Source organism: Lissotriton vulgaris, chromosome 6 (assembly GCF_964263255.1).
Source record: "Lissotriton vulgaris chromosome 6, aLisVul1.2, whole genome shotgun sequence".
NCBI lineage: Eukaryota > Metazoa > Chordata > Amphibia > Caudata > Salamandridae > Lissotriton > Lissotriton vulgaris.
This window is the reverse complement of record NC_141694.1, coordinates 416044948-417198380: the sequence shown is the minus strand read 5'-3', so window position 1 is coordinate 417198380 and position 1153433 is coordinate 416044948. Positions and strand designations below refer to the sequence as shown.

The following is a 1153433-nucleotide window of genomic DNA, read 5'->3' as shown; positions in this document are numbered from 1 at the left end:
TAACAAGTACCGTACCTCCCCTTGATCTTGTTTCTTCTACTGTTGCTTCCTATCATTCCTTTCACCCATTCCCTGAACATGAGCAAGCTCGACGCTCAGAATTCATAAATAACACTTTTGTACAACTCTTGCATCAACACCAACTAGTAGTTAACACGACAGACTGTTGGGTATGTGGATTGATACCACATACTATGGATAAAGGCATTCCCTATCTGGTCTTGCCTTTTAGCTATAATGGATCATTTCAGGCCTTCCAGACTATATTTGTCTATGCCCTTGAGACCTATCCTCCGCGTCCACCACGTTCCGCTAAATATAACTCCGCTAATAAAGCTTTAGTCAAGGGAATCATTGACATGATTAAAGACGTCAATAGCACCCCATCTTATCCTAGGGATGAATTACGAGTATATCTGAGTTGGAATTCTACAGAGTATCGCATTAGTTTGGGTGAAAGCAAGCGTAAGAGCTCCACTCCAGTTTGGGTCGTGCCTCACCGAGGTCAAGTCTGTTTGCAAGGTAATGGGAGAAATCCAAGAGCTCAGCTAGGGAAGAGTGAGTGCGTTGAGACTTACGTATATCCGTCGAACTCTTCCCCTGCCTTTCTTACTGCTAGGGGTACCTACTTCATCTGTCAGGACAGGGCATATACATGGTTGCCTGCTGACTTTTCAGGTTCATGTTATATTGCTCGACTATTGCCTCCAACGTACACTGCTTCTCCAGATTATCACAAGACCAGAGTAGCAAGAGGTGTTTTCAGCAAAGAAGATACCGCTGGTCAGGAAGCCGGAGACTTCTTCAAAGGTTTCCTTCCGTTCTGGGGGCCTATGGCCAATAGTAGAAATCTACGTCAGCTAACACGGGTAGTTGAATCTACTATTACAGAAACTGCTGGTGCCCTTAGTAACTTAACAGCTGAGCTCCAGGCGGATCGTCTCATGACGTTGCAGAATCGTATGGTTCTTGACGTAATACTTGCAGATCGAGGTGGGGTATGCAGAATGATCCAATCGAGCTGCTGTGTTTTCATACCCAATAATGCTCCGACTGTATACGAAGCGATCTCTAAGCTACACAAGATTTCCGACTCTATTCATGTAGACAAGGGAAACTGGTCCTTAATGGAGTGGCTTTGGACTCTACTATCAGCGTGGGGATGGAAGGTTCTGATGGTCATTGGTATTATCTTAGTATTCCTGTTCTCGTGCTGCCTTATTATCCAATGTGGTCCCGCTTTGTGTAGTCTCTGTACTGCTGCAACCTGTTTTAGAAAACCACCTGTGTTTGGAGACAAGGTACGAGAAAGGATGATGATGCAACAGCATATCACCGACCTAATGAACATCGAGATAGACTCTGACATAGAGTAAGTAATTGCCTATGTAAGGGCAAAAGGAGGGTCTGAGGTTCCGTGACGATTTGAACCCGTGTTTTCGACATCGTCGTAAACCCATAATTTTGGTATCAGTGAACCGCAAATGATCCATTTAGCATGTCCTGGTGTTTTCGCTATGCTACGAGCAAGAGCACTCCTGTTATAATCATATTTCTGACTCACCCATGGCATCCATCTTAGAGTATGGCAGCCATTTTGTATTCTTGCCCTCACATAGTCAATGGACACACAATAACCTCTGATTAATCCATTTTCGTTTAAGGACACGTAAGCCTTAGCCGGCGATTCACCTTGCTAGTGACACGTGCACCTTAGGCCAGAAACGCTGTGGCCGCATGACTCGGCAAAAGCTGCCTCCCCAGCCTGAGGCCAGTCCAGCTATACTGGTTCTCGTGTTCGTTGGCCTGATCATGATTAGGCGGCCGAAGCTGGTAGCCTTGCCCATTTACGACCCACAAACATCTCTTATCCTGCTTTTCTATCTCCTGCACCTGGCTCTGCTCCTTTCCTTCTGGGCCTTTATTAGGGGGAGGTAACGAAATTTACGATGAGGCGGTCCGGCTCTTGAATGAAAAGTTGACATGAGATTATGATGGAACAGTGGGAACCCCTCGTTCGTAATGTTTTGACATCAGATATTGTTGACGATTCTTGTGTAACACCAAATATTTATTGTTTAGGACATGAAGGTTTAGAAATGTACTAGCATGTGAAGAATGTCGCCCCAAGCTAAAAATTTAGTATTTAAGGAGCAACCCTTTTTGTACAAATCGAACAGGCTCCTAGATTCTGCCCGTGTGTAGTTTCTGTGACTTCTGTGTCCCTGCAGTAATAAACCTTTGGTCTTTGACGCCACCATCGAGAAGCCCGTGTTTCTGTTTATTTGTGCACCGAGACAGGTAGAACTCCGGGGTCTTCGGGTGTTGTCCCTGACACCTCTGGACGGAACCAAAAAGTCCAGAACTCCAGTACTCCAGTGCTCCCGTGGGTAACAACTATCCAAGTGTCCTAGTTTAACTGGGTTTTCCCGTAGTCCATCCGGAAGTGTCCGAAATCAACTATTTTGTAACTTTTACTTTCCCATTGAAAGTCCATGGTAACTCGTGTGTGTGTTTAGACACTGCACACGCATCCTGTGGGACTCCTACTTCCTAACCTTTGGTTGTCCAGTGTACCCCCACCGATTCTCTAGGCCCTAAGCCTATTCACCTTTTCTGAAGTAGTTCTTATACCACTTACTTAGTATATGGTTCGAGAGGCCCCTAGGGCAGAATTGTATTTGTGCAACTTATAGTATGCTTATTGAGTAACTTGTGCTGTATCTCGAACTTTGACCTCATAAAGAGTGCAGAGGGGTTGTATTAGTAATAAATACATATATATTTGATATATACCTTGTGTGGTGTCCTTTCATTTGGTATTCAAGGGGTTATTATTGGTAAAACAATTGGCTTCACATGCTCGCTGAAGTGTTAGCCTAAGACTGCTTTGTCCATTCTACCACTAGGATAGCTGGTCTATAAGGTTGACTTTACAACCATCACCATAAGGGTTGTTTGGACTGATACAGGGTGCCCACTAGAATAGTAGACATCACATATCAGGCCAACTTCTCACAGATGTCGCCACTGTAGTTGTCGCATTGCGCGGAAGCTTCACGCATCGTGGGAGAAGAGTGCCGCAGTTGGAGCTGTTGCCGTTGCATCGCTGAATAAGGGTGCCGCCGCTGCAGTCCACGTATCGAACCGAGAACTTCTCCCAGGTGCCGCATCTGGAAGATCTTTACGTCTTTATTTCTTTGTACTTGAACTTTGCCGCATTTTCCTCGCTGCGACATTGCTTGTCGTAGAAGCGCAACGCAACCTAAAGTACATTGATGCAAAGTGTTGCATCTTAAGAACTGAACTAAACTAAGCCAAATCTACCATCTTAAAGTAACAGTATTGTGTTTTTTTGTCGTTTATGGTCTTGTGGTAACTCTATATAAAGTATTCTTATTTTTCATATCAAAACCTTGTGTGGTGTCTATCTGTAGTGTTGTCACTGGGTTACTGTATGTGGTCACAAATGCTTTACACACTGCGCCTGAGATAAGCCTGTTTGCTCGTGCCAAGCTACCAAGGGGGTGAGCAGGGGTTATTTTAGGAGTGTCATCCCCTTATCCTGACTAGAGGCAAGGTTCCCTATTTGTCACAAGTACCTACCTGTGCCAACTAGAGACCCTCAAATCTAACATCATCTTATCATTTAACCATCTCTCCCATCACACCTGGGGGGCATGGATCTCCTACCTCAGAGGAGCGCATTGCTCTGAAGCTCAACACCCATCGAACCCCCAGATCCCAAGCAAAGTGTGGTGAACCCTAGATACATTCATAGAACAAAATGGCAACACAGTCGTCTTTCAGTGATAGATAGATTAGGGCACCGTCTTGCACTCCCATATGCAAAACACATCTTTCCTGCTGGCTTTCCATCCCCCTGCCCAGTTATAAAGTTCAGAGGTGATGCACCCATATGATATACATTTTATATAGAACCCACTTACCTATACATATTTGAGACATACCCACCTCCTTGTTTAACCTGATGGTAGCACCCAAGGTTTGGTCAAATTAGGTTTTAAATCAATCACCCCGAACTTACATCTTAGATCCTCAAAATCCTGTGACGCTCATCAGGTCGATAGACCTTTGCCACCACATTTGAATGGAACTAAAACAAAGTAATTTTTCTCATAATTTGTTAGGTTTCAAATTTTCAGTCAACAACGAGAGAACAACGAGGGGTTGAAGAAGTGTCCAAAACCTTTATTTCCCTTTAAGGATTTAGTATAGCTGTTGTTGTTTTTATTCAGGTTAGTCCAAATTACAGGAATAAATGAGAAAAGGTTTGATTAATGACTACATAAATAAACAGAGTGTTCCACAGAGGAATTTGTCACTAATTAATCTAAAAGAGCCTATCTTGCCTTATAGAGAACCCATGAAGACTCTCTTCTAGAAAAGAGCATGATTTTCGGAGCATAGATAGAGTCTGGAACTTCCCTTAAAGGTTAATTCTGGAAACTCACCCAGTCCCCCACAGCTCCAGTAGCAACTGTTAAAATAAATCAAAGACAGCAGAATGATTGCAGCCATAGCATTGGTCAAAATGAGTCTGGGTAAGGGAAGGCGAAGTTACTGTCAGCAGTAGATTTCAGTAACAAGGAGCAAGATAAATCAGCAGAGTGAATGAAAGTCTCTCTCTGCCTCTCTAGATAGGAAGGCTTGATTATCATTTGAAATGCGCAAATAATGTAACGAAAATTAGTAGGTGTAAGTCGTCTTCAGCCAAAGAAAACCACTCATGCGATAGTGTCATCGACATCAGTTGCTTCTCCTCTCGATTCTCATGGTAAACCTTTATGCCAGTACATAGATTAACTAATGTTGTAATGTTAGATACATAGGAGAAAGTTCTATTGAGAACCTTCATTCCTAAGCTGTTAGCTCCTTTCAATGTCCTGTTGTGAAGAAAAAGGGCTAGTCAAAATGTAATAAAGCATATACATCAACAATGTCCTGGTTAATCATATACATGATATATCCAATTTGTTTATTATTCTAGCTGTCTATTCATTATAAATCCACAGCAAATTCATTGTTAAAGCAGTGTGAGCTAATGTGGTGTGATGAAGCAAAAAAACAATTTTAAAGTCTGCACCTTTTGGCCCTATGTATGAATACATTTTCCCATAGACACAAAATGGGTAAACCCCTTTGATACATATGGCCATTGTGTAGTATGATGCTGGTGCTAGGCAAAATATTTTAAAGAAACATTATTTAGCTGTGAGCAAGAGTCGAAAGAAAATGCTTTTAGCCTAGTTACAGGGGCACATTGAAAATGATAGCCTACTGCATTTTTAGGTTCTTGTTAATTTTCCTACGCATTTTCCAATGTGATTTTTTAATGAAGTTCTTAGCAGAGTTTTAAATGCATTCTAAAGTGAAATTCTAATATGTTTATGCAAGTCTTATTTGATTTTAAAATGTATCTCTACCACCCATATGATATACTTTATATAGAACCCACATACCAAATACATATTAGAGACATACCCACCATCTGGTTTATCCCAATGCCTATGTCCCTTATTTACATCATACTACACGGGATTCCAACTAGCTGACTCACTTCCAGTCTCAAATATGTTGCTTTCTTTATGTCATATGCAATTTTCTCTTGTTTCTCCGGCAGATATACATATCACAGTCTTTCCTTACTAAATGTATATTTGTATGTTTTACTAGAAAACAGGTAAAATGTTTGAAGAAAAAAAAGGAATTCCACTATTTTTTTGTTTCCTGACATTCAACCGACTTTGCCCCAGCCGATTAGCCTTTCAGAGCCACCAGCATCTCTACAGGTCAGTCCATGCCTGCATATATGCCAACATTTTAGAACAGTCAAGTGGGAGATTAAAAAAAAATAGTTGGGAGAATGTATTTTCTTCATTGACTTATATTGAAGAAGAGACAATCAGTCTGAATCGTGTCCATTGGCTTGTATGGTGACAGACAATCAGTATTTCATTCTTGGCAGTTTAGTAACATAGCGCAAACAAAAACAGAGTTCTAAACTCTGATTTCTGTATGCACATTGTAAAACTATCAATCTTGTCCTGTCATGCCCTTTTATCTCCCCTTCCAAGAATTATGGGTAAAGAGTACTGACTCAGGATATATATTTCTGGGCTCAATTTTTCTTGCATTAAGCAGATCATGAGTCAGCAATCCCATTCAGGTTTCTTCATGCAAGAATCGTGAGGCGGGAGACTAGTTTTGAAATCGGTAGTCTGCCTGAATCTGGAGGTTTGGCATATATGTATATGATTCATCAGGCGTTATTGTTACCACTTTATGAATTTCTATACAGCGCAAACTGGAGCTGAAAGTATTGGTGCACTTTACACGAGCATCAGTTACATTACACTATGTCAAATAAATGTGCATAGGCACAGGAGTAAGTGATTTATCTAGAATTGTTGAGCGATGCTGAGACTCAAATCTGATGCCCCAATTCCAAAGCAGGCAGCTCTGGCAATAATGCCACATTCTGGGCCGAGGGAGAGTGGTAGGCAGGTTAAGCTACCAGAAAGCTTTGCTCGTATTGGCTTGATGTTTCATTGGGACCTCAAACTAAGCCAAGCTTCAGGCTTGAGCCTGGCTCTAGTTTTCACTGGCTCACCCAACTCTAGAGTATAATCATTTGGGCGAGCTGCCAAGATGGAGACTAGTTTGTGCTATTAAACACATTAGGGCTTGTAATTAAAGAAAACTTAAGCTTGTCATTATGAACGCTTTCTTGTGAAATTTTCTTGTAAATTAAGAAAGTGTGCAGACCTGGTGGACCTGAGCAAGAATCCTGCATATCAAGATGAAAAGCAACTGGGAAAATTATACTGCACCTCCTTGGCTCCTCGGAGTCCTAGCCACTCATAGCATAAGGCGTCCGCTGCTCCCTGGAAATGCGAGAGCAGCAGCATTGCTTAGAGTACACCAAATGCACAGTGCTAGCAACAATAATAAACTAAAAAGAATGAGGGAATTATGTAAGTAGAAATTAAATCTCTTTGACACAGTCCGCGTTCTTTTGAAGTTGAATTAGATTTGCGCTGCAAGGAAAACACACATTGGATTTTAGCAAAGCTGCAGAGCTGTGAGGGGCCCACTGGGGGTTTCTGTTAGTGGAAGATAGGCCTCTTTAACATATTGTCAGTTGGTTGGTTTATGTGGAGGATCATCATAATGGCATTCCTGAACTACTTTGCGTTAACTTGCTTTATGTGTTGCCATGTGTTGTGTTGGGTTGACGTGCTATATGCAGAGCTTTAAGTGGGCCAGGTCTCACCGTGCTGAGCACCAGCGGTTTTTAAAGGGGGCCTTGAAACGGGTCTCTATCGGGCTCTGTTTTATGCCCTGGCACAGGCGGCCCGTTTTTTTCCGGACCGCAGTGACAGCAGGCACATCGGTGTGCGCGTGCTCACACCTCACTAGTGAAGAAGTTAAAGCATTAGGTTATGCGAGGTGAGCGTTGTTGGGGAAGGGAAATCCTTTAAAGAGAGTAATTTTCTCTCTGGATTTTCATTATCATTTTGAAACGCAGGAGCAGCAATATTGTCATGGTGTCACCAGGGCTTTAACACCTTCGCTGCGGCGGCTATTCCGCCGCAGCGCTAAGGGGGCGGAGGGGCCGCGTGGCGCGCACATGCTGGTGTTGGAACCGCTCCGTCACCAGCCGCGGTTGAGCTGTGCTCATGATGGAGCGGTTCCGTCATGGCCCCGCCCGCTCTATGGAACGCCCAGCGCAGGCGCGGAATCCGCGCCACGCAGGCGCGTCGGGCGAGCCTTGACGGAACCGCTCAGTCATCAGCACAGCGCCACCGTGGCTGATGACGGAGCGGTTCCGTCATCAGCACGGAAAGTGTTAAGTGGAAGCTTTTTCAATATTATATACAAGCCATAGTTGCTGCTTATTCATCTTATGCAACTAATAACCATTGGCAAAGCCAACAGTCCTGACTTGTTGTAGGTATGATGTTACTTGTATCGTATATCTGGATGCAATGGCAGAAACAGCAAAATACAAGTTGGACGGCACACTATGCTAAGCACAGATTTTTAGCTTATGTGTTTTAAGCCACACCCTATATAGCTCTGGCTATATGTGTTGCTAAATCAGGCATGACGGCCCAGATAAGAGGTTTGCTGCTGGTCATTATGGCTTTGTTGGCCCACTACATGGTCAAAACCAGCTGCATTATTCCCAAACTTTGTATATGATGTAACTGGTTTTGAAGATTTAGTGTTCCGGCAAGGGGAGCAAATGGTGTTCCATCATTGTGGGGTGAGGCTCTGGTCCCTGGGTAAGACGGCCAGTGGCTTGTAGGATGCTGTTTAAGGCTTGTCTTGTTGTCTCATCATTATGTCCAGTCAGACAAACCACACATAAATAGACCATGTATTTTCTTAGTATTTGTAAAGGTAATTAAATAAAGACATCAGTGAGGTACTAAGCTTATCAGACAGTATTTAATCTGTTTAAATGTTTCAAGACAACATGTAGACCATTGATTTATAACCTTCTTGCCTTCTCAAATGTGCTTTACAAAGCACCATTTGCTATTGTTTTTCAAGATTTTCTTAGAGTAGAACCCCACAAATCCCTCCTTTGTTGGTTGGGCTTGTTCACTTTGCTCGTGACATTACGTTCATCCACAACTTTTATGCCCCACCACTTTCAAATGTCACCAGTCACCACTGATACTTTCACCACCTGATGTTGCGTGCCTTGTCCCCCCCTCCTCCCCTCCACTTTGTTGTTGCTTGCTCCCTCCACAAGATCACACTGTGCCATCCAGTGCACATTCTGGGATTAGTGCACCCAGCTTATACTTTTACTTTAGACTGCAAGGGCAAACCACATGCTGCTGTAGACCCGGGAGCACCTCACCGCCTCCGGTGCACCTGTGCTTTGTTTGGGCTTTCGTGGCAGAGGGCAGAGGCTGCTGGTGATGTCGCCTTGAATTAGGCCTCCGATGCAGTTAACTGTTCCGGCACTGTACGTGCTTTAGTGGTGGGGGAGCAGCAATAACTGTTGACTAGTGGCAGAATGATTTCCAAAGGTAGTGAGCAATGGGCACCCGCAGGGTTACACTCAGAAACAGAGTTCTTATCATCCAGACTACTGGGGCTTCAGAGTAATAGCCCAGGAGAAAGAGGAGAAGAGGGAGATCCATGGCTAACGTCAAAGACATGACCCATAGGAGTTGTGCTATCTAGGGTCTAATTGTTTCACCTACAAATGGACAGAAAGAGCTCTTTCCTAGAGGGATGACCTGAGAAAGGTGGCACATATCGAGGCTGTTTCTTTAATTAAAGGGCCAGCACTACCATCAATGTTGCAGGTGCAGGGGCAGTGGGACCAATGGTGTGAGTGGGCCACTGTACCCCAAACATGACTATCTTACTAGCAGACAGTGGAGTGGAGGCCCATGTATCTTGCTAGTATTAGGGCCCAGGTCACCCTTGTTGCACAGAGAACTGGGCTCCAGCACATGTGAAGGAGTGGGGTGCAAGATATGGGGCTTTGTTACATTATTTTATTACACAAAGGGGCAGACATCCTACTTAGAGCTTCAGTCATAGGAGATATAGCTCTGTGGAGTGGGCGAAGGATGAATCCTGTTTCGTAGGTGTCGTGTTCCCCAACCCCAGGAACACACAGGAAACCGTAGGGTCATTTAAGTCTTCTTTATTGGTTGCTCCGAACTTACATGCAGCGTGCTGTGTCGCCGACCAATCACCCCAAGGTCCTGCTCCTTACTGTCCCCTGGTCCCCTCCCCTGACCGGATGTGGTGTCCGGTGTCCCCTGTCCCCCACCCTGTGCCCCAGGGTCCTAGTGCCATTCCCATGGCACAACATCTCCCCCTTTGTTGTGAACAAAACATTTCTTTCAGTTTGATCTGTAGCTCGTGAAGGTGGGAGAGATAGATATAGAGCTAGAGAGAGAGAGAGAGAGAGAGAGAGAGAGAGAGGGAGGGAGAGAGAGAGAGAGAGAGAGAGAGAGAGAGAGAGAAAGAGAGAGAGAGAGAGAGAGAGAGAGAGAGAGATAGAGATATTGATATAGAGGGAGAGATCTCTATCCCTCGGACATGTACGTGTCCACCTCTTCTGTCTCTTTATATCTCCTCAGTCACTCTTTTCGTCTTCTTGCACTCTCTTCTTGGTCGTTGTTCTCTGACGTTAGTTGGTGATTCTGTTTGTGGTGTGTCCTCCTTCTGTTCTTCCTTTGGTGTCTCTTCTTCTTTTGTCTTCAGTTCCTTGAAATGGGAGCTGTTCCGCGTGATGTGATATCTGATGCCGTGACCATTGGCACCTTGACTTCTGTCACTTTCAAAGGATCCTTTGAGAAGGCGCAGTCTGATTTTTTTACTCGTCTCTGTTTCACTAGCACGGTGTCTCCTTCTTTTATGGTTGTGTTTGTCGCTTGTCTTCTCTGGTCAGCATATCATTTTCGATTTCTGTTCCTTGTCTCTTGCCGCAATGTCTTTTTGTTCTGTTTGCTCCACCCCTTTTATTTGTGGCAGTCTTGTTCTGCTTGAGCGCCCTAGTACTAGTTCTGCAGGGCATTTCCCCGTGGAGCTGTGGGGGGTGTTGCGATAGTCTCTTAGTACCTGACATAGGGCCTGCCCAGTTGATATTTGTGTCAGTTTTGCCCTCTGTATCGCCTTCTTGATGGTTCCCATGAACCGTTCTGCCATGCCATTCGCCTGTGGCCACAGCGGCGTTATTCTTCTATGGTTTACTCCCAGGTATGCCATGAACCTCTTGAATTCCTCGCCTGAGAATGGCAGGCCATTGTCTGTTTTTAGTGTCTGGGGTGAGCCCCATGCTGCGAATACATCATCTAGCACAGGCAGTGTCGCGTTGGCTGACGTTGAGGCCACTGGTCTCACTATTGGGAACCTTGAGTATTCATCTATGATCACCAGCAGGTAATTTCCTGCTTCCAAATGTCCATAGAAGTCTGCGGCTAGCTCTATCCACACTGCCTTCGGTAGTGGGCACATTTGCAGCGGTTCTGGTTTTGATGACGGTCCTGTTATTTGACAAATGTGACAGCGCATCACCATTTCTTCCACCATGTTGTCCAGTCCCGGAAACCACACTTTTTCCCGCAACATTTGTTTTGTTGCTACAATTCCTCTGTGTGATTCAAGCGCCAGCTCCACTGTCCGTTTTCTCAGTGTCCGGGGCTTTACTATCCGAGTGCCTCTCATTATTATTCCATTCCCGTACTCTGATAGTTCTTCACTTATCCTTTTGAAAGCTAGCAGTTCTTCTTTTTCTACTCCTTTTTCCACATGACTGTTGCTGTTCACGTGCCTCCATCTTTGCTGTTTGGTGATCTTCATTGATTCCTGCATGGTGTGATCTCGTTTTGTCTCGTACTCCAGTTCTTCCAATGTTATTGTTGTTGGTGTACTGAGCTTCAATGCAAAGTTGAGGTATTCTTCTGCCATCGTTGTTGCTTGCGATGCTTGTGGCAGAGGGTGCCGCGACACATAGTCAGCCAGGTTGTGCTCTTTTCCTAGCTTGTGAATAATCTTGAAGTTATAGTCCATGAGCCTGATTCCCCATCTCTCAATTCTGGGCGGTATCTTCGCGTTTGCATTTCCATAAATTGTTGTGAGTGCCTGGTGGTCTGTTATGATTGTAAATGGTTTCCCGTAGATGAACATATGGTAGTGTTCGCAGGCCCACACCACTGCCAAACTCTCTTTTTCTGGTTGAGAGTATCCTTTTTCGACTTCCGACAAGCTCTTGCTTCTGTATACCACTATGTGTCTTGGGGAGTCCCTCCCTTGTTGATGCTGCGCCAGTATTGCTCCTAGTCCCACTGGACTTGCGTCTACTGTCAATTCGGTGCATAGTCTTGGGTCGAAATAGGCCAGATGATCCACTGCTGTTACGGCCTGTCTTATTTCTTTAAATGCTTTGCTGCATTCGTCGGTCCACAAGAAAATTTGTCCTTGCTTTGTTAGCTCTCTTAGCGGTGCGCTTACAGTGGCAAAGTCTTTGATATACCTTGCGCAGTAGCTTGCTAGACCACGAAATGAACGCACTTCTGCTACATCCGTTGGTTTCTTTGCTTTTTCCAATGTTTCCACTTTGCTATGATCCGGCCGCATTCCTTTTCTGGAGAAGATGTGGCCGAAGAAAACCAGTTCATTTCTCCCTAGCTCGCATTTATCTTCATTCAGTGTCAAACCGGATTGCTCAAGGTGTGAGCACACTTCTCTTAGAGCTTTGTCATGCTCTTCATCTGACTTGCCAAATACTAGAATGTCATCACTATAATTTGAGCTGTTCTTTATTGGCCTTATTATTTGTCTTATTGTTTCTTGAAATATCTCTGCAGCCGATGAGATCCCAAAGCTCAGACGTTTGTATCTAAACAGACCTAGGTGGGTGGAGAATGTTGTGATATACCGAGATTGAGGATCCAGTTCTAGGTGGTGGTATCCTTAACACAAGTCCAATTTGGAAAAACGCCTTGTGCCTGTAAGACATCTGATCATGTCATCCAAGTGTGGTCCAGGATGTTGTTCACGTTCAATGGCCTTGTTCGGTATCCTCATGTCCACACACATTCTTATTTTGGATGTGTCTTTCTTTGGGACAGCCACAATGGGCGACACCCAGGGCGTCGGTCCTTCTGCTGGCTCTATTATGTCCTGTTTTAGTAGTGCTTCAAGCTCTTCTTCTACTTGTGGCTGCAGATGTATTGGCACTCTTCTGTGATGTTGTGCGACTGGCCTCACTGTCTCGTCAATGTGTAGCATAATTTGTCGGTCTTTCAGTTTTCCTAGTCCTTGTAGTAGCTTGGGGTATTCTCTCAGAATGTTTTTCTTTTCTGACATGTTGTATGTCATTGCCATGAGACCCATTACTTGAGCCGTGACATTGCTCAGCAGGCATGGCGCCGGGATGTCTCCTTTCAGTACGTGTATCTCTTCGGTTGTCCTTTGATCTTTGTACGTTAGTTCTTCCTTGAATTTTCCCATGTTTGTCACTGGTCTTTTGGCCCCCCACGTGAATACTCTGACCCGAGATGGTCTGAGAATCGGCTTTATTTTCATTTGTTCATATTCAGATACGCATATAATGTTGCATGTTGCACCGCTGTCCAGGACAAATTCTGCTTCATGTGGCTCCACCTTTATGTTCACCGACTCTGTTTTCTTTATTTTCTTTTTGTCTATCTGGCATATTCTTTCCTCATCTTCTTCTTCTGTTTCTGAATCTGCGGTAATATCTGTCATGAGATATAATTGTTCCGTTTTTTCCTCTTCTTCTTCTTCCGACTCTATTGATGAGCTTCTTGCCCCTGTCTCGACATGCCTGATGTTATGTTATGTTATGTTATATGTTGTTTTATATAGTGCACGGCTACTCAAAAAGAGTGTCCCAGCGCTTTTATTGAGAACCTGTAGCAGAGTGAACACAACACAGTAATATAAAAATAGATCAAGGAAACAGAAAAACAGGGTAGGTAGGCTAAAGGGCAAAAGACACTGATGTGTCTGTTTGTTGGCATTTGTGCTCTTCCTGGCCTTCCTCGGTCGTTTCTGAGCTGCCTCCCTTGGCACACACTGGCATAGTGATCTCTTCCATTGTACTTTCTGCAGGTCTGGCCAAAGGCCGGGCATGGGCCTCTGTGTGGGAACTCAAGTCCGCACCTGTAACATGTTCCTTCCGGCTGTTTCTTCGCCGTCTGTTCACTCTTTTCTTTTCTCCAGCCTCCTGAGCGGTTGTTGTTCGTCATTTGTTGGATCTGTTCTGTACCTCTTGCTTTCTCTCGTTCCATTTCTTTTGCATGTTCTGTCGCTCTGGCTTCAGCCCTTCCTAGCTCCAGGATGCTTTCCAATGAGATCGGTTCTTTTAGGATCCTTGTGCGGAATTCAATGTCACGACAGCCTTCTATTATGCGCAATCTTATTGCCTGTTCGTTGTCGAACTTGTCAAATTCACAATGAGTTACCAGTTTCCGCAACCTTGTTGCAAAGTCATCCAGAGACTCTTCTGCTTGTTGGAATGCGATCATAAAGCTGTATCGTTCGAAATCAACATTTCTCTGGGGATCAAATTTGTCCGTTAAGCATTTTTTTAGTTTGTCATAGGTGGCAATCTCTTCTTTTGGCAGTGTCACCAGTAGGTCCTCCACTTCATCCCCTACTAGGTTCAGAAATAAACCTTTCATCTTTGCTGTTGTTACATCAGTTGCTTCCACATAGTTTTCAAATCGTCTGACCCACTTTTCCCATCTGATTCCTGTTTGTGGTTCAGATAGGCTGAATGGTAGTGGCCTCCTGTATTGCGCACTTGGTTTCGAGTCTGCCATTTCTTTGTTCCTCCTTCTTTTATGTCCTTTTGTTCCTTACTTCTTGTCCTTCTTTTTTGTTCTTATTCTCTTTGTTTTTCTTTTCTTTTCTTCTATCTCATTTGTTTGCCTATTAATGTCTTTTATTTCCTTGTTTATTCCTTTGTTTCCTCTTTATTTCTTTTTTTTCTTCTCCTTGTCTTTGCCTGTGCTTTTTTTGTGTCTTTTCCCTTGTTAATAGGCACTTTCCTTTGTTTTTCGATCTTTTCCTGACCTCAAAATGGCCGCTGAGCTGTTCTCCATTCCTATTGGTCGATTTGCCTGACTCCAAGATGGCCGCCGATAGTCTCGCAGGACTTTGCAGCCAATTCTGGTGTTGCCTGACTTTAAAATGGCCTTCCGGGCTTTCCTGCTCGCTGATTGGCCCACGCGCCTGACTCCAATATGGCCACCGAGACTCTCGCGAGAGCTTGCGCCAATTCTTTTCAACTTCGCGCTCTGTTACACGGCACTTACTGGCACAATCAGTCTTCACTCGCAGTGGTCGGGGTGGGCTCCCGCGTCGCTGCGCTTCTTTGTTGGGCACCTGCTGCAGTCTTCTCTTCTGGGCACGATGCGATCCAGGGTGGGCTCCTGGTGTAAAATCGCTGTTTTCGTCGATGGGCACGCATATGGATGCCGTCGCCTTCGTCGCCAGATGTCGTGTTCCCCAACCCCAGAAACACACAGGAAACAGTAGGGTCGTTTAAGTCTTCTTTATTGGTTGCTCTGACCTTACATGCAGCGTGCTGTGTCCCCAACCTCTCACCCCAAGGTCCTTCTCCTTACTATCCCCTGGTCCCCTCCCCTGACCGAATGTGGTGTCCGGTGTCCCCTGTCCCCCACCCTGTACCCCAGGGTCCTAGTGCCATTCCCACGGCACGACAGTAGGGTTGTAGGTATCACTGGTGCTGCAGGTGCAGTAGCACTGAGGCCCAGTGGTGTGACGGGCCAACTAACCCCCAGTTATCGATGTTGTACTGTACTTCCTTGTGTGCATTAGGTCCCAGTGCTCCATTGCTGTACCAATGTTGCTTTTAGCCTCATACCAATGGCCCCAGGGAGATGAATATTGAAGCAGAGGTGACAGCTTAACCCGGGCCTCAGACTGATGACGGAAGTGGTATGGCACAAGATGGGGCCTTTGTTTTTAACAAAGAGCAAGGCAGTAGCAATCATTAGTGAAGAAGGGAAAGTTGAGGGGGCAACTGCATCAGAACCATGACTGTCTAACTTTCCAAAAGAGGCATGGGGCCTTGCTAGCCATAGAGCCAAGGAAACCATTGCTTCAAAGCGGTAGCAACATGTGGGAGCTCATTTTTTTCTGAAAGGGACAGATAGTCCATTTTGGGCCAGTGGTGATGGCCAGGCTTGGTGAGAAAGGCAGAGAGGCAGCCTGCTACTCAAGGCTGCAGCTATCATTAGTGCAGCAGGTGACGTCTCCATAGTTGGCGTACTAGCTTTCACATTGGTTTTCCCCCCTTGTTCTCTTTGCATTGGCTTCTTTTCCGACAGACGGACGCAAAATGATTCGGAATCCCGCAGTGGGAGCTTGTTCGACCCTGGGTGAGGCATGCGTGTGCTGGGTGTTCTTCGCGTCCACAGTACCCACATTGACCCTTCAGGGTTTGGGGGTGGATAGCCTTGTGGCCTGCTCCCTCCGTCTCGCATCCTTACAGCGTCAACCTTCTCCGACTTGATGGCCGTGTGTTTCTCTGGCGGCCGAGTCAGTGCTAGGTCAATCTCATCAGCTCTGGCTGCTGAGAGGTTGTGTATCCTGGCCAGGACCAGTATGTCGTTGAGGGGTTAGTTTGGTTGCTCAGTATCAGCCCACGCAGTGTCTGGCTGCAGACGCCCTGGATTATTTTGGTGCAAATTTCTTCTGTGGCCTGGTCGTCCATGGCATGTAGAACGCATCGATCGATTCCCCTTCCCTCTGCCGGGCTTGCCGCAGCTTGAACCTCACGAAGTCAGGGTTCAGCTGTGGGTCAAAATGTGTGTTGAGCGCCACTACAGCAGCGTTGTAGTCTGTGGGCACACCTGTGTGCGGAAGGTGTTTGAACATGAGGTATAACTCCTCTCCTACGTAATGGAGCAATAATGACCATTTCACAGCTCCATCTGTCTCCTTTGTCGCTATGAAATAGTTTTCTACCCGCCCTATCCACGTCTTCCACCATGGAGAGGCAGTGGTGGGGTCGGCCGCCTCGCTGAATGGGGTAGGACCCCTGTTGGAGCGTGCTGTGTGATTACGTGGGCAGTTTACTGATCTGCATTGGGATCGGGTACCCATTTCCTACACCTGGGGTTTACTCTTGCCTGGCAGTGGTGGCCTGCTCGAAACTTTGGGGTTTGGCTGGTGGTGCAGGTGCACTCCACTGTCCCTGGCTGGCCACACGTTAGGGGTAAGAGTTCATGTGGGGGTCCTCTCAAGCGCTTCCGCTGCGGGTCACCCCCAGTTGTGGTGTCACTTATTTTTCTTAGCTATAAGATTAACAGGCAGTGGGGTACAGATTGCGCAATTTGAAGCACTTGAGAAACTTAGTAGTTCACTACATTCATTAATGAGATTGCTCACAAGGGCATAGAACAATGACCACCCAGCATTGCTAAATGGATGTAGACAAAACCACATCCATATGACATACAAAAAAGAAACTCAATGTTCTGAGCAAAACTCATATATTAATGCAAAAAATTAAGTCCACACAGTTTTCTTCTCCAGTGTTTTTTTCTTGACGTTTAATTGTATCAAATCTTTTCAGGTAAGTGCTTCAATTTATATTCTTTTTTTTCTTCCTGACATCGACCTAAAACAAGATGGTGAACTTAGTGAAAGCATTGTCAGATGTAATATACATTTTTCCTCTTTTTCCCCATTGATTCCTATGGTGCATTATTGCACACAAAAGTGAAATATTTTCTGAACCTTGAAAAATTGTAACGCAGAAAGTACTTACCTTAGAACTGTGTTCTTGGTCTTATAAAACACATAAAAATCTACTTTATTTTTACAAATTGGTCTCACATTTATTCTTGACTGTGTGTCTCATTTATTGCCTCTGTGAGTACAACAAATGCTTAGCACCACTCTCTGATAAGCCTAACTGATCGCCCCAACTACCACAAAAAGAGCATTAGAATTATTTGCTTTTACCTCTGTTTACTATTTGGGGATTCTCTGGTCTCTCTGCACAGTGTACGTATTTTTAGTACTCTATATAGAGAGCCAGCATTCTACATTTGGTGGTAGTGGTGGGATAGAAGACTTTGCATTTGCTGGAACTACTTTGTCAATATTTGACCACATCAGTAAATCCCAAAATTGTCTTTAGCAAGTCAAATTTTCGATTGATCTATTTTTTCACATTTCTAAAATTAACTTCTGAGGTCTTGGTTAAGTCCATGAAACAAACTGTTATTTAAACATCTGTAAATCAGTAAGAACAAAGTAGTTAGTGTGTAGTTGTTATTTTTTAACTTCACAAAAAGGTCTCAACTTTAGTAAAATAAGGCTTGAAACTAGTAACCAGGGTCTGGAGCTCGACCTGACTTCTTACAAGGAGCTGAGCCATGCTAGATGCAGGGCACTCTGTAAAGGCTATGATATCAGAACAGGCAAAAGTCCCAAAAGGAAATGTCTTCAAAAACTGACAGCTCAGTTTGATAAAGATCACCCAGAGATGATAGCATGGTCTGAGAGAGGACCCAGACTCATAGATCACTTCTGGGAATCAAGAGGAACCTTTGCCAAGGAGAAGAGCTGGAAAAACTGAGGAGGAATACTGCCCCGGTGCTGTTTGCTGGCTGGGCTTGGCCTGCAGTGGCTACTTTCTGCCAAGGAAAGGGAAAAGGACTTTTCTGTTTGCTGTGTCCCCTGCTTGAGGAAGATCTCCAAGGGCTGGAAGAAGAGCTTGCCTCCTGTTCTGAAGTCTCATGGACACAATGACTTCACCCCCAGCTCCCCTGAACTTCCTTGATGGGAGTTCTGACTAGCCAAGAGGTACCTGTAGCTGTTCTGGCCCCTGGAGGTTGTTCTGGCTGTGGGAGCTGGAAAATCAATGCAGCGATGACAAGAGCAACGCATCCGTCCCTTTTTCCGATGCATCGCCGAAGAAACTGATGCTGCGTCTTGAGAAATCTCCACACGCCGCATCGAGTGTGCTGGTCTCCAAAGTACAAGATCACCGCACCGATTCCGACACAAGCCCTGCGGTGCGGCTCCAAGAACCCACGCATCATCCTAGATCATCGCATTGCATTGAGGCGCCAGTCCTTTCGCATCGTTGGGGAATGCAGTAAGAAACCAACGCATCACCTACCCACGCAGTAAGAAACCGATGCATCACCTCCTCTTCGGTAAGGTACCAACGCATCACCTCCCCTGCGCAGCAGTAAGGAACCAACACATCACCTCCCTGGAGCAAGAAACCAAATGCATCCATTACCCTGAGTGTAAGGAGCCGACGCATCACCTTTCCTGCGGCCCTTTTTGATTGTGTGCAATTTATTTGAACTGAACTATTTATGCCTTTTAAGAATCATATTTTTAGTACTGTTTTGTGGCTTTTTGTCGTTTTTGGGCTTGTTTGGTTTAGATAAAGATTACTTATTTTTCTAAACTGGTGTGGTGTCCATTTGTAGTGTTTTCAATGTATTCCTGTATTTGTTCATAAATACTTTACACACAGCCTCTGAGATAAGCCTGCTTGCTCATGCCAAGCTACCAAGGGGGTGAGCAGGAGTTATTTTAGAAGTATATCCTCCTTACCCTGACCACTTTGACAAATGTATCTACCTCTGCCAACTAGAGACCCCCATTTCTAACAGAGACCATAACAGTAAAAACAAAAGGAATGCCTCTAGCACATCTGAAATAAATACATTTGTGAGTCTCCAGATGGTATCACAGGTGATCCCTGCTCAAGGTGCTCACTGAGGCAACCCTAGTCTCAGAGGGAGGAGTGGATGTAGCTACCCTGGTTGTCTGGCCCAATAATATGGAGAGACACAGACAAGAGCTAAATATCAATGGGGTTAGAGTGGAAGCCCTGAGGGACACTGGTGCCAGTATCGCCATGGTGGCTAAGACACTGGTGTTCCCAGATCAAGATCTCTTAGTTTAACCTATACAGTCCTCAATGCTGACAATCAGGCTAAGGCACATCCAATGACCTTGGTTACCTTAGATTGGGGAGGGGTTAGTGGCCTCAAAAGGGTAGTTGTGTCTTCTGCTATCCTTGTACAGTGTCTGCCTGGTGAAAAAGGGTAAACAGTCAAAATATCGACTACAAAATATCGAATGGACATAATATCGAGTTTTAAATATAGAATGGACAAAATATCGACTGGACAGAATATAGACATCAAAAATATCGTTTTTAAGGTAAGTAATGTAATATCGAATGTTAAAAATATAGACAGTTAAAATATCGAAGTATATAATATAGGTTATTAAAATTATCGAATTTTTAATAATATCGAATAATTTATAGTGTTTTTTATGTTATTATATGTGTGAAAAGTGTGTATTTATGTTATAATTTATTGTAATTAATGAAATTTGTTTTTTTAATTTTTGCGTAATTTAATTCTGTAGCGGGCTGTGGGTTTATAGGGGAATAGGGTGGGAAGTAATTTAATACTAATTAATTAAATATGTAAATGTATTTATTGGTATTCATTTATAATTAATTGTTAATTAATTTATATTTGGTAATTAATTAAATTTTATTTGGCAATTAATTTTAATTAATTGATTAATTGTTACTTATGTTAATTTTACTAATTTATTTTCTGTAGCGGGTTGTGGGTGTATAGGGGAATAGGGTGGGAAGTAATTTAATTATAATTATTAAATATGTAAATTTATTTATTGGTATTCATTTTTAATTAATTGTTAATTAATTTATATTTGGAAATTAATTACATGTTAATTGGCAATTAATTTTAATTAATTGATTCATTGCTAATTATGTTAATTTTAATAATTAAATTTCTGTAGCGGGTTGTGGGTTTATAGGGGAATCGGGTGGGAAGTAATTTATTTATAATTAATAAAATAAATCAATTTATTTAATTGTATTTAATTTGAATTATTTGTTAATTAATTTTTAAATGTTAAAATATTAATTGTTAATTTGTAATTAATTTGTATTAATAGGTAAATAATTGTAATAAATAATTTTAATTTGTAATTTTAATTGATTAATTATTATATTATATTAAATTGGTAATTACTTTTAATTAATTTTTTATAGATATTAATTTATATTTATTGAAATAATATATGAAGTATTTAATTTCCCTACTATTGCACTCTCTGGAGTGGGAATAGTAATTTTACCACTATGCTATCCAACGCTTTCCCTACTGTTGCACTCTTTGGAGTGGCAATAGTAATTTTTACCCCTACGCTATCCAACGCTTTCCCTACTGTTGCACTCAATGGAGTGGGAATAGTAATTTTAACCCCTACGCTATCCAACGCTTTCCCTACTCTTGCACTATTTGGAGTGGGAATAGTAATTTTTAACCCTACGCTATCCAACGCTTTCCCTACTGTTGCACTCACTGGAGTGGGAATAGTAATTTTAACCCCTACGCTATCCAACGCTTTCCCTACTGTTGCACTCACTGGAGTGGGAATAGTAATTTTTAACCCTACGCTATCCAACGCTTTCCCTACTGTTGCACTCTTTGGAGTGGGAATAGTAATTTTAACCCCTACGCTATCCAACGCTTTCCCTACTGTTGCACTATTTAGAGTGGGAATAGTAATTTTAACCCCTACGCTATCCAACGCTTTCCCTACTGTTGCACTCACTGGAGTGGGAATAGTAATTTCTATCCCCTACGCTATCCAACGCTTTCCCTACTGTTGCAATCTTTGGAGTGGGAATAGTAATTTTTACCCCTACTCTATCCAACGCTTTCCCTACTGTTGCACTCATTGGAGTGGGAATAGTAATTTTTACCCCTACGCTATCCAACGCTTTCCTTACTGTTGCACCCACTGGAGTGGGAATAGTGATTTAAACCCCTACGCTATCCAACGCTTTCCCTACTGTTGCACTCTCTGGAGTCGGAATAGTATTTTTTACACTTCTGCTACTGTACGGTAATAATATTGGATATTATTGATATTATGTTACTATATATATATATGTTTTACCAAATATGATTGTAAAATGTTTTTTTTATAACTTTCATTAATTATTTAATTATTATAAGTTACTTTAAGTATTTTTAAGTATATTTTAGTAATTAATTTTAAATAATATTTTAATTTAACACTGTTTTTTTAATAAAGACGATATTTTTATAAACTATATTTTTGTAAACAATATTTTGTACTCAATATTTTTGTACTTACCTGTTTGTAGATACAAACTCGATATTCTGTCTCTCGATATTTTGGCATCGATATTTTTGCTAGTCGATATTCTGTCCCTCGATATTATGTCAGTGATCCGTGAAAAAGATGCGCTGGAGCCTGAAATGATGGACCAATCTTCCAAGAGAAAAGGCAGGAAGACTGGGGAGCCAGCTACAAAACAGACACCAGACCAACTCCCTTCTCCTTGGGAGAAGACTTGCCAGCCCCAGAGGAAACTGAGGCTAAGGAGCTTGTGCCTTATATAACAGACCTCTAGAAAAGATCTGTCCCACTTTTGAAAGCCTAAGGCAGCAAGCTGCTGATCAGGAAAATGGAAGTGTTAGTGATTCTCAAAGGACCTATTGGGAGGATGATTCAAAAAGGGGGGGTGGTGATGAACAGTGTATCTGAATTAAGCAGACCACTCTTACCCGGTCCAAAGATCAGGGCTTGATCCATCACCGTTATTTAGCTCACTGCACCATCCCAGCTCAGAACCTGGCTATATGCAAATTAGTCTGTCCCTGGCCCAGTGCATCATGGGAACAGGGCAGACCAAACTACCAAGCCAATTCTTCACTGGAAAGGAGACAAGCTTCCGGGGACCGGTTTCTGGCATTTCAACCGTCGTCGGCCCGGCTTGCTTGAATCCTGATGGTGCAGTGAGCAAGGGACTCATGTCTGAGTATACCCTGCCACACCTATAGTGGCCAAAAACGATTAAAAAAAGGGGGGTGGTGATGAACAGAGTGTCTGAATGAAGCAGACCACTCTTACCCAGTCCAAAGATCAGGGCTTGATCCATCACCGTTATTTAGCTCACTGCACCATCCCAGCTCAGAAACTGGCTATATGCAAATTAGTCTGTCCCTGGCCCAGTGCATCATGGGAACAGGGCAGACCAAACTACCAAGCCAATTCTTCACCGGAAAGGAGACAAGCTTCCGGGGACCGGTTTCTGGCATCAAGCCCTGATCTTTGGACTGGGTAAGAGTGGTCTGCTTAATTCAGACACTCTGTTTATCACCACCCCCTTTTCTGAATCATTTTGTCCACCATAAGCGTGGAAGGGTATACTCAGATGTGAGTCCCTTGTTCATTGCACCATCAGGATTCAAGCAAGCCGGGCCGACGACGGCTGAAATGCCAGATGCCACTAGAAGAGAGGTAGTGCCTCAGCAGTTTAGAGAGTTTCTCCTAATATTGGCCCATGACATTCCCCTAGCTGGGCATCCAAAACCTGGAGTCGGTTAGTCAATACACAAAATAGGACCTTCTGGTCTGAATGAAAAGGAAAGGTATAGGTCATCCAGAATAGGCCTGATCAGTCCTTGAAGGGAAACCTTTCTTTGGACGAAATCCCTCATCCACCATAGGTGGCATGCTTCATCATTGGGATTCTCCTCGTGACAGGAAAACCTAGTCCCGCCACGAGCTACAACCCCCTCTCTGAGAAGGAAGAGCTCAGGGATGTTTTGTTTCCTAGTTGAGGGATATTCTAAATCCAACAATGATGAGTTATAAACTAGGTTGGGAGAAGTACGCAGCGCAAAAAGAATAATGAGTGAAAGGAGTGAATTAAAACTAGCTACCAGGTAGATGACTACCTTTATTAATGTCCCCAGGGGCCAGGTTTAAAAACACAAAGCACTAGCAGGATTAGCGTATACCTGTAAGTTAGTGAAGAACTAATAGGTCGACATGTGCCAGCCAAATGACCCTCACTAGAGGTGTCGCTGCTTTCATCAGGACCTGTGCGTGCTGCTGCTTGCTATCGAAGTACTTTCCACAATTGTGGATAACAGTGTTTAAAGTGAAAAAATAAAGGATAGAATAAGATACAAAGCCAGCGATTTGTAATCTTTGTTGGCGATTCACTGGTGTTATGTTGAAATCCACTCCGAGCGCGCCATAGCCCTCGGATCCATAACGAAAGAAGGACGCTTTTCGGCATAGCGGGGAATGGCAGGATCTAGAACTACAACCCCCATGATCCTCCAGTTCTCCAAGTGACGCGCTTCCAGTTCGCCTAGAAAAAGAGGACAGACCAAGGTACTGCGTCGGAAATTCTTTGTTCATGGAAGCCACGAAAGGAGGACGCTGCGTTTCTGCTACGGACCTCTAAGAAAATGCCCAAAAAGTTCAAGTGGATAGTGAGCTGTCAATGGCTTTTGACACCTTGAAAGAAGCAATATGCTCAGCACCCATTCTAAAAGTTCCAGATTACTCCAATCGGTTCATAGTGCAGACGGATGCCTCTGAACATGGGATAGGAGCGGTCCTATCCCAGATTAATGATGATGGTCATGACTAACCTATTGCTTTCCTAAGCAGGTGGCTTTTCCACAGAGAGCAGCATTGGAGTGTCATAGAGAGGGAAGACTTTGCTGTGGTTTGGTCCCTGACGAAGCTGGGTCCATACCTGATTGGTTCTCACTTTCTTGTCCAAATTGACCACAGACCTCTCAGAATGTTCATGCAAATGAAAGAACACCAGAAATTGTTTAGGTGGTCCATATCCCTACAGCGAATGGATTTTACAATGGAACACAGTCCTGGGACTGACCATGCCAATGCAGATGGCCTTTCCAGGTTCTTCCACTTAGAAGATGAAGACATCCTAGGGAAAGGTTAGTCTCAACCTCTTTCATTTGAGGGTAGGGGAGTGCGCAGGAAAGTGCTTCTTTTGCATGGCTAGCCCCCACTTTTTGCATGATGTGAACTGTAAGTGCACTGGGTCCCTGCTAACCAGGTCCCCAGTGCCATATCTCTTTCCCAAAACGCTGTACCAAAATTGGCGCAACTTCAGCTAACCTGTAAGTCCCAAGTAATGGTATCCATAGTACCTAGGGTATGGATACTGAAGAGGGTCCTCTGGGGCTGCAGCATTGTTTGTGCCAGCCCATGGCCCCCTCACCAAGGCTATGCACTGTACCATTACAAGCTGGGTGTCTTGGTGCAGGAACATCTGAAGAGTTAACATGGAACACAGCACTGTTTGCCATGCCACCTATAAACTGCATAAGATATAGGTAAGTCACCCCTACTGCAGGTCCTGAGGCAGGCTGCACTATATCCTAAATGAGCAGATATGCCCCTACAAAGTCCAGTCCATTCTGTCTTGTCGTAAGTGAACAGGGTGTACATAAGGAGTACATGAACTGGATACTTATCCACACAAGTTTCCTAACTCCATGACGGATTCACTGATTTCTAAGATGTTTGGTACCAATCCAAACATCTTGTCTTAATCAATCCACATGGATGCCAGTGTTGGATTTATTAGTAAATTCACAATGGAGACTGTGGTATCTTTAGGAGACTGGGCCGGATCTAAAGTCGAGGAGGCTTAATTTGTTTCTCAATGGTGTCTTTTATTCAAAGTATTGTGATTTGAATATAATTAAATGTCAATCAAAATCGCCTTCACTATTGATTTCCGTCTTTTCCTTTTCTCTTTGTAGGTCTTCGGTGTGGCTGAGTTCCCCAGATTCTCGGAGGAAAAAGAAACGAGCGCTAAGTAACAATTCCAGAGATAATACTGAGAAGTCTCAGTCACCAACATCTCTGGTGGAGGAAAAGAAGGAGTGTCCCGGTTAAGACAACCTAAGATTTATAGTGTCACTGATTTGAAATGTACTATTAAAGATTATATGTGACCTTTCTTTATGTTTCCTTATTTCCTCCCTTCCATACATGAGAAATAAATAGTATCAGGAAAAAGAATTTAAAATGATATCTGTCAAAATTTCCTTAGGGAAACCCACCCTATCGAAGACGTCTATCATGGCTTTGACTACATTTATAGTATTGGGATTGTGCAGAGCATTTGCTTCAGGAAAACGAGTGGCATAGTCAACAAGTACTAACACATAACGATATCCACTCTTAGAAGATAATAGAGGGATTATTATGTCCATCCCCACTCGGGAAATGGGTGCGTCTACTATGGGAAATGGCATCAGGGCACTCTGGGCAGTTTATATCTACTAGGCTTTTGGCAGGTAGGACATTCTTTGCAGTATTTTTGTATTTGTTGAAAACACCTGTGTGAGAAAGTGCCCTCTTTATGCATTGTTGCCCCCACATTTTGCTGAATTGCTGATGTCCTTTGAAAGAGTGTGCCCTGGCCTCCTGTTAATCAGGGACCCAGGGCCTACGTTCTTTCACTAAAACTGCATTGAAGCCTAAACCCAATTGGCATCTCTGTCCACAGGCCAGACTCTGGTAAATGGTGCCACAGGTACCCAGGGCACAGTGACCAGAGAAGGCCTCTAAGGGCTGCAGCACTTATTGTGCCACCCTTAGAGCTGTACCTAGACACACACACACTGCCTTTGCAGGCTGCATGTCTTGGTGCAGAACAAAGTAAAGAGTCAACATGGCACACATCCCTGTGTGTAGCCACAAAATCCAGACCAAATCTGGGATGAGGGAACCAGAGGCACGGGGTGCTGGGAGTCGGCAGCCTCCAACATAAACTGTGTACCACAATGAAGCCGCTCCCAGTGGGGTGTCACTAGTGCTAGTGCAGTTTAGTCTGTGAGTGCAGGCATCTCACAAAAAGTGAAGGACTGGTCTCACACACCGCCTGGTGTCATGCTTCATCCCAGACCAGTCCTCGCCCTCTAAAAACTTGGTTTGATAGAGGGCGGGCATACACCTGATGACAGGGATGCACTTCTAAACTAAGTGGGGGCCCATGGGAAACGTAGTGAGTTGAAGGTCATTAAAGATGTCAACTTAAATGTAATAGTGCTGGCATCAATATGGTAGTTAAAACAAAGTGATCAGTGTAATGGGGATATTATTGTCCCCCGACCGATATCAATGGGGTCGACAAGCTCTGCCCAAAGGCCCAGTTGGGTCCGCGGCATTCATCAGGACCATGATAAACAAAAACATCGGGCTCCACTCTTATCAAACTATGGTGAGAGGATTTCCACTCAGTGGGGTGATGTGGATCACACTCTACCGTGAAATTTCTCAAGTCTGAAAGGTAAAGACAAAAATGGAACAACAAACTGTCAACTAGCATTGGACATTCGCAACATGACAAATTCAGCCACATACACCAAGAATCCATTGTGAGTGGCTATAAGTGCAGCAGCTTTGTAGAAAATTGACAGCGATCAGTGTCAGCATTTAGCTGAAGCCATCTTGTTTTCGCCAGCCATTTTTTCTGCCATGTGCTCACCATGTTCTTTTTCCTTGTTCTCTGTCATTTACCCTTGTGCTCTGCTTTGAGGATTAGCTATACTTAGACTCTGCCACTCTTCACATGCGCAGAGGAATCTGTAACTTTTCATACACATGCTTTAGTCTGTAACTGTCAGGTTAATTTCACCGGAGTCAGCAACTGCTAGCTCCTCCCTTACTGTTGACTGTGCATTTCTGTATGACCATTTATGTATGTAACTCTCCTATGTGTGCTTGTACCACCTTCTTTTGAGCTCCTGTGTGGGTATAAAAGACCCATGGTTCTTCTACTCCTTGTGCTACTTCAAACACTGCGGAAGGGTGTTGTGTGAATGTAGTTCCACCTCATGAGGTTTAATAAAACTCTTGTTTTACATTTCAGTTCCTGTGTCAAGTTCTATTTACTTGTCTGAGGACTTGCGTGCAGAGAAGGGTGAACCCCTAGCACTGGTAGGCCTGGCTGAGGCCCACCTCTACAGATTGGCGCCCAACCAAAGTGGGGCTCATCGGCAACTCGGATGCCCGAAGGAGTGGTCGAAGCGAAGGATTGGAATCTCGCTGCGGACAATCACTGCCCGGGGAGACCCGCATCTTGGCACCCACAGCATTTTTCCTCTCTTTCTGATCTGACCCTCCAGGTAGTGCCCGTCCTTGACTGAGATCTCTTCTGGTGTTTGCTGTGCAGAGACCATTTGGTAGAGTCATAACTTGGCATTTGGAATCTGGAGACCTATGTATGGTAATGTCATTTGATGCGACAATATGTATAAGGAATATGTAGTTGCCAACCTCTGAAATGTATGTAGATATATAAATTGCAATTTATATAGGCAGGTAATGTGGAGATTTTTTTCTCAGTTATGAAGTATATGTAACGGCACACTTTGCGTTAAGTGCCACTGCTGTATAATATTGTATATTTTACAATATTCTTGGGCATGCCTGTTTTAAGCACACTTCGTAGAATGTGTTGCTTCTGTAGCGGTACACCAATGTAAGTATTGAGGGGACACAGTTTGCTCTCCCTGAGGGGATGCCTAATAGGGAAATGTATATTAAACATGGTATTTCTTCTATAATGTACAGCACGTTATGGAATAAATATACTTGCAAGGATCCTGAGTTGTGCTGGCCTATGCATGGGTCATTTGATCTTAAGAAGATTCAGTATATGGAACAATGTATGTTTAAGCGTAAGAGTCTACAAGACATGTTTAACTGTGCACAAATGTGGGAGAAAGAAGCACGTGAACGAATAAGAAGAAAGGAAGCTTTACTAGATAAGGAACAAAGCAAAAGTATCCATGCGAAAGCACAGGAATTGAAAGAGAAGGAAATGAAGGAGATAAAAAAGAGAGGATAGGGAGCATCATTTACAGGTAAATGGCCAATACCCTATCCGGCGCCCCCTCTATCCTCTTCTTAATAAACCACAGGATGATCCAATTTATCTAGACCGCTCTCCGCCTCCAAATACCTTTCCCTCTGCTCCTACTCTTGATTCTGATGATGATGATTCTCCTTCAGATCAGGATCAGTTGCGAGAGACTCGCTCCATGCTGACCACTGAACGTGCGGCTGACCTTAGATCTGCTGCCGTAGAGCGGTTTGTAATGATATTTCTGCTTCTTATCTTTTACCTGATATACAGCAATGGCAGGACAGGGAGCAGTTATATTTTGCAGAACTGTTTGCCACAGAAGTAATTGAACAGTTTAGGAAACATTCCACGGAGTTAGAGCCTGATGATGTAGCAAGGGATTATAAGCAATTGCGTGACGGTCTTTTTCTCCTCCCTCAATTGGCTGACTTAATTAGACGTGTGGTTAAACTGTGAGCTGATGTATTCCATTTGAAAGAGGAGAAAAAAGCGGCTGCGGCAGATGCACAAACATCTCAGACCACCATGACGCAGGCTAATGCTTCAGAGACAGATAAGAATGTTGTAGTTCATGAGAAACCTATGCGGGAAGCCGCACCTTTATATGTTCCTCCTAAGGTTACGGGCACAGATGATGATAAAAGTTCTGTGGATGCGAAGGGTTATTTCATTTATAATTGGGTTTATACTCCATGGAGTCAAGCAGATGTCATGGCTCTTAAAGCTGCTTTGCCTGACCCATGCAATAATCTGGCTGCTTTTTATGAGGAAGTTGAAGGAGCTATTAGTTCTTGTACCATGACCTTATCTGATATCGACATGTTTTTTGGGCTTATTTTACCCCCTGATGTGTGGAGAACTATTCGTAGAGTTGATGACTATACGACCTTTGGGGCTGTTTGAAAGGAGCTGGAAAGGATTGATGCAGAAATGGCACCAGCACAGAAGCCGCAAAAGGAAATTCTAGACCTTCGAAAAACTATACTAGTTAAATTGAAAACTATTATTCCTCCCAAAAAGATAGATTGGACGGTGTTAGCATCCTGTAAGCAAAAAGTAGATGAATCAGTTTCAGATTTCTTTACACGTTTTGAGGAAGCATTCCACGACTTTAGTGGCCAGTCATTGACAGATGACACAGGCAGGCATCTGTTTGTCGATAAATTTGTCACAAACATGTTGCCAGAAATAACTAGTCGCCTAAAGGCCAGCGAGAGTTCATGGACTACGTCTTCCCCAGTCTCTCTTTTGGCTATGGCTCAGTATTATGAACAACAGGAATAAGAAGCTAAGGGAAATGAGGATAAGAAGAATAAGCAGTTGAAAACAAAGGTTATGATTGCTCAGGTCCCTCTTATGTAAATTATAGTCGAGGCGGACGTGCAATGTATCGTTCTGGTGTACCCTCTTTTTCCCGAGCTTCTTTGTCTATTGATCAGTGCGCTTAGTGCAGGGAGATCGGACATTGGGCTTATGAATGTCCTTGTTCGCGCCCTCTGCAGTACCAGCATGGTCGGGGACAAATGAGAGGTCACCCTGAGACCCCAGGGCATAGGAGAGGTATGAATGATCGTGCTAGATTTGAGACTGTGGAGCATCCTCCACATTTTTTGAAAATGTTTGATGGGTGTAATCAATATCAAATATCTGACTATTTGACTTCGGATTTGATGGACTCTGCTTATGCATAGGAATGCCTAGGATGGGGTAAGGAATCAGTTGAAGTTCCAGTCGATCAGAAGGGTCCTTATGTCCAAGCACCTGTTTTGGGTTCTACTGATCGGTTTCTGGTTGATACAGGAACTACTTGTAGCTCCTTGTCTAAACAATTTTTTCCAAGGGCTCCCCTGTCTGGCTTAACCATTACATAGATAGGTTTTGATGGGACACCTTCCCTTAGCCCACTGTCACAACCATTTGCATTTAATGTTGATAAATTCACTGCTCCGTGTCCATTTCTGCTTTCCCCTAACACACCGGACAATATTGTGGGTCTTGATATGCTCAAGTATTTCAGGACTACAATACGTTGTTCCCCAGAAGGTGTACATGTTATTTTGAATGATAACTATCAATTGGTTGAGAAGTCCTGTCTTCTTAGGGAAGATATTGCATTGGCTTTTCTCCCTAGTACTTTGTGGGCCACTTCAGGCACTGATGTAGGGCAAATGGTTATTCCACCAGTGCATTTTAGTGTCAAGGAGGGAGCTTCATTGTCACGATGGCCTCAATACAAAATTTCTCGAGAAGGTGAAGAGGCACTTGTACGTATTATTCATGATGTGATTGAAGCGGGGGTTGTGGAAGAAGTCCCTTATAATGTTTGCAATAGCCCTATTCTGCCTATTTTGAAGAAAGCCACTGATACTGAAATCTACAGGTTTATCATTGATTTATGAGAGGTTAACAAGATTGTAGTACCACAATACCCGGTAGTTTCTGACATCACCACACTTCTTACTTTGGTTCCTCCGACGTCTACTACCTTGACCGTAATTGATTTGAAGAATGTCTTCTTTTAAATTCCTATTCATCCTGACAGAAGGTATTTGTTCGGCTTCACTTTGAATAACCAATCGTATAGATTCTGTAGAGTTCCTCAGGAGTATACAGAGAGTCCTAGTATTTACAGCCAAGCATTGAAAAGACAGCTTGATTCTTTCCCTTTACCCACGGGGGTGTCTCTCATACAATTTGTCGATGACATTTTGTTGGCAGCTGAAACACCTTAACAGTGTGAAGAATGCACACTGTCTTTGCTTTCATTCCTTGCATCTCACCCTCACAAAGTTTCACGGAAGAAATTGCAGTATTGTAGACCGAAGGTGACTTGTTTGGGTCACCTTCTGTCTAAGGAGGGACGTGCACTTACACCAGAACGCATTCAACCTATTTTAGACACACCAGTTCCCCGTACTCAGAAAGATGTCCGTGCATTCATTGGTCTTACCTCTTTTTGTAGGCAATGGATTTTAGGCTTTTCACACATTGTTAAACCCTTGTTGGCTCTTCTGACTAAAGACACTCTAATGCCCCTTCCATGGATGACTGAATGCCAGATTGCTTTCCATCAATTGTGTCAAGCTCTGTGTTCTACACCAGTATTAGGCACTCCAGATTACACTAAGACTTTTACACTCTATGTACACAAGAGAAATGGGTGTGCATTGTCAGTTTTAGTACAGACACACAGTGACAAGCAATGTCCTTGTGCACTTGTTTTAGCTGTTCTTGATCCAGTTGCCCATGCATTGCCTGGGTGCTTCCGCTCTGTTGCAGCGGCAGCTGTGTCTATACGTCAGAGTGAAGGGATACACAGATTATTGGTGTTAGTACCCCGTGCAGTTGATGCCCTTCTGAACCAAACCAAAACGTAGCACTTAACTAGTGCTCATTTGACAGGATATGAATTGACACTTTTGGCTCCCCATATCACCTTGGAAAGATAATCAACCCTGAATCCAGCTAATTTTTTGCCATACCCAGCGACTCAATCTCAGTCACAGGAGTCTCATGACTGTATATTCCTTATTGAGGAACAGACAAAGGGCATGGGAATTTGCAAGACACGCCCCTCTCAAATGATGATGCGGAATAGTGGGTTGATGGGTCTTGTTTGAAGTTACCAGATGGCACGACATCAGCTGCATATGCGATTACAACACTTCAGATGGTAGTTGAGACAGCTCGTACCCTACAGAAGTCAGCTCAGGCAGCTGAGTTGATAGCCTTGACTCGAGCGTGTGAACTCAGTACTAACTTGTCTGTGAACATTTATACAGATAGCCGCTAAGCTTTTGGAGTGGCTCATGATTTTGGGTTACTCTAGAAGGAAATAGGCTGTCTTACATCCCATGGGATGCAAATAATGCATGGAGAATTGGTGCATGATCTTTTGACTGCCTTGACATACCCAAAGAGAATAGCAATTGTTAAATGTAGTGCACAAAAGAAAGTGACTGATAAAATAGGACAATGCAATGCCTTTGCGGATCACACAGCTCGTGAGACTGCAATGCAGCGAAGTACTACATCTATTTATATGGTGAAGTCACAGGTCGAAGATGGCATGATGTTAGGCAGGAAGTGTTAGACATGTAGAGATTGGCTTCCGCTGAACAACTAGAGCAATGGTCTAAGGAAGGAACATTGGATGATGAGGGATGTTGGAGGAATAAAGAGATGACCAGGTAGAAACTGCCCACAGCCTATTTACAACCTATGATTCACATGGCACATGGGCTGGCACATGTTGGAGCTTCCTCAATAACGAAATTCCTTACACAAGTTTGGGAGAATCCATAGATTACCGGTACAGCTAAAAAGACGGTACAGTCCTGCTTGATTTGTCTCCAGTATAATCCTGGTAAAGGGACACAAACTCCTACAGGAGGGTTTGCTATACCAGCTGCACCTTTTGAAGTCTTGCAAATGGATTGTATTCAGCTTGAATGCTGCAATAATCTAAAATATGTCTTAGTAGTGGTATGTGCCTTCAGTAAGTGGATAGAGGCGTACCCTACGAAAGATAATACAGTTCTGACCACAGCAAAGGTGCTTTTAAAAGAATTCTTCCCCAGATTTGGTGTTTGCAAACTTTTATGGAGTGATAACAGACCCCATTTTGTTGGGTAAGTTGTTCAATATGTCCTGAAAGGATTAGGGATCAAGCAGAAGTTTCGTGCAGTCTTTCATCCACAATCAGCAGGGTTAGTGGAGAGATATAATGCTACTTTAAAATTGAAGCTAGCAAAAATACAGGTTTCTACATCCTTGAAAAGAGCCAGATTCACTACCTTTGGCTTTGTTGTCCATCAGATCAGTGCCACACTCGCGATCTGGTCTTACACAATATCAGGTGGTATTTGAAAGACCTATGAATATTTGGGGAATTTCTAAGCCACGCCCCATACATGATGTACCATGTGTATTGATGAGTGACTATCTATCACAGTTGACTGACAGTTTGATTTCTATCCATCAACAGGTTCGAGAAGCTCTTCCTGACAGGTCCACAGGTGAGGCCCATGGACTCCAGCCTGGTGATTATGTGATGATCAAAGTATTTCAGAGGCCGAGCAGCTTGGAGCCCAGGTGGCGAGGACTGTAGCAGGTGCTCCTCGCGACGAGAACTGCGGTTCGAGTGACAAACAGAAGGAACTGGGTGCACTCTACCCACTGCAAATATCTATCCTGGTGGAAACTGCTGCCCTGATCGACCATCGAGAGATTTTGGAAACGGAGAAAGGCCAAGTTGTATCACCTGGGGAACCTGCAGAAGTCTTACCGGACCACACGATCTCTGGTGTATCCCGATACCAACTGAGACCCCGGAAAGAACCTGCATTGTTGAAAAAGACTGGTTGAGCTACCATCCTGGGTTTGTGAAAGGGAGCTGATGTGGCAAGGGGGGAGGTCAGTCCTAATTAGTGACATCCGTCTTGACCCTCAGTGAAGAAACCAACAGCTGCCCTTGACTTTAGAGCTCCAGCGAATATTTCAGCGACGAAGCTATCATGTCTGTGGGGAAATCAACTGTTGCAAAGATTTGTAACGGCAAGACTATATGCATTGCAGGATTTGTTGTCCCTGAGGTTGGTATGGCAGTGATAACCTGGGTTATAGAGGAAGTGGCTCCTGCTCAGCGATTGCTGATTGCCACTACCCCAGTACCAATTGAACACCATTACTTTACTCTTCCATACCATGAGCAAAAGCATAGACAATCTTATTTAAACAACACGTTTATTCAGATGCTACACCATACCCACAAAACTACAAACACTACTGACTGTTGGGTGTGTGGGATGATACCTGCTCACCAGAAGAAGGGAGGAACACCTTTCATTCCCCTTCCCTTCTCCCATAATGGTTCTTGTCAAGCCTGGTTTGCACTTCTAATTGCTTTTCAAAGAGCTATCATTACTAGTATGATTATAGGGAGAATAAACTACCATCTCAATAAAGTGTGTTATCCAGATGAAGATGGCAATCCGCAGGCTGAAGGAACTAAATGGGAGTGGGAGGCGTACCGACCCAGAAATGCTTCTACACCTTATGTTTTTCCAAATATGCGAACTACCAAGGGTAATGGACCATTTGTAATATCTGTTACTAGAGCCCGAGCAGACTTGTGTATAAGCAGTATGGGAAGAATCCCAGTAGGAAGAAGTGAATGTACTCTGGTTTTGACCATTGAAGATGTCAATATTAGTAGTTTCATGTCTTCACATAATACCTACTTTGTCTGTGGTAACAAGGGATACTACCATCTACCTGTTGGATGGTCCAGAATCTGCTATGTGTATTTTTTGTTACCACCTGTGTTTTTGGCACCAGCATCATATCACAAGGACTACCGATTGTTTAATGATATCACTAAGAACAGATACAAGAGGACAATAAGTAATGATGAGGGGGACCAGACTGATACTGCACTACAGCAATATGTTGATTTCAATCTGGGACTATTCTTCTTTGTTGGTGCTGCCTTAAACAGTAGAAAGATCAGACGTTTGACTCATGTAGTGGAAGCTGTGACTAACCAGACAGCTATGGCACTTGGGAACATTACAGAGGAACTGCAAATTGCAATGATTGTGGCGCTCCAAAACCGTATGGTCCCAGATGTAGTCTTAGCTGACCGAGGTGGTGCATGCCATATCATTGGGAGTAGCTGCTGCGTCTATATACCTGACAATGCCCCTTCAGTTTTTGATGCAATCTCTAAATTACATAAGTTTGCTGCTGAAATCCACCCCTATACTGGAACATGGTCTTTTGCCAGCTGGCTTTGGAGGTTAATTGTAACTTAGGGTTGGAAAGTAGTTACTATCTTATGTATATTATTCTCTGTTCTACTGACATGTTGCTTATGTATACAATGTGGTCTAATGCTTTGCTCTGCTTGTATTACTACCTGTACTCCTGCTAAATGAAATGTTGCACAAATGAATGCCCAGAAAATATTAGATAACGAAATTAATAATTTAATGCAAATTGATATACAAGATGTATTCAAGGACTATCCTAGATTATAAATGTCTTCAGCTAATGCTAAAAGGGCATCTAGAAAATTGACAGCAATCAGTGTTAGCATTTAGCTGAAGCCATCTTGTTTTCGGCAGCCATTTTGTCTGCCATGTGCTCACCATGTGCTTTTTCCTTGTTCTCTGTCGTTTACCCTTGTGCTCTGCTTAGAGGAATAGCTAAGCTTAGACTCTGCCACTCTTCACATGCGCAGAGGAATCTGTAACTGTTCATACACATGCTTAAATTAAGTCTGTAACTATTGATTTCACCATAGTTCCAGATAATTATTTGGCCATTCATTTTAACAGGGCGGGGGCCAAGAGAGGAGGAGGAGTAGCCCTCTTATATCAGTCATGCCTCCATGCTGATAGGTTCCTCTCTGAAACCCTTGGAGGAGCAGAGGTTATGGGGGTTAAGCTCAGGAGGGGAGCGGTCTGTGTGGTGTTCTTGGTGGTTTATCGGCCACCTTGGGCGTCGTCAGACTTCCCCACTCTCTTTGTGAAATTGGTCCAGGACCTGTGCACAGGATATGATAAACTGGTGATCGTTGGGGACTTCAACTATCACTGGGAAAAATCCCCCAAAGAAGGACAAGCATTACAGATCGAGGAGGCGGTCTCCTCACTAGGTCTTACTCAACAGGTCAAGGAACCAACACATGACAAAGGTCATGTACTCGACTTAGTCTGGACCACTATGCCAGTCCAGGGCAGCACGGAAATTCTACCCTGTGCTTGGTCCGACCATTTTTTAATAAAGGGTAGACTTATACTGAAGGGCCCCCCGTCCAAACCTGGGGAGGGCTGGAAAACGGCCCGTAAATGGAGAAATCTGGATGGGGAGAAATTGGTCCACCTCTTAGAACACCGCCCTCCAGCAAAAGAGCAGGATGCCAACGTTGATGCTCTATGTGGACACCTCCAGCACAAACTGGGGAGTGCCATTGATGTGGTAGCACCTCTTCGCAGGATGAAGAAGGTGGCGAGAGGAGCTGGGGCACCTTGGTACAATGATTCCCTAAGGGAGATGAAACGTGGGGTGAGGAAGAAAGAACGGGCATGGCGTAAAAAATATGACGCCATCTCCAAACAAAAATACGTCTCATCCTTAGCCCATTATAAACTAGCCATACAATCTAGGAAGGCCACGTTCTTCGAGGAAAGAATAGCTGCTGCAAAAAACCCGCAAAAAGAAATCTTTCGGGTTCTGGCGTAGCTCAGGGTGAACAAAGAGCAAAGTCCTGAGTTCACTCAGGAGGACTGTCAGAGGTTTCAGGATTTCTTCGTAAAGAAGATATCCGATATCTTGGACGAAATTGAGGAAACTGCACCCCTCGATTGCCCTCGCCTACCGGACCTTATCGCCCCGTTAAATATCCCATCATTAGTTGAGTTCTCCCCTATTTCCAAACAAGAATTACTCAAAATCATAGGCTGAGTTAAATCGGGTTCCTTGGTAGACCCTTGCCCTCCTGACATATTTAAGGTGGCAATGCCAGGAATAGAGGAAGAGGTTCTGCATTTATTGAACACTTCTCTTCGCACAGGACAGATCCCTCTAGCTTTCAAAGAGGCTCGCCTGATCCCCTTACTGAAGAAACCTGGTGCAGACACAAAATGTCTGAAAAACTTCCGGCCCATCTCTCAGTTGCCTTTTTTGGCTAAAGTGATTGAGCAGCATGTGTTAGCTCTATTCTCGGGTCATCTAGAGAGTAACAACCTGCTGGAGACCAATCAGGCAGGGTTCCGTGCTAATCATAGCACGGAACTAGTCATGCTATCTATTCTAGATGAGCTAAGAACTCGGGCTGATGTAAAAACACTGAGCGCCCTGATACTACTGGACCTCTCCGCGGCGTTTGATACCGTGTGTCACAAACAGCTTCTGTCGCGGTTGAGATCCTTTGGCGTCATGGGCACAGCACATGCATGGCTTACATCATTCTTGCAGGGTAGGACACAACGAGTGCAGCTGGGCGATCTACTCTCCACCCCCGCGCCGATCACCTGTGGGGTCCCACAGGGCTCTGCCTTGTCACCCCTACTCTTCAACATCTACCTGCAGCCACTAATTGCTCTCCTGAACAGGATGGATTGCCTAGTGTATAACTACGCCGATGACACCCAGATAATCATCCGGCTGGATGATGGTCCGGGAGCATCCACTAGGCTACAGGACATACTGAAAACCACAGTCAATTGGATGTCCGAGAACTCTCTGAAGGTCAATCCGGATAAGACGGAAGTGTTGCCCATTTCCATCTCGGGTAACCCTTGGAGCGAGAAATTTTGGCCTAGGGAGCTGGGTGCACCACCAAAACCGGCAGTCGCAGTCAAAAGCTTAGGCCTATATGTGGATAACAAATTATCCATGGAAAAACAAGTTTCCACCGTAGTGGGCACCTGTATAGGCCTCCTAAAACAACTAAGGAAGATCTCTGCACTGCTTTCACTCCCTACTTTGAGACACGTGGTCTCAGCCACAATTTTGGCTAGGCTGGACTACGGGAACTCCCTATACCTAGGCTTGCCTCAGCGGTTGCTGGACAAGCTTCAGGGAGTTATGAATGATGCAGCTAGGCTCATATTTAAAAAACCCAGGACTGCTCATGCTTCTCCCCTGATGCAGGAGCTGCACTGGCTCCCAATTCGTCAGCGAATTGTTTTCAAAGGACTGTGTATCGCTCACAAGGCTCTGCACGGCAAAGCACCTAAATACCTGAAATCCCGAATATCCCCCTACACACCGGGTAGGACTTTGCGTTCGTCGGACGCCACTCTTCTGTCCCAATCCCGCTTCAAATTGACCACGGTGGGGGGCCGTGCGTTCTCCAACATGCTCCCAGCTTTATGGAACAAATTGGATTCAGATCTTGGGAAGGAAAGTAACTTACTTCTCTTCAGAAAAAAACTAAAAACTGTGTTGTTTAAACAAGCATGGAGTAGCTCTTAGGTGCACAGCTGGTCTCAAGTGAATGTAACATCTCATCACGCAACATCTTTCACGTAAATCTGGACAGACAGCGCTTAGAGACCCCTGTGGTTATAACGCGCCATACAAATTAAATAAATAAATAAATAAATAAAATAGTCAGCAACTGCTAGCTCCTCCCTTACTGTTGACTGTGCATTTCTGTATGACCATTTATGTATGTAACTCACCTATGTGTGCTTGTACTGCCTTCTTTTGAGCTCCTGTGTGGATATAAAAGACCCATGGTTCTTCCACTCCTTGTGCTGCTTCATATACTGTGGAAGGGTGTTGTGTGAATGTAGTTCCACCTCATGAGGTTTAATAAAACTCTTGTTTTACATTTCAGTTTCGGTGCCAACTTCTATTTACTTGGCAGAGGACTTGCGTGCAGACAAGGGCGAACCCTTAGCATTGGTAGGCCTGGCTGAGGCCCACCTCTACAGTTTGTGACAGGCAACTGTGCACCAGTTAGAAGAAATTCTCTCCAAAATGCTTACCCTATAAGGAGGACACTTTTGCCCCATAGGAGGGTGAGGGCAGGAGACCCCGTAGGTCAGAATGCTAAAGAGGTAATAAGGAGAAAACACAAGAACACAAGATGTTTAATTCAAGTGAGGTACTGCCAAAAACACATGAGGTTCTGTAGTGCATCAAAAGTATGATACCTGTAAATGCAAGTCATTCAACCCAGCGTTCATACTCTTACTGTAACTGGACGTGGTCTCTGTGCCTAGATCTGTGCTCCTGCGCTCCGCAATGTGAATTGAGTGAGCCGGTGTCTGATTTTATATAGTGTCAGCGTCAGGTGTAAATTGTTATTCACCCCTAACTATGAAGCTGGAGTGTGGGATCTAGTGTCCCAACATCACGCTATGATGGAGGTCCGGAGGCTTGCCTGACCTTCCTAATATGTGTCCCAGATGTGTCAGACAGATGGTATTCAGTACGTGTTGGTAGGCAGGTAGTGAGTGCACTGGGTTGGGCCGGCATCCCCTACGTAGTTTGGAAGGCTTTTACACGCTACACATGCTCGCTAAGATTGTTGTATTGCACGTGTGTAAATTGTGAATACTATCCCGCGCATGCGTGGTGTAAGGCCAAGCACCTGTGTCTACAGGGCTCTGGTTTCTGAAATACACGAGTCCCCTTCGTAGTTTGGAAGGCGTTAACGCGCTGCACATGTGCGCTAAGATTTTTATATTGCGCGTGTGTGAAAAAATTAACGCTATGCCACGCATGCGTGGTGTAAGGCCAAGCACCTGGATCTACAGGGCTCCGGTTTCTGAAATACACAGAGGGATGTGCCATCGTAATGTCATGCGACCTGCCACACAGTTGACAATTTACTAAAAGTGGCTCACGCGTAACAAACAAGGTGGTGGGGTGAAATACACAGAGGGGACATATTAGATATAGATGTTCATAATGCACTATTAAGGACAGGAGCCTGGTGGATATGTTACCAGAGATGACCCGTAGCCCAGCATAGTATACACATAGTATATGTAATCAGGCTGATTCCTTGTGGTGTGGCATTCAGAATCATGTCAGGTGAGAGAGACAGACATACTGGATAATATACAGATCCCACAGTCCTTGAGTAGGAATTTCGAGCCATTACTAAATGGTTACAGTCACTCAAGCTAGTGTCTAGTGTAACAAATGACCCAGGTGAAGCATCCAATAACTATGTGCGCTGGTTGAATAATGCACTAGATTATGTGGCACCTGTCAAAAAACTGCAGCCTAACCGTAATAAACCCTCTGCTCCTTGGTTCTCCGAACTACTAAGGCTCGAGAGACAACGATGTCGTAACCTAGAGAGACGTTGGCGTAGGAATTACGACAATAACGATAGAGAGAGATATAAGACAGCCCTGCATAACTATAAAAAACGTATTACTAAGGAAAATGTAATTTCTATACCACACAAATAGAATCAGCTCAAAATTCGAGCAAACAGTTATTCCAGGTGGTAAAAAAGCTATCCAACCCTACGGTTCCCGACTCCATAGAACCATCTCAAGCCTTCTGCAATGAAATTGCAGATTTTTTTAAAGGAAAGGTCACAGACATTTTTAATAATTTCACTAAAAAAACTTCTGATGCCATAGCTGGCCCAGTTGCTCCTCATATACCCACCAGGCCAACCCTGGAAACATTCTCCTCACTCCCTCAGGCGTCTATAGAGGAAATTATGAACACGGTCAAATCAGGATCTCCTACGGACCCTTGCCCCCCAAGCATTCTTAAATTAGTATCTGATCAGATAGCCCCGGTGCTTACCCATATTTGCAATACGATGTTCCAGACAGGTGATTACCCTAAAGTCTGGAAGAAAGTCATCGTGAAGCCCCTTCTAAAAAAATCAACACTAAATCCAGCAGAGTTAAAAAGCTATCGACCCATCGCCTCACTTCCATATCCTTCTAAGGTATTTGAGAAGGCAATTAATCTACAACTTTCAAGCTTTATTGATAACAATAACCTACTAAATGATACCCAATTTGGGTTTAGAAAGGGTCACGGCACCGAGACCGCCTTGATAAAAGCAGCCGAAGAAGTTAGAATAATTCTGGACCAAGGCGGTACAGCAATCTTAATACTCTTAGATCCATCGGCTGCCTTCGACACGGTCGATCACAACATCTTGATCGACCGTGTCGATGCCATAGGCATCCAAGGCAAAGCTAAGACTCTTCTGGCATCTTTTTTATCAGACAGAGAACAGTCTGTGAAAATGGGTAGCTATTATTCGCCTGACTTCACCTTGCCTTGTGGAGTTCCTCAGGGCTCCTCGCTAAGTCCGACGCTTTTTAATATCTATGTATCGGACTTAGCGAGGGTGATCAAGTCATTCGGCATTGGAATAACATCATACGCCGATGACACTCAATTAGTCCTGGCTATTCACAGAAACGGAGCTGCAGTGGCCGCTAACTTCCAGGATGGAATGAGAGCGATCTGCACCTGGATGGACCAGAACTGCTTAAAATTAAACTCCGACAAGACGGAGGTCATGCTTTTTGGTGACTTGACCCCGTCTTGGTCACCAGTCTGGTGGCCATCAGAGCTGGGAGATTCGCCTCTCCCGGTGTCAAAAGTCAGGAATCTCTGAGTTTTATTCGATAATAAGCTTACCTTTCACAGCCATGCTAACGCAGTGGTTTCAGCGTCCTTTTATACCTTGAGAATGGTAAAGAAACTTCTCCCTTTCCTACCTCCAAACTCAGGTAAAACCCTAATGTCTACGCTAGTCCTTTCAAAGATTGATTATTGTAACGGACTATTGCTGAATGCACAGGAACAAGTCATGAATAAACTACAGCTAATGCAAAACGCTGCTGCAAGAATTCTAACCGGTACACCCAAATTTTCACCCATATCTCCCATCATTCGCCAACTTCATTGGCTGCCCGTCAGAAGCCGCACAAAGTTTAAGGCTTTGTGCATCATTTATAAAACATTGAACAATACTGGACCGGACTTCTTAAAAAAATCCATTACTCTCTACAAACTCACTCGATCCTTACGCTCTGCGGCAATTCAGCTACTTGCTATCCCACGCACTAAGAAAGCAACATGGGGCGACAAACGCTTCATAGTTGCTGCCTCCAAATTGTGGAACAAGCTCCCCCCCAATATTAAATCAAGCTCTTCCTTATTTATATTTCGGAAACACATTAAAACGTGGCTTTTCAACCAGTAAGTCTTGTAGGAGCCCTCTGCAATCTCAACGAACTCTAGCGCCGAGACACCGGAAGGTATTTGTGAGCTCTAGAAATTTTATAAATAAATAAATAACATGTAATATTTTTACACAAAAACAATTGGTCTGAAGTTCAGTCTTTGAGTGTGTGAATTCATTTGCTGACTTAGTGTGTACAACAAATGCTTAACACTGTCCTCTGATACTGCCTTACTGCTCGACCACACTATCACAAATAGAGAGTAAGGTTCTATCTATCTTTACCTCTGCCTACCTTTGGGGTCCCACTGGACTCTGTGCACACTATACCTCACTTTGGTATAGTATATACAGAACCAGCTTCCTACAACCTGGCCAATAGAAGTTATCTAAAATAGGACACTCGTTTTTTTCCCTCCCATAATGTCCTCCCAGAAACTGACTAGGGGCCAAGAACAGAACCTTATCCCTAAATGGGGTGGGGATCAATAATTGGGCAGGATCCTTAGGGCCACCTTTTCTATACAACAACCCGTGGTGCACATACAACTGGGAACCTACTTTTGTCTGGTCTTCCTGATCGGCTGCTACACAAGAGGCCTCATTGATTGAAGGATGTTCCTTTTGAGCTGCCCTGAAACTTTAGTCATTATCCCAGACAAAATCCTCAGTCTGGTGTGGAAAAGACCTTTAACGAGATTTGTCCTTTTTTGTTCCCATTGAGGTTTTCTACTTTTTCTCTGTTTGTCAGTTGGCCATTCCTGGTTGTCTACTTGAGAGAAAGGAGTGGTATTCCACCAATCATCCCCCTCCTTCCAGGTTTCTTGCACCAAAGAAATAGGTTCAGGCAGTTTGGGTATGAGACCCACTTTGAGGGGAACAACGAGTAAATCTTTGCCTTGCAGGAGTACATCTGCTACGGAGTACGTTTTACCATCCCCATGTACACACGGAATGTTCACTGTTTCGTGAATGTGAAAAGCAGGATGGGATAAGACTTGTGGCTGCATCACACTTTGCAGCAATCCGGTGTCTACCTTGGCAGTAACTGGTACATCATTAACAGATACCTCCACATTATTATTATATAAGACTCAGTCATTCCTATTTCCATGGTTTCCTCCTTTTGAGAGCAGAATAGTGCTATAAGTCCAAACCCTCCACGTTTGAAATATTGTGGTCCAGGCATAGGAGTCCTTACTGCAGGTCCAGACAATAAAGTCACAAGTTCTGATTTTTTCTTCAGAGGGGGACGGGGATGAAAAATAGGTACTGAACTTGGTCTTCTACAGTACGACTCATCCCTCCCCTTTTGCAGTTCCTGAGCTCGACTATAGGAGCTAGCTATTTTATTAGCTCGTTCTAAAGTCAGAAGTCTTACCATTTCTGCATGGTAGGATGAAGAGAGGTCAGGAATTACTCCTGGTATATCTTTTCCATTATGTCCTCCTTAGTTGTTGTAAGGGGTTTCAACCAATGTTCAGTTACATCTTTCACCCTGAAATATAATGCCCTGTGATTTTCTTGGGCATCTTCTATAAGATGATGAAATGTTATTAAATACGTTTCATCGTCAAACCCTAAACGCTCATGAATGTCCTTTTTATCTCAATATAGGGAGTAGTACCTGGAGGATTCAAAGCCTGATAGGCAGATTGTAACTCCCCAATTAACAAAGGACCTAGATATTGGCTCCATCGGTCAGGACGCAGCCTGTGCCATTCTCTTGAAATTGTTAAAGAAAAAATCTGGGTCCACTCACATTTTTTTGCAGAACCACTGAGGGCAACACAGTGTGCCCCCTCTTTTGTCCCATGGTGTCAGACAATCTTCCGAGGGCTGTCTCCTGCGTCGTAGATTATGTTGTCAGGGCCCTGTGTCTTGTTTCACAAACTTCCGCTGCTGAATTGAGAAATCTTTCCATTGCCCGCTCCAGGTTCTCATGGCTCTCAGCCATCTTGTTCAACACTGCCTCCATACTTCCAGATGCAACTTCTGACACCCCTTGTGGTACTTTTAAAATGGATTGAATGTAAGTTGAGGAGGCTTAATTTGTTTCTCAATGTTGTCCTTTATACAAAGTATTGCAATTTTAATATATGCGAAATGTCAATGAAAATCCCTTCCACTATTGATTTCCGTCTTTTCCTTTTCGCCTTCTCGGTTTTCAGGTGTGGCTGGGTTACTCTGATTCTCAGTGGAAAAAGAAATGAGCAGTAACTAATGATTCCATTACGAACACCTGTGGTGGTAATGTAGGAAAAGGAGTGTCCCGGTGAAGACAACCTAAGATTTATAGTGTGACTGATTTGACATTCACTTTAAAAGATTATATGTGCTTCTTTTTTATGTTTCCTTATTTCCTCCCTTGCATTCATGAGAAATAAATAGTATCACGAAAAAGAATAAAAAATTATATGTATCCCTTATCTTGGGACTATTCAGGAAAGTTTAATCAGGGCGGTTTTCTATGCAATATCCCTTTTTATGTATTTGTCTTCATCCCTTCTGGTAAGAAACACAATAGGGATTTCAATCTCCTTTTTTATTTTATTGTACTGCCCACAGCCTTATGGGACTTGTAGACCTTATCTTGTATGTATGCTTATTTATATTCATGCATTTCCATTTGGATTCAGGCTTTTGACAAGAAAAGCATGCACTCTCCATCAACACCGCCTGTTCCTCATATCCTCCCCACACCCTCCCCCCTCTGCCCTTGCCTCGATATATCACATGCTCTGCCACAACTCTCCAGATTTGTGGCACCTAATTAGCATCCTCCAGGACTATCTACCACTTCTCCGGGCCCAATTTGACGTCCTCCTCCTGACCGGGTTTATTGAGATTCTCTCGGTCAGTGGTTTCTGCAGCGGGTTCTCTTCCAGTGGGGCACTCCTTCCACTCGGCAGAATAATTCCAGGCAATCCTTCCTTCCTCAGGTTTCTTTCTGTTCTCCCCGGGTCTTGCACATGTGTTTTCTTTTCTCTTCTTCTGGGGTTCGCACTTCTGTTTTCTTTCTGCAGTCGCCTTCCCATTGGTTAGATCTGCAGGCTTATTTAAAGAGACAGTCCCTCTTTACAGAGTTGTGAGTCTGTTTACCCTTCCTTTCTTTCTTTTCCGAGGTCCTGCAGCATCCAGGGAATCCAGATAGGAGACGAGAAGTTGGAAGACAGCTAGGGGAGGATCCCCAGGTTTGTAAATCCTCACAGAGACCCTTTCAGAGGGTCCCCTGAAATCTAATACACTAGTGGGGTTTCTGGATGGTTTTCATCAGCCTGCCACCACCAGACATGTTTCTTACTTCATGTGGTGAGAGCCAGCACTCTTAGAGGACAGAAACAGTACCTGCTCTAGGCAGAGGCGGTTCATACTACCTCCAGGAGAGGGTGGCCTTCCCGGGTGGGAAGCTTCAAAGGCAATGCCACCTTGGAAATCCAACTCAGAAACCTCTATATATTGGGGGAGGCCAAGCCCCCTTTCCTGCTCCACTTTTGGTGGGAGGAAAGGCGGGATAATTAGTTCGTTGAGACGATGCAAGCCCCTCTCCTGAAATTACACCATCTGGAGATGGTGAGAAAACATCCAATCAGGGCTAGGGTACTGTCTCCTACCACAGGTAGTGGTTACTAGAGGGTGTAGATCCCTAAAAGGTAAGCAGCCCATTGCCTACCACCTGTCTCCTCTTGTAATGCCCCTTAATTCAGTATTTAGGTGGCTCTCCAAAACCTGAACCTCAGATTCATCAGACCAAAGAAGAACAGGACAGAAGAAGACCTGCTACACGAGAACAGAAGCCCTGATGCAGAAAGAAAAGGTGCCAAACCCTGCCAGCTGCAAAAAGACTTGACAATTGCTGCTGCAGTGTCGTCCTGAACTCTGAAATGATTCCAAGTACCCGGGAGCACGTCCAGTTTTAGAGAAATCACCAGGAAGCTCCCTTGGAGTGAAGGTATCACTCACCTGCACACCACAGGCACTTATCCCTTGAAGTGAGGTTTATCTTCATGCTGCACCTCGATGACCTTGATCATCAAAGCAGGCAAAGGTAAAACAGCTCTGGGGGATCAGATCTGCCTTTGCCCCAAGTTTGGAGGCACCAGGACCTACCAGAGCCACGGTGTACAAATTCCCGGGGTACTGGACCCCCAATAGTAAACACCAAGAAGAGGCCACTCCAAACTCCCAAATCACCAGAAGCAAGCACCCATCGAGGTACATTGGGACACCTAAGGCCAACTTCCTAAGTTGCTCATCTGTTCCGAGATCGCCTTTCCAAGTTGCCTGGTCCTGACCGTGAGGACCCTAAAGACACACAATGCCCGGCTGACCTGTTCACTCTGCACCCGGCCCCAGCACTGACTAACCGGCTCTGCTTCTGTGGTCCAAAGGCCCTTGCGACTGCCTCCCTCCAAGGAAACCAACTGGACTTGCCTGGAAGTCCAAATGTGCAGTGCATTTTCAAGTCCCCCTTCGTCTTTGCGCACCAGTTTCCAAAATTATCAGCACTCTGCTCCTGCTGGAACTTTGGACCTGGTACCAACTTCGACCTAAAACGAGAGGGTGAACTTTGTGAAAGCATTGCCTGATTGTATATGCATTTTACCTCTTTTTTTCAAAAGGTGACATCTTTTCGGAATTTTGAAAAATCCTTACTCCGAAAGTACTTACCTTAGAACTGTGTTCTTGGTCTTAAAAAATACATAAAAACGGCTTTATTTTTACAAATTGGTCTCAGATTTATTCTTGAGTGTGTGTCTCATTTATTGCCTCTTTGAGTACAACAAATGCTTAGCACTACCCTCTGATAAGCCTAACTGTTCACCCTAACTACCACAAAAAGAGCATTAAAATGATCTATTTTACCTCTGTGTACCATTTGGGGATTCTCTGGACTCTCTGCACAATGTACTTACTTTTAGCACACTGTGTAACGAACCAGCTTCCTACAATTGTGTTTTACTGTCTTCCTCCTACTTGTATTATATCTTCTGTATGCAGCCTACTGTTTTATATCTCCTGTAATCGCTGGATAGCAACCCTTGTAAAGTGCTCTAATGCCCTCAGGCCAAGTATGCGCTATATAAAACTAAAAAAATAAAACTAATTGTCACCCAATGAATAATACGTGATTTGTTTTTAAAATGAAACACGTTTATATTTGCTATAAAAATCCATCTTATGAAATGCAGGCATTTTAGACTGGCTCAAGAAGTGTATTGGTAAAGGTGGAGGTTGGTTAAGGAGAGAATTTCATGAATCCTTAGCAGCGATAAGGTTTGACACTGGACATTCGTCTGCCCAAACAATATTCAGTCAAATATAATGCTCTGTATGTGACACACCCCTTGCAGGTCTCTCTCAAGCAATGTAATGTAATGAAATATGTTAACGCATGAAAAAATAATGTCCTTTCAGAATAAAACAATTATATGACATTTATAAGCACAACTTCACCTTCCAGAAACCCACCACACACCACTGCACCCAACAGATCCCCCACCGCTGCTGGAGCAAAATCACCGAAGACCAACTACATGCAAACGTTGCTCTCAGTTCACCCACCGAACCCTCCAACAGCGACGTCGCTGCCCACAACCTCAGACGCTGGATCGAGGACTGCGCCAACACCCTCGCCCCGCTGAAGAAACGCCCCCACAGAGACACCAGCAAGAGGGCAAGCTGGTTCACCCTAGAACTCCTAGATTCCAAGCAAGCCTGCCGGAATCTAGAGAAGAAATGGCACAGTGAACAAACTCCAAACAGCCACGCAGCACACTAGGACGCCATCCACAACCACCACCACCTCATCAGGGCTGCCAAGAAGACCTCCTTCAAAGACCGCCTTGACAACAATGCACACGACAGCAAGGAGCTCTTCAACATCATGAAGGAACTCTCCAACCCCAGCTCCAACACCAACGACACCCCGCCGTCGCAAGCCCTGTGCGACTCCCTCGCCACCTTCTTCCACCGCAATATAGCAGACATCCACGACAACTTCAACACCCAGAGAGCCCCAACAGACAGCAACACAACAGACCCTCCACACACCATCGACCACATCCCCTTGCTAGCCTGGACCAGCGTGAGCATCGATGACACCATCAAGACCATGAGCACAATCCACTCCGGCTCACTGTCAGACCCATTCCCGCACCACGTCTTCAACAAAGCAAGCAGCTCCATCGCACCCCACCTACGCAACGTCATCAATCTCTCACTTGAGACCGCAACCTTCCCAGAGAGCTGGAAACACTCCGAGATCAACGCCCTACTCCAAAAACCCAAGGCAGACCCAAGAGACCTCAAGAACTTCCGACCCATCTCTCTGCTCCCCTTCCCGGCCAAGGTCATCAAGAACATCGTTAACAGACAGCTAACCCGATACCTCGAAGAGAACGGAATCCTGGACCCTTCCCAGTCAGGGTTCTGCAGCAACCACAGCACTGAGACCGCCCTCATCGCCACCACCAACAACATCAGGACCTTGCTAGACAACGGGGAGACTGCAGCACTCATTCTCCTAGACCTCTCCGCCGCCTTCGACACCGTCTGCCACTGCACACTACGCGCACGTCTCCACGCCGCAGGGATCCGAGACAAGGCTCTGGAATGGACCACCTCCCTCGGCAAAACCCAGAGCGTCCGACTCCCCCGTTCCGAAGCCTCCGAGATCATCTGGGGCATACCTCAAGGATCCTCCCTCAGCCCGACACTGTTCAATATTTACATGGCCCTGCTCGCACATGTCGCCCGACAGCACGAGCTCAACATAATCTCCTACGCCGACGACACTCAACAGATCCTCTCCCTCACCAAGGACCCCATCACCGCCAAAGCCAACCTCCATGAAGAGATGAAGGCAGTTGCCGACTGGATGAAGATCAGCCATCTGAAGCTGAACTCAGACAAGACAGAGGTCTTCATCCTCGGCATCAACCCGTCAGCCTGGGACGACTCCTGGTGGCCAACAGCACTGGGGGCAGCCCCGACCCCCACCAACCACACACGCAACCTGGTAATCATCCTTGACTCATACGATCTCAATGACCAAGCAAGTCAACGCTGTCTCCTCCTCCTGCTTCAACACCCTCCGCATGCTCCGCAAGATCTACAGATGGAGCCCGACAGATACAAGAAAGACAGTCACCCAGGCCCTCGTCAGCAGCAGACTCGACTACGGAAACGCCCTCTACGCGGGAGCCCCGACCAAGCTGATCAATTGATTACAAAGCATCAAAAACACCTCGGCATGACTCTTCCTCGATGTACCACGACACGGCCACATCACCCCCCACCTGAGAAACCTACACTGGCTCCCCATCAACAAGAGGATATCCGTCAAGCTCCTCATCCACACATGCAAGGCACTCCAGAAGACTGGCCCAGACTACCTCAACAGATAGCTCTCCTTCTACATCCCCAACCGCCAGCTACACTCCGCCCACCTCTCACTCGCCACCGTCCCGCGCATCCGAAGAACAACCACCGGCGGGAGATCCTTCTCCCACCTCGCCGCCAAGACATGGAACACCCTTCCACTGAGCCTACGACAGACCCAAGACCTGCTGACCTTCAGGAGGATACTAAAGACCTGGCTGTTCGATCAGTAGCGGCCCCTACATCCCCCCCAGCGCCTTGAGACCCTCGTGGGTATGTAGTGCGCTTAACAAATGATTGATTTATTGATTGAACCCCAGCTAGCAGCTTTAATTGATTAAAGATTAAAATGCTAAATAGCTCAAAGTGGTTGCTCTGTTTTATGACAATGCTCACCCTAACCAAAAAGAGCATAAATAGCCACACCGAATGCCGTAGCATGGGCAGGGCCACAGGTGTGGTTGCCCTCGGTGCAAAAATCTTAGGTGCGCCAAATTTTAAAAGAAAAAAAAAATTGTACAGCTAATTTTTTTTCTTCTAAGATTTTGAACCAGGAAGTGTGTAATAGAGCAGGTGACACACCAGAGAATTCCAAGATGGCTGCTATGGTGTGCCCCGCAGACGACTTCAGCAGCATACCAATTGGTCACAAAGGCATAAGCCCAGGGCGCCACTGCAGGAGAAAGGGGAAGCCTGTGAGACAGTAAGCGACAGAGCGACAGGACGGAGAGCTGCAGGAGAGAAGGACTACCAGCTTGATGACATCCAGAGCGAGATGGTGTCTTTACCTGCAAAAACCAGAACAGAGGAGCAGCACAGCAATGACCATGTTACGGCCAATCTTCCCTGCGGTCCAGGCACACAGGAGGATGCGGAGGACCCCAACACCACGGCCCAGGAGGGCAAGTCTCAGCAAGGGCAGGGGGCATCTTGGGGTGGTGGGCAGAGCTACACTCACAGTTCAGGCATATGTGAAGCCCTGTACCAAGACTCTTGACTAAAGTGCCTCCATATTGATGTTCATAGGGGGCGGGATGGTTATGGACACTCCCACAAATATCACAAAGTGCTAAAGGTTCCTGGTTAGGGGACGCAATACGTGCCTTGTCCTGGATCCTGGCAACCCACACTACACCGCTGGCCCTACTCCCATACACTCAATATATACAGCCTGGTCTCCACACTATAATTTGGCTTCACGCTGAAGACGTTTCAGGAAGGCCTTAGGCGCCCACTCTCTGCACGCTGAAATGTGATGGGGCCGCGTTCCTTTCTAGCAATTTACTCTGGAACCCTTGGTCAATAATTCTTCCTTGCCTGCTGGGAAGTGTAAAGGGGAGAAATAACTCATTATGACAAACTCAACCACTTTAAAGAGCATGCCTTTCTCGACTCACAGACTCCAAATTCCAAGTTAGTGGGTTTATTACAAAGCCAAAAATAACTGGACATACAGACACCTCAAGACAAGTGTGTAGAAGTACATCGGAACTGATACAAATCCGAATCTGCTGTTAAGACGAAAACACTGGATCATAAAAAGAATGACAAATTCCATAACCAGAGCACAAGCAATAATTGCCCCCAAATCGAGATCTGTCTTCATTTGGGGAGAATACATTAAAAGCATTAGTCTATCCCTACACTACTACTACTGTGGCATCCCTACTTAGCATTCACCAAGCAAGATCAGGAAAAGGTGTCAGCGCATGAAGACTTCCTAAGAAGTGCAATCATGTTGTATAGGTCAAGTAGCCACAGCTACAGAGCTCATTCGAAGATGCTCCTTCCCTTTTCTTTGATCTCCTCACCTCCTCTCCTCACTCAACCCTCGGGGCACTGTTCCTAATTCAAAACACAAAACACAAAACCCTCCCACAGCTTGCATCTGAATCACCTCAGCCTGCAGGGCAATTCTCATAGGTGGTTTTCCATTTAATTTCGATACTCCCAGCTCCTGGATCGATGACCTTGATTCCCAGGCCACCTTCAGTGAGAAAGTACACTGACTCCCAATTATCAGCATTTTTGTATAAAAGTATCTTCTCCTCTTTGAGCCTAACTCCCAAATCAAAAGACTTTGGGGCATATTACCAACAACTAGCGATAATTATCGCTATGTTGGCTTAGCGGCAATATTTTTATCACCGAGCTGCAGCGATTTTTATCGCTTAGGAACCTTGCTATTATCAAGGTTTATCTCCTAAGCGATAAAAATCGGCCGAAATGCATGAATATCGCTGAAAAGTCAGCGATATTCATGCATTACCGAGCTAATGCTCTTAGCCATGTTATCCACCTACCATTGGATAACATGGCTAAGAACTGCTCAGGGGCAGGTGTTAGCTTTTGGAGATAATCGCGCTTAGCGCGAATATCTCCAAAAGTTGGTAATAGGAGATAGCGATGTTAGCGACTGTTTCCAGTCGCTAACATCTTGGCACACCCACTTTGCATGTCATTAGTGATAAATTTCACTGACATGCAAAGCGGGGCCCAAGATGGTCGCTATCTCCTACTAGCTGTCGCTAACTGGTGTTAGCGACAGCTAGGTAATAGGGAGATAATTTTATCTCCGCTTTCTTGGCTTTTAAAGCCAAAAAAGCGGAGATAAACCCCCTTGATAATATGCCCCTTTATTCTAACTAACAAATGTGACTTTCTCCATCTGCAACAGAAACATGAGAACAAAACAAATCCAACATACACATGAAATTATTTCTTCTAACCCACTACGAGAGCCATCAGGGAGAATACATTTTAAGCCTACAGAAATTGGCTGACAAAAGAGTGAAACACTTAGGCCCTACGGATATACACATAAATGAACAGTTTTGCTTAAGCATTTCATGTTACTTATACATTTCGAAAGCACAAATCATTGTGAGCAACCTATGATTTATTCCCATTTAACTTGAGTTCCCACATCCTTGTGCAACTTTAATCTGGTGCACATTTAACTTTGCATTACATTACAAATGAGCAACTTTGTTAATCAACTGCAGAAAAACGCCAAAGGTTACATTATTCTTAACAACTGCCACGTTATTTCTGTACATGGGACAGAATAGTTCTAACACTTCACTTTTACATGTTATTACAAAGTACATCCTAATGACCAAATGTTAACACAACAAAGGAATAATGTAGATGCAGACTACTCGTGAATATGATGCACCCCAGCAAATGAAAGAGCACCATCGCACTCCATCAAATTCTCAGGAATGTGATGGTGACAAATTATCTGCCGAAAATTGAGCTGTTGACTGAGGTGGGCTGCTGACAGTGCTCTGTTTGTTTCACACCAAGATCCGATCCTGTCTGAGAAATAAGAAACAGTGTTCTGAAGAAGCACCAGCGGCCTCAGAGCTCCTACCCTGTGAAGGCTCAGGGCATGTGAGTTTCGTTTGTAGGTCAGCACTGAAACACATTCTAAAAGTGCTTCAGTGCCTTGTTAGTGTATATAGATGCTGTTACAATACAATACCACCACTTACCAAAGAGACACAGGCATGTGTACATGCAAAGCTACAGGAAGTTTGCTCATGGCGTGAAAGTCTCAAGGCCCATTGTACACATTTTAATTATGTGCTCCAAAGAAAAGAAAAATATATACTAATGTAATGAAATGTAATTAGTAGCAGTTAAGTGTTAAGCTTGATCATTAGTTGGGAGGTATGCAAATTCATACAGATGGTTGGAGGGATTAGTAGATGAACTAGAGGAGATTAGGTATTGCTAGGGTTGCAGGGCATGACTTGGAAAGGAGGGCAGGTTATGATGTATGAGGTAGGGTATGGGCAATTTACACAAACGCAATAATAGAGATTAATGCAAACTTGCACATGCTGCGGTGAATGATTTAAATTACGGCGCCATGAGTTCTAGGTGTGCCCTTTGCAGTATTTTTTTACTTCAACAAAGAAACATAGTACATATCACTGCTTTTGATTTTTCTATTACACTAGGCTACTATGGCACGGCTGGTCACTGCGCATTCCTGCAAGTAGGAGAGTCCCACGTTACCCAGGTACTCAGTTCCTTCATAGAGAGCACCAACTATCTTGCTCCCTGTCAGGCGGGCTTTCGTCCCCGCCACTCCACTGAGACGGTGGTTATCTCAGTCATGGACCAACTTAGGGAAGGACTCGACACCAACACCCCCCAGGCCCTGGTCCTCCACGATCTATCCGCCGCCTTTGACACGGTTGACCATTCCATTCTCTTGTCTCGTGTCAGGGCGGCGGGTATAGGGGGACAGGCCCTTGCCTGGATAGGATCCTTCCTGGAGGAGCGCACACAGGCAGTCCATCTGGCTGAGTTTTCCGCCTCCCCTAGCAGGGTGACATGTGGGGTCCCTCAGGGCTCCTCTCTCTCCCCCCTTTTATTTAATCTTTACATTTTTTCCCTCATTTTTGCACTTCAACAGATGGAGGTCACAGTCTACAATTATGCTGATGACCTCCAGCTTATTTTTAATTTTTCCCCCTCCTCACCTGGCGCCTCCAGCCTCCAGTCGGTACTACTGTTTATCCGGGCTTGGATGAACGCAAACCATCTTAAGCTCAACCCGGATAAGACAGATCTGATCTGGACTGGAGACCGCAGTAATCCTTGGTCACCTACCTTCTGGCCCAACTCCCTTGGACCTTCCCCATCCCCTTCCAATGCCGTTGAGACCCTTGGCATTACACTCAATCACCATCTGACACTTCACACCCATATAAGTTCTGTTGTCTCCTCCTGCTTTTTTTCTTTACGTATTATTAGGAAAGTATCCCGGTTTTTCTCCCTTTCTGCATTTAAACTGGTTGTCATGGCCATGATCTTATCTAAGATCGATTACGGGAACATCATTTACAACGGCGCTCCCGCCTACGCACTCCAACATCTCCAGTTGGTGCAAAACCAGGCAGCCCGACTGGTGTATGGCCTTCCTAAATTCCATCACTCCTCCCCACTCCTGATGGCTCTTCATTGGCTTCCAATTAAACAGAGAGCCCTCTTCAAACTCGGTTGCCTTACCTTACAAGCTCGAGTATGTTCGTTCCCCTGCGTTTATCAATTCCACCATCACTAATTACTCTCCCGCCAGAGATCTACGATCTTCTTCAAAGTCCCTGTTAGTTATCCCCCGGTTCAGAAAAAAACGATCTGGTGGCCAGCAATTCTCAGTATTGGCACCCACCTTTTGGAACTCCCTTCCCCTCCCTCTCAGATCCTCTCCTTCATATATGGAGTTTCGCAAAGCTCTAAAGACCTTCCTGTTTGAGCAAGCCTTCAATCCTTAGCCTTTCTTCCCTCAGTTCGAAACTCTATAGCGCCAAGAAACTGCTCAGTGTATGCGCGCTTAACAAATAACTCAAAAATTCAAATTCAATTCCTGACAATGAACTTTGTATTGGAACAGTAACTAAAAGCTAATATAGGTTTCATTTTTTATATGTCTTATTTTTCTCAGTAAAACTGCGAAAACTGCAAACATCGCAAGTTCCCAAAGCACTGACTCTGAAGCAGGTTCCAACCATACACCACATGTGCCATAGGAATGTGTGCAATTGTTTCCCATCTCCGTTCCTATGAACACATATAGAAACAAACATAACACAACAGACGTATTTTTAGTGCACGCTTCATCCAAGGAGTCTCCTAGCTTTGAGGACGTAATAAATGTTTAATGTCTCCCTAATGATACTCATTTTATTGTTCTCAGAAAAATTAAGGACTGACTGGACACCCAGGATTCACACTTGTAACAATACGTCAAACATAGATGTCTGCAGAGAATATTTTATGCACGCACATGTGCATACGAAGATCCATTTCAACAAAGAAACAAAAATGAGAAAGTAGCTCAGGCTAGATAAATATATACTAGTTCAAGAGACTTGTTTCTTGTCTCTGGAGACCTGCAATGGCACTCACTCTGTTGGAGCAGAGATTTCCTCCCTTTGGGCGAGCGATCCTTGAGTGAAACCTATGCTCCCTGGACCCCTTCCCTCCACCTCACACAGGACCGCAACTAGACCTGAAGTTTGGAGGAGCTAAGACTTCCAGCCAGGACCGGCTTGAGCGCTGGTGGCAGCCGTTCCGACAATCTTTTTTTGTGCTCTCCTTCCCCATATCCTCCTTCTCCATGAATTCCCTCACAACCACTTCCCTACAGTGTGCCTTATCTCTCCACAGCCTCTCGCTAACGTACATTTCTTTTTTTTATAGGGCTACTCATAGTTCACTCACTCTCAGTTCTGTGATCCAGATGGTACACCTTCTTTGAAGCAGGCACATTAACCCTCTGTGCTACTTAACGACGAGCACAAACTGCAACAAGACACAATTCTGAACTCTCACTAGCAAGAACATTAATCACCAGAGTTATCTTGGTATTTTTATAGTTGCCTGAAAAATACTTGATGCACAAGGACGTTTATGTGCTTTTAAACCAAAGATTATTTTTAAACACAACACCTCACACCAAAGTCTATGCCAGGTTCGGTTGCACCAGTTGCACTGCCCTAAAGCCAGTCATGCTCCCAGAAATGGGACAGGACAAGCATTTCTAGAACTTTGGGGATCAAATTTGCTAATACTCCGCAGACCCTTATGAGCATTCATGAAATATTCTGGCACTTTCATGGTGCACCCAGGAAAGCCTGGTCTTTCCTAGGAGTATATCTCGTTTTTTTCAAATGTCTTAAGTCAGAAATTACTTCCACTATACCAAGGTCATCATTTTTCCATGGGTGAGCCCCTTATGCCAAGGAGTACATTCAATATAACAGTGCCAGAAATGTGCCACAGATACTTCAGCCACAGCCGTGGGTACCTCTAAAAATTCCCTCCAGTATACAGGGATCAGCATTTTTCCATATCAGTTGCAACGTTTTGCTATGGATCCACCCAATATGCTAAACATCACGTGAATTATGTCAGGGCCTTCATCCAGGTGTGGTGGCATGTGTTCTTTGTCTCTGCTGCTGGGTATGACTAGGCTAATGGCTTTTTCAGTTAGACAGTTCAAGTCCCCACAGCCAATGATGGTGTCTTAATAGAAGCGTGCCAGGGCCTGCAGTATTAGTGCCCTTGTCCATAAAGCAAGAATAACCACCTGTATGCCGGACCAGCAGCACATTTGCATACATAGCACACATACACTGACACACACACATTCTCACAATGTATCTATTTCGCACATTTGTACTCTGTCACACACGGACACACTGCCACTCACACTTCCATTAGTCAACCTGCTTTTATTGTGTTACAAAAGCTTGCCCTGCTGCTTCTGCTATACCTGCCTTGCCTTTAAGTGAAGCTTAATAAAAAAATATTCTCTATACGCTATGCTATTCTAAAATAATAATATATTGCCTTGTCAATGTTTGATAGTTGTATGGTGTGAATGAGAAGTACACTTACTTTAAATAGCTATACGAGGAATTTATTTGGTTTCACATGTGGATCAAGCAGTTAAAGTGTTGGAAATTAACTAATCCATGTTCTAACTTGCAAAATATTACAGCATCCAACTTATCTTATGAAATGCTTTTCGGCAACCATGGATTTTACCCAGTGACAGTTTGCATTTTTGGCTTTTTGAGACCAAACTTACAATGTGAAAAAAAATTACAAATCCCGGAATGACGCATTGTGGTGAAAGGAAAGTCACGAATGGCTGAAGGTGTTACATAATCCTCAATCTATCACCATAACCCAAAGCCTCAGCCCTAGTCTCCCTCCTTGCACCATCCAACATTCTTAGTCTGCTCTTCCCTCTTGCAGTAGCCCAGTTGTTGCAGATTAATTAAATAGACATCTTCCATGGGAAGGGCAGGTATTCTGTGGGCGCCTTTGTAGAAATATGTGTATATTCATGAGAGTTGTGTAATTTTTATTTGTGAGTAAGAAATGTGCTCATGTAAGTGCTGGGTGATAGTGAGTAGTGTGAGTGTTCAGTTCAGTTCTTTATTTGTTTCGATGGTTAAAAACCATCATAAAAATACATATTAATACATGACCACATAAAAACATACTGAACATCAAAATTTTAAAAATCGACGAGTTAAAAAGAATTTTGTAGTTGATATATACAGACTGTAGGCATAACATGGAGCAGCAAATTTCATTTCGTTTCATCCCCTTTCATCCACCATCAGCCCCTAGTATTTCTTAGTTTAATCACAATTTTTAGAAAACTCATAATAGCACACAAAGTACGCATTTCAGTTGCTCTTTGCAAAAATAGTAAAGCAGATTTGGCATGGATAATATTTGAGTCCTTTAAAATGTCCACCAGAAATCTTCGACGCGGGATTTTATAAGAAGGACACAGTAATACAAAATGAAGGGTGTCCTGCGGAGACCTATTGTTGCAGCCGCAGGCACCCTTCTGCTCAATTGTTTGCGTGAAATCAGCCGGATATGCTAAAATATTATGCAACAAATTGAGCCTAAAACGAGTCATTAAAAACCTCTCATGTTGGCTATACATTAAAAAGAGATACGGTTCCATGCCCACTTCATTACAAACTAGCGAGTGAGCAACTACCGAAGATTTAATAGAATCAAGTTCCATCCTCCTACAATCATATTTTTCCAGTAGTTGCTTTTGTACATAAGGTCTGCTGTAGATATCCACATTTGAGGGGTCCAAAAATAACCTTTGCTGGTCAATAGCCCCTAATGTTTCTTTAATATATTTCAGCCAGGGGATTTGGAGCCATCTATCTTTCCGTAAGCAATCCAGAATAATCTGTCTAGATAATTCTGCATTGGGGTTTGACCAAATTTTAAGCCAGGTCAGTATTGGTCTCAGTCTAATCCAGTCAGATATGTATGGGGTACCCAGCTCTTTGTGTGTTATTGCTGCTGGGATGCTCAGGGGAAGCTTTAACAGTTTTTTAAAAAAATTGTCTTTCTCTCCTTGTATCTGTTGTGCATCCCTAAAACCCCACACCTCCGCTCCATAGATAGCCTTCGATATAGTGACCGACCTATACAATGTCATCACCTGCTCAGGGGACCAACGACCCAGTCGTCGGGCAAAGTTTAATATGGCCCCATTTGCTGAGACTAGTTTCCTAGACCTCTCCTCAATCAATGGGGCAAACTTAATCTTATTGTCAAATAGGAGACCCAAGTACGGGAAAGTGGTCACAGTGTCCAGGACATGTTCCCCTAATTTGAACACAAATTTCTTATGTGGTTTCTTCCCTGCTACCATAATAAAAGAGTTTGTCAAATTGACGGAGAGGTCCAAATTCTTCATGAAATCAGCAAAACCTCTAATTAGGAGCTGGAGACCGACTGCTGTTCGCGCGAGGAGGACCGCGTCATCTGCGTACAAAAGTACCGGTAAATGACGCGGACCTACCTTTGGGTAGTCAGACCCCAGTGCTATTAGGGCACTCTCCAGACCGTTTATGTAGAGGGAAAACAGGAACGGCGCCAGGATACACCCCTGCCTCACCCCGCCAGAGCACGGGAAGGGATCGGTACTCACCCCCCGCGCTATAGCGGACCTTGGCAGTGGTGTTCCAGTCCAGCTCCCTAAGAACGTTAATAAGATCTGGGTCAATTCCCAATTTATACATAAGTGTCCAAAGTTTGGCTCTATTGACGTTTATCAAAAGCCGCTGCTAAGTCCATGAATCCCATGTACATGGTCCCATCACTCGCCTTAGTATATTTAGCCGTAAGGAGGTATAGATTGAGGCATTGGTCACTAGTTGACCTGCCTGTTCGAAACCCCTCTTTGATTTTGGGAAGTTTTTGGTGCCTCGTGGATCTGGGCAAATGTGTGTTGGGTGTGACTAACACAGTTGTTAGTCGGCAATCTGTTTTTATTTGCATTGTCATTGGTAACCGCCTCATTTGGTTGATTTGAATCAGTGGAGGGTTTCGTGAGTGTGTGTTCTATTGCCTTACTTTGTTTAGACAGCTCACACATAATTTTGTCCACCTTACTTATAATTGGTTTTAGCTGTGCCGCGATAAAAGGATTCTAGTTGTTTTTTAAGGTCTCCTAAGACTACCTCAACCCATCCTGGTGGAGTTGTTTCTGTTTGGGTATTATTTTCTACTAGTATAAACTCTTGCCTGCTTTTTGAGCGACTGCCTCTTACAGGTGCTTTCCTTTGCCTCTGTGGCCCCTTGGTCCTCCCCTGTCGCTTCGTTTTTCTCTAATGGATCATTTCGCTGCACCCAGAGATTTCTGGCCCCGGGGATTGTGCACAAGGGACATCCTCAGTATCATTATTTGATTGGGTCACGTTTCCTATCATATTTGGGCTATCTGCAATTGGTGGGTCTCTAGAGGGTGTTAGAATAATTGCATTAAGGTTAGGTGAGGAGGATAGACTCCATTCCATATGTTCTATTTCCCCCGAGACCGTTTTTAGCATTAGATCAATTGCAGTAGTTTTATTTCCTTTTGTTAGGACGGACTCCTTCGTTACCGCTCGCGTTTGCTTAGGGGTCTCTTTATTGTGAGTTTTACTCACAACAGAACGTGTGTTGGGATGATTAGACATTTTTCCTTTTAGGTCTCCAACCTATTCACTCTTATACCCACAGAGACAAGATTAGATATACTGCACTAATTGGTAATCCCACACTTAACAGTAGTGTGAGTGATTGCAGCATGAGTAGTGCAAGTGTAGGGTGAAAACAACTCTGCTGATATGAGTGTCATTTGAGCTGTATGAATGAAATGTGAGAGGTGGGCCCATGTGAGCTTCGGGTGAGAGGAATGCGTGCAGAGTGAGAGGAGGTGTGCAGGGTGGTGTGAGCAATGTAAATGCAGGCTGAGTGGTTTGCCAGTGTGTATTGCGCCGTGAGTGGTGAGAGTGAAGGATAATCTGTGAGAGTGACTGGTGAGTGAAGGGTGAGAGAAGTTAGTGCAGAGTGAGTGGTGTGTCCCTATGACTTCCGGCAGACTATTGTCCCTCTGTGCAGGCAGGATGAACAGAGTGCCTTTATGACTGCAGGCTGAGAGGTTTGTCTGTGTAAGTGGGGGGTAAGAGGAGAAAGTGCAAGGTGTGTAGTGTAACTCTAAGGTGAGTGCTGTGTTTGTTTGCATAGTGTGAAAGCTGTGCCCATGTGAGTGAAGGGTGAGACGTGTGAGTGACAGGAGTGCCTATGTGAGTGCAGAGTGAGCTATGTGACATTGTGAGAGTAGGGTGAGAGGGCTGACTGGAGGATGAGTGATGTGACATGAGTTTGTGTGCAGGTGAAACTGCATAGAGGGAGGAATGAATGCATGATGAGTTAGGTGCTTGTTTGAGTGAGATTGCAGAGTGAGTAGTGAGAGTGACAGGAGTGAAATGTCACATGAGTGTAGGGTGAGTAGTGGGCTCGTGTAAGTGCAGGGTGAAAAGCGTGAGTGGTGTGAGTGCAGTGTGATCACGGTGAGCAGTCAGCTCATGTGACTGCAGGGTAAGTGGCAAGAGAACGGCATGAGTTCATGGCAAGGGGCCTAGGTACAGTGTGGTCCCTGTGAGTGCAGGGTGAGTGGAATGCTCATGTGAGGGCAGGGTAAGAGTAGGATGAACTGTGTTATTGTAGGGTAACATCATGAGAGCAGTGTGATCACTGTGAGTGTAGGGTGAGCGGTGAAAGTGACAAATGAATGTAGTGTCATGTGTGTACAGGGTGAGCGGTGTGCTCATGCGAGTACAGTGCAGTAGTAGGGTGAATGTGTGAGTGCATGGTGAGCAGAGCAAATGCAGTGTGGTCGCTGTGAGTGCAGGGGGAACATGAAGGTGAATGGTGAGTGGTGAGAATGAGGAGGGAGTTGTCTGAATGTAGGATGTATTCCTAGACACCTGGAGTAACTCAGCATTGGGCTTCAGATATGTTAAACTATTGCTATTATAGCATCAATCAGGGATGGAGGCTAGAGGAAATAAATAATGTGCTGATCCTACTAAAAACTTTCAGTCTCCAGATTAGGGCTACCAACTGATCAGATTTATACTGGCACCGCCAGTATTCTGAATGTCCCAGCCAGTAATAAAATAAGCTAAATCACCTAAAGACAGTCTTTTTAGCACTTATTTTTTTGTGCATACTTCAAATATCAAATATAAATTGCACTTTTAGATGTGTTCTAGGTAGGCCTGGGCAGAGTTTGCTGAGAGTGAAATGACCCAAAAACTCTGTTACGCTACTTGGCATTCCATAAGTGGCAGAGTGCATTACGTCGCACCGTTCATATTTAGCACTGGGTGTTTTGCTCCACGCTGTAAAATCAGTGCGAATGGCACCACATGCAGCACAAGAGGACGCTGCTTCTTTCTGCCGCTCGGGAAGATGTTCTACTCAAGTGGCAGCTTCCTCAACGTGAACGCTAGGCTTCTCAACACGTGTGATAGTGACCAACCGCGACCGCCTGCGTTGAGAAATCTCGCTGGGAAGTTGTCTGGAGTAAGATTGTCCTTGCTTGCCAACTTAACATGGATGCGTGCGAGCGAGGAACATTCTTGAGGGGAATTTTTCAGAACTCTGTGTGCTACGCAGAGCTCGGAGTGGGGAAAACTCCGCAAACTCCACGACAGAGCTTAATTTCACGCCTAGGCCTAGTTTTAAGGCTGCATTAATGATCCATGACTAATAATTAAAGGAAACAAAGACAGAAAAGGCATGTTACAAATGAATGCATTCCATTTAACCTACAGTCCTCTTTAGTGTAAAGGTGAGGCCTTTGCAGACTCTTTAAACAACAACAACAAATGGCAGGTACTTTTCTCTTGGAAAGGTGGCATCCCTACTCGTGAGATGCCTTTTCACAAAATGCGTTCTCCCATTGTGGCAGTAAAAATAAAATACAAATGTAAGGAATAGGCAGAGTGTGGACACAGTAGGTCCTGGCACCAGTGAAGAAACAGAGCAAACACAAGGAGATGACGGCGGAGCACTGAAACTTTTCAGGCACTCACCCCCAGTCATAGATCTGGGTAGAATCCCAGTATGCTTGTTTCCGGTCCAGTGAAGACCTGGCTAGGCAATTTGGGCTGGACTGTTCCCATGAGGAAAAGGCTCAATACTGATTTGCATATAGCTGGGTCTAAACTGTGGTGGCGAAGTGAGTTAAAGAACAATGATTGATTTAACCCAGATCAGTGACGGGGGTTGATTGTCTGCAAAGTTTCAGCGGTCCGTCCATCATCTCCTTGTGCTTGCACCAGTGAAAAATCACAAAATCTGGTTAAATGTTAAATGTAAATATGTAAATAGTCTTTTAAAGACCTGTGAAAACTCAGGTGTGGCAGAGATAAGACTCCAGACACTGCCCAGCCAAGCCCACAGCAGTTCTAGCTACAGTAGCCCGAGCTGAGGAACAGAGCGGAGGGGGCTAAGGTCTGTTTCGCCCTATTGGTGATGTGCACCTGGCCCAACATGTGTTACCTACCTCTTGTTGTGCTTCCTGCAGATGTCCTGCAAAATACACAAGGTGATGGACGGAATGTTGCACAATGGCAAAACATGCACCTCCAGTCACAGATCTGGGTTTAATCCATCGTTATTTTGCTCACCAAGACACCCCAGTTCAGACATGGCCATATGCAAATCAGTCTTGACCCTGTGCCTCATGGGAACAGTCCAGCCTGAACTGCCAAGCCATGTCTTCCCTGGACCGGAATCAAGCATCCTAGGACCGGTTTCTGGCTATCAGCCGTCTTCAGCCAGGATAGCTTGACTCCAGTGGCTTAGTGAGTATGGGGCCCACGTCTGGGCATACCCTTTCCACATCGGGTGAACGGCAAAACACACAAGGTGATGGACGGAATATTGCACAATGGCAAAACATTCACCCCAGTCACAGATCTGGGTTTAATCCATCGTTATTTTGCTCACCAAGCCACCCCAGTTTAGACATGGCCATATGCAAATCAGTCTTGACCCTGTGCCTTATGGGAACAGTCCAGCCCGAACTGCCAAGCCATGTCTTCCCTGGACCGGAATCAAGCATCCTAGGACCGGTTTCTGGCTATCAGCCATCTTCAGCCAGGAGAGCTTGACTCAAGTGGCTTAGTGAGTACGGGACCCACGTCTAGGCATACCCTTCCCACATAGGGTGAACAGCAAAACACACAAGATGATGGACGGAATGTTGCACAATGACAAAACATTCACCCCCAGTCACAGATCTGGGTTTAATCCATCGTTCTTTTGCTCACCAAGCCACCCCAGGTTCAGACATGGCCATATGCAAATCAATCTTGACCCTGTGCCTCATGGGAACAGTCCAGCCCGAACTGCCAAGCCATGGCTTCCCTGGACCGGAATCAAGCATCCTAGGACCAATTTCTGGCTATCAGCCATCTTCAGCCAGGATAGCTTGACTCCAGTGACTTAGTGAGTACGGGACCCACGTTTGGGCATACCCTTCCCACATAGGGTGAAGAACAAAACACACAAGGTGATGGACGGAATGTTGCACAATGGTAAAACATTCACCTCCAGTCACAGATCTGGGTTTAATCCATCGTTATTTTGCTCACCAAGCCACCCCAGTTCAGACAAGGCACAGGGTCAGGCTGATTTGCATAATGCCATGTCTGAACTGGGGTGGCTTGGTGAGCAAAATAACGATGGATTGAACCCTGTGAATGTTTTGCCATTATGCAACATTTTGTCCATCATCTTGTGTGTTTTTCTGCAGATGTCCTGGCACTGCCTATAATCCACACAGCTCAGGATGACCAGAGCAAAGGTAAATATTCAGAACTGCATTGAGGCAGAGCATTGCTTAATTTGAGCTGTTGGTTCCCGGTGTTTGACACCGGTACTTAATTGTAAACACCGGCGCTTGTGACATTCTCGCACACAGTGGCGCTGTCTGTCTAATTTAGAGATGATTGTTTCAACAGTTAATTATTAACCCAATATAGATTAAAACCAACTATTAACTGCCATCCAAGCCATTCTTATAGCTTTGAGGGCCTGAAATAGTCTGAATTGTCACACTTGTGGGAGTGTCATGTTAGTAGTTGTGTTGTTGCTATCATTAGCTGCATGGTGAAGGGAATGTGTGGTGCAAGCTGCAGTGGCCTAAAACAAGAGCTCTGGCACTTATTTATTTAGAAATTAAGCACTGGGGCGAGGTCAAGGTTCGGAAGGCAGAACAATAGAGGCCTTCAGTCTGTGAAGGCCTGTGTTGTGTAGGTTAAGAAAACACCGTACAAAGTACACCCCCACCATTGCCCTGCTTATTCCCTACAAAGGGGGCCTATGCCATAATAACCCGTCTGCTATCTAGCAAGAATGCCCAGGCAAAATGTAGCTAATTAAAACGCCTCTAAAGACACATGAAGTTTAACCCCTTCCATGCTGATGACAGAACGGTTCCGTCATCAGCATCGGTTGAGCTGTACTGATGACGGAACCGTTCCGTCATGACTCCGCCCACGCAAGGCGGAGTCAGCACAGGCGGGGAATACGCCCCGCACGCAAGGGGTTAACAAATGCATATTTTGAAAAGTGAACCTGACGTATTCCCATTCTGAATTGCAGTATGCTTTTATTGATGTACAAAACAGAAAAGCCTTACAGCATTTCACTGGGGTGAAGTCACGCACTCTCGGCGCGTGTCCAGTCAGGCCAGCCTGCGAACTACCTCTCATTTAAACATCAACATTGAAAACACATTGTAAAAGTGCGTTCCAAAGTGGTGTAGGGAATCAAATGTGAAGGGACAAAGTTAAACAAAGAAAGAAATGGATGTCTTGCAAAAAAAAAAATGATGGCAAAACCTGTTGCCACCATTGTCTGTAATATGCTAATAGTTGTAGAAAGATAAAGGCATGTTACACTTTAACTGTATTGTATGAACACCCGTGTGGTTGTGCGCAGTGTTTATTGAACTTCTATACAGATAGCGCCGAGCCCGTGCAACTGTGCTCCGGGGTTCGCGACGTTTCTCTCTTGCTGCATGCGCATCCTCTAAGATGGCCGCCGGCACGTCGCGTCGTGACGCGACGTGCAACCACTATAACGCCAACTCTACATATCTTCCTTTTTTACCGAACAATGAAACAAGTAACTCACAGTCCGCCGTTCATATCAAAGTCTCGAAACCTGGCTGGTCTCGTCACTGTTCTTCCCCTGCGGGTCAGTCTCGCCGGGGTAGTCAGGGCTTCTCGCTCCAAAGTCTCTGCCCTGCTTCCCTTGTTGTTCATAGCAGCTTGATTCTCTATCAATCCATTTCCGTTCATCTCTCTCTCTGCTCCCGGCTACCTTCACTGTCTTTCTCTTTACTGACTTCTTCACACCCTAAGTCCATCTCTCCATCGAATTGTGCATCTCTTGTCTCAGTCTCCTCCCCACTTTCTAGGTCCTGTCTCCCTTGGTTCCACTGCAGTACCTTGTTGCATCTCGCCATGCGGTCCTGGGACCATATGTTGCCGTCACACAATAGGGCTGCTCTGTCATACACCTTCTTCACTTGCAGGGCTTTACTATACTTGCTATCCCCTATTTCCTTTGCATCGTCGCCAACTTGACTCGCACCCATTCACCTTCCTCCAATCCCGTATCCTTCACGTTCCTCCGTCTGTTGTAGTGATTTGCATAGACATCTTGTGCCTTCTCCAAGTTTGCTTGCACCACCGCAGGAGACCATTTGCTCATTATGGTTTTCTTCTTCCACACTCTGTTGTCCTTTGTGAAGGGGTCGCGTGCTCTCAAGATTTGGAAGGGACTGTATCCGGTTCCTGTGGGGGTAATCCTGTACGCCCATATCATTTGCCATATTTCCTTCTCCCAGTCCTTGTTGTTGGATATCGCAGCCTGCACGGATCCCATCACCACACGGTTGAACCGTTCTACTAGTCCATTTCCTGCCGGGTGATAGATCGATGTGTGCTTGGAGAGGATACCATTCCTTTCCATGAAGTTGGTCCATTTATCTGAGCTGAACTGGGGGCCATTGTCGCGCAAGATGGATTTAGGAATGCCCTCTCTCACGAACGTGTTGCTTAAAGTATTGTCTCTGTGTCCATCACCTCTTTCACTTTCATCTCCAGCCATTTCGAGTATCTTTCCACAAGGACACATATGTACTTCTGAACGCCTTGTCCATCCAAAATGGGACCCAGTATGTCGATGGACAACTCCTCCCATGGGTTCTGTGGGGGGTCGAACCTTCCTAGCGCTGGGCGTAATGGCTTGAGTGTCTTATCTGCCCCCTGGCACTACTGGGAAATCTCTGACATGCCTTTCCGCTCTTAGGTCCATACCTGGCCACCAATAGCCTTGCTTGGTCCTTAGCTTCATCTTGACTATTCCCAAATGTCCTTCATGGAGTAACGCCAGTAGTTTTGGAACTATGTCAGCTGGGGGAATTACCTTGTCCCCCCTGTACATGAACACTCCTTGGTCATCCACCGATAGTTCCTCCCGGACTTCGTAGTACATTTTCAGATTCTCGCTGATGCGTTTTTTCTCTGGCCATCCTTGTACTATGCACAGTTTTACTTCCTACAGGGTTGGGTCCCCCTCGTATGCTTCTTTTCACTCCTGGTTGCTGATAACTCTCTCTTGGTCATCTGTCAGTGCCACCATCTCATCCCCTCCTGTCTGGTCCTCTTCTCCGGGTTCCATGGCCACAGCCCTGCTCAGATAGTCTACTACTTTGTTCCGGCTGCCGGGGATGTACTCCACATCATATCTAAATTCCAGTAGCTTTAATGTCATTTTCGAGATCCTGGGGGTGGCACTTGCATGCCCACTGGATGTTAGGACCTTCACTAAGGGCTTGTGATCTGTTTTTAATGTGAACCGTGTGCCCCACAAGAATTGTCTGAATCTTGTCATTGCCCACACTACGACTAACATCTCCTTCACGATGACGCTGTATTTCTTTTCTGTGTCGCTCAAGGAGCGAGATGCAAAACTCAGCGTGTCCATTGCTCCTTGTCCCCGATCTTGCATCAACACTGCACCCAAGCCTTTGTCACTGGCGTCCGTCGTGAGCACCGTCTTTCCCTGAGGATCATATCCTTGCAAGGGTATTGCTCCTACCACATTCTTCTTTATGCACTCAATTTCCCTTTGTGCATCCTCCGTCCAGCTGAACACTGAGCTCTTCCTTGTTAACTTCCTCATGTGGTGTGTCTTTGTTGCAAAATGTTGCACAAATTTACTATAGTATTCGGCCATTCCTAAGAAGGACCGTACGTCTTCTTTGCTGGCCGGTGGTGGTGCTTCGCAGATCGCCTTTACATTGTCTGCCTTTGGGGGTGATTCCTTGCACTCCGATTTCGTGCCCTAAGCAGGTCACTGAGTCCATGCCCAGGCGGCATTTCTCCCATTACGCCGTGAGGCCTTTCTCTTCCAGCACCTTCAGCACCTTGGTCAGTTTGGCGTCGTGGTCTAGTTTGTCTCGCCCCATCACCAGGATATCATCCTGGAAATACTGGATGCCGTCCACCTTCTAAAACAGCTGGTGCATCAATTTCTGGAATACCGCAGCCGCCGATGCTAGTTCGAACGGCATGCGTCGAAATTGGTAGCACCAAAAGAGGGTAATGAATGATTTCAACCCCCTGCTCTCCGGGTGCAGTGCGATTTGATGATACGCTGAGGTCAGGTCAATGGTAGAGTACCCCTTGACACCTCTCGTCTTGGCCAACATCTCTTCTATTCTTGGTAAGGGAAACTTCTCTACCACGATATTCTTATTCAGCTCGCGTAGGTCTACGCATAGCCTGACCTTTCCATTGGGTTTCATGACTACCACTAGTGGCGCCAGCCACTCTGCGCACGTGATCAGTTCAATTATTCCTCTTTTTTCTAGTCCTTGTAGTTCTTCTTGTACAGCTTCTCTCACTGCCAGGGGTACGTTCCTCACCTTGTGAGACACCGGTATAGCGCCTTCCTTGAGGACAATTCTGTGTGCAAACTTCTTGAGTTTGCCCACCGTTCCTCCAAACACCTTAGGGTACTCATCCTTTCACTTATCCAGGTTTGGCCACACCTCCGGCTCGGTGAGGAGGATCTGCTCCCTGACTCCAGGGTCCAGTTTGATGTCTAGGTCGCCCTGGTCTAGCCATCCAAGTACCGATGGCCCCTTTTCAGAAATGTACAACTTGCAGTCCTCCAAATTCAAATCTCAACGGCCGGAATCCCAACATGGGTATGCGGTCTCCGTTGTACGTGACCGGCCGTATGTCCAGTCTCTCCAACCCTGGACCCAGATGTGGCTTAAATGTTTCTATCCATACCGTTCTCTGGACTATGGTGTAGGGCGAACCAGCGTCAGCCACCATGCTTATCGGTACTCCTCCAATCGTCATGTCCAATACTGGTTTGGTTGACCTTTTGCCGTCTATGCTCAACACTAGGTCATATATACAGAGTACGGTGTCTCCTTCCTCCTGGTCATCCTCCTCCCCAATCTCCTGTCCTTGGTCGATGTACTTGACCATGCTTCTGGAGGATTTCCTGCGGCACACTTTCTCATAGTGCCGTACGATTCCACAGTACATTCATTTGGTGCGAAACGCCGGGCACTTCCTGTCGTGGGCCTCATGCGCCCAACTTCCGCATCTGTAGCAAGATTTCTTACTGTTTCCCACCTGTTTTCCTGGTGGTCCCGGGTTCCCTTGCCACCTATTCGGTCCTTTCGGTATGGTCCCCTTGCTTCTACCGTCCTTGCGGGGCTCCTCTTCCCCTATCCTGTTCACCATCGGACTTGTCACTGCCTCTTTTTTCGCTGCTTCCGCACATCTCTGCGCCAATTCCGCTCTCTTGACCACTACCATTACTTCTTGCAATGTGGCGTCGCCACTGGCCCCCAGCTTGTCCTGCACTGCGGTGCTCGTGGTGTGCATCACGATCTGATCTTTGATAAATTCATCCTGGAACGTGTCATGTATACACGTTGATGCCAACTTTCTTAACTCCGTCACATACTCTTCCACTGACTCCCCTTGTTGTCGCTTTCGCTGCTGAAAGTTATACCTATCAATCGAAACGCACACCGTTGGTTTGTAATGTTCATTCAACTCCTCAATTGCATGGGCATACACGTCATCATCAGTATTCGCTCGTTGTTTGGGTATCAGATTCTTGAACACCCTGAGTCCTTTCGGGCCCAAATTGTGTAACAATATTCGCCTCTTTTGTATACTCAAGAATTTCTCTTCGTTCTCATCCTCTAACACCTCTATGAAGTTGTCGATATAGTCTCTCCAGTCTTCCCATCGCATGAGTGGTTCCCCTGGCTTGGGTAAGAATTGCACCGAGGCCGTCGCTGATGCCGCTTGCGCACTCATCCTTTCGCGCTTTACCGTGGGTGAGGTGCTGCTGGGGCTTCTGGGGCTGCCTGGCGCGCTATCTTCCTCTAGTTCCTCTATGGGATCTCTATGTCTGCTCCTTCGCTCTTCCTAGAGGTCGCCAGTGCTCCTGCCCTTGGTTTGCTGGTGTTGGCTGGTGGTAGAGTGTGTTGCTTCCCCTGATGATTGGATTAACTGCCCTTATGTGCCTGTGGGCTCTGCCGCGCTCTCTGGTGTCCACTTGCCAGTTTGTGTAGTTGAGTACAGATGGGCCACTCCTGTGGTGCTTATGGCTCGTGGAGTCTGGTTGAGGCTTGTCTGCTGTGTAGTTCTGCAACTTTCTGTTTTTTTTTTCCGTGCAGGTCCTCATCCCGACCTCGTCGCCATTGTAAAGTTGCAATACCTCCAATAAAGACAGGACACTGTTGCGTGGTTGTGCGCCGTGTTTATTGAACTTCTTCTATACAGAGAGCGCCGAGCCCGTGCAACTGTGCTCCGGGGTTCGCGCCGTTTCTCTCTTGCTGCGCGCGCATCCTCTAAGATGGCCGCCGGCACGTTGCGTCGTGACGCGACGTGCAACCACTATAACGCCAACTCTACACCCCGCTCCTAATAAGCCGCCATTCTACAGTGGGGTCAGCTTTCCTTTGTGTACTGAAGCCATGCAAATGAACTCACATCCTTTCAAAACTCACAGGCAGTAGACTGCCATATTCTAAACCACCATCCAAACGTATTGTACTTCCTAGAGAGGCACCATCCATTGTTTATGGTGCCAATAGCTGCTTCCACAACCTCATAAAGAGATGTGGTCTAATGTCCGAGATGCGGACCTTGGAGTTGAGGAAGCCAGGTTTGAGTCTTGCTGTAGTTTTTTTTATTTCTTTATTTGTGTGGTCAATAAAAACAATTAAAAATCCATTAAATTGGGGGGCGTGGCTTCGAGGGCGACGATGGCGGACGTGGCTCCTTAGAGCTCCCGCCGGCCCGCTACTTATCCTGTAGATTTATCCTTCCCCGAACCTGCAATTCTTCCTACAGTGACGGCGGAGACTGCTGGGGACGGAGGGCACCCTCTGGCGCTGTATCCGGGGCCCCCGATCGCCGGCAGGAGAAGCTATTGGTGGCGGCGCCCGCCGGGCCTGCTCGCCGCGTGGTGAGCCGGGGCCTCAATTTTTGCCTGACCCTGCCTGCTAGCTCCGAGCGCCGGGCGGCCTGCTTGCTGGTGGGCCCCCCGTGTCCTGGACGGCTGGTTCCTGGCTGCCGGAGGAGGGGCGGCGGAGTCTCCTGCCGCTTGTAGGACCGGGAGCATTGCTGGAGGTCGTGAGGAGGCGGCGCTGCGGAAGGATTCCGCGGACCCCGGGACGGTCGGGTCCCCCGGGGCTGCCGGTGGACGGCGCAGAGGCGGAGCTGGCGCTGGACTGCCGGAGTGCACAGGGGAGCGCCTCATCCGTTTTGCCGGCCTGCTGTGGCCCTGTGGTGTGGCCCCCGGGGGAGCCGGTCCAGTGAATTGCTTGTGCCCCATATTCCCGCCGACCCGGTGGAGCGGACTGCGGATTGTCGGCGCCTTTCTCGCCCCCCCGACTCTGGGGCCAGAATTGGTGGCTGGTGCAGCCCGAGGGAGCGGCGTTGCCTGGTTGCCGTGGCCTCGGGCCCGGTGGTGCCTGCCTTCCCGTGGCAGTGAAGTGCTCTATGAACTGAGGTGAGCGGTGGTGGCTGGTGCGAACCTGCGGGGGCCCCGTAACGGTGGGGGGCAGAGCCGACCGCTATATCTGCTACTGGGGGCCCTGACTGCCATCTGGAGCCGTCGATCGCTGGTGTCTGGCGCGGTGGTGGTGAGCGGGTGTGGCGCAGTGCCCTGCAGGACTTCCAGGCCCCAGTCTCACCCTGAGTAGTGGCTGATCTCGGAGGACAGTGTGAGGAAGGCCTACCACAGAAGCGAGTCGGCCTGCCGCAACTGTCTGGGCCATGACCAGAGGCGGGGGTGGCACGGGCGCCACCAAGCAGGGGACCATTGATAAGTTCACCGGTCCCGGTGGAGGCTCGGGGGCTGCCGGGGGTGGCCGGGCGCCGGACCGGACAACGCGGCTTTGATGGCGGCCATCACGCAGTCGAGAGACATGTTGGATGCCAAAATTGGCGCGGTGGGTGCCGATGTAATGCTGCTGCGCCAAGATCTCCGCAACGCTGTCGCCCGCATCACGGAGACCGAGACCAGGGTCGCGGAGGTGGAGGGAGACGTCGGCACTCTGAAAAAGAAAATGGCGGAGATGGAGAAGATCCAGAAGGGACTGGCTCTTCGTGTGGAAGATGCAGAAGGGCGAGCGCGAAGAAATAACCTGCGCTTTGTAGGCTTTCTGGAGGATTGCGAGAAGGGACCCATGGATGCCTTCCTGACAAGGTGGTTGGAGAGCTGGCTTCCCCCGGACACCTTGTCACGCTGCTTCGTGGTGGAACGAGCGCATAGAGCCTTAACACAGAAACCACCGGTGGGGGAACGGCCTCGGCCAATCATCGCAAAAATCCTGAACTTCCACGATAGAGACACCATACTCCGGGAAGCGAGGGTCAAAGAGACTTTGCTGTTCGACAATCATAGAATCATGATCTTCCCGGACTACACCAAGCAGGTCCAGCAGCAGCGCCATTCCTTCCTGGCGGCAAAGGCCAAATTGCGCGGCTTAAAAAATCCAATATTCACTGCTTTATCCGGCCCGTCTGCGGGTTGTCTTCAACTCCAAAACCCACTTCTTCGACTCCCCGGAAGACGTATTCCACTGGACAGATGAGATGGTCAGGATACGACCGAACGCCCAACCGGGACTGAGCTCTGGACCTTCCCGTGGTTCATCGCAGGAGAGGAGCGACCCCGCCGGCAAGGGTAAACGACATCGGAAGTCTCGTTCACGACGGCGGTCCCTGTCCCGGGAGGGCCATTTGGGTGAAACACAGCCTGACACTGATCAATCTGGCAAAGAAAACTGAACACCGTATGGATCCAGCCTTTGTCGATTAACCCTGGTCCGTGGATGGACTCTATGGAGGGCTTAGCTCTGGTGATGGAGCGGACGACGACTGGTGCAGTATGACTTGGTCCTTGGTGGGGTTTTGGGGCCCTCGCCGGGCTGGCGCCTGTTTACTGCGCCCTCCCTGTGCACCGGATACTTGGTACAATGGGGTTCGGGGTACTGTTTGTGGGCCGCCTAGTCCTCCCAGGGTTGGGGAGTGGTCCTAGGGGTGAGCCCTGTTAGTTGGGGGGAGAAGTTGGGATCCATTGGTATGGTGGGTTTTAGGCGCTCTGTTTTGGGCCTGAAGCTCCACATGCCGCGACAGGTACTTCAATGTTTTCTGAGGTATAGGGGTGGGGGGTGGGTTCTGGGAGTTGGGCTGTTGGGGGGTCGGGGCTGGTGGATGGGGACAAGGGGGGTTGTGGGTGTTCTGAAGGGGGTGCACGTGACATCTGATATTTTGGCTTGTGTGGTGTGGGAGTCCTGGGTCGGGCCCTGGTGGTAGCAGAGATTTGTTCATCGAGACTATGATTAACACCTCGGGCAGGAACCTGCTAGTGACTCTGTGCGAATTTTGAGCTGGAATGTCCGGGGGCTGTTGGACAAGATCAAGCGGGGGGCCGTGTTGCGCTGGGGTAAAAGGGACTCGGCTGATGTAATGCTCCTCCAGGAAACGCATATGTTGGGTACTAAGGCACTGAGCTTGCAGCGATTTGGCTTCCACCAGGTATTCCATGCAGGGTTTTCCAGGGGCTCGAGGGGGGTGGCCATTCTTGTCCACAGACGGCTGTCATATACCCACGAGCGTCACTGGCTCGATCCCCAGGGTCAGTATGTGTTTGTGAAGGGGAGGATTGGAGCGGAGCCAGTGGCGTTTGGCAGTGTGTATGCCCCCCCTCCGCTGCAGTGGTCCTTGGCGGAGAAACTGTTTGACCTATGGGCCGAGATCCCCCACTCCCTAGCAGTGATTGGTGGTGACTGGAATGATGTAGTGGATGTGAGTCTGGACAGGCAGAGGTTGCAGGGGGTCGAGGCTGCGGCCTCTCCTACGCGGCTAAAGGCAATGATGGATGGGTTGGGATGGGCGGATGCCTGGAGACACTTGCATGCCAGGGCGCGTGAATATACCTATGTGTCAGCAGTGCACGGCTCCTTCTCACGCTTGGATTGTGTATTTGTGCCAGGGGCTTTCCTTGACAGGGTGAAATGGGCTGCAATTCGGCCTCGGGGGCTGTCTGATCACTCCCCAGTAGCGGTGCAGATTGACTTGCGCAAGACACGCCAACCATTTCGGTGGCGGATGTCCTCATGGCATCTACAGCAAGCGGCCTACACCCAGCATATGCGCAGTGCGATTGCCCACTATTGGCAGGAGAACCTGGCGGGAGGGGTTGACGCGGTGACGGTGTGGGAAGCCATGAAACCCACTATGAGAAGTATTGACATTGCTTGGTGCGCTGCTGCCCGTCGTACTCGACAGGAGATCATTGTTACAGCTGCAGAGCGGGTGGAGGTGCTGGAGAGACGATGCCGGGGAGAGGGTGATGACATGGCGCTGCGACTGCTTCTCCAGGCGCAACAATCCTACGCCTAGGTGTTGCTCGACGAGGCTCGTCAAGTGTGGCTGGCTACGCGGAGCAGGGTATACCAATGGGGGGATAAGTCCTGCACCATGCTTCATAGGCTCTGTCAGCAAACGCTACAACCGATCACCCTACCTGGCCTCACTGACAGGGAGGGGACCACGATAACAGACCCAGCGAATCTTGCGGCGAGCTTTGCGCGCTACTATGCCGAGCAGTACGCTTCTCGGGAATGCCTCCCACCTGAAGCGATTGATGGGTTCCTCACGGATATTCCCCCTCGTGCAGTCTCGGACGAGGTGAGGGAGGCCCTAGACCTCCCCTTGACGGCGGAGGAGCTGGGTGATGCACTGGGCCAGCTCAATGTGGGCAAGGCGGAGGGCCCGAGTGGGTTCCCCTGTGAATTTTACAAGAAATTCCACTTGCAGCTTGGGCCGCACTATAGGCGGGCATTGGAATTGGCGCGGGAACGAGGTAGCCTGCCGCCGGACTGGCGTCAAGCCGAAATTGTGGTATTCCAGAAGCCAGGTAGGCCTCCCGACCGGCATGAGTCTTAACGCCCTATATCCCTAATCAATTTCGAGGCCAAACTCCTGGCCAAGGCACTGGCGAACCGCCTGCTCCCACATATTGCAGATCTGGTCCACCCGGATCAAGCAGGCTTTATGCCGCACCGGGCGACGAGGCATAACATTCGGCGTGCACAGGCGGCGGTAGATGCGGTGGGGGCGACCGGGGATCGGGCAGCGTTGTTGCTCGCGGATATTGACAGAGCGTTTGACTCGGTCAGCTGGACCTACCTCTTTGCCCTCCTGCCACTTCTCAACTTGGGACCGGTGTTCATCTCCTATGTGAGACTGCTGTACACAGACATCACCGCCTCGGTGTGTATCTCTGGAGCGATCTCTGAGAAGTTCCCAATTGCTAGGGGTACCCGCCAGGGATGCCCCCTCTCTCCCTACCTCTTCGCGCTGGCCATGGAGCCATTGGCCGCACGGGTGCGTCTCGATGCACAGTATCGAGGCTTTGTGTGGGGGGCGGAACTCTCAGACCGCATCGCATTGTATGCGGATGATGTCCTTTTATTTATGACCGACCTTCACCGCTCTGGCCCTCGCATGCTGGACATAATGCGAATGTTTGGCGAGGTCTCGGGACTCTTCCTCAACCCGCGTAAATTGACCCTGTGGGTGCTGGGTGACGAGCCGGAGACATACCCCTGGGCCTCGGCTCTACAGGTGGCGGTCGGTGGTCTAAAATACCTAGGTGTCTTCCTGTCGGACTCTGCTGCTGTGGCATGGGAACGCAACGTGCTGCCGGTAATGGACAAAGTCCAATCGGACATCAAGACCTGGTCACGCATGCCCCTTAATATCTATGGCAGATCTGCCATCTTTAAGATGGTTGCCCTGCCACGGCTCCTCTATCAACTACAGAACCACCCGTACAGGATCGACCCGCAGTGGTTCCGTCGTGTGAATTCAGTACTTGGCCGATTTCTGTGGGCTGGGGGTGCCTCCAGGGTAGCACTGCGGACTTGCTTTCTTTCCACGTACTGTGGCGGGCTGGCTACCTCCGACCTTCTGTCCTACTACCAGGCCTCGCATCTACTGGTGCTTAATGAGTGGTGGTATGGCGACCACAGCGACCCGGCATATGCGTTGGAACACTTTTTGATGGGAGATGCCACGCTGCACACGCTGCTGTACTCGGCCAGGCGGTGGAGGGCGCTGCCGCAGGTCACCCAGGTGGTCTTCATGATATGGAGACAGGCACTGCGCCGTATGGGATGGTGGGGCAGGCTGACAGCCGAAACTCCGCTGTGGAATAACGGACAACTTCCAGCACTGGCCTCCCTATCGGGCTTTGGAGGCTGGGAAGCCATCGGGATTTCCTCACTCGGCCATGTCCTCACGGAGACTACGCTCAAATCCTTTCAGGACCTCAGCTCCGAATTTAATATGCCCAAGACCCAATTTTTCAAATATCTACAATTTCGTCATGCACTCGCGCCGAGCCTGGTGGGGATGGACCAGCTTCCCGAATTCAGCCCAGTGGAGGCCAAGCTTTTCATGGGGGACCTGGGAGATAAGAAAGTTTCCAAAATATATCGAACGCTGGTTACTCACTGCTCTTCTTCTCTCCTGTCACTGAAGACCTCCTGGGAGACGGATGTTGGCCCGTTAGATGAGGATGACTGGAGGGAGGCCCTTGAGTCCCCCCGCGGGGCTGCCATAGCTATACGCCTCAGGTTTATACAGTTTAAATACATACATAGGGCATACTACACTAGGGAGCGATTGTGGAGAGTGGGCCTCATTGCCGCTCCGGAATGTTTGCGCTGTGGAACTGAAAGAGGAACGCTGCTGCATACGGTATGGTCCTGTGTGGGTCTGACCCGGTTTTGGAATGGGGTGTGGAATTGTTTGTCGGAGGTGCTGGGGTGGGACCTCCCTCGTACGCCCAGACTGGGCCTCCTCCATGTCCTGGAGAATGTGGGAGGCAACATCTACAAACGCCACCTCCTGTTCCTGGGGTTGGTTGTAGCTAAACGGGATCTGGCGAGAGCCTGGAAGAGCGACCGTGCCCCCCCACTTAGCGCCTGGAAGGCGGGATTAGATTTTCTTATGGGGCTCGAATTACCTGTGTTTGAGGCCAGGGGGTGCCCCCGGAAACACTATAAGATCTGGAAGCGGTGGGCGGACTACAGGGGGCTGACTTTGGAACCCCCAGTCGATATATGATGATGTGCCTCCTCTGGATGGGGACCTTGGGACCTAGGACGTTATCTGACACCTGCCTTGCCTTACCCGCGTATTTGGTGAACTGTGAACACGTGCACGGGGGTAGGGTGGGATAAGGGGTGGGTAGCAGGGGAAGGGAGCTGGGGTGTGTTTCTTGGGGGTTGGTGGGACGTGGGATGGGGAGGGGGGTTCTTCTAAGTTTAGGCCTTCTAGTCATTCTACGATGTATATACTGTGGACAGTATCCTCCTGCTTGTGGAGAACTGTGCTTATGCTTTGCCTAAACTTTCAATAAAAGCGGTTTTGAAAAAAAAATCCATTAAATTCATGCAATAAAAATCCTATGGTACTATTTCTATTGCATCTATGAGTAAAAACGTGAAATGAATGTGACTTAGGGCCTGATTAAGAGTTTGGCAGTCCATAGTCCTGAGGCTGCAATATGCCAAGCATATTACGAGTTTCCTCCCCGCCTCTCTTTTTACAGCAGTGAGCCCGTCCTGAAAAATGAAGCACAGAGGAAACAAAGGGGGCCCTATAAGGCCCCTTTGTGCCTCTGGACCTGGGGATACATGCAGGGGGGCACAATGTGTGCCCCCTTATTGCATGCACCCCCTGTTCCCGCTTGATATGGACTTAGGACTTAGCAGTCCATGCTGTGCAGGAACTGCCTTTGATGTTCCCATTCTGGTGCCTTTTTGAAAGGCATCACCGTGGAAATGCCAAAGGACCTTTAGCCAGACTACAAAAATATTGTTAATATGGTGGGTTGCCGGCGGTGAGCTTTGGTGGTGCGTGGCAGCAGCGTGGCAGCCTGCTCCTGCACCGCCAAAGTCATACTCAGGCCCTTAGTGTTCTGCCACTTCCACAAGATTAAATGAGTACACATAATAAAAATGCACAAAAACATTTACAATTCATAGATCTAAAATAAAACTGGTCTCAATCCACTTAAAACATGTATATCAAAACGCAGGCTTAATAAAAATGTTGATTCCCCGTTAGTGCATGGAGTGTGTAAAGGGCTATCTAAATTTCTACAAGTTACTGCATCTCTTACACTTTCAACTCATAGGTCTAAATTAAAACTGATCTTAACCTGTTTACAACATGCATGTCGAGACACAAGACTCTTAAAAAATGTTGATTCTCTGAAAGTGCATAGAGTATGCACAGTACTATCAAAATGACATCACACACCACAGCCACATTTCACTATTGCTTTCTTTCGAGTCATAGTTGAACATAAAACTCAGCCATAGGCCCGTCTTATTGTGAACAAATTAATCACAATACAATTGTTCTGAATAATAAATACATTACAGGGCCTCGGGTGCTGAAGATGCAAACCTAATTGCTATGATTTTCTATTGAAAGTCAGACAAGCAAAATCTCACACTTTCAACGTTGTACCAGCAACCTTATACCATTGATTTTCTCATCTTACACGTGAGGATTTAAAAATGTGCTCTAGTTCATCACTATGAGCGAAGGAGCAGATTTACAAGGCACTTGAGACGCATTTGCGCCGCCAATGCGTCACTTCTGTGACGCTGTGGCGGCGTAAAGCAAGCGCCATGCTGCGACGGATTTACAACGGGATGCATCTAGGGAGATGCGTCATACCGTAAACCCCAACGCCACATTATACCTGCGTCAGATATAATGTGGGCATACCGTCGTAGTGTGGGCGGTCCGTCGCAGGAAAGCCTCGGAAAAGTGCCTTAGTGAAATCTACAAGATTTCACTCAGTCACTTTTCCTATGCCGCTGAGTCAAATCCTTGCACCTGCCTGAAGCAGGCCTAAGGTGTGACGAAGCATGTTAGAGATAGGCCGGGTTGGAACAGTGCTAGAGTTGCGTTCGCGCCCGCAACACAACTCCAGCACTGTGCCAACCTTACGCCGGCAGATACGAAACTCTGTTGTGCATCGATTTAGATTCCGTATGAATTTCCCGATTCATGCCCTTATACAGGTACATTTCACATTGCCCTTATATAGGCATAGAAATCCAGTCCTTATTTAGGCATTGTCCATGCTAACCAAATACAGGCATGGCTACTTACATCCGTTCATCTATGTCACAACGAGTTCCTGGAAAACCAGACTCTTAAGCCTGTAAGACTTCCCCTTGCTTTGATATTGATTTCTCCAAGAACTCATTTACTATGCATGAACATCTATTTCTTAGGGGTTCATTCATGACGTTCATATGCTCGACTTTTACATCAATACTGGCATTCCTAAACACCTCCAAGGTATAAATATACCTTCACTTGCTATGGCAAGGCATGGTGCAGTTCGGCTACCTACTTGCACGACGCAGCTTGCCACAGCCAGTCCCGAAGGAAGTCATCTCCCCAACTGATGCACTGACCAGAGGCTGTCATCCTCCCTGCCTAGAATCCAGCTCCAGTGTTTCTGACTCCCCTTGTGGGGTGTTAGAGAATCGAGTCCCGGGAAAGAGATACCAACCTCTCTCATTCTAAGGTATGGAGCTGATTAGAACCTATAGAAACCTTTGGCAATTCTTGGCAAAACTAAACTAAACTAGACTATAGCTAAAACAGCACCTACTTCTTCCCTCGTACTAGTCTTAGGTGTAGGATTATTTTAGAAGCACCAGTTGAGTATTTTAGCCTGTGTTATTTATGTATGTCATGGCAACAGACCATGCTATTACAGTATTATTTTATATTACTGTTTACGCTGTACGCATTATGAATGAATGAATGAATGTTGGATTTATAGAGCGCGTGGTTACCCTGGGGCGTCCCAGCCCTGTACCACTGGGGAACCCGTCCTGGCTTTCCCTGTGAGATGGTCCCTTTACTGGGCATCCCCAAGGTGCAGCCAGGCATCCCCGGCAGTTATGGGGCCGGAGTGGAGATTAAGCAAGCTATTGCCCAGAGTTGCAGCGTCGGACCCCATGGTTAGAGTGGCACCGGGGCGAAATTTATCGGGCCCGCTGACACTGGTCCTGCACCCGACCATGTCGGGAATTGAACCCTGGTTCCAGGCCGACCTCTACCTCCGGGTCTGCCGCCTCTAACCGTTGAGCCACACTTCTCCACTTTTCATTTTGTCTTACGATTGTAGCAGTTCATATCTCTTGCATGAGAAAGAAGACTGTTCAATAAACCCTTTTTATTGAAACGCCCGTCTCTCTATTTCTGTGCAACTCTGTAGAAACGAAGCATACACGATTGACTGAGTGAAACAGTTATATATTGTTTCCACGACTCTGAAGATATTGTTTCGACTCTAAGGGAAACTAAGTTGTCATGTTTATGCAGTTGTCAGAAACGAATCCCTTCGAGAAAGTTTCTAGTGACCTCTGAGTTAGCAGGCACTCACAAGTAATTAAGTTTAATGTTCTCGATAGAGACATACTGACCTCAGTCCTATGTGAAATCTATAGTGTATATTATTCCAATGCGCAGAGCCTATCAGGGATATAGGAACCACACTACAACGCATCTGTCTATCCGTGCGCCACAGCGTGCCGCATTGTAAATGTGGTGCATCCGTGGTGGCGCAAATGTAGTTTTGCGTGTCGAAAGTTTTCTGGTTCATCCCTGCTGATATTCAGAGATGCGCCAGACCCTGTAAATCTACCCCGGAATTTGTAAGCAATCATCTCTAGGTTTTGGCTCAATCTGGCAACCAGTGAGTAAAAGGTCAACAAAGATAGGTCTAAAGTGCCTTGTTAGCATATTATTCACAGGAGGCTGTGGTGCTAAATAACTTCTGGAATGCCCGCATGAATTTCACCAATCTCCCTGCCAAAACTGGATGCTCTGCTTTTAGACAAGCGATTACATCGGGTCTACAAGTGTATATGCCCAGTAACTGGATTTGAGTTTTCAAAGGTGCCCGCCTTTCTTTCAACATAATTGGACAAATGCAGATCGCATGCACAATTATTCTACTGTGGGATTGGCAGAGCCTACATTGTGTGTTGTTGTGTTTCCTTATCCTCACGGGTATGCAGTCCAAGGGTGGCAGCTCTCCTAACCTCTATAGAATGAGTTTTTGTTTGATATGTTTTGACATGCAAATATTTGTGATTGGTTGTTGTCCCAGTTTTGACATAGCTGCTTATGGCCAACAAGGCATGCATACGGGAAGCCAATTTGTGTTTGTCTACTAGCCATGATGTCTGATGTGCCACTTTAGAAATTATCCTTTTAAAACTTGCAAAAGTATAGTGGGCGCAGCTACCTGTAGGTTCTGTAATGAATGATCCAGATAGACCCACGCTGCAGTTTGGCCATCAGGTTGAGTTATTTCTAATCATAGTTAGTTTTCCAATTAGTCAGTCCTTGCTTAAAGTTTGTCTTCAAGAAGGAGCCTTGTTTTTCCAGGGTTTGTTTAAAAAAGCCGAACTCTAGCTGAATGTGTGCGGGAGAGGTGAGCTTAGGGAGGTCAAACCCCCTTCTACAGGTACTGACTAAACGTTTATCTGACCGGTTGGAACCGCTTAAAACATGACCTCTGATCCATAGGGTAGAGTGGGCAGCAGTTTAGCGCAAATCACTTTTATTAGGGATCGATAGAGGGACTGGAGAGATTTTTCGAAAAGCTTTAAGAATGCATGTAGTATGGTGGCTGCTTTTGACTTTAAGGCCTCCTATGGAAGAGGAAAGTTCCATGATTAGCCATAATCACACCTAAGTATTTATAATCCACAAAGATATTAATGTGAACGCTGGGTCTGGTAGCTTAGGGGGCTAATGTGCCCACTGTAGGGCCATGTGTTCGTCAGGGTCACAGGTACAAATCTAATTCAGAGGCAATTTTTTTTAAGCGCAAACTTATCACCTTTTAGGGTATCCAGGGTTGGGGAATGTGGGGGAGATTAAGTGAGCTATTGCCCAGAGTCACATAATGCTCAGCTGAACTGCCACCGGCGCCCGAATCGAACCATTATGGCAACCCCGTTGTGCGTCTATAGATTTAAACAACTCGTCCGAAACTCATTAAAGCACCAGTGTGGTCCTGGACATTAAAAGGGCGTCACCTGCGTAGAGGAGGCAGCAGATTGGCCTAGGCTTAACATCTTGTGATTCTCTGAAAATTACTTAAATTCAGGGTGGTGGGGCATAAGAACTAAAATATTATTATGACCTTGTGTAATATAGTCTGGTGCATAAGTAAAACGGTCTAATACCCTCCACCAAGTTCACGCAATGTAAACAATCTACATTATTATGCTCTGGGCGAACACCTTTGTATCTCAGCATATCAGTTTGTGTGAGACAGTAAAGGAACAAAATACCGTAATTCAAGTTGAAGAAAGCTATTATCTTATTATCTTAAGTGGCTAGAGCCTTTGCCATATTATATATGTTGGGAGGAGGGTGTGAATGACACACCAACATGCCAATGGATGAACAGGTGTAGCTGAAAGCACACATACCTATCTGTGTATTTATGTTTTTTAATGATTTTTCCCCCCCCAAAAAACAATAGGCATTGGCTAACGCCAGACTTAGAAAGAGAGCCTGGCATGAAACATACATGATGCAGACAGGCGTGCAACACCCATTGGCCTCAAAGCCCCCCCCCCCAGTGTGTGGCAGCCCGGGATGAGACACTTCCCGGGCCCGCTCACAGCCGCACCCGAGCACTTCACAGCAGGGTTGTATTGGGATCACAATTCGGCCCGGGCACCCCTTAAAAAAGTGGCCCACATTCCCGAATTTCACTCATTTATAAACCAGCATTTGGCTAGTCTCATTGTGCCACCTACACTTCACTTACTCTCCCCCCCCCCCCCCCCGCTCCACACCCCCCCATCAGGGCGATGGATCTGCAGGGGAGGGGAGAGGTGAAGTAAAGCACAGATCTGCTTATGCTCCAGGGGAGCTGAGGTGATAATGGCCCAAAAGGCGCTTAACCTGCTCCCAACAGGCACCTCAGTTTAACAGCACAGCAGGGACACGAGACACTGCTTCGGAGTGTATGCCCTGGCCTCACGGGGCCGAGCTAAAGTCTGCAGGTTCCAGAGTACTGACAGAGCGATGTTGCTGCAAGCTACCTCCTCTGAGCCTGCCTGCCCATGATGCTGGCTCCACAACATTAAGGTGGCCGGGTGGGGAAGAAACAGCAAGGCTCTGTGGGCCGGTTGATAGAACTAACAAAAACCGGCCCAAAGGTGACCGTTAGGCACCGGCCCTTCGGCCAATGCCCGACTGCCCGCATTACCAATCCGATGCTGCTTCACAGGTCTTTCTTTAAAAGACCGTGTGCATGTTAATGGGGCAGACCTTGTGCATGTTAATGGGGCTTTGTTGTTGTTTCACCCCTTCTAAAGCCCCTGCAGCTCGACTCTGACGATTGCCTAAAGATTCAGCCCCCCCGAAATTTTTTCTTAGCCCCCCCCCCCTCGAAATTTGACTCTAGTTGCGCCTCTGCATGCAGGTGAGCACAGAGTACTATGCGATGTATTATGATTATTTGTGGGAGGATATACTCGACTTCGCCTCTGATTCGTTTTTGCACTAATACCCCTGATTCATTTCCAAATCCAGTTACACTAAATACCAATAATTTTCGTCGTGTCTTTTAAAAAGAAATTGCCCCTTGCAGAGAGTGTGTTGCAGAACGCGGGCCCAGGGGCCGACATTGATCCCCGCCTGACAGGTGTACGACGCGTATTTTACAGAGAAGCACCGCCCCCAGCCGCCTTCCATCATTGCCTGTGGCTCGCGCCCGGCCTGGCGAATCCCGCCTTTCGTGCATCGCTGACAAGATTCCAGAGATAAATTAATACCCTGGTTCCGGGTCCTCCTCGCCCCATCCCTTTGTCACCACAGGGACTCCGACTCAAACGCCCCAGGTCGATCTTTCATGCAGGACCCCTCCTCACACTGTCTTCAAGCCTCTTCATTCGATAACACGCCTGCGTCTGAAATGAGCAACTTGGAAAACATTGATTTTTCTGTTTTTTCCATCCCAACTCTCATTAGAGAGTGGATAAGGAAATGAATCTACTGACCTCCACCTTTCCCTCTCTACCTCAATCAATTCCGCTCTGACAAGAATGACATCTGAATGACCTTTGGACCAAGGAGAGTAACATATTTTTTTAAACTACTATTTGGGGATCAGCACTATAGTGCATTAGTATTCCTTTGTTTAAACCATTTAGATCTATGATATTACGTGTATATCGTTATAATGCTAGCATTTGTATTTATTCCAGAAAAATTCACAGTGTAAGTCGTCATGTTGGTAGTTCCTTCACGTACATACTGAGATGGAAAGTGTCACTTTCCAAGTCTAGAAAAGCGTAGAGTCATGGACTCCTCTGTGAGTTACATTCTAGCAGGCCTGGGGTGCGATTGGGGGAGGTAAAGCTTATAGGGGCCATTTGGAACTAGGGCCACAACCGACACACTTTGTGTGGGTTCATCAATAATACTTACCATGAGTGAAGTGAAAATCGTGCTGGCTGTGGTTTTCGGACATGCACTTTCCTTTTAAACTGGTGTTAAGTGCATGTGTTGCAAGGAAGAGATGGGGTAATAATACATACAAACAGGTGCAAGAAAGTTTGTGCACACAAGCCCCCTTTTCTGCTGCCTAGTTTCTAATCAGGAAAAACACACCTTCGAGTTCCAGCAGAAGTGCCATTTGTGCAGGGCATGTGCGAGTCTGTCAAACCCAAAAAGGTCTAAATAACCACTGTACCTCAACTTGCATTGCCTCTGAACAGAGCATATTCGCAGACAGAAGTGACCCAACCCCCTAAGGCGCCTTCTGCCCGTAGTTTTGTTCTGCAAAACACAAAACCCATCACAATCAATTACATTGTGGTCTCATTGATGCAGGATCAATAGCCAAGAATGCATTACATATTCAGTATTTAATAATCAATATGAATCTAGATTGCCTAATTGTTACAGAAACGTCTGAATGAGTGTCCCAACCCAGACATTGTGCAAGCCCTCCCACAAGGATACACCATGGCCAGACAAGATAGACATGGGCAAAGGGGGGGGGGGGTCTAGTAATAATTTACAAAGAATGCTTAAAAAGCAGAGAGCTTCTCTTTTTGGTTCCAACTAGACAGCTGCACAGCGTTTGCAGGAGTGTTGATTTATAGACCCCCAGGTTCTATCCTTAAATTGCTAGATACTCTAGGGGAAAGTATAAGCTCTCTAGTGGTTAGATTTTCCAATTTTACAATCCTAGGGGATTTTAATATACACCTAGAAGCAAGAGACACCCCTAATACCAAACATTTTTATGGGAATTCTTGATATACTGGGCCTAAAACAATTGATAGAGGACCCTACACATTGTGCAGGACGCACCTTAGATGGTATCTGCACAAACACGACCTGCATAACCACGGATTCCCCTATGACAACTACTTGGTCAGACCACAAGTTTATACCGTTCAAAATTGATTATATTATGGCTCAAAAAGCGAAACACCCTATACAACCCGTTCCACAGTGAGACGCAAGTGGAATAGCATTCTTAACAACCCAGAGTTACTGACCACGGCAGTAGCGTGTAAACCTACCCTCACAGGTAACCCCTCGATTGACAATGTCCGATTCAATGAGTGATAACCTCCCTAGCTAATATTTTAGCTCCAATTGCCCATCCTAGAAATGGCACCATTAACAAAGAATCGAAAAAAAAAATTCTTTGGAGAAGGGTTTTTGAGGGGCAGGGAATGTAGGCGCACAGCTGTGTGACGGAACTTGTTAATATAAAAAATTATTAGGAAGGTGCTCCTGGGAAAGGGGATACGCCCTGTAACCCCTCAGAAATGTGTGGGAAAAGGTTCTCATACTAACATAATGTACATCCAAGTCCAGGCACACATCAAAGTAAATAAACAGTATGTATAGTCTCTACACCACTGGTGCATATTAAATTCAACAATCCATGGAAAATTAAGAGAATGTTGCTTTGTATTTTAGTCAGAATTCAATTCGACCAAAACAAAACCAGCCGTCACATGTTTCGGCTGTAAATCTGGACATTCAACAGAATCAGTGGCTGTTGTACACAACGGAAACCCTAAATGTTCGCCCTAGATCAGAGCAAGTACTCAGTACTGAATCTGTTGGATTTATCGGCAGCTTTTGACACGGTCTCTCATAATATTCTGAGAGATAGGCTCGCAAAAGTGGCATTACCAATCAGGCGCTCGCCTGGTTCTCATCTTTTTTAGAGAACAGGCATAATATAGTTACTCTTGGTAGTCACAAATCCACAGAAAGACAGCTGTCATCAGGGGTACCTCAGGGCTCATCCTTAAGGCCGACCTTATTCCCCCTTTATATGACACCACTGCTCATTTTGATGTATATTTTTGACGTCGAAGCCACTTCCTAGGCAGACGATACACAGTTAATTCTTACTTTAGATAAGTGGCGGAAGAGAAATTTCATCACTGTCCAATGGTAGTCATGGATTGGATGAAACTTAATCATCTGAAATGTAACAGCCAAAAAACAGAAATCATGCTGTTTGGAAAATCTAATGTCTTCATGCCCAATCAGTGGTGGCCTTTAAACATGGTTCTACCCACAAATACTGTGGATACAGTGAGGAACTTAGGGATCAAGTTTGATCCCACGCTATCATTCCACAAACAAGTGCTTGCAGTGGCAGGTATGTGCCTCTACACCATAAAGATCTTCAGAAAATCCAATTGGGTGGTAAAATACCGAATCCAGGTGTGCATGCACATGTGTGCATGCACACCTATGCCATGTGACAGACAGACATGCCCTTAGGGCATGTCTGTGTGTCACATGGCACACATGCCTGAATTTGGGGTGCTAGATGGTGTCAAAGTGACACCCCCCGCACCCTTGCAACATTCGGTATTTAATGCCCATTGATTCCTATGGGCTTCAATGCCTATAGGAATCAATGGGCATTACCGAATCGGTATTTACCGATTCGGTAAATACCGATTCTTACAGAATCGGTAATTCAATTATCGATTCTACCTACATCTCCCCCCTTCTATTTTACCGATTCATAAATACCGAATCTGTAAAATTCGGTATTTATGATTTGGTAAAACAGAATTACCTACGTCTGGCCCTTAATGCCTTCGCTATCAAGACTAAATATCCACTGCCAAAAATCTTTGTATTAATGGACCAAATTAAATCAGAAAAATATTTCCATTATAAATTTAAGAGGATCTATAATCTTGCACAGATTCAACAAGGTGACGTGTGGGAGATGGCTTTCAACACCAGATATGATCATTTTGAATAGCTTGTAAAGGTGCTTGGATTGTGTAATACCATCCAAATGTTCCGAAGTATGTAAATGGCATTTTTGGAGATATATTGGATTCTTACAACATCATCTATTTCAACTACACTCTGGGGTTTTCGGAAAACCTTGATGAACATCACAGGCATGCCAGTGAAGTCCTAAGAAGGTTGCAAGAACATTCTTCTCCAAGTTAGAAAAATAAAATTGTGAAGTCTTAGATGTAGTCTTTTTGAGCTTTCAGATCTCTAATAAAGGAATACACAAAGGTCCAGAGAAAGTGAAAGCACTCAAAGATCAACCCATGTGGAAAATCACGAAATTGATGTACATAAGCGGCGTTCATTTGTCTTTTCCCATTCCCTTCCCTGTACGTTAACCGCACCACTCCGCCAGTAAAGGCCCGTGCCCACATGTACCTGATAGCCATTTTAGGCACCATGGCCTTTTGCCCGCTCATTGGAATCCCTGGCTTCCCTCCTGCGCGACCCTGCTCTGAAAAGTAACCCTCCTGCTTGACCCATGCACCCCCCCCATTTTCCTCTTGAAGAAGCATCCTTCGCCTCAGCTGACATAACCCCCCCAGCTGTATCTGACTGCCCCCGTTCTCTCATGTACGGGTCATAAGACCTCTCTCTCTGTGCGACTCTGTCCCTGTGCGCACCCTGGCTCCCCCCTCCTCCCTCACATGGGCAAGTCATAAACCTTCTTCTTCTGCAAGACTCTGTCCTTGGGAGTCACGCTCGCGCCTGACCAAACACCTCCTTTCCTTTTATGAATACCCCTCTGTTGGTAAACTCTCCCTCTGCGCCTGATCATCCATGCGGCATGAATACCTCTCCTTTGATGACCCCTTCCACCGAGTCCGATTGTCCACACAGGTCCGAGGCCATCGCCTAAGCCGGGAGATACTGTTTACTGCCCCTTATTGTATGGAGTCACTCCTCTTCAAAGGACCCACTATTGATCCTGGCCTCCCCACCCCCTGGGGTACGATCAGGCGCACACATCCAAAGAATGTCTCAGAGAACTTGTTAGAGCACCTCCCGAAAGACACTGTGTCTCGTGTCCGAAATGACAGGCTCTCCTCATGAGTAATAAATCCTGTTCTTGTGATTCCTGCCTCCAGCGCCTGTCTCTTTATTTGGTAACTATCCAGAATGGGAACTAAGAGGCGACTTGCGCCAGCAGCCCGGGCATCGATAGAATATGGGCTCACTTTCCACAATTGGCGTCCCAACGCGGGGTCCATCAGTGACATAAGGTTCAGTAAGAGAGATCCAGACGATGAGGTGAACATCTAAATGATTGGAGTATACCTGCCTTGAGAGGGCCCTCGTCCGGCTGCCGATTGAAAGAACTTCACCGATTCTGAACGGACCTCTCTCGAGCGACCTATTGTCCTGACTGGAATCCCACAGGAATGCTGCATAGAGTAAGAGAACGATCGGGCGCTGGGGGAGGAAGACGAAGAACTGTCCGCATGGTCCGGTCCGGGTAAGATTAAGTAGGGCGTTTTTACGCCTGATTGGTAGGATGGTTTTATCCATCTGATTGTTTGATTGATTGTATTGGAATCGGTATTTGAATACTGATATTGTTTGTTTATTGGTTCATTTAGCTTTGGTGGCTACTTGAAATATTGGTTCTCTTCTTGAGAACGAGACATTCTCTGTTTGCAAACAACGGCGAATAGGAACGTTCGTCTCTCTTTGCAGATAGAGAAGGGCAGGTAATGCAGACTTTTGTCCCCGTTGTAATCCGTCATGCCTACCTTTCTCCCCACTGATTGTTTGATATCGATTAATAATCGATTGTTGCTCTTTGAGATCTTCCCTGTCCACAAACAGAGACGAATAGGAATATTCTGTCTCCCTTTGCAGATAGCGAAGGGCAGGTAATGCAGACGTTTGTCCCCGTTGTAATCCGTCATGCCTGTTTTTCTCCCCACTGATTGATTGATTGACTGGACATTGTTGTCCAAGGAATTGTTCGTTTGAGGTATTTTCTGTTTGCAAATAACGTGGAATAGAAATATTCTGTCTATTCTTTGCAAGTAGTAAAGGGTAGGTAATGCAGACTTTTGTCCCCGTTGTAATCCGTCATGCCTACCCACTCCCCGCTGATTGACTATTTATTGGGGGTAGCTCACCTGGTCCGCCCAGGAGGCTGCCCTACTGGAGGGACATATGCTCCCCACTCATTGACCATTTATTAGAGGTAGGCCATCTGGTCCGTCCAGGAGGCTACCCTAGTAATTGGAGGTACATCATTTGGTCCGCCCAGGATGATACCCTAATGAAGGGACATGTGTTCCCCACTGACTGATAATCTAGTTCCACCCGGACCATTTATTGGAGGTAACTCATCTGGTCCGTCCAGGAGTACCCCTAATGAAAAGGACATATAAAAATATGAAGTGATCACCGTACCCTGTTAACAGAAACTTTAGTTTGAAACACGCTAAGGAAAAGAAGGAAAAATAAAAGAAATCGGGCTAAGTCAGTAACCCCCTGATGAGCTTTTGACTTCACTAAAAATAAGAAACATTAGGAATAGTTCGTAAATAAGACATATAAAATGGCAAAAACTTGACAGCAAGACAGCCACGAGGTAGCTAGGCTCCGTTGCCGATTCCTGCCCCAAACATGTCTGCCTCATTTCCCGCCACGCCCAAATAACGGTAACATGAAATAGATACAAATCGATAAAACACCTACCCCCATTCAGGAAACTCCCGAAGTGCAACAGGTCCGCGGCTACGCCCATCCGGAAGGCGAGGCCTCAGCGCGTGCAGAGCAGGGCCTGGCTGGCCGCCATCTGAAGGGGAGGCTGTAGGGCGGACGGCCCGAAAATCGTAATGGTCTCTCCTTTTTCCCCTCTTCTGCTGCCCTGCGGGCCACGGGAGGGGGATGTCTTGCCTCAGCCCCCGACCCCCCCCCCCCCTTCTCTCGCCTGATCCGGCCCTCATCGAAGACCGGAGCCAAGGCGAGGGCGGCGGCGCTTCTTTCAGCTATAATGGCTGCAACTACACCTCTTTTCAATTATGTCTTGGACAGCTCTGGAAAGTTGCAGGTGGTCCCGCCAGCGGCAACGCCTCAGTTGCAGGTAGTCCCGCCATATGACGAGGGGGGATGTCTTGCTGCCTCCGACCCCCCCCCCCCCGTCTTCATCGCCTGGCACGGCCCTACCAAAGCGCTGGAGCCGAAGAACGGCGCGGGGTCGCTGGAAGGGGGAGGCGGCGCGAACGAGCCTCCCCCACCTCCCTCCAGGTGGAGGCTTCCAGCGACACCCCAACGCTCCTGCTTGAAGAGGGTCCATATCAAAAAGCGGTTTCTTTACCGGAACGGGCACACGCCCTGTGCTCCTCAACCTTGAAGATTCTAAAAGAGCCAGGGGGGCCGACCTCTCCACGAGGCGCCCCCCCGCCCCCGTCCTCCGATGGAGCCACGAGACGTCGGCGCACTCCTGCTGGCGCCAGCCTCAGTGTGGAAATGACTAGAATCCTGCAAAGATACAGATTTGTTCAGTTCCGGTGGAACACCAGAATGACCCGGTAGGAAAGATTGTTACCGCCCTCCCCACTTTTTGACTGATGGTTCATATTGCTAGTCCGTTACCCCATTGCAAAAAACTTTTTGAACTGCCAAAAGAGGTTCTGGTCCAACCATGAGTCAGTGGATGCATTCTGACTCTACTGGGACCTGCCTGACCTCGTCCAAAATGGCGCCGATGCAAAATGAGACGACTTCATTCTCCGTAGCCGGCCCACTGGGTTGTAGGCCCGTATTTGTGCGCCAACATTCCTAATTAAAGGTATTATGAAGAGGAAAGCATAATTGTAGTGGTTGCATTAATGAGTTTCGAAATATGTTACTACTGTCTCCAATATGAGCAAAAAAATAAACCTGATTAAAGCTGAAGGTTAAAAGGGCCTGATACATAGCGGCTACATTATGTGTCACAGACAGCCGGAAAAGTGTTTTAGACGCCCTTAAGCGATACCACAGAAATGCCACCTGACCACCACCTTTGTACATGACCTAAAAGGCCACGATCAGGTGATTCATGTAGACACGCAGACCATCGATGGTTACCTATCTAACACTACTGGTCCCTCTGGGCTTAAAACGTCGAGATGGTAGAGAATGGACCCCGTGGAGATAGGTCGAATATGTGGTAGGTAAATATCTTTTCTTCAGGTTTTGCGCGTTGATGTGTTTTGAATGCTGCCCCCACCCCCCTTCTTTCTCCTCCCTTCTGCAGGTCACGTCGGAACATCGGTTGAAGTATGGAAGAGCGATGATCGAACAACCGACGAAAGGAGAAAAAGGGGATCTGAGCATAATACTTATGTTAACGAGTTTTTAAAGACGTAGACTTAGACATGACTGTTCCTCCTCAGAACGTAGCGACTGGGAGGATGGACTGACATAGAAACTTGATGGGTTAGTACTGTATGACGGAATTTGACTCGAACCAGCACACCAGATAGTGTAACTAGACGTTTAACTAGATAGGGAAAGGACAAGGAAAAGTTCCGGGGAAAGGGTTACCTAGGCACCACCCGACTGGGAAAGTAGGAACGTTGTTGATGTTCAAAATGTACCACCTCCTTCTCACACTCTAACAGATATAACTAAGCTGTCTGACCGTTCTCCCGATCAATACCCTCCGTTGCCTCCGCCTGAAGAACTTTCCACCAAAAGAAAAAAAAACAAAAAAAACTCTAAAGTGGTTTAAGATCCAACCGTGGGCAATAGCCCGACCAGGTTAATTTCTGACCGGCTGACCGAGGTGTAAGTATTGGCAATTGAGAACGCTCGAAACAAAAAAAAAAAAAAATAGCAAGCGAGAAGAAAAAGGAGGGAAAGGTAAAAAGAGCTCAGCCCGTAGGTAAATAGGATATTAAAAATGTGCAGCATGCAGAAAAAGGTCTTTATGGCCAATAACTGTTCTATGTTTTGTCGTGAATCTTTCTTTTTATGTAAAACACGTACTGTCTTCCCTTGTCTGAGTTTGTGTGTGTGTAGTGTGGGGATTTATGTCCTCCCTCTGTTTGTGTTTCCGTGTTACCTGACCCCTACCGTTCTGTGTTGTGAATGCACTAAATGACCTATTACCGTACACGTCTCTCTCTCTCTCTCTCTCCCTCTCTATCTCCCTGTCTCTCTCTTTCTCTCTCTCTCTCTCTCTCTACATGTCATACGTGTACCGAATGGCTCGTTTAGGTTGCGGACGACTCTTGCTCTCTACGAGAGTCCCCCTGTTCCATCTTCCTTTGTATGGTAAAAGTGTGCCCCGCAGGCACCAGTCTGATTGGATACTTATCGAACACGAAGGTGTTCAGCGAAATTGACAAAAGCTAAAAAGATTGTAACTTGTCATATTACTACCTCTCCTTTCTGCAAAATGAATGAACTCGAATTGGCTAAGAAAGAAAGGACAGGTAAGACGACTAAGGTCCCCTAATCTGGCCTTTTATAGGGGAACTATATGTCAATGGCACCCTATTTTTTTCAGTTCGTTAGAGACAAGCGCCAATGTCCAGATTGACCCCAATGCCCAGATTGCCCCACCCCTTTGCACTCAAGCGCGAATGCCCGAAGCGTCCCCGCCCCACTTGATTGACCCCAGCTGCTGACCCTGACGTATAAACTGATGACCATGATTAACTGCCGCCCCTCGAGAAAAACCTGTTCAACCCTGTCTTTCGATAATTGCACCCCCGCTCTGTTTTAAAGAGTTAGCCAGCTCTAAAGGGAAATGTAAGACTGTTAAGGCTCGGGTTAGAAGGACGAGTCTCCCCTGAATGTTGCCAATTTCGGAGTTTTTGATGAAATACGCAAGTGACAGGAGTCTGACCTCTGTTCATATGTGTCATGAATGAACGCCGATTAAACTTGGTGCGAAAACAGTAGAAATACCCACATACTTACTTCATGGTAATAGACTTCTGACTATGACCAATGAGCATAACCCCAGGTACTAGGATTGCGAGTGGAATTCAAATGTAAAAATGTCTTCTCCTGCCAGTTCTCTAAAACTTGTTTTTACCCATTCAAAGATACACAATCATCGGAGGAGAAGGGTTGGACGTGGCGCACAGCCTGGCTGCAGATCATGAGACACATGCGACCTCGACCAAAGGTGGAGCCGCAGCACAACAGAAATACGGGACGAGGCAGCACTCTCCAATGCGGTAAACGAAAGGATGAAAGGCTGTCCTGAAGCTCTCTGTCCGCCTACCCACGTGTGCCTGAAGCCTCCGTCCCCCTTTTCAAGCCCGATTGATGGGCCTGCTTGCTCGTTATCCTTTGCTCCCTTGGTCCCTTTGGTGTGTCCCAGGAAATCTGACCCCACTCCGCTCTCTCTCTCTCCCATCGACTATTGAACCACACCCTCTTTTCCACGTGACTTTTTGCCGAAGGGAAGAACAGCATTTAGGTGGAAATGGGGTTATGCCACGGAAATATAGGTGCCGAGCATAAGGCGCCACTAAAAGGATTGGTTAGGGAACAGGACTGTGGTCTAACAGCAGAGGACTGACCACACCCTGCAACGCGTAAGGTTAAATCCGAGCTGGACCTATAGCTCCACCGCCGGTGCTCAACAGCGCCAACGAAAGGACACGGACTAGAGCCTACCTGTGATGGCTCACTGCTAAAAAGACACTGTGACGAAGAGATCTTATTGGACTGAATTCCTCCCTCAACTACTTAGTCAAAATGTTCATTGGTCACATTTTTTGAGAAAGTCAGAAGCATTTATGCTATGTAGTACGTTTGCAAATGCAATTTCCTATGTGCTGCATTCTGCCAATCGCATCGACTGTTCATGGTTATATGCAATATGTTAGTATTGACAAATGCTATTTTTTCAACCACACATGCTTATATGTACACCCATCAATTAGGAAATGAACTTTGTTACGTAAAAAGCGGCGACTGTGGAAAATCACGAAATTGATGTACATAAGCGGCGTTCATTTGTCTTTTCCCATTCCCTTCCCTGTACGTTAACCGCACCACTCCGCCAGTAAAGGCCCGTGCCCACATGTATCTGATAGCCATTTTAGGCACCATGGCCTTTTGCCCGCTCATTGGAATCCCCGGCTTCCCTCCTGCGCGACCCTGCTCTGAAAAGTAACCCTCCTGCTTGACCCATGCACCCCCCCCCCATTTTCCTCTTGAAGAAGCATCCTTCGCCTCAGCTGACATAACCCCCCCCAGCTGTATCTGACTGCCCCCGTTCTCTCATGTACGGGTCATAAGACCTCTCTCTCTGTGCGACTCTGTCCCTGTGCGCACCCTGGCTCCCCCCTCCTCCCTCACATGGGCAAGTCATAAACCTTCTTCTTCTGCAAGACTCTGTCCTTGGGAGTCACGCTCGCGCCTGACCAAACACCTCCCTTCCTTTTATGAATACCCCTCTGTTGGTAAACTCTCCCTCTGCGCCTGATCATCCACGCGGCATGAATACCTCTCCTTTGATGACCCCTCCCACCGAGTCCGATTGTCCACACAGGTCCGAGGCCATCGCCTAAGCCGGGAGATACTGTTTACTGCCCCTTATTGTATGGAGTCACTCCTCTTCAAAGGACCCACTATTGATCCTGGCCTCCCCACCCCCTGGGGTATGATCAGGCGCACACATCCAAAGAATCAGCGGAACACTCAGCTGCGTGATAGCCCCCTCCTCTTATCAGCAGGTTGAGGACCTCTATTGTGGATGCATGTGGGGGTGAGATTGACACGAGGATTACGGGGATGTCTTTTCCTTGTTTCACAATGTCGTTATTGTAATAAGGAATGTTTTGTAAGGTATAAAAGGCGATGTCTCAGAGAACTTGTTAGAGCACCTCCCGAAAGACACTGTGTCTCATGTCCGAAATGACAGGCTCTCCTCATGAGTAATAAATCCTGTTCTTGTGATTCCTGCTTCCAGCGCCCGTCTCTTTATTTGCTAACTATCCAGAATGGGAACTAAGAGGCGACTTGCGCCAGCAGCCCGGGCATCGATAGAATATGGGCTCACTTTCCACACCCAACTAAACAGTGTAAGAGATTCAAAAAATGTTGGGGTTCTCAAATTTCTATACACATTTTGCTGGACTTAATCCGCCCTGCAGGGTTAGCCCCAAACATTTTGCCTTCATCTTCCTGTTTTTGAACCTGTTTGTGTTGACTTTTAGGACTTTCTGCACTGTTTCATTGCTAACCAGTGCTAAGTGCTTGTGCTCTCCCCCTTAATGGTAAAATAGGCTTCCACCCAATCAACACATTTAATTTACTTGGCAGTATATATATATATTACCTACTGGCAGTCACCAGTAGGTATATATAGTTAGGACCTAGTTACCATAGGAAATTCCGAACATTCTATCGGGAATAACTTTGGTGCCGATTGAGGGATCTGCCTGTAATTTTCCTTATATTTGCTCCGCTCCTTCCCTGAAAGTTTCGGGGGGATTCGTCAAGCGGGGGCCGAGAAAAAAGGGGGGTCCCAAAACGTGTTTTCCCCATGTTAATTTCCATAGGGACATTCTGACTAGGCTACAGCTCGAACGGCTGAACGGAATTATACCAGATTTGGTAAAATGGTAGGGACTGGTATGCAGCAGTGCCTTTTGTATGTTTGGTGTAAATCCCTCCAGTACTTCTTGAGAAAATTGAATTTGAAATTTTTCAAATGGCATTTTCCATGGGACTTTTAGACACGGCTACAGCCCGAACGGCTGAACGGAATTACACCAAACTTGGCAAAATGGTAGGGACAGGTATGCAGTAGTGCCTTTTCTATATTTGGTGAAAATCCCTCCAGTAGTTGTTGAGAAAATGAATTTGAGCAAATTATATATCTATATGCGCTCAACATTCTATTGGGAATAACTTTGGCGCCGATTGAGGAATCTGTGTGTCATTTTCCAGAATTTTGGCCAGCTCTGCTCCGCTCCTTCCCTGAAAGTTTAAGGGGGGATTCGTCAAGCGGGGGCCGAAAGGGGGGTCCCAAAACGTGTTTTCCCCATGTTAATTTCCATAGGGACCTTTAGACACGGCTACAGCCCGAACGGCTGAATGGAATTACACCAAACTTGGCAAAATGGCAGGGCCTGGTATGCAGATGTGCCTTTGCTATGTTTGGTGAAAATCCCTCCAGTAGTTCTTGAGAAAATTGAATTTGAAATTTTTCAAATGGCATTTTCTATGGGACCTTCAGACACGGCTACAGCCCGAACGGCTGAACGGAATTACACCAAACTTGGCAAAATGGTAGGGACAGGTATGCAGTAGTGCCTTTTCTATATTTGGTGAAAATGCCTCCAGTAGTTGTTGAGAAAATTTAATTTGATCAAATTATATATCTATATGCACTCACCGTACGCGCACCGTACGCGTACGGTACGCGTATCGTACGCGTACGTGGCCGTACCCTTACGTGCGCAAGCAAGTTTCTGATTGGCTGGCAGTCGACTGTCAACATTCCAAGCTGTCCAAACCAGGAAGTTTTGGCCACCATCTTATTTTTCAGGAGAACTGAGGCACAAGAGAGCCCAAAACAAGAGTGGAAAACACAGAAATGGTGCAGTGTAGAGACCCCCAACCCTGTAGCCCTTCTCAGGGGGGTCCAAAAAGGACCCCCAAGGGCAAAAAAAAAAAAACGCATACCGTGCACATACTCCGCACTTGGTGGTCCTTCTGGGACCCCCTGAGAAGGGCTAGGGGGTCAGGGGGTCTCAACCCCGCCCCCTTTTCACGTTTTCCACTCTTGTTTTGTGCTCTCTTGTGCCTCACTTCTCCTGAGAAACAAGATGGGTGCTCAGGAGGTCCCAGAAGGATAATACCATATATAAATGTTATCCGCTAATAGAATTAGCATTTACAAAACCTTTGAAATTTATTGAAAAAAAATATAGGTTTCACGCCTGATATAGTTAGGAATTAGCATTTATAAAACCTTGCAAATTCACTGAAAAAAAACATAGGTTTCAAGCCTTATATAGTTAGGAATTAGCATTTGAAAACCTTGCAAATTCTCTTAAAAAACCATAGGCTTCAGGACTTATATAGTTAGGAATTATCATTTAAAAAACCTTGCAAATTCACTTAAAAAACCATAGGTTTCAGGCCTTATATAGTTAGGAATTAGCATTTTAAAAACCTTGCAAATTCACTTAAAAAAACATAGGTTTCAGGCCTTATATAGTTAGGAATTAGCATTTAAAAAACCATTGAAATTGCTCCTATATAGTTAGTTGTACTAACTATATTTCGCGCACCCGCAATCCACTGCTGATGATGTCACATGTTACATCATTCATGACATGGTCAGTGACATCACTGATGACATCACTGATGACATCTCCAATGACATCACTGATGACATCACTGATGACATCTCATTTGACATCACTGATCACATCACTGATGATATAATTCATGTGATAATACGATGCACCTCCTCACACTCCAATATAACCTTTGATACACCCAGTGTTAAATACAGACTACCATTCTTGAAACCATTGACACACCAATACCAGTTACTACATACGCACTCACTGATTCGTAGGTCTACACACACATTCACTCATTCACCCATAGAATCACTCATATATACAGTCACTCATCAATACAACACTATCATATGCACTCATACACCTATACAGACACTCACACACTGCCACTCATCCATGGAGTTACTCACACACCTAGTCAGTCATGCAAAGAATTAATCACACTTCCATTTCCTCAACTATACAGTTATACACACAACGCCTTAATTATTCAAACATATACTAACACATACTTACTCTCTTATACAATCACTGATACAAGTACACAATGAGCCATATAGCCGCTCGCACATTCACTGGCTCTGCACTGGGTCATTTATATATGCCAACTCTCACATGCACTGTGTTTTACATATGTACTTACTTGCACATGTAGCACTGAGATATCCATTCACTCACCATCACACCCATGCACACAGTCAACCGCCCATATAGCTGTTTCCACATGCACTCTTGAACTCATACACCTAGTGAATCAACTGCTCACTCAACTATGCACAGAGTCACACACCTCCCAGCCACCCACACACACACTCAGTCTCCCATTCAAATACTTGGGCAACCAATCAATAACCATATAGCCACTCATATAGCTACTGATCAACACATGCAGCAGCTTACACACAACAGACATACTGATGAACACATTCAGACAGTTTAGTCACTAACCCATGCATTTAGTAAGACACATTTAATCACTCACTCATACAGTCAGTCACGCACCTACTAAATCCTTCATCCAGACACTTATACATCCACTCATTCTTCAATATGTAAAACATATTTAAACTTTACAGAAACACACAGTCACTGGATGATGTCATCAGTGATGTCATCAGTGATGTCAAATGAGATGCCATCAGTGATGTCATCGGTGATGTCATTTGAGATGTCATCAGTGATGTCATCAGTGCCCGTTTCAAAGTTAAAACAATGTCCTGGGGGTCTGCTGATGTTTAAGCTGATATTGTGGCCATGCCCAGTCAGGTGGTTACTTGCCCCTCCTCCACCTACGGGGTTGCAGGACATCTCGCGCTCCACCCCCCGGCTGCTGCATCTTGGGAGTTGGAGTCCTCCATGAGTGCCTATACAGTGATAGGGTCTCTCAGGCAACAGGTGAAGCCCCAAACCAGGTTGGATGGTGGGCCCCACTCCTTGCAAGTTCCTTTGAGGGGTGTAAGTCAGTTCCAGTCTCCCTTTTCAGGCAAAACCTTTGCCTCCTCTCTCCCCTTGTGCCGGTAAACTCCGTTTGGAAATGTAGAGCGTCGGGGAGGGTATTGTGGTGTAGACAATACTTCAACCAAGGGTTGCAGGTGTCCCACGATACTGCCAGAACGAGAGGGTGTCTCGCTAAAGCCAGCACCTGCAAGCTGGCAAAACATGACAGCTAGTCTTTCTCCAGGTAAGGACAAAAGAACGAGACATCTCCGGGATAAACTGCAGCCTACTTTTATTAGTTCCAGTGCTCTGTGTACAGCAACCTTGAAACGCAAGGCAGACTCGTTTCGCATGAATAGCTTCCTCAGTGCCCGTTTCAAAGTTAAAACAATGTCCTGGGGGTCTGCTGATGTTTAAGCTGATATTGTGGCCATGCCCAGTCAGGTGGTTACTTGCCCCTCCTCCACCTACGGGGTTGCAGGAGATCTCGCGCTCCACCCCCCGGCTGCTGCATCCTGGGAGTTGGAGTCCTCCATGAGTGCCTATACAGTGATAGGGTCTCTCAGGCAACAGGTAAAGCCCCAAACCAGGTTGGATGGTGGGCCCCACTCCTTGCAAGTTCCTTTGAGGGGTGTAAGTCAGTTCCAGTCTCCCTTTTCAGGCAAAACCTTTGCCTCCTCTCTCCCCTTGTGCCGGTAACCTCCGTTTGGAAATGTAGAGCGTTGGGGGGGGGGGGGTATCGTGGTGTAGACAATACTTCAACCAAGGGTTGCAGGTGTCCCACGATACTGCCAGAACGAGATGGTGTCTCGCTAAAGCCAGCACCTGCAAGCTGGCAAAACATGACAGCTAGTCTTTCTCCAGGTAAGGACAAAAGAACGAGACATCTCCGGGATAAACTGCAGCCTACTTTTATTAGTTCCAGCGCTCTGTGTACAGCAACCTTGAAACGCAAGGCAGACTCGTTTCGCATGAATAGCTTCCTCAGTGCCCGTTTCAAAGTTAAAACAATGTCCTGGGGGTCTGCTGATGTTTAAGCTGATATTGTGGCCATGCCCAGTCAGGTGGTTACTTGCCCCTCCTCCACCTACGGGGTTGCAGGAGATCTCGCGCTCCACCCCGCGGCTGCTGCATCTTGGGAGTTGGAGTGCTCCATGAGTGCCTATACAGTGATAGGGTCTCTCAGGCAACAGGTGAAGCCCCAAACCAGGTTGGATGGTGGGCCCCACTCCTTCGCAGGTCCTTTGAGGGGTGTAAGTCAGTTCCAGTCTCCCTTTTCAGGCAAAAGCTTTGCCTCCTCTCTCCCCTTGTGCCGGTAACCTCCGTTTGGAAATGTAGAGCGTCGGGGGGTATCGTGGTTTTGGCCCCCAAATGCATCGGACATTCTTTTAAACTAAGAGGGAGCCTTCAATCACCGTCAGGGTGCCACAACAAAACCGGAGGGCCAAGGTGCTGTGGTGAGCCCTCATCAAAGCGCTTGCGCACTTTGCTTTTCCAGATTACACACGGCCTGCCATGGTCGGGGTGAGGAGCTCCGTTTCAAAAGCGGAACAAGCATACAGCACAGCAATTGAATCCTGAGGCGATGTCAAACCTCATCGTTTGCCAGCACAGCACCTTCAAGATAAAAAAGCGATGTTTGAAGCCTACCTTCGCTTTCCTACTCAAGGATATTAAAGACATTAACATAAGAGGGGAGACGCCAACCTACTCAAGGTTTTGATGAACTACTCAACATGTAAAGACTACAGTTACCAGAAGTCTTGGTGTCGGAACCCCATCCACTGAGGGCTGGCGATGCCCTATTTCTAATTAAAACGAATTTGAAAAGTGCAAGCTCAGTTTGGCGTTCTTTCCTCATTGTCCATGAAGAAGGGGCAGGTGTTGGCCCCGAAACGCGTCGGACATTCTTTTAAACTAAGAGGGAGCCTTCAATCACCGTCAGGGTGTCACAACAAAACCGGAGGGTCAAGGTGCTGTGGTGAGCCCTCATCAAAGCGCTTGCGCACTTTGCTTTTCCAGATTACACACGGCCTGCCATGGTCGGGGTGAGGAGCTCCGTTTCAAAAGCGGAACAAGCATCCAGCAATTGAATCCTGAGGCAATGTCAAACCTCATCGTTTGCCAGCACAGCACCTTCAAGATAAAAAAGCGATGTTTGAAGCCTACCTTCGCTTTCCTACTCAAGGATATTAAAGACATTAACATAAGAGGGGAGACGCCAACCTACTCAAGGTTTTGACGTACTACTCAACATGTAAAGACTACAGTTACCAGAAGTCTTGGTGTCGGAACCCCACCCACTGAGGGCTGGCGACGCCCTATTTCAAATAAAAACGAATTTGAAAAGTGCAAGCTGAGTTTGGCGTTCTTTCCTCATTGTCCATGAAGAAGTGGCGGGTTTTGGCCCCGAAACACGTCGGACATTCTTTTAAACTAAGAGGGAGCCTTCAATCACCGTCAGGGTGCCACAACAAAACCGGAGGGTCAAGGTGCTGTGGTGAGCCCTCATCAAAGCTCTTGCGCACTTTGCTTTTCCAGATTACACACGGCCTGCCATGGTCGGGGTGAGGAGCTCCGTTTCAAAAGCGGAACAAGCATCCAGCAATTGAATCCTGAGGCGATGTCAAACCTCACCGTTTGCCAGCACAGCACCTTCAAGATAAAAAAGCGATGTTTGAAGCCCACCTTCGCTTTCCTACTCAAGGATATTAAAGACATTACCATAAGAGGGGAGACGCCAACCTACTCAAGGTTTTGACGAACTACTCAACATGTTAGGACTACAGTTACCAGAAGTCTTGGTGTCGGAACCCCACCCAGTGAGGGCTGGCGACGCCCTATTTCAAATTAAAACGAATTTGAAAAGTGCAAGCTGAGTTTGGCGTTCTTTCCTCATTGTCCATGAAGAAGGTGCCGGTTTTGGCCCCGAAACGCATCGGACATTTTTTTAAACTAAGAGGGAGCCTTCAATCACCGTCAGGGTGCCACAACAAAACCGGAGGGTCAAGGTGCTGTGGTGAGCCCTCATCAATGCGCTTGCGCACTTTGCTTTTCCAGATTACACACGGCCTGCCATGGTCGGGGTGAGGAGCTCCGTTTCAAAAGCGGAACAAGCATCCAGCAATTGAATCCTGAGGCGATGTCAAACCTCATCGTTTGCCAGCACAGCACCTTCAAGATAAAAAAGCGATGTTTGAAGCCTACCTTTGCTTTCCTACTCAAGGATATTAAAGACATTAACATAAGAGGGGAGACGCCAACCTACTCAAGGTTTTGACGAACTACTCAGCATGTAAAGACTACAGTTACCAGAAGTCTTGGTGTCGGAACCCCACCCACTGAGGGCTGGCGACGCCCTATTTCAAATAAAAACGAATTTGAAAAGTGCAAGCTGAGTTTGGCGTTCTTTCCTCATTGTCCATGAAGAAGGGGCGGGTTTTGGCCCCGAATTGCGTCGGACCTTCTTTTAAACTAAGAGGGAGCCTTCAATCACCGTCAGGGTGCCACAACAAAACCGGAGGGTCAAGGTGCTGTGGTGAGCCCTCATCAAAGCGCTTGCGCACTTTGCTTTTCCAGATTACACACGGCCTGCCATGGTCGGGATGAGGAGCTCCGTTTGAAAAGCGGAACAAGCATCCAGCAATTGAATCCTGAGGCGATGTCAAATCTCATCGTTTGCCAGCACAGCACCTTCAAGATAAAAAAGCGATGTTTGAAGCCTACCTTCGCTTTCCTACTCAAGGATATTAAAGACATTAACATAAGAGGGGAGACGCCAACCTACTCAAGGTTTTGACGAACTACTCAACATGTAAAGACTACAATTACCAGAAGTATTTGTGTCGGAACCCCACCCACTGAGGGCTGGCGACGCCCTATTTCAAATAAAAACGAATTTGAAAAGTGCAAGCTGAGTTTGGCGTTCTTTCCTCATTGTCCATGAAGAAGGGGCGGGTTTTGGCCCCGAAACGCGTCGGACATTCTTTTAAACTAAGAGGGAGCCTTCAATCACTGTCAGGGTGCCACAACAAAACCGGAGGGTCAAGGTGCTGTGGTGAGCCCTCATCAAAGCGCTTGCGCACTTTGATTTTCCAGATTACACACGGCCTGCCATGGTCGGGGTGAGGAGCTCCGTTTCAAAAGCGGAACAAGCATCCAGCAATTGAATCCTGAGGCGATGTCAAACCTCATCGTTTGCCAGCACAGCACCTTCAAGATAAAAACGCGATGTTTGAAGCCTACCTTCGCTTTCCTACTCAAGGATATTAAAGACATTAACATAAGAGGGAAGACGCCAACCTACTCAAGGTTTTGCCGAACTACTCAACATGTAAAGACTACAGTTACCAGAAGTCTTGGTGTCGGAACCCCACCCACTGAGGGCTGGCGACACCCTATTTCAAATAATAACGAATTTGAAAAGTGCAAGCTGAGTTTGGCGTTCATTCCTCATTGTCCATGAAGAAGGGGCGGGTTTTGGCCCCGAAACGCGTTGGACATTCTTTTAAACTAAGAGGGAGCCTTCAATCACCGTCAGGGTGCCACAACAAAACGGGAGGGTCAAGGTGCTGTGGTGAGCCCTCATGAAAGCGCTTGGGCACTTTGCTTTTCCAGATTACACACGGCCTGCCATGGTCGGGGTGAGGAGCTCCGTTTCAAAAGTGGAACAAGCATCCAGCAATTGAATCCTGAGGCGATGTCAAACCTCATCGTTTGCCAGCACAGCACCGTCAAGTTAAAAAAAGCGATGTTTGAAGCCTACCTTCGCTTTCCTACTCAAGGATATTAAAGACATTAACATAAGAGGGGAGACGCCAACCTACTCAAGGTTTTGACGAACTACTCAACATGTAAAGACTACAGTTACCAGAAGTCTTGGTTTCGGAACCCCACCCACTGAGGGCTGGCGACGCCCTATTTCAAATAAAAACGAATTTGAAAAGTGCAAGCTGAGTTTGGCGTTCTTTCCTCATTGCCCATGAAGAAGGGGCGGGTTTTGGCCCCGAAATGCATCGGACATTCTTTTAAACTAAGAGGGAGCCTGCAATCACCGTCAGGGTGCCACAACAAAACCGGAGGGTCAAGGTGCTGTGGTGAGCCCTCATCAAAGCGTTTGCGCCCTTTGCTTTTCCAGATTACACACGGCCTGCCATGGTCGGGGTGAGGCGCTCCGTTTCAAAAGCGGAACAAGCATCCAGCAATTGAATCCTGAGGCGATGTCAAACCTCATTGTTTGCCAGCACAGCACCTTCAAGATAAAAAAGCGATGTTTGAAGCCTACCTTCGCTTTCCTACTCAAGGATATTAAAGACATTAACATAAGAGGGGAGACGCCAACCTACTCAAGGTTTTGACGAACTACTCAACATGTAAAGTCTACAGTTACCAGAAGTCTTGGTGTCGGAACCCCACCCACTGAGGGCTGGCGACGCCCTCGAATTTTAAAAGTGCAAGCTGAGTTTGGCGTTCTTTCCTCATTGTCCATGAAGAAGGGGCGGGTTTTGGCCCCGAAACGCGTCGGACATTCTTTTAAACTAAGAGGGAGCCTTCAATCACCGTCAGGGTGTCACAACAAAACCGGAGGGTCAAGGTGCTGTGGTGAGCCCTCATCAAAGCGCTTGCGCACTTCGCTTTTCCAGATTACACACGGCCTGCCATGGTGGGGGTGAGGAGCTCCGTTTGAAAAGCGGAACAAGCATCCAGCAATTGAATCCTGAGGCGATGTCAAACCTCATCGTTTGCCAGCACAGCACCTTCAAGATAAAAAAGCGATGTTTGAAGCCTACCTTCGCTTTCCTACTCAAGGATATTAAAGACATTAACATAAGAGGGGAGATGCCAACCTACTCAAGGTTTTGACAAACTACTCAACATGTAAAGACTACAGTTACCAGAAGTCTTGGCGTCGGAACCCCACCCACTGAGGGCTGGCGACGCCCTATTTCAAGTAAAAACGAATTTGAAAAGTGCAAGCTGAGTTTGGCGTTCTTTCCTCATTGTCCATGAAGAAGGGGCGGGTTTTGGCCCCGAAACGCGTCGGACATTCTTTTAAACTAAGAGGGAGCCTGCAATCACCGTCAGGGTGCCACAACAAAACCGGAGGGTCAAGGTGCTGTGGTGAGCCCTCATCAAAGCGCTTGCGCACTTTGCTTTTCCAGATTACACACGGCCTGCCATGGTCGGGGTGAGGAGCTCCGTTTCAAAAGCGGAACAAGCATCCAGCAATTGAATCCTGAGGCAATGTCAAACCTCATCGTTTGCCAGCACAGCACCTTCAAGATAAAAAAGCGATGTTTGAAGCCTACCTTCGCTTTCCTACTCAAGGATATTAAAGACATTAACATAAGAGGGGAGACGCCAACCTACTCAAGGTTTTGACGAACTACTCAACATGTAAAGTCTACAGTTACCAGAAGTCTTGGTGTCGGAACCCCACCCACTGAGGGCTGGCGACGCCCTCGAATTTTAAAAGTGCAAGCTGAGTTTGGCGTTCTTTCCTCATTGTCCATGAAGAAGGGGCGGGTTTTGGCCCCGAAACGCGTCGGACATTCTTTTAAACTAAGAGGGAGCCTTCAATCACCGTCAGGGTGTCACAACAAAACCGGAGGGTCAAGGTGCTGTGGTGAGCCCTCATCAAAGCGCTTGCGCACTTCGCTTTTCCAGATTACACACGGCCTGCCATGGTGGGGGTGAGGAGCTCCGTTTGAAAAGCGGAACAAGCATCCAGCAATTGAATCCTGAGGCGATGTCAAACCTCATCGTTTGCCAGCACAGCACCTTCAAGATAAAAAAGCGATGTTTGAAGCCTACCTTCGCTTTCCTACTCAAGGATATTAAAGACATTAACATAAGAGGGGAGATGCCAACCTACTCAAGGTTTTGACAAACTACTCAACATGTAAAGACTACAGTTACCAGAAGTCTTGGCGTCGGAACCCCACCCACTGAGGGCTGGCGACGCCCTATTTCAAGTAAAAACGAATTTGAAAAGTGCAAGCTGAGTTTGGCGTTCTTTCCTCATTGTCCATGAAGAAGGGGCGGGTTTTGGCCCCGAAACGCGTCGGACATTCTTTTAAACTAAGAGGGAGCCTGCAATCACCGTCAGGGTGCCACAACAAAACCGGAGGGTCAAGGTGCTGTGGTGAGCCCTCATCAAAGCGCTTGCACACTTTGCTTTTCTATATATATATATATATATATATATATATATATATATATAATATATATATATATATATATATATATATATATATATATATATATATATATATTGAGCTCTCAGACCCAACCCTTCAGTACACATCTGGACTTGTGGAAAACTCAGAAGACGGACTGGTGTGCTGCTCGGCTGCAAGAAGGACTGCTGCTCTGCTGCCCTGCTGAATGAGTGAGAGGACTAGACCTGCACCTTGAACACAGATTCACCAGAATGACTCCCAGGGCTAGTTGGCTGGCTTCCTGATTAGAGCCTCAGGGACAGAAAAGACTTCAACCACCCTGAACCCTGCTTCCGGACTTTGCTTTCTGCGAGACTTGTCACCCAAGTGATTCCTTCACAGTCCTGAACCCTTTGATGTGGTCCTGAAGGTGCTCTGCCAGCCCAGCTGTGGTCTTTTGGGGCAGACCCAACGCAGAGCGACGCATCTCCGTACTGCTCTGCATCGAAACCGCCACTGTATGATGCATCACTGACACAGACCTCACAGTATCTCAGAACTGCTGCTCTGTTACGCATCCTCGACGCAGGACCTTGCATCCCAACCTGCAGCTCATCAGAACCGCCGATGTGCGATGCATCCTTAACGGAGGTTCTTGTAAAGCTCCGAAATCCATGATTTAAGATACTTTGTTCAGTGAGCCTAACTTGGTCCCTGTATCCGGCCTGAGCTCCATCGTGGTCCGCCTAAACTTTTGACTTTATCCCAGTCCGGCGCGACCAGATACCCACAGTTTGTACTTTTAGGCACTTTTTTCTTTACTTACATCTTTACAATTACATATCTTTGAGTCTACTAATTGAATTTATGTTATTTTGGAGCCAAATACTTTATTATATTTTACTCTATTTTTCTTGTCTTGTGCTCTCACTATATTACTGTTTTTGTGCTGCATAAATTCTTTACCCATTGCCTCTAACTTAAACCTGACTGCATTTGTGTCAAGTTACCAGAGGATTAAGCACAGGTTAATTTTGGGTTTGCTTGTGTTTGACCCTGACATGAATTTTGGTTGCTACATGAGTAGGGGTTTACCCCCTCAACCTGTAACCCAATTTTCTACACATTTCATACAAGATTTTCCTGAAATTGTGTGGCTTATTTCCAGACAGACACAGAAAGGGGTTGTATGTCTGTTGGGTACATCCCAACATTCTACATGAACAAGACACAACCTTCCAGCTGTTAAAGGATGGGTTCACAGCCCCTATTTTAAGGAAACAGTATTGTTCACTTCCTTTTATTATAGAAACAGATGTTTCTTTCTTCACAGCCAGGCCATTTTGTCTCAAAAGATCCCAAGACAGAGGTTCTTAATCCGGTTGCTTTTTTTTCAAGAACTCTAAAATCAGCAGAAGTTAATTAAAGTATCTGCAAGAGACAGCTGTTGGCAATAAAATAAGCAATGTGTGGGAAAGCTAATGCTTTGTCCTGCCAAGGTGAAGAGGTTCAACCAGTTTAAAATCCACCTTCTATTTTGACACTACAAAAAGAATCACCCGAGTCTTATCAGCAGTTTTTGTGGAAACTATTGCAAGGGTTTCATGGTGCCAGTGAAGGAGTGGTTTACAGGATAACTTCAGCATAGAAGAGACAATAAAATCTATTATGGCATTATAAGAAAGTATTCATTCTTGTAAAGAATCTTAGACAACAGATTCTGAAATAGAGACACGATCCCACTGTAGCAAGTCATTGCGAAATGCAAAAAAACAAGAGATTTGATCACATGTCAATTTTGTTGGCCTTAGAAGAGAAGAGATATTGAGCACTTTGTACAACAGTGTGCAATGTGTGCCCAAATTAAAGTTCCAAGAAAGTTAATTCAAGGACTATCACAATCATTACCCACACCTCATCAACCTTGGTTCCACGTTTTGATGACCTTTACCACTGATTTACCTCTATGAGAAAGCAAAACAGTGCTTTTGGTGGTCATAAATTACCTTACAAAGAGTGCTCACTTCATCTACCTTTCCACAAATGACACAACCCTTTCCCTTATGATCACTTTCTTGAAAAATGTAGTAGGGTTAAATGGATACATTATTGTAATCTATCCTGGAAACAATCAAACTTGAACAATGTTTATTTGTACCGAAAGAGGAAAAAAGCAAAGTATTTTCTTAAGACACCTGGGAAGAAGGAAGCAGTAGGCTGCGATCTTAGAAATTGGAAAGACCATAGAGAGAGAGCTTTAAATCCACCTAAATACTTACATTTTTTACCACCTTGCAGAGAAAGGGCAATAGTCCAAGACTGATAGGCCACCATTGAGGGCCCAAGAGCTGGGGTTGAATACCAAACACCTGCACCTCAGTCTTATCACTATTCAGGTTAGGAAAATTAAGTTTCATCCGTTCTACCACTTCTCTAAGGCAAATGAAGAAGATGGACACCCCTTCCTTATCCAGAGCAATGAGCGTTACAATTATCTAGGTGTCATCAGCATACATAACATATAGTGGGTCCCATTTTTTTTGCCAAAATCTGAAGGGCTTGGCAACAGCAGTTGGGGATCATGCGCTATTTGTCCACTAGTTATCAACCACAAACTGCTGGCCAAACTAACTAAACTAAATCAGACTTTGAAACAATACTTGAGGGGCCAGGTGTATAACCATTTTTGGCATGCACAAACGTGTTTGCAAACCTGTTTGCGCATGAAAAAACAGCATGGGATTATGTACAAACCCTATTATGCGAGTCGCAATTTTTTGCGACTCGCTATTAGGAAGGGGCGTTCCCTTCCTAATAGCGAGCGCAACCCTATGTAAGAATGTTTTGGGTCTTGAATTGCGGGCGCAAAACACTTGCAAATAAGCAACCCTCTTCAAGAGGGTGGTAATGGGGTCGCAAAAGGGAAGGGGTCCCCAGGGGAGCCCTTCCCCTTTGCAAACGCAGCGGAAAATATTTTTTAAGGGCAGGCATTGGTCCCAGGGACTTAAAAAATATTTTGAGACTCAAAATATTCGACCCAAACTGCGGCACACACATGGTTATCCGGGACCTGGGATTCCACTGCGCTTCCTCATTTAACTATCTGCCAGAACTTTGTCTGGTTCCTCGACCTACTAGCCACTAGTAGATCCTGCCAGTGCTGATTATCCCAATCCTTTTTGGCCTTTTTTTTGGATTTTCCTGTATGCAATCCTTACCATCCTAATGTCCTTGGTATTCCGTGATTTGATGGCTATCACCAGGGAGCCATAAGCAGATCGGCATGATTTATTATACCATTGATTACCTAGTTTGTGAGGTGGTACTTTATTGGGTTTGGCACATTTAGAAAAGTGGCATTTCAGTACCCCAAAAAGCTGCTCATGGAGAGCACTTGTTTTTGCAATCTGGTCTTCTTGATCAGCCAGAGCCTTTAAGGCACACAAAGTGGTCGAAACTTCATGGGAGTTCGTGTCTAAAATTAGGGGATCATCGACTACCCTATCCCACCAGACCCTACGCCTATCGTTGGTAAGAAAGGCTTCTGCTGTAACTATCTCGGTGGCTCAGACCCTCTAAAGACCACCCGCTATTCTCAGACTAAGTAAGAGCGGGTTATGATCGCTCTCGGAGCGGGCAAATATAACCATGTCCTCGAGCAGGGATCAATACTCGACCTTGATTAAAATATAATCAATTCGGCTTGAGTTGATACCATTATCAAAGGTTACCCGATCAATTTTGTCAGACCTGGATCGACCATTGACAGCTCTCAGACCCCGCTCGAGGCAAAAGCCCAGCCACTGTATGGCAGCTTCTGTCCACTTCTTTATCGGGTTTAGGTCAAGGCACGGGATATTCCACTGTGCATCTTCCTCTGCTAAAATATCTTCCCCCACAAGATGTAGGGTTTCAAATGTACAATTGAAGCCCCCTGCCACAATCACAGGACCGCCCATCCCTACAGAGTTGAGAATGAGGTCCAGCTCTTTAGTAATTGCCGAGCTCCGCCCCCCAGGCTGACCTCTAGCATATATATTAATAATGATGATCTCCATATCATCATTCGGACGCGACAGCCTTATAACCAGAATGTCAGGGTTTGGCACCATTACTTCAGTGGGCATATAGCTAAGCAACTGCTTCACCCAAATAGTCAGGCCACCTGACGATCTACCTCTTTTACCTCTAATAGCAGGTTTAAAAAAGTTTAGATACCCCAGGCGATGGATGGGATCAGGGGCCCAACTTTCTTGGAAAATAAGAATATCATGGTCCTTCACAAAATCTATCCACTCTGCTATTGAAGTTTTGCTTCTCAGGCCTGCGATATTCCACAAGACGATTTCTAACAAATTGTCCCGAATGGCGTGCTGGTTCTGACCAGACTCCGATGGATTTAACCCTATTAATCTCCTTCAAGCACTAGGGGCCCCTCTTGCTGGGGAGCCTGAGCATACCTCACCAGACCATGTTCGACTTCTTCGCCCCCCTAATCTTCCTCGCTTTGATCCCTCCATGATGTGCTGAAGGCATCCTAGGTAACGGACAGGGCCCTGAACCACTACCAGCAATATCAACATCCACCGCTGCATGACCCACAATGCCATCCACATCCCTACTCAGTTGGCATACTGCGTCTTCCCCACCAAGAGACTGGGTCACCATAAAACCACTGAAGTTGTTCTCAAGTTAATCCACCCCCTCTAGGCCAATAGGTGGGTCAAATCGATTAGTCAGGGGCAAAGGATACTCAACCCTGTCAGACGTTTTTATGCCGAAAGATCTAATATTGCGAATAAAGGAGGTGGGGTTGATTGGCCCATAGTAAACATAAGCATAAAAGTAATTTAGGCCCAGGGTTTGAACATCTCTCATTCTGCTAAGCCTAGGATCATAACATATGTACTCTATCACCCTTGGGTCTCTAAAGTTGACGATTACTCAGTCACCCTCTATATCCTTCTCTCTACGACCAGCCAACTCACCCTTCTAACATTTAATATTTCAGCGTTAGAGGAAGGTGGGAGTGGTCTATTCCGGTTGAGCCAGTGCGTCACTTTGTTTTTCAACTCCCTATGTGATTCGATTTTATCTGCACTAATCACCGGAACTCCCGCCAGAATAACCGTGTACGGTATTGACTCTGGAGGGAGATTAATACAAGGCAGCCGCTGCATAGAACCCTCGCTACGCTGTGAAGTTGCCCCACTAGGCAGTCTCTCCGCTACCCGCACAGAGGGTGCAGGCTTGCTACATGTCACCTTGCCAACACCCTTACCCTTTTCCCCGGTAGGACCAGGTAAATCTATGTCTACGGGGCGCATCTCAGCACGAGGTTGGGGGTTTTGATTGGTGGCCCTATCTTTGTGGACTTGTAGGACAGCCTCACTACTACTTATAGGCCCTTGGGGACGAGGTGGGGGGGGGCTTTAGTGCTAGGACCCTCCATGTCTTTCGCTATCCTTTCCAGTGTGCTAGAGTTAGCTAGTACTAAGTTTTCGAGTTCCTCTGATTTTGAATTAATCATTTTAATTCTCTCCAAAAGAGGTAGTGTCAGTGATTTAAATAATTTTTCCATTTTATCAAATAGCCCATCATTTACACTACTTAGAGTAGGCAGTTGATTTAAATGGGGACTAGGGGACTGGGCAAGATGTTGTGATGCAGGATTTAACATAGTCGTTTTAAGTATTTTTGCCGCGCCTCCCTTTTGAGAACCACCCCTTCTTTTCATTTTGCCTACTGAGGGAATTACCATTGGTTGTTTACCGGCTGGTGTCGCCTGATTTTGGATTTTAGTTAAGGCGCTATTAGTCACAGGAGAATGTGAAACCTTACTATGCGACCCACTAGACACAGAGCAACTTGTGGATATGTTAGTTGAGGAGTCAGCCACAGAGGTGTCAAGCCCAACCAACGATAGGCTGGATATCAGACTCAGGGTGACTAAAGGGTCAGTTGGTCCTAGTTGTTCTGGGGTGGTAGCAGACCCGATGGTGCCTAGAGATGAACGCTTCCCCGTTAAAAGATCCAAGGACAAGCGTTTCTCCGTTAGGGCTATTTCTTTTTCCAACACCGCTGCAACCCTTGTAATGAATTGATCTATAGTACCGGTAACCGGCCCCCCAGGGGTGGAGAGTGTAACCTTTCGGCCCCTCCCAGTGCGAGATGCCATTAGAGATGGTGGGTGGGGGACTCAGGCACTGGGAATAACAATCAGCATGGACAGAGTATTATAGATTTAGGTTGTGGGGATCTGAAGCGGAACCACAATAGGTATAATATAAAGAGGAGTGGCCCAGCCCGGCCTCGTTCATTCTCGGACGGCCTCAGACGGGCCCGCCCTTGTTCCGGGCTTTTCCCGGGCATGTCCCGCGCTTGTCCCGCGATGCGCGCGAGAGGCTTAATTATATAGATCAGGTGGAGGGGTAATCAGGGGAAGAGGCACCAGCTGGAAATGAACAGAGAATGCTGGTCCTCGCAGTCCCTTGAGCCCGTGTCCGCGCTGGAGTAGTTCAAAAGTACAGTCACACACCTCCAACAGTGCAAACAAAGGTGTCCCAGCACGAGCCAAGGGTCAAATGGCAGGAAACAAGCAGCGAACTTCTCCCGCTGAGCAGGGGCCGTGAGGAGTTTTGTACTTGCAGGCAGGCGGCGGGCAATCAGGGGAAGAGGCATTTGGGAGGGCAGGGCGGATATACAGACGTGGAGGCTGGATATATTGTCGAACAAAGGTGCTTTTATTTTCAGTAAACACAGTTTCCTGTTTAATAGGGCTAGTACGAGTCTCTTTTCCACTCTCAATATGGCTGGTCGCAGTGGCTCCGGTGGTCCTCCTTCTTCAGGTGGTAGATGGATGGGGTGGTCTTTGTAATCATCCGTGGTGTCACTTTCCCGGAGGCTCGCCCAAGAGAAAAGGAGAAAGGAAACCGTACGACTAAACAGCATACCCTTTTCATTCAGACACCTTCTAAGTTCCTCTACTCCCCACCCTCTTTTTAACAATACATTTCCCCGTGATAGAGCACTTACATGGCTCCGCCGTAACTCTCCTGAGTCACGGCCGCTCTCCAGCGTCCTCCGTTGGAATCCACCACTCCTCCGTCCAGTGGTCGTCCGGTTCCTCCGTCTCCTGGTCGCGCTGGATGTTTTCTCCTCTCTCTCTGGGTTCTTCGTCCTGCTCCTCGGTCTCGGCGTCCTGCTCCACACTTCGCGTTTCTGGACCCGCCTTCCCGCCGGTCAAAGACGCCTCTTCCGGTCCTGGCTTTCCCTTTATTGGCGGCCCTTGAGTGTTTCCGGGGTCAGCTTCGTCTCCTTGCAATCCAGAGTCGCGCTGCAAGGAGAGAGGAAAGGTACGCGTTGACCGCCAGGCACGTGTTTTTCCCGTTTCCGCCTGTGTCCGTCCCATCCGTGCAAAGGATCATGGTAGCTGTAGTCCCGGTCTCCCAGGTCTCCCGTGGCTCCCCTTCTCACATCCCCTTTCCCTTGCTGTCTTACTACTAGGGAGAGTTCCTTGGGGATATCTTGACAAAAAGTCCACGTTCCCTTGGTCTGCTCCCTTGCGATGCTGTGTTCGGAATCTGTAAGGCTGTAGGGCCAGAAACTATCTTAACACCCTGTCGTTGTTTCCTTTGTTTCGGGCCAACCATTCTAAAGGAGCGTGATCTGTGTACAAGGTGAATTCCTTTCCTTCTAGATAGTACCTGAGGGTTTCTATCGCCCATTTAATGGCCAGAGCTTCTTTTTCGATCACAGCATAATTCTGCTCCCTTGGGAATAGCTTTCGGCTAATATATAGAATGGGTTTTTCCTCTCCCTGGCTTGTTACTTGGGACAATACCGCTCCTATTCCCTGGTCTGAAGCGTCTGTTTGTAGGATAAAGGGGAGGGAGTAATCAGGGCTAGCTAAAACCGTATCCGATGTAAGGGATCCTTTCAAGGATTCAAAGGCTTGTGTGATCTCGGGGTGGGATATTTTAACTGAGTCTCTGTATTTGAAGCTTTCTGTAGCAAATTAGTGAGGAGGGCTGCTGTTTGAGAAACATTTGGAATAAACCGTCAGTAGTAACCGAGTAATCCTAAGAATGCTCTGAGGTCTTTCTTTGTCTTAGGTAAAGGGGCTTGAGAGATGGCTGTTAACTTTGAGTCCTGGGGTCTTATTACACCTTCTCCTAACAGATAACCCAAATTTTTGACAGTTTGGGCAGCTAAGTGACTTTTGGTTGGGTTGATCTTTAGTCCGTACCGCCCTAGGGTCTGGATAACCTATGTTAAATGGTCCATGTGTTGGTCCCAGTCGTCGCTATAGATGATTATGTCATCTATGTATGCGCCCGCATACTGCTCATGGGGCCGCAGTATACAGTTCATGGCCGTCTGAAATGTGGCCGGAGCTCCATGCAATCCAAAGGGAAGTACCTTGAACTGATATAACCCATCGGGAGTGGAAAATGCAGTTTTTTCTTTATCTTGTGGACGTAGAGGAATCTGCCAATAACCTTTGCACAAATCCAGGGTGCTGATGTATTTGGCTCTCCTGATTTTCTCTACCATTTCGTCCATCCTGGGTAAAGGGTAGGTGTCAAACTCCGATATCTTGTTCACTTCCCTGAAATAGATGCAAAACCTCACTGAGCCATACGGCTTCGGTACGAGAACTATTGGGGAATTCCACTCACTGATGGACGGTTCTATTATATCCATCTGTAGCATCTTTTGTACCTCCTCACGTATAGTCAGGCGGCGTGCTTCTGGTATTCGATAAGGCCTTAGTCGCACTCTTTTCCCTACCGGGGTCTTTATGGCATGTTCCACAAAGGTGGTCCTTCCGGGGGTCAGAGAAAACCCTTACTATGAGGTAGCAGTACATTTATTAGCCTGTTTATAAGAGGATCTGATAGAGCAGGATCTAAGCATTGTTCAAACAACAGTTCATCTGGTTCTATCTGTGCTACCAAGGTTGGAAGAGGGCCTTCCCATTTTTTAAGCACATTGATATGATAAATCTGTGAGGTACCTCGATTAGGATCTAATTCAATACGGTATGTAACCGGGGTCACTTTCTCTCTAACTATGTAGGGTCCCTGCTACTGTCCCAAGAGTTTGTGGTCAGAGGATGCCATCATAAGTAATACAGGATCACCCACATCAAAGGACCTCTCTTTGGCTTTTTTGTCATATTGGGCTTTTTGAGCTACTTGGGCTTCCTCTAAGTTGATGCGGACGATTGACCTAATTTGACTTAAATGAGTCTTTAGGTTAGAGACATAGTCCACTAAGGGTTGGGCGTTATTCTGTTCAGTCTCCCATTTCTCCTGAGCCATGTCCAATAAGGTTCTAGGCTGGTGGCCATACAATAACTCAAAGGGGGAATATCCTGTACTTTTCTGTACCTTGCACCGTATTGCGAACAGGGCCAAGGGTAACATATCCTCCCACTTTCTAGTTTCAAGATTGAGGAGTTTTTTCAAAGTAGTCTTAAGGGTGGCATTATATCTTTCTACCAACCCATCGGTTTGTGGGTGGTATGCCGCTGTCCTAATCTGTCGAATCCCCAACTGTGTACATATCTGTTTCATGACTTTTGATATGAAGGGGGTCCCTTGATCTGTTAAGATTTCTTTTGGGAATCCTTCTCGAGAGAACACGGTTACCATGGCTTTGGCAATATTGGTGGTGTCTGGCCTACGCAATGCTATTGCTTCAGGGAACCTTGTGGCATAGCCAACAATGACCAATACGTATCTACATCCACTCCTGGAGGGCAGTAAGGGTCCAATAATGCCCATGCCCACCCCAGAAAAGGGTTCTTCTATGACGGGTAAGGGGTACAAAGGGGCCCAGGGTGATTTGTACCGACTATGTCTTTGACATATAGGGCATTCTCTACAATAGGTTTTCACTTGTTGGAAGATACCTGGCCAATAGAAGTTCTCTGTAATCTGTTTCTCGGTCTTGTCCACCCCAAAGTGTCCCCCTAACAAATGACTATGGGCCAGAAACAACACCTTTTCTCTAAAGGACACAGGGATTAACAATTGGGATTTCTGGTTAGGCCCTCCTTTTCTGTATAACAAGCCATTCTTCTTAAAAAAATATGGACATACGTGAAGTGGGTCTTCTTGTTCGAGGGCGTTTTCCATGCTTCCTGTAATGGTGGATCTTCTCGTTGAGAAGCCCGAAAGTTTCGGTCAGTTTCCCATGGGTTATCGTCTGTTATCACGGGTAACACAGTAGGAGGTTTTTCTTTCTCGGCTCTTCGTTGTCTTCTGCTATTCCGTGTTTTGGAATTGGGCCACTCGGGTTTCTCATCACTGGAGAAGGGGGCTTCGGCCCACCAATTCTCTTCCTGATTTGGGTCGGTCTTCAACATTTGGGGAAGGTGGGGGTAATCGTTCCCAAGAATCACTTTCTCCGGTAGATTGGGAATAAGCCCCACTTTCAAGGAAGTACCGGGATCGCCTTCATGTTGTATGTGGAATTGTGTAGTCGGATATTGCTTAACATCACCATGTACACATCGAATGGCTACTGTTCCATCTATGGGTCCTATCCAGGGTTCTAGATCTTGAGGGCATACCACGCTTTGACGACACCCCGTGTCTGCTAGAGCCATGGTTTGTTGTCCATTCACCCTTACCGAGCAATGATAGGGTGGGAGGGGTTTTTCAGAAGAGGAACAGTAGTAATGACGAGCAACTCCGATTTCCATTGGTTCGTCTTTTTGTGGACAAAATCTAGCAATATGTCCCATTCCTCCACAATGAAAACATGGCTTCCATGAGGGTTCATCTTTTCCTTTTTGGATTTCCTGAGCCCGTTTATATGCACTGGCGATTTCTACAGCAGTTTCCAGAGTGAGGTGGGCCTGTTGTCGTACCCATCTTTGTATGGGTGGGTGCAAAGAAGCTAAATATTGTTCCAAATACATTTTTGCCATTATATCATCCTTATTGGTGGTGGCTGGTTTCAACCACCGGTCCGTCATGTCCTTTACCCTGAAAAATAAAGCCCTAGGATTTTTTTGGGGTCCTTCCTTTATCTGGTGTAGCTTGGTCCGGTATGATTCATCATCCACTCCCAATCTCTCCATGATACACCTTTTAATATCAGCGTAGGGGACAGTTCCTTGCACAGTCGCTGCTTGATAAGCGGCTTGTAGATCGCCGGATAGTAAGGGTCCCAGATATTGGCCCCATTTGTGTGCAGGCCAGGCAGCAGCAGTGGCTATTCCTTCGAAGTTAGTAAAAAAGAAATCTGGGTCCTCCCCGATAACGTATTTCTGTAGTACCATGGATGTTAGTGATGTGGGACCTCTCTGATTTCCCAATACCTCCGCAATCTTGGCCATGGCGGCTCCATGGGTTTGGCTTTGTCCCGTGATTGCTTTTTGAACTTTCTCTCTATCTTCTTCCACCACATTTAGAAACCTCTCCATCACCTTACTTAAGTGTTCCTGATTCTCCGCCATCCTTGCCAGAGCGGCCTCCATGTCTGCGCTAGATCCCACTTCTGACACCACTTGTGGGAGGGCAGGGCGGATATACAGACGTGGAGGCTGGATATATTGTCGAACAAAGGTGCTTTTATTTTCAGTAAACACAGTTTGCTGTTTAATAGGGCTAGTACGAGTCTCTTTTCCACTCTCAATATGGCTGGTCGCAGTGGCTCCGGTGGTTCCTCCTTCTTCAGGTGGTAGATGGATGGGGTGGTCTTCTTCGTAATCGTCCGTGGTGTCACTTTCCCGGAGGCTCGCCCAAGAGAAAAGGAGAAAGGAAGCCTAACAGGTCAGGAATTAGCATACCACCATATGAGGTAACAATAGGATGGTCAGGAATTAGCATACCACCATATGAGGTATCGAAGTGATGAGTAATAGAGTGCACAATATTTAACATTCAGGTGTTCACTTTCCTTCTAAGCATCAGCGTTTTACCGTACGACTAAACAGCATACCCTTTTCATGCAGACACCTTCTAAGTTCCTCTACTCCCCACCCTCCTTTTAACAATACATTTCCCCGTGATAGAGCACTTACATAGCTCCGCCGTAACTCTCCAGCGTCCTCCTTTGGAATCCACCACTCCTCCGTCCAGTGGTCGTCCGGTTCCTCCGTCTCCTGGTCGCGCTGGATGTTTTCTCCTCTCTATCTCGGTTCTTCGTCCCGCTCCTCGATCTCGGCGTCCTACTCCACACTTCGCGTTTCTGGACCCGCCTTCCCGCCGGTCAAAGACGCCTCTTCCGGTCCTGGCTTTCCCTTTATTGGCAGCTCTTGAGTGTTTCCGGGGTCAGCTTCGTCTCCTTGCAATCCCGAGTCGCGTTGCAAGGAAAGAGGAAAGGTACGCGTTGACCGCCAGGTACGTGTTTTTCCCGTTTCCGCCTGTGTCCGTCCCCTCGGCGCAAAGGATCCTGGCAGCTGTAGTCCCGGTCTCCCCGGTGTCCCATGACTCCCCTTTTCACAAGGCACCAGCTGGAAACGAACAGAGAATGCTGGTCCTCGCAGTCCCTTAAGACCGTGTCTGCGCTGGAGTAGTCCAAAAGTACAGTCACACACCTCCAACAGTGCAAACAAAGGTGTCCCAGCACGAGCCAAGGGTCAAACGGCAGGAAACAAGCAGCGAATGGCTCCCGCGGAGCGGGGGCCGTGAGGAGTTTTGTACTTGCAGGCAGGCGGCGGGCAATCAGGGGAAGAGGCACCAGCTGGAAACGAACAGAGAATGCTGGTCCTCGCAGTCCCTTGAGCCCGTGACCGCACTGGAGTAGTCCAAAAGTACAGTCACACACCTCCAACAGTACAAACAAAGGTGTCCCAGCACGAGCCAAGGGTCAAATGGCAGGAAACAAGCAGCGAACGGCACCCATACCTCTTTAGGTTACTCACCTTTATTCTGTTCCTCTGGTTTCCACCTTTGGTTTTCGACCCCTGTATTTTCACCATTTATGATCCTTTCTATTCAGACACTCGTACCAGACATCCAAAAAGTCCAAAAGTCAACACTAAATCACTTGAGACTTGCAAAAGCAAGATGCAGGTATTTCCCAGAGTGGGTGTCTCACACGCAATATTGTGTCATGCTTCATAATAGGCCTCCTCTCCGCACCCTGGTAAGATGGTACTACCAGGGCAGACTCTCCCTTTGCAAATACTTAACAGTAGAAGGGTGTTCTTACATAAAACTTACAGGACAGGGTCGGGATCCAGTTGAATTAAAAATACCTTCAGGTTCCTCGGTTGTCACCTTTATTGTTGAGGACCTGAGGTATGCTAAAATCCATTCAGGTGATGGAAACCAAAGAGCATGATGACTCTAGTTCATCATAAAACGAGCAAACATGTTTCTGCCCACATAGAAAGTCTCATCGGTCTGGGCCATTCGTCAGGGCTGTCGGATCCCTATCAGAACAGGAACAGGTGTCCACCGCTTTTCTACATACTAACATGAGGAAGTACACCTAAAACTCAAATCCAGTGGGTCCTACCTCGGATATTAATATACACATATCGTCGTTCACCCTAAGCTTTAGGGGATACCAGGGACTTGGTCAAATGAGGGGTGGTGTCCTTCATAGTTACACATTCATCAGAAGGCACACCACTCTGCCACCTACAGCGCTTGAGGACATCACCCATCCTTTGACCAAGTGCTAGACATGAGTACCAGATTACAGTACACAAGTTAGATTTTTTTTTAGCATTGGGGAGAATACGTTTTTTGCCCAAAATCACAGGAAGTTCAGTAGAAACTTTATTCGGTCTTTTACAACCATAAAAGTATACAAAATAGGCAACATACCAATCATTAAAATAAGTAGATAAGAATAATAAAGAATAATAAAATAATCTATACACATTCTTAGAGCCAATAATCCTCAAGACATTTTAAAATTATTAAAAGAAATTCTAAAAGGCACAATTCATTTTTTATCTCATAAAAAAAATATTATATTGTACTCCGTGTTACTTTTACCCTTTCGTAGCTCGTTCTCCACATAAGCTTTACACATAGTTAGCTCAAAACTCATTACATTTAAGGAACTCTTTAACTTTTTTTATATATTTCCCCATGGCACAAGCTATGTCTAAATTAATCATTTCCACTAAAAGGTTCACTGCCTGCGTCCTATTTTTAATATCATGCTTTCAAAAAATCGGACATAAAAACTCTATTCGAATTTCTAAAACCATGATGGCAATCTAATAATATACATATGATATCACATGTTGTTCCTAACGTGCAGGTGCATTTTCCTTTGCTGTTTATCATAGATCTTTTTACTCCTTTATTCGCATAGCATAGGTTTACCCCAATTCTTAACCTTAACACTTCTCGCCTTAAAGGGCAACTAGGTAGCCTGTCAATATAGGGATAGTGTAGTTCCTGTTGCCACGCTGGGGCCATATGGTGAACTGAGCTTTTACTCATGAGGTAATCTTGATCCTGAGCTTGATAGAGTTCTTATCCCAGGATCCTAAGTTCCCTCTTTTCGATCTTAAGTTGGAAGGACTGAGGGCACAGCTTAAGCTTTATCATACGCCACGCCTTATTGATGGTGGCTCTGATCCCATTTGCAATCTCGTTCCTGCACCATTATGATATTCTATGATTATCACCCAATCCCAAGCACTGCCAGAAGCGTAATAGAGCCATGCAAGCTGTTATACCTCATGAAGTGATTCCAAATTCTAGTCTTACTGCTTGTACCATTGACAATTTAGGGAGAGAGAATAGATTTTTCAGAATTTTTCCCTCTGCGTCCCACCCTTTTTTGCCACTTAAAAATAGAGTCCCTCATAAAAGCTGCCCCCTGCTCAGGTGTCGGATAACAATGAGGCTGGAAGCCAAATTCACAGATGGATAGCCAAGGCTGTAAATAAAGTGGCCCCATTGAAAGAAATGAAACCTAGAAGAGCGCTGGCACCTTCTCCATGGTACGGTCCAGAACTGAAAAAGCTGAAAGTTTTATGCAGGAAAGTTGAACGTACCTGGAGAACGGAATATAGGATGAAACATAAGATATCCTATAATACTGCGCAATACCAATATAAAGAAGCCATTATGCTAGCAAAAACCACCTACTACTCAGCAAAAGTAGCGGAGGCTAGTAACTCTACCAAGCAACTTTTTAACTATCTAATCATGTCAGAACACACGTTTTAGTCCTGATTCCGCATTTTGCAATAAAATGGCCAATTTCTTTCAAAATAAGATCAATATGATTCATGATGAATTACGAAATAACAGGCAGGGAGACGTTGACGGTCAACCTGACACCATGGATGACACGCCACTGCACTGTCAGCTGAACATCTTTCGCTCACTTACTCCTACTGAAGTAAATAAATCTATATGTTCTACTAAGTCGTGGTCACCAAGGGATCCCTGTCCTCCGAGTAAACATGTAAATGCCATTCTAAATCAGGTGATCACTTCAGGGAGTTATCCTGTGGTCTGGAAAAAGGCCTGTATCAGACCCATTTTGAAAAAGCCAGCACTTGACCCATTAGAGGTTAAGAACTATCGCCCCATCTTGTGCCTAACAATTGCAGCCAAAATCCTTGGGAGGGCAATTAATCAGGAGTTGACATCTTACCTAGTCAGCAATAACCTGCTGGATTGCAGTCAGCATGGCTTCCGGTGAGGGCATATGACCGAGATGGCATTAGCTATGGCAACAGAGGAGATTTGGAGACAGGTGGATGGGGGGAGAGCGATCCACATCCTCCTTGACCTATCAGCAGCATTCGACACCGTGAATCACACGGTGTTGGTGCAAAGGCTGAAGGGAGTGGGGATTGGGGAGGCGGCTCTGTCCCTCCTCTCCTCTTTCCCAGAAGATAGGGATCAAACTCTACATTGGGAAAGTCTGCAGTCAGAAACCTTCCATCTGCCATGTGGCGTCCCACAGGGCTCAGCACTGTCACCGACGCTCTTTAATATCTATATGACCCCTCTTGCCAATCTCATTAAAAAGCATGGATTCTCGTTTGTGTCGTATGCCGACGATACCCAAATCATCATATCAGTATCAAAACAGTCGGAGCAGGTAGCCGCTAGATTCCATGCGTGTCTGAGTCACATCAAGAGCTGGATGAGTAACAGCTACCTCAAGATCAACACGGAAAGACAGAGGTCATGGAGTTTGGTGGCGGTCCGTCCCTGTGGGATCACACAGGGTGGCCGGTAGAGGTGGGTATGTGCACAACACCATCCATGAAAGTTAAGAACCCGGGGATCATCTTCGACGATCAACTGGGGTTTACTGTGCAGATTAACCATGTAACCTCCACTTGCTTCTATATTTTGAAGCTAATGCAGAGGGTGTTCCCTTTTATTTCTCTGTAGCTACACAAAATTGTGGTGGTGGCCTAAGACCTATCCCTTTTACATTATTGCAATGCTCTTTTCGTGGGCAGTGATTAGGCAAAGACCAAACTGCAGTCCATACAAAATACGGCTGCACGAATACTCCTCAATATTCCAAAAGGTCACCCCACTTCTGAGGCTATTAAATCATTACATTGGCTTCCCAAACAGCAACGTATGGAATTTAAGGTCTTATGCCTCGTGTATAAGACTTTATATGGTGGAGGGGAGACCAATCTGCAAAGAATCTTTCAGTGGTATATTCCCACCAGAAGTCTCAGATCGTCTAATTCCGGCCTCATTTGTACCACTAAAGATCACAGAGCTAGATGTAGAGGGGGGGTGATAAGCCTGTCACTGTGTGCAACCAGGTTGTGGAACCAATTGCCCATGATCCTCAGACTTCAACCAAGTTTGACAGTTTTTAGGAAGCAAATAAAAACATGGCTATTTCCGGGGTTCTAACTGTTCAGTTTTTTAATACACTTAGATCACTTCTCTCACTTTAGCGCCAAGATGCCTTGGCATTCGAGCGCTCTATAAACTGAAATCCTATCCTATCCTCTGCGCCATACAAGAAACACTGGGACTCAAACTTGTTTCTCCAGGAATAAAGTCAGCAGCTCTGGTCTTTAGGCCACATTTCCTGCCTAACATTTAGTGTAGTGGAAAACGTTTGGTAGTCTACAGACTATTTTGTTCTTCCTGGTATACATCCAAAGTTTGTTCCTTAATGTATAAATCCATTTCCTATTATTATTGTTATTAGACCAGCAGTTGTCAAGCCAGAGTACCTTATATAAGTTGCACCATTAGTATTCGTTTAACTATTATATACGGATTCCGCACTCCTGATTATTGGTACGCACAATTTGGATACTCTCTTTTATATTCCCTCACAATGGATTTGGTGCCTTGGTGTTCCACGAGTTTGATTATTCACTTTGGACAACTGTTAGACCTGGCATCCTTGGTGTGGTTTCCCCCTGACCTTTTTTGTCTTCAGACCCCCTGTTCTTTGTTTTAGCTGGCTTTAGGAATCTGGGCTCTTTACCACTGCTAATTAGTGCTAAAGTGCTTGTGCTCTATACTTAAAACATGCTAACATTGACTTATCTCCAATAGGCATATTTAATTTATTTATAAATTCCCAGTAAAGTGCAGTACATGTGCCCATGGCCTGTACATTAAAGGATACTAGTAGGCCTGTAGTACTGATTGTGGCACCCACTTAAGTAGCCTTATAAACGTTTCTAAATCTGCCACTGTAGAGCTTCTGTGTGCAGTTTTAAACTGCAACCTCAACTGATACGTTAACTCACTTGCCAGGCTCAAACCTTCCTTTTATTACACATAGGTCACCCGTAAGGTAGGCCCTGGACAGCCCATTGGCAGGGTGCAGTGTATATAAAAAGTAGGACATGTACTTTTAAGTGGGATTGCCTTATTACATTTATGAGTCTCATTTTTGATTCGTAAGGGATGGGACGCCGAGATTCGTTGTCCCTGGAATCACAATTTAAAAACATAACTTGGAAGTTGGATTTTGAAATTCCATTTCTAAAAAATGCCACCTTTAAAAAGTTGTTCCTGTGGTATGTACCCGATCAAGCGGACTGACATGGCCTTTTCTGAATCTACACGCGGAGCGCTGTCCCGCTTTTCTAATCTTCTACCTAGAGAAACTCCCAGTGCATTGTCACTGTTTATCCACAAAGGGATGCTACAATGCTACAGCTGTGGCATAAAATTAATTAAGCCACTCTGACCTACCTACATACCCCATTGGATTGACAGCCTGTCCTCACATTGAGTACCAGGACGGATCCTCATGTGAGTAACCCCTTTTCCTCTATTCTTCACATGTGGCACATCATTTTCACAAGGCAGCGCAATCATAAATTCAGATGTCCCTTCATCACTAGTCCTGAAGAGACCCCACATTTTTTTGAGGGTCGAAACGCTGTTGACAAACAGAAGAAGCGAACCATTTTTCCAGCACATTACATTGTATTTAGCTGCTGTTCACATGGAATTATTTTGATAATGGGCGACTTGTACAAACTGTGGAAACCTTGTATATAATATTCACATTGTCACTTCGGTTTAGGTTCCCTTTTGTCACTTGGGACACTATGCACAAATGTAGTTTTGATGTATAATGTTTACTCATAACTTTATTGTTTAAAAAATCCATAAAATATACTACACTGGAATCGATGTGTCAGTAGTTCCTTCGCGCTCTGCCATTATCTAACCCTCTATATATTACGATTGTGCTTATGTATCATAACCTCATAGTATATCATTCCACAGGAACCACTGTTTTTCCTATATAACTATTACCCTGGTTCCTTTGTGAGTAGAGTTCCCCTGTTTCTCTTGAACCTTTAAAAAGTTGGCAACTTCTGACAGTAACCCTTTGGTGCCTTCTACTTGTCTCTGAATGCATGTCTGGGGTGGGTGACAGCTGGCTTTGTGCAGTCTGTCTAGATAGCCACACACAAAGGGAGCTTAGGTGTAACTGATGGGCATTCCACACCCTGATTGGCTATCCTGGGCAAGAGGGAAGGGAGAAACTGACACTTACACCTGAAAGGGCTGTTTCATGTCCCCACACAAAGGGCTGCATACCCCGCTGTAGTGAGTCTGGTTCCAGGACAGTAAAGACAGGGACTTGTGTATTTCAAAGGCATCTCTTTGAAGTCTCCCCCACTTCAAATGCCCAACTAGGTATAACTACTGGACTAAGCATGGGCGGAAAATCCGTTACGCTCGCGGATTTTGCGGATTTTCGGTAAAATTCGCAATCCGCGAACGCTCGCGAATTTACCGAAAATCCGCAAATTCGCACGCACCGGATTTTTTTTTCTTGGTGATACAATTTTGCGGCGTGCGGTGTAAGTTCGCAATTGCGAACATGTAGGTGCCGCGGGCAGCAACAATCTGCACTCTTGAAATTACAAAAATTGCAATTCTGCACAAGAAATCTACTAGCAAGCAGCATAGACCTTCTGAAAATGATGATTTTTATCAGAATAACTCCTCAGGTTGACATTTGCCTGCACTTTTTTGGATTTGAGGCCTTTTGATTTTCTTTGGATAACTTTTGGATTAGAAATCAACTTTCTCATATAAGCTTGATTGGGGCATTACAGTTGCTGTAATGCTGTTCTGCAGAAAAACGAGTTTTGCAAAAGTGAAAGCAGGTTCAAAAGTTCAAACTCATCATTAGTAACCGTTCCCTGTAGTGCTTCCTGACAAGGGCCCCTCCAGAGTTCAGTTGCTAGTTGCAACAATTGTATGACCCTGCTCTGACCCTCACAGCAGGCTCATAGAATAGCTACAAGTAGGCCACAAAGGTCCTGGAAAAAAAATTGCACTGCAACAGAAAGCAAATTACAGATAAGGAAGCAGATGCCAGACTGGAATTGTAAAACAGTGACACATTAATAAATCAACCCCAAATTAATTCATGTCAGTTGAAGCAGGCAGGTGTGCTTGCTTTTTCCCCCCATAATCTACAGTGATGATGAACCAGAGGGTGGCATTGATGTACCAGAGGGTGGCATGGGTGAAACAGAGGGCGGCAGGGGTGAAACAGAGGGTACTGGGAAGCTGTGCTGATGAACCAGACGTAGAAACAACATAATCGTGACCGTTGCGAGCCGACATGTAAGTTCGCAATTGCGAACGGGTACAAAACCCTCGCGAACTGTCAGAAATCCGTGCGAACTGGCAGAAATCCTTGCGAACACAAAAATAAAAATCAGCTAATTCGCGAGAATTTGTGCATTTTGCGGATTGCGAGTTCGCAAATTCGCAAAATTCGTGAACGCCAGATTCGCAAAATTCGCCCATGCTTATACTGGACCTCTGACACCACCAACTGAGAAATCGTCTGGAACTAAGGACATTCTACCAGGATAAATAATAATAATAATAATAATAATAGAACATTTATAAAGCACATGGCTGCACAACTGTGTATCCCCGCGCTGACTGCCAACAGAACTCACAGAGGATAGAGAAGGAGCGGTCAGAGATCAGACCGAATTATTGGGGAAAAAGGTGGGTTTTTAGTTTGGCTCTGAAAAGAGTCTCTGAGGGTTCCATTCTTAAATGAACAGGTAGTGCATTCCAATGTTTTACTCCAAGGTAGCGAAAAGAGCGGCCGCCTATTTTCGCTCTGTGGACACGGGGGAGTTTGAATTGTGACATTCCAGAGGATCTAAGGTCTCTGGTTGGGCGGTGGATAGTCAGAAGATCTCTGAGATAGGTGGGACCTTTGTTATGGGCAATCTTGTGGGCGTAGCAGAGGCTCTTGAATTTGATTCTCTCCCTAACAGGGAGCCAGTGCAATTTGGACAAGGCCGCCTTGGAAGATGTTCTTCTGGGAAGGCCCAGTACCATGCGAGCGGCCGCATTTTGTAAGCATTGAAGCTGGTGAAGATGTTTTTGGTTCAGTCCTAATAGAAGAACATTACCATAGTCCAAATGAGGTGTTATAAGTGCATGTACGATGGTTTTTCTATCTTCAGTAGGGATGAGATCGATGATTTTCTAAGAATTCTTAGCGTTCCGATGCATTTGCCTATTATTTTGTTGACTTGGGATTTTCCTGACAGATCAGAGTCGATCATAATCCCTAGATTTTTGACCTTTTCAACAGGGCGAGGAAAATCGCCCAGTGTTGTGGGCCACCACGCCTGGGACCATAATGAGGTTTTATTCCCTACCACCAACACCTCTGTTTTATCTCCATTTAGCCGGAGGCAGTTGTTATCCATCCACATGGCGACAGCAGCCATGCAATCCGAGAAGTTGGAGGCATATTTCTCGGTATCTGGAGTGAGCTTAAACATGAGCTGGGTGTCATCGGCGTAGCTGACAATGCCCACCCCAAAGTTCTCTACGACCTGAGCCAGGGGCTCCATATAGATATTGAACAACGTGGGGCTCAATCTAGAGCCCTGTGGAACCCCATAGCTCACGTCTCGAGAAGATGATTTAAAGGGTGGGCAATGTATCTGGAAAGATCTTTTGGTAAGAAAAGATTTAATCCACGCCAAAGCATGGTCTTTCACTCCGATGTCTGAAAGTCGGGACAGCAGTGTGGCATGAAGCACAGTATCAAAAGCTGCGCTTAAGTCTAGCATGACCAACGCTGCTGTCTCACCCTCGTCCACCATCTTGCGGATGCATTCCGTGGAATACAAAACAGCTGATTCCGTGGAATAGTTAGTTCTAAAGCCAGATTGAGTAGGGTGGAGTACGTTTTCTGATTCTAAAAAAGCCATAAGTTGTTTGTTGACTACTTTCTCAATTATCTTGGCACATTGAGGCAAGAGGGAGATCGGCCTAAGATTTTGAAATTGGGTAACCGGGATGTTGGTTTTTTTTTGAGAGGGATGACTTGAGCAGTTTTCCAAGCCTCCGGAACATAGCATTCTTTAAAAGAGAGGGTTATCATCTGACTTATTTGATCCATAAGAGTATGGTCAATGATGTCTTTGCTTTTTTCTAGAGGGCACACATCATTAGGGGAACCAGAATGGATACTATTAATTATGCTGGTCAGGGTTTCTTTGTCAGGTGTGTTAAATTGGGTGAGGATGGTTTTTTGAATGGGGGGCGTTTCTTTTCCAGATGTAGAGGGAATGGGAAAAGTAGCGTGAATTTTCTCAACTTTTTTGACAAAGAAATCCGCTATTTGTTCGCATAAGTCGTTTGAATATGTGTCCTGGGTATCCAAACTAGAGGTATCTGTAAGTTCCTTATAGATCCGGAATAGTTCTTTCGTTGGATTGGTGGCTTCTTTGATTCTGCTCTGATAGAAGAGACTTTTTTTCCTCTCTTATTAATCTCTGGTATGATTTTAGTTCCAGTTTATAGGTTTCCTTAAGTTCAGCAGAATAGTTTTTTCTCCATTTTCTTTCGATCGCTTTGCAGCGGGCTTTAGCTATTTTTAATTTTTCTGAGAACCAAGGTTCAGATTTTGTTCTCCTGACTGGGGGCTTGGAAGTCCATGGGGCGATTTTGTCTAATGCCTTACTCAACCATAGTTCATAATTGTTCCAGGTGTCTTGTAGGGACTGTCCTGTGGGCGGGGGGTGTATTTTTAATTCGCTGATCAAGCGTTCAGGTGTGTAATTTTTCCAGTTACGACGCTTAGTGTACAGGGGTTTGTTCACACTATTCTTAGTCTTATTAGTAGGTAGGTTGAAAGTAATTATGTGGTGGTCAGACCAGATTATTGGGACCGGGGATGCATTTCGATACCTTCCCAGGTGGCAAAAACAGGGTCAAGAAGGTGACCATGTTGATGTGTGGGAAAGGTAGAGAGCAGTGTTATTCCCAGTGCGTTAAGAGCTGTCTTAAGTAATTGGGCTTCTTTAGCATTAATGTCTTTGAAATGAAGATTCAGGTCGCCTAAAATCATAAAGTTGTTATATTTTATGGCTAGTTGCGTGGCTGTTTCTATGAGCTGGTTACAGAAAGGGGTAGCATTGCCAGGGGGGCGGTAGATGAGAAGACCAGTGATGGTCATTGACGGATTCACTTTTATAGAGAATGTTCCGCTTTCACTATTAATGATGACTTTATTAGTGAGGGTGCATTCCAATTCCTTTTTGAAAATCAGTGCAAGTCCTCCACCCCGCTGTTTGGGTCTGTCGATTCTCAGTAGGCTGTAATTCAAAGGAACTGTCTCTAGTATATCGGGGGATGAGGATTCCTCTAGCCAAGTTTCAGTAAGGAACAGAACATCGAAGTCTTGTTTCTGCAGTAGGTCACGTAGTTCCAATTTATGTTTTACCATGGATCTACAGTTTAATAACATCAATTTTAGGTTAGGCACATGGGAATTGCAGTTGTGGACAGTAGGAAAAAGATGATTTCATATAGTACATTGTGGCGGTAGCGCATTAGGGTCCGCGGAGTGCCAACATGATTTAATAGGGGTCTTACCAATTTCTAGTAGGGTTGCGCGAGCATATTGGATTCTCTGTTGAGAGTACGCCCTGTTAGTTACCAGAGCTATGTCATTAGGTCCAGGATGTCCTGCCCCGCGCCCCGGTCGATCGCGGATGGGAGCAGACGGGCAGGACTCTGGCTGGACTCCGGCGCGCGATCGGCGCGCCCGCAATGCGCGTCCGCTGCGCGGAGCCATGAACGTATGGTTTTAAGCGCTCGGTAACGCGACGTGCAGCGCGAGCCCTCAGAAAGATGGCCGCTGCCTGACTCTCCAACTATCTTAGTCCCGCCTGATACCGGTCATAGAATCGACCGCATACCCCAGGGCAGGCAAGTATACTGTTTTTAGGTAGAATTAAGAAGCAATAGCTTTATCCGAGTTCGGCGCTAGTGTGTCAATCAACAAAACACTATTAATTCAGTGCAGGGGGGAGGGAGAGGACACACAGGAAAATCGTGGCATAAAACGGAGCACAATTTTTAAAACAACCTCCCGGCTCAAGCCTCAGGAGTATAGTAAAAGCAATCTGAAGTCTCCACGAACCTTTGCTGGTTTTAAGCGCTCGGTAGCGCGACGTGCAGCGCGAGCCCTCAGAAAGATGGCCGCTGCCTGACTCTCCAACTATCTTAGTCCCGCCTGATACCGGTCATAGAATCGACCGCGTACCCCAGGGCAGGCAAGTATACTGTTTTTAGGTAGAACTAAGAAGCAATAGTTTTATCCGAGTTCGGCGCTAGTGTGTCAATCAACAAAACACTATTAATTCAGTGCAGGGGGGAGGGAGAGGACACACGGGAAAATCGTGACATAAAACGGAGCACAATTTTTAAAACAACCTCCCGGCTCAAGCCTCAGGAGTATAGTAAAAGCAATCTATAGTAAAAAAGGGCTGATTGTGCTGCTGGAGGGACTGCCACTCTGCTGAACTGCTTTGTTGTGCTGGCTTTCCTCCTGTTCTGAAGTCTCATGGATATCAAAGACATTCACCTCAACCTACAAACAACACCTGGACTTTGCTCGCGGTAAGTCTTGCTCTTCCAAGTGGTGCCAACCCAGTCCTGGGCCCTTGGAAGTGAATGGAAAGTGCTGCACCTGCCAGACGCTATGCACTGCCAAGCACTGTTGTGCTGATTGGAACTGATGCATTGCCACCGTTATGGGAATCAGATCGGCGCATAACACTTGGAACTGCCTCATCACCTCTGGAACCACCGTCACTGCATTGAGAAGATCGACGCATCACCTCTACGGCGTGGACAAACTCAGCGCATTTTATTCAGAACCGCCGCATCTCAGAAGCGGTGCATTGCTCACGGAATTGACACATTACAGCAGTTGAATGGAGAAATTTGAAGCATCACCCCAACTGTGTGGGGATTACCAGCTCATTGCTCCACTGCATTCCGCATCTCATTGTGGGGGACCATGAGCAAGGTACTTTTGCTCAGCGAGTCCTGCATGAGTCCTGTATCCGGTCCACGCTCCATCGCGGTTGCCTGAACTCTTGACTTTCTTTCGGTCCAGAGTACTCAATTAACTCTTTAAGTGCTTGCTGCTTCTAAGTGTTATTTTTGCATTTATTCTTTAAAAATTCACATCTCGACTTCTACTGATTTGATTTTTGTCATTATAGTCTTGTTTTATTTATAAAATTATTCTCTATTTTTCTAAACTGGTGCAGAGTCTTTTGTGGCGTTTTTAATGTGTTACTTTTTGATGTGTTGCACAAATACTCTGCACCTTGACTCTTAAGTTAAATACTTACTGCTCTATGCCAAGCAACCAGAGGGTAAGCAAAGGTTAATTTAAAGTGTGTTTCTGACTTACCCTGACTAGGATTGTGGTGCCTGCTTGGACAGGATGCATACCTCTGCCAACCAGAAACACAATTTCTAACAACAACCATCTGTTCTTCACGTATTGGGTACATGGGAATTTTTAGCAAATTGTACCTGAAAAACCCAAATGAAACATGGACAGATTCTGGACTAAAAGGATATGTAATGAACTAACAACTTGCAATTTGTTGATTTTCATAATCTCTTGCATCCAATACAGGCCGATTTTAAATCAGGATGCAGTACTGAGACTGTGGTGGCAGCGTTGGATGAACTCCACCGGTACGCCAATCAAGACACCCTACCGGAATGACAATATTCAACTTTTTTGTGGACCATCAGATATTTATTGGTGTTCTAGATTTATCCTGGCAAGTCTCTCTTCCACCTGGACAGTTAGAGTAGGTGTTTCATGACTGAATTGTGTGAGCAGTTTCTTAAGGGTTTCTGGCAGCTTCACATGGGAGGCTTTCGCTTTTTTTGTCTTTTGCAAGCATCTCAAATGCTTCTTTGGCTGTGATGCCGTTGTGTTCAGGTTGATTGAACGGGATGGTGAACCAGGGAGGCAGCATCTGGTCATACAGGATAATCTGGGGTGATTTGGTGGTGGAAAATGGAGTAAGTGGGCAAGTATCATAGCGCTCCCCAAACATGGCCGTTGCAATAGGGCATGGCACAACATGATGGGTGTTGGAATGGTAAAATTCCCTGCATCGTAATGGACATGCAACCCTGCCCTGAGTTCCCCAGCTACATGATCATTTTTGGTCATGGGCAGACACAAATCATGAGTTTGTTTCATGACCATGGCCTTTCTCACATATTATGGGCTTGTTAGGTCGGGATAGATGCACAAATCACTACCCTAGTAGTAGTAAAGGGCTACTGCCCTTGTCAAGTGTTAAGTAATACAAGTGCGGTGGTAGCAGTATACCGTTTTTGTAATAATGATTAGTAGAGTGAACAGGCCTTTCTACCTGTGTCACTGGAGTGGGGCCTACCGACCCACTCATGTAAAGTTACAATGCTGTGTACTAAAGTCGCCCTTGGCCTACATCATGTTAGTATGTAGCACTGTGCAGCACACATGTTTGTCTGCTGTAATGTATGTGTATAACTGTGTATGGCACAGTACATGAAGACCTGTAAGCCCCATGTTGAAAACCCAAGGCCTTGGAAAGGCATATGGAAGTAGAGGAACGATCCTAGACAGGTTTGTGGACTGCATGCATTTCTGAGAGCTGGATGAGACACACACTGATGATAGGGGTAGACATGCTCACTTCTGTCCTTCAAAGGGGCTCTTTAAGGCTGAAAAGGTGACTGGTCAGTGGGGCCTGTGCACATTGTCAGAGAAATGATGGGGCTGATAAGGAAAGAACTGCAGAGACAGGCAATCATAAAGCGCAGGCCTGGGGCCTTTGTAACCTTTTGTTGGGCATATATCAGTGAGGTTGACATCCAGGTGTGATCCTACAGTCACTCTCATGGCCTGTGTTATTGGGCTATTAAGAGTAGAGTTGCTCTTCCTGTATCAAATAGGAGAGGGCACTTCAAAAGAGGCAACAACCACAGCATGGAGTTTAAAGACTGAGACACTAAATCACTGGAATTAGAAAAATGGATTATAAAAAGTGGGGCTTGAGTCTTCCAAAAATTCAAACTATAGCTGTACATCAGTGTGGAGAAACTCAGCACAACATCTATATGTTGAGACCCGGATGGGGACTAAGGTCTGTTGGTCTTCCTGCTGGGTCAGGGGACACCCCTCAGGAAAATGGTGACGTGCTCTGCAGCCTGCAGCACCAGCATTCGCCTTCTTGCAGTGGTTAGCCTGTTGAGCGGACTCCTTTAGCAAAGTGTGAGATTAATGGTCCAGTTAGTACTGCCACACTAATCGGGCCATCAGTCTGCATGCCACCCAAGTCAGATACCCTGTGTGCCAGCTGGGGCCACTGTGAATGTTAAGACTAGTTTCCCAGGTGCATTGCTATGACCACAGAGAAGAGAGAGGGCCATCGCCCTTGAGTAGAATGTGGAAGAGAACTGTAGAAAGTTGTGACCTGTGGAACAAGAGCATCTACTTTGCCATTGGAAACACTAAGCCGCCCAAAAACTGCATTCGGAATCAGATGGGCTAATTACACAACCAGAGGAGTTCTGTGGACGTCCAGCCACCTTGCCTGCAGCGATGAGACCATCACTCATCACCCAGCAGCTGCTTACATCGATCATGTTGTGAGTTGTTGGATAACATTAGGCCGCCTACGTGCTCCCAAGCTTTCCTTATTGCCCCACTACCAGGAGAAGATAAGACTGATCGCAAGCCACAGACCCATTGGGGAACTGGCTCTGACTATAGTGCTACAGCACTGAGACATGCTGATTTTAAAGCTATTGTGGATCTTCTAAGACACTTACTTGCTGGGCCGAACATGAATTTTGGCTCATGTAACTGGGTAATAATCATAGTAAGTGGATAAGAAATTGGGACTCAGGCTCTTGCATGGACAATAATAGAGTGCCAGCCCTAAGACCATTGTGCATATTAATTGTTGTGTGCCATATTTCACATTGTGTTAATTTATAAATACTATCTTTTTCATACAAGCAAGTATCCGGCTCGACAATAATTTATTGGGGGTTCTGAGCGTATTTTGAGTCATATGTCCATGTAAACCTTGCACCTTTTTCGCAAAGAATTAGGCCCCTGATCCTACAAGACTCATACAGAAATGAAGGTGACATAGCAGTGTGGGTTGATGTCTCACGGATGGAGCTTACCCAGGCTGGGGCAACTTAGCTAGGCAGGTGGGTATTGTTTGGGGCAGCAAGGAGGATCAAGTATGGAGTGCACTGGAATGGGTGGAGGATGTAGCAAGGTTTGAGAGGTTGAGGATAATAAGGGAAGAAGGAAGACCTAGATTAGAGGTGGAGGCACTTCAGGAGTGGTGCAACGGTGGATTGTGGTTAGCTCAGCTGATGAGATCTGGAGTATTCTTATGTGCATGTGACAGTTTGGTGTAGGCAGCACTATAAAATTGATTGTCTTAGGGGGAGCAGGATCAAGGGTAGTTCTGGCATGGCAAGGCCAGATGCACTTAACATCCCAGGGTGAAGGGCGCAAAGCTGCTTTCTGAGCAGGCTTCTAAAAAGGTGGTACGAAGTGCAAAATAATGTGGAGTTGGTCAATAGAGCCAAGGGCTTGTCCTAAATGGTCAAATGCAAAAATCAACAAGTTTATAAATGGAATGCTTGAATTAAACCCAGCCACTGGCAATTGCTCAGGACAGCTTTCCAATCCATTGTTTTTTGGCCACTATGCCACCTAAGGGGGTCATTAGGATGGCGGACGGACCTGCCACCCCCGAGGTAGAGGGACCGTCCGCATGGGCAGCGGCGGTCCCTCCATGCAAATTAGGATGTGACCGCCACCCTGGCGGTCACATCCCGTATCTTTAACCTTGCGGCGGGTGCTGCTTGAAGCAGCACCCGTTGCAAGGTTAAAAATGCATGCATTGCATTTACATGCACAAAGCGGCAGGCACTGCTCGGTGCCTGCCGCTTTGTTCATGTAAATGCAGGGGGGTACCATAGGTACCCCCCATGTGCACTCCCCACCCCCTGACACCCTGGGGGCCCGCAACGGGCCCCCAAACTGAAAAGACAACTGCTTTTGACTTGTGAACGCCGCAACACGCTGATTAACTCAGTGCACGCGGAGCACGGCTAACCCCTACGGCCGGCGAGAGCGCTGAGGCAACCAGCAAGCTCCTTCCCACAGCCCAGAATCGACTCATTCTAGGGCTCCCAAAGTCGCCCTGAGATCCCCTCCAATTGTTGGCTTCAAGGATTCTACTCAACCAGGATCCTCCCAGCAATCCTTCATTCAGACAACCAGTCCAGATGATGATCCGAACTAATCCGGATCGAAACGCCGTCGACCTAACAGCCTGATCAATAGGCGCACCTCTTCCTTGTGGCTCTACATTCAAATTAAATCAATTGTGCCCACTGTGATATTACAATGTCACATGGGCCGTTAAGCCACCCACTGTAAATAGTTTGCACTTTATGCACAGTGCGCCACCAACGCTGTTCACCTTCCACCTGCGTCGCCACCTGCACTTTTTGTACTCGTTTTTTGCACCAAGTTCCATGTGGTTGTCATCATTACAATCTATGCAGTGCTGTCTTTAACTGTATATGTCCGACCTTGGAACTAATGTAACCATATAAAGATGAATAACTATCTTTTGACTAAAAAACGAGTAATCTCCTTCTTGTCCACCCAAGTAATGCTATGTGCATGCTATTTATAATTGTCTATCGACTCCCACCTTTCAGGACACTGTGTTCTAGCTGCATCTTACCTACCTAGTCCTGACTTGGTCTATGGGTTATACTCCTGTTAATCTTACATGAATTAAACCCAGCCACTGGCAATTGCTCAGGACAGCTTTCCAATCCATTATTTTTTGGCCACTATACCACCTAAGGGGGTCAATAGGATGGCGGACGGACCTGCGTCCGTCCGCCACCCCCGAGGTAGAGGGACCGTCTGCATGGGCAGCGGCGGTCCCTCCCTGCAAATTAGGATGTGACCGCCACCCTGGCGGTCACATCCCGTATCTTTAACCTTACGGCGGGTGCTACTTGAAGCAGCACCCGCCGCAAGGTTAAAAATGCATGTATTGCATTTACATGCACAAAGCGGAAGACATTGCGCGGAGCCTGCCGCTTTGTTCATGTAAATGCAGGGGGGTACCATAGGTATCCCCCCCACACCCTGACACCCTGGGGGCCCGCAACGGGCCCCCAAACTGAAAAGACCACATGCTTTTTCACAGTGAAAGGCGACCGCGGCGGAAGAGCGGCGGACGGTTTTCCCGTCCGCCGATAACCCCCCAACCATCCTAATCTGGGGGGGGGTCTTTGGAGGCACTGCTGCTGTGATTCCGCATCCTCCGGGCCAGTGGTGGCTTCCGCCGGCCCGGAGGATGCGGAATCACTGCAATCCTAATCGGCCCCTAAGTTTGGATCCAACTATATGGAAATTAGTCTTGACCCTGCTCCTTATGGGAACAGTCCAGCCCAAACTACAAAGCTGGGACCTCCCTGAACTAGAACAAAAGCAACCTAGTACCGGTTTCAACCTATTTAGGGCTCTTCAATCAGTATCACCTTGTTGTTGTTGCAGTTGACACCCTAAGTTCGAAGGCTATGCCCAGACCTGGGTCCCGTGCTCTCTGTGCCACTGGAATCAAGATACACCTGGCAGGGTCAAGGCTAATTTGCATATGGCTCGATCCCAACTGAGGTGGCATGGTGAGCAAAAGAACGATGGGTTGGAGTGCAACCTAGAGCTATTGCCAGTGGTTAGACTTATTGCAAGCAGCCTCCCATCACCTTTTGTGTGTTTTATGAGCCTAAGTGGTGGGGGGAAGGCAGACAGGTCCCAGACGTACTCCCTCTCAGTAATCACTGAAGGCAGATCATGGGGGTGCTGTGAAGGGGGCTAGGCACAATTGTGGTATGAGTCGCTATAAAATAGTTATTATTTTTTTATGATTAGATAATTTTCTGCTATTTACACTTGAAATGTGCCTTTAATCATTAGTATGGCACCATATCGCTGTATTGAACTGGACACCGTTATCTTCAGGTTCCGCAATTCTTATAGAGTTACATAAGTCTCTGATTAGTAGAGAATTGTTGTACAGCTGATTTGGAGAAGAGCTGCAGGCTCCTCGTTCCTGAGCAAGCATTAAATAACCCGCTCAGGCCAATCCTGGATTTGCTCTAATGCTAAGTATAGCATGAGAGCAGCATCTGGACTTGGTGGGGAGCCTGTGCAGTGAAGCCCATCCAGTGAAGCTCATCCACCTATGGGACAAGAGGAGTAACAAGGCATTGGGAGCATAGTGGCAGGTAAGTCTTTTTATTTTATTTTATTTTTAAAACCCAAGCCCTCTTCCTCCTACCCTACCACTTTACTATAGCAGCAGCTGCTACTGAACATCATAGCCTGAATGATCAAGACTCGCCTTTCAGGAGGATACGCCCGAAACTGCACTGTTCTCAAAACAGCTCAGATGAAAGGGAGCATCTGAGAAGGGGTCATGTGACACTTCAGCATGTTTATAGTGAACCATCAAGTCAAGTTTAAAATTCCCATTGGGCGTCTGGGTAAGAACTCAAGCATACCCCACACCTTTAATTAAATCTCACTCCAATCTTCACATTCACCCCTGGTAACATCACGGTTCAATACCACATATATGTTTTTATAAAAATAATTATTCTCTTTTATTTCTTTATCCATGTATCAAATCTCATCTGGGAACCAGTAATGAAATTATAAATTCAAAACCCAATAATACAGTACCATAGTCATTGTGTACTCTTTTCTTGCAAGAGGGAGGAACTACATTCTACAGTGCAAAATATCTAATTACACAAACATATAGACATAGACAAAGGAAATACAACAGACAGTCACATATGTCTTTACTGTCCCCAATCTTTCTAGATCATTGTTCGGATCACAGAGTATCAGAAACCACAAATATCTACTGTGTTTTTCAATGTCTTCCAGATTCGGTGTTAACTATGCATCTACACGTTTCTGTGGGTACCGCGTGTTCAAGGCTACCTTCTTCATGATAAAAAGATTTCTCCCATAGTCTAATTAAAAACAGATTTGCCTATATAATGAAATATAAGAACAAAATAAAAACCTCATGTATTTCTATCTTCAAAAATACATTGGTTTTCTAAAAAACACATTTCTCTCCTCTCCTCCACATTTAGTTTTAATATTATATCTAATTTTAGCCTTATAGCTTGACTACAATAAAGATACATGGCTCTGCAACTGATCCCGGGATTTTCCTATTGAGCGGGATCAAGACTGTTGCGGTATTGCACGTCAACAGGCAAGAAGCTTGTGGGATGGCTCACACAAGGTCGTGGGTTACATGGCGTGACAATCGACGTAGATTTTGTTTGTGCTCAAGAAACCAGAGACGGATGAGAAGCGGGTCCATCGCCGACATTTGCCCAAGACAGGTGCCGCAGGGCTTGAAACCAGCCTTCCTCATTGACATCTCTGCCAACCAGCAGTCAAGTCTCAAACAACTTCGACAAAAAGTTTTTCAAAAAAGACAGTCAAAAAATGGCTTTGGGGTAGCTCTCCCTGGATCTGTCCATACTGGCATGGAAAGAAAAGAACTGACATCAGAGCACCGACTTGGCACCTATAAAGGCACCGAATGACACTACGTGGAGTCCAACGACGCCACCTATGGCGCACAGGGGTACTGCTCACGAAGAAAATTCTGGATCCAGCCTGACACCTGGGGATAATTCCAAGTTACGGAATCTGCAGCTAGAAGTCTTTTGCAGGTCTTTAAGCTTATGTTTAACACTCATTTCCTGTAACCCTTCTGGTCCCCTGAATTCCATTCAGACATCCTCAGCTCTCCTATGTTGAAACCGCTTCACTCCCGAGTCCCCCAGGGTCACATGTGCTTATGGGAATTCCTGGGTACCCTTCTACACCCTGGGTCCCACCTACTCTTACTTCCTCTGTACCCCTCTACTTCTGCTCACAAGCCAGGCCATGTGTGCCTCCATCACATGGGCCGCACCTGCTTCTATCCTGGAACCTGTACCCTCCATCAAGGTCTTGTAAGATAGGATTCTTGGGTCCCCAGGATCTTACCTGCTTCTTGCTCAGATCATGTAACCACTACACCTCCTGCTTCCTAGATCGCATCTGCTCCTAGATCAGGATGTGTTCCAGCAAGGAACACAAAAGCAGAGAAGCACAACTGAAAGAGGCAGGCTAAAGAGGCAAAAGTATACCAGTGGTCGCACAGGAATGTAGAGAACCAAAAGGACTAGAATCCAGAGAGCGATATTTTTGTCACCAAGCAATGAGAAAATTAAGCAAGACAACAAAAATGAAGATGAGGACAAAGATTAGGATGCAACAAGTCTTGGAAGATGTTCTTGAGTATTTTTGTAATGTAATGTAATGTATAGGCATTTATATAGCGCACTACTTACCCGTAGGGTCCCAAGGCGCTTCGACCGCTGCGAAACCCTTCCTGGTTTCCCTGAGAGATGGTCCCTTAATGGGTATCTCCAGGGTGAGACCAGGCATCCCCGGCGGTCTGGTGGGGCCGTTAGTGAAGATGAGGCAAGCTAATGCCCAGAGTTGCCGAGTGTGATCGCTGATCAGAGTGGGCACCGAGGCGAGAGAATTATCGAGTCCGCTGACCCTGGTCCAGAAACCTGCCGCGCCGGGAATCGAACCCTGGTCCCGGGCCGTCCTCTGCTCTCGGGTCTGCTGCCTCTAACCAGTGAGCCACACTACTTCACCACCAGTGAGCCACACTACTTCACAATTTTTCTATTGTTTGTGTCCGCACTGGAGCAGCCTGACGGCCAAAACAAAGTAACTTATCATATGGATAATAGAGCAGAAATGTGTTAATAGGAAGCCAGTAAAATATGAGTAAGTGCTGAAGACAATACACGTTTGAGTTTTGGTAAACAATCATATTGCTGGTGCATAGGTTTACTTGTGGTGAAAGAGCTTTGACAGGCTGGCAACAGAGATGATTAGGCACAACATTAGAAGGGCACAAATGCGTGGACTAAAGTTCTTTAAAGACTTATGCATGCTGGCTGTGGTGAAGACACCAAAACACCATTAAAGGTAGTTGTAGCTAGATTTTGATGGCATCAAGAAACAGGAGTATAGGCAGAGGTAAGGAGCTGTCAGTACAAGAACGAGATGTGGCAAATTTGATTGCACCTCAGCTTTAGCACTAGTTTCCAAGGGATAATGGGTTACCTGGAATAGTGTTTTGGGTACGTGGTTATGAGGGTGTGACCCACTGGTAAAAAGATGGGGTTTAGAACATTGAAAGATAGGGCCAGTGGATGGGTGTTTAAGATGTGCTGAGAATTATGTTAACAAGGGAAGTGCTAATAGGTATGGGGGACCTTGCAGGGTCGTGGGACATCATGTTGGGAAGATGTTTATTTAGGCTTTATGATGTGGAATGTTTCAGATCTTATAGAGAGGTTGGTGGGAAAGTTGGTGGGTGATGCCAAATACTATTCATTTAAGTAAAGGAAACAACTTGTGATAAGAACTGAAAAAAGGGTAATATGTGTTTGTAGGGTGTAGTTAGACTACAAAGATCAGTCAAGGGAGGTGTTGCAGTAGATTTTACAAGCACTGTGCTTCGACTTTGCTAGGGGTGCAGATGTTTTAGAATCAAAGGAAAGGCTTTGAGCAGGATGGACCTTTTAGTGGAGTTTAAGGTTGGAATGTGCTGCGGAAGTTCCTTTCAGTAGATATGTCAAAGTGTCGGATGATTATATATTTTCGGTAACGGGATGATAAATATTGTTGAGCTCAGATATTAACTTTTTTTCTCCATCTCTACCCTGCACTTGTTTTTTCCATCATGTACCCACTGCTGTTAAATATTTACAAGCTCAATTGGCTGCGCTGATTCAGTCACACGGCTTTGACATTTTTATGTAAATTGAGGATACCCATAAACTAAAGATCTCAAAAGATCTTAATCGCATTTTAAACATCATCTAAAGTTGAACGACAGACAAAAAGTCTTGTCTTCCTAGACCTAGTCTCTTCTGGAATATTCGGTTCTGGCTGGATATACTGGCCCCCAAGCTAACTCCAGTTCCCTGTGTGAAAAAACTAGAGGTGAACCCTTTTCTTAAGTGGGTAGGTTTATATCGGTGGTCAGCTCTAGCTTCTTTCAGCTTCGAACCTTGAAGAGACTGTTACATTTGTTCTCCTTGTCGCACAATGTGCTGAACTTAATGTATTCCCATTGGCATCGCTGACTGCCCTTTGGAGCAAAGCGAAAGGAGACCGGTGTCGTAAGTGGACACTTTTGGGGCAGATTTACAATAACTCGCGCATCCCTGCATATTAGCAGGGATGCGCAGGTTATTGTGCGTGACTCAAAAAAAACCTTGCTCCACCATGGATGCGCGGCATTTACAATAGGGCGCACCATGGCGCAAGGATAGACAGATGTGTGACGCATCTGTTGGCATAAGGGTGACGCAGTGCTGGAGTTGTGTTGCAAGCACGACGCAACTCCAGCACTGCTCAGGGGTGCCCTATATCTAATATGCTGCGTCACTCCTTGAAGCAGGCGTAAGGATTTTACGCAGCGGGGACGTAAAAGTGACTCTGTGAAATCTTGTAGATTTCACTGCCACTTTTACGGGGTTTCCTTGCGACGAAATGCCCACCCTGCATACATTATACCTGATGCAGGTATAATGTAGCGCAGGGATTTACAATGTGATGCATCTAACTAGATGTGTCACGTTGTAAATATGTTGCATAGTGGCGCATTGTTTACGCAACCGCGGCGTAAAAGTGTTGCAAAGGACTTGTAAATCTGCCCCTAAGTTTCCCATCAGAGTCCCCACAGTGGATCGTGAGTCTAGATTAAGTCAAGAAGTCATCCCGCGCTAACCGGCACCACTGCAGAGGCCAAATGTGTGTGCTGCTACTGCGGCTGTCCACCATCCAGTGAATCCTGTCACTACTGAAGTAGGAGTTGATCCTGACCTAGAGGTGCAACTGCCCAAAAAAGCACAACTCCTTGTGAAATTGGGCATGGAGGCAGCATATGTATCACAAGCAGGAGCTGGATCTAATCCTGCACCACACCAAGTATTCAACAAATGGTTCCCACTGTGATGGCAGTTGCAGTAGTTTATTGACTCGACCCCTTGTGTATTTAACTGTTTTCCTAACCCTGGAGGCTCTATGTGCCTGGACAGGTGCCCACTGAGCAGTCTTTGCTGCTCCCTCACCGCAGCTCCAGCCCTGAGAACTACCCCCACAGTTCTATATCCGCAGAGGCGCTGCAGAAGGCATCAAGGAGCACTTTCCAAACACAATAGCGTGAGTAGGTAAAGGGGCCTCACAAGGGAGACTGAAGCAGATACTCACATTCCATTCCACTGTGGGAACAGTAACTATTGCCAAATGACTGCTGCAAATTTATTTATTTATTTATGCGATTTTTAAAGCGCCGAGACACCCATGGGTGTCTCGGCGCTGATGCTGTGATTAAGACTACAGACACGGCAACCCTTTCTTTAGTTGCTTCCTGAAAGTGAAGGGGTTACTGAGGATGATAAGATTACTGAGAAAATAACCATGGGGCATATTATCAAGCCTGTGCGCTAAAATTATCGCCGCTTTATCGGCCGAAAACGGCCGATAAAGCGGCGATAATGGGCTTGATAATATGCTCTGTGGAATTCCAATCGAAGCCCATGTTAGATGTCTTCACATCTAACATGGGCTTCGATTAGAATTCCATAGAGCATATTATCAAGCCCATTATCGCCGCTTTATCGGCCGTTTTCGGCCGATAAAGCGGCGATAAATTTAGCGCACAGGCTTGATAATATGCCCCCATGTTTTTAATTGCTTCCTGAAAATAATGAGGATGGGACTGGTCTTTATTTTTAGGGGGGGGGGAGTTCCACAGTCTTGCAGCGGCGTTCGTGAAGCATCTATCTCCCCAGTTAACACTTCTTGTTCTGGATATGTTGAGCAAATGGGCAGTATTAGAGCGGAGCGTCCTGGGGGCAATATGAGGTTTAAATGATTTCTTAATTAGCAACAAACTCTTGAACTGAACTACAAACTGCTCCGAGCGGAGACCTACTGAACCGCACTTGTGCCTTTGATTAGAGTGGAGGAGCAGTAGAAATTATAACAACTTCTAGAACAGGAAGAGCGTGCAATAGCAGGTGGGTTGTTTTCATAGACTACATAGTTGCATTTACTCTCTTGCACATGAGTCACATCGAATGGTGTTGTATTACTTTTTGCTGTGGTAAGAACTTATTTTCATTTACAAACACAAGCACTGAGCTTGACAATGCAATTACATGATTATTGTGTCTGTTGCTTCACTGTTGAGTTCTGAGCTCTTGCCTCCAACACTACCTCCCTGAGAATCCATGTCCCGCTCACCCTTACTACACTGAGTCAAGAGCTGAATAGGCTGTACATGGCCTAGTTTGCAGAACCATCATAGTAATGACCCCCGGTCATCAGTGACAAACGACTTCAACCACCATGGGTGGGGCCCAAGAGCCCCTGTGCCCCCTGTGGCCTCCGAAGAGGGTCTGACAAACAGGCCGTAGACTTACCAGGCTCTGCTATCCATCTGGTGTCTGAGGCCAGCCCACTTGTCAGGGAAGTCATTGGAGCAGTAGTGATTTTTTGTTTTTGTTTTAGTTAATAAAAACCATCACAATACAATTAGATACATGTTTAAAAAAATCAATTTTCATTAAAACATTGGTAAATATTGGTGCAACACACAATAATATCATGGATTTGTTAAAACAGAATATTATAAAAATACATTCAATTCATAATTGCTGGGACTTTTCACCAGATTATTCCTATGGGGTATGTATCTGTAGGAAGAGACAGAAATTCGACAGTTCTAGATATCGTCATCCTGCTATTATTTTATCCTCATTTCAATGACATATAGTCTTGCGACTGAAAAGGGACCTTATGGTGTTGAATACTGCTTATAAACCTGTTTTACTGCTCTATCATGGAGCAGTAGAGGATGTAATGGAAGGTGGCGGCAGGGCTGAAAGCACAGGACCTTTAAAATAATTACATGATATGGTGAGTATATTGAGGCCTAATCAGTACATTTTAAGTATCTGATGAGTATTCTGTCTCATCATACACAAACAAGATACATTAATGGCAGTGATAGGGTACACAATAAAATATATACAAATCTATAGTGTGTGATCTTAGCAGCAAAGCATACCTGGCCGGGTGTTAGGGACGCATTGAAACCTGGGGTCTAGTTGAAGTCCTGCCACATGAGGGGTTACTGCTGTTGCTGCAGCTGTCACAAGCAACGCACTAGACATGGGACTGTATAAAGTAATAGAATGATTCAAGGTATGTATGATCAGTTTACACTCTAAGGGGATGGTGGTAACATTCTCTGTGAGTGACGGGTGGGATGTGTGCCTCTCTGTGAAGGAGAGATGGGTGCTATTGAAGGTTGGTGTATCATAAGTAGGGAGGTACAATCCACTTTAAAAATTAACGTATTCTGTTCCTACGTGGCTGATGTTAGGATTTCTTTTAACAGGCAGGCCATAATGCAGGCCAGGGAGGAGAGAATACGGTCATCAAGTGGGGAGTGACATAGACGCAGGCTCTAGGTCCACCTTCAAGAAGATCCTGTGTCACCTGTATCCTAGAAAACACCCTTTCTCTGAACTTGTCTGACCCTGTTATTTCTTTTTCAGGACCCCCACAGTGTATACCTCCACCCCCAAATCACAGAGACTGTGACTTCATGTCACACAGCTGCCTTCTCTGCTCCACTGAATGTGTATGGAGACAGACCGTTTAGCTTCCTTAAATGATCTAAATAAAAGTTAACTACATGATCTGTCTCCTTCTCGAAGAAGTTCATCCTCTTCTTGAGTTGGGGGCGGCATCCTGGAGGCTGGAGAAGGTGTCTGGCATCCACACGATTCCACAGTACAGGGATAAACAGAGTAAAGGATGTAGGCTGTATTTATGTGCAAGCAGGGTTAATGTTTTCGCTTGTCAGGTGTGAGTGCTTTCGGTCAGGTAAATGCTGTTTCCCTAGTCTCTTCCATTTGGAGTGACACATAGCAGAGGGTGAGATTTCGCCCTCCGCTGCTTAAAACTCTGCCTGCAGAAGCACCCTAAAATATGTCAGTAAAGTTAAGACTGGTAACTTTAATAGTATAAATTCAGTTCTACGAGTTGACATCCTCTTATGTAAGGAGGGACAGACACATCTACTGGTCGGCAGAAAGCTTCTTGATTTGGTGAACGTGGGGATTTCAGCCCAGAAGAAAGGATGAAATCCACATGTGCGGACATCCTTGGACATACATTTTTCGAGAGTGGGAAATAACTGTTAGCAGAGAAAAGCAATATAATGTTGCATTGCCTCAATATTTGCCACGTAAATAAGAAAGGATGAGTGTGAGTGTGTGGTCAAACTTAACACACAAGCAAATAGATCTTATGAAGTTCTGCAAGCAATGAGACAGGTTCTGTGTGGAGATTCTCACGTTTCAAGATATTTCTTCGACAGTTGCCCTATGTCATGTCCTGACTCAAGGAAGACAGACACGATTCTTCATATTTCAAAGAGCTTTATTATGTACATCCTTCCCTGTCCCTGTCCCTAATCTATATGCCCCTTTCCTGCCTACACTCCTCCTCTTCCCTTGGTGCCCGGCTAGCTCCACCCACCCAGCTACTAGACTGCTGACTACATTACATCTCCCCCTTTCTTAACAAATGAACAAAACAATGAACTGGCTCAGATTTATTCAATGAGTCTTTTTGGTAGTTGAATATCTCTGCGGGTCGCAGAGACATGGTTTCAGTCTCAGTCACAGAGTCTCCCGGGGACTCTCTTGTCTGACCTCCGCTCTCTTGGTCAGACCGATCATGACCTTCACTGACCGACACTCTGGTCATCTTGGTGAGAGCTTCTCCCATGTCCGGAGTGCACTTCTTAAAGTGTGATATGTTCCTGGTGATTCGTCGACGATCAGACTCCGCCGTTATCATGGTGCCTTTCTGCTGGGTGACCAGTAAAGGTTCAGCTCTAAAATGACAATCAGTCTTTCTTTGTTGGTCCTGTTTGACAATGACATGATCTCCTTCATGTAGAGACAGTGATCTGGCTCTCCTTGAGTCCGCGTACGATTTCATTTTGTCCTTGTTGCGACTGTCCATTGGCATCACCTCTTGATGACTGCGGAGGGGCGACACTGCTCGCAGGGCTCCTTCCCAGGTCGGTATGCGAGTCCTTATGGGGCGCCCTAGCATCAGTGTTGCAGGGCATTTCCCAGTGGTCGCATGAAGGGTTGTCCTGTACGCCCTGAGGACCTCATTCAAGGCCGCTTGCAGGTCCCTTTTCTCAAGGTTGGCTTGTTGAAAAGTCTTTTTGAGTGTGGCCATGAACCGTTCAATGGTGCCATTTGCCTGTGGCCATAGAGGTGTAACTCTCCTGTGTTTGAAGTTCAAATGCTTTGCAAAGGCACTAAACTCATGTCCATTGAAAGGAGGTCCGTTATCTGTTTTCAGCTCTTTGGGAACACCCCATGCCGCAAATACTTCATCCAACACATTGAGAGTGCTGGAAGCACTTGTTGATGACACAAATTGAGCAATGGGGAATCGTGAGTATTCGTCAATTATGGCCAGGACATATTTGCCTGATTGCAGAGGTCCATAAAAATCCATGGCGAGTTCTTGCCACACCCCACTAGGCAGTGTGGTCATTTGCAATGGAGCAGGAGGATCTCCACGGTTGACCAGTTGGCATTGAGGGCAGTTTTCTAGAGTTGACTCTACCATCCGATCAAGGAGGGGAAACCACACTCGCTCTTGGAGAGCTCGTTTTGTTGACACTACTCCTCTGTGTCCTTCATGAGCGAGATTGACAACGCCCTGTCGTAGTTGTCTGGGAATAACAATCCGCTGGCCTCGCAGTACCAACCCGTCTGTGGTAGCAGACAGTTCGTCACAGACGTGTCGGAAAGCTTGCATTTCCTGCTTGGCCGCCGGATCACTAGCGTCTTGTTCGCTTTCATGCCTCCACCGGTTTGTCTGGAGCCGACGTAGCACTTTCTGTAAGATGACATCTTGTGCAGTGGCTTCCCGAATGGCTTCCATGGGAATAGCAGGTGGCTGTGCTTGATCAACCACGAAGTGGATATACTCCTCTGCAATGGAGGGCTTTGACTCAGATGACGCTTGCGGGTGCCGTGACATGTAGTCCGCTGGGTTCTCTGATTTCCCGGGCTTATGTATGATTGTGAATTTGTATTCTTGCAATCTCAGGCTCCATCGTTCAATCCTCGGTGGCGTCTTGGATCTCGGATTGCCATATATTGTGACCAGCGCCTGATGATCAGTGATCATGGTAAAGTGCTTGCCGTAAATAAAGACATGAAAATGTTCACACGCCCATACCACTGCCAGACTCTCCTTCTCGGGTTGAGAATATGCTTTTTCAGGGTCTGAAAGACTGCGACTGGCATAGGCAACAATACGCCTCTGATCAGAGTCCTTTTCGTATTGCGCCAGAATCGCAACTAACCCCACTGGGCTGGCATCCACTGTTATCTCTGTTTTTCGGTGGGGACTAAAGTATGAGAGATTGTCGGCAGACTCCACCGCTTGCTTGATGTCTCTGAAAGCCTGCTCACACTGGGGGGACCAAGTAAATGGTTGACCTTGCTTTGTGAGAGTCCGAAGTGGATGGCTTATTGTTGCATAGTCCTTTATATAGCGGGCACAATAGCTGGCCATGCCCAGGAATTACCTCAATTCGCTCACATCTTGAGGGCTCTTGGTTTCAGTCAGAGCAGCTATCTCATCCGGGTCAGGTTTCATCCCGGCACCAGAGAATATGTGCCCGAAAAATTTCAAAGTGGATTGGTGGAACTCACACTTGTCTTTGTTAAGTGTCAAATTGGCTTCCAGCAGGGCATGGCATACCCGGTCTAGAGCCTTGTCATGCTCTTGAATGTTGGATCCATACACGAGGATGTTGTCACTGTAATTTAAAGTGTTGGGGATGTGATGAATGATTTGTCGAATTGCCTCCTGAAAGATTTCTGCGGCCGAGGAAACACCAAAACTCAACCGTTTGTACCTGAATAGTCCTAGGTGGGTTGCAAAGGTTGTGATGTAGCGAGATTTGGCATGCAGCTCCAGCTGGTGGTAGCCCTTGTTTAAGTCCAGCTTCGAGAACACCCTCGCTCCATTTAGTGCAGAGATCATGTCGCTGAGATGTGGCCCAGGGTGACGCTCCCTCTCTATAGCTGTGTTGGGGAGTCGCATGTCGACACACAACCTCACTTTGCCAAGGGCACCTTTCTTTGGAACGATGACTACCGGCGACACCCATGGAGTTGGACCATCAATCCTTTCAAGGATGTCTGCCGATAAAAGTTCCTGAAGTTCATCCTCTACAGCCTGCTTGAGGTGAAATGGTACGCGTCGAGGATGTTGTGCCACTGGTCTGATTTGTTCATTTATGTGAAGACGGACTTGACACTCTTTCATTTTCCCTAATCCGTGGAACAGTTTGGGAAACTTATTGATAATGTCCGGATCATCACTGACCCTATAAAGAATCTCGACGAGCCGGAGACACTCTGCAGTTGGCAAACTGAGGAGACAGTCTGCCTCTGGGCCTTCAATGGCGTGTATGACCGCTGGGATGGTTACGGTTTTATGACTGAGTGTTGTTGGAAACTTCCCCAAGCAGGGAAGTGGCTTCTTTGCCATCCATGTGAATACCCGTACGTGTGCAGGAGTCAATGGTGGCTGAGGCTTCATCCTCTCATATTCAGTGACTGGAATGTAATTTAATGAAGCTCCACTGTCTAATACAAATTTGGTTTCATGGCTCCCCACACTGATGTCTCGGCGTGGATATTTCTTGAGCTGGTCAGGATCTGCGATCATGTTCGCATATTCCACAGTGTATTCAGACTCTCTGGACGTTGATCTAGAGTCTCGGGATGACGATCCCCGCTCCCATTGAGATCTTCGTGACTCCCGACTGGAAACTGTGTTCTGTCTCGGACTGCTCTTATGTGGTGCTTTCTGGCATCGGGGCGAGATGGCCTCGTTGTTCCACTCCGTCTCTCTTTCTGATATTCCCCACACATCACTCAAAGTGATTCGTCCGCCCACATCTTCTGCATCGCTGACCCATGGCAGGGCATGCATCGACGTGTGGATAGTCATATCCGCATCTATAGCACCTCTTTGTTCTTTCTGGCTTCCTTTCCTTTCGACCAGGGTCACGTCTCCTATGCTTAGTGTGACGTTGACGGGATGACGGCCGAGGTCTCCATTGTTTCTCCCTTGAGTTTCGACGGCTGCTGCTGCTGGCCTGTACTCGACACACCTGTTCCCGACTTACATGCCGTCCGGTTTCAATGCTTTTAGCGTGCTCCTCCGCCTGGTCATAGACGCGGGTCATTTCTTCAATGTCATCCAATTCATGATGTTTTCTCAGCAGCCGCCTCCGGAGTGCTTCAGAGTGGCACCCATCGATGATCTGTGACTTGATGGCAGCGTCTGTTGAAAAGGTGTCGAACTCGCAGTGCCTCGACAGTCGCCGCAGTCGAGTGATGAATGTGCTCATTGCTTCTTCTTTTCCTTGCCGTGCCTGATGAAACGCATGTCTTTCATAATCAACATTCCTTTTGTGGAGGAATTTCTTGTTCAGGGCTTCACGCACCTTGTCATAGGTTCCTACTTCTGCAGGAGGAAGGTCTTTGATTATCTTAGTAATGTCTCGGCCCGCTAGATTGCGGAGAGCGATCAATTTTTCCTCATCTGCTGTCACCTTCGACCCCTTAATGTAATCCTCATAGTCCTCAAACCACTCCTGCCATCTGGGGCCCATGCTCCCTCCAGTGGTCAAAGTCAGGGGCTCTGGGGGCCGCAGATGCGACACCCCCGTGATGATTGGTTTGACCTCATTTCGTTGTGGGGAAGTGTTCGGGGTCACCATTGTGATGGCACGTTCCTCCCTCTCTTTTCTTTTGCCTTGGGTTCACTTTCTGTTTCCTCGTTACAGGTGCTCGGGTAGATTTAATTATTCCGCTTGTTTGGCTTGTGCTTGTTTATAATTTTTGATTCACATTGGCTTATGCTTGTTTCTCATATCACATTTGCTTTTACTCGTGGTTGTTTATTACTTGTCACTTGCATTAACCTGTGCTTGTTTGTTTTCACCAGTTCATGTGTACCAATGCTTGTTTATCAATGGGACACCTGACTTCAAAATGGCCGCCCCCAAATTGCACAGGGATGTCCTTTCAGCCTGCCTGACTCCAAGATGGCAGCTCCCTTGCAATTCTCATTCACCACGAGGTTTGGGTTGCATTCGATTTTCAGATTCGCAGTGCTCACACGGCACTCACCGGCAGCTTTCCTGGCAGACAGCAGGTCTCCTTCGGTCTCTCGCGTGCCTCTTGTCCTCTTACACCCTCAGGTAGGCTCGGGGTCAGTTCCCGATCATTCGTATGCCGTTCCCCACGCATCGGGGGTTAGCTCCGACTTTCGGCAGTCTCAGCACAGGGTTTTGGACTTCTCACGTCTTTCCTCACCGCTCCAGACGGTCTTGGCTTTTAGGGCTCTTCAGGAAGTCTGGGGTGGGCTCCCAGCTTCTTCGTTGGCTTCGCACGGCTCCCAAGCTCGCACTCACTTTTGGGCGCGAAATGGCGCTGGGTTTAAAATGTTATTCAGCGCTCGACCGCGCTCCACGCGATCACTGAATCGCGGAGCTGGAACACTGGCTGCTGGCCTCTTCTTTTGGGCGGCAGTTTCTTCAGGGCACATCGGTCGCTACCGCGACTGTTCCTCGAACGATGCCCTCGGGACAGGACGCTGTTTCCAGGGTCATAGCTAGTAGGCTGCTGATCCCACCTTCGTAGCCAGTTGTCGTGTCCTGACTCAAGGAAGACAGACACGATTCTTCATATTTCAAAGAGCTTTATTATGTACATCCTTCCCTGTCCCTGTCCCTAATCTATCTGCCCCTTTCCTGACTACACTCCTCCTCTTCCCTTGGTGCCCGGCTAGCTCCACCCACCCAGCTACTAGACTGCTGACTACATTACACCCTACTTAGGTTAAAGGTTTCTCTAAGGCAGGATCCCTACCCTTTTTAAGGAAAATGGAAAGAGTGAACAAAATCCTTGGGCCCCTAGACCACTTCCTCTTTGGAACAGCTTTCTGCCTCAAACACATGTCCTATACATTAGTAAAAAAAAGTGACGCTCTGGCGCCACAAAGGACTCGTAAATATGACCCCTAGGTTATGGTTTCTGAAGTGCAGGCTTTGCCTTTGGAGCAAATCTATATGGTTGAACATTCATCAATTACTTACAGGTAATTGCATTACTCTGAGTCCTACTCCTTCGCTTTTGTTCATTACATATACGAGAAATCCTCGCCTCGTATGGGTAATGAAGGGAAGCGAGGGAGGGACGAGGAGGTAATAATGCTTCCTTTAAATGTTGAATCTGTATTGCCAAGCAACCCTATCTTGCAGAGCTCTCCCTACCAACCGAGTCAGCACAGGCAGACCTTTAAGGACTGCAGATTGGGCTTTCTTCTACGGCTCGTGGCTCAGTACCCCCTAAACTGGCACCCAAATTGATTCTGGGCCTTTTATGTGTAGCTACAATGTGCATTCTAACCCTCTTCCATATAGGGAGGACTGGGATTTTAATCTTAGAGTCTGTATTCTTATTGGCTCATTTAGAGCAGGAAATAGTGCTAAACATTGATGCATGAATATCCTGTGCCTATTTTGGTTACTGTTTTATTTTATATGCCACTACTAATTGCAGTATTTGCTTTCAGTTTTAAAACGAAGCACAACGTGCTTACAATCATTTCATGATGTGTGCAAAATAGATGTAGAATCTTTTTGTATATATTATTCTGGTTATAAAGCTAAATTTGAATTCAAAAACTGAGCAAAATGCATTCTGTGCATAGGTTCAGCACCTGTCTCTAGATAAGCACCTTGGATCAAGCCTGGGGATGTACGTGCGCCTCCTGAGCACAGCCACAGTACAGGGGTCAGCCAAGCCATTCTCTAGGACATACTGTCCATGTAGATCGGTGCCTACTGCACATCGCCTCTGGTGAACAATCCCATCCTCTCTAAGACAACATCTGCCAAGGGAATGATCATGATCACTCTTTTGTGCTTCCCCAGATATGGAACAATTTCCACTCTAGGTACTGTCTAAGTTTCAATAATGTTCAAGTTCTTGCGCAGACTCCATGTATTGTGTCCTTCTGGATGAATCTCCTGGTAATCTTGCCAGGACCTCGACCAGAGCTGAAAGGCCTAGCTCTAGTTCCTTCCTTTGGATCTTCCTACACCACCAGAGAATAAGAGACATTCTTTCCTATTCTCGATGGGCCTGTCGCCATCTGGAAATCTAAGCTATTTAATGCAAAGCTTGGGGGAGGCCTCCAAATTTTAGCTGCGAGTGTGGCTGCGACCATGTAAATCACTAAACCCCTTAATCTTAGAAAAATAATTTTAAATATTTTTTCGATAAGAATCTTTATTGGCTTTTAAGTTGCATTCGTAGTACGGCAAGGGAAATATTGTGGTATATGCTGTCATCACAGCATATTTTTAACATTTTTGCCACCTGCACATGTTGGACTGGAACTTGAGCCTATATCACTTTTATGATCAAGGCCGTATGTTTGGTCAGGGGCTTGCATTCATGCTCGTTCTTCTGCAGGGAGAGTGAGCAGGAGTCTTGTTCACTCGCCCATGTCGAGCCCTTAGTGTATCTTTTGGAATTTACGTGAACATCCTCTCCCATCAAACACCCTACCTGTCCACATACATTGATCTTTGCCTTCTGAACACCCCTCCCACCTAAGCCATTGTGTAGTTGCCCACTTCACAACCAGCATGCATAGCACCCCCCCTGTCCACACTATCCAAGCCCCAGAGCCTCCTGGCTGTCTCGAAGGACACCTGGAGGGCAGGTAGGGGGAAGGGAGATGGAGTCCAGTTCTTCCACCAACTGGAGCCCTACTACTGCTTTGCTTAGCACCATCTGGGTATTGGTTGGTTGTGTAGGTGCAATAGCTTTACCCACTGTGGAACATACGTTAGCCCCTGACCCAGCTACAGAAGGAGGAACAGGTATTATTGTTGGTTGGAGCACCACAGACTGGGCAGAATTCACAATATTTGGGGCAGTCCCTAGATGTACCGATTCAATAGAATTGGAGGTTCTATTTACAGATGCACTACCTGACTTAGATGGTAATAGGGGATTTGTTTGTGGCTTTTTTCCCTTATCTTGTGTTATGAGGTTGGTATTGCCCTGGTGCTTGGCACTTACGTCCATCCTAGCGTTTGTTTTTATCAGTGATTTTGTGGAAAAGAAGTTGTCTAGCGTTGCCTGCTCAAAATGATCTAGGCGGTCTGAAAGCTTAGCAATTCTATCCTCTATTGGGGAAAGAATTGTTCTGAGCAGCTTTTCCAACTCAGGGATTAGGTTTGAAAGCAATGGAAGCTTATCCTCAGTTGGGGGGCCTGGCTCAGGAACAATATCCCTAGCAGGTACAGGGCTATCCAATAAAACAACATTCCCATTCGGTACGCTTTCTATGCTACAACTTGCTTCAATGTCACCCTCTCTAGTACACATAGATTTATGTAGTTTCCTATGCTTTTGTAGGGGTTTCACAACAAATTTACATTTTCTCGGTGCAGTAGGTCTTTTCCGCTTAGAACCGTGCTTGGGTTGAACCAAGACAGCCTGGGCACCTGAACCAAGAAGCAGCGTAGTATTGATATCACTCCTACCGGATGAGACCAGTTCAGTAGCATTGTCTTTATCCACGACATTTGTGGGTACCTCGAATTGCTTGTTTACAGCTGGGAGATTGACCGAGGATAATGGTGTTACCAAGGTGGGATATATTTGGGTGGAGTGCTTGTCCCGAATGTTTTTAAGTAGTTCAATCGAAAGTCTGCGCTCAGCGCGCTTCTCAGCCAGTGATATCTCTTTGTCTATGGATAAAGCAGAGCGATTGAAAAAAAATGTATCCAGTGGTCCAATTGCCAATGGGCCAGTCTCAACCGGTGGAATTGGCGGACTGACACTACTTGTGGAGGCAGACATTGCACTAATATACACCAACAGAAGTACAATAATTGGGTATCACTTACTAAGGAGTATGCCGTTAGACAAATATCAGGGGAATGGCCCAGCCCGGCCTCCTTCGGCCCCTGACGGCCACAGACGGTCCCGCCCTTGTCCCGGGCTTCTCCCGGTCGCTCCCGCGCAGCGGTGGGGCAAGCGTTCTTTTAAGAGAAGTGTAATTGGTGAAGGGGCGGGGCTTGCAGGGAGAGCGGCCCAGGTGTTTGCTGGCGGGCTATCAGGGACTCCTGGGATACCGAGTCCCTGACTACACTGCTCGCAGCCCTGCAAGACTTACCAACGCCCTTAACTCCTGCACAGTCTCCCCTCGATGTTCCTCTGGGCCAAACAGCGATGCGGGACCCGCGGAGCGGGTCCGGCGAGAAGTTGACGGAATCCACAAGGAAAGAGCTGCCACACCACAACGGACAGCAGGTAAAACGATTGAAGGGTCCCAAGGAGGCGGTGAAAGCAAGGGCTTTTAGCTTCGTGAGTGAGGGGGCGGGGCTTGCAGGGAGAGCGGCCCAGGTGTTTGCTGGCGGGCTATCAGGGACTCCTGGGATACCGAGTCCCTGACTACACTGCTCGCAGCCCTGCAAGACTTACCAACGCCCTTAACTCCTGCACAGTCTCCCCTCGATGTTCCTCTGGGCCAAACAGCGATGCGGGACCCGCGGAGCGGGTCCGGCGAGAAGTTGACGGAATCCACAAGGAAAGAGCTGCCACACCACAACGGACAGCAGGTAAAACGATTGAAGGGTCATTATCATTTACCATTTAAAATAATTTTTTCCCTAAATCTATCATTTCAATTTTTTTATTATAAATTTCTAATTTCTAATTTCAAATAAAAAAAAATCCAAATTTAAATTATTATTAAAATTTTGATCCAACATTTTTAAATTACTACGCACCCATAGCCCCTAAAAACCCAACATCCTGCTCCTAAAATATATGCAAATTTAAGCAATTTAATAAATTGTATACAACATTCTTAAATTACTACCCACCCTTATCCCCTATAAACCCAACATCCCGCTCCTAAAATTAATATAGAAATTATCAAAAATTTTTTTTACATTTATTCTTTCTATGCAAACATTAGAAATGTTAAAATATAACATAAAATAAGTATTAAACAACTAAATAAAATTCACATCACAAACATAAAATCGATATTATCTACATCAATATTTTTTATATCTATATTTACAACATCAATATTTAACACTCTCAATATTTTTACCCAACTAACAAATCAATATTTTTTACATAGATATTAATTACATCGATATTTAAAACAAACGATATTCTAAACCTCGCTACTTATGTATGTCGACATTTCTCCGTCGATATTCTTGCTCTGCACCGCTACAACCTCCGCCATCACCTTGGTGAACGCCCGAAGGGCACTGGTACTGCAAAAGGGGAGCACAGTAAACTGAAAATGATATTGGCCTACCCTGAACTGCAGTAATGTATGTGCGCAGGCAGGACGGGGATGTGGAAATATGTGTCTTGCAAGTCCAATGCTACCATCATATCTCTGGGACCTGGGGCAGACAGGACCTGAGCTAATGGGAGCATCCTGAACTTCTCTTTCATCAGGAAAAGACTGAGGAGGCACAGGTCTAGAGTAGGGAAGAGGCCTACTTCCATTATTGCACCACAAAGTAGCAGGAATAGCAACCATGACCTACTTCTGATGCCGGCACCTTTTTAATGGCCTCTTTGACCAAAATGGCTAACACTTACTGGCAGAGTAAAGTAAGATGGTTTCCGTCAGCTAGTCATTCATTCATTCATAAAACTTTTATTCGGTTACATCATAGCGAAACCATAAAAAGTACAAAAATAAAATATTACAATACATATGGAAAATCACGATGTCTAATACATTTAAAAACTATTATCATTAAAACCATTATTAAAAACAATTCATTGGGATACTAGGCTGGAAATCGAGTAAATGGAAGCTCAAGATTTACAGCAAATTTTTAAACATGATTTTAAAAAACAAGCTACCCATTTAGCAATGTATTGGGAGTCCAGAAACTGCAGGGCCAAATATGCGGTCAGCTAGTCATAAGTGGATGGCATGGGTGGAGGGGGGGTTCCAAGAAGGTAATGGAGTAGCCATTCAAAACGATTTGTAGAACCCACTTGTCTGATGTTATGAACAGCGAGTGGGGCAGGTGGATCCTGCCCCCCCAGTGGGTGCCCATACTGATATTAGGGCAATCTGAAGGGGTTTGGGGGTTGTGGCTTCCGGGGTGGACTAGCCCCTCCTCTCGCTGGTGTTCCCATGTGGTTTGCCTGAACCGTGTCCACAGCCACAATAATAGGTTGGGAAGCCTGTAAAAACACTGGTGGCTCGGCAGGAAAGAACGTGTTTGGTAGCCCCTATCATAGCCATGGAAGGGGCAAAAGGCAGTCTGGTGTTGGGGGGGGGGGCTTAGGGAGGCCCAAAGACATGGCTGTACCTTTGCAGTCTTTAAAGCACTCCAGCACTGAGTCTGCCTTTTCGTCAAAAGGCGAGAGACTTCAAAGGGCATGTCCATGACGAAAGATTGGACTTCCCCTGAAAAGCCAGTGGTTCTCAACCAAGCATGGTGTTGAAGGGCCACTGACAATGCAATCACTGTGTCCAGCAAGTTGGTCGCGTCCAGCCCACATTTGATGGTGAACTTTGCTGCATTCCGCCCATCTGATGTGACTTGGGAGAGTATGGTTCGGGCATCTTCTAAGACAATAGGCAGCACTTGCACAACTTTCTTCCACTCATTGTGTGTGTGTATCAGCCCAAAAGGCATGCAGTGTTCACTAATTGCAGTGCTAGGTTGACAGCAGAAAACATCCTCTTTCCGAAGAAATCTAGCTTCTTGAATTCCCTATCCAGTGGAGTGGTAGGGAATATGACTGGGTTGATCATGGAAGTGGAGGCTTGGACCAACAAGCTCTCTGAGGTGGAGTGCTGGGTGAGGAAACTGGAGTCCCCGGGAGAGGGTCGATGGTAGGGCGCAATCTTCCTATGCACAGGAGAACTTGTGCAAGGCTTGGACTAGCCCTAAAGCAAGGCATCATTGAGGGTTTTGATTAAATGGGAGAAGAAGTTCGGAAGGGATAACTCCTGACTTAAGTAACTCTGTCAAGATGTTCGTCTTGACAGCCACTAAGGGCAGTTGGCCTCTGCATCATTTTTGCACAGGATGCTCCCTTCTCTGTAGCCACGTTAGGAGAAGAGACCAAGCCAGTGTACGGTGTGGTTTCTAACCCTCTGGTATTCTCCAATTCCTCATACCAGTTGTCCTTTGGTTCTTCTACAGGGTGATGGAATGAATAAGGGTCCTCAAATCCCTTCCATTTGTCTCCCTTTCCAGACCTGTCAAAGGTGAAAGGCACTGGCTCCAACTCAAATGGGATGGTACTAGCCAGCACTGGAGTTGACTTCGAAGTAGGTAGGGATGACAGGGATGCGAGTTCTAGTCAGCCGATCATCAAGAGCTTGCTGCTTTGGTCGCCAGATGAAAGTACAGACGCTTCTTGCACTTATGGTTTTGAAATGTCAAGAAGCTTATGGATACTTATGTGATATGATGAACACCTTAGCATGACCACAATGACGGACTGGAGCTTATAAGCTCTGAAGAAGTTCTGAGCGAACAAAACGTGTTGGCTTTGGCTACAATCAAGCTGATTTTTATAAGAAGATTGAGACAGTAAAGAATGGATTACAAACTGCATCTCTGACCATCTCTTAATTTCTTCAAATATTATTGAACGGTGGACATTGATCAATATTCTATGGTCATTGATGTACTGACATTACTACTACATATATTGGGGACTGATTACTTCCACATTTATCGAGTGAGTTCTGAGTAGTATATCAATATATTTTCTATTTCTTGCCAATTAATCTAGCCTCCTCACCGGGTAGTATTTCATTTGGCTTAGAGTCAGGGTTTGAGTCCCAGATAGGGGGTTATATGGTGGCTGATCTCCCATACTTGTGCATCTACTTCATTTTCTTGTGTTTACTCATTTTATTATGATAATAGGGAATAGTGATAGGTACAGGTTTTCTGTGCAGCCTCTGCCACTAATTGAGAAATATTTGGTAAACAGAATGTATGACTGAACTAGTCTTTGAATGTTTCACTTTGCTGTTAAAGCAATTGGAAGCTGAAGCCGCTGCACAGCAGCTTACCACTGGTTAACAATGCAAGACATTCAGGCTTACAGGGTAAACCATAACAAAAGCAGAGCAATGAACTCCTTAAAGTATAATTCTCTGAACTTTAAAGAATATTCAAGGTTTACTGTGAATAAGGTGTCTGTTGGGGAGACGTGGGATAGGCCAGGGTACAGCAATTCATAAAACATAATGCCAAAAGAATAGAAGGTCCAACCAATTACAAAAAAAACTGAATTTGACAGGTATCCTGAAATAAGTCTATCAAATAAACATTGTTTTAAAAAGTTTTTAAAAAAGAAACTTAGGGGCCCATTAGGATAGCAGGCGGATCCCCCCCCCTCCCCCCCCCCCGGTGCGTCGGTAGTCACAGTTGGCCCGGCGGGGGCGATCCGCCCGCCATTCACACTTCAAAGACCCCCCGCCATACCAGGATGGCTGGGGGGTCCGCGGCGGACAGAAAGACCGTTCGCCGCTTTTTCGCCGGTCGACTCGTGGACCAGCAGAAAACATGGTTAATATGGTGGCGGTGTCTGCAAGACACTGCCATCCATATTAGGTTCACTGCGGAGATCAGCCTTTCCATGGAAAGGCATGCGGTCTTTGCCTTTGGGGGCCTGTAGCGGGCCCCCAGGGTGTTGGGGGGTGCACATGGGGGGTACCCCCCTGCATTGGCATGGACAAAGTAGCAGGCACCGCGCGGTGCCTGTCACCTTGCGCATGCCAATGCAGGACGTGCATTCCCAGTATTGTGGCGGTAGGTGCTGTGAGCACCGCCCGCCACACTGCTGGGAATAGGGGATTTCACTGCCATGGTGGCAGTGTCATCCTAATTGCAGGTGCGGGACCGCCGCACCCCTTGCGGATGGTCCAGCATTCCGTAACGGTGGCGGGTGGACTTTGTCCGCCTGCCATCGCAATGGAGCCCTAAGTTTGACTCTTGGCAAAAGATGTCAGGTCGATGTGTAAGTGCACACTGCTGGCCAGAATTTGGGCATCTGCCACAGTGAAGAAGGTTACCTTTGAACATTTTAATGAACCAGTGCCTCTACAGCTGTGCCTTTCTTTAAGAAAAATCTGTTTATTAAGTCATTTATCAAAAGAAGCTAGCAATACAATGCAATAAACAAACTGAAATATTAAATTACAACCCATTGGTGTTTGTGCACAGTAAGCAGAGATTGGCAGGCATATGTCAGGACATATAGGCTTTCGTAAGTGCTTAACCCTCTCATTCCATCCAGGGTCTTCTCATACTATCCAGCCCCTAAAGCCATCTAAAATGCCCTATGTTTTCGTCTCTAACCTGGGAGGTAATTCCCAGTTACTAAAGTCCTTCCACGGGCCACATATTTTCTCAAATTTATCTCAGTCTCTTAAATTGAGAATGCGATACGAGTGGTCTGGTCGACCTCCAGGCTTAGGCGACACCCCTGTTTACTGGTGTGCCCGCTCCACAGTGAAGTGAAACAAGAGCCCCTCTGGTAGAAACGTGGTACACATAAAATGCTGTAAAAATTGTTCTGGCAGGCTCTCCGCTTTTCCTGGGAGGCCCACCAGGTGTATATTGTTGTACCAGGATCTGCCCTCTGCGTCCTTGGCCTGGCGTGTAAGTGTTGCATTTTCTCTGTGAGGCATTGAACTGCGAACTGCAGGGATTTGCTGTACACAGCATGTTCCCCAGTGTAACGTCTGCTGTGTGCATTTGTTCGGCAATCTTGGCTATATCTTCCAAATATGCATAGTGTTCACTGCACATAGTGTTGATTTTGGTTACCAGTGCTGATCTGGTCTCTCTGATCACTAGTAGTAGTTCACCAAGTGCAGGGTGTCTTTCCATTCTGTCTTCCCCTCTGGTTTCCACCTGTTGGAGAGGTCTGTTGCCACATTTGCACATATTTCCACTTCTGATGGTGCATTTACCCATTATATTCACCCGGTGTTTTGAGGCTCTGTCTCAGACCGTTATCACTGCTGGGACAAGCAGGAAATACTGTTGCCACAAGTGGGCCGCTTCACCAGGGGAGGTCTCAAACATCTCTGATTGTTGCTTTGTGTGCCGATCTTTAGGTATTGGACTGAAGCTGCCCAGGGTGTCCAGGGACTCAGGCACCATCCTGTGTGTCTGTAAATTGCACTTGCGTGACTTGGGTCAGGCGCTCCTGCAGGTTCTAATGCGCCACAATTGTCACTTACTTCTTGGAACTCAACTGCTGCTCCCACCTCTCTCTAACAGCGGCTATGACAGTCTGACTTGCGTGGTGGAGCCTGGGAGTCCAGCTATCATAGAGTCACGGGGGGGCCCTGCTTCCAGCAGCCACTCACTTGGCACAGACTCTCTGCATAGGGCTGCCCAGGGAATCTAGCCTTGCGGTGTCAGCCCACTACAATTTTCACTTCTGCAGCCCACTTCGCCATGTCAGGCAGGATTATCATGAATTGGAGGCCTACCCCCAAGAAGCCAGATCCCAGCAGCCCCTTCACCTTCACCTTTCACCTTTCAGGGCTGTGGCTCAATCTTGAAGGGGATCCAGACTTATGTCAGTTGAAGCGGTCTGCTGCAGGAGCCCGGGCCTTGCTTCAACCATTCATGGAGTCCTGGCCACTCCCCCAGCTGTGACGTTCTTAAAGCTGACTTTTACTAAGCCCCATGGGGTCACATATGTGATGTACAGGCACTTGATCAAGCAGGTTTGGTGCAGCAAAACACTCAAACTTGTAGACATAGGACAATGCATTATATCTCTCCCTATTCAAGATAATAGTGGTCCCCTCAGACATAATGCTTGCCACTTATTTTCCTGTCCAGGCAAACCAAGGCAGCCCAGACAAGAAAAATACATAAATGTCTTCACATACTAGGAGGCAACTGAATGTGCAGGACATCAATTAAGGGGCTTCTGAAGATATGCTCCAGCTTTTTTTGCCTTGGAAATTACGTACGAACCAATAAGCCCACCATATCAATGACAAGCAAACTTTCCTTCAAAGTTTTCCTCTCATAAGTGACTCAACAATGAAGGTGGGAACAGCTTCGGGCAAGGAGTGGGGGGTAATAGAGCAAGGTGTATGTTGAGTAGCGAGCCGCAGCTGGAGAGGTGGCGGTTGTAGCAGAAGACGCAGCAAGTCTGCCAAACATTATATAACCCATTCCTAAGTATCAAGACTTCTAATTACTGTGCTTAGGGTGCTATTGTTTGTCTCCAATGCTTGAACCTTGAATGTAAAGGTCACATGAACCCAATCCATATTGATCACCTCCAAATTATAGTTAAACAAGTGAAGAATACCCTTACTACTTACGAGCAGCTGTAACACCATGCTTTGCAAACGCATCTCAACTGCTCCAAATCAGCTACAGTTTGCCTGATTACCCTAGTCCAGACTGCAGAACAATCACCCAGGTGCCCAACTTGCACAATTATATAACACATGTGTATGGAATCAATTTGTTCTCCACCTTCTCTTTTCCTTACAGCAAAGTACATTTATATTAAGACAGCGACCTCCAGTATGATACTGGTCCTTCATAAACATGAACTGTGATTGCTACTCATATAGAAATAATTAATCACCAATTCTTCCTTGTGCATACGAATATGTTTTTCTTGGTTTTATCCTAATTAATTTTGATGAGGTAATACTTGGTTCCCTCAGAAGTCGTAAACTTTCAGCATGCCTCAGACAGCAACCATCATTACTAGGTATCCTTGCATTCTAGTTCACAGGATTATTGCTACACATGTACAGATCTAGTCTTGAGACAGACTCTACCTAAAACCTATCTGTGACAGCTTGTGATCTCAGAAGTTACCGCCAACTCATTTTATTAGAACTGTGGCCTCGATTACTAAGAGTTCTGCAGATGATCGCGTGGCACTGCAAAATTCTGCCCCTGCCCCATTGGCTTTCATAATAGTAAGTAAATTGACAGAATGCTTTTTTCTGCTCTGTTTCAAGCAAAGCACCAAACCATAGTAAAGAAACACATTTCTTACTAATATTTTATGCTATCACAAGTACTTTTATGATCTAGTGATGATCCACTGTCTTAAAAGGTCTGGCACAAAGACAGCATTAATTGTCTTGTTAGCCTCATGTTTTCCCCAAAAATATCTTATAGAAAATACATACATACTTGGCTACCAATTAACACTCTTTCACCACTTGTCTGCTGACATGTCAATCAAGTTACACTCCCTCCCACTCCAGCAAAATGTATAGCTCAACACACCAACCCACTTCAACCATTGGATGCTTTCACTTTGAGTGACTACATTTAACTCTTGCACACATACACCTAAAAATGATTTCCCCAAATATCAAAATTGTTAAGACATTTTCACTTCTCAGTGACTGATAGTCTCTAAGTATAAAATGATTACATGGACTATTTTCATAACTCTAGAGACATTTATTGAAAATTACAATGTTAGTTCCTCACTATAAACCAGCTCAAATAGTTAGTGCTGTAAAAAAAGCAGCACAACTGGAAAACAAATTTGCAAACGTTTGTATGCAAATGTATATACTTAAGCCGCATACCGTCCGTTTGGTGCAGGAAAGTCTTCACGAGCTGCAGTAACGCCATTCTCCTGTAGAGGGAGCTTTCGGCCACATAGTGACGGCTAGCAGAACTGCGGGTTGATGTAAGGATTTCCATGTTTTTTCACAGCTTTTGACTTTTAGAGGGACACCTAGTAACGATTTGTGTAACTACAGCTCAAATAAAGAATTGTAATGATTTTGCGTTTGACTTGTGAGGGACATCTAGTGGCAACTGGTGGAATTGAGTCATCAACAAATTCTAGCAATGCTTTTACACTTAACGTATGTGGGACACCTAGCAATGTCTAGTAGAACTGCAGCTTTAAGATTTTCAATGCTTTTGAATTGTGAGGGACACCTAGTGACCACTTGTGGAACTGTACCTTCATTTAAGTATTTCAGTGCTTTTACATCTGACTCCATATGGGCACCTAGTAATGACTATGGAACTGCAGCTTCATGTAAGAAATTCAATACTTTAGCAATTGACTTGTGGGGGGAGCTGAGTAATGACTTGTGGAACTACACTTTTCTTGCAAGAATATAAATCATTTTACATTTGACTTGTGGGGAAAACCAGGGCCATATGTATCAAAATGTTGTTTTGCGATTCTCAAATGGCGATTTTCAGCGAATGGCTATTTGAGAATCGCAAAATGCAATGTATGTGGGATTTGCTAATAATTTTGAGAATCCCACATATTCCTTGTTTGCGAATTGCAAATTGAGATTTGCTAATAAGGAATACCTTCCCATTCATTCACCCCTGACCCTCCTGGTAGGTCGCTCCCCCTCCACGCAGCTCCAACTGTGCCCATTGCTGCCACTGCTCTGCCGCTGGTAGTGTCCTCCGCCCCTTCGCTTCTGTGCCACTGTCTCCCCTCGTTTTGCCCCGTTCTCCTCTGGCACTCAGTTTTCTTCCCCCCCTGTGCCCCATTTTGCCTTCGGTCCCATTGTCTCCCTGCCACTGTGCCCCCTGCGGACCCGCCCCCTGCCCACTCGCTGCTCCCGCCTCCCAGCTGCTCCTCCCTCCCACCTCCCCATAGATGCCGGACGCTGCGAGGCCGCGCCGCTGGCGCGCCGAAGGCCCGCGTAAGGTAAGCCCTTCTACTCCCGACCGTGCCTGGACCATGCCCAGCGCCAGAACCCCTGGACCCCACGAACGCCACGACACCAGACTGCACTACGACGCCAGCGCCCTCCACGTACTCAACGCCGGCCAAAACCACACCTGCTTCCAGGCCGCCCCGAAACAGACCCACAGACCCGTCTCCTGCCGCACCTGCAACTTCACCTGCGACAGAACCACCAAACCTCCAAGGACTGGACCCAACCACCTGCGCTTAAGCATGAGCGGATTTTGCGGATTGGCAATCCGCGAATTTTGCGGATTTGCGGATTCGCAATCCGCAAAATCCGCGAATTCCCGCGAATTTGCGGATTTTTTTTTTTTTGTGTTCGCCCGTGTTTCTGCCAGTTCGCGAGGGTTTTTACAATTTCGCAATTTGCGAACTTACCTGTCGGGTCGCAAGTTTTGCGAACTTGTTGTTTCTACGTGTCCAGCCTGTTTGGGACACTCTTCTTCATCACTGCCACTCTCTGTCACCACTGCCACTCTCTGACTACTCATGCCACCCTCTGGCCCACCCATGCCACCCTCTGTTTCATCACCACACCCTCTGGTTGTCCAGTGTACATTATTTTCGGCAAAGCAAAGCACACCTTCCCTGCCTCAAGTGACCTGAATTAATTTGGGGCTGATTAATGTGTCACAGAATATTTTTTTAGCTGGCACCTGCTTCCTTAGTGCGCCCTGATTAGTGATCTTTTGCACTTGCTAAGTGCTTTCATTGTTGCAAAATTAGTTACAACACCTGCCCTGCCCCAACTGACAATAATGAATTAGGGGCTGATTAATGGATTTTAACTTCCAGCCTGGCTCCTGCTTGTCTCCCTTAGCTGTAATTCAGGACCTTTGTGGCATATGTGTAACTATTCTGAGGTTCAGAGCAGGGTCACATAATAGTTTCAACTGGCAACTGAACTCTGGAGGGGCCCCTCAGGAAGCACTACAGGAAATGGCTACTAATGATGTGCCTGAACTTTTGAACCTGGTAAGTAGTTACTTTCAGTTTTGCTAAGATCGTATTTCTGCAATTTTGCACTTATTCGCGGGGCGCGAACTCACGCGAACAGTGCGAGCAGCGCAAGCAAAATCCGCTGCTTGCGGATTTGCGGATTTTGCGGGAAATTCGCAAATCTCGCGGATTGCGGATTTCCCGAAAATCCGCAAAATCCGCGAGCGTAACGGATTTTCCGCCCATGCTTACCTGCGCTACATACTCCTCAACACCCGCTCTGCATGCAAACACGCCGTCGAGCTCTGGGATCTGCTCGACACCTCCGCCCCAGACGTCGCCTTCCTGACCGAGACCTGGTGGCACGACTACTCGGCGCCCAACATCGCCATAGCCATCCCGGATGGCTACAAGATCACCCGCAGGGATCGCGCCAACAGAATCGGAGGAGGAATAGCCATCATCCGCAAGTCCACCCTCAAGGCTGCCACCCACGCAGATGACACCCTCAACACCGCCAAATACCTGCACTTCTGGATCCACACCGACCCCATCACCACCCTCAGAGGAACACTCATCTACAGACCCCCAGGACCCCGGGCTCAGTTCAGTGACTCCATCACCGACCTCGCCAGCACCCACGCACTCGCCTCCACGGACTATATCCTCCTCGGGGACCTGAACAATAACAATGCCAACTCCGCCACCCTGATTGACAACCTTGCCAACCTTGACCTCAGACAACTAGTAACCACACCCACCCACGCCGCCGGCCACACGCTGGACCCCGTCTTCTCCACAGGCACCCACGTCGCCTTTAACCACACCACCGAACTCCACTGGACTGACCACCGCTGCATCCATTTCACCTTCAAGAAACCAACCACGCACCACTGCACCCAACAGCTGCCTCGCCGCTGCTGGAGCAAAGTCACCGAAGACCAGCTGACCACCACCCTCGCCCAGAACCCACCCACCGACCCCACCAACCCAGACACCGCAGCCCGCAACCTCAGACAGTGGATTGACAACTGCGCCAACACCCTTGCCCCGCTCAAGAAACCCGCCCACAGCAATGCCAGCAAAAGAGCCATCTGGTTCCCCGACGAGCTCCAGACCTCCAAACAAGCATGTCGGAAACTGGAGAAAATATGGCTCCACAAACGCACACTGGACAACGACGCAGCCCACAAGCACGCCACCCACAGACATCACCACCTCATCAAATTAGCCAATAGATCCTCTTTCAAAGATCGCTTGGATAACAACTCACACAACAGCAAAGAGCTCTTCAGCATCGTAAAGTAACTCTCCAACCCCAGCGCCAACGCCAACGACATCCCGCCCTCATGAACTGTGCGACTCACTAGCCAGCTTCTTCCACCGCAAGATCACTGACATCCACGAAAGCTTCAACACCATGACTGCCCCTACTACGCCAGACTCCACCTCCCCTGTGAACGCCACCAGCGCCATCCGCCTGACCTCCTGGTCCAACGTCAACGGCGACGAGACACGCAAGGTCATGAATTCCATCAACTCAGGAGCTCCGTCAGACCCGTGCTCACACCACGTATTCAACAAAGCAGACGCAGCCATTGCACCCCAACTACGTAAGGTCATCAACATCTCCTTCGAAACAGCGACATTCCCGGAAAGGTGGAAGCACGCCAAAATCAACGCCCTCCTCAAGAAGCCCAAGGCGGACTCCAAGGACCTCAAGAACTTCCGGCCCATCTCCCTGCTCCCGTTCCCGGTAAAGGTCATCGAGAAAATCGTCAACAGTCAATTGGCCCGCCACCTGGAAGATAACAACATCCTGGACCCGTCCCAGTCCGGATTCAGACGAAACCACAGCACCGAGACAGCCCTCATCGCCGCCACAGACGACATCAGGCGCCAACTAGACAACGGCGAAACATCAGCCCTCATCCTCCTGGACCTGTCGGCCACCTTCGACACGGTCTGCCATCGCACTCTAAAGACACGCCTTCTAGAAGCCGGAATCCAAGAGAAGGCCCTTGACTGGACCACGTCCTTCCTTCCCGCAGAACCCAGAGCGTCCGCCTCCCACCCTTCCGATCCAAAGCCACCAACATCATCTTCCGCGTCCCCCAGGGCTCATCCCTCAGCCCGACACAGTTCAAGGTCTACATGGCCCCCATTGCACAAGTGGCCCGCTAGCACGACCTCAACATCATCTATGCCGACACCCAGCTCATTCTCTCCCTCACCAAGGACCCACACACCGCCAAAACCAACCTCCACGAGGGAATAAAGGCTGTCGCAGACTGGATGAGGAGCAGCCGTCTGAAGCTGAACTCGGACAAGATGGAGGTACTCATCCTCGGACCCACCCCCTCAGCCTGGGACGACTCCTGGTGGCCGACCACACTGAGATCAGCACCAACACCCACCGACCATGCACGCAACCTAGGATTCATCCTCGACTCCTCCCTCTTCATGTCTAAGCAGGTAAACGCCCTCTCCTCCTCCTGCTACAACACACTCCGCATGCTCCGCAGGATCTACAAGTGGATCCGGACCGAAACAAGAAGAACGGTGACACAGGCCCTCGTCAGCAGCAGACTGGACTACGGCAACCCACACTACGCAGGAATCCCAGCCAAACACCTACGATGACAACGCATCCAAAACGCCTCCGCCCGACTTATCGTCAACGTTCCCCGCCACAGCCACATCACCCCCACCTGAGAGACCTACACTGGCTCCCCATCGACAAGAGGATCACCTTCAATGTCCTCACCCATGCACACAAAGCACTCCACAACGCCGGACTAGCCTACCTGAACAGCAGATTCAGCTTCTACACCCCCACCCGCCAGCTCCGCTCCGCCAACCTGGCCCTCGCCGCTGTCCCCCGCATCCAACAAACGACCTCCGGTGGCAGATCCTTCTCCTACCTCGCCGCCAAGACCATGTAAGACCCTGGAAGACCCTACCCACATACGGCAGACCCAAGACCTACTCGCCTTCAGAAGACTCCTCAAGACCTGGCTCTTCGAGCAGTAGCAGCATCCCCCTCCACTCAGCGCCTTGAGACCCTCACGGTCAAGGAGCGCGCTCTACAAGTACTCTGATTGATTAATTCATATGGGCTAGTAGGCCCATAGGAATGAATAAGAAGGTATTCTCAATTTGCGACTAGCAATTAGAGAATTGCAAATTGAGAATGCAAATTCAAGGGTGGCAGGTTGTCAAAAGGACACCCTGTTGCACCCCTTAAATGTTCATGTGTGCACATGTGGCACACATACATGCCCTAAGGGCATATATGTGCACCATTTGGCACTTTGAAAAATGCACAATAGTGCATTTTTTATTGAAATCGCAATTTACCACCAACTTGAAGTTGGTGGTAATTTGCGATTCCTTAATTCCAAACCGCACTTTCTTTTGTGCTTCTTACATTGCATTTAAGAAATAACAATTTGCGATTCCTTAAATGCAATCGGAAAATAAGGACTCGTAAAACTGCAGACTGCTAATTTGCGATCGCAATCTGGCTTCATACATATGGCCCTAAGTAACTACTTGCAGAACTGCACCTTCTTAAAAGAATGTCAAAGCTTTCTTAGAATAGCAAAAGTGAATATATAGATTTTTATGTTGAAGCCCTACACCTTCAACTTTGTGAAGGACACCTTAAGCAAAAAGTTAATTATTGCAGCATTCAGACAAATTTGTTAAGCAGATGCTTCTGAGAGAAGTACAGCTATGAAAGTTCTGAAGAACTGCAGTCTTGTTAAAGACTTCAGACAGTTTTTTTCTGACTCAGAATTGACATCTAGAATTTGAGATAACTGTAGCTATGTGAAAGGCCAAACAATTGGTTTTGCCAGTGCTTGTTTAAGATTGGTCTTTGTTTTCAATGTCACACAGAACCATAGGCAATTAACAAACCATAATACCATGTATTTAATGCAATCCACATATTTCTACAAAGCGACCTTGATGATGACTAATATATTCATTTTATCAAAAGGTTACAACATATTTGGCAGCCTGAATGCTCAGCCTGGTATCATTACCCTGTATCTAGAACTGTTATCAACTGAAACAGCATAAAAGCAACACCCATCAATCACAAGTTCTAACTCCCTTCCTCATCCAGCTAAATGCTACTCATCTATTGCAAAAATTGTATTGAACCAATTGGATACGGCCCTTTTCGTATGCATGAACCTATCCAGTCAGATCTGCTACTGCATTTTGATATTCTCACCTTATTAGACCTGTGATCTATGATCCCAAGTATCAGGAAGGTACAGTATTAAAGGTGGTTTGTCATCTGTTTTGGGGTTCACAATCCTCAACGTTGGTTCCCAGTCAAGCACCAAGCTTGGCCAAGGCACACCACTGGCAAGCGGGAACTAACACCCATCTTACATTTGGCAAATCTATACAAGTCTGCTTTCCGTCTGCTGCTGATTTTCAGTTCATGGCTATTTGCCGTTTTGCAAGGATTAGTGCTTAGTCTATGAATTTGCTGTTTGATCTGCCTGATGAAGAAGCCTCAATAAGCATACTTTAGGCATTTCCAAATCGCACCTACCCAACCAATAGGCAATATCTTCAATGACCTCAGCCCACCAGTGTTTAAGTACCTCACAGGACCACATCAGGGGCCCAAAGGCCGCTCCTTCAAGGTTGCACCAGGGATAGACAAGGAAGAGTCAGACGTCATATGAACATAACTGAATTGTAGAAGCCTGAGGCGAGCATTTGTAGGAAACCGTTGCATGTGTTGTACGATACAGGCGCATTCTGAGTCTGTAAGTTCCTTCCCCAGATTATCCTTCCCCTTTGCCTACAGGGAAGCAAAACACTTGGCCCTAGTAGTCCTAATGACACTGCACAGCGCAGTAATAAGATGTCACCTTTTCCCTCGGAAGTAGAGAGTTAGGGAGTCAACTACTGGTTCCGACCTTTCCTTACTCCATCTTAGCATAATTGCCTTGGTTAGTGCTGTAGAAAAAAAAATTGCCGTAGCAGTAGGTCATAAGCGAGTGTTACTTCCTTAAAGACCATAAGTCATATAACACACCAAGCACAAGTATATCTGCCTGGACCAACGGGATCTATCCGCGATCTGAGCAACGGGGGAGAATCTCTGGTGCATCCATGACGGAATCTAGGGGATATAAGCGGTCCAGCCGGCCCTCCATAGCAGTTAGTGAGTCTAACTGTATTTTGCTACCTCTAATAAGATCGAGGTGGCCCAGAACTTGCACTAGGTAATGAAAATATATTTCCAGATGTCAACATGGGCTAACTCTCAGGAGTTTAGAGGACAAGCTAAATGCTGGTGCCAAGGGCTGCAGAAGATAGAAGTGTGGAATCCATACTCTCCAGACCTTCCCCTGGACGTGCTGGGTGCCCTCCCACATGGTGGGAACTGGGGGGACCTAGAGACGTGGATGGAAATGGGGGCGACAAAAATGGGTGACCTCTACAGGGACTCTGAGATGCTTCCATTCGAGGCATTGCAGGCGGAGTTTGGACTTTTCCTTGTTTCGGATCCCCTCCGAAACAAGGAAAACAGTCACCCACGCTCTAGTCACGAGCCGACTGGACTACGGAAACACCCTCTACGCAGGTACCACCGCTAAACTCCAGAAGAAACTACAACGAATCCAAAACGCCTCAGCCAGGCTCATATTAGACATCCCACGCAACGAACACATCTCTGGTCACCTTAAAGACCTCCACTGGCTACCCGTCAATAAGAGGATTACTTTCCGACTGCTTACCCACGCACACAAATCACTCTACGACATCGGACCAGATTGCCTCAACTCTCGACTGTCCTTCTACACCCCCTCCCGCCAACTTCGCTCTTCCAGCCAAGCCTTCGCCACTGTACCTCGCATCAACAAGACCACCATGGGAGGCAGATCCTTCTCATACCTGGCTGCCAAAACATGGAACTCACTCCCCGCTTACCTTCGCCTCACCCAGAATCACCTAGCGTTCAGAAAGCAGCTTAAAACGTGGATATTTGACAAATAATCCACCTCCCCTTCCTAAGCGCCTTGAAACCCTCTGGGTATGTAGTGCGCTATATAAATGTTATGACTTGACTGCCGCAGGGACACTTTTTATTACATAGGGCACTAACGACAGCCATTCGTACGCACTGGCGGACAGGATCCGTAGAACCCCCACCACAGCAAACTTGCTACTATAATGCCCTATCAGCTGGTACTATCAAAGCGGTGTCCTACCTATACACAGAGCTGCACGCAGATGGACTACGACCACTGGAGAAACTCTGTCTGCAGTGGGACAGAGTCCAGACCAAGGACTGGGATAACATACTAACTGGGACACCGAAAGTATCCAGTAATGCACTCTTTAAACTGATAAACTATTATGTCCTGTACAGAGCATACTTGACCCCCGAAAGAATAAGTAGATATTTTCAGGTGGAAGACATGGCCTGCCCGTGATGCAGCACACCCCAGGATTGCATACTACATACGTTCTGGGACTGCCTCCAGTTGCAGGAATTCGGGAAACAAGTAGTGCAAACAGTGGATGAGGTTATGGATAAATAACTGACATGCACCCGGCTCGCAGCCTCCTGGGCTGGTTTCCCCACTTGACTGAAACTAAGGTCACTAGCAGATTTCAAGATTTAACATACATCTTGGCAAAACAGGAAATAATAAAGAAATGGAAGGTGAAGGGGGTCCAAGGATAACCACCTGGAATAAGAAACTCTTGAAGGGGGTGGGATGTGAAGGCCGGGTACTGATGTGGGAAGCTAAAAGATTGCTAAGACACAGAGATTGCTAGAGCCTGGGAGACCCTAGTGCATGACCTAGAATACCCAGAACCAGAGCCTCCAGATGACGAAAGCGAAGCAGAGTAAAAGAACTCTCCTGACAAACAGGTTAACAACAAATAGCATACGCATAATTGCCAACCACCACGATAGTAATGAATGTTTCACTAAATTGGCATCACCCTACCCTGCGAACACAACTAGAAAACTAAAAATACACATAACCCACCACTTTACGAGAGGTCTACTAACAGGATGTCTCTGGGGAAGGGTGGGAAGGGTTTAATTATTGTTATCAATATATTGTCGCTTGGACATTCTGATTGACCACTTTTGTAGAAAGTGAAAAGAAAATGGGAAAACTAATGTCAAATGAAACACATTTACTTATGGTTATGTATTAAGCTGCTGCAGTGGAAATAATCAATAAAATCTGTTTACAAAAAAAGAACAAGGGCTAACTCCTAACTCCTAACTGGAGCTGTTCCAGCAGGTAATAAAACTCAAAGTCAGGGACACCTAACCCACCATCATCCAGGGGAAGGTACAAAGTATCCAGTATCCAGTGTATCAAACGTCAATCTGTTCTGTGTGTCTGCACTGCATACAGTCGATAATATGTTGCAAAAGAATTGCTGGTATCTATCGGAGATTGCACTGCGATCCCCCCATCATCAGGCGAGTGGCTGAAATAGCCGTGTGCCGCGAAGCGGCCTAAAACAAGGGTGCCAGCAGGCATCAGGTTTTATCACCCTTTTTTATGACTGTGTGCCAAGTATTCCTGGTAATCATACAAACTCATACAAACTAAGTCACTGATGCAGCTCCGGAAAGCTGCTGTTAGACCAGTTTTGATTGAAACTTGGGCTTGGTTAGTGCCTCAAGCGTTATTAGCACTATTTTATTCTCAAAGGGGTATATTCACAAGAACATGTGATAATTACCGCAAGAGTAGCATAACACAACTTTCAACATCGCAGCCTATCGCGGGAAAACAACTCTGTGACAACGTGGAATTCATAACACGGTGGTAGCATGCAGTAGTTTGCTGAAACCGCGGCCAAGGCCCGCGACACAACCACTGCGATGGAGATAAAAAGACAAACCCCCACACGAAAAATCCTGTGATGGGCAAAAGCGTGATAACAAAACAGTGACAACAAGCGCGAGGGCAGTAATACTCCTTGCAATGCGGGGAAAAGCACAAGACCAGCATACGGAAAATGCCACAGAACAACATTCATCAACAGTGGGGTACCACAGATGCACCCTGGCCAACCGCAGAGGACAACATGTACACCACAACATCCAAGCACCGTGGAAGAACAGAACCGACAGGCACACCGCATGAAAGAGAACAGTGGCAGACAAATCAGAGCCGCAGGAGCGACACACCCACCATGCAGCATACGCACATAAGCAGGAGTGCACCTCTCCATTGACAACATCCTGGTACAAACAGCACCCCCACCACATTTTAACACAGGACACAACTGGTTCAGCAAATGTGCACAACCTGGCAAATCACATCAGAAATCGCAGGGAAATGTAGCATGACAATGTACAAGTACAACCTGTAACCTGCAAATATGTTTTATTCACACATGCAGTGCCTTTGAACATCTTCTACTGTCTCATGATTGCCATGGAAGGTCACAATGTGACGTTCTCATTAGAAGTAAGTATCAATGATGGTTTTCCTACGGGCCATTACTGCCGCTGCTGCAGTAGGATGTGGGCCACCTGCCCCATCACCACCATCATTGGCCGGTACCTCTGAAACTGGGATCCATGGGACCCTGGTACAAACACAAATGTTGTGCAACACACAACATGCAACAATCAACTTGCACACGATGTCCGGGCTGTACAGGAGCTTCCCACCTGTGCCGTCTAGGCACCTGAAATGTGACTTCCCCACGCCAAACGTGCATTCAACGATGCACATGGTGCGTATGTGGGCCACATTGTACTGCCTCTGGGCGGGTGTGGCAGGGTCTCGGAGGGGTGTCATCATCCAAGGGTAGAGAGCATATCCTTGATCACCTGTGACAGTGCAGGGAGAAAAGAGTCAATACTTGGTTCGGCAGGATGTGATGGCAGGTTCACCAATCCAGTGACGCCTGTGCTGGCTGTGTGTGGGGTGAGTGTACTCCAGCCCGCATGGAGTAGCTGATGCTGGCAGCTACACTAACAGTCATCAGGCACTCAGGAATGCAATATCAGAACTACAAGGGGGGATGACATAAGTCGCACAGGGCTATTGGCCCCGGATGCACAGCGGGTGACACAGGCCCACCGCCATGGGATGCTGACCTGCGGGAGACTGGGGTAGGGTCATGTGGACAGAGCAGTGCCTCAAATGTCTCATGGCTGCATTCCGCATCTCCTCATGTTCAGCTGGTGTGTGGCTGTGGTGCCATGAAATGTCTGTATTGGGTGCAGGGGTAGCCCTGGATGACCATGGAGTGGTGTGGCCTTGTCTGGTAGGTGGTCGTGTAGTTTGACATGTGGAATGTGGTTTGGTCACGTATGCATCCCCACAGTTGTGCATTGTGCTTTGGGGGCTTTGGGATGTGTGGTGTGTTGATTTGGTACTTACCAATGAGCAGTCCCGTTCCATATGTGCCATCCTGGAAGCGCTGGTTGATGACGGACTGTCGGAAGATGAAGGAATCATGCACACTGCCTGGGTAGTTGGTGACGACATTGGTGAAGAGTCCCCAGTGGTCCACTATTGCCTGCACATTGATCTAATGTGTGTGCTTTCTGTTGCGCTAGTGGTGTGCAGTATCTGGAGGGGGCACAAGTGGGACATGTGTGCAGTCGATTGCCCCTAACACAGCCGGGAATCCTGCTATGGTGTAGAAGCCTTGCTTGGTCTCCAGCTGTTCCTGCACAGTGTTGGGGAAGTGGAGGTACTGGTGTATGAAGCGGAGGATGGCCTCCAGGTAGGTGTGATGAACTTTGAGAGGGCTGGCTTTGAGACCCCTCCTACTCTGGCAGTTGTTGGTTCGAAGGTACTAGCTGGCCATCAGGTGCAGTACTGCCAGCAGCTTTGTCTGCAGAGGGATGTTGGTTCTCCGCTGTGTTGGCACCATCAACCTGTGGGCGGTGTGGGTCATGATGTGGATGATGGGTGTCCTTTTGAGCCTGTAGTGGGCAATGACTTTCTCAGGCGTTAGGTCTGTGAGAGTTGTGCGTTTTCAGTAGGTCCGCTGTCTTACTCTGCGCTGCCTCTGTGGTGGTCTGGGGGGTGAGGCAGGTCTGGGTTCTGGGTGTGGTGGCTGTCCTGGGGGTTGTGGCGGTGGATGTTGTGGCCCTTTTGGGGCTCCGAGCTGCATGATGAGTGGCTCCATGATGTCATTTGTTCTTCGCATATGGCTGTGTGCGGGGCTCTGTTGCCTACTGCAGGTAGTCATCCGTCTTTACACCTGCTTGAGGCAGGTGTTAAAATCCTGCGGCTACCGAGGCTTATCTCCTATTTTTGGTTCGCTTGGCGGATCTGTCAGGTCATTGTGAAAGTGGTGGTGTTGTTTTTTTGTGTCTTTCGGCACAGGAACGCCTACTCTGCATCTCATTAGGAATAGTTGGTGGTGTCTGCCGTGGTGTTAGATTTTGTGCCTGTTATCGCGGGAATTCTCTCTGACGATGTCTGCTGTTTGCACCAGCTTGTGAATGGATGTTAGTTCTATCTCAACTTTTGATGCGTTAAGGTGGAGATAAATCAGAGGTGAGTCCTTCTCAATATACCCCAAAGTCCTTTAGTTGATTATGCAATGTACTCCGCACACCCCAGCCTTCCTTTATGGCATATCCCTATCATGTACACCTTGTAGGTATCCAATATCGTCAGAGGATTGTCTATGGAAATGGTTTTCAATGTGAAGAATTGGGCGATTTTGCCCTTGACACTGTGCCTTCAATCAATGTTGTTCAACTTTCATGTTGGTAGCCTCATAGAAGTAAACACCCTCGTGCCCCCATTGTAAAGTTATTAAAAGTGGGTGTAGTCAGATGCCTTGGCTAAGTACACAATACTAAGGGTTCTGCCCGTTAGTGAAGGCATTACAAAGAGCATGTCAATGAGCGTGTCGAGGGCATGTACTGAGGAGTAATAAGTATATTCCCATTTTAGTGATCTGAGTACTCTTTCAGTCCACGAAATACCCGTCCTTTGCCCATGCAACCAGTCCCTCAGTCATTCTCCTGTCTGTCGCCCCCTTAAAGGCGGATATTATCAATCCAGGTCAACACTCATTATGGAATTATAAAGGCTCTCCAAGGATAAATGTATGTGTAGGGTATCGAGCAAGAAGGTGGTAATAGGTTCTAGAGGGAGTGTCCGATATGTATTAGCAGAATAGAAAGTTATGTGTACCGCCCTGCCATCCAAACTGCCATAAACAGACATATTGTCCAAAAGGGTGCGGCAATACGAGCTCATATGTCGCACTGTGGATTAAGGAATGTATCCTAACCATCAACTTCTTCATTATTCCTTATAATTGTAGTGCTCATTTTTTCGCAGTAAACTAATCTGTAATCCAATATTTTATCAAAAGTTCATCCATATTTACAACATCACTGAGGTAGCAGCGAAATCCCAGCTTGATTCATTTAAAATTTTCACATATCTCCTGCATGCCTTCCAGGCCTTCGACAGCGTCACGTTGAAAAGAATCATTGGAAACTCGTTTAGCTCAAAAGATGTTTATTTTCTTTACACCCAATGCATTTCAGGCCGCAGGGGCCCTTCGTCATGGGTCACTAGAATGGATAATAAAAGGACTTCTCAGTGTTTTGTGCAATACAACTCTCTACAGTACAAAGAAATTATATCCCTGGTATAGCATGAGCCCACATCTTTAAAAACCACTGCAATTTAATCCTAACGCAAATCTCCACCCTCCCATGTTATTTCCCCAAACCTAGAGTAAATAGTGCACGATAAATGCATTATGTGAAAACAACTTAGTCAACATATTAAACCACAAACCTTGCTCACATTCCCTTTAAATACATGACCCTGCGTGATTTAAAACCCCAAGTACATTTACCCACTGCACTGATAAACAGACATATTGCCATTCCTTGCCAGTCCTGAACCTTTTGCCTGATATAGTACCCCCGGTCATGTCCGTATCAGGGCACCCCACAATATGCACAGAAGGCAGTGTCATGTATTTGTCCATTCCATTTCCGATGCAGTCGTGTGCCCTTACACTGTGTAAGATGCATCTCCTGTAGCATTGCCATGAACCTCGCTCTGTGTTAAGAAAGTGCATATCTGGCGTCTCTTGGTTGGACACGTAGGCCACAAACCTTCTACGTGAATAGTGTGCAGTCAACAGAATCCTTTGATGTTATCCTTTGGTGGCCCAGGCCACTCTGCATTACCCCAATGCTCCTCGAGTTGGAATGAAACCCAGAAAATAGCTGCATTACGTTTGACATACTGCCTGTTGAAAGTATTGTATACCATGTGACTCCTTGTGCCATGTATCAGACTGAACCTGGCCCAGTGGTTGGATGAGCGAAAACAACACCAACCCAAACCCACCTGAACTCCTTCCCAGGGCTGAGTGTAGGACTACCATGTGCCCATCATGTTCAACACATGTCTAGACATGCTGTACAATATATGCCAGATTAGATCGCATTGCCAAAGCATGAAACATAGGTAAAACCATTGCAGCAAATTGCCAAGTGTGGGAAGGGGGCGGGGAGGGTAAATGTGCAACCAACTTAGTCCCCACCATATAAGGCCACTCCAAATCTTAAGTTCAAACAACAGCCAAATTATTCTGGACAGCTAAAGGGAAATAATAATTTAGCAAACTAGTTGCCCTATTGGGAGCAGCCGGTCAGACAAACCATCGTAGGACGTTGAAGATCATTGGTCATCCGCCATTCTGGGTGTTCAGAAATAGAATAATTAGACTAATTGTCTGAGGACACAGGCTCATCAGTGTCCTTTTTTCCTTCAGTGTCTTGGCGTTCTAGATCTTCTTACGGCTGCTATTATTGCCAAAGCCTCTTCTTGAGCATCTGCAGCTAGATAGAGTGTTGGCCTCCCTCTGAAGATCTTCTGTTCTCCCGATTCCATTACAGGAAGTGCAGCGGACACAGGCCATATCTGCCTCATGCTTTGAAGTGGCCCCTCTCATCTCTGTCCAGTCCCATGTCTCTTCAGGATCTGTGGAAAACAGTGTTTGTTCATCTCTCATGCATTTTAGTCTCACTGGGAACAATAGAATGTGTTGTATCTCCAACTTTAGTAATTTTGCCTTGACAGCTTGGAAAGAGTTAAGTTGCTGCTGAATCACTGCTGTAGAGTCATACAACATCAATATCTTGGAACTGTCCAAAGATATTGGGCCCAACTCCCTGGTTCTCCATAAGATGGTGTCCCCGTCATGGAAATGAAGCATTTTGGCTGTAAGAGTTTTGGGTGGCTCTAATGGTTTAGGGGAGTCTGCTCAGAATTCTGTGAGCCCTCTCTATTGTGAAGAACCTGGTGAGTTCCTCCAAGTCCAGGATCATTCTGGCCATTCCTACAAGAAGGCCTCTGGGTCTCTGCTCTCTTTGCCCTCTGGGAAGCCCACAAGTTGCAGATTATTGCAATGACACCTGCCGCTCTCAGTCTTCTACTCTGAAATTGTGAAACTGCACTCTTTCCAACATGTCTGCTGTCAAGGACTTTAACTCACCAACTTTAGGGGTGCATTCTGCAGCACAGTTCTCAGACCATTTATTTTTTCAGCCAGCTTCCCTTGGTCTGCCCTCAGCAGAGAGTGTTCTAGTGCGACAGAGTCTATTTTAGTTTCTAGAATTGGTGTTGTGTCCATTAAGGCCTTTAAACTGGTATACAGCATCGCAGTACTAACCAGTGGGGGAGTCACTGCTTGCGTCAAGGCCAGGTCACCTTCATGTTGTCCCAGTGGAGGGCCAAGTGATGATGCGCATGCACCAACTTTTCCTAGTTTTGTCCTCTCCATTATAAGGATCCTAATGGAAGCACAAGATGGTGGCAGCAATGTGGGACGAGGTTTGTGCCAGGCAGTTGTAGGGAGCAAAGTCTCTAGTGTCACACTATCTGCAATTAATGTGAACCAAACTGTAAAACTATGCCTTCTCCCTGATAAGACACTGCTACCTGTGAGCAGCAGTATTGTGGCATTTAAAGCGAGTTTGTGTGGGCCGCTGCCATGTAGGGAGAGGGCAATCACTGCAGTTCCCGGTGGCAGCCAACCTTTCCCGCGCCACAGCAAGAAAAAACTCTCTCCTATCCCGTCATAGACCAACAAAAGGTCACTGCACTGCATAAGGGGTCGCAGAGTGTATGGGGTTTAGTCTTCAGGCCTCCCAGCTAGGATAATGCAGACGGTTGGTGGGACATTACGAGCACCCCTCCTTTCAGGCAGGGGGTGTTGTAGCACCCAATCTTCTTATGGTGCACTCCACTATGTTCCCACTGTAGTCTTTTTTTGTCTCGCCCTCTTTTTAGTTTTGGCTGGCAGGGGGAAAGTAAGTGGAGGATGCACCACCTTAGGTCAAACCCCTCAGCAGCGCAGCACAGTTCTTCCTGGGCCAAGTGGCATTTGCAAGGTTCAGCCTCCCTATACAGTTCTTAGTAACAATGTTCGCTTGAAGCCAGGCCTCGCGCTGTGCCTATAGGTCTGTGGACCTTCATCTCCAGATGTTTCCATACCCGCTTCAGTACCCCTTCTGAGCGTAGTTCCTCATTACAGGTGCCCGCACAGGTGGAACACTATGGCAGGTGCCATCTTGAGTTCAGGGCCCTTTGTCCTTATTAGCTGCCGTGTCTCAACAGCGCGGAAAGCAGCCACCATGCTCTCAAAGTCCAGAGATTGGCAGCCCTTGGTTTCAAGGATGTCAGAATCCGCTTGTGTTCAGGATAGGGTCAGCTCCGCAGGAACAAGTTGAAGGCAAATCCTACGCTAACAGCTGTAGGCCAGCCATGAGCCACAAACGTGCATGCTTATATCCTTCTCGTTTGTTTAAAGTTAAGGTTCTGGACAGAGTGTTTTGTTATTCGCTTCTATGACTGTCCCTAGTGATAAAATGATCCCTCTACTTCAGTTTTTTAAGTGTTATAGACTCTCTTCTGTGTTGAGAAAGTGAACTACATAGTGTGGTTTGCATTTTATGGTGGCAGCTATTTAGTGAAATCGTATCGATGAAAAGATTTCCCTAGTTGTGTATCTGGCCGTTGCAAAATATTCTTGCGATTCCCAGAAAGAGGAATTATGAACATGGAAAGCAAAATACCTTTTTTTTTCATTCAGTCCAAGGTGAATTAGCCTTCTTGAGAGGTTTCCCATAAACGAGTATAGAATGCAGTGGCCTGACTTGATGAACATAAAAATACTGATGCCATAACCTCTACACTTTCCTTCATCTACAGGGTGCCTGTGAAATAACGTTGTTTTTTCTCTCTGCCTTGTTCACAAGGTTTTTGTTCAACGTCACCATCCTATATAAGCTCAACGCGGGTTTCTCGTACATTTGGTGTCGTGGTCCCTACATTCAAACATGCGGCCACTTGGTCAAGAACTTTTTCAGTAGCCAATGCTAAGCAATGGGATGGGGTGCCAGTGAAAATAATAGGCATTACCAAGCTCACAAATTTCAGGAACGCATTGAAAACACATGTCCTGTTCATGAGCAGGCTTGGCTCACTGGTATCCCGTCTCTTTACTGACATTAAAGTTTAGCACCAAGATACATTTTGGTGATTGATCGAAATATCCAAATAAATTCGTGAAATACTTCGTCCGAAACAAAATTGATAAATTACAGACTTGGACATCATTTTCAGATTAAACGCATGAGGATAATATGAACAATATGATTCACTTTTCGCATATCAGACTCGAAAAATCTCTTTGTTGTTTTACAGGACAGTCGATGGCTCGATAGCATGTCTGCTAACTCCTCCCACCTCTTTCAGCCAGGAAGCGTAAGTAATACTTTGCGTGATAGCAGGAAAGGACATGTACCCACGCTAATAATATGCCGAGCCGGAAGTCACCGAGCCTACAAGGGACGGACTAGATGCAAGCCGAGAGGCAGTGAATCTCGGTCTGAGTCAGCCAGCTGTCACTTGAGACTTTATCTGCAGGTTCGGTGAAAAAACAGCTGTAGTTCGATGGCTGAAAAGAGAACAGCAGTGAAAAGTCCGTCGTGCCAAAGTTGGCGGCGCTCTTAAAAGGGATTGGCAGTCACGCAACGAGGGGCCAATGTACATGGGCCCTCTGTGAGGGTTCAACAATATTGGCAGTGAGGTGCTGGGTGAAGCGGCACTAACAGAGACAAACTACTACACATATGTGTTTGATGGAAAGAGGTGCAATCCCAGTCATGGAGGCACATGGGCCCTCATGCTTCTGGTCAGCATCACTCATCTGGTGCAACAACAGATGTCACTCAAGGAACCAAAATGAAGTTGAGGCTCAGTGGCCCTCAACTATTTTTGGGAGCAATCTTCACAAACCTCCACTACGAGGCCAGGTAGATGCTGGTGGGTGACGGTGACCTCAGACACATCCATTCTCTGAACATGGTGTCTTTTCTGTGGTGGTGTTCTTCAGGTGGATGCATGGGACAGCACCTTCCGAACTATTGAATGGGCCACCAACATACAGGGCCTCATTTATGAGGTTTTGCCGTAGGGCAGCGCAGCAGGCCTTCATGCTGCGCTTCCTTACAGCAAAAGAAAAGGATAGGAATGTGCTGTATCTATAAGATACGGCGCATTCCTGTCCTTTTTGTCCTGCGCTAGCGCACAATGGGCTGCCTGCGCCAACGCAGGCACCTTTGCACCATGGTGCAAGGGTGCCTGCATTGCGGGGATGATTATTTTTGAACAGGAAGGGAAACCTTTCTGTACAAAAAAAATCACAAGAGGCTTTTTCCTCTTTCTATGTGTGCTGTAGAATGCAGCACCCATAGAAAAAGGAAAAACAGGGAGAAATAAAGATATTTCTCCTCCTTGTGCCCAGGGAGGCGTAAGCTTTTGGCACTGCCTCAGATTTACGTTTTCTCGTAAATCTGGGGCAGTGTCGAAAGGCCATGGATGTTGCTGAGAACGCCCCCAGCAACACCCATTGCACGCCCCTTTAATGCAGGACACTGCGTTAAAGGGACTGATATTTATCAGGCAGCATTAATCCAAAAAAAAGTGGCTTAGTGCTGCCTGATAAATATCACGCAGGTTTCTGCGCCACGGAACGTCACAAAAAGTGACGTTCCGATGGCGCAAGGGGCCTCATAAATGAGGCCCACAGTGAAATTTGATTACTGCAATGCATATATCAACGACCTTGTTATATTTTTAATCAGTGGGTGCTATACATAACATGTTTATATTATATGTGCATTGGTATTGAATAGACTGCTGTAGTAGGCACTAGGTTTGAAAGTATTGCTTGCACTGAATATAGTGTGGTCTAATTGTAATTAAGGTTACTGGGATGTCCAATGTCGCATTTCTTCACAGTTGCTGGTAAAATGGTCTTAGCAAACACAGGGATTTCTTTTTGCACTGTTGTGAACATCTGCAACTCTCTTTAACAGCAGAATTTAAAAAAAGTTTCTTTATCCAGGTTTACATTCACAGATTGCATTCTGTCGCAGAAAAACTTGGCTGCTATATTCCTTAAATTCTGCATGACAATGAATTACTATTTTCCTTTTTAGTTTTGAATGCATCTCTGCTTACCTATATGTATATATATATGTATATGTATATGTATGTATATATATATATATATATATATATATATATATATATATATATATATATATATATATATATATATATATATATTCACTGAAAAAACCATAGCTTCTAGACTGTATATAGTTAGGAATTAGCATTTACAAAACCTTGAAAATTCACTGAAAAAAACCATAGGTTATAGACCATATATAGTTAGGAATTAGCATTTACAAAACCTTATTTTACTCACACAAAACCATTGAAATTCGCATATATAGTTAGTTGCACTAACTATATATCGCGCACCCGCAATCCACTGCCGATCATGTCACATATTACATCATTCATGACATGGTCAGTGACATCACTGATGACATCACTGATGACATCTCAAATGACATCACTGATGACATCACTGATGACAACATCCAGTGACTGTATGTTTCTGTAAAGTTAAAATATGTCTTACATATTGAAGAATGAGTGGATGTATAAGTGTCTGGATGAAGGATTTAGTAGGTGCATGACTGACTGTATGAGTGAGTGATTAAATGTGGCCCACTGAGTGCATGGGTTAGTGACTAAACTGTCTTAATTTGTGCATCATTATGTCTGTTGTTCTGTAAACTGCTGCATGTGTTGATCAGTAGCTATATGAGTAACTATATGGGTTATTGATTGGTTGCCCAAGTATTTGTATGGGAGACTGAGTGTGTGTGTGGGTGGCTGGGAGGTGTATGACTCTGTGCATAGATGTGTGAGCAGTTGATTCACTAGATGTATGGGTTCAAAAGTGCATGTGGAAACAGCTGTATGGGCGGTTGACTGTGTGTATGAGTGTATTGATGAGTGAATGGATATCTCAGTGCTACATGTCAAAGTAAGTACATATGTAAAACACAGTACATGTGAGAGTTGACATATATAAATAACTGTGCATAAGAGCCAGTGAATGTGTGAGTGGCTGTATGGATCATTGTGAACTTGTATCAGGGATTGTATAAGAGAGTAAATATGTGTTAGTATATGTTTGAATAAGTAAGGTGTGCATAACTGTATAGTTAAGGAAATGGAGGTGTGATTGATTCTTTGCATGACTGACTAGGTGTGTGAGTAACTCCATGGATGAGTGACAGTCTGTGAGTGTCTGTTTACACTGAGTGTATCTAAGGTTATATTAGAGTCTGAAGAGGTTCATTGTATTATCACATGAATGATGTCATCAGTGATGTGATCAGTAATGTCAAATGAGATGTCATCAGTGATGTCATCAGTGATGTCATTTGAGATGTCATCAGTGATGTCATCAGTGATGTCAGTGACCATGTCATGAATGTTGTAATATGTGAAATGATCAGCAGTGGATTGCGGGTGCGCGATATATAGTTAGTGCAACTAATTATATATGCGAATTTCAATGGTTTTGTGTGAGTAAAATAAGGTTTTGTAAATGCTAATTCCTAACTATATATGGTCTATAACCTATGGTTTTTTCAGTGAATTTTCAAGGTTTTGTAAATGCTAATTCCTAACTATATATGGTCTATAACCTATGGTTTTTTCAGTGAATATATATATATGTATATATATATGTATATATATATATATATATATATATATATATATATATATATATATATATATATATATATATATATATATATATATATATATATATATATATATTACCTACTGGCGGTCGCCAGTAGGTATATATAGTTAGGATTTTTTCTCTATGGGATTTTTGAAAATTCTATGTCTAATAACTTTGGCGTTTGTGGACGGAATTGGCTGAAATTTTCAGGAAAATGGAACATTTTGTTTCTGAGCAGCCCCTGACAATTTGGGGGGGTTTCATCAAGGGGGGGCCGAGAAAAAAGGGGGGTCCCAAAATGCGTTTTTCCTATGTTAATTTCCATAGGGCGGTTGGCCTCACTTTTAGCTCGAACGGCTGAATGGATTTGCACGAAACTTGGCAAAATTGTAGGGACTGTTAGCCCGATGTGCCTTTGCTAGGTCTCAATATATGTGCTCCAGTGGATTTTGAGAAATTTAGGTTAAAAAAAAGATATATATCTGGGCGGAGCCTAACCACACATCTGATCTGATTGGCTGTCAGCACTTCCTCCAAGAAGTGTTGGCAGCCATCTTGGGACCAATATACATGATAGCACCTCATTAAAAAGCATTGTAGTTAATAGAGGGTTTTAGGACTTTAGTTACATTATAAATCATTTGTTGATTGGTACCATACTCGTTTTAGGAATTGTGGTGGATTCTAAGATGATTTTACCATGTGAAAAAAACTTCTGCTGTGATATCATGAATATTGTTTGAAAGAAAACTAATATCTCATGATTTTCCCACAGTGGTTTGGAAGGGGATCTATAAGCTAAACTGAAAGCATATTTTCTGTAAATTCACATTATCTTTCTCAGTCATGTGAAAATGAAGTCTGACATTCTCAGTAAAACATGTACATCCAACAAGGACAGAGACTGTCAGTTGATTCCTTTGTGTTCTACTGCAGCCTCCTAGAGTGTTCTAAAGAACAACTAGAGCGCTAACAGTCCTACTTATTACAAAGGTATGGCACACCTGAAGCCATCTTGATTGGAATAAATTGGTAACTCTTAAAACATTTAATTTAAAAAGAAACAACATGAGGGGGTATATTTTGCCATAGAAAGTATGATTAGTGCTGCAGAATGAAAAATTAGGGCACATTTTGAGTGACTTCTCAAATCCTTTTCTATTTCATTAAAACATTCTGACATGCAGTCTCCCAAAATGGCCACCAGAGACAAAAGAGCCCAAATGTAGCCCAAATATCACCCAGATGTAGCCCAAGTATAGCCCAATGACAGAATGTCCCAGAGTGTTCTAAAGAACAACTAGAGCGCTAACAGTCCTACTTATTACAAAGGTATAGCACACCTGGAGCCATCGTGATGGGAATAAAGTGGTAACTCTTAAAACATTTAATTTAAAAAGGAACAAAATGAGGGGGTATATTATGCAATAGAAGGTATTATTAGTGCTGCAGAAACAAAAATTAGGGCACATTTTGAGTGACTTTTCAAATCCTCTTCTATTTCATTAAAAAATTCTGACATGCAGTCTCCCAAAATGGCCACCAGAGACAAAAGAGCCCAAATGTAGCCCAAATATCACCCAGATGTAGCCCAAGTATAGGCCAATGACAGAATGTCCCAGAGTGTTCTAAAGAACAACTAGAGCGCTAACAGTCCTACTTATTACAAAGGTATGGCACACCTGAAGCCATCTTGATTGGAATAAAGTGGTAAATCTTAAAACATTTAATTTAAAAAGGAACAAAATGAGGGGGTATATTTTGCCATATGAATTATGATTAGTGCTGCAGAAAGAAAAATTAGGGCACATTTTGAGTGACTTCTCAAACCCTCTTCAATTTCATTAAAAAATTCTGACATACAGTCTCCCAAGATGGCCACCAGAGACAAAAGAGCCTAAATGTAGCCCAAATATCACCCAGATGTACCCCAAGTACAGCCCAATGACAGAATGTCCCAGAGTGTTCTAAAGAACAACTAGAGCGCTAACAGTCTTACTTATGACAAAAGTATGGCACACCAGAAGCCATCTTGATTGGAATGAAGTGGTAAGTCTGAAAACACTCAATTTAAAAAGGAACAACATGAGGGGGTTAATTTTGCCATAGAAAGTATGATTAGTGCTTCAGAAAGAAAAATTAGGGATCATTTTGAGTGACTTCTCAAATCCTCTTCTATTTCATTAAAAAAATTCTGACATGCAAACTGAAACATGCACTTTGAATACCAGCAGCAGACGTCCCTGGTGAGCAGTAGCTTTACTACAGTGATCTAATGTGCAACTAGAGTGCTAACATTCAGAATTTATGGCAAATGTGTGACACATCTGAATGCCTTCTTGATGGAACCAAAGTAAACAAGCATTGAAAATGCAATAGATCTCGCCCTCGTTTAAGTTAAAGCCATTCTGTTTGTAATGAGGTGGCTTTTTAGCTTTGCTTTTATTAGTGTTTTTTCAACTTTCATGTAAATAACATGCATCTGTATGCATATAAGTATATGTATGCATGCATTTATGTTTGTATTTATATAGATATACAGATGATATATGTTTATATATGTATGTATATATATATATTCACTGAAAAAACCATAGGCTATAGACCATATATAGTTAGGAATTAGCATTTACAAAACCTTGAAAATTCACTGAAAAAACCATAGGTTATAGACCATATATAGTTAGGAATTAGCATTTACAAAACCTTGAAAATTCACTGAAAAAACCATAGGTTATAGACCATATATAGTTAGGAATTCTCATTTACAAAACCTTATTTTACTCACACAAAACCATTGAAATTCCATATATAGTTAGTTGCACTAACTATATATCGCGCACCCGCAATCCACTGCTGATGATGTCACATATTACACCATTCATGACATGGTCAGTGACATCACTGATGACATCTCAAATGACATCACTGATGGCATCACTGATGACAACATCCAGTGACTGTATGTTTCTGTAAAGTTAAAATATGTCTTACATCTTGAAGAATGAGTGGATGTATAAGTGTCTGGATGAAGGATTTAGTAGGTGCATGACTGACTGTATGAGTGAGTGATTAAATGTGTCTCACTGAGTGCATGGGTTAGTGACTAAACTGTCTTAATTTGTGCATCATTATGTCTGTTGTTCTGTAAACTGTTGCATGTGTTGATAAGTAGCTATATGAGTAACTATATGGGTTATTGATTGGTTGCCCAAGTATTTGTATGGGAGACTGAGTGTGTGTGTGGGTGGCTGGGAGGTGTATGACTCTGTGCATAGATGTGTGAGCAGTTGATTCACTAGATGTATGGTTTCAAAAGTGCATGTGGAAACAGCTGTATGGGCAGTTGACTGTGTGCATGAGTGTATTGGTGAGTGAATGGATATCTCAGTGCTACATGTCAAAGTAAGTACATATGTAAAACACAGTACATGTGAGAGTTGACATATATAAATAACTGTGCATAAGAGCCAGTGAATGTGTGAGTGGCTGTATGGATCATTGTGAACTTGTATCAGGGATTGTATAAGAGAGTAAATATGTGTTAGTATATGTTTGAATAAGTAAAGTTTGTATAACTGTATAGTTGAGGAAATGGAGGTGTGATTGATTCTTTGCATGACTGACTAGGTGTGTGAGTAACTCCATGGATGAGTGACAGTCTGTGAGTGTCTGTTTACACTGATTGTATCTAAGGTTATATTAGAGTCTGAAGAGGTTCATCGTATTATCACATGAATGATATCATCAGTGATGTGATCAGTAATGTCAAATGAGATGTCATCAGTGATGTCATCAGTGATGTCATTTGAGATGTCATCAGTGATGTCATTTGAGATGTCATCAGTGATGTCATCAGTGATGTCACTGACCATGTCATGAATGATGTAATATGTGACATCATCAGCAGTGGATTGCGGGTGCGCGATATATAGTTAGTGCAACTAACTATATATGGAATTTCAATGGTTTTGTGTGAGTAAAATAAGGTTTTGTAAATGAGAATTCCTAACTATATATGGTCTATAACCTATGGTTTTTTCAGTGAATATATATATATATATATATATATATATATATAAAATTTCTATGGCAAAATGAAACCCCTCATTTTGTTCCTTTGCAAATTAAATGTTTTAAGTGTTAACACTTTATTCCAATCAAGATGACTTCAGGTGTGCCATACTTTTGTCATAAGTAAGACTGTTAGCGCTCTAGTTGTTTTTAGAACACTCTGGGACATTCTGTCACTGGGCTATAGTTGGGCTACATCTGGCTGACATTTGGGCTACAGTTGTTTTTTTGTCTCTGGTGGCCATCTTTGGGCTACATTGGGCTACATTGGGCTACATTTGGGCTCTAACATATATATAGCCCAATGTAGCCCAATATATATTTTTCAAAGTTAATTTTCATAAAAACCACTGGAGCATATATCTTGAGACATAGCAAAGGCACATCGGGCTACCAGTCCCTACAATTTTGCCAAGTTTTGTGGAAATCCATTCAGCCGTTCGAGCTAAAAGTGAGTCCAACCGCCCTATGGAAAACTCAATGTTAAAGACACGTTTTGGGACCCCCCTTTTTTCTCAGCCCCCGCTTGACGAAACCCTCCCAAACTTTCAGGGGACGCTCAGAAACAAAATGTGCCATTTTCCTGAAAATTTCAGCCAATTCCGTCCATCAACGCCAAAGTTATTCAACATAGAATTTTCAGAAATCCCTATTCAAAAAAATCCTAACTATATATACCTACTGGCGCCGGACAGTAGGTAATATATATATATATATATATATATTTTAACCCCTGTTCTCAGCCAGAAAGGCTTCCACATACTACGCTGTTTACCACCTTGTCTTCCTTCAAAATACAGCTGCAGTAAATCTCATCTTCAGTCCAAGTGTAAGAGCCCTGTGCCCTAAGAGGAAGCAGCCAAAGCTTCCACGACCAGTCGTAACCAGGGCCGGCTTTAGAGTTGGAGGTTCCTGGTGTGAATCTTTTTCGGGGCACCTCCCCCCAAAAGCCTCCTATTCTCCACAGTTTACAGCACTCCCACTTTCCAACAGTGCCACTCAGCTCTCCACAGCCCCTCTGACACATGCATTTCTTTTGTTTTATAGCGCTACTCCTACCAATCCCTAGGTCGTCAGAGCACTTTACATCAAACACACCGTATGGAGACAATAAATCTAGTAAATCAGTCTAGAGGAAATGTTGCACAAACCAATGAAGATTACCATTCTGTGATCTGCATGTTCACGTTCTTTCCAGCAGGCATTTTAACCCTCTCCACTAATTTATGATAAGTCAAAACTGCCACTCGATGTCTTTCCAGCAGAAACATTATAATCACCTGCATTATCTTCACACTTTTTTGTTGCCGAAAAACTGCTAGACACAGGGAACCAGCAGGTATTTTTAAAACAAAAGTTATTTCTGAACAAATCGCCTCTAACGAGGGCAGAGCCAGGTGCGGCTGCACGGATGGCACAGCCCTAAAGCTGGTCATAGCCTACCAGCACAGAGTTGTTTAGAGCTACTTGAAGTAAAAGGTGCAGTGCTTAATTTAAATTTAAAAAAAAGTGCAAGGCACTAGTCAGGAGGCAACTGAAGGATGCACCACCCACTGCCCCTGCCAGTGCTGCCAATAACAGTACCAACACAACTACTAACCATCACACTCCTACAGGTGTGACAAGCCAGACTATTGCAGTCCCCCAAAGTTATGAGAATGGTTTGGGCGGTATGTGTTAGTAGTTTTTAATGCATAATTGATCAATGAACAACTCTTGTTGTATTCATCTCTAAATTAGACAAACAGTGCCACCATGTGGCAGACTCATTGTAAGTGCAGTGTTGACAATTAATTACCAGTGCTCAGAATCGTCCAAACAAAGTGCAATTGTTTCCGGTGGGCAAAAGCTCTGCCGCAACCAGGCGACGTCTTGATAACCTCTGGCCCATCAGGAGCTATTACTTGGCTCTTCAGCAAGATCATACGGGATATTGGGTCACTTGTGTACATTGTACAGTTTGGGGCATACGCTTATACACACCTGAGACTTTAGAACCTTAATCACACAAATCACTTTTTCACTTATTTATTAATACTACCGCTACACCCCTAAAGTACAGTCCAGCAGTTTACCGGTCAGTAACATCCGATTTCGGTAATTTAAAAATAGAAATGACCTACGACCCATTTACCTACTCTTAAATACCGAATCGGTATGGTTCGGTATTTAAGAGTAGGTAAATCGACATTACCTACATCGGGCCCCTAGTGTTAATGGACGTGGAAATTTAAATGATATTGATACCACTAAAAAAAGCACACACACACAGCTCAGTTAATATGACCAATTACCAAATTCAGCAAGTAATATGAAAATAGCAATATTCACTCGCAACGAAATGTTTTGTAAAAAGCAGTGAATTGATGGGTGTTGAAAGAGTACATGCACTTCAATTTAACAATTGCAAAAAGGCTCACTGATGTATTTATTGTTCTCAACTTCATACACCTTCACATGTTTTTTTTTTACTTTGAAATTTACAGAAACTAAATCAACACTGTCATCTTGTGGACAGAATTGGATTAACGCTCTACACCTTCGAATTTATTTTGCCTTCGTCTTTCACCGCGCAGATCGCTTCTTAGAGAACTCAACAAAGTTCCTTGAGGAGTCCAGATCACTAAACATTTTGGAATGGCGCTATTTCATGTCTTTGCTTGCAAGTAAGGCGGTCTTTGGTGGAAACCCCGTTTGCCTCCGTATGCTGAATATAGATTTCTGGAGGTGGTTATGCGTGTATTTTTGTTGTTGTAGCTGTTTGTTGTGCTATGTTTCTGCGCATTATTGCAACGTGATTTTGTTTACGTGGGCGTTGTTTTGTGTTCGCATTTTGACTGTTTTGGTGTGCCCTGTGATATTTTAATTGTGGTATGTTACTTCGAGTATACAGTGCTAGTTCCGATGTTTCATTGCTTCAGAAATGTCAAAATATCCTGCTAGATTTACAGCCAAATGCCATTAAAGTTCCAGCGACAAGCAATATTAACACAGTTCTTGAGTTAGCAAAAATCGCACTTAAAGAGCTGTTCAGCTATTTAAGACCAGAGTCGGTCTAAAAGTGGGGCAGAGACCGGCCTTAAAGTTACACTTCATGTGCTAACTGCTATCGGTGGCTCTCTTATGGGTTCCAGGGCCACAACCTCCTTGTTTTGTGGTGAATAATCTATTTTTAACTGCTGGTATAATAATAAATAAAATTAAAAAAAAAATCGCACTTCAGGACCAGCAAGCAGCATATGAGACTGATGGCTGCTGTAGGCACAGGTAGGCGCATAAAGGCGCCTGCAGCAGCCATCAGAGAGAATGCCCCTGGCCGGTAAAATTCCTGCCCTGGAACACCTTCGAATCTCCCCCATCTGTGACGTACTAAAGGTAGCCATAGGCACTAGGGGGCAGATCTACAAGAAAGTGCCGCAGCTCGGCACCGCAAGCCCTTTGGATGAGCCACGCTGCAGCACTTTCAGGGCACAGGAATGCAACATATCTACAATGATATGTCGCATTTGTGTGCTTTCCCCTGCGCTGGCGCAGAAACAGCTGCCATGTGCCGGCGCAGAAACAGCTGCCATGTGCCGGCGCAGAAACAGCTGCCATGCGCTGGCAGAGAAACAGCTTCCATGCGCCGGCGCAGGCACCCTTGCACCATGGTGCAAGGAGGCCTGCGCCATGGGGAGATTGCTTTTGTGTAGGAAGGGGCCCCTTCCTGCACAAAAGCAATCACTGCAGGCATTTTCCTCTTTCAATGTGTGCTGTAGAATGCAGCACGCATTGAAAGAGGAAAAAACGAGGAGAAATGAAAACATTTCTCCTCGTTGTGCTTGGTTACACCACCCCTATGGTGGCGCAGCAAACTGAAGCATTTCCAGGTTTACGATTTATCGTAAATCTGGAAATGCCTCAGTGGACATGGGTGTTACGTGGGAACACCCACAGCAACACCCATGTCCCGCCCCTAACATGCAAAGTGTTGTGTGAACAAGGGCGATATTTACAAGCACTTGTTAAGTCACGCAGGGTGACTTTACCTGTGCTTGTAAATATCCCTTAGCAGGCTGCGCCACCGGCGCGTCACGCAATGTGCAGCACCAGCGGCGCATGGAGCTTGTAAATCTGCCTTTATATGCTTAAGCCTTGCAGTGCCCAGTGCTACAAGCCAACCTGCGAATCATCCCACACATTCCACACTCGTCACAGAGTTGGCATAAAATGGGGTAGAAGAGCAGAGATTAAAGCCTGGTAGCAGCAATTATGCAGGTCTGGTTCACAGTCCAATACTGAAAGCATAAAGACGCTGTGCGGCTGCCCACAGAGTAAATCGAACAGCAGGAGTCCACACAAGACTTGCACAAAGTATAAAAAAAAAGCTTTAAAATGTTGTACGGATGCGCTTTTATATCTACAAGAGAGAGTGCGAGCATGCCTGTGTATTTATATGCGTGAGGGAAAGTGAGAAAGTCTGTGAAGGAGTGAGTCAGAGTGAGTGGGAATGAGGGTGACTGGACGAGTACAAATGAGAATGAGTGAGAGAGAATAACTGTGAATGTAACTGACTGTTACTGTGTGAGAGACAGTGATACTGAGTGTGTCAAAGAAGGAGGCAGAAAGAATCAATTGGCAGGGCACAAAACCTATATAAAGAAGTGAGGGGACTGACCAAGTTAGACACTATGCAAGTGAACTCATGACGCAAGACATCACAGCACATGACGTCACGACGTAGCGCTATGAAATAAATAAAATAGCGCTCTTTAAATTATTACACCAGGACAAGTTCAGCTGATTTCTGTGGGGCCCAACTTCTTGACAGGGGGGCGGGTCCACCCTGTGAAAACAGTGGGTGAACGCCGTGCACCTGCGTGTACTGTCAATGAGTTTGATTAAGTCAGAGTGAAATTGCATGAGTTAGAATAGGTGAGAGTGGAGTTAAGTGAGACAAAGCGAGTAAGACTGAGTGAGACTCGGTGAGTCAGAGAGAGACTAATTAAGTGACACCGAGTCAGGAAGAGTGAGAATAAATGAATCAGAGTGACAATGAGTGAATCGAAAAGAGTAAGAATGAGTAAGACTGAGTGAATCCGAGTGAGAATAAATACGTCAGACTGAGTGGGACAAAATTAGAAGAGTAAGACCATGAGAGTCAGTGAGACTAAGCGAGTCTGAGTAAAAGTAAGAGCAAATGAGAGTAAGCAAATGCAAGTTGAAAGAGAGTGGAAGACTAAGTGCAAGTGTGAGAAAACTCCCCGAACCATCCAAGAAGAAGTCAGGCTCACTCATTATGGCCCACAGGGCCGGCGCTAGGCATGAGCAGCATGGGCAGCCGCCCAGGGCCTCGCGCTCAGGTGAGAGGCAGGGGGCCCCCCTGCTCCACCAGGGCCCCCTCCCCACACATTAGAATACACATCAGAGATGTCTGGTGTCCAACCACGTGGTGGCATTCCTGGGGGTGCAGGGGTGGGGGGGGGAGGGACAAACAGAGTGGGGAAGTCACAGCGGCAGGGTCATCAATTAGGGCTCAGAGTGTCAGGGGCGAGGCAACACCTCTCAAGTACCAGCCATTCCCTGTCTGCATTTTGTTGCTAGGTGACAGAAGGCCCCTTTCCAGGACCAGCCTAACACAGGTTAGGAGCAGTGGGTGAGGGGAGGAGGGAGCAGCCGGAGAAACTGGTGCTGGGGCAGTGTTTTAAGAAAGACCTTGTTACTGCTTCAGGCCGGGGGAGGGGTCCCCTTTCCCTGGGCCTCGAAGCACTAGAGCAAGCTGCAAGGTCCAGGTGTGGGGCCCCCTTTCCCTGGGCCTCTAAGTACTATAGAAATCTGCAAGGTCAGGGTGTGGGGGCCCCCTTCCCAGCGCCTTGTAGCCACTACTCCCTCTTTCCTTTCCTTTCCTTTATTTGTTCCCCTGTGAAATGAATCCAAAAAAGAAAAACTTTTTTGCTGGAAAGGTCATCTTTTGTGTGACATTTCTCACTTCCAAAGTGCAGCCATGAGAAAGAGAGAAATAAAAAATTCAAACGTAAAAAATAACTAAAGCAAGACAGAGTGGGTCGAAAAGGGGCCAGATTGATTTTATTCACACCTAAATCACATTAGTGCCACTACACCGAGTTTACCAGTGAAGCGCTACTTTTGTTTTCTTGTCTTTCTCTAAACAGCATTGTTTTCCCCAGGTGGGGAAGTGCACCATTTCTGGATGTACTGCAATACCTCCTTGATGGGTGGACTGGAAAATAAAGTGCATACCACTGCTCTGTATTCACAAATGTGGTCTTTTTAAACCATGTTGCTTTTGTTTTGTAAGGATATATTCAATGGGCATTGAAGCAGGTCCGTTCCGGCCCTGTAGTCATAACTTTTCATGCAAAAGCACTCATTCATTTCTGAATAGGTGCTAAAGCGTCAAGGTAACCATGTTGTTCCTGCTTATATTTCACATGCTTTAATTAATCTTACATTCCTTATGAGTGTTTGCTTTTTCCAGATTGTTGTCCCTTTTTTTTTTAGGCAGCATATTGCTCTTGTCTAGTGCGTAATTTGAAATGAGTCGCCTCTAGGTGTTAGTAGCGGGGCACAATTCGGTTGTAGTTGAAGGCAGTGCGAGTTTCTCTCAGTGGGGTAGTATGGTGTTCAGTGGAGAGAGGATGTGGCACTACGGTCAGAGCTGCCGAATTTGGAACTGGGGAGACAGGTTCAGCCTTCATGACCAGTCCACCAGACCAATCTCCCTGAGGGAGCACATTTCCATGCTAGACCTTGCAAGGACCCACACAACCTTAGAAGCCCTGGTGTCTTAGCACCAGCAGGTGAACCCTAGCAGTGGCAAGTGTGGGTTAACCTTGAAGGCCTGTCTACCACAATCCCTATTGAAGCCCACTGCAAGTCTTTTGGGGAGGCCTACGAAGCAGCACACCCTAGAGCAACAGTGACTCTGTCATTGAGGTCACAGGACCCTTGAGCAGGGAGGCTCTAGGGCGGTGCAAACGGTGAGATCGCATTGAGCGCTGACCTTGGGTCATGTTTGCGAATATATTATCTTTCTAAAAGCGCTTGCTGCCTCCTTCCTGGTCTCCAGGAATTTTGTCATGAAACTCCGGTGATCAATAATATACATCTTTGTGAGACCTGCACCTAGCTTTTCCATCTAATGAGACAAATGTAATCCATTTAACAGTTTTAAAATATATGGACTTATTTCATTTGTATATTTATCTTTTTGTCCATGTTACTGATATCCATGTTAGGTCTCTTCAGGGATGCCAAATAAGATCAATAGTCCTGCGATGTCACTTTCCATGATGTCACTTCTTGTGATGTTACCATGGCCGGCTCCTTCACTAGGGCAGAGGAGCGACGCCCCACTACTTTCTCGCAAAAGCAGAAACGCAAAATGCTAAAATGTCCATTTTATGTTTCTGCTTCTAGCACTGCGAGAAAGCAGAAGTGTTTCGTTGGGGGCGGGCGGGTCTGTTTTAGGGCAGGAGAGGATTGCCTTGCCAACTGCTAAGTGCGCTGACTGTTCGGCCAATCCAGTCATGCGCACCCTGGCCTTCCTCTATGTAGGCTGCAATGCAGCCTACATGGGGAAAATGGCCTCCCCATAGGCGCCTGGCTGGTCGGCCTCCTGATCAATCACAACGCTTCCATTGCAGCAATATGATTGGCTTAGGGGAGGGGAGGGAGGCTGCCTGCTTCTTGTTCTCCACCCTCCCCCTTCCGAACTCCCGCGAGATCCTCCACCCGCGAGTCATGCCGGCTGCGACTGGAAGATATATGCAAATTAGAGGGGCCTCACATCTTCTCTTTCGCCCGGGGCCCCAGGAGTTCTAGGACCGGCCCTGATGGCCCACTTCTATTAAAGGTCACCAGCCGCCACTGGCTATGTGATCAAACCCGGAGGGTTCTCAGTGAGCTCCTCCCTGCAGGTCTAGACAAGCAAGCGCTGGAAGGGATCTTGTTGGGATACCATGGCAGAGGAAGCTAGTAGTTGCTTGAGTTTATCTGGATCTAACGATTGCACCCTTGCATTCTGCTGGTAAGAATCACAGAAGAGACAGAAAGGTAGCAGTGTACTTCTAACCCTGCAACACCACTAGAGGCACACACATCCTTATGTAATACTACTTTAATGCCTATTAATGGGCAAAGATCTGGCAGCACTATCAAACTGAAAATATGGGAAAAGAAAACGCTGCAGTGATTACAAAACAGTTTGTTTAGATGTAAAACAAACGATACATAATATTTACAACAAAACGAACAACTCTAGCATGTTTCTTCAAATACAAGATATACATCCCGAAACAAATTGTGGTCCTATTAATACAAAAACTTAATTTATAGTCGCAGCTGAGTGCCTGCAAAATAAGAAACAATTGCTATTGTTTAAAATCTAATCATTGAACAGGATTCTATTTGCTTGTTTAATGCTGTAAGAAACTTTGATAAATCATAATTTGATAGTCAGGGTCAAAAAACACAGCTGACTCGCAGCCTTACCTATGCTGCAAGCACAGACCCGAAACACTGACATGGAATTGTAGCTAGCAGGGCACGAGTGAAGTCCGGTGGCGCTTTTCACAGAGGTTTGGGGCGATTCGAATGACACCAGAGCGATGCTGTTGCCCAGTTTGGAATGGGGAACGAATGTTACACCTCATATATATATTATTGATTATATTGGGACTGCAGTCATACTGCGAACCCACCATAAAATCGTCCCTGCCTGACTTATAGATTCATGAAGTCCATTGATAACGTTTTTAAACTGTTAACATATATGTCATATTTTACTCTGTGTTAGTTTTAAGAGAATTCTACCTGCATTGGGTGCTTCCCTGTGACTTGCGCCTCTTTTTAGATCGTGTTTTCAGGGTGCGCTTAAGAGTCTTGTTGTAACAGTTTTCAACCACTATGAACATCGGATGGGGAATCAAAGGATGATTGAAATTACAGGGACCCCAGACCGGGGAGGTGGGGCAGTGGGGGCGGGCATCCCTGGTTGTGCTGCCCCGGTATCTTGATATTGAGCTTGGGGCACGATATGTAGGACCTGGGGATTGGCCTCTGTACCTGTTCATTGCACAACACTTCTACAGCATACTTGTCTGGAAAATCACCCCAGGGGCAGTTTGTTGATGAGCATTAACTTGTTTGTAGTGTGACTACTTATTTCCTCCATTTTTTCCCCTACGTCTGATCTTGGCACTTTGACATACATATCTAATTTGCGCAAACAGGCACTACAACACTGTATGTTTGCTTGGGGATTGTTTTTATTCTTACGCCAAAATTGTACCTAATTACACAACGTACTGTTTGATTGATGTCAATGCTTACTTTTCCATTGCAGGTTTCCATTTGAAAAGTTCTGCTCCCATGGTACTGACATACGCTCTACCTCAAATCTTAATACAATCTGTTAAAATAAAATAAAAAACTATAAAATAAAAACTTTACTTACAGTTTCTGGAACTGCCCAACAGGCAAGTCATATGCCTAATTTATGAAAGCACAAAGCCAAATGATGTTTTTTAATCACACAAATGGTGATGGAAGGAATGCGAGCAAAAATTCTAACCTCTGGAAATCGCTCTGGATAGCATTCCAATCGATCGTTGGGATGGAATGTTGCCCTGAGCAATCACCAGTGGTTACATTTTTTATATGATCGAGGTTCAGTGGTAGTGGGTCAGTGAAATGGCTCAGACCAGGAAATCCTTCAGCACAGATCAGGCAAGATGCCTAGACCGCCAGACCTGGCTGCCCAGGCTGTATGTGCCATTGTGTGGTGGACGCCCACGTGGCAGCATAGCAGATGGCCAAGACTAGTATACAACCTGCCAGCGCAGTGCTAGCTGCCTTTGTTCTGGTAGAATGAGTACACAAGCCTTCTTGTGGAGGCTTTTCGGCTAGACCATAGCAGATCCAGAACACAAAAATATTATATCAAAAGATGGTTCTCTTTTGCTCTGCTTTGCCTTTTTTTGCTCCAGAGAAAGCAACAAACAGTTGGTTAGCTAGTTGGTGGTCTCCGGTTTGATTTATGTAGACTCTTTGGGTCAAGATGATGGAGCCCCTTCTTCTCCTTGGATCGGTGAAGAGGAGCATAGAGAGCAAGGTCAACAATTGCCCTTTGTGGAAGGGCCTCACTACTTTAGGAAGGAATGCTGCTTTTGTCTGAAGGATTAGTTTGTAGGAGAAGGATGTGTATGATTGGTGTATGGACCAGGTCTGGAGTACGCTCATTCACCTGGCAGATATTATGGTGATGAGAAACACTGCTTTGATGCACAGTGGCCATAGAGTACATCCGTGCATCGGTTGAAATGGTGTGCACATCAGGTAGGTGAGAACCAAATGAATGCCCTACTGTGGCATCACAAAAGGTGTTGACAAAAACATATGGATGAGCCCTTCAAACAGGCACTTAATCTTTACCTCTGTGTTGGCAGGGTGAGGACCAAATTGAGCGGCACTCTACTGATCTCTGTTGCAAAGGAGGTGGACTCCTTTGTTGCCATACTTGAGTTAGGGTAGCAAAGACCAATTTGTGGATAGGTGTCCTGTCCACTGGCATCCTGCAGATCTAGAAAGAGGTTCTCATTATCATTGGGGGTGCGTTTATCATCATTCTCAGAATAGGAATACATGCAAGAAGACTGTGACCTTCGGGGTGGTGAAAACAGAGTTTCGGAGTGCAATAAAACTCTTGGCTCTGTGGCCTGTATTGGTGACATTGGAGCCTGAGTCAAAGTCCAGGATTGAGGTGTCGGTCACAGCATTAATGGTGGCGTTGGACATTGCGCCAGGACTGGATTTTGTGGGACTGGGCTCAAACCGAGATCAAGTTGCGCAGTAGGGGACGGATGCACCAGCAGTAACCTGTCTGAGGGTTGCCTTGGTTCTTTAAGTCCTTAAGGGGCTCCACATGGATCTGGTGTCACACCAAAAATAGTATCTAAGGCCTGCTTGAGCTCTCAGGGCTGTTGGGGTGTCACTGATGGCTTGGGGAAGTCCGGGCACATCGGGATAAGCACCAGAGTTGGGTCAGAAATTGTGGACTAACTACGTGTCCTGGAGGTGCCAGTGTTGCAGCGCGGCTCAGAGTGATGAGAGTGACAGGATGCAGGAGAGCAAAGTTTTAATTTCCTGGATTTCTTCGATTTTTTGGCCTCATCGGAGCTCTTGGATCTAGATGACAGACGATACCACAATCAGTCATGGAGTGAGAGTGCTTCCGTACCCTTGACTTCAATGGAGATCTAACCTTCTTCAACTATTTTTGAAGGTCCATGATGCCAGTTTGGATTCTCGATTGGGCATCTTATTAATTTTAGGGTAGTAGCCGCATGATGGGGAGTCGAGCCTGGGCCGAGGCAGGAGAGACAGATGTAAATGGTTTCTCTCCCTAACATCTGGCAGTTGAAGTCCCTGCATGGTTTAAAATCTGTTGTTTTTGGTTTGGACAAACCTCTTGCACATTGGCTGAATTTGAGAAAAGGTGACAGGATTAAAACAACTCCCGATCCACACCAGAAAGAAAGGAACTGACCCCAGTGCTCAGAGGTGGGGCACATATAGTGGTCCCAATGTCATACCTGGGGTGGGACAGATTCGATGTGGAGCCACACAACACCACCTACCGACACACAAGGGAACTGCTATCAAAGCTTCCAGATCATCTGGTGCCTGGGGAAAATCAAAAGGTAATGAATCTGCAGTTAGAAATCTGTATCAGAAGAAGCTTAACAAGGCTGGAAACGGCCTAGGGTTTCTTGAGTTCCTTCCTACAGGGGGCCTTATCTGGTAGTTCATGATTGGCTAGTCTCATGAGGAGCATGGGCAACACTGATTTGCATAAGATAGGCCTTTGCCTAGAGTGGCACAAGGGTAAAACACGAACAGTTGGATTGCTACCCAGAACAGATGCCAGTGGTTAGACTTTTTGCAAGCAGTTCTCCTATCACCTTTTGTATGACTGATGTAATGTTACCATTTTAAATACTTTTTATTGCATTTTAAAACACAGTTAAAATAATCCTTATCAATAATGCTACTTGAGTTTAAAATGCCTTAAAAAATAGAAGACAAGAGGAGTTTGACAAAACAAGAACAGATTGTTTAATTAAACATTATGGCTGGGAGAACAATTACAGGCACAAGACATGAGGACTGCCTCAATTTACAATCAGTAGGTATCCTTCTTTTATACAAAACATGATGGGTCATAAAAGTTTTCGGTGTACCATATATGGTGAGAAATTTTGGTTGCTGCCTTTGGAGTCATATATTAAGTGTCTAATGGTAATACAGTAGTTCTTGACCTTGTGTGGACACAATGTGGTGTTTTAGGAGCGTGCATACCCCCTCCGGCCATGTGTGCTTTATTGAGACAATCTCTTTGACCCTTGCAATATCATTGTGCCTATCTGTGGGATTGATCAAGAGTTTCTTGCCTGAGTGTTTGCCTTTCAGCTATGCATCCACCCACCTGTCACCTATCAATCAGCAATCCTGGGCTTTGGTCACAGGGTCTGCTGGAATACATATATTTGCGATTCAAGGTTGACGCGGATTTCACAACGGACGACTCTGTTAATAGGGAACATAATTCATTTTCATCGATGTAAGCATCGATTTCCATATTAACCTTCCACATCCATTTGATTTTCCAACCACACTACCTAACTCCTGCATTTGACAGTTACTTTATTTGGGGCCTGTTGTTCCTTACACTCGCTTTTGACACTAACTACCTTCCTATTTAACTGCATTCTTCCCAGTTTGAGGACTGCATTTTTACAGCAGGTGATCCCCAATTGTATAACCCCACATACCAATAGCAACATAATAGCGCAATAGTGATTTACATAAAAGTAGATATTTATTGTGGGAGCCAGGAGAACCAATTTGAAAACCTCCCCTTCTCAGGGGAACCTCTCTCTTCGCGGATGTTTCTTTGTAGATTGTGTACTGCCACAATGGCAAGCGTCAATGATTCATTGTCCATGTTATGTTATGTTATGTTAGGGTGTCTTATATAGCGCGACAGCTGCCCCAGCAAAAGGGCGTCCTGGCACTGAAAGAAAGGCGAACAGATTGCAGGGTGACACCAGCTAGCCAGTGGGGAATAGCAGAGTCTTAATGGCCTTCCTAAATTCAAGATAATTCTCAAGGCCCCGAATATGCACAGGAAGTGTGTTCCAAAGGGCGGCAGCTCTATAACGAAAAGAGCGACCACCAGCCCGTGCTGACCCTCTGACCGAAGGGGACGTGAAAGGACATACGGCAAAAGCAGATTAGCCAAAATAGGTAGGGAGGCCAGTTTCAAGGCCTTAAAAAAGATGCACAAAGCCTTGAATTCAATGCGCCTGGACACTGGTAGCCAATGGAAGCGACGGATAGCACTAGACACAGAGCAGGACTTGCGCAGAGCTAACAGTGTTCTGACTGCCGCATTTTGTGTCCTTTGCAGCCTTTGAACCTCAGCTTTATTGGACCCCAAATAGAGGGAGCAGGCATAATCCAGTCGAGACAAGACCATAGCCTGAACAATGATCTGGTGAGTAGAGGCATCGAAGAGGCCCATCAGCGGCCTGAGCCCATGAGGCCCCATGTCCTATCCTGAAATTAATGTGCAGCAGGATGCTTTGATCTTGACACAAACCCCTCCCTTCATTGGGGTAATTAAGTCCAGTACATAACTGTGCTGCATTACCATGAGGTGGATTGCTCACATTTCTTTTTGGATTGAATTGAGGCCAAGCTCAGTGTGGTTATTCATTTTGAGCATCTCCCACTGGGTTGTTGCCAGCGGGAAATAGCTTTTGTTTTCAGGGGGAAGAAGGGTATCGATCCCCGTACCCCCAGCTGTACTTCTGTGAACAGTCTAAATTCTTCTGGAATGTCTTTGAATTGTGCCCAGTCCAAATATTCTGCAGCTCTCCTCTTAGAGCTTGGTGCAGCAAGGTTGTCTTTCTCTTTAAAGTCGGCTGGTACAAGTCTGATAACTTTTCTACAAAAATGACCAGGGTCGGGTTCTGTATGGTAAACAGGCAATAGTCTCCTCCATCCGGGAACAAAGTGAGTGAAGGCATACTAGTCGCATTGCCAGCAATAATCCATCAGCATGGAGGTGCTCCATTGCATATCTAGAATATATATCACTCCACAGTTAGCATTCATGCCCATCCGAAGCATCCCTTATCTCCCGAAACATAAGGAATACAGTAAACGTTTCCATACAATCAGGGGGTGTCCTTTACCTTCTGACCAAGTGTTTCCACCCAACTCGGTGTCCCATATTTCCTGGCACGGGGTGGTCATACTGTAAATGAACCCTCTCCTATGCCACCCAATACCAATTTTTAGCCCTGAGCTGGGCAGTGCTTCATAGGAATTCCATGCAGGGAGACCATTTGTAGTTTAAGAAGACTACCCCAGTTACACTCATCCACTCTTTGTCCACAAATGGACGCAGGAACAGATGTCTTTGTGCACTGAGTTGGGGGTTTTACTACCTCCAAAAATCTATCTTTTCTCTAGGAAATCTCGGGCCATGAGATATCTTCCCCTATGTGTCCATTCCTAAGCATTCGGTGCAGTTTGGTTTGGATATCAGTGGGTTCAGTTAGGATGTAAAGAACTGCTAGGTTGGTGTCATATCGGGTTAAGTTAACAACTACACTGTGTGGTTCTATCCTGTTGGGTTGGATCTTGGCCATTATTCACATAGCTAGGGGTGTGTAAGGCATTTTGCTTTGTCAGGGGCTTCTTCTTGGGACAAGTAAAGCCTGTCTTTGACTTCCACATGTGTGATTAGTGAACAGATCTGGCTGGCGTTTTGGACCCAACTGCGGTCATGTGCTGGTACCATGTGTTATGCGAAAAATGCGCTGTGCAGGGCATTTGTGGGATGCTGGTGTTCTGTTCAGTGTAATTGTAGGTAACGTATGAGAAATCCCTATGCAGGCGATGTGGTTCCTTTTTAGTAAACTTCTTTTGACTCTGCAGTTCCTCAGTAGTGCTCAAGTGTGGGAATTTCCACAATAGGCAGACTGTGCATTACCATATAAGTAGAACAACAAATAGGAGGTAGAAGGAGGTTAAACCAATCTAGGTCGGCCTCCAGTCAGTATCAAAAATACAGGAACCCACTGTGAAGGGTTCAGAGACCTAGTTGGTGTTTTATGGTTACTGCTAATTAAGTCAGTGTGTACCAAAATTTGAGAAAGAAAAATTTCTTTCTAGAGTCCCCTCACTCACCGGGGTTGCCCCACGGTGACATGCTTCATCGTTGGGGCCATCCCAGTTCTCTACGAGAAGGGGCGTGCTGCGACAAGCGGACTACGCAGGAGCACTTGTTTGTGAAATGACTATGTGTGGTGTAAAGTGTGGTGATGGTGGAGTGGGTGTGTGATTAAAAATACCGTGCTAGTGGGCCTCAACAATTTATTTTGCTCCTAGTGTGGTATGATTAAAATGGGGTAACACTGTGTTCTGGCTTTAAGTTTGAGCTAGATCAGTGTTATGGTCGACATGTTTCAAGCTCCCCAAGCTTTGCATCACGACCATAAAGGGTCCAGCCCTGTATTTTCCACTCCTATATTCTAATACATAGGTTTTTTCAATAAATAGTGATTGTTATGCTATACGCTGTTAATAATAAAACATGCGTTTTTCATATACATACGATTTGTATTCTACTCGTTTCTCTGTAAAAGAAAATGACACTTGATTAGTGGCAAACATCCCCCTTCAAAAAAGGGGATCACACATGCAGCTCACTTTATCTAGGGCGTGGGTGTGCCCTGGGCACCATACTGGTGCGTGCAGGTTTTCCAACCGGTGTAGAAGGTAAAAAGAACTGTGAATAAAGTGGTTTTGTGATTTCACACAGAAGACACAGGACTTAATGTGACTATCGACAAGACACACAACACATACACATAAATATTATCATGGCAAATGGTATATTTACATATATGAGTGTTAAGTTACACTTCATGGTCTCAGGCGAGGGCAGGATCGCCTCGTGGAAACATTGCTGTAAAAGTTTTAAGATAATAGTTACGTTTCTCTTTATCTACAGTTTTGAGTTTCCTTCATGAGACATTCAAACCCTATAGAAAGGCTTGACATAGCGGCATTAGTGCGTGATGTTGTACTTACTTCCTATCGGCAAACCCGCTCGGTACTACCTGTTCAGTCCTCACCCGACCGCATACTGATGCTAGAAGGGTGTGCCGGTGTATTTAGATTCACCGCGCTTCCGGGTTGCCGGGCCTGTTTCTAAAGCTAGACTGTACTGTCTATGGCGGCCATCTTGGATGTGTGTCGATGAGATCGACACGAGTGCGTAATGAATTCTTGTGTACAATTGTTATTTGGCCGAATTTTGGGGGACGAAGTAATTTAGAGTGATGCTCCAGTAAGGGACTTTCATTTACTTCAATTTAGAACACAATTTTTATCAGAGTTTTTGAACAGAATTTTTTAGAAACCCAGACAGTTATTGTGATTCTTGGATGTTAAATATGAGGAACAGTAGAACCCATCTATATTGGTTGTAGTTCGTTATTAGGATCCTCTGTTAGTGGACTTGTGCTCCCCTTTCGTAAAGAGATGTTTTTGCTTCTCTGTCTTTGGGTGTGATTCCAAAAAAGGGGTTCGGACAGTTTCAGAAATAAGGTAGTGGACCTTTTTGAAATAATATTGTTTCCACATGGTGGGGCTAAGGTCGAAATGCCCCCCATGGGATTTCATCATTGAGCCCCAGGGTGTCAGTGTGCAATCGGAACACCCATCTTTGTTCTCGCTCATGGAGGATTCTCTCCAGGTTGTCTTTATTTTTTACTGTTTCCAGGACTACCCAAGTGAGGTCATTAGGTGTATGGTTCTGCTCAATGAAGTGGGTAGTCATTCTGGTGGTGGCTCGTTTGCACCTGATGTTGCTTCTGTGTTCTACTATGTGGGTACTGACCTTCCTTGTGGTCATCCCTACATAGTGTAGGTTGCATGTGCAAGTTATCAGATACACCACTCCACTGGTGTTGCAATTGGAGAAACCTCTTAACTCCCATTTTGTAGCATTGTTGAAGGTTATAGTTTTCGTTGCGGATGTTAAATGGCAAACACTACAATTGTTACAAGGGAAATGTCCACTTGGTAGTGGTTGGGATCTTATTGTCTGGCTTGTCAGTATGGGGCGGGTATGGACCAGAAAATCTTTCAAGTTTTTGCCCCGTCTGTGGCTGAACATGGGGGTAGGTATGGTTAGTCCACCACTGTTGATTATTGGCCAATGTTTTTTGATTATTTTAGACACAGTGTCTGATACTTGGTTGAATGTAGTGATACAAATTGGTCTGTTGTTCTCTGGTTGGGTTCTCTCTTTTTGTTCTAATGGGGCTTCCCTATTATTGTTTCCTGCTCCTTTTTTGGCTTCCTTGATCAGTTTGTTCGGGTATTTTCTGTTTCTCAGCTTATTACCCAGGTCTTCTGCTTGGGTCAGGTAGTCTGTTTTTTTGCTACAATTCCTTCGTAAACGGAGGAATTGCCCGAATGGGAGGTTCTGTCTGAGGTGGCGAGGGTGAAAACTGTCAAAGGCCAAGAGACAGTTTCGTGACGTCTCCTTGAAGTGAGTTGTTGTGATTAGTTTTACTCATTCAGCATGTATATTCAGATCTAAGAATACCAGGTCAGTTTTGCTCATTGAGCACGTGAATTTCAGGAAGGGATCCTGTGTGTTGAGCCACGTTAAGAAGGTTTGTGCTTCTTCCTCAGTACCTTGCCAGATCAACAAAATATCGTCGATATAACGTTTCCATTCCAAAATTCGATGTCTGTGGGGATTCCTCTCATTTAGTATTTTATTTTTCTCCAATTGATGGACATACAGGCCGGCTATGCTCGGCGCAAAAGTGCTGCCCATGCTGGTCCCGTGTTGTTGTTTGTATAGTGTTGATTCGAAACGGAAAAAAATTTCAGACAGTGCTAGTTGGCAACATTCCATTACCACATGTCGAGGGGTGTGGAATTCCCACTCACTCTCGAATAGTACTTCCTCCAATATCTGTAAGGTCTCCCTGTGTGGCAAGCTGGTGTACAAACTTTCCACATCCAGGCTGATTAGAATACTGGATGTGGGATCAAAAACTAGGTCTTTTAGGAGGCACAGTACATCCTTGGTGTCTCGAAGGTAAGTATCAGTTTTCTGCACCAAAGGTCTGAGAAAAGCGTCCGCAAATTGCGACAGGGGTTCCAGGATTGACCCTATCCCAGAGACTATTGGTCTTCCTGGAGGGTTTTTTAGTCTCTTATGAATTTTCGGGATGGTATAGAAATATGGTATAATGGGTTTCTTATTTGTCAGAAACTCTATTTCTTTCTTGCTCAACCAATCGTTGGCTTGACACTCCTCTGTTAGGTAGGCAATCGAAATCCTTAATCGTTCTGTTGGGTCCTCATTCAGTATGACATAATTTCTCGTGTCACCTAACAAGCGTAGGCATTCTCTTCTGTAATCGGTGGTGTTTTGTAGGACGATTGCCCCGCCTTTATCGGCTGGCTTGATGGTAATGAGGTTATTTTTTGAAAGTTCTTGTATTGCTGTTAGTTCAGCCTTACTGGTATTGTGAAATACTCTGACTGTACGTGGGCCCAACTCCTGTACCTCCTTCATGACTGCTTTCTCAAAAGTCAGTATTTCCACGGGTAGGCTGTGGGTCGGTGGAACAAAATTCGATTTCTTTTGTAGTCCTGTATCACTCTTAGATCTTTCTTCGGAATTTTTATCTTTAAAGAATACCTGTAGTTTGATTTTTCTCAGGAATTCTTTTAATTCACAGCAAAGTTTGAACTTGTCTGTGATTGGGGTTGGTACAAAACCTAAACCCTTATTTAATACTTGGATCTGTGTGTCCGTCAGGGTTATGGAGGACAGGTTAACCACTAGACCGAGTTGGTGCTCGTGGTGGGTTCCGGAGGTCCCTTGCTCTGTGTGTGGCGTACTGTTGTCACCACTGGTTCTGCCCATTACACTGCTTGGTTGGGTTTGTTCTTCGCTCGTTGGACTGGGCGGCCTCTCCCTAAAAAAGGTTTCCTCTGGTTACCTTGATTGCCTTGGTTGTTTCCCCAATTTTGATAGTTTGGTTGATGGTACATAGGTGGGCCATAGAAAAAAGGTGGGGGTGGGGGACCGTAGTTGTATGGATCCTGGTACATTGGCCATATAGGTGCTTGGTTGCCCCTGTAATTTCTTGTGTTGCCTCTTCCTCTTCTGGGTCTTCTGTTGGGGGTAGTGTTGTAGTTACTTGATCCCCCTGAGCTGTCTGATCCCGCGTCAGAACCATCGCTATCAGTGTTATAGCCTGGATTCCTGCTACTGGTTCTGTAGTCATCCCTGACATAAGGATAAACTTTTTCATGTGAAAATATTTTCTTATCTTTGGATAGTTTAATATATTTTGAATCCTTTAGGCTGTGACCAGTCTAGTTTGAACTGTTTGTCGTGCTGAAATATAAAAGGTTCGTTCCTGACTATAGAGGCCTTATAGTCAGGAACGAACCTTTTATATTTCAGCACGACAAACAGTTCAAACTAGACTGGTCACAAATATCATGGCACTGTACTAGAGACTGGCTAGTTCTGATTATCAAAACCGCAACCAGACTGGTAGACTCCCTAAAAGAAGAGATCAATTCAATGGAGATTCGCTTAAAATCTTTCCAAAGTCCAGCAGAATTCACAAAAAGACTAAGGGGCATATTATCAAGGGGGTTTATCTCCGCTTTTTTTAGCTTTAAAAGCCAAGAAAGCGGAGATAAAATTATCTCCCTATTACCAAGCTGTCGCTAACACCAGTTAGTGACAGCTAAAAGGAGATAGCGACCATCTTGGGCCCCGCTTTGCATGTCAGTGATATTTATCACTAATGACATGCAAAGTGGGCGTGCCAAGATGTTAGCGACTGGAAACAGTCCCTAACATTGCTATCTCCTATTACCAACTTTTGGAGATATTCGCGCTAAGCGCGAATATCTCCAAAAGCTAACACCTGCCCTGAGCAGTTCTTAGCCATGTTATCCAATGGGCGGTGGATAACATGGCTAAGAGCATTTGCTCGATAATGCATGAATATCGCTGACTTTACAGCGATATTCATGCATTTCGGCCGTTTTTTATCGCATTTGCGATAAACCTTGCTAATAGCAAGGTTTATCTGCGATAAAAATCGCCGATGTGCGGCGATAATTTTTGTCTCTAAACAGGTTAGAGACAAAAATTATCGCTAGTTGTTGGTAATATGCCCCTAAATGAGCTGAACAAAACTATGTCCGAATTCGAAATCAGCGATGGTTCTGACACGGGATCAGACAGCTCAGGGGGATCAAGTAACTACAACACTACCCCCAACAGAAGACCTAGAAGAGGAAGAGGCAACACAAGAAATTACAGGGGCAACCAAGCACCTATATGGCCAATGTACCAGGATCCATACAACTACGGTCCCCCACCCTCACCTTTTTTCTATGGCCCACCTATGTACCATCAACCAAACTATCAAAATTGGGGAAACAACCAAGGCAATCAAGGTAACCAGAGGAAACCTTTTTAGGGAGAGTCCGCCCAGTCCAACGAGCGAAGAACAAACCCAACCAAGCAGTGCAATGGGCAGAACCAGTGGTGACAACAGTACGCCACACACGGAGCAAGGGACCTCCGGAACCCACCACGAGCACCAACTCGGTCTAGTGGTTAACCTGTCCTCCATAACCCTGACGGACACACAGATCCAAGTATTAAATAAGGGTTTAGGTTTTGTACCAACCCCAATCACAGACAAGTTCAAACTTTGCTTTGAATTAAAAGAATTCCTGAGAAAAATCAAACTACAGGTATTCTTTAAAGATAAAAATTCCGAAGAAAGATCTAAGAGTGATACAGGACTACAAAAGAAATCGAATTTTGTTCCACCGACCCACAGCCTAACCGTGGAAATACTGACTTTTGAGAAAGCAGTCATGAAGGAGGTACAGGAGTTGGACCCACGTACAGTCAGAGTATTTCACAATACCAGTAAGGCTGAACTAACAGCAATACAAGAACTTTCAAAAAATAACCTCATTACCATCAAGCCAGCCGATAAAGGCGGGGCAATCGTCCTACAAAACACCACCGATTACAGAAGAGAATGCCTACGCTTGTTAGGTGACACGAGAAATTATGTCATACTGAATGAGGACCCAACAGAACGATTAAGGATTTCGATTGCCTACCTAACAGAGGAGTGTCAAGCCAACGATTGGTTGAGCAAGAAAGAAATAGAGTTTCTGACAAATAAGAAACCCATTATACCATATTTCTATACCATCCCGAAAATTCATAAGAGACTAGAAAACCCTTCAGGAAGACCAATAGTCTCTGGGATAGGGTCAATCCTGGAACCCCTGTCGCAATTTGCGGACGCTTTTCTCAGACCTTTGGTGCAGAAAACTGATACTTACCTTCGAGACACCAAGGATGTACTGTGCCTCCTAAAAGACCTAGTTTTTGATCCCACATCCAGTATTCTAATCAGCCTGGATGTGGAAAGTTTGTACACCAGCTTGCCACACAGGGAGACCTTACAGATATTGGAGGAAGTACTGTTCGAGAGTGAGTGGGAATTCCACACCCCTCGACATGTGGTAATGGAATGTTGCCAACTAGCACTGTCTGAAAATGTTTTCCGTTTCGAATCAACACTATACAAACAACAACACGGGACCAGCATGGGCAGCACTTTTGCGCCGAGCATAGCCGGCCTGTATGTCCATCAATTGGAGAAAAATAAAATACTAAATGAGAGGAATCCCCACAGACATCGAATTTTGGAATGGAAACGTTATATCGACGATATTTTGTTGATCTGGCAAGGTACTGAGGAAGAAGCACAAACCTTCTTAACGTGGCTCAACACACAGGATCCCTTCCTGAAATTCACGTGCTCAATGAGCAAAACTGACCTGGTATTCTTAGATCTGAATATACATGCTGAATCAGGAAAACTAATCACAACAACTCACTTCAAGAAGACGTCACCAAACTGTCTCTTGGCCTTTGACAGTTTTCACCCTCGCCACCTCAGACAGAACCTCCCATTCGGGCAATTCCTCTGTTTACGAAGGAATTGTAGCAAAAAAACTGACTACCTGACCCAAGCAGAAGACCTGGGTAATAAGCTGAGAAACAGAAAATACCCGAACAAACTGATCAAGGAAGCCAAAAAACGAGCAGGAAACAATAATAGGGAAGCCCTATTAGAACAAAAAGAGAGAACCCAACCAGAGAACAACAGACCAATTTGTATCACTACATTCAACCAAGTATCAGACACTGTGTCTAAAATAATCAAAAAACATTGGCCAATAATCAACAGTGGTGGACTAACCATACCTACCCCCATGTTCAGCCACAGACGGGGCAAAAACTTGAAAGATTTTCTGGTCCATACCCGCCCCATACTGACAAGCCAGACAATAAGATCCCAACCACTACCAAGTGGACATTTCCCTTGTAACAATTGTAGTGTTTGCCATTTAACATCCGCAACGAAAACTATAACCTTCAACAATGCTACAAAATGGGAGTTAAGAGGTTTCTCCAATTGCAACACCAGTGGAGTGGTGTATCTGATAACTTGCACATGCAACCTACACTATGTAGGGATGACCACAAGGAAGGTCAGTACCCGCATAGTAGAACACAGAAGCAACATCAGGTGCAAACGAGCCACCACCAGAATGACTACCCACTTCATTGAGCAGAACCATACACCTAATGACCTCACTTGGGTAGTCCTGGAAACAGTAAAAAATAAAGACAACCTGGAGAGAATCCTCCATGAGCGAGAACAAAGATGGGTGTTCCGATTGCACACTGACACCCTGGGGCTCAATGATGAAATCCCATGGGGGGCATTTCGACCTTAGCCCCACCATATGGAAACAATATTATTTCAAAAAGGTCCACTACCTTATTTCTGAAACTGTCCGAACCCCTTTTTTGGAATCACACCCAAAGACAGAGAAGCAAAAACATCTCTTTACGAAAGGGGAGCACAAGTCCACTAACAGAGGATCCTAATAACGAACTACAACCAATATAGATGGGTTCTACTGTTCCTCATATTTAACATCCAAGAATAACAATAACTGTCTGGGTTTCTCAAAAATTCTGTTCAAAAACTCTGATAAAAATTGTGTTCTAAATTGAAGTAAATGAAAGTCCCTTACTGGAGCATCACTCTAAATTACTTCGTCCCCCAAAATTCGGCCAAATAACAATTGTACACAAGAATTCATTACGCACTCGTGTCGATCTCATCGACACACATCCAAGATGGCCGCCATAGACAGTACAGTCTAGCTTTAGAAACAGGCCCGGCAACCCGGAAGCGCAGTGAATCTAAATACACCGGCACACCCTTCTAGCATCAGTATGCGGTCGGGTGAGGACTGAACAGGTAGTACCGAGCGGGTTTGCCGATAGGAAGTAAGTACAACATCACGCACTAATGCCGCTATGTCAAGCCTTTCTATAGGGTTTGAATGTCTCATGAAGGAAACTCAAAACTGTAGATAAAGAGAAACGTAACTATTATCTTAAAACTTTTACAGCAATGTTTCCACGAGGCGATCCTGCCCTCGCCTGAGACCATGAAGTGTAACTTAACACTCATATATGTAAATATACCATTTGCCATGATAATATTTTATGTGTATGTGTTGTGTGTCTTGTCGATAGTCACATTAAGTCCTGTGTCTTCTGTGTGAAATCACAAAACCACTTTATTCACAGTTCTTTTTACCTTCTACACCGGTTGGAAAACCTGCACGCACCAGTATGGTGCCCAGGGCACACCCACGCCCTAGATAAAGTGAGCTGCATGTGTGATCCCCTTTTTTGAAGGGGGATGTTTGCCACTAATCAAGTGTCATTTTCTTTTACAGAGAAACGAGTAGAATACAAATCGTATGTATATGAAAAACGCATGTTTTATTATTAACAGCATATAGCATAACAATCACTATTTATTGAAAAAACCTATTTATTAGAATGTAGGAGTGGAAAATACAGGGCTGGACCCTGTATGGTCCTGATGAAAAGCTTGGGGAGCTTGAAACATGTCGACCATAACACTGATCTAGCTCAAACTTAAAGCCAGAACACAGTGTTACCCCATTTTAATCATACCACACTAGGAGCAAAATAAATTGTTGAGGCCCACTAGCACGGTATTTTTAATCACACACCCACTCCACTATCACCACACTTTACACCACACATAGTCATTTCACAAACAAGTGCTCCTGCGTAGTCCGCTTTTTGCAGCACGCCCCTTTTAGTAGAGAACTGGGATGGCCCCAATGATGAAGCATGTCACCGTGGGGCAACCCCGGTGAGTGAGGGGACTCTAGAAAGAAATTTTTCTTTCTCAAATTTTGGTACACACTGACTTAATTAGCAGTAACCATAAAACACCAACTAGGTCTCTGAACCCTTCACAGTGGGTTCCTGTATTTTTTGTTACCATATAAGTACACATAACTTTTATTGCAACATTGAAGTTCTAGGTATGGTCTACTGGGAGTTGTCTGAGCTCCTCTGGTAGCTGTACTCCTTCTGACCAGCTCGTGAAAGTTCTCAGTTTTTGGTTCTCGGGTGAAATCACCATGGAAGGGCTCGACCGCATGTTGGAAAGGAACACCCATGCATTTTCCTCCTCCTCTCCGAGGAACCGTGGATATTAAGCAGACCCCTTGTTCTGGACATGCGTTTTTTTGCTCCTTCCATTTGTGCAAGTTCGGTATTATCCTTTTCCCTTGAGTCGTGAGGGTTGATGACAAGTCGGTGTTGGTGCACCGTTGTCCTTGCGGCTACCTGTTTTTAAATAAGAACTTTGACTTAATTCAGCTTTGTTACATACACTTAGTTCTCAATGTTTTTGGAGAACCTGTATTTTACCATAGGGTGTAATCCCATCAACCTACCAGTCGCGATCTGGTGTGTTATTATAAGGGTGATTACTATGAACATTTTTAATGAGACAGATTTCGTTTTTTAAGCTGTTGAGCCCCCCACCTTGAGGTAATAGAAATTTTCAGGTAGCCAATGTGTCCCCCACTCACACCCTATCCATGCACCCATGTTCCTTGTATGTCGTGTAACTTCTTTCCTGTTCATGCTAGAAAGACGCAAACACATTTGCGTCCAACGTTAACATGTCAGCTATCCAGTCATGCATGAAAATCCCGTTAATTAGGTTTCTAGGCCTCTGGTGCCAACGTCTTTACATGGTGCACTTTTGAATCTCGCACATGTTTTCCTCCACGTTTTCTGGCCCAGTCGAGCCAGACCCTTAATCGAGGTTCCAAGTTCTTTTCTGCCTTTGAAAGCTGCCGTTTAGGTATGCATCCCTGACCTCTGCCTTACTTCCTGCCTCAGACGAGCGGTGCCCGGCTCGGCCTGGTTCGCTTGCCAAGACGATGTTTTACCTACAAGTTATCTGCTCAGCCTCCTCGAAAACACATTCCAGTCTAGTGAAATAGGTAAACATATTCCCGGCTGCAGAGCAAAGGGCCCTGCCTTCCTGTCTCCATGCAAGTAATTTACTGTTCTCGTTACCATGGTAGGCCCATGGCCCCACCACTCTACATGAAGATTCATATGCACGTACTAGCATTCAGTAATGAACGGCCCCTGCCTGAGAAACCTTTTACTCCAGACACTACATCCTCAAAACATACGATATCAGATATGCTATAGGTACAGGTCGTTTTGACACCCCAGACATTAGTCTCCTCTACTCGTGCAAAAGTCAAAGCCCCCAGCTCTCCCCGGTTACACGTCATGCTCAGTTGCGCGCGCATCCAGGTTATAGGTTTCTGCTGATCCTGCAATTTTCTCTATGCATCCACCCACTTGTGACGTTTCATGTGACGATTCTCTGACATGTCCAGTGCACGCCCATGTGTACGCCTTCTTACACGCCTCCTGTTACGCACATGTGTTCTTATCTCTCTCTTTTCACCTGTTACGCCTACTGTATTCACTTCCATGTATACTGTTTTACTATATATAATGTGTGATGCTAATAAAATGTTGAATGTCCCTTCCTGAACCTGAGTGGTGATGGAACCCGATGTCCCATGCTTCGAAGCATTCCATTAAAGCCCGTATGACTCAGATACCACGGACTCTGCCTCTCATTTGATTGAGCTATCCTTATGACTTTTAATTATATGGAAAAACGATACGGTAAAATTAATTTACCACATAATTTGGCGCCCGAATAGGGACTCCCCCCCTTCCCCACTCGCCGGTGGTGTACCGCAGCCCTTGTCCCCTTCTGCAGCTGTGACGGAACCAGTGCACTCCTGCGAGTTTTCCTGCTAATCTCCCTCAGGACTACGGAGGAGACGGTGACTGCGACCCGGCATCCAGACGAGGCGGTGAGGAATGCGGAGGATCCCGACCAGAGCCCCTAGTCGAGAGAGCAAGGTCCGAGGTATCCGGAGGCCCACCTGTTCCGAAGCGCATGCGGCGTAGTAGCAGCCAGATGTCGTAACAGTCCAGTCCAGTCCAGACCAGTTTCCGAGGCCTTCAGTTCTTGCGTCCCGGTGAGTACCGTTGTTGGGAACGCATCTAGACGGGTTCATTAATTTGTGCCCGGTCAAGATAGGTCTGGGTACACAGACCTGGTCCAGATGTGTTCACTTATGTGAATACGGTATGACGTGTCTCTTTATGGGACCGGTATTGTCTGTACTGTTTTAGCAGTGCATCTAGTAATTGAGTGATTCAGTATTCTAGTATTGTAACTCGAGATTTTCAGTATTTATGTGTCTTCTATGTATCAGGTAATATCCGTCTGAAATGTTTTAATGTGGTTTTAATGTTGTGGTATGAATGACTGTTTTTGCTATTCATTACTGTGTTTATTGTGTCCACGTCTAAAACAATCCGATAATGCCACTGTTCTCGAAATTACGTCAGATAGGAACTAGGAAAGGGATACTCGAAGAAGCAGTTCCCGTCCCACCTAGGGACACTCCTGGACATTTTATGTACAATAAGCATGGCTTAGATGCCATACTGTATTTAGATTTGTGGGTGGACTATACCAAGGGTCTGGAAGAGAAGTATAGATGGCCTGTCTCAGGGACATGGGATGCTGATTGCATCATGAGAGTAGAAGAAGCATTATGGAAAAAGAAAGCCAGACAGTCCCAGAAAAATGCCATAGAATTATGGCGTAAAGAAGCCCATAGGAGAACAGAAAAAGAAATCAGGAAAGCAGAGAGAAGTAGAGAAGAATCCGAAAAAGCTAGAGAAAAAGAGTTACTAGAAGAAGGAGAACGAGTCAGAATAGAACAACAAGACAGACAAAGAAATGCCCTTATTACAGGACTGTATCCAGTTCTTGCCGAGGGCCTGCCCAAGGCAACCCCGGAAGCACCCCGTAACTTGCCACCACCATTGGTCCCGACTAAACTCCGTCACAAACAGACCGCAGCGGACATTTTCCTTTCTTCCTATTTAGATGACGTAGCTCCTGCATATACCAATGTACGCGTACCACCAGCTAATAATGTACAGCAGCCTACTCAGTCCGTTCAGCCTGTTCAAGACGCGTCACCTCCACCCCCTCAAGACTCGACTTCCTCATCCGTTGTTATTCCCCCTCCTGTCACTACTGTCCCTGTCACAACTATTCCTGTCACTACTATTACTACTGTTCCTCCTACTATCGGTCCTTACAATCCGTTCGCTACAGCTACATCGGCAACTCAAAGTTCGCCTACAATACCTGCACCTACTTTTCAAATAATGACACCAGCAGCAACATCACAGCTAGTTGATGGTTACGCTTCCACCTCAGGAGGCACCGTAGGGGGTCATCTTCGCACCCCGCCACAAGTAAAACGAACGACGCTTAGAGATCTAGCATTACAACGTACACCCAGGGCAGCGACATTCGCAGCCCTTAAAGAGTATGTTACAGACTGCAGATATGACCCAGTACCAGGCGAAGGCGGGATGGTACTATACTCATTACGTTTACGGCGAGTTGCAAACTATTTGATTCTTTTACCAGAAATGACTAACCATCTAGACAATATATATCATTTTATAAGAACAGGGGAGAGACCAGAATGCATTCGCGAGGCCATGGCACATCAAAAGGTTGAGACACAAAGTATGATCTTACGATTTCTGATAAATTGTTTGATAAGGGAATGAGACCTGCCAGGTACAAGCAAAGAAGAGATGGATGTACTGATAAATTGGAGTAACAATATAACTGATGGTAAACATGATAAACAGAGTTGCATAGAAGCCATGTACAGAAAGATCCGCAAAGAAATAGTAAATATACACAAAAAGGAAAACGAGGCTAGGGGAGCCGAGAAAGAGGATGAAACTTCAGAGGAGGAAGATCCTGTAGAAGAAACGTCAGGAACAATAGCGTACGTAGGTAGAGCAAGACTTCCTAAACCTTTTGACAGACCTATTTGTCTAGAAAGCAAGAAACGTTTCCTTTCTCCCATACCAGAACAATGTTCTCTTGAACATGTATTTCAAGACACCGATAAAATACTGAAAGAAAGAATAGGTTACCATGAACTTAATACAATGCGTGATCAGGAATTAGCACGGTCAGCAGTCCAATGGGCTGGAAATGATAGCATATATAAAGATGATTCAGTAGCACAAACGTTTTTGAGTCTTACCCCAGACGAACAGCGATTAGTGGGTATGTACATGATCCAGCATCTCATCACGTTATATGAGAGTCAGCATTCTGATCCAGGTCCCTTATACAATATACTAGAAGAATTACTCCTAAAAAGATGGAGAGGCCTAGGTACCGATTTAATTAATACCATTCTAGAACAACGACACAAATACAGAACTTTCCTGACTCCACATTTCGTTCCTGTTCCACCCCCAGTAAGACAGCCATTTTATATAGACAGACAGAATCCCTTACGAGAAGTTCATCCCGTCCAGACCACAGGAGGTGAGCTACAGCGAGTATTCGTATACACACCCTTAAGCAAAATGGAACTATTGGAAATGAAGAAAATAGTGCCCTGTCATGATAAAGATCCAGCAGGTTTTCACCGTGAATTAAAAGACATGTTACTCATGGGGGATTATACATATTTCGACATTATGAAAATGTTAAAGGTATTGTTGCCGGCTGGCATCTACGAAAAGCTTAAAGAGAAAGAATGGGAGGTGGGAGATAAAAAGATTAATTGGACTGAATTAGAAAACGAAGAAAATACACGAGTCCCAGGTACTGGTCTTGGGGACAAAGCTAAAGCATTACCAGGATTATTAGTACAGGTTTTGCCAAGGTTATTGGCAATTAAAAAGGAAGACTGGGATGCAATCTCAGCCTGCAAACAGAAACAAAACGAAGACACTAGTGATTTTTATTCTAGATTCGAGAAATGTTTCATTATTAATAGTGGCCTGAAAACAAGTAGCGAATCATATCCACATCTTTTTGTGACTAAATTAGTCGAGAATTCCTTACCACAAGTTAAAAATAGAGTATTGAAAGTCGAAAGCACATGGCAAGCAAACACCCCTTCTCAAATGTTACAAATGTTACAGTACCACCAGAACAGAATTAGAGAGGAACATGATCATGAACAGAGACGTATGAGAGATACGAAAATGAAAGTACTAGTTGCCCAATCTGTTCCAGCTGACGGTCAGAAAAAGGGTACAGCACCGCCAGGTCAATCTGCAGCTCCCGTTAAAGGGAACTGCAACTACTGTAAGCAGCCAGGTCACTATATAAATGAATGTTTGGTTTTGAAACACAATATTGCTACAGGCAAAACGAAAGAAAGACCGCGGCCACCTAGACCAGAACACGTTCCACAGAATATTCCACAGAACACGCAACCACCACAGCAAGCACAACAGACAGTAGCTGTACCCCAACCCCAGCCTATTGCTGCCACGCAACATGTCACACAGCAAATGTACCAGTATGCACAGTCAGATTACCCCGATTATCAGCAGTATACATGAAACAGCCTAGAGAGGGAGGTTGGCTTGCCCCTTATCGAGGTTCCTGTAGATCAAGATGGTCCCTATGTACATAGTCAGGTATTAGGGAAAGACAGAAAATTTTTGATTGACACAGGGGCGAGCAGAACTACCATCAGTCATGATGAGGTTCCAGGGGCACCCCTCTCAGGCTCACAGAATGTTTCCCTGGGTTTTTCAGGAAAGCCTATTGTTAACGAAGTGTCAAAGCCAGTTTACCTCGAAGTTGGTCCATTGTCCCGTACTACAGACTTGTTACTCACGAAAGCATGTCCTGAAAATCTGCTTGGTATTAAAACATTGAAAGCACTAGGTGCTGTAATATGTTGTTCTCCGGAAGGAGTGAGATTATTCTTACGTGATTTCAAGGGACATTATGTGTTACAAGATTTTGATCCAAGATTGCAGAATGTACCAGCACATTTATGGGCACAGGGTCCAACTGATGTAGGTTGTATGCATATTACACCTTGTCTGTTACACTAAAGCAAGGAGTTGTACTACCCCGAATCCGACAATACAAATTGCCACCCGAGGCTGTAACGGCCTTACTGAAAATTATTGACGAGCTCATTGCCCAAGGAGTAGTTATTGAAACTGATTCCAATGTATGCAATTCGCCAATCATTCCAATTCTTAAACGAACTGACCCAAATGCACCACCAGTCTACCGATTGGTGATTGATCTTCGAGAACTGAATAAATGCATCATTCCTCAGTACCCGGTAGTGCCAGACATATCTTCCCTCTTGACGGCTATTGACTCCGAAGCAGCGTTCTTTACTGTAATCGACCTCAAGAACGCTTTCTTTAGTGTCCCCATTCATCCGGAAAGCCAGTATTTATTCGGATTCTCTTTAAATGGCCGTAGCTTCAAATTTACACGTGCACCTCAAGGGTTCACGGAAAGTCCTAGTATTTACAGCCAGGCCCTGAAAAGACAACTAGACAGTATCCACATGCCTACTGACACTGCTCTGCTGCAATATGTCGATGACTTGTTAATCACTGCACGGACCGACCGTGACTGCGAGCGCGCGTCACTGACTGTCTTGTATTTCTTGGCCGAAAAGGGGCATAAAGTGTCCCCTTCAAAGCTGCAATTCTGTGCCCAGCAAGTGGTATACCTTGGACACTTGCTGTCCAAGAGGGGTAGACAGTTGACACCTGACCGTATCCAGTTAATTGCACATCTTCCACAGCCCAAGACACAAAAGGAGGTACGGGCCTTCATTGGCCTCACTTCTTACTGCAGACAATGGATTCCTCAGTACGCATATCTAGCGAAGCCACTCATACAGTTGACAACACAGGAGGCAGCGACTTCGACTGTCCTTCCTTGTACTCAGGAACATACACAAGCTTTTGATGAGTTAAAGAAAGCCTTATGTCAAGCACCTGTTTTAGCGACACCATGTTACAGAAAACCTTTTACACTTTTTGTCACTGAACGCGATGGCACAGCGTTATCCGTTCTCACGCAAGATCAAGCAGGACACCACAAGCCTTGTGCTTATTATTCTAGTACATTGGATCCAGTGGCCCAGGCTCTGCCTGCGTGCCTCAAATCAGTTGCAGCAACAGCTCTAGCAATCAGACAAAGCGATTCCATAGTATTAGGACATCCCCTGACAGTACAAGTTCCACACTCAGTGGAAGTTCTTCTGAACCGTACCCAGACTCAACACTTGACTATAGCAAGACTGACTGGATATGAATTGACATTGTTTCAGCCACACATAGAGATCAGACGATGCAACATACTTAACCCTGCCACATTGTTACCCTCGAGCACAATTGACCATACACCACATGACTGCGTAGAAGTCATCAATACTGTAACGAAACCCAGACAAGACTTGACAGACATTGCATTACCCGACCCAGACCGGACACTTTACGTGGATGGTTCATGTATGAGAACAAGCACAGGAGAGTTAGTGGCCGCCTATGCAGTGACCACTGAAACGGAAGTCATAGAAACACATCGTATTGACACCTTGTCTGCTCAAGCAGCAGAACTCATTGCTCTGACCCAAGCCTGTATACTAGCCAAGAACAAGAAAGTAAACATATACACAGATTCACAGTATGCATTCGGAGTTGTTCACGACTTCGGTATCCTCTGGCAAGAAAGAGGTTTTTTAACTTCTCATGGCGCCAAGATACAGCATGGTCCCCTCATTCAAGCTCTGTTAGAAGCAATACACTTACCTGCATCCATTGCTATCATGAAGTGCAAAGCACATACGAAAGTCACTGACACCATTTCTCAGGGTAACGACCTGGCAGATCGAGCAGCTAAACTCACAGCCCAAACTCAAACAGACATTCCAACGGACATGACGAAGACTGACGTGACCTCACAGACACATTGTATGACAGTGAAGGATCCCATTCTAGATGTACTCGACATACAGACACCTGCTACTCCAGACGAAATCAAGAAATGGACTGAACAAGGAGGGATCCAGACAGATCAGGGATGGATGACGAAGGGAAGAGCCACATGGTTCCTCCCCGACTCTATGGTTCAAGTAATCATTAACACAGCACATAGTCCAGCACACTTAGGAGAAAAAGCCATGTTAGACAGCATTCAAAACCTCTGGTTCAACAAGCATTTACGAGCAGCAGCAAAACAGAAAGTGCGTACCTGCATGATCTGTTGTCAGTTCAATCCAGGCAAAGGTGTTCCCGTGGAACAAGGTGGATTCCATCCTCCTGACCATCCTTTTGAAGTCCTCCAGATGGATTATATCCAGATGGACAGATGTAGAGGTTTTAAATATGTCCTCGTAGTTGTATGTGCCCTTTCCCGATGGACAGAAGCATATCCAGTCCCAGATTACACTGCCGCGACCACTGCCAAGCAGTTGGTTCGTGAATTTTTCCCCGCGATACGGCTTGCCCCGTGTCGTGTACTCAGATAATGGACAGCCATTCTCGTCCGAGCTTATGAAACAGGTATCACTCCTGTTAGGTTACCAGTGGAAATTCCACTGCGTACGACACCCTGAAGCAGCTGGTCTCGTTGAGAGACATAATCAAACCCTGAAAACACGCTTAGCCAAGGTCTGTGCAGAAAAAGGTGTAGATTGGATAGTAGCCTTGCCAGTTGCCCTCTTCTATATGCGCATGGTTGCTCATTCTAGAACCGGACTATCTCCTTATGAGGTGGTCTTCGGGCGGCCTCCCAATATGTGGGGTACGCCTATGCCTCGCAAAATCACAGATGTCGACAGTACTATACTGACAGATTACCTAGCTTCCTTGATGTCTGCACTACAATCTTGTCGTTCACAGGTTGCGGCTGCCTTCCCGGACAACACCCAAGTAAAACCGCATGAAGTCGTTCCGGGAGAGTTCGTCTTTGTCAGAAACTTCGACAGATCAAGTCCGCTGGAGCCGAGGTGGAAACAGCCAAAGTTGGTGTTGATGACGACGAGGACCGCTGTCAAGCTGGAAGGTCGCAAGGGATGGCTACACTCCAGTCACATTAAAAAAGTTCACGGACTGTGTCCAGAGACTTCGGTTAAGGACTGCCCCCTTTCGGACACTGATTCTAAACTTCCCCTGATAGAAAAAACTCCTCAACAGGAGTATCGTGCCAAATTGAGGTCTAGTAAGTCAGACAGCGTTTAATTGTTTAAGTCCCCCCCGGGTGAAGCGGTTAGACAGGTTTCTGACATGTATAAGATAGACCCAAGTAGTCAGAGAGATAGGCGTATCAAGAAAAGAGAACAATATTGTAAAAGTTTGCACAGTCGATGCATTATTGCATTAATTTTCATGTTTCTTCTGAGTCTTATGATCATATGCATAAGTTTAATGCTACATGTTTTTTCCCTCTTGATTCTCATGTACATGCTTCCTCTAATGACACTGTAGAGCACTCTTTCAGCGACCTGCCCCCTCATGAATTATCCTACCGACTAGCGATGCGCAACAATACATTCATTCGTATGTTACACCATACTCACCAGACCAGCAATGCCACCAATTGCTGGGTATGTGGCCGACTCCCACCTTATCAGAAATACAAGGGAGCTCTGCCTCTCTTTCCCTACCCGTTTACACATAATGGTTCGTGTGGTGCATGGTTTGCTTTAATGTCTTCCTTAGACAGTAAGTCCAAAGTTTCCCAAGGCAATTGGATATGGGGGAACCTGAATACAGTCATGAATAAAGCATGTTTCCCAGACGCAGACGGTCTTCCCCAAAGGAGAGGGACCGACCTAGAAAATGAAGTGTATGAATTAGGTAACTTTTCCCTCCATCTCATGATCCTGAACGTCCAGTCCGAGACTAATTCGAACTTGCCGTTTATAACAGTTTTGCCAGTAAAAGGCGAACTATGCGTTAGAAAGAATGGTTCAGTACATCTAGGACACAGTGATTGTAATACTGTGGTCGAATTCAGTGACAAAGGAAAGTCTACGTTTAAAGGCTCTCGCCATTCTTATTTCATTTGTGGTCACACCGCTTATGTACATCTGCCCCCTGATTGGGATGGGACGTGTTACATTGCGTTCCTATTACCACCTGTTTTCCTAGCCCCACCTGATTATCATCGAAATACACGCCTTATGCATGTCAGACACAGAAGAGACCTTCCTCCTGTTATTGATGATTCCGGATCTGCATGGGATTATGTTAAAGGATACTTCTGGTTCATAGGTCCTGTCCAGAACAGTAAAATAATACGCAGGTTAATGAGAACCCTTGAAGTGGTAGTGAACGAAACTACTTTTGCTTTAGGTAACCTGACCGAAGAACAATCTGCTATGAGACTTGTAGTTCTTCAAAATCGCCTTGTCCTTGACGTCATCCTGGCTGATAGGGGCGGGGCTTGTAGAGTCATCGGATCCAGTTGTTGCGTGTTTATTCCTAATAACGCGCCATCCGTGTATAAGGCCATAACACGGCTTCACGAAATTGCTCACCTGATACACCAGAATCCAGGCTCCTGGACTTGGTCCGGTTGGCTCTGGAGTGTGATATCCGCTTGGGGATGGAAATTGTTATCATTCCTAGGAATAATATTGGTCATAGTATTCAGTTGTTGTCTCTGTCTGCAATGTGGGCCAGCGATTTGCGGCTTGTGCGCCACAGCTTGTATCCCAGGTCCAAGTTCCCGTTCCCGAATGATAAAAGATGAACAAATGATGTTATATGAACAGATAGATGGTCTCATGAATATAGATATATCCTAATGGGTGTAGTAGGGGCCAAGGAGGGAATGAGGTAATAGAAATTTTTAGGTAGCCAATGTGTCCCCCACTCGCACCCTATCCATGCACCCATGTTCCTTGTATGTCGTGTAACTTCTTTCCTGTTCATGCTAGAAAGACGCAAATACATTTGTGTCCAACGTTAACATGTCAGCTATCCAGTCATGCATGAAAATCCCGTTAATTAGGCTTCTAGGCCTCTGGTGCCAACGTCTTTACATGGTGCACTTTTGAATCTCGCACACGTTTTCCTCCACGTTTTCTGGCCCAGTCGAGCCAGACCCTTAATCGAGGCTCCAAGTTCTTTTCTGCCTCTGAAAGCTGCCGTTTAGGTATGCATCCCTGACCTCTGCCTTACTTCCTGCCTCAGACGAGCGGTGCCCGGCTCGGCCTGGTTCGTTTTCCAAGACGATGTTTTACCTACAAGTTATCTGCTCAGCCTCCTCGAAAACACATTCCAGTCTAGTGAAATAAGTAAACATATTCCCGGCTGCAGAGCAAAGGGCCCTGCCTTCCTGTCTCCATGCAAGTAATTTACTGTTCTCGTTACCATGGTAGGCCCATGGCCCCCGCACTCTACATGAAGATTCATATGCACGTACTAGCATTCAGTAATGAACGGCCCCTGCCCGAGAAATCTTTTACTCCAGACACTACATCCTCAAAACATACGATATCAGATATGCTATAGGTACAGGTCGTTTTGACACCCCAGACATTAGTCTCCTCTACTCGTGCAAAGGTCAAAGCCCCCAGCTCTCCCCAGTTACACGTCATGCTCAGTTGCGTGCGCATCCAGGTTATAGGTTTCTGCTGATCCTGCAATTTTCTCTATGCATCCACCCACTTGTGACGTTTCATGTGACGATTCTCTGACATGTCCAGTGCACGCCCATGTGTACGCCTTCTTACACGCCTCCTGTTACGCACATGTGTTCTTATCTCTCTCTTTTCACCTGTTACGCCTACTGTATTCACTTCCATGTATACTGTTTTACTATATATAATGTGTGATGCTAATAAAATGTTGAATGTCCCTTCCTGAACCTGAGTGGTGATGGAACCCGATGTCCGATGCTTCGAAGCATTCCATTAAAGCCCGTATGACTCAGATACCACGGACTCTGCCTCTCATTTGATTGAGCTATCCTTATGACTTTTAATTATATGGAAAAACGATACGGTAAAATTAATTTACCACAACCTCCATACACGTTCTCCTACTAAGGTGTTTTCAGACCCTTACCAACATTTTGGCTCTGTGTGGTTAGATCAGTGTTAGACATGTTGTAGATAGATCTCATGAGTTCAGGGAGGGATATGATTGTGGCTTTAGCAGAGGTTCTATGGGAGTCACTAGTTTTCCCAAAAAACACTTTGCCCAGTGCCCGCTTAAGAGAGCAGTTGCCGTGCGGCCTCTTTCAGAGACTATTTTCCTGCTGGAGGTGACCTGTTTTGAAATTACACCCAGTTACACTTGCTGCGAGTTGTGTTTTTCGGTCCTAGTATGTATGCTACATGTTCGCTGAAATAGGGGAAGAGGGTCAGAGGTATTCTATTCCTGGGTGAAATTTCCACCTGCAGATCCACACATTTATTCCATGAATACATTGAAGTGGATCCACCAGAGGAATACATCTCATACAAGGACATTGAAGTTCTGTTAATTTAGCAGCAAAGTAAAAACTGGTTTAAGGGCGCCCTAAATCACACAACTTCGGTCGTAAGACTCTGTCCACTCAGCATAGGAGGAGCGACATGGCCGGTCTCAGCGACTTACACTCTACATCCTGAGATAGACACACTCCAAGTAGGGAAAGTGCGTGGAATTTACAAAGAAGTAGTTAGGCTATATATATACGCATTGTCCAGTTTGTCATGCGAACACTCACATTAAAACCTGTGAGATCTGCTCTCCCTGAAACAGTCCAGATTCAACACACACCAATAATTTGACCGTAGACACTAAAAGCAATAATGGGCGCGTTCCCATCAAAGCGGGATCAAATACCATTTTGGATCGCTCAAGAAATATGCTGTCTGTATCTCTGTCACAAAAAAATGTGACTTACAGGCCCGTGTTGGCCCATGCCTGTCCGGTTTCCTGTCCCTATCTTTCCCTCATTCTATTTAGGAAATAGTTTATGCTTTCCTTTGGCTTCATGATCTCTGCCATTAGCCCTCCTACATTTAGACGGTCAGGGAATATTTTTCTCAGGGTGGTCCAGATCCTGTGCCTGTGTGTATTAAATGCAACCACGCCATTTTGGGTATTTGTTAGCGTGATTGCTGGAATGCAAGCCTGGGTGAACACAGGGGTTGTCTGCTCCCTAATTAGGCTGCTCAGCAGACTCTTAATGTCACCTATTTCTATGTTGATATTTGTGGTGTTTTTCTCGAAGCATGTAATCCGTTTCTCTGCCCTTTCAGCAATGAGGGTAACTTTGATCTTAACCCCTCTCTGTCCATCTGACCCCATGGCACGTACATATTTTCCACTGCGCCCCTTTGCAGTAAAGTGTACATTCTCATTCTAGGTGAAGCTATGGGTTTCTTCTCAACATAGCGCTCCCGTCTTGCAAGGCATTAATGCATGTAGAGGCAGTTCCAAGTGGGCTTTCCTCCTTCATTTCCGCTGCAATCCTTCGATTCTGCCATATCCTCTGGCTCAGCCGATCCTTCATTCGGCCAAGAACTGTCTTATTGGTCCCTCTCCTCCATCCAATCGGAAAACGGTTATGCAAAAGTCTTGCCTTCCTTTTTTACTATTATCTTTGTTGTGCACTTGTGCGGGGCAGCGGGTATCCTCATTGCTGCTTCCCTCATATGTACACGCAGGTGCCATTTTATTTTTCCTATGTTGCGAGGCGGTAAGTGCCAGGCTGCTTTGTTGTCCTATTTCTTGGTCAGCCCTTCTTCTTTGTCAACTATATGGTATGGCTCTGAGCTCTGCTAGTACTAAGTCCTCTACCTCGGTTTCTGCACAGGGCTACGCCCTGTACCTGGCCTCTTTTTCCTCATGTAAAGAGCATGCTGTCTTGTACTTTTGTTCTACCTCTTTGTAGTGTGCCATTGCTCACGCCTCTCTTTCTCACCCCATCAGGCCTGTCTATTTTGCTCTGAGCTACGCCCTGATTTTATTGACCTGGCTTCACCTTCAAATTTACTCTCTGTTTCCTCCTCTGCTACCCGGGCAACCCCTGTAGCCTCACCCTCATCATCAGTTCCCGGAGGACTGGAGCTTCTTCCTCTCCTGAGCTCCCTGAGTCACTAACGAGAACTGCCCCAAACTTTCCTGACACTTGTATATGCTCACCTGAACCAGTGGGAGTTTGTGTCTTACTTGCCTTTGAGGCGTCACATGTTGAGCATTATGAACATAGTCGAGCTTTTGGGGACCTTCCCAAGGGACTTTTCTGGGCTCGCTTGCTTTTGGTTTCTCAGGCTTAAACCAAACTGCCCTTTTTTTGCGGGGGTTTATCAGCTCCTACATTGCTGGATTTGAATATCCTAATGTAAGCGAAGCTGGTGTGAGAAAGGTGCCAACGCCTTGATCGCCATCAGCATTGTGAGACTATCTGTTTTAGCTCTTGCATATTTAGTCTTTATATATGTTTATTGTGTACAATTATATTTGGGTCAAATGTTTCCTCCTGAGGTCAGGAAAATGTGTGTGCATTTGAGTGTGAATGCCACTCTTGGCAAAACTTATTCAGTCTCTTTATCAGTTTGGGGAACCTAGTTTCAATATGTTTTAATGGGTAATCCTTGGCAATTTTAGTAATTTCTATAAATACAACTCAAATGACGTTTCGTTTGTCTAATCATAGGGGCAATCATATGTGGTGCACTCTTACAAATTATGTACTAGGAGCTTAGCACTTTTACAATATTTGCATCAAACAGTTTGACTGAACATTTCAGTTAAAGATAAAAATGCATATGTAGTACTACAAGATAGGGGGAAATATGCTATTTGCACAATCTCAATTTTTTTCACATAATACAGTTTGCAATTGTAATCAACAATCAATACATCACCACATACTTAATACAGTTCAATAATGGTTGACAGAAAAAATTACTTTATTAAAAAAACAAGAACGCTCTCAGCACATGTTAACCTCCAAAAAGAGAAGGCTTAAGTGCAAGACGTTCCTAAGTGAGCTGGATAATCTGCCAATTTCAGCTCCTAGACAAAGGTGGTTATTATCGAAACCAAAAAGTAATAACTTGGGAATGATTGGACCCTCTTGGCCGCCACTAGTTATGCCTAGTTTCCTGGGTCCATATTGTTCCCTATGTCCGAATTTCACCCTGTTAAACGCACAGGGTCCAAGCGGTATCAACTCTGCCCAATCAAGATAGCTATGTCACAAAAAATCAGCATCCTGGAAGTTATAAAGGGCTATCTTCTCCTTCTGTAGCATAATCAGCTATCAAAAGAAGGTGACTTCTGCGGGAGCGCCTCCAAGGCTGCCTAACGACTGATTCAGTTAGGACATAAAAAATAGGTAATGGGTGACAGGGTCCATAAGTTATCTTTTTACGCTTCTCCTTAGTTACCATATGTCAAATGCTTTAGACTATGTTTGAGGTTGTGATCTAGTCATTTACCCACTATGACAGCTGCTTCAGGACAGACTCCCACCTCTTCAGATTCAACCGAACTTCCAAGACAAGAGGCATTTGGCAAAACAGGAACAGTTATGTTTAATTATACATTATAGCCGGGAGAAAAGTTACATGCACAAGGGCTGAGGACTGTCTCAATTTACAATCACAAGGTATCCTTCTTTTATACAAAACATGATGGGTCATAAAAGTTTACGGCATACCATGTATGATGAGGAATGTTTGTGCGCCTTGGACTCATACATTTATTGTCTAATGGTTACTACATGTGGGTCTTGACCTCACGTGGACATAATTTGGCTAGTGGTTAACGTTTCTAGATGTCCGGCATGGGGAGCGCATGATCACTCCGTGTGCTAGGTCCTGATTGGCTATGTGTTTCTAACTCATGTGGCATTTGGCTTTTTATGGTGTTTTAGGAGCATGCGTATCCCATTCGGCCATGTGTACTTTATTGGGATATTCTCCCTCTACCCATGTAATGTCACTGCACCTATCTGTGGGATTGATCAAGAGTTTCCTGCCTGAGTGTTTGCCTGTCAGCTACCGACCCTCCCAGCTGTGAGCTATCAATCAGCAATTCCTGGCCTTGGTCTCAGTGCCTGCTTGACAATATATTCACAAATTGAAGTTGATGCAGAGTTCACAACATGCGACTCCGTTAATAGGGCGAGATTTTATTTTCATTGAGGTATGCATCGATTTCCATATCAACATTAACATATTTGAGCACTACAGACCCTGAATCAGTTCCTACTAGAGTGCATACATAATTACTGCTGATCATTAGCACTGTCCTGTCCAGCTGCTAGCTGTCTCACTCACCATTCCCCATTGTGTTTTGAACAGTTAAAAAGGCAGGGATAGGATTTCCATATGGGTTATCAAGTCCATAAGCAGCCCTCCACAGTCCCTCTATTTCTCTAAACTTCAGAGGGCGCTGTACCATCCCATTCCATCCCATCCCACCATCCCATAAAATCAGATAGGGCAGATTCAATTTCACTAGTCTCTTGCAATATCTGTTTTTGGCAATCGCGAACCATAGGGAACACATTGTAATTTTTGTTTCTGGTAGGTTAACATCATTGGGCGAATAAGTATTAAGAATTATGGTGTAATTGAGACCTTGGTATTCAGTTTCACCAACAGTTCCTCAAACATTTCTCTATTGTATGTCTGGATAATCCTACATTCTCAGATTATATGGGGAAATGTATCCACACCTTCACCCCATTCCAGGCACATCACTGAGAGCTCGACCTTTCTCATTCAACCTACTACTATTGTAATAAAGCTCAATGTAATATTTTCAACTTGGTGAAACACAGGCTACTCCTTATTGTCACCTCTTGGTAAGGTACATCAACTTAGCCTCCCAATCAACATCAAGTGGTCTTTTCTGTTTCCAAAAGCGCCTGAGTCACTGTAGACAGTCATCTGTATTATCTATTAGGGTTTTGTATAGGGCTGATATCACTCCCTTAGTCAGCCTCTCTGACATTCAATAGTCTCTAGTGGGTTAGCCTACAGATGATTTAGGTAATCAACTTAGCAGGACTTCAAGGCATTGCAAGTATCACAATTACTGGGAGGGGACATGCACTCTTGCATTTGACTAAAAGTCTTTAGATCACCATCTCTACATATATCCCCTAACTTGCATATACCAATGATGTCCCATCAATGGATACATTTCAGCTTGGGTACATCTCTGAGTGCGGTGCTTACCCATTGGTTGCTACTTTATTAATCTTTCCATGTAAGCTAGTGAGTATTAATGCTTTACCTTATGCTAGTGTAAATGCCTGTATTGTTTGTGGTAGTGAGCACTTTGTGGCTTCCGCCATGGTTGGTGAAACTAGACTTATGGAGGAGTCTTACCTGAAGCATGAACCCAGCCGTTGTTTACCATCGAGTTGAGTAGCTCTAAAAATACACATGTCTATCTAAATAATTAGGACATGGGAAGCCCTGCAATACAGCTTGGTGTTAGGTAATGCAATGCCTCTAGCATAAACTGTTCTGTAGAGTACAGCCGCTTCTATTGATGGGGACCCTCTACCCCACAGAAAGGCCAGAATGCCTGTCGCACATGTTTGAACGAAGGTACATGGGATCAAGTATAGAGTGTTTGAAGAGTATTTAATAGTTTGTTATCATTTTGAAGAGAGCAGCACTCCCCAGTTTGTGATTAGGAGTTTACATCTAGTCTGAAACTCGCCGAAAGGCCTTCTAAGCTGCAGTCCAGAAACTCATCCTTATCTTTGGTAACTTCTAACATCAGTTATTTTGATGCCCAGGTTTGTGTCTTTTCTAATTTATTTTCAAGTCAGGGGATTTTCACCAATTAATTTGACACCTATGGCTTGCTCCAAGCGCCTGGAAAATCAAAATTACCCTGTAAACTGCTGTTTTGTGGTCTGGTTTGGGTCTGCTGTTTATGGAACAAGAACATTGGCATAAAGGATTATGCTCTTTTATCCTGCTTCCCAGCAGATATCCATTAATTTAGAGCTCCGTTCTCATCCATCAAGCCAGGGGTTAAATAGACAGTACAAATAGAGATGTGGAGACTGGGTAACCTGGTTTTGTGTCTCTTTCTCATTTAAAAACAGAGTAAAGTATCCCATTTACTTAACCACTGCTGTGGCAGCCGTGTATAGGAGGCACACACACTCAGAATAATGGGCTGAATCCAAAGAGTTTCAGACAATTATCTCCAGTCTATGAAGTTGAATGCCTTCTTTGCATCGAGAGCATGAATGGCTAACCAATCACTGTTTTATCTTGTTCTCTCTGAAGAATTATGCAGCCTGAGGAAGGTCAGCCTTATAATGTAATGTAATGATGATACTTGTAAAGCGCACTGTTACCCCATCTCAGGATGTCCAGGCGCTGAACACCGCTGGGGAACCCGTCCTGGCTTTCCCTGTGAGATGGTCCCTTCTGGGTATCTCCAAGGTGAAACCAGGCATCCCCGGCGTCTGTGGGGGCCGTTGTAGAGATGAGGCAAGCTTAATGCCCAGAGTTGCTGAGTGTGATCCCTGGTTAGAGTAGGCACCGAGGCGAGAATTATCGAGTCTGTTGACCCTGGTCCACGACCCTGCCGCGTCGGGAATTGAGCCCTGTTCCCGGGCCGTTCTCTGCTTCCGGGTCTGCTGCCTCTAACCAGTGAGCCACACCACTCCATATAGATCTATGGGGCATACATTCTGTCTGTTCTGCATGGTTCAGCCTTGTGGTAACTTTTTAGAAATATTTTTTCATGTACTTTGGGAAATATATTCACTTCTGTATTAAGCAGCATTTCTAATTGGTACAATAAAGAGCACATACTGTGTTTACCACTCTTTTTCAGGGCAGTTATAATGGCAGCCTGTGGCAGCTCCCCATTTGCACAGATATATACACACACACACATCACACACACACAGTAAGTGGAGGCATCTAGTGGAGTAAGCATTTAAACAAGCTGGCAGATCATTTGGTCCTTGATCTTTCAAACTCTGAAGCCATTTTTTGGCCTGGGTCACTTCGTCAAGTGATCTCTTTCCATCTAGGGCTCCCCAATCATAATCTTAATTTGGGAATAAGTAGTCTGTAGTGAGGAGGTCCATGCTGGAAGAGAGTAATTAAAGATGCTTTATTCATGTAGATAACAAGTAGAATATTTCAGAACAACAAGTTAAGTTGTGAAGGAGAACCCCACCAGGAGCAGCATGTCAGTTGCTCAGCCCATGTCCAACTGCCACTTAACCTCTCTGTGTCCCAACATTTCGAGGCAACATCATGACTCCAACATTCTATTGAGTCAGAGCACAGGCACTGGCTGAGCAGGAGTGGTAAAAGACATGACATAACAAATGCAGGATACTACATATCCCTTTCCCTTCCAACAGAAGAACAAAAACAATATGTGCTAAAATATGACGAGAGTGAGCAAAGGACAGAAAGCATGGAAGGAACAATGGTGTGGCAGAGAGAACGTCAAGGGAAAGAGCAAGCAAGGCAGAGTGAGGAGATAGATGGGAGGAGACACGGAGGAGAGGGTAAAGTGTAAGAAAGCAAATAGAATAAACCCAACCTCTACAAAAATGAAATAGAATGGAGACAGTGAGACGCAAGAAAGTAAATAAGAAACAGAGAGAGACAGACGTACCAAAGACAACTCCTATGCACACCCACTGGCCAGACAGGCAAGCAAGGAAAGAAAGACAAGGCATGACGGGAACAGAACAGAAGACATACCCATGCAACGGTAGAAGAGAAGGAAGAGATTCCTCCTGAACAAGGAAGAACAAGAAGAACATTGCAGAAAGGGCCAGACTGAAGACCAAAGAAGAAATAACAGCGAACTGTGTATGGTCCAGATTCCACAAGATGAACAGGAAATGACATCTCGGTGGAATCTGGACAAATGATAAACAGTGAAGAATAAGTGAAGAAATACAAACAGTATCACTTATCCTCCCCTATTATCAAATAGACAAACCAATAAAGGTAACATTTACAGCGTTGCGTAATAAAGTCGAACAATGTAACAAACAATTACATAGCGTGAAAATAACAGTCAATTGGACAGAGACCCATGGCCGTCCTCTATTCCTAGGCAGGAGAGTGAGGAGCCCTGTGAATGGGACACAAGCCCATACCATAGCAGGCTGTGTAAAGTCAATCCCCATGTAGAGGAAAATAGTAGTGCCATGTAGAGATGGGACTACTCCTCCCTGCTCCCATCCCTGGCTAAGTAATAGAGAAAATTGTCAACAGACAACTGACCCAATACCTCGAAGACAACAACATCCTGGACCGATCCCAGTCGGGCTTCCGCAGCAACCACATCACCAAAACCACCCTCATCGCCGACACCGAACACATCAGGACACTAATGGACAAAGGAGAAACAGCCGCCCTCATCCTCCTGGACCTCTCAGCCGCCTTCGACACGGTCTGCCACTGCACCCTAACAGGGCGCCTCCATGATGCCATAATCCAAGAGGAGGCCCTGGCCTGGACCACATCCTTCCTCTCAGGCAGAACACAGAGCATCCGCCTCCCACCCTTCCGCTCCAAGACCACCGAGATCATCTGCGGCATACCGCAAGGATCCTCTCTCAGCCCAACGCTGTTCAATATCTGCATGGCTTCACTCACCCACGTCGCCCGCCAGCACAGCCTCAACATCATCTCCTACGCCGACGACACCCAACTGATCATCTCCGTCACCGAAGACCCTCTCACCGCCAAAACCAACCTCCACAGGGGAATGAAGGCTGTCGCCGAATGGATGAATGACAGCAGGCTGAAGCTGAATTCTGACAAGACAGAGGTCCTCATCCTCGGATCCACTCCTCAGCCTGGGATGACTCCTGGTGGCCCATCTCGCTGGGAACAGCCCCAGCACCCACCAACCTCGCACGCAACCTGGGGGGTCATACTCGACTTCACCCTCTTCATGACCAAGCAAGTCAATGCTGTTTCCGCATCCTGCTTCAACACCCTCCGAATGCTCCGCAGAATCTTCAAGTGGATCCCCCCCGAAACAAGAAAATCTATCACCCAGGCCCTCGTCACCAGCAGGCTGGACTACGGAAACACCCTCTACGCAGGAACAACAACCAAGCTCCTGAGATTTCTGCAACGCATCCAGAACGCCTCAGCACAACTGGTCCTCAACATCCCCCGTCATAGCCAAATCACCCCGCACCTGAGAGACCTACACTGGCTCCCCATCAACAAGAGGATAACCTTCAAACTCCTCATCCACGCACACAAAGCCCTGCACAACGCCGCACCAGCATACCTCAACAAACGACTCAGCTACTACACCCCCACCCGCAGACTCCGATCAGCCAGCCACGCCCTCGCCACGGTCCCACGCATCCGGAAAACCACCGCCGGTGGCAAATCCTTCTCCCACCTCGCCACCAAGACCTGGAACACCCTTCCCACCAACCTTCGGCAAACCCAAGACCTGCTGACCTTCAGAAGACTTCTCAAGACCTGGCTTTTCGATCAGTAGCAGCGTCCCCCTTCCCCAGCGCCTTGAGACCCTCACGGGTATGTAGTGCCCTTTACAAATTCCTTGATTGATTGACTATGACCCATAAGACGCCCTGTGTAAGGGTGACTGTGTAAGTGTGAATGGAACTGTGACCCATGAAAGGGTGCCCTGTGTAAGGGTACCTGTGAAAATGTAAATGGGACTGTGACCCATGCAACGGTGCCCTATGTGAGGGGAAAGAACCGTAATTAGCCCAGGTAGGCTAGTGTATGTGGGCAAATGGGGGAAGTACACATTGCCATCCCTGTGTAAGGAATAAAGAAGTGTAATGTGAACACATGTAAAATGATCCCCTAAAAGATGTGTACCCAGTCAACGTACGGTAAGACCCACCATAAAATCCCCTATGCTATAAGGGTGGAGATAGACATTTCCTTATGTTGTGTAACACAAGCAAAAACAAGTAAGCATATGGTGAAGCTCCAGCCACGCCTATGAAAGGCTAAAAAAACGAAACACTTAAGTATATAATTTAATGACTTAGGGTTTGGGGTGTGCGTGTCACTGTTGGCTCATGACACACACCAGTGTTTGAGCAAGCCTACGTTGAAGATATAGCCCTGAACGGACAAAGATTAGTGGGATTGATGTGCACAGGCCTGAAGAATCCAATGTGGAAGGATAATTGTTTGATCAGCAAGGTTAGGGCTGAGAAAACCCAGTTCATAGTGTGCTCACAACATTCACCCCACGTCCAAGAAAGCACAATTGTCATGTTCCAGATGTAAGGCAGCGTCTCACAGGAAACAATCTTGGGGCGAAAACCAAAAATTGGCAAGATGCCGCTGGAGAATGGCACTATATCCGGTGCTTGATAGAGTAAGTGATGAGCTTGTCACAGGAATAAAGAGTAATAACGCCTGGTATCTACAGTACAGTGAGCGCTGATAAAAAACCAAACAGCATGGAGGCAAAGAAGCCTAAGGTGCATACGCGTAGGAAAAACGCATACAACGGAATTGACATCAGTGGAAGGCACAGAACATGGCCGTGCTTCTCCTCAGCACCAATAATAACAGAACTGCTCTGCAAAAAAAAGCAAAAATGGCGCCACGTAAAATGCACAGTCCCGGGAGGCTCCCGGCGCGCACAAGTTCCAAAGCATCCTAGAGCAGCTCAGAAAACTGCCTAGCAACTGGTATCACTCTGTAGGGAACGCACAACGAAGAATTCTATGTCAGGACGGAGGCTCCGATTATGCTTTTCTCAATTTCTTTACTAGACACAGCAGCCAATGAAAACACAGCAAAGAAATCAAAAAAAGACACTACCCATAAACACTGGGCAACCATAGAGAATGTAGAGAGTATATAAAGAGTCATAGAGGTTCCAACTTCCTCTTTCTTTGCTGCTCCGCAGCCAGTTAAGTGTTTTTGCCTTACTATTGCATTCTTGTGCACTTTGCTTTGTTAGACTTGAGCACGCTTTGTTATTCTACTTGCGCTTTGTTTATTGCGGCTTGCGCTACTGTTTTATTCTAATTTGGAACTCTCCGGTTCCCTGTTTCGCGCTGCTGCTTACCGGCGTTTACTCTTATTGCCGTTGTGTTCGGGGGCGTGTGTTCACCCTCCGTTGCAGGCATGCTGTTTGCGCCTGTATTTATTATTTCGTGGAGCGGGAGTGGGGCTGAGAGACGCGCGTCCTTCTCACGCGTCTCCCATTTTCGTCAGGCTTTCTCGGCGCATGCGCATTGCACCGGCTGCATCGCTTGGCGGTCGGCGGTGGTACTGCGCTCTTCGTTCCTGTGTGGATTTGTGACAGGACGGTAAAGCGCTCGAGTTTCTCCTTGGAGTTAAGTGAATTGGCTTCTCAGCCTTTGCCCATTAGCCTGTCGTTAGGCCCCTGACGCCCTAGTGTATTTCAAAGACCTAGGGTTGTAAAATAATTGCAGAGGCTTTGCCTAGAGTGTGTCAGCAAGCCCTCCCTCCACATTTGACTCTATTTTGACAGGTTAGTGTCTGTTCTTTGGCTTGCTTTGGGGTTATCACTCCCCCTGAAGTGCCCCTTGGGTGTCAATATTTCACTTCTCCTATTGGGCATATTACCTTTTTGAAGGTCTAAATGGCAGATTATTAGGAGGATGAAGAGGCATTCTATTACGCCGAGGAAGAGCCTGCAGGCTCTGAGGGTGCCGAATACATGGACCAAGCATTGTACCAGGCTATAGCCCCTCTTAAAAGACATTTGGCAGAATATGCAACTCAGCAAGGTTGGCTACCTTCTTCAGGTCGTTCCAAGAAGTCCCCAAAAAATCCCCATAAGGCGGATTTCGTTAAATTGGCAAAGAATTTATCCACTTCCAAGACTTCTAAAAGATCTGCCTCGTCTTTTCAGACGCACCAAGTTTCCACTGTGACTGAGGACTCTTCTTCTACTGACTCTTCTTCAGATCCTGTGGCTCCGCCTCCCAAAAAGAAAGCTCGCAAAGAGCATTTCGTAGATGCTTCATCAATCCCGCAGGTCTTAACCTTTGATCCGGATGACATTATTCATCCAAATTCATCAGCCTGGCTTCCCTCACCAGAAGTTACTGAATATGTACAGGCACATATTCGTCGTCCCTTTGAAAAAGATGTTTGCGCCAGGTTGCGCTCTGAGTGTTCCCATCCAGACCTGGCGGACAAGTTAGCGGAGACTCCCGATGTTGATCCTTCGATGGTAACTTACATGCGCAAATATGCCAAAGACCCGAAGAAAGGTCTGGATAGGTCGTGGAGGTCCTGCCAGGACAAATTACTTGATCTCTTGGGTCCTTTGACCAAGATTTTGGACTTGGCGTTCTCTGCAAAAAATTCTAACTCTATGATTGATCCCGTTGAGTTAGCAGGATGGTCTCAGAGGGCCATCTGCATTTTAGGTAATGCTAATTGTGCCCTGTCCTGCGAGTGCCGTCGCTCCATTCTGATGAAATTGGACCCTAAATTAACGGGTCTTGCCTCTTCCGAATCTGGTCCCTTAGCTCAGGGATTTCTCTTTGGTCCTCCCTTTCTAAAAGAATTAACTAATTTTGTGGCGACGTTCAGTGGCCTTGACAAGGCGCAGTCAAACCTGCGTTGTGCCTTTCGTCCGGTTTTCGGACGGGCCGGACGAAGGAGACGTTCGTCCGGCCGGGGAGGTAATCAACCTTCTCAGCGAGGAGGCCAGACCCAGAGAGGAGGAGCCCAGGACAACTATGGCTCTGGAAAGACTAGATTCTACCCTTCACGGAAAGGCAGAAACAACTACGGCAAAGGCGGCTATGGTGGTGCCCAGGGAGGACGTCAAGATTCCTCCAACTCAGGTGAGCTTGATTCTGGCATCCGAAGTTGTTTTGGGGGGCAGACTGAAATGTTTTCTACACAATTTGGCAGCAAATCTCCAGCGATGCTTGGGTGTTGGAGACGGTGCAAGGTTTCAAACTAGAGTTCTACGAACGTCCTCTCCAACACCGCCTTCCTTTACCCCTTGTTTTTTCCCAACAAGATCAGGACTTTATCTCCGAAGAAGTCGAATCTCTTCTGGCGAAAGGAGCCATCATTCCTTCTTCCCGTCATCCGACGGCTTCATCAGCAATATTTTTCTAGTGGAGAAAAAAGGGGGAGGTTCCCTTTTGGTCCTCAACCTCAAAGATCTCAACGGCGGCATTGTCTATCGTCATTTCAAGATGGAGGGTATCCATCTTCTTCGAGACCTTCTTCAAGAAGGGGACTGGATGGTCCGTTTGGACCTGAAAGATGCCTATCTGTCTGCCCCGATCTATGCTCCCCACTGTCGCTTCCTTCAGTTTCGGTGGTTGAGGAAATGGTTCGAGTACACTGTACTCCCCTTCGGTCTTTCTTCCACTCCATGGTGCTTTAGGAAGCTCATGAGACCAGTGATGGAATCTTTGCGGGCCAGAGGAGTCCGTTTGATTGTCTATCTAGACGACATTCTTTTGATGGCACATTGCCCTTTTCTTCTGCGACTTCATTTACAATGGTCCATAGAACTCTTGCAGTCTCTGGGGTTTCTTGTCAATCCACTGAAGTCAGACTTTCAACCTTCACAGAAGATGGACTTTCTCGGGTTTCGCATCGATTCGCTAGCCTGTCAACTTCTTCTTCCAGTTCAGAAGATCAGAGTGATCAAACGAGAATTACGCATGGTCCTGTCCAAAGAATTGGTATCTTTACGGACTGTGGCTCGGATAGTAGGTCTGTTATCCTCTTCAATCCAAGCCATATTTCCGGTCCCTTACATTATCGAGCTCTTCAGCGCCTCAAGATCAGGCATCTTCAGAAGGGCCTTCGTTACTCGGATCTCATTCCCCTTTCAGAGGACGCTCGTTGGGAGATGTTATGGTGGCTGGACCACATGGAGTCTTGGAACGGTCATGCGCTGTTCGGGAAGACTCCAGACATTGTTATCGAGTCCGATGCGAGTCTTTGGGGATGGGGAGCCCGGTGCGGTTCTCTGACGACAGGGGGCCACTGGTCCCAGGAGGAATTATCCCTCCACATCAATTGTCTAGATCTTGTGGGCTCTTTTGCGATCCGCTGTCTTTCCCCTCAGGGGACGAACTGTTGCATTCTCCTCCGCATGGACAACATCTCAGCGGTTAGGTATGTCAACAAACTTGGGGGCACGAAATCCAAACTCCTTTCGGAGATCACCAAGGATTTTTGGCATCTATGCTTGCAGCGCCAGATCAAGATTATTGCCGAATACCTTCCGGGTCGCGACAATCTTATTGCGGATTGGAACTCCCGTCATCTCTGGGATTACAGCGACTGGCGTCTCCACCCTCGGGTGTTTCGGACCTTGGCCCGGTTTTGGGGCCAATGCCACTTGGACCTCTTTGCCTCTCGCCTGAACAGTCAACTTCCACTGTTTTACAGTTGGTGACCGGATCCGGAGGCCTTAGCCACGGATGCCTTTCACCAGTCTGGCCTCCTCTCCTGTGCTATGCGTTTCCTCCCTTCATGATGATTCCCAGGGTTCTGGCCCGCACGAGGCGTTTCCTCTCGGATCTGATTCTCATCACTACTATTTGGAGGGCTCAGGCGAAGTTTCCAGTTCTTCTGGAGATGAGTTGCTCCTTCTCCCCAACAGGTGGAACCTGTTGCTGGACCCTCTTCTGCAGCCCCACCCTCTCATTCTGTCGGGTCATCTCCGTCTTGTTGCGTGGCGGATTTCGGGGGACGCTGGCAAATCGCAGGCCTTTCTTCAGATGCTGCCCGATTTATCAGTGAAGCTTGGGCACCCAACACCCACAAACGTTATGCGTCAGCTTGGAAACGGTGGTGTGATTGGTGTACTCAAAGGTCAGTGGATCCCTCTTCGGCAGATGTCACCTTAGTACTTAATTTTCTTGCTTCTTCTGGTGTGGAATACAGAACGGTAAATAACTTTCGTTCTGCTATTTCGGCTGGTCACATTCCAGTAGATAGTAAGCCTATTGGGGAACATCCTTTGGTTTCCAAATTACTCAGAGGCATCCGGTTGGTAAATCCTCCTTGCCCTAAGTATGTTACATTATGGGATGTCTCTTTGGTTTTACGCTTCTTGAATTCCTGGCCTGATAATTCATTACTTTCTCGAAAACAATTGTCCGCCAGATTGACAATGTTGTTATGCCTATTGTCATGCAAGTGAGTGTCAGATGTACGTGCTCTGGACCTTGCCGGTCGCACTTTTTCACAGGAGGGTGTTTCATTTTTCATTTCTCGCCGTACTAAGACTAACACAACTTCTGTGTCTTATCCTTCTTTTCCACACAATCCCAAACTGTGTGTGGTACAGTGCATTAAGGATTATGAGGTGAGTACTGCACCTTTTCGTCATGATTTGCAGGGTCAACTGCTTATAGCTTTGCAAAAGCCTTTTAAGCCTGTCTCTCCGGCTACCTTGGCATGTTGGGTACGCTGGCTTATGTTAGAAGCGGGCATTGACATTTCTGTCTTTGGGGCTCATTCTGCTCGGGGAGCTATGGCTTCAAAGGATTTTTCCTTGGGGGTTGCCCTTCAGGATATCATGAAGGCCGCTGATTGGTCTTCGGAATCTGTTTTCAAAACGTTTTATTTTAAACCTATTGTTGATGTTGCCTCTGTTGTGGTGGATAAGCTTTGAACAAGCATAATCGGAGCCTCCGTCCTGACATAGAATTTAAAATTTGCTAACATTCGTGCCAAGAATTTTCAATTCTATTAAGGACAGGAGGCAAGGATTATCCCACTCTTATTGACAGTCTATATATTGTATTGATATCTGCATTTTTGCAATATTGTAATGTTCATTACTTTATGATTCTTTTCCCGCCCTGTTTTGCATTTTGTACTCCTTCCTTTTGGGAATGGCCTTTACGGCTCGGTTTTATTTCCTCCAGGCTCCGACCTTAAATGAGATATGCTGCGAGTTTCTACTCTTCGTGGGTTTACTTCTGTTCCTGTGGCTTTGGGAGTTTCCTTCGTCCCTTCCTCTCGATGATGACTTCTCCGTGGGACGTTCCTAATGGATTTTGGGACTTCTGTTGTACTTATTCTGGTTCTGGACAAAGAAAGAGGGAGTTGGAACCTCTATGACTCTTTATATACTCTCTACATACTCTATGGTTGCCCAGTGTTTATGGGTAGTGTAGTTTTTTGATTTCTTTACTGTGCTTTCATTGGCTGCTGTGTCTAGTAAAGAGATTGAGAAAAGCATAATCCTCGCCTCCTGTCCTTAATAGAATTGAAAATTCTTGGCACGAATGTTAGCAAATTTTAAATTCAGAGGCATGACATCACCCAAGATCATAGAGGTGACTCGTGCGTCATCTACTCTGAGGTAAAATGCACAAGGGCTTTTAAACGGTCTAAAAAGACGGTTTAACAGCAACAGTTGAGGCAAAATAAAGTAGAAGGAGAGATCCCCAAAATGTCAAAAAAACTCACCACGAAGTTTCTCTTCTACGAACGACCACAAACAACACTTTGTAATCGGCCAGCATGACAAAAAGAAAACACTGAAGGGAACATATATCTATGCTTCATGTAAGCCAAAAGTCAGTTCTAAAATATCCCACGATGAAAGACCAATTTAAAGTCAGCATGAAGGCAAAATGTAGGAGAATTGTTCTTCATGAGAAAAATAAAATGACGTGAAAATCTTGTCAGATACCTACCTCACTGATGATATTTCTTCATGTATAAAGCAGCTGCATGTCACCCAGACACCGGAGCCCCTTAGTGAGAATAGTAGAAAGCCGTAAGCACTGTATTGTAGACAAGTTGCGTAAGTCTGTGTCACTGGCCATAGTTCCCATCCATGATGTTTGTTGAAGCTTCATGGCGACTTTGAATGACAACAGGGTCATGAAGTGTGTGGGTGAGAATGCACATTAAGTTTCCCAAATGAATTTACATGCTGTGAGTTGTAAACAGTACTGATACATCAAAGTCCAAAATAAGTAATGTAGATGAGCACAGCCCGCCTGGCTAGGGCTGTCCGGTGGTGAGGACACTGGTGGGGCTGAAAGGCGTAGTGCTTCATCCTACTTGAATTGTTGTCTTCTTTACTTTTCTTTTTTATGCTTGTTTCTCGCTTGTTGTCGTCATGCATGTTGATTGTAGAACACGCTTGTTTCATGTTGGCACCTTTTTGTTTTCAGTGGATACCTCCTCGTGTACATTTTTCTGCCGTCAAAAGTAGTCTGTAGTTCTGTAGTCTTCAGATCCTCTTTACTTTGGCAGGTCTCTGAAGTGCAGATGTAACACGTTGGTTCTTCGCCAGCTCGTCGCCAAATAAATGTAGTGAGGAGGTCCAAGCAGGAAGGATGTAATTAAGTATGATTTATTCAAGTAGTTAACAAGTAGTATAGTTCTAGACAACAAGTTGTTAAGTTGTGAAGCAGAGCCACACCAGGAGCAGTCTGTCAGCTGCTCAGCCCATGTCCAAATGTCACTTATCCTCTCTGTGTCCCAACATTCCCGAGGCAACATCATGACTCCAACATGATTTTGTACTAGCCTCCCCACTATACTGTTCTCACCCCATATGTTGGTGTAGCAATCAGTGAAAGCCAGCACAACTTCTTGAACCATAGAGACCATCATTCCTTTTTTATTGACTATCTCCTCAACCCATCTTGCTGCTTCCTCCCTCATGCTTAACCAGGCTATAAAGCATCTAGCCTGCCTACGACTTCATATAGGTTTGTTTGTGTACTTAAGTAGATCATCGTCCCTGCATTAGTTACTTCATCCTTCCAGAACTTTTGAGTTAGCCCAAACCACATCATTTATGTATCCGTAGAGGGAGTATTCAGTTGCCTTTCTGTCTTGGTAATAGCCTCTTCTAGAGCATGTACCTTCTCAAGTCTGGTTCTCCTGTACCCAATTCTAGCTTGGCTCTGCCCCTCTTATATGCCCCCCATAGCATTCCGTTGGAATAACTGACCCAACATTGTATGAGAAGTAATTAGTCGTAGCTTCTATCATAGTATTAACAACCTCTCTATCTATAGCCTCCTAGGTGTCTAGTTGTTTGGTAGTACCATTCTGTTTATTACATGCACCAACTACTGGCAACAGGAGGGAGTGATCAGAAAAGCCCATTGAAAAGTGCTTCATTCCTCTTTACTTGTGGGACCAGCCTGGTTCTAGCGGGTGAGCCGGGTGGCTAGCGGGTGGGCCCACCCAAACATGAGCCTGGCCCACCCAAACAGGAGCCTTGGCCCTCGAACTGAGAGCTTGAAGGCAGAGGCGCAAAAGCATTGGGCTCAAAGGGTTGACTGTGTGTGTATGTGCGCCCGGGCTGAGACAGCTTCCCGGGCGAATATACACACTCAGAGACAGTTTTAGAGATTATCGCAGCCGCACCCGAGTACTTCTTGTTTATTTTTTCAACCCTTCATCTCCACTGGCGAAAGGAGACAATGGTCACCTTTGCCTCCTGTTCTGCTGTGTGGATATTTCTTTTTTCGAAGCAGTGCAGGAAAAAAGAAGTTTGTTTATTCCTATTCACCTATCCTGACCCCTGCAGCGGCTTATCACATCAGGCTGTGATACAAAGTTTGACTAATGGAGTAGTAGGTAAGAGGATGTGTTACTATTTGTTTTTCTTTTTTAAATCTGCACAGGCCCAGCAGGACACATATTTCTTGTGTGCTTCGTTTGAACTATTGTTATCATCATTGTGGATGATGCAGGACAACAATAAGACAATACAAAATGCCCAAATAATGCTGGTGATTAATGATCTTGATGGAGAGCAATCATTTGTCTGTTAGTGGTTTTTAAATGCAGATGAACTGTATTTTCTGTGGAAGCTCAGTGGGTTACTGCCTTTGTCACAGAGATCCTTGTGTTACTTGCAGTTCAGAAGTTACAATCCTAAAATAGGACAGTGACCAATGAACTGTCACCAAAGAGCTGCATACAAACATGTCTTGTATAGTTAGAACTTGGCTTTTTTACTTTTGTGATATAGTTAGAACTTCCTTTGTCTTTCATTATTCTAATGTTGCTAATATGAGTATTTTTGGGCAGATATACATTTTATCAGTAAAGCTGACCCCCATGGAATACTCTTTAAATCCTAAGGTTGTGTTTCCACAGACCAAACCCTCTTAAAATATACTGCCTACCAGCATGGATGACATGTGATTCATACACCTTGTAATCCTCATTGGCTTATGTGACATTCCCTGTAGACTGATTTACATACTTGTATGATTCATTTTCTCAGTATAATGTGTGTGTGGTGTAAAGTACTGACACACACTACACTGATATGAGTACTGCTATACAACAAATGAAATGCATATGAGAGAGGGGCTACATAAAGATGAGTGGCACTGATGGAGGGTGTCAGTGAGGGAATCCGAGGAGGAGGTAGTGGGAGGGGCGATGGAGCGATGAGGGGCACTGTTGGAGGGTGGCAGTGAGGGAATCCGAGGAAGGGGTGGAGGGGTGAAAGGGGGTGCTAGGGAGAGATAAGGGGCACTGGTAGAGGTGGTAGTGAGGGAGTCTGAGGAGGAGGTCATGGTGGGAGGGGCTACAGAGAGATGAGGAGCACTGGTGGAGGGTGGCAGTGAGGGAGTCTGAGGAGGAGGTCAATAGGGGAGGGGCTATGGAGCGATTTGGGGCCTTGTTGGAAGGTGGTAGAGAGGGAATCCAATGAGGAGGTCAATAGGGGGGGCCATGGAGGGATGAGGGGCACTGGTGGAGGTTGGCAGTGAGGGAATCCAAGGAAGAGGTCATGGGGTGGAGGGGGGAGCTAGAGAGAGATGAGGAGCACTGGGGGAGGGTGGTAGTAAAGGTATTTACGGAGAAAGAAGTTATTGGTGTGGCGCCAAAAAGACTTTCGCGTCAGCACTAAAGTCAGCCCTGTCATGGCTTTTCTGTTTTTGTTTATTTAATTAGCAGTTGGGTCATAAGGGTTACTGTAGAATGTACTTTAAAAGTGCGTGCTAATCATATTTACTGCTATATTCAATGTTTTAAGTTTGAAGGAGATTTTACTAATGTTTTTACCGGGAAAAAATGAAAGTGGAGCCCGATGGTGCCTGATATAGGAGTGGAGCCCAAGGTCAGCTGTGAGATAATGTGCTCTGGAGAGGAGTAGTGGATAATCAAGCCTGTAAGGGAGTGCGTTGCAGAGTCCAGGGTCAGGTGGAGGTAGTAAGGAAGAGGGATACTCCCTGAAGGCTCGAACAGAGGGAGCCCGAGAAGTGTCACTTGCCTGATACTCCCACCTCAGAAACCTCCTCTTCCCATCATAGGAACATTCACATGGAAAAAACACTTTTTGAGAGTGGTAATATATAGAAACAGACTTGGAAAAGAGTGTGTTTTACTGGGCCTTGTAAGACTAAGAAGAGATAAAGGAGGGCCCTGACGCAAGCCTGCCCAGACATATATGCGACAAATCGAGCCCGCACTGGCCCACCCAAATGCACCCTTGGCCCACCCAAATAAAAATTTCTGGAGCCGGGCCTGGTGTGGGATCTGGATAGTGCGAATAAAAACAGTAGTCTATTTTACAGAACAATTTAAGGGCCCCAGAAAAGAACTTATAGCTTTGATCTGTGTAATGTTTTAAACTCCAGATATAAGCCATCGCTGCAGCTTTTGTGTATAGAGTAAACTATCTAGGCGTATCTGTGCTAACAGTTTTGCACTTCAGCCTCTTCATCTCTTTTGACATGACGTAATTGAAGTCTATGCCTATGAAATGTAAGGACGGTGGTCGTTCTAGGGATAACCAAGTGATACTGTCAATTGTACACCTCTGCAGCTTTGTGGTGTGTAAACATGAAAGATTGTGGTATCTTTCCCACCCAAAGACCCAGGATATCTATATAGGACCCATTTAGGTTCCTCCATGTACATAACACCAGGAGTCGTCCTCTTTTTAAACAGTATGCGCATACCCCGAGAGCTCCAGCTGAATGAAGCAAGCATGCGATAAAGAAGTATATTTTTGTAATACTTTGCATTCATTACATATTAAGGCCCACATTATGAGTTGGCTGGACTTTACATCCATGACACTGGATGATAAATTTAGTTCCAGCCCTTCGGTGTCTCTGCTGCAAAGTTCGGCTATTACACGTGTTTGCCCTCAAATTGTGAACAACTACTCGCACCCAAATTTACCAGCTGTTTTACCAAAGAACACCGACATTTTCTACCTGCTTTAAGCAGGGTGGAAGGTGTATGCAGGACTGCTAGAGGGAACACAGGGGGGCGAGGCACAGTGTTTCAATACATACGTGTGCCTGACCCAGGGGAGCACTGAATACTTCCTCCAAACTGCGGAAGGGGTGAGCAAGACTGGCTGCCTGCAGCCCCAGCCTGTGCTGCTTCAAGACGCCCAGTGTATTCAGAACCCAATAATTCCAGGCCGTAACACAATTACAATGTTGACTTGTATTTTTTCACCATAGACATGAGGTTCTTGTGTTCCACCACCCAGTCCCGCGCTCTTCTGGAGTGGCAAAGGAGGATTTGAAGTCATGCAGCACTTTAAGAACAGCTGGAAAGAGAAGCATGCATCCCAAGTTCATTGCTTTCATCGGCTTTATTTCTTCAAAAGGTTTCTTCTGCTTTTGTACAAGTTAGTATAATCTAGGAAAAACATGATCTGTGGTGAGTCACTGGTGATGTTCCTTTTCAGCTGCGCACAATGCAGGACAGTGTCAATATCGCAATGATTAAGGAACTCCACGAAAAGTAGGTACTGAGGAGCACCCACCGAGGCAATTGTGCAAGTGGCCGTTGGGCCCACTGAATGATAAACCAAGACGGAAACTCTTCCGTTATCACAAGCAGGAGGTCCCATTCTGTCAAAAACGAATACAGGTGCTTTTCCTCCTGGCTCTCTGACAAGACTACTATCTGCAGATCATTCCAGCAGACTCTGCCCTCTGACTCATTTTATGCTCTAGTTGCTGTGAGGCTTTGCAAAAGAGGTCAAGAGATATTATGTTTTAATAATCCCATCAGTTTATTAATGCCCCTTTTAGTTGATCTTACGTGTTGATTAATTGATAACAATGATTTTTATAATTGGCTTATGTCTCATTTTTCATCCTTTTGAAGCAAGATTGCTTCCAAAACACCTATATGCTAATATATGCTACAACCCATCTTCATATTTGGAAGTTTGATATGAATTAGGTGCACTTTAGGCGGAAGGAATAAACAGACGAAAAATGTTCAATCAAGCACCTCGAAAGTTGTTTAGGTTGTTCTGCAGAAGTATTTCTCATTGTCCTCTAGTTCGGATAACTAACCAAATTTCAAGGCCCTCTCTATAGTATTGTTCAGGTCTAATCATAGTAGCGTCGCATCACACAATTCCCGATGCAGATTGGTTCTTGTCTCATTGATTGCCTGTAGAGTAGTGCCCGGGGACATTGTTTCTGCTACTGGGGCACCATGAACTCTACTACCATATTCTCTTTTGAAGCCCATTTCTCTAACATTTATTGGAGGGGGAGGGGTTAAGCACATATGTGCATGTCCCTTTGATGCATTAGACACTTGTTTTTAGTTATTTTTTGAGTTTTATACAGCGTTAGCATGACCCTTCCGTGTATCAGAGGGCTATACATATAGCCATCACGTAAAACAATAGCGGTTAAAGGATTCAAATAAGTGACAATCAGAAAGGGAATTACCAAAAAGTAGATATATACAATATGCTGTTAAGCATATCAGTTCTAAGATCCACCAGAGTCCACCCAATGATAGCCAAACTAAAGAAGGATCATTGCTCCTGGAGAAGGAATCTATGCATCAAGAGCTTTTTTGCTTCTTTTTTGAAGTAGGCAGATGAGGGGTTTGTCCTGATTTCCGGAGGCAGTGTTACACATTCTGAGGTTAAGGTCCAAGAAGGAGTGTTTGTATGTTTTTTTTTTTAACTTATGCATTTTCAAAAGAAGGGAGTCAGTGCTTTTCTAGGGAGCGCCTGCCCCTGGATAACTCAAGTTTTTGGGTCTAGTATACAGGAGTATTGTAGGTTAAGGGCCTTTATCGTCATGCAAGCAATCTTCAATTGGATTCTAGCTTCAAACAGGAGCCAATGAAGATGTTGTAACTCTGAAGTAATGGGATCTAGGCTCCTGGAACCAGTTATGAGTCTGACCTCTGAGTTCACTGTGGCCGTTAACATGGCTGTCTTTACTTTGGAATGGCCAGCAAGAGTGGCACCCATGTAATCTAATCTGGAGATAACCAGAGATTGTACAGCTAATTGAAAATCCACAGAGGGAAAGAAGGCTTTGTTTCTTTCTTAGGATATTTATTTGGTGATTGGATCCTCTGATGGTTGCATTGATACGATCGTTCATGTTTAGATGTTGTCCAGAATAATGCCTACAGATCGAGTACAGTCAATATTATGAGGGAAGCAGTTGCAGAATCCTTCTCTTACTATGGTGAGCTTTTTATATCTGTTGGTAATTTCAGTATTCTGTGGTACCTTCAGCGGGACGACATTGTACTAGGAAAGCAAACCAGGCTGCTTTAAGCCTGTATCTAGGCCCCAAATTCCATATCTTATGTTTGGAGCCAGTGAGCCTTCAACAACTGGCTGGTACAGGTGACTCCTGGCTCCCAGGCTTGTTTCACTTTAATTTAGATGTTTGTTCCCTCCCCTCTCCATAGCTTTAGTGCCAAAGCTTTTGCCCTCACTGCACCTTAAAGTGAGTACACCAAGCTCATTTCTGCCACCCAGGCCGGCACTCTAGCATTGTCCAGGTAAGATCATGAGTCCCATTTCCCGGTTTATAGACTGTGGTTATTCCCCATTTCCATGACTCTGCATTCAAGCTTGGCCCCACTAGTGATTATAAGTCTTAGAATTTCCACAAAGGTGTATCAAAAGTCAAAGTATCTCAGCACCATAGCACTTCAGGAACAGCAAATTCTGAGTAGCCCAGTGGCCCGCTGATGAGTCTTTCCCTCTCTCACTGGAGTTGCAGTATGGAAGTCATAAGCATATGTAAAAAGCCTGAAAATAAGCAGAATTCTGGATGCTGTGGGCAAGGTCGCAGGCATGCAGTTGTGCAGTAAGTCTTCCTGAGTCCGATGGTAAGTCTTCAGTGCTTCTGGGCTCAGGTGGTACAGTCCCTGCATTGCTTCCACTGGTCTCAATCCACTACACTTTGCTGTTGCTCGCTGTTTGAGGGTGAATGCCCCTCTGAGTCACAGTACTGCACTAGGATCAAAGCACTTATTCTTCATGTGGTCCCAACGTGGCACATGGCACAATTGGTGCAGGGTCCAGACGTAGACCATAATCTCACTTCCACCTCCAGGATCCACGTCACAGGATTGCCTGTAGGGAGCAAGACCCAATGGCTCTCATCTTTCTCAAAGAATCCTCCAGTCTCAGCAGCCAGGCAGATGCTGTTTCTCCAGATCAAGTGGTTTTGATTTTACCGAGTGATGCCCAATCTAATACTTTATAATCAATTGCCAGACACTGAAGTGATTTTGCGTCTCAGTCTTTGAATTATGTATTGTGGGAGTTGCCCACTTTGAAATGTCCACTCCTCTGCCCTGTTCTTTATCCAGAAAGCAGTCTTTCACAGCAGGAAGTACCACCAAACGTGATAACCCTATACAACAGGTCCTGGGATTGACTAGAGGATCACACATGGATGTCAGCATCACTGATCTATGCCTATCAAAAGATTGCAAAGGCCCCCAAGTCCTCCTCTTTATGATTTCCTTATCAGCCCCATCCCCTGCCTGTGATGTGCTCAGGCTCCACGGACCAATCACCTTTTTAGAATCAAAGAACCCTCTTGCAGTGCACACAAGAGACTGACTCTTTCTTCCTCCAGTGTGTCTCTCACCCAGCTTTCAGGAATGCAGGCAATCGACACATCTGTCTGGGATGGCTTCTCCCCCTTCACATCCCTTTACAAGGCCCTGGGCTTCCAATATAAAAACCACTGGCCATCATGTATTGAACCTTACACAGGCACACACACATTACAGCAATCGCAAGAGTGCTGTACAGAGTTACATACTAACATGACCAACGGTGAGTTAGGTACACAAAAGCAGAACTTTGCATGAGTGGGCCGGTAGGCCTCACTGCAGTGACAGAGGTAAAAAGCCTTGTTCACTCTACTGATCAATTATTACAAAAGCAGTATGCTGTCACCACTAGGGTTATGGTACTTAATTTCTCGTAAGGCCTGTAGCCCTTTACCACTTCTAGGATAATGCTTACTTCTTCCCTCTTTCCAGTCTAACGAAACTGCAATCCAGCCTCTGTCAGGGCGCACATGCATAATCCATGCTCGCTCATTATGAAAAATCATTACCAAGGATCCAAATATTACTGCAGCAGGGGTGCACGTCCTTTCAAGGGGTATTTCCATGCCAACATTATCCAACAAGAAAGTGCCATATCTGAAGGACATTAGAAAGGAGGAAGTATTCTATTCCTTGGATCATGGCAGTTTCTTTGTATCCAAGTCAGTGTAATTGGCACCTCAAAAATTTGCACACTACACCCCTTGTTCAAATAAATGTGTTTGCGAACCTACCTCATCACTAATTCCATCGCAGCGCTAAAAGGCCCCTCTGGCGACAAGCAGACATCCTTCTTCCAGATAGGCCATATCTTTTTGGTCCATTTCCCTCTCTCCTGTCATTCGCATAGGTGACTGAGTTAATAGTGAGAAGAGGCATATTTCCTCCCTGCCTTACTAGTAGTGGCTCAACTGGTGCAAATATAGAAGGGACCAATTAAGAGCAGCTGGAGGGGCTTCCCACCTGAAACAGGGAAATTAAGGGATTAGTTTGAATAAAATACAAATAAAAAAAGAAGAACAGGGATCCCCACTGTGTTATCCTTGCTCATACAAAGCTACCAATCTTTCACTCAGCAGACCCTCATCCATCAAAGGTTGGGGTCAAAAGCGTAATTGTCGCTGCAATCTTTGTTGGTAAAAAAAAAATTGAGTTCAAACAAAGTAAGTTAGTTCGCCATGTCCAGACACTTTCTCAATTACTCCAGCTTTCTCCAGTTTCTCTAGCTCAGCGTCTACCAGCGGTCATATGTGAAAAGGTACTTTTCTCTGGTGTAGGGCCACTGGTTTGACAGATCCATCTATCTATGTGCTGTTTCACCTGGACGTCCTTTAAGCATCCTAGCCCCTCAAACAGTTTATGGAATTCTAACATGATTTCCTCTGCATGTGACTGGTGAACTTGTCATGCAAACAGCACTAGGTCCAAGTGCTCAGCTGTGTGATATCTTAGCAGTGTTCCTGAACTGTCTTGGATGACATGAAATCTAGTCTGAGACTTTACTTTGCCATGTGTGACCTCTACTTCGATAACTACTTGCAGGGGAATAGATGTGTTGCTCCCGTATGTAAATATTTTTGCTTTTGTGGCCAACAGTTTGGGATGGGGCTTCAATTGACGATAATGCTCAGCATCAAGTATGTTTACAGATGACCCATGTCTATGAGGCCATTACAAAAATAGGGTTACCCAATTGGTCTTGGGGATGGGTGTAGTCTGGTACAGTAAACAATGGTCCTAAACCATATTTAAATAACAAATGAATCATAAAACTTAGTTCATTTGGTAAATCAATTTACAAGCATGCTAGAGGAACAAAAGTCTGCTCATGGTATTAAATACATTATTCATGCAGAAAGAGAGAGAAGGCAACAAACCAGATTCTAAAACCATAGGTAATTTATTTTCATTGCAAATGGTGAAATGAATATACTTTACAGTTATTATTACGTATGTAAGCGTTGCTCCAAAAGGGAAAGTGCGAAGAGGAAGAGTGCTCTAGTGTGTAGTGGTGAGGAAAAGGAAAAGTATTTTAGGTCGTGACATAAAGAAGATGATAGTTTTAAAATGCGGACTGGTTGTCAATCACCGTCCTTTTTGGCCTCGCCACGGATGCAGTTTACGCAGTATTGTAACACAATTCTCTATTTAGGAATAAACATTCCCATGTTGCACGTTAGGCATGGAGGATGGGGTCCAGATCGTATATTTAAAGGGGCGTTGACGTTTCGACCCGTCTTTAGGCCGCGTGGGTAAGTTAGACCTTGGCCGTGCGGGTCTTCATCAGGACAGACTGGTGCAACCCAGAGGATGTGACGGGGCTTCAGAGTACCCCCCTAGGCAATTCACGAACTGTATTGAATCCAATTTCTGAGGGAATTTCCAGTGTAGTAGATCACTGATGTGACATCTGCAAATTTCAGAAGGGTCAATCTGTGCGGGGGGAGGTAGGTCCAGGTGGTTGGGACACTCCTCATCCGGGCTTGAATTTGAATCAAAGCTTAGGCTGCAGTGAGTCAGCGTCTCGTCGGCATCGCGTCTTGCTCAAGAGTCTTTATGTCACGACCTAAAATATTTTTTCCTTTTCCTCACCGCTACACACTAGAGCACTGTTCCTCTTCGCACGTTCCCTTTTGGAGCAACCCTTACATACGTAATAATTACTGTAAAGTATATTCATTTCACCATTTGCAATAAAAATAAATTGCCCGTGGTTTTAGAATCCGGTTTGTTGCCTTCTCTCTCTTTCTGCATGAATAATGTATTGAATACCATGAGCAGACTTGTGTTCCTCTAGCATGCTCGTAAATTGATTTACCAAATGAAATAAATATTATTATTAATTTGTTATTTAACCCCTCCGCCGCGGCTGGAATTCTGTGCCTGTGCGGCACATTCCGATCACGGGCGTGGTCATGATGGCCCCAGCCATCATCAGTACACGCCCACCGTGATGCATGGGGGCCAGGGCCGTCATCAGCATGGAAGGGGTTAAATAAGGTTTAGGACCATTGTTTACTGTACAGTGTCTATAATGGCACTTACCGGATTGCCCAAATATTGATTCTGAACAATGGGTGGAAGCTTTTTTTTTTTTTATTTGTTCGTCCAGTGAAAATACTTCTTCCTCCTCTTCCAGTAAGGCAGTTTGCTGGCACACTACTTGTTAGTGATCTGGGGTCTCTTCTTTGGTTGAGACTTGCTAGATGCGACCAAACCTTCTGGGTTTTCCTTTCTGTATTGACTGTACGTGCCACACCCTGACAAGCTTTTGCAAAGTGCTGTATTTTCCCGCACTTAAGACAAGGTTTTCCGATTGCCGACAGCCCCTTGGCGGGTGACTGTCCATTCAACAGCTACCACACTGCTTGCATCAAAACATCAGAGGTAGCTGTACCCCCGACTTTCATGTTGGACTTGGAGTTCGAATAGTAAATTATTATGGTTTACTGTCCAGCTGTTTCCCTGATTTATATTGGACTTGGAGTTATAATAGTAAATTATCATGGTGTACTGTCCAGCACTTTTCCTGAGTTATGTTGGGCTTGGAGTTAGAATAGTAAATTATTATGGTTTACTGTCAAGCACTTTCCCTGTATTAGTAAATTATCATGCTTTACTGTCCAGCTGTTTCCCTGATTTATGTTGGACTTGGAGTAAGAATAGTAAATTATCATGGTTTACTGTCCAGCACTTTCCCTGAGTTATGTTGGGCTTGGGAGTTAGAATAGTAAATTATTATGGTTTACTGTCCAGCACTTTCCCTGAGTTATGTTGGATTAGGAGTTAGAATAGTAAATTATTATGGTTTACTATCCAGCATCTTCCCTGAGTTATGTTGGGCTTGGAGTTAGAATAGTACATTATTTTGGTTTAATGTCCAGCACTTTTACTGAGTTATGTTGGTTTTGGAGTTAGAATAGTAAATTATTATGGTTTAATGTCCAGCACTTTCCCTGAGTTATGTTGGGCTTGGAGTTAGTATAGTAACTTATTATGGTTTACTGTCCAGCATTTTCAGTGATTTATATTGGATTTGAAATTAGAATAGTAATTTATTATATTGTACTATACAATATTTACTTTAATTGTATTTGGAGTTATGATAGTGAATTATGATTATTGATTTATTTTATTACAATATTGTAAATAAATACAACTTATTGTTTGAAATATTTTATTTGAATATTGTTTCATGTATTTTGAATGATATTTAATAACATATATATAAATGAATTACACATTTTTGTTACATTTTATTATTTATTTGTAATGCATGTATCATTATAAAGTAACAGTATAATTTCATCATGAATATGCAGTCTTTTTTGTGTTGTTTATATTTATAATTGAAAACATTTCTACATTTTTCATGAACTTTTTTTACATTTGTATTTAATGATGTATTACATTGCAGGAGTTGTAATATATATACATTGTAAATTGTTTAACAATGTTTTATTAATTACCATATTAACTTTTATTTAATTTTAATACAATTTAATCTGTAAAATAATTAACAAATTGTTTGGATTTGCAAAAGTACATGTATACATTTTTAAACATTTTTAAATTATAAGTAAATAAAAAGTAAATGTTATAAACATATTTTTTAATATGCAATAATTGTTTTATTATATCTTTTTTCACATAATAATTAATGTATATTTTACAATATAAATTTTTTATTTTCCACATTTTAGAAAAAGAAAAACTTTTTTTAAATACATTTTTCAAAAATTCTTTATTTGTTCCCAATCATTTCTATGGGGGATTTAATCTTATTTTTGTTTTAATTATGCTGCCATTTTTGTTTTTCTCAGTTCACTTTTTAGACTATCTACATCGTTGTTTGGGTCATTTGTGAAGATGGAACCTCGAGGTTGGGAGCTGCTTCGTGTTTGTTACTGTAAGTTTGATTTTAATTACTTTTAAGTTAGTTTTAAGGTAGTGTTTAGTTAGTGGTAGTGTATATGTGTTAGTAAGAGTGGTATTTAACTGTTTTTGTGAAATTTACGTAGGTTAGTGATAGCGTAGTTGGTTTACTATCTAATGTAAATGTAATGTTAATGTTTTGTGCTTATTATTTTATTATATGTGTTCATAAGTTTTATATGTTGTTATTTATATTTGTGGGTTTATTATTTGTTATGGGTGGGTGTTTTTTGTATTTTATTTACAGGTGCCGGATTTGGTGAATGGACGGAATTGTTTTTTTTTTTATAAATAAAGGAAATTGTTGTTACTTGTTTTACAACAAGATATACATTTCCTTATTTTTCGGGATTTTGGTGCGTTTTTTTATAGTGAAATATTTTCAGGTTTTTATGGTTTTGCTATCCAGAGGATTGTGACATTGGATTTTTTCTATACAGTTGCATTTTGTGGGGCTTGTCATTACTATGTGGATTGTTTTTCTCTTAGATTGGTTTTTAAATCGTCTATTTCGAGGATATTCTACAGCTACAAAATTGTAAGTTCTTTTTTATTCCATTTTTTGGGTGGGTAATGTTTATTAGTTATATTATGTCATGTGATATCAATTTATATCTGACATTTCATGACATAATTTAACTAATATAAAAAATTAATTATTTATATTTTGTGTTTTACATGTTTCCACTGTTTGCTATTTGTATTTCATTAAAGAATGGATTTTGCTATTAGGTCTATGTATTCTATACCTTGGATACATTCTCTGTTTTTTGTTGGAGGTATTCATACATATTTATTGTTTGTTTGCTTAGTTTTGGTCCTATGTTTGATAAAGATTGTTCAATTTTTAGCTCTTAGTAACTTTGTTCTTTTTTTATTGATTGGATAAGTTTATGCAGTGTTGGTTGTCCTCTCCCTATTGTGGCTTGGAAGGCATTATGCCACACTTCTACCGCGTTATTTGTTTTGGCTTTTTGTGCAATAGTGCTAGCGTAGACATTCCACCAGGGAATTATCAATCTTGGTTGTCTACGGTGACCTGAACGGTGCAATTTTCCTACGCAGGTGCTTCGAAATAATCTAACAAGGGAGTTAATTTTTTTTCATTAGTGCGGTAGAAAGGACTGTCAACTAATATATTGTAGTAATTTGCCACCTCTGTTGTTGGGACGTATGCAGGTGTAATTAAATTTTTTATCTGGTAAGCAAAGTTGCTGTTGGTAGAGTAGTCGATACTTAAGGTAGATTTTTGGAGGTGTCTCCATATACTTTGATCAAAGTGGTAATAACACCCTTGTATGGCAGTGTGTGGGTATATTTTTTAGTATAGCTTGTATCATAGCTATTTCAAGTCTAATATTATTCTTTGAGGATAGTAATTATCTGTCAATTCTTTTATTGTAGTTAATAGTTCTATGTAGGTGGGGTTTGTTTTATTTAGCAGCAATGTATAAATTAAGGGAATATTAGTTTCTTGATATTCACCATAAATGGTATAAAGTTGGTAAAATGGTTCCGGACACACTTTAAATGTTCTGTCCATCATCCAGGTTTCACAATTTTTTTATTTTTGCAAGTTATTTGTTGCAAAAATCAGAATTCTTTTAGCATGGCTTTTGTTGTCATGCATCAAGAATTTGTCTTCTTTATGGATAATAATATATTATGGTATTATTTCTATTTCTTGAAAGGTTTGGGGTGGGGGTGAAGTTGGATCGGATGCTCTTTTAGTTTTAGCTAATAATTGTTTGAGGTTGGGAACTGAGGGCAACTGTCCTGTTACGTGTTCAGGTACTTTTTAAAATACATTTGTCAAAATTTCAGTGCTTGTCTGTTGGGAGCCTGTGCTTGCTTCGCTAATTGTTTCCAAAGCTTCCCTTACTTCTACTTCGATCACATTGGGTGGGTGGTTATGCTCTCTTACATTTACAACATTGTTATCTACAGTTGTAGCTCTACCATAGCATGCTGTTGAATAGTATTTGCTGCATTTCCAATGTGTTTTGTTATCTTTTACTTTTTCTTGGGTGTAGGTATAACCCATGTAGCTGAGCATTAATTTTCCGTTTTGTGATGTGATAAAAGTAGCTCCTTCAGCCATTTCTAGGGTGTATCTGTGAAGACACATATATGTGTTTTTAGTAAATATGCAATAGTTATATTAAAATTTCTATGTTTAATTAGTAATTTAAAAATAACCCTTTGGATGCTCATGACGAGATCAGCTCGTCATGAGCCACGGTGCTCGTGCGCTCATGACGAGCTGAGCTCGTCATAACGGTCCGAATGCTCGCACGCGGGGCTAATTCCCCCGCTGTGCTGAACTTCCTTAAGAAACAGGTGTGGCTGTGACGAGCTCAGCTCATCATGAGCGCACGGCAACCATAGCTCATGACGAGCTGAGCATGTCACGAGCACTGGGGTGCTGTGCGCTCCCCCCAGCACAGTGGGGGAATTACCCCAGCAGCCAACGGGATAATACTTTATTTCTTTTCATTGAAGTTTCACTGTTGTAATTCCTGTAGTTGTGGTAGAAAATAGTTTTAATTAATAATATTGTTTGATACTTTGTTATTTGTCTTTTGTTATTATTTATTTAAACTAGAAGTATACTTACTTTTTATAGTAGAAGATTTTAATTTAGTGGATGTTGTTTGGTAGATGAAGTTTGTTGAAGCTGAAATAAAAAATATTTGTATTAGTTGTCTGTTAGATTTGTATCTTTTTAAAAACTTAGACAATGTTACTTCATTTTAAGTTATAGTTTGCTACTTTATTATTTATTAGTTTCTTTTCTATGTAGAAATACATAAGGTAGAATATAGTTTTTGTAGATAATTCGTTTTGCTGTTGCTGATAGGAAGTTTTGTTTTAATAAAAAAAAGAGCCTTTATATACTTTAGGGAGTTAAACTGAGGATGTTGAGGATTGAATAGTCAATAAAATAAGATTTTTCTTACTTGTGTTGTTGTATAATCTGTTGTAGTAGTTGTTGTAGAATTTCTTCCTCTCTCTCTTCAACAAAGTAACAGTCTTCCTTCGTGTTTGGCCGAAAAACGATAATTTTAGTTAGTTAGGTAATTGTTTTTATAGTTGTTAGTTAAGTAGTTCTTGATTTTAATTGGTTAATGGTGTTGTACTTTAAAATTATTGGTTGAGAAAATTATTTTGAATTTGGTAGCCGTTACTTTTTATTTAGGGTGTTTTATTTGTTTTTTGTTAGTGGTATATAATTAAATGTGTTTTGTAGGTGTTTTAAGATTAAATGTATACATTTGGTTTATGATTTAAAAAATGTTTGTATATGCAATGTATGTTAATAAATGTTTTATTGAGTATATTTGAATTATTAAGTATGTTTATATTTTTTGGTGTATAAGTAATTTATTTATATATATTTTAAGTATATACTATATTTATATATGTTTGTTTAGTATTTATTTAAATGTTTTTATTAATTAAATTGTCACGTAGTTGAGAGGAGTGTTTATTTAATGTTGAATAATATTGTTGATATTTTTTGTATAAGTTATTAGGCTATTTGTAAGTCGATAATAGTGTTGTCGATATTTTTGTTCTCTTTCTTTTTATTTTATGTATTTTTGATATTTTTGTGGTTGATGTTTGTAGTCGATATAATTGTTAACAATATTTTTTTGGGCGATAATTAAATATCGATATTTGTGTAAAACCTTGTTTAAGTATATGATGGCAATATTTAGGGATCCGTTAGCCACACCGTCCGACCTCAGTTGGAGTCTCGACTTCTACTCAGCGAAACCATTTGGGATCTGCTTGGGGCTCACCCCAAGGGGTCGGCACTAGCTGCCTCACCTTGCCGTTATGCCTGCAGTGCTTCAACCACACTCCTTGCCCTGCTGGGCTCCGGGGCAACACTGGCAATGGCTCGCACAGGCCATCACTCAGTGTTCCGAGGCACTGCGTTACGACCCACAGCGGCGATCCTCGTTGCCACCAGCCGCTGGGTCACACCAAGCCGTAGGGTCACCCCAGTTTGTCGCCAATATAGTGGGGCCCCTTTCAGGTAGGTGGGGACAGGTGAGGGCCTTACCTGGTCCATGCAACTGGTTGCACACAGTACACACTTCGCTAGGTATGTGTAATGACCATGAACAGTGACTGAACCTTTTTTTAATCTCACCAGGACCAAGCCCAACCGAGTATGCAAATTGCAACATATTAATGTAGTGGCCAGATGGTTCACTACATCAGGCACATCAACACTTTAGAGTCACTTCATGCTCCATTGCCCCATAACCTCCCACCATTCCTTGCTCTAGCCATGAAGACCCTTACCTCGCTCCCGCTGCCTCCACGAATTCCTCCGACAGTGAGGATCACACACAAAGCATCAAGATGATATGCTCACATATGATTTGGCCACAATGTTGAAAACAGCCCCATTAAGAGCATTGTCCTGCATAGAAGCTGCGCTTAGATTCAAGTTTGTATTGGAGGTTTTGTATTCCCATTTGTTTGGATCCATTGAATATTTTGAAACCCCCTACTCCTGGTTCCCAGTGTTCTGCCGCTGTTCCCCTCTAGTTACCAAGCATCCTTGCTTAAAGTCTCCAGCTTCTTGTTTTCTCCATCCCCCCACTATTACCAGCCGAAGCACTGAGCTTCCTTTAAAAAACATTTTTTTTATTTACCTACCTGTAAGGGTATGCCACCTGCATACCCTTAGATTTCAGCAAAATTATCTCAGGATTTCCATGCCAGCCGCAACAAAAAGAAACGTATCCTTCTTCAGATCAGTGCACTGAACTGGTGACTCCAACCTTTTATGCCTAGCGAAAAAAAATGACATTTTTGCGAGCCATCGAGTGTTATGAAAGTAATAATACACACCAAATAAGGATCTAGGACTGTGCACACAATAAACTATCATCACAGGAGGGGCAATTATTGATTATTGGCTTTTCCTTTTCGGATTCTGGTATTGCAAGTGCCTTTCATTAGGTGTGAATAAATGACCTTTGGTGAGTTAATCAGAGGTGAAAGGGGGCAATAGGTTAGTCACACTTATCTCCATATCCTTCTAACGTTGTCCTTATCTTTCCTTTTTTTAAGGTATCAGTTGTGAAGAGAATAGTGACTACCAGCTGAGCTGTGTGTCTGCAGTGGTTCAGGTTTGGGAGTGGATCTTATCTTCCCTTTCATACACTTACCCCCTATTCCTTTTGGGCATAATCCTTGGTGCTTGTGTTTTGTGCTGAGGTTTGTTCCTTGGAGGTATTGGGAGGACTGTCTTCGCTTTTGCAGTTTCCGAGACTTCAGGGGAGTGGTGGTGTCTTGACACAAATCAATCTGAATGCTTGTATTATTTTACGTAATCTTTAACATATTGATATACATCAATTTAAAAAGTCCACATTGTATTTGTGTGCTGTAGTTATATGTTCTACTGTAAGCAACCAATTTTTACATCAGCAAATATTCTCTTTATATTTATTCTCTTTGTAGGTCAGACTGACAAAAAATAAGGCACATCTTCTAATTTGTTAATGATTCTGCCTCAAGAAACTACATATGAAACCTTCAGTTGGAGCACCCCTCCTTCTATGAGGACAATCCAGAAGAGCAGCAGGGCCCATCAAGTTTCTGTGACAAGTGCTTTGTGTCTTCCCTTTAAAAGTAAGACTTAAATAATAATACAGGCAGCATAATCCTTACACTATTAGAGACATCTGGGCCTTCGCAACATTCCGGTGGTCACACACCTCTAACAATGGTGGCCACCTCAGTTCTGGCTCAAGTAACAATTACTACCTGTGGTCCCCGATTCAAGATCTGAAGGCAAGAGTGGTATGACAGTCTGTGGGCAAGAAGGCTCGGTGCAGTAGCAACTACTTACAAGATGCACACGAATCTGATGGAAATTTCTAAGGGCCCACAATGAGATCTACAATCCCCAAAAAGATCTGCTAGAGCAGCACAGTGTCCAATATTACATACAGGGAGGGGGCTGAATGGCTTAGGAATATTAGCTTCAGCAGTGTCCAGTTTAGCTGGCTCTTAGCATGGTGAAAGTACCTCTGGTGGCAGTGTAACCACCAATATAACCAGCTACTAGCTTCATCAAAATGAAGACACTGTTTACCATGGAACCACCTGCCACCATCTTCCCAGGTATCAGTAAGGTTGCTTCAGTGGCCCATAGGAAGGGTCTGTAATCTGGCCCAGTTGAGGACAACACCTGACCAGCCACCAGCAGGAAGCACAGCAAATAATGTATATTTGTGAGTGATGAAAATATTAAACTTCTGGTTATGCTTAAAAACTCTGCTAGAAAAACAGACATTTGAGGTAAGCAGATTCAGCGTCGCTAGTGTTCTAGGGTACTATATACAAGAGCATCTCTCCATCTAAACTTGAGAACTACACCGAAATCGTGGCTTTTTTTGTTATATATATATATAGGGAGGAGGGCTATATATATCAACAATGTCATGGCGCCATTTAGATTGATAAAGCCTGCTGCACAGGCGAAACGCGTCTCTCTTTTTCTGCGGGGTCGTGGGAGACCCGGATACCAATAAAGAAGCCTGATCCATTCATGCCTCGTGTACGTGCCTCTTCTTCCTGGAAGTAGGATTGCTTTCTTATACATATATATATATATACATATATATATATATATATACTTGGTGCTTCGTCAAATTATAGTCCTGCCCAATGCGTTTCGTGTGCTCAGACACTTCATTGTGGGCTCTTTACTCGAAAATGAGACACAGAGATTTTTTTGCCGGGACCAGTTTTTATCACAGTCTCTCCGCCTCCATGGGCATGCCACCCCTGTGGCCTCTTGGTACTTGTAGTGCGTCCGTGTTACACCAATGTGTTACTTGTGCCTCATACTTCCATAATATACTTGTTCACCCCAGTGGGTTGCTTTAGACACTGTTGCTGCTGAAACTGCTGATTCTCATCCCTTCACGGCATCACCTGTGCCTAACACTGCTCTGTCGGTTGGCAAAGCAGCAGGACTGCACCAGCAAATGGCAGGTCTCACCTCGCGGCCCAGACGGTGCCGCTTCCAATTATAACCAAAGTTCACCTGCAGTGAGGGAGCCACACACAAGTGAGTGAATCTTGCCTTCAGTTAATGAGGAAACAACATAATTCAGCAGCTCGGTGCTTCACCAAATTAAAGTCCTGCCCAACGTGTTTCGTGTGCTCTGACACTTCATCAGGAGCTCTTTACTCAAAAATGAGACACAGAGATTATTTGTCTGCACCAGCAGTTCTTATCACAGTCTCTCCGCCTCCATGGGCGTGGCCATCCCTGTGGCCTCTTGGTACTTGTAGTGCGTCCCTGTTACTGCAGTGAGTTACTCGTGCCTCATACTTCCATAATATACTTGCTCACCCCAGTGGGTTGCTTTAGACACCGTTGCCTGTGAAACTGCCTTATCTCATCCCTCAATGGCATCATCTGTGCCTAACACTGCTCTGTCGGTTGGCAAAGCAGCAGGACCGCACAGGTGTATTGCAGGGCTCACCTCGCGGCCCAGAAGGTGCTGCTTCCAATTCAAACCAAAGTTCCCCTGCAGTGAGGGACCACACACAAGTGAGTGAATCTTGCCTTCATTTAATGAGGAAACAACAGAATTCAGCAGCTTGGTGCTTCGCCAAATCAAAGTCCTGCCCAATGCGTTCCGTGTGCTCAGACACTTCGTTGGGGGATCTTTACTCGAAAATGAGCCAGATATTTTTTGTCTGCACCAGTTCTTATCATAGTCTCTCTGTCTCCGTGGGCATGGCAACCCCTGTGGCCTCTTGGTACTTGTAGTGCTTCCATGCTACTCCAGTGAGTTACTCATGCCTCATACTTCCATAATATACTTGTTCTCCCCTGTAATTTGCTTTAGACACTGTTGCCGCTGAAACAGCTGATTCTCATCCCTCAATGGCATCACATGTGCCTAACACTGCTCTGTCTGGTGGCAAAACAGCAGGACCGCACAGGCATAAGGCAGGGCTCACCTCGCGGCCCAGGCGGTTTCAGCGGCAACAGTGTCTAAAGCAACCCACTGGAGTAAATAAGTATATTATGGAAGTATGAGGCATGAGTAACTCACTTGAGAAACACGGACGCACTACAAGTACCAAGAGGCCACATGGTTGGCCACGCCCATGGAGGCGGCAAGACTGTGATAAAAACTGTTCCCGGCAAAAAATCTCTGTGTCTCATTTGCGAGTAAAGAGTCCCCGATGAAGTATCTGAGCACACAGATTGCATTGGGCAGGACTTTAATTTGGCGAAGCACTGAGCTGCTGAATCCTGTTTCCTCATTAAAAGAAGGTAAGATTCACTCACTTTTTTTCGCGTCTACCCACTTTTCGTGTTTTGCGCATTTGTTTTTCTCTTTCCTTGTGCTTCGGTTCTACCGAGGCACAAGATGGCTGCCAACACTTCCTAGTTTGGAGTGTTGACCGCCAATTAGCATGCAGCTTGTGATCGGGAATCCTGCGTGCCTCTAGATACACAATTTTTTTTTAATTTGGATTTTCTCAGCAACCACTAATTAACTTGTCAAATGCTTTTTATTGTAATCACAATGTCCTCATGCACTCCAGTGGGCCGTCAATGTAAAATGCATGGTTTATCATTGTTCTGCCAAACCTGATGTTGCATAGTTGTCTTACATGATTCAAAGCCACGTACCTGCTTTTGTCATCAATGCAGTGGTGCAGTCTTCATGCTGGTCTGCTGTCAAATATTCTACTATGTGCTCAGATGAAGACGCAGTCCCCATACAGGTTAACTTTTAATCAGGCTGCAACCCAACCAGCACTTTTCATTGGCATCATTTTCTTTTTGCCTTTCGCAGAAAAGTGGGTTAAACGCATATAGGGTCCCCAGGGTCAGGCTCTATAATCAGTCACCCACAGCACATGGCCAAAGGCAATGTGGAGTATAGGGTTGCTAGCATGGGGTGGGGAGGAGGTGGGTGACAGGGCTTGGTCTCAAGCCAGTCCTTGGGGCCAACTCCCCTCTACTCAGAAGGGGGTAGTATTTTCAGTCAACAATTATAACTTATGAACAGTATTACAGGTATTGATACAACAAATACTTTATAATAAAAAAAAGACACCCAAATAAAACCAATAACATATTTATGTGTCCAATAAAACCTTTCACCGTGCCCGGTTACACTATATATTCCAAACTGGAAAGATTCTAGGACAATGTATGAAGCAACGTTTTGAATATCCATCAGCCATATTGTCACTCATGACCAAATATTAGAATGTAGGTTTATGATGGGCAACATCACATGGCAGGTATGTCACACTACCTTTTTCTAAGCCGGATCAAACGGATTGTTTAAAAAGGTCCACAATGGACAATTTACGTCAAACTAATATACACATCTACTGATATAAATGTCTGTCATGTTGGCGTACATGTTTTTGTCTTTCAAGCATTTCGTTTCTTGCCTCCTCAACTCCATGTGCAATTCACATAACCTCATGGGTAGGCTGCTTTTTTGCTTCTGCTGTAACCACCATGTCTGTGAGTACAGGTGACAGGACCCCCAACTTCACTGAGGAAGAACAGGAGATCTTGGCTGGGGGGGCCCTGACTAACTACAGCCAGCTGCCTGGTCCAGCTAAAACATTGGTAAGGTGTACACATCGAAAGACAGCAGTACATTTATTAGAAGGAGATTAAAAAAAATGTGAGGTGAATAATCTAGCTTGTTCAGAATTATTTTTCTAACATTGTCATAGCAACATAATTCAACATTAGCATCAGGATATTGTAAAACAATTTTGGTCTCTAATACCCACGTTTACTATGGACCCAATAAAGTGGCTTTTTTTTTTGTCCTCATATCCACCATGGTTTAAGAAAGCCATTTAGAATAAGCATAGGTACAGTTGACACAGTATTATAACTGGGAGGGATCATTTGGAGGGGGAAGGCCATAAATCCCGCAACTGTCGTTAGCTTGATATCCATTTTGGCTACCAATGGGGAGGCCTACTAAAGGGCCTGGGCCGGGCTGTGACCGGATAACTTCTGGATTTTGGCACCATAGTAGTGTAATCATTTGACCCGAGAAAAAAAAAAAAACCCGGATCTTTATTGTGCCCATACAAGCATATGCCAAAAGGCCCTTTTACTTTGATTTCCTGGTCTGGCTAGATCCATACTTGCCTTCTGTAGACTGGATGTCAACCAATCCCCATGGGAAGGAGGGAGAGGATCCTTCCACCTCCTGCAGATCTCCCTCCTTGCCAATAGGGCCGTGTAAAACACCAGGCTTTTGGCTGTCAGATATCACTTCTTTTATCTGGAACAAAAAACTACCAAGAATAGCCTGGAAGAAGCTTAGACGGCGATGGGAGAAGGGGGGGATTAGCCGCACCAGATTTAAAATTATATCTGTGGGCTTTTCAGCTATCACACATGCGAATGCTTCAAAAAAAAAAACTACTGACTATGGGGTAGGATTAATGTTTTCAGCCATGTTGGAAGGGGAAGGCCTCAGCCAGTCGGGATACTTATTCAAATTTGGCAACCCGAAATTCTTTAAAAAGATCAAATTGAAGGTTCTGCTTGGTTTGGCGAAAACCTGGTCTGAGGTAATAAAATCAATTAAACAGGGGTATTACTGCGATAAAACACCGCTTTGGGGGTTACCTGATAGTCCAGCCTGGTTGGAAGATACTCTAGCCACTCCCTTGAGAGAGGCAGGCCTTAAAGAATGGGGGGATCTCTTCTATGAGGGGGACCTGCTTTCATGGGAGTATTTACAGAATAAAATAGGTCCAACCCTTTCGAGGTTTAAATACATACAAATGAGCAGCTGGTCCAGGCATATAAAGATCCACCTACAAAAAGAAACAGGTTTCCTCTTGGAGGGCATAGTCAATTAATAACCAATCTGGTAAGTATCCCTCCAACCAAAAGTGAGATCTCACAATGGTATAAACTCCTACTCGATGAATCTGATGGGGAATTTAAGTTACCAACTCAACTTTGGGGTGACTTAATAACGAGTCAAGACATACAAGAACTCTGGTCTACCTCATTTGAGCTTTTAAAAAGTCTGGTGAAACCCTCATGGCTTCCCAGAAGCCATCTTTTTACCCTTCATAGGGGGTATTACTCTCCCCAAAGACTATCCAAATTTGCCTCAGGAAATTCAGTGGCATGTGCAAGGTGTGGGGTGATTGCAGCTTCAGATATTCACATGTTTTTTGAATGTCCCCGGATTGCTGCATATTGGGATGCCATAGGTAAGACTCTTACGGCATTGTTAGGTCTCCCAATTATCATGGATTTACCGTTAGTGATCTTTGGAGTCCTGAGGACATCTCAAAATAAAGTGGCTTGTTGAGCAGAGATTTACTGACAAATTTAAATGTCTGGCTTAGGTAATGGCATATGTGTTTTTTTTGTTTGAAAAAATGGCTGGCATTTTAGTTAAAAAAATCATGTATATTATTTTAATATTTTCATTGATTTTACACCATAATATAACACTAGTATACCCCCTCTCCTCAACGAGACATATTACCTACCTATTAACAATTCATTAAATAAATAGAAAAAACAGGTTTTGATTAATAAAAAAAGGAAGAAAAGTACATCACATACATACATATATAAGCAGCATCAATCATCCAGAAGAAAAATAAAGCAGACGCCTAGATAAATGAGCAGCTAAGAGTTATGGGCTAGAAAAAAGGGAAATAAGTTTCAGATTCAAACATCTCACCCCCACGTAATCATGTAGAAGTTCGGCTACTACTCCCGATCATATTTATAGATTCCCAATTGCAAAGAGGAAGCCATACTCTTAGCATTTTTTCCAGTGTCGTCTTACTTTTCTGAGAGTAGTTCGCTCTTTACAAATGATAAACTGACAATAGACCAGCAAAACATTGATAAAACCCGGGAAGGGTTAAGCCGAGCAGTTGTCAAGCAGATCCGGTAAAACAACCATGGTGACAAACATAAAGGGTTGGACATTAGATTGAGCAGTCTCATCATTAACTCCTAATAGAATCCACAGAGGAGATAAAACAATATAAATCCTCAGTGTGTCTGCCACAAATATATTAATCCCTGATTTCAGGCTATCTAACATAGAGCAGATGGTCATCATATGAACTAGATCAGCTTCAAAAGCTTTACATCTGTCCCTGTGGTCCCTCCCCATTTAGCAATCTTCCCCAGGGTTATATAGAGGTTGAAGCAAGTCTTAAAATGTTGAACCTGTAGATTGGCTGATATTAAAAGCCTCTGTGTATCTTCTAGTGACTTTGACTGGTCACTAGGTTGAGCAATGATCGTATCCTTCCACCCCATTGAATGCTTCACTAAATCATCTAGCACTGTATTATTTTAACCTCTGACAAGAGCCCTTAACCTAGTGTCACCAGCCATAATTAACTCCACAACCTCTATCTTATCAAATCCCTTTGTCCCACCACCTTTCTTCCTAAAAAAAAATCCCTGATTTATAAATATTTAAAGAAATCCTTAAGATCAAGGTTAAAATTGTGTCGGATGATATCAAAAGTCTTATATGAGTCTAATATTAAAAAAATCTCCAAGTATACGTAGTCACCCCATTGCAAACATAAATGTCTTGAAAAATGTCAGGTAAACACGGATTATTCTGTATGGGGGTGTAATAATTAAATCTCCTTAGACCTATACTTTTACAAACATTACCCCATATACGATAAGCAACTATTAAAACCTTGAATCGAACTCTATTCTAACATCCAAATTCAACTTGCCGAAGGCATCCTCTGCTTTTTTCTCCCAGTATGAGCTCATATGTGGAAGGGGTCACAGACCTCTTTCTTATCCAAGAGAATTTCTAATTGTTGCAAAGCAGCAGCCCAATAATACAATTTCAAATTGGGCACAGCTAACCCTCCACGTTCTTTTGGAAGAGTCAAGCATCTTAGTGCTCTCCTGGGGTTAGCCTATGCCCATAAAAATCGTGTCACCATCTCAGAGTAATTTAAACCAATTATTACATATCTCCAACGGAATAGCCCGGAAAGATACAGGATCTTAGGTAGGAATATCATTTTGATCGGGTTATTCTGCCCAATCAATGACCAGGGGCAGACTGGGAACCAAAAATGGCCCTAGCAAAGAGCTCGGCTGGGCCCCCCGGGGTGCGGCTGAGCTGTATTCTAGGGCCGGTTTCTGCTGATTTTGTTACAGGGGCCAATATTATCGCTATGCTGCAAAAACGGCCCTGTAACAAATATGGCCCTCAGGGGCACAAAACCAGCCCCTACCCTGGCAGCCCACTGGGGAAATGCTCGCTATGGCCAGTCCGGCCCTCTCAATGACAGTCTCAAATTATTCCATCTCCTAAAATCCTGTTTGGCCTTGTAAATTAAGGGCATAAGGTTAGCTTCCACAATCTTTCTTACCTCTGCTTTGATAAGAAGCCCAAGGTATACTGCTTCTTCAGTAACCTGCTCATCTGACAAGAGTTCATCTTTGTTAATTATAACCTGAGTTTTTTTCTGGGTTCAAAAGGTATCCGGAGAACTGGCTAAATCTTTTAGCTTCCCTTTCAATCTCTAATAATGCTTCACTGGGTTCGGAGGTAACTAAGGCAAGATCATCGGCATACACCAACATTTTTGTCTACCCCCCAAGGTAACTTAATCTACTGGATTGCCCAGTTGTATTGAATTTGTCAATCAGGGGCTCAATATAGAGAGTAAATAGGAGGGAACAGGGATATCCTTGCCTAGGGCCCCGCTCTATCGTTACTTCTTTGGACAGGCCTCCCATTATAGAAATCCTAGCTCCAGGATTATGATAAAGGGCTCTCACCGAACTAATAAATGACTGACTGTCCAATCCCCTTATGAGACATCACAGCCCAGAGATACGGCCAGGAGACCCTATCAAACGCCTTATCAGCATTTAATAAAATTAAAGCCATAAGATCTTTCGTAATCCCAGCAGCATCAAAGAGGGTGATGACTCGCCGAATGTGATTGGTTGTCCCTTTGCAGGGAATAAAGCCAAGCTGTATAGGAGGCGTCATCTGACTAATAACCCTTGCTAGACATGTGGGCAAAATGTTTGCATATATCTTAGAGTCACTAATAGTAAATGTAATAGGTCGATATGAGCCTAACTACTTAGCTGGTTTATTCTTTAAAGAAAAATTTATCCTAGACATAGTCCAGCTATCGGGGGGAGGGGGATGCCCTGTTCTGAACTTCCTGAAGCAATGTAGCAAGAAATGCTTAAAGTGTCCTGGCAAAGATTTTCTAAAATTCTCCAGGAATAGAGTCCATGCCAATTGCTTTCCCAGATTTTAAGCTTCTAATAGCTAGTTCTATCTCCTATATCGAAATAGGCTGGTCTAGCATCCGCCCGTCATTTACTTCAAGGATCTCCTTACAAAAGGCAGAGAGATATTACTCCATGGCACTGGTAACTTCACTAGCCTTAGCATACAGTTGTTAGTAAAATCGCTGAAATGCACCCCTGATGTCAGCCGGATCAGATTTCACACCCAGCAAAGGATCCTTTATTTCCCTTATCTTGCCCCCACAATCATCGGTCTTGCTCTAATAGCCAAATTTTGACCCACCTTCTTGCTATACTCTACTTTCTCCCACCATACCAAATACTTATCCGCAGCTTTATTTACAGATGTCAACAATCCTTGTGCTAGTATTTGTCAATTCTAGGAGAGCCATGTCAGATCCATCCTCAGTAGAAATTTTATCAACAAATTTTAATTCAGCTTCAGTTAGGTCTGAATAAAACCCCTCAATTAGCATTATTTCTCTTTTTTGTCATTCTAAGCTATACCTCAATGCCTCCCCCCTTCAGGCAGGCCTTAAATGTATCCCATACAACGCTAACTCTGGCACTACCCTGATTGTCCGAAAAAAACTGTGGAATCCATGCCTGGATACGATTCACATATTGCGGGTCTAAAAGAAGTGCCCTTTCAAATGACCAGGTACGATCTATCTACTCTGGGAGCTGGGTCATTTGAAACACTAAGAAAAGAGGATTGTGATCCGACATGACCATTGGAAATTTCGAAATATGTGAGTGCCTAGTTAGACCTTTTGAAATCAGTAAATAATCAAGTCTGACATGAACCTAGTGTCAGGGCCGAAAAATATATATAGCCAGAATCCGACTTCTTTGTCTCCTTCCATACATCCGCCAACCCATGACTATTCTGTAAATCCACAAGGGCTTTATATACTTTTGGTTTCCTGCCATAGAAGCTCTTACACCCCTGTCTACTCTCAATGCAGGGCAGATTAATATTAAAATCCACACAAATTATAACACCTTCATCGAAGAGAACTACATCCTAGACACCTCCCAGTCAGGATTCCACAGCAACACAGCACTGAGACCGCCCTCCTCACTGCCACCGACGACATCCACATGCTACTAGACTAGGGACAAACCACGGCCCTCATCCTCCTAGACCTCTCCGCAGCTTTCAACACCATCTCACATCGCACGTTCGCAGCCATACTCGACGACGTAGGGATACAAGGAGCCGCCATCAACTGGATCCAATCCTTCCTGTCTAGGTAGGACCCAGTGGATCAGACTCCCTCCCTTCCTCTCTGAGCCCACTGACATCAACTGCGGAGTACCCCAGGGATCATCGCTCAGCCCAATACTCTTCAACATCTACATGGCCACCCTCGCGACCATCGTCAGAGCGTGGGCTCAGCATTGTATCCTACACATACGACACCCAGCTCATCCTCTTTCTCACGAAGAATGCTGAAGGCACCAGACTCTGCTTCCAGGAAGGAAGAATGTGGCAGACTGGATGAAAGACAGCTGCTTGAAGCTCAACTCAGAGAAGACCGAGGTCCTCATCATCGGACCCTGCACCTCCGCCTTGGACAACACCTGGTGGCCCTCAGCCCTCGGGAACCCACTGACCCCGACAGACCATGCTCAGAACCCTGGCATCATCCTTGACTCCTCCTTCTCCATAAACCGCCAGATCAACGCCGTCGCTTTCACCAGTTTCAACTGCCTTTGCATCCTCCGTAAGACCTTCAAATGGATCCCCCGACTGCAGAAAGGCCATCACTCATGTACTCATAACCAGCAAACTGGACTACGGCAACGCTCTCTACTCTGGAATCAACAGAACTCTTCTACGGAAACTCCATACCATCCAGACTCGTCCTTGGGACACCACATCACGAGCACATGACCCAACATCCACGAGGCATCCACTGGCTTCCCGTGGAGAAAAGGATCACCTTCAATCTCCTCACCCATGCCTACAAATTCCTCAACAACATCGGACCAAAATACCTAAATGACAGAGTATCTTTCAACGTACCCAAGAGGAACCTCCTCTCCACCAACCTCGTCCTGTCAGAGGTCCCGTGCATACGCATACGCAGAACCGGTGGGAGAGCCTTCTCGTACATCGCAGACAAGACCTGGAACGAGCTTCTGGTGAATATCAGACGCTCCCCTACCCTGCACAGGTTCAGGAAGGATCTCAAGACCTGGCTCTTTGACTGATCCAAAGCCACTCCCTCCGCCCCCTCCAGCGCCTTGAGACCCTCACAGGTGAGTAGCGTGCGTTATAAGCCCCTGATTATCACAAAATATCTCCAGCCAAGAGGCCTTTCGAAATTCTTCTTGGTCAAAAGCGCGTTCCGCGTCGCAGGTGGCAGGCCCAAACCCGGGGCCCCACCAAGACCCATCCTGGCCCTACTATTCAATTTCATAGGGGAGAAGCCCCGGTCCCCCATGACTCAGTTTAGAATAGGGCGACAGGTACTCTGCATAGTTGGGGAGGTGGGTAGTAGCAAGTGTTATTGTTGTTATTCTCAAGAACAGAAGGGAGAGGGTGGAAGAGGGAGGGTGCAACTCCTTATCATTTGAACGAAGTTTCAATGCACTAACAGTGGTAAGAATTGTTGTGTACAATATGCCTAGCACAGTATGTTATGTTACGTGATTTTATATAGTGTATAGCTGCCCCAGCAAAGAGGTATCCCACCACTGACCAGCAAAAGAAAAGATGGAAGGGTGCAGAAGAGGCAGATTCTAGGTCAGAGGGAAAAGGTTAGTTTTAATGGGCTTACGGAAGGCCATGTAGTTGTCCATACTGCGAATGTGCAGCAGGAGCAAATTCCCGTTTGGCTGCCAAGAAGCGGAAAGAACATCCTCCTGCGCGCACCTTCCTCACCCTGGGGTAGCCCCCAGATGCTGGTCCCGAGGATTGAAGGTGGCAAATGTGTAAGTAGGGTAAGAGCAGGTTTGCCAGAATGCTAGGTGGAGACAGATTAATCATTTTAAAGGCAGTGCAAAGGGACTTGAACTCGACAGGCCTAGCCACTGGTAACCAGTGGAGTCTGCAGATGGCATTGGTCGTGGGGCAGGTTCAAGGGAGGCCCACAAGAGTTCTGTCAGTCGCATTCTGGACCCTGTGCAGATGTCGAAGTTCTGCTTTGTTGACCTCAGGTACAGAGAGCTGGCATTGTTCAAACTAGACATGTTACCTTGGATAATCAGCTGACGCGTGGCAGGATCAAAGAAACCCAACAGCGGCTTAAGACCCCGCAGGAAGCCAAAACAGGTGCCTGGCACTTTTTTAGTTTGGACCTGGAGACTGAGGGCCGAGTCAACCGATACACCCAGATTTTTGACGACTGGCTTGGGGACAGGTGCAACTCCCAGGGACGCCGGCCACCAGCACTAGCTCCACAGCTCAGAGTCTCTCCCCACCAGCAAAACCTCTGATTTGCTGGCATTAAGCTGTGGACAGTTAGCAGACATCCACTCCACAACAGCTGCAAGATTGCCCCGAAACATAAGTGCACTCTGCGTGGAGTCCTTGGAGAGGGCAACTACCAGCTGAGTATCGTCAGCATACCATACTGCTGTTAGTCATCGACTCCTAGCTACAGCCACCAACGGTTGGACATACAGATTGAATAGCATAGGGCTCGGTGCTGAGGCCTGAGGGAACCCTTGTCTCAATGTGTTTAGCAGAGAGGAAAAAGGGGGGCAGCCACCTGGAAGGTTTGCTCCACAAGAAAAGAAGCGAACCAGCCCTGGGCTGAACCCTCAATACCAGCCTTCTCCAACCGCCGTTGTAGCAAGATCTGGTGTGATACTGTGTCGAACGCAGCGCTGAGAACTAATAGAATCAGCGCCGAAGTGCATCCGGCATCTAAGGCTGCCCTCAGATGCTCGGTCACAGCAAGGAGAGCAGAGACTGTGCTGTGACCAGGGCGGAAACCATTCTAAGAGGCATCCAGCACAGCTTTGTTTTCCAGAAATCCTGTCAGAATGGAATTGATATAGGTCTCAGTGATCTTAGCTACCCACGGTAGGAGAGAGAGAAGGGGCAGAAATTCTCAGGTTTGGTGGTATCAAGAGTGGTTTTTTTTTTTAGCAGAGGGACCACCCTGGGATGTTTCCAGGTCTTAGGGACAACTGCTCTCGACAGGGACAGATTGATCAACTGACACAAAGGTGTAAGGAGCAGAGGCAGGGATTTAAGAAATTGTTCAGGCTTGAGCGGATCTGTAGGAGAGCTAGATTTAATCCTACCACACAGCCTATGTAACTCTTCCTCTGTAATTGAGGGGAAGACAGCGAGAGTGCCCGTGGTAGGGGGGACCGGTCCTGGTTCCTTCACAGTGCGGGGGGAAGGTCCTGCAGATGTTTTCTACTTTCTTAATAAAGAAGGTGGCAAGGTCCTCACACTGCTGGTCGGAAGAGATCAGAGTTGCTGTAGATGTCACAGCCGCTTTAAGGTCTAAGTATAGAAAAAATACTTTTAGCGGGGTTGCTGTTACTCTTAATTTAATCCGCGTAAAAAGCCTCCCTGACCTGAATAGCCCTATGGTAGTCCTTGATGGCTGCGAGATAGTGCCCCTTCAGAACCAGGTTGTTGTCTCATCTCCACACTCGTTACAACCTTTTACAGGCTTTCCGCTGAGTAGCGAGCTTTCTGTTGTACCAAGGACTGGATTTGCTGTTGCGACTCTTAGACCACTTAGCCGGGAAAAAAGCGTCCAGAGGTCATCGAATCCAGTTGGATAAAGCTTTATTGGCTGCATCGAGATCATTGGGTAAGCTAAGAGTATGCGTTGAAAAAAAGGCGTGGAAATGATCGATGTCCAATTTATGCCACGGAAATATTTGAAAGATGGCTCTTGTTGTTGTGAGGGCTCTACTCCAGAGAGAGTCATAGATAACAAATAATGATCAGACCAACTCATCAGGATATTTACTGTAAGGGCAGAGAGATTAGAAACAACTGATCTAGCAGGTGACCTGCAGAGTGGGTGTGGCTGGAAACCAGTATTGGACCACTGTATTGCCGTACCTTGTAAAGTGCCTTTCACAAGAAAACGCTGTGGGAGCAATGGACAAGCCTCACTAGGAAAGTAAATGAGTTGAGGGATAGAATAGAGAGTAGTACTCCAATATGTTAAGCAACAGTCCCCCGACGTGATCTTACTTCAAGAAATGCACCTGATTGGCAATGTCTGTAAAGCCTTAGATCAATAGGGATATACATTTTTAGTCCATGCGGGCTTGACCACTGGGCCCAGGGGGCTGGAGATATTGCAGAAGAAAACTCTTCCCTTAGCCAAAGACTGAATATGGGTAGACATACAGGGCAGATACGCCATAGTGTCTGGGAAATGGAACTAGAGAATGGAAACTATCATGACAATTTATATTCTCCCAGCTTTACACAAGCAGTCCTTTCAGGATATAAGGCATGCACTTCTAGAATTCCCAGGTGGGGAGCTCTTAATTGGGGGGAGAAGTGGGACTTTAATGCCATGCTTTCAGACCATAAAGGTAGACAACCACCATGACACTCATCACACACTCACTTGCACCTTTCCAAATTCCTAGCCGCCATGGAGTTGGTAAATGTGTGGTGGACTCCTAACCCAACAGCCCACCTTTTCACGTTCAGCTCGGGGGCCCACAATAGCCTCTCAAGAATGGATAACGTACTCACACTGGCAGACTTGGTGGTGCGCTTTAAGGAAATATGCCATCTTGCAAGGGAAATATCAGATCACTCACCAATTTGGGTGGTGTACTCAGGCGGAACGCCAAACCGGAGAGGAAGAGTAACAATAAACCCATGGTGGCTTTAACTCGTTCGGGTGAGGAAGGGGTTACTCCAAACTGTGGAGAATTATTTCAAAGAAAACGAGGGGTCGATCCAATCATAGTTGGCCCTTTGGCATGCCTTCAAACCTGTGGTAAGAGGACAATCCATCTCTCTAATGACTGGGCACAGAAAGGAAAAAAGAGCCACAATCAAGACTCTCGAATGTGAGATCCAACATCTGGAGGGCACTTTGGCAGGTAGAGATCTGGAATAATCCAAACATATCCTCAACCTAAAAAAAAAAGAAAAAAGGCAGTACAAGGAGCATGTAACGGACGCAGCAGGAACCCAATACATGGCCACATAGCATAGATTGTATGAGGTGGGAGACAAGACAGGGAAACTGATGGCCTGGTTAGACGGACGGGAGCAGGAAAGTACGCTGGTCATGGCTATAAGCATGGGGGGACAGACAGTCAGTGACCCGCAACAGATAGCTGAGGAATTTGGCAGTTACTACTACAGAATCTACTCACCCTCAGCCATCGACAAAAGAGAAGGCCAGAGTTACTGGCAGACATTCCCCTCCCCTCCCCACACTCCGCTCAGAGGCTCTAGCACTAACTGAGGGCGAAATAACAGATGCAGAATTAACCGGTGTGATCTGGGGTGTACAGTCTTGAAAAGCATCGCGCCAAACGGCCTCCCGATCGACCTCTACAAACTGGCGGCTAGCAAAATTGACCCCTCTTCTCAAAAATATGTACCTGGAAAGTCAAGCGGTGGGGAGACTCCCGGAAGACCAAACACTGGTCTCCATAGTGTTGATTCACAAGGAAGGTAAACGGAGGGATAATTGTACATCCTACTGTCCCATCTCACTGCTAAATGTAGAGGCCAAGGTGCTAGCTAAACTACTTGCTCTACGCCTAATCCAGATTATACCACAGCTGGTGAACCCAGACCAGTTGGGCTTCATGCCAGAACGCAGCACGACACTTAACTTGAGGAGACTACATGGAGTACTGGGGAGGGTACTGTGAGAAGTTGGCCTGGTATATAATGCTCACTAATTCTAGTGATCACTTTGTACCATGCCAAGCAACCCTTATGATGATTGGTTGTAATTCAACCTTGTAGACCAGTTATCCTAGTGGTAACGTGGACAAAGCAGTCTTAGGCTAAACTCTGAAAGGCATGTGAAGCCAGCTGTATTACCATACACAACCCCCTTGAATACCAAATGAAAGGGACACCACATAGATATATATTGAAAATATATATTGATTTATTAACTATAAAATCCCCTGGACTCTTTATGAGCACAGAAGCACAAGCGTTAAATCACAAGACAGTTTAAAATACACAAAAGTTGCACAATATGGATGAGCCCTAGGGGCCACCTAAACCATATACTAAGAAAGTGGTATAAGAGATACCAATCGGAATGGGAACAGGCCTAGGGCCTTGGGAATCGCTGGAGCTATTCGAGACTAGCAGTGACTAAGTCGGGAAAGGCCCGCGGGACTCGGGTGCAGTGTTCAAAGTGCACGCACTTTCCAATGCAAAGTCTATGGTGCGTAAAAAGTACAAAGTTAGATAGTTAGGAACCTTCCGAGGGACCTAGAACGCTGAAACTTAAGACACAGGCCCTTGAGATGTGTACCAGTGTAGGAACACTGGCGGAGCTGAGTTACCTCACCCACATGAAGCGGGTGCACAGGGTTGAAGTAGTGTCGGGTTTCGTCACGCTGGTCGATGGTGCTTGGAGCTGAAGATGCTGCAGGCGGCTCGATGTGAAGAGTTCCGGTGGATCCAAGGGTGGATCTGAAGTTGTGAAGACCTGAAAGCAGAGGGGACAATGTTCAAAGTCACTAGCCAGTGACTAGCGTGGAACCAGATTGGAACCAGGCGATGTCGGGTGCAAACAGGCGTTGTTGTGTAGCTTCTCTCTGCAGCCACGTGGACACTGGGGTCGAGGACGTCCAGGAGTCGGTCACGAGCTGCCCCACGCAGGCTTCTCGCTGTTGGCGGTGTCGGCGACCTGATTGGAGCAACAGGCCTTGGCTAATGCAAGCCACGCAGGAATCGAAAGATGCTTAACACTCGGACCAGCAAGGTCAGAGCGAGTGCTCCTTTTCGCAGGAGCTTGGGTGAGTCAGGAGCAACCAGACCCGCTGTGTAGTTCGTCTGTTTTGTCGCCAAGATGGCCGCTGACCACGTGGCTAGTGGCCGGGATGGCGCGTCGAGTGGCACAATGCAAAAGGGCCCCACGCAGATCGTGGAGAAGCTGGAGGGCTCTTCTTCGGTGCAAGGGCTGCTCGGTGGTGGGGGTTCTCAGTCCCCAAAGCACAACATCGAGGATGCCTCAGATGCTGCGCAGTCAGCTTTTCGAGTGTCTTCCAAGAGGTCCGGTCCCACGTCACTCGGTGCCTCCACGGGTCCCTTCTTTGCAGGGACTGTGGATCGGGCTCGGAGAGGTCTGGGAGTCTGGTTCTTGTCGGGCTCTGGGCTCGGGCTCCGGCGGGAGGCGGCGGCAAAGCAGACGTCGAGTTGCTGGTTGGTACCTGTATTCACAGGGTGGCCACTCCTAGGCCACAAGGGAGATTCTCTTCAGTCTTCTGAACATCAGAATGTCGAAGTCCAGTCGTCTTCTTAGTTTCAAGTTGATTCAGGATGATCTGCTGTGCTACGGCACTGCTCCCACTCTTATTCCCAATCTGAGGGGTGGATCACCTACTAGGTCCCTCCTCTGGGAGGAACCAGGAAGGGGGGCGGTTACACCCCCTTTCCTTTGTCCAGCTCCTCGCCAGGCCTGGGTCTGGAAAGTCCCAGGACCGGTTTGGACTGGCCTATGCACGGGGACACCTTGTGTGCCCCGGGCATGTCTGATTCTATTCAGCCCTGTCCTACTCAATACACAAAACCCTGTCTGGGGTGGTGCTCGCACCTCCCAAGGCAGGAAACCCTTTGTCCAGGCCCCCATCTGCCGAGTTTCGGTCAGCAGCAGGAGGCCAGACTCGTGTCTGTGGTGGCAGCATCCATTTTGTGATGCTGAGGCTCTGGTTAACTTTAACCGGGGTTAAGGCTACACACATGTCGTGTCCCTCTAGAAGGGTGGAATGCTATCCCCGTCGACAGAACTGTCGAGGGGATAGTATTCAAATTCGTATGACACCTTACTCGACATGTTTTGATAAAGCCAAACCAAAGATAGCATTTAACCGCGAGGATTATAATGCACTTAAGAGTATATGGTATGGCAATATCCCGGAACAGCTTAGTGAGTGGTTCCCGACAGCTGCAGACAGGCTCAGCTCATGCTAGAGCACCATCTCACATATTTCCAAGCACTCTGCCTCCAGGATTGATGAGGCCTTCCATAGGAGTGGCTGATAGGAACATATGTGTCCATTTTAGGGTTAGGCACAGGCATACTGTACCTAAGTAAGAGGTGATTACACCAACTTACCCCAGCTGAGTGATCAGCCAGTTGTGTCAAATATGGAGGCCAGGCCAGGGGTGGCACAATACATGCTGCAGCCCCTGGTAGGCCTTGGAAACACCTATGCCCTGGGTACCTAGGGTACACTGTTACAGGGGCCAATAAGGTGAACCAGTTCCAATTCGTAATGCACCTAAAGTGCATTGGCAGTAATTTAGAGAGAGAACAGCAGGCTGTGGGTCTGATTAGCAGGCCCACAGCCACATTAAGTCAGAAACCAGTGAAGCAAAAAGCAAAAATTTGGGGTGACCATAGGATAGCAGACCCTACTCTCCTACAGGTACACACACTGAGGGAAGATGTGGTCATCAAGTCGCTTGACGCCTGCATGGCCTTAAACACTGTCGAATGGCCATGGATGTTTGCAGTGCTGGAACAGCTGGGATTTGGTTCCAACTCCACGGCGGGATTAAAACTCCTCTACACTGATGCCATGGCGCAAGTGGTGGTAAATAGAGTATCTTGTAGATTCCCCCTACGGAGAAGACTAGGCAGGGTTGCCCCCTATCGCCATTACATTTCACCTTGATATTTTAACCTCTCGCCAACTGGATCAGAAAGGATCCACTGATAAGCGGTCCATGTTGGACCAACAGTTGGGAAGACGGAATATCCCTATATGCAGATGAAGTACTCCTATAGTTAGCATCCCCCAAAACCTATATACATAGAATACTGAATATATGTACCAACTTCGGCAGATACTTGGGATACACCATAAACTTGTCAAAGTCCACTATCTATATATTACACTAGATGCTCCCTACACTCCCTAGGGAGTGCGTGGAGGGGTGACAACAGAGGATTCTGCTATCTTGGGGTCTATATCACTACAGACTCCGATCTCTTATTGATGCAATCTCTTGCCCCCCCATCCCCTTGTAGAAAATAGAAACCTTCTCAGGGGTCCCATTGATACTTGGTCCTTTTAAACCAACAAAGAAGAAATTGGCACAGAAGCTTAAAAGTAACATCTTTATTAACCTCAAATGAGGGAGACTACGTCACACAGAAGCCTTAGCAACTGAATGAGGCAGTCTGAGGAGTACAGAAAACAGAGTCAGTATAAGACCAAGCGGCAGTCCTGGCACATGTAAGCAAGCAAAATGACTAATATGGGCATGCAAGATCTGCTTGCTCAACAAAGTAGGAGGAGAGTTACTTCTCCATACAGTAGCAAAAATAGCCTGACAGTTCTACAAGAAGAGCAGGTGCATTCTACTAGCTAGGCCCTTCTGAGCATTTGCGAAGGTAGAAGATGCTAAATATAGTTCGTTTCTAGGCAGATTACAAGAGCAGTCAACACTGAGGGAGGACAGAGCACATGGCGAGCATGTGGCAGCACATGGCAAACAAGATGGCTGCAAAAAATACAAAATGGCTTTCAGCTCATGCTGACAAATCCCTGCTATATTTAACAGATGGTCCTTTTAGCATGAGCTAAAGACATTCCTAGGATCCAGTAGAAACACAGAAAATATTTGCATATTAATTTTCATAATTTTATCAATTTCCTAATTCATTGCTAGGTGGGCATTTTCCATTCTAAACATTCCATTAAGCGGGTATATGTGAAGTATAAGCAGGAATACAAAGAGAACAAAGCATTGGGTCATAATTAACATACAGATAGCAGGAGAGAGTAATGACCACTATTACAAACAGAATTATCATCTTTCTAGTCCTAAGCAAAAGCAAATCCTAAAATCCTCTAGTAAACATTTTCAGGGTTCCTATGCATTTCAGCAACTATTCATTTCAGTTTCAAAATAGCTAACAGGACATCTCTAATAAAAACATATTCCCATTGACGGTTACATTTTCCTTTTATGAGGGCTAGAACATCAATTTAATACATTCAAGGAAAGGGCAAAGTCACATTTTTCAATTTCTCAGAAAAAGGTTTTTCGTGCATAATAAATATAACTAATACAAATATTAAAGCTACTAAACAGATTATTACAAAAACAATCCTCGCTCCAAGGGACCAGGAGGACCACACAGGGACATAGGAATTAGGACGAAGAGCTGCAAAGGGCAGCTCCTCCTCAAAAATGGGACGACTAAAGGGATACATTATTGACAAAAAGGAAGAAGTCCTTGGGGAAATTGAAGCCGCTGTACAACCAAGCCAGAGGGGACTCTTCTCCCTGTGTCCGTTTGAGCCTCACAGGCAGGCTCTTGTTGTTTCCACGGTGGAGCTGCACAACTCGCAACTCAAGAATCACAGCCCAGTTTCAAGGTGGAAAAAAATATCTTCTTTCAGGATAGGGCAGTCACCCACCAGGGCAAATGCTCTTAGCGATCCTGTCCAGTGTCTCAGGCAATGCACCAGTTTCTTTCACTTCAATCTAACAGCCACCAGAGACACAGCACCTGTACCCTGAACTCAAGTCCTTCCCCAACTCCTGTATTGCTCTGCTGGCGCACTGCTCATTTGTTGGGGCCACACATTGCATCAAGTGTACCCAGGTATCTCTTGACCAACATACAAAGGAACAAACTTGCATTCACTTTAGCACCATGATTCAGAGGCCTGATGCTAGGATCTCTGAAGCAACCCTGGTTTCAAAAGGGGCCACTTCAAGCAAAGCCTCCTCACCATTCTGCTTGGTCTGTGACTCTCAGCTGGGCATTAAATACTTGAGCTACAATTTCTCCTTTCTGATTTGTGACCCCATCTTTCGCACAAAACACGGGCAGGGGTACACACTTCATCACAGGGCTTACGCCTTCACTGAGGTCCTAGTTGCCAGCAATGCCTGTGCTGGTTATCCTCACTTTGGCTTCAAGCTGAACTGGTGCTGACGCGGACTCCCTGGCTGAATCTGATGTCCGGGCCCCTCTGGCAATGGTTGTAAGGCAGCAAATATCTATTGGTGGACAGAACAAAAAGGTCTTTAGACAAGGCACAGAAACAGTCTATCAACTGAGAGGATAGTCTCAAAATACTTCCTAGTCTTGGGACGCCTCATATATTAGCAAGGCACACAAGAACCACTTTAATCTATCTATGAGAGACTAAAAAAAACATCCTGGACCTATTGGCAAGTATAAAATGAACTCTTTGGTGAACTGACTAGAGTAAAAAAATCACCCAATCCCAAGCAGCCAAGCAAGTCTGTCTACATTTTCTAAATTGTGAGGAAAAGAGAAAAACAGCACAGACATAGCCTAAATCAGTGGTCTTCAAACTTTTTTATTCCACGTCCCCCCAGTGTAGAAAAACAATTCGCCGGGCCCCCCTCAAAATATTTCACAATTATTTTATTTAACTGGCAATGTTTAAATATGTCTAGACTTATTTAAGCATTGCAGCCAAGTTCTGTCACTGTTTTAGAAATGCAAACAAAGACATGATTTCCAAACATACTATTCCGGTGAGGCAGGCCTTACTAATGTGCAAAGGATCCAGTGTGGTCATTCAAAATGGCAGTGTGGGTCTTGGAGAAAATTTGAAGTCCCTTCCCTTTTGGCACCTTCTCCCAGCCAGTATTTAAATGATAAAGGATGTGAATGATGGCCCATTACAGACGTGCTTACTGCTGCTCATTTTTTTTAGGCTGAAAAGAAAGCATATTGTTTCTTTTGACCAGAGCCTGGCGCCCCCCCCCCACCTCCCCCAGATCACCCGAGGCCCCCCTAGGGCCCCACCCCCCCGTTTGAAGACCTCTGCCCTAAATCCTTACATTGGTGTATTCCTGTGTACTAACCTGAAAACCCTAAAAAAAAGGAAATGTTCTACACTTTTACTTATAGATTTTAAACCACTTGTACAGGACTGCAGACACTTCTAAAATGATTCTTCTTAATAAAAGCACCTACATTGTATGCTTAGGACCATGCCCATGTTATAGGAGGAACAGGAAAATCTAAAACTGCTAATTTAACAAGGTTTCTTATCTATAAAACAATATTTCCTTCAAAAATGTCTGCTAAGGATCACATGGGCATCTTCCCTGCGTTCTACTTTTCATGATCTAAACTATGCAACATCAGCTCTAATAAGGACTGTCAGTTTACTTACACAGACTAGCTAATAAAAAACTAGCAACACCCTTGCAAAACTATGTAGCATGGAATAACATACAATAATGGTGTTATCCAGGGGCGCAACTAGGTCTTAATTTGGGGGGGGGCTAACATGGCAAATGAAGGGGCGTGGCTAATGTTAATCAATGGGGCGGGGCTAAAATGGCAGATAATCAGGATCGATTAATGCTCAGGTCAAGCGGAGAAAACGTGATGAATTCTGCATTTGAAACTGGACAACAATTAGAGCACACATTTGCTAGTCAAACAATGGGCATGGGATGCTCTATATTATTCTTTATGTTTTGCAGGTAACCTCCTCTAGCTCCAATAGCTCACACTTACAGTAATGCAAAACCTATTGCAGGGTTCAATAGTTGTGTAATGCAGAGCGTTTGCACGTCATTAGCGTGTTACATGCATAAATGTGCATATGTTGTTTGAGCCCAAGCCACATCCCTAGCCATATGCTTGCCGCTTTCCTTTAATTTAAAAAAGAGCCAATCAGTGTTTCTGACAGATGGAACAGGGGACGGCGGTATGTCGTTAATAATGGGAACAAGCCTATGGACTAAGGGGCAGACCCCTTTATTCATTTAAAAAGAACCAAACGCCAACTAATCAGCAGAATGCATTGATAAACTTAGTCGTATTTGCAGGACTTCCAATAGACGGAGGAAGTCAAAAACTGCCACAGAGTTAGAGTTTGGTTCTTTTCAAATGATGGGAACAGGTAACATAAGTGGAAACGTTTACAGCCTAAGGGCTATGTTGAACATTTGACTTTATTGTAATGATACTGTGGGACTCCAAGCTCGACGATGGGGAAGGTTCAAACATGTGAATCCATGAAAGATCCAATACTGGAGAACTGTCCACACAGAGGCATCTGCATCTGGAACCAAAGGCAGAGATGGTACCCTGTATCAGGACAGTGATACCAATTGAGTCCGCTGCCCTGGGACCAAAGGATGATCTCAGGAGCTGCATGGGTGACTGTGAGAGTTGCACCAAGGAAAGTGGGAGTTACCAGGTGCTGTGACAGTTTATTGGGCCAAGGGGTGTCTCCCAGCCTTTCAAATTTGCATACAAAGCATCCAGGAAGGAATCTGTGAAGGATGACGGCATACAGGCAAATCCTGCAGCTGGATCAAGGAGAAACAGGGAGTGTTGAAGCAGCAGCTACTTGCTGTATGAGAGGGTTAAGATGAATCTGGTTGGTCTGCCATGGAGTCCACTGCCCTTGAAGAAGGGATTGCTGCTGGTAACTGTGTCCTGATGCAACAGGCTGCAAATTCCAGATAAGACTCCCTAGAGGCAAATTATTGTGCAGTGTTGGTGTCTGCTCCTCAAGGAAGTAGACCAATGAAGTAGATTGTGCGGTCACGTACACTTTGGTGCATTGCTCCTCTAGTGTCAGGGCAACTTCTAAGCAGGACTGCAACTGAGTTTTCAGACATGGCAGTGCCTCCAAGTGCTTCCGTTTTGTGCCTTCTGTACCTTGGTTGGGTACTGGGTGTGTCTGAGCACTGTGAGAGGCCTGCCTTCTGCACTGATTGCTGGCTTCCTGGGATGAACTCTTCTCAACAATCATTTGCCCAGGACAGAAGTTGGGTTAAACCACAGGGTAGAGGCGGGTCAGGAGAAGGGATTATGCTAGACTAGGATTGCAAGAGAGCCTGCATTTATGAGGAGCGAGGTTCAACTACCCGGCCTTCGGACCATGGAGCGCCAGACCACTGTGATCCCAAATACACACTCAGGGAGTGAGATGGACTCAATGAGGGATATGGAGTCAGTAACTCAGTGCAGTGTGCCTGGGAGGTGCTCTTGGGAGGGACTGGCTCTATCTTTTAGTGCAGCACTTGCTTATTGCTGAAAGCATGAGGCATAGAAAGAGAACATGAGTCTGCAAGGCGCAAGTGAGAGCCACAAGAAAAAGCTAGAAAGGATACTGATTGTGGCCCTATCCTCCAGTATAGTAGAGTTTGTGGCCCCCACTGTTTTAGCTTCTAAACTGGAATGAAGGGGGCAATGGGACAAAAGTAAAATGAGGAGCAGCAGAAATGTATCTATACAGGTTTGTGATGTTGGAGAGAAATATTAGCAAGTGATATTTTGTGTGTGTGAGAATTAATCCATTTGGTTCCCTAATCCAATTGCCAACATTCCGCCTATTTAGAGACCTGGTGTTTCTCTCTCTCTCTCTCTTCTCCCCCTCTCGCCCTTCTCTCTCTCTCATCCTCTCTTTCTCTCTCTCTCTTTCACTTCCCTCCCTCTCCCCCCCACCTCCCTCCCAGATACCTGGACGTGCATCAAATTGATTTAGTGCATTGAAGCCACAGCCCACGTGGATGCTCCAGTACAGATACCAGTGTGCACTGTGACATGTGCACGCAAACATAACTCCACTGCCATCGCAGCCTGTAATTAATTCCTGCGAAAGTCCCTATGCTGACACATTGACACCCGAATACAACCTCTTCTTAACACAAACATTCATTTCCAAGCCTAATACCGCACCCATGTCTATTTTCAACATACACATCAATGACATCACTACTGCTCAGCCACAGTCCTCATTAGTCGTGTCAGCTTAAGCAGCACACCTCAGTGGAGCGTCAACTCTTTGCCCCTGGCCTTCAGGCTATGCTTAAATTACTCTTGGATGAGACGTCTGTCCCCATTGCATCCACTAACCTGGGCCCCAGCAGCAGAGGAAGGCAGCTGGGTAAAGCACAACTCGCCGCTCGGACACTCTAATCAGATGACAAGAGGTGGGGGGTTCACTTTAACTGTTCAGACTTCGGAGGCTGGCTGGCTCCGGCTGCTGGGCCCCTCAGAAAGCATCATGAAAATGACTTTCTCGGCTCCGATGCGCAGCCTTCTTTCATCATTTCAGTGCGTGTCAAATTAGCCCGGGCTGGAGAAGACGACGGGGGGGGCTGAAGCCCGGTGAGCCCAATGGGTGTTGCGCGCCTGGTGTTATCCACTAAGAATTTTAGAACAAAAACTACCCACATCTAGTTCCCCTTAAAGGCCAAATAAGGGAACAACAATCTAGACTACTGATCCTGTCATAATTTGATCAAACAGGATGGGCAGTAACATAACATATATACGAATTCATTTTTATTAATGCTAACAATGTTTAAAACAATATTACTGAATAGCCAATTTAATGTCTCACTGCTATTTCACAGGCAGCTTAGATAGGCTAAAAAAATATGGAGAAAGAGAGAGAGAGTAACATACATATTACCTTCCCTTAATTTGTAGAGGAGCCAGCCTCCTTCCTCCATTTTGACAGTAGGAAACCTGAAACAGGTTTCACTTCTGTCAACACTATCCACCCCTATTTGTAGGAACTGGCCATAAACAAAGTTATAGGAGGTACATAGCACTTTTGAGGAGAACTAAAAAAACACATGAATACCTAAACCCCAATCCTTTTAGCAAATGTAGAAATGAAACATGAAGGCGAATGAATTCAAACTAAATTTCCTTACCTTAGCTTTTACAGCAAACCTCAGACTAAAAGCATTAGTGCTGTATATTTGTGGCAAAGCTTATCTGTTAATCAACGTGCACATATACCATTATATAGTTTTCTATCATATGAGTACATAAAGTGTCTGCTTTTGCCAAAAAAGTAAAACTTCTCCTTCTCTCCCCTGTCGTCTTTCAAAATGTTTGAGAGGTCAACATGTCAAAGCAGACCTTGCTCTGGGAGCCATGCTAGGCATCTAAATATAGAACTGACATTTAACCCTTCCCAACTGTCCTATTCTGTGTGCAAGGGTTTCCATGCAGCTGTCCCAATTCAAAGTCACCCTAGAGACAGAGCTGGAAAACACTTATCTCCCCGTTTGTCAATTTTAGAGTTAAAAAAATAACTTCTGCTGGTTTGTTATATTTATTTTCAATTGTAAGCAGTGTGCAGTACACTTGTCTAACACTATAGAGGTCAGCTATTTCTTTTATACCTAAATGTATGCATTTAGTCAAGCCTAAGACACTTTAAAAGCTGCTCTGAATGCAGAATTTGTTTTTAAATTAGTGAATTTTGCCCAATTTCGACTTTGATATTTGGGGCACTATAATTTTTTTGCATAATAGTCATCTTCAGAATGTTCTTTACCTAGCCCAGGAATGCGAAAGTAGACATATCATATACACCCTTATAAAAATGAGTTTTTTACGCCTGCGCATAGTGATATTTCATATGAAAATATCCTCAATATGCTGTACAACACAACTTAAATTTAATTTTAATGCTAGGAGGTCACAGTATGAGTATTAAGCTTTATAAATATTAAAAAACAAATTTAAAAGCACTTTAATAATTTTTTCATAATGACATTTTTTTTTGTAATAAAACCAATCATTTTGATAATTCCACATAGGAAAAATAAGCTTCATTCCTTGCCTATCATATTTTAGACGCATTCATTCATAAGCCTAAGCACAGAAGCCTAACTTGAAACATAAAACATTTTGCGCCACTTTTTAAAAGGACAATTGTTATTTATTTTCAGAACCAAGAACGTGCTTATGTAAAAAGGTCTTAGGAAAAATGTTTTCCTGTTTTCCAAAATAATGAACCTCATTTTTGTAACTTTTTAAAACAGCAGTCTGAAATGCAGGACTTTACCCCGTGTTTAACTGACAAAATCCTGGCTGAGTCAACATTCCTGTCTCTCCGTGGCCTACAATCAAAACAACAGCTGCTGCTGCTCAGCAGTTAAAACACAGCTGTTTTGACAGTCTAATTAAAACTAAGGCATTTCTAGTTCTGAAATGTGTGTGTAGTTCAGCAACATCCAATTTACTCAGATGTGTTGGCCTGTTAATATCTAATACAATATATCTAAGAAAAATTTAACATTTTATAATTGTTTATTTATTGCAAAAACACAGTTTCGTTTTTTAGGCCTAATTCATTTCTATTCAATGTGAATTCTAATTTCATATTTTAAGCATTGTGGCCGTTTGTACATGTGCATAATTGCTTACTCTATAAATTTAATAGTAACATGTAGCCATTTAGCATATCATATGGTTGATTTCTGGATTTTTATTTAATAGTAATTAAATGACATTTTGCATAACAGACTGATGACAGCAAAAAAACCACAAACAAACACATTGAGCTCATTCCAGAGATATGCAGAAGGGGTCATACACTCAGAGCACATGATACAGAGCGCTTAAGAGCCATTATTTCACAAATAGCGCAATCGCTATTTACTTACAGAAGTATCACTAATGTGAAACCATGAACCACATAGACATTTAAACACACGATCAACCCACAGATCAACACTTAGGACAGAAACAAAGGACAGGCCACAGGTGCTTAAACCAAACCATTTGTAAATATTAGTTGTAAGTCATATTTACAAGAAGCGCTTCTCAATAGTATTCCAAAAGACTGCAAAAAAATACAGCCCAACAAACCGTTTTATTTTCAAGAAGCCAAAATACACTCAATTCACTAGCTTTGTCTGGCAGAACACCAAAAAATCGCTCTGCATATCTCCATTTATAAACATGCGCAGAAAAGGCTCCTGGTTTGTATTATCGTCATATTTTAATTCCCTGGGGATAAGTCACCAAGGAAGAAATATGTTTTTATACCTAAACCTATTTAGGTATTCCCTCAGGGGAGCCGGCTAATTCACTTCACATCTCACTATGATACCTCCAAAAAGCAACACATTCTCCGATGTGTGCTTGAAACAGGCATGCCAAAAATAGTGCAAAATCTGCAGCATTATAATCAAAGTAGCACTTAAGGTAATCTTGTACTATGTGCCGTTCAAATCAATTCAAAACAGAAAAATCTCATTACCTGCCTATATAAATTGGAATTTACATATTACATACATACAAATACACATATTGGCCAATCATACTAATCCAAAGCCACAGTAAGAATTACTAAACTACCTTACCAATCCAAGGCATCAAAACCCAACAGCAAGCGCCGCATAATGACTCTTACTAAACAAATGGTTGTCCAACTTCTAACTGCCAAGTTCTGAATGACCTAATGGTCTTTTTTAGAATACTCACACCAAAAAGGTTCTCAGTCAGGAGTGACGTCATGTGGAGGATCAAAATCAGGAAGATCAGAAATACACTGGGCTGCAGAGACAGAGAATCCCCAGAATCTCCATTCACAGAGTACCTCCTTAGTAGAGTCCTGTCCTGTCCTGTCCTCCACAGTAGATTTCTGTCTCCTGACAAGATCACTCCTTAGATAGCCACTTCTCTGATGAGGTCCACGTTGGAGCGCCATTTGTAGAAAATAGAAACCTTCTCAGGGGTCCCACTGATACTTGGTCCTTTAAACCAACAAAGAAGAAATTGGCACAGAAGCTGAAATATAATAGTAACATCTTTATTAACCTCAAATGAGGGAGACTACGTCACACAGAAGCCTTAGCAACTGAATGAGACAGTCTGAGGAGTAAAGAAAACAGAGGCCTTATATATGCTTAGGGTTACATAGTCAGCATAAGACCAAGGGGCAGTCCTGGCACATGTAAGCATGCAAAATGACTGATATGGGCATGGAAGATCTGCTTGCTCAACAAAGTGGGAGGAGAGTTACTTCTCCATACAGCAGCAAAAATAGCCTGGCAGTTCTACAAGAAGAGCAGGTGCATTCTACTAGTTAGGCCCTTCTGAGCATGTGCGAAGGTGGAAGATGCTGAATATAGTCCGTTTCTAGGCAGATTTCAAGGGAGGACAGAGCACATGGCTAGCATGTGGCAGCACATGGCAAACAAGATGGCTGCCAGAAACACAAAATGGCTTTCAGCTCATGCGAACAAATCCCTGCAATATTTAACACCCTTATTACGCCTGCAGGGCAACGTGCAACACTGGAGGACCCTCCCGCTCACACTGCTGGGGAGGGCCGTCCTCTTCAAGATTATGTCTCTCCCCCGTTTCATATATATATATATATTCACTGAAAAAAACATAGGTTATAGACCATATATAGTTAGGGATTAGCATTCACAAAACCTTGAAAATTCACTGAAAAAAACATAGGTTATAGACCATATATAGTTAGAGATTAGCATTTACAAAACCTTATTTTACTCGCACAAAACCATTGAAATTCGCATATATAGTTAGTTGCACTAACTATATATCGCACACCCGCAATCCACTGCTGATGATGTCACATATTACATCATTCATGACATGGTCAGTGACATCACTGATGACATCACTGATGACAACATCCAGTGACTGTATGTTTCTGTAGAGTTAAAATATGTCTTACATATTGAAGAATGAGTGGATGTATAAGTGTCTGGATGAAGGATTTAGTAGGTGCATGACTGATTGTATGAGTGAATGATTAGATGTGTCTCACTGAGTGCATGGGTTAGTGACTAAACTGTCTTAATTTGTACATCATTATGTCCGTTGTTCGGTAAACTGCTGCATGTGTTGATCAGTAGCTATATGAGTAACTATATGGTTTATTGATTGGTTGCCCAAGTATTTGTATGGGAGACTGAGTGTGTGTGTATGGGTGGCTGGGAGGTGTGTGACTCTGTGCATAGATGTGTCAACAGTTGATTCACTAGATGTATGGGTTCAAAAGTGCATGTGGAATTAGCTGTATGGGCGGTTGACTGTGTGCAAGAATGTATTGGTGAGTGAATGGATATCTCAGTGCTACATGTCAAAGTAAGTACATATGTAAAACACAGTACATGTGAGAGTTGACATATATAAATACCTGTGCATAAGAGCCAGTGAATGTGTGAGTGGCTGTATGGATCATTGTGAACTTGTTTCAGGGATTGTATAAGAGAGTAAATATGTGTTAGTATATGTTTGAATAAGTAAGGTGTGTATAACTGTATAGTTGAGGAAATGGAGGTGTGATTGATTCTTTGCATGACTGACTAGTTGTGTGAGTAACTCCATGGATGAGTGACAGTCTGTGAGTGTCTGTTTACACTGAGTGTATCTAAGGTTATATTAGAGTCTGAAGAGGTTCATCGTATTATCACATGAATGATGTCATCAGTGATGTGATCAGTAATGTCAAATGAGATGTCATCAGTGATGTCATTTGAGATGCCATCAGTGATGTCATCAGTGATGTCACTGACCATGTCATGAATGATGTAATATGTGACATCATCAGCAGTGGATTGCGGGTGCGCGATATATAGTCAACTAACTATATATGCGAATTTCAATGATTTTGTGCGAGTAAAATAAGGTTTTGTAAATGCTAATCTCTAACTATATATGGTCTATAACTTATGCTTTTTTCAGTGAATTTTCAAGGTTTTGTAAATGCTAATCCCTAACTATATATGGTCTATAACCTATGGTTTTTTCAGTGAATTTCAATAGTTTTTTAATAGCAAATATCAAAAGCTGTAAAATGTATTCTTATTCTAATTTTTAAATATTTTTTATATATTTTTGTATTATATTTTTTTAATTTAATTTATATTAAATCAATGAACATAGAACTTCTGCAATGTGTTGAAGCTGTGGATTTGTTAATTGAAAATGAGTCAAAATCTGACCAAGAATTATTAGAAGTTCTATTTAATTTTGAAAATAAATCAGAATAATACATTTATATATAATAATTCAAAAATTGTTTGAGACATTATTCATTTTTATATGTATTTTAAAAACTAGTAGCAAATTGATTTTAATGTAAAATCAGACTTTAAATATACCGTGCTACTTTAAGTTTGCTCATAGTTACTTCCTTTCTTCCACTATATCATCTCCAATGTATATTTAACATCTCTTTATCATCTCCTGCCTCCATGGTGTTTCTGCTTTCCCGACAGACTACGCTATGAATTCCATATACCTCAATAACTTCTGAAACAACCAGCAAGATATCTGCAAAGGAAACAATGTATTTTTATTTTTAGACTCTGCATTGGTACCTACATGTTGCTACCTGAATAAAAATAAACAAAAAAAACCCAACAAAACGAACAATCAATAAACATACAATATTTTGAAAGTCAATCATTCTTGTTTCCTTATAGTACGCTCCCCGGACCGCTTTCCGGTGCGCGTACCGGGCGCACCCCACGAAAAAAAACGTTTTTTTTTTTTAACCCCGCGGGGCCCTTTTAAAGCCTCCACATCAAACCTAGGGGGTCAGGGAGGATCTACTATGCCCCCTTATGGTCATTTGCCCCTTTGTTTTGGCCTCCTCTTGTCTCTCGATCCTACCGAGAGACAAGATGGCGGCCGCTCCGGACTGTTTAGAATGTTGACAAACACCGGAGAGCCAATCAGCTTCGCTTCGCAAAGCTCCGTTACGCGAAAAGTACGCGAACCGGAGCGCTACCCGGGACGCTGTCACAGATATATCTGTTTTTTAAAACAATTTCTCAAAATCCACTGGAGCACATATATTGAGACCCAGCAAAGGCACATCGGGCTAACAGTCCCTACAATTTTGCCAAGTTTCGTGCAAATCCATTCAGCCGTTCGAGCTAAAAGTGAGGCCAAACGCCCTATGGAAAAATGAATGGGAAAAACGCGTTTTGGGACCCCCCTTTTTTCTAGGCCCCCCCTTGACGAAACCCCCTCAAATTTTCAGGGGCTGCTCAGAAACAAAATGTGCCATTTTCCTGAAAATTTCAGCCGATTCCGTCCACAAACGCCAAAGTTATTAGACATAGAATTTTCAAAAGTCCCATAGAGAAAAAATCCTAACTATATATACCTACTGGCGACCGCCAGTAGGTAATATATATATATATATATATTCACTGACAAAACCATAGATTTCACACCATTTATAGTTAGCTGGAAATTTTACTGACATAAAACCATTGAAATTCCCACGTTATAGTTAGTTGGACTCACTATAACTTGCGCGCCTGTAATGCACTGCTGATGACGTCACATATTACATCACTCATGACATGGTCAGTGACATCACTCATGACATCACTGATGACACCATCCAGTGAATGTGTGTCTTTCTGAAAAATAAATTTGTTTTATATATGTATTTGTAAAGGTCGATGGAAGAATAAATGTTTAAATAAGTGTGTAAATGGATGTTTTTTTAAAAAAAAATTGGTTGGGTAACTGGCTTATTACGTGTATCTTAGTGAATACATATATTAGCGAGTATTGTTTAAATATTTAAATGTTTGTATCAGTGTTTCTCTTTGTGTATAAGTGGCTGCAGGGGTTGGTGACTGACTCACTGTTTGTATGTGTTTTGAAGACAGCATATGTGCAGGACTGTATGGGTGGATGAGTGTGTATATGTGTGTGTTAGTGAGTGAATGACTGTCTCACTAGTGTCTTCATTAGTAACGACATATGTTTTAATCTAGTATATGTGAGTATTGATGTATATAAGTGAGTATAGTATTTATAGTGAGAGATTGTAGGAGTTCCTGTTTAAATAAGTATGTGTTTCTATAAGTGATTGTTTAAGAGAGTAAGTATGGGTAAGTTTCCTTAGAAGTAAGGTGGTAGTGTGTGTATAAATGTATATGCAAATAAATGGATGTTCAATAGTTTATTTGCATGTGTGAGTATGTGTGTGAGTAACTTTTGGATGACTGCTGATGTGTAACAGGATGTATAGGTGTATCACTACATATGATGAGTGAGTATATATATGAGTGACTATATAGAACTGTTGGTGAATGAGTGGATGTGTATATAGATGGTGGAATTACTGAATTGGTTGTTGTTACTGGTTTGGGCATCTCCATTTTTTTGAAAATGTTTGTTTCTATTTTTGAATATGTGTTTCAAGCGTTACATTACACTGAAATTAGGTCTGTCACTCTGTCACAAGGATGGTGTCATCAGTGATGTCATGAGTGATGTCACTGACCATGTCATGAGTGATGTAATATGTGACGTCATCAGCAGTGCATTACAGGCGCGCAAGTTATAGTGAGTCCAACTAACTATAACGTGGGAATTTCAATGGTTTTATGTCAGTAAAATTTCCAGCTAACTATAAATGGTGTGAAATCTATGGTTTTGTCAGTGAATTTAATAGGTTTTTTAAATGCTAATTCCTAACTATAACTGGTGTGAAACCTATGGTTTTTTCAGTGAATTTCAAAGGTTTTTTAAATGCTAATTCCTAACTATAACTGGTGTGAAACCTATGGTTTTTTCAGTGAATTTCAAAGGTTTTTTTAATGCTAATTCCTAACTATATAAGACCTGAAAGCCCACCAGGAATCTCCAGTATGCGCCAGGGGACTGCATTGCAGAGAGGTGTAATGAAGCCACAACCCTTTTTACACCTCTCTGCAACGCAGCCCCCGTGCATGTTTGAAGAGGGGGAACTAATTCCCCTTGCATACTGGGGGTCCCTGGGGTCAACTGGTCCACCAGGAGCCTCCAGTATGCGCGAGGGAGCTGCATTGCAGAGAAGTGTAATGAGGCCACACCCTTGTTACACCTCTCTGCAATGCAGGCCACTGGCGCGTTTGTAGAGGGGGGACTAATTCCCCTTGCATACTGGGGGTCCCTGGATCATATCTTCCCAAACACCGATATTCCGAACGATTGTAAATTACTTTTCTTGAGAAACATTTGGATTTGGATTATCATGTCCTATACTTTGGAATTTTTGAAAGACTGACTTTGAGGATGCTATAAATTACTCAAGTCTGCCCGAATTGTGTGGGTAAAATTGATACCTAGTCACTTTGAATAAGAATATACTTATGTCTCGTCTAACATTTGGAAGAAATATCTAGTTATATGACAACTGGATACCGACATAACTTGAAGGAAATAAGAACGCCCTGAAGAAGTTCTGTTGTACAGAACGAAACCTTTCGGCTGGCTGTGGTACATAAACTTAAGGAAAATAAAAGCATTTGAATATACACCAAGATTCAGCGCTTCAATAAGGACTCTAAGTGATATGATTTGATTGGACTCATTGTGAAAGTGGTGCTGTGCCAAACTTTGGAATATTCTCCACTACTCTCTACTACTTACTCTCTCCTACTCCACTACTCTCAAATACTCACTGTCTACTACTCATTCTCTACTACTCTACTACTCTCTCTCTACTACTCACTCCCTACTACTCGCTACTCACTACTCCCTACTACTCACTATCTACTACTCTCTACTACTCACTCTCTACTACTCTCTCTACTACTCACTCTTTACTACTCACTACTACTCTCTACTACTCACTCTCTACTTCTCACTCTCTACTACTGTCTACTACTCACTCTCTACTACTCTCTCTCTACTAGTCTCTACTACTCACTCTACTACTCACTCTCTACTACTCACTCTCTACTACTCACTACTATTCTCTCTGCTACTCATTCTCTACTACTCTCTACTACTCACTCTCTACTACTCACTCTCTACTACTCACTCTTTACTACTCTCTACTACTCACTTTCTACTGCTCTCTACTACTCACTCTACTACTTACTCTCTACTACTGTCTACTACTCACTCTCTACTACTCACTCTCTACTACTCTCTACTACTCACTCTACTATTCACTCTACTACTCTCTACTACTCACTCTCTGCTACTCTCTCTACTGCTCTCTACTACTCTCTACTACTCACTCTCTACTCTCTATTACTCACTCTCTACTCTCTACCTCTCTACCTCTCTCTTCTTCTCTCTCTACTAATCTCTACCTCTCTACCGCTACCTCTCTACCTCTCTACCTCTACACCTCTACCTCTCTACCTCTCTCTACACGCACACATATACACATATATGCATATATATATATGCATATGCATTTATATATATATGTATGTGTATGTATAAAAAAAACAACAAAACATTTTTTTTTTTTAAACAGCTACTTTTAAAACTGTCATTCTTTTTCCCCATGGTACACTCCCCGGTACGCTTACCGGTGCGCGTACCGGTGCGCGTACCGGGCGCTCACCCCGCAAAAATCAAAATTTTTTTTTATTTTTTTTTTGCTCCGCGGGGCCCTTTTATGGCCCCCACATCAAACCTAGGGGGTCAAGGGGGGTCTACTCTGCCCCCTTATGGTCATTTCCCTCTTTGTTTTGGCCACCTCTCGTGTCTCGATCCTACCGAGACACAAGATGGCGGCCGCTCCGGACTGTTTAGAATGTTTACAGACATCCCAGAGCCAATCAGCTTTCTGCGCGCAAGTCGCGGTAAGCGCCCGGTGCGCGTAACGGTGCGCGTACCGGAGCGCGGCTATAGATATATATATTTTTTTGAACCTTAATTACTCAAAATCCACTGGAGCACATATCTTGAGACATAGCAAAGGCACATCGGGCTACCAGTCCCTACAATTTTGCCAAGTTTGGTGGAAATCCATTCAGCCGTTCGGGCTAAAAGTGAAATCGACCGCCCTATGGAAATTAACATGGGGAAAACGCGTTTTGGGACCCCCCTTTTATCTCGGCCCCCGCTTGACGAATCCCCCCCAAACTTTCAGGGAAGGACTGGAACGCCGCGAGGCCATTTTGAGGAAATTTTCAGGCAGATTCGTCAACCGGCGCCAAAGTTATTCCAAATAGAATTTTCAGATTTAACATTGAAAAAAATCCTAACTATAACTACCTACTGGCGACCGCCAGTAGGTAATATATATATATATATATATATATCACAAAACAAACCATACATTGTCACTGCCAAGTATTTTCAAGTGTTAGAAATGGGATTTCTGGTTGGCTATGGCTTGCGCCTAATGCCAGGCAAAAACCACCACTTTAGTCAGGGCAAGGGTGTTACACGCCGAAGATAACCCCTGCTCACCCCCCTTGGTAGCTTGGCACGAGCAGTCAGGCTTATCCCGGAGGCAATGTGTAAAGTGTTTGCGCAACACACTCACAGCAGCAACACACTAGGCACACCACAAAAAAACTCCACACAAGGATACATAAAAAATTGCCTTTGTATTACTCATAAAACGCATTAGAATGCAATCACATATGTGCACTGTGCCCCTTTAAAGTAATAACTAGTGAGGTATTACTTTACAGGGGTTTATATACACTTACAGCGCCTATCGGGCCTCTGTCATCACCCCTTCACAGGTAGTGAAAAATAAAAACAAACAGTAATGACTGGTAAAGGTGCTCTTGGCACCACACGTTTGGCATATACATACGGGACATGAGTATCAAAGTAACCACTGGTCATAGTACCCCTAGCCAAAGTTTATTACGCCTACATCATGGCATTAGCACCAGTACACCACAACTGCATAAGCACATCATGCATATAATCATCAGTGCACCATAGTAAATATTTGCAGCTATGTCCACATCATCGAAATCATAAGCACGTCATGCCCCCCTCAGATATATGCTGAACACCATTACTACCCATATGGGTGTGTTCCAGCAGATATCCCTCGGTAATCTCGCTTCAATCCCACGGTAATCTCGCTTTGGAAAAGCTAGGAAATGTGGCACCATTACCTCTGATTACCGTTACCCAGATTTCGGCTAAAGGTCAATGGGCAATTATTAAAATACAAATAAACATTTTAGCTAGTAATGAGAGTTATGAGCAGTTTTAAAGGGATTTATTTTCCAATCAAAATGTAAGAATCTCTGACTCTTTATTCAGTAGGCGGGTATCAATCAGGTTACAGAATTGATAACAGAAAAAGTAAGTTAGCACAAAGCATCATCATTTGCAAACAGTGCGCTCCATAAAGGAAAAATAATTCTATTCTAAGACAATGGGGCTCAAAATATGTCAGTCAGAATACCTGAAAAGTTCCAGAAGCAAGAGTAAGTTAGCATAAGCCAATCAATAATTGCAGAATCCTCAATGAAGGGAAACAAGCATATAGCAAATAAGCCTTGGCAGAGCCAATTAGTCAAAGCACAAATCGGAATGGAACTAAACCTACATCTAATCTGCCTACGTCTGCCTACATTCTGCTCTCCATCAAAGGTCTGCCCTCTCCTTCACTGCATCTGCAATCACTTCCTCCCTCTTCTCTTCATTTCTGCGTCGGAGTCTGAAACTCCCCTGCAGGCTTGCGTCTCTAAATCTCTGTCTCTCTCGCTCTGAAAATCTTCCTGCCTGTGTTCTGGAAAGCGTCCCTTCTCTATGCTCACTGAAACTCCTAACTAGGAACGCGTTTATCAAATAATAATGTTACAAAGCATGTGGGGTGACTTTCTCTGCGTCCAACTGGAATCCAGCATTTTCCAAAAGAATGCCTCCACCCATCTGCAGATTTTATGTAATCTCTCAGATAGGCAAAGATCCTTCTCACGGCACATTCTGCATCTTATTTAATACAATTTCATCTCCTAACCTTCCTTTTAGAAGATACATTTTTTATTTCTAACTACACACAACATGAACTGCAATAGCACCATTTTTAATTAAGCAAGAAACATTAAACTTCGTAATGCACTTTTAAAATACGTGTTTTTCTGTTCTCACTAAAGCAAAGAATTAAATGAGGCTTTGTTTAACATTTCCATCAACTACAGAGATAAAGCTCAGACCGAGGTCACAGCTGTAAATTATGCCACTGTTCTCTTCACATGGAGAGAAAAAGATTCCTTTGGTTATCTTGAAGGTGACAGAAACTCTGAGAGCAACAGCTGAATATAGGAGCTGTGTCTGTTTCTACATTTTAAAATGTTGGGCTAATTCAAATACAACTTATTTCTACTAGTGCACATTTGAACACTTTCACAAGTTAGAATCACATTTTCATAGTGAGAACAACATCTAACTAAACACATTTAAATCAAACTATGAATTACTTGCACATGGGTTACATAAATTGCTAAAATAAAGTGTCTAGCTAAAGCCTGTGAATTTCAAATGCTCATGTTTTCACTCTGTGGCATAGAAATCTATGTCACCTTTCGAATGCAGTTCTTTACTTTTGAAGCAAAGGCAGGTTTTCCATTACTGATGCTACATTTTAAAGCCCATGTTTAGGCTCCTTCTGGTGCTTTTACTATAAATAAGCAAGTAGGGCACTGCAGTGACCCACTATGAGGAGCCTACGCAATACTCAACTCACGAGCAGGGTAAACAGTCAAAATATCGAGTACAAAACATCGAATGGACATAATATCGAGTTTAAAATATAGAATGGACAAAATATCGAATGGACAGAATATAGACATCAAAAATATCGTTTTTAAGGTAAGTAATGTAATATCGAATGTTAAAAATATGGAAAGTTAACATATCAAAGTATATAATATAGGTTATTAAAATTATCGAATTTTTAATATCATTTTTTTATAGTGTTTTTTATGTCAATATATGTGTGAAAAGTGTGTATTTATGTTATAATTAATTTTAAAATAATGAATTTTGTTTTTTTAATTTTTGCGTAATTTAATTCTGTAGAGGGTTTTGGGTTTATAGGGGAATAGGGTGGAAAGTAATTCAATTATAATTAAATATGTAAATTTATTTATTGGTATTCATTTTTAATTAATTGTTAATTTATATTTGGTAATTAATTACATTTTAATTGGCAATTAATTGTAATGAATTAATTGCTAATTATGTTAATTTTACTAATTTATTTTCTGTAGCGGGTTGTGGGTTTATAGGGGAATTGGGTGGGAAGTAATTTAATTATAATTAATTAAATATGTAAAAAAAATTATTGGAATTTATTTAGAATTCATTTTTAATTAAGTTTTTATGGGTAATTAATAAAATTTTAATTGCGAATTAATTTAATTTAATTGATTATTTGCTAAATATGTTAATTTTACTAATTTATTTTCTGTAGCGGGTTGTGGGTTTATAGGGGAATAGGGTGGGAAGTAATTTATTTATAATTAATTAAATAATTACATTTATTTAATTGTACTTAATTTGAATTAATTGTTAATTAATTTTTAATTGTTAAATAATTAATTGTTAATTTGTAATTAATTTGTATTAATAGGTAACTAATTGTAATAATTAATGTTAATTAGTAATTTTAATAGATTATTATATTATATTAAATTGGTAATTACTTTAAATACATTTTTTATAGATATTAATTTATATTTTTTTAATTAATATATGAAGTATTTACTTTCCCTACTGTTGTGCTCTCTGGAGTGGGAATAGTAATTCTAACCCCTACGCTATCCAATGTTTTCCCTACTGTTGCACTCTTTGGAGTTGAAATAGTAATTTTTACCCCTACGCTATCCAACGCTTTCCCTACTGTTGCACCCACTGGAGTGGAAATAGTAATTTTTACCCCTACACTATCCAACGCTTTCCCTACTGTTGCACCCACTGGAGTGGGAATATTAATTTTAACCCCTACGCTATCCAACGCTTTCCCTACTGTTGCACCCTTTGGAGTGGGAATAGTAATTTTTATCCCTACGCTCACTTTCCCTACTGTTGCACTCTCTGGAGTGGGAATAGTAATTTTTACACTTCCGCTATTGTACGGTAATAATATTGGATATTATTTAATTATATTATGTTACTATATATATATATATATATATATATATGTTTTAGCAAATATGATTTAATTTTTTTTATAACTTTCATTAACTATTTAATTATTATAAGTTGATTTAACTATTTTTAAGTATATTTTAGTAATTAATTTTTAATATTAATTTAATTTAAAATTGTTTTTAAGTCGATTTTTTATAAACTATATTTTTGTAAACAATATTTTTTACTCAATATTTTTGTACTTACCTGTTTGTAGATACAAACTCAATATTCTGTCTGTCGATATTTTGTCAACGATATTTTTGATAGTCGATATTATGTCCCTCGATATTATGTCAGTGATCCCACGAACAGCTACACCCTCCTCACATTGCTCAGGCCACTCTCACCTCTACCATGATATCCAGTCCCCCACCTCAACAGTGAACCACCTTAGGGCCTCATCTACTCATTAAGGTCTCTAATAGTATACTATAGCGGCCCAAAAGCCAGTGGTGCAGCCGCTGAAACCAAATGCGACGGGCTCATGGGGAGGATCGGAGACCTCCATTGAGGTTCCACTCCGTCCCCCATTGATCCTTTCCCAATGTACCGGTAGGTCCACACCCGGGGGAGGGAGTGGGGGGAGGCACTGGCGCAGACCACAAGTGGCAGGAGCCCCCTCACTGCCAAAGTCAGTCCGTGCACTCACGATGGTGGGAGGGCTCCCTAGTGTCACCCGTCTGCAGCTCACCTGGTCTCCTTCAATGCAGAACACCCCAATGCGGAGAAAAAGAATGCAGGGAATGCAAAATGGGGTTCCTCACTGGGTCCTCCTTGGCATGCATACTCTCCTCTGCTGCCGTGGGAGACCTGCTCCTCTCTGCAGCACCGTCATCCCAGGCGGGTCTCATGTTGCAGGCCACACACACAGAGCAAAGTCTCCGTCCTCTCTTTCCTCTGAGGCACTGCACCGCCTCGTCCCACCCCCGGTCGGACTCAGCCACATGGCTGGTTGCTCCGGCCTGGCTTCCGGCACCCGCAAGGCACCAACGGTGTTCCCCTCTAAGCCCCACTCACCGTGGCTTCTCTTGTGCGGGGGCGGGAGAATCAGGAAGGATGTAGGCATAGGGAACCCATGAGTCTCAGATTCTCTTCTCAGCACGCAGGGCTCTTCTGGAGGTCACACGGGCCCCGCCTCCAACCAGGCGCAGACCTTGCCTGTCTTACAGCGCCTTCCCTGTTTACTTCCAGCAGCCGGCCCACAATCAGGCTTCCTGGAGCATGGCTCTTCCCACAACCAGGCCAGATGTCTGACTTCCTGTTCGAAGGGACGAATATGAAGCAAAGTCTCCTCAGTGTTGGGCTCTCCTCCGCCAACCAGTAAGCTTAAAAAAAAAAAAACAGACCTTTCCACACACGCTTGTCAGGTGGGGTGCTGTCTTGCACACCGGCTGTTTCCCCTTTTTAAAGGAACTTGGTGCTCCTCATGCGCTCTCAGCCATAAGGATAGATCGCTTCGCGGGTCCCCAGCAGGGAGACCCAGAGAGGGGACGTGAAGTGCTCCTAAGCATGGAGTACTCCCTAGGAGCAGAAATGTAGGCACAGGCAGGCCAGCACACAGGGCCCCTCTGCAGAGGGCACCTCTTCAGCTACCTAGCAGATAGCAGGTAGTTCCTAGCGATGGTTCCTCCTTCCAGCAGCCTGATGGCTGTAGGTTCCCCAGTCAGCAGCAAGCAGCATACTTTCATGGGGTCACAGTCCCAATACCTATACCCCTTAGTGTCTTTGTTCTCCAGTGCCACAGGGCTCTGTGCCCGGGTCAAATCAGTTCCGGGGGCACTCACACCTTTCTCTAAAGGTGCACCACCATCCTCTGTCAGTCTAGGCACTGGTCCCAGACACACCACAGGGTGGTGGAGCCAGCATTGTGAAAGGCAGGCACAGTCCCATTCAGTCCCAGGTACTACTCCTCCCACCACTCCAAATGCAGATTGGCCTATTCAGCCTAGCGCTGACTCACTCAGCACCTGTCACTCCAGAGCCAGACATGCAATACACATCAGACAGGCACAAAGACACATCGCACACAGAAATGCCCACTTCTAAAAGTGGCATTTCTAAAATAGTGATAATAAATCTGCGAACACCATTGCTCAGCATTTATTACCACTATTCCTAACTTGACCACTCTACTCCTCGGAGATCAGGAATTACCACAGACATCAGGGAATCTCCAATCCATTCATATGAGAGGGCAGCCTCACAGTAGTGAGAAACCAAAATGGCTTTTTGTCACTACCAGGACATGCCACTATTAAGGCACATGTCCTCCCTTTTACCTTCACTGCCACCTGCCCATAGGGCTAGTTAGGGCCTACCTTAGGGGTGACTGATATGGAGTAAAAGGGGAGTCACCAACATGGTATCCATCTTATGTGCCATATCACTGCGGCAGTAAACTGTGCACACAGGCCCTGCAATGGCAATGGCCTGAGACAGGTTGTAAAGGCTACTTTGGTGGGTGGTGCAATCAGCGCTGCAAGTCCACCAGTAGCATTTAATTTACTGGACCCGGGTATATGAGATACCAAATTACTGGGGACTGATTTGTAAATTAAGTTAGCTGAACAGGTGTAGACCAATCTTACCACGGTTTACCATAGCACATGTACTTTACTCTGGACAGCAGTGATAAAGTTCCCAGAGTCCTATAACCAACAACACCAGGTCATAAAAAATGCCAGGAGGAAGACAAAAGAATTCAAAGATGACCCTGCAAAAAGGGCCAAGTCTAACACCAAGTAATGGAATGGGAAAAACTGTCATTGTTGTGGGACAGTACACACCAAAAATGACATATCAGAAGCTAATTTGGGAATCGCATTGCTGGTTATTCAGAAAAACTATTGGGCCACACAACTAGTGGCCATCAATCAATGTTCACACTGGCCACCAGACGAGCCAGCCTGTAGACTGGATAAATAAGTCCTAGGCAAAGGGAGTCACTCACCGGCCCCACGCACATCATTGTTCAACTATGGGGCATAGTCCAGAGGCACATGGGCTGGATAAGCAAAATAACAACATACGCCACTATGTGAGACAGAAAAGTTAGGTAACCTGGGCAAAATCTCGAGTTTTGATAAATGGGACCTAATAGGCATTTACCTAGTGGGCAACTTGTGGGTAGGAGGCGGAGTAAAACCCTTCACAGCACTGCAGCAAGAATATAAGCTGACTGAAACTGAGAAGTACTGCTACCTCCAAATTAGACATGCACTGCTAGCAGCAATCTCAAATGTTACGGAACTCCCCAAATCATCCCCACTCAAGGACAGAATCCTCACAGACCACATGCGCTGTAAAGCAATTTCCATGACATACCAAAAACTAGTGAATCATATCCCAGACCCCCTCCTTAGACTTCGGGAGCAGTGGCAATTAGATGTGGGGGAGCTGGGAGATGACTATTGGCAAGAGGCACTGGCATCCGCTAGGGAGGTGGTAATTTAGTCAACATTTCGCTTGCTACAATTGAAGGAGTTGCATAGGACATACTAATCCTGTCACACTCTGGTCAAAATGGGGAGATAGATAGACCCAAAATGTAGACAGGGCTGTAGCCTAGATGGTACATACCATCACATAATATGGGAGTGCCCTCCTTTACAGCAATAACAATCCGTAGTATGAGTGGGGTAATGGGAGTAAAGATGGCTCCTTCCCCGAAATTGTGTCTACTAAATGTAGAAGAGACCACTGACCTCAGTGTCAGGGAGTGCACCTGGGTAACATTGGGCCTAACAATAGCCAAGCAAAATATAGAGAGGAGGTGAGGGACGTCGGAGGCCCCAAGCCGCCGGATAGGGAGGAGTTGTTGACATTAGTCCCGGGTTGAGCGATGATGTCTTTGAGATATTTGACAAGAGAGGAGGGGAAAGAGTCAGAGAAGTGGGAGGTAAACTTCATGCATAACAATATTTCACAGACTTACTTTTCAGAGATATTTTCAAATTAGTACCAGTTTTCATTGTTTTTTGGATGAAGGTGTTTGATGGTGGTGTTCTGGTATTTGAAGGGAGTGGAATTGTAGAGATCATCATAAGTTGATGAGGGGTAAGTGGGGGCTATCATTGGAGGAGGGGTCATGTTTAGTAGGATGAGAAGAGGAGAGGGGGTGCAAAGAGAGTTCAAGGATTGTTATTTTATCTGGGAAGAATTTAAAGACCTCTTCAATCCTTTGGTGGAGACATCTATTGGATGTTAAGGAATAGAAGGGGATTGGTTTTTGATGATCATGAAATTGTCTTTGGGATGGTTTCTGGAATGGTCCAGTTGGGTTCAGATCTTTTGTGTTCTGTTTTGAGAAGAGCGAGAAGGGCTAGAGGGGGTTGATTTTTCCAGTTTCTCTCCGTCAGTCTAAGCTCTCGCCTCATTGTTTTTTTTTGTTTTTTAAAATTCTTTTTATTGACAAAAGAAATCAACAATACAATACACAAACATTGACCAGGGTGTATCGGGTGTCCATTGTTACATATTTATGAATGCAGCTCCCGACAATAACAGCAAGAGATTTAATCCAAAGAAAACAGGCCTAGGCGTTCTTTCGATCCACGTCTGTAGGTTCAAGTTCCGGCGGTTCACAGATATCACCACAATAGGCATTCTAGGCTCCCAGATCTTGACCGATTTGCGGGGACCAGTCAAGATCTTCCATCCACTTCCTTACCCGAGGTGCCCGGGAGGCACCCCAGAGCTGCGCTATATTTCATTTAGCAATCACACACTCGAGAGCCACCCAGACCTTACCATGGCTTGGCAGGTCCGTAGGCTCCCACACATTCAACAAGCATCTCCTAGCCTCTAGCTCGACACGCACTCCCCATACTTCACTAATTTTTGTATGCATCTTGGTCCAGAAGTCACAAACCCTCTCACATTCCCACAATATGTGCAGGAACGTTCCAAGCAGCCCACACCCCCTTCGGCAGTCAGCAGACCCAGCCAGTCCCATCCTCTGCAATCCCGGACCCATGACATAGGAGCGATGTAAGATTCTAAGTTGGACCAAACGGAGCCTCATAGGGACCGCCACTTCCTTGGGGGACTCTACCGCCTCCCTCCAGACCTCGTCTTCCAGAACAAAGCCATCAGCAACCCACTGTCCACGCAGCACCACCAAGGGGTCCTCAGTATGGTTGATCAACTTGCTATATGTTAAGGAGATCGCCCTAGTGGGTACTAGACCATCAAGTAATAGATCCTCCAGTGGAGAGGCCGCTGGAAGAGTCTCCCCTCTGGGGACAATGGCGCTCAAAGCATGACTAATCTGAAGATATCTAAACCGTTCTGTCTCATTCAGTTGGTGTTTAGCCTGCAATTCCTCGAATGTCAGCACCCTGTCCTTACCCCATATATCTCGGACCTGGGTGATACCGATCATGTCCCAACGATCAAACCCCTTGGTTTTCCAGAGCATCCCCAACATCTCAGAACTCCACAAGAGAGTAGCCAATTTCAAGCGACCAGTCCATTTGAGGTCTCTGTTGGCCTCATGCCATACTCTTGTGGGGATCGAGGGAGGCCCCACCAACGGGAACCGACCACACTTCGCATATAGAACATGGGTGTACTCTTCCCCCAGCACTTGACCGCGGTCCATCACATATCCGGGGTCCACCGGAGAGCCGTATATAGCATGATTTATGGGGGCCAGCTGAGAGGCCCAATAGTATTTCCGAATATTGGGCAGACCGATGCCTCCGTCATACCATGGCAGCATCAATTCTGACAGAGCAATGCGCGGCCTCCCCTCCCACAGGAGGCCGCGCTGGAGAGACTCAATCTCGCTGAAGTATGACTGCGGCACAGGGTCGAAGGAGTTCTGTAGTGCGTACAGGAATCGCGGGAGAGCCATCATTTTGAAAAGGACGGCCCGTCCCAAGAGAGAGAGAGTGGGAGCGTCTTCCACCGTGCCATGTCCGACCGGGGTTTAGCTAAGGGGGGCAGCAGGTTTAACCGGAAGCGCACCTTGGGATTACCAGAGATCTGGATCCCGAGATAGTGAAAGCTAACCGACTCCAATCTCACAGGGCAGTTCTCAGGTACTCTAGGGGGGTCTCCGCTCAACACAAAAATGACAGACTTCGCCCAATTGATCCCAAATCCCGAATACCTGCCGAAGATGGCCAGAACATCCATGAAAACAATAAAGGGAACTGCGTGGGGAGGTCAAGTATAGCAAAATATCATCGGATTAAAGCGAAATCTTGTCCTCCCATTCCGTAGTCCAACGCAACCCTCTGATCGAGCGGTCCCACCGCACCCAAGCCGCAAGCGGTTCCAAAGCCAAAGCAAACAGAAGAGGCGAGAGGGGACATTCGTGTTGCGTTCCCCGTCCGAGAGAAAAGTCACGTGATTTATAGTTGTTCACGACCACGCGAGACATGGGGGCCGAATATAGGAGACGGACCCAGCCAAGAAATACAGGGCCAAACCCCAGCTTAGTCAAAACGGCAAAAAGATAGGGCCACTCCACCCGGTCAAAAGCCATAGTAGCGTCTAGAGACAACAAAACTGCTGGTTCATGGATGTGGGACGCACCCGCCACCACACCATGCAACCGACGGAGATTAAGTGCGGTGTTACGCCGGGGCATAAAACCGGACTGATCTGGATGGATCAAGGTCGAGATGACTTTTATTAGTCGGTGGCCAGCAGTTTAGCCAGGATCTTGGGCTCCACGTTTAACAAAGATATGGGGCGGTACGAGGAGCAGTCCAGTCTGGGTTTACCCTCCTTATAAATTACTACAATGTTGGCAACTCGTTGGTCATAGGGCAGCATGCCACGATCCCGGCTTTCCATGTACATGTCTTTCAGGTACGGGGCCAATCGGTCTGCATGTGGCTTAAACAATTCAATGGGAAGACCGTTGGGGCCCGAAGCCTTACCAGAGTGGACCCCTCTTATAGCCATAGCCACCTCATCGTTGGTGAGGGCAGAGTCCAGCAGTTCCCTATGATCGTCCGACAATGCAGGCATCGGTATATCGCGAATCATGTCAGCGTTTTCGACCTCAGTAAACGTTCCGGCAGCGGTGTACACCTCTTCATAGTATTGCGCAAATTCCTGGACTATCAACTGAGGATCCGGCGGGACCCACGTTCAGTTCAGGCACCAAACGAGACCCCCAGTCACCCTTTTACGCCTTATCACCATGATCATAGATCCTGCTCTGTGTTGAGGCGAGTTGCTCCTTCGCACGTCATTGACTTGTATTTGTCCCGGAGCAGCCCGAGCGATGACTCGCCCCCGGGTCACTCCCGGAGGAAGCTGCGATTTCTAAGGCCACAAACTCCGCCTCCACTCTATCCAAATCCTCCCTTCTCTTCTTCTTCTGCCCGGAGACAAGGGAGAGGGCCTCCCCTCTTATTACAGTCTTGTACGCTTCCCAGAGGGAACACCTTGATGCTACCGAGCCTTCATTCTCACTGAAAAAATGATCTGTGACCCGCATAAGTTCCTTTTTAACCACAGTGTCTTTCAGATGCCATGCTCTTATGGGGTGTTAAGGACGTGGGGAACCCAATAAACCCTTGTAGGCTTGGTCAATGGTTGGTTTAAGTGAAAGGTGACTACAAGGGATTTTATTTCACAACTAGTTTAGATGAATTTGTAGAAATTTGAATCAGAGGCTCATTAAGAAATTGAGCCAAATGTATCCACAGGATTACTAGAAGATTAATTGTAGTTTTTCATAGGGCAGAGTATACATACTCTCTTTAGTGATTCAACACAGAAAAAAGGAAGCGAAAAAGCACACAGCAAAAGGAAGTTATGGTTAAAAATCAATTCTATTTGAATCAATCACTTAGAATCATGGGGATAAGTAATAGAACAAAACTAAAATAAAAGTCATGAAAGGCAGTGTTTAAAAGATTCACTTAACAATTCATAACAATTCATCAGCTCCAAAAACAATTTGAGCAAAGAAAACCAAACACAACATATGTATGAAGGTGTTCTTCAGTGTTCTTCAGTGTATAAAAACTGGGGAGTTGATGACTCAGGTCTTATGGGAGCTATTCTACCAACATCGCCCTGCCCTAAACACAGACAAAGCCAGATCGGCAAGTGGTCAGAGACTCCCCTCGCCAGGTGGGCCGCTTCTCTAATGAAGGTCGCCTGGGCCGCCGGCAAAAGCACATGATCAATTCTGGAGAGGGAGTGGTGTGCCGCAGAGGCGTGTGTATACTCAGTGGCACCTGGGTGTCTGAGACGCCAAGCATCCAACAACCCTGACGTGGAAATAAAGTCGGGTAGCCACCTACGAGAGGGCAACAACACACGGGAGGGGTGCCTATCTAGTTCGCCATCCATGACTGCATTAAAGTCCCCGCCCAGCACCATGATACCAACGGGCAATGTGAGAAACAATCGACCTAAGTCACAAAACGTATCAGCCTGCAACGCCGGGGGGGACATAAATAGACACAAACGTAATCTTTCTACCCTCCCAGAGACTCGAAACGCCTATATAGCGACCACAATTGTCAGACCAGGTCGATCGGATCGTAAATGGAATGGAGTTCTTCACTAAGATGCCCACTCCCCTCGAACCAGAAGTAAAACCAGCATGAGCAACAAGCTTATACCCTCCCCTGTGTAGCGCCATACATCGCTTCCCCATTAGATGCCTTTCCTGCAGCAATACTATATCCGGCATGTGCCGTCTAATGAGTTGGCTCACCATAGTGCGTTTTATCTTATCACCCAATCCATTCACGTTCCAGCTAAGGACGGAGAACCCCAGGCCCTGTCTAGCGGAAGCCATGCATCCTTCCAATAAAGAACAGGAGATCCGAGGCCACCCTTAGCAATTCCTGGCCACTTACAACAGACAAATCAACACATAAAAATCCCTAACAGCCGAACCCCTTGCCCCCCACCCTGCACCCCTGCATGTAGCAAATGAACATCCCCAACTCGCAGTGTGCCTGTCACCCCCACTAACAAGTATCTAAAGGTAGAAAAACGGAGGAGGATCTTACAACATGCGGCCCGCCCTCTACATCCCAAACCAACCATATTCCCCCCTACCAGAACATTCACTGAAAAAGAGTCTCGAGCAAAAAACAGTCCGGGGTGGGGGGGGTGGAAGGAACAAACAGCCGCGACCAGACCCCCTGCGCCAGTAATAGGATAAATGCGGCTTACAGTTCCAAGCATCGCGCTATTCTCCATTGTCCATTCGGGCCTGAGCCCCAGTGTCCGATCCTTCCACTCGGTCTAGCCAGTCCGTGGCCACCTCAGGGTTATCAAAGAACCAGGTCTTTCCATCATGTTCAATCCTCAATCGTGCGGGATACAGCATTGAGTATTTCACATCCCTGTCTCTCAACCGCCGCTTTATGGACATAAAGCTTTGTCATTGTTTCTGAACCATCTGAGTGAAGTCCGGAAAAACGACAGCGAAGCGTTCTCGTAGGCCAGCGGCCCTGTGGACCGCGCCGATTGCAAGATGGTGTCCCAGTCACGAAAGTTCAGGACCCGGGCAATAATAGGACGCGGATGAGCCCCAACCTTCGGGTGGCCGCCGGGAATCCTGTGTGCCCTCTCCACTGCAAAGAAATTACTGAGGCCCTTCGGCTTGAGATGGTTCAGGATGAGATCCTAGACAAAAAGGTCCAGGGTCGCCCCCTCGTATTTCTCCGGAACCCCCAAAATGCGGACGTTGTTGTGGCGTGCCCGACCCTCATATTCGAGTTTACAATCAAATTGGTGTTGGGCCGCCTTGAGGTCGCGCACTTCCTTCTGGAGCTCAGAGACATCCTTGAGGAGGCTTGTCGTTTTGACCTCCAAATTCTTGACGTTCTCAGTAGTTTTGGTGAGGTCAGCCCTGAGAAGGCCCACCTCAATTGCGAGTGTGTCCAATTTTGTGTCCATCTTGCCCAAGGAAGATTGGACCCCAATGATGGTGGACATTAGGTCTTTCATAGTGGGGTCGTCGCCGACCGAATCCCCTTCGGTACCTCCAGCCGGAGGTCGCTTTGCTTCGATCTAGGCCCCCTTGGATATAGCATATTTGTCGATGCGATTCGATTGGACCTGTCTGTTAGTTTTAGAGTCTCTCAATGCCATCTCAATCGCAAAGGAAGGGGAAACCCACCACTCCTCAGTCGAGTGTACGCCAGTACTGCGATGGTCAGGTCGAGAGGCGCACGTCGTCTCAGCCGCGACAAAACAGGATCCGACCGGCCACTTCCGGTCTCTGCGGCCGATGTTGTGACACTCCGTCCCAGCTGGTGCCACACCCGGGTCCCCGGTCTCCGCGACCACAGGCCCCAATTTTCTCGAAGACGATATTCGGTCGCCACAGCCACCAAATGAGCCAGAATTTGACCTAGCGACTCAGGTGCTGGTCCCCCAACCAATGGTAGGGACAGTGCTCAGGATACTGTGCTGGATAGTCGGTCAGGATGTGGCGGCCGGCGGAGCCGATGCTCAAGCGGCTATCTTGGTCGCTGGCTCGACTCCTCCCCCCTCGCCTCTCATTATTAAGGTATGTGTTGAACCATGATCTGGAGGAGGCATGATTTTTTTGAGTTTTGAGGTTGCAATGGTGTCAAGAAGTTCTTTCATTTTTGTATTGTAGTGGGAGGTGAGTTAATTGGTGGTGGTCAGTTCAGGTGGGGGAATAATTTGGGAGACGATTTAGGGATTTTAACTGGTATTGCTGAATTTGGTGTACTATTCACATCCAGTACTTCAGCAGGTGGGTTTGGGTGGAGAGGTTAGGTTGCTTGATGTTGAGATCGAAAAGAAGTAGGTGATGGTCAGACCAGTCGATGGGAAGGATGGAGTGGTGGGATATGGCATCGTGGTTGGTGATGAGAGTCAAATGTAGAACCCTTGTTGTGGATTTGCTTTTTAGTGTTGAGTGAGACCTTTCAATTCTAGGAGGGCGTCTAGGGCTTGTACTGTAGTGTCTGCATCATTAGGGTGTATGTTTAGTTCTCCTAGAACAACGTTTGTGGAATCGTTGAAGGAATTGTGTTATAAGGTCTGTTATTACTTCTAGGCATAGACGTTTTTCACCTGGAGGACGATCGATGGTAAAGAGATTCAAAGGGTTGGGAGTGAAAGGTAACTTCTAGGTATTTGAGTGTGTGGAAGGATGTTAGGCGGAAGTCATGGTTATGTATGATTGCTAGTATACCACTGTAATGATCTTTGTGGTCATGACAATTTAGAAACCCGGTGGGGGTGAGGAGATCAAGGATAGCAAAGGAGTAGTGTTTTAGCCAAGTTTCTGTCAGAAAGCATAGGTTGATTTTATGGAGTAGGATAGCTTCCGCTATTTCAGTGGCATGCTTGGCTGCTGACAAGGCAGTTTAGGAGCATCAAGTTAATTTTATTTTTTGTTCAGATTGTGTGAGGTGGATGGAGGTGAGTTGGGCTGGTGGCCTGGGAAGGTGATTGGTGTGAGGGATCCTGCTTGTACAGAGGATGACTGACATTTGGGTTAGGTTTGGTCAGTGGTATAGGAGTTATTCAAGGCTTCCGCTTCAATTTTCATTTCAGATGTGGCACGTCTCGGTTTGAGATGGTACTGTTTGAGAGGGATAGTTGACCAGAGAGTGAGGTGTTAGAGGGTGGATTTGAGGTAGACATATCAGGGAGCAAGCTGAGGTTGGATTTGGAAGTCCCTTCATAGTGAGGTGATTTCACCCAGTATGGTGTTGATATTAAGATCCAAGTGGGTGATAGTGGAGATTAGTTAGGCTGTGGTTGGTTCATAGGGAAAGAGTGGGCTAGATTTGCGGTCAAAGTTGCGTCTAGTCTGATATTGTAGGAGATAGAATCATGTCTGGTAGTTTGGGGTGATTGTGTAGGAGCTATATAAAAGAGTGCTTAGAGTTGTAGAAGTAGAATAGTTTCATATACTGTGTGTTTAGCATGCCTATCAGTTGATTTTTATATGAGGTTTTGTTAGAAATGGGGGTCCCCAATTGGCAGGTTCTTTCCCTGACCAAATAGGTACCTTTCTTCCTAGTCAGGATAAGGGGGATACACTTCTAAAAGAACCCCTGCTCACCCCTTTAGTGGCTTGGCACGAGCAGTAAGGCTTATCCCAGAGGCAGAGTGTAAAGCATTTCCATATAACCAACAGTAATACAGTTAAAACACTGCAAAAGGACACAACGCCAGTTTTAGAAAAATATCCAATATTTTATCTCTGCCAACAAGACCAAAAATGATAAGAATCCAACATACAGTTCCTAGAAATATCAATAAGCAAACAGACTTAAAATTGAAGTCAATAGCTCTGTCCAGGGCAATCAAGGCATTGTGAACAACCAATCCAAACAGTTCTGGCTTACCGCAGCATTGCTGTCCAGCTACGGTGTCAGAAAGACCCGCAAAATAGTACCTTTAGTAATGCAGAACGTCTGGGACCTCGCGGTGAGCTCCAAAGAGCCGGCGTCAGTAGGCATTGGTTTTGGAGGTCAGTGCAGGAGTCATTGGGCCCCTGAAGTCACGTATGTTGCAGATTGAACTCCATGCAGTTGAAATCAGGAAGGTCGGCGGGCGCTGGGGCTGTGGTGTGAACAGGTTGCAGTGCAGGTAGTGGCTCTGTGACAGTCGTCCAGCAGTGGTGGTGAGACCAGGGAGGCAGTGCCCAGTGGTGTGGTGCTGGCAGGTCACAGTGCGAGCAGCAGCATCATCCTTGCTGAAGCACTATCAATTGCTGATGAACCAGAGTCGATGAAGACAACGCTGGTAGGCCAAGGCTGCGGTGAGGAACAGGGTGGTGTGTTGTGTAACTTACGTGCCCTCAAAGCACTGTGTAAACAGTGGAGTTGATACCAGCATGGCGCAGCGGTATCGAGGCTACCAGGGCGACGGTGTGAATTGAGGCAGTGCAAAGTGTGGAACCCACAGATCACAGTGCAAGCACCAGCTCAGTGGCAGCGTCTGGTGTCGTCGTCGGGGAGACCAGGATTGCAGTGCAAAGTGCAGAGGTGCCCTCTGCGATGCCTTCAGGACACTGAGTCGGCAGCGGCATTGTTGACGACTTAGTGTTGCTTTTTCTTCTGTTACAAAACAAAACACACAGTTCCCATTGCTGGTAGCAGATGAACTTGAAGTTTTTGCTGTACCTGAGACTCTTTGAACAGGGGGCAAGCTATACCTCCTCAAGTCAGTTTCCAATCATTCCCCCCTCAACCACACCCTCACCCACCAAGGCTCAACTTATGGACCATTCTTTACCCACCCAATCTCTCCAAAAACACCAAGAAAATTTTCAAACAAATTACTGATTCTGCACCCTGAAACATTATTTGTCAATAACTACCTCAGCCTATCCTCCCCTATAAAAACCAACTACATCTTCTACTCCAAACGCCCACCTCCCAGTATCTAAATATAGCAAAATTCCTTATGGATTTAAACTGTCTACTACCCCCTCCCCAGCTTTTCCCAGGGAAATTGACATCTCCATATTTAAAACTGGTAATATTCTCATGCAATCTTCAGAACACCACCTCTCCATCTTTGAGCACCATTTCAATCCTTTGTCCTTCCTTCTATCCATACCTTCTCCTAATCCCCCATCCACCCAACCTCTTGACCCCCTTTTGCTCCCACCATCCCTTAAGGCTCATCTTCCGCAGGAAACTCAAAACATTCCTCTTTCCTAAAGAATAGCCCCGTCTTGTCTGACTGACGGAGCAACTAGCTCTTCTGACAGCGCGGGGACACACTGACAGTGTAACCAGGCGCTATACAAACTCAGAAATAATAATAATAATAATAACATTCCCTCCCCATGACTTGCCTACTGCTAATGCGGTCTCACAAATCTCGGCCTCTAATTACCCACTCTCTTTTTTGACCCCACTTCCCCCTGACTTCCCAACTACACGTTTCGCATCCCAAACTCACTCACTCCCAAACTGCCTACCCCCCAATCCCTAACCCCACTTCTACCGCCTCATCCCCCCCTCCTGGAACCCCCTAATGGCCTCCGCCCTGCCCTAGCCCCATTTTCTTTCTCAGAACTGCATTCCACCTCTTAAACATAACGTCACCTATCCCAGTGCCCATCACTCCTTTTATCATGCCAGCACACGTCTCTTGTCCCTATGTATGTCCCGTCCCTCTGATCGGCCCTCAACGCATCCAACAGCCTGAATACTCCTCTCATCCCCCTTCCGGGCATCTCTCCACCCCCTCACACCAGATTCTCTCTCCCCCGATTAACTCTGAACCTATCCTATCCCCTACTTCCTTCTCAACCAAACTCCCCCCCACTCTTTTATCCCAAACACTGCCCAACATTGAATGCAATCTCTCAAACCGGACAACTGAACTCTCACAACTAAGACTTTAACTCCCTCTATCCCAAATCCCTCTTCAATTGTTCTAATTCCCTTGATTCTGACTCACAACATCTCTATTCCTAAACCGTGGAGCACGACTCCCCTCAACTGCCGCACCAACAGTACCCTCCGTGTTTGAGCCAGCTCTCCTCTTCTGACCTCCTTGACCTTTGCGTTTTCTACAGATTTGCGTTTTCCTCGATTAATGTTCATACCCCCACTCGTTCCAATAGTCCCATTATTTTGGGGACTAGCAGAATCCCGTCCTCGCCAGTCTCTCCCCGACCCCCACCCCAATTTACCACCATTCATCCATCCATGACCCCCCTCCTAAGTCAACCCTAATCCCCTCTCCTGTATGCTTGTATCTTAAACTATCCTTAGCGAAGCAATTGACATTTCCTTCCTCACAGACTCTATGAAACCTGTCTCCCTGACCACTCAACATCTAGCCTTGACTTACTTTCTCCCCCCGGTTACTCAATCATCAGAAAAGATAGAACTGAGAGGATATGGGGAGAATTAGCAATAATCTTAAAAAACGACCTTCTACTTTACCTTGTCAAGAACTGACTACACAATATCTACCACCCTCCTGGTGATCCTCTTACCTTCATGGAGGAACTATCTGAACTCATTACTCAATCCGCACTCTCTAACTTAAAAAATCTCTTCCTTAGAGACTTCAATCTCACTGGAATAAAACAGATGAGCCCTCTGTCAACCTCCTCACTAATCTTCTAGAGATCAGTGACCTCGAACAACTCTGCCGTTCTCCAACCCATGTCAAAGGGGCCACCCTTGACACCATCATGGCCAACAATGACTTTGCTTCCCTTTCCAATATCATCCCCATCGACTGGTCTGACCATCACCTCATCCAGTTCTCAATCGCCCCCACTGCTCCACACCCCCCCCCTCCAATAACATCAAATCCACGAAATGGACCAGAAATCTTAATCGCCTCCCTCATGGCGAACTGGATTCAAAACTCCAAGCACAACTTCTTCTCACCCCTCTCTCCCTAAACGCTAATGAACTCAGTGAGTATCTTAACAAAACAGTCACTGATGTCTTAGACCAAATAGCCCCGTCCAAACTAAAAACTATAGGAAACATTCTTTCCAAATCGTGGTTCAATTCCAATCTCAACAACGAAAGACGTGCACTTAGACTAACTGAAAGAACTTGGAGACAACACCCTTCACCCGCACATCTTGCCCCTCAGGTCCACTAGAGCTACTTATAAGAAACACATTTTCACTGAAAAGGCTTCCTTCATCCGCTTACAACTGGATCGTGCCAAAAATAGACCCAGAGAGCTGTTCAACATAGTTTAAATCCAAACATCCTCTGCCCACCCAGAACTAACAGCCTCTACTGAAAGATGCGAAGAAATTGCTAACTTCTGCTCTGGAAAAATAGACAAAATAGAACAATCCTTCCTTGTATCTCTGGTCCCTCCTTCCCCCCTATCGGCCGCTGACTCTTCTTCTACACCTCCCTCCCCTTTAAACCCCCCCGACTCCTCATCCCTCCTTCCTGCCTCTACACCTCCGGATAACAGCCTTTCCAACTCTCAGCTCAAAAACAACGCCTCCTGGCATAATTTCCACCCTGTAACCGAGCTTGAAGTCTCTAACATCATCTCTAAACTCAGACTGTCTTCACACACCAAAGACCCTTTCCCTTCTGACCTTGTCCAGGAGCTTAAGCACATCATTGTCCCTTATTGGATCACTATCATCAACTCATCCCCTACCAGGGGATGTGTCCCTGCCTCCCTCCAACTCGGATAAATCACTCCCATTCTTAAAATTCCCAATGCCTATCCCAACAACCTCAATCTCCAACTTCCCAGTGCTTTCTAAAGCTCTTGAAATATGTGACCTACTTCACCTGGAAAAACACATTGACACTTTTAACCTACTTGACTCCATACAATCAGGCTTCTGAAAAGGCTGCAGTACTGAAACTGCCATGCTTAAAATGGTTGAGGACATCCACCACTCCCTAATGAGGGCGAGACCTGCCTACTTATTCTCCTCAACCTCTCTGCAGCATTTGACACTGTTAACCACCCTACCTTACTTAACAGGCTCAAATTTCACTCTGGCCTGAATGGCCATGTCCTCAATTGGTTCTCCTCCTACCTCCAACATAGAACACAAATTAAAATCTGCAACTGCCTCTCAAACCTCACACCCATCTCCCTTGGTGTCCCTCAGGATTCTATTCTCTATCCCTCCCTCTTTAACCTCTTCATGAAACCCCTTACCCTCATTCTAAAACAAGCTGGAATCAACTACAACCTCTATGCTGACGACACCCAATTTTACTATAAGATTAGATCTCACTCGGATGTTCTGCACCTTAACACCCTAGCAAAAATCCAATCCTGGTTCCACTCCAATCATCTCAATCTCAACCCACAAAAAACTGAAATCATGCTCTTCTCTCCAAAAAACAACTCTCTACCTATCCAAACATGGATCGCTGTCCTTAATGCCCTCAACTGTCCACTCTCCCTCTCCAACTCAGTAAAATCTCTTGGTATCACCGTCGACAATAGTCTTTCGCGTCAGTACCACATAAAAAACTTGGCCAAAGGTGCACTCTTCTCTCTCTGTCATCTCTAGAAAATTAAACTCTTCATTCCAGTGGATGACTTTAAATCGGTTGTCCAATCTCTAGTCCTCTCAAGAATAGACTATGGTAACGCTAACCTCTCTGGAATCCCTAAAGTTCACCTTGCTCCTCTCACATCTGTGAGCGTTTTAAAACGCTGACAGAGACGCTTTATTTGAAGGGCTCCTAGCGGTTCTAATTCACTTTCACCTTTATTTTATCTCACAAATGTATTTTTGATTGCTAAACTTACTTTGTGTTATGTTGGGCGTGTCCCCGGTCCACCACTGATTGTTCAGCTAGTGAGGAAGGACAGAGCGTCGTACCAGGAAGTGTGTTACTCCACTTCTGGTCTTCGCCGAGGTTAGCAGTCTAGCTGCTCGCCACCACCGGCATATAAACCCCAGATTATTATTTGCTCGTGGATTCTTTATGGGACATCAGTAAGCTAAATGCTCGCATTGAATGCACTCGCCCAGCTCATTAGCGCCATATACATTATCTGAAGATCGTTTTAAAACGCTGACGGAGACGCTTTATTTGAAGGGCTCCTAGCGGTTTTAATTCACTTTCACCTTTATTTTATCTCACAAATGTATTTTTAATTGCTAAACTTACTTTGTGTTATGTTAGACGTGTCCCCGGTCCACCACTGATTGTTCAGCTAGTGTGGAAGGACAGAGCGTCATACCAGGAAGTGTGTTACTCCACTTACGGTCTTCGCCGAGGTTAGCAGTCTAGCTGCTCGCCACCACCGGCATATAAACCTAAAGCCCCCTCTGACGCGCAGCGGACAAGCGCAGCGGGCGCGTCGCGGGCGCGGCGAAGGCGCGCCTAAGGCAAGCCCGTCTGCGCCCTTCCGCGCCTGTACCGGGACCAGGGCCACTCCCCCTGGCCCTGGGTACACTGATGCCCATAGTACTCCCTTGCGCTATTCCTCCTTTCATCTGAGGTAACTTTAATACACCCACTATCAACACGCGTTGTCGACACTTGCCCCCACCTAGCTGCCTTGTGTCTGCCACTGCCCCATGTCCAGGCTGTAATTACACTCACCCTTGTCCTTTGCCTTCCGCCTATACCATCAGCCCCACACCTAAGCGCTATTTTCATTCAGCGCTTATTAACGCCCGTTCCCTCCCGAAACACAGCTTGGAAATTAGGGAATTCATTGCAAGCCAGGAGCTGGACATCTTGTTTGTAACTGAATCTTGGGGAGATGCTGCTTCCGGCCCGGATTTCTGTTCGGCCACCCCGGAAGGCTTCTGTGTGGTAAGACAGGACAGAACTACGGGGAGAGGAGGTGGCTTAGCCATTATCCATAAAGCGGTTTTTCACTCGAAAATCGAACCTATTCATCGACTGGATTGTGAAGTCTGTGCCTTTTCCATCACACTCCATTACAATCAAGTTTTTAAGGGGATTCTTTTTTACCGCCCCCCTGGCACGCATACTAGTTTCCTTTCGGCTCTTGATGAATTTACTGAAATCTCCTTAGGTCATTCTGACTATACCATCTTGGGGGACTTCAATTTTCATCTGGAAGTCACAGGGGAGAAAGACACCACTCAACTTATTGCCGACCTATTAGCGGTAGGATTACAGCAGTTAGTGGCAGCCCCCACTCATCAAGCAGGACACACGCTTGACGGTCTGTTCACTAACAACCCCAACATTGCACTGTCTACAGTTGTTCCCGTAGTATGGTCGGACCACCTTGTAATCATTTTCACCATCCTAGCTCATAACCCCAACCCTCCTCAGTCCACATCTCGTACCCCCATTAGTACCAGAGCCTGGAAAAACCTGGACTACCCTCTATTGTCCAATATCTTGGCTGGATCTCCTTACGAGGCATCACCACACCCCAGCCTATAGTCCAGCAGGTACCAGGAGTGGATTCTGGATGCAATCAATCAAATAGCCCCAGCCAAATCCATCATTCCTAACCGAGCCACGCCATCTGCCCAATGGTTCACGGAGGATCTCCGACTACAACAGTATTGTAGGAATTTAGAATGCGCTGGCGCAAGTACTATAGTCTTTCGGACAAGCAAACCTACAAAGATGCGCTAGCGCTATACAAGAGATTTATTAATAAACCTACAAATGCATTTTTCTTGCCCAGATTGAGTCCGCCCAGAACTCTGCAAGAAAGCTATTTCAAGTAGTCGATTCTCTCTCTAACCCTCCGACAGGGCCTCCCATTGAGCCATCTCAAGATCTTCGTAACGCGGTAGCGACTTTCTTTTCCACTAAGGTCACCAATATTTACTCATCTTTCGCTTCCCGTAAACTCTTAAGTGCCCTGACCCCCTTCCTTTGTTCCCTTCACCTACATCTACCTTTCCCAACTTTCATATGGTCTCAACTGAACAGATCAGCAAGCTTATTACTTCTATTAAATCCGGGTCTCCTTTAGACCCTTGCCCCCCTTCCATACTGAGTGCTCTCACGGAGGTTATTACATCCCCGCTCACGGACTTATGTAATTCCATCTTCCAGAAAGGCATTTATCCGGAAATTTGGAAAAAGGTAGTCATCAAGCCCCTGTTAAAAAAACCTTCCCTGGACCCGGCTGACTCAGCTAGTTACAGACCCATTGCCTGCCTCCCATTCCCGGCCAAAATATTTGAAGCAGTCATGAACCAACAGCTTTCGGGGTTCATCAATTACCATCAACTTTTAGATGATACCCAGTTCGGGTTTAGGAAGGGCCATGGCACAGAAACTGCTTTGATAAAGGCCTCTGACGAGATTAGGACTATCATGGACCAGGGTGGGGGGGGCGGTCCTTGTACTCCTAGATCTGTCTACTGCCTTTGACACGGTCGATCACTCCATCTTGATCGACAGCGTCACATCCTTGGGGGTGACCCATCTTGCCAGGGACCTCATTGCTTAGTTTCTGGCCAACCGTACGCAGGCGTGTGGGGTGCCCCAGGGCTCCTCGCTAAGCCCCACATTATTTAATATATATGTGGGGGATTTGGCGAGGGTTATAAAAGCACACGGGCTGCGCTTAACCACCTATGCCGATGACACCCAATTGGTGTTGGCGGTGCATAAGGATGGAACAGCCGTTGCTGCAAGATTCCAGGAGGGGATGTTGGCCATTAGCTCATGGATGTCGAGTAACTGCTTGAAATTAAATTCGGACAAGACCAAGGTGATGACCTTTGGCAACCTTTCGCCGGAATGGTCTTCCATCTGGTGGCCCAGTGAAATGGGCTCACCTCCCACTCTGGTTGCCAGGGTCAGAAACCTCGGTGTCATGTTCGATGACAAGCTGTTATTCAAGCACCATGTGAATGCAGTGGTCACATCCTCCTTCTATATGTTGAGGAAGATTAAGAAGCTGTTGCCATATCTCCCTCCAGCTGCAGGAAAAACACTGATCACCACCCTCGTTTTTTCTAAGATGGACTATGGCAACGCTCTCTTCCTCAACACGCAAGAACAGGTTTTAACCAAACTGCAATCAGGTCAAAATGCGGCAGCCAGAATCCTGCTCGGCACCCCCAGTCACCGCCCCACCCCACCTCCTCGGCCATACGTCACCTGCATTGGCTAAGAGTCAAGAGTCGGATTAAGTTTAAAGCACTCTGTATCGCCTACAATGCCATCCATGACTCAGGACCCAGGTTCCTTAAGGATGCTTTTCGGATCTATGCCCCTAAAAGATCACTTCTCTCATCCTGCACCTACCTCCTCCCTGTCCCACGTACCAGAACCACTACCTGGGGAGATAGACGTTTCCTAGTAGCAATCCCCAGGTTGTGGAACTCTCTCCCTTTGTCCGTCAAAACCAGTCCCACTCTCATCATGTTCTGTAAACTTCTGAAAACCTGGTTATTCAATCAATGATTCATTTGGCTGCTCTCTGTCCCAGGAAGTTAGATATGCGCCGAGACACCCCAGGGTAGTTGTGCGCAATAAAAATCCCAAAAACATAAAACATAAACATCTGTGCTCAACCTAGCGGCCAGACTCATCACTGACAGGAAACGTTTTGACCACATCTTCACCCTCAGAGCCCTTAAATGGTTACCCATCGAAGGCAGATCCTCCTACAAGATTTCATGCATTACGCCAAAGCTCTTCACCAAAGGCCCTGTTGTATCTCACTAACAAACTCAGCAAAGCGGGCTGCTCCCGACCATTGAGAAGCACCAACGCCCTCCTACTTGTCCCACCTCTGTTAAAAAAACAAATCCACACAATCTTGCTCTTTCTCCGGAAATGCCCTTATCATCTGGAATGCCCTCCCAAAAGACCTGCGTTGTAATCTTTCTTACATCAGCTTTAAAAAAGATCTCAAACTACACCTGCTCAACAAATTTTGGGGTCCTTAAACCTTTCATTTTTCTCCTTTATCTCCCCTCTCCCTACCCCCTCTTGTCCCCTCCCGCCTGCAACTTTTTCTCTCCCTTCTCCCCGCACACCCTTTAGCCACTTCCTCCCTTCCTTAGCCCATTCTTCTTCTCACCTACTCACTCCTAACCACCCTCGCCGCAATTCCGCGCATCCATAGATCTACCATGGGAGGAAGATCCTTCTCCTACCTAGCGGCCAAAACCTGGAATTCTCTCCCCACTCACCTCCGCCTTACACAGAACCACCTCTCCTTCAGAAAGCAGCTAAAAACCTGGCTATTCGATAAGTAATGCACACACCCTCCCCCAAGCGCCTTGAGACCCTCTGGGTGAGTAGTGCGCTATACAAATTCCTGAACTTGAACTCTACCCTCCTACCTTCCAGCCTTCCCCCATCTCTCATTACTGTTTAATAATTGGTGTTCCTGTACCCATTTTACTTAGGTAGATAGTTTTCTTGCCACTCTGACACATGTAAAATGTTGTTTGCTATTTGTTTTCTGTATTATATCCAGGTTTGAATCCTACGTTATGAAACTTCTGTACTATATTCATATTCTTGTAAAGCGCTCTGATGCCCCCGGGTCAAGCCAACGCTATATAAAACCTTTCAATAAATAAATACCTTAAGGTTCTAGGTAAAAAACAAGGTCCAGAGATCCCTAACCTGGTAGAAATTACCAATTTGTTATAGGTAGGGGGAGGAGGTTGACTCTAGGTACTGGACCTTACTGACCTCTTATAATAGTAATTGTGGAACAAATGAGTACGTACTCCTCCTTACTGAATGCTGAAGTTCTTTTGATCAAGAAACTGCACAATTCCAATTTGTTGTTTGTTTTAAAAAATATATATTTTATGCTTTTAATCCCCATCTTCATTTCATGACTCACAGATTATCATAGCTTTCCAAAGAATTACACAAATGTTTTTTTTAAAGTTGCAGCAGCCAACACGTGTTTCGCCCTTTAGAGGTCAACTGGACCAGGGCTTTCTCAAGGCTTATACAATCTGAGCAGGCAGAGTTTGTCATGTGGCATAATATTTGACAGAACGTTTTGCATCAAACGAACCTAGGAAAAACAGATTATGTGATCAAGGAGCAACAGGTCCTGGGTAAAACCCCTTGTGCTATTAAAAAGATACTTTCACTTAAGTGATAGTATTTTTTCAATCGCACAATGGTGATAGTATCTTTTTGGTTCAGGTGTCAGCGAGTGGAGTCTTCCTTAGAAGTCTCTCCACATTAGTTGGGTCAAGTAGCATGAAGCTACAGAGAAAGAGCTTGTTCTAAGATGCTGTGCTCCGGAGGCAGAGAATAAGTGGGGCTCTTTCCCCAGTTACCATACATCATTTTTACAGAAGACTTCCCAAGATCCTCTTGGGATTATGCCATCCGAACAGGCCACATTCTCATAGGTACTTTTCCACTGGACAGCGATGCTCTCGAGCGGGGACGAGATGACTTTCCCAGGCTTTCTCCAGTGAGAAAGAACAACAGTTCTCCATATCAGTATCAACATACAATGTATCCCCTTCTCTCCTTGCCTAACTCCTAAAACCAAGAAATTATTTCTAGCTAACAAGGATGCTTTTTCCACCTACAACAAAAGCGTGAGAAAGAATAAAACCTAACATGCACATGAAATTCAATTATTAATTCAAAAGAGAAAGCTTCCAGGGAAAATGCATTTCAGGCCTACATAATTCAGCTAACATAAGAGAAATTGAACATGATCTTTCATGCGGTTCAATCAAAATGAAGACACATACAATTAACATTCTCTGGATTTACGTTATTAGAATTCACATTCTAATATTTCATGTTAATACAACAAATAAATATATGTGGATGCCGTCTACATGGGATTATAATGCAACCCTGCAAATAAAAAATAGATTTTGCACTACGTCAGTTTACGTGTAGGTTCTGTATGAAATTAGCTAATCATTTGCCAGGTTTTTTATGGTGTAGAAAAGGAGGTCTGCTATTAGACCTCCATGTGTTGCGCTGTGATAGATGTTGGTTATAAGAGTGGCAGGTTGTTCTTTGAGGAGTTCGTGTTTGTAGTTGTTCGTGGCATGTTCGGAGAGGTTTGGTGGAAATTTCATGAAGAAGGAATTGGTTAGGCAAGATGTTTATGGTTGATTATATTGTTATAAAAAAGTATTAATGATGTATCTGTTGAACAGCGAATTCTGCAGACTCACTGATCACATATTAACATTTTATTGTGCTGGAATGTTTGTTTAATCCTAAAGCGAGCCTGGGTCACTCCTGTGCAATGCCCCTAGCATGCACTAGGATCTTTATAAAAAAAATTATACAAGGTTTAGACATGATAATATGATGTATTTGATCTACATTTACCATGTATTTGCATTGTATCATATTAACATGGCAAGTAAATGTATACGTCAACTGGAAAGATATAGTGTGCCATCCACGAGGTTGTTCACCTACATCTGGCTTGTTTACCCCATGTTACATCAGTTCTGTGGTTATAATATGAATGGGTATTAATCATACAAACCATTTTCTCAGTGAACATTTGCAACATTGAAATTTGAGAATGACACTCATGTTGAGCTTTCATACCACATGACAGGGTGAAGAGTCTTTAACATTGTGAACGGTCTAATATTGCAGCAACATGTCCTTAGAACATCAACCGCCTAATATCTATTAAAACAATGTCTGGCTCTGCCGGTCATCTTTTTACGTTAGAATAACACAAACTAAAGTCTACATGTTTAATATTTTTAAATTGTAAATATTTCAAACATTCACACAATTTTTTTTTTAACTTGCAATGGAAATGTAAAGATCAATCACTGCCTGAAGAGCATGAAGCATATCTTAAATAAACATTACATTTCCAGCATTAACTTATTAAGAAAGTTTGTAAGTAAATCTACAAATAATGTATATTTCTGAAAGGTTCCAGTTGACAAGTTGAAGTGGATCTGCACTGGACCTTAAGGGTGACACTTGTATGAGTAAATATTGGCCATTAAGTGTTGCATAAGCTTAAAGGGTCCTTGGGAGTGACCCAGAGTATAAATTTGGATAAGACATAAGATGGGACTTGAAAAAACTTTAAAGCTTTGTAACTCAGGAGGAGCAATCAATTTGGTGCATCTGACCAGGGATCTTCAGGGTCAGCCTAAACCTGCACCTATTTCCAGCTTATACACTTCCATTGAGCAAAAATGCAACATTATTACTTTTTTAATTTATTTATGTAATGTAACAAATTCACATCAAAAACAATTTTGTAATATATATTTTGATATTTTAAATACAGTATATCATTTTAATAATTTTTATTTTTAAACGTGATCTAATTTTGCATACATGTCACACCTAAAATTAAATATAAACATCATACCAAAGTTTTAGGCAGTGGATGGCATAAAAATTAGGTCTTACATTTTGTTTATCATCATTATCAAACATGTAGACAGACTTGAACAATGACTAGCTGGAAAGTAATACATTTGTTATTCAACATAAAAAACTGCCTATCTTGAGCCACTTTTGCAATTGCCACCAAGCCTAAAGAAAAAAAAAGAAAAAAAGAATATGCCTGTTTTTCTAGTGGATTGTGTTATTCCTCGTTGAGCAGTACTAGGTAGAGGCCTATACCTTGCAGGAACAGGAACATGTTTCTGTAGTCGAGTCTGCATTAGTTATTTTTTATTTTTGCCATCTCGTGTCTTTAGTTGAAGCTGCCATGGTTGCATTGTTGGAAAGACAAATCTAAATACAGCAGGCAGATTCATGGCTATGCTTACTCAATCCGCCGTGTTTGCAATATAACTTAGTCGCTAGAGGGCGTAAAAAGCGACAATGGTGTTGAATGTAAAACAGTTTAATCCATCAAACGCCAGACTCCAAATACCCTGGGCCTTACTCCATGGTGGTGGACAGTTAAACAGAAGGCTTTAACCCCTTTGATGTTGATGACGGAGCGGTTCCGTCATCAGCATCGGTTGGGCTGTGCTGATGACGGAACCGCTCAGTCATGAGCACAGCCCCTGCGCTCCCCCCTTGGGGCATCGATCTTGTGGGCACAAACAGGGATGGCAACTGAAGAGTTTCTGCTGCCACCCCTACCCCCCCCACGCTTTCCCAGGACGTCAGCGTGCGCCAACGTCATCAGGAAGCGCTGGACGTGCTGAAAACCATTTGTTTCCAGCGCGTCCAGGGAGAGGAGGACGGTTTTGGCCTCCGGTGGAGGGTGGGGCCTTTCTGGGTGCCTTGAGGCATCGGGGGAAGGAAACAGTGTTTCCTCTCCCCTGATGTCACAATGCAGGGCATTCCTGGTGCACGATCGCGCACAGCGTCACGATCGTGCACCAGGAATGCCCCCACTAGACACTAGGGATGTCTTTGTGTGCTAAGGAATTGACCCCTTGGCCAAGGGTCGCTTCCTATGGGGAAAATTATAATTCAGACATTTCTGCCCCCCCTGGGGACAGATCAGCCGCTTTTTGGCCAATTCTGGACTGGGGGGGGGGGGGGGGGGCAGAAAAGTCCATTAGAGCCAGGGAATTTGTTTTAAAAAAAATCAGAAGCGACCCCTTGGGAAAGGGTCGCATCCAGGGGCCCAAAATAATTTTAAAGTATATTCTGCTGGCTGATCTTTTTTTTATTTGGCCTTTCTGCCCCCATGGGGAGGCAGAAAACCCCACTAGACACCAGGGAATTTTTTTTTAAATGGAAGCGACCCCTTGGGAAAGGGTCGCTACCTGGGGGCCAAATTTATTTCAAAATTATATTCTGGCCCCCCCTGGGGACAGATAGCCTGATTTTGGGGCATTTCTGGGCCAGAAGAGGCAGGGAATTTTTATTTTTTTTAAATTGTAAGCGACCCCTCGCTTCCAGGGGCCATATTAAAAAAAAAAAGTATATTCTGCCCTCAGCCCCCCACGGGGCAGATCAGTTTAATTGGCCTTTCTGACATGGGGGTGGGGCAGAAAACCCCACTAGACACCATGGAGTGTTTTACATTTTAAATGGAAGCGACCCCTCGCTTCCGTATGGGCCTAATTAATTTGTAAGACTTTTCTGCCCCCCTTGGGGACAGATCACCTATCTTTTTTGGGGTTTCTTGCCTCGGGAGAAAGCCCACTAGAGCCAGGGATTTAAAATAAATTAATTGGTTGCTTCCAGGGGACATATATTTGTGTATGTGTATTCAGCCCGTTTATTTGGCCTTTCTGCCTCCATTTGTGTAGTGACATAGCCTGTGTATAATGTGTATTGTTTGTATTTCTTGTTAATTGTAATGTTTTATTTCCCCCTTTTTGTTCTAGTTCAAGGCTTTTGCTCTTTAGACTGTTGCAGGTTGCGGTTTTGTAACTGGTGGTTCTGCTGTTCGTGTAGTGGGATGTGTTTGGTAAGAGATTTTTTTTGTACAATTACAATGTAAATGTGTTTTTTGCAAAGTGTGTAATAATACCAGTATGTTTGGCTTCTGTTTTTTGAGTGTCTAAAATGTTTTGCATTTGTGCTTGATGTGTATTTTGTTTTCTTTAGATTGTTTTTTTTCTTCTTTCTAGTGGGATATTGTTGATTTTTGCTGTGCCTTTGCAGGGTAGGTGCTGGTAAGTGTAGCTGCCCCTTGTAAGTGAATCGTATAGTTTTTGAGTATTTAGATCTTTGTGATAAAGGCACACATTTTTTTACTTACTTTGCATAGTCTTGGTTGTTGACTTGTTGGTGCTGTCTCCTTTCTTAGTAAGGATAATGGCTAGCCGCAGGATTACTGCTCAGCAGGTTGTTGGAATGCTTTTTGATTCTTCTTCTGACTATGGCCCATAGACTGACTGATTCTGAGGCAGAGGTGGGAGGGGAAGATTCAGGCAGTTAGTTTTCTCTCCACATGGCATCATCCAATGATGAAGATACTCTCAGTGCAGATGAAGCTACTCTTGGTGCGAATGAAGTGCCTGTGTTTGAGGAGGATATTAATGTGGCGATAGTGCTGCAAGAGGCATCTGGCTGCAGCCTTGGGCTGCAAGACTTCCCATTGGTATAGTGAGACAAGAGGCAGCTGGGCTGCAGCCTGGGGCTGCAAGGCTTCCCGTTGAAAGTGCTGACCTCTGGGTTGCCCCAGGCATGGTGCAGCCGGCATTGCCAGACTTTACTGGTGTTCCAGGGTGTAGGGTGAATACTGAAAACTTTATGCCAATGCATTTTTTCAGTTGTTTGGGGATGATGTGTTTTTGGTAGAGATTGTTGAGCAGACTAATTTGTATGCCGAACAGTTTTTGAGGGACAACAGTGCCAGCCTTAAGCCCCAGTCTACCCGGTGGACTCCCACAAATCTGGAAGAGATGAAGAAGTTCTTGGGTTTAACTTTTTTGATGGGCTTGCCATCAATGACTTCATATTGGTCTACTAGTCTCTTGATGGCAACTGCTATATTTCCGGCAGTCATGAGTCATGATTGGTATTTGCTTCTGCTTCAGATGATGTATTTTGTCGATAATGGTTTAGCTTTGCCACGAGATCACCCTGATTGAGACCGTCTTCTTAAGATTCGGCCTGTCATTGATCACTTTGTTGATCGATTTTCTGAGATCTATTCTCCAGGGAAATAAATTGCAGTGGATAAGTCTTTGGTGTTGTACAAGGGCCGCTTGGTTTTTAGGCAATACATTCCTAGTAAGAGGGCACGCTATGGAATTAAGCTGTATATGCTGTGTGACAGTGGGACTGGATAGGTCTCTAATTTCAGGGTGTACACAGGTAAGGAATCCAAGATTAACCCCTCTGGTTGTCCGTCCACTTTTGGAGTCACTGAGAAAATTGTGTGGGAACTTGGTAGAGGATTTTTTTAACAAAGGCCACCATTTATATGTGGCACAATCCGCTCTAACCGTAAAGGTTTCCCAAAAGAACTTGTTTGTCAAAAGCTTATGCGGGGACAGTGAGTGCATGCGTTGCGAGGAGCTTCTAGCTGTAAAGTTTTCAGACAGGAGAGATGTCTACATGCTGACTACCATCCATGATGAAAGCACTGCACCTGTGACTGACTGGAGTCAGGTTGCTGACGTGCGCAAACCTGTGTGCATTTTAGACTACAATAGGCACCTGGGTGGTGTTGACAGAGTAGATCAGAGGTTGGAACCTTACGCTACTCTTCGTAAGGCTTACATTCGGTACAAGAAGTTGTCTATCCATCTTTTCCACTTGGCAACCTTTAATGCTTTTGTTGTGTTCCAAGATTCTTGTCCTGAGTCAAAGATGACTTTTGCTAAGTTTCAGGAGTCTGTAATAGGCAGACTTGTTTTAGTGGAACAGGCAAGTGTTCCTAGAGTTGGAGTGGTGGAAGATGTTGCTAGATTGAAAGATCGCCACTTTCCTGATCACATTCCTCCCACACCCTCAAAAGACTTTCCCAGTAGGAGATGTAGAGTCTGTTGGTGAAGAGGTATGCGGAAGGAGGTTTGTATGTACTGCCCCGAGTTTCCTTCTAACCCTGGGCTGTGTGTGCCTACTTGTTTTAGAATATACCACACTCAAAAGAATTTTTGGGAGCATCCATGAGTGGCCAAGTGAACTGCCTGGCCTCTATTGTTTAATATTTTTGTTCAGTTTCAAGGTTGCCATTTTCGTAGTGTATTTAGTTTCAGTTTTTTGTGTTAGTAGATTTTTATCTATTTGCAATTTGTTTGTGTTTTCCTATTTATATAAAAAAATCCTAAATGTTATGGCAGTGTGCCTGGTCTGACTCTTCGCTGGCAGTGTGTTTGTACTGGTGCTTGGCTGATGGTGTGCATGGACTGGCGGTTAGTTGGCGGTGTGCGTGGACTAGCCCTAGGCTGGCGGTGTGCGTGGACTGGTGCTTGGCTGGCGGTGTGCGTAGACTGGTGCTTGGCTGGCGGTGTGCGTGGACTGGTGCTTGGCTGGCGGTGTGCGTAGACTGGCGCTTGGCTGGTGGTGTGCGTGGACTGGTGCTTGGCTGGTGATATGCGTGGACTGGTGCTTGGCTGGTGGTGTGCGTGGACTGGTGCTTCGCTGTAGATGTAGTGAAAGAGCCACTTTTGTAGTCTGGCACCCTATGATGACCTCCCTACGAACACCATTTTAATTGATTTGAGTGTGTTATTTTACCCTAGCCCTAATGTAGGATGGTCCTGCATTTGCCTGCTTCTCTTCTGATCTGTAATCTTGCTGTCTTTCAGTGGGAGCTGTTATGGGGTGGATCAGCCTTGCCAAGAGCAGAGCGTGTGGGATGTGTATTTGAAGGTGTGCAGGAATGTGTATTGTATTGCGCATTGGGGAGAATTAGGAGTTCTTACTATTGGCTTTGACCATTCTGTTTTCTGCCTTTACCTTGCTTATGGAAGTGCTGACTATTGCCTTTAATATGCTCTCATGTCATCTTGCTTTTCAATTCCAACTTGCTCTGGGCCTTTCTGTCCTGCACAAAGCTGTAGAGCTGAAGAGGGCATGTTTTGGTTTTCTCCTGTTTTTCACACTTTTCTGACTGGAGGAAACTGGTTCTTATCGGAGGAATGTACAAGCTCCTTCTCGAAGTCATAGCAAAGGTCTGATCAGCTGATGCTGTGTCCTTAGCACAGAGTGGTACGGAATCTGATGGGAAAAGGAAGCGAGGCTTGCTAGAAGCTTCGACCAACGTTTCCACTTGTATTAAAAGGGGGAGCCTCCACTGGTCTGGTGGAAGTTTGGGAGTTTGGATTCCGAGTGAGGGCAGACGTGTCTATCTCGGATTGAACCCTGATTGGTGAGCTCTGATCCTGGCTGTGTGAAGACTTCCCCCAGCCAGAAGTGGGCAGTGTATGCATCAGGTGATGTATTGAGTTTTGTGGTTATTGCCATTGTGATGTGAGCCAGTGGCTGTGATTGTTTGAGGTGTTTTCTTTGTGGTGTGGGAGGTGCACATCCAGAGTGATCCTCTACTCTGTATATATATCTTTCTGATCTCTGGCAGGACGTCCAGTGTATCTTGCCTTATAACAGTTATTGCTTGTTTATTAATCAGTATAATTATTGATTCATGCCATTTAGATTATGTTTGCTCAGTTATTGATTAATGCCTTTAGATTATAGGTTTGCTACATATATTTGATTGTAATGCATTTGGTATCGGAGACAGCATTTGTTTAGAGAGTATAGTGGAATAAACCCCAAGCCTTATTCTAAAATGATAGAGTCTTAGCATTTTGTTAAATAAAACTCCTTTTCAAAAGCTGCTGTTTGTTTTGTGTTGAAGTCTTGCTGTGCCAGGGGTGGCAAGACATGCTTAAAAGTGTATATTATTCAAAGGTATAATTATATATTTGCCTACCAGGTGGGAGTGCAGTGATTGGGTGTGGCTTATTGGTGAGAAGCCACATTCAAAAACGTTTGGCGTAGTCGGTTGCAGGATATGAACATTGATTTAAAAAGGGGAAGAAATATGTTTTCTAGAAATTAAAAGCAGACTCTCAGATACCAATTGATATATGTATACATTTGGAAGGGAGGTAGCCCATGTGGTGTGCTAGCCCGTGAGTGAGCTAATTGTGCTGGGTTCAGTGAGAATTGGAGTGTGTTTAAGTGAATTTTGTAAAAAGTGCTTATAAACAATTTGCTATGTTAGGCAGAAAGGGCTGGATCCCTTTCAAGTGTTTAGTAAGAAATGTGTACAAAATATGTTTAGCTGCAGTGTGAATTTGAGACATGAGAGACATGGTTTGTGGAGCCAAAAATACCTCTGCAATGTTAGCCTGTCAGATTGATTATTACAAAGATAAGTAGGAAACTTGCCAGACTGTGGTAGAAAAGGGATATGGATGGTATCATGCAAAATAAGTAAAGGAAAAGCAGAGCAAGAGTTAATAGGACAACAGTGCTTTTAAAGGTTGGAATTGACTGGTACCTTGAAATGTGGATGTTCTTTGTTTGAAGTCTTTGGAAAAAGCACTTGAAATTGTTTGGTTTCTTTGAGAACATGATAAAATAAAAGGAGCATTTACCATTGCTTTCCCTGGCAAATTAATGAATTAGGTCCTATCTGAAAATGCCTTGAACGAGTTTCTTGTCGTCCTGGTTGTTCTTAATTTTTAAAATGTAACCAATGTAAAAATATGGTCTGATTAGAATTACAAGAATGTACATTATTTTAACATCGGAAGTGATTCCACATGAGGTGTGAATTTGTGCTGAACAGACACGCATTTTAAATGTGCACTAGGGCAAGTGAAATACAGACTCATGGTCTGACAGGGGACGGTTTATAGCTTTGAGATAAGAACAGAAGAAAGGGAGACAGAGGTGTATTGGCGTTAAAAAAATATTTAGTTTGTGAATTCTGTTTCATTCTGACAAGAGGTGAAAGGGTTGAGAAAAAAAATGTGAGGCTGTTTTCCATCTCAGACATGAAATGTGTCCTACGAGTGGATAGCACGTAAAAATCTGGTGCAGGAGAAGAAATGAAATATACAGTCAGTGATGGTGAAGTGCTTGCATCTTTTAGTTGGATGTTTGGGAGGCTTGCGGTGAGATCATCCTGCAGCGCTGAGAAGAGGTCAGGCTTTCTGTGAAGACTGAGGAGGAATTCCTACAGGTGGGGCCATCCCAGATCCTCACCCCAGCAGACAGAGACAGCTTCTTTCAGATGGATGTTTGGGAGGCTTGCAAATGCGCAGGTTTCCTCTCTCCCATGAGGAGAGTTGCAGAGCAGATAGGAGCAGACGGATGTTGGCAGGCGTGCATGGCACTTCGGCCTTGGATGAAATAAGGTGGGGGCCAGAACGAAGGCTCTGCTTGTTATTTTTGGCAATAAACCTAGTAGATTCCGCAGAAATCTTAGAAAGGCGGTGCAGCGCTTAAGGGGGATTGAGAGACAGCACACAGAGAGCAGCTTCTGGTAGTTTGAAAAAAAAAATGAAGTAGGAAAGAGGTACAGAGAATAGGAGTTAAAAGGTGTCCTTTTGCCATCCTTGAAACAGATTTGAACATTAGTTGAAGAGATGTATTTTTAAAGCAATTTGAAATCAAGTTTGTTTTTTCTTTTTTGAAGAGAGAATTACACATGTACTCAAGCCATTTGTTTTGACCAGCTAGGATAAGTCAGATGTGAAAAGATGTGAGTTTAGAGAACGTGAGGAAAATGAACAGACCATTTTTTTTTATTTGAGTTAACGATCGCTGTTCGTAGGTATAAATTAGACATGTTGGTGAATAATACATTTTGTTTTACAGGGAGGAATGTTATCTTAGGAAATTAAAGCAGCAATGTTTTTAACTCTGCACAAGCAGTTTGTGTAGAATGGTTTTAAAAGGTAGTCACTTTAGAAATGTGACAGTGTATTTTGTGTGCCAGTTCAAGAGAAATGTGTTCTTTATAGTTTTCATAAGTAATAGGGATAGGAAAAATATGTTTTTTTACAAGTTACAGATACTTTTGTGTTATGGGGCATTGACAGATACTGGACAAAGGGTATACAATAAAATACAATGCAATTTCTCAGGTCCTTATGAAAAGTCCAGGGGTAGAGAATGCGAATATAAGATTCCCCAGAGTGTGTGCTGACGAAGCATGACTGAACCTTTGATTTCCTTACAGATGACAAGGCTAAAGTCTTGGAGACATGATTCAGATTTGGTGTGCATACCTAAATGAGAGCACCTAGGAGATAAATATCATACAAGCAGGTGGGCAGAAAATGAAGGGATTTCCCCTAGATTTAATCAGAACTGTGATTCTTATGTGCCAGAATGCAAAAGCCAGACAAGTCCTATAGAAAGTGAAATGCCGGTTGAGGAAAGAAAAATTATCTGTGCAGATGAAGTGTCTTGGGTTTCTGCCAATAGATAAAGGGAGCACGTATCCAGCAGTGAGTGGAGAAATAGTCAGAAAGGATAATGCCCCAGCCCTTCTTGCTGTGCAGAGAAAAAGAGTTTTATTCTCATACCAAGAATTCAGAGATTAAAGCGTGGGTAGAATTCTCAGACAATTTCCCAGAGCTAGCGGAGAGCTGTGCAGATAGTGATGAAAAATGTTTTTTGCAAGAATTGTGATGCTTTTTCTTTTTCAGATTGTCATATTGCGGTGCCTTGGTGTGAGTGGCGCCCCATTCCCGTATGAGTGGGATTCCTGCCCCTTCCCTTCCCTCTCCCCAAAGCCTGGTGGAGCTGCCAAGCTGGACGGTGGAAGGTGATGTCCTGTGGCTGACTGGACTGGAGTTATTGCTTTTACATGTATTTGGGAAATGCAGTCTTCTTTTAATTATGACATATAGTTTTAGATGGTTTGCTTGCAATTGAGAAATGACATACTTGTGTCTTTCAGTTGAAACTTGCTTTGAGATATGCTTTTGTGGTTTCACTGAGTTTTTCAATCATAGTTGTGTTTTTTATTTGAGAAATGCAGTTTTTCATTAATAGTTATGTCTTTAGTTAAGTGATTCAATTTTTGATATATGTGAATGGTGATAGTTGAAGGTCATGGGGTGGAATGTAGTGAAAGAAAAACACTTTTGTAGTCTGGCACCCTATGATGACCTCCGACTACCACCATTTTAATTGATTTTAGTGTGTTATTTTACCCTAGCCTTAATGTAGGATGGTCCTGCATTTGCCTTCTTCTCTTCTGTAATCTTGCTGTCTTTCAGTGGGAGCTGTTACGGAGTGGAACAGTCTTGCCAAGAGCAGAGCGTGGGATGTGTATTTGAAGGTGTGCAGTTGTGCAGGAATGTGTATTGTATTGTGCATTGGTGAGAAGTAGGAGTACTTACTATTGGCTTTGACCCTTCTGTTTTCTGACTTTACCTTGCTTATGGCAGGGCTGACTATTGCCTTTGACATGCTCTCATGCCATCTTGCTTTTCAATTCCATCTTGCTTTGGGCCTTTCTGTCCTGCAGAGCTGAAGAGGGCATGTTTGGCTTTCCTCCTGTTTTTCACACTTTTCTGACTGGAGGAAATCGGTTCTTAGCGGAGGAATGTACATGCTCCTTCTCGAAGTCATAGCAAAGGCCTGATCAGCTGATGCTGTGACCTTGGCACGGAGTGGTACGGAATCTGATGGGAAAAGGAGGCGAGGCTTGCTAGAAGCTTCGACCAACGTTTCCACTTGTATTAAAAGGGGGAGCCTCCACTGGTCTGGTGGAAGTATGGATTCCGAATGAGGGCAGACATGTCTATCTCGGATTGAACCCTGATTGCTGAGCTCTGATCCCCGGCTGTGTGAAGACCTCCCCCGGCCAGAAGAGGGCAGTGCATGCATCAGAGTTTTGTGGTTATTGCCATTGTGATGCGAGCCAGTGGCTGTGATCGTTTGAGGTGTTTTCTTTGTGGTGTGGGAGGTGCCCATCCAGAGTGATCTCTACTCTGTTTATATATCTTTCTGATCTCTTGCAGGACGTCCAGTGTATCTTACCTTATATCAGTTATTGCTTGTTTATTAATCAGTATAATTATTGATTCATGCCATTTAGATTATAAGTTTGCTCAGTTATTGATTCATGTCTTTAGATTATAGGTTTGCTACTTATATTTGAATCTAATGCACTTGGTATCTGAGACAGCCTTTGTTTAGAGAGTATTATAGAATAAACCCCAAGCCTTATTCTAAAAATGATGGAGTCTTTGCATTTTGTTAAATAAAACTCCTTTTCAAAAGGTGCTGTTTGTTTTGTGTTGAAGTCTTGCTGTGCCAGGGGTGGTAAGACATGCTTAAAAGTGTATAATATTCAAAGGTGTAATGATATATTTGCCTCCCAGGTGGGAGTGCAGTGATTGGGTGTGGCTTATTGGTGAGAAGCCACATTCAAAACAGTGGACTGGCGCTCGGCTGGCGGTATGTGAGTAGTGACTTGCTGCTGGTCACTACACACACTGCTAGCTGAGCGCCATTCCATGCAATCCATCAGTTTGTGTAGGTTCTGTGTCTGGAATGTGGGCTTGTGAAAGTGATGGGCCCTTGAATGGCGCTGTCTGCTGGTGTGAGTGTTGTAATGTGTTGGGCCCGCGGCTGGCGGTGTGAATTTTTTGTATGTGTCACACATATGAAAGGTGTATGAATGGCCTGTAAAGAGGTTGGTGCCTTGTTGTGGCTTTACAGCTCAAGACCTGTGTCAATAGTTCAGTTTCTCGTCCTTTCAATTATTAACAGTGCATTTCATTTTTGTGAAATCACTTGCTAATACAATTGTATATACTGAACCATCACTCACCCTCGTGCCAAATCCAACCAGTATATGTGTGTTTGTTTGAGGATTAGATGTCTGTGCAGTAATATTTGTCTTTTTTGTCTTTCTGAAGCAGGGTGTACCTTGTCGCTTTTTGTGAATGTTGTGATGTGTTTGTTTCGTGCCTGGTGGTGTGAATGGTCTTGTGTGTATCACATATGAAAGGTGTGTGAATGGCCTGTAAAGCGGTTGGTGCCTTGCAGTGGCTTTACAGCTCACGAGCTGTGAGTCACTGGTTCGTTTTTTTTGTCCATTTAATTGACAGTATATTTCATTTTTGTGAAATCTCTTGTTAATAAAATTTATATACTGAACCATCACTCGCCCTCGTGCCAAATCCAACCAGTATGTGTGTGTGTGTGTGTGTGTGTTTGAGGAATAGATGGCTGAGCAGGAATCTTTGTCTTTTTAGTCTCTCCGCCAAGTGTACATTCCATCTAGGAATAACCTACCCACTGTAGATATTGTCGTAAACCAATGAGAGTACATGGTGATGTCTCTCTGGTGAATTCCAACAAGTTATTTTATTCACAATGTCCTGCAAACCTCAAAATATCCATCACAATTTCCTTGCAATATTGTGCCAAAATTCCCATGCTGCAGAACTAAACAACAAATTTTGTCAAAACGATCTGGTTTTGCAAGGGGGGTCACCTGGGTGTTTGGCTCCGTGCTCGCTGCCCATCTAGGCAAACCTACCAAGCCCACACATTTCTGAAAACTAGACACCCAGGGTCTTTTAGGGAGGTATGGCTTTGCTGGATCCCCCAGCGTTTCCTTACCCAGAATCCCTTGCAAACCTCATTTTTACTTGAAAAAAATCACTTTTCTCACACATTTTTGTGTGGGAAAGTGTGGCTTTACTGGGCTCACACAAATTTCCTACCACCCTGCATTCCCCCAGGTCTCCCGATAAAAATGGTGCCTCACTTGTGTGGGAGGCCAAAGTACACACAACAGGCAAGGGCCCAAAACATTTTTTGATAGGCAATGTCGATGTTGCCTAAAAATGTTTTGGGCCCTTGCCTCTCATGGGTACTTGGGCCTTCCACACAATTGAGGCACCATTTTTATCAGGAGATCTGGGGGAACGCTGGGTGTGTGAGCCCAGTGATGCCACACTTTCCCACCCAAAAATGTGTGAAAAAACTGATTTTTTTCAGCTAAAATGTGAGGTTTGCAAGGGATTCTGGGTAAGGGGACGTTGGGGGATCCACGGAAGCCATACCTCCTTGGAAGCCTCCGGGTGTCTACTTTCCAGAAATGTGTGGGTTTGGTAGGTTTCCCTAGGTGCCGGCAAAGCCAGGGTTCAGAAACTACAGCTAGGTACTTTGCCAGAAAAGCGTCATTTTTCACTGTGAAATTGAGGTATGACCACATTGCGTTTTGCACCGTTTCCTGTCACTGGCACTAGGCCAACCCACACAAGTGAGCTACCATTTTTCTCAGAAGACTTTGGGGAATGCGGGGTGGAAGGAAATTTGGGGGTACAAGCAGATTCCAGAACTTTCCACCACAGAAATGTGGATAAATGTGTTTTTTTGTCAACCTTTTAGGTTTGCAAGGGTTTCTGGGTAACAGAACCTGGTGGAAGGCAGTCAAGTCACCCCATCCTAGATTTCCCTGGGTGTCTAGTTTTCAAAAATGTATAGGTTTGCTAGGTTTCCCTCGGTGCCGACAGAGTTAGGGTTAAAAAACTACAGCTAGGCACTTTGCCAAAAAAGGGTCATTTTTCACTGCGAAATTGAGGTGTGGCCACGTTGCGTTTTGCTTCGTTTCCCGACGCAGGCACTAGGCCGACCCACACAAGTGGGGTACCATTTTTCTCGGAAGACTTTGGGGAACGCGGGGTGGAAGGACATTTGTGGATACATGCAGATTCCTTAACTTTACACCACAGAAATGTGGAGAAAATGTGTTTTTTGACAATGTTTTGAAAGGGTTTCTGTGTAACAGAACCTGGTGGGAGGCAGTCAAGTCACCCCATCTTGGATTCCCCAGGGTGTCTACTTTTCAAAAATGTATAGGTTTGCTAGGTTTCCTTAGGTGCCGCCAGAGCTAAGGTACAAAAACTACAGCTAGGCACTCTGCCAAAAAAGGGTCATTTTTCACTGCGAGATTGAGGTGTGACCACGTTGTGTTTTGCACCGTTTCCTGTCGCGGGCACTAGGCCGACCCACACAAGTAAGGTACTATTTTTCTTGTAAGACTTTGGGGAACGCAGTGTGGGTATAAATTTGTGGATCCGCGCAGATACCAACCCTTTCCACCACAGAAATATGGGGAAAATGTGGCTTTTTTAAAAAACATTTTAGGTTTGCAAGGGATTCTGGGTAGCAGAAAATGGTGGCAGGTAGTCAAATCATCCCATCTTGGATTCCCCTGGGTGTCTATTTTTAAAAAATGTATGGGTTTTCTAGGTTTACCTAGGTGCCGGCAGAGCTAGGGTTAAAAAACGACCGCTACACACTTTGTAGAAAAAGGTAAATTTTCATTGTGAAAATGTGGTGTGTTCACGTTGGGTTTTGAGTCCTTTTCGGTCATGGACACTATGCCTACCCACACAAGTGAGGTACCATTTTTTATCAGGAGACTTAGGGTAATTCAGATTTGTAAAGCAACTGTTATTACTTATTGAGTTTTCATGCATTTCTGCCTTCCAAATGAGACATTGTGTAAAAAAAAAATCATTTTGAAAAATGACCAATAATTCTCATGCTAGTATGAGTATTCCCAAATTTGAAAATGTGCAAATATGTACTGTTTCTAAACTCTATAATTTGTACCCATTTCAGAAATACATAGGTGTCTTTCATACCGATTTTTCCATGTATACATTTTCCCAGAATAATTGCTCTATACCCGGTACATAATAAAATACCATTGCAAGTTGCTGCTCAGTTTTTGGCTCTGGGTTCGTCGGGTTCTTGGTGAACCTACAAGTCCTATATATCCTCACAACCAGGAAGGTCCAGTGGATGTAACAGTTATATTGCTTTCTGAGAGTTGTCATAATTACAAGACGTTACAGGTGAAAACGTTGACACAAAAGGCTGGTTTTTTCAACTAATTTTCAATTTTTCCAATATTTAACTGTTAGTTTCTATGAAGAAACCTTGATGGATCTACACAAATGACCCCTTTCTGAATTCAGAATGTTATCTACTTTCCTAAAATTTATAGCTATCCAGGATCCATTGTTGCTTTCATACTCCTTTTTACCATTAACTGGAAGGAGGATGAAAGCACTAAAAATAGCAAAAATAGGCTATGTCCCAGAAAAAAGCCGAAACTGTGTTAAAAAGGTTCATTCTCTGACAAAAGACTCATTCCCTAAAAGCTGGACACACTGTGATTTTAGCACCACAAACGCTTTTTTGATAACATTTGCAGGGAAAATCCCAGAGGCTTTCATTTGCTGGCCGTTTTTCCCATTTTCTAAAAAAACTGACATTTTACTGTATTTTGCTTAATTTCTGGGACCCCTCCAAGGGAATCCACAAACCCTGGTTACCAGTAGAATCCCCATGATATTGGAAGAAAAGGATGCAAAATTGGCGTGGATACCTTATGTAGTCAAAAAGTTAGAGAGGCCTAAGTGCGCACTACCCCAAATAGCCAAAAAAAGGCCTAGCACAGGAGGGGAAAAGGCCTAGCAGCGGAGGGGTTAAGCCGAACTAACAGATCCAACCAACTTCAGATCAGGCCTGAGTTCTTTTTACTGCCAGTGATTCATTTGGTTGTAGAAAGGTAATGGTAACATTTTCAATTTTGGTGAAAATCACTTTATCATTCTGGGATTCTAAACAGTGGTGTGCAAATTGCAGATATTTAAATAGCAGGTACAGTAAACTATGGAGTTATTTTAGCAGCTTAGGAAGTACTTTGCTTTTTCAGGTCTGGGTTTTTACAACACAGCTGCTAAATGGACCTATTGCTAACAATATACAGGGGCATAGCTTCGGCTGGAGGAGATTGTTTGGGGTGTTACACTCTCCTAATAAATGTATTATTTAGTAAATAGTTAGGTACAGGAGCTTTCAGTCTGGTATGGCAAGGTGTCCGTCTGTTGGATTTCACCTGGGATTTTTAAATACTTACTCAGACAAACATACACTTCTGTTTTGAAGGCTTAAAATATGGATATTTTACAAAACACTGTGTTTTAAGTAACCCTCTCAATCAGCACTTCTCATGCATTACTTTTCATATAATAATTAACATGATATGCCACAGTGATTGCCAGAAAATCTGTAGTTCAAACCCCCCACCCCCTCAGTTTTACTACCCAAACTACACCCCTGACAATATACGAGGAGTGGACCCTGGTTCCACCACTTTCAATCATTGGCTATCTTCGAACAGACTTTCCCTTGAGACTAGCCATGACGCCTTTGCTCAGTCCAGAGGAGTCTTCATCTCTCATCAAATCATATTGGCAGTTTGGGTGTATTGTTTCATCTGTACTCAAGTGCTTGCATAGAACTGCAGGAAACACTAGTTTATAATTATAGGCCTTTGTTACTCTTGCTGGCACCCTCCCATGCATCCCCCTCTAATGTGCGAATGCTGCACCTGTTAGTAAGAACATTAAACCCAGACTTTTTGGCTTTACCAATGCTCAGTGAGGGCAGACTGTGGTATGCCTTGAAAGTACTGCAATGCAGGGGGTGAAATATTACGTCACGTGCAATTTAGTTTTACATGCGTTTCTTCAATAAATGTGTGACATAATAAATTATTTGGTGATGTTGCTTGTATGCTCATGTGTTCCTGCAGTCTTGGCTGGACAAGCATGTAGTGCTGCCTGTACAGATTTCCCAGTGTTTATTTTCGATGAGTGCCAAATATACAGTGATTTTGATCCTAGCTCGTTTCTAAAGCAAGGTTAGAAAATGAACTCTTCCAATGGTGTCCACACACTTCAGGACATCGACACTTCTTTATACGACCTGTAGATAACTTTATTGTGTTATTATCGCTTATAAGAGTAACCGAATGAGGTCCAACCTAAAAAATAATGTTTCATTGATACAGCTCTTTATTTCATAACAAAGAACGGTTGCCAAGTGGAACGCCTTATCCATCCACCATACTGCCCTGGTGCCCCCACCACAACAAACACCCCCATCACCCCTTTTCTGCCCATCTGAGAGGTCAGCTGCCTGAAGAAATGCAAAATACAGACCCGGATCGTGCTTTAGATGCCACTGCTGGACTAAAGTATAGACAAGTACAGTAGTATGTGCAGGGTTCACAGCAAAACAGACATGGTAACGAGACCAGGTAGAAAGTCTGAGCACAGAAGCGCCTATAATAGCAGCTGCCTCAGCAGCTGCACCAGCCTTCTTTTTAAGACTGCTCAGCTCTCCTCAAATAAGCCCTGCAGAGGACATGTTGAATAAGGCAGTTAAGGGGGTGACTGGGCTTTAGACCAAGGCCACACACCCGACAGTAATGAAAATCACCCACCCACCTCCTCCACTGCTGTACTACAGCGTTTTTGCCACTCTCAAGCTGAAATAATCCACAACAAACATATGGCCAAAAAGTGATGTGCTACACTAAGCTATTAGGAAATTTCGGTTCACTTGAATGTCTTGCAGACTTAATAACCTTCACCAGACAGGCGTAATATCACTGATGCTCATGGCACCAACTGTGACTGTGCTGGATTGGGGATCCTAAAGCTCCATCCACTGCCATACAAAACAAAGAGCCTGATTTAGATTTTGGAGGACCGCTTACTTCGTCACAATGGCGATGGATATCCCGTCCACTGAAATACAAATCCCATTATATCCAATGAGATATATAGATTGGTGGATGGGTTATCCATCACCATTGTGATGGAGTAACCCGTCCACCTAAATCTAAATCAGGCTCATAGTCCTTGCCACTTGTAAAGTTGGGAGCCCTAGGCCCACATGCTGAGAAAAAGGACTACACAGAAGCTAGTTACATGGTGCATAACTGGCCACGAGCACGCCCACCCAGCCCTTTTATAAACAGGGTCACTTGATGGGTGGTGGCTGTGTTGGATGAGTGTGGGGCAACTGGTAGGACTGCCCCTAGGGAGAGACACTACTGCATGACGTGTCCTGCAGGACACTACACCACCAATTTGAGCGATGCAAATGCCATTTCCTTGCAGATGACAGAACAGTGCCTTCAGTGTACAATTTCTAATTGTGCAACTAATGCACTGAACAGTTTCCTGACTTTTGCAAAACCGTGTTTAACACAGCAAATACTGCCTGTCTCGAGGTGGATGACTACAGCTACCTATTTAAAGACGATGACCTTTGTGGTCCACCCCCAGGCCCTATTAGCATGGTAAAACACCACCAAGTATCTTCCTTCAAGCAGTGAGCTTCAGAGCGGGAATGACCATCGAAGGATGTTGACGCTAGTCTATTTACGTAGCGAGTGTTGAAACTGAACAGAGCACAATTTAGGAGTGCATTATTTATAACTATATGCAAATGCCGGTCTATCTTTTATTTTTCCCTGAGTGCAAACAGCAATGTTAAGTGCAATTTTTGTTTTCTTTATAGAAAACGAAATTAAGCCTAAATTAAGCATTTTGTTAGCATTTCTTACTTTGTTGGCACAAAGTCCTGTAGTAGGGTAAGGTATTATACAAACAAGTATAGAAATGATAAATACATTCTATATATTCAGGGAACTGAGACGAGTTATTTAAGTATGTTTTGTCTCTAATCTTTGATGTGTCAGCTTAAAGTGACAAAAACTCAAGTTACAGAAACTTTCAATTAAATAATTAAATCACATATACCACATATTCCAACGTAATACAACTTGATTTAAACAGTTGATCCATCACAAAGAAAATGTGAACATCAGTTCCACAGAAAAAGGAAGTAACTTTATCGTGGTCCAACTCTATTCTTGAAAGCTCTCAGCGATTTTGCCATCATTGGTGCAATTCCTGAAAAATATCCAACAATTTAAATTAAGATTAAACATCACACATCACCCATCAATAACAGCTTAGTTACTCTAAATTAGATATAAGAAAGTATGATAACTTGTGTGTAATTATGACTCTGCGCTACATGCTTAATGTATGGATATTGCAGTCTCCACCTTGGTCTCTTTGCACAATCACACGGATGTATTCTGCAAAGATTACTATTCGATTATCAAAAAAAAAGTGACAATCCTACCCATACATACGGTTAAATATTAGCTACTAAAGCTGAATTAACTACTTGGTTGAAAATGAACAATATGGTCCCTATGCCTCTTGTAGGTTTGCCTCAGCTGATCGCTATGAATGTTACTTACAGGCACACATGAAAAGGGTTTCAAAATGTAATCCCGTCCGGGGTCTTTCATCCGTGTCTACCGTAATGTATAAATAATTAACAAACTTCATATTGCATTACAAATGTATATATAAATTAAGGTCTCCCATTATTGATATATATCGATGCTGTAAAGTCGGAGACTTACAGAATATATTTTGGCTGTCATACCATGTTAACTATCCTTGCCATTATGTACACCCATAGCTGGCAGGCTTTCTTTTCAGACTGCTTAAGTGTGATATTTTTATAATTTGTGTAATTATGAGTGAAATTCAACGACTATGAGTGACACTTTCTCATGGCCAGTATAATGTCACCCACAGTATATGTCGGAAACCTGTTGCCGAGCGAGGCAGCCGAGAAACATATTAAACTGACTCCCTGCTTTAGCCAGCTGTGTCTCCCTGGCAGGCAATCAAAGTAATGGTATGATCAGATCATGATCAATCGACAGTCTGTCCAGGCTTTCTGCCATATGTGACCAAAAGCAGGCTGCAGGATTTGAGAGGTGCCCCAGCAGGGATCTTCTCCCTGTACAGTTCTCCAATTAGGCACTTCTTTTACTGCAGTTTAGATGACCCAGTTCTTGGGATACATTTAGAAGCTTCATTTTGTAGCTGGATATCCATACCGGTTTGATACTATGGTTAACCCCTCCCCTGCTGATGACGGAACCGCTACGTCATCAGCTGCGGTGGCGCTGTGCTGATGATGGAGCGATTCCATCAAGGCCCTGCCGCCGCGCCTGCGCGGCGCTGATTTAGCGCCTGCGCGGCACGTTCTATTGAGCGGCCAGGGCCGTGACGAACCGCTCCGTCATGAGCACAGCGCAACCGACGCTGGTGACGGAGCGGTTCCGTCACCAGCATGCGCCCACCTCCCCCCTTAGCACTGCGGCGGAATAGCCGCCACAGTGAAGGGGTTAAAGCAGGTGCAGCTTTTTTAGATTAATTAGGCGGGTGTGTGTTTCAGTCTTCAAATCTCTTTAGTTCGTTTGGCTTGGATATTAGTTTCTGTGATGGCAGGATATTTCCACGTCATAATACATTGAGACTCCTCTACAGCTCCTGTTAAACACCAGAGGAATCTTACGGCCTTTAAAAAACGGTACTCGAAACTCAGCTTTTTTTATGCATCTGTCCCAGCAAAGAAAGAAACTGGAACTAGACTTTATTGCACTTCAGGACATGGTTCTTTTGCGTGAGAATCTCAGGCATTTCTGTACTGTCGAAAAATTACTTGAATGCGTTATTTTAACACGAGGTGCGTGACACTTAGCAGGGCTGTAAAACTTGGTGTTCTACATGCACCTAGAATTTAGTTTGTCTTTGATGTTTCACTTTGGTTTTTTAGTTTTTATGTGCACTCATTTGGAACTTCTGGTATTTGAACAAGACTCTTGTGGGGTCAAAAAAAGTCCTACTTTTATCTGAAATCATGGAATACATTTCCAGCAGCAACGCTGTTCCAGTGTGGCTCGCCTCTTTCAAAGCTTGAACCAGTGGGGGAAGGTGTGCTTGAAAATGTGTGTGGGGAACAAGATACCTATAGGCAAGCCCTGGCCAAAACGCCAGGGATCTGCATGTCGTGGAGAAGGGAAGTGCCCTTTCTAATAAATATATATTCAATTCACCAGTTATAGTTAGTAGAGCTAACTATAACTTACCCCACAGCCATGCACTGCTTACGACTTCACACTATACATCACTCATGACATTCTCTTTGATATCAGTAATTAGAACATTGGAATGTTGGGAGCTCCATTGCAGACAATGGAGTGCTCCCTGCTTCTACGGGCCGGTAAAGGCCCGCAGAGCAACATTCCAATGTTCTACAAAGGTTTCTCGAAGCTCGAGGGGATTTAAATCCCCTCGAGCTTCGAGAACCCTTTGTTTAACCCTTTCGATGCTGATGACGAGCTCAGCTCGTCATCACCCACGGGTGTCGTGTGCTGATGACGAGCTGAGCTCGTCATGGAAACAGCAAAATGATCATTTGCAGCACAGCGCAAAAATCCCCGCAGCAGCCATGTGGTTAATTTGTTAGAACATTCTGTCCTCTAGTGGCAGAATGTTCTAATAGCCTTATAGCCCTTCGTAGCAGGGCTATACCGGCTATTAAAGTCCTGCTGTCTCGTTAAAGTCCCTCGCCTTCGGCTCAGGCCTTTAACAATTCAGCGGGCCTTTAATAGCCGGTATAGCCCGCTACGGCGGGCTATAAGGCTATATTAGATCACTGATGGCATTTCAAATGACATCAGGATGGACAGGTGAGAATATGAAATTCAGTAGGAAGATTGCTGGGTAAGGAGGAGAGAAAAGGAAAGGCATAGACATGTTGAATAATCTGTAGGACCCATTTGTCAGACGTGATGCATTGCCAACCAAAGAGGAAATGTTGAATCTTGCCCCCCAGTGGTGGAACATGTGCCAGTAAGAGGAAGCTAAATGTTGCTGTTGTAGCAGGGCATGATGAAATGGGAGACTGATGCCCCTGCTAGACTGCACTCTGTCTACCAGAAGCACGTATATGGGTTCAAAAGGACTAGGGTGATGCATCACTGGCTGGGAAGGTGGTCACTCTGTATATGCCAGACCTCTGGATTAGCCTCTAATCTTGTGGTACAGATATTGAGGCAGTTTGGCATGGGACAACAGACCCAAGGAAAACGCTGTTGCTCTGCTGAATATTACACGAAGAATCATAAAGCGATTTATGCATTCCTTTGGAGACAGAAATCTGGACCTAGTCACAGGATCATAAATCTGGTTCTTTTGATGAGAAGCTCAGGTGGTCTTGACCCTATGTGGAAATAATGCAGGGCCAGTGCATATGTGTCCAGATGACCGGGATGGGGAGCGCATGTTAGGTGAGTGTAGCGTGCATGCTGTGTTCGGATTAGAGTGCTCCCAACTTAGTGTGGCATCTAACTTCATGGTGTTTTGGGAACGCACACCACCTCTGGCCAAATGTGTTTTATTGGGGCTAATCTCCTACAATCATTGTGGTATTGCTGCCCATCTGTTGGTGTTAAGTGGCACTACCACCTCTGATCTGTCAATCAGTTGCTTCAGGCCTAGGTCACAGGGCTGGCTGACCACGTACTTCTGACTCTGGTTTGGGGGAGAGGTCATATTGGGTAAATTCAACAACGATGATTCAAGTTAGTTATTATACGTACACATGAGGTGCATTGACGTATTTTCCAATATTAACAGGTTTGCAAGTTTAATCCATTTAAAAAAGGGTATTTAATACAAAGAGTGCACACCAGTGAAATTATCAATGATGTTATTTGAGTTGTCAGTCAAGTAATCAGTGATATTGTGTGGGATATCATGAGAAGTGCTCGTCTGGGGCACACGTCATGGTTAGTGAAATTATAATTGGTGATTTTCAGGGGGTTTTAGAATATTTTGTAACCGTAAATTCACTATACCTTCAGTTTTTTTCTTCAGAACACTTTAGTTTTTTAAATAAAAAAACATTTGTTAATATCCTTAACCACAATTTTCCTTTAACTGTTTTTTAAAAAAATATAAAAACATTTTTTAATGTTATATACTGCTTACCTCTGTTTAACCCAACCCTGGACAGGCCCAACCCCTGAATTTTGCTGTGTGCAGCGGGTATTTTTGCACAGGCCCTGCAGGCAACCTGCTCTTCCGCATAAGGTCTTTGCCTGTGCATAACAGACGTTCGCCTCAGTGCCTGATGTTTAGCAGGTTATCTCTGCTGTGAAGATCTTTCAACTGTCAATATAAAACATTGCAATAAGCCAAAGCCTTTGAACATGGATGTCATGGGGAAGAGGGGAGCACAGAGTGCCTGACCTTTGGCTGTGGGTTGCAAACCTCTGCTATGCATGGCAAAGATAAAAGTAGGCCCTTTTGGGGACCCTAGGGCACCAATCTCCTGAGTTCAAGGCCAATATGATGTAGACCAAGGACAGTATTTTGAACGTGCCTTGCCAAATGAACAGGCATATAAAACAGAGATCCAGAATATACCTCATGCCTCCATTCTTCTCACAGGCCAAGAAGTAAAGGGACTGAAATCCTGGCCACTTTCTTCTGAGGGAAACCCCCTTAATTGCCCCATTTTCCCTGTAAGGTTTGGACATCTGCCTTCAAGAACGATGTCTGAGTCTGAAAGCATGCTCTAAAGGTGGGAGAGTAGTCTAGCAGAGCAGATAGAGGTGGGCAGGCGAAGGCCCAGCAGACAAACTGCCTGATCCAGCAGTCTGTTGTGATCACCTCCCAATTGGTGACAAAGTGTGAGACCCTCATCCAGCCAGAAGAGGGTGTTCTGAAAGAGGGTGAGGTCTGAAGGGTTCAGAGGCAGCAGAGCCTGCAAAAGACAGTGGAGACTGGATCATCTGTTGTTGGTGATACCTTCTAGTTCCAGCACTTCCTTGAGAGGAGTTATAATTCAGCTGGGTGTTTGAAGAAGCGGTTGCCTCTTCCAGGACTGCGCAGCCTTAAGTAACCACTGATATGGTTCGTGGGATCGCCATGTAGGGAAGGTCACACAGAGGAGTTGGGCTGTTACAATGCTGCTTTAGAGGCATTCCTAGAAGGAATCAGCTCCTGATGAGTTGATGCCAGTTGAAGGGCATATCCATAAGTCTAGCCTGGACATCCCTTGAAAATCCAGTGGACCACAACAAAGCAAGGTGTTGTTCTGACAGCTGCACCCATAGGCTGGGCATATGTCTCGGGAGACTCAAAGCAATATTTCAGTATCTGTTTAGATGCATCCAGTCCATCCCTCACTAGGTCTACGAATGGCTGCATGTGCTCTGGCAGGCTAATGACCTTGAGTTTTGCCAGTGTTCATAAAGCATGGGAACAGCAGGCAAAAGACATGGGGCATTAACTGTGATCAAAGGTAAACTGCCTTGGGTAAAGACTTTGAGACTAAAAGAATCTGTCTGTAGGGGATGTCAAAAAAAGCATTTTGGATTGCTTTGAGGACATCTGAACCACTATACTCTCCATTGACTGGTGGGAGGACAGGAAGTGGAGGTCACCCAGAGCTAGCCTATGGCACTTGATGATCTGCTGAGCCTGAAAAGGGTTTCTCCTACAAAGCTATTAGCTGTCTAGGAAAGCTTTTTTCAAAGGAAAGAAGGACTCCACAGATGCTTTAGAGTTGCAAAATTTCTGTTAGGGTGTTTGACTTCACTTCAGGAGAATGCAAAGTCAGTTCCAAGGCCTTGGTAACCTTCTGAGTAACTGTTGTGAAAGAAGAGACCTGCTCCAAGGAAGAGTGGAGAAATAGGAAACCTCCACTTCTGGATAATAGTAAGCCATTGGCATTATGTAAATATAAATCAAGCCCAAAGTAAATTTTTCAATCAGGCAGGAGTACAGCTTCTGATTCCTCATCCTCCACGCATCTGTAGTCTTTATCCTCTATAGCCAAGGCATCCAAATCTGAACCAAAAACCTCTCCTAAACTTGCATACGTTTCTGGCCCTAGAAATGGGTTCGAATTGTGGTCCATCACGGATGTTCACCCCTATTTTCCCTAAGCCTAATAGATGGTACTTTCTTCTCACAACTGTGCTGGCATCACCAAAGAGGTAGGCCTCGATAGAATGAGGAATAGTGACTTGAAGTGTTTCAATCTAGGAACTGGGACTTAAGCCCCTGAAGGCGTGACTTTGGAGCTGCCAAAGCGATAGAGGAAGACCACCTCTCTTGGGCTGTAGCCTGGAAGACTGATGGGCTGGCCTGAAAAGATTGAACATATCTAGCCAGAAGGCTTCGGCATGTGCAGGAGTGGCTGAAGGACTGAGGTACACCAGAATCTGCTTCTTAGGCGCCAAGCATTCTCCAAGCATCGAGGAAGAGTCTGGCATTGGCAAACGCCATTGTGACTCCGAGCAGTCCCTGGAATAGGATCTCTTTCTCAAGGGAGAAGATTAATTCTCCTTCCTATTGTGTTTTTTTGTTTCTTGTGTGAAGGGCTTTTAGGAGACGGTTCGTTAGAAGACTTACCTTTTTTAGAAGGATTCCGCTGGGGTCTCACTGGAGGTCTCCCTCTTTTATGTTCTACAAAGGTACATTACATGGAGGAGCAAGAGTCCTAGAATTTGCCCCAACCCCAGACTGTCATTTTGCAGAACCGAAGGGGGCATCTTCTTGAAGCACTGTCCACACTGCTTGAAAATTGAGGCCCACAGAGGAGACATTTGATCTTATTGCCATACAAAACGGATATATTTTACTTGGTGAGATAATGAGAGTGTGCTCCAGACCATGTCACAAAGACACAGAAAAATAGGAACTGATACCAGCTGCAGCCAGTTCCTTGTATACTCTAGTGACGTAAATTCCAGAAGAGGAGTCGCTGCTTGCTACTTGGCAGTGCTAGAGGTTCACTGCTAGGATTAAAAGTTTACCAGACCAGTTTGAAAAGGACTATTCATAAGGTGAGAAATCGGTGGGAAGAGAGATATCAGAATGAACAGTCACAAGAGTATTTGAAACCCTAAATGCTCCATGAAACCAAATGCTACATCACGGTCAGGGAGTCATACTGATCGATTACTAAGACAACCATCATATTACCCTCTATTTCAACCTAGGCCAAAAAAAGCAGTCTAACTGATAAGAAAATACAAGTTAACTTGCATGCTATCCCATTGTGGAATCTTGGAGCTCCATTGACACAGTATGAAACCTTCTCTTTAGTAACACTAGCCAACACTGATTAGAGATATGTATTCCCTAGAGGGGGAATGCTACAGTTGCAAAATGAGACACACTTAGAGTGCGACATTCAAAGCTACCATCTACTTCAAGAAAGGAATTGAAACATTTAAACAATTACATGCAGACCAGGCTGAACCTCCAAGAAACAGCAGGCTGTTATCAATGTCTGCCAATAGGGACTTTGTAGGAGACCCATCAGTAGTTTATTGTAACCTTAACTGTTGACACATCTCCCCCCATATTATCCATTCTAACCTCAAGCTGAGCTAGGTTATAAGTGTCTTAAGTTGATAAAATGGGGCAGACATCTTATCTAGCTTTGCCATGGCATAGTTTTAAATTTTAAAAGTATGTTAGAAATTCTGTAGCATTTAACCATAATTACAAGTTAACAAAAGGCCAATCAAGCCAGCCCATACACCTACCTCTACACGAATGTGTATGTATATTTCTATATTTTCTCATGGCAGTTTAGGCTAATATGATTATGAAATACAATGAGAAGTAATAGGCTCAATACTGGATTGAGAACTTTCAAAACTTTCTAAAAACGTTTTGATATTTATGAAATACAATTATTCTAGCAAATGCAATACCTACCTGTGTGATCACCGTCTGATAAGGCACAACTGGGGTGAATGTGACCTTCTGGAAGCTTCCCCAGTTGCAGTTGTTTGATCAAATGTATTGCAACGTTATTACTGCTTAAAAAGGATAAAAGGTTTTTAACACTGGTCAGACCCATTAGATCATGGAATGTTCCCACCAGGAGCGCCTCCTCCCCTGGCAGACTGAATTTAGATCTTTTGCATGCATTGAGAGAGGAGAACAATAAGGCTCGAAAAAGGTTACCTGAAATTCCGTCTATGGCTATTTTAGGATTACTGAGTGCTGTGAGGTTTGGAAAGGCCAGAAACTTGAGGACTCTGAACGTGTATTTTGCTACAGTGATGCAAAAACTGGGTGGTGCCACAGTCTGCATAATCCCCTCCTGGAGAGATCAAGGGCTCAAGATCTTCAACTATAAAAGCCGAGGTCATCATCATGTATATATGTAATATTAAGGTTATTCCCTACCCAGCCGTGGTGCTTTGTATTTGCCAGAGTCCCTGTCGCAGTGAAAATGCATTTCAGCATGGACTGCCAGTCTGTCACCGTCACAAGGAGCAGTGGAGCTTATCTGATCATTGTTGAAGCCCTAGTTTTACTTTGCTGGAAGAGCAAGCACTTTAAACCCCTAAAGATTCAATCCCTGGTAGCTAAAGAGCCAAGACCTTCCATGCGCAAGGGAACTGAGTCGTTGCTAGCTCAACCTAGAAAGTGTCTTGAGCATTCTAGCAAAATAAAATCTGAAACTAGGTCACTTGCCCAAAGACGCTTGTAATTTGGCAGAAGAAATCTAGCTATATCCAAGCCTAGACAGCCTAGGAATAATGCATAAGAGTTGCTACAGGAAAACACAAATGCCTGAATTAACAGGAAGGTAAAACTATTTGCGTGAAATTAAGCGCACAATAGCATTACACTCCGCTGCGAGTAACTGATGCTAGTTATCTCCAGATAACGCAAGTTTCTGCCAAGCTGATGAGAGGCTGTGGGGACAACTTTGGACTCTGCCTTTCACACATTCACATTAGAAATCATTTTTGTTAGAACTGGGGGTCTCTAGTTGGCAGAGGTGGGTACCACTGTCCAAATAGGGACCCTTGCTTCTAGTCAGGGTAAGGAAGAAACACTCTTTAGATAACCTCTGCTCACCCCCTTGGTAGCTTGGCACAAGCAGTCAGGCTTATCAAAGGCAATGTGTAAAGTATTTGTACCAACACTCACAGTAACACAGTGAAAACACCACAAACTGACTCCACAACAGTTTTGAAATATTAAGGTATTTAATCTAAACTACACAAGACCAGAACGACAAAAATCCAACATACACGGTTCAAGAATATGGTTGCAAAAAGAGTTCTTAAGGTTGCGATAAAATAATCCATAGTTGCGTGAAAAGTTCACAGTTGCATCACGTTTTGCCAACAGTACCTTTTAAATGCGACAAAGTTCCAAAGCAGAAGCTGGTGCAGTGGAAAAGAAGCGATGCGTTGCTCCTGAGACCCTGGGGAGGCGATGCGACAACCCCGCTGCAGCAGCGGGCGTGTTGCGACGAATCCGGTCTGTATGGGGAGGAAGGCGATGACTTGTATGGATACCGGTGCGTAGGTTCCGTAGGAGGTTTTCTCTCAAAAAGGCACGATGCGATGATCTGTAGGTGCTGAGGCAATCTACGGAGCGATGATGCTCGAACCAGCGGTGATCTTCCACTCGCAGCTCCTCGATGGCTCTATGACGACACTCGCAGCGACGTGATGCGGTTCGCAAGCAAGCGGTGCGACGATCTCACCCAGCAACAACAGGCTCTCCGATGACTTCGCAGCAACGGTAATCTTCCTGCACCGGTCTGGTGCGTCCCGCAAACGAAGGATGCGATGTCTCTGGCAGCGGCAACAGGCGCTGCGACGATCTTGACCTCCATAGTGGTGGGAATTTATTCGCACTGTCGGGGATGCGCTCCGCATGCGAGCGATAACTTTTCTGTAGCAAAGTCTCTCAAATCTTGGTTTCCGGCTTCCCAGCACAGGTACAACTTCCAGAGGCAACATAATGAAACAACAAAAATCTCCACAACTTCCAGAGGCACCACAACTGGCCCACTCACTCTAGGAAGGACAGAACTCTCTCAGCAGAGTTCAGGGAAGCTGGGGTGAAGTCCTTTTGTTCCTGGGACTTCAAAAACAGGGAGCCAGCTCTTCTCAGGCCCTTGGAGATTCCTTCAAATAAGGCAACACAGCACAAAGGAAAGTCCTTCCCCTCTCCTTGGTAGTCCAGCAGAGCAACAGCAGGACAGTCTTCCTACTTCAGTTTCAGCTTTCTCCTTGGCAGAGGTTCCTTCTTGATTCCAGAATGATCTAATATTCTGTGGTCAGGGGTCCTGTACTTATACCCCTAAAAGTCTTTGATCCTTCTTGCAGGAGGGCTCTGAGCCAGGTCTGAACCAGTTCTGGTGTTCCTTGAGCACTTTGTTTTCCTGGCCTTTCCTTTCCTTTCAGAGAGAGGGGCAGGGTTGTCAGCCGCCCAGCAGGAGGTGGAGCCAGCATTGTGGAAGGCAGGCACAGCCATATTCAGGCCCAGGTGCTATCCCCTCCCACAACTCTGGATGCAGATGGAGCTATTCAGCCCAGGGATGGTCCACTCAGCCTCTGGGAGCCACCCAGCCCCTGTCACTCACAAACCAGACAGTCAATTCACAAACAGGCCAAGGCACACAGAAAGGTCAGACAAGAGAACAGCAACTTTCTAAAAGTGCTGTTCTCAAACACAGGATTTAAAAACAACCTTTCCTAAAAGATGTGTTATTAAACTCTGAGTTCAGGGATACCAGACTTTGATGTCATATCTTGCTCCTATGGGAAGATATGCTGGTAGCCACTGTATCCAGCATCCCCCATGATAGCCTATGGGGCAAGATAGCTTTACAATAGTGAAAAACAAAAATGGCTGTAATTCACTACCAGAGCATGTCACCTGCACAAGTACATGCTCTACCTTTCACATTCACTGCACCCTACCCAAGGGGGTACCTTGGGCCTTCCATAGGGATGACCAATGTGTACAGAAAGGGAAGGGTTAGGCCTGGCCAGTGGGGGCACTGACCAGGAGGACATGGCAGTTCAGACTGCACACAGGCACTGCTGTGGCAGGTCCGAGATACCATTTTAGGGCTACTCATGTGGGTGGCACAATCAGTGCTGCAGGCCCACTAGTAGCATTTGTTATCACCAGCCCTGGCACACTCAGTGCACTTTACTAGGGACTCCTTGGTGACACATATATGCCAATCATGGATAACCAATCATAATAACAAATTACACAGGGAGCACTTGCACTTTGACACTGATCAGCAGTGGCAGAGTGCCCAAAGCATCTAAACCAGCAAAAACAAAATCCAGCACAGCATCAAAAATACACGAGGTAGAGGCAAAAAGATAGGGGGAAACCACGCCAAAGATGCCAGGTCTAACAATTTTGCACAGAGAAACTTCAAAAAAGGAAGCAATTGGAGATGTTAAACAAAAATGTATTCCAATTTATCCTCTACAATAGCCATCTTCCAATTATACCTCCTTAATTTCACCTTTGTTTCATTGGTGCTTCCGCTGAGCACATCACAGGTCCAAAACGGACTTCGGATGCCAGGGGCTGCCACAGTCTCATCCCTCTTGGTGTTACATGAGCCTCTGACCACGCTGCAGACAGTCTTAGAAGTAGGCGCAGTTAAGGTCACAAAAAGGCAGGAGGTTTGTGGACATACCTATTTTCAAAACCCTTACTAACAAATGTGTTTTTTATTCTGTCAGGCTGTGTTCTGATTGATTCTCATATCAAAGTCTGAAAACTACAACGCCCATCATGCCTAGTGAGATGTGAGGCGAGGAGATGCACCCAGCTCCGGATTACATACATAATCTTGTTAGAGCTACAGGTTCCATACTCTCGCAGCTCCACACAACTGTATATCGGACCCTTCATTCAAGATCTCCATCCCAGCGAACCGGCAGCAGAATTAACTATGCTCTCGTCTAAAAGCTTTTGCATGGCACACTGTTGTGAAACAAATGATAGCTGTGCTCCAAGGGTTGTGGGAATACTGGACCATGTAGGCGACATACTGGTACAACAAATGCAACTGTAACTAGGAACCATTTAAGTATACAAGCTGTTAGGCTCGGTGTTTGTTGCCAGGCTTTGATGAAAGAGCTCTTACTTTAATCGTGTTCAAATTCATACACTGAAAAGGACCACGGCAAATGGAAGAACACTAGTGGAACAACATATTTTATTAGTTACTTGTAACAATGTCCTCATTGACTTTGCACACAAGCATTTGGAGGACAGCCCCACAAAAATGTTAACGTCATATTCAGTAACTTTGTTTAGATCTTCGCACAGCTACTCTGTTCATCTTGTTCCAAGACGTTTTCCCTGCAGTACTTCCCCACCTCCCATGTGCCCGCTCCGAATCTGTGTGCTTTCAGTTGGTGTTGTGCAAAGGGAACGTTTGGAAACTGGCTTCGACATGGGCACTCTCTGAATCCTGCTGAAGCGGGGCTAACAGCCCACAAAGGTTTTGGAGCTGGAAACTGCTCTTTTCCACCAGGTTATACCTGTCCTCGTGGGCCAGTGCGCCTAATGCCTAAACTAATTTGTTTTTAAAAAGAAAAGAGGCAGGCAGACATATCGGTTTGTGCATATCTGGATTCAGAAAAATGTGGCAGTTCAGTCGTCTGTTTACATTCTAGCTATTCTTCCATCTCTACTTTGCCAGTGACTATTTCTATGCCTCAGAACCAAAGAAGCAAAAATACAAAATTAACTATTTCCAGAAGCTGTAGTCCTAAAGAACCACGCTGAATGTTTCAGTCATCAAAAATATATCAACAATTTTCAGAAAAGCACTAGGAATACAGGAAGCATAAAGCATGCGGGTACAAATTAAAATGATCTGTAGGCCATCATTGATTCACTTCAGAAATCACTCAACACAAAAAAAGTTCAATCAACGTCCACTTTCTTTTAAACACTTACTTTTAAATGGTTTCCAAAAGACAGCCAGCAGTGGTGTTTCTCTACGGCACCGTCGGTCTGGTCTGACCATAACCTTATTCTCTTTTCATTGCACTTAGCTGGTCCCAAACTCGGTTTCTCGCAATTTGGTTTATAAACGCCCTTGCCGGAAAGTTGATCACTCCACCTTTATAGACACCCTTGCCATCGCACAACCTGTGCTGTCCACAGACATTGCGAGTTCTAGCAACTGTTTTGGAATATGGATTAATCATGCCTTAGATAAGTGTATCCCTGCTAAATGGAGTCCTAAGAATAAAGCCCGGTCGCAAGCATGGTTTGATGAGACTCGTCTCTTACCACAGCAGAAAAACTGGAAAGTACTTGAGCATACTTGGAGACGTGCTTTCAGTCCCTTAGCCAAGCTAGAATATATAAAGGCCAGGAACGCCTACCATCAACAGATACGGAAAGCCCGTGCTGCACATTTTGCAAATAAAATTAACACCAGTAATAACCCCTCAAAAACATTTTTTTCTTTGTTAAAGGGTATAGTGAAATTGTTGCTCCCATTTTCAATGTATTGGCTTTCCCTTGTCCTCTATGTATATACCTTTTTTTTCTCCTTCTCTCTTGCTTCCTTCAGGTTTCGGTAGGATTGGTTGGGCAACACTGGTAAATTGGGGGTTGCACTAGCACTGGCCGGATCCCCGTAGCTGTGACTCTGTATAGCTGCCCAATCAGCGGCAGCTGGGTCCAATGGCGAGGTCTCCTCTGAGGGTTAAGGGTGTATTTTTTTTGGGGGGGGAGGGGTTTGAGTGAGGGTAGAGGGTGGGTTTTGGGGAGGGGGGAAGTAATTGGGTTAAAAAACGCATCATGAGGTTAATTAATCTAGATATAATGCTTAGCAATGTTTATTTGTTTGAATTTTTCAAAGATGGGAATACAATCCGTATAAGATGTATCAACTAAGATGCCTGGCATGGAACATGGCGGGTTTGAATAGCAGGAATATAAGATTAGTGTCTGAAGAGCTAAAAATGTATAATCCACATAAAGCCAAAATTTGAGACTCCCATTGCATATAAAGACCAAAACTTACTTAAACAATTGGGGTATGATGTTCTTGTATGCACCGATTTAAATACTTCTTTACGGGGGGTAGCTATTTTAAAACAAAGGCAAGTCAGAGCAGACATTTGCAAAACCTCTGTTGATAAAGCAGGTAGATGGGCCATAGCCCAGCTGATACTTGAAGGTCGTAAATATACATTTTGTGGCATTAATGCATCGAACATAGACGTACCAAAAATTGTTGATCAAGTCAATATGGAGTTGCTTGGCTGGGAGGGAGAGCATATAGTAATGGGGGATTTCAACTGCATAATGAACTATAGTATTGACACTACTAGGCGTGGGTCGTTTCAGAGAATGCGGAAGACACAGGCCGCTATTATTGATCTTGCCCGTATTCATGCCATAAAAGACGCATGGTTGTATTTATATCCAAGCACAGCTGGCTATACGTACTACTCTGCTGCACACAAACTATGCTCGCGTATAGATATGGATGGCCTGGGTATCGGACAGGATTCTTGAATCAAGCACTATGGTAATCTGCCCGAGAGTTACCTCTGATCACAATCCTATTCTATTGTCTTTTAATGTAGCAGCAGGGAGTCAAGGTTCTAGGGCGTTTTCGTTTCCCGGATATTTATTTCTAAACCCAGATTTTCTAAGACAATTAAAAGATCATCTGAAAGAATTTATTAGCATAAACACTGATTCGACCTCACCATTAATAGTCTGGGACGCCTGCAAAGCCAGCATACGGGGTTTCGCACAACAATTTATATGGAGACAAAACAAGGAACGTAAATGCCAAGATGAGAAAATCATTGCTGATATAACATCGATTGAGAATCAATTAGCCGACGCACTACTTTTAGGGTCGGTAAGAGTAGAAGAATTGGGTTACAATTTAATAGAATTAAAATCTTTTAGAGAAAAAAAGTATCGCTCAATTAAAAAAAATATCAATTGTCACAGTATGAAAGTGGCGAAAAGATTGGTAAGATACTGGCATATAAGGTAGCTGCGGATAGGGCCAAAACGACTATTAAAGAAATAAAGGGGGCTACCAATCAGATATATATTCACCCTGATATGATTCTGCAACAATTTGCTAAGTACTATCAAGAACTTTACACTCCCGAAAAGCAGAAAGTTAAAGAGAAAATACAAAGATATATCTCTATAAGTAAAATTAAAAGCATGGGGGATGAATATTCCGATGCACTAACGGATGACATTACAGGAGCAGAAATTAGATTAGCTATTAATTCCTTGCCAGCCGGTAAAGCGACAGGGGAAGATGCAATACCTATAGAACAGGGGCGTAACACAGGCCCCTGCAGGCCCCGCAGTGCGGGGGGGCCTCGTGGTCCTGGGGGCCCCCTCAGTAGGGGAATGTTGTAATAATGAGAATGGCCTGCCACCCATGGACTTCAATTGCTGGCTCTCTGCACGGACCATAATTAAAACGGGCCCTCAGCCTCAGACACCGAGGCTAGGCATGCGCAGCTGTAGTGACGCACGCACGTTCACATTTTGCGCGCCATCAGCCGTGGTCGGCAGCAGGGTGGGTAATGCAGCGCACGCAGTCTAAATTACACATGCAAGGGTGCCCGCCGTCTGAGCCTGCCCCCCTCCCCCCGGACGCTACCGAAGCACGGCAACCTGCAAGAAGCAACTCGGGTACACAACGCTTTCCTCTATTCATTCTGGCCTGCCGGAGGACTGCAGTGGGCTCACTAAGTGTGTGTGTTACCGACCGCATTACAAACACACTGTGCAGTTCACTGCTGCCGTGGTGTTAAATACGTGTTGGGATTGTAATGAAAAGTTTAACTGCCAGGCTGATTTCTGCTCCCTGCGCATTGCTCGCTCGCTGGCTGCGTCCTAATCAGTTAACACTTTGTTCACGAAGAGTATGAGCACTTTCGTGAATCTGTTTTGTATTCTATTCTGCGTTGCATCGGTGCGAGTTCCGACATGCGTTGATGAAGCAGATCATAGATTCAATTGACCAAACGCATTGTGTATTTCTTTGTTTTGTAGCGCACTGGCTTGTGACAGAAGGCACTGCGCAGCACCATTTTTGCCACATGTTCAGGGGATAAGGCTGGGAGTAATTGTAATAAAGGATCCGGTTTGCTCGATGGAAAACAATTTCCACTTCTTATTGTCACTGAGTTTTGCCAAGTTGTTCAGTAAAATGTCAGCAACATGCACGTACACAAGCACTGCAGATCTGTGATCATGTGATCATTATTTTATCTGCTGGGCTGCTCTGTCTCGTCATCCTTTTGGTCAGGCAGCCAGCCTGCCACGGACTTTAGTAGAGTTGTTACCTTTGTCAGGTTACAGCAGGGAGCACTAGGGTTAGTGCTCTTTCATTTCTGGTGCGCTGTAGCAGTTTCAAGAACTTCTTGGAGTTTCTTGTTGCTCAAATGGCTGTAATTTCTGATATTTATAAGTTTCCCTCGTCTTCATTGCACGATTTTTGCTCGCCAGAAAGTGTCACTAATAGTCCTTGAAATTTCACTGAAATTATGAAAATGTCACACATGGCAATCACCTTGGCAGCTATGTTTACACTTCCCTTACACGAAAAGTGCTAATATGGGCTGAGCGCGTCATAAACACAGAAGATGCAGTGTCCTTACTGAGCTGCATCCATAAAAAAAAGTTATCAGTAGAAAGACGAAAAGCGTGGCGTCCACTGCAGACCTCTTCCCCTCACTGTTGAAGATATAGTTTTAAGAGGCATGCTTTCCTGAATTAAGTTGGAACAAAATGCGTTTTGTGAAAATGTAAAGACATTTTTATTCCGGAAATACTGAAGCGGGGAAGGGATTACATTGGCATCGATGAGCTGTATGTGCAGTTTGAAAAGTACTGTGAAATACAGCTGCATATTAATTTCAAGTAAGTGTGTGACTGGGATTATATGAAGCGCACTGACACCCATAGGGTCTTGTGACAGTGCGCTTTATAGAAAGTGGCAAAGATAAATGTGTAACTTCTAGACCACTTCAGAATAATGCTAAACTTAAACACCACAAGCCCTGCTGCACTAGATTGCTGGAGGCCTGCTGAACAGTGAAAGCCTAAAACTCGAGCTAACAGTCAGGCAGGCGTCTTGTGCACGCAGAGTCTGAGCCATGGGGCTGATGCCAAATTTGAGGCGGGCTGCACACAGAGTTTGAGGTCTGGGAGCACTGTATGCAGACTGAAGCTTCCTACACACAGACGTCCAGCCGCATGTTGGCCGAGTCTGAGAGATGAAGCCTGAGGCATGCTATTTAAGAAGGTCTGCTGCACACAGCTATACCATACACACAGACGCAAGACTCCTGCATACACACAGCCCCACACGGCTGCAGACTCTGTGGTGCCCACTGCCACACACAGAACGAACCTGCAGTCTATCATTCACAGACAGTAAGGCCTGCTGCCAAAAAGGCAGTGCAATAACTGCTGGACAGTTTGAGGCCTTCTCCACTCAGGGCTGAGACCTGATGCCTGCAGTGCTCCGAGTCAGGAAGAGATCAAGGGCACACCAAACTCAATGGTCACTAGTCTGTCTGCACAGCTGTGTCACTCATTTAATTTAATTTTAGAGGAGGGTGTTGGTGTAAGTTGTGATATTAATGTTTCCCCTGCTTTTTATCGCTTGATTATGCTCCCGAGAAAGTGTCACTCATAGTTGCTGAATGTCACTCATAATTACACTGAAATTATGAAAATGTCACACATAAGCAATCTGAAACCTTGGCAGCTATGCCCCCAGCAGCCCCCGCTTTCCAGCCTCCAGGGACCCCATCAGGGCTGTGGGCGCACACAGCCACACAGCCAGCACTACACTCTCTCATTGGCGTTGGTTGCACCACTGAGTTGCCTCATAAGAATCCTACCTCATAAAATTAAATGGTGCATGCCGTGTGCAGTGGGTGCCGGTGACCTGAGCTTCCAGGCCCAGAAGCAAGGGGGTTGAAGGCAACTGCCTCGAGGCCAGAGACCTTTTGTATATTTACATACCTTTGTAAACTGGTTACCAAGGTTTAGTTTTTCTCTGGTTCCAGTACCCCCTGGGCCCCACTCTTCCTATTCCTTACATTTGTATTTTACATTTACTGCCCTAGTGTGAGAACGCATTTCATGAAAGGTAATATAAAGTAAGGTTGTCATAAGAAAAATGACAGCAATGTGATGTTTAAAGAGCTTGGAATGACCTCGTCTTGACATTAAATAGCTTTATAAATAAAGTTTGTATTGATTTGTAATGTGACTTTCCTGTCTTTTCTCACTTTAATGATCAGTCATGGATCATTCAGGCAGCCCTAGAACACAATTAAAAGTGCTTTCTATTTATATTTGTTGTTCGAAGTATGAACAGATAGGTGCTGAAAATACAGCTTTAGGTGACTGCTTATTTTTGTCTCGTCTGGGACATCAAAATAATGAGCTAGCAACCCTAATCATAAGACAGGAAGTTTGTTGGAGGATCAGCACATGATTTATTTCCTCAACCATCGATCCCTGATTAATGCCATAATAGCAATATTTTAACGTATATCTGAAACCCCTACACCAGCGTTAATAACATGCTGAGTTACTTCAAGTGTCTCGGAATGCACCCTGCATTCAGACAACTCACTACTCATTCTCGCCTTTCACTTTTACGCTCAACCTGCACTCACAGCAATCACATTGCACTCACTGATCACCATGTACTCCCACCATTCACCCGCTCACCCTGCACTCACAGTGATCACTCTTCACTCACAGTGCACTTGCGTTGTTCACCCTGCCTGTACCTAACCCTGTAGTCACACGAGCACACTACTGGCCCTATATCACACTTCCCTAAGCTGTCCCACTCACTGCTCACTCTGCAAACTCACTTAAACAAGCCCATCACTAACCGTGCATTCTTTCCTCCCACTCTGCACTTACATCCACACCCAAATTCATATGGTCACCTCACTCACCCTGTAGTCACTCCTCTTACCCATCTCTCACACTGTTGCATCACTCACTGTGAACTTACATCGTCTCTCCAACCACCCACAAGGCGCATAGGGTTAATATGCATGCTACAAAAAACGTGTACCATGCAGATCACAGAACTGAGTGTGAATAAACTACGAGTAGAGCAATAAAAATGAAATGTTTGTCAGAAAGGTGTTATAGAGAGATGAGGTGCATTGTTGGTGAGTGGTAGTGAGGGAATTCATGGAAAAGGAGGAGGGAGGGTGCTGCAAAAAAGACTGTCAGATGCCAACCAGAGACTTTTTGCGCATGGGCAAAGTGGGCTCCGCCCCAGGGTCCCAGACTTTCAGGGGGCCCCTTGATAAAACCAGCTCTGTTCTGTAGAGTCTAGCCCTGATGTCATTAAATGATTCTTGAACAGATTGTTTTAAATAAAACTTTCCTTCGCTTTTTAAAAATATTTATGCTGTGTGGTTCGAGCAGGTCGGCATGGCGTCGTTGGCTCAACATCCTGTGATACTGGGGATTGGGGAAAAATCATTAATCTCCCCTTGCCTAACAAAAAAGTATGTAGTTCTTTCCAGTGAGTCCCTGTGTATTTTGTTCCATCGTGGACTTTGCAAACTCACTATTAATCCTGTTAGTTAGTTCGCAAAGTTCATGATGAAATGAACTAAATACTTTTTTGTTAACACTCTGAAGTGCTTCAAAAAGTGTTAATGTTTATATAGCGGGAACGCGACCCGAAAGTATTATTACAGCTGGCTTTAAATGAGCGTGCCAGTCAGTTCTTGACTTTGTGTGTATGAGGACTGGAGGGAGGACACTGAGTGATACTGATTGTGTCCTCTGTGTGTACTGACTGGCGCGCTCATGTAAAGCCAGCTGCGCTAATACTTCCGGGTCGCGTTCCCGCTATATAAAGATTAACACTTTTTGAAATGCAGAGTGACTACTTCTCTACATTTTGTGGACAGAAAGTGAACAATACGTTAATCATAATATTTCTTCTTGAAAGTTTCTGTTCAGTTGTTTGTTTAGTTGTAGCAGTTTAAATTAAAAAAATCTGTGAGGTTCTCTGCATTGTATCTTGAAGTCTGTTTGAAGCTCTGTGGTTATACTGAATAAGCAGCTACCATGTTGTTGGTATGTGACATGTCTTTATTAATGTAATAACTGCACTTTCACAATTGCTTTATTAACCTTCTTGCTTCTCACATTTGCTTGAAAATGCACCATGTACCCACTCTTTTTTCAAAATGTTCTCAGGGAGAGAACCTCCCCCCGAACCCTCCTTTAATGGTACCATTTTCAAACGTCACCAGCCACCACTGTTTGTCAGTCGAGTTTTTATGGAATTCCCGGTTTGGGTTAGACTTTCAAAGTTTCATGTTGTTGTCCAATAATGTCAATTCTAATTCTGACCCTTCATAGTTACTCTTCAGCCATAGGCAGTTCCTGAGACAATAGGACCACTCTATGGCATTGTTCTGATTGCTGCCTCAATTAAATAATCTGCGTTTGACATTATTGTTACAAATCACAAAGTTTATATGGTAAGAGTGTTTCCTACTTTCTCATTAGAACTTTGAGAAAGACAATATAGAGGTATTTCATTTAAATGTTGAAGGAATCGAAATATGCCAGATTTTTAGGCGGTGGGGCAAAGTGGCAGGTGGTGGGCCGGATCACCGTGGTGGGGGTGCCCCCTCCATGTGTTTTGCAGGGGGGCCCCCTCCAGTGTCGTTACGCCACTGCTATAGAACTTTATAAAGCATGCATGGAAGAATTGGTTTCACTATTCTCTCAGGTTATTCACTTTATTGGGGCGGGAAAAAAAAGCTCCTAAATCTTGGAACTCTACACAAATCTTTTTCTTGAAAAAAAATAAACCAGCTGACTATTGTGGGTCTTACAGACCAATTTCACTTATAAATAATGATGTTAAAATATTTGCCAAGATCCGAGCAACTCAGCTGGCACCATTAATGCCGGGATTGGTATCACCCCAGCAATATGGGTTTATTTTAAAAAGGGAAACTACTGCCCACATTAACATGGCTGTGACGGCGTTCGATGTGGCTCAGGTGAAGTCAACCCCGCTCAGTATGATATTATTAGATGCAGAGAAGGCATTTGACAGAGTGGGGTAGGACTTTCTCCGGGCTACACTGTCGGCATTCGGTATTAAAGGCTAAATTTTAAACTGGATTCAGGCCTTGTATGGCAATTTATCCGTCAAAATGAGCTATTTAGGGGAGTGTTCTCCTATTTTCCCAATACAACGAGGTACTATACAAGGATGTCCCCTTTCACCCCTGCTATTTGCATTAATAATTGAACCTTTTATATTAGCCTTGCAGAACCAACCTCAGATTGCCCCTTTCGCTTTTGCTACAAGCTCACTTAAAATAACTGCTTTACGCGGATGATATCGCGATATATTCTACAGAGGTGTCTGAAGCTATGAAGGGTATTATAATGGAAGCAAAAAGATTCGGAGCGGTCTCCGGGTACAGGCTTAATACTAATAAGACCCAAATAATTATGAATTATAAATCTCTGACTCCTATTCAGGGAGTATGTGAGGCTGCTACCTATTTAGGAGTTAAAATTTCTGCTAAAATAAATGAAATATCTGCTTTAAACTATGAGCTGCTACTCAAAGAAACTGCCATTTTACTCAAAAAATGGCATACGGTGCCCTTAAGTATTAAAGGCCGAATAAACATTGTCAAAATGAAGATCCTGCCCAAATATCTTTATTTGTTCTGTTCCATACCTTTACGGGTGGATAATCTTTATTTTAAACGTTTAGACGGGATCCTTACTTCTTTTATTTGGGGATATAAAAAAGCTCGCCGAGCTGTCGCTTTATAAAAACTTCCATTTAACCAGGGTGGTCTTGACTTTCCAGATTTTAAGCTTTACTGTTGGTCAACCTTTTTGAGTCGTTTTCGCAGTTTGTTGAAACCCACCAATAGGTTTTATTTTCATAAATGTATGCTGGGGGAGGACTTCAATATGTTTCTTTATAGACTCAACGACCCAAACTATTTTAAGCGGGTAAAATTTAAGACGGTGCGGGATACCATAAGTATTTGGCGTACTCTTCTCACTAATGTCAAACTTCACTGTATCATTATAGAACTCCCTTATGGGGGAATCTTGGTTTTTCCTGAAATCTTTCACGGTCAAGCTGGTAAATACCTATCCAGTTCGGGCATAAAAAAGCTAGGAGATCTGTATGATCATAATGGCTTCCTAACATTTGAAAAACTTAAGGATCGCTACAGTCTCACTGAAGGGGCTCGGTTTAAGTACTATCAGATTCGGGATTACTTTGTACGTAAGTTAAGTCTTGTGATTATTTCTGACTCTGATATATGGATTTGTATATATTCAGAAAAAAAGTCATTGATCAGTACAGGGTATAACATTTTTAGCGGCTTCAGGAATGATGATTGCTCGAAGCTAGCAGAGAAGTGGAGTAGGAAATTGGATACTTATGTTTTGCCAAATATGATATTTACAACTCTTAATAGTATAAGCCGCTCTGTGCATTCTTCTAGTCTTAGGCTCCAACAATATAAAACTATAAGGTCAGCTTTATTATACACCAGAAAGAATATCGAAGTGGACACCGAACAATAGTAATAACGATCGCACTAAGTGCCCAAAATGCGACCAAAGGGCAGCTGACCTTAACCATATGTTTTTTACATGCCCAGAGCTAACTGAATTTTGGGAGGGAGTTATTAACATTCTTTCTGAGAAACTTGCATGCCCAATTATAATTACTGCTTTAGATGTGCTGGTGGGTGGGTTTAGTGGGACCGGGTGCCAAGTCGATTTAATGAATATTTTGATTACTTGTGCCAGATTAACAATAGCTCGGGTTTGGATACAACAAAGCCCACCGACAGTTCTGGAGTGGTGGAGAGTGGTCAAGGATACATATGATATGGAACACGCCCTGGCACAAACAAGGAGAATTCAATCAATGCGGAAAATTGAGAAAATCTGGGGATCAATAATCTAAACTTTCTTTTCCTATCCTCTATCTACTATTTTTAACCTTGCTAACTTTTTTTTTCTTTCTATATATTGTATTATATTGTGTTTTCCTCATGATGTCAAAAATGTCAAAAATATTTTAAAAAATTGTTGCAGACAGCAGATAACACTATTGCCTCAAATCCCAATGTGAAACCCTAGCCACTTGTTTCATTATTAAAGTGGTGGGCATCTATGACAGCTTCTAATCAAAGAGTGAGACTATATGCTTAATCAAGGGAGCTCTGCCCGGCAGTGAAACTCATTCTCTCTCTACTTTTACACCTAACCTGATTGACGGCCTTATGGCTTGCTCGCCAAAATGAAGCCAGGGTCTCCTGATGATCCCCTCAAACCGAAACTTTGTCAAATTACTGGAAATGTCTGCTTTCCAGATGCCTGAAACTTATTAACCTTTCCCTTAGGACAGTAGGGTTGCAGCAAGCCTGGAAGCATGCAAAGGTCATCCCTCTACTAAAGAAACTGTCATTAGATGCCTCTAGGCCAGAGAATTATCGCCCAATCTCTTTGCTTCTATTCCTGGCTAAAATAACTGAATCACATGTGAATACCATACTAACAAAATTTCTGGAATCCCATTCTATACTGGATTCCTTGCAAAATGGTTTTCGGCCAAGACGTAGCACTGAGTCAGCTTCACTGACAGTTATGGAGCCACTCAGAGCTTCCTTGGATGAGGGCAGCATGGCGACTCTCATTCCGTTAGACCTTAGTGCTGCCTTTGATACGGTCTCACATAACATCCTGTTCCACCGGTTGCAGGAGAACGATATCACTGGTAGCACCCTCGCCTAGTTCACTTCCTTTTTGCCTGATGGATCCCTTCAGGTTATTGCCCCTCCCTTTCACTATCAGAGACACTCACTACGTTGCGGTGTTCCTCAGGCGGTTGGCATTGAGTCCCTCCCTGTTCAATGTTTATATGTGACCACTGGCTGCGCTGGCCAAAACCTGCAATATTTCTCTGGTGTCATGTGCAGATGACACGCAGTTGATATTATCTTTCACCAAGGATCCCAGCCAGGACGCCGCCAAATTTCGAGATGATCCATCTGCCATAGCCATCTGGATGGAAATGAACAGCCTCCAGCTTAATTATTCCAAAACAGAGATTCTCCTATTAAGCAGAGACTCTCACCTCTGGGGAGACAAGTGTTGGCTGCCGATGCTGAGCATCCCGCCGGTGCCTAAAACTGTCGTAAAAAGCCTGGGTGTTCAGTTTGACAATGTCCTCTCCGTGGAGGACAACTCTAAATCTGTGGCAGGGACCTGCTTTGGCCTGCCGCGGGACTTAAACCCATATTGGGTTTGTTTGATCCCCATACCAGTCAGTTGGTCATCCAAACTACGGTTCTGGCCAGGCTGGATTAATGTAATAGTCTGTTGCTTGGATTCAATAAATTCATTTTTAACAGGCTACAGCACACCAGAACATTGTTTGCTCTCCCTAGATATAGTTTTGTCTCAGGCCTGAGGCGTCACCTTCCTTGGTTGCCCATGGAGTAAAGAATATGGTTCAAAACACTCTGCATTACATACAAAATTCTTGCAGGGATAGGCCTTGCGATTCTGATCAATCTCTCTCATTCTTACAACCCAACCTGCGTCCTTCGCTCCGCTGACCTACATCTTCCTCCTGTGCTACGATTCTGTAGGGCCAGAGGAGGGGGAGGCTCATTTAAGGTGCTTGCACCCGCCCTTTGGAGCTCTTTGCCACTATCAGAAACACCACCAATCTTTCGTCTTTTACAAGGGCAGTGAAGACCTGGCTTTTCTATTGATTTAGCTGTCTACCATGCATTCTCTCCTCTGGCATTTAGTGCTGGGACATCCCTTTGCCGGGACAGTTATGTGCTCTAAAAATCCTATAACATAACACAGTTTAAATATACCAATCTTATACTTCTTATGCCCATCCCTGGAGTTCTGACTGTCCACAAAAGATCTGAGATCGATCAGAGGGGACTAGGACACATGTTGAAAGGCTGCTCGAAAGGAGCCCAGACATTTAAATGGGGAACTAACGTAAAAGAAGAATTTTGAGAAGGAGGATGAATCAAATTGCCTTGATGAAGTCCCTTTAATGGATGAAACAAGTTGAGTGGGTATGTTTTAAGTGTGATGGAATTGGATACTTAATAAAAAGAACGTTATGGAAAAAGACACCAATATCTGGAAATTAATTGAAAAACAAAATATGGAAAGTAGTTGAAAACAAAAGAGTGATTACAGGATAAATGCAATTCGAATTGTAAAGTTACATGTGAACAAGGTTATTAAGGTTGCCCTCCTAATATTGTGAAAACTCTTACTTTTAAATGGTCTTCTAGCATCTTGATTAGCTGCACTGGTATGTGGGCTGGAAACCAATAAGGCGCTGCTGCTGGGTGAATTTGTGCTGCTGGGTGAATTTGTGCTGCTGGGTGAATCTGTAATGCTGGAAGAATTCAATTTCTCTCTTTCAATCTTTTGAATCCTATGTAAAAAAATTTTTTTTTTAAAACACGGCAAAACATTAGCTTCGAAAAGGAAGAAATACAATGAAAAATTAAATTATTCCAATGCAGTTGGTTGTAAATACCAAAGTATACATGGCATGCAGACATTTCTAAAACTAAAATAGGGAGTTGCATACTGTGTGATTTAGGGAAATTAACATATTAAATAGGTGACGCAGTGAAAAAACTGATTTTAGTATTGAGTATTAGTGGCGCTCAGTAAGAGTTTTTTTATATATATATATATATATATATATATATATATATATATATATATATACACACAAACCGATTATATCCTGAGCTAAGGGCACACAAACAGTGAAGTGTCTTCAAATAATCACAAGTAGAATGATCTTCATTTCTCCATTTTATTTCATTGATAATTTTCTCATGAGGTCTAGCCGTCCACACGTGTTTAGTCTATAGTGGTGTAAGCCACCGACTTCTTCAGGGCAAATGCTAGATTGTTGATAGTCTATCCACACGAAAATTATATCATCTATATTTGAAAGTGTCGCCAAAATTTAAAAGAGTGAATATGATTCATTCACTCTGTCAGTATAGGTACTTCAGTGTCGTGAAGAGTTCTTAATTTATATCTGATCTCAGACAAAGAGTAATGTGTCGAGAATAATGCTAACCAGCGGCCTTACCTACACATAAATCAAGCTGCTGGTAGCGTGCTACTTAAAAGGTGGACAACTTTTGGAGTGACAATTAATACGCGGCCGTCCAGCCGCGGAGTATGCACCACTCCGTAACTCCTGGGGGTCACGAAAGTGAAACAGCAGCCGTATACAGGAACGTGGACGGGCACACTTGCAGGTCCATACAGGACGTGATTGTGTGCTCTCCACACTACACTTCCCGTAATACACAGTGGGGAAGTGGGTCAGTGATAGCGCACACCGCTTCCGTTAAAGCCTCTGTAGAGACGGATATGGAGCTTCGAAACGCGTCAGGCGAATCCACTACGGAGCGGCATCTGCAAGTGGATCCCCGTCCTTACCTACACATAAATCAAGCTGCTGGTCGCGTGCTATTCAAAGGTGGACAACTTTTGGAGCGACAATTAATACGCGGCCGTCCAGCTGCGGAGTATGCACCACCCCGTAACTCCTGGGGGTCATGAAAGTGAAACAGCAGCCGTATACAGGCACGTGGACGGGCCCACTTGCGGGTCCATTCAGGATGAGATTGTGTGCTCTCCACACACTTCCCATGATACACAGTGGGGAAGTGGGTCAGCGATTGCGCACACCGCTTCCGTTAAAGCCTCTGAAGAGAAGCATATGGAGCTTTGAAACACGTCAGGCAAATCCACTACGGAGCGGCATCTGCAAGCGGATCCCCGTCCTTACCTACACATAAATCAAGCTGCTGGTCGCATGCTACTTAAAGGTGTACAACTTTTAGAGCGAAACGTTGGTGGGTGATGGTGACGGTTTCTATCATGAAATAAATACGCTTCAAAACGAAAGACTCTGTGTTCGGGAGTGCAATTTCTAAAGGTTTGCTGGTTAAACATTTTACGAGGCTTGGTCTGGTCTCGGAAGCTGCACCCGCTATATTGCTAGCGCGCCGGTCACACACTGTTTGGTGGAAATATATATATATATATATATATATATATATATATATAGATATATATTACCTACTGGCGATAGCCAGTAGGTATATATAGTTAGGATTTTTTTCCTATGGGATTTTTGAAAATTCTATGTCGAATAACTTTGGCTTATGAGGACAGAATTGGCTGAAGTTTTCAGGAAAATGGAACATTTTGTTTCTGAGCAGCCCCTGAAAATTTGGGGGGTTTTCGTCAAGGGGGGGCCGAGAAAAAAGGGGGGTCCCAAAACGTGTTTTTCCCATGCAATTTTCCATAGGGCGGTTGGCCTCACTTTTAGCCTGAACGGCTGAATGGATTTACACCAAACTTGGCAAAATTGTAGGGACTGGTAGCCCGATGTGCCTTTGCTATGTCTCAAGATATAGGCTCCAGTGGTTTTTACGAAAATTAACTTTGAAAAATATAAATTGGGCTACATTGGGCTATATATATGTTGGAGCCCAAATGTAGCCCAATGTAGCCCAATGTAGCCCAAAGATGGCCACCAGAGACAAAAAACCAAATGTAGCCCAAATATCAGCCAGATGTAGCCCAACTATAGCCCAATGACAGATTGTCCCAGAGTGTTCTAAAGAACAACTAGAGTGCTAACAGTCCTACTTATTACAAAGGTATGGCACACCTGAAGCCATCTTGATTGGAATAAAGTGGTAACTCTTAAAACATTTAATTTAAAAAGGAACAAAATGAGGGGGTTCATTTTGCCATAGAAAGTATGATTAGCGAATATATGACGAAATCCCGCATACCATCAGTCCGCAAAAAAAATCCTGCATGTACTATTAGGCCGCAAATTAAAATAACGAAAACTTTTAGAACGAATATGCCTTTAGCATACACTAAACAACTAAACTACCCTAAACCCTAAAACACTAACCCCAGCATGACCCTACACTACACAAACAGTACAACACTACCCTAAACCCTAAAACACTACCCCCAGCATGACCCTACACTACACAAACACTACAACACTACCCTAAACCCTAAAACACTACCACCAGCATGACCCTACACTACACAAACACTACAACACTACCCTAAACCCTAAAACACTACCCCCAGCATGACCCTACACTACGCAAACACTACAACACTACCCAAAACCCTAAAACACTACACCCCAGCATGACCCTACACTACGCAAACACTACAACACTACCCAAAACCCTACAACACTACACCCCAGCATGACCCTACACTACGCAAACACTACAACACTACCCTAAACCCTAAAACACTACCCCCAGCATGACCCTACACTACGCAAACACTACAACACTACCCAAAACCCTAAAACACTACACCCCAGCATGACCCTACACTACGCAAACATTACAACACTACCCTAACCCCTAAAACACTACCCCCAGCATGATCCTACACTACGCAAACACTACAACACTACCCTAAACCCTAAAACACTACCCCCAGCATGACCCTACACTACGCAAACACTACAACACTACCTTAAACCCTAAAACACTACCCCCAGCATGACCCTACACTACGCAAACACTACAACACTACCCTAAACCCTAAAACACTACCCCCAGCATGACCCTACACTACGCAAACACTACAACACTACCCTAAACCCTAAAACACTACCCTCAGCATGACCCTACACTACGCAAACACTACAACACTACCCAAAACCCTAAAACACTACCCCCCAGCATGACCCTACACTACGCAAACACTACAACACTACCCAAAACCCTAAAACACTACCCCCAGCATGACCCTACACTACGCAAACACTACAACACTACCCTAAATCCTAAAACACTACCCCCAGCATGACCCTACACTACGCAAACACTACAACACTACCCAAAACCCTAAAACACTACACCCCAGCATGACCCTACACTACGCAAACACTACAACACTACCCTAAACCCTAAAACACTACCCCCAGCATGACCCTACACTACGCAAACACTACAACACTACCCAAAACCCTAAAACACTACACCCCAGCATGACCCTACACTACGCAAACACTACAACACTACCCTAAACCCTAAAACACTACCCCCAGCATGACCCTACACTACGCAAACACTACAACACTACCCTAAACCCTAAAACACTACCCCCAGCATGACCCTACACTACGCAAACACTACAACACTACCCAAAACCCTAAAACACTACCCCCAGCATGACCCTACACTACGCAAACACTACAACACTACCCAAAACCCTAAAACACTACCCCCAGCATGACCCTACACTACGCAAACACTACAACACTACCCAAAACCCTAAAACACTACACCCCAGCATGACCCTACACTACGCAAACACTACAACACTACCCAAAACCCTAAAACACTACCCCCAGCATGACCCTACACTACGCAAACACTACAACACTATCCTAAACCCTAAAACACTACGCCCAGCATGACCCTACACTACGCAAACACTACAACACTACCCTAAACCCTAAAGCACTAGCCCCAGCATGACCCTACACTACGCAAACACTACAACACAACCCTAAACCCTAAAACACTACCCCCAGCATGACCCTACACTAAACAACCACCACAACTCTACACTACACTAACACAACACTACACTACACAACACTACACTACACTACACAATCACTAACCCACAAAAAAATTAACACAAACCCACTTACCTCTCTCGTCATCGTGGTTTTCACAACGCAAATGCATTTACCATACATGCCTTTAAAACGTAATTCTTTGTAAAGGCATGCGCGATAAATGCACATGCGTTTTGAAAAAATGCGGGATAATGGTATGCGAGCTCAATGACCTTGCGGGATAATGGTATGCGGACTGAAAGTCTGCGGGATAAAAAATGCGGTAAAATGGCTGCAAACCATGATTAGCAGCAGACTTCCCTGGTGAGGACTAGCTTTACTACAGTGATCTAATGAGCAACTAGAGTGCTAACATTCAGAATTTATGGCAAATGTGTGACACATCTGAATGCCTTCTTGATAGAACCAAAGTAAACAAGCATTGAAAATGCAATAGATCTCGCCCTCGTTTAAGTTAAAGCCATTCTGTTTGTAATGAGGTGGCTTTTTAGCTTTGCTTTTATTAGTGTTTTTAAAACTTTCATGTAAATAACATGCATATGTATGCATATATGTATATGTATGCATGCATTTATATTTATATAGATATGCAGATTACATATGTTTATATATGTATATTACCTACTGGCGATAGCCAGTGGGTATATATAGTTAGGATTTTTTCTCTATGGGATTTCTGAAAATTCTATGCTATGTCTAATAACTTTGGCGTTTGTGGACGGAATTGGCTGAAATTTTCAGGAAAATGGCACATTTTTTTTCTGAGCAGCCCCTAAAAATTTGGTGGGGTTTCGTCAAGGGGGGGCCGAGAACAAAGGGGGGTCCCAAAACGCGTTTTTCCCATTCATTTTTCCATAGGGCGGTTGGACTCACTTTTAGCTCGAACGGCTGAATAGATTTACATGAAACTTGGCAAAATTGTAGATATGGTTTGCCCGACGTGCCTTTGCTATGTCTCAATATATGTGCTCCAGTGGATTTTGAGAAATTAACGTTTAAAAAAATATATATATCTGTGACAGCGCTCCGGTTAGCGCCCCGGTTCGCGTACCTGACGCGTAACGGAACTTCGCGAAGCGAATCTGATTGGCTCTCCGGTGTCTGTCAACATTCTAAACAAACCGGAGCGGCCGCCATCTTGTCTCTCGGTACGATCGAGAGATAAGATGTGGTGAAAAACGAAGGGGGAAATGAAGGAAAGGGGGCAAGGTAGACCACTCCTGACCCCCTAGGATTGATGAGGGGGATATTAAAGTGCCCCGCGGGGCAAAACATTTTGCGATTTTACGCCGTAGAGGCGCGTCCCGGTACGCGAACCGGGCAGCTCACCGGGCAGCTAACCGGGCAGCTAACCGGCAGCGTAGCTGTCAACATTGTAAACAGTCCGGAGCGGCCGCCATCTTGTCTCTCGGTAGGTTCGAGAGACAAGATGTGGTGAAAAAAGAAGGGGGAAATGAAGGAAAGGGGGCAAGGTAAACCCCTCCTGACCCCCTAGGATTTATGAGGGGGATATTAAAGTCCCCCGCGATTTTTCGCGGTAGAGGCGCTTCCCGGTACGCGAACCGGGCAGCTAACCGGCAGCGTAACAGGAGTCCGCCATCTTGTGTTTTTGGAGCGTCCGGTTCGCGTACCGGGTAGCGTCCCGGTAAGCGTAACAAGGGGAAAACCAAGAGAAACAGTAAAAAAAAAATTAAGGGAATAGATTTCCAGCAAACTTGGCAAAATTGTAGGGACTGTTTGTTTGATGTGCCTTTGCAAGGCCTCAAGATATGTGCACGTGTGGATTTTGTCTAATTAAGGTTAAAAAAAATATATATATCTGTAAGCGTGCTCCGGCACGCTTACGTTACGGGTTTTGTTTGCGCTGCAGAACCGATACGTCACGGTTATGCGACGCGTCATGAGGCGTCTCACGTGGCTACGTGATACGTCACGTAATAAAGAATATATTTTACAGCTATAGATATTAGCTTTTAAAAAACCAATGAAATTCACTGAAAAAACCATAGGTTATAGACCATATATAGTTAGGAATTTGCATTTACAAAACCTTGAAAATTCACTGAAAAAACCATAGGTTAGAGACCATATATAGTTAGCTGGACATTTTATTGACAAAAAACCAATGAAATTCCATATATAGTTAGTTGCACTAACTATATATCGCGCACCCGCAATCCACTGCTGATGATGTCACATATTACATCATTCATGACATGGTCAGTGACATCACTGATGACATCTCAAATGACATCACTGATGACATCACTGATGACATCTCAAATGACATCAGTGATGACATCATGACACACCAATACCAGTTACTACATACGCACTCACTGATTCCTACGTCTACACACACATTCACTCATTCACCCATACAATCACTCATACATACAGTCACTCATTATTACACTATCATATGCACTCATACACCTATGCAGACACTCACACACTGCCACTCATCCATGGAGTTACTCACACACCTAGTCAGTCCTGTAAAGAATCAATCACACTTCCATTTCCACATCTATACAGTTAAACACAGAACACCATACTTCAGTGACATCACTGATGACATCACTGATGACATCTCAAATGACATCGCTGATGACATCTCAAATGACATCACTGATGACATCATGACACACCAATACCAGTTACTACATACGCACTCACTGATTCCTACGTCTACACACACATTCACTCATTCACCCATACAATCACTCATACATACAGTCACTCATTATTACAACACTATCATATGCACTCATACACCTAGTCAGTCCTGTGAAGAATCAATCACACTTCGATTTCCTCATCTATACAGTTAAACACAGAACACCATACTTTTCACACATATACTAACACATACTTACTCTCTTATACAATCACTGATACAAGTACACATTGATATGCACAGAGTCACACACCTCCCAGCCAGCCACACACACACTCAGTCTTCCATACATCCACTCATTCTTCAATATGTAAAACATATTTAAACTTTACAAAAACACACAGACACTAGATGATGTCATCAGTGATGTCATTTGAGATGTCATCAGTGATGTCATCAGTGATGTCATTTGAGATGTCATCAGTGGTCATCAGTGATGTCACTGACCATGTCATGAATGATGTAATATGTGACATCATCAGCAGTGGATTGCGGGTGCGCGATATATAGTTAGTGCAACTAACTATATATGGAATTTCATTGGTTTTTTGTCAATAAAATGTCCAGCTAACTATATATGGTCTCTAACCTATGGTTTTTTCAGTGAATATATATATATATATATATATATATATATATATGCAGCCCGCCCCAGCGTTGCCTGGGGCAGAAAGGGGCTGGGGGCAGCATTTGAGGCTTGCGTGCACTTCTGCCCCCGGCCCCCTCCCGCCCCGGCCCGTCTCGCCTCGGACCCCTCCCATCCCGGCTCCCCCTCCCGCCTGATCCTTACCTCAGCCGCCGGTCCCGCTGCAGGCGCCCCGCCTGCACAGGCCACGACTCTCCAGGCGCCCCGCCCGCACAGGCCGCCATTCTCCAGGCGCCCCGCCCGCACAGGCCACCACTCTCCATGCGCCCCGCTCGCACAGGCCGCCACTTCACCCAGCAGCAAGCAGGGCCACGGCAGTCCTCCCAGCAGGTCACGATCTTCTGCGCCATTTCCGGAAGTGTTGCCAGGGAGCGCAAACGCAAATGATATCATCACGCAGAAGTCGCGGCCGGCGCTACTTGCAAGGTACTACTTTATTTTTATTTCAAAATTTTTTATACAACGTATATTTTTTATTTTTAATAGCCTATGTCCTTCTGCTTGCCCTGAGGTTTTCAAAGATGTCTTGGGTGTTTTGATTGGTGGTGTACTTTGAGTTTACCTTGCTCATAGGTTTGTGTTCTCTCTTTATAATAGTAGTATAGATATATTATATATATTTATATATATATATATATATATATATATATATATATATATAAATAGCCGCCGGTTGGCATTATTCTTGACACATTACTCTTTGTCTGAGATCAGATTTAAATTATGAACTCTTCACGACACTGAAGTACCTATTCTGACAGAGTGAATGAATCATATTCACTCTTTTAAAATATAGTAGTATAGATATACATACATATACACACACACACATACATATATACATATCTAATAATATAATATATATTAGTAAGCACCACAGAGCTGCGTTGCAGAGTGTTGTAAAAAGGGGCATGGCCTCTAAACACCACTCTGCATTGCAACTTCCTGGCGCATACTGGTGGTCTAGTTGGCCCACAGGGACCCTTGGGATTGAAGAGGAATTAATTCCCCAACTTAAAATGCGCCACAGAACGGGTTTGCACACATGTCAACCCAAGCCCCGCCCCCTTCCTTCACCATTGTGCAAACGCACCCCCTGGCAACTTGTAAGTTGGGAAATTAATTCCCCTTCAATACGGAGGGCCCCAGAGGGCCAACTAGCCCACCAGGTATCTCCAGTATGCGCCAGTTAGCTGCGTTGCAGACAGGTATTCAGAGACCACGCCCCTTTTTACACCTTGCTGCAACGCAGCTCTGCCGCACTTACTGGAGGTACCTAGTGAGCTAATTTGATCCTAGGGACCCTCAGGATTCAAGGGAACCTAATCTCCCAACTTAAAACGGCCACAGGGCGCGTTTACACAGTGGTGAAGGGAGGGGATGGGGCCTGAGGAGATGTATGAAAACACGTCCTATGGCACGTTTTAAGTTGAGGAAATGATTCTCCTTCAATCCTGAGAGCCCCAGGGGGCCAACTAGCCCACTAGGTGCTTCCAGCAAGTGCCACTGCGCTGTGTTTCAGAGAGGTGGCCCAGGCCGTGCCCCTTTTTACACCGCTCTGTGGCGCTTACTGGAGGTACCTAGTGGGCTACTTGGACCCTAGGGACATGCAGAATTCAAGGGGACTTAATGTCCCAAATTAAAACGGACACAGGACGCGTTTACACATTGGTGAAGGGAGGGGATGGGGCCTGAGGTGACGTGTGCAAACACGCCCTGTGGAGGGTTTTAAGATGGGGAAATAATTCCCCTTCAATCCTGAGGGACTCTGGGGGCCAATTAGTCCACTAGGTGCATCCAGTAAGCACCACTGTACTGTGTTTCAGAGAGGTGGCACAGGCTGTGCCCCTTTTTAAACCTCTCTGCAACGCAGCTCTGTGGCCCTAACAGGAGGTACCTAGTGGGCTACTTGGACCCTAGGGACACTCAGGATTCAAGGGGACTTATTTTCCCAAATAAAAACGGACACAGGGCGCGTTTACAGAGTGGTGAAGGGTGGGGATGGTGTAGGAAAGTGGCTCTATATATACTGGACCAAAGAAAGGTACAGTGTGCATAGAGTCCCCAGTCCCCAGAGGTTTGGCAGAGGTTAAAGTTAGATATAACCTTACTCTTTGAAGTGGTAGCTTGGTCTAGCAGTAAGGCAGTATCAGTGGACAGTGTAAAGCATTTGTTGTACACACTCAGTCAGCAAATGGTCTCACACACTCGAGAACTGAACTCTAGGCCAATTGTGTTTTTATCAAAAGATATAGTTGTTTTATTTTAGAACCAACAAGGTATCAAAATATACTTTCTCAGGATGAGTTACTTTAGTTAAATACTTTTCAAATAGGCAACAGACTTTTTGAATGCAATAGTTACAGTGTGTTGCAATAGGCAACACAGTTTCAAACACAATGCAACATTGAGCTGAATGGGAATTTCTGGTTAAATGCAATTAGTTACTTTGTAGACTACTTTTCTAACCACAGGACTAGATCCTAGATTCAGTCCAGGGACATGATCTGTTAACAGTTAAATAAAAGCGTTTTGGTTACAGTAGAGGTTTTTAAAGAATATTATTGTATTTTAAAAATTGAAAAACTTTTTCAGTTGGAATTACCAATGTTATCCTCTTGAAGGAAATTCAATTTGCAGGTAAAGTATGTTCACGTTACTTTTGCAATCCAGTGCTGTACTCCTAGGTTCAGCACTGGGACCTCAATCTAAAACAGGCAAGTAATTACGTTTTTATTGTTGGTACGATTTATAGAGAATATTTATAAGTTTAAAAAATCGATCCTTGGAAACTTTTTCAGCAAAAAGCAGGCAATGATATCCTATGGAAGGAAATTCAAGTTACTGGTAAGTACGGTTAGAATTACTTTTCAGGATCAGTACTGGGCTCAAAGATGCAAGAATGAGGGCTGTCCTTATAGCACGTGAGTGAATCGGAATTCGTAGTTCAGCTGATTTTAGATGAATATTTTAAAGTTCCAAAACTCCACACTTAGAAGAATTTCCAAGTGAAACCAGTCAATGTTAGCCTATGGAACAAAAGTGAGTTATTGGCTTTTAGGTAAGTACTCGACTGGCAAAGTTAAGGTTCTGGGCAGAGGCTAAGGGGTCTCCCAGGGTCAGGTAGGTACAGCTGGTACACCCGCAGCGGCACAGGGGCAGCCGGGTGCAGAGGTAGTTAGGCCCAATGTTATCCAATGAGAGGCAGAGGGCCTTCGGTTGGTGGCTGCTGGCTAGCAGGCCATGCGGCTGTGGGAGCTGGACTCCTGGTCACATGCTCAGGGCAAATGCGGAAGTAGGATACAACAAAGGTTGCACTACCAGGGGCACTCGGGTGGCTGGGTGCAGGGTGCTTCTGAGCAGTCGGGCGCTCAATGTTATTCAATGGAGATCTTTAAAAGGGAAAAAAGGCTGCAGGCTCGGGGATGGTGGATCTTCTGGAGCGACCAACACTTCGAGGGATACGTTGGGATCTTGGAGGGTAGGTAGGCACCCTGGAGTTGGGAACTGGAGGCCAGGGGGGTGCCGGGTGCAGTGGTGTCTTTGGACATCGGGAAATATTACCCTCTGCTGGTCGTGGTTTGAGGGGTCACTGGTTCTGAGTCTGCAGGCATCGTGTGGGTTGTCGAGGAGGGTCCTTGAGCACTGGATTTCAGGTCAGAATTGCCAGGGGACGTCCTCAGGGTCTTTGTCTACTTGGGCACAGGCCGGGCTCGGCGGGTGCAGAGTGGGCTGGATTTGCGGTTCCTGGCTGGCATCAGGGGTGGTGCTGTTTGAGCAGAGCTACTGCTTGTGGGAGTTCCAGTCTCTAAGAGGTTCAAGGTAGGCAGGTCCTCCGGGGTTCTTGAGGTTGCTGTACGCAGGAGATGCCGGGATTTAGCAGGAGCAGGTTCAAGGATCAACAGGCCTGTAGGGCTGGGGCCAAGTCAGTTGCTGTTGTTCTCTTTTTAGCAGCTGCACGGCAGGTCTTCTTCTTGGTATTCTTGTTTTGAAATCGGGATCTGAGGAAGGAAGGTTCAGGGTGCCCCTAAATACTAAATGTAGGGGCGTTACAGGTAGGGGAAGGGCAGGGACTAAGAGGTCCCTGTCCTGGGGTGACTACACCCCCTATCCTGCTCCTCTTCTGTGGGAGCGGGGCAGGAGCCTATCTCTGATTGGGCAGGGCTCCCCATCCTAAAGATCAGGCCCGGACTGGCCGTTGAGGGCACCGGGCAATCCCCCGGTGGGCTGCATGGTTGGGGCCGGTTTTGGGCCCTGGGGCCGTTTTTGTTACAGGGCCGTTTTTGCAGCATAACGGCCCTGTAACAAAAACGGCCGAAAACCGGCCCTGTCACAGAGCGCTGTCGCACCTCTCCCCCCTCCTCTCTCCTCCCGGAGGGGGAGAGGGGGGGCCGGCCGAGCACTTTGCCAGGGCCGGTTCTGGTGCCCAGTCCGGCCTTGCTAAAGATGGCCGGGGACCGGAGTTGTGCTTCATCTCGCCTCTCCCACTTGAGGGGTAGAGTTGGCACAGGCTGGTACACCTTTCCTCACGTAGCGGTTCGCGCCAGAGTGGGGGTCAGATATGGTGGGAGCCAGTTGCTGAGTACAGCAAGTGGTCTGGGGAAGCTTCAAAGGCAATACCGCCTTTGTAAGCTTCCTGCCCATCCTGGGGAAGGAGACCTAGCACCTCACCCAGGATGTGTATTGTTGCAGGCCTAGAAGAGTGGGGGGCCCTCCACCCAGGGGTCCAGCAACATGTCTGCTGTGTGGCAGCCTCTCAGACGAGACGTGGATCATATGTTAGGTTTCAGGGGGCATCTCTATGATGCCCTCTGTAGTGCATTTTACATTAAATCCCACACTGGCATCAGTGTGGGTTTAATGTGCTGAGATGTTTGATATCAAACTTGTCAGTTTTCAGTGTAGCCATTATGGTGCTGTGGAGTTTGTAATGACAACCTCCCAGCACCATACACTCTTAATGGCATCACTGCACTTACAGTACCCAGGAATGGCCCAGAGTACTGTAGGGGCACAGGGCTAATGTACCTGTGCCTACACCGTTGGCATAGGCACCCAGCTAGAGGGGTGACTGATGTATGCCAGGGCAGTGGGTTTGTGGGCATGGCACACAGGGATGTGTGCCATGTCGACTCTTTATTTAGTTCTTCACCAGGACACCCAGTATGCAAAGGTAGCGTGTGGGTGTCAGGGTGCATGGCCCCTAAGGGTGGCACAATAAGTGCTGCAGCCCTTAGGTGTCTTCTCTGGTCACAATGCCCTGGGTACCTAGGGTACCATTTACCAGGGGCTGAGATGTGGATAGAGATGCCAATTGGGTTTCAGCTTCAATACAGTTCTAGGGAAGGAACACAGGCCCTGGGCACCTGATTGGCAGGAGCCCAGGGCACACTCAGTCAAAGCACATAAACAATCCAGCAACAAATGGGGGAATACCATGCAAGAAAGATGGCACTTTCTCACAGATGGGGCATGATGTGTGCCAACACGTCCTGTGGCGCGTTTTAAGATGGGGAATAATTTGCCTTCAATCCTGCGGGCCCCTGGGGGCCAACTAGTCCACCATGTGCTTCCAGTAAGCACCACTGGGCTACAGAGAGGTGGTCCAGGCCGTGCCACTTTTTACACCTCTCTGCAACGCAGCTCTGTGGCTCTAACTGGAGATACATGTAGACCCATCAATAAGTGTTTTGCACACATGCATTATGTTTTAACTGGTATAAGCACACGGGTCTAGAATAAAAGTGGATTTGCAGTGGCGGTGTGACTTATTTCAATTTTAACTGCACAGGGGTGAATTGTGTATTTTGACACAGATGTTCACCAGTATTTCTTATTTTTCTGGACATTTAGCACAACAAATTTTTTGTTTGGACAGGGTAGCAACTTATGATAAGAAACCTGGGCATAACTGGTGATTATTAACCAGTCGGCCCCTGGGCGCTGCACATTGGTGCACATTTTTACACCCTTGACAGTATGGTGTATTTCTTTTGAACACATTGACTGTTGATTTGAGAGGTTAGTTCTTTTGAATAAAATATTAAGGCTACTCTGAGTTGGGACAACACAATTGAAAAAGAGAATGGTTGTTGTAGAGGAGTACAATATACTCCCAAGTCCTACTCACAAAGTCAGGAGAACGACTCTCTTGCCTTAGCAGACTAGGGGCCATATGTATCAAGATACCAATTAGCGATTCTGTGATAGCGATTTTTAAGAAATCGCTATTTCAGAATCGCTAATTGGTATGTATCAAGAAATCGCAATTTTTTAGCGATTTCTTGATATTCCCTAATTGTAAATTCGCAAATTGCGAATTCACAATTAAGGAATACTTTTCTATTCATTTCTATGGGCCTCCTGGCCCATAGGAAGGAATGGGAATTTATTCTCAATATGCGATTCACAATTTGCTAATCGCAAATTGAGAATAATTTCAAGGGTGCAGGGGTGTCCAAAGGACACCCTGTTGCACCCCTGAAATGGGTGCACATGTGGTGCACATACAAGCCCTAAAATGCTGAAATGTGCTTTTTTCAAGGAAATCGTAAATTACCAGTTGGTGGTAATTTGCGATTCCTTAGGGGCATTTTGGATTTTTTTTTGCTTAATACATTGCATTTAAGGAATCGCAAATTTAGCGATTCCTTAAATGCAATAACAAAATAAGGAATCGCAAATTTTGCGATTCCTTATTTTGCACCCAAATTCTTTCATACATACCATTTTGCAAAAATGAGTTGGCAAACGCCAAAATTCTGCGAATTTCGGCGTTTGCGAACCCATTTGGTCTTGATACATATGGCCCTAGGTCTCATTGTTATTAGCATACTGGAGGTACCTGGTGGGCTAATTGGCCCCCAGGGACCCACAGGTTTGAGAAGGAATTAATTCTCCAACTTAAAACGCGCCACAGAGCGTGGTTGCAGACAGGTCACCTCAAGCCACGCCCCCTTCCTTCAACATTGTGCAAACGCGCCCAGTGGCGAGTTGTAAGTTGGGAAATTAATTATCTTTCAATACTGAGGGTCCCTGAGAGCCAACTAGCCCAACAGGTATCTCCAGTATGCACCAGGGAGCTGCGTTGCAGACAGGTGTTCAGAGGCCACGCCCCCTTTTACAGCTCTCTGCAACGCAGCTCTGTGGCGCTTATTGGAGGTACCTAGTGGGCTAGTTTGAGCCTAGGAACCCTTAGGATTCAAGGGGGCCTAATCTCTCAGCTTAGAACGGCTACAGGGCGAGTTTGCCCAGTGGTGAAGGGAGGGGACGGGGCCTGAGGTGACGTGTGCAAACACGCCCTGTGGCGCGTTTTAAGTTGGGGAAATAATTCCCCTTCAATCCTGAGGGACCCTGAGGGACCCTGGGGGCCAACTGGCCCACCAGGTGTTTCCAGTAAGTGTCACTGCACTGCGTTGGAGAGAGGTGGTGCAGGCTGTGCCCCTTTTTACATCTTTCTGCAACGGCGCTTACTGGAGGTACCTAGTGGGCTAATTTGCCCCTAGGGACCCTCAGGATTCAAGGGGACTTATTCTCCCAACTTAAAACATCCACAGGGCATGTTTACACAGTGGGGAAGGGATGGGACGGTGCCTGAGGTGGCGTGTGAAAACACGCCCTATGACGCGTTTTAAGTTGCTGAAATAATTCCCCATTAATCCAGAGGGACCCTGAAGGCCAACTAGCCCACCAGGTGATTCCAGTAAGCGCCACTGTGCCGCGTTGCAGAGAGGTGGTCTAGGCCGTGCCCCTTTTTACATCTCTCTGCAACGCAGCTCTGTGGCACTTACTGGAGGTACCAAGTGGGCTACTTCGACCCCAGGGACCCACAGGATTCAAGGGGACTTAATCTCCCAACTTAAAATGGCCACAGGTCGTGTTTGCACACGTCATCTCAGGCCCCTCCCTTCACCAGTGTGCAAACGCGACCCGTGGCGCGTTTTAAGAGGTACTTTTAATCCCCATGCCCTATTATGTACTAGAGGCTTACAGAGGAGGTCATTCTAATCACAGGGGTACTCCAACGCATAGTGTTCCCCTAGTGTATGTAGGTGTTTTAACTGTATTCTAAGTGTCTTTTAGCATAGCACTGGCTCTAGGACTGGTTAGTCCGAGTCAGTTACCACCAGTACCCATTTGAAACAGTTGAGGGTACTGGATGATTTTGCAACAAGGCCTCTTTCTGCTCCTCTGTTGGTTCTTTGTACTGATGTCTTGATTCTTCCTGTATTTTTCTTCATCTTTGAGGACTTCTGTTGCTTCTTTCTGCATTTCTTTTTTTGCTTGCTGCGCGTTTTTTTCCTTTCTTCACATGTCCTAACTCTGTAGGCATAGTTAGAAACTAGCATTTAAAAAAACCTTTGAAATTCACTTAAAAAAACCATAGGTTTCAGGCACACTATAGTTCGGAATTAGCATTTAAAAAACCTTAGAAATTTACTGAAAAAAAACATCGGTTTCAGGGGTATTCTAGTTAGTTGGACATTTCACTCATACAAAACCATTGAGATTCCCCCGTCATAGTTAGTACAGCCAACTATAACTTGCGCGCCCGCAATGCACTGCTGATGAAGTTACATATTGCATAACTCATGGTCAGTGACATCACTCATGACATCACCGATGACATCTCAAATGACATCACTGATGACATCCAGTGAATGTGTGTTTTTTCTGAAAATTAAATAGGTTTTATATATGTATATCTCAAGGTCATAAAGTGAATCAGGCTGCATGATTTAAAAAAAATATTTTACACTGTTACTCATCCCAGTATAGTGTCACAGTGATTTACAGCTCTCTCTCACACACACACAAATTACACAGACAATGAGCCATAAAAGTGTGTAAATCAATGTACAAGGTGTAGATGTTATAAGTGCTTGGTCTGGAGAAACAAAGTCAGGATTTAAAACCTAAAAAATTGGGTGGGGTTGTCTGGATTAATAAGACTTTCTACCTAAAGGAATCTTTTTTTTGTTTGAAATCTTAGAATAACAAAGGATTGAGAAATATATAATGTTTTAAACATATTCTTTGAAGTTTGCATGCATGTACGTGGTGCAGGTTCATAGCTCACTGTGTTGTATTAGGATTGTAACATGACTGCAAGCAGCAAAAGGCTCCCTGTGACCAAAGCAGTAATGCACAGAAAAATACAAACCTAATTTGTAACCCACTGAGCTATCCACAAAAATACAAATCTAACCTGCACAATGTGCTTTGCCACAGGTATATTTAGTTATTATCCCCTGAAAATTGCTGGACACACAAAGATCTCTACAGCTGGTTCCTATAACCCATAAAATAATGTAAAACGCAGCTATATTGCAACTAATAAAGTAACCTACATGGAGAGATGAATTAAGTCAGATTGTGGATATGCGGTAGGAGGGAAGACATAGCATGAAAAGAGAAGCATAACCAAACAAAACAGCAACCCACCTCTGAACGCAGTTAAGTACTCCAGACTGGCCTCCCATGTCAAACCTTCCCCCAAGTGAGTGCAACATATGTGGGATTCATTCCTTGAGGCGAAGAAGAGCCAGGCAAACTTCCCAGTCTGAAGTAGGTTGGGTGGTTAAAACGGTGAAAACCACCAGTGTTAGTTCCAGTGGTGCTGATCCGTATTTAAATCAACAACTGGTACGACAGTGGAATTGCACAACTGGGTCAATTTGAGCATCCTGGCAATTGACTAAGGAGAGAACTGTTGCCACTCTTGCAGGTGCAGTCTTTTCTGATTAATCATTTCCATCCAGGTGTGCCTCTCCTCGTCACGCAGTGACTCCCGTGGGGATTTCGCAGAAATTGTTTTGGTAAACTTGAGAGCAGCTTTTGAGACTGAAAAGCGGTGGGACTTCACCTCTTAAGTTACACACAACTTGGCTGGAAAGAGGAGGGCATATTTGATATCCGATTTTTGGAACAGTTTTTTTTAGCCAGCATGAATTTCCTGTGAGCCACCTGAATGACGATAGTGAAGTCGGGGTAGAACAATGTTACATTTCCCTTACATCATATGTTGCTGCATTCTTAGGATGGGCTTGAGATCACATCACGATCTTTGTAATTTTGAAGGCGGGCTACTAAGGGATGAGCTGGTGGGTCTGGAGGCATGAGAGATCGATGAGGGCACTCCACGATGAAGACTAGGGACAGACCATCTCCCAACAGATCCCCTAGCAAAGTTTCCTTGTTGTCCTCTATTTTCACTATGGCCGTGGATTCAGAGACACCAATGATGCGGGCGTTATTGCGCCTTGAGCGTGCCTCCAAGTCCTCATGCTTAGCTGTGATTGGTTGGAGGACTTAGCCCATGTGCGGCAAATGTTCCCCAGTTGCGGCGTGGGAGTCGTTAATATCAGAGATTCTAGTCTCGAGGTGTCCAAGGCAGTCATCCGGTTTGTCTACTTGCTCTTTCATCCTGTCCAGACCACTAGCCATGAGATCAAGTTTAGCATCTACTGCCCTCAGACTAGATTTAACATCAGCTATGATTTCTTTAATATAATCTTCTTGACTACCATCTCACATGGAAGGAGCAGAATGCAGCTCTCTGGTCGGCTCCTTGTGGGCCTGGTGTGTGTGTGTATGTGTTTCCTGCTCTCGAATGAGAGCTTGGACTGCTATGTGTCACATTTGCTCACTCTCTCTCACTGGGTTTGTGAGTGCTCGGTGTGGGGTTTAGGTGGAAACAATGAGCCCTTGTGGTAATGCAGTATAGTAGAGACGTCATGGGCAGATCAGATGCCAGCAGGACAGGTAAATCATAAGATTAGTTCGCCCATCAGGTTCTAACCCCTCCTGTCTGGTAGTCTCAGTGTTGAGGGCCCAAGCCCGCCCAGACTGCAAGGCAAGCCAAGTGGCCTATCATACAGTTGTTGGGGGGGTAGAGGACTCTGTTCACCATCTCAAAGAGGGGGGAGACGGGCCCCAAAGAGTGAATCCGTCAGCTCAATCAGAGGCCCGGCCTCGCCCGGCCAGGGTGCCAGGAACTAGGGAGGGGGGGATTGCTGGAGCACAAGTAGGCTCTAAGCAGGTGCTAAATGTCCGTGCTCACAGCCCACACCATCACCAGTGGAGTACGATGGGAGAAATGCAGCCAATGTATGTCCAGCATTCCAAACCAGTCTGGCCACAGGTCAGGCACCAGCCAGCCCCACTTGAGGACCCCCGGGGGATGACCGGGCTGAAGACACCAGCCCCGGCACATAGTGTGAGGATACATTGCTAATCACTCAGCGGCCGGCCTCCACCGTAAGTCAGATCGGGGTCACAGTGCTGCACTCACCTCCCGCGTGCCGTAGCACTGATGCAGCCTTGGTCCTGGATGGTTCTAGCCGGCCACATGATTGTTGATGTAGGAAGGGCGGGAGGCCAGCTGGCACTCCCCTAGAACTGGGCTTTTCCCACCCAAGCCTGACTGCGGTGACACCACCTCCCCTGGCAATAGCGTCCGCGCAGCCTTCCTCAACGCAAGCCCAATGTCGTGAGGCCTCTCCCCACTCTGCAGTCTTTCCCCACACTCCAGAGGCCACACTTTATCACAACGGAGAACCACACCGCTAGGGGAGGGAGTTGTGACAGTGTGTCATACTTTGTGCTGCCACTGACATAGGATCTGGACTCATTTCAGCTGGCAGAGCCTCTCTACCGAGTGGCCATCTTGCTGCTTGGCTTAGGTCCGCCTCAGAGCGTCTAAAGGTAAAGCAATTTAATAAGAAATCAATGAACACAGCGTGATATGTCACTCGTCTTTGAAAATTCAAAATGCAGAGCTTCTCTGCTCATTTAATAATCAGGACCATAATTGATAACCTATCCCTGGGGCTATAGTGCACTATATTTTCTTATATAATTTTATATTTATTACAAGTAATTTATATGTATTTAATTATTTTCTTTACTCTTTTGTGCATGCGGATTTTTACCATCTACTTTCAAAACAATGTGTTGTTAATATGTGTCAAATACTGGTAGAGTGTAGGCATATGGTAATTAAGATAACACCCTAGATGCATTTACTTAAAGAGATGCTCATACATCTTCATAAGAATCTCATGACTTTCACTTTGTAACTGTCCAAGCTCAAGGCTTCTTCAGAGGTACTTTGGGAAGCACAAATCAACAAGGTTTGCATTGCCATATAGATTTGTAGAGCCCCCTATCACCTGGGAGGCTATGCGAGCACTGAGCAGGTGTGAGTCTAGCCAATCCAAAAGCCTAGTATGATTACTCGAGAAACCAGGTCTTGCAGAATTTAAGTGAGAAGGTTCTTAGGTGTAGTGTCAAGTCTTTGCACACTTTAGAAACAATTTGGGAGAATGCTCAACTGCTGGATCTGTGTTTCTGTATGTGTGGTTTGTGTGCTAGTAAGAGTTGAGACCAGGTGAGGTGACAGGAAGGTTTGTGAAAGCAATTGTGATTGAGGTGTGCTGTGCGAAAGTTATAAAATGCCTTGAACGTCTGGGGGAGGAGGGGGGAAGAGTTTGAATTATGCTGGTTTGTGTATGGGGAGCCATTGTAGCTCCTTCAGGTGTAGTGTGACGCAAGTGCAGCTTTGGAGGTTAAGAGTGATTCTTGCTGTTGAGTACCGAATGGTCAGTAGCCGTCTGGTGAGTTTTTAGTTGCTGTCGGCATTGAGGGCAATCATTTAGTTCAGCTTGCTCACCTGTGACGAGGGCATGCAGGATGGTTTTCTGGGTGCCAACTGGGAGCCATTTTAAGACCTTTTTCATTATCTTCAAGGTATGGAAGCACAAGGCAGTGACTGTGCTGATTTTGGTAGTCATGTTGAGTTTGCTGTTAATTACAGTCCTGAGATTCTTGGCATGGGTGGTGGAAATGGGTGTTCGTCCTAGCTCTGTTTGCTACTAAGCGGAGTCGCACAGTGAAGCGCTCTTCTAGAAGGTCACAATTTCAGTCTTGTCAGTCAGTGTTCAGTTCAGACAACTGGTCTTCTTTCAGTGGACGATGTCAGTCATGCAGGAACTAAAACTGATATGGGTACTGGGTGTCTTGTCTGTGAGGGAGAGAATGAGCTGTGTGGCGTAGGAGAGGGCATTGATTTCGAGAAAGCAGATAATGCTAGCTAGAGGGCTCATGTATGCATAGAGGGTCGGGCTCAGGGAGGATCTTGGCTCCGCACATGAGGTTGCAGGCATCCGAGGTGTACAGTGCCAGGCTGACCAACAGATGCATCGGAGTGTGTGACCTTGGATTGCAATGTTATGTAAAGGGTGGATAAAGATGGGGAGGGAGACAGTGTCAAACGATGCAGGGAAGTCCAGGAGGATGAGGGCCGCTGTGTCTCCTCTGTTCAGAGTCATGCAGATGTCATCCATGGCATTGATGAGTTTTGATTCTTTGGTTGAGTCTGATACCAGACTGAGTGGTGCTAAGGAGTTGGTTGTCACTGAGATATTCGTGCAGTGTCTGTTGATTATCTTGAAGACCATGGCCAGGGAGGTCGGCGTGTGTTGAAGGATCAACAGAGGGTTTCTTCAGCAATGCAAGGAGAGTTGCACCTTTCCAAGTGTCTAGGAAGGTCGCGAAGAGGCGTTCAGAATGGGTGTAGGCAGGGCATTGATGGGTTGCACTCATCTGGAGTAGACATTGTGGGGGTGCGGTCCGATGAAGCCAGAGTGGATGGACTTCATACTGGCAGTGGTTTCTCGGGAGGTGATGACAGCCATGTGATTAGCATTGGATCGTTGGATAATATCAGGGGGCCTTTGGCAAGGTCTGTTGGGTCCGGCTGAAGTTGCTGTTAATAGTGGTGGTTTGTTGCTGAAGAATTAGGAGACGGTTGCAGAGGTCTCTACTAAGAAACAGACAAGCAACCGGATGTATCAAAGTTGTTTAGGCCTTTTTTGTCAATAGGATAATGTGTTAGTACATATGGGCCAAGGGTCTTTATAAACATAGTAAAATAAATTATAAGTTGAAGGCAAAATTAAAACCTAAACTGGACAAGACTCTGTATAAATTGTTTTTTTTTTAATTGTAAAATGTATAAGTAACGTTGAAGGGTGAAAACAGGCAAAACAAACGCAAACACAACTAACCATTTCAAAATGTTCTTTGCAGTTTCAATAGGAGCATAGGAGGGAGAAATGGAAAGTTCAGAATTTCATCTCACCTGAGGAAAATTGCTACTGACACTTCAAAGACGCTCAGTATTGACCCGTCAATTAAATAACTGTCATACACCTCTGAACCCCCATGCTCAAACGTAATTTCATTGTCCAGAATTCAATTTACCACAACCCGAGCCCAGATGCCTCGTCACTTATGTCTACACTGTAACAATACTTTAAAGTAAATAAAGATGCACTTGGATTTCTTTTTCACAGTAGTTTATTAAGTGCCCAATACACTAAATCAATTTGCAGCAGCAAAACCTGCACAGATTTACAGTTTGTGATCACAGAAAGAAAGGTTAGCATTTATTAAATGCTTTTTAAACTTTGAAAAACATTTTCTTTCCTAATCACAATTATAAAAGGGTATAGAAGAAGCATTCTTTCCTAACTGCAATACCCGATGTATAATGATTTGCTGAAGGTCAGTGGTAACATATGCACAATGGGTAAATGTCCCCATTGGATAGTTTCCCATTTCGGAATCTTGTAGGGCGACCTGTTGTCTTTGAGCAGCACTGGCATCTTTAAGAAACACAAGTTTGTAATTTGGGAATCTAAAAACAGGCAATGGGGTTCTGCTGTTCTATGCAGGCCACCATCCCTGTGCTTATGGCCAATTACTTGAGGAAGGAGGAGATCACAAATAGCCTAGGGAATATTCATTAGGCACATCAGTGTCCAACACTGTCCGTGACTGGAGATTTCGCAAACCTACATTTTAGCGTATAAATCACATTTTAAAATTAGAGACTTGTTGAAAATGCTGGCACGCAAATTTCAATCAGGTAGTGTGACCTGTTTCTTTATACATCAGAACCTAACTGTCCAAAAATCTTCATTCTACTAGGTATATTTAACAAAAACTATTTTTTTAGGCACTTTATGTGTTAAGGCTTAAAAAGATGCATTTTAGCTTATATTTACAACAAGGGCCGCATAGTACCACAGGCAACCATGATTGCAAACAAAACATGTAGCATAACATTCTTAGGACAACTATAATCCATTTCCTGCATCATTCCCACTCAAACTGAACTCAAACACCAGGAATAATCTCATTAGTGCATCTAAATGCTTACTTTAATCTGTCAATAGGATGAGGCTGGGCAACAGGTCCTGCAGTCCCAAATATTTCCTGCCGCCGTCGGATGCAGCGAGGTGGTTTCGCTACGCAGTGCACATACGCCATTTTTACTTGCCGTCCTAAAACACATACAAATAATTAAAACGTAACCTCTTTTTAATTGGTTTTCCTAAATTGAGATAGGTTTTTTTTCTTTAAAAAAAAAAAGTTTTTAGTCGCAAACTATCAACTACAGAAACAGCGATCAGGATATCCTGAGGGACATCCGGTTTTGTGAAATAACCATAGAGGGGACGAGCTTTAACTATGTGGAGCACTGTCTTGAGATAGAAGATAAAACCACTAATTTTTAAATAAGGGAGCAACCATTTACATTAATAGCAAAAACAGGATCACTAGGTTCCATAGGCCTCAAGCACTATCCATCGTACTCCAATTTGATAAGCAAGAATTCCTTTTTGTACTCTAACTTTTGAAATGGAAATTTATCAACGGCTAAATAAAGTAGTAAAGTTAAATTAGGGCACCAATGCAGATCTTAAGAGCCCGAGACTTTCTGGAGGCGAGATATGACTGCAGAAAGGTATGTGATTGGAAAACCAACCAGCAATGCCAACCATTTGTGAATAGAAGGCCCTTCTATAGTACAGTATTCAACACTCGAGTAACTCTGGACTGTGTCAGAAATAACAGTAAAAATAGCGCCATGGTCGAGCTGTATCTCCAGGTTTATGTAGGTGGTGGCTCGTTGGGAGATGGCACTTTCAGTAGCGGCTTGTAGGTAACTGTGGCGGTTAGTTAGTTGAAGAAAAAAAAAAACTTACCTGCTCATCGCAGTCACCAGCCACAGGGAGTCTCTTCTTCATCCTCGCTGTGCTGGCTCCCCTAAGCCAGTCACGATGCTGTGGTCACCATGACAGCAACGTCGTGATTGGTATGAGCACCGTGGTTCTGCGCACAGACGAGGACTGGCAGCCTGGGCATGCTCTCCACTGGGATTTGTATTACAGCCCAGTGGAGAACATGCATAGCGTGCATAACCGTTTGTTCGGCCCAAGATGGCCGGCCAAACAGTCATGCACACTTACGGTGCAGCAGCAACCACTCCTCCTGCGATGTCATGGGATCCCAGCCCCCAACCTGGCCGGAAGATACGAAAAATAAAATACCAACTTCTGTTAATATTTTATTTTTCCTTTTACACTGCTCCTGGAGCAGTGGGCGTTGCTCCTCCTCCTTAGCAGAGGAACCGCCAATGGGCACTTTATTGATCAATGAGGGTTTGGGGTGATTGAGGCTAAAATGTCTAGTTTCACAAACGGGGGTATAAACGTTTCACACACATTTTTGATTAATCTAAAACAGTTGGATTACACATAAAACTCTGGAAAAAATAATATGCACTCCAGTTGTGTTGCAAGCATGTTGAACAGCCATCAGTAAATGAAAGCAAGCGAGTCCACAGACTAAGTAACTGTTCCTGAGGCTTTGTGCAGATTTGATTTAGGGTACTTAATTGTACATAATTTACGATTAGGGCCAGTTATTGTCCCTGAAATCGAGGGCTATATATATGAAAATCAGGAACGAATAGCAACATCCCTGTTAACTCCAACACAGCTTTACTACCCCTCCCAAAGCTCCTCCCTTAAGGGCTCAATTTAAAGAAGAAAAACAAGGTTCTAAGAGTAATTTCTAGGTCTCAGTCTACCAGACACCACACTCCACACCACTCCACCCCCTCTACTTTACTGTGCCCCAATCTACTCCACTGTGCCCAAATCTACTCCACTATGCCCCAATATACCTTGCTCCAATCTACTCCACCTCATCCTAATCTACTCCACAATAGGCAATCTACTCCTCTCCAATCTAACCCACTCTGTTCTACCCTACTATAATCCACCCACTCAGCCACTCCACTCCAATCTACACAATTCCACTCATGTCTGCTGCTCTAGTCCAGTCTATCCCAATTCACCCATCTCCACTGTTCCATCTGCCTCACTCTAATCTACCCCAATATATCCCACTCCACCAGATCTACTCTAAATCAATATACCCCACTCCAATCTACCTCACTCCATTCTACCCCCTTCTATCCGCACTCCACTCTACGCCGATCAACCCCATTCCACTCTACCCTAATCTACTTCACCCCACTTTTAAGGCATGGTGAACAGCAGCCACACTGTTGTACATAATGGCTAAAACACATTGCCACAGCCAATAGCTCTCGCATAGTCGAGACCTCTTTGCTTTGCCAAAGATTGTTTGCATTCAGATGTTTGCACAGTATTTGTGACACCTGACCAGCGGGTCACAAGAGCTCAGCTAGAAAGGAAAAACACGTCCTTACCTTTGTTAGAAGAGAGCAATATCCACTGACAAAGGAAGAGCTGGCTGTCTTGCTCTTTTTTTGATACTCAATTTTATTGATTTTGCAAAGAGATAATGATAAAAACATAAATATAAACAGTTCAACGTAATCAGCAGCACCACAACATGTGACATTAGGCAAGTGGAACAGTCTTGTGACAATATAAATTGTTGTCTCTCCATCTTCAGAGGGGCATATAGAATTAGATCTAGGAAGAAAAGGAAGTTAATCAATTTAGCATTCGCAACCATTTACCCCCAACCTTCTTGTGTTTGGCCGGACAACCCCTGGCTTTGTACAGTGGTAGTTCTTGTGCAGCGCACCAGTTCTCTCCTCTGCGCCATCTAAATATAGTGGACGGGGTGGGATTCTTCCATGCCATTGCAATGTCGCGCTTGGCCACTACAAGGGCCGTCCCTAGAAGGAAAATGTTACTTACCAGTACACTTCTGTCCTTAGCACGCAGAGCTGTAGAGTCACATGCTGTGCATAGATCACCATCTTGTGTTGGGTCTGGATGTTTACAGTTTGTTTTTCTTCAAAGAAATCTTTCCAGACACGAGGCCGGTGACTCCTACTTTTGGTGATAGTGCACATGGACATCGACTCCATTGTTAGATTGTTTGCTGTCATGGGTGAGAATGGAGTTAGTATCGGATAAGGAGATGACCATGCGTATGTATGTAGTAATAATTGAATTAAATCAATGTAACTGCAACCTGTAAAGGTACCCGGGGAGGCGGGTGGGTGTATGTGACTCTACAGCTCTACATACCAAGAACAGCGGTCTACTGGCAAGTAACATTTTCAGTTCGAGGCATGTGAGTTCTAGATCAAATGCTGTGCATAGACTATACAGCAGTTTGCTCCCAAAGCGGATATAAATCCATCTCTGCCAGAAATACTGTCGAACCGAAGGGTCCTTTTCTGGTCAGACAACATGGCAGTAGTTCAAGCAATCAATGGGCAGACGGCCAAGTGGCCCCTGGTGCTGAGTTTATTGAGAGAGCTGGTGCGAGGGAACCTGCTCTGCAACATCGAGTTTAGGGCGAGGCACATAGAAGGGGTCAAGAATGTGGCAGCTGATGCTCTCTCGTTTCCAGTGGCACCGGTTCCGAGAGGCATGGCCGCAGGTGAGAGTAGAGATGACCCCCTTCCCGTCAACACTCTGGTGAATCTTGGAGTGGAGCAGGAGTTGAGAGCCATGGGAGAGAGGTCCTTGGCCCCAGGCACCAGAAAACGCTATGCAAGCCAACTGAATGCTTTCAACAAGGCGGCGGTCTCGTTGGGCCTAGCGGGGACTCCATTGGAGGGCAGGGTGCAAGCTTTCGTGGTATGGGCAAAGAAACAGGGTAGATCACATTCCTGGGTCTGTGGCCACCTAGCGGCAGTTAGCCATGATGCCAAACTTAAGGGTTGCTTAGACCCAGCAAAATCTTTCACCATTAGAGCTGCCCTCAAGGGGTGGTCCAGAGATGAGCCGAAGGTTCCAGACACCAGGTCTCCCATTGATTTCCCCACTTTGCAGGCCATGTTAAAAGTAGTAGGGGGGGGTTACCAACTCCCCTTTTGAGGCCTCGCTGTTTTTGGAGGCCTTCTGTCTAGCCTTTTACGGTGCCTTCCGCATCAGCGAGCTGGTTGCGCGATCAAAGATAGATCAATCAGGGGATGCGTTAGGGCTTGCAGACATCACCCTGGACGAGAAGTTGGCAGTTCATCTCAGAAAGTCAAACAAAGACCAAGGGGGCAAGGGAGTCAATGTAGTATTGAGGCCATTGGAGGATCCCAGGTATTGCCCAGTCAAGAAAGTTGGGGAGTACATGGCTTTACGCCCTGCAGTAGCCGGCTACTTACTCATTCACGAAGATCAGGCCCCCTTGACGAAGTATCAGATGGAGCGGATCATGGGGGCATGCTTAGCCAGGGTGGGCATCTTAGTTTCTGGGAAAAGATATTCTAGCCACTCATTCAGGATTGGAGCAGCCACGGCTTCCTTTACTGCTGGCATGGTACCAGCAGAGGTCAAAAAGGTTGGACGCTGGGCGTCCCAATGTTATAAATGATATATCCGCCCTTAAGGTGCAAACTTTGCAGTGTTGTTGAATTATGTTTGCAGTGTTGTGTGTATTACTGCAGCGTGTGGAATTTTAATAAAGAGAAAAATTGAAACGTGATCTTTGTTTGTCAGGCGCGGAAGTATGGGCCATCGGGCACTCGACGATCGCAAGGTTAGCCAGATGGGCAGAGATAAGGAACTGGATGCGTGGATTTTCAAGAACTAAGTTCAGGTGGTTGGGGCACCCTGGGATGCGATGTAGCAGCCTGACTAACATATTAGACCTTGCGCTGGCAACGTCGGCATGTCACCACAACTACCTGGTTATCCACCTGGGGGGGCAACGACCTCACTTCCTTGGGAAGAACTGTGTTACTACACAGGATGAAGACTGATCTGGGCAACATCAGCAGCCGCTTGGGCCAGTGTGAAGTTGTGTGCTCAGAGATCGTGCCGCGTAGAACATTGCTAGGTGCAAATTCAGAACAGGCGATCGAACGCTCCAGGAGGCGAGTAAACAGCGCAATGCGTAAATTCACCGAGCAGAGGGGCTTGGGTTTCATCAGATACGCAATGATTTAGGAGAAGGTAAAAGGTTACTACAAAAGGGATGGGGTCCACCTAACACCAGTAGGCATGGACTTATTCCTGCTTGACCTGCAGGAAACACTGAAGCTGAGAGGTTGTAAGTAGGTGGGAGTGTGGCATGGTGGGGGGTCCTGTCAGCGACGGTGGCTGCCTCCAGGCCTGTGGCGGAGTTACAGGGCGATCTGGAAGAAGAGGGGACAGAATGCACCTCAGCGTGGCACATAGGGGTGCCAGAGCCTAACACTCGGGGACCTCATGGGAGGTTCCTGGAACCGATGTTGGTGCCCCATTAGGCGGTTGCGGGCTTGAGCAAACGGGGGCTTGCCTAGCTTCGCTCCCCCCGAAAGGGGTGTGAGTATAGGAAACTATGGTCAGGTGATTCCGCAAGGAGCACCGGAAGGGGCTTCATGGAAGTGGCTCGCCACGGTGCGGCCCGACTCTTCAGGCGGGCGGGTGGTGAGAATGCTGCCTGCCCTTGGATCGCCCGTAAGATAACCAACAAGTATTACATATGTTGTATGTAATAAAACCTGCAGCAGCTTTTCCCAAGTTAACTTTGTGTGACGTGTGTTATTTGCGGGAAGCATCCTACCAGGGTGGGGGGGGGGGGGGGGCTCGTCGCAATTGTATTGTATTGTATAAGAGACTTATATAGCGCAAAACTGTCACCCTACGGGTATCCTGGCGCTTGATGTCACTATGGCGAGTGGTGGAGACCCCTGTCCGGGCAGCTGAAGGTGGGTATGGGATAGGGAGGGTGGCAGGATCTTTGCCACACTGTAGAGGCCACTGTCTCTATCTGAGGCCCGGCTCTCAGCAGAGCTCCAGAGTCAAGCGATCATCCTCGTTCGTGGCCAGACCCTGCCCTTGTGGCATCGAATTTTAAAAGGTGCGATAATCACCTTTCCAACCAGACACTCGAAATGAGGGCCTCAGTGAGAGATAAAGTGCTCCAGTTACTAGGGAACTGAAACCAGATTTTTACACAAATGAGTCTCTAGACCCTCCTGTCGAGGAACAAGCAAAAATCATTTGTACCAGAGCTATACAGTTGGCTGCAAACATCCATCTCCCGATAATTTGGTGCAATTACAGCCAACCATTAATAGGGGCTGGGATAAAATCTGGGTGTACTGAATGTCTGAGGGACCCAAACACTTGGTTGACGAATCAAAAACAAAATATGAGGAACCTCCAGTGGGCTCAATTGTTTAGTTCTGGGTGGGGGTGATGGGGGTTTGGGATCCTATTTTTTAATCATAGTTTCTCAGCCCTCTATATGCATTCAAATATGTAGTGGGAGGGAAATTTGAAGAAAAGCAAGAGCACTAATGAAATCTGCTGTAACTTTCCTGCAGACAGGTCTGAAAGACCAGACAAACACCTTGGAGGGGCTATTGAATCAGTGGAAATAAAACTATAAGTTTTATCTCGCATGTACGAGGGGGTGGAAGAAGCATTGCAGAAACCTGAGAATTGGCTGTGGTTAGTCGATCAACACTACAACAAGCAAGGCTGCGCTGCAGCACACAGCTGAATTACATAAGCAATTATGAAACAGTTGTTATCCAAAATAGAAATCACTACAAAACCTAAGGAGATGGGCACAAATCAGGGCCTTGGGCCTTACAACATCCACTTATAAGTGACAGCTACTGTCACTAATGGAGCAACAAGTGGCAAAGAAAAATATATAAGGACATTATGGAACGAGCACAGTTAATAAGAGAAAGCACTAGTTAGGAAGAGGGACTGTGTGCTTATATTGAGCTTGAGAGCAGCAGAAGAGAAGAAAGAAGTTCAGGTTGAGGGCCCAAGGAGGTTGCTTTTTTCCCTCCAGTGTCTCAGGGCTAAGGTTGAAGAAAACAGACCTCCTGCAAGTCATGAGAATCCGCTGCGCTATACATATCCAGGTGACAACTACACAACAAAGTTGGTAGATCACTAGGAAGTGTCTGTTCCTTACCTACTGAAATTATGCGAGGGCCTTCCTATAGGTTATTAGAAAGGCAGACCAATTGCTGACCGAAAGGTATGAAAAACTTTGATTTTACTTTCCTTTCCCTGTTACAAGTAGAATGTCACTGGAATGTAAATGGTGGAGTTCTGAAACTGAAAAATATACATTCAGCAAGAGTGAGTACTGGTTTTGAACTTGGTATGTTTTTGAGACAGGTTTACTTCTCTTCTGTTACAGGTCTCTCACTGTTAAACCTCTATGCACCCAACCTCATTTGATTGGTGTAATTGGTATATTCCAACTTGCCCCAACTCAACTGAATAGCTAAGACACATTTCTCATTTACAGTCTCCAGAGTGATTTGAATGCATTTGTGAATGCTGCATCATCTGTCTTGTCTATCAAGCACCTAGGGCTCAATGTTTGTTTTGCTACTTCCAATTGTTTTGTGTAATGTGCCCTACCATTCTTCACCCATGATCCCCTTTTCACCTTGGCAGGATTCTTAACCTTGCATCTATGCTACTCTTTGATGAGGCCATAGGGTAATCAAGAGTTATGTGAACCCCTCTGGATTGTCCTGCTTGGCAATCTTCGACTAATCAAAAGCTCCAAACCCCACTAATTCAACATAACTGCTGTTTGCCAGGAACAAGTGACTAAGATTCCAAATCTGGTTCGACAACCAGCTGGGTGAATTTGAGCTCAACTTTCACACCACGGATTTACCCTGAACATCGACCTCGTCCTCAAAAAGCATTACCAGAAAAACTGTAGGCCTGGTAGTAGTTCTTTACTGGAAAAAAAGAGTGTTTCTCTTAGAATCTTCTGAGATGATGATCAAGTCCTTGAACTCTTACTCACCTGTATGGTGGCAACATTCTATAATACACTCTCCCAGACTTCAATCACCCCGTCAAGGGCATCCTACAAGCAGCAGCATGCATCATGACGAGCCTGAAGAATTTTGATCACATCACTGCCCTCATGGTGCAATTCCGCAGGCTCCCTTTGCCAGCCCACACCCTATTCCAAACCTGCTCCATCATGTGCAAAGCTATCACAGCTAGCTCACTGCCTAACTGGCTGTCAAACCCGAACTATTTGGTGGCTCTTGGCGCACCAGCTGCCAGAATACCATGAGGCTGGAGATGAAGTGCATAGAAAAGGAGCAGACATTCGCTATGTATGCACCCAGGATTTGAAACATCATATCTGAATCTATCAGGACTGTCCAAAACCCGTTGCAGTTTAGGAAAGAGGAACACAAAAATTTGATGAGTGGAAGGCATGAATTAATATCAGCCACTGGTATTTTCCCAGGTCTACATTATAGTCTATGTTTTGCCAACTATGCTTGCTAGAATCCAGGTCTCTAGTTGGCAGAGGTATGAACAATGTCTAAGTAGGGACCACGATCTTAGTCAGGGGAAGGCACAACACCATACTAAATTATCCTGTGCTCATCCTCTGGTAGCTTGTCAGACGAGGCAGGCTTAACTGTATAAAGTATTTGTACTACCACGGGTGAGGACTTAGTTTCCCTGGGGTTGGGGTGGCCTGAAATGCAGGGCTAAGTCGCATACAGTGTTCAGGGTCTCCAGGGGCAGCAGGAACGCTCAGGACGGTGCTAGGATGTGATGAAGCATGGCTCCCACTTCTCCGACTTGCCAGCGGCAATAGGCACACCCAGGATGGTGCAGGGAGGAGGTTAAGCACTGCACTCACTTCTCCAGCCTGCGGCTGATGACAGGCATACTCAGGACAGTGCGGGAAGGAAGTGAAGCACTGCACTCATTCCTCCAAATTGCCATCGGCAATAGGCCTGCTCAGAGCAGTGCTGAGATCAGATACAGCATCACACTTACTTCTCCACTGGCACAGACACTCTGAGCGCTGGAGGTGCTGAGACGAAGCACAAGATCTTTGATGTCCCGGAGACATCGGAGAGAACAGGGGGCAAATGAGCATGATACCAATTTCTGAGCATACATATATTGCAAATATTACCTTACTGATGAGGTCCAAGTAAGCTGAGACTGTTCTGAGGTTCAGTGTATTCCCATCTGGAGGAAACCTAGCCTGACAGAGTATGCTGCAATGCTACTATTGGAGCAGGACACACAATTTGATTTGCATATATTCTTCTCTGTCTTGAGTGGCAGAGTGAGTAAAAGATTATGGACTGAAATGCTGTCCTAGCAATCACCACTGGTCAACATCAGTTCAAGCTTTTCTTCCACCACTTTGCTGTTCATTCTAAATTAAAGGTGAAGACAGACCTCTTTAAGGGAAACAGCATTAACCACGCATGCTGTTTCCACACAAGCTGAACACCGCGTGCCTTAACCACGCATTTGCTTGGTTTAGTCAGTCAGCAGTTTAGTTGCAGGGACCAGAAGGTAGACCGGAGAGAGGAAGGATTGGATTTGGGAGGGGATTGCGACTTGTTGAATAGGACTTGGAGGGGAAGAGGGTAGTTTTCAGAGGGGTAGTGTTCGGACTCAAGGCAGGGGGGAGAAGGGGTATGTTTTCAGGGATAGGACAATTTTAGGGCTCACAGCGGTGGCCTGGGGTTGGGGTAGTTTTTTGGAAAAGGGGCTGTTTTAGGGCAGCAGGGTAGTTTTTGAGGCTGGGGCTGTTTTAGGGGTCAGGGCACAGATCAGCATAGCTTTTAGGGCTGGGGACCAGATTTTAGGGTGGGGGGGGTCGGGTAGATTTTAGGGTTGGGGTGGGGCGCATAGCAGAGCTGCGGGACGGATTTTATGGCTAAGGGGACGGGGTTGAGGTAGTGTTTAGAACTGGGACGGGGGAATTGCTGTGCTGGGGGCCGGGTTTAAAGGCTTCGAGCAGGGGAGGCCGAGGTGTGAATCTTATTATTACGCATCTAACTTTACCAAGCATGATTTACGATGAAGTGCAGCATAAAGACATGCGTCGTAAAGCAATGCATAGTAAATGAATGCGCGGTTAAGATGCATTTGTAGTTGTGACAGCGTTGCTGAAGCAAGCATGGTTTTGCCATGTGTACTTCTGTCATACAATCCACTTTAAAGAACACTACTTCAAAACACAGTAACAATCCAGATCCACTCTCAGAAACTAGCTACCCCCAAACAATCGCTTAACCTGTTCAGTTCTACACTGCCTTACGGCTAGATTTACACTATACAACCACATTCATACACCAAATGTTAGTGGGTTTTGCGCTCTTATTCAAATTAAAATGAATGAAGAGGCAAATATTAAAACGAACATAAGACAACAAAAAAGCTAGAAAGTCACTGAAGGACATGTCAAATACCAGAGATGTGATCGTTAGTCATCATCTTTTCAGATATAACTATCAAATATATTCTTGCAACTATTGACATGGAATTAAGAAACAGAAGGACTTTATTCCAGTCAAGAACTATTTTATATCTTATTGTTATTAAATGCCTAAGCAGATGTAAGAATGAAGATTTATTAGTGGTACGGAATGCGATAAGTAACATTTGCACTTACCCTTTGGTTTACCAGAATGGGCTGAGCTTATATCCTTTGTGATTTTCTGCAGTTTTTCTTCTCTCTCACTGAACAGTCTTAAATACATTTCACGCCACGATTCATATTCCAGAAGATGCTCATTTCTGAAATCTTTCTGGCAGTGCTTCTTCCATAAATGGTCAGACTCTTCCATGAAATACTATTTTGGGAGCAAACACCACTTTTAAAATGTACCCCTTGAACAAGTACATCTAGTTTTTAACAATTAAGCCTTGCACAGTACAACAAGATTAGTTTTTTGGAGATTGAATAAAAAGTATATCGACAAATTTAACTGTACACTTGTAACATCCTCAGATGAAAATCAGCAATGGCAAAGTCAATGGGTCTAATCTGTGACACAGGACACACACCTATTGGTTTTGACGATTCTTTTTTTGGTTCTGCCATCTTTTGTGGCAAAAATATTGTAAAATGTTTGTTCCTGCAGGAATATGCAAGGCACCCGTAATAGAATATTTAGGTAAAGAAAAGCAATTGTTCTAAGATTATGCCATGCCGCATGTCAATGCAGCAGGAAGAGAGCGCAAGTGTGCGTGAATGTGGGGGGCGGGTGGGCTAAACAGGCACTAGAGGCGACAATATACACATCGAACCACATCACCATCCTAATGAAAATCCGCATGCGAGGGTTCAACTTACCTCATGTAACAGTCAGGTCGAAATGTAGATAGCAATAAAAGTCGAGACTGAATATATATATTTTTCCCTAGGAGTGGTGAACTTTGATTCAGTCATCACTACTACGAAGAAGGAAAACTGTAGTTGGTTAAGAACCTCTCAGACAGGCTGTTTTGAATTTTGCTAATGTTAGCCTCGCTCATAGCCATGGATGTTATCTGAGAATTATTTTGCGGACTGCATGTTTTACTGTGTCTTTTCCTTTTTTCTAATCACTACACATGAGCATCTCAATAAACACTTCCTTTCCCACCTATTTCGGAGCAACTAAAATGTTGAATAATGTATATGTTGTACATGGGATTGAAATATAAAATATAAAATTCAGTTTGAATCAATTACAAAACAGTGCTAAGTGTGATCTGTGCAAATTGTCTTTTCCCGCTTGCATGTATTGCAAAATGGAGTATTGAAATTGCCTTTAGGACCACACTGTTATTTGTACCATATGCTACCCAGGTCCTATGGGCTTCTTGGGTTACCCCATTAGTCTATAATGGCAGGAGAGGTACCAGGCATCCATGCCAGTCCTCTAGTCATGCATTGAGTTTTCCTAGATCAGGCAGCAGGTCTGAGGTGCTTCTGAGTTCAGGTGGTGAAACCAATGCTGTGCTTCCATGATTCTCAACCCATTACTCTTCACTGTTTCACACTGCTCCAGTGTAACTGCCCTCTCTTTAACCCGGACGCCCCCTGGCATAGAGGGAGGATGCCAAGAACAGCAGTACAAAGGACATCACTCCCTTTGGGTTGCAATACTGCACAGGGTGACTGCCTTCTTGCCACAGTGATGCACCAGGGCTACAGCCCTTAATCTTCACTGCGGACCCAACCTGGCAGACAGGGGCAGTGAACAGGCACACTGGTGAACAGACCAATCCGTGAAGCGGCCAGCCATGGACCACACTCCCATGCCTAGGCCATGGCAAGCACTCCTGATTTGTTGTTACCCATGCCTGAAAATTAGCACTAGGAATCCATATTGTTGCAAATAGGTCACTTAGGATGGAGGTGCACGTTCGTCACCATGCTTGGTACTTTTCCGATACAATAGTACTACTTGATGGTATCTCTCTACCAATGTATTAAAGCACAAGTTAGAGATGTCTCATGCACCGGGAAGATATCAGAATATACCTGTTGAGCAATAACTGAGGCTGCGGGAAAAAGGATCATGTACAACCATTTACACTTGGATGCCAAATCACAGCCCCTTTTTCTTTAAAGAGCACAGAACAAGATGGGAACTGGCCAGTGGGTTCATCTGGAGGAGAAAAGAACGACAAGGGGCGGATTTCGGAGCCAAGTACTATGAATACAATCGTTTGTTGAGTGATTATACCTACTGGTATTTACTATCCTCCTTTCTCCAAACCAGCACTTCATTGCACTGTGAAACGAAGAATAGCTCTTAGATAGAATCAGTGATAGATAGAATCAGTGATACCATGGAGTATGTTTAATCTAAATGATTGACTAAAAGTGACAAATAACCTGCCATCGGACCATTTGTCTTTAGCTAACCCAGGGCAATATTTAGGGAACACCTATAGCTAGAAGAGTCACTTCTACATCAGGGAAAAGATTAAGAAAAAAAAGAAGGCTGCACAGATGGAAATCTGACTAACCTCGTGAAATAATTATATATGCTTACTATGAGCAACATTTAAAAATCGGTGTAGGGAGTCACTAGAAGATAACCTATTGCAAGAGCAACAATACAGAACGCAATTTTCAAGGTTGTAAACCACCAGTGGCCAATGAGTAAAAATGTTGATGAGCAAGAACATTTGATGATCCTGCATATAATGGCCAACTGGCATGGAAAAACAAAAGAGGAGGGAGAAGGAGGTTAAACCAGACCAGGTCGTCCTCCAGTCCGTGTACGAAATACAGGAACCCTATGTCAAGGGTCCAGAGACCTGGTAGGTGTTTGTATGGTCACCGCTTATTAAGTCAGTGTGTACCAAAGATGTGTAAAAAAGAAAAATTTCTTTTTAGAGTCCCCTCACTCACCGGGGTTGCCCCACGGTGACATGCTTCATCATTGGGGCCATCCCAGTTCTCTACGAAAAGGGGCGTGCTGCGACAAGGCGACTACGCAGGAGCACTATTTTTGTGAGATGACTATGTGTGGTGCATGTGTAATGATGATGGAGTGGGTGTGGAATTAAAATATACCGTGCTAGTGGGCCTCAACAATTTATTTCGCTCCTAGTGTGGTATAAAAAATTAAAAAGGGGTAACACTGTCTTCTAACTTTTACTGAGTTAGATCAGTGTAAAAGGTCAACATGTTTCAAGCTCCCCTAAGCTTTTCTTCAGGACCATACAGGGTCCAGCCCTGTATTGCCACTCCTGTTTTTCAAATGAAAAGTATTGCTAAAAAAATACTTATTTACAGTGAACGCTGTTGTCAATAAACATGCGTGTTGTTATACATACGTTTTGTATATTACTTCGATTTCTGTAAAATAGAATAACAGTTGTTATTTGATGGACATCCCCTTCCAAGAAGGGGAACAGCTCACATGCATCTCATTCTAGCTAGGGCGTGAGTGTGCCCTTGACATCATATTGATGCGTGCTGGTTGTCATACCGGTGTAGAGAGATAAATCACTGTGAATAAAGTGGTTTAGTGGTTTCACACATAAAACACATAGACTAAAGGTGACTATTGACAAAACACACACAACATATACACACGAAAAAATATGGCAGATGGTTATATTTACATAAATGAGTATAGAATTACACCCCATGGTCTTAGGCAAGGGCAGGAACGCCTCGTGGAAACATTGCTGAAAAGGATTATCAAAGTTTTAGAGTTAGAAGGCCCTTTCCCCAGTTGCCACTCGAAAATGCCGGTTTCCTTGCAGTCTATCGCAACTAATTCACTTACTTCCTATCGGCAGACCCGCTCGGTACTACCTGGTGTCTCCTCGCCGGACCGCATACTGATTTGAACTCGGGCTCGCGGTGTATTTAAACGCGCGTGCTTCCGGGTTGCCGGGAGACTAGAGCGCTCACCTTGGGCGGCCATCTTGATGGTATGCAATCGCGGTTAGCGCGAATGTTACCTAAAGAACGAGATTTCTACCAAATAAGGCTGGGTTGCAAGATAAGGAATAATTTACAGTGATACTGTTGACTGGGGCGTTATAAAACACTAATTTAGAACACAGGTATTTTTTCTCTCGGTTGGATGAAGTGTGTCACAAAGGGCTTAGTTAGTTTCATAAAAAACGGGTTTTGTTTACACTTGAAGGTGGGAAGGTTGGTAGCTATCTTTTCAGGGAAGTCTGTGCTTGATCTTTATTAAAAAGTGTTCAAGGTGATGGGTTATGTTCTCAAGTAGATGCAGGTTCTAATGGGAGGTATTACCATGATATTACAATAGGCATGGTTATACCATCCCAAATTTATTCAGAAAGGAAAGGGTGGTCTATGGGCGGAAGGCTCCCCATGGGATTTCATCATTAAGTCCCTGGGTGTCCGTATGTAGGCGAAACACCCATCTTTGTTCTTTTTCGTGGAGGACCCGTTCCTGATTGTCTTTATTCCTCACTGTTTCGATGACCACCCACGTTAGATCATTTGGGGTGTGGTTGTGTTCAATGAAGTGGTTGGTCATTCTTGTTGTCGCTCGCTTGCACCGGATGTTGCTTCTGTGCTCTACAATGCGAGTACTGACCTTCCTAGTGGTCATTCCTACATAGTGAAGGTTGCACGTACAGGTTATTAAGTATACAACCCCACTTGTATTGCAATTTGAAAATCCCTTTAGTTCCCATTTTGTAGTGTTGTTAAAGATTATGCTCTTGGTTGGGGAAGTCAAATGACAAACACTGCAATTGTTGCATGGAAAATGCCCATCAGGTAGTGGTTGGGATCTCACTGTTTGGGTTACGGGTGTTGGACGGGTATGCACCAAATAATCCTTCAGATTTTTACCTCGCCTATGACTGAACAGGCAGACTTGTGACTACAACCCATTTTAAAGAGACAGCAAGGAACTGCCTCTTAACTTTTGACAGTTTCCACCCTCGCCATCTCAAACAAAACCTGCCATTTGGACAATTCCTTCGTTTGCGCAGAAATTGTAGCAAAAAATCTGACTACCTAACTCAAGCGGAAGACTTAAGCAACAAGCTGAGATACAGAAAATATCCAGAAAAACTAATCAAAGAGGCTAAAAAACGGGCAGCAAACAACAACAGGGAAGCACTACTGGAACCAAAAGAGAGAACGCAACCTGAGGACAAAAAACCAATTTGTATCACCACGTACAATCAAGTTTCTGACAGTGTGTCCAAAATAATCAGAAAACATTGGCCAATACTTAACAGCGGCGGCCTCCACATACCCACCCCCATGTTCAGTCATAGGCGAGGTAAAAATCTGAAGGATTATTTGGTGCATACCCGTCCAACACCCGTAACCCAAACAGTGAGATCCCAACCACTACCTGATGGGCATTTTCCATGCAACAATTGCAGTGTTTGTCATTTGACTTCCCCAACCAAGAGCATAATCTTTAACAACACTACAAAATGGGAACTAAAGGGATTTTCAAATTGCAATACAAGTGGGGTTGTATACTTAATAACCTGTACGTGCAACCTTCACTATGTAGGAATGACCACTAGGAAGGTCAGTACTCGCATTGTAGAGCACAGAAGCAACATCCGGTGCAAGCGAGCGACAACAAGAATGACCAACCACTTCATTGAACACAACCACACCCCAAATGATCTAACGTGGGTGGTCATCGAAACAGTGAGGAATAAAGACAATCAGGAACGGGTCCTCCACGAAAAAGAACAAAGATGGGTGTTTCGCCTACATACGGACACCCAGGGACTTAATGATGAAATCCCATGGGGAGCCTTCCGCCCATAGACCACCCTTTCCTTTCTGAATAAATTTGGGATGGTATAACCATGCCTATTGTAATATCATGGTAATACCTCCCATTAGAACCTGCATCTACTTGAGAAGATAACCCATCACCTTGAACACTTTTTAATAAAGATCAAGCACAGACTTCCCTGAAAAGATAGCTACCAACCTTCCCACCTTCAAGTGTAAACAAAACCCGTTTTTTATGAAACTAACTAAGCCCTTTGTGACACACTTCATCCAACCGAGAGAAAAAATACCTGTGTTCTAAATTAGTGTTTTATAACGCCCCAGTCAACAGTATCACTGTAAATTATTCCTTATCTTGCAACCCAGCCTTATTTGGTAGAAATCTCGTTCTTTAGGTAACATTCGCGCTAACCGCGATTGCATACCATCAAGATGGCCGCCCAAGGTGAGCGCTCTAGTCTCCCGGCAACCCGGAAGCACGCGCGTTTAAATACACCGCGAGCCCGAGTTCAAATCAGTATGCGGTCCGGCGAGGAGACACCAGGTAGTACCGAGCGGGTCTGCCGATAGGAAGTAAGTGAATTAGTTGCGATAGACTGCAAGGAAACCGGCATTTTCGAGTGGCAACTGGGGAAAGGGCCTTCTAACTCTAAAACTTTGATAATCCTTTTCAGCAATGTTTCCACGAGGCGTTCCTGCCCTTGCCTAAGACCATGGGGTGTAATTCTATACTCATTTATGTAAATATAACCATCTGCCATATTTTTTCGTGTGTATATGTTGTGTGTGTTTTGTCAATAGTCACCTTTAGTCTATGTGTTTTATGTGTGAAACCACTAAACCACTTTATTCACAGTGATTTATCTCTCTACACCGGTATGACAACCAGCACGCATCAATATGATGTCAAGGGCACACTCACGCCCTAGCTAGAATGAGATGCATGTGAGCTGTTCCCCTTCTTGGAAGGGGATGTCCATCAAATAACAACTGTTATTCTATTTTACAGAAATCGAAGTAATATACAAAACGTATGTATAACAACACGCATGTTTATTGACAACAGCGTTCACTGTAAATAAGTATTTTTTTAGCAATACTTTTCATTTGAAAAACAGGAGTGGCAATACAGGGCTGGACCCTGTATGGTCCTGAAGAAAAGCTTAGGGGAGCTTGAAACATGTTGACCTTTTACACTGATCTAACTCAGTAAAAGTTAGAAGACAGTGTTACCCCTTTTTAATTTTTTATACCACACTAGGAGCGAAATAAATTGTTGAGGCCCACTAGCACGGTATATTTTAATTCCACACCCACTCCATCATCATTACACATGCACCACACATAGTCATCTCACAAAAATAGTGCTCCTGCGTAGTCGCCTTGTCGCAGCACGCCCCTTTTCGTAGAGAACTGGGATGGCCCCAATGATGAAGCATGTCACCGTGGGGCAACCCCGGTGAGTGAGGGGACTCTAAAAAGAAATTTTTCTTTTTTACACATCTTTGGTACACACTGACTTAATAAGCGGTGACCATACAAACACCTACCAGGTCTCTGGACCCTTGACATAGGGTTCCTGTATTTCGTACACCAACTGGCATGGAAGGCATGTCCAAGTGGCAGGAAAGCTAGTGAGCGAGTCTCCCTCCAAAAATTGTCACCTAAAATAGAGTTCAAACAAATAGCAAGTTTGCAATGTTCAGATAATCTTATGATAGATTATATTCAGATTGGGCAGAAGCCAAGCTAGTGGTATTAGAAATCACAAAATAATCAGTAGCACTAACACAGACAAGGCCAAAACAATGGTTTTACATCCTAAGTGTATAAAGTTTTCCTCTTGACTCTATGGGCTAAAACTAGCAACTGTTTCTTACTACAGATATCTTGGCACCCATACAAGCCACACACAATGCCATTGTTGACTTTGATAAACATTTTGTGGGTTATTTTGTGAGCCTCTGTTGAAGGAGGGCAACCTCAAAACGAATCCCACAGCCTTATATGAGGCTGAACTGCTTAGTATTGATTCCTTGTTTGATTTGGAAGGGCTTTTTGTAAAAAGGTTTTAAAGTTTTCAGCAATTGCAATGATACAAGCAGTGAGAGTGGGGTTATGTTTAAATGGATGGAACGGATTGGTAAAAATTAGTTTAAGGTATTTTTATTCCTTCAGGCTGTTGCCTTAAAGGAAAATCTCATCACATTGTTTCTAGTTTCTAGTAGAGGGGAGTAGTGATGGGTTTAAAAAAAAGATGTGCCCAGGTGTGGTCGTTCTTATCAACAGAGTCAACTGTGTTTGGTTTTTCTTTGCCATTAATGAAAAAAAGTAGCCGTCTTTGGATAATTCCAAATATTGGCAATGGACAGACGTCATTTGCAGACTATTCCATCAATTAGTCAAAATTGCTATTGTTTGGTGAGCAATATTTCTTACCGCTTATAAGAATCCGCTCATCCTAAATTATTGAACGAAATCTTGAGAATGTGCTTGGTATCAATCCTATTTGATCATTGTTGGATGTAGTTTTCCAGATTAAAACTCATAACATGCACTTGTGATTTGAATAATAAGGTCAATGTTAGACATTTTGACACTCATGTTTTCCTTTTTGTGCAGGAAAGGATTGTTTTATTTATTAAAGTATAGTATTCATAAATGGAAAATAGTGATGACATTAACTTGGTAATGGCCGAAGGACAATCTTTATGAAATTTAAAGAAATGTAGTTTATTGATGTTAATATGGATGTTTTGGTTTTTAGAAGATTGCGTCTTAATACATTTTCCTTGATTAATTATAAAAGATAAGACGTGTCATCAGCTCAAGTTAAGGTCAATGGAGGCTATCAGAGAAAATCTTCCTGCATAGCGGAACCAGGCAGAGGTGTCCCGATTACCCTGTTCTGTTCACTCTTGCAATATAATCTTGTGCTTACTACAAACATTTAGATTAGCATTAAACCTGTCCGTCTTCGGGTGGTCTTCCAACAAACGTTTTGTCTCACTCCTGTTTTAGCTGAATTTTTTTTTGTTGGCCTTAGGTCTCTGCACACTGTACCACTGCTAACCAGTGCTTAAGTGCTTCCGCTCTTTCCTTTAAACATTGTGAAATAGGCTTGCATCCAATTGCCACATTTAATTTACTTGTAGGTCCCTAAAGAAGTGGTACCATATGTAACCAGGGTCTGTAAATTGAATTCTTTTAGTGGGCCTGCAGAACTTATTGTGGTTCCCACTTAAGCGGGTCTTTAAACATATCTCAGGCATGCCACTGCAGCCTGTGTGTGAAGGTTTAAACTGCCATTTTGGCCTGGCAAAAATAAACCTTTTGCCTGGACTAAACTTCCCTTATTAATACATACAGGTCACCCCCTAGGGTAGGCCCTAAGCAGCCCACAGAGTAGGATACAGTGTATTTAAAAAGTTGAACATGTCCTTTCAAGTTTTAAATGTCCTGGTAGTGAAAAGCTCCTAAATTAAGGTTTCACTACTGTGAAGCTTACCTCTTCCCTAAGATAACATTGGGTTACATTATTACATTTAATGAGCGACAACTTTCAATTGGGAGTAGGTAGGAATATTGAGTTTGGTGTCTAAAGAATTGTAATTTAAAACCATCTTTAATGGTAACGTTGAATTTTAAGCCACAATACTGAAAATTAACCTTCTAGAAACTTGGCGTTTTTTTGTCTCAACTATTTAGTACCTGCAGTCCATATGAATAGGGGTAGCTGGCAGTTGGTCTTTGTGTATTTCACCCAGACAGTGAGAGAAAGGGGAAATGGGTATTGGCAGGATGGGTCATCTCTGTCAGGATGGGGGGGGGGGAGCGGTCACCTACTGCACTTGCACATCACAAAGGTTCTCCATTAGCGCACTCACAAAGGGATTCACACTAGCCTTATGTGCCCCTAGACCAGTTGGGGCCAGGACAGGGAGGTAGAAAGTTCCAGACACACTGGTAGGAATGAGGGCTCTGGATGCATCTACAACTTCAAAGCTGGCACCAACTATAAATATTTAACCCTCTTCTGGACCAGTTAATGATCCACAGAATGACTACTGTTCTGTCCTCCTGCAAGAAGTCTTTCTGTTACCGAAGGAAGGAGGACTGGACATGCGCTTTGAACCCAGGACCATCAGATTTTGCTCCAAGGACTAAATGAGTGGCCTCCTGATCAGAGCCTACGTGGCAGAAAAGGCTCCAACCGTCTTGAACCCTGCACCTGGACTCTGCTGTGAGTCCTAACATCCCCAGGTGGTGCACCACTAGTCCTGGACCTTTGAAAATGGGGCTAAAGGTGCTCTGAATCAAGTTGTGGTCTCCATTCAGAACAGATACAGCACCATGCAAACCCGATACAGCTCTTTGCAGCGCCTCATCGAAACCGACCCATTCTAGAGGCAAGCCTGCATCGCAGCCAGCACAGCTCATCGGAGCCACCACTGCACAATGCATCTTTGGTTCGAACCTCGCATCGCTTCTCAGGACTGACACTTCTCGGAGCATAACTCTACAACTAGGATTTTAGGTACATTTCCCAGCTGTAGAAACTCAGTCCTCTATCCGGCTGTGCTCCATTCCAGCCAGCTTGAACTTTACTTCATACTATTTGGGAACAACCAGATAACCACAGTTGGTGCTTAGTGCTTTAAACCACTATTTTTACCTAAACCTTTAAAATTGTAAATCTCTAGTTCTACTAATTGGATTTTTGTTTTTTTGTGTCAAATAATTGATCAAATTGGTTTCTATTTTTTTTTTAATTGGTGTGAGATTTTTCATGTGTGTTTTCACTTTATTACTCAGACCTTCCAGCATTTCGCGATTTCACGATATGTAGCAAAAAAATAAAATAAATCACAATGTCAACTTACTAGCATGATTGCCGCAATGTTTACTATTTTGGCCACAAAAAACATGTCCCGGCAGACAGCAAAAAAATTATGCCTTCTTATTGGTTGTATGACACTTCACTAAAAGCTGCTGTACAGCCATAAAATAGCTGCTTTCTGCTGAGGCATTATAGCTGGTAGTTCATTCAGTGAGGGGAAAAGCCTGAGAGTGCGTGCTCAGTGGTATGTCAATTTTAGTGCAGCCGTTACCGAGGTTCTGGTGTGTCAGCCTAAATTATTGAGGCACTCACAGCAAAGCAAAAAGTTCGGGCCATGCAGCTGGTCTGAGCTGCTTCCCTCTCTACGGGCGTACTTTAAGATATTGGGAAAGCCTAGTCCTGCTATTTCCAATATCCTACACCAGACTCATTCCTCTGTCCTTGCTTTGGCTTGCACCGCCCGCATTACCCAGTGCATCACCATCTTTCTTCTCCAGTAGTCTTCACCTTGGGCGTCCACAGGGGTGGGCAAGGAGGGGCACTTGCTCCCCCCTGGAGCGCCCCTCCTTGCAGGGCCGGCGCTAGGCATGGGCAGTGGGGGCAGCAGCCCAGGGCCCCGCAGACTTATCTACGACAGGGCCCACCACGCGTCCTCCTTTTTCAAAATGTGCCATTGTACAAGTTCCATGTGGGCAGCCCCCTCCCTTGTGGTACGCAGTGAAGGTGAAGCATGAAAGACCCAAGGAGGCTCTCCTGGGCCCTTCTGCCATGGGCTGAAAGGGTAATTTGACTCCCTCATCACTTTCAGCTGCCATATACTGGGAAGGGCTGGGTTTCTGGCCCTCCTTTACTGACACCTCTTTTTCTTAGCCTAATAGCTGCATCTGCATGATAACAGAGGCTAGGCCCATGCTTGAGCTCTCCTGAGGTGTAAAGTGAGCCCTGACCATGCATGAAGGAAAATCAGAGCATCCTGCAGGGCTCACAACAAAAACAATCATTTGCACTGCAACAGGTCTCGCTTTTTTAAGATGTAGAGTTATTAGCGTTGTATGAAATAACCTGGTCAAGCAATACATGACTGTTTAATGCGAGTTACGCTAATTGCTGATTTACCATGTGCATGAATTTCAGAATGCATAAGACCTTCAAGAGTGGATGCAGAAAAGCAGCCTTAGTAGCAAGAAGGGAGCAACTGATCGGAGATTAAAAAAAAGAAAGCAGGACGGTCTGAGGGTGAGTGGAAGGAGGTGGGGGGAATTAGGAAAACAGGGGAGGGCATGGTGGATTAAGGAAACAATAGAGAGGAATGATGGAGCTAATGCAAGGAAGAAAAAAAATGCCATTTGACGGGAGTTGTAGAGTTGTAAATTGGGTTGCAGGGCAGGGATATCAGGGGATTGGTGGGGGCAGGAAGACAACTTCAGAAGGTGGAAGGATAATGTGAGAAAGATTAGACGCAATAAATAGGAGAAAGGAGGGTACAGGAGAATGAAGAAAGACCAGAGGAATAGAAGAAACAGGAGAGGTAAGGCAGGAAGAGGTGCATGCGAGTTGGAGTGGAGTAATGGACCTTAATGTTTAGGAGCAGCAACTTTCTTATTAGTGGGGCTGGGTGGAATTTGCAAAGTTGGCCTCCACAAATTATGTCAAAATTGCTCCAAATCTACGAGAGCATGCAGAACTTTCGCGAATACGCAGAGATTGCTTTTCCCGCCCGTTTGCGATTTGTTTTTGCATGCTCGCGGGGAAATATATCTCTAACTTGCCCATGTGGTCGCTAATGGGCGCAGCCACCTTGCTTGCGATGCTTATTTCCTGTTCCGAGTTCAACGACGTGTTCGGGATCGCAAACTCTCGCGAGATAGTGCGACCGGCTAACAACAATCCAACATCTTGTGGTGCACGCGAACGGATAGGAAAACTCGTCGGCGAATGCAGAGATCTGGTAAGTCGCTACCGTGCACGCGAGAACGCATTTTTAAAGCGGGAACAAGAAAATACTTCAGTTTCGCGGCGAATTGCAGAAGTTTTGACATTACCGCATTCTCTGCGGAACGAGAAATTTCAAAATATTGCGAAATCCGCGAGCGGAACGAAATTTACGCCCAGGCCTACTTATTAGTATACAGACCGGTTGTCACTCACCGTAAACCCATGTGCCTCGTCTATGCAATAAAGCTGAGGCGATCGTCTGTGAAGCATCTGAAAGCAACAATTTCTGCACAGAGTTTTCACTCTCCATTTTCTCGCAGCAGAGAGGAGTTGTGGGCTGGGGCAAGGGAACAGAGAAATAAAGTATGATAGTCTGAATCAGCTGAGAAAGGCCTTTCCTGTGAAGCAGGTTTAAATGAGCGCTCGGCTTGGATTTGTGACACATTCACAACAGGGCCTTATATATCCTGTTTTATTTAGGACTACGACAGTATCATATACCTGCAAATTCCTTCGCTGGACAGGAGCATTGGTACAGTTACTGCCATCATGCTGGGCTGATGGTATACCCAGTTTAGTAGGCACTTTCCAGAACGGAACAGACACCAATGACTCGCATGCATTGAAGACTCAGCGCACTTCTCGCTCTTAGGGTTTGTAGTCCACAGGGTAATTTCTCTTATTGGCAATGTAACTCATTAGGACTACAATCCCCAGAGAAGCTTCTAAAGTTACTTTTACAGATTTTATGCACTGGAAGCAGTGTAGCACAGTGGTGTTAAAACTAACAAGCGGTGGTTATGCTGCTAGCAAACCGCAACAATGGCTGCCCAAATTGTAGCCATCTCAGTGATATCCACTTCTTGCAAATCTGCTTCAGCACGGTCAGAAAATGAATGGTCAGTTGACGCTTCCTATAGCGTCACTCCCTTGACATTACATCTTATGGAAATTAGAGGGGCCTTGCATGTTCCTATCCTGCTCAGAGCCCCACAAATCCTAGGACCGGCCCTGCCTATTTGCCCACCCTGCGGACGCCCATGGAAATAGGTAGATCGGCAGACCGGGGTAAAAAAATGAATGTCGACACGTGTGACTCTGGGGTCAGGTGGCTAATGTAGAGGTGCATAAGAGAATCATAGCACTTGCTCCTTTCTGTGTGTTTGGAGAGTGAACTGTATGTTCTAGTGGAGCTTAAAGCGCTTCTTTTCTTAGGCATGAACTGCCCTCTGCCATGGCAACGCCTCATTCTTACTAGTGCCTCACAGTTTGCTACTAAATTATCGCGTGCGCGTTAAATGCCCCAATGGAAAGAAAGCAGCGTTGTACTGCCCTATAAGAGTTTGTTCGTTCCAAGGGAGTAACCAGAAAATTAAAATACCCTATACTGTGAGCCAAGGCTCTAATGGCACCAAGCAAGCGAAGCAAGCCCTTCCGGCCCTCAAGCAAGTCATTACGGCCCTCCCCAGAGGAACTTGCTTATCTCTTCAATCCAATCCAAGCACCAAGCACCGGGGATTTGTTCTCATTCGCAAAGATTATATCTCGCACCAGCCTTTTTAAAAGCCATCACCGAGCTATTTCTTATAAAACTGTGCTGAAGATCATGTGCTGCAAGCGGGTCACGTGGTTTTTAAAGCCCCAGCGCCAGGTTTTCAGTGGAGCGCGAAGTGTGTGGTATTTCTCGAAAAGGCGCCTTTCCTGGGATGCTTCCATGGGCTGAAAGAGTTCAGAATGACAATATATATATCCCGCCGGTTAGTGTCCAGAGCAAAGTCATGTGCCTTGGAGAGTTCCAGAAAGGGATATCTAGGCGCTAGTTTCCTCTGCTTCTAAGCACGAGGGATTCTCCAGAGATGTTCCATTGCCAGAGAGAGATAATTAGCAGCATTTAAGCCTAGAGTGCTGTATGTTGCTGACAGGTTAATTGATGCACCGGTCTCAAGCGGGCGCCATTGAGTGACGTCAAGTGAGAGGTGTGGTATAGGCATGTTTATTTCAGGGATGGAAAAAACTCGACGTAAAGGACATCCTTTAAAGGGGTTGGAGTTATCTTCCCGGGCACCTGAGAAGGGCACTACAGGCGTCTCTCAGGCCCCTGCAGCCCAGGAGGTACAGGGGGGCTTGCTCTACAGGGGGCCCCCTCCAGTCTAAGATCTATGAATAACAGACAAGGGATACTGAAGGGGCCCATCATCACATTCTGTGTGTGTGTGTGTGTGTAGGGGGAGGTGAGCGGGAGGGAGTCATTGGTATTACACCACTGGGGCACTGCCATACTCGTGGTAGGAAGCTCCAAGAGTTGTTGCTCTGTAGTTTTAGGCCTGCCGATTGCAGAAGTTTGTATTGTTTACTTACTTTTTTGTAAGGTTGTTGGATTTCAATTCATATCTCCACGCGGCGTCTTCAATTCCTCATTCGCCCCCTCTTTTAAACCTCACGCCAACTCCAAGAAGGGTTGAAAACACAACAAAGCCTCATTAACAAATAAATGGTCTTTTAACGACCTGCGAAGTACTCGGGTGCGGCTATGTGTGTGCCAGGGAAGCTGTCTCAGCCGGGCTTCTTGCTGCCTCGTCATGGGGTGGGAGTAGGAAGATCTACACAGCATGGAGAAATGGATGGCCAGTGCAGGCGACGCTTTTCTTTTGTATAGGAATTTCTGCTGGCGTCATACCCCAGGGTTTGCCGTCAGTGCACTTGTATAGATGTGTATTCCATAGAAGTGCACAGACAGCAAACTCTGGGCTAAGACCCCAGCAGGAATTACTTTACAAAGGAAAAACGTCACCTGCACTGCCATTCCTTTCCCCCTGCTGTCTGTGCACTTGTATAGGATACATATCCACGGCGCTGCACACCAGATGAATGGTGAACAGGGCCATGGATCTGTCTCTTAGCATCCAAGGGCACCGGCGAAGAAGCAGAGGAGGCCCTGGCAAGGAGAAACCAGGAAACATTTGACCCGCATCTAGCTCCACTGTGAGACCTTTGTGAGGGGCTGGATGACAGGGCGACAATGCTGCTGATCAGCCCGAAGCCACAGAATAGTATCAGAAGAGCAGACAGCAGTTTTTAAGTAAGTTCCAGTAACTTTAATGCATTCTACAGCATCACCAGCATTACCTACTGGCTGCATATTACTCCAAGTGAACAGTGTTCTAGACTTACATGCATGGAAACGCCAAGGAGGACAGTCCCCTCCGAATAGGCAAATGTAGTGTAAGCTTGTAGGGGCAGATTTACAAGCCCCTTGGGCCACTTTTGCGTCACTTTTCCAAATGTTAAAAGTGACGCGAAAGTGGCTCAGGGGGCTTGTAAATCTACCCTGTAGTGTTCCACTTTTGGGATGCTAGGGATAACTTTAGGGTTCAGAGTGGGTATGGGTTTTGGGGTGCCAGGGGAAATTTTATGGTTCAGAGTGGGTATGGGTTTTGGGTGCCAGGGAGTAATTTTAGGGTCCAGGGTGAGTTTTGGTTTTGGGGTGCCAGGGGGTCATTTTAGGGTTCAGGGAATGTATGGGTTTTAAAGGGCCAGGGGGCAATTTTAGGGTTCAGGGCAGGTATGGCTTTTGGGTTGCCAGGGGGTAATTTTAAGTTTCAGGGCGGGTATGAGTTTTGGGGGGGCAGGGGTAATTTTAGGGTTCAGGGTGAGTATGGGTTTTGGGGTGCTAGGGGGTAATTTTGGGCACCAGGGCGGGGGCAGGGGTAATTTTAGGGTTCAGGGTGAGTTTTGGTTTTGGGGTGCCAGGGGGTCATTTTAGGGTTCAGGGAATGTATGGGTTTTAAAGGGCCAGGGGGCAATCTTAGGATTCAGGGCAGGTATGGCTTTAGGGTTGCCAGGGGGTAATTTTAGGTTTCAGGGCGGGTATGAGTTTTGGGGGGGCAGGGGTAATTTTAGGGTTCAGGGTGAGTATGGGTTTTGGGGTGCTAGGGGGTAGTTTTGGGGACCAGGGCGGGTATGGATTTTGGGGTGCCACAAAAGAACGCGATGGCTGTGGCACAACAATCTTATGGTGTATGAGATCATATGCGGCCTGCTTCCTGCCCTCCCATGGCTCCTCCTGCTCCCCAGTGTGTTTTATGCCCCACCTGGCACACATCATGTTGGAGGATGGTGACGTTAACATTTTGCCCCCCCCTGGAAAAATGTCTGCGGACGCCCATGATAACTACAAATAACTCAATCAGGGGTGTTGTGAGATGGGACACTGGAGTAGCTGGTATAAATTGTGTGTGCATGTACATTAACTGTAAAATGTTTTATTCTTTAGTAACTTTGCCTGCCAAACTCTCCGTGGAGGGCTGGGGCAGTTGCAATTAAGTTAATGCATGTGTCATTATTTAACACAGAAATGTGAGCTATCAACATATTAGGGCCTCTGTGTTATAGCTCTAGCGGCCCTGTTAATGAGGCAACAGCATAGCACCACATAATACTCCATTTGTTAAAGTCACAAAAAAAACCAGACGTTCTAGGAGTTTTGGGAAGTCAACTATATTTAAACGCTACAAAATATACAGCACACTTTTTGTCTGAGAGTCCCATGGAGGTGAGGGCTGCATTGTGAAAGGGCTTACTCCCACCCCCATGCCACTGATCTGCCTAGAGCAATATTTAACATGCTTACATTAGCTGTGGCAATTAACCTTCACCCATTACGATCCTGCACCCTAGGGTACCTGAGGAAGAGGTGTCACGCCTCAAGGGTCCAGGATGAAACGGTGCCCTGACAGGGGTGCATACATGGGTGGTAGAACGTCCCAGGGAGAAATAAGGCCTCCCCCCCTCACAAGGTTAGGGTTGGAGGTGCAGACACTTTAAACATAACTCATTTCAAAGTGGAATACTCTGCTAAAACAGTTACCATTGATTTAAGGCTGAAAATGAACAATTATGAGTAAAATAAAGTGCTGCAATAGTGCCTCAAAATTTCAATTTTTTGTGCTGCAAAATTTGCAAATCTATGCCGCAGTATCCTGGGGGTCTGATTACTCTTTGTTTGTTGCATAAATACTTTACATATTCCCTCTAAGTGAAGCTGTAGCTTTTATGCAAAGCACAGGTTAATTTGAGGTTTCATTGTGTTTGACCCCGACAGAAATTGTGGTTGCTGCTTGAGTAGGGTTCACCCCCTCAACCAGCAACCCAGTTGCTCACATTTGGGAATAAATTGTATAAAATTTGAGTATGCAGAGCATAACTGGTCGGAACAGGTACAGCTTTCGGCGCTAGCTCAGCAGAAGCAGGGAATATGGGCAAAGAGAAGGCTGCTAGAGGAAAGGTGTTTGGTTGCAGTGTGGAACTGGATGCAACTCTTGAGGGATGCTGGGCCTTGATTGTTTAGTGCCTTGTAGTCATGGTCGAGGAGCTTGAAGAGAACACATTTGTGGCTAGGGAGTCAGTGCAGGTCCTGGAGTTGAGTGGATTTGCATGTGCAGAAGGTAGCTTGAGAGTGACTTTTGCTTCTGTGTTCTGTAGGACTTCGAGGCTCATGGTGAGTTGAGCGCTGATGCAGAAGTATAAGGAGTTGCTGAACGGTGATGCAGATGTAAAGGGCAAGGACCTTGTCTAGTCTGCTGATGATTAGGTCTGGTGCGACGGATCTTCAGGCGGCCAGCGGGAGTCATCTGAAGACTCTCGGGAAGCAGGAGTATGTAGAAAAAGGTAGATGCAAGTAGGTTGACTTTATTTGACATCGAAATATAACTGTTGATCGTGATCCCCAGGATTGTGGCAGAGTTGGATGGGCTTGGTGTTGGTCCCAGCTCTGTGGGCCACCAGACCAAGGATCAGAGAAGTGTCCTTTCGGATTATGCCCACTTCCATCTTGCTGGTATTGAGTTGTATACAGTTATTTATCCAGTTCACAACTTTGGACATGCAAATGTAATTTTATTTTAGAAGTTTTATATAGCGCTAGCTGGACCCGAGGGTATCAGAGCGCTTCAAAGTAAGTACAGTTATGTGCAAATAGACAGTACAGATAGTGTGGTAGAACATGAGGATTTGAGCCTGGTATAGAACAAACAAAGGCGCAAACGAGCGGAGGGGTATGGAGGGTGCAGGACAAACTAGACTAGTATCCAAGAAGTTTCATTGTTCAAACAGTACTGGTGTCCAAAAAGTTCTCTTGCTCAGAGTCAGAGTCATTGGTCACAAAATTTAAGTTAGAAGGAGTGCCAGCTAAAGTACTTCTTTGGCTCTTATCGGTTCGCTCGAGAGCGGTGGAGGAAGAGGACTTTGAGCAGGTTTTAGAATATTGGAAATGAGGGGGTCATTCTAATGTGGGGGGATGGAGTTTCAGGTTTTGGGGGTGTTTCCAGCTAAAGATTTGGCTGCGGTTTTTTGCTTACGGGTTATCAGCGGGATGAGTAGCAGAGTGTTGGAGCTCCTGAGGTTCCTGGACTGGCCGGCCCTTTTGAGTTTGACGGCCAAGTATTCCGGTTTGCCTGTGTGTAGGGCTTTGTGTGTGAGGGAGGCTGTTCGGAAGTTGGCTCACAACTCTATTTGGAGCCATTTAAGTTGTCTGAGTGCAGGAGAAATGTGTTCGAATTTCTTTGTTCCGGTGACCGTTCTGGCTGCTGCATTGAAGGTTGTTTTCAGGGCGGCAAGGTGTGATTTTGCTGTCCGAGTCATGGCTGCAATCCCATAGTCAATTCTGGAGAGCACCAGTGCTTGGGTGGCTTGTTGAAGATCATTGGGTGGGAGGAAGGGTTTTATTTTGTACAGTAATTTCAAGTTGAGGAAGGCACATTTAGGGGATCTTGTAATGTGTTTTTTCATGTCCAGTTTCGGGTCTAGGGTGATACCTAGGGATTTTACCAAATAAGCCAGGGTGAGGTTACCATTGAGGGCATCGATGACTCAGCCATTCTTCAATTTGAGGGTTTTCTTCTTTGTTGGAGATGAGGAGTATATCCGTTTACTCTTGGTTGAGTTTCAGGTGATTGTTCGAGAGCCAGTGTTGTACCTCTCTGAGCATGGTGTTGAGTCTCTGGATATCGTCAATGGAGGTTGTTTCCAGATATAGCTGCATGTCATCCGCATATAGGTGGAATGGGATGTTGGATTTCCTGAGTAGGTTGGTAAGGGGTTCAATGTAAATGTTGAAAAGCTGAGGGGAGAGCACTGACCCTTGTAGAACACCCCTGTTGACGGGGTGGAGGTCGAACTCAAAGTTTTAAATTTGTATTCTTTGTGAGCGGCTGTGGAGAAAGTTTGAGAACCAGTGGAGGACCGTGTCTTCAAGACCAGCCTTTTTTTGTAGGACCTTGATGAGTAATTTGTGATAGACTGTATCAAATGTGGCCGATAAGTCTAGGAGGATGAGAAGGCAGCATTGGTCTGAGTCAAGTGACTTGTGTACATCGTCTATGACATTGAGGATTGCGGATTCAGTGCTGCCGCCTTTTCTGAAGACCGATTGGTGAGGGTCTAGCAGATTGATGTTGTCCAAGTGATGGGTCAGCTGAGGAAGTACACATCTTTCCAGGATTTTAAACAGAAGAGAAGTTTAATACAGGTCTAAAGTTATTCAGATCCTCAGTGTCTAGCCCTGGCTTTTTCAGCAGTGGCATGACTTGACCAACTTTGATGCAATCTGGTACGATTCCAGAGCTTAGTGAACTATTAATGATCTTGCACTACAGCAGGGAAGAGCTTCAGGTCCTTGGCCAGTTGAGGGGGGTAGCTGATCCAGGGCGTGGGATGAGGGTTTAGCATTGAAGATTAGTTTGACTATCTCTGCTTCCTGAATGGGGAGGACCAGTGTTTTGAAGGGTTCAAGGAAGCACTATTGTCTGTTTCAGCTGCCTGGATTTTTGTGGAAGGGATGGGATTTGAGCCTAGTGAGAGATCGATCTTGCCGATTTTGTCGTTGAAAAAGATGGTGAAGTTGTCACATCGTTCTTTGGATGCCTGCGTTGAGGATGTCACTGGCTTAGAGGTTGGATTCCTGAAGATATTGAAGAGCTCTTTGGGTCGATTTTTTTGCTGTGTCTAGCGCAGAGCAAAAGAAAGCCGTCTTCTTGTTCTTAATGTGCTTTTTGTAATTCCTGCGGGATGCTTGGAGTTGATCGCAATGGGATTGTTCCTCCAGATTCTTTCTGAGTCTCTTAGATGTCTTCTTTCTTCATTGATATCAGTGGTGAACCATGATCTGGATGGAATGTTCCTGGATTTTTTTAGTTTCAGAGGGGCAAGGTGATCCAGGGTTAGTGTCATATTGGAGTAGTAAAGAGAGGTGAGTTCGGTAGTTGAGAGGTGATCAGTGCTCTTGGGGAGGAGCAAACATTCTTTCTTCTAGGTCAGCTCGAGGGATCTGAGCTGTGTTCATGACCCATTTGGGAGGGGCTTGCTTGGGGTGTTTAGTTAGGACCGCTTGGTTGTTGAAGTGGAAAAGAATTATGTGATGGTCAGACCAGTCTACGGGAAGGATGTAGTTGATGGTGATTGCGTTGCTTTCGGCAATAAATGTGTCGAGGGTTGCTCCTCTATGGTGTGTTTCTTCTGAGCAGTGTTGGGTCAGATTATTTTCTAGTAGGAGGTTGTTTAGGGTTTGTATAAGCAGGTGTTTTTGTTTCATTCCATCTTAGATTGAGGTCGGCAAGAATTATATTGTTTGAGTCACCGAGTGCGTAATGGGCAATCAAGTCAGAAAGGTGTTCTCCGAATTCGGAGGAGTTGCCTGGGGGGGTGAAACAGGAGATAGCAAAGTGATGGCCTGTTATAGCATGTCTTTATGTTGACTGATAGACACTCAAAGAGTTATACAGGCAGGAGGCAATTTCCGTGATGGAGATGTTATTCTTGTGAATGATTGCTATGCCCCCTCCTCTTTGTACTTGCCTGTCTTTGTTAATCATTGTGAATCCCCGAGGCACCAGCATGTCCATGCTGGGGTAGGAGAGTGTGTTGAGCCAGGTCTCTGTGATGAATGCTATGTCTATATCATGGGAGAGGATGGTTTCTGCTAGTTTGTTGCATGTTTAGAGACAGATCTGCAGTTTAGGAGCATGCAGTTAATGGGGGACCCTTCTTTGCTCATGATCTTAGTAGATGGGGCTTTAGGGAGAGAGGATAGGTGAGCTGGGGGTCTAGGGTCTCTTGTTGGTGGGTGATCTCTTCAGACTCCCGTAATTACTTGGATCATAGATTTGGGGGAGGAATTAGAAGGGGGTCATATGTTGAGGCTAGGTATGTCGCTTCCAGAGAGGAAAGTGCATTTTTTGCTCTTCTGGGTCTTTAGGAGCGATTCTCAGTACCTAGTCTGTTGGTCGAGGGCTGGGACCTATGGGGACCAGGGTGCCTGCTAGAGGGCAGTAACGTGGCACGCCAGGTTTTGGGGAGAGTTGGTGGAGTGGTGGGGGGCTGAGTGGGCTTTCGGATCGTGACCAGGTTGGATAGAGTTTTGTTCAGGCCTCGGATCAGGATTTCAAGCTGAGTTTCCAGGAGGTTGAGGCATTGCGTCATGTTATCCAAGGTGGGAGGGAGGGTGTCTGGGGCAGCAATGCCCAAGGAGGAGGGGAGTGGGTCCCGGTCAAGGTGGTTATTGGGGGAGGAGCTGCCTGTTATGACTCTGGGAGAGATCAAGGGCAGGAGGGGTACTGGCTTATGATGAGGGTTGCACCTCGTGTGGTCTGAGGGTGTGGTGGGGCTGTAGGGATGCTGAGCTTGGGGTAATGCTCGTTCCTGGATGGCAGGTTGGGATGAGAGGGGTGGCAATGGTGGGAGGATCATCTGCAAGAGAGGATGGGATCATTATTCGGAGGGGCAGAGTTGCAGTAGGTGACTCTGGTGGGCAGGGAGGGAGATCTCGAAGAGGCGAGTGGTCTGGTGAGAGGGGTCTGGCGCCTCACCTGTCGTGGAAGGCTCACTGGGGGGTGGGGAGGGGTCAGGCCGGGTCGCATAGTGTGCAAGTGTGCCTTTTTTAGCGAGAGGGAGTCGAAAACCTCAAGGTTATTGTTATTAGCTTGGATCAGGACTGTGCCATTCACGTAGATGATTATGGAGATATTACCGCTCATCGTCTGGTGGTTCAGGAGAGAGGTCGTCAATTTGCGGCTATGGGATGTGATGGTAGTTTTGGAGATGTGGAGATGTGTGTTAAGGATGATGATCCGAATTGTTGGGTCTTTATTTATTTATTTATTTATTAAGCAATTTGTATTGCGCAGACTAAACCCGAAGGTATCAAGGCGCCTATCAAAGTCAATAAACAGAAAATATACAGAATGTAGAATGCCACTAATACAGAATGCCACTAGGAGTATGCAAGTGTGAAAAGATGAGTTTTGAGCGCAGATCTAAAAGTTTGCAGAGAGGGGCTAGATTTCACTTCGAGAGGGAGGGCATTCCACCACTTGGGTGCCAGAAAGGAAAAGGCCTTACCTCCCCATCTTACTTTTCTGACACGGGGTACAGAGAGGAGGAGTTTGTGACCGGAGCGAAGATTTCTACTAGGGTTGTGCCGAGAAAGAATGGATCCCATACTTGTAAGGTTGGGTTTAGCAAGAGCTTTATACACCAGGCACAAGGATTTGAAGCGGATCCAGTATTCAACGGGGAGCCAGTGCAGTTGTTTTCGGGCTTCAGTGGCAGAAGCACGCTTAGGTAGGTCAAGGGCAAATCTCGCTGCCGCGTTCTGGACCACCTGCAAGCGCTGTAGGTGACTCTTGTTCAACCCTGCATACAGCGCATTGCAGTAGTCCAGTCGCGAGCCCAGAAAAGCGACAGCAAGTTGCTTTCTTGCCTGGGGTGACAGGAAATGCCTGATTTTCCTCAGTGTGTGGATGATCCCCCAGCAGGTCGAAACAGTCCTGTTGACCTGTTGGCACATACTGAGGTTGGGGTCGATCATAACTCCCAAGTTTTTAGCTGACAGGGTGGGCTCGGGACATGCACCCAGCGAATCCGGCCACCACTCCGCCGACCAGATCGATTCCTTTCCTCCAAAAACCATCACCTCCGTCTTCTCCCCATTCAGCTTTAGTGAATTGTGGATCATCCACTGGCCAACTGCCTCCATGCAGGATCTAAAATTTGCGGCAGTTGACGTAGCTGGCTGGGAGAGAGAGACTAGGATCTGGGTGTCGTCCGCATAGGAAACTACCTCCATCCCAAAAGATCTGATGAGTCTGGCAAGGGGGGTCACGTAGATATTGAAAAGGGTAGGGCTAAGCGCTGACGCTGACCCTTGGGGGACCCCACATTGCACAGACAGGGATGGAGATAGGAATGAGCCCAGCATTATCCTTTGTTCTCTGTGGTCGAGAAAGGAGGAAAGAAGTCCCAGAGCAGACCCGCGGACCCCAATTTCCCTTAGGCGAGATGTTAATACCGCAGGAGAAAGGGTATCGAAGGCCGCAGTGAGGTCTAAAAGGATCAGGAGGGAGGTCTGACCCTCATCAACTCTGGTGCGGATGGTATCCAGCACTATGGTGAGGGCAGACTCGGTGCTATGTTCCCTCCTGAACCCATGCTGGGAAAGATCCAGACAACCCGAGCTCTCCACAAATGCAGCCAGATGTTTATTTAAATAGGCTTCAAGCATCTTTGCGGGAGCCGGGAGCAGTGAAATGGGGCGAAAGTTCTTTAACACCCCGGGGTCCAGAGAAGGCTTTTTAAGCAAGGGTTTTACAACAGCATTTTTCCACTGTTGGGGAAAAATGCCTTCCTTCATCGCTCTGTTCATGATGTCAACCAGAGGAGGAAGGAGAGATTCTCTGCACTGCTTGAGGATCTTTAGCGGGCAAACATCCAGCGGAGAACCAGATTTGGTTTTATCAAGCAGGATTTCAAGATCCTGACAGGAAAGAGGAGGAAAGGAAATCAATTCCTGATGTGGAGAGGAAACCGCAACACTGGGTTCAGGGAGGGCAGGCAACAGGGGGACGGTGGTAAGGGATTTTTGGACCTCCAAAGCAGCATAGATGTCAGCGATTTTAGACTGGAAAAAGGCCGCTATCTTGTTGCACAGGTCCTGGGAGGCAACCACAGGATCCGGTGTCTGAAGTGTCGTAAGAGAATCGACAATTCTGAAGAGTTCTCTAGGAGATGACACTGAGGAGGTGAGTGCCGTGAAGTATTCCTGCTTGGTCTTAATAACTTCAAGTTTATAATTTTTAAGCAAGACCCTATGGGCTTCTCTATCCTTAGAGGCCCAGCTAGAGTGCCATAAGCGCTCCTGTCTTCTTACTTCCTGTCTCCGAAGCCGGAGTTGTTCGGAGAACCAGGGGGCGGAGGGTCTTTTCCTTGCAGAATAGCAGGGCCTTGCGGGAGCAAGCTCCTCCATGGCTTCAGCAATGGTATTTTCAAATAAAGAGACCGCAGTGGAGGTATCTGCCTCCCGAGGAATGGACAACCTAGTTGTCCATGGGAGGAAGGAGTCTTCCCTGATCTTTTTAAGGTTCCTTCGCACTTCCGTGGTGCTCGAGGCCCTTCTAATATAGCCCTGTGCGGGATACAACAGGTTGAAGGGAACGGCCAGATGGTCCGACCAGGAGAGGTGAAAGGGGCTAGCAACTGTCAACCTAGGATCGTTGGAGAAAATGCCATCAAGCGTGTGGCCCGCTCGGTGGGTGGGACCGTTCACCAGCTGGGTGAGACCGCAGGCTGACATTATTTCTACCAGGGAGATCGTGTCGTGAGCCTCCAATAGCTCAAGGTGAAAATATAAATCACCTAAGATGGTCAGATTTTGTAGACCAAAATAGGGTTCCAGAACGTGCATCAGTTTCAACCCAAAGCCTGCTCTTGGACCAGGGGGGCGGTATATCAAGATTCCATTGAATGCTGGGTTAGCAGAATCCGAGAGGGAAAAGTATAAGACCATCTTTCAGTATGGAAGATGAAGTCCATTTTTATATGCCCTCTAGAGGAGAAGTGGAAGGTGTCTACGAATAGTGTTTCGGGGTGCTGTCTGATCAGTCTATGTTTGAAGTGTCTGTTCGCTTTACTAGAGAGGTTGGGGGGGGGGAAGCGATCGCAAATGAGTTCGGCCCGTGGGGTATCAAGTAGTTTGGGGTTCGAGGGGAGGCAGCCATTGACGAGGCCGGTGGCATCTTGTCTGGGTTAGGACGGAGGCGGGTTCCCTCAAGTGTGTAATAGGAGAGATTTTCATGCGGAGGAGAGGGTGCTATCTGGTCAGATGAGAGGGGTAGGGGGGCTTGAGGAATTGCCTCCCGGGAGGAAGGGAGTAGTGGAGAGGGGACGGGTGGAGCAGGGCTTCTTTGGGTCCTAGTTTGGGAGTTAGTGTTGGTCTGATAACTTAGTAAGGGGGCCTGTGTTAAGGGTATTCGCTATAGGTGGCAGGGACACCTCATCCGAGATGTGACGGTGGATCAGAGAATTAGGTCCAGGGTGGGCATTACGGGGACGGGCGTCAGCAGGCTGCCTACACTACCCTGTGGGTCCAAGGCAGTGTTGGGGGGGCATTGGATCGGAACTCTCTTGTAGCCGGTTCTTGTTTGGCCCCTGGTGGCCATTTAGGGGACAGACACCTAGAGGCTGCCTACACTGACCTGTGAGTTCTTGTTATGATGTCCAGAGCATTGGTGGGGCATTAGCTCGAGGCCCTCTTGCGGCCGGTCCTTGGCGAGGTCTCCAAGGCTCCCCAGAAGTAATCAGGAGAGCTCGATAGATTCACCTGGGGGCGGTCATCTTAGGGCCAGGCACTTTAGTGCACTCCGGGTAGCCCTTGCGGGGTTGCTTCAGTCCTGTGCTCGTGAGTCCTGGAGAGCGGCCATATCAGCTTGCGGTGCCTAGAGGATGGGAGTGATCTAAGGAGTATTTCTGACTCTGCTGAAGGGAGAGTTATTGTTCGAAGGATGTGAAATTGGCGGCCATTACTGGGTCAGGCCCAGTGGGATCTTGTTGTGTTTAGACTCTGGGCTCAGCTCCCGCCTCGAGCCAGCCTATTTACTGATTGGAGTCAGGCTGGTCCCGCCTTACTGTGGAAAGGTGAATCAGGGAGTAATTTTGTCTCTGCTAATGGGAGAATTTTTTTTATCAAAGGTTTTGAGAATGGTGACCTTCACTGGGTTAGGCACAGTGGGATCTTGATTAGTTGCGTCTTGGGGCTCAGCTCCCGCCTCCCGACAGCCTATTTACTGTCTGGGGTCAAGCAGGTCCCTCCTTACTGTGGAGAGCTTCGTACGGACTCAATATTGTACGGTTAAGGCGGTCATTATGGGGTCAGGCAGCGGGGGCTCATAAAGTGACGAGTCCCGGGGCTCCGCATGAAGAATATGACTACAGGGCTTGCCCCCCTGGAGCCTCCATGTTAGGAAATACTAAGCAACAAAGACTCAAAGGGAGTAAACACAGACAATCGTAAGTTATAAGCTGTGAATTGAAGGTCAAATGCCATAGCGCACAAGAGATACAGTTTCTGAAGAAAGCCATTGTGACCCAAAGGGCAATTAGACATTATGGCTGAAACGGGTCTACTGAGATTGAGGATGTGAGAGTTCATTTCTTTCTCGGAGCACATCCACCACTGCCTTTAAACTATGCAAAAGGTTACTTCTATTAAATATACCTTACTGGATAGTAACCTGGAGATAATTTTAAATCGCCTCTTTCTTCACTTGAGAATCACCCCCAAAATAAATGCTCAGCTGTAATCAGGCATAGTCCGGCATTGAGACACCTTTGATGAGCTAGGTGTCTCAGGTGGGATCCCAATGAAAACCTAAAAGTTTTTTTCCTAAGGACGTGTGAGGGATTTCTCAAGCAGTCAAACAGAGTAAAGTAGCGTTCTCGCTTTTCTTTGTGATGTGCATTTATGAGGAAAGGTGAGTGGGCTCTCTTCTCACTCTATTGAGGTTATCCTTTGGAAGTTTTCCATGCACCAGTCTGCTCTGTGGGACAGCAACGCTTTCTCAGCCCAACTCAGCGGCAAGGCTGATCAGCATGAGTGGAGACTGCACCTCTCCCATACAAGAGCAACTCCACATGTACAAATACAGGTAAATACCAAGGGGCATGTCAATTTCAAGTTTAATAATGACTGTACCGCTGCTGGGCTCTTCTCCTTGTTTCGCAAGCTGGCCCCAATGGTCCACACTCCAGTCAATATGCTAAGATCCTCCCAGTACAGGCCAACACCCATGCCTGCTGGAATCATCCAAGGTGATGGGTACCATCTTGAACAAAAAAAAAGATCTTCAAAAACAGTTCTACCTCAAGCAACCCAGAGGACCTTTCAAACAATTGTCAGTCACAGGGTCGCTGTCCTTGCCAGGAGGTGTGTAACAAAAGTGCTGATGGCACCAAAAAAGAAGACTACTTCAGGATTCAATAACTGGGCACCAGAGTACCCCAGTTTGGCTGCAAGCAGCCATCCTGTCAGCCATATCTAACAAAAATAAAAGAATTCAAAGTATGTGGGTTTGACGTGACCAAACCTTCTTAAAGACTACCAGATGGCACACTTGCGTATCTTGTAGAGAAACTAAGAGATGGCTCTATATTAAATAATCTTTAGTAGGGACTTATGACCTCAGAACCTTTATATTTCTAAAGTTACAAGAACAGCCTAGGAAGTTTGGAACAGCCTATGCATTATGGGTGGTCTTAATGGCGTTCCCATCAGACCACATCCCCATTTATTCCCCCCCAGTTTTGCCAAGTGATGGAGAGGAACAAGGTTCGGTGACAGAGGTATAATTTTGCATGGTGAACAACCTATCTCAGCAGTGAGGAGGGAACATAAAACATTTGATATGTGCCAGAGAAACTTTCAGGTGTACAATAAAAACAATCAGCAACAGCTGTAATTAAGACAATGTTCCGGTCACCTCCACCCTAACCCCCACCTCCAACAAGGTGTCAAATCTACAGCTTACCAGCTTTGAGAAGTTTATGGCTAATTTTGAAGGGATGTGAGGCCTGACAACTCACTTGTACACGTTTACAAAAAAGGAGCTTTCAAAGGATCAGAATTCGGCAGACAGATTTGGGCAGAACATTAGATGTGGAGGACTAAAAAGCTGTGATAAATACTGTGACAGTTCCCATTTCAACTGTTCTATTTCTATGATATGGTTCTATCAGGTTCTACTATTTCTATATTGTGCTTGTCATTTCATAAAACAATTTGAAGGTTTATGAATATGCATAGAAAGGGGGGCATGGCCAACTGTCGAGCATGTAGACTGAGCTGAGAGAGCTCTGTTCTGAACCCCAACACTTGGCAATTTATCCTGCATTTAACCGGACCTTCAAGCCTAATATGTATGATACTTGAGAGCGGAATGTTCCTGGAGCTTCTAGCTGCACTCTGAGACTCCTTACCTATGTGGAAGATATACTTTTAAGCAACTGTTCTGGCCCGCACAGAGATCACACGGAGACGGTGGACGGAGTTGCGGACTGGCAAGAAGGCAGCTCATCGTACTCGAAGCTGCTGATATGAATGCTGTGACCTCTGGCGCTTTCTGAATACAACTATTAGCGGAGTGCGGGCTCAGAGGCGGGTGAGTCGGCTGCCCGGTTTGCTGCAATACAGCAGACCAAGGAGATGAGGAGGACGGAGGCAATCGTAGAACAGGGCGGATCTCCCACTAGCGAGAGCCTACTGCTGTGCGGTGAGAACCCCAGTGCTTTGAGGCTGCCGGCGCTACAACATGTTCAGTATTTGATACTGCAGGAGAACCCGTTGCGTGTTGAGCAAGTAACTCCGCAGCAGCAGCACAGCGACCGGCGACTACATCGCGACCATTGCTCGCTCAGGCATACTCTGCGGAGAGCACGCGAGGTCCTGTGCCCAGCGTTGTGGAAGTCTTGGCTACCACCCGGGGAGAAAAAGGAGATCGTACGTCGATCCAGTGGCGTTGTGGCCAGACTGTAATCCTTGGCCCTGCCCGAGTGAGAGATTGCAGGAATAGGAGGACAAGCTGAACTCACAGATGCCGCCGCGGAAGGGTGGCGAATGGAACGCTTGCTGCAACCATGTCTAAGGTGCAGGGGCTTCTGGCTGTCTGCCGTGCTGGAGAGGACGAGTCCCAGTAGCCCAGTCACTGCCCGGCAGCAGACTGCTACACAGAGGCAGAGACTGGAGGTGTGCAACACAGTGATGAGCTGAGGGGGTCGTCGTAATCTGCTAGAGGTGCGGTCAGACCTACAACACCGCATCTGCATGGTGGACGGTGGCAATAGCAGTGCACCCTGAAAGAATACGGCAAGAACGCTGTCGGAGTGAGAGGCTAAGGGTGGCTAACGGAGGACACTTTTTTGCTGGAGCTGGGGATTGGCCTGGCTATGGGAGGTGCGTGCAGCTGAGGTGAAGAGCGCTACAGCGGTCCCTTTAAAGAACATCCTGGAACAGAGGAGCATATAAGGTCGTCGTGGCATTATGGGGCGCCCTAGGGTCAAACAAGCTAATGCAGCATCTAACGAGGATGCACATCTCGCACCTAGCGCGTGTGTGTGTTTGTATTTATAAAGCGGCTTCTACCCAGAGGTCTCATAGCGCTGTATTCATACCGCTGTGGAACCCTTCCTGGCTTTCCTGTGAGATGTCCACTCCTGGGCACCCCCAAGGTGAAGCCAGGCATCCAACGCCGTTGTGGAGATTAAGCAAGCTATTGCCCAGAGTCACAGAGTGGGACCCATGATTAGACTAGGCATCGAGGCGAGAATTATCAGGTCCGGGGAGATTGAGTCCAAGAGCCGCCGAGGCGGGAATTGAACCCTGGTCCCGGGCCAGACCTCTGCATCAGGGTCTGCCGCTCTAACCATTGAACCATGCTTCTTCAATCTAGCGATGAACCCTCCAACAGTTCAGACAATAAAGTGGTGCCTCCCATGGGGACAGACCAACACGCTGCCAAGTTGGATTTAATCTTGAAAGAAATATGGGACTCCCATGTAGTGATGGAAGCACAAATGGGGATGCTATTCACTAACCTAAACTTGCTGAAAGCAGACCATAAAAAACTAACGGACAGAGTGAAGTCGAATAAATTGGCTCTGGGTGACTTAACGCAACAAACCCTGCACACCTCTCCACTTGAACAATTCCAACGTCAATTGAAGGGCTTGCAAGACAGGGTGGATGATGCGGAAGGGAAAGCCAGACAAAATGACCGAATTCTTGGAATTCTAGAACACAGCAAGAGGTCTAACCCCACCCAGTTTGTGGAAAAATGGTTACATGAGCACGTGGTGAAGAAAGGGTTAACGGCCCTCTACAGTGTGGAGAGAGCACACCGGGTACCGTCTAGACCACCTTAACCGGGAGCACCGCCAAGGTAACTGATGGCATGCATTCTGAACTACAAGGACTGCAACACGATCTTGCGGGCCGCTAGAGAGAACGCTCCTATACGCTTTGAGAACAAAACTATTTCCTTGTATCCAGATTTTACTCTAGCGGTTCAGAAAGCCAGAGCCACCTTCCAGGAGGTAAAGAGGAACTTACGAACATGCAATTTGAAATATGCATTGCTTTTACCGGCCCAACTGAAAGTTATCTACAGACAAAAATACATCTTTTTAGACTACTCTGAAGGGGTGGTGCACTGGCTAGAGATAACTTTACACCGGCAGCCTCACAGACCTCACTTCCGTAAAGCCAAATGCGATGAACTTTCTCGCAGTGGGATGCCGGGGTCCACATTGTGGAGAACAGACGAGCCATGGAAGTTACGGACACCGGCCCAACTCCAGAACAAATTACGAACAGTCAAAATGATGCTCTTTTGACGGCAGCGGCGATGGCTGCTCATGATGCCCACACTGCAATGACCTTGACGCAAGCCTCGGATGTGGCTACAGTGCGCTCTGAATCGGAGGCTAGCTTGACATTGTTTCTGTCGATCATTGCACAGACTGCAATCGAATACTAGAACTGTGTTTCAGGAGTGGTAACGTATATGATATTCTGCAATATGCTTTTTTGATGATAGATATATCCAGCAGGTCTAGTTACTAAAAGCTGTAAAGGGGAATGTGTTGGCATATTCAGTTCACTCTTCTAATGTGCAGTGTAATGTCTGTAGGGAATGGGGAAGTTGCCGCCTCCTCCCACTTATGGACTGCACTATGGCATTTCTGGTTCAAAGTTCATGTTGAACTTTTCTTTCAAGTGTGTTCCTCTGTTCTATGGGGGAACATAGTATTGGGGAGCCTAGTTAGTTAGGTGCTGTGTGTGTGAAGGCCGAGCATGCATATTGGGCGTAGTAATTCACATGCCCAGCAGAGATTATATCTTCTGATTCAAGATGGCGTCACATAACAGGTATTTATGTTGCACCTGGAACATAAGGGGCATGGATTCGGTCCACAAAACACACTGTATTCTGGCACAGCTGAATAGAAGGAGAATTTATTTATTTATTTATTTATTTATTTAGAATTTTATAGAGCGCACGGCTACCTCCAGAAGGGGTGTCCCGGCGCTAAGACTACTTGATTATCACAGAGGGGATACTGAGTTCATGAAAAATCTAAAGGTGTGCAGAAGCTTTGTAGGCTAGTGCTTAGAAAACAGCCATGTTTTCAGTTTACGGCGGAAGACTTGTTCTGATTCAGAAAACCTGAGATCCAAAGGAAGACTGTTCCAAAGCTTAGCGGACACAACGGTAAAGGTTCTGCCACCAGTACGCGTGAGTCTAAAGCGAGGAACCGTCATCAGGCGTAGACTATTAGATCTCAGGTGCCTTACTGAAGACGCTATTTTAAGCCTTTTGCTCAGATAGCAGGGGCCAATGCCATTAACTGCCCTAAAGGCAAGGGTCAGAACCTTAAAATCAATGCGGCGAGCAATTGGGAGCCAATGAAGCTCCTCTCGATAGGCTCTGACCGAGTTGCGTGGAGGGATGTTGCCAATCAGCCTAGCAGCCGCATTTTGTATAATCTGGAGTCGATCAATGAGATATTGGGGGGCACCGGCATAGAGGCTGTTGGCATAATCAAGGTGAGACGTAATGAGTCCCTGAACCACTGTTCTGCGGGAAGACTGGGGGAGATAGGGAAAAATCTTCCTGATCATGCGAAGTTTATTAAAACAAGCAGCCGCCACTTTATTAACCTGGATTTTTCCTGACAAAGTATTGTCAAATATAAAGCCCAGGTTGCGGGCTGAATGCACTGGTACAGGAGGAGGGTCCAGAATGGTAGGCCACCAGAGGGAAGAAGGAGGAGCAGTTTTCTGGCTGAAAAAAAGGACCTCTGTTTTTTCAGTGTTAAGGGCAAGATGGTTAGCAGCCATCCAAGTGCAAATATTGCCAAGGCAGTTTCGAAAGTTGGAAAAGAGGGAGTCAGAATGGTCTCTAAATGAAAAAACAAGCTGAGTATCATCAGCATAAGAGACCACCCTGACTCCGAAAGACTCAACTACCTTGGCAAGGGGGGGCCAGGTAAACATTAAACAATAAAGGGCTCAAAGCTGAGCCCTGGGGTACGCCACACAGGAGGGGTTTATCTTCAGATTGGTATGGATGCAACAGTACCCTTTGGGTCCGTCCGGATAAAAAGGATTTAATCCATGCTAGGACAGTGCCCTCAATCCCTAGTTGTTGAAGTCTGGATGTAAGAATGACATGGGAAACCGTATCAAATGCGGCGGATAGGTCGAGGAGAACCAGCATGGCCTCCTCACCCCTATCCACCGATTCCCTAATTGTCTCTGAGACTTCCAGCAACGCTGTCTCGGTGCTGTAACCGGTTCGAAACCCAGATTGAGTATCGTGAAGCAGTTTGTTTGTTTCCAAGAACTGGGCCATTTGTTTCTGAACAACTTTCTCCAATATCTTAGCTGGCTTAGGCAGAAGCGAGATGGGTCGGTAACTGCAGAACAGGGAAGGATCTGCGTTAGGTTTTTTAAGAATGGGAAGCAGTCTAGCTTGTTTCCAAGCTGAAGGAAAAAGACCCTGGGTCAGGGAGGCATTCCAAATGGAAAGAAGGGGTTTAATTAAAACAGAGGCAAGATTGCCCATTATTTTAGCAGGAACAGGGTCCATAGGTGAGCCAGACTTGACTTGCTGAAGAAGAGATAAAGCAGACTCACATGATAATTCATTAAAAGAGTTGAAGGAACTTTGCGTAAGGGGAGAAGAGTCTGGAATTGAGTTGGGCATGGCTGAAACAAATGAAGAAGCAAGTTTAGCTATTTTGTCCTGAAAAAAATCAGAGAGGCCATTGCAAAGATCTTGGGTAGGGCTGCATTGAGTTTTTATGGCCAGAGGAGTAACAAAATCTTTCACAATTGAGAAAAGAGTTTTTGATGAATTCTGTGCCTGTTGAATACGGTTGGAGTAGTATGATCTCATGGAGGAACGTTTGAGCATTTGAAATTTATTTAATGCAGATTTATAGGCCAGTTTAGCCTCTGGATCATATTTCTGACGCCACATGCGTTCTAGCCTTTTGCATTTGCTTTTTTCCTCGCGAAGGAGGGGGGTGAACCAGGGAGCCGAGGGACGAGATCTGGCAGATGCCAGGGGAGCAAGAGGAGCGATGGAATCAAGTGCTGAGGTAAGGACAGAGTTGTATCTTGCCGTTTCCATGTCCAGATCCACCGTTTGATTAAAATGGAACTGGAATTGAGACTCAATGGCTTCACAGGTCACCTTGACCCATTTACGACCACTATCTCTGCTAAGAGAAGAGGTAGGGGGAAGGGGAGGTCTGTCAATATGAAAGGGGATAAGAAAGTGGTCAGACCAGGTAAGAGGGAGAGAAGGAGAAATTGTTATGCAAGGATGATTTGAAAAAATCAAATCTAAAGTATGACCGGCTTTGTGCGTAGGGCCTTTAACTAGTTGGGACAAGGTCAGTCCTTGTAGGGATTCCAGCATTCATATAGCTTTCCTCCAGGAAACCCACCTTAATCATGACGAAGCGTCTAAGCTACAGAAGAAATGGAGGGGACAATTGTTTTCAACGTCCTATTCTTCATTTGCTCGGGCGGCGATTTGGGTTCTAAATAATATCCTCTTTAACTTACTGGAGCAAAAAGTGAACCTACATGGCAAATATGTATTGATCCATGGCTTATTGGATGGGGCACACAACGTGTTTTGGAGTATATATGCCCCAAACACCGACCAAGATCGATATCTGGAAACCCTTAGCGTGGCTAAGTCTGACTGGTCTGGTCATCATTGGGGGTTAGGGGGTGATTTTAATGCTGTATTGGACATTAATCTAGATGGATCGCACCCCCGTTACGGGCAACTGAATGTAAAAAACAAGCAGAAGCGCTTCGGTGCTGGGCGGAGGGTTGGGAACTGCAGAATACCTGGATAGTGAGGAACCAGAGACAAGGAATATTCCTTTTATTCCCCACCACACCGACTACATACTCGCATAGACAGATTTTTCTGCTCTTGGGCTTTACTTGTTCTGCTAGTAACGTGCTGCACATGGGCAATACATTGCTGGATCATAAACCGGTAGAGTTAATACTCCAATGAGGTAAGATCACAACCCGATACCGACCTGGAAGATACAACCCCTATTACTGGAAGACCAGGTCTTCCGTAGCACATTATCAGAAGCGATTGTTAATTACATCTCCGAGAAGAAAGGGTCTGGTAATACACGGCAGCTGGAATAGGACGCCTTCAAAACAGTTATATGGGGAGTGGCAATTAGACCGAAGACCGGAGCCAGACTCGCTCTTATAGAACGGATCACAGAGACTGAAGGTAAACTGAATACACTAGAAGGGGAGACAGCGGGGACAAATGCGCAATTGACGCAGCTACAGGAGGCCAACGTACAATATGCGGAGCTTCTAGAGGAACTTCACATAGTAGATTATCGACTCTACACGCAGAAACACACATAGGCAGATAGAGCAGGACCCCTACTGGCTAAATTGGTTAAAAATGCCCTCACACCATCCCCTATTTCAGAGATACAAACTATTGAGGGTACTATAGTTAATACACAACTGGACTGCAACAGTGCATTTAAGGACTACTATGCACACTTATACAGGCAACCATTAGGTCATAGCGACACAGACTTTGCATCCTTCTTTAACAATTTGAAATTACCACAGCTAATACAGCAGCACAGTGAAGAGCTAGCACAACCGGTGACCGAGATGGAAATCTGACAGGCGATTAAAGCTCTACCGCGCAATAAAATCCCTGGGAACGACTGCCTACCAGTTAAAGTTTATGCGGTATACGCTGATTTGCTGGTACCTCATTTACAGTGCCTGTACCACGAGTCACTGGAAACAGGTATGCTCCCCTCCACTACATTACAAGAGACCGTGGTTTTACCACGGTCGCCCGGACGAGACGGTTCAGATACAGGCCCTTATCGTTACTCAATTCGGACTATACAATCTTAATTAAGTTATTAACAGAATGTCATTTTTTTGCAAAACTGATACACACTGATCAATGCAGGTTTGTACCGGGTAGGAGTACAGCGCTTAACATTAGACAACTGCATCAAATCATGACTGGTACACTCGATACGGGAAAAAAAAGAGGGCTGCATTTTGCTTGATCTACGAAAGGCGTTCGACACGCTGCATTGGGATTAAATGTTTTCCGTCCTCTCTAGGAGTGGTATACCAGCAGAATATATTAAATGAGTTTGATTACTATAAATGAACACCACAGCGCGTGCATGTACAAGACAGCATATTTCCAGATAGTACACTGTGGCTAGTGGTACCAGGCTGGGATGCCCATTATCTCCATTATTGTTTATCTTGTCACTGGAACTTCTCTTGCATACACTCCGTTCCCTAATGGGGCACAAGGGAATGGTCCGAGGTCACACGACACATAACGTCTCTGCTTACGCAAATTACCTCATTTTATATTTAAAGGACATGGATATGGATTTCAAGCCTCTACCCACAACTTTTGCTCTTTATCAGGAGTTGACTGGCCTCTCGATAAATGCCACCAAATCTTATGCTTATTTTTTTGCTTCCCCCACGCATACTGGACATTTTGGTCTATGGAAGTTCAATATAGCGCCTGACACCTTTCGGTATTTGGGAATACAGATTTATCGGGATAAAAAAGACTTCCTAGATGGCAACCTGACTCGTGCTGTAATTGCTCTCAAGCCCCACGTTAAGTTTTGGACCTAGCAGCCTATCGGTGGCAGGGCGGGTTGCCATAACTAAGATGGTGCCATTACCAAGACTGCTTTATTACTTCACTAATCTACCTATACTTGTACCAAAGGGGATCTTTAAATTGCTGAATTCTTTAATAACAGAGCTGACTTGGGGCAAAGGGTGCAGACTAATTGGACTGCTGAAGCTACAATTGAGTACAAAACAGGGAGGTCTGGGGGTGCCAGACTTGAAGGTGTACTGCTACGCTAGCCAGCTGCAATGGCTGGCGTACTGGTTGGTGGGTCGTAACTTACAGGAATTAGATATGTCACATTGGAAAGGGGACCGCAGTGATATCCACAGGCTCTTATTGCCCAGGGTCAAGACTCCACCATCGACACCTCACCTATCAAGAATAGCGATAATGTATTGGAGAAACACAGTGAGATACACAAAGCTGATGCCACCATATGCTCCTACCATTCCGCTGCTAGGTATTCCCACACAGTCAGGTGTAGTTACTAATCGTAATCTGCGGGTGTGGTCAGAAACAAGAATTACTACAACAAGGGCATTCTTCTCGAAGGGTGTCCTAATGTCATACAAAGCCTTCATGCGAGAGCATGGTGCTTCAGATAGACTGTTCCTATTACATGCAAGTATCTCTAGATTTATTCCGGGCACACGGACTCAAGAGGTACCGAACCTGATACTCACACGTTACTTACTATGTAATATCTAATGGGACACCGGGCACACCTGACTAAATGGCTATATCAGGGGATCTGTACCTTAGCGGCAATCTCGTTGCAACCACTACTGGGCATCTGTGTGTCAGATAATGAAGGATATTGCCCCAGTGCGCAATAATGATTCAATGAAATATTGTATACTGGGCCTGGGGCCCCGTGGGATGAAGGGTACTCCAACGCATAAATTCGCTAATCTTGTGCTTCTCCTAGCTAAAAGAAACATTTCAACACATTGGAAAGCCACTAGGGCACCATCCTTGCAGGACTGGCATGCGGAAATGGTCAGGTGGGGTAAAGCAATAGGGGCTGAACAACAAAGAGAAGAACGCAGGGGTTTATGAAATACACCGATATCTATGGCTTGGAATGTATTGATGTTGCGATTGACATAAAATCATACTGAAAGGACATAATTGCACCTAGCCAGACCCCAGACTGTAGGCAGTAATCACATATATCAACATTGCCAGTGTTTTTTATTACAGAAAAGGGTGGGGTGCAAGCAGGAGTGCATACAGAGAAAATATGCACGCAGAAACAGGACACAGGCACGTGAAAATATTACTAATGGGAAGAGATTACTACTCATAACTTGGGCCTCAAATGTATCCTGCTAAATGTAAGGTCCCTCCCCAAACACGCTATTGAAATCTGGGACATTCTCGAAAATGACCAACCAGACCTAGCCTTTATCACAGAGACATGGCTGGACAACCATAGTACCCCGGACATCGCAACAGCTCTCCCCGACAAATATAAAATACTTAACCTGAATAGGGAGAAACAGAAGGGAGGGGGAGTAGCCTTACTGTTTAAAAACTCCCTCACATGCAGACAGGAGGAAATTACACAAGCCAGCAGCCATGAAGCTATGGCTTTTTCAGTATCCATCAACACCACCATCCTATTCGGCGGGGCCATAATCTATAACCCTCCTGCCTGCACCTCTGATTTCAACACTCAACTACTATCGCAAGTTATGCCAATATGCCTTCAGAACAAAAATATACTGATCATAGGGGACTTTAACATCCACTATGAAGTCAGTAATAACCCCCTCACCAGGCAACTGACCGAGAATATGAATATCCTACAGCTACACCAAATAATTAATCAACCTACTCACAGGGCAGGACATACCCTTGACCTGTTATTTTCCAACATCAACTCCATCTCTATCTCAGCCATTAAACCTCTATTATGGTCGGACCACTCCTTGGTCGAATTTAACCTTCAGCTTCCCACAAAAAAACCCAGATCCTCCAATCAAACCACAACCCATACCAGAAGCTATGCCAACTTTAAAGTGGAAACCTTTCGGGAACACTTTGCCCAGCCTCCTAGGGGAGAGTATGATGTTGATGAAGCAACAGATAGGCTCCAGAGCCATATCGCTTCGGCTCTGGAGCACTGCTCAAAGCTCCGGCGCAATACCAACCCCAGGCGCATCGTGTCCGAAAACTGGTATGGGCAAGAACTGAAGGCTCAAAAAAGGAAATGCACAATGCTGGAACACAAATGGAGGCTAGCAAAAACCCAGGAGACGAGGGCTGCTTACAAAAAGGAACTCTCGCAATATACCAAAGCTATTAGGAAGGCAAAAAAAGCTTACTTTTCTTGCAGAATCTTAGAGAACAAGAACTCCTCCAAAGAGCTCTTCAAAATTGTGAAAGAGCTCTGCAGCCCTGCTAATATCTTGTCCAATTTGACCCCCTCTCAAACAGATTGTGACAAAATGAATAACTTCTTTTGCGAAAAAATAGACAAGATCTATTCATCTTTCTCTAAAACTAAAACTAGCAGCCAGACGGATCACGAGTCCTCCTCTCCCCAAGCCTGCTGTACTAGCTTTGGCCCGTACTCCGAAGAGGAAGTAGGCAACGCAATGCTCGAAATCAAATCAGGCTCCCCCCTGGACCCCTGCCCTCACCATATTTTCCGGCAGATTATCCCCCTGATCTGCCCGGCAGTGACCCAGGTATTAAATCACTCATTGGACTCCGCAGAGTTTCCATCCAGCTGGAAGATTGCTACAGTCATCCCCCTCATAAAAAAAGCTGGCTTAGATATTAACAACCCGGCCAATTACAGACCCATATCTCAACTTCCCTATCTATCAAAAGTCCTAGAGAAACTGGTCAACAGACAACTGACCAGCTTTCTCGAGGCAAATAACCTGTTAGACGTCACACAGACAGGATTCAGAGCCAATAATAGCACAGAAACAACCCTCTTGGCAGTACTAGATCACATCAGGATGCACGTGGATCAGGGTAAGACAGTTGCCCTGATATTATTGGATCTCTCGGCGGCGTTCGACACCGTCCCCCACCGCCTGCTCCTGGAAACTCTAGCAACCAAAGGAATCAGGGAAAAAGCTTTGGGCTGGCTGCAATCTTTCCTCTCGGATAGATCTCAATCAGTACGCATGGGTAAGTTCTCTTCCCCATGCCGGAACATCAATTACGGGGTCCCACAGGGGGCCTCATTAAGCCCAACCTTGTTTAACATTTTTGTTTCATCCCTGGCGGAAATAGGCAGGAAGTGGGGTATGGAAATTTGTTCCTATGCCGACGACACCCAACTCACTGTCATCCTGGATGAAAAAAACAATCCTAAAGAAAGGCTTCTCAACTGTCTTACGGAACTGGCGGAATGGATGCACCAGCATTGTCTAAAGCTCAATGCAGATAAATCTGAGATACTTCTGTTCGGAAGCCACACCCAGCTGTGGGATGACAGCTGGTGGCCAAAAGAACTGGGCACCCCACCGACCCCATCACAATCAGCAAGAAACCTTGGAATAACTATAGACACCGCCTTATCCATGAAGACTCATGTAGCCGCCATATGCGGAAAAGGCTTCGCAATCCTAAAAATGCTTAAGAGAGTCTTCCCATGGATTCCAATGGAGTGTAGAAAGATCCTGGTCCAGTCACTCCTGATGAGTAGGCTGGACTATGGAAACTCCCTCTTTGTAGGCATGGCTGAGTACCTGTTTACCAAACTCCAAATGGTGCAGAACGCCGCAGCCAAGGCCATCTGTATGAAACGGAAATACGACTCGGCCAGGAGCTGTTTACGTTATCTACATTGGCTCCCGATGAAGCAAAGAGCATCTTTTAAAATGATGTGCATTGCTCATAGAGCACTGCACAAAACTGGTCCCCTCATCCTTAGAAATAGGATTCAGTACTACGCTCCCACTCGGAACCTCCGCTCCCAATTCTTGGCTCGTGCAAAAACCTGCCGGGTAAAAAGAGCTAGGATGGGAGAGCGCGCGTTTTCCCACATCGCCGCTGCCAAATGGAATGAACTACCCACAGCCCTCCGACTTACAGAATGCCACCTGGCCTTTAGGAAACAGTTAAAAACCTCTCTCTTTCCCCAGCCTGAATAATTAAAAGAGCTTTCGCCCGCATCATACACACACTAGCTAACATAGCGCCGTGATATCCTACCCTGGATGATTGTTAGCGCTCTACAAAAAACTAAAATAAAAAAATAAATAAGTTGGCCGGGTTTGCGAGAGAAGGGAGGGACGGGGACGTTTGTTATTGTAAGTTAGCTATAAAATGAGAATTGTTTTTGCAACTTTAAAATGATGTACAATTGCTGATTTCTGTTGGATGCGCGTGAGTCATAAGATCGCACATTGTTTAATAGCCATGAACCTATTCTATTGTACCCAAGAGATGACACAATATTAATTAAGAACTGCATAAGGTCCTCAGGGATATTGTTGAGATCTGCTGTATAAATGATGTAAATGCATACAACGTGTTGTACAAATAGCATGCTATATTGATGCCTTTTCCTTACACGTGTCATTGATGTACAAAATCAATAAAATATGTTATAAAAATAAAATAAAAATGAATATGCATAGAAATGTTTGCATTTCTATGCATATCCAGATAAAAATGTTATGCTTTTTGATGCTAGTTACCTATGATCATTTTTATAACTGAGAGGACACATTTGAAGCTATGGTTGTTTAGTCTGGTTGATGATTTAGTGTCTGCAAGTCCTGCATTTGTTTTCATATAGTAAGATCAAAAAGGCGATCAGTTACTATAAAAACTCAGATAGGGACTTCGTGGTTGGGTTTGTCACTCAAAATATGGTAGTATCTCATACCATTTTCGTTTAATGGATTTTTCTGTTTTAAACGATTAACAATAGACTCTTAAGAATAATCCTGATTTTCATGTGCAATAACCTCATTACACCACTACAGACTGATTTGTGAAGCCTATTTTGATAATCAATAAAAAGAATTTTAAAAAAAAGAATAGAATAGTCCTGGTTTCTTTGCAACATGGGTTATGGAGATTTGACAAGAGCTTGAGATACTACCTATATTACTGACATTCACATTACAGACAATTTAAATGATGATCTAACTAGGATGGAGCCGGATACTAACAATACTGACCACGCATATTTTCAAAATTAACTTTAAATGTCCAAAATTGCTTATTTGAGTAATTAAGTGAGACTAAGGGTCTTCAATGGACTTCCTGCATAAGAGTGCTACATTACAGCCTCCAAATGCGTTAAAATTACAAGCCCTAATGGAATTTCATAACTTTAAGAGAGTGTAAACACTGGACAGAAAAACACGTACCTAATTTATGTGGAATGCAAGTAGACTAATTATTAGAATTGTTTTTCGTTCTTCAGGCTACACATACATAGTTTATAATGGGCAGACAACTCCCATAGGTTACAAATCACATTTGTATTCCACAACTAAAGCAGTTTTAGCTCCAGCAGAGAAAAAACCCAGTGCAGTCTAGGCAGCTAAAGTGACATTTAAAAATCGTGTCCTTTGACACAGGGAAAAGTTAGGAGCAGTTTCAAAACCAATCATTTCTAAGCTCGCCCTCTATACTTGCACTGGGTGCGGTGTGCTTATTAAGTGGAGTTAACGTAAAATTTGAGTATAATCAGACTCTCCACAGCCCAGAAATTCTACTATAGGCACAAAATAGGTCACAGACTTCTAATATTCTACCCATTGATGACTGCAAGAGTATTTTACAAGGATAATTCTGCACAGTCAGTGATTGGTACTAAACAGAAATACTCAGCCGCTTGTGCTGCAGGGCTAGGAACTTTGAAGACGGTAAATTCAAGCAGATGCATAGACAATAAAACTTCAGTTGATACCACTGCATAGTTTACACAAATCCATGCATTGTTGTTCATGATGCAGAATGCTGCACCACCAGTTTCCACACTAATTGTGGCAGATTCATCCTTCTGCGTGCGAGGTTACAACAACTATGCACATTGTCACTTGAATGACATCAAAGATTCAAAAGGGAAATCCTTTAAAAATAAACAGCTCTGGGAAAAGGAGGCCCAGTCTTTGATCTATATACAAGGCCCTTAAAAGTGAAGAGATTCACACTAAAGGGTACTGTGCAGCAGGCTTTGCCTCAAAAGCAGCTGTACACACTTTCATGGTGAAAGCAGAAATCAGATCTCAAACTAAAATCAACACAGATATTTTGGCATTAATTTAAGCAACAGCTAAGTTAGAGAAGCCTTCTGACTGCTTTCTTTATAAGTCCTCCTACACCCACACCCAGGATAACACTCCTATGGTACCTATACTGGCAATGGGAAATAGACATATTCCTAATGAGCAGGATATATCAGATCAAATTAAAGCAGTTTAAGAAGGGTTAGGATCTGTCCATGCTGGCATGAGCGCCACATTACCCATTCTAAAGCAAAGATAATTGTGGCCGTATTTACCTAAACGAACCAAGTTCTATGTGAGGCAGTCCAATATTTGGTGAAAAATAAATATGCCACCATGTCAAGGCCATCACAGACATCCCCCCCTCCTTACTATCGCCAATCACCAGTTTGGTGTAATTTTCCTCAACCATGTTAGCCCAATCATATCAGTAAACCGATAGGAGTACATGTTGGTTAATGAGGATTCATGGTCCAGATTCCTGTGTGTTTGGTTACAAAGAAATGCTGGTGCTCGATCAGTCATGAAAGACTTGCAATGCATAATAGAAAAGAGGTCAGTTCACAATATTTTAGTCAGACAATGGCCCCAAGTTCCCAGCAACGGGGTTTAGGGATGATATGCAAGCCTTGTCCACGAGAGATTCAGAGAGAGAGAGAGGAGCATCAGCAGTCACAGCCGAAGCGAGCTGAGCGAGCTGTGCTGAAGCGAGCACGAACGCTGAAAACGCCGAAAACGGCGAAACGCTACCACCATCGCCGAATCCAGGAGCTTGCAAGCTGCAGAAGTGGAATCAGCGAGTCGTGCGTTACTGGCAACGGAGCCGGGGCTGAGCCGGGACTGCAGTGGCGAGGCAAGGCAACTCGGCAAGGTGAGGAGAGGCGCTGCGAGCTGAGGCGCAGCACCGGCATCCAGAGTGGAGAGGCGAGGTGAGCAAGAGGCGAAGGCGTGGGCAGGAGAGAGGCGGGAGTGAGGAGAGAGTGCGGTCCCACGGCCCCCCAGCCCCCTCACCTCGCACCACATTGCCTACACTGCCACACTGAATCCGCTTTGATGCTCACTGACAGGAGGCAGCCAAAGACAGCAGGAGCCCCAACCCCCAAACGAGACAGAAACGCTGAAATCTCACAACACAATACAACAGGCAACAGGCAACAGGCAACAACAGACAACAGCCAACAGCCAAAACAACAAAGCGGCTGATGTAAAGTGAACACAGCTTGAACTTTAAGACAGTTTCTGTAGTTTCAGCAGTTCCTGCATGAACAAAAGCCTGAACAAAACGATGCCTGTTAAGCGGTGAAAAAGCCTGTGCACTGTGGAACTTGCAGTGTAGGAGTGCTCGGGGCTTGCAGTACTGGGGCCCGACGAACGCAGCAGTGAATAAGATCCAGTAACCACCGTGCAACCAGTGTGCAATCAGTTAGCATTGTCCCATGAGCAGAAGGGGACACAAGGAGACACAAGGAGACAAGGAGAACTGCTGGCAAGGAGGGGCCGAAACCGGCGCATTCAGCGCGTAGCCCCGACCAGGCGGAGGCGGAAGGCGGGAACTGGCAGCCTCAGCTCAGAAATTAGCACCCAGCACCCAGTGCCCAGCATTGAGCACTGAGCCTCAAGCGAAGTGAGGCAAACAACAAGTGCGGGCGAACGGGGAGAGACCCAAACGCACAGGAGACGCCCTAAACTGCCTCTGGAAAGCCCAGCTGATCAAGAGACCGCGAGCGCGGCCGCCGTTAGAGGCAGCTGCGAAGTAAGAGCCCGGGGGTGGTGGCCTAGGCTGGTCTGACTAGGTCCGACTTCGCTGGTGGCTCCCCCCTGTGTGCCCCGCTCGCTCTAACTAGCCCATCAGCGGCCTTCAACAGAAGGGCACAGACGCAGACGCCGGGGAAAACGCCCAAATTGACGGACATCGAATCTCCGCTGCGTCTACCTTCCAATAAGGAAAAAGTGATAGCCAAAACAGGGCAAAACAATGAGGACCAGAAACTCTTCCTTACTGCAGGCACAGGAAAAACCTCGACCACATAGAACAGCCAGGAGACGGAAGGCAAAACTTTTCTACCCTCCAGGGACGGGTGGCCTCTACTCCGGACCTGGGCTGTCGGAGGGGGGAACCCCGGGAACACCTGGTGCCACTGGGGCAACACCAACGTCACCAGGATTATCAACTATATATCCAGCACTGACATCGTCGCAAGCAGGGCAAGATGGGAGGCGGTATAAACCGGCACACCTATTTCCCAGTCCCGGGGCAAACATCTCTCTAGGAAACAGTGACATAAGAAGCTTCTTTTATCCCCCGGTCACAAATCCAGCGGCACCAATCAGACCGTTAAGCGGCACCCCGACCAACAAAGCCTTTGAGGACAGCCTACACCCCAGTCCTACTGCCTCACGGGATCCAGGAAGGCCCCCATCATCAACAACAACTACGCCACAGGGTGGCATACCCCTTAAGCCAGAGGCCCGGGGCAGCCTAACAACTCCCATATATCACTCACTTGAAGACCCTCACTCGAACTCAAGCCTAAATGGGGCCCTGGCGGCTGACATATTGATTAGCACATGTAGCGCAACCCCAGCAACAGGGGAGCACATGCTTGATGCAACCAGCCTAATACATGAAAGTTGTGAAAGAGGGGGCATCACAGAAATACAGGCTCGGCACCCCCCACCTTCGATCTTGATGCACCAGAGCCACTGTGAACAAGATAAAATGATCTTGTCACCAACTTCATTGAGTAGAAGCTCGGATAGGGGGGAGAGTTCCCCAGTGATCATACTGTCGAACTCGATGCTCCAGAGAACCTGTGAACAAGATAAAACAACCCCGCCACCAACTTTAATGAGCAGAAGCTCGGACAGGGGGGAGAGCTCCCCAGTGATCACAGATCACCTAGCTCTGATCAACGAGACACTTATCTCTATGACAGGTGCGGCAATAATGCACGCTGACAAGCTCGATGCCCAGATAAACATACTACAAACTGTCGCAAATCTAATATCTGGAATAGACTGTAAACTGGACCATCTGAACTCCCTGATTCGCAGAGCACAGGACAGCACACACCTCAACCCGGAGTCATGTAGCTGCAGCCCCATTTTGAACAATTTAGGAAAACTTCCGGCCATCATGACCACATTGGTGGAGGACCTCAAGAGCGAAGTCGGCAAGATCAAGGCCCCGATCTCTCAGGAACCAACCCCGCAGCCCCCAAAAACAGAAGACTCAAGAAACCCAACAAACCACTCGATACAGATCAATAAAGAAGACAAAACCGCCTGGGAGGCACCATTACCGACACTCAACATGAGCAGGCCAGAAGCCACTATGATCAAAACACAAAACCACGAGCCCCCGCACATTACCACACTACCCAGCCCAGGTTCCCACATCCTATCTAGAAAAAACAAGAAAAAATTAAAAAAACTCAATAAGGCAAATAGAAATAAATCTCTCGCTCCCAGAACCATCCGGGAATGGCTACGGCCTGAGAATAAGACGCCCGCTCACAACGTGAATCAGGAAATGACCAAACTGGGAGCAACCGTAAAAATACTGGAAACAATCGAGATAAAAGTCGAAGACACTCAGCCCTCCAACTTAGCAACAACCTCATTCGTAAACCCCCAGCCAGTTTCCACAGCACCACGCTTAAAACAAGCAACAGACCAAAGTTCAGCTGAAGCAACCCAGGCACTCTCAAAAAGACATGACCCCCAGGCCGCAGCTCCATCAACGATCACGCAGGGCTGCGTATCGCATGCGCCTCTGACTGTTACAGACCTCAAGGAAATTGAACAGCTGTCACTACCCACAAATGTGCCCAGCGTGTCACAGACGGAGTCTTTTCGGCAGCAATTGGGGCCAGTTGGGTCAAACAGGCACGCAAATGACACTCAAGTGGACACAGCACAAATCCCACAAACAGGAGGCCAAGGGGCGGATACAGCCTGCCGAATAACCCACTCCCAGGACCGCAAGATAATGCTGTATCCTGACTATGTCTCCCAGGGGTCGTGGGACATCCTCAACCGTAGCAATTTATTAAAACTTTTTGCAAACATCCCAGGGTTGGAGGGAACCAATACTACAGACATTGAAACCATCTCCCTCATCCCGCCAGATGCGGAGGAGACAAACGAACCCACGGAGCTAACCTTCGTGAGCCCGCACATGGCCGAGGCCCTGAAAAGTCAGCACAAGCTATTGGAAAGTTGGGGCATAAAAATAAAACCTATGCGCACCAAAAAATACCCACTCGTTTTAAAAACTCAATCTACACGCTCCCAGATGGGAAACATAGATCAGCGATCTGGAGGGAACCTAAGCCCGCACACCCATCCCAACGACGCGCGCCAAATGGCGCCCACCCTCCAGGGGTCCAAAGGCGCCACAAACACTGGACTGACCATTAGTACCCCAATCAAAATAACAACTAACCCAAATCAGGGTACACGCATATGCGCAACCTTGGGACGCGCATGTAATGACTGGTCCTGGCTGCCACGAGCATTAAACTCAAGATCCTAACATAGCCACGATGCCCCGAGACACCCCTCGGCAAAGCGCCCATCGTCCGAAAAAATCCTCCAGACAGGTACAACCGCCGGATTGCCTGAAAATCATGTCTTGGAACGTCGCAGGACTCAGAAGGCTGCTTCTTAACAAAAATGCAGTGACATTCATGGAAGAGGCAGATATTATCTGCATACAAGAATCCTGGCAGCTCCACCCGCTCTCATTAAGAGGATACGCAGAATATGGAAAACCTGCAAAAAAGCCTAACATATTCGGAAGACCGTCAGGGGGGATATGTGTCTACATAAAGCACTCACTCAGCCTGGAATTCGTGGCAATTCCCAATCTTCCAGACAATCTTCAGGCAGGCATCCTGAAAGGCTGCCGCCTGATAAATGGTCACTGCTCGCTTTTATTAATCAATCTCTACTACAACTCACACGGGCCCATACCCAATTTGGCCACGTTGACAACCCTCCTAGAGTCCTTAATGCTCCAACATCCGGCCCTGGAATGCATCATTCTCGGCAATTTCAACACACATAATATAGGGACATCAACCACACGACGTCTTCAGCCTGGGGCCACCATCGCCCTGAATGACCTATTAAAAACTTATAAGCTGGCGACAGCGCACTCGGTCCTCCTAAATCTCAGTCCTGGGTCCTTTGTTGGTCCTACATATAACAATCAAACAACGATCGATTACATCATCCTCAGTGAAAAATTACAACATCTCATGTCAAAATACACATTACATCCGCGAAGTGATAGCGATCACGCTGCGCTAATCATCACACTGAATTTCACAGCGGACACTCGCCATAGGCTCGAATACATTGGTGCATCTAACGATGAAGATCTGATAAAACTGCCCAGAAGAATTAAATGGGCACAGACCTCAATTACATCTTTTAACAATTGGGCAAACCAGTGGCCAGGTTGGCCACTGAATGAACAGAAAACGGGCGCAATAGCCACCTGGAACGCCACCACTGGGACCCTGGCAGCAACCCTTCGTGGAACACCAAGCAATACAGCTAACAGGCACCCCCCACTCACCTACGGACACAAGGTGGAACTTATAATCAGCGCTAAACAACTGAGCAAGAAACGCAAACTCTTCTACAAACATGGCTCAGGCACAACGAAGAAACAACTCCAAGAGGCCAGCAAAAGTCACTCCAAGAAGGTCTGGGAGGCAAAACGAGATTACTGTGAAGCACAATGGCTGAAAATCTACAACTTGCTGAGCCCAGGAAAATCGCAGGAGTTTTGGCACTACCTAAGCACCCTTGGACGGTGCACAAACCATAGAGAAAACTCTCTCGACGCTCCCACTTGGATCGCACATGTAAAATCCCTTTACATTGAAACCGGGACTGATTCCAAGCAAAACGAAACAATTGACGAGGGAGCCGACTCAGACCCTATCACCGAGATGACTGCCCCGCCGGGAAGATTGGTGGTGACCAATATTCTAAAAAACATCAGACAAAATGGTGCCCCGGGGCCCAACGGCCTTCCCGGACACTTATTCAAGGCAAACATCGACTTCTGGTCAAAGACCTTGTCCCACCTGTACAATGAATGCTGGCTCCTGGGCGACGTCCCCGATTCATGGAGAGGCTCGCTCCTACAGCCAATCCACAAAAAGGGCCCCAAATCTGAACCTTCAAATTATCGCCTGATTGCCCTTCTGGACATCGAGGGAAGAGCATACGCCAGCGCAATCTTGAGGGACCTTACAGACTGGACGAATGCTGAAGGCCTACTCCCACTATGCCAAACAGGATTTAGACCAGGGTCCTCCACAGTCGATAACATCACTGCACTCTCTTATCTGGTCCACCACGCTCGGGCACCCAAAAGCCCCCCCTTATTCGCCGGCTTTATTGACTACTCGGCGGCGTTTGACGGGGTAGATCGTGCTATACTGTGGAGCAAGCTGGCCCAATGGAACATCAATCCACCTTTGTTGAGGGCGATCCAATCCCTGTACCACAAAACATGGGTAAGAATAAAACTCTCGAGGGATCACGCATCCATAAAGATCAACACGGATCGTGGCCTAAAACAAGGGTGTGTGCTAGCTCCAATGCTATTCAATTTATATACTGCGGATATGGAGAGGGCCTTGTGCGGAGTGGCACTGCTCGTGCCAAAGATCGGCGGGACAAAAATCCACATTATGCAATATGCCGACGACTTGGTGCTTTTGGACCATACAAGAATTGGGCTACAAAAGGCGCTGACTGCACTGGCCGCATACAATGACAAAAACAAGCTTGTAGCTAACCCATCCAAGTCTAAAATTATTATTTTTGGAAAGTACCCAAAGAAAAAAACAGTAAAATGGAGGCTTGGCCACCTTCTGCTGGAAAGCATTCAGCGGTACACTTACTTGGGAATTTGCTTTCAGGAGTCGGGGCTCTCAAGCGCGCACCTAAAGACTATCCAAGGCAAAGGCAATACTATAACTTACGCTATCTGCAAGCTGCACGCCTCCTTATACAGCCCGTCCACACTAGCTATCCAACGAGTACTCAGAGCAAAATTAATGCCGGCCCTAAATTATGCTCTCCAAGCATTTCCAGGCAAACTGCATAAAGAACTAGAAAAAATCCATTGCAGAGCCTACAAGAGATTATTCCATCTTCCGAGGTGTACCAGAAACACTCTCGTTCGCCTGGAGTTCTCACTCAATCAGCAATACCTGGAAGAGATGGCCGCCCTAAGCAAATACTACTTCTTAACAACGACGGCAAAGGAGAACACGCTTAAGGCAACGCTGAATTGCATCTTCAGGGAACCAGCGAATCCCTGGTCGGCCACCCTCAAGGCGGCGAAGGTCCACCTCAAACTCGCCACTGAGTCTTGGAACCCAGAATATGTTAGCTACACTGCCATCAAACATTCCATCAAAAAGCAAGTGCGGGTGCGGTCAAGAGAATTGGATCTGGAGTCATTGGTAAAAAAAGACCTACACGAGTCCTTGTCCTCACCACAAATCCTGCATAATCCCAAATACCATCTTAAGCAGGCCGTGGGCCGCGCAGCCCTTCACAAGATCTTAGCGTATAGACTACATCCGCTGCCTCTCAAAGAACTTTATGGCTTTGGTACTGCCGGCCCAGGTGCCCGGGAATGCAGGCTCTGCAGGTACAAACGTGAGTCACTGGCCCACCTACTATTCTGCTGCCCGGTCCTGCGCACGGCCCGCAGTCTCTACCTCAGGCCAATTCTAAGACAATCAGGAACACGCACTGCAAAGGAGGCAACCATCTTCCTCTACACCTTGACAACGGTAAAGCATATGGCCTCCTTTGGAAAGTTCATTTACCAGGCACGAACTCTACTGATGGCCCCGGAGGGCTTCCACTCATAGAGTCTTTGTTGATCTAAGTCGCAACATGACCCTCACCCTCCGCAAGCCCGCCCCTTGGGCAGTACAAACTCTGTCGGTTTTAACTTTTATAATTTTATAACCTCGTATAATGATTTTAATGTAATGGTTTTGAGTAACCAAACAATAAAGAATTCATTCATTCATTCATTCATTCATTCATTCATTCATTCATTCATTCCTTGTCCATGAAGACATTAACAACAAGACTGAGTCGGCAATATAATCTGTATGGAACTCAGAAAGCATTAAATAATTTCCCTAGAGGAGTATTAGGTGGTTGCACTTCATAAGAGATGCTCTTCACAGTAGTTGATCTTAATAGTCTAGGATAGGTGGCGAAAGAGAAAAAATGTGACCTGGTCAACTGTTGAACTGTATTGCAGAACATAAGCCGGCTATCTAATCTGAATCATTCCAATTTCACCGTAGGTTAGGCTACGGCTGCTGATGGTGGCTCCCCAAATTAAGAGAGCTAGTTCAAGAAAAGATCTTTAATAGACAAGCATTTGGGACCTCTTACAGACCACCAGTTGCAATTCTTGGGCTAGAAGGCATGCTAAGTGTAATGTTTCCTCCAATGCCTGGTTCAAAGAAAAACAGAAAGGTGTTCATCAATTACATTAAAAAGAATCACGTGGTGATTCTTCTGAGTAGAACCTAACATCATTTGCCTACCCTGAAGGTACTAACTACCCCCAAAAAAGTACAGTCATGCTAAAGTCTTGAGTCCTATTCCGGGGACTATACACCCTACTATCAGGTAGATTCATCAAGCATTTTTGCGAGCGCAAACGGTGCGAATCGCAAAAATCGGCCGTTTGCGCCCGCAAAAATTGCATTTGGGATTCATCAATGGTTCATGCTCTTGCAATATAAGAATTCGCAAATAATTGCCAGTTCTGATATTGCGATTGCATTTAAGGAATGGCAATTTGCGATTCCTTATAAGCAATGCATGAGCCATTTTAAAATTGCGATTTCGCAATCCGGGGCTGCTATTTACCGCGAAGTCTGACTACGTGGTAAATAGCGAAAACTTAGATAAATGCACTTTAGTGTATTTATCTAAATTGCATGTTACACACACACATGTCCTTTGGGCATGTGTGGGCGCAACATCAGTGTACATTTCTGTTGGACTTGGCCTTTTCCCCCAAAATATTTCGCTTTTGTCCCCCTTGTCTAGGATGTCTCCCCCATGGGATTAAACCTGTATAGGCCATGAGTGGTGTGAGACACTTTGTTAAAATTGTAATGCTATGTAATGGTGTGAGCACTTGTAAATTTCCCCATTTTAAAAATGCACCTGACTGAAATGTCCTATGTTTAAAATGGATGCCATGGCCATGGGTTTTGCCACTGGACTGCCATAGGTCAGCGGTCTAGATAATATTATCCAGCTACCCCTAGCTTTTGGAGGGAAAGCCTGGCACCCAGGGTGCTCCCTCCCCTTGAGCCAGTTTAGGCCAGCTTTGCCAACATTCTAGAAGGTTCTGGCACTACCTGGGAGGAGGGTGTAAGTAAGGGGGATGTGCCACCAGAGAGTCAGTCAGAGCTGGGACAAGAAAGAGAGGGGACCTGCTGCGAGGTGCTACCGCCACATGGGCCTGTGAGCTGGGCCCTGCACCCCTAGAGCCCCCCCTCTGCTGTCCCCACGGGCCCCTGACAAGGGAGGGCCCCTACCCAGGTCACTGAAGCTGTTTGGACCGGGTACCACGCCAGCGCTGCGTGAAGAAGCACCCAGGAGGTGAGGAGTGTGCCCCTGAGGTTGGCTGTAGGACTGTCCACCCCCCCTTGGGAAGCTGTGGCCCCTTTGAAGCACCGCATTGGGAAGATCGTGCCCCCAACAGAACTGTTGCTAGCTGGGGTGCTGTGAGGCCCTTCGTAAGCGCTGGGCCCTGGGACTGTTGTAGCCCCTAAATGCTGTAAGGCCCTGCTTGTCAAGCTCTGTAATTTGGAAGAAGCGCTATGATTTGGAAGCGCTATAATTGCGAAGCGCTGGAGAAGTGCTAAATTCCTGCCCCCTCTGCGTGGCCTGAGAAAGGATCTGAGGTTGTGGGCAATGGGAGGAGCAGTGCGCTGTGAATAGCGCCTTTGCTGAGGAGACTGTGAGGAGAAATAGCGCTGGAGGAGCCTACCCTCATTGTGGCACGCTTGCTGCATTATTAATAACTAATAAAAGGGAGCCTACCCCTTATTGCCGCCGATATCACTGCCGCAGCCCGAGGAGTGTTGGCGCTGCCTGGCGCAGAGTGGAAATTGGCGAAAATCACCACCGCGGCCCGGCGCCGCCCTGAAGGGACCCCCACCGTCGTGGATACCGTTGCGGCAGCCCCCGGTGTGAGGAGAGGGCCGCCGAAGTGGAGAAAGGGCCGCGCTAGGCCCGGAGGCTGACACCTGCATCATGTGACGGGGCCCGGCAGCGTCATCGGCCGCCCCCGCTAACGCTGTGCCCGGATTGGCCTGCGCGGCCGTGCCCCTGGAAGGCCGCGCAGGAATTGGCTGCCGGCCGGCAGCCAGAGAAGAGGAGCCAAGCCTAAGCCCTGGGTCCTTGTGAGGTAGGAGGGGGACCCGGGTGAAGCGACGGCGTTGCGGGGCCCCCGTGGTCTAGGGGGAACCCCGATTGTGGCCGCGAACCGAAGCGGGTGCCCACCCCGCCGGCGAGTGTCCGGGAGGAGGGCAGCGCATCGCCTGCAGTGCCCCGTGTGGAGAGGGAGCCCTGCTGACGTGGAGTGAGAGGCCTGCAGCCTCGCGGAGGCTGCCGCGGCGTCGCAGAAGGAACCCCGAGCCCGCCGGCTCCAGATCAAAGTCCCGGGTCCCCGTGAGGCCAGGGGAACCCGCGCGAAGCCATCAAAGGCGTTGCGGGGCTCCCGTGCAGAGGAGAGAGCCCCGGGAAGAGCGAGAAAAGCGGGAGGCCACCCCGCCGGTCTGTGCCCCGAGGACAGGGGCTGGCGGGAGAGGCTGAGCCGGGGCACAATGTCGGTGCCAGCCCGCCGCCACCTGAGAAGCGCCGCCATCCAGATCTGAGGAGCCCCGGGTCCCAGAGAGAGAGGAGGGGCCCGGGGGAGGCCCGAAGCCAGCCGGAGGTGTCCCGCGGGGCTCCCGGAGTGAAGAGGGAGCCCCGGTTGTGTGGCCTTGACCTGAGTGAGGCCTTGCGGGCCTCAAGTGACCTGTGCCGGACTAAGGGGGTGCCCTGGGGCTGTCAGGTGTTGAGGAGAGCCCCGCGACTCGAGTGCTGAGCGGCAGGGGCCTCGAGGCACATTGTTGGTGCCTGGTTCCCACTGCAGAGGAGACCCCAGAGGGCACCTGCAACTTGGGCTCGAGAAGTATTGAACTGCCCTAAATCGCCTGCACCTAACTGTCCTACCAGGCAACTCGGGAGCAAGCCGGTTGCCCTTATTGAATATTTTGGGGTAGAGAGCCTCATTCCCCCTCATTACAAATATGGGTTCCTACTGTATGGGTTGCCCCGAGGTCCCCAGTTATTGAGGAAGGAAATGTCTAAGTGAGCCTAGAAGTATAGGGGTGCAAATGGTTGCCTGCTGAATGTTACCTGCTCATGCCAACGCTTGATACGCAGAGCCAGGTGATATGCCTAATGAAATGCACATTTTTACCTGTTGCCTGATGTTCCCCTGATTTAGGCCTGCTTCGCCTGATGTTTGATACCCCTAGGTTTATGGTAGAGGAAGCCTTGCTGTTTTATAACAGGTGTTCCTGGTCCAGAAGTATGCCCCCTACCTGATGTTAATACTGGGTGTTCTGCCTAACGTTGGTCTATAGGTTGGCCTGACGTGTCATTCCAGGACCCTGGTTATATCCCACTGATTATTTATTACAGGTGTTCCTGTTTGTTGGGATTTACTGTGATGCCCTGAAGTTTTCTTTTACAGGGGTTGGGTTGGCATTAAACTAACAAGGATGAGAACCTGAGTTGGCCCCGCCATTGTGACCCCAGGTTTAATGACTATGTAACATTCTTCTTTATTTTCAGCTATGGACTTACAGACTCAGCCCTTACTTCCCATGTAAATAATCCCTACTTTATACACTTGGCTCTGGCGTCAATTGGCGTCCTGTTGTGATACCACTGTTTTACATTTTTGCCTTGAAGAATGGAAACACTACTAAACTACTTATTTTCTTTTGTGGTGCGCCTGGTGTGTTGTCTGTGGGTACTGCTTGAGTGCTTCACATGTCCTCCGAAGTTTGGCCTGCCGCTTGGTTCCATGCTACCCCCTGGAGATTTGGTAACCCCATTTCTTACAATTTCTATTTCAGGGGTGCTACAGGGTGTCCTTTGGATACCCTGGCACCCTTGAAATCGCATCCTTATGTGCGATTCGCTAATTGCGAATCGCAAATAAGGATTGACTCCCCATTCATTCCTATGGGCCTTTAGACCCATAGGAATGAATGGGAAATCGCATCCTTATTTGCGATTAGCAATTTGCAAATCGCAAATAAGGAAGCAGTAGATATCGCAAAAAATATTGCGATTTCTACATGCATCCCTTTTTGCGAGTCTGTAATAGCGATTCCTTAATAATCGCTAATACAGACTCGCAAAAGAGGGCTTTGATGAATCTGGGGGTATGTCTCCAGCTTTACAACAAGTACCAGATTTCATTGAGAACTTGATGCTGTGAATTTCAATCATTCCAACCGTCTCAAATTCTGCAATAGTCACCACCTGAGCTAACATCCATCGCAATGTTACCAGATCAAGAACTTATATTGTACGATAATGATTCTGAAGCAGATGTTGAACTAGATGGCATACCAACACACTTCCCAGTTGTTCAACATCACTTATGCATCTCAACTTGCAGTTGGATTCGAGACACATACAGGATACCACCATGGTCCTATTTCTGTAGGCTACTGGAGTATTTTTTCTCTTGCTGTAAATCATCATGTAGATTACAGTTTTTCTACTAATAAATGGACTACAAAACAGCCTTGCCCTTACTTAGGTAAAGAAATAGCGAATGCATTATTTTCAGAGAGCATGTTGGGATCATTATGTTATGAACGTCACTGTATAGCCTATGCTGGATGGTGAGGTTTGGAAGAAGTTTCACAATCAAATTATAGGGCCAACTGAGTTCTTCAAGTCCTGTATGTTTAGGGCCATTAGATTTATGTGGCAGAGAAGCACCACATTAAGCTGCAAAGCTGCAGGATAGACTGAACAATGCAGCATAATGTGGCACATTTGTTTGATTGTATGACTATTTGTTTGTAAGGTTTTACACATGGTATGCTGTCAGGACAAAATAATATCTCATTAGCACCAGTTTAACAACCGAATATATACCTCTTTCAGTTGACCAATTAACGTTCGCAAAGGGCCTTCCACTGCGTATGAACACATCTCCATGTTTTAGTACCTTTTGAATTTTGTGTTGATATTTGCATATTAATGTGGCAGATAATGGATTATGTGGAAAAAGAGACATCTATATTCCATACTATTTTGAGTGAGTTATTCAACTTCAAAAGAGGGTTTGAAGTTCAACTGTGTCCCTGAACTAAATCTTGTGGGGCTGATTATTACCAGCAAACTCCTCCTGCACGGTATAGCTCAGTTGGTTGTGTGCAGATTGCAGTCCAACTGGATTGTTAACTTGCATTGGAGCATTAAGTCCTTGCACGAAGAAGTTAGAAATGTGGCTATTGGTGGGGGTTCTTTTAGATAGTGTCGGCGATCTGGAATGAGATTCTAAAGTGTTATTTTTAGTGAGCACCATAGAAAAGCAGCATGCAAACTGTTGTTCCACAAGTACCTTATGCAGCATCACCGGATACTTTTGGAAGCACACAAAAAAATGCTAGTGTTCTGGCCTTGGGATGAGGACACCAATGGATACTAGATGGTATTTGAACATGTACAAAACTCTTGAAAAGATATTCTTGGAACAGTAAGCAAAGTCCTGAACTATCAAATACCATTATTTCTGGGGATAGCACATGAGCATGGCTCACAAGCTCTAGCTTGCTCATATGATAGGGGTTGATGCGGAAGGGTATTATATTTGTTACTGTGTCAGAAGGGAAGAAGCAGGAAGCTCCAGTCAGAGTCCAATGGGTTTTGGAGAAACCGTTCATATGAACTTCACCTGCTGGGGATGAAATTCATCCAGGTTTGGTAACTGATGGTAGACTACACGATGAAGGATAAGCAAATTGAGAAACTGCCTTCCTCACCTTCAGGTGCTTAAGCTATTTGTTAATTTGTTGAGCAGGAGGCCAAGGAGCACAAACAGTATTGATGGACTCTACCACCACTCTTTTGGGAACAGACCCAAGGAACACTGTGGAAAATTCATCCACAAGGGGGGAGGGAAGGTGGGGTTGGAGTGTGTTCCATTTGTGTTAGTCTCCTGTTTTATCAAGTTGTGCATTCATCATCTCTTAATGTAGATGTCAGGGGCATAGGCACACCTTTTAGTTAATGGGCATGCTTAGCATGGTACATCGTGGTTTATGCGAGTGCGATGAGTGGCATGATGGTATTCATGTTACTGGATGGGAGGTGTATTATTGCTCTAAAATGTTAAAGAAACCGAACATAAAATTAAAGGAGTTAGGAAAAACAGCAGCAAAAGCACTGCCAACATACAAGCAAACAAATTAGCAAACATACTAAACGAAGGTTGTTGTCAGGTGAAATTAAATGAACATTTTAAATGGAAAAACAAATATAGTGAATATAATAAGTTCACACTGTACATCGGGAAGCCAGACAACTACTCCAAACATGAAAATAAACAGAGAGAACCTCTGAATCAAAAGAGCCAGACAGAAGGCATACAAAACTGCAGTGTCAATTCAGCATCAAGCTGCTTCCTAGGGATCTCTGTCTGTGCCTAGAAGTGCCATTTGCTTCTTCACAAAGACAGCTATGGCAGAGAATGTACAGATCACCACCAATCGGGGTTTTATTTTTGTCACTGGGAGAAAAGGTTTTAATATCAGGAACATCAACGAGAATACAGATCTGTGCCTGGACAGGTTGGATTATCCATGAGATGTCATAATACAGCTTCTCGCAATATGCGCCCCATTCTGAATAGTTGGTGTTAACCGTGAGCTACAGAAATGGCAGGTAAAGGGCCTTGTGCCCACAGTAACGAGATTAAAGTAAGGAATGGTTGGACTGAGGTGGATGTGGACTGGTCAGAAAGCAGTGTATCCCAATGTTGTAAGGAATATATGTAGGGCTTAGCCTGGAGCATAACACATATGAAGGATGCCAGTAGTTCAAGACGCCTCTGGAGCCTCCAGCTTGTCAGTCTAATTGGTGAAGAAATGGCCTAACTTCCAGAAGATTAGAAGAACCGAAACTTGGAAGCCATCAATGGGCTAATAGGACATCAAGGATATCAATTCATTCCAGACAGTGCTTTAGAGCACTTCAAGAACAGTTCAAAATGAAGCGGTCCGTAAAGGAATATATTCTGTATCCATTTAAACAGGAGTTTTAATGTTGCTTAGTGTCAAACTGGTCAGTCAGTGGATGAAAGGACAAACCCATGTGCAAGGTTTCACTAGTCACAAGGTAACTAGTTATAGTAATGGTCTCACAATAAAGTGAATCAAAAAACAGTGGGTCAAATAAATGCCCGATCCCATCTTGTGGAGGTATTGCAGAGTGAGCTGTTTTGGATGTTCCTGTGCCATATCACCCTACTTGCTCCACTGTGTAGTGACCAAGGAGTTGTATAGAAAGAAATGCATACTTGAATACTGGTTTGTATGGTAGTAGTCACTTAGGGTATGGATGCCAGCAGCATTCCAGGCAGTTAGCTCTGCCGACAAAACGGTGATCTGCCCACAGGAAGTGCTAAGTAGAGCCAGCGCAGGAGCCCAGGAGGACACAGGCCATGTGAGATAGAGATTCCGGTGGAAGCAGTGGTGTGCCACCGCTGGATGCAAGGTGTCAGGTAGTGGCGTTCGTGTGCAAGGGTGGGACAGATGGAGGATGTCTGATAGACGCCAAATGAGCATTGCCGTTGTTGTGTCTGCAAGTTGCTAGCTACCCATTGGATTTGGGAGGCTAGGTAATATTGTTCAAAGTTAGGCACTCCAAGCCCACCCAGGTCTGTGGGTAGGTAAAGCTTTGAGAGTGCCACCCTGCAACAAGAGTTGTTCCATACGAATTCCCTTACTAGTTTTTCAAGGGGGTGAAAGAAAGAAAATGGAATTTAGAGCGGGAGATTAACAAAATAGAGAAGACGAGGGAGGAAGATCATTTTCAGGAGGGCCAAGTGCCCTGCTACCGACAATGGCAACGTCCACAATAAGGTAATTTGTGCCCATAAGGACATTATGGCCCATGCAAGACTCTAATCAAACAGGCCCTTTGGGGGAATGGTATACCCGAATGCCCAGGTACCGGAACATGGTTGGTTGCCAAGCCACGAAGGTCTAATTAACAGTGAGGTGTGGGTCCAGTATTGCAGGATCAAAAGGAAATAGACAGGACTTAGCCCAGTTGACCCTTGGGCCAGAAAGGTCAGCAAAGTGGTCAACTAATAGTGAGTGCACATCTCCAAGGAAAATTAGCAGGTTGTCTGCAAGAGACAGAATGAAGTCTGTTGCCGAGTGGTATACCTCAATCTTCACTGCACTCAAGGAGTGCGAGTGCTAGTGGTTTTATCATTAGGTAGAACAGTAGTGGAGAAAGCGAGCAGACCGGTCTTGTGCCCCTGCGTATTTGTACTGGTTCCAAGATCAAAGAGCCTGTCTTGACTCTGGCCAATGGATAAGAGTATAGTAGCTTGGCTAGTTGTGGAAAGTGATCCCCAATGCCATAACGTGATAGTATTTCAAACATGAAAGTCCATTTTAGAAATTCAAAAGCTTTGGCCTAGTCTAGTACCAGCCATTCAGCCAGGGCCAGTGATCCGGAGCATATTTGAGAACATGGAAAAAGCATTGCAGGTTTAAAGACTTATTGCTAGCTAACACAAACCCGTTCATGTCCGATGGACCGGGATCTGTACCAGAGATGCCAGTCAGTCTGCTAGTTTTTTGGCCATCACTTTGTAGTCTGTGTTGAGCTCCCATTTAGGATGGGTCTTCAGCATACATCTAGGGTAGCTGCACAATCTATTGTTGCTGGCTTGCTGCTCAGATGTAGAATGCAGGTGTGCTAGTCCCCTGCAGAATGTGGCTGATTGTGGGTTAATCCATCATGTCAAAGTGTGTCGTTGTGGGTGTATGAGGCCAATCGTAGTGCCAGGAGAAAGTGCTATTTTGACGCGCTGTGCATTGGGGGGAGCAGGGGAGTCAATCTCTGCGTCCCTTTCCATCAGTGGCAGCCTCGTGGGGGAGACAGAAGGAAGTCCAAAATGTGGCTATGGCCAATGGACCAGGGCAAATGGATCAGAGCAGCGGTCACCTGGTCCACAGTCTGTGCCTCCAGGTCCAGAGAACAATATTGATGGTGCGCAGGTCTTCCCAGATCCCAGCTCCCACCTTTGTCGGCAAGCACAGGCAGCCAGTCAGCCAGGCCAGGTGCTTGATGGGGATTGGGTGACTGCATTTAAGAAAGCCAGTAGAGCGGAGCAGTCATGCGTGGAAGTATCCAAATGTGTGCTGCTTCACTGTGTCTCCAATTGGCCGTTGCTCGCTCTATGGAGGCTGCACGGGCCAGGTAGAAGGTCAGTCTGTCATAGCCGAAGCACAGGGCCCCACGTGTGGCAATGGATGGGATGTCTCCACAGTGGAGCACGGCTCAACATGACCTTGGCTCCCGGTATCAACTGCAATATCAGGTCATAGGCTGCACCACTAGGCCACAATAGCGCTCACAGCGCCCCCAGAGTCAAACAAACAGCAACCCTGGCAGGTCACTGGTTTGGGGTTGCAGCGGTGGTAGTCTGGGCGTTGGATGGCTCGCTGGAGTAAGGATAATGGGAGGATAATGAGTGTTATGCATAGCCTCAATAGATTGCATCCGCCATCTTGGTGCGGCAAGCCACACTGCCCTCTCAAAATCTACTCATAATAGCGGGCAGTACAGAACACTTTTGCTCTCAACTTTTATTGGTATCTGCCCATATCAAGGATGTCAGGCTTGCTTGGGTTTACTTATGGTTCCGTGCATGAACAGCCAGAAAACTACTAAACATCTATCATTTGTGTCTAAAAGGAGACCCTTACTTGTAAACTGAAGCAACCTAAACAGCTAATCATTGTAAGAGCTCTGAGGGAGGGCACATTTTTGCCTTACACATGGATTTCAGAATACAATCTAGTAAATTTAGTTTTTCTATGTGAAACTTTGTGTTTCAGGATATTTGAAGGACATGAACCTCAGCAACTGTGTAGCCGTTACTACCATGTATCCTTTTAGAGCAACTTACAGCTCGTTGACTAATTGCTTATTTAAAGGAACTAGGGCTGAAAACATGTTCGTGCTACAAAGTTACATTTAAAATAAAACATAGGAAACATCTAGCTATGATTTGGAAAAATAATTACCGGATTGCATTCTTCTATTCTGTTTAACTGTTCTGGTGTACAACGTTCCAAGACAGGTTCCAGGATTTCAAACGGTACTCCTCCAACTTCATGCAATACTGAAATGCAAGGCGGTGTATTTCAGGATTTTAGAGCCAGAATTCAAACATGGTTTTAAAAATGTACAGGAATAAGTTACAATGCTGTTATGTTCTCAATGTATGCAAAGTGATAAAAAATAGTGTAAACTTTCCCAACAGGCATGTCACATACCATTAACCCAATCTGTAATTTGCTAAGATTTGCATCACACATTTTAAAATGATAAATAGACCCCTCTCACATAAGAGCATTACTTATACCAGATTTTTAGAAATTCCTACAGCAAAGTCGTCCTAACGTATAATAACTCCTTTATTTTTCCAGCTCTTTGGTATGGTCTTTCCACATATTCCTAGAGTATGGCTAGCCAACATCTGCTACCACTTTGCCACATAGTTCTAAGTTTGTTACAATTTGTACTAGAGTTTCTTAGTAGTATCATTACACAGGAACTTGGGGACGTCCTAGTAGCCTGGTGCTGCTGCTTACATTTGTGGTTCCTGATGGGACTTCATGTCCCAGACTGCCTTCACCTGTGAAGAGGGTCTCTGACAGGTTTCCATGTGTTACGCTATATAGCACCCAACCTCCTACTGCAGGACAGGCCAGGCCAAGCTCAGGCTAAGGGCGGGTCTGTCCTGCACCAGTCAGCACCAGAAAGAGCCGGGCAGGGCCACCCAACTTAGTTTCCTTTAGTGTACTTTCGACATAGACAGCATGATCTGGTATCTCCTTTGGGCGGCATTGTGGTTTTTATTTGGAGGATCTTCCTACCTTTGGCTATGCGGTGCTGTTGACTTAGTATCCACTAAATTCAAGAGGTGGAAGTGCCATTCTCGAGAAACCACTGGTTACCAGATATCTGTGTGGACTCAGGACTAACCATTTTGGATTTATCCTTCAGCTCCTTCCAGTCTGCATGTGATTAAACAAAAGAACTGTTACAGCTAAGAGGCGGTCTGTTTGCCTGTAATATTTGACATTTGTTCAACTTAGTCGCTGAGGGGCAGTTGGTGGGGGGAAGGGGGAGTTGTGGTTTAGTATTCTGCATTTACTGGTCCTCCGTTTGATGAGCATCCCAGTTTTGGACCAATGCTCATTTTGGGTGTTGAACAAAGAAAAAACAAAGGAAATGATGGACAGAGCGTTGACAATACAAGCACTCACCCCCAGTCAACTGATCTAGGTTTAATCCATCACCGTTCTTTAGCCCACTCTGCCTTTGGTTTTTCTTTGTTTGCCATAAGTTGGCAGGGTATGCTCAGACGTGAGTCCCTTGCTCACTTTGCCACTGGATTCAAGCAAGCCGGGCTGAAGACGACTGGAATGCCAGAAACCGGTCCTCGGTAGCTTGCTTCCGGTCCAGGGAAGGCATGGCTTGGCAGTTCGAGCTGAACTGTTCCCATGAAGCACAGGGTCAGACTGATTTGCATATGGCCATGTCTGAACTGGGGTGGCAGAGTGGGCTAAAGAAAGTGATGGATTAAACCCAGATCAGTTGACTGGGGGGGGGGAGTGCTTGTATTGTCAACGCTCCGTCCATCATTTACTTTGGTTTTTCCATTTTGGGTGTTGCCCACACTTGGAACGAAGTATTTCAGGGTATGTTGTATTGAGTGAAGGTATTATCCCCTTTGGGGTCAAGATGGGGGAAGGCTTGTACTAAGCACGTGTAATAAGCTATTAGAGTCTGGTGCTTTTTTGGATCTGGCCCTTGATGCATTGTAAATGGTATAGTCTGTTAATGACTTGCCTTTTCTTTAAGTGTCCTCAAGAATTCTTCTTCTGGTTAAACTGGTACTTCTCCAGGTTAATACTTGCTGTTTTTCATCTAAGGAGTTAATCTATCTTAAAGGGCCTCTTGTTTCTTCTATCGGGAAAATGAAAGCCACTGATAACACAGTTAAAACAAAGAAAGCTAGGAAGAAAGCAACACTGGAGTCTCCAAACGGTACCCTAGATCAAATAGATGTTTGGAGGGTCCCCTAAAAACTAAGGAATTAGGGAAAACGCTGACTTCTACAGCCAATAGTAAGGGATCTATTAAGTCCTATATGGTAAAATCAACTGGGCGGGATAGAGGGGGCAACATAACCAAGGCACAAGTCCATAAAGCCAGTACCTCTGTCACATAGTGATCCAGTGAATTAATCTGCTCAACAAGGAGCCCATAAAGGTCCTGCTAATTCACCAGGTATACCAACAGCTGTGTGTGTAAATACATTTAAAATCCTGGGGACTCTGGAGAATGTTTAAATGTGCCTTGCCAAATCAGTCTTGATACCCTCATAGTGGAGAGGAGGTAGGGGCCCAATTACATTTTTTGGGAGTCGGGGGGCTAAAAAGTGCTGTTGTGTCACTTTCTTAAGTATTGTCAGAAAAAGTGGAGCAGCCTGAACTGTTGCTGTAAACCATGGTAAAAAAGCATTGGCATAGCCAATAGGTCTGGTCTTTGGGACCTTATAAGCGTTTAGTTATCCAGCCAATATCGGGTGCAACAACATTAACTGTTGCATGGCTAAACACTTATAAGGTCCCAATGGCTTCTGCGCCAAGCCCAATGTCGGAAGGGGGGGGGGGTGGTCTTTTCCTTGTTGTGGGAATCCCCTGCTAAATGACACCGAGATTTTGATATGGTGATTAGCTTTCATTTTCCTATTGTTGTATAATTTAAATAGGCTTGTCATGGTTTAGTAATGTTGTACGCTCTTTTTTGCTTACACAGCAATACACCATAAGCACTGCCATTGTAACTCTGTTGGTGCTCAGTTATAACTTATGATATTCGACTGTGGACCTGTCCACATCTTCCTGATGTAGCTGATTAAGACTGTTGGTGCGCCATTCTCGTGTATACCATGCTGACGTAATGTCAGCGATATTGATTTTGTGAGGTTTTTTTTATGACTGAAAACCTGAATAATATAGTTTCATAAAAACTAGGGGATAAATAGAACAGAGATCTGAAGGTCGCTCACAAACTAGCACATGCTGTAACAATTCGTGGCGGTGAGGTGAGGGTAAATTTGAATTAACCTGTCTTTAGGAAGGAAAGAAAAAAATAGGAGCTTTTTAAGGGGCTACGGTTTAACGACATAGCATGTTAATGTTTTATTCTGACCAAGATTTCAAGCTTGAAGCCTGGAATTACCATCTGGCTCAATGAATAAAAGGACCATAGAGAAATAGCACTGAAAAATCACATTGGGAACAGGAGGAACTAACTGGGTGAAGAAGCAGGCTAAAATATATACCATTTGGTATTTTAACAGATTTTAAAATAGTTTCCAATACCACCAGTTATCAGCATGGAACTCACTATGTTGATATTGACAGGAACACTAGGAATAACCAGTGTTATAACCATCAAACTGTCTACCGCTTACTATTGCCCGAGTACTCTACCCAGTGCCTGCAATCAATAGCAGGTAGTGTGCGAAGGGTCTGTCTTACAATCCGGATCTCCTCCAGTCCTACACACCACTCTGGACTCAGCCCTGCAAGCAAGGACCAGATGATTCAGGACTAGGGCTAGAATTGCCCACACGTACAGCCTTCAGGTTTTGTCTGGTTGCACTGAGGGAGCAAGAGTGTCAAATCAGTATTCCACGTGACCTACCTTCACTTACAAAGGCCTGGTGCTGAGCTCAATCATGATCCCTGGTCAGAGAGCTCTAAAGCTCAATGCACCAGAAATGTTGCTGAGGAGTTTAATGCCTTGAAGGCAACAACTTTTCCAAAAGCAGAATCGCTCACATTTGGGAACTGCCAGGACTGAAAGGGTCTAAACAAAATATGATAAGAACTGCGGAAGAGTAGAGGCATCCTCTTTCATGACATGCTCAAGCTGTACCCAAGCAGCATAACAACAAACTGAACCTGAAATATTTCCTAGCATTAAGAAAACCATGAAGGTCTTGAACAGCTGGCAAAAGAGCCAAGCTGAGCACCTCTGGGTTCGGGTGCAGTATTCTCCAGAGGAAGATGTGCAACAAGTTCCTTCGATAGGAAACTCTACCCAGAAGTAATAGATTACAGGGATCAACCTTCTGCCTTCGATCGGTGCAGTTCCATATATCTGAAAAATTCTGTTAAGTGCAATAATTTCTACTCCCAGTGAAAGAATTCACAAAAAGAGGATATAGCGAAGCCTTGCAAGCAAAACAGACACAAATTACCTTCTAATGTATGAAATCTGAAGGAATCCATAAGTCAGTGACTAGTAGCAGGACTGTGCAATAAAACAGGTGGGTCAGTGAGCATAAAACCTTCCTTGCTGTGTCCTTCCGAGCACATCCAAGAACGGTGGGGTGGGAGAGTGCAGTAGGAAAATTAGGACATAGTATTGGCACTAACAGGGTTGCACATGATACCATGCAAGATTTCTGACTTAACCCAGCGCAAAAAGATTGCCTCCTCAGCAAGAGGCCAGGAGGACTGCAGTGCTGACAGGGATATACTTTAAGGTATCGCAAGGAAAAGGACTTAATTGCTTTTTTCCTCATTTTCAAGTTTACATTCTGCTGCCTAATCAAAAAGCCCTGTGCACGCGCGAGTGGCGAGGAGCGGCAGAAACAAAAACAAGCATTGGCCGCGAAATGAAATAATGTAAAAAAATAAACTGGGATTTGTGCGCGCACGCGCGCCGGAAAAAAGTGCTGTGCACATCGCGCGCGTGCTTGAGGGTGAGCTGATCGCCGCTTTGGAAGCACTTCCAAAAGCGGCTTCTAAATGTCTCGGCCAGATCAGCGCATGCGCTGGATCAGGCCGAGACCTAAAAAGGGAAGAACATCTGCCGTCATTTAGAGATCATAGCTTCCGCAGTGCCCTACTTGGGTCCTTGGGCCAGACCAGGATATAGAGAAGACAACTCCCTGGACAAACAATCTTTAGGACAGGGAGCCCCCCTCTTTCTGTGCCAATTCCGAACTTATCCTTGGGCAAGCTTAGAGTCGGGAGTATTTCCCACAACAAGCCATGACTTCTGCTTTTAGGCTACCCACAAGGTGTCCCTCCAGTATGGCTGGAAATAGCCTAAACTCACGGAGTCCATATGATGCTCCTCTCCGGAAACCCCAAATTATCAACAGACTAAGGGTAATGGGCCCTCTGTTCGGCAAGTCAGCAGGTCGAGAAGTATTTCCGACCAATGCCCCCAAACTTGTGATAGGTGCTCTTGAAAGAGATGAAGCCTCAACAAATAATAGTATTAATTGGCTTTGACATGTGTGCAATTGCAGGTCTGTGGTCAGGGAGGACATAGCGGCGGTGACAAGGAATAGGAACATGAAATAATCATGACATAAGTCAATTACACCTATCATGCGAATATCTCTTTCTTTCACATCTAGTAAGGGGTGCAATTTGAGTAGAATGATGCCTGGTTGACTTGTCATCCTAGGATTACTTAAGTCATCCAAAATAAAATGGAAGATCTTACCAACAGGCATCACCTTAACCATGGAGTTGCCAAGACACAAATTATGCATTCTACTCTGCTTTAGCACCTCTGAACTGGAAACCATACCCTCAATCATCGGTTTCGTATTAGTAGTGTAAAAGAACAACTACATTCCTGCACCCAAAACTACACCAGCGGTAACAACATCTAAGTGTAAAAATGAAAAAAGGAAAACATATGCCTCTTGCTGATGACCGATCACAATGCAGTTTAAAGTTTATAATGAAGTGTACTGGTGACAAAGGGGGATCCCTGTGGGACGTGGCCATTGCTTAATTTGTAAAATAAATAAAGACCAATATTTTTCTTAGTTGGGCACCACCGGGGTGGCTTACTGCAGCAGTACTGCCCCCTCCTTTGTCACCTTTAGCACTGCCGCTACTACCCCTTGCAAAAGTTGTCTGCAGCCAATGCAGGTCATTGCATTCATGATCTCATTCCCTTGCAGTAACTGCTAACTCTGTCCATCAGTGCTCACCATTCGCCATACATAGCAGTTTTGGATGATTGCTAACAGAGAACATGTTTATACCTGCTACTTTGTGTGGATAAAAGGGGGCTTAGGGAGCATCTCCACAGGAATAAGATGTAGCCACATTAGACTATTATATAAGAATATTTGTTGCAAACAGATATTAGACACAGTTCAATACAAGTCACTTTAAAAAAAAGAAGAAAAAAAGTTGTGGTAGCCCGGAATGCATAGAAACATGCAAAAAGATTCTAGCTTTTCTCTAAAGAGTGCCATAAAAGCATGTGCTCTCTGCTTTTCATTGTAAACTAGAAAAATAGAGTAGAAGAAAGAAAAACAACCCTCAGTTTTTGTTGCAAAACAGTTGCTTCTATTATGCTATGTGACCTGACCTGCCTTTCACCTCGGCAGCAGGAACTGTGACATCGGAACTCGACCCCAATAACTGATATTAGTCAATTCTGGCATATATTATGATTATATTGCAAATCTCAGTGAAGTTGCAAACCATACAAACGAACGAGGCCAAAGTATATGAAACTTTAGAAAGTTATGGAAATAAAACCTCTAGTGGACAACACATTAAAAGCCTGCTATTTGTTGCAAACAGATTCTAGAAACATTTCAAGTTTAGTTTAGTTTAGTTTTTGAATTTATAGTACGCAACGGATACCCAAAAAGGGTTTCCCGGCGCAGAGGACGGGTCGGGGATGGAAGCCATGTAGTAATAGGGTTATTATATGTCAAGTAGTCAAGTTTTCAAAGATTTGCGAAACTCTGTAATTCGTTTCGAAGGGTTGTGGGTAAGGAATTTCAAGTGGAGGGACCAAGGAAGGCAAAAGACCTACCGCCCATCCGGGCAAGTTTGAATTTGGGAACAATGTGCAAGTTCCAGGGGGGGGGGGGGAGAATAGGGGCTGACTAAGGATTGAAGATAGCGAGGGGCGCAGCCGGACTTGATTTTGTGCATAAGACTCAAGGCCTTGAATTTGATTCTGTTTTCTATTTTGAGCCAGTGCAGTTTACGTCTATATTTCGAGACGGGGAGAACTTTGGGGCTCCACATAGAAGTCTGACAGTGGCATTTTGAACCATTTGTAATCTGTGGACTACAGTTTTGTTTGCTCCCAGGTAAAGAACATTGCCGTAGTCAAGTCTAGATGTTATTAAAGCATTGACTACAGTTTTCGTGGTAGATTCCGGTAGCATCCAGCAGATTTTCCTTAGCCATCTGAGGATGGTGAAACAGGTTGCCGTTACTTTGATAGATTGAGAATGCATGCTGAGAGAGTCATCAATGATGATGCCCAGATTTTTCACTTGAGGGGAAGGTAGCGGGAAGTGGCCCATTTCATTCGGCCAGTGTGGAGGATTCCATAGATTTTTTTGATTACCCAGTACTAGAATCTCTGTTTTGTCCCCGTTTAGTTGTAAAAAATGTTCCTGCATCCAGCATGCTATTTGGTTTAGACAGATTTTGAGGCTGGATGGATCGTCAGTTTTATGTGAGGAGAGGGAGAAGATGATTTGAGAATCATCCGCAGAGGAGTAAAGGGATATTCCAGTTTTTGCACCTACCTCAGCCAATGGTCTCACATATAGATTGAATAGTAGTGGGCTGAGAATAGACCCTTGCGGCACCTCATGAGCAAAGGAATGGATCTCAGAGCGGATTGAATGTGAGAACACTTGAAAGGTACTTTTTGTAAGAAATGCAGTGATCCAGTCTAAAACAGGTCCACAGATGCCGTGTGATCTCAGTGTGTTAATAAGTACTGCATGTGACACTGTATCGAAGGCAGCGCTCAAATCAAGAACAACGAGTGCTACGGTGTCACCTTTGTCCAGGTACTGTCATATATTTTCGGTAACTCCAAGTAGAGTGGTTTCAGTTGAGACCCGCTCTGAAGCCCGACTGAGAGGGGTGGAGGAGATCGTGTGCTGTTACAAAATTGCTAAGGTGTTGGATAAATATGCCTTTCTAAGATCTTGGAGAATATGGGGAGTAAGGATATAGGGCGATAATTACTGGGCATCTCTGGATCAGTGTTTGCCTTTTTGAGAAGGGGATGAATCATGGCATGTTTCCAAGATGCCGGAATAGTTGGTTCAAGTAGGGAGGTGTTGAGGAGATTCACTATCACAGCCAATGAGTCAGCACTCAGCTGTCTTAATATTGGGACAGGTAGAGGATCATTAGGTGATCCAGATTTGATATTATTTAGAAGTATTGTTAAGCTTTCAGAGGTCAGCAAAGACCAAATCACTTAAGAATGTTTATGTGGATTCGTTTGACTCTTCACATCAGGAAAGCAGTCAGCAGCAGGAGGAGAGAGTGGAAGTTTAGGGGTGGATGTTTTTTTTTTTAGTATGGCCAAGTTCAATATTTTGGTAGATTATATCTACCTTTTGCATGAAAAATAGAGCCAAGGCTTCACATTTGGATTGTGTTAATGCAGGAGGCGGAGCTAAGGTTTTGGAGCCGGCCAGTTCCTTAATTGTATTAAAAAGGGTCTTTGAGCAGTTAGCAGCATTTAAAATTGTAATTGAAACATATTCAGCTCTAGCCTGCTTGCAAAGTTTGTGATAGTGTTTTAAGGCGTTACGGTAGACTGTTTTTCATATGGAAGTATAATTTTTTCGCCACTTTCTTTCTAACTCTTTGCATTTAGTATTTTCCGCTTTCAGTACCTCCGTAAACCAGGGAACCGGTGGGCGATGGTTTCTCATAGTTTTGTTTGAAATTGGTAAGCAAATTTTTATGGCATCTAAGAGCCAGGTTTGCACAGAGGATGATAGCTGGTAAATAGGAGAGGCCGAGCGAGGTTTGTGGGAATCCAAGAGTAAGTTTAGAGCGTTAATGTCTAATTTTATCCAGTTTCAACTTGTGGGGGGAGATGTGTCAAGGGTAGAGTGAAGGTGTACTGAAAGGGTTAGGTCGAAATTAAACGGATAATGATCTGACCAACTTTTAGGCTTAGCAGGAGAACAAGTGATCTCTGAGAGGTTCGAGAAAACCGGATCTAACAAGTGTCCTGCTACGTGTGTGGGTCCTGAGTTTAGTAAATGGAGGTTCAGAGAGGCTAAATCCGAAATAAGATTTGAGCTGGTTTTACACGCAGGATTTTCTAAGTGGAGATTTAGGTCGCCCACAATGGAAAAATTTGCTGTTTTCGTGACTAGGGGGGCAATAAGGTCCACAAACGTTTTGGCCCATGAGCAAAGGGGGGTTTGAGAGACGGTATACAAGTATACCTGAGAGAGTGAACTTAGGAGATAGTGTTAGTTTGAAAAGAGCGGCCTCACAATGTGGGAAAGGTAAGTGTTCAAATACACATTTAAATTTTTTTTTTAAATAACCGCTGTCCCACCACACACATTTTGCTTCTGTCTTTTCTTACTATAGCGTAGTTTGCAGGCAGAGCAGCTGCAATGTCTGGACCTGAGCTCTCATGGAGCCAGGTCTCAGTGAGGAAGATTGCATCAGGTTTATCATTTATTAGTAAGTCAAGAATGTCTGACTTTTGTTTGGGTAGAGAGCAGCAATTGATACTAATGAATGAGAAGGATTTGTTGTGAGAGGGGAAGGGTCGGTGTTGGGTGCGAAGTCTTTGGTGGGAATCTCGACTGCAAGATTAGGGGAGAAGGAGAAAGCACAGTTGGAACATGATTAGAAATTTTCAAGTGTGTGTGCTCTAGTAGAGTTAGGATGTCAGGGTGTGTGAAGGGCCTTTAATTGTTCAGCCGTATATTTAACCCATTTGCTATGTGCCTTAATGTTGGTTATTGGTTTAGAGGATGGTCCCGTGCCTTTTGATTGTGGACCAGGGTTTCTGGCCCTAGGCCCGGGCCAGGCGCAGACGGGCTTGCCTTTGGCGCGCCGGAGCTGCGCGTTGGGGCCATTGACTGAATTTATGCAGCAGATGAACTAGACTGCTGACCAGACTTGCAATGCGCACTTCCGGTCCAGCGTTTGAATCCCTCCACTCAAACGGAAGAATCCGCGGTGGACCAGGGAATACGCTGGGACCTGGGGCTGAGTGAACAGAACAGTACAAGTAAGTGCTGTTAAAATAAAATAGATGCAGCGAAGTGAGGTTTTTTAAAAACAGAAGAAAGCAAGTATTTAACTAAAAATAATGGCAATACATGAGCAACTCGTAATGACAGGATCAGAAGCTCATTACCATGTGTCTCCAGCAAACATCAGCGTTCGATCTTCCCTAGCGTCCGCTGCGCGTTGGGGCCATAGACTGAATAAAAGTCTGTTAAAAAAAAATGCGAAAACAACACTAGCTTGAAATGTGTAGTAACATGCATAAAGATTCTAGTTTTTCGCTAAAGAGTGCAAAAAAGAACGCTGCCGATGCAAGATGGCGACCGTGTGAAGTGGTTGTAGGTGGCTCTCGAGGGGATGACACGATTTAATTAATTGAACCCCCACTACCTCAGAATGACATGCCCCCAAGTTGGAAACTGCGGAGCTAATGCTCGGACAGAAGTAGAATATACTGTACCCGGGCTGAAAGGCTGGGTCACGGCACTGGTGGAGATCGCAGAGACGCTGATCGTTGGGTGCAACAGCTTTGAGCAGGAGCTGGCCCGCTCCTCGAAGAGGAGCAGTGGGTGCAATGTTGTAGCAGATGTCAGCAATATGCCCACAAAGTCCAGCACGAAAGAAGGAACAGCGACTCTCCAGACTGGCCTCCAGGTTTCCCTGCGGAGAGACTCGGCAGAGATAGAGACGGCTCCCCTTGCACTCCATGGACGCAAGCAGAAAGCCCGGGCAGAGAATCTCGAAGACGGGAAGGGGGGAGGGGTCACAAACTCACAGCCCCAGCCCACCTCATACCACAGTGTCAGTCATCGACCTGCTCACGGGCTCTGGCACACAAGGATCCGATCAGCCCGAGTGAACAAGAGGGGCTGAGGTAGGAGTCCGTAAAGGCTCATAGATTACCAGGGGAGAGGTATATTGATTCAGAAGCAAAGTATTTTTATTCCCTATCGGATGCCACCTGGTCAGGTCTGGGATCAGACACTGGGTCTAATGCAGAATCAAGTGAGGAGGATAGCGCATCCAGCATTGGTATTAGTGGTAGGCAAACTATTCCAACCACACGAAAGACACACTCCAGAGTACCTAGAGTTGAGAACCCAAGACCAAATGATTTAAGGTGGGATTATTCTCGGAGACCAATTGGTAGGAAACAGTAAGCATCCTGCCAGTGAAGGAGAATCCACTTCAGCACCTCCGAAATTGGAATCAATTCTGCAGTGTGTCATTGCGCAAAGCGAGGAAGCCCGAATGGAGAGTAAACGCGCACAAAATGTTACGCAGAAACTTCAGGGGGCAGTTAGGAAAATCGGACGAACCTGTAATAACATCAGCGGTCGGATGACAGAAGTGGAATCAAGAACTGCTTCACTGGAGGCGGATATAGCAGGTTCAAAGGGGCAAGTGAAGGCTCACGAGGCACAATTTATAGATATCCAATGGAAGCTAGAAGAAAGCAAAAACCGCCAAAGGAGGAATAACTTACAATTTCTTGGTATCCCGGAAGGAAAGGGCGGGTCAGACGCACGAGTATTTATCGCTCAGCTGCTGCAGAAATCCTTCACAGAACTGGAAGGATGGAACTGGCTCCAGGAAATACATAGGGGACGTTGAGTGCCATTTAACATACGTCATCCAGCTCACCCAGATGCCAAACCATGGGCACGCTTGGTTTATTTTAAGAACTATCTATTAAGGCAAAGTGTGTTCAAGAAGGCCAGACCAGATGCACAATGTGCAGCAGATGGGTATTCCTTCTTCACCAGGCCAGACTTCTGCCATATCACAGTGGAACGACGATGGCGTCTTCACCAAATGATGACTCCGTTCCAGGAGAAGGGTGCACAAGTCTTCCTATTTAACCCGGCCCGGCTGAAAGTAGTGTGGAAGGACGGGATTAGAGTCTTCACGTCGGAGATCAAGGTGAAGGAGTTTCTAAATGCAGGGGTCTATGATGCGGACTTCTCCGATGTTCTTTCTTAGTGAAGAAACCCTTGGCACTAGCTGGGAATAATGTAGCTGCCTCCTTCTGGTTTTCTGGCTGGCCTAGACTTTGTTTAGTTCAAATAGGATTTAGAATAAGGTGGGGGTATTCAATAATAGCTAAAAGAAGCTGAGGAAATGAAGGCTTAAGGGGGATTAAAACTCACTAATTTGTATTACATATGTCACCCTAGGGAGAGCACCACCAATTATCACCCACAGACCTAGCTAGGTCTGTTTCTTCACAACACAGGGGGGGGGGGGGGGGGGGGGTGAGGGGATGGGGGGAGGGAGGGGGTGTTTTGAGGGAGGGAGAGGGGGGGGAAATAAAAAAACTCAGGAAAGCAGAGCACTGCTGTAAAATAAAGAGGTGGGTTCAAGGTAATTTGAAGGAATGGTCTAAGAGGCAACGTAGGCACCAAGGAAATGGTAGGGATGGGTAGGTTGACTATTTGTACGGTAAATATAGGGGGGCTGAACGATCGCGGTAAGAGAGGTAGGACAGGAGAAGTATTGTGAACATTCGGTGCAGACATTATATGTCAACAATAAACTCATATTCCATGGCAGAAGGGAACGCTTAATATCATCCCAGGTTATACCCAAGTAATATGTTCATCACAAACTTCTAACACCAGAGGAGTTGCAATTTGCGTATCTAACCAGCTGCCACCTATTAAACGAATGCAATCGGATAAATGGTGTAGGTGGGCAATTGCCCTAATCCCAAGTGATTTTACATTATGCACTATTTATGGATCAAATCTAGATGATGCAGACTTGCTGGCAGAATTGGAAATTGATCTTGCACCCTGGCCATCTCCTCTTATTATCTGTGGTGATTTTAATATTCATATTGACGCAAGTGGTATGGCCAGGGAAGGATACAGGCGCTGGTGGATAGTCATGGGCTAGTAGATATGTGGTCATATAAAAAGTCATGGGATCCAGGGTATACCTATTTTTCATGTCCACACAGGAAATACATCAGGCTAGATTAGTTTTAGGTCTCTACCTCTCTTATAGAAGGAGCACAGATTAGGAAGCTACCCAAGGTTCTCTTGGACCATAATCCTTTGGTATTAGATATAGATGCCCGAAGGCATGCAAGAACAGCCACAAAATGGACTTTTGATAGAAAGCTATTAACTACCGAAGGTTTTGTTGAACATATTAGGGGATCGGCCACACAGTTTAATGATATCATTAGGTACAGTATTTCAAGGGAAAATGAATGGGACACGTTTAAGACAGGGCTCAGGGGGGAAATATTCAGCTTTGTTGGGTTCCCTAGGAATAAACAGTGAGTGGGAATACTGGCACTTACAAAGGTGCTGAGTAATTATGAGGAAGAGCATATGATAGCTATAGCGCAAAAACAGACTCCGCTGCAATTGAATCTTGAGTTAAAAGTAATCAGAACTAAGGCTGAAATTAATGGGGTGTTTAATAAAATAGCTGCTGAAAGGTTCCAAACCTATGTGCGGGATAATTACGCATATGGAGAAATGACGGGGAAACATCTGGCACTTCGTGTAAAATAAAGGGTAGTTGCAAATAGCATCTCAAATTTATAAGGGAAAAACTGTAAAATAGCCACTGAACCCCAAGACATTAAAAAATTTTTTTTTGACTTATCAGGATCTATATCGCTCTAGGCTCAGTGCCACATTATTAGGAGATGCAAGAATGGAAGGGCTGCCTCCACTGATCCAGTAGCTAGAAGTAGACATCACAATGGAGGAGGTTAACAAGGCACTGCACTGCTGTGGATGGCTTCAGGTGGCAGGCCCAGATGGAATACCAATGGAGATTTATAAAGTCTTCATAGAGAATTAGCTCCTCTTTTAATAGACCTGTTTTTAACCGTACTACAGAAAAGAATCCCACCCCAATCCTGGCAGGATACCAATAAAGTTACATTTTTGAAGAAGGGAAAGGTAGCAGAAGATCCAGCATTTTATAGGCCAATTTCTTTGATAAATACTGATGAAAAACTCTATTCTAAGATCTTAGCGCTCAGGTTATCCAAGATAATTTCCTCTCTAGTAAGTCCATGGCAACATGGCTTCATCCCGGGCAGAGGAACGACAGACCATATCCAAAGGGTAATCTCCCTATTTAATATAGCGGAGGTCTTGGGGTAACAGATGTCTCTGATATTGCTGGACGCACAGAAAGCGTTTGATCAGGTGGAATGAGCAAGCTTGTGGCAGAGTCTAAGATCAAACATCTTTGGTCCACGTATCTTAACCACCCTTAGAGTTATGTATGTTCAATCATATGCAAAAATACAGCTGATGGGAGGGGAGTCGAGGAAGGTTAAGATCGCCCATGGTACAAGACAGGGCTGTCCCTGTTCCCCAATCCTTTTCGCGCTATACATAGACCCGCTTATTAGATCACTACTAAACGACCAGGCAATCCAGCCGGTAGTGGTCAGGTGCTACAGTCCCAAGGTGTTAGCTTATGCTGACGACATTTCAGTAGTTACCCCTGACACACAGGTGGCAATAGGAAGGATGGAATATCTGGCCCGGCATTTGGAATGCAGTCAGGTTATGGATTAAATGCTGACAAAACAAAAATGTGTCTGCTCTAAGTCTATCCTCTGGCAGGACTCTCGGAGGACGGAGGCTGTCACATATTTAGGGATAACCATTGAGGCGGACATCTAGGATATTAACTCTGACACCCTTCTTAAAAAAATAGGGGCCGACTTAAAGAGAATGGATAATTTGCATCTATCCATTATTGGAAGGGCAAATGTCAAAGATGACAATGTTTCCTAAAAGTTATATCTACTCCGATGCATACCACTGGAACCCTCAAGCTCCTGCTTTAAAAAAATGGAGATCTTTTTGCAATATATTTGGGGATACAAGAAGGTCAGGAGATCTCTGAAATTAATGACCCTACCACAAGACCAAGGGGGACTGGCTGTTTCTACTGCCACATTATTATTGGGCTATAACGCTGCAGCAAATTATCATCTTATTTAGGCCTAGACCGACAATGCCAGCAGCTCATGACCGGGAGATCCCGCCCTCCATCTTTGAACTAGCTATGGGTGATTCAGCACCAGGGGTAGCATTGAGGCAGCTGGAGGGGAGCTACTATATGAAAACCCGCTTCAAACCCCTCAGAGCAGCCTGGAACGTATGGCAAAAATCTAGTAAACTCTTAAAGATTGCAAAAATTCAGCGCAGTCATTATGGCACTCATCAATCTTTTTGGATCCACTGTATGACAAAATCGGTAGAACCTGGGAGCAGGCGAGAATTAATAATATCAGCGATATTGTTAATTCAAACGGATTTATGTAATTTGAAGAGATTCAGGAATGATTGGGGTAGATCCCCGATGCCTATTTAAGTATATACAAATCAGGAAGACAATCCAACCGGTCATTCCACAACTTACTAACTTAGCCCGAATCCCGCTTCTAGATGGCCTAGTTCACAGGCAGCCTCAAGTAAAGGAAATATACTCAATGCTGGTGGAAGCCAACACCAATGATATAGTTAGAACTGAAAGTGGGTGGGTGGTTAAATTGGGTAATTAGGATGTGGACTTATGTAGATCTTTAGAATTGTCAAAAAAGGTTGTTTTATCAGCCAACCTTAAGGCCCAACACTTTAAATCAGTTTTTAGACTTTATTTTACACCAGCAAAATTGTGGGCTTGGGGGAAAAGGGAGATCAATAACTGCCCAAGATGTGGACAAGGCCTTCAGATATGGTTCACATGTTTGCTGAATGTTGCAAATTGAGCACAGTGAAGCAAGGGATTGAAACGTTTCTGTATAAGACTATGGGGTGGGCGGTCCCATTGACCTCAACTTTATTAATATTTGGTTGTGATGGGACCTTACAGCTCGATTTGTCCCAAGCTTATTCTTGCTTTATGGTAACAGTAACTTTTTCTATAATGATTGCTTCAAAATGGAAAGATGAAGATCCTCTAACATACCAAGCTTGGTATGCCAGACTTTTCCATGTATTTAATTTGGAGATGGCATTGTATAAATGTAAGGGTAGGAGAGAGAGGAAAAAGGGGTTACAAATTTGGGGCCCCCTGGTGGAGCAGCAGGGATAAAAGGAAATCTTATGCCTACAAGGTTAAAAGAAATAAAATGTATTGTAGTTATCTAACTCTTATGATTTCTGGATCAATTGTGTTTTTTTATTTTGGGATTGACTAACTACTGTCCTTTCTGAGGAATTAATTTAAAGAAAAATGCGGAGTGCAAAAAACAAACATTCTTTTTGCGTCTCATTGCAAGCTATTAAAATAGAACAGAAGAAAGGAAAACAACATTCAGTTTTCGTTGCTTTAAACAATTATGCTCCATGACCTGACTCCCATCCCTTCCCTGTTCACCGTGGCTGCTGGCAACAGGCATTGTGACATCAGAACTCAACTGTAAAACGTATATATTGAATTCTGAATTTATCTGTATAATCAGGGAATGGGTGTGTCACAGTCACCAATTATAAAGAAATGACAGACTGCTTTTCATACAGGGATTACAGAATCCCATGAGTAGTATAAGCTGATACCATTAATCCCCATTCATGACCGGAAAAGTGACAGGTCCCCCCCAGGGACCCCCGTCCCCTCAGTGTGACCGGAAAAGTGAGCGGTTTGTCCGGAAAAGTGACATGCATGGCCGGAAAAAGCTGCTTGTCCTTAACTGTGACAGGCCTCAAGTCCCTGGAAATACAAAGGGTGCAGCATGGGGTTTGTGTCAGAGAGGTAAATGTGGAGTTTTTAAAAGAAGGGTTTGTAAAGAGTAATTAAGCACAGATGGAGCTGCAAAAGGGGTGGACAAGGAGTCTCCTAAGGCATGAAATGTAATTTAACACAGTTACAAGGGCACACGACCCCACAAAAAGAGGTGAAGGGACGGATTAGCAGAGGTCCCAGGGATAAGTCACACTGTCTCAGGAGACGCCCTAGAGCACGTGAAAGATAATTACAGCCGAGGACAAAATGAGCACTAAGGCCAGCAACTTAAAGTCCCTGAAATGTAATTAGCCACAGATACTGTGATAAGATGAACGCAAAAGGATGACCCTTAGGACCATGTGAAGCGACCGTAAGAGGGCCTCAAAGGTATGTCCTCAGGGCCTGTGTCAGGAAATGAAGCATCAAAAGCAATACACTATCACCCGTTAGGAGCCCACCTTCACAAAGGCTGCATGTATAATGAGCAGACCATTCAAAAGTATAAACCCCCTACAAATACAGGTCTCAAACACAAAGCACATACAGAGGCCAAACTTCTGGAAGGTCGTATTGGTGATTTGCAGTGGTACAGACCCGTCCCAGGACTTTAAAGGGAATAATGGATCAGAGCAACTTGTCACAGATCGACGCTGCCTGCAACAACTTAAGGAAGGTAAATAAATAAGGGGCTGGGTGGTTGGTGTATGCTGATTTTTATTTTATGTATTGGGGAATGTATTTAAGTGCTCAAAGTTGTATTTTTAAAGGGTTTTAGAGCTGTATAGGAAGGTGTTCAGAGTGTTGCAATTAAGTATGGGTTTGGGGGCTCTGTTGTTTAAGGGTAATATTGACGGTGCAAAGAGGGGGTGTATTTAATGTGATCAATGGTGTATTTTTTTAAAAGGGTGTTTAAGGCTATGTATGGTTTACGCTGTTTCAAGTAAGGGTAAGGTGGGCAATACTGTCTTTTATTTTTAAACACAGGGTTGGGGTGTTTTAGGGGTGCATTTTAAGAGTGAATACCTAGCATAGCTAAGAGTATACATTTTGATACATGCATAACAACCTCTTTAACAATGTATAGAAACATGGCCCATAGGTGCTATTAATGCCATACACATACAATCAGCGTTTTACACAAATTAAATAACACATGTTGGTACTCACCATCAGGGGCCGGGGGCTCTGCATAGGCACTGGTGAGTTGTAGGGTTTCACAGAGTAGCCGAGGTGCTGGCGTGGGGTATCGCCGGTGGCTCCTGAGCACCCTGGCCAGTGCTGGGGTCCATGTGGGGCGTGAGGCCCCCGTTTTCCCAAAAATAAAATGTTAATGCTCCTGGAGCCTGTTGGGCTCCACGCGTGGCTCCGGGGGCTTACGGCGGGGTGGTGGGGCCTCCTTGGCCCCTGAGGCAGTGTGGCCCTCGGGGGTGGTGTTGGGGCGTGAGGCCTCGTTTTCCCAAAAATAAAATGTTAATGCTCCCGGAGCCTGTTGGGCTCCATGCGTGGCTCCGGGGGCTTGCGGCGTGGTGGGTGGGCCTCCTATGGCCTTGGGGCAGTGTGGCCCTCGGGGGTCCGTGGTGGGGCGTGAGGCCCCGTTTAAAAAAAAAATAATGCTCCCTGAGCCCGCTGGGCTCCATGCGTGGCTCTGGGGGCTTGCGGCGTGGTGGTGGGGCCTCCTATGGCCTTGGGGCAGTGTGGCCCTCAGGGGTCCGTGGTGGGGCATGAGGCCCCGTTTAAAAAAAAATAATGCTCCCTGAGCCCACTGGGCTCCATACGTTCCTCCGGGGGCTTGCGGTGTGGTGGTGGTGGGGCCTCCTATGGCCTTGGGGGCACCATGGCCCTTGGTGGGCTTGAGACCTCGTTAAAAAAAGATAAAATAATGCCCCCCGGAGCTCGCTGGGCTCCATGCGCTGCTCCAGGGGATTGAGGCCTGTGTTGGGGCTGGCGCCTGCGGGCGTAAGGCAGAGGTTTTTTAAAAAAAAGAATGAAGTCCCCACGGAGACAGTGGTGCTCCATACGGAGCTCCGTAGGGGATTAAGTGGCGGGGTCGCAGCTCCTGTGCCCTAGGGGGTGTGTGTTGGGGCACGTGGCCCTCGTTTTTAAAACAAATTCAAGCCCCCGGAGCTCGCTGTGCGCCATGCGGAGCTCCTGGGATGTGAGGCTGGTGTGGGTAGTGACTGCGGCCTCAGGCGCAAGGGCCCCATTAAAAAAGCCATAAAGAAAATGAAGCCCCCACAGAGCACGCGTGTGGAAGGTGCGGCTCTGGGGGCTGGGGCGGATGGCGGTGGTTTCGAGGCTCCCACGAGGGTCCCGATGGCGGCTGCATGTTGTTTTCCCCTTCGGGACTGCTGTGGTAGGGCCCGCCCCTCCAGTGACATCAGGGGAGTCCCGATGATGTCACTGGAGGGTCGGTTCCTACCTCCGTAGCCCCGGAGGGGAAGTTTATTTATGTATTTTAATTATGCATGCACTTTTATATAGCGCTGAGTTTACCCGAAGGTGTCAGAGCGCTTCACAATAGGAACAGAGCTGAGACAAGAGAACATTACATAAGGCAATAGCGACAATCGTGAGCAAACATAATACATGAGGAGGCAAGCGGGGCATTACAGGATGAGGAAGTGACAAGTGTGCAGGTTACAAACAGCTTACAAAGTACAAGAAGCGGAATAATACTGCAATAAATGGGGTATCGCACAATATAAGGCAACATGTTACAAAAGCAAACGTTACGGTGCATAAGGAATAGTGACAATTGTGCATGTATCAAGCGCATACAAATTACAAGGGGTAGCAAGCGATTCATAACAGGAGTAATAAAGCGACATGTGTGTATGTTACAAAAGCGTACAAAGTACAAGTAGAGGTATAATAATGCCATAAATGGGCAGAACCCCTAGTATGACACTTTTATAGCCCTGTAGAACAAAATTTCCTATAATTGCAGGACTTCGTTCAGATTATAGAGGGGGTGTGAATTAAATTAGGAAGTGTCCTTGAAGGAGGCTGTTAAAGGAGGTTTTTTGAGGTCAGTTTGAAGGCCTGTGCAGGGTGTTTCAATTGGTTGTTTTTATTTCAATATTATATACACGCCTAAGTCGCTGCTTGTTTATTTATGCAGCTACCCCATAAGTAAACGCTAATACTCATGTGTTGATTTTCAAGGTGCGATATGTGTTTTTCTATAATGTATGTAACTGTAACATCATGTTTATGAGATTTGTTTTAAAGCATCCCCTTTTTCCTTTTATATATTTACCCCCAGCCACAAGACCTGCCTGTATTAACACTCACAGACTCAGACCTGCCTGTATTAACCCTCACAGACTCGGACCTGGCGGAATTAATCCTCACAGACTCGCAAATGCAAACCATATAGACAGGTATATGCACTTAGAGATTCTTACTTCCGAGTTACTGCACACCCCTGTATCTTAGAAGCCCTGCTTTCCTAATGTGTTCTCACATATATATACTTTTTATAGGTATGAATCCCGAACTAGAGCGGATTCTTGACGGACTACAGCGCCTACCCATGGCTCAAGACACGTCGCTGAGTGCACAGGCTAATCCCCTTCCTACAGAAAAATCAAAAGGGCGGTGGTTTTCAGAGGTTTAAGACCTGGGAGGAGGGTCTAGTACCCCCTAAAAAACAAATGTGAACTATAGGAACGCTCCTCAGAGGGGTCTGCTAAGGTCTGGCTTATACTACAAATGTGATTATTTTTTCTTTACAGGTCCCCCTGAGTCACGCCAGGACATCGTGATTGTGCAAGAGTCGCCCCAACGCCCAAAAGAAACAACTGTGAAAAGGAAAGCTACAGCATCTAAAGATGGCCCTGTGAAAAAGAAAGGATCTGGGAAAAGTCATCTAAAAGGTGTGTTTTTACAAAAGAGTGTGAAACAAAAAAAAGAACTCTCTGGGTTTTATTCTCTCAAAAACAAAGGGGCCTCAGACTTAAAGTACCAGGGGTCCTGCGGAGGGTAGTGTAAGCATCTTATACAAGATTCATGCGTGTTTCTAATATATATATATATATATTTTTGTATTTTAAATTTCTAGGAGCAGCTCAAAAGAACATTGGGGCTGATACTCATAAGGCTAAGAGAGCTATGAATCCGTTGGCGGATATCACAAAGATCGTTCTGAACAATGGGCCTACAGCAAAATGTGTGAGTAGGCGTGTTCGCCAGGATAAACTCTGTTCTTTTACAACCATATACATCAGCGAACAGGGACATCTCAAATGTAAAATCAAGCCCATCACCAAACTGTTGAACCCTTTTACAGGACAGTCTATTTTACCAGGGGTGGGTGTCAACCGTGGAGTAGCGCAACCCCAGCCGTTGTAAAGCCGGTTTTGTGTAAAAACCCCTCAGCGTATCTGAAACCTCTCAAAGCCTCCAAAGGGAAGCTCATCACAACCAAGCCTGTCCTTAACAAAAAGCAACTGAAACCCGTACCCCATACCGGGCCCATAAACCTCAAGAAGAAGAAGGGCGGTCATATGTCACAACCAGGTCTTTAGACCTCAGCAAGAAACCTGTGGATTCTGAATCCCTGACGCCGCCTTTAGATCCATCTTTAAAAAATGTTGTTAAGCAGAGGAGCGAGCCCACTACCCCGGGGCTCTCTAAGGACGCATCGCCAGCGACGCCTGTTGCAGGAACTCTGTTACAACCACAAACCCCTAAAGTCAGCAGGCTTTCAAGAAAATATCTTAAGAATAAGCATAGGTTAGATGTGTCAGAAGTAGAAACACCTGAGGTCCCTTTAAGCAAACCTGTTACACCTCCAACCCCTTATCCGCCTATGAAACCTTATGGAGTTTCAAACAAACTAACGAATCATGCAGAGGCGTGTCCCCTAGACCAAAGCCTAAAAACTTTGATAGGCGCTCCATCCGTTTTTAGGGACAAAGTGTCTGAAAAGGGGCGCCCATTAGGTGGAATGGTAGACAGACTTGAGGGAACCTCAGAAGCAGCGTACGCGGGCCCTTCTAACAACAACAATGTGGTTTTGCAAACGTGTGTTACACCTACACCTACGCCTCCCCAACCCTACGATAGGGCCTTAGCTTGTGGCACCCTTGAATATTGCAACAGTCAATTACACGCACCGCTTTTTATGTCCCCTATACCCCCTCAGGGAGTTTACGACCCAACCAGCCCAGCGACATCCCCAGCAATATACACTGCTGCTAGTACAGGGGCGGGCGAATGGTCCAATCATAGTATGGAGGGGTCACTTAGTATGATCCCGCCCCCAGATGCCCCGGGGTGTTCGCACTGAGACCCTGTTTCCATGATCCCCCAAGGCTCGCAGTTACAGAATGGTGGAGGTTTTGAAGACACTAGAGAGGCCCCTGGCGCGTTAGAGGTTGCTACACACACAAGCCCTGCATTCACCCCCAACCCTCCAAAATATGACTCTATAAATCTTAAACCGGTACTAGATGCGTATGTAAAGGATATACAATTGGCTGTCAGAAAACTAAAGCGCCAAGCGGTCACTGCAACCTTAAAATGGGGATTGGGGGGTAGTTGTGACAGATCCATGGTGGCGGCACAACAGAAGATATTGCAAAGGGTTGACCTCTGTAAAAGAGTGATCCTCCAAAGTTGTCAGGAAGCAGGATCAGACATAGGGACTATACAACCGTGACTAGGACGACGTCAGCTCCTAAAGAAACGTCAGTCCCCCGGGGTTAGTAAAATACGCACCTCAAAATATACCCATAAGGTCCAAACAGTTCTAACAAAATCCCTTCGTTTCTTACGCTTACGCGGTCATAAAAAGTGTATAGAACACCGCAAACAGAGGCATGCTGTTTCAAAAGCCAAGTCCGAAGCATATACCGCGATACCAGACACACACCAGAACACTTGCGCGGGAGAGGACAGCCCTAGGGGCGACCGGTTGAAGGGTTTTGGTGTTAGAACCCTAACACAACCCCAACCGGAACCCTTAGAGGAGTCGTTGCGTGGTTCTATAGCAGAGGCCTCAAGGAACACTCCACACATAGGTACAGTACATATTGCTCAGATAGGAGGGGGTCTGGAACCTAGAAAAGCAGGGCCCCATAAAAAACAAAAGTGGGCCAATAGCGCTAAACAACGGCAAGTTTTAATCAGGAAGCTAAAGAAAGCCAGAATATGTGCTACAAGGCGCTTTAAAAGACAACAAGATCCCCTACTAAACCAGAACCCTCAAAATGATACCGCAACAAGCTCCCCAGAAAGTCAAACCCCTCAAGATGAGGATTCAGAGGTTGTCTTTTTAGAGAGCGTTAGAAGCTACAGGCGCAATGTGGAGGGATTTAAGGCCACGAGCACTATGAGGAGTTTTCGTTTGCTAACCTACACCGAATAATGTCCACCGATCACGGTGTTTTTGCTATACATCAGGCGGTGCAAGCGCTCATTGAAAGGTTGTTACGCGATGTGGGGCCCAATGATTTTTTCCAGCTACATTTCCAGGGGCAGGGTTTTGATAGTCCGCTGTTCACCGAGATGTGTTTGACGCCGTAGACTTTTTAGAAAACCTATCACAGCTTTTACAGAGCAAGGCTGAACTAGTCGCCTTTGGCACTTTCAGAGTCATAGCCCTCATTGTACGGGGCAGTGAGGGGGGTATTTCCCGCCTTTCAAAGAGCGTGCTATGCAGCCAGATAATAGGCAAGAAGCAGCGCTGGCTGCTCGACTTTAACAATGACACAACCAACACATGTCTTGCTGCCACCATCGCTGGGTTGCTGATGGGGCGCGACACCACGACGCCGTCATCCTGGCTAGAGCGTCTGAAGCCCATAAGGTTCTTGAAATACCTCCAGACCGGCTGGTCGGCTTTGGTGGCATCAGTCTTTTTGAAAACTATTTCTCGGTGACTGTTAAAGTTCTTTATCACAATGGCTCTTGGAAGTACTTTACAGCCGGTGTGGGGAACAAGACTGTATATGTCCTTCACCATGACAAACACTTTTACGGCATCTTGAACCTTAAAGGTTTTCTGGGAGCCCGATACGTGTGTACACATTGCGACCACATATACAGCAATATGGAACGTCATCAGTGTGAAATACATTGTAAGATGTGCCAGAGGGATGCCTGCGTCGAAGACTCAGTCCTGAAGGTGAGGTGTCGCACCTGTAAGATGTTTTGTCGCTCTCAAGACTGTTTGAACATCCACCGGAAAGCTGCTAGATGCAGCCCTAATTGTTTGGAGTGTGGCCGGTATGTGGCTGATTATCACAAATTCAGGGGTATGAAATGCCCCCGGTGTCGGGTGTCTTTTGATGCTGGTACCAACCATAAATGCTACATGGTTAAAGGCAGACCCCAGACCAAGACCGAAGCATACATCGTGTTTGCTATAGAGTGCACGCAGGAGACGGGAGTACACCAGCCTAACTATATTTACGCCCACCATATAACTTCCGACGACAGCTGGGAGTTTGAAGGCAGAACGTGCGTTGGTGATTTCCTTAACACCTTCATTCAAACAGAATTCAAAGGCTACACCATGTTGGCCCACAATTCAAAAGCCTACGATTCATTCTTTATTTTGCAAAATATGATTCGTGAAAAGGTACAAGTAGACCTCATCACTTAGGGGTCCAATCTGATGCTGTTAACAGCTGGCCAGTTACAAATAAGGTTTATAGACACCTTCAATTTTTTACCCATGAAACTGAGCAAGCTTCCAAAAGCCTTTTGATTCCCTGGGTGTAAAGTTTATTTTCCACACTTTTTCAATACCTGGGCTAACCAGGATTATGTGGGTCCCATGCCCCCTCCTGACAGTTACAGGGTTGAATACATGATGCCTGCCGAGAAAGAGAACTTTCAACAATGGTACTCTGAAAACCGTGAAAAGGAGTTTTATTTTAAAACAGAGTTGAAAGCTTTTTGCCAGGCGGATGTAATGATCCTGCGACAAGCGTGCAACCTCTTCAGAGATGTTGTGGTGGAGATGACTAAGAAAGTCAAGCTGTTAAAACCAAAGAAGCCTCAAAGACCAATGCCGCTCAGAGCCATGAAACCCAAGAAGCCTAAAACGATAAGAAAAGCAAGGCTTTGAAATCCAAGATGGATCAGTCGCCAAAGGAGATCGAATACATCGACCCTTTTCAAAACATCACACTGGCCTCCATGTGTATGACCATCTACAAACACATGTTTTTAAAACCAGAAAGTATCGCTCTAGTCCCGCCAGACCTCTATAACGGCAAACAGAAACGTTATTCAACCCCCTCTATCCACTGGCTCATGTACGTCTCAGAGAAGGAAGACGTACAGATTCACCATGCCTTACAGGGCGGTGAACTCCGTGTGGGTCCCTACTACCTGGATGGGTACGCTGTAATTAAGGGAGTGCTGACGGCCTTCAAATACAACGGTTGTTTTTACCACGGGTGTCCTCAATGTTACAAGCCTCACGAGTTTAACAGATTGCTGGGTGCCAAATTTGAACACTTACACAGACGTACTCTGTTGAAGGCCCAGTATGTGGAAAAATGTGGCTATGCTATGAGGGCTATTTGGGAGCACGAATGGTTAGAGATGCTAGCAACCAACACCAAGCTCTGTTCTTTCCTACAGACTCGTGCTTTACCCGAACCCCTGGAACCTCGTGACGCCTTATTCGGAGGTCGTACAAATGCCATACAATTGTACAGGCCAGCGGGTGATGGTGAGAAAATACACTACTACGATTTCACCAGTCTGTAGCCGTTTGTGAACAAGATGAAGGTATACCCCATAGGTCATCCCACCATCATATATAGATATTTTAAGCCCATATCCCAATACTTTGGGCTAGTCAAATGTGAAATCTATCCTCCAAGACAGCTTTACTTTCCTGTGTTACCATACAGAGTCAATGGTAAACTGATGTTCCCCCTCTGTCGAACATGTGCTGTGTTTAAAGAGGTTGGTTGTTGTGGGCACACCGAAGAACAAAGGATGCTCACAGGGACCTGGTGCAGCATCGAGGTAGAAGCTGCCTTAGAGAAAGGTTACAGGCTCGGGAGGATACATGAGGTGTGGCATTTTAAGAGGACCTCTACAAGCCTCTTTACCCCGTACATTAATCTGTTTCTCAGCGACAAGCAGGAAGCCTCTGGGTATCCCGAATTGTGTACTAGTCAGGATGCAAAGCAGAAACACATCGATGACTACTACCTCCACGAGGGTATCCATTTACGACCCAATTTGATAGAGGTCAACCCAGCCCGGCGACAGTTAGCCAAGCTCTGTCTTAATTCCTTATGGGGAAAATTCGCTCAGCGTACAAATCTGTCAAACACGACCTTAATAACAGATCCTGACGAACTGTTTAAGTACCTCTTTGCCCCTTGTTACGAGGTGTCCAGCTGTGAGTTTATCGATGAAGATACAGCGGCACTATGCTGGAAATACAAAAAAGCATACCCCACAATGTGTAACATAAACATCTTCATAGCAAGCTTCACGACAGCCCACGCGCGTCTAGAGCTTTAAAGGGTTATGGATAAACTCCAGGACTGTTGTTTGAATCACGATACCGACTGTAATTTTTGTGAGTAAGCAGGGGGATGAACACCCTCTTATCTTGGTAATTTGACCAGTGAGCTCGATAAGGATGAGCATATAATAGTATATACACCATCCGGGCCTAAAACATACTCCTACTGCACAAACAAGAACAAAGTGTGTATGAAGGTCAAAGGCATAACCCTAAACGTCAACAACACCCTAAAAATCAATTTCGACAGTCTAAAGAATCTGGTGCACGAATACGCTGCATCAGACAATTGAGAAAATGCAAAAACTACAGTTGTGAACCAGCCCTGCATGGTCAGATCCAAAAAGAAGTGGGAAATTACAACACAGCCCCTACATAAAACCTTACGCGTTGTTTTTGATAAAAGGGTCCTGACTACCGACTATAAAACGCTGCCGTATGGGTATTAGATCCCATTAGAGAGACAAACCCCACAACATGGACACCAGATTACAACATCCATTCTCCTGTGTGTTAGCAGGGCCCTCAAACTGCGGTAGGAGCTACTTTATAAAAAAGCTCTTAGAAAACCCAGCCTCTGTTCTATCCCAGACCCCTAATAACATTGTATGGCTTCATTCATGCTGGCAGACGCTTTATACAGCCCTGTCCCGCAGTTTCCCCCATATCCGATTTATAGAGGGTATACTGGATAATTTCAACGATGAGGAGTTACTGCCACCGACTAGGATAAACATGATAATTGTCGATTACCTTATGCGTGAAGGGGGCGATCATCCGGAGTTAGAGAGAGCTTTTACTCAATATTCACATCATCGCAATCTAAGTATCTGTTATATTGTGCAGAACTTGTTTTACAAGGGTAAGAACAGCAGATATATAGCTCTCAACGCTTCGTACCTTGTTTTATTTAAAAACCCCGTGACTAACAACAAATATCAGTCATAGCTAAACAGATTTACCCCGGAAACACTCACTTCTTCATGGAAGCCTTTAACGATGCAACAGCAAAACCCCACGGTTACCTACTGGTAGACTTAAAAAATGAAACTCTAGAAGACTATAGATTGAGGGCTGATATTTTTCCCCCCCCCGAGCTACCCGTAGTTTACACGCCAAGGGTCAAGAACAGGTCCTATAAAAAGCAGGTTTGATGACCTTTAGAGACATTTACAGCCAGGACTTTATAATACAAGGTGTTGACCATGTCGGACCGTCTACGCCGTAATTTTGGTCTCCTGAAAATGATTGTTACTGCCAGTCCCCAACACAGAAAGGCCATCCTGTGCGCTGCTTCTGATGACTTAGTGTCTGCCATTGCAGAAATAGCCCTAAATACCCTAAAAGGCAACGTTCCTATATCACGGGGTCAATTACAGGTTCTGAAGAAGAGGGGTCTTATCAAGAAGCTCAGTAATAAAAGGGCCTCACTCGTTACCAAGAAGAAGCTGGTGAAACAGTCTGGGGGGTTTATAGGCGCTTTGCTGAGTATAGCTAAACCGGTAATCACAAGCCTCCTCCTGACACGCTGATGGAGCATGCCGTAAAAATGTATTTGGTTCCTAAACAACAAATGGAACAGCTGGGCTCTTCCATGGACAATGTATGGGATATACGCAGAAATGAGACTCTACGGTTGGATGCTCAAATTAAGGCTATATTGAATCGGACTGATCTAAACCCCTACAAAAAGGCCAACCTTTACACCAGCAGTCTTAAAAACTTTTTAAGCTACTACAAACAGTGGAATACCGAGAAAAACAAGCTAACTCTATACAGCCAGGACTCTGAAGAGCCAGCAGCCCCTACGAATGCCCCTCAACCCCTACAAGAACCGCCGGACTCTGAGCCACCCTCAGATACCTTTGTGGACGACCTCTTACAAAATATAAGTCAAAGGCATCGAGGGGCAGCGCAAATGTTGATGAGTAAACTAGCCGCTTCTAAAGACCTAACATCCTGGAATGATCGAGGAGAATTTCTCTACAGGGGCCAGTCGATTGCAGGTTCGCACATGTATGATCTGGTCAAAGGTCTTACACACCCCAGAATCCTGACGCCTCAAAATACCCCACGCGGCTGGGAGCAGTTTCTACGAGCCGCTGCGGAACTCAACATCCCATCCACGCTGGTGGGCAATAACGAGCACCGGCGTCTGCTTGAACATTTAAAGACACCCCTCCCTCCATCGCCTGCAGGCTCGGATGCACCGCTGCTGCTATCCCCCTCGTGGAGTACCCCCATGGTGCCTACTGTACGGTGAAAAAGACATTTGTCCAAAACCCATACTTGGATTCAGCCTTAATGGTTTTTAACTAAAAATGTACAGTTTATGTGTATAAGCGTGTCTGATTTTTCTTCATATGTTTATTCGCCAGAGTTTGTCATTGTAATGTTCAACCTACAGTCCTGTTTGTAATAAACACTTTTATAACTTTTCATACCGTCTCCCGCTCCTATTTTTTAAAACTTTCGGTTTCTAAATTATGGTGCATGTATAAGCAATAAAAATACAGAGACTGAATGCCTGATTTTTAAAAAAAAATATTGTCTTATTTTTAGACGTTCATCATTAAAAACATTAGTTATAAGCTCTTACAATTTTGACATGCAACATATTCAGTTTTCACAGGTCTGACCGATACCCTTGTGTTTTCATTTACATATTTCACAACTATACTGTCGTTGTTAACAAGGTCCCTCGAATATAAATTTAAGAAATTTCGAAACGAAACACCCTCTGACATTTTACTGATAAAATAAATACAGTGTTCCCCGCATGTCATGGCTACAGAATCCTGTACCCACACCTTATTATACACCACTCGCTCTGCAACTTTTTTTTTACAAACTTGAATATGGGTTGTGTATATAGGCGGTGTTCTGGGAACTCTGCTGTACTGTCAAACACTATAACCTGATCATTCTCTATAAACAAGGCCGCCCAATGTGTTCCACCCTTGTAGTGCGGCTCAGTGTTAAAGACTAGGGTGCGGGGTCTTTCTGCCCCTATTTCAGACGGTAACCCATCGCTAGGGAAAACACCTAAAAAGTATTTCCTAGTGTGTTTATGCCTGCTTAAGACGTCACGTATCTGCACAGTGTCCATTTCGCCAATGTTTTAAAGATAGTCAAACAAAATCTGTCTGGCGTGGTTGATCTGGATGATGCTGTTGAATACCGAGAATACAACCATGTTCACATTCGTAGGTAGAGGATTACTGAATCGTATTTCAGCTTTTAGATTTCCGTTTTTGACCAGGTTGCAGTGATCGCCGTCTTCCAGGTCGGGGGTCAGGTCGAATGAGAACAGCGTGTATCCAGCCCCATAGCCTTCGCGTGACACGGCTACGCCGCAGTCCCTCTGGTGCTTCCCTGTTATCGAAACCAACCCCTGATATTCCCTGACGTAGTTGGAGGTTACAAAACTGGGAGTGTAGGGTTTCGCGGGAATCACATTGCCCTCATGGACCAACGCAGCGTAGTTGATGTCGTAGTGTTTAAAATTGAAGGGGTTTGAGGCATAGGTACCGCTAAAGGCTGTATTGTCCACAAAACCGACAATGATGAGTTTGGGTAGTTGCCCAAGAAATAGGTTCTGCTGCTGTGTTAAGCGGGTACCTGCTGGGATACTGAATACCTTCAGAGCTACTCTTTCCACAGCGTACTTGGCGTTTGATATTTGTAAAGCGTTGGCGTGCGCTAGCCTGGCGCTCGGGGATACTTTCACTCTCTTTACAAACAGACTTGCTGCCAGTATGTCCAGTTTGTACTGTTCCGCATCCCCGTTGATGAGGTAGAATGAGTCCTTGTTACGGGTGAGCTTGATCTCAAGATCAATTCTGTTGATGAGCAGTTTATCTTGGAAGAATAGGTCTGAATGTATGCGTCCCAGAAGGTCAAAGTTACGACTGCCTGCTGCCAGCCCCACTCTTTTTACAAAACCCTTATTGGCGCCGTCCAGAACCGTGATTTCAAACTGGGCGTGTGTATCCCTGTAGAAGAGACCCGTTGAAAGCTTGGTGTCAAGGGCGTCGCTGCTGTAATTTAGAATACTCTTGAGGTAGGCTCTGTAGGCGTACATGTTGTCGTTCTGCATGATGAGCCGATCGTCCAGGGTGATGTCCACCTGATTAAACATTGTAGCTATGGGATAAGCAATCGTAGCCACTTTAGCGGCTGCTGCGATGTCGGACCCATCCGCTTTCGTGATTTTACAGACGAGATGCAGCAACGTATTGTTGAGATCCAGATACATATCCGTGCACCCTGACACATAAAACTCTATAGGTGCCAAAGGCGTCAATGCGGCTAAAGGTGATACCTCCATGAGGAAGCTGTTTTTGATGCTTGTCTGCGTTGGTTTTAGAGTGAACAAGTCTAACTCATGTACAAAGGCCATGGTTCAGTTTACGAGGCTTTTTAAAAAATATTCACTTTAGAGACGTTTCGCTTCTTCTTCACAGCTCTTTTCCGTCTTGGAGATCTTCTTTTCTGAGTGCGTTTTGAAGAGCTCCTTTTTTTATAGAGGGCCAGCGGGCCCCTGCGGCTCGAAGCGCAATACTTTTAACACGCGCACACGTTGCGTACAGTAGCCCTGATCCTTCTTGCAGCTGCTTGTTCATGCGCTCTGCAGCTGCCGAAGTAACAGACCCCACCCCATCCCTGGCAATGCTCGTAGCTGCCGTCTTAATACGCGGTTTTGCAATGTCATAGCCTCTTCTCAGGAATGGCATCGCTCTTCTAAACAGACTCCTGAAGAATCCCCCTAAACCAGCCCCGTACATAACAGGTGATCCTTGAAAGTACGGCGGCCCTCCATAGCCGGCTTGGTTTCTGTAATAGTCCCGGTACATAGAAGGGTCACCGTATGTTTTCACGACAACCATGATACCTGCTTAATAGCCACTGTCGAGTCTCGGTCTTAAATGAAGCTTGACAATAACTTTCCGTATTTAAACCCAACCGGCTCAGACTGATCATTGTAGATCATAATTGAAATAGTGTCAAAATGATTTTTAGAAACTGCGACGTAGTCGGGTTTATGAAACTGGATATTGACCATCCCATTATTTTCACCTTGTACCTGGACCCATCTTAACAGCGGCGAGTAGCTATCGCCGATCCTCTGGGCCTCTACTATATCGCTATATACATAGAGCGTATAGAACCCTCCGTTAATATCGGGACAAGATTGATCCTGTTCCACCAGGCCTTTTGAAGCCGCATTCATCACTGTGCCTAAATTGATTGATTCGTGTTGCTCCCTTGAGGCGGAAGCCGGGGAATTAGCCTGCTCTACAGAATTTTAAAACTGCTGATTTCATTTTGCGCCGTGAATTTACTTTTTAATTTAATTCTGCACTTTGTGACCTGCCCTCGCTCGAACCCGATCCTCGGCGCACACGAATAGGTGTGGACGCCCCCGGAGACAGGGTTACAGCCGCCATCTTAGTGGAGGAAAGGGTGGCGGTCCAGTAGTTGGATGCCTCCCACCCTCCTCAGGGTTGTATATAAGAACCATGCCATTTCGTCCACGCAGCGGGCGCGCGCAGCGGGTGCGCCGGTGGCGCGCCAAAGGCAAGCCCGTCTGCGCCCGTGCGCCGGGACCGGGCCTAGGGCCATGACCCCCGGAGGATCACAGGTTGACAACCCCTTTTCTAGGACAGATTTATTCAAATTAAGACCTCCCACACAAGGCTGTTGTTTACGACACGACCTGGACACCATCTCCCTGCTGTCTAACAGTATTTGCCCCGATTGTAAATCCACTCTTCCATTCATTACAAAGTATGTCCAGCGCAATAAAACGAGGGTTAAAAGAAAAACGAATATTCTGATAGGACTTATCAACGCACGATCATTAGTTAAACATCGACAGGAGATAGCAGACCTTATTAATGATAGGAACCTAGATATTCTGTTTGTTACAGAGACCTGGATGGATAGTGCCTCAGATCCTGATTTAGTGGTTGCAATTCCTATGGGATACAAGGTCTACAGACAGGACAGACAGAGAAAGAAAGGTGGTGGTTTGGTAATAATTGCTCGTAATAATTTTACGGTAACAATAACACCCATATTGTCACCTACTTGTGAATCAATTTTGTTCACAATTTTACTTACACCTTCACATAAATTTAAAGGAGTGCTTTTGTACAGACCACATGGATCACGCACCGGCTTTCTGGCAGACTTGAATACTATGCTGGAGTCGGTAGCAATTGAGGACTCCTACACAATCTTAGGTGATTTTAATTATCACCTAGATAAGCAAGACGATAGAGAAACCTCGGACCTAATCTCAGATATGAAAATATTAGGACCTTCCCAGTTAGTTGGTTCTCTCACGCATGAGGCTGGTCATACTTTAGATGGCCTTTTTTCCAACTACAATAGGATATTTGTACAGGATGTCCTTCCACTCTCATGGTCAGATCATTATGTCATTCTATGTTCCGTTCCTATTAATGAGGCATTAGTAGGCAGACAATCAGATACTTGTCGTACATCTTTTAAAGCTTGGAAGGAACTCAATACTGAAGACTTTAGATCACTGCTTAATAACACCCGCCCGATGATTTCATCTGATCCCAACACAGCTATGAATCAATACGCTGAGTGGTTGGGTGAGGCTGTTAATGCTCTAGTACCCCAAAAAACCATATCTAGGAATAGAACAGTCCGCTCCGTGCCTTGGTTTTCGGAAGCCCTTAGGAGACAAAAACAGATTTGTAGGAATGCTGAAAGAATTTGGCGAAAAAATTACGATCAAGGAAACACACTTCGCGACAAGGAAACGCTGGGCATCTATAAGAAAATGATTACTACAGCTAAAAAACAGTTTTTTAGTAATCAAATAGAAAAGGCCAAAAACTCTAGTAAACAGCTTTATGAAGTAGTGAAGGGACTAGTGGGGAAAACTTTAGATCTGGCCCCACCTCCTTCGCAATCCTTCTGTGATGAACTAGCCGATTTTTTTCTACACGAAGGTTAATAACATTTATATGGCCTTCTCTTCTAACCAAGCTTCCTACTCAACCAGTACGACACCCAGGGAGTGTACTCTAACTCATTGACAGAGCAACAAATTTTGGATATTATTAACACCATAAAATCAGGATCTGCCCTGGATCCATGTCCCCCAAAAATCCTCCCACCGGTCTTGGATCTGTTAATTCCTGTGGTTACACAAATTTGCAACGTCATCTTTAAATCAGCAACGTTTCCCACCACCTTGAAAAATACACTTTTAAAACCCCTCCTGAAAAATCCTCACCTGGCAAAAGATGACTTAAAAAACTATCGACCTATAGCCAGTCTCCTCTTCCTGGCTAAGGTGGTAGAGAAAGCTATGAATTACCAACTATCAGAGTATATTGAAGAACATGCCTTGCTGGATAATACCCAGTTTGGGTTCCGCAAACATCACGGCACAGAAACAGCTTTAATCAAAGCCGCTGACGATATCAGAACCATCAAAGATCAGGGAGGTACGGCAGTACTTGTACTATTGGATTTATCCGCCGCCTTCGACGCGGTCGATCATTCCATCTTGATCGACCGTGTCGGAAAGATGGGAATCCAGCAGCGAGCGAAGAATCTTCTGATTTCTTTCTTATCGGATAGGACCCAGGCAGTTACCTTGGGCCCTTTCAAATCAAGTGAGCTTTCTCTACCTTGTGGGGTGCCTCAAGGCTCATCCCTGAGTCCGACACTTTTTAATATCTATGTGTCGGACCTAGCTACTGTCATCAAGCAATACGGGATGGGCCTTACCTCTTACGCAGACGACACCCAATTGGTTATTGCCATTAATAATTAGGAGAAAATGTGGCGAAACCTTTTCAGGAGGGCATGCTGGCTATTGGGGACTGGATGTCCGCCAGCTCCCTTAAATTAAACTCTCAAAAGACCGAGGTTGTAATTTTTAGGAACCTTTCCCCCTGCTGGTCTCCTGTGTGGTGGCCTTCATCCTTCGGAACCCCGCTATGTCCTGTCCCAAAGGTTAGGAATTTGGGAGTGGTATTTGAAGATAATCTTAACTTTTCGGCTCATGCAAATCAAGTTGCAGCCACAGCTTTTCATAAGCTGAAACTCATCAAAAAAAATCACTCAGTTTTTTCCTGACGCTGCAGGTAAAACCCTGGTGAGTGCACTGGTATTATCGTCACTCGATTATTGTAATGGATTGTTTACTAGTGCACAAACCAGAGTCATCAATAAAATGCAATCTGTGCAGAATGCAGCAGCGAGACTGTTAACCAGAACCTCTAAATTCAAACCCATTGCTCAAACTATTCGCAATCTTCATTGGTTGACTATCAAAAATCGAGTAAAATTTAAAGCAATGTGCCTGGTTTTTAAGACTCTTCAGAACTCAGGTCCACAGTTTCTTAGGAATCAGATAATTCCATACCGTCCACCAAGACAATTGAGATCAGCCACCTTGTTTCATCTAAACGTTCCCCGTACGAGAACATTCTCTTGGGGAGATAGACGGTTCACAGTTGCAGCATCCAGACTCTGGAATTCCCTTCCTCTGTCAATTTGGATGAGTCATACGCTGTTGTCATTCAGGAAGAGCTTAAAGACTTGGCTGTTTAACCAATAACTTGGCCGATAACCTCACTAGGGAATCATGAATCGAATTTTTAGTGCCAAGACGCCCTCGGGCATATGTTCGCGCTCTATAAATTTTATAAATAAATAAATAAAACCCTTTTTAATTTACCGGAGCAGTTAAACTACGTGCCTCGAGTCGGGGCTCTAAGAAACACCTTCCTTCTGACGTGATCTAGCGTCAGCTGAATATTCTCATATCCTTCGAGGGCGGCTATGGATTTGTTGATGGCGTCGACAACACTTGCAACTGATGGGTAGTAGCCAAACGGGATGCCGGAGTGCATGTTCACATTGTCCTCACGCTTTATGAAAAACTTTGCTTCGCTCGATGTTAAGGTATTCCAGGTTCTAGGGTATTGTATTTCTGTTAGGGCCACCTCCCAATCCCCTTTCAGGTCCACCGGCTTTGCCAATTTCACAATGTAGTTAGAAATCTGGTTGTCGGGGAACAGGACCTTAGAAGAGTTGGATGGCAAGGTGATGTAAAAGGGCTTTGTCTCCATCTTCTCACCTGCTTGTAACAGGGCCTTAGCTCACACGCCCTTCAGATAGCTGGCCAACACCCAACTGTTAAATTTCTCAGGCCAGCCCCTCCAGTTGACATATGCCTGACTGTTAACCCCTCGACCCCGCCTTTTCAGAACCTTTTCAACCCTATACACACGGTTCGGATCATCAGGTACTGATTGTAGCTCTTCCTTGTAGAAGATACCCGATACCTCTTCCCCAGCGTAGTCCTTTAACCAGTAAATATACAGGCCCTCTTTGAGCTCCACACTTTCCACTATAAAGATCTCGTCGCTAAATGTCTGCTGGTAGCCCTTCGTGAAGACATCTTTCAATTTTGAAATCCAGACGTGCTCTCCTGTTTTAAAAATAGGCTTCTTGAACTTTGTAGCAAAATTGCGCCCGTACACCGTTCTCCATACAGTTAAAACATTACTAGGAGTCACCTCTGCGGGGGCTGTTTTGATGGTCCGGTGATAACTGGCATTATACACATCTAAAAAAGCCTTAAGAACATCCACGTATCTGTAGGTGTTGCTGGCCGTAAAGTACCTCCACATCTTAGACTTTAAAGTTCTTGTTAACCGTTGTACAACAGCAGCTTTTACCTCCGTGTGCGTCACAAAATGTTGAACACCGTGATGGTTTAATAATTTCTGAAATGTCTTGTTTAAGAATTCTTTGCCGGCGTCTGTTTGTAGTTTTTGAGGAATTCGGCCCCTAGCGAAGAGGTCTTTAAAAGCGGCAGTGACTCGTGCCACTTTTATCGTGTAATGCTTCTGCGTAGGCATACTTGGACAATACGTCTATGACTTAATATATACTGGGCGCCGTTGTTCTGTTTTGCTATATCTTGAAAGCTTATGATATCAGACTGCCACTGATAATCTAATTGTGCATTAACAATTGTTGGGCGTCTCTTAACACGTCTTCTGGCTGGTTTATGGAGGGTATACGCCTCTTCTCCTGAAAGCCACGTCTTGACCTGGGCTCTTGTTACATGCTTGTTTTCAGCTACAGCCCTTCTATACACAGCTTTGGTGCTTCCAAAGCGACCAACCCCGCCAGTATCGTAATAAAGTTTTCCTAACCGCTCCCCCGGCATGATATCAACAGCTACACCACAGCCAATGAATGACACTTGCTCTGCGTAAGGACATTTAATTAAAAAATAGTGAATCTTAACAAATCATAAACAGAAGGTATTTTACATTTTCACAGTAAACGGTGTAAGAACTGCTTAAACCCTAGTCACCTCGAGATGTAACATTCTACTACTTCATTCTAAAAAACACGCTATCAGGGTCCGATAGGTGTGACATTATTTATTTAAAATAGTCTTCGAGGAGCCAGCAGCCTTATTCTTATATTTTTTTTTATACAGCTTACACACCCGTCTTTCTATGAGTCTTTCTATCATCTTTCTATTATTAACCGTGCACACCGCCCGCATACACAGCAGTTTTAAATCGGGATGAGGGTCGTGTTGGGCTTCCGCGAGTGTCGCCGTGATGATCTTAACCATAGCAGGGTGAACATATTTCTTTTCAGCTGCCAACCCGTAAACTACCCTTAGCAGTTTATACACCCTGTGAGGGTCTAACTCACTACATATATAACAGGTTACCCTGTCTCTGTGTGCATCGAGCAGACAATCTTGCGCGTCCTGCTGAGGATCAGTCACCTTATGTCCGTAACAAAGATTGTAATAGTCATGTTTGACACACGTTTGCACCACAGCCACTATGAAACCTTTAGCAGACTTCAAATCGTCATAGGATATTGCATGAACTTCTTTTACAACAGCCTCTCTCTTAGAGGCAACAGCCCGCTTCACAGGAACATCAGCACTTTGACTTGTGGAACTTTCAGTCTGGTTTGCACAACATAGACAGTAAAAATTCACGCTGTCCGTTTTTGTAGGAGACTCCCCGACCTTAGTTCTTTTTGGGGTTCCGCCCTAGGGGGTAAAAGAAGATTGACTGATCATTAGTTTAGCTGGAGAAATAAAATACAAAAGTACGTACCAGACGGTGCATACCAGTTTTCTTACTAACCTCGGCATTTTCACAGCTCTCTGCGCTCGCTCTGAAATCTTGAGAGTCGCTAATGTCCTGGAAAGCCCCATCACCTTCGACGCTTCGCAGGACATTAGCGACTCTCAAGATTTCAGAGCTCTCTACGGCCGCTCTGAAATCTTGAGAGTCGCTAATGTCCTGCGAATCCCCCATCATCTTAGACGCTTGTGCCAGGTTGTTGCAGAACGACATTCTCAACAGCCGTCTGCTCACGAAGATCCATGTCTTCATAGACGGGTGTTTTAGGATGATCTACAGCTTTTTTAACAGTGGTTATGCCGTACGCGCATCCCTCGGCGGCAGCTCTGAAATCCTGGGAGTCGCTAATGTCCTCCGAAAACCCATCATCTTCAACTGGTGTACCAGACAGCTCCACGACGTCCTTCTCGGGATTCGCATCCTCCTGAAAACCAAGGTCTTCATAGATGGGTGTGGCAGGCAGAACTACCGGATCTCCCAAGCTGTCCAACTCCACAAATTTGAATCCCTCAGACGCGGTGTCCTTACAAGAGACTTCACTCCTGCTGCTATCGCCCTTAATAGGGGATATACAACAGTCGCAAGCCTTGGGACGAGGGGTTTCCATACTCGGAGACAGGTCAGCGTCAAAACCAGTAACGTCGCAGCCCTGATCCCCAGGTGGTTCTGGTTGAGCATTCTCATCCACCACAGGGGGTGGCAAGCAGCTGTAATATCTATTGATAGTGGTCTGGGACCCACCCCACATAGGGCCTTTCACAACGGGGTTGTATTGCTTTATTCCTTTTTCTTGCTGTGGGAACTGCGGCGTATTCAGGATTCCGGTTGCTGTACAATACTCCTAATGAGGCCTTATATGTATACTAAACAGCCCCTCAAAAAAGGGCGTACCCTCTACTCCACAACTATGTCATACACATGTCATAGGGCTATGGTTCGCCGAGGATCCAAAAGAAGCACCGCCCCCTGCACGCCCCCCTTGAGAACCCCATGCTACACTCTTTCCAGGGACTTGAGGCCTGTCAATTTAAGGACAAGCAGCTTTTTCCGGCCATGCATGTCACTTTTCCGGACAAACCACTCACTTTTCCGGTCACACTGAGGGGGTACGGGTCCCGGGGGGGGGGGGCCTGTCACTTTTCCGGTCATGAATGGGGATTAATGGTATCAGCTTATACTACTCCCATGTATCATAAGCGCAGTAATTACCCTGTACTGAATAATGGCGTCTACACCCGATATACTGTTGACATTCTTGACATAAATCATAGTATCTCCAATATAACTATGGTGAGAGTATTTGGTAAAAAAAGGTAAGCCAATATATGGGGTCCAAAATGGTATTCCAAATAATTGAGGAGCTAGTATTTCAGGAACAATAGTATTGGTTAGATCTGAAAATGAGAACTTTTTTTATCTGAAATGTAGCTATGTAATAGCAAAAAATATGTATTTCCAGAAACAGTTATGCTGATGTTAGAGCTGCATTTACTAAATACACTTAAGGCAGATATTGGGAGTGATAATTCATGCGGAGTTCATAATTCTTATTGCTGAGTCCTAGTGTCGTCTGAAACTTACTGCATTGGCTGTTACTCCAGGACTGCGGTGATGGAATTTTATAATTTGTACTTATACAATGTTAGAATAATGTCAAGACCGTAGCATGCTAGAAAGATACAAATTCTGTTTTGAAAAATGATAGGTCATGTGAAATTCTATACGCAGTGTCAGAACCATTTCAGAGAGCCACAGGGCAAGCAGGAGCTACTGGGCCAAACAATGGGGTTGAGGTATTTTACTCCTGATGCCCCAGGGCTGACCTACTATGGGTCCTGAGTACTACCCTTTCAGTACTTGACCGTCCGTGATTGTGTGGGTCGAGCAGACCGGTAGCTCTTCAGAGGGAGGTATGTGTGAGAAGCACGAGATCAGAAGTCAAAATACCTCAGAGTTACCCCAATAAGATGAGTGTTCAATCAATACCAATCTTTAGTGTCGATATGGTTTTGTTACACATGCTAAACACAGCTAACCTAATTATTTACACAGTCGTCTCTCAAGGCGAGAGCACATCAAAGCAGTGCTCCCCCGCTGGTCATGTCTCCACCCAGCCTCCTAATCCATGCTATATTCTGCATCCCTAGCAGATTCTAGGAAGGGATGCCCACAGTTGCAATGTGCATCAAAGTCTGTCTTTGGCCCTGAAAGTTTTCAGCTCTGAGAGGTCAAGCTCAAACAAGACTGACAAGGCTCTATAGTCCTACTTCCACCTTACCCAGTAGGCAGGCTTCAGAGAGTCCATGAATCGGGGTGCTTCATTCATCCGGTGGAGAGATCAGCAAGCTGGGGTGGTGACAGACTGACTGTGTCCGGGTACAGTGGATTTTTCTTCTTTGCTTCACTGACTTATTGGCAGAAACTGCTGAGGCATGCCTGAAGGCAGTTTCTGATAGAGTCCCAGAAAACTCCCTCTGGTCTTGAGGACTCCCCCAGTGACTGCACCAATGGTCTTACTGACCCCTCTGGCATATGGGGGTCACAGCTACAGGCAGTAGTCCCGATCAGGTCAGATTCTTGGGGGAGACAGCCCCAACAGTCTCAGCGGCTCCCTCCTAGAACACAGGGTTAACAGACACCTGTGACAGCCCCAAAGATATAAGTGTTGCTGGGCAATGGCCTCCAACTTCACAGTGGCCTAACAGGTGTTGCCAACTTCCTCAAGACAGTGTACGGCTCAACACCAGTCCCATCTGGACAGGGTGCCTCACACTCTGTTCACCAGGATACTCTTGCCAGAATCCCAGATGAGACCAACTTCTTTCAGGTGCTCTTCTCATCCCACAGGAACTGCTGGTCTTGCCAGGCAGACTTCTAAGCTCTCTACCGCCTCCTCACATAGGCCACTGGTCTTGACAGGCAAGCAGACAGCAAATGCTCCAGACACAGGACAAGTGTTCTTCACTCCTTAGGGAATAAACACTCATGCAGATTGGAGACTGGCAATATTAAATCCTCAATCCTGGCTCCAGCAGCAAGACGTCTCAGCGACTTTCCCTCTCCTGAAGAGAGGAGTGTTATTTAACAAAATATGGGGTACATGCTTCCACCTTTATAGTCAAAATCCAGATGCATATTTGATTCAGTGACTGGTATTTAAAATTCATGCTGGGGGTCCCAGCTCCTCTGAATTGTCTCTACTATGCACTGCCCCTTCTCAAATGACAGTCTACCACAGCAAGAGTGGCTCTAGTTCGGAGTGACCCACACCCAGGTCAGGGGAATAACTGGGCATCACACCTGATGGTCAGCTTCCACTAAAATATATGCAAGATAAAAGTTCAAAAGACTAAGCCTTCCTCTTGATCAGATTACCTGGTATGGCCAGCCTGATCAGTCCCACCATCTCCCAGGCTATGAGCCCAGCCCCATTGACTAGTAACTCATCCTGGATTCAAAGAGCCTTTTAATGTGCATCACAGGTTTTAGCCACACTGACAGGCATTTATTTATCAGTTGATACCAGAAAGGTATTTTTAACAGGACCCCACACCTCCCCTCAACTCTTATTTTCTTCCATATAAACTGATATTATTCAGTGCTTCAATGTAGCCTCATTGGAAGCAGAATGCAATGATGAAGCGGGCCACCAAGGGGAAACCAGGGTGGGTGAGGGTTCTTTTAAAAATGAAAATAAAAAAGCATTTTGCTTTTTTCATAAGAAACTAGCCTGGACAGCCCACATGATAGAGTATGGCTCTATAATTTGTGCATAGCTTGAGTGTGAGGAGGATGAGCCCTTCTATGGTCTAACTCTTCTCTCCCACTAACTTGTAGTATAACATGGTTAATTAAAAGGGCAGGTCTTCAGCTTCTAACGGAATTCAAGAACAGAGGAGGAGGCTCTGATGTTATGTTATGTTAATTTCGATTTATATAGCGCCAAATCACCGACAGGTCTCTTAGCGCTTGCTTTGGGAACCCGTCCTGGCTTTCCCTGCGAGATAACCCCTACTGGGCATCCCCAAGGTGAAGACCAGGCATCCCATCGCGGTGGGCCGTAGTGGAGATTAAGCAAGCTATTGCCCAGAGTTGCAGAGTGTGAACCCATGATTCGAGTAGGCACCGAGGCAAGAATTATCGAGTCCGTGGACATTTTTGAGCTCAAGACCCTGCCGCGTCTGGAATTGAACCCTGGTCCCGGGTCTGACCTCTGCATCAGGGTCAGCCTCCTCTAACCAGTGAGCCACACTTCTCCACTGATGTGGAGTTGTAGGCTATTCCATACTTTAGGAGCAATGCAGGAGAACACCCGTTCTCCTGATATACTTTGGTCTATGCATGGTATGTGTGCGAGTAGGAGTCCTGTAGAGCTGAGGTGTCTAGGTGGTTGGTGGAAGGAGAAGATGCACTGTCGAGGTAGTTGGGACATGAGCTGGGTTGTGCCTTGAATGTGTGTGTGTGAGGAGTTTGAATTAGGAGCGAGCGTTTGTGTATCAGGAGCCAGTGGAGCTCCCCAAGGTGTGATTCAATGTGAGTTCTGTATGGAAGGTTTAGGATGAGTCTGGCTACTGAGTTCTGGATACGTTATAGTCTTCTAGTGAGTTGCTTGGTGATCCTGGTTGAGAGTATGCTACCATAGTCCAACTTGCGGGTAACTAGCTCTTGAGTGAGTTTTTCTAGTGTTGCATGGGAGCCATCAGAACATCTTCCTCACCATCTTCAAGGTGTGGAGGCAAGGTGTATTGACAGCGTAGACTTATGCTTTCAAGTCCGGTTTACTAACAATAATTATTCTGATTATTAAGATCCATCTGTCTCGTGCATAAAACCATTCCCTCTTCGGGACAGTTCTACTTAAGGAAAAAATCTAATCACTATGCACCCATTCATGTAGTGAGCTCACAGAAGGCCTTGTTTTTCATCTATCCCGAGATTTAAACAGGAGCTCAGCTGATAACACTGCACAAATTGCCAGTACTTCTACACTTTAGAAAGGCCTTAAAGACCTGGTTCTATAGATGCTGATTATTTGATCTCCTTCCAGACATTTTGGTATATAGTTGCACTGGCCATTTCTTGCTCAGTCACTCAATGTCAGGACATCTGTGTGGGTAATTACATGATCAAATTCTATAACACATTTCCATAGACTGGGCTATAAGACCCCTCTAAATTAAAGGGTTGTTCCACAAGACGCATACTTTTTCTTGAGAGTTTGCAATGGGATTAACTTGAGTGCCATCTGTCGGGCATGCAGCTTGGTTTAGCCTGTAATTATACCATGCATTAGTAGCCTAATATAGGGTGTGACTCAGCAGACTTTGAAAACAATTCTCTGTTTTGAATAGGTCTAAGATCCTTCAATTAAAATTCAAGATGCTAATACTATTAGGAATGGAATGAGGAAGAGACGCCTTGATTTTCACAATGCTTAGTGTTTTTGAAGGCCATAAGCACTGACCTACAGAACATTGGCAAAAACACCATCTGGATTATTTTATCAGGGTGAAAAGTAAATTGGGGATCTTTGTGGGAGAATTCCTCTATCACTCCCTTATCCCCTGGTTGAGGCAATAGCTAGAAGGAAGTTTGTCTTCCATGTATGAAACCGGAATTCATCCTATCCAAATCTTTATTCAGCTTTTTAGATAAAACCATAAAAGTACACAAAATTGTGACACGTACAATATGATAGCCGCATTATATCCAACATGTTAAAATACTTGAGGTTAAAAAAAAGTATGACATAGTTCACACAGTACATTTAAGAACACTTCATAGATAAAAACGCATGACAAAATAGTGGTTAGGGTTAAAAAGGCACAAAGTTAATTTCGTCTAAGCCATAGAAAAGATACAATACTAGAAAACCCTTACTATTTTCCGCAACTCACAGAGCCAAATAAAGCACAACTTTCTCGGCTATACCAAACATCCAAAAACAGTCCAAAAAAAGGTAAGGGGGAATTGGGCGATTATGTGCCAACAGAGGAAAACATAGCAATTGGTTTACCACAAACTTGCTTTACAAAAACCTCTAACCAGGGTCCGCTAAGCAAGTAAAAATTGATTGGGAAACCATCTTGCTATACAAATTTTTCAAAATCCCCCGACACCGACTACACTATTATGAAATACCACACCATTAGTCAAGGTTATAGGTTAGCTACATAATCCTGCCCACTTTAATTGCCTTTTCCACTTAATCAGGCTAAGACAGTTTACATCCAAAAACAAAATAAATAAACCATACAATACGTGGTCATGTATACATATAAGGGTAAAATCAATACTTATTACGGATCTTAAACACACTTAACATATAACTCAAGAACACATATATAGTTTCTGGAGTCCCCAGATCATAAAGGTAGCCCAGGGCCAGTTAGTGGGAATGAGTTTTCAGTGTTAAAAGTAGGGGCCAGAGAAACTGGGCTCTCTGTGTGGTGTAAAGAGTGCAAAATAAATTAAAGTGTTTAGTGCACTGCCATGCGGCACCATCACAGGGAAAAAGGGGAAGACATGAAAATCAGTAAACCCTGTGCCTTTATCTATGCCTTTCATTTACGACTATCTGTAGGTAGAGCATGGCCAAGCATTGGAAAATGGAATGAACTCTCTATCCCTCATGCTTCTATCTACCACCGGTAGTAAATTAACATGCTTATTAAAAAGGCATTTGATTCGACTAGATGAAACACCTTCAAGAATGTACGAGTTGAAACAATATTCTGGGGCACCTAGCTTAATAAAGCTAAATTTAATAAACTTTAGCCAGGTGATTTCTAAAAAGATATCCAGAGTCACCAGTCACTCAAGATTATTCTGCAGAAATGGGGCTTACGGTTTTTCCGAATTTTGAGCCATAATAACAGCGGTTGTACTTTTAAATAATCTTCCAAATTGGACAGGCCCAGCTCTTCATGGCGTAATGAGGCAGGGGCGGATTGTGGCACAACAAGCAACCTTCTTAAAAATGCATTCTATATTATTTCAAGGGATTTACTGTTGGCATAACTCCGGACACCGATACCAAAAGAAATGATTGAAAGACACTTACTTTAAAAACACAGTTTATCTATTGGCTTGTCCCCTAATCGTTTAGAAAATCTAAAAACCGTGTCAATTGACCTTTGAAATTGAAAGGGCTATGTTTTAAAGAAATTTAAAATAAAAGTCAACAGGGACTTCCAAGAATGTAAACCGAGAGATTTTTTAAATTTCAGTGCCCCCAAGTAAAAATGTCTGTTTTGGCTAGCTTTGGGCCGAATTTCATTATAAATGATTTAGTGCAGTCCGTTGGCTGTTCTGGCTATAAGTACTGCATCGTCTGGGTAAAGTAAAAGTGTGACGTATTAAGAGGCACGCTTAGGCATATTCTTCCCCACACTACACAGATGGGCCTCAAGACCATTAAAGTAGATTAGAAAATGAAATGGGGCCAGGCTTGGGAGGGACATTGATCCAGTTAAAAGAGAACAATTGCTATACTGAACCTTTGCAGTGGAGTTCGAACGGAGCCTACAGAGCAGATTAATAATGGCACTATCTCCCTAAGTCGGACATGATAGACCACAGATTCGATCGATCTACTGTGTCAAAGGCACATGTGAAGTCCATAAAGGCAAGTTGAACACATCCTTTTTTTTTGCCTTGGTATCTTTTTGGACAATAAGAGACAGGTTCTGGGAATGTTCCATGGTTCCTGTAGTATCCAGCTGGACACGTTCTAGTTGTTTGAATGATGTAACCCACACTTTACACCCACCCACCACTGGTGTCATGAGTCACGTGACCCAGTCAAAGGGGGTGGAGCGCACGTGCTCGGGGCCCATTAACTAGCAGAGTATCCTGGTGTCTGTCTCTCCATGCTTTAGCTTAATGAGGGCCTAGAGCCCGACACAACATTGGCGACGAGGGTGGCTGAGCCCCTGCATGCAACAGCCAACAAAGGGGGAGAGAAGGCTGCTCGTCGAAAGGGCACCCCCTGAAACTATTGGCGCCGGCCGCCGAGAAGCCCGCAGGGCGTGTGCTGAGCCCTGGGCCTGAAAGTTAATGAGAGTGTGACCGGGAGCCCACCCCGCATCTCTTGGGCATGCAGCGAGACCCCCGGCCGTGAGACCGCCCGGAGAAGAGAAGAAGCGGACCGAGCGGAGCCCGCATTGGCCGAGACGGCAAGCACCCGAGAATAAGGTGAAAGCAAGCGGGCCGGACTGCATCGACGCCGACCGCCGCTGCCTACCACCGGGAGAAAGTGCGGATCAACGCGGAGCCCGCCCGCGTTAGGCGCAACTAGGCGACCCCACAGTGAGGAGACTGACCGGAGCCCACCCGCGATAGCCACAACGCCAGCCGGACCCAAGGTGAGCCTGCAGGCTGCCCACAGTGGCCAGAGTGCGAGCGGAGGTCCGCGGGAGTACACCCAGCCTCCGCGACCAACGCCGAAGTAATGTGTGGGGAGGGGGTGGAGTAGCTAACCACCTTGCGACCCCCTCTTATGAAAGCAGAGCCCATCAGCAGAGGCGGCTCGCCGAATGAGGAGCGAGCCGGGAGGCCGGCTGGTGCAGCGGAGTGACAGCGAGCTGCATGCGGTCAGCGGGAGCCTAACCCACAACTGAAGAGCCGGCATGACCCGGGGCCGAGGCATAAGGTGTGCCCTGGGCGAAGTGGATTGACATAGCGCGGCCTGCGACCGCTAGCGGGGACAAAGGCAGAGCGGGTGCCCACCCAGCGTTAATGCGAGTGGCCAGTGTCACAAGGCCAGTGGAGCCCACCCGCGGCTTGCCAGCAGCGACCCCTTCCCCACCGCGCAGCGTGTGAGAAGTGAGGCTGCGGGGTGAAAAACGGGGGAATGGAAAGAAACTGCGTGCAGCCAGCGCTGCGAGTCTCAATGAAGTGCAACTCACCGGAGACAAGAGGGAGTTGTCCTGCGGTCTCCGGTCCCCCACGGGTGTCGGGAGGGCGGCCAGAGCGTTGAGGCTGCAGGAGATGAGGCAGGAGCGGATAAGACAGGGTCGGTGCAGCGCGAGGGGAGCGCTGAACCCGTCTGGGGAAATACACAACGCAGCATGCACCACGAGGGAACCGAGCTCCGCAGCACAAAGAAACTGCCTGTGCATCGAATTCAGGAGCAGCAGCAGCCATCTAGTGGCCTTTCACCAGTACTGTACCAGAACTGCACCAGAACTGCTTGGTGTAACAGGAAAAGGATATTTTCCACACGTTTTGACTGTGCTCAGCACAGCTGTTAGAGCAATATTCAGGCAGGTCCAATATTCAGGCAGGTCCATAGAAGACCCACGGACACTGCATAGAGTTCCCAGCTAGAATTCAAGCCCGCAACAAATGCCAAGGGGTTGAGCCAGGTGGAGGCATAGTTGCACAGAAGAGACACTACAGTGGCACAGAGAGGTTTTGCAAGCAGCGTGAATCAAACGCAAAGCAGCACTAGAGACAGCTGCCACGCCAAAGGAAAGTACAGCAAACTGATGCGCAAGACTGGCGCAGGGGCGCCACACAGCAGCAAGGAAGCAAAAGGACGACCTAAAGTGCGACACTGCCAGGACCTGCGCAAAAGAAGGAGGTGACACCTGCTGGCCACAGGTCGTCACCACAGCGACACGAGGGACCTCACCACCACGTGGACACGCAGTGAGTTCCTGAAGAGGAGAAGAAGCACAGCACTGTGCAGGAATGCGCCGGGAGTGAAAGAACTCCATGCACAAGGAGGTGAAATGAAAGAGTGACGCAAGATCACTACGCAACCAGAGAAGGTGAAGCAATCAGGCACGGTTAATGCCCCAAGAAGACAAGAGCGCCACCGGCAGCGCACAAGAGAGCGTGCCCACCGGAGAAAGTCCAAGGAGCGGGGATGTAACCCTCCGGAGCCAGCAGAGCATACGAAGAGAGCAGACAAAAGCGCGCCAACGCAAAAGCACTGCAACGGAGCAAATGGCGATCCCAAGGATCGAGGACAGCATAAAGACTCATGAAGAGGAAACTGTCCACCCAGTCTGGTCACCACGAAGATGAAGTCGCAACGAAGATCGCCTAGGAAGAAAAGAAAGATCCGACCAGCCAGATGGTCGCCTGCGATGAGACCTGGTAGGAGGTCTGTTCAGAATGAAGAAGACGTCCGTTACCTGAGTGACCAGGAGAATGTCCGGGAGAGGACCCGGAGAGATGGATGCAACACCTTTCAAGAACTGGAAGCAACAGGAGGCAAGAGAGAAGATTGCAACGACCGGTCCAGTCACAGAAGAGATGAAGACAGTGTCTGAAAGCCAGGACAAGACGAGAGGGAAACAGGCGGAGTGCACACTGCTTGAAGAAGCCTGGTCAGGAAGACAAAGACAGCAAGGTGACCGCACCGCGTCGCGAAAAAGAAGATGGAGAAGGAGTGGCACGACGCCACAAAGAAATGAAAAGGTGAAAGGAGTCATGTGGCACGACGACATCAAGAACAACATCTAGAAAAATGAGGAGAGGTATGGCAGGTCCACACACACACCAGAGGAAAAGGTGAAATGCACCACAACATCGTGTGCCGTGACCCACATGTACAGGAGAGTACTGATGGCACTAAGAACAGAACAGGCATCTACTAACAAGTTCCCCCTGACGACTGGTCGACTGCAGGAGAGTACAGGTTGGACCATTGGTAACACCTACTTTTGGGATTGAACGGAAGATTGGATGCGGAGAGCGCTCAGACGTCCGGCAGAAGGAGAATTAACCACTCCACACCAGCCCGTGGATATCCAAGGGGCAATTGCCTCAGGGACACCGGTGGCAGAGGGTCCCGACAAGAGAGATGGATCCACCGCCGTCTATCCTGCATGTCCTGGTAAGAAGAGGAACTTGTGTGCAAAGGTAAGAGTCAACAACCACCCTCCAGGTAGAGCTACGGACTGCGAGGTAGTAATCTCGCCTCCTCCATTCACACGCAGACTGGAGTTGGAGCAATGCTGCAGAGAACACCCAGCCCAGCGGAAACCTGAAGAGGGCCTCCGGGACATCTCGTGGCAGGAGAACACCTGCAAGAGGGGCGTCTCAGTGAGAGGGATGTCCTTCATCCACTCCCTCCTTTGCAATGTGAAGCCAATCTGCCTACAGTGAAGAAACCAGAAGGACTAGTAGAAGACAACATATATCAAGTCTACCATTTGGCCATCCTGTTCGGCGTCACCCCAAAAGCAAGATCTCAGTGGACTGAAGAGCACGCCCACCGAGAACCAGGACGTCGAGCCCAGGAGAAGTAACATTTCAGCAGCGATTTTCACAGTCGTCATCTAGCAAGCAGCTGAATAGACTCATTCTAAATTTACGATGATTGCATATTTATGTTTTTTCCTCCCACAGGTTCGGACTTTGCCTTTCCTTAATTTATATTAAATTTTGGGAGGAATGTAGTGTCCGGCTGGACACGTTCTAGTTGTTTGAATGATGTAACCGACACTTTACACCCACCCACCACTGGTGTCACAAGTCACGTGACCCAGTCAATAAAAGGGGCGGAGCGCATGTGCTCGGGCCCATTACCTAGCAGAGTATTCTGGTGTCTGTGTCTCCCTGCTTTAGCTTAATGAGGGCCTAGGGCCCGACACAACAGTTCCCAGGCCGGGTCGAAACCAGAACTAGACATTTGAGAGTGCCAGACTCCACTGCTCAGTCCTCTAACTTTACTAAGATCACCCTACCCAAGATCTTTACTGTACTGTCTAGAAGGGAGATCAGGCCATAGCATGGGTCTGGCTCCTGTCCCTCATAAAAAAAAGGGGGACAATAATGGCCTCCTGCCAGGTTTTCACTAGGGGTCCGACGATAGAGCTTCTAATGACATTTGTAATTAAGGGTGCTCAGAATTGTAGTAGTGATTTATAAACATCTAAATCTATTCTATCTGGCCCTAGTGCTCTCCCAGAGATTCACGTTCAGTGGCCAGGGTGACATCTGACAATTGTTCTGCTTAAGGCAATAACACCATTCAAGTCTCTGGGTACCACAGTATCTGTCAAGAGCATTGGTGAGGTGGGCCACTGATCAAAAATATCTGAAAAATGTGCCACCCAATCATTAGTTTGTATCAGCAACTCAATTTTTGGCATTTAATATCACAAAAAAACTTGGTGAGTTTACAACCTGTCAAAAAGCTCGGGAGTCTTTCAACGTGCTTGCTGCCCTTAGATCTTCCCAATTAAACAACAAGGGATGGTGATGGACAGAGTTTCTGAATTAAGCAGAATACTCTCACCCAGTCAAGAGATCAGGGCTAGATCCAACACCGTTTTTTAGCTCACTGCACCATCCCAGCTCAGAACCTGGCTATATGCAAATTAGTCTGTTCCTGTCCCAGTGCATGATGGGAACAGGGCAAACCAAACTACAAAGCCAATTCTTTCACTGGAAAGGAAACAAGCTTCCGGGGACCGGTTTCTGGCATTACAGCCGTCTTCGGCCCGGCTTGCTTGAATCCTGATGGTGCAATGAGCAAGGGACTCACATCTGAGTATACCCTTCCACGCTTATGGTGGACAAAATAATTAAACAACAAGGGGTGGTGATGGACAGAGTTTCTGAATTAAGCAGAATACTCTCACCCAGTCAAGAGATCAGGGCTAGATCCAACACCGTTTTTTAGCTCACTGCACCATCCCAGCTCAGAACCTGGCTATATGCAAATTAGTCTGTTCCTGTCCCAGTGCATGATGGGAACAGGGCAAACCAAACTACAACAAAGCCAATTCTTTCACTGGAAAGGAAACAAGCTTCTGGGGACCGGTTTCTGGCATTACAGCCGTCTTCGGCCCGGCTTGCTTGAATCCGGATGGTGCAATGAGCAAGGGACTCACATCTGAGTATACCCTTCCACGCATATAGCCAGGTTCTGAACTGGGATGGTGCAGTGAGATAAATAACGGTGATGGATCAAGCCCTGATCTTTGGACTGGGTAAGAGTGGTCTGCTTAATTCAGACACTCTGTTCATCACCACCCCCATTTCTGTATCGTTTTTGGCCACTATAGGTGTGGCAGGGTATACTCAGACATGAGTCCCTTTCTCACTGCACCATCAGGATTCAAGCAAGCCGGGCCGAAGACGGCTGAAATGCCAGAAACCGGTCCCCGGTAGATTGTCTCCTTTCTGGTGAAGAATTGGCTTGGTAGTTTAGTCTGCCCTGTTCCCATGATGCACTGGGCCAGGGACAGCCTGATTTGCATATAGCCAGGTTCTGAACTGGGATGGTGCAGTGAGATAAATAACGGTGATGGATCAAGCCCTGATCTTTGGACTGGGTAAGAGTGGTCTGCTTAATTCAGACACTCTGTTCAACACCACCCCCATTTCTGTGTCGTTTTTGGCCACTATAGGTGTGGCAGGGTATACTCAGACATGAGTCCCTTTCTCACTGCACCATTAGGATTTAAGCAAGCCGGGCCGAAGACGGCTGAAATGCCAGAAACCGGTCCCCGGTAGCTTGTCTCCTTTCTGGTGAAGAATTGGCTTGGTAGTTTAGTCTGCCCTGTTCCCATGATGCACTGAGCCAGGGACAGACTGATTTGCATATAGCCAGGTTCTGAACTGGGATGGTGCAGTGAGATAAATAACGGTGATGGATCAAGCCCTGATCTTTGGACTGGGTAAGAGTGGTCTGCTTAATTCAGACACTCTGTTCATCACCACCCCCATTTCTGTATCGTTTTTGGCCACTATAGGTGTGGCAGGGTATACTCAGACATGAGTCCCTTTCTCACTGCACCATCAGGATTTAAGCAAGCCGGGCCGAAGACGGCTGAAATGCCAGAAACCGGTCCCCGGTAGCTTGTCTCCTTTCTGGTGAAGAATTGGCTTGGTAGTTTAGTCTGCCCTGGTCCCATGATATACTGAGCCAGGGACAGACTGATTTGCATATAGCCAGGTTCTGAACTGGGATGGTGCAGTGAGATAAATAACGGTGATGGATCAAGCCCTGATCTTTGGACTGGGTAAGAGTGGTCTGCTTAATTCAGACACTCTGTTCATCACCACCCCAATTTCTGTATCCCTTAGATCTTCCCAGGCCTTCTTTCTTATTTTCGCTGTCTTTAAGGTTATTGCTTTGATAAAATGATTTCCTAGCCAAGGCTACACCTGCTTTGTCTCGTGGACGCTTGGCAAGTGCTAGCTTTAGTGACCTGTGGCATATTGAGCAGGTATTATTAAACCATCTAGGGCTGGCACTGGCCTTGGTAACAGTTTTAGTTAGCCCAGCTGCCATGTAATGATTTAGGATGGCTGATGCAGGATTTGTATCAGTCTCAAGGACCGTAGCAATTTCGGACTCATTATTAATGAGAAGGTCCTTAAAAAAAGAAAACAGCGTCCTCGTCTATTCTCTCCCATTTCATATTAACTCCCTTGTTCTTACTGAATTCTAGTGTTCAATGCTGCACATCTTGGGGGTCTCACAAAAATTCAGTTGGAGTTCTAAAATTAGGGGGTTGTGGTCCCTTGTGCAGCTAGGCAAGACATTACAACCAATATAAGCCGGCACCAGTTCCTTGGAGATTAACATGTGATCAATAATAGATTTTAAATCTTGCCCCATAAATGTTGGGGGTCTGCCAGAACTTAGCATGATGTAGATCTTGGGCGAATATCAAATTATTTGCGGATAAGACTCTGTTCAGTGAGTCCAGCCTGGAGTGTGCCTAAAATGTGTGCGGGATTGATCTGACTCATCTCTAATACCACATTAAGACATGACTTCAGGATTACACATTTCGATGTTAAAATCATCCACCCAATTTGTTAGTAAATCCTTCTTGTGCTCACAAAACATTTTTTGTAAGGTTTCCTCCAGCCCATCCATCATCACCTTTGTCACTGTATAATCAAATATATTATTGTAGAAGCGTTCTAGTAACAAATCGTAAGATTAATGCAGTCTCATAAGTATGTGAAAGTATGGCGTGGAAGTAACTTCATGGGCTTTAGAGTCTGCAAGCGTTACTAACATGAAGGTCACCAGGCCACCTTTGGACTCGTCCGAATTTGAAGCAGTAGCTGGGACAGGATCTAGGTGAGGTTGACCCAACAGCCAGGTCACTTGACAGCAAATTATTGAGTGGTGGTCCTGAAGTCTTCACCGGTCAGGGTTGTTTAACTTTGATCAGAGTCCAGTTATGTTCCACGAGATTATGCTCCAGCTCTTATTCTGGCTCGTTATGGTGGAGGGCCGAACTTGAGCAGGCCTGTGAGGAGTCACAGAGTCCCTGGGTTCCACTCGGTGGTATGTGTCTTGTAAGAGTCAATCGTGTTATTCCAGGGATGAGAGAGCCTCAAATCTATTAAAAATGGGAGGACTGCTTTTGGTGTTTTGCCGATGTTGAAACCTAGGTGCCTCCCTTTTTGTCATGCTTATCCAACCACATTGATGACTCCTACCCTTTGTATTCCATGGAAGGGAGGGTTTTGGGCCATAAAAAGCAGAGGGGATGGGCTCTAATACCATCAGAAACACTGGTTGGTTTGAGAAGACAATGAAGTAGTGACTGGACATAGTCTGGTCTCCTAAACTTTATGATTATACAGTCACCGGTTGCTCTTTTCTCCCATGGGCCAACCCACGAAACTTGCCTGGCAGTAGTTATGTCTTTAGATAAGTCTCTGGACTAACCAGTATGCTTCTTCAACCAGTGGTGAGCCTTGTTCAATAATAAGATCTGGCATTCGAACAATGAGGAATCACTATGTGTGGCATTTTCTAACACTTGTATAGGGAGTGCACTCTGGGGGTATGTGGGGTTGTACAACGGGGGTTTCGTTCCAGTACGTAGTACAGGAGCCATCATCATTTGGAAGGCCCTTGTAGTCAGGGCCTCCCTGCTCTGGAGATGGTCATCCTCCTTGGGGACATGAATTGGGAACAGCTACACTGGTAACCAGTGGTACATGCGAGTTCACAAGTTCAGCGCTCTCCTGAGGGAGACGGGACAGGGATGCAGGGTTAAATTCATGTGCCTGGGCTGAATATGTATTTGTATAGGACGAAAACGTATCTAGTTTCTCGAAAGGGGCCAGTTTAGCTACAATTAAGTCTTGCCTGTACAGGAAAAATCTGATTTAGAAACGGCTCGTGGATTAATTTTGGGGGGCATGTTCACATTAGATTCAGTTAAGTCAACATTAATCTGGAGTACATCAGGTTGACTGAGATCTGGGGCACCAGACAAGTTTCCATACGGACAGTGTCTGTTTACATGGCCCCATAACAGATGTCAGATAATTTGTGAAGGCGATGGAATTGGTGCCTGTGCCCCCTGCTAGCCCACTGAGTTATGGCCTCTTTCCCCCTATCCCCATTTTTCAGCGATTACCTGGTTCGATGTCTTGCTAGCCTTAAATGGACTGCCTCCTGGTACCAAGGTATGCTGCGGGGATTTTGATGAAAATGACTGAGCCATGAGACGGGGCGCAGTCCTGCCTCTCCCGGGCTCTGATGAGCGCTGCAGTACGTCTCTGGTGTATTTATGATGCACCAGCACCTGGTCAGACCCTACGTAATCACCTGGAAAGCTGAGACATGTTGTTCCGCCCCTGCAAGTGCAGCTGATGCACTGTGCGGCAGGGCAAAGTCAGTGGCGCAGTGAGCAAGACTCCCGCACGGTGGGACACCTCCGGTGTCTTTATGGTGCTCCGGTGCCCTGTCAGCCCCACGTGATGGCCTGGAAAGCTGATGCACTGTGCGATAGGGCAAAGTCAGGGTCGATGTGAAACCTGGATTAGAAGTCCTGTATGGCCTCCAAAGGCTTACATGAAATAAGTAAAACATCTTTTTTTTTAAAGAAGGAGATTTATCTGCATCACACCTTTCAATATGTCACATCTTCATATTAAAATATTAAGAGATTTACTTCTCACAGGAAAAACAATATATTAAGTGTACTTCGCAGAAAAAGAATATTTGTTCAATTAAACATTTGAAAGTACTTACAGTCAATATTATTTTGAAGAACACGGAGACACTGCTCATAGAGTGTTAGCATTTTTGAAAGAAAAATTGGTTTGGATCCAGAATACACTTGCATTTTAGAATTAAGTCTCTTTCCTGTAAAGCAGGTCATATCACTGTGTTCATCCACCAATGCTTCTGGGGCAGAACCTAAGTATGGAAGACAAAGCAAACAATTATCTCAAAAGGGTAAATGTTAACGAAAACAACATACACTATAGCTTGTTATAATCTATTGGAAAAGGGCAAGAGGTAAAGGCTGAGGTGCAATTTGAATGGCTCCTTCCTGTTACTCATATGCCAGACTGACTAGGCCTGCTCAAGATCCAGCATCAATTCCACTGCTTGAAAGAATTGCACGCATTTTAAGTGTTCATACGACAAGTGTAATAAATATGTAGCAATAGGACTAATGACTCCAACAAAACCGAGATTACACCTAATAGCAGTGGGCCTGCAAACTGTCAATCGTCTGTTCAGACAGTATTTAAGAAGTTGCTTATTTTTTTTTTATACATAACTTAAATCAGATAGGACACATTCACCACCGAATCTCAGGGACACAAAGTATAAATCCATTGATAATTCAGTGAGAAATTTCCCAACATGTATTACCAGTCATCTAAATTATGTGTAAACAAATAATGTCTAAGTAGGGGAAAAATGTTCATCAGTCTGGAGTTGTGGAAGCAGTGTACCACAGGTGTCTGATGAGTCATTACAGGATATCAAATTTTTATCGCAATCCCTTTTTTTTGGGAGATGTTCTCTGCCCCAGTTCAGTACTACCCTCAATTTGGCCAATAGAAGAGCCAGTGCAGTAAAACGTTTCACCGGGGTAAGGAACTCCTTTAAAACCCTAGTATAGCCAGTAAGGGAGTATCAATTCTGCATAGTATCATCTTCCCAGTTCAGTGAACACATGCAACCAAACCGCTTGAATTCCAGGGCATCCCAAGCCAAGAGAATAAAATCGGCTTCATCTCAAGAGCATCTAGAGCACATGTTACCCTCAATCAGCCCAAACGACATCAGTCGAGCTGGTGTCGTAAATTTGAAGTGGAGCAATCAGCGTCTTCTGTTTTAAAGAGATCGAGTAAAGGTGTGCAAAGCAGTAAACCCAGTTACAGGATCATTTCAGTCAAAGCTTGCTCTTCCATGTGTCCCTGACCTTCTGAGAGCTCTGTTCCAGTTGCAAAGATCTCAGAGTAGGGATGGTGAGCATTTTGCGCTTCATGGACCACAGTCATTTATTTGCTTTATTTTAATAAAAAGTGCTACAAATTCTATAATACAAATGAGTAATCATGGGTTCAAACACACCCTCCTTGCTCTGAAAGCTCTCCAGGCCTCTACATCACCCATCTACAAATAGATTCCTCCGACACATGATCAAAGTCCACCCATCTGCCAGGTCTCCACACTCATCAATGCCATGGGGAGATATGACTGCCCGCAACTAGGACACAGAGTAAAGTTGTTTGTGACTATGTCTGTAACCTAGCCAGTTCCACGACAACACTCTGCACAGAGTCCAGGCTATACTCAGGGCAGGCAGCCAACAATGGTACTGCTGTGTTCAAGATCGTCAACAGGCCTGCCTCCTCCGTAGGACCAGAAAGGTGTCAGGTCGGAGGTCTCCCTTCCCACCCAAAGCTTCCCCCCGCCCCCCACAAAAAAGAACATGGTGGGCCTGCGCTGCATGGAATTGCTAATCAAAATCGGAGGCCAAGAAGCCTCTGGCCTCATACAGCAGAGTCAGCATACCCCAGCTGTCTTGGCTGCTTACCAGCACAGGCCAGTCCTATAAGGGACTTATGCAAGTCAAACAATCTCGGGGATGGTAATGTTGATATGCTAATGCACTCTGCTGGCAGATAACTCACAGAGTGAATTGTCCATCAGAGAGGATACCCCTGGCCCCACTGCACTGTAGTTGCCATAAGAGGAAAAATCAATAATGTATTCCAGTTCACCTTGAGCCAGGACATGCTGCCAAACAAAACCTCTCAGAGAACAGCAGAGAGATTGTCCTCTGGGTTTTGGATTTAGAACAGACTTTAATCAAAACACGGGTGACGACCCGATCGGGGCAGCAGCCGACTCCTCACTCTTTGGCTACGGTTATAAACTTGCCAGGATCACCCACTGGACCTTGCTCTCTCCAAGTGCTCTCCTCTTCCTTACATGGCACACTGGTTTTGAGAAGCAGGCACTGGTAGATCCATGCTCGAGGGACAGGTGGCATTGAATTACCATGGGTGATGTCCCCTTACCCAGCTAAGAGACTAGTCACAGGCAGAAGTCTTGCAGAGCTTCTCCTCAACATACAGCCCAACTGGCTGTTTGACAGTTGACATTTTCACGGGCTCGAGCTCTCCTTTCTTATAGTCCATTTCTAGACACTAAATCCCAATCAATCAATCAAGGGAATTGTAAAGCGTTCTACTCACCCGTGAGGGTCTCAAGGCACTGGGGGGTGGGGGTAAAGCAGCTCCGTTCAGTTGAAGAGCCAGGTTTTGAGTGTCTTTCTGAAGATGGTCAGGGAGGGGATGTGTCTGATGTCCATCGGGAGCTCGTTACAGGTCTTGGCCACAATGTAGGAGAAGATTCTTCCACCCGTTCTGGCTCTGCGGATGCGAAGGGTTTCGGCGAGGGGGAGGTCAGCGGATCGGAGGTTTCTCTTGGGTACATGGAAGGAGATTCTCCTATTGAGGTATTGGGGTCCGGTGTTGTGGAGGCATTTGTAGGCGTGGGTTAGGATCTCAAAAGTAACTCTTCTTAACGGGGCGCCAGGTGTTGGGTGATGTGTTCGTGTCGAGGGATGCCGAAGAAGAGTCTGGCTGTGGTGTTATGTATGGTCTGGAGTTTGTGGAGCAGAAACTTGTTGTTCCTGGCGTCGAGGGCGTTTCCGTAGTCTGCTGGTGTTGACCTGTTGGGTCATGGAGAGGGAGGAGTTGGGTACGATGCCGAGGTTTCAGATGTGGTCCATGAGGGTGGGAGGGCTGCCGAGGATGGTGGGGCACCGGGTGTTGTCCCATGCAGAGTAGGAGGGTCAGAGGACGAGGACATTTGTCTTTTCTGAGTTGAGCTTCAGGCAGCAGCTGCTCATCCAGGATGCGACGTCCTTCCTTCCTGGAAGTTGAGTCAGGTGGTGACGGTGTCCTTGGTGAAGGAGGGAGAGGAGAGAATGAGCTTGGTGTCGTCTGTGTAGTTTACTATGCTGAGTTCGTGCTGTCTGACGATGGCGGTACTCCGCCATTGATTTCTGTGGGCTTGGAGAGGAAGGGTAGCAGTCTAATTCTTGAGTTCTGCCGGTTAGGAAGGAGCAGATCCAGCCAATGGTGGTTCCCTGTATGCCAGCGACGTGGAATCTGGTGGGGAGTGTGCGGTGGGAGACTGTGTTGAACGCTGCAGAGAGGTCGAGTAGGATAAGGGCAGCGGTGTGTTCTTGGTCAAGGAGGGTGCGGATGTCTTCTGTGTTGGCGAGTAGAGCGGTCTCGATGCTGTGGTTGCTCGGGAATCTGGATTGGGAGGGGTCAAGGATGGACTTTTCTTTGATTAATCTTGTTAGCTGGGCATTGACGATCATCTCAGTGACTTTGGCCGTGAAGGGGAGGAGGGAGATGGGTCGGTAGTTCTTTAGGTCCATGGGGTCTGCTGAGGGCTTCTTGAGCAGGGGTCTAGGGAAAGGTGCCGGTCATGAAGGTGGTGTTTATGGTGCGTCGTAGTTCGGGAGCGATGGTGGCTCTGTGGTAGATGTGCGGCGGGCAGGGGTCCATGGGGTTCCCCTGAGTGGATGCCTTTCATGGTCGAAGTGGTGTCTTCAGTAGAGACTGTGGTCCAGAAGAAGATGGTAGGCTGGCTGGTGTTGCTGGAGAGGGAGGTGGTTTCGGTAGTCAGATGTCTGGTCATTGAAGTGGTCGTAGAGGCCCTTGATGTTCAGATGGAAGTAGGATCTAAGCTTATCGCAGAGGTCCTGGGAGGGGGTGATGTCCGTGGTTTAGCTGGGGGGTTTTGGTGAATTCCTGGATGACACTGAAGAGTTCTTGGATTGCTGGAGTTGGCGAGGATCTTGTTTTGGATGAAGGTCCTTTTGGTGGATCTGATGCGTTGGTGGTATTCAGTCATGCTGTTCTTGTAGGTGGTGCAATCTTCTGGCGTTTTGCTGTTTTTATAGTTCTTCTTTTTGAGATGTCTGTAGGAGTCCCTGGATTCTTGTAGTTTGGTGGTGAACGAGGTGGCCTTCCTGGGCCGTTGTCTGTCGGAGTTGCGTAGGGGTGCGAGCTTGTCTGCGCAGTTGGAGATCCATCTGTGGAGTTCTTTGGCTGCGAGGTTTGCGCCGATAGAGGTGGTGGGTGCATCTCGGTTGATGGTGGAGTTGAGCTGCTACCGAGTGATTTTGCTACAGATCCATCGTGGAGAGTGCAGTGCAGGTTTAGGGGCGGTGGGTTTGTCGATGTTGAAGTGTACGCAGTGGTGGTCTGTCCAGGGGGGTTGCGTGGTGTGGCTAAAGTGGATGCTATTACTGCCAGCAAAGATGAGGTTGAGGGTGTGTCCTGACTTGTGGGTGGGCATTGTGATGAGCTGTTACAGGCCGATGTTGGCGAGGCTGTCCAGGAGGGTGGTGGAGTTGGGGTCGCTGGGGTTGTCGAGGTGGAAGTTCAGGTCTCCGATGAGTATGTAGTCCATGGAGGCGATGAGGTTGGCAATGGTCGTGGCGAACGAGGCACAAGGTCCGGGGTGGTGGGGGGACCTGGAAGCGAGGGTGCTGCGAAGTGCATTTCTAGGGCTGGTCTGAATCCGGAAGTGAGGGTGTTCAGCCACTATTAAATAGGGGAAGAGGGAGGGAAAGCTCAGCTGGGAGGCAGGAGCATGAGCGTAAGGGGCCGTATGGGAGCAGTGGTGGAGAACATGCAAAAAACAGTGACAGTGACAGAAAGTAACAGTAGGAAAACAATACAATTTAAACAAGAAGGATGATAATTAAACGAGAAGGGTGACAAATTAAACAAGAAGGATGAAAGAAAAATGTGATTTAGTATCTGAGTCTTTGAAGTTTGTGTTTGGGGTCTTCTCCCTTTTGAAGTGCCGATTCCTCTGTCAAGTCCTTCTTCCAGAAAGTAGTGTATCACAGCAAGAGTGACTCCAAATATGATAGCACTACAACACAGGCAATTGGAGTGACTATTAGTTGACAACTGGATGTCAGCCACAGATGTGTACATCAAAAGGTTACCCCAAGTCCCCAGCCCTACTCTTTATGACTTATCAGTTTGCCTGCGAAAAGCAAAATGAGCACCAGGGACCAAGACATCTTTTGTAGCTAGGGGGGCGCTCAGGACAGCGGTGCACTCCATCATGTGAGGCACATTCCTGTCCCAACATCCCATCACAGAAAACATCACTCATTTTCCATGCTAAAGTAGGTGTCCTTCCATTCAATGCTATGTGTCTGGAGAAATGATGAGGCTTGCCTGTGGATCTCCAAAATATGCATGCCTTGCCATACATTGTGAACCTGGGGCAAGCTGGAGGACAACATCACAAAAGGAACACAGACTAGTTTCATCTTTACTGCAGCAGGACTGTAAAATCTGGAAATGATGAAACAGAGGCCCCCGCATAGTGCAGATCCCTCTTTTCATGGGAGAGTCTTAGGAACGTCTCTTGATCTCTAATTCAAGAGGCAGGCAATTATAGGTTGTGATGACACACATGTGACCTGCCTAGGCATCAGAGATGTGCGTTTGGTTTGTTAAAAAACAGGGAAGAAACAGCTTCTTTCCCAACAGGTTGAAGAGAAGGGTCTGCATAAAGGAGTAATTGTCCCTATTTGTGGTCTCTGCTAAACCTGTGATCCTCATGTTACACCAGGGCCAGGCCTCAAGATTGCTAATTTTAGCCCTGATGAGCTCTATCTGGAGGGACTTTTTTTTTTATCTAGAGGGGATCGGCTATCTCTTCTTTTCGGAAATACAATACTCTGCAAGGTTGATCATTTTAACAAGCAGTTCAATCCAGATGATAGGCTGTTGATCTTTCTATCAAACCCGCCGGTGTCACGTTCTCGTTCTGAAGGATGGCTGTGATGATACTGTCGCCCTGTGAGTCACGAATATGGGGTAACTGCCCCCACTATGCCCTGGCACCCATTGTGTTACTGATGGAGCACCTAGTGCCAAAGGAGACTTTGGTTTGACTAGATTAGGCTTTGCAGATAATGGTGCAGCAGTGGCTCAGTGTGAGGAAATTGGGTATTACGCGGTTGAGCAACCTCACTTTGTTATACATTTACCAAACCCTTTAGGACTAGTAGGTTTCGTCTGTCAAACCTTTAACTCAACCCTGAGCAGTTGCGGATCAGAGTAGCAAAGCTTATACAGAGGAACAAGTGTAAAGTATTTAAACAGCAACAAGACAAAGAAGAAATACATGAGATATTCAAGAAATCCGATACCAATTTAAAAATAAAAATTATTATATTTTTATGTATTGTATGGAACACAACAATGAAAAAGATCTGGAGATATACAATTTACAAGGTATAGTAAATATGCAATTTCACTTCACCATGAACAAGCATCGACAGTTCAACAAATTTGACACTGAAATGTTTAGGGAAAACTTTGGGTGAGCATCACTGCAGTTACTTGGAGGTACTTTAGTTGACAATCTCTGGCAGGGGGCCAGTCAGGGTTGACAGCAGGAGTCTACAGAATCAGCAACCTCGAAAGTAGGGGGCAGTCCTCAGCTAGTTCCAGGTACTTTTATACATTTGCTGTAGGTGGTTATGGAGTGGTCCTTATGCAAGACCTACAGGGTGCTAAAGATGCTCATGGACGCTGTATATGCGATGCGGGTGATGGAGGGTTCTCCTGCAGCTACTCCTTGGTTCATGGGCTTGGTGAGGCAGTCCTGGCCACAGGGGTCGACATCCCTTGAAGTCTTCTCAGACCAGGCAAACTTTCAGTTGCCACTGAGCTACCAGCTGCCCAGTATCATGGTCACAGCAGAATTCTTTCTTGAACGATAATTCTCTTTCTGAGTGACCAAGCTGCACTCCGACAACTCTCCTGGATTCAGCAAACTCAGGTGGAACTTTGAGTGCTGGCATCAGGTCTCTGGTGCTGCACAGTGTTGAGAGGCAGTGGTTTAAAGATTTGGGTTACCAATTCTCTCCAGCAGGCTTCTTCAGCAGTTAGGTCTCTGTGCTGCGAATAGGAGGTCAATCAACGGACCCCTTGAGTCTCTTACTTTGGCTGGGCTCCGGAGAAGACTTCTCCATGAGCAGGACACAGCAGGCACAGTCCTTCCCTTTGCTAGGGACTAGGTTAAACAGGTGCATCCTCTCTTTGCTGTTTCCATTGTGCATCAGGGCAGACCTTCTTCCAGTCCACATGAGATCAGAGTTCCTTTTTTTACCCAGAAAATGGCCTTCGGGTGTACGCCTAATGGGCTACTAGGTTCCCTTCCTCCTGATGACTACTTCTTGAAAAGTGTTGCATCTGACTATCACCATTCTGCCCACTTCCAATATGGCAGGACCACTCTCATCGCATGTGGAGCTCCCTAGCCCAAACCCGAGGTGGGCTACATGCCCTGGAAAAATCTGTTTGGGACCTGGCTCATCCTTTCCTGTCCCAAGTGCCAGCCTTTCTAACTCAACAATAGAGAAGCTCCTCTCCCAAGTGTTTCCCATTTGCTCTTCAAAGATGGCTTCTACTTTAAAGCTCACCTTTTGGGCCAACATCGGTGTGGCTTCCTGCAGGAGGGAGTTAACACCTCTCTCCCCTGCTGGCCCCCATTGTCTCCCTTCTTGGGATTCATTAGTACTCCCCTGGAGGGCAGAAAGCTGTCTGCAGGGCAGACTTCATGTCACAGAAAATGGGCACCGGAAATCTTGAGCAACTGTGGTACTGAAAATTCTGGACCCTGCTATAGTATGGTACCGAGGCTCCACACTCGTGTCACAAAATATCATCATATCATGACGAATTTGGTATCGGCAGACCGGTAATGACTAGGACATTATACCTATGCATTTGCGTCCTGATCGAGTGATGCAATCACCCTTAAATCGTAGTTTCTGTCCTGAACCCTCGGGTTCCATTTTGTGAGCGGCATCCATCTTGTGGTTGCCCTTACATAGTCAATTGACCAAGGCCGAATTCGAGCTGAAAGGACACGTAGACCTTTCCTGACTCCTCTGTGACCTGGGCGAGCTGACTCCACTGCCTCAAGCCAAACCTGTTCGGGCAGTCCTCATCCCAATGGCCGAGCGAGATTAGCATCAAGGCACATGTCAAACCATTCACCGCATACAAACCACGCTTTATCATACACACACCTGTCCCTGTTTCTTCTTTATGACTACTTTTACAAGGAGGAGGTGCCCGATTTTATTGGGGTTTCATCGATATCTGATGGAAGTTCTGGGCCTTGCTGGGTAATCTATCACAAACTGGACAAACGAAAATATGGGCTTGCCATCATGACTTTGCTTTTCCTTTGTTGTGAAAATATGTATATGGTTGAACCGTAAAACAAAGAATTCTTGCCTGATGCTTATATTTTTGTATAAAAGGAGAAGGCTGGTTCTGTAAAAACGAACAGTCTCCTGAGAATATACACACCGTGCTGCTGTACTTCTAGGACGCTTGTTACTTGGTTGCAGCCAATAAAACTCGATCCTTGACATCACCTAGAAGACTGTGTTTCTGTGGTCCAGAACAGGAAGAACTCAAGAGGTCTCTGGGTGTTCCCCCTGGCACCACCGGGTCCCTAAAAACCCGGTACCTCAGTTGGCGCCCAACTCGGGGCGGTATCAAGCGGTGTCGGTCCAAGCCAGATGTTCGTGAGGAGCTTCGTGTGAAAATTCCAGAGGACGGCCAGCCACTTCAGCGACCCCTGTATGTCGACGTGGTTCCGAAGGTCTTTTCTGCGAGGTTCCCCGCGTCCCGACGGCTACGAAGGACTGCTGCCCTGACTATCCCCCTGTTTTGGACCCATTGATGCTTGGTAGAGCCTTTGCTACATACTCCATCTACTTTTTCTACGACTTCGCCTACTGCTCCAATCGCTTATCCTAATACTCCTTCTGCTACTGCCTCGACTTCTACTTTACATCAGCCTGTCTTTTCTGGCGGATCTGCATTTCCGCCAGCTTCTCCTTCTGTTCAACAGAGAGTAGCGAGCACTGTCATTAGTCTTTTCTCAACTTTCTTTGGGTCGCCTAATACGACCCCTAGGACAGAACGTAGACAGTTGCGAAGTCGACTGCCTGATTATCAGGAAAGAGAAGTGCTGAATGAGTTAGCACGTAAATGGGTTACTGATACTGTAAAGTATGACGTTCAGTCCGTCATGGAAGTCTTCCGTCAGTGGGAAGCATCTACACAGAGATATGTTTTTGAACAAATGTGTATATTCCTCTCTGAAGATTTAGAGGGAAATGATCGAGAGAACAACATGAATGAATTATTCCGTGTACGGTTCAAGTTCGCAGAAGGCATGATTGTGGGTGCCGATGTTGAACAAGCAATTGAGATGTTATTGTCTTATAGGAGTAAGGGAAGCAATTCCCGATCACTGTATGAGCATGACATGCCAGGTAGGAAAAAGGTGCAACAGTATCCCATGAGAGAGATTCCTCCAGTTTGGAGAGAAGGTGATGCAAATGCGAATCCAGCAATTCCGCCGCATTTCCAGCGTGTATGGGTACATGTCCCATGGAAAAGATCTGAAGTTTTGGCTCTAAAGCAGACATTGCCTGATCCCCGCAAAAATCCTGCAGGGTATTATAAGGAATTATCACAGACTGCCAGCTCCTGTATCATGAATCTAGCAGATGTAGACATGTTGTTTGGAAATGTTGTTCCACAGCCTTTATGGGGAAGGATTCATCATACAGATCATGATCAAGAGTTAGGTGATACATGGGTTAATATTGCTGCTGCTGATGCTAGACAAGTTGGTGGCTCTAGCAGAACTTCCTGGTAGAATTATCACATATATGAAGACTTTAATGCCCGAATTGGGTTTGAATTGGGACAAGTTATCTGCGTGCAAACAGAAGAAAGATGAGAATGTGTGACTTTTTCACGAGGTTTGAAGAGACTTTCGATGATCATAGTGGTCAGGATATGATAACCGAGGGTGGCCAAAGATTGTTTGTTGACAAGTTTGTACATAATCTGCTTCCTGAACTGTGCAATAAATTGAAAGATTCAGAGAGTGCTTGGGCTGTTTCCAGGTCAGCACAGATACTAGCCACAGCCCAGTACTATGAGAATAGACGCAAAGATGAGCTAGAGAAGGCAGATAAGAAGACTAAAGACTTGAAAACTAAAGTCCTTCTCCAGCAAGCTTATCCACCTCGTACTGCTAGTCAGCACGATTATCAGCAACCTCAGCAGTATTCGAGAAACTCGCAAAGAAACGAGTCTTCTCAACAGCGTTTACCGTATGGTCCGAATCAGTGTGCGTATTGCAAGGAAGAGGGTCATTTCAAGAATAGTTGTCCGGCTCTGTTGCGACGTTTGAATGGTGTTTCTGGTGCAAGGGGTAGAGGTGTTCAACAGGCTCCTAGAGGTAGGGGTCGTGGAAATGTCCCCCAGAATGCTCGTCCCTTTCCGCCTCAGAATTCCATGAACAGCTTTGACCAACAGAATAATGCGTCTTCTAGGACAGCTAAGTACTATGCTGAGGACTACTATGCAGAAAACAAGAATGAGGGTAATGATTGCTAGGACAGCCATGGACAAAGAGAGGGAGTTGTTTCAGTTCCAGTAGATCAGAATGGACCTTATGTTGAGGTGATTACATCAGGTGTTTCAGAGCCTTTTCTGTTGGATACTGGTGCAACAAAGAGTTCTATTATGCACTCAAAACTTCCTGGCGCACCTTTGTCTGGCGAAATGAATGTGTCAGTAGGTTTTTCTGGCGCCCCGGTTAGGAACCCGATTTCTACTCCTATGTCCCTTTCTGTTGGGCCATGTGAATTGGAAGCACCCCTCATTCTGACCACAGGTTGTGGTGAAAACTTGTTGGGATTGGATTTGTTGAAGAGATTATATGTGACTTTGTACTGTTCTCCTTCGGGAGTACAACTTACTCTAGGTAAGAAAGTGGTTTCTCCAATGTATTTGTCAAGGGAAAAGTTTCCAACAGAATTGTCTTCACTTCCAGACATACTTTGGGCTAATGGATCCAATGATGTGGGTCTTTTGGAAATAGCGCCATATGCAATAATGTTGAAAGCCAATGTTAGGTTGCCACGTATTCCCCAATACAAGATCTCTAGCGAAGGCGAAAAGGCGTTGTTAGCAATCATTTACGATCTGATTGAGAAAGATGTCATTGAAGAGACAACAGGGAACATCTGCAATAGTCCTGTTTTGCCGGTTTTATAGCGTACTGATCCTTCCCAACCACCTGTCTATAGATTCGTGATTGATCTTAGAGAAGTGAATAAGATTGTTGTGCCACAGTTTCCAGTTGTTCCCGATATCACTGCCCTATTGACTATGGTTCCAGCTTCAGCCACTTGGTTCTCAGTGATTGACTTGAAGAATGCTTTCTTCAGCATCCCGATTGCCGAGGAGACCAGAGATATTTTCGGCTTCAATTTAGGAGGCCGAAGCTTCCGCTTCAAACGCGCTCCTCAGGGCTACTGTGAAAGTCCATCTATATTCAGTCAGGCTCTGAAATCACAGCTTGACACGATTGTTCTATCTGATGGCGCGACTCTTATTCAGTACGTCGATGATTTGCTGGTCGCTGCAGATTCTGAGGAGATTTGCAAACAAGGCACTTTGTCATTGTTGAGTCATTTATGTGAAATGAAGCACAAAGTCTCTCTTTCGAAATTACAATTTTGTCGACAAGAAGTGACCTACTTAGGTCACATCTTATCGAAGGAGGGAAGGAAGCTGACCCCAGAGAGAATTAAGGCAATTGTGAAATTGAGTGTCCCAAGGACACAAAGAGAAGTGCGTGCTTTCTTGGGCATTACAATATATTTTGTAGACAATGGATACCAAATTTCTCATTGTTGGCCAAACCTTTGGTGGCATTAACTTGTAAGGATACACCAAAACCCATTCCGTGGTCTGAAGAGTGTCAGAAAAGCTTTTACGAATTGCGTGATGCATTGTGTTCGGCTCCTGTGTTGGGTACCCCCGACTACAGTAAGCCTTTTACATTATATGTCCACGAGAAGGAAGGTTGTGCATTATCAGTCCTGACACAGTCTTTTGGGGGCAAACAGCGTTCATGCGCGTACTTTTCAGCGACTCTAGATCCGTTAGCCAAGGCATTGCCAAGTTGCTTGAGGGCCACTGCGGCAGCAGCTGTCTGTATTCGACAGTCTGCTGGGATAGTAATGAATAATACCCTAATAGTTATGGTCCCACATGCAGTAGACATCCTGTTAAACAGAACAAGGACACAGCACTTAACTAGTGCTCGATTGTCAAGTTATGAGCTGACACTATTAGCGAGTCATGTTCACATAAAGAGGTGTGATACATTGAACCCAGCCACGTTATTGCCCATTCCAGTAGAGACAGATGAGGTCGAACAACATGACTGCTGTTTTAGGACAGTAGAAGAGACAAAAGGGAGAGTAGACTTGCACGACACTCCCCTTCCTGAATGTAATGATACTTTATGGGTTGATGGTTCGTGTTTCAAGTTGCCGAATGGTGATACGACTGCAGCATATGCTGTAACATTGCATACGATTGTTGAAGCGGAACGTATCCCACACAATTCTGCGCAAGCAGCAGAGTTGATTGCACTCACAAGAGCATGTGTGTTGGCAAAAGGAAAACAAGTGAATGTGTACACAGACAGCCAATACACCTTTGGCGTGGCTCACAGTTTTGGACGATTGTGGCGTGAACGTGGGTTCCTGACTTCGCATGGTACAAAGATACAACATGGTCAGTTAGTAAATGAGCTTCTCGAGTCACTGACCTTGCCACTACAAGTTGCGATTGTGAAATGCAGTGCACACAGAAAGGTGACGGATGATGTTGGTCGTGGGAATGCATTTGCAGATGAAGTTGCAAAAGAGACCGCAAGGAATGTGATGAGTCGAATGTATGTTGCAGGCCCTGCGAGATGGATTGGTGATGTGGGTATGTGTGAGGACATGATTGAGAGTGTGAAATCTATCCAATCCGAAGCCACAGAGAAAGAGGTGAATGAATGGAGAGAAAGCAAGGGTAAATTGGATGCGAATGGTTGTTGGATTGAATTGTCAGAGCATCAGAGATGGTTGTTATCCGATGCGTATGTTCTTGCAGTGGTGACAATGGCTCATGGAATGGCTCACATCAGTGTGAGGGAACTCCAACTCCAGCTGGTCATTTTGCGCCTCCAACGTATCCGTTCGAGGTTTTGCAGCTAGATTTCATCCACATGGAAAGGTGCAACAATCTGAAATACGTACTCGTTGTTGTTTGTGCCTTTTCCAGTTGGGTGGAGGCATATCCCCTTAAGGACAATACTGCCTTATCCACAGCTAAAGCCCTTGTCAAAGAATTCTTCCCTAGGTTCGGAATGCCTCGAATGATTTGGAGTGATAATGGGAGTGAATTCGTGGGACGAGTGATGAAGAGAGTGTGTGAGAGTCTAGGCATACATCAGAAGTTCCAAGCTGCAAATCACCCCCAATCAGCTGGATTAGTAGAGTGCTATAACGGCACTCTAAAATTGAAACTGGCCAAGATTCAAGCAAGCACAGGTCTTAAATGGCCTGACGCCCTGCCTTTGGCGCTCCTATCCACAAGAATGACCGTCCACTCTAGAGTGGGACTTAGTCCGCATGAAATTGTGTTCGGCCGTCCAGCTAACATATGGGGAGTGCCAAGGCCCACAAAGCTCAGTGAGATAGAGCATCCTGTACTGCTTGACTATTTGCACGAATTGACGACTAAATTGCGTGTTTTACACCAACAGGTCCACAGTTCCTCCCCGCCAGCGTCTGATGATCCAGGCCACACAATTGAACCTGGCACCTGGGTCCTGGTGCAAAACTTCCAGCGAACCAAGAACGAGCAGCCTCGCTGGTCCGGACCCTTCCAAGTTTTGCTGGCTACCCGCTCTGCAGTACGTGTTCACGGCAAGAAGAACTGGGTGTACGGCGCCCACTGCAAGAGGGTCCCGTTCCCCTTCCTTATGACCGGTGGGTCCAGGAGGGAATTGCTGACTCTGAGGCCGAGACTGTGCCTCGCTTCTTACCCTTCAGTGATGCACGTTTGAAAGGAACTACCACCGAAAAGGAGAGCGATAACATTCTGCAAGGATCTGTGCCACCGTAAATGCAATTGGACACTACAGAGCCTGAACTTCTGTTTAAAGACCACAAAGCACCTGGTCGAAACCGTTATAACTTGAGGCAGACCTATGACTAAGGACAAATAAAAACATTTTTCTTTTTGATTGTGCAGCTCTCTCATCCAGGAAACTTGCTCATTTTTGATTTTCGAACCACCATCCGGTTCTGCTGCTAGGGTCGCGGTTGCCACAGTCTTTGGAGTGCAGCTGGAGACGGTTAGGTCGACAGTTCTTGTCGGTCTAAGGGAGTTGCCCTAAACTGACAGAAGCACTCCTTAGCAGAATCAATCTCCCACCGCGGGCAGCAACTTAGAGGATGGAGTTTCCCAAGATAGAGAGACCTGCCAAATCAGCGAACTTTGTAAAGAAAATATGCACTGTGATGGCAAGAAAACAATTTTTATTATATGCATTTTAATGTTGTGTAGCATAATGATGTTTTTGGTGGGCTATGCTTTATTCACCTTTCGAGTATCATTTGCACACACCACCCAGCCCACACCTCCTCCTACTGTTTCCCCGCACTCTTTTCACCCTCTGCCTGAACACGAGTCTGCCAGAAGATTAAAATTTGTAAATAACTCATTCGTCCAGCTCCCACACCAGCCCCAGTCTGTAATGAACACAACGAATTGTTGGGTATGTGGACTCATGCCACACACAACAGATAAGGGTATCCCGTATTTTGTCCTGCCATTTAGCTACTATGGTTCTCTGTGGGCTTTCCAGACAATGTTCCTGTTTGCCATAGAACCATATCCCCCGCGTCCCACAGGAAGAGACTCAAGCAACAAGGCGCTCGTGGCAGGAATTAGAAATATGAGCAGAGATATCGACACATATCGAACGATCCCCAAAGATGAGTTTAAGGTGTACAGTAGATGGAACATAACTAAATATGGAATTTCCTTGAGTGAGAGCCAGCGAGCAAATAAATCCTCCCCAATCTGGATAGTACCCCATCAAGGTCACCTATGTCTGCAGGGAAATGGCAAAAACCCTAGAGCTCAGTTGGGGAAGAGTGTCTGTACTGAAACTTACGTTTTCTCATCTCAGACCTCCCCTTCATTCCTAGCAGCTAAGGGTACCTACTTCGTCTGCCATGATAGAGCATACACATGGTTGCCCCCTGACTTTTCGGGAACATGTTTTATCTCGTTTCTGTTGCCACCCACCTACACGGCCGAGGCAGATTACCATCGGACAAGGACAGTTAGGGGTGTTGTGAGTAAAGACGACACTGCGGAACAGGAGTTTGGAGATTTCGCGAAGGGTTTTCTGCCGTTTTGGGGGCCTATGGTGAACAGAAGGAACATTCGCCAATTGACGAGGGTAGTTGAATCCGCCGTGACTGAAACGGCTGGTGCCCTTAGTAACTTGACTGCGGAGCTCCAGTCGGACCGCCTTATGACTCTTCAGAACAGGGTTGCCCTAGATGTCATACTTGCAGACCATGGTGGTGTATGTAAAGTGATCCAATCCAGTTGCTGCATTTTCATCCCTGACAATGCTCCGACAGTATACCAGGCCATCTCCAAACTGCATAAGATCTCTGAGTCCATTCATGTGGACAAAGGAGACTGGTCCTTGCTGGGGTGGTTCTGGGAACTGATATCTGCCTGGGGATGGAAAACTCTGATATTCATTGGAATGGTCTTAGCCGTTCTGTTCATGTTCCGCCTGTGTGTACAGTGCGCTCCTGCAATATGTGGCCTCTGTGCTACATCATGTGTAAGGAAGCCTGTGTCAAGGGACTAACTAAGCAACAGGATGATGCTACAGCAGCATCTCAATGACTTCATGAATACAGATTTGGACTCAGATTAGCATGAGTTAATGCCTATGTAAGGGCAAAAGGAGGGTCTGTGGTACTGAAAATTCTGGACCCTGCTATAGTATGGTACCGAGGCTCCACACTTGTGTCACAAAATATCATCATATCATGACGAATTTGGTATCGGCAGACCGGTAATGACTAGGACATTATACCTATGCATTTGCGTCATGATCGAGTGATGCAATCACCCTTAAATCGTAGTTTGTCCTGAACCCTCGGGTTCCATTTTGTGAGCGGCATCCATCTTGTGGTTGCCCTTACATAGTCAATTGACCAAGGCTGAATTCGAGCTGAAAGGACACGTAGACCTTTCCTGACTCCTCTGTGACCTGGGTGAGCTGACTCCACTGCCTCAAGCCAAACCTGTTCGGGCAGTCCTCATCCCAATGGCCGAGCGAGATTAGCATCAAGGCACAACATGTCATAAACCATTCACCGCATACAAACCACGCTTTATCATACACACACCTGTCCCTGTTTCTTCTTTATGACTACTTTTACAAGGAGGAGGTGCCCGATTTTATTGGGGTTTCATCGATATCTGATGGAATTTCTGGGCCTTGCTGGGCAATCTCTCACAAACTGGACAAACGAAAATATGGGCTTGCCATCATGACTTTGCTTTTCCTTTGATGTGAAAATATGTATATGGTTGAACCGTAAAACAAAGAATTCTTGCCTGAAGCTTATATTTTTGTATAAAAGGAGAAGGCTGGTTCTGTAAAAACGAACAGTCTCCTGAGAATATACACACCTTGCTGTTGTACTTCAAGGACGCTTGTTACTTGGTTGCAGCCAATAAAACTCGATCCTTGACAACACCTAGAAGACTGTTTCTGTGGTCCAGAACAGGAAGAACTCAAGAGGTCTCTGGGTGTTCCCCCTGGCACCGCCGGGTCTCTAAAAACCCGGTACCTCACAACTAAAGTGGCAAATTCGAACGTCACACTTTGCCCACCAGTGACATTAAATTTAACCAATAAATCATGGTTAATACACTGATTCTTTTGATACCATACAGTACCAACTTTAGTAGGCACATTCAGAAGTTAGCAGGGCTGGGATGTCGGACTGTAACTCTGTACTCACCAATAGGGCTACTAGCCTTTCTACAATAAAAATGACAATTTATGGTTTTTACTGTTGGAACATGTGAAAGTACATATTCCACGTTTTAATATACTGTTTTAAATTGCCCTTTCACTATGCAGTGGCAGACTGGGAGCCATGTTTTAAGTTGTCGTTCTTGTGATGGCACAACAGTGCTGCAGTCCACGAGAGACTTCAACTTACAGGCTCAAGGTACCACTGGTAACATATACTAAGGACTTACAAGTAAGTTTAGCTATGCCAACTGAAGACAAGCCACTTAAATATGCACCATTTTAAGGGCCAAAGCACATGCAGTGGGTCCTGTTTTGTAGGGCTAAGTGGATTTCAGAGCCATTACACCAGTACCTAGCGGTCACAAATGGTGGCAAAAAGTGGAGGTAAACCTGCAAAGCAGGTTTCTTTACATCCAACAATAGGGTGCTGATGCAAAAAACTCAGACTTCCTGGGGAGGTCTAAACTGACAAATGTCTCAGGCTAATTGTGTCTTCCTTAACGGGACACCACACTGCTACTCCCCCCCCCTCCCCCTCCTCTCAGAGGCTTGTCTCACTCACCTCAAGTAGCAATCCAGTTCCAGGCTTCTCACCAGTTTCTTGTTGTAGTGTCAGTGGCCTAATACTGCATTCCACTGGCCAGAGGAAAGGTGCTCTTTGTCAATGAACAGGAATGGAGGACTATAGCACAGAGCACCTTTCCTCAAGCCTAGTACAGAGGGAGCAGTGCCACCAGTCCAGTAATGAAGAGAGGTCCAGGAGCAGTGAAAGGGCCAGTCATTGAGAGGAAATCTGGTCAAGACCATCAGGTAAGGAATTGCAAAACAACGTGGTGAGAGCGAATGACTATCTCACTCATGATGTGTGACTCATTAAAACAAGGAGCGATGTGGCAAGGAAAACATATAGCCTTGACTACAGAGCAAATTCAACTTTATTCTTCATTACGAGCGGCTCAGGATTCCTGGTGGGTCCGCAGAAGAGTTACCCAATCAAGAATAGCAAAGTCTGTGAAAGCCTCATGGATGTCATGTTACCCCCAGAGATTTTGTACTACTGAAAAAACCCGAAATATCAGAGGTTCACTCGGAGGAGCACAAGAAAGTAACTGAAGCATCAGATCTTTATGATGTTAGGAAGAAAGCAGCAGCTGGGGTGCACTCCGTAGCTTTAAAAAAGAAAAAGTAGGAGCAATCGGAGGAGGATGTGGCATAACAGCCAGAGTTGCTGTAATGGAAACTGGGAAACCAGGTTTGATACTCTGTGTTGGCTTAACATCCTGTGATTCTGGGTAAATCACGTAATCGCCCCGTGCCTACCAAAAATGAATGTGTCCTTGTTTTTAAAGTTATTATGTGCACTCCCAACTGCTGCTTTCCATTTAACATCGTAAAGTTAATGAATGAAACGAAACTAGCATCTAATGTTACGCAGACCAGCAGTGAATGAGTTACACAACAACGTGTTAAGAGTGAATGATTGTATCTCGCACATGACCTGTGACTCATTAAAACAAGGCAATGTCCTGAAAGACAGCCATATTAAAGTCAGGTTGTTGAATTATGACTAAGAGAGAAAAAAAGGAGCCAGCATGAAACTGACCAGTCACAAGCAGTTCGTATGGGGGGAGGGGGGGGGATCGTGTTGAGAGCCACTGGATATGCATGCAAGCCCAGTGCAGGCAAAACATTGAACAAATTCCAGCTTCAAATGTGGATGGAAACAGCAATTGGGCATCGGGAATCTCGTAAGAGCAAACACAAGAGGTAGAACGGGAAATAGCATGCTACAGCCAATAGAAATGGAGGAAAATTAAGTGATAAGCACAGGAACCAATGAGTAAGGGGGCGGGATTTAAGATATATTAACAATAGATTTCACAAGCACAGTGCAAGTGCTGTGCCCTCGAAACCGAAACAATGAGCATGAAAGAATTTCTATTTGTACCCATGAAAGTATAATGGGATATGTATTCTTCCACTTGCATGCCCGTTCATAACCATGTGGAAACCAAACACCACATCATCCAAAATACAAGAAAGTGGGTTGGTATCCTTGGCTAAGGGTAAGTTATGGAATCTAAAGTCATGTTAATTTCAATGAAGCCTGGCATATCTCGCCCTGTATGCTCGTTCGACATTAAGATTAGTCTTTAAGAAGGCTAGGTACCTTGTGGTCCCAATAAATAATTCTCATGAACTACTGGGCTAAACTCAACGATAAAGGTCAAAGGTGGAAAAATAGCTTATCCACTTCTTTTCAAGATAACCTGTTCTAAGGTGCTGGGAGAAAAAGAGGAAATCCCACAACCAGCCTTGCAGAATATGAGAAACAGAATCGATTCAGCCAATACAATTTGGTCCACCGGAGGGAATCACTTTTGCTCCAAAATGGCCAAAGAAAAGAAAGAGTTGCTCCATTCATTCAGGAGGCAATACGTGTTCCAGCAATTGTTTCTAAACACAGGGACAGTGCGTCCGTTGGGGTGTTGCCCCCCCCCCACCCGCAGCTCCCTCGGCGTCTCTGAACTTAAGTAAACTCTCAGTTTACTTAAGTTCAGAGACGCCGAAGGAGAAATGACAATCATGTCAGTCAGCATGATGTCAGACCACCCACCCTCTTCAGAGTCTAAAGGGGGTGGGCGGTTCGGCGTCATGCTGACTGACATGCATTGTTAGTCAGACCCTCACCAGGGGCAAGCAGCTGCACAATGCACAAGTGCGCATAAGTGAGGAAGGTCGGCAAATTTTTCCGCCGTGCCCAGCCATGCGCACTTGTGTTTGCACTGGCTTGCGCATGCCCATTAGGTGAGCGATGGTTGAGCAAAGGCTCAAACCTCAGTCTCCTAATATGCAGGCGGGCGGAGAGTAACTGTGTCCTCAGTCAATCCTGGCGCTGCCAGCAGCGCCAGGAATGGCTGAGAGGGGTTGCCACTTGCCAGCAGTGATACAGCTGTTCCTGAGTGTAGGCACCAACGGACCCGAGGCGGAGCGGACCTGATCAGGTAGGATTTTTTTATTTTATTTTAAAACTCCCCTCCACCCCGGCCCTCAACCCGCAAGCTGCAACTGACTTTTGTAATATTTTTTAAATCCCTCCCGCCTCCCCCATACCCCCACCACATGCAACCCCCCCAGCTACCCGTCATGCCGCCAGCCGGCCGCGATTGTAGTGATGTGGTGATAGATATGCCTCACATCTTGCTCCCTTTCTTGTTCCTATACACCCTTTCAGTTGAGAGGCCTTTGTCATCAGTCTGTGTTTACATGCCGCAGACCACTCCTTGAAACACGAGCGCGCAGACATGGTATTGCTGAGGTATGCCAAGCCTCTAGCATTTGTGGTCAGATTCATAATAGAGCTGAAGTATTGAGGGCTGGCTTCAAATGGGATCATTTTCTGGGCGAAAGGTAATGGGATCTGTGTCATTGTGAGAGATTTTTGTGCTAAAGTGGGGGGTTTTTCCCAACAGAAAAATATGGACTTCCCCGGCCATAATTCTTCATTAAATGTCAGAGGCAGGTTAACTTGATTGCTTCAGAAATCCCCCAGTAATCAGCAATGTTGTCTCTCTGTAAATAGCCCATGCTATAGCTATAGTAGTTCACACTTTGAGACAATACCAGCTTTCTATTTTCAATAATTTAAGTAGATTGTCCACAGTGGTGGAAATTTTCATGATCAGTCCACAATGTTGCATCTACTTGTTTTGGTCTCCTTGTCTATGGTGACACTCACAGCCCTCCAGTGGATAACACAGCCTTGTTGTTAACTACTTATGTGCACTTCTATATGTGTAGATTTCTGGGTTTATCATTATATATTTTTTTACTGTAGCCTTCCCATTCTAGGTACCCTAGATTCAGTAGATTGTATATAGACCATTCACTAATGTATATCATTTTAGCTGATAAATGATTTCTTGAATGTGCACAACTTCAGCATGAATTCTCTTTGTGGTCTATGAGCAAGAGTACCAGCCTTACCTCATTTCACAGGAACTTAAGCAGCACACATTGCTGACTAGGAAGGCCAGGGCACAGACTATTTTTATGGCGAGAGTGCTGAACATGTAAGCAGATGTTAGAAAAATGTAAACAGAACAAAGCAAGCAAAGATAGACTGTTTCAGTTTTATTTGTACCCATTTCCCATTCTAGTTAAACATTAGTTTACGCAGAAAAGGCTTCTGTAACAGGTTTGGGTTAACGTACTATCTGTTTTAAGGTTTCGTGCTTTTCACCTATTCGTTGATGCTTGCAGATAAAATGAGCGCCACCAAGTGGGGTGATAGCAAAATGTGTGAGGCAAATTTGTGCTTCATGAAAACATCTGGAGTCGTTAGTTAAACAGTGCTTTATCCATAAAACGAAGTAAGTGAAGTGGCCAGTTGTAGCAACATGTTTCACTTGCTGATATTTTTTTCCTACTGCTATGGTCTTAGCACTAGAAGTCAAGGGTAAAAAATATTTTAATATTTTACGAACTTCTGGTATACTGACTATGACTTGAACAATGCTTCTTTCGCTTGGATACTAGTATATGCCAGGTTCCTTTGTTGTCACCTACTCCATATCTTTAGAACTCTAGCAGAATTTAAATAGATGCTGAACAACTGGAGACAGGCACTGCACAGTCCAGGACTTTCAGTCCTCCTCATGGGTTGGTGGAACACGTTAACTAGGGAAACCCCCCTGTGGCGTAATGGACGTTAGCCTGGACTGGCGTCACTACAGGGCTTCCGGGGATGGGATAACATCAGAATCTTGACGCTAGGAAACGTGCTGTCAGGAGTGACACTTGGTCTTTTCAGGATCTGAGCCGGGAATATGGCATGCCTCGATCACAATTTTTTAGATACCTCCAGTTTGGTCATGCCTTTGCCCAGAGTTTGGAGGGCCTCGACTCTCTCCCTGAGTTTAGCCCGCTGGAGGCGAAGGGGTTTATGGGAGACCTGGAGACAAAAAAAAGATCTCGCATATACCAGTCTTTAATTACACACTGTTCCTCATTGCTGCAGAAATTTCGGGAGTCTTGGGAAAGGGACGTAGGAGAATTGGAGGAGGAAGATTGGAGGGAGGCGTTGGCAGCCCCCAGAAGTGCTGCCATAGCGATGCGCCTGTGGCTCATCCAATTCAAGTACCAGCATAGGGTGCACTTTACCAGGGAGAGGTTGTGGCGGGTGGGTCTGATTGCATCCCCAGGCTGTCGCCGATGTGGCCAGGAAGTGGGGACATTTTTACACATGGTATGGAGTTGTAGCTCTCTGTATAGGTTCTGAAAGGAGGTATGGGATTGTATGTCCGAGGTCCTGGGGTGGGAACTCTTCCATACACCGCATCTGGGTTTACTACATGTGATGGAAGGGGTGGGGGTAATATCTATAAGAGACATTTATTGCTGCTGGGCCTTACACTGGCTACGAGATGTGGCCAAAGCATGGAAGGATCCACGGGCCCCCTCAGTGATTGCGTGGAAGAGAGGGCTAGATTTCTGTATAGGAATGGAGCAACCGATCTTTGTGGCCCGAGGATGCCCACGTAAGCACTATAGAATTTGGAAACGCTGGGCTGAATTTCGGGGCCTGTGGCTTTAGCCCCCAGCGGAATGGGAGGGTTATCCTGAGGTGGCATGAAGGGGCCAAGATGGAGAGTGCATACATGTAAGTTCAGCGTATAATGTATAAGACAGGTGATGGAATCGTGCGACTGGGGTGGGTGGGATCCTGGGAGGGGGGAGTTTGGGGTGAGGGAGGGTTAGGGGGGGCCTAGAATTGTTATGTTTGATGCTTTCATATAATCCAAAAGAAAAGTAAAGTAGATTGGCAACCAATTGATATATATATGCAGTTTTCTCTGGTATGCAGAGCACTGCAAAATGTGTGCAATCTGTCAATAAAAAATTTGTTCAAAAAAAGTGTCACACTGGGATTGGTCTACGTGACTATAACGGAGTAAGCGCTGATCGGTGCACTAGCAAAGGCTGTACAATCATTTGTTGTGAGTGATTGAAACGTATCTTGATCTGATTGGTGCATTAGTGTGAACCACGTTGTGATAGGTTGGTGCAGTGAAGCAGTTTACGGAAGAGTGTAAGATTGTTTTAAAAGTCAGGAAACAGTCAGAAAAATTTAGTTTTGTTACAGAGAGGAAAAAGAAAAGCCTACATGGTTTAAAAAATTGAAGAACGTGTTTAAAAAGGATAAGGAAATAGTGACAATAGAGGGAAAATTGCTTCCTCCGCCTAAAACGCCTGCATCATATATGACAAAATATGGCTACCATACATGTATATGGTTAGAAAATTGGGCTAGATATAATAAGAATGATGGTGCATTAGCATTCCCAGAAGTAGGTTCTTTTAGCCTTGTTGTACTGCGTAATTTGAGAAAAAGATGACAAAGCTTGAACCAAGACCCAGACGGACTCATTTTGAAGCATTGGCGGAGTGGGAAGATAAGATGCATGAATTGGTGCGAGAAAGGTTTGAAGAGTTTAGAGGAACGAGAGGCAGATTGCGAGGATTATGGGCAACAACTTCTGAGAGTAGAATGCAGAGATGGAGAAACGCTGATATGCGTGATGGAATGTATCCGGTGAGAACAGTTGATGAAATCATATGACAGAAGTGTACGGAGAAAAGAAATACTGTGGAGTCATAAAGGAAAGGTTATGAGGATTGTGAGAGGATGTAGTGCTGGAGGAGATACTAAAGAGAAAACCCCCTCCATATCAACCAAGTTCTGTAACTAAGTCCAAATGCTCCACCAATGGAGGACCGATTTACTAGTACCCCGAGCCAATTTTCTAATTTTTGAGATCTTCCAGAAAGGGCAGAAATGAGATACGATTCTAATGCCCCATTAACGGAAACCAGATTTACTGGTACTCCCAGACAAAATGATGAAGTCCGAGGAAGTGTAGCTAGAGTAGAGAGGAGAATTGAAGAACAACCAAGTACTTCTGAATATATACGGTCTACTAATGAATTGACTGAAAAGGTACAGGAACTCACTAAAAATATAGAAGCTGTAACTGTCAAAGTAACAATAGGGCCTGTAATTCCAGTGTTCGAAAACCAGAAAGTAAAAACCGTCGTTAACAATTCATTTGAATCAAAGTTTACAAAAAGTAAGAGAAAAAGTTTATCCAGAATTGTCCGAGGTTAGAAGTACCAGTCATATGACACCGCCAGACTTGACGTTTAATCAAAGTCTCCCATATAAGTTCACAGCGGGTGCGGAATCAGATTCTGCAACACCAGAGAAAAGTATAGAGAAAATCGATTTGTCACAAACTCCGGTAGGACCAACAGAGCAGGAGTTACCAGCCAGATTCATGAAGGAAAAATCGGCTCGCAAAGGGCCAGATTCTGCGAATCTGGCCCTTTGCGAGCGCTTTTATTACATTTGGGATTCATCATCCCAAATGCAATATTCGCAAAATCTGAAATCGCTAAATTGAGAAGAATTGCATTCAAGGAATCTCTATTTGAGATCCCTTAAATGCAATTCATGAACCATTTTAGAATTGCGAATTCGCAATTTTTGGCCACTATTTACCGCGAAGTCTGACTTCGTGGTAAATAGCGAAAACTTCGAAAAATGCTCTTTAGTGCATTTTTCTAAGTTGGATGTTACACACACACATGTCCTTTGGACATGTATGTGCGCAACACCAGTGTAACTCACCATTTCAGGGGTGCTACAGGGTGTCCTTTGGACATCCTGGTACCCTTGAAATTGCTTCCTTATTTGCCCATTGGAATGAATGGGGAGTCATTCCTTATTTGTGATTAGCAATTAGCGAATCGCAAATAAGGAAGATGTAGAAATCACTATAAATTTTGCGATTTCTGCATGCATCCCGTTTTGCGAGTCTTTAATAGCGATTCCTTAATAATCGCTATTAAGGACTCGCAAAAGAGGAGCATGATGAATCTGGGGGTAAGTGATTGGCTTAAAACATTAAAAGTAAGAGACCAAGAACCCAAAGTAGTAGATGTGGTTAGGCTGAAAATCGATATGGAAGAATTAAATAATTGGAACAATTGGAACAGATAGATTAAAAGCATACCAAGATGATGAATTAAGGATTATGTGTAAAAGCATTACTTGGAGAGCGAAAACCCTGCATGATCGATTAGAAGGATTAGCAAGTGAACTCAATGTAGATTTTACAAAGCATAAATGGTTACAAAAGCCTTAGAGTGGATTTTACAGAAAAAGATATTGACAACATGAATACTGCTGGAAGATTAACCCAGATAAAAGTGTTAATTGTGTTGCTGAGAAAATGGGGAGCTGTGGAGAAGTGGAAGGCTAATTGGACAAAGAAAAGGGAAGAGAGTAATGATAAAACAACGATAACGTTACTAGTTAGAGAAAAAGAGCCTGTAACAAATGAATTCCCCATGAGAGAAATACCAGGAGGAGGGTATGTACATGTTCCCTAGACTAGACAGAATATAGTGTCGTTCACAAACTATTTCCCCAGACTGAGAGAAAAAACAGTGGAATGGTATCGACAAGTGGATCAATTTGTAAAGGTTTCAAAGGTACTATGGGAAGATTTAGACAGATTGTTTGACATAGTAGTGCCTGCAGACCTATGGTCTGAGGGCAAAATTACAGTGGATTGGCCTGAACCTGAATATCCACGAAATCCAATAACAGGTGCTCCTGGACCTGAGGTAATGCGGAAGTATGAACAAGTAATAGTATTTTTGAAAAATAAAATCCCGTCAAAAGAGACAGACTGGGTAAAGATTGACAGGACATTGTAAGAACCAAAGGAATCAGTACATGCATTTTATGAGAGATTGCTACTAATGTTTAAACAATACCGTGGATATGAGGAGTTGAATGAAAAAGACAGGAGTCATTTTGTGTATCGCTTTGTGTTTGGATTAAGACCAGAAATAGGAGACATGATTAAGCATAATTTAATGGGTTGGCAATCATGTTCAGTGGATGAGGTTTTGAGACATGCAAAATACTGTAGTGATGAGATTGAGGTTAAGCAAAGAAAGATCGAAGAGAAAGCAGTGTGGGCACAGGTAAAAGTGGCTGAACACCAAGTAGCTCAATTGGAGAATAAAAGCTCAGAAGGAGGTCAGGCAAGAATGAAAGGAAATTTTAATGAAACAAAAGTAACAGGAAATCTGGATGAGGCCAAGAAAAAGTTTCCTCGTCACAAGTGCGGGAGGATAGGACATTGGAAAAAAGAGTGTAAGTATCCACCAAGAGTTAATCCTGAAAATACATAATTGAGTCCGCAGGTGCAGAATGAGGTAATTCAACAACCTTCGCCACAGCAGCAGGTGGTTACCCAACAGATTCAGGTGCCACAACCACCACTTCAACACAGTGTAAATCTACATAAATACAGTGCAGAGACAGGATTCTGCGGAAGAGAACAGGTAATAAGATCACCTAGAGAGAATGTGAGTTCGCAGTATTGGTTGATAGAAAATGGGAGTGAGTCGGATGACAGTTTCTGACGGTGCCTGAGAGAGGGAGAAGAGTGCATACCTGGTGCAACTGATCAATCTGATCCTTGTGTGAATGGAAAGGTGAATGATGTAAATGTGACCTTCCTAGTGGACACAGGTGCTACCCATTCTACTGTCCTATCAGTAGAAGTTCAAAATCTTCTTCTCTCTGGAGATAGCACCCAAGTTGTAGGTGTAGCAAATAGACAGATAAAAACATGCCTAACAGAACAAGTTGAAATGGAAATTTCAAAGATATGCATCGATTTGTAGTGTGTGACAGTAGTGCTGTTAACCTTCTTGGCAGGGATATTCTGTGTCAAATGAATGGCGCCTTTTACTGTTCACCAGATGGCATTGAGCTTCAAACCCCAGATGAGGATAGCTTGTATAAAATGACTGTCACTGATAGACTCAGAAAGAAGTAGTATGTTTCCTGTATTTGCCAAAGAGAAGATACCTGTTGAATTGAAAGAGTTAGTCAAAGAACAAGTGTGGGTTTTCACAGGAGAAGATATTGGACTAATGAAAGGTGTAGATCCTGAGAAAGTTTCTGTAAAGGAAGGAGTGAGTTATCCAAACATTCCCCAGTACAAAATGATAGCAGAAATAATTGAAGGAATAACTCCAGTGATACACAAGATGATTGAACAAGGAATTCTAGGAGAAATAGTAAGCAGTCCTTGTAATTCACCTATAATGGGATTGAAAAAGTGTAATTGAACGTTTAGGATAGTGCAGGATTTGAGAAGAATTAATAAAATTGTTGTCCCATGTTGTCCAATTGTGCCAAACCCAGCAGTAATCCTGTACCAAATTCCACATGATCCAGAATGGTATACAGTCATTGAGCTATGTAATGCGTTCCTTACAGTTCCATTACACCCAGATAGCCAGCCAATATTTGCTTTCCGGTTTGGAGACCGTATTTTGGCATGGTGCCGAATTCCTCAGGGGTATACTGAGAGTCCCTCCATCTTTAACCACTTGCATGCTGATGATGACCGGGAGCCGTCATGGCACACAGTGCTCGTGTGCTGATGACGAATCGCGGCAGCATGCAAAGGGTTAATCAGTTGCTAAAGAAATCATTGGAGAGTTTAAACATGCCCGGAGAATCAGTACTGTTTCAATATATTGATGACCTATTGGTGGCATCAAGAACAAAGGATGCATGTGTTTCAGACACCATTGCATTACTGAACCATTGGGCAGACGGAGGACATAAGGTGTCCCCATCAAAGTTACAGTTCTGTCAGAAATAAGTACAATACTCAGGCCACAAAATTGCTAAAGGAATCAGACAAGTCACTATAGAGAGAATTAGCATGATACAGGGAATGCAACCTCCAAAAACACAGCGACAAGTGAGAATGTTTCTAGACATGGTAGGTTTCTGTCCACAATGGATTAGTTGATTTTCACTAATAGCAAAACCATAGCAGAGGTTGATAAGAGCAGATGTAAAAGATCCCATAGTGTTGAATAAAACTGAAAAGGAAGCTTTTGAGCAACTAAAAAACAGTATATGTGCAGCACCAGCATTAGGAATGCCTGATTATGAAAAAGAGTTTGAACTATATTGCTGTTAACGAGAAGGATGTGCATTATCAGTTCTGATTCAGAGACATGGAAAACAGAGAAAGCCAATTGCATATTTCTCAGCTGTTTTGGATCCAGTAGCAAAAGCATTGCCAGGATGCTTAAAAGTAGTAGCTGCTACAAGTCAGAGTTTGGAACAAAGTGAAGGTATAGTGATGGGATTTCGTTCGAGGGTATATGTACCTCATTCAGTGGAGATTGTCCTCACTAGGACAAAGACACAGTTCCTTACTTATAACAGGATGACAAAATATGAGAAGACAATTCTAGGTGCAGATAACGTGACAATCTCACGATGTGTGAATGTATACCCATCTACACGGTTACCTGATGTCATGGATGTTGAGGTGAGATATGAGGTTGATAATAAATGTTTGGATGTTCTTGAATATGGTACTAAACCTGACATTAAAGATGAGCCATTGCCTGAATCGGATTATGTAATGTTTGTAGAAGGTTTATGTCTGAGAACAGATGAGGGTGTTCCAAGTGCTGCATATGCTGCATGCACAGTGGCAGATGTCCTGGAAGCATCTTGTCTAAAAGGAATTTGTTCTGCTTAAATAGCAGAATTGATTGCTTTGATTCAAGCATGCGAACTTGGAAAAGTGATAAGAGTCACCATAGTGACTGACAGTCAATATGGTTTTGGGGTTCTCCATGATTATGGTCAACTGTGGTCCCAAAGTGGTTACTTAACTTCTACAGGATCCCGCCCCCCCCATCAGAAATGCTGAATTTGTGAAAATGTTGATTGATGCAATCCAGTTACCTGCTAAAATTGCTGTTGTGAAATGTGCAGCTCACAAGAAAGGAGATGACTGTCACCAGAGGTAATCGTTTCGTTGACTCAATTGCAAAATACTGTGCCAAAAATCTTGCATCTATAAATCGGGACAGAAAAGCTGAACATGTTTGAAGTCCTTTAATGCTAACCACAGTAGTTGAGACTTGGCAGGAAGTGAGACAAATGCAGGAAGAAGCAAGTGAGAAGGAGAAAGATATCAGGTTAAAATCAGGATGAGAAGAGGATGAAATTTGGGTTTACAAAGATGAAAGACCAGTAATGCCTGATAACATGATTTCAAATGTGGCCTGAATGTACCATGGTCAAGCCCATATTGGGAGGGATGCCATGATCCGAATGTTCAGACAGACATGGTATAATCCTAAATTCATGATGATCACTGAGAGCCTTTGTTAGTGATGTCTTGTTTGTCAACAGTTGAACCCAAGAAGAAAAAGAGTTGTGAGTTTGGGAACCATAGGACAGGAGGGAGGTCCTTTCACACGAATGCAATTAGACTTCATAGAACTGCCACCCTGTAATCAACTTTGATATTTACTTGTGATCATTTGCCTATTTTCTCGGTGGGTGGAGGCTTTTCCTACCAGGAGGAATGATGGCGTGACTGTTGCAAAACTATTGTTGAGAGAAATCATTCCACGCTACGGTTTCCCAGTAACAATTGAGACATATTGCGGAACACATTTTCACAACGAGTTAATGCAGATGATTTGTGAAGCACTGGACATTCATCAGAAATTGCATTGTGCTTACAGACCGGAGGCTTCTGGGGTAGTTGAGGAAGTAAATGGAACCATAAAGAACAGAATTGCAAATATTTGTTTGGCTAATGAACTGAACTGGCCTGATGCCTTGCCGCTTGTTCTGATGACCCTAAGAAGCATACCTGATAAAAAGACAGAATTAAGTCCACATGAGAGTCTGATGGGAAGAGTGATGAGACAAGCATTTGTGCCAGTTGATAAACTATTGACTATTAATGATGATATCATACTGGATTACTGCAAAAACCTGTCTGACGTGGTAACTTCTGTGTTCCATCAGGCGGGAACTGAGGCAAACTCGAAAGAAAAACATCCATCTCATGATCTAGTCCCTGGAGATTGGGTTCAGATAAAGGTACACTGGAGAAAAAACGGCTTAGTCCCTCATTGGCAGAAGCTGAGACAAGTCATTCTGGTTAGAACAACTGCGGTTAAGTGCGCTGGAGTAAAGAGATGGGTGCACGCTAGCCACACCATCTGTGTGCCTGAACCTGAAAATCCACAGGACGAAGAAGAAAGCACAACTGACTCAGATTCTGAAGGTGAACCAGAGAAAGATCCTGATACTGAAGCTCAACCTGTTCGTCGACATCTGGAAATATCAGATGCAAGTTCTGCGTCTGAAGGATAAAGTAGAGCTATTAACACCTTGGCTGCTAGGTGTTTTCCCCTCCTATGCTGAATTATCGTCATTACCATCATTTCATGACGAGCTCAGCTCGTCATCAGCACAGCTCAACCGTGCATCATGACGAGATGAGCTCGTCATGAGCATGGAAAGGGTTAAAGTGCCAAATTCTCCAGAGCGACCTGAAAGTCGAGATTTGGTAAGAACTGAATGAGCAAAGTGAAGATAAATCTGGTAGTCAGGAAAATACTTAAGGACAGTCTGAAAGCTCTGAAAGCAGGAACCAGAATCTTGAAAGTGGTGAAAAGGAAATAACTCACGATGAAGATGAGCTTCCAAGTACCAGCTATGGAGAAGTTCCTAACAGAGTGAAAGAACTGACCAAAGATAAAACAAGCTCAGTGAAAGACATACATTATAAAATTCACCATAAATGAAACTGTTGAGAGATCTGAAACTGAGTCTGATGACAGTGAAGATGAAACTCAATTAAGAAGAAGCTCAAGAAAGAGCTTGGAGGGGGCGTGGCCAGCAGCCGATGATGGTGGCAGCCTAGAAGGAGAGCTCCGCGGCTGAAGCGGCCTCCAACGAAATCCGACTAGTAATCAGAGACACTTATGTCCAAGGCGGGAAGGTACTGATGCCCAGGACCGGGCGGCAGAGGTACGGCCAAGCGGAAAGAAAATCCATGACCGGGGAGCCGAGATATCACTGACCCCGAGTAGGCCCCTGAGGGGATCCCGAGCCGGAGACTGGCCTGGGCGAAGGAGCCGGCAGGAAGTGAGCCGATCTGGGCGGAGGGCTGCCGGAAGCACCCGCCTGTGACAACTACGGAGAGGGAGACTCCCCGACATCCTGCAGCAATATCCAGGCATCAAGAGCCCCGGACGGGACCCCGGGCGCCCCCGCGCTGAGTGGCGGGAAGCGGACCAGACAACCGGAGGAGACGGGTGCAGACGCGCGGAGGGGAAGAACCTGAAACGGTGCCCGCCATCTTGAGGACCCGGCCGGGTCCCCGTGAACAGCCGATCTGGTGCTGGCATCGCCGAGGGAACGCAGGTACCGTCACTACACAGCGGAGCGCCGCCTGATACAGCGATACACGGCTCCCGCCCCCCCCCCCGCTGTGTGGGGGCACACTGCGGGCACGGGGGCCATTGTGCAACACAACGTGGAGCCCTATCCCCGGACACGGGCCGAGGTGCCTGGTAGAGGAGTAAATACGGCAACAGCGGCAGGGGAATAGGGCGGAGGACTAAAAACCGAACTGGTGCTGGCAGCGCCGAGGGAGCGCAGGTACCGTCGCTACACAGCGGAACACCGCCTGATACAGCGATACACGGCTCCCGCCCCCCACCCCCCGCTGTGTGGGGGTGCACTACAAACACGAGAGGGCACACAGGGGCCCTTATGCAACACTACGTGGAACCCTAACCCCGGGCAAGGGCCGAGGTGCCTGGCAGAGAGGTAAATACTGCAACAGCGGCAGGGGAATAAGGCTGAGGACTAAAGACCGCACTCGGCACAACAGATATTGAGGGGGCGTCTCCGCTGCCTGCGACCCGTCGACACCACGCGGTTGGGCAAAGTGCAGTACAGCGGCCTCACGTATAGCTGAACAGAGGGGCCACGCGCCGCCGCGTAATAAGGCCGGAGGCGAGCCTGGGGTGCCATACCGGGGCTCTGAGGGCCACGACCGAGGGTGGACTGTGCGCCGTGTGCGTCCTGGATACTGGTGAGGCGAGGGGCTGCCCCGGAGGAGAGTGGGGGGCCGGGTATCATCGACCGGGGGTCAGAGTGCACGGCTCCACGATCAAAATGGCTGGCAAGGGGCCGAAAAACAACGCGACACAGTCCCGCCTTGATCGCTTCGCATACGAGAAACCCATCACCCCCCCGCCAGACGACAGGTCACAGACGGGCAAGACAGTGGAGGCGACGGGGAGCAAGAAGGCCACCCTGGACGATGTCATGCGGGCCCTCACACAGGTGCAAGCCACGGTGGGGTCAATCTCAGCCGAAATCACGCTGATTCGGGCAGACTTCCACAAGATGACGGAGAAAGTGAACACGATGGAAATTGTGACAAAAGCCGTGGTGGAAGATGTGTCGGAGCTACAGATCAATATGGAACGTATCTCAAAAGAGAATAAGGAACTGAGAGATAAGCTCGATGACCAGGAAGGACGCTCGAGACGGAACAACATCCGTATAATAGGTGTGCCAGAATCGGAAGACACGAGGTCGATGGACTTATATGTGGAGAACTTAATCAAGCAGCACCTACAACCTAAGGGACTCTCAAATTTTTTCACAGTGGAGAGAGCGCACAGAATCCCTGGAGGGCGCCGACAAACGGGCGCCAACCCCAGGCCGATTATAGCACGACTCTTTAATTTTAGGGATCGAGATGTCATCCTACAGGCGGCAAGAACCTCACCCCCCATTAAGATTCAAAACGCCACGCTAGCATTTTTTCCAGATTACACGGCGGAGGTCGCGAGGAGAAGGAGAACTTTCTTCGAGGTCAAAAAAGAACTAAGAGCCAGGGAGATCCCTTATTCAATGCTTTTCCCAGCCAAACTTCGGATTGTGGCCGACAATAAGACTTGGTTTTTCGACACCCCGGAGGCGGCACAGGACTGGCTGGAGGGTTGGCGGACGACAGGCCTCCCCCGTCGCTCCAGCAGACAAACCAAAAACCGTAATGGAGGATCCCAGCAGGGCCTGCAATCAAACGGTGACGAGGCGGAGCCACTTTCGCCACTGAAAGATATTCAGGAGGGGGGCGATGACGGAGAACAGTGATCCCCGGATACTGTCCATTTGAACTGAAAGTACCGCGGCCCGAGAATGCCGCCTTGGACACTGGGCTGAGGGCCTCCGCAGCCAAGGAGGGGGCCGCCGACTTCGGAGAGTCCTTCACCCCAGCGAGCAAGTACTATGTTATGGGTTGGGATCAAGCACTCTGCTGAGTTGGGGGGGCGGGCAGTTCGAAGTCCGTTGAGCAGGGAGGCAGGGAGGGGGGGAGTTGGGGGTAGGACAGATGTTGGGGTTTTAGAATGTTTGCAGGGTCTGGACAGAACACACAGGGCACAAGCGCGCAGAGTAGAGGTACCTTGGCAGGGCATGAATGCTCATTACCTGTCCCAGCATGATGGGAAGAGGTGCAGGGCGCAAGCACGTAGAGTAAAGGTACCAAGGCACGGCATGAATGCTCACTACCTGTCCAAGCATGGTGGGAGGAGGTGATATTGTGGGGCAGGCAATCCCGTTGAACATTATGTCCTGGAATGTGAGGGGCCTGGGAGACAAAATAAAGAGAGGGCTAGTATTACAGGGCATAAAGAGACTGAATCCCACTCTGGTACTACTGCAGGAAACACATCTAACAGGCGCAGCGACACGGGCCCTGGATAGGAAGGGGTACAGCATGGTTGTTCACTCTGAATTTACAAAGGGTTCCCGTGGCACAGGGATCTTAATGCACCGAACATCAAAATTCATAGCCCAATCCACTAAAATCGATACACAGGGACGCTTTGCAGCGATACATGGGCAGTGGGAGGGGAGACCGCTCAACGTGGTGTCAGTATATATCCCGCCGGCACTGCATACCACTGCTCTTCCAGAGTTGGGGAACTTTTTACTGGAACTACCGGAAGGAGATCTCATTATAGGGGGCGACTTCAATGCCGTGGCACATACCACGCTGGACCACTTCCCAGTACGCACACAAACACCGGGGCCCTCCCGATTGCACGAATTCATGGAAGCACAGGGGTTGGTAGATGTATGGAGGCAGTCCCACCCAGACGACCGTCAGTACACATACTATTCCGCGGTTCATGACAGCCTATCAAGAATTGACTACCTCCTCACACTGGGGGGGGGCCTCCTCACTGTAGCCGAAGTCCAAATCCGTCCACGAGGGACCTCTGATCACTCCCTGCTGACACTGTCTCTTTCCAGCCATGAACATACACGCAAACGCATTTACCCTATCTACCCATGCTACCTTCGTGAACCAGCAGTGGCCAAAGCATTAAAAAGGGGCACTAGGTCTTACTTTGCCGAGAATACAGGGTCAGTGCGCTCCCATACAACCTTGTGGGAAGCCTACAAGACAGTTCTGCACGGGCAGGCCGTTTCCGCTATAACACACCATAAGCGCACAAAGCGTCAGGCACTGCTAGACTTGGAGGAACAACTAGACAGGGCCACACAAGATCATGAGAGAGACCCGACCGAGCACACAAAACACATGCTCCGGCTGTGTCAGCAGCGTCACGCAGACCATGAGCGCCGCAGGGCATTAGACAATTTGGCAGCGACAACAAACAGGGTGTACGACGTAGGCGACAAGGCCGGAAAACTGCTGGCCTGGCTAGAAAAAAAAGGGGAGGACAGAAGGCCATTCTGCAATTGAGGGACCCAGACGGAGTGGTACAGACCAGCCCGTCACGAATAGTGGAAGTATTGGCGGATTATTTCCAATCCGTATACTCCCCTGACTTCGTGGTCACCCAGGAAATGGCGGAGGGGTCTCTAGAAGGCGTACCTACCAATACTTTGCCACAGGATAAACGGGACGAGCTGGACTCGGACCTGACAACCGAGGAGGTACAGGCAGCTATAGCGGCATTACACCCAGGGAAGGCGCTCGGCCCCAACGGGGTGCCGATTGAGTGGTACAAGACCATGGCGGAGACGCTGTCTATGCCCCTACTCCAAATGTACGAAGAGTGTCTGGGGAAAGGGCAACTGCCGCCCGATCAGCGTACGGCCACAGTAATAGCAATACCAAAACCCGGTAAACCCCCGGAAGACTGCGGATCATACCGCCCGATTTCCCTCCTTAACGCAGAGAGTAAAATTCTGGCGAAACTGTTGGCCACTAGATTGCTGCCACATCTGGCGCACCTGATACACCCGGACCAGTCAGGGTTTATGCCGCACCGGAGTACGGCGATGAACCTTCGACGGCTTCACGGCGTAATGGCACGCGTTCCACTACTGGAGGAACAAGCGGCGGTGCTCTCCTTGGATGCCAGGATGGCATTCGACATGGTGGAGTGGAACTATCTCTTTGCGGTTCTGGCACACATGGGTATTGGCACAAAATTCATATCGTGGGTCAGGCTACTGTACACTGAACTCGTGGCACGAGTGGCGGCCAATGGCCACATCTCGAGGGAGTTCCCACTAGCAAGAGCCACGAGAAAAGGGTGCCCACTCTCACCGTTGCTATTCGCCTTAGTATTGGAACCCTTGGCGACAGTCATCAGAACCACACGGCTGCTGAAAGGCATTCAATGGGGGGGTGATTGGGAAGACAGAGTCTCCCTATACGCCGACGACATGTTAGTCTACCTCACGGACCTCGAGCATGGGGTACCGGTCCTGTTGGCCTTATGCGAGAGACATGGCACGGCATCGGGGTATAAAATTAACTGGTCGAAATCAGTACTCTACGTGCTGAGTGGCACTCCACCGCCCCTGACTGCAGACTGCCCGTTGCTGATAGAATCCCTCTCCTTCAAGTACCTAGGAATCCAAATCACCCGAGAACATGCGACCTTTCTAGACCTGAACCTTAAGCCACTGCTGGATAGGTTCAAGGCGGACGTGCGACACTGGAAGACCCTCCCATTGACTCTGCTAGGTAGGGCGGCGCTTTTCAAGATGATGGCACTGCCACGCTTCTTGTATGTCCCAAAAAACACGCCGGCAGTGGTTCCACCATCGTTTTTCAGACAGGTATCGGCGCAAGTGTCAGGCCTACTGTGGGGAGATAAACCGGCCAGGGTCGCACAAGTGAAAATGGTGAGGGACTGGTATAGCGGGGGGATAGCGCTCCCACACCTTGAATTGTACTACTGGGCAGCACACCTTAAGGTGATTAACCAATGGCTACATGTAGCACAGGATGACCCCGCGTACATGGCTGACAGGAGGCAACTAGGCATGAACACCCTACTGGCCCCGCTATATAACAAAAGTCTGCTAACAAAATTGAGAGGTCCGACCAAACACACGGTGGCTATATGGCATAAAGCTCAAAGGCGACTGGCATGGGAGGGAGTGATCACCAAGCTCACACCGCTATGGGATGCCAAAAGCCTAGGTAACCTACGACGTAGTAAGGGGTTTGACCAGTGGGACGACATTGGAATCTCCACAGTGGGGGACATGTGGACAAGGGATGGGGTGATCTCATTCGCGGCCCTGAGGGAACAATACGAGATGGAGATAACTGAAACATATAGATATATACAAATCAGGCATGCACTCCTGTCAGTGCTGGAGCCAGGCGCTGCGGTCCCAGAATCGGCTCCGTTAGAGGACCGGCTACTAACAGACTACATGGAAGCAGGTGCTACCTCACTTACCTACCGTAAACTGCTAAATAACCTACCGGACCCACTGGTAAAACTGAAGGAACGCTGGGAGGACGAGGTTGGGGAAATGGACGAGGCAGACTGGAATGCAGCATTGGCATCACCCAAGGAGGCGGGTATATCTACACGCTTTAGACTAGTACAATTTAAAATCCTACATCGGGTCTATTACACCCGCACGACACTACACAGAATCCAGAGGGCTGATCACCCATACTGTCTGAGAAATTGTGGGGAGGAGGGTACACTGTTCCATACGTTATGGGCCTGCCCAAATATTCAGGATTACTGGAGGAGAGTTACACGCACAATGGGCCAGACCTTGCACACCTCACTTACACCTGAACCCAGAGTCTGCCTACTGAATGTATGGGACCCGACAGACCTGACACAGCATGGGAAAGGATGGGTAATTATTGGGATGATGTTGGCAAAACGTGACATAGCACTGAACTGGGAGGCAAGCACTACCCCGACCCTGACTCAATGGAGTAGAAACATGGATATGTTAATGATTACTGAAAGGGCAGTCTACCAACAGAGACTCAACCCACGAAAATGGAATAAAATATGGTCACCATGGAATGTATATAGGGGAGAGATCTGTGAGCCACTACCCGAGGATGACGATACGGATAGTGAAGGGGAAGATGAAGAGTTAGCGTGAGAGGGAGGACTGAGGGTTGGGTTAGGGACGTAAGATAAGGCGGGATGCTTGAGCCTAGCGAATTGTAATGAAAATGATTTCAGTCTGGAGAGGTAACATGTACAATGCTTCGGGAAACCTATACTCTCGCAAAAGTATTCAGTAACTTTATACAAACTAGGAAATGTCAAGACCCTTTTTATGGTTGAGTTATAAAAGAGAAAATTGTTCATTTGAAAAGTTGCATAAGTGACTGCAGACGGCAGAATGTTGATGCCGCGCAGTCGAAAAGAATACCAGTGTATATTTAAACTGTGGCTGCAACAATAAAAACAAATTTAAAAAAAAGAAAGCTTGGAGAGTGGAACGTAACACTGTTGGACCTGAAACAAAGAGAAGACGTAAAGGAGATAATTGGCCTAAGGAAACTGATGTACTGAAATTTAAACTGGGTAATAAAGCAAAAGTACAAGAGGATCAAGTAAATGAAATAACCAGTCAAAAAGAGTTGTTGGGTAAAAAGATAGAAATTGTGCCAAGGCCAAAAAGAGTGAGAAGACCAAATCAGAAATACAAGTCACCTGAGTGGACTTACATGATTTTGCCTCCAATAAGTGAAGTGAATAGCAGCCAAGAAAATTTGAGTTGCCAAAACGAAGAAAAAGAAAGTGAGTGAACTGTAACCCAAAAGAAAGAAAGGAAGTACCTACATTGGGAAACTGTGAAAAGAGAAAAAGTTGAAGGAACAAGAAGTGTTGAAATTTTTGGTGAGAAGGACACTAAGTGCAAAGAAAAGATTTTAAAGAGACAATATCGGGGCAGAAACGATTGTGGAAAGCGCTGTGTAAAAAGATAAATAAAAAAAGGCCAGTAATGATGCAACAAAATCGAAATGTACCATTTTTGGAAAATGTTGTAGAATGTGGTTAATATGTACTGGATTATTAATGTTGCTATGGTTGATCTTAGCTATTATAATTCCTGTCAGGCCTGATTTTGAAAAATCAAAGGCAAATGAGAGTATGAAAGAAAAAACCTATGAGTCGAAAGGTGAAATGTTGCATGTGTATAGACCTGAAGTACATCAAGATAACTCGATTCGTGATTTTTCTCGTAATTCGTTTTCAAGATTATCTGAATATGTGAGAACGATGGATGCAAGTGACTTATGTCTGTGTGAAATTACCAGCATCTGTATCAGAGGGTGTGACATACTATCTTCCATTAACGTATGGAGTTACATGTAGTGTATTAGCTAGTTTGTTTTATAGAACAGGTACATTATAGTATTTTTATTCTAATTCTAATTCTGATGATGTTTTTGCGAAACTGAAAATTGTAGCTGAACTGAATCAAATCAAACCTGCAAAACTTTTTGGGGAATATTTTTGGAAACACAAAAGTTGACCCATGATTATGCCTTTAAACATAATTTGAACTGTAAAATGAGAAATGAAGAAAAAGCCTTTTTGGATATGGTAAAAGAAAGGAGAAATCAGTATAAAAGGAGGGAAAAAGCTAAGCAAACAAAATCTACAATGTGGACATCTGAGGATGATAATATAGAAGGGCAATGTGAATGTGGCTATAAATATAGATCCACCATTATTAGGGAAATTATGTATTCGAAGAGATAACACTGTGTATGATAATTATTTTGTGGGAGCAAGTCAATGTGAAGATACATAAATTATAAAAGTGGTTGGGGATTTAAAGGAGGTAATGACCCAGTCTTTCCTGGGATATATTTTCTGTGTGGGAACAAAGCTTAATATAGATTGCCTGATCACTTATATGGGACCTGTTATATAGGCCTGGTCTTTCCTAAAATTGTCCATGTAGATAGAGGAACTAATGGAATTCATGAGATAGGTAAACCTTTACGTCATCGAAGAAGAGAAAGTGTGATAGAAATAATAGGTGATGTTTTTGGAGCATTAATACCAGAGGTGGGTATATCCTTTAATGCAAACAGAATTCGAAAATTGTCAACGATAGTAGATCGTTTGTCAACAGATACAGCAGGAGGATTTCTAATGGTAAATGTTATGTTATGTTATGGGTGGTTTTGTAGCGCGCTCAACTACTCAGGAGTATCCTGGCGCGTAGAGATACAGATAAACAGGTAAGAAAAGAGCTAGGAGAGTTAGACCGTCATTTTAAAGAGATGGGTTTTGAGTGCTTTTTTAAAAAGATTAAAATTCTGAGTGGCGCAAAGCTTCGGAGGAAGTGAGTTCCAGGCAACAGCAGCTTTCACGGCGATGGAGTGCCCCCCAAGGCGTTTACGTTTGAAGCGTGGAACAACCAGCCGATATTGAGTGGCTGACCGGAGTGGGCGGTTAGGTAGGTACAGGGAGAAACGTTTCCTCAGTTACAGTGGCCCCTGATCATGAATAGCTCTATGGGCAAAAGTGAGGGTATTTAACATAACCCGTTGTGCGACTGGGAGCCAATGCAGGCTGCGCAGATGTTGTCCGACGCTAGACTTCCGCGAGATGTCAAATAGAAGTCTAGCTGCCGCGTTCTGTATGATCTGAAGTTGGTTGGCCAGGTAGGCTGGAATGCCGATGAACAAGGCATTAGCGTATTCAAAGCGAGAAAGAATGAGAGCCCTCGCCACTGTTAGTTTGGCTATCCTCGGAAGAAGAGGAGAAAATCTAAGGAGAGATTAAGGGTACCAAAGCAACCGCAGGTAAGTTTTTTAATATGCTCTTCAAATTTTAAGTTGTCCCCCAACCATACCCCCAGGTTTTTTGCTGGTTTGCCAACAGAACTAGGGTGTGGATCATCAGAAGGCCACAGAGATTCTCTGAAGTTAAAAGGGAACTGCCCATAGAGTAAAATTTCTGATTTATCTTTGTTGCACTTCAGCTGGGCAAGTGCAGGAGAGTTGAAGACTGAGGAGAGGCAAGTCTGGACAGATGAAGTGTCCAGCTCCGTACCCGGCCAAGTGAACAACAGCTGCGTGTCGCCTGCATAGGCTATTATTTTAGCGCCCAATTCTTCGGCCAAGAAAATCAGGGGGGATCAAGTAGATATTAAACAGTGGGCTTAATGTGGACCCCTGTGGCACCCCGGTGGAAAGAAGCTTGGCCGAGGATGAATAGGGAGGCATGCACACCTGCTGAGTCCGGTTGTCCAGAAACAAAGTCAACCACTTTAGGGCAGAACTAGTAATGCCAATGGATGACAGCCGGGAGAGAAGAAGCTGATGGGGTACCGTGACGAAAGCGGCAGAGAGGTCTTAAAATATCAGAGCCGCTCTGCCACCGGCATCCAGGCACTCCCTGATAGCCTCCGACATTTCAACCAGGGCTGCTTCAGTGCTGAATGCAGCACGGAACCCAGATTGTGCAGGGTAAAGAGCATGGAAAGCTTCAACAAAAGCATCAAGCTGGAGAAATGCAATCTTCTTGCATACTTTAGCCAACACCTGCAGCAGGGAGATGGGCTGATAGTTAGCTGGAACTGCAGAATCCAATCCCAATTTTTTTTTTTTTAGAAGCAGCAGAAGTTTAGCCTGCTTCCAATAGCCGGAGAGTGTTGCAGCCCGAAAGGAGAGACTAATAATCTGAGAGACCTCAGAGCAGACCACCTAAATACCAAAATGCTTGCTATGAGAGATATGGTGATGCAAAATCGACTTACTCTTGATATAATTTTGGCAAAAGAAGGAGGAGTCTGTGGAATTTTGAAGGTACAACATTGTTGTACATACATTCCAGACAAAAGTCAAAACATTGAAAGATATATTACAAATCTTACAGAGTTGCATAAGGAGATTAAACCATTGGAGGTTGATGGTGTTCTTGAGAAACGTTGTAGAAGTTTTTCAGCAGTTAGAAATCGGTTTTATGAAATAGGTTGATCCATAATAGGAGAGGTACTAATTCCAGTAACATTAATATTAGTAGTATTTTTGATTTTAAGTTTAGGTTGTAAATTCAGAAAGAGAAGAAATATTAAAAAGTCTATAAAGAAAACATTTGAAGAAAGACAAGAAAGGGAACGTGAAAAAGGTGAAATTGAAATGAAAGAGTTCAAAGAGAAACTTTATCAAGATTGAAAGAAACTAGAAGAAACTAGAGTATAACTCATACTAATTGAAAGAATTTGAAACATGTGGAGATAACATTTACAAAATGTTGGGTGTTATTTGGTGATAAATCACCAAAGCAGGGAGTTGATGGAGCGTGGATGAAAACACATTTTTTGTATACCCCTCGTAAAGTATCTTCCCCATAACAGTAATATGTATTAATCGTGTGGTTTTGAAATTAACCAACATAGAATAGAATGCACACACACAAATACACGTTGGATACTAATTTGCTTATTTTGCGAAACATAACTTAATAAAGTGTAATTGTTATATTTATTTTTTACGCAAATGTCATAATCTAACAAAAATCTGTGTGTATATGCTTTTGGTATGGCTAATTGTGGCAGAAATGATAGGGAATGGTAAGTAAACCATGCTCATTTGTGGCTAAAAACGCTAGGTAATAACTAACCGGGTTACCATAGAATGAGGGGAGGTAAACAGAAGGGCTCTACTTTCTATAATAGTTCCCATTATGGCCCATGCTGCCTACATGAAAAATGGTGGTTTGTGAGACTCTGAGATTACGCGACTGTGCTCGAGAAAAGTGCCAGCAGCTTGTGCCTGTACAGCGCGGGTCAAGGTCAGCGTGGCCTGGATGTTCGAGCAAGTGCCAACAATTTGTATGTCCGCATCCTACTAAAGGCCCATAGGAATGAATTGGGAGTTATTCCTTATTTGCGATTAGCAATTAGCGAATCGCAAATAAGGAAGCAATTCCAAGGGTGCCAGGGTGTCCAAAGGACACCCTGTTGCACCCCTGAAATGGTAATGTCCACTGGTGTTGCGCACACACATGTCCCAAGGACATGTGTGTGTGTAACATACAACTTAGAAAAATGCACTAAAGTGCATTTTTCTAAGTTTTTTCTATTTACCATGTAGTTAGACTTCGCGGTAAATAGCGGCCCCAGATTTCGATTTCGCAATTTTAAAATGTTTCATGAATTGCATTTAAGGAATCTCAAATTGATATTCCTTAAATGCAAATAATCGCAATTTAGCGATTTCTACATTTGCGATTTTTGCATTTGGGACGATGCATCCCAAATGCAAAAATAGCGCTCGCAAAGGACTAGATTCTCAGAATCTGGCCCTTTGCGAGCAGATTCTGGTTTGATGAATCTGGCTGTAAGCTGTCCTTGTTCTGATGTCCGTGTCCTGAAATCTTGGCAATATGTCTTAGACGTATTTTTCTAAACTGTTACGCTAATAAATATAAATGTTTGAATTTAACTTCTCTTTCTCTCTAGGTTATTACATGTTTACATGATTATTAAAATAAGAGCGAATAAAGTAAGGTCATGCTAGGAGATTTAATCTTTAAATAAAAATTAAATAAATGGAGAATTAAGCTGGTCTTGTTGTCCATTAGTGAACTTTTACTAGCAGATCCATTGACAATAATGGTGGGGTGTTTTAAGGTTTCTTAAGAATAAAACCATGGAAATATTGATAAACTGCAGATGTATACAGTGTATAAAATGTTAGTAGGAAATAAGACACTCCGCTAGAATCCAGCAGCTCTCCTCTAGTCTTCACCAATTCTGGGAGCAGGGTGAACGTGTGTATAAATGACTCGCAGTGTTATGGGCCCCACTGACGAGTAATGTGTAAATAGCTCCTAGGAAGTATGGTGATGGTTTGCAGGTTTGGTTTGGAGCCGCGCTGGATCAGCATGAGAATGTATACCTAGCTGCGGTGAAATCTGGACCCTTTGAAATCATTTTTTGACCAAGGGCGCAATAGGATTTTGCATGTGCACCATGGCCTAGGCCCATCTCACGGATTGCATCTTTCTAAAACTGGGAGGGGCGCCCACAGTACTGCACTTAGGTGAGGAAGGATAATATTGTGAAGGAGCTCTGAATGACAATCTGATACGCCGAGGCTCTTATGCACATGTACTTTCCCGCTATCCCAGTATAAACTGAGACCGACACTGAATAAATTGGCGATGAGGCTCTTCAAAGAAATATTAGCCAGGTCAGAGTTTGCTTTTAACAGAAAGGTTACTGACTTGGGACAACTTCGGATCACCTAGTATGTCAATATATTTCTTTTTCCAATAATCACCCTTGGTTGGAGGCCCCAACAAATAAAGTTAGAAATACAGAGACATTTATGTAAACCATTAAAGAATAGTGTCTGAGGAGAAACAAAAGGACACAATGCAAACAAAATAAGGTGTGAAATTACTTCAGAACTACAGAACACTGGAAGCATGCCTCATTTCTGGTGGTATGCGTTTCAAACAATGGGCATTTCACTTGAGAATACCTACACACAGTGCTTAATTTGCTTTATAAAAATAAAAACATAATTGGTAGGGCCCTCGTCAGGAGTCCACTGCAGTTTGCACTACCAGCGCTGCCAATGACACTACCAACACAACTACTTACCATTACACTCCAGCAAGTGTGACAATCCCGACTATTTCAGGCCGCACAAGCTATATGAATAGCTTAGATAGCAGGTTAAGAGTAATTTTTAAGATCTATTTAATTAGTAAATGACTGTTTCGCTCATCTCTAAACCCGACAAACCGTGCAACCTTGTGGCAGACTGTCACACGTGCCAGTTTTAACAATTAAGTGCCGATGCTGAGCACCGGAAACCACAGGCTCAAATTAAGCACTACCTACACATCTAAAGATAGATATTCCACAGACTGAGTAGGTTGTGATTTCAGACCTTAAGGATGCAATGATTACGGATTTAAGTCCCTACACTGGATGATTTGTCATCTTAGATAAAGGTATCCTGGCTCAGTATCACCTTAATTCCATGTGATGTTTATCACACAGATACCCAGCAGTGCTTCTCCGTACATTTCTGATAAGCACCTCACCATATGGTGATAAAGGATCTCGAGGACACTCGCTTTCAAAAACTACGATGGATGAACCTTTTTGAGAGAACCGATTTCTTGAACTAAAATGGAAGACTGTACATACTGGTTTTCTTGTCTGTCAAACTTCTAAGAATTTAAAGAAAATAGGAAAAGTAGGACTGATCAGTACGAATCATTTGACTTGGAAAGAAATCGTACCCAGCACAAGACAACCATAGTCCTAAAATTTGCATTCACATACCACATTTCCACTAACTGCTTCTAGTGTTGCAAGGCTTCCCACTAATTTGATGAGGCTCCTGACTGTCAGTGTTTTCCAACTTCACAATACTGCCCTCTGCTAAGGCAGAATACGGTCACTTCCATTGTTAGCTGCTGTTTGCCCAGCTGTGGCAACTCCTAAATGCGTCACGCCCGCTGTTTCATCACCAATGGCATCTATGGCTTCATGTTTGCCAAAGGCTCTCTAAGATAAACTGTTAATTTTGCACAGGGCTATTGCATAATTTATTTCCTGACAATTCGTGATTTCTTCAGCACACTTCTGAAGACCAAGATAACATTTTGTGTGCAGCTCTGTTCGACCTTTGATTAATTCTATGTAATATTTTGTATGCTATTAGGCATGCACTGGGACAGGAACAGACTAATTTGCATGTAGCCAGGTTCTGAGCTGGGATGGTGCAGTGAGCTAAAAAACGGTGATGGATCAAGCCCTGATCTTTGGACTGGGTAAGAGTGGTCTGCTTAATTCAGACACTCTGTTCATCACCACCCCCTTTTCTGAACCGTTTACCGTGGGGCATGTCCCCTTGCCGGTTACCCCCGTACGCCCTATTTGACCACGCCCTCCCGTAGAGGTGCGCGTGCGCAGGAGGGCCCGTTTACCGTGGGGGCACATCCCCTCCCCGGTTGCCCCCGTATGCCCAATTTAACCACACCCTCCCATAGAGGTGCGCGTGCGCAGGAGGGCCCATTTACCCTGGGGGCGCATTCCCTCCCCGGTTGCCCCCGTACTCCAAAATGTAACCACGCCCTCCCATAGAGGTGCGCGTGCGCAGAGGGCCCGCTTACCGTGAGGGTACTTTGGTCCCCCGGTTACCCCGTGCACTCCATTAACTTCATTAAAGGGGGCCCTTGCATCTCTGCGCCATTTACTGGCATCATTGTGCACGTGCGGGTGGCTAAAGAGCCTAGAGAAAGCGTGACTGTCTCCCCCGCACCCATGTACCCAACAGGCTGTACCTGCCCCTGGAGTTCTATGAGAGACCACTTGTCTCTCCCTTTGGGCGACCCCATTCGAGAATGGCGCCTCCCCCCTAAGGACCTTAAATTAACTGCTCACCAATCATGACCTTACCGCCACAGGCCAGCGTAGTTGACCGACTATCTGCCCCCCCCACTACCCTCCTACACTAAAAGGTCATGCACTAACTCTAAATCCTCACACCTAGCCATTCTATATTTAATCCGACTATCGGGGCCCTACAAACTCCTTGCAAGGTCAAACCTTGTCCCTCTACTCCCTTTCGAAGGAGAGAAGAATTCTCTGCAAATGTTTGAAACCCAGATGTGGACAAAAGGACGTTTTACAAGAAGCAAGACTCCCCCCAGATGCACTCTGGGCTATGGGCTGCAATTAGCAAGCCTCACTATTGTTGTTACTAGGTATTTGCTTCCATGGGCAGGATGTCTTCACAGACATGCTTCCCAACTTCGGGAGATCTGGAATGTCTGCACCAGGGTGTACCCCGAATACGGACATGTCGACCACCCTTCTACCCTGGCGTCCCGGTGTACCTGTTCTATCAAGCCCCCCCACCCCCCCAACAAAAATGAGTGCTAATTAATCTAGGGGTGTCTGATCCTGGCAAATTAGACCTGGCGCCATAGGGCCACCAGATGAGCTTAATGGATGGCATTACGCTGCGCCCGATAAGACACGGCGCTCATGACGCTGACACCCACTGTTAGTGTGTGTCTACTAAACTGGCAACTGGGAGCTCGGGTGCCGTAAAGGCAGAGTCCAGCTTCCCCGAAAAAGAGGTGCTGAGATGTTGCATACGCCTTTTATTCCTGTGTTTAGCCAAGCTGGCCAGGCACACCCCTGTGCCCTGCCATATTCCTACCGCTGACAACACCAATTAATTACAGCCTCCTAGAGGCTGGACGAGGCAGGCCGTGGCGCGCAGGAGCCCAAAGAGGCCGACTCCTGCGCTGCCCGGCCTTTTAACCCTTCGCCGGCCAGATCTAACCGGCCTGGCCTTTGTTCCCTTTGTGACTCGGAAGTGACTCAATCACTTCCGGTTAACCAGCGAACCCGGGGACAAGTGGGGGCCGGTGCACCCTGCCATAAGTGCGGCGGGCCGATGTCGGCCCCGCCTTTCCAGAAGTACCTGTTTGAAAGGGTATCTATGCTATTACAGCTGCAATTCAATGGCACTATAAGAAACATCCACTGTCTTAGCTATCTAGAAGTTGTATTTAGGGAAACTGTCAGAGGGATGAGAAAGTGTGTTTGATTGAACTGTGGAATATGCTTTTAGTGGCACCTCAATTGCACAGGAGTATCATGGCTACAGCAGGGGCGGCTCTAGGCTCATGGAGGCCCTGGGCAGGGAGCGTAGGTAGGGGGCCCCGGAAGAGGGGGTCCGGGCGGGGCGGAGCGCGGAGGCCAGTGAAGAGGGTGGGGGGTCAGGGAGTTTGGAAGTGGAACGGAGCTGGAGGCCGCCAAATCCCTGCCAGGGGCCACCACGCAAATATGTATCCATCCTCAGAGGATTATAATATTAAGGATATATATTGGCGTGGTGACCCCTGGGGTTTGGTGGCCCTGTGCAGGTGCACAGCTTGCACATCCCTAAGGCCGCCCCTGGCTACAGGCGCTCTTTAGAAGCTCAGTACTTAGATGTTGTGCTCTTGAAATCTCTATCCTTTGGTAATGTACGTGTATCTCCAGTCCTATCCACTTGCATGGCTTTCCAAATAAGTAACTTTCTTAGTTGTAATCAATCAATCATTCCAAATCTATTTACTTTTTTATTTGAGTTTTTTCTAAAGTGCTGTTGGTCTACTTTCAATTATTTCAAAGTACTGTGCCCGTAAAGCAAGAAAGTAAAAAGTCAGATTTGATCACTTTTTTGGTCTATAGAGTGCACTGCAGGAGGAAGAACCCACTCCAATAATTTTCAATCACAAACACTACATGCGTAGAAACTCAGTTGTGGGCAACTTTGAAAAGTTCAGTATTCAACAGTTTGCTGAACCAGGTTTCATTCAGCTCTCAAAATTTAATTTCCTTATGCTAGAGTGAATTTTTTAAAATTACTTTCTCTTGTGGATTAGTGCAATTTGGACAAAGTTGGAAAAAAACTAAAGTAAGGTTCAATCGTGTCTGCAAGCAAAGAAACAAGTGAAACAATCTTATTCTTAATAATCCTCAGAACATGAACTGACCTTGTATTTCGACGATCTTCAATGCAGGAGATGAAATGCACTCACATTAGATGAAGTATGGTACCATGAATTGAAAGATGTCATATGCTTGCCTTTCAGAGTAGTAGCACACTAGGTTTGTTTTTCTCCAATATATCGTGTTGGCGTACAGTTTTATGACACAATAATTATTGGTAACAAGTAAAGGTTTATATGGTTTGTTGCTTACCTTTGTCTGCTTCATCGGGTGGAGATGCCAAAATAGAGTAGTCCGGAAGAAACTTAGGAAGGGGAATATCAAGTAAATCTGTCAGGTTTTCAACCTTTACCTAGAAAGGAGATAATTACGTTATTAGTAAAAATACTATATACAAGTAATTTATTTTTAATTGTATTTGACAAGCAGTCTAAGTCTATACCTCTAACTATCCTATTTCTAAAATATCAAGTATCACATTTCTATCCTGAAATCATTTCTATCTCTTAATTAGTTTGCGGAGATCCCCTTTGAATATTAGCCTCTCTGTAAGAAGTCTCTGGCTGTTTTCCGGAGTCTCTTTAAAAAGCCTATACTAACTAAACACGATTCTAATGCTTTTGGACATTTCTGCAAACCCCATGAACAATCTGTTATACAGCCTCCCTTCACCAGTCTCAAAACTACTAATTTGAGAGCAACTGCTTCATTGCAGAAGTGTGAGAGGACAGGCCATGGCAATTCCACATCTAGAGATAGCAGACTCGTCCCAGTACTTTAAGAAACGGTCGGCGAGTACTGTACTGTATAGAAACATTTAAATAGCATCAGTTGAATCAACACATGAACCAGTCATGCTCCATGGAGTAACAGGGCTCAATGCCTAATAGCAACAACATTTCTGAATTGTATTTAGCACACTGCAGAGCCTGCATGCCGTTCCATTACCTCCATGGATGCCCTGCAGGACATCCAAACCCTGCCTTACAATACTAGTGTGTGTAGACTGCTTTGTGTATTACATTTTGATCTCTAAAGATATTTATGTTGAGATGCTGAACTGAAAGAGGAAAAATAACTGTCACAGCCTTATTCCCCAACTATCTACTCAAGCCTGCGTATGATATTAATGCCCCATAATCTGAAAACTAGTAAACACCATTGAAATATCACTATATAACAACGTTCCTTGCAAAATAGTAGGTCCATTGCATAGTCAAAATCTAGCAGACTGTGGCATTCACAACTCCAAAATAGATTATACATATATATATATATATATATATATATATATTACCTACTGGCGGTCGCCAGTAGGTAGTTATAGTTAGGATTTTTTGCAAAATCGCAAAATTCTATTTGGAATAACTTTAGCGCCGGTTGACGAATCTGCCTGAAAATTTCCTCAAATTTGCCTCGTCGAGCTCCGGTCCTTCCCTGAAAGTTTGGGGGGGATTCGCCAAGCGGGGGCCGAGATAAAAGGGGGTCCCAAAACGGGTTTTCCCCATGTTAATTTCCATAGGGCGGTCGAACTCACTTTTAGCCCGAACGGCTGAATGGATTTGCACCAAACTTGGCAAAATTGTAGGGACTGGTAGCCCGATGTGCCTTTGCTATGTCTCAAGATATGTGCTCCAGTGGTTTTTGAGTAATTTAGGTTCTAAAAAATATATATATCTATAGCAGCACCCCGGTACGCGCTCCGGGGAGCGGACCGGGCGCGCCACGTGACTTGCGCACGGAAAGCTGATTGGCTCTCGGGTGTCTGTAAACATTCGAAACAGTCCGGAGCGGCCGCCATCTTGTGTCTCGGTAAAATCGAGACACAAGAGGTGGCAAAAACAAAGGGGAAATGACCATGAGGGGGCAGAGTAGACCCCCTCTAACCCCCTAGGTTTGATGTGGGGGCCATAAAAGGGCCCCGCGGGGCAAAACATTTTTTTTTTCGATGTGCGTGGGGGGAGCGCCCGGTGCGCGCACCGGCGAGCGCACCAGGGAGCGTACCATGGGGAAAAAAGAATGACAGATTTTTTTTAAATTAGCATTTTTTTTTTAAATTGGAGGTAGTTCTAAAAAGAACTGTTTTTTAAATTCTTTTTGTTGTTTTATATTTCTTTATTGGTTTTTTAATTTTTTTTCTTTTTTTGACTTTTCCGAACATTTTTTGTTTTTTTTTGTATTTTTTAAGGGGAGAAACAAAAAACAGGGAATTCTAAAGGGCTCAACAGGAGCAAAAACAAAAGCGGAACAAATTAATGTTTACTTGGGCACTTGTGGTTATCCCAAGCACGATTAATAAGTGTGATGCATTGCTCTCCATAGCATATTGTTTGTCCACAAAAAATACAAACCATTTTAAAATTGGAAAATTTGGTTTGTATGGTGGAGCATATCTCCCTAACTTCTGGTCCCGATGGGGTGGAAACATTAGTTTGGGAGGTGCTGGCAGAAGATTGGACAGGGTTTCTGGCCAGTTCCCTGACCTCTGCCCTAGCATAGTTATTTGGATGCTTTCGAAGCATATGTCTGATCATCGTGTGGTTGCCGAAGGAGTATTTTTTGTTGGGATTCCCCCTTGACAGCTCCTGATGACAGATTAAGCAGGTTGCCTTAGGTGCATTTACTTTTTTTTTGTCGTTGGGGATTGAAAAAAATTGCCAGATGATGTGCTCTTTAAGTTTGTAGGTAATATTGTCCTCTGGGACGAATCTCCTCTCCTCCTCCTCCTCATCCTCCTCCTGTCCTTGATCTCCACCACTGTGAAGTTGTGGAGGTTCTTGTGGTGGTGGTGGTGGTCCAGAAGATCCAGCAGCTGCAGCTAATGTAGCCATTTTCGACTGATATAACTGCAGGTCTACCTCCCTCGCTTAAAGGTAGAATAAGGAAAAAAGGTGGGGGCTTTCATCATTTGGAAAAAAAAGATCCTGAACCAATGAAAAGTGTTATTTTCAGGTCACATGACCAGGGGTTTCATCATTATGAAACCAAAACTGTTATGAACCAATGAAAAGTGTTATTTTCAGGTCACATGACCCGACGCGCTTACGCTACGCGCCCACGCTACGCGCCCCGGGGCGCGTCCCGTGGCACACCCAGGGGTGCATCGCGTAAGCGCGTTGAATGCTTCCAGGTGCATTTACGCCGTGCGTATAACGCGGACGCGGCTACGCGATACGTAACGATCATGTTTTCGTTCGCGACATTGGCGCTAACGGGACGCTTCCCGGTTCGCGCACCGGGGCGCTTCAAAATACTACGCTTTCCGGGGCACTCACCGGGGCGCGCACCGGGAGCGCTCCAGGGCAAAAAAAAATATATATACAAAAAAAAAGAAATTGGGAAAAATTGTAGGGACTGGTAGCGCGATGTGCCTTTGCTATGTCTCAAGATATATGCTCCAGTGATTTTTAAGAAAATTAACTTTGAAAAAATATATATTGGGCTACATATATGTTAGAGCCCAAATGTAGCCCAATGTAGCCCAAAGATGGCCACCAGAGACAAAAAAATACAAATGTAGCCCAAATATCAGCCAGATGTCGCGCAACTATAGCCCAATGACAGAATGTACCAGAGTGTTCTAAAGAACAACTAGAGCGCTAACAGTCTTACTTATAAAGTGAGACTTATAATTAGGAATTAGCATTAAAAAACCTATTAAATGACACTGAAAAAACCATAGGTTTCACACTAGTTATAGTTAGGAATTAGCATTTAAAAAACCTAAGAAATTCACTGAAAAAACCATAGGTTTCACACCAGTTATAGTTAGGAGTTAGCATTTAAAAAACCTATTAAATTCACTGAAAAAAATCATAGGTTTCACACCAGTTATAGTTAACTAGAAATGTTACTGTCATAAAACCATTGAAATTCCACGTTATAGTTAGTTGGACTCACTATAACTTGCGCGTGCAATGCACTGCTGATGACGTCACATATTACATCACTCATGACATGGTCAGTGACATCACTCATGACATCACTGATGACACCATCCTTGTGACAGAGTGACAGACCTCCTTTCAGTGTAATGTAACCCTTGAAACACATATTCAAAAATAGAAACTAACCTTTTCAAAAAAATGGAGATACCCATACCAGTTACAACAGAAATTACACCATCTATATAGACATCCACTCATTCACCAACAGTTCTATATAGTCACTCATATATATACTCACTCATCATATGTAGTGATACACCTATACATCCTGTTACACACCGACAGTCATCCAAAAGTTACTCACACATGCAAATAAACTATTGAACATCCATTTATTTGCATATACAACTACACACAAACTACCACCTTACTTCTAAGGAAACTTACACATACTTACTCACTTAAACAATCACTTATAGAAACACATTTAAATATTTAAACATTACTCGCTCATATATGTATTCACTAAGATACACTTAATAAGCCAGTTAACCAATCAATTTTTTTTAAAAAAAATATCTTTTTAGACACTTATTTAAACATTTATTCTTCCATCGGCCTCTACATATACATATATAAAACATATTTATTTTTCAGAAAGACACACATTCACTGGATGGTGTCATCAGTGATGTCACTGACCATGTCATGAGTGATGTAATATGTGACGTCATCAGCAGTGCATTGCACGCGCAAGTTATAGTGAGTCCAACTAACTATAACGTGGAATTTCAATGGTTTTACGACAGTAAAATTTCCAGTTAACTATAACTGGTGTGAAACCTATGGTTTTTTCAGTGAATTTAATAGGTTTTTTTAAATGCTAATTCCTAACTATAACTGGTGTGAAACCTATGGTTTTTTCAGTGAATATATATATAAACATACATATACATACACACACGCCCATACACATACACATACAATGTAATAATTTTCAGAAGCATGTGTCCCCCCCCCACCCCATACCCATCAAGATCAGGACAATAAGCCTATCTTTCATTGCTCTGATAAGGAATTTTAGGTTCAAGAGTGATTAAATGAAAGACAACATACTTTGCGAGTTATTCCATTTAGCATGTGGCCTCATTACATTGCAAATCCTGTAATAAAAGGCTGGGTAATTTGAGACTAGAATTTTACAGTGTCTGATATAAGGAACGCAAGGAATAGGATTTCAATTGTTAAAGGGTGACAGTAAATAGCACTGTGCTTTCACAGGACTGTTACACTGATGGTGTTGGAAGGAAATAGCCATGGTCATACTGGGTCTACTTAAGCCTGATGGGAACGAAGCCTGTAAATATATTTGTTTAAAAAAAAACCATCATAGGTTCCTTCGGGAAAACACATTATTTCAGCGGTTAGAGTTTCGTGATCTTCACACACCGGGTCTTTTCCAACGGAGATTTAAAAAAAAAATGAGACTTAAACTCAACCACAACTCCGTCCCTAAACCCTTGAACAGGGTGCTGTGGCTCAGATCTTACTTGCAGGCGTTCTTCTAGCTCACTGTGCTGGTATACAAACACGTAAATAACTCCGATAGTCCCGGAAATCCTTGGCGGCTAAATACAGAAACACACTTGAAATTCAGGCTCAAGACTAAAACCTGGAGCAGGGACGAGGCATCCCCAGCAGGGTAGCCTAGGTCACAATGAGTCTGCTCACAATGCACAGCGATGGAGGAATGCCAGTGTGCATCATTCCTTAAAGATACAGATGTACAGCAGCCTGGAAGCAATCTATGCCTTATCTGCTTTCTACAATATAATTACAGGGATAACCCCAACACTAAAATATTCCGACGCTTTTTTTTTACAGGGGCGTACTTGCCAAGTAAGATTAGGAGAGTGAGCTTCAGATTTCCCAACTATCGCACTGGCATATGATATTCAATTACACTTTAAGACAAGCAGTAGAAGGTGAGACGAATGCACATTGTTAAGGGTACTAAGAGAGAGAAAACACAATCTTTTGTTAAATAACCAACGTTTTTGAAGACTTTCAAAGCAAAGAGGGAGAGAGTATGTGTGTGCGTTTTTGTTTGTATTTATATACCAATTACTTCTGAAGAGATACATCACGTACCCGGCGGCACCGCTAACCAGCTGTTGACCAGAAAATACATTCGATTGGTGCAACACCCTGAAGCTACGCCCATGAGGCTTTTAATTAAAAAAAAAAGCGTTTGTTCTTCATGTAGTATTGAACTTTGAATGAATACTTTAAGAACCCTTTTTGAGCAAGTATTTAGTGCTGCATTTAGTGGTTACAAATACTGAAGAAAAAATATCTGAAACGTTAATTGTTATAGGACCCTCCTATTTATGCTTTGAGTAAAGATATTCATGGTGCATCCATGCAGCCTAGACCTCATGCAGTTACCTGCACGCCCATTCCATGGCTGCCACAACGAGCGTACTCTGGAATGTTGCTGGTACACAGCACTGTATTCATAAGGAATGGCGAGGTTGCCAGTTAAGTCTGGACGAGCAACAAAGTCTGCAGCGGTCTAAATGGAAGACTATCTGCAGGCAAGGTTCTGAAAGACTGTCATATGTGCCCTCTTGAAAGATATTGATTTACTAACTGCATTTCAAGAGGGAGAGGCTGCAACTGGCAGTCCTGATTAGCTCCAAATCTGCAAAACACCTGCATGAGAGGCAAAGAAAAGGAAGATATTTAACATACAGAGGTCTCTCTGGGTTCCATGGGACAGACAGACTAGCACAAGGCTGGTATCCAGCCACCAAGGGTCAGAATTCCCGGGGTTGTCGTGCATCATAGGCCCATCCTCAAGTGGCACAGAGGGATGGAGCGAACCCTTACCAGATGCATGCTAATGGCAGGAGATTGGCAATACTCTGTAGATGTTGAATTGATTACTGCCTCCTCATTGGCACAGAGGGACGGACGGAACCCATTCCAGATTAATTCTAATGGCATGACATTGGCAATGCACTATGAATATTCAATTGAAACAGCTCCTGACCCAGAGCGAAGGTCTCTCAAATCTCTTTTAAATGCCTTCCACGATTTATTTCGCCTGCTTTGTTTTCTCCTCCGCCGCTGAGTGGGTCTCTCCGCAATGTCTCGATAGGCACACCGGTGACTTGCCCTTTTCCCAATTAGCCCCCTAGATGCTTTCCAAGCTTTTGCTTCTTTGTTTCACCTTCCCCACTAAGCCACTAAGTGAATCCCGTAACAAAGTCTCAATAGGTGCTCCGAAAAGAAAGATCTTTCATTTAACTAGTAGCATATATCTCACGCCCCTGCCTCCGGCTCTGGCGAGCGACTTCGGCAAGCTCAAACAATCCCGTAGTTGTTCATGCTCCGAAAAAAAGATCTTTCATTTAACTAGCCGCACATTTCTCACGCCTCCGACTCCGGCAAGTTCAGACAGTCCTGCAGTAGTGTTCGTGACTTAAGAAGTCATTACGCAGCGGTTCGGCAGGGTTAGGGAGCTCACAGAGGCTGCGACTACATGGCCGCTCCAAACCAGAGGAATGGATCAGACGGGGCTCGACTGACACGACAAGAGGGAAGAATCAGATTTAGAGGCATATACGGATCCATGCAGCGGCTGCTCCTGACCTACCTTCTGCTTGCCCGGCGTCTAATCCCGCGATTTTCTGGAGGGACGACGCTCCGCTGGTCTGGTCTGTGTCTAAGGCACTGGCCAGAGGTTCGGGAGGACGACGCTCAAGTGAACACAGATCTATCGCGAAGTAAGTGACCACAGATGGCTCCTAAGAATCCCCCAAGGGCAACAAGGGCTAATAAAATCAATGATTTGGAGGAGGCAGGGGTAACGAGGGTCATGGCCAAGGCCTCAACACTAAATACTGCTAAACCAAGCACAATGACTCAAACGCCTAAAATTGTTAAAGCTACTGCCACAGCAAATGCAGTTGCAGCTGACACCACAGTAAGTGAACTGACCTCACCGCCGCTCGGGGGGAGTCCCCACAACGATACATCCATCGCTACCAGGCAAACAGGTACTCCCACCCCCAGTGCTGGTCATTCCGGCACTTAGATTGGTGAATGAACTGAATATAGAAGCTGCTGACTCTGACATCCGAGACTCTTTAGATGGGGGGTGGAGGAAATCAGCTGAGAATTCCATTAATATGTGCTCCATGGAGGGGGCTAATGGTGCTGTTGCCACGCCCTCCCCCACTCGGGATGGGGCAATCATTGTGGGAGAGGTAGAAGGAGAAGATGGATTGGTGATTGCTCCCTCTGAGTGCCCGATGGAATCTCCGTCTCTCGCTGTAGAGTCCACAGACGACTCCCTGGCTGCGAGTACAAACGTGATGATTAGCCCCTCTAACATAAATCCTCTTGAGGAGATTGGAGCCGCAGAGGGTGAGGCATCGAACGAGGAGTATGAGGATTTAACTGAAACGGGCTCTCTATCAGATAATGCCAAACACCTAGCTGGTAGGAGAGAGAAGGCTAAATCTAAAAATAAAATAAAGAGCAAAAAGGGGAAAGTATTGGGACTATTGAGCACACCTATTCCAAACTCAGTACCATCGGTGAAGAAATCTCTCCTTGCAGAGAAAAGTCCCCTCAGGAAGTGGATCCAAGCCAAGGGCCTGGTTAAGAGCATGACGTTGAGACTCTCTGGTGCAAGCCCGCCCGAACAGGACGTCACTCAATCCTTGGCTATGCCTATAGTTGATATCTCACATGTAAAGGATACTTCATATCTGCTTGTACCGGGTATGAACACCACAGCACTGCAAGAGTCTGCGGGGGCCAATCACTCAGTTTATGTCTCAATAGTAGTCCCAGAAGCCCTCGGAGATGCAAAATCTCAAATGGCTCTACCCATCGAGAAAACTCCCCCATATAATCCTACAGTGCATAATGATGTGGCTGCTGTTACTCCTCCTGTTTGCATAAGGTCACTAACCTCACTGGTCTTCCTAGTTGATGAGTCACTGCAAGGCGCGGACAATATTAGCAAAGAAATGGAAGAAGATAAAGGAAATGCAAACTCCCCATTTGACATTATCTTACAGACTCTGACTAGTCATGGGAAGGAAGCGCAAGAACATTTTTTACAACTGAGAGAGGATAATACTAAACTGCAGAACTCGTTACAGGACATTAATACAAAGATGGGGGGATGTCACAGGAAATTGGGGATCTGCAGCAACGAGTGGTTAAGATAGAGGAGGGGGCAGCAGGAATGGGTATTGTGGTCAGTCAACATGATGATCATCCTTTGTCATTGCAGCTAAAAGTTGAAGACTTAGAAAATCACCAAAGGAGATCCAACCTCAGGCTTTTTGGTATACCGGAGTGGGTTGAAGGGGGAGACCAGAGGGCATTCATGGTAGGGTTACTACAGAAGGCTTTTACGGATCTCTCAGACTGGGATTGGGACTCTCAATTACAGAGGGTCCATAGGCTACCATTAGTTCAGAGAAACAAACAAAACAAATTCCCACTCCCATTTTTAATCCACTTTGGGAATTATTTGCTAAGGCAGGCCATTTCTTTAAAAGCAAGACATAATTTACCAGTCACAGTAGGCGATTTGTCCTTTTTTGTCAGATCGGACCTTAGTAAGGCCACTATGGACAGATGGTGGCAATTACGGAAACTGATCGATCCATTTAAATCTCTAGGTGGACAAGCATACTTGCAGGAACCTGCCAGGTTAAAAGTTATAAAGGGAAGGCATACTTATTTTTTTACAGATGCAAGGGAAGCGGAGGATGTACTAGCTTCATTCTCGTAATTGAGAGAGATATAATTTGGAATGGAAAATTCTTTTTTTTTCTCCCGATTGGGCAGGGATTAGGTGTAGCCACAGGCTGCTTCTTAGGGTAGCTGCCACTTCTGCGGCAGCAGGTTTATTTGGGGGGGGGTGCCCTCTCGCTGGAGGAGGGAGGGGGCAGGAGGGGTGGGGATGACTGGGTGGGAGGCTGGGGGGGGTTTCTTTTGTTTGGAAAAAGCAAGACAGGAGGATAAGAATTTAAAGCAGCTCGAGAGAAGTTTGCTATGTACCTTAGTTTTACAGAATGACTGGATGTATATATTTTTTTCTTTATTAAATGTCGCAAGTAAAATGCATGGCTTGGAACGTTGCAGGGCTAAACAGTAAAAAGAAAAGGCGTCTGGTCCAGGAAGAGTCAGCCCTGTATAACCCCAATTTGTATTTTTATCTGAAACACGTTGCCTATAAAGACAGGAAAATTTTGGGCCATCTGGGTTATGAGGTGATAATTTTTCTACATTTAATGTATCAATAAGGGGGGTCCCACCCTTAAAGATAAACGCTCCAAGATAGAAATTAGTAAAACCACTTGCGACAAGAATGGGAGGTGGGCCATTGTCCAATTATTGATTGAAAAAAGTAAATTTGTATTTTGTGTAGTTTACGGATCGAACTTTGATGATGCCTTTATTTTTGATCAATTGAATATGGAATTGCTGCAGTGGGCAGGAAAATTATTATGGGAAATTTTAATGGCATAATGGACTACCAGATTGACACCATGAGGGGTAACGCTTTCCAACGAATGCAGAGAACCCGGGCCGCTATCCTAGAGTTAGGGTGTATACACAACATTAAAGAGGTTTGGCGCTGTGCTTTCCCTACAAAGCCCGGCTATACACAATATTCAGCTCCTCATAGGCTCTGTTCTCGTATCGACATGGCTTGGGCATCTGATAGAGTAGTGAATACTAGCATTATTGAACTTTGCCCTAGAATTAATTCTGATCATAATCCAATAAAACTATCTTTTGACACCGAACAGACTCGTAGAACACCTGGAACTTTCTCCTTTCCTAGGCACTTATTTATTAACACCTTATTTATCTCACAACTTAAGTCGCATATTGCTGATTTTATCGAGCTTAACCTTAATTCTACGACTTGCCTTATGGTATGGGATTCTTGCAAGGCAAGTATCCGGGGGTTTACCCAGCAATTTCTTTTCCACCAAAATTCTGAGCGCCGAAAAAAAGATAAAGCCTTAGTTAATGACATACTGTCAGTCGAGTTACTATGGGTGTAGGCTCTCAGCCTCCATGCTGCTAACACAACGGAATTGGAACTACATCTAAGGCAGCTGAAGTCAGCCATAAAAACTACTTTCTGGGAAAAAAGCAGCATAAAACTGCACAAATTTCAGGTGACACAATATGAAAGCGGAGATAAAGTTGGGAAGTTATTAGCCTACAAAATAGCTGACGAGAGAGCCAATACTCTGATTAAAAACTTGAGGGGTACTAATGATATTATACTTGACCAACCAGTGCAAATATTAGAACATTTCGTATCATTCTATAAAAAATTATACACTCCAGAAACTTATTCGACAGTGGCATCCATTCAGAACTATCTGGATCACTTTCTCGAAAAACCCGATTCCCTCGAGTTGGAACAACTCTCTATTCATATTAGTCAACTTGAGATTGGACACGAGATTTCTTCTTTGCCATCTGGAAAAGCGCCCGGCGAAGATACGATTCCTTTAGAGATATATAAGCTATGTGCCGAGGAGCTCATACCTCTCCTCCATCAAGTCATTAACTATATTGGGGATAGTGGGAAAGCCCTGAGTTCTTGGAATAGGGTAAAATTGGTCTTTTTTTTTAAAAAAAAAAGGGGAAACCACCAGATGATTGTGGCTCTTATTGCCCCATCTCGCTAGTCAATGCAGATGCAAAAGTATTTGCAAAGGTGTTGGCCATCCTTTTAGCACCTTATATACCTAAAATAGTCAGCCCACACCAACATGGGTTTGTTATGGGTAGGGACACCACAGCACATATTAATATGGCTGTAACAGCCTTTGATATAGCGGAAAAGGAATCCACTCCACTCGGTATGATTATGCTTGACGCAGAGAAGGCTTTTGACAGAGTGGGGTGAGAGTACCTGTGGCTAGTGATGGCTGGCTTTGGCTTTAGGGGTACATTTTTTAACTGGACTCAATCATTATATGATAATCCAATGGCCAAAATGAATTATGCAGGCTTGTTATCAGCTTCTTTTTCTATTACTCGGGGAACCCGTCAGGGGTGTCCCCTGTCACCTCTTTTGTTTGCCTTATCAATAGAACCATTTCTTCATGCATTACAATTGCAATCCGGTATCATTCCCTTTAAGTATGGCCCGCATTTACTAAAACTTACAGCTTATTCCCACGATATCGCCATTTATTCTACCGATATCGCTAAAGCAATCCAGGGCATTACGGCAGAAGCTAAGCTATCAGATTCAGGGACGTCTCTTGATACAAACTGAATACAAATAAAACCCAAATAATTGGTAACCACAAACCAGGGAGGGCAACTATTGGATTATGCCAGACGGCAACATATTTAGGGGTTAGGATATCTGCTAAAACTAAGGACATAATTAAAATAAATTATGATGGTTTGGTTAAAACTACTATAACTATTTTTAAAAAATGGCACAAACTCCCTGTAAATATTATAGGCAGAATTAATTTGATCCGAATGATTAGATTACCTAAATTTCTTTATTTATTCCATTCTATTTCTTTGGCATTGGGTAATTCTTTTTTTTAGAAATTTGGATGGAATCTTCAGCAGCTTTATTTGGGGGTATCTTAAAGCCCGTTGATCTATGACTCTACTAAAAGGGGCTCTAGACGCAGGAGGGTTGAACTTCCCGGACTTCAAGTTATATTTTTGGGCAACGTTTGTAGGACGCTTGCGACATTTAATTAACTCGGATGATGTAGACAACCAACCTTACTTTCTTACGTTTATGTTTAATACGGATGCTAACTTGTTTCTGTGGAGAATCAACAAGCCTAATTATTTCAAAAGGGTGCGATTTAAGACCGCCAGATACCTGGTTAAAATCTGGCGTAACATACAGGCTTTCTGTAATGTGACCTTTTTACATCCTAAACTGATTTTATGGGGAAATCCAGGCTTTCCGGGAATATTTAGTGATGGATCAACCAATATTTGGCTGGCGCATGGAATAAAAACACTTGGGGATTTGTATGGCGCACAAGGGCTCCTGAGCTTTGAAACTCTTAAAACACTCTATAATGTTTTAGACTCTATGAGGTTCATGCATATGCAAATATATGATTTTATGATTCAAAAAATGAAACTTCAGAATGTCTCTGATTCTAATATATGGGACAGCCTTTACTCACAGAAAAATAAGCCATTTATAAGTTGCTGCTATAAATGTTTTAATACATATAGAGACACTGATTGTAGTACTCTAGTGGAGAAACGGAGTAGGATGCTGGGGAGTAATATCACTCCGGGGGTTATTAATACATCTTTATGTAACATTAACAAAGCAGTTCTCTCTTCAAGTCTAAGACTGCAGCATTTCAAAACAACCTGTATGCTCTACCACACCCCTGAGAGAATATCCAAATGGGCTTCGAACATTATATACAGTGATCAATCTAAATGCCTCAAGTGTGCGTTAGCAGCGGCAGACCTGGTGCATATGCTGTATACCTGCCCTATGATATCAGAATTTTGGGCGTCTCTCGAGAACATTGTGAAACTGAAGTTAGGGTGTACATTTTCTTTAGATCCAGCGTTAGTTTTGCTAGATGTTAATGTTATGAATACTCCACAAAGGGTTTTAATTACAATCATGTTATCGTGCTCCAAACTCATAATTGCTCGCGCTTGGATTTCTCCCAATCCCCCACACATCATGAAATGGTGGTCACTGCTTAACCAGATTCATTGTATGGAACTTGCTTTGGCCAGGCTCAGGGGCAATAAGTCCTTAGCAAAATTCGATAGGATCTGGGGGTCTTTTAATAGTTGAAAGGTATTCACTATCTGATGTTTGTTCAGTAGATAAACTTTGATTTATGCTGTATGCCTGCAACGATACTTGCATTTAACTTGATTGGATTAAAATTTATTAATGATTCAATGTCAATTCTGTTTTCGATTAGATTTCTTTATTTGTTTCCTATCTCGATCTGCTTGTTTTCGTTTATACATTTATGTTTCCAGTGCTGCTAATAAAAAAAAAGAAAAAAAAAAAAGAAACGGCTCCTGATCCATTGGCCAACCCACTGAGAAGGACGCCATTGACATTTCCCAGAGGTAAATCTTGTTCTACTCTTGGCCTTCAGCTATGTCAATCAATCAATCAAAAAGAAATGTTTATTTAGACCCTCGGTCCTTAAATATAAAAGACCATTTCCGTCTTTTTCTTAATATGATATCATGAATAATTTATACATAATAAAATTAAAATCCCGGGGGGGCGTGGCTGGCGGCCGAACATGGCGGCAGCATAGAGGACTAGCTCCGGCGAGGAAGCGACCTCTCCACCTATCCGCACGATAATCCGTGACTATTTGTTACCTCCAACGGCAGCACCGAATGCCCGGGACCGGGCGGGACTGGCGGCAGGTTCCCAGACGAAAATCGCGCATTGGATGACGGAGTTATCGTCGAATGTTGAATCAACCGGAGCACAGGCCCACCTCCGGGCCCTCAAGTGATCGCTAAGACCGACCGGAAGTGCAGCCTGCTCGGTTGCTACAGACAGGAAGTGGTCGGCGCAGGAGGCCCACACCCAGTGGCGGTCCTGCTCCGCGTCACTCGGCTCGCTATATCCAGCGAAGACTCCTTGGAAGAGTGGCCGTACTTTCTCAAGACTTTCAACCGAACTTTGCCCGACAGTCTGCCCTGCGGAGACCATCAAGGCATCTCGCTTTTGGCAACAGAAGCCCCCTCCATCTTGAACCGAGATCAGCGTAGTGATTGCGCATTCACTCGATACCCCACCGGACCGACGAACTGTATTCCCTCCGCGACCGAACGATGGCCGGGAAAGGTGTGAAAGGCGGCACAACCCAGACTCGTATCGACCGCTTCACAAACGATAGGACCGCTTCCCCTCCGGCGGAGGGAAGAACTCCCCCCGTAAAACCAGGCGAGTCTGGGGGACCGAAGAAGGCGACGCTGGATGATGTCATGAAGGCTCTCACACAGGTCCAAACAACGGTGGGCTCTATCTCGACCGAAATCACCCTTATCCGCGCTGACCTTCACAAGATGGCCGAAAAGGTAGGCTCTCTAGAGCTTGTCACAAAATCGCTGGTGGAGGATGTTTCGGAACTGCAGACGGCCATGGAAGCGGTCATGGCGGAAAACAAGCTCCTTAAGGACAAGCTCGACGACCAGGAGGGCCGCTCCAGGCGGAACAATGTACGCATTCTTGGCGTTCCGGAGTCTGAAGGTGTGAGGGCTACGGATCTATACGTGGAGGAACTCATCAAGACTCATCTTTAACCCAAAGGCCTGTTGACCTTCTTTTCTGTGGAGCGAGCCCACAGGGTCCCGGGAGGTCAACCAAAACCAGGGGCCGTGCCGCGGCCAATCCTAGCGAGACTGTTTAACTACCGCGACCGGGACATCATCCTACAGGCGGCACGTGTCTCGCCACCGGTGAAAATCCTCAACTCAACAGTGGCGTTCTTCCCGGACTACACGGCGGAGGTGGCCAGGCGGCGAAAAACATTCTTGGATATTAAAAAGGAACTTAGGAAACGTGAACTCCCTTATTCTATGATCTTCCCAGCCAGGCTTCGGGTGGTGGCGGAGAACAGGACATGGTTTTTTGACGACCCAAGCACCGCGCGAGACTGGCTGGACGGCTGGCGTCCTGCTTCTCACTCTCGCCGTCCTGGACGGACAAAGAACGGCTCGCCTCACTCTGATCACAACGCTGCAGGAGCCGAGGGTACGAACAGTGGCAGAAGCCCTCCGGTACGAGATGAGGCTACTCTAAGACTGGAGGTGGACCCTTGAACACATGTATGTGTTATTAAAGTTTGGAACTGTGGCTGGAACCGCCAAGGACACTGGGCCGAGGGCCTCCGTGGAGGGTATGAGGGGTCGCTAATTCTGGAGTGCTCTTCACCCCCAACGAGCAAGTAACTGTGTGTTTTCTTTGAGGTGGGTTTAAGCACTCTGCTAAATTGGGGTGGCGGGCAGTTTGGAGTCCGTGTAGCAGGGAAGCAGGGAGGGTGGGGATGTTGGGTGTGGGGGGGTTATGTTGGTTGATTGGTTTGAACTGTTTGGCTCTACTTCTCATTCTGAAAATGCTAGTGGTCACATATGACCGTATTCCTGACACCGGGTATATTGCCTTTGATCCCCGAACACTGAATCGGCGCAAACACACGCTTCACTGCACGGGGTTGGGGAATTCCCTACTTGATATGGCTCCGTCCCACCCTCTAGGACACCCAATTGCACGCTTGATCACAATATGGAGGATCCCCCACGACCTGCTGTAGTAACGCATGACACTGGGGTGGGGGCGGTACCACCGCTGCAGATAGTGTCCTGGAATGTTCGTGGATTAGGAGATAAAGTGAAGAGAGGGCTGGTCTTGCAATGTATTAAAAGACTGAGCTGTGATATCGCCCTCCTCTAGGAGACGCACTTAGTGGGGGTGGCCACCAAAGCCCTGGATAGGAGAGGATACCGCATGTTAATACACTCGGACTTTACTTCGGGGTCCCGGGGGACGGGTGTCTGGGTGAAGAGGGCGTCACGATTCATACATCACTCCACGAAAGCGGACAAACATGGCCGCTTCGCGGCGGTGTGTGGGCAATGGGAGGGCGTGCCCATTAACATGGTGTCTGTGTACATCCCACCAGCGCTACACTCATCGGCACTTCTGGACCTGGGCAAATTTCTTTTGGAACTTCCGGAAGGGGATCTGTTAGTGGGCGGAGACTTCAATGCATTGGCTGATACTGATATGGACAGGTTCCCGGCTCGCTCCCTCCCTACTGGCCCAACGAAATTTAGGGACTTCTTGGAAGCACAGGGTCTGGTAGACATTTGGAGACAACTTCACCCTACTGATCGCCATTATTCGTACTATTCCTCCACCCATGCCTGCCTGTCACGCATAGATTATTTTCTCACACTGGGGGGCGGCAAACTCACTTTTGACAAAGTACAGATTGCGCCACGGGGTATTTCAGACCATTCTCCCTTGATCGCTGCACTGTCCTGTTCGGCCACGGCACGCACACATCTCTATCCCATTTACCCTGGTTATCTAAACATTCCCCCGATCCGAAAATCCCTCAAAACTGCCACTACACATTATTTCCAGGAGAACTCCGGGTCGGTGTCCTCACCGGCGATTCTCTGGGAAGCATACAAGACGGTACTGAGGGGCCAGGCCATTGCGACCATTAACGATCATAAACGTAAACAAAAACTAGAACTGGTAGAACTGGAACTGCAACTGGAACAGGCTAATGTGACTCATATGACCACACCGTCAGAGACCACTCGACACACACTGACTCTCTGCCAGCAAAAACACGACGATCTTCTCCGCCGAAGGGTGTTAGAGCGTATAGAATCGACAGCATGCAGAGTGTATGACGTGGGCGACAAAGCCAACAAATTGCTGGCTTGGCTGGACAAAAAGCGGGACGGAGGCAGGCACATTCTGCAGTTACGGGACCACATGGGGACGTACCACACGCACCCTCCTAAGATCGTTGACCTCCTGGCAGACCACTTCCAAGGGGTGTACACCCCAGAGGTGGTGGTCACGGCAGAAAAGGCGGAACTGGCACTTCAAGAAGTAGAAGTGGAGGTGTTAACGCCGGAGGCGCAAACTGAGTTAGAAGCGGCTCTCACGATAGAGGAACTCCATACGGCGATAGGCGCACTGCACACAGGCAGAGCGCTGGGCCCCAATGGGATACCAATCGAATGGTTCCAAACGATGTCAGACACACTAGGCCCACCATTGCTGGCCATGTTCGAGAACTGCCGTGAGACCGGAACGCTACCCTTGGACCAGCGCTTGGCAACGATAGTAGCTATCCCAAAACCTGATAAGCCTCCAGAATGTTGTACATCCTATCGCCCGATCTCGCTCATCAATGCAGAGGCAAAGATCCTGGCGAAGGTGATTGCTAATAGATTGACCCCACACCTATCCCAGCTGATCCACCCAGACCAGTCCGGCTTTATGCCGCACAGGAGTACGGCATTGAATCTCCGTAGAGTGCACGGCGCGTTGGCACGAGCACACTCCCTGACAGAACCGGCGGCCATCTTGTCACTAGACGCCAGGATGGCCTTCGATATGGTAGAGTGGCAATACCTGTTCGCAGTTCTGCATCGGATGGGCTTCGGACCGAAGTTTCTATCATGGATTCGACTACTCTACACAGGCCCAATAGCCCATGTGGCGGCCAATGGCCATATCTCCCGAGCGATCTCTTTAGCGCGTGGGACTCGCCAGGGCTGCCCTTTATCCCCATTGCTGTTCGCATTGGTCCTTGAACCCCTTGCGATCGTTCTCAGAACGACACCACTGTTGAAGGGCATCAGATGGACGGAGACCTGGGAAGATAGAATATCATTGTATGCGGATGATATGTTGGTGTACGTGTCAGCCCCCGAACTGAGTGTTCCGATTTTATTGGCGCTCTGCGACAAACACGGTGCGGCCTCTGGCTACACAATCAACTGGACGAAATCGGTCCTTTATGTTTTGAAGGGCCCTCGGCCAGTCCTCCCTGAACACTGTCCGTTGGTGGTGACCGATGTCTCCTTCAAATATTTGGGCATCCATGTCACTAGCGATACGGCCGTCTTTACCGACCGGAACCTGACGCCCCCCCTCCTCCGTCTGAAGGCAGACGTGAGACACTGGTCGTCCCTTCCACTCACACTCTTAGGCCGTGCTGCTCTGTTTAAAATGATGGCGCTCCCGCGCCTCCTATACATTTTTGAAAATACGCCAGCTGTGATCCCGCCCTCCTACTTACAGAAAATCACCGCAGTGGTCACCACTCTGCTTTGGGGTGAGCGTCCCCCGAGAATAGCTCACCTCAAACTTAACCGCGGCTGGTACGACGGTGGAATTGCGCTACCGAATGTGCAGCTTTATTACTGGGCATCCCAACTCAAGGTACTCAACCAGTGGCTCCATGCATCACACACTGATCCGGCTTACATGGCGGACAGGGCCCAACTGGGAACACAAACTCTCCTGGCCCCCCTCTATAACCCGAGTCTCCTTAAGGACCTGATGTGCCCCACTAAACACACAGTTACCCTATGGTACAGGGCCCTCGCCAAGCTACAGTGGAAGGGAACCATCACGAAACTTACCCCGCTTTGGGATACCAAAAAACTGGGCTGCCTAAGGACCAGTAAAGGGTTCACCCAGTGGGACAATATCGGCATCTCTACGGTGGGAGATCTCTGGACGTCCACAGGGATGGTTTCATTCGAGCAACTTCAACAACAATATGCCCTGGGCCCCACAGAAACATACAGATACATCCAAATCAGACACGCTCTCCTGGTGGTGTTGGAACCGGGAACTACAGTTCCGGAATCCTCCCCCCTAGAAGACCGGCTCCTCACAGACTACATGCAAACAAGGGCCACCTCGCTCACATATCGTAAATTGCTAAATAATCTCCCAGACCCCCTACAGAAACTGCGAGAAAAATGGGAGGATGAGTTGGGTGCTATGGATGAGACGGATTGGAATGCTGCGATGGCGTCCCCGAGAGAGGCTGGGGTTTCGGCCAGGTTCAGGCTCATACAGTTAAAAATACTACACAGAACGTACTATACGAGGACCACCCTACACAAAATGCACAGGGCTGACTCCCCTCGTTGTCTTAGGGAATGTGGGGAGGATGGCACATTATTGCACACACTATGGGGCTGCCCTCTCATTGCCAGATACTGGCAGCAGGTCATGCGCACGATCTCACAGGCCCTTGATACCTCCCTCACACCCGAACCGCGCCTTTGTCTCCTGAATATATGGGAGGGCACTGATCTTAACCTCAGACAACAGCAATGGGTCACCATTGGAACAATGGTGGCGAAGCGTGATGTGGCACAGAGATGGGGGGTAGCGGAGCTACCTAATTTTGGCGCTATGGTGTAGAAATATGGACAAATTGATGATAACTGAAAGAACTGTCTACAAACTCAGAGCGAACCCAAAGAAGTGGAACAAGGTGTGGGAGGCTTGGAATAGGTACAGAGGGGACCTGTGTGACCCGCTGCAGGAGGATGAAGACGAGGATTCAGAAGATGAGGAGGGAATGATTGCTTAACCTGTGGGTCACTGCGGGGTAGGACTAGAAATGTACTCTTATAGTAGGAAACTCAGCTCACGCTATGCGGGGGGGTGAAGGGGGTAGGCCTGGGGTGGGGGGGTCGGCGTGTTCTACTAGCATCTTATGTTCTATATTGCTTCTTGTCTATACACTACTATTGAGCCACTATGTTTGGTTTGGTTTTGATTTTTCATAAATGGAACAAAAACAAAAATGAACCTTAAAAGTAAAACTTCATGACTCCGATATCTACATCCTGATGGTCTGCCATATCATCCTCATCCTGTGCTGCCGGACCGGAGGGTTGTCGGCTGAATAGCTGTGTAAAAAGTACGTGACATTCTGTTCTTATCTCCTGTCATGATTACTGTGTAATTGTACTGTTGTAACGTGGATGATGAATATCAATAAAAGTTTTACACCAAAAAAAAAAAAAAAATTAAAATCCCATACAAATAGTTATTTCATTTTTCTAATCTAATGCATATGATCCTAAAATGAAATTCATAAAATCCTAAATTTATAAACTCTTAAAAAACTTTTTTGACTTCAAGAATAAATATCCCCAGTGCACATGCTATGTCTAAATTGGTAATTTCCGTTAACAATTCTGCTGCATGTGCACGGTGCTTAACACCATATTTTAAAAATATTGGTCATAAAAACAATTTCCGTGCATCAAGGACCTTGCGACAATCTAATATGTGCAATATATCGCATTTCGTGCCTAAATTACAGGTAAATGTTCCTTTGGAATCCATCATAAGCCTTTTTATCCAGTCATTCGTATTACAAGGATTGATTCATATTCATAATCTTAATACTTATTTCTAAGGTAGCCACTGGGTAATAGATCTATGTATGGGAACTGTTGATCAGATTTCCATGATTTAATCATAAAATCCACAGATTTTTTCCCCTTCCAGGTACTTGCAATCCTGATCAAACGGTTTCTTTCCCCTAGTATCTTCAATTCTCATCTTACAACATCAATTTGTAGGTCCTGAGGGTTCAATTTAATTCACAGTTCCCTACATACTGTATGTAGCATTTTCCTGACCCTGATGCCCATTTCAGATCACTCTGCAAAATTTCCTTTTTGCACCAATCTGCTATTTCTTGCTCCATCCTATTTCCTAGGCATTGCCAAAATCTTATTAATGCCATATGTGCCATTCTCTCCCAAGATACCATCCCCATTCTTAGATCCTAAATCATAGATGACCTTGGTAGGGATATATTTTTTATGCATTTTCCTTTCGATATCCCACCCTCTTTTCCTACTCATATACAATAGTTCAGCTCCATATTGGAACTGAGGTGGTATCATGCTTTCAAGACAGATCTGACCTTTCTCAATGATTTCTATTCCATTTTTTCAGCCTGCTAACTGAGGCCAGCGACTGTATTCTTAATGTATTCAGAGGAGTTTCCCATTTTAGGGATCTTTCAAACCATATCTCTAAATATTTATACTAATACACTATTTCTGGCTTTGTGGAGCCCAGAAACTAACTGAATTTCTTCCTTTCCTTGCCAAAGCTCAAGCCCTTAGTTTTTTCCACGTTTACAATTAGTTTTTTGTAGCTACAATAATCATTGAAAACATCCAGCTTCCTCTGCTGACCTATCTCTGTTTGATCTAAAATTACCAGATCGTCTGTGTAGAGTAGGCAAGCAATGTGCTTCCCATTTAAGTTAGGACTAGCACCCCGTGCCTTACATAATGTAACTGGTAAGTCATCTGTGAACAAAGAACAGAGCAAGGAAGCCAAGACACAACCTTGTCTTAACCTATTTTCAATTGGTAACTTCTTTGACAATGTCTCATCCATGTCCAGGATAATCTGTGACCAGTTGTTCTTGTGGAGCTCTTGTATCATAACAAGAAGGTCCTTAGGGATGTCAATATTTATCAACATCTCCCGCAACCGGTTTCAGTCTACCAGATCAAATGCTGCCTGGAAATCGAAGCAGCTGAACAGCATACCCCCCTACTACACCAACATCCGCGTGATGGATCAAAGGGAGAAACAGTGGTTTATTGTAGAATGCCCATTCTTGAAACACCCCTGTTCTGGGGGTGTTATTTGTTTAACCTCTACCCATTATTTAAGATTTACTAAGATTACTTCAGACAATACCTTCTCTTCCACATCCAAATGGTTAATTTACCTATAGTTTTTGGGAATCTTTACATCTCCTCGTTTATGGATGGGTCTAATGATTGCTCTGTTCCAAGTTTGGGGCATCTGCCCTGTCTCCAGAATGCTGGAAAACATTTTTGTAAAAACTTTTGCCCACCAGTCTGATTGAGTCTTTCAAATGACTGGCGGGAAATTATCAGGGGCAGCTGCTCTAGTCAATGTTAAATGTGCTATGATGTGTTTAACGTCACTTTCCGAAAATGACAACCTAGTATCCACCATCATCTCTGGACATAATGTGTGTTCCGTAGTTACTTGAAGCTCTCCTTCACCTTATATTTCACCCAAATATCGTTCCCAATCATCTTCTGTCACTACGCAATTCATTGTTGCCTGTGTCTTCCCCAAGCCCTCTTGGACCAATTTCCAAAACCTTTTTACATCCTTAGTTTCTATTGCTTCCAGTAGATTCCCCCAGCATTTCTCTTTATATGTCCTTTTATATTCTCTTATGACCATTTTATAAGTTTTCTTTAATTTCTGTAGGCTAATCATCATATCTATATCCTACTTCAATTTCAAATCTTCTTTCCCCTTTTCTTATATTTGATTTTAATTTCCTACATTCCTCACTAAATCAGTTTTTCTCTTTGTGTCCTTTTTTATTCCTATCTCCCCAACAGCTTTCCTTTTTGACCTAACTCGTCGACATTGAACAATTTGGGTAGTCCCATTTTCAAACCAACCTATGTTACTGATCCTTGGAATGTCATATAATTTTTGACACTGCTGAAATGACCTCCATGTTCCCAAGCACTCATCTGTTTTACAAGTAGTCAGCCGTTTAGGATACTCCATTAGTATCAGGATAATTGTTTCTCTTGATTTTTTATTTCCTCCAACTATCTTAGCACTAAGTGGAAAGTGATCACTTCCCTCAACACCTCAAAATCTCTTATTTCAAAATTCCATGCATAGAAAAAAATGTAGTCTATTGGGCATGGTTGGCTGCCCATCTTAAATGTGCGGCATGCTAGCCGATCTGACTCCATCCTTTAGTTAGCACAGACTAGGCACATTGAGCCCATAAAATTGCAAAAGGCCATATCTCGCGCAGTGAATTTTCCGCCCCCCCCTCGGGAAGCTGGTGGCATTCATATTGTAGGCCATCAGCATCTCTTTACATCCTAGATCAACTCTACAGGGGTCTAGTTTATGAATAAAGTCATCTAGTACTAAAACCAGGTCTCTCTGAAGAGCATCTGTAAGCTCCTGAATACCCTCTTTAAACTTGCCCAGGTTTGCTTTATATTCTTCATAGCCACCTCCCTGTATATAGACATTTACGATGATTATACCATCATATTCGGGGTTAGGATCAAAAAGGTGCACCCTGCTAGCCACCAACCATTTGCATTTAACTTTCAGAGGGACCACTTTCTTGGCTATTTTAGTAGAGATCATTGTTATTTGTCCGCCAGCTGGGCGGCCAAATTTGCTTGTCCTAGCTGGTGTATTCAATTGTGCGTACCCTTCCTGCAAACGGGTTTCATTGCACAGCCAAGTTTCTTGTAGGCACACAATTTCAAAGCGATTGATTACTTTTTTGAATTCTCTATTTTAGATATTCTATTGTAACCATTAATATTCCAAGTGAGTATACCCAGGCTGTGCGACAACCCTTCCTCCAGGTCAATTTCACCTAGCCAGCTTTTTTTGTCATTCTCCAATGATGCTAAAGGCCTACATCTATTTACTAATTTTAATCCTTCTTTGTGCTCATCCATTTTGGAAGTTCGCAACATAATTTTTAGATCGTCCTTACTCCCATATACTTGCTCAATCAAACCTGCCTCATTCCCAGTCCCGCGTGTTTTTTGATAGGAAGGGTTTCTTACTTAAGTCCGCATCTCTTACTTCCTGACCTGGGACTAATCTAATTCCTTATTCAGGTAAATCCTGTTCTGCATTCATTAATGCTACCTTTACCAATCGTGAGTATAGAAAGACCTTCGTTACTTCTAGTCCCTTTCTATTTTCTGTAAAGACTATTTATCTGAGGTCTTCTGTCTCTATGTCTCCCAGACCTCCACATTTAGAGAAGGAGAGAAGCAATTGAGTTCAATTTAATGGAATTAATTTCTTTCCTCCCATTCCACAATTTCTACGGTTTATTGATTTAAAGTAGAACCATATATCATTCCCCATTTCACTTTATATTTCATGAGTTCTACTCCTAGCTTCACCCCTCCATTTCCCCTTTGGTCCTTCCATACCCCTCGGTTTCCCTTTCCCGTTTTGCTCTTCAGCGTCTCCTTTTTCCTTATACCTTCCCACTTGCTTGTTCTTTTTCATTGGTGGTATTTTGGGGGTTCAATGTCATTCTCTGTGATTTTTTAATCTTGCACTCTGCTCTTATTTTCCATATGTTTTACATCTTTATTCACTAATCTCTGTTCCTGATATTTATTTTGGTCTTTCACTTGACCCTTATATCCTTCCTCTAGTCGCATCCTCCTTTATCTTCTATTTTATGGTCGGCCCCATCTTACATGTCTCCTTGTTCTAGGTATATATTGGTTATATCTCATGGTTTCTCCCAGTTTTTTTTAATAAGCATTGGGTATATTATATATTATATATTTATATACACACACATATATATACAGACTCTGTTTTCCCTTATATGGCTGATGATCTTCCTCCTCCTCCCCCATAACAATATTTCTTCTTCTGTAACCAGTCTCACTATTGAAGGCCTATGGTCCTTTATTTGTTTCACATCGCTCACAATTATTTGTAATTGTTCTTTTCGATCTTTTAGAATATCATTGTTCATTACAGAAACTTTCAACAGACCTTGCAATGTCTTCTGGAGGATCAACATTACTTCTATCAGTGATGAGCTTGGTGACGCTGTAATTTCGAGGTTAGATATGGACTCTTCCACGGGGTCATTCACCATTGCTGGGGGTGAATTAATTCTCTGTTGCTCCCCTTCCGGGTCTTCGACTCCTATATTGTCATTATCCCTATCTGTACTCCTCTCCACCTCCCCTTCCACTGCTTTTTGCATCTCTAAGGCGGAGAATAGCAGAGGAGATAAGGCTAGTCTTGGTCCAAGTATCAGGCAACTTATATTTGAGATGTCATGGAGTCTTAAATATGGCATTTCCAGATCCTGTGACGCCAGACTATTAGATCTGGATTGCTTTCCCTCACATGGCTCGTCAGTCCCTCTGTTACACTAAATTACAAATGTCAATTTAAAATGTCCCTTGTTCTTACTCCAGCACTCCTTTTTCCAGCCGTTCTGCTCTCTCTCTGGTGCTAGTCCTTCCTGCTCATCCGCACCGGTTTATTATTTATTATTCAATCTAAGTACTTACCTCTGCTCACCCACTGTTCTCTATACCCTACTTCTTCTCTCTGCCTCTGCTCTCACCGAGTAATTATTACATATTTTTCCATCTTCCGTATTCCGGCCTGTTTCCAAACCCTCTTGCTGTGACTCTGTACCTAATACCCCATACTACCACACCCAATTAATTAGAGAATTTTTGGCTTCATAAGAGTCTATAGAGAATAGATAACTTATATAGTAGGTTACCTTCGCCACCTCTTCTCCATGCCAAGCTTCTACTTATCCTTCAGCAGTTCACTAGGGTGGATACGCTGGCAGTTCGCTGGGCTGGGCACTCCCCAACACCAGTCTTCTCAGATGTGTTTGTGGCCTCTGGGATCTCCTAAACTGGGCCGGGTGCCAGAACCCTGCACTGCGCTGCGCTACTTGCATGACCACCCAATCGCCACAATCCTGTCCTACCCACAGCAGGGGCACAGAGGGCATTCAGGAAGCCTTACAAGCCTACTGCAACCTCCCGAACCTCTTCGGGAGCGTCGCTTCAGGGAGAGCATCAGACTCCGCGTCAGGCACAGTTTGCTTCCAGGTCGCACGCGAAATTCCGGCTTCCTGTTGGGATGGATTCCGGCGGGAGCAGAGCATGCAGAGCATCGTACAGGTGAGCAGAACCTAGGGCAGACATGCAAATGCCTTCAGCTATGTGAAAAATGCACATGCAATGCACAATCAAGATTGCAAGCTTAACTAATGCACAAGGAAAATAATCCCACTTATTAATAATCAACTAACTATTAAAATCTAATCTTGGGCTCAAAAGTAGCGTGCTACTTGTGGTAAAGAATTTCGACATCTCATCTAGGGTAGTAAGCAATATATATATATATATATATATATATATATATATATATATATATATATATATATATATATATATATATATATATATATATATATATATATATATATTTATACACAATTTACAATTACCTGTTTACCACCTGCAGACTCTTGGAACACCTTACTTTAGGGTGATTCTCTGGCGGTGTAAATATATTAGAAAATAGTGCCTAGTGTAGGTTTGGTTTAATTAGTATAACTAGGCCGCATTAACAAGAATGTTTGTCATATTGCAAAGTGCATGATTATTTGTTGTGCACGAGTTAAACTAGTGCATGTGCTTGTTTAAATAATAAAAAAAAAGCTCATCTAAAAACCATGGTCTCTGTTCTTGGTTACATGTGCAACTACTCTCCAGCTTCCTCAAGAAGAAATATACTAAGGTTGCTACATTGCAAGGCTCTGAGATCCGACCTTCTGAATGCGCAAAAGTAGTTATTTGTTTTAACATGTATGATTTCCTTTGTGTAAATTTGTTGATGCTCCACCCCTAAATAAATAAGGAGTATCAAAATGCAGAAAAAAGAGAATCCAGAGCCTTAACCCTGGGTTAAGACTATTAAGAAAACCTGTACAACAAGGCTTTTCTAGTTTCTCAGTATTTGTAGTTCTATACAATACAATAGAATGTTTAAAGCGCGCGGCTGCCTCCAAAGAGCTGTCCTGGCGCTAGCAGTTCTATGGTGCACTAAAGAATTGAACCACAATTGTAGCGGCGTGCCTACTTAAATATGTTTTCAAGAGTTTACTGAACACCGATTCAGAGGGCACAAAGGGGTTGAAGGCAAAGAGTTCCAAAATTTGGTGGTTAAGTAGGTAAAGGAGCGACCACCTTTTCTTGCATTATTGACCAGCGAGATATATAGACGTTTTGTCCTTTCAAGAAAAGTGCTCGCTCCTGATGGTAGGGAAGCAATCTTTTCATCAGAACGCCGGGGCCTTTATACGCACGTGCTCTGTAGGTGAGTGTTAGAACTTTAAACTGGATGCTGCAAACAATGAGCAGCCAATGAAGACTGCAAAAAAGGAGCAGTGACAGATGTGCGAGCAGGTAACTTCAAAATCAGCCTGGCTGCCACATTCTGAATGATCTGCAGGTGCTTGAGCAGATAGGATAGTAAACCCAAGTACAGGCTATTCGGATGGTCTAGTTTTGATGGTACCAGAGCGTGAATGACTGATTTACGGCCGTCCTCTGGGATCAGAATAAGCAAACAGCTGGTAGACACAGATCTAACCTGAGGTTCAAAGAATAGATTGGAGTTAAATTTGACCCCAAGGTTTCTTACCACCAATGCATGGAAGGGGGCTGTGCTTGATTTATTGAACTTATAGTATCATTACAGAAAGCAAATATTACTCAAGCAAGGTCATAAATCCAAAATCAACAAATGCAAATTGCCATGTGCTTTCAAGAAATTAAAAAATAACAGAACCTCTGACAAACAATCAAATTAACAATAGTAAATTGTAAATAAATAAAAGACCATGGGCATCTACACCTCTGTAAGCACCAAGAAGATCCTTTTTGCTTCTTATATATTGACCAGAGGAGGACGTATCCACATCTTTTGCCTTCCAGGCATAACCTCTTCACTCCCTACTTTGAATATTTACTAAAGTTAAGGTGGAACAGCTTCCATTAAAGAATCTGGTGGCTAATACAGCTGTGAAGTGTGGAGGTTTTCTGTTAGGATGCACATATCTCACACCAGGAAAGTGTGTGCTGCTGATGAAGAAACTGAGAAACTGGTGACTCTCAAGTCAAAATCAAGTTCGATACATGGATCGAGAGAGGGGAAAAAACCTTAGTCCAGCTCGAGCAAATTAAAATCGAACAAACCAAGCAACTGAAACTCAAGCAGATCAAGGAAATGAAGATGGAAGCTGGAGTCAAGTTACTCTGCCTGGAAATGTAAGAGAGGAGTAGAGTGGTGCAAAACAGATCTGACCAACCTGGTGTAAAATCAGCTAAATCATTACATGTGATGATAAAGAATCTGAGCTGAACACTAGAAAGTCACCATCTGAAAAGTTAGACCAGGTAGTGCAACAAGAAGAACAAAAGAGTCTATGCCAAACACGAAGTACAAAACTCCTGAATGGGTATTCCTGACTAAGATCTAATTGGATGAAAGGGGAAATAATGTGAAAGGTCTTCAATTTTTGTTTGAAGATATCCAAGAGCCACTGTGAAGTGAAATGGCAATGAACTATAAAATGATCAATCCAAAATAAGTTTTCTGAATTTTTTAAAAGCTGAATTTCTACTCTTTAGAATTTTTGCTTTAATAGGTTTGAGAAGTGATTTGTGAATGTTCGCAATTTTGTTTTGAGGATCAAATTTATTTCTTTAAAAAAGTGCTCGAGTAAAGGTTTTCGAGAAAGGAGACTATTTTCACAGCCTTCTAAAGAATATTGAGAATTTTGATCTCTGGTATATTTATTGGTATGTTATCTTATGCATATCCTCTTAGTTGGCATTTCCAAAACTATACTGATAGTTCAATGCTTCTATTACTAAACATTATAAGTTAGTATATAGAAACCGTGATCATGAAGAATTTGAAGAAAACTCTTCCATAGTTTTGTTAAGGAACTGTTGCATCATAATACATTTGACGGATTGTTAAATTACACACACTTACCTAATTCTGGTTCTGAAGGTGTTACTTATTTGCAATTACCTTGAAGCTACAGTCTGTCCTGTCACATATTATTCACTAGAGTCGTAATGCACCAGAATTCTTTTGAAGTCAACATAGAGCATGATGTTCCAGTATAGCATTTAACTAATATTAGAAGACTTTAATTGTGAACTTTTTAGCTGGCCTTTAAAGTTTGATAATGCTAACACTGAATATTAATATATGGAATGTGGGCAGAGCGATTGATTTAGACAATCAGTTTATTAGAGATTATAGCAGGTAAAGATCAAAAGATAAGTTGAGAGAAATTAGATTTGATTTGAGGCAATAGACTGTGATTAAAAGTCACAAACACGTCCTAGTCTATATTTTAGAAAGGGAAGGAAGGAGCAGAGTGTAAGAAGGGCCATTTGTTGAGTGCATAACTGCTTCCAGGGAAGTGTCTCTGCGCTGACCTAACCAGACAGACTATTTTGACTTGAAATTAGATTTCCCTGGAAAGGAATGTTTTCAGATTGGCCTTACATGCAGCTTCAGAATTGGTCTCGCATGTTGCTGGTAAGGCATTCCATAACTTTCTGCCCCAACAGAAAACATCCCTCCTTCAACTCCAGCTGTCCGAATCAAAGGAGCCTATACCATTCTTTTGCTGGCCGAGCAAAGGCCCCTGGGTTTCATATGCTCTCAATCTTTCCTGTAGATACCGAGAGCCTTTTCAATGTAAGGCTCTATGAGTTTGTTATTGCTTTAAATTTGATTCTTTGTTAAATCAGAAGCCAGTGCAATTTTTTCAGCCCTTCCGGACAGATTGTCTTGTAGAAATGTTCAGAATGAGATGGGCTGCTGCATTCTCAACTAGTTGCAACATATTTAACAGACTCTCTGTTGCTCCAAGATACAAGAAACTGTCATAGTAGAGCCTGACTGTAATCCATGCATGAACAATAGCCTTTTGTGTGTAAACTAGGAGAAATTTAAAGATGTTTGATCTTTGTAATGCAAACAAAAATAAATAAGAGGCATAAGCCTGTTATAATAAGGAACAGTGTCTGTGCTTTTAATTATATAGGCAGGTTTGTGTTATTTAGCTACAGTTTTTCCGAAATCTATCATACGAATAGTTTCAGTGATGTGCATCATGGAAGATAAAAGAGAAACTGTAGGTCAATAAGTATTTAATATTTTGGATGTTTTTATTCATCCTATAGGACTTCTTGAATGATGTGAATACTGGAGAATTGTCAACCTTAGTAGAGCATTCTGTAGATAACACACCTAGAGCTTTAGTGAAGATGAATGAAGGAATGCATGCCCTTAGGAATGACACTGGCTAAAGAGAAGGGGCCTTCGTCAAACAGATAATCCCTCACGGCCGGGCTTTGCTCCGCTGTGTGCTTGTGCTGGCCGGCATCATCATTGTGGTGAGAGGAGGGCCGGGCTTTGCTCCGCCGGTTGCCTGGCCGGGCTTGGCTCCGCCGGGTCACGAAGAAACCACAACTCCCAGCTGCCCCTTGCGGCAAGGACGCCGCCGCCGCCCTCAAAAGCAGGAAGTGCCTGGGGGCATAAAGGAACACCTGCTCCCTCGTCCCGCGGGCGCGCACGGGCGCGCACGGGAGAAGTCCGGGACAAGGGTGGGGCCGTCTGCGGCCGTCAGAGGCCAGAGGAGGCTGGGCTGGGCCACGGACTTTGGCTCCTTGTTTCTGGACTATGGACTTTGAGTAAGCCCTACTTTTTAATCATTGTTTTATGTTTGTTACAAATAACTTGGTCTTATTGTCCTTAAAAGTTCATTTTATCACAATCGGGCTTGAGTCTTGCTACCTTACATACCCCACAATTTGCATCTGTGGGGCCTCATTAGGTCTAAGCTCAGGTCAGCTAAACCAGCGGCAGTAAATGAGGTCCGGACAATGGATAATTATCTTGTTAAGGTTGTAAGCAAAATTAACAAAGATAGGAGACTATCACTAGCTAGGGGTAGTCCAGATAGTTCACCTATAAAGCTGAGTGCACCTTCCACACTGCTGCCTCATATAGACAGTGGTTTGCCCGCTCCAAATAATGATGACTCAATTAATGACGCTTCCATTATAACACCAACAGAGGAACGGGATATTGTAACTGAAGCTACCCCTAGTCAGAGATCATCACCCTCCCCAAGGCCCTCACCACCTCAAACACCTGCACGGAGGATAGTGCGTGCTTGCAGGAAGGCACCTGTTAAAAGGGTGGTGGGAAGGAAGACTAAAAAGACGGGCCCAACAACACATAATAGGGAAGCTAGTCCTGAGCCTGCAAATACAGTGGGTGGGAGCACTTTACATCCAGCCCACATTGAACTCTTGGTAACCATCATGGAGACAAAACTAAAGGCATTGATTAGACCACTGGAGGAAAAGTTAGATCTAGTTGCCAGTGAGGTCTCTAGACTTGGTAGTCTTTTAGATTCCCACATGACCCGGCTTCCTACTCAGATGAGTCCTCAAATTGGCCCACAAGGTCATTTGGGTAACACTACAGAGGGACCTGTTGGTCTAGTATCAGTTAGCTCTAGGGATAATGGCCTAGGGGTTACTGTTCAGGCGCCCACAGTTGTACATGCACCGAACATCCCAACTGTAAACCCACTAATAGTGGCAACACCTATAGTACAAACACCAGCACAACCCCAAGCAGCACTAAATGGTACCCAAAACAACTTAGCAGGGGGAGACACTGCCGGGTGAAGTAGGATTAGGAGGAAGAACTCTGTCAACCTCCCACCGGAGTGTGTTCCATACACAGTGGTTCTAACAAATGGCCAGAGGTGGACTCCTGCCTAACAAACCCTAGGCTAGAAACACATGCAGCCTTAAAAAATAAAACCCTTGCTTGGTTGAATAGGAACTGTGGCTTTCCGTATGCCTTTTCTAACAATATAATATCCACACGTAGAGTCAGTTGGATTGGCAATGGTAGGAAAAATACAAGTGGGGATTGTATTATTGTAAATTTTAAACATCCGCAACACGTTGCAACAGTCCTCCTTAGAGCTGCCTCCTTACCAAACCTTGATAACTCAGTATGTACTAGACCTCTTGGCTTTTTTTATAATCATCTGGACAGCTCCCAACATCGAGGCCTCATTTGCATTTGCAAAGGTATCCTGCACATGGGCATGGGAGGGGAATGACTGGTTGTGGGTCGAATGCCCCTTTAAATGTACCACTGCAACACAATAGAGCGGACTCTTGCTGTTATCAGGTGGCAAACAGGCAGTTTGATCACAGTTTACCTCTCTATAATCGTTATTCTGCCTTGTCATCATTAGAGGAAAACGATTGACTGCCTGTTGTTCCGGAGAATTCTAGCCAGATATCAATTCCGTCTTTTAAAATAGCTACATGGAACATTGCTGGCTGGAAGAACAAAATTGGGAATGTTGATTGGCTACAGTCATTAAAATCCTACGATATCATTGCCCTACAAGAGACTTGGGACGAATCAAATAGTTTTTCTTTGGATGGATTTTGCCATTTTTTCAACCCAGCCAGTAGTAGTGTGGCAGGAAGATCTAAGGGGGGCTTGTTAACCCTTTTTTCAAATTGGACATAAAAGGAACATTAACTCAATGTTCTTCAGGCTCGGAAAACGGTCTTATTGTTGAACTATCTATTCAGGATAAAACCAAGATTATGTTTGTTAATTTTTATAATTCCCATGCAAATGAGCATACCAGTCAAAACTTGGAACTATTGGATACATTTTTGTCAACGTATAGCACTAATGTAGATGCTTTTGAATTGATATTACTAGGGGACTTTAACATTCACCCATGTACACTACCTTGTATTATTCATGATGCAGATGGTCCCCCTTTCTCCACACCTGTCCATCTGGAACATACTAAGCGAGGAGAGCTCCTTGAAACATTTCTTGCAAGATGGAACTTACATGAATCAGGATGTGGAGATGGAAAAGATAGGTCCCCTACCTTCAAGGGTAAAGACGTGAGCACTATTATAGATTATATTTTTGTGTCTTCTTATCTGTTAAATAATGTGATTAAATACTATACAGAGGTGTCAGTTTTTAGCGATCATAACCCTGTTTTAATTGAAATGAAGCATACGGATTTAATTTCCTTAAAATCAGTAAAAGTTAGAGGAGGACAAAATGTTATGATGAAAGATCAAAACCGTAGGCTGAAATGGACAAAAATAGTCCCTGAAACTTTTCTTCAAGAGGTTCTGTCCAAAGTGGAGGATGAAGTTGCAATATGCTTAGCGAATAGAATAGAATGTAAGGATGTTATAGCAGCATTTGATAATATCTGGATTGAAATCAATCAAAGTCTGCAGAAAAAAAAAAAAAAATCGAGGCAGCCCCCGCTGCAGGGAAAAAGATGATTCGATAGGAAATGCTCAAAAGCGCATGGCGTGCTATTAAAAACTCTGAAAGCCATCCCTAAGAACCGCGCAGATATCGCTAACGCTAGGATTGCCTATAAAAAGTCTTTCCTGGAAAGGAAGAGGGTCCTAAAAGACAACGCTTTGGCCCAACTTCTTGAACCAGAAACTTTAAAAGATAGTGGCCTTTTTTGGGAAAATTATAAACCAGCCACTCTTTATTTACTCGGAAGCTAGCAGTGCCACCACTTCTATTTCCATCACAGAAGCTGAGGAAATCATACCATGTGCCTCCGTGGATGCCGTTATTTTTGTAGCTACAGAAGTGGAAAAGGCGATAGATCAGACTCTAAAAAATAAGGCACCGGGTCCCGACGGGGTACCAGGGGATGTCTTTAAAAGTGCCCCGAAATTTTGGTCTAAGGTCTTATGTAATGTTTTTAATGCTCTTTCATCTGATAAAATCCCGGATTCCTGGAAAAAATCCATCATTATACCGGTCTTTAAAAAAGGTACCAGGCAAGACCCATCCTGTTACAGACCCATTTCATTGATAGATTCATCGGTGAAAATACTGGGCCGGGTTATTTTATCGAAACTGAATGATTGGTTAATAGAAAATAGGGTCCTATCAAACGTTCAGTATGGCTTTAGATCAAAAAGGAGCACAATAGATCAAGGCCTTAATTTGCATTTGTTGGTAGAAAAGTATACAAGGGCCAAAGAGGGGTCCATGTACTTAGGTTTCATGGATCTCTCGTCAGCCTTTGATCTGGTAAATCGTGCTAAATTATGGAAAAGTCTGCTTGAGATAGGACTAGATAGGGCACTTGTTTGCCTTTTAGCAGATTTACACACTGACCTAATAGCCTCGGTCAGAGTTACCCAGGAGGGGCGTTGCACGAGTCACTTTAAATCGGAAAGCGGGGTTAGGCAGGGGTGTATTTTGGCCCCTCTCTTATTTACAGTCTACATAAATGCCCTGGAACCAGCACTTAGAGAGGCATCCATTGACATTCCACGAATAGGAGAACTGGGAATTCCGGTTCTACTATACGCGGATGACGCCGTCCTGCTCTCGCGTACTGGTGTCCATCTCCAAAGACTTATAGATGCCTTTGAGGACTTTATGGGGTCATTGGACCTAAAAATTAATGTAAAAAAGTCCCAAATAATGATACTGGGTAAGGGTACAAAAAATAAGCCCACAAAAACATTTACTTGTGGCAAACAAGAACTCTGCAGGGTTGCCACCTTCCCTTATCAAGGTATCACTTTTGATGACAGAGGCACTTGGGGCCCCCAGATAAAAAATAGGAACATCTCCCTTGCCAGATCTTCTTCTGCATTTCAGGGCTTTTCAAAAAAATTGGGAGCAAGGCCAGCAGCAACTCTTTTAAAAATCTATAAAGCTAAATGTCTTGCCGTTGCTACATATGGAAGAGCTTTATGGGGCTATTGTTCCATGGAAAATCTACAGATTACGCAGAACAAATTTTTAAGAGCCGTTCTCTCTGTACCACAGTCCTCCTCAACATATATAGTTCACACTGAACTTGGTTTAGCTTATATTTCAGACCTGATTAAAGTGGCTCCTGTTCTGGCTTGGCTAAAGACATGGCTGAACCAAGAAATTCCCCTTAATCATATTATCCTAAGAGACTGCTTGCAGCCGGACAGAGTAAATAACATCCAGTGGCTAGCCTACATTAAGAACTGTCTTGATAAAGTGGGGAGATCATATCTGTTTTTATCCCCGGCCTCTATAACTGTTAAAGACATTGAGCTTAATAAAGGCCTGATGGGAGAAGCGTTAAGGCTGGAAAGGGAACAAACAGAGCTCGAAAAACCAACAGTGCGGACTAGCATTATTCTGAGTACTCATGCTGGACCAGAATCATACTTAATTATTGTAAATCAACCTTTTCATCGCTTTCTGTTGACGCGTTTTCGGTTCAATTTGATACATTTAACTCTCGGACATTTCTCAACCTGGAGTACTCCCGAAAATGCTATGCTGTGTTCCTGTGACAATTTTTCAATCCAGAACACTCTACATTTTTTAATGTTCTGTGATCACTACACGGCACCAAGAAGGAAATATCTGATCCCTATCTTAAAGGAGGCAGGTTTTATTCAGGTTAAACCGGAGCTCCTGTTCCTACAGTTATTACAGACCCCCAGGATTATGTTCCATGTTGCGAGTTTCTTAGTGGGGGCTGTTAGGATCAAGAAAAGGATGTTGTCCGATAATATAACAAATATGACCCCATAAGTGATTAAATCAAATACTGGTAATAGGAAATTGTTTTACTACATGAATTAATATCCGTAAATGCAATATGTATATATGGTTTTAACTTGATGACCTCTTTTTAATACTTTTTTAAAAATTTGCGTCTGTTATATGATAATGTGTTTCTTATTTTTTCCTTTTGTAAATAACTAGAGAATGTAAATTAATTAATATTTGATCATGTATAATTATGTGTTGTTGTTTGTATAAGATTGTATTTTTGCCTATGTCTTTTTATGATATTAATTTATAGAAAATAAAGTATTTTGACTGACATATATTCTCAGGACACATACACAAGAACAACAAATACTAATTCGATACTATATAAGTGAGGCAAAATGTAAAAGTAGACAAGATTATAAGAGTATGCTAGACAGTTTATTCATAGTAAAAAATACATTATAGTTAAAATAATCATTACAAAACAGGGGACAGACAATTAAATTAAGGAAACACTCAAATTCCTATTGGTAAAAAGGAGGTACAAAAACTCAATTCAGCAAAACATCAAAATTGTCTTCAAATAGTATATAGCATAATCCTCCTTTTTCTTACGCATCGACGCGTTTCAGCAGACTTTCTAATAAAGCCACCTTCATCAGGCATACATAAAATGTCTTCCCAATTGATTCTCTTAAACGGATATGCTAATATTTCAAGGTAGAACAAAAAATCTTAAAAATAGAATCTGTGCTTCCAAGTCTGCTGGCTGGAGTTGCACGACACGCGGGCCGGCGCTTTTACGATCACGGTGGCGTCTTATCAAGAAATAGGACTTTGTTAGGAATCGCCATTTCATATTTTGCCGTGTACCTTCGCTTATAAATGTGGCAGATTTTAAAGAAGCGCTATGAAGGTCTAATATACGTACCACGTGTCAAGCACAGACTCTATTTTTAAGATTTTATATTGCAACTATACATCAGACCTCTTTAAGGTTTAACCAGAGATATAGATCCTGGATTTGCGTCAGATTACGTATACAAGCACTGCGAAAGGTTGCTGATTTGTAGGAGTTCTTTCTTGAACTACGAGAGATACATTAAGGACGAAGGAGTGTTCTACCTTGAAATATTAGCATAGCCCAGAAGGCTGCCAGGAGTACCGACGGACAGAGCGGTGCTCCATTGTCCTGAGCTGCTTGCCAGGTGAGGAGAAACACGTTCCCCTTGAATCTAAGGAGGAATACCAGAAGTGTACAGGTGACACTTATCATTGTTGTTCACTATTGTTTTTTTTAGTTTATCACGTATAAGCAGTAGCAATCAAGTTTATGGGTCCTGAAGAAGCAGCAGGTACAAATTTGGACCTTTAAATGTCCGCAGAAACATGTCGACCATACAACCCAGTCACAAGTTATTTGTTTGAACCATCTGACTTTTTTGCACTCTATTGTTTTTATTGTTGGAAGTGCACGACTGCAGAATAAAGTCATATTGCGTACACTATCCAATTTTACAACAAGCACATTTCTTTATCACTATTCACAAATCACATATGCACTGCTTTCAGTTACGAACAAACATCCACCAATCATCCTGTAGAGTAACACTATCAATACCAGCCATCTCCTAGTAACATCTTTGGAGATGGTAAATACTGACTACCTACTGTGAAGTAGACCAAATGATGAATTGTAAATGTAAATGTATTGCGACTTATATAGCGCACGTTTCACCCGAAGGCATCAAGGCGCTTGCCTTGGGAACCCGTCCTGGCTTTTCCCTGCGAGATAACCCCTACTGGGCATCCCCAAGGTGAAAGCCAGGCATCCCGCAGAGGGTGGGCCGCCGTAGTGGAGATTAAGCAAGCTATTGCCCAGAGTTGCAGCGTGGGACCCCATGATTAGAGTAGGCACCGAGGCGAGAATTATCAAGTCCGTGGACATTTTTGGGCTCAGGACCCTGCCGCGTCGGGAATTGAACCCTGGTCCCGGGCCAGGCCTCTGCATCAGGGTCTGCCGCTCTCATCAGTGAGCCACATGAATTGGGCGGTACAGGAAGAGTAACTGATGGACATCTTTTCACTAAGGGTAAATGTCCAGTAGTCTGCTTTAATTTGTAAGCATACACAGTCAATTTTACACACACATAGTTTTCCCGCCGTCTTAGACCCACAGTTATTCTTTGTGTTTTATAAGGAAGAGATTGCCAGCTACAAAAAGCTGAATTAACAACAGCCCGAACTGCCAGGCCTTACCCTAAGTGTCCAAGTGTATGCCCAGACATGGGTCCCTTGCACGCTGTGCCACTGGATTTAAGATAGTCTGGCTGATCTGATATGGGGTAATACCCCCAAACAAGTCTCAGGATGCTCGTTTCCGGTCCAAGGAGAACCTGCCCTGGCAGTTTGGGCTGGGCTGTTCCCATGAGGAGCAGGGTCAAGACTGATTTTCATTTCCAGGGTCCAAACGGAGGTGGCATAGTGAGCGAAAGCACGATTAATTAAACCCAGATCTGTTGACTGGGGGTGAGTGGTTTATAGCTATAGAGGAGATGGCCCCCTTGGCCGTCACCTCCCCAGCCTGACTTTGGGCAGACTTTCCTTCATCTCGCCTTTGCATTCTATCTCCCACCCCTTTACCCTACCCCCTTTCCCCCTCCACTTTCTCATCCCCTTCTTAATGTTCTTTCGTTGAGACCTAGCTATTTGGCCGATGCCCGGTGGAGCTACCTGATAGCTATAGAGGAGATGGGCTGTGGACTTCCCCCTCAGCCGTCACCTTCCCAGCCGGACTTTGGGCAGACTCTCCCTTGTCTATCCATCCTGTTTCCTTCCTACCCCTTTACCCTACCCCTCTCCCTTCTAAGCTCCTTTTAGCTAGTATTTACCCTCTTGAAATGTTTTTCTAGTAACTGATGTAATTTCGTAACTTTGTGGAACCTTATGTAAAGCGCTCTGATACCTCCAGGTCTAGCCAGCGCTATGTAAAACTCAAATAAATAAATAAAAATAAATAAATCTTTATGTGTTTGCTCACTAAAAGATGCAACACTGAAACAGTTTTTTGTACGGATATTGTGAAAACTATTGCCATGCAGCAAAATAAAAAGCAAACCTCTAGACTGACAGTTGAATGCACAAATCATAAGGTGTTTCATTTTTAGGGCGCACCCCAGATAAGGTTTAAAATGGTTACTGTGCCATTTCCTGGTTTATACATTGTTAGCATTTCCTTTCAAACTTTGATCCACACAAGGCCCTGGGCTTGAAGGTTTCAGAATGCCAAAATGTTCCAGTTCCTGGTAGCCATTTAAAGCCAACGATTTTGATCAGTGCATTTTGTATTTATTATTTGTAAGCATAGCTTCACCAAAGTGTCTTGGCGCTAAACATGCAGGACTGATGTAGAAAGGGCAGAGTTCACAAGAGTTAATAAGAAAGGTTAAAAATATACTTTTACTAGCAACAGTTGTATAGTACAGCACTGTGCTCTCAAGAGATTATTCCATCCCTGACCAAACTATTTTGAACCTTTTTTTGTAAATGGGAACAGAGTGGCACTTCTAAATTCAGTACATTCTGCGTTGCCACAATATGGAAGTAGAACTGGTTCATACATCTGGAACAATTGGTCAGTTACAATTTTTTTTTAAAAACAGTTTCTGCATGTTTTTGGCCAGTATTTTATGAAACCATTTTGGGCACATATGCAGAATTCTACACCAATTTTCTTTTTTTCTTTTTAAGGACAAAATGAAAAAATGCATTAGTAGAGATGCGGCTATTTTTCATTATTGCGAACTAATGCTTTTAGCTTTTTCGGTGTATCTATCCATGTTCCCTTGAGTGCTTGCATTATTTGCATGATGAATTAATTGATAACTATGCTACTCTACGTTCACTCTACTCAAGTTGCCATAATTTGACACAATAACTTGATCTTGCGAAAGGTGCCAATGAGATTTATTTATTTATTTCGTCCCTCGCCTTTCTCCCCCTCCACTTGATTCCCAGGAGGGAGTCCTACTAAAGGCAATTTATTTTTTTACAAAAAATTGTTTACAAAAACTCTATATGCAGACCCCAGTGCTGAAGATTGTTTCCGACTTAACCAATTGAGGTTTAGTAAATAATTTATATTTTTATTTTATCACATCTATGATTATAATACCTTCATCAGCTTCATCCTAATTATTTTCAGGAAGAAAAATTAAGTACTCCTGAGGCTAGGCTTACATCGCCCCATGGGCCCAAAGAAAAAAGTATAAAATGGGGATCTACAGCCAACGACCAATAAGTCAAGGGAGTCGTGAGTTGAAAATGTTTGGGAACAACTGCGTAGTGTCAATTTAAAAATGATCAGTAAAATATAATATTTTTAACAATAGCACGCAATATAAGTTTGGCTCAGTTGGCATAACTAGGCTGCATCAACAGGAGTACTTGTCACATTGCAGAAACGTGCATGGTTCTCTATTGTGCATGGGTTCATGTGTATTATTTGTTTTTATAATACAGCCACAATTTGGCTCTGTCCTTGTTTGCAAATAGAACTTATTTTTAGCTTCCTTTGGAAAGTATGTACTTGTGCTACAATTTTGCAAGATTATAAGCTAAACCTCCGACATTATATATGTACACAAGTAGCTCTTTATTCCCTCATGTTTTCACATCAATAACAATCAAATTCATTCTGTGTAGGTAAAATGTTTAGTGCTGGCCTTTTATGAAAAATCAGGCTATGAACTTGTGTGTTGTCTTTGTGCAGAATATTTTATAAAAGAATTACTTTTTAGGGAAGAGTGTGATTATTCAAACAAGACCTTTCCGTTAGACTTTGCCGTTTATTGCTTAGAAAGGCCTGGATGATATGGCATAGGATTGCCGGTTCTGTTATTCCTTAAATTCACATGGCATTTTGAATTATTATGATTTTGGTTTTCTACTGATTTCCTTGGTGAACTAAATTTAGCTTTCTGTAATGATGTTCTGTGCATAAATCTACAAATACTGAAAACCAGAAAATCCTTGTGGTGCCGATTTTCCTTGACTGAGCATTACGGTTTATGACTCTCCCTTTCCTGTCCATCGACCATCCTTAATTAATTGGTAGTGGACAGCAGAGGCGCAACTAGAGCCAAATTTCGGGGGGGGGGGGGGGGGGGCTGAACCTTTAATCAGTATGCAGAGTGGTGCTGCAGGCGCTCTTAGAAGGGGTGAAACAACTGGAAGGCCTAATTACCATGCACATGGTCTTTTAAAGACCTGTTAAACGTTCGGGTGCGGCTCTGTGTGTGCCCGGGATCGGTCTCATCCCGGGCTGTCACACACGATGGGGGGGGGGCGGGGGCTGAAGCCCGGTGAGTTCAATGGGTGTTGCGCGCCTGGTGGACAGTCGATACTGGCATAGGAAGCCCCACATTTACAGCAACTCAACCAAAACAGTTTTGCCTCACTCCTTGTTGTCACTATCCCCAGGGAAGGTGGAAGATACTTCTGGGTTAAGGAAGCAGAGGAGAGGTTTTGTAAAAAACATAACCAGAACCTACTTTTTTCTTTTAACTCGGATGTTCGCATTGAGCCTCATGTCAGCTACAATTTGTTGACTGTGAGAAGTGTTCTATAATCCTCTCCCATAACTTGCAGAATATATGGTGGACATCAATAGAATAGTCAGTCAGTCAGTCAATATAGCTTTATTCGACTTTGGTTCAAAAACCATAAAAGCATACTGGTTAAAACAGTTGTAAATAAAACATACATACAATAATACATAATATCTACATGTTAACCTCTTAGGTGCTGCGCCTATTCCAAAGGCCGACGGCACCACTACCTCAGGAGTGCTGCCGTCGGTCGTTGAACGTTCGAACCTCACCTGCGCAATGGAACATTCAGCACTGGAGCTGGACGTTCCATAGCTGCTAAGAGGTTAAAAAACTTTTGCCCAACCCGTGGGAGTAAGTGTCTTGGTTATAACGTACCATACACAGGTCAGAATTTTATCAACCAGCAATTAAATAGGGGTTCCAGTACTTCGAACTACGAACTATAGAGCAATGATTCTTGACAGGTATGAGTAGGAAAACCTCTGCCCATTAACATGTTGCACCCTGCCTTTAGACTGGATGTGGGGGACCACGACATTCTGGGGTAAAAATCGTGCAAATCCCAGACGGAGATTGGACTGTTTCCCACTTGAGGTGCGCAGGTACGGGACAATATGTCTCTAAATCTTACAAGCACCAAGTCACCAGCGATATCTTTTTGGACGGAACCCAGCCAGCCCACCCTTCTAACACTCATTATTGTACCCATAAGGTTGGGTGGCAAGGGTCTATTGTTGGTCAGCCAAAATTTGACCTTGTTCAGAAAATCGTGTTGTCTCTCGGTTTTCCCTGGAGGATGTACTGGTGCTCCCGCGAGGACACACACAAAAGGAGCTGCCTCCGGGGGAAGTTGGATGGGAGTAAATTTGTTATAGTGTGCTCTAGGGGCAGCAAGTTGCGAGAAGGTAGGTATAGGGGGGGGTTCTGCGAAGTATTGGGACTGGTACATTGGGGACTATTGGTTGGGTTAAGACCATTTTTCCTTGCGTAGTTGGCTTTGGGTCTTTCAAAGTAGAAGATGGGTCGGAACATTTGGGTGCTACAGTACTTTTGCTAGCTGGCAAGGTGGACTTGGTGGACTTGATGGTTTCTTCCAATCCCGTCAGCCTGTCCCCTAGTGTGTTTATTTTATCTAACAGTGGTGTTATGATAGAGCTGACCAGTTGTTCGATAAGGGATAATAGCTCCACCTGTATAGGAGATGGTAGGACAACTAGTTTCTCAGCAGACTCAGATATCATTGAGGGGTTGCTGGCAGGAAGTGTAGGACTTAAGCACAATTTTTGAGGTTTAGGTTGGTTCCCCATGTTATTAACCCCATTACATTTCCTTATAACGGATGAGGAATCAGGAATAGCGAGCCTTTGGGTGTTTTGGATGTTATCTTGGTTAGATGATGGGAGGGGTTTCAAAGAGCTGACCGTGTCGGTGATGCGCAGAAGCTTTCTACAGGAAGCGGTGAATCCACTAAAACGTGAGGTCTCAGTGGGCATTGTTGTGTTGAACAAGTTACTTACCTTCGGTAACGATATATCTGTAAGAAACATTAGTGTTAGATTCCTTACCTTAGAATATCCCCAGGCGTCAGTCTGGATCCGGAAACTTTTGCGTAGCAGTACCCCTGCGCGTCGGTAGGCGTCGTCTGCAGGCGTCCCCTGCAGCTCCGCGTCCGTCGTCGGCGTCGTGCGCTGTGATGACGTCGCTGGAGTACATAGACGCCGCCTCCGCGCGCTGACGTCAGTTCTTTGCACACAGCATTTCCGCGCCAGGAGACGCAGAGCCATGAGAGAACCAACACTGGTGCCATGTAAAAACTAGGGCCCTGAAAGGGATGACCTTAACCCTAGGTATCAGTTCGCAGAACGGGGAGGATGGGTGGGTTCGGTAAGGAATCTAACACTAACTAATGTTTCTTACAGATATATCGTTACCGAAGGTAAGTAACTTGTTCATCTGAAAGAAACACGTTAGTGTTAGATTCCTTACCTTAGAATACATACCCCAGCAATACCAACCCCGGTGGTGGGTCTGCGAACCAATACAAACTACACCAGAAAGTCCTGGAGGACAGAACGGCCAAAGAAGCCATCCCTCCGGACTTGACTGTCCAGGCAGTAGTGCCTCGCAAAGGTGTGCAGCGAGGCCCACGTAGCCGCTTGGCAAATGTCCTGCAAGGGGACTCCCCGGCCCAGGGCAGTGGTAGCCGCCGTGGCCCGAGTGGAATGGGCCCTCAGCCCAACAGGAGGCTCCTTCCGAGCCAAAGAGTAGCACGCTTTGATGCAGAGGACGACCCATCGAGAGATGGTTCGTTTACAGACCGCCCGTCCCTTCTTCGCACCCACGTAGCCAACAAACAGTTGGTCATCCACCCGGAACTGGCGTGTGCGATCCATGTAAAATGAAAGCGCACGTTTTGGGTCCAGACGATGGAGCCGCTCTTTATCCTTTGAAGGATGCGGAGGCAGGAAGAAGGAAGGGAGGGTGATGGACTGCCCGATGTGAAAGGCCGAAACAACCTTGGGCAGGAAAGAAGGTCTAGTCCTCAGAACCACCTTATCAGGATGAATGGACAGGAAAGGAGGTTGGACAGAAAGAGCCTGGAGCTCACTCACTCTCCTGGCAGAGGTGATGGCAACCAGGAAAGCCGTCTTTAAAGTCAGGAGACGGAGAGGACAAGAATGAAGGGGCTCAAAGGGAGCACACATTAGAAAGGTCAGAACCAGGTTCAAATCCCACTGAGGCATCACAAACGGAACAGGTGGAAACATGTGAGTGATGCCTTTCAAGAATCGAGTTACAATCGGGGATTTGAACAAAGAAGGCTGATCAGGAAGCCTTAAAAAGGCTGAAAGGGCAGAAAGGTAGCCCTTGATAGTGCCCAGAGCAGAGCCCTGCTGGGCAAGAGAAAGAAGAAACAGAAGAACCTCCGAAAGAGGGGCAGAAAGAGGATCCACAGCCTTTGCTGTGCACCATGCCACAAATCTGTTCCACCGACAGGCGTATACCGACTTAGTGGAGGGACGCCTGGCTGCCAGAATAACATCACAGACTTCAGGAGGCAAGTCAAATGGCCTCAACTGCCGCCGCTCAATCTCCAAGCATGGAGGTGGAGACTGGACAGGTTCGGGTGGAGGACCGTCCCCTGCTGCTGCGACAGAAGGTCCTCCTGAAGGGGCAGGCGGATCGGGGGACCGACTGACATGCTGAGTAGCTCGGGATACCAGTATCTTCGAGCCCAGTCCGGAGCCACAAGGATAACTTGGGCCCGGTCGCGCCTGATCTTCTTCAGCACTCTGGGCAGAAGTGGTATAGGCGGAAAGGCGTATAACAGACCGCAACTCCACTCGCGCCGAAAGGCGTCGCCGTGCGAGTGCCGTCTTGGAAACTCCAACGCGCAGAACTGATGACATTGCGCGTTCTCTTCGGTGGCGAATAGATCTAACCAAGGCTCTCCCCATTGCAGAAAGATGCCTTGCGCCACGTCCGAGTTCAGACGCCATTCGTGATCCATCGAGCACCGACGGCTGAGTTCGTCCGCCCTGGCGTTCAGAGAACCTGCCAGGTGTTGAACCGTCAGAGTCACGCCCTGACGTTCCAGCCATTGCCAGAGGCGCAGAGCCTCCTGGCAAAGGGTCCACGACCCCACACCGCCCTGTTTGTTGCAGTACCACATGGCGGTGGTGTTGTCGGTGAACACCTGCACCACACTCCCGTTGACAAAGGGGAGGAATGCCTTCAGTGCCAGACGAATCGCCCGCAGCTCCAACAGATTGATATGGAGCCGGGACTCCGCCGGAGACCAGATGCCTCTGATCTCTGCCTCTCCCAAGTGGCCACCCCAGCCCTGGAGGGACGCGTCCGTCACGACAACGTGCTCCGGTTGGGGAAGGGAGAGGGACTTGCCCCTGACCCAATCGCGGTCCGTAAGCCACCACTGCAGTTGTCTCGCAGTGCCCTCCGAGATCAAGACGTGGTCGGACAAGTTGCCCTGATGCTGGGCCCACTGAAACTTCAGGTCCCACTGCAGAGCCCGCATCCGCCACCGAGCGTGATGCACCAGAAGGATGCAGGAAGCCATCAGTCCCAGCAGCCGCAGCGTCAACCTGACCGAAACCCGGGATAGCGGCTGAAAGATGGGAATCAAAGCCTGAATATCCCGAACCCGCCGTTCCGGAGGATAAACCCGAAACTGCGCCGAGTCCAGAACCGCTCCGATGAAAAGGAGCTTTTGAGAGGGACACAGGTGTGATTTCGGCACATTGATGGAGAACCCCAGGTCGTGCAAGAGGTCTGCCGTCATCTGAAGGTGGTGGACGACTGTCTGGGGCGAGCCCGCCTTCAACAACCAGTCGTCTAGGTAGGGGAAGACTGAAACCCCCAACCTGCGCAGATGGGCTGCGACCACCGCCATCACCTTTGTGAACACCCGTGGGGCGCTGGTAAGGCCGAAGGGAAGCACGATAAACTGAAAATGCTCCTGGCCTACCGTGAACCGCAGGTAACGCCGGTGGGCCGGCAGGACGGGGATGTGAAAATAGGCGTCCTGCAAGTCCAACGCTACCATCCAGTCTTGTGGGTCTAGAGCAGCCAAGACCTGAGCTAACGTCAACATCTTGAACTTCTCCTTCCGGAGGAAGCCGTTGACGCTCCTTAGATCCAAGATAGGACGTAGGCCCCCCTTGTCCTTCTTGGGCACCAGAAAGTAGTGGGAATAACAACCACGCCCTACTTCTGGCCCAGGAACGCGCTCGATGGCCCCCTTGGCCAAGAGGGCCGTAACTTCCTCCTGCAGAAGTGTCAAGTGGTCCCCCGACACACGGTGGTTCTGCGGTGGCATGGCTGGAGGAGAGGTCTCGAAGGGGAGGGAGTAGCCCCTTCGGACGATTTGCAGCACCCACCTGTCCGAAGTGATCGTGCGCCAGTGAGCGTGGTGATGGCGAACCCTGCCACCCACTGGCGTCACATGGGGCCGAAAGCACGGACTAGGAGGATTTTGGGGTAGATGCTGCGGGGGAAGGTGTGGTCTGACCCCGCCGTTGTCCCCGACCGCCACCACGGCGGTTTCCACGGCCGCCACCGCGTTGGAAGGATTGTTGCGGCGCGTGGCTGGCAGCACGTGTGGGGGCGCCCCTTCCTTGGCCACGAAAGGGACGAAACGAACCCGGTTGCTGACGCTGGGTCGAGAGACCCAAGGACTTGGCCGTGACCCTGGAGTCCTTGAAGCGTTCCAGCGCGTGGTCCGCTTGGTCACCGAACAGGTGACAGCCATCAAACGGCATGTCCATCAGGGTATTCTGGACATCAGCCGAAAAATTGGCGGATCTCAGCCAGGCGTGGCGACGAATCGCCACCGTCGTAGACATAGCTCTGCCCAGCGAGTCGGTCGTATCAAGACCACACCGAATTGAATATTTCGCTGCATCTCGGCCCTCAGCCACAGCCTGACCGAGCTTTGCCCGCACCTCCATGGGGCATTCTGGCAGCAGCTCCGCGACCGTATCCCACACAGAGTGGGTGTAGCGGCCCAAGAGGCAGGCGGTGTTGCAAGACCGCAGGCCCAAACTAATGGACGAGAAGACCTTTTTGCCAAACTGGTCATACCTCTTGGATTCCCGGTCGGGCGGGGCCGACGGGAATGCGGACTGGGAGGTCGAGGCCTGGATCACCAGACTCTCAGGAGTGGGGTGGGTAGACAGGTACTTGGGGTCGTCCGGACAAGGACGGTGGCGCCTGGCCACGTTCCGATCAACAGGCGCACCTGAAGCGGGCCTGGACCACGTGCCCAACAGAACGTCAGACAAGGCTTCATTAAACGGCAGCAGTGGCTCCAGTGGGCATGACTGCGGTTTGAAGACCTCGGTGAGGATGTTAGGCCTCACGGCCGCGACGGGGAGCTCAAGGTGTAAGGCCTTGGCAGCCCTCATCAGCACCACAGAATAGGCAGCTCCCTCCACCGATGCCACGGTTGGAGGAGAGATCAAACCAGGGTTAGGAGAGTCGTCCAAACCACTGGCATCCCCCAAGTCACCTGTCCAGTCCGGGTCATACTGGCACTCGCGAGCCAGAGGGTCCTCGGACCCCTCCCAACCTTCACCGTACTCCTCATCCTCTCCGTATTCGGAGTCAATGATGAAGACCGGCTCCTCGGGGTTCATGGGCCCCATCGGCGCCGGGACCGGCGTCGTGCGACGCCCGTCCGGCGCCGCGTCCGGCGTCGGAGAAGGTAAGGGGACGGCGCCGCCCGGAGCCGGCGTCGGAACCCCACCGCCGGCCGGAACCGGCAGCGGAGAACCGGCGCCGCGCGGGGGCGGCGTCGGGGGTAACCCCGATGGCAACGGCGCCGGGGAGGCCGGAAGACCAGCCGGCGCCGATCCCGAAGGCCCCTGCGGCGCCGGGGTCGGAGCCGTCGGCGGCGCCGGGGCCGGAGCACCCGACGGCGCCGAGGCAGGGACACCCGAACCGCTAGGGCCCCCAGACGGTAGCACTGGGCCCGAAGGCGCCGTAGGCCCCGTCGGAGAAGCGAGCGCCCTCATGGCCATGAGGAACGCCTCGATCTCCTCAGGCATCGCGCCATGCCCAGGGACCGGAGGGTATGAGGCAGGCCGCGCCGGCGACTCTCGCGGAGCCGCGGGGTTGGGGTCACCCGAGCCCCCGGCCGCATCGCGCGAGCGTCGGGGGGAGTCGGGGGTACGATGACGACGCCCCGACTTCTTGTGCTTCTTACCTGACGAGCCTGACGAGTGGTGTCGACTTCCGGAGCGCCCGGCGCGGCTCCGCGACCGCTCCCTCGAACGCTCTCTCGACCTCCGGCCGGACCGGGACCGCTCCCGGTCCCGACGTGGGGCCGACACCCGGAGCTCCAGTAGCTTGCGGGACCGCTCCCGCCTAGCCTTGTTGGTAAGGGCCCGGCAGTCGACGCAGGAGTCCACGTCGTGGTCAGGGCCCAGACACCGGAGGCAGAGGCGGTGATGGTCTGTGACCGACATCGTGCGCTCACAGTCATCGCAATTCTTAAACCCAGGCATCCTATCAGGCACAGTAGAGGAAAAAACAATCGAAAAACTTGGTCAAAGACCGGAGTACTGCTCTTCAGATCTGCGTCCACTGGCGCGGAAAAAAGAAGAACTGACGTCAGCGCGCGGAGGCGGCGTCTATGTACTCCAGCGACGTCATCACGGCGCACGACGCCGACGACGGAGGCGGAGCCGCAGGGGACGCCTGCAGACGACGCCTACCGACGCGCAGGGGTACTGCTACGCAAAAGTTTCCGGATCCAGACTGACGCCTGGGGATATTCTAAGGTAAGGAATCTAACACTAACGTGTTTCTTTCAGATATCCCCCTTGTAAGTCATATTGTGGTTTAAGACCTAGGTCAGAGTCAAAGTCAGTGGATAATACGCCACAGAGAAGTAAGTGTTCTTTACCTCATCTTAGCATGTAATCACGAAATCAGGGGGGATGACCCCGTCCCGTCCTCCTCGGGTCTCTGAGGGCCTAAGAGGGCCCACCCTTTGCCCGGGCTTAGCCCCGCGCTTTGACCGGCGCGCGTACCGCGGGACAGAAACAAGGTCTGTATAAATAGGTCAAGGAGGCGGGGCCGGCCGGGGAAGAGTACCAGCTGTTGGTAATGACAGGGAATGCTGGTACTCGCAGTCCCTGGCCGCAGCACCCGCCGATTCCCCACAACAGAGAAAAGTCAGCAAAGAGTCTCCAAGTGGGCAGTGTAATCCTCCGGTCCTCCCGCGGGTCCCTGACACGGCAAACCTCGAGCCGCGAGTCGCACCCATCAAAAGAATAAATATTTCCACCCGTAAAGGAAGGTTAGCAGTCTAGTAGTGTAACCAAATGAAGAAGACCAGAAGAGGAAGATCGAGACCAGCTTTAAGGGTGCATATCACCCAATAGAGGAGGTCAGCATCAAGGAAGGAGTGGAAGAAGAATGCCACAGGAGTCTGACCGAAAATGTCGCAGAGTTGTAGAGTGAGGGAGAGATGATTGCGAAGGAGCAAAGGAGGAGAGTCCAGAGTAGACGAGAAGATTGTTCAGCTGACAGAGGGAAATAGTTTAGGACGCCAGGTCTTCAGCTACCAGAAAGAGGAGGCACAGAGGACTGGGATGAGGCGACCGTCAACCGGAGTCGTGGCTGCAAGCAAGTGGCGCTGGGGTGGAACCCAGGAAGTGAGGAGAACCACAGACCTGAATAGTTAAAACCCATGGCACATCTGGTGGAAAAGGTTAAAGTCTGACCAGCACACAGAGACCATAGTGGTGGTGGTGGTGGTACCTGGTGTTTTGTTTTGGGAGCAAAAAACTACACTGAGTTTGCTTTTGTTTGCCCCCGAAGTACATACCTACTTGAGGTGCTGGACACCCCACACCCATCAAGTCCAGTGGAAAGGAAGAGGAGGAATCTAAACAAAACAGGGACGACTCACCTTACAGGGACAAATCCTGAAATATATTGAGTGAAACCCCTTTTTTATTTGGCCTGCCATATTTTTACAAAGATCCTAATTGAGTGAGCAAAAACTGCTGTGGCGTTTGAGGTCCCTTAATATCTGGATTTGCCTATTGTTTTTATTTGCACAAACTTATCACAAGATAAGAAAAAGAAGGAGATTGTACATAACCACTCTTCTCTGACTTGGAATAAGCAGGTATGTGAGTGGGAGGTCAGGACCAGTGAATCTTCTCAAGATATGTCCTACCTGAAGCGCTAAAATGATCCATTTGCCTTTTTAAAAAACTCGTTTATGACAGAGTGAAAGACTCCAAAAGTGATGGATCCTGTGCCACTTTTTTGCAAGCCCCTGCTGAACTACCGCATATATCTTGAGCCAAAAGTATACTGAAAGACTGAAAACACAAAAGCCAATGTGCAGAAACAAATGTTGCTTTAACATCTAATGAGCTGCAATTTAGTCTAGCCTGCGGATACTAAAGGATGCTCTACTAGTTGTAGTTTGTAAATTGCAGGTGTACTAGTGTGTGTTTATGGCCAAAGTAAGAACATTTCTAGTAGAGTATCTACACGCAAATGTAGCACCGCTCCATATTTTCTCTAACTGAATGCTTCAGAGCCCCAATTCTAAACCACTGGTAGGGCAGCTCCACTCACCATGTCGATGTTCCTGAACGACAAGAAATACCCTATATCGCAAGGGATAAAGGAGGAACCTTTCGAGTATGTAAATATCAGTAAGTACATCATTCCTGTATAGTTATATAAAAACCATTAGGAGGATAAGCTCATCAACTTTAAAACCAGAAATGATTACGATAAAATGAAGTAATCCCTTTCCACCCAAATTTCAGGTTCTTGTAAATCGGGCCTTCTGATCATGTAAATTGTAGTCGTTGACTCTCCAACCAATTAAGATAATGGAGGGTCAATGCGCTGTAAAGGGAGAATCCTGGGATGCAAGAATCAGTTGAGAACATTAAGGAAAAATATGCACAATTAGGCTTCTCTCAGTTCCAAGTTTACATTTCATTCAAATGTCATTAATTATTAAAGTAACATTTAAAAAAAAAAATCAGAAACCAATTTCTTAATAAATGCAATCTTGCAAAGTGCTTTTAAAAAATAAGGTAGCAACAGCACATTAGAAAATAGTCAACTTAACAACAAACCTTAATGCAAAAGGGGCCTGCGGCACCTAGACCTTTCTGATACAACAGCAGAATAACATTTAAAAAGAAATGCTCGTGAGCAATACTTTTCCAAAATAAAACAGCACTTTTGGAATTGTGCAGAACGATAGTCCCAAAAATCAATCGCAGTAAAGCCGCTGCCCACGTGGCAGGTTAGCGCCTTGAGGCGCACTTATCTGCAGGCTCGGGAGCCCGTTGTTATTTCGGGAGGAGGGGGCATGAGAACCAAAAGCCCTGGAATCAATCGTGGCAAAGCCGCAGCCCACGTTGCTACTTTGCACCTGGAGGCGCACTTATCTGTAGAGGCCTGGGCTCTCGCTGTGCGGGACATGACCGGGACAAGGTCATGCTAAGAGCGGGCCCATCTGCACCCGTCCATGACCGGCCGAGGCTGGGCCATCGCTTGAACATCTACCACCAGACATGCAGTTAGAAGATACTGTATTTTATTTAGATTTGATCTACTTACACCAGTTATGGAACTTTTATTGGTCCTTTTCAAGCCAGTACCTTTACTGAAAACGGAGATGGGGAGTCGAGTTCACATTAACGGTCCTTTACGACTTGTATGTGTATGTCTGACACGATTGTACTGGCATAAATACTAGACCATCCTACTGAACTGCAAGGAGGTTACTCTTCTAGTTGAGTACCCGATTTTACCCCCATGTTGTTATACTTGGTTAATATGGGTAAACCTAAGGGTACAGCTACTCTTGCATCAGATATATCTCATACAAAAATTGACTCCTGTTTTGTAGCAACGGTTAATGCTATTTCTGAAGAGACAGATTGGGCAGAATGTCACCTTTCGATAGGACTAGGGGTGGGAGTGGAAAGGTCATTGATGGTTGATGTCGGCTTACCCCCAGCAGGGAGACGCAGGTAGAGGGTCCCCTTTGTCCTAGGGTCGCTGAAGGACTGGTTCACCCCCTCACAGAGCTGGTACTAGTTCAGTCACCAGAGGATTCCTCTGTTACCGACTGCTCATTCAAACCCAAGAGTAAAAGAAAATGCAAGAAGGCCCCAACGGTGGCGGTGTCCCAAAATCCCAGATAAGGACTAACACGAGGCACCCAGAGCCTGCGAATGATGCAATTCTCTTGTGGAGACAATTGGCCCCACTAGTAGCCAGAATTATAACTAAAATGGAAGATTCGTTAACTCAAATATGAGAAAAGTTAGATAGTTTGATTGTTGAGGTGGATAAGATTAATTCTATCGGAACCTTCTCGAAGATACTATGAAGGGGATGTGATTCAGTAAATTACCATCTACAGTAGCACCCCCTCGAGTGCTATCCAATAATGGTGCGAAGAAGTCTGATACAGTCACCAAACCTAACCACAGGAGCCACAAGATTGTACTTGATCATGTGGATAACATGAGGCCTACTTTCCAGCAGATCTCAGAGCATAAAGCATGCTGAACACATGGCGATGTAATGGGTCCCGAGCCGCAGCTCTCAACACATAACCAAGTGGGAAACAATGGTGCTCATAGTTGGGGGCCCCCTTGTTTTGATAAATCTACCCCCTGACTGCTGCCCATATGTAGGAATCCTAATTAATGTTCCCCCCCTTGTCACCTTGTTACGTAGAAACCCATGTCTCTTTCAAGAACAGAGTGGTACATTGGTTACATAGGAATTGCCAATATCCGGTGGCAGGAGCAGGACAAATACTATTAACTAAGAGAGTGAGCTGGGTTGGCCCCATGAGGAAGAACTTCAACGGTATTGTATTATTAATTTCAGAGACCCGAATTGGGCGAGAAATGGCCTGTCGAGAGTTACCCCCTCCCCCCACTCCAGGCTTTGGATTTCTTTTATAGGCATTTAAGGTTCCCCAGTTTCTTGAGGGGGGTGTTCGCAACCTACCTAGGGCTGCCGGACTAGATTTCCAACCATGCTCATCTTTGCCTGCATTCAATAGGTGCCAAGTACTGAACTCCCTGCAGGATATTGATTGACAAGACATGGGACATACCTCTATGGTTGACGTTACTATTCCCTGAGACAGGAAAGATGACCCCGAAGTGGTCCTTGCAGGTGATATTCCTATTGAAGAACCTCTGCCGGCTAATGTTCCAATTATTGACACCCTACATGTGGGAAAACACCTCTGTGGATAATATTCGCCAATGTGAAGAACAGCATAAGATGCTACCTACTGGTAACCCCGAATATGTAATAGAGGGTGGATACAAAATTGCTTCATGGAATATTGGCGGATTAGCAAGTAAACAGGATTCCTTGGGATGGTCTGACCTTATTAGTGACCTTGATATAATTGGTCTACAGGAAACATGGTGTACAGTCCCTATTTTGAGGGATTTTCATTGTACGGTCTAGAGGAGGTGCCATCCTCCACAGTTAGGGCCAAGAGGGGGCTTATGATCCTTATATCAAACAAGCTTCCTGACATTGTCAAAATAGATGTAACAATCGGGTCACATTCACAAATATTGCGGCTAACTTTCAAAGGGGGAAGGGACTTGGTTTTAGTCAACTTCTATAATAATGTGTTTGATTCAATCCGCAGTAATGTGGTTTCAGCATTGGATTGTGAACTGGACAAACTTTTAAGTTCAATTAATAATAGTCGTGCGCTTATCTGGGTCGGGGATTTTATTATTCATACTTGCCCCTTGTCTACCACAAAGGTTTGTGGGGTAACCAATAAGGATCGAGAGGAGTATATTCACTTTCCTCATATTGACAGAGGGGGCACACTGAATGCAATGATTACCAGTTATGACTTACAGTTGTTACAATATAACAGAGACTGAATAACAACCTTTATAGAAAGAAATGCTTTGACCATTATTGATCACGTAGTGATCTCCGCTAATGCTAGCAATCAGTGTCTAACAACTAGAGTTTGAAGACACGTGGAGGCAGCACCAAATTCAAAGTAATTTGCAGAGGTGAAGAATAGTGTAAAAAATATATTTCTCTTTTTATAAATTTTTTCTTTTCAAGGTGCACAAGACAGCCAACGCGTTTCGCTCCCCAACCTTTGGAGCTTCTTCAGGGCAAAATCAAGCGTACTGAAACCTATATAGGTTTTAAGGTCAGATAAGAATGACACCGTCCATTGCAGTGTAGCTTGACAGGCGTTGTGTGTAGGTATTTGGCTCAAGCAAAATCCAGTTGGACAGCGATAGTACTCAGAGAAAAAAATAGTAGAAATGACTAATTACTCCACGGTTGGCGTTCTTCACGGGGGCCTGTCCGGTTGTCATCTTTACGTGAGACTCAATATACCCTGCAGCTTATCAAGGACTGCTTATCATCGTGACAGCACTCGCATTCGCCCATATGAATACGTAATACATGTGACTTCTACAGGTATCTGCACACTATTGCATTTTGACGGTAGCGACTTACGGCCCCCTGACGCGTTTGGACTCACACGTGGAGTAATTAGTCATTTCTACTATTTTTTTCTCCGAGTACTATCTCTGTCCAACTGGATTTTGCTTGAGCCATATACCTACACACAACGCCTGTCAAGCTACACTGCAATGGACGGTGTCATTCTTATCTGACCTTGAGACCTATATAGGTTTCAGTTAGTTTGATTTTGCCGTGACGAAGCTCCAAAGGTTGGGGAGCGAAACGCGTTGGCTGTCTTGTGCACCTTTAAAAGAAAAATATATTTTTTACACTATTCTTCGCCTCTGCAAATTACTTTGAATTTGGTGCTGCCTCCACGGGTCTTCAAACTTTTTTCTGGGAACCCAGTGGGACCTAACCACAGCAGGTCTCGGAGGTTGAACAGCACAAGAGACTTAAGATTGTATGGGACTTCTGGAAGTTTGAGGTGCTTTTTCGGTTGGTCCGCTGTGGAAAAACTGTTTTTCTATCTAACAACTAGAGTTGTTCAGCCAGCGCTGAGTGACTATCATTGTATTATTTTGACTGTCCTCTTTTGGTGCAGGAAGATTGAAGTTACATAGAGTACCATTGATGATATTGCCCCTACAAGACCGACTGGGGTACGTATAAAGTGGGTGGGAGTTGATCCCCGTAAGACCATATATGATATAATTTTTAGATGTCTTGCTGATAACTATTGTCTTAATGATGAAGCTACTTCTATCCAGTTGCTAACCAGTTTTATTAAAATAAGTGATGCAATCAATGATGAGTTGACCTGCCCTTGTAAACCTAGATATGTCCAATATAGAGATTGGTTCGACCATGTATGTACTTCAGGCTCCCTTCAACTGAAATAGGCCATACAACCCAGAGATACTGTCCTTCATGGACTTGTCCAGTGCCTTTGACACTGTTAATCCAGATAAATTATGGGGCATGATGGGAAAAATGGGTGTAGAAGAAGCACCGATATCCCTTCTTCAGTTGTACAAGATGTGGCTCCTATGGTGAAAAGACCAAACCGATCAAGTCCACAAAAGGCGTTTGGCAAGGCTGCATTTTGGCCCTTTCCTCTTCGTAATCTACACAAATGGGCTGGAGGCTTATTTATTAGTTAAGGAGATAGATTTTCCTCAAATTAGTGGTGATCCTGTCCCACTATTATCATAGAATAACAATGGGAGAGGTAGGGAAGTACAAGAACACTCTCTTAATCCCCAATTATATGTCAATGAACAAAAGAAGAGAGGTTGAGGTCTCTTATAAGCCACTTAGATGGAGCCAAACGACTCGTGGAGTTCGCACCCTATTTGGGTTTGAAAAGAAAGCCCTCACTCACCGACCTGGTCAGTGTCATGCTTCATCATCGGGCCCCACCGAAGAGACCTAATGCCTCTTCGGTGTGCTGCGACGCCAGGAGACTGCGGAGCTGGTTTGTGTGAAGGGTGTGTTGTGAGGTTAGTTTAAACTTAAAAGTGTCTAAAGAGTATCTAAAAAAAGTTTATTAGTGATCCCTAGGACACAAGTAAAAAGGTTCTATGTGTCTGAATTATAATGCCAAAGGTAATGGATGGTTTAATTCAGATTTAACTTAGTCAACATGTTTCAGCCTTAGGGGAGGTTTTAATTTACCTAGGCATTCGTCAGGACAATGATAAACCCCGGCGGTATGGACTCTCTAATCGTCCACCCTAACCTGGGGGCGTGAAAGTGAAAAATTTATGAAAAAAAGGTGTTAAAGTGCATAAAAATGGAAGAGCAAATGCTCATTCCGAAAAATCACTCCTAGTTATGGAGTGTATCAGCACTTTAAAGTTTGGCGCTATCTGCACCATGGGTCTCAGGAGGGGGGTTGGAGTGTCCCTGGCACATCGCCCTCAGCACTCGCAGCCCACTTGTACACCTCGTACTTCCTCAACCGGACCCCGACGATCCATGCTATTTTGCAATTTTTATTCTAACTTAAGAGGCCGTTTTTTAAAACCCCTTTTTATAATACTAATATTAGATCACATAAAGCTGGATTGAAATATTTGCTTGATCTTAATGATAACAGGGTCTGCATTAACTTTGCACTTTTCATTCTGAAAGCAATAAATGTACGGAAAAGTATTGCATTTTTTTTTTCTCAAAACCGTATTTATTGAGAGTTCAAGCAAGTATCGGTACAGCCCTCCACAGTCAGGAGGAGACTGTCAATTGCATACAAGTGATGGCATGACAGTGAACCCAGATTTTAGAAAAACATACCCCATCCCTCCCCCATCCCACCCATCCCCAAAAACGCCCTCCAACACCCTTCCCCAACTACCAACCCCTTATCCCGCCCTAACCCAGTGCACGTGATCACAGCTTAGCAACATTAGATGGAAAGCAATGTCGGCCAACAACCTAAGGTACAGGGTCCACATCAGGAGGCAGTATATCATCAACATCAATCGGGGGGTCAAGAGCAAGGCCCCTGTAGTCCGCCCACCGTTTCCAAATTTTTTAATGCTTTCGGGGACACCCCCTGGCTTCAAAGACAGGCAGTTCCAGGCCCATGAGAAAGTCCAATCCCGCCTTCCATGCGCCGAGCGGGAGGGCACGTTCTCTTTTCCAGGCCTGAGCCAGATCTCGCTTGGCCACCACCAGCCCCAACAGTAGCAAATGTTGTTTGCAAATGTTGCCCCCAACGTTTTCCAGGACATGAAGGAGGCCCAACCTAGGGGTACGGGGAAGGTCCCACCCCAACACCTCCGACAGGCAGTCCCAGACCCCAGCCCAGAATCTAGCCAATCTCCCACAGGACCACACTGTGTGGAAAAGCGTCCCCCTTTCAGTACCGCACCTCAGACACTCCGGAGCGGCTATAAGGCCCGCTCGCCACAGTCGTTCTCTAGTATAATAAGCCCTGTGAAGGTATTTGAATTGAATAAATCTAAGCCGGATGGCTATAGCAGCTCCACGGGGGGATTCAAGGGCCTCACGCCAGTCATCCTCATCCAAGGGGCCAACATCATTCTCCCAGGAGGCCTTCAATGTTGAAAGGGAAGGGGAGCCGTGCGTAACCAGGGAGCGGTATATCTGAGAGACCTTCTTGTCGCCCAGGTCTCCCATAAAAAGTTTCGCCTCAATGGGACTAAAGTCGGGGAGTTGCTCTAATCCCACCAGGCTAGGGCCGAGGGCATGACGGAACTGGAGGTACCGAAAAAATTGGGACTTAGGCATATTAAATTCAGAGCTAAGGTCCTGAAGGGACTTAAGTGTAGTTCCAGTGAGGACATGACCGAGGGACGAAATCCCGATCGCATCCCAGCCGCCAAACCCGGACAGGGAAGCCAGCGCCGGAAGCAAACCATTATGCCATAACAGAGTCTCGGCCGTAGGTCTGCCCCACCAACCCATACGGTGCAAAGCTTGCCGCCAAACCGCAAAGACCACCTGAGTGACTTTCGGCAGCATCCTCCTCCGTCTGGCCGAGTATAGCAAGGTGTGGAGTGTGGCACCACCCATCAGAAAATGTTCCAAAGCATAGGCCGGATCACTACGGTCTCCATACCACCACTCGTTGAGCACTAGGAGGTGGGAGGCCTGGTAATAAGACAGAAGATCCGTGGACGCCAAGCCGCCGCAGTATGTAGAAAGAAAGCATGTACGCAGCGCCACCCTGGAGGCACCCCCGGCCCACAGAAACCGGCCCAGCACTGAGTTGACACTTCGGAACCACTGCGGGTCAATTTTATATGGATGATTCTGCAGTTGATAGAGAAGCTGAGGCAGGGCTACCATCTTGAAAATGGCCGATCAGCCATAGATATTAAGGGGCATGCGCGTCCAAGTCCTGACGTCCATCTGGACCCTATCCCACACTGGCTGCACGTTTCGATCCCACACCACCGCAGCCGAGGCCGAGAGGAAGACGCCCAAGTATTTCATGCCATCGACTGCCACCTGAAGGGTCGCGGCCCACGGGCATGTCACTGAGTCACCCCCCAACACCCATAGGGTCGATTTGCGTGGATTGAGAAAGAGCCCCGACTCCTGATCAAACTCCCGCATTATCTCAAGAATGCGAGGGCCCGTACAATGCAAATCAGTCATAAAGAAAACAATGCTATGCGGTCCGAGTGGTCCGCCCCCCACACAAAGCCCCGGTAAAGTGCGTCCTGGCGCACTCGGGCGGCCAGAGGCTCCATGGCCAGCGCGAAAAGGTACGGGGAGAGGGGACACCCCTGACTAGTGCCCCTGGTCACAGGAAACCGCGCGGAGATCGCCCCAGAAACACACACTGAGGCGGTTACATCCGTATAGAGCAATTTCACATAGGAGATGAACACTGGACCCAAATTTAGTAGCGGCAGAAGGGCAAAGAGATAGGTCCAGCTGACCGAATCAAAAGCACTATCGATGTCCGCAAGCAACAGCGCCGCCTGATCCCCGGTTGTCCCGATTGCGTCTATCGCGGCCTGTGCCCCCCGAATGTTGTGTCGCGTCGCCCGGCGCGGCATAAAGCCCGCCTCATCCGGGTGGACAAGGTCCGAAATATGTGGAAGCAGGCGGTTCGCGAGCGCTTTGGCCAGGAGCTTGGCTTCAAAATTGATGAGGGATATGGGACGATACGGCTCATGGCGGTCAGCCCGGCTTTTGGAAGACCACAATTTTGGCATGATGCCAGTTCGGGGGGAGGCTGCCACGCTCCCGCGCCAGTTCCAACGCCCGCCTGTAATGTGGCCCGAGTTGCAAGGGGAATTTCCTATAGAATTCGCTGGGGAACCCGCTCGGCCCGGTGCCTTACCCACATTAAGTTGACCCAGTGCATCGCCCAACTCCTCGGCCGTCAGGGGGAGATCTAAAGCATCACGTACTTCGTCGGAGACTGCATGCGGAGGGACCTCGATGCCGTTGGAGGAAAGGCTCTCCCGAGAGGCATACAGTCGCTCATAATAGCGCGCAAAGCTCGCCGCAAGGATAGCAGGGTCCGTTATCGCTACCCCTGCATCGTCAACAAGCCCCGGCAAAGTGATCGGATGCAGAGTCTGCTGACATAGCCTGTGGAGCATGGTGCAAGACTTGTCTCCCCACTGGTACACCCTACTACGCGTAGCCAACCACGCCTGGCGAGCCTCATCCAATAAGTCCGAGGAATAAGACTGCTGCGCTTGTAGAAGCAGCCACAATGTTATATCATCAGCCACCTCCCTGTGTCGCGCCTCCAGCACCTCCACCCGCTCCGCCGCAGTAACAATACTTTCCTGTCGAGTCCAGCGAGCAGAAGCGCACCAGGCAATATCAACACTCCTCAAGGCGGGCTTCATAGCCTCCCAGACCGTCACCGCGTCCACCCCCACCGTAAGGTTGTCTTGCCAATAGCGGGCAATCGCACCGCGCAGATGTTGGGAGTAACCCGGTCGCTGCAGATGCCACGTAGACATCCGCCACTGGAACGGCTGGCGTGCCTTACAGAGATCAATCAGAACCGCTACAGGGGAGTGGTCGGACAGCCCGCGAGGCCGGATCGCCGCCCCCTTCACCCTGTCAAGGAAGGCCCCCGGTACAAACACACAATCTAGGCGTGAGAGGGAGCCGTGCACAGCAGAAACATACGTGTACTCCCGCCTCTCCGCATGCAGATGCCTCCACATATCCACCCATCCAAGACCATCAATCATGGCATTCAACCGTATAGGGGAGGCCACAGCCGCGACTCCTCGCCCCCTCTGCCTGTCCAAATTCATGTGCACCACATCATTCCAGTCGCCTCCAATCACCGCCAGGGAACGGGGAAGCTCAGTCCACAAGGCAAATAGTCTCTCCGCAAGGGTCCACTGCAGCAGGGGAGGGGCATATACACTCCCAAACACTACTGGCTCCACTCCAAACTTCCCCTGCACAAACACAAACCGGCCCTGAGGATCGAGCCATTGACGCTCATGAGTATAAGACAACCGCCTGTGGACACGAATGGCCACCCCCCTCGAGCCCCTTGTGAACCCGGCATGAAACACCTGGTGAAAGCCAAACCTCTGCAGACTCAGTGCCTCAGTACCCAACATATGTGTTTCTTGAAGGAAGAGCACATCCGCCAAATCCCTTTTCGCCCAGCGAAGGACAGCCCCTCGTTTGATCTTGTCCAGGAGCCCCCGAACATTCCAGCTCAGGACACGCATAGAAGTAGCAGGAGACATCAGTCGTGGAGCATCAGCCATTTTCACGGTGGGCCAGTTCCTGCGACCCCCAGTGCCCGACCCAGGCCCCCAACACCCCAGTTGCAAACATCATAAGAAGCACGTGCACCCCACAGAAAACAACCCCAATCCCCACCACCTCCCTTGACCAGGCCCAACCCCCAAACAACCAAACACCCCGGCTCCCCCCTCCCCCACCCCTATACCTCAAAGAACAACGAAGTATCTGTCGCGGCATACGGTACTTCAGGCCCAAAACATAGCGCCTAAAGCCAGCCATACCAATGGATCCCAACTAGTCCCCCCACTAACCAATCAGGCACACTCCCAGAACCACCCCCCAGTCCCAACAGGAGGAGGCAGCCCACAGAATGTGCCCCGAACCCCCATCCCGCATGCATCAAGTTCATAAGCAAAGCACCACAGATAGGTACCAGTCCACGAGGGCCCCATGCACTCGCCAAAAAATATAAGTCAATACTGCACCAACCAATGTCCGTTCCACCATTCAAAGCTCAGCTGCCGCAGCGTACAGCCACAGATCAAAGGCAATCAGTAGACGTTCATATCGTATGACGATCAGGATTCCTTGCCAGATTGATCCGTATCGGGCTGTGCGTCCCCCAGAAGGGGGTCTCGGGACAAGGACCTCCGTTGCGAGCGAGACTTGCGATGACGTTTCCCTTTACCTGGCGGGTTGCTCCGGTCTTGAGATGAGCTGCGCGATGACTCGGAGTGCAACCCCGGTTGGACGTGCGGTCGGAGCCTGACCGCCTCGTCGGTCCATCTGAAAACGGCCTCCGGTGTATCGAAAAAATGGGTCTTGGAGTTGAAGATCACCCGGAGGCGGGCCGGGTAGAGCAGTGAATATTGGATTTTCAGGCCACGCAGCTTGGCCTTGGCTGCCAGGAATGAATACCTCTGCTGCTGGACCAGTTTGGTATAGTCCGGGAAGATCATGATCTTATGGTTGTCATAGAGCAGAGTGTCCTTAAGCCGCGCTTCCCCGAGAATGACGTCCCTGTCATGGAAGTTCAGGATCCTGGCGATGATCGGGCGAGGCCGCTCCCCGGACGGCGGCTTTTGCGTCAAGGCTCTGTGTGCACGCTCTACCACAAAGCAGCGCCACAGGGTGTTCGGGGGTAGCCAGCCCTCCAGCCACCGGGACAGGAAAGCGTCCATGGGCCCTTTCTCACAATCCTCCGTAAAGCCAACAAAGCGCAGGTTATTTCGTCGCGCCCGCCCCTCTGCATCTTCCACACGAAGTGCTAGGCCCCGCTGAATCTTTTCCATGTTCGCAACTTTCTTCTTGAGGGCGCCAACATCTCCCTCCACTGCCGTGACCCTGGTCTCTGTTTCGGTGATGCGGGCGACCGCGTTACAAAGGTCTTGACGCAGCAGCATCACATCGGCACCAACCGCGCCAATCTTTGCATCTAGCATGTCGCGGGACTGCGTAATGGCTGCCATCAACGCCGCGTTGTCCGGTCCAGCACTCTGGCCTCCTCCGGCCGTCCCGGCACCTCCTCCATGGCCAGTGAACTTATGAATGGGCCCTTGCTTAGTGGCGGCCGTGCCACCCCTGCCTCTAGTCATGGCGCCAGCAGAGGCAGTAAGGCGAGGCACACCTGTATAAGGGTCGCACCGCTCGAACGTCCACCACTCGGGCCCCGGCCGGGGCTTCCGGATCACACCAGGCCGCGTGGCGTCCACTCGCCACCAGCTCGCCAAGTCACAGGTAGGCACCCAGGCAGCGTCGCTCCGCCAAGGCGCAGTAGTTGCCAATCACGAGCCCAGAGCAGGGCCGCCGATACGGCGCAGCCAGTCCGCCCACTCCAGTCGGTGGAAAGCCGTCGACTCCGCAAGCTCCTCGTCTCCGGCAGACCAGTAGATACAGGTCGATTTTCAGATCCGCGCTGTCGTCTCGCTAGGACCCCACTCCGCAGGATGCAGCGGCGGCAGGGCGCGGCGTCACTTCACCTCCGGTGACTCCGCTCCAATCCCACGGGCTCAGACGTCTGCCGTCCACCCGGCGTCCAGGGCCAGCCGGCGGGCGGGACAAAAATTGAGGTCCCGGCTCACCACGCGGCAAGTAGGCCCGGCAGGCATCTCCACCAAATGTCGCTCCAATCGCGGTCCGGGGCCCCAACGACCACACCACCGGTCACCAGCAGTCACCTCTACAACAGTAGATGAAGGAAAGGGTTCAGGGCAAGGATAATTAAGCGGATAAAGATCGGGCCGGCAGGAGCTCTACAGAGCCGCGTCCGCCATCTTCGCCCTCGAAGCCACGCCCCATTGCATTTTAATGTCAACGTGTAATATTGGGTGGGAAAAGATTGTTCTATTGAACTTGGCAAAAAGCTTTTAAAACCAAAGTTTTACTATGTTTTCACTCTTGCTTGTAATGTGTTTTCTTCTTTTTTACTACCATTATTGGTTTTAAGGTTGTTTTTACATACCCAATAAAGCTTGTATTGATATGAATTGTACATTGCAAAAACATCTAAAAGCTATAGCCTAAAATGCCTAAATGTCTAAAGTAAAATGATCCAATGACAATGTTTTCAGATCCTTTAAAACATTCTTAAACAAAGAAAGCACAAAGGATTTTGGAATTACATTAAGTAGAAAGGAAACGCTAAAATGTGACTCATGCAGTAAACCAATAAGGCTGCTAATCTCCTAAACACATACCAGCAATTTTCATTGGACAGAAACATGAGAAATGCAACTTAATACAATGGACTTTTCTGCATTATGAATATAGAAACAGATTTAGCTCACAACCACATCGCTTCAGCCAAGGAAGCTAATAAAATGATATTTTAAACGTACAGAGACAGACTGTAGCTGCAGTAAAATAGCAACAATTTTCTGAAAAGCTAAATGAAAAAAATACTAGCCCACAAGGTAAGGTGGCCTTATGCAGCCTGGTTATGCTAACAGAGTCAAACATATGTTGAGCATTTTGTTTTCCTAATGAAACTTAATCTTCCATACATTAATGTGGAGAATCACATTGAATTTTACGTGTTTATGAGTATTACTATTGTGATCTAAAATGAGTCTAACTGAGAACCGTTATAGTGTGATTAAGTTTCCTTTAGATTCCACTCCGTCAATGATTTCCATGAATTTAGCAAATCGTGTGATGTACAGTATATGTATAGTGCATGAAATACCCCAATGGCATGGGAAGGTTAAATGTCACCCATGGACGACAGCGCATTTTGTGCCATCCGCAAGGCTCACAAAGGATACATGCCTTCAGCCCTTCTCCTGTAGCCTGACTCGTGCAACTTTTAAACTTGCTGGCATACGTGTCAAAATAAACTTTTTACAGCTCATTCAAATCAAAAGTGTGCTACTGTGCATGGATTGCTCTAGCTGTAATTTAGTGATTAAACAAAACACTACCTCCCAAAAACAGTGTCATGTGGCCGTTAAGGTCATTGTCGACATTGCTAAGTAAGCATGAGCTCTTCTGCCATGATGCTGCTTTTGCGCATGTTACTACATGACTTTATTTTGCAAGACTGTTTGTGCCTTTCACATGAGAACCGTCTTTATGCATCCTCTGCCTGTTCCTAGAGTTTAGTCTGAACACGGTGTGCAAAGTCGATAAACAATACCCCTTGTTATTCTGGTTCGGTCAGTCCCTAGCACCAAGAAAAAACACGCTAACACAGCTGCGGCTGCTGAAGACTCAGTCTTTGATATTATGGGAATGCATTTTTGGTTGACACACACTTGGAGAGGGAAATTGGTTGCTGGGGGGGGAGGGGGTGATACCTGTTCAAGCAACAGCCACAATGCCTATCAAGGTGGACTACAAAATTCACTAAATGAACCTCTGGTAGCTTGGCACAAAAGCAGTCAGGCTTAACTTCCGGACAACTTGTAATAAAGTAAGTAGCTTTATTGTATATGTTAACAAAAACCATTACTATGTAGCATTACAAAGCTCTAAAATCAATTGAGCTGAAAGCTGCCGCACTTAAAAATATACTATTGATTGCCCAACAGGTGGCTGTGTGCTGTAAGATCTTCCACTTAAAACGCCTTCACAAAGAAGACAAATATTGTACAATACTGCTGTTGCCTTCCACTTTAATATGTCTAAAACACTAGCAATAATTAACGAAGCAATAGCAGGACACAAACCGTAATAAAGTGAAATCACGACACAAGAAATATCCCCCACCAATTTTGAAAAATAGAGTAAATTGTAATCAATTTATTGGACACCAAAATGACAAACATCCAATCAGTAGAGCCCGAGTTATGATTTTAAGTAAAATCTAGCACCTAAAAGATCAAAGCACCAACTATGAACATCTAGTTGCACAAGATTTAGATAAAGAAAAAAAATATGGCAGACTGCGAGTGAGACCAGGTCGGATACAAGCGTTGGATTGTGTCCTGTCAGCACTTACCATCGTACTTGGAAGAAGTTCTGCTAAATTCTTTCAAAGAAGGAAAAGTTTAGAGGGGTAAGGCTGCAGATGGTGTCCAAGGAGTGAGTGTCACTGTCAGGGAGTTGCTGTATGAAGTGTGGTCGCTGCACTACTAGAAATCTTTGAGCAACTATTAAAACGCAACACCGAAGATTTAAATCAGAGTAAGTTTTAAAGGGTGCTAATTTCTGAATATAGTGAATAGGATGTAAATCATAGAAATAAGGGTAAGAAATAAAGGTGAAACTGAACACAGCTAGATAATTTAAAGGAAACAGATAAAATTCCCTTATTTACCCGAAGGAACTCCTGTAGAAACATATAATCTGTGTCTGCTCCTTCTCAACAGATAGGAACACTTGTATTGTGGGTTATAAGGTGGCACGAAAGGGAGAATATGAGTGTGACTGTGATAGATACTGATCGGTCCAAAAATGTCTTTTTTTTAAACTTTGTTATATGGGCATATAAGTAATGTGAATTTTTCATATACATTTTTTCAGATAATCCCAGGGTGTAGAGAACATATATCCTATCTGGCGGGTCCTGACGAAGGTGGTCTCCATCACTGTTAATTTCCACCGGAACGCGTTGACCAAGTCCTTGTAAAATCCCACTAACTAGAGTGGCTATATATTGGGCAATAGATAGAAAACCAACAGACGTGTTAACAAGTCCAGATATATGAAGTTGTGAATGTGGAAGAGTGAGAGAGAGTGGTGTGTTTGTTTCAGTTCTCTACCTGGGGATATAGTTATTAGTTGTATAGTGGTAAAAGAATAATGAATTTTGATCTTTTTATGTCAATTATGTGAATTGTGATAAGAAACTTTTTTATAGTAAAAATAATGAAAAAAGAATATACTGAATGAAAACATTTTTTCAAGAATAAAAACAATGAGAAAGTAAAACAAATGCCTTAAGTGTATCCCAAATAACACCTAGAGAGGCGGATCCTATATTTTCATCCAGGAAAAACTGGGTCTCTATCTTAATGGCATCTATGATATTAGTAGATAACAATAGTGATCGATCGAATGACCAGTTACTTGATCTAGGTTTTGGGAACCCATCCAAATCCAGTAGAATTGCAGTGTGATCCGAAAGATGAAATGGTAAGTGGAATACTGATTTAACCAGATGAACTAAGGATTGGCTAATCAGAAAAAAATCAATTTGAGACTGGTGGTGGAATCTATAGTTTCGAAATGTAATTCCTCTTTGTAGGCCGTGCATTGTTCTCCAAATATCATTATACCCAAGCTGCTTCATATTATCCTGCAGGTATGCCCTAGTTTTCGACAGAACTTTAGCTCTGTTAGATGGCAATTTATCAACTAAGGGATCTATGACTATATTAAAGTCCTGGATGAAAATATAGGATCCGCCTCTCTAGGTGTTATTTGGGATACACTTAAGGCATTTTTAAGGGGTCAGATCAATAACAAAGCCATATATAAGAACAGAGTTTATAGGGAAACGGTGACCTCTTTAGAATCAGAACTGGCTAATTTACAAACAGAAATTACCAGTCACCCTAATCCTAGTGCATCTATAGTTCATGAGAGGCAGGTAAAGGTGGCTACATTGAAAGGAGAGCTAAACTCAGTATTAAATGCCAGGGTTCAAGAGAGATGGGAGGCCAGCAAACTGGCACATTTTGAATACGGTGAGGGAGCGAGTAAACTGCTGTCTTGGAAAACAAAGACTGAGTTAGTGCGTAATAATATCAACTCAATTACGACGGGAGGAATCACACTATCAACTGATGTCGAAATTAGGAGAACGCTTCGGGACTTCTTTAGTGAAATTTATTGTGAGGATAATAACATTGAGTCAAAGCAGGTCGAAGATTGGTTGGTGGGCGTTTCTCTCCCTGTCTTGACTCTAGAACAAAGCAATAGGCTAGACGATCCGATCTCGCAAGAAGAAGTCAGGGCAGCTATTGCCAGTAGCAAAAAAAAAAGGTAGGACATCAGGCCCCGATGGATTGCCATCTGACATTTATAAGGTTTTGATTTCAACCATTACTCCTTTTCTGACCGAGGTGTTTAATAAGATCCTCCTGGAAGAGATGCCCCCTCCTAAATCATGGGATAATGCATCAATCACACTGATTTTAAAACCAGAGAAATCACCATCAAATTGCGGGTCTTACAGACCAATCTCCATATTGAACACAGATTATAAAATCTTTACATCTATATTGGCAAATAGGTTGGGGGCAGTAGCAACAAACTTCTTGCACATAGATCAAAAAGGGTTTGTAAGAGGGCGTCAGTTGTATGAGCTGACCTACGATCTCATAGGTGCAATTGACATGGGAACGACAACATCACTCCCTCTAGCAGTAATGACCTTGGATGCCACCAAGGACTTCGATAGGGGGAACTGGGTTTACCTATCGGAGGTCTTAGCAAAATTTAATCTGGGGAAAAAATTCAGACATGCAGTCAAACTTCTGTATATGGACCCGTCAGCATCCGTACTTGTTAATGGAGAACTATCGGACCCATTTAATATCACTAGGGGTACCCGCCAAGGCTGCCCCCATTCCCCCCTCTTATTCGATCTGTATATAGAGCCTTTTGCTCAGAAGATAAGAGATAATAACAACATTAAGCCTTTTGTCTTTGAGGGATGGGAAAGGAAGGCAGCTTTATATGCGGATGATGTTCTTATTTATACATCAGAATTACGGTCGGCGTTTCCGGCTGTAATCAAGTTGGCCAAAGAGTTCGGAGCCATATCAGGGTATGAAGTAAATGCATCTAAGAGAGATATAATGGTCTGGAACGACCCGGAGCCCGTGGTGGGGGCTCAGGTGAGTTTCGTCTTACGTTATCTGGGTCTGAATATATATAAATATATAGATAAAATGGTCCCAGCAAATTTTGCGATTATAGCTAAAGAATGCCGTAGACTAATGAAATCATGGTCTACACTCCCATTGTCTTTGCTGGGTAGATCTAACCTAGTCAAAATGACGATTCTACTAAGGTAACATTTTTATTTAATACTATTCCTCTTTTTTTTATCCCATTATGATAACTAAACTTCAAAGTGATATTCGCTCCTTCATCTGGAACAACCGCAATCCGAAAATCGCCTGGAAGAAGATCAGGCGACGTAGAGAGAAGGGAGGTTTGGCGGCCCCAGATTTACAACTTTACGGGTGGGCCTTCCAGATGTCTCACGTTAGAATGTTGTTAAAATCTCCAACAAATATAGGTTGTGGGCAAATGTTTGATGCGTTACTCAGAGGTGAAAAAATGGCTGGTCGAGGATTTCTTTTTAAGTTCGGGGATCCCAAGTTTTAAAAAAAAATAAAACTGAAGGTGCTTAGAGATATGTGTAGAACATGGGCTAAACTGAGGGGCACTATCAAAATAGATTACTACTCAGGTAAGGCTCCATTATGGAACTCTCCAGGTTCCCCGACCTGGCTGCTTGATAGCCTAGCTACACCGCTGCGCGAGTCGGGTCTGATAGCTTGGGGAGACATTTTTGTGGAGGGTTCACTACTGCCATGGGAGGTATTGAGTCTAAAAGTGGGGTCTCGGCTTTCTAGATTTAAATACCTTCAGATGCAAAGTTGGGCACATTCTCATTTACAGTCTTCTAATAACGGTAGATTCCAGCTGGGAGGCGATAGTACACTGGTGACTCTACTAACAGATAAGCCTCCATTTAATAAAGAGGTCTCATTCTGGTATAATCTTATTCTAGATGAGGCAGAGGGTGAGTCACATCTATCAGAGCAGTTGTGGTCTGCACACATGATAGATATTAGTGTGGAAAATATATGGTATGATTCTTTTAAGATTATGTAGAGTATTGTAAAACCATCTTGGTTACGGCGTAACCACCTGTTTACGCTACACAGGGCATACTATTCGCCCCTAAGTTTATCAAAGTTTTCGGATAGTCCGCCAGTTCTATGCCCAAAGTGTGGCTTGGCAGAGGCTTCGGACTTGCACATGTTTTTAGATTGCCCGCTACTATCCCCATTTTGGACCTCAGTTACTACTTGTATTTCTACCTCTTTGGGATCCCGATTAACTCTTTGTTCTGCCTTGGTTATTTTTGGTATTTCTCCAGAGTTTCATGGTCCAGCAAAAAATCTAATCTTCTACTGTATGTTGTTGGCAAGGAGAGAGATATGCAAGAGATGGAAAGACCCCATATCTCCTACCTTGCCGGATTGGCAATCATCAGTGCTACAAGTATCAAAGATGGACCTCTCAAGATAAGGAAATAAAAATAAGAGAAACTTCTGGAGGCTACTAAATTGGTGATATATTTTGGATTGATCTTGGGTTTTTTTTCCCCCCCCAAGGTCCAATGATTACGTTGCTTGGTATTTTACCTCCTATTTCAACTATACCCTATAAAGTTGGAATCCATGCAAGATCGGGTATATGAACACAGCACGTGCCCCATATGGTTGATCTAAAGTGGCTTATGACAATATTACTGTGGAGCAATCAGGGTGTTTTCTCTTCGGCTCCTTCCAGATTATCTGAGACAGTAAGGTTATTCTCCACATGTTACTAGTTGATCACTAAGGGCGAAAGATGAGGACGACAAAAAAAAAAAAGAAATAAAGAAAAAGAAAAAAGAAAAAAAAAAGAGAAAGTAAAACAAATGTGGTTTATTTTGATAGGATTATGCCCATAATAATTTGAGTGTATACCCTGAAAAATTAAGAGGTCACAAGGGAGTTCCTTCTATTGTGATTGTTGTTGCTGCTCGACGGAGGCCCCCTTACTCATCAGAAACGTATTCTTTGAATTACCGTATTCACTGTAGAAGGCAAGCATGTGCTTTGTGTCTTATTTCTACTGCAATTTAGTGGTTTCCCCCCTAGCCAGCAGCATCCCAAATACTGATTATATGAATCATGTCCTCTTGCCCTAATTTATGTCATTGGCCAGATGAGTTATTTACTTGCATCACTTGTACTGATTATACGAGTCATGTCGTTTTGCTCTAATTCATATTACTAGTCAGAGGAATTATCCACTTGCATCACATTTACTGATGACATAGTCCATGCTCGAATATTGAGATATGTTGTGTTGCATTGCATTATCAGGATAATAGGTATTATTCAGGAATTGCAGAAGGGGTACCATATTCATGATTTAGGTATGATTGGTGATTTTGTGCGATTTCTTGATTCTTGCCGTGATACCATAATGTATGTCATGGAAGTTCTTGTCTTATCAGGATAATGCATACTAACTCAGGATTTGCATAGAGTGCACAGTGTATATGATCTATGTCGTTTTGGTCTATGTGTTTGGAACAATATACTAAATATTTTTATATAACACTGTGTGGAGTCTCTTTGTGGTATTTATTGTGTCATTGTTGTGAGTTTCTTGCACAAACGCTTTACACATTCCCTCTGGGGACAAGCCTGAATGCTCTGTGCCATGCACCCAGGGGTGAGCACAGGTTATCTTTGGTGTTTAACTTACTCGCTGTGACTAGAGTGGGGGTTCTGCTTGGCTTAGGTGCATACCCTAGCTAACCATAAACCCTATTTCTAACAGCGAGGCATTCACATTCATATACTTAAGTGAAAAGGGTGACCTTGTGAAGAGAAGGCTTTTGTCTCCTAAGTGCTCTGTAGCCATTTTGGAACCAGCCCAGTGGGAGGTGGCTGAAGAAAAGTGTACTGCTCATTGCCGTAAATACCATCTAGGATGGCACACAAGCCATTTCCAAAGCATCACCACCTTGGACTTTACTTCGAACCGTGCACTGTGGGATAGTTTGCAGTAGGACCAAACGATGTGATGTAAAGGTGGGGAGGTATGCCCTGGGAAATTTTTCAATATTGGTTAGGGAGTTTCCAGGGGTCACCACAACCAATTGGTTATAAGATTCTACAAAGGTGGCAACTCATCCGCAGCTCATTAGAACAATCTGTACCTGCTGAAGAACAGAAGAGGACTGGACTGTGTCATTCATATTATTACATTTCACATTCTAATATCTCATTTTAATGTAATTAAGGAATATATGCGGGTGCTGACTACTCATGATTATGGCGAACCCCAACAAATGAAGTGAATTTTGTGCTACATCAGTGCCCCCTCTGCTGACATGTGTCATCACACCCATCACAACTCCCTGTAGAGAGGACCGATCTAAACAGATATCATAGCCAGTCTCCCCAGTCAAAACTTCTCCAAGAACATATGATTCTCATAGTGGCTGTCCTGCAGTATTTCCATTCTCCTTTCTCATTCTCAAATTGAATTTTCTATTTGCTCAGACTAATGTTACTTGTAGGCTCCCACTATTTCAAACAACAAGATGACACAGACCACGACTATCACTATTGGTTTCAAGATATAACCAAGGATTCCTTTCCCTAGATTCACAAACCAACTTCCATCCTTTACAAAACCTTTCCCAAACTTATGCCAGACTTCCTAAGTTGTCAAATTATGCATCTCATGATGTATCTCAGTAATGTTAGTTATGTACTTCCTCAGATCCTTACTGTGGTCTGAGATATAAGTGCAACAATGTTAGACCTTTAACATTTTACAGACTCCACTCTCTTTTGCTAATAACACATCTAAGCAAGATGGTTTTGAAACCCCCTAACTCTTATCAAAACCATCTCTCCATCTTCGATCAACAACGACTAAGCTGTATTGGCTGATAACTTATCTACTTAACTTGACATCCTTCTAATGTGTCGAAGCAGAGGTGCAGGGGTTATGAAGTGGATGCGAGTGCAGCTGTAATCATTGAAAGCAGGTCTCATATTTGCTGCGATTACCCAGAGGATGGGCAGAAATTGGAGTCAGGCCACGAGGGCTCGTTTTCATACTATTCCACGCCACATCTTTGGGATTCCCCTACGACAGCATAACGGCTACCGACATTAAGCCACAAGAATGCAGGCTGCCCCACGTATCTTGTCCATCCGGGCTGTGGAGTACCTGTTACTGTGACCTCGGAAGCTGCTTCAAGATACAACCTGACTTAGCAGATCTGTTTGTGAGGTGGGCGGGGGGCTTTTTTCTCTTTAGCTTTGCTTTTTTTGGTTATTTTCTTTCTCTTGAGGGAGATTTGCTGGAAGCTGGCTTGAAAGTGTTGAATCCCCAGTTCTTAGTATCAGTAGTGAGTCAAATAGGTAGAGGAGGCGGCCCTTCCTAGCTGTTGGGTGCAGCTTGTTACCATTTGGCATACTTAACACCCCCCTCCAAAACCCTCAAGTGCTTTAGTGCAGTAGTTTAAAAAACCTTGCCATAAGCAGGTATAATAAAGCGGCTGACTGCACGCGATGGGTCAGTTAAAGTTTGCACCCCAGCCAAGAATTCAAAGACTAATAAAGCATCAAAAACACATGGTGGCATAAACCAGTTAGAAACTCTAAGCCCATTAAGCCCAGTACTCTAGAAGCCAACACAGAGGATAGTAATGACAGCCTTAATCTCAGCGGTTCACGCTACAGACTACTGGCATTGCCAGAGTCAGGAGAGCCTGGCTGCTCAACAAAGAGCTCTCAAAGTCCCAGAAAAGGTCTTCTTTACAGGAGGATGTAGCTCGACTTAATAGTTCCCTTCCAGAGGCACCAGTGATACCACAAACCAATAACCTCGGATCCAAACCCTCATACCAGCTTTTTGGGCAGAAAGCGGTGAAGACAACAGCTCAGGCAGTGGCTGAATCTCCAGTGGCAGATCAAGATGTACAACTGCAAGTTGAAACTGTTCCATCATTAAGTCAGTCCATTGCCCGAGGGAAGTATCTTCTCAAGACTGGAATCAATGTACAGGACATTTCTAAGGGGCAGCCAGGCTCTCAAAATGAAATTTCTAATTCAATAGCACCAGGCAAAGAAAATTTACAAACAGAGTCTGGGGGAAATAAGGAATGCCTGACAGAAGTATTTGTAGCTAACCTCCAATCACAAGTAACCCGGAGTGAAATCTTACAAGAAATTCGGCAATTAAGGAATGCATAGGAAAAAGCCCACAAGGAAGTCAAGGGCCAGCTAGAGAAGATCAACAAAATATATCGCAGTTAAATCAGAAACTAGCACTTGCAGAGCAGCGAATCTCTGATCCAGAGGACGTTTAGAAAGAACTTGAAAATTGTCAGTCCAAACATAGTAGAGAGCTTGAGGAAATCCAGATCAAGCTCAAAGAATTTTAGAACAGGTCAAGGAGGTCAAATTTGTGTTTTGTGGGTATCCCGGAAGGGCAAGCAGCTGGGCAAGATCCCATTAAATTTGGTTCAGATCTCATCCAAAAGGATGCAATCCCAGTTTAACTGTCTAGTAGCCACTTTCATTCACTCATGAGAGCTCATTGTGTCCCATTTTTTGTTAATTTTGGAGACTATGGTATAAAGGAGTCAATTTTAGCTCCTGCAATTAAAATGAAGGGATTTCAAACAGGATACATTTCGGTTTAACATCTATTCTGACATGTCAGCGGCAAGATGACGACGTGAGTTCAGAACAATGCTAAATGAATTAAAGAATCAAGGATACTAGGCATCTATAGTCCAAAAGTCAAAATTAAAAATACTTGTCAAAGGACAGTTTCAAATTCTACATTCAGTGGAACAGTTGAAAGAGATCCTCCAACAAAAACCGAGACTGCAATCAAGGGGGCTGGGATGAGGATGAGTAAAACGTTTTTTTTGTTGTTTTGCCAGTGAACCAAGCTATGGCGGTCACTGTGGATGTGACGACTTAAGTGCCAAACCAAGGCACAATAGCTTCAACATCACATGGAAGGGAGCGAGGTGGGCTCTTCCCTCCCTAATTTGGGTTTTTTGGGGGAGTGGTGGGGGGAGCACTTTTTAGGTGGTAAAATGAGCAGAGGCAAGGGGATCAGAAAGTTATTATTGGATTTTATGCAACAAAACATGTGTCAGTAGTAGAGCCATGAAGCGTAATGCAAAGAAAAAGGATTTTCCTTCTAAATGTCTATTTATAGAAGATCCTATTCAGATTTTGTCATGCAATATTAATGGGCTAGCCAATAAGTGAAAATATGCTAGCGTGAATAGTTGGCTAGCTTCTTTTATATCAGCTGTTATTTATTTTCAGGAGACCTATTAAAAGAGTAATACACCAAAACAGCGCATCCCACGTCTCCACTCACACACATTTTTTGCATCAGCAAGTTCTGCAGTTAGGGTAGTCGCCATATTTCGAAGTAGTAAAGTTTATTGGGAGGTGAGAGAAGTCATTTGAGATATACTTGGGAGGTGATTATGGCTCAGTTTTAATGAACCAGCAAAATAGAAATCTTATAAACTACTATGGTCCTACTACCAACGAAACAGATGCCCTTGTTGGGATTTTTGATCGTGTTCTTGGAGCTGTAGGTCGTTTGATTTGCTGGGGAGACTCATTTTATACAGCACCTGCAACAAAAACAAAAAGCAACTCAAGCCAAAAAGATATTAGCAGTATTAAAGTCCAGCTTTCAGCTGATTGATACTTGGAGAGAGGATTACCCAGAAGGTGGACGGTTTACACGTTTTTCGTTCCGATTTGAAACCGCGTCTTTAAACAGAGGCTGAAAAGAGATCCTCTCCAATGCCTTTTCAGATCATTCCATTGTTTCTTTAGAGGCCGAAATTCCGCCAAAAGATAGAGCTAGATCTATATGGCAATTTGATAGATCCTTGTTGGCAGATCCCGACTGGGTGGAGGAGACAAAGCAGTTTATTTTTGAGTACTTCACTTGCAATTCCAATACAGCTCTGTTATTCTCTATCTGAGAGGCATTTAAAGTGACTTTAAGTGGAAGGATCATAGCATTAAAATCAAGAAAACATAAGCAAAGTATCGAACAGATAGAAAACCTACAGGCCACTCTAGAAAATGCTATTAGAGTTAGGGAACAAAACAGTGGGCACAAGATACAGCCAGGTTCAATTGCCACTGCAAAACAAAATCTTAGGGACTCCTTTAAGCTTGAAGAAATGAAAAAATCCTGCATGTACCAACAAAAAAAATATGAGGGGAATCAACACATTGGCAATTTTCTTGCCTGATCAACTAGACGAAAGAAAGAGAAGGAATTGGTTATTTCTTTAGAACATCCAATCACAGGCCAGGTCACTGACCAAGAAGAAATTCAAAAACTTTTTTTTCAACATTATTCTCAAATATACCAGACTCAATATATGGTATCAGAGAGCCTCATCAGTCAGTACTACACTTCATTGACTTTGCCTCTTCTATCTGAATCGAATTATCAGGGAATGTTGAAGCCAATAACTCTCTTGGAGATACAGCAAGCTTTAATGTTAAAGCCCAACGCAAAAGCTTGCGTTAATGATGGGTTACCGACAGACTTTTTCAAAACATTTTCAAATGAACTTCTTCAATCTCTAGTTGATTTATTTAATTTTATTAAAAAGTGGGGGCAAGATCCCCTCAACCTTTTCAGAAGCAGTAATAGTTTCATTTCTTAAAAAGGATAAGAATCCAAAATAGCTGCACTCTTACAGGCCAATTAGCCCGCTTAATTAAGACTACACATTGCTAACCCGGCACTGCCAGCGCTTGGTCCTTTTTTCCCCCACGCTACCCACCATGATGGCGTCCACCTTATATAGGACCCTCCACATTCTTTCCTGTAATGTTAATGGCCTACAGGACAGTATAAAACACACTGCTGTCCTTCGTAGAACCCACCAACACGCGCCAGATATCCTGTTCCTGCAGGAAACGCACCCTTCTGGTCTCACAATGTAACTTCCTTGCCCGGTATGGGTTTGACAGGGTCTGGCACTCTGGGTTCACGCGGCGCTCCCGGGGTGTGGCCATATTACTTCGGAAAGGGCTGCCCTTCACCCTGACACAGGCTGAAACAGATGCACAAGACCGCTATGTGGCCCTGACGGGTATGATGGGAGACACCCCCTTAATCTCCTGTGCACATACATTCCCTCGCCATTATGCCCCCTGCCCTCCGCCGCCTCACACTTGTGCTCTCCTCCTTCCCACAAGTTCTGACAGTGGTAGGGGGTGATTTCAATGCCGTCCTGCAACCCTCACGCGACATGACAGGTACCCCCATCTGCTTCACGCCTCGCATCTGCAAAACGCCCATCTGACTGGTCCTCGGCACTGGACCTCTGATGCCTGGAGGGTGTGGAATCCCCCCCCAAGGACCAGTACAGCCACACTTTGGCAGCTCACCACACCCACTCTCTTATCGACCTGTTCCTACTATCTGCCGCGGACTGTCAACTGATGTCCGGGGCTACAGTCTTACCCAGTCTCCCTTCTGTAGAAAGAACCTGAAACTGAGGGAAAGAGGGGAGAGGTGATGAGAAGAGTAGGTGTTAAGAGGAATAGGCGGAAGAAAGGGCGGAAGGTGGGTTTTCAAAGCTGCCCGAAAGTCAAGGTAAGAGGGAGTAGACCTGATAGCTAACGGAAGGGCATTCCAGAAGAGTGGAGCGAGTGTCGAGAACCTGGAGCCCCCCATTTCTTTTTGCGGAAGCGGGGGACCTGGAGAAGGGACTGGGTGGAGGAACGGAGGTTTCTGGTTGGAGCATAGGCAGTGATTTTAGACCTGATGAATGCAGGGGCAGTGCCATCTAGGGACATGAAAGTCAGGCAGCCCATCTTGAAAAGTGAGCGTTCCCTGATGGGGAGCCAATAGAGGGTCTTGAGAAGGGGGGTGGTGTGACTGGATTTGGGGAGCCTGTAGATGAGGCGTGCCGCTTGATTCTGGATGAGCTGTAGGCGCCGGCACTCATAGGCAGGGATGCCCACAGAGGGCATTGTCATAATCTATGCGAGATAGAATCATTGCCAGAGTGATGATTTTGAGGGCTTCGGCTGAGAAGTAGCGCGAGAATTTGCAGATGGTTCTCAGGGACAGAAAGCAAGAGGAGACCACCGAGCTGATTTGAGGTCGCAGAGAGAGATCATGGCCGACTTTAATACCCAGGGTTTTCACAGAGGCAGAGGGAGACTGGGGAGAGCCAAGGATGGGGGGCCAGAAAACGGAGGACCAAGGATTAGAGGGACCACCGATAACAAGCTCAGTTTTATCGGGGTTCAATTTTAGTTGGTTGAGGTTCATCCAGTTGTAGATGAAGGTAAGAGTGGAGTGGACCGTGGAGATAGAATCAGAAGAGGGGGTGAGGTTGAAAATAGGTTGGAGGTCGTCGGCGTAGTTGAACGCAGTGACCTCCATGCCCTGTAAAGCAGCGATGAGGGGGTGTATGTAGAGGTTAAACAGGAGGGGGGAAAGTGAGGAGCCCTGGGGGACTCCACAGGAGACCGAGCGAGTAGGGTCCATAAAGCCCTCCAGAGGAACAGCCTGAGAGCGGTCTGCTAAAAAGAAGGTGAGCCAGGCCAGAGCCGACTCACGCAGCTGGAGGCCCAGGAGTCACAGCTACAGGATGCCCAGGCAACCAAGGATAGTGATGACTCCGCCCGACAGCTTACATTGATTCATAGACCTTGAAAAAGCATTTGCCACAGTAGATTGGGGTTACCTTGGGGATGTGCTGGAGAGGATGGGTTTTGGCGTTCCTTTCCGATGCCTCATCCGGGTCTTTACTCTACTCCCAAGGCGAGGCTCCTCATCAATGGCGTGGTTTCTGAGGCGTTCCCTATCCAGAGGGGCACCCGCTAGTATTTGCATTAGCAATTAAACCCCTGGCTTCCCTCATCCGCCAGAAACCCCTCATCCGCGGCTGGGCCTGGGACCCGAACCAGGTTGACAAGATTGCCCTATACACAGACAACGCCCTCCTTCTCCTGGCGGACCCTGAGAGCTCTAGCCTGCGATGTCTGGACACCCTTTCTGCTTTTGAATGGGTCTCCGGCCTCAGGCTCAACACAGCGAAGTCCACCCTAGTTCCCTTACCCTCTTCCCGGGTGTGCTTAGACTGTCAAACGACCATATCCCTGCAAAGGCTTCTTCAAGTACCTGGGGGTGTGGGTAGCCCTCCTCCTGGAGTTTGAGTGGGCCCTGAATATCACACCTCTTGTCACCAGGGCCAAGGCAGACCTCAGAAGATGGCAGACCCTTCACCCTCAATCCCCTCGGTAGGAGTGCCCTTTTCAAAATGATGGTCCTCCCCGCTTCCTGTACATCTTACAAAATGCGACCACTCATCTCCCAGGCAGCTGGTTCCGGGAATTGGATGGCATCCTCACCAGATTTTTGTGGGGAGGAGAGAGGTCGCACATGTCCCTAGCACATTGCCGCATACCCCCCTACAATGGGGGAATGGGGGTGACCAATCTTCACCTGACCACGAGGCTCATTGTGATCCAGAATGGTTCATGGGCGGTAGGTCCAACCCGGCGTACCGGGTGGAACTCCGGTCGATGGACTTTGCACAAATCCAAGCGTATCTGTATGGGAGCCCCGTACCACAGGCTCTTCCCCAGTCACCAGAACGGTGGGTGGGGGACCATGTCGGATCGTTTGCAGACCTACAACACCGCCATTCCCTCCTCTCCTCCCAATTCTACAAGTAATTACAGCTGAGGCACGCCCTCCAAGCCCACATTCCGTCCGCCGCCTCTTTCCCTAGAGGACCAAGTGATGATGGGGAACCTGGGCATATGGGGTGGTATTTCGGATTTATCGTTCCATGGTGAACGACAGCCCCGCATCCTTAGAATTGCTTCGTGCCCGCTGGGAGGGGTGGCTGGGTCCCCTGGAGGACACGGATTGAAGGGATGCCCTTATGGCACCCAAGATTTTGACGACCACCTCCAAGTTGCGTCTAGTCTCCACGCGGCATACCTCCTTCCTGCAACCCTCCCCATCCTGCCCGTGCTGCAACCACGCCGCAGCTGATTTTTACCACATGGTGTGGCAATGTCCCGCCCTAGCGCCGTTCGGGGCAGGGGTGGAACTTGACCTTACAAAAACCCTATGGTAGGAGGTTCCCCACGACCTGAAATGCCTGAACCTGGGGGTGTTCGAAGGCCTTGATGGATCCCGGGCCGATAAGCACTTCCTGGGAATGGCAATGGCAGTTGCGAAGCGCGATATTGTGGCACTCTGGTCCCAGGCCAAGCCACCCACCATGCGGAAATGAATGCGGCGTGTGGATTGGTGTGGTACCCAAGAAGAACCCCTCTTCAAGGCACAGGGCTTCCCCGAACTCTTCTGCAGAATAGGGGGCAAATGGTTTAACTTACTGCGAGTTTGAAGGGTTCAAGTGGGTTATGTATATGGAGAGTTACAGGCAGGTGCAGTGCTCCGTCCACAAGGGCCTTATGAGTCTACGTCGTCTTCTTTTAAATGTACCGTATCTGAATAAAGTATTTGATTGCTACCAATGTATTTTTTGTACTTTGAAAAATCTAATATACTTGATCAAAAAATAAAAATAAAATAAGGTTACACATTTTCTCCAGGTTCAATGTAATCATGCAAATCCAGCAACTTACTCTATAAGTAGAGCACATGAAATAAGCCGATTATTGGGAATTGGAAATCGGCATAGGTTTGTTTAGAATCTCATTGCGAAGTCAGATATACCTGCTTTTTTATTGAGGCTATTTGAAAAAACCCAATTCAGTGAAAGTGACTGGCAACTAATTATCGAGATAGGAAATAAATCCCTTCGAGCAGCCAACTATAAAAGAATGGCATTCCTTTCAGATGGCTATCTTATTATACACTCGAGCATCTCCATTCGATGTATCCCCCGGTACCAAATAATTGCTTTCGCTGCCATCAAGCAGGCCAAGGTGGTTGGATTCATAAGTTTTTTTAATTGTGCGCACTTAATACATTTATGGAGTCAAGCATTTACAGCTATTAGTAATGGTATTAACCATCCTATTCAGCCTGAGGCAACATAAGTTTTATTTGGTGCTTCTAAAGATAGCCAATCCTTAACAAAAGCAAGGCAACATTTTGTTTCAATAGCTCTAGCCATCGCTCGCTTCCTTATTCTTCAGAATTGGAAATCTAGAAAGATTTTTTCATTAGCTTAATGGAGGAATAAGATGTCCCAAACCATGAATTTCGAAGAGGCTTTTTTATGCTAAACGCGTAGGGGCTTTGAATACATTATACAACATCTGGCAACATTGGTACTAACCGGGGAAGGGTGTGAGCAACTATTTTTGGGCGGCTTGTCACCCCTGTTTAAAACACAACAGTATTTAGGGGTAAAATATATTTCAATAAACGGTTCCCAGCACTAGCAATAGATTAGTAAATGAGGTCTCAAAAATTGTATACAGTAGATAAGTACTGCACTTTTTTGTTAGCCTTAGGCCTTCGCTAGGCCCTCGTTATATTAGAAAGATGACCGAAACTTAAGTCCATCAAAATAAATTACTTGGCAAGTGGTAAAAGGCAGAGAAGTGGAGGGGGAGGTAGGGAGGGTGAAGGAAACAGAGGAAGTGGCGAGGGAGAGAGAAAGGAAATCGCAGAAGTGGCGAAGGAGAGAGATTGCGGGGCTAGTATAATTCCATAGCACTTTCACTTATGAGTGTATTTATTTTCGCCTCTTCTCTCTAGCACTTTAGCTAATCCGCACTTTATAATATAAAATCTATACCAATTTTTAGAAAAAGCTATTTACTGGATTCTCTCCCCACCTTTTTTTTCTTTCCATTTTATTTTATATCCCTCCTCTTCGCTATGTATGTTAAGTTGCCAGTCTTTAAGTCAATGTAGAACACTTCATTGCTTCCGATCATAATGTGGTGTTTAATATTCTCTGATTTTCTCTGCTCAATTAAAAAAAAAGAAATGTATGTTCACACTCACTTTGTCCCACAAAAAGTGTGTCATACTGCATCTGCACTTGTTGAATGCAAAGCTTGCCTTCTAGAGATATTGGACCACAACTTCCTTTTGCCTTGTGAGCTAATTCTTTCTTGGTCCATTTGAAAACTTCCTCCCTACTATCAAGTTTGACTGCCAGTCCCCTATGTCTATCTTCTACTTGATCTACAAACCATTCTCTAGATTACTGTACAAGTCAAATTGTGTCTATGTGCATAAGCTGTGTCGAACATAATAGTAGGTACAAAATACTTTCCAATACTATCATCCTGCTTATAGTAATCATATTTGTTCAGATGTCTGTAAACTAGAACTTCTGAAAGCAACCAATCATAATTCGAGAAATAGTACTTGTAATGACCCTTTCCATAGAACATACCAAGAAGCAAGCTGCAACTAATGCCATCCATCAAGGGTAGGTGATGATACCAGATACCCTCCTCAACTGAGGCAGAAGATTGCATTCACACAATCCCTCACATCTATAGTATTCACACCGCAATTTTGCATAAGCATTCAGCGTATAATCACCTTTAGACAAGTCTACATGTGGCAAGCACCTAGTTTCCTCTATTAAAACACTATCAGATCCCAATGTATCCTCTTTTGTGCTTGAGGTGGTAGGTGTGGATGTCCCAAGTACTCCCACTCTCTTAACCTCAGCTTTGTGTGAACTTATAGTGGACATAACGATGACAACACCTATCGCTATAATTACTCCTACAATAAGTGTACCTATTATACATTTGTGCCTACGGTTTGGATTTCCAGACTCCATTTTCATATTGGTTTGTATTGTAGCTGTAAGAAGATTAATGCAATGTTTCTTACTCGCCTGTTACTTTTGCATAATAAAGTTCTTGAACAGTTTCTTAAAATCTTGGAAAAGAGTTACCAGCTGTGGCACAATATTTACACAGCTTGAAAGACTTCCTAGCCAGCTTTCTTCTTTTACGGAGAAGTCCCAATTTGGTGAAATTAGACAGACAGGACAGTTGACTTGACAGTGTTCAACACCTATGCAATTTTGCCTTTCGTAGTTTCACAATACAGTCCAACAGAAAGAGCTTACTTTTTTGCGACATTTGGTAAGTTATACATATTGTGCTGTTTCCACATTACTCATTGCTTTGATATTTATACCACATAAAAAAGTTAGGTTCCTTTACATTCTACCCCCATGTTTTGGTGGTTAGTACTAGATAGCAGCCTCTACTCCCAATATGTCTTGAACAGGGACATTGCTGGTATAGCATAGGATAACACCGACATTATGTCTCTTGGGCAGTTACTTCCTCTGGCCTGTGCGAGTCTTTCCTGCGTATATGCGGTAGCTGTCCCATAAGTTTTTGGGTCGAATTTGCAAGGGAAGTAAGTCGTTCTATTCCTCAGACTGTGTGTTACATTAGATCATGTCCCTGTGCAGAGTTTCAATTGTGGGTACTGGGCCTTTAGCCCCTCGCATCGCTATACAAAGTTTGGCAATCAACAGTATCACTGCTATGAGCTTACAATGTGTATTTTTGATTGCTTTCGTGTGTCCCAAAAGGGCTATGATCAGATCTACCTCCAGTGGGATGTCTGTTATGCGTTCTAGTTCATGGAATATGCCCTCCCAGAAGGCAAACTCCTTGAAACAGTACCACACACTGTGTGCAAAGTTAGCTGTTGGTTCCACATGCCTGTGGCACCCCACTGTGCTCCGTATAACCTATCCGCAGTGTAGTAGGTCCTGTTAATGTACTTGAATTGTATTAGTTTGTGACAGCCATTTTGCGACACCTCTTAAGTCATCTCACAACAGTATCTCCAGATCTTGTCATTAATATTTTTACCCAGTTCCGTCTGCCATTCTAATCTTGCTTTGGTCATTAGTGGTCTACGGGCCTCCTGTGCAGCAGAGTAAAGTTTGGTGATTAGCTTGAAAGGCTTGCTCTCTGGTAACATTGTGGATAGCGCAGACATGTCTGGGGGCTCCAGCATGTCATCCCCTAAAGTAGCACGTAGCGCATATCTAATTCTGTGGTAATGGAAACACATCAAGCACGTTGGCAATCCCAATTCAGTTTCAACTACCTCCCAGCTCTTCACTGCGCCCTCCACGAACAGATCTCCCATTTTTTTTACTTTTAACGCCTTCAAGGCCCAAGCAACCTCTCGTTCCTGTCCGAATTTGAACCACGAGCACCAGGCTATTAGGATGAGGGTGGGGGGGGAGGTGTGGGGGGGTAGAGTACAGAAGTGAGCCCACTTGTTTTTCTAGGAGGTACCACCAGACTTGCGTAGTGGAATTCAAGGTGTCTAAGCAACCATAGCGCCTCCTGGGCGACAAGAACAACATTTGAAGGAGGGTGACAGGGACAGCTGCATCTCTTTTTATATGTAGATATGGTAATTCTGGTGGCCATGAAACCAATCGTGTGCAAAGTAGCTCTGTGCTGCTTTATAGTATGCTTAAAAATCCGGAGCACCAAGTCCTCCCATGTCATACGGCAGGGTGAGAGTTTGCCAATTTGCTCGCTGTTGTTTCCGGGCCCATGCCAGTTTGATTCAAATGGAGCATAGGGATGCGAAACATGATTGTTTCAACAGGATCGGGATGTTTGGAACAAAGATAGAAATCTGGGTAAGATCACAATTTTCATGATGGCTATGTGTCCTACTAGGGACAGTGGGAGTTTAATCCAGCGGTCGGTGTCTTTTTCTAGCTGATGTATTGCTTTCCCGTAGTTATCTCTGATGATCACCACTGGGTCTGTGAGAACTTGTATGCAAGGTATCAAACTGAGTCGTTGTCCAGTTTAGGGGGAACTCTAGGGGAGCTAATTGTGTTACAGGTGTGAGAGGGAATAGTTTGTTTCTGGATCACGGACATAAATTAATGTTTTGTCTGCATATGCGGAGATGATTATAACCAAGGGAGCGGATGCTCCTATGGCCATGGTATTCATGAATGGCACTTGTCAGAGGTTCAGCTATTAAAGAATCTAGTAAGGGTGACCGGGGGCAACCCTGCCAGGTTCCCCCACATTATCTGTAATGGTGTAGAAACCACGTTCCCCACACAAACTCTGGCCATAGTGTTAAAAATACCTCGCCCAGGTGACAAAGTACCGAGCGCATCAAGGCCCACTCAACTGAATAAAAGGCCTTTTCTGCGTCCAGAAGGAAATCCGCTGCCTGTACCTCTGGATTAATCTGCTGCATAGTAGCAAAAAAAGAGTGTGGTGGTTTGAAGTGATGCTTATTTTTATTCTTCTGTTACTCTGGCCTAGGTTATCTTAAGCAAAGGTTTTAAAAAATAAAACAAATTATTTACAGTTCAAGGTTCAATTTACATCCCTTATGAGATCACAGCTAACTTCGTCAATGTCTCTGTGCAAAAGTTTAATTCGAAATGCTGCAATCTCCTGAGGCGAAGGCTGATTTCCAAAGGTTGGAAATATGAGATCTTCCAAAATCAAACTCCGTAAACCACTCGGTTTTGGTGAATATGATACAGACAACATCAAAACACAATTAGCCTCTACTCCGGAAACTCTCAACCCAATCTCAATTATCAGTATCAATGTCCCAAACCTCACTCTTCCTGGCATTTGTAGCAAGGTAAGTCCACTTCGGAGAGGCCTATTTCTGGCATGGCACTCTTGCCGTCCTCCATCTCTTTAAACTCCCCTGAGGTTGTTCTGACTTCCTTTGGTCGGATTCAGATGATGCAATTATGGGAGCAAGATACTTCTGGGATGCAAGTCTCAGGTGTTGCCTTCTCTGTCTCACCAGCAACGATTCCCTTGCAACCTCCGTCTTCTTTGGCAGCACACGACCACTTTCCAACCAGTCTCTTTAGCGGAGTCAAACTCTATACCACTAGCAACGTTACTGTCTCTTTTAGAGTCTATACCTGGATCTTTTGTATCTTGACCCTTTTAAGCTCAACTAGGTGGGTATCCAGCCCCTTCAGGAACCCCCACAGCTTGGCTTGTCCTCTCCGGCGGTCTTGGACCCACGGTTTGAGTCACTTCTGGGAGAGGAGCTGTTTCTTCCAAGGACCCCGGGACTGAGTGTGTGAGCCATGTATCCAGTTCAGCATACCTCCACACTTCACAGCAGTGTTAGTCACAAATATCACCTGGTACGGACCACGTCAGCGTGAGTCAAGACAGTTCTCCTTTACATGCTTACAGTCCAGGACCCAATATCCCGGGCCCAAGTCGTAGCAGAGATCCTTCGTGGGCGGTCTAGTCGCAGCTTCAACCTGGTGAAACACAGAATGCACCACATCAGCTAATCCTTTGCAGTAATTGAGAACCAAATCGGTGATGTTAATTAATGTTAGGCAGTGCAGGTAAGCGCATCGCTCTCCACATAATAATCTTGTGTGGGGATAGCCCAGTTCTCCTGTCTGGAATGATGCGCAAGCTCATCCAGATCACAATCAATACATTAGGCCACTTTTGCTATTCTTATCTTTAAAATCCCATTAATATGCTCCACCATTCCCGACGCTTCTGGCCTGCAACTACAGTGCAGTCTCTTATCAATGTTTAAGGCAGTGCACAACAGCATCATGATTTCATTATGGAAATGTGTCACTTAATCTGACTCCAATGTAGTTGGAAACAAAGTGGGAGAAAAGCTCCCTCAACGATAACTGTGCTACTTTGAAGCTATCACCCCTTCTAGTCAGATAAGCTTCCAAACACCGTAAAAAGATGCATACAACAACCAGAATGTATCTCAAACCATTACACACTGGCATTTCGACAGTCCAACTGACTTCGGTTGAGAGGACCTCCCAACCTTCCAATGTGACTCAAAGCAACCACAGATTTCTTTCCAGCATTGCTCTGTTGACACGTGACACATCAATGACATGCTGCATCAGGAATCACACAGAATTTCAGGTTGAACCAGGCTTGCCTGAATAATCTCACTATTGCATCTCCTTATGTGAGCTGCTCCATGAATCTGTCTCGCCATAAGACTCAGCAATCAATCAGGCAACACTGCTCTACAATCCGTTGAACCTCAAATGTCATCTTCCCTCTTTCTGCATCCTGCTTTGATCCATCCAGTCTGTTCCTGATCTGATGCTCTCCCTGCAGACGCCAGACCTCATCCCAGGTATCTGCAATATCTAGCATAATGCTGAGCTCTGTCCTTTCTCTGCTCTCGTCACAATATTCCCCATTAAAAATAAATGCATGGGTGGTACAAAAGCGGGTGACTTCATCCGTGTATCAGTTATCCACAGTCAAAGTCTACATCATTCCTATGTGCAGAGCATTTTACAACAGCTACTTATTTTGCTTGCTGCAATGCTTCCAACAGTTGTCTCACATAACACCTCAGTGACCATAGCTGTCAAAAATCATGAACTACCCCGAAACCGCACTGGCTACCGGTATAAATGCGGACTCGGATTTGCTCTGATATAAGGCATGCACGGGTCAAGGCGATGATTTTAGCCACTTTTACATAGTATACTCACTGTAAAGAAGCAGCTTCCACAACTCCAGAAATAGTGCAGGGTACAGAAAGCAAAAGATGCACTCAGGTAACCCTCATGGTCTCTTAAACATGAATTAAAAAAAGGATTTGTCAGAGTCTGGCAATAGTTCATCGACAATATTGGGTCTCAGTTTGGTACAAAGTTGTATTACATCCAGACAGTCATGGTCTTCACAATCTTCCCCAGAAGCATTTGGAATAGGCAACAAGGTAGCAGGATTTAACACAAAACATTACTTCAGGGTGACGTTTTCAGCTGCCAACAAGATTTGTTCATACCTAGTTAGCCTATTATTCGTCAAATGCTGTGTTTTAGTTCTTGTCATCAGGAGCTCAACTGAGTGTGGAACATATACATTAAGTGGATGACCCATCACAATGCTTTCACATCTTTAAATGTGGACACCTGTTTCAGCATCGGATCTAAAACATCTGAGCAGCGCTGAAGCTACAGGATCTAATGTAGCTGAGAAATAAGCCACTGGTCTACAGACACCTGGGTGAGTACAGAAAGGGAACAACCCTCCCTCCCTCCCGCAACAGAATAGCAAAAACGCTTTGTTAAAATCAGGCATTCACAAAGCTGGAGCGTGACAGAGGCACTCTCTCAGCTTTAGGAAGGCAACCAAGCAAACGTTATCCCAGGGTACCGGATTGCTCACATCTTGTGTGTCAGCCTCTGTAAGGGCTTCACCTTCAAGGAGAAAGTCAGAATCTATTGACTTCCTTTTGGGTGGTAGGCGCATTCATTTATATAATTGCCTCTGAGAAGTGCCTGGTGAAGTGTGGCTCACTGGTTAGAAGCGGCAGACCCTGAAGCAGAGGTCGGCCCGGGACCAGGGTTCAATTCCCGACGCGGCAGCGTCTTGGGTCAATGTCCACGAACTCGATAATTCTCGCCTAGGTCCCTACGCTAACCATGGGTCCCACTCGGCAACTCTGGGCAATAGGTTGCTTAATCTCCACAACGGCCCTATCAGCGCCGGGTATGCCTGGCTTCACCTTGGGGGTGCCCTCTCACAGGGAAAGGGAAACAGAAAGGTTTGGGTCCTATCTCTGACTGGCCTAGACCACTCCAATATAGTAAACAGAAAAACTGGCCAGACAGGTTAAGCTTTTTTGAATTTGTTATCACACCTAGCCAAGAAGTTCTAGGTGGTACGACTATTTTATTTTAGTCTTTTTATCTTTTTTTAGAAAAACTTTGTACATTAAATTTGACATTGGTAAGACGACACAGGAGGTGCGACAGAGGATCATCCAGCACCATTCACGAATCAACAACAAAGTACTGACAGCTCCTCTGGTGTCAACAAATGGTCTCTGTTACCAGATTCCTAAGAGCAAAATTTACCTCTACAATGAGTAGAGACCAGTTGGTCTTTTTGACTTGAATATCAGAGCGGATAAAGGTAAACTAACAACCACAACACACTTCAAACCCACGTCGAGGAACTGTCTATTAAGCTTTGAAAGTTTTCACCCTCGACAACTCCGGGAAAATCTACCTTTCGGACAGTTTTTACGCCTAAGGCGAAACTGTTCTGAAAAACGAGATTATGAGATCCAGGCTGAAGAACTATGCACAAAACTACGCCAGAGGCAATACCCACAAAAAATTGTCTCGAAGGCTAAAAAGAGAGCATCAAATAACAACAGAGATGCACTCTTAGAGTCTAAACCCAGAGAACAACCTGCAAATAACTCTGAAAGAAGACCCATCTGTGTCCCTACCTATACTGTAGCCTCACAGCAAGTAACAAAGATTGTCAAAAAACATTGAAAAACGTTGAATAGTGGTGGCCTCCACCTCACCCAACCGATGTTTAGCCACCGAAAAGGAAAAAACCTGAAAGATTTGGTAGTCCACACACGTCCAAAAAATGTGGAAGGTCCCATCCGACGCCTACACCCACTGCCTTTGGGACACTATCCTTGTTCCAATTGCAGTGTGTGCCATCTAATTAATGCAACAAAACAAGTAACATGTAACACCGGCCTGATTTGGAATTTGAAGTCTTTTTCCAATTGCAACACGACAGGGGTTGTGTATATGATCACATGTAGTTGTAACTTACACTACATTGGCATGACCACCAGGAAGGTTAACACAAGGATGGTGGAACACCGCAGCAATTTCAGATGCAAACACTCAAATACAAAAATGACTACACATTTCCTGGAAAAAGGACATACCCCCAATGATATGCGGTGGATGGTCCTGGAAACGCAACAACCACATGCAGAAATGGAAAAGAAACTACTTGAAAAAGAACAACGCTGGGTGTTCAGACTTCGCTCTCACATAGTGGGACTAAACGATGACATTACATGGGGGCAATTCACTTGACATGAATGAGCCCATCCCAGGGTCATTGAACTGTATCTGTAATGAAATAAACTGAACAAAACAACTGCGGGTATACGTTACAGAATAACTGTGGCTATCTTTATTTATAGACCGGTTCCCTTATAAACCTGAGTGTACACCACCACCAACCTACGAGAACCTTTATATAATTTGATCACATGAGGGCTATTTAAATAATCAATAATCTACCCTTGAGAGTAATTGAAACGTACCGCCAAGAACTTGAAGGGCAGGTTGTAAAATAAGATTGGATCAAAGATTTGATATGGAATTTTTTCAAAAAATTGGCAATATGTCTGACAATACAGAATAAGTAACTACATAAACTTCAAATTAATTTCGTGACCAAGTCACTGCCTGTTTCTACCATTTTTGGTCCTTTGAAAGCACGAAAAAGCATTTTATACTCTTAAGATGGCCGCCACCCGCGATCGCTGAGGGCGATCCATATGCACCAGCTCTTTACTGAGCGTGGGCACGTTTGCGGAAGTAACCGGGATCGGGAAATTCTTTATAAACAAACTGAGCCCTCGGTCGAGTAACATTCGAACCGGAGGGACACAAGTAGGTGTCTATAAGAGGGAGGTATCCACAACACAAGTAAGTGAAAATCGGACCAACGAAAGGTGTTAACCCTTACATTTAACGGGTCAAATTGCCATCGCTAGTTAAAAACGACCCTGTGGTTTGCTATTTACGATATCCTATCTCTATTAGATCTGCTGGGATACTGAACCCCTCCGAATCCATGGGGCCCAGTTAGGTCTCATGACATGTATGTAAAAACAAGTATGAGAGTGTGTGATAGATGAATGTTTGGGTGTGTCACAGATAGGTGTTTTATCACGTTTTGATGCATGAGAACAGACACGTTTTGTGCATGAAAACAACCACGTTCAAAAACGTCCGTTAAGGACCACGGGAAATGTAATTACGTTTTCCACAGCAATCCTACTATACGGTCTATGTGTGATAAGATTTGGGGTAACCTACCCCTTGATTTTTCAAGTTGTCTTTTATCTTACAGGAACCGCGTGTTTGGATTAAATACGTAGGTACTACTGCATGCACTTACTATAGTTTGCTGCAATTTAACCTTATTTTATTATTGTACCAAAATAACTCATCAGAGAGCTAAGGAGTGGCGAACACAGGGCTGGTCCCTGTGTAGTCCCGAAGAAGTGCTTGGGGTATGCACGAAACATGTTGACGATAGGAGTTGATAGGTACACCTTGACACATTAGGTTTAGGGCGCCCTATCTATCCACCCCGTTTTTAATATTACCACCTAGAGGCAAGAATAAAGTTTATTGTCAACCTACTGGGCAGATATTTTTAGATACATCACATAGTCCACTCCGCAAATACACATGCACCACACATAGTCTTCTGAAAAGTGCTCCTACGTAACTCGCAAGTCGTAGCACGCCCCAGCCCGTAGAGGACTGGGATGGCCCCAATGATGAAGCATGTCACCATGGGGCAACCCTGGTGAGTGAGGGGACACCTAAAAAAGGAGCAATTTCTCCTTTTTTTACCTAATATGAATTTTCCATGACCGACCCCATTGAGTGTTGATTGTGGTTCATAGTAACTAGCAAGGCTCTTAGGAATCTGGTAACAGAGACCATTTGTTGACTATAGTTTTTGGAGGGCAAGCCTTAGCTATTGTTCCTCTAACTCCCTTTCTTTAGTGTTGAGCTCCTCTGGTGTCTCACTTTCTACCACAAGGTCATTCGGTGAATGATCTAAAATGGACTGTGTTAGCCATGATAAAAACCTCCAGCGGTGGGGACCCAGACATACGCTTGTCACAAAAAGAAGCGTATTTGATTCTGAAATTTGACACAGCCCTCTCCGGGTTGAACGAACTGTCTGAATTGAGTAATCTACGACAGGCTCATGCTATTCCACGTAAGGATATGTCTTTGACTAACAATTGTGACAGCTGTGCCAGCTCGAGAAAACTTTGATGGAAAGATGCACTACAAATACCATCGTCCCCTGCTTTGCTTCATGCACGTTTAATCTTGTGCGGCCCCTTTAAAAGACAAAACCATGCCTGTGGCGTCTAAACGTCAGACGCCGATTGAGAACGAACGGAGAGAGCAGCTGAATTAGCAAGTAAGCTGGGAGCTACGCTCTGTATGAGCGCGGAATATTGGGTGATATGGGTGCGAAATAGGTATGATAGACGGGGTAGCCACCTAACTACCGGCATCTCCCCTTTTTTAACAGAAAATGAATTAACCCTAGCGAGAAGCACGCTTGAACAGAGGTTCCGGTGCAGAAGAGCGGCTGCCGCTCCTCCCCTCATTTCTGCACTTCGACAATTCACGAAGGTAGGCTCTATGTATTGGGCGGCCAGTAGTATTTGTTGAAGCATAGCGATGTGAGAATTCTGGTGACAGATTCCGCTTTTTTGTCTGTGTCTATCTACAGAATCCTTACACTCGGTTGACAACTTCCCACAACAGTGGTCTGTGATGCTACACACAGGTATTTATTAGTACCCATAAGAGAGTCTGAGAGTCTAGTAACATTGTCAATAGTTCCTACAATACGGACACCAAATCCCATTACTATCCTTTACAGTTATGACCACCTCCAGTCCGTGTCCTGAGGAGAACCCCTAAACTGCACAGTGGTTCGAAACGCGTTGACCCAGAGCCTGGGAAAGAAAAGAAGGGTGCCTCTAGGGCTACTAAATAGTACCATATCTTCTACCCCTAGCAGTGTGATACCTGGTAGCAATCTAGTCCCTGGCTCAGTAAGACAGGCAGGCACGGTCAATTAATTGTTTTGTCCGCCTGTCTTTTTGCATTTAATTTGAAGGACTGGTGCCTCAGTAATGAAATAATTGGAGGCATTGTATAAATGTGTTTTTGGTGTATATTGTAATTCACAGTATTAATTTTGTGTATATTCATGTTCTAATGTTTGTATGTGTTTATTATTGTTTGATGACTGTTCCTTTGGTGACATATGAAATTTAATGTACAAAGTTTTTCTAAAAAAAGATAAAAAGACTAAATTAAAATAGTCGTACCACCTAGAACTTCTTGGCTAGGTGTGATAAAAAATTCCAAAAAAACTTTAACCTGTCTGGCCAGTTTTTCTGTTTACTACTCTCACAGGGAAAGCCAGGACGGGTTTCCCAGCGGTATGCAGCGCCAGGATGCCCCGAGTGATCGGGTAACAGTGCGCTTTACAAGTATACATACATTTACATTTACTCTATCCGTGATGGTCTCTCAATACTACCCAAATACTAAACTTCTATTAGGCAGTACTGAGCTTGTTTAGTGACACCTTGTGTCCATTTTCAGCCAAATGGTACAGTAAGGCAATGGTATTGTCTCTGCAAGCCTCTTCCATCTCCGATGCAATTAGGAGATTATCTATGTACTGCACAAACACAGAATTCTGAGGCAATACCAAGCGCTCAATGTTCTTTTTCAGAATCTGGTTAAAGATTGAAGGGCTCCCAGTGTCCCATGAGGGATTGGAAACCATGTTAAGACACTGTTCTTCAGACTGAAAGCGAATATAGATTAACTTTCCTTACGCAATGGGATGGAGAAAAATGCTCGTCACAGTTCAATCACAGTAAACCAAACAGTTTCGCAAGGGATGTGAAACCGGATCACAGATGGATTTGGTCCCAAAGGACAACATGGAATCGTGTTTATCTTTCTAAGATCCTGAACTATGCAATATTTTCCACTCTGCTTCTGCAATCCCATGATCGGTGAATTGCCCATGCTTCCAGTTATCTCCTTCAATATACGCTTCCAGTTATCTCCTTCAATATACACTGCACAATCATGGAATAAATCAAATTTTTAATACCGGTTACCTCTCGGGGGTCAGGTTGTATTGGGGCATTCTTGGAAATTTGGCTTTATTTGTATACGGACTGATTCTTAGAAGGACTGGCCCAACTCCTCGAAACAGTCCTATCTCCTTTCCTGTGAAGTCCCACACCACTGAAGAGACTGTGTCCCTCAGATCCTGTGGCAGGTCTTCCACTGTCAGTACGGGAAACATGTCTACATAGAGATTCTGATTTATCAACTTGAACGCAATATCATCATCATTAGTGAGCAAGACCACTGACTCCTTGTAAGTGAAATTGCTCTCCCCCTCGCAGCTCCACCATCAAGTGAGACCTTCCCCTGAGCCCCTGCAATCTCGAGTGCTTAAGTTAGAGGCCCCCCTCCACCCGCAGGTTTTACCTGCGCCTCATCGCTGGTGGTCCACTGGACCTCTGTCTCCTTTCTCTCACTCCGCTCTGTCTCTCTGTTTTCACGGATTTCATTCTCCCCTTTTACTCTCCTTCTGTGTCTTTCCTCCGTTTTCTCTAGTTTTTTACTGATTTCAATCTCCCCCTTTCACTCCCCATGTCTCTCCTCCGTTTTCAGTAGTTTTTTACTGATTTCAATCTCCCCCTTTCACTCCCCCTCTGTCTTGCCTCAGTTTTCACTGATTTAATCTTCCCCTCTCTCTCCTTGTGTGTTTTTCCCCACTTTTCTTTTTTAGTATTTTGTACCTACACGGCTTATGCACATAGACACAATTTGCCTTGTACATTAATCTAGAGAATGGTTTGTAGATCAAGTAGAAGATAGACATAGGGGACTGGCAGTCAAACTTGATAGTAGGGAGGAAGTTTTCAAATGGACCAAGAAAGAATTAGCTCACAAGGCTAAAGGAAGTTATGGTCCAATAGCTCTAAAAGGCAAGCTTTGCATTCAACAAATACAGACGCAGAATGACAAAGTGAGTGTGAACATAAATTTCTTTTTTTTTTAATTGAGCAGAGAAAATCACAGAATATTAAACACCACATTATGTTCGGAAGAACTGAAGAGTTATACATCGACTTAAAGACTGGCAACTTAACATACATAGTGAAGGGGGGATATAAAATAAAATGGAAAGAAAAAAAGGTAGAGACGGAGTGAATCTAGTAAATAGCTTTTTCTAAAACTTTGTATAGTATTATAAAGTGCAGATGAGCTAAAGTGCTATTGAGAGAAAAGACCTCACTTCCACTCTTTCCTCTCTTGCTTTTTCTGCTCCTTTTTCCCTGCAGCTGCTACCCCCGCGAACCCTCACCCCAGAACGACGAACGAGACCTGCCCAATCCAGCTCCCTCCCCGCTCCCGCCTCACAGCTGTCCAGCCCTCCCCGACCCCTACTTAATGGCAGCCGTTGCACGGCAGCGGGCGCGCCAAAGGCGTGCCAAAGGCAAGCCTGTATGTGCCTGTCCGCGACCTGACCCCGACCAGTGCCAGGAACCCTGGACCTCCTCAACGTCAATGCTACGACCCAGCGGGAAGCCACACTCTCAACCCAGGAAGCAACAACAACTGCAAGCCAGCATCACCAGCAGACCCCACTGACCCTTCAGCTGTCACCGCTGACAGCACACCTGAAGCACCGCCAAGACCACGGACCCGGCACAACCCAACCGAAGACCCGGCAATGCATCCTCCTTAATGTCCGATCCCTCATAAACACGCTAGCGAAATCTGGGACCTCCTCGAAGGCACCACCCTGGATGCAGCTTTCTTCACCTAAACATGGACCAACACCACCTCGGGACCGGACATCGCCATAGCCATTCCCCAAGGATACAAGATCTCCAGGAAGCACCGCCCCACCCGCCCAGGAGGAGGAATCGCTATGGTCCACAAATCCAACCTCCGCCTGAGCACACTCCCTGACGAGCCCACAGACATCATGGAATGCCTTCACTTCAAGATACTGGCCAACCCTACCACCACCCTCTGAGGAACCCTCATCTACCGACCCCCTGGACCCCGCAGAATTTTCCCTAACTCCATCACGGACATCATCTCCCAGCATGCGATGGCGTCCACCAACTACACCCTACTGGGAGACCTCAACTTCCACCTCAACAACCAACTGGGCCCCAGCACCACATATGTCCTGGAAAACCTCCACAACATTGGACACCGCCAGATAGTGACCAAACACACACACTCAGCAGGACACACCCTCAACCCCCTCTTCACAACAGGTAACTCCATCACCGTCAGCCACACCACCGAGCACCCATGGACTGACTATGGATGCATCCACTTCACCCTCAGAACACCCACCATCCACAGACACCTGCAACTGCTCCCACGAAGAAACTGTACCAGAATCACTGATGACCAGCTAACCTCATCACTCAGCAACTCCACCCCAACCATCGTGGAAAACGACAACCCAAACACCCCATCCCGAACCCTGCACAGATGGATCTTAGACAGCGCCAACACCATAGCCCCCTCAAGAAAAATAACAACACCCACGCCAAGAAAGCTAGATGGTTTACAACCGAACTTCGAGAGTCCAGACGCACTTGCCACCGCCTCGAAAAGGCCTGGAGGAACACCAAATCCACAGAAGTCTACAACAACTTCAGAGCGGCCACCAACGCCCACCACCAACCCAGCAGAAAAACAAGGAAAAAAAGCAGTTGAATACAGAATTTCCACTCACGCACACAACAGCAAAGAACTCTTCAACATCATCAAGCAGTTCGCCCAACCCACATGTGAGTCCACCAACATCCCTCCCTCACAAGACCTCTGCAATAAACTCAGCACCTTTTTCTACCACAAAATCAAGAGCATCTACGACAACTTCGACGAAGACAACCAACACACTGAACCCTCACCAACCACCCCCGACACCCTGAAGCCAGCGATCAACAACTGGACAGCCCTCACCGCCTGAAACATTCTGAAGATTAAGTTAATCCACCCTGGGCTCCCACGGACCCCTACCCCCATCACATTTTCAACAGAGCCGCCGGCACTATAGCACCCATGCTCTGCAACACCATCAACTGCAATCTGGCAACCACCAAGTTTCCCCGACGACTGGAAACACGGTGAGGTTAACCCTCACCTGAAGAAACCCTTGGAGGACCCCACCGACCTCAAAAACTACAGATCCATCTCCCTGCTCCCATTCCCAGCGAAAGTCATCAAGAAAGCCATCAACAGCCAAATCGCCACATTCATTGAAGAGCACAACATCCTCGACTCCTCCCAATCCAGCTTCAGAAAAAAACCCCAGTAACACAACCGCTCTCCTGGCTGCAACAGACTACATACGCACCCTACTGAACAAAGGAGAAACAGCAGCCCTCATCCTCCTTGACCTCTCAGCGGCATTCGACACAGACTCACAGCACTCAAATACGCAGACTCCAGGAAGCAGGGACCCAAAACAAGGCCATCAACTGGATCTGCTCCTTCCTCTCTGGCAGAACGCAGCGGGTCAGACCCCCCTTTCCCCTCCAACTCTACCCCTACCACCTGCGGAGTCCACTAGGGGTCCTCTCTCAGCCCTACACTCTTCAACGTTTACATGGCTCCGCTCGCCCCATCGTCAGAACCTACGGACTCAACATTGTGTCATACGCAGAAGACACCAAATTCATCCTCTTCCTATCCAACGAACCCAATACCGCCAGACACAATTTTCGAGAAGGCATGGAAGCAGTTGCCAAATGGATGAACACCAACAAAACAGAAGTACTCATCATGTGCCCAAACTCCGAAACATGGAACGACACCTGGTGGCCCCCTGCCCTCGGAAGCCCGCCCACACCCACGAACCAAGCACGCAACCTGGGAATCATCCTAGACTCCGAGCTCAAAATGGACCGCCAGATCAACTCCCTCTCGTCCTCCTGCTTCCACACCCTCCGCCTCCAGGAAGCCGTTTGGCCATCGTGCGCTTTACAAATATTTTTCATTCATTCATTCATTCATTCATTCATTCATTCATTCATTCATTCATTCATTCCTACGTAAGACCTCCAAATGGATCGCCCTCGAACACAAAGACCGCCACTCACGCCCTGGTCACCAGCAGACTCAATTACAGCAACACACTCTACGCAGGAATAAACAAAAACCTCACCTGCAAGCTACAGGACACCCAGAATGCCGCCACAAGACTTGTCCTTTACCTGCCAAGATACTGCCACATCTCCCAGCACCTGCGCACACTCCACTGGCTCCCCATCAAAGCTAGAGTCATCTTCAAGATGCTCACCCACACCCACAAGGCCCTCCACGACACCAGACCAGCGTACCTGAACAGCAGACTCAAATTCCACGCTCGCCAGAGGACCCTACAATCTGCCCAGCTCTCCTATGCTGTGGTCCCCCGCACCAGAAAGACTGGATCAGGAGGCCGCTCCTTCTTCCTTGCAGCCCGAGCCTAGAACGCCTTGCCGCTCTACCTCAGACAGACATCGCTCCCTATCTTCGCAAGAAACCTCAAAACCTGGCTGTTTGACAGACCCCCCCCCCCCCTCTTGATGGACTGGAGCCTGCTAACCCTCTTCCCCCGCCTTTCCCAGCGCCTTGAGACCCTTACGGGTGAGTAGTGACGCTTAACAAACGACTGATTGATTTATTTTGGCGTGCAATTGACGGTACAATTCAATTTACATAAGAGATCACATCCTAACACACAGACTGGACTTAGATTGCACACCACAAATTGGCGTTGATCCTATTTTCACTGGCATGTCTTCTGTCAAAGGGTTGGTCATTCCCTTATTTGGCAACTCCTACAACTTGGATCGATTTTCCAAAGAGGGATGAGTTTGGCACTACTGCAGATCTCACAGTAGAATGGGTAGCACCAGAATCAATCAAAAAAGTAATGGGATATCTGCCTCCACATACAGTCCACTCTGATCTACATCTAAGACTGCTCCATATAGTCTTCCTCCTCCCTCAGGCACGGTCATTGTGACAAATCTGGGTCAAGTCTATTTAATACTTCCATAAAAGGCATTTGGAGATACGCTTGATTAGTCTGCAGAACTCTTAGAGGTTGTACCACTTTTACTAACTGATTTTGACTCTCTTCCCCCTCCCCCAATTGTAGGATCTTGGCCTGGTCAAAGTGTTTACCACGGCTAGCACGTGCACTAACTCTCCCTCTTACATTTGATTTGCTGAATTTAAATAGACACTCGTGCTTCCAATGCCCAATTGTGACAAAAATGGCAAGCAGTAGATTTTTTTTAGTGTGGCAATATCTATCCTCGTTTTGGGGTCTATAGGGACACCTCTCCCTCTTCCCTGTCCAGAGCTATTCGTAACATTCAGAACCACTCCTGGAGAATTCCCCCGATTCCAATCTATTGTTCACCCATTTGTCTATGCTTGATCTACTCTTTGCGTATTCCTCATTTGGACCGGCATTATTTTGTCCTTTATCGTTCGGTGTTTGGAATCCACCTAATCAGTGCAATATCTGACATACCGAAAAATTTCATCCACGGACTTATTTTGCCAGCTGATCAAATGTTGCTGGATCATAATGCTAATCTCTGGTCACAACCCCATCACAAATTTGGTAACAAACTGTCCCACGTCTTTAGAGTCAAGAGTATCTAATCCACTGTATTGATTGAAGGCTTGCAAAATCTGTTTGAGGTAAGCATGTACTGATTTTTTAGGTTCCTAGGTGGTTTGATCTATTTTAACCCAATCGATATCTTGTGGGACTATTTTGGCCTGCAACCATGTAATCACTTGTTCGAACTTTTTCATTACCAAAGGTGGAGGACGATGATTTATAGGATCCCTCTCTGGTTCAGCAGAAGGCCAATAAATAGCATTTTACAAGAGGATCATAAATCATTGGGAATCAAAATGTCAAGCAAAGTATTCAGATCTATCCACAATACCTTTGAACTCTTGGCAAAGCAATCAATCTACTTGCTTGTACTATTCAGCAGGCTTCTCCCTCAATCATGGACAATTATTACTGAACGCAGCTAGATCACCCCTACTCCAAGGAACATGCACATACCCTCCACTAGGCACCTCTAGCAGTAGATAAGCCTCAACTCCTGCTGTTCACCCTCCTGGTGGTGGCATTGCTCCCATCACCTTCCTTATGATCCTTTACTTCGACCACCTTTTCTCCCATTTGTCAAGCATACTCCAAGCACGTATCCCTATCATCAGCTCTCAAATGTGTGTTTTCAAGCCTGTTACTCTCTTCTCTTTCAAATCCTGGTCACTGTAGTTCAACCTATGGTTTCTGTTAGACCGGGTACCATTGGCTTGAGTTTCCCTTCCATTTTTCACTGATTGCCTCCTCTGTTTTTGATATGTTTTGCTGGTTTAAATGCTTTGGGTACCATGCCATTGCTATTCAGTGCCACAGTGCAAGTGCTCCCTATGTTAAATTGATGTATTGATCAGCGCCTCCATGATTGGCTTATCTGATTTACTTGTCAGACCTTAGTACAGTTCACCACGTGTGCCCAGGGCCTGTAATCAAATGCTGCTGGTGGGCTTGCAGCTTGGAAAGTGTGTCTCAGGCCTGCCATTGCAGAGCCTGTGGGCAGTCTATTACTGCCATGTCGACTTGGTAAGTGCACCCACTTGCTAGTCCCTAAACATTTCCTTTTCAACATTTTAGTCACCCCTAAAGTAGGCCCAAGGGCAGGGTGCATTATATGTAAAAGGTAGGGCATGCCCTGATTTGTGTGGCATGTCCTGATAGTGAATCACAGTCATTTTTGTTTTTCACTATTGCAAGGCTACCTGTCCCCATAGGCCAGAATGGGCAGTTGGATTATAACATCTTATAATCCTTAATGACCCAGGGAACATGGAAGAAATTCGAATCTAGTATGTTTGAACTCAGGATGATAAAATACATCTTTTAGTGAAGTTTAACATTCTGTGTTTGAAAATACCTCTTTTAGAAAGTGGGTATTTTCTTACCTAACCATCCAGCCTGCCTCTGCTAGCTTGTGTCTGGTTTGTGAGTGACAGGGGCTGGGGAGGCTCCAGGAGACAGAGTGAGTCTGCACAGGGCTGAATAGACCTATCTGCATGTAGAATGGTGAGAGGAGTAGCACATGGGTCTGAATAGGGCTGTGCCTGCCTCCCATAATGCTGGCTCCACCTCCTGTGGTGTGTGAGGACCCTGGCCCACCCTGCCAAAGGAAAGAAGGAGTCCAGTAAACAAAGTGCTCCGGGACTGCACATAACTGGTTTGGACTAGGGACAGGACCATCTGCCTTCAGAGGACAAAGGATTTTGCAGTATAAATATTGGGGCCCTGACCCCAGGACTTTAGATCACTTCTGGAACAACAAGACAAACCTTTGCCAAGGAGAAGAACAAAATAGGATGCAGGAATTTGGACTGCCCCTCTGCCAGTGTGCTGTTTGCTGGGTTGGGCTGCAGTGGCATCTTCATTGTCAAGGAAAGGAGAAGGAACTTTTAAGGACCTTTCATCATCTTGCAGAATATTTCTCCAAGGGCTTGAACTTGTACCTGCCTCCTGCTGAAGTCTCGGGGTTACAAGAATTCACCACCAGCTACCCTCTGAATTCCCTGCTGGGAATCCTGTCTGCAGAAGCCTGTGTGCCGCCGTCGCAGCTGTTGCCGTCACATTGCTGGAGAAGCGTGTCGCCGCCGCAGAGGCCGCTGCATCACCAGAGAAGCGTGTCTTTGTTGCAGCGGTTTGCCGTCGCATAACCGGAGAAGCGTGTCGCCATCGCAAGGGTTGTCGTCCCATCACTGGAGAAGCATGTCGCAGGGCCTGTCGCAGCTCCAAAGTTACAGATTATGCCGCACGGCGTGCATGCATCACCTTCACATCGTCGCATCGCATCAAGGGTGCCATCTTATCGCATCGCAACAGATTGTCGCATAGCATCGAGGCGCCATCTTGCTTCATCGCAACCGGGACGCAGTACGATAATCAACGCATCACCTCCTCTCTGGTAAGGAACAGATGCATCCCCTACTCTGCGCAAGCATTGAGGCGCAACACATCGCCTTCCCCGAAGCCAGGAACTGATGCATCACCCTCCCTGTGTACATTTTGTTTGCTTTGTGTTCTGCATCGAAGGTACTGTTTGAGAAACGTGTCGCATTTATCATCAACCTGAACTAAGTTACTTCTACCATCTTGAAGTCTATTTTGAGTGTTAAGTCAATATAAAGAATACTTCTTTTTATAAAGCCTGTGTGGTGTCCATCTGTAGTGTTTTCACTGTATTACCGAATGTGGTCACAAATGCTTAACACACTGCCTCTGAGATAAGCCCGTCTGCTCGTGCCAAGCTACCAAGGGGGTGAGCAGGGGTTTTCCAGGAGTGTAATCCCCTATCCCTGCCTAGAAGCAAGGGTCCATATTTGGTCAAAGGTACCTACCTCTGCCAACTAGAGACCCCCAGTTCTAAAAGTTTCCCTGCAGCATTTTTGTTTTAGATAGATCATCATATTTCGGAGCCAATTCCATCAATTTTTCATGTGCTCACCTTGCCTTGCTGGTGACATTCTTTGACACAGACAATTGCTCATCTTGCTCTTAGGTCTCTATCCTCTCCAAAGGCAAGTTCTCACTGATTATTTCATCCACCTCAGCCTTTAACCTCACCACATCCAACAACTTTTCCTTTACTGAAGCCTGAGTCATGCCCAGATTCAATGTGCTATTGTGTTCTTTCCTATTACTACTTCGTTTTCTAGGCCAATTCTCTACATTTTTGGTCTCTATGGCATGCTGGTTTCCAGAGTTTCCTTGACCTGCACTTGCTTCTGGTGTTATCTTCTGATCCCTATTGGTCCTCTGACTGGAGCTTCCCACATCCTCAAATCTGAATTTGAGTCAGGTAAGGATACAGATTATATGATACTAGACCCAACGCATATTCTTGAAGGATCCGCAGTCGCTGGCAAAGGGGCACTAGATTCCACAGGCACCAGAGATAGACTGTTTCCGTTCATGGTCCTAGTCCCTCCTAAGCAGATTCTCTCCTCCAACCCAGACTAGGATTTCCCACTAAATTCGGGCCATACACAGATTACAGGTTCAATGGTGAGCGGTACTGTAAGGGCTTCTGGTAACCGTAAAGCAGCATTCACTCTGCTTGATTCTACACCTCCTGAAACGGGTATGCCTGTACCTCCTTTTCCCATTGATATCCTTCCCACTATCCCTGCGCTAGAGCCTGTCTGGGATGTTAACACTCTTTCCGTATTCCCTGCATTCGCCAGTTCTTGCCTTCCCTCCTCCGAATGGGAGTTGTAAGGTGGAGAACGCTCTGATGGCCTATCCAACAAACTGTCATCCATATCACTCCCATCATTTTCATTTTCTCCTCCATTCCTATCCTTAGAATTTCCCTGTCACACCAGCATTGGGTACAACCCATCTCCTTCAATTGGGTCTACTCCCTATCATTTAAGATATGCATCCCTTTGTGCATCCTTATATGCCTTCATTGTCTTCTTTATCTTTTGTTGAAATATATCCCTGTTCTTTGTATATGTTGTTCACATCCACTCATTGAATGCCTCAAACTGTGTTAGTCTAGGCAGAGGCCGCAACACAGAGACCATTCCCATCAACTGATACAACACCTCCAATCGAAATGAACCATAACATGGAAATGCCAAATCCCCTTCCTTTTCAGCAATCTTAAGCCAATTTTGAAGCCAAACTGTAGTATGGAGTCCTACATTTGTCCCCATATAATGTGCTGGAGTATCCTCAGGTGGTGCTTCCTCACCCACTCGAATAACAACTCGCTGATCTCCTCTGAACAAACCCTGCAACACCCTAAAATATTGCATGATTAGATCAAAATGTCTCCTCAATAGACAACTTCCACAATCGCCACTTCCTGAGGACTACCACCCAATACCAGCACAGTATTACTCCTACAAACCCATCACACCGCAGCACACTCGGATGTCACCTTCGCTTCTTGCATCAGTTCACCCTCCTTCACTATTTCTCTATCCACGTTCACTCGCACAATCACAACTCTAATTGTCTGCCTTCTACAAAATCAATACAATTCAATCATCCAAGAACATTCATACACAGCGACCCTCAACCTGTGCTAATCACCCAAATCGGTATAGTCTACCCCTGTACACAAGTTTTACCACACAATTCCCACAAAGCTCCCTGTCTTAGGTAGAACTGGCGAGGACATCTGACAACTCCTCCAATCTGGAATCACAATAACTCTCTTCTACACCATTCAGTATATCCCGGGATCTTAGGCCACTTCAGAACCCGAAACTCAAATCTTTGGACCATGTCCGGCCTGAAACCAGATTCACTCTGTCACAAACTCCGCCAGACATCACACAATCACATCATTGCAGCACTCTAACACACAACGCTTTCCTAATGATACTCACACCTCTGTTAGCGGCTGTTCTCTCAGACTCTCTTGGTCTCTGCAAAAGTCCATAGCTCTCCGTTCTCCATCATTGGGCTCTATCTTTGGGGCTTTAGGGTTCTATATCCCTTTCCTAGATTTTTCTGGATTTTCCCCCGCCTTCATGTGAGAACCATCCTACACTGCTAACAACTGAAGGAGCTGAGTTCCAGGTATGAGATCCGCTCCAAATCTTTGAGTCAATGGTACGAGGGAAATCGTTAGCAGACCAATCACTCCAGTTCCAATTCACTATGACTTTAAGGATCACAGACTACCAAATAAGATTAGTTGATTTATTACAAAGCCAAAAATAATAATTGAACGTACAGGCACCATAAAAGATGAGGGTGTAGAAATACATTGGAACTAATAAAAAGCCAAATCTACAGATGAAGTTAAGGCAGTACAACATGCACAAATTGATTAGTTTGAGAATCCGGATACAAAAGATTATGGAACATCCAGGTTCTCCTTCATAGAAAGCTTGTGGGTATAAAGCATTAATCTGTCCCTACACTAGCACTAAACGTGACATCCCTACATAGCATTTCCAAGGCAAGATCAGTTAAGGTGTCTGTGTGTGAAGCCTTCCTAAGAAGTCTCTCCCATTAGTTGGGTCAAATAGCATGAGGCTACTAGGACAGAGCTCGCTCCAAGATGCTCTCTCTCAAGGCAAGGCAGAAGTCCCCGAACGCTTTCCCTAGTTACGATATATCAATAGTACAGGTCCTATCCAGGATCCTTTGTGGATCACGCCATCCAGTCAGGCCACCTACTAGGTAATTTTCCAGTAGGCAGCGATGCTCCCAAGCTTGGTGAGATGACCTTGATTCCCAGGCTCCCTCCAATGAGAAAGTGCAACAGTCCTATCACTATCAACGCTCAATGTATCCCCTTCTCTCAATACCTAACTCCCAAAACAAAGACATTCTAACTAAGATGAATGATTTTTCCACCTGCAACAGAAACGTGAGAAATAACAAATCCCACATGCACATGAAATTCAACTATTATATCTAATGCGAGAACTTCCAGGGAAAATGCTTTCCAGACCTACAGTATTCCAACAACATAAAGTTACCCTTGAGGTGTGTTTGCTGAATTAGGACTATGTCAGGGTTGTGCAGGCAGAGGTATTGCTAAGCCACTGTGCATTTTGTTTTGTGTCCTAGGCCACTAACATTCCAAGTTAAGTTCCAAGTTCTTGTATTCACTTGGGGGAAGCCCGTAGCTTATCTGTGTCCTGACTCCTGTCTGCCGTGGGTTTACGATTGGTTACTCAGGGCATACCTGTACTGCCATATGTATGTGGGAGATCTGTCTCCCCCTTCGTATCCCTTTGGTTTACCACATCCATTTCCCACTTCCTGCCAGGTTAAAAACGTGTAGGACATAAAAAAAGTGCCTTCTTTCTGGTGGCCACACAAACACTGTAAACTTCCCAACTACCCACTCTGCTGCCCTGCACTGTGGGGTAAGAACTGTCTACCCCCACAATTTGCAGAGTTATGTTATGTTATGTTATAAGAGACTTAGAACGCGCACCACTACTCTGGAGTATCCTGGCGCGAAACGGACTCAAACGTGTGGAAGGGAAAATTATAAGAAAGCTTGCCTAAATAAGTGGGTTTTTTTCCAAGACCTTTATTGTACCTTTCGAATCATACACACCTTCTGGCCTACAACCCCAGGGGCCGGCCGCAACACGTTCACATGCGTTCGATACTGTCTGGATAACACAGCCCATGTGCCGACATTCCGGGGGTTCGGCGGCGTTATAGAACAATGTATGTACATAACTCGCATCATGACTCCAGATATATATAGGTCTGGTTTTTCTATTTTATAACAATAACCTATCGTAAATAAGGAAGTTACCACATTTAGATCGTTAGGCAAACGAGAAAATGAGAGCACAACCCCTGTCCCATCTTGTACGTGTGGATTGTCTTTTGAGGGTGAGCAGAGCCATTACCACTGGATCGGCTGTTACCATGTTCCCTTGTAGGTGGTGCCTCTGTTGTAGTGCACTACTAAGTCAGGCTAGCCTGTCTGCCAGTCCCTCCCCCTCCCAATCATGAATCTGTGTTGGACTCAAGGGTCACTAACCCGCCCCCCTCCTTCGCCCTCTCCCTCCTCGTCTGATGTCAGTGGGTCGTCCTCCTGCAGGGGTTCACAAATCTTTCCCCTGAACCTATTCCACGGGGTCCATATCTTGTTCCATTTATGTGGGCAGGCCCTACTGGTGTATACTGCCCTCTGTTATCACCCTGTCCATGTTCGTGCACCATTGTGTCAACGTGGGAGCCTCTACCGCACCCCACTTCTGTGCTATATCACGTTTTGCTATCATCATACCCAACGTGGATAACTGTTAGCCGTGTCTGGAGAGGTTGTTCGGTTCCCAGATGATATTTAACAGGCACTTATGTGGTTCAGGGACAAGGGACACCCCCATTGTTTGAGATATGGTGCGCATTATTTGTCTCCAATACTCCTGGATGCGTGGGCATTCCCATATAGTGTGGAATAACGTTCCTTCCTCCCCACAGCCACGAAGACAATAGGGATGTTGTGCCCGCTGTATTAAGTGTAGTGTCTTTCTCGTGTAATACACCCTATGTAAAATCTTAAGCTGTACGAGCCGGAATTCTGCCGATATGCCCACCTCCTTAGGCGACGCCAGTGCTTCGTTCCACTCAGAATCGTCCATTTCTCCTAAGTCCCCCACGCATTTGTCTTTCAGTTTTACCATAGGGTCTGATAGGTTGTTAAGCAATTTGCGGTAAGTGAGGGACGTAGTACGTTCTTGCATGTAATCTGTGAGGAGGCGATCTTCAAGTGGAGATGCCTCTGGGACCTCTGCTTCAGGTGGGATGGCTGTAAGCAGGGTGTGCCGGATCTGTACATACCGGAACGATTCCGTGGGTCCTAGCTCATATAGCGGTCGCAGCTGGGCGAAGGGGATCACCGTACCTTTTTCCCACAGGTCTGCCACTGTGGATATACCGATGCTGTCCCAGTGGGTAAAGCCCTTACTGCGTCTCAGGTTACCCAGGGCCCGGGTGTCCCACAATGGGGTGAGCTGAGTAATTCGCCCCTTCCACCCCAGTTTTGCTTGTGCCGTGTGCCACAGCGCTGTGGTAAGTCTTGTGGGTCCCACCAGTTTGTGCACTAGGCGTTGGTCGTACAGAGGTGCCAGTATGCTGTTGGTTCCTAATTGTGCCCTGTCAGCCCTGTATGCCGGGTCTTCTTGGGGTGCATGCAGCCACTGGTTGATGGGCTTTAATTGAGCGGCCCAGTAATATAATTGCAGGTTCGGCAACGCAATCCCCCCGTCGTACCAACCCCTGTGCATTTTAGCCTGAGCAATGCGCGCCGGGTGTTTACTCCATATGAGACCGGATACCAACGCTGACACCTGCCTGAAGTACCCTGGTAACACCGGGTATGGTGTATTTTCTAGGATATATAAGAAGCGCGGCAGCGACATAATTTTATAGAGCGCTGCTTTGCCCAGCAGTGTCAAGGGCAGCGTCGCCCAAAACTTGACATCTTGCTTCAGCCGCTCCAACGGCGGTGTCAGATTTTTCCGGACGAATTCCGTTGGGTCCTTGGTGACATGGAAGCCCAGGTACTTGATGGAAGACCCTGCTGTTCTTAAGGGGCAGTCGTCATCAAGAGCCGGGGCCGGACCCTGCAGGACATACAGTTCTGACTTTGCCCAGTTTAAGGTGTATCCTGATACTTTCCCTTACTCGTCACACAGAGAGAAAAGCGCTGGTATGCTATGTTCCGGTTCCGTTAGGTACACAAGCATGCAATTTCATTGACTCATTGTCAGTGAAATTGCTCTCCCACCCTCGCAGCTCCACCATTAAGTGAGGTGCCCCTGCCCCTGCACGCTTCAGTGTTGGTGATAGAGGCCCTCATCCACCCGCAGGTTTCCCTGCGCCTCATCCCTGGTGGTCCAGTGGACCTCTGTCTCCTTTCTTTCTTTCTGCTCCTTCACTCGTTTTTCTCCCCTTTCTATCTTTCACCTTTCTGCACCTCTGCTCTTTTGCGCCTTATTTCTGCCCATTCTCCCTTTCTCTCCCTCTGCTCCTTCACTCGTTTTCACTAGTTTTTTCCCCTTTCTATCTTTCACCTTTCTGCACCTCTGCTCTTTTGTGCCTTATTTCTGCCCATTTTCCCTTTCTCTCCCTCTGCTCCTTCACTCGTTTTCACTCGTTTTTTTACCCTTTCTATCTTTCACCTTTCTGCTCTTTTCTGCATTTCTGCTCGTTTGTGCTTTATTTCTGCTTATTTTCCCTTTTTTCTTTATCCCTTCTTTCCTCCCTTTACCTTTCCCCGCCGCTGCTGCCCCCGCGGCCCCTCCCCCCCAGCACAAACGGCCCAATCCAGCTCCCCTCCCCGCCTCCCAGCTGTCCAGCCCTCCCCGACCCCTACTTAATGGCGGCGGCCGCGGGCTGCGGGCGCACCGCTGGTGCACCGAAGGCGCGTCAAAGGCAAGCATGTCTGCGCCCGTCTGCGACCCGTCCGCAACCATCACCAGGAACCCTGAACCTCCGCCCCGCCAACGCTACGACCCAGCAGCACTCCACGCACTCAACCCAGGCTGCAACAACAACTGCAAGCTAGCATCACCAGCCGACACCCATGGACCCTTCAGCTGTCACCGCTGCCGGCACACCTGCAGCACCGCCAAGAACACGGATCCAGCACAACCCGCCCACAAGAACACAACCGAACCGAAGACCCTGCAATGCATCCTCCTCAACTTCAGATCCCTCCACAAACACGCAACAGAAATCTGGGACCTCCTCGACAGCACCACCCCAGACGTAGCATTCTTCACCGAAACCTGGACCAACACCACCTCGGGACCGGACATCGCCATCGCCATCCCCCAAGGATACAAGATCTCCAGGAAGGACCGCCCCATCCACCCAGGAGGAGGAATCGCCATCGTCCACAAATCCAGCCTCCGCCTGAGCACACTCCCTGATGAGTCCACAGAACTGATGGAACACCTTCACTTCAAGATACTGGCCAGCCCCACCGCCGCCCTACGAGGAACCCTCATCTACCGACCCCCTGGACCCCGCGGACCCTTCGCCAACTCCATCACGGACATTATCTCCCCGCAGGCCATCGCATCCACCAACTACACCCTGCTGGGAGACCTCAACTTCCACCTCGACAATCAACTGGAGCCCAACACCACATCCCTCCTGGACAACCTCCACAACATTGGACTCCGCCAGATCGTGACCGAGCCCACGCACTCAGCAGGACACACCCTCGACCCCCTCTTCACTACAGGAAACTCCATCACATTCAGCCACACCACCAAACTCCCATGGACCGACCATCGTTGCGTCCACTTCACCTTCAGAACACCCACCATCCACAGACACTAGCACCTGCTTCCACAAAGAAACTGGACCAAAATCACCGATGACCAGCTAACCTCCTCACTCAACAACTCCACCCCAACCATCGCGGAAAACGACGACCCCAACACCGCAGCCCGAACCCTGCATAGATGGATCTCGGACAGCACCAACACCATAGCACCCCTCAAGAAAAACAATACCCGTGCCAAGAAAGCCAGATGGTTTACCACCGAACTTCTTGAGTCCAGGCGCACATGCCGCCGCCTTGAAAAGGCCTGGAGAAACACCAAATCCACAGAAGCCCACAACAACTTCAGAGCCGCCACCAACGCCCACCATCAACTCATCAGAGAAACGAGGAAAAAAGCGATTGAAGACAGAATCTCCACCCACGCACACAACAGCAAGGAACTCTTCAGCATCATCAAGGAGTTCGCCCAACCCACCAGCGAGTCTATCGACATCCCTCCCTCACAAGACCTCTGCGACAAACTCAGCATCTTTTTCCACCCCAAAATCAAGGGCATCTACGACAACTTCAACGAAGACAACCAACACACTGAACCCTCACCAACCACCCCGACACCCGGAAACCAGCGATTGATGACTGGACAGCCCTCACCACCGAAGACACACTGAAGACAATGAAGTCAATCCACTCAGGGGCCCCCACGGACCCCTGCCCCCACCACATCTTCAACAGAGCCGCCAACACCATCGCACCCATGCTCCGCCAAACCATCAACCGCTCCATGGCGACCGGTTCCCCGACGACTGGAAACACGCCGAGGTCAACCCCCTCCTAAAGAAACCCTCAGCGGACCCCACCGACCTCAAAAACTACAGACCCATCTCCCTGCTCCCGTTCCCAGCGAAAGTCATCGAGAAAGCCATCAACAGCCAACTCGCCACATTCATTGAAAAACACAACATCCTCGACTCCTCCCAATCCGGCTTCAGAAAAAAACCACAGTACGGAAACCGCCCTCCTCGCTGCAACAGACGACATCCGCACCTTACTGGACAAAGGAAAAACAGTAGCCCTCATCCTCCTCGACCTATCAGCGGCGTTCGACACAGTCTCCCACCGCACCCTAATACGCAGACTCTATGATGCAGGAATCCAGGACAAGGCCCTCGACTGGATCTGCTCCTTCCTCTCCGGCAGGACGCAGCGGGTCAGACTCCCCCCTTTCCTCTCGGACCCCACACCGATCACCTGCGGAGTCCCCCAGGGCTCCTCCCTCAGCCCGACGCTCTTCAACATCTACATGGCTCCACTTGCCCCCATCGTCAGAACCTACGGACTCAACATCGTGTCATATGCAGACACCCAGCTCATCCTCTCCCAATCCAAGGAGCCCAACACCGCCAGACACAACTTTCGAGAAGGCATGGAAGCCGTCGCCAAATGGATGAAAAACAGCTGCCTTCAACTAAACACCAAAAAAACAGAAGTACTCATCATGGGCCCAAACCCTGACGCCTGGAGCGACACCTGGTGGCCCACCGCCCTCGGAAACCCGCCAACCCCCACAGACCACGCACGCAACCTGGGAATCATCCTGGACTCCGAGCTCAAAATGGACCACCAGATCAACTCTGTCTCATCTTCCTGCTTCCACACCCTCCGCCTCCTTCGTAAGACCTTCAAATGGATCCCCCTCGAACACTGAAAGACAGTCACTCACGCCCTGGTCACCAGCAGACTCGACTACGGCAACGCACTCTACGCCGGAATAAACAAAAACCTCATCCGAAAGCTACAGAACATCCAGAACGCCGCCGCAAGACTTGTCCCCAACCTGCCAAAACACTGCCACATCTCCCAGCACCTGCACACACTCCACTGGCTCCCCGTCGAGGCGAGAATCACCTTTAAGATGCTCACCCACGCACACAAGGCCCTCCACGGCACCGGACCAGCATACCTGAACAGCCGACTCAAATTCCACGCACCCTAAAGGACCCTACGATCAGCCCAGCTTTCCTACGCCGTGGTCCCCAGCACCAGAAAGACCAGATCGGGAGGCCGCTCCTTCTCCTTCCTCGCGGCCAAAGCATGGAACGCCCTTCCACTCCACCTCAGACAGACAACATCGCTCCCCATCTTCGCAAGAAACCTCAAAACCTGGCTCTTCGACAGACCCCCTCCTTGATGGAATGGAACCTGCAACCCCCCACCCCCCCACCCCTAGCGCCTTGAGACCCTTACGGGTGAGTAGTCGTGCTTTAACAAACTCCTGATTGATTGATTGTCGTCCACATATAGCGAAAGGCGATCTTCCCACCCCTCTGCCCAGGTGATTCCCTTCAACAGTGGAGTCGAGCGTGTCAGAGTCACCAGCGGTTCCAATGCAATCGCAAATAGCAGCAATGACAGGGGTCAACCCTGTCTGGTACCTCGCTCCAGAGGGAACGTACGGGAAATGTGGCCGTTCACCACTACCTGTGCTACTGGTTTAGTGTACAGTAACCGGACCCAAGCTATGAAGTAAGGACCAAATCTAAGGTGCACCAGGACCTCGAAAAGGTATTGCCATTCCACCATATCAAAGGCCATTTTTGCATCAAGTGCCAGTATGACAGCCGGCTCCGAGAGTGACTGTGCCCTAGCCAGCACTCCATGCACCCTGCGTAGATTAAGCGCAGTGTTTCTATGTGGCATAAAACTGACTGGTCTGGGTGTATTAGGTGTGGGAGGTGTGCAATCAGCCGGGGTGGCGAGGAGTTTCGCCAAAATTTTAACCTCGGCATTGAGAAGGGATATGGGGCGGTACGATGTACACTCCTCCGGCTGCTTCCCGGGCTTGGGGATCGCAACGATAGTTGCGGTCCTTTGATCAAGCGGAAGTTCGGCCACTGCCAAGCTTTCAGTGTGCATAGCTAACAAGGGCCCACTGAGCCTCTCCGACGCGGCCTGATACTATTCTATCGGGATACCTTTTGGTCCCGGTGCCTTCCCGGACTTTATCGCATGTATGGCCTTTTGTACTTCCTCCGCCGTGATGTCTGCCTCCAGTTCCGTGACGGCATCCGGCGTCAGTGTCTGAGTAGGTATATGACCTAGCGATGCTCGGGCCATGTCAGCGGACACTACTCTAGCCGGAGTGTAAACTCCTTTGAAGTAGTCGGCAAGGGCCTCCACTATCTCCTCGGGGCTAGTTTGTAATTTCCCCTCCCTATCACACACTCTTATTCCTCTGGTGCTTCCCCCTTTCTTATCTAACCAGGCCAGCATTTTACCTGCCTTATCACCTATGTCATAAATTCTTTGTGTTGTCGCAGCGATCTGATCAGCCGTCTGATGTAAGCATGGGCATAAAATCCGTTCCACTCGTGGAATTTGCGGATTTTCGGTAAATTCGCAATCCGCGAACTCTCGCGAATTTGCCAAAAATCCGCAAATTCGCACGTAGCGGATTTTTTTGCTTGGTGATACAATATTGCGGCGCGCGGCGTTCACTTACCGTCATTCAGCGTTTGCAGAGTTGTTTTTCTCGCTACTTTGCGTGTGCTGCGCCATTTTGGATCTTGCTGTGGGATCCCGCGTGAGTTTGGCGACCGAGAATGCGTCATCGCGGCTTGCCACCTTGCACAGCGAGAGTTTGTCAACGCGAGTACGCCGTGATCACGCATCGCGGGAGTTCGCAATTGCGAACACGTAGATGCGGCGGGCAGCAACAATCTTGCACTTGCGAAATTGCAAAATTTGCAATTCTGCACAAGAAATCCACCAGCAAGCAGCATAAACCTTCTGAAAATGATGATTGTTATCAGAATAACTCCTCAGGTTGACATTTGCCTGCACTTTTTATTGCAAGGAGTCCATTTTGGGGGGGGTGGGAGGAAGGAAGTGCCCCACAGTCTCCAACTTCCTGTTCCTGTCCAGCAGGCTCCTCCCAGTGCTTCCTTCATGTGCTGGTCACTTTCATTCGGATCTTGACCTGGAAGGATTACTTTGTGTGGATGCTGCTGGATATTTGGATTTGAGGCTTTTTGACTTTCTTTGGATCACTTTTGGATTAGAAATTTACCAAGTAAGTTTGTTTGGGGCATTACAGTTGCTGCAACTACAATTTAGGAATTTTTGATTTTTTGGGCTGTTGTTGGGGCCTTTTGGCCAGGGGTAGTGAGTGGTGCATGGGCCTAGTCTTTCTGTGAGGTGTCTTGAATTTAAACATCATTGAGGGCATGGATGGCATGGGATTGTGTGGATTTTTGTGTTTTTTTATTTTTTTTGGCTGCTGTTGGGCCTTTTGCCCAGGGGGAGTGAGTGGTGCATGGGCCTAGTCTTTCTGTGAGGTGTCTTGAATTTAAACATCATTGAGGGCATGGATGGCATGGGATTGTGCTGATTTTTGTGTGTTTTTCGATTTTTTTTGGCTGCTGTTGGGGCCTTTTGCCCAGGGGTAGTGAGTGGTGCATGGGCCTAGTCTTTCTGTGGGATGTCTTGAATTTAAACATCATTGAGGGCATGGATGGCATGGGATTGTGGTGATTTTTATGTGTTGGTTGACTTTTTGGGGGTGTTGGTGGGACTAGCCATGTGGGTCGGGGCCATTTTGAGTGCCGGTACAGGCAGGCCCTGGCCATGTGCTGGGGGGCAAGGGGCCATTTTGAAAGCAGGCAGTGTACTCCGGCCTGCACTCATTTTGCCTAGCTTTCATCCTTTATCCCCAGTGGTAGTGAGTGGTACATGGGCCTAGTCTTTCTGTGAGGTGTCTTGAATTTAAACATCATTGAGGGCATGGATTGTATGGAATTGTGCTGATTTTTATGTGTTTTTCGACTTTTTGGGGGTGTTGTTGGGACTGGCCATGTAAGTGGGGGCCATTTTGAGAGCTGTACAGGCAGGCCCTGGCCATGTGCTGCGGGGCAAGGGGCCATTTTGAAGGCAGGCAGTGTTCTCAGGCCTGCACCCATTTTGCCTAGCTTTCATCCTTTATGCCAAGGCGTAGTGAGTGGTGCATGGGCCTAGTCTTTCTGTGAGGTGTCTTGAATTTAAACATCATTGAGGGCATGGATTGTATGGAATTGTGCTGATTTTTGTGTGTTTTTTTACTTTTTGGGGGTGTTGGGGCCTTTTGCCCAGAGGTAGTGAGTGGTGCATGGCCTAGTCTTTCTGTGGGGTGTCTTGAATTTAAACATCATTGAGGGCATGGATGGCATGAGATTGTGCTGATTTTGTGTGTTTTTTGATTTTTTTGGCTGCTGTTGGGGCATTTTGCCCAGGCGTAGTGAGTAGTGCATGGGCCTAGTCTTTCTGTGGGGTGTCTTGAATGTAAACATCATTGAGGGCATGGATGGCATGGGATTGTGCTGATTTTTGTGTGTTTCTTGAATTTTTGGGGGTGTTGGTGGGACTAGCCATGTGGGTCGGGCAATTTTGAGTGCTGGTACAGGCAGGCCCTGGCCATGTGCTGGGGGGCAAGGGGCCATTTTGAAAGCAGGCAGTGTACTCAGGCCTGCACTCATTTTGCCTAGCTTTCATCTTTTATGCCAAGGGGTAGTGAGTGGTGCATGGGACTAGTCTTTCTGTGGAGTGTCTTGAATTTAAACATCATTGAGGGCATGGATGGCATTGGATTGTGCTGATTTTTGTGCGTTTTCTGATTTTTTTGGCTGCTGTTGGGGCATTTTGCCCAGGCATAGTGAGTGGTGCATGGGCCTAGTCTTTCTGTGGGGTGTCTTGAATTTAAACATCATTGAGGGCATGGATGGCATGGGATTGTGCTGATTTTTATTTGTTTTTCGACTTTTTGGGGTGTATAACTGATGTTCCTCTGTCTTCCATTGCTTTTAGGTGCACAAGAGAACCACCAGTGCCAGGAAGAAGTCCTGCAGCGGTGTGTGTGCAGCATAACGTCACGCGACGTCACGTGTGGCCACAGACAAGACAACTCTGCAACTCGTGCAACTGCGGCCTGCTGTTCTGACATCTAAAGAAGATGGCCCCAAAAAAAGTTCCCCGTAGCTCCTCTAGCAAGAAAGTTGCCAGTAAGGAGCAGAAGAAGCAAGTTACCAAGGAGACTGGTGTGCCGCCCGCCACATTTTTTGGGAATAAAAAAAAAAAGTACGCCTGCAGCAGCAGCGGGATCTGCTGGGGACCAAGCTGGGAGCAGCACCCCCGCTCCATTGGCCTCAGTGCCACCACCACCACGCCAACTTAAGTCCAAGCCCTTGAGTGCTGCAGAGGCACTTAGTCTAGTTGTTCAATCACCATCGACCAGTGATGTTGGCTCATCGTAAATAGAAAGTAGCAGCAATGTCCCTCAATCAACACAGGTTGTTGTAACTCATCTGACGAGTGTTCAACAACCACAGCCGCAACAACAACCACATGTGCAAGTACAAGCCCAAGTACATGTGGAAGGAGAGGCAGCGCAAGGAGATGCGCAAGCAGAGGTGCATGGAGGGGCACAAGTGCCCACAATAGTTGTTCCTCCCGAAGTAGGGGCACATCAGGAAATCGACATTCAAGCCGAGCTATCATTTGAGGAAGCCACTCCTCCTGATCATTCATGGTCTTCCACATCCCTAGCAAGGAAAAGATCAAGGATGGTGTCTACATCTTCTTCAAGCCCCCTTCCTTCTGATGATATGGATCTAACTTGGGAACCACCACTGCCGTCTGAGAGTGAGGCACACCATGATCTGACAAAGGTAGCTAAGCGTAAAAGGAAGGTCCCCAAAAGACTCATAGTTATGGGGGTGTGATGATGACGCTGAAGAAGTGGCATATACTACTCCTGCTGATGAAGACTCTCACGACGACAAGGCAGTCATCATACACGCCACTCCAGCCTCAGCGGGCATGCAGCAAACAGACATTTTGACCCTAGCCCGAAAAGCTGCTGAGCATGATGTCGACGAGGAGGCAATGGGACCACCATCATTGGAGTTAACTAGTATACCACCACCTACCGCTTCCATATTTTTTTCTCGCCAGAAGGGACCTCCATCCACCGCGACCTCAATTAGTGGTGGTGCAAGTGCACAACGTAGTAAAGTTCGGCAACACACATCCTCCACTTTATGTGGCATTAGCAGCATGACCAGTATCGCCTCCTCCGCCGGCCACAGACATTTGAAGTCCGCAGTTTGGGACTTCTTTAGTGTTTGCACAACAAGGGAAAACATAGCCATTTGTAGCATTTGTAAGCTTGCAGTTAGTCATGGTAAGCGTGGTACCAACTATGGTACCAGAGGCCAGAGAGGTCATCTTGAGAGACAGCACACTGTCAAATGGCATGCGCACCTAAAGAAGATCAAGGAAGCCCGAATTGGAAGTCAACAAACTGTATCCGTTGAGGTTTCATCTGATGATGACGAGGAGGAAGAAGCGTCAAACATTTCTTCACTTACACCCAGTACCCCTGTCAGCAGCACACCCTCTGTGAGCCACACTGAGTGTGGGAGAGAGTGAGACACCAATGCGAAAAAGTTAATCATCACCGAGCATAACTGGGTCGAAGAAGTCATCATCATCCCGTAAAATCATGGCCCAGCCCACCATTAGAAGCATGTTTTCCAGAAGCGCCATTTGAACGCAAACACCCAATGACGCGTCTATATAACACTAAGCTGGCTAAAATGCTAGCTCTGGACCTTCTCCCTTTTTCTTTTGTGGAAGGGATTGGTTTTCTTGAATTAGTGGCAACGCTCAGCCCTTAATGGAAGGTTCCTAGCTGGTTCTATTTTGCCAGAGTTGCAGTTCCAGCACTACATGCAGATGTGCTGGAGGTGATTGGGGCAGCTTTGCAGAAGAGTGCTGTTCACACTATACATCTGACAACAGACATGTGGACCAGTGGCGCAGGCACTGATTACATTTGCATCACTTCACACTGGGTCTCTTTTTCAGAATTCACAGCAAAGCTAAGGGCAGGTGTGGACCCAGACAACGTTTTTTAAGCTGCTCGGAAACATGCAACACAAGCCATGTTTGGCATGGAGACAAGTCATACAGGAGAAAACATTTTGCAGGAGTTTAACACAAAGGTCTTTCAATGGCTGTCCCCAAAGAAACGCAAGATTGGCGCCATTATCCGTGGAAACATAGCCAATGTAGTTAAGGCCATGGATATGGGTAAATATTTCAGAGTGCCGTGTTTGGCGCACTGTATAAACCTGGTTGTTAAAAAATTCTTGAGTGAAGAAAGTCCAGTGTGCGAGTTACTGACCACCTGCCGAAGAATGTGCACACATTTCTGCCATTCTTTTAAGGGCCGGAAGCATCTGAGGGGCCTGCTACATGAACGTCAACTGCCAGTGAAAGCACTCATCCAGGAGGTGGCAGCACGTTGGAACTCAACCTTCTACATGCTTGAGCATCTGTATGAGCAGTTTATGGTAGTCGATCAGTTTTTCTTTACACTGAGTACAGCTATGAAGGACCCGAGGCTAGATGCGGAGCAATGGGAGCTAGTTAAAAGCCTGACAGACATGCTTCGTCCTTTTGAGGTCTTCACGTGTGCAGTCAGCAGGGAGGACTGTAATTTGGAAAAAGCTATCCCATTGTTGCGCATGCTAGAGTACCAACTGAAGGCGGTGTCTTCTATGTTTCAAAAAGATGAAGAAAAGCAAGAAGGTTTTGATTTGGCGGAGAAATTATTACAGCGCCTACTTTGCGATGAACGTCTCAAAAGATCCACTCAGAACAGCATTACATTTGTGCTACTATTCTGGATCCACGCTACAAAAAGGCACTGGCAGGCAGAGCATTCTTTCCTTTTGATGACGCAGAAGTTTTAAAGTACAAACGTTCGCTAGCTGTGTCAGCCATGAGGTTTGAAAGAAAACGGCAGGAAATTGAAGGAAAAGGCAGTACATCAGCATCAGCAGGCCATCCGGAGTCAAAAGAATCCACTTCTGCACCTGTGTCAGAAGTGACCTATCAGCCGTTAAAGACACCAGCAACCGGATCATCTGCACCAGACACAATAGTAACCTTGTGTGAAGAAGAGGATTGGCTAACTCAGCTTGGATTTGCTTCTCAAAAGGTCCCAGCAAAAAGTAAGCAAAGTGGAAGAACCGTGGAGAACCTTGAGTCGATGGTGCAGGACTATCTGAATGACTCAACAGAGGTCTATGTTCATGATGACCCATTGGCGTATTGGCATGGGAAAAAAATGGGTATAAACTACTTGTCTTGCCCACTCGCAAGCGTGTCTTCTGAGCGTGTTTTCAGTGCTGCTGGTGGCATTGTAACTTGCAAAAGGGCCCGCCTCTCGTCCGAAAATGTGGAGAGGTTAACAATGATCAAGATAAATCAGCACCTCATACCACCAGATTACAAAGTACGAGAATACACGCCGGAAGAAGACTAGGAAGACACCAACTTAGATGAGGGAATTTGTTTCACAACGTTTGCAGAACGGGCAAGCTTAGCTACCTACACAGACCGACTCATAATTGTAAATAGTAGTAGCACAGAGAGTGATGGTAGAGCCAGGATAAGGATGTAGAAAGTAGTCTACATTAGAAGAAGATCAAAGACTATTTTGTAAAACATTGCATTATTAAGAACCAGTTTATAATGAATAGGAGCTGTAAAAGTTAGGGAAGTATATGTATTATTATAACAATAAAACAACTTACTGGGGCCAGCAGAAGAGCCTGGAAGGGACTGCTCTTGTCCAACTTCTGCCACCGGAGTCTCTGTCGCCGCCGTCGCCTTGCCCTGGGAGTTGCTGGTGATCATGAAATAAAGAAACACAACATGGATGATTGTTTTTTGGGAAATATTTGATTTATTTGTACTCAATCTAAAATTACGTCGGGGAAACAAATTATCAATTGCAACTGATCTGGTCAACTAAGAGGATAGTAGTACAGTATTGCAGGATTCGCAGACCGTCTAATAGGAAAGTTATGTAATTCACTAACTACATCAACAACAAAAACGTTCTAATACGACGGCCATCACTCAGCAGCAAGAGACGTCGCGTGACAGACACAGTCCGTCATCATGATTGTAGACCACTAACAAATGTCCTAGAACAAGTAATAAATAGTATACTCAATGTATCAATCCACCACTATCTCTTCAAAGTGGCAGCAGCAGGAGTACAAAGAGGGACTAGACTCTGTCTCTAGCATTATGTAGTAATGCTCTCATATGACTAAAAAGTTGAAACAAGTAAGCATAGTAGCAACGCCAATAACCAGGCGACCACCTGCAATGACAGAAGCTATTTAAAGATTAATTTACCTGCAATGTAATCTAATCAGCAGCAATCGTACTCTTCAGGAAAAAAATTGATTAGCAATATAACAGAGCAGAAGGAAAAAAAGTAGTTATTAAATAGCTACTTACCAAGCCCAGGGATCTCCACACCAAGCAGGTCGAGCAGGTCATGCTCCCGGTCCAAGATGTCAGTGCACCGGTGCGTCACTTGCTGGTAGTGCGCCGGACCCCAGACTCCTTATACATGCGCCAGCACACCTTCTCCCACAGCTGGCGATGCTCTCGGAGGCCGTAATCGGAAGCAATCCGCCCACCTGCTGCCACGGTCTTAGGGAGGTGGACCTGGACAAAAACCAGCAAGGCGGCCACCTCCACTGCAGAAAAGATCTCCCTCGGCTGCACTTCCTCTCCCCCACCCCCCCCCTCCAACGCCCGCAAGGGAGCCGGGTACGTGGGGCTGGGCCCTTCCCCTTGCCCTTGCCCTTGTCGCCTCCCTTAGCCATGGTCCTGGGCAAAAGAAGAAGGAAAGAAGAATAGGTGTGAAAAAAAATGAGAGAGAGCAAAAGAAATAAAGTAGGTAATAAAGTAACAAAAAGTTAAAAAAAAAAACACAAAATATAGATGTAGGAAATTGAAGAGAGATAATAGCAAAAAAAAACCCCGAAAAACATAGGATTGCAAAGATGTAAGGTGGATAGAAAGGTAGCATGTCCACAACCATAGCAGTGAATGAAAAACAAGATGGCCGCGCCCATAGAAGACAGCCTAGGTTAATTTGCGCGATATTTCCCCCGCGAGCACGCAAAAACGCCCACAAATACGTAATCGCGCGCCGCATACGACACGAACTTGCAACGAGCGCCCGGAAATGGAAACAAGTCACGCAAACAAGAAGGCCGCGCCTGTACATGACCTCATGGGCAACCTCGGGGTTGATGCGCTGCAAGCGGCCCGCGAATAAGCAAAAAAAACGCCCGAACATGCAAAAAAAAGAGAAATCAGCAAATTCGCACGAATTTGCGGATTGCAAGTTCAATTTTGCGTCCCGCAAATCTCACAAAATGGAAGAAAAACATTTTGAAAAATTGAAAGCACTTAGCAGGTGCAAAAGTTCAAACTAATTTGTAACCGTTGCCTGTAGTGCTTCCTGAGGGGCCCCTCCAGAGTTCAGTTGCCTTTCAACTATTCTCTGACCCTGCTCTGACCCTCAAAGCAGGGTCAGAGAATAGTTACAAGTATGGCACAATGCTCCTGTAAAAAAAATAACTGCAACAGGAAGGTCTTACAGCTAAGGAAGCAGGTGCAAGACTTGAAGCACAAATTCAGTGACACATTAACCATCCCCAAATTAATTTATCTCAGTTGAGGCTGGGAAGGTGTGCTTAGTGCTTTGCTTTCCCCCCATAATCAGTGGTGAACAAGAGGGTGGTAGTGGTGAACCAGAGGGTGCTGTGATAAACCAGAGGGTGCTGTGATAAACCAGAGGGGGACAGTGAGGATCCAGAGGGGGACAGTGAGGATCCAGAGGGTGGCAGGGATGAACCAGAGGGTGGCAGGGATGAACCAGAGGGTGGCAGGGATGAACCAGAGGGTGGCAGCCTTGAACCAGAGGGTGGCAGGGATGAACCAGAGGGTGGCAGGGATGAACCAGAGGGTGGCAGGGATGAACCAGAGGGTGGCAGGGATGAACCAGAGGGTGGCAATGGCAAACCAGAGGGTGGCAGTGATGAACCAGAGGGTGGCAGGGATGAACAAGAGGGTGGCAGGGATGAACAAGAGGGTGGCAGGGATGAACAAGAGGGTGGCAGGGATGAACCAGAGGGTGGCAGGGATGAACCAGAGGGGGACAGTGATGATCCAGAGAGTGGCAGTGGCAAACCAGAGGGTGGCAGTGATCAACCTGAGGGTGGCAGTGATCAACCAGAGGGTGCTGTAATGAACCAGAGCGGGACAGTGATGATCCAGAGGGTGGCATTGGAGAACCAGAGGGTGGCAGTGGAGAGCCAGAGGGTGGCAGTAATGAACCGGAGGGTGGCCGCGAAGAACCACAGGGTCGCTAACAGGCTGGACACGTAGAAACAACATGGTCACGACCGTTGCAACCACACAAGTAAGTTCGCGTTCCTGAAGTTGTACAAAACCCTCGCGAACTGGCAAAAACAGCAAATTCGCGAATTTTGCGAATTCACAAATCCGCAAATTCGCGAACTGCGAATTCACAAAATTCGCCCATGCTTAGTCTGATGCCGCAAGTGCTCCCTATATTGCTGCTGACATAGGAGTAGGGTATGGGACGTGTCTGGCGTAGGGTCCGCCGCATGCGCCACTGTTGCATCGTGCAGAGCTAATTCAAGCTCGGACAATTCAAGTGTTTTCTCTCGCTTATAGCCTGTTATTGACATTATAGCCTGTCCCCTTAGAACCGTCTTGTACGCCTCCCACAGAATAGCAGAGGACTGTACTGAGGCGGTATTTTCAGCAAAGTAATGTATAGTCATTGTCTTGAGCGCCTTTCTAACCTTGGGGATCTTGAGATATGATGCGTGTATGGGAAAGGTTCTTCTACTCGATTTCTCCTGAGTGGACAACGTTAGTGTGACCGGAGAGTGATCCAATATACCCCTAGGTTGGATTTCAATGGTATCTACGTGTTGCAGGCCGTCACCCAGTGCCAGGAAGTAGTCTATCCGAGATAAACTGTTATGCACTGTGGAGTTGTATGTGTATTGTCTCGCAGTGGGGTGCGCGTGTCTCTATATGTCTACTAAGCCTATGGCATTCAGGAACCTTTGGAAGCGGGAAGGACCACAAGCCTGAGTTACCGCCGGGAACCTGTCCACCAGGGCGTCTACCATGGTGTTGAAGTCTCCTCCGAGTACTATATCCCCTTCAGGTAGGGTCAGTAGAAAGTCGCCAAGTGCTGGAAGTGTGACTGAATGGAGTGCCGGGGGGATGTACACAGACACTTCATTAAGGAGTCTCCCCTCCCACTGCCCTTGGAGCGCCGCAAAACAACCCTGTTCATCTACCTTGGTGCTCAGTGTTATGAACTGTGAAGACTTTTTAACCAAAATACCTGTGCCCCTGGAACCCGAGGTAAATTCCGAATGTACCGCCATCATGTACCCACTTCTGTCAAGAGCCTTGGACGCCCCACCCGTGAGGTGTGTCTCCTGGAGAAGCACCAAGGCCGGTCCCTGCATCTTCACCGCGTTCATCATCAACCCACGCTTTATCTCATCTCCCAGCCCTTGCACATTCCATGTCATAAGCCGGAGAGGTGCGGTCCGTGACCTCAACGTCCCACCCTCAGGTGTATGGGATTGGGAGTCATGCATGTTCGTTCTTGTACCAAAGGTTGTGCCAACTGGATCTTATGACCGGGGTGTGCCGTCCATCCCAGAAACCTAAGCAGTGCGTGTGCATAGTAACGTGTTCTATCCTTACTTGTGGAACTCCAAAAACATAAAAACAAAAACCTGCCCCCCATCCCTGCCTCCCTGCTTAACGGACATTCAACCGCCCGGCCCCCCAACTTAGCAGAGTGCTTTACCCATCCCTGTAACAGTGTACTTGCGTGCTGAGGTAGAGTATCCCCCGGAGCAGGCGGCCTCCCTGCCCTCTTCCGAGCTCCCCAGGCTAGTGTCCAAGTGCGCCCATTCGGCAAAGTTCTGTATCGGACATCACTCAGGATTGTACCAGGTGTTCAGGGCTTCACTCCTCCCTCCGCTCCAAGGTTTTCTTGTGTTGGTGACCTGGCCACACCTCCTCTGCCCGACGTCTGTGATCCCGCTTGGCTATTTTCCCAGTGGTTCCGGTTAGTCCCGTGAGAGCGGTAGGATTGCCCCGCAGTTCCCCAACCCTCCAACCAGTCTTGGGCCGCATTAGGCGTGTCAAAGAACCAGACCTTATCGTCCGCAACCACTCTAAGCCGGGCCGGAAATAGCATTGAATAAGACAGTTCCTTCGCCCTCAGCGCCTTCTTGACCTCCAGGAAAGTTCTCCTCCGGCATGAGATCTCAGCTGTGTAGTCCGGGAAGAAGGCCACTGTGGAATTTTGGATCTGGATGGCTGGTGACACCCTCGCTGCCTGCAAAATGGCATCTCTGTCGCGAAAATTAAAGAGTCGCAGCAGAATTGGTCTGGGAGGGGGCCCGGTTTCAGTCTCCCACCGGGTACTCTGTGTTCCCTCTCCACCGAGAAAAAGTGCGAGAGTCCCTTGGGGTTCAGTTGCTTCTTAATCCGCTCCTCCACATAGAGGTCCATCGCGCCTTTACCTTCTGATTCCAGAACCCCCAGTATTCGGACATTGTTCCTCCTCGAGCGCCCTTCCTGATCGTCCAGTTTCTCTCTGAGGGATTTATTTTCGGCCTTCACTCTCTCCATCTCCACTTGCAGTTCCGACACGTCCTCCAGCAAGGATTTCGTCACCACCTCCACTTGTTTCACTCTCTCATTCATTTTTTGAAAGTCTGCACGTATTAGGGTGACCTCCATGGCAGTGGTCCCCACTGTGGGTTGTACCTGCGCCAGGGCACGCATTATATCTTCAAGTGTTGCCTTCTTGGCCCCCTCGCCTTCCGTTGTCTTCCCCGTGGATATGCGTGGCTCCGCCTGGGGGGGATTATGTTTATCATTTGTAAATTTGTCGAGTTTTGATTGTGTTGAAGTGCGTTTGGGGCCTCTGCCCGCCATGTTCCCCTCTGAAATAGTCCTGCACCTGGCCCGAGGAGCCTTCCGCACTCCACCGGACCCTGGGCTCCGACTGCAGCCCCGGAGTCTTCCAATATCCTTTGCGCGTTGAGTGCCGGATTGATGGCGTGCAAGCACTATGATGTTAGGGCGGGGTTGCCAGAATAGGTGCCCCACCGTGTGTTGTTCCTCCGCAGTAGTGCTACGCGCACTGGAACTCCCAAACAGTCCTAGGTGGGGAAGGAGGCCCCTTATTGCCAAGGCAATAACCCGTTGGCGCTCCTCTCTGCGCGGTATCAGCAGGGTCTGGAGACAACTGTACACCTTTGCGCTGTGTTCCTGCGTTGATGGGCCAGATCGCGCTCCCCAATGCCAGAACCTGCCTTGTGCTGCCGTACAGGAGCGTGAAAGTGCGCTTTTCCCCTCCCTGTCAGGTGTTGGCCTCCCACTGGATCTCCTCCCGTGCCTGCTTCAAATAGTGCGATACTATGCCGCCAATACTGGAGTCCCCCAGGCTGCTACACCCCTCTTCTCCTCACTACAGGCCCCCGCTGACGTCTGCTCACGTCTCCAGGCTGCCGATCAGGTTCGGATGGTGTTGCCCGTCTTTTCCGTCGGCCTTACTCGTACCTCCACAGTAGCCCCGCATTCACGGGGACCACCCAATCAGTCCTAGGCGGGGACGGGAGCCCCTTATTGCCAGTAGTCCGTTCGTATGCCTTTCTGCGCGGTGTCAGCAGGGTCTGGATATGACTGTCGGCCTCGCGCTGCGTTCCTGCGGTGACGGGCCAAGTCGCACTCCCCAACGCCAGAGCCTGCCTTGTGCTACCGTGCGGGAGAGTGAGGGTACGCTTGTCCTCCCTGCCGATTGTTGACCGCCCGCTGGGTCTCCTCCTGTGCCTGGTTCAAATAGGGCCACACTATGCCGCCATTACCGGCGTCCCCGGGCCGTCTCAACGCTCGCTGCTCCTCACAACAAGCCCCCGCTGATGTCCGCTCACTTCGCGAGGCTGCCGTTCAGGGTCGGATGGTGTTTCCCATCTTTTCCGCCGGTCTTGCTCGCGTAGTCTCCGCCTGTGCTGGCTTCCGGCGTCAGGGCCCCGCTATACCACCACTTCTGCTCGGCCTCCGGATATACCTCAGCCCGCTGCTAGTTGCCGATCGGTATTCCGTCCGGGCGTTTCCTGGTGTGTTGCAGTGCTTGAACTCACTCTGCTGGCCGCAACTCGGTCCTCGACCCTGGTTCGCCCCTTTAGAGGTTGTAATGTGTCGGATTTATAGACGGATTGCAGGGGGAAGCCGCCTCACTCCTGGAGCCTCTTTTACACTGCCGCCATGATCGGCTGCTAGCCACGCCCCCCCCAAATAAGTGAGTTTTGAGAAGTCTCTTGAAGACACCGAGATCCTACGTGTGGCGTAAGGTGGCTGGAAGACTGTTCCAAAGCACAGCTACCTTAACCAAGAGTGACTGACCCCCAATCTGGAGCGTCGGAAGCGGGGGGTGGTCATCAAACGGTGTGAAGCAGAATGCAAAGAACATTGGGGAGTATAAAAGGGCAGACGTTTCCTAACATACGAGGGTCCAGAGTCGTGCAGGGCTCTGTGCGCTAGAGTAAGGGCCTTAAACTGCACACTCTGGACCACAGGCAGCCAGTGGAGGTCACGAAGGCGTGCCCTTATGCGGTTTCTCTTGGAGATGTTAAATAAGAGTCAGGCCGCCACATTTTGAATCAGTTGGAGTTTGTTTGTTAGGTAGCCCGGACTGCCAAAAAAAAGTGCATTAGCACGATCGAAGCGGAACAAAATAAGTGCCCAGGCCACCATTTCCTTGGCTGGCTGAGGATGCAGAGGGAAGAAACGACTAAGTGACTTGAATGTGCTGAAGCAGACACCTGTCAGGCTCTTGATGTGATCAGAGAATCTGAGATCCTCCCCAAACCAAACCCCTAGATTTTTTGCTGGGCCTCCCTCCGACAGTGGCCGGGAAAAGTTAGGTGGAAATTGGCCGTATAGAAGGACTTTCCCCTCATTGCATTTTAACTTAGCCTGTGTAAGCCATGAGAACATGGTGGAGAGGCAGTTCTGCGCAGCCTCTGTGCACAGGTGGGGCCGTTCCAGGTAAATACAAGCTGGGTGTCATCGGCACAGGCCATCATTTTGGGCCCCAGCTCTTCAGCCAGGGAGATCAAAGGGGTCAGATAGATGTTGAAGAGCAGAGGACTCAAAGTCGAGCCCTGGGGGACTCCAGTTATGACCCCCTGGCCGAGGATGAGAAAGGAGGTATCCAGACTTGCTTGGTACGAGAGTCCAAAAAGGACTCAAGCCAGGAACGCACAACCCCCGAGATGCCAATGGCAGAAAGGCGAGAAAGGAGAAGCTGGTGGGGAACCGTATCAAAGGCGGCAGAGAGGTCCAATAAAATCAGAGCCGCTCTGCCTCCTCCATCCAAGCATTCCCTGATTGCCTCTGTGATTTCCACCAGAGCTGTCTCAGTACTATAAGATGTTCTGAAGCCTGACTGGGCCGGATGTAAAGCCCCCGCGGATTCCACAAAGGCATCAATTTGGCGAAAGATCACTTTCTCGCAGACCTTCGACAGTGCAGGTAGTAAAGAAATAGGATGATAGTTGGCAGGGACATCGGGGTCCGCCGTCGGCTTCTTAAGTAGAGGTAGAAGCTTGGCTTGATTCAACTGTCCCGGCACAATCGCCTCCTGAAGTGACCAGTTGACAATGGTCGTTACTTCTGTGTAAACCACATCGGCCACTCCTGCTAGGACTCTTGCCGGACACGGGTCAGAGGGGGAGCTTGCCTTGAGGGATTTCAAAACCGAAAGAATGTCAGACTCCACAGCCGGAGTGAACTGTGAGAATGATGTGGTAAGGGGGATACAGCGGAGAGGTATTAGGAGGGGATTCCGCAATGGCACTGATAGATCCAGGCCCTCTTGGATTATTTGTATTTTATGGATAAAGAATTCCAACAACCCCTCACACCATCTTACAGAGGCTGGGGTGGCCGCCTTAGATTGCACATAGGGTGACATGAAGCTTTTAACAATAGAGAAAATCTCTTTTCCGTTGTTATTGGCCTTCATTATTCTGTCAGCGTAGAAAGTGCTCTTAGCTTCCCTAACCGATGCATAGTAAAGTCTCTGTGCAGCACGGACTTGGCTGCAGGACCATAGGCCGTCCTCCACTGACGCTCCAACTTCTTACAGCCCAGTTTCCTCTCCTTTAAAACAAGGAAGTACCATGGCTGGGAAGGAGAAGACCGGTAAACTTTGGAAGAAAGAGGTTGCCAGAGAATTCGACCCCCCGACTGACCCAGGTGTTAAACCGGTCAACCGCGTCCTCCAGGTTGGCAGCAGGGTCGACCTGAGAATGCCTAAGGGCCTCCCTTAATCCTAAGGTATCAACCTTACAGGTGAGGGGGCCAGATGGGGCAGATTACCTTCTCCTGGACTATGAAGAAACCTTCCTGTAGGCAATCAAGGAATGATCAGACCAAGAAACAGGTAGTGGATCGTCCACATGCAATTCAAAGTTTGACCAAACCATATCAATCAGATGGGTCAGTTGTGTGAAGGCCAAAAGGTCTAATAGAGCCTTTCACCCCTTTTTAACAACCTCAACTTGGGTCTGCCCAGGGCCTGAGAGTCAGTCGGCCCTCCCCCAACCCCCCAAACATATATCGCATAGGTGCTACATCAACGTGTGCCAAGGCAGATGCAACCACATAATTTTACAATTCTCCCAATAAAGACATAAATCTTATCTGTACTTGGGATCTCTGCTCCGTGCGCACACAAATTGTCACCTCTCTTCTTCTCCAGTCCATATTGATCTGTAGACAGCTCTAGGATCCCTCTCCCCGTACAGTCTCTCTCAAGGTTATCACTCCTGCGTCAATGAAGTGTCCCCCCTCTTCCTCCAGCGTAAATTCTTCAATGGTCCGCATCAGAGTCCCTTTCCTCTGCGTCTGCTGTCAGTGTGCCTTTCTGTCGATGTCGTGACTTCGTGACCATTCTCCAGGAGTTGTGAAACTCCGTACCTTGCCCTTTGCTATCAATCTAAGGGTAGCCAGAAAAAGCATAGATGTCCTGCACCAGTAGGTTCTTTTTCATTTCCAAAAAGTTTAGTTTCTTTTGCTGCACTTTCTGTATGAAATCGGGATAAAAGGAGATAAGGGCGTTTTCATATTTCAATGGTGGGGTACTTCTAACCATCTGAAGGACTACATCTCCATATCGATAATTGAACAGTCTCGCTTTTATGGGCCATGGCGGGGTGCCTGGACTCAGTCACACTCCTGGGATTCTGTGGGCCCGCCCTGCCGAAATTTTTTTTGCTAGTCCTCTAGACTGAGTTTTAGTTATAAGGTCCTCTACAAGTAGGTCCACTGCCTGTCCTTCCACACTACCTCAATTAATTTAGCAGGAGCGCCCTTCTTGGTCTTCCAGCTTGTTTTCTAGCTCTCTCGTTTGTGTCAGCTCTCTGACTTGCTTCTGTAGGGTCTTTGCATCAGTAATAAGCTGTTGTCGTTCCTTCAACCGCTGTTACTCGATCCTTCATGTTGCAGAAGTCCGGTCTTAACAGCGATAGCTCTGTGGTGGCAGCATCAATTTTCCCTGTCAGATCAGTTTTAATTCTTTGTATTGCAGCCATGATATCCTGCAGCGTGGGTTCAGGGTTCACTATCTGGGATGTTGCTGTTGTTGACCCGGTTGCTTCTGTGCCTTCTGGGTTGGCCATTCGGTCCTTTGGCAGAGCATATTTATCCACCTTTGTCTGGTGGGGAAACTAGTTCCTCTGCCCCCTGTCATATTGGCAGTTTTTGATTGCACGTGGGGTTACCCCAGCGGGCAAGGCTAGTTTATTCGTATGTTCCTTGTTCGTTTGGTTCCATGCTATAGCGTGAGTGGGTGCCTTCCAGTTTGGGTGGATCTCTTGTGACACTGCCAAATATGGAGGAGTCTTACTGAAAAGGCTACAAAGTAGACAGTGGGGTGTGAGTGGTCCCTACCCCCAGGGTCGATGCTTCTAGGATGGGAGACCCAGAGTCTTAATCCCAGTCTGGGGTACTTCAATGGGAGACCCCCAGGATAACTCTGCAGTATAGACTTTGTATGGTTTATGGGTATTCCCCCTCATTCACACCATTACCCGCTGTGGATGAGCCGCTCCAGTCTGGCCTTTATATCTTTGCGAAGCGTAGGCCTCTTCAAAGTGTCTGTGCTTTCTCTTTCCACAGCCGCCGATGCCTCGCCTTGCACCCCTACACTTGTCAAGGTAGCTGGCATACTTTAGCTTACCCTATTGTTTTCCCTGGGATCATGGGTCCTGACCTCGCTTTCAGTTTACTGCCGGCCTTACATTGGCCTGGCTCTCCTGTTTGTCGGTCCCCCTGTTCTTTCGACACTTCTAGCATTTCTTGGGGCCCAGATGGCAGCGCAAGCTTTTATGTCACTGCACCACACAGGCCTCTCTAAAAGGGCTGCATGTTCACTTTCAGCAGCCGCCAATGCCTCACCTCGCGTTTATCAGGGTAAGAGTAGCTACAAGGGATTTTGTTTTGAATCTTACTCAATTATTTTTTAGATTCCTGGTCCTTACAGTAGAACCAAATGTATCCTCAGGATAACTCGACAAATTTGTTAAACACTTTTATGAAAAAGTAATACATTCATTATTGAACAATTTGAAAAGTAAAAAGGCACACAGCTGGGAGGGTATTATGTTAAAAAGAATTGTTTGTATAGATATAAATCATTAAAAAAATCACCGCAAAAATTGATGGGGATACAGATTGAGCAAAAATATACAAAAACTATTATGAATAGCAGCAAACAAATATTGAATTGACAATTCATAACAGTAACATCAACTCCAATAAGTAAAAAAGGAAACCAAATTCATAGATGTATCTTGATGTCCTATGGCAACAATGCCTGGGGAGATGATGTTGGTGTCGACGTTTCGGTCTTTTGGGCTGTCGTCAACAAGACCATCATCAGGACTAGTTTATTTGAAAAAAGAAACCTTGGATAGACCAGAGAATATGGTGGGTCTTAGGATATTAAATGGTGTTCACTCTGAATGAACGCCGAGTGGATAACTTTGTATAGTCTATAAATCTTTCCTTAAATTGAGCTCTTGTGCAAGTAATTCGAGTTGGTTTAAAAACAAACTGTACGACCTGGATCAGTTGCGGTAAATACACACACTTTCGAGAGGTCCGCAATTAGTCAAGGTAAGTAAATCTCGCGAACGATCGTGATTTAGATCGCCAAATATATTTTCCAAGGTAGCTATCAGAGGTTCATCAATCACTCCTGGACTAGCATCGAGGGAACACGAGAGTCATCTGGCAAGGTAGCTGGTGTACTTTTTCTCACCTTGTTGTTGTTCTTAGGGTCTTGGGTCCTGGCCTCGCCCTCAGTTTATCGCCACTCCCAAATGGGCTCAGCTCTCCCGCTTGTGGGTCCCCTTGTTCCTTTGTCATGTCCAGTGTTTCTCTGGGACCAGGTGGCAGACCACGGAGTCTTGCAGGTTTCCTGCGGCGCTGTGTTTCTCCAGTTTCCCCGATTATGCAGCTCCGGTTGGCACTTGCGTCATAACCGGGTCACACACTGTGTTGGTCGTCCTGCTGCTTGCTGCGTGTTGTGCCTCAGGTCAGTAACTTGAGCCTGGGGATGCCATTCTTTAGAAAGCTGTCCTGCTTTTGTCTGAGGTACATCACTGCTCTTTAGGGCTGGTTCTGCATCCGGACAACAAGCGAATCATAGGGACCTCACTCACGCCCCGATTTTGGATATTAGTCCGGATTTATGGGGGGGAAGTTGAGGTGGTCTGACGGGGCCACTCGATCAAGCGGCCGTTGGCCCCCCCGCAGCAAGCCACGCCCAATCTCCTGAGACTCTTGCGGGATTGTGAAAAGTAGGAAAGAGTAGGTGATCTTTTAATACATTATGGTATACACACTTTAGGAAGGAGTGTTAGTGGAGATGGTGTTTATCCGAACCTACTATTTACCCCCATCAAGTTGGGTAGAGTTATGAACTGAGTTAAGTCCCTCCCCACACCCTACGACACACACTCATCATACTTTAGAGGGGTCACAGTGGAGAGGCCTGTCCCTCCCTAACACCTTGCCACGCACATCTGTCATCTGAGAAAGAGGTCTGAAGGAGAGGACAGTTCCTCCCAATACACCCTACTATGTACAACAGCTATCTTAGAGAGAAATCTCTCTAAGTCCATCCAGATATCCTACTACACATACCTGACATTTGAGAGAGAAGTCTGAAAGGAGAGGCCAGTCCCTCCCCACTCACTTATACACACCAGGCATTTTAGAGGGAGGTCATAAGGTAGAGGCCAGTCACTCCCCATACACTCTACTACACACATGGGTCATCTGATAAAGGTCTCAAAGGAGAGTCCAGTCCATCCAGACAACCTACTATGAACATCTGTCATCAGAGAGAGAGGTCGCAAAGATGTGGCCAGTCGCTCCCCTTACACCCTACTACGTACACCCACAATCTGAGAGATAGGTCTTTAAGGAGAGGCCAGTAGGTCCACACACCCTACCACACACACCAACCATCTGAGAGAGGTTTTGAAGGAGAGGCCAGTTAATCCAAAGATCCTACTATGCACACCCATGATTTGAGAGAAAGGTCTGAAAGAAGAGGCCACCCCCGCCACACCCTACTACACACGCCCATCATTATAGAAATCGGTCTCAACAGAGAAGCCAGTCCAGCTCCATAGTCTACCATGCATGTCTGTCATCTGAGAAAGAGGTGTGATAGGGGAGGCCCATCCCTCCACACACACACACACACACACCCATCATCTGAGAGAGGAGTCTGAAAGAAGAGATCAGTTTCTCCCCACACACTGCTACACACACATTACAGAGAGAGGTTTTAGCAGAGAGGCCAAATCCCTCCCTACACCTAACCCACATCTGTAACCCTTTCCTGTTATGGTCCAGCACAAAGCCATTACCTCTTAAAATCATGTGTGTACACAGGATATATTCTTCCGTTATTCTACCATATATACACTCAAAATAATACATTTACTTTACAAAAACTTAGAAATTCACTGAAAAACCCAAACCAAATGTTAAACTAAAGTTATGGTTAGGTGAATTTCTTGGTGACATTAACTTTTTCAACCGAAAAAAACATGGAACTTCAGTAGTTATAGTTAGCAGCACGAACTACAACTTGTGTCCCCGCCATGCGCTGCTTATGACCTCACATATGACATGACTCATGACATGTTCAATTACATCATTTATGACATCACTGATGACATCTCAAATGACATTGAGGACATCACTGATTACATTATCCAAGATTTGTTTTCCCACCTATTGCTCTATAAATTACTATGCAATTAGAGGCCCGACAGTAAGAACAAAATAGCTCATGAGAATATCAGCCATCATTACTGCCATCACAGACACAACTCCTTTAGGTGTAGGAAGCATGTCATACAATTTACAGCTAGCATAGCTCACATTAACAATCAACCACAGATATATAGTAAACCCTCATTAAGTATGGTGTTCAATCTATATATAACTGTTCACAGAAAGCCAGACTGCTTTTATCTGTATCAAACCTCTGAAGCTCACCGAATTTACATTGAGACAAAGTTGATATCAGTAGAGAATTGGGTACCCTAAAAAGGGCTTATGCTGTGAAAAGAGTACTCTATACCACACTGTTTGCAAACAGTGAAACTTTCATGAGAAATACACTACAGAGTATTACCTACTAAGAACAATGTACACTCTGCAATATTTGTCAAAAAAACACTATTCAATAAAAATAGCCAAGATCTGAAGGTGCTAAACATCATAATACCTGCACCCTTCATATTGTGGTGAACACTTTACAGATAGAACAACTTCTTAAGCAAAAGAGGCACATGTACATAGGTTAGTACCTGGTGCACACAGTCATCTGTGTTATGTAGAAATAGTCAAACTTGCATGATTATGTCTAATAATTCAAGGATTATTTTAATCATCTTCTATTGCACCATTAACTTGCAATGCAACAGCCTAACCAATTCATATTCCTAATGTAGGCAATTATAATGGTGGCGACAGATGTTTGAACTTCAATTCTATACTAATCAGTGGATTATTATTTAGATTTTTTATATTCTGAGGGGAAGGATATTGTACAATACAACAGAGCATTACATTGATAGTCATACAGAAATAGGACCTGTAGAAGTGACCATGCAGTGAAACATTAATTAGCTGTGTAATTGTAATGGAATGTTACTAAAGGCAAATTAAAAATGAGATACAAGAACTCTGGTTTGGTACATATGCTGATGAGTGAAGAAGCTGAAGAGAAGAAAAGAGCTTAATACTCATTTTTCTCTCAGACCATTAATGGACTTTGAACTTATTACCAGATGCAGTGCAGGTAACCAGTGAGGTTTGGAGGAGTAGCACTAGGTGCCAAACCTACTTTCCTGTGATTGTCTTTTTATTATTTAATTAAACATGTTTGGAGTATGCCAATACTTAATAATTATGGAGAATCGGTGAGAACCCATTATGGGCCATATTCTTTAAGAAAGTCACAAAAGTGCACTGATGTAAATCTACGACTTCCAGGCATTCATTAGAGTTCGTGTTTACTGAAGTAGGTCAGAAACCTGCAACAGTCGCAGAATACCAGGCATACGTCTAGCAAGCATTTGAGTATTCCATTTTTGCATGAGCAAATATACATGGGTATATGTGCTTATGTGAAATATGCCAAATAAGTGCAAATTATCTTGATACAATTTACATTTCATTTTCCCAAAATTAAGTGAATGCACTAATGTGTATTCACCAGGGCAAGACTCTTCCTCAAAGAAAAGGAAAGGGAGGAACAACACAGTCTACACTCTACTTTATTCAAATGTCGGACATAATGAAAGAACCCTGGGTTGCTCAGGATCTAGTATATTTAGAAAGATAAATGGTCAGTACTTGCTAAAATGTATATCCTGACACAATAAGTGCCCTTGCATAATCCAAAAGTCCAATATCAAAGCTCTGATATGAGAATGTTGCTATAATTTCTCACCTCATTGCCTGACAAAGTGGGATAAGAGCAAGACCTCTGACCTCCTGGTACCTTTGTATTGGTGTTCTCTAGGTCTGTGCCCCCTTCACTGCCCTTTTTTTCCTGCCGCTGCTGCCCCCATGGCCCCCCCTGCCATCTTCTACTCCCACCTCCCAGCTGCACTTCCCTCCCTCTTCCCCTATATAATGGCTGCCGCTGCAAGGGAGCGCGAGCAAGACCTCTGACCTCTCCCCTACCCGCTCCGCTGTTGTGCCTCTGTTGCTGCTGTGCTGCTACCCTGGTGAGGCAAGGATCGAGTCCGCTCTCCGCCGGTCTGCTCTGGGTATCATGCTTTTCAGTATTGTTGCCTGTGTATTTTGCCTTCTTCCAGTTCTGTTACTCTTTTTTGTATTTCTGTATTGTTGCCTCGTATACTTTGCCTTCTTTTCAGTTTTGTCATCCGTTTTTGTATTGTGCCTTTGTATTGTTGTTCTCTAGTTCTCCGTGTCCCCTTTGCGGTCATTTATTCCCTGCCGCTGCTGCCCCCATGGCCCCTCACCCCTTCAGTCTCCCGCCTCCCAGCTGCGCTTCCCTCCCCCCTCCCCTATTTATTGGCGGCCGCTGTGCAGCCACTCGCAGCACGCTGAAGGCACACAAAAGCCAAGCCCGTCTGCGCCCGGCCCAACCGTGACTAGCACCAGGGACCATGGATCTCCGACCTCCCATCGCTACAGCTCAGCGGCCCTCCTCACACTCAACCCCAGAAGGAACAACAACTGCCAGCTGTCCACACCAAGCACCACCCTCGGACAGTTCTCCTACTGTCACTGCCACCAGACCTTCACCACCGTCTGCACCCCCACAGCCAACCCACAATGAACACCAACACCTCCAAAGCCCGGAGGTGTATCCTCCTCAACATGTGCTCCATGTACAGACACACAGTTGAAATCTGGAACCTCCTCGACACCCTCTCACCAGACGTCACCTTCGCAGAAACCTAGACCAACTCCACCTCCACCACCAACATAGCCACCGCCATCTCCGACGGATACAAGACCAAGAGGAAGGATCACCCCTACCGCCCAGGAGGAGGACTTGACATTGCGCACAAGATCTCCCTCCGACTCACGACCTCCAGCTCGCGCGACAGCCTGCCCAACACTAAACACCTCCATTTCCAGATCCGATCCAGCCCCAGAACAACTCTAAGAAGCACCCTCGCCTACAGACCTCCCGGACCTTGAATGGCGTTTACCACCTCCATTGCCGACCTCATTATGCCCCACGCCATCGCCTCCATGGACTGCATACTCATCGGAGACCTCAACATTCAACCTAGACAACATCAGCGACCCAAACTCTGCCAACCTCCTGGACAATCTCGCCACCTTGGACTGAAACAACTCGTCACCACCCCCACCCACAAGGCAGGACACACCCTCGACCCCATCTTCGCAGGAGGTAACAACATCCACTTCAGCCACACCACGCAACCCCTGCGTACACATTGACAAACGCACAGTGCCCAAACCTACACTCCACCCTCCACAAAGAAACTGGAGCAAGATCACTGAGGAGCAGCTCAACTCCGCCCTCAACTGCGATGCCCCCGCCACCTTGGCCGACGCCAATCTAGAAGCCAAAGAACTCAACAGATGTAGCTCCAACTGCGCAGACTAGCTAGCACCACTACGTAACCCACACAGACAGCGCCCCAGGAAGACCACCTGGTTCACAGCTGACCTCCAAGAATCCAGGCGCACCTCCAGACATCTCGAAAAGAATTGGAGAAACAGCAAATCCTCGGAAGACCGGACCACCTACAAAAATGCCATGACAGAATTCCACCTACGCATGAGGTCCACCAAAAGGACTTTCATCCAGAACAAGATCCTCGCAAACTCCAGCAACTACAAGGAACTCTTTAGCATCAGCCAGGAATTCATTCAGCAAACTCCCCAGTGAAACCACAGATTTCACCCCCCCCCCAGGAACTCTACAACAAGCATGGCTCCTACTTCCATCTGAAGATCAAGGGCCTCTATTACAACTTCAACTACCAGACACCTGACTCCCAAACCACCCCATCCTCCAGCAACGCCACCCAGCCTACCATTTCCTCCTGAACACCAGTCACCACCAAATACACCGCATCGACCATGAAAGACATCCACTCAGGAACCCCCAATGGACCCCTGTACGTCTTCTCCAGAGCTGCCGCCGCCATTGCTCCAGAACTACGACGCACCATCAACGCCACCTTTGAAACCGGCATCTTTCCCGGCGACTAGATACACGCATAAGTCAGACCCCTATTCAAAGAGCCATCAGCAGGCCCCACCGACCTCAAGAACTACCGGACCATCTCCCTCCTTTCTTTCACAGTCAAAGTCACTGAGAAGACTCAACGTCCAGCTAATGTAATTCCTCAACGAACACTCCATCCTCGACCCCTTCCAATCCGGATTCCGCAGTAACCACAGCACGGAGACCACTATACTCGTCGCCACAGACGACATCCGCACCCTACTCAACCAAGGACACACCGCAGCCCTAAATCCTCCCCGACCTCTCTGCAGCCTTCGACACGGTTTCCCACTGCCACCCTCTACAAAGCCGGCATTCAGGGAACCACCCTCTACTGACTCCACTCCTTCCTTGCCGGCAGAACTCAAAGAATCTGACTTCCACCCTTCAGCCCCACGCTCTTCAACATCTTCACAGAACCCCACGCCGCCATTGTCAGACAGCACGGACTCAGCATAGTATCCTACGCCGACAACCAGCTCATCTACTCCCTCACCAAGGACCCCATCACCACCAGACTCAACTTCCAAGAAGGAATGAAAGACGTTAAACCTGGATGAGCAGCAGAACCTGAATCTAAACTCAGAGAAGACAGAGGTCCTCGTCCCCGGACCCTACCCCTCTGCATGGGACAACTCCTGGTGGCCCACTGCCCTCAGCAGCCGTTCCCACCCCCACGACCATCCTGAACCTCAGCATCATACTAGACTCCTCCTTCTCCATGACCCGACAGGTCAATGTCATTGCCCCAAACTGCTTCTACACCCTCCGCATCCTCCAATCCTCCAAAAAAACTTCAAATGGATGCCCCCAGTTTAAAGGAAGACTGTCACCCACGCACTCCTAACCAGCAGACTGGACTACGGAAATGCCCTCTATGCTGGGATCAACAAGTCCCTACTCCGCAAACTCAAGACCATACAGAACACCGCAGCCAGACTCGTCCTCTGCATCCCTCGACACAAACACATCGCCCAGCACCTGGGCAACACCACCGACTCCCCGTCAAGAAAAGAGTAACCTTCAAGATACTCAACCATGCCTACAAATGCCCCCAAAACACCGGACCCCAATACCTCAATGACAGAATCTCCTTCCACATACCCAAGAGGAACCTCTGATCCACCGACCTTGCCCTATCCGAATCCCGGAGCATCCGCAGAGCAAAAACTGGTGGAACAACCTTCTTCTACATCGAGGCCAAGACTTGAAACAAGCTGCGGATCAGAATCAGGCATGTCCCCACCCTGCACATCTTCCGGAAGACCCTCAAGACCTGGCTCTTCGACTGACCGGGGCTGCTCTCCCCCCTCCCCCCCCCCCCCCAACACCCCACCCACCCCCCCCAGCGCCTTGAGACCCTCACGGGTAAGTAGCGTGCGTATAATCTCTCCAATTGATTTTGTTTGTAAATGGGTAAGTAGAATACTGAAGCATCTAGTTTATTGGGCAATCATATTTTATACAATTCTACATCACTGACAAATAACTCGAGCAAACTCAAGCTGAATCCCAGTGTAATGTGTCAGTTTTTTTTCCTGAGGTCAATAAAAGGAGCATCACTGAGAAGGGAAAAAACACACCTGCCAAGAAACTAGTACATGACACATTTATCCAGGCCTAGCATTATTTTTTTTTTAAAACAAAACAAATCACATCTAATGTAGTTTTGCAGGTTGATAAAGTCATAGTTCATTACTTCGGATGCTTCATGGTAGGCACAGGGGTCTGTACACAAACATTTTTGAAGATTGGTTTACTGTAGCTCCTTTAGAGGACTAATAATTTATGTGCCAGAAAGCAGCCCAGAATAGATAGGAAAGAGCAACTTGTGCCTCGTATTGAAAGAAAAAAAGGCTAGGATTGCCAAGTCGAAGGCGACACCGTCACGCATACCAGCTACAATTTATGGCAACGTGGCACGAAATCCGAAAAACAGTGGTGCTTCATAGTCCATATTATTGTAGGCACACCAATCTGAAAAGTATGGTGGAGATGCAAAACAAAAACGCCATAGTTCGGGAATCTACTCTTGCTCCATGACTAGGACCAAACTGAAGGTATGGGGTCCCCCGTCATGGAGAAGCACCGACCAACTTCCCATTTCAGATTGCCCTGAAAGTAAGACACCCATATTTCACTCCAGCTTTGAAGGAAGACTCAGCTGTAGAATGGTTAAAGTTAGTAGAGATGTGGAGACTTTTTAGATGACAAAGCAATCAAAACTGTTTGAGACGTGAAAGAATGAATTTCAACTTGGAGAGCCCAAACGATTAAGATGCTTCTACATTAGGTATTGTGTTCTGCTAAATAGCATTTGCCCAGCGGTCCCTAGGACACCTATGCTCTTTGAGAATTTGATCCGTAACAAGCGATGTGACAAAAGTATTGTAAACAACTTTTATTGACTGCTATTGTAAAAGATTATTGTACATTTACATTGTTGTGCATTAACGCGCAGAATGTAATTTTACACTCACATGCTCAAGTATACACTGAAATAATACTGTTATTTTTTTAAACGAATTTCCTATGATGTGTATTAGTGTATGTTCATGTCCAATGTTAAGTAGGCCTCAATGAGGGCCCAGCAGCAATCTTTTTTTAAATGGATGTTACCTTGGTCTACCCCTTCCTCACATCTCACTGTTTATTATTTTTGCAGCACACAGACAAGTAGTATCATGTCTGTTTATTTCCATAGTCATCATTCATGCTGTTCTTGATTACACTTTTCCAGCCCAGTCAACAAACTGTTTCTTAACTCCAAGGTCCTTCTGCTAGCTCACTGTACCCTATTCATTCATAATGACTTGTTCATGTCTCAAATTTGTTCAACCATCCCTGGATAGGATTAGCATAGAGTGGGCGGAATCAATATTCATGTAGTGGGATTTTGCTTAGGTGTTAAGGAAATATGACGCTTAATGAAACTGTAATGATTTGCTGAGAATGTAACATTTGATCATACCACAATAAAGCTGCAGTTTTTTGCATGTTTCATATACAAAAATGAATAAGCACTTGATATTTGGAAGTTAGCCAGAGCTTTCCTGAATGCTACTAGGGATGCTGTCTTTTTCTCTCTTTATTTAGCTGTTCACTTGGTACTTAAAATATTTTTGATTTTGCACTTCTCCATAATGCTCTATTTGCGGAGAGCTTTCTTGGCAATAATTCTGCATTGTAAACACAGGAAGATGATGGACGGAGCACTGAAAGTTTTCAGACACTCAGCCCCATTCACAATTAGATATGGGTCTAATCCATCCTCGTTCTTTAGCTCAATTAGTCACTCCAGGTCTGACCCAGCCATATGCAAATCAGTCTCAACCCTGTTTCTCATGGGAAAAGTTCAGCCTGAACTGCCAAGCCAGGTTTTCCCTGGACTGGAATAATTCTGCGCTGCACTTAAAATTTTTGTAATCAATCCTTTAAACTATTGAGCTGAGTTATTCAATGGGGCCTTTTACTCAATTGAATGTAGTTTTGATATTTTTGATATGCTAGGAGGTGCCTTAGCTCAGGGATACTTTGCCTCATGAAATTGAGGAATAACACGGTCCAATTTATCAAACCGTAGGTGTTCAGCTGTCAAATTTTGGAGTGACAAAATTGTGAGGTCCGCCGCACTCACACTACTGCATATTAAGCAGATCTAAAAATCCCTTCTTATGGTGGTTCAACAACTCACGGATAAGGAGTACCGAAACATTTTTCATGAATGACTTAAGTCAGCAGGCTGTATTATAACAAGGAAGGCAAGGACTTAATGCTTTACTGGTGTATTACACCCAAACTACATAAGAGGGATGTGAGACACTCCTACACATACTGGAAAGATTGTGGAGGCAAAAGCACATTGCTATATATGTGTACATGTTAACGTCTCAGTCTATGAAAACATTTGAGAGTCACAGATAATGAAACTCACAATACTGTACCTTTTTTGCCAGCGTCTCTGGCATAGCATTCGGTTTAGATTTAATTTTTTCTTCAATCATTTTATTTTTTGCTGGTGAAGTGCTAGGTTGCTCATCAGTCTTTGCTTTTTTATTTTTTTCATTGACAGAGTGGTTTTTCTTTTTTCTCTTATTAGAGATCAGATCATAATTTAAGTAGGACTCGAAAGACATAGTTGGTGGTTCAAAGTCCTCTTCCACCATCTTTACATTGCTTTTAGGGCTATCATTTTGTTTTGTACTCTGTATAGGAACGTCACTTTTTTTCAGCTTCACGTCCTCTTTTGTGGATTGCTTCATTACAACCTTGTGGCTTGAAGAATCTTTCTTTGAGGTTGTGGAACCAGAAGACCGCTTTTCTGAACATGATTGTTTTTCTTTACTGCTCTTTAAATTACTTCTTTTGTCCACAACAGGAGAAGTTTTTGGAGGGTTTTTACTGAGACCAGAGCTGGATTTTTTGCCTTCAAGGTTCTTGCTGTAAACAGTATCTTTTGTTGTCCGTTTGCATTCATCCTTAGTTGTAGACTTTTTATGTTCTTTTGCAGCGCATTCAGAGCCTCTGGTCTTCCATTCATCTGGCTTATTTTCCTTTGCAATGGAGGATGGCAATTTTTCATTTCTATCAAAGGAGTGTTTTTGTTTTGGATCACTAAAAAGAAAAGAAACATTTGTGAGGAGCAGTGTTTGCCTGCACAGCAATCAGTATTATCCCATCCAATGAATGTCTAATTTTAGATTCCCCTGAGTTTTTGCCCTATTAGGGAGGAACAGTGTTTGCTTGTACAGCAATCTGTATTATCCCGTCCAATGAGGAATGTCTCATTTTAGATTCCCCTGTGATTTTGCCCTATTGGGGATCAAACTCCTGAAGCTCTAGGTTTCTACATTTTCCCCAGCAAAATTGATCCTGCTGCACCCAACTCCTATGTGAAGGGTGCACCACCCTCCTCACCAGGCCTGAAGAGGCTGGCAGTTGGTGACAGTAAAGTATACTGTGATGGAGCCAAAGCTGCTTACCCATACTACTCCGAGAGGAGCATACTGATGCTTTGGTATAAATTATTGAAGTCTCATAGAACTTGGTTTCCTCACTTTTCCATTATTTTGTGACACTATGAATGTTACAAATGTTCAGTGTGTGTTCTAACGCTTTTACCAGGCAACAGGGAACAGTCTCTTTTACCTTACCTTGCAGCTCCACCCAGACCCTCCCCATCCAACACTGTTATACTGTCACCTACCCTCTTTTCCGAAACAGCCTTTGGTTGTTCATGAATAAGAAAGTACAGTCTGCAGATTCCTTTTAATTTACTTTATTGAATTATTAATAAAAGTTGTAAAAAAGATAATTAAGGTGACTTTTTCAGAAGTCAACAGCTATATGTGCAATGATTCACGTGCAATTGAAAGAAATGGCACACTTTTTAAATGTGCAAGCCACACTAGGCAGCAATAGTTAGTAGTATAAGCCTCAAGAAATGCTTAAATAAAAGTTTTCTTTTGACTAGAAGTTAACTTGATATTGCTGAAATATGCCTAATGCAATTTAGAAACTTGACCTTAATGTGACATGCCTAGAAATGTTAGTCATAATTGCAGACTATACCGGTCTAACAAAATGTATTATTTCACTACGCAACCTATTTTTAATGACTAAATTTCCTATTTTCTGACCACATAATTCTTCAAAAGAATATTACAGTTTAAAACAGTATTTCTCGTTTGTGTTAATGAAATATATTACTAAACAGTATTTTGCAAATGGAGGTTGCTGTTCTTTAGCATAGTTTTTTATGTAGGCAATGAAACATTGAAAAATAAAAGTTCACTGTGTTCGATGCCTATGGGAACGGAGAATTATGAATAAAGACGACTAAAATGTGAGAGGTCTATAACAAACTTTGTGACAAAACTTTGCAAGCTGCATGTTATTTCATGGTAAAGGAAGAGCTGAACCAGCTCTCAGACATATGCCACCACTGGACTGGATATGAGGAAGAAGTCTGCTGCACAAATTGCAACATATTGTTTTGTCTTTTTAAACTATTGCGTGTTTCCATTTAGTTTCTTCTCACTCTGTGCCCTGATTGTACTATGTCCCAGACCCATGCATTTGATGGCTGTGGCTACCACTGCTGCTGCTCATCCTTTGCCTTACTTTACATTGATACTTGATTTTTACAGATTGCTACTGCAACGGTTTGCTCGTATTGATGAGACCCGGCTGAGTTTCTTGAACTACTACTACTCATGGGAAGTGGTGCTGCTTAGTTGGATTTTGAGCCTTATGCTCTCTCAGATCTAACTCTTTTCCTTTGAACTTGAACTCTTCATAAGTTCCACTAACTTTAAATTCTGATCCTCATCTTTAGAATAGGGATTTCTGTCCTTTAGGCACTTGCTAAATATACCAAGTGATTATTTGTTTTAACCATTCTTTTTGATGAGATTTCTGTAAATATACTGGGTTATTGAATAATCTGAATGAAGATATTAAACTAATCTTACTGATCACTTTATGACAAAGCTTTATAAACTATTTCAGACTCATCATTGACTGAACTTAAAACGGTTTATTCGATTTGACTTGTCATGGCAAAATAGCTCCTGATTCAAAATACAGCGTCAAAAAACGGTCACCTGAGGCGCTTTATCCAAAAAAGCCAGAGTGAGGAAGGGGCTTGACCCTGTATGCAGTGGTGAGGTGAAAGGCTGAACCATATTTATTTACATTTCACCCCTGATTAACGCTGTCAGTTAGTATTACCACAAAACCCGTTTCTTTGTGGACAAGAAAGGAAGACTTTTAGAAAAAGAAAATCAGTACATCTATTACTTAATCTGGGATGAGTGGCTAACTTTCCTTCAAAACCAATGCTCCTATTGTCTGCCCCTTCTTACATCTCTATATTCAGAAGAGGCCAAGAAGCCTTTCTAACATCTGTCCCTATTCTTAAGGAATTTGTGATGGGTCAATGTCCCATCTCCCTAACAAACTGTCTGAGGAGTTCCACCACTTCCATTTTGATTACAATTTCTCTATTCCCATTGTACATCTGGCTACTTCTCTGTAACACTGCACTCTGGAAAGTGAAATGGATTCATACGATTGACTGTTGCATAGCTGTAAAATGTTAAGTTATGAACGAGTCTCAGGTTTATCATAATTCATCACTGACACAATTAATATTCATTTAGCTCTTACTGATGTATATAGTATCACACTTGCATGGTTAATTATAATAACCACCTGGCAAAATGGTGGCTATGCTATCTCTGCAGCTATGCTTCCAAGCTGGTTTTATTATTTAGTAAACCTTTCCCCGATCCAGACTCGTTTCTTTGGATCAACTGATCACTCGCTTAATTTGGCTGGCAGGTGACATGAAGTGGCTCTCTCAACGTTATCACTACCATATAATGCACTGTGCCCTTCTTTTCTTAAGTCTGGAAAATTATAACTTTTCAGCACAGTTACAATAGGTGAATACGTTTCTTTCAGTACATTTCCCGATTGAGACAGGTGTACGAGGGACGAATCAAATAGACAGTACTCTGCAAAGGCTATTGCATCCTAGAAACTATCCACAGCCAAGATGCCTGTTCTGCTGCATACTGCTCTGGCGTACCTGAAAAGCACCTTTGTACTTACCAAACATATCCTTCCCTATGTACCCATGACCCCATTATTAGTACTCTCTACACAAAGCGGACTCCCTCCCAGCTTCGCACGTGGTTTGCTAATGAAATTCATATGGGTGGTGTGTTGTTTTCAGGTGGGCTCTTACACTAGTTTGGGAGTACAACACTATGATACTCCAACAACGGGCAATCCCTTCCTTATCAAATGATTTAGTATTACAAGAACTATGACATGTACAAATGACTACACCTCCTACACACGAAATCCTTTAGACACTGCATATAATCGGCGATAACAGACTCCTAATCAAATGGATCTACAAGTGATTTCTCTATCTCACACAAGAGAGGAGAGGGTCAATCACTACTCTACCACCCCGAACCCCCTAAAGTTAACACACAAAGGGGTGGAGAGGCAAAACCACATTTACCAACCAGGGATGAGCGGTGACACAGTTATTAGTTTGAAAAAACTGCCCTCACTCACACACAAATGTGTGTGACATGCTTCATCATCGGGTCTGCTGAGAGGCCCTGGCGTAGCCACGCACAGGACGGAGCATAGGGAGGGGGAACATAAACCACAGACAGAACACAAATGAAAGTGACAAACTGTGTTCACAACAGAATGTGTCAGTCCAAGACTGGGTACAGTGATAGAACAAAAAGTGCTGTCAAAATAGTGAGCTTAAAACTGGCTCATGGATACCTAATGTACCTTTATTCATAGGTTCCAAGGTCAGCAGACCCGATGATGAAGCATGTCACACACATTTGTGTGTGAGTGAGGGCAGTTTTTTCAAACTAATAACTGTCACTGCTCATCCCCGGTTGGTAAATGCTGTTTTGCCTCTCCACCCCTTTATGTGTGTATCTACAAGTGATTTCACACAACATTTAGATGCATCACGGTGTAAACTCCTTAAACAATGGGATTCTGATTTTGCCAGAACTTCACATGACTCTGAATAAATATCGAGTCCTCACCTACCTGCATCAAATAGCACATGTGATTTCAACATTTTCAGTATAATATATTAAACTGAGCTTATTTTATATCTTAAAGAATTAACAAAATACATCCTGGGGCTTCCCATAATTACTCTCGATTTAAGTCAACAGACACCAACATCCTTCACATGTAGTTCTGTACCTCACGGCCATCGTCCTGGGGTTGGATTGTAGCAGCACCCCGTAAATGCTAGCCTAGGCCCTACCCCCACAGCTAGATAGCATTCACTATTTGTTGAACGTCTACATGCAAGATGTAACTTGCATAGGGAGGAACGTACTAGACCATGGAACATTTTTATTGCCCTAGCTGGGATACTTTGTTAGAAGCACTTACATTTTATAGCAAAGATTATAAACGACCTTCGTATACTCCCCTGACAGACCATTCTTCTTAAGATAAATATGATAAATATGTTAATCTATTCTAAAGTGATGATTCATTGGTTGTATAGACAATGTTCTGAATAATGGGCGAACCATGATACTATTTCTTGATACTATCCATAATATTTCTACAAAACAATACAAAGAGGGCAATAATCTCACTGTTCCTAAAAATTAAGACTACGATGCGTTGTGAGAAGAGCAGAGTTGTGTAATGTTGTGCACAAGGAAGGTTGGGGAGGACTAGTGTGTCAAAAGTTAGGTTTGTTACTAAAACATAAAAATACAAAAATGCTTGCTAAGTACAATGTGATATCATTAAAGAACATTACATGCAACCTTATGAGTACTCATAATGAACTCTTAATAGTGCACATAAATATATATTTGAAAACAGGAAGTGGCAATTTACCCAGCTACCTACTGACTAGTTCATAATCTCTGCTATTTAGCCAGCAAAATAGAACAGAATGTGTGCTTTTAGCCAGCTACAGGCTAGATAGTAGAAACGATGTACAATTTGACTAGTGGATAGATAAATAGTGTTAAGGTGGTCTTTATTTAGCCTGCCATGAAAAAAGGGACAACAGGCATTGTGAGGGTGGTTGCCATATTGTAATGGGGATGCAACATGTGCGAGGAATTCGATAATAAGTGCATATACAAATGTACAATAGTATGTATAAAGGTAAATGCATGAATTAAGCTGTTTACAGGTAAAACAACTAAAATCAATTTTGAATAAAAACATTTGTCATTGTAATATTCAAATAAAAAATGTAGTAAATCGAACATCTATGTCAGGAGTTTCAGGATTTGGCACAGATATTTTATGCTGCAGGCTAAACATATTTTTCTGTCTGCAAAGAACAATGAGTATGGTTTTAAAGCATGCTACATAAATGTTTTCTTCACTCATGACAATATATTGTTTTTGCATGTTATATTCCTACTTTTGATGATTGGTGAGGACTGGACTCTTTTTGGGCTTCTTAATGAAGGCTTTGTGCTAGCTTTATGCTTCTTTTTAAGGGGGTTGTGCTTGTTTAGTATTTCAAACCTAGCAGCACAGCAGCAATTAAAAAGCAGCAGCAAACAGGGAATTCAGACAAGTAGGTGGCATCTGAGCCTCAACGCAAGAGTCATGTACAATAGACAATTGGTGATTGGGAGCACGATGCTTTGGTACACTTGTTAGAGAGAAATTGAGTGAGACACAGTAATACAGCTTGTGTTGAATAGGGAAGTAAAAGCACAAAACAGGTAAGTGATGCATCTGTGACATTCACAGGAGGAGTTCACATTGGTACCTGTAAATAAGGAAATTTGTTCATGCTATTCACCCAGCAGAGTGATTTTCACAGAAAGATGCTTATTGGTCCAATGTCATGAGTGGCCCCCTCAACTACAAAGACATTTTGGTCACCTGCACAATGTATCTTGGGAATGGTAATTTCGATTTTTAACATGCTAAATATGATTTTAATTGGGCAAAGTCCTGTCTACACTGGCCCTTATTTCTGTCCTTGATGTTGCTGTCATTTGGGCAACAGGTTGGAGGCTCTACCGACGAAAGTCATGTGGAAGGAGGCTGGGGAAGGATGGAGTAAGACCAATAGTAGAAGGAAGATGTATAGGAGAATAATAGCCAGGAGGTGGCCCACCAGGAAAAGAAAAACCAGGACCCAGCTTACCAATGGCAGAGGGTACCAAGATCAAAGACTAGGAGGTACAGTACAAGGAAAAGCAGGATTAGGGGTAGTGGGACACGGATAAGGAGGGCAAGAAAGATGTGGAACAGGGGGATCTGGAACCAATGAAGGCCCGAAGGAACAGCAGGTCCGGGATAGAAGAAACACGAGGCCCTGGACTACAACAATATGGTGGGCCAGGAGGGCCTGAGTGCAGCAACCAGGGCCAGAGGAAGATGGATGACCCTCGCCAAGAGTAGCAGACCCAGGTAAATAGACCAAAGAGAACAAGTACCAGGAGGCCAATAAAAAAATGCACCAGAGACAAGAGGTCCAAGATAACAGATGATCAAGGATGACCAAGGGGCTAGAAGTGAACGGACCAGGGCCAGGAAGACCACAAGCAGAAAAGACCTAGCAGGACCTAGAGACCTCAGATTAAAATAACCGGGCGATACAAAAGGCCCAGGAAGCCTAGGCCCAGTGGGACCAGGATCAGAAGGTCTACAAGGGTCAGACTCAGGAGGATCCTAAAAAGGGGGATGACGAGAACTGCATGAACAGGGGTGACAAACAACATGGTAATTAGGAGGACCTGTGCCGGCGGGATGAGGAAGACATGACCCAGGAGGCCAGTACTAGGAGGACTATGATAGAGGGGGCCAGGACCAGATGGACAAAAACAAGGTGGAACAGGAAACCCAGGAGGAGTAGTAGGACTAGAATGGAGCAGGAGGACCGGGGTACAGGAGGTCTAGGGAACCCAAAGTGAATGGGACCTGCACCAGAAGACTAGATACAGGAAGATCAAATAAAGGAGTACCAGAACTAAGACCAGGAGACCTAGAAGGAAAATAATTAATAACACGCAAACCAGGATAATACTAGGGAGAAGGACTGATGGATGAGAATTGGGGTAAAAGGGATGAAAAAGTCCAAGAGCCAGTGAAACAGAAAACACCGGATACAAAGGACTACATGCAAACATACATGGGAAGGGTGGCCAGATAGATCAGAAAGTACACTGCTGGAAGTTCTATTGCTAACACACAGGATGTCAACAAACATCAGAACTAGGAAAGGCTAGGATAATCTGTGGTGGGCCATGGCAAGTTATTGCAGAACCATGAGGGCAAGGAGAAGAAGGACTAGGACCAAGGGGACAAGGACTGGATTGAAGGGGATTATTAAGACCAGATCCTGGAGGGCAATAGCCAGTATTACCAGGAACCAGGATAAGCAGGGTAGGCAGGGACTAGGAAGACCAAGGGGAGAGTACCAAGGGCACCAGAAAAACTAGAACAAGGAAGACTGGGTGAACCAAAAGGATCATGACCAGGAGAACAGAAACAGGGCCATGAACATAAGGACCTAGGGTATCCGGGCTCAGATTACCAATTGGGGCTGAGCAAGGGGACTGGACGTTCGTGCCAGGAGGACCAGGACCAAAATGGCCCGGTTCAGGAGCACCCAAGCAAGGAGAAACTAAATCAACAGGGCCACAATCAATTGCTGCAGTACCAGTAGGACTAAGAGGAAAGCAAACATCCCAGAGCACCAAGCAACACAAGCCAGTAGGATAAAGACTAAGAGGGCCAGGGCACCAGAGGTCAGATGGACCAGGACCTGCAGTACCAGAGCTACGAGGTTAGGGGCGAGAAGAACCAGAACAAGGTGACCAGGGCCAAGAGGACAGAAAGGAGCAGAGCTAAATTGGCCAAGGCTGACGGGACTAAGAGGTTCAGAATGGCTAAAATGCAACGTTTCTGATAAGAAGCACAATAGGACAAGAAAGACCAAAATGACCAAGGAAACCAAGGCTAGGATGCTTGGTAAACCAGGTCCATGAGATATAGGCCCAGGAGAAATCAAATTATAAAGGAACAGTGCTGTCAAGCCTATAAAGTTCAACTCCATTTTGAGGATGCCCAGACACCATCTAAGGTAACAGGAGTCGCCATGTTCTCACTTTTTTGCAAAATCATGGCCATATCTGCCACTGTCCTAGATGATGTCTGCCCCGCTTTCTAAGAAGCGAGAACATGTAAAGTCATTTGCCAAATGACAGAGATAAAACACCTGATGCAACAAAAGTCTGGGACAACTGTCAACTTATCATGTCAAGGTCAAATAAGAACATATATAGACATGTAGCCAAAAGTGTATTCTGAATTGGCATCAATTCACCTTATATGTTCATAAGGAAACATCTGAGATGTACACCTAGATGCACACAATCTATGTCAGACATTCCTAAATCTAAGTCAGAAATTCCAATCTCTGAAAAAAACTTTGCATATCATGGCTGCCACTTGAAAACTTGTCAGGAGAGGTCCTTAGCTCAGATTAACTCCTGAGAATGTGCCAGAGACATCCTCACCTACTGTGCTGGTACTTTAAAGATAAAAAACCACAGTTGATGGACAGAATACAGAACAATGTCATACATTCACCCCAGTACAGAGATCTGGGCCTAAGTCCATCAGCTGTGGTTTTGCAATTGTCACCCCGAGTAGGGTTGGGTATGCTCAGACGTGAGTCCCAAGAATAACCTTAAAAATGCAGTTCCTTGAAGTGGGTAGCTCAGTCGTATGTTACTGTGGTGCTGAGAACAGAATTCAACAGTTCCTTCCAACCACATCAGTTGTGTTGTTGGCGGACTCGTAAACAGTACCATTTCATTGCGGCTGATCACGTTGCTGCAGGCCGGTCATGGCAACCGTTGTGGTTGCAGAGCAGTGCACTGTATGGTGCCCTCAAGTCGTGGTGCAGGCAGAGGCTCAGTGACAGTCGTCCAGAGGCGTCAGTGGGACCAGGGCTGCGGGAGTAGTGAAGGCAGTGCTTGTTGTGGTGCTGACAGATCACAGTGCCGGTTATGGACAGCTGGCTGTCGGTCGTCTGGTCTGCGGTGTGAAATGGGGCAGTGCATCGTGAGATTTACGTGTGGTGCCCCAAAGCCATGTACGGTCATGGGTGCTGAAGTCAGTGGACAGCGTCGATGAGTCCAGGGCAGCAAAGTGAAGCAAGGCAGCGGCTCGGTGGCATCGGTCGTCTTCGGTGAGACCTGGGTTGCCTTGAGAGATGCGGCTGTGCCCTCTGTAGTGCCTTCAGGGTACATAGCCAGTGATGGAGTCAGTTGCTTTCTCCCCTCTGTGGTAACTGAAACCACAGTTCCAGAGGCAGTACCCAGAGAAAGATGAAGTATTTGCGGTCCCGGAGTCTTCAGATCAGGAGGCAAGCTCTACTTAAAGCTCTTGGAGATACTCAGCAACAAGTTGAGAAAGTTCAGTCCAGTCCTTTCTCTGCCCAAGGCAGAAGCAGCAACTGAAAGCCAACTCAGCAAAGTAATAACACAGCATAGGGGCAGTTCTCCTCCTGGTAGTTCTTCTAGTTCCTCTTCTTGGCAGGTTCCTTGTTTCCAGTGAGTTCTCTGAAGTCTTTTATCTCGCTGAGACTTCCAACAAGAGGCAAGCTCTACTTCAAGTACTTGGAGAAAACGAACAGCAGAATGATAAAAAGTACAATACAGCCTTTTCCCTGCCCAAGACAGAAGCAGCAAGCAGCAGGCCAACACAGCAGAGCAAGCAGCAAAGTGGCATTTCCTCTTGACAGCTTGTCCAGCTCTTCTTCCAAGCAGGTTCCTTAGTTCAGCAGTAATCTAAAGTTCTAGGGTATGGGACCCAATATTTACACTCCCATTCTCTTTGTACCTTTGGGCAGTGTGTGTCAGTACTCAGCCTAAACCAGTGTTGTCCTCTCTGGCCAGCTTCCTGGCAGGAGGTGGACCCAGCATTGTCCAAGGCAGACCAGGCCCATTCAGGTGCAAGGGAAATCTCCTCCCACCACTCTAAATACAGAACAGGTCTATTCAGGTGCTAGTGAAACTCATCCAACTACTCAATGCAGCCCAGGTCTATTCAGCCCAGCCCGGACTAATCCAGGAAAGCCAGGGCACACCTCACCCCCACCCCGAATGGCTGTCTACAGTGAATGCACATCCCCAGCCCCTGTCACTCCAAAGCCACACACTCAGCAGAGTCACACAGGATGGCTAAGTAAGAAAATATCAACTTTCTAAAAGTGGTATTTTCAAACAACATAAAAATCATCTTCACTAAAAGATGCATTTTTATATTCCGAATTCATGCATTCTAAGTTTCATTTATCCATCTCATCCCAATGGGAAATTATACTTGTAAGATGTTACAAAGTACTTCCCATTCTATCCGATGTGACAGATAGCCTTTCAATATTGAAACATTAAATACACTGCATTTCACTATCAGAACATGTCACACACACCAGTACATGTCCTACCTTTCACATACACTGCATCCTGCCCACAGTGGTACGTTGGGCCTACCTTAGGGGTGTTTTACATTTAAGAAATGGGAAGGTTAGGGCTTGGCAAGTGGTTGCACTTGCAAAGTTGACATGGCAGTCACAACTGTGCACAGACACTGAAGTGGCAGGTCTGAGAACCCTTTGAAGGACTGCTTGTGTGGGTGACACAATCAGTGCTGCAGGCCCACTAGCAGCATTTAATTTACAGACCCTGGGCAGACATAGTGAACTGTATTAGGGACTTGGTAGTAAATCAAAAAAGCCAAACATTGAAACACGAATTCATAAATAACAAGTTACACAGAGAGCATATGCACTTTAGCACTGAACTGCAGTGGTAAAGTCCCCAGAGTCCTAAAACCAACAAAAACAGGAGGCCAAAAAGCAAAAAGTCTGGGGGTATACCCGCTGAAAAAGCCAAGTCTAACAGTCACTTAACTAGGTGGACAAATAAATACAAGACAATTAAAGATACATTACTGTCTCGGAGGTAGACCCAATGAAAATGGCCTCAACATCCAAAATAACATTGCATTTAAATATGGGTTAGGAAGGAATAAATCACCTCTAATCGTTTGGCATTAAGAGGGGAATTTTTTACTCAAATCTGAGATTAGTTTAAATAAAATCTATTGTTCACCCTCAACAACAAAAAAAGCAATATTTATATTGTGTATTAGCATCACATACTGTTACAACCCTATTCTGAGGCCCACAGGGCAAGCAGGAATTACTGGAGCCAATGTGGTGGCTTAGGCCTTTTACTCATGATATCCCAAGGCTCAGCCTACTATGGTCTGTGATAAACTGGACCAACTTCCCCCTTCAGCACATGACTCGGGTAGCGCTGGTCAAGCAGTCCAAGGCTTCTTGAGGAGGAGGTGCAAGAATGGGAGCACAGACTCACAACTCAAAATGGATGTATGACGTTAAAACGCATACTTTTACCACGCATACCATTACAACGCAATATTTACAACGCAGGATCGTTTACAACGAATACCTTTACAACGCATGACATTACATCTTAGATACTATTACAACGCATGCCATTACAACGTAAGTATATGTTTTTTTAATATTATTATAGTATTTTTTTTAATGTAATATTTAATTGATTAATTAAATTCATTTTTAGGTTTCGACCTGGTGAGGGCACGAAGTGCCCCTCCCAGATCGAAAACTTTTGTCTTCAGTATGGATGTCGGCACAGCCTCTGCCTCTCATTGGCTAGCTCCATAAATGGAGGCTAGCCATTGGGAGACAGAGGCTGTCAATCGCGCTCTCTCTTGAAAACGCGATTCAGGGGCGTTTCTGGTGCTTTTTTTAAGCGCCGGCCCGGGACACCCCCGTGACGTCAGCCAATCACAGCGCGGCCCGGGACCTGACTTGATTTCATTGCATTCTGGGTCTGGTTGCCCTGCCTAATTGATGTAGTAGAAAACAGGACTAAACATAACCCTGACTTAGTACGCAACACATGTATGAATGCAGAGCAAAAACAACGGACTGGGTGAGTTACTCGCGCGTGGACCTGGGAAATATGAGTGCTGCTCCAGCTGTCCGCATCCTCTGAGCTGTCAGTGAGAAATGGGCCTGAATCTCACCTCCCTCTAATGGCCGCTAGCAGAAAGGCTTCCAGCCAGCTATCCGTCTCCTGTGAGTCTTTAAGTAAAGTAATCGGCTCTGCACCTCTCGTTTTTTGCAGTTTTATATAGCATGAACTGGACCCGAAGGCACTGAAGCGCTTTCCATGAGCATCAGTTACATTACACAAGATCTCTCGATAATTTTGCAGGCACGGGAATATCAAATCATTTGCCCAAAATCCCAAGATGTAGAGCCAACGCCTCTGGCTCCCCAGTAGTCGGCAGCTCTGGCGGTAATGCCACACCCTGCTCAGAGGCCCACCTGGACTTCAGCGCTGGCTGGCTCTGTACCCGAGCTCCATTACCCCTCTGATTGGAGGCTCTCCCCCAGACCCGTAATCCTCTCCGATGTCTTTGAAATGTGCAAACGAAGTTCGCGCTCTAAGCCCTTCCCCCCCTCTCATTAGTGCCATGGTGCTCGCGTGTGTCTGGCCAAGCAGTGGCGCGCCCCGCACTTTGAAGGCCTCTGCCTGAGAGCTGCAGTAAACACTGCTGGCGCGCGGAGTGTTTGCTGGCCCTGCTCAGCCTCTTACAGCTGTGAGGCGCAGGACTTTGAACGTCCTTTAATAAGGACATGCTGTGCCTCTTATGCTGCTGCTGCAAACCCCCCTCACTGAGGGATTAGTGGCCTGGTGTGAAGTGGTAACACACCTCCTCAAGAAATGATTTGTAACTAATGTAATGGCAGTACATTTGGGAATTATCTTTTGGAAAAAATCTAATCGTCCTTTGCGTCCATCGTCCATCGCTGCAGTGACCTAACACAAAATATTCTCTCCTTAGTCTTAAAGCGCTGTACACAGACTGCAACAAGCCTATCATCCCAAAAGTATCTCATCTTTTGAAGAGACAAATACCAGCCATGTGTTAACATTTTAAGTTGCTGCAAAGGTCCGGACATGATACTGAATTAAAACTTTGAACAAAATCCCCCTGTAGTTACCTCAATGGCTAGGGCGCAGGAATATACACAGCCTATGCAGTGAAAACTCAAAATACTCGGGCCTACTTTTGAAAGGGTGCTAGCAACACCACGTGGGAGCTGCTGGTGCCAATTCGGATTATACTCCCCTGTAGGGATTCAATGCACAGTTAGATCGACCACTGCCCCTTCTCCCTGAGCCACCAACCAGGAGCTTCCATAGAGGACGCGCTAAGTTTGTCATCTACTCGTGGTGTACAGCAGGGGAGTTCTTAAGTGGACAAGCACATTTTATAACTTCATGCAGTTTTCAAATCTACGCAAAATGCCTTGATAGCCATCATTTAGGCCACGCACCCCAGTTATTCCATCCCACTTAAAGCCCTGCGGAAGCCACCATCATTGCACTCTTGTGTCAGACATGTGCTCCGCCTCCTACATCTGTTCAAGTCAGGCCGAGCAGATGGTGCATTGGGGCTTTCATACCTCAGTGTGCTGCTACATGCTCCCCTGGAAAGAGAGTTTTTTTGTGCAGATTTATATAGCGCGAACTTGAACCAAGAAGGTATTGGAGCTCTTTACATGAGCACCAGTTGCGCTACACTAGGACACATTCATTTTTTGGTAGGCACTGGGAGAGAGTAAGTGATTTGCGCCGAAGCTGAGCCGGCTCCGAGGTTCGTACCTGGTTCTCCAGCTACAAAGTCAGCAGCTCTGGCCGGTAAAGCCACAACCTCTCCCCCAACGAGAGTTCTGCATATCGATGGGGTCAAAACAGGCCAGGCGTTTAGGAGGGCCTTAAAATCCTGGCTTTTCAGCTTGCCTTAGTTCGACCCTCTTATTACCCCGCCACGAATCTGCAACTTAGCGCCTGGACTCCTCTGTTGAGGTAGCCACGGGCTCTATAAATTCAGATTGATTGACTGACCGAGTTCTGACAAATGCTGGCATTCCACCAGTAAATATCCGCTTTTCTGCATTTGCGGTGCTTCACAACTCGAAAGTCATCCTGATGCGTGCACAGCAACGACAGTGGCATCTGCTTTGGCAAGTGTGGGTAAATACGTGCAAAGTTTACTGAGATAAGGCGGTTCCGGGCCTGGAGGACAACTGTTTTCATTTGGGTGTTGGAAGGGTACCGCTAGCATAAACGTACGGGAAAGGGGCGACCCAGAACAAAGCAGCAGGTCGCTCGAGGGGGTTGATCTGCAAGAAAGTCCTTCCTTTGCTTCTGTATCCTCTGCAGCGTTCCCGTTGTTTGGAAGATGCAACTTGCAAGTCGGCAGCAGGTTTAGTGGGATGGGGGCTTGCTTGAATTGCAGTTTGATAGAAATGGAGGGATTACTTTGACATTTTTTTTTGTTCAAAGGTTTTTACTTAATTTTTATAAAACGAAAATATACGTCCAATGAGTACAATGCAGATTTCTTGCACATGCTTATTTATTGACAGATGTAACAAAGTAGGTAAGAAACATGTTTATGTCAACGTTATGGTTAAGGCACTGTTAGTGGTGGCGTTAGTGGTGAAAGAAAAGAGGTTTGTAGTGCAACACAAAATCTTAACACTGTTACAGAGTGCTTAGAGCAGTGGTGCTCTGCAGCATGGCTTAAAGTAAAAAAAGAAGCACTGGCCATGTCAAAGCACCTTTTTTTCCTTACTTTAAGCCTTGTTGCACAGCAGCCTGCCCGAAAAAAAAAATTGACAAAGCCAATAGATCTTGCATAGGCGAAACCTATTGGCTTTGCCAATGCTTGTTTATTAATGGCATTGTAATTTTATATATATATATATATATATATATATATATATATATATATATATATATACACACACACACACACTTTTAAAAAAATTAAAATTACTAAAATACATTTATTTAATTTAAGTATTTTTATAAAACTGAACCCTTAAAATATCCCTGTACCCCAAAACCCAAACCTAGCCCTGAACCAAAAAATACCCCTGAACCCCAAAACCCAAACCCAGCCCCAGCCCTGAACCCCCAAAATAGCCCTGAACCCCAAAAATAACCCTGTACCCCCAAACCTAACCCTGTACCCCCAAACCTAGCCCTGAACCCTAAAAATACCCCTGCACCCCCAAACCCAACCCTGAACCCTAAAAATACCCCTGTACTCCCAAACCCAAAACCCTAAAAATACCCCTGTACCCCAAAACCCAGCCCTAAAAATACCCCTGTACCCCAAAACCCAAACCCAGCCCTGAACCCTAAAAATACCCCTGTACCCCAAAACCCAAACCCAGCCCTGAACCCTAAAAATACCCCTATACCCCAAAACCCAACCCTGAACCCTAAAAATACCGTGTACCCCAAACCCAGCCCTGAACCCTAAAAATACCCCTGTACCCCAAAACCCAAACCGAGCCCTGAACCCTAAAAATACCCCTGTACCCCAAAACCCAAACCCAGCCCTAAACCCTAAAAATACCCCTGTACCCCAAAACCCAAACTATATATAAAATTACTTTAATTAATTAATTTAAATTATATTTAATGTTTTGGTAATTTTAAAAAAGGTTCAATAAAATGATATACTTACCTATACTTGCGTTGTAATAGTATCTGCGATGTAATGTCATGCGTTGTAAAGGTATGCGTTGTAAAGGATACTGCGTTGTAATGGTGTGCGTTGTAACAGTATGCTTGGTAAAAGTTGCGTGGTAACGGTTACATACCGGAGCAAAGCTGCATGATTAATTATTTAATTGGATTATCAATGCACGCTCTTCCCGCTTCTTATTGGGTTTTGGGGTACCCCTGTACCCCAAAACTAAACCCAGCCCTGAACCCTAAAAATACCCCTGTACCCCAAAACCCAAACCCAGCCCTGAACCCTAAAAATACCCCTGTACCCCAAAACCCAAACCCAGCCCTGAACCCTAAAAATACCCCTGTACCCCAAAACCCAAACTATATATAAAATTACTTTAATTTAAATTATTTTTAATATTTTGGTAATTTTGAAAAAGGTTAAATAAAATGATATACTTACCTATACTTACGTTGTAATGGCATGCGTTGTCATAGTATCTGCGATGTAATGTCATGCGTTGTAAAGGATACTGCTTTGTAATGGTGTGCGTTGTAACAGTATGCTTGGTAAAAGTTGCGTGGTAACGGTTACATACCGGAGCAAAGCTGCATGATTATTTATTTAATTGTATTATCAATGCACGCTCTTCCCGCAGCGTACACTGTAAATGAGGTCCCCTTGTGTTTTATTGCAGCCTACGTCCACCATGGGCCCTCCGTCTCAGTCACGAGTACTGCTGACAATGTCAGATACCAAGTGCTAACAATTGCTGGACAGCACACATACGCTACCCTTCTTTGCATACTGTGCTACTCCTTAGCAGGCAGTGCATTCATCAATGTTTTAATTATTTGTATCAAATGGAACTACAGAAGTAATGCATAGTGCACTCTGTAGATGGAAAGCGTCAATGCAAACCTGAAGTGTTGTTGCCATCTTGTGGACTATAATGGCAGTACTACACAATAATTTATTTTTCTAATAAGAAGAACGAATCACTAGTGTAAAAAAACATGGGTTTCAATATTTACTCCGCAGTTCACGGAACTACGCAGAATTTTTCTGAGTTTTCCAGTGACTCCATGGAATTCTGCGTAGCGAAACTCCACGAGCTCTGCCCAGCCTTAGTGGTGATCCCCCAGATAGCCTCTTATGGACCTTTGTGCTGACCTAGCGGTCCATCTCCTGAGCAAGCTTCCTGGGTTCAGAGAGCTTACTATCAATCAAGTACTGGTGCAGATCTGTATACAGAGACTAAACGTGCACTCTTTTGCAATCAAGTCATACAGCCCCTGATCATCTTTAATACTACTGCCCTTCCCCCAACCACCCAGTGCTTTGCAAAAAGAATCAACACATCCTAACCAGGTCTGTGGGGATAGTTTCACACTGTCCTTAAACTTTTGCCTGTACTTCTCGGGGTCAAACCATCCTTCCTGATTAGGGCTTCTTTCATCTTTCATGGTGGGATACATCATCCTGTTACTCCCATCTAGGGGCAGTACGGTGTCCCTCCTCAGTAGGTATATGCTTCCACAGACTAGCCCTCCAATCGCCCTCAGGGAACTTGTGCATCTGCAAATAAATCTCACTAACCTTAAACCATCTGTCTAGGTCATCTCCCTCTCCATAATCAGGCACCAGACCCTTGGGTCTGGGTGCAGCCTTGGGTCGCCGTACTCTATTGTCAAAGGACACTGATTAAATACTGCCACCATCTTGGCAGGACTCCGTTCTCTTGGCCTTTATGTCCAGCTCTCTAAGGCTCACCTCTTCAGCCAATCTATTCTCCTTCAACTTGAGCTTAGCAAGCTCCAATTTTAATGTGGTCTCCTCTCGCCTGTCCTCCACAGGCCCCTAGATGACAAGCTGCTCCCTGTGCTGAGGGGAACCATTTCTCTTTGCACACTGTTGGCCCCATGCCCAACGGGCAGTTCCAGCTTCTCCAGAGAACCCTTGTCCATCGCCTCATCCAGTATCTCCTCCTCCTCCTCCTCCTCCTCCTCCTCCTCCTCCTCCTCCTCCTCCTCTGGGGGTCACAGGTGCTGAATCACAAGCTTCTATTCAGGCCTTCAGCACCTTTTGCAGCTCCACCTTCCTGATGAAGCCTTTAATAGAAAGCTCAAACCCATTGCAGAAACCCTTGCGATGGGCCCAAGTGTAGGTCTCCAGCTTCGTCAGCTCAAAATCCATTTTTGCAGGTGCATATACTGCTTCTCCAAACCGAGAAACGAGTTTGGAAAACAAATTAAAAATGCCCATCAGGCAGAATTTAAAAAGGTTTGAATTTGTCTGAGATATGGATACTACTGTACACCAAATTCAAATCCTATCCTCACATCTGATCACCAATTTTAGAAATTGAGTCTCTAGTTGGCAGAGGTGTGTACCCTGCCCAAGTAGGGATCACAGTCCTAGTCATGGTAAGTCAGATACACACCATAAATTAACCTGTGCTCACCCTTTTGTTAGCCTGCGCAGAGCAGGCAGGCTTAACATTAGAGACAATGTGTAAAGTATTTGTGCAACACTTCAAACAGTAACAGTGAAAACACCACAAAAATACGCCCCAACAGGTTAGAAAAATAGATGATTTTATAACTAACACAAGGACAAAAATCCAATCAATGAGTTGAAGTTGAATAAATATTTTAAAATTAAATATAAAAAAAGCACTTCAAAGCAAATAATGCTCAATGAGTTAATTGTTTGTGATGGTTCGGGAAAAAGTAAAGAGTTCAGGCTGCCTGCGATGGAGAGCAGGCCGGATACCACCCACACAGGGCCACCTGAGCAAAAATACCTCAATGCTTGTTCCAGCATGAGATGCATCAATGATCCCCATACAGCTGGACAGGGTACAGCCCTTTCAGGTGTACAGATTCAGCGCCTTCCGCCCATATTGCGCAGGATGACCCATCAACATGCATTATACAACAGGACTTATAAGTAAATCAAATAAGCCAATTGTGGATAAAACCAATGTTTTCAGTAAAGATACACGCACTATAACACTAGCAGTGGTAAAGTGCCCAGATTCCTAAAGCAAGCAAAAACGAAGACAGCAAAAAAAAAAAAAAAATGAGGTCAGAAGGAAAAACGTTAAGTGAAACCACACCAAGGATCCCAGGTCTAACAGCTAGGATCTGGACGGGTTGCATAACGGGAACGAAGGAATAGTCTACCACAGGACACACTTAGCCTACTGTAATCAAGCAATGGTTTTACAAGTTCTATTTAGGACAGGATGTCATAACTCGGTTGTCATGCGAGTCTAAGTTACGCAAAAAGAAGGAACTGAGTACATCAAAAAAAGCCAGATGCGGTCTCTCAAATCCAGGACATTACTTTTATTACAGTTTGTACAAATAGTGAATTCTAGAAATACATGCTTTGAATGTGAAGAGTGGGTTTTCATCTAGTTAAGCGGAGTCACATTATGTGTAACCTAGTGCCGGGTTCGGATGCACATTGGCATGTCAGCACACTGTCTCACCTCAATCTAGCAGAGTTTTTGTTTGTACATTATGTTTGATAAATAATTGTAAACTTGCCGAAACAATGGCTATATAGACTAATCCAAGGATTATTTACCCAGAAGAGAATGGCATGGTCCTGTGTACAATATACTGCTGTTGTAAAACTCAATAAAACAAGTTTCCCCAAAATAAAAAAATTACCTGACCATGCAAATTTGAGCATGGTGGTAAAATGGATTGTGAACTTACTGTATCTGTAGGCAGAAGGGTCCAACAGACTTGGTAGATGAATTAGGTTGAGAGTTAATTTGTGGTATTATAAAAAAGATTTCACCAGATAGAAGCAAAAATTTAGCATAGAATCGAAAAAAACACAGGAGTGTTTATTATAATATGCAACACTATTACCAATGCTTAATTTATAAAAGTGCAAGGCCCAAAGTTTTTCCTCAGAAACCCACCTCCCGTGCTGCTGAATGTCAGGGTTTTCGAAACGATCTAGTATTGATGTCACCTCATGCCTCTTTAATCCACCAAACACTCTTTCCATTTATCTCATTCCTTTGTCACTGTTTTTTTCCGTTTTTTTCTTCCTTTCTCTCTCTGTTGCTTTCTCTCTCTTGTTCTGAGAAAGAAAAGTAAGTGCTGGTTCGCACATAAAAGGGCCAGTGGGCCCTGCCTGTTAGCACAGCACAAATTAAGTAAGCAATGACTGCAGTCAGTAATGGATGAAAAGAGTCTCACTCAAATACATAGTCTTTGCAATATGAAAAGCAGTTTAAAGGCTTGAAAAAAATTGCCCTGGTTTAGTAACTTTATTTTGCTTCAATAGCTACTCATTGCACAGTCGCCGAGCGAAGAGCAGCCATTTTGCGGCTTTGGGCTGCCTGAGGGTATAGCCCAAAGGCAGCCCAAATTAAAAGAACATAGCCTAACATCCAGATCTGGGGGTTTCGCGCTTGCCCAGCCACCATTTTAGGTTCTTGTGACCTGGTGGCTGGGAGCGCAGTAGTCAAGGTGCTGGTTTTTGTGGTTTTGTGAGGCCTGTGCCAGTGGTCCGGTGCTTGTTTCTGAGGCGACAGTGCGGATTTCTAAATGGCCCACGAGGATTTTCGCATTCTGGAAGCCATCCGCCTGCTTAGCGAGACAGGGCGGATGGACTTGTTGGTTGGCCCCGAGGGAGGAGCGCGCCCTGCGAGGCATGCGTCCGCCGGGGTCGCGGCGGCAGTTATGGCATGTTCGCCGCCTTGTAAGGCAGAGTGTAGCCAGGTAAGAACGCAGGGCTGCGATGAGGCGGGGGCGTGGCCCTGCGTATGTTGCCAGAGGAAAGGGTTAGCGGGGGTCGGAGTGGTCAATGGGGGGGGGGGGGTGATACGGGACTAAAGCCAACCCCTCCCGTACCTCCCATTCTCGGACACTCACCCTTCACGACAGCCTCCGATGAAGCATCCTGGGACACCAACCTGACAACCAGTACCCCTCCTCTCTCTCTCTTCCAGGAACCAATCAGGAACGGGCGACTCCCGGAACCACACCCACCTGACCCCGGAAGTCCCGCCTCGGAATCACCGCCGGACCAGGGAAAAAGCGGAAGCAAGGACAGAGAAGCCGTCGGAGCAGCGAACTCGTGGCAGGTGGCTCGGACCGGCGTTGAAGCAGACCAGACGAAAGAAGAGGTAGAAGAGTGGAGCGAAGACTGGTGGAGTCCAGAGGAGGAGGCTGAAGAGCGGCCGCAACTCACCTGGGAGTTGCGGCGGAGCGTGTGAGTACTACCGAACCCACCTCAGTAGCACACTAGGTGCTTTGTATATAGTGTTCGTCCCTCTGTCCTTAGTGGCACAAGGCCTGGCCTGCACTGTAAAGATTTGTATAGCATGTCATCACTTGTACAGCACTTAGTACATAGGCTGATCCCTCACGTTCCCTCACCCGACACCCTGTCTCTCTCTCCCTTCCGAAGCCGTCCCGCTACCCTTTCCTCACTGTCGCTCTCTACTCCCGTACACTCCCGGTGCTGGTTGCAGAACAGCGTCATAGCGAGTCAGGCTGGACTAACCGCTCCTTGTGCTCTCTCTTTCCTCCGAGGACCGCCCAGCACGCATCCACCCCGGAGAACCTGTTCCATCATCTGAGGGAGAAGACAAGACATCATCGAGAGGGGCCCTACGTCCACATTACTGTTTCATCGCCTGTACTAACTTTGTTCTTGATACTATTAAAGACCCACCATTGCACACTACATACGGCCTCCTCGCCTGATTTTCCGGCCCGCCCTAAGCCCACGTTCACAGGTGGTGTCAGAAGTGGGATCAGCTGGAAGCATGGAGGCCGTCGTCAAGCAAATGGCGGAGACCCAAGAGCAGTGGGGAGCGTTAATAGAGAGATTCCTTAAAACAGCAGAAGACGACCGCGGCCAGCTGCATGACGTCCTCAAGGGTCAAGGAGCCGCACACGACCAGGCCATGGGGAAGCTAAGCGACGCCCTGGGTCAGCAGAGACCGGTAGCCTCCCTCCCATCGATTGTGCTACAAAAATACGTGCCGGGGGAGGATCCAGACTATTTTTTCACCAATTTTGAGAGACTCGCACAGGCAGCCTCATGGCCACCCAATCGCTGGGGTCAGTATCTGGGACCGCTTTTGACCGGCGATCTCCAGGCCGCTTACCAACAAGCCAATTTCCAGGGGAACACACCCTATGCCGACATCAAAACTTGCATCCTGGAACGTTTGGGTATCGATGATGAGACATACAGGGTTAAACTGCGGCAAGCTAAAGAAGGACCGCAGGAAAACCCCAGAGCTCTCTCCTTCCGCATTAAAGACTTGGCAAACCGATGGTTAAAACCTGAGACGTCCTCAAAAGACGATATCCTAGGAAAGATATACCTCGATAATTCTTGGCTTCCTTACACCCAGCTACTCAGAGATGGGTACGACAACATGCCCGTCTCACACTCGACACCGCTGTAGAGATAGCCGCTGCCTATAACAGAGCCCAAGAATTGCAACGAGGACGAGAAGAACATTCCAACCGACCACACAACCCGGGTGGAAGTCGTCCACCCAGACCCCCGTTGCCACGCAGACCGGAACCACCTCCCTTGATGCCGGCTCCCATACTGTACAGACCACCCCACCAAGGGCCGCAATGTTATAACTGTGGAGGTTATGGCCACAATGCCCGCATGTGTCCACAAAAAGAGGAACCCATGGAGGTGGGCCTCGTACGGAACTATGCATGTGTCAACCCGGGGGCCAGTCCTCCTTCATTCCACATTCCAGTGCACATCGATGGCCAACCTGTTCTCGCCCTAGCGGACACTGGATGCAGACAAAGTGTCCTACGACCACAAGACATGATCAACCCCGTTGGTCCACACATGGGTATGGTCGATATCCAATGTGTCCATGGCGATACGAGAAGATACCCGACTGCACGTATCCGGGTACAACACCCCGCTGATCCTGGAACCGACCTCACCGTCGGACTGGTCCCAAACCTCCCAGAGCAGGCGATCATGGGGAGTGATTATTCAGGACTCGCCGGACTCGTACAAGAGACCACCGACTCGTTTTCCCGTTGGTGGAAAGAGGCCCCTTTCTCTCAAGAGGAGCCGGTAAAGACGCCGGATCCTCGACCCAAGAAAACACGAACCCAACGGCGCCGTGAAAAAAAGAGTTACTCCAGTGCTTACCCTGTTATACCTGCGGAACACCCCTGGCAGACTGACAGAGAATTCAGGGCCGCATAAGGGAAGACCCTCTCCTGCAGGAAGCATGGGCCAGAGCCGTGGATAATGAAGACCCTTTACATGTAGGTCCCTATTTTTTTAAGAAAGCAGGACTGTTATACCGGAAAGGAGGGCCCCAGCAGAATCCCCAGTTGTTAGTCCCTGGTGCCTTTCCTGACAAGGTCTTGTTTCTTGCACACAGCCACCTCCTGGGGGGTCATTTCGGAGATGAAAAAACCAGCCAGGCTATCCTGGAGAAATTCTATTGGCCGGGTGTCTATCAACAAGTGAAAACCTACTGCCGGGAATGCCCGGTTTGTCAGAAAAACAGCCGACAACGTCCCCCCAGGGTCCCCCTACAACCGCTTCCCGTCATTGATGTTCCCTTTAGCCGGGTCGGGATGGATATTATAGGACCCCTGATACCCTCCCGAAGTGGTTGCCGTTATGCCTTGGTCCTAGTGGACTACGCCACCCGCTTCCCTGAAGCCGTTCCTTTGCGGCAACCCACCACTCAGAGTATAGCCAAAGCACTCATCGCTATCTTCTCTAGGGTAGGATTTCCTCGGGAGATCCTTACGGATCAGGGCGCCCCTTTTGTTTCCCACCTTATGCAACAAGTGTGTTCCCATCTCGGGATAAAACAGATCAGAACCGCAGCATACCACCCCCAAACGGATGGGTTGGTAGAACGCTATAACGCCACCCTGAAACAGACACTAAAGAAACTATTGGCCCTAGAAGCCAGGCGTTGGGAAGAGATGTTGCCGTTAGCCTTGTTTGCCATCCGATGCAAGCCCCAGAGCAGTACTGGCTATTCACCATTCGAACTCCTGTATGGTCGGCCCCCTCGTACCCTTCTGGACATGGCCCAAGAGGCCTGGGAAGCCGAACCAGACAGAACCCGACCCCTTCCTGAATACGTGGAGAATCTCAAGACCCACCTGGCCGCCATCCGAGACATTGTACGTCAAAACATGGAAGACGCCCAGAACCGCCAGAAGAGACAATACGATAAAGGCACCAAGACCCGTACCTTTTGCGCCGGAGACCTGGTTCTCTTAATGATGCCTTCATCAGATCAAAAACTACTGGGTCAATGGCAAGGTCCCTACACCATCCTCAGACAGGTAACCCCTGTTACGTACGAACTGGAGTTGGACCCCACACGGGGTACGACCCAAATATATCACGTCAATCTCCTTAAGAAATGGGAGGGACCCCAACCCATTTTAACTAATGTACCTCACCATCTAGCACTCTCCTTTGAACCCTGTTTCAATACCGAGTTAAACGCGAAACAAAAATAAGCTCTTCATAACGTCCTTCTGCCCTCGAGCCACGTATTTTCCTCCTCTCCAGGGCATACCACGATTACGGAACATGCCATCCATACTGAACCAGGGAAAGTAGTCCGGTTAAGACCTTATCGAGTCCCCGAAGCTCGACGGGCTGTCATCCAACAGGAAGTAGAACAAATGTTACGTATGGGAATCATTGAACCCTCCACGAGCGATTGGAATTCGCCCATTGTCCTAGTCCCCAAACCTGACGGATCGGTGAGTTTCTGTATAGACTTCCGCGAGGTAAACAAGGTATCTTCCTCCGACACGTATCCCCCACCACGTGTCGACGAAATGGTCGAGCGGATAGGGAAAGCCAAGTACATCTCCACGCTCGACCTATGCAAGGGACACTGGCAGATTCCCCTTCGAGATCAGGACAAGAAAAAGACGGCTTTCTCCATCCCAGCAGGGCTATACCAATTCACTGTTTTGCCCTTCGGCTTACATGGTGCCTCTGCCACCTTCCAAAGAGCCATGAACCAAATATTGAGGCCCCACTCCCTATACGCAGGAGCATATCTTGATGACATCATCATCTTCAGTGACAGTTGGGAAGAACATCTGGAACATTTGGGGCAAGTAGTCACTTCATTGGGTACCTATGGGTTTACCATCAACCCCGCTAAAACTACCTTAGCAGCCCAAACTGTCAAATACCTAGGTTTTCTATTGGGAGAAGGAGTTATCAGACCCCAACAGAATAAGGTAGAAGCCATCCAAGCCCTTCCTTTCCCCCGAACCCGAAAAGACCTTCGAGCCTTCCTAGGTCTCCTAGGTTATTACCGACGGTTCGTCCCTAACTTCTCCCAAAGAGCAGCTCCCCTTACTGACTTGCTAAAAAAGACAGCCAAGACCGAAGACGCGAAACCCTACTCCTTCGCTCCTACGTGCCTTCCAAGGGCTCAAAGCATCCTTGACCTCAGAGCCAGTATTGGTCAGTCCAGACTACTCACAACCCTTTCTGTTACAGACGGATGCATCAGACCAAGGCCTAGGAGCCGTTCTCTCTCAGATAGACGACAAAGGAAATGAGAGACCGATACTGTATTTAAGTAGGAAATTGTTTCCCCGCGAAATGAACTATGCAGTTGTAGAAAAAGAGGCTCTTGCCATTAAGTGGGCTGTCGAGAGCCTCCGGTACTATTTGGAGGGACGCGAGTTTATCATCTACACAGACCATGCCCCGCTTGAGTGGATGGCCCGGAACAAAGGACACAATAACCGTGTCATCCGTTGGTTTTTGTCCCTCCAACCATTTAGTTTTAAAACGATCCATCGCAAGGGTTCTGATCAAGGAAATGCCGACTTCCTCTCCCGATATCCCCTCAGCCCAACCCGTACAAGAAGGACAGCTAGGGGAAGGGGATGTGATACGGGACTAAAGCCAACCCCTCCCGTACCTCCCATTCTCGGACACTCACCCTTCACAACAGCCTCCGATGAAGCGTCCTGGGACACCAACCTGACAACCAGCACCCCTCCTCTCTCTCTCTTCCAGGAACCAATCAGGAACGGGAGACTCCCGGAACCACACCCACCTGACCCCGGAAGTCCCGCCTCGGAATCACCGCCGGAACAGGGAAAAAGCGGAAGCAAGGACAGATACGCCGTCGGAGCAGCGATCTCGTGGCAGGAGGCTCGGACCGGCGTTGAAGCAGACCAGACGAAAGAAGAGGTAGAAGAGTGGAGCGAAGACTGGTGGAGTCCAGAGGAGGAGGCTGAAGAGCGGCCGCAACTCACCTGGGAGTTGCGGCGGAGCGTGTGAGTACTACCGAACCCACCTCAGTAGCACACTAGGTGCTTTGTATATAGTGTTCGTCCCTCTCTCCTTAGTAGCACAAGGCCTGGCCTGCACTGTAAAGATTTGTATAGCACGTCATCACTTGTACAGCACTTAGTACATAGGCTGATCCCTCACGTTCCCTCACCTGACACCCTGTCTCTCTCTCCCTTCCGAAGCCGTCCCGCTACCCTTTCCTCACTGTCGCTCTCTACTCCCGTACACTCCTGGTGCTGGTTGCAGAACAGTGTCATAGCGAGTCAGGCTGGACTAACCGCTCCTTGTGCTCTCTCTTTCCTCCGAGGACCGCCCAGCACGCATCCACCCCGGAGAACCTGTTCCATCATCTGAGGGAGAAGACAAGACATCATCGCGAGGGGCCCTACGTCCACATTACCGTTTCATCGCCTGTACTAACTTTGTTCTTGATACTATTAAAGACCCACCATTGCACACTACATACGGCCTCCTCGCCTGATTTTCCGGCCCGCCCTAAGCCCACGTTCACAGGGGGCTCTTCCGGTGGCTCCACACCGTAGACTTACTCGGATGTGCAAGCGGGAGGGCCCCGGGGCGGGTGGTGCAGGTAGTAGAGGAGCGGTCTGGGAGCGCTGCTGGCGGGTCCCAGCAACTCTCCGTAATGACAGAGGCCCGCCCCGGTGTGCAGGGTGGGCCGGGCGAACAGCAGAGGAGGAAAGCGCACTGCTCAGGCCTCCGCATCAGTGACGGGAGGCCCGAGTGGAGGTGGAAAGAGTGTGGACGGGGAAAGAGTAGGGCGGGGGAGGGTGGAGGAAAGGCCCCAACCCCGTCGAAAGTTTCTGAGCAGTCTGGCCGCCCCGCTAGTACGGGGCGGCGCTGATGAACATTGTGGACCCACAGAGGGTGGGGGGGCGGCCCCACAATGAGAGGGGAAGGGGCGGGGGCGGGGAGGGAAGCAGGGTGGGGGCTCACAGGGGGGCGGGGAAGGGAGAACCCATCACCTCCCAGGAGGTCCAAGGTACCGGCGGGGGCTCGAGGAAGGCGGGGGTGATTGTGGGGGGGGGGGTCAGGAGAGGGTTTTGGTGGGGGAGAGGTTTGGGGAGCAGGGGGGGCAGGTGGAGGGCGGGGAAATGTCACCCTTGCTGCTAGAGTCTGGGGAGAGTGATGAAGAGGTGGAGATGGTGGGGGGGTTGACACCCGGGAAGGAGGGGCTCTTTCTGGGACAGGGGTGGTGGAATTGGTGGGGTCTCACGATGAGGAGTTGACTGGTCCGACGGGGCAGGGGGGTGTTCCAGGGGAGTTCATCGGATGACATCTTTGGATCGGAGAGTGGAGGATCGGAGGGCGGCGTCAACAGCACCAGGTAAACGACAGGCGCGAATAGTGTCCGTGGGGGCTGGGGGGAGGCGGGGGACCGCTTGAAGAAGGGGAAATACGTGGTGGTTAAGGGAGTTGGCCCGGAGGACGGGGGTGACGGAGGGGGGCAAGAAGGTGGTGCTTCGGAGTATGAGCAGTGCAGCAATGGTGGCACAGCGAGCGGGGCTGGCACGGCGGATGGTGGAGCAGCGAGCGGTTCTGGAGCAGCGAGCGAGGGGGCTGCTGCAGAAGGGGCGGCAAAGCCAGAGAGTAAGAGCGTAAGGAGCTGAAGATTAAGCGGCTGCCTTACATGGGAGTCACGAAACCGTGGGTGCGCACTTGATGTTAACGACCAAAGAGCGAATTTGGAATGGGGGAGTACGTCTAGTTACTTAAATTGTGGCATCGCAAGGTACGGGCGAAGGAAGGGTCCAAGGAGGAAGAATAAGAGCTCCAGAAGAGGCCTAAAGTGCCTCGCATGATTGAAAACTGGATGGCAGCATTTTTAATCTTTGCCAGTGTCTATTGTGAGAATTTTCCGCAGCGATTGGTGTCCTTGTTTAAGTACATGGACATAATACAGAAGGCCCAGATCACAGGCGGCGAATATGCTTGGGCTCAGTATGATGAGGAGTTCTGGGCTAGGATCGCATGGTACCCGGAGGCGAAGTGAGGCGAGTTGGATTGTGATCTATGGCAGCACACGATGGGTTTGGCTGGATCGGGGAAAAGGATATTTACGGCGAGCGGGTTGCCCATCATGTATCAGCCCTTTCAGGGCCGCCCCACCCCTGGAGGGGTGGGAGCGGGTGCAAAATCTCAGTCAGGGTCAGTGAGGCCCTGCTGGGACAACAATAAAGGGGTGTGCGCCAGAGAGCACTGTCGGTTTAAGCTGGAGTGCTCTGGTTGTGGGAAGTTTAGTCACCTGGTGGTTCGCTGCTGGGGAGGCGGCAGTGTCGTACTCCTCCGTTGACGCTGCCATGGCCTTGGTGGTGGATGCGGGCGCCACGGCGCAAATGGCAAAGTGCGACACCAAATCAGCTTTCCGGCTGCTTACGGTTCAACCAGACGATTCGGGCCTACTAGGGATCCAGTTTCGCGGCCGCTCATATGTGGACAAGGCATTGCCGATGGGCTGTTCCATGTCATGCGCACTTTGAGTGCTTTAGTACGTTCCTGCTGTGGGTGTTTACGGAACGGATGGGTCACCAAGGAGTTACACACTACCTGGATGACTTTTTTTTGGTGGGGGCCCAGGCTCCACAGACTGCCAGGTGGCGCTGGACAGTTGTAAGGAGCTCATGGGGTACCTGGGTGTGCCACTGGCACCGGAGAAGACAGTGGGACTAGGCATGGCGCTGTCATTTTTGGGCATTAAACTGGATTCGGCGGCCATGGAGGCCCAATTACCAGTGGAAAAGAAGCAGCAGATGTTGGGGCTGCTGGTGGTCATGTTGTCAAAGCACAAAGTTACGGTTTTGGAGATTCAAGTGCTGTTGGGGCACCTGAATTTCGCTTGCAGAGTGGTGCGAGTAGGGCGAACATTCTCAGGAGATTGGACAGGACGTAGGCGGGGAAGAGGCCGCCACATCACAATGTGAGGCTGTCAGCGGGCATTCGAGAAGATCTTCGGATGTGGCAGTGTTTTCTGCAGCACTTTAATAGGGTTCCACTGCAGCGAGGGGAGGACATGGTCTGGGAGGTGCAGATCTTTTCGGACGCGGCGGGGAGCGACGGGTTCGGGCTGTATTGGCAGGGGCGCTGGTGAGCGGAGAAGTGGCCCCCGGAGTGGGCTGGGGTGGCAGGAGCATTGCGTTCTTGGAACTCTTTCCGCTGGTGGTGGCGATTTAGCTGTGGGGGGAGGTGTTGTCCCACTGGCGGGTGACTTTCAATGTGGACAACATGGCGGTGGTAAATCGCCAATCGGCCAGAGATGAACAGGTGCTGAAGCTGTTGCGGGTGGTTGTGTTGGGTTGCCTGCGCCATGACATTGCTTTCCGCGCGGTGCACGTCCCGGGGATCAAGAATGACATTGCGGATGCTTTATATCAATCGCAGTGAGAGAGATTCCTTGGGTTAGCCAAGGACCCGACGGCCATGCCCCCGCAGCTGAGGGAAGTCAGCAACACAGGATTTTGCAGCTGGTTCTAGGGTCTTTACCAGAATCGACACGGACCACGTATGTGTCTGCATGAGGGGAGTTTGTGGCATCCGGGGCGTGTTGGCGGGCCCCGGGGCGGGAGAGGACGGAGGACGTAGTACAGTTTATACTGTCAATGATCGCCAAGGGCCCAGGCGGGCCACTATAGCGGGCAAGTTAGCTGGAATTGCTTTCATGGGCAAACTTTTGTGGGGATACGCACAGTCGGCAGGTGAGCTCGGGTCACAGATGTTGGAGGGTTGGCCCCAAGAGTATGGCAGTGCTGGTTGGTTTCGGCTCCCTTTATCGGGGGCGTTGTTGGGGAGCATTGTGGAGATCCTGTCGGGCGTGTGTCGGGATGAGAGGGAAACTTGTTCGCTACTCTGATGACGTGGATGTTTGCAGGTGCGTCCTTTGGGGGGTGGGGAGATTAAGAAATCAAGAGGAACTGGGCGAGGTGTTCGGTCATTTGGACTGAGTTTGTTCCGCGGCGGGTCTGTAGAGGGGCGGTGAAGCCCCAGGCAGTGGATAAATCCAGATGTAAAATTAATGTGGAAATGGTGCGGTTTTGTAGGAACTTGGGGTTTTCAAGGGTCTGGCACCGGGACTTGCGATACGACGCACCGGAATTGTTTAGAGGGGGCGGGGTCCACCTATCCCGTTTGGGGATGGACTTGTATCTCTTAGAATTACGGGAGGTGTTGTCTAGGCTGTTGGGGGTGCGTCGGGAGTGAGGAGTCGGGGTGACTGTTCCAGGCACAGGTTCTAGGGGGAGAGGGGTAGCAGGGAAAGGCAGAGGTGGTGTAATCACCTACCCATCCGCCTTTTCCTGGGTGGCAGAGTTGTTGTTGAAGTTGGCCAAGTTGGCTGGAGTTTGGCCGTTTATCGTTAAGTTGGGGATTTGGTGAGAGGGAGTGGGGAAACATTAAGCGGTTGGGAAGTTTACATTAGAGGGTCGTTAATTACAGTTGCAGGAAGGCAAATAGGATTGTAGGTCTTGGGAGGGTAGGAGTTTTTGGTAGGTGAGAAGATTGTGTATTATTTAATGTATTGCAATTTATGTATTGTATGATGCAGGGTGTTTTTTTTTTATCATGTGGGGGATCGTAGGGGTGGGGGGAGGAAATGTCAAAGGTGGTCAGGTAATTCGATGTTTAGAGTGAGATTTAAAGTGTGATGTGCACCTGTTTCAATAAAGCAGCCGTTTACACACACAAATGGGTGTCCGTGTTGCTTGCCCCCCTTTCCTCCCTCCCAATGGCGGTTTGGGGGGTGGCCGAGCATCGCGAGGTCTGCCCTCCGGGCAGATTTGGGAGGGGGACGAGCGAAGAGCAGCCATTTTGCTGCTTTGGGCTGCCTGGGGGTATAGCCCAAAGGCAGCCCAAGTTAAAAAAACATAGACCAACATCCAGATCTGGGGGTTTCGCTCTTGCCCAACCACCATTTTAGGTTCTGGTAACCTGGTGGCTGGGAGCGCAGTAGTCAGGGTGCTGGTTCTTGTCCCACCCACCCTCCCTGGGCTTAGGGTTTTTGGGGAGGCCTTTTTTCTCTCTTTAGGACGTTTTATTTTTAGGGCCGAGTTGGAACAGGTGCTTGGGGGGAACTTTGTAAGCTTGCCGCTTGGAACAGGTGCTGGCGCCGTTGTTGTTGAAGTTTGCCAAGTTTGGCTGGAGTTTGGCAGTTTATCGTTCAGTTGGGGATTTGGTGAGCGGGAGCAGGGAAACGTTGGTTAGTTTACATTAGAGGTTCGTTAGTTACAGTTGCAGGAAGGCAAATAGGACTGTAGGTCTTGGGAGGGTAGGAGTTATTGGTAGGTGAGAAGATTGTGTAATATTTATTGTATTGCAATTTATGTATTGTACGATGCAGGGTGGGGGGGGTTTATCATGTGGGGATCATAGGGGTGGGTGGAGGAAATGTCAAAGGTGGTCAGGTAATTCGATGTTTAGAGATGCTTTAGTTTTGTAAGGCGAATTGCCAGTTTAATAAAGTGTGATGTGCACCTGTTTCAATAAAGCGGCAGTTTACACAAACAAATGGGTGTCGATGTTGCTTGCCCCCCCCTTTCCTCCCTCCCAAAGTGTATTCATTTTAAGTAAACGGAAAAAGTGGCAAATGCATTTTGAATATATTTTACAGAGACATATTTTGGACACACAGCCAATATAATTAGTTGAATTCCACTAGTTTGTATCACAAATTTAACATGTAGCACTAATTTTGTAGGAGGAATTTACAAGATAAATATCACCAGTACTAGTTTCCATATCTGCATTTTTTCAGTGCTTCGATATAGATTTGCATCTATGGCAGTAGCGGCTGCTACCAAAGCGGGGGGTGTGTGGGGGGTGGTAATATATGTTAAAAAGCACTTACATATGGTGTCGACTGCCCCTTCTTTCTCCTTCCGGAGGAAGCACACAGCCTCCCATAATGCCCTGACCAATCACAAAGCTGCCTTACAGCAGCATTGTGATTGGTCTGAGTGCTGTGGTTCGGCACTCAGACAGGGGCTGGCAGGCTGTGCATGTTCCTCACGCAAGCCGACTGTAATACAACCTGCGTGGAGAACATGCAGAGTGTGCATGGTGATTTGGCTGGTCCAAGAAGGCTGACCAAACCATTGTGCATACTTTAGGTGCAGCCACCACCACCCCCGTGATGTGGAGACCCCAGCTCCACTCCATTTGCTTCAGCTTCAAAATGATAAACGTTTTTTTTTAAAATTCAGAATGCAGTTCAAACAGTGGGACAACGCTACTCTGCCTTGGGGGGAGTGGGGGGAGCGGGGTGGGGGAGCACTACTAATCTATGCTGTCCTTCGAGCCTGGCTGGAAAAGCAATAGCCATATCCCATCTGCCAGATCCTCAACCAACTTATCTTGTCTGCGTTTGGCCATGATGATTGCTTCTGACCATTCCATAATATTATTTTGCCACATCCCCAGCTTATGAGTCTTGTTGATGTAGCCAATTAATTGCTACATCATTGTTTTTTTTTTGAGGGGGTGAAGACCCCCCTCAAGCAACAACTACAATCTTGGTCAGAGTGAACCACAAAATCACTAAATGAACCTGTAATTAACCCTCTGATAGCGTGGCACGGAAGCAGTTAGGGTTAACTTACAGGCAATGTGCAATGCATTTATGCAACACACAAACAGTAAAAAAGTCAAAACACAAGAAGTAACCTGCACTAATTTAGAGTACATTTGAATACATAAAATACAAGGAAGTCAAAAATCTAATCACTAGGACCAGAGAGATGCAATTTCAAAGTTATAGGTAAGTATAGATCAAAAAAATACAATACACCACTCAGTCATCGGATTGTGCTAGACTTGGGAAAATTACAAATTCAGGATGACTGGGATGGAGGTGCAGGCCAGATACAGGGAGTAGGTTAGTCCCATTTGGAAAGTTACATTCTAAAAGTCTGGAATATTGATTGAAAGAATGGTGGAGGGGCCATGGGTAGCAAGGAGAGCGTTGCAGATGGGCGTGCTACAGCAACAAAGAGCAGGCTTGGTGACGCGGACGGTCATAACTGTAGTGCAAAGATTCGATCGGCAGTAGCAGAAGGCCATTGCTGGAGCTTCACAGTGACAGTCATTGTGGGCTGTCTATGCTGCAGCTGAATTGCAGATCTCGTATTACCAGTTGTCACTGGTAGTTGCTCTCATGCAAAGAATCTGGTCCATCAGAGGTTCACGTTGGTGGTCATTGCAGGCAGTAGACTCTCAGCACGAACAGTCCCGTTTACTATCGTGAACAGCCCAGACCTTAAGGATTTCCCCAATCTTGGCAGAGGAGTGCACTCTGATGCCAGTTAGTGATCCACAACCTGGAGAGGAACCACTTGGTGGTCTGGAACACACTCTAGCAGGTACCAGGATGCAGGAAGGTCTGGTTTCAGGGCCTGGCAAGTCCAGTTGCAGCAGATCAGCTCAGCAGTTGCAAGGAGGCCTCTGGGTCATGTTGTGTCCCAGTAGCTCAGATTAGGAGCCCATCCAGCTAGTCCTTGTAGACACTCTGGTGGCCCTGGGTTCAATGAGCAGTTCCAGGGTTCCTTCCTGAAGCACCAGGGCAGTCCTTCCAGCAAGAGGGCAGTGCTTCTTAGACTTCCAGAGGTGCAGAAGTGAACAGAAGAGTGGTTCAAGAGGGCCAGTGTTTATACCTTGTGCCAGCCTCTGAATTAGGGGGGCTATACTTTCACTACATCTGGTTCTAGAAAGTTTTTTCTTTTCCCGGTCAAGGCTCCAAGTACTCTGGGTGGAAAAGGGCTGGTGTCAAATTCCTTTAAGTGCGCTGGAGGCAGTCGTTTGAAACTTTGGTGAATCAGGTAACAACTTTGCTCAACCATTTTGGCAGGATAGCCCATCCTGCCATCAATAAGTTCCACTTTGTCTCACCTTCTAGGAGTAATACACAAAACTGCTAAGCTATTCACAGTCGTGTGATGCAGGACACCGGCAGCTGGTACCAAATGGGCAGGACAAGAAAATGCCAACTTTCTAAAAGTTGCAATTTCAGAATTATGCTTTAAAATTCAACTTTACTAAAAAAGAGGGTTTAAAATTACAATTAAGTAGAGTGAAAACATTATTTTCCTATCTGCTCCCAAACTGGTTACCACTTATTAAGTGTAATAAGTCAACTAAAATGTTATCCTATGAGAGATATAGGCATTACAGTAGTAAAATACAACTTTAAGAGTTTTCACTATCAAGATATGTAAAACTTAAACCCAGATGTCCTGAATTTTAAATACAATGCACCCTGTCCTTTGGTCTTTAGGGCCTACCTTAGGGGGTGATCTACATATTAGAAAGGAAGGTTTAGGCATGGCAAAAGGTTTACTTTGTATGGGGAAAATGGCAGCTCAAAACTGCTCTACAGGCTGCAGTGGCAGGTTTGAGATATGTTTTGAAGGGCTACTTTGGTGAGTGTCACAATAAGCGCTGCATGTTCACCGGTAGCACTTAATATACAGTCACTGGGTACATGAATGTGCGATTCACAAGATAATTGCAGGTAAATTAAAGGAGCCAATTAGGTGCAAGTCAATCGTACCACGCTTTAGGGCAGGAGCACAAGCACTGTCCACTTAATCCCTGCTAACCAATGCTAAAGAGTCCTAAAGCCAACAAAAACTATTTCAGCAAAAGAGGAGGGGTGAAGGCAAAAAGATTGGTAAAGGACTACCCAAAGGTGTTGGGTCTAGCAATCATGCTTTGTCAACAGAGCATAACAACCATCAACTAATATCTCATTTTACACCACCTGGGTGTGTGAATTATTCCGAGCAACCAGAAGTTAGGATAAAGAGCTACCAAGTTAAACTCCGAAATTAAATTCACCCTCTTCTTTCCCCTCCACTCCCCACCCCTATTCTCCCACACCACAATTTGTCTAATTGTCTAATTAACCAGTCTCTTGTGTCAAAAGTTTTCTCCATGCAGTCCAACCTGACCCATTATGTGTGTTAGGTGTCTGTCCTCACTAGCATGTGGAGGCCTAGGGTATCTGCACAGTTTGTCAGATTAACAGTGTAATCTAATCGGGGTGTGTGTACCTGGGGTGTTTGCTGTTTATGGGGACTAATAAGGCCAGAGTAATTTCATGCTAGGTTTTTTTGCTACACTTCTGTTTTTTGGTGTTCATGGTGGCATCTCATCAGGCTTCCCCTGGTATTTGAACATTTGGAGGCACTCCTACACACATTTAGCTATTGGGTATTTGCGGAGGCCTTGTGCTTCCTCGCTACACAGCTCTCCCTCCTCCACCTCGGCCCAATGCTCAAGGTCATTTCCCCACAATTCCAGTGGGACTTTTACCATCAGGCTATGGCCCTTTTTGGCAATATTACAGACAAGTTAATTTTGGGGAGACCTCAGCAGTGCTCAGTTTTGGGTACATGCCCATAAGGCAGGCCTCTTGAGTAGTGAGGTGCAGGCCGTTTGTTACTTCCATTAATAGCTGCATAATTGTTCCCCAGTATTAGCTTAGGCTATTGCACTTCCAAAATGTAAGGTGTAAATCAGCTGGGTCAGTGTGGCACGTAGAGCAGTGTTGTGTAGTTCCTACAGACCTAAATAGGATCTGCGCATTTAGACAACATATACTGTAGGATTGGAGTCAGACTGATTCTCGACACCCCTACCAAATATGTTACTAGCTAGCTCACAGTGCCACTAGAAAAGCCTCCTACCAAGGAAAGAATAGTTCTTGGCAAATATCGAACAAGCCAACCCTGATCCCTCAGAATCGTGAAATCAGTGCTCCTTGTCGCTAAGTCACTCATACTCACTTAGTCTCAGATACATACACAGAATAAATGGTAGGGACGTTTTTCAATAAGTATTTATTGAACCAGCATCATTCTAGTGTAAAATCGGTGTGCTGAAACACCCATTAGACAGCAACTGATTATTAGCATAACAGAGTAAAAGGATGGTAGATTTCTACCATCATGCTAAAACACTGAATACAGGCAAGTATGTAAAATACATGACAGTAAAACGAGTACTGCTACGATGCGTCCCCAACTAGATGCACCTGAATGTGCCTATGTAAGTGTAAAGCCAAGCATCCCTCTAGGATCAAGTCAATCTCATTACCTGGAGTGAGAGAATGTGGGACCCAGTCTTGGTCTTGAGATGAACACCCGGCAAGGGATGTCAGACAACTGTGAGCTGGAGTATCTGCTTGCAGGAGCCTCAGCATCTCACCTCAGTGTGTCGGCATGGAAGTACTTTTCTCCTCAGACTAGCTCATCAAGGGATGATGTATATATACCCAAAGTGGTACCCCCTGGGGATATACCTTGCTGTCTCATGTCAGACTGGGATGATGGAAGAGATAACCCTTATACACAGTTACTATGCAGGGGAGGGTAGGCCTGCTGTGATTCCAAGAATCCTCATGCATAATGAATGAGGCTTAAGCTTTTCGAAGAAAATCCAGGTCATGTCTGGACGTTATTATAACTAGGTAAACGGTCAGTACTAAGAACAGTTATGCAGTGTAATGGTAGGGAGAATATAGGTGAAAGGTTAGGTGACTACCTGAGCCTATATTAGGGCACCTATATCAAACATAACACCCACTCCTTATCGGACTGGATGACATACAAAGAAATTCTATGTACTGCTAAAACGTGGTATGCAAATCTATTTAAATAATACTCAAAAAAGTAACATTTGTAAAAAATGCTAGAGCATGCAAAAAAAGTCTGCATTAAATAAGTTCTTATAGACATATATTCCGATCAATGAGAGACTGAAAGCCATGCAGTTTAGACAAAGTGTCTTATTTAAAATTTCAAATTTGGTTGTTTATGAAAAAAGCTGATTTTTCCCAGCACACGATGAGCAAAATTTGTGTGTCCTGGCTGGGAGACGCAACATCACTGTTGCCTGCAATCAAGGACGGCATTCCCTGCAACACCTCGCAGATCAGGTCAATCGAGCACAGATGTTCCTTCACTTTCACCAGAGCCGTTGTTTGAGATGTACAAGTGTCATCCGAGGCCTGAGTATTTGTTGAGTATTTGTTGAGGCGCCGGTATCCTTCCCGACAGGAGCTGAAGCATCTCGCTGTCAATCTAAGAATGCAGACATAAACATGGGCATATGCAGAGGACACTGTAGAACATGGGCAGTTATTGGGTCCAGTAAAGCATCAACGTCAGGTGGCGCACTTATTGGAAGTGTTAGACAGAGATCCAACAGGCAGAAAACAGTCGATACAGACTGGTCTAAATGACAATAAACCAAGACTCACTCAGTTCTCGAAGACGAGGTGTGCCCAGATGGATAACCATGCTGTCACGGTATAGGCGCTTCAAGAGCATGCGTTCCATCTCCTTGGTGATTGGGACGTCCTTTGCGTAGCAGAAAAAGGACAATTGGGATACCTGCTATGAGAAACAGGATCAGCATAAACCCTCCAAAAATGCTTCAGAATAAGGAGTGTATAAAGTTGAGAACAACTCAGAGGATTGTCTAAAAGGTGCTTAACAAACCAGAACCTATGGTCTTAAATAGGTGGACAATACCCATCGTATCAGACATGTTACACATAGGCTGTACCATTGTTGTGAAATCAAAGGAGCAGTTTGTTCGTATCAGTGCATGCATCTCAGCCAAGCACCTTGCAACCTGACAATCATAAGTTTCTCGGGCGGAGGTTAAGGGCACGGCTTTCATTCGGCTCAGAGTATCAAACCCCATAAAGGAAACATTCAATTAAGGCCATAACGGCGCCTCCCAAATTGTGTGGGTCAGTGGGAACAATACTTGAATACAGCAAGTAACCATGGAGCTTACAGTGACAAGATACGAGATGCCTGGGAGCATCCCACAACAATCTTGATCATTCAGCATCAAGTAACTCCCATTTCACAGTAACTCAAATATTGGATTAATCACAGCAGCTGGGGAACCTTTCAAGTGGCAGAATAAGTTTGCAACTGAACCATTAAAGACCCTGTGAAGCGTGATATCCTGGCATACGAGAGATCGCAGTTGGTCCCACTAAGGAACACTTCCATGTCCCCATTCCTGCATCGAAATCTGTATGGCATTTCCCAAGATTCCTTGATAAATACCCTACCCATCTCTTCATATCTGACGGTCTGTCGTTGTTCTAGGCAATATTGAAACTGGAAAGTAGTGACCGGTAGTGGCCATGAATGAGCCATTCTGTGGATGGTGACTCTGCCACAGTAACAGGTAACTTGTCAAGTTTTTCAGGACTCAGCATTGTACATTTTGCTCCTCTTTGTGCCATCGTAATCTGTTTTACAGTTAGATTATGCATGGAAAATTGAGACGTACTGTTGATAAATCACCAAGGCACATAACCAGCGCGCAATGATTGCAGCGTTCAGCTTAATGGAACAGAATTGTGATAGTCCGTGTTGTAATATGGGCAAGTCTTGTTCTAGTATATCTATAGCAGAAGATACAATGTTGCTCAGTGAATAAATCCTGGATGTTAATTTAGTTCGACCGTTGCCAACTACTGCTAACGCTTTAGCTAGGATAATCTGATCTATTTCAGGAAGTCTCTCCGCAGCTTCTTGTTGACCGATTTTCCAGATTTCATTATAGCCAGCGTAATAGAAACATTTCTGACATGGCTTTTGGGGACTAATTTAAAATTCCTTAGATCTACCTCTTCTGAGTGTAAGGATAAGTGCTTTTTCACCTGGGAGAGTGTCGAGATTTTTAGCCAATTGAGGCACAACTTCCCAACACTGTATGATGTTACTACACCTGGAAGTTCTCTTTGTACACATCGTGGGTTTGGCCTATGGATACTAAACCCTTCGGTGGTACACTTGAATCTTGATGGACACTGGTTTGTGTCTGTGGGCCAAACTAACCATCCCTTCCAATAGGGGTCTGATGTATTGTACTGCATGATGTCATCTATTGTATCACCTCCACTTGATGTAAAATTGATGTGTGAAGGTGTGGGAAACCGTGGTGTGTTGAAATCCTTGTTCTTGGCTGGTCCAAGACAGGAAGTCTGTTCTGTAGTTGAATTCAGAAATACCATTTGTTGCGGAGTGAGGCAAGCTCTAAATAGTGCTTCTGTTCCCTGAACTTGCCATTCTTTAGAACCCCAGACAAATTTTGTGTCTATAGTGTTCTTCCATAAGTTGAAACGCTGTTCAGACTGTTGGGCAATAAAGGATGCGGAATAAATCCGTTTGGTTTTAGTCAGCATATTTTTCTGTGCAGGCGTAGGTGCAACATTATAGCAATACGAGGTTGGGTCAGAAGTGTTAAACCCTGAAAAATATGAGAATTTCTGTTCAAAAGTTTTTTAAGTAACTTTCGGCAGTCCTGGGCAACATTCCCATTGGTGGTATGTGAAAAAATTACTAGGGATACAAGATTTGTGTAAAAAGTGATGACAGTGATGATAACAGTACATACTATCAAGTTCAGATGTGCCTTCTAACATTTCATTGCTTGAGAATGCAGCAGATTTATCTAAATCAGACAACATTCTTGACAGTTTTAAAAATCACAATTGTCATAAAATTTACTGGAGGTAACCATATCATTTAGAGAAATTGTAAATAAATGAGGAATCTTTAAAAGTTCAGTGGGACCAAATGCATCATAATCAACTTTATTCCAGACCACACCATCAGGAATTAGAACAGCTTTTATGTTCACGGAAAATAAGTCTTTGTTCACGATGAGATGATGTATGAGGTTTCAAGACCAAGTTCACATTGGATACTGCAGAGCATCTGGGAGATATTTTCCTTTTACGAGTAAGCAAAAAACAGTTACAAGGCCAATCCAGAGGAGAAAAAAAATATTGTAGCTATTATCCAGAGCTGGAGCCAAGGTGATATGAAGTACCTTTTTTTCAGAAAAGTGTAGAATTCACAAATTTGTTGATTACGGGAAACTGGGGCTGGCGTGGTCTCAGGTTCACTGGGATCAAGAGATAAGGAATCAAAATCGATGAAGTAGCCAGATGCAGTTCAATCTATCTTTGGTAGCTCAGCAGGTTGTGTTTAACTGCTAAGTGTCTCGTGTTGAGGCATATTGAGGCAGACGTCTGTGTTTGACCAAATTGATATTTGTCTTTCATCTGTGTTTTGAAGTTCTGTATCCAGAGGAACTAGTTTAATTTCATTGTTGGAAATCCCATTACTTGCAATTGGTGCCTCTTCAAATGTTGAGGCTTTCTGTCTGTACTTTCCTAATGGCAGAGAGAGGAGAGCGTCGGCTACATAGAAGCCTACGAGGCCTACTATTCAGTATCAGCCACATAGTATGGTTTGATCAGATCAATGGAGATGAATCTCTTCTTTTTTGCCGGACAGAGACGGAGGTAGTACTGTTCTTGTTCCTTCGACAGCCAGGACAGGTACAAGATTTCTATAGGATGACCCAAATTATTTTTTGTCCTCAATCTTTTCTCTGACCAGATCCCTTTTGGGATCCAGGAAGGTCTTGCTGTGAGTGATTGGACTTCCCCAGTGGCTGTGAGTTTGACCTGCACGTTGTTTAGTAGTGCTCTGGATTCATTCAGGTAAGGAGACAACTGCATTTGCTTTGGCGCCTGCTTGTCTAGGCTGCAGGAGGCGCGCAGCGCTTTTTAAAATTGAAACTTTCATTTGTTTGTTTGTGTGTGCAATGTGAATTCTCACTTGGCATTTTAGCAGCGCGGTAGCGCCCTCTTACTTGCACTATAATCGGGCCCCCCACCGCTTACAGAAGCGGAGCGCTGTCACCGGCATAGTTATTGTGTAGGGAAGTCGGGCCGCCATATTGGGGCTGCTGCCTTGCAGCGCGCCACCTGACTCAGCGCTCTAGCTCTCCGTGTGGAGAACGAGGAGGCTGTACTTAAGGCGAGCTGGTGGGAGCTGCTCGACCTTCGGTAAGGAGACAACTGCATTTGCTTTGGCGCCTGCTTGTCTAGGCTGCAGGAGGCGCGCAGCGCTTTTTAAAATTGAAACTTTCATTTGTTTGTTTGTGTGTGCAATGTGAATTCTCACTTGGCATTTTAGCAGCGCGGTAGCGCCCTCTTACTTGCACTATAATCGGGCCCCCCACCGCTTACAGAAGCGGAGCGCTGTCACCGGCATAGTTATTGTGTAGGGAAGTCGGGCCGCCATATTGGGGCTGCTGCCTTGCAGCGCACCACCTGACTCAGCGCTCTAGCTCTCCGTGTGGAGAACGAGGAGGCTGTACTTAAGGCGAGCTGGTGGGAGCTGCTCGACCTTCGGTAAGGAGACAACTGCATTTGCTTTGGCGCCTGCTTGTCTAGGCTGCAGGAGGCGCGCAGCGCTTTTTAAAATTGAAACTCATTTGTTTGTTTGTGTGTGTAATGTGAATTCTCACTTGGCATTTTAGCAGCGCGGTAGCGCCCTCTTACTTGCACTATAATCGGGCCCCCCACCGCTTACAGAAGCGGAGCACTGTCACCGGCATAGTTATTGTGTAGGGAAGTCGGGCCGCCATATTGGGGCTGCTGCCTTGCAGCGCGCCACCTGACTCAGCGCTCTAGCTCTCCGTGTGGAGAATGAGGAGGCTGTACTTAAGGCGAGCTGGTGGGAGCTGCTCGACCTTCGGTAAGGAGACAACTGCATTTGCTTTGGCGCCTGCTTGTCTAGGCTGCAGGAGGCGCGCAGCGCTTTTTAAAATTGAAACTTTCATTTGTTTGTTTGTGTGTGTAATGTGAATTCTCACTTGGCATTTTAGCAGCGCGGTAGCGCCCTCCTACTTGCACTATAATCGGGCCCCCCACCGCTTACAGAAGCGGAGCGCTGTCACCGGCATAGTTATTGTGTAGGGAAGTCGGGCCGCCATATTGGGGCTGCTGCCTTGCAGCGCGCCACCTGACTCAGCGCTCTAGCTCTCCGTGTGGAGAACGAGGAGGCTGTACTTAAAGCTCGCTCACCCCGCGCAGCGGTGACGCGCAGCGGAGGCGCCTAACTCGCGCCTGAGTCAAGCCAGAGTCCTGCCCGTCAGCGTCCCGGTGGCGTTGCGGTCGGCGGACGGGGCTCTGCAATTTCCAGCATGTGCTTAGCGGACGCACCCAGGGTGCGCTACACGTTCGAGGAGCTGTGCTCTCTAAATCATCGGGAGAGTCGCTGCTGCTCGGTCTTCCCTGGCCGCCACAGGGGCAAGCTTCGCTGCCCTGGCTGTGGTTGGCGCCCCAACCGGGCTTTGTCATCTGCCCCTATTAGCAACATAGCTGGCGCGGAGTATTCCTGCATGCTGCTTAACACCAGATCGGCGTGCAGTCATGCGCAAGACATTTTCGAGCTTCTCGATACTGAGAAACCACTCTGTTTGATGTTGACTGAGACTTGGTGTGGAGAATCCTCTAACCCTGACGTGGCGATGGCTATCCCGCCTAACTATAACATCTTCAGGAAGGACAGAGCCAAGGGAAGGGGCGGAGGGGTGGCACTGGTGGTGAAGAAGGACACGTTGTGTACCGTCTTGCCAACGGAGGACATCCGTGGCTCGGAATCGCTTGCTTTTTCTATCACGCTTGCGCCACACCAATCAGTGAAGGGACTTTTGGTCTATCGACCCCCTGGTCCGCCCGGAACGTTCTTCACTGACCTTGACTCGGTGCTGCTGGGACTGGCCCTGAGAGCAGAACACTGTATAGTAGCGGGAGATTTCAACTTTCGGATGGATGATCCGTCTGACCCCGCTGCTATAAAGCTTTCTGAGGCCATGATCCCGTTGGGCCTTATCCCTTATCTGCAGGGGCCGACCCACGTCAAGGGGCATACTCTAGACCAGGTCTATTCTTCATCGCCCTTGGTGGTGAAAGAGACCCTCCCGGTTCTATGGTCGGATCATTGGCTCGCCAAATTTGCTATCACGGGCATCGCCAGGCCGGCCATCTCTGCCCCGCAGCAGCGGGGACGTGCGTTCAGAGCGTTCAACAGAGTGACCCCTGAGATGCTGGCTCAGGCTGCGTCGGATCATCCCTGTCTTCTCTCCGGTGACCTGGAGAGAGATTTGGAGTCCCTGCAAGCATGGCTTTCCGATAGGCTCAACGACCTGGCCCCGGTGCTGCCCCCCCGATTGACAGCGAAGCGGGTTTCCGCCCCTTGGTTCACCACTGCACTGTGGGCTAAGCGGCAGCAGTGCAAGGTGGCCGAAAGGGCTTGGCGGGCACACTATGATAGCACGGACAGGTTGGCCTATAAGGCTGTGGTCAAGGCTTACCACCGGGATATCCGCCTTGAAAAAAAAGCCTATCTCGCGGGGAGAATTGAAGCAGCCTCAAACTCCAGCAAGGAGATTTTTACCATAGTCAGAGAATTTATATCTCCTCGGACCACTACATCGGAAGAGGTGCCCTCAGAGTCCTGGGCGGCGGACATTGCGTGTTTCTTTACAAGCAAGATAAAACTCATACAGGACTCTTTTCCATCTGGGGCACCTGTTATGCCGGTTTTACCTGAGGCCAGTGTGTTCCATCCGGCCGCGCAGGGCGTCACATTAGCTGAGTTTCCATCTTTGCCAGCCGCAGCCTCCCTAGCGCTTATGGGCAACCTGAAATCTGGGTCTCCACTTGACCCCTGCCCAGCCAAGCTTCTGGGTAAGTTGGCGGAAGTGATCAATCCACTGGCAAACCCTCTTCTGAATCTCTCGTTGAGGCAGGGAGTGGTTCCGCCAGTCTGGAAGCAGGCAATGGTCATCCTGCTGCTTAAGAAATCGGGTCTCGACCCGAAGGTCCCTGCCAACTATAGGCCGATTTCCTTGCTGCCGGCTCTCGTTAAGATCTTGGAGAAATATGTTCAGTCGGTGCTCTCCAATTTTTTGGAGACCCATGAGATCTTACATGACTCCCAGTCGGGCTTCCGTTCAAATCGTAGCACCGAGACCGCGCTCCTTGAGCTTTCTGAAACTATCAAGGGGGTGTTGGATACCGAGGGCAAAGTCATGCTGGTGTTGTTGGACTTGTTGGCGGCTTTCGACACCGTCCCCCACGATGGCCTTCTCGCAAGACTCTATGAGATTGGTCTTCGGGGGACGGTGCTCAGCTGGTTTTCGTCCTTTCTAGCTGGCCGCCGGCAAACGATCTGGACGCCGCCTGACACTGCCGCGATGCCGCCTTTGGGAGTCGGGGTCCCTCAGGGCTCTATATTGAGCCCGACCCTTTTCAACATCTTTATGACCCCTTTGGCGGCGGTGGTGGAGTCGTTTGGCGCCCGGATCGTGTCGTATGCCGACGACACCCAGCTCCTCTTTTCTTGTGAGAGAGGGGCAGACTTTGACGGGGAGAGTATCCGGAATTGCCTTGGGGCGGTGTTCACATGGTTCCAACTGAACATCCTCAAGTGCAATTCCGATAAATCCGAGGTACTCTTTTTCGGGTGCGATACGGAGCCGAGCTGGCAGGCCTGGTGGCCCATCGACATGTTCCCTCCGTCCGGTTCGGCCCCTATGGCTAAAAACTTGGGGGTTAAGATGGACAAGGGGCTGACGATGAAAGCCCAGATCCTTGGAGTGACCGGCACCTGCTTCGGCCTATTAAAGATGCTGCGGAGGTTCTTGCCTCTTCTGTCGGAGGAGCACAGGAAGCTGACGGTGCAGGCCCTGATAGGTTCCAGGTTGGATTATGCCAACATTCTTTACCTGGGCCTACCAGAGTACCTGTTGCAGCGTCTCCAAGTTGCGCAGAACGCGGCTGCCAGGGCCATTTTTGGCCTAAACAGACGTACCAGCGCCTCGGGCCTGTTGTCGACTCTGCACTGGCTACCCATCCGTAAACGGATCGCCTTTAAGGCTATGACTCTGACATACAAGGCTCTCCATGCTGTGGGAGCAAGGTATCTCCAAAAGAGAATGGCCTTTTACCATCCTGCTCGTTCTCTGAGATCAGAATCTTTGCTCTTGGCGGCTGTTCCTCGTGTTAAGAGAGCGCGCCTGGGTGGCCGCTCCTTCAGCCTGCTGGCTCCACAGATGTGGAATTCGCTTCCGCTCCCTCTCAGGGGGGCTTCGAATCTGCTTGACTTTAGGAGAGGTCTTAAGACCTGGTTGTTCACTCAGTAGTCCCGCTAGCAGTCCCCTCTTTTTTTTGCCTGTGTGTTCTTTGCTTTTCTTAATGTGTTATGTTATTGTGAATCAGCTCTCCTTACCCAAAGCGCCGGGACACTCTTTTTGAGTAACCGTTGCGCTATACAAAAGAATAAATAACATAACATAACATAACATAACAGATCCTGTAAGACAGTCTACGTTTATTGATGTCAAATGGTTTTTCATCCGCCACTGTGCCTTCACAATCTAGATAAGGTACCCACATTCTTCTCCCAAATAGGACTTTAAAAGGAGTGATACCCCATAGAGAATTTCTTGGCTTGTTATTGAGGGCATGCTGTACCCCATATAGGTGATTCACCCAACTACCACCTGAACCTAATACTCTTGCTGTTAAAGGCTGCTTTAAGTCCTGGCTTTTCCTCTCCACTACTGAATTTCCCTTGGGATGGTATGGCGAGGAGAACCGCAATGCTACACCCAAACCTTCCATGGCTTCCTTGTAAGCCCTAGATCTAAACGTGGGGCCTCGGTCAGAATGTGATGTGCCAACTGCGTTTATGTCCCCTTGAAGACTCGCAAATCTTTTATAACAGTTTGTGCGTCAGCCGAGCGCTGAGGAAATGCCCATAGGAATCTCGAGCATGAATCCACTGCCACCAAGATATACTTGTAAGACCCATCTGAATGTAGTGGGCCGCAGTGGTCCAGATAGACAATTGCTAGTGGTCGATCAGATTTTAGTAACTGCGTCTGTGCTGGACACGCTACGGTGGAACGTTTCATCCGCTGACAGATGTCGCATTTTAAGACCAAACTCTTCATCTGTTTTGTTAAACCAGGCAACCAATATCAGTTTTAATAATGAAATGGTTGCGGTTATCCCTGCATGGGCAGAACCTAGACCCTCGTTTGCAGCTAGTATTAAACCCAATCTGCAATCCATGTTTGCTATTACTCTATCCCCCACTCCTGGAATCTGAGCATACAGAATATTGTTTGCATCTAACTTGTAGGAGTATTTGATTGGCATATAGCAGGAGGATTTGTATATAGTAAGCAAATCCAGCTGAGCATTTGGGTCCTGATGCCGAACCTGTTAAGCACCTACATTAGGTGGTCTCATTCTAGGCACAGGTAGAGTCTGGCCAATTCTCAACTGTTCTCTCACTAATTTGGAAGAAGAGTCTAATGTTAAGAGAAGTACGTTGGCAAGGCAAAAAAACATTTTGGTCACCATTGATTAAGTCTGGCATCAAAGGAAGAAGCAGATCTGCCAATATTTTGCTAAGTATTATATAATGAGTGTTCAGGATAGAAACGAGTCTCAAGGAAGCAAAATGTGTTTGGTTGCACCCCGGTTAGGGATAGTGGTGACTAGGGCTTCCTTGGTGGTCAGGAGGGAGACTTCCCCGAGCCTTAGTTTTGATATACAGCCACAGCAGATGGGAATACAAATACATCTGCGATTTGAAAGCAGAATATACTTTGATCAGTAGTCCATCTGTGCCCAATGTCTTCAGTGTTGCCAAGGCCCAGGTGGCCTGCCAGATCATTCGTTCGGACAATGGGACATTCGAGGTCTCCACTGTCTTTTGATACACCTGAGGGATGCAGAGGCTCTCCAGGAAAAGAGCAGGCCTTCACTCATGCAAGCGTGCCAGGCATGTACAGGGCAGTGTAACATTCTGTAAAATCTGTGCTACTATTGAGTTGTGTATGTGCCATGTGCCCCTCCTTAGTTCAAATAAGGTTTATGTGGCATTGAAGCAGTGGAGGGCAGGTGAGCAATGCAATTTACTGCCCCGCTCTGTTACTATCCAAGTACACCCTTTCTGTTTACTCCTTCCAGCTCAGTCACCATGGACATTCCAGCACTGTGTCATGTGCCTTCCTCGCCTCATGTAGATGAGGGAACTGCTCGGGGGTCACGTGCAGTTTCTCGTTCCATTTGCAGCTTTTCCGCTTTCCTCAGGTTCAGGGTGTAGTGGTACCTTGACACCAATAGTAGTGTTAGAAAATTCTCCCTTAGTTACTGCCTCAAAGGCTTCCCATTCTGAGGATCTTAAACTAGTGAAATTTTCATTGTCTTCAAAGTGAATATGAATGGCTAGGAGTAGCTCTTCTGTGATTCTTTGAAAGCAGCATCCTCTTACCACTTCGGCTGGAATTTCTATGTGGGGATGGGGCAGGTATTCTTCCCTAGTTCATGCTCACCTCTAAGGGGCTGTGATTTGATAAGAGTTTCCCAAAGACCACAGTTCTGTATGTTAATGTTTGTAAGGCTGCGGTACACAATATTCTGTCCTGTCCCACATATAGCCAATGGGGGTGGGAGACTAAGAACAAATATTCCAGTGAGAGGTCATTGGGAGCATTGTGTCTGGAGTATGTGGTCTTGGTCTCTATAGTTTGGGAGATGCGCCACTTTTACCCGAGAAGGAGCCCCCAGGCTTGAGGAGTCAGCACTCGATGCACTCTTGAGCAAAAATGTGGAAGATAGGCCTTGTGGGGCCACCTCCTTAAGGAGGCAGTCCTCAACGTTGTAGGCTCAGAGCCATATGTGCCCTTTGGTAGGCCCACTATTTGGACATTGCTTCATCTTGCTCGACCTTCTGCGTCCTCTACGCACACCTCCAGACATGCAACTTGGCCGGTCAGGTCTTACAGGGCCTGGGATTGATCTTGTGATGTGGTTTTCCACTTTACATGGATTCCTTCACATTCTGGAGCTGCCCACTCGCGGGGGATGGGCAAAGGTCCTGGTCAGGCAGGGGCTCTACAGTTCCAGCATCTTGGTGTTCCCCCTGCTGACCTGCCCAAAGACCTATGGTCGTGTACCAGTCATTGAAAGGTCGCCGTCAGGGCCAAAGGGGCACCAGGTCTTCTCTGTTATGGCCCGCACCACCTCACAATGCACCTATGCAGCCGCCTGCTCTCAGCCACATGGTCCTACCTGGTCCCCTGATCTGGCCCACTGCAATCAAGGTCTCCTGTGGGCAACGCGGACTCAGTCGCTCATGCCTGGGCCGGGCCACTCACGACCCACTTAGTGCACGGCCCCATGCTGTCTGTTGCATCTGTGTTCCTCACAGATTCACCATGTTCACGCTGAGCACCACGGGCCCAAACGATGGGAGCCAACAAGCTCAGTGGTATCCCTGCAGTGCCGGTGGGGTGGGGTGGGACATTAGCCTCTGATCATCCACTCCCACTTCAGATTTTGCAGGGCCACATTCAGGATAAGTTAATCTGTGGCTGTGGGCCACATTCCTGATCGGGCATTACTAAATTATATGGATTGAATCAGTCTTCGTATACACCCATTTAGGGTAGTTACCATTCCAGGAATAATTCATTTTGATCCAAAGTACAAGGGTCATACAGGTTGAATGTAAAGCCTTAAATGATGAGCATTTCAACATGCAATTGCCAGAAACCTTTTTGACATGCACATGAGACCTCTGCTACTGACACCCTGAGTACTCAACAAATCTTCCTGGATCCTTGGATTTAGAATGTTTTTGTAACATCCACATTTATGGTTCCATGGAGTGTGAATTTTAATTTGCCTCACTCTAACAATTCAAAAAAACTTGTTAATGTAATAGAGTGAGTGGATTTGTCCAGGAATCCAAGTATCTGTGGTAATTCTAGCTAGCTTGATTATTGCAGGAATTGTGTCAGTTCAACGTTCAGTTTGGCTTCGTAAAAAGATTATACATCTGACATACAGTTCACCCATTTTCGAGCAGTTGCCCTCCACCCACAGGCATATTGGTTTCCTTCGCTGTTTTTATTGACGTGTGGCCCCTATTGGGCAACTGGGGAATTCCACTATATTCGCCTTAAAACAAGGCTCATCAGAAATGTTATTTACGGCTGTGTGATGTAATGTAATATAGAACACAGCATATAGGACGAAGGACAGGAGGTCATGCCATGTTACGCAACTAAAATTGTGCTTGAGTTAACACCCCATCGCAGGAGCAATGCAAACGAACAAAGGGCCAGATGCATCAAAGGGTTTTGCCCATTCTGGGTCTATGGGAAAATGTGTTCATGCATATGGCCCAAAAAGTAAGCAGCCGCTGTTCACATCATCGTGCTTTTCAGCGCAAAATGTATTCTGGCGTCCAAAATGTATGTGGGTATGTCTTTCATGCTAAAAAAAAAAAAAAGAACAGGAGCAAAATGCCGGACAGGCTTTTCACAAAACTTAGCAGGAAATGTGGGTAAGTCCGGTGATTTCCACAAAGGAAATTAAATGAATTCTCTCCTTGGCTACCTAAAATCCATTTGAATAGCTCCCCCACCCCCTCAGAAAGGAGCCGATATGGCAAGGAGACACTGAGGCATTTGAAAATAACAATTCTCCTAGTCATTAACGGCATTGCATCCCATCTTGCATTTCACAGCCTTAGCGCGCTCCCTTTTTTATCCATTCACCCTACAATGTATCACTTGTATTGGGAACCTTTCAGTGGTGGCGGCTATCATTGCTTAGTGGCGGGGGGGAGAGGAAAAACAATCAAAACTAAACACATATTCCAAAATATTAAAATTGCACTTACTTGCCACTCCCACTGCTGTAGCCTTGCTGCTCTCTCCCGATTCTCTACTCAGGCTGCACACTGCGTTCCCAGGTGCCAATTCAAGCGCTTCTTTCATGCTGGGAATACTATTCCCCAGCATGAGAGAAGCGCTGGTATTGGTCCGAGAGGCTTAGTTTGCTGCTCAGACAATGCCTGGGAGCCTGTGGTAGAAACATAAGCACGCATATCTGTTTGGCTGGCGACATGTGCACTTTAAGTGCCCCCCACTCTTCAACCTGCCATGCCTGTCTAACAGAATTGCCTGGCAACACCCCGCTGAAGACTCACGTTGTCAGCTGTCAGACAGACAGGCAAAATAAATTGATAATAAAATGCTTTTATCATAATTTTGTTTCCCTTCTTTTAGCAGGGCGGGGGGGGGCGGCACTCATCTGCATTTATGGAGGAGCAGCCCCTGGAACTTTTGTGTATTAACTATGCCTGGGATTAATTTAAATTACGCTGGGGTAATCAGAGTAATTTTGGTAAATCTGCATTACTCTTTGACACTGAATTACAGATCATTACACAATTTCTCCTGAGTAATTTGGAGGGTAACATACAGCGAGAGCACATTTAGAGGGCGTAAGTGGCGTGCCCGCTATTCAGGTTATACTGCATTTAGCGCTATTTCTTAGTGCAAAATGCATTCTCATGCCTATTTTGGACACAAGGATGCCTATTGCGCTAACAAAATAGTGCTAAATGACAGGAATAAGTTGGGGGAAAATCTTACTCCAAGGGCACATTTATTGAGCTCGAGAAGCTCCTTGCACCGCTAGTCATGATCTGTTGCATTTAGTGCTATTTCTTGGTACAAAAGGCATTCTCACACACATTTTTGAAACTGAGGTATTTTTGTGTTACGAAATATCGCTAAACGCTGAATTACCATTCTTGATTAGTATTAAGTGTAATCTCAACATTCTCTGGTAATTTCATGGGAATATGCTAAACTGAATTATGCAACTCACCCCTACCCCTAATGGTAACCTGATGGCTGTATCTGTTTCTATGTTCATTTAGGGCCATAGGACAAGAATTATAAAAGAAGAGACTTAAAAAAATCTTTTTAGTGCTTTCACTTTTGAAGAACTGGCATGCAACAGACCGGTGCATTCCTAAAAGTTCAAATATAGGGTTTAAAAAGTTTTAAGGGATGAGGTTGATGCTAAGGTCCTTGGTCACTTGCTTTTGGCAAAACAGCCGACACTAAAAACAGAGCGAAGTATTGAGGTTCAGGTGCTGTCTGCTTCATATTAAAACAAGAGAGATATGGCATTCTATTTAGTAGAGACAATGATTTGGCATAGAATAGCTGGCACCAAAGATAATAAAACCTTGGCTGTGTAGATATACAGATTTTAATGCAAAGTGCTTCAGTAGTTTAACCTCGCTCCTCAGTAGCCTATTGAGAAAATTTAATGTGAGGCAAGTCTGTCTCAGTTTTTGACTTTCTCCAGTTTCCTCTGGTCCGGGTCATATTTCCTTAAGCCTCCTCCACTAACCTGACCCCTGATCTACATATCAAACGTGTTCTCTTGCACCCAATCATAATAACTCTTCCATTGGTAGACCTAGGCATCCACTCTCCCATCTACCCGCATGGTGTGGTAACAATTGCTTAAAGAGGAGGATAGATGGAGTAGCACAGAACGCAAAAAAGGAGCTGGAATGCGGCCCCAGTAAGTATCAGATGCTATCATTATTTCAAGCATTACACCTATCAACTTTTTCTTAAGCGAGAGAATGGTATGTTACGGTAAGCAGGAGACGCATGTCTGGGCATAAGACTTCGGCTGAAACTCAATGAAACGAGGAAGCCTAACATATCCGAAATCTTGCTGGGGTTTCTTGTGTTCCAGTCTAGAAGGAACCTGGCATGGCAGTTTGTTCAGGTTCAGTTCTTCCTGATGGAGCTTTACTAAGACTGATTAGCGTGTGGCTGATTCCGTCTGTACTAAGTAGCACAGTCAGTAAAAACAAGCATTTGTAATCCAATCGGTCTCGCATTTGGGACCTTATATGTATTTGGCTTTGCAGCACATTAGCCTGGGTGCTGGAAAACCTACTAAATTCATTACAATGGCGGGAAAGTAAGGACCAAACTATGTGACACGCTAGGTATGGGAACACATGGAGAGAAATATTGCCTTTCAGGGGGAAACTGTATAGTCCAAAGCTCTGTTTTTCATATGAAATCAGGGCCTTCGGTGGTCAGATCACTGAAAATACAAGGTTTGACAAAAAATACGGTCTATGGTTGCTCGTTGAAGATGATTAAGCGAACTTTTAAAATTAGTTGCGTTTTTGTTTGCTGATTTGAACTTCCATAATTAATAATAATATTAATGAGTTTTGCATGTTTTTGTATTAATTCAACCTAGAATAATGTGCACTTTCATAAACACGCGGGATTAACATTATGTGCTCTTGTTGCATTTGTCAGTATGTTCAAATAATATATTAACTTTGTCTTTTCATTTTGTCAACATTAACTGCGGCTGATTAAATAATAACCTGTGCTTTATTTTTAAATGTGCTTTTGTCTATGTCAGGTCTTTTATGTGACAAAGGTTTGTTCATTTTTGTGCTCAAAGCTAGTGAAGGGGGTGGGTAACAGAATGACTTTCATTTCTCAAATTAATTGATTTCTTGTGTTTCCTTGCATACTAGAGTTTCGGTAAAGAGGCCTGAGGCCTGATTTAAAATGGATGTTTCTGAAGTCCTGTCATGATGGGCCATGCACAGCAAGGAATGAAAAGAAGAAGTTTATTGTTCATAATCTTCGAAGAAACAAATACGTGGAACTGAACTGTGCAGGATGTGCCTAGTATTGTATAACTTTGCCAAGGACAGGACATAGCGGAAAAGCTTAAGCTGAGGAAGCAACACACTGTTATTCAATAAAATGTTGCGAAGATCCTCGGAAGCTAATGTCACACGTAGACAATGGACAAGGCCTCTTTGAAAAAAATATGATTTTGAATGAGAAGGCGATGGCTTCATGGACTGACGGCTGTCAGCCAATCATTTCACGAGATGGTTTGCTAATTGTATTCTTTTCATTAGTTTTAGATAGAGAAAAGGTATAAAACTTGGCCCCTTGGGAGGAGCTTTGCTGGCTCGCTCCTTTGATCGTGAGATGCAGACGGACTTTTGACTCACGTAAGAGAACTCTGAACTTTGCTTTTTCCCTTTAGGTTCCATTTAGTTTAGACAGGGAATTAGGGTTTAGGGAATGAGTCTCTTTGCTTAAATACTTTTCATGCTGATTTGATTCGAACTGACAGTCTATTGTGCATTTACTAAATAAAATGATGCTTATTAGATGCACCTAAAATGATTAATATTTTGAAAATGCTCTTTACATGATAATAAAGTTAATAAAATACATTTTGAAATGACAAGCTGGTCTTAGTTATTTCGAGTCTAGTTACCATTAGTTAATCCATTGCCTAGGTGGCTTAATTAAATGTACATTTTATAAGAATGACAATGATAAACTGCAGTTGTGTATACATTTAAATAGTATTAGTGAATGGTTTGATTAATTAGATCGCATGATTCAGTTGGTCAATTCTTGTCTCAGTCATTTATGGGCCTAGTGATGAATTTGTGAATAATGGTGAGTATAGAGGTGTAGAGTTGTGCATATGAGACAGAATTTCTTTTGGCCCGCTGGATCAATTCTCTGGTAGCAGGGTTTGGTTACTATGGTAACTGACATGTTACATGGTAATTACATAGGATACATGTTTAACACATGTTAAGGTTTGTCTGGTTGTTATGTGTAGTCGAAAGGTTTTTTCCAGCAGTGTGATAATTCCTGGTTAAGTTGCCGGCAGAGTAGTTTGACAGGTGAAGTTACACAGTTAATTTGTTCTGTTTCAAATTAGTGGTATTGATATATCACTAGTGTTGTGGATGTACAGCACAAGTTTAGGGATTTGTAGGTATGACAAGTTGTATGTATAGTGAGGTTTGCCTATGAAATTGTAGCTCTGACTGACTATAGGGACTAGGAGCCTGTTTTAAAACTCGCTGCGAAAAGAGTAGTAGGATTTTTCCATGCTTGAGTGAAGAGGTAAGGAAGCGTCGTCTATTCTTACTGGCGACTGAGGATTTCTATTGGTTGGTTAAAGTCCTGCCAAACATTTCATATATACATGGACAGGGTTTTCCGTTTGAATGCTTAAAATTGATTTTGTGAAAATAGCGTTGTCTTTTTCACGAGAGTGAAAACTCGAATGTTTGATAAAACTATCACTTTGTTTAGCAAGACAGACAAATGGTTCGTTTTTCTTTAGTTATTAACTGAAATTCTTTGAAAAGAATTGTTTTAAAATGGCGCTGTGAAAATATTTTGTGAAGGAGGGGTGAGTTTGTGGAGCAGAGACAGCGAAGCTGCAGCGGCAATATAAGTCACAGAGTTCGCGCTGCGATTGGTTGACAAACGTCACAGCAAGAGCACCGATTGGTTCACGTGACCAAAAGGAGCTGTTAGCTGACTGGTCCTTTCTGAAAACAGTATTTTCATTGGTTGAGCAAGGTAGTGACGTGGCTTAACTTGATTGGCTTGTTGGTGAGTTTCGCGCACGGATTGGCTAGAGTAGCGGAACAGCAAGGAAATACTTACTATCTTTTCGAAATTAAACGGAATAGTTTTAAATCATGAGTTATTGGTACGATAAAGAGGAAAAGAAGCCTTCATGGTTTCAGAAATGTAAAAATGTATTCAACCCCGATAAGAAAATTGAAACGCGTGGTGGAAAATTACTTCATAAGTACAAAACACCCGCAGCATACATGGAAGGTGAATATGGTTATCATACTGTCCTCTGGTTTGAAAATTGGATGCAATATACTAAAGATGATGGTGTATTAGCGTGGCCGGAAGACGGATCATTTAATGTTAAAGTTTTGAAAAACTTGAGAGAAAAAATGATGGCTCTCACGCCAAAGCCTAGACCCACTCAATTTGAAGCTTTAGCTGAATGGGAATTTGAAATGATGGAACTTGAACGAGAAAGCAGGGGAATATCAAAAGGCCCACAATTAGATATAAATATGGAAACTCATCAAGATAGGGTGCGTCGTTGGAGAAAAGCAGACATGTATGATGGTTTGTACCCAGTTAGAGAAATGGTTGTTGAAACATCAGGTCAAAAGAATACCCGAAAGAAAGGTCATCTTGATAAAGAATTAGATAATGCAGTTTTAGAAGAAATTCTTACTAATCCACCACCTTACCAGCCAAGCTGTTCACAATCTACCCCGAGAGGTTCTTCAGGAATCTCTCCTAGTGCACCTCCTAGAGATATTGATGAACATTCACCCAGATTCTTAAGATTACCTGAAAGGGTAAGGTCAAGAAGTAAATCTAATACCCCAAGAGAAAGCAGAAATTATCCAGAAATTCCAGAACTGAGAAATAATTTCCCGAAAAATGATAAAAGAGCAGAGGTACCTGATAATATACCAAATATGTCAGAATATTTAAAAGCAAAAGGAGAATTAATTCAGCAATTAACAAAAGGGATGGAAGCGGTAACGGTACCAGTAACAATTGGTCCTGTTGTACCAGTCTTTGAGCAAGGTGAAAACAGACATTCAGCTCTGACTATGCCATTAAATGCGGAAATTCAGAAAGTGGCTGAAAATTTTTATTCAGAATTATCAGAAATCCATCGGGATAAAACAATGCCAAATTTAACTTTTAATCAAAGTTTGTCATTTGGTCCGACACCATCAGCTGCAGGGTCTGATTCTGGGTCTTTAGAAAAGACCATGAACAAAACACATTTAACACAGATTCCATTAAATCCACAAGTTCCTGAGTCTAAACAACTTGATGTTGCAAAATTAAAAGCAGATTCAGAAGAATTAATTATTGGCACAGTTGGAACTGACTGTTTGAAGCAATATCAGGATGATGAATTGTTATTTATCTGCAAAAGTATAAAATGGAAAACGAAAAATAAATATGATCAATTTGAAGAAGTGGCTGCTGAATTAGACATAGATTTGAGTCGACAAAAGCAATTGCAAAAACATTACAGGGTGGATTTTTCTGAGAAAGACATTGAAAACCTGAATACCACAGGCAGAATAACTCATGTAAAAGAGTTAATTGTGTTTCTAAAAAGATTGGGTGAATTAAGTAAATGGAGAGTTAAATGGACAAAGAAAAGAGAAGAAAAAAAAAGAGGAAGAGGAGAAGTCATAAATGAATTTCCTATGAGGGAAATAGCTGGCGGAGGTTATGTTCATGTTTCATGGACAAGACAGGACATTTTGCTCTTTACGAATGATTTCCCTCGGCTGAGAGAAAAGCCAGTAGAATGGTATCGTCAGGTAGACAGATTTATAAAAGTTTCAAAAGTTCTGTGGATTGATCTTGATGGTTTCTTTGACATTGTTGTCCCATCAGATCTTTGGACAGAATGTAAATTTCTGTAGGTTGGCCCAGAGAAGAACCAGCTCGAAATAAAATAACAGGTGCTCCTTCAGCCGATGTCAAGGATTTCTATGACAAAGTAATTGTGTGGCTGAAAAACAAGATTCCTCCAAAAGAAGTGGATTGGGTTAAAATTGACACTACAAACCAAGAACCAAGAGAATCAGTTCATTCCTTTTACGAAAGATTACTGCTGGTATTTAAACAATACAGTGGCTATGAGAAATTTTGTAAAAAGGACATGAGCCACTTCATTTACAGATTGGTTTATGGCTTGAGACCTGAAATTGGTGAAATGATTAGAAATAGAATTGTCGACTGGCAATCACTTACAGTTGATGACATCCTGAGAAAAGCTAAATATTGCAGTGACGATAGATGCTACGCAGAAAAAGCTTAAGGAAAAGGCAATGTGGGCACAAGTGAAGGTAGCTGAACAGCAAATAGCAATCGTAGAAAATAAAAATGTTCAGCAAAATCAAGGGAAATTTAAGGGAAACTTTGTTAATAAACCAAAATTTAATTTACATATTGAAGAGCTTAAACAGAAGCTCCCATGTTTTAATTGCGGTGAGATTGGACACTGGAAGCGAGAGTGTAAGAATCCGCCCAGAAATTTTAAAAATTCATCATTAAATCCACAGATGCAGAATGAGATAAATCAGCAGCAGCAGCTACAGAGACAGTTAAATGAAATAAATCAGCAGCAACAGCTACAGCGACAGTTCATGAATCAGCAGAGCCAATTGAATCAGCAGAGCCAAATTCCACAGCCACCACTTCCAAATTGTATGAATGCACAAAGATTCAGTCCTGAGACGGGATTCTGCTGAGCAAGTAAACAGATCGCAAAGAGTGAATGTGTCTAATGTCTCTCAACAATTTTGGCTAAAAGAAAATGAGAGCAGTGACTCAGAAGATTACTCATGACGTTGCCTGAGAGAGGAGGAAGTGTGTGTGCTTGGAGCCACTCGAGGTAGATCAGTCAAGTCCATTTGTAAATGGTAAAGTGAATGATGTAGAAATCACTTTTCTTGAGGACACTGGTGCTACCCATTCTACTGTTAGATCAGTGGAAATTGAAAATCTTCCTCTCTCGGGTGAATCAATCCAAGTTGTAGGTGTAGCAAATCAACACATTAAAACAGATTTGACAGAACCAGTTAATATAGAAATTGGAAATTACAAAGACAAACACAGATTTGTTTTCTGTAACAGTCCTGTTCACCTGTTAGGCAGGGATTTGTTGTGTAAAATGAACTGTAAAATATATTGCTCACCGGATGGTATTGAGCTATAGACCTTAGAAGAAGATGGTCTGTGTAAATTAACAATGTTAATGGTTGAGGAGAACAACAAACTTTTTCCTGCTTTTGATAAAAACAATTTGCCTGAAGAACTGAAAGAAGCAGTTAATCCAAAAATTTGGGATTGAACTGGTGATGAAATGGGTTTAATGAAACATGTAAACCCAGTAAAAATTACTGTAAAGCAAGGGATAGATTTTCCAAACATTCCCCAGTACAAATTGAAAGCGGAGACTGTTGAGGGTGTCATTCCTGTAATTGAGAAATTCATTAAACAAGGTGTTTTAAAAGAAATCAAGAGCAGCCCATGTAATTCACCGATTATGGGAATCAAAAAGCCAAACAGAACTTACAGAATAGTTCAGGACCTGAGAAAGGTTAACCAAATTGTTGTTCCTTGCTGCCCTATTGTACCAAACCCAGCGGTAATTTTAGATCAGATTCCGCATGATGCAGAATGGTACACGGTCATTGACCTGTGTAATGCTTTCTTTACAGTTCAACTGCATCCAGAAAGCCAACAAATTTTTGCGTTCAGATTCCAAGATCGTATTTTAGCATGGTGTCGTATCCCTCAAGGGTATACTGAGAGTCCATCTATCTTTCAGTTGTTAAAGAAATCCTTAGAAGATTTAGAGTTGCCTGGAAAATCAACATTGGTCCAGTATATTGATGACCTGGTGGCTGCAAAGACACGAGAAAATTGTGTAACAGACACCATTACACTTTTGAATCGATTGGCAGATGAAGGGCATAAAGTGTCACCTACAAAACTACAGTTTTGCAAACAAGAGGTAAAATACCTTGGTCACAGAATTGCAAAGGGAATCAGACAAGTGACAATTGAGAGAATAAAAAAAGATTCGAGCAATACAACCTCCAACAACACAGACAGGTCAGAATGTTTCTTGGAATGGTTGGTTATTGTCGCTAATGGATTAGTGGATTTTCAGTGATTGCGAAACCACTACAAAGGCTGACAAAAGCAGACATAAAAGACCCGATTACTTTGACAAAAACTGAATTAGAGGCTTTTGAAAAGCTAAAGAAGAGTCTGTGTGAAGCTCCAGCATTGGGGATGCCAGACTATGATAAGGAATTTGAGCTGTACTGCAGTGAAAGGGAAGGTTGTGCATTGTCAGTTTTGATTCAGAGACATGGAAAAATGAGAAAGCCAATAGCTTACTTTTCAGCTGTTCTTGATCCTGTTGCAAAAGCATTGCCAGGTTGCTTAAAAGCAGTGGCTGCAACAAGTGTAAGCCTTGAGCAAAGTGAAGGAATCATAATGGGGTTTCCTGTAAAAGTGAATGTACCTCATTCAGTCAAAACTCTCCTTACCAGAAGTAAAACACAACACCTGTCGAGAAATAGGTTGATCAAATATGAAAAGGTTATTCTGGGATCAGATAATGTATCAATTGCGAGGTGTGTTAATCTTAACACCTCTACACTTTTGCCAGATGGTGTTATTACTGAAATCAAAAATGAAGCTGATGTTGAGTGTTTGGATGTTTTGGAATACTGTACTAAACCTAGAGAAGACATTAAGGATGTGCCTTTACCAGAATCAGACATTGTTTACTTTGTTGATGGCTCCTGTCTAAGAACAGATGAGGGCATTCTGAGAGCAGCATATTCAGTTTGCATAGTTGCAGAAGTAGTTGAAGGTTCAACTCTTGAAGGAATTCGTTCAGCTCAAGTGGCAGAATTAATTGCTTTATTTCGTGCATGTGAAAGAGCAAAAGGAAAAAAGGTTACCATAGTGACTAATAGTCATGAACTACGCCATATCCATACTGACTATGGCCAGCTCTGGTCTCAAAGAGGTTATTTGACTTCTGCGGCAACACCGATCAGAAATGCAAAATTGATCAAAAGACCGATTGATGGCATTTAATTACCAGAAAAAATTGCTGTTGTCAAATGTGGAGCACACAAGAAGGGTGAGGACTGTATAACTAAAGGTAATTCTTTTGCAGATGAAATAGCACATTATTGTGCGAAAAACAATTTTTCAATTAATCGCGAAAAAGACAATGATCACGTTATGAACTCTCTTATGCGAATATCTGTAGTTGAAACATGGCAGGGAGTAAAAGACCTACAAGATGAGGCAAATGATGAAGACAAAAACACATGGCTGAAAGAAGGTTGCAGACAGAGAGAGGAAGATGAGATTTGGGTTTACAAAGATGGCAGACCTGTTATGCCAAATTGCATGATTGCTGACATGGCACGGATGTACCATGGTCCAGGTCATTGAGGAAGAGATTCAATGATTAGAATGTTCAGGGAGACTTGGTATAATCCAAAATTTAGGATTATTGCCGAGTCACTTTGCCAAAGATGTTTGATCTGCCAGCAAATCAATCCAAACAGAAAAACAGTTGTGAGCATGGGAACCATAGGTCGGGAGGGTGGTCCTTTTACCAGGTTGAAAATGGATTTCATTGACATGCCACCCCATAATAAGCTGGGATATGTCCTTGTGATTGTCTGTCTGTTTTCAAGATGATTGGAAGTGTTTCCAACTCGTCACAATGACTCAGTTACTGTGGCAAAATTGCTTTTAACCCCTTCAGCGCGGCGCGAATTTTCGCGCTGTGCTGAAGGTTCTAATGAGCCTATCGGCTCATGACGGAACGGTTCCGTTATGAGCACAGCTCAACCGATGCTCATGACGGAACCGTTCCGTCATGAGCATGGAAGGGGTTAAGGGAGATCATACCAAGGTACGGATTTCCAGTTACTATTGAAAGTGATCGCGGCACACACTTTGAAAACAGATTGTTAAAATTAATTTGTGAGGCCTTCAGCATAAAGCAAAAGCTACACTGTGCATACAGACCAGAAGCATCAGGCGTTGTTGAGCAAATTAATGGCACAGTTAAAAATAGAATTGGAAAAATGTGCCTAGCTACAGGAATGAAGTGGACAGATGCACTTCCTCTTGTTTTGATGTCTTTGAGAAGCACACCTAATAAAAAGACAGGTCTTAGCCCTCATGATATTCTCATGGGAAGAGTTATGAGACAGGCTTTTATACCAGTTGGAAAATTATTGAGCATAAATGAAAGTGCAATTATAGAGTACTGCAAACAATTGTCTGATGTGGTGACTTATGTATTCCATCAGGTGGGAACAGACGTGATTTAAAAAGAAAAGGAGCAGGCTCATGATCTGTTACCAGGAGACTGGGTTAGAACAAAAGTTCACCGGAGAAGAAACTGTTTAGTACCCAGGTGGAAAAAAGCAAGACAGGTGATACTAGTCACAACAAATGCAGTTAAGTGCAAAGGTTTGAAAAGGTGGGTGCATGCAACTCATACCATTCGTGTACCACCTCCTTTTAATCCTGATGAGGATAGTGACGACAACAACTGATTCAGACTCTGAAGAAGAACCTGAAAATTCAGATTCTGAAGATCGACAAGAAAGTCGACATCTGGAAGATTCTGATGCGGATCAGGCATTGAATGAAAAAGATCTAGAGATTGTGATTCTAGATTCAGAAAATGATGAAAATATTCTAGAAAAAGAAACAGAAAAAGAAAAAGAATCTCAGTCAAAAGAGATTCAAGAGAGTATTGAAAAGCAGATTCAAAGCTCTGAAAGCAGGAACAAGAATTCTGAAACTGGGAAGTTAGAAGTAATTCCAGAAGAGGAGGAGGACGAATTACCGAGTACCAGCTACAAGGATGTTGTTCCTAACGGAGTGAAGCTGCCGAGTAAAGAAGTTCCTAGATATAGAATTGAAATCTCTGAAACGGACTCGGACGAGAGTGATGAAGAGTCTGAAATAAGACAATTCAGAAAAAGGGCTTGGAAAGCTGAATGTAACGAAACTGAGCCTAAGAAGAAACTCTTGAGAAATGGAGATAACTGGCCGAAAGAAAATCTAAAGTTCAAATTGGTGAACAAATCAAAGGAGCAGATTAACGAGATATCTAGTCAAAAGGGTGATGCAGATAAAAATGGTCAAGCAGGAAAGAAAATTGAAGTAATTAGCAGTAGGGGCAGAAGATCATTGAGGCCAAATCTGAGAGGACCTGCATAATCATCCCACCAGTAGTGGAGATCAGTTGTAGTAGTCTGGAAGATTTGGAAGAAAATAGTGACAATGATTAGAAATAATTTTCTTTAGGTTGAGGTTTATTTTTGAGGCTGAAGAAATTGTGTTAGGTGACACAAGGTCGAAGAAATTGTGTTCGCTGTAAAAACACTTTGCTGTAAGACGCAAGGTCGAAGAAAAGCTGTTAGAGGGTTACAAATTTTTTTTTTAAAGGGGAGGTGTATATTACTATTTTTACATTTTTGTTTTGAGTAAAAGCTTTGTAAACATTTTTTTTTAAAAGAATGCCTACTACTGACAATTCAAGATGTGCTATTTCTTAGGAGATGTTGTAAAATGTCTTCTATTTGTGTGATTCTAATTGTTTTAGTTTGGCTAATTTTGGCAGTTATCTTTCCTCTTGGCATAGACAAGGAGGACTATAAAGTAAACATGACAAGCAAAGCTGAATCTTAACAAGCTGTTCATGATGTTGCAGGCAGAACTAACAGAGTTATTGAGCACAAGCCAGAGATCCACCAAGATAGATCTGTAGGTGATTTTTCTACTAATTCTTTTTCAAGACTTCTGACAGAATATGTAAGGGCCATGGATGTGAAGGACTGTTACGTTTGTGTGAAACTTCCTGCTTCAGTTTCAGAAGGGGTCAAATCTACCATGATTCCCCTTACTTATGGTATAAGATACAGTGTTATAGCTAGTCTGTTCTATCAAACAGGTCGTCTGGAGTACTATTACTCAGACTTTGATGACATTTTTGCAAACCTGAAAGTTGTACATAGCCTAAACAAAGTCAGACCTGCTAAACAGATGAGGGAATTCTTTTTGGTAACTAATGAACTCACCTCTGAATATGTTTATAAAAATAATTTAACCTGCAAAATGAGAGATGAAAAAAGATCTTTTCTCAAGCTGGTTGAGGAGAGAAGGGCGATTTACAAAATAAATGAGATGCTGAAACAGACTAAATCCAAGTTCTGGCAGCTTGAGGATGAGAAGCCTAATGGTGAAACTAGATATGCTGCTATTCATATAGATGAACCTGTTAGTAGGAAATTTTGTATTAGAAGTGACAACACGCTTTACGACAATTATTTTGTCGGTGCTAGCCAATGCGAGGATACTTATCGTATTGTAGGGGGATGGGGATTTAAAGGTGGCAAAGATCCAATTTTCCCTGGAATTTATTTTGTTTGTGAGAACAAAGCTTACTTTAGTCTCCCAGACCATTGGTATGGGACGTGCTACCTTGGTCTTGTTTTTCCCAAAAAAATTCATGTGGACAGAAATGGAGAAGGTTCATTTGAAATTGGTAAACACCTGAACAGGTACAAGAGAGAAAGCTTATATTTGGTGCAATAATTCCTATGGTGGGAATAACCCTAAATGCAATAAAAATTAGAAAGGTTTCTACAATTGTTGACAGATTGTCCACTGATACTGCAAGTGGTTTACAATTAGTTAATACTGAACTTATCGCCACCAGAAGTATGGTTATGCAGAACCGTCTTGCTTTAGACATTCTGCTAGCAAAAGAGGGAGGAGTGTGTGGGATTTTGCATGTTCAGCATTGCTGTACTTATATCCCAGACAAAAGCCAGAACATAGAAATGCTTATTAAGAAGATCACTGAATTTCACTCAGAAATAGAACCCATGGAAAGTGAAAATTTTTCAGAACGTTTGAGCAAAAGGTTTGAGGCAATTGGGGAAATGGTTTGGTGAAATTGGCAGTTGAATCATTGGCAAAGTACTTTATCCTGTAATAATCATGGTTATAGTGACACTTTTGTTAAAAATCTGTTGCATGATTCACAAGAAAAAGAAGCATTTGAGGGAAAAGAGAAGGATCTATAAACTCAGAAAAGCTCAGGAGAAGGAGATAGAAATGGAAGAGTTTCGTAAGGCTCAATATGAGAGTTCCAGACAAACTGCTGAGACAGGGGTTTAGAATTACTAACACAGAGAGTGTTCATAATGTGACATCTTCAAAAGTTAAAATTTTGGGTTTTGTTTGGTGATTTAAAAATCACCAGATGAGGGAGTTGATGTAGCGAACTTTTAAAATTAGGTGCGTTTTTGTTCGCTGATTTGAACTTCCATAATTAATAATAATATTAATGAGTTTTGCATGTTTTTGTATTAATTCAACCTAGAATAATGTGCACTTTCATAAACATGCGGGATTAACATTATGTGCTCTTGTTGCATTTGTCAGTATGTTCAAATAATATATTAACTTTGTCTTTTCGTTTTGTCAACATTAACTACGGCTGATTAAATAATAGCATGTGCTTATTTTTAAATGTGCTTTTGTCTACGTCGTGTCTTTTAGGTGACAAAGGTTTGTTCATTTTTGTGCTCAAAGCTAGGTAACAAACTAATGGGTTAATATTAGTGAAGGCGGTGGGTAACAGAATGACTTTCATTTCTCAAATTAATTGATGTCTTGTGTTTCCTTGCATACTAGAGTTTCGGTAAAGAGGCCTGATTTAAAATGGATGTTTCTGAAGTCCTGTCATAATGGGCCATGCACAGCAAAGAATGAAAAGAAGAAGTTTATTGTTCATAATCTTCGAAAAAACAAATACGTGGAACTGAACTGTGCAGGATATGCCTAGTGTTGTATAACTTTGCCAAGGACAGGACACAGCAGAAAAGCTTAAGCTGAGGAAGCAACGAAGCAGAAAAGCTTAAGCTGAGGAAGCAACAAACTGTTATTCAATAAAATGTTGCGAAGATCCTCGGAAGCTAATGTCACATGTAGACAATGGACAAGGCCGCTTTGAAAAAAATATGATTTTGAATGGAAGGCGATGACTTCATGGACTGACAGCTGTCAGCCAATCATTTCGCGAGATGGTTTGCTAATTGTATTCTTTTAGTTAGTTTTAGATAGAGAAAAGGTATAAAACTTGGCCCTTGGGAGGAGCTTTGCTGGCTCGTTCCGGTGATCGTGAAATGCAGACGGACTTTTGACTCACGTAAGAGAACTCTGAACTTTGCTTTTTCCCTTTAGGTTCCATTTAGTTTAGACAGGGAAATAGGGTTTAGGGAATGAGTCTCTTTGCTTAAATACTTTTCATGCTGATTTGATCTGAACTGACAGTCTATTGTGCCTTTACTAAATAAAATGATGCTTATTAGATGCAAATAAAAGAATTAATATTTTGAAAATGCTCTTTACATGATAATAAAGTTAATAAAATAGATTTTGAAATGACAAGCTGGTCTTAGTTATTTCGAGTCTAGTTACCATTAGTTAATCCATTGCCTAGGTGGCTTAATTAAATGTACATTTTATAAGAATGACAATGATAAACTGCAGTTGTGTATAACATTAAATAGTATTAGTGAATGGTTTGATTAATTAGGTCACATGATTCAGTTGGTCAATTCTTGTCTCAGTCATTTATGGGCCTAGTGATGAATTTGTGAATAATGGTGAGTATAGAGGTGTAGAGTTGTGCATATGAGACAGAATTTCTTTTGGCCCGCTGGATCAATTCTCTGGTAGCAGAGTTCGGTTACTATGGTAACTGACATGTTACATGGTAATTACATAGGATACATGTTTAACACATGTTAAGGTTGGTCTGGTTGTTATATGTAGTCGAAAGGTTTTTTCCAGCAGTGTGATAATTCCTGGTTAAGTTGCGTGAGTATCGAGGTGTAGAGTTGTGCATATGAGACAGAATTTCTTTTGGCCCGCTGGATCAAAGACAATTTCTATGGACTGAAATCTAGAGAATGGTAAAGTGACTGGTATTTACTGACCTCTGCTGGTCGTTTTCTATCAAGAGTTAAATAGAGGAAGTTGAACAGAAAAAAAGGTCCGTAAGCGGAAGCAGAGAAGTGCTAGGGCTGATCTCCAAAGGCCACAAAGTACACACACATAAGTATATACTAAAGTACATACAAGAGGTCTCAAATGCTCGACTTAAAAAGATAGTGGGATGAAATTCGCACAAAACCAGTAGTGGAGATTTATTCAAGCAGTCAAGCCATTATTTTTGTTTTTTACTGGCTACCTAGTAGAGCAGCAAATTGTAGTGTGCACTATTTCACACGATGAGTCCTTTCTTCTTGTTTTATATAATTTAACCTTTGCGAAGCAGAATTATCAGAGAAACATCATGATGTCTCCAAATACATAAAACGACCTTATACATTCCCCATATTCCTTAGCAGCAGTTCTTCAATTAAGTACAAGACCATGGAAATCCCACTCACCTATAGTCAAAGGTTGTCAACAAAGACATGGAAAGAGAGCATGGAAATCACTTTAAAACCTTCCATTGAGTCTCCCAAACAACGCCCTCATAGCTGAAAACTAGACAAAAAATCCTTTCTTCAGAATATCAACTGCAACGGGCAGACCTAGCCTACAAAGTGCTCTGATGTATATCACTGGGCATTTCCAAGACAATCAAAATCCACACCAGCCCTCAATAGCGGACTTCACTTCAGCTACATGTATTTCCCCTAGATTCGCCTATGAAAAAACCTTATGGGCTACCCTGGGACACCACCCTCGCAGACCTACCCTGAACAGCCTTTTGTGTTCAGTTCATCATTTGGCTATCTGTATCTATTGGCAAAACCACAATATCACCTAATTCATAGTCCTGCAATGCAGCCTCTCCTGTCCCCATCCTTTTTTCACCCAGTACGAAATAGTTCACTTCAATTCCATCTTTCTCTCTGGCAGTTCCTAGAACTGCAACAAGACTCATGTTCTTCAGCTCCCAGAGGCTGTAGGATTTTTCTCCCCCCAGTAACCTCTGGTTCAAGCCACGCCCATAAGCTTTTATCATCACCTATGTGTGTCGCGTAGGATTGAAATACTCCCGCGCACATGGGTGAGCAACACGCAATCACCCTGTGATGTGTTGTGAGATGGAACAGTACATTACTTTCCAAATGCAATCAAACAAAAGAACATCTGTCTTTGTGTTATGAAATTACACAATACAGATCTGTTACCATGCCCTGGACAAAGTTATTTTCCTGGATGTGCATCTTCTAGCGTCATTGGGTCATCAGATCAGGAAGTTCATCAGGTAGGTGGATGGTCTTGGGTTGACTCGCAGATGGCACCTCCGTTAGTCATGTCGGCCTGGGGACCTTGGAGTGACAAATTCTGATGCCTATGCACCTCTCAGGGTGGAGTCTGAGTCTCATCTGGATCCTGAGGAAGTCCCCCTGGCTTCAGATGGTGAAGGTGACCTATTGTCTGGCTCTGCTCCATGTTCAGTGTGCAAGAAGGCATTCATAGTTTCTTGAAGTGTCCTGTTGATTTATTTTTTATTTTTAGAGTTTTATATAGCGCAAACTAGACCCGAGACATTGGGTATCAGAGCGCTTTACATGAGCACCAGTTTCATTACAGACGGACACATTCATTTTTGTTAGCCATGTGAAGATTAAGTGATTTGCAGAGAATCACAGGATGTTGAGCGTTGTTGCAGAGACTCTAACCCGGTTCCCCAGCTTTGAGGTCGACCGTTCTAACCGCAAGGCTATATCCTCGCTCCCCTTTCTTGAAGAAGGAAACGTAGCAGGTGATTTCTCATCACCTCTTCGGGCATTTATCATGGTGCCATGGCACCTCATTACGGACCATGGTTGGCACTTTGGTGACAATCCGAATCTGCTACCTGGGGATACCCATCCTTGACTAACAGCGAATCCCCCGGCTCAATGTCAGAACGCTGAACTCTCTGCTGGTCACTGGCTCGCTGATTGGTCACAACTCTTCGGCAGAGGACTCTCTTCTTCGATGGGGTCTGCATCCATTAAGTGTGATGTTGGATGGAACCTCCTGATGACAAGCCCCAGGCTGGCATGCTTAGGAGCTTGGCCAGTGGTGGAGTGTGGTGTTTACCGGTATTCTTGTAAGAATACATACATCACTCTCTCCTGGGGTTGGTAGTCTGCATGAGTAACGCCGATTACCTTCTACAAAGTACGCATGAACCTCTCCATTTGCATATGAACAGCACTGGGTTATCTTGCGAGGTTTGATTCCCCAGGAGCAAAGATATTCTGCACATTCAAGACTTCGGAAAGGAGCTCCAGTGTCAGTCCAATCCTCTTTCATGAGTGCATGCGTGGAGATTATCTTTCCCATTTGTGCAGTGACTTCAGGGGCTGCCAGCGACTCAAAGTCTATTTCTGGGTATTTGGTGCAATCGTCAATTATGAAAAGTGGATGTCTTTCATCCGATACATGTCCAAAACCCAACCTGGCACACTCCCAAGGCTGAGGTGGACTTTCTTCAGTGATTACTGGCACAGGAGCTTCTGGTGATCTGGAGACTTGGCACCACGCGCAGGATATTACTGCGGTTTCCACCATCTCATCCATACCTGGGTACCATACTTTGGTGAAAACTATTTTTAGTTTTAAAAATGCCATGGTGGGCTAGTTGCACAGCTTGCTCTGTGAGGCTGCTTTGGATCACCAAGTGCGGTCCTTGGAGTAGGCATCCTCTTGCATATGTTGAAAGTTCTTCGTGAACATAGAACAGAGACTCCAGGACCCTCTTGGCTTCCGGGGTCCTTTGTGACAGGTGTGTCTTTAGAGTTTTCCATTATCCGGACCGGACTGCAGTGAGTGCCAGTTGGAGGCACTCTCCTTCCTGGATGTCTTGTCTGAGGGTGTCTAGTGGAATGGGAAGCGGACTGGACCACTTCGCAATGTAGCAGACATACTCTTCTTTCTCCTTAGCATCATTGGCTTCTTTGACGATAGCTGCACTAGGGTGGTGCAAGAGATTGTCCGCTAGATTGGTGGCACCTGGTCTGTATTAGACTAGACAGTCATATTCCTGTAGCATCGATTTTTCGATGACAGGCGGTGGCTTAGAAACAGAGCCGTGGAACATGAGCACCAGGAGTTTGTGGTCCATCTGGACTACAAATGGGTGTCCATAAACAGAGGTGGAAGTGTCTGCATGCCCAGGGCATGGTGATGGCTTCTCTTTCTAGTTGGGAGTATTACTGTTCTGTCACTGTGACTGAAAAGCTTGCATACGTGAATGGAGTCCAATCTTCATTTGGTTATTGTTGGGCGAGAACAGCCAGAGTCCTTTCAGAATGGCATCCAATATTGGCTTTCTGAGGATTAAAGTAGGACAGATTGGTATCAATGGACAGTGCTTTTGTCTTGCAGAATGCTCCTTCCTGCCTGGTATCTCAGTCCAGGTGGCGCTTGATTTGGTGAGTTCACGAGGGGTTGGGTTACACCCGCGAGATCTGGGATGAACCTTACACAGTAATTCACCCCACCAAAGAATCTCCATACTTCTGAAATGTTGGTGGGTGCACTCTTGTGGGACACCAGTGATTTGAATCCCCCTAGGAGGGGTATGGGATGTGCTTGTTCTCACATAGAGACCCTGACATCTGCCTTTTCCAGCTCCAGGGTTTCAGCTAGGGTGTGATATACGTCAGCTGGCATTAGTTCTAGGATGCACCAGTGTCTATGGTTGCTGTGACCCTTTAAAGCTCCATTAGAAGCTGGCACTGCGGGAGTCGGCGGCGAGGTGATCAGGATCCACCAATTGCAAAGACTGTGTGAACAGTGTACATTTCCATGGCGTTATCCATGTCCTCTGGTGCGTCACTGCTACTGGCGATGCCCGGGATGATTTCCTTCTGGGCCTTATCCTTTGATGATCTGAAGACTTTGGAGAAGTGATTATATTTTCTGCACGTGGAACATCTTTCTTTTTGCAGGACACTCTGCTAGCCTGTGAGGAGATCCTTTGCAATACCCGTAGTCTTTGTGCCTTTCTAGAGGCTGTTTCATAGCAGCTGGACTGCAGACTGGTTAGACGACATTAACTCATTCAAATTTATTGGCCGGGGGAGGGCAGCTTCCATATGAAACGCTCTTACTTTGGACAGCTCTTGCGACCGTCAAGTGTCAGGATACCTTGGTGCGATTTTCCAGATTCTTGGAAAATCGTTTCTGTTTTGATGAGAAGCACCCTTGATTACCTGACCTCTTATCTCTTCCTGTCCATCATGTAACCCACAGTGTTCATAATCTCTATTCGCCATCGGCTCAAAATGTGCGTTGACAGCCCTGAGTAAAATTCCATGTTTTTGGTGTTGCTTTGACCAAAGTCTTGTATACCTTGCAAATGTCTTTTCCTCCTAGGTGTAAGAGGAGAGCTCGGTGCTGTTCAACTGCAATGTCAGAGTCTTCAAAGTAGAATGGAAGGTACTCTACCCAGTCCTTCCATTTCTATGGGCGGGATTGAGGCCGCCAAGCTGTGTAATCATGAAGGCGCATGGGTGCCTCCTGATGTGTCTGTGGCACCTAGCGGCACGAGCGCTGAGCACCACGTGAGGTTGGGTGCCACAGACTCCTCACCCTGGTGATGCTTAAAACAGGGCTATCAGCTACTCATGAGATGTGGGGTGGGGAGCGTAGTGGCTCCTTGCACCCTTACGGACAAACAGCCTTCGTGCTTTGTGCCTTATCGTGAGTACCTGGACAGGCATGTATGCACCATAAACTTCTTGTGCCACTGTTGGTATTTTGGGCTGATGCTCAGCCGCACAGCAATTGCTGGAGGTGAGGCCCACGTTGTGATGTTCCCACGGGGCTGGGAGTGGAGCCTGGTGCTGCCACTGTTAATGCTTGGCGTCATATGGGCACAGGGGGCGGGCGCTGCGGGGGGAGCTGGGGTAATCATCACGTGATGAAGTGTTGCTGCATGCAGCACCTGGTCAGATAGCTGGATACTTCGAGGACATGGAGAGCAGGACGCAGGGTGGGTGTGGCATGATGCAATGCACCCGCTCTCGTCAGCCAAGCTTTGATCCTGGGCTGCAGCGCACAGGCAGCTCCAGATGAGACTGGCAGCGACAGGTGGTTGAAGGGTGCAGGGTTGAGTACCCGTCTCATCGCCAGTGTGCAGCTGGCCCCTTACGCTATTATGTGGGCCCTGTGCATTTAAACAAATACGGCACTGACACTTTTTGTACTTAAGGGCTGGTTCATAACTAACTGTCAAGCTTTGCCAATGAGCTTTCATCATCACCTATGCGTACTGTGTAGGATTGAATTAATACTCCCACGCACAAGGGTGAGCAGCACGCAATCACTCTGATGTGTTGGGAGCTGGAACAGTACATCAGATGTGTGATTGCTCCATTTTGGTGAAATTTACATGGCAGTTACTCCACTTTTCCATCTTCTTACCAACAATGAGAAACAAAATGACACCAGTCTACTGAAACAAAACTGAACCTTTATCCTGTGACACCCATAATAATGACTGTCCACCTCTCACATGCAAGTCAGAAATGTACTTTCAACATGAGACCACTGGATCCTATCCATATTTTAATATCTCTCTCCCATCTTACAACCGAAAACATTTGAGGCTGTACAAGCTTATGTCCACTGATGGCAACAGAGTTTTAAAGTGCTTCTCCTGAATCACAGTCAGCTTTGTCAACCACCCCTAAAGGATAACACACAGAGCAAATGATGTGCCCTATTCTCCAATTTCCCACCAAACTCTCCAGCCTGTTTTCTAGGAGGAATATTTATTTCAACAATGCCTGGTAGAGGCTGTTCTGACCCTTGTCCTCTTCTTTACACTTCAATACGTTCTATACCCTGTACTTCCATTTGACTTGATTTATCTTCCACTTGTCCGACTATATCATCAAGTTGAAGTTGTGTTTCGATGCATTTATCTAATTTGGTCTCCATTTTACAAGTAATCTTCTCAATTGTTTGAAGGCAAATCAATAACCTATTTTAGAAATAAATCGGTCTTTGGAGATCCCCTTCATAGAGGTGACCCTGCTTTTCATCAGCCTCCTGAAAGTGAACGTCTTGCTCCCACTGTTCCTACTGCTGCTGGCTTTGATGGTGGGGACATGATCCTCAGTAGGTGTTGCAACTGACCCTACTTTGTTATTTTTGTTTTTGACTAAACCCCATCAGTCAACTACCGGCAATCGGAGATTTGAGTCTAGTCCCACTCAACCTCCTTGCACCACCCTATGCAGATGGAACCTTTCAAAGCCAAAGAGCATAGTGATTGTCATTCCTGGCTTAATCACACCGTGCAGCAAGCATTTCAGGGCCACTACAGTCTAGTGAGCTCAGGCAATCAATTCTGGCCACTAAAAGTCCACATGCCTTCTTAGTCCTGTGCAGAGCTGATCTGGTGAGTAAATAGCGGGAACTGGAGCAGGCATGTCCCAGGAAATCAGGCCCATATCAGTATGGAGGGGAAAATGTCCCCTCGCTATCAAATATCGGATCTGCTACAATGCATACCAGAACACTCCATGAGGAAACTCCCACTTAGACCACTAGGTCAGCAGTGCCCATCATGAGGCAAACTCTTGGAAAATCAGGCTAAAAATCCACCTCGATCAAGGCCACCCTTCCTCCATTTTTTATGCAAGGTTGGGTTGTTGCTGCTCTTTGAAGGTAAATTTCTTACAATCGTTTACACTAGTTTAAATAAAAACGAATTTTTACATGGCAGTGTTAATTTTTGGTTTTGACCAACTGGTGTAGTGTGACAAGTTTATAATGTAAACAGAGCCCATAGAAGATTTGAGCATTTGCTGCTTGTCAAAAATTCAAAACGCGGCCGTAAATAAAGTTCAAAGCAAACCAATTCACTCGTAAAAAAGGAGCAAATAAGGCAGGAAGTTAGGGGACTACTTCACTGGCAAGCCGGACGCTCAATGCACTACTCTTATCTTAGTATTTTGAATGTAACCTCCACTATGCGAATAGATTTGAGTTCCATCTTGTAATCAAAAATGTAGCGCTCATCCGAGAAAAACTACCACCACATAACAAAATAGCCATAGTAAATGCACATTAAGTGTAATATTCACAAAAGTTATAATATATTTTTGTTAGTCAAAGACAGGTATTACATGGAAATTGATGGGAAATGCATTTTATACTTGACAAGGCAGCTGTAAATGTGGAACTCCATAAAATACTTTGGGTTCCTTATCTTTTCCCAAGTAACTAGTTGTTGAATTAAATAGCAAGGTAATGTAAAACTAATCTACAATCAGATTTCCTTTTTAGTCAATCCTAGTAAATCAATATCCAGCACAGAGAACATTGGTCGTTTTTAGATTGTCAATAGACATGAAAACAGAACAGTTACCATGGTTATTTGTAAATTACCTTTGCGTTTCCTCAGGCACAAGCTTTTTCCATCGGCTTACTAGACATTTCGCCATATCACCAACTTCATCATGTTTACGAAGGCTGTTCACTGTCTTGCCTATTCCAGTTTCCTGTGAAAAGTCATTAGGACAACGAAAATAATTTAAACTGTCACAAACAATTAGTATAATTTTGTATTTTATTAAAGTTTGTTTCAATCACATTACATGTCACACCACATGCATTCTTCGCGTTTCATTCTGTCTTCCTTTCTCACTTTTGGTTGGTGGAGCGGCGAATAAAGTCTTCACATTATCAACAAATAGAACAATAATTTGGGTCAGCCAATACAGAACTTTTCCAACTGCAAGCAGTTCTGCTAAAACAATACTTACCTTAGCCACGTAACTACCTTTTCTATACATAATTATAGTATACACATCATCTGTAACTTATACACCAATTAGATAGGTTGCTACAGTAAAACTCAAAGTCTTATAGGGCATCTGTGGTTCATCTTAGTTTCTGGTTAGCTATGTACAGTTATGGCTGGCTCAGTAGGCCTTGTGGAAGGCAGGACTGCCATTTTTAGGTCTCACCTGAATTAACGTATGTGTGCTTGCATATGTGCTCTCGCTTGCGAGAGATATTGTCTTGGAAAAGGTGCTTGGAGCCCACACACTGCCATGGGCGTCCGCAGAAATGTTTCCAGGGGGGGGGGCAACATTTTAACTTCAGCACTCTCCTTCCAGGGGGGGGGGGGCAACATTTTAACTTCCTCACTCGCCTTCAAGGCATGTTTAATGCAGACGGCCCATTGTCATTCTTTAAGTGATGATCAGCAGCAGACAGAATGAAAATGGGCCTGTCCACAGTCTGCTCGAGGTCGGGGAGGGGCTGCTGCAGCCTCTAGAGTTCAAAGAGAACTGCGAGAGGCCCCAAGTGAGAGAACATTTAAACTCCTGGGGCTTCTCGCAGGGGAAGAGCCTGCGGTAATCTTGAACATTACGGACCAAAAGGAATGGGACCAGCGATCCAGGGGGGGGGCAAGCGCACCCCCTTGCCCTCCCCTGCGGACGCCCATGCACACTGCTTACAATTCGTGGGCTTCATTATCAGTCTCATATGCTGCCTTCTAATTGGAGAGCATGAGCTGCACTTCCTATTGTTTCTGCATAAGCACGGACCAGGTACCAATTGCTTCAAATGTATTAAGGTGCCTCCGCTTGAGGAACTGTGATTGAGGTACTGTTTTTTGTTTCTTGGGTCTTCCCCTTAAGAAAGGGGAAAAAAGCGCTACGACACGGCTCGCGCTGGCTCCTTCATAGTGCTTTTATTAATTTTCCAAGGCTTAGTGCGGTAGACGCCTTAGCAGTGAGTTCCGTGTATATTTCTGATAAACATTTTTGGGGGTTTATTGTTAACCTGGACACTATCAGTGCACGATTTTAAATGTGGAAATTCATATCACCACGCCAACTATCTTCAAAAAACCTTATAAATTACAGTGTTGCAAAGAATATTCTTTGGGTTCCTATTTTCTTTTATAGTTTTTAGGTTTGTGTATTTTTACGCCACTTGTTTTGCAAGAGAAATCACAGCTACATTGTTTAAGCACGAGTTAAAATCAGGACAAGTTCTTCAGCCTCCAGAAGCTGAAGCGCTTTTCTCCCTATTAGTTCTACAGGAAACATCAGATGTGCGATTGCTTCCTTTTGGCGAAATTTGCATGGCAGTTGCTCTACTTAATTAATCTTACTTCACTTGTGTGCACCACCTAAAAATAGAGCACGGGCACATTTGTCCACACGTGTATTCACTGCAACACCACGTGTTCTTCAAAAGTTTTGTTTATTTTTTTAACCCATTTAAATTGTCATTTGGTTTTACAGATTATAAATAGATCTTGAATAGGGACCATTCTCGTTGTCGATATAACCATTACCCCAGGTCCCCAGTGATACTTGAGTCACCCTTTCTGATATAGAGGTAACTTTCTAAAAGTAGCATTTTCAGAATGGAGTATTAAAATATGGCTTTACTACTAAAGATGGTTTTCGAATTAAAATTGATTTGAGTTTAAACACCATTTTCTATCTGATTCCAATCCAAAGTAATCACTTATTAAATGTCATTACGGAACCCAGTGTTGTTCAATGGGAGAGATGGGCCTTACAGCATTGAAAAACGGCTTTAGGAATTTTTCCACAGTTGGGCATGTAAAACCGAATAATATACAGGCCCTAGGTACAGTTAGTACTATTTACTAAGGATTTACAAGCAAATTAAATGTGCCAACTATGTGCAAGACAATTATAACATGTTTGAAGGGCAGAGTACAGGCACTTTAGCCAGTGGGGCTCCTCCGCTATCGCTCCCCACTGCTTTGAAGCAGTGCAAGAAAGGAAAAATAAAAAGATAACAATGTTATCATTTAAATGTTGTTCCTCTGCGACAGCTTGGTGACTGGTGGGGTGGGGCTGCTCTGCTAGCAGGGGAGGAGTGGTAGCACCCTCCTAAGTGCATAGTGACTTTTCCCGGCCCTCTCGGGCTGACGAAACAGCCATTGCACATTTCGCATGTTCTTCAGGCAGGCTGCATTCAGCCTGCGTGGAGAACATGCCCAGCCCCCCCAAGTTCCTGGCTGAGTGCTGAACCACGGCGCTCAGACCAATCACAATTCTGCATTGCAGCATTGTGATTGGTCAGGGGAGCCTAGCTGCCTGCTTCCTGTTCTGAGGAAATACAACGGAGAGACGCTGCAGTAAAGTAAGTTTAATTTTTTTTATAATCCCCTTACCTGCCGCACCACCCCAGATCCATGCTGGCCGCTACTGGCTTTGGCACTGGTTAACAGATGTAAAGTGTGCAGAGCAGTACATATATCCACCTGTTGCCCGTATCATCGCTGTTAATGACAGTACCAAAACAACTCTCTTGCCTGCAGGTGCAACAGATCAGATTATTTGAGGTCCACGTAACTTAAGGAATGGCTGGGGAGGTAGGTATTAGCAATTTGTAGTATATATTGTGTTTATAAACAACCGCTGTTCTGCTCACCTTTAAATAGGTGAGCAGCGCCACCAAGAGGCATACTGTCATATCGGTGCTGTTGACAATTAAGTGCCAGTGCCAAGCACCAGAAACCACTGGTTCAAACTAAGCACTGGGGCACAGTCAAAATGCCAGCAAAAACTATTTGTGCAAATAGGAGGTGAGAAAGCAAACGGTTTGGGGGAATACTACACAAACGATGTCAGGTCCTACAGTTCTGTTGGGGTTTTCTATATGCCTGCCAGATAATGACACAAACGGGGCTTAGGTGTGGACACAATGGAACACCCTGGCAGGATGACTAGGAGGAGCTGCACCCATCCCCTACATGAACCTCAAAAGACACTGCCCTCACACCAAGAAAGGAATAGGACACTAGGCCTGCCTGTCTTGTCACCATTCGCAACACTCTCCCTGCTCATTGCGCCCTTCTCCACAGCAAATGAAACTCTTCACACCAGACTTTGAGAAGGTAACCTTCAGCAGGACTAACCTGGTCTCTGCATTCAGCCTGCACTCCATCGCAGTGGGCCTGATCTTGTGACTTTTCCCCGAACTAGCACAACCAGATGACCATGAATGGCGCTTTCTGTTTTTAGGCGCTACATTTACTTAAAACTAGCCATTCTGGTATTGTTTTATTTATTCAAATGTACTCTATTTGTCTAAATTAGTTTGGGGGTTTTCTTGTGTTGAGTTTTCACTTTATTACTGTTTGTGTGCTGCATAAATACTTTACACAGTGCCCCTAAATTAAACCTAAGCTACCAGATGGTAAAGCACAGGTTAATTTAGTGACCCTTGTGGTTCACCCCGACTAGGATTGTGGTTGTTGCTCGAGTAGGGCTTCCACCCACCTCAACCAATAACAATTCCTTACCCACAACCATATTATTCCAAACTGAAAATAGGTTATAAAACAAGCGCGGGAGCAGCCATTGGTCTTCCACAGTCAGAATGGGGATTATTAATTTGGGAAGGGTTATCATACCACCTTCATAAAATTTAATATGTTTGACAGTGAGAACGAAGAAGGAAAGTGATCAGGATTGAAAAAATGGCAATGTAGGAAGGCTGTATAACTTGTAGTGGGAGCAAAATGCTGCACCACAAATTATGAAATGTAGAAAATGAAGCCTCAGATAATTGTAAGTAAGGATTTGGTCCTGCAGCATGCACACTTTTTATATATAAAAGTATTTTTATAAGCAGAATAGAAGAATCCTGTCTAAGCGAAAAAAGAATAGATGAACCAGAGTGGCTGTTTTAACTCAAAGAGATAAGGTGGAATGACATTGATGAGAATCAGTTCCATACAGATAGGTAATAGCAGCAGTGTGTACACTGGGCAATCTCGGAAAAATTGGCACAGAAATGTAGTTGTTTACCCATTTCCAAAGTATGAATTGTTTTCATTAAAAACATTAAAATAATTACAAAAAATAAAAAAAATACAACAAACTGAGAAATCAATTTTAACTTATGCATTGCACTGACTCTTGTATATGTACAAAATCTTTTTAGGCCCAGATGAAGTCCCTATAAGGGATGAAACGCGTTGGCTGGCTCTGCCAAAAAGTTATGTTTGGAATTGAATAAACAATCTTTTTAAATGTCAACGTTTGATAATTTACTTTAAAAAAAAAAAAAAAAAGAGACTTTGTTTACATGATTGGAAATAAGAGTGATTACAGCTGCACAATTGAATGGCCAGTAAAACAGAATAAGGATACATTGTTGCCCTCCTATTTTGGAAATAATTTAGCTAACTGAATGTACATAGTATGTATCTGGGTCTCAGGTACAACTTCCACCAACGGCAACTAATTCAACCCCTCCCCGCCTCAAGGGGAGCAGAGGAAGAGTAGAAGCAGACTGGATCACATGGCCAGTCCAGCAGTTCCTTCGTAGCCCAGGATTAGTTGAGAGGGGACAAGGAAAAACTATGTATGTGCCTGTGTGTGGGGGTGCATGTTTCGGTTTGGTGATTTTCAGACTGCATCATATGAACTGCAACCCTTGGACAACCATTGTCTCTGCCCTAGCATAGGGTGGTATTACTTTGGGCATTACATTGCTGGTTAACGTTGCTCCAAGCTTACTGTGACCACAAATTGTTTCTGATCCTGGTAGAAGGAAGGAATTGCTGACATTTGGAGGTGACCAAATGCAAAGTGGGCATTTCTGAAATAAACTTCCCTTACATCAGTCTTGAGTTAGTTGCTTTCGTTGTGGAGCAGTAGTAAATAAGAGTACTTAATGAAACTGACAAGGTGGTATTTGGAGATTGAATTCAATGATTTATTAACTGAAAGTTGGCATTTGTGAAATTTCTATAAATAATTAGCTTCGTTGGAGGGTGGAGACTGGGTAAACTGCCAAAATATTTTCATTACCATTCCATCTTTAATACAGATTGAACCTTGATTTAGGTAGCGTTGGAGGCAGGTATTCCTGATGTTACTTTTTTTGACTCAGCTGCTTTTTTTTTGGATGGTACCAACTTGACATGAAGGTATTGGAGTGCTTTACATGAGCACCAGTTACATTACACAAGGACACATTCAATTATTGGTAGGCACAGCAAGATTAAGTAATTTGCCCAGAATCCCTGGTTGCTGAGCCAATGCCGAGACTCAAACCCGGTTTCCCAAATCTAAAGTCAGCAGCTCTGCCCGTTACGCCACATCCTTTCCCAATGTCTCATCTCAAATGTTTGTAGAGTTAATAGACAAGTGCACAGCTCTAGTTGTGTTCTTTTTACATAAAAGTTCATGTGTTTGAGGTAGGTGCTCCCAGGTGTCGTCCTCTGCCCTTTGGACGAGTAGAATTAAAGTTAAGAAGTGCCGTCAACAAACTGATAGCATCCCTTAGGGCACACTGTCTGGCGTTTCTTGCCTTCAAAGTTTAAAGAAACATGGTAATTCAAATCTTCTTGAAAAGAGTTGTTTTTATTGTTCCATAGTGTTCAAATCGATATATGTTAATTCACATATTACAACAGTGATCTCTGCTTATTAGCATTATTGCTCCAATGCATTTCGGACGGTTGTCCTTCGTCGGGGAGCATCTGAAAAAACAACATATACACCCTATAAGATATTTGCTAATAAACTATGCGAACAAAAAACTAAAAATGGTAAGGAGGCATGCTCAGTACCGTGACTGTGATTAGAAAAATAAAATAAAAGCGAGTGGAGAATTCGTGAGGTGGTTTACCAAACGGTGACTCAGTGCCGAATCGTAAACAAACGCGAGGTGCACTTTGTGCGGTATACGGGCATGCTTTAAACAGTGAACGCTAAGAAAGATCGAAGTCCTAGAAATTCGGCATGGATGTGCTCAAAGTAACAGCGGTATTCCGAACCACAGAGTGAAACGGCTGGTTTAATGCTACGGGTTTCAAAGTAAAGATACCAAGGAGTGCTCAATAAACTTACCAAAGTATTCAAAAGGGTACGCGCCGGTTAGAAAACTCCGCAGTAGATTTACACGGGTAACACGGAAGTGTAAGGTTAAATCAACAGAGTGAGTCACGTGATAGGGTAAAGCTAAACAAAAGACTGTGCAAAAAGGCTATCGGGTGAATAAAAACGCTGTCGGGTGAATAGAAAGATGGTTAAGCAACGTGATGGGAGTTACAGAAAAGAATAACAAAGTGGCCACGAGTGGAAGAAGGTGTAAATATAAAAATACATCAAAAATAACCTGCAAATACTAATGCGACCTAAAATAAAAATATTGCAAAACAATGAACGGTGGTCTTGGCACAGGTAAAAAAAGGAATGCATAGTTAAACAACAAGGAGGCTGCTCAGAACTGGTGGTCCCCAAAGTCGGGGAGTCTGTGATCATAGTCTATAGGTAACATGAGAACTCAATACGTTCATTCAGACCAAAAGGTCTCATCAACTGTAGTCTGTATATCCAATAATTTTCCCTTTGGAGTAAATGTTTGTTGTTATCTCTTCCCTCCACTTTATTGATGACTTCCAAAGTGGTATATTTTAACTGGGAAACAGTGTGTTTCATTTCATTGAAATGGATAGCCACTGTAGATTTTTGGTTCAAGGTACGAATGTTGGACTTGTGCTCATTTAAGCGAGTTTTTATCTTGCGCTCAGTTTTGCCAACATATGTTTTTCCACACGGGCATTTTAAAAAGGTAAATGCAATTGCTGGTATCACAAGTGGCAGTTACTTGTCGATGGATTTTGTGACCTTTCATGGGATGGGTTATATCTGTGCCGGATATTATATTGTGACAATTATTGGAGTTATTGCATGGTCTTGTTCCACGATATTGGATATCTGGACTTTTGGGTTGTTTGAGGATTTCTTCTAGGTTTTTACTCCTGGTGTAGGCAGACTTTGACAACATCGTTAATATACAGGGTGAACAACAAAAAGATGATCCATTGATGGGTCTAAGAGCACCGAGTACATTCCAGGCTCCAGTTAGCCACAAAACCATTGATCTTTTTGAACAACTAATCAGAAAGGATTTGACCAGCATCAACTACAAGAGGAATCCACATAAGAACATGACCCAGAAAGATTTAGATTGGTTGAAGTCCAAAGCTCACAATGACAAAATTATTTGCACAAAAGCCGATAAAGGTGGAGCTATTGTTGTTATGAACGTTTCTATGTATCAAAAGTTATCTGAACACATCTCAGATGAAACAGTTTACATGGAACTACCTAACAATCCCACACAACAATTTGCTGCCGACTTGAAAATCATTGTTGACAAAGCCTTCACTCAAGGAGTACTTGATCAAAGAACCAAGAACTTTCTATTACTACCTCATCCTAAAAGTCCATCAATTTATGCATTGCCCAAGATACATAAAGATGTGATGAATCCACCCATACGCCCTATAGTCTCTACTCGTGGAAGTATCCATGAACCAGTGGGACAATACTTGGATCGCATGCTACAACCAACCGTTCAATCTTTGGCAAGCTATATTAGGGACACTACTGATTTTTTATGCAGACTGCAGGAGCTGGAAATCCTCCCCAATGAATCCTTATGGTTATGCACAGCTGACGTTAATGTATTGTACACGTCTATCCCACACCTAGGTGGCATTGAGGCCATTGAACAAGCTGTCGTAAATCTGGACTTGGATGAAACCACTAAGATCTTCCTAATAGAATTAATTACCTTCACCCTGTATCACAGTTATTTTAAACATCAAGACAATTGGTATTTGCAACTAGTGGGCACCAGCATGGGCAACGCTAATTTCTATATGGGAGAATTCGAGCAGACCAATATTTGGTCAAGACCAGAATGGAGCAACAACCTAAAAATGTATGTACGATACATTGACGACCTGTTTATCCTTTGGAAAAACACCAAAGAAAGTTTAGAAACAGCTCTCAATACCTTAAACAATGTTAATGACAGAATCAAATTCACGTGGAATATTCAAGCCAACTCTATCACCTTCCTAGATGTAAAAATCACGTTAAAAGAAAATCAGATAATCACCGACATTTTCAGAAAACCTACAGACCGCAACAATACCTTGCACTATACTAGCTTTAACCAAGCATCTTTGAAAAACCATTTACCAAGATCACAATTACTCAGAGTCAAACGCATCACTTCAGATCCTACCACGGCGGAAGCACGCATCAATGAAATGACAGAAAGATTTCGTGCGAGAGGATATCCTGATCAGATTTTGGAATCGGCTAAAGACTTCATTCAACCTATGAACCGTCAAGAGATTCTAAACAAACCCAGACAAAAATCCAAAAGCGACCGTATGGTTGTAGTTTCAAAGTTTTCCAATGTCAGTACCATTTACAAAAACATAGTGCTCAAACATTGGCCACTTCTACAATTGGAGACAGATTTCAATAACATATTCAAATCTTTACCATTGTTTGCCTACACCAGCAGTAAAAACCTAGGAGAAATCCTCAAACAACCCAAAAGTCCAGATATCCAATCTCGTGGAACAAGACCATGCAATAACTGCAATAATTGTCACAATATAATATCCGGCACAGACATAACACATCCCATGAAAGGTCACAAAATCCATCTACAAGTAACTGCCACTTGTGATACCAGCAATTGCATTTACCTTTTAAAATGCCCGTGTGGAAAAACATATGTTGGCAAAACTGAGCGCAAGATAAAAACTCGCTTAAATGAGCACAATTCCAACATTCGTACCTTGAACCAAAAATCTACAGTAACTATCCATTTCAATGAAATGAAACGCACTGTTTCCCAGTTAAAATATACCGTTTTGGAAGTCATCAATAAAGCGGAGGGAAGAGATAACAACAAACATTTACTCCAAAGGGAAAATTATTGGATATGCAGACTACAGTCGATGAGACCTTTTGGTCTGAATGAATGTATTGAGTTCTCATGTTACCTTTAGACTATGATCACAGACTCCCCGACTTTAGGGATCACCAGTTCTGAACAGTCTCCTTGTTTAACTATGCATTCCTTTTTTTACCTGTGCCAAGACCACCGTTCATTGTTTTGCAATATTTTTATTTTAGGTCGCATTAGTATTTGCAGGTTATTTTTGATGTATTTTTATATTTACACCTTCTTCCACTCGTGGCCACTTTGTTATTCTTTTCTGTAACTCCCATCACGTTGCTTAACCATCTTTCTATTCACCCGACAGCGTTTTTATTCATCCGATAGCCTTTTTGCACAGTCTTTTGTTTAGCTTTACCCTATCACGTGACTCACTCTGTTGATTTAACCTTACACTTCCGTGTTACCCGTGTAAATCTACCGCAGAGTTTTCTAACCGGCGCGTACCCTTTTGAATACTTTGGTAAGTTTATTGAGCACTCCTTGGTATCTTTACTTTGAAACCCGTAGCATTAAACCAGCCGTTTCACTCTGCAGTTCGGAATACCGCTGTTACTTTGAGCACATCCACGCCGAATTTCTAGGACTTCAATCTTTCTTAGCGTTCACTGTTTAAAGCATGCCCGTATACTGCACAACGTGCACCTCGCGTTTGTTTACGATTCGGCACTGAGTCACCGTTTGGTAAACCACCTCACGAATTCTCCACTCGCTTTTATTTTATTTTTCTGATCACACAGTCACGGTACTGAGCATGCCTCCTTACCATTTTTTAGTTTTTTGTTTGCATAGTTTATTAGCAAATATTTTATAGGGTGTATATGTCGTTTTTCAGATGCTCCCCGACGAAGGACAACCGTCCGAAATGCATTGGAGCAATAATGCAAATAAGCAGAGATCACTGTTGTAATATGTGAATTAACATATATCGATTTGAACACTATGGAAAAATAAAAACAACTCTTTTCAAGAAGATTTGAATTACCATGTTTCTTTAAACTTTGAAGGCAAGAAACGCCAGACAGTGTGCCCTAAGGGATGCTATCAGTTTGTTGACGGCACTTCTTAACTTTAATTCATCTCAAATGTTGTCATGAGCCATAAAACACTTTTTACAAACTAAATACGCTCCACATCTGCTGTTGAAGGCTCAAGTATGTGTAATCTGTTTAACCTTATGGATATGGCAGTATCTCTAGTGTGAGTCTGGGGCATTAGACTAAACTGTAGGCGCGTTTCTTTGTCTATTGGGAGATGAGAGATTTTAGAGCTTTGTCCGTTTTATCCTGTTCACATACTCCAAGGGGACTCTCATTCATAATGCATATGTCTAAATGTACTTGTTAGGGGCTACATGGGGAAAAAATTGAAACAAAATGTGAAGTACAAATCCATCCCCACAATGATAGGCCTTGTGAAATTTGTATTTCGATATTATGGTAAACAACCGATATCTACAGCTTTCAGCCAATTTGTCAGAAATCAAATTTGAAAGTGTATCCCAATTGATCCTATCCTACAAAGATGTAATTTTGGGTGGGTGTTCAACCGGTCAGCCTTAGGATTGTCTTCCCCCAAATGTTTTGCATACTTCCATCTATTTTTGGTGCCGAAATTCCTTTTTGTTGACCTTAGGACTCTGTGCACTTTACCACTGCTCACTCTTCTAAACATGGCTTGTTTGGCTTACACCTGACTGGCATATTTTATTTACTTTTCAGTCCGTTGTAGAGTGGTATACAATATAGTCAGGGCCTGTGAATTAAATGCTACTAGTGGGTCTTCAGCACTTCTTGTACCACCCACTTAAGTAGCACCTTAAAACATGCCCAAGGCCTGGCCCTGCAGCTTGAATGAAGTTTTAAAAACGTTCATGCAACTTATTTGTACCCCCTTGTCAAACTTTAAAGTCCCCTTTTATTACAAATACTTTGCCCCTAAAGTAACTCCTAGGTAGCATATAGGGTGGGGTGCTGTGCAATTTAAAGGTTAGACATGTACTTTTAAGTGTTACATGTCGTGGTAGTGAACAACTCCTAAATTCACTTTTTCACTAATGTGAGGCCTCCCCCTACCATGGGATAACATTGGGGATTCCTTATTACATTTAATAAACTGTAACTGCCAATTGGGAGTGAGTAGCTAGATCATATTTAGTATCTATGGAATTGTAATGACAAATCCTCTTTCATGCTAAAGTCATATTTTTGGTTACAATTGTGAAAATGCAATGTTTAGGAAGTTGACATTTTCTGCCTTTAGCTCTTTAGTGCCTGCAGCCTGTCTTGGGTCACATGACTGGGTTTAGCTGACAAACTTTGTGAATTCCTCCCAGATAGTCACACAATAGTCACACAATAGAGAGATTAGGTGGGCCTCAATTGGCCATCTGCTGGCAAGATGTGGGGGGGCAGAGCTAAGCACAGACCCACTTACAACTGATAGAGCGTGCTCTACTTTCACACAGAGGGCCTAACAACCTCACATTGTCACTGCAGCCAGCATGGAGACAGGTGAGTCAGAAAAATCCAGGCACTTCAAAGAACCTTTCAGGAAGCTTGTCTCACCTTCCAGAAGAAGGGCACCATAAGATAAAAATAGGACCTTCAGACCCACTCTTCTGTTCAATACTGGATCCATGGAAGGACTCTGAGCACTGCCTGCTGCTGTGACCTCCACAAGCCTGCTGATGTACCTGGAAGGACTGCTTTGCTGTCTGAAGCCTACCTTTAACACTTGGAGGTAAGCCCTGAAACTTCGCCTGCACGCAGAACTACCAGAGTGACTCCAAGGGCCAGTTTGCTGGCCTACACTTGGTCAAAGATAAAGGGGAACAAAAGGCTCCCACCATCTTAAAATCACACTCTGGAGTGAGTCCAGAACCCCCCCCCCCCCCAAGAGAATTTCCACCAGTCCTGGACCATTGGTTGTAGTGCTAAAGGTGCTCATATGGCCAAATCCCAAAACTGAGGACTTAGAAATATTTTGGCCAAAAACTGCTCGGAGAACCAGGACCAACCTGCTCGCCGATCCACCCGAGGTGCATCGCTGACCAGACTGACTTTGCAGCTTCTCCCGCTACTTTCTTCTTCACAGCAGGAAATCTTTTTTAGTGGTTCTTAGCTAAAGGTGTATCCAGCCTTGTTGAACTGACGCGGCTACAGCCCTATGCCTTCTCTCAAAGGAGATTTTCTATTTCTATTTCGGAGATCAAGTTCGAACGTAGAACTCTTCACTGCAGCTTTGACCCAAGGCAATCTGATGGTGACTCTTCCTCCTCAGTCACCTCCTGCAGCCTTGCCCAGCCGAACATTACCTTTTAAGACATTTTTCTCAGAATTTCTTCTACATCCGAAGGAAAGCACTGACCAGGCCCAATCCACTTCTTGTATCCGAGAGCACTGTTGCGGTTGTCCATATTTTTCAGCTTTGACTCTGCCTCCTGCGACTAGCTATCTGCGGTTGGTGCTTTGATCTTTGAGGTGCTTGTTTCTACCAAAAAACATTACAAATTCATAACTCTGGTTCTACTAATTGCATTTATTGTTTTTATGTCAAATAATTCACAAAAATTATTACAGGTTTACTCCATTGGTTTGAGATTTTTCTTCTTTTGTGTTTTCACTTTAATACGGTTTGTGTGATGCATAAATGCTTTACTCATTGGCTCCAAGTTGAGTCCGACTACTTTTCATGCTCGCTCTTGCCTCCCCACTTTACTTTTGAGATCTTGGAGAAAGAGAGGTTGCCACTGTTGGAAGATCTCAGCAATCTGCCTGGGATGTAAGGTCTAAAGAGTTGCGACAATTGTCATGGGCCTTTGCCATGTGTGACCTTGAATGCAATGCACAATGCCTTTAACTGGATGTGCTTGCCAATGGGCAGACAGTGTAGCACTGCAAGGGCCTTGGAGGCTGAGTCTAAGCGAGTAAGCCCCATCAGAACTCTGGCGGCTGCATTTTGCCTAGTCTGTAATTTTTGGAGACTACGTTTGCTCGCACTGGTAAGTAGGGTGTTGCAGTAGTCCAGTCTTGAACCTATCAAGGCAGTTACCACTGTTTTCCTGAGCTCTAGTGGGATAAACTGCAGTATCTTTTTCAGTAGGAAAAAGCAGGTTGCTGTGGTATGATTATTCTGGGGTTTGAAGGAGAGCTTGGAGTCTAACAAAACTCCCAGGTTTTTAACCTGGTTTGCTGGTGTTGGAGGAAGGCCTATAGGACTAGGCTACCAGCTGTCTGACCAGAAAATAGGAGTGTTACCAAATAGCTTAACATCTGTTTTTGAGGTGTTCAGTTTGAGACAGTTTGTCTGCATCCACTTCCCTATACGACTCAAACAGTTTTTAAACTGGGACGTAGTATCTGTGGACGAACTGTTAATGGACACTATGATTTGCGTGTCATCCACATAAGACTCCAGCGTGAATCCAAATGTTTTTATCAGTTTGGCCAGCGGGGTAATGTAGAGATTGAAAAGAGTAGGGCTCAATGATGAGCCCTGAGGCACTACTCAAGGTAATGTAAAGTCTGGGGAAACAAATGGGTCAAGTGCCACAGATTGTGTCCTGTTTGATAGGAAAGATCTAAGTAGGAGTGCTTTGTCCAGTTTTCCCAGTGAAGCAAGATGTTCAACCAACACGGTGTGGTTGACCGTGTCGAACTTTGCTGAGAGATCCAAGAGATGTCAAGGGTTAGCCAGAGTTCCTCTGTGGCTGAAATTTAGGGCCAGTTCTGTGCTGTGATGGGCCTGGAAGCCAAATTGCGAATGATCTAGAATATCCCCTTCAACAAGGAAGGAAGACAGTTCCTCGTTTAGATATTTTTCTATAATTTTTGCCAGAAATGGTATCCTAGAGATTGCTCTATAACTGGAGGGGTCACCTGGATCCAAATTTGACTTTTTCAGGAGAGGCAGTACAGAAGCTCTTTTCCAGTCAGTGGGATAGACTACAAAGATAGGCCAAAAGACAGGTGCCACAGTTTCAGGGACCAGGTGCAGGATTTTAAGGGGGGCAGGTATCAGAGGGGGATCCTGACTTAACTGAAGAAATCCGTTCAATGGTGCGGTCAAGTGAGATAGGAGAAAACAGATAAAATGTTGGTGGAATGGCTGGGTGCGTTAGCTTGATGGAAATGCTTTTGTCCGTGGGTGCTGATGAATTGCCTTGGGGAATGAAAGTGTCAAAAACTTGGTTGACTTAGTTGAAAAGCAATTGCCAACTTATTGCAAAATTCCTGGCTATTCTCCTGACTTTAGATTTCAGGAAGCTTTGAGAATTGATTTTACTGTGGCAAACAGTTTTTTTGCACACCCATTAGAGGCTTCAATATTTTCTTTGATAAAGTCAGATTTGGCTTTCACGATGAGCTGCTTACAACTTTGCATGGACAATCTATATTCTGATTTGGTTTGATCGTTGTTGCCTAGCTTCCATTTCCTTTCCAATTTCCTACAGGTTTGTTTTTGCACTTTTAGGGATTCATTAAACCAAGGTTCAGAGAATCTGTTGGGGTGTCGGGTAGTTGGAGGGGCTAGTTGTTGCCTTGCACTGTGGATCCAGGAGTAATAGCTTGTCACTGCCTCATCCAGGTTTGCAGGATTACCTTTGTGGAGGGGCCCTCCATGGTACCTCGGAGTCAGCGGCCCTCATCCTCTTTGACCTCTCGGTAGCCTTTGACACCATCTGCCACCGCACCCTAATAGCCCGCCTCTACAACACTGGGATCCAAGGAAAGGCCCTGGACTGGATCACATCGTTCCTCTCCGACAGAACCCAGAGAGTCCGCCTCTCGCCCTTTCGCTCTGAGGCTTCCAAGATCATCTACGGCGTTCCCCAGGGCTATTCTCTCAGCCCTACCCTCTTCAACATCTTTATGAGCCCCCTCGCCACCATCGCATGCAAACACAACATCAACATCATCTCCTACGCCGATGACACCCAACTGATACTCTCCCTCACAAAAGACCCCCTCACCGCCAAAGCCAACTTCCAGGATGGAATGAAGGATGTCGCAGAATGGATGAAGCTCAGCCGTCTGAAGCTCAACTCGGACAAGACGGAGGTCCTCATCCTCGGACAATCCCCATCCGCCTGGGATGACTCCTGGTGGCCCACGATGCTGGGCACCCCGCCGATACTCACGGACCACGCACGCAACCTGGGATTCATCCTGGACTCCTTCCTCACGATGACCAAGCAAGTCAACGCAGTCTCGTCCTCATGCTTCAACACCCTGTGCATGCTCCTGTAACGCCCTGAACGTCTCAGGATCGTTTAACAGACACGATAATGAGGACGCAACCACTTGTGAAGGGTTAGTTATTTTAATGAAGGCAAAAATAATACAAAGAGTAAACAAAAGTTATAGTCACTGGAATCCTCCAGGCTAAGTAAGTTACCAGCCCACAGCACGGATGGTCCTAACCGTCCTCTGCATATACGCCGATCCCGGCGTATGCCAACAGAGGGCAGACATGAAATGGCCGATAATGCCAATCGGTAGGCTGTGAGGGGCACGAAGAGTGTTGGGGAGAATCGAGGAGTCAGGGAAACACCCAGCCGGGGTCTCTACCTGAAGGGAGCAGCCGCTCAACCTCTTCCTCAGACTGCACCGGGACGCGGAGTCACCTCCTGGTGATGCGTCACCGATACCCCAATCAAAAGCAAGAAGACTGAACCGAGAGCAGCTGCTCGATCGATCCTGTGGACTTCCGAGTCTGTAACGCGGCAAACACCTCCTGGTGTGCGTTACACTGGCAGTCCCTGTATCTCTGGTCGGGCTGGGAGTTACGACTCCAACCAGCAAAAGCGCCACTGCGCTTTGACTCAGCCGAGTCAAAAAGCGAAGCTCAATGGTTGACCGGTAGAGCTTCCGGGTCCTTCACAGGTGACGATGGGGCAAGACACGGCCCAGGGAGTAACGACTCGACCTACCTCCGTTCTTGCCTTACTGGAGCACCACTCCGGAACACTGTTCTTCACGAAGCAGGTACGTCGGTGTAAACACAATATCCGACAGCGTTGTACCTCCCGGTTCCTCCCTTTATAGGGCGTGTTTTCCTTGAGTTATGTAACAGCTCTCCTGTTTACATAAGGGCGTGTTTTCCTTGAGTTATGTAACAGCTCTCCTGTTTACATAAGGGCGTGTTTTCCTTGAGTTATGTAACAGCTCTCCTGTTTACATAACCTCTCAACCGCTAAGCATCCTGGGAGATGTAGTCCGTTTTCGCTGGTTACCGTTTTCCTCCCCTCGCATGACAGGAATTCTTGACAGCTCTGAAAGATCTTCCGGTGGATCCCCACCGAAACCAGGGAGACAGTCACCCAGGCCCTCGTCACCAGCCGACTGGACTACGGAAACGCCCGGTACGCAGGAACCACAACCAAACTTCAGAAATGCCTGCAGCACATACAGAACGCCTCCGCTAGACTTATCCTTGACATCCCTCGCCACAGCCACATATCTACCCACCTGAGAAACCTAAACTGGCTCCCCGTCAGCAAGAGTATCACGTTCAGGCTGCTCACTCACGCACGCACACAAAGCGCTCCACAACACGGGGCCCAAATACCTCAACAACCGCCTCACGTTCTACAGTCCCACCAGCCAGCTCCGCTCCACCAGCCTCGCCCTCGCCACCATCCCTCGGATTCGCAGAACCACCACCAGAGGAAGATCGTTCTCCTACCTGGCAGCCAAGACATGGAACTCCCTCCCCGCACTCCTACGACTGACCCAGGACCATCTCACCTTCAGGAAACACCTCAAGACCTTGCTATACGAGCTATAGCGGCACCCCCTCCCCCCTCCCCTCAGCACCTTGAGACCCTCACGGGTGAGTAGCGCGCTTTACAAATTGATTGATTGATTGTGCGAGTAGTGTCTTGCCAAATTCATCCCCCCTTAATCTTATGCCAAGGCCGGTAGCGGAGTGCTTTCTTAGGAACCAAGGAGAGTTCTTTTAGGTGGTAAGCAGATTTTAACCCCTTCGCTGCTCATGACGAGCTCAGCTCGTCATGAGGCACAGTTGAGCTGTGCTTATGACGAGCTGAGCTCGTCATGAATAGAGGGATTCATGGAATGTTAGCACAAGAGGGGAAAACCATTAGCAGCCAAGGTGTTAAACAGTACTGCTCTGACCAGATAAGTGGTAGTGTTTTCTTCCATAGAAGGTACGAGTGGTCTGAGAAGATTCCGTCAAGGTTGTGCTCCACAGAATGAGTTGTTTCCTAGACCATTTGATTGAGTCCTACACTGGCCATATGATCTCAGATGGCCTTTGCGTCTAAGGTTTTCGAGATGAAAATTGAAAATCGCCAAGTATAGTAAAGTTAGGTGATTTTGATTTTGACTCAAGGAGTTGGCCTATGGAGTTAAAAAAAAAATTGATTTGGGGAGAGGTGGGCGATAAATAAGAATTCCATTGAAGCCGTTCTGGTTATCAAGCCCGATTTTGAAGGAAACTACTTCCCCTTCAATAAAATAAGGGATTGCATTGAACTGAATATTGAAACAGTTTCTAGCTAGAAGTGTTATAACCCCCTCTCCCCATTTTCCCCCACTCTGTCTTTCCTATAGACATTAAAGCCCTCTGGAAGTGACACCAGGAGGTCTGGTTTGGATGAGGGGTAAGCCCAGGTTTCTGTAATGAAATATATTGTGTAATTCAACTGGAATTGTTTTTCCTGCAACTGAAACTTGTTTATTTTATGAAGCAATGAAAATACTCCTGTATACATACTTTTGACTATATGGTTCTTTTGTGTGTACATGGTTTAACACTGTCATTCATGGTCAAAAATTGTTATAAAAAGTGTTAAAGCATTTTCTCAGTAGTGCACACAGTGTCTTCAGGCAATCTTTTTGCTTGATCTATTACTCTATTAATTGCAGATGTGGGACGGGCAGTCCACAAATACTGTGCAGCACACACTATTAGTTAAGCTAGGTAAACTATTATCACACAGTATCATTTGTTCATTATTTTTCTGCGGTCGTGCATCACTAATATTTCGAATTTGTCTCCGGAGTAACTGCCTCCCTGTAGTGGTTGCACCAGCTCGCCCTAAAATATGGATTCATTTGAAAGCATAGCAAATACCACGGATTATCGTGCAGAAACAAAAGCCTATACTTCTGAACAAGCCACAGAAATCTATGCTTTAATCAAAGCTGCCAAATATTTTGACACTCGCGAAGGGTCAATTACCCAGCAACTAAAGCATCTGGAATTCATTTTCTTGAAGAGAGCTCAATCAAAGGCTTCACGCGACATTGATTCAATATCATAAGCACAAAAGAAATCCTCGAGGTTTGCGACGAGCTATGAAGCCCATGAGGTTTTGTTTTCAGTTCAATAAACCATTTATGGACAAATGGTATGAGGTGCTAAATAAGTGTTCCCTGGACTCTAAATCTACTTCTTGTGGAAGAGCTATCTAAAACCATTAAGAAAATTGAAGAAGAGATCCAAAACATGCATCCGGAATTATCAAACCGCATGGAACCAGAAGATTGGTCTAAAACATTGCAACAGATCAACATCAAATTGGAAAGTTATGGAAATGAACTACAAGAACTACAAGAATGGAAACTAAGGAAGTTTAAGAGGGACACCATAGATTATCCTCTCAATTAAGTATACACATGGGCTGACATGTACTCACAACTCAAGCCATGTAAGAATCCACATACTTCATCTGAAGAAAGCATTGTTTCAGATCGCGAAATATTACCTTTCAGGACTCCCTTGAATCAAGATATAACAAGAAACTAAACTGCTTCCAGAAGTCACAAGTACTGACAACGCTGATACGCTATGATAAGCCAAACTGAGTCTTTTTTTATCCAAGGGCCAACATTCAACACAACCACCAGACCCAACATCTGCAAAACCAACCGGAGTCGCCTCAAAATCCACAGAGGAAAAGGAAAAAGCAGAAGAGAAGAGCAGGCATAACTTACGGAGACAGAAAACATTGTACTCTTTCATCACAGTTGTCGACACACAAACAATTGCAAATCCTAAACAAAGGTACCACAATGGTACCCACATATGACACCAATATGCAAGAAACAGATTGCTCTGGACAGGTTTATGCGGTTTGTCAGATTGCAATTCTTTTTCAATAATGTCCTCCCAGATCAAAGAACCAAAGAAGAGCATGAATATCTGGAATTTAGACCCTAAAGCACCTTCACATCATCGGTGTCTAACAAAATGCCCAACACATTTGAATATGTAGTTAAACAAGATCTCAATAAATTGGAGTTCAAAACACGCAAGGGATGGAATCTGTCCAAGTCTGAGAAAAGAATCTTAAATCAATTAGCCAACAATAAAAACCTTTTCTTCCAGCAAGCTGATAAAGGAGGTGCTCTTGTAGTAATGGACAACACATTATCAAAGCAAGGTATTAGAACATCTGTCTGATTAAACTACTTATCTCAAATTGGACCACGACCCTACCATTGAGGTCAAACAAGTTCTAATCAAAATTCTAGATAATGCTTTAGACATGGACTGGATTACTTCCAAAACCCTGATCAAACAATTTCCCAAGAGACCTCATATGTATATGTTGCCTAAGATACACAAAAACATTGATTCGTTTTTACAGCCCATTGTTTGCTCTTGGAAATCTTACATACACGACAACTGATTTCTTGTCCTGCTTACAAAATTTGGACACCACCAACCTTAAAGAATGGTGTTTGTGTACAATAGATGTTACTTCAATCTATTGCTGTGTATAGATTTAGATTCCGTATGCATTTTCCCTATTCATGCATTTATATAGGTACAATTCACATTGCCCTTATATAGGCATAGAAAACCAGTCCTTATTTAGGCATAGCCCATGCTACCCAAATACAGGCACGGCTACTTCCATCCGTTCATCTAAGTCACAACGATTTCTTGGAAAACCAGACTCTTAACCTGATGCGACTTCCCCTAGATTTCTCCAAGAACTCATTTATTATGTACAAACATCTATTCCTTAGGGGTTTATTCATGACATTCATATGCCTGACCCTTACGTCAATACTGGCATTCCTAAACACCTTCAAGGTATAAATTTACCTTCACTTGCTATAGCAAAGCACGGTGTGGTTGGGTGCAGTTAGACTACCTGCTTGCATGACGCAGCTTGCCACAGCAAGTGCCGAAGAAAGCCAACTCTCCAGCTGACACACTAACTAGACGCTGTCAGCCTCCTGCCAAGAATCCAGCTCCAGCACTTCTAACTCCCCTTGCAGGGTGTTGGGAGATCGAGTCCAAGGAGATACCAACCTCTCTCATTCTAAGGTATGGAGCTGATTAGAACCTAGAGAAACCTTTGGCAATTCTTCGCTGAACGAAAACTATATATTTAACAGCACCTACTTCTTCCCTGCTACTATACCTAGGTTAGGTACATTGGGGTAGGCGTATTTTAGAAGCACCAGGTGAGTATTTTAGCCTGTGTTATTTATATATGTATTTTTATGTATTTCATAGCAACAGACAATGCTATTACAGTATTATTTTATATTACTGTTCACGCTTCTATCTCTTGCATGAGAAATAAGACTGTTCAATAAACCCTTTTATTAAAACGCCTGTTTCTATATTTCTGTGCAACTCTGTAGAAACGAAGCATGAACGATTGACTGAGTGAAATAGTTATCTATTGTTTCCAAAACTCTGAAGATATTGTTCCGGTTCTAGGCGAAACAAAGTTGTCATGTTTATGTGGTTGTCAGAGACTAATCCCTTATTGTTTATTCGAGAAAGTTTCTAGTGTCCTCCGAGTTAGCTGGCACACACACAATTAAGTTTAATGAACTCGATAGAGACATACTGACTTCAGTCCTATGTCAAATCTATAGTGTATATTATTCCAATGCGCAGACCCGTTTGGGAACATAGGAACTGCACTACATGGCGCCCAATGGTTTGGTAAGGCACTAACTTAATGCTAGATACTGAAGTAACTCAGTCGTGCTTTTCTCAGAGACCCCATACTCCTAATACTCCAATAGAGGTCTGGAGTGGGTAAGGGATAATATCTGCCATAGCTGAGTAGGACGAAAAAATCTTATGTATTCGTTTTTGGTCTGGTCAACGTTTAAGGATACAGTGTTCCAAAATATTGTGCACCTTATCTTTGTTTCCTTGAAGCTTGATCTGCAACTTTAATTAAACAATGACCGAAAATGGCAACAACACTGAAAACGGTGATGCTGCGGCTGATCCACCCGATGCAGCTTTAAACTATACAGGTTTCCAAGAAAAACAATGAGAATGCTATAATCATTCCTCCAAATATAAGGAAAGCCAACACTATAAAACTTATAAAACATGGCCTAACACAGAGAGGTGATAGAGCAGTTTTTGTGACAGAGGCACATAAATATCACCAGACAGAGGTATTCTATTCATGGATAGTCTTCCCAGAAGCAAATCCAGTAACACATTTGTTTCACTTCTACAAAGAAGATGAACCACCGGATGAGTATATTCCTTTCGAGGAAATTCCACTCACATACCAGGAGCATGTGCTCTGGTTTAAAGGCGCTCTAAAACATTTAAATCACATTACCAAGCTCGGTCCACTAGGTGGACCAGGAGCAACAAGGCCGATTTCAGCCAGCTGTACACCACATCCTGACATTGAAGAAATGACAGATGTAGAGTTATTAGCTCAACTCAGAGTTAATAAAAATGTACAGACAATTGGTTCAATATGTCATGCAGACAACCAATAGCTATTGCACAACAAACCTCTCACCAGGGGAATACACTAAAAAAAAAAATACACCACAGACTTTACACTCATAGGTAAATAATCTATAAAACAGGAGCAAATTCCATTCCGGATAGCTTAAAAAATTTCTCAAATCGAAGCAGTATTTCCTAATACTAGCTCTCATGAGGAACACAGAATTTTAACAATCTGTTTACCACTGGGATACACCTGGAGGACTGCACCACTTGGAGTACAGTCTTCGCTGAAATCTACACTAAAACACATGGTGTTCCATCATGACGGTAATACCAGACGCCCTGAAACAGATTCAAAACTAATATGGGGCAGAGGCTGTTTTAAATTTGGGTATGAAACTACTGAAAGATTTCAAACAGGTCTCAGCAATAATATTATTTAATATTAAAGGTGAAGCAGCATCTGTGGCGATCCGCCAGAATTTGAGGGAATTTGATGTAACAGAACAACCACAAGAACTAGCCAGAATAATTGAAAAATCCTATGAAGAATTACGCAGAGAGTTTGGGTGGGAAACCAGCCAAACACCAACTGTCTGAAAGTCCTGAAAAGGTCTTTACTAAAAACACTCCTACCTCTTCCATAGAGAAGCGTTCTCAATCCCGAGGTAGGTCTCCTCAAAAGGAGCCCTCCGAAAGGAGGTATAACCCCAGGAATAGGGATAATGTGAGAAAACCGGATAGATATCAATATACTGATACACGTTCCTCTCGTACCTTCCACATTTCATCACAGAAATCCGAAAGAAGAGGACGGTCAGAAAACAAGGAAGAACGCGTAAAGTCCAAAGACGATCAACACGTTCAGAAAAACAAGAAACCTCAATTCACCAAAAAGAAGGTAGCAGGTCTAAAAATCAGACATGCCCAGGATCTTGAGGACACAACTCAAGAACGGAGAATGGGCTCAGACAATGTTGGACAGTGCAGCAGAAGCCACAATAGCTCACCAGAACCTGAAGGGTCTTCTGGAGACAGTGGACTTGAATGAAGACATTGAAGTTAAAACTGCAGATACCAGGGTTAGCTCTCCACATAGGTTATATGAAATAACACTTTGCATGTAGGGAGACATACCAAGAAAAGTGAAGGCACTCTTTTGGGAGCGACTTTCCAAGGGTTACAATATACTTCTGGGTGAAAGACTGGCCACCAGCATTTGTCAGGAAGTGCCCACATGGCGAAGACATCCTATGCTAGCCTTCTCTACCCATATTCCAATTAATTTAAAGTATACATATGCCAGGAAATGGGCAGTCGCCCAAGCCCCAGCATTATACAAAAATCATGTAGGATGGGATGAGGACTCGCCTCACCTTAAAATCCAACAGAAAAAAAGAAAAAAATCAACCAACTGCACAAAGGCAGTACCCGGTTAAGCAAGAAGCTAAAATCACAGGTCAGGGAGATCTTAGATCAACTTGAATACCAAGGGATGATTGAAACATGCACCTCGTCAATGAACAATCCTTTGTTTCCGGTCTCCATACCAGACAATACGTATTGTCTAGTATTGAATTACAGACATCTAAATTCTTGTTGCAAAACATTTGCAGTGCAAAATGCATACAGTACAGCATTAATGAATAGCATTGTGTGTAAAAAATATAAAACCACATTAGATATTTCTAACTGTTTCTTTTGTCAAAACATTGCACCAGAAAGTAGGTATTTGATCTCCTTCTCAATTATGGGGACACAGCGTCAACGTCCGTCGTCTCCCTCAAGGATTCAAGAATAGTCCGGGGTTATTATCAGCAAGAGTAACAAAGTTACTACAAACTTATGATGATGAAGCATTGTCATATGTGGATGACATCTATCTGACAGATGATGACCTGGCTAAGCACCTGAATAGGGTGAACACCATTATATTTTGATTCGCCACTGAGGGTTATAAATTCAATTTAAAAAAAAATTAAAAAAATTGAGAATTGCTCATTTAAACGTCCTTTTACTAGGATATGAACTTTCAAGCGAAGGCAAAAGTCTGGCAGCCAACTTTTTAGAAAAATGTGCGCTGCTCCAACCTCCAAAAAAATGCTGAAAAACGTAGTCAATTCTAGGTTTCCTAAATTTCGGAAGAACATACATTCTAAACTACGCAAAAAGGGTTAAACCTCTCTACGAATTAATTAAACCGGATTTTAAAACAGTAAATTGTTCACAAAAACACACAAATTTTGCATTCACTATAAAAAGGCATGTTAGGAACTACACATTTACAAACACGTGTGAACGTACGCAACCTAGTGAACCGAATCATTCCGGGTCAATGCAGATTCACCCACTTAACTTTTAATGCAGGTGAAAGAGTTCCAATAGCTTACAAATCACATTTGTACACACAAGCAGAAATGAAATTCACTTCTACAGAAAAAATTCGGACAGCTGTACAAACTGCTGTAGCAAGAGAAAGAGCCCTAGCAAAGGGGAAACACATTATGGCCGTAACACCTGTACCTGCCGGCCTGTTTTGGAATGACACTGTTCAACAGACGTCTTGCCTTGGGTCAGCCAAGACAAAAGACATGAACAATCCGTTGATACCTACACCGGATAGTGAAGACACTTGAGACGGGGAGGTCGACGTACATACTACTTTGCTTCACAACAGAACAGATCCAGATAGGAAAAAATGGATGATCTGACCCACAGACACAAACAACTGTCCAGATAGATTCCTGAACAAAACATAGGGTTTCACATTCAATAGGCCAAACCCACGATATGTTCAAAGACAGCATCCAGGAATAGTAACAACATACAGTGGAGGGAAACTCTGCCTTGATTGGCTATAAAGATCTACACTCAAGGATGTAAAGCAACACTTATCTTTACTTAAAGATGGCGCAGACCTTAGGGAATTCTTGCTAGGACCAAGTAAAGTGCTTCTCAAACGTTTTATATATGTCGGTATATATGCTGCATATAATGAAGCATGGAAGATTAAGCAAGCAGAGATTGCAGAAAGAATACGATAAACTAATCGTATTAATTTAGAGAAAACTCGCTCTGTAGTTGACAATGGGTTAACGACTCTGTCGTCCAAGATATATTCATTTTACAGCATAGTGTCTTCTGCCATAGACATCATGGACCAGGACTTGGTCATGTTGCAACATGGTCAGTCGCAATTACGTTCTATCATGCTATTAGGCTGGACGTTGCAAAACCTTCGTTCGGGCTATGTGCCTTGGCGTTTAATCAATACCACGTCACTGTTTTCAGATTTCAATCTCACTGATAGACAGATCAAACTGGCACATAGCGGAGCAGACTATTCGGTGCCGAGAATTAAAAAACTGGAAAGATTGCCATTTACGGTAGCAGAGAAACCAGCTACTGAATGGATTATACATGGAACAATCCCTCTGCCTGTTACAATTTTCCATTTTCAGTATTGCCTAAAACACATACCAGTAGGCACATATGAAAGGTTGGGTAAAGACTTAATCAAGACATCCTGGGATTTACCATACACGCACAGATGTTGGAGTGGGGGACGTGAAGGGTTTCTTAGTGGTAAAAACTGTGTAAACACACTAAGAGGTGCTCTCCTTTGTCAGGGTATTAATTTACACGGGGCCTGTGATGGTTCCTCTAACAATTTATTCGGTCACCTGCAAGGTTCAGCAGCTGCAGTGATTGATCCAATATTTGGACAAATTTCAAATGGGAGTTACCTCATGTTGAACGATCACGGCTGCTGCGGCATGTTGCCAGGCATACCATATCTAGTAACTGTCAGCCAGGGTCACTTGCTGTATGCAAGTATTGATTCCAAAAACCAAGACCTGTTAGGGAGTCACCGTTATGGACTTCACTGAACATCTCTTCTATATGAATTGATACTCTAAGCAGAATGAAAGCCATTCTTTTGCAAAAAACAGTGCCACTGACCTCGGCCAAAGAGAACTAAGATCTGCAAGTCGCAAGGACTTCTGCCGAGATACATGCCCTTTTAACTACAAACAGCCTTATACATTTCTCGGAAATGTTAAGTCGTATCTTAAACAGGTCTGATATGAGCGGTATTGTGCATCTATTTAATAACATATGTTCCGGACTGTTAACACCTTTTCAAGCAGTCCTCGGAATATTTCCAAACTTTGTGCACTCTGTGTTTGGCAGACTGCCCCTCCTTTTGGGACTCGTTGCAGGGACACTATTTTTGCTCCTACTGCTACGATATGGCAAGATAAATCATCAGCACCACTCCAAGCACCATAAAGAGAGCTCTATTGGAGATGAAGTGTCGTGAGCGCATCGTCCAAATTTTGGGATTAACTTGAAATACCACATGGTTTCTCTCATTCAAACCAATCTGTCAAGATTGCATCTTACCTGTTAAACGCTGCCTGCTAGGCGGAGAAGAATGCGTGCTAGACATCTGTCCAACACTCCCATCAGTCCTGCCAACGGATGTTGATACTTTGCTGGACCCCGTAACGGTCCATGCTCTGTGTTGTCCCCAGCGGCTACCAATTCTGATGACGGCATTCATTGAGGTCTCACAGATGCAAAATGCTGATGCTGAGGTACGAGAGGAAACTACAGGCACGCAGGTAACATCAATACGAACATTGCTATTGCGGCCAATGCTGAAAGCAATGCTTCCCATCTATGTGCGGTTAATCTTCTAAACGAGGTAATCCAACTGTCACCTACAATGATAGACGATTTTTTACAGACAGAAGATTTCATGTTTTCTCCAAGCACGAACACTGACTTTTGAATTTGGCACACAGTGTTCTGAGAGACTTTGAATTTGGCCTTCATTTTTGAAAACAAAGAACTTTTTCCTATGATTAATTTTTTTTTCTCCAAATTTGTATTTTTCATTTTTCAGCACAAGTAATCTGCTTATAGAAGAACTATTCATAGAGAAGAAGAATTCTTTGAATACTTCCAGAGACAATATATGACCTTGTCCATAAACAAACAGTTTCTGTAATCTGAAATGAAATGGTTTCGGCCTTTTTTCTTCTGTATTCACGAGCCATTTCATAAATGTACATTTTGGTGCTTCATTCCTTTAGCATTCAAATGTAAATATATGCTTAGAATGAAACATGGCTTTAATGTGTACAGCACCGATGAATTTTTTATGCTTGCAACCAATTCTAATGTATATGTATTTTGGAGGGGTTTTAGCTCTTCATGTGTAAATATGTTTTAGATATGTTAAATATGTTTAGTAAAGTTGTACATACGAAAGTGAAGTGGGTGTTGTGTATCAATTTAGATTCCGTATGCATATTCCCGATTCATGGCCTTATATAGGTAGAATTCAAATTGCCCTTATATAGGCATAGAAAACCAGTCCTTATTTAGGCATAGCCCATGCTACCCAAATACAGGCATGGCTACTTCCTTCCATTCATCTATGTCACAACGATTTCTTGGAAAACCAGACTCTTAAGCTGAAGGGACTTCCCCTTGCCTGGATATTAATTTCTCCAAGAACTCATTTATTATGTATGAACATCTATTCCTTAGGGTTTCATTCAGGACGTTCATATGCCCGACTCTTACGTCAATACTGGCATTCCTAAAAACCTTCAAGGTATAAATATACCTTCACTTGCTATAGCAAAGCATGGTGTCGTTCATTGCAGTTAGACTACCTACTTGCATGACTCAGCTCGCTCCAGCAAGTGCCGAAGGAAGCCAACTCTCCAGGTGATGCACTGACTAGACGCGGTCATCCTCCTGCCGAGAACCCAGCTCCAGTGCTCTGACTCTCCTTGCGGGATGTTGGAAGATCGAAAGAGATACCAACCTCTCTCATTCTAAAGAATGGAGCTGATTAGAACCTGGAGAAACCTTTGGCAATTCTTGGCTGAACTAAAACTATAACTAAACAGCACCTACTACTTCCCTGGTACTAGACCTAGGTTAGGTACATTGGGGTAGGCGTATTTTAGAAGCACCAGGGGAGTGTTTTAGCCTGTGTTATTTATATATGTATTTTTATGTTTGTCATAGCAACAGACAATGCTATTACAGTATTATTTTATATTACTGTTCACGCTGTACGCATTGTACTTCGCATTCTGTCTAACGATTGTAGCAGTTTATATCTCTTGCATGAGAAATAAGACTGTTCAATAAATCCTTATATTGAAACGCAGGTCTCTCTATTTCAGTGCAACTCTGTAGAAACGAATCATGCACGACTGACTGAGTGAAATAGTTACTATTGTTTTCACGACTCTGAAGATATTGTTCTGGTTCTAGGGGAAACAAAGTTGTCATGTTTATGCGGTTGTCAGAGACTAATCCCTTCTTGTTTATTCGAGAAAGTTTCTAGTGACCTCCGAGTTAGCTGGCACACGCACAATTAAGTTTAATGTACTCGATAGAGACATACTGACCTCAGTCCTATGTCAAATCTATAGTGTATATTATTTCAAAGCGCAGAGCCTATTGGGAATATAGGAACTACACTACACTATACCTAAATTCCTCTTCAAGAAGGGTTAGATGCCATTGAATGAGCTCTACTGCAACAGCCTCAAATCCGTGCTCGCAAAGTTTTATTGTTATTACTTCAATTCTGCCTGTAACACAGCTACTTTTGCTCAGGTGAAGATTTTTTCTTACAAATAAGTGGAACTTCCATGGGGCTCGGGGGGGGGGGGCTCTCACGTATGCGAACATCTTTATGGCTGCTTTCGAACAAGAACACATTTATGAAAATCTCACATGGAGTGAATATCTGGTTATGTATTGTCAATACATGGATGATATATTTTGAATCTGATCCCACACAGAAGAATCTTTGAAGAACAACATCAAGCTGTCAAACACCAAAAACAACAGAATTCAGTTCACATACATCAGGAAAGGGTGTGGGACAACAACAAACATGTTATCACTCTCATTGATAGCCGATAAATACATTCGAAGGAAACACCTGCATCTCTGCTTCATCGACCTAAAGGAGGCCTTCGATAGCGTGGACTGTAACATTCTATAGGGAAAACTGCACAGCGGGAACATCCCGGATAAAATACTCAGAGGAATATTGCTCTAATACTCCAACACATGGATAAGAGTAAAACTGGGAGATGGAGCAAGCCTATCAAAGAAAAGTTAAAACCAGCAAAGGGCTTAAACGAGGTTGTGTCCTGGACCCCTATCTTTTCATGGCAGACCTCGCGCCAAAGCTCAAATAGATCATATCCCATCCACCTAAACTAGGCACCCTACCCCTAACCCACTTATCGTACCCGGAAAATGTCGTCTTGATGAACCGAACCAAGATCGGTTTACAAAAGGTCACTTGCGGGAATATCGGAATTCATAGCCAACTTCGAGATAAACATCACAAAAAGCAGAACAATGCTGATCACCAGACAACGGACTGCCAATCAACAACTCCAACTGGATGGCAAAAAGTTTCAAGTAGTAAATAACTACAAGTACTTGGGGTTCTACTTCGATAACCGGCACAACCATCAGCAGCAAAAATCTTACATTTTTCAAAGTAAACGCCGTATCATTCGCCCACAGGACCTTATCAAAAAAGGTCAAGGGGCCATCATTCAAACCCTTACTGACGACAATTAAAGCCAAAATGATACCCACCCTATCCTACGGCAGCACAGCTCTCCACGGGAAAGACGCGGATCTACTTAAAGAACAAGTGGCAATCGCAAAATAGTCTTTCAAATCCATCAAGGAGCTTCACCAGCACACACCAGATTAGAATTTAGGGTAACAAACGAAACGCTTTGAAGGAAGTATGCAACTATCAATCAATGGTACAGCTTGAAACAAAACCCATCAGGCTCAGAACTGAAAAAGTGTCTGTGGGATGAAGTAAAGTAAGACGCAAAGTCTCCATACAACCAATACCTAAAAAAGGCTCTATCAGACACTTTTAGAAGGGAACTCTGGGAAACCAATCTGCCCTACCCGGCCTTTATGCAAGCTATAAATAAATCAGCAAAGTTCCACTCTTTGCTAGTAGACAAAACCAGCTTTAGCACAAGAAAACATGCCTGGATGGTAATATCAAATTACAATTCACTCACCGCAGCTCCATACTTAACTATTACGTTCTCGGCCCACAGAAAACTACAGTTAATGGCCCTCAGTCTAGGTAAGTTTCCATCCACCATGGACCAGCCGACGTGGGTCCACAATGGGCTCAAAGACTGTAGACTATGTGGGAGCAGTAAAGAGGACCTTATCCACCTTGTCTGTATTTGTCCGAACTCCTCCCAAGCATAAGTCACCTTCCTAAAAAAAGCCATGAATACTAGAGGCATAAGAACGTGCAGATCAGCAATTATAGTGACCTTGGACCCAACTGACACTCCATTGAACTGCCAACTAATAAAATTCCTCTTAGCTCATTCGCAAGATCTTCCGATGGATCCCGACCGAAACCAGGAAGACGGTCACCCAGGCCCTCGTCACCAGCAGACTGGACTACGGAAACACCCTCTACACCGGAACCACAGCCAAACTACAGAAAAGACTCCAACGCATCCAGAACGCCCCTGCCCGACTCATCATGGACATCCCCCGACGCAGCCACATCTCCGGCCACCTGAGGGACCTGCACTGGCTCCCCGTCAACAAGAGGATCACTTTCAGGCTCCTCACCCACGCACAGAAGTCTCTCCACAACCTGGGCTACAAGTACCTCAACGACCGCCCGACCTTCTACACGCCCACCCGCCAGCTACGGTCTACTAGCCTCGCCCTTGCCGCCGTACCACGCACCCGAAGAGCCACCGCCGGAGGCAGATGCTTCTCCTACCTGGCGGCTAAGACATGGAACTCCCTCCCCACCCACCTTCGGCTGACCCAGGACCGCCTTCGGCTGACCCAGGACCACCTCGCCTCCAGGAGACAACTCAAGACCTGGCTGTTTGAGCAGTAGCGGACCCCTTCCCCCAAGCGTCTTGAAACCCCACCGGGTGAGTAGCGCGCTATACAAGTGTTATGATTGATTGATTGACATGCAATAAAAAGTAACCCAGTGCCCTGCTCGCAAAAAGCAAATAAGATGGCCAACTCAGAAGCAGACCGTACTCCCGAACACAACCCAGAATAATATCAGAACATTGGGAGGAACACTTTAAAGGGACCAATTAACGCTCCAGACTTCCTAAACTGTATACTACGCACGTTAAAATGTCTATTTTTAAAAAAACAATGTCATTCTTTATACATAATTATAGCAGAAACAGAAAGCTTTTACGATTTTTAGGAAAACAAAAGAAAAAAAAAGTGGGGAAAAAATACTAACTTTTCTTTTTTGAATCGCAGCATTCGATTTTAGTAAATGTATTGTTATGGTTTTAATTAACTGAAACAATAAACGTTTTGATTGATAAAATTCACATACACCATCAGCAGCACGCAGTTATCATTTTTGGATGTTCTAGTCGAGAAACACGATCAAGGAATTCACACCAGTGTATTTGTCCAGCCCACTGATCGCAACAACACATTGCTGTTTCAAAGCTCTCACTCTCCTCATTTGATTCAGAGTTTACCATATTCTCAAATGCTGTGCATAAAAAGAATTGCTTCCACCAGAGAGAAATACGATCAGGATATCTCCCGCATTAAACTGAGATTCGTACAACAAGGGTAGCCTCTGGAAATTTTACGGAAAGCGGAAAGACCCATCCAAAACATTGATCGCAGTGAGTTACTTTGCAATACAAAAGGCAGTAGTAGTGTCCAAGGAGGTCGCACCTCAGAAAAGTATGCAATTAGACTGGGCAATTGCAAATGTGGTTAACTCTCATAGTAACTCTGAGCAATGGAAGAATTGGTTATGGTGCAACTGAGGGTAAAGAATGTACCCTACTACCTTGGGTACATGAATACACAGGTACTTCCAACAATCACTGAGCAGTACAATATAACATAGTTATACCCTAGCACTCTAAAAGTTGTATCCCTTCTAATGTGGAACCTTAATACGTTAACTTCACAAAATTATATCACCAATAGGTCACTTGCAAACAACAAAGATGAGTTTGTGCAAAATACTTTATCTGTATAAATTAAAGAAATCTTGAAACATAACAATTTCAGTCAAGACTGTAAAAAACCCTGTTACAAAGAACATGCAAATGGGGAGATATTGTGCAAAGAGTTCAAAGCTATACAGTCTTGATCAAGATGCGCGAGAACATCCAACACTTGTTTCGTCACATCCAGTGACTTCCTCAAGGCTTTCTAGACAAGATTTAGTACTCGTGATGGTGGTCGATCCTGCTTCTTCATGTATTTGGTAGGATACGACTATGGTGTGAAACTCAGTGTTTTTCGTATTTATCCCAAAGAAATTTCGAACTGTTTCACAAGCTGCAATTCTGAAGAACAACCTAATTAGTTGTCTGAAATATTTATAGCGTAGATCCTAAATATATATGTCTGTAGGATACAACATATATAACAGATGTCCAGAGCGTGTTATAAATTGGAAGCCCAAAGACAAATTTCAAGTTATGCTTGTCCCTGTGCCCTGGTCGTGGTTCCTGTGTCAAGTACTAAAAGGTACGGGCGCCCTCTGAATTTTGTTTGCAAAACTGCACCCGTATTCAGAATTCGGGCTCGGACTATAATATGCCCCACATAGTTACTCAAGCGATTGGGCGATGTAGGCTTCCAAATTCGTGTTTAGCAAAGAAAAAAGATCTGATCACCAAACAAAAATCGGTTACTAATCGTATGGTTTTTGTATCAACATTTTTGACAAGATCCAGGAGTATTAAAAAGGTGGTCAGCAAGAGGTGGGAATTATTACAACATGAATCGGATTTTCGGCAAGTCATTTCTTGAATCTCCATTATTTCCCTACACCAGAAGCCAAAACTTGAAGGAGCTGTTAGCTGTGAAAAAGAACAAATGGAGTACTAATCCTGTAGGGATAAGAAATGTAGCAATTGCATCCATTGCAATAAGGTGATCCAGCAGAACTGCATCAAACATTCCAGAACTGGAGAAAAAAATCACATTGAAACACTCAGACTAACACCACTGACGTATTTCATTGCATAAAATGCCCTTGCGGATTCCTCTACATAGGGAAAACTGAAAGAAAAGTTAAAATAAGGACTGGCGAACATAAGAGTATTATCCGGACTAAAAATACCAATTCCAATTTGGTAGTCCACTGGATGGAACAATGTCAACCTAAAGAGGGTTCAGACCCAAGCAAAATTTTGGATAAAGAAATTCAACACTATGATGCCAATGACAAACTGGACCTTAGTTGCTTTTTATAATGATCCCAATGAGAAAAATATCCATCTGTAACCCTTCCACCATTCTATATTTTTTTTAACACCAAACATCCATTTCATAACAGCCATCTTGATCTTACGGGACTGAAAGGTTTGTTTAGAACTGAGGGATGTGTACCCCATGAACCCCCATTTCACTCCTTACCGCAGGTTCCTGCAGTTTGCCTGGAAGAATGGAATTTTCAAGTTCACTGCCCTCCCATTTGGCCTCTCTTTGATCCCTTGAAGTTTGTTGCAAATTGAGTTTTGGAGTTAGAGATTGAAGGCCAGTAGAATTTCTCTAATAGTTTACTTGGAAGAAATGCTTTTGATGAACCAATGCTTTGACTGCTGAACCTCAAAAACAACAGTGGCATTGCTTCAGCAACTGCATTTTGTAAAAAGCAAGGACAAATCGGAGGTAAACCCTCATCACACTGACATTCTTGGGGTCGGGGTAGAGTTAGGGATGCTGATACTTTCGACAAAGACCACTGCAAAAATGAAGACGCTCTGCAAGGAGTGAGTCTATGAAACAGGTAACCAGGGTAGGAGGCCGTCTGGCATCCTCGCTTCAGAATAAAGTTCTGGACCGTATCACTACAGTGTTCTTCAAAGGCTAAAGGAAGGCCCACTTATGGAAAGAAATAACATACTTGAAACTAGTGAACCTATCGATCAAATCGAGGCCAGTAATCTCATGGTGGCAGAGACCAGAGGATACCTGAAATGACAAGTCCAATTTTGGCACCACCCAAGACTAGTTTCAAGAGTCTGATACCACCAAATAGGGGGATGAGGTGTTGAGAGATATCCAACAGAGGAAAGTGACCAGAAGGAAGATGGCGAGAAGGCTAACTTTCGTTCCACCTCAATATTCTAAAACTCTTGACAGGACGCTCTGCAATCAAAAGCATGACAATGTATCATGTTAAGTTCTTTTAGAGATGGACAACATTTGAGTGGTAAGGTCATGAGCTGCTTGGACCGGCACACTCCAAGGTTCTGGCAGACTTGGTCAAAGATGTCGGTCTGGAACATAACATTTCAGTTGCAGGACAGTATCTCCTCGTGCATGCTTTTCAACAGAAAGTATATGAAGAAAGCCAACAGATCGGTACATTATTAGCCTGATCAACAAAAACTCAACAGAGTAGGCAACTAATCCCAAAAATAAGAGACCCCAGCACGGTGAGTCGTGTTAGTGATAAAGATAGAATTGCCGACATTTTTGTCTCTCACTTTAAGAAAATCAATACGAAGACCCAGCTAGTTAGCACTCAGGCCCTTGAAGATTATTTTTCTGCAGTTCAGTTACCCATGATTATGAACGATGATTGTAAGGCTCTGAATGAACTGATTACATCTATAGAACTAAGGGAAATTGTAAAAGGAATGGCTAGGGCTAAGGCAAATGGCAATGATGAAATACCGATTGAAGTCTATAAGCTGTTTTTAGATGAACGCTCTCCTTTTTTGGCATTACTCTATAATCCGATTATGCCTGTTTGACAGATTTAAGGAATCAGTTATGATTACTATCCTGAAAAAGGATAAGGACCCAAAGGACCCGAGGTCCTTTCGCCCAGTAAGCCTATTAAATATAGACTACAAACTTTTTATGAAAATTTGGGCAAATAGGATCTCAGGATGTGTGCAACAGGTGATACAAGCGGACCAAATAGGGTTTTTGCCAGGTAGATCGATGGCTGCGAATACTTTTTGTTGTTGCCATACTAGCCATACTATTTCTCAGCCAGGAAGGATAGAGCAGCGATGTTAATGATGGATGCATTAAAGGCATTCGATCTGGTGGATTGGCAGGCCCTTTTTTTAATCTTACGGAAGTTTGGTTTCCCCGACCACTTGATAGAGATGTTAAGAGGAATTTATAAGAGGACAATTGAAAAAATAATCATAAATACAGATCAGGCGGACAAAGTGGTGATAAGGCGGGGCACTAGGGAGGGTTGCCCCCTCTCTCCCCTTCTATTTTCTCTTTTTATTGAGCCACTGGCGATACAAATCCGCTCTAACGCATCAATTCTGGCTCCCTTAACAGGAATGGCAAAAATTAAGCTATTTACGAATTATTTGATTTTATATCTGAATCCAGATAAGGCAAACATCAAGTCCGCACTTGGGGAAATTCAGGCCTTTGCAGAGTTGGGGGGGGGGGAGGGGGGGCATAAGGTTAACCAGTCTAAAACGGAGACCATTTATTTAACTCGCTGGAGGCTGATCTTCCTGAAGGGCTAAAACTTCTGCCATTAAGACCTATTAGATATCTGTGCATCAACTGTTGTTTTTGCATTTGTCACCAGCGTGGGACGGGTATGCTCAGACGTGAGTCCCGTGCTCTCCATGCCACTGGAATCAAGCTATCCTGCCTGATGAGGGCGGAAAGCCTGAAACTGGTCCTAGGATGCTTGTTTCCAGTCCAAGCCTGGCTTGGTAGTTCGGGCTGGACTGTTCCCATGAGGCACAGGGTCAAGATTGATTTGCATATTGCTGGGTTCAAACTGGAATGGCATGGTGAGCAAAAAACAATGGATTTAGGCCCAGATCTCTGTACTGGGGTGAATGTCTGAAATAGTTCTGCATTCTGTCCATCAACTGTTGTTTTTGCTATTAGATATTTGGGCCTATACGTGACAGCCGACTTTTCTCGATCGTTTCCTTTAAGTTATGTAAAAATGTTTAATAAAATAAAACACCTCTTAGAAAGATAGTCGCTTCTATTTTTGTCTATAGTAGGTCGAGTCTCCCTAGTAAAAATGTCTATTCTTCCCTTGCTGATATTTCTGTTGCTAAATCTTCCTTTAAAAATAGCTCTCATATTTTAATTAAGAGAATAAAGTTATCCGTGAGTTTGTATGGGCAAAAAAAAAAAATGACCAAGATATCGATTTTACAAATAGATGTAAAGCAAGAGATGGGGGGGGGCTTGCACTACCTCACTTATCTACTTATTATCAAGCTGTGTTAGTCTACTAACTCAGCTAGCGCCCCCTCCCTCGCAATTTGATAATTTTTTATTGAGTTTTATGCTAATAGAAAGTGCAATTAAGTTACCAGCATTTTTGCGCACTACAAAAATTTCCAGAAATCCGCATACTCTCTTAGGCGGATGTCACTTAAGTTGAAGGAAGTCAACTAGTAAAATGAGCTGATCTGTTGCCCCATGCTGTATGCTGTGGTGGGAGGTAGCAACACATGAATGACAGTTTAACAACCAATGGATGAAGACTGTTGACCAAAAATCTCTCTATGTATTCATATATGAATTATTTTATTTTTTAAAACAATAGTATGGCACACAGCTAAAGCGCTCTCTAAGGCCGGACCTAAAATACTCAAACAGTGTCTGGCTCTATGCTGGGGACAGACAGAAAGGCAACTTCTTCTCACAATGCTTCTTTCGAGTCAGAAGTATGTTGACAGAAAAACTATGCATGTAGCTCCTTGCTAACGAGCGAACACACACACACACATACGCGCACAACTCAGAGAAAAATAAAGTAATTGTGATATTTACTTTTTTACCGATACACTTGCAGTGCATTCTGACTAATAAAATGTGATGAAATTCACACAAACCACAACATTTAAAGTTCCCCTGGGTCTCCGATTCCTGCCAGCTGACCCTGTGCCCAAATACTAGTCATCCCCGATGGAATCTGCCCCATCAAAAACATTACCTGGTGCATAGAGGGTTGATCGCTGCTTAAATTCATTGAAAAGCCGTACATGCTGGTACCCTTACTATCAGTTGACTTGAGGTAACCCAAAAACAGGTCAAAACGTGGCAAAGATATGTTCCTACACGAAGACTGAAGAGAAATGCCATGCTTTGGGGGACGCTTTGACATATGTCATGTTCAGCGTCTTTCCCCAGCCCTCCAATTAGGGCAAGAGAGGTCTGACGGTAAACGATTAAAATCTTTACCCGTGTAGATAATGAAAATGTATCATTGTTGTAGGTCTCCACACAACCCTTGGTGATCCCTGTGATAATAAGACCGATTCCCTGCCATTTTGCTTTCTGTTACTTTCCAAATCTGCCAAATGCACCTCAACCAATGTATTGCATGTGAGACCACGAAAGACAAATCACAGAAGAACAGTGGTGTGCAAGCTCTGGCAGGGGTAGGTTTCAGTGCAAGGGTGGCTGGAAAAAATTGCCTTTTGTTGTAAAAATAATTACTAAAAATATAGCAAATGCTATGTGTGACAGACATAGCTCTTAGAATCCATGTTTGCTCTAACTGTGGCAACCAGGAATGAATTATGAATTTACCGGTGAAGGTTGGTACACAAGAGTGATGTTTGACAGAGCCTGCTGATAGCAATCCTGAAACAGGGGCTCCTGCAAAGCATTCCTGAGGACCTTGAGTGGACTAAATTCTATGGTGTGGAAGGGAGGAGACTAAGGATCCATTTATAATGCAGGGACAGCTCTTACCCCCTTTCCTGCTCCATTCCAACAAGAGTTTGAAAGCCTTTCTTTTGTGCTTTTAATTTGGGCTCCCCTGACGTGTAAATCTCAGCACAACCGTCCTTTCTGTTGACAGTATGATACAAGATTTGCCTCAAACTACTTCCAGGGCTGGGCTTCTGGAACCCACAACCTTTTTTCTGTGTATTGTATGTAAAATGTGACAGACATCTACAGTCACTGCGCAAGAATTTTTCATCAATCAAGTACTGGAGTCCCACACCAGTAGAAACTGGGAAACAAATTTGGCTGCCAAGGTTGGGGTCACTGACTGCCAACTACCCTTGCAGGTTTGGGATCTGAAAACCGGGGAAGCTTGCATCTCGCCAAGAACAAATGCCTAAAACTATCTTGAGAGGAGAAGCACAGTGGCTTCTGTGGGTGGGAAGAACCAGCACTCTACTGACCTTTGGTAAGTCATTGTTCCCTAGTCCCTCTAAAGCAGAGGGATTAATTGCTCAAACGTTGGAGCACCTGTGATGATACACTCCTCTACTTGAAAATCTACTCTGATTCAGACATCCAATGCTTCAAACACTGCTGCACATCACCGAGGCTTGGATGACAAACACCTACCTAAAACTTGACCCAACCATGACAAAATTCCTGTTATATGCCAAGAATAACTAACCAGATACAATTCAAACCGGACTGAATGGCCGGACCCTTGACGGCTCAGAAGCCCAACTATCACCAAATGCCAAATCACTTGGATTTAACCTGGAAATCAACCTCTCGATCATTGAACGCATTGCAAAGAAAAGAAAAAGGATGGCCTGGTACAAGCTCTCATCTAAAGGAAGTCAAAAAAGTTTTCTTATAGAAAGAAACTTCAGAATTACTATTCAAGCCCTTTTACTCTCACACCTGAATGGTAGAAATGCCCTAAGCCATAGTCTTCCAGACTCCATCATGGCACTCCTTTGGAGAATCATACATACCGCAGCCCGTCTCATCCTGGGCCTGAAGAAATATGATCACATCACCCCAACCTTGATGGAGCTCCATTGGCTCTCCAGGTCAGCCTGCGCCAAAACCAGCTGCATCATTTATGAAGCTGTCACAACCCGTACCCCATTCTGGCAGTTCTCGGTACACCCCAAGCTACAACACCATCAGACTGCAGAGTAAGAAGTGTAAAAAAAAACAAAAAGCAAGACAACGGGCCTTTTCCATCTATGTACACTGGATGTGGAACAACATCCCCATATCAGTTAGGACCGCCCCAGCGCTGCTCCAATTTATAAAAGAGTTGAAGACTAAACTCTTTTAAGAGCTTATCACGATACATTAACAATTCACAACTAAGCTTCCTCTCCAATTACACAGACTTTTAGCTTGCCTTTGACCATGTACAGCACTCTGCTGCCTTTTGGCTAGGTTTGTGCTACAGAAATACCATATACATGAATACATACAATTATCCTATGAGTTAAGCCCAAAGTAGGGGGATGGGAAGTAACTGTCCACTAGTGCAATATACAAGGTAATACCCCTAAAAAAGGGTGTTTTTTATGACCGACAAAGATCCAAGTTAATATTTGGAGACGGTCACTCCACTCATCAATTTCCCTGGAAAACCTGACCATGATTAATTAAGTTTTTAACTAAAAATTCATGATAGAAATGGCTCTTAACTTACTTCTGCTCTTTACCCTAATATTCAGGAGAAACTCTAGAAATGCACTAAAAGACAACAGGGGTGCATTCTGCAAAGCATAATTAGTTATTTACTTTCTGTAACTTTCCTTCTGATAGACAATCTTCCTGCAGAATAGCAATAATTAACAGTCTACATAGGCTGCAGGATACATACATTTTAGAACTACCAACTCGCTGGCTGTATAAGTCATTGCTGCTACACTGCTAAGTGAGCTGTAGATGTGTGTGGTGTCATGCCATGATACCTCAGTTGGTTAATACATTTTCTCTTCTTCACAGAGGCCAGAATGTAATGAGCATGGTCAAATAAAACCATCAGAAAAAAATTGTCAAATAATTAACAGCCTCAGAACAGGAGAGCCAGGAAAGGGACGAGTAGTCTGGAAGATTTTAAAGAATGCTTTGCTACCAAAATTAAGTAACATTCTTCATAAGAAGCTAAATGGCTGCCAGAGAAGGAGCATCAGAGGAGCTCCTGAGGGACGGGATAGCCTTTGGCAAAAATCCTGGGATTGCCTCCATCCAATGCCAATTTGAAACAAAGAGAGGATAGGGCAATCTGTCTGGACTTACCTCGCATTGTTCTGTACCACCGACCCTATCCTCCCAGGACCTAGGATTACCGCAACATTGTGCCATCCAGAGGCAGCACCCTGGACCGGGGTTTCACTGCTGGGCCCCCTACAACTCGGCTAGGAGGCCCGCTTTGAGACCCCAAAGCAGGCAGCTGGGGGTAGCTGCATCAGCTGTGCTCTTGCTGATTTGCCTCCCCCTTCTGCTCTCGCCGATAGCTGGAGTGTTGGCTGCCTTGTAGCCCAGCAGCAGGCTGCAGCATCGAGACCCCGACCATGTATGGGGATCCGCTCTCAGGTGGTGCAGGCAGACGAGGCATCCTTGGGATGGAGCGGAGCGCAGGCGGTGCAGCAGTTGCATGTTCCTGTGGCTGATTGCACTTAGCTCAAACAAAGTGGTTTGCTCTTCGCTCCATACCTAGGCTGCACCGGCTTTTAGCTCCTGTCAGTTGTGGGAGTATTGGCTGCCTTGACGCCAGGCTGTATGCTGCCGCGTCAAGGCCCTGACCCTACGTGGAGGTCCTTTCTCGTTGGTGCAGTCTGGATGTGCAACCACTTCGGAGCGGAGCGTTGGAGAGGAGCTGAATTGTTGTTCATCAGGTTGGAGTGGAGCATGGGCAGTGCAGCTGCTGCGTATCCCTCAGTCTGGCTGCACTGGGCCCGAGTATAGTGAATTGGTCATCACTCGGGACACGGGATATCCCGGCCTTTGCCTGTTTTTGCGTCTGTGGTAGGACTTCCCGGTGACTGCTCACACCAGGTCAGCCTCCCATTCTGAACACCGGGTGGGGGTCAGTGCGATGCGGAATCCTGCCACAACCAACAAGTGGTAGACCCCGCCTGTTGCTGTCACAAAGGGACAGCCTCCCACACTGGCTGAATCCTCCCCTCATTCGAATGATCATTTGGACCACTCACCTGAGGGATTCTAGCAGTTGAAAGAAGGAAACAGAACATGCTGGTCCACCGCTGTTTTTTTCTACTACGGGTTGGTAGCCATTTTGGGGGCTCTCTGCCTTACTAAAGGCCTCACCACTCAAAATGGCTCCCATCCTGCCCATCTGGATCTGACACAAGAAGAGCTCCACACTGAAAGGAAAACAGGACTATGGGAGTCCAACATAGCCATCAAAAGAACAGTAGGACTTTTTAGGTTGCATCTATGGAGCAGCCACCTTGTAATATAATCTCCTCCCTTTATCATCTCAGCCTAGAAAACTTTTCTAACACGCACAATCTGACCAATGCATGCTTATTCTAAGTCCTCTCTCAGTATCATAAATTTCATGACGACCATCACGATGCGATGGTACTGCACTCGTCACATGTCTCATCACACGCCATTGAAACACAAAGATCTCACCCCCAACTATCTCAATAACTACTATATGGGGGAACTCTGGATCCTCCCGTTGCACATTCTATTCTTCCCTTTCACTGCAGCGGGCTCTGGACTTATCCACTGCCAGCCCCAATACTTGGATATCAACCACCCTCGTCCACAATGGATTTACACCTGAGGATAATTTTACTCCATCCACTACTCCCCTTCCTCTTTTCTCCACCATTTCTCCATCCACTAACTTCCTCTCACTCCTAGTCACCCTGCCTACGACTTACCTCCATGAAGCTAAAGATTGCTTATCACATACCACCACTACCTGCTCTAAAGGATTTCACTCACTCCCCACTCCTAGACCATCCACCCTCCCTTTAAATCCCTCCATCCATCGTAGATACTCTGGCAGACCTCAAGCATGATCTCCTACTAGTAAAAGAGGGCCTTCAGAGCCAGTTACTTTTTTCTAGGAAGATAGAGCAGTTGTGGAATCTGAATACCACCTCTGTATCCAATTAACCATGCCACCCGCAATAACTAAACAAAACAGGAATAGAACCTGTCCCATAGTTTCCCTGGGGAAACTAGACTGGAAATCACAGCCACACCCCAATCACTCCTCCAGGCCACATAGAATTACAGACCATCTAACTGAAGCAGACATTCACTCCCTTCTCCCATCTTGCAACTCCTCCCTTCACTTATCACAAGCCTCATTCAAGAATCAAACTATACCCCCGACTCGCTTAGAGAACCCATTGTCAAACTTAGAACTGTGAACAAGGATAATTTATTACATATCTCCACATCACATATCGAAACCGCAGTAACTAAATCCCACATCAAATCAATGCTCTTTAACTGCAGATCAGTGCTAAATAATGCAGTCGATATAACACACCTCATACTCACACATAAATTGGACCTACTGATCCTAACCGAAACCTGGCTCAATGACTCCTCACCAATTTTGGACATCTTAGTGCTCCCCGGATATGACATCATCAGAATGGATAGTCGGGTTAAAATTGGGGGCGGCATTGAATGCATCAACAATGACCAAACAATCTGTACAGTCTTTTTATTGAATAAATAATGGACACCGGAACAACACCTTAACCATAGCTTACTTGGAGATTTTAACTTACAGTGGAACGACACAAATGACCCAATGCTCTGACATTTTTAGACTTTCGCCTCTAATCTAAACTTCACCCAGTCATGAAACAAACCCACCCACAACCAGGGTGCCATCCTTGACCGCTGAGCCTGCTCCAGGCGAGGTCGCCCCCACCCACCGCTGCTCCTGCCCGCTGATTGCCAGTGTGCTGCCTGCTGACTGCATTGCCTTCTGTGTTTCTCCCCCCCTCCTGCTGCCTCCGTTTTTGCCGCCTGTATTCCCTTTGCCTGTTGGTTTTCTGCCTCCTGTATTCACCTTCCCCTTTTGCCTTCTGTACCCCTATTTTCTCCCCTTCCGCTGCTCTCCCCCTACCTGTTAGCTCTCCTCTCCAGCTTCCGGACGACCCAGCCGCCGCTGAGCCACCCTCGGCCCTCCTTCCCACCACTGACCTCCAACCGACTACGCCCCCCCCCTGCCCACTGGCCGCCCCGCTCCCGCCACCCAGCTGACCCGCCCACCCGGCGCATTACTTATGACGCCCCCTGAGCGACCACGCAGCGGATGCGCGCAGCAGGAGCACCGAGTGAGCGCCGAAAGTGCGCCAAAGGTAAGCCCGTCTGCGCCCGTCCGCGCCCGTCCGCGCCTGGACCGCGCCCAGCGTCAGGACCCCTGCCCCCCGCAGATACCAGCCCACCCGCCGGACCTACAACTCCACCGAACTCCACGCACTCAACACCGGCCGAATCCCGGGATGCTACCGAGCCACCCCAAGACGCACCCACGGACCCTTCAGCTGCCACTCCTGCAAGTACACCTGCAACCGGACCTGCACTACACCAGCACCCACCAAGCCGAACACCAGCAGCAACCACCTCACGTGCATCCTGCTCAACACCCGCTCCGTCCACAGACCCGCCGTCGAACTCTGGAACCTCCTCGACACCACATCTCCAGACGTTGCCTTCCTCACGGAAACCTGGATGAACGCCTCCTCAGCGCCCGACATCGCCATCACCATCCCGGAGGGCTACAAGATCACCCGGAGGCACCGCACCAACCACAGGAACACCATCCGCATCACGACCAACACCGACGATACCCTCACAACCGCCGAACACCTGCACTTCCAGATCCACACCGACCCCAAGACCACCCTCAGAGGCACCCTCATCTACAGACCCCCGGGACCACGCACACAATTCAGCAAAGACATCGCCGACTTCATCAGCCCGCACGCCCTCCCCTCCGCTGACTACATCCTCCTCGGGGACCTCAACTTCCACCTGGAGAACAACAACGACCGCAACACCACCACTCTGCTGGACAACCTCAGTCTCAAGCAGCTGGTGACCACCCCCACCCACTATGCTGGACACACACTCAACCCCGTCTTCTCATCCAGCAAGGACATCACCTTCAGCCATGCCACCGGACTCCACTGGACGGACCACAGCTGCATCCACTTCAGCTTCAGAAAGAACACGATCCACCACCACCAGCAACAGGTTGCACGAAGAAGCTGGAACAAGATCACAGCCGACCAGCTCGCCGCATCCCTGAGCCAGCACCCTCCCACTAGCTCTGCCAACCCCAGCCAGGCCGCCACCAACCTCACGAAAAGGATCAACAACTGCGCAGACGACCTCGCCCCACTGAGGACCCCGCCTAACAGACCCGGCAGCAAGAAAGCCCCATGGTTCACCGACGAACTCAAGAGCTCCAAGAAGAACTGCCGAGCCCTCGAGAGAGAGCCTGGCGAAGAGACCCAACTCCGGACAACATGACCACCCTCAAGCTCGCCACCCGAAAGCACCATCAACTGATCCACACCACAAAGAAAACCGCATTCAAGGAACGATTGGACAACAACGCACAACAGCAAGGAACTCTTCAACATCGTGAAAGAGCTCTCCAACCCCAACGCCGGAAATAACGACATCACCCATTCGCAAGACCTCTGCATCTCCCTCGCCTCCTACTTCCACAACAAGATCGCTGACATACACAACAGCTTCAGCAGTCAACCAACGCTCCCCACGACCGCACCAACGCCCCCCACCACCAACCTCCGTGCCTGGACCCCGATCAGCACCGAAGACACCATCCGCACAATGAACTACATCCACTCCGGATCTCCTACCGACCCCTGCCCTCACCACGTCTTCAACAAGGCCGACGCTGTCATCGCCCCCCACCTGCGGGACATCATCAACACCTCCTTCGACACCGCCACCTTCCCGGAGAGCTGGAAGCATGCCGAACTCAGCGCTCTACTGAAGAAACCAACAGCGGACCCCACCGAACTCAAAAACTACCGCCCCATCTCGCTCCTCCCGTTTCCAGCCAAAGTCATCGAGAAGACCGTCGACAAGCAACTGGCCGCCTTCCTCAAGACGAATGGATCCCTCGACCTCTCACAGTCTGGCTTCCGGGCCACCCACAGCACCGAGACCGCCCTCATGGCAGCCACCAATGACATCCGAGCCCTGCTCGACAACGGAGAAACAGCGGCCCTCATCCTCCTAGACCTCTCCATGGCATTCAACACCGTCTGCCACCGCACCCTAGTGCAGCGCCTCAGCAACGTTGGAATCCAGGAGAAGGCACTGGAGTGGATCATCTTCTTCCTCGCTGGAAGGGCACAGAGAGTCCGCCTACCCCCGTTCAGATCAGAGGCCACCGAAGTCATCTGCGGCGTTCCTCAGGGCTCCTCGCTCAGCCCCACCCTCTTCAATGTCTACATGAGCCCCCTTGCGGCCATCGCACGCCAACACAACCTTAACATCATCTCCTACGCCGACGACACCCAGCTGATCCTCTCCCTCACCAACGACCCCGCCACCGCCGGAGCCAACCTACACGAAGGGATGAAAGACGTAGCCGAGTGGATGATGACCAGCCGCCTGAAACTGAACTCAGACAAGACGGAAGTCCTCATCCTGGGCTCCTAGCCCTCCGCCTGGGATGACTCCTGGTGGCCGCCCGCCCTGGGCACCACACCCAAACCGACAGACCACGCACGCAACCTGGGCTTCATCCTGGACTCCTCCCTCTCCATGACCAGACAAGTCAACGCCGTCTCCTCGTCCTGCTTCAACATCCTGCGCATGCTACGTAAGATCTTCCGGTGGATCCCCACCGAGACCAGGAAGACGGTCACCCAGGCCCTCGTCACCAGCCGACTGGACTACGGCAACGCCCTCTACGCCGGAACCACCGCCAAGCTCCAGAAGAGACTCCAGCGAATCCAGAACGCCTCAGCGAGACTCATCCTCGACATCCCCGACACAGCCACATCTTCGGACACCTGAGAGACCTGCACTGGCTCCCGGTCAACAAGAGAATCACCTTCCGGCTCCTCACCCACACACACAAAGCCCTACATAGCCAAGGCCCGAGATACCTCAACAGCCGCCTCAACTTCTACGCTCCCACACGCCAACTCCGATCGACCAGCCACGCCCTCGCCGCCGTCCCCCGGATCCGAAGAGCCACAACAGGAGGAAGGTCCTTCTCCTACCTGGCCGCCAAGACCTGGAACTCCCTCCCGACTCACCTCCGCCTGACCCAAGACCACCTCGCCTTCAGGAAGCAGCTCAAGGCCTGGCTGTTCGAGCAGTAGCGGACCCCCCCTCCCAAAGCGCCTTGAGACCCTCCGGGTGAGTAGTGCGCTATACAAATGCTATGATTGATTGATTGATTGATTGGATTGATTGATTCATTGCCAAAGTCACTGTTATACAACTAGACAATGTATCACCATGTGACTGGTCAGATTATTACCTTATCTCCTTTCTCATCTTGAAAAGAGTGCTGCTCAGACAGGGTCAACCCCATAAAAGCAAAAAGTGGGCAAGAGATCTAAGGAACATCAACGTCTGAGCTCATCCATAATAGTAATAACCTTCTCATTCTGGCCCCAACCACGACTAACCTGGATGATCTTACGGAACTGTACATCCACTCCATTACGAATTTAGTAGACAAAACTGCTCCCAAAAAGCTTTAAAGGATCCCCAGTAAACAATCCAATCCCAGTTTTAACTGCTCCCTCAACAATAAAAGATGCAAGTTAAGAGATCATGGATAAACTAACTCCTATCAAACCTAAAGCATCACAAACCCATCTGTTACGCCAAAGCCAACCACTTTAAATCACAACTTGACAATGCTAAAAACAGACCAAAAAAACTCTGAAATAATCAAGCAACAATCAAACCCCTCAACCAACCAGCTCTTTCCATTGAATAACAAACTCCCCAGTGGGGATGAGTTCTCTACAAACTTCAGAGACAAAACTAGAAAAATTGAGCTAGAACTACAACTCACCATACCAAACACACATTCCCAAGACCAACCGACTCCCTCTCCATGTTATCCCTTCTTAAGTTCCCCCATCTGCATCTACATACATTTGCATGGAGGATACACCAAAAAATAATGTGTTCTGGAACTCCTTCTCACTATCAAATGATGACTAACTATTCAAAATTATAACCACTCTGAAACCATCAAATCACTTCAATGATCCGCTGCCTGCCAATTACTTCAAAGAGCTCAGATCCTCTGTGCTCCCACTCTGGTCTAAAATCGTCCACAAATCTATCATACAGGGCCTGATTCCGGACTGCCTCAAAATAGGACAAATCACTCCAATCCCAAAGAATCCTAATGCAGCAATATCTGATCCTAACAACTTCCGGCCAATCTCTAATAGCAAGACCTTAACAAAGCTGCTTGTTCACAAACAACTCTGTAATCAAATAGATCAGTTTCAACTCCTGGACCAATTCCAATCGGGTTTCAGATCAGACAGTGCAGAAACTCCCCTAATACACCTCGTCAACGAAGCCTAGAGATTACTTGACCAGAACATACTCTTCCTTGAAATACTACTTGACCTCTCACCTGCATTCAACACAGTCAAACATGATAACCAAATTAATCTCCTCAAAAAAGGATGGGGTTATCCGGTCCAGTTTTAACTTGGTTGGCCTCATTCCTTCACAACAGAACGCAAATAATCAAAATCAAACACTCTCTATGTAACAGTACGCTGGTACCAATAGGAGTGCCCCAAGGATCTGAACTCTCCCCCACGCTTTTTAACCTACGCATCGAACCCCTCACCAAAATTCTTAAGTGCGTAAACATCCAATACCACATGTACGCCGATGAAACTCAACTATACCTAAAAATCTCATCACCTGATGACACCAAAACTATTAGCTAATTTTGGATTTTCAGCAGAACAAAGTTAACTCATAATCACCTTATGCTACACACACTCAAGACTGATTTCCTCCAGATTGCTCCCCCAAAATCACTCAGCCCCCATTCAAGACTGACTCAAACTACTAACGGCACTCAACTGCAAAGTCAAACATTTCTTACCGACGGATGACATTCAGCTTGTAGTCCAATCCCTAGTCATCTCCTGCCTCAACTACAGAATTGCAACCCTGGCAGGGCTACCCAAGGCCCGACTGGCCCTCTGAGAGCTACATTGAACCCCGCAGCTAGACTCATCACAGGATCATGAAAACAACACCACATCACACCTAATTTAACCCAACTTAATTGGCTCACTATTGAAGCAAGGATCCAGTTCAAGATAGCCTGCCTGACGCACAAAGCACTTCATTATAACACTTGAATTTACCTGGCAAAAAAACTTTAACTATCTGGTCTAAACCAGACACCATGAAGCTCAAGCACTCTTCTACTGAAACCCCAAATTCAAGAACGAAGAAAACTTACAACCGGGCCTCCTCCGGCCTCGCTCCGAAAATATGTAACGCTCATCCCCTGGAAATTAGAACTAATCCCTCTGTCGTCTCATTCAAAAAAGAACTAAAGGCGCTATTCTCGAAAAGCTGCCTGCAGCTACAGACTTGAAATCACCATACTAACTTTTAGCGCACACTTTACAGCCAGGATCGACTTCTTAACTATTTTTTACTTTGTATCTATATAGCTATGTTATAGCTCTGTTGAGGGCCTTATGTCTGCTTAATTTCTTTTATGGTTTACTTACATATACAGCGCTCTGATACCCGGATAGGGTCATGTTCGCGCTCTATAAAACTTTTCAAATAAATTCCAACTGATAATTCTCCCCACCAGTAATCATGAACGACTAACTCCGTAGTCTTACTCAATGAATGTCTTAGAGTGCGGAATGCTAATTAGTGTACCACTAAAGTAGTGCAAGACCTTATCGGAATCTCATTTCTAGCACCAGATTCTGTGGAAACACTCCTCCTAAAAGGTAAGGGAGTGTAGGTGGCAATAACTATAAGTAAATCTGTAATAAAGGGAAGTTCAAAACTAGCTTCTGAAGAAAGTATGGTTTTAAGCACAGTTCAGCCTTTTAACTAAGACGTAGAAAGCGTGCACCTCTACTACTCATCGAACAAGTGATTGCAAGAACGAAGGAACTTTTCCCATTAAGTAGTTGAGAAGATTAGAACGCCTAGCTCTAATAAATGGCAAGGCTATAAAGACTGCCAGCACCAAACTCAAATGTAAACACTGGCCCGGAAAGATGAAGCTGGAAAAATATTTAATGAAAACAAACACATATAACCAATATCGTTAATAAATAGCTTTTAACAGTCCCCAAGTTTTAAACAAAATTGAAGAAGCAGCCCGTGTCAGTGGTTGGTTTTTAACTGTTTGAGAACCACTTGGGAAACACTCACATTCTATTAAGATCCACACCACACCTGAAAGATCAGGATACTACTTTAATTAACATGTTATTGGCTACAGTACATCTCCAAAACATGTCGATTTCACGGTGTACAGGCTCTGTTAATGTGCTGGCACACACTGTTGAGGTGGAAAATTATCCAGAGAGGGAATGGGGAGTTCCACATATTGTTTTCACAATTCTCGAGACCATCAAGATCTTGCCCAGTCTGTGTTTACAAAAAAGATTTGTGCTATGTTCCTCATCTTTTTAATCATCTCAATAGAAGGGGGAAATAAAAAGAGGTTTTGTGAATTTAAATGGTTCAAATAATACTGAATATTTTAAAAGAAAACACTGTTGTATGTGTAAAAGGTAATTTATTCACCAATTTAAGTAGTGATAGCGACTCTCATAGTTCACTCTTTGTGATTACAAATCTGTCACTACAGGGTTCCAATTAGCATACCTAGGTAGAATGTACCAAATATTTTATCACAGCGGTGGAAGAGAAGGGAAGGTGGGGGGGAGGTAAACGTGGAGATAAACAGTCTGTTGATTATATTAGATTGAATTGCAACCCTCACAAAACTTCCGTGCAAAAATCCCTATTCAATAAAAGTTGGATATATCTGTTCTGTCTAACACAAAAGCCCTTCGACAAAAGAGACGCACACTGCATAGTACTGCTGGAAACGTGCAATGTCTCTCACTCCTGTTTGAACGACAGTTGCCTGCCAAGACTGTGATTTCACAGAGTCTTCCCTAGATGATCTGAGACTCAACGCTACAAGACAAAGACATAGCATTTTTCAGAACACATAAATAATCCGGGGTCCGATCTACCAGTAGCCTTCTAGAGGAGAAAGATAACTGAACTATGTCATCGAGAGTGAGCCACAAAGAAATATATAAGATTACAGAGTAAAGAGACCCTTCCAAATGGTTGGATTCCCATCACTCACCAACGTGATCATTTTCATCATTTGGGTTTTCATCCTACCTTCCACTAACCATCTTGATCATAGAGGGAAATTCAGTGGATTGTTTTATCGAAGTAAGGAGTCGTGTAAGAAAGAGGAGATTAGAAAAGGGGGGTGGTGATTGACGGAGCATCTGAATCAATCAAACACACACGCCCAGTCAAAAGATCTGGGTTTAATCCATCACCGTTCTTTAGCCCACTCTGTCACCCCAGTTCAAACATGGTTATATGCAAATCAGTCTAACCCTATGCCTCATGGGAACAGTCCAGCCCGAACTGCCAAGCCATGTCTTCCTGGAACGGAAACAAGCTTCCGAGGACCGGTTTCTGGCATTCCAGCCGGCTTGCTTGAATCCAGTGGCAAAGGGACTCACGTCTGAGCATACCCTGCCACACTTATGGCGGCCAAAAGCGGTACAAAAGGGGGTGGTGATGGACGGAGAATCTTAATCAATCAAACACTCACACCCAGTCAAAAGATCTGGGTTTAATCCATCACTGTTCTTTAGCCCACTCTGCCACCCCAGTTCAGACATGGCTATATGCAAATCAGTCTGACCCTATGCTTCATGGGAACAGTCCAGCCCGAACTGCCAAGCCAGGTCTTCCCTGGACCAGAAAAAAAGCTTCAGAGGACCGGTTTCTGGCATTCCAGCCGTCTTCAACCTGGCTTGCTTGAATCCAGTGGCAAAGTGAGCAAGGGACTCACGTCTTAGCAAACCCTGCCACACTTATGGCGGCCAAAAGCGGTACAAAAGGGGGTGGTGATGGACGGAGCATCTGAATCAAACACTCACACCCAGTCAAAAGATCTGGGTTTAATCCATCACCGTTCTTTAGCCCACTCTGCCACCCCAGTTCAGACATGGCTATATGCAAATCAGTCTGACCCTATGCCTCATGGGAACAGTCCAGCCCGAACTGCCAAGCCATGTCTTTCCTGGACCGGAAACAAGCTTCCGAGGACCGATTTCTGGCATTCCAGACGTCTTCAGCCCGGCTTGCTTGAATCCAGTGCATAGCCAGAATCCGGTCCTCGGAAGCGGGAATTTCACTGCGCATGCGTCTGCCACACTCACGTGAAATGGCCGCTTAAAACCTCACATGCTAATGCTTATGCTGGAGCTTGTACTAAGCTTGTTCGTTCGGCTTAATTAATGCACAAGTTAAAATAAAGTAAAGGGGCTAGAGTAGAGATAAGTGTATAAAGTGCATTCATTTATTTTTTTATTCTAATATGTTTCTTTTTGACTTTGCTACTAGCTCTTACTTTGGGCCTGAATACTGTCACATCCTCCATCTTAGACGATACTGCGAACTCACACTGACTCTGAAATTGCTGAAGCATTGGCATTGAATGATTGCCAACACCCTTCTTACCCACGATGTTCCTGGGAACCTGCTCTACTGATCTCTAAAGAGAACACAAGATGACTCAAATAAAATCCAATGTATAGGATTTGTATGCCAATATTGTTGGGCGGAATAAAGTCATGGGAAAGAAATTATGGGTGGGGATTCAATCAATATGAATCAAACTGAAATTACATCATCTTAGTATGGTGTGATGACCTCTCCTCATCTTTCCAACCAATCACTAAAGGGGAACACATAGATTTGCAACATTTAGGGGTGGTACATTGCCCTCGAAATGGTATAACTAAGTTAGGTTTAGATAGAGAAATTGTCCTACTTGTCCGAATAGCTGATCTGTCACTGACCCAACGCAATAGCCGATCGAGAACAGAGGTGCTGGAGGAGCACTCTGTCAGAAGAACCCAATTACCCAGTCGGGGTACCAAATTTGCTAGAGAGGTGTGTTGCGCTGTGATTGCGGTTAGAGGAGGTCACCTGTCCTGATCTGCACCCGTCTTTTCCCTTGGGCACCAGATTAGTCGGGAGCCTAGCCCTGGTCTTTTTGCCCCAGCCCTTGACCAGGATTGGTCATTGCACTATTCTAGGTAAATATAATCTATGTGGTATGTCCTTGTGCTATTTCCTTTTCTCACCCTTCCCAGGTACCTCTGTCTAGAGGTGTGGCTGTGATTTCTTACAAACTTTATGTCATACTGGTTATATTCTTGCTTGTAAAATGTATAGTCACAAGACTGTGGCTCTATCAATTTGACTCAGAAAATCTCTCGTAGATAAAGGTTTTAAAACTGTCCCAGAGTCTGTGGTTTAGTATAAGAAAGTAAATGTGTTTAAATATTGCCTGATCATTCCAACTCCCTTTACGATCTCTAGGACTAATTGCAAAGGTGATAAAAATTGGTAAGTCATGGTTTACAGGTATAAGTCCTAAAAGGACTCAAAGCACTGATAGAGTGATTAAATTATTAGGCCGGACTGCTAGTTCAAAGTGTGAATGTTATATGGGCCCAGGTGAGTATGGTAATATTGAGCTAGTTGGTCCCTGCACGCGCTATCAGTATACCTTTCTGGTATCAGTATGATGGTTAGGGATTAGTTAAAATTAGGTAGTTAGTTGTGTATCGAATATTGATTGTTGATTATTGTTCATTGATTTTATGTACTAACCAAAACCTGCTTGTGTTAAATGTTTGGAATATCCCGGGATAAGGCCAGCAGGTGGCAAATAGAAGCCACACTGCTGAGAGGTTACTTGCCTTGAGGAATAGGTGTGTAAAGTTAGTTAAAACTTGAAGCACTAGTTAGGGTTTTAATTTTTTTAGTATAAAAGTGAGAGTGATTGGTAGCAAAGGAGTTCGCTAGTGAAACTTTGGTCTTATATCACCTAGTAAGGGTATTCCGAAGGAGTAGCAGGTTATTTTTGCTTAAGTGAAGAGTAAACGGAAGATTGTTTTACTCGCAGTGTTTGAAGAGTAGACGGAATTAGGTTCTCGTTGTGAAAGAAATTGTCTTTTCTTTTGAATTTAGTCCATCAGGCACAGTAGCCAATGTTTTCATGTTGTCAAATAATGAAATGTGTAATTGAAAGAAATTTAATTATCGTATTACCTTGCAGAGGAGGGAGTCAGTCGCGGGTGCTGCAGTGACCTTCATAGATAGCCACGCTGGGATTGGTAGAAACAGCAGGTGTGTAGCCATGAGAAAATTGTAAAGGAGGGGTGAGTGCAGAGAGTAAGGTTCACGTCACAGAAAAATCGGGCAATCATTGGTTAACGCTGCTTGTAAGTTTAAACCTCATTGGTTATTAAAATTAGGAAACGCGCTAGTATTGGAGGAATATTTCTGCAAAGTAAACAAACCGAATAAATTGAATGTACTATATTTTTAAAATAAATAGCTGTATATGTGGCATTTAGATCCAGCATTTATAGGAGTTTGTCCAGATAGAAAATATTTAGGATTTGCGAGAGAACAACAAATTAGAGGAAGACCTTATATCATGTGCGGAGAAAAAAGAAAAATGCAGCTTTTTAGCAGAATAAAGAATTCTTTTAAAAAGTACAAGGTTATTAAAACCGCATCATACATGATGACAGAAAGGGGCTATCACACGTTTGTGGTTAGAGAACTGGATAGAGTACACCAAAGAAGATGGTATTTTGGCATTTCCAGAACATGGTACCTTTAATGGTAGAATTTTATATAATTTAAGAAATCGTATGAACAAGTCAGACCAGAGACCAAGATTAACGCAATATGAAGCGGAGTGGGAGACAGAGGCATTTGAACGAGACAGGTCCAGAAGTGACAGAAATTGGAGTACGTTTTACCCTAAATTTCTGAAAGAAACAAGGAGATAAGCAAATGAAAAGGTGAAGACAATCTAGGCTAGTAGAAGGATTATATCCTGTTTTTGCCACAGAAGAACCATCAGGAAGTAAAGGTACAGGAAAAACGAGAAATGTAATGACTAGTGGCGATTCGGATGATTATTTATTAGATGACTTGTTAATGAAAAATCCGCCACCTTACCAAGAAGAAACTCCGAGAGTTACGCCTAGTGCTCCGTTCTTACAACCACCTTTGGTTCTGCAGGTTATACATGAAACCTCATTAGGAAAAGTACTTCAAGAAAGAGAAAAAGAAGCTTTAAATAAACAGCGTAGATAATTCATTCAGAAAATCTCCCAATTAAATACAAGTCCTGAAGCATTGACAATACCTGTAACAATAGAGCCTGTAGGTCCTTTACATGGAGATAAGCAAGCTAATCCTAAAGCTCCCGTTCTGACTACACCTGTAGTTCCAGCCAAGAAAAGAAACCCTAATAATTGATGATTTAGCGAGTGAATGAGAGTCAGTAATTCCCCTAATGGATTTAGCTATACGAGAACCAGTAAATGACTTAGTTAGGAACATTACACCCCCATGTTCAAAAGAGGTATAGATTGAAACATCCTCAGGAACGAGGCATGCAAATGTAGTAAGTCCAGAAGAATTAGACAGATGGACCTGAAACATAGATAAACCAAACTCACAGTCAAAGGTATTAGACATATTCAAATTGAGGATGGAATTAGAGGAAATGGTAGCAGGAAACGTGGGACTGGATAGACTAAACTCATTCGATGAAGATTAATTATTGTTTATATGTAGAAGTATTACTCTAAATACAAAAATATATCATTAACAATTAATTAATTTGGCTTTGGAAATGGGAATGGATATTGGCAAATCAAAGGTATTGTAGAAACCATATAGAGCTGAATTTTCTGATAAAGATTTGGAAAACATGAATGTGTCAGGTCGTAAATTGCAGATAAAAGAATTGTTGTCATTTTTGCAAAATAGGGAGATTTGGATAAATGGAAAGCTAGATGGACAAAGAAAAAGGAAGAGGCACAGGAAAATAAAACATCTGAGTATTTACCAAAAGAAGCAGAAAAAGTCGAAAGGTTGTGTCCAATGAGAGAGATGCCAGGAGGAGGTTATGTACATGCCCATGGTCACAACTGGATATTTTATCATTTACTATTGATTTCCCAAAACTCGGAGAAAAACATGTAAAATGGTACCGACAAGTCGAAAGGTTTGTGAAGGTGTCGAAAGTATTGTTAAAAGATTTGGATGGTTTATTTGACATTGTTGTTCCAGCTGACTTGCGGTCCGAGTACAAGATCACTGTAGATTGACCTAATGATGAATCCCCTAGAGACCCAAAGACAGGAGCCCCTTCAGGGGAGGTAACGAAGAAATATAATCGGGTGATAACTTACTTAAAGGGAAAGATTCCTTCGAAAGAAAGAAATCGGACTAAAATAGACAGAACCACCCAAAATAAAGATGAATCTGTACATGTATATTATGAGCGTCTCTTGAAGGTATTTAAACAGTACAGTGGTTTAGAAAACATTGATCCTAAGGACAGGACACATTTTATTTATCGTTTTGTGTCCGGATTAAAACCTGATATCTCCCAGACAATTAAAGAGCATAAACTGTGTTGGCAAGCCAAGCCTGTCGACGAAATTCTCAAGTATGCAAAATACTGTGATGATGAAATTGATAACAAACAAAGAAATTAGAAGAAAAGGTAATGTGGGCTCAAGTTAAAATGGCAGAACAACAGGAACTTCAGTTAAGTCAGCAGGCAAATAATCAGAAAAGAGGGGAAGGCCAAAGTGAAGGAAGTGGGGGCAAGCCAAGAGGGAAAATGAGTAAAGAAGAGGCAAAGAAAAAGTTTCCTTGTCATGGGTGCAGAAAATTGGGAGATTGAAGAAATAAGTGTAAATTAATACAGAATAATAATGTCCAAAATCAAAATTAAAATCCACAGACGCAGAATGTGGTGTCAATGAGACAGCCGCAAGAGGTAATACAAAATCAGTTACCTCAAGCCCCTATGCCAGATTTTGTGAGTCAACCCAAATACAGTGGGGACACCGGATTTAGGGAGGGAAGTGGTAAGAAAAATACGGAAACTCCAGTTTCTTTTACAGGACACATTTTTCGAGGATGATACATACTGACAGTGGAGAGGGGGGGGGGGGAGAGGATTGTGTACTTGGCGCATCCCTACCAGTAGATCAGTCAGGTCCTTACATTGAAGGGAAAGGGGAGGGAAATGATGTTACCTTTTTGTTGGACACTGGTGCTACCCGTTCTACTACGAGAACAGCAGACATCCCAAGCCTACCCCTCTCGGGATCAAAGTAGTGGGCGTTTCTAATAAGAAAATTAGGACCCCTGTCACAGAACTTATAGAAGTTTGTATTGGCAACTTCAGAGAAATGCACAAATTCATAGTGTGCGATCCTAGCCTTGTAAACTTGCTAGAAAGGGATCTACTGTGAAAAATGAACTGCACAATCCTTTGCACACCAATTGGCGTTGAAATTCATACTCCAGATGAAGACTGAGTATAAAATTATGCTAGCCAGACAACAAACTGAAGTTAGAAAGGTGTCTTTAAAAGATTTACCAGGAGAATTGAAAACCTTTGTGAATCCTGATGTATGGGATTTTTCAGGAAAAGAAGTAGGTCTAATGACAGATGTCGATCTCATAAAAGTGACAGTGAAAGAAGGTGCAGTTTACCCAAACATTCAACAGTACAAAATGGGTCCCGAAATAAAAGCAGGAGTTGCACAAGAAATAGAGCGTTTGGTTGAGCAAGGCATCCTAGAAGAAATAATGAGCAGTCATTGTAATTCACTTTTAATTGGCATAAAGACACCAAACGGAAAGTACACGGTGGTCCAAGACCTTCGTAAAATTAATAAGATTGTCATCCCATGTCGTCCAGTAGTCCCAAATCCAGCTGTGATTCTGTATCAAATACCATAGGGAGCCGGATGGTTCACAGTAATTGATTTAGGTCATGCCTTCTTTTTCCATCCCGCTGCATCCAGGTAGCAAGTTTTTATTGCCATTCAAATCTGACGACCAGGTTTACGTTTGGAATCGTGTTCCTCAGGGGTACACGGAAAGTCCATCAATTTTTTATAAGATTCTGAAAAAGTGCCTAGAATCACTCTGATAAAAGAATTACTGGAAACTCTAAAATAAGTTGTATAAAGACCTGCTGTAGGATATGTATATGTAGTGTACTCATAGTATTTGTAGTATGGCTAGGACTGACCATAGCAATACCGTATTTGATGGCTGCTAAGCAAAATGACACTAGTGTACACGGAAAGATAGTGCACCACAAACAAGATAGAGTAGACTTAGAAGCACCAGATGAGATAGAATTACATCACATTAGAAATAGAAAGGAAACTGAGATTAATGTATTTGCTAGTCTATTAGTATATTATGTAGAGACTATGCAGATTAGTGATTGTTATGTCTGTGTGAAATTACCTACTTCTGTAGCTGAAGGTGTTACCTACCATCATTTGCCTTTGACCTATGGCATTTCCAGTAGCATATTAACTAGTTTGTTTTATAAAACTGGAAGGTTGCAGTATTATTATTCTAACATAGATGTTATTTTTCCTGAGATTCCTGTACGTAGAAGAATGAATCCTGTCCTTAGTGCTAAAGATAACCAATTCTTTGGTGAATTTTTCCTAACAATGAAAGAAATAGATATAGCTAATGCACACAGACAATCTAACATGTAATTTACACGGAGAGGAAAAGGTATTTTTAAAATTTTGTATAGAAAAGGAGGCAGGATTTCCATAGAAAAGCCACTGAAATGAAACCCCAGAAACCCAAATGGGCTGAAAGGGCAGAATTTATGGCAACTGGCAAACCTCATGCTGCTATGTCTTTGGACTTTGAAAAGATTGGGAAAATCTGTCTCCATAGAAAGAAAACTGAATATAACAAAGTATTCATTGGTTTCAGTGAATGTGAACACAATTTCCTCATAATTGAGGGTTGGGGGCTAAAAGGGGGAACTGATCCAGTATTTCCTGGAGTCGATTACATTTGTGGGAACAAAGCTTACTTTAAGCTGCCTGCTCATTGGTATGGGAGTTGCTATTTCGGAATAGTATTCCCAAAGGTATACCATGTAAAAAGAATCACTGGAAGCAATGAGCAGGAAAATGAACTAATACAATATAAAAGAGCTAGTTTTGGAGAAATTGTACGTGATATATTACGTGCATTGATACCTTCAGTGAGAGTGGTTCTGAATACACAAAGAATCTGTAAATTGTCTACAGTGGTGGATCGCTTCTCGACTGACACTGCTGGAGGATTCTTATTGATCAATACTGAATTAGTTGCGATCAGATCAATGGTTTTACAAAATTGACTTGCTCTTGACATATTATTGGCAAAAGAGGGCGGAGTCTATAGAATGTTGAAAGTGCAGCATTGTTGCACTTACATACCAGATAAAAGTGTTGAAATTGGAAGGTATGTAAGGAACATTACTCATTTGGAAGAAGAACTGAAACCACTGGAAGTTGATAGTGCATGGAAGAGACTAACTGATGGTCTCTCCTCTGTTGGTAATTGGATTTTTAATGTAGGTAGAAGTATTGTAGGTAAAGTACTGATGCCAAAAATGGGAATATCACTAATAATATTAGTGATAAGGATTTGGTGCAAATGTTGTAGAAATAGAAAAAGTTACACTGAGTGAGAAAATAAAGAAAAGAAAATTTGACGAAATTCAAATGGAAGAACTAAAGGGGGACATATATAAGAGAATGAAAGTTTACTAGAGTAAAAAAGAAAAAGAAGACTCCCCAAGTAATTGACTAAATTGAAATAGGAGTGTGTTAGTTGGCATCTGGTTCCTTAATTTGTGATGATCTAAAATATCATCAAAGAGAGGATTGATGGAGCAAGGTTTCACATATACAGAAACTTGCTCGTACTCAGCCCTCTCTAAATAACCTGTAATATATTAACCAAATATTTTGTTTTACTAATATTTACATTTCACAACATTTCTAGTATCCAGGGGAAGCTGGACAATGTGCTTTTACTAACAATAACACGAATGTCCTAAAAATGACTGCATCAACGCAGGACTTTCACTGCGCATGCGTCTGCCACACTCACGTGGTGCGACGCCTTTTGTGCTTGGTGGGAAATCTTTGCTTCTGCGCACTAGTACCAGAAATAGCCGCTTAAAATCTCACATGCTAATGCTTATGCTGTACCTTGTACTAAACTTGTTCGTTTTGCTTAACTATTAATGCACAAGTTACAATAAAGTAATGGAGTTAGAGTAGAAGTAAGTGGTATGCAGTGCATTCATTTATTTTTGTATTCTAATATGTTTCTTTTTGACTTTGCTACTGGGCTGTACTTTGGGCCTGAATACTGTCACATCCTCCATCTTGGACGATGCCAGGCACGCACGCTGACTCTGAAATTGCTGAAGCATTGGCATCGAATGATTGCCAACACCCTTCTTACCCACGATGTTCCTGGGAACCTGCTTTACTGACCTCTAAAGAGGAAGCAAGAAGACTCAAATAAAATACAATGTATATGATTTGTATGCCAAAATTGTTGGGCGGAATAAAGTCATGGGAAAGTAAACTATGGGTGGGGATTCAATCAATATGAATCAAACAGAAATTACATAAACTTAGTATGGTGTGATGACTTCTCATCTTTCCAACCAATCACTAAAGGGGAACACATAGATTTGCAAAATTTAGGGGTGGTACATTGCCCTCGAAACGGTATAACTAAGGTAGGTTTAGACAGAGAAATTGTCCGACTTCGTCTGAATAGCTGACCTGTCACTAACCCAACGCACTCAATAGGCGATCGAGAACAGAGGTGCTGGTGGAACACTCTGTCAGAAGAACCAATTACCCATTCGGGGTACCAAATTTGCTAGAGAGTGGTGTGACGCTGGTGTTGCACTTAGAGGAGGTCACCTGTCCTGATCTGCACTGGTCTGGTCCTGTGGGCACCTGATTAGTAGGGAGCCTAGCCCTGATCTTTTTGCCCCAGGCCGTGACCAGGATTGGTCATTGCACCATTCTAGGTAAATGTAATCTATGTGGTATATCCTTGTGCTATTTCCCTTTCTTAACCTTCCCAGGTTCCCATGTCTAAAGGTGTTACTGTGATTACTTAAAAACTTTGTCATACTGGTTATATTCTTGCTTGTAAAATGTATAGACTTGAGAACGTGGCTCTATCAATTTGACTCCGACAATCTCTCATAGATAAGGGTTTTAAAACTTTCCCAGAGTCTGTGGTTTATTATAAATAAGTACATGTGTTTAAATATTGCCTGATTATTCTAACTCCCTTTGCGATCCCTAGGACTTATAGCAAAGGTGATAAGGATTGGTAAGTCATGGTTTACAGGTTTAAGTCCTAAAAAGACTCAAAGCACTGATAGAGTGATTACATTTGAAATTAGTTAGGCAGGACTGCTAGTTCAAAGTGTGAATGTTATATGGGCCCAGGTGAGTATGGTAATATTGAACTAGTTGGACCCTGCTCGCTCTATCACATGTTCACCCAAGGGGATCCTGGAATTGAAAAAAAGAGGTTTATTGTTACCCAACTCAATGGTACTCATTTTATCGACCTCAGAAGGATGAAAGGCGGAGTTAACTCACCGTGATTTGAACCTGTGACCATGAAGTCAAACACAGGCCCCTACAGTGGATGAATTAGCCCACTTAGCTACCAGAATCTGCAGGACTTCAAACGCCTTAATATATTGATTTGAACTTCCATGGTTTGGTATTTATTTGCTTCAGCTTTCACATACTTTTGTTAAAATGATTACCATTTCCCTCCCGGGCATGTTACACTAGAAACAGAGGTGACATAATAGCTGGTCATTTATACTGGCACAATCAGGAAGATACATGCTGCTACAATGTGCCATTATTTTTGTCTCAACTCTATGCCCTTGATCCAGTTATAGGCAACACTATCCGTTCACCAATGGGAAATCTGAAGTTACATAATTTGTTATATATTTATTTTAATTAATTATATAATTTACGAATCTGCCTTAGACGCGTCAGTTGTGCAGTCAATCAAAACAAATTAACTGAATATTTTAGGACAGTTAATCTTTCTTGTAAGTGCTATCAGATAGTTTGTAGGTTAAGAGCTGCTTGAGCACATTGACACCTGGGCAAGAGCGAGCGAGAAAATATATAAGATAGGGCGAAAGGGTCACTCAAGAGACTCCCTTATGGGTGGCGTCCTTTCTGAAGACAGGGAAATTAGAAGTGTTCATGGCCTGGGATACGATCGGGATTACCAAGCTAGGAGATGAGCCAAGCATCCTCTAACTGTAATGCCAACAGGGATTCCTTCAGGGCTGCTGTGGTTGAATTGGCTAGGCTCATTTGGTTTTCAATCTCGATCTAGCAACGATCGGCAAGGGTGTTATCTTCTGCCTCCCTCATCCTCCAGTAGTATTTTACTAGGGCGCCTAGTCTGGCTATGATCTGATTTTTTAATCAATATTCTAGGCGGATTTGTGCCTGTGAGGTATGTAGTCGTATTGAAAACAGTCTCTTAAATAGTGTGGATTGTGCTGTATTTAGGACTGCGGCATTTTTAGTATTCAGCAAGGACCTAAGGAAAACAGAAAGACCAGACACTGCATTGGACCGGTGTTAGACCTGGCACCTTGGCGCGAGTCTCCCTTCCACTTTTTGCTGATGTGCCTCCGATGTTTTGCTGGTTTTCCGATACTCAGGGCACTGCGCCACGGCTGATCCGTGCCGCAGTGCAAGTGCTCCCTACTGTAAATTGTACATACGATTGGTATCCATGATTGGTTCTTTGGATTTACTGTTGGTCCCTAGTAAAGTGCACAAGAGAGTGCCAGGGCTTGTAGATGCCAATACTGCTGGTGGGCCTGCAGCGCTGGTTGCGCCACCCACCGAAGCAGCCGTAAAAATGTGTCTGGGAACTGCGACCGCAGAACCCGCGTGCGGTCTCGTACTGTCACGCTAGCTGGGCAAGTGTCCCCACTTGCCAGCACCGACCCTTCCCTTGACTACATATTAGTCACCCCTATGGTAGGCCTGCGGGCAGGGTGCGTTGTAGGTGCAAGGTAGGACAAGCCCTGAGATGCGTGGCATGTCCTAGTAGTGACTTACAACGAAGACCGTATTTCACTATTGAAGGCTACCTGCTCCATTAGGCCAGACTGAGCTGCTGGAATTATTCCACCCTATAATCCCCGCAGGCTCACGGAGCATGGTAGTGAGTCATGTTTAGTATGCCTGAACTCAGGATGATAAAATATTTCTTGTAGTCAAGTTTATTTTAGTATCCTGGGTTTGCAAATGCTACTTTTAGAAAGTTAGCATTTGCTTGCTTAACCATTTCAGCCGCCTCTGCTGGTATGTGTATCTGACTGTCTGGGATGTGTGAGTGACAGGGCTGGAGGGATGACAGGTGGTGAATGCGCAGATTACACCTTAGTGGGAGGTAGGAGTGCCTCTTGACTCGAACTGTCACTGTGCTCGGCCACCACAATGCTGGCTCCACCCTCCTGGGGAGCGGCGGATGACTCTGCCGGCACCTGGCCCAGGAAGGGCGAAGCCCCCATCAACAAGGTACTCTGGCCACCCCTGTCCGGACAATGCTGGCTCCACCTCCTGTGAGGCGCCTGATGCGCCTGCCCCTCACACTGAAAGCAGAAGCCGGAGTACACCCACCGGGGTACTCAAAGACTGAGAGTGGCTATGCAAAGGCCCCCCTGGCCTGCGAGAACAAAAGAATTGGCCTATAAAAGAAGGAGCCCTGCTCCTTGAAAATTAGATCCGGTTTGGGCCACAGAAGGACTCTGCCCTACGAGAAGGACCGTGAGAGACAAGGAAGGGTGCTGACTCTTGCCTGTGTCTGGTGCCTTGCTGCTGAAGGAGAGGAAGAAGAAAAGACTACGAAAAGACTTTTGCTTTACTTGTGCCAAACTTTGCTAAAGAGATCTCCAAGGGCTTGCAACTGAACTTGCCCCCTGACCAGCGTCCCAGGACCAGTGGACGCTACCCCCTTGGAAGGAAGCGACTGCGGGTGCTGACCATCGCCGCAGTATCGACAGAGGAATCCCCTCTAAGGCATCAACGTCATCCCGACCACCGTGACCGGGGCCCAAAGCAACAGCGAGAGCAAAGTAAGGACCAGCCGCCGCTGGCCCGAACACCGTGACCGCAACTGCACCGGGAGCCCGAGAGCAAAGGGAAGGAGGACCCGTCCGGTCCGAGCTCTCGAGGTGACTGCATAGCGAGCAGTCACTCACCTGCAAAGACGGGCAGTTGCCCTACGAGAATCCGCAAAGTCGGTAGCCTGCCCGACAGCCCAGCTGTGAGCCCACAGCTGCACCGGCACTTGGCTGGGTACGTCCTGCACTTGGGGACCGTACTGCCACTTGCCACCGCCGCACAGCCGCCGCCTCCAGGGTCGGAGCGGACGACGAGGAGAGGACCCTGCCGCCACAGAACACCGCTGCCCCGGATGACCAGTGACCTGCTCGGCTGAAGAGCCGCAACGATCAGCGATCCCGGGAAGGCAACGCGACGTGGGACAGATCCCCTGGAAGCCGCCGGCTCCACAAAGAACTTTGATTAACACCGGCCTACGGGCCTCAAGAGAACTGCATAAGAACTGTGGTAACCCGAATTAAGTAATCTGCAACCGTTTTCATAAAGTACGTTGACTGTATTCACAAGCCTGCTTAAAATCTATATAAAGATATATATTTTTACAGAATACAGTCTGGTCTCGTTGTGTGGTGGGTTGGTTGTAAAGGTGTACTGTTGCAAGTGTTTAACCCTATGTGCCCCAAAGATTAGCCTACGACTGCTTAAGCCACACTACCTAGAGGGTAAGCAGAGGTTGTCTGGAAGGTAACCCTCAGCCCTGACGAGGAAGAGAGAGTCCCTGCTTGTCGCTAGTGTTGCACTGCGCCAACTAGAGCCTCCCCCTTCCTACAACCGGTGTATGAATGTGAGCATGAGTGCCTGCAGCGCGCAGGAGGAATGTGGAACTTTTATAGAAACACAACATGGTCTTCAATTACTTTGATAATGTAAGTGGGCACAAACAATTGTTATGTAGGGGACCCTACCTGCGAGTAGCTGTGGAGTTGCGGTGTGTTGGGAGCCCTCTGCACGTCCCGCTGTTCTGGGGACTGTTTCCTTTGCTTCCCGTCGCCGCCCCTCGCCGCACCCGCTCCGCGGGTGCCGCTTCGCGGATTGAGGAGGCGGAACCAGCATCAAGGCGCTGGGCTTGAGGAGGCGCCGGGAGAACCAACCACCTGGCATTGGCGCTAGCAGGGACTCGAAGATCCAGGAGTCCCTGCTGGATCAGGTGTGCGAGTGGACGCGCCCACCACCAGCCACGCCCCCGCCTGGCCAGCCAGAAAAAGGCGCGTGTCCCTGTGCTCCCTGGGACCCTACCTGCGAGTAGCTGTGGAGTTGCGGTGTGTTGGGAGCCCTCTGCACGTCCCGCTGTTCTGGGGACTGTTTCCTTTGCTTCCCGTCGCCGCCCCTCGCCGCACCCGCTCCGCGGGTGCCGCTTCGCGGATTGAGGAGGCGGAACCAGCATCAAGGCGCTGGGCTTGAGGAGGCGCCGGGAGAACCAACCACCTGGCATTGGCGCTAGCAGGGACTCGAAGATCCAGGAGTCCCTGCTGGATCAGGTGTGCGAGTGGACGCGCCCACCACCAGCCACGCCCCCCGCCTGGCCAGCCAGAAAAAGGCGCGTGTCCCTGTGCTCCCTGGGACCCTACCTGCGAGTAGCTGTGGAGGTGCGGTGTGTTGGGAGCCCTCTGCACGTCCCGCTGTTCTGGGGACTGTTTCCTTTGCTTCCCGTCGCCGCCCCTCGCCGCACCCGCTCCGCGGGTGCCGCTTCGCGGATTGAGGAGGCGGAATCAGCATCAAGGCGCTGGGCTTGAGGAGGCGCCGGGAGAACCAACCACCTGGCATTGGTGCTAGCAGGGACTCGAAGATCCAGGAGTCCCTGCTGGATCAGGTGTGCGAGTGGAAGCGCCCACCACCAGCCACGCCCCCCGTCTGCAACGCCCTCTGACTTAAGGTTTTGCCAGGCGCTCCGCGGGACGCGAGCGGGACGCCGAGCGAAGCCCGAGCAAAGGGCGGGCAGTCTGTGGCAGTCAGGGGCTGTCTGAGGCTGGGCCACCCCCCTTTCTTCGACCTCTACGACTCTTATCCCCCTGAGTCTAACGGCAGGCTTCGGATCCACCATGTCCACCAGATCTGGTAAAGCCTTGAGGGGTGGTGGAGCAAGTGTTCTAGGGGGTTCCACGATGATCGGTACAATGGACAAATTCATCACCCGGGTGGCTAACGTCATTGAAAAGGAGATCGCAATGACGGAACGCCGCCTTTCACTAGACCTCCTTCCATCTAAGCGCTCCTCTTTGGGAACTGTGGCACATGCTCTGTCGCCGCCTATGCCCACTGCCATCTTGCCTCAACCTGATGAGCAACACATTGCAGTGCTAGAGGCTGGACTAGATAGGATCGAAAGCCTCATAACACTTCCCTCCCCAGGTAGTCGCTGCATCGAGGCTATTGCTTCTGGCCCATCCCCTTGCATAGCCAGCCCTCCTGACAACAGGTCTTTCTCGGATCCTATTGTTCCCTCACCTCACACATTACCTCTTCCCCAGACTAGATCTCCGCGGGTACATAGGAAAAGGAAAAGGGGAATCAACATTCGGAGGGGGAATTATTCCATGCTCCACAAGCGTTCTAGGACAAAGCTTAATAGGGGCACTACACACCAAGACGCCGGAGAGCTGGAACTCCTTAGGATTGCAGGCCCCCCCCAGCATGCAGTCGAGCCCCTGACACCGTCCCTCCTGCCCCCAGTCACACCGGCTCTAGCAAACCAGGTTACATCTCTCGAGAATTTGGTAAAATCTTTGTTTAATCCGTTACTTGATCAAGTTAGGAGCCTGGGGGCTAGACTCGACAATTTTGAACAGGCCACTAGGGACAACTTTTTCTCCCTGAAAACCTTGCTGAAAGTGCAACCTAGGCCTACTGAATTCATCCCAGACAGGAATGTGGCTAAAGAGGTCCCAGTAGGCCAAACAACTAGAGTTCAGTCGTCACTGCCGGCTAAAACACCGGCTACAGGGAAAGCTCCTGCCCCAGTCCCTCTGGCCGGTGCGAAGCGGGCAGTGCCTAGTGAACTCACCCACGTAGTTCAGGTGCACGGCACTCCCCCCTCAGCAGTAACGGCACTTGTGCCGAACCCTGCCCAAAAGATCCCACAGAAGAAAGGGACTGGCCCAAGCGTCCACTCGGCAATTGCTGCGCCTGTTAAAACCAACGGTGCAGCACCTACCACTAGGGCTACCAAATCAACCTCTTCACCCAAAAATCCCCCTCTGTCTAAAAACCCCTCCTTGCCAAAAAATCCTCCCCTAGCGGCCTCCGAGCACATTCCGCCACGCAAGTGCCCTCCGGTAAATCTCCCACCCGAATGCCACCCGTATGTTGTTGTCTTCACTAAAAGTCCCCCTCCTAAAAGAATCACAACAGGAAACACACCAGGCGCTAAAAAACAAAGTCATCCACTGGATGAAAACCAATAGACCACTTCCAGTGGGTGTAGACGGCCTGATCCTTGGGGTGCGCAGGGTGAGTTGGATTGGCCACGGGAAAAAACTTTTTGAGGGTGATTGCGTGGTGGTCAATTTTCAAGATATAAGAGCTGCTCACTCAATATGCTCCCAAGGCTGCACGGCCGGAACGGGGGTCGATGCTGTCGACCTATCTTTTTTTTACCCGAGACCGATCCCGACCACTCCACTATGCCCTGTCGGGCCCCCTCTTCTAAACATCGCCCACGGCCACCCCTCCCCGGGAGTCTTCGCACAGCAGCTCTACCCAGCGCCAGTGATGCAGAACTGGGGCTTCTGGGGCTGCTGACTCTTTGACGTTCCCGGGGAGGATCCTGTGGTTTCAAGTCCTGCTGTCGAGTCCATCCCCTCCCCTAAAATCTGTTGCCCCTCGACTGCACTACAAAGCCAGGTCACTGCCAAGTATGTACCAGAGCAAGGGGAAACCAGGGAACCTCCCGGCATATTGGTTGGCCTCTCTGTTGTGGGGGCTGTGGAGACGTTGCCCCCCGTCGAGAACCGTAGCATTGCGGCTGTGACGGACCCCTCGCTTAGGGTTTTCAGCTGGAATGTGGCGGGCCTCGAGAGGAAGCTAGCGCTCCCAGACTGGAACTCGCTGGTGGAGCAATACTCCATATGCCTGTTCCAGGAAACCTGGAGCGGGGTGCCCCTGCACAAGGCAGGATACTCCACCCACTTTCTGCCAGCAGCCCTTAGTGTAACCGGTAGGGGCCGCCCTTCGGGTGGCCTCCTAATTTGGGTGGCTTCAGAACTCAACTGCAGGGTGGTGGAGCGGGATACCAAATGCCCGGATCTCCTGAACATAGTGTTGAAAAACTCCCAAGGCCGAGTTATTTTAAATATTTTTAATATTTACGCCCGAGGCACTAAGGGGGGCAGAGAATCTCCAGTAATATTTTGCCTAGAAGCCCAGCTCCGCTTATCACCTCATAGGTCCTGCACCCTGGTGGCGGGCGATCTTAACTGCACCTTTGAGCCCCTGGACCTTGAAATCTTATCTGATCAAGAGGAACTCGATGCTAGGTGGGGGATCCCGTCCCTTGAACTGAATCCCATTAAAAAGTGGACAGAAGTGGCCCTCCAGATCAATTCAATAGCCATGGAGTTTGGCCTGAGGGCTGCCAATGGCAGGACCAGGTCCGACAAAGCTGGGGCCCACACTTACAATAGGCCAGGGCACACGTCACGGATCGATTACTTCCTTCTCGACACACACCTGTGGAGCATGGTGGAGGACATGGTGATTATACCATCTGTCGAGAGTGATCACAATCTTCTCTCTCTCACCGTGTCTCACAGGTGGATAACCTGCCCTGTGACTAGAACTTCTTGTAACCCCACCCCGGACCTGTCAGTAGTCGCCAACTGTGGCCGGCGGCTAAAGTGGGCAAAGCTAGTACTCTCAGAGGAGAAAACCTCTGCCATTAGGCATCTTCTTGCTTCAGCCCTAACCAATTTTGACCCCCAGGTGGACGGGTTGTCGGAGGTGGCCTCAAGGTTCTGCACTATAACCCAGGCTATTAGCGATCTTTTCGTAGTGCCAGCTAACACGAACAGAAGGAAACCAAGCCCACGAGGCAGATTGGGCTGGTTCAATCAGAAGTGCAGGGAGGCGAAGTCACTTCTCATTGAAGCAGTAAAGTCCAAATTACCATCTAGGACTAGGGTGGCCAGGAGGCACTACGCACTCTGCCAAAAAAGCGCCAAGATGGAGTGGGAGGATAACTTCTGGCAGGACCTTCTGGCCGCCAGTCGAGGGAAAGATGCAAAACGTTTTTGGGATTTGGTGGGCAACAGGAACCGTCCTGACGATACTTTGAGGACCTGTACCATCAACGCCCAAACATGGTTCTCCCACTTCCAAAAACTCTATTCTGCCGTTGAAGGCTCACTAAATGACCCCTTTGACCTCCCGCCCTCTAGCTTGGCCCAAGACCTGGAATTCTTTTCCGTTTTGGATGTTACAAAACAGATCAAAACCCTGGTACCACTTAAAGCAGCTGGCCCGGATGGCCTCCCAGGTGATATTCTTCGAGCATACCCGGAAGATTGGGGGGTAATAATTTCTGCACTCCTCAGCGCAATCGTTGCGGGAGGCCCGGTGCCAGATTCCTGGAGAGGTGCTGAGGTGGTCCCCATATACAAGAAGGGCAGTAGGGATCTACCTGGGAACTATAGGCCTATAAGCCTAATAGATTTGACCCAGAAATTGGCGGGGAAAGCGATTTTGGGGAGGATCTCGCAATGGGTGGATGAAAACCACATCCTGTCTGACATGCAAGCCGGGTTCCGCTCAGGCACCGGAACCATCGAACAGGTTTTTAGGCTCCTGTTACTACACTGGAAGGTGGTGGAGCTAGGCAAAGGCAGTCTCTATTTGGCCTTTATTGACCTAAAGACTGCCTTTGACCTGGTTCCCAGGGAGGAACTCTGGAGGGTGTTACAAGGTCTAGGGATGCCCCCGTATTTACTAAACCTCCTTATTAAACTGCACAAAAACACCTATGCCCAGGTTAGATGGGGGTTGGACGGGGAAAAGACCGATAAGATCAGGGTCGAGAGGGGAGTAAGGCAGGGCTGTGTTCTGGCCCCCACCCTATTCTCCCTCTATATCAATGGGGTGGTAGACCATCTACTCGGCGAACCAGCAGACGCTCCCACTCTGGGAGGCGTAAAAATTCCAACCTTGCTGTTCGCCGATGACACCCTCCTCATCTCTAAAACCCCCCAAGGTCTCCAGACATTACTGAATCGCTTCCAGGACTTTTGCACCTCCAGGGGCCTTGTCATCAATGTGGAAAAGACCAAGTACTTAGTTTTGCACCCACCCCGCAAACTTGGCCGCCCCCCTATTTTGAATTCTATACCCCTAGAAAGAGTGGCAGAATTCGACTACTTGGGAATTCGACTTAATGACGCGATGAGCTGGACCGCCCATATCAATAAAATGGCATTGACCCACAAAAGGGTGGGGGGGGCCCTCCTCAAGGAGTTTAACAACTCAACAAAACATTGTGTTGCCCCCCTACTTGACATTTATAAAGCTCGTGCGGTCCCTGCGTCACTATATGGAGCTGAATTGTGGGGTCTGGGCAAAGTGGACTTACTGTGCAAGGCCGAAAACAAATTCATTAAAGATCTCCTTGCCATACCATCGAGTAGTCCGACTATCCCAGTGCTCATGGATGCTGGCTGTAAAGCAATAGGGGATCAGGCTCGCCTTCGACCCCTCTTGCTCTGGGCCCGCCTGTGGAGTGTACCGGAGCTAAAACCCTATGCTGATGGCCTGGCTGAGGTGATGCACTCCGACGGTTGGCACAGTATCAAATGGCTGAAGAACATTAAACACCTCCTAGGGGACCTAGGCCTGGACTCTTGTTGGTATAGTCACTCCGCTCCCCCGAAGGAGACCCTAAAAAAACTTTTTTGGGAGTGGGTCCGTGTGAAGCGCATCAGTAACCAGCAGCACTGCAAAACCACCGCAGCTTTTCTGCTGATAAAAGATGTCGTCGCCTACGAGCCGTACATGGACCTAATAACAATTGCCATGGACCGGTCCCTGTACATCAAATTCCGGCTGGGGTTGTTACCCTTGGCTGACCTCTGTTCCAGGTGGAATAAATCCCAGCCCTCTTCACGATACTGTGCTCTCTGTCCCGACAAACCAGAGACTGTGCCACATTTTCTTTTCGAATGCCCAGATTATGGCCGACCAAGATCACGTTGGCTTGGACCTATCTGCAGAGAATTGGGTACTCGCCAGCACTCTGTCGCCCTTCGGATTCTTTTAACTAATACAGCCCCTCCGATTGTTTGTGCCATTGCCAAGTTTTTAAAATGGGCCTGGTTGATTAGACTTAGAAGACTGTCCATATCAATTTAATCTCCTTTTAACTAATTTATGACGAACTAATGTGTTTTACTGTTTTTTACTTAATGTACAGTCATACTCTTTTCGACATGCTGTTTTAATCTTTTGTATCGCTTTTATGATATATGCATATCGAAATAAAGCAATCAACCAGTTATGTATTCACCAAAGAAACTCACTTCTCTCCGCTGGCCTGATGAAACACTCTTGCACATGTTTGGCAAAGGTCTTTTTTTTATCCAATTCATGCAAAGCGTTCAGTAAATAGTAAAGAAGCTTTTTATCGAAAGGAAACTTTTTTTAATATCAGGTTTCATTTTCTTATAGCATAACTAAGTAATTATCACCCCACAAATTTTTTTTATCCTGGTTTCCTTTATTTTATATCTTTTTCATTGTCATTTAATTTTTATAGTATAAACTTGGTCTGGCCTTACATACTTTTTGCTGTGCTACACTACCACACAAGTCTTCTTTGCGTTGTAATTTTGGCGCTGCCTACTGTAAAAAGAGGATAGGATACCTTAAGGATTCTGTAGTTTAGTGCCACAGTGGTCCCACGATGAAGAATGTAAGAAAATAGGCGACGCCCTCCGATATTATACCTTATTAACCTTACTGCCTCTCATGTTTGATAAAGAAGGCGGCTGGCTGGAGCACCACAGGGGTGCGATGTAGTAAAGAGATGTTAATATTAATCATTACTATGGTGCTATGTTTAGAAAATGTCTGTTGATCTACACTGAGGATGAGTATTGTGGAGTATGCGGTAGGGCCTTGAAGAGTGCTTACTATGGAGAGAAGACAAACGTGCCTGTGGGAACTTGACAGCCAGTGGTTGGTATAGGGAACTACACACTTTGCGATAGTGAAACTGAGACACTACGACCTTTGTTTTGGCATTAATTTTGCGACGGGCTGTGCAGTGTATTTTGTGAATTACGGCAATCACCTATTGCTCCATCAGAGTGGCAGAAATACTTTGATCAGAGTCCAAAATCCAGTAATGTAGCTGCACCAGAATCTTTTCCTCCACATGCTTATTTTCATGCTGCTGTCTGTTCTTGGCAGTGCGTTATTGAACCACCATGGCAATTATAAGAACTAGGAGATGCTACCACATGGCCTGTATTTCCTACTAACGTATGTGCCCATACGTACATTTTGATAATCTTTTAACTTCATGAGGACAATCACATATATGCACAAAGTAAATGTGTAGTCCATGGGAAAGTGCGTCTGTCCTTGGTAGTGTAAACCTTTGGATGAAATCTTGATAAATTATAAAATTAAGCTTGTCCCACATTATGAGCTTCGATGCGAGTAGACTTCGCTTCAAATGTAGTTATGCGAATCAAGCCTAAAATTCCTTAAAATTTTAGGAATTTCTGGTATAATATCAAAATATATTACAAAAGAAGGTACGAAGTTCCTCTGGTTGAGTGGGGACTAGGAGTCCTGAGCAAGAACCGGTAGTGGGGTCACTGAGGAACCACTAATGTGTGTGTATGAAGGAGAGGGAGTTCTCCTTGTTTAAACTAGGGTTCTCACACACCCAGCAAGCTAGGTGTCATGCTTCATCATTTGAGCCTGCCCCTCGTCACGTCGGCAGTGCAGTACCTGGGGGGCAACCGAAACCGGGGCTATTTATCGGGGATCTTTTATTCCTGCCGGTGGGTGCAGTGGGGGTGAGAGGCCAAGTATGTGTAGTAGGAGGGGATGTGAATTAAAAAAGGCCAGTTAGTCCTAAGTGAACTTTATTATAAAGGTAAACTGCCTCATTAAAATTGTGTGGAGAGGACCCAAACCTAGTCGGGAGGTGTCTAGTGGTAAGGGGTTTTACTCTCAAATGATCAACATGTTTTGTGTCTCAAAAGTCAAGAACGATCAGGACACTTCTTCAGGATCAATACTATGCTATCTACACTAGTGAGGTAAGTGTGAAACTACATACCCTGTCTTGTCATAGTAAACCTGTAAGTGGGGTGAAAAAGAGATACAAGATTTGATGTTTAAGAACACACATTAATGCCAAAAAGATATTTTGCCATAGGACAATTACTATCCGGCGTATCAGTGGTCATGAAAGGATTGTACCAGGTGCTCAGTCATACAGCATCATAGTGGATGTAAGGTATTACACACAGTATACAACATATTATGCTACCTACTATAATGGTATCACTCATTCTGAAGTGAATTCACCACATTGTTAGGCAATTCACTAGATTATAAAAACCAATGGACATAGTAATCTGGGTGTAATAGGACTCACCTAAACTGTCCGCACAACATGCATGCTACAGCGGTCAGCAGTAAAAGGACACTGATTGGGTCCGAATCAGGGATGAGAGAAAGTAGGGGGGGGGGGGGGGGGAGAAAGCAAGTAGTATTCTCCAATTAAATGTGTCCCCAAAAGTAAGTAGTAGGTGGCGGTTAGAATAAAAATCCGGCAGTTGGTATGCTGCAAAATGAGGCCATCCAATTAGTGGCCTACCAACACCAGATTAGCGTTTCATTATCGGAGTCATAAGCAAAGTCAAACCGCCGCCCCTAGGGTATACCCCCAGAACACCTCCAGCGTGGCCAGAGAGTGTCACGGAGCGTAACCACCTCAGAAAAGCACAGCCTCTTAAGACCATGAACCCAGTAGAACACAAATGCAATCCTGGTGGGTTGGACCATGTCGGTGGAGGGAAGCCCAAGGATTCTGCACTTACCTCCGCAAGGAAAGGACCAGTAAAACTCACCAGCGCGCATTGCGCGTCCGTCTGTATCACCTACCCTGCTGCCGACACCAGGATTGGGACGGTAGCTACGGCGGCGGGCATAGAAATAGATGTGAACTCGCGGGCTGTACTGTCACGTGTGAGTGCAGAATAAGTGAAATAAAGGAAGACACATCCAAGGAGTTAGAGCCTGATAGTATTGCGGCGGCCATTTTGTAATGGGTTAGTTAGTAGTGGAACGATCTCCGTCCATTAACCTGTGAGTTGAATAAGACCATGGGCACCAGTTGGCTATATGTTTAATGCCCTTATCAGTAATATCAACTCTTGAATAATAAAGAACAATAACAATAAAGATAAAAATCAAAATCAATGTAGTCACTTTGTATGTGTAATCAATGCATGAGGCATACAGTGTTTATTTAAAAGGACTGTATAACGTCTCACTACTAAGGTAGGTCACTGGGTGTAAACGGTCAACCAAGGTTCTTAGGGATGGTAATGGTGACACTGTAGTCATTTTACTAAGTTATATAGGCAATGCCCACAAGCAAACGATTAGAATATATGCTAAGTCAATAATGAGGCAGTGATACAAAGTGGAAGTTGGTAGTCAAGGTGTGAGGGCCAATAGAGGTCATAGTTTGTGGTGAATTAGGGCGTGAGTTAACCAGTGACCTAATTCCTGGTGCGGGGAGGTGCCGTTGTGTAAATCTCAGGGAGCTACATATTTATTCATATGGTCACAGATGTGTTGAAGCAGGTTACCCAGGATTCAGGTTAACGATCCCCAGGGAATGTCATCGCTAAGGCCAGTTATGTGAGTGGATAATCTATGTATCTATCTTTGTTCGATCTTGAACAACGAAGCAGGAGTGATAGATTGGAAAGCTTCCAATATCGTCCAGCAAAGATTATCAGGGCTGTGTGGTGTCTCTTTGTAGTGAGTGTACATTTTAGTTGTTAATCTTTGGCAGCGTATGTTGCTTCTATGTTTACTAATTTTTGTCTTTATGGGTCGCATAGTCATGCCTATGTATTTTATTCCACATGGGCATTTAAGCATATAAATGCACTGTTTCGTGTTGCAATTGGTGTCTTTTTTGCGTCCATCTGAAAGTGGGTTGGAGTGTTCTCTTTAGTTGCTTTAGTGAGTGGGCATATGACGCATGACCCACAGGGGTAATGTCCAGACACCGGCGGAAGACTCCATAGAGTCCTCTGGGTGTCAGAGCTGGCTGTTTTTGCTCTGGTATGTACCAGTGCATCCTTTAGGTTGCGTGGTCTTTTATATGCAAACCTGGGTCTAGGCAGGTGTAAATCCCCTATGTTGAAAATCTGCCAATGTTTGAGGATTATCTTTTTGATCTGTGCGGAGTCTGGAGTGAAAGGTTACACACGTGAGATTGTCAGTAGGTGGTGTGGGGTGAGTTACAAGTAAAGTTTCCCTTGGGTTGTTCTTTGCCCTTTTCAATGAGCCTCTAATTTGTTTATCTGGGTACCCTCTAGCCCTGAGGTTAGATGCCAAAGTGTCTGTCTTGTACTCGTGGAAGCGAGATTTACGATGCGCGACGCTGATGTAAGGATACGCTGCATGAAATAGTGACTTTACGAATCGAACGTGGTTTGAAGATTGATGTATTTGGACAAATTGCGTACTAGATGAATTACAAGCAAATACAAAGGAACGCAAGGAAACAATCCCATGGTTGTAGCTTTTCGTGAAGGATTCTCAGAACAACCTATGTTGGTCAAACCAAGACAGGACTGAAGACATTTCCGTTCTAAAAAGACATTGAAGTGTAAATCTTGGAAAAAATCATGATGGCTAAACCCAGACAGGATTGAAGTTGCTTCCCTTTCTTTTCAGGATACTAAAGATAGAAAATGGGAGATATATTACACTCCAATTTCTAGTGACCCCCACACCTCGGTTGGCCGCTAAGATCTCCTCATTGGTCTACGAGGCAGAGTCAAATGGCTGGATCAGCCGTAAGGAGGCAGACTTCTTGCTAAGGAACCAAGGGTACCCTATTTTTACACCTTACCCAAAATTCACAAGGGGGTTACCCCGGTTCCTGGTCGCTCCATCCCGAAGCCTCTTTCCATCTTCTGTGACCACTTCTTGCAACCAGTGGTCAGAGATACTCCATTATTTGTGAGAGACCACTGACATCTTGAAAATCATAAATGAGACTAAAAAACACAGAAGAGATTGACAACCTCATCACTCTTGATGTGGAGGCCCTTTATACAAACATTCCACAGAGGGCCACCCTAGAGGTCGTTGAAACAGCCCTCAGTTCCCTTGACTGGTCATCACCCACTCCTACTGCATTTATAATGGAATGCGCCACCCTGGCTCTGACAGAGAACTTTTTCAAGTTCAAACAGTTTTCCATCAGAGCCAGGGTACATCTATGGGGAGCACCTTCGCTCCCAGTCTAGCCTGTATCTACATGGCATCTTTTGAACAAAACTACATCTTTAACACCGATAACCAGTACCACAATAATTTGTTGTTTTTGAAACGCTTTATCGATGACATTTTGATTTTCTGGCATGGGACATGAACTGACTGAAGAATTTGTGAGGTGGATTAATGGACTAAATGATTACCTCAGGTTTTTCCACACGATTTCCAACACATCAATTCCATTTTTGTATATAAACACCACAGTGACAACAGGGCATCTACCTACCTCCCTGTACAAAAAACCCACTGACTGAAATAGCTTACTCCTGTACACTAGCCATCACCCCAAAACACTGAGAGATAACCTACCAGTGGGCAAGTTCTTACGAATAAGTCGTAAATGCACCAGAATTGCTGACTATAAGACAGAAGCAGACACTTTGGCATCTAACCTCAGGGCTAGCGAGTACCCAGATAAACAAATTAGAGACTTATTGAAAAGGGCAAAGAACAACCCAAGGGAAACTTTACTTGTAACTCCCCCCAAACCACCTACTGACAATCTCACATGCGTTAACATCTTTCACCCCTGACTCCGCACGGATCAAAAAGATAATTCTCAAACATTGACAGATTCTCAACACAGGGGATTTACAACTGCCTAGGACAGGTTTGCATATAAAAGAACACGGAACCTAAAGGATGCACTGGTACATACCAGACCAAAAAGAGCCAGCTCTGACACCCAGAGGACTCTATGGAGTCTTCCGCCGGTGACTGGACACTACCCCTGTGGGTCATGCGTCATATGCCCACTCACTACTGCAACTAAAGAGATAACACTCCAACCCAATTTCAGATGGACGCAAAAAAGACACACCAATTGCAACACGAAACAGTGCATTTACATGCTTAAATGCCAATGCGGAATGAAATACATAGGCATGACTATGCGACCCATAAAGACAAGAGTTAGTGAACATAGAAGCAACATACGCTGCAAAAAGGGTAACAACTAAAATGTACACTCACTACAAAGAGACCCCACACAGCCCTGATCTTTGCTGGACGATATTGGAAGCTATCCAATTTATCACTCAACCTTCGTTGTTCAAGATCGAACAAAGATGGATACATAGATTATCCACTCACATAACTTACCTTAAAGATGACATTCCCTGGGGATCGTTAAACTGAATCCTGGGTAACCGGCGTCAACACATCCGTGACCATAGGATTAAATGTGTCGCTCCCTGAGAGTTACCCAACGGCACCTCCCCGCACCAGGAATTAGGTCACTGGTTAACTGATGCCCCAATTCACCACACACACTATGACCTCTATTGGCCAACACACCTTGACTACCAACTTCCACTTTCTATCACTGCCTCATTATTGACTTAACATATATACTAATCGTATGCTTGTGGGAATTGCCTATATGACTTAGTAAACTGACTACAGTGTCACCATTACCATCCCTAAGGACCTTAGTTGACCGTTTACATCCAGCGACCAACCTTAGAAGTGAGACATAATACAGTCCTTTTATATAAACACTGTGTGCCTCATGCATTGACTACACATACAAAGTGACTACATTGATTTTGATTTTTATCTTTATTGTTATTATTCACTATTATTCGAGGGTTGATATTACTGATAAGGGCATTATACATATAGCCAACTGGCGCCCATGGTCTTATTCGACTCACAGGTTAATGGACAGAGATTGTTCCACTACTAACTAACCCACTACAAAATGGCCGCCGCAATACTATCAGGCTCCAACTCCTTGGATGTGCCTTCTTTTATTTCACTTATTCTGCACTCACACGTGACAGTGCAGCCCGCGAGTTCACATCTATTTCTATGCCCGCCGCCTAAGCTACCGTCACCATCCCGGTGTCGGCGGCAGGGTTGGTGATACAGACGGATGCGCAATGCACGCTGGTGAGTTTTACCGGTCGTTTCCTTGCGGAGGTAAGTGCAGAATCCTTGGGCTTCCCTCCACCGACATGATTCAACCCACCGAGATTGCATCCGTGTTCCACTGGGTTCATGGACTTAGTCAGGCCTCGCTGTTCTGAGGTCGTTACGCTCCTTGACACACTCTGGCCACGCTGGAGGTGTTCTGGGGGTGTACCCTAGGGGCGGTGGTTTGACTTTGCTTATGACCCCGATAATGAAACACTAATCCGGTGTTGGTAGGTCACTAATTGGATGGCCTCATTTTACAGCACACCAACTGCCGGATTTTCATTCTAACCGCCACCTACTACTTACTTTTGGGGACGCATTTAATTGGAGAATACAACTTGCTTTCTCCCCCCCCCCTCCTTTCTCTGTTCCCTGATTAGGACCCAATTGGTGTCCTTTTACCGCCGACCACTGTAGCATGCATGTTGTGCGGACAGTTTAGGTGAGTCCTAATACACCCAGATTATTATGTCCATTGGTTTTTATAATATAGTGAATTTCCTAACAATGTAGTGAATTCACTTCAGAATGAGAGAGATACCATTATAGTAGGTAGCATAATATGTTTTATACTGTGTGTAATACCTTACATCCACTATAATGCTGTATGACTGAGCACCTGGTACGATCCTTTCATGACCACTGATCCGCCGGATAGTAATTGTCCTATGGTAAATTATGTTTTTGGCATTAATGTGTGTTATTGAACAACAAATCTTGTATCTCTCTTTCACTCCACTTACAGGTCTACTATGACAAGACACGGTATGTAGTTTCACACTTACCTCACTAGTGTAGATAGCATAGCATTGATCCTGAAGAAGTGTCCTGATCATTCTTGACTTTTGAGACACGAAACATGTTGATCATTTGAGCGCAGAACCCTTACCACTAGACATCGCACGACTAGGTTTGGGTCCTCTCCTCACAATTTTAATGAGGCAGTTTACCTTTATAATAAAGTTCGGATAGGACTAACTGACCTTTTTTAATTCACATCCCCCCTCCTTCTACACATACTTGGCATCTCACCCCCACTGCACCCACCGGCAGGAACAAAAGATCCCCGATAAATAGCCCCGGTTTCAGTTGCCAGTCAGGTATTGCAGCGCCGACCTGACGAGGGGCAGGCTCAAAGGATGAAGCATTACACCTAGCTTGCTGGGTGTGTGAGAGTCCTAGTTCCAACAAGAACTCCCTCTCCTTCATACACACATTAGTGGTTCCTCAGTGACCCCCACTACCGGTTCTTGCTCAGGACTTCTAGTCCCCACTCAACCAGAGGAACTTCATACCTTCTTTTGTAATATAGCCTTTCGGCTTGTATGCTGGACCTTCTTAAACTAGCCGTAAATGTCTCTCTTTGTTTTACATAATCTCAAATTATACAAGTATATAAAACGATTCAACTCTTACCACAAGGATATCCAATGATATTTTGGTCTCCTGCAACTCTTTAAGTGTTTTTACAATCTAAAAAAGAAAAATAGAGATGGAAAACAGGATAAATAGTGTGAGAAGACAGACATCAATGGGTTTTTTAGTACATCAAACTATTTGTAAAACCAAGAAAATAACTGGATTATAACTGGCACTTCAAGGTCACATGGAGATATATATATACACAATTTCAATACTTTGCAATAAATACAGCTAGTTGGGGGGCGGGGGAAGGCCATACAATACATGAATTTAATACCATAACGAGTAATACGAGAAAAACAACCCTTTCTCGAAAAGCAACTACATTATGGCTCTTCAGTCCATTATTCCCCCAGCACTCTTACAAGAAAAGAAAGAAGGGTTACTGCTCAAACCTTTTAATACAACAAAGACAAAATCGCCTGTGCTCTAGAAGCACACACCATCCTCTGCATGCCGTCCTTGACCAATTAATGGAGAGGCTTTAGAGGAGTAACAGCATCAAATAACATCTTAGACAGAGCTTATTTGAACACTGGCCAGACTTCATACATTTTACCCTGCTGTGTCGCCAGACTGCTCCCCAATGGCAAACTCCCACAGCGAATATCCTTTACATGTTCTGGCATGGCCACGTCATCTGCTCCTTTTTTGTGATGAGAGTTGCACAGTCCTTATCCGAACTACGAAATGCCAGGACCTTGCCTGTGTTGATGTCTGGCTATTAGCCCTCTATAAATGTTGGAAGACGGGGGTTGACCATTTTCTCTATTGACTTGGCCTTATTATTAGCTTGGCATTCTACTACAATGCATTGGAAAGCCTCCCCACTCCCAGGAGTTTCGCAATGGCATAGCACAATGGATAACTTGGCCACAGTAGAGGCCATGGCACTACGGCGAGAGAGAATATGGTGTCGGCAAAAGTGCCCCCTTCGTCGAATTTTAGGTCCCATTCCAAAGCAACCCCAGTGATGATACCAGGCAACCATAACTGAGTACATAAGCAAAACACTCCCTCCATAGATCTCCCCCTTACATCTCCTCCCCCGTACATCTCCCCTGCTCCCTCCTGGCAGCACACTCCTCAATATATTTTTAACCCTGCTTCATCCACATGATTGTGAGAAACGAGAGGCCTTGTGCCTCGACTTGCAACCAGTGGACACTATCCCATTATATTACCAAGGACATTGCACAGAATCAGACTCCTAGTTGTGCTTTGTTTACTGGTTTAATATTCATTATTAGTATATTTCAGTACCATCAAATGGTCACACATTCGCATGCAAAGTTAAGCAAAATTTACTCCTGTGAGATTACTTCTGGCTAAATTGCAAAAAGTCCAAAAAAGATGGGCTAAAGAAATGAGGTGCTTTGAGCGAATTAGCACATGGTTCCAGAATAAAAAAAAGTTTCACACACGGACTACAAAACTTAAATCTAAAAGCTTCTACTTGTCAGAGGCTACATACTGAATTTACTCCAACCTCTAACAGTCTTGACCCATCTTTAAAGACAAAGACCCCCCACCTTTTTGTAAACATGAAGATAATTCGACAGGCTGAGCAATGGTCAGCCTGACAGACACTTTTTATGTTCAGGTCAGACCGCCAGAGCTGAAACTTGCTGGGCTAAAGATGTCACAGCCCATGTGAGCGTGGCCACTTTAACCTGGCAAAGCACTTGGAAAACCTTCCCCTCATGACAAGGGGGAGCGTCATTGAAAGTCTTGGATTAGGCACTTCAATTCGAAGCCCTGAAGTGCCCAGGCCAGAGTGTCTATCACTAACACCTCATCGTAGAACTGAGTATGGTCAGCAACTCTCACTGAATCCCATCCCACTCCATGATGGAGTAGAGATTGGATGCGGTCAGTCACTGAGAGGAGGCAGCAGTCTTTACCCTCCTGGAACCTCCAAAACTCCCCTCCAGAGAAGCTGCATCCAGTAAGTTTTAGGTTTTGTAAAGTTTGGTGCATGTGTGTGTATGTATGAATGTATGTGTATTTGTGAGTGAGTTGTGAATATGTGTTTTTATTTGCCCGCTTGTGTGAATGCATGAGTGTGAGTTTGCATGTGTGACTCACCTGTCCCACTCCCAGATAATATTACCAGTTGTCACCGATGGCTACCATTCCCTGACCAGCACAGGCACAATGACTGTTCTTGTCAGCTGAGGCACTAGTAAAGTAGACCAGGCTACCTCATTGCTCCTTTGTCTGTTACTTACAGAAGGAAGTTTACAAACACTGAAGTAAATTCCAGTACATCACCCATACCTCCTTCTCTACCTCATAACAGTGTTCTGCATGCTTGGGACTGCACAAGGTGACAGACTTATGTGCAAACCAATTTACATCTTGTGTATCAGTTTTCACTGTTCGCTTCGAATTACTTGGATCAGTTGATCCCTGCTCTTCCTCTCCTTTGTAAATGCTCAAAGGAAGCCTGGAAATACTTTGGTTGCCTGGGGTTAGGATTATTTTAATTGGAACCCTGGCTTGAATGGTTATGCCCCATCTGATCAGATACACACCGGTCTAAATGGGCAAAAAGATTATTATAATCCGTTTTTTTAAGTAAAGTGTGTCCCTGCAGCACAGGGACATTTTAACAACTTTGGGAAGTTGGGAGAGCTTGGCCAGGCAGGTCAAGCTTGAGGATGCATCCTGAAAACACTCCATGATCTCCTCTAACATACTGTAACATCCTGCAGCCCGGTGACTGCAAAACCTTTTCTACCTACCGTAATGACACTCCTGAGGCCACATAGTTGCAGTGCTCCTTACTTGTGCTCCTCGGTAAGTGGCAGAAGATTTGACCTCCTTCACAGACCCATGAGGCCCAAGTAATTGCGCCAAAATGACGTGATGTCCTTAGAGGTAGAAGACCGAGCTACGGGCTACCCGCGGGACACCAGGTGAGTCCACGTGGGATACAGCTGAAGAATGACTGGCCACATGTCCCAGTGCCTCCTTTCCAGGATGGTCTGCTTCAGACAGATCCTCCCACGGGACCAGCTGGAAAGAAACACCTGAATACTGCGGAATTTATTGCCATACTCACAGCCTCAACCTCAATACAATGGGCTGACTGCTTGTGCTGCCTTTTACTGATCTAAGGCAAGCAGGCAGAATGCACATGGGACACTGGATCGTCAGTACTCCTCCTCCTCCATCCATCCATCCATCTTTGGGTATGCACATCCAGGCCAGTAACCAGGGACAATTATCTTCATCTCCCAATGATCATCCACTTCCAGCACCTGCTCAGTGATGTTGGGGCCAACTATGACCCATGAGGATTTCCTTGCACGCCTTGTCTATAGGTCAGACAACCACGGGGAAGGTCAAAGAGTTTCACTCGGAGGCCCAAACCAAAATAGACAAATAAGCAATCCATCCATAAAATAGAGCAGAGTCCTCTAAAAATGCCCCACTTTCACACCTTTCAAGCACGCCTAGCAACTTAGAAACTATTCCACAGGCAATCCAAACCTCAAGAAGCAGTTAAAAACACGATAGGGATGGTCAGAATCGTTTTATCCCTCCTCTGCCAAGACCTGCAAAACAAGTTTCAAAGGGCCTCTGAGGCAGAAGGTAGGGTTTCGACACTAGAGGACAAAATAGCTACATTGAGAGGTGTCCAAACTCCTCTCAGCAACTAGCACCCGGGAAGATCGAGCAGAAGCCGCTCAAAACGGAAACAACCGATCATTTGTTGACTTCCAGGAGGGTGCTAAAGGCCCAATCTGGAAAATTTCCTGGAGGTAAGCTTAAATCGTGGGTCCTAGGAGTCCTGCTTTAAACCCATTTCTAAATAGAGCAGGTACTCCATTCTCTGATTCCGACCCCCCCCCCCCCCCCCCAAGCCCCTCCTCAGCCCCTTAATGCTTGCATACTTAACTACAGAGACAAGGACATAATCATTCATGCAGTCCACCAGGCTGGGCTCCAGACATATGAATCCACCCACATAAATGTCTTTCAAAACTATACCAGAGCAGTTCCCAGCCAAACTCAAAGTAATTAATGTAGCAAAAACACCCTTTTTTGATACTCCAGAAGTGGCTTAGGAATGGGCAACCAATGTCCCAACTTCATTAAATCCACTACTGGACTGAGAGAACTCTAAACAATTTAACCACCACACCCGCAATAGACCACGGTGGAGAATTAAATTAAGTAGAGGGAGAAAGAGACAAGCAACAACTGCAGCACTTCAGGGTCCTCTGGCCCTAATGAAACCCACAACTGTAATAGAGAGAGGGTCCCTGTGATCAGTGATCCACCTAATTCCAAGCCATCCCAGGAACTAACCACAAAGGGCCCAAGAGATAGGATGGGTGATCTAGTGCCCAGGAGCCAGACACCAGGGGCACAATAACTACAAGTACTATTACTACTTTGCATGAAAAACACTAAACATGCATCCTGGATATGAGGAGATCTCATCCCGATCTTCAGTGTCAATTTGTTACAAGGTTGGTTGGGAGGTGGGGGGGGGGGGAGAGACTGAGTTCCATGAGGTTCTATGTTAGTTTATGTTTTGGTCACATTAGGTTACCTGCCATCTCTGCACAGTGTCAAAGACACTGACCCATCCCACCAGCAATGTTAGGCGGGAGCCCATTCGCCTACACTACACAATAACCACACACTCTGCATCCTCAAGCCATATTCTCAAAAGCCCCCTTGATACTCTGAGCTCCTGCAATGTAATTTCAATAGGTTCCATATTAAAATGACAGCAGTCCTTCGCTATGCTAAAAGTTATAAGTCTGGGTAACACTTGGTCTGGCCCTGGCAAAAAGAAATATAGCTCTTAACTGGGGATCCAGGCAGACCCCGACCCAACATAAATGGTGCCACGATATGGACACGTCAATGAAGACCGAAAAAGCTGTAAAAGTAAACAGGGGGTGCCCCCAAAAAATGGGCCCGCATTTGGGGGAAATGGAACACCTACCGCGGCAATATCGGTGAGCCCCCTCAAAAAGACACAATATCTGATACTAGTGACTGAGTGGTGATACAATGGGAGGACTGTATACCAAGCGTAAATCTCACTCAAGTTATACCTTGGTTTTTTGAAAAACTGTAAAAGACACAGAATAGTACAAGTAATGCTTTAACTGTATACATGTATGTTACGAAATGCTTACAAACTGTAAAACTGTGACTAAGTAGCGAATGTTTTTGTTGTAAAATAAAAAAAAATTAAAGTTTTATGTCTGCTGTGAGAATGCTACAGGAGAGCCATTGGATAGTCTCAAACTCCATTCCTGAAACGGTTGGCAAGGACTGAATATTTCACCCTGAGTTTACACGTGGATCCAGAAGGGTGGCATTCCTACTATATAAATTATTCCCAACAGAAGTGACCTCATTTGAGGTAGATGGCGGTGGCAGTTTTGTTTGGGTGGGGGGGGGCCTCCTTGAAGGGCAGTGTTTGGGTGGTCTTCCCATAAACCTTGCCTGCTTACCTATACGTTTTGCTGCATTCATTTTAATGGTCTTTCAACTGAGACCTTTACCTCTGCTGCCCAGTGCTAAATGCATGTGCTTCTCCCCAAAATATGGTTTTGTTGACTTATAAGTAAATTAAATATTCTAATTGTGGATAAGTCCCTAGTAGAGTACACTACCTGTGCCCAGGGCTTGTAAATTAAATGTGACTAGTAGGCCTGATGCACAGATTGTGCCACCCACAACAGAAGCCCTTTAAAACATGTATCCGGCCTGCCACTGCAGAGCCGGTGTGAGCAGTTACACTGCCATATCGACGTGGCATTTAAAATACCTTGTCAAGCATAAAGCTCTTCTTTTATTACATATAAGTCACCCCTAGGGTTGGCCCATACGGCAGGGTGCTGTGTAACTAAAACGTAGGACACATACTTTAGAGCTTTGCATGTCCTGATAGTGAACAACACCTAAATAAATTTGTCACTACTTTGAGGTCTACCCCTCTCATTGGTTAACATTGGGAATTCCTCATTACACGTCAAAGCTGTAATTCCAGATCGAAGAGGAGTAACTTTGCCATATTTAGTTGTAATGTAATATTAAATCCTCTCTGAAAGCAAAGTTGAACTTAACATTCCGATTTTAGAAATGCCACTTTTAGAAAGAGGGCTTTTTTTTGCTCTTAAAGTTGTGTGTAACTGCCTCTTGTCTCCAATACACGTCTATGTGGGGGGGGGGGGGCAGTTGGACTCTGAGCATTCCCTCTAGACATTCACACACACAGGAAGTGTTAGTGTGACTGAGTGCCAATTTGCATCCTGATGGCTCATCCTGGGCAAGATGGGAGGGAGGAGCCGTCTCTTATACCTGTATGGGCAGTATCCTGTCCAGACACAAAGGGTTGATTACCAGCCTGTAGTGAATCTGGAGCCAGAGTTGGGAAGGGATGGCATATGTGCACGTCAAAGCGTTTTTTTTTTAAATCACCAAACTTCAAAGGCGTAACTAGGTAGAAGTACTGGGTTTCTGACCCAATCAAATCAGACACTTCTGGACCTGTATAGAAACTCTGTCAGGAAGAAGGACTGCTACAAGGAATGCCACTCTGCTGGACTGCTACTCTTAAGAAGTGCTTTTCTGCTGTGGTGACCTGCTGTCGCTACCCTATTCCCCTGCTGCAGGAAGCAGAATCAATGCTTTGCTGCTGTCGTGGGAGCAGGCTCGGTGTATTGCACTTGGAACCAGCCTTTCACCTCAAGAACAGACATCGGAACGGTTGCTGCAGTAAATGAAGATAGACGCATCCCCTCGACTGCGTGGAGAAACCAGACGCATCGGCATTCTGAGCCATCTCAGCGTTGGTGCTTCGTCTTCAGAATCGCTGCATTGCCATCGTGCCATGAGGAAAATGGACACATTATGATCAAGGTACTTTGTTCAGCTGGTCCTGAATGGCTCCTGAATCCACCTGAACTGTTGACTTTTCCCCAGTCCAGTGTGACCAGATAACTTCTAGAGGCGCTTATTGCATTTAAGGGCTATTTTTGCATTTAATCTTTCAAAATGACTTCTACTTAATGGATTTTTGCCGTTTTGGTCTGGTTTTATGTATAAAACCGTCAATTTCTTTTTGTGGTGTTTTCACTGTGTTACTCTTTGAAGTGATGAATAAGTACTTCACACATTGCCTCTTAAGTTAAGTCTGCCTGCTCTGTGCCAAGCTACCAGAGGTTGAGCACAGGTTATTTTATGGTGTGTATCTGACATACTCTGACTAGGACTATGGTTCCTGCTTTGACAGGGTGCATACCGCTGCAAATCAGAAACCCAATTTCTAACACCGTCAATATAACTGATCATTTATATTTTTCCTCAGATCCCAACCCCCACTCTTCAGGCAATAGCAAGAGCTGCTCTACAACTCACGCCTGACACTACCGTACTAGGAGGCAACTTTAATGATTCCCGTAATCCAGACATTGACTCCTCACACGTACCTATGACAAGCTGCACATCCGGTGCCAATCAACTTCAGTCCAGGATGGATATCCTTAGGGATGTGCGATGCATGGAGGGTGTGACACCCCAATAAGAGAATATACAAAACCGCTGCACACAAAACGCCATCCTGTATTGGCTTACTCATCCTTCCTGCCAACAATCTCCCTCAACTTCCAGGTACCAAGATCCTACCCAGAGAAATCCCGGACCACTCACTCATTGCCGCCTAGCTCCACAGACTAAACCAGATTCCTGAGTGATGAATTAACACCTGACTTTTACAGGACTCACAAGGAGTTGAATACTTACAAACCAAGCTCCCAACTTAGCTTGGCACCAGTAAAGGCACAGTCTCATCACCCAGGATGCTATGGGCAGCTGCGAAAAGTACCCTGAGGGACTCAGCCACAAGTTCCTCAGATGCCAAGAAAGGGAAAAGCTCCAGCACAAATTTACACTTGAACAGCATATAATGTACACAGAGAGGCAATACTTTAATGATACGTAGGAAACTCAAAACCAACAAGTCATTAGGACCTCACTGAAACAAGTCTCATTAGACGACATGAGACGGTGCTAAAGAGCATCCACAAAGTGGGTTTGTGAATAGGGAGATAAAATGGAAACTATTATAGTAGTTAGGCACTAGAGAGATGTCCTCTAGAATTGTCCTAGAAATAACAGACACATTCAGAGCCTGTAGGAACAATCCCATTGAGATTTCTGCAGCAATTGTCGATTTCTATTAAAAACGCAATACTTCTCAACCCAGGACCCAACAAGAAAGGCACAGCCTGATTCTGAATTACATTACCCTGCCCAGCCTCATAACATCCCTTAAATTGGCCCTGGACAATCTCCTCATACCAGAGATAATGAAGGATACCACACTAGCCCTGAGATTTGGGAAAAACCCTGGGCCCGACAGTTTCCCATTGAAGTTCTACAAAACGTATTATGAAATCATTGGCCCTCATATCCTGGGCCTCTTTACAGAAGCTGCCAAAAAAGATGCTTTCCCCTCCAAGCTCGATCGGGCTAGGATTGCGGTCTTTCCAAAATTGAGACAAATTTCAGCAAGTTAATCATACCATCCAATCTACCTGATCAATGCAAAAATTAAAATGTATGCTAAAATACCTGCCACCAGACTACAATAGTCCCTTCCCCTCCTGATCCACCCTGACCAGTGTGGCATTATGTCTAGCTGCAGCACTAGTCACTGCATACGACATATGCAGGGGGAATTGGCCCAAGCCAAGGATCTGCCAAACCCTAGCACACTCCTTTTCATAGTCTTCGAGCAAGCATTTCACTAGATTGAAATGCTCTTCCTCCTTAAGACTATGTTAAATGGGCTTTGGGCTGCGATTCAGGTCCTACTTGACGCTCCTTTTTACCACCCCTACTGCCCAAGTAAAGATCATCGGAGTACTTTCGCACCCCTGTCCTAGCCATAGGGGTATTAGGCAAGGATGCCCTCTTGTCCCACTCCTTTTTACCCAAACCACCAAACTACTTGCTCAGCTATTCTATTCTGACTCGCAAATTCATGAGTGGCATTGGGATGGTCAGAGAGAAGAAAGAATACCCTATATGCTGATTATGTCCTCTTCTTAACTAATCCTCACTTATCACTCGGTCTCTCAGCCTAGGCCTCCAGCTTAAGCTTTGTGTAGCGGAGCTGTAACAAACGTGGTCCAGCGCAGGGGAGACTGCAGCTGACCGGAAGACCAGCCCGGTAGCCTTTTCAATGAAGTCTGGAGGCCTTGCCATCGTCCAACATCCAACATGGCTTGTCAGTTTGCGCTGGACTGTTCCCATGAAGCACAGGGTCAAGACTGATTTGCATATAGCTGTGTCAGAACTGGGGTGGCGAAGTGAGCTAAAGAACGATGATGGATTGAACCCAGATCAGTGACGGTCGGTGAGTGTCTGAAAAGTTTCAGCACTCCGTCCATTATCTCCTTGTGTTTGCATCAACCAAAGGGCAGTGGAAAGCTGCAAGAGCCTGGCCTAGAGACGACCTAGGAAGTAGCGTGAAGGCACATCCAGAGGCTTCAGGCTCCGTAGAGGTGGAGGCGCTGCCCAGAAAGGAGAGACCAAAGAAGTCAGCGGAGCTGAGAAGACTCGGAGAGTATCCCCACCCCCCAAAGCTGAGGCGGCGATAGAGATCCCCGGGGTGTCGGAAGAGGAGGATTGGCTCTTCCCAGACATCACGGATGTGAGCTTGGCCAAAGTATCGCGCCTGCCCGTGAGGCTCCCGGCCGTACCCAGCAGGGCTGTAGGAACGGTGAAGAACCCCCGGACCGGGGCTTGTTTAGGGCCCTCAGGAGTGCCGCTGAAGTAGTAAGGCTAGATCAAGCCTCAGGGACAGGATCACCCCCTACCTGCAAGGCCCAGAGGACTCTGGGGATTAATTGCACAAAGCACGAATAATAAGCAAGAGGCGACAGGCAGATCAGAACAAAACGCACCCAATCCGGAAGCGGTTGAAAATTAATCCTAATCCTCAGGCCTGCTACTGCAGCCCAGGTGAGGAGAAGCTGAGGGGGGTAGCACGGCCCCCAAGCAGCTAGGTGGAGGCAACATTGGTTCTACTCTGGACTAGTGCTAACCGGAGTGCAACATTTGGCCCAGATATTGCTCCTGCAGGGTATATCAGAGCACCGCAGCAGGGGCGAGGCCAAGCATGAGTGGAGGGAGCTCACTCATTCGGATACTGCACAACATTACAAGGAGCAGCCATAAGGCTGTAGGTGAGCTCAGTAGAGGCCTACACGGCAAGGGAGTAGTCCGGTACATTGCTCCCCTGGAGAATGCGGAGGTGTTTGCAGAAGGTGCCCTCTAGTGCAACAAGATCACAACCTATGAATAGAACGAAGAATCTGAGTGAGACCAGGAGCCCTGGTGGAACATGAGGACACTAACACTTTAGAGACAGTAATAGACCGGCACACTAGCACATGGGGCCTGCTACTGATCCTATGTTAAGTAGACCCCTGTATCTCCGGGACACCCTTGAGTGCCCCGCAAACCCGGATATAGAAAGCTCATCCCCAAGAATTCAACCTTAAGGTAAAGAGTAAAACTTGCTGTTACTGGAGCTTGTGCTGCCGCAAGGAGGGACCGCCTGGTGACCGGTTTTGGGAGTCTACATACATGGGAACCCCTACCTTCTGATCAGGACAGCCAATAAGGGGGAAAAGGACAGACAGGTCAAAGACTTGTTACTCAAAGGACCCGGATCAAGCAATGCAGAAATGTCGGAATCAACTGATCCCAGAGACATCAATGCTCTGCTCACTCGAGCATTTATTGCGACTATTTGCTTCCCTACGGGAAGACTTGAAACAAATGAAGACTTAAATAGTGCGGGAGATTAGAGAGGTGAGGAAGGATGTCGACTCTTTTGGGGATAGAGTGGATACCCAGGGCTTGAGTAGAGATTAAGAGACTGACTTCTCTAAAAAGAGGTAATTAGGAGCGGTGGGACTCCATAGGCATTTCTACGGTAGGGGACCTCTGGGATAATGACACAGTAGTACCATTTCCACACCTACAACAGCAGTATAACCTCGGACCCACAGAAACATTCAGATATGTACAAATTAGGCATGCATTACTACGGGCGATTCCTGCAGGTACCACTCTGCCGGACTCCTCCCCGTTAGAAGATAGACTGCTAACGGACTTCATGATCCAAAGCGCTACCTCCCTCACGTATAAAAAACTGATCAATAATCTCAAAGACCCAACACTGAAACTTAAAGAAAGATGGGAGGGAGAAATAGGTGCAACAGATGAATTTGAGTGGAATGAGGCGCTGGCCTCCCCGAAAGAGGTTGGAATCTCGAGTAAGCTCAGACTGGTGCAACTTAAAATCCTGCACCGCATCTACTACACCAGGACGCTGCTGCATAAAATACTGAGAGCGCTGCATCCCTTTTGTTTGAGAGGCTGCGGGGAAGAGGGGACACTGCTTCACACACTATGGGAATGCCCACAAATACGAGAATTCTGGAGACAGATAATGCGCTCGATCTCCCAAGCCCTTAAACTTTCTATACTACCTGAACCACGCAAGTGCCTTTTGAACATCTGGGACCCCAATGACCTGGGTAGGTATGAACTGATTTGGGCAACTTTGGCTATGACAGTGGCCAAGCGGGATATAGCACAGAAGTGGGGCGCGCCAGACCTACCCACCGCAAGCAGGTGGGCTAAGAACATGGACATCCTGATGGTAACAGAAAGGGCAGTGTATGTCCTACGCGCGGCGCCCCGCAAGTGGAACAAAGTATGGGCGGCGTGGAATATATACAGAGGAGAAATCTGTGACCCCTTACCGGAGGGAGACGACCTGGACTCAGAGGGGGAGGATGAGTAGCAAAGCGGATAGGGGGTGTTAACCTCAGCAAAACGACAGTACGATATTATTGGCTTTGACCTGGCTATGTACCGACGTACACGCTGAGAAAAATGCTGGTACGGGAAGTGGGTGGAGACACAATGGCAATGATGACACATGGTTGGGGGGGGGGAGGGATGTTTGTTATTTCTGTACTATAAAAAGTGATGCTAACGTTGAATCATACACGAAGGGGGGGGAAATAGAAGACTACAGTACATGCGAATGGACCGCCTGATTACGTATCTACGAGTCTTCAAAGGTTTAATGCAGCACAGTCCTTGCTACGATGATGTTTCTTGTCGCATACGAACAGTTAAATGTACAAAATGTAACCAATACCATATGACTGTATGATGCTGGCTAATCACTATTCCTTCCTCTTAATAAAGATTTAAAAAAAAAAAAAATGAGGTAATTAGCCTGAAGGATCAGCACCTAGACCTTCAAGCGCATGCAGAAGACCTAGAGAACCTCTCTAGGAGCAACAACAGATGAATCCCTAACATACAGCATGCTGCAGAAGGCCAGAACATTGCCTCATTTGTGGAGGGTCTCTGTTAATCGATCCTAGAAGCCCCGGATGAAATGGAAATCAAACTGGACCGCACGCACCGGCTGTGCCCAGCGAGGCCCTCTCCGGTCCGCCTCCCGATATCCTTACCTGCGTGCATGATTTCCAATTAAAAGAGTGCATCCTTCAGAGAGCCAGATCCAGTAACTCAACCCAAGTTCCAAGGGCATCAGCCTCTCCTTTTTCAGGATCTAGCACCTCTACACTACAGAAAAGGAGAGCTCAGTCAAGTAAGCCTGCCAATTGTTGAACATCCAGGAAGACTATGCAGCGAGCCCACCTTCGACTACTGGGTCGGGCAGAGAGCGAGAAGCAGGGAGCTGGAAAATGATCACTTCTAGCTAGTTACGGTTGCGCCTATACCCGGAGACCATAGCTAAAGAGAGACAAGCAGTCTTGGGAGAGGACTCCACTGGCCTGGCGTGAGCTACCCTGGGACAGTAATCGAACTTGCAGTCACCCCATGACACAATGATACAGATTAATAGCAATCACCCCTGTGCTTCACAGCGTGAAATACTAGCTTTAACTCACGACAGTTGAAATGATCCAGACTCTTAAGATCCTAACCTTGAATGTTAAAGGACTGAATAGCCCCATTAAACGTTGTGCCTCCTGTCGTACCTAGAACATTCTGGAGCCCACGTATGCCTTCTCCTACCAGGGGACAAACAGGCTCTGAACTCGGTTGGTCCTGCAACAGCTCTTTTCCTCGTTACCTACAAAAAAAGCAGGAGTAGCTATATTCTTTTCAAGTACTTTCCATGGTAAGCTATGGCCCAAACATGTGGAACTGAAGGTAAGGTTGTTGGCGTACTCTTTTACATCGGCTCGCAGACAATCACCATAGGGTCAGTCTACGCCACCAACGAGGGTCAAGAGGAATATTTATTGAAGGGGGTGCATGAAATCAGTGCTTCCCAGACAGAACAGTCCTACTGGGAGGAGACCTAAATATATATTTTGATAACGCCCTACATAGATCGACCCAGAGACCAGGACAGACTGGGGCTCTCTCAGAAAATGTTAAACTGATGCTCACTGACGCAGGTCTATTTAATATATGAAGAGACACCCCACATCCAGAGAAAACACTTTTTACTCACATTCTCACAAAACGTACGCAAGGATTGACTATTTTCTAGGCACAATGAGTTTAGACCCTGCATCAAACAAATAGTTGTGTTACTACGCACACTTTCAGACCCCTCAGCGGTCACCCTGGCCCTCTCCTTGCCACGGGTCCAGACTTCCTCCAGGTCTGGCGCCTCCCAGATACGTTGCTACATCGCCCAGAGGTGGTCCAGCAGATCTCAAAAACATTGCAGGATTACTTTGAATTAAATGATACTCCTGAACCCCCCACCCCATAGCTGTCCTCTGGGATTAGCGGTTAGAGGAGAATTCATAGCAATCACAGCTTCAGATAGTAAGAAAAGCAGGGGGAATAGAGAGCTCCTGACGTAACAAACACAGGACCTAGAATGCATACACCAGAGAACCGGGCACCCAGGGTATGGAGACAACTCAAAGCCACACACTCAGCTAGCAGCATTGGACATAGGGCAGAATACACAGCGCTCAGACTCCGACACATCACTTTTTACACAGGCGGGGAGGTTATTGACCGACAAATTAAGGACACAGACTAGCATCCAGTATCAACTCATTGGTTACTTCTGCAGGTGAGGAGATGGTCACCGACCAGCAAATAGCTGAGACATTCTGCCAATAATATGCAGAACTCTATGAGGCACAAGACCTCTCTCCACACACTCAAGCTCAGTACCTTAAAGGAGTGCCTACCTCCACAATTACACCAAGCCATGCAGAGGACACTGAATCACCTATTAGAGTTGAGGAGGTAATTTCAACCATTTCTAAGCAGAAACCACTCAAATTCCCCAGCCCAGATGCAAAACTTTCTGCACCATATTAGCTCCTATCCTCACCAGAGTATATTACGCTATAGGGAGATCATCCAATCTCCCCAAATAAATGCTGGATGCCTCAGTGATCATAATACCCAAAGCCGGGAAAGATAAGCATCAATGTGTTTAATAAAGGCCCATTTACCTTCTTAATGTTGATTTTAAGTTATTCACTAATATCCTGGCATCACACTTGTCCCCTCTCCTTCCCAGGTTGATTGACCCGGAACAAGCAGGATATGTCCCCAACCACAATGTGCAGAAAATACTAAGCGACTACTCCATATAATAGTTTAAAGCAAATGATTTGACACCGAACGCATGCTCCTCTCGATGGATGCCGAAACCACATTCAACAGGGTCAACTGGACATATTTAGAGGCGACCTTGCAGCACTATGGACTTCCTAAAAGATTCATAGATTGAGTTTTTAGTGGATACACTAGACCCGCTACCACGGTCCGTGTGAATGGTTATACATCTACCCCATTTTTCACACAGAGGCACACAACAGGGCTGCCCCCTCTCCCCCTTGCTTTTCGCCTTGTATATGGAACCAATAGCTCAGCGGATCCGCGATAACCCACTCATTGCTAGAATACACTTCAGGGCGCAGACAAACATGCACTCAGTTTATACGCAGATGACGTAATAGCGACTTTTGAAAAACCTCAGGCCTCCCTTCCAGCTTTTCTGTCCGAGCCTGAGCAATTCTCCCTGGCAACAGGTTTCCAAATTAATGTTCATAAGTCACAAGCCCTCCGTCACACTCTGAAACCCTCTACAATAAATGACATGAGACACTGAGATCACATTCAGTGGGCCCCAGTAGCAATTCCTACCCAGGGATACAGCTCTCCGCGCCCTTACCTAGCACCATAAAGATAAATTATTCCACTTTACCTCGTCACATCAGGGAAGACCTACGCCTGTGGCGACCACACTTGCTATCCTGGCTTGGCCAGAGAGCTGCTTATAAAAAGTCCATACTACCAAAGATACTTTTCCTCTTTCAGACCCTTCCACTGGAACCACCCCCCAGTACTTTACATACGCTTCAGCAAGAACTGGAATCTTATTTGGGCTGACAAGAGTCCTAAGGAATTATTTAGAGGGTTGCATTTTCACCACAGGCGTTACTAGAACATTATATTGTGTGGTTCATCATTTTTGCGGTCTATAAATTTACCGCTAGTATCAAATAAAAAACGTATTACAAAAGAAATTAGTTTTGAACATTGATTTTAATAGAATAGAATAGTATTATGCTCCACTTGAAAACACTCTCCTGTAGTAAGCGTGGACTGTTCGATCCGCCCTTGGAAAATCGAATAAAGTTAGTTACTGGACTGTCCAAAAAAAAGTGCACCACTACCCGGGGCCCAGTAGTAAACAAGTCAAGAGGTCTTTATTCGATTCACATCATAAAAGACAAATACATATATATTTAAAAAACGATTCATTTTGCATATAAGATAATAAATACATTACATTTAAAAACAAGTTAAGAAAAGTATTACATTTTTAAACATTGATGAACGAGAAGACCCCTTGCTACATAAAAACAGTGCTACTTTAAACAAATAGTCATAAAAACTATACAATAAAAACATCATTTGCCAAGGTTACGGGTTCGGATTGACCACGTCAACTGCCAATCAACCGCAGACCGCCCCAGGACCCAGGGAAAAAGGCTTCACAGTAGACAATTTCACAAGAGGAACTGGAAGTAGTCTTCTATCGTGTCGACAGTACAGGTAATATTGGCAACCATGTTGTTCGATATCAAACTTTGGCCATATTAACTTTAATTTGTTTCCCCTTTCATTCTTCTTCCTGTGTGGTGTCACATCCCACAAAAGCATAAGTAGTAAAACGTGTATGCCAAGAAAAACAATACGTCGAAGACAAAATGAACAACACATGCTGAAACGAAAGACGGGCAGACCGACCCTGGTGGATTACATACCCTATTGAAGTACATTTGAAAATGCAGTACATTTAAATAAATACTTGAAACGTTACTGTTAATCTGTGAATTACAATTCAGAGACGACTACAATAAAGTCTCCATGATAAACAACCTATGAAAGCAAACGACATGCAACCATGCCATGTAGTACTTGATACATACATGTCCACATTTTCGCAAGTGGGAGATTTTGAAGAAAAAGAACATCGGGAGGGATGCATTTTACCCATTGACATACACTGAAGAGGAACTTTCAGGCAGCGAACATGTAACAAAGCCATTTTTTTTACTTTAAACTCGGGTGTCTCCCTCATGAATCGGGTCTGTTGGCATGTAAGTTGGTACCAGGCGCACATTAGAGTAAGTCGATTTGTAATGCCAAGAAACAAATCCACTCCCTTTAAGAGAAGCCCCTGTTCTTTGGAAGACACAGAAGACGGGCTGAGGAGGCAGTGAGGTCAGGATCTATGTATGGGAATGGAGCACCAACAGCTCAATTTACCTCGCACTATAAATGGCCAGTGTACATTCGTGCAGTTACTTGGGCAAGAAAAAAGGCCTAGCAGCAATCTGAAATGCAAGAGCTACAGCATGTGTGGGAGGGACGAAGGAGAAAAACAGAGCTGCTGACGTGCTAGAAACAACAGCAATGGCGCCAGCTGATGCTATCAGGTCTCACTGATAACAACCCAGCCCAAAGCATTTTTCTTGTAAAATATGAGCGAAAAACAAGGCAATAACATTTTATTCGCTTCCCGAATTCGATTTTTTTCAGTAGCGTTTCTTTCAGTGTCACATCAGCATGTCTGGCCAGAATCTTAATTTAAAGGCACAGTTAAGCATCTCATATTAGGCCACACACTAAATGTAACACAAATTTAACAGAAATTGCAACTGTTAACTGAAGGGATTAGCATGGCTACTGTAAATGCAACAGCCCAGCCTGAATGATAAGTTTGGACTAAATGGCCAAATTGTAATCACTGTGAGCAATCGAAAAGGGTAGGGTGGTCTCTAGAAGCGAGGTAACCTACGAAGATTAACGAATATCAATTTAGAAGTGGCACAGCCTCTGAAGCAAAGAGCCTGTGGCACATAATCTCTCATAGCAATTTGACTTCAGTATGATTAAGAAAAAACTCCACTAACAAGTGAAAGTTAGCCATTTCAAAAGCCAGGAGCCTTTTATTCATAGTGCCAATATCGGCCCACTCACCAGCCCGCTCGCAGCAACATGCATGGCGCAGAAATAGCGGACAAGACAACTTTTTAGTTGGAGAAAAGTAGCTGCAGGTTTATTAGCATATACACATGCCAACAAGGTGGGTTATCTTACAGACGATCCAAAAGCAAGGCGCCCCTCGCGGCCTATCACCGGATGGGCCAATTTGAAACATGGCCTTAGCCAATCGTTGCTTAGCGGTTGTGGTGAGGAGATCGCCCCTCCCATTTCTGATGAACCATTGGTCCACCCTTTTGCTCACGCCCCCCCTACGAGGGGCGGAGCGTTCAAGCGACCCCCGGTTGTGCAGGTTTCCAACCGCCCGTAGGATAGCGGGGCGCAGTCGCACCCCCAGGGTCCACCGCATAGACTTCCTTGGGATATTAGGCCTCTGCATCCTTTGTGCTCCTGAAGAGGGTACTCCCGGGTACCTTTCGGCCTCTGGATCGCCCTGTAACTCCGCCTGCAACACAAATGAGAAAAGATTAGAAGACATTTCCCCCCCCCACCCTGAAAGCGCCGGGTATGCGGTAGTGAGGGAAACGGCGTCAGGGTGAGGGGACAGCGAACAAAGAGGCTGCTAGGTGGGCAGGGGAGGAATAAATACTCTCCCCCGCCCACACCAGGCCGGAAGTGACGCGTGGGACTCTCCGGGATCTCTTAGCGCTAGGCAACCCCATGTGCCATCTTGTGGCACTATGGGGGCCGCCCTCTTACTAGTGTCCCCTGCGGGGACGTGTCGGTCGGCCTGAATAGTGCCAATATCGGCCCACTCACCAGCCCGCTCGCAGCAACATGCATGGCGCAGAAATAATCAGACAAGACAACTTTTTAGTTGGAGAAAAGTAGCTGCAGGTTTATTAGCATATACACATGCCAACAAGGTGGGTTATCTTACAGACGATCCAAAGGCAAGCCGTCCCTCGCGGCCTATCACCTGATGGGCCAATTTGCAACGTGGCCGTAGCCAATCGTTGCTTGGAGGTTGTGGTGAGGAGATAGCCCCTCCCATTTCCGGTGAACCATTGGTCCAACCTCTTGCTCACGCCACCCCTTACGAGGGGCGGAGCGTTCAAGCGACCCCCAGTTGTACAGGTTTCCAACCGCCCGTAGGATAGCGGGGCGCCGTCGCACCCCCGGGGTCCACCGCACAGACTACCTGGAGATATTAGGCCTCCTCATCCTTTGTGCTCCTGAAGAGGGTACTCCCGGGTACCTTTCGGCCTCTGGATCGCCCTGTAACTCCGCCACAGCCCTGGGTGTGGTGACAGTCGCAGCCAGGGCCCCCCACCAAGGCCGGCATTCTTCCTATTATTTCTAGCGCGATATTTCTAGGGCCTCTCCCCTAACCAGCCTGAACAGGTCCAAGTTTTAAAATCGGGCAGGATTGCCAAATTATCCTCCCAAAGCCCCTTGCGCTTGGTGTAAGCTCTCCCAAGTCTAAAGACGTCCTGTCTCCTCTGCCCCTTGGATTACACACAGCGCAGGACTTCCTGCGCATTGGCTCCAGTGCCTCCCCTGACGAGCGTCTTGCCTACAGAGGTGGAGACATGTCTGACCACTGAAATTTACCTGTCCCCCACTGGTGGCAAAACCCACCAAAAGTTTGATGTGGTCGTTCTATCAGGTGCCATAACAGGCCGTGATGGCCAGCGCACAAATCGAAAAAAGATCCTTGGTGCACACACCAGATGTCACGTTCATGAATGGGGAATTAATAGTATTGGGTCCGATCATGAAACACTGCAAAATTTTGCAAAGTGTCAACCTACACTGCTTGCTGAACCAGGGACTGGTCACAGATGCATGGACCCTGCTAACCGCTTGAGACCCTGATATATACACCAGGATGGTGTTGACTATAAAGATAGTGGGTCAACAAGGTTCCCTATATGGTGGACAGGGAGCATCCGCTGGAACCAGTCTGTGAATGTGTAAATATAGTGACACGCACCTCAGTCCCGAATACCCTTGCCTGATCCTCAAAAGGCACCTAGAGCCCGCTGCCCCCCACAGCGCATGGCGAAGGAAAACTGGCCCAGAACCCCCAGACTGGGTTTCGAACACCATCACCACCACAGGCTCTAGCTAAAGATTTGCTGCCTCTGACCTGGCAGTAGACTACCCTGCCCTGGGGAAGTGGACTTGCAGTCAACCCTCAGGGGGGTAAGACCGAAAACATGCCAGATGAGATAGCAGAGAGATGCCCCACAAGCCTACTTCCAGCAAAATGTGCCACAATAAGCTCTCCCCCCATGCTCACTTCAACATAATGCACCCCAACCAAGCAAGTCAGTTGGTCGCGTGAGCCAAAACCTGTCTAACTCCTTGGACGCTCATGACAAGCTCAGCTCGTCATGATGTACACCTCCATACACTCATGACGAGCTCCACATAAATCAGCACAGGGGGGGAAAATGCACAGCAGCGATGTGGCTAAAGGCAGGACTTGTAGACTGTCTAGGATGATATAGATGAACCATCTTGTGGTGCATGCCTGCACTTCCAACAGCCCATCTGTTGACATAGTCCATGCTGCTAGTTGTACAGGATAAGGAAGCCACAAGTAAAGCTTTCCTGCATGGCCGACCCAGAGCTGGCCACCCTTTAACAACAGGGCTACACGGGTTAAATTGCTATGTGTGACATTTCCATTAGTGCAGTGCACAGGGAGTGACATTGTTTTTTTCCCTGCCGTTTGATATAAATACTGATATTCCTGCCCCCCCTGGGCCCTACAAGTACTTCAAAATACAAAATACATCAAACTACAACGTGCCTCATTTTGGTGCCGACAACTCACTACGTGGCCGCAAGCTTATCCATCATGCATATAAGGCTGTTTTGAGATTTGCTTAGGCAACATCCCTATAACACTGAGGAGAATATCTCCTAATGTTTGTCACTTGTACAAATCGTCCTACTTTGCCTGTCCTACGTTGGACCCTATGAAGCTTATAATAAGCAGCCTCCCAACTGTGTATACGTGAAATGCCGCTAGGGGAATTATTGCTTCCTCACTTATACTTCCTGGCCTGTGAAACTGCAAAAGGGAACCCTACTTCGTTACCTGAAAAAAACACCAAATGAAATACTGTCAGGTAACAGACTACCTGTGGACTTAACTTAACTCTAGTTTTGTAAAAGTAATACCAACCCCCATAAACCAAAGTGAGTCCAACAAGGTGGACCGGCCACTGGAAATGGCTTATGTCCAGTATTTGCCTATAGAAAGAGGAAGAGGAAAACCCTCTTTCTTTATAAAAAGGACCCTCACTCACCACTAGTTGGTGACATGCTTCATCATTGGGTCCCCGCTGTGGTGGCCGTATGCCTCCTCAGCGTGCTACAACGCCTGTGTTACAGCGGAGCTGGATGTGATGAGTGCAACAGTGCTCTAACTAAATTATGAGGATAACTGTGTGCAAATTAAAAAATACAAGGTTGATACCCAAAAAGACTTTTAATAGAGGTCAACCCGTATTGTCTAAAAACAGTGAGAACGGACCTATAAAGAAAGAGGATTTTCCTCTCTTTCTATAGGCATCTACTGGACATAAGCCATTTCCAGTGGCCGGTCCACCTTGTTGGACTCACTTTGGTTTATGGGGGTTGTTATTACATTTACAAAACTAGAGTTAAGTTTTGTCATTTTATTGTTTTTTCAGAGTCAATCCTCAGTTGTTTATTAAGTAAGTTGTGGGGTATAGGAGTGCCTACTTTTACCCTTCCTCTCCTGTTGATTCTTAGATACCCGTGGACTTAGCCACGGGCCCTCCCAGCGTGTCAACCCTAGTTGTTGAATTTTGTCAGTTGAACATTTCTTGCCACCTCTGGACCCTTCAAGTAAAATCAGCCAACCAGGCGCCTGCTTGGGTAGAGGCTTGTTGTATCAGTCAGACCCGGTGCGGGGCCAGACCTGAAAGTCACCGTGGGGTCTCCCTGGTAGAAGAACACTGCAACGGAAACCCTACGTTAATCCTAGAATAACAACCAAATGAGCCAAATGCAGCCAAACCAAACGCCTGCGTGGGCCAGATAGAGATAAGTTGTATCAGCCAGACCGGGCGCCGAGCCAGACTTGGTCTTAATTGGGTCAGACTGAAAGGGGGGTATGTGCGCCTATGCCAGGCCCAGATTTTGTGTAAATCGCACACACATCACCTAGGTGCGAATGGGCCTGCGTGGGAAACTGGTGAATCTGAAAATAACAAAGTGACTGTCTCAGCGTGGGCCAGGTTATGGAGGAAAAAGTTTGGCTAAAGCGAGCCCAACACATCAAAAGGGCTACCCAGTGTGTACAGGCAATTGCCAGAAGATTGCCTGGACATTCCCAACTATACCCTTGCCTCACTATAAGTACCACAAAAGGAGCACTACTTCTACTGCCAGCCCCCCTGCTGGCATCGTCCATGCTTCCTCGTTGCAGCAGAATGAAAGAGCTACAAACGCATTCATGCGTTGCCCAGCTAGAGCTAGCCGCCCCCATATATGGCTGCCAACTATGAACTACCATGAGAGACAAATCATCCTGTCGAAGCACTATGAGAGAACTTAACAGACTAAGGATGACACTTACGTGCTAGCAGTAAAACCATGGAGATGGCTCTATGAGGACCCTGGAAAAAAGGGGCTGCCTTCAAGAGATAGTTCCGATCTATGCGCTAAGCTATATCCCGCCAACAAAGTGAGGCTCGTAGAGAGGCTCCCTGGTGCAGCTGGGCCAAGGTAATGACATAATGTTCCTATCCAGGCGGCTGCTACTAAAAAGCATGTACCAAGTGACCAAAATTGTAATGTTTTGTCTTACCAGGAAATGGAAAAGAAGGAATAAGTCTCCCCCTGACAAATAAAATACATGATGCAATCTAGGTTGTAAAAGACAGGCAGACACTGTCTCCCCTGGGGGTGACCTTACAAACCCCCCTCAAGCTTAGATGCTTAAGTCCTAACCCAGGTAACCCTACCTGCTGCCCAAAAGTGGCCCTAGGTGTTGGAACAAACAAGTCCTAGTTCAATAGTAGCCCCCGGAAGTGCTGGCCCTTCCGCAGAGTGAAAAATGGGCATGCCTGTATCAGGGAGGTACTGGTGTACGTGTGCACTGTGCACTATTGAGATAAACAATGCCCTTACAAGCGCATGCAAGTGCGTGCTGCATACAGCAAGGAGCAATTGCACGAAGTGCCCCTTACCCAGAGAAAAGAGGAGGACATGCAAACCTGCATAGTGACATGCGCAGTCCTGAAATGCCCAGTGCACTTTGGTGTGAGTGATAAATATGCACATCTAACTTGTCCTCCTACCATTCTAACCAGGACGCCTCATCCAAGGCCATCACTGACCTAAAACAAATGCAATAATCCTTCTAAAAATAGAAGGGGAACCCTGCAAAGGCCAGATGTATTCCCCTTGACTAAGGAGGTGTCTCACCAGTGCGTTCAGTGTAAGAGGGTCTGCCAATAGAGCAGAATGTCCAACTACCTGCGAATGGTACTCAAATTGAAAAATGCACACGTCACAGACTCCTGTAACATGCTGAATGCTGCCTCTTAACAGTCTATGCTTCCATTACGGAAACACCCTCTACGCCGGAACCACAGCCAAGCTACAGAAAAGACTCCAACGCATCCAGAACGCCTCCGCCCGACTCATCCTGGACATCCCCCAGCGCAGCCACATCTCCAGCCACCTGAGGGACCTGCACTGGCTCCCCGTCAACAACAGGGTCACATTCAGGCTCCTCACCCACGCACACAAGTCTCTCCATGACCTGGGCCCCAAGTACCTTAACGACCGCCTGACCTTCTACACGCCCACCCGCCAGCTACGTTCTACTAGCCTCGCCCTCGCCGCCGTACCACGCATCCGAAGAGCCACCACCGGAGGCAGATCCTTCTCCTACCTGGCGGCCAAGACATGGAACTCCCTGCCCATCCACCTTCGGCTGACCCAGGACCACCTCGCTTTCAGGAGACAACTCAAGACCTGGCTGTTCGAGCAGTAGCGGACCCCTTCCCCCAAGAGCCTTGAGACCCTTTCGGTGAGTAGTGCGCTATACAAGTGTTATGATTGATTGATTACGTGCAAAAATGCCACCATTGCCTAGGGAAACTTTTGTACATGTCTGACTGCCTGCCATGCAATCCAGTAAAATACCTCACTTGTACATTGTAAGCATTTGAACTTGCATTCAAGTCACTAATCTTCCTGTAATGCACCTATTGCTACTTCTTGTGTGGCATAAATAATTTAAAGCCTGGCCATCCTATTACTTCCAAGATACTCCATTTCGTAGGCAGGAGACATAATTTCACTCTATAACTATATAAAAACTCAGTGTAATGCGTCTCTACTTTGCAATAATACGAAGATACACGTACGACATTCACCTGCGTGCTAGCTCTGCCTGATTGTCCACACCCTAGGACCCCGAGTTAATATCCAAAGACCTTAAAGGTGGGACATGCTACCGAATTCTTTAATGGTTAGGAAACCCCAAGCACATTCTAAGCTGGGGAAAAGTAGAACAGCCAGAAGTACAATCCGGGAGATAAAATTATTCCCAAATATAAATCTCCTTAGAGCAACTGCGGTAAAGAAGCAAAGTTCCTCCTCAGTACCAGTCAAACTGCCTGCACAGAAGTCAGACCTGGCCAATAGCAATGAAACAACATCACCTAGAAAATAGAACCTTGACCTTGGGCTGATCCAGCCTTCGGCACAAACACGCAGGAGGAGCGTACCTCACAGAGGTGCGCTGCTCTCCGGACCGAAGGGCTCAATCCCTACTATTGGGTAAGGAGGGACGCAAACGTGAAAAGTGAACGTCCACCCCTGGCTACATGCATGTCTCAAGTGCTTGATAACGAAAGAGTTGACAGCAGAGTAAAGAGGACTTCCAGCACCCCACCGCTAAACTGCAGTGTGACCCCGCGGGTCCTAATGGAGCAAGGCCCAATTGCCACGCGCTAAAAACCATCCGAATAGTGCTGTACTAACTGGCGGGACAAACCTGGCGCTATGGCTATCCCGGCTGCGAGGCGAAATAACGGTGGAGCATGACCCCCGCCAGGCCCATGCCACCCAAATGTAAAACTAAAGGACAATATAGTAACGCCGTGGCGGCCACTGCCAACCACCTGCCAACACTCCCACTCCCACAGCTCTCAGATCTCTGCCAGCTGCCAAGCACCCACTGTCCCCAGTGTCAGCCCCACCCATGGAAAACACAGGAGGTATGATGATGTCAGTATTCATCTTACGAAGTACAAACTGAACGAGCCTGGAAAAGGCATTCTAAAATGAGCCTGCCTAGGTCGGTGTCGTCAGGTAAGACAAATACCAAGCCCCGAAGAAAAGGGGGAAGTGAACAGGCATGCGAGGGCTGACATACACTTCAACACAGAATACAGAAAGTGTTGAAAAGGGAAAGACTAAAAAAGCGGCTCGAAAGCAGCACCCCCAGAAAACATAGGCCGGAAAAGGATCGCGAGAGCGAAAGCGGCCTGCTCTGCTCCCGGTGTGGTCTGTAATGCGCGGCCCAAAGGCGGGTCCGTGCCCTCCTAGCTCAGTGTGCATTGTCCCAGGGGGTTGCAACACGTTAGGCAACCTCGCCTACATCATACATGAAATGGTGGCAAAAGGCTACTCTGCAAGATTGCAGCCTGAAAATGAGCACACAACGTTCAAATTAGAATGCCGACAGGCATGTTCCCCACCAAAAACTAGAAAATGAAGCAGATGGCTGTAACCAGCGCCAATAACCACAATCGCTGGACATCCCATAAAATTGCATCATTAAAGTGCCGACAAACGTGTCCCCCCGCAAATGGAAAGAAAACGAAGAAGCATTGTTGTACCATTTGCCAAATCCACCTACACCAGACAATCTTGCAACATCGCTCCTGCAAATGACCGCACTCGACGCCGGCTGACCTATAAAATGGCCGCCCACGGACGTCATTACCCACATGCGCCAGACAGTGTTACACGGAAAACTACGCATGTGAAGCTTTCGCAACATAAGCAGGAGAATCCCTAGTGAAACGTACAGACCCCTTCCGATACAGTTCACACAATGACAAAGGTCCTAGATTGACCAAATCAACGCCTGGCAAAGTGAAAAAAACATGCGATGGGACGCTCTTGTACTTCTGCTGAATTCGGCCGGCATGCAGTACTCCACGTAAAACCGGCAATCTAGCACACTAACTGCAGTCCAGAAGAGCTCCTCGGAACTCTGTTAGCCTGGGTGAGGCTGGAGTAACCCTGGCCGCAATACGGTTAGACATCTACCTTTTAGAAACAGCAAATTGTTTGCCTCCCTGCACCTTTATTAAATGGGCCGTACCCGCAACGATAAAAGCTACTACTAGCGCCAAAAGGCGCCGTAAAGCACATTGGCCGCATAAGCCGACATCCGCCATTTTAACTGCAGCCAAATGATTTGCCTCGCCCACAACTTTTCCAAAATGCACGCAGTGCACCAGACTTCCATTCCCCGATTGTAAGGGATGAGACCTTGAGACCCTGCCCACATAAAGCCCTGCTAGTTGCCGCCCTAACGAAGCCCCTCCAACTTAGCGTCATCAGAATTGCATTACCCAAGAGAGCAATGGCATTACTCTCCAGGGGTGGCACTAGCCGGCTCTAGTGTGATGATGCACAATACTCGCATGACCGGACCCTCGACCTACGCACATTTCGGCTCTGATTCCCGACTCAAACAAATCAAGCCAGTAATTTTTCATGATCACACAAGGTAGGAGTGTGGACTGGAACTATTTTCGGTTAACTTAAGGCAAACATAAGCGACTTTTCTATCCGAAGCATAGAAAGGCAAGCAAATTTCTACGTTACCGATACCCCTGCAACTAATTACTAAATGTAAATCGTGGGTCCGCACTCGTTGTAGACATCACCTCTACAGCCTGTTCCGCATTGAGTAATTCTGCTGAGGATAAATGGTGTACTGAACATTTCAGAATCACACTGTTTACACGGCCTTCTGCAGCCAGCGCGTTAACACTTCACCAATTAATCGCGACTGGAGATGGCCGCAATATGCCCAAACTCCACTCTGTCAACCACCGAAACAATGCATACACAACGGCCCGACATGCCAAAGCTTGCAGCGGTGGGCGTGGGGACCGCACACCACCGCGTGCAGCGCCCCACTCTGCTCGGTCAACGTTGCAATGCCTCCTTACTTCCCAAATTAACACAATTTAAACTTCTGTTGACCAAAGCACCACAGCACTGTCTGGGCTCCATCAGACAAAAAAACTAAGCACCATCACTGCGCTCAAAGAATTGGGGCAAGCCGCATCTCACCATCCGCAAGCCGCATCTCACCATCCATGACCCCTCTATGGAATCGAGCACCCTTGCCCACTTCAAACAATAACGCGGACCCACACAAGCGACCCCACATGCCACCGGGCATTCCCGATGCCCTGCACTGGAGGACCTCCCAGGATGCAGGGCAGGGGCTTGGCGCCTGCGACTGGCCCCTGCACCCTCGCTGTCCCCTCGCCTGAAGGCGGCGAAAGATCACACCCCTACGAAAAGTAGCTGCAGACAACCCGACTCACCGCAAGTGAAAACCACGTCGGCAAACAGCACATCGACACTGGCCCTCTGGACGGAGCAAACAGAGGGCACCCAAACGGCATCAGGGTGAGGGGACAGCAAAGATAGAGGCCGCTAGGTGGGCGAGGGAGGAATAAATACTCTCCCCCGCCCACACCAGGCCGGAAGTGACCTGCGGGACCCTCCAGGATCTCTTAGCGCTGGGCTGCCCAGTGTGCCAACTTGTGGCACTATGGGGGCCGCCCTCTTACTAGTGTCCCCTGCGGGGACGTGTCGGTCGGCCTGCATCACATTCCACAAAAGCATAATCACCAAACAACAAGCTGCAGGAAATTAGTGGAGGGAGACAAGGGTGGGGTAATTGTCCCACTCAGGCAGGGTGAACCACAAAAGTCACTCGATTAGCCTGTGCTTAACCCTCTGGTAGCTTGGCACAAAGCAGTAAGACTCAATTTAGAGGCATTAGGTTTAGTATTTATTCAGCACATAGTCAGTAACACAGGGAAAAAATAAACACAAGAAAAATCCCACACCAATTTAGAAAGAGTAACATTTAATACATAAAATAACATCACCACAAGTTAAATGCAATCAGTAGAACCAGAATTATGATTTTGAATTTTTAACGTTTCAAGTGCAAAATAGCACCTAAAAAATCAAAGTGGCAGCCACGGGTATCTGGCTGCATGAGACAGGGACAAAGTCAAAATTTAAAGCAGACTGCGATGGAGCATGATTTGGCTACACAAGGATCGGGCAGGGTCTCCGCTTACCTACGGATTTAGAAGAATTTTCAAAGAAAAGTACCTGAGAAGGTACAGTTGAGCAGGGCAAGGCAGCCTGCGATGTCAGGAGGCATCATCGTCGTCGGGGAGGCACTGTGAACATTTCTACATTTGGACTTTGTCACTTTTTGGCAGGGGTTCTCCGAAGACAGATATATTTGGTGAGAGGTCCAGCTGAATAGGATTTGATGCTGTGGAGATGAACGCAGCAGGAACTGCTGGGGAGTCAGGCAGAACAGCAACGCACCCTTGGTGGATTGGCGAGCAGGAAGGTCCCAATCGTCTGCAAAACCAGCAATGCAAGTACTCAACCTTAGTCAAATGGTCTGGGTTTAATCCATCATCATTCTTTAGCTCACTATGCCGCCCCAGTTCAGAAATTGCCATATGCGAATCAGTCTGACCCTGTGCCTCATAGGAACAGTCCAGCCCAAACTGCCCAGCCATGCCTTCCCTGGAACGGAAACAAGCATCCTGGGACCGGTTTCTGGCTAATCAGCCGTCATCAGCCTGGCTAGCTTGAATCCAGTGGCTAAGTGAGCAAGGGACCCAAGTATGGGCATACTTCATAGCCAATTTCAGGCCCATATCCCTGCTGCCTGCATGTTCTAAAATCTTGGAACAACATGTGAACACTCAGCTTAATTCATTTGTCGAGAACGTGGGATATCTACATCCGTCCCAATCTGGGTTTCGCGCACATTACTCCACTGAACCCGCACTCCTCTGGGTGACGGAGAGGCTTCGGCACGCTATCGATCGCGGGGAGACCTTTGCACTCATCCTTTTGGATTTGAGTGCAGCGTTCGATACCGTGTCTCATTCCATTCTTCTTGACTCTCTCCGCTCACTTGATGTTGCTGGATCTGCGCTGGCCTGGATCGCCTCCTTTCTAAGTGAGCGCACCTTTCAGGTGTTTGACAGAAACTGAATCTGCTGTCTATTCCTCGGCATATGGCGTCCCCCAGGGGTCGATTCTCAGCCCTCTGCTGTTTAACATCTATGTCAGACCCCTTGCTACTATCGTGGAGGACGCCGGTTTGACAATCTATTCGTATGCAGACGACACACAGATTGTGTTCTCTCTCTCCAGCAGTGAGGGCCATGAGGTCTCTGCCTTGAAATCTGGCCTGTCACGCGTTGCTGCTTGGATGCATGACCATCTGCTCAAGCTCAACGGTGACAAGACCGAGGTTGTTATTTTGGGCAAGAATAAAGATCTTTGGGGCCCTCGGCATTGGCCCTGTGATATGGGTCCTTTGCCGAATCCAGTCCCCGTAGCCCGCAACCTCGGCTTCCTCATTGACGACAGGCTCTCTATGAGACAGCAGGTAACAAGGGACGCTGCAATCTGTTTTTCCACCTTAAGATGGTTGCAGAAGATCCTATGGATGCTGCCTCGCTCTACTCAGAGAACTGTCGTCTAGACTCTTGTGATCTCCCGCATCGACTATGGGAATGTGCTTTATCTTGGGGCCGATAAGACCACTATAAATAAGCTTCAGGTGGTACAAAACTCGTCAGCTCGTTTATTATGTAATGTACCCCGGAGATCTTCCGCAGCTCAGGCTCTGCGTGACCTTCATTGGCTTAAGGTCCCGAATCGTGTAAAATTTAAAACCTTATGCCTTCTCTTTAAAATCAGGCAGGGTTCTGCCCCTAAATACCTACAGAAGCTGGTTCAAGTCTATAAGCCTGGTCGCACTTTAAGATCTTCCACTAGTGGCGATTTTTCTGTTCCCAGAATTAAACTGGCCAAAATGGGTGGCCGCTCGTTTTCTTATCTTGGCCCAAAGATGTGGAATGCTCTTCCGCCGGCCTTGAAAGCCAAGACTGATCTCCTCCCTTTTCGTAAAAAATTGAAGACCCTTCTATTCAATTAATCCCTCTGCACTGTTTGTTCTGTTTTGGGCCTTTAGCTTGTTTTTCTTTCATCTATCCCTGGCGCCGGGAAACCCATTGAGGGTAGCTGTGCGCAATATAAGTTTAAATAAATAAATAAATACCCTGCCAACTTAGGGTGAACAAAGCAAAACCAAAGGGGATGATGGACGGAGTGTTGAACAATGCAAGTACTCACCCCCAGTCAAATGATCCGGATTTATTCCATTATTCTTTAGCTCACTACGCCGCCCCAGTTCAGACATGGACATATGCAAATAAGTCTGGCACAATGCCTCATGCGAACAGTCCAGCCCGGACTGACATTTTTCAGGCCACTTTTAGGTTCTGTCAGGAGCAGCACCTTCAGCACCACCACCGAGAGTCCAGGCCTGGAGAGGCACCACTAGAGGGGTTAGGGGAGGGGGGTGTTAGTGCTCGCTCACTCACTTTAGAAGATATAATGTAATAAGTGAACACAGTTATCCTGTGGGAGAGGTGGGCATCACATTAGCAAAAAATGAATTTAGTTTTTCACTACTAAGATATGTTAACCTTAAAAAAACATAACATACTCTTTAAATACAATGCACCCTGCAGACTGTTTAGGCCCTACCTTAGGAGTGACATATGTCTTAAAAAGGAAGGTTTAGACCTAGCGAAAGGTTAATTTTGTGAGGTCAAGTTGTCAATTTAAAGATGCAGACAGACTGCAATGGTAGGCTAGAGACAAGTTTTAAAGTGCTAATTTTGGGGGAAATGGGGGCGCTAGAGTGCCTGGCCCCATGATGGATGCACTACAATGATGCTCCTTGGGCTGGAGCTTTAATTTGTCAGCAATCCGAAGATGCAGGATCTTTAAACACATAGGCGAGCAAGACTCTGCCAAGAAACCAATCAGATTCTGCTGGGGCGAACTGTAGCTCATTGGGACAGCTCGGAGCTGCCTCGGCCGAACGTGGCCCGGATCTCCCAACATAGCAGCTCATGCAGGCATTAGGCTGCAATGGAAGGAGACTACAGTAGACAATAAGCCACCCATCTCGCCTAAAAACTTTACTGCCATGACCAGCTGACAACCCCCCCCCCTCACTAGGAGAAATTAGTTTAGTGGGGCTCCAGCACACTGCCGGATGGTTATGCTCGCTGTGGCGCACGGGCCGAACAAGATGGTGGCTCCTGCAGACGAGAGACTATGCTGTGGGGAGCTACATCAGGCAGCCAGCTGTGTGACCTCAGTCCATATAATCTACTGGATGCCTGCGTGGGATGGTCTTGAGGGAGTGGGGAAGCTTGAAATGTGTGGAAACTGCGCAACCAGCGAGACAAAATGTGATGGCCAGCAGAGCAGTCAGAGGAAGCTTGGCTGGCCCTGGAGTTGCCCCTAGAAAGCAGAAAGACTACACCGGGCTGCAGAGGGCCAGAAGCAGATAACCTACTGGTCCTTCAGTAGAAACCCAAGACCACTTGCACTTCTACATAAAGGAAGGGGCTAGAGGAGCCCTTTTAGCTCTGATGAGCAGCCAACTCCCCACCTGTAGCAGATGACTTCAGCCCCATCATCTTGGCTATATGGAATGGCACACTGAAGAGCAGCCAGAGTAGCTAAACTCAGACATCCATGTCAGCTGCCATCCCATACACTATTGGGGGGGCTCTTTCTCTCTCATTGCACCCCTCGGTTGACCCTGTGGGCTTTACTGGAGGAACAGGCCATCACACTATTGCTAGAAACAACACCTGGATATACAGAGCAGGGTGAGATTGCAGACTACTCCGTGACCTGAGCAAGACAACACTGGCGTACCTCTTACCTTTGGCCAGAGACTCCCAGACTAGCCACACACCCACACCATGGGAAGGGGACAATTAGTAGCCCAAGCTATTATGCACGGTTAAATGGTGGCGCCTCAACATCAAGCTGCAAGAATTACCCCACTGCTGACGTTGGAGGGCGCAGATGACCAAGACGTCAAGTCACTCCACAGATGAAAAGCTGGTCACTCTCACAGAAAGGTTAGACCAGAAATATTCCAGGCTATATAGGCATGAGCGGAGACTAACTAAGGCCGAAGCCTAGGTCTTATCTCTTGAAGACAGCACATCAAACTGCTTGACATGGCAAGGTCCTGAAGGTCATCGAGGTGAAGAACGAGAATCTGGACGGCAGGTAACACAATCCATGAATTATGGGTCTACCAGAGTAAAAAAATTAAAAAAACACAGGAAACTTACCTGACTATATCGGACCTTCTCAGAAACTTGTTCGGGCTGACAGCTCCTCACCCCTATTTGTTGTGGAGTGTGCTCACTGCTCCCTGGGGCCTCAGGCCTCAACAGGAGCCCCTTCACAGGCCATAATAGCCCCACCACAACCCATAACAGCCAGGCTGTATACCTTTATTGACTGACTGGGTTCTCCATCCTTCAACCTTTGAGAGAAACAAAGCCTTCAGTATGATGGTAACACCCTCTCCATCTTTCTAGGCTTCACCATGTCTGCTTAAGTAGCACACTGAGAATATCTACTAATACAGCAACAAGCAGGTATTCCATGTGCAATGCTCTATCCTGCATGCCTGAGGATCACATTTTGGTACAAGCACCACCTTTCTTAAAGCCCGCAAATTGAAGCCCCATTTGTGTAGCACACGCAACGTGCTGATGCTTCTGGCAAGGAAGCAGAGATGGAGGGGAGCATCGCCGTAAGGCACTACCGAAAGGGCATGAAGCAGTCACATTGCCTGCTTGCCTACCCGCGCGTAGCTATGAGAATGGAGTGGTAGTGTCAATGTCCATTGAGAGCGCGTTTATGCTCCTGTCCTACGGGAGGTGCAGAAGAGCAATGAGGAGGAGCATGGCTCCAGCTCCCACCCATGCTCCCCCCGGCCTCCTACCTCCATCGTGTTTGGGTTGGCCTTCTACTGAGGGTGCCAGACTCCTTGATCGCAGCCCAGTGTGTATGTGTTTCTATTTGCTACTAGTCTTCTGGATACTTCACGCTCCTCTCCCAGTGACTTCTTGCTTGTGCTCATTGCACCCATAGCAAAAGGTGCATTGGGCTTGCACTTGTGGGGCAAGGGTGGGAGGGGAACCAGGTACTTCTGACCCTCTGAAAATGTCATTAATCCTGAACTTTGAAATTTTGAAAGCAGATTCTGCCGGTCATTAATCTTGGAGTGTCCTGATGGACCTTGTGCCGTTTTAGGCAGATTTATAAGCAGAATTGACTTCCAGAATTAAATACCACTCCATAGGCTTCAGCTAGCTATCAGGCAAGGTGTTGTGCTTGTAATCTGGGCTTCTAGTGTTAAGGAGTGAGGAAGATTGCAGCAGCGGTAGTCAGCCATTGAAGAAAGAAAGCCCGGCGTCGCTTAGGTGGCCCAGCTAGGTCTGGGTGCGGCTTTGGAGGATGACGGTGTGCACCTTCTCATTTTTCTCCGTTAACTTTTCTACCTCGAAGACTCCTCTTCCCTGTTGGTGATCTAGGAGTTGCAGATTGAAAGGCACAGGAGGCTGTCTGCTGGCACTATTACATAGGGAGTTATTATTATTGATTGCTTACTTTTTGATAGCTCTGTGGAGCGATTTGTGCTGAGTTATTAGCGACCAGAGTTGCGAGTGACTTTTTGACTCTTGTCCAGCATTAGTATAGCATATACAGCTGCAAAGAATTCTTTAAAGAACCGGGACTGTGGGAATCACCCTCCACGTCCCTACCCCAAACCCCTGCCTACCCAATTTTAGTGTGAATTGGTGTGTTCCATCTTCTTAGCTGGCCTTGTTAAAACTACATTAAGGAAACTACGCTCTAGTTGTTTGATTGTTGCAACTAATCTACCCAATAATCTCCTGAAATTAAAAAATCTATTTGTCAGAAGAAGTCTCTGTTGACTCACCTAAAGTCCAGTCCTTCAATTTTGAGTTTTTTTAATGAATGGTAAAGAGGGGGAGGAAAAAAAAAAAGAGAGATGGCTATTCGTTAGACTCAGGATTAGGGGTGGGCGGAATTTGCGTAATCGCGTTATGCAAATCTCCACAAAGCGGTAAAAAATCTCTGCAAACATGCAGAAAATCAGCGAACACGTGGAATCGCCTATTCGCGATGCTTTTTTACTGTCCGCAATCGCTGTTTGTGTGCTTGTGGGGAAATATCTCGCAAACACGCATTTTGAGAACACGAACAAGCAAAGAATTTTGCGAAGTCGCGGAACACAGAATTTTGGGCAATTTCGCGTTCTCCGCAAAACGCGAAATTAGCCAAATTCCGCAAATTCCAGGAGCGGAACGGAATTTGCCACCCATGCCTACTCAGGATCCCTGGTTGGCTGAGTTAGGTACCTTAGGCCAAATAGATACCTGCGGTTCCAAGTCAGGGAAAGGAAGGTCACCTACTGAGATAGCCCCGCTCACCCCTTTGGTAGCTTGGCACGAGCAGCCAGGCTTATCTTCAAGACAAATTTGTAAAGTATTTGCAACCACGCTCACGACAAAGCAATGATGACACCACAAAGTGACTCCACACGAGTTTTATAAAAAAAAATTATAAAAAAAAAAAAAAAAAAAAAAAGTATAAACTTTATATAAAAAGATATACAATAAGACCACACAATATAAATCCAGCATATGCGTAGTTGTAATATTTCTCCTGGCCGGTTATTAGGCCAGCAAGCCCTTGTAAGTTCTGGCGATATTAAAGAGCGTTACTAAACATTCCACTGTAATCTGAATACTAGGTTATGTAGTTCATAATGCTAGAATCAGGCACTTTGCAATATGAAAATAATGCGATGCGTAGCATAACAATCGGGTACTTTGCAATGTAAAAATAATGCAATGCGTAATACAACAATCAGGTACTTTGCAATGTGAAAATAATGCAATGCGCAATACAACCACCAGGTACGTCGTTATGCAGAAATGAGGCAATGCGTGCCACACCAATCAGGTAGTTTGTTATGCAGGAATAATGCAATGCGTAATACGCTAATCAGGTAGCTCGTTATGTAGAAACTATGCAATGCATCATACACTAATCAGGTACTCTTATGCAGAAATGATGCAATGTGTAATACGACAATCAGGTACTCCGGTATGCAGAAATAGAGTAATCCGTAATACACTCCAGCACCGATCACGGTGCCTTAGGCGGTCTTTACGCTGCTGGTGTAGACTCAGAGGTAACCTCGGTAACAGAGGTAACCTCGGTAACAGTTGACCCCACACAGGTATTGAATAACACAAAAAAGTGCCACTCCGCACTCTGGCTCCGGTACCGCCATTCCCTTGGCTATACAGGCCGCGTTACTGGCCATGTCTGAACTGGGGTGGCTGAGTGAGCTAAAGAATGGTGATGGATTAAACCCAGATCAGTTGACTGGGGGTGAGTGTTTGATTTGCTCAAACGCTCCGTCCATCATCCCCTTTTGTATCGTGGTACGACCCGAAGCAGAGGCTCGTGCTGCTGGAATGAGGGAGGGGCCCAGAGTGTCCCCCTCCGAGCCCGCGCCCCCCCCCTGGAGTTCGGAAAAGGGGGTGGTGATGAACAGAGTGCCTGAATTAAGCAGACCACTCTTACCTAGTCCAAAGATCAGGGCTTGATCCATCACTGTTATTTATCTCACTGCACCATCCCAGCTCAGAACCTGGCTATAAGCAAATCAGTCTGTCCCTGGCCCAGTGCATCATGGGAAAAGGGCAGACTAAACTACCAAGCCAATTCTTCACCAGAAAGGAGACAAGCTACCGGGGACCGGTTTCTGGCATTTCAGCCGTCTTCGGCCCGGCTTGCTTGAATCCTGATGGTGCAGAGAGAAAGGGACTCATGTCTGAGTATACCCTGCCACACCTATAGTGGCCAAAAATGATTCAGAAAAGGGGGTGGTGATGAACAGAGTGTCTGAATTAAGCAGACCACTCTTACCCAGTCCAAAGATCAGGGCTTGATCCATCACCGTTATTTATCTCGTGGAAGGGTATACTCAGATGTGAGTCCCTTGCTCACTGCACCATCAGGATTCAAGCAAGCCGGGCCGAAGACGGCTGAAATGCCAGAAACCGGTCCCCGGAAGCTTGTTTCCTTCCCAGTATAAGAATTGGCTTGGTAGTTTGGTCTGCCCTGTTCCCATGATGCACTGGGCCAGGGACAGACTAATTTGCATGTAGCCAGGTTCTGAGCTGGGATGGTGCAGTGAGCTAAAAAACGGTGATGGATCAAGCCCTGATCTTTGGACTGGGTAGGAGTGCTCTGCTTAATTCAGATACTCTGTCCATCACCACCCCCATTTTCTGAATCGTTTTGTCCACCATAAGTATGGAAGGGTATACTCAGATGTGAGTCCCTTGCTCACTGCACCATCAGGATTCAAGCAAGCCGGGCCGAAGACGGCTGAAATGCCAGAAACCGGTCCCCGGAAGCTTGTTTCCATCCCAGTATAAGAATTGGCTTGGTAGTTTGGTCTGCCCTGTTCCCATGATGCACTGGGCCAGGGACAGACTAATTTGCATGTAGCCAGGTTCTGAGCTGGGATGGTGCAGTGAGCTAAAAAACGGTGATGGATCAAGCCCTGATCTTTGGACTGGGTAGGAGTGTTCTGCTTAATTCAGATACTCTGTTCATCACCACCCCCCTGTTCTGAATCACCCCTGGAGTTGACACACGTTACCTGGGGGGGCACAAACTCACTCTCCTCGTCCAGCGACTTGGGCCTCCGATGCAATCTTTGGTAATTAGCAACTACGGGCTCGGGGCAGCGGCTCAGCTCCAGTCCAGGCCGCTACAAATATCTCAGGCTGCCACAGGGCACATGCACAAGGCACTGCTGAGACTCCCTTGAGCTTCGGGTGCACAATCACCGGGCACTCCACATGAAGGTCTCCGGCTGCACAATAAACATGCATGCAGCATCATTGAGACTCACTTTAATTCTGGGTGTGCGTTAACAAGGCAATCCTCACGAAGCTCTCATGCTGCACAAAGAACACGCACACAGCGTTGATGAGACTCACTTAGATTCCGGGTGCATGATAACAAGGCAATCCTCACAAAAGTTTCAGGCTGCAAAAGGCACAGGCAACACAGCGTCGCTGATCCTCGCTTGAAATCCAGGTGCCACGATCACAGGGCACACCTTAATAGGGTCTCAGGCTGCAACAAGCACGCGCACACAGCGCCGCTGAGACTCTCTTGGAAACTTTAGTGTTCCTGAGTTTCCGCAACAGGGAGCCAGCTCACCTCGGGCCCTTGGGGATAAGTTACTTCAGGACACAGCACAGCAAAGTCCTTTCAAGCAGGGGGACACAGCACACAGCAAAGTCCCTTCAGCCTTTCCTTGGTTAAAACAGCAAACTGCATGCCAGCCCCAGAACACACAGCAAGGGTCAGTCCTTTCCTTCAGTCTACTCATTTGTTTCTTCCTTGGCAAAGGTTCCTCTTGACCACGAAGTAGCTCCAGTCTTGTTCACACTTGATCAAGCCATTCTCCAAAGTTCAGGGGCTTCAGCTCTCTTAGTTATACCCCTCAATGGTTTAGAAGTCTTTGTGCTCAGGGGCACTAACCCCTGTTCAAACCAGTTCTGGGTGCCTCCCTGCTAGTGACACCTTCTTCCTTTGATTAGTGGGGGTCTGGATTCTCAATCACTCAGCAGGAGATGGGACAATTGTTTTATAGCAGCAACCCAGACCTCTTCACCTCTAAGGGCTACTCCTCCCCTACACTCCAGATGCAGGCCAGCCTGTTGCAGTCTCACCTCTTCCCTTGGGTCAAGACATTCCTCAGGTCCTATCGCTTTCAAATCCAGACAGTCAATCCACAACCAGGTAGAGACACACAGAAATGTTAGAGTACAAAAACCCAGTCACGTCTAAAAGAGTGGCTTATAAACACACAATACAAAAACCACCTTGATAGAAAGATGTGTTATTACATTGTGAGTTCAAGCATACTAAACTTCACCTCTCTATCTTAAGCCTTTGGGAAGATAGGCTGGAAACCATGTTACACAGCCTTCCAATTTTATCCTATGGGCAAGATGGCCTTTCAACAATGAACAACAAAATGGAGATTTTTTCACTTTCAGGACATGGTACAAACCTTAGTGCGTGCTCTACCTGTTACATGTGCTGCACCTTGCCCAAGGGGTACCATGGACCTACCATAGGGGTGTCTGATGTGCATAGAGAAGGAAAGGTAAGGTCTGGCGAGTCAGTGCTCTTGTCAGAACAACATGTCAGTTTACCAAACTGCGCGCAGGCACTGCAATGGCAGGCCTGAATTCTTTTTTTTTTTCACAACCGATTTTATTGGTTGATTAGGCAAAGCATAAATACAGTTCTCCACATTCAGGAGGGTACTGTCAAATGGTAGACACATCTCAATGTACACACAAACCTAATCACTTGAAAGAAACCTCCCTCCTGCCCCTCCCCCAATACCCGAACTACCCACCCCTTATCCCACCCTAACCCGATGCACGTGATCACAATAAGCCTCAGCATTTGAATACATTACAACGGTCGTCGTGTGCCTCCCTAGGCCTGAAGGTCCTCCATCGTAGGTAACCCATCATCTGGGTCTGCTGGAGGCTCTAGAGTCAATCCCCTGTCATCCGCCCACTGTTTCCAGATCTTGTAATGTTTCCGGGGGCATCCCCGGGCCTCAAACACAGGCAGCTCCAATCCCATGAAGTAGTCTAGGCCCGCTTTCCAGGCACCTAGCGGAGGAGCACGCTCACCCTTCCATGCCCTTGCCAGATCCCGCTTAGCGACCACCAGACCCAACAGCATAAGATGACGCTTGTAGATGTTCTCACCCACATTCTCCAAGATATGTAGAAGTCCCAGCCGGGGAGTGCCGGGAAGATCCCATTCCAGTACCGCCGACAAACAACTCCAAACGCCGTTCCAGAACAGAGTCAGACCAACACAAGACCACACCGTATGCAGCAGCGTACCTCTCTCAGTCCCACAGCGCAGGCACTCCGGGGACGCAATCAGGCCCGCCTTCCACAATCTCTCCCGGGTATAATAGGCCCTGTGCAGGTGTTTAAATTGTATTAAACGAAGTCGCACTGCAATGGCAGCCCCACGCGGGGACTCCAAAGCTTCCCTCCAGTCATCCTCGTCCAAGGGGCCAACGTCCTTTTCCCAGGATTCTTTTAGCGGAAGCAGAGAAGAGGAGCAATGAATGAATTCTTTTTTTAAGGCTACTTGTGTGGGTGGCACAATTAGTGCTGCAGGCCCACTAGTAAGCAAAAAACAATTCCCAACAGGTATTATTGAGAGACAGTTTCAATTGTGCATGCCTTTAGGCATTACTAAGAACAGAGACAAGGAGTCAATTAGATTTTGAAGAGAGGTGGTATTATTCACCAAGGACAAGGGGTATTCAATGTACATTTACAGTTTGAGACAGCACTGTAAAGATTAGATCTTGTGACAACCCAGTGGCACTTGGTGCAAGGTGCTATATACAGTTAAAGTGAAGTGAAAATGCAAGTGCTTTTTAAAAACAGCATTGGTGGCGCATAGAATATAGTATATACATCAATTACAGCTTCAATTACAATACAAGTTACAATCACTTGGAAAAAAGTTATTTTCTTGTAAGAGCTTAAAGTGTCATATGCGTCATTTAATTCAGGCTGTGTGGTCGACGGCGTTTCGATCCCCTTTGGTCGGGATCGTCATCAGGACGGGGTTGTCGATAAGTACAGTGAGGAAGCCAAGCAGGGATGCGTGGCTTGCGGCATTCGGGGGAACGGTGCGCTGGTTGCTGGTAGCGACTTGTCCTGGGACTGCTCACGTAGTTCACTGCATTCATTGCTGAACAGCCACGCCAGATGAGCTCTTGCCTTCTGCGCCCCTCATTTCTTCAGACGCTGCCCAACTACGTGAGCAGTCCCAGGACAAGTCGCTACCAGCAACCAGCGCACCGTTCCCCCGAATGCCGCAAGCCACGCATCCCTGCTTGGCTTCCTCACTGTACTTATCGACAACCCCGTCCTGATGACGATCCCGACCAAAGGGGATCGAAACGCCGTCGACCACACAGCCTGAATTAAATGACGCATATGACACTTTAAGCTCTTACAAGAAAATAACTTTTTTCCAAGTGATTGTAACTTGTATTGTAATTGAAGCTGTAATTGATGTATATACTATATTCTATGCGCCACCAATGCTGTTTTTAAAAAGCACTTGCATTTTCACTTCACTTTAACTGTATATAGCACCTTGCACCAAGTGCCACTGGGTTGTCACAAGATCTAATCTTTACAGTGCTGTCTCAAACTGTAAATGTACATTGAATACCCCTTGTCCTTGGTGAATAATACCACCTCTCTTCAAAATCTAATTGACTCCTTGTCTCTGTTCTTAGTAATGCATAAAGGCATGCACAATTGAAACTGTCTCTCAATAATACCTGTTGGGAATTGTTTTTTGCTTACATAATATACCCATCCCAACGTGGTTTATGGGTTTCCTCCTGTTTTTCCTATAACCAGCAGGCCCACTAGTAGCATTTACATTACCAGCCCTGGCACACGTAGTGCACTTCACTAGGGAGTTTACTAGTAAGGCAAACATACCAATCATGGGAATATATTACGTTATCCGGCAGACTAACAGCCCGCATATCATCCGTCTGCAAAAATAATCCCGCATGTACTATTAGTCCGCAAATTAAAAGAACGAAAACTTTTAGAACGAATAGGCCTTTAGCACGTTTGCCTTTACAACGTAAAGGCATGCATGTTAAAGGTATACTCGTTGTAAAGGTAAGTAAAAGTACACTACCCTACCCTACACTCTAATGTAGTAGCCCTGCACCACCCACCCTTGACACAGTCTTTTTTCTACATTTACACAACCCAGCACGACCCCCCAACACTACCATAAAGCACTTTACTTCCCTACACAAACACTACAACAGTACCTTAATACACTACCCCCAGCATGACCCTACACAAACACTACAATACTACACTAAACCTCTACACCCCAGCATGACCCTACACTACAACACTACCCTAAAACACTACACCCCAGCATGACCCTACACAAACACTACAACACTATCCTAAACCCTAAAACACTACCCCTGCATGACCCTACACTACAACACTACCCAAAACCTAAAACACTACCCCCAGAATGACCCTATACTACAACACTACCCAAAACCCTAAAACACTAACCCCAGCACGACCCTACACTACAGAAATACTACAACACTACCCTAAAACCATACACCCAAGCACGACCCTACACTACACAAACACTACCCTAAACCCTAAAACACAACACCCCAGCATGACCCTACACTACAACACTACCAAAACCCTAAAACACTACCCCCAGCATGACCCTATACTACAACACTACCCAAAACCCTAAAACACTAACCCCAGCATGACCCTACACTACACAAACACTACAACACTACCCTAAACCCTAGAACACTACGCCCCAGCATGACCCTACACTACACAAACACTACAACACTACCCTAAACCCAAGAACACTACCCCTACATGATCCTACATTACAACACTACCCAAAACCCTAAAACACTACCCCCAGCATGACCCTATACAACAACACTACCCAAAACCCTAAAACACTACCCCCAGCATGACCCTACACTACACAAACACTACACTAAACCCTAAAACACTACCCCCAGCATGACCCTACACTACAACACTACAACAGTACCCTAACCCCTAAAACACTACACCCCAGCATAACCCTACACCACACAAACACTACAACACTACCTTAAACCCTAAAACACTACCCCTGCATGACCCTACACTACAACACTACCCAAAACCCTAAAGTACAACCCCCAGCATGACCCAATACTACAACACTACCCAAAACCCTAAAACACTTCCCCCAGCATGACCCTACACTACACAAACACTACCCTAAATCCTAAAACACTACCCCCAGCATGACCCTACACTACACAAACACTACACCACTACCCTAACCCCTGTTACACTTCCCCCAGCACGACCCTACACTAAACAACCACCACAACTCTACACTACACTAACACAACACTACACAAGCACTACCCCAACACGACCCCACCCTTAAAAATGAACCCAAATCCCCTTACCTCTCTCGTCATCGTTTACAACGCAAATATATTTACCATACATGCCTTTACAACGTATTTAGTTGTAAAGGCATGCGTGATAAAAGCACATGCGTTGTAAAAAAACGCGGTATGATGGTATGCGGGATGAATGACATTGCGGATTAATAGTATGCGGCCTGAAAGTCCACGGGAAAAAAAATGCGGGATAAAGGTTGATTACAATCATGGACAACCAATTATCCTCACACTTTATACAGGGAGCACTTGCACTCGAAAGAGTAATGCCCTCTTTTTGGAAGGTGGCAGCATGTCCCACCCCTCCTTTTTTTCTTTTTAAGAACTTCTCTGATGTTCAGAGGGCTTTGACACACACCCCCCCCCCCCCACTCCCTCCAAAAGGGCAGATTGGGGATTTACCCCAATCTGCCTCCAGGCGGGCAGAAAGCCTGCACTGCCTCCTTTTGAGTTAGTGGCATGGCCCTATATGAGGCTAGACTGCTCGCACTCCTTTGTTTATTTTTTAGTAAGAACAATCCTTGGTGTTTGGTGGGCTTTGTCACTTCTACAGACCAGGGGGGAAAACTCCAATATTCTTTGCGGGGGCCTGGGGGTGGAGCAGACAGACTGAAATGCCCCCTTTCTGGGTCAGGGCATGGTCCTACGCATGATAAACAGTATCCACCTCTTTGGGCTTCTTTTTATTTTAAACACAAACAATTTTCCCAGGTGTTTAGCGGGCTTTCTGCCTCTTGGGGGGCTGGTGGAGCAGGCAGTTTGGGGGTATACATCCCTATCGGACACCTCGGGTGTTAGAAAGACTGAAAGTATATGGGGAGGCGAGGGAGCCTAGGCCCTTGCTAATTGGGCTGCTCTTCTTACACTAGATACCAATGTTTTATTTTTTAGGTCTCGGACCGGAAATGCTGGCTTGCCAGCTTCCGGGAGGAGATCTTATGTTTCTTAGTAGGGTCATTTAACCCTCTTCTCTCCTCCATTGGCTGGCTTCCTAAACGGAGGCCAGCCATTGGACGAGAGAGCCGTCCCTCCAAAGAAGCTCCGTCTTTTTCGGATTTGGGGGCGTAAGTTTTGCTGTTCTTTAGACCGTGACGTAGTCCGTCACTCAGGACAGCAAAACCACGTCCCCAATCCGAAAACTTTCAGAAGCGCCGGCCGCCATTTTTCTGTTTGTTAAAGAGGAGGTAGGTCGCATGCTCCCGCTGTCCTCGTTCGCATCGCGCACTTTAACTTTCCCTCCCTCCCCTTCAAGAACACGGACATTCCACCATTTACTTTGAGAAGGCTTAGCTTTGTAGTTGTAACAAGGGAGAGCAGCGGGGGTCTTAATGGTGTGGCGGGTGCAGTTGCACCGGGACTGCACACTGCTCACTTGCGTGTACGGCCCATTTCGCCTTGCTGCGCGCAGTGCAAAGCAAGCAGAAGGGCAGCTCTTGTGTGGCCAACTGACTGGGAGGCCTGGCGCTGCCCACCTGAGGCGCGCGGCCTGGAACCTATCGGGCAGATTGTGCACACTGGAACCAGATGGGAGTGTACTCTATCGAGGGGATAGTGCGCCCTGGGAACAGAGGGGAAAGAGCGTACCCTGGAAACATAGCTCTTCCTGAAGCGCTCGGCCTGGAAACCTGGGAGGGCGTGGGGGGGGGGGGGGGGAGGGGGGGGGTGCGCACTGAGATCAGATGGGAAAGAGCGTGCCCTGGAAACCTCGAGCAGCCACCAGAGGCGCGCGACCTAGAAACCTAGCGCAAGGTTGTACCACTGGGAAGCGAGGGGAAGGAAAGGAGTGCACCCCGGAACTAGTACTGGGATTGGAGCTGGTGGTGAATGAGAACCCCAGCACAGCTACAGATTGTTTGCACAGGTGACCCAGTGCAGTCCAGCTGAGGTGCGTGCACTGCACGGACTAGGATATCTGGTATAGCTGTGAGTGTGCGCGCACTGAGGAGCTATCTCAGCTGTGCTGTGCGCAAAGGAAGCCAGGCACTGCCCAGCTGAGGTGTGTGGAATGAAAGGCAGATGTAGCGTAAATCCAGAGCAGACAAACTGCAAGCGTGAAGTGCACGCGGAGAGAGGCACGCCTACAAGGATGCAGCTGAGAAGTCGTGCACTGCTTACCGACACTGGGAAAGCAGTGGTCAACGGATGTAGGGTAGCCAGGCAAATGTGAGCAAAGAGCACAGCTTAGCTGAGGGTGTGCTTTCTGACAGAGCAGCCAAGCGCTATACAACTAGGGTGTGCAATCTAATTTTCACACATAGGCAGGTAAACAGAGCTCAGCACTGCCGGGGGTGCACAAACTGCCAGTGAGACCCAATGGGGCCCCGATGGAGTTGTGAACACAGGCACAATACTGCAGGGTGCGTGCAAACAGGAAACAAACCAATCCGAGATCGGCTCTCGATGTGTGCACTCGGAAATGTCTCCCTAGCAAAACCCCCGATGATCATACCGTCTATGCCATTTAGTTAGGCCCAGACTTTGAGGTGTGCACACTGGACGGCCAATCGCTAAAAGCTGGAGGTGTTAAAACTAACGGGGGAAACCTATTGCCGTCCAGGTAGAAAGTTGGGCACACTCTTGCATGCACTGCACGGATGGACTGTGTACAAAACAGTGTATAATTTACACCACCGGCCGAGGGTATGCAATTATGCATGCAGTCAGCAGAACTGGCCACCCTACAGTGCAGTCTTTAATACTGTGCCACCCATCAGTGTATTGTGCGCAAATCCAGCGTGCAGTGCGCTTTGACCCGTAGACCAGCGGAGAGCTCTCAGCAAGGCTACAGTTTGTGCTGACCCGGCCAGAGTCCAGCCGGAGGAGTGTCCACTGACACATTATAATATAGTGGCCTCAGGCCCGGTGAATGTGTGCACACTGGCAGTGTGTACTAATAACCCGGTATTTGTAAAGCGGGAAATTATCACCCCAAAGGGTCTCAAGGCGCTGGAAGCCGTCGGGGAGATTATTTAAAGTATTGCCCAAAGTCCCATGATGCTGATCTGATCTGCCCCAGGATCGAACCTCGAACCCCATGTTCCGGAGTCAGCCGCTCTGGCCGCTGCGCCATACCTCTTCCAGGCTTTGATGCACCATGTTCACACATACAGGATATTATATAGCGTTTCCAATAACCTACCACAGATGAGCTGAATCTGTTCACAGACATAGAGTAAGACGCATCAACCCAGTTTAAGAAGTGCCCAGGGATCCAATATGGTTGTGTGTGCTAACCCACTATAGTCCAGCATGCAGACGTACTGCGCGCAAGTTGCGTTGTTAAGGGTGCACCACCACAGACACCCGCCGGTGTGCTCACCCTCACACAGTCTCGCACACCAGTGCACGCGCACAGACATACGCACGCGCGCTCTTAGGTGCTACAGCAAGAGAGAGAGAGACGGCGCGCTAGCTTCTGAATAGCGGGGAATTTGGGCCGACAGCAGGGCACCTTCAGTGTAAACTTGTGCCCTCTTGTCTAGACAGCTGCATGCCGGAGTTAGTGATGGCCGGAGGTGGTGCAAACGGCAGGGAGGCTGTGTGTGTGGGGGCAGGAGTGGGTGGGGGGGAAGAAAGGTGTCAGAGGGGGCTGGCATGTGCAGATTAGGCTCAGCACAGTTGGCGATGGAGATGGTTTCTCGTGTTGAGTGAGGGATGCCCCCACCTCCAGTAGAGGAAAGCTATTGCACCTGCAGCTGTCTCTTTCCTGTGGGGGAGGTGCCTGTGGGGGTGTCACACCGGTGGCTGGGGTGGTAGGGCATAAGTTGTTGCACTATCTACTCACAGGGCACCTCCACTTTGTGCAAAGATTGTGAGGCCTGGATTCAATGCAGCAGTGAAGGAGGTGGGCAGATGTGTGCGGCACTGTTTTGTAGAGGGCCCGAAGTTAATGCTAAGGACCCGTTTCTGAGGGGACTGGATTGGTGCGTGGGGTGCAGATATGTTCTCTGGGGGTACAGGCTTGAGGTGCCAGAGTGGCGGCGGGATGGAAGGGTCCGATCTCCGCTTTCAGAGACACAGACCCGCAGCGGGGAGGGCGGGTCCTCCTATGTGGACTGACTCCAAGGCCGAGATGGTGCTGATTTTCTAGGTTCTTTTATGGGTACTGTAACTAAAGGTGAAAAGAAACAAGTTGCCACCACTCTGCGCAAACATGCACGAGCGGACTGCGTCAGCCTTCATCAGAACCTGAGCAAGCGTGCATCGGCGCATACACAAACCTCCGCCTGCACAGACTTGCAAAGCCTACCGGAGTGAATTCACTTCACACAGTACTGTTCACAGACTACGCACTTACAATTCAGCTGTAACTTCGTCTTCTACAGGCCGTTCGCACGTTGCTGTTTTTCCCGACCGTGGAGGAGAAACGTTATTGGAAACACCCACATCATGTTTGTATATGATTTATGCCAGACCGTGCTTTAAATGGGCAGACGCTGTATGGTACTCACAACATCCCTCTCCCTCACTATCACTACCTCCCTCTCTCTATCTCACTACCTCACTCTCTATCTACCTCACTCTCTCTCTCACTACCTCACTCTCTATTTCAATACCTCACTCTCTCTCTGCTAATGCAATAGGTATCACATATGCAAAAAAATAAGCTAATGCCAATAGAAATGACAATGCCATTTATTTAGGGATACAAAAAAGATTAAAAAAAATAATGAGCAATACCAATAGCTCTACCTATAATATTGCCGAGACCATTGCATTGTAAATGCTTGTTTTATAAGCGCCGGAGAGTACATCCTGCTGTGATCGACTGGTGCCTAACAGGGTTAAGAGAGGAATTACTGGAAAGCAGAGTTTCCCAGCTTTCCAATAATAACTCTTTAGGCACAATTCCCTGCAAGAGCAGAAAACGGACCATTTTCATGCCCGCCCCATTCCAAGGGGGATCAAGGACCCCGTTTCTGGGTCCGACCCACGGATGGGTGGGAGGAGCACAGTAGCAGGTACACAACTGGTGCTGGGGGCTTGGATGTCACACTCCATGTCCATAGAGCCAAGTTGTGAGCACTATCAAAATGGAGTTGCCAAGAGCTTACATTTCCTTACTGTATACACTTCAGAACTGCTACAATTTAAACGTGTCGTTTTCAACAGTATGCTAAAAGCATACAGATTTGTTTAGGTAGCAGATAAGCCACTTCATACTGAATGTAGTCTACAATAAAATAAGCTCCTTCGGCTTTCGACTCAAGGAAGCAGAATACATGGTCTTAATGCTGTACTTTTCATATAGAAACTAAGATACTTGGCAGTCTAGCTTATTCAAATGAATCAAAGACTACACAGCTTTCCTAACCGGATTTATTAAATGAAAACCTAAGACAAAAAATAGGGGGCCCGATTCAGAGGTCTTGGCACTGAATTTGTTAAAGTAGAATTTCCATTTAGTGGAAGCTCTGTATGAATAAGTAACCTGAAAATGTGCATATGTTTACCTTTTCTTTAGTCTCCATGGAAAATATTTTCCTTGAGGAAAATGTCCTATTCCACCCTTATATTTAGGGATGTTTTTTTCCCCAGCGCCCCCTCCCAAATAAACATTGGCAAAGCCATGGGTCTCACCTTTATAATGTGAGTGCCAAGCTATTGGCTCTGCCAATGCTGGTCTGAGAAAAAAAAAAAAGTAAATAAAAAATAACTCCGAATACTGGAGGAAAATGAAATATCTTAAGGAGCTTAAAAACTGTACATTGAATTCAATATTGTCAATCTTCATAAATGACAGTTCATTTTTCTTTCAGAGAACTGACCAGAATTTAAAAAGATGAAGTATGTATCGGAACCGGAACCTCGAGGAAAACCCATTGCTAAGGCCTAATTTACTTTCTACAAGACTCAAAACTGAAAAAAATGCTCCAGCCATTTGGTCCACTTCAGTAGGCCAGGGAGCAAATTTATGGCCTTCAAGAGAATGGGCATCTCCTTTTCAGTCATGGCAAGTAATCTGCAATTATGGGTTCATTGATTGCAACAACAAGATCATCCTGCAAGATCATAAAAGCTGTTGTGTGCCATGGCAATTACTTTAATCCAATATATTGCATGTATAAGATAAAATAAAAGCAACCTTTAAATCTGCTCTTTAGCCATGTCTTAGCAAAAATATGCCTGTTGCTGTGCTTTACAGAGGTGTGGCCGGCACCTATCGGAGGTAGGGGGGCAAAATGAGGACACATGGGAAGCAGCTATGAAAAAATGTAATTAAAAAGTTGCCTTTTCTCAGCTTCCTCACCCATTTCTCTCCTCCGTAGTCCTCCCTTGCTCAACCACAGGAAGCACACCCAGGTTCCCAGTCATCCAATGGTCTGAGCGCTGTATTTCGGTGCTCAGACACTGCCTCCTGGAGGCCTGGACATGTTCTCCAGGTAGGCTGTAATGCAGACTGCATGGAGAACACAAGACTGCTTTGGGCAACAGGAAAGGGTTGTCCAAGCAGCCGTTGTGCAATTCAGGAGGCTGCTACCACTCCTCCCCTGCCCCGCCCCCTCACGCAAAGCTGTAGGCGGAAGTAGGAGAAAATAGAATGATAAAATACATTCTTTTAATTTTCTCTGTCTTCACGGCACGAAGGGTTGCTAAAATCGACATCTAATGCACCTGAATGCAAGGCCAACATAAAACCGACAAAAAAGGTAATGCCACATAGGCACAGCTTTGGATTTCTTAATACACGCTCTCTCCAAAAACACAATCTTGAGGTCTTTACATTACTTCAGGATGGTGGACTTGAAATTTTAGGGGTCACGGAAACCTGGCTTGAGGACTCCTCTACTCCAGATCTGGTCGCATCATTGCCATTGAATTTTGCAGCCGTTTATAAAAACCGGACAGGTAGTATGAAGGGAGGAGGGGTAGCTTTTCTTTATAATCGCGCCCCCAAAACAGAAATCATCTGCTCAGAAAGTCTGGAGGGTGCGGATGTACTGGGGTCAAGTTTTGCTCCACCACTAACTGCTTGGTAATACTCCTAGTCTAACGTCCCCACGTACAACACCAGGCTTTGTTGAAACTTTTTTGAAACTAGTCCACGACCTCCGATCACGATATGAAGGACTGGTGGTAATGGGAGACTTTAACTTCCATTGGGAGAAAACGCCTAAAGACTGCCAGACAAAGCAGTTAGATGAGGCTATGACATCATTAGATCTTGGTCAATGGGTGGTGGGATCGACACATGAGAAAGGTCATACACTGGACCTAATTTGGACAGCTGTCCCGTTTTTCTAGTCCAATAACCAGCTCTCCTTGCTCGTGGTCAGATCACCAACTTTTGCATGGTCAACTCATATTCCCAGGGCGAGCGGAGAATTCATCACTAGGTTGGAAAGTTTTAAGAAGTTAGAACAAGATCAGAGCAAATGATCTAGTAGCCATCCTAAGAACTCCTGTCCCACTTATGCAACCTGAGGGCGATATAGAGACCACTAGCCTCAAACTTACATTCAAGCTCAAAAAAGCTATTGATGCAATGGCACCGGCGCGCAGGGTGAAAATTGTAGATAAGGGTAAAGGGGCTCCATGGTTCAACAATACTCTTAGGCTACTGAAACGAGCTCTGCGCAAGAGCTTGGTGCAAAGAGTATGAACCCTGTGCCTGGGCCAAGTATACGCTGGCATTTGCCACCTATAAATTGGCGATCATCTCTAGGAAAGCTGAATTCTATGAGGGCAGAATTTCTGCGGCAAGAAAGAAACCTTTAAGGTTTTGACCGAGTTGAGGAAAAAAGGGGAGCAGAATCTTTCCTTTACTCAAGAAGACTGTCATAGATTTCAGTCTTTCTTTACTAATAAAATATCGGATCTTTTGACAGAAATCCACCATACCTCGAGCCTTAGCTGCCCTGAAAGCCCCCCATTGACACCTCCTTTGATTGTCCATCCTCTTAGTACGCTACCTCCACTTACAAAAGAGACTTTGGCAGGCCTGATGAAGCGAGTGAAATCAGGGTCACCAGCAGACCCTTGTCCTCCCAGGATATTTAAACTAGCCCTGCCAGGAATAGAGGATGATGCATTATCTCTCCTTAATAGTTCTCTGGAAACAGGACAGGTCCCTGCTGATTTTAAAGAGGCTCGCCTGATTCCGCTTCTGAAGAAGCCTGGTGCAGATACTAAGATCTTGAAAAACTTTAGGCCTATATCACAGCTGCCATACCTAGCCAAAGTAATTGAACAGCATGTCCATCCACACCTCTCTCGCCCCCTCGAAAATAACCACCTTCTAGAACCAAATCAGGCCGGCTACAGGGCCCAACACAGCACGGAATTGGTTATGCTTTACGTGCTCGATGATCTGAGAATCAGGGCAGACCAAAAGACTGTGTGCCCTGGTGCTGTTAGACCTCTCCGCAGCATTTGACACCGTCAATCATGACCAGTTACTGTCGTGGTTGGGGGACCTCGGCATTCAGGGCACCGAGCAAACCTGGTTAACCTCATTTCTTAAAAAACGTTCTCAGAGAGTCCAACTGGCAAACTTGGTTTCCAACCCAGCAGGTCTCATGTGGAGTGCCTCAAGGCTCTGCACTTTCACCTCTCCTTATTAATGCCTATTTGCAACCTTTGATCTCAGCATTAAATAGGATGGAGTTCCGGCTGTACAACTATGCCGATGATATGCAAATTATTAACCAAATTGACAATTCACCCTCGGCATATGCTAGGTTACAAAATATACTAAAATTTACGGTTAATTGGATGTCAACAAATTCACTAAAGATAAACCCGGACAAATAGAGGTGCTGACAATTACAACAGCGTCCAGCACTTGGAACGACCCTCTTTGGCCAAAAGAGTTAGGGCCCTCTCCAGAACCAGCGGCGGCTGTGAAAACTCTGGGCATTCATATAGACGCCAAACTTTCAATGGCAAAACAAGTCCCCTCAGTTGTCGGTGTTTGTGTAGGTCTACTAAGACAACTGCGGAAAATATCACGACTTTTAACCCAGGCCACTCTTAGACGGGCAGTATCAGCAATGATCTTGTCGCGCCTGGATTATGGCAACTCGCTGGATGCTGGCCTCCTCCAACAACTGTCGGCCAGATTACAAATAGTCATGAACGATGCGGCAAGATTAATTTTTAAAAAAACCTAGACAAGCACACGCTACACCACTGCTACGTGAGCTCCATTGGCACCCAATCAGGCAGCGAATCACGTTCAAGGGCCTCTGCACCACTCATAAAGCCCTGTATGGACAAGCCCCAAAGGATATCAAGGAACGCTTAGTCCCTTACATTCCTGGCAGGACCCTTCGATCAGCAGATGCCACCCTCTTGGTCTGCCCTCGCTTTAAATTAGCTTCCATGGGAGGGCAAGCTTTTTCCAATGCAATTCCTGTGGCCTGGAATAATTTGCCAATTAACTTGCGCAAGGAATCAAACCTCCTACCCTTCTGGAAGAAGCTAAAAACTTTACTCTTTCGGGAGGCCTGGGGTATGTCCTAGTAGCAATGAGAACCAACAAAAGAGCGACAAATAATTACAAAACCAAAAGCAGTAGAGTAATTCCTACCACCTAAGGAAGAATAAGTAAAGAGCGAGAAAACATTAGGTAGTGCAGTTGTAGAGTGATAAAAGAAGAACCCTCAGGCACCAACTCAAGGTCGGATGCCAGTTGTCTTCATTGGGTTCTTAAAGAAAAGTGATATGGTAACTACAAGTGCTAGAAAAAGGGAGTCTAAAAGGAGTGTGGACTACTCCCAAGATCAGAAAATTATTTTAATAGAGGGGTAGTTCTAACTCCATTAAAAACATTGGTGGAAGCGGACATACATTTGGTCATGTTAATTCAAACGAAGAAGTCCTATACATAAAAAAAAAAAACAATGGTCGACATGACATGTTTCTGCTATAAAGAGCTGTTCAATAAGCTCAGCGTTCATCAGGACCAAACAAGAAGAAAGAAAGAAGACCGCTTAGTGGCTGGTGCACACTAAGGCACCATAGCCAGCTACAGCGAGACAAACACACAAACAAACTTGTATGTATTCACAGCACAGGAACTTCCTTGTGCGTCCTCCCCAAATCGTGAGAGATGTAATTTCTGAAATATATCAATAGATATAGAAAAGAAAAACAAAGAATGAACTGCAAAACATTTTCCCGTTCTGGACTCAAATTAGCAAAACACAAAATATACAATGTAAAAATTATGTTGATAGTGCCCATCTGAGCCATTTCATCGCTGTTTTCTTTAATATCATTATCGTCATCCCAAATAGAAATCATTTACTCCACTGTGATCAAAAAGTTTTGGGGGGAAGAAATAACCAACTTAGCCACATTCCTGGCAAAGAAAATGCCTGGGGTACAAAGCCTCTTATAATCTAACGTGATCCATTTTGATACACGAAGCTGGAGGAAATTGTCTGAATCAGACACAGGTAAGAGTTAAACAAGTGTCCATTTTAGAATTAAATAAATATATATACAAAATTACAACAACATTACACCTTCATACAGGAAAGAGATTGGGCCAAAGACTCACTAGTTTTACTTAGAAGTAGAGCCTCAGGGGCGCGTGGTAGGGGGCAATTCTTCACGCCCGCGAAATCTGCCAAGCAAAGATCGAGTAGGAGGATCACCATCAGTAAAAACGCTGCATACTCTAAAGCGTGTTATTTAAGAGTTTCATTAAATTGAGTACCGGCACCCGTATGCTAGTAAGTCAAAGATAATGGCGGAAACGCCAAAGTAAACTTACTTTCTCCCTGGCGACTCCCCTCTAAGGAACCTAAAACGTCCAAGGCCACGGCCCGATAACAGCCAGAAACCGGAAAAGACGTTGTTTAAATGAGTGCGTAGTGCACGTCGATTCCGATCACGTGGTGGTCCGATTATTTTTATATGAATAAAGCAGCTCATTCAAACAAGAAATGCTTTATTTGTGTTACCATAATGCCACGAATGTGACATCCAAGGCTCTGCATGCATAACCCAGAGCCGGTAGCAAGAAAGATTAAAAATTACTCGGCTCAGGCTTTCCGTTCTCTCGCAAACCAACGATTTTTTTGAATTCTTGCCAACAATCGACCACAGGTAATAGCCGATTATGATGCGGCAAAGAAACAGATACATCCCAAATATATTATTTAGAATTACATCAGAATCTGAGATTTCGGCGCTAAGGGCCCATAGTGATAAATGCAGGCACCAAAGAGAAATGTATACAAAGATATAGTTTGCACTAAAAATGGCACACGGGACCAAGAACGGTTGGAATAAGCATCGACCTGTATGTATACATCTACAATTCCTCAGTCTAAATTGTATGATTTCGTTACATAACATCGAGCATAGAAATCTGAGAACAGAGCTCAGTTCTAATGATGTCAGGTTTAATCCAAAAACTTTAAAGCGCTTCCACATTGCACAAGGGAAAATACTTGCTTTAGGTCACCTGAGTGTAAAGATTTTAATATACATAATTAGGGCAAAAAGAAGCAACCATATCAATTAATCTCCTGTACTTAGAAACTACGTGGATATCTCACAGAGTCGGTAGATCACCGCCGCATCACTGTACTCCATGGTATATCATCATTTAGTCCATGTGTATGCGTTGAAAGACGGTAAATCCACCTCTGTTCCTTTTCAAAAAGGGAGTGTTCACTGGTTAGATTCAGTTGCTCTATTATTGTCCACCTTATATCGTTTGGGCAATGACCTTGTTCCAAAAAATAAAATGAACAGTTAGTTTAGTAGTGCTCTTTCGACACCTGACATTACTACGGTGTTCCCCAATGCGTACTTTAATTTTTCTAGTGGTCATTCCCACATATTGTAAACTGCAAGGACAAGTCACAAGATGAATAACATTGCTAGAGTTGCAATTAGTGTGTCCTCTGAGGTGCCAGCGCTTACCATCTGCCAGGTTTAGTGTCTTAGTTGCTGTGGTGAGATGGCAAACACACCCTCCGCAAGGAAATTACCATTCACGGGTGGTAAACCCCATGTGGTAAGTACATTGTTTTCCACAATGGTACAATCAATTTTTGGATGGGTATGGAACAGTGCATCCTGTAAATTCCTTTCTCGTTTGTAAGAGAAGAGTGGTTTTTGCCAGTTCCACCCAGTGCTGTTAAAAATACGCCAGTGTTTATTTATGCAGCGGCTGACAGCGTTGGATATGTTGCTGTATGTTGTTACACAAGTCAGGGGTGGCTCAGTTTCACTGTTCTTCGTATAGTCCTTCGAAAGGGCTTCCCTGTTTTGATTTTTAGCCCTTTTTGGAGGAGTTTTTCAGGGTAACCACGATTTCTTAACTTATTGGTAAGGTCTGCCGCTTGTGTGTTGAAATCACTCAGGCTGCTACAATTTCTACGAATGCGTAGATATTGCCTGAAGGGTAAATTTTCTGGTAAAGGGCGCGAATGAAAGCTCGAATAGTGGAGCAAGTTATTTTTGCTGGTTGGTTTGTAAAAAGTTTTGCTAGTAAGATGATTACCTTCCATAGTTATGGTCACATCACGAAGACAATGGAATTTGGTTCATGGTGATGCGTGAATCTCAAATGCGGAACGCATGTGTTCACTAAGCATGGGCGGAAAATCCGTTACGCTCGCGGATTTTGCGGATTTTCGGGAAATCCGCAATCCGCGAGATTTGCGAATTTCCCGCAAAATCCGCAAATCCGCGAGCAGCGGATTTTGCTCGCGCTGCTCGCACTGTTCGCGTGAGTTCGCGCCCCGCGAATAAGTGCAAAATTGCAGAAATACGATCTTAGCAAAACTGAAAGTAACTACTTACCAGGTTCAAAAGTTCAGGCACATCATTAGTAGCCATTTCCTGTAGTGCTTCCTGAGGGGCCCCTCCAGAGTTCAGTTGCCAGTTGAAACTATTATGTGACCCTGCTCTGAACCTCAGAATAGTTACACATATGCCACAAAGGTCCTGAATTACAGCTAAGGGAGACAAGCAGGAGCCAGGCTGGAAGTTAAAATCCATTAATCAGCCCCTAATTCATTATTGTCAGTTGGGGCAGGGCAGGTGTTGTAACTAATTTTGCAACAATGAAAGCACTTAGCAAGTGCAAAAGATCACTAATCAGGGCGCACTAAGGAAGCAGGTGCCAGCTAAAAAAATATTCTGTGACACATTAATCAGCCCCAAATTAATTCAGGTCACTTGAGGCAGGGAAGGTGTGCTTTGCTTTGCCGAAAATAATGTACACTGGACAACCAGAGGGTGTGGTGATGAAACAGAGGGTGGCATGGGTGGGCCAGAGGGTGGCATGAGTAGTCAGAGAGTGGCAGTGGTGACAGAGAGTGGCAGTGATGAAGAAGAGTGTCCCAAACAGGCTGGACACGTAGAAACAACAAGTTCGCAAAACTTGCGACCCGACAGGTAAGTTCGCAAATTGCGAAATTGTAAAAACCCTCGCGAACTGGCAGAAACACGGGCGAACACAAAAAAAAAAAAATCCGCGGGAATTCGCGGATTTTGCGGATTGCGAATCCGCAAATCCGCGGATTGCCAATCCACAAAATCCGCTCATGCTTAGTGTTCACCCAATCGAAAAAGGACATGAGGCAAAACAAGTCCCCTCAGTTGTCGGTGTTTGTGTAGGTCTACTAAGACAACTGCGGAAAATATCACGACTTAACTCAGGCCACTCTTAGACGGACAGTATCAGCTATCATCTTGTTGCACCTGGATTATGGCAACTCGCTGTATGCTGGCCTCCCCCAACAACTGTTGGCCAGATTACAAATAGTCATGAACGATGCGGCAAGATTAATTTTTTTAAAAACCTAGACGAGCACACGCTACACCACTGCTACGTGAGCTCCATTGGCACCCAATCAGGCAGCGAATCACTTTCAAGGGCCTCTGCACCACTCATAAAGCCCTGTATGGACAAGCCCCAAAGGATATCAAGGAACGCTTAGTCCCTTACGTTCCTGGCAGGACCCTTCGATCAGCAGATGCCACCCTCTTGGTCTGCCCTCTGTTTAAATTAGCTTCCATGGGAAGGCGAGCTTTTTTCAATGCAATTCCTGTGGCCTGGAATAATTTGCCAATTAACTTGCGCAAGGAATCAAACCTCCTACCCTTCAGGAAGAAGCTAAAAACTTTACTCTTTCGGGAGGCCTGGGGTATGTCCTAGTAGCTCCTTGTTCTTCCACTGAACCAGTGAATGCCATCTGACAAGTGCTTAGAGACCCCTGGGTGATAAGGCGCTCAACAAATCTAAATAAATATATAAAAATAAAAAAAACAGTGCAGTGACGATCCTCCTCCTTAGTGGAGGAGCCACCACTGCTATTACAGACAAGCTGGGAAGGAGAGAGAAAGAGATGTACTCTCATGGAGTTCTGGATGAAGCAGAAAAAAAGTAGTTCCCTGAACGTGAGCAGTACAAGGATAAAAGATAGCCTATCAAAATGATATTTTCTCATGTAGTACTGGATGAAGAAGAAAAAGAATAGTTCTTTGAAGGAAGCAAATGAGCGTAATAAGAAAGCAAACCAATTTTAAGTAATGGGTTGCCACAATCCCCAATGTAAAGATTTGGTATGATACACAAGTCACAACAACAAAGAGATAAAAGCAGCCTGTAAGTGAGACCTGGAAAGTACTTGCTCTTTACTTGAAAAATGGGAATGATATACATCCAACATTACACATATCGACTTTTACTATGTCATGATTTCTGTCAGATTCCTTATGAGAAAGAAACATTAATCAGACGACCTTCAAAAGATGTTTTATTAATACCATGCGCACTAATTGCTCGCCTGTTAACCGCCTATTATTTTCTAACGTTTTGGTTTATTTAAAATAGTATTCAGTAAAGCTAAAAGTGAGCTTTACGGTAATCATAAAGTGCAACGCATTATACACAGCTTCATACAAGCGGGGTGGTGGACAGCTGGATATTCTGAAGGTCATTTGCTAATATTTGGAATCTCCAACCAAGTGCATCTGAAGTGTTCGTTATCTGTGGAGAACCGGTGCCAGGGGGTAGTCGTCCAACCATTAATACTATTACAGTGCAGTCTGGTCGTTGTAGTCCTAGACCTAAAAAGCCGCTAGTACCAAAATACACGAAAACAATACCGGGTTCGAAGTTGTAAAGGCATTTTGATGAGCGACAGCCTGAAACGAACTTCATACGCCCTCACCTGATAGAAATGAAAGATTCAGTTAAGGAAAACATTCACATGTGAATAAAATGGCACAAGATTACAAAAACGACCAAAACATAGGTGGGAAGCCGGAAGCGAGGCTAACGCTTGCTCCGCCCAATACGCTCCTCTGGGTCTGAGTAAGTACAAGAATAAAACAATTTAAATATTCTCTACACCACTCTAACGGGAGGAAGGGTGTTATTTAAAGGTCGAGTGTCGAAAGAGGAGTGCGTGTGTGCGCGACTTCGTAACTACGGTACCTTTGAGGTCTCCAAAGACGTGTTGCAAAGCCGCTCCTTGAGATACACCACTCTGTGCATCACTGCACGCGCCCGTGCTTCTGAGGTAGTCATGGCGTTCTGGTTCTCTAGGTGTCGCGTGACCTCTCACTCCTGCACTCTATGGAACTAACCGCTGACTGGAACGTGGCCACGCCCTGTACCTCTCCCAACCACCGGCCAGAAGCTGCCTTTTTTTTGCCATTTATTAGCACCGTCCTCCTGGCGTGATACACTGTAACTCGGCAAGAGGCATCCTGCTCTAGGTTCTCAAGGGCACGTAACACCATGACTTTGGCTAGGAAGAACGTTGCATACCTTCCTGTGCAACTGGTAACACTAAAATATTTATTGCGGCCTAACACTGTTTAGGGTTAGATATTTTTTTAAGTAAGATACCCAGGGTATATGAACGTTTATAATGACTAGGAGCAAATGTTCTACTGTTAGGTGCTGATTTTGATGTGTGTGTAAATGTGGAGTAAAATTACAATTCCTCCACTGACAGTTTATCTCCAGAAATCTGGAGATCCTTCCATGGTTACCACTGCTGTTGGTTTTTACCCCAACTGAATTGTCATGCAGTTTATTTTGATTCCACTTACCTACAGTTTTCTTGTGTTATTTTTGTCGGTATTCTTCTCCAGTGTGAAGCAGGAGTTAGCATCTTCATAGACAAGGATTGTGATCATTTCATCTCAGGAAACTAGTTATATCTTTGTCATCTCTGTATTTTATCAAAGAATAAACGATTGTCAACATGGCAGCAATAAGAGCAGCTTTGTGGAACCCCGCTTTACATCTTATGCAGAGACAAGTACCTGTCTGACGTTTGGTGCTTTATTATAACCAGTGCCTCTGGAATTAGAAGGTAGGAGGGTTGGGGCTTTTTTCCACCAATGTGTTGATTGGCTGTAAGTGTGGCAATATTTCCTTTCATTGTACTGACAACCAATGTAATGGTTACAATGTAATTAATGGTAGTACACCATAGAAACGTCTCGAATATAAGGTTTGGATCTTGGGACGAGAGAAAACATGTATTGTATTATATGCAGTAAAAAAAAATTACAATCTCATTTAAACTCAGAATGGTAATGTCACCTTGTGGAAAGAAGCTAAAGGCAGTGACTTTTTCCCCCAGGAGGACCTGGTTTGCCTTTGGGCTTCAGAATAAGTGCTTTGGAGTTTTCTCACTGATATTTGCTGTAGATGTGCCTTTGACTGATCTATCTTATGGATGTATTCACTAGACTTCATTTATTACAGTGCTAATTTGCGTTCTGATCAAGGCCTTTTTTGCAACCACGCACTCTTGTGCATATTCATAAATGTGTGGAAAACTAGAGGGATGCACAGAATACTGCATAAAAAACACAACCGCACCCAAGATTTGTGTACCAGCAAAATTCGTAGTTAATTCACAAATATACAACACATAGTTAGATGCTGCTTCTTGGTTGCCCTGTCCACTTGAAGCAGGCACCAAATTCTCTTCCTTGGCTGGGCTTTTGTGAGACTGCTACCAGAACTGCAAAGCGCTGTTCCTTGGGCTAAATGTCAATAAGGCAATTTGTGGCACATGGCTTAACACTTATGCGGTCCCAAAGGCAAAGCCTATTAGCTGTGCCATTGCTTGTTGAACTTGGTAACACTCTCTGGGCATTGGTTGCACCTCATTAATACCAGTTTAACACCCAAATATCGCAATAGGCAACAGAAAGGAGACCAGTCCAGCTTTGCAAAGGGCCATCAATTGCGCTGCAACACGTGTTGTCGAATTCTTTGTAACTTTTGAACTGTTTGAGCAACAAACAATTTTTGGGTTCAAATCTACAGATTATGAGGCAGATGATTGATTATGTGGCAAATGCAGCAAATCTACAGTTATGCAAACATCTCCGAGACTGCACAATAGCATAAGTCCAGTGACCACGAGTCTAACGCAAACTGTGTGCTTGCATCCATTTTGATGAGATGTCACATTGCTCGCTAAATACATAGTGCAAAAAACGGAAGGACTGCAAACAGAAGCCACTAGAGTTCTGGTTATTCGCTTTGTTGTCTGCTACATATTTGCTGCGTGTGATGCTTAATTTTGCGACATGGCATAATACATCCATTTAAAAAAAATTGCCTAGCAAGTGTAATGTAGAAATTTTGTGAGGTTACACTCAAGTAATGGACATTTCATTAGGGCCTAAAGTTATTTTTACAAAAGGCGAAGGGAAAAGCTTATCTGGCTATTCATTTGCTCTACATTGCAGGGTGGTATCTATCCCATCTAGCAGGATCCATAATCACCGACACTTTTAATTTAACATTCCTATGGTTAAGCTCTAAGGCATAGCTAGCACCTGTCCCTTTAGCGTGCTGCTTTGCCTTGCTATAATCTTCACGCACTTTCTTGCGCATGTCATACTACCTCTTTTTATTATTAGTTACAAGGCTTTTAGTAGTGTAGATGCCATTTATCTTTTGCAGAATACTGTCTCAGATACCATTTGTAATGTGCAGAGATGTATGATGAGACTGTGCACCAAAAAGGCATCCTAGTTTTCCAAGACAGACTCAACAAACAGTTCCAAATGATGTTCGAAAAATGTAGTCTTTTTTTGCATAGATCTGCATTGGCCATGTTTGCAAATAGATTAACTTCAGCACAACTGATCTGTCAAACAATCCTCTGAACAGAAAATTGTTTCTATTTTCTTCCTGAACTGGGCTTTTCTAGCAACAGCATTAAGAATGATTTATTGCCAGCACATTTCACAGACCAGATTATCTGTTAGCATACAAAAATGTAAACACCCCTGGCATGCTTTGCTTTTGCTTTGTGGAACAACGTTTTACATTTTGCAGAGACTTGGACCTGTTTAGTCTGCTGTTAGCATTCATCAGGATGTGGCATATCATGATGCACTACAAACTAGAAGAAGGTACAAGCAGCGCATCTACCGATGTAGAGTTGATCTTTTTGCAAAGCCGGATGAACGCATCTTAAAGAATTACAGCCTTAATTCTCACACAATATTATTCATACTTGACCTTATACAGTGTGATTCAGGGCCCATTAGTAATATTAGAACTGCTGTCCCACCACTGGATACATTGTTGTCAGTGTTGCACTTCTGTGCAAGTGATCTTTTCAAGGAATTGGTGCCATGGCTTCTGGACTCTCTCAGTCTACCTTCAGTAAAATATTGCAACACGTACTCAGTGCGATGTTGAAACATATGCAGTGTTTAATCATCTTCCCTAAAACTGCACGTGCGCTAAGCAAAGTGAAAAGTTAATTTTTTGGTATTGAGGTTACCAAACTTTGTTGGAGCCAATGATTGCACACACATTCCCATTGTTCCACCTTGTGCTCGAGAACAGATGTTCAGGAATCGAAAGCTGTACTATTCCATAAATGTTCAAATGACTTGCACTGCTGACCTCATCATCACACACTGCAATGCAATGTTTCTAGGATCTGCGCATGAATCCTTTATCCTACCCTGTAGCAGTATTCCAGAGGTTATGACTGCTCTTCAACATGAAAGGAACTGGTTACTTGGTGAGTGGTTTTAGTTTATGTATATTTCTTGATATTATGTTATCATTATCAGAAAGCCATAGGAATGAGAAGTAAGGCACATATTCAAATCACTTGAATATTAGGGTGGTAAAATTGTTTATTAGAAACTGCCCCTTTCTTCACTCTGCCAGTAAATAGTACCAACATGATTGCTGATATATATATATATATATATGAGTGTAAGTTCTTCTCCGATGAAAAGAAATAGTTACCCATGCAGAGGATACAAAGACGCACTTTATTAAAGAGATGTCCTTAGCGAATGCATTTCGGCATGTGTGCCTTCTTCAGCGCTCCATCCCATCTGCTTGCTTTGCTGTGGCGTAGGCAGACCTGCCTCGATGTTGTTGAAGTCCATATTGCTCCGCCCCCTTGATGGTTTCAAGCTCCCACGTGCAGTCCTATAGGGAAAGACTGCAAATCCCAGTATGACAGGGAGGGGTTGATGAAGATATTAAGTGCATGTGTGAGCGCATACATTACCTGCCAAATCGACGCCGCTGAAGAAGGGATTCTTTTAACCTGAAACGCGTCCGGCGTTTTAATTTGTGTTTGTGCTTCTGAACAAGGCTCTGCCAGCAAGCTGCCTGATTGTGAATTAAAAGAGCACATGAATGAACTTTCTGTGGCCTCCTTCAATTATGGCTCCTGTTCGATGGATTTATGACGGCTTGCCAAAGTCGTGAATGGAGGCCCGCCGCTGCTGTGGACCCCCTCTGATGTTTGAATTTGGGGAGAAAGTCAAGCTGGCGCTTTGCAGGGAGTTGCCTGCTTGAAGCTCGTGATGGCAACTGTAAAGCAGGGTATGTGCCTATCAGGATTGCATATCACCCCACTAGGGACTATTGGATTAATCTGCACGTAATGGCAGCGCGCCCACTGGGGTCCTACGAACTTGCACTACATACCCCACAAGGCCACAGTGAGGGCCACGCCTAACAGGGAGGGGTTGATGAAGATATTAAGTGCATGTGTGAGCGCATACATTACCTGCCAAAATCGACGCCGCTGAAGAAGGGATTCTTTTAACCTGAAACGCGTCCGGCGTTTTAATTTGTGTTTGTGCTGCTGAACAAGGCTCTGCCAGCAAGCTGCCTGATTGTGAATTAAAAGAGCACATGAATGAACTTTCTGTGGCCTCCTTCAATTATGGCTCCTGTTCGATGGATTTATGACGGCTTGCCAAAGTCGTGAATGGAGGCCCGCCGCTGCTGTGGACCCCCTCTGATGTTTGAATTTGGGGAGAAAGTCAAGCTGGCGCTTTCCAGGGAGTTGCCTGCTTGAAGCTCGTGATGGCAACTGTAAAGCAGGGTATGTGCCTATCAGGATTGCATATCACCCCACTAGGGACTATTGGATTAATCTGCACGTAATGGCAGCGCGCCCACTGGGGTCCTACGAACTTGCACTACATACCCCACAAGGCCACAGTGAGGGCCACGCCTAACAGGGAGGGGTTGATGAAGATATTAAGTGCATGTGTGAGCGACATTACCTGCCAAAATCGACGCCGCTCAAGAAGGGATTCTTTTATCCTGAAACGCGTCCGGCGTTTTAATTTGTGTTTGTGCTTCTGAACAAGGCTCTGCCAGCAAGCTGCCTGATTGTGAATTAAAAGAGCACATGAATGAACTTTCTGTGGCCTCCTTCAATTATGGCTCCTGTTCGATGGATTTATGACGGCTTGCCAAAGTCGTGAATGGAGGCCCGCCGCTGCTGTGGACCCCCTCTGATGTTTGAATTTGGGGAGAAAGTCAAGCTGGCGCTTTGCAGGGAGTTGCCTGCTTGAAGCTCGTGATGGCAACTGTAAAGCAGGGTATGTGCCTATCAGGATTGCATATCACCCCACTAGGGACTATTGGATTAATCTGCACGTAATGGCAGCGCGCCCACTGGGGTCCTACGAACTTGCACTACATACCCCACAAGGCCACAGTGAGGGCCACGCCTAACAGGGAGGGGTTGATGAAGATATTAAGTGCATGTGTGAGCGCATACATTACCTGCCAAAATCGACGCCGCTGAAGAAGGGATTCTTTTAACCTGAAACGCGTCCGGCGTTTTAATTTGTGTTTGTGCTTCTGAACAAGGCTCTGCCAGCAAGCTGCCTGATTGTGAATTAAAAGAGCACATGAATGAACTTTCTGTGGCCTCCTTCAATTATGGCTCCTGTTCGATGGATTTATGACGGCTTGCCAAAGTCGTGAATGGAGGCCCGCCGCTGCTGTGGACCCCCTCTGATGTTTGAATTTGGGGAGAAAGTCAAGCTGGCGCTTTGCAGGGAGTTGCCTGCTTGAAGCTCGTGATGGCAACTGTAAAGCAGGGTATGTGCCTATCAGGATTGCATATCACCCCACTAGGGACTATTGGATTAATCTGCACGTAATGGCAGCGCGCCCACTGGGGTCCTACGAACTTGCACTACATACCCCACAAGGCCACAGTGAGGGCCACGCCTAACAGGGAGGGGTTGATGAAGATATTAAGTGCATGTGTGAGCGCATACATTACCTGCCAAAATCGACGCCGCTGAAGAAGGGATTCTTTTAACCTGAAACGCGTCCGGCGTTTTAATTTGTGTTTGTGCTTCTGAACAAGGCTCTGCCAGCAAGCTGCCTGATTGTGAATTAAAAGAGCACATGAATGAACTTTCTGTGGCCTCCTTCAATTATGGCTCCTGTTCGATGGATTTATGACGGCTTGCCAAAGTCGTGAATGGAGGCCCGCCGCTGCTGTGGACCCCCTCTGATGTTTGAATTTGGGGAGAAAGTCAAGCTGGCGCTTTGCAGGGAGTTGCCTGCTTGAAGCTCGTGATGGCAACTGTAAAGCAGGGTATGTGCCTATCAGGATTGCATATCACCCCACTAGGGACTATTGGATTAATCTGCACGTAATGGCAGCGCGCCCACTGGGGTCCTACGAACTTGCACTACATACCCCACAAGGCCACAGTGAGGGCCACGCCTAACAGGGAGGGGTTGATGAAGATATTAAGTGCATGTGTGAGCGCATACATTACCTGCCAAAATCGACGCCGCTGAAGAAGGGATTCTTTTAACCTGAAACGCGTCCGGCGTTTTAATTTGTGTTTGTGCTTCTGAACAAGGCTCTGCCAGCAAGCTGCCTGATTGTGAATTAAAAGAGCACATGAATGAACTTTCTGTGGCCTCCTTCAATTATGGCTCCTGTTCGATGGATATATATATATATATATATATATATATATATATATATATATATATATATATTGCAATCTGATTGGCTTCTTTATTGAACAGTGAGTATAGAATCCTCTATTAGGCTGTTTATGAATTGCTGTTGAATTGAATGAAATGTATTGCTTTTTTATCTGTGTTTTTTTGGTCATATTGACGGAAATAAAGATTTTATGATGATGAATGGCTATTGCCAGACAATCAATGAATGACAGTTGCCAGACAATCACAGGCTTATTTACAAGCCCATTGTGCCGCCAGTGCATCACTTTTTTGATGCACTGATGGCGCAATGGGCTTGTCCATATTTACAAGGCCATGTAAAGTAAACTTGAGTGACTTTTTATGGCCTTGTAAACATGGACCCCTTTCATGCCTTACTCTGCATGAAAGGGGTGTTCCATGAGTGGTGCTGGGGGTGTTCCCACGCATCATCTATGGAACTAGATGCATTCCCAGTTTACAACATTTTGTAAACCTGGGAATGGGTCTAAATCCTACGCCTCCCCAGAGGAGGCATAGAAGTGGTCAACCATGCCTAATCATTTCCTCTTTCTATGTGTGCTGTATTCTACAGCATGCACGGAAGGGGGAAAATTACCTTAATGATTGTTTTGAGCAGGAAGGGATACCTTCCTGCACAAAAACAATCATACCCTCATTGTAGGTACCCTGCAAAATGACGCATGAGTGTCTGCTTGTGCGCTGGCGCTAGGGAGAAGGACAGGAATGTGCCAACTTTTGTAGATAAGGTGCATTCCTACCTTTTTATTTTAATGCATGGCATTGCTCCACCGCCGTGCATCAAAATATAATAAATGATGCCCTCGGTTTGCCAAATAGTCTAGGATTCTGGTTTGGGCTGGTAGATTCACAGTCTTCTACAAACTGCTGAAGGATAATAGCTGGTGTTTGTAGGTGATATTTCCAGTCCATGCTAGGTGCTAGAAGATCTCCCACAAAAAAAGTGTATTTGCCTTTGTATTCATTTCCTCTAACTGTGGATTTGACATATAATGTGCCTAGCCCTATTTGTTTGTTCCAATTGTTTATAGCTAGTGATGGGTTTATGGATTCAGCTGCAGTCATTGCATTGGATCAAGGCCAGGCAATTGTGTTCTCTGAGTCAGAGAGTGATCACAAAAAAAGGTGTTCAGCCAACTTGCCAGGTATAAACAGTTTTTTTCTAATTAGATAAATGATTACCTTTTTTGTAACACGTCCTTCGATATTTTTTGTTCTGTACAGGTGACAGTCATATGTGTGCATTGATGGCATGGTTTATTACCCCAATTTTGCAGCAGAATCCAGGTACAATGCCTCCCAAATATGAACCGGGAATACAATAGAGAGGGTATTTAGCTTATTAAAGAGTAGAATTTGCTGTCATCATGGATCAGGAGGTGATCTTCTCTATTCAACAGAGAACATGTGCACATCAATGTATTATGCTGCATGTTGCATGATATAGCAACCAGGCTGTGATCGGGTGAGCCTGTTGTGTATCCCAGACCTACCTTTAGACAAGATGCTATTAGGCTTTTAGGGTATTTATTCTCTTTTATTTTTGGTATGTTCTTGTCACATACTCAGGGGATTCTTTCAAAATACTTGATAGCCCTTTAAAGGAGTATGGGTCGCTTTGAATTAGCAAGACTAAGGGCCATATGTAGGTAATCTACATTTACAGATTCTAAAATACTGAATTTTACCGATTCAGTATTTCAGAATCGGTAAATGGTATGTAGGAAACAATTAGGTAAATATTACAGAACCGGTACGATTCGGTATTTAAGAATGAGTATTTACTGATTTGGTAATTCCCATTCATATAGGAAGCCATTCACTATTACCGATTCGGTAAATACTGAATCGGTAATAGGGGGCACATATTCAAGGGTGGCAGGGTGTCATATTGACATCCTGTTGCACCACTGAATCGTGCATGTGTGCACATGTGGCACACATACATGCCCTAAGGGCATGTATGTCTGCCACATGGCACTTTTAAAAAAGCACAAAATTACTTTGTTAAAGGTTTTCGATATTTACCACCAACTTGTAGTTGGTGGTAAATAACAAATCCTGAATGTAAGAAGGCACTCACTTGAGGGCCTCCTACACAGCTTTTTAGATTCGGTAATTACTGATTCCTTAAAAAAAGGAATCGGTATTTTACTGATTCCTTAAGCAATTGTTAATTACCGAATCCTTAAACCTGCCTCCTACATCTCAAACCCTAAATACTGTTCAGTAACAGCCGAAATTTGGTAATTTCGGCTGTTACCGACCGGTATTGGGCTACATGTGGCCCTAAGTGTCTCCTCCTTGGTCTCTTCTTCCTGGGGTTTTCTTCTTCTTCATGTTATGGTTTTCTGGAGGGATGCAGAAACCCAAAAAGAAATGAAGAAAGAATGCTCCCGCTACTGTCTTTCTGACTTGCAAAGGGGAAAGGGAATTAATGCTCCTTCACCAGTGCCCTACAGTGAGATGGCGAAGTGCAGGAAACAATTGTGCTCAAGACGGTGTGCCTCTTAACCCCACCCACCAACCCTTTAAAGAAAAGGAATGTGCAGCGGGAACTTGCCTGAACCCGCGATGCTCCTGGGCCATGGGGATGGGAGACTCAGCCTCCTCAACACTTCTGGGAGAACCGGCCTCTACAGCAGTGCTCTACAAGTGTGCGTTGGTTTCTGGGTCTTCCTCCTTTCATGGGACGATTGTGAACTCCTGTGTCTTTTCTCCAGCCTCCTCCCAAGCTCCGGTCCTCGTCTTGTTCTCCGGTCTGTTCCTCTCCTACGTTCGTCGACCACAAAGCGCCTGTCATCGTCCTTCCTTCTCCTTCTTGACTGGTGACGCTCCGACAACGTACTCGGACATCTAGACTGAGTCCCTTACTTCCGGGCTAGTCTATGGTCTCCGCCATATTGGATTTGCTGCAATAGTCAGAGGGGGTCAATACTGGGCTCTTCACACAGGCATATCATTCCTCCCCTGGAGGATTGTGACATAAACATGTAAGATATAGGTTTGTGCAATCACAATATGGTTGATGAAGGAGGTGAAACAAATAGTTGAGAATTTCTATACATAAATGATTCAAATATCACATGGACCAAATTGCTGTTTGGCCAGGAGACAATGTTCTATTTCTTAGCCTTGACCAATTCTCTACTGATATGTACCCAAATCAGTTGTTTATCTACCTGCATTTTGGTATAGGCACAATAACTAATTCCATTGTTGTGTTGGTCAATGGAAGGTGGTAATTTTACATTTCTTAAACATGAAGTACATATAAGAGCAAAATAAAGGTCTTACGAGATGTTTTGAGGTATCTCTTTTATTATTTATCAAAAGTGATATTCAAAGATATTCAATCAAACCAAAGTCAGCGGCAAGTGGCCTGTTAAGCAATGTGCAATCAATAGGCAGTTACACTGTGCCTTAAAAACGTAGCGTTTGAAACTTGCAACTATTGTAAGTTGCAAAAAACCTGCACCTTGCAAAGTAAACAACTATACGTGCATGCATTGAATTGTACATGAGAGACAACTTAAACTCTGCAACATACATGCAACCTCTATGAACCCTCAGTAACATTTAGCAGGAGGCATGTATTTCAATAACACATTTAATTTAAAACTTTGATTCTTTGGAGCAGGTGTTGCATATCTACAATGATTACGTAGCACACGTGAAGTTGGCAGGGGAACATTAGAGACCGAAGCAGTTTTATCCCCATTAGACTGAACCTGTTCAAATTGCACAGAAGGAAATATTCCAGCAAATTTAGGGTTAGTACTTTTGTCGACTGACAAGATCTGTTCATCTTTAGACACTTTAACTGTTTGTGGCAAGCATGTATTTTATGGCTTCCATACATTTGATGTTACTGTCAATGCCGTCTTTTAAATTGGCCTGTATTGTTATTAACTGTTTCTGGATGTTTATGTTACTGTCTACATATTTTGTAACTGACTTTGTCAATTTATCAACATTTTTACCTATTTGCATCAACTCATGCATTGTGGACAAGCTGTCCAAATGTGAGATCATTTGATCTTTTTTCATTGCAATATGTCTATGTATTAAACGATTCATTGACTCCTTCAATCGACCCTGCTTATCTGTATTTTGCACTAATTTGTCTTGACTCTCTAAAACATTGACCACATAGATTTTATTGTCCATTGGATCCGCCATACCATTTTCAATCCTCCCATTCATTCCAAACAGTTGACTATTTCTACCTGTTCTGCCCATTTTGCCAGTGTCCCCTATTAAACAAGTCCAATTTCCCTGACCCTTTCCACCCTTTGCACTACTTGGATCCCTAATACGCCTCACAACCTTTTCATATTTCTGACATACTTCACTAATTTCACCCACTGCACCTTGTATATTGTGTACAATTTGAACAAGATCTTTAGTTTTACAATTGTCAACATTCCTTACAGGGCATGCGTCTTGACATATCTCCAGTTCTCCACTATCACCACACTCTGGCAGGATTGTTTCATTCTCAACATCCTGCACATGCCCCAGAACTGTGGTACTTGACAAAAGATTACCCTCTCTGTCTCCGACTTCCAACATCATAACTTCAATTGCAAAATTACAGATTTACTGCTCTGTTGAGGACCAGCTTCAAAAAATGCTTATGCCCGCCTGACTTCCTGCCTGATGCCTATCTGGTCTCTGGGTGGTGCACAGGTTGCATAAAATATGTAGAAGTCGGTTAACAAGAAAGTTAATACAATGAAAGATTTTAAAGAGTATTTAAATGTATGTAGGTGTGTGTGTGAAATTTGTGAAATATGTTTTTGCATAATTATGAAATATTATATAAAATTATGCATAGTTACATGAAATGCATGACCGACATTTGGCGCTTTAGTATAACCAGAGCCACTGGAATAATCCTGCAAGTGATGGCCAAATTATGCAGCAAATTAAGTAAATTATGTGTAAAGACTAGACCAATTAAGGGTGCATAATGCGGCACATTTTGTAATAGTATTGTAATAGTATTGCTTCATTATTTGGTAATTTTTAAACTTGGTAACACTCTCTAGGTATTGGTTGCACCTCATTAATACCAGTTTAACATCCATAGGCAATAGAAAGATGACCAGTCCAGCTTTGCAAAGGGGTTTCCATTGTGAGGCTTCACAAATCACATTTTCAGTAACTTTTGAACAGTTTGAGCTAGAAACGCTTGTTTTTGTTCAAATCCACAAATTATGCAGCAGATGATTGATTATTTGGCAAATGCTTCAAATCTACAATTAAGCTAAAATCTATGCAGCTGCACAATCGCATAATTCCAATTATAGCACAAATTGTGTTCTTGCCTCCATTTTGGAAAAGATGCATTGCTTGCCATATACATAGTGCAAAAAACAGAAGCACTGCAAACAGCAGCCACTAGAGTTCTTGTCATTTACATTGTTCTCTGCTACTAGTTTGCTGCTTATGATGCTTAATTATGCAGCATGGGATAATACATACATTTTGGAAACTTTGCCTAAAAAGCTAAATGTGAAAATTACCAAAATTATGCGAGGTTATGCTCACATAATGGACATTTCATTAGGGCTTAAAGTTATTTTAACAAATGGAGAAGAGGAAATCTTACACGGCTGTTCATTTTCTGTACATTTAGGGTGGTATCAATTCCATCTAGTGCCTCCAAACTAGCAGGATCCATAATCTCCATCACTGTTAGTCCAAAATTATTAAGGTTAAGCTCTAAGGGACACCCGCCACCGGTTGTACGACGATACAACGTATGCATTTACTTTGCATGCCCTTCACACGCATTTATTAGCGCGCATGTTTTTACCGCCAATATGCATTTAAAACGCATGCCAATACCACACATTGGTTTTAGATTTGAAAACAATGTATTTGTGGGGGAGACACCCCACCAACTTACTTTAAATGTATGGTATTGGCATGCGTTGTAAATGCATATTCGCTATGTGTGCAGTTTTAAACTGCCATTTCGACCTGGCAAGATAACTCTCTTGCACATCCCAAACCTTCCTTTTGAATAAATATACATTAACCCTAAGGAAGACCCTGGACATCCCCATGGGTAGGCTGAAGTGTATTTCAAAAGTTGACCAGGTACTTTAATTTTTACATGTCCAGGAAGGGAAAAACTCTTAAATTAGTTTTTCACAACTGCAAGGCTTATCGCTCCTATAGGTTAACATTGTGATTACCTTATTACATTCTATTAACTGTATTGTGTGGGTCCGTCCTGAAGAGGAGAAATTAACTATCTTAATTAACAGTTCAGAAATGTTTTCCAGCTGTTAGATTCTGCACATTTGTTCCCTTAATTATTGCTGTTAAATACAATTGCACATGAATTATTGTTACTAAAAGACTTTGGACAGGCACTTTTTGACTATTGCTGCAAATTGTAGTATATTGCACAGTTGTTTTATTCTTGATTGTAATAATTTTTATTAATCATCAATAAAGTATTACTTACTTACATTCTATAAGTGTAATTTCTATTTGGGAAAATATATATATTTCGAGGATGGTCTCTCTGAACTCCCATTTAAAGGCATGGTAAAGTTGTATTTTAATTTGTAAGTCTTAAAATGCAACTTTTAGAAAGCTTGTGGTTATGTTCAAGAACGCAATTCTAAAACACCCGTCCATGCTTAAAATAGAGAATGATTTCAGAGGGATTTACAGCGAACCTCCCTCTTTGCTTATGAAAGAGGAAAAATCTCAAGGAACTGTTAGAAATCAAGGCTACTAAAGGCATAACCAAATACAAAAGAACAGTTCCCTGTTTGAACTCTGGCAACTGCAACAACATGTTAAAAGGGAGAGCCATTACTCACCCGTCTAAACGTACAACAATTAAACTATACACAACAGCCAGTTGTGAGTCCAAAAATGTAATTTACTTGTTAAAATGCATATGTGGTCTTGCTTACGTCTGCAAAATAGAATGAAAGATTAAAACTCGAGTGATCGGCACACGAGTAACATTAGCACCAGAAATGAACAATCCACTTTGCCCTTAAATTTCGTGACATATGGTCACTATGTCAGCCAGTTGAGATTTACTGTGTTGGAACTACACCAATATGAGAGGGGATTGACAACAGAAAATGTCTACTCCAAAGAGTGATATACTGGATCAAGAAGCTTGACATTTTGGCCCTCAAGGGACTTATTGACTGCATGGAATTTAATTGTTTTCTTTAAACTACATTGATAAATTTAGGTTACTTCACATCCATCAGAGTCCTCTGGGTTCTGTTGGAAGACACACATTTTGACTTCACATAACACAGTTTACCAATAATCACAACGATGATTCTATGTGACAAGTCTTACGTGGATCTATCTTTACCCCTGTTGTGACTACCCAAGGTGTTCACATTTAATCTCACACCCACATGTCCACATACAACTTAATTGAAAATTTACATCTTTGTCTGCACTTTTATTTCACAAACATATAGCCGCCTATGCATGAATCAGTATCTAAGTATGTTCTTACATATCACACTTTGGCCTTATTCCAGCATGGCCACCCACATATAACTTAGACCAGTAACGTTTCTTCAAGAGTCGGTCTACACTGTTTGCGTTCACTTATGATTTTGATTTATATTTATGAGGGAAACATATTTGGTCATTTAAGATACTTTTTACAATACATGATATGTGACTGTCATGTGACTGAATTTTGTTATACAAACACGTATATAGTTGATATTCCACATGTTCACATGACGAATATGCTTTCAGTAAAAAAAAAATTGGGAATATGTTATTAGGTTATTTAAGATGTGATGCACAGATTTTGTTATGCCCTTCTTTAACCTTTTATTAATGTCGCTGATTTTCAAATTAGACCCATGTTTTATGTTAGACACCTACACATGCATTTAACATTCCGAATATGGCAACTGTCTTGGATGCCTGATGGAGATGGTTTTGGTAATGTTTCTTGGAACATCATACACGGTGAGAGATTAGAGAATACTGTGCCATTTTTGTTTAATCATCATGCACTTCTGATTATGGCTCATAGGCATGTTTACTTTAATATTCACGCACACATGAAATGGTACTGCAATTTCCTAGCCACATTTCATTTAGTATTGAGGAACTCTGAATGTGTAGATGACTGTGTGTGCTTGTAATGATATCCCGCATGTACATGGGACTATTCCGTCGGTCACGTTCCGGTTTAAGCCCACAGGCAGTCATACACAGTTATGATTGCCATACTTGTCCATTTATTTTGTTCTTTATTTGGAACAAGGGCATGCTCTGGTCATGCTCAGGAGAGCACATTCGATTAAGTTTCGGTCTTAAGAAACAGATGGTTGTACCATCATAAGATATATTCAATTGGTCACTTTTGACAGTTGGTTCTAACAATGAGCACTTTACGGTTTTTCCACCATCACACTCAGTAAAGCAACACAATACACAGTGGCTTTCACGATTGGGGTCACTATATATATAGGACTCGGAGCATGTAACTCATTCACCAATGGATTTGTAGAAGCCTGTGCTTGACGTTTTGTTTTTTATTTCTGTCATTTTGATCACTTTACAGGGTAACACATCCTCTGAAGAAGGGCCCTGCCTGAAATGCATTGGGGTGTTTGAAGTTTGAAAGTCAAGCACCTATTTGTAAATACAAATGGATATATTTGTAATGTTTTGAATTACATTGTTATTCACATGAATTAATATTGGGAGAACTTACTCTGGACTTATGTTTTGCTGTTTAATTTTTCAAACAATTGGAATACATCACATTTTCAGGGATTCAAAGTAGTGTATCCAGGGGGCGCTTTCCGTAAGATGGGGAGCACAACACATTCACTTTTATAAAGTTGTCATTTTCTTTCTTTAAACTTTCTGTGCCTCTGCTTGTCCCTGAGTACACATCTGGGGTGGGTGAAAGCGGGACTTTGTGCATTCCCACCAGACAGTCACACACAAAGAGAGCTGAGGTGTGCCTGATGGCCCATTCACATCCTGATGGGCCATTAGTATCCTGATGGGTCATTCTGGGCAGGATGGGAAGGAGGAGTTGACACTTACAACTGAATAGGGCTGTGCATGTCGCCACACTAAGAGCTGCATATCCCTCTGTACTGAGTTTGGACCCAGGGTAGGAAGTGCAGGGAGCTTGTACATTTATAACGGCTCTACTTAAAATCTCACCCACTTGCAAAAGCACAGCTGGTTATAAGCACTGGACTCCTGACATCACCAACTTAGTATACTTCTGGACCTGAGGAGACTCTGCCAAAAAGAAGGACTGCTGTGCTGTTGAAAGGACTGTCAATCTGCTGGGCTCCTGTTTGCTGTGCCTGCCCTACTACATGCTGCCTTCCTTACCTGGTAGTTAGAAGGACTGGACCTGAATCCCTTCATCCCCTGAACCTAGTGACTCTGAGGGCTTGCTGGCTTGCATCCTGTTCTGAAGTCTCAGGGACGTCAAAGACTTCTTTACACCGTGCTACAGGTTCTAGACTATGACAACTGTGAGTCCTTGTCAAGTGGTGCCAATCCACACTGCAGTACCAACAGTGCGGTTCGATGATGACGCAGTGCCTTCACCTCCAGGAGTTCAACAATGACTCACTGCCCCACAGCTCGACTCGGAACTGAGTCATCACAAAAAATCCTACGGATCAGCTCCAACATTTCCCCTCTGACTGCTCCTTGATGCTTTCTCTGTGAAGGTACTGTTTGCAGCGGGTCGTGCATGTCTCCTGTTTTCAAACCACGTTCTATTGACTTTCAGATTGGCACTGTATGTTTCTAGGCACTACATTTCAAGATATTCTTTATAAATTCATAACTTCGGTTCTGCTTATTGGAGTTTTGTCATGTTGGTGTTGTTTTGTAAATTAAATTAAGCTCTATTTTACTAACCTAGTGTGGATTATTTGTGTGTGGTGTTTTGCACTTATGTACTGTATTAAGTGTTGCACAAATACTTTACACATTGCCTTTTAAGTTAAGCCTGACTGCTCTGTGCCTAGCTACCAGAGGGTGATTACAGGTTAATTCAGAGTGTGTATCTGACTTACCCTGAATAGGATTTTGTCCCTACTTGGACAGGGTGCATACCTCTGCTAACTAGAGCCCCAATTTCTCATAAGTGTGTGTACCTAGAGTAGGTTAATGCCCCTTTCCTTACCCTTGCTTCATACACTTCCCATGTCCTTTAGGATGGATGCTAATGACTTTATGCTGATGGTTGAATGCTGATTTACCATTCCTTTCTGAACTGATTGCTGATTGCAGTGCTACTGCTACAGCATGATTCATTCTGCATTATTGGCGAGACTCTGCTGAGTTTGATGAAACTCACTTTATGGAAAGTTCTGCTGTTATTGGTTGATTACATTTTGAGCTGTATGCTCTATCTCACTCCTGCCTCTTGAACTTGGTCTCATATGGGTTCCCGCTAACACCATTTTCACCCCATTATTTACAATAGGGAATTATTTCCTGTATGGAACTTGCTTGATGCATTATTTGTTATGATTTGTTCTAACCATTCCTTTATTATAAAATCTGTAATTTGACTGAAACTTTAAGTAAATAAAAACAAAAACTTGCCAAACATTTTAATGAAAATAAAACCCTTAAAACTAATCAAAACTCTCATTATTGGCTAAAATTAGAAATAGTATTGTGTTGTGGTTCATATCCTCCTGAACTTCTAATAAATGATGGCAAAGATCTGTCGCAGAGAAGTTATTAACAACACCAAGAGCAACCCTGTTGGTGTGAGAGAGAGATGTTAAACCTTTTTATTTAAATTGATTCCTGCTACAGCAGAATCTGGTAGCAGAGTTATGGTTTAATGTCTTGAGAAGAAGAGCTATAAAAAACTTGCCCAAGTTAGAGTAATGCTGAATCCTAAAGCCTAGTTCCCATAACCTGAAAAGTAACAGGTGATGCATTGTGATATATGATTGTTGTGTAGTAGAAGTAATTTGGAGTACAAGAGTTGAATGTTTTGATGAGGGAGGACCTGGCCTGGCAGATATGACTGGACTGTTACCATTGGGCCTGGGTCAAGACAGATTTGCATGTGGCTGGGTCCATACTGGAATGACATGGTGAGCAAACAAACAATGGATTTAGGCCCAGATCTCTGTAATGGGGTGAATGTTTGAAATTATTCTGCATTCTGTCCATCAATTGTTATTTTTGCATTTGTCACCCCGAGTAGGACGGGTGTGCCCAGACATGAGTCCTGTGCTCTCCATGCCACTGGAGTCGAGCTATCCTGGCTGATGAGGGCTGAAAGCCCGAAATCGGCCCTAGGATGCTTGTTTCCAGTCCAGGGAGGACCTGGCCTGGCAGTTCGGGCTGGACAGTTCCCATTGGGCGTAGGGTCAATACTAATTTGCATACGGCTGGGTCTAAACTGGAATGGCATGGTGGAGATTTAGACCCAGAGCTCTTTAGCAAGATGGATGTGTGGCATTGTTCTGCATTCTGTCCATCAATTGTTCTTTTTGCACTTTTAGAAGTTACTGTGTGCGATGTCTCTTTGTGCCTGCCTGGTGTGTATTGCATGTCTGGCTCTGGAGTGACAGGGGCTGGGTGAGTCAGCACTAGGCTGAATAGGCCAATCTGCATTTAGAGTGGTGGGAGGAGTAGCCCCTTGGACTGAATGGCACTGTGCCTTCCTTCCACAATGTTGGCTCCGCCCCCCTGTGGTGTGTCTGGGGCCAGAGCTTACACTGACAAAAGGGGTGGTGGTGCACCTTTATAGAAAGGTGTGAGTGCCCCAGAACTGGTGTAAACCGGGCACAGAGCCCTGTGCAGGGGGAGAACAAAGACCCTTGCAGTATAAGTATTGGGGCTGTGACCCCATGAAAATGTGTTGTGTGCTGACAGGAACTGGTGGCCGTCAGGCTGCTGGACTTCCAGGAGGAACCGCCAGTGGACTGGACTACTACCATGCCTGGATGAACCCCTGTGCTGGCCTACACGGGGACACCTTGCTGTTGTGCTTCTGTGAACCCCTGTGACCTGGTGGCTTACCTGAAGCACATGGTGGGCACTTTGGATTCTGCACTTTCCAGCTGATGGTGAGTGTGGAGAGGAGCGCAAGGAGAGCTAAGGCAGAAGTCTTAGAGCTAGCGCGTGCAGTGCTGCTCATGCCTGGTGTATGTCCAAGAGGAGAGAGGGAAGCTGAGGCAGGAAGTGCTCTACCCCTCTCTCTCCCATTCCTGGGATCCTTTTTTACTGTCACCAAGCAGTCCTGCATTTTGTTTTAAAGTCCCGGCCGGGAAGCGGAACTCCAAAAAGGAAGTCAGGCAAAGACTGCCTGGTTGTGGGCGGGGCTGGCAGGAGAGCTGGAACCTCGCGGGCATCTGTTGCATCACAAGACGGAAGTCAGCAAAGAACGAAGCCTGGAGGTGGGCTGGGATTTTACTACAGGGAGCCCAGCCATGCCCACACAGAAGAAGGAAGAGAGCCCAGTGTGGTTCGCAGCAGCCAGAAGACAGGAGGATGGAGGCAGCGCCTGAGCCGACCCGGCCACCCAGGATGAAGCAGGAGCACCGCCAGCGACCGCCTTACCCTGGAAGCACGTGACCGCTGCTGGCAGCACCTTATCCTGCTCAGCCCCACAAGGAGTGGTGAGTGGGGCTGGGCGTCTTCCTAATTAGTTGTGCCTGGCCCGCAGCGGTAAAACGCTCCACATTTTGGTAACTGCGCTGCATTGTCGCCCACAGCTGCACCCATATTGGATGTTGGGGGTATTAGGACAGGGCGAGTGAGGGGCCAGTAGTCCACGGGCATTCCTGCAGTCCTGGATGAAGGTGGTCAGGAGGCCCAAAAACGTACCAGGAAGGAAGCAGGATATCGAGCAGCAGCTCGGAGGAGACTACAGTGAAGGTGTCATGGGCACCTACTAGTCTTTAGAATATGTGCCCCCTAATGTGATCTGCTACGTGCACTGCTGCTGATGTGGCTATATTTTTACTAATGAGGTTTATGCATAATCCTAGCTAGTAGTCTCTGGCCACCCTTATTGTGATGATGTATGCATAATGCTCCTTACCAGGTTACATTTGTAATTGTGATGCTCATAATTTATGCCTAATATGATGTGATTTCTGCATAATAGGTTCATGCTAAGTCTACCTTACCAGTAGGTACTGGTTGTGCTTTTCACTAATGGTGTGTTCTAATGGTGAGGACAGTGGCCCAATTGGCCCTGCAATGTATATAATACCCTGTAAAGTATTACCTAGTGCCTGGTGGCACAGTGTATATTTGTGATTACGATCTAATGTGTTTGAGTTGGCTATTTTTACATAACCTTGTGTGGAGTTTCTTTTATTGTGTGCCTAGTGTGTCGCTGCTGTGTGAGTGTGTTGCGCAAATGCTTTACACATTGCCTCTGGGATAAGCCTGACTGCTCTTGCCAAGCTACCAAGCGGGTGAACAGGGGTTATCTTCAGTGTGTAACTCCCTTGCCCTGACTAGAGTGGTGGTTTCTGCCTGCCTCAGGCACATGCCCTAGCCAACTAGAAATCCCATTTCTAACAATTGAGTTTTCCTGAATACGGTGCTTTTGAGATTAGAAATATTTTAAAAATTGCTGTACGAAAGGAAGCCACCACCTAGACCCACACAATAGGAAGTAATGAATAAGTGGGAGACGGTAGCTCAAGATTGGGAAAGAGAGAAATATCAGAGTTAAACTAAAAGAGCAATGCTTAATTATGCAGATACTTGATGCTATGAAGCACAGCTGAGATGGACAAAAGCAATAATTGAGGGAACTAGACTGTATCCAGCTATTACCAATGAGACACCTGAGAAATTGAAAAAGACTAAGGCACAGGAAAAAGAAAAAGGAAAGGATGAAAAGAAGAATGGAACAGATAGTGATTCAGGTGATGATATTTTGACAGAAATGTTAGCCATGCACCTCCCACCTTATGTGAACACCACCACTAGTGCTAATAATATTGCAACTGCAATTACTACAGTGGCTACCGTCCTTGTTGAACTGAGCATAATACAGATTGAGCGACTGTTTCAGACATTCCAGAATTGCCTCGCCGCCTGTTGTTCAGACAACAACAGCTATCACACCTGGCTTCCATTGTGACTGTTCCTGTACAGTTACTACAAACTGTAACTATATAAACAGTGGAGCTGTTGCTCCACATGGAACAGCCCCAATAAACATTGTCCCAACTCCAGAACCTCAAGAAGCTGTAGGAGGATTGGCTTGCTCAGGGTTTATCCCGACATCCCGAAATTCACAATTTGTTGCTAGGAAACCACAGCAATCGATTTAGTCATTGAAGGGTAACAGAGGGGTTTTCTTAACAACACAGATAATACAAGCAAAGCAAATTTATTTGATGATGGGATTTTTCAGTCATGATTTGAGGAGGCAGCAGGACTTAGAAAGACAAAAAGCGCAGAATGACAAGCTACCCCAGTGCCTGAAAAGAAGAGACCACTAAATCTTTCAAAATTAAAGGTTGAACTGGGGAACATTGTTAGGGAATGTTTAGATCATGAACATTTGAACTAGTATGAAGAGAAATAATTAATTTACCTGAGTAAGGAAATTACCAGACATGCAGCAATCGGACATAATTTAACTGATTTGACCCAAAAGTATGATATTAACCTTTCAAAAAGTTTTCCTTTACAGAGAAGTTACAGAGTTCAATTATATGATCGAGCAATAGAGACAATGCGTTCTTCAGAAATGCTTTTACACATAATTGAATTAGTAACGTACATCCATAAATTGAGTGATTTGAAGAGATCGGAAATTAAATAGTTCAAAATAGTTCAAGAAAAGAAAAAGAAACAAGCAGAAGTAGATGTGGAAAATAAAGTCATTGACCGGTTCACAAGATGTGGAAGTAGCCTAAGCTTATCAACTGAGAGAGCTAGCAGTTGAAGTACATGTCCATGTACCATGGAGCAGAGGTGATCTTGCAGCATTTACAAACAATTTGAGAGACAAACCCTTGAAATGGTACACACAGATTGACAGATTTGTCATAATTTCAAAGATGTTGTGGATTGATTTGAATATGTTCTTTGACATTGTGATGCCACACAATCTGTGGGCTGAATGTAAGGTTGGTGTACAATGGCCACATGAACAGCCAACAAGAGAGGTACGCACTAATGCACCATCTCATGTTGCTATGGAGAGGTAAGAAGCAGAGATTACTTTCCTGAAAGCCAAAGTCCTTAGAAAGATATTGATAGAGTAAGATTAAAAGAACTTCACGAGAGCCAAAAGTGTCAGTGCATGATTACTATGAACAATTGTTTCAGTGTTTCAACAACATATCCAGATCCAAGTGATATTGAATTCTTTGTATCTCAGTTTGTTATTTGGTTAAGACCACAGATCAGTGTGCATATGCAGTAGAGTTGGGTTTGCTGGCTGAGTAAATTGCTTGATGAGATCTGGGGGTATGTGAAATACTTAAAAAGCAGTTTCAGAACGAGTCTTCGAGCACAGCTAAAATAGTTAGAAAATTAAGTGTAGTTCTTTAGTGATTGTGAGGAAACATCGTCGCAAAGACAGACCTAGGAAGTGCCTCTCAAGGTATCAGTTGGCATTCTTAAACTCATAAGCTGCCATACTGAGCCTGGTCTAAACTGAAAAAGGCGAGACCTTTCCCACTGTGTTAATTCAAGAGAAAGATAAGAAATGGATGCTATCAAGGAACCAATAATTAGCCAAACACGGTGCTCTTTACTAGTCCCTTCTGCAATCTTTCTTCAGCAGAATAATCCAAAAAGAGGCTCCTTACCATGATCTGTCTTCTTTATGTAGACTAGTAGGAGACAAAAACAACAAAGACAACCGCAACTCCTGAAAGGCTGTATAAATGAATTTCAACCATGGACTAGAGCCCTAGTTATCCACAAGGAGACAATCTGAGATGCTGTCTCTACAGAGTGTGGCTTGGCGATTTGTCCTTATACTGACCCAAAGAAGCATGGGAGCCATTTGGAAACAATCCTCAATAAAATATGGCTCAAGCTCTCTGTGTAGGATAAAATTAGAAGCTGTGGGAGGTAGAAGTAAAACATATATATGATCTTCCTCACACTGATGAGGAAAGCTCTTATGAAAACCCCATTTTCCTGCCCCACAAGTGGCAGCCGGGTCACATTGGACATTATACATTTTTAAAAGTGGTAGAATCGTCCCCTTTCCCATTGCACTAGAGAGATTAAAAATGGCTACTGGTGATTTTGAGACCAGAGCTGGCCAATTGAGGCTGCCAGGAACTTGTTGAATTAAAAATAATGCCCAAGTAAGTAAAATCCTTCACAAAATACAGGGACTACTCCTTTATGAGTAATCTACGGATTTAATTGATTCCGGGTCCACATAATATGGAATTTGCCATAATTGGTGACCTTGGGCCAGATGTAGGTAGGCATTTACCGGTCGGTAACGGCCGAATTCGGCCATTACCGACCGGTAAATGCGATTTGAGATGTAGGGCCCTGTATTTTACAGAATCGGTAAATTTACCGATCGGTAAATTTACCGATTCTGTAAAATACCGAATCGGTATTTTTACCGATTCGGTAAAATTGATATGTAGGTGGGACTCTTCTGAGTCCCACAACCCTTACCGAATCGGTATTTTACCATCAAATATATTTGATGGTAAAATACCGATTCCGGTGTGCATGCACATGTGTGCATGCACACCTGTGCCATATGACAGGCAGACCTGCCCTTAGGGCAGGTATGCCTGCCACATGGCCCCTGAACCTTTTTTGGGGGTGCTAGAGGGTGTCAAAGTGACACCCCCTGCACCCTTGTCAAAATCGGTATTTACCGATTCGGTAAATACCGACCGGTAATGCCCCATTCATTCCTATGGGCTTCAAAGCCCATAGGAATGAATGGAGCATTACCGGTCGGTATTTACCGAATCGGTAAATACAGATAATTACCGATTCGGTAAATGGAACATCTGGATGTGCCTACATACCCCCCCTTCTTATTTACCGATTCTTAATTACCGAATCGGTAAAATTCGGTAATTAAGGATCGGTAAATAAGTTCTACCTACATCTGGCCCATAAGTCTGAACTAGCCATAAGCTGGACTAATCCGTCCACCAAAATGCGCAGAGCATTAGGGGTCCGAGCCAACATGACTGAAATGTCAGCACATAAAAGTGCAGGCACCTGAGTGCCAGCCACTCTAGGTATGTCTACCTGAACAGAGGTCAGGTGAGTGTAAAGATCATTAATTTATAAGATGAACAACATAGGGGCCAAGTTGCAGCCCTGGCACACACCATGCTTATGACTGAATACTGGGGACATTTCACCATTTGGGTTTGGTGCACTTTATACACTAGGTCTGAGCGCAGATAAAACACAAAGTTCACTAGTGGCACTTCTGCACACATGTCCAAAAGATATAACCACAATTTAGCTCTGTTAAAAGAGTCAAATGCTGCTGAGAGGTTCATAAAAGCCATATGAAGGGGACACCGTTTAGCTGAGATGTACTTATTATGTATTAGTTAGTAAACACAGATTCAAACACTGTTCAGCTGTTTCCAACCCTGGTCGGAACCCAGATTGAAACGTGGACAGGATGTGTTGATCCTGAGCCCATAAGGCTAGACGGTTCTAAATTACCCTACTGATAAATTTAACAGTGCTATCTAGTAAAGATATGGTCTGTAGCACTTCGGAGACACCCAGTTACCCTTCTTATAGATGGGTACGATTGTGGCCAATTTCCATGACTGGGCATATGCGTGTTTAGAGAACTGTTAAAAACTTTACCAATCAAGGTGCCCCAAAGATCAATATTTCATTTCATTACGTCAATAGCGGTCCCATGTGGACCTGGCACTTTTCCACCAACACTCTCCTGTATCTCTGATTCAACTTCTGACAAGGATACATTCACTAGAGGTGTGTTACTTAATCTATGTAAAAAGTATATTGCCTCCTCTGCTTCATCTAATTGGTAGATAGCTGAGAAGTGACTCACCCAATCAGTACTCAAAATATTACATGGCAGCAAATAGGTATCAGGGATGGTTCTTAATCTAATTCTGTAAGCAGTGTCACAAAAGAGTTTGCTGCTGCCACTGACCACAGCTAACTCCAAGGCTTCCCAATCCTGCTTGTACAGGACCTCCTTCCTGTCTTTAAGGGCTCACTTGTAAGTGTGGTGACAACTTTTCTTCTGACCATACTCACAGGGAAGCAGTTACAGCTAACCTTAAGTGCTGATTAGCCCACGAGCAAAGCTCATCAAACCAGCATTGATCCCCTGTGCCTTTCTGTGCTGGTTTTGAAAGAGAAAATGTAATAGTCTGGACAAATGGAAAAAAATAATAGCCAAGCCTGTCACTTTCACATGCTGCTGATAGACAGTGACAAACATATCCCGGGACTGACATAAGATGGTGCCCAAAGAGAGTAGGGGGTCTTTAAGGCACCAAACTAATTTGAGTCCATCACTGGAATACGGAGTTGTTAAAATGACGATACAGGAAAGAACCAATAGATGGACAGGGGGTTATGACCCCCCCCACACACACACTCTGTCTGCACAACTTCTCCTTTAAAGAAACACTTCACTAGATTCCTGGTAATAAAAATGTAGTCAATTAGAATAATGACCATGCCCCCTGAAAGTTGGTAATAGACACTTATCCACGTTTAGGTAGTAAACTATATTGACATGGTCATGATGGGCTAGGTATTTTACCAACTCAAGTCCCCTTGCTTTGCTAAGTTCCCCTAGGGCTCTATCTCAAGGGGCCCTCCCCCAACTAATTTAGAATTAAATTCCCCACACAGAATATACAGTAGATGGGCCGCAATCTTATCCTTAGCAGTTTTTAAGCTGGGACCTTAATGATCTGGAAGGCTGCAGACCCTGAGTCAATAGGAGTCACATCTACACATAAGTTAACCTGGACCCAGATTGCAAGACCTCCAATGGCCCTCTCCAAGGGGAAGGTAATGCATTACAGGTATTAGCTGCATAGACATCAAAAGCAAAGGCGGTAGGTACCCAGGTCTCCTGTAGAGCAGTAATATTACACTTATTTATAAAAGTTCACCAATCGCTATGTCTACTTTCCCTCTGAGACCTGCAACATTCCAGCTTGAAACAGAATAGGTGCACATGACTTTCTGTCCAATCATAGCTCCTGTTGAAGTGACAATTGACTCTTCAGTGTCGATCTCAACAGGTAAATTTGGCCCATGTGGAAGTCAACCAATATCTGCGAGGGTATCAAATCTGTTTACTGTTGGCATATTAAAAAGCGAAATGGACTTTGCTGCTGTGACTACCGGACCACAAGGAGGAGCCTCAGTTGACATTCCAGCAGATCTAGGAACAGTTTGACAGAGAAGATACAAGTATCGGGAATTGCAGGTAACGCTTGGATCGGGGAAAAAGGGGACTATGAGGCTAGGTCTATTCAAGCGTGGAGCATCTGTAGGTTTATAGAAGAAGCCCATTGGGACCAAATCAGTAACACTCCTCAAAGCAATATGCAGACAAAAACCAAACCTTAAATTATGCACTAAAAACAGTAATCTAAATTTAATAATTACATCATAACTAGTAGGATCACCATAATTGTGGCCAATCTAAGCACATCTTCACACTATTAGTATGTCGTTAGCATTAGACAACAGAAACCTTCTGTGTTGCACTAATCAGTTAAGTGATTTATTATATAGCGCCTCGTAGGTTTCCGATTGATCCTTAAGAGTACTGCCACATATACAACCAATAGTGGAAATGTGAACTCAAGGAAAGTTTTAAAGGGGCCCCCGATAGCATCTTCCTTATTCCTTTAAATTCCCGAACCCTTCTTCTTTTAAATTATAAAATAAATACTATAATCAGGGAACAGCATCTGAATTATACCTCTGAAAGATATTATAGAATATTATTAAAAAGGAGGAAGAGTCAGGTAAAGGCCTGGTTAAGAAAGGAGAAGGAAGATAGTATTGGTATAAAACTTAGGGAAGCAGTTTCAAAAGCCATATAAGGACATTTTGGTCTCTTTTGGCGAAGGGTTGTGGAGCCAGAGCTCGATCACTCCCTGTCACTACTGAAGAATACAAATGGGTTCGTTTTATTCAGTGACTCTGTGCAGAAAATGAGGGCGCAATTAAGTAGCTCATGTTAAAGGAAGACTATACCTTGTATGGATCGCCCCCTGATAAACAAATAGAAAGGGTGATCAGGCGAATACGTACTTCAGAGGCAATGGGCCTGATGAAATACCAATCACTGTAATAAAACAAAATAGTACACTGTGGAGTAAATTCCTTTGCCCAGTTTTTAAGCACTATTATGAAAGAAAAATGGTTCCCCCTACTCCTGGAACAGAAGTATCATAGTTCCACTATTTAAGAAAGGAAACCGTGACCTTCCTCTAAACTATCATCTGATTGCGCTTCTTGATGCTGTGGGTAAAGCCTTCGCTAAATGACTCCTAGCCCAAATTAGTGATTGAGCAGATACCAGTAAAATTTTACCTATGCAGCAAACTGGGTTTAGGGCGAAACACAGGACGATTGATAATTTGCCCACCCTCCAGGTAATAAATAAAAAATATGTTAAAATTAGAGGAGGAATGGTATAGACATTGACTTCTTCAGTCTTTGACAAAATAGATTGTCCTTTGTTGAGGAGCAAGCTTTTACACATGGGCATGCCAGGCACCATTTTGGAGTTAGTTTGTGCCCTCCATAGAGTTTTAGTAGGGAAAGATAGAGGTCTTTCGCAAGCCATTCCCACTACAAATGGATTAAAACAAGAATACTTACTGGCACCCCTGTGTTTTTTCCTATACATTTTAGATCTCCCTGATAATCTGGCTCAAAGAGAGGGCATCACCCCGGCTATTCGGAGAAAATTGATCAGGTGTCTACTCTATGTAGACAACATATTAATCTCTGATTTAACCCCTATGGGATTAAATAGTTTTCTGCAGGCACTCCAAAAGTTCTATGAGGCTCACAACCTAAAGATAAATATATCAAAATGTACAATTATGTGCATGCATGGGGGAAAGAAGCTGAAATATGGAAACTTTGAATGGTCTGTAGGCAGCCAAAAACTTGTAAAATCATATACCCTTCAGGAAAACTAGTGTGTGGCAATCTAAGCGATAAAGCCCATATAGAAAACAATATCTTTAAAGCCACCAATCAGGGGAAAAGCTTGGGCTCCCTTTACAGGTCCGCTGGTAAAAGACATTTTACACCTTTATTGAAGGTCTTTCATGCAAAACTCCCTGCCTCCTTGCTATATGGTACAGAATTGATAGATGATAGGAAATGGGGCTTTTTAAATGCAACGGAAGGCCGAATTCCTAGAAGTCTAGTGTTGCATTCTTGCTTTTTCTATGCTTGTTTTATTCTCTGTGTTTTACCCCATTGTGCTGGAGCCTGGAATGTATGATGCGTGCCTGCATCTTACATGCTTGGTTCCAGATTCTGCTCCAACTGTTATCATTGCCTGGATCTACTGCCTAACGGATGTGCTTCTTCCATCCAACTTCAAATAAATCTACATCTTTTTTTTATAAAAGAGCCTCTTACTTTTTTACACTGGCGACGAGGGACTCTCATCTATTTTCTGCCACATTTCTTCGAAGCACAGGAGCAGAAATTTAAAGAATCCACGACGAAAGTCATTCTATTTACTTCAGAAGAGAAGCGGAGTATTCCTTGCTGATTTTCCAGTTACTGCGGTAAAGCTGCACTAAGTATTCAGCTTATTATTGATTTCTTCGTGTTTTCTTTGTTTTCCTTAGTGAAATCAACTGCTACGCTACGTCAGTAAACGCTGACGCTTGGACCAATCAGCATCTTCCATTGCCTCTTGCTCCTGATTGGCTACTGGTAACCAGCCTCTGTGATTCATCGCGCGTCATCGGGCATCATCGCGCATCACATTTCAAGCTATTGCGCATCACGCAGGCCTGCCGGGTTCGTTGCCATAGCAACTGAATTACCGAACGAGTGAAACACGAAGGTTGGCTCCATTTTCACCGGGCAAGCGTATTTGAACTATTTCTCTTTAAACCGAAGGATAAAGGTACTATTTTACACGCTTTTACTATTATTGCGTGTGTTCCTGTATTTTTTTTTTTTTGAAAGATCGATTTCTTAAAAAAAAAAAACTATATTGCCACAAACTTGATATTTTCCTCAACAATTCTACTTTTTCAGTATATTATCTCATTGACTTGTTTATTATTGCTTGGCTTCAGACTACTTCTACATTTCAAGTTTTATTCTGAAATTTTATGTGGAAATCTGCAGTGGAAGTCTGTGCATTTTATTACTAGACTGCCATCTACTGGATATTTTTATTATTTACTTTGTTTCACATTTATTAGTTTTGTTCTTGGGTAGCTATTTTGACATTTATTTTTCATTCTGCATCTAACATGCAGTTTGATCCGCCATCAAAATTTTTACAATCTAAGGGTGATCCACCTATTCCATGGACAAGATGGAAAGAGGAATTTTTTACATATCTCAAGGCTATGGATGGAGAACGGATGTCTGCGGAGAGGAAAAAGAACATATTTCTACACTGCCTTGGCTCAGAAGGGCAATTGGTTTTTAGAACCTTACCTCCTGTAAGATCTGGAGGTGATAGCAATGTTTATGATGAAGCTGTTTCTAGGATTGAAGGGAGATTCAAGCCTATTACTAGTGTTGCACTAAATAGGTTTAAGTTTTATACCAGAATTCAAGATGAAAAAGAATGTTTTGATGATTTTCTTACAGCTTTACGTGCGTTATCTTTACATTGTAATTTTGGCCTTATGACAGACGAAATGATCAGAGATCAGATCATTGTACATGTGAAGAGTAAGAAGGTTCAAGAGCAATTGTGGATCTTAGGTGATCCTAGTTTAGAAATAGCGATCAGTACTGCTAAAGCTCTGGAACAGTCTGATAAATGGATAAAAACATTAGATAAAGCATCTACTACTTCTACCTCTTCGAGTACTTCTACCCCTTCTAGTGAAGTTAGTGTAGTTAAACCCCAGGAACAAAGAAATGTTTTGTATTCCAACAGAAATGATGGGAAAGCTAGACAATTCTTTTGTGTTAGATGTGGTAATCCTGACCACATTGCTTCTTTTCCACAATGTCCAGCTATTACTAGACAATGTAATAAATGTGGACGCTCTGGTCATTTTTCCAAAATGTGTAAAACTCCCACAAGACCGTTCCAAGACACAAAAAATCTTCTTTTTCTACACCTAAACGCCCTTCTGGAAATGTATCATATGTTAATGACGAAGCATGTAATGATCCAGATATTAAGGAGTTTGGTATTGTCGTTTCTGTACAGGAATCATTTGACATGTCTCAAGCAGACACACTTTCTTCTCCTAAGAGTTGTGTTACCATTTTGGGTAAAGTATTAGAACTTATGGTGGACTCCTGTTCTCCTTGGACCATTATCACACATGAATATTGTATTAAGTCTTTTGGGGATCTTATTGATATTAATTCCTTATCAAAGCCTGATATATGTGCTTACAATTTTGATGGGTCCAAGATCAATTTTATTAGTTTTAAAGAAGTTTTACTTACGATCAAAAATAGTTCTGCTAACGTGAAACTTTATGTTGCATGGAAGGGAGTGCATGTCTTGGGGTGGAGGGACCAAGCGAAACTAGGTGTTACTTTGAACCCTAGACTTAAAGATCCTGTGTTAGTTCTGGCTATATCTAATGGGGAGTCTACTGAATCACCTGAGTTCACAGAGATCTCTTGTGCCTTTCCTAAAGTGTTTTCTGACAAGTTAGGCAAATTGAACGGGTTTAGTCACAAGATCAAAGTCAAACCCAATTCTGTCCCTGTTAAACAGAAATTAAGGGGAGTGCCTATTAGTATAAGGGACGAACTTAGAGACATGCTTGATACCATGGTGAAAGATGATATAATTGAGGAAGTGGAATCGTCCGAATGGGTTTCCCCCATTGTTTTGGCCATTAAACCTGATAAAAGTATTAGGCTATGTGTAGATTTAAGGGCACTTAATAAGAACTTAGTTACGGACTGTCACCCACTTCCTAACATTAATGAAATGCTTTGCATGTTAGATGGGGCCAGTGTATTCTCTACTTTAGACCTTAGATCTGCATATCACCAGATCGAACTCACTGAAGACTCTAAACAATTTACTGCATTCATCACCCCTCATGGGTTATTTCAGTTCAAGAGAATGCCATTCGGTCTGGCTTCAGCTGCTTCAGTGTTTCAAAGGGCTATGTACCACATTTTTAAAGACCTAACTTTCGTCAAGTGCTTTCAAGATGATGTAAATGTAAATGTAAATGTCAAGGTATTTGTAGAGCGCACTGTCACCAAGCGGTTTCCTGGTGCTATTACTCATACCGCTGTGGAACCCCTCCTGGCTTTCCCTGTGAAGTGTCCACTCCTGGGCACCCCCAGGGTGAAGCCAGGCATCCACAGCGCTGTTGGGGCCGGTGTGGAGGTTAAGCAAGCTATTGCCCAGAGTTGCAGCGTGGGACCCATGATTAGAATAGGCACCGAGGCGAGAAATCAGGTCCGAGGAATTATGAGCCCAAGACCCGCCGAGGCGGGAATTGAACCCTGGTCCCGGACCAGAACTCTGCATCAGGGTCTGCCGCTCTAACCATTGAGCCACACTCCTCCACGATATTCTTGTATTTTCCAAAAATAACTGTGAACATCATGCTCATCTTAAGGAAGTCTGTTCAAAGTTAGAACAGTTTGGTTTGACTATTAAGGCCAGCAAGTGTAAATTCTTCTGTAAATCGGTTGAATATTTGGGACATACACTCTCTGGAGAAGGTGTAGTACCAAAGAAAAACCTTGTAGATGCCATTACGAATGCACCAGCCCCTGATAGTAAAGAAAAGTTGCTCTCTTTTGCTGGGTTATGCGAATATTACAGTAAATTCATTCAAAATTTCGCTAACAAGATGGGGACCCTTAAGAGAGTTGACTAGGAGTTCGGCAAAATTTGTTTGGACGGACAAGCAAGATATTGCCTTCAAGCAAACTAAGAGTGAGATTGTTAATGCCCCTACACTCAAATCATTCTGTATAAGTAAGAGATGTATCATCACTGTTGATGCTAGTTTGTATGGCATTGGTGCTGTGTTGAGTCAGAGTGCTGGTAAGGATGAATGGTGCGTAGCTTTTGCTTCTAGAACCCTATCTCCCACCGAAAGAAGATACTCTGTTATCGAAAAGGAGTTACTAGCCTGCATTTGGGCTGTGGAACATTTTAGAAATTATGTGTGGGGGAACAGATTTGTTTTGAGAACGGACCACAAACCGTTAGTAGGAATTTTGTCTCCTGGTGGTGGTTGGAACTCGACTGCTAGGATTGCTCGTTTGTCTTCACGTCTTCAGGAATATGACTTTGAGATCATGTATGTTCCTGGAAAAAGCAATGTCACGGCAGATTTTCTTTCCAGGTTACCATGTAGTGTTGATAAGGTTTCTACCATTGACCTAGATGTTGATGTGTTTGTTCAATTGAAGATTGTATATCTCAGGAGTTCTTAACTTTAACTGAGGAAGAATGGTTTAAAGAAATGGGAAAAGATTCTGTATGTCAACAAATTTTGGACTTTGCAAAAGGTGGATGGCCTAATAGTAAGTCCATTCCTTCTGACTTGGCTTCCTTTTCCCAGGTTGCTTCGGAAATTGAAGAGTTTGGTGGTTTTCTTTTCAAGACTGGCAAGTTAATTCCTCCTGCCTCTTTACAAGAGAATATTTTGTTGTTAGCCCACCAAGGTCATATTGGTATGTCATCTATGAAACGTCTGGTTAGAGAAAACTTCTGGTGGCCTGGAATCGACAAAATGGTAAGGGAATGTTCTCAGTGCATTAGCAGCGACAAAATGCTTCATTTGTCTTCTGCTCCTCTTAAACCTGTAGCTTGGCCTAAATTTCCGTGGCAAAAAGTGGCTTTTGACTTCTCCGGCCCGTTTAAACATTTGCCTTTAAATGCCCGTTTTGCTCTAGTTTTGGTAGATTACCATTCGAAATGGCCTGAAGTTAAATTTGTAAATAATGTTTCTTCTCAGGCTGTTTTATTTTTTGTGAAAGAGACCTTTGCTAGGGAAGGCTTTCCTGAGACCTTTGTCACTGATAATGGTACACAGCTGATTTCCTCTGAGGTAGAACAGTTTCTTGACGGCTGTGGTATTAAACATCATACTGTTTCTCTATATGAGCCTAGGGAGAATGGTCAGGTGGAACGTTTTAATCGTGTCCTCAAGGATTGCATTTCTGGTATTGGTTCTTCTGACGATTCTTGGTTGGAGGTGGTCAGGAAAAGACTTTGGGTCTATCGCATCACGCCTCACTCTTGAAGGGTAGGGAACCCACTTCCGTCATTTGCCCCTGGTGGGTTAAAAAACTAAACAGGAATGATTCTAAAATTGATATTGAGAGTGTTGCTAAACGTGTTGAAGATAAACAACAATGTATGAAAGTTGTGTTTGATTCAAAAATGAATGTTAAACTTCATGATTTTGTTGTAGGTGAGTAGGTGAGAGTAAAAAAACCTGGATTTTTGGTTAAAGGATTTTCTAAATTCTTTCCTCCTATTAAAGTGGTCAAAGTGTTCAAAAACTGTGTTGCCACACAAGATGGAAGAGTTTGGAATGTTCGTAGGGTTGCCAGATGTCCTAATTCCCCCAACTTGTCCAATTCTCTTGTTTCTCCTAATTCTCTTCCTTCACTATCACGAGCACTGGTCAATGCGCCTCATCATGCACAGGTCAATGCATCTCCTCATGTGCATGTTAATGTACCTCTCCAGAGTTTTCCTCATAAAGATTTGTCTGTTGCTTCTAGTATTAAATCTGACGTTAGACCCAAAAAAACACCTAGTAGGTACTTGTGTTGATTTTTCTTTTATAGGGATAAGATGTGTTGCATTCTTGCTTTTTCTATGCTTGTTTTATTCTCTGTGTTTTACCCCATTGTGCTGGAGCCTGGAATGTATGATGCGTGCCTGCATCTTACATGCTTGGTTCCAGATTCTGCTCCAACTGTTATCATTGCCTGGATCTACTGCCTAACGGATGTGCTGTGCTTCTTCCATCCAACTTCAAATAAATCTACATCTTTTTATATAAAAGAGCCTCTTACTTTTTTACATCTAGCCTCAGTTAATTTGACATGTTCCGTGGCCGCCCTTAAGCTTGAATTTGGATTGAGAAGTACCTGGACACGCTGCCTCGCAGGGGTAGTGCTTTGGGCCTTGGGTTTGGCAAAGAGTTATTATGTAACACTTAGGGCGTGGCCTCCAAAATACATTTTAGAAGGTTTAAAAGAACAGTCATTAATCTTTAGAAACTTTATGACTGCGATTGATTTGCTGCAATTAGACCAGTCCTTGATTTTTACTTTATCACTGTATCAATTAAAAGCATCCTGAAACAGGCCACTTGGGATATAACTTTCTCTAGGGATAGGGAAGCTTGTATTTAAAAAAAATGGTAACCATCTGGCCATCGACTCTTTCTTAATAAACAAAGTACAGGCTTATATTTCTTGGAACTTGCTGCATGGAATGAGCAGCTTTTGATTACTATTAAGGCAGGGTATGCTCCTTTTAAATCCTTTACCGGCAAAATGGTATTGTTCATCACCGATCTGTAATCTGTGCAATAACGGCCTCCAAGATGTTAATCATGTATTATTTATTTAACCAGATTTGTTATTGTGCTGATGGAAATGGATGAGACAAATAAGTCTATAGCTGTATATTATCTCTGCCTCAGCAGTAGTAACATCTCTTTATGACCCCCCCCCTAAAGAGATGTTCTGCCATATCATTTTTAACTGTTTACTTGTTTTTTAAAACTATATTAAGGTACATTAGATATGTAGGGAGTAGTTACTAATATTTGTTTTATGTGGGTGATCTTACGTTTTATCTTTTGATGGTATTTCATGGTAAATAAAAACTATGTTATGTTATTAATCTTCTAAACTCTCTCGCTAATGGCCCTAAGGGCACTTTAATACTTTGTAATGAACGATACGCTGCTAAGGTTTTTATCTGAAAGCTCTTTTATCGCTGGATTCCGTTTAGGAGTCTCTGATCTCTTCTTGGGGAGGAATAATCATCTGTGTCTATTTTATTTGCAAAACAAATCTTTTTTATGTGGTGGTGGTTTCATGATTAATGTGGACCTTTTCAGGTGTTCAAAAGTTTTTATTGGTTGCTTTCTTGAACAAAGGAATACAGTATCAAACAAAGGAAATGCATACAATACTACAAAATGTGCTAAATCAAGAAAAAAGTAGGTAAGAAAACTAAAGAACATAAAAATAAATACAGACAATCGCATCTTTTTGTATACTGCAGCGACAAAGTACAGGTGATTACTCAGATGAGACATTAGGCAGAGAACCTTCCCAAATCAAGCTTGAGCAGACTGAAATTTACATCATTATATGAATACAATTCACTGCAGCTTGTGTGATTCAAAGTATATTTCAAGAATATCCCACATATGTCTGTGGGGGGTTTCCAAGGTGAGTTTTGGAGGGCAATTGTGTCAGCCTCTCGGAGGTGAGTTACCCAATTAAACCAGCATTTAAACGAAGCTTTATTTGTATATTTCCACTTGTTTAATATAACTTTAACTGCTGCTATCAGGAGAAGGTCCAATAGGGCCCTATCATGGTCATTTAGATTTTCCAACGCGAGGGAAGCAAAGAAAATGTGGTGAATTCTCTTTTAAGGGAGCATGAAAGAAGATTATAAATAAAATCAAAGATAATGCCCCAAAAACGTTTAATGCAGTTGCAGTAGACAAGTAGGTGTGCTGAGTCTCCTGTATCCTCTTTATAGTTCCAACACTTGGAGTCCTCTCTTATCTTGTGTAAGTGAAGGCGAGCTGGTATCCAATATGCTTTGTGTAAGAGCTAATATTTTGTCTGTGATCGGGCATGAGAAATTTTATTTCTAGAGACTGAGGTCCATGTTCTGGACCAGACCATTCCAGAGATCGGGAAGGAGGATAGAGATTCCCAAAAGGAGGTGAGCTTTCTATTAAGGTTTGACTGTTTAGGGCGACCTTTTCAGAGTTCTGTATTCATAAATATATAAACTTGAAATTGAGGACTGCCACATGAAGACATACTGCCACATAAGGACATGCATCAGGTGGCAAGTTAAAAACAGATTCATTTGGCCTTGAATCCAGGCCTGCAGCACCCTTGGTCAATTATGCTAATATGGCCCGGGTCAATGATCATCATCTGGCTATCACAAGTAACATGCATGGTAAAATCAGGTAGCCTTGTCTCCTCTTGAGTTAGTCTACCACAGTTCCCATCTAAAGCATTCTGGACCAGTTCACATCCGTACATGCCTCCCTAGTGTTTAAAGCATTATGCAAAAAAGCGCCTCCACCTACTGAGGCTACTAAATAAGCAGGGTCAATACGTACGGATACTAATGAGCCAGAGCAAGAAGGGGCAGAGGTTAATTTAGATTCCAGAGCATCCAATCTTAGCAGCAGGGGAGAAAGTTTGAACTTGAGCCAGGACTTGATGTGCCGTAAAAAAAACCTCCAACAGAAGTGTGAAGCTACAGTTGGTCAAGTACTGAGAGACCCCCAGTCAAAAATGATGGTGCAGGGAGTGCTGCCAAAAGTCAACAGTCTGTGAGGAAATTGATCAGGAGGCCTGGGCCAATAAAGTATCATTGAGGATCTGTTTTAGAGTTACTCGTTTAGCTTTCCTTGAAGATTCCGCCACTACAGGAGTTGATGGACTTGGCGGCCTCAGGGAGTGAGATCTAGGTGAGGGCACACATAATAAAGTGCCAGGGAGGCCTGCTGCTGGGACAACTAAGCCTTCCTCCAGAAGAATGTTAGACTGGCTTGGGTCCGTGCTACCATTAGTGCCCCTACAAAGTCTAACGTTTAGGGACATCCTTCTCTTAGTAAGCGCAATCTATAAGCTAACTACATTGATGGCCCTCTCTAACATGAGACCCATAGAGGTAGGTTTGGTAAAGGGAGTAGCAATAGAGCCAAGACCAGTCACCTTCCTTTTGCCCATGCTGGCAGAATCAGAAAAACGATACACATGTGATAAATCTCAGAAGCAGGCTCCACAGAAAGAGATGGCTTACAAAGTCATATCCGCTAGAAGGAACCATAAGGACTGTACCTGCTAATGTAATAAGCCAAGAGTCCAGTCCCAGCCTAGCCTCTTCGGGCTGATGACTGGCAAAGACTGGCCTGCCCTTGGTGCGGGCTTTGCACAGGGAATGCCCGTGCAGTGGGAGAGTGAGGCAAATTAAATAAGCTTCGTGGAGCAGCTGACAGTCTTGCAAGGAGTTATGGGCACTAAAGATCCCAGTGGCTGGCTTGCGTAATGGATTTGCCCTCAACAAAGTTCAATTATGCCAAATGTGTTGTGATACCAAAGGTTTCTTCCAGCAGAGTGAAAACTGGCAATTCCAGGGCACTGTAACACGCTGCACTCTGGTGCACTCTGATGATAAAATCAGGAAAACAATGCTCTGCTCAGCCCCCAGCATGTCCCCAATATACAGTGTGCCCTCAGGTTGCAGAACACACTTTCTCAATGAGGTCCTGGCAATGATATGTACAGCACTAAAGACTGAACAAAAATGCCACTGTAGCTATCGACCTGAAGCTTCTAGCATTGTAGAGCAGTTGGATGGTACCATAACGTCTTACTTGGCCATGGTGTGTGCCTCAGCATCACTGAAGTGGCATAGTGCTTTGCCTATGGTATTGAAGAGTATTCAACATTTTCTGGATTGGAGAACTGGTTTCTTGCCTCATGAAATTCTCATTGGAAATGCCATCATACTGCCAGCTGTACCTGCAAATGCACTTGCTCGGATCACAGATGATATGATACTCGATTAGGGCAAAGGATTAGCAGATGTGGTGTGTTCTGTCTCTCACCAAGTTGCAGCTGCTACACAAGATCACATCGAGAACAGTGCCATGACCTCAATCCAAGGGACCGGGTCGTGATAAAAAACACATTTGGAAGACTTGTTTGGAACAGAGATTGAAAGTCCCCATGCAAGTAATCTTGGTCACTAACACTGCTGTCATGTGTGCTGAAGTTCCAAACTGGGTACCTGCATTACACACCAGAAGAGTGAGACATCCTTATGAAGAAATTGTGTTTTTCGAGCCTGAATAAAGAGCACTGGTGGCTCCACCACCACAAGGTGAACAGCAACAAAGAGCAGTGATCACAAAAACACAACAACAACAAGGAGATGAAAGGGGTGAAGAACTGCAAACGGTTACACCAAACCAAGTGCTTGTCATTTCACAGAGTGGCATTGAGGTCTCTGACAAAGAATGGTATCCGGGTGAAAGAACAAGCACTGAAAAAAGAAGAGTCACCCGTAAAGTTAAATGGCCACACAGCTGTAATCAAAGGAGATTGAGAACACGTGTATCAGTTGATGGTATACCACCGACTGTCACTGAGAAGACAGAATCTACTGGTGGAAGTGTCACAGAGGAAGATCAACAAAGACTGAGGATATCAAAAAGAACAAGAGGGCCTTGTAGAAGGTATTCTGCACCTGAATGGAAATAGGTGAACTAGGTACTGAATGTATCATTGGATGAACTTTGTGATGTGAAAACTAAACTTTTTAAACCCTCATGACATAATTTCAGTTGTATTTAGATATAGCTGTCTAACAAAGCCTTTTAGAGAATACTGAGAGGCATTCTAAAGGCTAAAACTGCTTGAAAATTGCTCAAAGACTGAAAAGAAATAAGGTTTTCTTTTTGTTTCAATAAGATTTACCTAGACCCACGTTTGCAGTAGAAGAGTATGGATAACATTTTTATAAGAACACGGAGTAGGGCTCTGGTTGCCTATACGAATAAAATCTGAACTTAAAAGAGGTTTTGTGAAAAAGAGACTGTTGGAAAAACTTGCAAGGAGAATAATCAGAGGAAACTCAGAATTGAACTTGAGCTGTTGCTGTATACTTTACTCGAAACCATCTCATTTTAGACTAGCTTGTGTTGACTTAGATATAGATGCAAAATTATTATGTGCTCGGTGTGTGTGATATCAGTACTAATGATTATAATAGTGTTAGTAGTGTTTTATGTAACACCCGAGTAAGATATTCTGTCTACTAATGTGAATACCACATTTGCACACACAACAGATGAAGAGAAATTGCAAGAATCATTTGGAAGATACAAGAAAGATGCTTATACAAATAATGTTTATTATAGTTTAGTGGAAGAATACACCCACAAACTATGGATGCAAAGGTCTGCTATATCTGTGCTCACTTACTGTTATCACAAGCCAAAGAAGTTACATGACATCACATTCCATTGTCATACACAGTTTCATGTAGTATATTTCTTATATTTGCATACAGGTGAGCATATTTGAATATTTTTATTCTAACCATGATATAATACTTTCCAGCGTACCACTAGTACAAAGCATGCATTTACACCCACAAGCAAAAGAAATGGACACAGCTTGGTATTATTTTAGATCTTCTATCCCCATAGATAGTGTTAAGGCATACCAGAACAATTGAACCTGTTTAACGAGACCACTAGAGAAAGTCTTTACCATGACACTAGAGGAAAGTAATACTAACATTACACATAGTAAGGAAAGACAAAATTATGTTCTGAAAAATATTTAGAAGGAGATGAATTTAAAAAGAAAATATTTTACCCCAAGCTCAAATTAGACAGACTACAAAAAGGTAACATTTCTGTTTACAAAACCAGACATGTGCAAATTATTAGTTGTGAACATACATTTGAATTAATGGTAGGCACATAGCAAATTTTACAAGGCGAAGAAACCACAATTGCAGGAGTTTATGTTGTTTGTGGACAAGATATTTACTTCCAGTTACTTGTTGATTGGCAGAGCATTTGCTATTTGGCTATATTGTTTCCAGAGATTTATCATGTATATAGTATAGATGCATTGGCAATGACACCAGCACACAGAAACACCCATAGTACAGAAGATGGAACTCAGTTAGTGGGAGACATTTTTGGTGCACTCATCCCATCTGTAGGAATCCTTCTGAATGACCAAAAGATTAGAACACTGACAACAGTTGTCAACAAGATGGCAACTAGTACTTCTGGAGCTTTAATATTTGTGAACACTGAGTTTGTAGCAATTAGATCCTGGTTTTGCTATATCGCTTAGCATTAGACATCTTACTCACGGAGAAAGACAGAGTCAGCTTTGCTGCTCGTACATACTGGATGAGAGCAAGAAAATTCAAGAATTTTCTAAGAATATTTCCAACCTAAAACCTGAACTAGAGGAATTAGAAACAATTAGGACCTGATTATGATCTTGGTGGACAGGATTACTCTATCACAAAAGTGACGGATTTCCCACCCACCAAATTACAATTCCATTATATGCTATGAAACTTGTAATTTTGCGGATGGGATATCTGTCACATTTGTGATGGAGTGTCCCCTTGCCAAAATCATAAGCATGCCTTTAGCATTTTAGAAAACTTTGAAAAGGGAACGCACAAAATTGGAAACTGGTTTGCAACTGCAGGGAGAGGAATCCTGAAAGCTATTTTGATGCAAATATTAATTATAGGGCTTTGTTTACTTTTCCTGACATTTTGAAATATGTTGCTAGAAATACTTTATCAGTGAATAAAATAAATTCTTATTTCACTCACTAAATACAATGCATGAATAGAAAATGCTGATCTTTTAACATAGTGTTCTCATTTTATAATAAAGAAATGTGATGCTGAATACTATTTGTTACAGCTGATGTATTTCACATACCCTATTGTTTAGCTAGCATATCATTTATTTATTTACAATGTGCAGTAATTTCCAGATTACCAATGTTGATGTCTTGAGTATAAATTTATTAAGTTACATGGAAATGAGCCAGCCACAACAGCAGCCAGCTCCAACTGTCTTCAACTCCAAAATGAACATCACTGCATTCTATTGTAACCATGTCAATACAGAACATTCCACAACATAAGCACAGTTCCTACATGAAATACACATATTATATCTAAAACACTAACACAGAATACTACACAATGTTAAGAATGTGCTCATGCCTTTGGGAAAGGAAGTCCAAGAATTGAAAGGCCTCATAAGTAGACATCATTTTATTAATATTCCATACTTTATGATAATTATTTCTTTGTAAGGTCTTTGTGTGGAACTGTGAGAAAGGAAGAGGAGAGTCTGTTCTCAAAAGAACACTCAGAGCTGAGTGGACAAGAGAAGAAAACAAGCATTTGCAACTTAGGAAAGTTTGAGCTATTGGTATTGTAGATGACAAATTTTTTATTTTGTTTTTGAAAATAGCGAAATTAATAGCTTTGTCATTTACCATTCCAATAGTTATAACTTTCGCAAATGTGACACCTATAGCATTTGTAATGCAATATGTGTTGTATTTACGTGACTTACATGTATTGATATTACAAATAACAATGGTTTTTAATTTTTTTAAATAATTAATACTTAAATAAAAGTTATTGTAATTTATAATGGCAATAGCTTAAACTTTTGTAAATAACATTTGTGAAGATTATGTTCAGTGTATTTTATTGTGACGAGAATCCAAGAACATATGTCAAATATTAACATCTTTTTGTTACATTTATAATAAAGCTTGAAACATTGAGATAACATATTTGAACCAGTTGTTGTTGAATGGTTGCACAGATTGATGCTGTGGTGGAGCTCAGTGATGTTGGGTGCCACAGAGTGATGCTGTGGTGGTGCTGAGTGATGCTGTATGCTATGTTTTGTTTTGCTATCCTGTGTTTTGTTTTGTTATGCTATGCTGTGCTGTTTTGTTATGCTATGCTATGTTTTGTTATGCTATGCTATGCTATGATATGTTTTGCCATGCTATGCTATGTTATGCTATGCTATGTTTTGTTATGCTATGCTATGCTTTGTTATGCTATGCTATGTTTTGCTCTGCTATGCTTTGTTATGCTATGCTATGTTTTGTTGTGTTTTATTATGCTATGCTTTGTTTTGCTATGCTATGTTTTGTTATGCTATGCTATGTTTTGTTGTGTTGGTATGCCATGCTGTGTTTTGCTATGCTATTATGTTTTGTTATCTTTTGTTCAGCCATGTTATGTTTTGTTTTGTTAAGCTATGCTGTTTTGTTGTGTTTTGTTATGTTATGCTATGTTTTGTTATGTTATGCGTTGTTTTGTTATGCTATGCTATGTTTTGTTTTTCTATCTGAAGCTTTGTTTTGTTATGCTATGCTATGTTTAGTTTTGCTATCCTATGCTTTGTTTTGTTACGCTATGCTATTTTTTGTTGTGTTTTGTTATGCTATGCTATGTTTATTTGTGTTTTGCTAGGCTATGCTTTGTTATGCTATGTTATGTTTTGTTATGCTATGCTATGTTTTGCTCTGCTATGCTTTGTTCTGCTATGCTTTGTTATGCTATGTTTTGTTATGCTATGCTATGCTTTGTTGTGCTTTATTATGCTATGCTTTGTTTCGCTATGCTATGTTTTGTTATGCTATGCTATGTTTTGCTGTGTTTGGTATGCTATGCTGTGTTTTGCTATGCTATTATATGTTTTGTTATGTTTTGTTAAGCCATGCTATGTTTTGTTGTGTTTTGTTATCCTATGCTATGTTTTGTTGTGTTTTGCTAGGCTATGCTTTGTTATGAGATGTTTTCTTATGCTATGCTTTGTTATGCTATGTTTTGTTATGCTTTGTTTTGTTATGCTATGTTTTGTTATGCTATGCTAAGCTTTGTTTTGTTATGCTATGCTATGTTGTGTTTTGTTATGCTATGCTATTCTTTGTTGTGTTTTGGTATGCTATGCTATGTTTTGTTATGTATGCTATGGTTTGTTATGCTATGCTATGCTATGTTTTGCTATGCTATGCTATTTATGCTATGTTATGCTATGCTATGTTTTGTTATGCTATGCTATGCTTTGTTATGCTATGCTATGTTTTGCTCTGCTATGCTTTGTTATGCTATGCTATGTTTTGTTGTGTTTTATTATGCTATGCTTTGTTTTGCTATGCTATGTTTTGTTATGCTATGCTATGCTTTGTTGTGTTGGTATGTTATGCTGTGTTTTGCTATGCTATTATGTTTTGTTCAGCCATGCTATGTTTTGTTTTGTTAAGCTATGCTGTTTTGTTGTGTTTTGTTTTTGTTATGCTATGTTTTGTTATGTTATGCTATGTTTTGTTATGCTATGCTATGTTTTGTTTTGCTATCCGAAGCTTTGTTTTGTTATGCTATGCTATGTTTAGTTTTGCTATCCTATGCTTTGTTTTGTTACGCTATGCTATGTTTTGTTGTGTTGTGTTATCCTATGCTATGTTTTGTTGTGTTTTGCTAGGCTATGCTTTGTTATGCTATGCTATGTTTTGTTATGCTATGCTATGTTTTGCTCTGCTATGCTTTGTTCTGCTATGCTTTGTTATGCTATGTTTTGTTATGCTATGCTATGTTTTGTTGTGTTTTATTGTGCTAGGCTTTGTTTTGCTATGCTATGTTTTGTTATGCTATGCTATGTTTTGCTCTGTTTGGTATGCTATGCTGTGTTTTGCTATGCTATTATATGTTTTGTTATGTTTTGTTAAGCCATGCTATGTTTAGTTGTGTTTTGTTATGCTATGCTATGTTTTGTTGTGTTTTGCTAGGCTATGCTTTGTTATGAGATGTTTTGTTATGCTATGCTTTGTTATACTATTCTATGTTTTGTTTTGCTATGCTTTGTTTTGTTATGCTATGTTTTGTTATGCTATGGTATGTTTTGTTGTGTTTTGTTATGCTATGCTCTGTTATGCTATGCTATGTTTTCCTATCCTATGCTTTGTTTTGTTATGCTATGCTATGTTTTGTTATGCTATGCTGGTCAGAGTGAGTGAGGGTGAGTGAGGGTGGGTGGGTGAGGGTGGGTGGGTGGGTGAGTGAGGGTGGGTGGGTGAGTGAGGGTGGGTGGGTGGGTGAGTGAGGGTGGGTGAGTGAGTGAGGGTGGGTGGGTGAGGGTGGGTGAGTGAGGGTGGGTGTGTTAGAGCGAGTTACTAGTTACTAGGCTGGCTCACCAGTTGAGAAAGGTGCCATAGTGACACAGTACGGAATAGAGTAGGCAGCCCAGATGCAGAAAATGGAGGCCTTGTGGGCACGTCTGGTCAGCCTCTCAGAACAGGGCCTGCTAATGCATTTCACTCGAAGGAGAGGCAAGGACTCAGGTCAGTGTAGGCAGTGGGTTAGCAACGAGCAAGCATGTGTCTGCTATGAAAATGTCAGTCAGTCACACTCAAATGCTCTAAGGCTGCGGGGGTTGAAACGATGAATAAGCACAGAGAACTGAGACACGCCTGGGGAACAGATTTAGGGCTCTATTGAAACGGGAGAAGAAAACAGAGTGGTAGAAGGAGGCGGTGGAAGGGAACAGCAGATCAACGCGGGAGAAGAGAAGAGAACAGGGAGTTAAGGAAGGAGGCGGGTGGAAGAGAGCAGCAGATCAGCACAGGAGAAGAGAAGAGAAGAGAACAGGGAGTTAAAGAATGAGGTGGGGTGGAAGAGAGCAGCAGATCAGCACAGGAGAAGAGAAGAGAAGAGAACAGGGAGTTAAAGAAGGAGGTGGGGTGGAAGAGACAGCAGATTAACACAGGTGAAGAGAACATGGAGTTAAAGAAGGAGGTGGTGTGGAAGAGAGCAGCAGTTCAGCACAGGAGAAGAGAACAGGGAATTAAGGAAGGAAGCGGGTGAAAAGGGAACAGCAGATCAGAACAGGAGAAGAGGGCATGGAGTTAGAACAGCAGGCTGGGAGGGAGAGGGCTGCAGATTAGCAATTGGTGCCAATTTAGCTATGTCACTTAAAAGATTGGTTTGCACCTCTGCCATGATGTGCAGCCAGTAGTTTGTTTTCTTGCCGGGCTGTGTCTTCCATCCTTCTGAGGTTGGTATTTGAAGTATGATTAAAAGCTGGTAATAGCAGTAATGGCTATTTACAGCACTTACAATCTGCAAGCTAGATGGTTTAGGGTAAAAACTAACGCAGAAGGTTCTGTGGGTCCATTTTACACCCGGTCAGTACCACATATGTAGACATGTAAATACTCAAGACAACAGTTTATGACGTAAAAGCAAGAAACAATTTCACTGGTCATGTTTTACAAAATTATATTCTCCTTGACATGTTAAAAACAGTCTTGTGAGTGAAGACGGCGCCGTGTTCAAAAGTGCAAGTGTGGAACAAAAGTGATACCCAAATGTATACACAATCATGGATCCATGCTAATTCTTTGTGTGTACTAAGTAATAAAGCCTCAGTGACACTTCAAACCTTTCCTAAGATTTTGAGGCTTCATCACGTCCCAAATAGTGCCATCTATCTCATGTACCTAAGGTAGTACAGAAAGGCCTGTTGGGCACTCGTTAGTGCATAATAGCCCAATCTATGTGTGTAACCTACCTCCAACTCCGTAATAGATACACTTCAGAAAGGAGGTGCCTTCAATGAATGCACTACACAGTAAAGAAAGCACATTGTCTATTTTCCATCTGGTATTAACCATAACATATTGAACTAAGGGACCCGAATTCCCGCCATTTTCAAAATCATGCAACCGAGCCTCATTTTGACCACTAAGTCCAAATTGCAACTGTGTGCACGCAGTCTGTGTATGATATGTACCACAGCAAGTCCAACCTATACTATACTAATGTCTCTGTTGTGTTTATACTCTTGGTAACCAGGGCCATCCATGATTATGGAAGCAGCCAACTCAGCTACAAAATAACTTGAATTACAATTATACACTCAAATATTACATTTTTGCCATCAAAATATCCAAAGCTGGTTTAGAAGTTCTGGATCTAGGTGCAATGAAATAAAACAACCATTTGCTTACACTTAAGCTATTGGCATTGCAAATGACAATGCCTATTTATTTATCTGTTTTAAAAACCAATATATAAATAAATAAATAGCATTGTCATTTATAATGCCAATGGCTCAAACTTTCACAAATGCGAGACCTCACTCCAAGCACACTGAAAGGGAGGGGCCGAGGAGGGGAATTCTGCAGGGGGACGGACCTATGTGTTTAAGGGAGGTGCTCAGCTGTGCAAGCAGCGCTGACAAAGTGAATCCGATGAGCTGCGACTAAAGGGAGGGGCACGGATGCCATTGAAGTGCAAACGCGGCATGGGGTGATTTGAAAAAAAAAGCATTTGGTTAAAGAGCAGTTATGGAGACAGCCACAAACATGCACAAGAGACTGAAAGCTTTGCGACAGACGTGGAAAAAATGTACCTAGACTGGTGGAACAGAAAGAAAGTACTGCTTGTTGACTGGATGGAAAGTTTAAGTACAGGCAGAAAATAAACAAGCGTGAAAACCCACTAATCACTTGCAAGAACCAGAAGGATGGGAAAGAAATGTGAACGGAGGAGCACCAGAGCATGCGATTCACTCATGAATATGAGGGTGAGAATGTCGTGGCAGTGGTGTTTGTCCACATCTGCTCGGGCCACAATTGAAGTTATCTGAAAAAAACAAGCACGGACTCAGTCACCAGCCTCCTGTGCGGACTTGGAACTACAGCTGGGGCAGAGGGTCTGGGGTGGACGAGAGGGGTGAGCAGAGGCAGAGAGAGAGGCCACTGGAGACAGGTAGAGAGCAGCTGAGACAGGCAGACAGTGGCAAAGACTGAGGGGCTAGCAGAGGCATACATAGGTCACTGGAGACAGCTAGCAGGAGAGACAGAAAAGGGCGGCAGAGAGAGCGGGGCGAACAGCGACAGAGAGACCACTGGAGACAGTCAGAGAGCAACCGGAACAGGCAAAGGGCATCCAAGAGAGAGGGGGTGCCAGCAGCAGAAAGAGACCACTGGAGACAGTCCGAGAGCAGCTGAGACAGGTAAAAGGACGTTAGCGAGAGAGGGGCGACTAGAGACTGACAGAGGACACTGGAGACAGTCGGAGAGCAGCCTAGACAGACAGACGGTGGCAGAGAGAGAGGGGCGAGCAGCAACAGGGAGAAGTCACTGAAGACGACGAGCTAAGGGGCTTCAGCTTGATCAAAGATAAAATACAACAATCTATATTAAAAGAATTAAGAGAAATTAAAATAACCGCTAGAAAGACACCAATAAAAACGTCCCAGGCACTTATGCTCATAATGGTTTGAGGGGGGGGGGGATCCTCATCAATAAATAAAATTGTGAGGGAGGGTGTGATGTCGCAGCCAGAGCAGGAGACTTTTGAGCGTCCGATTCGAGTCTCGGCGTTGGCTCAGCAGCCAGTGATTCTTGGCACATGACTTAATTCCGCTGTGACTGAAAATTAATGAGCCCTTGTTTAATTTGACTGGTGCACGGGTAAAGCACTCAAACGCCTTCAGGGCGAGTTGGCGCTGCATACAACAATGATCAGAGCATGGTGTGAAAGAGATTTAGTCAAGGGCAGGAGGCCCCTCGGTCGTGATAAAAAACAAGGAACGATACCAGTAGAAAAAGAAAGCTTAGACAAAAGAGTGAGGAATGTATGGAGAAGAGGAAAGATAAACAAGCATATGGGATGTGAAGGATCAATTGACTGCTTTTTTTATTTAATGTGATTTCATAAAGCGCGAACTTTACCCGAATGTGTCAAAGCGCCTTACATAAGAACTAGTTGCAAAACATAAGGACTAAGGATTACATATGTTACATAAAAGATACAAGCAGAAACCAGACCGAAGCAGGGAGAGAGAGCACTCAGAAACGCAAAAGAAGCTCTCGGCATTGCAGGGGGCAGGGCAGCCGAACCCTTTGAAGTAGCCAGGCTGAAAAGAAAAAAGCAATTAGGACGGCCTGCGGCCGTGAATAAGTGACGGCGGGGGCGGGGAGAGAGGAACAGATGGCTGTGAAGGGAGAAAGGCTGCTGGAAGGGGGAAGGCTTGTGCGTGAGAGCAGGTCACGTGACTGGGATTCACGTGAACTGTTGAAAATCCTCATCGTAAAAGTCAGCTTTGTGGATGGGCGGCATTAGGTCTCTCTACGAGACCTAAAGATGTACCACGGACTGCAACATTTCCTTTCAACTGTTGTATTAGTGGTTGTTCCTAGATTAGCTTAATGCCTTTTTCCATACCCTTGCTTCATACACTTTCCATTTCCTTTATGCAGGATGGTAACAGCTTTATGCTGAAGGTTAAAAGCTGATTTGTAAACCCTTTCTGACCTGAATGCTGATTGTAGTTGTGACTGCTACTGCATGATTATGTTTGCTTTATTGCTGAGACTCTACTGAATTTAGTGAACCTCTATGTGAAGTTCAGCTGTTATTGACTGATTGAATTTAAAGCTTTATGCTCTGTCTTATTCCTGCCTCTCAAACTTGGACTCTTTATGGGTACTAACATCATTTTCACCCCATGCTTCAGAATAGGAAATTCTTTCCTTTATGGAAAGCTCTCGATGCATTATTTATTATTATTTGTTCTAACTATTCCGTTAATATCAATTTTGTAATTTGACTGATACTTTAACTAATTGAATAAAACGAAAAAGATACATTTACTACACCTTTTAATGAAAATAAAACCCTCAGAACTAATTAAAACTCTCATTTATGACTTAACTTAGAAATATTATTGTGATCTGATTCTTCTGGCACTTAGCTCCTGATCTTCTCATAAATGACAGCAAAGATATGTTGCAGAGATGTGACTAATAAAACCGAGAGTGGGTATCAACTTGTTGGTGTGAGATAGAGATATAAAACCATTTCATAAAAATTGATTCACTCTCCATCACTGGTAATTGTGCCCTACCTAACAAATAATAAGAACACTGACCACCAAGGCACAGAGGGATGTTGTCATAAGTTTCTTTATTCCTTGTGGATTTTAATAGCAAGAGTCCTGCCATGTTATATCACATTGTTATTGAGGGTGCTGAGACAGAATATTGAGTTGAAAATGTCGGCTTACACAAATATTGAGTTGGAAATATCGTGATTCAGAAATCTCGACAGCAAGAATATCCTGGTCAAGAATATCGAATTTAAGGTTAGAAATATAGGGGCCCATTAGGATGTCAGGCGGATTGCCCCCGCCAGGCTGGCAGTAGCCACCGCCAGCCTGGCGGGGGCAATCCGCCCGACATCCTTCCCTGAGTTCCCCCCGCCATATTACAGTGCCGGGGGGACCGTAGCGGAGTAAAACACCGCCCGCCACTTTTACGCCCCGGTCGCCTTGCGGCCGGGGCGGAAAAGGAATAATATGGTGGCGGTGTCTATCAAACACCGCCAGCCATATTATGATGTGCTTTAGGCAATGCCTTTCCGTGGCGGCAATGCCACCATGGAAAGGGAGGCAGACTTCACTCTGGGGGCCCGGGCGGGCCCGCAGAGTGAAGGAGAGTAGGGGGGTGCACACGGGGGGGGTGATTTGCATAATCAAAGCGGCAGGGGCACCGCGCGGTGCCTGCAGCTTTGATTATGCAAATGTAAAAGTGTTTCTTAAGCATTGTGACGGGCGGTGCTGAGAGCACCGCCCGCCACAATGCTTTACATGCAGGATGTGCCCGCCACTGTGGCGGGCACATCCTAATACCACCCCCGGGACCAAAGTCCGCCCGCCACCCTAATGACCCCCATACTTTTAAAAATATAGAAGTCATTAATATTGTTTGCAAAAATATAGGTGTTTAGAATATAGATTTTTTAGTTAATTTTATGTATTTTAGTTTATATTTTAAATGTATGTTTTTTGTAGAAGTAATGTTTATGTTTTTATTATATTTGTTAAATTTTTAGTAGTTATGAATTCTATTGTAATCAAATTTTCAATTTTTTAGTTCTGTAGTGGATTGTGAGTTTATAGGGTAATAGGGTGGGCAGTAATTTAATTATAATATATGAATGATTATTTTTTATTGATTTTAATTTAGATTTTATAGCGTTAATTGTGGGAAGTAATTTGTTTGTAATTAATTAGTAATTGGTTGTTAATTAATATGAATTAATTAATGGGTAATTAGTTATGGTAATTGTGTAATTCTTTTTAGGTGCGGGTTTTGGGGTTTAGGGGTAAAGGGTGGGAAGTCATTATTTTTGATTAATTAATAATTTGTTGTTAATTTATATTAATTAATTGATTGAAATGTATTATGCAAATTACGTTATTAATTTAAGGGGCGGGTTGTGGGGTGTGTAGGGGTAAAGGGTCAAAAGTAATTTATGTTTAATTGATTCATAATTTGTTAATTAATATTAATTGAAAATTATATATGAAATTTATTAAATTCATTTTAGTTGTGGGTTGTGGGGTTTATAGGGGTAAAGGGTGGGAAGTAATTGTTGTTTAATTAATTAAAAATTAGTTGATCCTCAATATTTAATTAACGCATTTATATTTAATTAGGGCATTTGTTTATATTTTTTGTGGGGGTTTTTATTGTTATAGGGAAACAGTGTGGGGCGTAAATTGATTGTACTTACTTTCTAATTAATTATTAAATACTTTATGTTTTTTAATTGAAAATAAGTTTTAATTGTGTAGTTTAATTTTAATTGTGGTTTGTGGGGATTATAGGGGCAAAGTGTGGCAAGGTAAATCATTTTTATGAGTTTTTAAATTAATAATATTTCTTTTAATTGATAATTAATTATGTTAGTTGAGGAAGTATTTTTTTGAGGTGTGTGTTGTGAATTGTGTGGTGTTATAGGATAGGAAATAAAAAAGTTAAATTATGTAATAATTAATATTTTTGTTCCTAAATACGTTTTTATTTACAAATATTTATTTGTTTGAAATTGTTTTTTATTTAATTTAATATAATATTTCTATGCCCAATGGGTCTTGCAGCAGAGGAGCACTCAACAGCAGTAAGGTGAAATTCCTTTATTATCATTTTGCAAAGGTGGTAAAACATCCGTTATTTTACATGCTTGTCGTTTTCCGCACTTGTTCCACAGCCTCAGGAGTCTGCGTTGTGACTCGCAGTGAGTTATGTGATCTGTGGTCCTGCCCCTAAGTACCCACAGTGGGTTCCGCAATTGGCATAAAATTGTGCAAGTTCCCAGTGGCTCTTTTAAAATCCACTGTGGTTTTAGGCACTTCAGTGTGCCCCGGATGTATTATCACATTCGCTAGTTGCAGACACAGCTGCGCCTTTCACCCGGGAGATTACCCTGCTCCATGGCCACTCTCACCAGCAGCTCCTTCCTCCTGGGCAAGGTGTTGCTCCTCCCACGACGAAGCTGTCATGAGTAATTCCTATGTCCAATGACTCATGTAGCAGAGGATCACTCGACGCAGTAGGGTAAAATTCCTTTATTATGATTTTGCAAAGGTGGTAAAACATCTGTTATTTTACATGTTTGCCGTTTTTCGCCTTTGTTCCACAGCTTCAGGTGTCTGCGTTTAGTAACATGTGATGACTCGCAGTGAGTTATGGGATCTGTGGTCTTGCCTCTAACTACCCATGGTAGGTTCTGTAATTAGCATAAAATTGTGCAAGTTCCCAGTGGCTCTTTTAAAATCCGCTGTGGTTTTAGACACTTCAGTGTGCCCTGGACGTATTATCATCTTCGCTAGTTGCAGACACTGCTGCTCCGTTCAGCCGGGTGTAGTTAGAGGCAGGACCACAGATCCCATAACTCACTGCGAGTCATCACGCGTTACTAAATGCAGACACCTAAGGCTGTGGAACAAAAGAGGCCTCACAACACCGCATTTGCCTTGAGCCCAAGAAGAAGGTACGGACAGCACTGAAACGCGTAGGCGGAAAACGGCAAGGATGTAAAATAACGGATGTTTTACCACCTTTGCAAAATGATAATAAAGGAATTCTACCTTTTGCCATTGGACATTTAATATAATATTTGTAGGTATTTGTTATATGTATCTAACATTATATTATTTTTTTGATTTTTTTAAAATATTAAATATATTTGTATTTTAATTTTTTACATAGTTTAACATTTTTTAATTAATTTTGTTTTTTAGATATTTGTATTGTTAAAATGTAGTTTGTTTTTAATTTTGAACTGACTGGAGTGAGAATATTAATTGTTACTCCTCTGGAATCCAACACTTTCCCTACTGTTGCACTCAGGTGAATAGGAATAGGAATTTTTACCCCTCCGCTATCCAACACTTCCCCTACTGTTGCACTCACCGGAGTGGGAATAGTCATTTTTACCCCTGCGCTATCCAACACTTTCCCTACTTTTACAATTATTGGAGTGGGAGTAGTAAATTGCATCCTGCCACTATCCAATACTTTCCCTACTGTTGCACTCACTGGAGTTGAAATAATAATTTTTACCCAACCGTTCTCCAACGCTTTCCCTACTGTTGCGCTTCCTGGAGTTGGAATAGTAATGTTTACCCCTCTGCTACCCAACACTTTCCCTACTGTTGCACTTACTGGAATGGGAATAGTAATTTTTACCCCTGCGCTATCCAACACTTTCCCTACTGTTGCACTCACTGGAGTGGGAATAGTAATTTTTACCTCTCCGCTATCCAACACTTTCCTACTGTTGCACTCACTGGAGTGGGATAATTTTTGTTTGAAGATTTTTAAATAGTTTAATGTTTTAATGTTATTGTTTTAATGCTTTAATGTTATGTTTTAATTAGATTTTATGTTATTGGTACACACACACACACCCTACATGCGGTCGCCAGTAGGTAGTTCTAGTTAGAACCTAGTTTCCATAGGAAAAGGATTTTTTGATTTGCTAATAACTTTGGCGTAATTTTTTTTTTTGTAAAATATTTTTGTTTGATTTCAAACAACAAACATCTGGTATTTTATATCTTGGCAAGATGGCTCAGTGTACATTGTAACAGTGGTTCCTTGGCATACTGTTCCTAACACCCCGGTCATTACAATTATGTGACTGTTCTGTTTACCATCATTAATCTATTTCTCATTTTCCCCTTTCTCTGTAACATTCAAGGATCGTAAATGGGGGCATTCTATGCCAACAATCAACACAAGCCCCTGTTGATTGACTGATAGCCACAACAATATATAGACAGCCCTAATCCCTCCTCCCTCCCCACCCACTCCTTGCCACTGGTGTGTCCAGCCTTCATGTAGTGAAAAAGAAATAATATTTTATACTACTCAAGGTTACTTAGCCCATTAACATCAGGATTGCTCAATCCTGCCTCTTCTCATTCCATTTCTACAGCAGCACCACCTGGGGATGTCAGGGGTTCCCCTATTAGTCCAGCAGCTCAGGGTTTCCCGATCAGTATATCTAGGACCGGGTCTTCATCTGAGTCCGCTCCGGGAACCTGTAGCGGCACAACTAAGGCCTCCCACCCCCTCGCAGTCTCAAGCGCTTTATCATTGTTAGATGACTTAGCATGCTGAAGCCGAACTGTGCTTTCACTTGTTGCCCATTTAATTAATTCCGCTTTCCACCGTGCAATGTAAAAATGTTGGCCCTTGCCTGGATTTCCAATGCACTGTGAGATCCCTCTTAGCCAGCAGTAATCCTAAGTCCAAGAACTTACTTGTGACTTTCGTTTTAGATGTGTGTGGAAACCAGTGCAGTAAGTACGTACCAATGTCTGGCTCTATCCACCGTTTTGTAACCTCGCAGAGCAGGCCAACCACCTCCTCCCAATACGTTTCCAATTGCGGACAACGCCACATCATATGGTGAAACTCTGCACCTTCTAAATTACAACGCGGACATTGAGTTGTATCCACTTTAAAATACCTATTGATCTTAGCAGGAGTTAGTTAGGCCCTATGTAATATATAGAAGTAAACCAGTTGGAACCTGGCATTGCACGTGCTCTTCCACGTTCTCTCGACTAGCTGGGCCTACGTTGTCTCGGGAATCTCCTTACCGAGGTCTGCCTCCCATTTTCGTTGCAATTGGCTCAAGGGCTTCGTCCTCTCGCTCACCATCTGTCTATATAGGCGCGTAATAGCTTTGAAGGTCCCTGCTGCCATCACAGCATACTGGCATGCCATAGAGACCTGCGGTTCCATTAGCCCCTTTCCCCAGTGATGTTGAATTGCCAGCACCAGGGCTGAATGCAATAAGAAATCTCCCCTGGGGAGGCCGCACCTATCCTGCAGGGTCTGGTATGGTAAAAGAGCACCGTCTTCGTATAAGTCTCCCAATACTTGTACCCCATCGCCTCCCACTTGGCCAGTGCTGTACAATTCCCCCCATGTGGATGAGCGGTACACATGCCCAAGGGAATCTCCGGAGCATATGGACGGGCAATCCCAACTCTACGCTGGCTGCGGTTCCAACACAGACTCATCGACCGCTCCTCATGAGAAAGCGTCCCAAGGCGCAGTCACTGTTGAAGAATGGTAAAGGATAATATATGACGTGGGATCCACCGACCCTCCGGGCCATACGGGCTCCTAAACTCGATGGCCACTGCCTGGCTAAGTCATTGCAGTTGAGCTGCAAGATAATACAGCTTTAAGTCTGGGACCGTTCACCCCCCTTCGGCCCGCGGCTGCATTATTGTGGTGAGTGCTACCCGCCTCCTTCTGTTCCCCCACTAGAATCCTCCTACCATAGAGCGGAGTGTCTTGAATAGTGAATTCGGTATCCAGATCGGCAGCGTCCTAAAATAGTACAACAATAGGGGAAGAGCCAGCATCTTCTTTTTTTTTATAAATCTTTTTTATTATTTTATAAACAAGGAAAAAGAATAGACATATCCGGTGCCATACATTCATACATAATAATAGGGTGGACAGGTACAATGACAGGATAAACGTGGAACAACAAAAGAATCGCTGCGACGCCTGCGCTAGTGAGTACGAAGCAGGATTTGCAGCATTACAATCAACAAACAACTAAGCACAGGCCCTCAGAATCCGCCCACCCATGAAATCAGAACAGTAGAAGAAGCATGGCAACCAGACACTGGAATTTAAACAAAATCAGGATATTTCACCACTATTACTAATAAGGGAGAGACTAAAGAAAAGATTGAGGAAAAAGAAAACCATAAGAACAAAAAACTGAAATAAAACACTAAACCCATCCCCCCACCCTGCACCACTGCATATGGCTATCGCCTAACCCCAACTAGCAGTGTGCCTTTCAACTAAGTTCTAAAAGTAGAAAAGAGAAAAAATGGGGGAGGGCATTTCCGTATGGGCTCCTGGTCCCCTTCCCCCCGCCATAGACAAGCACCCCCTTCGATGAAAATACAACTTTATCTGAGATCACAGAAAAAGTAAATTAGGGGGAGCTGTGATACACCGCCCAGCCTCCCGTGAGTCCAACAGTTACAAATCCCACCTCCATTAAGGCCATAGTACCAACTCCGGTCAACCGATCTCAGCCTTGGCCCTTCCGAACCATCATGCGAACCCCTCCCGGTAGGACCACTACGTCTACAGGAGAATCAAAGTGCAAAAAGAGTCCGAAAAATTCAGTAATCAAGAACCCCATCCGCACAGAAACGCTCCCTCATGGACGGATAGTCTCAATGTTGTTTTCTCCACAATCGTATAGTCACCAAAGAGGGAAAGGATGAAACTGAAGTCCAAGAACAATTGCCAACAGGAGTCTCCGGGAAGGGAACGCCAATCGATTCCCCCAAAGTCAGCAATGATGGTAGGCGTAGCAATACATTCGAAACACCGGGTTCATGATTATCCAGAGTACTGACCAAGGTCTTCGGCGCCTCTTGTCGCACGGGGTCCTCGTCCATAATCAAAATGGTCGTCATGTAAATCGTAGCTGGTTGCAGTTCCCCCAGTGGAGCAGGGTCCGGTTCCACACACCCCATCTCAACTAGGCCCGTAATCATTTTGTGAACCAGGGCATCCATATGTGAATGAAATGCACCGATGGCTGTCCATTTCTCCTCGCTCAGTACCGACCATATTCACTTCCCCCAGAGAGCCCGGTTTCTCTGGGGGTACAGACAGGAGCAGAACAGACAGCGTCGGAGGGTAAATGATCAGTTTCTGCGGCAGCAATCTGCACTCCGAAGACGCGAGCGACGACCCCGACTCACCGAACCCCGGCGGTGGCAAGCCGGGTCCGCGGGACAGGGACCACGTCACTCCTCCCTCGATGTTAGTCAATCAGAATGACCGCCGTCAAATTCGGGCAAAAAAGACCTCCACTGCGATAGACCGGACCCTGCTTGATTCTCACGGCCGATGTTGTTTAACTGCAACTCGCGGCCCCGGCTCTCCTGCTGGACTAGGCCGCAAACTTCAACTCAACGCAACTCCGTCTAGCAAGCCGATTAAGTTTTCGGGATTGCACCATCGGAGTGTGCATCAGTTCCTCGACACGGAGGTCAGGCGTAAAATCAGGATTATCGACAGGATCATCCAGCAGGATACGGAGGTCGGCAGAGCCGGGAGCCTAGCAGCCATCTTGTTTGCTAGCGTAGCTCCTCCCCCCGAGCCACCATCTTCAAGAGTGCTTCCCGACCTGCCAACGAGAGCGGAGAGTGCCCCAAAACTTTAGACTACTCTTAATTCCTCTCATATCTCTGCCTATATTACCTTCTAACAGGTCCTCCAGCGTATGATGGATATTAGTTCCAAGGTAGGGCAAGCAGTGAGGTTCCCACCGAATATCCTCCACCCAGTTGGGATCCATCATCGATATGTCCACAAGAAATAGGCAGGTCTTTGCCCAATTCACCCATAGCCTGAAGCCGCACCGAATGTGAGCAGTAGAGTTGTTGCCCCATGCAGAGCCTCCCTGTATTAGCCAAGAACATAAGTAAATCGTCTGCATAAAGCGATATGTACTGTATGTCTCTGCTTAAGTCCAGAACAAGGTAGTGCCTCCCTGACCTGGCTTGTGCGGACAGTGGCTCGATGGCCAATGCAAATAACAGAGGAGCGAGTGGGCACCCCTGTCGCGTACCCCACCGAACTGAACAGGAAGAGGAAACTATCGCTCCCGTCCGCACTCGAGCCGTCGCGGATCTACAAAGGATCTCTATCCACCCCACAAAAGCCTCCCCCAGACCCAGCACTCGCATGACTTGAAACAAATACGGCCATTCCAGGCTATCAAATGCCTTTTCAATATCTACCGAAAGGACAGTCGTATAAGGCACATGGCTGTGATCTTCCCCCAAGATGTGAAGTAAGCGTCGCACATTAGTAGATGTATTCCGGGTGGGGATAAACCCCGCTTGATCATGGTGGACCAACTGCACCATGATGTTCGGGAGGAGTCGAGTCGCAAGAATCCTGCTCAGAATTTAGTAGTCAGTGGTTAACATTCATAGTGGGTGGTAGGCCGTCCTATCAGTGGGGTCCCTCCCGGGCTTCAGTAGTGGGATAACAACAGCATACCGGGTAGATGTCAACAACATTCCTTCCTTCCGTGACTATTGGAATACCATCAGCAGGCTTGGTGCCAAACAATCCACGTATACGGAATAGAACTCTTTAGGCAGCCCACTCACCCCGGTGTTTTGTTGCATGCCATATGCTTGATTGCACCCCTTATTTCTCCTATTGTGATCTCCTGCCCTAGTAGGTCTGCTTGTTCCTCTTCCAGCTGCGGCAGTGCCAATTCAGACAAGAAATCATCTACGGCGTCCCCGGTGTCCTTCAATTTGCTTTGATAGAGCTCGATATAATAATCCAAGAACAACCCATTAATCCCTTGCTGGGTATACACCGTCCCCCCTGACGGATCTGTCAGACCCAATATAGGTGTGCCCCGGGGATTCGGGTTAGCTAGCCATGCCAATAATGTGCCCGCCTTGTCACCTTGCACATGCACCCTCGCCAGATATGACCTATGGTCAAAGCAACGCAACCTCTCCACCTGCGCAGCTACTGCCTCCCTAGCCTCAGAAACTTCCCCTTGTGCACCCGGGTTCTCTGGGCGAGCCATCTCAGCTGTTCGCAACTATTGTTCTGCTGCGTCGATGTTGTTCAGTAGAGTCTTCCTCACTCCCACCATTTTAGTGGTACATAGACCTCTTACTACTACCCACCAATGTTGATGCTGTGCCCTCGTTCTCGCTAAAGTATTTGTGATACCCGTCCCAATTTCCTTGCGGAAGACAGGATCCTCCAACGCCTCCGGTCGTAACCGCCAGGTCGGTACCATGGGTCTCTCCCGGACCCAGTGTATCTTAACCAATAATGGATTATGATCTGACAATGTAATTGTCAAGTATTCGCTGTGGCCCACTTTACCATAAATGTCAGGGGTGCATAGTATTGCATCTAGCCTCACTTGCAATTCATGTAGGGCAGAAAAATAGGAATAATCCCGATCCCCCATATGGTGCACGTGCCATGTATCCACTAACCCCCACCTATTCTGCCATTCGCAATTTGCTTTGGAGAGCCTGTGTATAGGGCCTTCGGGCAATGGAGGTTGGGACCCATCCATCTCGGTATCCACTATAGAAGCCAGTCAGGTAAGGCGCTAATCTCACTGACAGATGACTAAAAAAGGATATCTGATCTACATTAGGGGCATATATACCAAACAGCGTCCCATCGGCGCCATTAAGGCGATCCGCCACAACCACAAACCTCCTTTCCGGATCCACCAAATGTTCCGTTGGCTGGAATGGGACTCCAGCTCTAACCCATATCAGGGCCCCCCTAGCAAAAGCTGAATATGCCGTGTAAAAAAGTTGCCCTCTCCACCTGCGCTTTAATGCCAACCCCTCGGCCCGATTAATATGAGTTTCCTGGAGGTAGGCTATGTGAACCCCCCTGCACACCAAATAAGCATGCACTTTATGGCGTCTTATCATCATATGTATCCCCCGCACATTCCAGGTAATGCATTTTAATTCAAGTAATGTCCCCATGCTGGAGTCTAAATCCCACAAACAACCTCTCACCTCGCACGTACACACTGGTGGCTCTAACTACCCCCAAAAAAACAGATTTTCCCCAACATCCCCTCCCCAGAACAGGCCCTACGAATCTAGTACCCATCCAAAGTAGCACACTAATTGTGCCTCTGGTAGCTTATGAGGCACCACGGACAAACAAAAATAGGGGAGCCGGCCTAGAGCCGTAAAGGTCCAACCTGCTATGCCGCCATTATCCTGCGCCATATTCCCAGTAATAACTAAGCCCCAACATCTCTTTAGACAATGTGGTATGAAGGAACCACACATTTCAAACACCCTTACATCCCTGTCGACCCCTCCAACCTTTATCCAATAGCCACCCACAGGAGGGTGGGGAATCAGCAAAAGACAAAACAACCCCCCCTTCGTAAGCACTCATAGATTGGTTCTGCAATATTAGCCAACAACAATCTCGTCCACTTTCCCAGGCGTCACATGAGGCATTCGAACACCTCCTGTGCCCGAGTCATCAGATTCTGACCCCACTGAGCCCTTTTCCGATTCTGTCGCCTCCAGTGATGTTGCTCCTTGTTCTTGAGATATTGCGTGACAGCCAGCAATGCAGCCGATCGTTCTTTCTCTATTTTAGTCTCTGTAGTTTTTTGAGCATCAGGACGGCGCCTTCTGATGCGCTGCAACCGGCGCGGGCACGGCTCCTCTGCTGGTGCACCCATACAGTGTCCTGCTTCACCCGTGCCCGCTCTGTAAGCTTCCAACCACATCCAGGCTTCCTCGGGGCTGTTGTGAAAATATATTTTACCGTCCATGGCCACCCTTAAATGCGCGGGGAACATCAATGACCGTCTGAGGGATGTAGGGCTGGGAGGTGTTGCTCTGTCTTGGGTGGAAAGTTTCCTTTCCTGCCGCTCTCAAGAAGTCAGGCTGGGCTCCCATAAATCCATCTCTAGGGAGCTCACCAGGGGGGTGCCACAGGGCTCATGTCTTAGCCCCACATTATTTAATGTGTATGTGGCCCCCCTGGCCGACTTAGTGAGGTCCTTTGGGTGTACCCCGATATCCTACGCCGATGACACCCAGCTTCTGTTCCCCTTCAAGACCTTTACACCTGCTCTGCAAAAATTCTTTGCAGAAGGCATGAAGGCTGTGTCAAAGTGGATGGCCGAGAATTGCCTACAATGCAACGTAGGCAAAACGGAAGTTCTATTGTTTGGGGAAGCAACGACATTGTGGTCTGGAGAATGGTGGCCCCAGAACTAGGACCAGTACCTGTCCCAAAGCAGACTGTCAAAAACTTAGGGGTGTTATTCGATCAAGCCTTGACTTTCAAACATCATGTTAATCAAGTTGCTGGCACATGCTTTGGGGCCATTGGACTACTGAAAAGGGTGTTTCCCTATATACCGGAAAGCCACAGGAAAACCCTAGTCCAGGCGCTAGTGATTAGTAGATTGGACTACTGCAATGGCCTTCTTTTGTCAACTAATGAAGGCCAATTAAAAAAACTGCAAGTAGTCCAAAACACGGCGGCAAGGTTAATTCTTAATGCTCCATCTAGAACTCCCTCCCGTCCTCTACTAGCTAATCTTCACTGGCTGCCAGTGCGACAACGCACGAAGTTTAAAATTCTGTGTACTATTCATAAATGCCTGTTAGGCAAGGGCCCCAAGTATCTTACTTATGTTTTCCAACCCTATGTCCCAACCCGATCCTTACGATCAAGTAGTCTTCATTTACTACAGGTCCCTAAAATAAAAAAGTCTTGTCAGGGAGGCCGTGCTCTGGCGCACACAGGACCCGCTCTCTGGAATTCCCTTCCCCCTAAACTTAAAACTATCACTAACCACCTATCCTTTCGTAAAACCCTCAAGACTTACCTTTTTACTATTAGTTAATCTGCCCATGTTTTGCTTACCCTAGAAAGTGAACTGGCGTGATGTAGACCTCCCTTAGCAAGCAAAAGCGCGGAGATACCCCTTCGGGGATTTATTCAGGCGCTATAGAGGCATATAAAATAAATGAGTACTGGAGGCCCTCTTCTCGGAGTGCCTTCTTGACTTCCAAGAATAAAGCACTGCGGCGCTGTACTTCAAATGTGTAATCCGGAAACAGTGTCACGCTACAGTTGTCCACTTTGTAGGGGCCCGAAGATTGAGCCTTGTGCAGCAGGAGGTCCCTAGCCTTATAATGGAGTAGCCTCGCCACCACCGGTCTGGGTGGCCTGACAGGCACCTGCGGCAGAGCTGGCACTCTATGCGCTCTTTCCAGGGTATAGAAGGATGTCAGGCCTTCAGGGGCAACCTCAGTTCTCAGCCAATTTTCCAAATAATCCACCATATTGGCCCCTTCCTCCCCTTACGGCAGCCCCACCACTCGTACGTGATTTCTTCGGTTCCGCCCTTCAGAATCTTCAGCCCTCCACTCCAGGGTTTGCAATCGGTGCATGACATCCACCTCCACCGCCTCTGCAGCAAGCCTCACACCACATAGCCCTCTGCCATCCAGGGCCGCTCTCCACAGTACCTGGTAGCGTTCTGCTCAACCTAGCTGTCACTACCACAGTCTCCCTTCATCTATGGGGACCCGGATTCAGAACATTTTACTTCGCCAGCTCACGCCACTCTTCCCAGGAAGGAACTGCACTCAGGGGCTGGGGCAGTATCCCAAGACTCCCACACATCTGCTTCATCTCCCTCCAAGCCCACCTGAGTCAGCCAGCACGCCACTGCACCATCCCCTCCTCCGCGGCACAGCCACCGGTGGCGTACCCCAATATGTGGTGTTCCAAGAACTATGGCTTCCACTCATCCCCCGCAGCAGCAGTCTTCAGCTGCGATACGGCCGAGGCGGCAATTCGGATAGATCTCAGCCACTCCAATGAGTCCTGGAATTCAGTCCCCTCAGGGGTGCCCACACTTCTGCCCATCCGTCTCCTCACCACTTTCTGTGGACTAGCAGTCACTCCTCCACAAGGTCTCCGTCCACTGACAGTGCCCCCCAGCTGCCGCAGCTGTTACCAGGACCCTCCGCGACGTCCGCTGCAGGCACAGCGGTGTCCATTCAGCTGCCCACCGTTCTATTGGCCTGGCACAGCTGCGCCCACCGGGACATCCGCACCGCGGGGCTCACTGCCTCTGAGGCCCCACAAGCCCCGGGGATCGCCAGGATCGCCGGCTTTAATTAAATATGCAGGGCGGCCTCGTGGGCCCCCCCTTTAATCCTGGGAACCACCATCTCCCCGGGGCTTTGAAAATGGAGGGGGGGCACGGGGCCACCCTCCTGGAGCCCTTGATGGTCCTGGGGACCGCCACCACCCAGGGCCGGCTCCTGCAATGTCCTGGGGAGCCCACACCCGGGACATTGTTGTTTACTATGACAGGGTGGAAGCACGTCTCCCACCCTGTCATATCAAACCCTGGCTTTCTTCGTTGAAGCGAGAGGAGGAAAACCTGCTCTTGCTTCAATGAAGCAAAGCAGGATTGCTTTTGGGCAACAGGAGCTGTATGTTAGCAGCTCCCCTTACCCAAAAGCAATGCTGGTTCCCGCAGGAGGCGGGGAGCCGGCGGGACCGTGGGGGCATTGGGGCTCTCCCTGATGAAGAGGCCAGGCCCTGGGGGATGGGGTCCCCGAGGCCAGAAGTCGACAAGGGAAGGGGGACCACGCGGCCCCTCTTCCTAATATTTAATAAAAACATTCAGGAATTGGGCATGATCCGAAGATGGGGCCCTTGGGGCGAATATAAATTAATGGAAGTGGACAGTTTTTTAAAAGAAAAGTTTGGCGTGGCGATCCTAACGGGGCGTTCAGCATTGCCCCCTAGTGTGAACACGCTGGGTGCGTGGCTCTCAGCGCGACTCCCTAGTATGAACGCGCTGGGTGCATGGCTCTCAGCGCGGACCCAATTAATTCACAGGTCTTTAAAAGACCATTTATCTGTAAATGAGGCTTTTGTTGTGTTTTCACCCCTTCTTAGAGTCTCTGTATCTCCACTCTGCCTATGACTGAAAGAATTAGCCCCCCCCCCAAATTTTTATCAGCCTCCCTCAAAATTTGGCTCTAGTTGTGCCCCTGATGGCGTACGCCGGCTCTGCCAATCTGCCCACGCTTACAGAATTCCGTAGATTCTATCCGTATATGTCAATGATCCAGCTGTGGGGCTGGGAATATCTTGCAAACAGGATTCTGGGCCTTTTATTACTGGTGCTCCACAAACCCAGCAGCTCGCGTTAGGGGATCCAGTGGAAGGAACTCCAGCGAGCCAACAGTCAGAATTCCTTGATCTAGAGATTAACGACCTGGGAGGGTATTCACTGAATGAGAATGCAGTATACCTCAATAAGAATTCCGAGCTCCTGGACGCGGTTTTCCAGGCATCCGTGCGGTATTCTCGCTAGCCAGTGGCCCAGATTTTAGTGGGTGGGAACCCAGGGTATTAGAACAAAGGCTGTGGGGTTCCCATAGCAAAGAAGGTGGTTGCCTCAGGTACCAGCGTGGTGCCTACTCACGTTCCGTGCGTAACATCAGCTCTACCAAGGCTTGGTTTGCAATCCTGACGCTCCGCCTGGGTTGCCACTGGTTGGCAGCCAATTGCAGCCAAGCTTTTGCTCGGGGGTTAGGCTCCGCCAACATCTGTACTTATCCAATCACTCCGCCAATCCCCAAGCACTTATAAATTCACCATACACTCTCCTTGCGGTACTCTAATCATCCAGTCTCTATCTGTGTACTCCTAGAGTGACCCAGACAATGTTACATGACCAAGGTCTTCCCCACTGCCGGAGGTAACATGGTTTCGTGTGCAGTCAGCAGCACAATGTAATGTGGTAGGACCCAGGGCCATCATGCATACATAATGAACACACAGGCACAGTCAGATAGATAGATAGTGGAACTGGCGAAAGGCACGTGCTCTCAGCCCCTTTTTATTACCAGGGTCACATGTCGAGTGACGTCTGTGCTGGATGCGTGAAGGGTGAGTGTAAGCCAGCGCTCAGGAAATGCTTGGTGCTGGCAACAACTACTACAGTGATTATCGGATGACACACACAGAGATTTTATCATAAAGGGTCCATATCTTGTGGTTCATTAAGAAAGGGGCACCAGATCTTAAATCACACACAAAAGATTGTATCGTAAAGGGTCCATAACTTGTGGTGCACTGAGGTAGGGGCACCAGAGATGAGGGTGCTGACATGAAGAAATTGTTAATGTCCCTTCGGGATATTCCTGCTGCCTAAGGTGACATTGTTGTGTCTGGTGTCTACAGCACGAAAGTCAATCATGAAGGGTCCATGAGTTGGGATGCACAGAGTTAGTGGCACCTGAAGAGCTCAGGATTGGATTGGATATGTGTGAGACCTGCTGACCGCAGTGTAGGCCGGAGGCAGAGACCAACAAGGGCCCACAACCACGTGGTGTTGCACTGAGTTAGTGGCAACATTGGCGCTCAGCGTGTGATCAGCTAATGATGATATGTGGTTCAGGGGGCCCCACTGGCAGCAATGTTTTTTGCCTAATGAATTCTGCCTCTATAGGGCCACGTGGTGGCGACTTGTGGTGCACTGAGTTAGTGGCATCAGAAGCATTCAGCATGTGCACAGCCAGCGAAGATGCGTGTCGGAGCAGGCCATACTGGGAGCAATGTCTGTTGCCTACTGGACTGTGTCATCTGCAATCGCGACTCGATCTGAATTGTGAGCCCTGCTGTCTGCAGTGTAGATCGGAGGGAGTAGTCAGCACAGACATTGAGGAATGCTTTTTCTCACTTCCTCTTGACAAAATCTGAGGACATAGAGTACAATTCCCTCTGCAATTAATACATCAAGACTGAGTTCAAATTATGAGCCCTGCTGACCACAGTGTAGGGGTATGGAACAAAAGATGAAAAAATATGTGTGGAATACATTGCTGAAATATGTAGGTTTTACGACCGTTATAGTTAGTTGCCTACTGGACTCTGAAATTAATGAATGAAGACTGAATTTGAATTGTGAGCACTGCTGACTGCAGTGTAGGCCAGAGGCAGCAGCCAGCAAGGGCCCACATGCATGTGGCATTGAGTTGAGCTGCACAGTTAGTGGCATCTGAAGCACTCAGCATGTGTACAGCTAGTGATGATGTGTGGTCCGGCTGGGCAGCACTGGGAGTAATGTCTGTTGCCTACTGGTCTGTGAAATGAATGAATCAAGACTGAATTTGAATTGTGAGCCCTGCTGACCGCAGTGTAGGCTGGAGGCAGTGGTCAGCAAGGGCTCACAGCCATGTGGGGTTGCCTTGAGCTGCATACATTGGGAGAATTTGGTCTTCTTAACTGATTATACTCTCTTACACAATTTGCATCAGCACACATCATGAATTGTGAGCCCTGCTGACCACAGTGTAGGCCAGAGGCATCTTCCAGCAAGGACCCAAAGCCACGTGGCATATACTTGAGCTACACAGAGTTAGTGGCACCTGAAGCACTCAGCGTGTGCACAGGCAGCAATGATGCGTGGTTTGGGCAGGCTGCACTGGCAGCAGCAAAAACAACAGTTGATGGACGGAATGCAGAACAATGTCATACATTCACCCCAGTACAGAGAACTGGGCTTACATCCATCGTTTATTTTGCTTACCATGCCATTCCAGTTTAAATCCAGGCATATGAAAATCAGTCTTGACCCTGTGCCTCATGGGAAAAGTCCAGCTCGAACTGCCAAGCCAGGTCTGTTGCCTACTGGACTGCGTAATCTGCAATTGCGACTCTATCTGAATTGTCACCCCTGCTAACCGCAGTGTAGGCTGGAGGCAGCTGTCAGCAAGGGCCAACAGCCACTTGGCGTTCACTTGAGTTGCACAGAGTTAGTGGCATATGAGGCACTCAGTGTGTGCGCAGCAAGCGATGATGCGTGGTCTGGGCGGGCCGCACTGGGAGCAATGTCTTTTTCCTAATGAATTCTCTCTCAATAAGGCTACGTGGCAGTGACTTGTGGTGCACTGAGTTAGTGGCACCTGAAGCACTCAGCTTGTGCACAGCCAGCGATGATAAGTGGGCTGGGAGGGCCACACTAGGAGCAGCGTCTGTTGCCTACTGGACTGTGTTATCTGCAATTGCGACTCAATCTGAATTGTGAGACCTGCTGTCCGCAGTGTAGGACGGAGGCAGCAGTCAGCAAGGGTCCACAGCCAAGTGACATTGAGTTGAACTGCACAGTTAGTGGCACCAGATGCATATGCAAATCAGTCTTGACGCTGTGCCTCACGGGAACAGTCCAGCCCGAACTGCCAAGCCGTACTGGGAGAAATGTCTGTTGCCTACTGGACTGCGCCATCTGCAATCAAGACTCAATCTGAATTGTGAGCCCTGCTGTTTGCAGTGTACATCGAAGGCAGTAGTCTGTACAGACATAACACTCGGGGCTGTGCCGCTGGGTTTGCAGGGGGCCTGTGTCGAGGAGGCCGGCGGTCACGGCGGTGGCCTCGTGGCAGGGTGCGGGCCAACAATCTGGCAGGTGCGTTGGCCTTCCCAGAAAGGAATCATGCCCAGAGCCCTGGGCTATTTATTCACACTCCTATGCTGGAGTGGCGTACGTTGGACCAGCCCACTCCGCTTCCGCTTACACGGGGGACGACACAGCTACATGACCGAGATCTTCCCCACTGCCTCAAGTAACATGATTGCATCCACTGTCCACAACACTACAAGCACCAGCAGTATATGTACACATGGAGAGGTCTGTGCTCTGGATAGTGAGGTCTGTCCAGCACATCACTACTTCACTTGGCATTGTGTACATTGTTATTGATGGGTGACTTGCCTCCTTCACACATACTTGGTTCCCACATCTCCCAACATTCAGCTTTTGTATGGCTGAGGGACCATGTCTTTTTGGGAAGGTCGGCTGTCCTGTTCTGCGCAGCCTCGGTGGTAGTAGGGGGAGTGGTCCGTGGGGGAAAGTCCTGGGTGTGGTGGCAGTGGGTGTTGTGGCCTTCTAGGGTGTCGTAGCTGCATGATCAGTAGCTCTATGACATGTGTTGGTATTCAGATGTGGCTCTGGGCTGGGCTCCCTTTCATACTGTAGGTAGTCTCCCTGCTTTACACCAGTAAAGGGAAGATTTTAAATTCTTACTGCTAACGCGGCTTAACGCCTGTTTTTAGATCGCATCGCAGATTTGGCTGGTCGTTGAACATATCTGGAAGTGGTGTTTTTGTGTTTTATTGCACCAAAATGCCTACTCTGCATATCATTAGCATTAGTTGTCGCTCTCATTTGTGGTGATGTTTTTTGCGGAAGCTATCGATGGAAAACTGGCAATATCAGCAATTTTCACCAGGTTGAGAATGGAATGATAATTCTTTCGCCACTTTTGCTGCGCTAAAGTACCAATAACTCAGCGATAAGTCCTTGAGAATACGCCCCATTGTTTTTTTTTTTTCGTCCGGATTTGTGCACCCAGCCGCTTTAAAAAAAAATAGTAATACATTTGTGGCCCTGGGGCTTTTTGTGGGATTCCCGGAGCAGGCCTAGGGTGTCAGGGTATTTGTACCCTGGCCACTTTTCTTGTTTTTTTATCTTTTTTGTTGTGATTCGCATGTAGCTACAACAAAGGTCTAATAAACACAAGGGCTCCTTTTAGAGTCACACTATAACCCAACAGACTTGTCGCCGAGTTGTCAGCACTTTAGCGCAGCAAAAGTGGCAAAAGAATTATAGCCCCATTCTCAAGTTGGTGCACATTGCCACATTTCTCACAGGCTGACGGTACTAACACTGCGGACAATCAACATCCTTACGCAGACAAAGCTGCTGGCTGTGCTACACCTGTTGGCCTCTGGTACCTTCCAACTAACCACTGCGAGAATTGGAGGAATCTCACAGCCAGCCCTATTAAACTTCCTCACACGTCTTGGATGCATGTCTACAAAAGCAAAGTAGGGCCTCTATGTCCGCAGCACCGACTCATCCCAATTCGTAGTATTCCTGCACAACCAACCCCAACCCCAGCCATTGTTTGACACCTCTGTGATCCAAATCCAAGATTGTAGGTACTGAAATCGGGGTGCGCCAGGTCATGAAGTCTAGTAGTCAACAGTAGTGGAAAAACTTTATTAGAAAAACATAAAGTAATAACACAAAAACATCAAACAAGAGTGACATTGCCAATGGGGAACATCAACTTGTGGATTGAAATAACTGTAAATCGTCCTGGAAATCCCAAAACTCCTTATTCAGAAACCTGTTAGATAAATGAAGACGATGGTCAAGCGTTAGTATGGTCACAAACTTAATATTGTATAATGTATTGCACGTGGGCAAACCGTAATGCTTACAGGTATGATCAATCCTGCACATAATGACCATAGCAAAAGTTTGTGTGGTCGTTGCCTTGGTAGGAAAGAAAAGGAACATTACAACCACACAAATTTCTGTTATAGTCTTGTTATGCAATATTTATCAAACCTGTAAGCATCACAGTTTGTTTCAGCTTAATACACCTGCATGTTTACTTCACCCACACTGCACAGGAAAAGCTGGAGAGCAAGCACATGTTGGGGAGAACTGACTGCACACAGGTACTACTTGTGCCCCCTGCCGACACTGCGCCCAAACACCGCAACAGAAACCACACACATTCTAACAATGCACAGGCAAAACTGGACCACCGGGGCCTGTACACTAATGTCATCGCAAACGCCACAGGCAGTGTGATGAGGTTCCGTGATTCTGAACCCGTTTCATAAAGGTCATGGTATCGTGACGATTTTGGTAGTAGCGAACCGCAAATGACGAGTGCGGCAAGTACGAGTGTTTTCGTCATGTTCGATTGATGGATTTACTATATATTCAGAGATTTCGTTCTGAACCTTCGGGTTCCATTTTGTGTACGGCAGCCATTTTGTGGTTGCCCTCACATAGGTCGATGACTACGGCCGAACGAGTCTTTGGGACACTTACACCTTTAGCTGACTTTTAGATGACCTGAGCGAACTGACTCCGTTGCCCGAAGCTAACCTTGCTGAGCCAGTTCCTTGTCCGGCAGCTGGTCAAGATAGAGATCAAAGAGCAGGACATTGCTGAGTTTATGGTACACGCACACACCATTCTATCTTGCTTCACATCTGTTTCTGTTCCTTCTTTTATGGCCTATTTATGATTTGGGTTGGAGTCTTTTTACTATGGGTTTGTCCGGCCTGTCCGAGCAAGAATGTTGGGCTTTCCCGTGTAATTGTTGGTGGGTTGGGCAACTGAAAAGTGGGCTTGTCGTTATGTGATACCTTTTGCAATGTCACCTATGATTGGACAGTTTGTAAATAATTGGTTTTTGTCAGGAATGTGATTTTTAGCATAAAAGACGATGTCTCGCTCTACGAAAATTGAGCAGTCTTTAGCAAACTACCCATGTCGTACTTCGTAGACTTCTGATCCTGGTTGCAGCCAATAAATTTGATCTTTGACGTCACCAAGAAGTATCCCGTGTCTCTGTATTCTAAGACAGGTGAACTCGAAGACTTTGGGCGTGCCCCTGGCGCCGCTGGGTTCTAAAACCCGGTTCTTCAGTTGGCGCCCAACGTAGGGCGACTTCAGTGGTACTGGTCCAAGCCTGAAGATCGTGAGGAGCTTCGAGAGAAAATTCTGGAGGAAGGCCAACCACTTCATCGACCCCTGTATGTCATTGTGGTCCTAAAGTTTTTTACTGCGAGGTTCCCCGCTTTCCGACGGCTACGAAGGACTGCTGCCCTGACTTCGGCCTGTCTTGGACCCTTTGATGATTTGTAGAGCGAGAGGATAGACGGGTCTTCTGGTGACGTGATCGATACCTCAGTTAAGTATGAGTGGAGCGTCTCCCGGTCCTTAGTTTTTGGGTATCCTTTGGGATCTTTGATTTGGAACTTGCAAGTGCCAAAGCCGAGGGACTTGTGTATTTGCGAGACTATCGAGTTTGATAATCCCTTGAAGTTTGAAGCTAGACTAGTGAGCGAAGATGCCTGGTCTTAGCAGACTTGGAAAGATATTTTGTTGTGGTTGTAATAGGGATTCCCGATTGGAGGATTCGTGTCCGATACCTCCGGTTGGAACTCCGACTACTGAGCTCTATTCGAAACATGGTGTGGGTCCCATTACGTATAATGAAGTGTGGATCCGCTACTCTAGGAATGATGGTGTCCTAAAGTGGCCCCAATATGGTAGCTATGACACAGAGATTTTAGATAATCTGGAAGTTAAACTCTTTAAGAAGAAAGCCCGGCCGGCGATGTTTGACTCTTTCCGCCTCTGGCGAAAGGAAGCCAAACAGAAAGAAATTAAACTAGCGAAGAGAAATAAAAGAGAGAAAGGTATATCGATAATGCAGGCTGCTATACAGTTTAAAGATAATGAAGAAGAACAAGCGAGTGAGCAGTTGCACAGGCAACGTAAAATGGCGATTGATAAATGTTTTCCAGGTTTGCCACCTCTTCAGCAAGGTGCAATGAAGGACCTTGAAAAAGATCCTTTAATGTCACATTTGTTGATTTCGCCACCCCCTTAGGTGCAGAGTGCTACAGCACCACCGCAACCTTTAGTTGCGCAACCTCCAGTTGCTTTGCCTCCTGTTATTGCACAAACGCCAGCTCCTCTTCAGTGTGCTCCTATTCCTTTGGCGCAGCCTTCTCAAGGGCCGCCGACTTTGCTATCTGTTCCGCCTCCAATTCCTACGACTTTGTCTCCTGTGTTTGCTACTTCCTCTGATACTCCTTCTGACACTACTTCTACGTATACTTTGTCTCATCCTGTTTTTCCTCCTGTTCTTGTGACAGCTCCTTCTGTTCGACAGGGAATGACTGATACTGTTACTGGTCTTTTGTCTCCTTTCTTTGGGTCATTGAGTATGACCCCTGTTTCTGCGCGTAAACAGTTGCGTAGCCAGATGCCTGGTCCCGAAGAGCGGGCAGTGTTGGATCATTTGGCGCGTAAATGGGTTACTAATTCTTCAAGATACACTTTAGAGTCTGTTATGGATGTCTTCCGTCAATGGGAAGCACCGAATCAGAGGTATGTCTTCGACATGATGTGTACTTTCCTTCGTGAGGAATGGGAAGATGGTGAGTTGGGACATACTCCATCAGAGTTGTTCCGTGTACAGTCCGAGTTTGCGAGAGGAACAATCGTGGGTCTCGATGTCGAAAAAGCAGTTGCGACATTGCTTTCATTTAGGAGCGAGTGTCCTTCTCAGTCGTTGTTTGAGCCTGATCCTTCTGTTAGGAGAAGAGCGCGACAATATCCAATGAGAGAGGTTCCTCCGGTATGGAAAGATGCAGTTCAGGCCGATGCGAATGCGTGTATTCAAGCTGTACCGGCTCATTTTCAGCGTGTTTGGGTACATGTTCCATGGAAGCGAGCTGACGTTTTGGCTCTTAAGCAGACTTTACCTGATCCCCGTAAAAATCCTGCAGGGTACTATAAGGAATTATCAGAGACAACAGACTCATGTATTGTGAATCTAGCCGATATAGATATGTTGTTTGGGGTGACCCTTAGTGCGATTTGAGGACGCTGAGGGGAGTTCCTGCTCGCTTTGCCCCACCTGCATCGCTGTAACTTCTCGCCGCTTCGCGGGAGCCGCTTCGTGGGAGGACCGCCCACCAACGTTGTTTGCTGCCTGCTTGCCCAGTACCCGTGGTCCACCTGTGGTGCAGAGAGGCTGCAGGGAGTAGCGCGGCAGGGACTCACTCTTCAAGGAGTCCCTGCGCGGCCAAGTAACATCCGGTCAGCGCCCCCTGCGTGCCCCGCCCACAAACTCCCCTCCATCCTCATAATCCAACGAGGGCCCGCCTTGCGGGACGCAAGCGGGACGCCGGGCGAAGCAGGGGCTGGGACGGGCCACCCCCCTAAGAACCACCCAGGTAAAATATTGATATTGGCATTGCATAACATAGCAACTGACTATTTTACAGTGACTTCTCTATGTCTGCCTATACTCCAATGGCTACCCGTTCTGGTAGATGTTCAAGGAGAGGGGGAAATTCAACATTAGGCACGATGGATAATTTCATAACTCGCGCTGTTTCAGTTGTGGAGAAGGAAATTATTTTAGCTGAGCGAAGACTATAACGGGAATATCTTGCACACAAGCGCTCTTCCCTGGGAACATTGGTACAGGCAATATCACCAACTAATACTATCCCAGTAGAACCCCTACTTTCCACAGCACTAAGTAGCAAGCAGCCCTGTATTGCTGATCCAGGGGTAGATAATGGACTTCTCGACATTATCCCAGATCCAGGGATAATAAACAGGAGTCCAAGCAGTACTGTTGTAACATCGAACTATTCAGCCACAACAGTAGTAGACTCACCTACCCTTCCCGTGATAATGATTCACGAAGCACCGACACAACAAGATTCACTGGCTACCCCGGTAAGGGCAAGTTGTGTAGCACTAAAAAGGAAGAGAATAGTCACCCCGCGCAAGGGCTACAGACTAAAGGCCCTTAAAAGAATACGAAGAAACCAAATGAACGGGGGGGTCCCTTGCAAATCTACGGGGGTTGAGACCAAGAATGCAGGTGTAGAAGTAAGTGACCGGCAAGAGGGTAACCCTGAACATGCTCCAGCTAGTCCCCCACCGGTCATTGATCTGGATAACTGCCCAAAGGATTCAACCGCAGACATTCCCTTGATGGAACAGATCCAACATTTAATGTCAACCTTGATTTTACCCGTGATTGAAAGACTGAAAGGGCTTTCGGAGCGTTTGGATAAATTCGAACAAGCTTCATTCGATAATTTCTTTGCACTAAAATCTTTGGTCAAACTACATTCAAAGATTGGAGCCGACATAACAAGGGGAGAATCAAGCCCGACAATTCCCAAACCACCGGAACAACCTCGACCTTCAAGAAAAGATAAGGTGATGGACCGGAAAAAAGATAATGCTGTACCCGGGGAATCGCAAGCAGCTCCTTTCGGGGTGCAGTCAAAAAAATGGAGGAATTCATACTGCTGTCCCCCCAAAACCTGCACCACGTAAAGGAAAACAGGTCACAGTAACAACTAATACAGTGCCAGCCACTTCACAAACATTAGCGCCATTGAGAATTGATGAAGGGATAGGAACCTCCACTTGTACCACAAATTGTGTTCCTAACACTAAAGACCCAATAGTTGATTGCAATTTAGGCAAATTAGTGCCAAAACAAGCTCCAAATGCCGTCATTCCACCTGGATGTCAACCGTACGTGGTAGTGCTTACAGGCGTCCCTCCCCTGAAACCTGACAAGAGGGAGTCCTATGATGAACTCAAAAATAAGACCTTATATTGGTTAAGAGAAAATAGACCTCTCCCATACACTATTAACTGTCAGCTTATACATGTCCGAAGAGTCAACTGGCTGGGCACCAGACCAAAGGACATAAGGGGGGACTGTATTCTGGTGAACTTCAAAGACCCTTTGGTAGCCCACCTTGTGTACGGCCAAAACCAACGGAGAGGACACTTAGGAATTGGAACCTGTGACCTTAGCTACTTTTACCCGGAGCAACTAACATCAGGCAATAGAGGCCCACCCAATGCGGGTATGATGAGCAGGAGGTATTCATTCTTTGATCCCCCTACACCAGGTGGCAGAAGGCAACTACGGAATATGGGAGTGGATACAAATTGGTCATGGTGGGGTCGATGACAAGAAGGAGAGTTCGAAGTCGGGGAAAACTTTTCCCCTCTACCCAGTGATCGCTCACAAGACATATGTGTTGAAACATGTGTAAGGTCTTGTATTGTGTCCCCTGTAACTGAATCAGCCAGAACCACAAAGGTTAGAATAGCGACTGTTGGTACTGTTAGAGAACACCTAAAGAGGGCACCTGTGGGTGATCTTACTGCATTTGATCTAAATATGCCATTACCAGTTATTACGGAGGTCCAAGACCTAGTGCTTAGTAGTGGGCTTCGGGACAATTTGAAAGGGGGGGAAACACCAAATGTACATAATGAACACCCCAGTAGTTTAGTACAATGCAATTTGAAACGAGAGATAAAAATGTTGTCATGGAATATTGCAGGGCTACCAAGAAACCTCGGTGACAGGGTTTGGAGTTCTTTTGTGGAAGAGCATGATATCATACTCTTACAAGAAACTTGGGCAATCAACATGGTTCACAGACTTGGTTATAAAGCATTTCATTGTGGGGCAATTGCATCTACAAGAGGTAGACCATCAGGGGGTTTAATAATTTGGAATTTGGGAATGTGGTTCCTCAGCCCTTATGGGGAATGATTCGTCATGTGGATCATGCGCAAGAGTTAGGTGATACATGGAATAATATTACTGCCGCAGATGGTCTTCAAGGTGGAGGGGCTAAACCTGAAGCTTTAGTTGCAGAACTTCCTGATAGGATCATTACTTATATGAAGACTTTAATGCCTGCTATGCGAGTGAATTGGGATAAATTGTCTGCATGTAAACAGAAGAAAGACAAAAGTGTGTCTGATTTCTTCACTAGGTTTGAAGAGACGTTTATAGACCATAGTGGTCAAGATATGAGTACGGAAGGTGGCCAACGGTTGTTTGTAGATAAGTTTGTGCATAACTTGCTTCCCGAGTTGTGTACTAAGTTGAAGGATTCAGAGAGTCCATGGGCTGTTTCTTCATCGGCGCAGATATTGGCTACTGCACAATATTATGAGAATAGGGATAAGGATGAGAAAGATAAAGCAGACAGAAAGACTAAAGAGTTGAAGACGAAGGTTCTTTTGCAGCAAGCGTATCCGCCTCGTAATAATCAGCGGGACTATCAGCAACCTCAGCAGTTTCAGAGAAATTCTCAAAGGTTCGAGCCTTCTCAACAGCGTTTTCCTGTAGGCCCTAATCAGTGTGCATATTGTAAAGAAGAAGGTCACTTCAAGAATAGTTGTCCGGTTCTGTTGCAGCGCACAAATTGTGCTTCTGGTGTGAGAGGTCGAGGTGTTCAGCAAGCTCCTAGAGGTAGAGGACGTGGTGTGTTTCCCCAGAATGCACGTTCCTTTCCTCCACAGAATTCGATGAATTGTTTTCATCAACAGAATGGTGCGTCTGGTAGGACGACTCAGTACTATGCTGACGACTACTATGTCGAAGGTGAGAATATCGACGGTAATGATTGCTAGGACACCCATAGACAAAGAGAGGGAGTTGTTTCAGTTCCAGTAGATAGGAGCAGACCTTATGTTGAAGTGATTACATCAGGTGTGTCAGAGCCTTTTTTTTTGGATACTGTTGCTGCGAAGAGTTCTATTATGCACTCTAAACTCCCTGGCGCACCTTTGTCTGGCTTGACGAATGTTTCAGTAGGTTTTTCTGGCGCCCCAGTTCGTAATCCGGTTTCTAGTCCTTTGTCTCTTTCTGTTGGACCTTGTGAATTTCAAACACCCCTCATTCTGACTACAGGTTGTGGTGAGAATTTGTTGGGATTGGATTTGTTGAAAAGATTGTATGCGACATTACATTGTTCTCCTTCAGGAGTACAGCTTACATTTGGTAAGAGAGTGATCTCTCCGATGTATTTGTCAAAAAAGATCGACTTCCAGTGGAATTGTGTTCTCTCCCTGATACTCTTTGGGCTACTGGTCCTAATGATGTGGGTCTTTTGGAGATTCCACCATATGTTGTGACGCTGAAAGCGAATGTTAGATTGCCAAGTATTCCTCAATATCGGATTTCTAGTGATGGTGAAAGAGCACTTCTAGCGATCATTTATGATCTGATTGAGAAAGGTGTGATTGAAGAAACGAGAGGTGATGTGTGCAATAGTCCGGTTTTGCCTGTTCTGAAATGTACTGATTCTTCGCAACCGCCTGTGTATAGGTTTGTGATCGATCTCTCCGAAGTGAACAAGATTGTAGTTCCTCAATTTCCAGTTGTTCCGGATATTACTTCTTTGCTGACTATGATTCCTGCATCAGCTACCTGGTTTTCAGTGATTGATTTGAAGAATGCTCTCTTCAGCATCCCGATTCCTGAGGAGAGTAGAAATATTTTTGGCTTCTCTTTAGGAGGCCGCAGTTTCCGGTTCAAGCGCGTCCTCAAGGCTATTGTGAGAGTCCATCCATCTATAGGTAAGCTTTGAAAACACAGCTTGATACGATTGTCTTACCTGATGGTGCTGCTCTTATTCAGTATGTCGACGATTTGTTAGTTGCTGCTGATAATGAGGAGATTTGTAAAGAAGCTACTTTGTCGTTGCAACATTTGTCTGACTTTCATCATAAAGTGTCTCTTTCGAAGTTGCAGTATTTTCGACAAGAAGTGACCTACTTAGGTCATCTCTTATCGAAGGAGGGAAGAAGATTGACCCCAGAACGAATTCAAGCGATTGTGAAAATGAGTGTGCCAACTACACAGAGAGAAGTGCGTGCTTTCTTGGGTATTACTTCATACTGTAGACAGTGGATTCCAAATTTTTCGCTTCTTGCGAAACCTTTGTTAGCTCTTACTGTTAAGGATACTCCGAATCCTATTCCTTGGACTGACGAATGCCAGAAGAGTTTTTCTGAATTACATGATGCGTTGTGTTTGGCTCCTGTATTGGGTACTCGCGACTACAGTAAGCCTTTTACACTCTATGTCCACGAGAGAGAGGGATGTGCATTGTCAGTCTTGACACAGCAGTTCGGCGATAAACAACGTCCATGGTCCATGTGCGTATTTTTCGTCGACTTTGGATCCGGTAGCTAGAGCATTGCCGAGTCAGGGCCGGCTCTAGGCTCATGGTGGCCCTGTGCAGGGAGCGTAGGAGGGGGCCCCCGGAAGAGGAGGTCCGGACGGGGCGGAGCTCAGGAAGGTGTTTTACTAATAATACGTCCAGAAAAGTCGTTAGATGATTGACCAGTACCTGCGGCTACTCCTACCCTTCCGAATTAATCTCAGAACGATACAATTTAGGAGGAGGAGAGCATTGTGACACACGACATGAGGCACTGGGCGCACAGACATCTGCAGTGCCAGGGCCATGACAGGGGCACCGGACCCCCACAACCCCCCAGAGAAATAATCGGTGGCTCTTTGCCCGGAAACAGTAATATCAATGCCATATCGAATATGGTGTCTTACGCTTGGCGGATGGTCACGCCCGTTGCACTGCAGACACTGTATAGCCACCTCGTGACACAACACGCGTTTAACTTTTGTCGAAATTTGCTGCTGCCTTTTGCCAGCTTTCCCTGTTTCCACCAGGCACCACGTGGAGGTAGCAGCAATACCCCCACACTCACTCACCCTGCCCCCATTGCGCACAGGGTCACAGTTCCCTTACTTTTGTATTACACTTCGACCACTGGGTAAGAGGGATAAACAAGGAATAAAATCTCGGAGGAATTGATTATTCCCATTGACTTGCATTAAAGCAGAGGGGGTTTTAGGCGGGAGTCACCTAAAATCAAAGTGTTGGCCTTTAAAAAATCGGGACTCTGCTGTTTTATCGTGTCTATTGGCATGAACTCACACCAAGAGCTTGTTTTCAACCAAGAGTACTTTGCATTCTCTGATATTTACGTTTCACTCCTCTTCATAGATTGATTTTGCTCGCGATAAAGTGTCACTCATAATCGTTGAAAAATGTCACTCATAATTACTCTGAAATTATGAAAATGTCACAAATGGCAATCTGAAATCTTGGCAGCTATGCATGAGCGGTGATCTTTTTGACACGAAGGTAGTCTGTCCCCAGGCTCGACGTTGCTGGTGAGGCCCTCTTTCACTTTACACTTTCACTTTGTGTTAAGCAACCACAGCCTGCTTGCTCTTTCACGTAAATATTTCTACGATCGCACCTTATCTAAAGAGGGCTGGGTTACCGATGGAGCCTTATATGGGCATGGGATATTTTGCAGCAGTGCGTGGGTCAGGAAGTGCCACTGTGTTAAGGGGTCAGGCACACGTCAGACACTGCCTAGCCTCTGTATTGTGTGCACTTGGGCTGCACTTCAGGGGTGTAAACCGGTAACCTCCATGGTGAACCCTGTGCACAGAGGTCAGTAGCACACAGCCAGTTGTGAAAAGGTCGGTGGGGAGGCGCTATGGGATGCCATGTTCGTGTCAGTGCTCAGGGCCTTCTTTGCCCACTTGAGGCCTAAACAGCCTGTAATTTCTAACAATTCCGGCAACATTGCCCCAGGATTTCTAACATACGCCCAGAGCTGCATTAAAATCTGCAGTGCTGCATTAGCGAAGGGCAAAAAATTGCGCAACGCTAAAGACCTCCCCGTCCATTGCGTCATTTCTGTGCAAGGCTTAGTTAGCACTATGCCACCGAGCACAGGCACGCGAGCAGTGTTGTCGACGAGGGGCCTCACTTTTGTGCAAGCTTCTTGCTGCACACGACCGCCACGTGGCATATCACATGTGGAATTGTGAAGACATTGCATGCATTAGCCATAGTTTGCACCTGCCCATTCATTAGCCATAGTTTGCACCTGCCCACTGTGTGTCTCTGCTTTCATTGTGCACTAGAGTGCCGCTAAATGCCAGATTAGGTACATTAGGAGATCAGCCCTTGTGTGGATTTTGAAGGGTATTTGCACTTTCCCGACCCACTGCACCCCCTTTGCATACAGTAACATGGGCCTGGCACTGCGCATGCAGTGCGCTTCAGCTGTTTGGACACGTTTGTATTCTGAGAGCCCCGGGGCAAACTAAGGTAAATATGTTGTGCGCACTTCGTAAAATCAGATACAGTTATCCTGTCCCCCTCCACACGGCCCTGGGCAGAATACGGCCTCACGTGCCACATAGACCCGGAAGCTGAATCACACAGGGCAAAAGGTGAGTCCACGGACACATCTGCACACCAGACTGCGCACGTGCCCACAGTCTGTGGGGTGGAAGAGGGTCTGGCAGGTTCAAAGTGTGCTCCTCCGAATACTCTGAACCCCAGAGTTGTGGACAAAGGTGAATAGACTGGGTGGAGGGACGTGAGAAGACTGGACATGGAGTGGTCGTGGCTGAACTGAAGTGCGTGCGGGAAGCATGCAGGCTCAGTCCTGATCATGTGTAGTTTTGTGTTCACTATGTTGTGCGGGGGTCAAATAGGCTTCGCTAACTTGCTAGGCAGGATTGATCCCATTCCCAATATTAGCTATATTAAGGTATCCCAAGTGACCTTTGGCTGCTGGGCTTCAACACAGATCAGATGTGAAAAGGTAAAACAAACTGCAACGGTAAGCATTTTGTTGCTGAAATTAAATACGGGTCAAAATGATGGCATTGTTTAACCCTTTTAACAAACACTTCGCTTTCTACGTTTCAAAAATAAAGGGAGGAGTGAAGCGGGCCTGCGATGGCAACACAGGTGAACTTAACAAAACCAATTGATTACGAGTCCGGAGCGTTGGCGGGAGGCACAGGGGCGGGTGGGGTTTAAAAGGTCTTTTTTTTGGCAACCGAACGGCCCAGAGTTGCGTCCGCATGGTGGTGTTTGTGCGCTGAAACGTAAACTAAAATGGTAACGAGGTTACTCCCGGCCGTCTCTTTAAGTTTAGATCCTACGAAATGAATTAATTGCACAGTATATAAGTATGTCTTCTAACAGTAAACCTCTAGTCTAGCAGTTTGTTCTATGAGGTGCGCAGTAGGCCTGTTCGTACTACCTGTATGACGTTTGGACTACGCTGCTGCTGCGCATCATGTTATTACAGTACACACTCATGATAATCATATTCATTACTAAGCAGCTCCTCAACTGGAAAGACAGGCAGGTGTTACATACAAGTCATTTTATAAATATATTTTGTGAGACAGTCTCTCACCGGCGTTAGTCGGACTCTCAGGGAAGAGACTTGTCGGAGGACAATCAGGTGTTCTAGTGTCTCTATCGCGATGATCGGGCGACAGGAGGGTCGAGGAGTCGGTTAATTTATTTCTTTATGATAGGATTTTTATTCTTCTCTACACGATGTGACCATGACGAGCTCGGAGTCGACGCACCGCTCAAAGTGACGCACTCTCAGTGAGGCGCCGCGGAGCCTGACGTGACCACACACAGCACCGTGACGCGTCACCAATTGCGCACAGCGAGCAGCGCGGGGGCTGTCCCAGGGCCGTCACGTCGTCATAGGGTAAGATTGACGGCCCTGGGACCCAACTGCTGGCTGGCTGCCTGGGCAACTTCAAGTAAACCAAACCCAATGAGTATGACTGTAAACAACACAGCGCTCACGCGCGCCGTTGCTGCCACTGCCCGGAGGCCACCAAATCCTGCCAGGGGGCCGCCAGTGATACTTCCAATCCGAATCCGATCCGGTCCTCGGCTCGGTCGGTCGTCGTGGCGGTCCTCCGGTTTGGCGGCCCTGTGCAGGTGCACAGTTTGCACATGCCTAGGGCCGGCCCTGGCCGAGTTGTTTGAGACCTACAGCGGCAGCGGCTTTCTCTATTCGACAGTCTGCTGGTTTGGTGATGGATAATACGTTGATTGTGATGGTTCCACATGCAGTGGATACCCTGTTAAACAGGACTAAGACACAGCACTTAACTAGTGCTCGATTGTCAGGTAACGAGTTGACACTTTTGGCAAGTCATGTGCATATAAAGAGATGCAACACGTTGAATCCAACTACGTTGTTGCCGATTTCTGTAGAGACGGATGTTTCTGAACAGCATGATTGCTTTTTTAGGACAGAGGAGGAAACGAAGGGTAGAATAGACCTTAGAGATACTCCTCTTGCAAAGTGTGATGGTACCTTATGGGTAGATGGTTCGTGCTTCAAGAATCCGAATGGTGATACGACTGCGGCATATGCTGTTACAACTTTGCATACGATTGTTGAAGCTGCACGTATCCCACAAAATTCAGCTCAAGCAGCGGAGTTGATTGCATGGACAAGAGCTTGTGTGTTGTCGAAAGGAAAATGAGTGACTGTGTATACTGATAGCCAGTATGCGTTTGGTGTGGCTCACAGTTTTGGTCGCTTGTGGAAGGAACGTGGGTTCCTCACATCTCATGGAACGAAAATCCAGCATGGTCAGTTGGTGAATGAACTTCTTGAGTCACTTACGTTACCGATGCAAGTTGCGATCGTGAAATGCAGTGCACATAAGAAGGTTACCGATGACGTTGGTCGTGGTAATGCGTTTGCAGATGAAGTTGCGAAAGAGACGGCAAAAGATGTGATGAGTCGAATGTATGTTGTGGGTCCGGCAAGATAGGTTCCGGATAGAGGAATGTGTGAAGATACGATAGAGAGCGTGAAGTCAATTCAGGCTGAAGCTACAGAGAAAGAATTGAGTGTATGGAGAGAGAGTACGGGAAAATTGGATTTGAATGGTTGTTGGATTGAGTTGTCAGAGCATCAGCGATGGTTGTTACCTGATGCGTATGTGCTTGCCGTGGTTACAATGGCGCATGGAATGGCTCACATTAGTGCAAAAGGGATTTGTACGTTGTTGGCTCCAGTATGGCAGAATGCTGGAATTCCTAAGTGTGCAGAGAACTTGGTCAAGAATTGTATGGTTTGTCTGATGTATAATTCTGGCAAGGGAACTCCAACTCCAGCTGGTCATTTTGCGCCTCCAACGTAGCCGTTCGAGGCTTTGCAATTAGATTTCATTCATATGGAGAGATGTAACAACCTGAAGTACATCCTTGTGGTTGTGTGTGCCTTTTCGAGATGGGTAGAAGCATACCCCCTGAAAGATAATACTGCCTTGTTCACAGCTAAAGCCCTAGTTAAGGAATTTTTCCCTAGGTATGGTTTGCCGAGAATGGTCTGGAGTGATAACGGGAGTGAATTTGTGGGTCAAGTGATGAAGAGAGTGTGTGAAGGTTTAGGCATCAAGCAGAAGTTCCACGCTGCAAATCACCCCCAATCTGCAGGCTTGGTAGAATGCTATAATGGCACCTTGAAGCTGAAATTAGCCAAGATTCAGGCGAGCTCTGGTCTCCAATGGCCCGACGCTTTGCCATTAGCACTTTTGTCAACTAGGACAACAGTACATTCTCGAGTGGGACTTAGTCCTTATGAGCTTGTTTTTGGTCGCCCGGCTAATGTATGGGGAGTGCCGAGGCCGACAAAGTTTAGCGAGATTGAACATCCTGTACTGATTGACTATCTGTATGATTTGACGGCTAAATTGCGTGTTTTACACCAACAGGTTCATGAAACATTGCCACAAGCATCTGAAGATCCAGGACACGCCATCGATCCTGGTTTGTGGGTCCTGGTTCAGAATTTTCAGCGGACAAAGAACGATCAGCCCCGCTGGACCGGACCCCATCAAGTTTTGTTGTCAACACGAACTGCAGTGCGAGTGCGCGGTAAAAAGAACTGGATCCACGGCGTACATTGTAAGAGGGCCCCTTTGCATCTGCCGTACGACCGGTGGGTCCAGGAAGGTATTGCCGATACAGAGACTGAGACCGTGCCACGTTTTGTGCCATTCAGCGATGCACGTTTGATTGGGACAAGTTCTGAGCGTGAAAACGACAACCTTTTGCAAGAAGCTGTGCCTCCATCAGTTCGACTGGACACTACTGAACCTGAACTATTGTTTCGTGAACAGACATTGCCTGGTAAAGGCCGCTATAATTTACGACCGAGAGTCAATGGACAAATAAATTATTTTCTTGCTATTTTTGAAACTACGCTCTCCCATCTGAGAAACTGATTTGATTGATTTTTATTTTTCGAACCGCCATCCGGGTTCAGCTGTAGGGTCGCGGTATAAAGACTCAGAGTGTGCGGCTGGAAGACACAAGGTCGACAGTTCTGGTTTGTTCTAGGGCGTTCCCTGGAACATTCAGAGGTGCACTTGAGCGAATAGAACCAACTGCAGCGAACAGCACGGTTAGAGGATGGAGTTTTTCGAGATGGAGAGAACTGTTGAAGAAATGAACTTTAAGACAAAATTATGTAAAATAATGAGTAGAAAATATTTTCTGATAATATGTCTTTTGATGCTACTTAGCATGACGATGTTTTTGATGGGATATGTTATTTTCTCTTTTCAAGTGACTTTTGCACCCACTACACAACCCATACCTTTTCCTGCTGTTTCTTCGCATTCTTTTCACCCTTTGCCTGAAGATGAGTCCATTAGAAGATTGGAATTTGCTAGTAACTCTTTTGTTTAACTTTTGCACCAACATCAGCTAGTAGTGAACACCACTAATTGTTGGGTGTGTGGTCTTATGCCTCATACTACTGATAAAGGTATTCCTTACCTGGTCCTGCCATTTAGCTATAATGGTTCTGTGTGGGCATACAGAACGATGTTCATCTATGCTCGTGTAGTTTACCCCCTGCGTTCTGCGAAAGATAATCCAAAGAACAGTGCTCTAGTTAAGGGTATAGTAGACATGATTAGAGGAATCAACTCCTATGAGACTATCCCGAAAGATGAGACACTAGTGTATATTGGATGGAACGTGACTGGATATGGTGTTAGTCTGAGTGGAAACCAGCGAGCAAAAAGATCTTCTCCGATTTGGATCGTACCCCATCGTGGGCATTTTTGTCTGGAAAGTAATGGCAGGAATCCGAGCGCTCAGTTAGGGAAGAATATCTGCACTGAGACGTATGTTTTTGCGTCCCAGACTTCCCCATCGTTTTTAGCAGCTAAGGGTACCTATTTTGTCTGTTACGATAGAGCATATACATGGTTGCCCCCTGATTTTTTGGGTACATGTATGTCTTGTTCCTGTTGCCCCCTACGTATACAGCTGCGGCAGATTACTATAGAGCGAGAGATGTTAGAGGTGTCTTCAGTAAGGAAGATACTGCAGGACAAGAATTGGGAGATTTTCTGAAGGGGTTTCTGCCGTTTTGGGGACCTATGGTCAACAGCAGGAACATACGGCAATTGACGAGAGTGGTTGAGTCCTCATAGTTGAAACTGACGGTGCCCTTAGTTACCCGACTGCTGAGCTCCAGTCGGATCGCCTTATGACTCTTCAGAACAGAGTTACGTTAGATGTTATACTTGCAGATAGAGGAGGGGTATGTAAACTGGTTCAATCGAGCTGCTGCGTTTTCATTCCAGACAACGCTCCGACAGTGTACCAGGCCATTTCCAAGCTACATAAGATCTCCGAGTCTATACATGTGGACGAAGGAGATTGGTCGTTAATGGGATGGTTTTGGGGATTGTTATCCACTTGGGGATGGAGGATTCTGATGATCATTGGGATGGTTTTAGCTATTCTTTTCCTGTTCTGTCTTTGCGTACAGTGTGCTCCTGCTATGTGTGGCATTTGTGCTACTTCGTGTGCGAGGAGACCTGTCCAGAGAGAGCTACTAAGTACTAGGATAATGCTACAGCAACATCTGGATGATCTGATGAATATAGACCTGGGTTCAGACTGACGTGAGTTTAGGTTATTGCCTATGTAAGGGCAAAAGGAGGGTCTGAGGTTCCGTGATTCTGAACCCGTTTCATAAAGGTCATGGTATCGTGACGATTTTGGTAGTAGTGAACCGCAAATGACGAGTGCGGCCAGTACGAGTGTTTTCGGCATGTTCGATTGATGGATTTACTATATATTCAGAGATTTCGTTCTGAACCTTCGGGTTCCATTTTGTGTACGGCAGCCATTTTGTAGTTGCCCTTACATAGGCCGATGACTACGGCCGAACGAGTCTTTGGGACACGTACACCTTTAGCTGACTTTTAGATGACCTGAGCGAACTGACTCCGTTGCCCGAAGCTAACCTTGCTGAGCCAGTTCCTTGTCACGCCGCTGGTCAAGATAGAGATCTAAGAGCAGGACTTTGCTGAGTTTATTGTACACACACACACCCTTCTATCTTGCTTCACATCTGTTTCTGTTCCTTCTTTTATGGCCTATTTATGATTTGGGTTGTGGTCCTTTTATTATGGGTTTGTCCGGCCTGTCCGAGCAAGGATGTTAGGATTTCCAGTGTAATTGTAGGTGGGTTGGACAACTGAAAAGTGGGCTTGTCGTTATGCGATACCTTTTGCAATGTCACCTATGATTGGACAGTTTGTAAATAATTGGTGTTTGTCACGAATGTGATTTTTAGCATAAAAGACGATGTCTCGCTCTACGAAAATTGAGCAGTCTCTAGCGAACTACCCGTGTCGTACTTCGTAGACTTCTGTTCCTGGTTGCAGCCAATAAATTTGATCTTTGATGTCACCGAGAAGTATCCTGTGTCTCTGTATTCTAAGACCGGTGAACTCGAAGACTTTGGGTGTGCCTCTGGCGCCGCTGGGTTCTAAAACCAGTCTGCTGCCCAACGATGACTGTCCGACCCTGCACACCAAGACCTCAATGCTCACCTGCCGCTATCGGTGTGTCTCCAAGAGGGCCCACCACGTGCCGGAGCAACCTCCTTAGCCGTCGCTGGATTCCGCAGCACAGGCCTCCAGCGCATCCTGCTGCACCGTGCCAAGGAGTCACGTCTGTACAGCCAGCTGCCTTTGGCGTACACGCGGTTCAGCCGAGTTCACAATTCAAATCATGTCTTGATTGCCAGGATGATGTATCGAGGCTCATGCATCATTACAGGCTGCACACCCTCTCCGCTCTGGTGGCACTAAATCAGTGCCGCTCAAGTCATTGCCACGTGGCAGGAGGCCAGTGTCCGGCAAAGTACTTCGGCTGCCACCAACTCTGTGCACCTCATGTCATCGCCACGTTGCAAGAGGCCCGTGTTGGTCAAAGTGCCTCGGCTGCCACCAACATAAGAAGCACACGGATATACCCAGATAGAGAGTGGAAATGGCTTTTTATTGGCATGGTCACATGTCCTGTGATGCCTGTGCTGCATGGGTATGGTGTGGGTAAAAAACCAGCCGTGACGGAGTGGCTGTGGCATGCTGACAACTAGACCTGTGATCAGCAGATCACTACAGGGAAGACCTGGGATATGTATCGTTGTAGTTCCCTCCCTGTAGGCGTAAGCGGAGTGGGCTGGCTGAAACGTGCATCCTTCACGACTTTACCAATATGGTGGTTTGAATCTGCACACCCACCGAGATAGGTACACGATGGGTGCCTGACTCCACTTTTTTCTCCCCCCCAAAAATTATATATATATATCTTCAGGCGGCAGCACAACGCAGCGGCCAGGTGCCAATTCAAATATCATAAATCCCTTTAAGTTTACACCGCTAATACAGTTTAAATAATGTCTACAAATCTCGATGAAGAGAGGGAGGTGGCAGCGGCGATATTGTACAGCAATTTGCCTCGTGATGCACCGAGTAAACAAACGCCAGTAACGGTCACCAACTCAGTCAATCAAGATGTTAAACAACAATTGAAAATTTTGGAGAAGAAATCTAAGTCCGAAGTAACAAAGTGGTGGGAGCACAAGTCCTTGACTAAATATGAAGAAGCAGGGAGGGTGCCGAGAGGCTTACGTATATTGCTTGCCCCCAGCTTCGTCGACCCAAACCCTGCCATGTTAAAAGAATGGGGAGAGAGCAACCTCATTGCGTCCATGAATTTAATCAAAATATTGATAAAATATGCAATACTGGACAGAGTGACCTTGCTTGAGGAAATCAAAAAAATCAATGAAGAACTGGACAGACACGAGGAAGCAGATATCAAAACTTTGATTGAAAAAAGGCGTAAAGAAATTGGTGAAAGATTAACAAAACATGAGGAGAAAATAAAATTACGGAAATCAATAAATTCCAAAGAGACCTTGAGGACTATGAAACAGGTCGGATTTATACTTTCTCACGAAAATTCGACCAGGCAAGAAAACAGCGCCAATTATCTAACCAAGCTAAAATGATGCAACAATCCAGTGTTAGAAATGAACAAGGAGTTTCGAATGCCTCAGACCAAGACACTGTGTCTCTTTCCAGCTCCTGCAGTACAAATGGTTCAACAGCCAGTCTCAACCAGGATAGTGAGTTACAAGCAGTTTTGGACCTGGGGGAGGAGGTCGATTTTTTAGTCGAGGACCGACTCAGAACCCTTCGACCCAGAACGCGGAACAATGGCGCAGGAAGCGACGCAACTTCAGGCGCAAAGCAAGGCGGCAACGCGCCAAATCAGCCGCAAAACAAAAAGAAGCCCTGGTACAAAAAGAAGAAGAACAACAAAAAACAATAGACATGGCAGGCACCATCACTAATTTATCGAATCTAACTTTATCAACGGCAGAACAACAGCTGTTGTCCCTTGGTCTAAATTACTGTCCGGAAAGTTCTTTTAACTACACTGGGACCAGAGCGGACGTTTTCCTCTTTATCAGGAAACTCAAGCTCAAAAAATTCTTTGCAATCAAACCACAGGTCAAAGAAACTAACTGCAGTGGGACCAGTCATGTGCCCGGCAAGGCCACACTAACTACTGCAAGTGACGCAAGAACTCTTTTAACCTTATGTGACTTGGGATCAGGTTCTAATCCTAACACAAATGACGATGATGCAACCAATACCCAGGATCAGCCTCGTGCTGTTGACGTGGCACAAAGGGGAGCAGGGGAAAGCCCTTTCAAGGCAGCCAGCAAATTTGTCCCAGTCATGCCGAAGGATGCCTTGGATATATTCCACGAATGTGTGGTGGAGGATTTAAAAACACTCAATCGGCAAATACACAGACAGAAACATGCAAAGGAGAAAAAACATAGCTCCTAACTAGTTCAGCACAACAGACTAATGGCAAAACTCAGCAAGAACCAGGACATAGTGATCAATTCTTCGGACAAGGGAGGAAACATCGTTCTTTGGCCTAGAAAAGATTATATAACGGAGGCATCCAGACAATTAAGTGACAATGAATGCTATATAATCAGCAGCGGGATCGAATATAAACGAGCCCGGGACACTTTAAAAAGAATGTTACTGTCATATAAACGGGAACAATTGATATCTTCTGAGGAATTCGCATTTCTACAAGTGGAAAAGCCGGTGACGCCGCATTTATACCTAATTCCAAAGATCCATAAAATGCGCCACCCAACTCCAGGCAGACCGATCATCTCTGCAATTGGAAGCATGGGTGAGAACGTTTCCCGTTATATTGATTATTTTTTGCAGAGTCATGTCAAAGGTCTTGCCAGTTACATCAAAGACACCGGCGACTTTCTGTCCAAGCTCAATACGATACAATGGCAAACTGAGTGGTGTATTATTACATTAGACATTGAATCATTGTACACATTCATTGAACACTGCAAGGGTATTGAGGCGATCAAATACTATTTAGGACAGAGAACATGTGAGTATTATGGACATAACAAAATGTTAAGTGATCTAGTGAGCTGGTGTCTAAATAACAATTTTTTCCTGTATGGCAAAGATATCTGGAGGCAGACCAGAGGTGTTGCCATGGGTTCCTGCTTCTCCCCCAGCTACGCGTGTTTACACGTGGGCTGGTGGGAGGAGCAGGATCTTGTGGCCACACCGGGCTATAATAATGTCCTCTACTGGATGAGGTTTATTGATGATGTTTTCTGTGTTTATCAGGGTGACACTACCAGTGCACAGCAGTTTGTCGATGCTCTTAACACCAACACCAGCAATCTTTTCTTCACTTCCAACATAAGCAGACACTCAGCCCAATTTTTGGTTGTACAGATTGATATCATGGGGAACACCATTGTAACCTCTTTACATCGAAAACCCACTACTGGCAACAGCATTCTACATGCCAGCAGTGGCCATCCCCGGCATGTAATTGAGAGTATTCCCTTGGGGGAACTTCTGAGATTAAAACGAATCTGCAACTGTGAGGAAAAGTTCAAAGAAGGAGCATTAGCTATGCTGGAACGTTTGAGGGCCAGAGGCTACAATGAGACCATCCTTTCAAGAGCATTAACAAAAGCTCAGGAAAGGTCCAGATCGTCTCTTCTGTTACCAAAATCTCCAGAGGTTGACAATAGTGATCAATCGCCTAGGCTCATTATCTCATACAGCCGTCAGCAAAGACAAATTAAAGCAATCATCAATAGGCATTGGCCTATTCTGAAAACTGATGGCGTTTTAAATTCTAGAGTATCTGACAAACCTGTTGTTACCTTTAAAAGAGCCTACAGCATGCACAGCAAATTAGTTAGATCCAGCCCAGAGCTAGTCAGTGGAAGTGACTGGCTCACCAAAAAGGGCTTCTTTAAGTGCAGCTCTTGCCGTGCATGCAAATTTGGGCAAAATACCACCCACTGTGACAATCCTTTTTCAGGCACCAAGGTGGCAATTAAGGGCAACTTTAATTGCCGCACGGAGTTTGCTGTGTATGTCCTGACCTGCACCTGTGGCCTGAGCTATGTAGGTAGCACCAGGTCGCAGGTGCATGTGAGGATATTGCAGCATCTCCGTGCAAGAGTCAATCATGACTCCGCTTACCCCGTGGCATGACACTTCGACATGGTGCAAGCCAGGGACCTGGCGTGTTTAAAATATTATGTCATCGATGCAGTGCCCAACTTGAGACGGGGGGGGACAGGGACAAAATCCTTAGAAGGTTAGAGACTCAGTATATTGTGGCGTTGGATAGTAAACAACCAAATGGACTCAACGCGACTGAGGACTTACACAACTTCCTATAAGAAAAGGTTCCTTTAGTTAAGGAAACAACCCCTTTTTCTTATATATGCCTCCCCTAGCGACGCCTATGTGGACGGAGCTGTCCTGGTTATTGGATTACTGACAACTTTGGCTACTTATATTGATTTCGGAATTCATTGATGATTCCGAGGTCGGGCAGCCCACTGAGCTATTGAATTTACCACACACGCCGAATATTCGAAATTTTGGTATATTTTTATATATACTGACAATACGTGTGTTTTATGAACACTGCAATTTCTCTCTTTTTTAGTCTGCTTTTTGGGACTGTACATAATGTTACATATATCATTTTTCCCAATTTGTTATTTTCGTTACTCACATTGGCACAAACACATAGGAGCACAAATTTAGAGGTGATTATGTTACACCATGTGTAAATATTTAGTCACATATTTCTTGTAAATATTTGTATATTGGTCTTAATATTTATGAAATATGTAAATTCATGAATTATGAATTTTTAATAAATATTACAGACATTAGCTCGTGGGCATTACACAATGCAGTTGTCACCTATATGTAACATCGCATGATTTTAGGCCTCTATGCTCAATTTTGATACTGGATTGCAATTTGCACAATTTGCATTGGGCACTTTATATCTGTCTTTTGGATTATTGCATTTAGGCAGGGAACATCTAGCACCAGTCACTTTAATAGCCCGCAGTTCGGGCCTTTCTACATTCAAGCAGTATTCATTTAGGCCTTTTAAGAAATCAGTGCAATACCGCTATGATAGGAAAAGGATAATGTTTAAAAATGTTATAAAGTACATTTTTGGTTTTTAACATTATGACTGATATTACATGAATTTATAATATGAATTATTGTATATACTGTATTATACACTATATGCATATGCATTATCTTTGTATTATAATGTTGTGGTTTAGTGATTACACTAAGAATCAGTCGTCTGTATTTTCCATCTGAAGATTTGCACCTATTTCTATGTTTGTTAACACAGTCATGTGATGCACTACAGGAGGTGTGGCCCTTGGGAAGGGTCAGGGAAAAAAGCATATAAATTTAAAGGCTGACTGGTTCAACGGTGTGTGAACAAGAGTACTACGTACTCGAAACGCGTCATTTGAAGGGTCCTAAATAAATATAACATCCTGCCTGATAAACGTGGGGTCTGCCTTCTTCTTTCGCCGCGCTGCCTGCGTGGAGGTTCGAGGATTTGCACTGCATATATATATATATATATATATATATATATATATATATATATATATATATACATATATACATTTTAATATTTAGGAAAGTAGAAGACATTATATTATTTTAATACCAAACAAAAAAAGTACCTAAACTATTTTTAGGATATTAAAGTAAAAAAAAATAATAATCAAAATTACTGAAAAAAACATAGGTGTAATGAACATTATAATTCAAAATTAGCATTTAAAAAACCTTCGAAATTCACTGAATAAACCATAGGTTTCAGGCACCTTATAGTTAGAAATTAGCATTTAAAAAGCCTTAGAAATTCACTGAAAAAACCATAGGTTTCATGGACGTTATAGTTAGTTGGACATTTCTCTCGTACAGAACCATAAAAATTCCCCCGTTATAGTTAGTTCACCTAACTATAACTCGCGCCACCGCAATGCACTGCTGATGACGTCACATATTACATCATTAATGATATGGTCAGTGACATCGCTGATGACCTCACTGATGATATCTCAAATGACATCACTGATGACGTCACTGATGACATCATCCGGTGACTGTGTTCCTCTTTAAAGTTTAAATATGTATTATATATATGCCAAGGTGTCTTGAAAAGTGAGTGGGTGTATAAGTGTCTGAATGGAGGATTTAGTAGGTGCATGACTGACTGTTTAAGTGAGTGATTACGTATGTCTTACTGAATGCATGAGTTAGTGACTAAACTGTGTGAATGTCTGTATCAGTCTGTCTTAGTTGGACATGTCCAACTACCTATATCGTCCCTGAAACCTATGTTTTTTCAGTGAATTTATATAAAGTCACTGGAAAAACATAGTTTTCAGGGAAGTAATAGTTAGACATTTCTCTCTTACAAAACCATATAAATTCCCAGTTAAATAGTTAGTTCACCAAACTTTAACTCACGCCCTCGCAATGCACTGCTGATGACGTCAGATATTACATCATTCTTGACATGATCAGTGACATCATGGGGAACACCATTGTAACCTCTGTTGTGACACACAGGATCACTCAAAGACGGCTTATTGGCACAAACAACAGGTAACACGTTTCCTCAGCTGCCTTTGTCAAACCTATATTGGCTGCCATCTTAGTTACTTAAATACATGTTTCCGGGCCTTTGCATTAAAGAGACAGTGCATGTTTTGACTATTAAAGTGACAGTAAAATGCAATAATAGTGAAGATTAAGAACAACAAATGTAATAGGTTGCGAGCATGGTACTCTTGTAAAGAGAATATAATAGCCAAACAAAAAAATTTCCCCACAGATATTTTAACGTGTGTAATCCGGAAACAGTTGTAAGGGTGACAGCATTATCAACGAAAAAAGACTTCTAGGTAAAATAAAAAACTTGAATGCAGGAATTATATTGTGAGAGATTGACTAAAACTCTGCTTAAAAGAACCTATCCCTTATTTTTTTAATCACCTCAATTTACAGATCCTTCACAAATTATGAGGCAGATATCGATGAATTATAAGGGTTGCGGAAGATATATGAAATAAGGTAATCAATTGATATTTTCGCAAAAATTAAGTAATGGGCCGAAGATGATGGTGAGCCATGATTAAAGGAAAATACATCACAAATTTAGGAAAATAGGATCCCCCTGATTGTGATTTCCAATGTGATTTTTGAAGCGCACATGGTAGTATGGGACATATATATTTGTCAAAGCACTGTAAAGATGAGATGAGACCAGTATTATGCATGTTGTGTGACCCAACATATGATGAAATATAGGAGACAAAGTAATATTATCTAAATGCCATGTTGAGCATATGCTGATAAGTTTAGATATGGTAAAGCAGCATAATTGGTGTCAGTGGATGAACCATGAACTACGTTTACTCAATAAGACAATATATGAGAGTCTATAGAGTGTCAATGGACAAGTTGTGAATTTGACAAATGTGATCCTGCAAACTCTGTAAATAATAATACTGATTGTAGTATGTTTACCAACAGGTTCTTTTACTACAAGGCACCCACCCAGTGCCGTAATATAGGAGAGACCATACTCTCAGTCTTGACAAAGATGGCATACTATTGAAAGATAAGCCATCGAAACGCGTCGACGCTCAACAAAGTGCACAATCGAGTAATCGAGCTCATCCTGTGTATTAAAAGAGTCAAGTATGTCCAGGATTGAGTTTTTGAATTGAAAAAATTGATGTGCAAATCTTTGACAAATTGTACTGTCTTTGTTCGTCTCTCCCCTTTTTCTTGTGTTCTTTAAACTGATAATTTGCATTTGGTACTGTTTTTATTCAGGTTGACATCTTATGGTCACAATTATAGGTGAAGCATGAGAATCTGTGTAGTGTACAACAATTTTAGATGAATTATGATTGTGACGATTTTACAGATAATATCTGTGGAATATTGATTTGTTTTTAATGTGTATGGTCTATGTTTTTAACATACAAATACATTTCAAATATTTTATATATATATATATATATGTTTTGTCATGATTGCTCAAGAGTAGTGTTCAATACTAACATTTGGGCTTCATTTTCTAGTAATCTTGCCAAGGGAATTTTTTGATTTTACTATTAAAGTGACAGACCACAAATAAAACAACATGTGCTCCTAGCTGCCACATATTTCTTAAACCTGACATAAAACATGACTGTTGGCAAATCCCATGTAGATGTAGACGATGTTTTAATTACTGCTGTACTGCGTCAATACCTAAGAAATGTTCATTTTTTAACACAGTACGTACATTTTTTGAATAAAAGTGTACCAGACTGCAGACCCTGAACACACTGAAAAAGGACCATATTTGATAAAGGGCAAGTGCCCAAAAGCGGCCCATTCTCCACTGCAACCAGTGTAAACATAGGCCTTGAACAAATGAAAGGCAAGTGCCCATTGTCATGCAGTTATTCATATCTACTATGCAATAAAACAATAATCCTACTTCTTTTCTCTTTGCATTGAGACTAAAAGGCGGCAACAGAAACACAAAATGAAAGAAATACTAACACACAAATATGAGTCCCCAAAAGAATATGAAATACAAAAAGAGTAAAATCCATCAATCATTGACTGGATCATTGTAGGAAATGAATTGCCTCAGCAACCCCTTTCTCAAAACGTGCTCCTATTCTCAACAGAGGACTGCATGCGAGGGCTTAGAGATGGCATCTGACACAACCCCCTCTTTCTCTTAAGAACATATTACAGGTGGACATGTATAGCCTTTTCTGTGTTGAGGCCACTAGGATTTTTTGTATTGATTCTCAAGATGTATCTTGTTTCTAGCTGCCTCAAATTCCTCTCCCTATTGCCTCCCCTTGGTCTGGCTAGCACTTGGTCTAGCACCAAATATTCTAAGTTGTTGAAGTCACTATTGGGAACCTGTTCTGAATGTCTTGCCACTGGCTACGTCTGATATTTGTGCTTAATGGCTCGGATGTGCTGCAGGATACCCTGGTGTACACTTAAGATGGTGTTCCCTATGTACAATTTATGACAGCTACTTCTAAGTGCCTAGATTGCCTACACACTCCTCTATGTAAGTGGCTTTACTATCTGCCTTTTAGTGTCTGAAAATGGCAGTGGAACCTCCATAGTGTTAACATCATAATTACATGCCTTGTACTTGTGTCAACATCTAAACCTTTTACTCCCAATGAGCCATGTCTCCTGTTGTTTTAATCCGGGTGTACTGTTAACTAGATCCTTTCTCATGGACCTGGCCTTCTGGAATGTCATCACCTATCTTTTATGTATCCTGGGACCTAACATAGGGTCACTGTAAAACAAGTATGAAAGAAATGAGAGGGACCCCTTTGACCAGACCAGGGGAATAGGGTATTCTTAACAAGTAGAAGTGAAAATCCCTTGATGGAAATATGTGCTAGTCTCAAGAATCCCAGTACAAACAGTTATAGGCCATATGTTAAATCATACAAGGTTAAAGATACTCCTACACAACTGTGAGATGTATATCAAAAATAAATTGCTTTATTAAAAATCGTCACTTGATATGATTAAAACATACTATAAAACTAATTACACTGAAAATGACATCTAATTCATATACCATTAAAATACTTTGTTGCAAGCATAAAGAGAAACAACAAGACAATAATTCAACATAGTTGATTACAAAGACTTATGATACCTAGTGTGTACCAACAAACAAGTAACAGAGAGACAGTTATGGACAATACATTTTGTCATTTATAAACATATCCATTCTGAGCAGTTCAATTGCAAATCCTAGATACTATCTCTTGTTCTTATCTATAGGATGAGCTGTTCACATGGATTGTGTTGAGAGAAGCGTTGACGCATTTCGATGGTCCTATTGATATCCTATCTTTATCGAGACAAATGTAAGTCTCTCATTTATTGGCACTGTATGGTTGCCTTTGATCACAATCCTTATTTCATTCTATTTTGTTGCCACCTTCACTCGCTTGATTTGCTGGGCATATTATTGTCCTTTGATCCAGGGGGTCTGATACAGGCAAAGTTGGAGTTCCTTATTTTAATTCTTATGTAGGGCGTTTTTCTGTGGGGTGTTTCCTGGTGTTGTTTCACAATAAAATCATTAATTTGGGTCTTAAATGACTTTGCTCATTTCTAACCCCCTCACCACAGGTCTTGCTGTTAAAATTGTCATAAAGGGTTTACTGTCTTGTGAAGTCTCTCATTGGCGTTAACTTAAAATCCCGATAGAGAGGTTACAAATCGTCGGAGCCAGAATCAAGTGCCAGTGCATGTGGAAAATGGCACACAATTTTGATGCTGTTAAATAAACTCTGTGATGAACCTTATGGTTTGCCATGTGTCACATGATGTGTTCTTATTCTTCCCCTCTGAAAAAATGAGCTTCTCTCTGGAACTCATGTGGACCTTTACTCTGGCTGACTCCAATGTGGCTTGGCTATACCCTCTCCTTAGGAATCTCCCTGCTAGATCTGTTTGAGCATTATGGTGCTGTTCAGCCTTGCTGCATTTCCTCTGTATAGGGTATGCTGTTTTTAAGCTTTATCAGATGAAAGCTTTGAGCGTGTAGCATTGTATTGCCAGCAGTTCTCTTCCTGAAGGTTTTAGTTTGTAAAGTCCCATCCACCACATAAATAGTCAGATCAAGGAACTCTACCTCTTTCTCACTAATGTATGAGGTGAAATGGAGATTCACCTCACTATTGTTCAGTCCTTCTACAAAGTCTTCAGCTGAAGGTCTATCTTTATGCCATATGGCAAAAAGATCGCTTATATAACGTAATCACAGGATCACGTTTTAAGGGATAAACAGAGAGGCCTGAAGGGAGGAGAGTCCTTGAAGGGTAAGGCTAAGAAAGCCTTAAGGAGAGAAACCTGAACTCCTTGTTTACTTCAGAGATTCGATATAAGCCTAAATCTAAAGGAAAGGCCCTTAGGGAAGAAGATCACTCCAGGAACAACCTAAAAGAGGAGAATCAGAGTGTATGAAAGTGGGGGGCGTGGCTTAGCGCCCGGCGGAGATGGCGGCGTTCATGTGAGTACTCCGCGGACGCTGGGGAGAACCAGTGGTTAACGGACTCGCTTCACCTCAGAGACACCGGCATTTACCTTCAGAAGGGAACAGGAATGCTCCGGGACCCGCTTTGATGCCCTGGGTGACCGTCTCTCACATTTTCACTGCATTTTCTTTTACTCGCGGCGTCATGACGGCCGCGGCCGCCATTTTGTTGCTTTGAGGCGCGTTTCCCGAGTGGCACTCCTCTTTTCCTCACAACGAGTGTATGGACCTGCCCTCTTCTACCTGCAACAAGGTAGGCCAGATATTCATTTTATGATGCCCTCATTGACTGTGCTGATTTGACTGTTTTTCCAATGGATGATTCTCTTTCTGCTGCTTGTCATTTCGATATTTCTCATCTCAGCGGCCATTTCACATTCTGTTTACCTATATGAGAGCTTTATGGCTTGACTAGCTGGACATATTCCTGGGTCCATATATGGCCATTTGATACTCCTTCTTTATGCCTTCGTGATTTTCACCCTACATTCTCATGCCATAGTCAGGCTCGCCTTGTCCGTTTTAGGGTGTTTTTCTTTGGATTTACCTAGCAGTCCTCCTGTGTGCTCCTGCAGGCCCCGCTGACCTTCCTCCTACTTGTTGTTGTTCCTACGGACGCAACGCTCCAGGTGCTGGCCTTTTTCTCCGGAGGGGCTAACCTTCTTATGGATAGTGGCGCAACAGGTCGTGCTCCTAAAACTCCACGACGCACCTTCATTAAAAACTCAAAAGTATTTTCTGCGATGGCTCATTTGGAAGCCTCTCAGGCGTCTGTTGACCGCATGTTGCAGTCTAGTGCGGAACATCCTGTGCAACCCTCAGGGAAGGCCACAACAAAACGACTCAAAAAAGATCCCCCATCACCGACGGGCTCCTCCTCAGCTGTATCCATGGAGTTGTTGTTGGAAGTGATACGAGCCCTTCGTCCTTTTATGGAAGAAACCAATACCAAGTTACAGGTTTTATCTGATAACTGGTCGCAGATGGATTCAAGAGTTACGACGGTGGAGCGCAGTGTTTCCTCTCTTCAGGAGTCATCCTCCAAGGTTTCGCATATGCAGTCGCAGATTTCCTCTCTCCAGAAGCAGGTTGAGGAGCTTGAAAACCGTAATCGGCGTAATAACCTGCGCATTTACGGGCTGGCGGAGAATTGTGAGGGGAGTGACCCTATTGCCTTCTTCAAATCCTTCCTTCCTAAGCTCCTTCATTTACCAGAAGGCACCGAGCTTAACATCCAGCGGGCACATAGGCTTGGTCGCGTCTCTTCACCTGCATCCACCTCTTCAAGACCAAGGGGCGTCATCATCTATTTGCTGGAATATACTGACCTTCTTAAAGTCCTCTCAGCAGCCAGAGCTTCTCCCCGCCTCACATGGTCAGGATCCACCCTGTTTTTCGCGCAGGATTATGCTAAAGCTACCGCCAACCGACGCAAAGCTTTCTTGGATATGAGACCTGAACTTCGTTCCATTGGCGCCAGATATGGTCTTTTTCATACTTGCCTCTTCAGAGTTACTCATAACAACAAGACGACGACTTATGATGATCCTGTTCGCCTTCGGAGCTTTCTAAATTCTTGTCAAGCAGCTGACATGGACTCTTCCAGTTCCTCCTCTGCTTTTCCTCCATGACTTTCTTGAGTTGTTATTGTCTTTTATTTGGCTCATTCAGTTCATGTCAATTTTGCCATGCTTGTCATACTAGTTTTATCCTTCTATAAATTCCCTTGTTTCTTCTTCCCTTATATTTACATAACCTGTTCATTCGTATATTACCCTTGTTTGGTACTACTTTTTTCTTGCTGTTCCGTCTCTTGATGTTTTTTTTCCCTCATGTTTTTCACAGACTCTGCGTTCCGTTCCACGATGTTCCCCCGGGCTTGACGGTCCGTTCACGTTGGATGTCTTGCCTTCTCCAGTTGGCTCTACCCCCCTCAGTTTCTCGTCTGTTCTCCTTCTTGATTATCCTCCCTTGATTCCCTCCCTCGTAAGTACGTTTACCTTCCTTTCTTCAATGTATGCCTTTTCCTTTTTCTCCTTATTCCTGCTTCTTTCCAAATTTTAATTGTGTTCACAGGTGTCACCTTTTCCTCACTTTCATCAATCTTTCTGTTCTTTCTTTCTTTGCGTCTCCTTACCTTTCACTTGCATTTTTCTCTTTTGTATACCTACTCGGATGAATCTTCTTCTTGTTTCTGTGTCCTATACTTTTTTCTCTGCTCATTTCCTTCACCTTCCATCCTCCCTTTTTTTATTTCTATGATGTTTTGTTCATTGATTTACATTTGTTTTGGACTTTGATCTTTTCTCTTTTAGTTCACCTTTCTTCTGTTTCTCTCACACTTCTGCTACATCTCCTATTGTCTGACTCGCAATTCCTTTTTTCTATTTTTCTCTCTTTTGTCATTTCCAATTTCCACTTTACTCTGGACCATTTTTCTTTATCTTGCTTGTTTTCTCTTCTGGGCTCTTTTTTTGACTGTCCTTCTTTTGCTAATCTTAATCTATATTTTATATTATGTCATTGAAAATTGATACATGGAATTTTAAGGGCATTAACTCTCCAATCAAAAGACAGAGAATTTTGTCTCACCTAGCTCGTTTAGAAGTTGATGTTGCGTTTTTGCAAGAAACTCATTTGTCTGATATAGAATCTGTTAAACTCAAAAGAGGTTGGGTGGGTGAAGCTTATTACTCCCAAGGAGATGGTAAGTGAAATGGTGTGGCTATTCTATGTCACAAGACTTTATCCCACTCTTTGCTTGCTCAGGAGTCGGATGCTGAAGGTCGCTGGACACATGTTAAATTGTCTCTTAAGGGTGTTCCAATTTCCTTTCTTAATGTTTACGCCCCCACTGGTGGTGATCCCGCTTTCTGGCATACGCTCTCCCATCATATCACCAGATTTGTTGATGATAACTTCATCCTAGCGGGTGATTGTAATCAGCCCCTTGATCCCTTTCTCGATAGAAATTCTAAAGCCCACTACGTCCCAAACAAGTCCCATAAACCTTTCTCTCATGCCATTTCCCAGCATAAGCTCATTGATGCCTGGCGCTTATCTAACCCGGAGGCGCTAGAATTTTCCTTTAATTCTCCATGCCACCACTCCCAATCCTGGATTGATTATATCTTTGTCAATCATAACATGCCCAGACTCTTACCCGGGCCAAAATTGGTCCGATTCTACTCTCGGCCCCTACTTTAGTTCAACTTGACATCCTTCCTAAACCCGTTGGACCCAAGCGATGGCGCTTAAATAATACCCTTCTTTTGGATCCCAAGTTTACTATCTCCTCTACTGAATTTTCGGATGAGTATTTTTTGCTCAATGATATTCCTTCCATCCCCAGGCATACCATTTGGGATGCTTTCAAAGCTGCAGCGAGAGATTTTATAATTGGATATGTGGCAAAGAAACGGAAAACTGCCGGCAAATTTACTGCTGATCTTCTCCATGATATTAAGAAATTGGAGCACTCTTATTTCACTTCTCATTCGCAAGACAGTTTAACAGCCCTGGTTAATGCCAAAATGAAATTTAACAAAAAGTCTACAGAAGATGCTTCCTTGTACTTACTGAAATCAAGTGCAACTTTTTATGGTGGTAAAAATAAGGCTGGGAAAGTTTTAGCTAACTATTTGAAAGTCAAACATAACAAATTGAATATTGAATCCATCTATGACACACACTCTGTCCTTAAACATAAGGATGCGGATATTCTCACTGAATTCTCTGTTTTTTACAAAACCTTGTATTCCTCCTAAACACACCCCTCCTCTCTAGACCGTTTTTTTTCCAACATACACAAACCTGCCTATTCCCCTCTTGACCTTTCTCACTTAGAGCTTGATATCTCTCAACAAGAACTACTCACAGCACTTCAAAACCTCAAAAAAGATAAGGCCCCTGGACCGGATGGTTTAACCGTTGAATTTTTCCTCCATTTTTCGAAGCTTCTCATCCCAAAACTACACTTCCTTATAGATACATTTCTTGCTTTAGGTGCCTCTTCAGGTTCTTTCTCTGATGCACACATTTGTCTGATACCTAAGGAAGGAAAAGATGCTCAATATTGCAAAAATTATAGACCATTCTCTTTGGTCAATATTGACTATAAAATATTTGCTAAATCTCTTGCAGCTCGTCTTGACCTCCTGGGTGAAGAACAATCAGGTTTCGTCAAGGGTCGATTTATCACTGACAACACCAGACTTTTGTTTAATGTTTTATCCAAATCTCATCACTTACCCCATTCCCTCACAGCGATTGCCCTAGATGCTGAGAAAGCATTTGATAGGGTTGAATGGATTTATCTTTTTCATACCCTTGAGTGGTTTGGTTTTGGTCCCAAATTTATCTCTTTGATTTCTCTACTATATTCTAATCACCGTGCAGCGGTTTGTGTTAATGGCCAAGTCTCCTACTTTTTTAATTTGGGGAGAGTTGTCCGTCAAGGTTGTCCCTTATCCCCTTTTTTTCTAAACTTCGTCAAAATCCTGACATTCATGGCTTTCAAATATCAGACTCCCAAGTTAAGCTGGCCGCTTATGCGGAAGATATCCTACTCTTTATCTCCAATCCCACTGAATCTATTCCTGCCTTCCTTGCTGAAGTGAGAGATTATTCCCGAATATCTGGTTACAAACTCAATAATGATAAATGTGAGATCCTACCCTTGACGAAGCATACTTTTAAACCTCATTTTAGAGCCTCCAATTTCACTTGGAGTTCCTCACATATTAAATATCTTGGTCTGCATGTTACCCCTTCTATTTCAGACACGGTTTCCCTTTGTCTAACTAAGTGTATTCAAAAATTGTTGGACTTAACGTCCAGGTGGCACCCTCTTTACTTATCTTAAAATGATGCTTTCCCCCATCGCCCTCTATACTATTTCTAACATTCCAGTGTCCATTCCTTCTTAATTTTTCAAAAAAATTAACTTAATTTTATTGTCTTTTCTTTGGAACAACAAAAAATGTAGAATGTCCCTTGCTCGACTGATTCGCCCCAAATCAGAAGGCGGGGTAAACTTCCTGGATTTCCCTGTTTACCATAAAGCATTTTTGTTACGACAAGCTTCCTTCTGCTTACAAGATCCGATCTCTCCTTGCTCTCTATGGGCTAAATTTGAACGCCTCCTTCTTTCTCCCTTTTCTTTTGCTGATTATCTTTCTTTCTCAAGTTTACCTTCCTCTACTCCTACCCCCATTCATAAATGTACTACTAAATTGCTCTTATCTTCTTCCCCTGCCTGCCCTATGACTGTTGCTGATTTCCTGTCCTCTACTATTTGGCACAATACCTCTCTCCTTATCGCAGCAAACCCTTTTATTGGAAGGCATGGCGCCGAAGAGGGCTGATATGGATTTCCCAACTATTTTCACAATCTTCGTTTATACCCTTCACTACTCTCCGCTGCCTCTATGGTCTACCTATCTCTTTCACCCATAATTACCTCTTGCTTAAGGAAGCAGCACTGACAACTTACACCCGCCTCTCTCAGACACACTCTTGTCCCCCCCACCTCTACCTCATTACTCCATTCCTTTTTACGCACCACTCCCAAGGCTTCCTTTATTTATAAGCATTTTCATACTCATGACTCTATTAGGCCTATTAGGCCCAAATCTAAAGTGGAGGAGTGCTGGGAACATGATTTCACCACAACCTGGTCAGTTCCTGTATGGGACAGGATATGGACTAAAATCTGCAAATCCTCGAGAGCTGCGACCTTGACTCAATCCTTGTTCTTCATTTACAACAGGCTTCTTTTTACGCCCTTTGACCTTCACAAGCGCTTTCCAGACACTCCCCATATATGCTGGTCTTGCTCATCCCCACAAGCGACTCTGTTTCATATGTTGTTTCCATGTAAATCTGTTCATGACTTTTGGTTGTAGGTTTGGGCTCAAATCAATGTAATTTTTCATACTTGTATTCCTTTTTCTTATACTAACACTTTTCTAGGAAGTCTTTCCCCTTGTTGGGAAGATGTTGAACTAAACCTTCAGATTATTGATTTACTGTTAGCTGTTGCATTTCAACAGATTACAGCCAATTGGAAGAACTTTTCTAATATCTCCTTTAAAGCGTGGTGGTATAACGTCTGTCACAACCACAGACTAGACATTGCTTTTGTTTTTCCAGCTCACATGGCCGCAAAACGCATGGACTTATGGCTTCCTGTCACGCTTTTCCTTGATGTCTGTGCTAAGCGCTTATATTGCCCGTTGCCCTCGCAGCAAGAAGTCTCCAAACCCCCTTAAATGCTCCTTACATTCCTTCTTTTCTTTGTTTTCCCATTTTTATGCTCCTTTTTTGTACATTCATATGTGTATAAATATTTTTTTCTCCTTTCTTTAAATCTATTGCCCAGACTCTCTTTTTATTATTGCTTATAACTATACTGTTCCCATTGCTTACTAATGTTTTCAGCATTTTATACACTTTTTGTATTTTGTACTGACACCTTGTTTTTCTTCTTATATCAAATAAAAATGTTCTTGAACTTAAAAAAGAGTGTATGAAAGTATACAATGGAAAAGTGAAGAAGAGACATACCCTATAAAACAGATAGAAATGTAGGGAAGCCTTAGTTACAGAGCAAACACAAGGAGAATTATCAATAGGTTGTATACTTACCTGTATTCCATTCTCTTCCTCCGAGGGTCTCCAGTCTGAGGATGACAGCATCTGTGGAAAGAAACAGTCAAGGGGTTGAGGGACAAAGTGAGTAAGAGTCTCAGACTCAGTCTACTAAAAGTGCTTTTTGTCCAAGAAATTTGGAAATTTAAAAAAAAAAGGAATTCAAACAGAGACACACATTTGTCTTTTGTCTTTGGACTCGCTAACTAAAATCCTGAACCCATACCGACGCCTTAACGTAGTGTCAGAGGTGGGATTAATCCACATGATAAACAATGGAGCATGTCATACGCCACTTAGCAAAAGGACAACAAAATCTTGAATGTACTCTAGAACAAGAGATCAACGCAGCTGGGACTGAATGGAGGGTCTTTCAGATCCCATTCAAAATTAAGCTCACTAGTTGCTCACAGTCTCAGAAAGTCAGCTATATTTGATCACAGGAATTACGCACAGCAAAGGATTGGTTCCGAGGGTGCAACTATATCCTTACAAAAATGCATTCCAGAGGAAGACCCAGAAGATTTTTTAATTAACTTTGAACTGCCTTCCCAGACTAGGCAGTGACCAGCAGATCAATGGCCAATTTTTTGGCACCCTTTTTAGTCGGTCAAGCCCAAGACACCTATCAAGCTGCCAATCCCACTGGAACATCTGCGTATGAAGGGATTAAAAGGTTTACCCTAGATAGGTTGGAAGTCCATGAGGATACCTATCGTCTTCACTTCCACAAGGAAAGAGGAACCCCAGGGGATACCCCTAGGACTTTATTCTTTTTGGCCTTAAGGTGCTAAAGATCAATGGTTCAAGCCTTATGAGGGATACAAAGAGGGAATATTGGCCAAAATATACCTTGAACAATATTTGGAGGTGTTACCCCCCTGCCACGCAATGATGCTTGAAGCAAAACCCCAGACTCTCGCTAACACAAGCATTGAGATTGCCAGCACTTTTACCCAAGCCCAACCACCTATATTAGTAATGAAGCCTACAAAAGGCTTTAGGGCCCTTATAACAATGCTAGGATTTTTCTCACATTGAACACCAGGGGCACAACCGCAGACCATAACTGTACACCCACAGTGTTATGAATGTCGGGAATGAGCCACATTGCCCATTTCTGTAGAAGCAAAAACATGGACTATGAACCCATGGAAGTGAATTGCTCACAGTGCCCCAAGTACTATATCCATTAAACTGGGTCTAGCTATTATGTGAGTCTTCAGCAGAATCATAAAAGGATCACTGCTCTTTTGGATTCATAGTGTGGTCTTTCCCCACCAGATTATTCTGAATCATCAAGTCATAATTAGAAGTGTCTGTGTGAATCAAAAGACAAACCACATAGCTAAAGTGCTGGTAAATGGACGCAATGGGGAAGGAGCTTGGGCAGAGATAGGCATTTTTGTCTGATGCTTTGAAAGAAGTAATACTGGTACAGATAATCCCAATTTCCTCTCGCTCTCCAAAGACACATTAAAAGGAGAAAACCCCTGGTTAAAAGAGGCTCCTTTCTACCAAGAACCGATGGATACTCTCTCTACTGCAAACAATGTTAAGTAAAGAAAAAGGGAGAAAGTAGCAGAAACAGAAAGACTTTATCCGAAATGCTTTGATAGCCCCAGAAACGTGGGAACTCAATAAAAAATTTAGGGCAGCACAAATAAATTACTCTACCGTCCAGTTTGCCTAGCAAAAGGAAGACAAAAAAAGGGTTCCAAGGTATTCCCCTTACTTCAGATTCAAAATAGGTTATTGTACAGTATAGGGTGGCAAACAGCCACAATTGAGAGTTCCTGATATATTTAGGAAACAAATTAAGTTTTTTTGTTCATGTGCATTTGCTCGCAGGAAATTTTGGAGTAGAAGAAACCTCCTAGGCTATTCTAGCACAATTATATTGACATGGTATCTGAGCACAAATAAAGAAATATTGTCAGGAATGTGAAATGTGTCGAAACAAGATTCCTTGTCATCCTCGCAGAGCCCTCCTACAAAAGATGTCCATTATTAAAAATCTATTTGAGAAGATAGGTCTAGACCCTATAGGTCCTGAAATTCCTTCTACTAAGGGATATAAGTATGCCTTTGTCTTAGTTGATTATGCAACACAATATCCTGAAGCAGTTCCTCTCAGAGAAACAACTGGGAAGACCATTGTCAGTATCATGAAGGACATTTTTTATAAAATAGTATTCCATAAGAAATCTTGACAGCTCAGACCCCTGTTGTTTTTAAATTGACAACAGGTGTGTTAGCAGCTAGATATATAAAAAAAATGATTACCTCCACACATCATCCCCAGACTGACAGTCTGGTGGAAAGGTATAATGGTAGTTTGAAATTATCATTAAAAAAAGAATTACCTCCTCTAGCCCTATTTGCAATCTAGAATTTGAACTAGAACAGTCTTGGTTGCTCTTCTTTTGAGTTACGTTTTGGCTGTATTCCCAGAACATTATTCAAAATGACACAAACAGCTTCTGAGAAAGATTCCCAGGAACACATCTCTTGGAGGATTATACAACAGAGCTAAAAACCAGGTTGGGAAAGCTAAGAAACTTAGCTTAAACTAACATTGAAAAAGGTCAGTAATAGATTTATAACCAATGGAAAAAGTGTAGATAATTAAAAGTAGATGAATGGACCTTGGTCCTACTGCCCACTTCAGATACTAGATTACAATCTGAAGGACAAGGACATTTCATGGTACTAGAGAGAATAGACAAGATTATCTATAAATTACAATTGCCCGGTAGAAGAAAACAAATACATCAACCCGCTTGCTATTTCCTCTTGTACAAGTCCTAATAGCTAATCCCACTTTTTCAAGGGTAAATACCTTAGAAGCCCTTACTGTAGGAAAGCTACTAACTGAACAACAAAAAGAAAACCTGAACAACTCTCTGTAACCCTTTGTTAACATGTTTTCCAACCTCACAGGTATAACTCATTTAATTACTTACATGATTTACCCAAAGCCAGGAAAAATCATTAAACAACATCCATACCACTTCCCTGAAGCCAGAAGAAATGAGATGCAGGAACAGGTCGAGCAGATGCTCAAGTTAGTAGTTAATAGAACCCTCTGCTGGGAAGGGGTGTTCCCCAATAGTCCTTGTCCCTTAGCCCAATGGAACCATCTGGTTCTGCATTGATTTTCTGGCTGTGAACAAGATATCAAGGTTAGATAATTATGATCCACCAAGAATAGTGAATCAAACTGAGCAACTAACAGAATCCCATTACATATCCAAAATAGACCTCACAAAGGGGTACTGGCAGATTCCCTTGCATCCAGAGGACAAGGTAAAAACAAATGCAAATCATTTGGATTCCCCCTCAATACCAAAATACCATTCAAACAACACATTGTGAGGAAAACCAAGGCAGCATGGAATAAAATCTCCCTCCTGAAGAAAGAAAAACTGTTCCTACTGGAAACCAGCTTCAGAACAACATACCAAGCCTTATTCTCAATCTGCTCTGTGAACTTGGCACACCACTGTTGCCCCCCCTCCTAAAAGGTATTCTGCATCATGTAGCAGCATGTCTCAATAAAGACCTAAACATGTTGAACCAGACCAACCTCAAACCTGATGAATTGGTGCTGACTCCCTCTCTAAACCCACATGCAAGCATGATAACCATGTCGCAGATCTTCTCCATCGTTGGTCCCAGAATACAGACCATCCCAATCAGAAATGCTCTGCATGATTGTGGAAGAAGCTGAAGATCCATGTTTGTGGAGAACACCTTGCTCCACATGATATGGCTTATTATCCACACACATAATGTAAATGTAAATTATTCTGAATCATAGCACAGGACTTGCACCATTATTTAGCACTCAGATGCTTGCGAGCTGGGTTTGCACCATACAAATATCTATATACACTTACTGACACAACCCATTTTAGAAGTCTGACCTTGGGGAGTACAGTAGCTGGATATAAGCACCGAAGCTGGGGGCTATCTTCTGCCCCCTTTACCAGACCTACGCTGGGTCTGTGGGACAAACTAGCTAAGAGTTACTGCATTGCCACTCTTTCATTCCCATGCACATCCATTTTCAACAATCTGAATTCTCCCTAGACTGTAAGGGAGGTCTTAAGGTCTGTGGAGATGAGAGATGCCTAATGGTGGAGTCACTATTTCCAAACAGGGAAGAGACAAGCCTGACATATGAAGTACATGTTAACTAATCAAGAGAGGTTGGACATTGGATTATACACCTGTCTGTGAGGCCAGAAGCATAAAAGGTGTGCTTTCGGGATTTGAGAAATAGATGCAGAAAGGAGAGCATTCCTAGCAACTGACATCCAGCACGTACAAAATAATACTGAGTAGAAACTGCATATACAACATACAAGGCCAGCAAAGATGGTAAAGTAAGATAGGTCAAGCCGTGATGGAAAACCAGTAGTATGAGATGTGCTATAGTACACACAAGTACATTCACAAAATCAAGGGTTAGAAAACACTTAGTAAGACCATACTGGCTGGTATGATACACCAGCAAAATTTAATAAATGGAATCCAGGGAAGTCTCATGATGAGTGGAGAGGATTAAGCACTCATTAAAGTCTCTCAGAGGGAGATAGGTTATAGTTGTTGGTTGTGGTGCTTCAAATGGTTCTAACTTTATGGGAGTTAGGAGGACGCCAATTACCCTATACTGGTTTTACCACATTTGGGATCTACTGATAATGGAAAAGATTACATGTTCAATGTAACACAATAAATTGACTTGTCTTAAGTGCCTTAGGGCCAGATGTATGAATCTCAAATGGGTTCGCAAACGCCGAAATTCGCAAAATTTCGACGTTTGCGAACTCATTTGAGCAAAATGGTAAGTATGTAGCAAATTTCAGTGCAAAATAAGGAACCGCAAATTTGCGCTTCCTTATTTTGCGATTGCATTTAAGGAATCGCAAAATTTGTGATTCCTTATATGCAATGTATGATGCAAAAAAAATTGCTAATTGTCCCTAAGGAATCGCAAATTACCACCAACTTCAAGTTGGTGGTAATTTGCTAATTTCTTTAAAAATGCCACTTTTTGCATTTTTCAAAGTGCCATGTGATGCACATACATGCCCGTAGGGCATGTATGTGCACCACATGTGCACCAATGCTTATTTCAGGGGTGCAACAGGGTGTCCTTTGGACACCCTTGCACCCTTGAGATTATTCTCAATTTGCGAATAGCAAATTGCGAATTGCAAATTGAGAATAATTTCACAATCATTCCTATGGGCCTCCTGGCCCATAGAAATGAATGGGAAATGATTCCTTAATTGTGATTAGCAATTTGCTAATCGCAATTAAGGAATTTTAAGAAATCGCTAAAAAATAGCGAATTTCTACATACATACCATTTTGCAATTCTCAAATAGCGCTTCCTTAAAAATCGCTATTTGAGAATCGCAAAAGTGTACCTTGATACATTTGGCCCTTAGAGTGTTAAATGTGGTGCCTTCTTAATTGTCCCAAATGTAAGTAATGAAAGAGTCAAAGTGGCTTCTTGCGTAGCATCATTACACACCCTAGGTGATGTCCGAAAATGAATAGCTAGGATTATCTAAGGTGGTGTGGAGCGTGTATATGTGAAAGGAAATGTGTGTGGGGGAAGTTGGGAAGTAAATAAACACCTGAGACCAATAAACAATGCCAATGCATTTTTTAATTCTGCATTGGGACCTAATTGTGCAAAAGTATCTTGGGGAGGAATATGCAGACATGGTTAGAAATATATTTGGCAATTCTCTTCTTTTAAAGAATAGCTTAGGCCATTTGTTATCTGTAAGCCCACTGTTGGGGGTGACTGAAATGCTACGGCATTGTTAAGGTGAAGGCGAAACTGCAGCACTTCAATTTCAGTGCCGCTTTCGACACAGTATCCCACCATATCTTGGAGAAAGCCTAACAGTCGCTAGGCTTGGAGGGAATGGCTTTAGAATGGTTTTGCTCCTTTCTTAAGGATTGGACCTTCCAGGTCTCCTCAGCCATGGCAAGTTCTAATCCTCATACATCCCCTTATGGTGTTCCACAGGGCTCAGTGCTGAGTCTGCTGCTATTTAATATATATACCTGCCTGATAGCGGAGTTGGTTGAAAAAGCAGGACAGTCTCTGTTTTCCCATGCTGATGACACACAGATTATCTTAAATCTCTCCTCGTCACAAGTACAGAAGCCCTCGGATCTTAACTTAGGACTGAGTAAAGTGGCCTCAAAGATGCAAAATAGCCTGCTCAAACTAAATGCTGATAAGTCAGAAGTTATGATCTTAGGCCAAAGACATTACCCCTGGGGTCCTCAACATTGGACCCCAGAATAGGTTTTTCTTCCCACGCCAATTAACAGTGTTCAGAACCTGGGTTTCATTATTGATGAACATCTATTGATGAAACAGAAAGTGGCTAAGATCTCTTCCACCTGCTTTGCAATCTTGTGTTGGCTAAAGAAGATCTTTTAGCTGATTCCTCTCTCAGTCCAGAGAACTGTGGTGCAGGCTCTTGTTATTTCAAGACTGGACTACGGCAATGCCCTCTATCTGGGAGAAGATAAGTCAACCATCCAGAGGCTGCAATTGGTACAAAACGCAGCTACAAGACTACTTTTTCGACTGCCCAAGTTTTCTTTGGTGTCAGGGTGTCTTCATGAGTTACACTGGTTATTGGTGTCGAATCAGGTCAAATTTAAAGAGATGTGTTATATGTTTAAAATGAAAACAGGTTTGGCCCCAAACTATCAGCAAGATTTAATGAAGCGGCACAGCCCGCTTTGCCCCTTGCGTTCTGCTCAGCAAATTTGCTTTGTTGTTCCTAAAATCAGACGGGTCTGTATGAGAGGCCGGTTACTAGCCTACCTGGGACCGACCATATGGAATTCCTTACCAGCCACTTTGCGAGCCGAGACCTCTCTGCTAGCCTTTCGCAAGGGTCTGAAACCTGGCTGTTCTTAAATTAGTTTTCTTCATAACCTTTTTTGCTGGCCTACCTTGACCGGCGCCAGGAAACCCTTCTGGGTAGCTGTGCGCCCTACAAATTCTAAATAAATAAATAAATAAAGAAGTGCATTCTTATTTCTAACGTGTGATGTATATGTTGTATATTGTATTATATGGAAAGATTGAGTACAAGTGAAGGTACTCTCGCTGTATATAATCATTTGTTGCTCGTTTTATGTGCTCCACCTAGTTGTTTGATATAGCTATATATGTGACTATAATTTGTGTATTCATTACTTTATAAAATTCATTTTTGGATATATCAAGGCTTTCAATTTACCCTTGATTACAAATAAATACTGAATCGATCCCTCTGTGCTCCTTTGTATTTGTATACATCCTTTTGATGTCATGTGCTCATGTACATGTGGGTAATTTGGGTACAACCCCTCCTTTTTCCTAGTAGTCCAAAACTCTAGGCTATGGCCCATTAGAACACAAGAAACCCCGTCAGTGAGGTGCAACTCGAATCCTACAGCACAACGACCATGCGACCCCTGTGGCGTAGGACGGTGGGTGCGGACTGCCTCGGGTGTCATCACAGAGGTGGGTGTCAAAATGGCAAACATATATGTGCTTTAAACACATATTTTTGCCATTTTGTTAAGCCAGGCGTGACAAGTTTCATCACTGAGGGGGGTGACAAAATGGCAAAAATATGTGTTTTAAACACACATTTGTGTCATTTTGTCAAGCCGAGAGTGACAACAAGAAATTTTCCGCACCGGGTAACACCTGACCATGCTATGCCACTGCGCGACCCATGTCTGGCATACCCATTACACTTAGTGCATTTTTTTAAAACAACAAAAACGTAATGTGTGAAATGTTTGTGAATGTGTTAGACTCAATCAGAAATAAACACTCATCTGCTTTGAACATTAACTGTCTTTGTTGTTGTTTTCTCACTCAAGGTGAAAGAGAGATGAGGAAATAATCCTGCCAAAGCACTGGTTGTTTCTAAATTGAGCAATTTAAATATGATATCGTAGTTTATGACCTTTACGTGTAAATGAATCGTGAATCACATGATTAAAACTATTGAGATTGTTTAGGAGGTGTTTCATTGCACAAGGTCCAGCGATTGCTAGTTAAGAGTTGCTAAAAGTTTGATATTAATGAAGGTAGTAAGTGTGCTTGCCTGTGACCAAGGCACAGGTGAAGTGTTTCCATTCATTCCACATTGTCTAAATTAAATCTATGTGCTTATAGATCATTGCCATTTCTTAGGTATGTGTTTTATGCAGCACAAACCGTTCCTTATTTTAGTAACTACAAAGGAATTTGTTAACAACAATATGAATAGTTATTGTCCATAAGTAACTATCATGAGCAGGTCCAATGGAGTTATGCAATCCTGCAACAGCTGCTTTTTACACATGTATTAGAAATGTGCCCTGCAGGTTGTAGGAGAGTAGGGTCTGCTTCCTATGGTTACCCCCACTTTTTACTGTGATTCTCTGGTTTTTCGACTTTAGTGTTGTTGTGGACCTGCTAATCAGGCCCACAGTCCAGCTGTTCTCTCCCTAAACTGATACCATGTACTTTAGGTACATAACAGATTGGTTACTGTGTCACCCTTGTGAGCCCGTGTATAGTGTACCATGGGTACCCAGGGCATAGGTACACCCTAGGCCTACTAGGGGCTGCAGCATGTATTATGCCATCCCTGGTTTGCCTTCGAAACTGACACCACAGGTCTGTTCACACAGCCTGGGTAAGGTGGTGTAATCACCTCTTACTTGGATATAGTATACCCATATCTATGTATACATATAGACACATATTCACCTATAAGTCACTTCAATAGCAGGCCTTGACAATCCTGGAGGCAGAGTGCTTGGTTTTATGTGAGAGGGTGCCCTAGCAGGAGCTGAGCCCCTCTGCAGCTTTCGGAACCATCTCCTTATAGCTGTTCTATGATATAGCCATACCAAATACTCTTAAGTGCATTATAATCCTCACGGTTAATACTAACTTTGGTTTGGCTTTATCAAAACATGTTGTGTAAGGTATCAAACACTTTGGAATACTACCCCCCCCCCCCCACCAGTTCTGGTGGCGGGGGTAGCAATCCACCCTTCTAGGGGGAGAAGACATATAGTTACTGGTTTAGCCGGTTAAAGGTAAATAGAGCCCCAGCATTACAAAATGGATGCTGCTGCCACAGACACAAGTCTGCCCTCCTGCTGCTGGATGAAACTCCGGCAGTGGAGGCTTGGACAATAGGTTTCCTGTCCAGGGAGGTGTTGGCACCTCCCCATACAGGCTTTAGTGTATTGGGGCAGGGAGAGTTGCATTCAGTGAATGCTTTTCATACACTGCTTGGGGCACACTAGGTGCTTTATGCATTTCCCAGTTCAAACCGGTTGCTGGGGCACTCAACCCCAGCTCTGGTGCGAAACTGAACAAAGGGGAAGGGGTATAACCACCCCACCCCAGGACCTTAGAGTTAGGGCAACCCCTAAACCTACTATAAGTATAGAACCCCAGTCCCTAGGACTTTAGATTACCCTGGACAAAACTCTGAAACATATATCCTGGACATTCAACATTCCATTTCGACTGGAAGACGGAAGACATCTCCCTTGTGGTCAAGGACTGACCACCCTGTTCAAACAGGCACCAACAGCATCTTTTTAGCCGGCATTTTTGAGGCTCCCGCTGGATCCTGCAGAATCTGCGGCACAGATATTCTGTGGAGGAGTCCGTTTCAATTGTTAAATTTGTGCTATACTGTAGTTTAAGCGCCAGTGAAATAATTTTGTTGGGGTAATTAGTTGCCCTAGGCGCTGATACATAGGACTACCTGGCAGTGTAGTATTGGAATTCAGGAATGCACACATAGACATACAAGTGTGTTTTTTCGTGTAATTTTCGTTTTTTTGTCTTTTGTAGGGCTGTGTTCTTTGTGCAATTTGAGTGTAAATATATATATATATATATATATGTGATGTATATGTTGTATATTCCATTATATGGAAAAATTGAGTACAAGTGAAGGTACTTTTGTTGTATATAATCATTTGTTGCTTGTTTTTCGTGCTCCACCTAGTTGTTTGATACAGCTATATATGTGACCATAGTTTGTGCATTTATTACTCTTATAAAATTCATTTTTGGATATATCAAGGCTTTTAATTTACCTTGATTACAAATAAACACTGAATCGATCCCTCTGTGCCTCTTTGTATTTATATACATCTTTTTGATGTCATGTGCTCATGTACATGAGGGTAATTTGGGCACAACCCCCCCTTTCTGTTTCTAGAATCTGGGGCACAGGACATGGACTTCCAGACATCTCTGACCCCGACCTTAGCTCACAGCAAAGCTGAGACCCGTGGCGGACACGAGAGATGTGGGACCTGAACTCCTGGATATCCTGCATTTTGCTACCTGCATCAACTTCCCGAGGTATCTTGAAGTTGTGCATTGGGGTGCTTAAAGCCCCAGACCCGAGCACCTTTTGCACTGAAGTTCAAAGCTCCACACTCCACGAGGGGCCTGTGGGATTGCTTTGTGCATTTCCGCTCAATGCGTCTTTGCGGTTCGTAGTCCTTTGGCTAGTGATCCCCAAAGAAGACAATCCTTTATTTCAACTGGCTTTCCTGGTTGCTCTAGGTTTGCTCCAACTTCCCTGCAAAGGAGAAATTCCACAGACCTTGCTGGTCTGCACCAAAGCCCATCTTGACATCCTGCATGGGTTGCGTTTGCCAAGGCTTGTTGGGTCCAATCCGGATACGGACACTGCAGTCAACTAGATTCTTCATGGGACAGCTCAGATCCAGCTCCTGGTCGATGCCTCCTGGTCCTCGTGGCTGATGAGACAAGCTTCACCTTTTCAGTCGACATCTGGTGGCATCTTTCTATCGCCGCCCTGGTCACTGGCAAGTGGCCCAGACTCTGTTTCCTCTGCTTTCAGGTTCTTCAGATCTTTGATCCACCCTTGGATCCACCCGGACACTTTTCCTCAGGTCGCCTGCAGCACTTCTTTGCAGATTTTCATTGAAATCGACAACAAAACCCGACACCAAAAGAGACCTATGCACCCGGCTTCCGTGGGTGAGGTAACACGAGTACTCTGGTATATTGGCCCTCCTAGTGTCTAAGTCTAAAAGGGTTCCATTGTAGTTCATTTAGAAGTGTCCTTAAATTGTAAAATAGTAACTTGTTTGTTTCCCATGGAAAGTCAATGGTAACCCTCGGCTGTGTTTAGACACTGCACGCGTCTCCCGAGGGCCTCCTACATCCTAACTTTGGTTGTCTAGAGCAGACCCAGCGATTCCACAGGCCTCAGGCCTCCTTTCTAATTCTCACGTGGTTCTTATACCACTATTTTAGTATATGGTTTGTGAGGCACCTAGGGCAAAACGTATACTGTGCAATTTATCGTATGCTAATTAATTAACTTGTATTGTACTTTTACCTCTGACCTCATAAAGAGTGCAGAGGGGTTGTGTTTAGAATAAATACATATATATTTGATATATACCTTGTGTGGTGTTCTTTCATTTGGTACTCAAGGGATTATAATTCGTAAAACAACTAGCTTAATTCGCTCTCTGAAGTCTTAGCCTGAAGACTGCTCGCATTTGCTACCCCTAGGATAGCTTTCTATAAGGTTGACTTTACAACCACCATCAATAAGGGTCTATTAGACTGGTGCAAGGTGCCCACTAGAACTAGTGGACATCATTTGCCAGGCTAACTTCTGACACAGGTCACCTCGGATGTTTTGCCATTTTATAAACCCAATTTTTGCTCGATGTAAACACTGCTAACCAGAGGTAAAGTGCCTGTGCTCCACTCGTTACACGTGGTAAAAATGAGATACCTCTGAATTCCACATTTTATTTTCTTATAAGTCCCTAATGTAGAGTACCACCTGTACCCAGCAAATGAAATGCTATTAGTGGGCTGCTGAACGCATCGTGTTATCCACTACAGCAGCACTGCAATACATGTTTCAAAGCCTGCCAATGCAGCCTGGGTTTTCAGTTTTTATATTGCCATTTCAACCTAGCAAGATAAACATTTTGCCAGGCCTAAACTTAACTTTTTAGTACTTAGAAGTTGCCCCCAAGGTAGACTTTAAAAGCCCATAGAGTACAGTGCATTGTATTAAAAACAAGCATTGGCATAGCCAATAGGTCTCGCCTTTGGGACCGTATAAGTGTTTAACCATGCAACAGCTAATGTTGTTGCACCAAGGATATTGTGCTGCATAACTAAATACTTATAAGGTCCCAAAGGCGAGACCTATTGGCTGTGCCAATGCTTGATTTCCTAGCATTCTAGTACTTGCAGTCTTGATTTTACAACATGAACAGGGCCACAAGTGAAGTCCTAGAATACAAAACAAAGACTTGCACACTTAAATGTAAATGAAACTCGCGTGCTCTATATTAAATACCACAGCATCCTCGGTACGAAATTGATACAGGCGAACATTGGGTGTGAGGCATGATCACATCATTGTGTGATAGGGTGACCAGTTGTCCCGTATTCCTCGGGACAGTCCAGGTTCTTCAGCGTAGGTGGAAATATTGTACCTCAAACTGATGTTTACAGACCATCAAGAACCTAGGCTTGTGGGAACTGATGGATACGAAAGAGCAATACACGGCACAACTAAATAAAGGTGTACACACACACACACACAACAGCAATGCAGATTCATTGATAAGTTGGATAAAGCTGGGAAGGTTTTAGCCTGGTTTAGAAGACAAGAAGAGAGCTTGAAAGATATACTCATAGATACGGGGAAAATACTACAGTGTGATCAGGCAGTGGCAAAAGGATTTTAAAATTATCTTCAGCCTGATGCCACGAAGGTTGATTGTAGTGACTCTGAATTGGCGGATGTTGCGCAAGACTACTCTACATGTATGTTGACGACAGAATTGAAAAAAGACTTAATGGAGGCCCTACATTGAGGAGGTTAGGGTTGCCATTTTTCAATGGCAATCCAGAAATACTCCTGGTCCAAATGAATTCCACAAATGGCTGAAATAACCACCAAACCATTGTAGAATGTGGTTCCATTGTCCCAAAAGGAGGGCACTCTACCTGCAGACCTGACATCTGCTATTATTATACTAACACACAAAGAAGGAAAACTGAGGGCGCAATGTGGGTCCTTTCACCAGATCTCCGTAATGAACAGTGAGGCAAAGTTTCTGCCAGAAGGTGCTGGCCAACAGACTAGTGTTTTTAATTCTAGATTTAACACCTTCGCTGCTAGGCCTTTTCCCCTCCTGTGCTAAGCCTTTTTTTGGCGATTTGAGGTAGTGCGCGCTTAGGCCCCTGTAACATTTTGACCACATAATGTATCCACGCCAAATTTGCGTCCCTTTTCTTCCAACATCATGTGGATTCTAAAGGTGTCCAGGGTTTGTGGATTCCCTAGGAGGAGTTCCTCTTACTTGGATATAGTATACCCATATCTATGTATACATATAGACACATATTCACCTATAAGTCACTTCAATAGCAGGCCTTGACAATCCTGGAGGCAGAGTGCTTGGTTTTATGTGAGAGGGTGCCCTAGCAGGAGCTGAGCCCCTCTGCAGCTTTCGGAACCATCTCCTTATAGCTGTTCTATGATATAGCCATACCAAATACTCTTAAGTGCATTATAATCCTCACGGTTAATACTAACTTTGGTTTGGCTTTATCAAAACATGTTGTGTAAGGTATCAAACACTTTGGAATACTACCCCCCCCCCCCACCAGTTCTGGTGGCGGGGGTAGCAATCCACCCTTCTAGGGGGAGAAGACATATAGTTACTGGTTTAGCCGGTTAAAGGTAAACAGAGCCCCAGCATTACAAAATGGATGCTGCTGCCACAGACACAAGTCTGCCCTCCTGCTGCTGGATGAAACTCCGGCAGTGGAGGCTTGGACAATAGGTTTCCTGTCCAGGGAGGTGTTGGCACCTCCCCATACAGGCTTTAGTGTATTGGGGCAGGGAGAGTTGCATTCAGTGAATGCTTTTCATACACTGCTTGGGGCACACTAGGTGCTTTATGCATTTCCCAGTTCAAACCGGTTGCTGGGGCACTCAACCCCAGCTCTGGTGCGAAACTGGACAAAGGGGAAGGGGTATAACCACCCCACCCCAGGACCTTAGAGTTAGGGCAACCCCTAAACCTACTATAAGTATAGAATCCCAGTCCCTAGGACTTTAGATTACCCTGGACAAAACTCTGAAACATATATCCTGGACATTCGACATTCCATTTCGACTGGAAGACGGAAGACATCTCCCTTGTGGTCAAGGACTGACCACCCTGTTCAAACAGGCACCAACAGCATCTTTTTAGCCGGCATTTTTGAGGCTCCCGCTGGATCCTGCAGAATCTGCGGCACAGATATTCTGTGGAGGAGTCCGTTTCAATTGTTAAATTTGTGCTATACTGTAGTTTAAGCGCCAGTGAAATAATTTTGTTGGGGTAATTAGTTGCCCTAGGCGCTGATACATAGGACTACCTGGCAGTGTAGTATTGGAATTCAGGAATGCACACATAGACATACAAGTGTGTTTTTTCGTGTAATTTTTGTTTTTTTGTCTTTTGTAGGGCTGTGTTCTTTGTGCAATTTGAGTGTAAATATATATATATATATGTGATGTATATATATTGTATTATATGGAAAGATTGAGTACAAGTGAAGGTACTTTTGTTGTATATAATCATTTGTTGCTTGTTTTTCGTGCTCCACCTAGTTGTTTGATACAGCTATATATGTGACCATAATTTGTGTATTTATTACTCTATAAAATTCATTTTTGGATATATCAAGGCTTATAATTTAACCTTGATTACAAATAAACACTGAATCGATCCCTCTGTGCCTCTTTGTATTTATATACATCTTTTTGATGTCATGTGCTCAAGTACATGAGGGTAATTTGGGCACAACCCCCCCTTTCTGTTTCTAGAATCTGGGGCACAGGACATGGACTTCCAGACATCTCTGACCCCGACCTTAGCTCACAGCAAAGCTGGGACCCGTGGCGGACACGAGAGATGTGGGACCTGAACTCCTGGATATCCTGCATTTTGCTACCTGCATCAACTTCCCGAGGTATCTTGAAGTTGTGCATTGGGGTGCTTAAAGCCCCAGACCCGAGCACTTTTTGCACTGAAGTTCAAAGCTCCACACTCCACGAGTGGCCCGTGGGATTGCTTTGTGCATTTCCGCTCAATGCGTCTTTGCGGTTCGTAGTCCTTTGGCTAGTGATCCCCCAAGAAGACAATCCTTTATTTCAACTGGCTTTCCTGGTTGCTCTAGGCTTGCTCCAACTTCCCTGCAAAGGAGAAATTCCACAGACCTTGCTGGTCTGCACCAAAGCCCATCTTGACATCCTGCATGGGTTGCGTTTGCCAAGGCTTGTTGGGTCCAATCCGGATACGGACACTGCAGTCAACTAGATTCTTCATGAGACAGCTCAGATCCAGCTCCTGGTCGATGCCTCCTGGTCCTCGTGGCTGATGAGACAACCTTCACCTTTTCAGTCGACATCTGGTGGCATCTTTCTATCGCCGCCCTGGTCACTGGCAAGTGGCCCAGACTCTGTTTCCTCTGCTTTCAGGTTCTTCAGATCTTTGATCCACCCTTGGATCCACCCGGACACTTTTCCTCAGGTCGCCTGCAGCACTTCTTTGCAGATCTTCATTGAAATCGACAACAAAACCCGACACCAAAAGAGACCTATGCACCCGGCTTCCGTGGGTGAGGTAACACGAGTACTCTGGTAGTCTCGAGGGTATTGGCCCTCCTAGTGTCTAAGTCTAAAAGGGTTCCATTGTAGTTCATTTAGAAGTGTCCTTAAATTGTAAAATAGTAACTTGTTTGTTTCCCATGGAAAGTCAATGGTAACCCTCGGCTGTGTTTAGACACTGCACGCGTCTCCCGAGGGCCTCCTACATCCTAACCTTTGGTTGTCTAGAGCAGACCCAGCGATTCCACAGGCCTCAGGCCTCCTTTCTAATTCTCACGTGGTTCTTATACCACTATTTTAGTATATGGTTTGTGAGGCACCTAGGGCAAAACGTATACTGTGCAACTTATCATATGCTAATTAATTAACTTGTATTGTACTTTTACCTCTGACCTCATAAAGAGTGCAGAGGGGTTGTGTTTAGAATAAATACATATATATTTGATATATACCTTGTGTGGTGTGCTTTCATTTGGTACTCAAGGGATTATAATTCGTAAAACAACTAGCTTAATTCGCTCTCTGAAGTCTTAGCCTGAAGACTGCTCGCATTTGCTACCCCTAGGATAGCTTTCTATAAGGTTGACTTTACAACCACCATCAATAAGGGTCTATTAGACTGGTGCAAGGTGCCCACTAGAACTAGTGGACATCATTTGCCAGGCTAACTTCTGACACAGGTCACCTCGGATGTTTTGCCATTTTATAAACCCAATTTTTGCTCGATGTAAACACTGCTAACCAGAGGTAAAGTGCCTGTGCTCCACTCGTTACACGTGGTAAAAATGAGATACCTCTGAATTCCACATTTTATTTTCTTATAAGTCCCTAAAGTAGAGTACCACCTGTACCCAGCAAATGAAATGCTATTAGTGGGCTGCTGAACGCATCGTGTTATCCACTACAGCAGCACTGCAATACATGTTTCAAAGCCTGCCAATGCAGCCTGGGTTTTCAGTTTTTATATTGCCATTTCAACCTAGCAAGATAAACATTTTGCCATGCCTAAACTTAACTTTTTAGTACTTAGAAGTTGCCCCCAAGGTAGACTTTAAAAGCCCATAGAGTACAGTGCATTGTATTAAAAACAAGCATTGGCATAGCCAATAGGTCTCGCCTTTGGGACCGTATAAGTGTTTAACCATGCAACAGTTAATGTTGTTGCACCAAGGATATTGTGCTGTATAACTAAATACTTATAAGGTCCCAAAGGCGAGACCTATTGGCTATGCCAATGCTTGATTTCCTAGCATTCTAGTACTTGCAGTCTTGATTTTACAACATGAACAGGGCCACAAGTGAAGTCCTAGAATACAAAACAAAGACTTGCACACTTAAATGTAAATGAAACTCGCGTGCTCTACATTAAAGCCCACAGCATCCTCGGTACGAAATTGATACAGGCGAACATTGGGTGTGAGGCATGATCACATCATTGTGTGATAGGGTGACCAGTTGTCCCGTATTCCTCGGGACAGTCCAGGTTCTTCAGCGTAGGTGGAAATATTGTACCTCGAACTGATGTTTACAGACCATCAAGAACCTAGACTTGTGGGAACTGATGGATACGAAAGAGCAATACACGGCACAACTAAATAAAGGTGTACACACACACACACACACAACAGCAATGCAGATTCATTGATAAGTTGGATAAAGCTGGGAAGGTTTTAGCCTGGTTTAGAAGACAAGAAGAGAGCTTGAAAGATATACTCATAGATACGGGGAAAATACTACAGTGTGATCAGGCAGTGGCAAAAGGATTTTCAAAGTATCTTCAGCCCGATGCCACGAAGGTTGATTGTAGTGACTCTGAATTGGCGGATGTTGCGCAAGACTACTCTACATGTATGTTGACGACAGAATTGAAAAAAGACTTAATGGAGGCCCTACATTGAGGAGGTTAGGGTTGCCATTTTTCAATGGCAATCCAGAAATACGCCTGGTCCAAATGAATTCCACAAATGGCTGAAATAACCACCAAACCATTGTAGAATGTGGTTCCATTGTCCCAAAAGGAGGGCACTCTACCTGCAGACCTGACATCTGCTATTATTATACTAACACACAAAGAAGGAAAACTGAGGGCGCAATGTGGGTCCTTTCACCATTTCTCCGTAATGAACAGTGAGGCAAAGTTTCTGCCAGAAGGTGCTGGCCAACAGACTAGTATTTTTAATTCTAGATTGAACACCTTCGCTGCTAGGCCTTTTCCCCTCCTGTGCTAAGCCTTTTTTTGGCGATTTGAGGTAGTGCGCGCTTAGGCCCCTGTAACATTTTGACCACATAATGTATCCACGCCAAATTTGCGTCCCTTTTCTTCCAACATCATGTGGATTCTAAAGGTGTCCAGGGTTTGTGGATTCCCTAGGAGGAGTTCCTCTTACTTGGATATAGTATACCCATATCTATGTATACATATAGACACATATTCACCTATAAGTCACTTCAATAGCAGGCCTTGACAATCCTGGAGGCAGAGTGCTTGGTTTTATGTGAGAGGGTGCCCTAGCAGGAGCTGAGCCCCTCTGCAGCTTTCGGAACCATCTCCTTATAGCTGTTCTATGATATAGCCATACCAAATACTCTTAAGTGCATTATAATCCTCACGGTTAATACTAACTTTGGTTTGGCTTTATCAAAACATGTTGTGTAAGGTATCAAACACTTTGGAATACTACCCCCAGTTCTGGTGGCGGGGGTAGCAATCCACCCTTCTAGGGGGAGAAGACATATAGTTACTGGTTTAGCCGGTTAAAGGTAAACAGAGCCCCAGCATTACAAAATGGATGCTGCTGCCACAGACACAAGTCTGCCCTCCTGCTACTGGATGAAACTCCGGCAGTTGAGGCTTGGACAATAGGTTTCCTGTCCAGGGAGGTGTTGGCACCTCCCCATACAGGCTTTAGTGTATTGGGGCAGGGAGAGTTGCATTCAGTGAATGCTTTTCATACACTGCTTGGGGCACACTAGGTGCTTTATGCATTTCCCAGTTCAAACCGGTTGCTGGGGCACTCAACCCCAGCTCTGGTGCGAAACTGGACAAAGGGGAAGGGGTATAACCACCCCACCCCAGGACCTTAGAGTTAGGGCCACCCCTAAACCTACTATAAGTATAGAATCCCAGTCCCTAGGACTTTAGATTACCCTGGACAAAACTCTGAAACATATATCCTGGACATTCGACATTCCATTTCGACTGGAAGACGGAAGACATCTCCCTTGTGGTCAAGGACTGACCACCCTGTTCAAACAGGCATCAACAGCATCTTTTTAGCCGGCATTTTTGAGGCTCCCGCTGGATCCTGCAGAATCTGCGGCACAGATATTCTGTGGAGGAGTCCGTTTCAATTGTTAAATTTGTGCTATACTGTAGTTTAAGCGCCAGTGAAATAATTTTGTTGGGGTAATTAGTTGCCCTAGGCGCTGATACATAGGACTACCTGGCAGTGTAGTATTGGAATTCAGGAATGCACACATAGACATACAAGTGTGTTTTTTTCGTGTAATTTTTGTTTTTTTGTCTTTTGTAGGGCTGTGTTCTTTGTGCAATTTGAGTGTAAATATATATATATATATGTGATGTATATGTTGTATATTGTATTATATGGAAAGATTGAGTACAAGTGAAGGTACTTTTGTTGTATATAATCATTTGTTGCTTGTTTTTCGTGCTCCACCTAGTTGTTTGATACAGCTATATATGTGACCATAATTTGTGTATTTATTACTCTATAAAATTCATTTTTGGATATATCAAGGCTTTTAATTTAACCTTGATTACAAATAAACACTGAATCGATCCCTCTGTGCCTCTTTGTATTTATATACATCTTTTTGATGTCATGTGCTCATGTACATGAGGGTAATTTGGGCACAACCCCCCCTTTCTGTTTCTAGAATCTGGGGCACAGGACATGGACTTCCAGACATCTCTGACCCCGACCTTAGCTCACAGCAAAGCTGAGACCCGTGGCGGACACGAGAGATGTGGGACCTGAACTCCTGGATATCCTGCATTTTGCTACCTGCATCAACTTCCCGAGGTATCTTGAAGTTGTGCATTGGGGTGCTTAAAGCCCCAGACCCGAGCACCTTTTGCACTGAAGTTCAAAGCTCCACACTCCACGAGTGGCCCGTGGGATTGCTTTGTGCATTTGCGCTCAATGCGTCTTTGCGGTTCGTAGTCCTTTGGCTAGTGATCCCCCAAGAAGACAATCCTTTATTTCAACTGGCTTTCCTGGTTGCTCTAGGCTTGCTCCAACTTCCCTGCAAAGGAGAAATTCCACAGACCTTGCTGGTCTGCACCAAAGCCCATCTTGACATCCTGCATGGGTTGCGTTTGCCAAGGCTTGTTGGGTCCAATCCGGATACGGACACTGCAGTCAACTAGATTCTTTATGGGACAGCTCAGATCCAGCTCCTGGTCGATGCCTCCTGGTCCTCGTGGCTGATGAGACAAGCTTCACCTTTTCAGTCGACATCTGGTGGCATCTTTCTATCGCCGCCCTGGTCACTGGCAAGTGGCCCAGACTCTGTTTCCTCTGATTTCAGGTTCTTCAGATCTTTGATCCACCCTTGGATCCACCCGGACACTTTTCCTCAGGTCGCCTGCAGCACTTCTTTGCAGATCTTCATTGAAATCGACAACAAAACCCGACACCAAAAGAGACCTATGCACCCGGCTTCCGTGGGTGAGGTAACACGAGTACTCTGGTAGTCTCGAGGGTATTGGCCCTCCTAGTGTCTAAGTCTAAAAGGGTTCCATTGTAGTTCATTTAGAAGTGTCCTTAAATTGTAAAATAGTAACTTGTTTGTTTCCCATGGAAAGTCAATGGTAACCCTTGGCTATGTTTAGACACTGCACGCGTCTCCCGAGGGCCTCCTACATCCTAACCTTTGGTTGTCTAGAGCAGACCCAGCGATTCCACAGGCCTCAGGCCTCCTTTCTAATTCTCACGTGGTTCTTATACCACTATTTTAGTATACGGTTTGTGAGGCACCTAGGGCAAAACGTATACTGTGCAACTTATCGTATGCTAATTAATTAACTTGTATTGTACTTTTACCTCTGACCTCATAAAGAGTGCAGAGGGGTTGTGTTTAGAATAAATACATATATATTTGATATATACCTTGTGTGGTGTGCTTTCATTTGGTACTCAAGGGATTATAATTCGTAAAACAACTAGCTTAATTCGCTCTCTGAAGTCTTAGCCTGAAGACTGCTCGCATTTGCTACCCCTAGGATAGCTTTCTATAAGGTTGACTTTACAACCACCATCAATAAGGGTCTATTAGACTGGTGCAAGGTGCCCACTAGAACTAGTGGACATCATTTGCCAGGCTAACTTCTGACACAGGTCACCTCGGATGTTTTGCCATTTTATAAACCCAATTTTTGCTCGATGTAAACACTGCTAACCAGAGGTAAAGTGCCTGTGCTCCACTCGTTACACGTGGTAAAAATGAGATACCTCTGAATTCCACATTTTATTTTCTTATAAGTCCCTAATGTAGAGTACCACCTGTACCCAGCAAATGAAATGCTATTAGTGGGCTGCTGAACGCATCGTGTTATCCACTACAGCAGCACTGCAATACATGTTTCAAAGCCTGCCAATGCAGCCTGGGTTTTCAGTTTTTATATTGCCATTTCAACCTAGCAAGATAAACATTTTGCCAGGCCTAAACTTAACTTTTTAGTACTTAGAAGTTGCCCCCAAGGTAGACTTTAAAAGCCCATAGAGTACAGTGCATTGTGTTAAAAACAAGCATTGGCATAGCCAATAGGTCTCGCCTTTGGGACCGTATAAGTGTTTAACCATGCAACAGTTAATGTTGTTGCACCAAGGATATTGTGCTGCATGACTAAATACTTATAAGGTCCCAAAGGCGAGACCTATTGGCTATGCCAATGCTTGATTTCCTAGCATTCTAGTACTTGCAGTCTTGATTTTACAACATGAACAGGGCCACAAGTGAAGTCCTAGAATACAAAACAAAGACTTGCACACTTAAATGTAAATGAAACTCGCGTGCTCTACATTAAAGCCCACAGCATCCTCGGTACGAAATTGATACAGGCGAACATTGGGTGTGAGGCATGATCACATCATTGTGTGATAGGGTGACCAGTTGTCCCGTATTCCTCGGGACAGTCCAGGTTCTTCAGCGTAGGTGGAAATATTGTACCTCAAACTGATGTTTACAGACCATCAAGAACCTAGACTTGTGGGAACTGATGGATACGAAAGAGCAATACACGGCACAACTAAATAAAGGTGTACACACACACACACACACACAACAGCAATGCAGATTCATTGATAAGTTGGATAAAGCTGGGAAGGTTTTAGCCTGGTTTAGAAGACAAGAAGAGAGCTTGAAAGATATACTCATAGATACGGGGAAAATACTACAGTGTGATCAGGCAGTGGCAAAAGGATTTTCAAATTATCTTCAGCCCGATGCCACGAAGGTTGATTGTAGTGACTCTGAATTGGCGGATGTTGCGCAAGACTACTCTACATGTATGTTGACGACAGAATTGAAAAAAGACTTAATGGAGGCCCTACATTGAGGAGGTTAGGGTTGCCATTTTTCAATGGCAATCCAGAAATACTCCTGGTCCAAATGAATTCCACAAATGGCTGAAATAACCACCAAACCATTGTAGAATGTGGTTCCATTGTCCCAAAAGGAGGGCACTCTACCTGCAGACCTGACATCTGCTATTATTATACTAACACACAAAGAAGGAAAACTGAGGGCGCAATGTGGGTCCTTTCACCAGATCTCCGTAATGAACAGTGAGGCAAAGTTTCTGCCAGAAGGTGCTGGCCAACAGACTAGTGATTTTAATTCTAGATTTAACACCTTCGCTGCTAGGCCTTTTCCCCTCCTGTGCTAAGCCTTTTTTTGGCGATTTGAGGTAGTGCGCGCTTAGGCCCCTGTAACATTTTGACCACATAATGTATCCACGCCAAATTTGCGTCCCTTTTCTTCCAACATCATGTGGATTCTAAAGGTGTCCAGGGTTTGTGGATTCCCTAGGAGGAGTTCCAGAAATTAAGCAAAATACAGTATTATTTTAGTTTTTTTCAGAAAAATTGGAAAAACGGGCTGCAAATGAAAGTCTCTAGGTTTTTCCCTGCAAATGTTATCAAAAAAGGGTTTGTGGGTCTGAAATCTCAATTTTCTCGGATTTTAGGGAATGACAGTATTTTGTCAGAGAACCAACATTTTTCACACAGTTTTGGCATTTTTATGGGACATAGCCTTTTTTTGCTATTTTTAGAGCTTTCAACCTCCTTCCAGGTAATGGTAGAAATGTGTTTGAAAGCAATAATGGATCCTGAAACGCTATACATTTCTGAAAAGTAGACAACATTCTGAATTCAGAAAGGGGTCATTTGTCTAAATCCATGAAGTTTTCTTTATAGAAACTAACAGTTAGATATTGGAATAATTGAAAATTAGTTGAAAAAAATCCCATTTGTCTCGACGTTTTCACCTGTAACTTCTTGTAATTTTGACAACTCTTTGAAAGCAATACATCGTTACATCTATTTGATCTTCCTGGTTGTGGAGATATATAGGACTTGTAGTTTCACCAAGAACCCGACGAACCCAGAGCCAAAAACGGAGCAGCAACTTGCAATGGTATTTTAATATTTACCCGGTATAGAGCTCTTATTCTTGGATAATTTATACATGGAAAAATCGGTACGAAAGACACCTATGTATTTCTGAATTGGGTACAAATTATAGAGTTTAGAAACAGTATATATTTGCACATTTTCAATATTGGGAATACTCATACTAGCATGAGAATTATTGGTCATTTTTCAAAATGTTTTTTTTTACACAATGTCTTTCATTGGGAAGGGAGAAATGCATGAAAACTCAATTGGTAATAACAGTTGATTTACAAACCTGAATTACCCTAAGTCTCCCTATAAAAATGGTACCTCACTTGTGTGGATCGGCCTTGTGCCTGCGACAGGAAACGGCGCAAAATGCAACATGGTCACACCTCAAGTTTGCAGTTAAATATTGACCCTTTTATGGCAAAGTGCCTAGCTGTAGTTTTTGCACCCTAGCTCTGCCGGCACCAAGGGAAACGTAGCAAACCTATACATTTTTAAAAACTAGACACCCAGGGGAATTCAGGATGGGGTGAATCGACTGCTCCCACCAGGTTATGTTACCCAGAATCCCTTGCAAACCTAAAAAATTGACAAAACAGAAGCATTTTTCTAACACTTCTGTGGTGGAAAGTTCTGGAATCCGCGTGGATCAACAAATTTCTACCCACCCAGCGTTCACTCAGGTCTCCTGAAAAAAATGGTACCTTACTTTCCTGGTTCTGCCTAGTGCCTGCGACAGGAAACAGTGCAAAACGCAACGTGGTAGCACCTCAATTTTGCAGTGAAAACGGGCCCTTTTTTGGCAAAGAGCCTACCTTTCGTTTTTGAACCCTAGCTCTGCGGCACCGAGGGAAACCTAGCAAACCTATACATTTTTTAAAACAAGACACCCAGGGGAATTTAGGATGGGGTGACTCGACTGCCTCCCAGCAGGTTCTGTTACCCAGAATCCCTTGCAAAGCTAAAAAATTGACAAAAAAACGCATTTTCCTCACATTTCTGTGGTGGAAAGTTCTGGAATCTGCGTGGATCAACAAATTTCCATGTACCTAGCGTTCCCCCAGGTCTCCCAAAAAATGGTACCTCACTTGCCTGGGTTTGCCTAGGGCCTGCGACAGGAAACAGCGCAAAACGCAACGTGGTTGCACCTCAATTTCGCAGTGAAAACTGGCCGTTTTTTGGCAAAGAGCCTACCTTTCGTTTTTGAACCCTAGCTCTGCCAGCACCTAGGGCAAGGTAGCAATCCTATACATTTTTTAAAACAAGACACCCAGGGGAATTTAGGATGGGGTGACTCGACTGCCTCCCAGCAGGTTCTGTTACCCAGAATCCCTTGCAAAGCTAAAAAATTGACAAAAAAACGCATTTTCCTCACATTTCTGTGGTGGAAAGTTCTGGAATCTGCGTGGATCAACAAATTTCCACCCACCCAGCGTTCCCAAGGTTTCCCGAAAAAAACTGGTACCTCACTTGCCTGGGTCTTCCTAGTGCCTGCGACTGGAAACAGCGCAAAACGCAACGTGGTCGCACCTCAATTTCGCAGTGAAAATGGGCCCTTTTTTGGCAAAGAGCCTACCTTTTTTTTTTTAACCCTAGCTCTGCCGGTACCTAGGGAAACCTAGAAAACCTATACATTTTAGAAAAGTAGACACCCAGGAAAATTCAGGATGGGGTGACTCGACTGCCTCCCACCAGGTTCGGTTACCCAGAATCCCTTGCAAAGCTAAAAAATTGACAAAAAAACGCATTTTCCTCACATTTCTGTGGTGGAAAGTACCGGAATCTGCGTGGATCAACAAATTTCCATGTACCTAGCGTTCCCCCAGGTCTCCCAAAAAATTGTACCTCACTTGCCTGGGTTTGCCTAGTGCCTGCGACAGGAAACAGCGCAAAACGCAACGTGGTTGCACCTCAATTTCGCAGTGAAAACTGGCCGTTTTTTGGTAAAGAGCCTACCTTTCGTTTTTTAACCCTAGCTCTGCCAGCACCTAGGGCAAGGTAGCAAACCTATACATTTTTTAAAACAAGACACCCAGGGGAATTTAGGATGGGGTGACTCGACTGCCTCTCACCAGGTTCTGTTACCCAGAATCCCTTGCAAAGCTAAAAAATTGACAAAAAAACGCATTTTCCTCACATTTCTGTGGTGGAAAGTTCTGGAATCTGCGTGGATCAACAAATTTCCACCCACCCAGCGTTCCCAAGGTTTCCCGAAAAAAACTGGTACCTCACTTGCCTGCGTCTTCCTAGTGCCTGCGACTGGAAACAGCGCAAAACACAATGTGGTCGCACCTCAATTTCGCAGTGAAAACGGGCCCTTTTTTGGCAAAGAGCCTACCTTTCGTTTTTGAACCCTAGCTCTGCCGGTACCTAGGGAAACCTAGAAAACCTATACATTTTAGAAAAGTAGACACCCAGGAAAATTCAGGATGGGGTGACTCGACTGCCTCCCACCAGGTTCAGTTACCCAGAATCCCTTGCAAAGCTAAACAATTGACAAAAAAAATGCATTTTCCTCACATTTCTGTGGTGGAAAGTTCTGGAATCTGTGTGGATCAACAAATTTACACCCACCCAGTATTCCCCCAGGTCTCTAAAAAAAATGGTACCTCACTTGCCTGGGTCTGCCTAGTGCCTGCAACAGGAAACAGCGCAAATCGCAACGTGGTCGCACCTCAATTTCGCAGTGAAAACGGGCCCTTTTTTGGGAAAGAGCCTACCTTTTGTTTTTGAACCCTAGCTCTGCCGGCACCTACGGAAACCTAGCAAACCTATACATTTTTGAAAACTAGACACACAGGTGAATTTAGGATGGAGTGACTCGACTGCCTCCCCCCAGGTTCGGTTACCCAGAATCCCTTGCAAAGCTAAAGAATTTACAAAAAAAACACATTTTCCTCACATTTCTGTGGTGGAAAGTTCTGGAATCTGCGTGGATCAACAAATTTGCACCCACACAGCGTTCCCCCTGGTCTCCCGAAAAAATGGTACCTCACTTGCCTGGGTCTGCCTAGTGCCTGCGACAGGAAACAGCGCAAAACGCAACGTGGTCGCACCTCAATTTCGCAGTGAAAACTGGCCCTTTTTTGGCAAAGAGCCTACGTTTTGTTTTTGAACCCTAGCTCTGCCGGCACCTAGAGAAACCTAGCAAACCTAATAATTTTTGAAAACTAGACACCCAGGGGAATTCAGGATAGGGTGACTCGACTGCCTCCAACCAGGTTCTGTTACCCAGAATCCCTTGCAAAGCTAATAAATTGACATAAAAACGCATTTTCCTCACATTTCTGTGGTGGAAAGTTCTGGAATCTGTGTGGATCAACACATTTCCACCCTTCCAGTGTTCCCCCTGGTCTCTCGAAAAAAATGGTACCTCACTTGCCTGGGTCTGCCTAGTGCCTGCGACAGGAAACAGCGCAAAACGCAACGTGGCCGCACCTCAATTTCGCAGTGAAAACGGCCCTTTTTTGGCAAAGAGCCTACCTTTCGTTTTTGAACCCTTGCTCTGCCAGAACCTAGGGAAACCTAGCAAACCTATAAATTTGTGAAAACTAGACACCCAGGCACATTCAGGATGGGGTGACTTGACTGCCTCCCACCAGGTTCGGTTACCCAGAATTCCTTGCAAAGCTAAAAAATTGACAAAATAACCGCATTTTCCTCATTTTTCTGTGGTCGAAAGTTCTGGAATCTGCGGGCATCAACAAATTTCCACCAACCCAGCGTTCCCCATGGTCCCCCAAAAAAATGGTACCTCACTTGCCTGGGTCTGCCTAGTGCCTGCAACAGGAAACAGCGCAAAACGCAACGTGGTCGCACCTCAATTTCGCAGTCAAAACAGGCCCTTTTTTGGCAAAGAGCCTACCTTTCATTTTTGAACCCTAGCTCTGCCAGCACCTAGGGAAACCTAGCAAACCTATACATTTTTGAAAAGTAGACACCCAGGCAAAAGTCAGGATGGTGTGACTCGACTGCCTCCCACCAGGTTCTGTTATCCAGAATCCCTTGCAAATCTGAAAAATTGACAAAAAAAGCGCATTTTCCTCACATTTCTGTGATGGAAAGTTCTGGAATCTGCGTGGATCAACAAATTTCCACCCACACAGCGTTCCCCCTGGTCTCCCAAAAAAATGGGACCTCCCTTGCCTGGGTCTACCTAGTGCCTGCGACAGGAAACAGCGCAAAATGCAACGTGGTCGCACCTCAATTTCGCAGTGAAAACGGGCCCCTTATTTGGCAAACAGCCTACCTTTTGTTTTTGAACCCTAGCTCTGCCGGTACCTAGGGAAACCTAGAAAACCTATACATTTTAGAAAAGTAGACACCCAGGAAAATTCAGGATGGGGTGACTCGACTGCCTCCCACCAGGTTCAGTTACCCAGAATCCCTTGCAAAGCTAAACAATTGACAAAAAAAATGCATTTTCCTCACATTTCTGTGGTGGAAAGTTCTGGAATCTGTGTGGATCAACAAATTTACACCCACCCAGTATTCCCCCAGGTCTCTAAAAAAAATGGTACCTCACTTGCCTGGGTCTGCCTAGTGCCTGCAACAGGAAACAGCGCAAATCGCAACGTGGTCGCATCTCAATTTCGCAGTGAAAACGGGCCCTTTTTTGGGAAAGAGCCTTCCTTTTGTTTTTGAACCCTAGCTCTGCCGGCACCTACGGAAACCTAGCAAACCTATACATTTTTGAAAACTAGACACACAGGTGAATTTAGGATGGAGTGACTCGACTGCCTCCCCCCAGGTTCGATTACCCAGAATCCCTTGCAAAGCTAAAGAATTTACAAAAAAAACACATTTTCCTCACATTTCTGTGGTGGAAAGTTCTGGAATCTGCGTGGATCAACAAATTTGCACCCACACAGCGTTCCCCCTGGTCTCCCGAAAAAATGGTACCTCACTTGCCTGGGTCTGCCTAGTGCCTGCGACAGGAAACAGCGCAAAACGCAACGTGGTCGCACCTCAATTTCGCAGTGAAAACTGGCCCTTTTTTGGCAAAGAGCCTACGTTTTGTTTTTGAACCCTAGCTCTGCCGGCACCTAGAGAAACCTAGCAAACCTAATAATTTTTGAAAACTAGACACCCAGGGGAATTCAGGATAGGGTGACTCGACTGCCTCCAACCAGGTTCTGTTACCCAGAATCCCTTGCAAAGCTAATAAATTGACATAAAAACGCATTTTCCTCACATTTCTGTGGTGGAAAGTTCTGGAATCTGTGTGGATCAACACATTTCCACCCTTCCAGTGTTCCCCCTGGTCTCTCGAAAAAAATGGTACCTCACTTGCCTGGGTCTGCCTAGTGCCTGCGACAGGAAACAGCGCAAAACGCAACGTGGTCGCACCTCAATTTCGCAGTGAAAACGGGCCCTTTTTTGGCAAAGAGCCTACCTTTCGTTTTTGAACCCTTGCTCTGCCAGAACCTAGGGAAACCTAGCAAACCTATAAATTTGTGAAAACTAGACACCCAGGCACATTCAGGATGGGGTGACTTGACTGCCTCCCACCAGGTTCGGTTACCCAGAATTCCTTGCAAAGCTAAAAAATTGACAAAATAACCGCATTTTCCTCATTTTTCTGTGGTCGAAAGTTCTGGAATCTGCGGGCATCAACAAATTTCCACCAACCCAGCGTTCCCCATGGTCCCCCAAAAAAATGGTACCTCACTTGCCTGGGTCTGCCTAGTGCCTGCAACAGGAAACAGCGCAAAACGCAACGTGGTCGCACCTCAATTTCGCAGTCAAAACAGGCCCTTTTTTGGCAAAGAGCCTACCTTTCATTTTTGAACCCTAGCTCTGCCAGCACCTAGGGAAACCTAGCAAACCTATACATTTTTGAAAAGTAGACACCCAGGCAAAAGTCAGGATGGTGTGACTCGACTGCCTCCCACCAGGTTCTGTTATCCAGAATCCCTTGCAAATCTGAAAAATTGACAAAAAAAGCGCATTTTCCTCACATTTCTGTGATGGAAAGTTCTGGAATCTGGGTGGATCAACAAATTTCCACCCACACAGCGTTCCCCCTGGTCTCCCAAAAAAATGGGACCTCCCTTGCCTGGGTCTACCTAGTGCCTGCGACAGGAAACAGCGCAAAATGCAACGTGGTCGCACCTCAATTTCGCAGTGAAAACGGGCCCCTTATTTGGCAAACAGCCTACCTTTTGTTTTTGAACCCTAGCTCTGCCGGCACATAGGGAAACCTAGCAAACCTATACATGTTTGAAAACTAGACACCCAGGGCAATCCAGGATGGGGTGACTCGACTGCCTCCCACCAGGTTCTGTTACCCAGAATCCCTTGCAAATCTAAAAATTGACAAAAAAACGCATTCTCCTTCCATTTCTTTGGTGGAAAGTTCTGGAATCTGCGTGGATCAACAAATTTCTACCGCCCCAGCGTTCCCCCAGGTCTCCCGAAAAAAATTGTACCTCACTTGCGTGGGTAGGCATAGGTGCTGCAACAGAAAAAGGCCCAAAGCGTACAGTAGAGACTTAAAAATAACCTATAGCAAAACTACCTTATTTTTTTGGGGGGGCACCTGAGTTTTTGGCCCGGGGCTCGGCGGCAAACTTTGTAAACTACCAAAGCTAAACAGTTCTGAAAACTAGACACCTGGGGGAGTCCAGGGAGGTATGGCATGCGTGGGTCCCCCAACGTTTACCTACCCAGAATTTACTGCAAAGCCTAAAATTAGGTAAAAAAAACACTTTTCCATACATTTTTGCATGGGATCTCCGTGCCGACACAAATGTCCTACCACTCAGCGTTCCCCTTGTTCTCCCGAGTAAAATGATACCTCACTTGTGTGGGTGGGTCAAAGGCCTGTGACTAGGATGACCCCAAAACAGTAGAATTCTCTGTGCGTAATTTGTCAGTCTCGAACGCTACAATTTCTTAAAAATACATATTTGGCCAGTTCTGCTTTAGCCCACCGACACAAGTGAGGTATCATTTTACTCGGAGGAACAAGGGGAATGGTGGGTGGTGGGACATTTGTGCCGGCATGGAGATCCCAAGCACAAATGTATGGAAAAGTTTCTTTTTACCTAATTTTAAGGTTTGCAAGGAATTCTGGATAGGAAAACGTTGGGGTACCCACGCATGCCATACCTCCCTCGACTCCCCTGGGTGTCTAGTTTTTAGAACTGTTTGGGTGTGGTAGTTTCCAAAGTCTTCCGCCGAGCCCCGGGCCAAAAACTCAGGTGCCCCCCCAAAATAAGCTACTTTTCCTATATGTTATTTTAAGTCTCCACCTTACGATTTGGGCCTTTTCCTGTTGCAGCACCTATGCCTACCCACGCAAGGGAGGTACCATTTTTTTCGGAAGACCTGGGGGAACGCTGGGTGGGTGGAAATTTGTTGATCCACGCAAATTCCAGAACTTTCCGCCACAGAAATGTGAGGAAAATGCGTTTTTTGTCAATTCTTTTGCTTTTCAAGGGATTCTGGGTAACAGAACCTGGTGGGAGGCAGTCGAATCACCCCATCCTGAATTTCCCTGGGTATCTAGTTTTCAAAAATGTATAGGTTTGTTAGGTTTCCCTAGGTGCCGGCAGAGCTAGGGTTCAAAAACGAATGGTAGGCACTTTGCCAAAAAAGGGCCAGTTTTCACTGCGAAATTGAGGTGCAACCACGTTGCGTTTTGCGCTGTTTCCTGTCGCAGGCACTTGGCAGACCCAGGCAAGTGAGGTACCATTTTTTTTGGGAGACCTGGGGAAACGCTGGGTGGGTGGAAATTTGTGTGAGCCCAGTGTTGCCAAACTTTTACACACAAAAATGTTTTTAAAAAAGTTTGCTAGGGATTCTGAGAAAAGGAACGTTGGAGGATCCACGCAAGCCATACCCCCTTGAAAGCCCCCGGGTGTCTACTTTCCAAAAATGTGTGGGTTTGCCAGGGTTCCCTAGATGGCAACTGAGGAAGGAGTGAAAACCCAATGTGACCCCCCAAGCTAAACCAATCAGTTTTGACAAAATTAGTTGTTTACTTGTGCAGCGTGTCAATTTGGGCGCAATATTGCAAGGAAAATATGACGGACATTGTGAGTTTTGCAGGATATTGTAGATAAAATTAATTGTTAGATTTCACCAGAGAGACATCACCATGTAGTCCCATGGGTTTAACAATATCTACAATTGGCAGGTTATTCGTAGGCGGAATGTACACCTTGGCAGAAGACTAAAAAAACAAGATCCCGGCACAGCCATCTATTCCTCAAACACACTCACATACTGGTTGGATTTGGCACGAGGGCGAGTGATGGTTCAGTATATATACTTTAATTAACAAGAGATTTCACAAAAATGCAATGCACTGTCAATTACATGGACAAAAAAACTGAACCAATGACTCGCAGCTCGTGAGCTGTGAAACCACTTCAAGGCACCAACTGCTTTACTGGCCATTCCCACACCTTTCATACCAGACACACAGAAGACCATTCACACCACCAGGCACAAAATCTACACATCACAACATTTACAAAAAAAGTGACAAGGTATGTCCTGCTTCAAAAAAAAAAAAATATATATATATATATACACACAACATCAAGTTTTCAAACACACACACATACATAATGGTTGGATTTGGCACGAGGGTGATTGATGGTTCAGTATATACCATTGTTTTAGAAAGTGATTTCACAAAAAATGAAATACACTATTAATAATGAAAAGGACAAGAAACAGAACCATTGACTCACAGCTCGTGAGCTGTAAAGCCATGACAAGCCACCAACCTCTTTACAGGCCATTCATACACCTTTCATACATGTGACACATACATAACATTCACACCGCCAGCCGCGGACCCATCACATTAGTACACTTCCACCAGCAGACAACGCCAATCAAGGGCCCATCACTTTCACACGGACACATTCCTGACACAGCAACTACACAAAGTCATGGATTACACTGTGTGTAGTAACCAGCATTAAGTCACTTCCCACATACCGCCAGCCAAGCACCAGTCCACGCACACCACAAGCCAAGCACCAGACCACACACACCGCCAGTCAAGCACCAGACCACGCACCAGACCACGCACACCGCAAGCCAAGCACCAGACCACGCACACCGCAAGCGAAGCACCAGTCCACACACACACCGTCAGGAAAGCACCAGTCCACAGACGCCGCCAGCCAAGCACCAGTCCAGGCACACCACCAGCCAAGCACCAATCCAAACACAACACCAGGCAAGCGCAAGACCACACACACAGCCAACAAAAACACCAGACCACGCACACCGCCAGGCAAGCACCAGTCCACACACACCGCCAGGACAGCACCACTGCACACACACCGCCAGCCAAGCACCAGTCCAGGCACACCACCAGCCAAGCACCAATCCAAACACACCACCAGGCAAGCGCAAGACAACGCACACCGCCAGCCAAACACTAGACCACACACACCACCAGCCAAACACCAGTCCACACACACCACCAGGCAAGCGCCACTCCACACACACCGCCAGCCAAGCTCCAGCCTAGGCACACCACTAGCCAAGCACCAATCCCAACACACTACCAGCAAGCGCAAGACCACGCACACCGCTAACCAAGCACCAGACCACGCACACCGCCAGCCAAGCACTAGTTCACAGACACCGCCAGCCAAGCACCAGTCCACAGACACCGCCAGCCAAGCGCCAAACCATGCACACCGTCAGACAATGGACACTAAACGCAAACCAACATCATACTTTAGTTTTTTCAATACAAATAAAAAACAAAAACAAATTGCAAATTGATACAAATCTACTAATACAACAACTAAATCTAAATACACTACACAAATGCCAACTTTGAAACTGAACAATAAGTTTTAAAGAATAGAGACCAGCCTGTTCACTTTACCACTCTTGGATGCTCCCAAAAATTATTTTGTGTGTGGTACATTCTAAAACAAGCAGGTACACACAGCCCAGGGTTAGAAGGACAGTCAGGGCAGTAGATACGAACCTCCTTCCGCAAACCTCTTCGCCAAAAGACTCTACATCGCCGACTGGGAAAGTCTTTTGAGGTTGTAGGAGGAATTTGATAAGGAAAGTGGCGATCTTTCAATCTGGCAACATCCTCCACCACTCCAACTCTAGGAACACTTGCCTGTTCCACTAAAACAAGGCTGCCTATTACAGACTCCTGAAACTTTACAAAAGTCATCTTTGACTGAGGACAAGATTGCTGGAACACAACAAAAGCATTAAAGGTTGCCAAGTGGAAAAGATGGATAGCCAACTTCTTGTACCAAATGTAAGACTTACGAAGAGCAGCATATGGTTCCAACCTCTGATCTACTCTGTCAACACCACCCATGTGCCATTTATAGTTTAAAATGCACACAGGTTTGCACGCTTCTGCAACCTGACCGCAAACAGTCACCGCTTCAGTGCTTTCATCATGTATGGAAGTCAACATGTAGACATCTCGCCTGTCTGACAACTTCACAGCTAAAAGCTCCTCACAACGCAATGCACTGCACTGTCCCCGAGCAAGCTTTTGACAAACAAGTTCTTTTGGGAAACCTTTACGGTTAGAGCGGATTGTGCCACAAGCAACAGTGTCCACTTTGGCCAATTCCCTGAATAACCGCACACCAGTGTAGAAGTTTTCTACATATAAATGATGGCCTTTGTTAAAAAATCCTCTACCAAGTTCCCACACAATTTTCTCAGTCGCTCCAAAAGTCAACGGACAACCAGAGGGGTTAATCTGGGATTCCTTACCGGTGTACACCCTGAAATTAGAGACATATCCAGTCCGACTGTCACACAGCATATAAAGCTTAATTCCATAGCGTGCCCTCTTACTAGGAATGTATTGCCTAAGTACCAAGCGGCCCTTGAACAACACCAAAGACTCATCCACTGCAATTTCTTTCCCAGGAGCAAAGATCTCAGGAAATCGATCAACAAAATGATAAATAGCAGGCCGAATCTTGAAAAGACGGTCACAATCAGGGTGATCTCGTGGCAAAGCTAAACCATTGTCAACAAAATGCATCATCTGAAGCAAATACCTATCACGACTCATGACTGCCGGAAATATAGCTGTTGCCATCAAGGGACTAGTAGACCAATATGAAGCCATTGATGGTTTCCTAAGCAAGCCCATCAAAAAAGTTAAACCCAAAAACATTTTCATCTCCAAATTTGTGGGAGTCCACCGGATAGCTCTAGCGTGGGGCTTAAGGCTGGCACTGTTCTCCCTCAAAAACTGTTCTGCATACAAATTAGTCTGCTCTACAATCTCTGCCAAAAACACATCATCCATAAACAACTTGAAAAAATCAATTGGCAAATAGTTTTCAGTGTTCACCCTACACCCTGGAACACCAGTAAATTCAGGCAATGCCAGCTGCACCATGCCTGGGGCAACCCAGAGTTCAGAACTTCCAACGACAAGTCTTGCAGCCTCAGGCTGCCGCTCAGTTGCCTCTTGTCTCACTACACCAACTGGAAGTCTAGCAGCCCCAGGCTGCCGCCCAGCTGCCTCTCGCCGCACTATGCCAACGTAAAGTCTAGCAGCCCCAGGCTGCACCCCAGATGCCTCTTGCCGCACTATCGACACAGCAATGTCCTCCTCTAACACAGGCACTTCATCCACACCAAAAATAGCTTCATGAGCACTAAGGGTATCTTCATCATCAGACGATGCCATGTGGAGAGAAAACTCACTACCAGAATCTTCACCGCCCACCTCTGCCTCAGAATCAGAGTCACTCTCAGCACCATGTCAGAGGAAGAATCAAAAAGCATTACAACAACTTGCTGAGCGGTAATCCAGCGGCTAGTCATTATGCTCACTAAGAAAGGAGGATGCTCAAACAACTCAACAACCAACACTGTGTAAAGTAGGTAAAAAAATGTAAGCCTTTATCACAAAGATATATAAACTGAATAACTATACAATTCACTTACAAAATACAGCCACACTCACCAGCACCTACTCTGCAAAGACACAGCAAATAGTCAACGATATCCCACTAGAAAGAAGAAAAAAAAAACTTACATCTACAAAAAGCAAAATACACATCAAGCACAAATGCAAAACATGTTTCACAATCACAAAAAACAGAAACCAAACATACTCGTATTACTACACACTTTTCAAAAAAACATTTATATTAAAATTGTACAAAAAAGGTCTCTTACCAAACACATGCAACTACACAAACAGCAGAACCACCAGTAATTAAACCGCACACTGCAACAGTCTAAAGAGAAAAGAAAACATTACACTTTAGAAAACAAAAAATACACATTACAACAGGCTATGTCACAGGTTATGTCACAAATGGGGTGTCTGTCCCAATGGGGGACAGAATATAAAACTTTTTTAAAATTTGAACCCCCTGGAAGCAACCCTTGCCCATGGGGTTGCTTCCATTTTAAAACAAAAAAAACTCTATGGTGTCTAGTAGGGTTTTTGGCTCCTTCCTGAGGGCAGAAAGGCAAAATTATGAGGCAGAATATAATTTAAAAAAACTATCGGCCAGGAAGAGACCCTTGCCCAAGGGGTTGCTTCCTTTGCAAAAAAAAAACAATCCCTAGTGTCTAGTGGGCTTTTCTAACCCCCCTGGGTCCAGATTCGGCAAACAAAGGGGCCAATCTGGCCCCAGGGGGGGCAGAAAAATCTAAATGAAATATTTTGCCCCCAAAAAGCAACCTTTGCCCAAGGGGTCGCTTCCTTTTCAAGAAAAAAACAATCCCAGGTATCTAGTGGGCTTTTATGTCCCCCCTGGGTCCAAATTTGGTTAGAAAAACACCCAATCTGCCCCCAGAGGGGGCAGAAAAGTCTAAAACAATTATTTCGCCACCAGGAAGCGACCCTTGCCCAAGGGGTCGCTTCCTTTGCTAAAGAAAAGACAATCCCTGGTGTCTAGTGGGCTTTTCTACCCCACCCCCCGGGTCCAGATTCAGGCACAGAAACAGGCAATCTGACCCAGGGGGGGCAGAAAAGTCTAAAAAAAATATTTTAGCCCCCTGGAAACGACCCTTGCCCAAGGGGTCGGTTCCTTCTCAGAAAAACAATAATCCCTGCTGTCTAGTGGGCTTTTGTGCCCCCCTGGGTCCAGATTCGGTAAACAAAATGCCCAATCTGCCCCCAGGGGGGGCAGAAAAGTCTAAAAAAATTGTTTAGCCCCCTGAAAGCGACCCTTGCCCAAGGGGTCGCTTCCTTTGCAACAGAAAAGCCAATCCCTGGTGTCTAGTGGGCTTTTCTACCCCCCCTTGGTCCAGATTCGGCCAGAGAAATGGGCGATCTGCCCCAGGGGGGGCAGAAAAGTCTAAAAAAATTATTTTTGCCCCCTGGAAACGACCCTTGCCCAAGGGGCCGCTTCCTTCTCACAAAAAAAGAATCCCTGGTGTCTAGTGGGCTTTTCTGCCCCCCCACCCCCGGGGCCAGATTCGGCAAAAAAACACACGATCTGCCCCCAGGGGTTCGGGCAGAAAAGTCTGAATATATATTTCATGCCCCTGGAAGCGACCCTTGCCCAAGGGGTCGCTTCCTTTTTCCAAAACAAAACATCCCTGGTGTCTAGTGGGGGCATTCCTGGTGCAGGATCGCGACGCTGTGCGCGAGCCTGAACCAGGAATGCCCTGCATTGGGACATCAGGGGAGAGGAAACAGTGTTTTCTCCCCCCGATGTCTCAAGGCACTGAGAAATGGCCCCCCCGCCCCACCGGAGAGCAGAAACCTTACCTGCTCGCTGGACGCGCTGGAAAGAAATGGCTTCCAGGGTGTCCAGCACTTCCTGATGACATTGGCTCGCGCTGAGCGCGTTGACGTCACCAGGAAGAGTGGGGGGACCCGGGGGTGGCAGCGGAAAGTCCACCCCTGCATCTACAACCAAGATCCATGCCACGGGGGGAGCGCCAGCGCTCCGTCCGAGGGCTGTGCCGATGACGGAGCGGTTCTGTCATCAGCACAGCCCAACCGATGCTGATGACGGAACCGCTCCGTCATCAGCATCGAAGGGGTTAACTAATCTGGACCAGTCCAGGTTTAGGTCATTTAGATCCACTAGTCCCAACATTCTTAGACTCTATAACAACTTAGCATCCGTTGTATTAGCAACAGAGTCGATTGCTCAGGTATTGTTTGATTCAGTAAAATGGGATTTTATGTTACACATACTGCGTGGGATGAGTTTCAGACCCAGCTTTTAGAATACGGTCAGACTGCTTTCCAGTGGTTGGACAAACCGAATACAATCCAGGATCCATAGTTTAAAGTAGGGTGCCCAAGAGAGGTAGCCGTTTTGCCTGATGTTTTTTGTTCTGACAATGGAACCACTGGCATAACTGATTAGAATAGATACTCAGGTTAGACGTGGTGCGTGGGTAAGTGAAAGGGAAGAAAGAGTCTTGCTTTTCGTGAACAATAAACTCCTGTGCATGACTGACAATGAGAAGTCCACAGCTGTCCAGACTAAAATGTATTTTTTCAAGAACATGAAAGGTACAATGGCCTTAGGATTAATTGGGTTAAATCCCATCTGGTTTCCCTGAAAAGCATGAAGCTGAGTGGGACACTTCCCATGCCCCCAAGGACGAAACATAAGAATTTCAAGTATCTTGGGGTTTGGGTATCTGCAGACACTCAAATGTTTAGAATGATTACCTTGACCAGTTCTTATATACTGAGATACTGCATTGCAGAATGCCCCCTGATGGAAGGGGCAGTGGAGAGAGGAGTCTTCAGGATGATTACGCTTCCCAAAATATTGCTTATATGTATATTTTTAATATACACCATATGAAGTGCTGAAGGGGTTCTTATGCAAGATAGAAGAGATGAGCTGAAATGTACTATGGAAAGGGGGAGCCCCCAAGAACTGATCTTGTGATACTCCAAAGATTGGTGCATGAGGGAAGACACAATCCGTTACAGAAATATTACCAAGTCACTCACCTGACTAATGTAAATGACCAGTTTTTTTTTATTTTTTATTATGTCTTTTGTAATCTGGATACTCCATTGCTTGAATTATATGTACCAATTAATCAATGAAAAGTGAATGCATGTGATTAATATGATGCATATTTAGTTCATATTGGTAATCAACCGTATGTGACTATATTCATAGTATTACATTTAAATTTGGACTGCTTTAGTTTACATTAGTTTGTTATGGAATTCTAAGAGTGTCTAGGATGTTGATAATTGTATGTTGTTATTTGTTGTTAGAAGCACATAATCTAGCAAAATAAAATAAAAGCAAAAGCACTAGGCCAATTCTATTCCCTACTCTGCTACTTTAATCACTTGATTTTTGGCTCACTTATTTCTTTTAGGTAGAAAGATTGAGGTTCTTAACCAAATGCAGGATACAGCAAATCAACATGGCTGCCATGTTCTTTGATTTCGTTAACAGGCGCCTCTGTTCTAATATGGCCTCTTGCTGCATAGATTTCAAGGTTTTTGTAATGGCCGCTTGAGATCTACATGTGGATAGAGAATACGCGCTTTGTGCATGTTAGTTCAGAGTGCAGATCCATTACAGTCCACAAGGTCTTTTTTGCGTTATAAACATAAAATAAACTCAGTGGTCAGGCCCTATATAAACACAAGTATTTGTCCACTGATTAGGAGAGTACCATCACGTGGGTGAAAATCAAGATGACCCTGCACCAGTATCCACTGCCTTCACACAAGGCTGCTCTGGCAACACTCTTACGAGGCTCCGGCTGCACTGAACTGGTGAGAGGGTTGTGTCTGTTTTTGAATAGACAGGATGTCCTAGCACTTGTGCTCGGAATAGCGGGCAAGCCATTCCAAGCAAGAGACCCCGTTATCAAAAATCAGGCATGCTCCCCACCTCCAAAACTCGGTGGATAAGCTTATTGTTTATTGATTCTGCTAGAATGAGTGTGGTGTCGTGGATAACACAATGAGTGCGTTAGGGCTACAATATGTAATGACTCTGTTACAATTTCTCCCTGTTGTTGTCACTGTTCATGAAGTCAGCTGCTTTATCTTCAGGGATGTTACCATTTAATATTGTGTGCACAAGAGTAGGAATTTTAATATAGATACTTCAAAATGAATATTCCATTTCTAGTCATCCTAGAGTTTGTTCTTCATGAATGAGAGATTGTTTGGAGAACCCCAGGCCGCGGCTGTCCCTGAACTTATCTTATGGAACTGATTGCAAGCAGGAACCACTTCCTATGCAAGATTGCGGAGTGGGTTGTGTGTGTTGCAGTCCGAATAGATTCACTGGTTTAAGTTGGGACAGTTAACTAAGTCCTTGCACCAAGGAGCTAAGAGATCTGGTCCCGAAGGTTCTGGGGGGGATAGGTAGGGGGCAGTGTCATTTTTTTCCCCACTGTGGTTACAATTCAAATCTGTATACAATGGTTTTCTGAAAGAAAACAAAAACTTTACGAGTTATCTCCAAATGAATCTTGCTTGAAAGTAGCAAAAATAAACTGTCAAAGGCAAGCAACATACACCACTTACACAAAAGCATTCAACAACGTCAAGAATTTTAAAATAACACACGATACTCACTAAATAGCCTCGCGCCACTTCTGAACTATTCCTAAATTGCAGAAAACTATTCTTTGCATGCTGGTACCTGTCGGCCTTTGAATACCTACTACTACCACAACAACGCAGGCGTGCAATCTGCTTGATTGAACTCAAGGACCGACTGAAGCCGTCACAACATGCTGACACTTAACAGCTATGTTGGAGCTGTGGTTTCCGAAATGCATTATGCATACACAGTGTAAATTACGCGCAATATTCACTGAATAGAAACCTCAGCAAGGGAAACGTTCACGGCACAAATTAGGAATGTTTCACGAGGATCAAAGTGAACAATAAAAATAATACCTAAAAAGTGTCACAAACTCACTGAACAAGAACAGAACAGCAGTAAAACATGTTTACACGTGTTACGTTAGTGTGTGTGGTGTGCGTGGTTTGCTAACTTTTCATGCTGTATGTAGTCTTTGTGCCTCTGCTGTTTGTGCATGGGTGAGCGGTGCTTTTATTATGATGTGTTTGCAAGTGTACATGGATCATATATTTGTGTGCGCTGTGTTGGCTGTTCCTAGGTGTGGTGTGTTTATGTAATGTGCTTGGTGTGACGGAGTTGTATTCAATAGTGTGACGTGTAGGGTTTATCTCAGATACGTGTTTGCACTGGCGTGGTGGTTATGAGTTTGAATTAGTTGGGGGTGTAGCAGAGAAAGGGAGGGCGGGGAGTAGGTCAAGAGGGGGCAGGACCGAAGGGTGCAGAGGAGAGAGAGCGTGAGAACACTGAAACAAGTCACCATGAAAACTGCCCCGCCAGATAGTTTTTCCTGAAATCAGTTGTTTGGGGAAAAGTGCAGCGTGGCCGTGAAAAAAAAAACCGCGGGTGGTGACGCAAGTTGAGCGCACGCGCGTCGGAGGAAAAAGTGCTGTGCACGTCGCGTGCGCGTGTGCACGTTCTAGCAAGCTGGTCGCCAGCCAGCAGCACTTTCAAAACTCACTACTCTACTAAAGTCTCTCCGACAGCGCATGCGCTCTGACTCAGCGAGACTTAAAAATGGCCATGTACATGTAATGTTTTACATGTTCTGGCAGTCAAAATCCTCCAAAGTCGTTTTTCACAGTGGCAGGACTGGCTCTCCTATTTGTCAACAATGCTTTACACTATTACATTTAATACGTGGAAAATTCACTTCAATTTGAGAATAGCTAGAAAAATGTTTTAAGGACTCATTTTAATAGTAATATATAATCAAATTTAATGATCAGATTTTATATATCTACTTTGGAAATTATAACTTTATAAAGTTATTTTCCTGTCTTAACCCAAAAGGCTTTCAGGCCAGTGTCCAGCTATCACATGCCCCCCCGATGGCTCCCATGTGGTGAGATGTGTATTGCTACCAGACAGTGGATAAATGCTTCTGGATGTGGTGGGGGGGGACTTCTACCTTGACAGGGTGGCCTGGGGGTTGTGCCCAGCCCCTTCATGAGCTTTAAGGGATACCTAGCTTGTCACTAGCACACAAAGCTCACTCCTAGGCCTGCCTCTTTTTTGTCGCTCTAGTCAGGCTGGCACCAAATCCGGTGGGAGGGGAGGGACTGACCAGAATTGGCTAAGGGGTGGGTGGACAAAGGCTTGCCCTCCAACCACATGGTGGCACTGGTCATAAAAGTGGAACCCACAGACCTCTCCTCAGAACACCCTTGGACCTGTGAAGAATCAGGACAGCCCTGTTTTGTGAATTAGCTAAAGGAAGACAACTGGACTTGCTTACCTGTCAGTTGGTAAACCTCCTGTTTGAGCTAAATGGACACAAGCGTCTAGAATCCTCTCTCTGTGCAACTTCCCAGTTGACCAGTTCCAAATGGACCTGCCCTGGACACTTCTGATGGCCTTTGGAGGAGTAAGTCCTAACCCTACCCTGGACACTACTGATGACCTTTGGAGGAGTGAGTCCTAACCCTCAAGTTGTACCCCCCTAATCAATCAATTGGTTGGCTTATCACCCTTGATGGTATCCAGGTGCTGGGTTGCTAGGCTTAGTCAAAAAGCCAGATCTTGAGTCTTTTCCTGAAGTCCATCAGCGAGGGTGATGTTCAGAGAGAAAGGGTGTTTCAGGACTTAATGGCGAGGTGGGAGAAGGAGCGGCCTCCTCTGTGTCTATGGTGGATGCATGGTGTTTGTTCAAGGGCAAGGTAGGCAGAGCAAGGGTTTCTGGATGGTTGGTGGAAGTTCAGGTGGCGGTTCATGTATGCTGGTCCTTGGTCTTGGAGGGCTTTGCAGGCATATGTCAGTAACTTGAATTGACATCTTTTCTGGACAGGGAGCATGTGGAGGTTTGACAGCTGTTGGGTGATATGGGTCTGCTTGGGCAGGTGAGGTCAGTCTGGCCGCTGACTTCTGTATCATCTGGGGCCTTCTCATAAGTGGTGGTTCCTGAGTGCAGTGCGTTGCCGTAGTCTAGCCGGCTGGTGATAAAGGCTTGCTTGACTGTTTGTCTTGTGCTGATGGGGAGCTTTTGGAAAATTCTTCAGAGTATGTGGAAAGTGTGGAAGCAGGCGGGGGAGACTGTGTTGATCTGCCGTTTCATGATGAGTTTGCTGTCTAGGATGATGCAGAGGTTGCAGGTGTTGTCCTTTAGTTTGGGAGTGGGCCTGAGTTCGGCGGGCCACCAGGTGTCATTCCAGAGGGAGACATGTTTGCCAAAGATTAGCACTAGTCTTGTCCGTGTTTAGCTTTAGACGGTTGTCTTTCATCCAGTTTATGACATTTTTCATGCAGTTGTGGCAGTTAGTCTTAGTGGTGGTGGGGTCTGCTGAGAGTGAGAGGAAGAGATGGGTATCGTCGGCATAGGATATGATGTTGAGATTGTGGGTTCTGATGACATTGTGTAGAGGCAGCATCTAGGTGTTGAAGAGAGTGAGGCTGAGGGACTAACCTTGAGGGATGGCCTAGATGGTCCTAGTGGGTACTAAGGGAAGGGGATAGGCGGATTCTCTGCGTTCGTCCCACAAGGAATGCTGTAATCCATCTGAGTGCAAATCACTTGATCCTGAACTGGTACAGTCTTTTGATGAGTGCCTGGTGGGATTTGGTGTTAAAAGCTGTGGAAAGGTCAAGAAGGATCAGGGCTGCTGATTCTCCTTTATTGAATATGGTGCAAATATCATATGTGGGGGCAATCAGGGTGGTCTCAGTGCTGTGGTTGGTGTAGACACTGAATTGGGAGGCATCTAGTAGGTTGTTTCTCTCCTGGTGTTTGGTGAGTTGCTTGTTAATGGCCTTCTCCAGGACTTCGGCTGGGAAAGAGAGCAGCGAGATGGGGCAGTAGTTCTGGAGTTCACTCTGGTCGACAGAGGGTCTCTCAAGGAGAGGTCTAATTTCTGCATGTTTCCATGCATCAAGAAAGGTGACTGTGTGTGATGGATGCGTTGATCATGTTGGTGAATTGGTGGCTGATCGCATTGCTTCCTAGGTTGAAGGGGCGGTGGGTGCGGGGGTCCATGGGTGCTCCCAAGTTGATGAGTTCATGATGGCTGTGATGTTTGGTGGGGTGAGCTGTTCCCATGTGGTGAGATGCTGGTCAGAGGAGGCTTCCATTGGGGTGAAAAAGCTGAGGAGAGTGGTGGATTGAGGCGCAAAGTTCCTGCAGATGGTGGATATTGTGTTGTGGAAGTAATTTGCTAGAGTGTTTCAGATTACTTGTGAAGGAGGAACTGTGTTCTTGTGACTGTTGGTCAGGGGAACAATCTGACGAGAGTGAAGAGTTCCTTGGTGTAGTTGGCGCTTGCATCGATGCAGTCTGCAAGGGCATTCTTTTTCACGTCTTTGAGTCATTGGTGGTATTCGTTGAGGGATGACTTGAAGGTGGTTTAGTCTGTAGAGTCTTTGCTGGTCCGCCATATTCTCTCCAGTTGTTTGCAGCTGCGTTTCATTGTACTGAGTTCTGGTGTGTACCAGATGGCTCATTTGATGGATTGGCAGGTTTTGGCTAGTTTGATGGGGGTGCCTACATCAGTGGTGTTGTTGAACCTGGTTTTGAAGTTCTGGACTGCTCGTTCCAGGTTGGTTGCGGCACAGGCTAAATGGTGTTGAAGACATCCATCCATTGGGTCTGTGTCACCTTACTCCAGCTGCGCAATTAGGTGTTGGTGGCAGTTCGTGATGATCCTGCAATGATGAATTGGGCATTGGTGTGGGTGGTCTAGGTGAGTGCTGTGTCATGGCTGTATTTGACTCTGTTGCTGGATGTGAAGATTGGCTCCAGTGTGCGTCCTGCTCTGTGTGTGGGGTCTGTAATCAGCTGGGTTAGGCCGATATTGTCCGTTCATTGCAGGAGGTTGGCGAAGTTACTGTCTGTGGGGTCGTACAGGTGAAATTTGAAGTTTTCGACTCAATGGCAAGTGGGGCGATGAAGTCTGTGATGGCGTCGCATAGGACCATGAGTGGTCCTGGTGGTCTGTAGGTGAGGGTGCCTTTGATGGTTGTTTTTTGGCAGTGTGGAATTAGGAATTGAGGTGTTCCATGATCGGTGTGATGTCGTCTTTGGTGGTGGTGCAGCGGATTGTTTAATTATGGATGATGGGGATGCCCCCTCCATTTTATTTGGTGCTGTCCCGGTGTGTACTCTTGAGTGGTGGCAATGTTGGGGTGGAGAAGGGGTTGAGGCAGGTCTGTGTGACGGGGTTACGTTGGGGGGCGAAGGCTCCCCTGGCTGGTGTTTCAGGATTTGCCAATGACACCACGATTTGGGTATCTTCGGCATATGAGGCCAGGGAGAAGCCAGATTTTTTAATAATAGATGCAAGGGGAGTAACATAACAATTAAACAAAGTGCTGAGCCCTGGGGAACTCCACAGTGCAGGGAAAAAGACCTGGAGACAAACTGGCCCACCTTAAAATTATTTAGGGAAAGGTAGCAATAGATCAAAAGCTTTACCCTCTATTCCTAGCCTATGCATTCGGTCAGTCAGAATCCCATGGCTGATCATATCAAAAGCTGCAGAAAGATCCAAAAGGATCAGTGCAGCTGTCCCACCCCTATCAAGTACTCGTATTTCCTCTGTTGCTATCACCAGTGCCGATTAAGTGCTGTGATGTTTACTAAAACCATGTTGTGTGTCATCTAGCCAAAAGTTTTCCTCCAAATATTCAGAAAGATGTTGGTTCATTACTTTTTCTACCAACTTGGCATCTAAAGGAAGTCTTGATATTGGTTGATAGTTATTACGGTCTTGGGCGCTCAAATTGTCTTTTTTTAATAGGGGGAGAATCAAGGCCTGTTTCCAGTAGGAGGGAAAATCTCCTTTCGCAAGCATGTTTTAAAAAATGTGCCCTAGATTTTGTCCTACTTGAGCAGGAATCTTGTGCATGATGTTGGGGGGACACGGGTCTTATGGTGCACCTGATTTGATAAGTTGGATAGACTCTATAAGTTCTTCTTCTGTTGGAACCTTAAAGGAGGAGAGACTGATTTTACTAGCCAGTCCAGTTAGGACGTGTTCCTCCTGATGGTTGCCTGCTCTATGTGTGTTAAATTTATCAAAGATATTAGAGACATTCTCTTGAAAAAAGCCTGCAAGTGTATCACAGAATTCTTGATTTGTTCCTGCATTATTTGAGCTAGCTGGTGTTATCAATTTTTTTATCACTGAGAAAAGTGTCTTATTTGCATCAGATGCTGCTTTTATGTGCCCCGAATAGTATGTCGTTTTAGCTGCAACAATATTTTTTTTGTGTTTGGCAAGCTTGGTTTTATAGATAGTTTTCTTATCCACATTGTAGTTTTTCCTCCTTTTTTGCTCTTGTCTCTGACAGTCCTGCCTTGATTGTCTGAGGTTTTCATTGTACCAGAATTGGGATATTTTCTTGCATGTAGTTTTTTAAAATATTTGGAGCAACTAGGTCCAGTGCAGAGTTAAGCCAAGATGCAAAATTCTTGACACATTGCTCCAGGTTGTCCCCTGGTTGCTAAGGGGCAGCAGCGATGACGTCTCCCAATTCATCTAGCCGCATTTTATGCCAGGCTCTACTTAGGGTCTATTGGGTGGTATTTCTGGTCATAGTAGATTTCTTGGTCTTTAGCTGCCAGTTGATCACCCAGTGGTCTGACCACGTCAAGGGGAGAGATAGAAGTAACCTGATGTTAGAAAAGTTGGAAAAATCCCGTTCAGCATATGACCTGCCCTATGCATTTGACCTTTGGTAACTAAAGGCAGTCCAAATGCGTTCATAGTGTTAATCAGTTTTTGTGAGTCGGATTCTGTTTCTATTTCCAGGGGGAAATAAATTAAAGTCTCCCAAAACCAGAAAACTCCCATTAATGATAGCAGATTCTATTAGCTTACTAAGCTTATCTGCAAACCTGCATCTGTGTCCTGGGGGGCGATAGACTAACATTGCCTTAATAGCCCGTGAATCTGCAGGCTGCACCGAGAAGACTCAGGCCTCAAACCCGGGTGAGGGTAGTGGCTTGAAAGTTGTTTCATAGTGATCACGATAAAAACAGCCAATGCCCCTTCATTTTTTTTGACTGTCTATCTAAACAATATACTGCATAGCCGGGGAGAGGGGTGGCAGCACAAATGTCTGGGCCCGAGCTGGCGTCGGCCCATTTTACTGTAACAAATGTCACGTCTGCACTTTGTGGTTGTATTAAATCACAGAACTCCAATTGGTGTTTAACCAAAGATTTGGTGTTGAGTAGCATACAGGATGTATTTGCTCCATTGTTACTGGAGCCTTTCCTATGTAGCTGGGCAGTTATCCCTGTGGCCATTTGGTTGCTAGCCAGATGGGGTTTAGGACACCCTGTTTGGTTAGAGTATGGGATCTGGCAGGAGATCGTGGAGGGAACAGTGTACCTCAGGGCCAATAATACCTGATGGTGTCAGGGGTATTTTGTGTGAATGGGCCAGAGGGACCGGCACTGGGCAAGGTCCAAGCGCAGACAGGAGCAGACAGTCTTGCCTTTGGCGTGACGCCGGCATGCATCCGCTGCGCGTCCACGCCATAAGCCTTTTTTATAGCCTGATATGTGACTGGATGGAGGGAGAATAGAGCGTTTAAACCTCCAAGATGGCTGAATTAAAGTGGCACACCGTAAGAAAGTATTTCGGTGGTAAAGACCTCCTATTAGGAACCTCCCTCCACTCAATCAGCAGATTGACTGCTACGTTGGACCGGGGAGAAAGGAGCAAGTGAGGCGAAGTGACGTGTGCAGCAGGATGAGCATTTTAAAACTTTAAGAACGCCAGAGTCAGTGTTATAGTTATAACACCCTATTAAAAAACACTATTAACCCCTTGCATGCTGCCGCGAATCTGCGCCTGTGCTGCGCATTTCGACCGCGAGTGCGGTCATGACGTCCGGACGCCGTCATCAGCACACGAGTACTGTATGCCATGGCGGCTCCCGGCCGTCATCAACATGCAAGGGGTTCAAAACACAAGTGGTTTAAGGCAAAAACAAGTTAAAAGGTTATGCAAAAAGTAATCAGCAGCTCATGCAGAGCAGACTATCTGGTTGAGCCTAGTCGGTGCGTGTCGGCTCCATCAGCCTTTTTTATAGCCGAAAATGTGACTGGATGGAGGGAGATTAGAGCATCTCCCCTCCAAGATGGCGGGATTAAAGTGGCACACCGGAAGAGTATTTCGGTGAGAAAGACCTCCTATTAGGAACCTCCCTCCACTTAATCCGCAGATTGACTACTGCAGTGGACCGGGGAGAAAGGAGCAAGGTGAGGCGAAGTGTTGCGTGCAGCAGGGTGAGTGTTTTTAAACGTTAATAACCCCTGACTCAGTGTTACAGTACTAACAACCTATTAAAAACACTATTAAAAACACAAGTGGCTTAAGGCAAAAACAAATTAAAAGGTTATGCAAAAAGTAATAAGCAGCTCATGCCGAGCAGACAACCTGGTTGAGCCTAGTCGGTGTATTATTTACTGCACTCACAATAATATAGTGATGGTCTACATCTTACTCTTCCCCCACTCACTTTTAATCCTGTATTGGGTTTACTTTGACAAGAATAGATAATTTATTGCACTCATGCACCGAGAGGATTGTTCCTTCTGTATATTGTAAGGAGCTGGTGTCACTTTTCTCCAGATCAGTACCTCATTGAGATCTACATATGTTTTGCTGCCATGCATACCCTAGCTCCAACCTGAAAATTCATGGAAAGAGAATCGGATGAAGATTTCCTAGAGCAGGCTTGTGAGGAGCAAGACTTATTTGCATTGGAGAAGGCCTATCAGTGGCAATTGATACCAGTCCAATGAGACATCAATAATGCCTTCGAGCCCATGGGATGGAAACTCCTGGTTCTGGTAGTGTAAATCTCCCTATGGGTCAAGGTCTAGAAGCTTTGGGATCCACAGAACGTCAGGGGCCTCTCGTAGCTAGTGACCACGATAAAGCAAAGACGTGACAACAAAGGTCCAGTGGACACCTTTGAATGGCTATAGCATGTGTTTCTGAAGAGAACACACAAATCCCAGAGAATGCTCACTGGAGTGTAGAATGATAACCAGATTAACCTGCATGGGTTGCGAATGCAACTCTGAATCTCTTGCATAAGAAGAAGACCTCTATCAGGAGGGAACTGAAGAAGTACCTTACTAGGGAGTACATATTTTTGAAGTAACTGGCCAGACTCTTGGGTCTTTTGGCCTTGTATATCCGGCTGTCCTCCCAGGGCCACTTCATTTCGGGGTCCTCCAGAGGCTGCATACCTAAGGAGAGACCTTTCCTACTCGGAGCAGGTACAGTTGTTGAAATAGACCAGGTTGGAGATCCAATGGTGGCTGGATCACATGGAGGCTCAAAATGTCAAGTTATGTAATGTTAAATCATATTATAGCACTCAATAGCTACTCCGAAGAGTGTCCTAGCACGGAGCCAAGAGGAGTTTCTGACTTAGAAGCCAGCAATTACGGGAACAGATGAGTTTTTAATACTTTCTTAAATGCTAGCGGGTCCTGAGTATTGCGCAGAAAAAATGGGAGGGCATTCCAAGCCTGAGAAGCCTTGCCAATAAGAGAGCAGCCACCCAGTTTGTGACGGGAGAAACGCGGCACCCTTGCCAACAAAAGGGCAGAAGATCGCAATTGTCTAGGTGGGACATAGAAGGAGAACCATTTCTGTAAATAAGTGGGCCCATGATCGTACAGTGCAAGGTGAACAATCACCAGCGATTTAAATTTGACCCTCTCCGCCTCAGGCAGCCAGTGAAGGGCGCGGAGATGAACAAGCACACTACTCCTCCTAGCGATTGCGAAAAGCAGCCTGGCGGCTGCGTTCTGGATCACCTCTAGTCCATTCAAAGAATAACTAGGGATGCCAATATACAGGGCATTAGCATAATCCAACCGAGACAGGACTAGTGCCTGAATGACCATCTCTTTGGCAGACCTAGGAAGGAGAGGGAGAAAACTCCTGAGTGTTTTAAGGAGGCCAAAACAGCTACCTGAAATCTTTTGCACCTGAACAGAGAACGGGAGGTTGTCCTCAAACCATACGCCTAGATTTTTAGTGGATTTCCCATTAGAAAAAGGAAAGGGAAATCCGGGGGAAATTTGCCATAGAGAAGAATCTCAGATTTGCCTTTGTTACCCTTGAGTTGTGCCCCAGAAAGCCACCCAAAACCAAAGACAAGCACTTCTGTACAGGCAATACTGAGTCCTAATCCTTACCCCACATAAAGAGGAGCTGGGTGTTATCAGCATATGCTATTACTTTAGCCCCCAACTACTCGGCCAAGAAGACCAAAGAAGTAAGATAGATATTGAAAAGAAGGGGGCTAAGGGAAAACCCCTGCGGGACACCCGTGGTGACCGCCTGCAAAGTAGAGGCAGCCGGTGGCAGCCAAACTTGTTGAGCCCGCCGTTCCAGGAAGGACCTCAACCAGTCCAAGGCCGCACCAGAGACGCCAATCTCCGTGAGATGTCTGAGCAGCTTGGAGTGCGTGACCGTGTCGAACGGGGCCAACAGATTGAGCATTAACAAAGCTGCTCTTCCACTGGTATCTAAACAATCATGGATGGCTTCAGAGATTGCAACCAGTGCTGCCTCCGTGCTGTACGAGGCGCGAAACCCAGGTTGCAGCAGTACGGGCCAGACGGGATCACGTTACGGCTTTCTTTCAAAGAGGATTCCACCATTACCAGCGTGTACAGATATATTATCCATCTTTGTCCCAGCTACACCCTTCAGTTTATCAATTGGGATAGCAACAGACCTCGACCTTTAAAGCACCTCCTTTCGCTCTATGTAAACAGATACAACATTCATCTTTGTCCCAGCTACACCCTTCAGTTTTCCAATTGGGATAATAACAGACCTCGACTCTTAAAGCACCTCCTTTCGCGCTATGTAAACTTGCCAAGCCGTCCGTCTGTCCCGGAAGTCTAAAGTACAGGATTTATAAAAATCATCTTATTTTACTAGAACCTTATATCAAGGGAGCATCACACATCATTTGATAGAACGTGACGTGCCATTGAGCCCCCCATCTTTTGTCAGTTGAGACTACTTAACAGATTGCAATCTTGTTCAAGATCCTTCCGTCGGATACCCATATACTGCATATATATATATACTGTGCGCATATACTCAACAGATACCTAAGTATCATGCCAGCAATTGAAAATACAGAACTCCTGATGAAGGCAACTCGCCGAAACGTGTTGGATTGGATTCAGTTTTGTATTTGGCATTGACAATCAATTGTTGACTTATACATTAGTGCATGGATTATAAATATCAATGATTAGAAATATATTTATGTTCTGGATGAATTATTGTAAAAAGTTGTACAAATTGTGATTTTAAAAAAAAGTGATAAAAAGCCACTTAATAACTGTGAGAAAAAAATAATTAAAAAGAAGTTTTGTAAATTCACAATTCATGGTATTTCAATCTATATTATAACAATGTGTGATAGAGTCCAGGAAATATACACATAACCCGGTGTATAAGCTAGCTTTCACAAAAGCGAAACCCAGACTGCACCAGATGCAAAGCGTCAGATTTATCAACAAACTCAGGGAGTTGCCTGGTGACCACCTTCTCACAGACTTTGGCTAGGATGGAAATGAGGGAAATAGGGCGATAGTTCCCTGGAATCAAAGGATCGAGAGTAGGTTTCTTCAAGAGGGGAAGAATTTTAGCCTGTTTCCATTCCCACAGAACCCGAGCCTCGCCAAGGGAGGCGTTGATAATAGCATTAACCTCAGGGTTAATAATCTCTGCTACTGCTGCCAGCAGTCTTGCCACACAGGGATCGTAGGAGGGCCGGACTTCAGGCCCTTGAGAATCTTCAGAGAACTGAACAGATCCACCGGGGCAAAATCTGACAGCACGTATTTTGGGACACCCTGCTGTGAGGCAGTGGTCCCCGAGGCAAGAGGAGGACCAGGGCAGGAAGTGATGGTCTCCTGAATCAAGCGTATTTTATCTGAGAAAAAAAAATAGATAAAATATTGCACCAACCGTCAGTGGCCGGGAGAGCACATCTCCTTGGAGTTGTTACGGGCCTGCTCAATAAGGGCTGCAAAATATTGCTTTTTTTGCCTGAAGAATGGCAGCATAGTAGATTGTTTCTCTGCCCCTAAGAGCGGCCTTAGCCAGGGGGCAAAAATCGCTACAGCGCCACATCTGTTCGAGTTTTTACATTCCTGCTTGAGCAGGCGCAAGTCTGAAGAAAACCAAGGGTTAGAAGGCGAGGCCCTCGAGAATCTAGATGAGGTGGCCATGTTGGGACCACACCAGATCCCATGATAAAGGTAGACATGCTGTGTGGAGATATTACAAATGGAGGTCGGTGGTATTACTATGAGTTGACCTCCACATCAACTGCTTGAAATTTCTAGCAGGTTTCTTTCCAGTCAAGGACATGACCAAGGAGAATGCCATTTGCTATGTGGCGCCTCAGGGTGGACAGTGTATTGACGGTGAGGTACATCAGCTGCCTCGGATCACCTATTCCAAGGGCCTAGTAGAACTGGCCAAGGCATTCTGGCAACTATGCCTGGACAAGAGGGTTTCGATCACAGTAGAATGCCTTCTGGGGAAAAAAGAATTTGGTAGTGAATTGGAACCCCAAGTTCTTCAAGGATTCTAGTGCTTAGCAAATACACCCAGACATTTTTCCGGGGCTGAAAGACAAATGGGGTCCCTGCAAGTGGACCTTTTTGCTTTGAGGCTGAGCAATCAACATTCCAGATACTACACCAGAGGTGGTGAATGCATTCATGCTGCACTGGGTGATTGGTGAAAGTATCCTTTTCCCCCTTGTGATGATCGCCAGGTTTATAGTGCAAGTGCAGAGGCAGTCAGTGGGCATTGCCATGATAATCCCACTTTGGAGGCTTTAAGTACAATTTCCAGTTCTTCTGGGCGTTTCTTGGGATTCAAGCAAACACAAGGAGAGGATGGACGGAGTGCTGAAACTTTTCAGACACTCACCCCAGTCACAGATCTGGGTTGAATCCATCATCGTTCTTTAGATTACTTCGCCACCACAGTTCAGACATAGCCATACCATGGACCGACCATTTTGCAATTCTCTTTGAGCTCAATGATCCTCTACCTGCTTTGGCAAGCGCCTCTAATATGCCTAACGTGTATCACCGTAATTGGAAGCAGGTGGACAACAACATGCTTAGTCACCATCTTTCTTGTTTCCAAACTAAACTGCCTGAGAAAGCGGAACTCACCTCTGCTCAGTTTAACCATTGACTAACATCGGTAGCCAACAGCTTAGCTCTTTACAAAAGAGCCTCAAGCAATAGGACATTCCAGTCTGCTCTTTGATTCACAGTAACTCTTAGAACCAAAAAACAAGAATGCAGAAGACAGGAAAGACGTTGGAGATCTAATTACAATGAGAATGAGCTCTCCCTGTTGTTTTGAATGTGGCTTCTCACCAACAAGCCACACCCAATCACTGCACTCCCACCTGGGAGGCATATATACCACTTCACCTTTGAATAATTTCACTTTTGAGCATGTCTTACCACCCCTGGCACAGCAAGACTTCAACACAAAACAAACAGCACCTTTTGAAAGGGGTTTTATTTAACAAAATGCAAAGACTCTATCACTTTTAGAATAAGGCTTGGGGTTTATTACAAAATACTCTCCCCAAAAAAAGGCTGTCTCAGATACCAAATGCATAAGATTCAAATATATGTGGCAAACGTATAATCTAAAGGCATGAATCAATAACTGAGGAAACTATAATACTGATTGATAAACAAGCAATAACTGATATAAGGTAAGATACACTGGACGTCCTGCAAAGGATCAGAAAGATACATATATATATATATATATATATATATATATATATATATATATATATATATATATATATATATATATATATATATATATATATATATATATATATATATATATATATATATATACACACACACAGTAGAGGATCACTCTGGATGTGCACCTCCCACACCACAAAGAAAACACATCAATGATCACAGCCACTGGCTCACATCACAGTGGCAATAACCACAAAACTCAATACATCACCTGATGCATACACTGCCCACTTCTGACCGGGGTAAGTCTTCACAAAGCCGGGGATCAGAGCTCAGCAATCAGGGTTCAATCCGAGATAGACACGCCTGCCCTCGCTCGGAATCCAAACTCCCAAACTCCCGCCAGATGTGGAGGCTCCCATTTTTAATACATATCCAAACATAACAAAGCTTCTGGCAAGCCTCGCCCCCTTGTTCTCATGAGAGCGCGTACCAGTCTGCTCCAAGGCCACAGCATCGGTTGATCAGGCCTTTGCTATGGCTTTGAAACGGACCATGTACAATCCTCTGATAAGGACTGGTTTTCTCTAGTCAGTAAACTTTGAAAAACAGGAGGAAGTGCAGAACATGCCCTCTCCACTTTCCAGCTACATGCAAGCACAGAAAATAGCTTCAGTCATGAAAATGGAGTTAGTTAGGCCATGCACACAGAAAGGCCCAAAGCAAGATGGAATTGAAACGCAAGATGACATGAAAGCATGTCAAAGCTAAGCACTGCCATAAAGCAAGGTAAAGTCAGAAAACAGAATTACATTAAACCATGTCAAAGCCAATAGTAAGAACTCATAATTCTCACCAATGCACACTACAATACACATTCCTGCACAACTGCACACCTTTAAATGCACATTCCACACGCTCTGCTCTTGGCAAGACTGTTCCACTCTGTAACAGCTCCCATTTAAAGACAGCAAGACTATAGAACAGAAGAGAAGCAGGCATATGCAGGACCATCCTACATTAGGGCTAGGGTAAAATAACACACTAAAATCAATTAAAATGGTGGTATTTGGAGGTCATCATAAGGTGCCAGACTATAAAAGTGGCTCCTTCACTACACATAGACACCCAATAACCTTCAAAGGTGTATAGCTTTGTAGGAAAGCAATTTATGAATGGTGTCATCTCCTCTACTAAGCAGGATTGGGGATGTTCATATGGCTATATGAAGTCGAATTCTGTTTAAATTTGGAGTATCTATCTCCCAAAACGTTGGACCTCAATGTTTCAAGGGAACTTTCCAAGGTACGTGTGATACATAGCTAAACTACTTCAGTACAGTTTTCATTACACATTTCAGGTTGTGGACATATTATGTAGTTTGGAGTCAAAAGTCTAATCAGTGTGCAATGTGCATTTGCATGCAACATGATTTGTGCCGCAACACATATTGATGGTACATTTGTCTTTATCTTGACCTTCATGGCATCCTGATGTGTTATGAGGCAAAGGAAGATCTGTTGAAAACTGGGCCTTGTGCGAACAGTGCGTTTATGTAAACATTGTATCTATCCTATTGATAACATCATTTTACTATGGTATACTGTAAGTGCCAAAGTATGCAAATGAACAACTATCGTAGTATTGAAATAAGGATGGAGTGTACAGAATTTTGTCAATGCATTTGGAGCTGTCTGGAGATATGAAATAAATGGAACCAACGTTTAGCCGGTTATGTATCATGCATGCCTGTGCTCATGCTAAATTTGAAGCTTATAGAGTGACCCATGAAGTTGGTGTGATATGTGCACTTAATAAAAAAGTGTTGCCTGTTGATTGGTGATGGTCAGGTGTGGAAAAGCAGTTGCAATTGACCCATTTCACATGCCATTTCAGATTCATCCAGGGCAGGTGAAGGAGAAGGGGCCAACATTGTTGGGTACACAGTTGGTCACAGTGGTTTCAGACATGACACCTCAGACATGGAGGGACCCAATGACCAGGAGGCTGTGAGGAGTGCCACACAGGATAATAGCTCATCATCATCAGAGTCATTGTCCAGTGGACACTACTCAGTGGTGGTGGACCCAACAGGATTAGTACCACCTTCATCCTTGTCTGCCACCTCCAATTCCATTGCCACCCTCCCTGTTGTCCCCCAACCAGTAGTTTGGGCCCTTTAACCTGTAAGGAAGAAGCTGTCTCCTTCGCCACATGCACCTCAGTCCCTGCCCTTGTTACCCCTGCTGCCCTAAAGAAGAAGGTTATTGACCCCCAGAAGAATATTTTTGTGGGTCAGACTGCACTCCTGAGTGCCATCCAGGAGCAAGGCAACCAGCTGACACAGATGGTGGCTTACCTGGAAGGCATTCACACAGTGCAATGTCTAACCTATAGAGGTCTTTTCTGATTCTGGTCTCCTCCCTCACAGTAGCCCCCTACCCATCCCATCCTTCCACCTTACCTCCTGCCCCTTCCAAATTCCCTATTCCCATGCATGTCCGAAGCACACACACATATACGCACCCACACACTTCATCAGACTTTAGAACCACACACAAATAAAAAACAAAGGCATTCAACCACTCACCAGACACACACCCCACTCACCACCCCACCACACTCATACCTGCAAACACTACACCAACACCCATGGACCCCTCCCCAGTCACACCCATACCCACAGATACCACATCAACATCCACGGTCCCCTCACAATCCAACCCATACCCACAGACACCCCACAAACACCCATAGACCTCTCCACAACCACACCCATTCCCGCAGACACCACATCAACACGCACATACCCACCACACCCATACCCCCAGACACCACACCCATAGACCCCTACACAAAACCCAGCACTTCCACATCACACACAACAAAGAAGCACAAACGTTCACAGTCACCCAAAAAACAGACACCAACACAACATACAGTTGATACAGCACACACACCTCTCACTTCCACTCCCTCTGCACCCCAAATCCAACTCCATCCCGAACATCCTACCCTTTTTCCCCATGAAGATGTCTTGTTTGCCCTTACCCCTGTGAAAAAAAGACCCCCATAAAGTCCCTAATACTTCTACCAAAGCCCAACCCATCCTTTCCACACCCCAATCCACCCCTGAGAAACCTGGTTCCCACTCTCACTAAACCCAGCCCTATAACTAAAAAGCCCAGAAACCCCCTCATAAAGCCCAACCCATCCCTAAACCACAGTACCATCTTCGAGGTGCCTGAGGCACCCAATGGATGCCCCTTTGTGAGTAGGTTTCCTGGCAGTGTCAGTAAGGGCAGGTTTGGTGGCACTACATTCGGCAGTGACACATTATTGTACAATGGAGTGGCCATTTGCCTTTTTGGACATTATAATGATCCTACATTCATGGAAACTTTTCATAGTTTTGAAGATCCTGCCCTTACTTTTCTAATTACTTGATGTTGCTGTAGAGTTAGTGATGTGTGACTGCATTTGTGTTAGTTTCGTCCCTGACTGCTGATCCAGTTGAAGTGGTTAGTATGATGTGGCCTTGGAGCCAGTGCTGGAGTTAGCCAGGAAGAGGGGAAATGTTGAATGGATGTCTATGTGATATGAAATCCAATTGGGGCTGACATTGCATTGAGTTTGAGTTTGAGTTTAAAATATTTGTATAGCGCACTTTCACCAGCGGTTTCATGGCGCTGCAACAGACAGATCTCCAGAGTAGGAGTGAGGAAGACAGAATAGGACGGAGCAGAACAACAAGTGGTCTAGTTAAAAACATTTGGCAAATAAGTGGGCTTTAAGTTTCTTCCGAAATTGAGGGTACAGAGTTAGAGATCTGAGCTCCAGAGGAAGGGAATTCCACAGGAGTGGGGCGAGGGTTGCAAACTTTGATCCTCCCCATTTCTTTCTCCGAAAACGGGGGGCTGACAACAGGGATTGCGTGGAGGAGCGAAGTTCCCTAGTTGGGACATAGGGGACAATCTCAGATGTTATAAAGGCCGGAGCCGCGCCCAGTCGTGCTTGAAAGATGATAGAAGCAAGCTTAAACTGGACGCGTTCACAGACAGGAAGCCAGTGTAGGGATTTGAGAAGGGGGGTTACATGGTGGGATTTCGGAAGATTGAACACCAACCGCGCCGCCTGGTTCTGGATCAGCTGCAAACGCCGTAGGCTATATGCAGGAATACCTGCATATAAGGCGTTGCCATAATCCAGGCGGGAAATGACCATCGCCAAAATGATCATTTTCAAGGCATCGAAGGAAAAAAAGCGGGATACCTTGCGGATGGTGCGTAGTGATAAGAAGGAAGAGGACACCACAGAACTAACCTGGGAGTGAAGAGTGAGCTGAGAGTTGAGTTTGATACCTAAAGTTTTAACTGAGGTAGAGGAGACCGGGGGGGAACCTAGGGAAGGGGGCAAAAAAAGTGAAGACCAGGGACTGGAGCAACCACCCGTCAACACCAGCTCGGTCCTATCCGGGTTGAGTTTCAGGTGGTTGTAGTTCATCCAGTCCTGGATAAAAATCATAATGGACTGGAAGTTTGAGATGGAAGCAGGGGAAGAAGACAGATTGAAAACAAGTTGAAGGTCGTCCGCATAATTGTATACGCCGACCTCCATTTGCTGTAGTGAAAAAATAAGGGGGCAATATAAAGGTTAAACAAGATGGGTGAAAGGGAGGAACCTTGGGGAACCCCGCACTGAACTTTCCGGAAGTCCGCAAAAAAGTCGCCCAGGCGAACAGCCTGGGTGCGGTCCCTCAGGAAGGAGGATAGCCATACCAGAGCGGTACCCCCGATCCCCGCCGCCCTGACACGGGAGAGTAAGATGGTATGGTCAACCGTGTCAAAGGCGGCTGAGAGATCGATGAGAACCAAAGCCTGGGCCTGGTTGGTGTCCATTCCCTCCCTGAGGTTGTCAAGGACCGAAAGAACTACGGACTCCGTTGAGTGTGCGGGGCGGAAACCGGCCTGGCGGGGAGCCAAACTCCCGTACTCCTCCACAAAGGTGCGCATTGAGTGGTAGTTCATATGGTAAGTGTTTTAGTTTGACCTGGCCACTGACAACATCATTAGGTTGTACTTCTCCCTATGATGTAGGTTGGATATGTGTTTGATGTGTTGAAGTTAGATATGTGTTTATCCACACATGGAGAGTATGAAATTGTAATACCTTTGTTGACATTTGTATGGACATGTGTTCATTTTCCTGTGTGTACCTCACACCTACTTTATCTAGATGTGTGACAAATGCTGTTAGTGCTATGTTTGCTTTCATGAGTTGTACTTACACATTATCTACACATGCATGGCACCTGTTTATGCTATTGGTTGTCCCTGATAGACTTCAATCCACAGGTCCTGTGCAAATAGAGGTTTTCAGGCATGTGCAAATGGACTGGGCCCCAGAGCCCCAGCCTTACAGAGGTCCCCCTGGTAGAGGCATACCTATCCTGCATAGTGTTTTTCATTGTGCCCTTTGAATGCTTCTCACACTGATTATTTGTTATTTCATTTACTAACATTTCCTTTTAATGTAGGTGATGGGTGAACGTCCAACACCAAAATGTAGCAGAGAAGGTATGTTTCATTCTAATGACACATCCATACAGATGTTTATTTGCTATCACAACAGGACCTAGGATGTGTGCAATGTGAGGGTATCATAATTCTGAAAATGCCTCTTTTAGAAAGTTACCATTTTCTTGTCACATAAATTTGGAGCCTACGGGCTGTATCCTCAGTCACATGATGAGGTGTAGCTAGCAGTTGGTCTTTATGTATTGTTCCCAGACAAAGAGTCAAAGTGTGAATATGTGTTGGCAGGATGGGTCACCTCTGACTTAATAAGTGGGCAGAGTTGTCTCCCACCACACTTGAACATCACATACACCCTGCCTGAGCACGCCATCAAAAGATTTGAAATTAGTCTCTTGTGTCCCAGGACAAGCTGGGGCCAGGACAGGGAGGCACGAAATAACAGTCACCTGTGGGAGTGGAACCCTTGAGAACCTTCTTCTACTTGAAAGCTTGCACCAGGTCTAAATATTGGACCCTCAGAGCCAACTCTTCAGTGCAGGTCCGGACCTGTGGATACTATAGAAGACAGCTATCCTTCTTTGATGCCAGAAGGACTGCTATAATGCTGCCCTGCTGCTTGTTGCTTCTGTTCTGAGGTACAGGGTCCTAACAAGCTCCAGGGGCATCACTGCATCTGCCCAGCTGACCTGTTACCTGGAACTGCAACTGGACCTGCCTTGCCCCTGCTGGCCATTTTGACTACTAAGTGGTATGATGTAGTTGTAAAGGAACGTGGAATAGATAAATCCATAAAAGCAACATAATTCTTGTCCAAATAGAAGGGGCTGTCACATGATTTGTAAGAAAACAGGAGAGTAGTGCCATCTCATCAGCACTCTCTGTGTTTAAGTGGTGCATGGAAGTAACATTTTAGGGAATACTAATGCTAACATGTTATTAATGACTGAAACAATAGATTGTTTTAAATATGTATTTAACATGTCCCAGAGAATACCTTAAATGCTTACAGAGTATGAACCAGGGCTTCGTACAATTGAATTATTCGCACATGTCTGTGGAGAAATGCCAGTCTTGTAGTTTGTAGAAATGTTTTTCAAGATGTTTTATTGATCAAAGTTAACAATGCTTTAAAGTGGTTGAAAATGATATCCAATCAGTTAGCTGTTCAATCTAGAAAATGTTTCGAGTAATCCTGAAGGGGGACAAGCAACTTCAGTGTCTCCCATTTTAAGCCAGCAAACAGATTAATAACTTATATTTAAGAATGAACCATGCTGTGAAGAAGTCTAGAACGCTGTGGAATCCCAATTTACCGTCAGTTTCTGACCTAATAAAGTTGTCATTCTCACAGCCTTTTCCATTTGAACATTGTTCCTTTTTGCTTTAGTTTCTCTGCCCCTGGTTTCTAGTGTTATTCCTCTGGTCATTATATAGAACTTAATGCATAGAAAAAGGTAGGAGAGATTGAGCCTTCCCTCGTTCTCCCACAAACTATACTACTCACTGCTAGAGAAGGACTTGTAACTAATGGTAACTAGCATTATATAGAGCTACTAGGAAAAAATACTTAATACCATCTTTGAGTAATTTCAGTTTAATGCGCTATGCAGTAAATTTCATATTGTATTAATTGCATTCCTCAGAGAGTGGTATCTTTTGTATCTCAAATTATCTCCTTGCCAGCTGGTATTTGCGTTCAATATGTATTTACGGTTTGTCAATATAGGTCTTAATAGGGGTTTGTGAGCTAAGTCATACTACTGCTCGACCACGTTATTTATAAAAAAATATATGATCTATTGTCTTATAAGTATCTCAGACTCAATTAAGCTTTAACTATATTCTGTATAAGGGTGATTACCCCATGAGAGGGTTTTTAAACTATTTTGTAACTTGTCATTTTATGATACTTATTCTATAAATTATTTGCTAATGTCCTGTTTATGTTGTATCTATTGAATGTATGTAATTGTATATGCGTTTTACAGAAAAATACTTTCCAAAATAAATGAATATTGGTTGATTGGATGATATAGCATTGAACGTAGAGGACATTGAAAGACGAAGAACTTTCAACGGAATTATAGACTGTGAACGATAGTGGAAGAGAACCAGATACGAATGAAAGAGGTTGAAATAAACAGAAATAAGAGGAAGAAGAAAATGATTGATCTCAGATCATCATCATCAAATCTGCTTACCGTCCCAAAGTTCAGGCTGACGACGAAGGGTGGCAAATCCTTATCTGTGATTGGCACGAAAGCATGGAATAAACTACCCCAATCTCTTCATGCTGTCAACACAGAAGTAAGTTTCAGGAAACAACTGAAAACATGGATTTACTCACTACCAGACACAGTATGTCAAACCCTAATATGATCCTTTTCAGTTCTCGAACGGTCTAGACATTGTCATCTGCTAGACACAGGAAGTCTCAGCGCCAAGAAACTCCTCGGAGTGATAGTGCGCTATACAAGAACCCAATCACATCACATCACACATCACAAGAGAGGCAGGAACAGGGTATTGGTGAAGCCACTGTAGGTTTGGCTTGCTTAAGAAAGAAGTGGTGTTCAAAGTAAGAAATTGGAGCTATGGAGAAAAAATAAGACATTTGTTGCCAGTTGAGCTGGGAGATAGCTAAAAAATCATTTTTTCAATTAAAATGTTTGCAAAGTCAAAGACTGAAAGAGAAGAGTGGTCCGAAGCTTACTGGACAGTACTTCCAGTGAACGGATCTGTAGGGTGTCAGCATAAGTGGTGAAAGTTAGCTCATCATTGTTACAGAGAGCTAACCTTCTATTGAAGATCTAATGGTAGTGAAGCACTCTCCCACTCCTCCCGACCACTATTGCCTGCACATGAAATAAAATGTGAACTAAGTCGTAGTAGGGGGGAATGGAACAAGACAGGAAATGAAGACACTGGACATCTCTTCTCTACATCATTATTCTGCTGGGTACGGATGTCAGCAGATTGTTAGAACTGGGGGTGTCTAGTCGGCAGAGGTAGGTACCTTTGACCAAACAGGGACCCTTGCTTCCAGTCAGGGTAAGGGGGTACACTTCCAAAATAACCCCTGCTCACCCCCTTGGTAGCTTGGCACAAGCAGACAAGCTTATCCCAAATGCAGTGTGTAAAACATTTGTGAACACATACAGTAATACAGTGAAAACACTACAGCTGGATACCACACAGGTTGTTTTATAAAAACAAAGGATTTTTTATAGACTTAACACAAGACCAAACGACAAAAATCCACAATACTGTATTCAAAAATAGGCTTTCAAATGGTAGAAAGGGTTCAGTTCAACTTAGATGGTAAATGCTACACTTTACTCTCAAAGTACCTTGGATACATCGAGCAATACTAACAAAAGGGTCGCAGGGAAGGTGATGCGTCGGTTCCTTGCTTCTGGAGAGGTGATGCGTTGGTTCCTTACTGCAGCGCAGGGGAGGTGATGCGTTGGTTGCTTACTGAAGAGGAGGTGATGCGTTGGTTTCTTACTTTGATGCGGTGCGATGTGACAAGATGGCGCCTCGATGTGATGCGACGATCCAGTGCGATACGAGAAAATAGCGTCTCGATGCAATCTGACAACGTTGGATGTGATGCGTGCACGCCCGACGGCCGTGCAGCAAACTTGGTAACTTCTGAACCGCGACAGACCCTGCGACACGCTTCTGGGGTGATGCGACGGTGACCTCTGCGGTGGCAACCCGCTTCTCCGGTGATCCGATGCGCTTCGTCGATGATGCGACGGCGAACAGCTGTGGCAGATGCATGCTTCTTCGGTGATGCAACAGCAACTGCTGTGGCGGTGACACGCTTCTCCTCGTTGCGGCGCGCTTCCAGCTCCCAGCGACTCGCTGTCTTCTCAGAGGAGCCAAACAACAGTAAGCACCTCCCTGCAGGCAGAATTCCATAGCAAGGAAATTCAGGGGAGCTGGGTGTGAAGTCTTGTAGCCCTGAGACTTCAGGCAGGAGGCAAGCTCAGTTCAAGCCTTTGGAGATTCTTCTTCAAGATTGCAAAAGTACACACAAAGTTCAAGCCTTTGGAGATTCTTCTTCAAGATTGCAAAAGTACACACAAAGTTCCTTTTCTCCTTTCCTTGGCAAATAAAGCAACCACTGCAGGCCAACCCCCAACAGCACAGCACAGGGGCAGTCTCCTCCTTGCAACTTCCTTGTTTCTTCTCCTTTGCAAAGGGTCCTCTTTATTCGCAGAAGTGATCTAAAGTTCTGAGGTCTGGGTTCCCCCTTTTATACACCAAAATCCTTTGTCTCTAAAGGCAGAGAGTGTCTGTACTTAGTCCAAACAAGTTTTGTGCAGTCCTGGAGCACTTTGTTTAGAGGACTCCTTCTTTTCTTTGACAGTGTGTGCCAGGGTTATCAGACACAACACGGGAGGTGGAGCCAGCATTGTGGAAGGCAGGTACAGCCCTATTCAGGCCCAGTTGCAACTCCTCCCACCACTCTACATGCATATATTCAGCCCTGTGCTGACTCACCCTGTCTCCTGGAGCCCCCAGCCCTGTCTTTTAAAAACCTAGTCAAGGAATACACAACCTATCAGAGGCAGGCTTGGATAGTTAGGCAGGAAAATACCTACTTTCTAAAAGTGGTATTTTCAAACACAGAATGCTAAAACCAACTTCACTAAAAGATGTATTTTATTATTCTAAGTTCAGACATACTAAACTCGAATTTCAACCTAGTTCCCTGAGTCAGTTAGGATTATAAGATGTTATAATCAAACTGCCCATTCTGGCCTATGGGGAACAGGTTGTCTTGCAATAGTGAAAAACGAAAATGGCTGTAATTCACTATCAGGACATGCCACACACACTAGGGCATGTCCTACCTTTTACATACAATGCACCATGCCCTTGGGCCTACCTTAGGGGTGACTAATATGTAGAAAAGGGAAGGTTCAGGGACTGGCAAGTGGATTCACTTCCCCAGTCAACATGGCAGTACAGACTGCACCCAGGCTCTGCAACGGCAGACCTGAGACACACTTTACAAGCTGCTTCAGTGGGTGGCACAACCAGTGCTGCAAGCCCACCAGTAATATTTGATTTACAGGCCCTGGGCACACATGGTGCACTGTACTAGGGACTGACAAGTAAATCAAATGAACCAATAATTGAGTCACTAATCCAACACAATACCTTACAATAGGGAGCACTTTCACTGTGGCACTGTACAGCAGTGGCACAGTGCCCAAAGCATCTAGACCAGCAAAAATATAGGAGGCAACAGCAAAAATACGGAAGGGAGACCCGCACCAATGGTGCCAGGTCTAACATGTGTCCCCTCCAGCTGAAATATGGGGAGAACTACCCACCCTTTGGGAGTTCTCTTCACTAAGGCGGAAAAGTCTGGACAGACCATCAGCATTGGCGTGCTCTGTACCAGGGCTGTGTTCCACTGTGAAGTCCATCCCCTGTAGGGAAATGGACCACCTCAACAGCTTTGGATTCTCACCCCTCATCTGCATCAGCCATCTGAGGGGCCTGCGGTCTGTCTGAACCCAGAAGTGAGTCCCAAACAAGTATGGTCTCAACTACTTCAGGGCCCAGACCACCGCAAATGCCTCATGCTCAATTGCACTCCACCTCTTTTCCCGTGGAAGTAACCTCCTACTGATTAAGGCTACAGGTTGGTCTAGGCCCTCCTCATTCATCTGTGAAAGAACAGCATCCACGCCATGCTCTGAAGCGTCTGTCTGAACAATAAACTCTTTTGAGAAGTTGGGTGTCAGGAGGACAGGTGCCGTGCACATGGCAGTCTTCAGGGCATCAAAAGCTTTCTGACAGGTGTAAGTCCAATTCACTTTCTTGGGCTGCTTCCTGGAAGTCCGCTCTATCAAGGGTGCAATAATGCTGCCATACCCCCTAGACAAACCTCCTGTAATACCCAGTGAGTCCTAAAACGGCTCTCACTTCTGTCTGGATCCTGGGGGTTCCCAAGCCAGGATGGCCTCAATATTGGGCTGTAGGGGTGCCACCTGGCCACTCCCAACCTAGTGTCCCAAGTACACCACAGAACCCTGCTCGATCTGGCACTTACTCGCCATGATCGTGAGGCCTCCTCTCCGCACCACCCTCAACACTTCCCAGAGGTGTCGCAGATGTTCTTCCCAACTGGCGATGAACACTGCAATGTCATCCAGGTAGGCGGCACAGAACTCTTCCAGTCCAGCCAACACCTAGTTGACCAACATCTGAAAAGTGGCAGGGGCATTGTTCATCCCAAAGGGCATAACCCAAAATTGATAGTGCCCATCTGGTGTGGAGAATGCTGACCTCTCTCTTGCTCCATCAGTTAAGGCGATCTGCCAGTACCCAGATGTTGGATCAAACGTGCTGAGGTACCGGGCAGTCCCCAACGGTTCAATGAGCTCATCAGCTCTAGGGATGGGCTGTGGGTTAGTCCTGGTGACTGAATTGAGCCCTCAGTCGTCCGCACAGAACCGGAGTTCTGGCGTGGTACCTGGTGCGGCAGCCTTTGGGACCAAGACCACTAGGAAGGCCCAAGAACTGTTAGAGGACTCAATTACCACTAAGGCAAGCATCTTGGAGACCTCCTCCTTGATGCAAGCTCTCACCAGGTAAGTCACTCTGTAAGTTTTGTGCTTAAAAGGAGGACTGTCTCCAGTGTCTACATCATGGACACACTATTCAGTGACACTGGGGATCACGGAAAACAAATCAGAAAACTGTCCGAACAACAGGCAACACTCATTCTGCTGCTCAGGAGTCAGTGTGGAGGAGAGGTTAACTCCATCCACTAATCCATCTTGCTCTGTTGCAGACAGTAGGTCAGGAAGAGGCTCAGACTCCTCCTCCATTCCAGCATCTGTCGCTAGGAGCATGCCCACTTCGGACCTTTCTAAGTGGGGCTTCAGGCAGTTGACATGCAGGACCCACAAAGGGTTCCTTGTAGACCGCAAGTCCAAATAGGTAACTGGACTTTTGCGTTCCATCACTTGAAATGGTCTGGTCCACTTATACTGGATCGCACAAGGCTCCACAGGGGCCATGACCCACACTTTCTGACCAGGCTGAAGCTCAACCAGAGTGGCATTCTGGTCGTACCACCGCTTCATCTTCTCTTGGCTGGCTTCCAGATTCGCCTCAGCAAGCTGTCTGAATCACCCAGTTTGGTTCCTGAAGGCCAGCATGTATACACATCCTGGGGAGGTTTTCCTGGGAGATTGCTCCCAGCCTTCCTTGACCAAACTCAGAGGTCCTCTTACATGGTGACCATAGAGCAGTTCAAAGGGACTGAAACCTAAGGACTTCTGTGGCACCTCTCTGTAAGCAAAGAGAAGGCATGGCAAGAGGACGTCCCACTTACGCCTCATGGGTTCCTCAAGACGCATAATCATGCCTTTGAGGGTCTGGTTGAATCTCTCAACCAGCCCATTACCTTGGTGGTGGTAAGTAGTGGTGAACTAATAAGTTACCCCACACTCCTGCCACAGGGACTTCATATACTTAGAAATAAAGTTTGTATCACGGTCTGACACCACATCTCTGGGGAACCCCACACGGGAGAAAATCCCCATCAGTCAGTGTCCTGAGCGGGATGGCTACTGGGTACCGGGTGTCATCGTCCACCTAGACCAGGATGAACCTGTTGTCCATGGCTGTCTTGGGATCCAGAGGCTCCACAATGTCAATGCCTACCCTTTCAAAGAGGGTGCTGACCACAGGGAAGGGCTTGAGAGGAGCCTTCTGCTTCCTCCCACTCTTTCCACTTGCCTGGCAAGTCTGACAGGTCCTGCAATGAGTATCTAAACTCTTACGCATTTGGGGTCAATACAAATGGGTGACAAGCCTTTCAAAGGTATTGTCCTGCCCAAAATGTACTGCTGAAGCCACATCATGAGCCAGCCCCAGTAAGAAGGCTCTGAATTACTGGGGTACCACCAGCACACTGGCTTACCCAGGCTCAGCAACCTTAGGCTCACTATACAGGAGAGCATTCTCCCAGTAGATCCAATGTGATCCAGAATGATCACCTGCTGCCTGGTTTGCAGCCTGCTGCTGAAAACCCACAAGAGAAGGGCACTTTTTCTGCTCCTCGCAGAACTTTTCCTTGGAGGGTCCTCCTTCCTGCTGCCAATGGGTCAGCTCAGGCAGGTCCCCCAGTTGAGCTACCTATTCCTCTGTAGGATACAGGGCATCCCCTAAAGGTCTGCCTCCTCCTAGACCCTGGGAACTTTGGGGGCTGGTTTAGCCGCACCCTCTGTCTCTTTTCTTTAAGGCAGGCACCTGGGCCACCCTCTCAGGCTCCAGGTCCTCTTGAGCACCCTTACTGGCTGCCATGGACCGTGTGGTCACACACGCCCACTCAGGCAGACCCAACATCTCTAAATGAGCACTTCCCTCCTCCTTAGGCCAAGGGGAGCTCTCCAAATCATTACCTAACAGACAGTCAACAGACATGGCTGGCCTCACAGCTACTTGAAGAGTACCCGTGACCCCCCGCCCCACCCGAAGGGAAGTAGAGCCACCTTGCAGTGGCTCTCTGTGTTGTCAGTGGCAACGACTGGGTAAAATGCATTAGGCACCACCTGCTCTCCAGACACCAGGTGACACCTGACAGCTGTCACACTGGCTCCGGTGTCTCTAAGAGCCTCCACTCTATGGCCATTGACGGTCACCCACTGCCTGTACTTTTTAGTGTTATCAGGCAGCTGGGTCCTGGGGACCACCTCATAGTCTCTTAAAAAGACAAGAAACATCTCTGCGGGACCCCACCCACCTTGGGCACCCATCTCCTCCCCCAGGGCTACACTCGCCATCTGCTGGGGTGGTGCACCAGTGGGAGTGGTCTTGTCCCTCTGTGAGCACTGGGAATCAGAACTCTTAAGTCCCACTTCACCACACTTGAAGCACTTCAGGGGTCCCCAATGAACAGGCTTACCTGTCGGGCCCCATGCTTCTTCTCAGGGGGGAGGCTGGGACCCTTCCCCTTGGTTCCTTTGGGGCCCTTTCTGGAACTCCCTCTATTGATCCTTGACCCCCACTCTTCTGCTGGGGACCCTGCCCACCTTTGGCGCAGTCTCCCACTTACCCTTTTGGACCCGGGTGCTCACCCAGCGGTCCGCCTCCTCAGCAAGCTACCTAGGGTTAGTCAGCTTGCTATGAATATGGTGCTGGCCTAGCTCTGGAAAACAATTATTTGACAAATATTCCCATGAAATCAAATTATAGAGCGCTTCAAAATCATTCACTTTGCTACCCTTCACCCAACCATCCAATGCTCTGCCAAAGAAGGATAGATATTCTACCCAAGTGCTAGACTCCAGTTTCTTACAGTTCCTAAACCTTTGTCTATACAACTCAGGGGTGAACCCATACCTGGGCATTAAGGCCTATTTCATGTGTACATAAGAATTCTGATTCTTAGAAGGCAAATCTAACAAAGTTCCATCACTATGGAACCGCCCCCATAACCCCGCTCCCCAATCCTTCTCAGGGACCCGGGGGGAGGACATAGCTACCTCATAGGCCTTGAACCATTGCCCAATATCTTTATTCTTATGAAACTCTTTATTAACATCCTTGGGAATGAACACTCTTGTTTCTGCAGGCACGAATGGTGTGCTGCCACCAGAGAGAGTAATCGCTAAACTTCTGGCTTTCAATTCCAGCTCCCTCAACATTCGTTCATGCTCTAAATGCATCCTCTTTTCTTCCAAGGCTAACTTCCTATTCTCTAACTCCAGCTGCCCACCCATCTTGAGTTTGGCTAGCTCCATCTTGTGCGTTCTATCTCTCTCCCTGTCCTCCAGCTCCTCTGGGGGCTCGCCCTTAGAAGAAACACTGCTGCCTGGCCTTGAAGGTACTTTCTACCCGGTCATGCCCGATGGCCCACCCAGCTGCCCATCTGCATTCTCTGCCACATCCCTAGACTCTACAGGATGCTCAGTAGCATTTCTATATTCCAATCAGGCCCTCAGCGCCTTTTGGAACTCCTCCTTCTTGGAGACGCCTTTCACAGGGATTTTAAAACATTTGCAGAAGGTTTTAAGCTGTGGCACAGTGTAGGTATCCACCCTATCATCTTCAAATTGTAGATCCATAGATGAGTTGGATGCTGCTTTGCTCATGGTAAAAACAGTTGGTAGTTCTCAAAAAGCAAAAAGAAGTTCCAAGGAAATTCTACCAAAAAGTATGTGGTCGCATTATAGTTTGCACTAACAAGTAGTGTACACCATTTAACTGTATATGAGTCACAGATGCAAGCCCAGATCCTCACCGCTGACCACCAATGTTAGAACTGGGGGTCTCTAATTGGCAGAGGTAGGTACCTTTGACCAAACAGGGACCCTTGCTTCTAGTCAGGGTAAGGGGGTACACTTCCAAAATAACCCCTGCTCACCCCCTTGGTAGCTTGGCACAAGCAGACAGACTTATCTCAGAGGCAGTTTGTAAAGCATTTGTGAACACATACAGTAATACAGTGAAAACACTACAGATGGACACCACACAGGTTGTATTATAAAAATAAGTATTTTTATATAGACTTAACACAAGACCAAATGACAAAACTCCACAATACTGTAATAAAAAATAGGCTTTAAAATGGTAGAAGGGGTTAAGTTCAATTTAGATGGTAAATGCTACACTTTACACTCAAAGTACCTTGGATGCATCACGCAATACAAACAAAAGGGTCGTAGGGAAGGTGATGACTCAGTTTCTTGCTTCGGGGGAGGTGGTGAGTCGGTTCCTTACTGCAGCGCAGGGGAGGTGATGCGTCGGTTCCTTACATAAGAGGAGGTGATGCATTGGTTTCCTACTGTGATCTGGTATGATGAGACAAGATGGCGTCTTGATGCGATGCGATCCAGTGCGATGCGAGAAAATGGCGTCTCGATGCGATGCGACAACACTGGATGGCCGAAGGACGTGCGGCAAACTCTGTAACTTCTGAGCCACAACAGGCCCTGCGACAAGCTTCTCCTGTGATGCGACGGCGACCTCTGCGGCGGCGACTCACTTCTCTGGTGATGCAACGCACTTCGTCGATGATGCGACGGCGAACAGCTGCAGTGGCGGGACACTCTTCTGTGGCGATGGGACGGCGACTGCTATGGCGGCGACACGCTTCTCCTCATTGTGTCGGGCTTCCAGCTCCCAGCGATTCACAGCCTTTTCAGAGGGCACCTCTCTGCAGGCAGAATTCCATAGCAAGGAAAGTCAGGGGAGCTGGGGGTGAAGTCTTGTAGCCCTGAGACTTCAGGCAGGAGGCAAGCTCAGTTCAAGCCCTTGGAGATTCTTCTTCAAGGTTGCAAAAGTACACACAAAGTTCCTTTTCTCCTTTCCTTGGCAAATAAAGCAACCACTTCAGGCCAGCCCCCAACAGCACAGCACATGGGCAGTCTCCTCCTTGCAGCTTCCTTGGTTCCTCTCCTTGGCAAAGGGTTGTGTTGATTCCCAGAAGTGATCCAAAGTTCTGGGGTCCGGGTCCCTCCTTTCATGCACCAAAATCCTTTGTCTCTGAAGGCAGAGAGTGTCTGTACCTACTCCAGACCAGTTCTGTGCAGTCCTGGAGCATTTTGTTTACAGGACTCCTTCTTTCCTTTGACAGTGTGGGCCAGGGTTATCAGACACACCACAGGAGGTGGAACCAGCATTGTGAAAGGCAGGAACAGCCCTATTGAGACCCAGGTGTAACAGCCCTGTGCTGACTCACTCTGTCTCCTGGAATCCCCCAACCCCTGTCACTAAAAAACCTAGACAAGGAATACACAACCTATCAGAGGCAGACTTGGATAGTTAGGCAAGAAAATACCTACTTTTTAAAAGTGGTATTTTCAAACACAGAATGTTAAAACCAACTTCACTAAAAGATGTATTTTATCATTCTGAGTTCAATGAATGTGAAAAACAAGGACCCCCTGAGAAAGATAAAATATATAAAGATTGCCACCTTTATATAATTTGCATATTTTATCTAATTTTAATGAAATGTGTATACCAATCATTGTAATAATGTATTATTGTTGATTTGATTTTTATGGTTTCCTTTTTATATATAATTAAAAATACTTTGTTTTTGTACATGATTCTTGATGTTTATTTTTCCCTTAAAATGTATTAAGATATTTGATATGATTTATCTATAATTGCCTAGGAGGTTTTTGCTCTAATATCATTCTGAGTTCAGACATACTAAACTCGAATTTCTACCTAGTTCCCTGAGTCAGTTAGGATTATAAGATGCTATAATCAAACTGCCCATTATGGCCTACAGGGAACAGATAGCCTTGCTATAAACACTAGTCCGATTCGTGTGCGTGTCGGGTATTGAGGTACTGCGCGGACCGTGTAAAGTTCCAAGCGCGGACCGTGTGAAGTTCCAAGCGCTGACCATGCGAACTAACTTCATCTGTGGCACAGTGTCACAGATCAATAAGAAAACAAAACGGTGACTTGAAAATTCAAAATTAATGTGATCCTGCTCCTATCCCGACCTGACCGGTACTGCTGCGGTATTTCTGCTACCCTAGCTGACTGAAAGCTGGGAACACTCACCTTGCCTGCCAAAAGGGAAACGCGCTCCACACCGAGTTACCGCCGCCGCCGCCGCGCCAGGAGACACCAGCGGCAGCGGAGCGGACTCGGTACCCCAGGGGGACCTGCACTAGCGCACGCTGTGCGCGTCATCATCTAGCGCCAGGAGGCGCCTCAAAAGACGGGTCCTCCCGTCCAGTGTGTGATCCTGCTCCTACCCCGACCTGACCGGTACTGCTGCGGTATTTCTGCTACCCTAGCTGACTGAAAGCTGGGAACACTCACCTTGCCTGCCAAAAGGGAAACGCGCTCCACACCGAGTTACCGCCGCCGCGCCAGGAGACACCAGCGGCAGCGGAGCGGACTCGGTACCCCAGGGGGACCTGCACTAGCGCACGCTGTGCGCGTCATCATCTAGCGCCAGGAGGCGCCTCAAAAGACGGGTCCTCCCGTCCAGTGTGTGATCCTGCTCCTACCCCGACCTGACCGGTACTGCTGCGGTATTTCTGCTACCCTAGCTGACTGAAAGCTGGGAACACTCACCTTGCCTGCCAAAAGGGAAACGCGCTCCACACCGAGTTACCGCCGCCGCGCCAGGAGACACCAGCGGCAGCGGAGCGGACTCGGTACCCCAGGGGGACCTGCACTAGCGCACGCTGTGCGCGTCATCATCTAGCGCCAGGAGGCGCCTCAAAAGACGGGTCCTCCCGTCCAGTGTGTGATCCTGCTCCTACCCCGACCTGACCGGTACTGCTGCGGTATTTCTGCTACCCTAGCTGACTGGAAGCTGGGAACACTCACCTTGCCTGCCAAAAGGGAAACGCGCTCCACACCGAGTTACCGCCGCCGCCGCCGCGCCAGGAGACACCAGCGGCAGCGGAGCGGACTCGGTACCCCAGGGGGACCTGCACTAGCGCACGCTGTGCGCGTCATCATCTAGCGCCAGGAGGCGCCTCAAAAGACGGGTCCTCCCGCAACGCGGGACGCGAGCGGGACGCCCGGGGCGAAGCCCGGGCAAAGGGCGGGCCGTCTGAGGCCGTCCGAGGTTGGCTTAGGTTGGGTTGGGCCTGGTCCCTTGGTTTGCTGTCTTGAAACCGACGCTTCTGCGTATTTCTTCATCCCGGCTGATTTCATCGTAAGTTTTTTACCTTTGGTTGTGTGCAAAGAGTATTATGCCTCCTAAAAAGTTAACTACTCCTAGCAATTCTATTGAGAATTATCTGGTACAAGTTGTAGAAAAAATCAACAGTGACAGGAGAGCATCTTTGGGAATAGACTCATCCACCCAATCTCCCTTTATTGATATCGAGGCAGATGATCCCTTTGGCCTTCAGATTAATAATAGCACAAATGGTGCAACACTCGACTCATTTCCGGATACTATAATCATACAGCCTAGTGGCACCGTTGCTGGAACTCAAGACCTTAGCGTTAACGAAGCACTGACAGAGATAACTACTAGTCATGATCCCTCCATCTCCCCTCCAGCACCCGTTCCGGGGAAACGGGAGTGTCTAAGGTCAGCTAAGAATAAAGTTGCGAACCTCCCGAGGAAACATTCAGAGGAAGAGGAGCCTGACCTGACTAATGATGCTTACGTCACACTTTCCAATGCCCAATTTAATAAATTACTGGCTTTGATGGATACTAAAATCAAAGGTGTGGTTAAACCCCTGGTCAGCAAAATAGATAAGTTAACCTCTGAGGTTAACCGACTGGAAGGTCTACTGCAAAATACCTTGGGTGAGATAGGTAAACTCCCGGAAAATGTCTCTGCCAAGATAGAGGAATCTCTAAGCAAATCAGTAATTACAGCTAACAGTGGACTCATCGCTACCCCTGTAACAAACCCCCTCATGGCAACTAATAGTAATCTTCCTGGTGACTCTCATATTGCCCCGATCCCTGCTCCTGTTGCTGAAGACCCATTTACTGAAAAAGGGACTTTCGAGCTTGTGGTTGAAGCTTCCCCATTGGTACTTGTTCTTGCCAATGTTCCTCCCTTGGCTCAAGGTGAGCGGGAAACAACATCTTCTCTAATAAACAAATCCCTATCATGGTTGACCAACAACATGGTAATCACCCCATGGGGAAAGCAGCAACTCTCTGAAGAGCTCGTTAATGCAAGAAGGGTCCAGTGGATTGGGGACAGGGTGAAAAAGTTCAAAGGGGAGTGTGTTGTCCTACACTTTTCTGACCTTGGACTTCTTCTATCCAAGAAAGGGAAGTGGCCCAAAGTCAAGTATTTTAAGAACCAAATGGAACATTGTGACTAAGAGGGGGAGGAAGGACGTTGCTTCAGTGGACTGGGGTTTGGGGTTGGAAAATCGTTTTTCTGCATTGTCTAACTTAAATGATTGTGATTGACAACCATCTATTTGTAACTCTATCCCCTTGCCCCTCTGTGACAAAAGAACTTTTGATGCAGTCAGTAATTTAACTACAGATTGCACTCAGGGGTATCCGTTCGATGATTCACCAGGGCCATCCAATGTAGAAACCATCAATCAGGTCACTGGGGGTAGGACGTTACACAAGACTATTACAAACCCCTGTTCTCTTACGACCTCTAACTCAGGGAACCTCTTGTCTTGGAATGTGGCTGGACTTTGTTCTAAGATGGATTGCGCTGATTGGTTTGAATTTATTAACAATTATGACCTTTGCATCTTCCAAGAGACTTGGGCGTGCGAGCCTATTTTTGCCTTGGGGTATGTAAATTTCCATGTTCCTGCTATTAAGGGCCCAAAAGGGCGGCCGATGGGGGGCCTTACTATATGGATTAGGCAGTCTTTAAAAACTGTTGTAAAATGTGTGGAGCTTGACCAAAAAGATATCCAGCTCATCAGATTGACTAGTGACCTATCCATCTCCATAGACATTTACAATATCTATGTTAGAGGTGGAAGTAAAGGCAAATCTGAGGTTCTTTTGAGTCTTTTTAATCTTCTTGAGAAACAATCTGCAGGGAAAAACATTCTAATTGCAGGTGATTTAAATCGTACTTTCGAACCTCTCATCACTGGTGATTCTGCTCTCGGAGCAGAGGAAGATAAGCTATGGGACATCCCCACACTAGATTCCCCACCGATAACTCGGTGGACGGCTGACATCCTAGGCCTAAACGCTATGTGTTTGGAGCACGGGCTACGAGCCTTGAATGGCCGAACCCAATCAGATCGAGTTCCCGCCATGACTTTTAACAATGGGCGAAGTAAAAGTCGCATTGACTATGTCATTTGTAGTATATCCATATGGTCATTTCTTAGTGACATGGTAGTAACAGCTAGGCCAGAAAGCGACCACGACCTGCTATGTGTCTCACATAATTGGTGGACATCTATCGAAATTGCTCCAACCCCTTGTGACCAACTTGTGCTCCCGACGATCATTCCATCTAATAACATGCGTAGGTTAAGGTGGTCTGGTGTCAAGACAGATCAGCAGGTTCTGGAAAAGATAGGAGCAGCGGCAGATAAGGCCATTTTGGCACTGGAGAATATTGCTAGGTCTTCACAGGGACATGAAGTTATCAGTAAAGCACACACCACTCTTTTTAATGAAGTTAAAAGTTTCTTCTTAAAACCCGTACATAACACTAGGGCCCGCCCGCATAAATCAGCAAAGTGGTATAATCAAGATTGTAGGGCAGCAAGATTTAAATTAGGAGCCGCAATCAAAAGAATCAACCTGAGTTTGATTCGATCTGCCAGGAAGCACTATAAAAACTGCATTGCTAGGGCAAAAAGAGAATGGGACGAAGACCACTGGCAGAAACTGAAATGTGCAAGCGAATGTAAACACTCTAGACTATTTTGGCATATTGTCAAATGGGGCCACGATAGATCTCCTGAAACTCCCAATAATAACGTCTCTCATGATGCATGGGTTAAATTTTTCAGCGAGCAGTACTCCTCCAGGGATCAGTTTGATAATAGCTCTAGCCCAACTTACCTGTTCGCAGATGAAGACATTTTTGTGCAGAGCGAAGTCCTGTCTGCCCTGAAATCTGTGCATAGTGGCCGAGCCCCGGGTATTGACGGAGTCCCGGCGGATGTCTTTTTAAATGACACCGACAGGTGGAGCAAGTACATCTGCCTTCTACTAAATCATATTGCTAGGGGCGCTGAAATCCCGGTATCCTGGCGGGGTGCTGTCATTATCCCAGTATATAAAAAGGGAGACCGTGCCCAACCTTGCAATTACCGCCCAATCAGCCTAATTGACACAGTTCAAAAAGTTGTAGGACGTGTAATCATTAACAACTTTCTTGACTGGGCAGAGGAGCAGAACGTTTTATCTCCTTTTCAGGCTGGGTTTCGCAGAGCAACCAGCACTGTGGACCAGGTCTTCCGTTTTCAATTGATACAGTGGAGGACCGTGGTTCTGGGCGGATGCAGTCTCTACGCAGCTTTTGTTGACCTACGGGCTGCATTCGACCTGGTGCCGAGGGCAAAATTGTGGGAGGTGCTGGCAGCTCTGGGGGTCCCGATGACCATTTTAACTTTGATCATGAGACTCCATGAGGGCACTTATGCTAAGATTCAATGGGGTGGTTACGGTAACGACACTATTGATTTTCCTGTCGAGCGTGGGGTTCGACAGGGCTGTTCAATGGCACCGACATTGTTTACACTTTTTATAAATGGAATTGTTCCCCGCATGCAAGCCGAGCCTGTAGATGCTCCCTCACTCGCAGGTGTAAAAGTTCCTATTTTAATGTTCGCAGACGACACCTTAATTTTATCAAAATCCCCTAGCGGTCTGCAAAAGGCACTGGTAATTTTTGACAAATTTTGTAGTGACCACGGCTTGGAGGTAAACGCAGCCAAAACAAAACTCATGGCTTTTAATCCTTGTAGGAATTTTAAATCCAAAATATCCATGAGTGGGCGTTGCCTCGAAGTAGTAAATTCTTTTACTTACCTGGGGATCCACATTTCAAATGATAATAGATGGAACCATCATTTAAACATTGCAGTACTAAGACATAAACAACTGGCTGGTACCATCATCAAGGAGCATAGCAAATCTTTGACCAAACCAATTAAACCTCCTTTGATCATATATGAGGCTAAGGCAATAGGGTCAGCATTGTATGGGGCAGAGATGTGGGGGCAAGAAAACCTCCAGGAGTTACAGACATCAGAGAATAACTTCCTCCGGAAACTAACAGGCACCCCACAGAGCAGCCCCCTTTTGCCTCTCAGATATGACCTTGGCAGGAAGGAAATCTCGGCAATGTGCAAACTTCGTCCGATATTATATTGGCGTAGACTCTGGACCACCCCTGAGTTGTCACAATATGCAGCAGGGTTTGCTGATGTCATCAAAGCAGACCGATTCCATAAAATCAGATGGTTTAGAGCATTAAAAATAGCATTAAGTGAACTTGGGTTAATCGAACTGTGGTCCGATCCAACTGGGTCATCCTTCCCATCCAAGTTGTTCATAAAAAATCTTTTCTGGGAACAGGTTGAAAACAGGAGTTTCCTTAGCAATAATAATGGGTCTATGACGACTGCTTTCCTTGAAGCTAAATTGTTTCCCATGTTTGAAATGTATTGGGATCTTATAACTAAACCCATGGAAAGGAAACTGTTTTTCCAAATGAGGGCTGGCTCTCTACCTCTGAGTAATTTAACATCAAAATGGAGAAATGGAGGCCCAGCTATTTGCCCAGTTTGTGGGGAAGGAAAGGAAACGTTGGGTCACTTTTTGTTTGCCTGTTATGCATATTCTGTTCCCAGACGTGTTTGGTTGGCTCCCATGTGTAGAAACCTGGGTACTAAAAGCAGTATGGTAGCTCTACGCATTGTTAAATCTACCTCCTTAAACTGGATTATTATAGCGACTGCAAAGTACTTGGGGTGGGCGTGGGTAATTAGGCAGAGATTGCTAGTAAGGTGACTACTCTCTGCCTAGTTGAACAGAGACTGCTAGATTATCTATTCTCTGTTCCCATGCGAGGTGTCTATTTGATGAACAATTTTTACATTGATTTTTAATAGTGATTCTGGATCGCTTTTAAATTTGACTTTTTATTATATGAACTTTTGCACCTTTGATTGTATATAATAGGATGAAATGTAATTCTAAACTGTCTTTTTAATGTGTATTGTGCTTAAGTCATATTTGACTTTGTAATTTAATTGTATGTGTTTGTTTGTCTGCTTTTATGAGTAATACTCGAATAAAGCACTTTTGAAATTGAAATTGAAAAATTGCCTTGCAATAGTGAAAATAAAAATGGCTGTAATTCACTATCAGGACATGCCGCACACACCAGGGCATGTCCTACCTTTTACATACAATGCACACTGCCCTTGGACCTACCTTAGGGGTAACTAATATGTAGAAAAGGGAAGGTTTAGGGACTGGCAAGTGGGTGCACTTGCCCAGTTAACATGGCAGTACCAAACAGCACAAAGGCTCTGCAATGGCAGACCTTAGACACACTTTACAAGCTGCTTCTGTGGGTGGCACAACCAGTGCTGCAAGCCCACCAGCAGTATTTTATTTACAGGCCCTGGGCACACATGGTGCACTGTACTAGGGTCTGACAAGTAAATCAAATGAACCAATCCTTGAGTCACTAATCCAACACAATGCTTTACAATAGGGAGCCCTTGCACTGTGGCACTGAACAGCATTGGCACAATGCCCAAATCATCTAGACCAGCAAAAACATAGCAAAAATACATGAGGCAACAGCAAGAAAATAGAAGGGAGACCTATGCCAATGGTGCCAGGTCTAACAGGCGTTTTAGAAATAAAATAAAAGTAATTAAATAAAAACGTATACGAAATCCTTAGTAATTAATTAGGAATGTTCAACATCTATCTTTTTCAGTGACAGTGCTATACTTTGAAGCTATCTCTGTATAACCGACTCACTCAGTTATTGATACGAAGGTGACATATATATGCCATCTGAGATAGATGAGCTTTAATTTCTGATTTGTTATTAGCGTGACTGAAAAAAATAACTTTCATTAACTAACTGTAATTCCCAATTACAAAGCACATATGTACCACATATGTACCAGCTGCCTAACACTGTTGGTACTTTAAATACTCAGTGTATGTATATATATATATATATATATATATATATATATATATATATATATATATATATATATATATATATATATATATATATATATATATATATATATATATATATCATAACCGTAGATTCTTGACAACAGAATTCCTTCAGTTACTTCACAAAGTAGTGCAAGGGTCTTTGCCACATGAATGCCTAGGAAGGAGGCATAGAAACACAAACAGTTATACTCAGTGATCAAAGATGTCTGCTGCCATCGCCAACCTGTGTGAGATCACTGGGGGTTCTGAAACTTGTAGTTCGTTGTCCGGGGCTGTCGTCTATAGTAGCCTCCGTGAGCATGTAGCCTTCCTCCTGCACTACCAGCCTTTTTGTCCATGAGAAGTTCTAAGAATAATCAGTCTCAAAATATGATCCACCATGCGCTGGTCTCACAGCTAGTGGAAAGCCCTCCCTCCTGACAGCTGCCTCTTAGGCATCGGAAAGATGATAACTCATTTCCATGTTTGATTTTAGTTCACAGCATCAATTCTATTCCACTTACCTTCTTGGAATATGCAACAAGAACAGTTAATGAGAAGCAATTCTATAAGTGTATTCAATGGATGTATAAACATTTAGCTCTTTATGCCCTATTTATCTATGCTGGTGCCTTTTTATGCCTGTAGGAAAACCATTTCAGACCATTTTCAATAAAACATAAACATGTATGGAGTGTTATTATAGTATCAAATCCAGCTTTGGGATGTACAGAACAACCAGTGTGATTATGTAGGAGGAATAAAACGCAAAAGAAAGGGTAGCAAGTCCTGGGAAAGGAGGCTAAGCCCCAAAAGAGACGTGATGTCATGAAAAGGGGGAGGGGAATGAAGGGAAAGAAGACAATGATGTAGGCGGGAGACAAGGGAGGGCAAAGGCCTATGAAATCATTCCACTCTGAAGTTAGATGGTTTGATTCACCAGGTAATTTGATACAGTAAATCAACTATAAATTAAAGGGCCTTTTTGTAATCTTGAAAGATTAATTTGTTGCCATTGACAATCTACTTTGTCCTACAATTGGTTGCATTAATGTTTATGTTTTAAGGTTTTTCCTTGTCTTTCTCCTGTCCACCCTGTCTTCCTTACTTGTTCAGTCTGGCAACACTTGGAATGTTCATTGATGTCAGAGAATGTGGTTTGACTGATGTGTGACAGTTGACTCCTGGCTGAGCTCAAGGAAACAGCTCCTGGTGGGGCTTTATACCATCTTCAACTTGGCCTACCTACTACCTTTACCTACCTTCCATCCACCTCTGTACTTTAACTTCAATAAAGATACTCACTTGGAACAACTACCTGAACTCCTGTGAGGTTTTTACTTTCAACATTTTTCATAGTCACTTATGTTTGACATCATTCCGGGCATGACAGATCCACACCCACCATGCATGCACTGACAATTTGTTAGCATTTTTCTAATAATAATCGTGTTTGGCTGTGTCAGCTATAAGTAAATCAAAGGGTAAAAGGCTATTTGCCTCCTTTTAACCTAAAAACTGACCTAAGAGTAAAAGGTGCAAGCAACATGACCACGTGGCCACTTTCAAATCCAATTTCAATCCATCTCACAGTTGATGATCTGACTTTTTCTAGATTAATATTTAGCAGAATGCATCAGTTTGAACATCATATAAATTACTAAGCCATCATTTCCTCCACAGAGCCAGAATATTTTATACCCTATTTCTCTACTTTGAAGGGTTTGTGAGTTGTCCCTGTTTGCTGTACCTCTGCAAGCATGGCAGCTGCTGCCCACTTGGTCCAGCTCCAAGTTCTGTTTGATAATGATGGTGGTGCTTCGCCAACTACCCAGATGACCGCTGTGGAACCAGACAGACAACATTGCACCCCATCTTTGCAAGAAATCTCAAAACCTGGCTCTTTGAAAGCCCCCCCCCCCTTGATGGACTGGAGCCTGCTACCCCCCCCCCCCCCCCCCCCCAGCGCCTTGAGACCCTTACGGGTGAATTGTCGTGCTTAACAAACACCTGATTGATTGAGAGTTGGTGTCTGTCTGACATGCACCTTCCCAGAGGTAAGGAGACCTTAACAGGAGCTTAACCTACAATGAAACATTGTCTCCCTGCCCTAGAGGACCTGGAGGCTGAGAAGAATAGGTAAGAAGAGTGCCCACACTGCAGGAGATGTCGCCTATCAGGGTGAGCAGAATCATCTGAACCTGGCCCTGAGGCTCTGTCTGTCCAGAGAGACTTAAGAGGAAGTGAACACTGCTTCTGGATCATAGCATCAGTTCTCATGCCTGAAGCAGCGGCACAATTGAACTGTCCTGAAGTGTGCCTGAGCGGACGGTGCAGATGTGGCCCTGCAAGTGACCTGCTCCCTGGCACTGTCCTGGAGTGTGATTGAGAGGGCTTTTGACTATGACTTTGAACATTTGTGTAAAAACAAACTATGCTGCTGCAAATCAGGAAGTGTGGCTAAAACAGATTTCACCGCTGTGATAATTGATGGTCCTGTGTTGACCAAGCTGCTGTTTCATCTGTCTTTAAGGTGGATCGCTTCTAGTAGAAGTGCTTTAGTGGCCCTGCGACCTGTGACCCCACCTGACTCACCCTGCATCCTGAAGAGTACCTGTAAACTTCGAAGCTGGAGCCTGGAGACTAGACTCTGGGAAGTGGCCTCTGCAGCAGCAGCTTCTAATTTCATCGATGGGAACAATGTGTGGGTTGCCAACACATTCATAACTGGCGCATCTACCTCCCAGAGGAGGGGCAAGACATGTGCTTTTGGCTTCAACAGTGTCTGGTAGGAGAAAAAAGACATTGTTAAGATTTACATACTGGGACTAAGAACTCTGAACGAGAGGGGTAGCACTGCACCTATGCCTGAAACTAGATGTGTCATATCTTACACCTAGTTAGGGAAAGGTAGGGGTGATGGGTCCTTAAACCCTCAATACATTGGCCGCGTACCAGAAACATCCATACCTGCATATTGCAGTAATTTGTTTTTGAATGTATTAAATTACTTTATTTTTATAAAAGACAAGCACTGGGCTAGACAATCAGTTACTGAGCTTCCTGCACCCCAGCACTACTTCCCAAAAAAAGCCTGGGCCTCCTCGCCATTGCTATCACTGAAAGTCAACTTCTGAAGGATTTGTACTTGTCCCAGTTAGCAGAGCCATAGTAGTAAGAACTCCCATTACATCAGAGGCAAACGATCTCAACTCCCGACAGCTGAGGCCCAGTAGGCCTTGTTTGCCCAGGGCCCTCAAAGCAGAATCTGGACTGATGCTCGGTGGACACTCCAGTCCTCACCCAATCAACAGACCGAGAAGAATGGCATTTACAGGCTTCCTCTGTGTACTGCGCTATGGGTGGGGGTGACTAGGTCTCACTCACACAACCAAGAACGCAATGACTCTTTGTCTCAGATCTAACTTTTAACACCTCACATCAATTTGGTGCTCAAAACAGCATTCCAAAAACAGAGAGTATGCAGATCCCAACCCATATGCCCAAAACCCGAACATAGGTAATCAACAAGAAGCAGAACAAACAGTTCCCTGTGGCTCCTTTGTCTACAATAATAAAGCACTTTCCTACCACATTCCAATCTAAACCCGATTTGTAATCTCAGAATAGATAGTTCATACCTACGCGGAGAATAAAAATTGCGTATTGATTGGAATGTGGTAGGAAAGTGCTTTATTACTATAGACAAAGGAGTCCCTCTGAACCGTTTGTTCTGTTTCTTGTTCAAAACAGCATCCCATCATGTGTGCCTGCTTTGAGGTACATTTCCACTCTTAGTTTCCTCTCAGAAGCTCTACCTGATACTCGCGGTTGTACTCTCCTGTATGAACTAAAGCAACATTTTAAAATACTGGCCTTCCCACCACATCTCTCACTAAGCTTCAGAGAGTCCAAAAGTTGGCTTCCGGCCTGCTGTACGGATTAAATTGACACAACCTCATCACCTCTGCCACGAAACCCCTATAATGACTCCCAGTAAAGAAGTAAAAAGAAGAGTGTCTGCACAAACCGTCTGCCACACACACAGAGCAATTCAGGACCACTCTCCCAAATATTTTTTTATCATTTGTTATTCTCCTAACGACCTACCAAAAGGCTCAAACCGGCCAACCCGGGCCTACTAATAACCCTACCATTCAGGTACGATAGTCAATCCCTGTCTACCAAAAGCTCTTCCCTATGGAACAATGGAGAATTGAAAATGACTATTTTAAATTCAGAAGATCCCTAAAGATAATATCCTTACTCAGTTGTTTGACTAACAGTCCCCAAAACAGGCCGCTCCACTTCATCCCAGTCCTTTCCAGTCAGATGCCTAGGAACGGACTCCCTCCTCATCAAGGCTCATAGAACGTCCTCTGCTTAAAGATCTGTAGCGTCATTCTGAGGTCTTATTCATTGACAGTGTTTATGAGACTCCTTCACAGCCCAGGCCATCTGTTTATCCATCGTTGGGCCTGTGCCCTACCACTCGTATATGGACCCTCTACCCCATAGTGCTGATAAGCCACTGCATGCTGGTTAGCGCACTTAACAAAAACGTTGAATATAAAATTAATACAATTATAGCAGACTATTACCAAGCTGTGTTACTGCTATCTCATTATCCAGGAACAGCAAGAAGGTGCTGCCTGAAAGAAAAAAAAAAGGATCCCATAAGTCAAAACAAAACACTTAAATCTAGATGTATGGGTCTAAGAATATGTCTGAAATATGTTTTCTCGAGTTTCCTTCAGTTTGAATAAAGTGGCCCCTTTGGACACGAGGGGTTTTCACATTCGTGAAGTGTGCAGTACACTTGAGCTGCAGAAGGGAAGGTGATATTAGCAGGCTGATATGATAGATGATGCTTGGCACATGGCAGGTAAATACGGGATGTGTTTTGGGAGCTGCCGTGATCCGGGGCTAGCTGGAAACACGGACTGCAAGCAGGACGAGCACCTGACCTGCCTTCTATTCTTACCCTGTTTTGACATGCTCCGGTGTCAGGTCCTGCGTCAGGACGATCGCCCTCCCCAGGGGAGGAACGCCAGGAAGGGGCCACAGTCAGTAAGCGGCCATTGGCTGAGAACCGTTCTCCCCTGAGCTAGTCGAAGGAGAAGTTGTGATTGGAGCTCAGGGGCGCTGCCGAGGCCACCGGGTTTCCTTGCCTCTCATTCTCTCCCCGCTCTCTTGCGAGGGGGGCCTGGACCGGAGAACAGCTCCCTTATCCCCTCAACAGAACAGCCGCATCTCGTCTTCCTTTACAGCCGGGGTACCCCTGCGAGAGAGGTAAGCGTTGCCTCGCTGTCCGTTCATGAAAACTAGGATGATATTGTACATGAACTGTGGGCTGGCTCGTTCCGTTTTCCTCTGCATCTTTAGCGTGTCGCTGTCACAGCTGCTCCAGGTTATGGAAAGTTCTGGTTACACCGTTTCTGCCACAGGTGCCGCCCTCGTATGCATGTTATACACATCAATTCATTCACATATGATAAACACGTCATGTTTATCATATGTGAATGAATTTGTTTTATACATAATATCTCCATTTTCAAAAGCAGTTTACGGCATCCCCCAAAGAGGTTTTGCCTTTGTACAGTTTATTAAATCATATTGCCAAAGATCAATAATACATTCTTCTGAAAAGGTTATTTTATTCCGGTCCCACCGTAAGTAAGAAACAATAGTGAGGGATATCTGGCATAAGAGAGTCGCCATTTTCAGATTGAGGGTTTTTCAAAGTTTCACAAAAAGTTTCCTGGCCAATTTTACTCTTAGTTTGTGTTAGAAGTGTCCAGACTGGCATTAGAAACGTGATGCAAAGATCGAGGCATCCCAGCTGTAGCTATCTTTGGAAGCTCTGCCTTAGCACTCGCGGTGCTATTTTAAGAGCTGCCTCTGATAGGTTTCAACAGATGCAGCCCCAGGAATGCAGAGCAGGGGTGATAGGAAAGGGGAGCGAGAGAGAGAGGAGACGGATCTGTGCAGAGGGGGCGGGGGTTGGGGAACAGAACAGCTGACCGTCCGGTTAGACAAGTGCACTCTTTGGGTTCTGAGTTTAAAAGGCTGGTATGAAAGTGACACCGACAATCTGTACACATGGAGCTGGGCCTTCCTCCGAGTTCGATGAGATCTGCACGGAAAGGGTGGGGGCGGCGGCAATTCACCTGCTCAGTCTATATTTAAAGCCCCGAGGCATTTTTGGAAGTACGCGTTTTATTATAGCAATGGGCGAACTTCGCTGCTATGGCAAAGTAGTCATTTAAATGTAGGTTAATCTGAGACACATTAACAAAATCATGTTTTCAATTGGCAGAATGAAACTCGTCACTAGTGAACTCTTACCGGTAACCTTCATTCAGCACGAGGAAGTCTTCCGTGCTCAGATCATGAGAGCATTTTCAATGCGATTGAGATAGAAAAATGCAGAATCTAGACACCGCCTTACCCTTAACATAAATTGTGCATAGGTAGTAAGGGAAACCATCACTGTGTCCGAAAATTGGCAGCGTCAGTTTCATCAGGAACTTGTGTTTTCTTTCACTGATTAGGGTCACTGCCCCCAAAGTGCTGTCTTGTGATCTTTCCACATGCATTCTAGAAGATCATACCATATGTCTGCGGAATTGGCCTTGCATCACAGGTGGTTGGGGTCACCATATACTGACAGAATTTAAAAATCATTGTAATTGCCTCTGATAATCATTTATGTGTTATTGTTTTTCTGTAGCACCCTCATTGCCTCTTGACAGAATTCAAGGAACTTGCGAGTCAGTATTTCGAATCACATTTGGTAGTTATGGTTGTTATACAACACTCACATTAACTGTAGGCAGTATTCATGGCACTCACAAATCTGTTTGGGTATAGGAGATGAAAGGCCTGTGCAAGGTAGTCTACAGCCGATTGGCATAGGTTGATACATATGAACATTTAGGATAATGAAGTTTTGGATAGAGCCAAACTGTTGGTGAAGTTGTTTTGTCAAGAATTTAGGGATCTTTAAAGTGTGTCTGAGACCAAGTTACAAAGGAAGAAGTCCTTTGTGATGGATGTTTCTAGCGTGCTGTCCTTGAAGAAAACCTCTTTTAGGTATTGAGCATAGGCATCTGGTCGAGTGATACGTAATTACCAGATTCATTTGGTAGAGTGGGGCATGACCATTCATAACGCAATGTATCAGGTGTAGTATTTTATTTATGTTTATTGAGAAAAGGAAAATTCACAATTAGACGCATGGCACCCGTTAGATCCTTCAGGACTGCATAGAGAAATACACAACAAAAATTGTTATCTTTGATTAAAATTGTTTCCTACATTTTCTTATAAAACCTGCCATCTTCACCCTTCACTCTTTCTAATCAATGGAGACAAAGGGGAAGCAGGTTGGCCTTGAGTCTATTAATTTCAAGGAACAATGGAACTTTGGAGGAAAATGATTGTGTTACGCAAGAACAGGTACCTAACATAAACTCTTGAATTCGTCCTTCAACATTCTTTGATCATGTCTAAACGAACTTTGTGCTAGATATACACTTTTATGGCTGTTGATAAGCCCCTAAGCCTCTTAATAGCAAACCCTCCCTAGCTAGTGGCATCATTAGTTTCTCAAGGGTCGAAAGAATGCCAAGCTGTATAACCATAGATAAAAACATACAGTGACTTTATAAAACACTTAACTGGAATCTTTGCAAGCCAGTAGCTCCTTTCTCACTGCTTGCTGCTCGTGTTTCCTGCTTGATGACCTTCTGCTCTGTGACCCACTGCCAGGATCCAGTGACTTGCGGATCTAGCTTAATTTTCCAGCTTCTCCATTTTTACTCTAAGGCCTGCTGTTGATGACACAACCGAGTTCTGAGATCCAGAGAATGTCAAATCTCATTCACTGTCATGTCCACACTTATAACTTTCAGTGATTTTTGCCTTGAATCTTCAGCTCGATGTTTTGAGAGGTGTTCTAGAGATCATTTAGATCCTCTAACACATTACAAAGCACCTGTCCAGATCCATCATCATTTGGTATTTTCCTGACAAATGTGTCCTGACTGCAGCGAAATTCTGCCCCTCTGACATGTCTTGATTCCTTCCACATCTTGGTCATGTCTTTCACCTAGGAGTTTGGCTCATTTAAGCATATGCTAGGCCCACCCAGATTCCCTGCAGAGCACTAGATGCCTCCACATCTCTAGTTCCCCTCCTGTGTTCCTCTTGAGGAGATGTCCGCCATTTTATCCTCTCAGTACCACATGCCAATACACCTTCTATAACACACCACTGCTTATAAGTGGTTTTACTCCTCCATATTTTCTTATGTGTTTTTGCTGCTCATGATTCCCTGATTTTGTTTTCCTTGCCCGCTGCTCACGTCCGCCTTCATCCACCCCAGCTACTGTGCTATGGCTGTGTGCCGGAACACTATCTTGATTATCTGTAGTCACACTGATTGGATACAATGATTACTGTCATTTTGAAGGCCAGGGACTCCTCTTTCACTCCCAAATTCAGTGTACTGCAACTTCTAATTTCAGCCTGTTCACACCATCCCACCACTCTGTGCCTGGAGGGTTATATTGGCCACCAAAAGAGGACCAGTGCCAGTGCTCAAAAAAATTACAACTATCACAGACTCTGACTGGCCTTTTCCTAGGTTGGTGCTATAAATAAAGACTCTGCTTTATTGGCTATCAATTTAGAGACTGTCAAGAAATGATGATGTAGTCTCCCCACTTCATTCTGCGAACAAGGTCGCCACACAGGTTTATTCTTGTTCAAGCTATTCCTTTTGGGTGGGAGTCTCCCATATCATTTGTTAACTGAGTCTGTCATGGAAATGGCACTGCAAGGACTACAGCAGTCTGGTGGGAAAGCTTCATTAACAACTAGGTCCTTTGGAGGTGATGGAAGTGGAACAATACGTTTTGATATATTATTAATCCATCAAATGAAGTAAGGCTCTCCATTTAATGTCAGACTCACGTTACAGATTTCCTACAAAGGCTTTTGATGGCTTTCCAAGGATAGGGATCAGTCACATAGAATAGTGGTGGATCACAGGAACCTAGTAGCAAGACCTCCGGTCTGGATGCCTTCTGACATATTCATTAGTTGTGTATCGAGTGTGAGACATAATGTTGGCTCTTAGGCTTCCCATAGATGTTAATCTGGAAACTGCATCCTAAAATGAAAGCCAATGCTGTGTGTAAGAAATTGGTTAATGGTTCAGGGCATTGGAAGCCCAACTTAGGCAACAACCAAAATCCTTATGGGGGTGAACCTCAAAAGTCACTACATTAACCTGTGCTACGCAAACAAATGATGGACGGAATGCTGAATAAATCATACATTCACCCCCAGTCAAGACATCTGAGTTAAATCCATTGTTCTTTTGCTCACCATGCCACCCCAGTTTAGACCCAGCCACATGCAAATCAGTCTTGACCCTGTGCCTCATGGGAACGGTCCAGACCAAACTGCCAAGCCAGGTCCTCCCTGGACCAGAAACAGGTATACTCGTTCCGGTTTCTGGGTATTATCATTCATCAGCCAGTTCCGAACCTGACAGAGTGACTGTATGGTTGAGTGAGTGGGTGTGTGAGTGGTAAGTGTAGGTGAGTGAGTACTTGTATAAGTGGCTATATGGTTAAGTGAGTGGGTGTGTGAGTGCATTATGGGTTAGCGATTGGTTGTGTGAGTGGCTGTATGGGTGAGTGAGTGCATGTATGAGTGGCTGTATGATGAGTGGATGTGTAGGTGACTGTATGGGTGAGTGGTTGTGTGAGAGGCTGTTTGGGTGAGAGAGGGGGGTGTGAGTGTCTGTATGGGTGAGTGTCTGTGTGAGTAGGGGTGAATCACTGGGTATATGAGTGGCTGTGTGGGTGACTGAGTGGTTGTGTGAGAGACTGTATATGTGAGCCAGTTGGTATGTAAGTGACTGTATAAGTGAGTGAATTTGTATGGGGGGCTGTATGGGTGAGTGAGTGAGAGTGTGAGTGACAGTATGAGTGAATGAGGGGGTATGTGAGCAGCAGTATGGTTTCTGACCAACTCGAATTCAGGTAGTCTGACAGACTGATTGTGATGTTTCCAAACAACGTTCGGTCAGACTCCCATTGACTTCAATGGGAGCCTGTGTTCCGACCGACAACACAGGCTCCCATTGGAAAAAGGGGTGGGTACAGAAAACCTTGCACCCTGTGGCAGGCACCCCATGGTGCCTGCCACACTGTGCATGGTTGGAATGTGGGGACCCATGGGTCCCCCAAGGGCACCATGTGAGACCTCTGGATGAAGGGGGGCCTGCTACGGGCCCCCAAAGTTGGAATCCGACAGTAGATCAGTGTCAGACAGACACATTCGGAAAGGCTTTCCAAATCTGACATCGTAGTCGCTCGGTCCGCAACGTCTGACTGACTTCGAGTCTCCGAATGCCATTCGGACGCACGTCGGAACCAAGTCGGACAGTCCGAACTGTTTCCAACCATCGTAATTGGTCGGTCAGAAATCTTTCTGAGTCGGTCGGAAACGAGGCTTTCAACACGGATTTGGACTAACCGAATGCCGTTCAGAGCCTTTCCGACCAACATCGAAATTAGGCCCTCTATGGGTAAGGTAGGAAAATATGAACTTTCTAAAAGTGGCATTTAATTTTTTTTAATTCATAATCAGACTTCACCATAAGAGAGGATTCTTCATTACAATTCCAAAGACACCAAATATGAACTGATTTCCTGTTCCCATTTGGAAGTTGCAGCTTATTAAATGTAATAAGGAACCTCAAATGTTTTCCTATGGGAGAATTAGGCTTTGCAGTAGTGAAAAACAAATGTAAGAGTTTTTCACCACCAGGACATGTAAAACTAAAATCTCTGGGCTACCTAGGTCCTACCCTCGGGGTGAGGAAAAGGAAAGTTTGGTCTGTGTTGAAGGTTTACTTTGCCAGGTAGAAAACTGCACATATAGGCTGCAATGGCAGACCTGAGACATTTTTAATGGGCTACATGAGTTGGTGGCACAATCAGTGCTGCAGGCTCACTAGTAGCATTGAACTTGCCAGGGACTTACAAGTGCATTAAATGTACCAGTTGGGTATAAGAAAATTCTACCACGCTTTAAGGAGAGAACACAAGCACTTTACAACAGGTTAGCAGTAGTAAGTGTACAGACTCCTAATGCCAGCATAACTGAAGTCCAGCCGCAGTCGGTAATGGGTGTACCTGCAGTGCGGTGATGTGGGGAGGGGGAGGGGCAGGGTTGGGGTAGTAATCTATGGATTACAGAGCTTTACAGGTGAGTAAACATTTAAATAAATAAAACAAATTTTGTTGTGTGCACTGCATCCCCGAATGAGATGCAGTGCACACAAATACATTTGTTTTATTTATTTAAATGTTTACTTACCTGTAAAGCTCTGTAATCCATAGATTACTACACCCCACCCTGCCCCTCCCCCTCCCCCCTCCCCACGTCACCGCCCTGCAGGTACACCCATTACCGACCGCGGCTGCTGAAGTCAGCAAAACAGGATGGTGAACTTTAAAGGTTTCAGGATGACTCTGCAGAAATTGCCAAGTCCAACAGTCACCTTTGTACCACTGTTCTTAACCAATCTAAATGAATTGTGCATTTTATTTTACAGCCCTGTCAGAGTATAGTACAGCCTTCTCAGTTGCTTGAAATTACTTTTTTTGATCTAATGATCTTTAGGTGATTGGTTCATACCAGTCCATGCAAGTGGTTCAGAGTATACCACAGGACTTACTTGCAATCATCTGTTCGTTTTTTTGCCCAACAAAATCCATCTGCCATTTGTATATTCTATACTTATTTGGCGCTAAACTATTATATAAAAAAGTATAACTGAGGGCTGTTTGTAGTTGGGTTTCACTTACACTAAACACTGCATTGTTTCTCCCTTCTCTATAATATTTGATGTAATATATGAAGTACTTATTCTTGCACACAATGGATTGCAATGTGGCCATCTCCTCTCACACACCACAAACACTCTTTTCCAAAACACATCACCACGCCCTTTACCTTTCAACTTCCACTCACCAACAATATTTTACATACAACTACTTCTCCGAAAACAACTACATCATCATTTCCTCTCACTACTCCTTAAAATAAAAACATAACACACACACAAGCACAACACAATCTTTCATACACACTACCTCATAGTTCTTTCCATCTCAAACTAGAAACATACACCCACTCCAACCCTCTGGATTACACTAATAATACACATCTTAAACCAACTCTACTGCCAGGCTTTCTCACTTACACCTGGATTACACTAATAATACACATCCTAAACCAACTCTACTGCCAGGCTTTCTCACTTACACCTAACACATATACAGCAACACGGCAACTCTCTTTCAACTGCCTCTCATACATTGGACGATTTAGAAACTTACAGCTTGACCCACATGCTGTACCACCACCCCTAACTCAGACACCTTCCACCTTGAACAGGCGCAAACTAAATAAACAACATGCCAGTCTTCACAATTTCACATCTCCATGTCTACTGCACAACAAGTCTTCTCTACAAAAACAACACAGCTCACCAACTCACTCTCAACCACTATCTCCACCACTAACATATGCAGACAAATCAAAATGCCTTCTTAGCCTGCTTTATGAGGAATACAATATTGAAAAGCTTCACTGTTGCTATCCTCATTCATCTAATATGAACACGAAGGACATACCTGCTGCAAGTCCACAAAATACTGCTCACTCTTCTACAAAACAAAGTCACACCATCCCCAAAACCCATTCTCTAAACTGCCTACTTATATATGCTCAATAACTCTAAAAAAAAAAGCATCACATCTACAACCTTCTCACAACCTGACTTACTCATCATAACTGAATCATGGTTTGGAGATGACATGGCTCCAGGGTTGCCTGAAGCTGTTTCTCTAGGCTATCAAACTATCACACAAAATCGTATAGGGAAAAGAGGAGGTGGCCTAGCCTTTGTGTTCATGCAAACAATAAATATCACTAAAGCTCCTTACAAGGTTGTGAGGCCCTCTTCAACAGATGCAACCCTACACCATCTTCCTCCTGTAACTTACTACTTCTTTACAAACCCCCATCTAGCAATGCAACATTTCCAGAAACACTTCTAGACAGGGTTTTAAACCTTATAATACTACACTCCAACCTGTGCATTTTTGGTGGCCTAAACATTTGGTTTGCAAACCCAATATACCCCATCTGAAAATGATCATCACTGGCCTAGATGCACTGAACCTTCATTAGATTGTTCACAAACCTACACACATCACTGGACGCATCCTAGATGGAAGTTTTGCAAATACAGAACTAGTTACCTTCCAAACGATTACTCCAGTAACATGGTCAGATCACCATTTGCTTGCTTCAGAAATAAAAACAACACAAAGCAACATACCTAAAACCACCTTACATGCATTCACCTATTGATTGTATAACAAACTCAATTTTGAACACTTAAAATCATAACTAAAATCCAATACAGATCTAGGCACCAAAAAATCTGTTAAAACACGTTATGACTGGCTACAGGAAGCTTTTGATATCCTAAGGTCACTAAGAACAACAAAACAGTAAAAAAGAAAACAGGCACCTTATAGAAATACAGCATTGAAAGAGATACAACAGCAAATTAGAAAGCTGCCACGCATCTGGCTCAAAACAAACACCAATAAGACAAACTTCTCCTACAGAAACTTAACAGATTATGCAAGTTATCAATCAAGATTTTTTTAAAAGATACTATTCAGACCGAATTAAAAATGCTAAATGTGCAAATAAAGAATTCTATAACATTCTCACTGAATTTTGTAACCAAATTGCCTAGAAGGAACTCCTTCCATTCCTCAAGATTCACAGACAAACTGGCAAATCATTACACAACCAAGGCAGACTTGTTGGTCTCCTATTTAAAGCTAAGGAAAACCACCAGAACTGATCCTTTTCCAAAAATCCCCTCCAAGAGTAGGCTAACCCAGCCTCTGCATTCCTTCCAACAAATATCACACAATGAATGTATGGATATGGTCAAAGCAAGCAGGCCTACCGGCGGCCCTTCTGGCCCATGTCCACCACAAACCTTAAAGAAAATAATTCTAACAACCTCTGCTGCAACACCAGTTAGAATAATCATCAGCAATTCCTTAACTATGATTATTTTTCCAAAAGACCTAAAAAAGTCAAACATATGCATATTACTAAAAAAACAGAAACCTGGACCCTCTTAACCCTGTCAACTACGGACCAATTGTAAATGGACATTTCTTGAGCAAAATAAACAGAAAAAGAACCATTTGCCCAGATATCACAATTCATTGATGATAATTCCATAATTTCAGACTTCCAAACAAGATTCCATCCAGGAACAGACACAGAATCTGCCCTCATTACCATCTGGGATGACCTTAAGGACACTGTTGACTGGAACCAGTTGCTGCACTACTTCTCTTTGACCTCTCAGCTGCCTTTGACACAATTGACCACGACACTCTAATACAAAGACTCTATAAAGCCGGCATGGAGGGTAATGCTCTTGACTGGATCACATCCTAACTTCAAAACAGAAAAATGTCATCCATACCCCTCTTCTCATTCAAACCATACTTCACAAAAGCAGAGGTCCCTCTAGGCCAGAGTTCTTCAATCTGTGGGGCGCGCCCCCCTGGGGGGGCGCCATACCGTCCCAGGGGGGGCGCGCATCACTCTCTAAAATGCTTCCTTTGTTTAACTTGTAATGTCCTATGATCGCAAGTTGTCACCCATTTAAAATGGGGGTTGTCGATAGGAATACTATGGAGCAGCAGCAGCTAATCAGCAGGTCGCAGATTGCAGGAAGTGCCGTGAAATATGCGTGCCTAAAGTTCCTGCATTCCGCTGCTTGCTGCCTTTTCTTCTTCGATTCCTGACGTCGCCTGGCTATGAAGGACTTTTCTGGAATAAAATCTACATAGAGATAAGAGCTTTTTGGAAGAGGGTTGGGGGCGGGATGGCCAGGGGTTCGGCAGTAATGAAGGGTTGGAGGGAGGGGGGAGGGTTAATCGATGGGGCATGACGTGCTCCTTTTCTAATTCTAATTGTCCTGAAGCAGTGTAATCATCTTCCAGATCTTAGACTGGCAAAGTTACATAGTAAATCATCAAAACATGTGGGCACAACCAGAGCAATTACGGCACTGAATGTACAACCATAATAATTTCAAACACCAGAAATGTGTCACTGATATACATTTCGGTATGTTGCCTTTGCATAGTAACCTGCAATGAGACACGAGCTTTAGAGATCTTTTTTTATGGAAAACATATAAAAACAGCAACAACTTATCACTGTCTGAGCACAGCAGAACAATTTGTCGACAGCATGCAGGAAGAATTTTACAAATTTATAATAAAAGACAATTGCAGGAGGTGCATCTGTCGTTCTCTAAGCACAGCAAACATTGATTCTGATAAAACTACAAAAGTCACAAAGGAGAAATAACCTTCCAGAACAGAGCCCTTGCTCAAACTGCCCGAACAATCTCTTTTCCAATGAGCTAGGTAATTCCTTAACGCTTTAGCTACAGTGGGAGGCAAGGAGTCTCCTTTGCTAAAACCAAAAGTGAACGAATAGACAGTCCACTGTGGACTGTCTGTTCCTTCCTGTTTAGTTTCATAGCAGAGAAGACTCCTTGCCTCTCACTACAGGTGAATCATTTCAGCCCAAGGAATTTAACCCTCTACTGTTCCTAGAAAGGTGACCACGTTTCTGTTAAAATTACACAGGCAGAAGCACAACGTCCACAGGGCTAAAATGGCTTCGAGTGCCAAAAGAAAACGCCATGTGTGGTTTAAAGTACCAGCAAATTACTTGTCTTGACACTAAATACAGTGTTAGAGATAAAGACGTTTGTATTCATTTGTAATGTTACTTTTCTGTCTTTGTTCCCTTTAATTATCAGTCAAGGATCATTCAGGCAGCCCTAGAACAAAATTAAAAGTGCTTTCTATTTATATTTGCTGTTTAGAGTATGCACAGATAAGTACTGAAAATATAGCTTTACTTGACTGCTTATTTGTAAACCTCCTGGGACATAAAAAGAATGAGCTGGCAAGCCTAATCGTAAAACTGAACGTTTGTTGCAAGATCAGCACATTATTTATTTCCTCCACCCTCAATCCCTGGTTAATGCCATAATAGCAATAATTTAACTTGTATCTGAAACCCTTCACCGCTATCAATAACATGCTGAGTTACCTCAAGTGTCTGGGAATGCACCCAGCATTCAGACAACTCGCTCCTCATTCTTGCCCTTCACTTTCATGCTACCCCTGCACTCACAGCGATCACAATGCCCTCACATTGATTCCCATGCACTCACAGCATTCACCAGCTCAACCTGCACTCACACTGATCACCCTGCACTCACAGCATTCACCAGCTCAACCTGCACTCACAGTGATCACTCTGCACACACAATGCACTTGCGCTGTTCGCCTTGTACTTCACCCCACAGTCACAAGAGCACACTACTCAACCTGCACTCATGTGACACTTCACTAACCTGTCTCTCACACTGCTCAATCTGCAATTTCACTCAAGCAAGCCCATCACTAACCATACATTCATTCATCCCACTCTGCACTTAAATCCTCATCCAAATTCATATGATCACCTCACTCACCGTGCAGTAACTTCTCTCACCTCACTCTCACACTGATGCTTCGCTCAATGTGCGCTCACATGTTCACTCCTGCCACCCACACAGCACAGAGGGATAATGTGCCTGCTACAAAGTCTGAGTAAACTATTAGCAGTGCTATAAAAAAATGAAATGTTTGTCAGAAAGGTGCTATAGAGAATGAGGTGCACTGTTGGTGAGTGGTGGTGAGGGAAATCATGGAGGAGGAAATGGGAGAGGGGGTGCCAAAAATACTACTGCATTGTAAGCGACCAGTGCTATGGCCATCCCTGGCTGAGAGTGTTAGACACCCCCTGAAGTTTGGGTCTAGTTGCGCCCCTGTACACAAGTAAGGGCATGTCGTGCCCCATCAAGTTTTCGTCCCAAAGTACAAAAGTGCACATTTACATGTACTGCAATCCAACCTTTCAGGTGGCTCCTTCATAGAGACAGCTCTGTTGTTTTTACCCTGATGGCCTGGAATAATTCCCAAACAGATTCTTATGAATACCGTTTTATCATTTCTTTTGAATGTGATTGATGTGGGAGAGTCTATTACTATTTGCAGAGAAATGTGTTTGTTTCATGCAACAACCATAAAGTTTTTTTTAGATCAAAACGGGGCCTCCCAAATGAGAAATTGGAGGATTTCACAGATAGTATTTGCTGTAAATTTAGTGTATGTGGAGAACAGCCTGAGGATGGCAGTAGCACAAATCCATCCACAGATTGACCGTCTCTGTGGCGAAAAATAGGCACACCTTTCACATTATTGTTGGGGGTGTTAACATCAATATATGTCTTGTATAAAATAAAGCTTCCTAGTAAAAACAATTTGCACACATTTTATCTTGGAAAATAGTTTTTCGGCTGTGTAAAAAGCCTCTGTCATTTAACCACACCCACTCACAATCCTGCAGTTTACTAAACGCTCTTATTGTGTTGAACCTTATTTGCCGGATATGGGCTGGGATATGCGGGTGGCAGTCGAATATGTAGCGTACCAGAGTCCAGACATTTCTGTCAGGTGGTGGGGGGGCCCGACATCTGAAAAAATTCCGCTGGGGGGGCTCAGCCTACAAAAGTTTGAAGACCTCTGCTCTAGGCTCTATCATCTCGCCCCTGCTTTTCAACATCTATATGAAGTCATTATTGGCACTGATCAATGAATTTCAGCTCACATGCTACAACTATGCAGATGACACACAAATACTCCTTAAACTAGATAGTCCCAAATACATTGGAAACACACATATTTTCAGTTGTCTTAGCACCATAGATCAGTGGATGCCATGGAGCCATCGCAAATTGAATGTTTCCAAAACTGAAATACTCACATGGGGTGATTGGAAAAATTATGACGCCCTCGCCGCCTGGCCAAACGATCTGGGAACACAGCCTAATGTATCTAAGGTAGTAGGAAGCCTCGTAATTACCATGGACTCCAAGCTATGAATGGATCCCCAAGTGGACAAACTAGCAAGGTCAAGCTTCATTACTAGAAAAACTCTGCAACGCATCTTCCCCCACCTGGGATTACCACACTATGTCCAGGTTACTATCTCTCTTGTACTGTCTAAACTTAATTACACCAATAGCCTCTATCACTGATCATCTTTATCAACTATGAAAAGACTACAACGGATACAGAACTCTGCTGCCAGACTACTCCTACATGTGAACCCACAAGCCCACATCTCCAATGCCTTGAAGGCCCTATATTGCTTACTGGTTGCCAGAAGATCCACATTCAAGCTGCTCTGTATCACCCACAAAGCAATCCATGGAACAGGGCCACTCTTCATCAACAATAAAATCATCAAATGCATTCAACAAGCGAACCTCCGCTCTAAAGTGACAACTCACCTCAAAATCCCACCATACAAGAAAAAAACCATAGGTGACATATCCTTCTCTCTTCAAGCAGCAAACTATGGAATACTTCACCCCCAAAAAATAAGATCCATGGATATCCTTTAATCATCCCAAACCTCCTCCTACTGCTATGATCTCCAAATAAACACTTTCTAGACCCATCCCTCTTCTGTTCCTCCATTATCCTTTTCAATCTTTCTAACAGACTCACATTTCCAATGCTTAAATTAATTTCATATTTCCCTATACTAATTCACTACTAATCCTTTGTGGGTTCCTGTGTAGCGTGCTATTCTCCGAAAAGCCCTTTGGTGCCTTGCCAGGGGCGTAACGCAGGGCCCTGCAGCCCCCGCAGTGCAGGGACCCCCAGGCTTCACTATCCCTTGAAATGCTTCAAAAAGAACAGCTTGTGGAAGCCTGTTTTCCACCAAGCTGAAAGCATGAAAAACCTTGCAACATTATTGCCGTTTGTACAGTGAGGCATCTAAAGAGCTGAACAGGGCCACGAACCGGAAGCAGCTTTCGAACCTCCCAACAGTTGTAAATCTGGATGCCTCCTTTGCCCCCTTCATTGCTAATTGTGTCTCCTGGGGGAAAGCACACAGGTGGAGTCCCTGAAAGTAGCATTGTTACTGTGCTTTGTTGCCATTTAGGTACTGGATGCTAGAAATGTTTGAAGTCTACTGGCATGCTGACACAGGGCACAGAGTCAAGTGCACCACTCATACCGGCCGACTGTGCAGGGACCTCTGTGAGGCTTTCCCTGGCCTCATGGAAAGGGACTGGTAGAGTCTAATGAAGTTCATTTCCAATAAAAGCAGATGCTCCTAGATGAACTGCATATTGAGATTATGACAACTTCTGTAGGTGTTTTCGCATTCTAATTTAAAAGACACTTCAATACCAACTTTGCATGACTACTGTATTAAAAGGGTAGGCCCTGCGCACAATATGATGCTAACTGCACACAATATTAGAATAAATATTCTTCAAAATATACACGTTCGATCTTTCCGTTAGCCCTGAAACCCACTTAGAACTGCTCACAGAGAAACAAGATCAGACATTCATCTTAAGCATTTGTTTTAAAGTCCATAATCCAATGCAGCAATGCGACATTGACTATAAGTATGGAGGGTGTTGCAGTTTAATTATCTAATTTCAAGATTAGCACATGACACCCGGGAATAGTATATGTACACACACATAGCTATCAAATGACCCCCCCCTTGTCTTAAGAATCCAGCTCGCTTTTTAGCCATCATAATTGTGCATTGTGGGACTTGTCGTTTTTTTGTACTTTCTAAGAGTGGGACTGTGGGATTAGAAATCATTGTTTTCACTTTCCTTTATGAATAGAGAGTGGGTTACAAAAAGGCCAAATAATAACACCAAGAATCCTCCGCTGGCTGGAGATGTCATATACATGAACATCACTTTGCATCTGTGCACACCAATCCTTCACTGTTGCCCATGCTCCACACGTTTCGTTCGGCAGGTCTGTAATTGCTGATATCAATCACCTGTTTTCGTGAGAGAGGCTTACATGTCCATAGGTGGGGTTGGGCTGGAATGCCTCAATGTCTCTAATTTGCTCTTGGTTTACAGCCCCTTCAGTAGTCCTCTACCAATGTGTACAATTGTGTTTAGCTGCTGGCCTCGCTGTTTCTGTTATGGGAGGGCTTGTACTGATTCTTGCTTCCCATGCTACGTCTAATTTTAGGTGCTGCTGTTGCTTATGCCATCGTGTTTTGTGAGGAAAGATTTGTCCTGCTCATGCATCCCATAATGCATCTTCTTTATGATGGGTGGTTCTCCTGTTCCTTGCTTGCCGTGTTGCATCAATTTTGTGACCCAGGCTTGTCCTCCTCCTTATATCCCTGGTTGTACTTTTCTTTGTATGTGAGGAAGGCTTGCATTGCCCCTTTCTTTTTGTACTGCATCTGTTTTGTAGTGGAGGCTTATCATTCTATTTGCTTTCTGTGCAGTTTCTGTTGTATGAGGGAGTCTTATACTGAACAATTATGATCATTTACAATAAGGCATGCCTTCTGTTTTTCCCTCTGGCATTTCTCAGTTTCAGCCTCTTAATGTCCTGCCTTCTCATGTGGCACTGTGTGCCGAAGGGGGTCCTTGAAGATATTGTGGACTTGGAATAGAGAATCACAATGGTGATCTTTGAAAATGGTGAGGTGTAATATATGCCCTTGAATTCCAGCGAGCTATTAAATCAAGCTGTCCCAACTTCTCCAAGAGTGGTCAAAGTGGGGTTCTCTTCCTAAGAAACATTTGAAAAAAATTGAGTCAAATAATTTATTTTTAAGACCCTCATACATTTCCTCAAAATCCATGAGTTCTGAAACAGGTTTCATTAAATATGGAAGTACTTACATGGTATCTCAAGTTAATGAAGCTCAAAGCTCCTGATGAGTTCACTCAATTTTTTTCAAAATGTGCAGTGAGTACTCACATATGCTAATAATTATCCACATTTTCACAGGGTAGGATTTTATCATGGATTCCTCACAAATGCCTCGGGTGCCCCCGTATGCATAGAATTACATACAATAGTATGGTTTCCATTTGACTAAATTACTCTATGATGTGTGACCCATTTGACAAAAATTACCTCTAGTATGTCAAAACCTGCCAGCACTGGATGAGTCCCATATGCCATGGGTACTCTGCCATGTCAAGAATTACACACAAAATGCCAGTTTCAGAATTTTGCAGATGTCTTCATCCATATACCACCAGTGACCCATATGTTGAAATTTACCATTAATATATTCAGACAAGCATTTTTCCATGGTTGCCTGCCTCCCCATATGTCATGGTTGACCACCCTTATGACAAAAATGATCTCCAGTATGTTAGTGCCAGCATTTTGCCATAAATGTCTCATATGCCAAGAATTACCTTTGGTTTGCCAGTGCCAGCATTTTGCCTTGGGGTACCCCTTAAACCAAAAATGATCTTCTGAGTACCAGCATATTTGATTTGATTTATTTTATCTCCGTGCTGTTGGATATTGCTTTGGATGCCTCCTTATGGCAGGAAGTATGACCACTAAGCAGTATCAGTATTTTGCATATGCCACGAATTACCTCTAGTGTTCCAGTGCCAACATTTTGCCTCAGATACCCATTATACTAAGAATTACCTCCCATGTGCAAGTACACCCTTTAGCTGCAGGTGTCCCTTATGCCTAGAATTATTTCCAATATTTCAGCACTAACATTTTACTATGGGTTTCCCTTATTCCAAGAATTACACCCAGTTTGCCATCTCTAGTTTTTGCCATGGGTGTGCTATATACCAAGAATTGCATCTAATCCACCATGATTTTGAATAGGTGTCTCTTAAGCCAAAAAGTACCTCCAGACTCACATGTGTCACATACGCAGACACACACTGTTACTTATGCTCACTTACATTCACTCACTCACTCTTAATATCAATCAAACTCTCTCACTTCTTCACTCTCTCTCGCACTGCCTTTCCATCTTTCTCACTCTCGCTCACTCTTACTCTGTCACTCTCACTTACTATCCTATGAGCGTCAACTAGGATCTGTACATTACATCAAATAATGCTACTCCTGAGTTCTTATAAGTGTGTGCGTCATGGCCCACTAGACTATCGAGACTAGTTCAACCTGCAAAGTAAAGATAATAAAAACAGTTTAGGTGTACTTTTTAGAAGTAAGGCAGAAATTTTAGAAAAGAAGCCAAGTTGTGAAAACATGGCAATCTCCTCTCATGAAAGAGTCATGTCACACTTTTAGGCAGGGCCTACTGTCATCGACAGACCTGTTGTGGAGAATACCATAATTTACAGTAGGCCCACTGCTGATCCTTGTTTAGCTTTCTTGTCAATCTAATATATTCACTTCTTATGCAATAGTTTTCCTTCCTCCTTTTGTGATTCTCCCTCCCGTGGACCATTGCTTCTTTACAATTAATTTATTTAGAGGATTTGCATCCTTCACCAGCTTGACATCAAGGAACTACTTTTTTCCTCTTAGCACCCCATGGGAGGTCATGTGTTCATGCTCTATCCCACACATCTCTTCCACCCACACTCTCCGTGTTACTCCACCTCTCCTTTCCCATTTGCTCTGTAAAAGCACTAAAAGCTTTATGAAGCTAATTTAGGTGTATCCCTTGTATTCTCAACAATTTGCATTTATTATACTGGGGGGGGTACAGGATGCTGCACTACATCCTCTGCTAGAGATGCTGCTTCTTCCATAGCCTCATAAATCATCTCACTGGACTGCTGCATAGCACCAATTGACCTGAGAATTGGTCCCAGTTCGGAGCCATGTTTAAAGTAAATTAGGCCTGGGAAACTTTTTTTTCTTTAAAGATGGGCACTTCCTGAACCATGGGCTCAGACAGCTGTTATGTTCTTTTAAGTACCTGTAACTAGTCCTTGGTGTTCTTTTTTAAGGTGTATCAAGTGGAAAAGACCATATTGCTATGTTCTGAATTTCCAGGGCGAATAGTATTTGGAAAATAAACTGCATTGTTTATAAAAACTTAAAATATTGAATTAAGTGCTCAGTTTGGACATAAAGGTATGACTTTGCTTTTCCCCCAGTAATTAAAAATGTTTTTTTTGTTTAACTGTTTTTTTAACAGAGCTTAATAAACAAGAATTGGCAAAGCCAATAGGTTGTCTCTGGCATTCTAAATGAGATCTATTGGCTTTGGCAATACTTTTTTAGTGTACATATGGATGGCAGTGGGAAGTTTAGGTACTCTTTGTAGCTATGCTGTGTGTTTTGAGGAAAGTCATTAAAATGTGTTCTTCTGTCATTGCTTACATGATGCGCACCCTATGACAACGTGTTAGCTTGTATGGCAATGTGAGCTGTCTCAAATGCAAACAAAATCCCCTCTCAGTACTATTAATTTTGTCAGATAGGGGAACCATGATATTAGGTGTAGTACTGCCCAGTGTGATGAATGGGGAAGCTGGGAGCTCTCCTGGGCCCTGCAGCTACTAGGCAACTCGACATGTATAGAACAGTATTCCTTTACCAGTGGAGCATGAGGTACACTGCACCATGTAGACTTTTGTTCCGTGAAAAAGTATTGTGCAAAACTGCAACTGAAAAAAAAGAAAATAGGTATTTTTAATCATGGCGTAATGGTACTGAGGGTGATACTTTGAACATCATTAATTGTTTAATGAACTTTACTAATATCTGCACATCCCTCACAAACTAATTAATTGAATATCCTTTTTTTAAAGAGCTGCATTGAGCAGTAAAATGATGGGCAAAATGCTTGAATTAATCTCACCCACTAGTAATTACTCCGGTCACATCCCAGTTCATCATTATTGTGCACACCAGGCCACCTCAGTTTGGGCCCAGTTGTATGCAAATCAGTCTTGACCCTGCTCCAGTGGGAACAATCCAACCAGAACTGCCAGACCAGGTCCTGGCTGAACCAGAGCACAAGCAAGGACCGGGTTTGCCCTAGTTAGGGCTCATCAGCCAGGTATAGCTTGGTCGCCATAGGAATTTGCACTAACACTCCTGGTGATATATCTGGTATAGGTTTCAGGTTTTGAGGTACTCACACATAATATTTGGCAGATTGATTGTATGAGGGGGCCCTTATATCATTACTTAAGAAGGAATCATTGGTGTACCACCAGTGGCAACATCACAACATGAGCAGGTTTTGTGCCTCTGCCTCCTCTACAAAGATGAGGAGAACTTTACAGAGACGACATGCAGTAGGATTAGGACAGGTTAGTGTCCTAGTTTAAGGAATTAAACTAGAGTGCAGTCATCTTGGTTCAGGGACTCTGAGCACCCCAAATCATACCTTTCATTCAGACCACACAGATTTGATTTTGTGAAAACTTGGTTACTGATTTTGTCGTGGGGAAAACCTGCTAAACTCATTTTCCTACCCTACTTGGATAGTTCAAATTAATTTTACCCTTAGCATGCTACAAAAATATAGGATGTAGATTTATATAGCATGGCTTATCCCCCGTGAGCTACCCAGGCACTGCCCATGGGCACAGTGAGCTTAAGTGCTTTGCCCAGAATCACAGGATGTTGTACCAACGTCGAGATTGGAACCCGGATCCCCAGCCCCTGAGTCGGCAGCTCTGTCTGCTGCACCATATCCTCTCCATGATATTGGGAATTCCCTTCAAAGCTGATTTCCTTGAGACACCAATCCCATTCTGTTAAGGCTCAGAACTCTAGTTAGCTAGCTCCTCTTAAGTACGCAACCTTCACGACAATTACCACAGAAAATGACAGAGTTTGGGAAAAACTGTGTGTTCAAGGTAATGTCATATTCGGTTCTAAATGAAGACCGATCACTCGTCCTGCTAGTACCAGCCAATTTAGATATTGGCCATAACAATAGGTTCCTTCACTAGTCACTAATACATCTGTACATTACATTTAAATGTAATGTAGTGTCTTTTATTTGAATACCTGCTTCTGGGGAATCTATAACGAATGTCGAGGGTAATGTCATCTTCTGTGTCTCCATCTGTTAACAGCACCCTGCAGAGCAAAATGTCCCGGTCCAAACTACGAAAGCTCTTAGACACATCTATTCACTAGACAGTAATAGATTTCTTGACCTAAGTTACTAAGCTGTTTATGAGAAAACCAGTACATTGAGATACTCCATTGATTGGAGCTTAGATGCTAAATTGTCTTCTTACATTCATCCACTCATTAATTCACCTGTTACTTCATCTATACATTCATTTATAGCTATGAGTTTGACAAGGGCTTACTAATCCTGCTCCCTACCACCCTTTTGTCAGAAGAAAAAGAGAAGGGTAAGTGATTGAATGTACACGTGCCTCAGAGACACTCTGTGTACCGGGACAATACAGGCGAGCATCGCCAGACAGGAAAAGGATTGCTCATCAGATTCAAGGCACATTTAACTTTTTCTTTATAACAGCAGGTGGATTTGAAATTAACATAAACCCTCGGCTCATAGCTGCAAAATGTAGCGTGCCCATATTATTATTATTACTCAATCTGTGAATATTATTCGTCCTTGTACCCTGCCAGTTTACCCAATATTAATGGAACTAATTTAGCACACACCAAAAACTAATTGCCCTAAGGCACTTAATCATATGTTTTTTTATGACCTAACCTAACAGTACTGAAGTTATCGACCTTTAAAGCATAAAGAGGCGAGTAGAGCCGCTGAGAGTCCGATCTGTCAGCCGAAGTTCACCTGGTAGATGCTCAGGGCACTGAGCTTCAGATTCTTACATACTTATCATGAAACATTTTGTCATTAATAAACAAAAACCAGCTCTCTTTTAGGAGAGCTTGTCATGTTAACACATTACTTCACGTTCGATAGACAAGCAACATTTAACTGTGACAGCAGGGAGTTTAATCCTCTGTGCTATCATTTTTCACTGTCTCTTTTGTTCAATCTTTTCCATTCTTGCATGTTTGACGTTTTTTGTTGACAATGGTTTCTTAGTAGTCCTTCAGACTACAATGCTAGGGTTTGGGGCCCATTGGAGAAAGGGGGGGGGGAAGAAAGCACCGACCCGAGACTCAATGTAAGTGTGATAAAGGCCGCTTTATTGGAAGCAGGTGCATCCTACAAAATTACATCCTTGGCCTGCGCCGCACAATCTAAACGTCATAAATCTGTAATTTCCTGCCTCACCCCCACCCCCTCCCCTAACTGATTCCCACAATCCACAAACAGTAACAATTAGCATAACGTCAATTTCCCTCTCCACCTGGCTAAATACTTTATTGTGCTTGACCTACCCCCGATAATCCAAACAGTTCTCCTACTCTTCCCCCATATATTAGGAAGAACCATCCCTACATACAGAATGCACCCCACACCTGCTCCAGCGACATGCGAAAACCCCCCACCCAATCCAAAAACCCCCTTTTTGCACCAGCCTCCAACAAAACAATGCCCAAAATCCCCGTCGCCCCCAAACTCCCCCGCAAAGGAAGCTCCCCCGTAAGGAGCGATGCCTGCCCTTGGGCACCCCCCCCCCGAATCATGGCCCAGGGAGGGAGGGAGGGGAAAAATTGACCAACCGCCACCCCCCGCCCGGCGGCCGAGACACCTCACTTAAAATGGTGTCTCTGCCGCGTGGCCGGCCGGTTACCACAGCCCAGCCCAAAAGGAAGCCCAACCAAGCCCCGCCCCCCAGCCCAAAAGCTTCCAAAACACCCAAACCTGTCCCCGTGCGGCGCCATCTCTACCCCCCCCTTTCCCCGGCCCCAAATTCCCCCGGGCAGGGCAGGCCTCCCTTCGGTCGGCCGCCCCCCCCAGGACCCCATTCTCTTTACAATACATTTGCTTTTATTACAGACATTGGAGCTACGATCATATATTGAATAGTTTTTTGTAATTTTCAGCTGAGATTTAATTCACATCAATAGGGTACAAGTAATTTAAACATAAAAGCAAACCTGATGTATTGTGAAGGATCCTGTTATATATACCATTGGCATAGGGCAGTGGCAAAGCAAGGCCTTTTCCCGTCTCTGGCGGCCCCTGCGTTTGCCGCCCACGGTTGCCGAATTTAGGAGCGGCAGTCTCAGGGGAGATGGGTGCTGATGATTCCCCCATGACAACTGCAAATAAGACAGAGAGGGGGGATCCCGCGCTGCCCCCAAAAGTCGTGCAGTCTGGGGTGGACGGCCCCACACTGCACCATCCAAGCTGCACTACTTGCAAAGGGACAGTAGTATCTTGCGTAATTGTGAAAGGAGGATAATTTTGACTCTTGTTTGCAGGTTCATTGTGTAATTCGAGAAGGGATTAAGGGGCATATTTACAAGGGGTTATCGCCACCAGAACATCACTTTTGGGACGTAATTGTGGCGATAACCCCTTTGCCTTATTTATAAGGCAACGTTAAGCCACTGAACAAGCCTTAACGCCGCCTTGTAAATAATGCTCCCATTCATGCAGCACTTAGCATGAAAGGGGCGGGCAATGGGTGTTGCAGTGGGCGTTCGCCGCAAAACCCATTGCTTGTTTAAGCTGCCCCTATTTACAAGGCAAGTGTAAATATGGGGCAGCGCCAAAAATAAGACCAAGGAAAATCGGGTCTTAAACTGGTGCAACAAGGAGAAATGATTAATGATTAATCACATTCCTCATTTTTTGCTGTTTCTATGTGTGCTGCAACAGACATAGAAAAAACAAATCGCCATCAGTGACTGTTCATTATTCATGTGCAGGAAGGGGCACCTTCCTGCACATGAACAATCATTCCCTGCAATGCAGGCACCCTCGCACTATGGTGCAAGGGTGCCTGCGCTGGCACTAGGCAGCTAAATTTAGCGCTAGCACTAAGGGAAATGCAGGGGTTTGCTTTGTTATTGTAAATATGACGCATCCCTGCATTTTCAGAATGTCAGAGCGTGGCGTTACCAATTATAGCGTAAAACCGCACTCCAGCATTCTGTTGTAAATATGCCCCTAAATTTATTTCCGTGTACTTTATTTTGTGTTTGGAAAATAATGTAATTAAGTTTCCAGTTCTCTAAGAAGATGTAAGATAGAACACAACATGTTAGGAAAGATTTAGGATAGAACACAACATGTTAAGAAATCACGTCAATTTATTCATTTGAAATGTGTAACCTCTTGGATGTAATATTCGATAGACACGTAAGGAAGTCACTAGTGACTTGGACTTCCTTTATTCCCAGTCGACTTTGGGGGATTGCCCTGAAAAAAAGGTCTGGTTTTCAGGTACACAAGTTTCAGATCATTATGTTGTGTAATAGCATCTCGGGCAGTGCTTAATTTGCAAAAAAACAAAAGTGCTAGTGACCTCGCCAGGAGACCACCACTGCAGCATGACCACTCATTGCCCCTGTCATCACTGCCAGTAACAGTACCAACACAACTACTAAACATCACACTCCTACAAGTGTGACAATACGGACTGGTCAAGGCCCCCAAAGCTAGAGGAATGTCTTGGGAGGCAGGTAGTAGTCATTTTTAATGTGTATTCTATTAATGAACAACTGTTGTTGTGCTCATCTCTAAATTAGATAAACATCGCCACCATGTGTCCATCTGTCATAAGCACCAGTGTTGGCAGCTAAGGACCGGTGCCCAGCACTGGAAACCGTCAGCTGAAATTAAGGGCAGCTCAAGGGTGTGGTGAGAGTAATACCTTGGCTGAGTATTGTAGAAGAGCAAAAGAACAGAAAGAACAGTGTTTTTGTCAAATATATTTGAATCCCTCAAAAGCATGTTTGTTATCATTCTAATATTTTTAATAATGTGCAATTTCATGCTATTGTGCACATTTTCAGGAAGTTAACAATGATTAGTAACATATGTCATTAAATCAAGTTCTGATGTTTGTACACTTTTCTTTTTTTCTTTTTACCTTTTCAGCAAGATCTTGGCTGTGATCGCTTATTGCAGTCATGGCACCAAAAAAGAAGACCATCAAAAAGAACAAAACAGACATCAACGAGATGACTATAATTGTGGAAGATAGCCCCCTAAGTAAACTTAATAACTTGAATAGCTTTTTGGATGGAGGAAATGGCTTGAGCTGCGTCTCTACGGAGGTGGTTGACGCAACGTATGGCAGCAATCTGATGGAAGGTCTCAGCAGAATGAGGCAGGATGACTTTCTGTGTGACCTAACCATTGGCACCAAAACCAAATCGTTTACTGTCCACAAAGTCGTAATGGCTTCTTGCAGTGAATACTTCCATAACATACTGAAGAAAGATCCATCCACCCAACGAGTTGACCTCAATGATATGTCCCCATTGGGACTAGCCACTGTCATCACTTATGCCTACACTGGAAAGCTTACTCTTTCATTGTATACCATCGGCAGCAGTCTCTCTTCTGCAATCTATCTTCAAATCGAAACCCTTGTCAAGATGTGCTGTGACTTTCTGATGCAAGAAATCAATGTTGACAACTGCATGTATGTTGCTAATATTGCCGAAACGTATGCTCTAAAAAGCACCAAGGAAGCAGCACAGAAGTTTATAAGAGATAACATTATTGATTTTTCTGAAACTGACCAATTCTCAAAGCTTACGTTTGACCAGATCAATGAACTCCTTATAGATGATGACCTGCAGCTTCCCTCTGAAATAACCGCGTTCCAGATTGCAATGAAATGGCTGGATTTCGATGAAAAAAGGATGAAATATGCTGCTGACCTCTTGAGCAACATTCGTTTTGGTACAATCTCTGCTCAAGACCTAGTTAACTATGTCCAGACCGTCCCTCGTATGATGCAAGATACCGAATGCCATAGACTCTTAGTTGATGCTATGAATTACCACTTGCTGCCATATCATCAAAACACGTTGCAGTCTAGGAGAACAAAAATCAGAGGTGGGTGCCGAGTCCTTGTCACGGTCGGGGGACGACCAGCACTAACAGAAAAGTCACTTAGTAGAGAAATCATGTACAGAGATCCGGAGACAGGATGGAAACGACTAGCTGAAATGCCTTCCAAGAGCTTCAATCAGTGTGTGACTGTGATGGACGGATTCCTTTATGTAGCTGGTGGGGAAGACCAGAACGATGCCAGAAACCAAGCCAAGCATGCAGTCAGCAATTTTTGCAGGTGAATACTTTCATTCTGTCCAACTGCCTTTTGTCCTCTCTTCCTTTACCTCGTCACCATTTCTCGAGTGCAAAACAAAAAACATCTTACATGTGGGTAGATGGTAGGCATTCATTTTCGATTTTCTCCTTGCCTTTGAAGAACCTCTTATATAACCAGATCAGATCTAATTTCACTGAGAATGGTTAACCCTCTAGATATGCATGTCTTATTTCCAAATACAGGAGCAGGGAGTGTTCATTGTGGCATGTGGCAATAAAGAGCACGAACGAGTGTCTTATTTGTAACTTTGCCTCACAACTGCATTGACTATATGTTTAGAATATAACTTAGAAAGAAACAGTACACTTTTCAAAAGTTGCGTATAGTTGTATTTGTAAAAATCTGTTGAGAACCCCCGAAGTTGGCATGGGCATGATGAGAGCTTAACTCTAGTCATCACGTGTGATAATGAAACACCACGTAGGCCACATCAAACACTCACAATTTCATACCCTAGCACAATCATAGAGTCGCATCGTCCCCATCGGAAAAGGTTTTTCGTAGCTTGGTTATGGGTATGAAGAATAAACAAATGCAACCACAATGCCATAAGTTTAATAGAAGATCAGAAGGGACGAAGTCTACTTCTTTCCGTTGCCCCTGCTAATAGGTTAAGAGTAAGAATGCTGGGGGATAGCCTACCTCTTCCTACAGCATTCTCCCAAGGAACTGATTATGCTTATCACTATTTCTTAAAACTGTCCCCATCTCTCATAGCTCCACTAATTCCTAACCCCACCAAGCTATGTGAGCACAAGTTAAAATTCACTCTTAACGTGCTCCACCTACTAAGCCTGGATCCAACCGGACCGCTATCCTGCCTCGCATACCTACACACCAACCTTCAATTCCTCTTGAGAATCATTCAGTTTCTCTACACCTCATTCATAGAACTTGCCCACTATATTTCACAATGCCCATCTGTAACACCTGTTGTTCTAAGTACCACTCACCTACATGCCTCCCATCTCACCCATCTGGTGTCTCTATCTTCCTTTAACCTCCTCAGCTGAAATATTTCTTATCTTCTGCAGCTAACCCATGTTGATCCCTATCTTTCCTCTTCACCCAGCACAATGTCAAATACCCATGATATCTAAATACACCATTCCCACTTCTACTTGTTGATCCTCTCTGGCATATATCCCTTCTGTCTCATAAATGCTCTGAAAATCCTGTTGCTCAAAAACCTAATAGTAGGTTCCAGCCAACTAAAGCAAGTGTTCTTCCTAAACCTTACCTCTATTTCCTTGGAACAGTGTTCAGTTGTATTGTCCCACATCACCACCTACAACCTATGTAACCTCCTCCATCATATTTAGGATTCCTCTTGCTTCACTGAACTGACTTCAAGCTTCATTTAGCTTCACCCAACATTATCATTTCAACATTTAAACTGCCTGTTCTCTATTGTCTTTCTGATGGGCCTTTATGCAACCTTTGACGCAGCTGAGTACTCAACACATCGAGCAACCATATCTTCCCTGCCATCTCCTGCCTGCAATTGCCTTGGTTACTTATTTACCATTGAGAACTTATTCACTATCACTTTTTAGTTCTCTTACTTTCCACTTAGTTGCTACAAATAGGATTGACAGAGCATGTGTTCTTTGACCTCTTTTACTTTAAATCGACCCAATTTATTTTTGCTGCTGCAATTTATCTGTTTCAGTTATACATTATACCTTTTTTGGGCAGTAACCACAGATTATTATCTTTGGTTCTTCCGTTCATCCCATTGCCACCACGCTTATATCACAGAGTGCCCACAACCAGCTTCCACTGGACAGGTGGTACTCTCTCACAATAACTTTAGCATAGAAAAAACGTACTTCTCATCGTCCACGTTGCCATCGGCACTCTCTAATCTGGCCGCTTTAGTCAGATTACCCTTATTGTCTTTTCCTTTCCATGAACTTGGTGTCTGGATTGTCCACCACTTGAAACAGGCCAGCATAAGCACTTCTAAAACCCACTTTCTCAACATCCATGAAATCCAACCACACACCTCCTTTCACGTCAACGAGATCTTAAAACACGTATAATAATAGTCAATTACTGTAATGGCTGCATTAACAGTCTCATTCAATGCTCCTGCCTTTACTGGACAGTTATTAACTTCACACAGTGCGTGATAACGCTGTTGACATATAAACATTAGATTAAATCGCATTCACTTCCAAATATAAATTTGACTGTATAAAAGTATCACGCAAGAAAACGTTATTGATTCAATGTTATTTCTGTATAGTCACATTCAACACTGTGCTTATCACCCATTGTGTGATCACGTAACCACGAGCACAGTTTTCTGTTCTGTTGTTTTGAACCACAATAACATGTTTTTTGATGGGTTGATTGACACGAATAATCTTCTTGTGAAGTAGTTTGGTTGTTCCCCATTGGGACAATTCATTACCCATAACATGTTTTTTTTAATTTTATGAATACGATATCTCCACGAGCTTGTTTTATTGTGATAGACCCTCAGCACAGAATTTACCCTCAGCATCAAGTGTGCCTGTGACACTGGTACAATGATGTGAGTTGGATATACACTCTTGATCACCAGCAACAGCGTGAGCAACCTCATGATCGCACTCAGACCCTAAATGTTAAATATACATATAAAGTGTGTCCCCATCAACACTCTACTAACTTCCAATCCCAACTCCTCTGCCTCATGTCCACCCAGTTCTTATGTACTGTCATTGCTATCTATTTCACATCTTTTTTGTTATGTAGATGTTCTTTATGACTAATAGGTACAACTACAGAACCTCTAATTTCCACATTACCCTGAGTCAACAATCTGTGGAGGTGGTCACTGTATTTCCATGTGAGAAAAAAGTTCCGCTAACAAATGCCTGAATGTGAATGATGATTCTAGGCACCAGCAATACATGTGTCGTTACTGCTGTCTCTACTAGTTTAATTTGCTGAGGCGTGGAAGGATTCAGCCACTCATAATGCTCATGAAAAAGGTCAGTTAAAGAGGTGTTGGGATAAGACTATCCTCTAGGCATGATGCACTGAGAGCAGGGTGTTTCCTTTGACCACCCAGTGCTTCTGAGACAGAGGCACTGTACACAGCATTTGGCCATGACCAGAAGATGGTCTTGGGCCCTCTCTTGCACTATTGTGTCTACTTCCATTGCAGCTGCACTTATCCAACAGCCACATTCTGAGCCGAACGCCTTTGCCCCAATAGTTGTAGAACAGCCACTGATCACAATGAATAATTTCCTTATAAAACACTATTCACTGCGATTGTTATATTATTTGTGAGCTGCTAGTGTTTGGGATTATTTTTTTCGAGGTTCTCGAATGGTATTTCACACAGTGTGAAGAACATAATTTAGTTGCAATTTATTTTTAAAGTGATTCGTACCCTCTGGAGGAGTGTGCTTCCCATACTACAACTTTTTTATGACCTCGGGTTCACAAATTGGTTAACGATCTGCTCGCCTTGATTAATACCAGCCATATTCCAACCACCATCACCGATCAGGCTTTAGTTTTTCTCTAACCATTTTGACTTTCACGAACACACAGTGACTGACGTGAAACATAGCTGTTTTAGTATAAAAGATCAATTTTTATTCTTGAATTTCCGGGTCGCATACCATTTGCCACCAAACGTTTGTTAACTGCGAAATATCATAATAACCAGGATATCGTAAAATTATCCGTCTCAACGAAAAAACTTTTTTAATACACATTTCTCAGAACTTTTTGAACGGATTTACATTAGACGAAAACGGGATCTGTCCTGAATTAAGTTCTATCCTCAAGCCAACTTTGGCTTCCATCTGTTTATCAGTTTTTACAGTACCATAGAGCAAGGACTTCTGTCGGAGTAAATTTGATAATTGTTTTTTTTACTCCACAAGTGACGTTTTCATCTTTAACTAATATGCACAATGTTATGTCAGTGCCGTAAATCGCTTAAATTGACACGCAGACATGTTTAACAAGGGCCTTTTGTAAATCAAATCAAACAATGGATTTTCAATTGACTAAGGAATAACCAATCTCTGCTGCTGTGTTTGAGATGCTTAGTCCATAGAAAATGCAATTTTTTATCTTCGCCCTTATTTCACGTATCTGCTTGGAATGATGCATATTCATAGTCTCTTTTTTACATGTTCCCTAAGAGTTTCTGATTATTCCCGAGCGTGGTATTTAAATTTGAAGAACTGATGAAATAGAAGCTTACCTTGTTATAGTGATGTATGTATATGTGCTCTCACAGGACAACCATTCAGTGCTAAAGGACACAGGTTACTTATCCGGAAGAGATAGCAGTGGTTAACCTATGTTTCCATCATTTTACAGTCTATGTGTTCACTTATTTTCAGTGTTTTCTATAGTAAGTACACACCATCTTGTGGCAACTTCAGCACACATAGGGGTATATTTACAATGAAATGGAGCAGCACGCAAACCTGCTGCGAAGAGCTGTGTCATTTAAAAAACGCAAGGATGCGCTGAATCAACAAGAATACAGGGCATCCCTGTGCTTACCTCTGTAGTAAAAAAGCTTCCTAGCGACAACACTGGTTGTCTTGCACCATGGTGCAAGGGTGCCTGCATTGCAGGGGTGATATTTTATGTGCAGGAAGGACTCCCTTCCTAATTATAAACAATCAACAATGTCAATTTGCTACTTCTATGTGTGCTGCAGAATGCAGCCCACATAGAAAGAGCAAAAAATGAGGAGAAATAAAAGTATTTCAACTCGTTGCAGCACTCTAACGCTCCCTTTTGAATGTGTTAGTTTTTGGCGCTGCCTCCGATTTACACATCCTTGTAAATCTGGGGCATTGTCAAAAAGCAATGAGTATTTAAGGGGAAACCGTCAGTAACATCCATTGCACACCCCATTGAGTCAGTAAAGTTCGTGAAAGTTTACGATATTTACAATACGGCGGTAAGTCGCGCACGTTGACTCAGCTCTGCATGGTAAATATAGAGGCAGGCATTGCGCCACTAGAGCATTGTAAAAAGTGACGCTTCGGTGGCGGAATGCCCTTGTAAATATGCCTCTTAGTCACAAAGAAATCTTTGTGGCCCAAATTATAAGTCTGATACACATTTCTAATGCTGTTCATTTGGGATGAAAAATAAGCTCAGTATCTCTTGATCATCTGAGCTCCTAAAGATTACTGCGAAGAGGAAGGAGGGGTTTTAGTATGTTGATGATGACAGCATTGAAATACCAGCTGCTGGGCTGCTACAATATCTCTCTGCTTCCTTTTACACAGCAAACTCTTAGAGAAGCACATAAACAAGCACTTATCCGAGTTTGTTGAATCCTCTAATCGTCTGTCGATTGTATGGTCTAGACCACTTACAATCTGGATTTCGACCTAGACACAGCACTGAGTCGGCGCTAGTGGAAGTCACTAATAACATCCGAATACCTATGGACAATGGTCGGGCAGTACTCCTGGTGCTGCTTGACCTGTCTGCAGCTTTCAATACCATCTCCCACCACATCCTGCTCAAACGTCTTGAGGACATAGGCATCCAGGGTAAGGCCTTGAAATGGCTGACCAAATAACTAACCGACAGAACCCAAACCATCAATCTAGGCTCTTTTTGTTCACAGACCCCAAAGTCACCAAGGGGGTACAGCAGGGCTCTTGCTTGAGCCCCACATTATTCAACATCTATGTTACCCCCTTGGCCGGCCTACTGAGGAAATTAGATTTTATTCCTATCTCTTATGGCGATGACACGCAACTTCTCCTCTCCTCTGATAAATTCGACCCCAAAATTCAATCCACCTTTTTAGAGGGTATGAAAGGCTTTGCGCATTGGATGAGGGAAAACTTCCTTCAAAGTAACACTGAAAAAGCCGAAATTATATTGCTCAGAGAAGCAACAGTGAGATGATCCCCCAGCTGGTGGCCTGGGGAATTAGGAACAGCCCCTCCCCCTAAACAGGTGGTGAAAAATCTAGGAGTGCGATTAGACCAGAAACTAACATTAGAGGAGCACATGAACATTACTGCCGGGGCATGCTATCACACACTCGGCCTCCTCCGAAGTGTTTTCCCTCTCCTGCCACTAGCCACACATAAAACCCTAATCCAGGCTCTGATCATTAGCCGCCTGGACTATTGCAATGCCCTGCTGATTTCTGCAAAGGAAACCTCCCTTAAAAAACTACAAGTAATCCAATATACCACAGCCCATTTGGTGACCAACACCCCTCCCAGAACCGCATCTATTCTGTTACTGCGAAAACTAATTGGCTTCCAGTAAAAAAGAGAATCAGGTTTAATGTCTGCTGTATGGTGTACAAATCCCTAAACAACATGGGTCCAAGCTATCTGACAGAAAAGTTGGTCAGATACACACCGTCCAGGCCCTTGCGGTCGAGTCACCAAGCGCTCCTGCACACCCTGCCCTTCAAATTAGCCCTTATGGGCGGCAAAGCTTTCTCCTGCCTTGCCCCATTCTACTGGAACCAACTCCCCATCCAGCTGCGCCAATGCACCAACCTCCTGGCCTCAAGAAAACTGCTGAAAATTTCACTGTTCTGAATCTTTCTCCTGGGTTGGTCACGAGCAGTCATAGCGTGGAGATACCCCCATGGGGGTGATTCTGGAGCTCTACAAAACACATAAATAAATAAATAAATAAATAAATAAATGTGTCACTTCAACTCCTACTGCCTTTTCGATATAAATACATAGCATTACACTACAAACACCATTTTGCTTTGAATGTCTAATAAAATGTACTATTCTCTGCAACCTTTGAAAAACAATTGAGAGGCTCTGGTAAAGCAGTCCATTTTTCGACTACATTCTTGCGCACTAAAGATCAGCTAAGACCACTAGATGAATATTGAAGACTACTGAAAATATTCTTTTCAAGCAATCCACTGTCTCATACCTTATTACGAACATTGTGACCACATTTTAACATTTCTAGTTCATGTGAAAAAAATGTTTTAGGTTTTTTGGCAGCAGAATATGCCTTTGGGTAAATCCTACGCCTACTTTAAATTTTTTGTTTACTGTAAATAAAGAAAATGCATTTTAGATTAAATGTATAAGTGTATACATGCAATAAAATATTTACATTAGGAACGTTCAAAAAATATAAATGCCTTCTAACATTTAATTTTTTGCATTCTGTTTTTTTCAGATATGATCCCCGTTTCAACACATGGATCCATCTAGCAAATATGAATCAGAGGCGCACTCATTTTAGCCTGAATGTGTTTAATGGGCTTCTTTTTGCAGTAGGTGGTCGTAATACCGAAGGCTGTTTGCTTTCTGTTGAATGCTATGTGCCATCAACCAATCAGTGGCAGATGAAGGCCCCCCTGGAGGTGGCAAGGTGTTGCCATGCCAGTGCTTCTGTTGATGGCAAGATCTTGGTTACAGGAGGTTATATAAACAATGCATATTCCCGTTTGACATGCATGTACGACCCTTCCACCGACAGCTGGCAGGATAAATCTAGTCTGAGTACTCCAAGAGGATGGCACTGCGCTGTTTCCCTTAGCGACAGGGTCTATGTAATGGGCGGGAGTCAGCTTGGCGCACGTGGGGAAAGAGTAGATGTCCTCCCTGTTGAGTGCTACAATCCCCACAGTGGCCAGTGGAGTTATTGCGCTCCCCTTGCAACAGGAGTAAGCACTGCAGGCGCTACCTCTCTTAATGGTAGAATTTACTTGGTGGGAGGCTGGAATGAAGTAGAGAAGAAATATAAGAAGTGTATTCAGTGCTATAATCCAGACCTGAATGAATGGACTGAGGATGATGAACTGCCTGAGGCCACTGTGGGAGTGTCTTGTTGTACCATTACTATGCCAATGAGCAAAACAAGAGATTCCAGAGCCAGTTCAGTCTCTTCAATGCCTGTCAGTATGTAGCATAAGGAAGTAGCATTAAGTAGCACCAGTATAGCCAAAGTGGGACAATGATACATTTAAAGTCCCTTCTACATGACCTATGATAATTTAAGGTTTTTTTATGTAGAAGAATGAAGTGTCTAAAACTTTGAAAAGCTTCTCATTATTAAAGATCTCTAGACACTGATTTGAGCCACCGTAGAGGTTGTCCAGGGGGTATGCCATATACTTTAAAACTACTAATCCAGGTGAAAAAATTAAAACCAATTTCAATTCCTTTGGTAAAATAAAAAAAATCTGTGAATAAGACTGAGGTTAAAAAAGTCAAATGAATTATTGATCTGTCAATTGGCTGTATTGGTGTGCAAACACATGCTAATTAGATTTACTTTTATATTTTTTTCAACTATGAAAAGCAACAAAGTCTTTAGGAAGGCTCTGTTCTTGCAGAAAAATTGAGAATGTTTTTAATCAACTATAATTTGGTTTAGTACTTTGCTCTGTGAATTCCGATGCCTTGTTTCAATTGCTTATCCTTCAGTAGTGCTTATACTTCAGTATTGACCATTTCAGTGCAATGTATGGATAGCATGTGGCGCAACCCAAAAATGTATTCCTTGCAGTTGTGCTCTCAATTCCCCATGCACGACACTGGAATGGATCCCTCAGGGATCTGAATTCTCACCACTGTACAATGTTTATTTTCTTCTCCATAATCTCTTGAAGCAAAAGCAAGTATAAAGATGAAAACAATTTGATTTTTCATATGAGGACTGTCTGTAGAGAACATGAGAGAAAAAACACGTTGGTATAAATAAAAATCCCAATATACAATTACAGCTGGTCTTCTACACCACTGTTCTACTGTGCAATGTTGAAATATGTTCACAAGTTATAATGTATAGTCGCACTGTGTCCATGATCTGGTAATGTACCCAAGTATAATAACACATATGGGTCAAGAGAGTAGATGGAGGGCTACCTCACAATTCAATTACAGGAAATCTGGTCCTCTGATTAAGTTGTTTGTTTACTGAACACAAAACTAATAAGGTAGTTTATTTTGTCAGTCTTACATATGGTGTCACACTGACAAAAAAACATTCATTTAGACTACGGAATCAATTGTTAATCACTTATCCTTCAACACTGCAGCTCGCACAGAAGGCTAATCTGTTTTGTGTGAATGAATACATCTCTAAGTTTGGTGAGAAACATCTTTGCATCAATGTCCACCAAAGGCTTTTCACACACAGTAGCATTTTATTGAATTGTATGTTATGCCAAAATATGCTTAGATTTGAATTTTATTTTTAAGGAAACAGCATATATTAGTAATCAATGTTCAAACAATATACACATATTTAATCAATTCTGCGAGTAAATATGAATCAAGGCAACATTTCTCTAATTGGATTCAACATAGTAATACATATGAAGCCAAACTAATTAAAGAGAGTTTGCGATTAAAAAGATATGTTTTATGTCCTAAAAGTACCCAGAACCTTAGTCTAAGGACATGAACGATAATATGCAGGGACTGACTTTGATTGATATGTTATACAAACATTTCCACTTTACCTCAATGTTCACATTTTGGAAGTTATTTTATTCCTCACAAAAAAAGAGGAGTAATACTTGGTAATACCAGATTATTTTAGTTTCATTTTATGCATTGTGAATGCCGTTTTTGTCATGTGGAATAAATTGAGAGTTGTATTCCTCTGCAATTAAGTGCTTTAGAAGGGTGGGTGGATTTTGTGCATAGCAAAAGTGATACAGCACTTTCTATAATGACCTTGAAGAGCTCACACCTCAAAAGGAGTTTATAAACTGGAAACTAGCCATTAGCCTACGCTAGTTTCAATAGTCTTTCACAAACAAAAAGTGGCTTGATCACAAGCTGTAGAAAAGCAGTATTTATAAAGAATGCACGTAACTGTAGAGAGAGATGTGCCCCAAAGTGCTAGAAAGCACATCCAGAAACATATCACATACAATATACTTCTAAGTTAAAGAAAACGTAGGTACTACAGTGTGTTCAGAAAACTTTTGGTAATCAAGAAAAATGTTGAAAGACTGCACCCATTTTCAGAAATACAAATGTATCTGGGTGCAGGATGGAATTTAGGTGGCAATTATGCATTGCCATCTCTGAATCACGTACCCTTGTAGTATTGAGAACTTCAGTGTCCTCTTCAAAATAGGTCACCTTCTACTGAAAGTTAAGTTCACATTGCAGTCTGAATAATAAATAGCGAAAAGCCCACCACATGAACTAAACAAAATGGGGCCTTTAAATATTAATGTAAACCCAGAGTGTGCAAAAAGCAGGGCATAATGTTTTTTTAAGCGACAGGCTCTCAGGGTTGTATACTGTAAACACAATTTGCCATGTTTAGGAGCACTGCTTTCAACCATTTTAATTATAAAATAGTATGTTCTAATATTATCCAAAACTTGCAACCTGTTTGCGTAAAGCAGCATTTTATTAAAACTGTGAAAATGGATTGTAAAGTAAGTTAGTAAGTAAATGTTTTTCTTGCCTTACAACATATGAACTTCGCATCATATAGATCATAATGTTTCAATATAAAGCACTATCTCTGTGATTGTTTTTTAAATTAGTTTATAAAGGTTGTGCTGGACTTGAAAGAATACTTACTGAGCAAATGCGGTACAAAAGGCTAATGCTAGTGAATTTGAGAACAGTTTTAATTTTTATATGAACTTAATTTAAATAGTTGAAAAAATGAAGTAGGAAAACAATTACTGGGTTTGGACAGACACATATGAAACGTCTACTGAATTGTATAACAGTATGTGGCAGACATCCTTCAAGATGAATACATTATAGAGATTTAGTAATCCTGCGCTTGGTGCACAGATTTGCCAGTAGTATCCAGCAAACACAGTAGTCGCATAGGATATCTAGATTTTTTTTGTGTAATCCATGTAGCATCCTTGCATCTTCTGGACTATTTGTTGGTAAAAAAAAACCTAAAACTGACATTCATTACTGGTGATTGAAACTAGGCACATTCTATCGTACTCCAGTCAGAAAATGCATCAATAAATAAGCAGCACACATATATTTGGCATCATTCAAGGGTTTTTATTTTTAACATGCTCTTTCTGGACGGCTAGAGGTGAACTTTAAATTTTTGATCTTACAAGATAGAACCGTGTAAAAAAACATCCTCAAACTGCTTATTCTCTTTGACTTCTATCTTGGAACATTTTATGATATGTTTGTGCCAATGTTGCTACAGTGATTACATTAACAATTAATACCTCTACAAAAATGTTGCACATCATTGCTATATTCAGCCTGCCATAGCTATAGAAACTTTGGGCCTGATTTACAAAGGCAACTTACACTTTTGAGTATGTTTACTACCTTTCAGTATCCACGAACTGCGCTTATGTAGTAGCTTAAAAGTTTGTAGTAAGGCCAACTCTACACTTGTCCTGCAACATACTCCTATAGAAAATAATGACCATAGGAAATAATGCTAAATTAAATTAAAATGATTTGAAATAGTTACAATAGATACAAATAGTAGATATCTATTATTTAATATTTATAATGGACTAAATATGCCCAGATTAATTTATATGTTTTACTATTTTAAATAACATCATTTATTAACGTTATTTCCTATGTGCTTTTATGTTAAGTCCTTATCTTCATTATTTTCTATGAGAGGATTTTGAAGTACCAGTGGTTGGCGATATGTAGTGCTGGACTTATTACAAAAGTGTAAGTTACTACAAAAGTGCAAGTGCCTACAAAACTGAAGTTTGCGAATAACAAAAAGTGGTAAACTTACTCAAAAGTCTGACATTAGTGAAAAATGCAGTTTGGAAATCTGGCCCATTATTAAACTGTTGGCAACATATGCAGTACTTCATAATTCTGTATGTGCTGTAGTCACATTCCGATCCTTTTCTACCATCACTTACTGCCTCTTTCTACACAAAGTGCCTCTTACACATCATAGTCTGTATTCCTTTGCAGAGAGCTTAATATGTCGATGGCCATTAACATATTTCATGTTTTAACTTTTGACTTAGTAAATAGTGGGATTTTTCCACTAGATATCCATCACTCGTGAAGCATTGGCAGTTCTGTTTCATTACTAATAACCTAGGGCCAGATGTAGGTGGCCAAATACCGGTCGGTAACGTCCGATTTCGGCCGTTACCGACCGGTATTTAGAGTTTTAGATGTAGGGGGACTCAAAAATTACCGATTAGGTAAATTTACAGAATCGGTACATTTACTGATTCTATAAATTACTGATGCAATAAATTTACTGATTCTGTAAATTACCGATTCTGTAAATTTACCGAATCGGTAATTTGAGATGTAGGTGGTACTGAAAACAGTGCTATTAGTTGGTGGTAAATAACGAATACCTGTGTATATGCAAATCTGTGCATGTACACCTGTGCCATGTGACACGACACACATACATGCCCTTAGGGCATGTATGTGTGCCACATGGCACACAAGCCTGAATCAGGGGTGCAACAGGGTGTCAAAGTGACACCCTGCCACCCTTGACTATTCGGTAATTTTACTGAATCGGTATTTACCGAATCGGAAATTGCCATTGATTCCTATGGGCTTCAAGGCCCATAGGAATCAATGGCAATTACCGAATCGGTAAATACCGATTCGGTAGTTACCGAATCTTAACGATTTGGTAATTGTTTCCGAATATTTACCGACATGGCATTTACCGATTTGTAAATACCGAATCGGTAAAATTCGGTATTTACGAATCGGTAAATGCCATTTACCTACATCTGACCCCAAGATTTTTTATTTAGAATTCATCACTGGCCTTTACAGTTCATTAGTTTCTGCACTGCCTGTAGTAAATCATTTAAACTTGTACAGAGTGTGCAGAGATGTCAGCCGTAGTCTTCTGTATCAAAGACAAAGACTAAACTTAATGAAAAGGAAAAGGCATAATTTTGGATAAGCGAGAAGCTTGACAAGCAGTGATTGAATTGTTTTATTTTGTCAACAGTCTCTTAACTAAGCTTACACACCTCATTAAATGTACACAGACATCTAACAGTGGTGAATTTTTTCTTCCATTGAATGTGGTTTAAGATTATTTTGAATGTAAATTGGTACAGGTGGTTGGTAATCTACGAATAACATTGTTTTTCCTAAAATGCAATTCTCATTACTGTGAGTAAGTGTAGGGATTTCATTTAACATGAAATGCAATCATATAGGTAGTTGAAAGGTACAAGTGATGACTATGAGGGTATTTGAGTATGGTAGATAAATTGTTCCTATTGTGAACGGATTCATGTTTGTTCTTAGTTGGATATTGGAGGAAACAAGCTGAAACTTCTTCACTCCCCGAAGTGGTATAGCATGTTGAGAATTGGAAAGCTTTTTAACTGGGATTGACATTTGACTTGCAAAATTGTAATGGATTTGACACTAGAAGATTTTTGTTACAGTGAAATATGAATTGGTTTTTGTGGTCGGCTCTGATTTACTGCAATTATTCACAGCGGCTGAAGTGAAAGGAATAGTTCACATTTCCCCTTTGTATTGTTAAACCTTTTCCATTGTGTTCACTGCTTATCCCTGATAATTAGCAAGTTACTTTGTAGAAAGGTAAAGGAATACATGTGAAGTAACAGAAATTGTGTAGGTTCTAATGAAAAATTCATTTTGCACATAATAATTTAAATAGAATTCAAAACAGTGCTTTGGTGTAAGCTAGTAAGGTGATGTATGTTGATGATTAAACAGTTTTATTCTTTTGTCAAGCTGCACAATGAAATCTATTTCAGTGATGGACAAACATAGCCCAACTTTGTTTCACATATAATTTACTACAATATATTGTGATTACAGAGATATATAATGATTTTAATTACTGATTTATAAATAACAATTACAATGGTATGGAGCATACAGGTGGCCATAGCTAAAAGCAGGATGTAGATGAAAAATCAGTTTGCATTCTAGGTAGAAGTAAGAGGTGGTGTTAATTACCCTCATTAACATGTAACTTGCATCCACTTCTATGCCACTTCTTAAACAGTTATTGAATGGGAACTACACTAAAAATCAGAAGAGTGCAGTGTACACTAGTTACTTCATAACATCTTTTCTTTAAGCCCTAATCTATCATAATGTTTGTGCAGTCCAGAAGTGCGGGATCCATAGCTGGTCTTTAAGGGATTAACATAAGATTAATTGACATTGAATGAATCAGAATGGAACACCTTTACTTAGTCATTAAAATCTGTTAAGGATGTCCCTTAACAAACCTTTCTATATTTATTTATTTTTATTGTTTTTTATAGCACGAATATGACCCTTGCGGGTATCAGAGTGCTTTACAAAATTGCAATGAGCACAGCGATAATAACAATAACATCATATTCAAGAGAAAGAGCTTTACAATGTTTAAAGAGAAGAGTAGAAAACCAATTAAAAAGAAAGCTATCATAGTCAGGGAAACCTGCAGGATCAGGAAGTGTTGAGAAAAGGAAGGCTAATGTCAGACCTGGGAAAAATCGAAAATACAAAACTAGCCGGTAAGAAGTAGCCATGTGTGTGAATGAGGAGTCGGTATCTTAATCTCTAGGGACGAAATGTGTTCCTAAGTTGTACTTTGACTAGTTTCTAGAAAGATACAGTTGAGGGATACATTCTGACTTTAGAAGGCAAGCTATTCCTAGTTCTCGGGGCAATCCCAGAGAACGATTGGTTGTAAGTTTTTTTCTTGTGGAATCTCTGTGGTTTCAGAAGTAAGGTGTTGGAGCTTCTGAATGAGCTGGAGCCACTAATATTGCATAGTTTATTGCATTTTGTTATTGAATAACTTTGACAATTACGTTTTTTTAGTGATGGCTGCAACTTTGCACATAAAGACTCTTTGATAAAGCTCTAAAAGTTTCCCTAGCCATATTAACCCCTTCCATGCTCATGACGAGCTCAGCTCGTCATGAGGTAGCCTGGAGCTGTGCTCATGACGAGCTGAGCTCGTCATGACACCAGCAAAATGGCAATTCCCAGCACAGGATGGGAATTGCCTTAGCAGCCATAGTGTTAAATAATACTACCTTTCTGGGTTACCTCATCAAAGTGAGGGATGAAAATCATTTTCTCCTTGATGGTTCATTTGTGATTTTTGTGAAGGCACGTATTGACCCAGAGATATACATGTGCTATAAATATCGGCATTAAATAATAAGCTTTTAGATGAGGACAGTGTCAAGGGACAGAATGTCTCACTAAAAAGGACAGAATCTTATCTGAGTTACTGTCTAAATTCTATTTGAACATGAGTGAAAGAACACTGTAGATACTGGCGTGAATCCATGTACCTTGAGACAAGCACCCAAAACATAGTTTTGGTTGTATTATTTGTTTGTTTTATCATATATTAATATTATTCTTACTAAATCTACTCCCGTCATTGTGGCAAATGAAAAACACTCTAGCTTTGGATTTGTTTTGGATTGCTGCATGTTTGGAAACAACTTTTTAAAAAGCGGAGTAATAAAGGGACATATGTAATCTAAGTGTTGGCTATTGCAATGGAACTGGAAGAGTACTCTCCCTATTAAGTGTGAATATGAGCACCCAATAAGCTATCTCAGAATAGTTAGCTAAATCAGTTAATTTGGGATAGTGTGGTGAAAAGTGTTTTTTGTAATCAAGAACAAAACAAGCATATGCATTACAGATGAGAAGGAAATTGAAGGGAATTTAGGTGTAATGTGCTTCTCATAGATTGTGAGAAAACAAATGAGTCATGGTGGCATATAAGTATTTGATGCTGTGGTGGTTTCATATACACGAGTGGGAATAATATGTGTTTCACTGGAAATCCAACAATTAACATTCAGTACCAATTTCAAACTAAATGGGCTTATGCCATCAGTATAACATGAGAATCCAAATCCTACTTCTTCCATTAAGGTATATTAATGATGTCATCATATGACAATGTATACCATAGAAAATGTTTAGAGCTCTCATTATTGAACACAAAATTATCTTTGCCAATTGGCATATGTTGTTTCTACCCTCATATGAAATACATCAATAAAAAGTATCAAAACCAGTTATGACGCTTTTATTGATTTTTACTCTCTTTGCCAATACACAGTAAAATGTTATACTTTAATCAATGCCTATATTGTCTGACTCACAATAAACATGATGGAGCCATAAATGCTGCCAATTGTATGTACAATATTTATATATCTTTTAACAAATCTAACATTTCTGTTTGACTAACCAGGTTTAGTGTTTCAAGTTTTCAGTGGTATGCAGTGTCTGCTTTGTCCTTTTAAAGGTAATGCTATTCAACTATGATCTAATGGAATGTTTTCAGTTAGTTTGAAGACACTAAGGGCTCCATTACGATGTCGGGCGGATCGCCACCCCCATGGTGGCGGTGGCGATCCGCCCGACAATAATGCCCGCCGCCACCCTTTTCCCCCCGCCACATTACAATGGCGGGGGGACCGCAACGGAGGGAAACACCGCCCGCCACTTTTCCGCCCCAGTCGCATTGCGGCCGGGGCGGAAAATGAATAATATGATGGCGGTGTCTATGAGATACCGCCAGCCATATTACAGTGGCAAGAGTGCAATGCCTTTCCGCGGCTGCAATGCCGCCACGGAAAGGCAGGTGATGTTCACTCTGGGGGCCCCATGTGGGCCCCCGGAGTGAAGGCCAAAGGGGGGTGGCACACGGGGGGTACCTGTGGTACCCCCCTGCATTTGCACAATCAAAGCGGCAGGCACCGCGCGGTGCCTGCCGCTTTGATTATGTAAATGATGCAAAGCATTTTTAGTATTGTGGCGGGCGGAGCAGAGAGCTCCGCCCGCCACAATACTATAAAAACAGGATGTGCCCGCCACTGTGGCGGGCACATCCTAAGGATGAGTGCTGGACCCCAGCCCTTAGGGCGGGCGGTCCCGATTTCTGATAGGATGGCGGGCGGGCTTTAATGGGGCCCTTATTCTTTGCTTATTTACTTTATTGCTGTACTGATTTTCAGTCAAATCATATTTTTTTTATTTCACTTTTAAATATAAAGTGAAACATCAGTTGAAAAGATCCTTTAAAAATAGGATCCAGGAGAGATTGCAAAGGCTAAGAGTAGAAAGTCAACACTTGTTTTTTTTTTCACACTACCTATAATTAACTCGACTTCTCATAACCAAATGCCTCCATTTATTAGGATTAAACAAACCGAGTATATCACCATTTGCATAAAAAAATATAGATAACAATTTAAATAAGAAATTAGAAAAAGCATTTATCAGCAATATCTTTATACACCCTTACCATTACATGCAACCCTTACTACTAGTAAAGCCATACTGTACATTAATATACTAAACATAAGCACGGACGACCAGCCAAGAAAAGGCATTTTAAAAATGCCACAAAGACGTACATGCTGGCTTTAAAATACATTTACAAGTCAGCTATCGGCATGCCTCAGCTTTCATTTACTTTCCCTGAGGTTGAAGAAAGACAAAACATGTACAACACAAGAACATAGAGGGTCTAACAGCCAAATAATTCATCTGGGCTGCCAATCCGAACTACCAAGATCTCGGAGTGCCTAAGTCACCAAAGGACAGCCTATTAAAATAATAGGCTGTCCTTTGGTGACTTAGGCACTCCGAGATCTTGGTGTTCTTGTGTTGTATATGTAGACTTAGTTGGGGATATTAACCAGGCATGGGTCTTTAACTTTGAATCTCTTTGACCCTCTCTCAATGGTTGGTTTATGATAAAGACAAAACATGCCCAAACCAAATGTCAGACTACAGATAGGTAATTTGAACATCTCCCACCCTGAATTCTGAAAGTCATTATAGTGCCCTACTGCAAAAAAATGTAAAGAGTCACAATAACAGAGTGACAGTATGTGAGCTGCAATGGAATCAATGGAGTACTGCTGGAGGATCACTAAAATGTAAGTGTTGAGTCCATAAGACACAAATACAACATATATCATCGGAGGATAGCACGTTCAGCTAGGGTCAAACTACCAGGATCCTGAAAGAACAAGCAGGTATTTTTCTGAGGTACCCATCAATTTAGGATCAGGCAAAATAAACATCTAAAGAAGACTGCTAAAAAAGCAAGGCCTCTCATGATGTAGTAAAACAGAGTTCCAGTTGAAGGTCGGGGAACTTAATCAGAATACTTTAACAGATTAATTGTGCACCAGCTCCATCGTGGGACCCATGCTTTACATATCGGCACTCTACCACATATATGAAGACAACATTTGCATTATGACAACAACAATATCTTCTGTAGCCATTAGGCTCTATACTGAAATTGAATGACGAACAAGGAGCAGAGACTGTGAGGAGGAGAACTCTTACAGATGCGAGCCAGTAAGCAGTTTAACTTGGAGCAGTGCTATGACTTTTATGGGATGCATTTATTTTTGATTCAACTTCTGTTTTAATTTTTTCTGATTAGATATGCTATATGAGAATGTCAGACAACACCAACAATTGCCAGATAACCATAAAATACCAGAGGTTTCACTTGTAGGCACCCCATTTCACTTGTAGTTCACGAAAGCCAAGGGAGAGGCGCCAAGGTAAAACACTGTGGTACAATCTAGCATGTAGATGGGCCAAAACAGAACTCCTTGGAGTAATTAAGGAGGGTATAGGAGGGGAACGCCTTAAACAAAGCAGGCGAGCCTACAAGAAGCTCCTTGCCCAGGCTAAAGCAGAATGGGAGGAAAACCAGTGGGAAGAACTCACCAAGGCCCTAGCAATCCAAAATCAACGCCTGTTCTGGAGGACAGTGAATGGGGGGTCAGGGAGTTTACAATCGGCACTAGAGCCTAATATAGCACCTGGGGTGTGGCAGGCTCATTTCCAGTCCCTATACAGCTCTGAGCCGGGAGAACTCCCTGCTGCTATTGAGGTGGACCGGCCGGGCTGCCAAGGGGAGCCAATAACACTGGGTGAGGTCACTGCTGCCATCTCAGGTCTGGCTTCTGGGAAGGCGCCGGGACTGGACGGCTTACCGGGGGACTTGTATAAACAGGAGCCCACTGTCTGGGCGCCTTACCTTGTTGCCCTTTTCAACAGTGTTCTCGGTGGGATGGAAATCCCTAGTACTTGGCTGGGGGCAGAGGTGGTCCCCATCTTTAAAAAGGGCTCGCCCCTCCTCCCAGCCAACTACAGACCGATTAGTCTGATAGACGTAGCACAGAAGCTGTTCGGTAGGGTTCTGTTGAACAGGCTTCAGGATTGGATGGAGGAGGTGGGTGCCCTTAGTCCCTACCAGGCGGGATTTAGGAAGGGGGTAACCACAGTGGACCAGGTTTTTAGATTGAATCTAATCAATGGAGGACAGCAAAGTTTGAGGGCGGCAGTTTGTACACAATTTTTGTGGACTTACGGGCTGCCTTCGACTTGGTGCCCAGAGGGAAACTCTGGAGCGTCCTGGCAGAGATGGGTGTCCCCCCAGATATCCTGTCGATCTTACAGAGGCTGCACCACAATAACTACGCCCGCGTGAGGTGTGGGAGGTCGGGGGAACTGACTGATAGATTCCCCGTTGGCCGAGGGGTAAGACAGGGCTGTGTGCTGGCGCCGACCCTGTTTTGCCTCTTTGTCAACGGGGTAATCGCCCATCTCAATGCCACCGTCTATACTGACGCCCCCAAACTAAATGGCAGCAGGGTGCCCGCAATTATGTTTGCGGACGACACCCTGTTGCTATCTAAAACCCCCATGGGTATACAAAGGATACTTGATTCCTTCGTGGCTTTCTGCCTTGATAGAGGGCTAGAAATGAATGCTACAAAAACCAAATTCATGGTTTTGAACACGAGCCAGAAACTGCGCCCGAATCCACAACTGGGAGCCGTGCGGCTCGAGAGAGTAGCCACCTTTGAATATCTTGGTGTAACCCTCAACGAAACCATGACCTGGGGATCCCACCAGAGTAGGGCAAACCTTAAACTTATACAAACCACTGGGGGCATCTCCCGGATGATGACCGGCTCGTCATACCGCCCATTGGGGGCTTTAATCCAGATATATAAGGCCCAGGCTAGGGGGGCGATTATGTACGGGGCTGAATTGTGGGGTCATACGCCCTGCCGGAGCCTGTCACTAACAGAAAATAAGTTCATAAGACAGATTGCCGCACTCCCCCCCCAGCACCCCGCTCCTCCCCTTGAGGCTTGATTTAGGGTTACGACCACTAGCTGACGAGATAAGCTTGAGACCCATAGCCTTCTGGCGCAGGCTATGGAGCAGCAATGATCTCGCAGACTATAGGGCGGAACTGGTTGAATTACTGAATCACCCCAAGGCGCTCAGTATTCCCTGGGTCAAAAACATTCAAGTTACCTGTATGGAATTGGGGCTCCCTGATTTATGGACTGAGCCGGCGACTGTAGCATCAAACATCTCCAAGAGGTCCCTGGCGAATTTGTACCACAAACACAAATGGGCAAGGGCCCAAGCTACCCAGCCAGATGGGTCCCTTTCATCTGTGTTCTTGCAAAGTAAGGATCTCTATAGGTTTGAGAAGGCATTGGATCCTATCTACCCCATACTTGCTAGGAAGCTGTTCCTCCAATGGAGATTCGGCACATTGCCCTTTCGGTCCTTTACAAGCTCCTGGTCATCGGCTTCCTCCACAAAGCACTGTCCTGTCTGTGCTGACAAGGAGGAAAACGACTTGCACGTGGTCTTCTTCTGCCCAGCCTACAAGGCAGCTAGAAAATACTGGCTCCTCCCTTTGATAAGGAATATGGGTGGCAGGGAATATGCACCAATGTACAGGATTTTAAAATCTGATGTTTCCGGCCCAACTGTTTTTGCACTTTCCAAATTCCTTACTAATGTCTGATATACGCGTAATCGCTTCTTAAAGATGTTGGGTAGTACTTAGAAATTCTTCTCTTTTTTAAGATGTTTTAACTCTGAACAGGATCCTTTTAACATATGTATTCAATGTTTTATCTGTTTATGACAGAGTCACACGTGATTTTTATTTGTACTGTGTATCTTTTATGACCGAATGGTCGAAATAAAGATTGGAAATAAATGTCAGACTACAGATAGGTAATTTGAACATCTCCCACCCTGAATTCTGAGAGTCATTATAGTGCCCTACTGCAAAAAAAGGTAAAGAGTCACAATAACAGAGTGACAGTATGTGAGCTGCAATGGAATCAATGGAGTACTGCTGGAGGATCACTAAAATGTAAGTGTTGAGTCCATAAGACACAAATACAACATATATCATCGGAGGATAGCACGTTCAGCTAGGGTCAAACTACCAGGATCCTGAAAGAACAAGCAGGTATTTTTCTGAGGTACCCATCAATTTAGGATCAGGCAAAATAAACATCTAAAGAAGACTGCTAAAAAAGCAAGGCCTCTCATGATGTAGTAAAACAGAGTTCCAGTTGAAGGTCGGGTAACTTAATCAGAATACTTTAACAGATTAATTGTGCACCAGCTCCATCGTGGGACCCATGCTTTACATATCGGCACTCTACCACATATATGAAGACAACATTTGCATTATGACAACAACAATATCTTCTGTAGCCATTAGGCTCTATACTGAAATTGAATGACGAACAAGGAGCAGAGACTGTGAGGAGGAGAACTCTTACAGATGCGAGCCAGTAAGCAGTTTAACTTGGAGCAGTGCTATGACTTTTATGGGATGCATTTATTTTTGATTCAACTTCTGTTTTAATTTTTTCTGATTAGATATGCTATATGAGAATGTCAGACAACACCATCAATTGCCAGATAACCATAAAATACCAGAGGTTTAAACTGCATTGAAAGTCTGCTATACACCCATTCTGCCAAGCTCCTATAAGCTCACAAGCTTGGAGGCATGAAGCAGAGATGTTCCAGTTTTGAAAAGCATTGTACCAGTGCCCTACATCGTAACCTAAATTTGCTATGTCTGAGCTAAGCTGTGTATTAACTTCTCCATTGTTTAAAATTGCCATAAATTATTAAACCAAAGAATGATGATTGGGGGTTATCTCTTCCTCCTAAATAAGGCAACAACTTGTTTAGCCATGCTCACGTACACCCAGACCAATTAATGTTGGGTCTGCTGCCAAAGGATACTGTAAGGTTCCTTTAATATTCTCCAGGACTTCCTTCTAAAATGTGTGAAATCTGACCAACAAATGCAGTTGATGGTATACTCTTCTCCTCACATCTCCATCATCCACCTGGAATAGCAAAGGAAATGTGGTGAAGGCTTTAGGGCATCATGTACCATTGATAGATTATTCTATAGACTTATTCCCTGTGAGGGATACTTGAGTATGTTCTGATTTTCAATCCATACTCCCTCCCATGATTCAACTGGGACTTGACTCCCAACTTCCACTTTATGCCATCTATGATAGACCCATCAACTAATTGGCTTTCTGAGTCGGAGTACCTTGTACATGTTGGAGATCAACCCCATAGAATCAGTTTTTTCAAAGTGGTCTAGAGATCTGGTGGCCACCTTAGGGTTGGGGGGGGTAAAGTGGTCAGTGCCTTTTTTTACCGTATTGAAGCTGGTTCATTTTAAGTACATCAAATTCAGTTTTGCACTGGGTGAAGGACCTATTCTGGCCTTGATGGAATAGGTGTGCTGGTGTTCAACAGTCTCCTTTTCCAGTGTCTAAAGCCGTCACCCACCTTGGCCAGTCTAAATGAGGGGTTGCAGTGGATATATGTGTTTTGAGATGGGAAGGAGGTTAAACCACCTTTAGTAGATCTATGATCCCATAACTCAAGGATGTTTTTCACTGGCGTAGCATGAGCATTATGACCTTTTCAGGCAAGCTAGAGCACATAAGGAGCAGTCAACTAGCGCATGGTTCATAAACAGCCACTTCGTTTCACTATCCCTCATCTTTGATTCCGACATAAAGCAGAGGTGTGCTGCCCTATAGTAGTATAAGAAGTCTGGGCAAGCTAGTCCTCCTCTCTCTATGGGTGTTATTAAGACCTTCTTTGAAATTCGCAGTTGACCTGCTGCACAAACATAGTCCTCCGATCGACTCATAGAGTGAATTTCATTGAGAGGGGTGCTGATCAGAAGGGATTAGAAGTAGTACAGGACTCTGGGGTGTATGTTAATTTCGAGAATGTTAATAATATACGCCTACCACGATCTGTATTGGGGATGTCAGTGTCTTAGATTTTCATAGATTTGCCATTGTAAGGCTGCCCTTTGTTGCCCTCTATCCTCTTATCAAGTTTGTTGGTCAGGTTCAAACACAAGTACCGAATCAAATGATCATCCAATATGAATGGCGAAGTACACTGAAAGTCTGAGACATTGTATGGGAAGATGGACAGGTTAAGGGTGATCACATTTTATTTTTTCACTTTAAAACCATTAACCTGCTGGAATTGGTCCAGCTCATCCAGTACCTCAAGTAGAGAGCTATCTGGGTTTGCAAGGAGAGTAAGACATAATTTGCAAGAAATCAGATCTTGTGGTCTTCTCTCATAAAGAGGATTCTTAATGTCATCACATGCTCTAATTGTCACTTCTCAGGGGATTCACAATAAGAGTAAAAAGTAGAGGAGATTTAGGCTTCCCTGCAAATGCTTTAACTCAGGGACAAGACAGGGGATTTCAGCCCTTTACATTGACACCACCTTAATGGATTTGTATCCTGTGACAATCCAGTCTTCCATTCATATGCCAATAATGTTTCAAGGACAGCATCTAACAACCACCAACTAGCTGTGTCAAATGCCTTCTCCTCATCCACTGAAAGCAATATGGCCATGAATTTATTTAGGCAGACTTGTTCCGCGATGTGCACTGTTTACCTGACATTGTTATTCTCTGTCTCTGCTCGATAAGACCCATCTGATCCAGATCTATCAATTAGTATTTGAGATCTTCAAGCCTATTAGCCAAGATGTTTGTGAAGATCTTTGCATTGTGTTTTTTTATAAGGGCTATAGGACAGTAGTTTTTCCCCAGGTTTGTGGATTAACGTTATGTCTGTCTCGCATATTGAGGGGGGTCTGTTCAGCGACATGAGTGGATGTGTTGAGGGTATCCATTGATTTACCAAATTTAATCAAACATATATTGTAAAAGAAGACCAGTAAGCCATCTGGGCCCAGAGTTTTGTTCTGTTTCATAGTTTTCAAGGATTTTTGAATTTCAGAGCCCTCTGGGTGGCTCTCAGTGGTTTCTCTCACCTCAACTGAGAGCAGGAAGCATCTACACCACTCCAGGTACCCCTTTATCTCCTCCTCTCTCTCTGATCCCTTCATGTAGAGGCCTTGAGAGGAGAGTCTGAAGGTTTTCTGCTTTTCCATTTGCTGTGGTCGCTCACAACATGCCCTATCGTCTAACCTTGGCAATGAGTGTTTTTTGCTTTTTGGAAGCATGTGTTTCTTGCTCGCATAGTCTATATCGCGTCTCCCTTTTCATATAATAATTGTCTCATCTTCATCAATGCTATTTCTGCTTGATTAAATGAGTGAGCGCTGTGCTGGTCCCTGCAGCAGCATGTTCCTTTCGTCTTTCTAGATACAGCTTATCCTCTCATGAGGTATCCCTACTCCATGCTTGGTCAAGTTGCCTTTATTTTGATAGATTTTTTTCTTTATTCTTGCTACAGTTTATTCACTTTTAAGTGCTTTACAAGATACAGAATAGAAAGTATGGTGCCTTGGTGGATGCACTTTGATCCAGAAGAAACCACATTGGCAATAACATTTGAGGTGGCTTTTCAGATGGCCTATAGTCCTAGGCCAATGTGAAAAGATGGATTTTAAGAACTCCAGTCAGGAAAACATCTACAAATGTGGGGTGGAAAATGGAGTGAGTTTCAGAAGATTAAGTGTTTACTGTTGACAGATTTTCCCCCAACCCACCAGAATACGACAAAACAGTGCTTTATAAAAAAAAAGGGGGCCACAAGTTTTTTTCAGGGGCCCTATGTCGGTGCTAATGAATACTCATTCTTTTTCATCCATGTTTTCTCTCTGTGTCACTATTTTCTTGTCTCTCTCTTGCTCTTTTTTCTGCCTTTCACTCTTGTGCTGTTGGTTAAAGTCTGATGATGAAAAATAAGTCCCAGTCACTTAAAACTAGTGCTGATGCCCATCACATGCAATCACCAGCACAAACTAAGTACTGGAAAGGTAGGATGGCAAAGATGTTCTGGGAAGTTGAATTTAGGCATCTGATTAACCGATATTAGGAAGGTTCCTTTTCGATGTAATAATTTGAAGATCTTTCCTTTTAGAGTTGTGTCAATTGGGCACACATATTTGAAAGCCTATGCTGGGCTTGCAATATCCAAGCCTGTAAGTCAAAGCATCTAGAGTTTGTGTGATCTGGTGCTCCAGGGTCAAGCAAGGAAAGGATTCCCCAGATTCTATGATGTACATTTACATAAGATAGAAACTTGAGAGATAAAGGACAGTGCAGTGCTTAAGGTTTTTCATCTTAACGCTGGACTGAGGAGTTAGCCCTAGGAATGCTTGTCAGTTGTAGGTTCAAGGAGCTGAATTCCGGTGTTGGGTGTATTTAAACATTGTTCAATACACTTTAGGCAGGCATCAACTTGCTACTGATCTTCATTCATGAATACTTACTTATGCCTACTACCCCTCCTGGGGTATAGACCATCAGACAGGACTCTTCCATAATCTATGTCCTGTGTTCCATTCATGAATAATTGAATTGACATAGATTGTTCTGTTGTGTTTAAATGTTAGTCTGCAACGAGAATCTGTGAAGATATTAGAGGTCCATGTTTACTAACACATTTTAGCGTTCAGATAGAAAGAGAGCAGCTTTATAGGGCTAGGTTGAGAACACAATGTGATAATCACAAGGGGAACAGGTGAGAGCAGGACACATTTGTGGAATGCTGGAGCCATGTAGATGTACCAGAGTGGGAGGGGATTTAATACATAGATATGGAGATGACCAGGAAAGTCACTGCTTCAACCTATTGAGCATGTATTACATGCCTAAGGAATTTCATGACAGACATTCACAATACTAATCTCAGCAAAAAATTAACATCTGTTGCTAACCCCAGAGTCAGAAATCAAAGCAATCATCCAGGAAGTTTCTGGGTGCTGTGGGAGCGCTTGTGTGGGATCACTACCATTTAACTGTTAAAAAGGTACATGATTATGCTGCAACCAAAAACATTGGTAAAGAATCTAATACTGACTGGTCATCAGTCAGCATTAGATTCTTCACCAATGTTCTTTTGAATTATCTCAGCTTGTTGCTGAGTAAGTTTCACCAGCTGTCTCCTATTCAATCACCACTTGCCCTCAAGTAATAGAGCACTTCTGCCAACTATAACAACTTGCACTGGTGCTGTAAATTTGGACTCATTTTTACTGAATCTAAACAGTATTTTGATTAGCACCCAGCCACCAACACAAAAACTCGATTGTCTTCAAAGTTATGTCTCTTATCATAGTTACTTTTCTTCTTGGCTTGATTAATTCCCACATTTTAGGAAGTCTACCTTTTGTTATCATGTATTACAATAGTATCCTTACAACTTACATCCTTAAGACAATCAGGAACAAACACGTGTGAATTTCTCTTCCCTTAAGTACAGAAAAAGGGATTACCCTAGTTGTACAACATGATGAAGTGTTATGACTCCATACTTTCGTCTTAGGAACTTACACACATCCGGACCGGACATGAGATCAGTTTGTATGCCTTCTTTCACAAACTTGTTCCCTTGTTCTACAAAACCATTCGAAATTGGCAAATACAAAGCAACTCTCAAATGTTTTACATCATGGCTCTTTAGGAACTCACATATACAGTCAGATGTAAAATGCATACCATTGACCAAGACAACTTCTTTTGGAGAACCTATAAACAAAAACATGTTCACAAAAATTGCTGATATTTTCAGTGTTGGACATCCACAAAAGAAAAAACATCCACCTAGGATAATAGTCAACTTGAGATGCCTCATTTTGATCTGGAGTGTTAATACGGCCCGGAAAAATCCAAACCTGTTTTTTTTCAGAGCCCCATCAGGAGAAGGGACAGGGTGCAAAGGTGTTCCGGAGGTCTTCCAGTATTTCAACCTTCAGGACAATGACAAACTTGACCTGGCTGTCCAATGAAGGCCACCAATAATGCTGTTTAATTCTTTTACAAGTTTTAGTCATGCCTAAGTGTCCTTGATGGGCCATCATGTTGATATCATTTCATACCTTTACTGGTGGCACAAACAAATTGCCTTTCAAAAGAATTCTATTCTCTATAGACAACCCCTCAGACACCTACATGAACGATTTCAACTCACCCGTCAACCACCTACTTTCAGACCAATCCTTCACATCAAATCCTATGATTTTCTTAAAATCTTCCTCACTGCAATACACATCCATCCACTCTTTCTCAGTTATAACTGTACTGCACTCTCTGATGGCATCCACAACAGCCATGACACACTCAGTATCATTTAAGTAATCAGTTCAGTTCAAAAGCTTCATGAGGCAGTTAAAAAGAACAGCCATTAACGGAGCGTAAAACATTTAATCAAATCCTCATACACTCAAAGTAAAATCATGAATCCATTAGGATACAAAACCAAAATATTTCTAGTGCATGGCACTTATTCTCCAGTTCATAGCTTTCTGAATAAAAAGAGCAACATTAAAACATACTTAAAATCATATATCTAATTGAATACCTAGACAAAAAGAAATCTAGTACATAACACTATTCCTCCAGTTCATGGCTTTCAAAATAAAAACAGCAACATTAAAACATTCCTGATGGTCATTCAAGCATCAGGAAATGATTTGCCTCTCCTTGCAAAGGTTTACAAGGGGTGTGGCCCCAAAAGGACCGCACCATAGGTAGCTGTAGCAACCCCCCTTGCCCTATATATCTCCAGCATTTCTTTATTAGGGCGACAACCCAATTTTGAGGAGAACCTAAAAATCTCATAAGAATTTCTTATTATCTTTTCCTTGGCATTTTAAATCTGTCAAACCCATGAACCAGTGCTCATTAACAATCCCAGAAAACAAATTGAATTAACTCTAGATATTATAGTGTTATCAATAAAACAAATCTACATTTGGTTAAATTAGGCCCACAAACCATTATAAAAGATTTTGATTTGTTGATCACCATTTTTTCAGAGGGCATAAATCCCTTAAAACAGTCATCAATCCCTGCAAGCTGACTCGGGTCCTAGAAAGCAAGACAGCATCAGCAGTATATAATAACACTGATATGGGACACCCGGCGGTACACACATCATCAGCTTGAATCGACTTCAAGGCATTATCCACTCCATTAATAAAAAGGGAAAGCAGCAGAGGGGCCAACACGCAACCGTATCTGATTCCTTGCCTTACTTTAAAAAAAGGAGAATATTCTCTCTGTGGGCCATAACCAACTTTGCTCGATAAATTCTCATGCATACGTGCCAGAAAATTGATAATGGCCCTAGGGGCACTCATTCAAGTAATCCCCCTCCTAAGGCATTTGTGACAAACAATCAGCATGGACATTTTTCACTCCTAGT

At 45.0% G+C, this 1153433-nt stretch overlaps 2 protein-coding genes across 2 annotated transcripts; one reads left to right on the top strand and one right to left on the bottom strand.

Moving 5' to 3' along the window:
* Positions 1-341724: 341724 nt before the first annotated feature.
* LOC147707411 (elongin-A-like) lies at positions 341725-913955 on the bottom strand. The gene is made up of 11 exons (XM_086925212.1): positions 913756-913955; positions 856373-856429; positions 777201-777313; positions 703985-704654; positions 564624-564723; positions 516356-516523; positions 461899-461996; positions 400809-400989; positions 390313-390436; positions 367355-367518; positions 341725-342188 (listed from the first exon to the last, which is right to left on the bottom strand). Exons 1-11 carry the CDS (start codon positions 913846-913848, stop codon positions 342127-342129), a joined length of 1830 nt encoding a protein of 609 aa, XP_086781338.1. The 5' UTR covers positions 913849-913955; the 3' UTR covers positions 341725-342126.
* Positions 913956-1099804: 185849 nt separating this feature from the next.
* KLHL31 (kelch like family member 31) lies at positions 1099805-1140946 on the top strand. The gene is made up of 3 exons (XM_086926432.1): positions 1099805-1100019; positions 1123708-1124911; positions 1132118-1140946. Exons 2-3 carry the CDS (start codon positions 1123740-1123742, stop codon positions 1132848-1132850), a joined length of 1905 nt encoding a protein of 634 aa, XP_086782558.1. The 5' UTR covers positions 1099805-1100019; positions 1123708-1123739; the 3' UTR covers positions 1132851-1140946.
* Positions 1140947-1153433: the final 12487 nt, after the last annotated feature.

Excerpts from the sequence above, each read along its gene's own strand:
- LOC147707411 (XM_086925212.1), bottom strand. The coding sequence starts at position 913,848 with ATGACTACCTCAGAAGCACGGGCGCGTGCAGTGATGCACAGAGTGGTG. Across the intron at positions 856,430-913,755 it reads CGTCTTTGGAGACCTCAAAG|ATTGTAAAAACACTTAAAGA; the intron begins GTACCGTAGTTA and ends TTTCTTTTTTAG. Across the intron at positions 400,990-461,898 it reads GAATAGAAGAATGCAATCCG|TATTTCATGGAAGAGTCTGA; the intron begins GTAATTATTTTT and ends CTCCCAAAATAG.
- KLHL31 (XM_086926432.1), top strand. The coding sequence starts at position 1,123,740 with ATGGCACCAAAAAAGAAGACCATCAAAAAGAACAAAACAGACATCAAC. Across the intron at positions 1,124,912-1,132,117 it reads GCAGTCAGCAATTTTTGCAG|ATATGATCCCCGTTTCAACA; the intron begins GTGAATACTTTC and ends TGTTTTTTTCAG.